The sequence below is a fragment of the Homo sapiens genome, chromosome 17 (assembly GCF_000001405.40).
Source record: "Homo sapiens chromosome 17, GRCh38.p14 Primary Assembly".
NCBI lineage: Eukaryota > Metazoa > Chordata > Mammalia > Primates > Hominidae > Homo > Homo sapiens.
The window spans coordinates 72,159,159-73,145,376 of record NC_000017.11 but is presented as its reverse complement, the minus strand read 5'-3'; the positions used below and the strand labels follow the sequence as shown (position 1 = coordinate 73,145,376).

At 46.2% G+C, this 986,218-nt stretch overlaps 1 protein-coding gene, 6 long non-coding RNA genes, 1 other non-coding gene and 3 pseudogenes across 47 annotated transcripts, besides 68 other annotated features; 7 read left to right on the top strand and 4 right to left on the bottom strand.

Moving 5' to 3' along the window:
* Positions 7,721–7,921: a silencer, noted in NCBI's record as "peak2987 fragment used in MPRA reporter construct". NCBI's record gives its function as "represses an SCP1 promoter by STARR-seq MPRAs in K562 erythroleukemia cells {active_cell/tissue: K562}" and the evidence as "EXISTENCE:reporter gene assay evidence [ECO:0000049][PMID:32103011]".
* Positions 12,896–12,965: a silencer, noted in NCBI's record as "silent region_8919". NCBI's record gives its function as "represses an Ori minimal core promoter by ATAC-STARR-seq in GM12878 lymphoblastoid cells {active_cell/tissue: GM12878}" and the evidence as "EXISTENCE:reporter gene assay evidence [ECO:0000049][PMID:35858748]".
* Positions 12,896–13,455: a biological region, named in NCBI's record as "OCT4-NANOG hESC enhancer GRCh37_chr17:71128061-71128610".
* Positions 12,906–13,455: an enhancer, noted in NCBI's record as "OCT4-NANOG hESC enhancer chr17:71128061-71128610 (GRCh37/hg19 assembly coordinates)". NCBI's record gives its function as "activates a minimal SCP1, AML or CMV promoter by ChIP-STARR-seq in naive H9 embryonic stem cells {active_cell/tissue: H9 hESC(naive)}" and the evidence as "EXISTENCE:reporter gene assay evidence [ECO:0000049][PMID:30033119]".
* SLC39A11 (solute carrier family 39 member 11) lies at positions 52,689–499,428 on the top strand. Of its 35 annotated transcripts, none has more exons than XM_017024330.2 (11): positions 52,689–52,766; positions 53,261–53,553; positions 56,602–56,720; positions 60,531–60,569; positions 113,663–113,821; positions 197,502–197,625; positions 295,573–295,743; positions 408,658–408,727; positions 496,109–496,207; positions 496,416–496,574; positions 497,715–499,428. In XM_017024330.2, exons 3-11 carry the CDS (start codon positions 56,613–56,615, stop codon positions 497,791–497,793), a joined length of 1,008 nt encoding a protein of 335 aa, XP_016879819.1. In that variant the 5' UTR covers positions 52,689–52,766; positions 53,261–53,553; positions 56,602–56,612; the 3' UTR covers positions 497,794–499,428. The 35 variants fall into 35 exon arrangements, with proteins under 35 accessions (XP_016879819.1, XP_006721818.1, NP_001339620.1 ...); XM_006721755.3 differs by having other exon boundaries at positions 197,502–197,646; NM_001352691.2 differs by having other exon boundaries at positions 52,689–52,882.
* Positions 53,529–53,760: a silencer, noted in NCBI's record as "fragment chr17:71087756-71087987 (GRCh37/hg19 assembly coordinates)". NCBI's record gives its function as "represses an EF-1alpha promoter that drives an FKBP-Casp9 reporter gene in an ReSE screen in HepG2 liver carcinoma cells {active_cell/tissue: HepG2}" and the evidence as "EXISTENCE:reporter gene assay evidence [ECO:0000049][PMID:32094911]".
* Positions 54,731–55,231: an enhancer, noted in NCBI's record as "H3K4me1 hESC enhancer chr17:71086285-71086785 (GRCh37/hg19 assembly coordinates)". NCBI's record gives its function as "activates a minimal SCP1, AML or CMV promoter by ChIP-STARR-seq in naive H9 embryonic stem cells {active_cell/tissue: H9 hESC(naive)}" and the evidence as "EXISTENCE:reporter gene assay evidence [ECO:0000049][PMID:30033119]".
* Positions 55,232–55,732: an enhancer, noted in NCBI's record as "H3K4me1 hESC enhancer chr17:71085784-71086284 (GRCh37/hg19 assembly coordinates)". NCBI's record gives its function as "activates a minimal SCP1, AML or CMV promoter by ChIP-STARR-seq in naive H9 embryonic stem cells {active_cell/tissue: H9 hESC(naive)}" and the evidence as "EXISTENCE:reporter gene assay evidence [ECO:0000049][PMID:30033119]".
* Positions 76,713–77,007: an enhancer, noted in NCBI's record as "tiled region #7306; HepG2 Activating DNase unmatched - State 1:Tss". NCBI's record gives its function as "activates a minimal TATA promoter and a strong SV40 promoter by Sharpr-MPRA in HepG2 cells {active_cell/tissue: HepG2}" and the evidence as "EXISTENCE:reporter gene assay evidence [ECO:0000049][PMID:27701403]".
* On the top strand, positions 77,076–77,832 carry ATG12P1 (autophagy related 12 pseudogene 1; annotated as a pseudogene).
* Positions 152,251–152,300: an enhancer, noted in NCBI's record as "active region_12684". NCBI's record gives its function as "activates an Ori minimal core promoter by ATAC-STARR-seq in GM12878 lymphoblastoid cells {active_cell/tissue: GM12878}" and the evidence as "EXISTENCE:reporter gene assay evidence [ECO:0000049][PMID:35858748]".
* Positions 152,421–152,510: an enhancer, noted in NCBI's record as "active region_12683". NCBI's record gives its function as "activates an Ori minimal core promoter by ATAC-STARR-seq in GM12878 lymphoblastoid cells {active_cell/tissue: GM12878}" and the evidence as "EXISTENCE:reporter gene assay evidence [ECO:0000049][PMID:35858748]".
* Positions 159,060–159,109: a silencer, noted in NCBI's record as "silent region_8918". NCBI's record gives its function as "represses an Ori minimal core promoter by ATAC-STARR-seq in GM12878 lymphoblastoid cells {active_cell/tissue: GM12878}" and the evidence as "EXISTENCE:reporter gene assay evidence [ECO:0000049][PMID:35858748]".
* Positions 166,973–167,473: an enhancer, noted in NCBI's record as "H3K4me1 hESC enhancer chr17:70974043-70974543 (GRCh37/hg19 assembly coordinates)". NCBI's record gives its function as "activates a minimal SCP1, AML or CMV promoter by ChIP-STARR-seq in naive H9 embryonic stem cells {active_cell/tissue: H9 hESC(naive)}" and the evidence as "EXISTENCE:reporter gene assay evidence [ECO:0000049][PMID:30033119]".
* Positions 190,407–190,967: an enhancer, noted in NCBI's record as "H3K27ac-H3K4me1 hESC enhancer chr17:70950549-70951109 (GRCh37/hg19 assembly coordinates)". NCBI's record gives its function as "activates a minimal SCP1, AML or CMV promoter by ChIP-STARR-seq in naive H9 embryonic stem cells {active_cell/tissue: H9 hESC(naive)}" and the evidence as "EXISTENCE:reporter gene assay evidence [ECO:0000049][PMID:30033119]".
* Positions 190,968–191,529: an enhancer, noted in NCBI's record as "H3K27ac-H3K4me1 hESC enhancer chr17:70949987-70950548 (GRCh37/hg19 assembly coordinates)". NCBI's record gives its function as "activates a minimal SCP1, AML or CMV promoter by ChIP-STARR-seq in primed H9 embryonic stem cells {active_cell/tissue: H9 hESC(primed)}" and the evidence as "EXISTENCE:reporter gene assay evidence [ECO:0000049][PMID:30033119]".
* Positions 191,739–192,667: an enhancer, noted in NCBI's record as "H3K4me1 hESC enhancer chr17:70948849-70949777 (GRCh37/hg19 assembly coordinates)". NCBI's record gives its function as "activates a minimal SCP1, AML or CMV promoter by ChIP-STARR-seq in primed H9 embryonic stem cells {active_cell/tissue: H9 hESC(primed)}" and the evidence as "EXISTENCE:reporter gene assay evidence [ECO:0000049][PMID:30033119]".
* Positions 192,668–193,596: an enhancer, noted in NCBI's record as "H3K4me1 hESC enhancer chr17:70947920-70948848 (GRCh37/hg19 assembly coordinates)". NCBI's record gives its function as "activates a minimal SCP1, AML or CMV promoter by ChIP-STARR-seq in primed H9 embryonic stem cells {active_cell/tissue: H9 hESC(primed)}" and the evidence as "EXISTENCE:reporter gene assay evidence [ECO:0000049][PMID:30033119]".
* Positions 196,679–197,878: an enhancer, noted in NCBI's record as "BRD4-independent group 4 enhancer chr17:70943638-70944837 (GRCh37/hg19 assembly coordinates)". NCBI's record gives its function as "activates an origin of replication core promoter dependent on BRD2, P300/CBP, MED14 and CDK7 cofactors, and independent of BRD4, by STARR-seq in HCT116 cells {active_cell/tissue: HCT116}" and the evidence as "EXISTENCE:reporter gene assay evidence [ECO:0000049][PMID:35650434]".
* Positions 286,033–286,327: a silencer, noted in NCBI's record as "tiled region #3335; HepG2 Repressive DNase matched - State 9:DNaseU". NCBI's record gives its function as "represses a minimal TATA promoter and a strong SV40 promoter by Sharpr-MPRA in HepG2 cells {active_cell/tissue: HepG2}" and the evidence as "EXISTENCE:reporter gene assay evidence [ECO:0000049][PMID:27701403]".
* LOC124904115 (small Cajal body-specific RNA 24) lies at positions 326,405–326,541 on the top strand. Its single transcript, XR_007065993.1, has one exon.
* Positions 401,497–402,033: an enhancer, noted in NCBI's record as "H3K27ac-H3K4me1 hESC enhancer chr17:70739483-70740019 (GRCh37/hg19 assembly coordinates)". NCBI's record gives its function as "activates a minimal SCP1, AML or CMV promoter by ChIP-STARR-seq in naive H9 embryonic stem cells {active_cell/tissue: H9 hESC(naive)}" and the evidence as "EXISTENCE:reporter gene assay evidence [ECO:0000049][PMID:30033119]".
* Positions 402,034–402,571: an enhancer, noted in NCBI's record as "NANOG-H3K27ac-H3K4me1 hESC enhancer chr17:70738945-70739482 (GRCh37/hg19 assembly coordinates)". NCBI's record gives its function as "activates a minimal SCP1, AML or CMV promoter by ChIP-STARR-seq in naive H9 embryonic stem cells {active_cell/tissue: H9 hESC(naive)}" and the evidence as "EXISTENCE:reporter gene assay evidence [ECO:0000049][PMID:30033119]".
* Positions 417,393–417,687: an enhancer, noted in NCBI's record as "tiled region #3582; K562 Activating DNase unmatched - State 12:CtcfO". NCBI's record gives its function as "activates a minimal TATA promoter and a strong SV40 promoter by Sharpr-MPRA in K562 cells {active_cell/tissue: K562}" and the evidence as "EXISTENCE:reporter gene assay evidence [ECO:0000049][PMID:27701403]".
* Positions 419,647–419,716: a silencer, noted in NCBI's record as "silent region_8917". NCBI's record gives its function as "represses an Ori minimal core promoter by ATAC-STARR-seq in GM12878 lymphoblastoid cells {active_cell/tissue: GM12878}" and the evidence as "EXISTENCE:reporter gene assay evidence [ECO:0000049][PMID:35858748]".
* Positions 419,767–419,836: an enhancer, noted in NCBI's record as "active region_12682". NCBI's record gives its function as "activates an Ori minimal core promoter by ATAC-STARR-seq in GM12878 lymphoblastoid cells {active_cell/tissue: GM12878}" and the evidence as "EXISTENCE:reporter gene assay evidence [ECO:0000049][PMID:35858748]".
* Positions 423,856–424,071: a silencer, noted in NCBI's record as "fragment chr17:70717445-70717660 (GRCh37/hg19 assembly coordinates)". NCBI's record gives its function as "represses an EF-1alpha promoter that drives an FKBP-Casp9 reporter gene in an ReSE screen in K562 erythroleukemia cells {active_cell/tissue: K562}" and the evidence as "EXISTENCE:reporter gene assay evidence [ECO:0000049][PMID:32094911]".
* Positions 424,754–425,431: an enhancer, noted in NCBI's record as "H3K4me1 hESC enhancer chr17:70716085-70716762 (GRCh37/hg19 assembly coordinates)". NCBI's record gives its function as "activates a minimal SCP1, AML or CMV promoter by ChIP-STARR-seq in primed H9 embryonic stem cells {active_cell/tissue: H9 hESC(primed)}" and the evidence as "EXISTENCE:reporter gene assay evidence [ECO:0000049][PMID:30033119]".
* Positions 425,432–426,110: an enhancer, noted in NCBI's record as "H3K4me1 hESC enhancer chr17:70715406-70716084 (GRCh37/hg19 assembly coordinates)". NCBI's record gives its function as "activates a minimal SCP1, AML or CMV promoter by ChIP-STARR-seq in primed H9 embryonic stem cells {active_cell/tissue: H9 hESC(primed)}" and the evidence as "EXISTENCE:reporter gene assay evidence [ECO:0000049][PMID:30033119]".
* Positions 458,419–458,919: an enhancer, noted in NCBI's record as "H3K27ac hESC enhancer chr17:70682597-70683097 (GRCh37/hg19 assembly coordinates)". NCBI's record gives its function as "activates a minimal SCP1, AML or CMV promoter by ChIP-STARR-seq in naive H9 embryonic stem cells {active_cell/tissue: H9 hESC(naive)}" and the evidence as "EXISTENCE:reporter gene assay evidence [ECO:0000049][PMID:30033119]".
* Positions 477,293–477,935: an enhancer, noted in NCBI's record as "H3K4me1 hESC enhancer chr17:70663581-70664223 (GRCh37/hg19 assembly coordinates)". NCBI's record gives its function as "activates a minimal SCP1, AML or CMV promoter by ChIP-STARR-seq in primed H9 embryonic stem cells {active_cell/tissue: H9 hESC(primed)}" and the evidence as "EXISTENCE:reporter gene assay evidence [ECO:0000049][PMID:30033119]".
* Positions 477,936–478,579: an enhancer, noted in NCBI's record as "NANOG-H3K4me1 hESC enhancer chr17:70662937-70663580 (GRCh37/hg19 assembly coordinates)". NCBI's record gives its function as "activates a minimal SCP1, AML or CMV promoter by ChIP-STARR-seq in primed H9 embryonic stem cells {active_cell/tissue: H9 hESC(primed)}" and the evidence as "EXISTENCE:reporter gene assay evidence [ECO:0000049][PMID:30033119]".
* RN7SKP180 (RN7SK pseudogene 180) lies at positions 481,225–481,464 on the top strand (annotated as a pseudogene).
* A 1,483-nt stretch (positions 499,429–500,911) lies between the features above and the next one.
* LOC105371887 (uncharacterized) lies at positions 500,912–504,702 on the bottom strand. 2 transcript variants are annotated; one of them, XR_934961.3, is made up of 4 exons: positions 504,659–504,702; positions 504,284–504,454; positions 502,548–502,749; positions 500,912–501,676 (listed from the first exon to the last, which is right to left on the bottom strand). It is a non-coding gene; the product is annotated as an uncharacterized LOC105371887 (long non-coding RNA). The 2 variants fall into 2 exon arrangements; XR_934960.3 differs by having other exon boundaries at positions 504,284–504,702.
* Positions 504,703–504,904: 202 nt separating this feature from the next.
* Positions 504,905–547,336, top strand: LINC00511 (long intergenic non-protein coding RNA 511). The gene is made up of 5 exons (NR_033876.1): positions 504,905–505,006; positions 506,527–506,630; positions 526,813–527,061; positions 541,569–542,274; positions 546,233–547,336. It is a non-coding gene; the product is annotated as a long intergenic non-protein coding RNA 511 (long non-coding RNA).
* Positions 509,697–515,745, bottom strand: LOC107985005 (uncharacterized). The gene is made up of 3 exons (XR_001752991.2): positions 515,396–515,745; positions 510,674–510,815; positions 509,697–510,166 (listed from the first exon to the last, which is right to left on the bottom strand). It is a non-coding gene; the product is annotated as an uncharacterized LOC107985005 (long non-coding RNA).
* Positions 517,698–518,205, bottom strand: RPL32P33 (ribosomal protein L32 pseudogene 33; annotated as a pseudogene).
* Positions 541,573–542,540: an enhancer, noted in NCBI's record as "OCT4-H3K27ac-H3K4me1 hESC enhancer chr17:70598976-70599943 (GRCh37/hg19 assembly coordinates)". NCBI's record gives its function as "activates a minimal SCP1, AML or CMV promoter by ChIP-STARR-seq in primed H9 embryonic stem cells {active_cell/tissue: H9 hESC(primed)}" and the evidence as "EXISTENCE:reporter gene assay evidence [ECO:0000049][PMID:30033119]".
* Positions 547,775–547,824: an enhancer, noted in NCBI's record as "active region_12681". NCBI's record gives its function as "activates an Ori minimal core promoter by ATAC-STARR-seq in GM12878 lymphoblastoid cells {active_cell/tissue: GM12878}" and the evidence as "EXISTENCE:reporter gene assay evidence [ECO:0000049][PMID:35858748]".
* Positions 552,446–552,495: a silencer, noted in NCBI's record as "silent region_8916". NCBI's record gives its function as "represses an Ori minimal core promoter by ATAC-STARR-seq in GM12878 lymphoblastoid cells {active_cell/tissue: GM12878}" and the evidence as "EXISTENCE:reporter gene assay evidence [ECO:0000049][PMID:35858748]".
* Positions 552,573–742,055, top strand: LINC00673 (long intergenic non-protein coding RNA 673). Of its 5 annotated transcripts, NR_137281.2 has the most exons (5): positions 552,573–553,174; positions 714,153–714,249; positions 717,079–717,141; positions 724,413–724,677; positions 740,561–742,055. It is a non-coding gene; the product is annotated as a long intergenic non-protein coding RNA 673 (long non-coding RNA). The 5 variants fall into 5 exon arrangements; NR_137280.2 differs by lacking the exon at positions 714,153–714,249; NR_152516.1 differs by lacking the exon at positions 714,153–714,249 and having other exon boundaries at positions 724,311–724,677.
* Positions 573,133–573,427: a silencer, noted in NCBI's record as "tiled region #2461; K562 Repressive non-DNase unmatched - State 22:ReprW". NCBI's record gives its function as "represses a minimal TATA promoter and a strong SV40 promoter by Sharpr-MPRA in K562 cells {active_cell/tissue: K562}" and the evidence as "EXISTENCE:reporter gene assay evidence [ECO:0000049][PMID:27701403]".
* Positions 588,098–588,598: an enhancer, noted in NCBI's record as "H3K4me1 hESC enhancer chr17:70552918-70553418 (GRCh37/hg19 assembly coordinates)". NCBI's record gives its function as "activates a minimal SCP1, AML or CMV promoter by ChIP-STARR-seq in naive H9 embryonic stem cells {active_cell/tissue: H9 hESC(naive)}" and the evidence as "EXISTENCE:reporter gene assay evidence [ECO:0000049][PMID:30033119]".
* Positions 604,775–605,024: a silencer, noted in NCBI's record as "silent region_8915". NCBI's record gives its function as "represses an Ori minimal core promoter by ATAC-STARR-seq in GM12878 lymphoblastoid cells {active_cell/tissue: GM12878}" and the evidence as "EXISTENCE:reporter gene assay evidence [ECO:0000049][PMID:35858748]".
* Positions 627,972–628,480: an enhancer, noted in NCBI's record as "H3K27ac-H3K4me1 hESC enhancer chr17:70513037-70513545 (GRCh37/hg19 assembly coordinates)". NCBI's record gives its function as "activates a minimal SCP1, AML or CMV promoter by ChIP-STARR-seq in primed H9 embryonic stem cells {active_cell/tissue: H9 hESC(primed)}" and the evidence as "EXISTENCE:reporter gene assay evidence [ECO:0000049][PMID:30033119]".
* Positions 629,443–629,632: an enhancer, noted in NCBI's record as "active region_12680". NCBI's record gives its function as "activates an Ori minimal core promoter by ATAC-STARR-seq in GM12878 lymphoblastoid cells {active_cell/tissue: GM12878}" and the evidence as "EXISTENCE:reporter gene assay evidence [ECO:0000049][PMID:35858748]".
* Positions 629,780–630,280: an enhancer, noted in NCBI's record as "H3K27ac hESC enhancer chr17:70511237-70511737 (GRCh37/hg19 assembly coordinates)". NCBI's record gives its function as "activates a minimal SCP1, AML or CMV promoter by ChIP-STARR-seq in naive H9 embryonic stem cells {active_cell/tissue: H9 hESC(naive)}" and the evidence as "EXISTENCE:reporter gene assay evidence [ECO:0000049][PMID:30033119]".
* Positions 634,407–634,536: an enhancer, noted in NCBI's record as "active region_12679". NCBI's record gives its function as "activates an Ori minimal core promoter by ATAC-STARR-seq in GM12878 lymphoblastoid cells {active_cell/tissue: GM12878}" and the evidence as "EXISTENCE:reporter gene assay evidence [ECO:0000049][PMID:35858748]".
* Positions 668,123–669,036: an enhancer, noted in NCBI's record as "OCT4-NANOG-H3K27ac-H3K4me1 hESC enhancer chr17:70472481-70473394 (GRCh37/hg19 assembly coordinates)". NCBI's record gives its function as "activates a minimal SCP1, AML or CMV promoter by ChIP-STARR-seq in naive H9 embryonic stem cells {active_cell/tissue: H9 hESC(naive)}" and the evidence as "EXISTENCE:reporter gene assay evidence [ECO:0000049][PMID:30033119]".
* Positions 676,605–677,282: an enhancer, noted in NCBI's record as "H3K27ac-H3K4me1 hESC enhancer chr17:70464235-70464912 (GRCh37/hg19 assembly coordinates)". NCBI's record gives its function as "activates a minimal SCP1, AML or CMV promoter by ChIP-STARR-seq in primed H9 embryonic stem cells {active_cell/tissue: H9 hESC(primed)}" and the evidence as "EXISTENCE:reporter gene assay evidence [ECO:0000049][PMID:30033119]".
* Positions 679,669–679,878: an enhancer, noted in NCBI's record as "active region_12678". NCBI's record gives its function as "activates an Ori minimal core promoter by ATAC-STARR-seq in GM12878 lymphoblastoid cells {active_cell/tissue: GM12878}" and the evidence as "EXISTENCE:reporter gene assay evidence [ECO:0000049][PMID:35858748]".
* Positions 714,630–715,130: an enhancer, noted in NCBI's record as "H3K4me1 hESC enhancer chr17:70426388-70426888 (GRCh37/hg19 assembly coordinates)". NCBI's record gives its function as "activates a minimal SCP1, AML or CMV promoter by ChIP-STARR-seq in primed H9 embryonic stem cells {active_cell/tissue: H9 hESC(primed)}" and the evidence as "EXISTENCE:reporter gene assay evidence [ECO:0000049][PMID:30033119]".
* Positions 719,885–719,934: an enhancer, noted in NCBI's record as "active region_12677". NCBI's record gives its function as "activates an Ori minimal core promoter by ATAC-STARR-seq in GM12878 lymphoblastoid cells {active_cell/tissue: GM12878}" and the evidence as "EXISTENCE:reporter gene assay evidence [ECO:0000049][PMID:35858748]".
* Positions 720,535–720,614: an enhancer, noted in NCBI's record as "active region_12676". NCBI's record gives its function as "activates an Ori minimal core promoter by ATAC-STARR-seq in GM12878 lymphoblastoid cells {active_cell/tissue: GM12878}" and the evidence as "EXISTENCE:reporter gene assay evidence [ECO:0000049][PMID:35858748]".
* Positions 720,625–720,674: an enhancer, noted in NCBI's record as "active region_12675". NCBI's record gives its function as "activates an Ori minimal core promoter by ATAC-STARR-seq in GM12878 lymphoblastoid cells {active_cell/tissue: GM12878}" and the evidence as "EXISTENCE:reporter gene assay evidence [ECO:0000049][PMID:35858748]".
* Positions 721,208–721,277: an enhancer, noted in NCBI's record as "active region_12674". NCBI's record gives its function as "activates an Ori minimal core promoter by ATAC-STARR-seq in GM12878 lymphoblastoid cells {active_cell/tissue: GM12878}" and the evidence as "EXISTENCE:reporter gene assay evidence [ECO:0000049][PMID:35858748]".
* Positions 722,188–722,497: an enhancer, noted in NCBI's record as "active region_12673". NCBI's record gives its function as "activates an Ori minimal core promoter by ATAC-STARR-seq in GM12878 lymphoblastoid cells {active_cell/tissue: GM12878}" and the evidence as "EXISTENCE:reporter gene assay evidence [ECO:0000049][PMID:35858748]".
* Positions 722,578–722,987: an enhancer, noted in NCBI's record as "active region_12672". NCBI's record gives its function as "activates an Ori minimal core promoter by ATAC-STARR-seq in GM12878 lymphoblastoid cells {active_cell/tissue: GM12878}" and the evidence as "EXISTENCE:reporter gene assay evidence [ECO:0000049][PMID:35858748]".
* Positions 723,231–724,430: an enhancer, noted in NCBI's record as "P300/CBP strongly-dependent group 1 enhancer chr17:70417088-70418287 (GRCh37/hg19 assembly coordinates)". NCBI's record gives its function as "activates an origin of replication core promoter dependent on BRD2, BRD4, P300/CBP, MED14 and CDK7 cofactors, with strong dependence on P300/CBP, by STARR-seq in HCT116 cells {active_cell/tissue: HCT116}" and the evidence as "EXISTENCE:reporter gene assay evidence [ECO:0000049][PMID:35650434]".
* Positions 723,601–723,730: an enhancer, noted in NCBI's record as "active region_12671". NCBI's record gives its function as "activates an Ori minimal core promoter by ATAC-STARR-seq in GM12878 lymphoblastoid cells {active_cell/tissue: GM12878}" and the evidence as "EXISTENCE:reporter gene assay evidence [ECO:0000049][PMID:35858748]".
* Positions 723,781–723,840: an enhancer, noted in NCBI's record as "active region_12670". NCBI's record gives its function as "activates an Ori minimal core promoter by ATAC-STARR-seq in GM12878 lymphoblastoid cells {active_cell/tissue: GM12878}" and the evidence as "EXISTENCE:reporter gene assay evidence [ECO:0000049][PMID:35858748]".
* Positions 744,815–745,109: an enhancer, noted in NCBI's record as "tiled region #2052; HepG2 Activating DNase matched - State 1:Tss". NCBI's record gives its function as "activates a minimal TATA promoter and a strong SV40 promoter by Sharpr-MPRA in HepG2 cells {active_cell/tissue: HepG2}" and the evidence as "EXISTENCE:reporter gene assay evidence [ECO:0000049][PMID:27701403]".
* Positions 752,675–752,724: an enhancer, noted in NCBI's record as "active region_12669". NCBI's record gives its function as "activates an Ori minimal core promoter by ATAC-STARR-seq in GM12878 lymphoblastoid cells {active_cell/tissue: GM12878}" and the evidence as "EXISTENCE:reporter gene assay evidence [ECO:0000049][PMID:35858748]".
* Positions 757,720–758,219: an enhancer, noted in NCBI's record as "H3K4me1 hESC enhancer chr17:70383299-70383798 (GRCh37/hg19 assembly coordinates)". NCBI's record gives its function as "activates a minimal SCP1, AML or CMV promoter by ChIP-STARR-seq in primed H9 embryonic stem cells {active_cell/tissue: H9 hESC(primed)}" and the evidence as "EXISTENCE:reporter gene assay evidence [ECO:0000049][PMID:30033119]".
* Positions 758,220–758,721: an enhancer, noted in NCBI's record as "H3K4me1 hESC enhancer chr17:70382797-70383298 (GRCh37/hg19 assembly coordinates)". NCBI's record gives its function as "activates a minimal SCP1, AML or CMV promoter by ChIP-STARR-seq in primed H9 embryonic stem cells {active_cell/tissue: H9 hESC(primed)}" and the evidence as "EXISTENCE:reporter gene assay evidence [ECO:0000049][PMID:30033119]".
* Positions 763,295–763,589: a silencer, noted in NCBI's record as "tiled region #1101; HepG2 Repressive non-DNase unmatched - State 17:Gen3'". NCBI's record gives its function as "represses a minimal TATA promoter and a strong SV40 promoter by Sharpr-MPRA in HepG2 cells {active_cell/tissue: HepG2}" and the evidence as "EXISTENCE:reporter gene assay evidence [ECO:0000049][PMID:27701403]".
* Positions 764,385–764,434: a silencer, noted in NCBI's record as "silent region_8914". NCBI's record gives its function as "represses an Ori minimal core promoter by ATAC-STARR-seq in GM12878 lymphoblastoid cells {active_cell/tissue: GM12878}" and the evidence as "EXISTENCE:reporter gene assay evidence [ECO:0000049][PMID:35858748]".
* Positions 765,948–766,524: an enhancer, noted in NCBI's record as "H3K27ac-H3K4me1 hESC enhancer chr17:70374994-70375570 (GRCh37/hg19 assembly coordinates)". NCBI's record gives its function as "activates a minimal SCP1, AML or CMV promoter by ChIP-STARR-seq in primed H9 embryonic stem cells {active_cell/tissue: H9 hESC(primed)}" and the evidence as "EXISTENCE:reporter gene assay evidence [ECO:0000049][PMID:30033119]".
* On the bottom strand, positions 790,241–802,566 carry LINC02003 (long intergenic non-protein coding RNA 2003). Its single transcript, NR_135222.1, has 4 exons — positions 801,235–802,566; positions 791,471–791,647; positions 791,150–791,370; positions 790,241–790,472 (listed from the first exon to the last, which is right to left on the bottom strand). It is a non-coding gene; the product is annotated as a long intergenic non-protein coding RNA 2003 (long non-coding RNA).
* Positions 800,635–800,694: an enhancer, noted in NCBI's record as "active region_12668". NCBI's record gives its function as "activates an Ori minimal core promoter by ATAC-STARR-seq in GM12878 lymphoblastoid cells {active_cell/tissue: GM12878}" and the evidence as "EXISTENCE:reporter gene assay evidence [ECO:0000049][PMID:35858748]".
* Positions 845,968–846,047: a silencer, noted in NCBI's record as "silent region_8913". NCBI's record gives its function as "represses an Ori minimal core promoter by ATAC-STARR-seq in GM12878 lymphoblastoid cells {active_cell/tissue: GM12878}" and the evidence as "EXISTENCE:reporter gene assay evidence [ECO:0000049][PMID:35858748]".
* Positions 880,529–880,598: a silencer, noted in NCBI's record as "silent region_8912". NCBI's record gives its function as "represses an Ori minimal core promoter by ATAC-STARR-seq in GM12878 lymphoblastoid cells {active_cell/tissue: GM12878}" and the evidence as "EXISTENCE:reporter gene assay evidence [ECO:0000049][PMID:35858748]".
* Positions 908,057–924,305, top strand: LOC124900392 (uncharacterized). Its single transcript, XR_007065892.1, has 2 exons — positions 908,057–908,426; positions 923,504–924,305. It is a non-coding gene; the product is annotated as an uncharacterized LOC124900392 (long non-coding RNA).
* Positions 924,943–926,081: an enhancer, noted in NCBI's record as "E7". NCBI's record gives its function as "enhancer in telencephalon and midbrain" and the evidence as "EXISTENCE:transgenic organism evidence [ECO:0001131][PMID:16458883]".
* Positions 924,943–926,386: a biological region, named in NCBI's record as "SOX9 enhancer E7". NCBI's record gives its function as "regulatory_interactions: SOX9".
* Positions 925,478–926,386: an enhancer, noted in NCBI's record as "H3K4me1 hESC enhancer chr17:70215132-70216040 (GRCh37/hg19 assembly coordinates)". NCBI's record gives its function as "activates a minimal SCP1, AML or CMV promoter by ChIP-STARR-seq in primed H9 embryonic stem cells {active_cell/tissue: H9 hESC(primed)}" and the evidence as "EXISTENCE:reporter gene assay evidence [ECO:0000049][PMID:30033119]".
* Positions 939,252–939,751: an enhancer, noted in NCBI's record as "H3K4me1 hESC enhancer chr17:70201767-70202266 (GRCh37/hg19 assembly coordinates)". NCBI's record gives its function as "activates a minimal SCP1, AML or CMV promoter by ChIP-STARR-seq in naive H9 embryonic stem cells {active_cell/tissue: H9 hESC(naive)}" and the evidence as "EXISTENCE:reporter gene assay evidence [ECO:0000049][PMID:30033119]".
* Positions 939,752–940,253: an enhancer, noted in NCBI's record as "H3K4me1 hESC enhancer chr17:70201265-70201766 (GRCh37/hg19 assembly coordinates)". NCBI's record gives its function as "activates a minimal SCP1, AML or CMV promoter by ChIP-STARR-seq in naive H9 embryonic stem cells {active_cell/tissue: H9 hESC(naive)}" and the evidence as "EXISTENCE:reporter gene assay evidence [ECO:0000049][PMID:30033119]".
* Positions 959,510–960,011: an enhancer, noted in NCBI's record as "H3K4me1 hESC enhancer chr17:70181507-70182008 (GRCh37/hg19 assembly coordinates)". NCBI's record gives its function as "activates a minimal SCP1, AML or CMV promoter by ChIP-STARR-seq in naive H9 embryonic stem cells {active_cell/tissue: H9 hESC(naive)}" and the evidence as "EXISTENCE:reporter gene assay evidence [ECO:0000049][PMID:30033119]".

Here is a 986,218-nt window from a genome sequence, read left to right as displayed (position 1 = left end):
TGCCTTTCCATATGCATCTTGAGAATCAGCTTATTAACTTACTAATTTCTTCTATCTTCTCTGGGGAGCAGTAGAAGAGGGAATAGGAGCTAAGGGCTTGGAGAGTTAGGAGAGTTCCCCCAAACTTGAGGGAAATGAGGAAGCAGTGAACACGTGAGATTACTGCCTAATATCTGGAGCCCAGAAGCGGTTGGAGAGTGTGAACTTGGGGGCCATCACCTATGTACAAGGTTATAAGATTTTCTCTAGCAATACTGAACAGCATGGGGCTTGGGTTGGGAATGGAGATGTTGGCTGGTTATATTACCAGCAAAACATGGTCCTCCCAAAGGTCTTGCCCAATTCAGTTACACACAGAAGAGAGGACAAACATCTTTATATGATAGGTAAGGTCTGTCACAGTCTGTTCCTGTCCCACTTCTCCACCCTTTCAACAGACAGGCCCAAACACTTCTGAACTTTAGTTGTAGACAGGGTTTGCATTCTTACCTATAGAGCTCCTGAGCTTCATGCAAACCAAAGAACATGGTAGGGTATTCATGCCCACATCCCAGAGCATTCTATGAGAGTTAGCAAGCCCATCTACTCAGATTGCACAGACGGCCTCGGGTCCAAGAAAAGGCTGGAAAACGGGGAGAGAAAATATGGCTCACAAAACCTGAGTAGGGGCCATGAAGGTCAATGGGTGCTAGGTCCCAGGGACAATAAGAGTTCAGCATACCTCGCCATGTCTAATTCATGTGACACTCTCCACTCTTGCCTTCTGATACGGTTTGGCTGTGTCCCCACCCAAATCTCATCTTGAATTGTAGCTCCTACAATCCCCATGTGTTGTGGGAGGGACCCAGTGGGAGGTAATTGAATCAAGGGGGCAGGATTTTCCCATGCTGTTCCCACGATAGTGAACAAGTCTCATGAGATCTAACGGTTTTATAAAGGGCAGTTCCCCTGCATGTGCTCTCTTGCCTGCTGCCATGTAAGACATGCCTTTGCTCCTCCTTTGCCTTCCACCATAATTGTGAAGCCTCCCCAGCCATGTGGAACTGTGAGTCCATTAAACCTCTTTTCCTTTATAAATTACTCAGTCTTGGGTATGTCTTTATTAATAGCATGAGGACAGACTAATCCATCTTCCTCAAGGTACCTGTGTGCTCTGGGAAAAAGAGGGTTACAGTATGAGGGGGAGAATCACATTCCTAGCTTACAACATCCCTTCTGTGGTCCTCACCACAGAACAGCAGGTCAAGCAAAACTGCTGACCAGGGATGGGGAATCACAATAGAACCAGGTGGCCTGCAGGAGCTAGGCCAGAAGTCTAGGGTCCAGAGACGGTCAGCAGCAGGTGGCAGTGAACTGTGGGAAGTTGAATGACAGGGGTCATTGGAGGAAAAGATACTGCAGGAGAAGAGGGATGCTACAGGGGACAGCTCTGACCAAATGTATGGCAACCCCTCAACCTGTGAGGATCCCAGGAGGTAAAGTGACCTTACTCAGATTCTACCCCCATTCCCAGAAGATTCTGGGGAAGATAAATCCTAGGAAAAGACTCAATAATGCACTGCCAAGGGCTCAGAACATTGATAACTGGGTTATGAGTATAAATGCCACAGAGTTGTATTCATATATTCTTCAGAAGCATTCTGCAAGGTGAGTTTTAGAATCTCCAGCTTACAGTTAAGGAACTAAGGCTCAGATAGGCTATTGTTCTGCTCAAAATTATCTGTTAGTAAGTGGCAGAGCCAGGTCTGTCTGTCCCCAAAGCATACAAGCTCCACACCCACTCCAGTTCTCAGCAAAGTCTTCCTGTAATCACCAAGACAGAAACGGCCCCTCTCTTTTATATAATCAGCTCAGTTTGCTCACAGATCCCTCATCATTGGTTGTTTCTCTGTCTTTTGTTACCTCTCCGCTGGTCCTCAAACATTACCCTTGCAAGGATGGCCTGAAAAATTGATCCAAACCACATACTTTGTAACTAAGTGAATCACGAGGGCCTAGGAATCTGCATTTAAACAGGATGCCCAGGCATTTTCTCCAAGATCAGTTTCGTTTTTGGTATGCAGCAGGCAACAAGAGCTGGAATAGATGAGCCACAATCGTACCATTTCCTGTTGGTGGGTAGGACCCAGTCCTCATCCTGCCCTGTTCCTTTTTTTCCATTTTCTTCCTTCCTGTCTGAGTCAGCTCAGGCTGCTGTAACAGCATATCACAGACTGGACAGCTTAAACAACAAACATTTATTTCTCACAGTTCTGGAGTCTGGGAAGCCCAAAACCTAATGTCTGGAAAGGGCCCACTTCCTGGTTTGCAGATAGACGCCTTCTTGCTGTATCCTCACATGGTCGAGAGATGATCTGTTTTCCATGTGAGGATATCACAAGTTCTCTCTTGCATCTCTTCTATGGGCACTAATCCCATTCATGAGGGTTTCATGCCCATGATCTCATCACTTCCCCAAATCCCCATGTCCTAATACCGTCACGTTGAGAATTAGGGCTTCAACATATGAACTTGGGGGGATGCATTCAGTCCATAGCATCCCCCTCAGGAGGAGCCTGAGGCTTTTGGCCATTTATTTTTTCTGGGGGTGGTGGGAAGAGCTAGTCCTGGGTCTTGCCACTCATACTTTTTTTTTTTTAGACGGAGTCTTGCTCTGTCGCCCAGGCTGGAGTGTGGTGGCGCGATCTCGGCTCACTGCAAGCTCCGCCTCTTGGGTTCTCGCCATTCTCCTGCCTCAGCCTCCCAAGTAGCTGGGACTACAGGTGCCCGCCACTATGCCCAGCTAATTTTTTGTATTTTTAGTAGAAACAGGGTTTCACCGTGTTAGCCAGGATGGTCTCAATCTCCTGACCTCGTGATCTGCCTGCCTTGGCCTCCCAAAGTGCTGGGATTACAGGCGTGAGACACTGTGCCTGGCCGCCACTCATACATTTCAAAAGAAGTCTTGCTTGTCTGCCGTCTTCCCAGCGCCCACTCCCAACCTGAACCCACTTCCTTGGTGACCATGCTCTTAGGAATACATGTCTTCTTTTAAAAATAAAACAAAAAAAATTTTTTTTTCATTACAAAAATAATTGCGTGCTCAACAAAGATCACTTGAAAAACACAGAAAAGGCAGGCTGTGGTGGCTCACACCTGTAATCCCAGCACTTTGGGAGGCCAAGGCGGGTGGATCACTTGAGGTCAGGAGTTTGAGGCCAGCCTGTCCAACATGGTGAAACCCCATCTCTACTAAAAACACAAAATTAGCCAGGCATGATGGCATACGCCTATAATCCCAGCTACTCAGGAGGCTGAGACACGAGAATTACTTGAAGTGGGGAGGTGGAGGTTGCAGTGAGCCAAGATTGCGCCACTGCACTCTAGCCTGGGTGACAGAGTGAGACTGTCTCAAAAAAAAAAAAAAAAAAAAAGAGAGAGAGAGAGAAAGAAAAACACAGAAAAGCACAGAGTACAAAACACACACCAGTCAAGCACTGGGTGATCCTCTCAGACAGATGCAGCCTCTATACGAATGTGGTGTCTGGCCCTCCAGTCTTTCTAATGTGTGGTCGTAGCTTCCTAGAAGCACCCCTCTTTCCTCCAAGTGCACCCAGTGGCTTGATTTCCCGAGCCTTCCCCATACCCCTACACCCCCCACCCCGCCCCCTAGTGCCCCACTTGCTTTGAGATTATGGACTCATCTGTGTGATCTTCCAGCAGGCCTGCTCCCTCCCTCTCTCATTCCTTTTACAGGAATCGCTGTCTTTGGGGCACACATTGCAGCATATAATGCCACATGCTTTGCTGACATCAGTTACTACTCCATCTTCCTCTTTCCTGTGTTCCTTCTCCCTACCTAGGACTAGGAAGTGGCATCTTCTGTATTAATATTTTAAAATTTTGGCACAGAAAAACATTCAAAGACTTGGGATCCCACTGCAAATTGAAAATGAAACAGCCCTGGCTGGGCGCGGTGGCTCACGCCTGTAATCCCAGCACTTTGGGAGGCAGAGGCGGGCAGATCACGAGGCCAGGAGATCGATACCATCCTGGCTAACACGGTGAGACCCCGTCTCTACTAAAAAATACAAAAAAAATTAGCCGGGCGTGGTGGCGGGCGCCCGTAGTCCCAGCTACTCGAGAGGCTGAGGCAGGAGAATGGCGTGAACCCAGGAGGCGGAGCTAGCAGCGAACTGAGATCGCACCACTGCACTCCAGCCTGGGTGACAGAGCAAGACTTTGTCTCAAAAAAAAGAAAAAAGAAAATGAAACAGCCCTATGGGGATTATTCCCCTTTCTCCCCCTCCTCCCCTCGTAGAGATGTCCTGAAGTCCACAGGCAATCTGTATCCAATCTCTCCTTAAACCCTCAGAAGCTGGCACTGCCCCCCTTCGCCTTCCCCATGTTGCCAATGTCACCTGTAATGACTAGGGAGAGTAATGGATGTATTTGGGGATAATAAACCTGACCTGCTTTGGAACCAAGAACAAATCCTGTTTCCATGCAAATGCAGTTTGTAATAAAAACCTGCCAGGATGGAAGTACAGGGGCTGCTCTTCCCAGCAAATTGCTCCCTTTGACAGAACATTCTTCAAAGTTATCCCAGGAGTGATCAAAGCAGCAGCAGCTGTTGAAAGGGTTTACCTCTAAAGGATTTGGATGCGTGGCCACTTCTGTTTAATTAAGCAGTGACAGGGCGGCAGGAAGCTGTGCAAGGTGGCTTAAATATTGTAAAATGCGAGGTAGGATAGCAGCCCGTCTTTGCTTTCTCAACATTGTAGGCAAAGCGATAATCTAAAGTAGCATTTGAAGTCATATGTTTCACCATCCTACCTGGCAGAATGAGCTCTTTGCAGATTCTCAACTCTGAAGTGTGCAGAGATTGGGTAAAGGAGTAGGGATGCAGGTATTTCCCGTGTGCCTTCTCTGCGCTTGGCCTGATGATAGTACTCGGGGGGCAGAGTCCCATTTAATCCTCAAAGAACACAGAAAGCTATCTTCCTGGGAGGAATAACTTCCCACCTCCACTGTGAAGAGGTCAGTAACCTCTTAAGTTCTCACAGCTGATTAACGCATAATTGGAGTCACTTTGTGAAACCCCAGTTCTTTTTTCCCTAAGCTTTATTGAAGTGTCACTAACAAATAAAACTTGTATATATTTAAGGTGTATAATGTGATGATTTGCTTTTTGCATGCATTGTGAAATGATTACCACAATCAACTTAATGAACACGTCCGTCACCTCATAGAGTTACCTTTTCGTTTTTGTTTTTGTTTTTGTTTGTTTGAGACAAAGTCTCACTCTGTAGCCCAGGCTGGAGTACAGCGGTGCAATCTTGGCTCATTGCAACCTCCACCTCCCGGGTTCAAGCAATTCTCCTGCCTCAGCCTCCTGGGTAGCTGGGATTATAGGTGCCCGCCACCACACCCAGCTAATTTTTGTATTTTTAGTAGAGATGGGGTTTTACCATGTTGGCCAGGCTGGTCTCAAACTCCTGACCTCAAGTGATCCGCCCACCTCAGCCTCCCAAAGTGCTGGGATTACAAGCGTGAGCCACTGTGTCCAGCCTACCTTTTGTTTTTAATGGCGGGGACACTTAAGGTCTATGCTGTCTGAGGCCCAAGGTCTTTTCCTATGCTATTGCCTACTTGCCCTGGTCACTGAAGGAGCGCAAGAGAGAGTCAAGGTTATCCCAGAAGAGGGAATGTAATTACTTCCAGGCTAATGGATGGACTCCAACGCTACCTGAAAACAGAACTAGGGTTCCAGGAAGCAGAGTTGAAGCAGGACAAGACCCCAGGGCTCTGAGAGTCTGGAGGTGCTTCTGGAGGAGGGTGTGGTGCAGGAAGAGGAGAATAGTGCATTGTGGGGAGGTGGCCAACAGACGGTCCTGGCGCCATGTCAACTTCATCCTCCTGATCAGCTGTCACTAAGAAAATGTGCCCTAGGCTGGAAAGGAGCCAAAGAGAGGAGGGGAGAGAAATTTAGACATAAACATGAGCTTCCAGAATTTTGTTATTTTTCATTCTCCTCCTACCTCCACTTCTAGATAACAGTGGTCTTCAAGGGGTACAGACAGCAAGCAAGAGCCTTCCGAGTCAACTGTGCTTTGCTCTATTGCCATGCGGAGTCTCACTCTGTTGCCCAGGCTGAAGTGCAATGGCACAGTCTCAGCTCACTGCAACTTTTGCCTCCCAGGTTCAAGCGATTCTCCTGCCTCAGCCTCCCAAGTAGCTGGGATTACAGGATGTGTTACCACGCCCAGCTGATTTTTGTATTTTTGGTAGAGATGGGGTTTCACCATGTTGGCCAAGCTGGTCTTGAACTCCTGACCTCAGGTGATCCTCCTGCCTCGGCCCCCCAAAGTGGTGGGATTACAGGCTTGAGCCACCGTGCCTGGCCCAGATGTGGCAGCTGCTGGGCTGAGGTTTGCATCTCCAGTCAGTGATTCGTTTGTTGCACCCTCGCCCACACCCGCTGTTGGCTCATCCCCTGTGGTCCATCTGTGTGGGCTGCTGTTGGCATTTGCTAGCACTGGGCTGGTATCTGGCCAGCAGGTAACTGCAGGACCCAAAGGGACTGCCCACCTGACAGCAGTATTGCCAGGCAACACTGGACGAGTTTCCCGCAGATCTGACTTCAACCGTTAAGCTCCTTGTAAAGCCGTGTCTCTGTCCAGCAGGCTGCGAGTCAAATCAGAGACAATGTGACACCACTCTGGGGACTGATCACAGGGCATGTGGTCAAAAGCACTTTGATTGAGACAATTATTTTCTTCCAGCACTGTGTATGGGTGTTATATGTGGTACACCTTTGAATCAATAGGTGGGGACAATTTCATAATATTTTATAAATGTTTCAAAAAGGATTTTTGACTTTTAGAAGTTGTTCTTTTTAACGAATGCCTCCCTATCTTAAAATTTCTGATAAAAAACTTTTTTTTTTGCAAATAATTATTGCTCTGTGCTGTTAGTAATTATTACATTTAGAGACCACCTCGATGTCCAGTAATAGAGGTTTGATGAAATGTGCCATTTTTGTGAAAATAGCTAGACCAATGCAAGGACAGGATCTGAAATAACAGCTAGTGTTTCTAGAAGCTCACTGTGCACCAGGTATGCTAAGGGCTCAGTCGACCTTATTTCATTCAGTCTGTACAACAACCTTATGAAGGGACATTAGCATCCCCTTTTCATAAATGGAAAAACCGAGGGGAGAGAGATGGAGGAAGTTTTCTAAGGTCATGAGGGTTTAGATGTGGCATTTTTGTTTTTTATTTTTTATTTGTTTTGAGATGGAGTCTCACTTTGTTGTCCAGGCTGGAGTGCAGTGGTACAATCTCGGCTCACTGCAACTTCCACCTCCTGGGTTCAAGCGATTCTCCTGCCTCAGCCTCCCGAGTAACTGGGACTACAGGCCTGTGCTACCACACCCAGCTAATACTTGTATTTTTGGTAGAGACAAGTATTCACTATGTTACAAAGTAATCTGTATACCAAGTGTGAGATGTAAATACATACCTGGTTATTGTAACAACTTTGCAAATTTTAAAAATTAGTGAGGCAGTGCCAAAACAGTAAAGCAGGAATAATTGATTTAAAGTGAGTTGGAATTTTTTTTTAACTATCCCCATCTCATCTACTCAAAATTTAGATTCTTGTATTTTAATGTTTTCTCCCTACTGTTATATATTTTGGGGTTGAATTCCTGAACTCAGGTGATTTGCCTGCCTTGGCCTCCCAAAGTGCTGCGCTTAGAGGTGTGAGCCACCACGCCCAACCCAGATGTGGCAGTTTAACCCCAAAGCCTATGCTCAAAGCTACTGTCCTGGAGATAAGGCTACTTGTCACTGGGTGGTGAGATTACAGACATTTTTATATTAATCTTGCTGTCTGTATATGCACACATTGCTTTTGCAATAGGAAAATAACCAAAAATGTATAACAGTAGGGAAAAAACAATAAAATATAAGAATCTTAATGTTCAGTAGATGAGGAGATGGGGATAGTTAAAAAAAAATTCCCAACTCACTTTAAATCAATTATTCCTGCTTTACTGTTTTGGCAATGCCTCACTAATTTTTTAAATTTGCAGTCATTACAATAACCAGGTATGTATTTATATCTTCCGCTTGGTATACAAATAACTTTGTAATTGTCCCTAATTTGTTTTAATGAATTGGTGGACATTAAGGTTGTTTTTAATTTGTCCCTATTCTGTAGACGGAGCTGGGAATAATTAATTGGAAACAAATTTGAAGGTGCCGGGTGCAGTGGCTCAAGCCTATAATCCCAGCACTTTGGGAGGCCGAGGTGGGCAGATCACCTGAGGTCAGGAGTTCGAGACCAACCTGGCCAACATGGCAAAACCCCATTTCTACTAAAAATACAAAGATTAGCTGGGCGTGGTGGTGGGTACCTGTAATCCCAGCTACTCGGGAGGCTGAGGCAGGAGAATGGCTTGAACCTGGAAAGTGGAGGTTGCAGCGAGCCTAGATCGTGCCACTGCACTCTAGCCTGTGTGACAGAGTGAGACTCCATCTCAAGGAAAAAAAAAAAAAAGAGAGAACGAAAACCCACGAACTAGAGGAAACTCGAATTGTGGAAAAAATAAAGTGTTCATAAAGCCAGTTCAGGGTGTTTAGGAATTAGGAATCCTTAGGGAAAACACAGGGGCAGTAGTTTGGATCACATTGCCATCATGACAAAACGACAGTCAAATTGCATTGTAGTGAATATTTGTCTTTTTTGGTTGCCCACCATAGGAATCATCTTATGGGGAATTTCCTATCTTATGAGATAGAGCTCACCTCTGGAATAACCAGGTATCAGACTTCCCAGCCTCCTTTGCAAATGGACCGGGATGCATGAGCTTAGAAATGCAAATCACATGCACCTGCACATGGCTTTGGATGAGAAGCTGGTGACAGAAAGAAGCAGCGGCCACAAGGAATCTATTCCTGGGCCAGGTGCAGTGGCTCATACCTGTAATCCTAGCACTTTAGGAGGCTGAGGAGGGTGGATCACCTGAGGTCAGGAGTTTGAGACCAGCCTGGACCACACGGAAAAACGTCTCTACTAAAAATACAAAAATTAGCCAGGCTTGGTGGCGGGTGCCTGTAATCCCAGGTACCTGGGAGGCTGAGGCAGGAGAATCACTTGAAGCCAGGAGGCAGAGGTTCCAGTGAGCTGAGATCGTGCCACTGCACTCCAGCCTGGGTGACAGAGGGAGACTCCATCTCCAAAATAATAATAATAATAATAATAATAATAATGCATTTTTGTGAGGGTGGCAGAAGCAGTGGTTGTGTCCAAATCTGGAAGACACATGGCAATGATTCTGGAAACAGTATCGAGGGGTCTCAGTACTGACACAGCCTGAAGCACTGACACCCTCAGGGTTGCAACACCACTGTCCTCACTGGGTTAGTTCTATGGTGCAATTATGGGATTTCATCTGACTGTTTACCGCTGTGTGGTCGTTCTGTTCCTCCTGAGAGGTCTGCAACTGACTCAACCATTTAATAAATTTTATTTCCATTTCAATAAGTCAGAATTAGTTTTTATTAAATGCAAGTAAAATTTCTGATGGATGTACACGTTACATTGATTTCTATATATTTACTATGTATACCTTTAATCCAATAGTGTCTTTTGTTTGTTTGTTTGTTTTGTTTTTGTTTTTGTTTTTGACAGTCTCGCTTTGTTGCCCAGGCTGGAGTGCAGTGGCACAATCTCGGTTCACTGCAACCTCCACCTCCTGGGTTCAAGCGATTCTCCTGCCTCAGCCTCCCAAGTAGCTGGGACTACAGGTGCCCACCACCACGCCTGGCTAATTTTTATATTTTTAGTAGAGTTGGGGTTTCACCATGTTGGCCAGGCTGGTTGCGAACTCCTGACCTCAAGTGATCTGCCTGCCTTGGCCTCCCAAAGTGTTGGGATTACAGGTGTGAGCCACTTCCCCCAGCCCCAGTAGTGTCTTTATACTATAAAATGATTGTAGGATCAGGAAATACATCCAGGATTAAGAGAGTTTTTCAGAAGCTTTGGGCTTTTAAAAATAATACAAAATATTTGCATAGCTAATAATGTAAGATATTTGCATGGATGATCTAAGCTTAAAATTTTATAGAAGTCATTTAAAAGGATTGGAGAGGGATCTTGTTTTAGTTAATAAATTGGGTCATATATTGAAGTTTCCAAAAGCCATGAAGGTTGGGATGAAAACATTATTTATAATGAATCTCATACTGAGTTATTTTCCCAAATGGCGGTACATTTACATAATAGCAGGAAGTCTTGATTTTCCATGTTGCTGTGATTCTAGCTCATTTAGTCCAATAGCATATCATTAATAACTCTTAGGTCAGCCTTGCACCACTATTGAAATCTGTGTCTGGGGGATACCTAAGAGAAAGAAAATACTTTTTCCAGCCATCTTCCCCTTCCACACAGGAATATCAAAGCACATACATACAGATATATTTAGGTCAAGGATTTTGTGAGGTTTCTAGCCGTGCATTTTAATTGAGGTTTTATATGAGGTTAGGGGGAGGTGGGAGTTTTTGGGCCAGAATCTGGAATGCAGGATACTGTTCGGTTATGAAATGGTATCCTTTCAGCAAACCTTCCCTGAATCCCTTTCAGGCTACTCTAGGTGCTGAGGTCATGCATAACTTACAATTATATTCAACTCCAAGTAATAGAAAGCCCCAAATAATAGTGGCTTAAGTTAGAAAAAAGCCTACAAGTAGTCCAGGGCTGATATTGCTTTAAATACTGTTAGTGACCCAGGATTCTCCTGTTTTATTGCTCTGGTAGGGGTTGCTTTCACCCCCAAGGTCCCTTGTGGTCCAAGAGGGGCTGCTATAGCAGCAGCCGTTATTCCGCATCCCAGCCAGCAGGAAACAGGAAGCAGAGAAGGGCATGCTTCCTCCTTTTAGGATACTTCCTGGTTAGCGCTTAGTCACATGACCATGCGTAGCTACAAGGGATGCTGGAAAATACAGTCTTTATCCCAGTAGCCATGTGCCCAGCTAAGAACTGGAGTGTCTTTAATGGAGGATGATGAAGAGAGTAGATTCCCAAAGACAATTAGCTGCCTCCATCCCAAGCAGTTACAGAGAATTAGAGTTTATCTTCTAAGGGAGGAAACCAACATGTGCACTGTCAACTACCTTCTTGCAATGTGTTAAATTGCAAGAGTGAGGTAGTCAAAGTGTTGTAGTCAAAGGGCTGTGGGAGTGGCAAGAAGGGAGAAGCAGCCTGGGACAGTGTAGAGGCCCATCAGACTTGCTCTAGAGCTTGACTACCAGGGCTTGAATTTGTTTTTGGCATTTCCTACCCATGATGACCTCAGGCAAATTCAAAACCTCTTTGAGCTGCAGCTCCTCACCCTATCCCCTGCTTCCTAGGGTTACTAAGTAAAATACAGGACACCCAGTGTTCCAATGCTTATACTAAAATATTGTTATTTATCTTAAATTTAAATTTAATGAAGTGTCCTGTTTTTTTGTTTGTTTGCTAAATCTAGCAATTCTACCCCTTCCCCATCTGTAAGATGGGGAGTTATTCAACATAATAAAAATATAGTTAATGAATAAACAAATACTGATTCCCGGAGAGCTTATTATATGCTGGGTATTGTTCTAGGAATAGGGGTTAAACTTACACTATGGGGTTATTTGAGGATTAACCAAAAAACCCCCCTGTACAGAGCTGGGCCTGGAGGAGGCTCAGAGCTCCTTGACTGGTTCTATGGCTGCTGCTCCTACTCTTTGGCCTAGAAAGCTCTGATGGAGAAGAGGCTGGAGGGTCCATGCAGAACAACTTCTGACAGGGGTGCTTTGGAACCTGTGACAGGGTTGATGGACTCTGACCATCTTGAGTGGCCACAGGAGGCGTCTTGCTCACCCTGAGATCTGGGCCATGTGCTTGCTTCTCTAGAAAGCCCTCTGGGGCCAGTCTGGCTGGAGCCATCTCTCCTACCTCTGAATTCATTGTATGTGTCTATATTTCTTTCTTGGCCCTTATGAGAAAGAAATACTTATACCTTCTTTTGTTCTATAAAAGGTTTGAGGTGACTTAGTTGGCAATTTCTTGTTGACTGCATTGGCACAGGTCTTCTGTTTACCCTCTTTCTCTCTCTCTCTCTCTTTTTTTTTTTTTTTTTTTTTTTGAGATAGGGTCTTGCTCTGTCACCCATGCTGGAGTGCAGTAGCGTGATCACAGCTAACTGCATCCTTGATCTCCTGGGCTCAAGTTGATCTTCCCACCTCAGCGTCCCAAGTAGCTGGGACTACAGGTGTGTGACACCAGGTCTGGCTAATTTTTGTATTTTTAGTAGAAACAGAGTCTTGCCATGTTGCCCAGGCTAGTCTTGAACTCCTGGGCTGAAGCTATTCATCTACCTCAGCCTCCCAAAGTGCTGGGATTATAGGCCTGAGCTACTGCGCCCAGCCATTTCTCTCTCTCTTTCTTTGATTAGCTCTTGTAGTAGTATTTGATGTTCTGTGGTCTCTCTGCCTTGTTTGTAAACTTCCTAAATTCTGAGGCCATGGCCCACAACCCATAAGAAGTAGTCTTCAGCATCTCCTGAGAGGCCGATTGACCCTACCCATCTTTAGAGTCTTTGGATGGAGAGTTAGTTTCAACCCCTCCCATGCCTCTCCCTGGCACCAGCTGGGGGATCCTAGAGAGTCCTCCCCTGGTCTGCCCACTGACCATAATGCTATCAGCAGGCTACACAGCTCTGCAAGCAACAACCCCAGGAGCTGCCATGATGGACAGAGAGAGGCCGTGAAAATGGTAGAGCAGTTTAAGAGTAACCGTTCTAGAGAGAACCCTTATTTCTTATTTGTATTGCAGCTTTGGCTGGGCCCTGTGCTTCCTCACAGGGTAATGCCACCCGTTTTTTTTGGTGTGCGCCCTCCCCCCGCGCCCGCCACTTTAGATCACTTCTGCATTCACCCCTGCCTTTCTGCCTTGCAGCTGGTGGGTGTAGGGGGTGCTCTGGGAGTGCAGATGCATCTTGACATCAGCCTAAGTCACACATGATTAAGAAGGTAAATCTGCTGGGGGAAGTAGTGAGAGATAGATGATTCCTATTAGCATCTGAAACCAATTATAAATGCTTTTGCATTAACCGCCGCTGGGGATTTTCCGTGGCACTTCATACACAATTGGGAATTGATTGCGCTAGGATGCAGAACAGCAGGAGAAAACAAAAGGGAACGGGATTTACTGGCCCTTGAATAAGGAGCGAAGCATTATGTCCTTCCCTACACAGGACACCGTTTTCTTTCCCTAGATCGGGGGTTGGCAAACTTCTTCTGTAAATGGTCGGAGAGTAAATATCTTCTGCTTTGTGGGCTATACAGCTTCTGTCACAACTACTCAGCTCTATTGTAGAAGAAACAGCCATAGATGATAAATCAATGCATCAATGATGGGCCATAACTAGGTTCCCATAAAACTTTTTTTTTTTTTTTGAGTTGGAGTCTCGCTCTGTCACCCAGGCTGGAGTGCAGTGGCGCCATCTCGGCTCACTGAAATCTCTGCCTCCCGGGTTCAAGCAATTCTCCTGCCTCAGTCTCCCTAGTAGCTGGGATTACAGGTGCCCGCCACCATGCCTAGCTAATTTTTATATTTTTAGTAGAGACGGGGTTTCCCCACGTTGGCCAGGCTGGTCTCAAACTCCTGACCTCAAGTGATCTGTCCGCCTTGGCCTCCCAAAGTGCTGGGATTACAGGAGTGAGCCACAGTGCCCAGCCCCAATAAAACTTTATTTATAAAAACAGGCATAACCAGACTTGGCCTGTGAGTTGTAGTATACCAAATCTTGCACTAGCGTTTAGGAGGGCCCAGTTCACTCCTTCTTTCTCCCTTTCTTTGGAAGTTTCAGGCTGCTCTGCCTATGGAGTAGCCAATCTTTATTCCTTTACTTTCTTAATAAACTTGCTTCCATTAAAAAAAAAAAAAAGTTTCAACTAGTGCAGTTTAGCACCCACCCTGCCCCCCATGGCTCCAACCCAGTTCTTGGGGTCGGGGGAGGAGCACTGCCCTCCAGGAGAGACCCACTTTGTAATTAAGGTTGATATTTTCTGGACTGAGTTTTGTACAGCCAGTTCTTGGCAAAGAGCGCTTGAGCTGACTTTTCTTGTTAATGACTCCTGCTTCATGAGCCTATTCAGATGGTCCCCCTGCAACTTCATCTAGCCATATAAACTTTTCCAATCTGTGCTGATGAGTTCCTGGAGACAGGATATGGAGCCCAGCTCTCCTCAAGGGCATTGCTGTCCAAAGCCTCACCCACCAGGATAGTCCCTACTCAAAACCAGGCAGCAGAGCTCTCACGGGTTCAGCTACCCTCTCACAGGCTGGTTTAAGAACACAAAAAAATTAAAGATGTATAATTATACATTCATGTATACGTGTGTCTATAGCTTCATAAAATTGTAAAAACACATAATGTAGAATTTACCATCGTAACTATTTTTAAGTATGTAGTACCATAATGGTAACTATATGCACATCATGTGCAAAAGATCTCTAGGATGTTTTATATTACGAAACTGAAACTCTATATCCGTTAAATAACTCCCCTTTTCCCCCTCTTCCCCAGCCCCTAGCAATCACCATTCTACTTTGTTTCTACAAACTTGACTGCTTTGGATGCCTCGATATAAGCGGTGCGTCGTGTGGTATTTGTTCTTCTGTGACTGGCTTATTGCACTTCGCATAATGTTCTCAAGGTTTTTCCATGGTGTAGCATAAGATGGATTTTCCTCCTTTTTAAGGCTAAGACGCTGTTGTAAGCACAGACCACATTCTCTTTATCCATTCATCCATGGATGGACATATAGTCGCTTCTACCTCTTGGCTATTGTGAATAATGCTGCAACGAACAAAGGTGTGCAAATATCTCTTTGAGATCCTGTTTTCAATTCTTTTGGGGGTATATCCAGAAGTGGGATTGCTGGATCATATGGCAATTCTATGTTTAATTTTTTGAGAAATCTCCATCGAGTTTTCCATAGCAGCTACATCATTTCGCATCCCCACCAACACATTTATAGCTTTTATTTTTTAAAAAAAGAAAAAAAGGTAAACAGGATCACCTGCATAGTTTCATTCACTTATTCATTCACAAATATTTATTGAGCGCCCACCCATGGCTAGACAGTGGGGTGTTACGTTGAACCAGACAAATCACTACCCTCTTGGAGTTAGCCTTTTTGGGCAGATAGTAAACAAATAGACATATAATTCTGCTAGAGAAATAGAAAAGAGCTTAATTTAGCTATGTTTGGGGAAAAAAAGTGGCGTCAGGGGTTCCAGAATAGAAATAGAGGGAGTGGCCCTTCTTACGACCCTTCCCAGGTGAGGCTTCTGCAGAAACCCAGTCGGAGCCAGCTATTGTAAGCCTACTCACCAGACTTAAAAAAAAAATGAAGTAAGGGGGCAGGGTCCGTGGCTCATGCCTATAACCTTGAGTCCAGGAGTTAAGGCTGCAACGAGCTATGATTGCACCACTGCATTCTAGCCTGGATGACGGAGCCAGACCCTGTGTCTAAAATAAATTAATAAATTAATAATAATAAATTAAGGTGAGGCCGGGCATGGTGGCTCATGCCTGTAATCCCAGCTTTTAGGGAGGCAGAGGCGGGAGGATAGCTTGAGCCCAGGAGTTTGAGACTTACCTGGGCAATATAGCGAGATCCCATTCTCCACAAAAAGGAAAAAAAGACAAAAATTAAGGTGAAATTCACATAACATAAAAGTAACCATTTTAATTGAACAATTCAGTGGCATTTAGTATATTTGCAATGTTCTACAAGTACAAATTCTATGTCTTTCCAAAAAAATTTTAGTCACTCCAAAATAAAACCCTATACCCATAAAACAGTCATTACCTATTCCCCACTCTGGCAGCCCCTGACAACCACAATCTGCTTTCTCTCTTTTTTTTTTTTTTTTTTTTTTTTTGAGAAGAGTCTCACTCTGTCACCCAGGCTGGAGTGCAATGCCATGATCTTGGCTCACTGCAACCTCCACCTCCTGGGTTCAAGCGATTCTTCTGCCTCAGCCTCCCGAATAGCTGGGATTACAGGCACCTGCCATCATGCCCAGCTAATTTTTGTATTTTTGTAGAGATGGGGTTTCATCATGTTGGCTGGGCTGGTCTTGAACTTCTGACCTTCGGTGATCCACCCATCTTGGCCCCCCAAAGTGCTGGGATTACAGGATTGAGCCACCGCACCCAGCCCAATCTGCTTTCTCTTTCTGCAGAGTTCCCTATTCTGGCTATTTCTTACAAATGGAATCATACAATATGTGGTGTTTGGTGTCTGGCTTCTTTCACTGAGCATAATGTTCTGGAGGTTCATCTGCATTGTGGCATGGATCAGCACTTCATGCCTTTTCATGGCTGAATGATAATATTCTATTGTATGGATAGACCCCATTGTGTGTATCCATTCATCAGTTGATGGACATTTGGGTTGCTTCTACCTTGTGCCTGTTGTGAATAGTACTGGCATGAACATTTATGTACAAGGATTTGTTTGATTTGAGTCTGTTTTCAATTTTGGGGGATACTATGATCACAGATTTTTTGCAGCTTAGGACTCACTCGGGTTCCATTCATTATAAGAAGCAGAGGGTGACGTGACTTGGCTCAGTGAGTTAGTGAAGCTTCAAATCTGAACTGGGGTTGGGATTTCCAGGCAGTGTTCCCACCACTGCACATGCTATAGTTTCATTTCCATCCCCTTCGCTGCCTGGCTGGGCCTCTGGAGGTTGTCTCCTGAAGCCCTGCCTTCCCACTGCTGTTCCTAAGGTAGCTGGAGGTGAAATCAGACTGTCCTTGGCAGCAGGGATTGGGCTCTGACCTCATATCTGCCCCATGTAAGGCCTTTTTTTTTTTTTTTTCTGAGACAGAGTCTTGCTCTGTTGCCCAGGCTGGAGTGCAGTGGCACGATCTCGGCTCACTGCAACCTCCACCTCCCAGGTTCAAGCAATTATCCTGCCTCAGCCTCCCAAGTAGCTGGGATTACAGGTGCCCACCGCCACACCCGGCTAACTTTTGTATTTTTAATAGAGACAGGGTTTCGCCATGTTGGTCAGTCTGGTCTCGAACTCCTGACCTCAGGTGATCCCCCCGCCTCAGCCTCTTGAAGCGCTGGGATTACAGGTGTGAGCCATCATGCCTGGCCCAATGTAAGGCCTTTGGTATGGCAGCCTTTGCTTTGGGAGCAGTGATAGGTGTTATGGGCCAGTTGAGGTGACCAGGGGAGGTTGTGGAAACTGCTTTTGTGGGAGGAAAGCAGTCTCTTTCCTCCCTGTCTCTTCGGATCTCCTCTCATGGATCCCTCCAGTGGATCCCCTAGGGTAGGAAAGAGATCCTTGCCCTGGGATTGTGATCCAAGTGATTTTAAGATTCACTGAGTTGGCTGGGTGTGGTGGCTCACGCCTGTAATCCCAGCACTTTGGGAGGCCGAGGTGGGCAGATCACGAGGTCAGGAGATGGAGACCATCTTGGCTAATACGGTAAAACCCCATCTCTACTAAAAATAGGAAAAATTAGCTGGGCATGGTGGTGGGCACCTGTAGTCCCAGCTACTTGGGAGGCTGAGGCAGGAGAATGGCGTGAACCCAGGAGTGAGCTGAGATCACGCCACTGCACTCCAGCCTGAGTGACACAGCGAGACTCCGTCTCAAAAAAAAAAAAAAAAAAAAAAAGATTCACTGAGCAGGTGGCAGAGGAGGCCAAAGGCCTTGGTGCTGAAGTTCTCTTTTCAGATGCTTTCTACTTTAGGAAGAATGATTTGTTAAGTTCCAAGCATCACCCATTGGTGCTATCTGGGAGTGCCATCATTGGTCAAATTAAATATAAGCAAGAAAGAGGAAAATGGATAAACTGATATTGAGTGGGAAAAAAAGAACAGAGCCTGCAGAGTAGAAAATGAGAACAGAAATGAGATGTTCCCATGGTGGAGAGGGCCGTGCCTCCTGCAGGCCCAAAAGCTCAGTTGCCTGCCTCTGTCTTTGACCTTGAGGGGCTGAATTTTCTCCAGCACTTAGCAAAGAACCCAGTGTGTGGTAGATGCTCATAATGAGTCAGCACAAATGAATGATGTCTTCCATTGGAATGAGGCTGGGATGGGGCACGTGGAGCTTACCAAGTTGCCACTGAACCCAAATCTTCGGGATTCTTTCTCCCTGAGATGCGAAATCAATTCTTGGGCATTCAAGTAACTCAGTTACCTGTGCTCCAGGCAGAATCAAAAAGTGAAATATCAGCTAGTTTGGGTTCAATTTTGAAAATAATCATGTCTAGGTCACTCTGGCTTCAGGTTCTCAATTTTCTGATTGACAGAGGTTGCGAGAACTCTGTATTCGCTTATTAGTCTAATGGACAGACTAGCCCGTGGCATCCCCGGGCAGAGCTGCTTTTATTTTCCACTGTATTCCTTAACTGACCACTGGGGGACATCTGCATTATCTAATTTATTCCTTTGGAGCATTTAATTTTGGATGATTGCTGCTTAAAGGTCATTTCCAAATAAACATGGAATGAAAGGTCATTGTACCCAGCTGAAGAATTATCATAAAGCAGCTTTGGTACTGCTCAATACCACTGCTGACCTCTTCTGCTGGCCAGCAGAGCCTGTTCCAGGACTAATTGTCTTGTCTTTTGCTTCTCAGCTCTGGATTTGGGGATGGAGGTTAGCAATTGGATGGCAACAGGTCCAAATCTCATTGCACATCTTTATTTATTGAAGTGCAGGCTAAGCTGTGGAGGCTCGATCATTTATTTTCTCTGCTGGCTTAGTTGGCAGGTAGATGGGGTAGATGGGGTGAATGTCATGAGCATGGCAAGTTGGGATTTTAGCAAGGCATTCACCATAATGCTTGGGCAAGCTAGGTGGGCTCAAGATCTGCCCACGGGGGCTAGAGCCCAGTGAGGTGTGGGTTCCAACAGAGGGAAAGGTATGTGCAGTGGGTTGCCATAGTGAGGAAAAAGAGTGTGGTCAGGAGGATCAAAAGGATTATGGAGGAGAGCAAAAGGCCCTGCGAATTGGAGAGAAAGGCAAAGAAGAGTGGAGGACACAGAAGTGAAATTGGTGGTTGGGAGAGTTGAGAGAGAGGTGGGTTCTGTAGAGAATGTAGAATTCTGGCCGGGCACGGTGGCGCAAGCCTGTAATCTCAGCCCTTTGGGAGGCCAAGGTGGGCAGATCACGAGGTCAGGAGATTGAGACCATCCTGGCTAACACGGTGAAACCTCATCTCTACTAAAAACACACACAAAAAATTAGCCGGGCATGGTGGCGGGCGCCTGTAGTCCCAGCTACTCAGGAGGCTGAGGCAGGAGAATGGCATGAACCCGGGAGGTGGAGCTTGTAGTGAGCCGAGATCACGCCACTACACTCCAGCCTGGGTGACAGAGCAAGACTCCGTCTCAAAAAAAAAAAAAAAAAAAAAAGAAAGAGAATGTAGATTTCCAAGGGCTTGCTTCCATTTAGAATGGGGCAAAGATTCTGTGCTAAGAGCTTTACACGTACCCTTCATACATCACATCAGCACTATGAGTTTGCCCATTTTGTAGATGAAATGGAGGTACTAGTTAATAACAGGCAGAAGTATGCTAGAATCCTGGCCGTTGGACAGCGGGGCTCCTGTGCTGAACCACCGTTCCACCTGCCTTTCTGAGGATATGGCTGGTGCATTAGCACACAGGAGGGCCTCAACCACTGGGGGAAGATACCAGTGAGGTGCTATTTTTTACCTATCAGATTTGGGGGGAAAAAAGAATTCCAAGTCACTGGTAATGGAAGTGAAATTTGGAGAACGCTTTCAGGAGTGTAATTTGGCAATATCTATCAAAATGAAACATGCACACACCCTATGGCCCAGTTTGCATTTCTTGGAATGGGTCCTGTAGAAATACCTTCCTTGGTGCTTAAAGATAGGTGCCTAAGAATAGTCGTTAGAGGCTGGAATCGGTGGCTCATACCAACAATCCCAGCACTCTGGGAGGCCGAGGTGAGAGGATCGCTTGAGCCCAAGAGTTTGAGACCAGCCTGGGCAATGAAAAGAGACCTCATCTCTATTAAAAAAAAAAAAAAAAATTGGCCGGGCACAGTGGCTCACATCTGTAATCCCAGCACTTTGGGAGGCTGAGGTGGGTGAATCACTTGAGGTTAGGAGTTCAAGACCAGCCTGGCCAACATGGTGAAACCCTGTCTCTACTAAAAATACAAAAATTAGTTGGGTGTGGTGGCAGGTGCCTGTAATCCCAGCTACTTGGGAGGCTGAGGCAGGAGGATTGCTTGGGCCTGGGAGGCGGAGGTTGCAGTGAGCCGAGATCACGCCACTGCACTCCAGCCTGGGTGACAGAGCAAGACTCCATCTCAAAAAAAAAAAAAAAAAAAAAGAATCATTGTTAGAACATCAGACAACGCAAAAGATTAAAAACATCTTCAAAGTCCTTCGGGAGGGGACTGGCCAATTTTAACACAGCCCAGCTCCAAATGGAGCACCACAGACACGACAAAAAAGGAAGAGGGAGAGTGGTGTGAAGCCCCTTGGGAAAGTATCTATGATATGCCACTCAAGTGAAAAAGACAAGTTCCAGAGTAAGATCTATGTAATAAAAGATGATAGTATAATTTAGTAATTATATAATTAATGTAATTGTAGCTCACATAATTTTATCTATACTTATAAATTTACATTTCTTTAAGTACATATACAGAAATACATGTAACTAAATAATTAGAAGTTATATGTGTATATGTGTGCATACATTTGGGTGTATTTATATAGATATAAACGTATGTATATGTATGTGTATGTATGTGTGTATACATCTATATCTATATATGTTTGCATATGACAGTAAAACATTTTAGAAGGAACTATCCAAGCTGTTTGCAGTGGTTACCTCTGTTGGTGAAGATAGAAGGAGGAGGATTTTACTTCATTTCAATTTTAATTTAATTTAATTTAATTTTACTTTTTGAGACAAGATCTTGCTCTGTTGCCTAACCTGGAGTGCAGTGGTGTGATCTCTGCTCACTGCAGCCTCCACCTCCTGGGCTCAAGTGATCCTCCTGCCTCAGTCTCCCAAGTAGCTGGGACTACAGGCACATGCCATCATGCTTGGCTAGTTTTTTAAACATTTTTTTTTTGTAGAGGCAGGGGTCTCACTATATTGCCCAGGCTGGTCTTGAACTCCTGAACTCAAGCAATCCCCCTGCATTGGTCTCCCAAAGTGCTGGGATTATAGGCATAAGCCATCACACCAAGCCTACTTTTTACCTTATATCCCTCATAAAAACAGGAAGGAAGGAAGAAGGGAGGGAGGAAGGGAAGGACGGAAGGAAGGCAGGAAGGGAGAGAGGGAATGGTGGGTTATGGGTGACTTTTCTTTCTCCTTTGTTCATTTTGGTATTTTCCAAACTGGAGAAGGAGGATGAGGCACAAAGTAGGAAGAATGAGCCCTGTGCGTAGACAGAGCCATTGTGCCCACAGGAAGCAGGGAGGCCCAAGGCTTCACGTTCTCGTCAGGGCACTCAAGCCTCAGCACACTCTGTGAGAGCGTGTTGAGAGTGGAGAGCTGAGAGAGGAGACCTAGTGGGTGGTGAGGGCCTGGGCTTGGTCAAAGGAGGAACGGTTGGAAAAACAGATTTTTAGGTGCAAGGAGGGAAGAGTTGCGGAGAGGACCTGAATGCTGCTTTTACATAAGAGGGAAAGGATTGATGAGACCTCAGAGGCAAAGCTAAAGCTACTGGGTAGCAATTCTCTGGAAAAAGACACCACACTTTTAATCGATGGGCAGTAGAGTCCCTGTTACAGGTCAGGTTTGGAAAGCGGTGGTGCTTCCACTGGTGGGTGATGTTGTGGTTCAGCCTTGGACTCAGAGAAGCTGACGCTCTGCTGTGCCTCTTCCTTGACATTTAAGGGATTTGTGGCCTCCTGCCACCAAGTGTTCCCAGGCCTGTTATTCGGGCTTTGTGCACTTTACACTTTTGTGCACAAACATTGCTTTGAGCATGGTAAAACATTAGCTATTATATGTAGTTTTTTAAAGGTCTTGAGATGGGTCAGGCATGGTGGCTCATGCCTGTATTCCCAGCACTTTAGGAGGCTGAGGCCAGTGGATTGCTTGAGCCCAGGAGTTTCACCACCCTGGGCAACATGATGAAACCCCATCTCTACAAAAAATACAAAAATTAGCTGGGTGTGGTGGTGCATGCCTGTAGTCCCAGCTACTAGGGAGGCTGAAGTGGGAGGATTGACTGAGCCCATGAGGTGGAGGCTGCAGTGAGCTGTGAGCACACCACTGCAGTCCAGCCTGGGCAGCAGAGTGAGACCCTGTCTCCAAAAAATAAAATAAAATAAAATAAAATAAGATAAGATAAAATAAAATAAATAGGTCTTGAGACCTCTCCCCTGTCCTTTCCATTCCTATCCCCAAGCTAGCCATTGGAGACTCTCTGGTCTAAGAGAGAGGGACATCTTTGAACCAATAAATTCACTGGCGAAGTTGGCAAATTTATTTATTGAGTGCCTACTCTGGATTTATTTCTTTAGGTGCTGGATATACCAGGCTGAACGATATCACCATTGTCTTCCTACTCTGGAGCTGACATGCTCATAGGGAAGACAGACCAAACAAACACCACAACCCCTTTCCCTGCCCCCCTACCATTGAAAACAAATAAATGAAATACCTACAAGTTATTTGTTTTCACACGCTGATCCCAAGATCCACATCCTTATCCATGACTCCTTCATTCGGTGAATGTTTAATGATCACCTCTGTTTAAAAGCAACCCCGTTGTGCAGGAGCCACCATCTTACTGATCCTCAAGTTCCTGAAGTTCATCCTGGCAGCAGGACTTTCTTATCATCTGATGCCCGAAGAGGGAGAAGGGACGGTCTCTCCTTCCAGGCTGGCGCTGGCTTCAGGAGGCCAGGCTGGCGGGCTGAGCCATTGTCGCTCTGTGAAACACATAGCTCCCTCCATAAACTTGCGTGATGTCAACCACCAGACTCATGTCTTGATTCCCTCTGGATTGGCTCTATCTTGCTGCAAAGCAATTATTTTAGTGTCTAGTCAATTCCTGTAAGATCATGCAGGAAGCTCAGCGCTCAGGCCCAAAGAAGGCATACAAGAAGAGAAAGAAATCTGACTGCCAGGAAGAATTGGGGCTGCTTATCATGTGGATGTCTTATCACTTTCTCTGTTTTCATGACTTAAGAACCCTGGGGGGCCAGGGGCTCAATGCCTGTAATCTCAGCACTTTTGGAGGCTGAGGAGGGGTGGATTGCTTGAGGCCAGGAGTTCAAGACCAGCCTGGCCAACATGGCAAAACCCCGTCTCTACAAAAAATACGAAAAGAAATTAGCCGGGCGTGGTGGTGTGTGCCTGTAGTCCCAGCTACTCGGGTGGCTGAGGCAGGAGAATTGCTTGAACCCGGGATGCGGGGTTGCAGTGAGCCAAGACTGCACCGCTGCTCTCCAGCCTGGGCAACAGAGTGAGACTCTGCCTCAGAAAATAAAAATAAAAATAAAAAAAGGACCCTGGGGTCCTAGGTACAACAGAGAGGCTGGTTTCTGATTCCCAGGCCCTAACAGATGCTCTGTGTCAGTTCATTGTCATGGGTGGAAGCCACCCTCTTCCAGCAGTGCACAGCTGTGGTCCAGATGTCAAACTTAGCCCAGCCACTTATCCCATATTTTGTTTTAGACATGCTGGAATTGGAGAGGAGCATCGATTAGTTGGAGAGAATGCAGAAAGAAGCCACCGTGATGAGAGCATTAGGAAATGGGACTACCTACCGTAGGGTCAGAGGAAGAGCCAAGTGGGGGAAAATAAATCTGAGAAAAGGCCGATTAATGATCTTTGAGTACGGAACACACTATCATGTAGATAGCTGCAATGTGGCCTTGTTGAGAAGGTTTAAACTGTATCACAAAAGAGTTAGGTTAGGTGAGGCAAAGTTACACAGTAGAATTCCACATTTTATGGAACCTAAGACTCTGCCAACCCAAGGATGCAGTATTTTGTGAACCGTCAAGAAAGAAAAAGTGTATAGTTCAAAACTCGAATACTTGCTTATACTTAGAATATTTAATTTTTACTTATTAAAAGAGCTCTTTTATGGTCAGATGTAGTGGCTCACACCTGTAATCCCAGCAGTTTGGGAGGCCGAGGCAGGCGGATCACTGGAGGTCAGGAGTTTGAGACAAGCCTGGCTAACGTGATGAAACCCCATCTGTACAAAAACTAGCCAGGCATGGTGCTGGGTGCCTGTAATCCCAGCTACTCAGGGGGCTGAGGCAGGAGAATCACTTGAACCCAGGAGGCAGAGGTTGCAGTGAGCTGAGATCATGCTGCCGCACTCCAGCCTGGGTAACAGAGCGAGACACTGTCTCAAAAAAAAAAAAAAAGAAATTTTTAGACTTAGTTTTATTATGTGCTGTGCATACTCATGAAGAAAACTATACATCTATGCATACATATAAATATACATTTTGCATGCATATAAAGGAAATATAATATTTAGAAGAGGAATCGCTTCCTCAAACTTTCTCATATTTGAGTCTGATGCTTCTCTATCACTTTTCAAGTCAGAGTACTTGAGATAGTATTTTTTCATATATTATCGTCTTTGTCTACAGTATCCATGATGTAACATTTCTTAAAAGATTCCTTAAAAGAACTAAAGGCCATTGTTGCTAATAATTGTTGCTAATATCGATTTAAGCCAAGTTCGTTGATTTAAGTCAAATATGTAGAGCAGCACTTCTCATCTCGAGCCTACATCGGAACATCCTGGAGGGCCTGAGACACAGATTGCTGGACCAGTTCCAGAAATTTATTTTCTTTCTTTCTTTCTCTTTCTTTCTTTCTCTTTCTTTCTTTCTTTCTTTCTTTCTTTCTTTCTTTCTTTCTTTCTTTCTCTCTCTCTCTTTCTCTCTCTTTCTTTCTTTCTTTCTCTTTTCTTTCTTTCTCTTTTCTTTTTCTTTCTCTCTTTCTCTTTCTCTTCTCTCTCTCTCTCTCTTTGTCTCTTTCTCTCTGTTTGTCTCTTTCTCTCTCTCTGTCTCTTCCTCTCTCTCTTTGTCTCTTTCTCTCTCTTTCTGTCTCTTTCTCTCTCTTTCTCTGTCTCTTTCTCTGTCTCTCTTTGTCTCTTTCTCAGACAGAGTCTTTCTCTGTTGCCCAGGCTGGAGTGCAGTGGTGCGACCTTGGCTCAGTGCAACCTCTGCCTCCCGGGTTCAAGCAATTCTCCCACCTCAGCCTCCTGAATAGCTGGGATAACAGGCACCCGCCATCATACCTGGCTAATTTTTGTATTTTTGTAGAGGCGAGGTTTCACCATTTTGGCCAGGCTGGTCTCAAACTCCCGACCTCAAGTGATCCGCCCGCCTTGGCCTCACAAACTGCTGGGATTACAGGCGTGAGCCACGGCGCTGGGCCCACTCCCAGAGATTCTGACTCAGTAGGTCTGGCATGGAGCTCGAGAATGTGCATTTATTTCCTGCCAGCTGCCAGGTGATGCTGATGTTGCTGGTCCAGGCACCACTCTCTGAGTAGTACTCATGCAGAGTAGGGTTGGCCCACTCTGCGCCTTCAGGAATGTTTCTGAAGACATCCAATTCCCTGCCTCCTTGCCCGTTCTCTATGACCATCAGTCTTTTATGGGCCAAAAGGGCACTCCTCTTGGATTTCCCTCCAAACCTTCTGGACTATCCTGAGAGTTTTTTGCAGGTGCTTTTGACATTGGCGCGTCGTCAGGCCCTGATGGCTGCATCCCACCTTATACCTGTCTGATGGCCATTGTCCTATTGCTGTAAGATGAATCCAGATTTCCAAGATGCTGAACTGGGGGTGGGAGCAGGGAGGAGAAAGTGCATCTTAAAATTGACAAATGGAGTAGTTAACCTCCTTTACATGCCTTGAGGAAGGGTGTGGCCCAGGCCAGCCCGGAGGCAGAGATGGGAATGGTTTCTCAGTCCATAAGCCTCCTGGGGCTACCCAGACACTAAACAGCACCTGCTCACAGCAGGGACCAGCTCTGCAAGTGCCCCATCTGGTATGGCCTTCTGCCTCATGTGATGATGGTGGGGGACTGAGCCAGATGGTTCACTCTGGTGATTCTAACGTCAACTACTCAGTCTTTTTTTTTTTTTTTTTTTTTTAACAATGCTGCTAGGAAACCTCTAATATCGTTCAGCATGGCACACTAATAAAACGGCAAAAGGTCTTTCTTGCACTCTGTGGCTGAAATAACAAAGAGCAGCTGTAAGTGGTGGGGCAGACGGCTTGAGCCCTGGCAACTGGGGACTGCTTGTCTTCATTAGTGTCACTGGCAGACAGCTTCCCCTTCGACATGGGGTGGGCCTGCAGGTCACCCAGCTGGTTCTCTCCAGAAGCCTGTTGGGTATCAGTGTGGCCTTGTTTTCAGGGTTTTTTTTTTTTTTCTTTTTTTTGGACAGGGCCTCGCTCTGTCACCCAAGCTGGAGTGCAGTGGTGTGACCTCAGCTCACTGCAGCCTCCACCTCCAGGGATCAAGCGATTCTCCTGCCACAGCCTGTTGAGTAGCTGGGACCACACGTGTGTGCCACCACGCCCGGCTAATTTTCTAATTTTATGTAGAGACAGGGTTTCCCTATGTTGCCCAGACTGGTTTCAAACTCCTGGGCTCAAGCGATCCTCCCTCTTTGGCCTCCCAAAGTGCTAGGATTACAGACGTGAGCCACCGTGCCATGCCGAACATAGTTTTCAAGACTTTAACAAACTCCTGGCAAGCACAAGCTCCCTCATGTCTGCTTTTGGCTCTTATTTCCATGAGCATGTCTTCTTTGTCTAAGCCAGTGGTTCTTGACTGGGGGCTGTTTGGCCCCTTAGGAGACATCGGGCAATGTCTGGAGACATTTTTGGCTGTCACAACTGGGAGGAGGTGCAATAACAGGTGCATCTAGTAGGCAGAGGCCAGGGATGCTGCCAAACATCCTACCATGCACAGGACAGCCCCACAGCAAGGAATGTGCCGCGCAGAATGCCAGTGGCGCTCAGGTTGAGAAATCCTGGCAAAGCAACCACTAGAGTCAAAATGTTCTGGACTGCTGCATTCTGTTTCTTGAAATCTGGAGAAGAGAATGAAGAGAGGAAACAAAATCACTCTTTAGCCTTCTTGCAGTGTGGTGTTGTAAATGGTCATAAAAAGCTATAATTCACTTGGCACCAATTTTGGATGGTTTCTTCTGATATTGAAACAGTCAAAATAAAATAGCACATGCACAGACTCATGGATGCTGAAGGAACAAATTTTATCTAATAACCCTATGTTCCTCACACCCGATGGGCACAGGTCCCCAGGAATCAGGTTGAAATGTGGGTTCTCATTCATCAGATCAAGGTGGGGCTTGAGATTTGAGATTCTACATCTTTTTTTTTTTTTTGAGACAGAGTCTCACTCTGCTGCCCAGACTGGAGTGCAGTGGTGCAATTTTGGCTCACTGCAACCTCTGCCCCCTAGGTTTAAGCAATTCTCCTGCCTCAGCCTCCTGAGTAGCTGGGGTTACAGGCTCCTGCCACCACACCTGGTTAATTTTTGTAGTTTTAGTAGAGATGAGGTTTCACCATGTTGGCCAGACCAGTCTCGAACTCCTGATCTCAAGTGATCAACCCACCTCAGCCTCCCAAAGCACTGGGATTATACGCGCAAGCCACTACACCTAGCCGAGATTCTGCATCTTTTTTTTTTTTTTTTTTTTTTTTTTGAGACAGGGTCTTGCTCTGTTGCCCAGGCTAGAGTGCAGTGACGTGATCATAGCTCACTGAAACCTCCGCCTCCCAGGCTCAAGCAATCCTTTTACCTCAGCCTCCGAAAGTGCTGGGATTATAAGCATGAGCCATTACACCCTGCTAGATTTTGCATCTTTAACAGGCTCCTTCGTGGTGCCTACCTTGCAAGCCCAGGGACTACACATTGAGTAGCAAGGTAGTAACCTGAGCTTTGGCTTTCTTTCGTGTGCAATGTGGTGTAGAGTGACCACCTCATTTTTGTTTGCCCAGGACTGTTCCAGTTAACACCAAAAGTCCCACATCCCTGGAAACCCCTCAGTCCTGAGTAAACCAGAACAGATGGTTACCCTATCAAGCCCCACAGTATCCCCAGGGGGCCAGGTAAGATTGGACCTAGTGAGCTTCTTTTCATAAGAAAGGCTCTGAGACCTGGTGCAGTGGAAACTCAAAGATGTTTGATTGACTCAGTTATAGTAAGTTTCTGTCCTATTCTGGGAATGAAAACAGGTATGATGTTATGTACTCCACTGCCTAACATTGGGGCACATTTTCTGTCACCAGGAGGGTAGTGCTTCTTGTCTTCCACCTGTGATTTGCATTCTCCACCAACAGATTTCTCAACTCCAGTCTTTTTTTTTTTTTTTTTTTGAGACAGAGTCTCGCTCTGTCATCCAGGCTGGAGTGCAATGGCGTGATCTCGGCTCACTGCAACCTCCAACTCCTGGGTTCAAGCAATTCTCCTGTCTCAGCCTCTCGAGTAGCTGGGATTACAGGCACATGTCACCAATACAAAAAATTTTCGTATTTTTAGTAGAGACAGGATTTCACTGTATTGGTCAGGCTGGTCTGGAACTCCTGACCTCAGGTGATCCACCCACCCTCGGCCTCCCAAAGTGCTGGGATTACAGGCGTGAGCCACCCCACCCAGCCTCAGCTCCAATCTTTTCTTGCCCCCATCCCTGTTGCCCACTGTGTCCAGATTCTTCCCCAACCCCTCCTTTGAGCAGGCCACACCCCTGCCCTAAAACTTTCATTATTTTCAGACTAATATAGTTCCCGAGGTTTTTATCCTTAAGGAAGTAAGTTTTGTGGTGGGTAGAAAAAAGTAAGAGATATTTTTAACTCTTCGGTAACTGATATTCTCTCAAGGGTGAGAAATATACATAAATCTTTTTTTAAAAAAGTTTCAAGATTTTATGTAATTCAGGGCTACAATGTTAGATCCATAGGGTCTGCGTGGATGTGGATTTGCAGGTGAATTAGAGTAGAATCAGTAGGCATGCTCTCTAAAACTCCTTTCTACATGGCTTGGCCAGTTTCCATGTGGTTGGCCAAACACTCCTGGTTAATTCCTATTTCCTTGTTTTGGAGACAGAGTCTTGCTCTGTTGCCCAGGCTGGAGAAAGGTGGCATGATCTCAGCTCACTGCAACCTCCACCTCCTGGGTTCAAGCAATTCCTGTGTCTCAGCCTCCCCAGTAGCTGAGATTACAGGCACATGCCACCATGCCCAGCTTATTTTTTATAGTTTTAGAAGAGACGGGGTTTCACCATGTTGCCCAGACTGGTTTTGACCTCCTGAGCTCAGGCAATCTGCCTGTCTCAGCCTCCCAAAGCACTAGGATTATAGGCGTGAGCCACCATGCCCGGTCCACTCCTGGTTAATTTCTTTTGCTTGTTTTTTTTTTTTTTTTCACTCCTGGTTAATTTCTACCTCTTTCAGCCTACCCACATCCTTCACATCCTGTAAGGATCTTGCCCTCACTCCACCAGTCCCCCTCGCTATTTCAGCACAGTAACCAAAATCCTGCCCAGCAAAGGCTCAAAGATGGGAAGCCTCTTCAAGAGAAGAGAATGAATAAGCATTAGGGAGAGGAGATCATCTCAGGGTGAGCACCCACTAGACCCACTAGGTCTCCTGCCAGCCTAATCACCCAATGTCTCTCCAGCCTCCTAGAACAGCAGCTGCACTTACTTTCTTGATTAATTTTGGACTTTGATGTTGTTGTGAGATCATGTACCAGAAGTCTTGCCTAAGAGTGTGCCCTGTAAAAATTAATTGTCTTAAAAAAAAAGTGAGTCACCGTTCATTTATTTGACAAATGCGTATTAAGTGTCTTCTCTCTTCACCAGAGGGATAATATACATACATTGTATTCCTCTTTAGGGCTGAGAAACCTTATCAGTATATGTATTAGTTCGTTCTCACACTGCTATAAAACACTACCTGAGACTGAGTAATTTATGAAGAAAAGAGGTTTAATTGACTCACAGTCCATAGGCTTAACAGGAAGCATGGCTGTGAGGCCTCAGGAAACTTACAATCATGGCGGAAGGCAAAGGGGAAGCAAGCACCTTCTTCACATGGCAGCAGGAGAGAGACTGAAGTGGGAGGTGCTATACTCCGTCAACCAACCAGATCTCATGAGAACAGCAAGGGAGAAGGCTGCCCCCTTGATCCAAAAACTTTCCACCAGGCTCCTCCATCAACACGTGGGGATTACAATTTGACATGAGATTTGAGTTGGGACACAGAGCCAAACCGTATCAGTATGTATGTTAGAACAGCAATGGACAAGGATTGGGAGCTGCTTATGTAGTTAACTGTTTTGCGAGGACATATTTACATTATTGTTTTCCTTGTTTCTCAAAGCCAAGGACAGTGTGTGTCATTTATTCTTTACCCCCTGCAGCAGTGACTTCCAACTTTGGGTTCCTAAGCTTGATGGGGCTGCTGGCATCACATCGATCAATTATTAATATTTCCAAATGCTGAATGAAGCAAAGGCAAATGATAATTCGGTTTCTTTACTTTTGGCTGGAGTGACAGCCTCGCAGTTTTGGAGCCCTGGTATTTCATACTGATCTGAAGCTCTGGTAGCTATATCAGTGTTTTTGATAAATATAAGATGGGGAAAAGAATGAATTATTTGCTAATACAATTTACTTGACTAACCATTTTTTGAGGGGTGTATTAGTTTGTTTTCTGTTGCTTATAACAGTACCAGAAACTGAGTAATTTATAAAGAAAAGAAATTTATTCCTTATAGTTACGGAGGCTGAGAAAACCAAGGTCAAGGGGCTGCACCTGGTGAGGGCCTTCTTGCTGGTGGGGACTCTGCAGAGTCTTGAAGTGGAGCAGGGTATTAAATGGCTGGGGGCTGGGTGTGCTAGCTCAAATCTCTTCCTCTTCTCATAAAACCACCAGTTCCCCTCCCATGATAACCCATTAATCTATGAATCCCTCATGATCCAGTCAACTTTTTGTTTTTTGTTGAGATAGGGTCTCATTCTGTGCCCAGGCTGGCATGCAGTGGCACGATCTTGGCTCGCTGTAGCCTCAACCTCCTGGGCTCAAGCCATCATCCAATCTCAGCCTCCCAAGTAGCTGGAACTACAGGCGCGTGCCACCATGCCCGACAAATTTTTGTATTTTTTGTAGACACAGGGTTTTGCCATGTTGCTCAGACTGGTTTCAAATTCCTGGGCTGAAGCAATCCTTCTGCCTTGGCCTCCCAAAGTGCTGGAATTATAAGCATGAGCCACCATGCCCAGCCCCAATCAACTTTTAAAGGCCCCACTTCTCAATACTGGTACATTGGGGATTAAGTTACAACATGAGTTTTGGAGGGGATATTAAAACCATAGCAGTGGAGTTAGAGCAATAATAATAGCTGGCCTACATGCTAGGTAATCAATGCTTGTTAAAATTAATACAAAATGAATTTTGGTATTAAAATGGACTAGAAGGTACTTGCCCACTATGGCTATAGAAAATTCTGGAAGAACTTAGCATAGCCTTCTCAACCTCAGAAGCAGGCACCTTGGCAGACAACATTCTAATGTCCAAGTGCCAGGTGGCTCCCTGATGGCAGCTTTGGGTACATGTCAGGGGCCCTGTGGAAAGTCCCACTTTCTATCCTTTTCTGGGGCTGTAGGGAGGGAAAACGGAGCCTTTGGCTTAGACACTTTGCCCTGAACCTATGGTTTCCTGGGAGCATCCAGGTAGCATTTAGGAAGGCAGAGGGATGGAGTCTCTGGTGGGTGGTGAAAGTCCACGGGTCTGTAGGCCCCGCATGGTTCAGATGTTCTGTCAAAGCCCAGGCCTCGCCAACCATCTGCCTGTGAAACTGATAGGGAAGAGACATGAATCGCAGAGTGAGAGGCTGGCATGGTGGTGAAGGCAGGCCCCAGGGGCTTGGAGGAGGACCCTGTGCTTGTAGGAAGAAGGGTAGGAGGGAGGAAGGGAGAAAGCTTCCTTAGGCCTTTGGTTCTCATCACATGGAGACAACCTCATTCTGCAGCTGGCCTGTTGAAGAGCTAATGAGGTGAAGAAAATTCTTGGGAAACGATGGATTAAAACAAATCGTGGAAACTTTCAATTGCAACTGGCTTTCCAAAGAGTTGGGTGTTTTAAACATCTAGGTGGCCGTGGATATAAACACAGGGTTTATTTTATTGTTTGAGAGTCTTGTGTTGAAAATTAGGAGCCCTGGGTTTCGTGACTGTGTTTTGATACCTACTTTAGGTCTTATTGTTTAAGCTCAATGAGCCTTACTTTCTGTATGCAACCTTTTTTTATACCTTATTAAAATATATTTAAATTATAAAAGGAAGATAACATTACAGAAAGAGGAGGAAAACCTATGCTCTTATCACCGAATGCCCCAACTACTTTAAATTATTAGGAATTATCTGCCAGTCTTCTGTGATTTGCATATTACTTTTTTTTTTTTTTTTTACCATTGCAAGGACAAGTAGCATATATTTTTGAATCCTGCTTTTTTCACAAGCTTGATATCATAAATATTTCCTATAGTCCTATGATGTTTATCATTTAGCAAATGGCATAAAAGTCCACTGCACTTATGCTCTGTAGTTTATTTAACCTTTTGTTGAGCATTAAGATGATCAGTATCTTTTTTCCCCTTATATTTTGAATAGTTTTATTAAGCAAGTTCCTGGGAAATCATATTGATGGGTCAACACCCAACCTACTCTAGTGGGAGTGGAAGGCACAGGGCAATTTGTAGGGTGCCATCATTTAATTAGACAAATGATTTTTTGAGTGCCTTTAATGTGTGAGGCTTTCTGTGTGGGTTATTATCTGTTACAGGGTCCGACTGAGGTTTCCTGAGTATGTGGTGAAGCCTTGCTGATTAGGATGACTTTAGGTAAAAGACCAATGTGAGTCTGTAAAGTCTCAGTGACATATTATTTTAAAATAATCGTAGAAGTCTCACCATGAAAATAGCTATAGTATTCACACCTCTCTCTCTCGATGTCTCAAGACCTGGGCAGAGAACGTCAGTTGTTTGTCGGAGGATGTACCTGGGAAGTCCTCGAAGCATATTTTTTTTTTTTTTTTTGAGTTGGAGTCTCGCTCTGTCGCCCAGGCTGGAGTGCAGTGGCGCGATCTCGGCTCACTGCAACCTCCGCCTCCTGGGTTCACGCCATTCTCCTGCCTCAGCCTCCCGAGTAGCTGGGACTACAGGTGCCCACCACCATGCCTGGCTAATTTTTTGTATTTTTAGTAGCGATGGGGTTTCACCGTGTTAGCCAAGATGGTCTCGATCTCCTGACCTTGTGATCTGCCCGCCTCGGCCTCCCAAAGTGCTGGGATTACAGGCGTGAGCCACCGCGCCCGGCCTGTCCTTGAAGCATTTTTATTAGCTTTGGTATTCTGACTTGTTTCCCTGTAGTTTTGCTTATAATAATCATTTTCGTGGTTGAGCTGCAAAGCTACGACTCAAATCTGACAGCCTAGGGTGATTAGGGGCTCACCAGTGTGTGGAACGTGGGAGAATGGGGCCAAGGCGAGATCTGGGTGCTTCCATCTGTGAAGTGAGGGGCTTGGACCAGATGCTCTTGGAGGTTCTTCCCAGCACTAAATTCCCCGGTGGAAGTGACAGTGACCTTTAGCATTGGATTAGTTTGCTAGGGTTGCCTTAGCGAAGTGCTATAGGCAAGGTGACTTAGACAACGGACAATTTATTGTCTCTCATGTGATTCAGGAGGCCAGAAGTCAGAAACCAAGGTGTCATGGGGGTTGCTTCCTCCTGAGGACTGTGAGGGCTGTGAGGGAAGGATCTGTCCAGGCTTCTCTTTTTTTTTTTTTTTTGAAATAGGGTCTTACTCTGTCACTCAGGCTGGAGTGCAGTGGCACAATCGTGGCTCACTACAGCCTCCTTCTCCTGAGGCTCAAGTGATCCTCCTACCTCAGCCTCCTGAGTGCACCACTACGCCCAGCTAATTTTTTTGATTTTTTTTTTTTTTAGTAGAGATGGGATCTTGCTATATTGCTCAGGCTGGTCTTGAAGTCCTGGACTCAAAGATCCTCCCACCTCAGCTTCCTAAAGTGCTGGAATTACAGGTATGAGCTACCGTGCCTGGCTTTTCTCCTTGGCTAGTGGATGGCCATTTTCTTCCTCTGTCTCTTCATACTGTCTTCTCTTAATGCGTATCTGTGTCCAAATTTCATCTCTTTTTTTTTTTTTTTTTTTTTTTGAGACACAATCTCGCTCTATCACCCAGGCTGGAGTCCAGTGGTGCAATCTCTGCTCTCTGCAACCTCCGCCTCCCGGGTTCACACCATTCTCCTGCCTCAGCCTCCCAAAGTAGCTGGGACTACAGGCGCCCACCACCACGCCTGGCTAATTTTTTGTATTTTTAATAGAGACGTGGTTTCACCGTGTTAGCCAGGATGGTCTCGATCTCCTGATCTCATGATCTGCCCACCTCGGCCTCCCAAAGTGCTGCGATTACAGGCTTGAGCCACTGCGCCAGGCCCCAAATTTCATCTTTTTTTTTTTTTTAAGGAAACCAGTCATATTGGATTAGGGCCTACCCTAATGACCTCACCTTAATTTGATTACCTCTGTAAAGATCCTCTCTCCAAATAATCACAGTCAGAGGGACTGGGGGTTAGGACTTCATCAAACAAATTTTGGGTTGGGGGTACACAACGTAACCCATAACAAGCTCACTGCAAACTGATGCATGGTCACAAGACTGGAAGCTGAATTAGGAGCTCTGGCTGTTTTTCTGTGAGGTTGAGATAGTCCCCATTAGCACAGGGAGGTGGTTTTTGTTTGTTTGTATTTAAATTGTTTTTGTTTATTTTGGAACAGAGTCTCATTCTGTCGCCCTGGCTGGAGTGCAGTGGCACGATCTCGGCTCACTGCAACCTCTGCCTCCCAGCAACCTCTGCCTCCCAGATTCAAACGATTCTCCTTCCTCAGCCTCCCTAGTAGCTGGAACAACAGCTGCCTGCCACCACACCTGGCTAATTTTTGTATTTTTGGTAGAGACAGGCTTTTACCATGTTAGCCAGGCTGGTCTCGAACTCCTGACCTCTGGTGATCTGCCTGCCTTGGCCTCCCAAAGTGCTGGGATTACAGGCGTGAGCCATCGTGCCTGGCCTGTATTTAAAATTAAGGATACAACAGAATGCCTTAAACTGGATGAGGCCTTGGTTCCAAATTCACAGCTGTGCTCTTCCAGTCTGGGACCTGGCACTGTTTTACTGAGGCAGTAAATCAGAAACTCAGAGCCTTCACTGAGAAAGGGACCTTGGACCTTCCCTGGTCCAACTCTTCTATTTCTCAGGACCAGAGAGGAGAAGGTTGCCCAGCGAGTTACTGGCAAAATCTGGGCTTAAACTGCCATGCCCTGGTCTCTTGTCACATGCCTGTGTGCTTCTGCCTTTATGCCTTTCTGTCGCTGCTGCTGCTGCCCTAGGGAAGAAGCCAGCAGGTCCTAGAGTCTGAGGCATCCACGGCCTAAGTGAGGAATACCTCCCTGAATGCCCACATGAGTGCTGTCGTTGACAAACCCACAGACCTAAACGAAGGTTTTGCTGAGCAAGAACTCAGGCTTCTGAGAAGGCTTTTCGGCTAAGAGAGATTTTACTATTTTTGTTTGTTTGTTTGCTTCTTTTGAGACAGGATCTCTTTCTGTCACCCAGGCTGGAGTGCAGTGGCAAGATGTTTGCTCACTCTGCCTCCTGGGCTTAAGCAATCTTCCTGCCTCAGCCTCCTGAGTAGCTGGGATTACAGGCACACGCCACCACGCCCAGCTAATTTTTGTATTTTTAGTAGAGACGGAGTTTCACCATGTTGGCCAGGGTGTGGTCTGGAACACCTGACCTCAAGTGATTTGCCCGCCTTGTCTTCCCAAAGTACTGGGATTACAGGTGTGAGCCACCTCGCCTGACCTATTTCACTATTTTTAAATTCACCTTCCATAAAAGTTTTTTGGGAAAAATTTAAAATGATGCATTTCAGGATAAGTTATCCTCCAGTGATTTGTCATGGCAGGGGATGGGGATGGGAGGTGGAGGGGTGGGCATGAAGGAGACAGGCAGAAAGGCTGGCGGGAAAATAGAAAGTAAGCTCATTCAGGACAATGGAGCTCCTACGTGGCTGTCGGGAGATTCATGCACCTGTCTACCTGTGCAGCCTTCCTCCTGATGCAGAAGGGTGGGGGAGAGTATGTCATGGACTCTTTTGCTCAGGGCAGTCCCTGGTGCTTGGGGGACTTCCTTGCTGGCCTTGTGGTAGAAATGGTAAAGTCAGGGTGTCATCCTTTCCTAGGCCTGCCATAAGAAAAATACTACAACATTGTCCAGGTGCAGTGCCTCACACCTGTAATCCCAGCACTTTGGGAGGCCAAGGTGGGTGGATCACTTGAGGTCAGGAGTTCAAGACCAGCCTGGCCAACATGGTGAAACCCCATCTCTACTAAAAATACAAAAAATCTGCCATGCGTGGTAGCGTACGCCTGTAATCCCAGCTACTCTGGAGGCTGAGGCAGGAGAATCACTTGAACCCAGCAGGTGGAGGCTGCAGTGAGCCGATATCGCGCCACTGCACTCCAGGCTGGGTGACACAGAGAGACTCAGTCTTAAACAAAACAAAACAAAACAAAACAAAACCCATACAAAATACTACAAAACACCACAAACTGGGTGGCTCAAAGCTACAGAAATTTATTCTCTTACAGCTCTGGAGGCCAGAAGTCTAAAATCAAGGTGTTGTCAGGGTCGTGGTCTCTCTGAAGGCTTCAGGGGAGGATCCTTCCTTGCCTCTTCTGGCTTCTGGCGGCTCCGAGCGTTCCTTGGCTTGTGGCTGCTTCACTCCAATCTCTATTTCTACGTTCCCATGGCCTTTTCTTCTTCTCTGTGTCCCTGATTTCTCCCCTTTGGTCTCTTACAAGCACATATGTCATTGAATTTAGGATTTAGCTGGTTAATCTGGATGATCCCATAAGATTTTTTTTTTTTTTTTTTGACACGGAGTCTCACTCTGTCGCCCAGACTGGAGTGCAATGGCACAATCTCAGCTCACTGCAACCTCTGCCTCCTGGATTCAAATGATTCTTCTGCCTCAGTCTCCCGACTAGCTGGGATTACAGGCGCCCGCCACCATGCCCGAGAGATTTTTGTATTTTTAGTAGAGACGGAGTTTTACCATGTTGGCCAGGCTGGTCTTGAACTCCTGGCCTGAAGTGATCCGCCCGCTTCAGCCTCCCAAAGTGCTGGGATTACAGGCATGAGCCACCACGCCCGGCCCCATCTCAAGATTTTTAATTACATCTGCAAAGACTTTTTATGAATACAACGTTACATGCACAGGCACAGCGACTGGGATTTGAATGTCTCTTTTTGGGGCCACTATTTAACCCCTATGCAGGTCTTCTCAAGTGACCTTGCACAGCGGCCATACGTTTCCACCCCCGGCCTTGTTCCCATCCAGAGCTGTCTGATGGGGTCTGGAGAACCTTGGGGTCTCTCTCGACTGTGGACAGTTGAGGGACCAGCTCCCACCTTGTTCTCCTCTGCATCTATGGGAGGTGCTCTTCACTCTTTTCCAGGAGTTCTCCTTCCCATCATCCCATCCTCTGAAGGCTCCTGGCTTGCTGGTCTCATCCCCCGGGGTGATGATAACAGCAAGAGACCACCCTCCTCCCTGGGAAGGCCCACCCTGCTTTTTCCCTGACCCTATCATCAGCCCTCCGTGAGCCTCAGCTAATTCACATGGGATGAGTTTTGTTTCTGCTCCCACTCTGAGAGAGGAATTAAGTTTCTTGGAATCCCGTTCCTTCCCCATTCCCTGGGGCCTTTTAGGCTCTGTATAGACCTCTAAAAAAACTCCTGCTTTTTGAGGACTCATCCCATATTGCAACAATCATATTAAAATGCTCCCCCATTCCACATTAAGTGCTTTTATTCCTTATGAAAGAATCAGAAAGATTTTTATAATTTTGCTTTTGAAAGTATTTGGCCCCTAAGCATATTTGATTTACGATTGACTGCGATTTCTTGGCCATCATTGTGCATACTTAGGAATTCTCTTGAAGTCAGAAAAGCTAAGCCTTAGATTGCTTTTTGAATGTAATTAATTTTTTTCTTTCTCTTTTTAATGACCCAGCAGCCAACAATGGGAATATAATTAAATTTTTTATGAATACCAAAGTCAATACTTAAAAGGTTTTATAGACATTTAGTTAAATATTATATTTAGATTTCTACAGTTTTTTTCCTTTTGAGCCAATATCTATTTTTTTAAATTCTTTTTTTAAAAATTAAATTTATTTGGCTGGGTGTGGTGGCTCACGCCTGTAATCCCAGCACTTTGGTAGGCTGAAGTGGGCAGATCACTTGAGGTCAGGAGTTTGAGACCAGCCTGGCCAACGTGATGAAACCTCGTCTCTACTAAAAATACAAAAATTAGCTGGGCGTGGTGGCGGGCACCTGTAGTCCCAGCTACTCGGGAGGCTGAGGCAGGAGAATCACTTGAACCTGGGAGGCGGAGGTTGCAGTGAGCCGAGATCGTGCCACTGCACTCCAGCCTGGGCGACGGAGTGAGACTCTGTCTCTGCAAAAAAAAAAAAAAAAAAAAAAAAAAAAAAAACCAACTTATTAATTCATTAATTTATTTTTAAGACAAGGTTTCACTCTATTGCAGAGATGTGATCGTAGCTCACTGCAGCCTCTATCTTTCTTTTTTTTTTTTTTTTTTGGTTTCACTCTTGTTGCCCAGGCTGGAGTGCAATGGCACAATCTTGGCTCACTGCAACCTCTGCCTCCTGGGTTCAAGTGATTCTCCTGCCATAGTCTCCCGAGTGCTGGGATTACAGGCATGCACCACCACACCCGGCTAATTTTGTATTTCTAGTAGAGATGGGTTTTCTCCATGTTGGTCAGGCTGGTCTTGAACTCCCGACCTCAGGTGATCTGCCCGCCTCGGCCTCCCAAAGTGCTGGTGCAGCCTCTATCTTTTGGGTTCAAGTGATCCTCCCACCTCAGCCTCTCAAGTAGCTTGGACTGCAGGTGTGCACCATCATACCAGGCTAATTTTTAAAATTTTTTGTAGATATGGGGTTTCACTGTTTTGCCCAGGCTGATCTTGAGCTCCTGGCTTCAAGCAATCCTCCCATCTCGGCATGTCAAAGCTCTGGGAATACAGACGTGAGCCACCAGGTCCATCCCACTTAAAAAAAAAAAATTAACCATTCCTCACACCTGAGAGCTTAGAGACCCCAGATAGTGGTCCACTAGTTTCTGATTGCTGAGAAGATGGTCTTACCTTCTTTCTTACCTAGCTTCTCATTTCCATTGGGAATTGAAATTTCTCCTTCTCAAATCCCAGGCTCCCCCGGCAGGATGTCCAATTCCCATTCCCAGGCTCCTGGGGTTTCTGCTGCTTCCCTCCCTGGACTGGCTTAGATCAGGACTTCCCGTTCTGGCTGTGGGTATTGCACTTTTTTGCATTTTGCTTTCCCTCCATCCAGAACTTCTACTTCTGAATCTCTCTGTGGCTTTTTTTTTTTTTTTCTGAATAATCAACCCTGGCTGATTTTCCCATTTTGACACTGTGGGCTTCATTCTGGGCCTGCCACATCAGCCCAGGGATGCGATGGGCTTCATAGACCTGTGGCTTGTGTGGTCACACAAGGCCCCATGTGCAGAAGGAACTGGGCTTGTTTAATGCTCTGCTGTCATGTCTTGAGATTGCTAATAATTTTATCTTTGAACTTGTGTTTTGTAAGCAAAGTTCAGTGAAACAATGGAGTCTCCACATTGCCAGGGGAGGGACATAGAAGAAAGGAAAAGCTTTATATTCTAGTTCCTTTAATGGCATTTTCCCCCCTGCTTTTTGAACCGGGGGCTTCCTATTTTCATTTTGCACCAGGTCCTGCAAATTATATAGTTGGTCCTACCTAGTCATGACAGTGAACGAGGACCCAGTATGGAACCTGGTGGTTCACAACATCACCGGAGAAGGGTGTCTGTGAAATGAGGTGTTTCCAGACAAAAGGAAGCGTGTTTTTCACGGCTGCTGTAACAGCTGATCCCAAACGTAGTAGCTTGAAACAGTACAAATTTATTATCTTACATAGTTCTGGAGGTCAGAAGTCCTAAACATCGAGGTGTCTCAAGGCTGCACTCCTTCTGGAGGCCTTAGGACAGAGCCCATTTCTTTGTCTTGTCCAGCCAACATTCCTTGGCTTTTGGCTGCATCACTCCAACCTCTGTTTCCCTTGTCGTTGAATCACCTCCTCTTAGTCTGACTCTGCAGTCTCCCTCTTTTTCTTTCTTTTTTTTTTTTTTGAGATAGAGTCTTGCGTGTTGCCCAGCCTGGAGCGTGGTGGTGCGACCTTGGCTCACTGCCATCTCTGCCTCCCAGTTTCCAGCGATTCTCGTGCCTCATCCTCCCAAGCAGCTGGGACTACAGGTGCATGCTACCATGCCCATCTAATTTTTTTTGTATTTTTAGTAGAGGCAGGGTTCACCATGTTGCCCAGGCTGGTCCCAAATTCCTGGCCTCAGGTGATCCACTGGCCTTAGCCTCCCAAAGTGCTGGGATTACCGCACTTAAGCCACCTCGCCTAGCCCTCTTTCTCCTTATAAGGACCCTTGTGACTGATTATGTGGGCCCACCCAGATAATCCAGGATGATCTCCTATCTCAAGAGGCTCAATCACATCAGCAAAGACCCTTTTGTCCTGTAAGGTGACATTTTCACGGGTTTCAGGGATTAGGACATGGACATCTTTAGGGGAAGGGAGGGGGTATGGTTCTGCCCAGCAGAGGAAGTTATTTGTTTTCCTTCTTAAATCTCTAAACATTCACCCAGGACACATCCAGGTTTTGTGGATTCTGAAACTTATACAATTTTGAAGGTCTTCTTTAAGAAAAAGTAAGAAATTTAGGTAGGAAAATGAATATTACTTTAGAATGAGAAAGAAATCACAAATACCTAGACTTTAGATTTAGGTCCTTTTCTTCTGAGATCTCTTTTGACAATTTATCAGCAGAGTTTACATTGATATGTAACTGGTCTCCTCCCCATCGGGAACACTCTCTGCTCACAGCAACCCACTTGCAAGTGAAGGCCCTGGGCCTGGCTGTGTTGAAACGCGTGAACGATTGTTCTCTCCTGTTGATTTGTCCTCACTAGCTAGAGTGACTCACTGGCTTCCAGCAGTGGAAGGCATGGATGTATTATGAGGAATAAGAAAAAAAGGAGAGAGGCAGTTTAATAATAAAATAGCTTTGATAATAAGCCTTAGTTTCTAATGCAGAATTGATCCAATTTCCGAAGCTTCTAGACTGGAAGCATCGTGAGGCCACGGTTGCATCTGCCTCGCCTCCTGGTGTGTACCCAGTGATCCAGACGTGCCTCTGACACAGGAGTGTGTGGTAAACATTTGCTGAGTGACTGAATGAATGAACAGATCATTTACATGATCCATGAAATTGTGAAAGAATAGCCTCAAAATAGAACTTAATTGTTTAGCAATTTCCCTTCGTAAGCGTATCAAAATGGCCTCCACAGAATTGCTTAATATGAGATGCCATTTGTTTGAAGCAACAAATGTAGAAATATGAGAAAAACTGATTTATGCCGATTATCATTTCAGAGACAGAGATGATTTCATATTCTGTCAGTGGTGGGGTTTTTTTTTGTGTAATAACTGGATATCTTATTAAGCTGGCAGTCAAGCAAGCTTGGTTTTGCATTTTCAATACCTGTCACAAGTCCAGGCGCGGTGGCTCACGCCTGTAATCCCAGCCCTTTGGGAGGCTAAGGTGGGAGGATCACCTGAGGTCAGGAGTTCAAGACCAGCCTGGCCAATATGGCGAAACCCTGTCTCTACTAAAAATACAAAAATTAGCCGGGCGTGGTGGCGTGCATCTGTAATCCCAGCTACTCGGTAGGCTGAGGCAGGGAGAATCGCTTGAACTCAGGAGGTGGAGGTTGCAGTGAGCAGAGATTGTGCCACTGCACTCCAGCCTGGGTGACAGAGTGAGACTCTGCCTCAAAAAAAAAAAAAAAAAAAAAAAAAAAACCTATCACAAAATCAGAAATGTTGCTCCTAACAATAGATGTGCGTAAAGTCAGTGAAACTGGCCAGTCACGGTGGCTCATGCCTGTAATTCCAGCACTTTGGGAGGCCGAGGTGGGCGGATCATGAGGTCAGGAGATCGAGACCATCCTGGCTAACATGGTAAAACCCTGTCTCTACTAAAAATACAAAAATTTAGCCAGGCGCAGTGGCGGGTGCCTGTGTCCCAGCTACTCGGGAGGCTGAGGCAGGAGAATGGCGTGAACCCAGGAGGTGGAGCTTGCAGTGAGCTGAGATAGCACCACTGAGGTCCAGCCTGGGCAAAAGAACGAGACTCCGTCTCAAAAAAAAAGAAAAAAGGCATCATGCTACCTGACTTCAGACTATACTACAAGGCTACAGTAACCAAAACAGCATGGTACTGGTACCAAAACAGAGATACAGACCAATGCAACAGAACACAGCCCTCAGAATTAATACCACACATCTATAACTATCTGATCTTTGACAAACCTGACAAAAACAAGAAATGGGGAAAGGATTCCCTATTTAACAAATGGTGCTGGGAAAACTGGCTAGCCATATGTAGAAAGCTGAAACTGGATCCCTTCCTTACACCTTATACAAAAATTAATTCAAGATGGATTAAAGACTTAAATGTTAGACCTAAAACCACAAAAACCCTAGAAGAAAACCCAGGCAATACCATTCAGGACATAGGCATGGGCAAGGACTTCATGTCTAAAACACCAAAAGCAATGACAACAAAAGCCAAAATTGACAAATAGGATCTAATTAAACTAAAGAGCTTCTGCACAGCAAAAGAAACTACCATCAGAGTCAACAGGCAACCTACAGAATGGGAGAAAATTTTTGCAATCTACTCATCTGACAAAGGGCTAATATCCAGAATCTACAAAGAACTCAAACAAATTTACAAGAAAAAACCAACCCCATCAAAAAGTGGGCAAAGGATATGAACAGACACTTCTCAAAAGAAGACATTTATGCAGCCAACAGACACATGAAAAAGTGCTCATCATCTCTGGCCATCAGAGAAATGAAAATCAAAACCACAATGAGATACCATCTCACACCAGTTAGAATGGCGATCATTAAAAAGTCAGGAAACAACATGTGCTGGAGAGGATGTGGAGAAATAGGAACACTTTTACATTGTTGGTGGGACTATAAACTAGTTCAACCATTGTGGAAGTCAGTGTGGCGATTCCTCAGGGATCTAGAACTAGAAATGCCATTTGACCCAGCCATCCCATTACTGGGTATATACCCAAAGGATTATAAATCATGTTGCTATAAAGACACATGCACACATATGTTTATTGCGGCACTAGTCACAATAGCAAAGACTTGGAGCCAACCCAAATGTCCAACAATCATAGACTGAATTAAGAAAATGTGGCACATATTCACCGTGGAATACTATGCAGCCATAAAAAGGATGAATTCATGTCCTTTGTAGGGACCTGGATGAAGCTGGAAACCATCATTCTCCTCAAACTATCACAAGGACAGAAAACCAAACACCGCATGTTCTCACTCATAGGTGGGAATTGAGCAATGAGAACACTTGGACACAGGAAGGGGAACATCACACACCGGGGCCTGTGGTGGGGTGGGGGGAGGGGGGAGGTATAGCATTAGGAGATATACCTAATGTAAAGGATGAATTAATGGGTGCAACACACCAACATGGCACATGTATACATATGTAACAAACCTGCACGTTGTACACATGTACCCTAGAACTTAAAGTATAATCATAATAAAAAATCAGTGAAAGCTTTACTGTTGTGCCTCCCTTGAGCCTGTGTGGTGCAGGTTTGGATTCGAACATTAGTCAAAGGTAAGGAGGGACTGAATTGGCAACTTGGTTTCTCCTTTAAGCCTCTAGGCAGCATTTCCTTGTACTAGGCCCAGAAAATGGTGCCAGGTGGCTGTTGGCTGCCCTGGATGGTGCTTACATAAGAGGCTGGTTAGAACTTCCTGTTCAGAGGCCGGGCACAGTGGCTCATGCCTATAATTCCAGCACTTTGGGAGGCCAAGGTGGGCAGATCACTTGAGGCCAGGAGTTCAAGACCAGCCTGATCAACATGGTGAAACCGCGTCTCTACTAAAAATACAAAACTTAGCCCAGTACGCTGGCGGGCACCTGTAATCCCAGCTACTCAGGAGACTGAGGCAGGAGAATCACTTGAACCTGGGGGATGGAGGCTGCAGTGAGCCAAGATTGTGCCACCGCACTCCAGCCTGGGTGACAGAGCGAGCCTCTGTCTAAAAAGAAAAAAAGATAAGACTTATGTGTCAGATTGACTTACTCTTTAAATAAATCTTGAACAGCTACTGTGTACCATGCACTGGGGATACAGTAATACAAAAGGCAGACGTGGTAGTGCTCTCATGGAACTTGCATTTGGGGAGACCAACCAAACAAACAAACAGGATTACCAGACATCAAGATGTGCCAGGAAGAAAATAAAGAATGGCTTGGATGATCTACATTAGATTGGATATTCCAGGAAGGCCTCTTGGAAAGGGTAGCATTGGAGCTGAGATCCAAATAACAGAGGACCCAGACAGATGAAAATTTGGGAGACAGAAAGAGGGTGCAGCAAGTGCAAAGGCCCTGAGGCAGGAGTGTGCTTGGTGTTCCAGGAGAAGGCAGATCAGCCTGGATGAAGCAGAGTGAGGAAGGGGTTCGGAGTGATTCTGGGTGTTCCTGAAGCCACCAGCGTTTACATCAAGGGCAGTGTGGAGCTCTCAGAGGGTTTGTCATAGTAGACTGGCATGACTGTATTTTTGTCTTTTTTTTTTTTGTTTGAGACAGAGTCATACTCTGTCACCTGGGCTGGAGTGCAGTGCCACGATCTTGACTGACTGCAACCTTCACCTCCCAGGTTCAAGCGATTCTCCTGCCTCAGCCTCGTAAGTAGCTGAGACTACAGGCATGCGCCACCATACCCGGCTAATTTTTGTATTTTTAGTAGAGATGGGGTTTCACCCCGTTGGCGAGGCTGGTCTCGAACTCCTGACCTCAAGGGATCCACTCGCCTTTGCCTTCCAAAGTGCTGGGATTACAGGTGTGAGCCACCGTGCCCAGCCTGTATTTTTTGTCTTTAAAACATCACTTTGGCTGCTGTGAAGAGTGGGAACTGTTTGGAGGGCACTGGGGGAATCAGGAACACCTATCAGGTGGTTAGGGCAGGATGATGAAGCAGAGTTGTTTGGGTACAGGTGACAGCGGTGGCGGTGGAGGGAAGGGGATGAATTCTGCATAGATGGGTGGAGGGTAATTTAAAAAATCCCCTGAACAAATAACAATAGGAAACCCCTTATATTTCTATAGCACGTCTATAAACTGCCTATTACTGTCACTGTTGGGTTCCCATCTGCAAATCTGAGAGCCAGTTCCTGCTGGGTTTATTATCTGCACTCTGCGGAAGGAAGGAACAGGCTGCCCCAGGCTCAGAGGCTCAGTCCTCACGCTGTGTCGGTGGTCAGCCTCCAGCACAGGGGAGGAAATGGCAGGCAAGCGAGGGCGGACAAGGCAGAGCCTCATCTGTTGAGTTGGCTGCCCTGTACCCGGCTCCAGCAAAGTGCACGACACAGGGTAAGCACTGAAGAAAGGTCTGCTGAGTCCATGAAGAACGAATAAGTGAAGGAGGAAGAGGGCTGATGGGTAATAATCGTTCAAGGGAGCCTGGATACGTGCTAGGCAGGGTGTTGGAGGCGTCACTCCAGGTCACAGTAACCTGGAGAGAGCACTGTGTTATTTATTCCCAGACTCAGGATGAGGAGAATGAAGCCGAGAGTACAACTGCCCAATGGGTTCACCTTGCCCACTGCTTAGACAGAGCCCATTTATTAAGACAGGGGAATTGCAATAGAGAAAGAGTAATTCATGCAGAGCAGGCTGTGCCCTGCTCTGTCCCACTGCCGTCTTCCAGGAGGAGGTGCCAGCATGGCATTTAGCCAGACCAAACTACAGCAATTGCTGTGGAAAAGGCCATCCACCCTCTTGTCCTGCAGTTCCTTTGCTGATGATCAGCATCAGTCAGGGTCCTCTGATGCATGGGAAGCAGTCCTCGTTGCCTGCAAAGCACCCTGCCACCGGAGTTTTATTGTTACTCAAATCAGTCTCCCAGAGCACTGGGGATCAGAGGTTTTTTGTTTGTTTGTTTTTTGATATGAAGTCTGGAGTGTAGTGGTGCGATCTTGGCTCACTGAAACCTCCACCTCCTGGGTTCAAGCGATTCTCCTGCCTCAGACTCCTGAGTAGCTGGGACTACAGGTGCACACCACTATCCCCGGCTAATTTTTGTATTTTTAGTAGAGACGGGGTTTCGCCATGTTGGCCAGGCTGGTCTCGAACTCCTGACCTCAGGTGATCTGCCCACCTCAGCCTCCCAAAGTGCTGGGATTAAGGTGTGAGCCACCATGCCCAGCCAAGATCAGAGTTTTTAAGGATAATTTGGTGAATGGGGAAGGCCATTCAGTTGAGAGTGCTGATTGATTGGTTTGGAGATGAAACTATAGGGAGTTGAAGCCGTCCTCTTGTGCGGAGTCAGTTCCTAGGTAGGGGCCACAAGATCACATAAACCAGTTTATCTATCTGGGTGGTGCCAACTGATCCGTCAAGTGCAGGTTCTGCAAAATATCTCAAGCACTGATCTTAGAAGCAGTTTAGGGAGGGTCAGAATCTTGTAGCCTCTAGCTGCATGATTCATAAACCATAATTTCTTTTTTCTTTTTTCTCTTTTTTTTTGAGGTGGAGTCTCACTCTTGCTCAGGCTGGAGTGCAGTGGTGTGATCTTGGCTTACTGCAGCCTCCACCTCCTGGGTTCAAGCGATTCTTGCATCTCAGCCTCCTGTGTAGCTGGGATTACAGGTGTGAGCCAGCACGCCCGGCTAATTTTTGTGTTTTTAGTAGAAACGGGGTTTTACCATGTTGGCCAGGCTGGTCTCAAACTCCTGACCTCAGGTTATCTGCCCATCTTGGCTTCCCATAGTGCTGGGATTACAGGCGTGAGCCACTGTGCCCAGTCATAATTTCTAATCTTGTGACTAATTTGTTAGTCCTACAAAGGCTTCTTGCCTAAACCCCAGGCAAGAAGCAGGTTTGTTTTGGGAAAGGGCTGTTATCATCTTTGTTTTAAACTATAAACTATAAATTCCTCCTAAAGGTAGTTCAACCTATGTCTAGGAATGAACAAGAACAGTTTGGAGGTTAGAAGCAAGATAGAGTTGGTTAGGTCAAATCTCTTTCACTGTTGCCATTACAGTTGTATTTTTTCTTTCTTTCTTTTTTTTTTTTTTTTTTTGAGATGGAGTCTTGCTCTGTTCCCCAGGCTGGAGTGCAGTGGTGCCAATTTTTCTTTTTTCTTTTTTTTTTGAGACGGAGTCTCACTCTGTTCCCCAGGCTGAAGTGCAGTGGCGCCAATTTTTCTTTTTTTTTTGAGACGGAGTCTCGCTCTGTTCCCCAGGCTGGAGTGCAGTGGCATGATCTTGGCTCACTGCACCCTCTGCCTCTCAGGTTCATGTGATTCTCATGCCTCAGCCTCCCCAGAAGTTGGGATTACAGGCGCCTTCCATCACGCCTGGCTAATTTTTGTATTTTTAGTAGAGACGGGGTTTCGCCATATTGGCCAGACTGGTCTCAAACTCCTGACTTCAAGTGATCCGCCTGCCTCGACCTCTCAAAGTGCTGGGATGACATGTGTGAGCCACCATGCCTGGCCTCTGTTACAGTTTTGCAATGGTGGTTTCAAGAGGTGTTGGGCAATGCATCCGTGAGAACCCACATGCCAAGCTAGGCTTTCTTCTGTGTGGTCAGATTCTGAGGCTAGCAATCAACTGCTATATTACCTTTTAAGAGAAACAGGATGAGAGAGAGGGAGAGGGAGAGAGAGAGAGAGGGAGAGGGAGAAAAACAAAGGTGAGATCCAGGACTCATTGGGGTGGACAACTTTATGCCCGTCTCCATTCTTTCTGCAAAGCTGCTGTCCATGATCCCTCTGCTTGCCCCCCCGCCACCACAGTCTTCCAGGAGGAGGTGCCAGCAGGGCATTTAGCCAGATCAAACCACAGTGACTCCTCTGGAAAGGGCCGCCCACCATCTTGTTGCCTTGCAGTTCCTTTGCGGATGGTTGGCATCAGTCTTAGGGCCCTGTGACGCATGGGAAGCAGCCTTCACTGCCTGCAAATCCCCCTGCCACTGCTTCTGGAGCCACTGTTCTGGTCTGTTCCTGCATATCCCATCCCTTTGCCCTGGGGGCGTCAGGCCACCTTAGGTCCCATGGGAGAGAATAGGAATGGACTGTGGGTGGGGTGGAGGTCAGAGCCAGTGTATTTAGCTTTCAGGAAACATTTTCTTCTTTCTTCTTTTTTTGAGATGGAGTTTTGCTCTTGTCGTCTAGGCTGGAGCACAATGGCATGATCTCGGCTCACTGCGACCTCCGTCTCCCAGGTTCAAGCGATTCTCCTGCCTCAGCATCCCGAGTAGCTAGGCTTACAGGCGCCTGCCACCATGGCCAGCTTATTTTTGTATTTTTAGTAGAGATGGGGTTTCACCATGTTGGCCAGGCTGATCTCGAACTCCTGACCTCACGTGATCCACCCACCTCAGCCTCCCGAAGTTTTGGGATTACAGACGTGAGCCACCGCACCTGGCCCAGGAAACATTTTCTTCTGGCCAATACTCTGGCCCTTTTGACTGTAAGGAAGTATGTGAAAGGGGGCAGTTTGCATGTTTGCGGAGTGGGCATATGTGTGGGAGTTTATTGAGAAAGATGGGGAAATGGTAAGATTTGTCTCCTGGGGGTTAGCACCCCTCCCGCTTATGGGCTTGGTGTGGTTTAAAGAAAGTGAGATGCAGAAATGCTGATCAAGGTGGCTCTGGGTCTCATCCTGTGAGCCCTGAATGCCCCATGCAGGAAGGGCACCATCTCAGGAGTCAGCTGGGCTTGGTGTCCCACACTGCCCCATGGACCTTGGGTCACTCCAGAGCTTTCCTGAGCCTCAATTTCCTTATCTGTAGAATGGGGATAATGATACCTTCCCCTCAGAGTTGTGAGTTTTACATAAGAAGAGGATATAAAGATAAAGTGGCCCAGGTTGGGCATTCAACAAATGTTAGTTGCTTCCCCACTTTTCCTTTCCCACATCAAGTTTACCTATGCATTGCATGCAAGCATCTCTTGAGGACATGCTATAATATGAGGTGCTATCCTGGCTGGGATGAGGGGAAGAAGCTCAGTAAGGAGCTTGATTCTAATCCTGGGTCTGTATGCCGAATATAGCAGTGAAGTTAGATCCTACAGTATAAGACAGAAGGAGGCAAGTGCCTTAGAATCCAGATGGAGTTCTATGGGACCTTAGAGGATAGAGACTCGATTTGTAACCAGGGCTGGGACAGGTGGGAGATGAGGTCAGATGGGGTGCCCAAGGAGAATGCATTAAACCTGGGTCTTGCAGGATGGTGGGGCTTAGATTTGGGAGGCGAAGGGCAGTTCAGCAGAAATGGTATAAGGGAGATAGGAGTGGCAGGGAGGGAAGGCTGTGTGGAGGACAGCGAGCTGTCCAGCCTGGCTTGGCCAGAGGGCACAGGGAGGAGAACCCTGGGAGACAGACTTGAGAACGTTTAGTTGGAATCATACCACAGCAAAACTCAAATTCCAGGCTGAAGCATTTGAACTTTATGCCAAAGGCACTGGGGAGCTATCGGAGCTTTTTGAGCAGGAGAGTGTGATGTGCTGTGCTTTAGGCAGGCTGATCTTGGCGGTGCTACATGGAACAGACTAGACAGGGTGGAGTGGAAGGAGGTGACTCCATGACCTAGATGAGGGATGGGCAGGTTGAATCCTCACAGCAGCAGTGAGAAAGGAGAGAAAGGATTGGGCAGGAGAGGCACTTTGTGGATCGTTGTAAACATTTCTGTTTATTTTTCATTATAAAGAATTTAAGCGGCTGGGCGCAGTGTCTCACTCCTGTAATCCTAGCATTTTGGGAGGCTGAGGCAGGTGGATTGCTTGAGCTCAGGAGGTTGAGACCAGCCTGGCCAACATGGCAAAACCCCGTCTCTACTAAAAATACAAAAAATTAGCTGGGTGTGGTGGCACGCACCTGTAGTCCCAGCTAATTGGGAGGCCAGCTGAGGCAGGAGAATCACTTGAACCTGGGAGGTGGAGGGTGCAGCGAGCCGAGATTGCACCACTGCACTCCAGCCTGGGTGACAGGGCGAGACTCCGTCTCAAAAAAAAAGAAAAGAATTTAAGCATCCACAAAAGTAGAAACAGAAACATTTAATGAACCTCTACGTGCCCGTTCCCCAGGTTCAACAATGGTTAATTTTTTATTTTTAAGAGACAGGGTCTTTCACTGGAGTGCAGTGGCACCATTACGGCTCACTGCAGCCTCAAACTCCTGGGCTCAAGTGATCCTCCCCACTCAGCCTCCCTAGTAGCTGGGACTACAGGCCCAGCTACCATCTGCCACCATGTCCAGCTACTTTTTAAAAACTTTTTGTAGCGACGAGATCTTGCTTTTTTGCCCAGGCCGGTCTCAAACTCTTGGGCTCAAACAATCTGCCCACCTTGTCCTCCCAAAGTGCTGGGATTACAGGTGTGAACCACCATGCCCAGCCTAAGAATGGTTAATTCATGGCCAATTTTGTTTAATCTCTACTCCATCCACTTTTCTCTTCCATCATATTTTGAAGTGAGTCTAAGATATTGTGTCATTTTATGGCTATTGCAGCGTGCAGGAAGAGGTATGACATTTTGGAAGATGAGTTGATGGGCCGTGCCACATGGGTATTGTGTCTCTGTGTGCCTGTACATACTCTCTTATGTGGAATTGCAATGGCTGATTTGACTCTTCCAAGTTGGGGGTCTTTTAAGGGCAAAGACCACCCTCCAGTGGCCAGGCTGTCTTCTCCTCCCCATGGAGTGCTTGGTATATGGTGCGACCGTCAGTGTGAACAACCTAGTTCCACTGGAAGAAAGAGGCCTGTTATTGGACCCTTTGGGCTATGGCCATCGAGACCACGGGTAGCTTTTCTGCTCAGGTCACGCTCTGATATGTTGTCAAATAAAACACAGGACACTCAGCTGGGTTTCAGTTTCAGATCAACAACAAATATGCCTGTAACATAAGTATGTCCCACACATTGCCCGGGGCATATTTATAGTAATAAATGACGTTATTTTTCTGAAATTCAAATTTAATCAGGCTTTTTTTTTTTTTTTTGAGATGGAGTTTTGCTCTGTTGCCCAGGCTGGAGTGCAGTGGCGTGATCTTGGCTCACTGCAAGCTCGGCCTCTCGGGTTCACGCCATTCTCCTGCCTCAGACTCCCGAGTAGCTGGGACTACAGGCGCCTGCCACCACGCCCAGCTAATTTTTTGTATTTTTAGTAGAGACGGGGTTTCACCGTATTAGCCAGGATGGTCTCGATCTCCAGACGTTGTGATCTGCCCGCCTCGGCCTCCCAAAGTGCTGGGATTATAGGCGTGAGCCACAGCGCCCAGCCCAGGCATCTTGTTTCTATCTATTTATTTATTTTGTTTTGTTTTTGGCTAAATCTAGTCAATCCTATCCTCTGGTCTTTTCACAGAAATCCTGCAGATCAAAGCCTTTGACCTAGGGCAGTGCTTTTCAAAGGGTGGTCCCAGGACAGCAGCATCAGCAACTCCTAGCTCAAAACAAGATCTCAGGCCAGGCGCGGTGGCTCATGCCTATAATCCAGCACTTTGGGAGGCCCACACGAGTGGATCATTTGAGGTCAGGGGTTCGAGGCCAGCCTGGGCAACGTGGTGAAACCCCGTCCCTACTAAAAAAAAAAAAAAAAAAAAAAAAAAACAAAAATTAGCGGGGCTTGGCAGCATGCACCTGTGATCCCAGCTACTCGGGAGGCTGAAGCAGGAGAATCGCTTGAACATAGGAGGCAGAGGCTGCAATCACCCGAGATTGGGCCACGGCACTCCAGCCTGGGCGAAAGAGCGAGACTCCATCTCAAAAAAACAAAAGCAAAAACAAAAAAATCCCAAAATGTCAGCCCCACCCAGAATGACGGAACCAGAGCCTCTGGGGGTGCTGGCATTTTGTGTTTGACCCCCTCCAGTGATTCTTTTGAGGGTCATTGACTGGAGAATGATGCCGATGCCATCACATTACCCGCCCCCAGCCTCTCCCGCAACACACACACAGCACATCCTGCTCTGCTGCGCACCCAGTGGCATGGACCTGGCTGCCAAAGGTGTAGAAGCATAAGTAACATCAGGGGTGTTACAAAGGGCTCTTTCCTTGGGTGTTTGTAGCTTCCCTTAGGGCTGCAGTCACTCGCAGACTGCTGGGCTCTTGGCCTCAGGGCTCTGTTCTGCCCGCCCAGATCTGTTCCTGAGCCTGCAGACGGCTGTGAACCAGAGAATCTATTCTTCAGGCGGGAGTTGCCAGTTGCGGCCAAGGGGGCGGGGCCCGGAGGCGGGAGGGCCACGTGTGCGGGAGGGAAGCAGGAAGTGACTGCGGGAGTGGAGCCGGCGAGAGAGTGGCAGCGGGGGCTGATGGAAGTGCAGTGGGGGCTGGAGAGGGCACCCTAGTGAGTTGGCTTTTCTCTCCTTCGGTGCCTTTGGTTGGGCTCGAGGCCCGGGGTCGGAGGCCATCAGGACAAGAGTGTGGGACTTGGAAGGGCAGCCACCTGGAGCTTGGAAGGGGGTACGCCTGGAGAGAGGAGGGGTTTGGAGGAGAAATTGGAGGCTTTGGCAGGTGTCGGGGCGGGGTGGGAGGGTGAGGGGCGGTGGGAAGGAAGTCCCCGGACCCCGGCTATGTCCCTCTCCAGGGTGATCTGGAAGGCAATGACATGCCTTCCTTTTACAGTCCTAACCCAAATCCTCTTCGTTCGTCCCTTCCTAGGCGGTGTGTGGGGGTACCCGGGATTCCTGGGAGCAGAGGCAGCTACAAATCCAGCTGCTCCCAGGCCCCTCCCACTTGCTCTGGCTGTTAGCTGGACCTCTGGAACTTGACTGGGAATCTGGTTAACTTGCAGCAGGTCTGGGTGGGGCGTGACAGTGTGCATTTCTAACTAATTCCCAGGTTGGGTGGTCCGCGGACCACGCTTTGAGTAGCGAGGCATTAGAGAACTTTTCCACAGTCCTCTCCGCCCAGACCTGAATCCTTCTGCTGGATTCCCCCTCGTGGAGTTAGGGCATGTGTGTGCAGCTCCACTAAGGCCCAGCAGCCCTAGTGCTGTTTCCACTTCTGCAACTTCACCAGCCTCTTGAACTGACTCTTGGAAGCGGAACAACAGGTTTAAAAGGGGGAGAAAGGAAATAAAGAAAACAAACCTGTATCAATCAGCCGGGAATGCCCATGTGCTGCTGTGGCAGGTGTGTACAAGTCTACAGGCTGTTGGCATGTTAAAAGTTGGAACGGTCAGAGAATGATTCTCCCTGCTGCTAACGAATCAGGGTTGATGGAATTAATATCCCCATCGTGAGGAATTCTGAGCCCCATTGTGTAAGCTGTGATGGAGATGCTGTGTCCTAAAGTTGTTACTGGTCTGCCGGTTAGAGAAAACTTCTTGTTCTCTTGGGACTCTGCCAGAAACTTTTTCTTCTCTTGAGACTCTGCAGAAAACTTTCTGTTCTTTTGGGACTCTTCTTTGCTCTTGCCAATCCCACATGGGGCAGGAGAACTCATTTTCTAAGCTCTTGGTATTGTAGAAGTTTTACCAGTTTTATTTATTTATTTATTTTTATTTTTTTTTGAGACAGAGCCTTGCTCTGTCACCCGGACTGGAGTGCAGTGGCGCGATCTCGGCTCACTGCAACCTCCGCCTCCCGGGTTCAAGCGATTACTCCTGCCTCAGCCTCCCGAGTAGCTGGGACTACAGGCACTGGGACTACAGGCACACACCACGACGCCCAAGTAATTTTTGTGTTTTTAGTAGAGATGGGGTTTCACCGTGTTGGCCAGGCTGGTCTCGAACTCCTGACCTCAGGTGATCTGCCCGTCTTGGCCTCCCAAGGTGCTGGGATTACAGGCATGAGCCACTGCGCCTGGCCAAGTTTTACCAGTTTTAATCTTTTGCTTTCCACAGTTTAATGTGCATAAGAATCCCCCATGGAATTCCACAAAATGCAGACCCTGATTCAGAAAGTCTGGGGTGAGACCTGAGTTTCTGCATTCCTAACTAGCTCCCAAGCCGGACCAGTGCTGCTGGTTCTCTGACCACCCTTGTAGCGAGGATTTAAAACAGCAAATAGAGAAGAAACTTCTCCGAGGGGCACTGGGCTTGCATTGCCCGTGATCAATGCTGCTCCTGTTGGGATGGAAAGGATGGTGGCCTCGGTCTTCCCTCTGTGTCCCTTTTTCTTACTCAGGAGGGTGCTCAGATATACATGGGGACAGGCTTAGACGGGTGTTTCCCTATCCCACTAACCACCAGGAACACCCACGAGCTCCCTCTGTTCTGTTCACCAGCCCACAAGATCCACATTGACTTTGGCCTGTTGGCAAATGTAAATTGTTTGCTCTCTTCTGTAGCTGTCAAGAGGCACATTCAAATACAGGAAAGAAAGGTGTTTTTGTTATGCCCTGTCTTGGATGATAAGTACTAAGAGGATGATCCCTTTGTGCTGTTCTTTGTAAATGCTGTTTGAAATTTTGTCCACAGCAACTCGGAATAGATGATTGGTGTAATGGTCCAGATGGCTTGGTTTAAAAACAAAGACCAACCCCTCTTTTTAGGGTGGCTTAGCAAGATGACGGATGTAAAGGGTAGTAGTTTTTTGAAAATGATTTTTTTTTTCTTTAATTGGCGTGGTCACAGTTTTCACAGTTGGTGCAGTTCGTTTAGAGTGCGGGAACTAGAGTCTGATTCCATAGATGCTATTTATCTCAGAGTTTCTGGCACAGGGGCTGAGCCAGGGCTCACCTGGGCTCACCTGGACCTATACCCTTCCTAGGTTTGAGCCTGGGTGTGTTGCTGAGCCGCTTGGCATAAGGGCTGCGTCCACACTCTGCCATGGTTTCCTTCCAGGGTCAATCGAGGCAGCGTCTTCAGCTCTTGATCTGCAGGCTCAGGGCTGCTGGCTCCTCACAGAGCACCGGGAACTGGCAGGGCTGAGCCCAGTGTGGTTGTGTCCAGCCAGCCCTCTGGGTGCTGGCAGACCATCAGGGAGATGAATGAGGCTTTGATATGAGGCCCTGAGCCCAGTGTTTGTGTACCAGAACACAGGGCTTTTCAACAAATGGGTTTCTCTGCCTTGTAACTTTCCACAGGGAGAGATCTGATTGTCATCTCAGATCCAGAATTTTAAGCATGTTAAAGTCTGGAGGAGGTTCTCTGGACTGAAATGAGAGGGAGTGGTACTTCCCTTCCTTTCCTTGGTGGGCGGTGGTGTAACTTCAGCTTCAGCAGCAGGGTGCTGAGTTGACCAGGGGACATTCCATTCCTGGGTCCTTTTGCTTGTCCTTGCTGACTGTCCTGTGCAGGTAAGCTGGCCCTTTTCCATCCAGCACATATTTTTCAGGGGTTACAAAGCCCTATTTTACAGGGGTGCCAAATGTGAAAAAGCACCGTCCCCGTCCTCAAGCAACTAAGGCTGTAAAAGATGGAGGCAAAGCCACACTGAGAGAGGACCAAAGCTGCATGCTAGGACAGGGCTGGGGAAGGCCAGAAAAGCCTTGGTCGTGAGGTTGGCATTATGTGGGCTGCAGAGGGTGCTCCGGGTTCTGATGGCTGGAAATGTGCAAGGAAGGTATTCCAGGAGGGAACTGCATGAACAGGGACTTGGAGGCAGGATTGTCTGGGGCTTGTGGAAGGTGCCATAAATAATTCAGTTGAGCTGGAGTTGGGTGCTCGTGCAGGCATGATGGAGAACGGGATTGGAGAGTCGGGGGTTGGTGGGTATCAAAAGTTGGTTGGTGGAGTTTACCCTTTGGCTGGGCAGGTGCGCTGTTGCAGATGTGATGGGGATTAAGATTGGAAGCGTGTTGACATCACCTGAGCTAGTCACCTGTCTTTGGTGGAGGCTGAGTGCGGATGGTGGGCAAGAGACGGTAGAAGAGGCAGATTATGTGGGGGAGGCTGCATCAGACCCTCCTATGCCCCCTTCTTCTGGAATAAACCACATTCTTTGTGCTTCTCTTTGAAACCACTTTTCAATGTTGCAGCCTTTTTTGTGGATTCCCCTGGCATCTCCCTGTGCCTTCTTTCAGATTAAGACGATTTCCAGTTCCTGGGGGACCTGGATAGAGAAGCCTGACCTGTGTGCTGGGTGGCTGAGGGACACAGATGGCGTGGTGGAAGGGTGCATACGGTCAACCTGGAGGGAGGCCAGCTCCCACACAGGGTGTTAGGACCCGTCAGAATATGCGCCTGTCACTGAAACGGACCACCGGTGGCTGACCCTCTCGCTCCTCTTGCACAGCTGTATCCAGCATGCTCCAAGGCCACAGCTCTGTGTTCCAGGCCTTGCTGGGGACCTTCTTCACCTGGGGGATGACAGCAGCTGGGGCAGCTCTCGTGTTCGTATTCTCTAGTGGACAGGTGAGTTGCCTTGCTTTGGTTCTGGATGTTGGTGGGGAGCCCGTTGGTAAAGGGGCACTGTCCCACTCCATGGAGCAGGTTTGTAGACTTTTCAGTGCCCCTGGCCACACCCCCAGGCATTGTGTACTGGGGTTTGTTCGCTGTCTTCTTATTTTCTCACCTTCTCCCTGCCAGGCCGGGAGAACAGATGTCTGCTTGCTGTAGACACCTTCATGCACCATCATCTCCCCTCTTGACCCTTGACAGCCTGACTTGAAGGGAATAGGAAGTGAGAAGCCCAGTTATTGAGGCTTCGTTAGCCCGCTGCCTAATTTCTACCTGCCATGTAATTTCTTTTCTTTTTTCTTTTTTCTTTTTTTTTTTGAGACAGAATCTTGCTCTGTTGCCCAGCCTGGCGTGCAGTGGCAGGATCTCAGCTCTCTGCAACCTCCACCTCCCGGGTTCAAGTGATTCTCCTGCCTCAGCCTCCAGAGTAGCTGGGATTACAGGCATGTGCCACCACGCCTGGCTAATTTTTGTATTTTTAGTAGAGGTGGGATTTCACCACTGGTCTCAAACTCCTGACCTCAGATGATCCACCCACCTCGGCCTCCCACAGTGCTGGGATTGCAGGTGTGAGCCACCGTGCCTGGCCTGCCATGTAATTTCTTTCAGGCCTGGAGCAAGTGGTACTATGCGTGACCGAAGAACATTAGATTTCAGGTGTAACTGTCCTCCCCTGTGGACTTGAGTTGGGTGGGATGGTTGGAAAGACCTTGGGAGAAGAAGGGGCATCTGTTCCCTTTTTTTTCAACCCATCTCCAGGTTGTTTCCTTTCCCCTTGGGATGAATATAGACAGACCCATGTCCCTGGCCCCCTGCAAACTCTTACTTCTTTCTCCTACATCTTCCTTGTATCCTACTCCCAGTGCCCTCACTCACTGTCATGGCCCCACAGCCTATCTCTCCCTCCTCCCACAACCCCATCCTTACACCCCTTCTACACGCTCTACCTATAGTCCCACATACCCACACTTGCACACATACCCATACCCATATGCCCTCCCCACACCTCTGCACAACCCACACTCACCTCATATACCTGAAATTGCATTCTTTTCTCCAACCCAGATCACCCTCAGTCCGCAGCCCTGGAGCCATCCATGGGTATCTTGATGAATGCACAATCCCTGCATCGATCACCTCGGTAGCCTGAGACATTGTAGAAACGGCAAATGAATAAGTGACTTAAGATCTAGTTCAACATGTTGTGAGGGAGATCTGGAAATGAAAACACCTTTAGGAAGTTCACAAGTCAGGCACTCTTGTGTTAGAGACCAGTACAGCAGGCCTTGATTTCAACAATAAAATCCCGACCTCCCTTGCTGCGCTGCACTGCCCCCGGGAGCTGATGGGTTGGAGACTGGAAATCAGAAAACACACAATCCAGAAACATGGTTTATCTGGAACCTAGGTATATAAGATGCCAAGATAAGTCAAATTCACAGAGACACATTGTAGAATGGTGATTGCCAGGGGCCACAGAGGAGGGCAGAAATAAGTTATTCTTGAATGAGTACAGAGTTTCAGGGTTTTTTGTTTTTGTTTGTTTTTTTTTTCTTTAGACAGAGTCTTGCTCTGTCACCCAGGCTGGAGTGCAGTGGCGTGATCTTGGTTCACTGCAACCTCTGCTTCCCAGGTTCAAAAGGTTCTTCTGCCTCAGCCTCCCGAGTAGCTGGGATTACATGCATACACCACCACGCTCAGCTAATTTTTTTTGTAGTTTTAGTAGAGACGGGGTTTCGCTGGTAACCCCATCCGGCCAGGCTGTTTTATTTATTTATTTTTTATTTTTTTTGAGCTAGAGTCTTGCCCTGTCACCCAGGCTGGGGTTCAGTGGCATGATCTCAGCTCACTGCAACCTCCACCTCCTGGGTTCAAGTGATCGTCCCACCTCAGCCTCCCAAGTAGCTGAGACTACGGGTGTGCACCACCATGCCCAGCTAATTTTTGTATTTGTAGTGGAGATGGGGTTTCACTATGTTGCTCAGGCAGGTTTTGAGCTCCTGACCTCAAGTGATCTGCCTGCCTCGGCCTCCCAGACTGCTGGGATTACAGGTGTGCACCATCATGCCCAGCTGAGTTTTAATTTTGTAAGGTGAAAAGTTCTGTAGACCACATGGCTTCTTTCACTTCAAAGAATGTCCATAGAGCTCATCCACGTTATAACATGTGCCAGAATTTCTTTTGTTTTTAAGGCTGAAGACTATTCCATTGTATGTACATACCACATTTTGTTTATCCATTCATCTATGGATAGATAGCAAAAAAAAAAAAATCTGTATTGAAATAGAAGATGCTTATGGAAAAATGCACATTTTATTAGGCTGGTGCATTTTATTAGGTTTGCACCAACCTAATATAAGTATGCAGCTTGATAACTTTCCACAAGTGCTCATGAAACTAGAGCCCAGATCAAGAAACAAAACAGTACCAGCTCCTCACCTCACAGCCCCTTCCAATCAGGAGCCTTCAGTCTCCCTTCCAATCTCACCATCCCCAACCTTTACTCCAAGGGTCATCTCCCATGTGATCTCTAACAGCACGGATATTTTCCCTGTTTCTGTGCTTTATTTAGATGGAGTAATCATATAGTACGTACTGTTCTGCATCTGGCTGATTTTACCCTACTTGTTTTCCAGTTTCTTTAATGTCCCTGTCTGTTTGTAAGATGTAACTGTAGTATGTGTGTGCGTTCCCATCGCCATTATGGTACCTGTTGTATGAGTGTATCCTAGTTAACATATCCATCCTACTGTTGGTGAGAGTTTGGGTAGTTTCTAGTTTTGGGCTCTTAGCACTGCCGAACATTTTTCTTCATGGGTTTGTTGAATACAAGTGCATTCCTGTCATGGGATTACTCAGGAGTGGCACACATAGTGTTCACCTCTCATCGGTGCTGCCAAATAGTTTGCCAAAATGGTGGTACCCGTTTGCACCGCCATTGTGTGAGGGTTTTTTTTTTTTTTTTTTTTGAGGCGGAGTTTTGCTCTTGTTGCCTAGGCTAGAGTGCAATGGCATGATCTTGGCTCACTGCAATGTCTGCCTCCCGAGTTCAAGGGATTCTCCTGTCTCAGCCAAGTAGCTGCGATTACAGGCATGCATTACCGTGCTTGACTAATTTTTGTATTTTTAGTAGAGATGGAGTTTCACCACGTTAGCCAGGCTGACCTCAGATTCCTGACCTCAGGTGATCCACCTGCCTTGGCCTCGCAAAGTGCTGGGATTATAGGCATGAACCCTTGCACCCAGCCTATTTTTTTTTGTATTTTTAGTAGAGATGGGGTTTCATCATGTTGGCTAGGCTGGTCTTGAACTCCTGACCTCAGGTGATCTGCCCGCCTCAGCCTCCCACAGTGCTGGGATTACACATGTGAGCACTGTGCCCGGCCTGTGTGAGGGTTTTGATTGTTCCACCTGCTCCTCTGCTCCTCACCAACGCTCAGTAATTCCCAACTTGTAGACAGGCTACTTACTAAAGGTTTACAGTTGTAATTCACAGGGAAAGCTGAGTAAGAGACAACACAAGGGCCAAGACAAGCCAAGCACCACTTGAAAGAACGCTTCTGATTGGCTATGGGGTGGGTGGAAAGTTAACCAAAGACTTTCCCCGTGGTTCTTGGCCCATGGTATAAACTGAGTAGCTCACGAGCTCAGGAGTCGGCCAGTCTTTATTTGCGTGGCTCTTTTGGGCCTTATGGTTTCTTCTTGTCCCAGGAAACATCATCTTATTGTCTCTTGGAAACTGAAACATCTTGTTTTGATTTTCAGAGGCGGATCTTAGATGGAAGTCTTGGCTTTGCTGCAGGGGTAAGTAGCATGTAGTAGGAGAAATGGAAATTGAGGCATACTGATTCTGACATGTGTCTGCCAAGGGCTGTCTTCAGTCCCTCCCCTTGCGACCTAGATGCATCTCTGTGTTCCTCAGGCACTAACACCTCCCTCTTATCACCTGCCATATTTATTTCCCAGCTTATCAAATGCCCATTTCTCTTTAGACAGCAATCGAGGTTTATTTGACAGCTGCCTCAGGACTAGGGAAATAAGATCTTATTTGGTAAGGGCCTAGCACAGGCCTAGCCTAATACATAGTTGGCTCTAACTAAATATACTTTTTCCTCCCCTTCTCCCTTAAAAGATCTTTTTTATAGGCCTTTTTTTTTTTTTTTTTTTTTTTTTTGAGACAGAGCCTTACCCTGTCACCCAGGCTAGAGTACAGTGGCACAGTCATGGTTCACTGCAGCTTCAACTTCTCTGGACTCAGGTGATCCTCCCAACTCAGCCTCCCAAGTAGCTGGGACTACAGGCATGTGCCAACGTGCCTGGCTGATTTTTGAGTTTTTGCAGAGATGGGGTTTCACCATGTTGCCCAGGCTGGTCTTGAACTCCTGGGCTCAAGTGATCCACCTGCCTAGGCCTCCAAAAGTGCTGGGATTACAGGCGTGAGTTATGGAACCCAGCATATTATAGACATTGTTAAACATGTAAAAATTGTGGATAGAAGCCTGTAATGCATCCCAGACACCCATCTCCCAACTTCAATCATTATTGACATTTTGCTAATCTCAGTTCACCTGTCCTCCCCAAAACTTCTTGGGAGGTTAGAATATTTTATAAAAGCTAATCCCAGATGACATGTAATTCCACCTGTAAATTCAACACACATGTCTAACTGAATGACTTTTTAAAAATAAACATAATCACATGGCCATTATACCTACCAAATTAATAATTCCTTTTTATGATCTAACATCCAGTCCATATTCAGATTTTCTTCATCTTTCTAAAGGTGTCATCTAATATTGTTTTGTTATAATTGGGGTCCAAACAAGGTTTCTATATTGCATTTGCTTGTTATATCTTTTAAGTCTCTTTAATTTTTTAACAGTTCATTTTTTTTTTCATGCTAGTAATTTGTTGGAGAAACTGGGTCATTTGTCTCTAGAATGTTGGCTGATTACTTCCTCGTGGTGCTGCCTAACTTGTTCCTCAGTCCCCTGTATTTCCTGTAAGCTGAGAGTTAGACCTGGAGTCTTGATTAGTTCAGATTCCATTTTTCAGGCATGAAGATGTCATGGTGCTGTGTATTGCAGATGTATTACCCATATCAAAAGGCGTGTAATATGTGGGTTTCCCTTTTAGTTGATCAGGGTTTGGTTTCTTTCTTCAGTTTTTATAGCCCTGCGATCTGGAAAAACTAGCCTGGAGGTGGAGCCTGCCAGAGGCCATCTGAGTCAGTAGCTGTTAGACTGGAGCCACTGTTCCGTCAAAAACACTGTCCTTTCTGAGCCATACACAGGTGCACAGAGAGTGTTGAGAAAATTAGTTTCTAGGTCCTCAGCTTCCATACGTTCTCTTCCCTATAACTGCTGTGCCTGAGAATGCCGGGGAAGCCAGCCCTACTTTCTTTCCTTCCTTGGCACAGCTTCCCTTTCCCACCTTACACAAGAAAGATGCTCTTGCCTTATAACCTTGTCTCTGGGTGGCATGGTCTTCAGGCAGACATGGAGGGCCCCTTGGAATGTTGGTGCTGGCACGGAGAAAGTGAAGGGCCTTGTCTCTAATCACTGGGCATAAGTCCATTTTTTTTTTTTTTTTTTTTGAAATGGAGTCTCCCTCTGTTGTCCAGGCTGGAGTGCAGTGGCTGGATCTTGGCTCACTGCAACCTCCGCCTCCCGAGTTCAAACAATTCCCCTGCTGCAGGCTCCCGAGTAACTGGGATTACAGGTGTGCACCACCACGCCTGGCTAATTTTTTTTTTGTGGTTTTAGTAGAGATGGGGTTTTGCCGTGTTGGCCAGGCTGGTCTCGAACTCCTGACCTCAGGTGGTCTACCCAACTCGGCCTTCCAAAGTGCTGGGATTACAGGTGTGAGCCACCATGCCCGGCCCACAATTCCTTTAGCAGTTCTGATGTGATCCTGTCCTTTGAAGGTGGATCTAATCAAATTGTCAACAGAGAGGTCCTTGAAAGTAATTTTCCATGATGGAGGGATTTTGGATCTGTAACTTGAAAATAGTACAAAGAACAGAATGCCAGTATTATAACACAACATCTCTTTTTTTCCCCCATCCTCTCATTTATATGAACACATTTTCTCTTTCCTTATGTTATGAAAAAGAAAAAAACAAAACAAAAAAGAAAAAAATCAAATAAAAATAAAATTGATGAACTCTGTCTTATTCTAGTAATGACTACTTAATAACTATCCTCATATAGATGAATGAATTGAAAAAACAAGAATAAAGCCCCATTCACTAACATATACATTTCAAATAACATTTTGCTTTGTAATGTTTAATAATTATAAAATGGTTTCTTATATATTATTTATTCTTATGTATCTCTTTCCTATCACTAATAGTTATCATTATTAAATCCAAGAAATTGTTATGTAAGCATTTAGAGCCCTAGGCTCATAGGAAAATTTAAAAAATTAAATTAAAATGTATGTAGGTATTTATTTATTTTTGCCCTTTTTTTTTTTTTTTTCTTTTTTTTTAGTTTCAGTAGGTTTTGGGGGGAACAGGTGATGTTTGGTTAAAAGGATAAGTTCTTTAGCGGTAATTTCTGAGATTTTGGTGTACCCATCACCCAAGCAATGTACACTGTCCCCAATATGTAGTCTTTTATCGCTCACCCCTAGCCCCCCTACCCTTTCCACCAGATTCCCAGAGTCCATTGTATCATTCTTATGCCTAGCTTAGCTCCCGCTTATGAGTGAAGATGTGATGTTTGGTTTTCCATTCCTGAGTTACTTCACATAGAATAATGAATTCCATCCAGATTGCTGCGAGTACCATTATTTCATTCCTTTTTATGGGTGAGTAGTAGTCCATGATATATATATGTATATACCCACACACATATATGTATATATATATACATACATATATACATATATGTGTATATATATACATACATATATACATATATGTGTATATATATGTGTGTGTGTGTGTGTGTGTGTGTGTGTGTGTGTGTGTATGTATATATATATATATATATCACATTTTCTTTATCCACTCCTTGATTGGTGGGCATTTGGGCTGGTTCCATATTTTTGCAATTGTGAATTGTGTTGCTATAAACACGTGTGTGCAAGTATGTTTTTTGTGTAATGACTTCTTTTCCTCTGAGTAGATACCTAGTAGTGGGATTGCTGGATCCAATGGTAGATCTACTTTTAGTTCTTTAAAAGGAACTTCCACACTGTTTTCCACAGTGGTTGTGTTAGTTTACATTCCCACTGGCAGTGTAAAAGTGTTCCCTTTTCACCACATCCACACCAACAGCTATTATATTCTGATTTTTTCATTATGGTCATTCTTGCAGGAGTAAGGGGTGTTGCATTGTGGTTTTGATTTGCATTTCCCTGATCATTAGTGATGTTGAGCGTTTTTTCTTATGTTTGTTGGCCATTTGTATATCTTCATTTGAGAATTGTCCATTCATGTCCTTAGGCCACTTGTTGATGGGATTGTTTGTTTTTTTCTTGCTGATTTGTTTGAGTTCCTTGTAGATTCTGGATATTGGTCCTTTGTCAGATGTATAGGTTGCAAAGGTTTTCTCCCACTCTGTGGGTTGCCTGTTTGCTGATTATTTCTTTTGCTGTGAAGAAGCTTTTTATTATTTATTTATTTATTTATTTATTTATTTATTTTATTGTTTTTTGACATGGAGCCTCACTCTGTCGCCCAGGCTGGAGTGTGGTGGTGCGGTCTCAGCTCACTGCATCCTCTGTCACCAGGGTTCAAGCGATTCTCCTGCCTCAGCCTCCCAAGTAGCTGGGACTACAGGCGCCCACCACCATGCCTGGCTATTTTTTGTATTTTCAGTAGAGACGGAGTTTCACCATGTTGGCCAGGCTGGTCTTAAACGCTGGACCTCAAATTATCTGCCTGTCTCAGCCTCCCAGAGTGCTGGGACCACAGGTGTGAGCCACTGTGCCTGACCTACAGAAGCTTTTTAGTTTAAAAGTCTTATCTGTTTATCGTTGTTTTTGTTGCATTTGCTTTTGGGTTCTTGGTCATGAAATCTTTGCCTAAGTCAATGTCTAGAAGGGTTTTTCCAGTGTTATCTTCTAGAATTTTTATGGTTTCAGGTCTTACATTTAAGTCTTTGATCCATCTTAAGTTGATTTTTGTATAAGGTGAGAGATGAGGATCCAGTTTTGTTCTTCTATATGTGGCTTTCCAATGATCCCAGCACCATTTGTTGAATAGGACGTCCTTTCTCCACTTTGTTTTTGTTTGCTTTGTAGAAGATCAGTTGGCTGTAAGTATTTACCTTTATTTCTGGGTTCTCTATTCTATTCCATTGGTCTACATGTCTATTTTTATACCAGTACCATGCTGTTTTGGTGACTGTAGTCTTAAAGTATAGTTTCAAGTTGGGTAGTGTGATGCCTCCAGATTTGTTCTGTTTGCTTAGTCTTGCTTTGGCTATGTGGGCTCTTTTTTGGTTCCATACGAATTTTAGGATTATTTTTTCTAGTTCTGTGAAGAATGATGGTGGTGTTTTGATGGGAATTGCGTTGAATTTGTAGATTGCTTTTGGCAGTGTGGTCATTTTTACCATATTGATTCTACCCATCTGTGTGCATGGGAGGTGTTTCCATGTGTTTGTGTCATTTATGACTTCTTTTCAGCAGTCCTTGTAGAGGTCTTTCACCTCCTTGGTTAGGTGTATTCCTAAGTATTATTATTATTATTTTGCAGCTATTGTAAAAGGGGTTGAGTTTTTGCTTTGATTCTCAGCTTTATTGCTGTTGGTGTATAGCAGAGCTACTGATATGTATACATTAATCTTGTATCCTGAAACTTTGCTGAATTTATGTATCAGTTCTAGGAGGTTTTTGGATGAGTCTTCAGGGTTTTCTAGGTATACGATCATATCGTCGGCAAACAGCGATGTTTGACTTCCTCTTTACTGATTTGGATGCCCTTTCTTTCTTTCTCTTGTCTGATTGCTGTGGCTGGGACTTCTAGTACTATGTTGAATAGAAGTGGTGAAAGTGGGTATCCTTGTCTTGTTCCATTTCCCAGGGGGAATGCTTTCAACTTTTCCCCTTTCAGTATAATGTTGGTTGTGGGTTTGTCCTGGATGACTTTTATTACCTTAAGGTATGTCTCTTCTATGCTGATTTTACTGAGGGTTTTAATCTAAAATGTATGCAGATATTTTTATGGCAGGGAAGCATGATAAAGAAATCAATAATATGGCTGGGTGCGGTGGCTTATGCCTGTAATCCCAGCACTTTGGGAGGCTGAGGTGGGTGGATCACCTAAGGTCAGAAGTTTGAGACCAGCGTGACCAACATGGTGAAACCCCGTCTCTGCTAAAAATACAAAGTTAGCTGGGCATGGTGTCACATGCCTCTAATCCCAGCTACTTGGGAAGCCGAGGCAGGAGAATTGCTTGAACCGGGGAGGCAGAGGTTGCAGTGAGCCAAGATTGCATGCACCCTTGCACTCCAGCCTGGGCAATAGAGTGAGACTTCATCAAAAACAAACAAACAAAATCAATAGATTTTCTAGTATAAATATAAGTTGCTTTAGGATATATTCTGTGGTGAAATAGAATTGAAATACAAGTCAAGCAGAAAAAGCAATGATGTAAATTTTTTGGCTTTTGAAAAAGAGTTTGCTTATGGTGCATTTGTGTGTGTGTGTGTGTAAAATGTAACATGCAAACAAAAGTGCATCAAACAAAGAAACATAGGCTTGTTTATGTATTCTGTTTTTAAGTGGATAATGATGGGAATAAAATCTCTATTCTATTTAGGACCTACTGGATTCACTTAAAAGACTGATGAGATAGGCCGGGCATGGTGGCTCACACCTGCTAATCCCAGCACTTTGGGAGGCTGAGGCAAGTGGATCACCTGAGGTCAGGAGCTGAACACCAGCCTGGCCAACATGGCGAAACCCCGTCTCTATTAAAAAAAAGACAAAAAACAAAAATTAGCCAGGCATGGTGGCGGGCACCTGTAATCCTAGCTACTTGGGAGGCTGAAACAGGAGAATCGCTTGAACCCGGAAGGTGGAGGTTGCAGTGAGCCGAGATTGCGCCATTGCACTCCAGCCTGGGCAACAGAGTGAGACCGTCTCAAAAAAAAAAACAACAAAAAACAAACAAACAAAAGACTAATGAAACAGTTTTATTTAAACAAATCTATCTACCTAGCTACCTACCTACCTCCTTACTTACCTACCTACCTATCTATCTATATCTGATCTATCTGTCTGCATATTTACATGCCTAAAATGATATCTTCTGCAACTATTTAAACTGGAGACAAAAATGTTTTAAATGTCAACTTACAAATGAGTGATGGGGCACCTAGTTTTTCAAAGTTCTTTTTTTTTTTTTTTTTCCTGAGACGGAGTCTTGCTCTGTCACCTAGGCTGGACTGCAAAGGTGTGGTCTTGGCTCACTACAACCTCCGCCTCCCGGGTTCATGCCATTCTCCTGCCTCAGCCTCCCGAGTAGCTGGGACTACAGGTGCACGCCACCACACCCGGCTAATTTTTTGTATTTTTAGTAGAGACGGGGTTTCACCATGTTAGCCAGGATGGTCTCGATCTCCTGACCTTGTGATCCACCCACCTCAGCCTCCCAAAGTGCTGGGATTACAGGCGTGAGCCACTGTGCCCTAGGTTACTCTTTTAGATCAGAAGCTATTGTAAGATTCACATAGCAAAAGACAAAAACCAAAATAAAACAAGAAAGGAAACAAACCAACAAAACCAGATAGAGTGTAAGAAGTTTTCAGGACATGAAGAATGAATTTGGGAGCATGAAAACATGAACATTTAAGATGTAATTTCCTTAAAAAAAATCACAAGGCCAGTGTGTTATCACGAATGAGGAGCTCAGATAGTTGTACTTCTGACTTTTAAAGTAGTCGGTAGAAAGAAAGAGACTCTAAAGATTATGTGTGTGTATTTATCAGAAAGAAATGATTTACTTTTCTAAAATTGTCCTTGAGCCAGATGCGATATCTCACACCTATAATCCCAGCACTTTGGGAGGCGGAGGCAGGCGGATCACTTGAGCTCAGGAGTTTGAGACCAGTCTGGACAACATGGAGAAACCCTGTCTCTGTCAAAAAACAAAAGAAAACCAAAAATTAGCCAGGCATGGTGGCATGCGCCTGTAATCTCAGCTAGTTGAGAGGCTAAGGCAGGAGAATTGCTCGAGCCTGGGAGGCAGAGGCTGCAGTGAGCCAAGATCGTGCCATTGCACTCCAGCCTGGGCAATAGGAGTGAAACCCACTCCCAAAACAACAATAACAAACATTGTTCTTGAATATGAGGTAGTTGCACAAAGAAACTCCTGGTGGGTCCCCAGATGCATAGGGAATGTCAGAACATCATATGGGAGACAGTTGGGACTCAAACCCAGGGGATTTTAACAACTCAAAGTGGATTCTCATACATGTTTCCCTGAACTAGGGAAAGGCAGTATGGCCCAGGTGGCCTGGGCAGTCACAGTGGCTTGTGCTTATATCATGGAATAAATTACATTTAATAAGGCCAACACATTGGCTGGGGCAGTAACTCTTAACCGAGGGCAATGTTGCCCTCCAGGTGGCATTTAGCACATTTGCCACGTGGGTATCTAGTGGGTAGAGGCCAGGGATGCTACTTAACATCCTGCAACACACAGGGCACGAGGCATCACAACTACAAAGGACTCTCCAGCCCCAAGTGCCAGTCATGCCAAGGCTGAGAAACCCGGGTCTAGAGAATTTGTTGTATCAGCCAGAGAGTAGAATGTGGAAAAATTCAGATGTAAAAAAAAAAAAAAAAGAAAAAAAGAAAGTCCCCTTGCCTCTTCCCCTTACTTCTCCTAGGTCACTACTGTCAATCCTGAGTCTGTATCCTTGGAGAAATTGTATTAGGCACACGTAGTGAGTGTCAGGTCAGTGAAATGTGCCATCCTGTGTGGTATCGTAAAGGCTTTGCTCCCTCAGCCCAGTTCTGAGATGCTTTGAATATATGTCTTGAAAAAGACAAAACTGGCTATAAGATAGTTGACCGGGGTCCCATTGTACCTTGCACAGATGTCTACACAGCACTGTAGCATGCTGTTACAGTTGGTTTGTATACATTTATGTATTTGTTGTGCGTACATTGCAATACATCTGTAATATAATGCTGCAGTGACATATTTATACAATATATAATTGTTCACCAAAATAGGTGTTTCTGTAAGAGATTCCAGGGACAGAGGACATGTGTATTTTAAATATGCTTAGCAAAAATATATTTCGCAAGTTGTTTTTTCTCATTAGCAGGGCCCTGGAAGTGTTAATCATTTTTTCTTAATGTCTCATTTTGGAATTTATTTGCCTATTTTTCTCCTGACTCCTTAAATTACTCTCCAAGTCTCTAGTAATCATTGTCTTTCTCTCATCAGCACTTGTGTCTAGCCTTGACTTTTTTTTTTTTTGCCTGAGGCATGAACTTAATAGGAGAGTGGTTACCATTAAAAAAAGTCATTATTCCCTCTCAGGATCCTAGAGTAATATAACTTAAAGGGTGGAAAAGATTTTAGGTGATTAGAATACCTAATATTTATTGAGTCCTTACTGTGTACAAGGTGTTCTGCCAAACACTCTACCTAGATCAACTAATTTAATTTTATAAGAATGACTCTTTGAGGTATATACCAGTTACTATTATTCCTCCCCACTTTACAGGGACAGTGAGTTTAAATAAATTCAGTATCACATGGTGAGCAGATCTGGGATTTTTTTGAGATAGAGTCTCACTCTGTCACCCAGGCTAGAGTACAGTGGCGTGATGTCAGCTGACTGCAACCTCTGCCTCCAGGGCTCAAGTGATTCTCCTGCCTCAGCCTCCCTAGTAGCTGTGATTACAGGCACCCACCACCACGCCTAGCTAATGTTTGTATTTTTAGTAGAGATGGAGTTTCGCCATGTTGGCCAGGCTGGTCTCAAACTCCTTACCTCAGGTGATCCACCCACCTTGGCCTCCCAAAGTGCTGAGATTATAGGCGTGAGCCACTGCGCCCGGCCTCATATCCAGGATTTGAACCCATAGTCTGACTGTAGAATTTACACTCTTATACCACAATGCCTCTGAGCTGATGTCTGGTCCAGCTGCCTTTGTTTACAGACAAGAAACAAGTCTGGGGAGAGTAAATGTCTTATTTAGAATTGAAAATTGCTAGATAATGGCGGAGGTAGGATGAAACCCAGATAAGATGTCAGGGGCTGCCAGTATTTGGCAGAGTGACCTCGGGCAAGCTCATTGGTCTTCCTGGGCCTCAGTTGACTCTGCTGAGAAATGAGGACGTTGGAACGGATGGTTCATTAAGAGCTTCTTGTTTCTGCATGTTTAAAGGGACAAGTTGCAGCACAGGTTGGCAAACATCTTTTCATTGTAATTGTGAAGTGTTTCAGTTGGATTTTAGTTCACCTGCTTAGGGATATGATTCAGTGGTAAAATTAAGCATGCAGTTGAATATCCTTTTCATGTGAGTGAGAAGGCAGTCATTGTCCCAAAAGACATCTGGATGAATTTGGAGTGGCTGAAACATCGGGGATCACCATTTTAATTTTATTTGCTGTGGGTCTGCTGTGTCTCTTTGGCAAGTCTTGAACCAACTAGGAATCTCTGTATCAGTGCATATTCTATCAAGGAAGAAGCACTTATAAGGAATAATAGGATCATGAAGCTGCAGAAGAGAAAGACAGTCTTACCAATCAAGAAACTTACTTCTAGGCGTGAAAAGGCAATTTAATATCTATTATTTCATCCCTTAGGGAGCTGGTTTCTTATGAAAGACATGATTTTATTAAGGAGGTTTTGGCTAAGTCTGCTTTTGTGCAGCAAGTGGTGCATAATGTTTTTTCCAAATAACTGGCTCACTGTTGGAAGTTAATGATGCTCTCCAGTGATGGCTTGAGTCTGGAGGAATGATAGTGACCAGCTGTTCTCTATTTCCAAAGAGAGCTGGATGGAAAGAAATGGACTTAAATTGTAGCATGGCTGGGTACGGTGGCTCACACCTGTAATCCCGGCACTTTGGGAAGCCGAGGTGGGTGGATCACGAGGCCAGGAGTTCGAGACCAGCCTGGCCAACATGGTGAAACCCTGTCTCTACTAAAAATACAAAAAATTAGCCGGGCGTGGTGGTGGGCGCATTTAATCCCAGCTACTCGGGAGGCTGAGGCAGGAGAATTGCTTGAACCCAGGAGGCGGAAGTTGCAGTGAGCCAAGATTGCACCACTGCACTCCAGCCTGGGTGACAGAGCAAGACTCTGTCTTGGGGCGGGGGGTGGGGGGAATAATTGTAGCATGAAGTCAGGGATATTTCAGGAGGGCCCCTGGAAAGGTTTATTCTAGAGTAAATATGATTGAGGGAAAGTCCAGGGGAGGGAGCAGTCATTGAATTCAGGGTCTTTGGAAATCCTAGCTTTTAGATCCTGGATTGAGAAATTAATAATTTCTCAATTATTAATATTTCTCAATAATTAAATCCTCTATAGATCCTGGATTGAGAAATTAATAATTGCTGCTACCTTTTTTTTTTTTTCCATCTTACTGCCTGAGAGGTAGGGAAGCCTGATATGTTTTCTTGGAGATATTTTATGGAATTGGAATGTGAGGGGTGTTGGACCACACTGAGATGGGCTGGGCCACAACCAAAGCACCACAAGACCATATGCAAGGAATAGGCTCATGGACTCTGAGGAGGCTCCTGCAAAGATCATTGCTGTCACTCTGAGCTATGGTTTTTCTCTTTAGGAGGCTGGGAGAAATGAAAGACCCTGAGATGACCTCCCTGGGATGGTGACCTCCCAGGGATAAAGGAGAGAGCCAGAGAGTGCTTGGACCAAGAGCAGATCCGTCCCCAGCATCACTCAGGCCTGACTTCCTAGGCCTGACCTTGGAAGTTTTGGGACAGTTGTCTACGGTGAAGCTCCTCTCTTAAATTTGCTTTTTAAGGATTTAGGGAGTTGGGGAGCCCCAGGGCCTCCAAGGTTCTATTCTTTGCAGGTTTGCTTGTTCTGCACTGGTACGCAATAACAAGGGAGGTGCCTTTTGTCTATCTTAGGGCTACGGCTGCCTTCTGGGTGGGCACTCAACAAAGAGGTGAGACAGTGTAACAGGGTTGGTTTGGTAGGACCTTGAGCTACCTGCCCCAGATGCCCCATTTGACAAGCCCAGTGTGGCCTGGTGCCTGAAGAGGACATGGGGGAGGGTCCCTCTCTAACCATTATTCACAGCGTGGTTGCCGGGTCCATGGCACAGGTGCTATGGGGCACCCACTGCCTTCTGACGTGTTGCTTCCTGCATAGCAATGCTACAAGACACTGGCACTCCACACTCTCATAATTGGGGTATTGGGACCCTTAGAGTTTATGTGATGAGGAGTTGGCATTTTATTTTATTTTATTTTTGGGGTGGAGTCCCACTCCGTCACCCAGGCTGGAGTGCAGTGGCACAATCTTGGCTCACTGCAGCCTCCACCTCCTGGGTTCAAGAAATTCTTGTGCCTTGGCCTCCCGAGTAGCTGGGCTTACAGACGCCTGCCACCACGTCCAGCTAATTTTTGTATTTTTAGTAGAGATGGAGTTTCACCATGTTGGCCAGGCTGGTCTTGAACTCCTGACCACAAGTGATCCACCCACCTTGGCCTCCCAAAGTGCTGGGATTACAGGCGTGGGCCACTGCGCCCAGCCAGCATTTTATTTTTAAAGACCTCAGATGGTCAGTTTCCAACAAGAAAACCGCTGTGCATTGGCAAAGGTGAACATTCTCAAACCACATGAGGCACGGACAGGAGACCGTGAACATATTTTGGGAGACAAGCCTGACTGTTGGCCTGGCACTCCCAGCCCCCAAACACTAGTGGTTTTTGTGGGCTTGAGGCTCCCTGACTCCCGATTCCTCTGGGAGGAAGACAAAGTCTTGCTTCAAGAAGAGGGGGTGGCACAAAGTGGGGAAGGAAGGAAGAAGAAAGGGTAGCAAAACACTCAGGAAGGAGACGGATGATGATGATTATTTTTGTATTTTTTCTTTTCGGTTTCATGCTTCAGATTTCCAATGTCATTATCCACAGTGTGGGGGAGGAAGTGATACACATCACCTTCTCTGTGCCGTGATGGGAAGTAACAGCCTTTGTCTTGACGCATGAGCCCACGTGTATGCTGTTGCTCTGTTGAGCATCTGGGGTGGTGTGGCTCTGAGGCCTGCCCAGAGCCCTGCAAACAGTCCCTGTCTGTCCCCATCCCTTTCCCCCTTCCTCCCCACGTTCATACTCTGACTGCGTGAGTGAGTATCTGGCGCCCCTGCCTCCCCTCCTACCCTTCTGTGTTTCCCTGCAGGCCTGGGCCTCTGTATTGATAGGGCCACAGCATTCCCCCGGGAAGATCTTCCTCTTTGTTTGGGGGCATCCTTCCCTGTTCCTATGAAGGAGAGGGCGGGAATGAGTATATGTGATTGATGGGCAGAAGGTTAATAAGGGCCTAGAGATTCAGTTTAAATAGTCAGGGGTAAGTGCTCTGAAGTTGCAGTGACTCTTATTAGTTGCTCTATAGGAAAAGGTAGATGTTTAATAGATATTCCTTTAGGGTAGTCGGCTCATTTTTTATTCATTCGTTCTTTCGTTTGTTTAGCATTTATTGAGAACTTGCTCTATTGCAGTCACTGTGCCGAGTGCCAGGGGTTTGAAGAAGTGATGGGAGATGGCCTGTGTGTGTAAGGAAGTTGTGTTTTAGCGGAGAGGTGGGCAAAGTACATGGGTGCCTTAAATTCGGCCTGCTGCCTGTTTTTGTAAATAAAGATTTGTTGGAACACAGCCATTCCTATTTGCAGAAATATTGCATGTGATTGCTTTTGGACTACAGTGGCAGAGTTGAATAGCTTCAACAGGACTCTGTGGCCCCAAAGCCTAAAATATTTACTATCTGGCCCTGTAGAGAAGAAGTCTGCTGGCCCCTGATGCAATGTTTATGACACGGTTTTCTGAGGTCTGGTGACAGTGGACTGCTTGAGCAAGAACCATCGGGACCACTGTGCTGGAGGAATGCTCTCTGGAATGTCCAGTGTTCCCAACTGGCTGATTTCCAGGGGATCACCACATCACCACTTTGTGGTGGACCCTCCCAAACAGGGCTTGCTCTTCATTTAGGAGCTCTGTGCTGCAGCAGCTCTTCCTTTGCTCAACTTTTGCCTTTGAAGAATCTTCAGGGGCTGGCTTTGCAAGTGAAGTGTGATGAGTTATCTGGGCCCTTTTGCTCCATTCTTCTTGTCACAAAGGAAACAGGTTTCAAGACAGATGGCCAAGCCAAAAGTGTGCAATTTGAGATTGTGAGGGAAAGCTAGCTCAAGCAGCACTCAAATTTGTAACAGTCGCTAGCATCTGTAGTCTAGCAGAGTAAGCTAACTTGGCCTCATGTCCTTGATGGTTCACTTCCAAAGAGTTCTCTGGCTTTGGGGAAGTTCTCTTCATTCTGTTGCATTGTTTCTCCACCCTGGCTGCACATTAGAATCACCTAGAGAGCTTTAAAAAACCCCAATGCCTTGAACATACCCTGGATTAACTACCCCAGAATCTCTGAGGTTGGGGGGTGGAGGGACCCTAGGATAAGGCACCAGTAATTTTTAGAGCTCCCTAGGTGTATTAGTTCATTTTCATGCTGCTGATAAAGACATACGGGAGACTGGGCAATTTACAAAAGAGATGTAATGGACTCACAATTCCACGTGCCTGGAGGGGCCTCACAATCATGGCAGAAAGTGAAAGGCATGTCTGACATGGCGGCAGACAAGAGAAGAGAGCTTGTGCAGGGAAACTCTCCTTTATAAAACCATCAGATCTCATGAGACTTACTATCATGAGAAGAGCATGGGAAAGGCCCGCCCTCATGATTTAATTACCTCCCACCGGGTCCCTCCCACAACATGTGGGAATTGTGGAAGCTACAATTGAAGATAAGGTTTGGGTGGGGACACAGCCAAACCATATCACCAGGTGACTGTGATGTGCAGCCAAAGCCGGGAACCCCTGTTCTAATCGGGATCATGGTTTAATGAAGGATGAGCTGGTGTTTGGAAAAAGCAGACTCCCTTCAAAGGCTCCATGTAACTTTGAGGCTAAGAATTCAACTGAGTTAATGCTTAGGGTTCAGGTCACAGTCAGAAGAGCTCTGGACATAAAGAATGGGGCCCTGGAGCTTGGATGAGGGAAGCCTGGGAGGAGGCTGTCACCTCTGGTGTCTAGCTGCAGCCCTGTCTATGGAAGGCTCATACTTGACATTAGTGTTGGTTCTCAAGACTGCTGATCTTGTTACCAGCCTGGGTTGGGGGCATTTGTCATACTTTCAGGTTCATTTTCCAGTCGGTCATGGGATACTGGTCAGCCTGCAGCTGGGAACTCGGGCCTGTCCTCTGGGCCTGGCTCCTTGGCTCTCATAAAAGAAAGAGGGCAGGCAGGATCTTTCCTGCTTGGAAAGTTTGAGCTTGAGTTTGAATTCTCTCTTGATGCACAGTGCCTGTTGGATCACATACTATGTCTGAAAAATCTCAGGCTGGCAGAGACTTGTGGGAGTCATCTCAGGCAGCCCTCTGCCATCAGACGGGCCAATACTTCATTGAATCCAGACAGATGGTAGGAGTAGAGATTGTTCCCAAAGATATTTGTGAAGCAAGACTTTATACTTTTTTTTTGTAACCTAATTGAGTGTTTAGCTAGCTTGTTAGAAACTTATCTGATCTAAATGTCTTCTGCTGCAATTTAAATAATAGGGAGTAGCTGACATCATTTTTCTTATGCATCTTAGTACCAACCACATGAAAAAGCACTTACTGAGTATCAATTCTTTTGAAAGATACCCTGAGTGCAAAGGATCAAAGTTAATATTGGTTAAGTTTTGTCCTTTAGCCCTTGCATGTCAAGACCAAATCCATACACAGATTATTAACACAAGTGCTTTGTGGAGAGGCTGCGGTTGGATTGCATATTATTGCTTTTTAGCAGTGGCTTGCTCATAAAAGGGGAGAAGAGCCAGTAATCAAAGCTTTGTCAAGGGCCTGTGTAATTTTAGAGTTGGCCCAAACGTGTTCTGTTTGCAGAATAACCATTTGTTTCTTTCTTTGGAGAACAGCTGCTCAGAATGTGGGAGCAGGGAGAGAATTGTCTTCAGGCCAAGCCCTCAACCATTTAGTGAGCACTTACTATGTGTAAGGCATTGTGGGAGAGCAGGCAAAGAAGCAAGATATAATCCCTCCCTGCAAGGAGCTCAAGGTCGGCTGGGGAGAGAAGTCACATTTGCCTGTCATTATGAGGCGGGTCAGCATGTGGTTGTTAAGAACGTAATGAACAAAAGGTGCTGGAAACTCAGTGACAGGGAGGTTACTTCTAGTTGGGGAATTAGGACTTCTTCATGGATGAGCTTGGGTGGGAGGGATAGGTTGAGTTTTGACAAGTAAGGATGGGAGTGGGGAAGACGGGGTAGGGGAAGGAAATGCGTTACAGGCAGAGGGAACAGAAAATTGGAAGCATAAGAGTGGAAAATACAGGGCTGTTGGCAACATAGTTATTCGTTTGGTTGGGAGGTGATGCCAGAGAGGTAGGTTGAGGCCCGTACGTGATCAACCTATAGTTCCTTAGAAAGGAGTTGTGCTCTGTTCTCTAGGTTGATGGGGAAGTTTCTGGAGACGTTTTTGAGAAGGGGACAGGATCAGAGCTGTGCTTTTAAGAAATACATTCTGTTGGTAGCAGATGGACTGGCCATGCGTGTGCACAGGGGGAGGCTGGCAGTTGAGAAACAGGATGGAGGTTCTTGCACTTAGGTGAAAGGTAATAATGAGGTTTTGACTTTGGACAGAGGCATAGGAGATAGGAAGTGTGAGAGACAGTCCTGCTGGAGAGTCTAGAGGACTTGGCAGTCCTTTGATTGTGAAAGTAGTCAAGCAAAGCTGTTCAAGCTTACAACAGGAACTGTGTGTCTGGGGCCAACTGCCCTGGGGCTGTTAAAGGGTTTGGCATCACCGTTCTGCCTTATGGACTGAGGGGGACTCTACCGGAAATGAGGAGGCCAGGGGTCTCTTAGGCTTACTTACATCAGGTCTGTCTTGTTTGAGTGAGTTTGTACTTTGGAATCTGCATGTGTTGGGGTGGTCTCCATGGCAACCAGACACCTACAGCTAGTTGTACTGGTGGTGATGTTTCCTGCTTCTCTGCTTTTGGTGATCCATATCTATGAGGATTAGATTTGACTGAGAATAATTGAGACCTGAAACATAGTGGCTAAAACAAGAAAGACCCCGGAGTCTCTCCAAGCAAGATGGTGGAGGAGCCGCAGTCCATGTTGCAGCTTCCTCCCTCAAGTGCTACTGGAGGGGAAGGACTTACGGAGGTCTCCCCAGAAACAACCACTCTGGAGCCCCCGTCTTCCACTGCAGTTTCTCCGGGAACAGAGGAACCTGCTGGCGACACCAAGAAAAAAATTGACATTTTGCTAAAGGCTGTGGGAGATACTCCTATTATGAAAACAAAGAAGTGGGCAGTAGAGCGAACATGAACCATCCAAGGACTCATTGACTTCATCAAAAAGTTTCTTAAACTTGTGGCCTCAGAACAGTTGTTTATTTATGTGAATCAGTCCTTTGCTCCTTCCCCAGACCAAGAAGTTGGAACTCTCTCTGAGTGTTTTGGCAGTGATGGTAAACTGGTTTTACATTACTGCAAGTCTCAGGCATGGGGATGAACCACAAAGAAAATCAACTTGCTACATTAAATGGATTTTCACAGAAGAGACAGCTCTGAAAAGTTGTGATGCTTGTGGCAAGAGACTTAACAGATGTGATCTATTCAGTACGTGTCTACTCTATGTTTATGCATAAGAAAACATCCATAGCATGAATGGACTCAAAAAAATGTGATTTGTATTAATACGCCAGTCATCATAAAAGATGGTCATTATAGTACCCCCATTGCTCCTGCTTGTTACTATTATTGCTGCAGATCTGCTTCCAAGGTTGAAAAGGAGACTAAGACTGTATAAGCGTCTTCATTGCCAGTTCTCAAAAAAAAGAAAAAACAAAAAACAAGAAAGACCCCTCTTCTGTAGAAGAAATCTAGAGACCATGGCTGGGAAAATAGGTTCATGGAGTCAGCAGGGATCTAGACTCCTTTTTGGCTCACTGCTTTGCCCAAGAGGGCAGCCTTTGTCTTTCTGACCCAAGGTAGTTGCTGGAGCTCAAGTCATCACATCTGCCTTCCATGCTACAAAGTGGCAGGAGGGAGGTAGATTCCCTGAAAGTCCTGCACAGCAGGTCCACTTACATTTCATTGGCCACAACTTATTCATATGACCTAAGGTAGCTGCAAGGAATGCTGCGACACATGTTCTTTTAGCTATGCAGCAGCTTGCCCAGCTAAATGTTGATATTCTATTACTGAAAGAGAGGGCAGACGGAAACTGGAGCAGGCACTCAGCACTCTTGTGGCCACACAGCCTAGTGCGGAGAGAACTTTTAGTCTTCATTCTGTTATTGATTTACCTTCTTGGTGTATATTTTGTATGTTGCTTTTAAAATGAGTTCTTTCTTTCTTTAGTTTCATTTGAAAGGAAGAAGTAATACATGAACTTGGTAAGAAATTCAAGTAGTACAAAGGATATACGATAAAAATAAGTCCCTTAGTCTCTTTGTATTAGCTAGGACTTTTGGGATCATGAATGATAGAAAACCTAACTCAATCTGGCATAAAGAAGAAATAAAATGTATTGGTCTATGCAATTAAAATATCCAGGAGTAGAACTGGTGTCTGGGCACTGCTAGACTCTGTGGATCAAAGGATGTCACCAGCACCTGGTTTTTCTCCATCTCCTGGTCCTGCTTTTCCCTGTGTGGCTCCACTTTCAGGCTGTTTCCCATGACAGGCCAGTTACTCCTGGCCCATGAAACTTGAGCAGGATGTGTGCTCATCCCTGAATACTAATGTATGTTGCCAGGGGATGTAGTGTATTAATGGCCAAGCCTGGGCCATGTGTCCTGTTCTCCCTCCTCCCACCATTAGAGTAAATAACAAAGATAATAAGGATGAATAATGGAGGGAAAAGTGATTCCTCAAAAGCAAATTAAGGTGTTTTTGCCAAGGAGGTGTAATGGATGTTGGGTAGTTAACAGACTGTAAATGTGGAGTATGGTTAGAAAACACCTCAAAACTTAGTAGCTTAAGACAACAATTTATTTCCCCTGGTTCTAGGTTGCTGGGCTCAGCTGGGTGCTTCTTCTGCTGGTCTTGCCTGGGGTCACTCATGAGGCCGCGGTCATTTGGCAGTTCCACTAGACTGGAGAGTATAAGGGCCTCACTCAGGTCTGGGGCCTTGGTGTTTGTTGCCTTTTGCCTGGGCCTCTCCATGTGGTTGCTCATGGTTCAGTAGTGTAGCCTAGGCTTCTTTACATGGCAGTGGAAGAGCTCCAAGAAGGTGAAGGTGGAAACCGGAGAGTCTGTTTCTCTAGTCTCTAGTTCTCAGTAGGCGGAGCTTACAAAATATCATGGCCATGCTTTGCTGTCTACCACCTCTCCTTTGGAGAGATGACACCTGTTCACAGTCCATCCTTCCAGAATCAGTATTCCTTTTTTGGTGCCAGGTGCCTTCATTGTGGCCATTCTCAGCTGTCACTTGATCCCGACACTGGGCTTCCCCTTTGTCTTGTTTTCTCCGTCCTGCCTCTGAGCCTCCCTTTGGGCACCAACTCCCATCCAGTGAGAAGAAATGCTGGCTTTCTAAGTGTCTATTCAGTTTACTAACTTAAACATTGGTGGAAAAAATTTGAAGCCCCAGTTAAGCCTAATGTGTTCTCTGTTTGTAAGCGGCAGAGAAGTAAAACCTTTGTGGGCCCAGATCAGTTGTAGGTGTTCTGGATCTGCTGAGAGGAAAGGATTTGAGCTAAACTCTCAGTCCAAGGGCTGTGTTATTCTGGAAGCAAGAATTAGCTGTTGGGTGAGGTGACATTCTATGGCTGACAGTAACTTAATATCTTCAGAATCTTTTTGCTCGGGGGAAGGATTCCTGACCTCCTGAGAACAGGTGTGTCCAGGCTGTGGAATTGGAAGAGGCAGGGAAGAGAGAACTTTTTTATATTCTAAGCTTCAGCATGACTTGATTTTGTTAACCTGCTCTTGTATTACCTTTATTGGTTTATTTTTATTTTATTTTTTGAGCTGGAGTCTCGCTCTGTTGCCCAGGCTGGAATGTAGTGGTGCGATCTCAGCTCACTGCAACCTCTGCCTCCCAGGTTCAAGCGATTCTCCTGCCTCAGCCTCCCGAGTAGCTGGGATCACAGGCGCCTGCCACCACGCCCAACTAATTTTTGTATTTTTAGTAGAGACGAGGTTTCACCATTTTGGCCAGGCTGGTCTCGAACTCCTGACCTCAAGTGATCTGCCAGCCTCAGCCTCCCAAAGTGCTGGGATTACAGACGTGAGCCACTGAGCCTGGCCTCTTTTTGTTTTTTTAAGGACCCAATAATAATTCTCTTCCACAATCAGGAATCAATCTCTTTCCCCCTTTGCTGGGGAGACTCTGTCTCATTTTATAAATTTAATTTATGGCTATAAAGACACTTTGACTGAGAGCAGGAGGGAGAAAGGGGAAGCCCTGTCTTGGTGTTCCTCAGGCAGGGGTATGGGGCAGAGTAGGGGGATACAGTGCCAAACTGTGTTTTTTCCCCTATCCCCCCTCTGCCAAGTATGGTGAGAAGAGAAGCACGGAGACCAGAGGAGCTGACATTATGGGCTGAGAATCCTTGCTCTCTGCTTTTCCCAGGGCCTGGAGAGGTTTGCTGGCTACAGGGTTGGATGCCGGATGGATCAAGGAGTTTTCTTGGCCTCATTCCACTTCCCTTCCCTGGTGGCTCCCACCCTAAGGAATATGACCTTAGGAGTCCCTGTGAGCACCTTTGCAATACTGCTGCTTTCCTTAGAGGGGGGACCTCCTCTCTGGGCAGCTGAGGCCAGGAAGCAGAACTCCATCCTACACAGTAATAAAGAGAGTGTTTCAGCACAGATGGGGAGTCTGGAGCCCTAGGTTGTATTTCTAGCTGAGCTGCTTAGAGTCCTCAGGATTAGCCACAAGTCCTTTAACCTCCAGGCATCTCAAGGCTCCACAGAGACTGAAATCCTTTCCCTCCCATTTTGTGCAAATGGTGGGAGGATAAATTCAGTCATGACTGTTTAATGCTTCTGTGCCCTCCGGAGAAAAGAAAGAACAAAATACCAGGGAGAGAAACTTTTTTAATAGCTTGTTGGTGGAAGCTGATCTTTGCTGCCACTGTGCCCTGGCTTCTAATCCCACATCTGACTTTGGCTCAGGGCCATGAGCCACAGTGCTTGGTTTCTGCAGACTCACTGAACAGCAAACCAAATGGAACCATCAGGCCCGATGGTGAGAATTGTGTGTCTGACACACAGATGAAGGGGAGGCTTCACACCGACCAGTGCGTAGGTTTTCTTTCTTTTTTTTATTTCCTTTTTTTTTTGCTGTAGCATTTCTTTGGAAACCTCTGTCAATTTCTGAGGCGCTGGTCTTCTTGTAGAGAAATCAACCAAGACAGCCCTGGAGCTAAATGAGTTAGTTCTCCAGGAGTGTGGAAAAATTAGATACCTGTTAAATGCATAAACAAGGGGAAACCAGATTAGTATTGTATTTAAGATGGAGGAAGGGACACACGGTCATTGCCTGTGCATAAACTTTAAACAGATTACAGACGTGAATTTGCTGAACACTTTGTAATTATGCATGAAGATTTCTGTGTGGGGGAGAGTATCCATGGGCTGATGGCAGCGAACACTTGCATCTTATGGGCTCAGGAGCCCCAAATATTATTATGTGACATTGGTTTATTGCTTTATACTTTTTGAAGCACTTTCTCATCCGTTACCTCATCTGACCCTTGCAATAATCTTGTGGCCATAGGTTTTATTTTTAATTTTAATTTTAATTTTTTTTTTGAGATGAGCCTTGCTCTGTTACCCAGGCTGGAGTGCAGTGACACGATCTCGGCTCATTGCAACCTCTGCCTCCCGGGTTCAAGTGATTCTCCTGCCTCAGCCTTTAGAGTAGCTGGGATTACAGGCACGCGCCACTGCACCTGGCCTTGAAAAGCTTCTTTTACCCTCTGAAAATACATTTTGACACAATTCGTTAAAGTCTTGCAGCATTTAATTATATTAGAGTTTATAAGAGTGAAAGATACATGAGGTTCTATTAGCAGCGTAGGCCTTCCAGTAATTATTTCATAAGGGGTCAATCTGTATATCCCAGTGAGAATGGATCTGATTGCCATTAGTGCTAACGGTAGTACCTTTGGCCAAGTCAATCCAATTGATTCAGTTACCTTCGTCAAATTCATTTTTAAAAATGCCTTTTGTCATTTTTATCTTTCCAAAAGACTGAGGGTGATAGAGACAATGCTAGTACCTTGTGCTTCTAACATTTTAACTCTTTTATAATTTGTCCAAATGGATTCCTGTGTCACTAGAGATTTTGACAGGGATGTCTCCTCAAGCAGGGGCCCCCAACCCCCAGCAGGCCCCCAAGACTTACTGGTCTGTGGCCTGTTAGGAACTGGGCCACACAGCAGGAGGTGAGTGGCGGGTGAGTGAGCAAAGCTTCATCTGTATTTGCAGCCACTCTCCATTGCTCTCATTACCTCCTGAACTCCTCCTGTCAGATCAGCAGCAGAATTAGATTCTCACAGGAGCACAACTCCTATGGTGAACTGCACGTGCAAGGGATCTAGGTTACGGTCTCCTTATGAGACTCTAACGCCTGATGATTTGAGGTGGAACAGTGTCATCCCAAAACCATCCCCCACCCCCAATCCGTGGAAAAACTGTCTTCCACGAAACCAGTCCCTGGTGCCAAAAAGGTTGGAGACCACTGCCATAAAGGAAATAAATTTTGTAATAACTTCCTTGCTACTGTCATAGCATTAGCTTTTCTACATGGAAAGTTTCTATCCAACCAGGAAACATGCAAACTGTTGCAAGACATACTGATATCCTATTGAAGGTGGCAATTTAATGAAATCCCTCTGTAGATGTTCAAATGGCCTATCAGGTAGCAGAAGTGTATCACCTAAAGTTTTTTTTTTTTTTTTTGAGACAAGCTCTGGCACTATCACCCAGGCTAGAGTGCAGTGGTGCAATCTTAGCTCACTGTAACCTCCTCTGCCTCCCAAGTGGAAGCCATCCTCCTACCTCTGCCTCCCAAGTAGCTGGGACTACAGGCATGCATCACTACACCCAATTTTTGTATTTTTTTTTATAGAGATGGGGTTTTGCTATGTTGCCCAGGGTGGTCTCGAACTTGTGAGCTCATGTGATCTGCCTGCCTAAGCCTCCCAAAGTGCTGGGATTACAGGTATGAACTACTGCGCCCGGCCTCATCTGAAGTTTTGATTGTCTTTCCAGGATTATGAGTTTGACAAACTAAGCACTCACTGGTTACAAACCATCCTAGTAATTCTAGAACAGTCGCCACACCATTATTTTTCCATAATTTGTTTCATTTTGTCTGTGGTATGAAGAGTCATGGAACAGAGGATTTTTTTTGTTTTGTTTTGAGGCAGGGTTTCAGTCTGTCACCCAGGCTGGAGTGCAGTGACGTGATCACACGAGGTCACTGCAGCATTGACCTCTTGGTCTCAAGTGATCCTCCCACCTTAGCCCCCTGAGTAGCTGGGACCACAGGCTTGGGCCACTACACCCGGCTAATTTTCGTGTTTTTTTGTAGAGATGGGGTTTCACCATGTTGCCTAGGCTAGTCTTGAACTCCTGAGCAGAAGCAATTCACTCGCCTTGGCCTCCCAAAGTGCTGAGATTGTAGGCATGAGCCACTTGCCCAGCCTGCACAGAACTTTTAATAATGGAAGCTTTAAGGACTCAGAAAAGACCAAGTAGTTGTCTAAGCCCTCTATGAGTCTACGCTTAATGTTGAATTTACATCCTTTCAAGTACAAGTTTTATTTCTCCAATTAAGATGCATAACCCTGTCCAATGAATAGGTCATCATAGGTGATTTGACTTGGATAAATCTTAGGGAGTTCATTCAGCTTCTATATCTTAACAATTTCACAATCAACTGACTTAGCATGAAAATCTGACTTAGCATTTAAGTAATTCTTGTTCTTTTGATGGTGGGTTAACAGTTTTATGAACCAGTGAGTTTCTTCATACGAGTTCTGAGAATTTTTTTTTCCTTGAGACAGAGTCTTGCCCTGTTGCCCAAGCTGGAGTGCAGTGGTGCAATCTCAGCTCACTGCAACCTCTGCCTTCTGGGTTGAAACGGTTCTCTGGCCTCAGTCTCCTGAGTAGCTGGGACTACAGGTACCTGCTACCACTCCCGGCTAATTTTTGTATTTTCAGTAGAGACGGGGTTTCACCATGTTGGCCAGGTTGGTCTCGAACTCCTGACCTTGGGATCTGCCTGCCTTGGCCTCCCAAAGTGCTGGGATTACAGGCATGAGCCACCACGCTCGGTGAGTTCTGAGAATTCTTACCCAGTTTAATGATACGATCTTAAAGTAATCACAAACCTGTACTTGTCAGAATCTTTTCCGTGAGCCTCCTTGAAGACAAAACTATATAGGCTTATAGTTGCTTAGGAAAGTACCGAGCAAACAACCGTCTGTGAGTGACAGGACTTAAAATGTCCATGGTTAAAGAGCTGTTGAAATTTCATTCAATAATGACACAATTGACAAGGAAATTTAGTTGTTTCTGTGGAATACAACCATTTAACATAATAACTGAAATTATGGCTGATCACGTATCAAATTTCTAAAAATTGTAAACAATTTTCTAGAACACATATGAGTAAAATTCAAAGAAGGTTCAGCATTACTTATTATTTGACAGTACTTCCCATATAATTTAGTATACTAAATAAGCCTAATTCGTATAATATCTCCCCTTTACAAGGTGAGAGATGTATCCTTTGAGGCTTTCTCAGGGCCCAGCAAGAGAATCCCAAAGTTAATTCTTGGTCAGAAAGACTAAATTTAGAGTTTGATTTTGGTTTAAATATCACCAAGGTTTAAAACATTTCATCAAAATGGGATCACAAGTAACTATGAAATAATAGTCATTAATTTAACCAGAGTGATAAAGACTTCAAAGGTGAATATAAAAAGCAACATATTTGGAGGAAAAACCTTAGCTCTTTAATAGTTTTCTATAGTTATCAAAAACCTGATAAAGACAACGTGAAGGACAAAAAGTTATTTTGGTAGAACGCAGTCTTCATTTCCTTTGCCAGTTTCCTAAAAGGTAAAGAAACCCCCCAACTTTTTTTTTTTTACCTTGTTTTCTTTTTTTTTCTTTTTTCTTTCTTTTTTTTTTTTTTTTTTTTGAGATGGAGTTTCATTCTTGTTGCCCAGGCTGGAGTGCAGTGGCGTGATCTCGGCTCACTGCAACTTCTGCCTCCCGGCTTCAGGCGAATTCTCCTGCCTTAGCCTCCCAGGTAGCTGGGATTACAGGCACCCACCACCATGCTTGGCCGATTTTTGTATTTTTAGTACAGACAGGTTTCACCATGTTGGCCAGGCTGGTCTTGAACTCCTGACCTCAGGTGATCCACCTGCCTCAGCCTCCCAAAGTGCTGGGATTACAGGGGTGAGTCACCACGCCCTGCTGATCACAATAAAATTTCTTTCACATGATTCACCGTCCACAAACCTCCTACAACCTTCTTATATTCCATCAGTTTTTTATTTATCCTATCTATACCTTCCCTCTTTCTCATTTTGGGGCAACCTGTCATTCTACGTTAGGGTGAAAATTACTCTTTTTTTCCTTAACAAAGACACATATTTCATACCTCATAGCTTCACTTAACAAAAACATATCTTTTTTTTCCTTGCATATGGAGTTGTTTCCCATATTATTTCCAGTTTTTTTTTTTTTTTGGAGACAGTTTCAGTCTTGTCGCCCAGGCTGGAGTGCAATGGCGCGATCTCGGCTTACTGTAACCTCAGCTTCCCAGGTTCAAGTGATTCTCCTGTCTCAGCCTCCTGAGGTGGCAGCCGCCCCCATGCCCGGCTAATTTTTGTATTTTTTGTGGAGACAGGGGTTCACCGTGTTGGTCAGGCTGGTCTCGAACTCCTGACCTCAGGTGATCTGCCTGCCTCAGCCTCCCCAAAGTGCTGGGATTACAGGCGTGAGCCACTATGCCTGGGCTTATTTCCAGTTTTCACTAGCTTATATTGATTAGAATTTTAAACTGTTACTAACCTCAATTTCTAGTGAAAACATAAGAAGTAAAACAATTTTAAACTGTTATATACTAACATTTCATGAATATACATTTGTAATTTCTAGAAATATGTGCTTCCTCCTAGAACAATGTTTTCATGTTTATGAACAAACCCAAATATATTCAGCTTCTCTATATTGTACAAAACCAAGATGCCAAAGTATTTATACTTGAAACTTATGTTTAGCAGTTAATGTTCTAGTATTTTAACTAAGAAATGACTCAGACATTTTATAAATATCTATTACTTTAAAATTCCAAATTGCTGCAAAAGATTTTTGAAACAATGACAAATTCATTTATAAACTTTTATGCTGTCCATATTCACCTAATTTATTCTTTTTTTTTTAACAGTTATTATTTAATTGCTCACTAAACAAAACTAGCCATTGAAAGCATTCAGGGAATGCCACCCCAAAATGTGTTGCTTTGGTAGTCACATTTTTGGTATATTAATTACTTTGAGTTGAAGGCAAAACACAGGGCAAGGCCTCCTGAGTTCTCTTTCATCTGCCAAAAGACAGATCCTACAAAAGGAACTCAACTGCGTCAGTCTTCTGAAGATTAACCCTTTTTTATTTTTTTGAGACAGAGTTTCGCTCTGTCAGCCAGGCTGGAGTGCAGTGGTGCGATCTCGACTCACTGCAACCTCCACCTCCCAGGTTCAAGCAATTCTCTTGCCTCTTTCTCCCTAGGAGCTGGTATTACAGGTGCCTGCTACCATGCCTGGCTAATTGTTGTATTTTTAGTAGAGAGGGGGTTTCGCCATGTTGGCCAGGCTGGTCTCAAACTCCTGACCTCAGGTGATCTGCCCGTCTGGGCCTGCAAAAGTGCTGGGGTTACATATGTCAGCCACTGCACCCGGCCAAGATTAACTCCTATCACAGGAGACGAGATCAGAAGGCCACCCCAGCTGGCCCATCATCCATTCTTCCAAGGACCTATCTATCTTTTCCGCATTTACTCTGCGGATATTTTCTTTATCCCCCGACTGTTTTCATTCTAGCAAGGGGGTTAAATCAGAGGACACTTCGATTACTCATTATTGCCCCCAGGGATTGTCAGCTAGCCTGATAACCAGATTTCAGGCCAAAATAGTATTATTTGCCAAGACAAACAAACACGCAAGCCTGGTGAAGACAAAATGGTGAAAGGCAAGGCCTGTGAAACAAAGTTAAGTCTTGACCTTCTCCATTTTGAAAGTTTCTAGTGATTTAGGGTGCAAAGAGGGACACACCCCACAAATGGAGACTTTTCCCACAGAAGTAAATTTCTTTTACAAAAAAAAAAAAAAAAAAGAGTCTAAAACGAAATAACTAAAATAACTAAAGATAGGCAGCTTCCCAAGCCAGCCTGTGTTTTCTTTTTTTGGAGATAGAGTCTTGCTCTGTCCCCCAGGCTGGAGTGCAGTGGCACGATCTTGGCTCACTGCAACCTCCATCTCTGGGGTTCAAGCGATTCTTGTGCGTCAGCCTCCCAAGTAGCTGGGACTACAGGCACCTACCAATGTTCCCGGCTAATTTTCGTATTTTTGTAGAGACAGGGTTTCACCATGTTCGCCAGGCTGGTCTCGTACTCCTGACCTCAAGTGATCTGCCCGCCTCGGCCTCCCAAAGTGCTAGGATTACAGGCGTGAGCCACCGCGCCTGGCCTCAGCCTGCATTTTCTAACTAGATTACTGAATTCAGGTGGAAACCCATTATGAACAGGGCTGAATTTAAGATTTTCACCAAACCATAAAAGTGGCTAAAGAAGCAGACCTCGTTGATCTGAGAGCTTAACTTTTATAAATCACTTTTATTTGTTTTTGTTTTTAAGATTGGAAGGTTACTAAGAGAAAAAGTAAATTCAGACTAGGCAGAGGAGGATAGAAAGATAGAGAAAAGGTGCGGTCAGAATTGTCAGTCAACATAAAATATTTTTTCTCATCAATGAGTCACTTAAGCTTTCTATTTGCCTTTTATAAAGAATCTATTAAAAGAGGCAATGTTTGATTCATTTAATCATTTAGATGCCCCTGCAAACCAGTTAAAAGTGCATCCTGGCCAGGTGCAGCGGCCCCTGCTGTAATCCCAGCACTTTGGGAGGACAAGGCGGGTGCGTGGCTTGAGCCCAGGAGTTCAAGACCAGCCTGGACAACATGGCGAAACCCCATCTTGATATACATGTATATACATCTCCCACAAAAAATTAACTGGGCATGGTTGCAGGTGCCTGTACTCAGGAGGCTGAGGCAGGGAGGATCAATTGAGCTCAGGAGGCAGAGGTTGCAGTGAGTTGAAATCATACCGCTGCACTCCAGCCTTGGTGACAGAGCAAGACTGTGTCTCAGGAAAAGAAAAAAAATGCATCCCATTGTTTTTTGGGGTGTTTTGATTCTTCCTTTTCTAATGTGCCTCACAAATAAAAATTAAATATAGTTTAAAGCTTCCCCACTGTGGCCACTGTAAGTCTTCTTGGTAAAGTTCTCTCTTTCTCTAGAAAAGCACAGGTTCTGGGTTCATAGTTCTTGTACATGAAATTGGCAGGAGTTCCAGTTAGAGGAGTAGATAGGAGGATAGATTCATGGAGACCCCTTGGATCCAGGTGAACCCATGACTCCCTGTCTTCTCGTAACCTTCCCCACCTACCAGATCCAAGCCAGCTTGTTTGACCCAGGCAGGCACCTGAGGCCTCCCTACAGGACTCAGTCCCGTCTTTGTCATGACTTTGACTTTTGCCAGTGACTTGCCAGCCACCACAGATCCCAGAAGCTCACGTGCTCTCATCCAGCACAATCTAATCCTGGATGCAAAAGCCAAAAAAAGATCAGGGACTCAATGTAAAAAGAGCAGAGTCCAGCCGGGTGCGGTGGCTCATGCCTGTAAACTCAGCATTTTGGGAGGCCGAGGCGGGTGGATCACTTGAGGTCAGGAGTTCCAGACCAGCCTGGCCAACATGGTGAAACCCCGTCTCCACTAAAAATACAAAAATTAGCTAGGCATGGTGGATGGCGCCTATAGTCCCAGCTACTCGGGAGGCTGAGGCAGGAGAATTGCTTGAACCAGGGAGGTGGAGGTTACATTGAGCCAAGATTATTCCACTGTACTCCAGCCTGGGTGACAGAGCGAGACTCCGTCTCAAAAAAAAACAAACAAACAAAAAACCAGAGTCCAATCTGAGAGGCATTCACCACCCTCGGGGCTCTGTGGGGAAGATGGGACCTCACGGGGCCAGCGGTGCCTCTCCTGTGCCCTCCAGGGGCCTTGGGAGTTGCCAGCAGTGTCCTCTGTGCCCCATAGTGGGCACCAAAAGTATCAGAAAGACAATTACAGCAAATTTAAAGATCTTAATTGACCTTTATTTACGATTCAAAAATCAGGCAGCCCACAGAACCGGAATGGCTTGAGAAGCCCAGGGCTGCAACGTGGTCAGGGGACATTTATGGACAGAAGATGGAAGGGCTGCACAGAGATAGCCTAATTGGTTACAGCCTGGTGTTTTGCCTTATTTGAACCAGCTGGCTGCCTATGATTGACTGACGCTCAGCTGCTATGATTGATTAAGATTTGGTGGCTTACTAATCCCAGCACTTTCAGAGGTTGAGGCAGGAGAATCGTTTGAGCCCAGGAGTTCAAGACCAACCTGGGCAACATAGGGAGGTCTCCGCTCCCCTCCACCCCTGCCCCTCGCCCCCTACCCGCCTTCCCTCATTTCTACATACACAAATTATCCAGCCATGGTGGCAATGTGCCTGTCGTCCTAGCTAATCGGGAGGGTGAGGTGAGAGGATTGCTTGAGCCCGGGAGGTTGAGGCTGCAGTGAGCTGTGATTGTACCACTGCACTCCAGCCTGGGCAACTGAGTGAGACCCTCTCTAAAAAAAAAAAAGAAAAAAAAGTGTACTCCTAAGCTAGGCTTTCAGTTAGTCTATGTCCCAGGCCAGGTTGCAGTTGCCGGGTGAGACTCAATTGTGCAGACATCCTCAGGCTTAAACAGGTCCTACCTCCTGTGGACCTCTGCTTCCTTTGAGAGCCTTAATGTGCCCAAATATGTGCATGAACTCCCCTCTGCCCCACCCCAATGTCACGCATGAATGAATGTGGAGCACTCTAACGGGAATTCATTTCATATCCCCCCTCGACTCCCCAGAAGAGCCCTTCTCTTCCAGAGACAGCCAGCAGCCAACTGGCTTGGGACAGGGACACTCCTGGCATCATGCAGGTTGGATTGGGAGGTGCATTGTTGACAGCTGGTGAAGGGAGAGTTTGCTTGTCATTTACTCCAGCATATGACCTCATCATGGACCTGGCTCCCAAAGCCCTTGGGGTTCACTTGCTCTGCCCTTCTCTTCTGGACCCTGATCCCTTCCAGATCCTTGTCATCGAGTCTTTGTTTCTTAAGGAGATTTTTTTGCTTCTTAATTTCTGAGCCCCCTCCACGATGGGATTGATAAGCCCCTTGATAAGCATCTGCAGCTCTCCCCAGCACTTGTCTCTAAATTCTTTTTTTTTTTTTTTTTGAGACGGAATCTTGCTCTGTCACCCAGGCTGGAGTGCAATGGCACGATCTTGGCTCACTGCAACCTGTGCCTCTCAGGTTCAAGCGATTCTCTTGCCTCAGCCTCCTGAGTAGTTGGGATTATAGGCACATGCCACCATACCTGACTAATTTTTGTGTTTTTAGTAGAGATGGGGTTTCACCATGTTGGCCAGGCCAGTTTCGAACTCCTGACCTCAAGTGATCCACCTGCCTGGGCCTCCCACTGTCTCTGGATTCTAATTGTTTGTCTTCTTTCCTCCCCAAACTAGAAGCACCTTGAGGGCAGAGGCGGTCTCTTTCACTGTTGAGCCTTGGTCCTTATTACAGGGCCTAGAACATAGTTGGCATCCAAAAATATTTTTAAAGTGAATGTTGAATAAATGTGGCGTGTGCATTAGAGTTTTTTTTTTTGTTTTTTTGTTTTTTTCGAGATGGAGTCTTGGTCCAGCTCCCAGGCTGGAGTGCAGTGGCGATCTTGGCTCACTGCAACCTCCGCCTCCCGGGTTCAAGAGATTCTCCTGCCTCAGCCTCCTGAGTAGCTGGGACTACAGGCATGCGCTACCAAACCCAGCTAATTTTTGTATTTTTAGTAGACACGGGGTTTCACCATGTGGTCAGGCTGGTCTCGAACTCCGGACTGTGTGGTCCACCCACCTCGGCCTCCCAAAGTGCTGGGATTACAGGCATGAGCCACCACACCTGGCCCGCATTAGAGATTTTCTTTGGGGTTGGCTGCCTCTCAGCTCAGCTTGATTTTTCCAGACCCCCCATGTGTGCTGATTTATATTACTGGAACATCAGAATGAAATCTCAAAATAGGCAGCAAGAAATCCTCCCTGCTGAGTCTATACGGAAATCAGTCTTTCTGATTCTCCCAATGAAGGAAGAAACTAATTGAATGTAAACTCATTACATCTCTGAAGCAGTTTGAAAATTTCCCCACGTTTTAATTATGATGAACATCTCAGGATGCAGTCATGCCAGGAAATGTCTCAAACCATCAGCTGCGTGGGGTGAGCTCAGGGCAGGGGGCGGTCGGCACCATGGGCTGGAGCCCTTTTTTATTAGTGGACATGTATTCTGGCATTATAAAGAATCCTGGGGTCACCTTGCTTGGGTTTGATCCTGGTTTCGCTAATCACTAGTTGTGGGAGCTCGGGCTAGTTAGCTAGACTTTGTAAGCCTGAGTTTCCCCATTTGTAAAATGGAGATGATAGTACTGTCTCCTGTATAGGATTGCTGTACAGATGAAATGAGTAAGTATATTTCAAGCATTTAACACAGTAATTGACACATAGCAAATGCTCATCAATACATGTTGATGACTATTCATATAAAATGGGTGGGAGACACATGAGCTGTTTGGGTTTGATGTAAGTCTGCGACTGTGGGTATCAGTTTTCCTCTAGTATGTGGCCCTCAGGGTTACTACTTACCTCTTTTATCCCTAGTTGATTAACTTCTCCATACAGACTCCTATAAACTTTCTTCTCAGTAGTATCAATCTTCTATCGTTTTTTCTTCATATATAATTAAAAAAAAAAAAGAAAATCAAATGGGCTCATACCATACATAATGGTTGTTTCTGTTGTTGTTTTGTTTGAGATGGGGTCGCGCTCTGTTGCCCAGGCTGGAATGCATTGGCACAATCTTGGCTCACTGTAGCCTCCGTCTCACTGGAGTGAACTCATCTCAGCTCATGTGATGGAGTAATATGTAACCACCAACATAACAAGAAAAAGATTAGAATACATTAAGTGAAAGAACATGTTTTTAAACATTAGGTTGGCCAGGCTCAGTGGCTCATGCCTATAATCCCAGCACTTTGGGAGGCTGAGGCAGGCTGATCACCTGAGGTCAGGAGTTCGAGACCAGCCTGGCCAACATGGTGAAACCTTGTCTCTACTAAAAATGCAAAAATTAGCCAGGCATGATGGCACGCTCCTGTAATTCCAGCTACTCGGGAGGCAGAGGCAGGAGAATTGCTTGAACCCGGGAGGTGGAGGTTGCAGTGAGCCAAGATTGTGCCACTGTGACTGCAGCTTGGGCAGGAATAAAACCACTAATTCTCTACCTCACCTTCCATGGTCCTGCCCTCTTTTCCAGTAGTAACCACTTTTGTCTGCTTTTTGAGACATTTTCTCCCACATTTCTAAATAAATGTGTTCTGCAGTTTCTCAGTTTGGAAGCCAGTGTCCCTGAGTTCTGGTAAATGTTATTTTATATGCCTTTAATAGTTCCCCTGGCTGGTCCTCTGTCCTCTCTTTATTAGTCTTATTAGTTGGCTACTGGCCTTCCTGGACTTAATCTCTCACTCTCCTCTCTTTTCGCTCTTTATTTTATCATCTGTTTGCTGCTTTGTTCTGCGTGGTGGAAAATTTCATTGATTCCATAAAAAGAGCAAAGTGTTTTCGGTTGTTTTTGCAGTTTTAGGTTTTGAAAACTCTCTTAGTCTTCCTGTTTTTTTTTTCCCCTCTAGCATCCTGTCTTTATGGGTTTATTTCATGCATCCTTATCTGTCTGATAATAATGAGAGGTTTTTCTTGTTATAAATGTTGTCCCCCTGGATTCTCCAGATTCCCTCTGAGAGGCTTTCTTCTTTTTTTTTTCTGGGGTTGATTTGGTCTCTGTCAGCAACACTGGGGGGCTTGCACTTAACACTCGGTAAAAAACGGGGCACCTTGTATTAGAAATAGCCAACATGTTGAGTGCCTAGAACACAGATGAGCTCATTTTGTCTTCACGACCACTTGATGGAGCTGGGGATGGTTATTCCAATTTTACAGCTGACAAAACTGAGGCCCATAGAGGTGACACGGGTCTGAATCAGTGTCCTAAGCCTGATGATACATTTTCTTTGATTTTTCTTCCATTACAGATGAGTTTCGACATTCCCTCTGGCACCAACAAACTTTTTGCTTTTTGCTTTTGAGATGGAATCTCGCTTTGTCACCCAGGCTGCAGTACAGTGGCGAGATCTCAGCTGACTGCAACCTCCACTTCCTGGGTTCAAGCGATTCTTTGGTCTCAGCCACCTGAGTAGTTGGGATTATAGGCACATGCCACCACACCTGGCTAATTTTTGTATTTTTTGTAGACACAGGGTTTCACCATGTTGGCCGGGCTGGTCTCGAACTCCTGACCTCAGGTGATCCGCCCGCCTCGGCCTCCCAAAGTGCCGGGATTACAGGCCTGAACCACGGCGACTGGCCTGAACTCTTGACGGCTCCCCCTCACTTCCTATTCCATCCTCACCTCCTAACCTGTCCTCCTTCACTGTGTCTCTTCTCAGTCAAGGCTGCCACCTTCTACCAAGTTGCACAGTCCCCAAACCTGAGTCATCTGGATTCCTGTCTGCCTTGGGTTGGAAAATGTCCTCACCCTGCAAATTCCTGTCTGCACAGAACCTGTGAATGTGACCTTCACAGGTCTTTTTAGGGCTCGGAAATGGGGTCTTTGTGGATATAAACAAGTTACTGTCATGGAAATTTAATCAAGTTAAGATGAGGTCATACCACATTAGGACTGGTGTCCTTATAAGAAGAGGGACACAGACAAACAGACAGGTGAGGGTGGCCGGGTGACTGGAGTGATGTATCCACAAGTCAAGGAACACCGAGGGCTTCTGGCAGCCACTAGAGGCAGGGAAGCTTTCTTCCCAAGAGCCTTTAGAGGGAGCGTGGCCCAGCTGACACCTTGATTTTGCATTTCTAACTTCTAGAACCGTGAGAGAATGAATTTCTGTTGTTATAAGCCACTCAGTTTGCAGTCTTTTGTTATAGCAGCTCCAGGAAACCAATACATTCTCTTTTACTGGATCTTGCCTTATTCTTCCATTGACAAGCCCTGTAATCCCTCCCTCCAAAATACATCCCGAATTGGATCATCTTTCCTCACCTGCACTGATGACACTGGTCCATGCCCCTCAAGGGGCCTTTCTGCTGGTCTCTCTGCTCTTGCCCACTCCATCCCTTCCCTTTCACCTCCCCCATCCCCAGAAGAGAGCTTTAAAAATGCAAGTCAGGCCAGGCATGGTGGCTCACGCCTGTAATCCCAGCACTTTGGGAGGCCGAGATGGGCGGATCACTTGAGGTCAAGAGTTCAAGACCAGCCTGGCCAACATGGTGAAACCCTGTCTCTAGTAAAAAATATAAAAATTCGCTGGGTGTGGTGGTGCGTGCCTGCAGTCCCAGCTACTTGGGAGGCTGAGGCATGAGAACTACTTGAACTCGGGAGGCAGAGGTTGCAGTGAGCCAAGATTGAGCCACTGCACTCCAGCCTGGGCGACAGAGTGAAACTGTGTCTCAAAAAAAAAAAAAAAAAAAGTCAGTTCACATGGCTCCCTGCTCCTATAAGATCCTAACTGCCTCATGGCCCATGAGGACCCACTCTCCTCCCCGCTGATAACCCTTCCTGCTTTGGTCATTCTGCTTCTGCCAAGGTCTTTTTTTTTTTTTTTTTTTTGCCACAAACAGACCAAACTTGTTCTGACCTTAAGAATTTGATATGCCTTCTATTTAGAATTGTATATGGCTCCTTCTCACCATTCAGGGCTCAGCTCAAATGTCACCTCCTCAGAGAAGCCTTCCCTGACTACCCAAGTCAAATGGAGTCCACACTGTTACTCTCCACCCCCGGACATGTTTGTTTGTTTGTTTGCTTTTAAATAGAGACAGTCTCACTCTGTTGCCCAAGCTGGAGTGCAGTGGTGCAATCTCAGCTCACTGCAACCTCTTCTTCCCGGGTTCAAGTGATTCTCGTGCCTCAGCCTCCTGAGTAGCTGGGATTACAGACGTGCCACTCCGCCCGGCTAATTTTTGTATTTTTAGTAGGGATGGGGTTTCACCATGTTGGCCAAGCTGGTCTCAAAGTCCTGGACTCAAGTGATCTGCCTGCCTCAGCCTGCTGAAGTGCTGGGATTATAGGCGTGAGCCACTGTGCCTGGGACCTCATTTCATTTCCTTCATGTCATTCCTCGTTCTCTTGAGTTTCTTGTCTGTTTGCTTTCTTGTTTATGGCCAGTCTGCTCTTACTGGAGTGGAAGCCCCTCTCAGGCGGGGAATTTGCCTGTCTTGTTCATTACAATCCCTAGTGCACGGCAGAGAGTAGGCACTTGAAAAATATTGCAGAATTTATTAATGCTGCCCTCAGCATCATCTTCCTAAATCATATTTGAGATTCTTTAACTGCCCCTACCCCGAAGTTTTCCTTGGTTCCTTAGTTCTTACTGAATAAGCTGTAAGCATCTTGGCACAGGGTTCTTGACTCTCCTTGGCATATTTCCATCCCCTTTCCAGGCTTCCTCCCAGGACATGTTCACATATACCTGTGCCCTGCCTTGACCTCTTCTGTTCCCTAAACCTGCCCTGCTGCTCCTGGAAGGCGCGTCCGCCCAGCTGCTCCTGCCCTGGAAGGCGCATCCGCCCAGCTGCTCCTGGTCCCAACCCTAACCTGCTTCTCAGCCTTTCCTGCATCCTTTCGCATAGCGCTCTGTGCAGCCTTGCCTGGATGCATCTAGTTGAAGCCCCTGCCCCCAGTCCCTCTCTGGACCCTCTTGGAGTGCTGTAGCGCCTTTGGCCTTATGATATATCCTCTGCCAGATCCTGCCCTGCTTGAAACTTTGAGCTCCTGGCTGTCTGGAATCCCAGCTACTTGCCGACTCACTCTCGCAGTTGGGTGGCACAGTTCTTTGTCTACAGACCTGTGTACAAATAGCAGCTCACTTATACATAGCATTGAATTGGACTGAAACTTACAGCATCGCCGAGGGACCCCTGGGCTGCTGGGAATGACACCCCTTTGTCATTTGTTGTGTGTGTGTATCCATCTGGTCACGCAGCACATCTGCGTTATTATCTATTCACAGACACCTGTATCTACCATGTTCAGGATGGGTAAATTGGGCTTAAATTCCCCAGGAACTCTAGCATTTAGATCATAGGGGTTTGATTCAACCCCTTTTCTCAAGTCATTGGCTGCAATAATAGTAAGAATAGAGACATAATAAACATACGTAGTATCCGCTTGTAGGCCAGTTTTTGTGCTGAGAATTTGGCACACATAATCTCATTTAATCCTTACCACCACCCTAGGAGATAAGCTCCACCTCAGGAGGTAGGATGGTGTTATAGTCACAAGCAGGGCTAGAATTAGTTCAGCCACTGTGGAAAGCAGTTTGGCAATTTCTCAAAGAGCTTAAAACAGAGCTACCGTTTGACCCAGCAATCCCATTACTGGGTATACACCCAAATGAAAATAGATGATTATATTAAAAAGACACAGGCACTCATGTGTTCATCACAGCGTTATTCACAACAGCAAAGACATGCAGTCAACCTAGGTGCCCATCCGTGGTGGACTGGGTGGAGAAAATGTGGTACATGTGCACCATGGAATACTATGCAGTCATAAAAAAGAATGGGATCATGTACTTTCTAGCAACATGGATGGAGCTGGAGGCCATTATCCTAAGCGAATTAACACAGAAACAGAAAACCAAATACCGCCTGTTCTCACTTATAAATGGGAGCTAAGCATTGAGCACACATGGACATAAAGATGGGAAAAAGAAGCACTGAAGACTCTAAGGAGGGGAGAGAAGGAGGGGGATGTGGTTTGGAAAAGTACTATTGGGTGCTGTGGTCACTACCTGGGTGCAGTATACCCATGTAACAAAGCTGTACCTGTACCCTCATATCCAAACTAAAAGCTGAAATTAAAAGAATCTAAATGTAAAGGTTGGCACAGGGTAACTATACATGATATATATATATATATATATATATATATATATATATTTTTTTTTTTTTTTTTTTTTTTTTGAGATGGAGTCTTGCTCTGTCGCCAGATTGGAGTGCAGTGGCACGATCTTGCCTCACTGCAACCTCTGCCTCCTGGGTTCAAGCGATTCTCCTGCCTCAGCCTCCTGAGTAGCTGGGATTACAGGCACATGCCACCACGCCCAGCTAATTTTTGTATTTTTAGTAGAGACGGGGTTTCACCATGTTGGCCAGGCTGGTCTCAAACTCCTGACCTCAAGTGATCTGCCCGCTTCAGCCTACCAAAGTGCTGGGATTACAGATGTGCGCTACCTCGCCCAGCCTATTTATTTTTATTTTTATTTTTTTAAGTGCCACACTGGCTGGGCCTGAATCTTGGCTCTGCTGCTTACTAATTCTGTGACCTTGTTCAATTATTTAACCTCTCCAGCCTCTGTTTCCCCATATGAGAAATAGGAATAACAGTAATACCTAACTCTTAGTGTTAGGAGGATTAAGAAAGTTTCTCTGTATGTAAATGTTATTTTATTTACGAGTGTTACTATTTCTATTATTATTTCCATTTTACATAGGAATAAATAGTAGCTCCAGAGAGGTTAATCTCTTACCCAACATCCCCCAGCTGGTGAATGGTGGAGCTTGGATTTGAATCCAGGTAGTCTGACTGACAGAAGGTGGTTCTTCTTGCCGGGCGCGGTGGCTCACGCCTGTAATCCCAGCACTTTGGGAGGCCGAGGCGGGCGGATCACGAGGTCAGGAGATCGAGACCATCCTGGCTAACACGGTGCAACCCCATCTGTGCTAAAAACACAAAAAATTAGCCGGGCGTGGTGGCGGGAGCCTGTAGTCCCAGCTACTCGGGAGGCTGAGGCGGGAGAATGGTGTGAACCTGGGAGGTGGAGCCTGCAGTGAGCCGAGATGGTGCCACTGCACTCCAGCCTGGGCAACAGAGCGAGACTCCGTCTCAAAAAAAAAAAAAAATAAATAAAATAAAAAAAGAAGAAGGTGGTTCTTCTTTCTACTAGGCTACATTACCTTTCGTTTTTTATTTTTTGTTTTTGTCTTTTTGAGACTGGGTCACACTCTGTTGCTCAGGCTGGAGTGCAGTGATGAGATTACAGCTCACTGCAGCCTCAACCGCCCGGGCTCAAGCGATGCCCCCACTTCAGCCTCCCAAGTAGCTGGGACTATGGACATGCGCCACCACGCCCGGCTAACTTTTGCCTTTTAGTGGAGATGGGGTTTTGCCATGTTGCCCAGGCTGGTCTGGAACTCCTGGGCTCAAGGGATCTGCCCACTTCGACCTCCCGAAGTGCTGGGGGTGTGAGTCACTGTGCTAGGCCTGTATTACCTTCCTTAGAGAGAGAAAGAGAGACAGAGACAGAGAGAGAAGATGACGATAATTACTGGTGGGGGTAGTATAGCCAGGAAAAACATGTAGTATTAGGGACATGCTTATACTAAAACAAGTATTTATTCTTTATCTGAAATTATCATGTAACTGTTCATCCTGTATTTTTATTTGCTATATCGGGCAGTCCTAGGAGGGGGCTTTTTCGTAGGACATCCAGTTCTCCTTTGGGATTCTGCCCCATCACTCCTTACCTCCTGCCTTCCATCTCCCAGGAATCATGGCCACCATACGCATGGGAGACTGCTGCATCCCTCTGGTGAATTAGGACAGAATACACTTTCAGAACCTGTATTTTCACGAGTGGTGGAATGAAATGTAATACTATTTAGAACAAGGAGGAGCATCTTTCTTTTCCCTTGACCTTGAAGATCTGCCTCCAAGCCTCATGGCTCGTTTGAGCCAAGAAAAGAGGCATGAAGCTAGCAGGTGGGTGGTTTGTCATCTCCATCTTGAGGGAGATGAGTGAAGGGGGAGAAACTCCTCTCTTATAGATCTTTGCGTTTTGTATCAGTGGAGCCAGACTGCCGAGTCTTCTCTTCTCCTTCAAACATAGGAGGGGCTGCTTTCTTAGCAGCTAGATCTGGAACAGATTGGATCAGTGTGAGTGAGTGGTGATGCTGGGGTTGGGGAGGCTTGAGCAGCTGGTGCGATGCCCATCAACAGACCTGAGCTGAGAGAGTGCTGATGGGTTGGTGGCTGAGTGCCACGGGAGGCAGCTTGGGGCAACATGTTCTCACTCTCTTGATGACCAGCTGGTGAAAAGGTTTAATAAGGATGCCCCACATCACTCTGTGTTTTTTTGTTGTTGCTGTTGTTTTTTAAGTCTGCATGGAGTTAACAATTTTGGCAAACTGAAGGTTTCTGGGAGTCTTTCTCATCTGGCTGGTCTGGATCTGCCTTGAAAGGACCAAAGTAATGAGTATACTTGCCATTTCTATTATTCAGAGTAATGGGTTTGTAGAAGAGGAACATTGAACTCAAACAAAAAAGCCTAAGCGTTATTAGACTGGAGCACAGCAGTCTTACATTAGGTGTAGCTGAGATCATTGCCAATGGGAGCTCCAGTCCAGCTGGGCATCTCACTCATGGTAGTTGCTTAGTAAATGTTGGCTGAGCTGAGTTGCACTTGGAAAAAAAAGAAATATAGGAGCTTAGTTTTGGAGCAGGACTGGGCATGGAGGCTTTTTTTTTTTTTTTTTTTTTTTTTTAACTCTGTTTTCATGGCACTGGAGGTAGAATTAGGTGACTGGTCAATAAATTTGAAACCCAGGTATGTCTTGGATGGTTGCCTTGCTGTATGGAACTTATTACTGTCTAGGACTTCACCTGGGGGACCTACAGTCACTGAGAATGGATGCTGGGAGGTCCCTTTGGGTATGACTTCCATGCTGGTTTAACACTGCTGGTACTTAGAGTTTGAGAATGGGCCTGGGCCTTGTCAGGTACTTAGTGACTGTACCCAAGGCTACCCCAGAGAGGCCATTTTAGGATAGACCCCAGAACCTGGATACCCAACATGCTGTCTGTGTAGCAAATGTGGCTCATCAGAATTGGGGGAGCAGGTAGCCTTTTTGAGACTTAAAAACCAGATCTAATACATATACAATATGCCCAGATCTTAAAGTGTCAGCCCAGTGAGTTTGGTCAGTGGTGTGTATCTGTATAACCACCACCCAAAATGAGAGAACATTTCTTTTCTTTTTTTTTTTTTTTTTTCTGAGACAGAGTCTTGCTCTATCACCCAGGCTGGAGTGCAGTGGCGTGATTTTGGCTCACTGCAACCTCCACCTCCCAGGTTCAAGTGATTCTCCTGCCTCAGCCTCCTCCTGAGTAGCTGGGATTACAGGTACCCACCACCATCCCCAGCTAATTTTTGTATTTTTTGTAGAGGTGAGGTTTTACCACATTGGCCAGGCTGGTCTTGAACTCCTGGCCTCAAGTGATCCACCTGCCTCGGCCTCCCAAATTGCTGGAATTACAGGCATGAGCCACCATGTCCAGCTGAGATAGAGAACATTTCTAACATCCCTGAAAGAGCTCCTAGTCCCTAAGTCAGGCTCCCTCCCAGCCACCAACTAATGACTTCTAACCACAGAGTAGTTTTGCATACCCTTGTGCTTAAAAGGAATCGTGTAGTATCCATATAGTTTTTGTTGTTTGTCTTCTTTCACTCCGTGTAATGATTTTGAGATTCATCCAATGTCGGCATGATAGTAGTTTGTTCCCTTTTATTGCTAAGGAGTATTTCATTTCATAAATATACTACAATGTGTTTATTCATTCTCCTGTTGATGGACATTTGGGTTATTTCCAGTTTGGGGCTACTGTGAATAAAGCTGCTGTGAACATTCTTGTGCAAGTCTTTGTGTGGACGTATGTTTTCATTTCTCTTGGGGAACAAGGAGAGGAATGACTGGGTCATATGGTAGATTTTTTTTTTTTCTTATTTAAGCAAAAGTACTTTTTCCTAGTTTGGAGATTGTAAGCCAAGCTCCTGCCCATCATTATCACTGGGTAGGCGTAGCTAAGAAGAGTCAGGTCATTCAAGCCCATCTACGTTAATTAATAACTGTAATTGAAGCTGAATGTAATTGATTATAATTTTGAGCCGTTGGGTTTAATTCTGTAAAATTATTTAAAGCTGGTATATTATGAAGGCTTCTTGATAAAAGCAAATTAAGTACAGATATAGCTCCCATATGGATTTGATTCATACTGAGTCATGATTAATAACTGACATGCCAAATTTAAGGCTGACTCAATGCAAAATTCATGTGGCCGCTCATCATGGGTTTCTGATTGACTGACTTGATATTGAACAGACATGGGCAGCCTCATTCTGGAGGGTTACCTGCAGATTCCTTCCTTCTTCCAAGTTTCTCTGTCTGCTCTCTGGTCTCCTGCCCTGTGTCACATCTGGATTATGTCCAGAGCCCAACAGCTGGATGTTGGTGTCCCATCTCCCCACTTAAATCAATTCTGCTTGCTGATGCCAAGTTACCCTTCCAAAATGCCTCCGTTACCCTGCCGAAGACAGTGGGTACTTAATGCTGACCTGCTCCATGCTGGCTAAGCTGCTGCAGCATCACGTGTGAGGCTTTAAAACACAGTGTCCATACCCCTGCCCTGGCAAATCTGTTTCTGTAGGTTGTGGAGGGGAGCTGACATCTGTAGCTTGAAAACTCCAGGTTGATTTTATAGTACAACCAGAGTTGGAAACAAGCCACCCATTGTGTGAAGTCCAAACCATTCTGCCTGGTTTCATCATTATACCCAAATGTCTGGTTGTAAACTCCTCCCTGCCTTCTTTCGCCTTGTGGACTCCACAACATAAGCCTCTGTGTACTTGCCTCCAGACTCTGCCCACTCTGCGCTTCCCAGCTAGAAAGTTCCTAACCTCATTTCCTTTCCAAATTGTGTCCAGCCTTCCAGAGCCCCTCCCTGTTCTTTGATGTTCTGCTTTTTAAATTTTGAAACAATATTGGTATCCCCTTTCTTGGCATGACTGCAGACTTTCTTAATTTATCCTATCATATGTCTTCTGTAGCCTCTCTTATTATAGTCCAGAGCCAGCTCCTGGAGGCAGCGCCCAGATCCACACTAGCTCTTTCTTCCTCTCTTGCAACCCCCTGGGGTCTGGCAGAGTGTTGGCCGTGTAACAGTCTCTGCTTAGGAATTGCTGATTGACTTTTAACTGTTAATTTTATATCTGATTTGGAGAACAACTTGGAGACAACTCTTGGCTTCTGTACTTTCTGGGTAATTCTTCTTCTTATTATTATTATTCATTTTGAGACGGAGTTTCACTCTTGTTGCCCAGGCTGCAGTGCAATGGCGTGTTCTCGGCTCACTGCAACCTCCGCCTCCCAGGTTCAAGCAATTCTTACTGCCTCAGCCTCCCAAGTAGCTGAGATTACAGGTGCCCGCCAACATGCTCGGCTGATTTTTGTATTTTTAGTAGAGATGGGGTTTCACCACGTTGGCCATGCTGGTCTCGAACTCCTGACCTCAGGCGATCTGCCTGCCTTGGCTTCCCAAAGTACTGGGATTACAGGCGTGAGCTACCATGCCCAGCCTCTTTCTGATTATTGCTTTGACCTACATGGATTGCAAGTTTGTGTGTCCTCCTTAAGTACACAGTAACCTCCTTGAGGTTAGAGTCTATGTTCCTTTGGTTCAATAAACATGAGGGAGGATCTGCTCCATAGTAGGCACTGAGTTGGGTGCTGTTCTTTTGAACTGTGTCTTCCTGTCCTACCTCTGTGTACCTTTTTAGAGGTGTGAAGAGTTGACACATTCAGTGCATTGTAAGTGAGCTATGTGCAATAATTTTCTTTCCCCTATTTGTTACGAGAAAAATTTTGTTTTGTGGCTTGGATTTTGTTTTGGTATTGAAACTGTCACTACTATAATAAAGGAAATGCTCAACTGTACCCATCGTGCCAGAATATTCTGATGTATCCCTTAACTCTTCACAAATTCATTTCTATTGCCAGAGCTGAAATTCCTTCAAAATGAACACTTACACAGAAATGGAAAGGTTTGCCTAATGTGGGGTAGGTGTTAAGTTGATTTTTTTTTTAAATCATTCTATGCTGGTACCTCTGACACCAGAGGGAAATTAATAGCATTATAAAGTACAGATCCCTGGGGCATTTTGCATGATATTTTGAGAAAAGAGATCGGATTATGAGCCTTTCTAGGTTTTGAGAACTACAGGAGGGAAACAGGGATTTTGTTCTCAGGGACTATGAAGAAGAGCTTGTAAATATCTGGTGATTTTAAATGTTTTCTCCAGTCCCTTTCAGCCTTCTGCTGTTAAGGCTGTGATTTACAAGCCTTCCACAAATGCACAGTCCAGGTGGGTGTTAAGGTTATCATGCAGAAACATTTCTGAAAATTGAGTTTTTGTACATAGGATTCTTTACTCGCATTGGATTTTCATTGTGAAATCAGGGTGAAGATGTGGGAAGATGCTGGGTGCCCCCATTCCAGCACATAAACTATCACTTTTTCTCCTGTTTTCAGCCTGGTATCCCCACCCTTAGCTGGGCTGGGGGTCCTGCAATGTCTGGTGGGACAGTTGCCTGGCTGCCTGGGGTACAGGAGGAATCTGGAGTTTACTTGCTTCTTACCCAGGCTTCCATCAGGTCTCTTTTAGGCCCATCTGCACACTCATTGTCAAAGGCTCCCTGGCTATTCTGGGGCTTTGTGGGATGAAGCACCTTCCTTCTAGTCTCTTCCTTCAGCCCCAGGTGGCAGCCTTCTTGAGCATCCATCAGCGATTACCTGCTTCTCTCTTCAAGCTTCCAAAATGTGGCTGCCATGTCCTCTTCCTTTCCTTCTGACTTTGGCCTTTGGATCCTTCATATCCCTGTACCTTTACTCCAGTGAGAATTTGGAAGCTTGTGTTCCATTGGCCATGTTTAATTAGAAGCCCTACAACGTACATTCTGTGATATTCCAAAGTGGACTAGGAATTTCACATTAGTGTAGTAAACCTTTGAAAATTAGATTTAGAGGGGAATTATTCTCTGATTGGATATACTGAGTAAGTGATACTGTTAATACTGTTTTTTTTTTTTGTTTTTTGTTTTTTGTTTTTTTTTTGAGATGGAGTCTGACTCTGTTGCCCAGGCTGGAGTACAGTGGTGTGATTTTGTCTCACTGCAACCTCTGCCTCCTGGGTTTGACTGATTCTTCCACCTCAGCCTTCCGAGCAGCTGGGACTACAGGAGTGCATCACCACACCTGGCTAATTTTTGTATTTTTAGTAGAAACAGGGTTTCACCATATTGACCAGGCTGGTCTCAAACTCTTGACCTCAAGTGATCTGCCCACCTCAGCCTCCCAAAGTGCTGGGATTTCAGGCATGAGCCACCGTGCCTGGGCATGTTATAATCATTAACTTTTAATAAGCTCTTTATTTGGAAGTATTTTAGATTTTAAGAAATGTTGCAAAAATAATACAGGGAATTTCTGAATAGTGCCCTTCATCCAGTTTCCCCCAATGTGAACATCTTACATAAATAATCATGACACATTTGTCAAAGCTAAGAATTAACATTTGTTTGTTACTATTCCCTAAACTCCAGACTTTATTTGGATGTCACCAGTTTCCCCACCAATGTCCTTCTTCTGTTCTCAGATACCAATCAGGATACAAACTGCTTTTAAACTGTTCCTATTTTAAAGTGTAATTTACAGCAGAGGGAGGCGTACCTTTTATTCAGAGACTTAGACCAAAAGTATAACATCTGTATGTTTTGTTTTGAAATCCCCAACTTTAGCTGTGCTGCTGGGAGGGGATTCTAGTGTGACTTACAAAATTGCTTGTTTCTCTACCTACTTCTAAGGAAGTCATGGGATATTAATGGGTTTAAGTTTGTGAGGTTTGATTTATCTTTGTGAAGCAAGTATTTAACAGGATTATTAGCCCTGTTCATTAGTGGCCACAAATTTTCTAGTGCTGGGTTTTCTTGGAGTAGTTTCTATCAGAATATCGGGGAATGCTATGGGATCGATTGCATTCAGTTATTGCTGACACTGATTCATCTCGGACTTCAGCTTTGGGATTCCTTCCCTGATAATGGGGGAGGTGGTAACTTAAACCTGGCCTTTACTCTGTAGCCCGCAGAATTTCTTACAAGATTCTGAGTTGTCAAGTAGGGGTAGAGGGTAGCACAGTCAACTTGGGACAGACCAGCTTGCTCTGGGGCTTTGGGAAAGCCACTGAATCTCTTTGGTGTCAGCCTTTTCTTCTGTTAAGTGAGGTTTTTAGATTAAATGGTCTCCTAAAGTCCCCTTTGACTCTAAGTGAGTCTGTGATTCTATCAGTAGACTTCAGTAGATTATCTGTGAAGCTTCGAAAATTCTGCGTTGGCCCTTTTCCACACCCATGAAAATCTCAATTATTTTAAACAATTACTCACCCCATGTTTGTGAAAGGACAGAAGGCATTTGAGTATGAGTCTGTATAATACTTAATTTGGAAGCTAAAAATTACTGTAAAAATTAGGCATTAGACCAAAAAATGGGTGTTGAATCACTTCCTGATCATGCGTTCTCATTTCTCCACCCTCGTTCCTCCCCTTCATTAGCAAGGATGACAGAGAATGCGATTAGGCAACAAATGTTGAATAGTCGCTCTGTCCAGGACTACTCTGATGGGGGTGCCAGGTACAGAGATGCTTAAGGCACAGCACTCTCCTGGGCATGTGCGACGTTCTGGGGGACATGGACACGAGTGATGAATCTAGTGTTATGGAAAAGAGCCGCCTTAGAAGTGGGGTATAGCGCAAGATGGGAGGAGGAAGAGAGGATGTCTGCAGAAGGCATACGGGGAGAGGGATGAATCCAAAACAGCACTGACCCGTTGCATATTTCCTGCTGGGAATCGGGTTGGGGTGGTATTTGCATTGACTCTCAGGATTCTTAGGACAATCCTGTGAAATGTACCATTTTCAGGTGACAAAACTGAGCTGCAGAAGAGAGCTTAGGTTATTTGACTGGGGCTACCTAACCAGTAAGTAGCTGAGCCAAGATTCAAACTCGGACTTGATTCTAAGTCCTGCATTTTCCCATAATAAATATGGACTTGGGCAAAGAGTTGAGGGTGTTCGGAAGAAGGGGCATGGGAGATGGGTCTTGGCGTTTTGGTGTTGTCACAGATTGAGCTGCTTAGGCCAAGGTGAGGGAGCAGAAGAGTTCAGCAACAACCAGGGGCAGTAGTACAAATGGGGTCCCTAACGGTTGGGTAGGCCAGTAGTCTCAACCTCAACTCGTCCCCTCCCCTCCCTCCCTCCTCCCTCCTCCCTCCCTCCTCCATCCCTCCTCCCTCCCTCCTCCCTCCTTTCTTTCTCTCTCTCTCTCTTTCTCTTTTTCTTTTTCAACAGAGTATTGCTCTGTCGCCCAGGCTAGAGTGCAGTGGCTCCATCCCAGCTCACTGCAATCTCTGCCTCCTGGGTTCAAGTGATTCTCCTGTCTCAGCCTCCCAAATAGCTGGGATTACAGGCACCCACCACCATGTCTGGCTATTTTTTTTTTTTTTGTATTTTTAGTAGAGAAAGCGTTTCACCATGTTGGTCAGGCTGGTCTTGAACTCCTGACCTCAGGTGATCCGCCCACCTAGGCTTCTCAAAGTGCTAGGATTACAGGCGTGAGCCACTGTGCCCAGCCTATACTCAGCTTCTTAAATATCACCTTGCCTGGGAATCACTTTGTTCAGCATTGAGACTTCTGAGCCCTGTGGTAGACCTACCAAACCAGCCAAAGACTGAAGTTAGACTTTCAATCCATTCTCTTTTGTTTTTTCATTTCCTCCTTAGCCCTTTTGCAAGAGTTGTTTTTGTTGGTTTGTTTGTTTGTTTTTGAGACAGTTTCTTGTTCTGTCACTCAGGCTGGAGTACCATGGTGTGATCTCAGTTCACTGCCACCTCCGCCTCCCGGGTTGAAGTGATTCTCATGTCTCAGCCTCCCGAGTAGCTGGGATTACAGGTGTGTGCCACCATGTCTGGCTAATTTTTGTGTTTTTTAGTAGAGACGGGGTTTCGCCATGTTGGCCAGGCTGGTCATGAACTCCTAACCTCAGGTGATCCGCCTGCCTCGGCCTCCCAAAGTGCTTGGATTATGGGCGTAAGCCCCTGTGCCCTGCCACGAGTTTTCTTTTGCTATTGAAATACTCATCCTTGAGCTTCTTTCATTATTTAGCAAAAGAAATTGGGCTGCTTTGGTCTTAGCAACATTTAACTTGGAGGATGGGCCCCACCCAAACCTTCCCCCTGGCTTCATTCGATTGGGTGGGCTTTTCATTTTCATTTCAGGAATAAAGAGGCAAAAAAGACTTTGGGGGTACAGCGAGGCCCCTGCCATGTGTGTTGAAGCTGATTATGGATTCCTTTTATAGACAAAGGTGAGGAAAAGGAAGATGCCAACCATCAGCTCCTTACGGTTATACCTGGTGTCTTCAGCGATGGCCCTGTTAGCCCACTTGTTTGCCTTTACAGGCGGGGTCACAGCTGCAGAAGGACTTTTGTTCTCTACCATCCGGGGCTATGAAGGGACTGGCTGGCAAAAGTATTCCCTGAAGTCTTGGGCCTGGTACTCAGCACCTTCTCCTCTGTGGCCTGCCCGTTCCAGGCCCTGCTTCTTAGGGATAGTTGAGAGGTAATCAGATACCCTGCTTTCTATTCCTGCACCAGCTAGTTCATATGTCACTACACCCAGATTTAAAAATGCCTAACATATAAAGGAGCATTGCTGATGTTGAGAGTTTCACCTCCCCACCTGTGCTGGGGGATTATTTAAAAAGTGATGCTTATCATAGGATCCAACAATTCCACTCCTTGGCCCTTATTTACCGAAATGAATGGAAAACTTCCAGTCCACACCAATACCTGCACACGGGTGTTTATAGCCACTTTATTCATAATCGACAAAACTCAGAAGCAACCAAAAAGTCCTTCAATAGGTGAACAGATAAACTGTGGTACATCCAGACAATAGAATATTATCCAGTGCTAAAAGGAAATGCTTTATCAAGTCATGAGAAGACATGGAGGAATCTTAAATGCATTAAAAACCAAGTGAAAGAAGCCAATCTGGAAAGGTTCCATGCTGTGTGATTTCAACTATAGGACATTCTGGAAAAGGCAAAACTATAGAGACAGTGAAAAGGGATTTCCAGGGAATAGCGGGGAAGGAGGGATGAATAAATAGGTGGAGCACAGGGACTTTTTAGGGCAGTGAAAGTATATGATACAGTAATGATGGATACATGATATTATATATGTGTCAAAATCCATGGAATGTATAGCACCAAGAGTGGACCCTAATGGAAACTATGGACCAGCTGGTCGTGGTGGCTCATGCCTGTAATCCTAGCACTTTGGGAGGCCGAGGCAGGTGGGTCACCTAAGGTCGGGAGTTCGAGACCAGCCTGACCAATATGGTGAAAACCCATCTCTACTAAAAGTACAAAAATGAGCTGGGCGGCATGGTGGGCACCTGTAATCCCAGCTGCTCAGGAGGCTGAGGCAAGAGAATTACTTGAACATGGGAGGCAGCGGTTGCAGTGAGCTGAGATTACGCTACTGCACTCCAGCCTGGGTGACAGAGTGAGACCCTGTCTCAAAACAAGCAAAGAAAAAAAACAAAAAACAAAACAAAAAAACGATGGCCCTTCGGTGTTAATGCCATATCAGTGTGGGTTCATCAGCTGTATCAATTGTACCACTGTGGTGTGATGTTGATAGTGGGGAAAGTTTTGGGTATGTGGGGACAGGTAGGCCTATGTCAGAATTCTTGGTACTTTCCACTCAATTTTGCTATCAATCTAAAAGTGCTCTAAAAAATAAAGTTTAAGAAAAGTAACATGTGCCTGTATTAATTTTCTATTGCTGTTGTAACAAACTACCATGAATGTAGTGGCTTAAAACAGTGCAAATTTATTATCTTACAGTACTGGAGGTCTGAAGTCCACAGTGATTTTAACTGGGACAAAGTCAAGGTGGCAGCAGGGCTGGGTTCCTCTTGGAGGATTTGGAGGAGAAGTTGCTTCCCTGCCTTCTCAGCATCTTGGGGCCACCTCCCTTCCCTAGCAGATGGCCTTTTCTTCATCCTCAAGCCAGCAGCATGGCATCTTTCAATCTCTTTCTGACTATAGCCTCTGCTTTTGTTATCATATTTTCTCTCTGATTCTGACCCTTCTTTTTTTTTTTTTTTTTTTTTTTTGAGATGGAGTGTCGCTCTGTCACCCAGGCTGGAGTGCAGTAGTGCGATCTTGGCTCGCTGCAACCTCCGCCTCCTGGGTTCAAGTGATTCTCTGGTCTCAGCCTCCTGAGTAGCTGGGATTACAGGTGCCTGCCACGATGCCCGGCTAATTTTTGTATTTTTAGTAGAGACAGGATTTCACCATGTTGGTCAGGCTGGTCTCAAACTCCTGACCTCACGACTCTGACCCTTCTCACTCCTTCGTAAGGACCCTGTGGTTACATTGGTCCCACTCAAATAAGCCAGTATCATCTCCCCATCTCCAGGTCCTTAATTTAATCCCATGTGCAGAGTCCTTTTTACTTGTAAGGTGAAATATTCACAGGTTTTAGGCATTAGGATACAGTCGTCTTTTCTACCCCACTCGCCCTTTAAATAACTTTTTGGCCGGGTGCGGTGGCTCACACCTGTAATCCCAGCACTTTGGGAGGCTGAGGTGGGCAATCACTTGAGGCCAGGAGTTCGAGGCCAGCCTAGCCAACATGGTGAAACCCTGTCTGTACTAAAAATACAAAAATTAGCTGGGCGTGGTGGCTCATGCCTGTAATCCCAGCTCCTTGGGAAGCTGAGGCACAAGAATCTCTTGTACCTGGGAGGCGGAGATGGAGGTTGCAGGTCACGCTGCTGTACTCCAGCCTGGGTGACAGAACGAGACTCTGTCTCGAAACAAAAACAAAAACAAAAACAAAAAACAAAAAGAATTTTGCTTTGGGTGCTTTTTTCATTTTAGACAGGCAACCCTATTCAATTTCCCGATTGTTCTTTGGTGGTTTTCCAGTTTGTGTGTGAGGCAGGGAGGCTCACAAGGAAAAGAAATGAAGGAAATCCAGCTGGATCCTAAATTTGACTGGAAAGATAAAGGGCAGTGATTCTCAAGAAGGGGGCTTACCTGAATCAGCTGGGATGCGTTTGCATTGCAAGCATCCCAAATTCCAACACACCCTCCCTTGAGAGACACTTCTCTTCTGCTCCTGCTCCTTGAATAGCTTGTGGATTGTGTGCTTCTCATGTGTAAGGGCAGAAAAAAGGTTGGTACTCAGTGATGCAGAGGGATGGAAGGAAATGTGGACAGAAGAGTTTGGACCTGGGGTTGAAAAGGAGATGAGAGCAGAGGTTGGGGACGTCTCTCAAGTGATGCTGACAGCGATGTTATGTTTTTTCATCGGAGTGCAGGGTGGGGAGGATTTAGAGGGTGAGATGAGTGGGCTTACTTGGGCCATGTGGTTTTAGAGTTGTTGAAGGTGGGACCGTATGGGAGAACCAGAGAAGCTGCTGCACAGGTCAGGTTTAAAAAGAAGAATTGGGCCAGTAGCAGTGGCTCACGCCTTTAATCCCAGCACTTTGGGAGGCCAAGGTAGGCAGATCACTTGAGGTCAGAAGTTCGAGACCAGCCTGGCCAACACGGCAAAACCCTGTCTCTACTAAAAATACAAAATTAGCCAGGTGTGGTGGCAAGTACCTGCAATCCCAGCTACTTGGGAGGCTAAGGCAGGAGAATTGCTTGAACCTGGGAGGCAGAGGTTGCAGTGAACGGAGATTGCACCACTGCACTCCAGCCTGGGTGACAGAGACTCTGTTTCAAAAAATGCAAAGAAGAACGGGCACCTTTCCATCTCTGTGTCTTGTTGCAGGTCCTCTTCGATGGGGAGTTTACCATGCAGGGCAGCTACTGAGGGCTGTTGAATTCTAAAGCTAGTAAGACAAAGTCTGGAAAAGGGGTGGATTAGGCTGTAGCAGGGAGGGGGAGCCCTCACATTTCCTTTGATGGTCTTTATTGACAGCCCGGCTCATGGAGTTGAACGGATCAGCCTCAGCTCCCATCCTGTTGAGCAGAGGCATTTTCATTCTTAGAGTTTTGGAGGCTTTTGCAGGTTTCCATGGGTGGCACTAAGACTTTTGCTGGGAGAATTTGGCCCAGAGCAAGTGACTGTGCATGTTTGACAGCTGGAAGAAGGGAATTTATGGATTTATGCTTGGATTTGTTCTTTATTGTTGCTGTTGTAATACCTGCTTCTGTCACTCTGAGTGTTATTTTGAAGATGGGTGATGCAGATGATTTTTTAAGGCAAGGCATAATTAAGTAATTTTTAGAAACCCATTCAACATTTTCTGTGTCGGCGATGACTGCCGTATAGTTACGATGGGTGGTGGGTGTACTCTAGCCAAAAGATGTCATAGCATCTGTAAGAGTAAACAGCCATGGATGAGTGTTTAGTTTGGTCAGTGCTGGAGAGCTTCTTATTTTTAAGAGGCAGAGTCTCGCTATGTTGCCCAGGCTGGCCTTGAACTCCTGGGCTCAAGGCTCCCCAGTAGCTAGGACTACAGTCATGCACCACTGCGCCAGCTCATCTCCAGCAACTATAGTCATGCACCACTGTGCCAGCTCATCTGCTGGAGAACCTTTTATTGAATTGACTTTGCTGAGATTTGAGACTAGCCTAATTTTTTTTCTTCTCCTTCATGTTTCTACCGTCATTGAGTTGGTTATGGTCCTGCTTGGTCATTTCCCTGGATCTGCTACTTACTGCCTATGGCAGAGGTCCCCAATCCCCGGGCCATGGACCAGTGCTGATCCATGGCCTGTTAGGAACCAGGCCGCACAGCAGGTGAGCAGCGGACAAGTGAGTGAGGATTACCGCGGGAGCTCCGCCTCCTGTCAGACCAGTGGCGACATTAGATTCTCATAGGAACGTGAACCCTATTGTGAACTGTACATGCCACGGATCTAGGTTGTGAGCTCCTTATGAGACTCTAATGCCCGATGATCTGAGGTGGAACTGTTTCATCCCAAAACCACTGCCTGGTCCGTGGAAAGATGGTCTTCCATGAAACTGGCCCCTGGTGCCCAAAGGATTGGGGACCGCTGGCCTGTAGGACCATGAGCAAATTACCTTATTATTTCAAGATCCAATTTCTTTATCTACAAATCGCAATAGAAAACATCATCTGCCTCTGGGGTGGTTGTGATGAAAAGATAAGATATCAAATGTAAATCTTGGCCCTTGGAAATACCAAGTGATCAATAAATATTAGTTCCCTTCGTCCTTTTTAGAGATAATTGATGAGACCAATATGACGTTGACTTGCTGGTTATCTTCAGATATTTCAGAGGCTGTCACATATCACACAGGAGGGACACAGTTTTTGGTGTTCTAGGGAGCAAAACCACAGCTAAAAGGTAAAAGTGGAAAGGAGACAGATTTCAGCTCAACATAAGAAAGAACTTTGTAATAATTAGACCTGTGTTACAATACAGTGGAACTCGTGAAGTAGTGAGCAATTTGTCTTGGAAGAATTTAATTAAAATAGGATTTTTTGGGCTGGGCATGGTGGCTCACACCTTTAATCCCAGCACTTTGGGAGGCCGAGGTGGGTGGGTCACCTGAGTTCAAGAGTTTGAGACCAGCCTGGCCAATATGGCAAAATCCCATCTCTAAAAAATACAGAAAAATTAGCTGGCTGTGGTGGCACACACCCATAATCCCAGCTACTCAGGAGGCTGAGGCAGGAAAATCACTTGAACCCGGGAGGTGGAGGTTGCAGTGAGCCAAGATTGTGCCACTGCACTCCAGCCTGGGTGACAGAGAAAGTCTCCATCTCAGAAAAAAAAAAAAAAAGAATAGGAATTCGCAACAGCATTCTCATTGACATTTGGGGCCAGATAATTCTTTGTTGTCAGGGGTGTGCTGTGCATTGTAGGTTGTTTACCAGCATGCTTGGCCTCACTCATTAGATGCCAGTAGCAACCTCCCCCTACGCTCCTCCCAGTGTGACAGCTAAAAATGTCTCTAGTCATTGCCAAATGTCCTGTGGAGGGCAAAACCATTGCTGGTTGAGAACCACTGAATTATAGGCTAGATGATGGCGAACTGGACTGCATCCTCCCAAGGTCAACTCTATCCTACCCAAAATTGAGTTCTTGCAATAGTAAGCTCCGGGAATTCTGGGGATGGCTTTTTGGTTTCTGATAGTACCTCCCAACCTGGGACGAAAGACTGAACTCATGTGAAATTGTAGGGGTCAATCTGGGCCACAGAGAGCAACTGAGGTCCTGCCTGGAAAGCCTTCTGCAGTTGCTTTAACGTTTATCTCTCGTTGTGGTTTTTGTAGGTCATGTTGGCAGCTTCCTATTGGTCTCTTCTGGCCCCAGCAGTTGAGATGGCCACGTCCTCTGGGGGCTTCGGTGCCTTTGCCTTCTTCCCTGTGGCTGTTGGCTTCACCCTTGGAGCGGCTTTTGTCTACTTGGCTGACCTCCTGATGCCTCACTTGGTGAGTACCACTCTACTTTTAGCTGTCGTATCGGGATACAACCAGCTCTGTGCAATGAATTTATTTCTGATCAAACCTGACATACCTGTTAATGTCTCTGTTAAGTAGCCAGTGGTATTTAAACAGAGAACAAGGCATTAGAGGAACTGATCGGTGATTTCTTTCTTAAAGTAATGTCTTGGTAATTACCCCCTTATTTACATTTTAGTAAGTTCGGATTTTGAATGTCACATTTCATTAAAAATATAGAGTACAGCTGATGTGCTGGGTGGCACTGTATATATATGAGAGGACCTAGAACGATCACTGTGGTGCTGGGTTTTATTGAGAGTATGACATCATCAGGGAGATGATACTCCCGCCCCACCCCCACAATCTGTAGCATTAGGCCTTTGACCATGGATCACATTATGAGGGCTGACAGGAGGGTGAGGCAGGGCTCTGTGCAGCAGGGGTCTGGGCTGGAGCTCACACCTGCCATTTACTGATTGTATATCCCTGAGCTCTAGTTTTCCATCCTTTAATTTGAGGATAACTCCCCCGAAGGACTGTACAGTAAAATTTTAAAAATGTAAAAATGCACTGGAATTGGGGATAAGCCAGAGATTTCAGGCTTTTTTACTGACATATGGCAGGAGAGCTGGATTTGGGAATGAGCATGTATGTGCTTACAGGGAAGCACCGTGCAAACCGCAGCCTGGCATGTGGCTGTGATCACCGAGCCAAGAGAGCTGGGGCCAGGTCATGCGATGGGAACCGCAAGCCATTGGCTAAAGCCCTGTCATCTGCATGCACCACTGTCAGTAGAGGAAAGGGGTCCAAGATCATAACAGCATGAGACAGCCTTACCAGACACTGGGCCCGACAAGTTCTAGAGATGGCAGAAGCACCCCTGAACTGGTGCCAGAGTTCCCTGCTCCCCTAGAAAGGGAAGTGGTGCAGGGAGAACTCTCTGGAGAGAAATGGGTCAAAGTCCATTTCTCCTGCTGGATCACGGTGAGACAGGATTAAGTCAGACTCACTGGAGTCAGTGGTCATGTACCCCGGGAGGTAGGTAGGTTGAAGTTCTCTTCCCTGCCTTCCTGCTTTCTTTTTTCCTTAACTTCCCAAGTGGAGAAAGAGAAGGAATGATGGGTGATTCTGTAACTATAACGATTCCCAGGAACTATGCCTCTAGGTCCTGGGCTAATGTAAAACAGATTCCTTGTGTTACAGAAGAACTGTCCTTTGGATCAGACAGCTGAATGTGATGTTGGACGGCTGTGATACTGTCTTAAAGCAGAGGTCCCCAACCCCCCAGACCAAGGACCGCTACTGGTCAATGGCTTGTTAGGAGCTGGGCCACATAGCAGGAGGTGGGCAGCCAGCTGCCAAGTGAGCTTTATCTTCTGAGCTCCGCCTCCTGTCAGATCAGCCGTGGCATTAGATTCTCAATGGAGCACAAACCCTGCTGCGAGCTGCGCATGTGAGGGATCCAGGCTGCGTGCTCCTTAAGAGAATCTAACTAATGCCTGATGATCTGAGGTGGAACAGTTTCATCCCCAACCCCCTACCCCGGCCCCTGTCCATGGAAAAACTGTCTTCCACAAAACCAGTCCTTGGTGCCAAAAAGGTTGGGGACCACTGTCTTAAAGACCATGTGTCATTTTTTGTTGTTAAAAGATTGAGTGACATGGCTGGGCACAGTGGTTCATGCCTGTAATTCCAACACTTTGGGAGTCTGAGGCGGGCAGATCACTTGAGGCCAGGAGTTAGAGACCAGCCTGGGTAACGTGGAGAAACCCCATCTTTACTAAAAATACAAAAATTAGCTGGGTGTGGTGGTGCGCACCTGTAATCCCAGCTACTCAGGAGGCTGAGGCATGAGAATCGCTTGAACCTGGGAGGTGGAGGTTGCAGTGAGCCGAGATGGTGCCACTGCACTCCTGCCTAGGTAACAGAGCAAGACCCTGTCTCAAAAAAAAAAAAAGATTGAGTGGCCGTGTCTGTCTCCGTCCCCTGGACATGTGGCTTCCTTGCTGCCGACTATGTGTGGTAGTGGCGTCCAGTGGCCCTCAATGCAGGCTGCCATATTCTGATCTCAAGGCCACCCTGGTTTTGTGTGAACTTGTTGTTGGAGTGTATTCTGCTTGCCCTGACAGGTGACCAGTGGCTTCAATCCCTGAGCAGCAGGCAGAGATCTGGCTCAGTGGCTCTGCATGGCTCCTGCTGGATCCCATTCTACTCTTCTCTCCTGCACCCAACTGGGCTTCCAAGATAGTCTCTTGGAAAGGACTCTGCAATCCTTGTGGGTCTTACTATGTTACTGGGGAGTAGGGGTGGTGGGGCGGTATCAGATGTATTTGGTCAGCTGTCTGAATGTAGGGATTTTCTCTGGGCGGTGTAAACAGTCATTGGCTAATTTGCACTATGCAGCAGTAATTTTTTTTTGTGTGTGTGTGACGGCGTCTCACTCTGTCACCCAGGCTGGAGTGCAATGGCGTGATCTTGGCTCACCGCAACCTCCACCTCCTGGGTTCAAGTGATTCTCCTGCCTCAGCCTCCTGAGTAGCTGGGATTACAGGCACCTGCTGCCATGCCTGGCTAATTTTTGTATTTTTAGTTGAGATGGGGTTTCACCATGTTGGCCAGGCTGGTCTTGAACTCCTGACCTCAAGTGATCCTCCCACCTTAGCCTCCCAAAGTGCTGGGATTATAGACATGAGCCACCGTGCCCGGCTGCAGCAGTGTTTTTTTTTTTTTTTTTAAACCTTTTGGTTCATATTTGTTCTAATATATGCTTTGAATATGGAGGAGATCCCAGAGGGAAGCCCTGGATAGAATCAGTAATGGTTTGGGAGCAGCTGGTGAATGTCTGGGGAGGGATTGCAGCAGCTCAGAAACAGACATCATCACCACAAATGCCCAGAACCTCACTACTTGGCAGAAAGGTCAGCCTGACAGTAAACATCTGTTCTAGGAGATTTAAAAAGAAATGAATTCTTGCTGTCGATGTGAGAGGGGGAATTTGTCTTAGAAGGTCTCATACATGGATGAGAATTACTTATGATTGCTACAGTCAGTGAATACAAATGTTGTTGAAAGAGTTGTGCTTGGAAACAGTCTGTTGACCTTCACTCTGAGGCTGGCCAAAGGTTTCCTTTGGTTTCACTATTAATTTGCTCACCAGACCTGAAAAGGGCAGCAGCTTGGATCTATCGAAGATGCTCTGTGGGGTCGGAGTTAATGGGTTTTGATCTTGAGTCGTTGCGGTTGGCCAACATCGACTGAGCACCCACGCGTTTATAGTCTAACAGGGTAGGAGCAGGGCTAGAATTTGTGTTCAGGATGTTTGCCCTTCTTGGGATCTATGAACCAGTGGCTTTTGAGGCTGTGGGAAGTTTTGTGGGTAAATTCAGCCCCAGATCATTTCAGTTCCTGATTCATTCCCCTGATGATGGAGTCCCACAATTCAGCGGATGGCCCCAGGAGCAGAATGAAGGCAGAGGAAAAGCCTTTGGCTGCGGTTCCGACCAAGGGGCTCTCACCCTTTGGGACGGGCCCCAGGATGTAGGGGGCCTGTCTGCAGAAAACCTCAGGGTCTCCTTTCTATCCCCTGGGGACACGTCTGCTTGGAGTTTGTTGGGGTGAAAGGAAGTGGGTCAGTGTCTGTGTTATTTCACCTGGAGAAATAAGGAGATGCGGAAGTCTGGAAAAGGCAGCGATATGGCTTGAAGGATTCTGCAGCAGTGCCCTGATTTGACCCTTGCCCGTGACCATTCAGGCACAGGCCCCAATGCCTGGGAGCGTCAGAGCCACCCACCCTGGTTATATGTGTTCGGGACGTGAAGGGCATCACACTCTTGGGTTGGTGGGAAGAGAATGGTTAACACATGACTGTGTTCTTTAACTCCATTTCTGTTCCTTCAGCCTTTCAGATTTATCTGTCCCTCTGTTGGAGGCAAAGCAAAATATTGCTCATGGAAAGGGCATTACTCAGAAGAGCCTGTCAGGATGAAGCCGTTGTGGCTTTGTTAACTTCAGATGCCTCAAGTTCCTCTCCAAACTGGGTGTTTGTTTTCAATTATTTATCTGGGAATAAAGTAGAGAAGCTCTGCGGTAACTGTTAATGGGAAGTGAACTGACAGGGATTTGCAGAGACTTTGCCAAATGGCGTCTTAATGAAAGGGGAGAAAAAAAGGGGGTGGACAAGGAAGGTGCAGCCTACTGGGCCTGGGAGGAGGCTGGTGAGGGGTCGGATGATGGGAAATGCTTTCGAGGCCAGCTGGAGCCCATGCTCCCCTTAGGATGGTTCTAGGCAGAAACAGACAGGACACTGAACAGCTGTTTGGAGACATTGACATGTTTCTGATTTTGCAGTTGTGCTTCTATGTGAAGTTAAGGTATAGCAGTATGTGGGAAACTGTCATCTTCAGTTTATTATTGTTATTATTTGAGACAGGGTCTTGCTCTGTTGCCCAGGCTGGAGTGCAGTGGCATGATCGCGGCTTACTGTAGCCTTGACCTCCTGGGATCCAGTGATCCTCCCACCTCAGCCTCCTGAATAGCTGGAACCACAGGCGTGTGCTACCATGCCCGGCTAATTTTTAATTTTTTTTTGGTAGAGACAGGAGTCTCCCTATGTTGCCCGGGCTAGTCTTGAACTCCTGAGCTCAAGCAATCCTCCTACTTTGGCCTCCCCCTCTTCAGTGTTGGGATTATAGGTGTGAGCTACCACACCTGGCCCGCCTTCAGTTTAAAACAGTGATTTTTCTCCTGGTGGGTTGATGGGTAGGGTGGGGAGGAGGGTAGTGTGTGTGTGTCCCCAAGGTCAATTCTTTATTTTTAGTCATGTTAGCGTCGCATCAATACAGTACAAAAATCTCGTTATAAAACAGTTTATAAAAATTTTATGTGAAAACCCTTCTCCTACTTTTATCTTTTCCCCCAGACCAACCAGTCAAACATTGTTACCAGTTTAGCGGGTATCATTCTAGTGTTTCTCTTCTTTTCTTTTGTCTTCTCTTTTCTTTCTTTCTTTCTTTTTTTTTTTTTTTTTGATGTAGTTTCGCTCTTGTTGCCCAGGCTGGAGTACAATGGTGCGATCCTGGCTCACTGCAACCTCTGCCTCCCTCCCGGGTTCAGGCGATTCTCCTGCCTCAGTCTCCCAACTATCTGGGATTACAGGCATGCGCCACCATGCCTGGCTAATTTTGTACTTTTAGTAGAGATGGGGTTTCACCATGGCTGGTCTCGAACTCCTGACCTCAGGTAATCTACTCACCTCAGCTTCCCACAGTGCTGGTGTTACAAGTGTGAGCCACCACAGCCGGCTTTTCCCTTTTCTCTTCTCTTCTCTTCTCTTCTCTTCTCTTCCCTTCTCTTCTCTCTTCTCTTTCTCCTCTCCTCTCTTCTCTCCTCTGCTCTCTCTTTTCTCTTCTCTTCTCTTCTCTCTCTTCCGAGGTGGATCTTCCTCTGTGGCCCAGGCTGGAGTGCAGTTGCTCAATCTTGGCTCATTGCGACCTCCGCCTCCCGGGTTCAAGTTGTTCTCCCGCCTCAGCCTCTTGAGTAGCTGGGATTACAGGCACCTGCCACCGCACCTGGCTAATTTTTGTGTTTTTAGTGGAGACGGAGTTTCAGCATGTTGGCCAGGCTGGTCTCAAACTCCTGACCTCAGGCAGGCGGATGCCTGCCTCAGCCTCCCAAAGTGCTGGAATTACAGGCGTGAGCCACCACGCCCAGCCCCTTTTCCTTTTTTAAAGAAAACCAATGATACTGTGTTTTTTAATTATTGAAATATAAACACTTTTCCAATTTGCTTGTATTGTTTGAGTATACTTTAAATCGACTTTATAGCAGTAGGAACCCTGACTCCATTTCGATCTTCTTTTCTTCTGACTCTATTTCGATCTTCTTTTCTTGCATATGTGCAAGCATACATTTTTACACAGTTGGAATCAGTCTGTGCATTCTCTTTGTGTTATTTTTAAATTTGAAATGATTTTTATTGATGATATTTTAATACCTACGTAACATTCTGTCATCCAGTTCATTTGCTCAGCCATCTCTCCGTGGTTGAGTAGTTAGACTGCTCTGTGCTTTTACATATGTTTGCATGTACATCTGGAGATGGAATTTTGTTTCATGTTTTCTGAAAAACAAATGGCAACATACTGTCTGTGTTGTTGCTGCTTGCTTTTCGCAGCTTGGTTTGCATCTTGGCAGACTTTTTCCTGGGAGATGTGTGCTCCCCTCCCCCTCCTCTCCCTCTCTTGGTATTCAGTATCTTGAGGAGGCTGCCCAAGTAGGTAACAGGTGCCTGTGACCCTGAGGCTGTCTCCTCCACGTGGACTTGGCCAACAGTCCTGCCCAGACGGGCTCCAGGAGGGTGGGGGAGGCTGGCAAGCAGGGATCACCCTCTTCTCAGCTCCTGCCTTAATTTATCTGAGTCCTCAACCATGTTCAGTTTATTTTAGTTCTCATTGTGATGGCAAAGAAGATGCCTCTAGTGAAGCTTAAATGAACAGTGTGCGTGTGTACTTTGAATATGTACCCAGTTTTGGCCAGGCGCGGTAGCTCATGCCTATAATCTCAGCATTTTGGGAGGCCGAGGTGGGTGGATCAGTTGAGGTCAGGAGTTCAAGACCAGCCTGGCCAACATGGTGAAACCCTGTCTCTACCAAAAATACAAAAAAAAAAAAAAAAAAAAAAATTAGCTGGGCATGGTGTTGCGTGTCTGTAATCCCAGGTACTCAGGAGGCTAAGGCAGCAGAATCCCTTGAACCTAAGAGGCGGAGGCTTCAGTGAGCCGGGATCACGCTGCTGCACTCCAGCCTGGGTGGCATAGCAAGACTTTGTCTAAAAAAAAAAATGTACACAACTTTTACTGGTATCAATATTTGGCTGGCTGGAGCTGCTATTGAGAGAACAAATATGACAACTGTCTTAGAAGTGACAGATGTTCCAAGAGGCAGTTTTCCTCCCAGAGGTGTGTTTGCATGTATTTATTTCTCCTTCGTAGATTTCCTTCATCTTTAGCATTCTGATTCTAGTTCACGAAAGAATATCTTAGGGAATTAAAAAGGAGAAATGAAAAGAGTATCTCACAGAAAACAAAAAGGACAAACTTCAGCAGCAGCCACCTGAGAGTCTCTACAATAAGCCTGATATCGTCAAGTAAGCCCGACTCGTTTCGTGGGGACATTGAACAGTAGCCCTTTGCCCCATTTTTAGGATTGTGCTTTCTTATACTCTGTTGAGGCTCCAGATGGGCAATTCTACTTCAAGCTATATGCTGCATCCTGGGGTTGAGCTATTGTTGAAATTTCTGCCTGGCTGTAGAAAGCCTCTGGGGCAATAGCAGATCCTTCCAGTGTGGGGACACAGTTGTGCCATCTGAAGAGGGTGGCATGTTGGGTGGATTGGGCAGCCCCAGGCCAAAGAAGGTGGCAGTTCTGCAGTCGGACCTTTTACTTCACTGTCTACACATCTGTATTATTTCGCTGGGGCTGCCATAGCAAAATACTACATACAGGGTTGGCTTAAACAATAGAAATTTATTTTCTCACAGCTCTGGAGGCTGGAAGTCCAAGGCTAAGGTGCCGGCAGGGTTGGTTTCTTTTGAGGCCTCTCCACTTGGCTTGCAGATGGCTGCCTTTCCTGTGTGTCCTCACACAGTCTTGCCTCTGTGCTCACATCCCTGGTGTTTCTTTACGTGCCCAGCTTTCCTCTTTCCATGAAGACACCAGCCACATTGGACCAAGGCCCACCCAAACAGCACCATTTTGGGACCGGGTGTGGTGGCTCACACCTGTAATCCCAACACTTTGGGAGGCCAAGGTGGGCGGATCACGCAGTCAGGAGATCGAGACCAGCCTGGCTAACACAGTGAAACCCCATATCTACTAAAAATACAAAAAATTAGCCAGGCGTGGTGGCACACACCTGTAGTCCCAGCTACTTGGGAGGCTGAGGCAGGAGAATCACTTGAACCCAGGAGACAGAGGTTGCAGTGAGCCGAGATCACACCACTGCACTCCAGCCTGGGCAAGAGTGAGACACTGCCTCAAAAACACAAAACAAACAAACAACAACAAAAAAAACCAGCACCATTTTGATTGGACACCTTTTCAACTCTTGGGCTCAAGCAGTCCTCCTACCTTGGAATCCCACAGTGTTGGGATTACAGGCATTAACCATGGCACCTGGCCCATCTTCAGTTTAAAACGTTGATTTTCTACTGGCCCTATCTCTAAATACAGTCACATTATAAAGTATAGGGGGTTAGAGCTTTGATACATGGATTTTGGGGGGCACAATTCAGCCCAGGGTAACATCTTTTTTTTTTTTTAGGCACTGTGATTGAAAGATGGTAGAGTGGCAGGAGCTCAGCTGTTAGTTGGGCACTGGGCGTTCTGAACCAGTGGTCGCTTCCCTGACACTGGAACAGTGGGCTGGCTGGCTATGCCCTGAGGGGCATGGCAGGCTAAGGAATACAAATACACAGTACTAATTAATACTTCAGTTTCTAAGGGAGGAAACCTGTGAGCTTGCAGTAATGGAAGCGGTGCCTGATAATTCTGGGCTTGGGGAGGGTTGAGAAAGCTTATTGTTCAGAAGGGTTCACTGGCAAAGGAAAACTGAGTTTTTTTTTTTCTTTGTGAAACAGGATATTTTAATTCACAGGGTGGGGTTGCTCTTGACACACTGAAGCCACAGGCCCTTCATAGTGTGAAGTTTGGAGAGAGCTGGCATTCAGGCTGTCCTGGGTACCAAATGTATTCCCAGGGGCAACTGGAAGCCATGGTTAGCATTGTTTCTTCCACCTTTGGAGGCATTCCACAGCCTCCCGTGACTTTTAGGAAGATGTTCAGATGTTGTTTTGGGTCCTGCTGGCATGCAGACAGGCTGAAAAGGGGATGAAGGCAATTTCCTAGTATGGTGGGCTGGCCGATTCTTTTTTTTTTTTTTTTTTTTTTTTTAAGATGGAGTTTTGCTCTTGTCTCCCAGGCTGGAGTGCAATGGCGGGATCTTGGCTCACTGCATCCTTCGCCTCCCAGGTTCAAGCGATTCTCCTGCCTCAGCCTCCTGGGTAGCTGGTATTATAGGTGTGCACCACCATGCCCAGCTAGTTTTTGTATTTTTAGTAGAGACCAGGTTTCGCCATGTTGGCCAGGCTGGTCTCGAACTCCTGACCTCAGGTGATTTGCCCGCCTTGGCCCCTCAAAGTGCTGGGATTACTGGCATGAGCCACTGCACTCGGCCTGCTGGCTGATTCTTAGAGAAGACAGCAGTTTTGACCATTCTGTGGATGCCTGCAAGTGCGCATTTAGGTGATGGGAATGCATGCCATGAACTCTCTCTTTCTTGCCATATGCTCTCTTGGTTTTCTAGGGCAGCTGGTGAATACTGTTCTATGCATTTGTATGCCCATGTGTGTTAGCTGTGTACACAGTCCTTGCTCATTGAGGCTGCAGGAAAAATATCTGTGGCTTTGCAGTCAGTGGCACAGAGCATTTCAAGCGTGTCTGCTCTCTGGCTTTTGACCAGGGTTCAGAAACCCACCTCTGTTGTCGATATATATTCCCGGAGGACCCCGTGGGTCTGGCACGAACACGCGCGCACACACACACGCACTGCGTGGGCTGGCTTGCTGAGGGGAACTCCTTAAGCACGGAATGGTTCTTGTTCTTGGTCTAAGAGTGGTGGGGAGTCTTGAGTGCAGATAGGCTTGGTTGGAACCTTCTAGGACTTAGATTTCCTTCTCCGTGGGTAGAACACCTTTTCATTTGTTAGGCCATAAAGTTGTAACTGGATACCTGTCCTCTCTTGCTGTCTCTTGAGCTCAGCCACATGTTTATGAAAAATGCCCAGAAGCCACCGTGGAAGCATATTGAACCAGTCGATAGCCGAGGGTGGCAAAGATGATTATGAGTATGGAAGGGGAAAGAGGCTGGGAGCGGTGGCTCACGTTGGTAATCCCAGCACTTTGGGAGGCAGAGCTGGGCAGGAATTCATGACCAGCCTGGCCAACATGGTGAAACCCCGTCTGTACTAAAAATACAAAAGTTAGCCGGGCATGGTGGTGCCTGCTTGTAATCCCAGCTACTTGAGTAGGGCTGAGGCACAAGAATTGCTTGAACCCAGGAGGCAGAGGTTGTAGTGAGCCGAGATTGCACCACTACACTCCAGCCTGGGTGACAGAGCAAGACTATGTCTTAAAAAAAAAAAGAAAGAAAGAAAGAGTAAGGGAACTGAGTATGCATCTAATCTTCACTGGATCCCTTCTTCTTGGCAAAGGTGACTGGGACCGTGTCTGTCTTGCTTATAACCGTACCCCTAGCTGGGTGCTCCATAGAGCAGGTCCTGGTCATGCCTGCGTGGTCCATCTCCTCTGGGATTGATCGTGGTGCTGGTAGTGTTGATGCAGGTCCCCAGGCTCAGGAACCAAAGTTGGAGAGTTAGATAAACAGTTCTGGCTGGTGTCAGGGAAGAAATGAGAAGTGAAGTTTGGGGGTAGAGATGTAGTTTGGCCAATTCATGGGAGGGAGGGAGTTCTGTGAAAAGCACTGGAAAGCCAAAGCATTGTTCTCTCCGGGCTGGGCGTGGTGGCTCATGCCTGTAATCTCAGCACTTTGGGAAGCCAAGGCAGGTAGATCACAAGGTCAGGAGTTCGAGACCAGACTGGCCAATATGGTAAAACCCTGTCTCTACTAAAAGTACAAAAATTAGCCGGGTGTGGTGGCACGCGCCTGTAGCCCCAGCTACTCGGGAGGCTGGGGCAGGAGAATTGCTTGAACCCAGGAGGCGGAGGTTGCAGTAAGCCAAGATTGCACCACTGACTCCAGCCTGGGTGATAGAGTGAGACTCCGTCTCAAAAAAAAAAAAAAAAAAAAAGAAAGAAACAAAAAGACCCCCCAAAAACCCAAAAGCATTGTTCTCTCTCACATGGTCCCCTGGGGAGGTCATGAACAGTATAAGCTGAAGCAGAAGTTCTTTTCAGATTTCACTTGGTTTCCTTTAGAAATACTGCTCCATGTAAAAGTCAAGGCAGACATCAGCTAAGTGGGTTCCTGCTATCTAAATTGGCTTGGGCTGCCATAAAAAAATACTGAAGTCTGGCTTAAAGAACAGAAAAATATCAAGGTGCTGGCAGATTCAGTTCCTGGTGAGGGCTCTCTTTCTGTCTTGCAGATGGCCACCTTCTTGTGTTCTCACATGGTAGAGAGAATGAGAGAGGGCGAGCTCTCTGATGTCTCTTCTTACAAGGACACTAATCCTATTATGAGGGTCCCATCCTCATGACTTCATGTAACCCTAATTACCTCCAAAAGCTTCCCATCCCACTGGGGCTAGTGCTCCAACAAATGAATTTTTTTCGAGGGGACACAAATATTCTGTTTGTAACACCTGATATAAAGAATGCGAGGACATTCTGTCCCGTCATCTTCAGTACATAAAGGGCTCTGAATATGGTGAAAATTTTCCAAACATAACTCGAAATGGACACTTTTCTAGATAGAAGGAGAAGGAGTGTGATTCTTCAGTTTTATTCTCAATGAAATTAAGTTATAATACTTTTTGTCCTGAAGTCTACTTTGTCCTGATATTAATATAGTTACTTCTACCCCAGTTTCATTTTGTTAGTGTTTCCTTGGTATATCTTCTTCCATTTCTGTACCTTTACCTGAGTCTTTATATTTAATAAACAACATAACATTGTGTTTTACTTTTTCATCTAGTCCAAGGATCTCCGTCTCTTAATTGGAATGTTCAGTCAATTTATATTTAATATAATTACTGATGTGATTGGGTCCGTGACTACCATCTTACTATTTATTTTCTATTTATCCCATCTATTTTATTTTGCTCTTTGGTACCTGCTTTCCTGCCTTCTTTTGGGTTAATAAAATAGTTTTTAGTATTCCATTTTAGTTTCTTTACTGGATTTAAAAATGTATCTCTTTGTGTTATGTTTGCAGGTTGCTGTAGGGATTACAGTTTCCTTAACTTATCATGGTCTACCTTGAATTAACATTGTAATGGTCCATCATAGTCTACCTTGTAATTGTCTTATCATAGTCTACCTCGAATTAACACTTCATGTATGATATAAGAGCCTTAATAGCACTATACATCTATTTATCCCTCTTTGGTTCATACTATTTTTGTCATACATTTTATTTCTTCACATGTCATAAATCTTTAGTACATTGCTATATTTGCTTTAACAATCGGTTGTCTTTAAAAGAAACTTTAAAGTGAGAAAAAGTCTTCATATTTTCTCAGCCTTGACTTTTCCATGTACTTTCATTTTCACTGCTTTTCAGTGACAGTCCTCAGTAGACCCATATTTTTATCTAATATTATTTTTCTTCCATCTGGAGAACTACTTTTAATATTCATTATAGCTTAGGCCTGCTAGTGACAAATTCTCTTAGCTTTTATTTATCTGAATACATTTTTATTTTGCCTTCATTATTTGAAGAATGTTTTCACTGGATATAGAATTCTAGGTTAACAGTTTTTTTGCTTTTAGGACGTTGAAGATGAGATTCTAAGGTCCTCTGGCTTATGTTGTTTCTGATGAGAAGTCAGCATTGTTCTCCTATATGTAATGTGACTTTTTCTATGGCTGCTCCTAAGACTTTATCATTAGTTTTTAGCATTTTGACTCTGTTATGCCTTTGTGTGGTTTTCTTTATGTTTATCTTTCTTGATTTTTTTTTTTCTCCCAGTGATTAGTAACATTTTCTTGTTTCTTCTCATGTCTAGTAATTTTTTATTGTATGCTGGACAGGGTAATTCCTGTGTTGTTGAGGATCTCTATTTTGTTGTCTTTTCTTAAAGAAGTTTGAGTGTTGTCATGGCAGGCAGTTAATATGCTTGATACTCCCAAGTCTTGGTTTTAGGCTTTGTTGGGATGGATACCCTTTATCTGAGGACTGCAATAGCCCTATTTTTGTGGTTAATTGTGCTTCTTGGGTCTATAGATTGATTTATTTTATTTTTACTTTATTGTTTTTTTTTGTTATGGAGTCTTGCCGTGTTTCCCAGGCTGGAGTGCAATGGTGTGATCTTGGCTCACTTCAACCTCTGCTGCCTAGGTTCAAGTGATTCTCCTGCCTCAGCTTTCTGAGTAGCTGAGATTACAGGAGCCTGCCATCACGTGTGGATAATTTTTGTAGTTTAGTAGAGATAGGGTTTTTCCATGTTGGCCAGGCTGGTCTTGAACTCCTGACCTCAGGTAATCTTCCCACCTTGGCCTCGCAAAGTGCCTGGATTACAACCATGAGCCACTGCACCTGGCTGAATGTCTAGTAATTTTTTATTGTATATTGGACATTGTCAGTGGTCTATTGTTAAGAGACTAGATTTAGTCATCTTAAAGAGTGATGGATTTTATTCTGACAGGCAGATAATTTACTGGTGGTTCAACTTGATCCTGTAAAGTCTTGGTTTTCAGCTTTGCTAGGATGGGTATAGAGTAGCTTTTACTCGAGGCCTAGAATAGCTCTGCCCTTAAAGAGGATCTTTAGGGTCTCAACTGAATGACTGGGGTGTACAGTGAGATTTCCTTGCTAAGACTAGTTGGAATTTTATCTTCTAGTACCATATGACCTCTGGAATCTCCGTTCATCTCACAGTCCCTTAGAAAGAATTCTCTTTTCCAGGCCTCATAGCATTTTACTTTGCACATGCATAGCTTAGTATTTAGTCAGCAACTCATGGATATCCCTTTGCATATTTCTGAGATTTCTTGTTTGTGTGATGATCCTCCTCTGTGGTATCCTACTCTGCAAATTACAGCTGTGTCAGCAGTCCTGAATTTTATTTTTTATTATTTTGTTTTTATTTATTTTATTTTTGAGACGAAGTCTATATTGCCCAGGCTGGAGTGCAGTGGCGTGATCTTAGCTCACCGCAACCTCCGCCTCCCAGGTTCAAGTGATTCTCCTTCCTCAGCCTCCCAAGTAGCTGGGATTACAGGCACGTGCCACCACGCCCAGCTAAATTTGTATTTTTAGTAGAGATGGGGGTTTCACCATGATGCTCAGGCTGGTCTCGAACTCCTAACCTCAGGTGATCCACCTGCGTCAGCCTCCCAAAGTGCTGAGATTCCAGATGTGAGCCACCACTCCTGGCCAGCATCCTGAATTTCAATCTTTTTCTGTATACTGCTGCATTTCTTTATGCTGCAGTTTGGAAAGTCCCTACCTGCCCCCAGTGTTCAGGTGAACGTGGTGCACCCTTTGCATGTTTTCCGTCTGGCTAGGATCACAGCCCTGCATAGTCTATTATTGTCTAGTCCCTGAAAATAGTTGCTTTATATATTTTACTTAACTTCATAGTATTTTACTTATTCTAAAATAGGAAGTCACAGTGGAATTAATTGGAAACATTTGCTCCAGATTCTTTGCAGGTGTTTTTGGCCTCATTTTTCCCCCTCGTTTCTCTCTGCCCTCCAATCCACTTTGCCTTCTAAATGAAGGTGATTTAACTTGTAAGGTCATTTTAAGAAGAAGCTATGTGTGTTTCTGGCAAAAGTTTCTATACCTCTCCTTGCAGAAGTTGACTGATACCTGCTTCTAGAATTTTTGCTGCATTCTGGCCACAGGCATTTCTTTTAATTAACAGGCGCTTAAGTGGAGAGCTAGAGTCTCTTGATCATAATAAATGGAGTGTTGCTTCAGATGGCAGGAATAAGCATAATTGGATGAAAACCCTACACACAGAGAGCCAGGACACTGGCTGATTCAGGGAACCAACTGAAGGCTGACCCTCATGGGAAGGTGACTAGATTTAGCTTTGGTTCATTGGTTCTGAAATATTGCCACAGCTGCCTTAACTCTTCTCCACTTCAGGGGGACTGCTTACATTTAGCAAATCACTTCTTTGTAACAATGCAATTAGGTGCTCTTTGGGAGGTTTTGTGTGCATTGGAGTGAGGTGTGGTGGCTCACGCCTGTAATACCAGCACTTTGGGAGGCTGAGGCAGGTGGATCACCTGAGGTCAGGAGTTCGAGACCAGTCTGGCTAACATGATGAAACCCTGTCTGTACTAAAAATACAAAACTTAGCAGAGTGTGGTGGTACATGCCTGTAATCCCAGCTACTCGGGAGGCTGAGGCAGGAGAATCACTTGAACTTGGGAGGGGGAGGTTGCAGTGAGCTGAGATCATGCCACTGCACTCTAGTGTGGGCAACAGAGCGAGACTTTGTCAAAAAAAAAAAAAAATCAACTTTCTGATACTTCTTCACCCTGAGAGTCTCATTTAGGAGAACTGGAGTGGAACCCAGGAATCTTTACTTTTATCAGGTGTCTAGGAGATTCTGATGTAGGTAATCCATGGACCTCCCTTTAAGAAACATGATATAGTGGCTTTTTACAACAGTGTTCATTCTAAAACTGGACATATTGTCATATCTAGTACTGTATTTTCCCTTCAGAAAAGCATATAGGCAGAATAGTGACTATTAACCCATGATACAGATAGTAAAACTGAGACCTGAAGAAGTTACAACCTTCCCAGGGTCTGAAAGCATCTTGGTGTTAGAGCTGGACAGAGCCCAGCTGTCCAAGATGGCTATATTCTCCTCTTTGGACTCGTTGACCTTAGTTAATGATGTCATAGTCTAAGATGAGAAAGCACCGCCATTCCTCATTCTTTTCATTTTGCTCTAATCTCCTTCTTGGCTGGGCACGGTGGCTCACACCTGTAATCCCAGCACTTTAAAAGGCCGAAGCGGGCAGATCACCTGAGGTCAGGAGTTCCAGCCAGCCTGGCCAATATGGGGAAACCTCATCTCTAGTCAAAATACAAAAATTAGCTGGGCGTGGTGGTGCGCATCTGTAATCCCAGCTACTTGGGAGGCCAAGGCACGAGAATTGCTTGAACCTGGAGGTGGGGGTTGCAGTGAGCCAAGATCGCGCCACTGCACTCCAGCCTGGGCGACAGAGCAAGACCCTGTCTCAAAGAAATAATAAAAATAAAAATAATCGCCTCCCTGTTGTAGAAGTGCTGTTCCACGTGGCAGTTTGTTAAGGACGAGTTATTGGGGAGAATCGGATGGCATACAGGGTACATTGAAATACTCCAAATTATAAACTGTATATGCTAATGTGAGGTGTTATCCCTTGAGCTTGGGATCAGAGAGAAGTTTGGGATTTTTGCATAGGTCGTGACGTTATCCAGTGGTGTTTTTGTAGATTAATCTGGCACCAGATAATAGAATAATTTGGAAGAGTGAGAAACCAAAGGCCCAGGGACTAACTATGACATGAATGCAGTATTCCCAAAGGCAGGGAGGGCCCGAGATGATGAAAATGGAAAGGAAGGCATGTTTGAGAGACATTTAGAAGAAGGAACCGTGCAGAAGATCAGATGAGTGCTTATATGGAGGAAGAAAAAACAGTACAGGGCAATACCGAGGTTTCAGACTTCAGTGGCTGTGAGGCCATACCAGAGTAGGATGGAAACTCAGTATTTGGGAGGGATAGATGGGCGTGGAAGGGAATACAGTTAATTGGAGAAACATGAATTCAACAAGCACTGACTGATAGACTGTGCATGTGTTGAGTTTAGGTTGACAGTGAGGTACCTGAGTTGAGATGGCTCTAGGAAGTTGGGAGTATGAACCAGTGGCTCAGGGGCGGGATGGAGGCTGGAGTTACAGAAACAGCATTGGGAGAGCTCTGAACAGGAGAGGAAGATGTCACGCACGAATACATGAGATAGGAAATTGCTGCAGGCCGGCCAGGGGCTTATGTCCAGTCCAGAGGCAAGAGAAACGTGCAGCCAGAGGGTCAGATGACGCTGGGAGCGAAGAGAACAAGGGCCTCAAAAGCTGGCCCTCTGGGACTTGGTGAAGCAACGTGGGCCCCAGTTTGCTTGTATGTGCCCATCCGCATGGTTTTTTGTGAAAGGGTTTCGCTCTGTCACCCAAGTTGGAGTGCAGTGGCACGATCACAGTTCATTGCAGCCTTGAACTTCCAGGCTCACGCGATCCTCTTGCCTCAGTCTCCTGAATAGCTGGGATACAGCTCATGTTAACATGACCGACTAATTCTTTTTCAGTTTTTGTAGAGACAGGGTCTTGCTACGTTGCCCAGGTTGGTCTTGAGCTCCTGGACTCAAGCAGTTCTTCCACCTGGGCCTCTCAAAGTGCTGGATTACAGGCATGAGGCACTGTGCCCGTATCTAGTTTTTGATAGTTACTCAGCTGATTGATTTCTAACAGGACAGATCTGATGGGTTAATTGCACCGGGATAGGGAGTGAGAACTGAATGTTCCCAGCAACATATTCCTCCCCAGACATGCTGGGTCGAGGTTAACTGATCATCTCATTATAAACTGAAAGGACTTCAGGACGGGGTAGTGTGAGACTCTGGCTCTGCAGGAGGCTGAGGCCCCAGGAGACATGAAGTTGATTTAGGTGCATTCTGTGTTTATATGAGAGGGAGTGGGCTCTGCAGAGGATGGGTTAAGGGAACTAGTTGAAGGCTGGGGTGGCCAAAGTAAGCAACTCAGATATGTGAGGGTGTGTGGTGCGTTCACATCTGATTTATTTACGATTGCCAAGGCACAGCAGGGGGCACTGCTAAGAGAATTTGCACTGAGGCTTGGGTGTGACTGCCCTCCATCAAATCGCTGGGCCTCTGCGTCTCAGATTCCTGATTTAGGAGTCATTGGTGACAATGCCTACTTTCCTCCTCATCTCCTCTGATGCCCTGCTGTCTCCTTTCATTATCCCCTCATTGGTCCTGAAACCATGTGGATGTGATCCTTTACAGCAAGTGTGTCCAATCTTTTGGCTTCCCTGGGCCACACATAAAATACAGGAACAAATACTAACGATAGCTGATGAGCTAAAAAAAAAAAATCACAAAACCTCATAATGTTTTAAGAAAGTTTATGAATTTTTATTGTGTTACATTCAAAGCCGTCCTGGGCCACCTGCTGCCCGTGGGCCGTGGGTTGAACAAGCTTGCTTTAGAGGGAGGGCTGGCAAAGTACAGCCTGAGGGCCAAGTCAGCTGCACCTGTTCATTTATGAACTGTGGAATCCCCTGCAGCTGCTTTTGCAACACAGCAGCAGAAATGAGTAGCTGTGATGGTTGTGATTGAACACAGAAATAGAAAACCAAGTATCACATGTTCTTACTTATAAGTGGAAGCTAAACACCAGGGCCAAGTGCGGAGGCTCACGCCTGTAATCCTCACACTTTGGGAGGCTGAGGTGGGTGGATCGCCGGAGGTCAGGAGTTCGAGACCAGCCTGACCAATATGGTGAAACCTCATCTCTATTAAAGATACAAAAATTAGCTAGGTGTGATGGTGCACGCCTGTAGTCCCAGCTACTCGGGAGGCTGAGGCAGGTTCCTTGAACCCAGGAGGTGGAAATTGCAGTGAGCCGAGATTGTGCACTGCACTCCAGCCTGGATGACAGCAAGACTGTCTCAAAAAAATAAAATAAGGGCCAGGCACAGTGGTTCACGCCTGTAATCCCAGCATTTTGGGAGGCCGAGGCAGGTGGATCACCTGAGGTCAGGAGTTCGAGACCAGCCTGGCCAACATGGTAAAATCCCATCTCTACTAAAAATATAAAAATTAGTCAGGCCTGGTGGCTCGCACTTGTAGTCTCAGCTACTCCAGAGGCTGAGACAGGAGAATCGCTTGAACCTGGGAGGTGGAGATTGCAGTGAGCCAAGATTGTGCCACTGCCCTCCAGCCTGGGTGACAGAGTGAGACTGTGTCTCTAAATAAATAAATAAATATGTGGCTCTAAATAAATAAATAAATAAAATAAAATAAACATTGGGTACACATGGTCATAAGGATGGGAACAGTAGTCACTGGGGACTACTAGAGAGGGGAGAGAACAGGGGGCAAGGGCAGCAAAACTACCTACTGGGTACTGTGCTGACTACCTGGGTGACAGGTTCAGTCCTACTCCTAACCTTAGCATCACACAATATACCTTTGTAACAAACCCGCACACGTACCCCCTGATTCTAAGATAAAAGTTAAAAAAGAAAAAAAAAAACTGGGAAATACTATCTGACCCTTTGCAGAAACAGTTTGCTGATCCCTGATTTAAATACTTATTCAGTCGATCCTTTGTTTAAAAAGTTTTTTAAATTTTTGTGGCTGCGTAGTAGGTGTATATGGGGCACATTAAATGTTTTGATATAGTCACGTATAACGATCACATCATGGAAAATGGGGTATTCCCTCAAGCGTTTATCCTCTATGTTACAAATAATCCAATTATATTCTTTTAGTTATTTTATTTTATTTTTGAGACAGAGTCTTGCTCTGTCACAGGATGGAGTGCAGTGGCATGATCTTGGCTCACTGCAACGTCTGCTTCCCGGGTTCAAGCAATTCTTCTGCCTCAAACTCCCCAGTAGCTGGGACTACAGGCGCCTGCCACCACGCCCGGCTAGTTTTTCTATTTTTTGGTAGAGATGGGTTTTCACCATGTTGGCCAGGCTGGTCTCAAACTCCTGACCTCGGGTGATCTACACGCCTCGGCCTCCCAAAGAGCTGGGATTATAGGAGTGAACCACCGCACCTGGCCATCTTTCAGTCATTTAAAAATGTACAACTAGGGCCAGGGGCAGTGGCTCACACCTGTAATCCCAACACTTTGGGAGGCCGAGGCGTGTGGATCACCTGAGGTCAGGAGTTCGAGACCAGCCTGGCCAACATGGTGAAACCCCATCTCTACCCAAAATACAAAAACTAGCCGGGCATGGTGGTGGGTGCCCGTAGTTCCAGCTACTTGAGAAGCTGAGGCAGGAGAATTGCTTGAACCTAGGAGGCGAAGGTTGCAGTGAGCCAAGATCGCGCCGCTGCACTCCAGCCTGGGCAACAAGAGTGAAACTCCATCCAAAAAAAAAAAAACCAAGAAAACCAGAAAACCAGAGGTACAATTAAATTATTTTGACTATAGTCACCCTGTTATGCTGTCGTATAGCAGGACTTATTCATTCTTTCTACTTTTTTTGTACGAATGATCTTTTGTCTATGTGCCCTGGTGACCTCTCTGTTCAGGGTACCTTCGTCTCCCCGCTCCAGATCATTTTCCACAGGCCCCCAGAGTATCCCACGCAGGTTGTGAGTCTGATTGTGTTTCTGGCTGAAACCCCTTCAAGGGCTCCTCTACCTTCCATTTGCAGTTCTGTTTTCATAGAGTGCTTCCCAGAGTCCTTCTGATCTGGCCCTAACTGCCGTCTGCAGCCTGGTCCCTCCCTGCTTATCTCTTGCCATCCTTCCGGTTTCCTTCCTGTCCCCCCTGCCTTTGCGCCAGCTCTGCCTGGGGCACCGCCTCTGCGGTGTTTTGCCAGACTCTCTTCCTTACCCTTTGGGGTGCATCTTGTGCATTTCTTCCCCACAAGGCTCTCCAGACTTGCCCCATATCTTGGTTTCATTTTGTACTTTCCTCGTCCTGGCCCTTCCCTTCCCTGGGCTGTCATCACCTGTGTGCCTGTGTACCGGGGGCCTGAAGGTGGGGGCAAGGGCACAGATGGGTCATGTCTCTGCAGTGTCCTGTACACTAGCACAGTGCCCGGCACAGAGTAGGTTCTCAGGAGGTATTTGATGAATGAATCAATGAAAGAATAATTGGAGAGGTTGTGAAGATCAGAGGAGATCATTGTTAGGAAAACGCTTCCTTACGGCATCGAAGTTGAAAGTGCTTTACACATGTGAGTTATTTTTGGGGAGCAGATCCATGCCCGTTGCAATTGACCGCTTTTTTGGCCCTACAAACATGAAGCACAGATAATTAAACACGCAGGAGACAAAAAGAAAAGCTTAATCTGAAATTTGCCTGTGTCATTTGATTTTTCATGCCTTATTTACTTTCATAATTATGTTTGCCTAAGAAGCTAGAGACTCATACTGCCATTTACTACAAGCATTTTTCGAGCGACCTTTGAGTAAAGGGTGAGGTGGAGAGCAGGGAAGTTGCCTGTGTTGCTTTAGAAAAAATATTAACATCTAGACCTCCCTCTGGAGGTTCTGACTGATGGTGTCCATGGTACGGCCTAGGTACTTTTAAAAAAGTTCCCGTAAGGACTCTGACGTTCAGCCAAGGTCAGTGACCATTGATTGAAGGCTACCTATAACTCGCTTTTGTTTAGTTACTGGGTTATGTTTCATTCTCCATAATTCAAGTATCTTCCTGTTTCTTTTTGAAGCCCAAGTCTTCTCCTATTGCAAAAGACTAAGAAAAGAGGGAAAGAAGAATTGTCCTGCAGTTGATTAAGTAACAGTCCGAAGATGAAAAGGGAGAAAGGGTCTGGTTGTATTGATTGCAAACTTCAGACCACACCAGAATCACCTAACAAAATGCAGGTGCCGGGACCCCACCCCAGACTCTGTGCCTCAGAAGCTCTTGGGGTGAGGCCCAGGCACCTGCATTTTGAACTAGATCTCCAGGGGACTTAGATGCTCCCTCTAGTCAGAGAACCACAGTCAGTCCAGAAAGGCAGGTAGCAGCACAGCAGGAGTCTGGAAAGCTGTAACATCTGGGAGAAGAGTACCGAAACCTTGGAGTGGAGAGGGCTCCAGAACCTACTCATCTCCTGGGCTCCTTAAAAAATTTGTTGTATTCGATGAGAACACTTGGACACAGGGTAGGGAACATCACACACTGGGGCCTGTCGTGGGGTGGGGGGAGTGGGGAGGGATAGCATTAGGAGCTACACCTAATGTAAATGACGAGTTAATGGGTACAGCACACCAACATGGCACATGTATACATATGTAACAAACCTGCACGTTGTGCACATGTACCCTAGAACTTAAAGTATAATAAAAAAAATTTGTTGTATTGAGATGAAATTCACATAGCATAAAATTAACAATTTTAAATGGAACACTTCAGTGACATTTAGTACCTTCATAATTTTCTGCAACCAATACTGCTATCTAAATTCCACACATTTTCATCACCCCCCCAAGGAAACCCCATGCCTATTAAGCCATCACTCTCCATCTCCCCATTCTTCGCTTACTCTCCACCGCCTGGCAAACACTAATCCACTTTGTTTTTGTGGATTTACCCATTCTGGACATTTCATATTACTGGAATCCTATAATATGTGACCTTTTGGGTCTGATTTCTTTCATTTAGCATTGTGTTTTCAAGGTTGATCCATATTGTAGCATGTATCAAACTTCATTGCTTTTCTTTTTTTTTTTTTTTTTTTGAGATGGAGTCTCGCTCTGTCCCCCAGGATGGAGTGCAGTGGCGCAATCTCGGCTCACTGCAAGCTCACGCCATTCTCCTGCCTCAGCCTCCCCCGTAGCGGGGACTACAGATGCCCGCCACCACACCTGGCTAATTTTTCGTTTTCATATTTTTAGTAGAGACAGGGTTTCACCGTGTTAGCCAGGATGGGTTCGATCTCCTGACCTTGTGATCCGCCCGCCTTGGCCTCCCAAAGTGCTGAAATTACAGGCGTGAGCCACCCCGCCCCCCTGCCTTTTTTTTTTTTTTTTTTTTGAGGCAGGTCTCTCTGTCACCCAGGCTGGAGTGCAGCATTGCAATGGCAGCTCACTGCAGCCTTAAGGGCCCCAGGCTCAACTGATCCACCGGCCTTAGCCTCCTGAGTAGCTGGGACTACAGGCATGTGCTGCCACGCCTGCCTATTTTATTTATTTATTTTTTTTTGTAGTGACAGCATCTCACTATGTTGCCCAGGCTGGTCTTGAACTCCTGGGCCCAAGTGATCCTTCCACATCAGCCTCCCAAAGTGCTGGGATTACAGGCGTGAGCCACTGTGCCTGGCCGAGAACGTCATTGCTTTTTTTGGATGAAGAATATTCCACTGTGTTTGGGCGTGCCATACTGTGTTCCATTCATCCATTGCTGGACATTTGGGCTGGTTCTGCCTTTTGGCTACTGTGAATAGTGCTGCTAGTAAGATGAGTGACCAAGGATTTGTTTGAGCACCGTTTTCAGTTCTTTTGGGTCTATATCCTGGTGTCCCTATAATCAGGAGCACCTGATTAGGTTGAACCTGGTGGGCAGCCAGGCTGGTGGCTCATCTGGCCCACAGCTTGCTGGAGCCACATGTGTGAAGCTCAGCTCTGAATGGGAGGAGCTGGAAGGACACTTGGGCAGTCGGCACGGGCAGAGGGAGCGGCCTGGTCAGGGCAGTGTGGTTGTTTGGGTAGAGCTTCAGGCTAGCTTTCATTGTAAGTGCCTTCACTCTGCAAGGCTACAGAGGAAATAGCCAGAATAATCTTATTAAAAATATGTTTCTGCTGGGTGCAGTGACAGGTGCCTGTAGTCCCAGCTACTAGGGATGCTGTGAGGCTGGAGGATTGCTTAAAGCAAGGAGTTTGAGGCTAGCCTGGACCATTTAGTAAGACCCCATCTCAAAAAAAAAAAAACAAAAAAAAAACAACAAACCCCAACAACAAATGTTTCTTTTTCTTTTTCTTTTTCTTTTTTTTGAGACTGAGTCTCGCTCTGTCACCCAGGCTGGAGTGCAGTGGTGTGATCTTGGCTTGCTGCACCTTCTACCTCCTAGGTTCAAGTGATTCTCCTGTCTCAGCCTCCTGAGTAGCTGGGACTACAGGCTCACGCCACCACACCCCGCTAATTTTTGTATTTATGGTTGAGATGGGGTTTCACCATGTTGGTCAGGCTGGTCTCGAACTCCTGACCTCAGGTGATCCACATGCCTCGGCCTCCCAAAGTGTTGGGATTATAGGCGTGAGCCACTGTGCCTGGCCCAACCACAAATGTTTCTGACGATGTCATTCCGTGTCCAAAATCCTTTGCTATCTTCCCATCAAGTCCAGGCCTTTTTCCTCTTTTTCCCTTTAGCTTGGACTTCGTTCACCGTTCTCCTCCTGGCCCCTCCCTCCTTCCCTCCCTCCTTAGCTTGGGCTCAGGCCAGTCCTCCACCACCCAAACCACCCACCAGCTCCTGCAGCTGGTTCTCAGCACACGTCACACTGTTTGTCTTTTTGAGCCTTTTCTCGTGTTCTCCCTCTGCCAGGAACCACCTTCCTCCTTTTGCTTTCACCAGGCCAAGTCCTTCCTTTTCAGGTTTTGGCCATTGTCATTAGTCCATGATGATGATGGCGTTGCCCTGAGGCTGTGTCTGCTGTGTCTTGCTTTATTTTTTTGAGACAGAGTTTCACTCTTGCTGACCAGGCTGGAGTGCAGTGGCATAATCTTGGCTCACTGCAACCTTTGCCTTCCGGTTTCAAGTTATTCTCCCTCCTCAGCCTCCTGAGTAGCTGGGATTATAGGCATGTGCCACCACGCCTGGCTAATTTTTGTGATTTTAGTAGAGATGGGATTTCACCATGTTGACAGGGCTGGTCTTGAACTTCTGACCTCGTGATCCACTCACCTCGGCCTCCGAAAGTGCTGGGATTACAGGTGTGAGCCACTGCGCCCGGCCCTGTGTCTTGGTTTTGAATCTCTCTGTGGCCCCTTGACTGAGCGCCGTGCTGCGTGGTTGCTTAGCTGCCCATGTCGCTGATGGGCTGTAGGCTCCTTGGGCAGTGGCGTCATCATTCTTGTTTGCCTCTGCATCCCCAGCGCCTGGCACAGAGCCTGACACGGAGGGGCCCTGAAACTGATTTGCTACAGGAAAGAGTGAGTGTTCAGCCTGGAGCTTTATTCATCATTGAATCCTCGAGGCTTAGAACAGTGCCTGGGACATGGAGATGCTGAGGCCCCCTTAATCTCTCCCCTAACAACTCCCGCCGCAATAAACGCTTCCTAAATGTGTGAACGGTTGGGTGGAAAGGAGACTCAATCACGTACTGTCTGCAGTGTGATGACAGATAATTGTATATTCATCATTTTATATCAAGGGTCTTTGTGTTCCTGATAATTTTTGTAGGGGTGCGTGTGTGCATGTGTGTGTGTGTGTGTGTGTGTGTGTTTACAAACTGAATTCTAAGTAAAGCACCCAAGGCTTTGGGTACTTATTGTCTGAAGAATCAGGTGGTCGGGTGAACTAAAGCAGGGTGAACACACTTTTTCTGTAAAAGGTCAGATAGTAAATATTTTAGGCTTTGTAGCCACACACAGCATCTGCTGCTGTCTCTCCCCTCCCCATCCTCTTCTCCCTTCCCCTTCCTTTCCCTTCTCCAAGACCCTTTAAAAATGTAAAACACATCCTTAGCTCGTGGGCTGTACAAAACTGGCTGGATTTGGCCCACAATCCATAGTTTACAAACCTCTGATCTAGAAGATCCATTAAGGCCAGTTCTTTTAAAACTTTGTTTTGTGTTCTCATGTTGGATGTATTTATTTATATGTTGCCCTTTTTCTTGATGATGAAAATTATGTATGCTCATTTTATAAAGAAATGTAGAGAATAAAAACTCCAACAGGTAAGGAAAATACACTTTTAATCTCATCTCATGGACGCCACCCTTATCCATGTGTTGGAACATTGGCTGTCTGAGTATTTTCTGAGCTTTTTTTTCTGTACGGGACATGTCGTGACAATGACTCACAGTCATGGAGTGTGTGTCCTGTCTCAGGCACGGTGCCAGGCTCTCTATAGGCATTGTCTTGTGAGGTAGGTGCTAATGATAATTTTATTTATTATTATTATTTTATTTTTATTTATTTTTTGAGTCGGAGTCTTGCTCTGTTGCCCAGGCTGGAGTGCAGTGGTGTGATCTCGGCTCACTGCAACCTCCACCTCCCAGGTTCAAGCGATTCCCTTGCCTTAGACTCCCGAGTAGCTGGGACTACAGACCTGCGCCACCACACCTGGCTAATATTTTTTGGTATTTTTAGTAGAGACGTGGGTTCACCCTGTTGGCCAAGCTGGTCTTGATCTCCTGACTTCGTGATCCGCTTGCCTTGGCCTTCCAAAGTGTTGGGATTACAGGCGTGAGCCACCATGGCTGAGGTCACTCAGGTGGTGATGTGATCACAGACTCACGTGTTGAGATGGAGCCTCTGTGAGCAGGTCCCTAGGTGGCTGGAGCGGGCAGAGCCTCTGCATATAGAACAGGAAGGTGCTTTGTTGTTGCAGCAGAGCCCAGCCCATCCTGACTGGCACCCTGCACCGCAGAGACACTTGAGCAGCCTCCAAATTAATTGTGAGAGGGTGGCCATGAGGGTTAAATAAAATAACACGCAGAGAGTATCAGACACACAGTCAGGCATGCAGTAGGTATTTGATACGTGTCAGTTCCCTTATATCAGGAACTGTGGAAGCTCCTGGGGATAACTTTTTGGTCCTGTTTCTTATTTGCACAAGTTGTGGGTTCAGGCTTAACAAAACGTTGTGTGTGTGGGCCGGGCACGGTGGCTCACGCCTGTAATCCTAGCACTTTGCGAGGCAGAGGTTGGCGGATCGTCTGAGGTCAGGAGTTCGAGACTAGCCTGGCCAATACGGTGAAACCTCTTCTCTACCAAAAAATACAAAAATTAGTTGTAATCCCAGCTACTTGGGAGGCTGAGAAAGGAGAATCGCTTAAACCTGGGAGGTGGAGGTTGCAGTTGAGCTGAGTTCACACCACTGCATTCCAGCCTGGGGGAAGGAGCGAGACTCTGTTTAAAACAAACAAACAAACAAACAAACAAAACATGACATGTGTATATGTGTTGGGGGGTTAGGTCGGTGTGCTTATGTGCTGTGATCTTCGTGGGGTCCACATTGCAGTGTCTGCTGGTCCTGCCTCTCGTGGACTGTTTGGGTATTCCATGAGCCGATGGCCCCTTTCCTTCCAATATTCCCAAGGGAATGGGCCAGAAAGCTCTGCCCATAACATCGTGCCCTAGGACCACAGTCCATCTTTGCCCCATTGCCTGTGGCCTCTTTTTCTCAGAGAGATTGTTGAAAGCAACAGTTAAGGATCAAATGACTTGACCAGGTGAAGTAGAAACCTCCAGGTGTCTTACGCTTTAACTTCAAATAATGAGACTTATTTTACCCACTGAGCAAGTTGCTAGTGGAGTGCCAACCTGGCAGGATACCTAGGTTATTGCCAGGGCCAGAATTGTAAACCTTCCACATTCGTATGTTGAAGCCCCAACTCTCAGTATGATGGGAACCTTTGGGAGGTAATTAGGTTTAGATGATGTCGTGAGGATGGGGCCCTCATATGGGATTAGTGTCCTTTTAAGAAGAGACACCAGAGAGCTCGCTGTCTTTCTTACTTCACCCTGTGAGGACACGGCAAGAAGACGGCCCTCTGGGAGCCGAGGAGCAAGGCCATGTCAGAACCTGATGATGCTGGCACCCTGATCTCGGACTTCTAGCCTCCAGAACTATGAGAAATAAATGTTGCGGAAGCCCTGTAGTCTGTGGCTTGCTTGCTTTTTCTCTTTCTTTCTTTTCTTTCTTTCTTTCTTTCTTTCTTTCTTTCTTTCTTTCTTTCTTTCTTTCTTTCTTTCTTTCTTTCTTTTTTTCCTTCTTTCTTTCTTTCTTCCTTTCTTTCCTTTCTTTCTTTCTCTCTCTCTCTCTTTCTTTCTTCCTTTCTTTCTTTACACAGTCTTGCTCTGTCGCCCAGGCTGGAGGGCAGTGGTGCGATCTTGGCTTACTGCAACCTCTGCCTCCTGGGTTTAAGTGATTCTCCTGCCTCAGCCTCCATAGTAGCTGGGATTACAGGCATGCACCACCATGCCCAGCTAATTTCTGTATTTTTAGTAGAGACGGGGTTTCACCATGTTGGCCAGGCTGGTCTCAAACTCCTGACCTCGGGTGATCCACCCGCTTCAGCCTCCCAAAGTGCTGAGATTATAGGCATGAGCCACCGTACCTGGCCTGTGGCATTTTATAGTGGCAGCCAAGGTAAGAGAGTTGTGAAATCTATAGTGATTATCCCGGATCTTGGTGACTCAGGCCTTCTTTGTCCCTTGCATTGGTTGATGCTGCCCTCTGTGGCCACCTCACCCCTGGCTCAGTCATTGTCCTGCCCAGGACTCACAACAGCACACCTCTGTGAAGTTCCCTTCCCCTTTTCTCATGTAGACTCAGATTGCTTTCTCTGCCCTCTCCGTGTTCAGCCCGGGGTCTTGTCTGCCTGCTCTCTGAAACAGGCACCAGTCTCATCCTAGCCTGGGGTCTTGTCTGCCTCCTCTCTAAAACAGGTGCTAGTCTCATCCCTTTTCTGTCTACTGCCCACCAGTGCCTTTGTGAGGGTTCTAGTTCTCCATCAGTCTCCACCCAGGACTCTGCCCCCAACATCCAATCAGACCGGTCCAAGGTCATTTGTCATATGAGTACTTTGCAGCATTAGCACACACAACTCAATTTCTGTTGTAATGATTCCCGGCCCGTCAAGCTGGGGTGATCTGTACATTTCCAGATATTTGCAGGTAAAGTTTCTCTTCCACTGTAAGTTTTGAAAAATGGAAATATCAAACTAACATTTCAAATTTCAACAACCTGTGTATATTTGCTTAGGTGTCTGGGCTTGGGAAGCCCCAGCAGCAGGTTCCACCTTTGGTTTGTGTGGTCAGCTGAATAAGGGCCATCAGAGATACTCAGGTCCTAATCTCTGGAGTCTGTGGATGTTACCTTATATGAAAGAAGGACCTTTACAGATGCGATTAAGTTAAGGATGTGGAGATGGGGAGGTAATGCTGGATTGTCTCCAGGGTGGGCCCTAAATACAATCTCAAGCCTCCTTATAAGAGGGAGGCAGAGGGGGATTTGAACAGGAGAGGAGGAGGCAACATGACCATAGAGGCTGAATTGGAGGGAGGAAGCCCTGACAGGAGGCAAGGAACAGATTCTTCCCTAGAGCCTCCAGAGGGAGCATGGCCCTGCTGACACATTGATTTCAGTACAGTGATACTGATTTTGCATTTCTGGCCTTCAGAATTATGAGAGAATGAATTTCTGTTGTTTGAAGCCATTGCATTTGTGATAACTTGTTATAGCAGCTGCAGGGAACTCACACAGTTTGCATCTTTAGTTCTCCCCATAGTGTGCCTTTCCTCTTGCCTTGCAGGGGAGCTGGCATTGCTCTCTGCTCTGTGCCATTGAAGGAAATTTGGTAGTGAGAGCCCTTTCTCTGACCCTGTCTGACCAGCTCAGTGCTCATGGCTAATACCTTTTGGTCATCTAAAAGCTCAAAATAGAACAGTAACATTTGCACATGTTAAGTAAGAGTTTGATCCCTGACTTCTAAATGGTTTAAGAGGCACCAGAGTTACCAGTAGCGCAGGCTCTGGCATCCCACCGACTGAGATCAGATGCATGCTCTGCCACTTGCTGACTGTAGGACTTCGAACTAGTCACTCAGCCCCTGCCCCTTTAAGCCCCAATACCTACTTCATAGGAATTGTTATAAGGATTAAATGAGCTGCCATGTTCCCTTGATTGTAAGAAGCATTTTTTTTCATATTTTACTATCTTTACAATTGGGATGCATCTTACAGGCAATGGCGGGTCATTGTTTAATTGACAGCATATTTTTCTTTCTTAGTGATACCTCAAGTAATGGTATGTCTTACAATAGAATGCATTTTGTAATTGATGACTGTGGCAATCTGTGCAGATATGCTTAGCTCAAGGCCTGGAATATCCTAAGAGCATCTTAGTAATGATGCTGTTGTTATTTCAGTTGTGGCAAACAAGCAGAGGGTTTTAGGCATGTTTTCACCATTCTTTCCTAAGCCTGATAGTCTATTCCCTGCTTCCCACCCACTATGCTCAGAAAACTTATTATTTTTTCCCATACCTGTTCTGTCTGTGATACTTTCCATTGCCCTGGTACAGCCTCTCTGCAGGACTTGGTGCAGGGGACCTGTGGGCTCTGAGTAGTATGTCTGGTCTTGTCTTTCTTTTGCCTCCTCACATTGCAGAAATCACCCAGGTATACACATAACCTTGCTTGCTGGACTTGTATGGCTTGAACTCATTCCATGGCCTCTGAGTCTGAGACTTTACATCTTGACTTGGCTGGAAACTCTTCTTCCTTCCTATTTCTCTGTTTCTGTTTTCTCTGGTTGCAAATGGGATACTCATACAACTTTTTCTTTCTTTTTTTTTATTATTATTATACTTTAAGTTTTAGGGTACATGTGCACAATGTGCAGGTTAGTTACATATGTATACATGTGCCATGCTGGTGTGCTGCACCCATTAACTCGTCATTTAGCATTAGGTATATCTCCTAATGCTATCCCTCCCCCCTCCCCCCACCCCACAACAGTCCCCAGAGTGTGATGTTCCCCTTCCTGTGTCCATGTGTATACAACTTTTTCTTAAGGCTGATATCTATCAGTCAGGTTCTAGTTCCAGATAGAAAGCATATCAGTTATTTGAACAGAGAGAATTTAACACAACAAATGGCTAACTAACTGGAATAAAATTGTTAGCTAGGGTAAAAAGAGAACTCTAAGGTATCACAAAGGTAGCAACTATAGAAAGCAGCTACCACTGCTCGGGATGAGGAAATAGAGAAAGAAGTTGGAATTATTAAAACTTAGAAACTTAGAGAAGGGCCCTTCAGAGCTGAAACTCAAATGTCCATGAGGAGGGGCCAGCAGGCTGGTGATGGTGTCTTAGGCTAGGGCACAATGAAGACAGTTCTGCAAATATTGGAAAAAGTTCAAACTGGATGCAGCAGATACTATAGGAATGAATTACGGCTGCCACAGTGAAGAAGCATTTCTGGGGTAAAGCTCACAACAATAGTCAGCAGACAGAAAGGAACGTGTCCCTTTTCAAGCACTAAAGTTTTCTTCTAATATCCTTGACTTGCAGAGCCTAACAAAGAACAACTAGCAAAGCAAAAATGTAGTTTCAAAGCCTCAGCCTTAATATCTTGGAGCTATAGGAAGGTATGTTTGGGCTGAGAGTCAATGTAGGATTTTAAAAAACTTCAGTTGGCCTCTGACCTTGTGATATGATATATGAAAATGAGTGTGTTCCTCAGTCAGGGTTCTGGGTTGCAAGCAACAGAGACTGACCCTGGCTGATGAAACAGGAATGGAGCTTATTAAGGATACCAAGTAGCTCCCAGAATGTTGATGGGAGAGGAGGGAAGGAGAACCACACTCAAGGCTCAGCTTCCAAGAGTAACACCCAAAACCAAGTCGCTGAACTGTTCTGCTGAGCAGACTGCTACTGGCCATGCAGCACCAGAGGCCTATGTGCCTTGTTCCCATATCCTTGTCGGGAACATAAGTTGGATGCAATTGCTGCCACTTTTGTGTCAGCCAGCATCAGAGAGAGAGAGAGGAGGAGGAGGAGGATGAGGAGGAGGCAGAGAGAGAGGGGAGAAGAGAGATGAGAGGAGAGGGATTGAGAGAGAGAGAGAGAAGGCAGAGAGAGAGGGGAGAAAGGAGAGATGAGAGGAGAGGGAGAAGGAGAAGAAGAGGGGAATGGGGGAGGGGAGAAATGGATCCCTCAGCTGATTTTGCTGCCTTCTGAGATAGTCTGACTATCCCGGTGCATCTGGTAGGCAGAACTCGGTCATCTGGCAGCTCCTGTTATGGGAAGAGGTCTTTGTCCTTGTCTCATAAAGTGGGCAATTCCCTAGACACAGAAAGGGGTTCAGATACAGGATACCGGCCAGGTGTGGTGGTGGCTCAGGCCTGTAATCCCAGCACTTTGGGAGGCTGAGGTGGGTGGATGAGCTGAGCTCAGGAGTTCGAGACCAGCCAGGGTAACATGGCGAAACCCCCATCTCTACTAAAAATACAAAACTTAGCCAGGTGTGGTGGCGCGTGCCTGTAATCCCAGCTACTCGGGAGACTGAGGCAGGAGAATCGCTTGAACTTGGGAGGCAGAGGTTGCAGTGAGCTGAGATCGCACCACTGCACTCCAGCCTGGGCAACAAGAGTGAAACTTCATCTCAAAAAAACAAACAAACAAAAAAACAGATACAGGATAGCTAAAATAAAAGAAAACCATCTGCAGCCCTAGGCAGTCAGTGTTCACCACAGCAGGAAATGGACCTGTTGCCTTCCGTGGCTCCTCAGAGGAGTCTGCAATCCCCAGTGCACTAAAAACTGCTAGGGATTACTCCTTGGAGAGCACTCAAAACACGTGTATGAAATTATCTCCAAATATAAGGCTCAATAAACCCTTGGTGATGAGAACTGTTTGATGGTTTAGGCTCCAAGGTGTGCAGCAGGTAGGCTAATGATTAGCAGCCTGGAGCGGATCTTTCCCTGCAGAGTGCTAAGCCCTATGAGATTCCTGGACTGAAAGGGCCTCTTTGAGCCCAGTCTGGTTTTTAATTAATTTTCCAGCAGGCTTGCAGAGTGGAAGGATCAAATATTATTGCATTCCAGACAAAGAGATGGCTGGGGAGAGATGTAAATTTTTGAGGATGGCAGTGAGAGAATGAGAGACAGTTAAAAAGTAAAGAATGTAATTTGGATAATTGAAATCTCCAGAAAGAGATATTAGTGTTGCGCTAGGAACCTATGATCTTTTTTCTAACGGGATGTATTTTGAGATGCTAGGCCTTGAGAAATGAGCCACCATCCTCCTTTTGGTGAGGATGGGATGTAGGGCCGTGCTTACGTCACATCAGACCTGTTGCCCTCTTGGAATCATCACCATCTTCATTGTCATCGTCCTTGTCCTGGTCATTGTTCTGCTCAGTGAGACTCTGAAACCACTCTTGGTATGTGCTTCACTCTCACCACATTAAAGTCAGAGAGTTCTTCCTAATAGCTGCTTTAAAATTGCTGCCTTTCTCATCTGACCCCACCTCTGTGGCTGCGGAAAACGCCGCCATCTCCCTTCCACCTCTCAGAACGGGACTCCTCTGCTGTCTGGCTTTCCTTGCAACTTTACTGAGTCATTTCAGCGGGGACCCCCAGAGTTCAGTTCTGTGATTCAGTGATTGGATGAGTTTCATACTGCAAGGTGTACCCCAAAGCAGCTGCATGTGTCAAAACCACATAGAGATGTGAGTCTGGACTTGAGACTTTTTCAGACTTTTGCAGTGTTCCCTTCTAGGCTGCCAGTCTTCTTCCCTTTTCCTCATTCCCACTTACTGCCCCATTCCTATCACGTCTTTGTTTTCTGTGATTCATTTAGTGCCAACTTTTGGTGCCAGACATTTTGCTTGTGTCAGGGATCAAAAGCCCTGTAATTATATAAACAAGCAATTACAGAGTGGTAATTACTGTCTATAATGGAGGTGAGCATAGGCTGGGAGCACTGAATAACAGTGACTCAGTCTACTTGGGAGAGTCATAAAAGGCTTCCTAAAATTGGTGCATGACTTTGGACTTAAAGATTAATTTGGAATTTGTCAGGCAGATGGGCTTGACAGGAGATGGTGGGGCATGCATTTCAGACAAAGGAACAGTACAGTGGTCCTTGTGACATAGCACGGCTCTACATCCTATCCTCGTTAAAAGGAGGATGGTGGTCCTTATCCATGGGGGATACTTTCCAAGACCTCCAGTGGATGCCTCAAATCCTGGATAGTATCGAACCTGAGGGCCGTCAATCAAAACACATTTCTGTTCATGTCTTCCACTCGTAAATTTAACGCCTTTTTCATCTTAGCAGTTACATACCCCGTGGTGCAACAGCAAAACTGGCATGAATTTATTTTCCTTCTTCACAATTTCATGGATAACAGATTTGTTTAGATCTTTGCAACCTCAGCATATGATTTTCTTCTGAAGTCAAGAACTTTTACCTTTTCATCTAAAGGAAGCATTTTATGGCTTCTCTTTGACATATTCAAATTCCCAGCATCACTACTCTTGTGCTTGGGGCCGTTACTGAGTAAATTATGAGTTACTTCCACAAAAGCACCATGAAGTCGTGACAGTTGATCTGATAACCAAGACGGTTACTAAGTGACTAATGGATGGCTAGCGTAGACAATGCGGGTACTCTGGACAAAGGAATAATTCACATTCTGCGCAGGACAGAGTGAGATTTCATCATGCTACTCAGAACAGTGTGCAATTTAAAACCTATGAATTATTTTTGGAATTTTCCATTTAATATTTTTGGACCACACTTGACACTTGACTGGGTAGTTTGGGAATGTGGAAAGCAAAACCATGGATAAGAGGGGGCTACTCTGGCTGGGCGTGGTGGCTCACGCCTGTAATCCCAGCACTTTGGGAGGCCGAGGCAGGAGGATCACTTGAGGTCAGGAGTTCAAGACCAGCCTGGCCAACATGGCGAAACCCCATCTCCATTAAAAATATAAAATTAGCCGGGCGTGGTGGTGGCCACCTATAATCCCAGCTTCTCTGGAGGCTGAGGCAGGAGAATCGCTTGAACCTGGGAGGCGGAGGTTGCAGTGAGCTGAGATCATGCCACTGCATTCCAGCCTGGGCGACAGAGCGAGACTCCATCTCAAAAAAAGAGGGAGCTACTCTGTACGTTAAAGAGACCTTGCAGCAGGCCGGCTCGTTCATTGTTGCTGTGGCACAAAGTGTATGCATTCGTTAACTATTGCTGCATGACAACCCCAAAATCTCAGCGGTATACAACTAGAAGGATTGATTTTCTTGGTGTCTGTGAATTGGCTGGACCAACTCTATTGATAATAGAGCTTTCTCATGCATCTGTGGATCAGCTGGGGGTCAGCTGCTCTTGACTACATTAAGCTGCAAGACTGCAGATGGTCGTGGGGAGGGTGGCTCTGCCCCAAGTGTCTGCCATCTGCCTTGGACCAGGGCATGTTTTTCTCATGACAAGGGCAGAGGCACAAAAGGAAGAGCAGTAACAAGGCTCCCTAAGGCCTAGGCACAGAACCGACCCATGGATACTTCCATCCACATACCACTGGCTAAGCAAGTCACATGGTAGAAGCCAGCATCAAAGGGTGGGTATACTGGGTTGAATAGTGTCTCCCAAAATATATGTTTCTTGGAACCTCGGAACATGACTTTACTTGGAAAAAGGGTCTTTGCAGATGTAATTAGTTAAGATGAGGTCGTACTAGAGTAGGGTGGGCCATAAATCCAATATGACTCATGTCCTTCTAAAAAGAGAAGAGACAAGGGAAGCAAAGACACAAAGGAGATGGCCATGCAAAGATGGAGGCCAAGATGGGAGTAACGCTGCCACGAGCCAAGGAGTGCTGAGGGTTGCTGAGAACCACCAACAGCTGGAAGATGCAAGAAGGATTCTTCCTTAAAGCCTTTGGAGAGAAAATGGCCCTGCTGATACCTTGATTCAGACGTTTGGCCTCCAGAACTCTTAGAGGATAAATTTATGTCATTGAAGCCACCCAGTTTGTGGTGATTAGTTCCGGCAGCCCTAGAAAACCAATAAAGTAGGAAAACATACTATTCCCATGACAAGGCCATGGGAAGAACGTGGACGCACATAGAGGTAAAACCTGAGGCCAAACGTTCAAGCGGCCACGGAGGGTGCAGCTGCGGTAAGAGACGGGGCCGAGACACCAGGCAGGGCTGTATCAGGAGGGGCGTGACATGTTATACAAAGAATTTAGATTTTATCCTGTAGGCAGTGGTGGGACTGAGGGATTTGGGGCAAGGGAGTGACATCTTCAGATTTGCATTTTAGAAAGGTGGCTCTGGGGTGAAGGAGGGCAGTGTGGAGGGTGCTGGACTAGACTCCAGCTACTACAATAGGCTAGGCGGGAAGGCAGAAGGGTGGGGATTAGGGTGGCATTTAAGGAAGACAATTAGGGGTAGATCTAAAAAAAAGATGTTCAGAAGAAACAGCTAGACTTGGTAACCAATTGGATGTGGGAGATTATTTTTGGCTTGAGGAGTATATTAGTCAGGATTCATTGGGCGGGGGGAGGATTTATTAAAGAAATTGGTTTGCACAGTTATGGAGGCTGAGATCTGTTGTCTGTGAGCTGGAGAACCAGGAAAGCCAGTGGTGTAATTCATCCAAGTCGGAAGGCTGGAAAATCTTGGGGAATTCATGGTAAAACATTCAGTCTAAATTTGATAGCCCAGGAACCAGGAGTGCCACTTTCTGAGGGCAGGAAAGATGGATGTCTCAACTCAAGCCGAGAGAGAGTGAATTCATGGTTCTTCCACCTTTTTGTTCTATTCAGGCCCTCCATGGACTGGATGATACTCACCCATGCTGGGAGGGCCATCTGCCTTACTCAGTCTACTGATTCAAATGCTAATCTCTTTTGGAACCACCCTCACAGACACACCTGGAAATAGTATTTTGTCAGCTATCTGGGCATCCCTTAGTCCAGTCAAGTTGACATGTGAAATTAACCATCACAGGGAGTTAGGTGGATTTGATCCCTCTCCTTGGAGCTGGTTATGGCATTGGGGAAAATGATGAGTTCATTTCTTATGGGTCAGGCCTGATGTAGTGCTTAGTACACCTGCTCACAATCTCTTGGCCAATTCATAGTCACTTGCACATCTATTTGGATGAAAGGCAAATCACATGGCCAAGCCCAAGGTCAAGGGGTGGGGAAACACACTGTGCTCATGATAAGGCCATGACAAGGGCATGGTTGCAGGGAGGGCTAAAGAACTGGGGCCAGTCATTCAACCTGCCATGGAGAGCTTGAAAGTGTTGAGAGATGAGGTCAAGACAGGAAGGCAGGGCTGTATCATATATAATCTAACTCTCTGTCCAGGTTGAAGAAGAGACATAGATGCTAGTGGGAATGGCTGTTGGCTGCCTAACTGGCTACTGCAAGCTTTTTAGGGCAGGGTCTTACCTAACTCACCTCTGTATCCAGGTGGAAACTAGCACCATGCTTTGTCGGGTAATATGTTCAATTAGCCCAAATAACCCCCTCCTTCACCTCCAACATATAATATATTCAAAGCATGGAGAAGCTAAAAGCATCAAGAACCCAGTCCGTATAGGGCATTTGATTTGAAAGTCTCATGGAGTGTTTGTTCTTTCTAAAGAGATGATTTAGAGTTAAATGATGCACAGAGATCAAGCGGGTCAGGCCATATCCTCAGCTCCTATCTAGAGAGAACCTTCTACTTAAAGTAGGCTGGATCCTGTTTGTGGAGTACCAGAGCTCAGATTTCTAATTAAAAGCGCTTTTTCACTTTATTATGAAATATGATACACGTAAAAAACTTTATACAACAAACGTAATGAATAATTCTAAAGCAAATATCTTTGTAACCGCCACCATGCCAAGAAACAAAAGTCCCCCTAACTCCCCATGTATTCCCCTCTTGATCAATCCCTGTTGCTACTTGCTGCTAAGTCACCACTATTCTGACTTTTATAATTACCTCTTTTTTATAGTTTCAACCCTTATATGTACATCCCTAAACAACATGATTTAGTATTTCAATTGTATATAAATGAAAACATTCTATATATATTAGTTGTGTATTTTGCTTCTTTCATTAAATATAGGAATAAAATTTATCCACATCATTGTCTATAGCTCTTGTTAATTCCTTTTGACTGTTATACAATGCTCCACCATATGAATATATTTATTTATTCATCCTATTGTTGGTGGACATTGAATTGCTTGTGGGTTTTGGCTACTGTATATGAAGCAAATGAAATACTGCAGGATTTTTATGAAGAAAAGTAGAAACCAGGCCAGGCGTGGCAGTTCATGACTGTAACGGGTGAAACTTGGGTGAAACTCGTGAGGCTAAATATGTAGTTCATATGGAAAAATACAGGACCAAGAATAGGTGCTATCATGAGAATAGCACGGGAAACACCCGCCCCCATGATTCAATTACCTCCCACTAGGTCCCTCCCAGGACATGTGGGAATTGTGGGAGCTACAATTCAAGATGAGATTTGGGTGGGGGACACAGCCAAACCATATTGGGGGTGCTGACTCGGAAGGGGCAGTAGGCACCAGGGAATTTCAAGGGTAGGAAAAAATCTTAAATTTTGGAAGGAGAGTAAGAGAGGGAGGAGGAAGAGAAAGGATTTTGACCTTGCAAACAGCAGAACATTTTGGTAATTACAACAGTGTGACATTGTGCCATAGCTGTACAGAATCAACGGGGAAGACTGGCAAGTCTCATGAATATATAGAAACTTGGTGTATGGAACATGGCAGAGTTGCCATTATAATTCAGTGGGAAAAGGATTGATTAGTCAATAAATGTTGATCCAGTGGAATCGCCTCCAAAATTGTAATCTACCATATACCCTTTGCAAAAATGCTCCCAGGCGAAGTTAGCAATGCTTCAACAATATTTAGGACAGTGGTTCTCAGCCCTGGCTGCACATTTTAATCATCTGTGGACACTTAAAACAAATACAGATTGTGGGTTTCAACTCCTACAGATTCTAACTAAAATTGTACGTGGTAGAGCCCAGGCATCTGTTTTTTCAAATCAACTGTATTGAGGTATAATTTACATAAAACGCTCCCATTTTAACTTTCTAGTTTAGTGTGTTTTGACAAATGTGTACACCTGTGTAATCTTTACAATAATCAAATTTAAGATTTTTTCCTACCCTTGTAGGAAATTCCCTGGTGCCTGCTGCCCCTTCTGAGTCAGCACCCCCGATATGGTTTGGCTGTGTCCCCCACCCAAATCTCATCTTGAATTGTGGCTCCCACAATTCCCACATGTCCTGGGAGGGACCTAGTGGGAGGTAATTGAATCATGGGGGCGGGTGTTTCCTGTGCTGTTCTCATGATAGTGAATAAGTCTCACAAGATCTGATGGTTTTATAAGGGGGAGTTTCCCTGTGCAAGCTCTCTCTTGTCTGCCAGCATGTAAGATGTGCCTTTCGCTTTCTGCCATGACTGTGAGGCCTCCCCAGCCATGTGGAACTGTGAGTCCATTAAACCTCTTTTTTCTTTATAAATTACCCAGTCTCGGGTGTGTCTTTATTAGCAGCATGAGAACAGACTAATACATCCCCCATGTGCCAATCTGAACCCAGGTAACCACTGATCTGCTTTCTAACGCTGTAACTTATTTTTTAGCATTAGTATTTTTTAAAAGCTCTCCAGGTGATTTTAATGAGTAGCCAACTAGTGATAAAGCAATTTATAACATTAAGAAAAACAAACTTCTCTGTGACAAAAGACGTTATAGAGTTAAATTCAAGCCAAGGCTTGTGAGAAGATATTTGCAATACACACAACTGATGAAATATTGGTGTCCAGAATATATAAAGGTCTTCCACAAATCAATGAAAAGGGGCAAACCGTGCACAGTAAAAAAATTGAACAAACTATTTGATTAGGAATTTATGAGGAAGGAGCCCTAAAGAACCAATAAACACATGAAAAGATGCCCAGTTTCACTGGTAATAAAGGGAATGCAATTTAAATTATTTTGTTTTTCTTTTTTTGTTCGTTTTTTGAGATGAAGTTTCACTCTTGTCACCCTGGCTGGAGTGCAATGGCGTGATCTCGGCTCACTGCCACCTCCACCTCCTGGGTTCAAGCAATTCTCCTGCCTCAGTCTCCCAAGTAAAGCTGAGATTACAAGTGCCTGCCACCAAGCTCGAGTAATTTTAGTATTTTTAGTAGAGATGGGGTTTCACTATGTTGGCCAGGCTGGTCTGGAACTCCTGAACTCAGGTGATCCATCTGCCTCAGCCTCCCAAAGTGCTGGGATTACAGGTGTGAGCCGCCACTCCTGGCCTCTGCGATTTAAATTCTCACCTTTTGTATTTGACCAAAAAAAATGAGAAAAGGTTTGACAATATTCAGTATTGACAAAAGAGATTTTTGATAAATAGGAACTCTCATGCACTGTTGATGGGAGTGCAAATTGATACAACCATCTTGGTGAGTAATTTGTTAATATCTGGTAAAACTGAAGATATAACATATCCCATGACAAAGCAGTTTCAGTTTTAGATACATGTTCTTCAGGCATTCTTGCGAATGTACACAGGGAACCCTGCATGAGAATGTTCATTGCAGCATTTCTTGTAATGGTGAAAAATTGGAAATGAATACATTATCAGTCAGTAGAAGAATGAATAATTAAATTGTGGTAAATTCATTAAGATAGCATGGCTAAGTAGCCATTTAAAAAAGTAAGTTGCATGGCCGGGCCCAGTGGCTCACACCTGTAATCCCAGCACTTTGGGAGGCCAAGGCGGGGGGATTATCTGAGATCAGGAGTTCAAGACCAGCCTGGCCAACATGGTGAAACCCCCATCTCTAATAAAAATACAAAAATTAGCCGGGTGTGGTGGCGTGGGCCTGTAATCCCAGCTATTTGAGAGGCTGAGGCAGGAGAATTGCTTCAACCCGGGAGGTGGAGGTTGTGGTGAGCCGAGATCACGCCACTGCACCCCAGTCTGGGTGACAGAGCAAGGCTCCATCTCAAAAAAAAAAAAATTAAAAAATAAATAAAAATAACAAAAGTTGCCGAATGCTACATACAGTAAAATACTATTTAACTAAAGTTTGAAATTGTATAAAATAATAGTGTGAATTTTTTGTAGACATATAAAAATATATTAGCATGGTATTAAAAGTGTAAAAATAGCGTTATAAAGCATACCCATGGAATTTTTCAGATATTGAGTACCTCTAATTGGTGCGGAGAGAGAAGAGCTGCAATTCTTTCTGTAATAGTTTACTTAAAAAATCTGAATCAAATATGGTAACAGGTTAACCTTTATTAAATCTAGATCGTTGGTACGTGGACTTACATCTTGTTATTCTCTGTACTCTTCTACATTTCTGAAAGATTGCCTTAAGAAGGAGTCTTAAAAACTATTGACTAAATGACCTCAAAGTAAAGGAAAAACGAATTGTATTTGACAGTAGATCAGCAGACTTTGTCTCATGTAATAGTCACCAAAATATTTCTTCCGTACTTTGTATAACAGTAATGGTCCCTGGTCTTGACAGTCATTAACTTAAGCAGCCTAAACTTTAGTCTCTAGGTTATATATATATACACTGTAAGATTTTAGTGTAGATGTGTGTGTGTTGGTCGGGGAGAATTATTAGAAAATCCTGATATGGGACAGGCACGGTTCTTCACGCCTGTAATCCCAGCACTTTGGGAGGCCGAGGTAGGTGAATCACTTGAGGTCAGGAGTTTGAGACCAGCCTGGCCAACATGGTGAAACCCTGTCTCTACTAAAAATACAAAAAAAATTAGCTGGACCTGGTGGCGTGCACCTGTAGCTCCAGCTCCTCGCGAGGCTGAGGGCTGAGGCAGGAGAATCGCTTGAACCTGGGAAGCCAAGGTTTCAGTGAGTCGAGATCACGCCACTACACTCCAGCCTGGGCAACAGAGGGAGACTCCATCTTGAAAAAGAGAGAGAAAAAAAATCCTGATAGGAAAAGGAAATGTGTTTCTTTAATATATCACACTATTATACTTGAACCCTTCCTGGGGGTTTTTTCCTTCTTGGTCATTTTGTATTTATTCATTTATTTTCTTCTTTCTTGGTCATTTTGTAGTGACTAGGATCAAGCTGTCTGAACCCGGCAGTCTTAGGGTTTGTAACTGGTTGGAATAATTTATTTGTAGCAGCCATCAAGGCTCTGCATCGGTTTGAATGTCAGCATTCTAACTGTAAGACCAAGCAGGACCTAAGGGTAGTGCATGTCACCAATTTTTGTTTAATTAATTTTGCAGCCTAATGCTTGCTTTTGAGATGGAATATTTTTGATGTTATGCCTTTCATGTACTAAGATGGGTAAGTCACTTACAGCATCATCTGCAAATAGTCTGATACTACGTGCAGCATTATCCATTTTTAGGCTGTGTAGTTTAGGATGACGTCTCATCGAAAGAATAAATTACTGAAATAATGAAGACAAAAGAAATTTACTGAAGAGCCTCTAACGAGAGCAGTCATTTTATCCTAGGTGACAGTTATGTCCCTAAATAAGTTTCGTAATTTCTGTATGTGAAGCCCATCACTGGAAGAGTGGTATACCAGGGCTCAAATACTGGTGGAGACTTTACGTAATGATCTGTTTCATTTTCAAGATGAGAGTTTATCACCTTCTCTTAACAAATGCAAAAATCCACATCTTGAAACAGTGGAATAAGAAAAACAGTCTTCACTCAAAGCCAGCTTGATAAACTATGGAAGGTGAGGGTGCATGACAGAATTGTCATTATAAATGAACATACTTCCCAAATACAATGATAATTTCTTGGAACGGTAGATGCCCTTTAAAAATTCTATTAGAAGGCAAAAACAGATACAAGACTAGATCATTTAAAGGTAATCTATGTCTTTAAGACATATCCTGGGATAGTATAAACAAAATGATTTGACGTAATGGAATATTTATACCCTCGCTGTTATGTTATAAGGGATGATAGTAGCTCCAAGAAATGTAAGAGAAACTTGTACTGTTATCTTGGTAAAATCATTTCATTGCAAATAAAAGGATCAAACAATTAAAGGAAGGATGATTCTAGAGTCAGGAGAACTCTGTGAAATACAGCCAAGATCTGGCTGTGCTGTGGGACTGCAGCCTCTGGCATTGAGTAAGGATGGACAATTGTTTTCTTTGTTGTTGTTGTTTTATTTTTATCTTTCTTTTTATTGTGGTGAAAGACACGTAGTAGAAAACTGACCAGCATAACCATTTTTACGTGCACAGTTCAGTAGTGTTAATAAATACGTTCACATTGTTGTGAAGCAGATTTCTAGAACTTCCTCATCTTTTTAGTAGAGATGAAGATGAGGTCTTATCGTGGTGGCCAGGCTGGTCTCGAACTCCTGACCTCAAGTGATGTGCCCTCCTCGGCTTCCCAAAGTGCTCGGATGACAGGCGTGAGCCACCATGCTCTGCCTGCATATTGTAATCTTAAAAAGAGCAAACCTGTCTCTACTAAAAATACAAAAATTAGCTGGGCGTGGTGGCTCACGCCTGTAATCCCAGCTACTCAGTAGGCTGAGGTGGGAGGATCACTTGAACCTGGGAGGCGGAGGTTGCAGTGATCCGAGATCATGCCGCTGCACTCCAGACTGGGCAACAGAGTGAGACTCCATCTCAAAAATAAAAATAAATAAATAAATAAATAAGTAAGTAACACAATTCATAGAAACAGAAAGTAGAACTGCGGTTGCCAAGGGCTAGGGGCACTGAGAAAAGGGGAGTTGTTGTTTAAAAGGTACCGAGTTTCAGATTTGCAACATGAAAAAGTAAAAAAAAAAGTGGAATAAGAATGAGTAAGACCTACTATTTGATAGCACAGTAGGGTGACTAGAGTCAGTAATAACTTAATTGTACATTTGTTTTGTTTTGTTTTGTTTTGTTTGAGACAAGTTCTCGCTCTGTCACCTAGACTGGAGTGCAGTGGTGTGATCTTGTCTGACTGCAGCCTCTGCCTCTCAGGTTCAAGCAATTCTCATGCCTCAGCCTCCAAAGTAGCTGGGATTGCAGGCATGTACCACCGCACCCGGCCAATTTGTGTGTGTGTGTGTTTTTAGCAGAGACGGGATTTCACCATGTTGGCCGGACTGGTTTTGAACTCCTGGCCTCAGGTGATCTTCCCGCCTTGGCCCCCCAAAGTGTTGGGATTACAGGCGTGAGCCACTGTGCCCAGCCTAATTGTACACTTTAAAATAAAGAGTGTAATTGGATTGTTTGTAATTCAAAGGGTAAAAGCTTGAGGGGATGGATGTCGCATTCTCCATGATGTGCTTATTTCACACTGCATGGCTGTGTCAAAACATCTCATGGACCCCATAAATATACACACCTATGTACTCACAAAAATAATAAAAAAGAGAGCTGACTTTTACGTGGCTCTCTTTTCTGGTTTATAGATGCTCTTTTTAAACCATTCATGCCAAGAGTAATAATGGAAAGTAGGCTTTGCTCTTTTACGATTCAGGACGAGAACATGGGAAGAAGTAGCCCCCACCGGCTGTTTGTTTTTTTAAGTGGTGTCATTTTTGGATGGGTGAGTGGATGAGGGAGATTGTTCCCAAAACAACCGTTGGGGCTTCACCTTTCTCTGTAAGTGTCATGAAGTTTTGGAGTGGAGAAAGACTTGGTGTGGAAGAGGAAGGGGTATTCTGATTCAGGACTTTGTCTTTAGGCAAGGAAAAAAACATTTCTTATTTTCCAGAGATTGCTAAAGAATTCTAGTGCAAGCCATCTGTTCCCCTAATAGCCCATTCAGTCCCCTTTTTGGGGAATGGGGAGCATATTTTAACATTTCTGAATTTGCCATGGGAGTGTCAGGGTACCTCTTACTGATTTCTTTAGTAGATTGTGGGATTAATTGTTCATTCCATCTTATTTCTGTCACAAATCCAGGAACTGTATGCTAAGTGCCCCATTCACTCAAACTGGATACACTTTACACAAGTACATTTGGTGATTACCTAATAAGAGACAAACTTCAGGTCCTTGTGGAGTGTCTTAGTCCATTAAGTGTTGCCATAAAGGAATACCTGAGGCTGGGTAATTTACAGACAATAGGTTTATTTGGCTCTCAGTTCTGCAGACTGTATAAGAAGCATAGTGCCAGCATCTGCTTCTGGGGAGGGCCTCAAGAAGCTTCCAATCATGGCAGATGGTGAAGGGGGAACAGATGTGTGACGTGACAAGCGAAGGAGCAAAAGAACTAGCAGGATCTTTCAAACAACCAGTGCTCTCCTGAACCAACAGAGTGAGAACTCGCACATTACTGTGGGGAGGGCAACAAACCATTCATGAGGGATCTGCTCCCGTGACCCAAACCCCTCCTACCAGGCCCTCCTCCAGCACTGGGGCTCACATTTCAACATGAGATTTGGAGGGAACACACATCCATACTATGTCAGAGCTTTGTGGTTTATTGGACAATACCCTGTGCTTTTATTCTTTCCCTTCTGGTATAAAAAACTAGTCATTGTAGTTGAAGACAGTAACCAGTTCATCCCTCATGTTGGCGAGGCTGGTCTTGAACTCCTGACCTCAAGTAATCTGCCTGCCTCAGCCTCCCAAAGTGCTTGGATTACAGGCATGAGCCACCATGCCCGGCCTGTGATTATGTCTTATATCCAATCTACAAGTGCTTCTCACACCTGAATGTGTGCACGGTTCACCCCGGGAGCCTGTTAAAATGCAGATGATGATTTGGCAGGTCTGGGTTGGGGCCCAAGACTGTATGTGTCTCCCAAGCTGTCAAGGTGGCTGATGCTCCTGATCCATGGAGCCCCCTCGGGCTAGCTGGGGGTGGAGGGTGCAGCAGTGTGGCAGTAATGGGACCTCACAGTTGGAAGGGTCCTTGGAGGGTCTGTGGGCCAGTGCCTGGCAGGTGGCGCGTCACACTCGACTTTCTGATGTTCTGATTTAGGAGGCTTTGGGTGGAGCTTAGACGTCTGTATTTCTAAAAAGCTTCACCGGGGCTTTGTCTGCATGGCCAGGCTTGGCAACCACCAGTTTGTCCAGCTCCCCAGCCGTGGTTTGCATCACCTCAACATCTCCCCCTAGTGGTTGTGTTGTGACTAGGGTGTCCTGGCTTTCAAAGCTAGCTCCACAGCCGTCAGGCTTCTGGGGGACCCTGGAGTCTTACTGGGGAGTGAACTGGTTTCCTAGGGCTGTGGGAACAATATATCACAATTTGAATAGCTTAAACAACAGACATTTATTGTCTCAGTTCTAGAGGCTAGAACTTTCTGGAAAGTAGTTCTAAGATTCTGACCTCAAGATGTCAGCAGGGCCATGTGCCTCCTCAAGGCTCCAGGGAAGGATGAGCTCCAAGCCCCTCTCCTAGCTTTTGGTGGTTCCTTGGCTTCTAGTAGCATAACTCCAGTCTTCCCGTAGTATTTTCCTTGTGTGCCTGTCTCTGTGTCCAAATTTCTCCTTTTTATAAGGAAAAAATCATATTGAATTGGGACCTGCCCTAATGACCTTATCTTACCTCGATCATTTACAAAGACCCTGTTTGCAAAAAAGGTCACATTTATAGACAACATCTTTTGCAGGAATGCAGTTCAACCCATCACAGGGAGATAGGGCATCGATTGCAGGAAGATTAATAAATAAAAGACAGTAATAAAAAGTTAGGCCTGGCCAGATGCGGTGGCTCATGCCTGTAATCCCAGCACTTTGGGAGTTTGAGGTGGGTGGATCACCTGAGGTCAGGAGTTCGAGACCAGCCTGGCCAACATGGCGAAACCCTGTCTCTCCTAAAAATACCAAAATTAGCTCGGTGTTGTGGTGCATGCCTGTAGTCCCAGCTACTCGGGAGGCTGAGGCAGGAGAATTGCTTGAACCTGGGAGGTGGAGGTTGCAGTGAGCCGAGATGGCGCCCCTGCACTCCAGCCTAGGTGAGAGAGTGAGACTCTGTCTCAAAAAAAAAAAAAAAAAAAAAAAGGCAGGCCCCATGCAAATAAAGAAGGTTTGCATGGAAATGAATGTCACAAGTGGGTAATACCTGATAGGGTCAGATATAGCTGGCTAGTCCCGTCAGCAAAGTTGTGGGCAAAAATTCAGAGAGCGACTCTGTGACATGTTCCTCCTTCTGTGGGCGCTGTCTGCGTGGCCCTCACTCAGCTAGCTCTTTCTGTCCTTTCCCCCCTGTATGTCCCTCCCAGGCCACTTAAGCATGAGCAGATCATTGCCTTGTACCTGGTGCCTTGTGGAGTGGCGTCAGCCACGTGGAGTGTGCACATTCCTAGGGAGGTGTGGCCCCAGACAACTTACTGTGTTTGCCCTGCCTCTAGCCCGGCTGGGCCTCCTAGTGTGCTCTGATGAACTAATCAATGCAGGTTGGATTTTTGGAGGGGAGAATTCTTTGTTCCTAACCAGAGAAAATTGATTCCATAAGAGGGTTATTGCTGCTGTGTGCAATTCTCTAGAGTTATTGGATTGCAGAATCATTAGCTTTAGAAGTAAATGAAATAGATTTGGGATATTGTTATGTTTCAGATAAACAAATGGCCTTCCTCCTTATTCATTTAACATTCTGCTTCCAGAAGGAAATGTCAGATGACTCAGAGCCTGATAAAATACTTTGTGGCACACAGGAATGGTAACCAGATGCGGTGAGACTTCACCTTTCTCAGCCCCTGTAAAAGGCGTTGCTTCACTGCGGTGATTCTCACATTTGAGAGTGCATGAGAATCCCCTGGAGGTCTTGCGGAAACACGGGTTGCTGGGCCCACCAGAGGCCTGGAATGGGGCCTGATAACTTGCCTTGCTAACAAGTTCCTGGGTGTTGCTGATGCTGCTGGCCTTGGGGACCCCACTTTGAGAACAGCTGCTTTGCTGAATAAAACTCGAACTCCTGGGAAGCCTGTGGATTCAGTGTGCCTGGGCTTTACATGTATCCCACAACACCCAAGGGAAAGGAATCTTATTTCTTGAATTTTCTTTTTCTTTTCTTTCTTTTTTTTTTTTTTTAAATGTCTGAGTTCCAATAAAGCTTTATTTACAAAAACAGACTGTGGGCCGGGTTTGACCAAGCCCCTTCAGGTCTCATGGCTACTTCTGTGCCCATCCTGGGGTGGCTGAGTTTGTTCTGCCCATGCTCTGTGCAATGCAATGCTACAAGCAGCTTTCAAGGCCGTTCTGCTTCATGGGGGAAGAACAGGGGCAAGAGCTGGGTTTTTTTGCTGCTGATAGTGGCAATTCGATGGGCCTGCCTCCTGTTTCTCTATTTCAATGTGGCTCTGAGGCTCCCAGAATCACTCCACGATTCCAGCCCCACTCTGAGCCATGAGAAACCTGAGGCTACCCAGGTCCTCTCTGCCTGGTTACCCCTCTGCTGGCACTTCTCTGGAGCTTGCCACCCCCCTGAACAGCACTCAGGAAAGGGGTCTAGAGGGCCCCTGCTCTTAGATTCCCAAATCCATCTGGGGATTTCACAGATCCCCACTTCCCTTGGAGCCTTGCCCAGATGGTGAGGGCAGATCCCAGGGTTCCCTTTTCCTTAGTAACTCACCAGCTCTCAGCAACCCCTCTTTTCTTCCGACTTCGTTCTCACCGTTGGGCATCTTTATGGAGTCTGGGTGAAGAGCCTGGCTCTGATTTGAAAGAGAAAATTGCCCACAGCCCATCACTCAAAAGGTACAAAGGGATCTGTGGTGAAAAGTCTTTCTCTCACCTCTGTCTTCTGGTTACTTATTTTATTTCCTCAGAGGTGACCACTTGTAACCAGGTTGTTTTCTGTATTTTTCCAGAGGTGCTTTCTGTCTCCCTAAGCATGTAAGTGTAGATATATTAGTCTGTTCCATAGCCTGATTTCACCACATCTTGGACAGAGGAGTTCCATCTTAGCACATCCATATATGTTGCTTTATTTAAAAACAAAAGCAAACAACAACAACAACAGGCTGGGCACAGTGGCTCATACCTGTAATCCCAGCACTTCGGGAGGCCGAGGCAGGTGGTTCACTTGAGGTCAGGAGCTTGAGACCAGCCTGGCCAACATGGTGAAACCTCGTCTCTACTAAAAATACAAAATTAGCTGGTTGTGGTGGCGCTTGCCTGTAATCCCAGCTCCTCAGGAGGCTGAGACAGGAGAATCGCTTGAACCTGGGAGGTGGAGGCTGCAGTGAGCTGAGATCGCGGCACTGCACCCCAGCCTGGGCTACAGAGTGAGACTTGGTCTCAAAAAAAAAAACAAAAACAAATAAACAAACAAAAAACAACAACAAAAAACACCCTGGGTACTATTCCATCAAATGAAGGTACTGTGAGTTATCTAATCAGTTCCCTGTTGAGGGGCATTTTGATTGTTTCATGTCCTTTACTCTTAGGAACAGTGATGCAGTGAATATCCTGGTGGATATTTAATAGACGTTCTCTGAGTTGACCTTGCCTGGATGGAGATGCATGGATAATAGACACTCTGTGTTTCTGCTGCCCATTATACTCCAAACACTTGCAGCCCTGTCGTCAGTGCAACCTGAGTCAGTTGTTCATTAATCCAACTATTTATTTTAGCTGCACTTGCTGCCATCATTTGATTTCATCAAATGTTATGTAATTTTAATGAAAGTTCAGATTTGAAGAGATTTGCTAACATTGAATCACCAAATTTCTGTCAAATAAGGCATAGTAGAGACAGCTGTTAAAAAAAAAAAAGACTTGGCAACGAATTAGAAAAATGGAGATTCTATTTCCAGATTTCTCCCCAGGTGTCTTTAAGTCTTTCCACCACTTTAAAGAAACAAAATCTGAAGATTGTAAATGAAGTATTACGAACAAGGTTTTTGCAAAATAGACGAAACAGAACTTTTATCAGTTGACCGATATGGACGAAAGAGGCCTCTGATTTACATCATAAGATTTGCAAGTGAATGCACATTTATTTGCTTGAAATTAAAATTACTTTTGGGGGGAGATTCTTCCCATTTTCCATGTTTAAAATTAACCTATTAATGACCAGTTTGGACCACATCAGATAGAAAGTAGCTACCGTCTGTATTTGAGTCCATGTGAACATATCTATAAAACTAAGTTTCTGAAAGTGGGATTATACAGTGGATATTTGTGAATTTTCCCTTTTACAGAAATTCTCAAGTTGCCCTTCCTTGAGCTTATACTGATTTATACTTTTACCAGCAATGTTTGAGAATGTCTTTATCCATACCCCATCCCTATAGGGTTTTAGTAAAATTTTTGATTTTTTGTTAATAGGAATAGGTAAAAAATGGTATTTCATGGAGTCTTCTTTGTTTAAAAAAAAAAAAAAATTTTAGAGATGGAGTCTCACCATGCTGCCCAGGCTGGTCTCAAACTCCTGGCCTCAAGCAATCCTCTTGCCTTGGCCTCCCAAGTGGCTGGGATTACAGATGTGTGCCACTGCTCCGGCCTACAGCTTTGTCTTATTAGTCAGCTTAGCATCTTTCCACGTGTTTCAAAGCTGTTTGTATTTCCCTTTCTGTGAAGTGTCTGTGTCTTTCTCTTACTTTTCTGTTCCATGGTTGGTCTTTCCTAACTCATTATTTTGGAGCTCCTTGTGTATTCAGAAAATTATCTGCAATATTATTATAATTCTTTTCTCAGTTGGTCACTTGTGAGTCTGTTTATGGTGCTTCCAACCATGTAGATTTTTATTTAATTTGTACCTCTTTGAACTTAGTCTTTTTTGATTCATACTTAGTAAAGTCTTCCTCATTCCAAGAGGATTAAAAATACCTATTTTTTTTCTACAACTTGGTTTCCTTTTTTTTTTTTTTTGCATTTAAATATTTAATTCATCCAGAATCTATTTTGGTATACAAAGTGAGATAGGGATTAAAATAATCTATTTTGGTATAAAAAGTGAGATAGAGATTAAAATGTATGTATTTCCAGATGGCTCTCAGAAGTCTTGATACCATTTGTTGAATAATCCATCTTTTCTCCGTTAATGTAAATGCCAGCTATAAAATTTACTAAATCAGAAGATGTATTTACGTATTTGCTTCTGGATTTTTGTAGTCCTAAGGTGAATAATAAACTAGCCATTTAGCCAGCCATATGTGTGTATTGAGTGCTTGAAGTGTGACTAGTCCAGATTGAGATGGGCTATAAATAAAAAATACACAGTGGATTTTGAAGACTTACTAAAAATATATATGTATAAAATATCTCATTACCAATTTTTATATTGCTTACCTTATTGAAGTGAAACTATTTTGGATATATTTGGATAAAATAAAATATGTTATTACAATTAATTTCACCTGTTTCCTTCCCCTTGGTGATTGTGCCTACCAGAAAATTTAATGTTATATTTGTAGCTCACATTCTATTTTTTTTTTTTTTTTGAGATGGAGTCTCCCTCTGTCACCCAGGCTGGAATGCAGTGGCATGATCTCAGCTCACTATAACCTCTGCCTTCTAGGTTCAAGTAATTCTCTGCCTCAGCCTCCATAGTGGCTGGGATTATAGGCACCCACCATCATGCCTGGCTAATTTTTGTATTTTTAGTAGAGACGGGGTTTCACCATCTTGGCCAGGCTGGTCTCAAACTCCTGACCTCTTTGATCCACCCGCCTCAGCCTCCCAAAGTGTCGGGATTACAGGCATGAGCCACCGTGCCCAGCCTCACATTCTATTTTTATTATATGGTGCCGCTTTAATCTTTTCAGCTCTGCCTCTTCAGGTACTATTCTGTTTCAGTTGCTGCAACTTCACGTCTTATCATCTATTCGTCTTCTGTATTACTTGTATTACGTTCCTTTTCAAAAGTTTCTTGGTTATTCTTACAGCATATTTTCCCATGTGAACTTTAGCATCAGCTTGCGAATTTCAAGAACATCGTCTAGGTATTTTTTTTTACAAGCTTTGTTTCAAATTTCTACATTAACGTAGGCAGAAATGACAGGTTTATGACGATGAGCGTTTCTGCCTAAGAACAAAGCTCACCACTCCATCTATCCAGGCTACTCATCGCGTCTCCCAGTAGCATTTTAAGTTTTCTTCATAAGGACTTTTCATGTTTAGGGTTGAATGTATTCCTGGGTATTTCATTTCCTTTTATGAGTATTACAGACGGGGTCTCCTATTTCATGACATATTCCATCTGGCCGTTGTTTTTGCATAGAAAAGCTATTGATTTTGTCTTGAGCCACCACTAATTTTGTCTTGAGCCACCAAACAAAATACCTTTTTTTGTTAATAATCGTTCTTTAGATGATTCTTTGAGATTTGTACATGTACAGTAATATCTTCATAAATAAGCACCTGGGTCCCGCTATTGTTGGTGGGAGTTATAGATGCAAATAGGATGTCATGGTCTTAACAGAGCAGGGTGGCTGGGGACAGGAAGGGTGGCTGTCCCAGCTGGAGAGCTGGTGTAGGAATCAGTGGATCCAGCAGCAAGTCGTGGGAGAAGGATGCACCATTTTGGGGAGGTCATGGGAAGTGGGTGTGCTGCTTTGGGGAGCAAGTCATGGGAGGGGTGCTTGCCGCTTTGGGGAGCAGGTTATGGGAGGAGGGCATGCTGCTTTGCCTCCATCTACCTTGGGCAGTAGCATAGGTTTGAGACTCTGCCAGCTGCATCATCTGAGGTCTTGGTTTTCCAGCATGCTACCTGTTATAGGCAAGATTTGTTTTGGGGTCCTGTGTTGGAGGGAGGTGGGTTAGTGTGAGCTCTGCAGAGCAGCCTCCTTGCAGCTCAGCTGGGTAGGGACAAGGCAGGGGCCTGAACTGGCTCGATTTTCTGTGGCGCTTCACACATCAGGACCCAAATTTTCCCTTTTCTAGAAATTCTCAAGTTGCCCTCTCCTGAGCTTGTACTGATTTACACTTTCACCAGTAATGTTTGGGAATGTCTCTATCCGTCCCTCATCCCATTGCCTGCTCTGCTTCTCAAGACAGGTGAAGACAGACAGTATTTCCATGGATCAGATGTGCTCTCGGAGTCCAGGTTCCTCTCAGCATAACTGGAGTGAGAATTATCTGTCTCACTTACATAGCCCCTGTATTAGTCTGTTTTCAGACCATTATAAAGAACTGCCCAAGACTGGGTAATTTATAAAGGAAGGAGGTTTAATTGACTCACAGTTCTGCGTGGCTGGGGAGCCCTCAGGAAAGTTACAATAATGGCGGAAGGTGAAGGGGAAAAAGTAGCTTCTTCACAAGGCGGCAGGAAGGAGAAGTGGCAAGCGAAGGGGGAGGAGCCCCTTATAAAACCATCAGATCTCGTGAGAACTCACTCACTATCACGAGAACAGCATGGGGGAAACTGCCCCCATGATTCAGTTGCCTCCGCGTGGTCTCTCCCTTGACACGTGGTGATTATGGGGTTTACAATTCAAGATGAGATTTGGGTGGAGACACAAAACCTAACCATGTCAGCCCCAGAGCAAGGGCCTTCTTTTTTATCTTTGTAAAATTATGTTTCTGGCTAGTCAGTCACCTCATTGAAAGCAAGACCCAGACCTCATCCTTCTTTGTATCCCAGGGCTGAAGGCAGGGCCTTACCAGAGTTGGCGTGCCCTAAGTGTTCAATGATAACAGAGATGATTTGTTGTTTCCTTTCGTTCTCATGAACAAGTGCTGTTGGCACCTTTCCAAAAAGGTCTTGTGGACCCATCCTGTCCACTCCTTTCCACCCCAGCCTAAGGCATTACTGTCTCTGTCCCAGAACCTGGCCTCCTGACTGGTCCCCCTTACTCCCTCACCTCCACTTCCATGCTCCCCACAGTCTCCCCACCCCCTTCTTAGAAGCTCCCCAAGCCCTGTCCCACCTCCCGGCCTTTGCATCTGCTATTCCTTTTCTCTGAAACAGAGTTCCCGAAGCTCTGTGCGTGGCTGCCTCAGTGCAAATGTCTCCTCCCAAGCTCCTCCCTGACCCCCCACAATGTGCGTGGCTTTCTCTGTTTATTTCCTTCCTAGAACTTGTCAGCAACCTTCCTTATCCAGTTTGTTCGTTTGTATATTTTTTACTTCTTTATCATCGGTTTCCCCACCACAATGTAGGCTCCTTGAGGACAGGGACTTTGTTAGGCTTGTTCTTGGCCGTGTCGCCAACACCAGCACAGTGACTCACAGGGAACAATGCTCGGTAAATATCTGATGAAGGGAGGGAGGGAGCAAGGGAGGAAAGAAGGGAAAGAGGAAGGAAGGAAGGAAGAGGAAGAGGAAGGCAGGGAACGCCTAAGGGCAGGGAAGAGGGCTGTGGTTTGGGGTTTACAAATGGGGCCCAGACGACAGCCCAGATTCTCACTAGAACCTCCCCGTACTTCCCCTGCGTTCGCAGGCTGGAGGACGGCCTGGAAGATTCTCAACGACCACCCTGGCTAGGAATCCAATGATAGAGAAGCTTGCTCGGAGACTGACATTTTGCTGGTTTTTCTCTGGTGACCCGGTGACTCACTGCTGGTTGCTATTCCTGTGGCTTTGTGGGTGGGAGAGGCTCCTGGGAACAGGTGCCGATGCAGTCGGTCTCCTGGGCACCTTCGCTCTCCCAGGCAGCTGGTGGCTGGCCGTGCTCTCCAGGCCACCTCGGTACTTTACTGCTTTATTGAATAGGAAGCATTCATTCACTTTGGGAGCCGTTACCCTTTGGATAATATCACTACCGTTTCCCCAAACTCATTGTTGCTGTGTGGGGGTGTTTCTGTTCCAGCCCTTTGTTTGTGTGTTTTATGGAAGGTGCTAGCACTTCATGGTTCTTTCCCACATGTCCCTAGTCCCTCTCTCTGCTCTTTGCTCTTTCACTTTCTCTGATGCTTTTTCAGGTGGTTCATCTAAACTTGTCCCTGGTGTATCTCACCAGGGGTGGGGGTGTTCTCCCCTTGCCTCTGATATCCAAGACAGGTTTTATCTGCATGAACTAGGGCCTGGGGACACGCTCCTTTTCCTGCCCTGGTATTTTAGTTTTCTCTTGCTGTGTACAAATGATTATAAGTCTAACAGCTTTAAACAGCACCCTTTGTTAGCTCAAAACTCCATAGGTCAGAGGGTTGGGAGCACGTGGGTGGGTCAGCCGGTCGTGTTCTCATCTGGATTTCGGAGTCCCTTCCAAGCTCCTGTCTGCTGGCAGGATACAGCAGGGCTGCGGGAGTGAGGCCCCATGTCCTTTCTGGCTATTAGCCAGGGCCTCTCTCCACTCCTTGGGGCCGTCCACATTCCTTCCCATGTGGCTCCCTGCTTCTTCAGCCAGTCATGGCTCAGGCACTTTCTCACTTTCGAATCTCTCTGACTTCCCTTTCTGCCTTCACTGGACACAGCTTTCTGCTTTTCAGGGCTCCTGGGACTAGGTCAGGCCCAACCGGGTAATCTTATCCTAACGCAAGCTGTGACTCACAACACACCACAGCATGGTACTGATGGCGTGTCATAGTCATAGGTCCTGGGGATAAGGGCAAAACATCTTTGGGGGCACCATGTTAGAAATTCCCACCACTCCTGTCCCTTTGTAACATTGGTTACAATATATAATCCTGAGACCTAACAGAGACATTTCTTTTTTTCTTTTTTCTTTTTTTTTTTGAGACGGAGTCTTGCTCTGTTGCCAGGCTGGAGTGCAATGGCACGATCTCAGCTCACTCCAACCTCTGCCTCCCGGGTTCAAGTGATTCTCCTGCCTCAGCCTCCCGAGGAGCTGGGATTATAGGCACGTGCCACCATGCCAGGCTAATTTTTGTATTTTTAGTAGAGATTGGGGTTTCACCATGTTGGCCTGGATGGTCTCGATCTCCTGACCTCGTGATCCGCCTGCCTTGGCCTCCCAAAGTGTTGGGATTACAGGCGTGAGCCACCGCGCCCGGCCAACAGAGACATTTCTGTGCCTTTCTGCAAATGAGGATTTTCCCCCTCGGTGTCATTTTCCCAGCAGTGGTTGTTGCCCATTGATGATTCATACTTTCTCTAACATTTCAGTTATCACTCTTTTTCTTTTTAAGTGGAAAATTGGAATGGAGGGTGAGTGTGAGACCTAGGGACTGAGTTGTTGTTTGCCATGTCTTTATCCTTTTGTTCATTTATTAAAGAGGTGTGATCTTAAAGTGGTAGTTCTCAAAGTGTGTTTGGGGGACTGCCTAGAGTTTCCTCAAGATCCTTTCAAGGGAGCTGAGAGGTTAAAATAATAATAATAATTTAAAAATTCAAATATTAATTTTCATAAGAATGCTAAGACATTATTTGCCTTTTTTTTTTTTTTTTTTTTTTTGAGATGGAGTCGCGCTCTGTCGCTCAGGCTGGAGTGCAGTGGCATGATCTCGGCTCACTGCAACCTCCTCCTCCCAGGTTCAAGTGATTCTCCTGCCTCAGCCTCCCGAGTAGCTGGGACTACAGGTGCCCGCCACCACGCCCGGCTAATTTTTTGTATTTTTAGTAGAGACGGGGTTTCACCATTTCAGCCAGGATAGTCTCAATCTCCTGACCTCGTGATCCACCCGCCTCAGCCTCCCAAAGTGCTGGAATTACAGGTGTGAGCCACCACGCCTGGCCTATCTGCCATTTTCATTCTTGTTTTCTCAAAGCCTCAGTCCTTCTTGATACCTGCTCTATACACCATACCTGCTGTAGCCTTACTACCAGGACTTTTACCTAAGAAATAATACTGGCTAAGAAATAATGGTCTATTGTACTTCAGTCATTGTTCGCTTTCTATCTTTGTTACAGCAGCTGAACTGATACCCTACTGTCTTAGTCCATTTGGGCTGCTATAACAAAATAGTATAAAGTGGGTAGCTTATAGACAACAGACATTTATTTCTCACAGGTCTGGAGGCTGGGAAGTCCAAGGTCAAGGCAGCAGCAGATTTGTGTCTGTGAAAAGCTCACTTTCTGGTTCATAGAGGGCACCTTCTCACTGTGTCCTTACATGGCGGAAGGGGTGAGGCAGCTCTCTAAGACCTCTTTATTTTTAAAATTTATTTAATTTATTTTATTTTTTGAGATGAAGTTTTCACTTTTGTTGCCCAGGCTGGAGTGCAATGGCACAATCTCGGCTCACTGCAACCTCTGCCTCCAGGGTTCAAGTGATTCTTCTGGCTCAGCCTCCAAAGTGGCTGGGATTATAGGCATGCACCACCACACCTGGCTAATTTTTTTGTATTTAGTAGGGACAGGGTTTCACCATGTTGGTCAGGCTGGTCTCAAACTCCTGACCTTAGGTGATCCATGTGCCTTGGCCTCCCAAATTGTGAGGATTCCAGGTGTGAGCCACCGCCTGGTCTAGGACCTCTTTATAAGGGCACTAACCCTGGACCTAATCATCTCCCAAAGGCCCTACCTTCTAATAAAGTCATGCATTACTCAACGGTGGGGATACATGCTGAGAAATGTCTCATTGTTCAAACATCATAGAGTGTACTTACCCAAACAAAGATGGGATAGCCTACTGCACACATAGGCTGTAGGGTGTAGCCTATTGCTCCGAGGCTACAAACCTGTATAGTATGTTACTGTGTTGAATGCTGTGGACAACTGTAACACAATGACAAGTATTTGTGTATCTGAACATAGAAGAGGTGCAGTAAAAACATGGTATAAAAGATAAGAGGTAGTACACCTGTCTAGGGCACTCATCATGAATGGAGCTTGCAGGGCTGGAAGTTGCTCTGGGTGAGTCAGTGAGTCAGTGAGTGAGTGGTGAGTGAATGTGAAGGCCTAGGACATTACTATACACTACCGTAGACTTTGTAAACACTGTATACTTAAGCTACACTAAAGCAATCAAAATATTTTTCTACAATAATACATTGGCCTTAACTTACTGTAACATTTTTACCTTATCAGCTTGTAAAAACGTTTTGACTCTTTTGTAATAACACTTAGCTTAAAACACACTGTAAAGCTGTAGCTGTACAAAGGTATTTTCTTGTTTGATATCTTTGTTCTGTAAGCTTTTTTCTATTAAAAAATTTAAATTCCTTTTTACTTAATTTTTTTTTTTTTTTTTTGGTACAAAATGAAGATACAAATGCAAACATTAGGCCGGGTGTGGTGGCTCACACCTGTAATCCCAGCACTTTGGGAGGCCAAGGTGGGTGGATCACCTGAGGTCAAGACTTAGAGACCAGCCTGGCCAACGTGGCAAAACCTTGTCTCTACTAAAATTACAAAAATTAGCCAAGTGTGGTGGCGGGCGCCTGTAATCCCAGGTACTCAGGAGGCTGAGGCATGAGAATCAGTTGAACCTGGGAGGTAGAGGTTGCGGTGAGCCAGATCGCGCCACTGCACTCCAGCCTGGGTGACAGAGTGAGACTCCATCTCAAGAAAATAAAAAATAAAATAAGCACGAATGTTAGCCTAGGCCTACAAAGGGTCAGGATCATCCAGATGTCACTAGGCAATAGGAATCTTTCACTCTGTTATGATCCTGTGGAATCACTGTCTTATATGTCACCCACTGTTGACTTTCATGTCATCATGCACACAAGACTGGACTGTCACCTCGGAGCTTAGGAATCCACTGTATTAATTTTGGGAGGACACAAACTTTCAGACCATGGTACCTACTGAATCACTTACTGGCCAGGTGCGGTGGTTCATGCCTTAATCTCAGCACTTTGGGAGTCCGAGGTACGTGGATCGCTTGAGCCCAGGAGTTCAAGACCAGCTTAGGCAACATGGTGAAACTCCATCTCTACAAAAAATTTTAAAAAATTAGCTGGGCATGGTGGCACATGCCTGTGATCCCAGCTACTTGGGAAGCTGAAGTGGGAGGATCATCTGAGCCCCAGAGGTCGAGGCTGCAGTGAGCTGTGATTGTGCCACTGCACTCCTGCCAGGGTGACAGAGTGAGACCCTGTCTCAAAAAAGAAAAAAATCCACTTATCCTTTTGTCTTTCTAACAGAACTCCAATTCTGTTTGATCTAGCAATGTGCCTACCTATAATTCCTAGACCTACAGCCTCCCCTGCAGCCCAGGGAAACCATGTGAGGTCAGCAAAAGTCATCAGGGAGGTTGTCCCTTCTCATCTTCTACTTGCCCTTCCTTCTCCTGGAAACAGCAGGGTGGTCCTTGGGGTGCGACAGCCATCACTCAGGTGACAGAGTAGCCTGGTGCCCCCCCGGCAGTGCTGGGGCCACTGTACCCGCTGGATGGCTGACCCTGGTCCTTCTGCTGACCCAGACAAATAAACCTTTCCTGTGTAAGTCGCTGCAGTAGGGTTTTCTATTTCTTCTAATCAAACCTAATCTTAACTAGTTGTTTGAGCCAACTTTTATGCAAGGAAAAGATGGTTTCCATAATTTTTCTATGTTATTGTTTGTTCACGTTTCCTAAGGAAAGGACAAGCAGAAGGCAGCTTGGGGTATTTATGGTGGGCTTCGTGGTGTGCATGTGGGCACAAAGGGCTCAGCTGAAGCCTGTGTGGTCGCTGTCCAGGAGCTCGGTTGAAGGAGCTGGTCATGGTGTCCAGCAACCCACAGCATCCTTTTCCTTCCTGCCTGACCTACCACAGAGGTTGGTGTTTATTTTTGAGACCTGGACAAATTAAAAAGAATATCCAACAGGAGGGTTGGCCAAAACTTGACCTTGGCAGGGAAGGTCAGGACAGGAGGCCAGACAACTAAATGTGATGACCACAGTGATTTCCACGGGCAGAGCAATATCCTGTTTCTAAAGCCGGCTCCAAGAGGCCTAGTGAGGGCTGTCTTTGGTTGCTACAGTCTGGGAAGAGATCCTCATGGACCCCAGGAAATAATCTGTGTTTGGCAAATAGAGAAGAACAAACTTAGAAACAGTGACCTTTTCTTTGTAAGCTTCTCGGAGGGTTGTAATGATGGAAAATAATTATTAAGTCTCCGTTGGCTCAGGGCCCCTGAATGGAAATGGGAGAGGATATTGATTAGCTCAATGGCTCTTTAAAGAGCTCGCTGTGTTTGCCCTCATGCCTCATAAGCAGACAGCCTCTTTTCTGTCTCCATACTTATTGGATTTTAGATGGCAACGCACACAAATACTGCTTTCACTGAGTAAATATTAGGTTTACGATTGGATCGGGAGACCACAGAACACATCTATGAAATGGAAGGGTGGGGCGGTGATGTGTATTGCAATGCCCTTACCTGGCTGGGCTGTGAACACTTCATCTCACTTCCCACCCACTGATTTGCATCCTTGGCTCTCTGGACATGATGGGCCGTGATGGCTGTCACCCATGGGGAAGGGAGAAAGCGGTAACACCAATAACTATAACGTGTCCTTTTCTATTCTGTGGGATATGCTTTTATTCACTTATTTAGATTTGAGTGGCTGTGATTTTGTTACAGCAACGTTGAGACCGTTTTTCTTTCTCCTTCTCTGTTCCTTCCACTGCTAAGGTAGTTCCAGAATAGTATTTGGTTTAATAATGATTCTGGTGATGATCACAGTTCATATTAATTGAGGGCTTATTACATGCCAGGTGTCCTGGAAACTTCACACACACTGTATTCTCCTTCTAGAGAGAAGCTCGGGTCCCAACAGGTTGTAAGCAGAACTTGAGTCTGCAAACCGTAGGTGCTTTGTAGATAAAACCTGTCTCCCCAGATGGCTCATTTGGAATCCTGCGCCCCTCCCACCCAGCCCCTGAGTCTTCTCCTTTTTAAACACACTACAAACCAGTTTTGGTGTTGTAAGCCCACTTGTGTAGGTAGACTGTGGGGGTGGCATCCCGGTTGCATATGCTAGTAACAAGGGATACAGTTTGGTAGTCCTCCTGGGGGGCGGCCCGGCCCCAGCTGGGACAGCCAGGAGCTGCTGAGACCCGCCTTCACGTTGGTGCTCTGCTCACGGGGAGTCAAGCTTCCTCGAAATGCTGTTGATCACAAGTGCTGATGGCAGACTCTCTCCTGTGGATTTTATGTTTGCTTTCCATCTGGATGGGAAGTGGGAGAAAATGCATTCCCAGTCCAGAGGGTTTTGGAAATAAAGGGCTGAGATTTTCATTAAAATCGGGGGGCGCTGTGCCATTTCCTGTGGGAGGGGAAGTTGAGCAGTGGGCCCAGAGCTGCTTTCTTGCCACCTGAGAAGTAAACTGGTTTTTCAGAGAGAGAGAGAGAGAGAGAGTGTGTGTGTGTGTGTGTGTATGTGTGTGTGGAGGGGGTGAGCAGTGGTGCATACAAACCATGATTATTTCTGTAAGCAGATTTAGAGGTAACCGGCTACCAGAAATCTCATTTTAGTTCAAGTTCTCAACCGTTCCCAAATCTATCATCAGAGATGGTCATAGTAAATGAGTGGTTATTTGCATTTTATCGTCTTCCTTCTGGGTCACTCGTATGGTCAGCAGAGACTGATCAGAAAGCAGGGAATTGGAGAAACAAGAGGTCTGGGTGATTCAGAGGCAGGACAGTCAGCCTCTCCGATGTAACATCCGGCCGCATAAGGAAGGTGCTGCTGCGATCAGCCTGTTTGTGGGCACTGGAGGAGTGGTGGGGACACCCAGAGCCCCAGACACCCAGCGGAGGTGCCGTGCAAGGGGAAGACAAGGCAGGGAGCCCATGAGCCAGGCTCTGAGGACACAGTGCCCATGCGGCCAGCTCGAAGGAGCTGTCTAAGGAGAAATAAGTTTTCCACTGTTTCTCCACTTTTCTTTTGGTGGGGAGGCTTCCTCTCATCCCCTTGGGGGGCTGTTAGAAACCCAAGGTGACCCCAGGATCCACTGGCCCTTTGACCCAGGCACTCCTGGATTGCCATTTTCTTAGCCAGTCCTCCAGCCACTTTTTAAATAAGCATAAAATGACAGTCTTCTGGGCAATTCCCGGTGCATTACAGCTGACTTAATTCTCATCAGTGAGTTTGCCCCCAGCAAGATGTCAAAAGCTTGGTTTTTTTTGTGTGTGTAGCTTTAAGCTGATGGGGCTTATTATATGTTTTCTCTTACTAGCAGCTTTGCTTCCCTGCCTCTCTGGCAATTCAGCAGCACATTTGCTCAGAATTCCCTTTGTTTCAGACATAAAAGGGAAACCCGTGTTGGTGTGATGTGGCTGGTTGCAGAGCGTTGCTGCATCTGAGGGCTTGTTACTTGTAATAAGCTCTTGCTTCCCGGCTCACATAAATAGTATTGCAAACGTGAAGGTGTGAAAAGTTGTGACCATGAGAAGCAGAAAGTTCTAAGCTAGGAAGCTGGTTCCTAGTTCAGAGCAAAAAATGAATTTGTTTCTGGAGGGAGGCAGAGAGTGTGTACAGATTCTGCTGATATCTTTTCTCTAACTCCACCAAATGACCGTGACCTGCTTATTGATGATTTTTCTCCAGACTTATTTTGGAAAGACTGACCTTTTAACGGTTGAAAGATGAAAGTCTAAATGGTTTGGGGACTATTAACATTTTTTTGGAACAAAAGATAAGTGCTCTGGGGATGCTGGGAAGCATCTCGCTCAGGTATGTGGAGGTGGTGCTGGGACTGCCGTTGGTGTCTCTTTCCCTGGGCTTCGGTCCCCGGACCAGCCTCACTGCAGGAAGATTTCATTTTAGGAGGAGGAATCTCTGTTCCAGGGGCTGGCCTGCCAGGCTTGGGCAGAATATTTTAGAGGCCATTATATTCTGGGATGAACCTTCCACACTGTGGCCTGTGTCATAATTTTTTTTAAATATTAAAGAGAAAACCAACAAGCTCTCTGCCACCCATCTATTTTAGTGTTGCCATCCGTTTCCCTAGTAACCAGGGAGATGAGTTGGGTGTGTTTCCTTCTGGATTGTCTGCTGTGTATTTATATACATAGGTTTTGAAAATTTATATACATAATGTAGAGGAAATATTAGAGGTGTGTGAGTGAGAGAGAGAGAGAGAAAGATGGGGAAAAGGGGAGAAGGGGAAGGGAGTAGGGGGAAGAGGATGCGAGAGAGGAGGGAACAAGAAGGAACGTGAATGCCATATTGTTGGCATCTCAAGGTTCCTGGTTGGTGTCCATAAGGCATGACACAGAAGTGGTTTTGAACTCCGGAGATGCCTTGGTTTTTGTCCCCAGGGGCTTGTTTTAGTGGAGAATTGAAATGGATCCTGTCCCTCTTCTGTTGGTCCCACCCCCTTTTTCCCTCTCTCCTCTCTCCCCTGAATCTGGCTGTCCTCTTCTGTAAGACCCTGTTCTCCCTCCGCACATTACAGCCCTCCCTGGAAAGTCCTCTGGTGGGCGCTCGGTGTCTAGCTGCTGCCAATGAAGCTGGCTTCATTTTGGTCTCCTTGGAACCAGCTGGTTTTCCCATCCTTACCCTAGGCCTGGGCCATCATGTTTAAGCTCCAGTGAAAATGTCAAACCCTGTAACCTTCCTGCAATATGTTCCCTGAGGGCAGTGTGACTCCTTAAGTTGAGGGAATGTGTCCCAGACATGGGAAAAGCCTCCGAGAGCCCCGTGCCTCCAGAACACGGGACATCGTGGCCTGTCCTTTGATGGCATTGGCTTCCCATGGTAGACCTGAGCACGTGCATCAGAGATGGGTGAGCCAGAGGACCCTGGACTCTGATCTCCTACTCAAGCAGGGGACGGTGTAGGCGCAGGGCACAATGACATTGGCTTGGGAAATTAGCCAAAAGAAAAAAAAGAATAAAAAATAATTCTTTCCTTTCAGTTAACTCTGGGAGGCCCAGGGATTGTGTCGTCCGCACGTGTGTAGAACCTTCCTTGGCCGAGAAGGATCGTGTCTTGCTCTTTGTGAATTCTGTGGTGGCTGCATTTTTCTTACACAGGAGTCAACACCACGCTTTTTTCCTCTGTCCTTTGTGTAGAGTTCTGTAGCCTGTAGGTGCTGATGGGCGGTCGGGGAGGATTCTGCCCAAATGCACAGGTGTGTGTGAAGAGCGAGGCCTCTGTGGTCACTCTGTCCCTTGCTGCTTAGTCCACCACCTGCACATCAGGCTAGTTCCCACCTTGGGCAGAAGCAGAGGGACAGTGGTCTGACTGGGTTGGGGAAACTGAAAGACCATTAGTCACTTCCTTCTGTGTGACCTTATGCATGACCTGTAGCCCTTCAGATTCCCAATGGGTTTCCTCCACACAATTGTCCTGGTCTTAGGAATGGAGAAAAAAAGAAAAAAGAGAGAGAGAGAGATCGTCATGCAGCTACTTTGCTGTGAGTTGGTCTCGGCTCTGGTGGAACCTGGGCAAACTCTTCTCTGTTCTCTGGACTGAGTCTCAGGCTCTCCATAGTTACCTCGCAGATGCCTTCCTTTTAAATTCTAGAACTGATGTCTTCCCTTCCTGCTTTCCCGCTTAGCTCATGGGGTTTCTGGGGCAACAGCTAATTTTCTGGACATGCATCAGCTCCTAAAACCAAAAACAAACATTGCTTTCCAGGCCCACAAGGGAACACAATCTTTTCTCCTTGTTGCTCCCAGGCCGGGATGCAGGATGATGTTACAGGTTGGATGGGGGCTGATGCTGTCAGGAGGTGGAGAAGAAGGAGGCTGGGGTCTGGGGTGGAGGAGAGGGGGTGGTGAATGCTATTAGTTCTCCACGTGTAGACAATTGTAACAACCGAGGGTGGAAAAGAACTGAGACTGCAGAGAGGAAAGCGCCCTCCTTAGCTCTGCTGTTAAGGGGCTGGGCACAGTTATTAACCTCCCTAGTTGATCCCTCATGTCCTGGCAGTGATGAGCTCTCCAGCGGCTCTCAACATTAATCTGAGGCTGATTTGCTGGCCTGGAGCATCCACTCTGAAGGTGCACAGTGCGAATGCTTTGTGCATTGCTCCAGCTGAAGATACATGTCAGAGAAAAGCAATCAGTACCTTTTGCCTCTGATGGGTTTGTGTTTTTTGCAAAGCACTCTCTCCTCTGGCTGTTGGAGCTTTTCGTCACGGATTATTTTTCCTGCTTGGGAAGGGATGCTTTTGATTTTCCTAGCTTAAGTTAGCCCAACCCTCCAGGGACCTGTGGACATACCACCCTCTTTTGCCTGCTTCCTGGGCGGGCACTCTGGTGTGGAGGCTGGTTTTAGGATGGCTCCCAGGATATGCTTAGGAGCTGGTCTTCTAGATAAAAGGAAAACACACACACACACACACTCTCTCTCTCTCTCTCTCTCTCTCTCTCTGAGCATGCTTATATAGCATTTTCTTCTCATGAGGGTGTTTTCTTATAATAAAAAGGTATAATATCTCACTCTAGCATAGTAGTCCCTAGCCTTTTTGGCACCAGGGACCAGTTTCATGGAAGACAATTTTTCTACAGAGCGGGGGATGGATGGTTGTGGGATGATTCAAGCATATTACACTTATCGTGCACTTTATTTCTATTATTGTTACATTGTAATCTATAATGAAATGATTATATAACTCACCATAATGGACAATCAGTGGGAGCCCTGAGCTCATTTTCCTGCAACGAGGTGGTCCCATCTAGGGGTGATGGGAGGCGGTGACAGATCATCAGGCATTAGATTCTCATAAGGAACGCGCAACCTAGATCCTTTGCATGCACAGTTCACAATAGGGCTCATGCTCCTTTGAGAATCTAATGCCGCTGCTGATCTGACAGGAGGTGGAGCTCAGGCAGTAATTCCAGCAGTGGGGAGTGGCTGTAAATACAGATGAAGCGGCCGGGCGTGGTGGCTGACGCCTGTAATCCCAGCACTTTGGGAGGCTGAGGCGGGCGGATCACGAGGTCAGGAGATCAAGACCATCCTGGCTAACATGGGGAAACCCCCTCTCTACTAAAAATACAAAAAATTAGCTGGGCGTGGTGGCGGGCGCCTGTAGTCCCAGCTACTCGGGAGGCTGAGGAAGGAGAATGGCGTGAACCCGGGAGGTGGAGCTTGCAGTGAGCAGAGATCGCGCCACTGCACTCCAGCCTGGGCGACAGAGCGAGCCTCCGTCTCAAAAAAAAGAACAACAACAATAACAAAAAAAAACAGATGAAGCTTCCTTTCCTCAACCCCCTGCTGCTCACCTCCTGATGTGCGGCCCGGTTTGTGACCTGGGGATTGGGGACCCCTGCCCTAGAAGATCTGTTAATTTCTGAAACTACTATCACTTCCAGAACATTCCCATCTTTCACCTGAGTATATGTGCTAAGCCTCCCTCTGTGGGGGGCGGTAGTAATTCTCAACAGATAATCTTTGTAGGAGGAATGCCCACACCCGAAAGAGCCTGGGCCGGCTTGCGTGGAGGTCACAATTTTCTCAGTTTAAACCTTCACCTTTGCTGAGAGTTCTTCCTCTCTGGAACCCACTGGATGTGATGTTCCCACAGGGAACCTCTGACTGAGAAAGGCAGCACCACCCAGGCCAGCAGGGGTGCCAGCCTGCGCCTCCCTTGGATGCCCTGTGGGTTTTCAGTGGCTGCGTTGCCCTCAGCTGGGCCTGTCACCCTGGTTCAGCAGAATGAAGACCTGCCTTGCAGCCAAGGGCTCTTTTCCTCAAGGTGTGCTACGACTTCTACAAGTGGCTTGGAAACTTATGGGGAGGGGTTGGAGCCATTTTCTCTTCCATGGAATGGGAGTTGGTGTCTTTTTTTCTAGAAATTTGTAGGTTTGTGGATGGTTTGGTATAGAGCAGGCTTCAGGGACTATTCAGTCTGAATTCCCTAGTTTTATGAACAAGAGTTGAAGTGACAAGGTCAGGTATCTAACAGCAGAACTTCCTCTCTGTTCAGATTTCTCAGCTGTTGGCATGGTGTGGCACCTTGTATCTCCCTGCATGATTTTCTGGTCTTCCATCCTGGTATCTTTTCCACACATTAAGCCTCACCTCCTTCCTTTTGGAGATACTCCTTGACTTACAGTGGGATTACATCTCAATAAACCTATCATAGCTGAAAATACTGTAAGTCAAAAATGCATTTAATACACCGAACCTGCTGAGCATCATAGCTTAGCCCAGCTACCTTAAACGTGCTCAAAACACCTACATTAGCCTGCAGTTGGGCAAAATCATCTAACACAAAGCCTAGTTTATAATAAGGTGTTGAATACCTCATGAAACTTACAGAATATTGTACTGAAATTGAGAAACCGAACGGTTGTATAGGTATTCAAAGTGCAGTTTCTATTGAATGCATATCACTTTTGCACCGTTGTAAAGTCAAAAAAGCTTGAAACGCCAGAAACCAGGGATCGTCCATACTTTTATCCATCTCAGCATTTTTCTAGTCCCATATTTCCTCCAGCTTTTTTTTTCAACCTTTAGAGATGTTTTATTCCAGTTTCTTTTTTTTTAAATTATACTTTAAGTTCTAGGGTACATGTGCACAAGGTGCAGGTTTGTTACATATGTATACATGTGCCATGTTGGTGTGCTGCACCCATTAACTCGTCACTTAACATTAGGTATATCTCCTAATGCTTTCCCTCCCCCCTTCCCCCACCTCACAACAGGCCCCGGTGATGTTCCCCTTCCTGTGTCCAAGTGTTCTCATTGTTCAATTCGCACCTATGAGTGAGAACATGCAGTGTTTGGTTTTTTGTCCTTGTGATAGTTTGCTGAGAATGATGGTTTCCAGCTTCATCCGTGTCCGTACAAAGGACATGAACTCATCCTTTTTTATGGCTGCGTAGTATTCCATGGTGTATATGTGCCACATTTTCTTAATCCAGTCTATCATTGATGGACATTTGGGTTGGTTCCAAGTCGTTGCTATTGTGCATAGTGCCGCAATAAACATACGTGTGCATGTGTCTTTATAGCAGCATGATTTATAGTCCTTTGGGTATATACCCAGTAATGGGATGGCTGGGTCAAATGGTATTTCTAGTTCTAGATCCCTGAGTAATTGCCACACTGTCTTCCACAATGGTTGAACTAGTTTACAGTTGTTGGCATACTCTACCTGGTTTCATACTAATGGCCAAGTATCTCACACTAGCACTTACCTCAGAACATTGAGTGTCACGCCCATTCCCAATTTACAGTCTTTTACTTCAATTTCTTCTTTTTCCTTCTTCCTTTGTTTTTAAACAGGATGATAATCCTATTGATATTGCTGATAATAGTTTTATGCCTGTTTTCTGGCATTTGAGGAGGATTTTAATTGTTTCATTTATACCCTTACATCTCCCTGGAGGCCATCAGCTTACAGCTGTTAGGTGGCTGATGCGGACCGGGAGGCCAAGGTAACCATGGATCCAAACAAAACTACGCAGCTCATCCAGGGACCACATGTGGCTTCATTAGCCCTGTGTTTGTAACTTTAGGTTAATTTGTTCTCATTAAGCAAATTAGCATATTAATTCTGTCCTGCAGTGGTCTGGGAACTATCTTCATTTGTTGCTTAGCCCAAAGGTCAGCACTGGAGGATCAGAGTCTTGACTAAAGTCTCTTTCTGAGACTGGCTCAGGTGCCCTTTGGAATAGCCATGGCACTTGCATCGTACGAGGAAAACTCGTGTGTACCTCGGGGGGCGCCACTAGCAGAGCCACCTTTGTACTTTTGGGGGTCCTAGCAGCTTTTGCCTTTCTGGGCTCCTTTCTCCACAAAAAAAGACTAAAACTTATATTTTGCAGCTGTGTTGGTATAAGGATGAATATAATCTAGGCTGGATTCATTATCATGTAGTTGTTATTTTTTCTTCTGATTTGAGAAGAAATTAAAACTGTTCATGGGTCCCTAAAGGTGGGCTACTGGACATTGCGTCTCCTGTGCCTAATGCTGCTTTTGCCCCTGAGGCCAACACAGATATCTTCCCTGGATGGCTGAGCTGAAGCCTTTGCCAGGCAGAACCTCAACTATATAATGACTTGTTGTCATTTATTGATGTATCAGAAGAAATGGGATTCCTCCTATGAGTTTGGAGCTTTGATTGTAAGTTTGTGCCATAAAAAAATTGGTGGAGCGCTACATCTTATTCATAACACATGGCTCCAGAATTAGTTTCCTAAGGGTACATTTAGACCCTAGAAATGTCAACGTGCTAGAAATGTCAGGGAGAGAGTTTTTTCTAAACAGATATGTGGTGGTAGGTGGAGATCTGAGATGGCCCTTAAGAATTATACCCCACAGTGGCCGGGCGCGGTGGCTCACGCCTGTAATCCCAGCACTTTGGGAGGCTGAGGTGGGCGGATCACGAGGTCAGGAGATCAAGACCATCCTGGCTAACACGGTGAAACCCCGTCTCTACTAAAAATACAAAAAATTAGCCGGGCGTGGTGGCGGGCGCCTGTAGTCCCAGCTACTCTGGAGGCTGAGGAAGGAGAATGGCGTGAACCCGGGAGGCGGAGCTTGCAGGGAGCTGGGATCGCACCACTGCACTCCAGCCTGGGGGACAGAGTGAGACTCCATCTCAAAAAAAAAAAAAAAAAAAGAAAGGAAAAAAAGAATTATACCCCATGGTGTGTGTGCCCTAGAAGCCCCTCCCTGTGATGGGAATTAAGTCCCATTAAGTTACTGATCAGGTTATCAGTCTCTTGACTTGACTCCATGGAAAGGGAGATTATCCTGGGTGGGCCTGGCATAGTGAGGTGAGCCCTTAAAAGAGAGAGTGGGCCTTCCTTGAGGTCAGAGAGACTTGAAGTGAGAGAGAAGTCTCCTGCTGGTCTTGCAGAAGCTAACAGCTGTGTGGCTTATAGTCATATAGCCAGCTCTTTATGGAGCTGACTCCCCGTAGAGGCAGACACTTGTCAGGAACCTAAGGGCTGGCCGGGCCCGATGGCTCACGCCTGTAATCCCAGCACTTTGGGAGGCTGAGGCGGGTGGACCACCTGAGGGCAGGAGTTCGAGACCGGCCTCACCAATGTGATGAAACCCCGTCTCTACTAAAAATACAAAACTTAGCCAGGTGTGGTGGCGTGTGCCTGTAGTCCCAGCTACTTGGGAAGCTGAGACAGGAGAATTGCATGAACTCGGGAGGCAGAGGTTACAGTGAGCCAAGGTCGGGCCACTGTACTCCAGCCTGGGCAACAGAGCAAGACTTCATCTCAGAAAAAAAAAATTAGCAAAAAACCCCCAAAACCCAAGGGCAGCCTCTAGGAACAGAGAGAGGTCACCAGCCTGAAGCCAGCAAGAAAATAGGGACCTGAATCCTTCTTAGTTGCAAGAAACGTAATTCTTACAACAGCCAATATGCTTGGAAGAGGACCCTGAGCCTCAGAGGAGATCAAAGCCCCAGCCACTGTCTTCATTTCAGCCTGTGGGACTCTGAGCAGAGGACCTAGCTGCACCGATCCCTGGACTCTGGCCCCATGGAAACGGTGGTGAAAAAGGAGTGTTGTTTGAGGCCTCTGGACTTGTGGTAATTCTTCATGCAGCAGTGACAATCTTATCCAGGCATGGTGTATGTCTCAATTTGGTTATTTGCTTTGGAATTTAGGCTTAGAAAAGAGAGAGAAGGGAAGATGCCAGTCTCCACATACCCACAGCAGGAAGCAGAGAAATGTTTCCCTTAGAAGCAAGCTGCTTCAGTACTTTCTCAGCTCTCAAGTCCTCATCAAGCCCAGATAAGTTTAATAATGAATTCTGCTCCAAGTTGAGTGATGCCATGTATAAAGCCCCGTTAAAGAAACATTGAACACGTTCTTCAAAGCCACAGCTTTTCTTTTGAAGTAAGTTAGGTACCATTTGCATACTATTTCTTTCTTTTTTTTCTTATTATACTTTAAGTTCTAGGGTACATGTGCACAATGTGCAGGTTTGATACATAGGTATACATGTGCCATGGTGGTTTGCTGCACCCATCAACTCATCATTTACATTAGGTATTTCTTTTAATATTATCCCTCCCCCAGCCCCCCACCTCCTGACAGGCCCCAGTGTGTGATGTTCCCCGCCCCGTGTCCAAGTGATCTCATTGTTCAATTCCCACCTATGAGTGAGAACATGCGGTGTTTGGTTTTCTGTCCTTGTGATAGTTTGCTGAGAGTGATGGTTTCCAGCTTCATCCATGTCCCTGCAAAGGACATGAACTCATCCTTTTTTATGGCTGCATAGTATTCCATGGTGTATATGTGCCACATTTTTTTAATCCAGTCTGTCATTGATGGACATTTGGGTTGGTTCCAAGTCTTTGCTATTGTGAACAGTGCTGCAATAAACATACGTGTGCATGTGTCTTTATAGTAAAATGATTTATAATCCTTTGGGTCTATACCCAGTAATGGGATTGCTGGGTCAAATGGTATTTCTGGTCTAGATCCTTGAGGAATCACCACACTTTCTCCACGATGGTTGAACTAATTTACAATCCCACCAACAGTGTAAAAGTGTTCCTATTTCTCCACGTCCTCTCCAGCATCTTTGTTTCCTGACTTTTAATGATCGCCATTCTAACTGATGTGAGAATAGCAAGCATATTTCTTTCCAGCCTTATCCATTGTCCTAATACTCGGAGGTCTCACCAGAAGGTGATGAGAACAGGCCTCCTGAGCCATCAGTCCACTCTGTTTGGTGGCTTGTGACTGTCTTAGGCTCGCTCTTTCATGCTGGCTCTTTTGTGCACACACTCTCTCTCACCCTCGTGTTCCTGGAGTCAGGAAAAATCATTTTATGGTTGCCAAAGCTATGAAAAATGTTGATAAGCCATACTTTAACCTTTTTTCCTCAGCAGTGCTGAGATAAAGATCTCTTTTCCAGGATTGGTAATAGAAGCGCTGGTGTACTTACTTTTATTTTTATAAATTGTGGTGAAGAAAAAGGAAGGGTTTTTTTTTTGTTGTTTGTTTGTTTTTTGAGACAAGGTCTCACTATGTTGCTTGGCAGGAGTACAGTGGTGCGATCATGGCTCACTGCAGCCTTCAGCTGTTGGGCCCAAGCGATCCTCCTGCCTCCCTAGTAGCTGGGACCACAGAGATATGCCACTATACCCGCTTTTTAATTTAATTAAATTTAATTTAATTTTTTACTTTTATTTTTTGTAGAGATGGGGTCTCGCCATGTTCAGGTTGGTCTCAAACTCGTGGGGTCAAGGGATTCTCCTGCCTCAGCCTCCCAAAGTGCTGGGATTACAGGCGTGAACCACCACATCCAGCCTGAGGGCTGGGTTTTATAGAAAAATTACCTTCTTGGTTTTTGTAATCTCCAGCTGGTATGACTACAAGAGGCTATTTATCTATCTATCTGTCAATCTATCTACCTACCTACCTACCTACCTACCTATGTATACAAGAGGCTACCTATCCATCCATCTATCTATGATAAATGCTACTGAATCATTTTTATCTATTTATCTATCTATCTATGATGAATGCTACTGAATCATTTTTTAATGATGGTAAACAAAGACATTTATTTGTGAAAGTGATAGACATTTTGAGGCCAAGGGTTCCAGTGCCTTTTCCCCTGGATAAATATGACCATGCTGCTGTGTAAGGAGAAATATTTTGCTGAGTATTCTGCTCATTGAATACAGAATAGAATTGCATTAAACACTGTCCCCTAAAAGTTCATCTGCTGAGTATGAATAGGCTTTATATGTGGCCAAATAAGTATGGGAAATATAGGATTAAACAAAACCCTGTTCTTTACTGCGGGATTTCTCAGAATCTTTATCTGCTTATGAAATAGACCTCACCAAACATATTTGTCTGCAGAATCTTTCCCTTGGAGCATCTCACGAAGCAGGGAACTCTGGGAAATTGTGGTTTAAGACAGAATGAGGAATTAAGGAGATTTTGTCCATGTACAGAGGTACACATGGACTCTTGGCTCCTACTTTGACCACTGGAGGCACAGAGAGTGGTGACTTAAATAGTTTTTGTGATTTTTGAGCTTAGAAGAATCATTGTTAGGTTCTCAATATTAGTATATATTTAAAAAAATTTTTTTCCATAGGTTATTGGGGTACAGGTGGTATTTGGTTACATGAGTAAGTTCTTTAGTGGTGGTTTGTGAGACTTTGGTGCACCCATCACCCGAGCAGTATACAGCACCCTGTTTGTAGTCTTTTATCCCTCCTCCCTCTGCCACCCTTCCCCCCAAGTTCCCAAAGTCCGTTGTATCATCCTTATGCCTTTGTGTCCTTATAGCTTAGCTCCCACATATCAGTGAGAACATATGATGTTTGGTTTTCCATTCTTGAGTTACTTCACTTAGAATAATAGTCACCAATCTCATCCAGGTCACTGCGAATGCTGTTAATTCAATCATTCTTATGGCTGAGTGTAGTATTCGATCATATATATATATATATATATATATATATATATATATATATACACACACACACACATACATACACCAGTTTCTTTGTCCACTCATTGACTGATGGGCATTTGGGTTGATTCCATGATTTTGCAGTTGTAAATTGTGCTGCTACAAACATGCATGTGCAAGTATCTTTTTCATGTGATGACCTCTTTTCCTCTGGCTAGATACCCAGTAGTAGGATTGCTGGATCAAATGGTATTTGTACTTTTAATTCTTTAAGGAATCCCCACACTATTTTCCATAGTAGTTGTACTAGTTTACATTTCCAGCAGCATTGTAGAAGTGTTCTCTGATCACCACATCTATGCAAACATCTACTTTTCAAAATTTTTTTTATTATGGTCATTCTTGCAGGATTAAGGTGCTATTGCATTGTGGTTTTGATTTGCATTTCCCTGATCATTGGTGATGTTGAGCATTTTTTCGTATGTTTCTTGGCCATTTGTGTATCTTCTTTTTTTTTTTTTCTTTTTTCTTTTTTTTAAGACAGAGTCTCGCTCTGTCGCCCAGGCTGGAGTGCAGTGGCACATTCTTGGCTCACTGCAACCTCCGCCTCCCAGGTTCAAGCAATTCTTGCACCTCAGCCTCCCGAGTAGCTGAGGTTACAGGTGCATGCCATCACACCTGGCTAATTTTTGTATTTTTAGTAGAGACGGGGTTTCGCCATGTTGGCCAGGCTGGTCTCGAATTCCTGATCCCAGGTGATATGCCTTCCTTGGCCTCGCAAAGTGCTGGGATTACAGGTGTGAGCCACTGTGCCGGGCCATCTTCTTTTGAGAATTGTCTATTCATGTCCTTAGCTCACTTTTGGATGGGATTGTTTGTTTTTTTCTTACTGATTTGAGTTTATTGTAGATCCTGGATATTGGTCCTTTGTCAGATGTATAGATTGTGAAGATTTTCTCCCACTTTGTGGGTTGTCTCTTTACTCTGCTGATTGTTCCTTTTGCTGTGCAAAAGCTCTTTAAGTCCCAGCTATTTATATTTGTTTTTATTGCATTTGCTTTTGGGTTCTTGGTCTTGAAATCCTTGCCTAAACCAATGTCTAGAAGGGTTTTTCCAATGTTATCTTCTAGAATTTTTATAGTTTCACATCTTAAAGTGCTTAGTCCATCTTGAGTTGATTTTTGTATAAGGTGAGAGATGAGGATCCAGTTTCATTCTCCTATATGTGCTTAGCCAATTATCCCAGCACCATTTGTTAAAAAGAGTGTCCTTTCCCCACTTTATGTTTTTGTTGGCTTTGTAGAAGATCAGTTGGCTTTAAGTATTTGGGTTTATTTCTGGGGTTTCTATTCTGTTCCATCGGTCTATGTGTCTATTTTTGTTGTTGATGATGTTGAGACGGAGTTTTGCTCTTTCGCCCAGGCTGGAGTGAAGTGGTGCAATCTCAGCTCCCTGTAACCTCCTCACCCCTCTAGGTTCAAGCGATTCTCCTGCCTTAGCCTCCTGAATAGCTGGGATTATAGGCGCAAGCCATCACGCCTGGCTAATTTTTGTTTGTTTTTTTTTTTTGAGACAGGGTCTCCCTTTGTCGCCCAGGCTGGAGTGCAGTGGCACCATCTTGGGTCACTGCAACCTCTGTCTCCTGGGTTCAAGAGATTCTCCTGCCTCAGCCTCCCCAGTAGCTGGGACTACAAGTGTGCACTACCACGCCTGGCTGATTTTTATATTTTTAGTAGAGATGGGATTTTGCCATGTTGGCCAGACTGTTCTCGAACTTTTGACCTGAGGCGATCCATCTGCCTTGGCCTCCCAAAGTGCTGGGATTACAGGCATGAGCTGCGGCGCCTGGCCGAAATTTTAAAAAATCTGTGTAAAACTTTCAGACCTCTAAGAATGTATCCTTGTGTCCTCACTGGAGAAGCCCTATTTTAAGTGAATGAGATTGAGTTTGTGGGTTTAAGCTAAAGCAATTGTTTCTAGTCTGGATCCATGGAGAGCTGCAGGGAATTCCTGGGGTTCCTCATATTACACACAACATTTTGTATGTCTGTGCATATGTACTGCAATAAATGGCAAAATAGCCACAAATTTCCCCGTCAGCATCCGTACCTGACAATGTGACATTGCAGGTCCTCCCAACAAAAAGTACCATTGATTCATCCAACCCTTCAATGTGGATACCCATTTACTTGCTTTGGCCACTGGGATGATGCTTTGGCCTCTGTGATGTAGAGACTTGAAAAGCATTTGACATTGGATGCTGAGGTTAGCGTACGAATGAGCTCCATCTAGTCTGCTGGAAGATGACAGGCCCCACCAAGAAGAATCAGTGTTTTCCAGTCAACTCCTGGCCAACTGCCTGCTGGCTGCCAGGTGCATGTGCCATCTTAGACCATCCAGCCCCTCGATGAGCCACCAGCTGACCTCAGATGCACCAGTGAGCCCAGGTGGATGAGCAGCCATGCCCAGTTGACCATAGAACAATAATAACCGGCTGTTTTTTTAAACCACTAAGTTTTGGGGTGTTTTGCTACCTAGCAATAGTTGTGCGATACATACACATTTTTAGGAAAGAGAAATTGTGGCTTTTGATGGATTTTTGAAGGCATCTAATATCCTCCAAAAGGATAACATAGGTCAGAAAAACTTTATTGATAAACACCAGCTGGAGGTTCTCAGTCTGTTGAGAAGCCAGAAAAAGCTCAGAGTGGATTATATGGGTGCATTTTAATAAAGTCTGGGACTAAGTCTAGGATTAGATTAAGAGTGTTGGATAATCATCGAGGATTAGAAAAGAAATACTTCATTATACTTCGGTTACTTGTGTTCTTTTGGATTTCTGTTACTGTTTTAAGGAAAATGATATTTTTGAGCGAAAAGAAAAAGCATAATGCTTTGGAAAACTCTGCCAAGCTCTACCTCTCTGTCAGCCGTGCTAGTAGGAGACCTAGCTCTTTGGAATACAAGCTCAGGGCTGCTTACCTGGAATGGCTACTGGAGGGCTATCTGCAGATTCTCATAGAGCTGTGTCTCTGCAGAGCTGTGTGATGCTTTCAAATCTGTTTTATGTGCTTAAATACGCTTGATTTTGAATAGAACTTTGGCATCAGGACTAGGAAAAGGTTTTGTCTCTCACAAGATAGTTTGAGTAATGGCGTACTTATGTAGCTTAAATATAGCTAGAAGTTCGTAATTAACTTCCACCATTGTGAAGTTTCATGTTAAGGTCATGAAGGTGATGGGGACGAAGCTGGAAGATGTGGCATTGGAGGGATCGTGGGCTTCAGGGTGGAAAGATCTTACCTTAAAAGGGAGTGAGCTAGGCTGTCCCACTCTGACTATTTATGCCAGAAAGGAGGATGGAGATGGAAGCTTTCACTGGGGAGTCATAGGATAGGTATCTACCCGTCCTCATGTGGTCGCAGGGCTGATATTGATTATCTTAATCATCAAGAGGATAGACGGCAGGGGTGGATGGAACGTCACGCTTTTTGGCATTAGCTAGAAAATCGTTAATTCTTTTAAGCCTTTTCTTCCCCTCTGTGCACCAATCCTCTCTTTTCTCAGGGCCTAACCACTTGTGGTTACCCTAGATCGGTATGTTCTGTATTATGCAACATTTCCCTCTTATTTTGGAGCCTCTGTCATTTAGTTCGTTCAGATAAATTAATTGAATTATTGAACACAGACCGTGTGCTGGGCCCTGACAGTAGGGCCGCGAGACACAGCTGCCATTTTGAGCCTCATGGCTTTGAGATGCTTAAGAAAACTGAAAAGTCAGCTGGGCGCTGCGGCTCACGCCTGTAATCCCAGCACTTTGGAAGGCTGCGGAGGATGGATCACTTGAGGTCAGGAGTGTGAGACCAGCCTGGCCAACATGGTGAAACCTCATCTCTACTGAAAAAAAAAAAAAAAAAATTAGCCAGACGTGGTGTTGCGTGCTTGTAGTCCCAACTACTCGAGAGGCTGAGGCATGAGAATTGCTTGAACCCGTGAGACAGAGGTTGCAGTGAGCTGAGATTGCACCACTGCACTCCATCTTGGGCGACAGAACAAGAAAGTCTCAAACAAAAAAAAAAAAAAAAAAAAGAGAACTGAAAAGTTAAAGCCTATTCAGGATACCAGGGGAGGATGGAAGGGAGTACATTTGATCCATACTAGGTTGAGTACATCTAGGAAGGCTTCCTGGAGGAAGGAGCTCAGGCTTCTTTGGCCAAGATTTTAAAAACCTCAAGTGTAGAATAATTCAAAGCTTGAAAACCTGCCTTGCTGTCCACTGATTGGATATAGCATTATTACTGTACAAGGAATGAACTGAAGCTGAGTTAGAGGTACAATCCTAGTGCTTTGGACAAGGCAAGAATTGCATTAAAAAACCAGGAGAGACCAAGTACTTAAACCGTCATCCTCCTTGTCTTTAGGGATTCTGACTATGACCCATGATCCCTGAATGTATAGGTTAACCAGGGCAAAGAAGACAGCGGTGACCTGCCTGACACCCGAGGCAGGACTGTACCCTCTGCCTCAGTGTCTGTGCCACTCTGTGTCCCTGTTTGCTTCTTAGCTGGCTGCTCATCACCGGGAGCCAGCCTGGCCCTGGGCAGCTGCCTGGTGCCGGGCTCCCGAGGAGAGAAGGTCATGTGTTATGTAAGCACCATCCATATTCTGACTGTTGATCAGGGGCGACATTTAATTTTTTTTCCATTATGTGGAATAATTTAAAAGATTGTGTTACGAGTGTCATTATTATGGCAACTTCTCAGTAATAAAAACAGCATCAATTATTGAACGTTGCCTTGTGTGTCTGGGGTTAAGTGAGGATGGCAGGAGGCAGAGGCTGGGGAATGGGAGGAGGCAGCACCTATGCTGGGCCCCAGGCAGGCCACCCGCCAGCCCCTTCCCTGGCAACTGCACGTCCCAAGCCCCTTGGGTGGCTCCTCTTGAGATCCCTGTACCCTTTTCCACTGGCGTGTAACACTTGGCTTCCATGTAGCTGTAGCTGGCAGGGGGCACCAATTAGTCCCCTGACCTTGGCCTTGGCCTTTCCTCAGGGAGCTCTGACTTGTTGACAAGCTTCAATTAAAGAGACTGCCTTCCTCGGATCACTTGAGGTCAGGAGTTTGAGACCAGCCTGGCCAACATGGTGAAACCCTGTTTCTACTAAAAATACAAATATTAGCCGGGCATGGTGGCGGGCACCTGTAATCCCAGCTACTGGGAAGCTGAGACAGGAGAATCACTTTAATTAGGGAGGCAGAGGTTGCAGTGAGCTGAGATCACACCACTGCACTCCAGCCTGGGCAACAGAGTGAGACTCTGTCTCTCAAAAATAACAAATACAAAATTTAAAAAAACGAAGAGACTGCCCTTCATGGGCCAGCAACGTGCAGGGTCATCACAGCCTTAGTTGAATGAAACCTCAGAACAAAATGAACAGAGCTCCCCCGTCCTGAATCCGTGCGATAGAAGGTGTGTGCGGGTTTGGCGGAGGTCAGGTTTGCCTCCCAGACGCTGACAATCATCACAGGTTGCTTTGTTTTGCCATCCTCAGACACGGTTGTTAGTAGCAATGACTCACCCCAGTGAGGAAGAGCCAGAAAGGAGGTGATGGGACTTAAGACCTATTGAAGGTTGGTACTGGGACCTGGAGCAGATGCACCAAGCTGCTTGCAGCAAGGTTTGAGGGCTGCAGGGTCTGCGGTTCTATGACACCCAACGTGCTTTGTAGGGGGGGCCTTAGTTCGCCCTTGTAGACTTAATATGCAGGTAGCTCTGTCCCTTCAGTGATGCTCTGGCCTGTTTCTCAGGTGACTTGTTTCTTTTGGGGGGCTCTGGAGACATCAGCCACTAACAGTTGCCCTCCTCCTGCCTGGGACAGCAGGCCACACTGCACAGCCCCAGGATTTTATTTCTTGAAGGAGATATACATATTGTTTTGTGCAGCCTTTTTGGTTTAATGTAAGGCAAGTTGCAGAGCTGCTTTCCTACCTCCTGCCCCCTCACCTCCTTCACATTATTTCATCATCTTTCTTTCTTTTTCTCTCTATTTCCTCTCTTTTTGTTCTGGAAAGTGCTATTCTTCTTCTTCAGCTCCTGCCTTTCTGCATGGCCTTTCCAAAGTGGGTGGAAGTTGCTCTGTTTATTCCGAGCCAGGGATTGGCCCCCCACCAAGAAGAAGAATCATTATGATAATAATTCCATTCTAAGAGGACAGGAGTCTCAAGTTCCGTGGCCCTGGGTGGTGGGTGGGTGGTACCTCATGCCTCCATTGGCCCACACCCTGCTTTCTGTACTGAGCTGGGTTTGGAGTGGGTGGGGATGCGGGAAGAAGGACAGGGAAAGAGGATCGGGAGAGGGAACAATGGAGAAGGAGAGGGGGTGACCTTGCAGCTGGAGAAAGAGCCCTTGTATTTGACACCTTGACATTTGGGAGCTGCAAGGTGACACAGCACACTTGAACTATTCAGAGCCCCAGAGGCCTACCTGAAGCACTGTGTGTTGTGGAGATGGGAAAGAGTGACTCACTGACCCTCTGATGGGCAGCAGAGCAGACTGTCGGGGCTGCTGTGGAAAGTCAAGAACAGCTTGCGTTGGTCACGTGTTTGCCCTAAGAAGGATCACGCTCGCACTTTGCCGACCTTGCAGGGCTATAAGGATTGAGTGAGGTAATATGGATAGAAAGGCATTGCAGAGATGAAAACCAAATCAAACCAAACCAAACCAGAAATGTAAACAACAATATCAAGTAAAGAAGAGAGGGATGTAGAGAAGGAATTTCTCCCTGAGGGCCTTGGTTCCTCATGCACGGGCCAAGGCTGTATTTATTTTAGGTGTCCTGGTAAAGAGCTCCAGTGCCCTCAACCTGCAGTCCCCATGCCCAGTGAGCAGATGGGGCTCCATGGCAGCAGGGGGGTGGGGGATATGCGGGGCATGTCAGCCCAGCAGGTTGAGAGCCACTTTGCCACAGCAGGAGCTTCTGACTTTCCCCCACCGCCAGGGACGCTATGATAAAGCTAGCAAAGCGAGCTGGCCTCTCCCTCCATGCTGTTTCTTGAAATTCAGAGGGATGTATTCCTCTTCCCTATCAATAATTGAGAGTTGGAGGAATGTTGAGAATCCTGGAAAGGTGTCTAAAAAGAGCCCTGGGAGGCCAGTGCCTGGGATCAGAGGCATGTGGAGGTTTTGCCAGGTATGGAGATAGCGAAGGAGCTGTCCTTGGCATTACTCCGGAGATACTTTCTGTAGCTCCCACGCTGCATAGCTGACCCTGGTTGTTCTGAAGGCTAAATGTTGGAGGGAGCACATGGGGGAAGCGGGGGGTACAGGCGGGAGTGGGTACAGGTGGAGATAACGGATCTCTGTCTAGCTTTTAAAAGGGCAGCTTCTAAGTGAAGTTAGGGCGGGATTTTCTTAGTGCTCGTCTCCCTGCCCCGAAAACGCCGAAATAAAGCAATGCAACCCACAGAATATAGATTGATAGAAAGGTGAAAAGAGATGGAGGGGAAGAGGGAGTCAGTGTTTGAGCAAAAACCTGAAAGTAAGGGAAGAACAAATACCATCTTCCCACAAAGACCTCTCTTGGCATCTTCCCTAAAGGAACACTGTCTTTACAGTTAATAATGGGCTAGTACATGTAAAATGCTTGGAACATCACCCGGCACAAACCAGAAACCAGCCTGTATTATATGGGCTAGGTTCTGGTTTGTGCCAGGCAATGTTTTGGATGGCTGTGAATTACAGATATGGCTTATTTTTCTTTTGGCATTATCACTACCTGACACTCTTATTTTTTAGTTTATCATGATGGGTTTATTATCATCTGTCTCTCGAAGGAGAATGTAGGATTCATGAGGACAGGAGACTTGGCTTTTTTGAATTGCCAGTACCTGGAGCATCTCTGATACAGAGTTGACACTTAACAGAAATCTATGGGATGCGTGAAGGTGAGCAGGGAGTCTTCCTAGAGAAACTAGCGAAATTCTTCTCTTTACAGTAAAAAGAGGGTCTGTGAGTTTCCAGCATTACAGGGAGCTATGGCGTCCTGATTGATCATCGTAACTCTTTCTAAAGCAGGTATCTGAAGCTCAGCACTATTGACATTTTGCTGGCTTTTTTTTTTTTTTTTTGCAACAGGGTCACTCTCCGTTGCCCAGGCTGGAGTGCAGTAGTGTGATCTTGGCCCACTGCAGCCTCGCCTTCCTGGGCTTAAGCAGTCCTCCTGCCACAGCCTCCCAAGTAGCTTGAGACTACAGGCATGTGCCATCATACCTGGCTAATTTTTTTTTTTTTTAAGAAATGGGGCCTCACTATGTTGCCTAGGCTGGTCTCGAACTCCTGGGCTCAAGTGATCCTCCCACCTTGGCCTTCAGAAGTGCTGGGATTATAGGCATGAGCCACTGTGCCTGGCCCTGGCTCATTCTCTGTTGTGGGGGCTGTCCTATGCATTGTTGAATATTTCATAGCATCCGTGGTCTCTACCCACTAGAGATATCAGCAGCATGCTCAGCCCCCCAGTTATGACATTCCAAAATGCCCAGTGCTCAGTGTCTTCTGGGTGGGGGGGACAAAAATCACATAATTGAAAACAAATGTTCTAAATGAAAACCAGGGTCTCTGTAAGCTGCACCTTACCAGATGGGCTTCAATCAAATACACAGTTGCAGCTTAATGCGTATTAATGCTGCGGCATTTCTTCTGTAATGAAATGGTTCTCCTTTTATTCCTTCCCCCAGTTACGCATCAATCACATTATAAAAAGAAAGAAGACAAAGGAAGGAAAATCAGCTGACATACTTTCATAGTGAAACATATCTTTTATTGCTGCAGTGATTCCTCGGATGTCAGCAGGAGATGTAGAATTAGAAATAATTAAAGCATATAAACAAACAAAGAGCTGTGACTCCATGGCCCGTGGCATATCACACAGACACCAGGTGTCAGCAGGGTTAGGGAGGGGGGTTTCTACAGAGGGAGAGACCGGCCTTCCCAAAGCCTCTCTGTTCCCAGGATTCTGGCCATCTGTAGGTCTACCTTAACCGTGATACTGCAGGGCAGCTGCCTTTATGTGACAGAAGAGGTGGATACCCAAAGGGGACTGAAAACTTGTACAAGGGTAGCTCAAACAGGGGCAGGAGGCTTTTTTGTGTGTGTTTGTTTAGTTGAGACAAAGTTACATGGGGGTGTTGGCACCTTTATTAAAAGACATTCATAGAGGACATCGCAAATAAGTGATGACAGTAGCGATGTCTAGACAAATGAGAATAGATGAGAGGAAGGGCATATGTGTTCATTTTCAACATTTGGTTGGAAGCAGATAATGAAATAAAAGATCTGAATCATTAGGTTCTCTTTCTTAACTCTCATCATCATGACAGTGAAAAAACAAGAAGGGGTGTGTGTGTGTGTGTGTGTGTGTGTGTGTGTGTGTGTGTGTGTGTCACAGCAGCCTGGTATCCCTTTTGTGAGATTCCTTCATGAAAGGAACTTATCCAAGAAAATTGTTTTAGTATTTTTTAAAATAAATGGATGCATTTATGTGATTAGATTTTAAGCCTTCTCCTCTCCCGCATTAGAGACACATGTTTTAAATGAAAACTTGTGTTTGTTTGGACCTATTTCTGCTTGGTGCTGTGGCCTGAAAATGTTTGCATCCCCTCAGAATTCCTATGTTGAGATCCTAACTGCCACAGTGATTGTATTAGGAGGTGGGACCTTTGGGTGATCATTAGATTATGAGGGTAGAACCCTCATGAGTGGGATTAATGCCGTAATGAAAGACGTGTGAAAGAGACCCATTGCCCCTTCCATAGCTAGCCTGTGCCGTCGTGAACCAAGAAGCAGGCTCTCACCAGTCACTGACTGTGCTGGTACCTTGATTGGAATTTCCTGCCTCCAGAAACTGTGATACATTTCTGTTGTTTAAAAGCTGGCCGGGTGCAGTGGCCCACACCTGTAATCCCAGCACTTTGGGAGGCCGAGGCAGGTGGATCACTTGAGGTCAGGAGTTTGAGACCAGCCTGGCCAACATGGTGAAACCCTATCTCCACTAAAAACACAAAGATTAGCCCGGCGTGGTGGTGAGTGCCTGTGATCCCAGCTACTCGGGAGGCTGAGGCAGGAGAATTGCTTGAACACGGTGGGGCAGAGGTTGCTGTGAGCTGAGATTGCACCACTGCACTCCAGCCTAGGTGACAGAGTGAAACTCTGTCTCAAAAAAAAAAAAAAAAAAAAAAAAAAAAAAAAAGCTGCCCAGTGTATGGTATTTTATTTTATGGCAGCCTGAACAGACAGAGACACCTAGGTTTCAAGAAATATCTACTATTTTTTGCCAATTGAGATGATTCTGCCTCCCTTCCCTTAGCTTTGAGGTGTTTGGATGAAAGTGGAGGTGCTTGTGTAGTTGGTTGAGTCTCTCCTCTGCCTTGTTGTTCCTGTTGAGATCCTGTGCATTTGTAAGTGGTCAGTGGGGTTGGGGCTTCCAGATGATGCCTTTGGAAGAGAAGCTTACCACCCCATTGTGGATTCATTTATTTACTCCCAAGCGGAACACAAGCTTCAGAAGAACCGGGACTTTGTCTCTTTCACTAAATATACACAGAGTTGGCAGTTAATTAATATTTGTCAAATAAATGTGAGGATCAAACGCACGATTTTGCCTGGTTAATGCGAAACAGTCAAACTGATCAGTGCTTAACTAGTTAGGACAAAGCTGAAGAATGACATGATTGTTTTAAGGTCATCTGGAGTTAACTCTAAATATGTGTGCATTCTCTGCAACTCGCACTGCTTCCTTCCTTTGAGATGGTTTTGTTTGGATCTCCTCTTTTGATCTCATAAGACACGTGAAGATGTGGAGATGGTGAATTCCAAATAAGTTGACCGTGGTTCCTGTACTGAGACTGCCATTCACGTGAACCTGCCATATGGACTTCTTTTGATAGATCAGGAACCAACTTCATTGCTCATTTGCCCGGCAGTGATGATGCTTGCAGTGGGGTTTTGTGTGCGTGCGGCGATGACGCTTGCAGTGGGGTTTTGTGTGCGTGCGGCGATGACGCTTGCAGTGGGGTTTTGTGTGCGTGCGGCGATGACGCTTGCAGTGGGGTTTGGTATGTGTGCGGCGATGACGCTTGCAGTGGGGTTTTGTGTGTGTGAGGCGATGACGCTTGCAGTGGGGTTTTGTGTGTGTGCGGCGATGACGCTTGCAGTGGAGTTTTGGTGTTTGGGTCCCAATCTTTCCTGGTATATATTTTCCCCATTTTTAGGATCAGCACTGACTTTTTAGATCGTGTTGTTTTTTTCTTTTTTGTAACCACTAAAGTCCTATACCTGGAAAGTTTGTCATCTTCCTGAAGACCCAGCATGGCCTGGCAACTGGGTTGGCCGGAGGACTGGCTCAGCTGTGGCGGTCTTGGTAGAGACTGGCAAGTTGCCTTGGCGCCCGTGAGCCAGAAGCATCTGGGGAATTAACACAGTAGTGGTGCTCTAGTGATGTTACCGCTTCTTGTTTCAGGGTGCAGCAGAAGACCCCCAGACGACCCTGGCACTGAACTTCGGCTCTACGTTGATGAAGAAGAAGTCTGATCCTGAGGGTCCCGCGCTGCTCTTCCCTGAGAGTGAACTTTCCATCCGGATAGGTAGAGCTGGGCTTCTTTCAGGCAAGCTCTTTGCTGCAGACACTGAGCTGAGTCAGGCAATATGGACGTGGGGGCTGGTGGTAGGATGAATAGTGAGAGAAATGCCAGCACTGTCCTATCCCTCCGAATCACTCACCCTACTACTGCATGGAGCTAAACTGGCATCTGGCCCAGCACCTTCATTTCTCATTTGTTGTCCAAACCACATGCTTAGTCTACAGAAGGTAACGGTACCTTTTGATCATCTTTTCGACTTGGACAGGTGGACAGTGGGGTCACTCTGATGGTGATGGGGCTGCTTTGGGTTAGAGAGTACCAGCATTTGTCCCTCAGTGTCCCCCTCTCTGATGAACCCTGAATACTCCTTTTCATTTGTGTTGTAATTTACATCTTTTTGATTTACCTGGGGAGACTGCTGTGGATTTTTTTTTTCCCCCCGAGATGGAGTCTTGCTCTGTCGCTCAGGCTGGAGTGCAGTGGCGCCATCTCAGCCCACTGCAACTTCCACCTTTCAGGTTCAAGGGATTCTCCTGCCTCGACTTCTCAAGTAGCTGGGACTACAGGTCCATGCCTGGCTAATTTTTTGTACTTTTAGTAGAGATGGTGTTTCACCAATTTGGCCAGGCTGGTCTTGAACTCCTGACTTCAGGTGATCTGCCTGTCTCGGCTTCCCAAAGTGCTGGAATTACAGGCATGAGCCACTGCACCTGGCCAACTGTGGACGTTTCTCTCACTGATTCAATTTGGAGCCAGAAAAGCTAAAGATGCTGACAGCATAGTCATGCCTTTTCTCTGAGTTAGAGGGAATGCGTCCCTCAAGAGGAATCAGACAGCAATTACTGAAGCTGGGTGGGGAGAGATGCAGAGTGGGCTGTTGCCCTTTGAGAAGTTGTTGAAGATGGAATGCAATACATTGTTTTCCAGCCTCGGGGTCAGACGCCTCTCCTTCTTGCCCCTCATTGTTTACTAAGGACACTTGGCTAGTTTAAGGGCCAGTGAGCATGAGGAGAGTTGGATGCCTTTTTTTCCCCTTTGGATTTATATAGAAGTTCCCCATTTAATCCTGCAAGACCCCGGGGACGAAAACCATGCCAGGATGCTGTGGAGAATGGGCCCCTCCTCGCTTATGTGGAGTGCTCTCCTGAGTGAATTAAGGAAAAACAAATTGGTGACCAGTCACTGTGTTCACAGGAGTGATTTCAGGGAGAACAGTCCTTTCCCATTTCCATGCTGGCATTTTAATTGAATCTTTTTGCCATCTCTATGCTAAGATGATCTCTACCCCTTAGGGAGAGCAAATGTACAAAAGTTAAAGCTATGCTGCAGCCAGGGCTCTGGTATCTGTGTTCAGATTATGTCCTGCATGAATTATTCATGGAGAACTCAAATGTCTTCTCCATTTGGGTTAATCCTCACTGCCGCCCACAACTTCCTACGTGGGATGGAACCAGGAAATAAAAATTTCATCCAATGTGAGCTTAAATCATAGAGGGTTAGAATGACAAATCTTCCTCCTGCCTCCAATCACACTTGTCACTTATACCCATCAGAACGCTTTAGGTATCATCTTCTCTTTTTACTGGAACATAGTCAAGGACTGTCTGGTGACACAGTAGAGCACTGTATTCAAGTAAAACTTGTCATTTTTCATGCTGAGTTCTGAACACAAGGCCACAGGCCTTTTCTGTCTATTTTCACTAACATGACTGCGCTGGGCTCCTGGGTTCCCCTTTGAAGACCTTATGATCCTGATTGTGAGTCTTCTCTAGGGTATAAAAGTTGGCCAGACTTTATCTGATTTTTCTATCTTCAGGGCCATGGGCTGGTGGGGTCGGGGGAAGGTGGTACAGTGAATTCAGTGCCTGTCAGTCAAAAAAGGTAAACATTGGCAAGCCCTTGGATGGACATTTTCCAATGGAGTCACAGCCGGGACGGGGTCAGGGGAGTTGGCTCTGCAGGACAGCCTCTGGGTACTGCTGGGTCTTCTTGGCCAACCCAGAGTTAAGTGGTAGCGGAGTGAGGTGTGTGGGAGGGAGATGTAACCCAGTCCCCCTGCTCAAGAACACTAGGCACAGCCTGTTACCGGGTTACCAAGCAACCCTTGTAACCGTTGCTAGCTGTTCAGCTGCAAAAGCAAATGCAGCTCTTGGGGAAGCACAGAGATGATCTCCCAGCCATCTCTTGAAAGGTCGCTGTTCTTCTCACCTGGACACACCTGTGGGTGTCAGGCACCTGAGGACTCCAAAACTGATAATGGCTATTTGATAACTGGCTTCATGCAGATGGAGCCTGAATATGCATTATTTGTACCATCTGGATTTGCCCTTAAGCTTGCTGTAAATGGAGCAAGGAGATGGGTTTAATGGGTATTTAGTGAATAACATTAGCCTTTAAAACATCATATTGGTGCTGCTGTTGTAATGTCCCATAATTGGTTCGACCAGAGGAAGAACTAGAAAGGCCACACTCTGGGAGAGGAGTTCAGCTGCTCTGAGGAGCAGCAGCAGTGACGGCAGCCTGAGCTGGGAAAAGCATTTATGAGATACTTTCCTATTTAGGTCTTAGTGTGCAATGTTTTCTGATATCAGCTATTCTCAAGGCTGGGGATATTTTGGGACTTAGGTAGGCCAGAAGAAGTTCCTTTAAATCTATCAGTCTCTCTTTCTTTCATTCTCTCTCCCATCCATCCATCCATCCATCCATCCATCTCCAATTAGCTTTCTTTTAATTAAAAATATAATGACATCGGTTAAAAGTAATTTTTCTTCCACCTTCAAATCCCTTATGGTCTAGTCCCCCCATCTCAGACACAAACATCGTTTCTAGTTTCTTGTGCATCCTTTCAGAATTATCATGTTTCTATAATCACACCTGACCCATTGTTCTGTATCATATGTTTTTGCACTTAACGGTACCCTTGGGTGTTTTTTTCCTGAGGTGCTCATAGATCCATCCCATTCTTGTTATTGGCCATGATGCTACCTAATTAGCCCTCTCTGGATGCCCATGGGGTTAATTCTGATGCTTTGCTATTGCAAAGAATGTGGCACAGAGCATTTTAGTATCTACATCTCTGTGGACAGTTATATTGTTGAGTAAATTCTAGAAATGAGGCCAGGAGTTCTTTATGTCTGGGCTCCATGCATGAGTACCAAAGGACTCACGAGCCTCTTGCATTTTATGCAAAGTCTGTGTGTGTGTGTATGTGTGTGTGTGTGTTTGAAAGGCAAGGGACTATAAGTTATATTTCATCACACCCCAGATGGCTGCATACACCCAGTGTTGTTCAAGATCTTGGGCTTCTCTGTCTCAGTTGTCCCCACTCAGCTGTCAAGTTGAGTTTTTTTTCTTTTCTTCATAGCATCCTCTGTAGGCTAAAGAGAAGGTAGTTAAAAGTGAATCAGTTGATTCTCTTACTAATTGTTAATTTCCCCATTTAAATATGCAGTATGTTCTGGGGGAGGAAGTTGAAATGTTACCAAGCATCAGTGGGCTTGCTGCCCGATGCACACAGAGGCCAATACCGTGGCACTGGCTTTTGAGAGAAGAACAGCTTTATTGGGAGTCAAGTCAACTGGCAGGGAGACAGGAGGGAATGCCCAAATCTGTCTCCCTGAGCTGGGGGTTGGGTTGGGTTTTATAAGCATAAGTAATGAGGTGTGATCTGATTGGATCTTGCAATGAGGTGACGTTAGGAGGCATTATCTGATTGGATCCTGTCATGGGGTGATGCCAGAGTTCAATCTCATTGGATCCTGGATCCTGCCATGTGGTGTCTGCTTCTTAATTCAGTCCCACTCCTCTGTCCCAGCACTTAGGTTCCCCCTGTGGTTGTACACTTGGTTCATCTGAGCATGCTTAGGTTACATGACCTGAGGGTCCATGGCAACTGAAAAGCAGCTCACAGCTTTGTTACATAAAAGTTGAACCAGATTGGTCTGATGCAGTTATAGATACTCTTCACTAGTGAACTTTGTCATCACTATTATTATTGGTGAATTTCATCGGTCTATTAGCATAGGAGAATTGCCTATCATTTTGTGTATCTGTGGAAAGACCAGGAGAAGGCATTATTTTCTGGTAGAGCAAGAGGTGGATTTACTTTAGGAGATTATTCAGTTGTGAGGTGCCATCTGTGCATTTTCTGTAAATCTTTCTGAAGTGTTGGGGGAAAAAGTGAATGGGTACTCAAGTCAGGGAAGCGTAAGCCGTACGACACTCAGGTAAGAAACAGATTTTTCTCTTAATGCCCTATTCTTATAGGAAAATTCACTTGGCAATAAGAATTCTGCCTACACAGCCTTGCAGATCTGATGCAATTATCAAAGCCATGTTTTGCAAAATGAAACTGATGCCAAGCTCGTGTCAAGTGGATTATAGATTGTAGAACTGCAGTCACTGGCCATTAGCTGAGTGTCTTTGTTTTCTACTCTAAAATCTTGAATTCCTTATTGGTTCTGCTTCTGATGTGCTGCGTGGCACTCTTCCTGTGGAAATGGTCTTGCAGGAGATGATTTTCCTTTCTAGCTCAAGCTTCTCAAGTGCCCAACCCCGGATCAGCAACCCCAGGGCTTGTCCTGTTCGGGAACACGATGGAGTTCAGTTGCTCTTTGATCCCCTTCTTCCACCTCAAGACACTCTCTCTTCTCCAGGTATCACAGTGTCCTCTTTCAGTCTTGTATTTGGAATCATCCCTTTCTCCCATTTTCCCTGTTAAACATCCTCCCTTAGGTGCCTTTGGAAAAAGATTTGATGAACTGAAGAACAGGGAGGTATTGGCCCATTGACTTCATGTTTTACTACTGCTTACGTGTTTGTCTGTTGACTGGGAACGGTTTCTCTAGTTCAACAATGAACCCAATAGGTGGGTTTTCACACTGGCTAGGCTTTGGAGGATTGCATTTTTTTAGACATAATGTGTGGGGCTTAGGGAGGGCAGCCAGGCAGTGTGGGATGCAATCTCTTCTCTGAAGCAGCTGGTTCTCGCTATAAGCTCAGCCACGTACATTCCACTCCCAAGTTTCCTTGGCGCTAAAACTGCTTGGAATAGCCTAAGCCTACGGAAGCAAAGATGACTTATTTAAACAGCTTCATGGTTCCTATTACCTTTCTTTTTCTGTATCTTCTAACTTTCCATGTCTTCCTGAAGGACATGTTCCTTTTGTCACTGATATTTCCAGTCAAATTTAGTGATCTTAAATTTGATCGAGAGTGAGGTGTAACTCCTAGGAGAAATTCTGAGTGTTTATAACTAGGTTTCCGAAATAATGTGTTTGGGGAAGTCTCTGAGATGTTATTAATTTTGACTTTTTATTGGTAAGATCTCTAAAAATGAAAGAGTATTTTCACAACAGTTCATGTAGATATAATTTCTTGGCATGTGGTTTTGGCAATCAGAGTTTTATTTATTTATTTTTTTCCCTGTACCTGCTTGGTTAGGGGAGACTTTAAAATCTTGTCCTGGCCCAATTGAGAGGAGTTATCTAGGAACTGAAAAATAGGTAGGCCCTGGCTGCTACCTCCTTTCTGGGCTAAGACCCGTAACCTGGGTTTCTTCATTTGAAGTGTGAGAATGCACGTGTAATCCCAGCACTTTGGGAGGCCGAGGCAGGTGGATCACCTCAGGTCAGGAGTTCGAGACCAGCCTGGCCAACATGGTGAAACCCCTGTCTCTACTAAAAAAAAAATAATAATAATACAAAAATTAGCCAGGCGTGGTGGCACATGCCTGTAATCATAGCTACTTGGGAGGCTGAGGCAGGAGAATCACTTGAACCCAGGAGGCAGAGGCTGCAGTGAGCTGAGATTGTGCCACTGCACTCCAGCCTGGGCGACAGAGTGAGACTCTGTCTCAGTAAATAAATAAATAAATAAATAAATAAATAAATAGAATGAAGCAAACCAGCGTTAAAATGTGCCGCACAAAAATATTTTGCAGGAGGGCAAAGGGCTCAATAATAATAACTGCCAGAAGCTTTTTCGCATCTGGATATTAAATAAACAATGCAGAGATACCTTCTTGGACAGGGATCTGTGCAGGCAGCATGAGACCGTTAGTGTCCTAGCTCATGGGAACATTATCAGGGTGGGTACGCTTTATAGAGTCTTTTGCTTCTGAAGAGTGTTCTATTTGGCCTAATATGGAGCACTCAAATAGCACTTTATCTGCTTCTGCCTTTTAAAAAAAAAAAAAAACACAGTCCTGATTTTCTAAGCCAGGCAGTAATTTCAGAGCAAATTTTCATGTGGCATGAGGCTAGAGGCAATTTGGCACTCACATGTGTTTGCTAGGGCTGCTGTAGCAAAATACCACAAACCGGGTGGCTTAAACTGCAGAAATTTATTTTTTTCACAGTTCTGGAGGCTGGAAGTCCAAGACTAATAGTTGGCAAGATTGGTCGGTTTCTTCTGAGGCCTTTCTCCTTGGCTGGTAGATGGCTGTCGTCTCCCTGTGGCTTCACATGGTCTGTCTTTTTATCGAGACAGAGTCTCACTGTGTCACCCAGGCTGGAGTGCAGTGGTGCGATCATGGCTCACTGTAGCCTCAACCTCCTGGGCTCAAGCTATCCTCTCACCTCAGCCCCCGGAGTAGCTGGGACTACAGGAGTGCGCCACCACACCTGGCTAATTTTTGTATTTTTTTGTAGAGATGGCATTTTGCCGTGTTGCCCAGGCTGGTCTTGAACTCCTGGGCTCAAGCTATCCACCCACCTCGGCCTCCCAAAGCGTGGTCTTTCCTCTGTGCCTGTCGGTGTCCCAATCTCCTTTTCTTATAAGGACACCAGTCATATTGGATTAGGGCCCACTCTAATGACCTCATTTTAACCTTATTAACACTTTAAAAATCCTATCTCCCTTACAGTTACATTCTTAGGTACTGGGCGTTAGGACTTCAACATAGAAATTTGAAGCGGGGGACGTGATTCAGGCCATAGTTGCGCTGAACAATTTTTTGAGAAGTTGTCTTCCAGAGATAGTAGTTAGCTTCAAGGAATTCCAGGTGTCAGGAGAAAGGAGTTCTCTTTGTTTCTGCCTTCTAGATTCTCTCACTGCATGGCTGCCTCCTTACGTTAGCCTCATACCTGCATGGGCTGGGAATGCAGACTATGCAGGATGAAAAAAGAGTAGAATGAAGTTGAAAAGTTACTCAAAGAGTGCAGCGAGAAAGAAAGTCAGGGCCGGGCGCAGTGGCTCACGCCTGTAATCCCAGCACTTCGGGAGGCCGAGGCAGGTGGACCACCTAAGGTCAGGAGTTCGAGACCAGCCTGGTCAACATGGTGAAACCCCGTCTCTACTAAAAATGCAAAAATTAGCCGAGCGTGTTGGCACATGCCTGTAATCCCAGCTACGTGGGAGGCTAAGGCAGGAGAATCACTTGAACCTGGGAGGTAGAGGTTACAGTGAGCTGAGACCACGCCATTGCACTCCAGCCTGGGCGACAAGAGCAAAACTCCATCTCAAAAAAAAAAAAAAAGTCAGATGGCTCTAAGTCTGATCTTTTAAGACTGCTGGCAGGTGTACATCTATGCTATCATGAAGTTAAAGGGATGGCACCGTTAAAGGGATGACCGCTTCCACTGTCACCTGAAACAGTCGGCTCAGTTAACTTCTGGGGAAATAATTGCAATACACATCTGAATGTGTAGAAGTTCTCTCCTGACTGTGTAAGTTTCCTGTTGCTGTCACAACAAAGTACATATTGAGCATCTCAAATCTGAAAATCCAAGATCTGAAATGCTCCCAAATCCAAAACCTTTTGAACGCTGACATGATGCTCAAAGGAAATGCTCCTTGGAACATTTTGGATTTCACATTTTCAGATTTGGGATGCTCAACTGGTAAATGATGCCAGTAAAATAATGCAAATATTCCAAAATCTGAAAAATCTGAAACACTCTGGTCCCTTCAGAGAAGGGATGGTTATCTTGTACTATACAGAGCTGCTTAAAACAGCAGAAACGTATTCCCTTACAGTTTTGGAGGCCGGAAGTCTGAGATCAAGGTGTCAGCAGGGCCACACTCTCTCGAAAATTCTAGGGAAATTTTCTAACTTCTTTTGGCCCCCAGCGTTTCCTGGCTTGTAGCTGCATCAATTCAATCTCTGCCCACATTGTGACCTTCGTCCCTGTGTGTGTCTGTGAAGTGTGTCTATGTCCAAAACTCCGTATCCTTTGTCTCATAAAGACACCAGTCATTGGATTTAGGGCTCACTTAATCCTGTATGACTGCTTCTTAACTAATTACATCTGCAAAGACCCAATTTCTAGGTAAGGTCATATTCTTTTTTTTTTTTCGAGACGGAACCTTACTCTGTCACCAGGCTGGAGTGCAGTGGTGCAATCTCAGCTCACTGCAACCTCCGCCTCCCGGGTTCAAGCAGTTCTCCTGCCTCAGCCTCCTGAGTAGCTGGAAACAGGTGTACGCCACTACCCCCAGCTAATTTTTGTATTTTTAGTAAAGATGGGGTTTCACCATGTTGGCCAGGCTGGTTTCGAACTCCTGACCTCAGGTGACCCACCCACCTCGGCCTCCCGGAGTGCTGGGATTATAGGCGTGAGCCACCACGCCCTGCCTAGGTAAGGTCATATTCTGAGGTTCTGGCTAGACATGAATTTTGGCGGGGGACAGTATTCAGCACTGTACATTGACCAACCCCATACTCTGATCACTCCGTGACCAGACTTCAGGAGCTTGGTTCGTCTGAGGCGCCATGTTTGTCTTATACAAAGGAGGAAGATGGATAAAATGAGAGGAAGCAAGAGGACGAGTCCTGGCAGTAATAAAAGTCCACTTAATTCATCTGGAGCCCTTAGAGCAGCTGCTGGGGTGCTTTGTTTGAAATATTCATTAAGTATCTACTGAGGAGTTAGGGATACAGTCTCCTTATGCAAAATTTAACATTTGCTTGGTTAGCAGGTTCTATCATATTTATAAGCATTCTGACACATTCATTTCAGCTCATAAGTCTATTAAACTGGAAAATGTGTTTTTAATGTGCTTTAGGGAAACAGAAAGAACAGACAAGTGGCTTGGGTAGCAGCAGCCTTCATTAGGATATTCCTGCCAGGCTTTTATTTGTCGAAGATTTAAGAGTCTGTGCCTGAAGCCACACAGCCTGGGCGCTTTTCATATTATTATTTTGCTTTGTTTTGCAGCAGTTATTTTTGCAGAAGCTCCTTCTGGGGATGCAACAGGGTGGCACGTTGGTTTTGAGTGCTTGGGATCTTTAGGAGTCCTTTGCATTTATTCACTCCCATGTCAACCTTTTGCCTGTTACTAAAAGTGCCTAATAAGGAACAGAAGGCTGGATTTGAGCCTGTGAAGCTGGGAGGAAATTGACAGCAGTTACTGGAATAGTCAGCCTTCGAGAAGGAAAGGGTTAGGAGGAAGATGTGGAACTGGGCTTTGAACCTGCGTGAAGTACAGAACAGCGCTAACCTTTGGGATGGGGCCCATGTAACACTTCCCTAAAGAAAGGAATCAGGGATATGCTCCACTCGACCTGCATTTGCTTTTTCCTGTTCAACCCTCCGTCTCCTTTCTGGGTGGCAGGTATGCTAGCATTCTGTTCTGCTTTCTTCTCTCTGGTGTATTTTCCCTCCTGAGTCCAGAGAAAGAAAATAGCTCTGCATATCTGAAAATTAAATCAGTTGTCTCAAGGAAACATGATTTTCAGAGTTGCAACGTGATTTTGAGGGTCGTAACATTTTGAAGCTGGATGTTCAGGGATTTGCCAGCAACTCCCAGCTTAGGTCTCTGAAACAGAATTCACTCTCTCTGTCTGCCAACTTCTTGATTACACAAACTCACCATGAGCTTGTTGGGAGGCAGAGGCATTCCGGGAGGATGGCAGAGGAGAGAAGTGCATGATATGGTCTCTTACAGCTCTTAGATGTGGTGAGCCAGAAGTCTCTGCTCTATTCCCCCAGGAGACCAGGCTCACCTAGCGGTTTCTGCCTTGGTGAGGTTTGCTCAAGTCAATCTTAGTGAATTGGTTGTGCCCTTTCCAGTAGGGAAGGCCCTGTCGTACACATAAAACCAGGAGACACGTGCCTTCAAGGAGATTCAGCCCTCCTGGGGAAACAAATATGAGGTCGTTTTGTATGGTCCAGCATGAAAGCTATATAAACCACTAGCAATCATATAAGTGGGTCCCACCACTGTGCTGGCCTTAGTGGGCCAGCTTTCCTAACTCCTCTGTAGCGCAAATCATGCCTTTACTGCCTTACAGACCTTCTGAGGCCAGCTGGCCAGTGAGATTTATTATTTATTTATTTATTTTTTGTTTGTTTGTTTAGACGGACTCTCTCTCTCTGTTGCCCAGACTGAAGTGCAGTGGCGCAATCTCGGCTCACTGCAACCTCCGCCTCCCAGGTTCAAGCGATTCTCCTGCCTCAGTCTCCGGAGTAGCTGGGATTACAGGCATGCGCTACCATGCCCAGCTAATTTTTGTACTTTTTTTAGTAGATACCAGGGAGGGGGGTGGTTTCACCATGTTGGCCAGGCTGGTCTTGAACTCCTGAGCTCAGGCGATCCACCCGCCTCGGCCTCCCAAAGTGCTGGGATTACAGGCGTGAGCCAATGTATCTGACTGCCAGTGAGATTTTATTCAAGGTATGAGGATGAGCAAATATAGTAAATAACAAAGAGAGAAGGATATCAGCTGACCATGGCAAAGGCAGCCCTCAGAGCCCACTGGCGCTTGCTAACCTCTTGGGACCCTCTACCGCAAGGGTCCCCAACCCCTGGGCAGCAGACCAGTATGGGTCTGTGGCCTGTTAGGAACTGGGCTATGCAGTGGGAGGTGAGTGGTGAGCAAGTGAGCATTACTGCCTGAGCTCTGAGTCCAGCCAGATCAACAGCAGCATTAGATTCTCACAGGAGCGAGAACCCTGTTGTGAACGGCACACGTGAGGGATCTAGGTCGCGCCTTCCTTATGAGAATCTAATGTCTGATGATCGGAGGGTGGAACGGTTTCATCCTGAAACCACCCCCTACCCCCCACCTCCTATGTGTAGAAAAATTATCTTCCATAAAACCAGTCCCTGGTGCCAAAAAGGTTGGGAACTGCTGTTCTCCAGGGAGAGTCCCTGTCTGGCTCCAGGGCTAGGTTCTTACTTAGTTCCATGTCTTTAGAGGCAGAGTTTGAGGTTTGGTTTTTCTCAGGTCTTCAGATCTGCCTGCCCAGAGAGAGGTCATTTCCACCACCTTGGATAAAGAAAGTGAGGCCCGGCCAAGACTTGCCTTCCAAATTTCCATTGCCTTTCCTAGGATCTCCTGTTTGTTCCCCGGGTAATTGCCAGGGGAATTTTTTTTTTTTTTTTTTTTTTTTTTTTTTTACTTTTTTTCAGATGAGATACTGCCATAACCTGTAGTTATACCCTGTGGTCTCACCAAAACAAGGATGCCAGGATTCATTAGTTCATTAGTATAAGCCACACTGCACATTGGGATCATCTCGGAAAATGTGCAACTTGGTCTCAAAAACCCTGTGAAATACAAATTGTGACAGTCCAAGCTCCCTGGTCATTTCTTTTTTGTTTGCTTGTTTTGGAGATAGCATCTCACTCTGTCGCCCAGGCTGGAATGCAGTGACGTGATCTCGGCTCACCACAACGTCTGCCTCCTGGGTTCAAATGATTTCCGTGCCTCAGTTTCCTATGTAGCTGGGATTACAGGCGAATACCACCACACTCAGCTGATTTTTGTATTTTTCAGTAGGGACAGGGTTTCGCCATGTTGGCCAGGCTGGTCTCAAACTCCTTAGCTCAAGCGATCCCCCTGCCTTGGCCTCCCAAAGTGCTGGGATTATAGGTGTGAGCCACTGTGCCCAGCCTTCATGGCCATTTCAAGAATTGCTGAGGTGATAGCCAGGCACAGTGGCTCATGCCTGTAATCCCAGCACTTTGGGAGGCTGAGGCGGGTGGATCACGAGGTCAGGAGTTCAAGACCAGCCTGGCCAACATGGTGAAACCCCGTGTCTACGAAAATACAAAAAAAATTAGCTGGGCATGGTGGCGCGTGCCTGTAATCCCAGCTACTCAGGAGGCTGAGGCAGGAGAATTGCTTGAACCGGGACCCGGGAGGTAGAGGCAGCAGTGAGCCAAGATCGTGCCACTGCACTCCAGCCTGGGCTGCAGAGCGAGACTCTGTCTCAAAAAGAATTGCTCAGGTGATAAAGGACATGAATATTTTTAAAAATTTATTCTTTAAATTAATATATCATAAAGCTCATTCTTTTGGAGTACAGTTCCACGAGTTTTTAAGAAATGCACAGATCTGTAACCATCACCATAGGAGAGTTCCATCACCTCCCCATATTCCCTTGAGCAGCCTCTTGGCCCCTTGTAGTTAAACCCTACCCTCAACCTATCCCTGTTTCCCTTTTGTTTAACCTCTGGTGACCTCTGAGCTGTTCTCTGCCCCTATATTTTTGCCTCTTCCAGAATGTCACCTAAATGGACTCATGCAGTATGTAGCCTTTTGGATCTAACTTCTTTCTACTTGGCGTCATGCATTTCAGAGAACTTCATTATGTTGCAAGTGTCAACAGCGTGTTCCTTTTTAAGGCTGAGTAGCATTCCATCGTGTGGATACACCACAATTTGTTTACTTTCACCAGTTGAAGGACATTTGTGTTGTTTCCTGATTTTTCAGCAATTATGAATGAAACGTCTATCAATATTGGCATACAGGCTTTTGTGTAAACATATGTTTACATTTCTCCTGGCTAAATACCCGGGAGTGAGATGGCTGGGTCATGTGATAGGAAACCTCCAAACCGTTTTCTAAAGCGGATAAGCCGTTCTTCAGTCCCAGCAGAGTTCTAGTTGCTCTGCACCCTCACTAGCCCTTGGCCTCATCACTTTTTTGTTTTGTTTTGTTTTTAAAACTTGAGCCATTCTAATGAGTGTAGTAGTGGTCTCTGGTGACTTTCATTTGTATTTCCCTAATGACTAATGATGTCGAGCATCTTTTCATGTGCTCATTTGCCATCTGTACATCTTCTTTGGTGTCAAAATCTTTTGCTTGTTTTTTAATCCATTTGTTTAATTATGGTAGAGTTTTGAGAGGCTTTTTATTTTGAGATGGAGTGTGGCTCTGTTGCCCAGGCTGGAGTGCAGTGGCGCAATCTCGGCTCACAGCAACCTCCGCGTCCCAGGTTCAAGCAATTCTCCTGCCTCAGCCACCCGAGTAGCTGGGACTACAGGCACACGCCACCCTGCCTGGCTAATTTTTGTATTTCTAGTAGAGACGGGGTTTCACCATATTGGTCAGGCTGGTCTTGAACTCCTGACCTCAGGTGATCCACTTGCCTCAGCCTCCCAAAGTGCTGGAACTACAAGTGTGAGCCACTGTGCCCGGCCCCGAGAGTTCTTTTTCTGTATTCTGCATAGAGGACCTTTGTCAGATATGTGATTTGCATTTCTTTTTCTCCCAGTCCCTGGCTTGCCTTTCCCTCTTCTTAACAGTGCCTTTGGAGATCGAAAGTTTTTAATCTTGATGAACTGCCAATTTATCAGTTTTTCTTTTTTTTTGTTTTATGAATTGTGCTTTTGGTGTTACGTCTAAGAATTTTTTGCATAACTTAAGTTTGCAAAGGTTTTCTCCTATTTTTTTTTTCTAAAAGTTTTACGTTTTACATTTAAGTCTACTATCTATTTGAAGTTTCAAAAAAATATGGTGTCAGGTAGAGTTCAAGGTTGAGTTTTTTTTTTTCATATGGATGTTAAATTGTCCCAGCAGCATTTATTGAAAAGACTGTATTTTCTCCATTGAATTAACCTTTCGCTTTTGTAAAAAGTTCGTGAGCCATATTTGTTTGGTTCTGTTTTTGGACCCTTCATTCTGATTCATTGGTTTTTGTGCGTATCCTTTCTCCTTTCACATTTTAGAATCAGCTTGCCAATATCTACAAAAAATCCTAATGGCACCAGGCGTGGTGGCTCACGCCTGTAATCCCAGCACTTTGGGAGGCTGAGTCGGGTGGATCGTTTGAGGTCAGGAGTTTGAGACCAGCCTGGCCAACATGGTGAAACCCCATCTTTACTAAAAATACAAAACTTAGCTGGGTTTGGTGGTGCGCGCCTGTAATCCCAGCTACTTAGGAGGCTGAGGCTAGATAATCGCTTGAACCCGGGAGGCGGAGGTTGCAGTGAGCAGAGATTGCACCCCTGCACTCTGGCTTGGGCGACAAAGCAAGACTCCATCTCAGAAAAACAAATCCCAATGGGATTTTGACTGGGGTTGCACTGAATCCATAAACCAATTTGGAGGAAATTGACATCTTAATAAATATAGAGTTTTCCATTTTATGAACATGGTATATTCTCCAAAGTCTTTGATTTCCTTTATCAGTGTTTTGTGGTCTTCATCATACATACTCTACCGTTGGTTAGATTTATACCTCTAAGTGTTTTATGGTACTATTTTAAATTATACTGTATTTTAAATTTCTAATTGCTCATTGCTAGTATATAGAAATATAATTGACTTTGTATGTGCTAGCCCTGTATCCTCCAACCTCACTAAACTCATTTATTGGTTCTAAGAATTTTTTGGTAGATTCCTTGGAATTTTCTGTCATGTCTATGAATAGTGACAGTTTTATATCTTCCTTTCAATCTGTATGCTATTAATTTCATTTTCTTACCTGATTGTACTGGCTAAGACTTGCAGTATAATGTTGAAGGGAGGAGTAAGAGCAGACAGTCTTGCCTTATTTCTGATGTTAGGGGAAAATCATTGAGTGTTTCACATTGAGTGTGATGTTACCTGTAGGTTTTCGGTAGATGAACGGTATGCATATTTGAAAAGCCACCACTGTCCTGAAAGATGTCACAATATAGAAATGGTATAGATTTGGAGTTCAGAGAATAAGTTCTGGAGTCAGACTTACTGGGTTTGAATTCTGACTCGACTCCTTAGCGGCTGCTAGATGTTGGAGTTTTGGGAAGATAGGCTAAGCGAATACATGTAAAATGCTTAGAATGGTGCCTAGTATATTGTATGCTCTCAATGAATGTTAGTTGTTATTCTGTTTGGACAACAGTAAAAATAGCCAAAGAGCTCATGGAGCCTGGATGTAGGAATTTTTTGGCCCAGACCGTGGGGATTTTGATGCCCATATTGGAAACTTTGGAGAATGTTTTGGTTCAGGTGTGGATTCTTATTGAGTCATTGAGCACATTTGGGTCCGAACACTCTCTGAATCAGGGATATGGAGGAATCCATACCAAAAGAACAGGTTGTTTCATAGAAACAGGGAGGGGAACATCACACACCGGGGCCTGTGGGGGGTGGGGGGTAGGGGAGGGATAACATTAGGAGAAATACCTAATGTAGGTGACGGGTTGATGGGTGCAGCAAACCACCATGGCATGTGTATACCTATGTAACAAAACTGCATGTTCTGCACATGTAACCCAGAACTTAAAGTATAATAATAATAATAATAAAAGAACAGGTCATTCTTCAGGTAGAAGAGGAAAGATAAATCCCTAAAGAAACTGGATTTAAATTCTGACTCAGCTCCTTAGTGGCTGCTAGACGTTGGAGTTTTGGGAAGATAGGCTAAGTGAATACATGTAAAATGCTTAGAATGGTGCCTAGTATATTGTATGCTCTCAATGAATGTTAGTTATTCTGTCTGGACAACAGTAAAAATAGCCAAAGAGCTCATGGAGCCTGGATGTACAAATGTGAGGTTAACGAAAAATATACTATAAAATCGATGTGATAAATTATAGAGAATTGCAGTGAGAGGTGTAGAAGACGTGCATGTCTGTGGTGAGAGCAGGGCCTGGGGTTGGGGGTTGAATCACAGCATATGGTAGGAGCATGGCTCATGGTTCACTAGTCACAGTGGACTTTGTTCATCTTCCCCCTTGCCTCTACCGAGTTGTAGAGCAAGATCTTAGATCAGAGAATGAAAGCTGAAGTCGTAAGCATTTGAGTCATGCAGTGGGCTGAGCTCCCTGTCACTGAAAGGATTCAAGCAGAGTTGTGGTGACCAGTGGTCAGGGAAGTTACAGAGAGGCTTGTTGTGCAGTGTGAAAGTTTGAGTTGAGTAACTTGCTAAGACTTTCGTCATGTTCCAAGATTCCTCAACCTTGAACCAAGAATAAGGACACCTGGGGAGGGGGCCGGGCAGCTGAGCCCATGGCTCCCCAGCCTCCTCTGTCTATCTGGTGCATTTGGGAAGGGATCATGTGACACAAAATTTGGGGCAGCGGATGAACGGAGAGCGGGTTCTGGGCTGAGATCTTGGAGATGGGGAGTGGGAGCTTGGGCATAGCCTTCGAGGCACAGTCCCACAGGTGAACAGATGCAGTAGCAGGTGAGGCCATTGGCGGCTGCAGCTCTCTTGGCTGGGCTCACTCAGCTACACAGCCTACGCTTTCTGCAAGGTGTTGCCATGGTAACCTTTTCCTCTCGCTTCTGCAGTCCACCAGTACTTCTCGACTTGGTTAACAAGGCATCTCTTCCTGTTTGGTTTCATCTCGTCTTGTCTTTTTTCTTGCTCTCTCCATTTCTCTTGGTCTCTTTCACTCACTCCTTTGCAGCTCTCTCTGTACCTCTCTTTTTGGGCCTGTACTCCTCTTTGTCTTCTGTTTCAGGTGATCTGCCCCTCTTCCATCTATCCAAGGCTGGAGTGAGGTCCCCCAGCCTCTCTCTCACTTCTAAGCATCAGCAGCTCCTTGAAGAATTCTCTCAGGCTCTCTTGGACCCAGGGCTGCCACGTGCAGCCCCAGTGCAGCATTTCCTGGGTGGTTGGTACCAGGAATTGGAAGAGCTCTTCTGGGGCCCTGTCTTCTTTCTTTGTATGGAGACCCATGTGGGTAGATGCCACCCTGGGGTCCTTCCCTCTCTTTGGAAAACGAGATCTGGGTGAAGTTCTCCTCTAGGCTTGGTTTAGGTTGACTTACACAGTGGAAGCCCATTAGCCTACAGTGCTAAATAAACTCAGCCACTGGTCTGTTGCTAGGGCCCCACCATACATTCAGGATGGAAGTGACCAGTCTAGATGCTTCCGTGAGATTTATTATGGAACACAAGCCTCTCCTTGAGGCCACCCTTCTCAGTGCCTCTGTGACAATCCTTCAGCCCCTCATCCAGCCTGCTTGATTAGAGTTATTAACCACTTAGTGTCAAACTGTAGTCGCTTCTTCTGTGTGTCTCAGCCAGGGAGTAAAGAAGATTTGCCATCTTCATTTTCTTTTCCTCAGAACCTTATGTTCCAGTACTACTCAACTTGAGGATTCTTAATGGTGCTGCTCTTCCCTTTGCTGCCGTAGACCTGTCTCAGGCTGGACAAGAACAGTAGGATGAGGGTAGAGACTCTGTACTGGTATCTGACAGGATCCTATGATCTGACCAAGACTTCAGAGCCTGTCTTTGCTAGTTATGGGATTAAGCAGCCCCTGTAGCTCACCAATTTATAGGACTGGGCCAGTGGAGGAAAGCATTTGCGGGTGGAACTTTAACAACAAAGCAAGGGAACAGGAAGGGCTACAACTGGAATGTAATTGAAACAGCTCTCCCAGAACTAATGAGCTGCCCTGGCTTCTCTGCTGGCCTGCTATGAGGGAGTAATAGGGCTCCAGAAGCTTGTTTAAAATGCTGTATGCAGAGGGCTACACAAAGCAGGTTTTGATCGTATATTTCAACCTGCAGAACAGGACATTTCAACTCAGAAACTGTATTTTAAAAGTCAGGAGATTTCTAGGAAGGGGCTACAGAAGTTCTGTTTTCCATGCCTCTACTTTGGATCCCCATTTAATATCCTCGCAAAGTCAGGGACATTTCAGTGTTGCTTTCCCCTGGGTACATTGAGGCAGACAAACACATTGTCTTTCCCTGGAGGAAACTCTTCAGTACCATACATTTAACACAGCGATGTGCCCTGTTTTCTAAGCACAGTGTCTTCTTAGAACCAATTGGCAGTTCTTTTCTTTATTCTATAGAGTGCTTAACAAAAGTTAAATCCAGTTTCCAAGGGTAGCAAGACCCCCGGGGCACAACTGGAGAGGTCTGGAGGGGAAGGGAGTCGTCTGCTATGACTATCAAAGGGCCTTGATTCCTATTTTTCTCCCTTTAAGAAAAAAAATTTGCACCCTTAATCTTAAAATATGAAGTTTCAATATTTGGGAATTTTTTAATTGAATAGAATTGTTGGCTGACAATTGGGTAGCAGATCTTCCAAGGCTGCAGCGATGCCTGTGTAGACTCCGTGAAGTGGCTGCTCACTCCTTCCTTATTTGGGCTCTCACCATGATGACCCCTGGCCTGTCATCCTTAGCACATTGACCTTGACCGTTTTGTGGAAAGGAGACTACCCGAGCACCCGATAAAAACCACACACTATTGGGTTATTGGCATTTGGGGCGGGCCAGTTCTTTATGGGGTAGCCATGTCTTGTATATTGCAGCATGCTTAGCACTGCTGGTCCGCAGCCCCTAAGTGCCTGTAGTACCCCCCGTCAATGTGTGCATGGGGCAGAAATGCCCCAGACACTTCTGATGGTCGCTAGAGGGCTGTCTACAAGGGAGCAGATAGGGTAGGGCAGGATGGGTCTCTCACAAGGACACTGGACCCAAGGAGTTTGAATTCCAGCTGAGATTCTGCTGTGGAGTAGACAGCCTGGGGCCAGGCTGGGTCTGTGTAGAGGAAGGGGTACCTTTGCAGTGTGCACTGGGAGGCTCTGTGGGTTCGCTCTGCCCCTGGCCATCACCCCTGGCTACAGACTGTTGCTGGAGACCCTTTCCCCAGCAAAGCACACCAATGCGGGTTCACAGGCATTTAACATTCGACTTCCTACTGCTTCTGGGCTGGCCCAGTGCAGTGCCTGGCATGAAGCAGGTGCTCAGGGCATGTCTGTTGACTGAGTGAAATGAATGAAGCCTACCTGTGGTTTTGTCAGGGTCCAAAGATCCTTGGTGATGAAAACTCTTGCTCGGTTCCCAGAGGCACGCACTTCCCTTTGTTTGTATCACCTCTATCTAGAAGCCTTTTCAATCTTGCTCTAATGCTTGAGGTACGGCCAGGGAGGTTCAGGCTGTGAGAGTCTATTGACGTAGACTCAAAGCAGGAGAGTGAAGGAGAGAATCAACTATCAGGGCCCTGGGAACCTGGAAATTCAATTTTTTTTTCCTTCAAAGCCACAGCCTACACTTCCTGGTTGTAAGATTTCAGTCTCCACTTTTTCCCACCCACTGCTCTGTTTTCTTCCATTCAAATTCTCATGTCTTCCTTACCTTCTTAATATGACATTTTGGAATTATTTTCTCTTTTCAGAGCTTGGACTAAATGAAGAATTCCTGATGGTCCCTTTGTTTTCTTGTTTGCTGGCAGGTGGGATAGAATCAGGATTGGTACTACCAGGATTCATGGTTTTCTTTCCTCTTTCTTTGGTACAGAACTTACGTGTTCTTTTTTTCATTAGTTCATTTGTTCATTCATACTTCATGGAGCCAACTGCTCTCCTTGGCTGAATCCAATTAGTGAACTTGGTCTCTGCCTTCACTAAGCCCAGGAAGAGACAGACATGTAAAACCAACAATTACACAGTAATTACAAATAGTCATCCTGCTATTTTGGATACTTGTTTTCTTTTATAGTGTCCAGAGGGTGGTTACAGTTGTCTAGAAAAGAATCCAATCGTTAGGCCTGGGATCCTCCTCTTTGTAGGAATTTTATCTTTTTTTTTGGAGCAATCAGTGTTATTTGAGCACATCAAATTCAGCCTTATTGAGAGTGAGATGGTTTCTTCCTTTATTAACCCTTTATTAACCCATGTACTTTGGACTGTGCTATATGGCTCAGGATGATACTACAAATGTTCCCTTTTCATGAATATTTCCTGTGTGTGTGACCTTGACTGTTGAATGTGGGCTTTCCAGTGTGTGTGTGTGTAGTGTGTGTGTGTATGTGTGTGTGTGTGTATACATTTCCTTCTCAATAGAACTGATTATTTTTGCATGTAAGAGATGAAATCACCTATTGATTTCACAAACCATCTGAGCCCTGTGCTCTTTTTTCCTGAAATTCTATGGGAAAATGAAAGGTAATTATGCATTGGAAGCACACACTAATAACATGCTTGTGGGTGGGGAGGCGTGATTGCAACATGGAATTGGCATTCCTGCTGGTCCTTGTCTTTGAATTTTCGCTACTGAAATATTTGAGATACTCCAGGTAAGCCTTATAATCACCGGGAGTTTTTTGTTTTAAAGCAGCATCAGTGTTTCTGAAACTCATGGGATGGCCTTCCATTCTACTGAACATTGGCAAGGTCCTTTTTAGAATATGTGTTGAATTTCATATACCTGAAGGCACAACAACAGGCTTGGAAATGCTTCAGTGAACACTGGTTCAAATCCAGGGCTGGGACTGGGCGCAGTGACTCATGCCTGTAATCCCAGCACTTTGGGAGGCCAAGGTGCGTGGATCACTTGAGAGGAGGAATTCAAGAGCAGCCTGGCCAACATGGCGAAACCCCATTTTTTTTTTATCTCTACCAAAAATAAAAATAAAAGTTAGCTGGGCATGGTGGTGTGCGCCTGTAGTCCCACCTACTCGGGAGGCTGAGGCAGGAGAACTGCTTGCACCCAGGAGGTGGAGGTTGCTGTGAGCTAAGATCACACCACTGCACTCCAGCCTGGGCGACAGAGGGAGACTCTGTCTCAGTAAATAAATAAAACAAATCCAGGACTGGGCAACCGGACATTGTCATCTGTAAGAGGCATTTTCTTTCACAGCTCTGTGTCTGGTGCTGTTCAAATCAGGGTAGTGGTCTCTTTTATTCAGTAATTCCCGTGCAAGGTCACGTGGGGCATTTATCTGTGAACAGAAGACTTTGAGTCTGCTTCTCACCTCAGCTTGATCCCCAGGTGTCCCCCTGGGGTCAGGAGCAGAAAGGGCCACTAAGGCCTACCAGTGCCTGTGAGCTCCATTCTGAGGTGCTCGGGAATCCCTTTTTGGGGTCAAAGATAACAACTAATTAAAACGTAATAAAGCTGGTATGTGAACAAACACGGCAGAACTCATCTGGCAAACGAGATTGGGCTCCCTGGAAATGGTCAACTTGGAATGATGGCATTATTCAAAAGACTTATGGAAGTCTCTTAGAAGGCTTCTCAGGGCTGGTTTATAATCAAGTTTAAAAACAAAGGCAATCTTATGTTTTTCTGGATGGACATCATTTTAGCAACAACAGCAACATCCCCAGAAAAAATATCTTCCCCCAAAACATTCAAAGCAATTACTCCGAAGTCAGAGGAGCCTCCAGTCATTTTTCCCTGAGGGGCAAAAAGGACTTCACAAGACAAACACAATCCCTGATATTGCATTTTCAGACATTTTCTCATGTCCATTTGGCCTTTGTGGCTTTAGCTGACTTTCTTTTGGTCTCTGGAGCCAACAAGGTTAGGTGAGAGGCTACAGTAAGAATGCAGTGAGAAGAGAGATGAGAACAAACTCACTCTCTACATATTTGTCATTCAAAGCATGGCTGGTTAAAAGGAAATTATGATTTGATTTTTTAAAATTTCATTGTTAATACTTTCACTGTTAGATGGCTCACAAAGATGATGGAATTTACTCAAAAGTTGAAGAAGCATTTATATGGAACCAATTGAGCTCTATGTCTCCTTCCCAGGAAAGATGAGGATTTAAAAGCCTGAGGGCTCACATGGGACCCCAGGCATATTCCTTGCATTAGATTGTGTATTGCTAAGAGTTTAAGCATTGATTTCAGTTGTCTGGGTGGAACAGGCTGCTTAAGTCAGCTTTGCCTCACAGCAAGGAAACCTCAAATCTCAGTGGTTTGCCATCCTGAAGGTTTATTTTGCTTCCAAATAACATGCAGGCTGCAGGTTGGCTGTATCTCTGTCACATTGTTTTCTCCTTCTGGATTCCAGGCTGAAACAGCAGCCCCTGTGGCCATGTGCAATGTCATGGTGGAGGGGAAGAATTAGAGAATTGGTGGAAACTCATGACGTCCTTGAAGAATTCTGCTTGGATGTGGAGTGTTCACATCCATTCACATTCTGTTGCTTAACAAATCATATGGCAAAGTCTGACATTGTACAGGGAAGTATGCTTGGCCAATAGGCAGGTACTGCAATTCCAGGTGGGGACATAAACATCTACTAAGGGGAGGGAGACATGAATAATTGTGAATAGAGTAGGCCTTCTGCATCCGTGGTGAGGAACACACAGATATGAAGAGCTGGCTCAAGGGACTTGATCAGCAGATCTTGGTATCTGTGGGAGGGAGGAGGTATCCCTACGGATACCAAGGGATGACTGTATAATACAGTCTGCTACAGTCTTCCCTCCTGGTCATAAATAATCATCTTATATATCATTTTGTATATTTATATACGACATAAATTCATTTCTGACTCATGGAAGATACCTAAAAATTCGCATGTAATCATGGAATCAGGTGTGAATTTCAGGATCTCATGAGATTCTATCAGCAGGTCTGGATTTAGTTGCTGTTCATCTAGAGAGCTGTGAACCAAAATAAGTGACCTGGTCCACATGTCCGTCGTGGAAGAACAGGAATAGGCCAACCCCAGTGAGCACTTGTATTTCAAAAGAGAAAGAAGCGCATCCACATGGCCATCCTGAAATTCCACTGGACAGCATGAGAGGCCCACCTGCCTTGGGATAGGGAATTCTCCTCAAATGAGAAGCTCTCAAATCCATTGTTCTCTATGGCTTTTTTTTTTTTTTTTTTTTGAAATGGAGTCTCACTCTGTCACCCAGGCTGGAGTGCAGTGGCACAATCTCGGCTCACTGCAACCTCTGACTCCCAGGTTCAAGTGTTTCTCTGGCCTCAGCCTCCCGAGCAGCTGGGACTACAGGTGCACGCCACCATGCCTGGCTAATTTTTGTATTTGTAGTAGAGACGGGGTTTCACTATGTTGGCCAGGCTGGTCTCGAACTCCTGACCTCGTGATCCACCCGCCTTGGCCTCCCAAGGTGCTGGGATTACAGGTGTGAGCCACCGTGCCTGGCCTCTCTCTGACTTTTGACTTCTCCCTCTGGGAGATTTTTCCTTTTTGATCATCCTGTTCGGACACACCTGAAAAAGTATTAGAGAATATATCTTCATTGGGGACTTGGTAGCTTTCTCAGGCTACTTCCTGCTTATAGCAATTTGGGGTGCCAAAAGTTGTTTTAGGTCCCCTGTGGTCACAGTCTCTTTTAGACCAGGCTGGTGTCTCTTTTGGGGATATCATTCATGCTAAACAATGATCAATTTTTATTTCCATTTGATTTTAGTTACTCCCTGGGCCAGTAGCCACACCTACACCTCTTTTGAGGTAACTATTTACCAGACATATCTCTCCTTCTGGATTTAATTACAGGCCACTTTGAGCTTATCAGGTTTCTGTGAGACCATGTCACTAATCACTTTTCCTGTAGCAATTTTGCTCAACTAAAAGGATTTACTAGGGTTAGGGTAGGGCGAGGTGGGGGTGTCTTAATTCCTTTAGAGACTTTAACGTGCCCTTAGTTTTGTCTGTGTCCTGAGGCTAGGTCTTAATCATCTTTCCTTAAAAAAAAAAAAAAAATTTTTTTTTTTTTTTTTGAGACGGGGTCTCACTCTGTCACCCATGCTGGAGTGCAGTGGTGCCATTTGGCTCACTGCAGCCTTGATAGCCCGGGCTCAAGTGATCCTCCCACCTCAGCTTCCCTAGTACCTGGGATTACAGGCACACGCCACTGTGCCTGGGTAATTTTTAAAAATTTGTTGTAGCGACAAGTCTTCGCCATATTGTTTGGGCTGGTCTTGAACTCCTGGGCTCAAAAGATCAGCCCGCCTCAGCCTCCCAGAGTGTTGGGATTATAGGTGTGAGCCACTGCGTCTGGCCCATTTTTTTTCTTTATTTATAGGAGATGAGAAATCATTGTATCTTGCAATTGTTAAGTCCCAAATTTCCTAATTTTCTTTTTTTCCCGCCTCAATCCTATTGGAAAACCAGCTAACTCTTTTCTGAGCTCGTCTCTTTATTGTAGTACTTCGTCAAATGGACCTAATAGTAACCAAATCCCCCTAGCAATGTTCTGTTTTGCGACCTTGTCACCTAAAGCTACACATTCGTTCATTGCAACTCCTGCCTTCGAAGTGATCACAGGGGCAGTTTTACTAAATGTGTTACTGCTGGATCACGGGTCACTATTTCTCTATCCTGTAGTGACAGTTTCCATACCTTTCACTGCCCAGCTCCAAAGCTTATGCCTTGTATTTTATCTGTTATGGCATATCCCACTTCTGGTACTAATTTTTTGCATGCAATCCCACATCTCAGTGGCTCTTTGTATATATGCAGGCTGCAGGCCATGGTTCTGCTTCATATGCATTGTAATTCTGAGACTCAGGGCCAGTCCACATTGGCCATACCTGTTTATGATACTCCTTAAAACTCCTGCTTGGATGTAGTGAGCTTCACATCCACTGGGTCCTATTGGCCCATGCAACTCACATGTCCAACCCTGACCATGGGGCAGGGTGGTCCATAGCCCCACACAGTGTATGACATTGTGCAGGGATGTATAAGTCTTACAGCAAAGGGGAGGATTGAGTAATTGTAAACAGCTATTACAATCTACCACTAGGCTTGTTCAGTGTTAGATAGAAAATGACAAGAAAGAGCTGACTGATAAGATAAAATCACACCCAAATCACCATACAAAGCAAAATTGGGGAGAGTGTGGGGAGAGGGGGTTTCGTATTTTCTGTGTGTTTTTTTTTTTTTTTTTTTTTTTTTTTTTTGAGAAGGAGTCCCACTCTATCACCCAGGCTGGTGGCGCACTCTCAGCTCACTGCAACCTCCGCCTCCCGGGTTCAAGGAATTCTCGTGCCTCAGCCTCCCGAGTAGCGGGGACTACAGGTGTGCACCACCACACCTGGATAATTTTTGTGTTTTTAATAGATATGGGGTTTTGCCATGTTGGCCAGGCTGGTCTCAAACTCTTGACCTTAAGTGATCTGGCCACCTCAGCCTCCCAAAGTGCTGGGATTATAGGCATGAGCCACCATGCCTGACCAGGGTTTAGTGTTTTCTTGGGGTGATTTCTTTCTGGTTCTCTCCTGGCAGTAGTTCTACTCATTGAGCTCCTTAAAAGCTCCTTAGGGAAGTGGCAGCATATCCTGTTTGTGAAGACATCCAGTGAAATGGTTATTTTTATTCCTCGAGGCCTCTTTCTTCTCACCCTGTAGCATGTGCACACATGTGCTTATGCACACATCTCAACCCCAACCTTCCAGGACCTGCTTTCGTCAATCCTTTGATAATAGGGATGTGTTTTAACATTGACAAGGAATCATGCACCTTTTGTTCCTAAGTTCCCCTTTCAACACAGAGCACTATATGTTCTGGATCATTAACTTCCACTTAAGTAGTTTATTGAAGTGAGAGGGAGCTATAAAGTAGGTGAAAGAGCAGAGGCTCCTTAGAATAATAAATGTGAAACTGTCTTCGGGAGATTTGGAAGTTTGTTTGAAGGATTGCTCCAGACACAAGCTGGGTGCTTCTGTGATCATTTGATACCCAACTCTCATTACCTGTCTGTAGCTTGATTGTTTAGAGGTTCTTGTTCTGTACTTCGTTATAAGGTCTGCCGATGTGGGAGCCATATCTTTGCTGGGAGGTGGTGTGCTGGTGTGGAGGCTTTCAGACAGACCTAGGTTGGAACTCACCTTGGAATTCTGGCTTTGTCTTCATTTGTAATTATAATTGAATAATAACATTTTTCACACTAGGACTCAGATAACATATGTAAAGGGACTAGCAACAGAGCTTGACATATACTGTTATTTGTAGCTTCTAAGCCTCACATCGTTTTGCATTTTTAGCATCTCTGAAATTAGCATTTGCCTTACAACCAATGGCATGTCATAGCGGAACTGACATGCTGCATAAAATAACGCTGTGTCTTGGAATTGTTGGTGTCTTAGAATTTGGTGAGATATGGTAATAGGCACTTAATAAATGGATATAAGTGGAAATAAAAGGAATTAGGGCATTCTTGTGTAAGTTAGCGTTCCTCTAACATTTCGATCAGGGGCTATTTTGAGAAGCTGGTGAAAGTTATGGATCTTTATTCCAGCAATATGCATATTCCTGCAAAATTCTGCATATGATTTCAGCATTTCATAGAATGTCCTCAGGCTCTTCCTTAGGCCCAGTCTCTTGGGAGAAGGCACAGATGTCATGCATTCTTCATACTATAATTATTCTTTGCTTTTCTTTTTCTTTTTCTCCTCTCCACTCTGATCTGCTCACTGAGGCATGCTTTAGGTTGTAGCTGTTTTCATTTTCTAGGAAATATAATAGTCTTTCTGTGACAAGTGTTCACCCTACTAGTCCCATTCACTTTCCTTGCCCTCACTGTCTTCTGATTCAGTATCACCAGTTGATCCCCCCGTGGAAGAACTCTCGCCTTCGGTGTCACACTCTCCAAATCCTGACCCTAAGTGCAGCATCAGCAGCAGGTTCTCGTGAAGCATAGTCCTATGGTTTGTTAAGCCAGGTCATGGGAAGGAGCAAGATGCTGGGCTTGTGTTCTTACTTTTTCATTCATTTCATGCAGTTACCAAATTCTTAAGTGTTTCCTGGCACATTCTAGGCACTGCACATTACTGTAGTAGCCAGCCTATCAACCAACCAACCGAACAAACAAATGCAAGAATAAGAACAAGAAATGAAAGTCCCCTCTCATAGAGAGCCGACATTCCAGTGGAGGAGACAGAGAATGAGTTCTAAATGAGCAAAATACATAGTGCGTTAGATGGTGTTGACTGCTAAGGAGAAAGAAACAGCAGATAAGGGGGTAAGACGTATGCATGTGTGTATGGGGTGTAGATGTTGTAGAGGGGGTGGGAAGTGTGCATGTTTGTATGGGGTGTAGTTATAGATAGGGTGGGAAGTGTGCATGTGTGTATGGGGTGTAGGTGTTGTAGAGGGGGTGGGAAGTATGCGTGTGTGTATGGGGTGTAGTTGTAGAGGGGGTGGGAAGTGTGTGTATGGGGTGTAGGTGTTGTAAGGGGGTGAGAAGTGTGTTTGTGTATAGGGTGTACATGGTGTAAGGGGGTAGGAGGTGTGTGTGTGTGTATGGGGTGTAGTTGTAGAGGGGGTGGGAAGAGGGTGTGTGTGTATGGGGTTTAAGTGTTGTAAATTTAGGGAGCATGGTTAGGGAACATCTGAGAAGGTGGCATTTCTATAAGGACCTGAAGCAGGTGAAGGACCAAACCAGGCAGATATTTGGGGAGAAGAGCATTCCAGGTGGAAGGCCCAGCAGGTGTCACTGCCTGGAGGTGGGGCAGAGCTGGCATGTTCAAGAAGAGTCAGAAAGAGGGGTTGCCCAAGCAGAGAATGGTAGAAGAGGAAGGGGGAAATAAAATGGTAGCCAGCTTGCACAAGCCTTCAGAAGTCCTAGTAAGATCCTGGCTTTTGTGCTGAGGCTTCCCGTTTGAACGTGACCTGACTTCAGTTTAAAGAGGATCACCCTGGCTGTTGTGTTGGGATAGATTGCAGCAGGGAGGACATTTTCCCTTATCCCCCTGTTGAATTTCCACTTATGTCTAAAGTGGTTCTGGCCGTGTTTGGTGGACAGAGAAATCATAAATTTATTAAATGTTTAGCGAAAGCACAAAAAGAGGAGCCCTTTTGAAAACGGCCACACCAGCCGAATCTATTGAAACTGCAGTTTCTCCCAAAAGAGAAAGCAACCCAAGCTCTAGCTGGCAGTCCATTGATCTCAAACATCATTCAGGCAATGAATTTCCGCAGTAATAAAGGCATTCGAAGAAGTCCTTGAAATTCATTGTGACCACGTTTGTGCTTGTCCACCCGGCTCTCCGAAAGTGAATTCCAGCCAGAGCCTGTGGTCCTAGCAGGGCACTGGGGTTAACCAGAGCATCAGAGATGCAGCTGTGGTGGCCGTGCTGCCCGACCACCCTGGCAGCTCTGTCTCCACCCCACGCGGGGTCATCATCACAGGCAGAGGGTTCTGGCTTCTCTTCCCTTGGGTTTCCTTCTTTTTTTCTTTTTTTTTTTTTTTTGACGGACTCTCCCTCTGTCGCCCAGTCTGGAGTGCGGTGGCACGATCTCGGCTCACTGCAAGCTCCACCTCCCGGGTTCTCGCCATTCTCCTGCCTCAGCCCCCCGAGTAGCTGGGACTACAGGCGCCCGCCACCACGCCCGGTTCCCTTGGGTTTTCAATTCCTCACCTTCTCTTTACTTCTGGGAAGCAGATCAATTTCTCAGCTCCCCACATGCTAGGTATCATCAAAAGCCCCTCTACGCTATTCATCGTTGTTGCTGTGGTCCAAGTTCTCTCCCTTTCTCTTCCCTGTCTCTTTCTTCACCTTTATGATCATGGTAAAGTGGTTTGCTTGGTTATTTCTGTTTTTTTGTTTTTCCAAATGGCTTACCCATTTCCTATTCTATAGCTTTATTATTATTATTATTATCAGCAAGAGTGGGCAGAGACTGTCTTTCGGCACACTCTTCTATGCCCCAACTTTTCAAGATCATGCTGTGGCACATTAACAAATGTATAACCATGCTCCAGAATGAATCACGTGGAGAGGCAAATTTTATTAAACCAGGTTTGGAGGTCCGAATTGGGTTATGAGCGTGATTTATTTTTATTTTATTTTATTTTTTGAGACAGAGTCTCACTGGGTCACCCAGGCTGGAGTGCAGTGGTGCAATCTTGGCTCACTGCAACCTCAGCCTCCCCTGTTCAAGCAGTTCTCCTGCCTCAGCCTCCTGAGTAGTTGGGATTATGGGTACATACCACCACGCCCAGCTAATTTTTGTATTTTTAGTAGAGATGGGGTTTCACCATGTTGGCCAGGCTGATCTCAAACTCCTGACCTCAAGTGATCTACCCACCTCAACCCCCAAAGTGCTGGGATTACAAGCTTGAGCCACTGTGCCCAGCCTCGAGCATGATTTATAAGGCTGGCCGGGGGCCCTTCTTTCTTTGGGTTTGAGGTGCTCCGCAGGCTGACTGTTGCTGGATTATAAATGTGTTTTATAACAGTTATTTGTCATCTGTGCAGCACAAGCCAAAGGCAGAGTTTTGGGAAAGCTGGGGCCAGTTGAGAGGGACATTCTTTCCTTCCTTTTACCCTTCTTCTGATGCTGGTTGTAATAGACTCACTTTCCTCCCAACATTTCCTGAGAGCACTGTCTTGCGCCAGGGCTCTGGCTGAGACTGGGTGGGTGCAAGGTGTGAATCAGGGACATTAGGAGTTTAAGTGGACCTTGGAAATCATCATCCAGTTCAGTGCTCTTTTCTTTTTTCTTTTTTGGAGATGGAGTTTCACGCTTGTCGCCCAGGCTGGAGTGCAATGGTGCGATCTTGGCTCACTGCAACCTCCACCTCCCGGGTTCAAGCGATTCTCCTGCCTCAGACTCCTGAGTAGTTGGGATTACAGGCATGTGCCACCACTCCTGGCTAATTTTTATATTTTTGGTAGAGACAAGGTTTCATCATGTTGGCCTGGCTGGTCTCGGACTCCTGACCTCAGGAGATCCACCCGCCTCGGCCTCCCAAAGTGCTGGGATTACAGGCGTGAGCCACCACGCCTAGCCAGCTCAGTGCTCTTACATTACAGGTAAGGACAATGAGTCCTGTAGAGGAGAGATAATAAGCACCAGATGGCCCACGAATCTCGTAAGTTCAGCTCGTTAGGTTGCACCCTGGTCTTTTTGTTCTGCCCCTGGCAGGTAACAGTGCCGATGAGGTGAGGTCTTTGGATCCCATTAGTTTCATTCTGTTCCTTGGCCACCTATAGCACCTAACCCCTCACCTCATCAGAGACCTTCCTGCTGTAGGTAGCTGGTGGTCACAGAGGAGATGGAGTCTGTTCAGATGAATCAGCTCAAGAATGTCTTCTGGAGAAAACAACGCAGCTCCTTCACTCATTAATCCTGACCTACTGATAATAACTCAGTTGGACACTTAGCATGTTAGATATTTACATCACAGTGGTTCCTGCCCACTTTTATTTTGTACACAGCCCAATAAAGAGCAGCCAGTGGATTTCCATGACGTCCACATGTCACAAGGGCCCTAGTTAAATTGTCAGGCAAATGAAATTTTTTTCTTGGAATGTCTCCTCCCTCCTCTTGTCCATCTTTTTCCATTTCTAGACATTTCAGTGTCTTGCATGCTGCTTGCTGGCTGTGTATATCTCCCCTGTTAGCTGCTCTGTTGAGAAGTGGTCATGCTCTTTGTCCCTCACATGCTCCAGGTGTTCCCAAATCCCCCCTCACTTCTTCCCTCTAGTGATTTTCCCCAACTCGCAGTTTCCTCCCAACTCCATTTAGGTAGGAGCATTTTGCCGCGAGATAAATCCCAGAGAGCAGGGATCCAGCCTTCCTTGCCTTTGAATCCACAGCCCAGACACAGTGCTTGGCGCCTGACAGATGCTTAGCAAATGCTGGGAAAGCAGAATGATTTCAGGGCCCAACCCCGGAAGTGGAGAAGAGAGAAGTGGAGAAGAGAGTGTGTGTTAACCACGTGTGTGCATCTTGAGTTGGCAGGTGATGGGAAACAGCTGTGTTTGTTATGAACTGGCATTGGTATCTCAATGGAATGTGGACCTATTCTTCCCCCGCTGGGTGTCCTTTTACCAAGCGGTGGACCACTTCCTATCTGGTCACTGAAGATAGAGTGGTCATCCCCCAGTAAATCATGACGTTTGTACTGGTCCATTCCTTTCTGTTACCCTCTCCAACTTCCTTTTAATTTGCAAATGTTTTCAGAAGTGTATGAATTGCATCACAGTCTTAATTAAAGTCTCCCTATGTGTGTGGAACGTGTGGGTATTCCTAGCTTGAGCTTGAGTCTGCTAGAGGGATTCAGCCCTGTCTGGGCATGTTTGGTCAATGAGTTGGGTGGGCTTGCCATGAATTGAGGTGCGGAGGGAGATGGGGAAGCCTTTTGGGAGAGTCCTTGCCTGGTAAAGAGGAATAGGGTATATATGGACCCAGGAATGTGGCTTCAGTGGCCAGAGGAAGGCTGGGATGTATCTCTCGAACTTGGCCACTGGTGCAGTTTTGACTGTTGGGTTCCTGCCCAAGTACTAAGGCCAGGATGGTTGGGGGGCAGGGGAAGAGAGGGTTTGTGAAACAGAAGGAGGATGTAGGCCTGGTGGTCCTACAGTGACATCCTGGAAAAGTGGCAGCAGTGCCCAGCTGCTGCCATGGTAACAGCTGGGTGTGGCTGCCTCCCATTCAGAAGAGGACCATAATAGACATGGAAGGGACCGCGTGCAATGGACTTTGATGAACTCCTGGGACTGGCCCTGAGGACTCCCAGCTGTGCTCATTGGAGGAACCGTGTAAGAGCCTGCCCGAGCCAGTGTGGCAAGAGTTAGGGCTGTATGGTTTCATTTATGCTTAAGGTGATCAAATAGTGGTTTAAGGTCTCTTTTTTCCCTCTTGACAGAAGGTTTCAAGTTTGTGTGTTTGTGTGTACAGATATATGTGTGTGCATGTGTAACGTGCCTGTGTGTGCGCGCATTTCACTGCTGTGAGGGCAGCTCACAATGTCGTGTCTTGGAGGTGAATGCAGTGCTGAGATTAATGGAGTGCTCAAATGCAGTGAACTCCAGCATTTGCTCATTAATTGAGCAGAAGTTCTCTTTGTTCCAAAAGATGGAGCAGCTCCACACACAATCCCTTCTTGTAAAACAAAAGGCCAGATCTCCTTTGTGTACTCGAGTATTACTGGGTACGGCCAGACGTGTGGATGTGTGTTTCAGTAGATGGCACCAGACTTTGGCATATGGTTGTGTGGGTGTAGGTGGCTGGTTTCTATTTACATGAAAAGAAAGCGAAGGTTCCCTAAAAATGTCTACTTAGCAGACTTTTGAAAAAATGGATTCGGGGACATTTCACTTCATAGCAGTCACAAAGGTGTGAATATAGGAGCTACTGGATGTGAGCTGCTCCAGGCTGACGAGGCGTGGGACCATCTGGGCCCCTGGTTTGTGGTTATTGTCAGACTGGCTCGGCTTTCGCCCACTGCCAGGATTCCCAAGGTGCTAGCATATGAGCTAAACACCCGATGACAGGTAGCAGGGGAAAGGCTGGAGAAAGGCCAGCACGGTTGGGATTGGGAGTGGGATGTCTCACTTGTATCCACATGATTTTAATTTATGGAGGTGAGGATGTATGAGTTGCATTTCCCAAGAGAAGGGGGCACACTGCCATGTCATGCCAGGCCCACGTTGTACCACACAGGCCACAGGAAAGCACCAGGAAGCAGAAGAGTGAGGGGAAAGCCGGGACTAGAGCCTTTGTTGGGATTTTCTCAGGAAAAGCGAGGCAGGGCAGGGTAACAATTAGGTAAAGCATTAAAACGAGCTAGTTTGAACAATTCTGGTGGGCTACAGGGGTGTCCCTAGTTGACTGGTACCTGGGCCTGGGTGGATGGTGGGCGAGAGAAATAGTGTCCCGGTGTGAGCATTTGATAAGGAGGTGGTTGGCTAGCACAGGAGAGGCATCTTCAGAATAAGCTGTTTCCTCTCTTGAGGAGTTACCTAGCCCTGGGACAGGCAGTCTCCCCCTGGGTCTGTAACATGATTAATACGTGGGGTGGGTATGACAACAGGTTCTCAAGGTTGGGTACAACTGAGATACCCGGGAGGCTCCGGTCAGGACAGCGAACATCCATGAATAAAAAGAAAATCCATTTTTTCCCAATGAAAAACAAAGTGGCCCCAGCCTGTGCCACTAAAGCAGAAACAGGGGAATGACTTGATTGGCAAAAACCAAAATCAAAACCAAAAACCACCGCAAACAAAAGGCACAGATATTCAATTTTATTTATTTATTTATTTATGAGACAGAGTCTGGCTCTGTCGCCCAGGCTGGAGTGCAGTGGTGCCATCTCAGCTCACTGCAACCTCCGCCTCCCGAGTTCAAGTGATTCTCCTGCCTCAGCCTTCCAAGTAACTGGGATTATAGGAGTCTGTCACCACATCTGGCTAATTTTTGTATTTTTAGTAGCCATGTTGGCCAGGCTGGTCTTGAACCCCTGACCTCAGGTGATCTGCCCACCTCGACCTCCCAAAGTGCTGGGAATGCAGACGTGAGCCACTGCACCCGGCCTATTCAACGTTTTATACAACTGTCCCTCAGTACCTATGGGGTATTAGTTCCAGGACCCTGTGGATACCGAAATCTGCAGATGCACCAGTCCTTGATGGAAAATGGCATCATATTTACATATAACCTATATGCACATCCTCCCATATTCTTTCAGTCATCTCTAGGTTACTTATCATACCTAATACTATATCACTGCTATATAAGTAGTTATATTGTTTCTTATTTGTATTATTTTTATTATTGTATTGTTATTTTGTATTCTTTTTTCTTTTTTTTTTCCCCCGAGATGGAGTCTCGCTCTGTCGTCCAGGCTGGAGTATAGTGGCACGATCTCGTCTCACTGCAAGCTCTGCCTCCCGGGTTCATGCCATTCTTCTGCCTCAGCCTCCCGAGTAGCTGGGACTACAGGTGCCCGCCACCGTGCCTGGCTAACTTTTTGTATTTTTGGTAGAGACAGGGTTTCACCATGTTAGCCAGGATGGTCTTGATCTCCTGATCTCAGGTGATCCACCCACCTCGGCCTCCCAAAGTGCTGGGATTACAGGCGTGAGTCACCACGCATCACCACACCCAGCCTTTTTTTTTCTTTCAATTATTTTAAATTCATGGTAGGTTGAATCTGTGGGTTCCGACTCAGAGGGCCAACTGTATGTGGATTTCTTTTTCTTTGGCAACTGCATATTTTAACTTTCTGATGCTGATATTCAGAATTTTTGACATTTAAAAATTACCGTTGTCAATGGGAACTGGAGATGTTTGAAGAATATAGAACAGAAGATTATTCTGTTGCATGCAGACTGAGATACAGAGTCTATCAGATACCCTGGTTCTCTGATAAAAGAAGTATCTTGATTTCTGGAGAACTAGCAGATAACCCCACCATGCCACAGAGGGTCTTCATGTCAAGTTCATGGTCCGCAACCTCAGAGGAGCCTTGGGCGAGTCCTCAGACCTCTAACATACACTTGCTGTGCTCTCATTTGTTTCCCACGGTGATTAGTCCAAATCTCTACCTCTCTCCCCCTACCCCCTACTTCATCCTTATCCTTTAGGCCTTTCCTTCTCAACAGATGATGTCATCTCTTATTTCACTGAGCAAACTGGGTATCCCAGGAGGAGACTCCATCCACTTCCTGCCCCCTTGCCAAAAATGTATCTTGATTTTTCCTTCCTCTTTACTTCCTGGCTGCCTGCCTTCAAGGAAGTCAGGTCCCTCCCTTTCTCCAGGATTAATTTCTCCAGCTCATTCTTGATTTTGTCCCTGTCTCTCCAGGGAGCTTGCCTCCATGATTAGCTTCATCCTTTGTTCCACTTATGACAGTGTCCGCTGTGTCGACTTCTTTCATTCAGCTTATAAAGATGCCCAAGGCTTCCCATTTAAAAAAATTAAAAAAGGATTTTTTTTTTTGCCCCTACACCCTCCAATTTCTTTCCTCCTGCCCTCTTACCTCCTATCTAACTTTCTCTAGTCTACACCAGTATATAATATGGCATATTATATTCTGGACATTTGGCATTCAGAGTATAAATCAGGACTTTTTAGAAATTGCTGGAAACATCAGGATTGTTTTATTCCTACTTTAATACCCAAGCATATTTAAAAAAGCAGAAATGGTATATATTTTGCTACCGTCCTGACACCACATCTGGGGAAAGCTCTTGGGGTTCAGCTGTCTCTCGAGTCAGCACTCTTGAGCCGATTGCCAATGGAGCAAGAGGGATGGGGAGAAGGTCAAAGAAGGGGGCGCAGCTCAGGGTCTGGGCAAGGAGATGAGCAAGTAGGGCTGGGGTGTAAGATCATGCCAATTGCTGACATTTTGATTCCATCTTCTGCCTTCTCCATGTCAGCTTGTCCTTGGCACAGGCAGGACCAAGTGAGATGCTCTGCTCTGGTCGATGCTTCTGGTCCGGTGTTTCCTCCTCACCCCCGTACCCTCAGGTTCTCCTCCGTCAGCCTACTGAAGTTGCCACCATTAAGGATCCTGTCTTGCACCTTTAATGACCTTGAGCTTGGTGTGGTGGCAGGCTCCCAGCTCTTTGGGAGGCTGAGGTGGGAAAATCACTTGAGCCCAGGAATTCAAGGCTGCAGAAAGCTGTGATCATGCCACTGCACTCCAGCCTGGGTAGCGGCTCAAGACCCCCATCACTTAAAAAAAAAAAAAAAAGATATTGTCCTAAGAATGTAAATAATGTTAACAGCCACTTTCTCTTCTGACTTGGGGCACCACCTTCTCCAGATTCCCCTGTTGCCTTGAGGTCTTCTGTGTGTGGCTTCTGTTGTAATGCCTCCTGCTTGGTGGGGACTGCACTAGGTCCTCTGTAGACATCGTGAAGTTCCAGCTCTCCAGGCTTCTGCAGGGTCCATATCATAGGATTGGACTGGCTAGAGATGAGGAGATTGGGGCTCAGAGAGGCTTACTTAGCTGCTCATTTATTAGCTAGAAAAACCAGAGGTTAAACCCAGGTCTGGCTCTCTTCAAACCTCCTCCTTTTCCTTGGTGTTGGCACGCTCCTTGGGTAACATCTTTCATGCCTGCAGCACCAATGCCCACCAGGAGTGTGCCTGTGCATCCCAAATCCCATCACGTTGCTCAGAACGCCTTCTTGAGCACCAGCCCTGCATTTTCAACTGCTTGTTAGAAATTTCCAAACTGGGCCAGGCTGCAGTGGCTCACGCCTGTAATCCCAGCACTTCGGGAGGCCAAGGCGGGCAGATCACCTGAGGTTGGAAGTTCAAGACCAGCCTGGCCAACATGGTGAAACCCCATCTCTACTAAAAATACAAAAATTAACCGGACATGGTGATGTGTGCCTGTAATTCCAGCTACTCGGGAGGCTGAGGTGGTAGAATTGCTTGAACCCGGGAGGCAGAGGTTGCAGTGAGCTGAGATCACACCATTGTACTCCAGCCTGGGCTCAGAATGGTTGAGGTGGGGTTTGGTTTTGTTTGATGTGCTCAGGGTGGTCTTCACAGAAGAATCAGAATCAGACTGCCTCTCCTAGGAAGGACAGAAGATTGCCTGGGCGAGCGGAAGGAGAACGAGGAGGCTGACAGGAAAAGGGAGGTCGGGAGGGTAAGGGCACTCCAGACAGGACCCAGCAAACTACAGAGATGCAGATGTGAGGGAGACCACGAGATGTGTAAAAAGAGAACGTTTTTGTGTAAAGTTTTTTTTTTTTAAATTATACTTTAAGTTTTAGGGTACATGTGCACAACGTGCAGGTTTGTTATATATGTATACATGTGCCGTGTTGGTGTGCTGCACCCATTAACTCGTCATTTAACATTAGGTATATCTCCTAATGCTATCCTTCCCCCCTTCCTCCACCCCACAACAGGCCCCGGTGTGTGATGTTCCCCTTCCTGTGTCCAAGTGTTCTCATTGTTCAATTCCCACCTATGAGTGTTTTAAAAAACTGGTTCATCTCTAAATCCGTATGGTGGAGGCAGCGATATTATTTTATTTTATGTGTACAGGGAAGGTCTATTTATAAAGGTGTGATTACTCTGTTACTTGTTTTATAAGTGGGTTTTAATATGTATTAAGCAAGAAAAAAGAACCTATACTGAGTTGTGAGTAGAAGTCCCACGGAGGTTCTGGGCAAAGTGTGGTGCTATGGTTGGTATTATTCTGATGCAAAGAACACTCTTTTTTTTTTTTTTTTTTTTTTGAGGTGGAGTCTTGCTCTGTTGCCCAGGCTGGAGTACAGTGGTGTGATCTTGGCTCACTGCAACCTCTGCCTTCTGGGTTCACGTGACTCTCCTGCCTCAGCCTCCTGAGTAGCTGGGATTAAAGGTGCCTGCCATCACGCCCGGCTATTTTTTATATTTTTAGTAGAGATGAGGTTTCACCATGTTGGCCAGGATGGTCTTGAACTCCTGGCCTGAAGTGATCTGCCTGCCTTGGCCTCCCAAAGTATTGGGATTACAGCCATGAGTCACTGTGCCCAGCCTTTTTTTTTTTTTTTTTTTTTGAGACGGAGTCTTGCTCTGTTGCCCAGGATGGGGTGCAGTGACACGATCTCTGCTCACTGCAACTTCCATCTCCCAGGTTCAAGCGATTCTCGCACCTCAGCCTCCTGAGTAGCTGGGATTATAGGCGCATGCCACCACGCCTGGCTAATTTTTGTATTTTTAGTAGAGATGGGGTTTCACAACGTTGGCCACGCTGGTCTCAAACTTCTGACCTCAAGAGATCTGCCTGCCTCAGCCTCCCAAAGTGCTGGGATTACAGGCACGGGCCACCGCACCCGGTTTCTTTTACTTTTTTAAAAAAATAATTTCAACTTTTATTTTAGATTCAGGAGATACATATGCATGTTTGTTATATGAGTATATCATGTGATACTCACTGAGGGGTATGAATGACCCCACCACCCAGATAGGGAGCGTAGTACCCAACAGGTAGTTTTTCAGCCCTTCCCACCTCCCCTCTTCGTAATATCAGCCTTGGCAAACAACTTACGACTAAAAATGTTGTGATAGAATTGAGGAGATCTGGGTTCCAGTCCAACCTTCTGCTGTAACTGCTATAGAAAGTTGAGGAGGCCGGGTGCGGTGGCTCACACCTGTAATCCCAACACTTTGGGAGGCCGAGGTGGGTGGATCATGAGGTGAGGAGATCGAGACCATCCTGGCTAACACGGTGAAACCCCGTCTCTACTAAAAAAATACAAAAAAAAAAAGTAGCCGGGCGTAATGGCGGGCGCCTGGAGTCCCAGCTACTCGGGAGGCTGAAGCAGGAGAATGGCGTGAACGCGGGAAGCGGAGGTTGCAGTGAGCCGAGATCACGCCACTGCACTCCAGCCTGGGCAACAGAGCGAGACTCCGTCTCAAAAAAAAAAAAAGAAAAAAGAAAAAAAAGAAAGAAAGACAGTTGAGCAAACTGGCTCTGCAAGCCTCTGTTTCCTGATTGGTGAGTGAGGACTTTGGCATAAATCAACAATTCTTCACCTTGGCAGATACAGCCCTGTTGGGAACCTGTGGAAGCTGAGGATCCTCTTCCCTAACAAAAAGACACAAATAGACAGTTCTTTTTTTTCCTTAGGATTTTGGACAGTTCCTGAATGTCTGAAGCCCAGCTTAAGAACCCCTGGACCAGTTCTTTCTTCGTAATTTTCCAGTTTGCTTTCTCCAGAGCGTGTTGCATGGAGACCCGTCTGATGGGTGCTAATAATGAGTGGTCAAGTGAGCTTGGAAAATGGGATTCAAGTCAATGTGTTTCTGAAGTGCAAGACCCCTCTAAGGTTAATTTGCTAACAGGCAACGTGACTCTCCCCAGAATCGCATTCTTCATACCTACTGGACCAGTTAGAATTTTCCAGAATGGGTGGGATGCAATGGCTGACGCCTGTAATCTCAACACTTTGGGAGGCCAAGGTGGGAGGATCGCTTGAGCCCAGGAGGTTGAGGCCACAGTGAGCCATAACTGCCCCACTTTACTCCAGCCTCGGTGACAGAACAAGACTCTGACTCCCAAAAAACAACAAAACAAAAAGATTTTTCCAGAATGCACTCTGAGGCAACCTGCTCTTAGGAAACGGTTCTCTGAGATTATTTCTGTTGTCTGAAAGGTATGGTTTTGAGATACCTCTGTTTAGCTTTGGGGTTCCGTTTGAATGTGGATGTTGTTGGTTAATCTTTATATCCTGTGAGATGACCAGGCTTGGCTCCCGTGCCTTGGAGAGGGAGTGGAAACATCCCTGGTCATAGTATAAGATCTGGAACCTTCTCTGGCCAGCATCCTTGTTTGACTGGGGAGATACAGTCATGCGTCAGCGTGGGGCAGTTAAAGGTAATTTCTACCCATCCAATTGGGATTTGCCACCCTGGCAGTTTGGGGTGAAGGCCTCACCCATATAATGACACCATGCTGGGGTCCTTTGCCCTCTGGTATTTGGCATGCACCTAGCATCACCCCTACAGCATGCCCGTCTCCTCCCTTACTGACTGGTGGTCACCCCATGGGCTGTAGACGCTTCCTCAGAATCCTCCTAAAGAAACCCATCCGCCTCGATGGCCTGTGTGACCTGTTTTCATGGAGAACCAGCCTGGCAAGCCGGGGCTCTCTGGACAGTTCTCCTGCCCTTGGCAGAGACGGCACGGTAGTGTCCTGTCGCAAGTCACATAGTGTCTTGGTCAGATGCAGCCGTGTTGTTTTGGCCCCGAAGTGGCCAGCCTGGCCCTGTGTGTGTGGCTAGCAGGTTGCAGCAGCGATTTGAAGGAGGCTGTAAGACTTTACCTACCCCCAAAATCTCTCTCCCAGGATTGCTCCCTGCCACCAAAAGAATACTGATAAAATATTCTTTATCTGAGAAAAAGTGGAGGCCCCCAGCCTCAACCCATTCACACCTGTGGATTTATTAGGCTGGCTGGTTAACATCCCAGGAGGCAGAGAGCACCTGGCCTGGACGCTGGCTAAAGAAGCCTTGGGTTTCAGTGAGGACGGCCACTGAAGGGACGGGCCCTGGATGCCAGAACATAGCCTGATGTCTCACTTGTGGCACATGCAGAATAAAGGGACATTCAGGGAGAAGGAGGAACTAAGGCCTACATCATAGAAGGCTTGGAGTGCTCCCATGAGAAGACAAGAGCCAAGCTGTAAATAAGTGATGTATCTGTCCTCTCCTCTGTGCCCTGCCCCTGCTCACCTCAACACACTCTACCCCTTCCCACGTCCAGGAACGACCTGTCTCCTCCTTCCACTTCTCCCCTACGCCCCGCTTTGGTGACTGCCCCATGCTGTGCACCGCAGTCTGTGGCGTGGGATATGGGTGCAGACTGTTTCCCTGCAGAGTTCTGTGGGTTTCATGTGTCATGTGGTTGTTGGCTTTATCTGCAGTAGGAGGTTCTGCATGGACCCATTTAAGGGGAATGGAACTGGATCACCTGAGTGGAGTGGGATGGAGGTGGGCTGGAGTAAGGAGCAGTTGACTCTGTTTGTTGTTTCTGGGGAGGAAAGCGAGAAAGGATGACTATTTCAGAACTTCTGTGAGGCAGGAAGATCTTTCAGGTTCCCACTTAAGTTCTGCCCGCTCCACATGGGCAGGAGGTCTCATACCATCTTCCTGATTCACTCATTTATTTTTGTTTGTTTGTTTGAGTTGGAGTCTCGCTCCGTCACTCTGTCACGTGGACTGGAGTGCCATGGTGTGATATCGGCTCACTGCAATCTCCGCCTCCTGGGTTCAAGTGATTCTTGTGCCTCAGCCTCCCGAGTAGCTGGGATTATAGGCACGTGCCACTGTGCCTGGCTAATTTTTGTATTTTTAGTAGAGACAGGGTTTCATCATGTTGGCCAGGCTGGTCTCGAACTCCTGAGCTCAAATGATGCGCCCGCCTCGGCCTCCCGAAGTGCAGGTATTACAGTTCTGAGCCCCCGCACCCAGCGCGTGACTCATTCATTTCTGATGGTGTTTTCCTTGTGCTCTCCAGCAGGACAGGAAGAGATATGAGCAGGAGGGACTCGCTGTGTGAAAACACAGGAAATATCTCACTGCTTCCTAAATGCCAGCTCTCTCTTCCCACTTATCTCCTCTGGTGATTGTGGGACTTTAATCAGCCCATTTTCCTTCTTCTGGGATGGTCAGTGCCTTATGCTTTAGTGGAATTGGCTGTTGGAGCCTTCCAGGAAGGAGCAGATGCTTTGATTAGGCAGCCCTGATCTCCGGTGCAAGAGCTGGCCCAGGAGCACTGCTGGCAGGATTTGTGACTTGAAGGGTGGTCTCCATGTTCTCGTACACTTTAACAAGGCAGGTTTCCAGGTGAGTGTAAGCAGGTGGAAGATAAGACACATCATAGTGATCTATGAAGTTTGCTGTCCAGGGAAAGCATCATTTGAAACCTAAGTGTATTTTGATTTTGGGCCTTTAATCGGATTTGTTTAAGGAAATTCTGCCAGTGGATGTTATGCTGATTTGTCCATTAAAGCCCTGTTTCATTAAACAAGGTCTGTTTCAGGTGAGTTGCCTTCTGTCATCAGTTGGAGTCAGGAGGATTCAGTGTATATCTCTCACAGCAAGGCAGGCCAGCTGAAATACCCTTGGCCTAGGCATCATTCCAGGTGCTGGGTCAGGAGTTGCCTGCATCCACCTCCCCAGCTCTCTGTGCCAGCACTTGTCCACTGTTTCCAACTGTGTGCACAGACCCAGCCAAGCCCCGTTCTGGTTTTGGGTAGGAAGGAAGCCCAGGAGGAAACACTGCCTGCAAAGGCACAGGTGTCCTTCTCACCCGTGGTGCCCACGTCTCTCAATCCTGACTATTTTAGACTCCTTGGCCTGGCTTCCTGGCCATTTGTGGCTCAGACCTCTGGCTGACTTCCTCCTCTTCTCCCGTGGACTCCTGAATGGGGTCTGGTCACCTGGCCGCAGCCAGTTTCTCATCTGCTTTCCTTTGCCATTGTGGAGCTCCTTGGATCTGCCCTCTCTCCCATGTGACTTGTAGGAACTTTTGAGGTGTTGTCTAACCAGACTCCTCATTCTGGCCCTTTTGCTCTACTCTAGCTCGTTGTGAACCCAAAAGAGCGTCAAGAGTTGGGGTCCTCTTTGGCCGAGTGTGGTGGCTCACGCCTGTAATCCCAGCACTTTGGGAGGCCAAGGCAGGCGGATCAGGAGGTCAGGAGACTGAGACCATCCTGGCTAACACAGTGAAACCCCATCTCTACTAAATATACAAAACATTAGCCGGGCGTGGTGGCGGGCGCCTGTAGTCCCAGCTACTCAGGAGGCTGAGGCAGGAGAATGGCGTGAACCCGGGAGGCGGAGCTTGCAGTGAGCTGAGATCACGCCACTGTACTCTAGCCTGGGCGACAGAGCGAGACTCTGTCTCAAAAAAAAAAAAAGAGTTGAGTTCTTCTTCATGCCAGGAGTGGCAGTTGCAGGGGTCAGGGTTGACAGTAGATGTTGGGTAGAGCCCACGAGGTTAAGGCTGCCGTGAGCTGAGATTGCGCCACTGCACTCCAGCCTGGGTGACCAAGAGAGACCTTGTCTTCTTTTTTTTTTTAGAGACAGAGTCTTGCTCTGTCACCCAGGCTGGAGTGCAGTGGTGAGATCTTGGCTTACTGCAACCTCCGTCCCCCAGGTTCAAGCAGTTCTTCTGCCTCAGCCTCCCAAATAGCTGTGATTACAGGCATGTGCCACCACACCTGGGTAATTTTTTGTGTATTTAGTAGAGATGGGGTTTTACCATGTTGGCCAGGCGGGTCTGGAACTCCTGACTTCAGGTGATCCGCCTGCCTTGGCCTCCCAAATTGCTGGGAGTACAGGTGTGAGCCACTGTGCCTGGCCTAGACACTATTTAAAAAAAAAAAAAAATAGGAAACAGAAACAGAATCCATCCAGCCACAAAGCACTGCTATTTTCATACTGGTCATTCTCCAGGAGAATCATGGCCTGTGCTATCTTTTTTTTTTTTTTTTTTTTTTTTTTGAGATGGAGTCTCGCTGTGTTGCCCAGGCTGGAGTGCAGTGGTGCGATCTCAGCTCACTGCAAGCTCCGCTTCCCGGGTTCATGCCATTCTTCTGCCTCAGCCTCCCAAGTAGCTGGGACTACAGGTGCCCGCCACCTCGCCTGGCTAATGTTTTGTATATTTAGTAGAGACGGGGTTTCACCATGTTCGCCAGGATGGTCTCGATCTCCTGACCTCGTGATCCGCCTGCCTCGGCCTCCCAAAGTGCTGGGATTACAGGCGTGAGCCACTGTGCCCAGCCGTGCTATCTTTTCTTGAGTAAAGAAATCCCTGCTGATGGGACTGGTGAGCTTTTCCAGGAGGGGGAAAGGTTCTGTAATGCAGCCATGCCCTCCTGCCCACCTTCGGGGACCACATTTGTGAGAGAATCACTTATATCACAAGGCTTTTCATGCCTATGAAGTAATTCTCGCTCTGAGATCCTGAATCCCTTGGCCCGTCAGTGCCACCTGAGAAGGAAAGAAACAAACCGGGGCCCAGTTAGAGCCCAGAGGGTTCCTCAGGCCAACTCAGGATTCCTTCAGTGGCAAAGGCCTGGGGTGCTCTGGGACCTTCCTTGTTGCTGCGAGGCGAGCCCTCCCTTCACCACATTCCTCAGAGTGGCCCTGCACCTGCTCAGAGTGGCTGTGTCTAGGTGACAGACTCTTGCCATGCAGACCAGAGTGAAGCTGATAGGATTTGCTTTGTCACCACCAAAGAGTGTCTGTGGCCGCTCTTCCTTATTTTGGACACTGTATGGTGAAAATTCAGTGGAGACTGAACGTGTTGGGTTCCTTTGCCTGAAATGCCCTTCCCCTTTATTACTGGAAAATCGTCCCCAGGCTTCCAACTCTGGGCTCACCTCTTTTTGTTTTTTTAGAGATAGAGTCTCACTGTGTTGTCCAGGCTGCTCTCGAACTCCTGGGCTCTCGAACTCACATGTTCCTCCTTCCTCAGCCTCCCAAGTAGCTGGGACTGCACGTGTGTGCCACCGCGCCCGGCTTGGGCTCACCGCTTTTGAGGGAGTGTCCTCTGTCACTGCAGTTTCTGTGTCATCTGCCCTCCCTAGCAGTAATGACTACTGAGGAAGGAGGCCCTAGCTGTGTTTTCATCTCAGGGTTCCCATGTATACAGCACAGTGCCTGGCCCATGTGGAGTGAGTGACCAGCATCTGTTCCCGTCTTCAGCACTATTAAGAGTTTTAGCAGGAGGGTGCAGACTTTTTTTCCTGCCCAGGAGCTCACTTGCTCCTGTTATGCATATAGCAGGGTGAGAGGGAGGTGGGGCATGGTTTTAGGGCAAGGGCAGTTGAGTTTTCCGGTTCTGGGAGGAGGCTGGTTATTGAGACCTCAGGATATTTTGTCTCCCAGTCCTCTAGGCAGACAGACCTTCCTAGACAAATAAAAAGACCAATCAAGCCCGATTACTTTGAAAAATTCACATTGATTTCCTCCATTATCTTCTCTCTCCACCTCCCCCTTCAAATTTAATGAACAAAACTAGGAAGATAAATGACCTGGTGCTCATGGGCTGTGAGACTTTGTGTCTGCTCATTACCCGGGGGCTTGGCTGCCCCTCTGTGCTCTGGCTGGGGCCTCTACGGTCACAGTGCTGCAAATAAACCTTTGAGAGAGTCACAGTGGCTGGACCTATTGCAAGAGGTCACTACAGAGCGTGAGCAACTTTGATTATTTTTCTTATGTCTGAATCGGGGTCTTAGGAACTAGCGAGTATTATAGATGGAGTTGTGCCTCAGAGAGACCCAGCATCAGGGGCTGCAATGGGCTTTTGTTGTTGAAGATCCATCCAAGAAGAAGAACTTGTTTTTCCTTTGGCCCTTTCTTGTTTATTTTGATGGAATTTCTTTTTTTTTTTTTTTTTTCTTTTCGAGACAGAGTCTTGCTCTGTTGCCCAGGCTGGAGTGCAGTGCCCTGATCTTGGATCACTGCATCCTCTGCCTCCCAGGTTCAAATAGTTCTCCTGCTTCAGTTCCTCAAGTAGCTGGGATTACAGGCTCCTGCCACCACGCCCTGCTAATTTTTTGTATTTTTGGTAGAGACGGGGTTTCATCATTTGGTCAGGCTGGTCTCAACTCCTGACCTCAGGTGATCCACTTACCTTGGCCTCCCAAAGTGTTGGGATTACAGGCATGAGCCGCCGAGCCCGGCCTATTTCAATGGAATTTCTTAATGACTTTTTTTTCTAACTACAATTTATCATCTTTGACTAAGAAGAACAAAAAACAAAATAATTCTGAGTTTCCCTTATTTGCAAGGCAAGATCCACTCTATAATAGTTCTGTAATGGTGCTGGAAAAAGGCCTTGGGACTGAGTGTTCCTCCTGGGCAGAGGGGTACCCACTGGAAGAAACCAGAGGGGTACCCACTGGTTGTTAAGCTAATTGTACACCTGGTTTACCTCCACCAGCTGCATGTTAAGCCTATTGTTTCCCTTGCTGGTTTTCAAAGTATGTCCGGTTATTCTATCTATAGATATTTGCTCTTGGCATGCTGGTATGGACCAGCCATCTCTTTGTTGATTTGTTTATTCATTTATTCTTCGCTTAGCAACTGCATTCATTTCCTATGGAGTAGTTTGCTGTTAACAAATTACTACAAACTTGGAAGACTTAAAACCGTAGAGATTTATTTTCTCAGGGAGACCATCGGTCTGAAATCATGGCGTCAGTAGGGCCACCCATGCTCCCTCTGAAGGCTCAAGGAGAGAATCCTTACTTGCCTCTTCCTAGTGTCTGGTAGCCCCAGCTATTTTTAGCATTCCTTGGCTTGTAGCCGCATCACTCCAGTCTCTGCTTTTGATGTCGCCTGGCCTCTGTGTGTCCTCTCCTCTTCCTTTTTTTTTTTTCCTTTTTATTTTTTTTGGAGACAGAGCTTCGCTCTTATTACCCAGGCTGGAGTGCAATGGCATGATCTCGGATCACCACAACCTCCACCTCCCAGGTTTAAGCGATTATCCTGCCTCAGCCTCCGGAGTAGCTGGGATTACAGGCGTGTGCCACCACGCCTGGCTAATTTTGTATTTTTAGTAGAGACGGGGTTTTACCATGTTGGCCAGGCTGGTCTCGAACTCTCGACCTCAGGTAATCCACCCGCCTCGGCCTTTCAAAGTGCTGGGATTACAGGTGTGAGCCACTGTGCCCGGCCTCTCCTCTTCTTATAAGGATACCATCACTGGCTTTGAGGCCCACCCCAATCCAAGATGGCCTTATCTTTATGACCTCTGCAAAGACCCTGTTTCCTGTTCCCCAGGGAGGCCCTAGCTGTGTCTTTATCTCAGGGCCCCATGCATGCAGCACAGTGCCAACATAGGTTGGGTGAGCCACCAGCATCTGTTCCCATAATCAACCCTGTTAAGAGTCTTAGCAGTGTTGAAGAGCAGAATTCAGAATCTTAGAGGGGACCCCATTCAACTCACTGCCACTGGTGTTTATGCAAAAGCTTAATGGGTGTTAGGCATTCTGCTGTCTGCTGGGAATATATTTAATTCTAGTGTGCACTGGCGGACATGGCCCTGCCCTCCTAGAACTTGTAGTCTGCTGGGGAAGACAGTGGTGAATCTTCACACAAATATCCAGTTATAGTCCAAACCCGAGCCTCTCTCCTGTGGTCTGCCTTCCCGGCCCATCCAGGTGGGTGTTTTCATCTGTACCGTACCCAAATCTCTACTTCTTATGTACGGAGACAGGACACACCTGATTTTATATGTTTGCTCAGAGCTCAAGAGGGCAGGGCTCTGTTGCCAGTCCCTGCCTTCCACCCACAACCCACGCCTCTAATTGTCTTAGGATTTAACACTGAGCCACACACTGACTATCTCCAGGATGCAGTGGGCCTTCGCCTCAGCAGGGGCCTGTGGGTCAATGAGCAAAGCCCTTTTCCTGGAGTAGAGACGTCCATCACTTCCCATGCGCTCCAGCTCCCGCAGTCCAGGCCCCTGCAGTGGAATTCCAGCTGCCGAGGCCACCTCATTGCCTTTTGGCATTCGTTTTCATAAATCTACCAGGAGAAATATTTCTCTCTGACTTCACTTGGACACGATTTTTCAGTTTAACAGCATTGCTGATATTCTGATGGGTTTCCTCAGCGTTGCAACCTCCTGCAACATAATCCTTCTGGAGGGCAGCATCGTGTTTTTTTTTCGTGTTTTTTTTTTGTTGTTTGTTTGTTTGTTTCCCTCTAATAGGCACAGGCATGCAGGTGACCTTTTGAAGCTCGAATTTTGTTTCAGAAAAGGAAGATGCTAAAAACAAGGACCCTCACTGTGCTGTCGCCTGTGAGATGCTGAACTCTGTAATTGCTGCTGTTTCATGATTAGTGTCTGCTTTCCCAGCACAGTGACTCGGAAACACCTGCAGCATGGATGCCGTTGTTTGTTGTTGTTGCATTAATAACTGCAGATGCTGTTGAAGTGCTCACCCATCAATCATTCCTAGTTACTTACCACTATTTCCTCTGCCCTGGAGGGCGCGCCTGCCCCCCTCACAAATCCCTTTGCCCCCACTCTTTCCCTCTTGCAGTAAGGTCTCCACCCAGCAGTCAGTGACTGTAAAAGTGCAAATCAGATTGTGTCAGAGCCAAGTCCAAGGACCTAACCATAGACTTCCAGGATCAGGGTCCTGGCTGCCCCTCTGGACTCATTTACTGTCACCCCAGCCCGCCCCCTTCATTCCTCTTTCTCTTCCTCACTGGCCTCCTTGCAGATCCTCATACATCCTCATAATCCTGCATCCTCATAATCCTGGCACCCTCCTTCTCAGAACCCTGATGCCTGCCCTTCCTTCCCTCCAGATACCCCCACGACTTGTTCCTCCTTTGTTGACATCCTTGCTCAAATGGTATCTCTCTGGGAAGTGAGCTCCTTCTCCCAAAGGCCACTTTCCATCTCCTTGCCTTGCTGTCTTTTTCTTTCTTTCTTTCTTTCTTTCTTTCTTTCTTTCTTTCTTTCTTTCTTTCTTTCTTTCTTTCTTTCTTTCTTTCTTTTCTTTCTTTCTTTTTCTTTCTTTCTTTCTTTTCTTTCTTTCTTTTTCTTTCTTTCTTTTCTCTTTCTCTTTCTCTCTTTCTCTCTCTCTCTTTCTTTCTTTCTCTTTCTCTCTCTCTTTCTCTCTCTCTCTCTTTCTCTCTCTCTCTCTTTCTCTCTCTCTCTCTTTCTTTCTCTCTCTCTCTCTCTTTCTTTTTTCAGAATCTTGTTGTGTCACCCAGGCTGGAATATAGTGGTGTGATCTCGGCTCACTGCAACCTCCACCTCCCAGGCTCACACAATTCTCCTGCCTCAGCCTCCCAGGTAGCTGGGATTACAGGCACCTGCCCCCACGCCCGGCTAACTTTTGTATTTTTAGTAGAGACGGGGTTTCGCCATTTTGGCCAGGCTGTCCTCAAACTCGTGACCTCAAGTGATCCGTCCACCTTGGCCTCCCAAAGTGCTGGGATTACAGGCATGAGCCACCGTGCCCGGCCCCTGCTGTCGTTCTCTCCCTCAGCATTCTGCTACATGAGTTTTTCCTTGCTGCTGTCTCCTTTCCCCAGTTCGTTGATTTGCCCATTGCTATAATCCTGATGATGAGAATAGCACTTTATAAGTGGTGAATGTGGCCGGAGAGGAATTGTGGTGTTAGAGTAATGAGGGGAAATGAGACAGGCCATCAAGTCTATCCGACCCTTGCCTTTCCATAAGATTCCTTCGCTCCCCACTTCAAATGATGATGAAACACAAAGAAAATGGGACTTAAGAGGGTAAAAAAACAATGTAAATAATTACGATTGTTGGTTTCAGGATAGGAAATTTAAAGTGGGCTTCAGTCTGTAGTTGGGTTTGGCAGGTGGACTCCTTAGGGCCTTTTTTCTTACCCTGTATTTCCACCCCAGCAAGAGTGGTGGCAGGGGAGGGGCAAGGTGGGGTACAGCAGGGGCTTGGGGTGGGGGTTGCTGCTGGGGAAATGGAGCTGCCCTTTTACCGAGCCTGGAGACCTGGGCAGGATCTAGCCCAGGCATCCTTCAGCGCAGCACAGCTAATGTCCACCTCTGAAAGTCATCACGTTTTCTTTTGTTCCTATTTGGGTTTATTAAGAGCCAGCGGAGTTCCTGCATAAAGCTTAGGAGAGTGCAGCCGAATTACTTGGGCTGATGGGGGTCGGTCAAGTGGCTTTTACTTAAACAGTTCTGAACACTTGGCACCCACTTCAGGCTGAGTCTTGCATAGTCCCCGAAGGGTCTCCTCCTGCTCCAGCAAGAGCATCTGCTTCCTCTTGGCAGTCGCCTCCCTGAGCAACTGCTGCAGGGGAAAGAGTGAGGGTTCTGAAGTCAGGAGACGTGGGTTCTTGACCTGGTTCTGCCGCTGCAGAAAAGAAAAGAGAACCAGGGTGGTGTTATGTATGTGCACGTGTGTGCACATTTTGCATAATGTATGAATATCTATATGAGTGTCTACGTGAGTGTATATGCACAATGCATGTATACATGTATGTGCATGCATATATGTGTGCATGCCCATGTATGCACTGTGTATATGCATGTGCTTGCATGTGTGTATGACTGGGTGTGTGTGTCTTTTTTTTTCTCTGACAAGCTGAAGAGTTTTCAATGAAATCAGAATCCCTGCCTCTATGTCACAGCAGAAGTTTTTCACCATTTGTTTCACTAAGATTCTTGGGTCTGGTCCTGTTCAGGGGAGAAGCCCAGAAATTCATGCCTTCCCTCCTCTGGGGACCAGCTGGGGGCTGTTCTAAAGTGCTAACATGGTCAACAATACATTTCCTCCCCAGTAGCAGCGGTATAGCTGAGTGGATGCGCCGGGAGGCCTGAAGCGTCCTGATCAATTCTCTGTGTTGCTCATGAACTCGGATGCTCCAGCCCCTTGAGGAGCTCCCAGTGTATCCTTATGTCTTTGGGGGCGGCCAGTTGAAAAACAAGCATTTCCTTCCACGTGTCTATGTGCGCAGGTATCTTTCCACCATCTGTCCACTGGAACTGGTCTTACTGAGGTGGCCCCCAAATTGCCAGATGCACCAGACACTTTTTGGTGCCTTATTAGATTTCCTGCTGCATTCAGTTCACTTGGCTCTTCCCCCTTCTCTTCATCCTGGGCTTTACTGGTGACACTTTGTTCCTGTTTCTCCCCATCTCCTTCCTGACTGGGGTTTTTCCAGACTCTCCTACGTTTCTGTGGATCCTGTTCCCCCAGCCGTCCTGTACCTGTTGCTTTTACCCCTTCCTCCAGGTCTCACCTTCCACCCCTCTTCTCTTGGGTAATCTTTTCTCTGTGAGATACTTTAACTACCCTCAGTATACCACTGACTCCCAACTCTGGGTCAGCCGCCCACACTTCTTTTAGAACTCCACACCGAATTCCCTTGCCGCCTGTTTTTGTTTTTGTTTTTGTTTTCCCTCTAATAGGCACAGGCATGCAGGTTAGCTTTTGAAGCTTGGATTTTGTTTCAGAAAAGGAAGAGGCTAAAAACCAGGACCCTCACTATGCTGTCGCTTATGAGATGCTGAACTCACAAGGATCCTGACATCACCATGATATTAGACTTTCTTCAAACTCAGCTCATCCCAAACTCAACCCATCGGCTCCTCCTAAACCCGTTGCCTCTCTGGCATTTCTTCTGAATTAGGGGTACCAACGTTCAACTACTTATCTCAAGCCCCAAACACTTGGCTCTGCTGTACAGTAGAACTTTCTGTAATAATAGAAAAGTTCTGTTTGTACCATCCAGTACAGATGCCACTAGCTTCACATGTCTATCAAGCCCCGAAGTGTGGCTAGTGCAAGCTGAGTTCATTTCAATTTTAACATGTTTTAATGAGGTTATATTAGATGACTGCATGTGGCTTGTGGTTCTCATATTAGACAGCACAGTGCAGATGGCTTCCTTTTCCCACCTCCGATGTCCAGCAGGTCACTGTCTGTCCCCACTGGGGTCCTCTCAGTTCAGGCCTTCATCATCTCTGCCATGAATTACTACAGGAGCTCCCAAATTGGTTTCCATGCTTCCTGGTCCTTTCCAAATTTCTGTTGTTGGAGTGCTCTCACTCACCCTTGAGGACTTTTCTGTTTTTCTGTTTGTTTTTTTTTTTTTTTTTTTGAGACAGAGTCTTACTCTGTCGCCCAGCCTGGAGTGCAGTGGCATGATCTTGGCTCACTGCAACCTCCACCTCCTGGATTCATGTGATTCTCCTGCCTCAGCCTCCCGAGTAGCTGGGATTATAGGTGCCCGCCACCACGCCCAGCTAATTTTTGTATTTTTAGTAGAGATGGGGTTTCTCCATGTTGGTCAGGCTGGTCTTGAACTCCTGAGACCTCAGGTGATCCGCCTGACTCGGCCTCCCCAAATGCTGGGATTACAGGTGTGAGCCACCGCACCTGGCTGTGAGGACTTTTCTTAAGCGTCATTTCCCATGTCCCTTTCCCTCACTCCCTGGTACAGGCAAAATTGAGCATTTTCTCATCTGTGTTTCTCTTCCTACTTCTGTCATTACAATGAACAAATGTGTTATAAATATTATTAAAAATAGATGTGCATCCCCCTCTGTGAACTCTTTGAGGAAGAACAGCCTTGGTCTTTCTTCATCTTTCGGTACGCTGTTGGGGTACAGCACTAACAAATGTTTACTGAGTGAATAAAGGATTAATGTAGGCCGGGTGCAGTGACTCATGCCTGTAATCCCAGCACTTTCGGAGGCTGAGGCGGGCAGATCACTTGAGGTCAAGAGTTCAAGACCAGCCTTGCCAACATGGTGAAACCCTGTCTCTACTAAAAATAGAAAAATTAGCCGGGTGTGGTGGCAGGCATCTGTAATCCCAGTTACTCAGGAGGTTGAGGCACGAGAATCACTTGAACCTGGGAGGTGGAGGTTGCAGTGAGCCAAGATTGCACCACTGAACTCCAGCCTGGGTGACAGAGCGAGACTCTGTCTCAAAAAAAAAAAAAAAAAAAAAAAAAAAGGATTAATGTGAACAATCCCCAAATGTTCTCTTTTTGGTTTTAGATTACGTTATACATTTTTGAAAATTTGTTGTAAAAATCCTATCTATTACAAAAATCATATAACCAGAATGCCGTTTTCATAGTAATATAAAATAACTTAAATTCCCTGAAGACTATTGAGTTTAAGATACTGAATCATACATATGCACACCAAAAAAAAAGATTAAAAATAATCTTTAATAGGGCCTTGGGATTATGTGCACTTTATTAAGCGCTAATTCTTTCAAAATTGGCCATTTGTGTATGATCTATATTAGCAATTTTCATTTAACTACAGTATTTGGTTAAATAAAATACCCCTTTCCAACTATTCTTCACAGAGAAGGAGTTTATTGAACATTCTCAACTAGAGTTTTGCTGAAAGTAATGGAATTTTCTTTCCTTGAACTCAAAGAATAGAAAATAGAAAATTGAAAAAGAGAAAAATAGAGAACTCACTATGGATGGTGGAGAACTGGCAGCTCAGATGTTTGCTTCCCTTTAGGGTAAGGGTGGCAGAGGCTCTTCTTGATATAAACAGCATGTTTAGAGGGTCTTCATTCCATTTAGTGGGATTTTTTTTTTTTTTTGAGACAGAGTTTTTGCTCTTGTTGCCCAGGCTGGAATGCAATGGCACTATCTCAGCTCACTGCAACCTCCGCTTCCTGGGTTCAAGCAATTCTCCCGCCTCAGCCTCCCATGTAGCTGGGATTACAGGCATGCACCAGCATGCCCAGCTGATTTTTGTGTTTTTAGTAGAGATGAGGTTTCACCATGTTGGCCAGGATGGTCTCGAACTCTTGACCTCAGGTGATCCTCCCACCTTGGCCTCCCAAATTGCTGGGATTACAGGTGTGAGCCCGCGCACCCAGCCATTTATTTGGTTCTCAAAGCAGGATAGGGCTGTTTTCTTCTTCCTGTGCACTAACATCTCAGGAATGATTTTCCAAGCTGCCTTCTCCCATCGCACCAACCCTGCTGCCTCCCAGCCTTCCCTGCCCGCTGCCTGTTCTGTCACATCCCACCTCATCCCTACCAATGCGACTAGCACCCACCAATGCGACTAGCACCCACCAATGCAACTAGCAATAGCTACCTTGAAGTAACCAAAGAAACATTCTTCTGTTTTAAGTTAATCAATGAAGCAAATCAGTTTCTGCGTTAGTTTCTGGGGAAACAGTGGAGAGGAGGATGAACACTGCCCTACCTTCACAGCACCACCCTGGTCAGTTCCTGCTGCTTATAGGATCACATAGAAAGACGGTCTCCCAGTCCACCTTCAGCCCACCATCCCTGGGTGCATCTTCTACAGCACCATCTCTCTAGGCCCACACTGAAATTGACCACTCCACTGGAGATGTTTCTCCCATTGCCTAGCAACCTCCCAGGTCTTATTCAATACTTAGATTAATTATTCCCCTCTCTGAAACGTTTCTGACTCATTCAGGTTGAGGTACTGGCTCCTTCTAGGTTCCCTCTAGAATTTTTTTTTTTTTTTTTTGAGACAGGGTCTTGCTCTGTTGCTCAGGCTGGAGAACAGTGGCATGATCTCAGCTCACTGCAACCTCTACCTCTTGTGTTCAATTGATTCTCCTGCCTCAGCCTCCCAAGTAGCTGGAAATACAGGTGCGTGCCACCACACCCGGCTAATTTTTTTTTTTTTTTTTTTTTAGTAGGGATGAGGTTTCACCATGTTAGCCAGGATGGTCTCCTGACCTCGTGATCTGCCCACCTCAGCCTCCCAAAGTGCTGCGATTACAGGCATGAGTCACCGTCCCTGGCCTTTTTTTTTTTTTTTTTTTTTTTTTTTGAGACAGAGTCTCACTCTGTTGCCAGGCTGGAGTGCAGTGATACCATACTGGTGTGCTGCAACCTCCGCTTCCTGGGCTCAAGTGATTCTCATGCCTCAGCCTCCAGAGTAGCTGGGATTACAGGCATGCGCCACCACGCACAGCTAATTTTTGTGTTTTTAGTAGAGATGGGGTTTCACCATGTTGGTCAGGCTGGTCTTGAACTCCTGGGCCCAAGTGATCCTTCCACTTCAGCCTCCCAAAGTGCTGGGATTACAGATGTGAGCCACCATGCCCAACCCCCTCTGTAATTTTCTATTTATCATGAGCATTGGTTATTTTGCATTGAACTTTATCAGTTTACATACTGATCACACTCACTGCTTGGTTCTAAAGGTTCAGACACTATACAGCACCTGTCTGTATATCCCTAGCACTTAGTACAAACAGGGCCTGGTATATAGCAGACATCGAGGAAATATCTAAAAGGAAAACAATATTTTTATTGGGGTGGTAAGTGCCTTAGTCACCTAGGAGAACTCACTAACTTTCTCTCCAACAATGGGACTTATCCAGCCTCCTTGGTGTCTTTAGCCCTCTTCTTCCTAGGACCCTATTAGAATAGTGACATTATCATGGTCAAGAACCAGATCTTCTTTTGAACTTATTCTAACCTTGATTTTTCTCATGTTGTGTGTTTTGGGTTTTGATAGCAAATTAAGGCCCTCCCTAACCCCCCATTTTTTTAACCCTAAATTTGGCCTGCAGACTCGGGAAGAGCATTGGTTTTCCAATGAGGATTCTCAGGTGATTTAGCAGGAATGAGACTTAAAGAACAAATTGTACAATATAGATAGCTAAGGAACTCACTGCTATATTGAGCTTCTGTGGTCCGTATCTATATATATATATTTTTTTTCCCTGAGACAGTCTTGCTGTGTCGCCCAGGCTGGAGTGCAGTGGCACGATCCTGGGTCACTGCAACCTCCACCCCCCATTTCAAGCAATTCTCCTGCCTCAGCCTCCCAAGTAGCTGGGATTATAGGCATGTGTCACCACGCCTGGCTAATTTTTGTATTTTTAGCAGAGACAGGGTTTCACCATGTTGGCCAGGCTGGTCTTGAACTCTTGACCTCGCAATCTGCCTGACTCAGCCTCCCAAAGTGCTGGGATTACAGGCGTGAATCACCGCCCCGGCCCCTGGTCCATATGTTTTCATTCAATAGTATTGGGCTTCATTTTCCTTTTTCTTTTCTTTTCTTTTTGGAGGGAAGTTGGTAGTGGGTATTGTTTAGTTAGAACTTAGTATAAATGATCCTTTTGACAAGGGAACAAAAGCCCTCATTCTGATTGGCACAGTATTTGAAATCAAAGTCATAGCTATCATTACGAAGACCTCATTTCCTGATGATTGATTTAACATAATTGCCTCTTGGAGAACCTACCCTGGAAAATACATGGATGCTGGCAATGAGTGACTAGCTACATTCGTTCCCTTCCCTCACTCCCTCCAGTTTGTCTTTTGGATCCAACAAGTCAGTTGGAGGAAGGAGTTATGCGGGAAATGGCTGTCAAATCTGAACAGTTTCTCACTGCACTCTTTCTAAAAAACTTCAGAAATTGTCTATTATCCAGTTTACTGGTTGGATTGTGGACCAATTGTTTCTGCGTTGTGTTATCTCACCTAGAATCAACAGAAATTGATAGCATCTTTTAGCCCTGGAACCAAGAGATTCAATTTTGTCTCCTGCTCATTTGGAAAAGACAGGCAAAAAATAACCCCAAATCAGTGGGGAAATAGACTCTTGAATTTGAAACGAACCATACAGTATTATTTAATCTATTTATCTTTATTCTTTTTCTACCCCAGAAAGATAATTATCTTTTTTTTCTAAGACTCTCAAGAGGAGATTCTGTGTTTCTCTTTGACATCTATTCTGGGCTCTAATAAGATTTTTTTTTTTTTTTTTTGAGATGGAGTCTCACTTTGTTGCCCAGGCTGGAGTGCAGTGGTGTGATCTCAGCTCACTGTATCCTCCACCTCCTGAGTTCAAGCAATTCTCCTACCTCAGCCTCTTGAATAGCTGGGATTACAGGTATGCGCCATCACACCTGACTAATTTTTTTTTACTTTTAGTAGAGACAGGGTTTCACCATGTTGGCCTGGCTGGTCTTAAACTCCTGACTTTAGGTGATCTGCCCACCTCGGCCTCCCAGATTACAGGTGTGAGCCACTGCGCCCAGCCTCTAATAACTTTTTATAATTAGACAAGAAATTATTAATGTTTTCCCTTATATTGCTAGGGAAGTTCATTTCATCCTGTGCAATCCTTGGGGAAAAAAAATAGTCTTATCTCTACCTTGGCTCTTCATAGTATTCATTCAGCACATCTTTATTGAGCACCTACTGTGTGCTGGACACTGTGCTAGGCCCTGAGGCTGCAGAAGTGCATAGCACAGAACAGTAATGCCCCAGGCTCATGAGTTAGTGGAGGAGAGTTTTTTAAATTTTAAAATAATAAAAATTATTTTACATTTTTAAAATAATTTTAAAATTATGTTTTAAATAATTTTATTTAAATATAAAATAGTAATAAATAGTAATAAAATCATTTCTATTGGCTTTATATTATATATGCACTTATATGTATGTATCTGTGTGTGTTAATATATATCTATATCTATATGTGTAATAATGCCAAGTAGGTTTAAAACCAAAGAGGGAAGTAAAAGCGAGGTAATGGCCGGAGAGAGAGTGACCAGGGAGTATTTTTGATAGGATGTTCAAAAAAGGCATTGAGCAGGGACCTGAATCATGAACTGAGGGGAGAGAGTGAGGATAGAACCTTCCAGACTGGGGAGCAGCAAGTGGGAGGCTATGAGGGTGGGAGATTGGAAAGGCAGCTGGGGAACAGGATGATCTGAGGAATTTTCTTCAGGTCCTTCCAAGTCTTTATTTTCTCTGTTTTTTTGAGAGGGTAGAGAAGGTTGGCAGGGGCGTCCAGGCAGGAGAGCAAGAGTCCAAATCACCTCCCGGGTTCAAGCGATTCTCGTGCCTCAGCCTCCTGAGGAGCTGGGATTACAGGCATGTGCCACCACGCCCAGCTAATTTTGTATTTTTAGTAGAGATGGGGTTTCACCATGTTGATCAGGCTGGTCTTGAACTCCTGACCTCGGGTGATCCACTCACCTTGGCCTCCCAAAGTGCTGGGATTACAGGTGTGAGCCCAGCCTCATATGTCTTTTATCTGGAAAAGTCTTCCCTCCGCCCTGCCACCCCCCACCCCCCAACCTGATATCCATTTTGTTTTCTTATGTTTTCAACAAAGCTTTGGAAAATACAGGTACGTGAGAGCTATTTGCATTTCTTCACTTTCCACCCCCTTGTGATCAGCGACCCACTAAACATCAAATCCAGTGGAAAATCATGACTCATGATTTTGCTGAAATTCTCAGTATATTTGCAGTGCTTAATCATTCTCATCCTTCCTTTCTGGTGACATCTTACCAGTCCCCCTTTGGGCTTCTCTTTCTTTGCCTATCCATTAAATTAGTTTTCTATCCCCCTACATTTCATCAGCAGTCCACTTTTTCCTGGCATTCTCTCCTGGAATCTCACCCAGACTCACAGTTCTACTTAGAATTTAGGGGCTCAGGCTCCCAAATTGATTCTCCAGCCAAGCTTTCTTTCCTAAATGTCAGAATGAAATCCCCCTGCTCTTGCCAGATAGCTTACTTATCTGTCCAACAGCCACTTGTATTCAATGGGTCTAAAATAGAATACATTACCTGATAGCTTTTTTCTCCCAGTTCAGCTTTCTCTGTCTCCTTTATTACTTATACCCAGAAGAGTTGAATGGAACCAAATCTACTCAGTCACTCAAGCCAGGAACCTCAGCATCATTTCTCTCTTTTCCTTTTCTCTAATCCCCCAAATCCACTTAGTTACCAAGCCCTGCTGATTTTGCTTCACAAATGTTTCTTGAATCCCTTCCTACTATGACTGGTCTAGTTGAATCCCTAGTTATAACTTGCTGGGACCATACCAACGGACTCTTTTTGCATTCCTCTGCCTCTGGTGGTTTTTTTTTTTTTTGTTGTTGTTGTTGTTTGTTTGAGATGGAGTCTCACTCTGTCACCCAAGCTGGAGTGCAGTGGCGCTATCTCGGCTCACTGTAACCTCTGCCTCCTGGGTTCAAGTGATACTCCTGTCTCAGCCTCCCAAGTAGCTGGGATTACAGGCACCTGCCACCATGCCCAGCTAATTTTTTTTTTGTATTTTTAGTGGAGACCAGGTTTCACCATGTTGGCCAGGCTGGTTTTGAACTCCTGATCTCAAGAGATCTGCCACCCTCGGCCTCCCAAAGTGCTGGGATTACAGGTGTGAGCCACCATGCCTGCCCTGCCTCTGGTTTTGTGCCATCTCTCACCCACCTAACTCTATGCATTTTCTTGCTTCCAGCCCTTCACTGGATCAGAGTCCATTGCTCCTTACACGATACTCAAGCCATGCTACTCAGTACAGCACGTGGCTTCCTAGTGCAAATCACTAATACTCCTATAGGATGAATACAAACAATGAAAAAACTATTGCCGTGCAAGTGAGTCTTTGTGGCTCAGGATAAAATTACTGGTGACAGTATCATGCAGATTATGCAACAGCCAAATCTTAATTTAGATGGAAGTAAAAATTATGTGCTGTTGAAAATTGATAAGTCAAGAAGCGTTTCTTGTGAATGCAACAACACTAGCATCAAAGAAGCAGAGATTGAATCAAATTGTTTTGTGAAATGTCAGAATGTATAAAAGCAGTATTTGTTATTTAACGTATTTTTTTTTTTTTTGAGATGGAGTCTCCCTCTGTCACCCAGGCTGGAGTGCAGTGGCACGATCTCAGCTCACTGCAACCTCCACCTCAGCTCACTGCAACCTCCACCTCCCAGGTTCAAGCAATTCTCCTACCTCAGCTTTCCAAGTAGCTGGGATTACAGGTGCCCGCCACCATGCCCAGCTGATTTTTGTATTTTTATTGGAGATGGGGTTTCACCATGTTGGCTAGGCTGGTCTCAAACTCCTGACCTCAGGTGATCCATCTGCCTTGGCCTCCCAAAGTGCTGGGATTACAGGCGTGAGCCACTGCATCTGGCCATGTAATATATTTTATATAATATTTTATTTTATTTTAAATACACATCTGTAACTAAATTAATGGTTTAAGTATGGCTAATAGATATTTGGTATCCATATCTGCATCTCTAAACGTTTATAAATTCACATTGATCGAACCTCCCTTTTAAAATGGGCAAATAGAGATTTGCCCTGTATTCAGAGTCAGAGTTTATTTGGGCAATAGTAGAATTTTGCTTGAGTCTGAGGCCTCTTTATGAACATGTTTGACCTCTGCACACCATGTCTCTGCAACTGTATCTAGTTACTCCTGTCTACACTTTCGTTTTTTCTTTTCTTTCTTTTTTTTTGAGAGACAGGGTCTTGCTATACCACACAGATTGGAGTGTAGGGCCACAATCATAGCTCACTGCAGTCTTGAACTCATGGGCTTAAGCAATCCTCTCTCCTCAGCCTCCCAAGTAGCTGAGACTACAGGTGCACGTTACCATGCCTGGCTAATTTTTTCATCTTTTATCGAGATGGAGTCTTGCTATGTTGCCCAGGCTGATCTTGAACTCCTGGCCTCAAGTGATCCTCCTTCCTCAGCCTCCCAAAGTGCTGCCATTACAGGTGTGAACCACAACACCTGGCCTCAACACTTATCTTGGATGAAATAAGCTTAGAGCTGATCGAGTAGGCAAAATGATGTTGTTGCATGGGACTCTGAAAAGATCATGCCTTCTAAAATGTTTAGAAGCGTCTCTATTTAGGTCAGGGAAGAGGTTCCAGAAGGCCTTTTGGGAGATAAATGCAGGCAACTGTTGACAATCAACCACTAACCCCATCTGTTGGGATCAGGTAGAGCCATGTGTTTAGGCTCTTTTGAGTGGCTTTGTTCAGATCTATGAAGGTTCCTGGATTGAAAATTAATACGTTGAAAGTTCTGTATGTTTGTTCTTTCCTTAGCACTGTGGCAAGATACCAAAGAAATAGAAGGCATATTTTACATCTTCAAGCTTCTTATAATTTATTCGAGCTTAAAATGTGGAACAAAATAAGTTTAGACTCAGGGTTTCATTTTGAGTATGAAGGTTCTCCACCTCATGCACAGTATGTTCGTCCTAATATCTGTGGAATAGTTATTCAGTACTGACTCATACGACTCTGGGAAGAATTTTCTAGCTCTTGAGACATCTCAAATCACAAAAACAGAAAAATGTGTGTTTCTTTTTGTTGTTTTGTTTTTAGAAATAATGACTTGAGTGTGAGAGAAATGGAATTTCCAAGGCAGGATGGGAGCAGTGGGGAAAATATCACTTCGAAATTCTCATTGAAAACAATTGAGAAGTGGGGAAGAGTACTTTTCTTCACAAGCACATTCACACTTAGGGTTTAGGTTTGTATTTAGTTAGGACTGAGAGAACAAATAGAAGCAGAGATCTGCTGAGGAGAGATGGCACTTTAATAAGCAATTTTTTTTTTCGTTTCTAAATTTGCTGGAGTCCAGGCAAGCATGTACACAAATAGCCACAATTTGTAAATTGTTCCTGACATATTTTCTGCTCTTTGAATTCCCTGAATGCCTGCAATATAATTAGAAATAAGCAATCTTTTATATCAGTAATAGGAAAAAGGACATGGTTTCAGAATGCAAATAAGATGTTACCTAAACAGAAAATTATAGCATGGCTGCGACTGTTCTCGTTATGACGGAAGACGGGAAACTGTTGAAAGCAATAAGAACTGTGCAGTGTTGCATTCTGACATTTGTCTCTGCCTTTCAAAGCCACCTACTGCATACACAGGCACAAGAAAGATGATGCAGATGAAAGGGGAAGAAGGCAGAGCCCTCGGGAGAAGTGCTCCTCATCTTTGCGGCTGTTTCCTTAGTGTGGTTGAGCCCATTGGCTTGAAAACGGAGTTTCGATGCACTTTCTCTGTCCTGTTGCATAGCCCCTTTCTGATACAGACTGGAGGAGGTAGACTTTTCCAGGGGTCCAGCTTTCCACTGCGGTTGATAGCCAGTTGATCCATTCCTTCATTCATTATCTGATCCATTTATTCATTCACTCACTCATCTGATGGGTGTGTGATTCGTGCTATCCTGAACTCTGGGATGACATCAGTGTACCCAAAAAGACAAAGCTCCTGCCCTCACAGGACTTTATAGTCCAGTGGAAGAGACAGATAATAGACAAAGATACATAAGGTAATGTTATCTGGCTCTGCAGGGAAAAAGAAAAGCAGGGTACTGGGATGAAAGTGTGACTGGGCTGTTATTTTAGATCAGGCAGTCAGGGAAGACCCCTGTAAGATGATGGGTTTTGAGAAAAGACCTGAAAGATGTGAAAGAGAAAATGCCAAGAGTGAGTGTGAAGAGATTATCCTGGTCAGAGGGAGCACCCTAGGAGGGAGCACTCCAGTCAGAAGGAGCATCCGGGTCACAGGGAGCATTCGTGAGAAGGCCCTGGAGCTTGTAGGTGCTTGGTGTATTTGAGGGACAGTCAAGAGGCTGGTGTCCAGCAAGTGTTCCAGCGGGCAGGGACCACTAGCACTTTCAGATCTCAATTAGAGTATGACAGGAATCCATCAGGAGGTTTTATTCAGGGGAGTTCCATGAGCTGACACACATTCTAAAGTATTGTTTGGGTGGCTATGTGGAGAAGAGATTCTGGGAGCTGGCGGACAAGGGTGGAATCCAGATCAGCAGTTTGGAGGATGCGTTTGTAGTGGGGGAGGATAGCTTGAGCTGCAGAAAGAGTGGCGGAGTTGAATGTTGAGCTGATGGGATTTGCGGATAGGTAAGGACTCTGAGAGAAGGAGAAAGGAGGAGGAGGATTCTTAGCCTTTGGGATTGAGTGATTTACAGGGAGTGGCTGGAGAAAAACAAGTTTGGGTTGGAAGAACAAAAGTTCTGTGTCTGAGATGCCTCTGAATACTCAAGTGGTAACGTCAAGTAGGCAGATGGATTCATGACTTTGGAGTTCATGGAAGACATTGGGGTTGGAGATATAAATTTGGGAATGACGAAAGTCATGAGATTGGTTGAGATTGCCCAGGGGAGCCTGTGTAGGCAGGAGAGCGAAGAGCACTGAGGACCGAGCACCAGGGTCCTCCATTTGGAAATCGGGAAGTGGAACAGAATCCAGCAGAGGGAACTGAGCAGAGGTGTTGCCAGTGAGGATGCAGGAATACTGGGGGAGAAAGGTTTCTTGGAAGCCAAATGAGGGATGTTCAAAAAGAGGGGAATTGACTAGACATGTGAAAGAAATGCTGAAAGGATGAGCAAGCTGAGATCTGAGATGGGAGCACTGGATTGGGCCACATGGGCACCAGTGGTGACCCCGACAAAAGCAGTCTCAGTAGAATGGTGGAGATGCATCATGGCAGTAGGTTTCTCTCCAATTACATTCAACTCTTTGGCGACAAGTGCAGAATAGATGGAGAGTCGGCATTAAGTAGGCATATGTGTAGGTATTTGCTAGAGGGTGGCTCTAGCGAGGGCCACTGCTTGATGAGGGGGGAAGTGTGGACATAGGTGGGAGGTTGGAGTAAAAAGGTGGCTGGGCCAATGGCACAGAGGTGCCAGTGGTACTAAAGAACTGGATCCAGCGTTCACAAGAAAGGAGCTGGAAATAAATATAGCAGGCAGGTGGTTCAACACCTGGAATGCCTGCCATTGAGATTTTAGAGGTAGATCTGATAAGTAGTGCCCTTGGGATTAGTTGGTTGAGATGGTGCACAGGACAGGTTCATTGGAGGTGAGGCAGATGGCTTATCTACATGAATAGTGGCACCTGAATAATGCTGCTGGAATCTTCAGTGAATGCAGGATGGGTCTAGGTGGGAACTAGGTGATTGCAAGAGGTGAGCCCGTAGCCTACAGGATTAGAGAGTTGTAAAAAATTACTAATCAAATTATTACTCGCTTTGGAATAGACTCAGCTGCACAGAACCAATGCTTGATTTGCAAAAGTATGAAACTGGAGTTGAGTATGCAGAAAGCGTTGACGTTCCAAGCTTCATAGGAAGCTGTTTAATTCCAATATAGAGAGGAGGCAAAAACTGAGGAATAGCTGTCTGGAGCTGCAGGGAAAACCTATAAGCTGATTTTTAGAATCCAAATCCTAGTCCACAGGAAATCTTCCATTTCGATAACCTACAAGTATCATCAGAAGTCCTTGACACAAGTGGATAAGAATTGCTGTGTTTTGATGGTACTCTAGAAACATAGACACAAATCATTCAAGTGCTCCAGCCCCTTTGTCAAAACAGGCCTTTTAAAGGGATGATAAATCTGAAGAAAGTTAAGTATCCTACTGCAAGAAAGACTCATTTAATATTACCACTTTATATTTAATGATGAGTTCCTCTCGTTATGCATTTTTCTTTGTTCAGAAGAGCTTTAGAGTTCCCTTGTCCAGTTTTAGAATTCTGTTGTGATTTTGAGTGGAATTATGTTAAAGCTATCCATTTGAAAAGACTTAGTAGCTTTAAGGTTTCCAGTCTTTCTATTCAAGAATGCAGAATGCTGCTGCAGCGATTTCCTATTTTATATTTTTCAGTTTATCTCATGCCTTCCTTTTTATTAAACTCTAATGTTCAAGATAGATCCCAGAGCTTTCCTGCCAGTCTGCCTCACCATAGTAATATAGTCTGGTCCTTAAGATACTGAACATGATAGTTTAGAACCAATGACTACCTGAAAAATCCAAAGCGAGACACAGCGCAGGTAAATTTAATGGGGTGACTGTTTCTTTGTATTGAACATTAAATAAAGCCAAGAGGAGATTATTCACCTCCAGGTAGTCATAATTGCTGCAGTTTTAATGGAGCTAGATGTCTTCCAAGCTAAAGACTTTCTGAGCCACAGCCTTGCACTGCAGTAGATAACAGAATGGAAGGGATGAACGCTCTGAGGATTCATTGTTTGAAATGAAATTTAGAATAGTGCACTGGCCCTGCAAATGGCTGGGCAACAGTACAAAGACCAACATGGCCTGAGGCCATCCACAGTGACAACGCTGCTTTTGTGAGCCAAGCTGTGGGCAGCCTAGCAGGCCCAGGGGCACTGTGGTCCTTTATAAGGTTTCTTTCTTTCTTTCTTTCTTTTTTTTGGAGACAGAGCCTTACTCTGTCACCCAGCCTGGAGTTTTGTGGTGTGATCACAGCTCACTGCAGCTTTGACCTCCCAGCTCAAGAAATCCTCCCACTTCAGCCTCCCAAGTAGCTGGGACCACAGGTGCACGCCACTATACCTAGCTAACTTTTGTATTTTTTGTAGAGACAGAGTTTTGCCATGTTTTCCAGGCTGGTCTGGAACTCCCGAGCTCAAGCAATCCACCTGTCTCAGCCTCCCAAAGTGGTGGGATTACAGGCTTGAGCCACTGCACCCAGCCCAGATTCTCCTTTCTATGGGCAGAATTGGATTAAAGACCAGGCCCTACTTGGGCCCAACTTCAGTTTTCACACTATGATATTATACAGATTGCATCCCCTTCCCTCCACAATAAGGAGGGATGGAGGTGTGTATAATAGCCATCTTCATGGCTTTCCCCTGGACCAAGTCTTTTTGATGAGACAAGAATACATTTTTATTGGCTGTTTCTCCCTTACAAATGAATGGGATTCCTCGGTCATTTCTCAGTCAAGCCTCAGAAATTGTAGTCACCTGACCCTGAATCAGACACAATCCACCGGGAGAACAGAGACTAGAACCTGCCTTCCCAGATTCCGTGTAATTAACTGGCTAGCTTCTGCCACCATGAAACCTTGAAAAGCTTCAGTACTGGCGATGCTTGAGCATGTTTTGCATCATGTAAATACTACCCAGGAGGTACCTCAACTGGTTCAGTCATAAAGATGGCGCTGCACTGGGTCATCTCTGTGATTTTCATCCAGGTTTTTGGCAGCAGCCATCTGTGGTTACAGAGGATTTGAAGAGGAAGCATACTGAGAAAACAGAGCTATAGTAACATCCAGGCCTGTGAGGGTAGGTAGACTCCAGTGCACATGTGTTAACAGTAGGAGGCCTGCTCTGCGTAGAATATGGACTTGGCTGTGTTTTATGCACTTTCCACTCACATGCGCCCATGCTTATGTTAGGCCAGTATGCCTTAAGGATGCAGGACTGCGTGATGAACCCTCATGATAATTCCACCTAAAAGCATTTTCTCGGCCTGGCACGGTGGCTCAGCCTGTAATCCAACCACATTGGGAGGCCGAGGTGGGCGGATCATTTGAGGCCAGGAATTCGAGACCAGCCTGGCCAACATGATGAAACCCCATCTCTACTAAAAATACAAAAATTAGCCAGGTGTCATGGCACACACCTGTAATCCCAGCTACTGGGGAGGCTGAGGCAGGAGAATCGCTTGAACCTGGGAGACAGAGGTTGCGGTGAGCTGAGATCGCGCCATTGCACTCCAACCTGGAAGCTAGAGTGAGACTCCATCTCAAAAAAAAAAAAAAAAAGAAGCATTCTCTCTCCCTCAAGCAGGTTGTGTGAGTTTAATTGAGAAAAGCAGTTGACCCAATACTGCTGAAGTCAGGTGTTACTTTCCTTGCCAATGATTAGAGTTCCAGATGAAACTCAAGACTACTAGGTTAAACAGTTGCATAGAGTGGCTTTAATGAATAAAGTAGCAGAGCGGGCCAGCTGAATTCTATGGTTTAAAGACAATCTGTGTAGGGCTGCAACTCTTGGATTCGGTCCTGAAGTAGTCAAAGAAAATTTGCAGAGAGCCAGGAAGTTAACAATGTTCTGTGATAGTTGCTGAGTTCAGAAAAAGCTTCCTAATCATCGTACTTGGATTTTCTGAGCATTTCTCTTCTCCGTGTCTTGGATTGTGCATGCGTGTGGTGTGTCTCCTAAAGAAAGTTGAAAGAGCATTTTTTTTTTTTTTTTTTTTAGATATAGGAATATGTACATTCTGATATCTAGGCTGGAGTACAGTGGCACGATCTTGGCTCACTGCAACCTCCACCTCTTGGGTTCAAGCGATTCTCCTGCGTCAGCGTCCCGAGTGGCTGGGACTACAGACGTGCACCACCATGCCTGGCTACAGTTTTTTGTATTTGTAGTAGAGATGAGGTTTCGACATGTTGGCCAGGCTGGTCTTGAACTCTTGACCTCTGGTGATCCACCCACCTTGGCCTTCCAAAGTGCTGGGATTACAGGTATGAGCCACCACACCGGCCCGGCCGAAAGAGCATCTGTTTTAATTGGTTCCCCAGAATGTCATATTCTGGAGTGCTCAAGTAATTTAGTAGCATTATTGTTAACAGTAACAACCACCTCTAGCAGATGTCATGGGATGGAGAAATAAAACAGACCAATAAATCCTGGCCAACACCTTCATATTTAGTAAAACTGAAGAAAATAAATAAGCCTGATCTGTGGCTGCCGAAGAAAAGCTAAAGAAATTCTGCAGCCTGTGAGGCAAACATACACATTTCTTCAGGCAACTGGGATGTTTTCACATATGCTACAGCAGATTTTATAAATTGGGGAGCTCTCTTGTTTTGAAGACAATTTAAAGGTGTCTTCTTGTCATTTGCCACTTAGAAATGTCCAAATCAAGAACAGATTTTGTCGTATTTTGCAACGTGTTCCATGGGATGCCAGCTCTATGAACTACTTAGTAAAAAAAAATAAAAATTTTAAAAAGGCTTTGTGGAAGAATAAGTTTGGGAAATGACATATATCATATTCTCTTTTGGTAGAGTAATAATACCCACTTAACATTTAGAGGCTCTGGAAATCCTACAGAAAAGAAACTTACTTAAAATTATTTAACCCAGAATTTTTCAGACATTTTAAATAGCTTTAGTGAGGTATGATTGACGTACAAAAAGTGCACATATTTAAATGGTACAATTTTGATAAATTTTGACATATGTGCATACCTGGGAAACCATCACTGCAATCAAGTTAATTTTTTTTATTGCTAAGCTGTATTTTGTTTATGGATATACCAAATTTCTTTATCCATTCACTTGCAGAACAGACATTTTGGCTGTTTCCAGTTTGAGGCTATTACAAATAAAGCTGCAACAAATATTTGTGTACAAGTCTTTGTGTGGACATATGATGTCATTTTTGGGGGATAAATACCAAGGAGTGAAATGGACCGTATGGTAGGTGTATGTTTTAACTTTTTAAGTAACTACCAAACTGTCTTCCGAAGTGCTTTTGGCATTTTATATTGCTACTAGCAGCATCTGAGAGTTCCATCTCCTCCATATCCTCACCAACACTTAGTATGGTCAGTCTTTATAATTTTATCTTAGGCCGGGTGCAGAGGCTCACGCCTGTAATCCCAGCACTTTGGGAGGCCGAGGTGGGCGGATCACAAGGTCAGGAGATTGAGATCATCCTGGCTTACACAGAGAAACCCTGTCTCTACTAAAAATACAAAAGATTAGCCGGGCGTGGTGGCGGGCGCCTGTAGTCCCAGCTACTCAGGAGGCTGAGGCAGGAGAATGGCATGAACCCAGAAGGCAGAGCTTGCAGTGAGCTGAGATTATGCCACTGCACTCCAGCCTGGGTGACAGAGCGAGACTCTGTCTGAAAAAGAAAAAAAAAAAGCCATGTATCTGAACTTGGGTATCTCTGTTTTAAGAGGTGAGAGGCAGTCCCCTCTCCCAATTTTTCCCTTGCATTTACTTGTCTCCTCTCTGCAATACCAAGTTCTTTTCTTTTCTTTTCCTTTTTTTGAGACAGGTCTGGAGTGCAGTTGAGAGATCTCAGCTCATTGCAACCTCTGCCTCCCAGAGCTCAAGTTATCCTCACACATCAGTCTCCCAAGTAGCTGTGACCACAGGCATGCACCATCATGCCCAACAGGTTTTTTTTTGTGGGGGAGTAGAGACAGGGTTTCACCATGTTGCCCAGGCTGGTCTCAGACTCCTAGGCTCAAGCGATCCATCTGCCTCAACCTCCCAAAGTGTTGGGATTACAGGCATGAGCCACCATGCCCAGCCCCAAGTTCTTTTCTTCTTCATAAACCCCATGAAGAGTGGGGCGTACTTTGCTGTCCTCTGTCATTCCCCACATCGTGATGGATGATGGATGACAGATCATGGAGCCCCTGCTATGTGCCAGGCAGTGTGTGAGGAGTAGGGAGCTCTTAGGATGCTCTTAAACCCATTGTGCAGTAACAGACCAACACACTGAAACAGCAGGAGTTGCAGCAGAGAAAGAGTTTAATCATCTCAGGGTAGCTGAATGAGAAGATGGGAGGAAACCTCAAATTAGCCTCCTCAAGAGGTTTGAGGATGGGGTTTTTAAGGAGTCTGGACAAATGATGGGGTAAAATGTGGGGGTCACTGATTGGTCAGAAAGTGTAGGGTGAAGTCATGGGACAGGGAGCTGAAGAAACCACATTCTTGTGCTGAGTCGGTTCCTTGGCGGGGGTCTTCAGACCAGGTGGCATTTGCCAGTTTCACTGGAATTTCTGAATTCCTGAAGCAATTCTTGGGTAAAAAGGTCTAGGGTGAGAGATTTATCTATAGAAACAATGGGAGGGCAGGTGGTCAGCATGCTACCTGTCACTCAGCAGCTGCAGGGAAGTGGGTTGAAGTACACCAGGGCACCCTGGTCATGCCTAACTATAATCCTGCCTAAAGCCTGGCTTGTCATTCTTGTTCACCCTGTGAGGGTGGTTTTAGTAACACTACGGCAAAACAGACAAAACCTCCTGTCCTCACAGAGCTTGTGTTAGCTTTGGGCAGCAGAAATGATAATGAAGTAAAAAGAGCATGTAGAAACTAGATAGCAGTGAGTGATACTGTGATATTGTGAAATATATAATTGGTTTTCCTCCGGCATTCTAGCATACAGTTCCTAAAACCCATGGAATCTCTGGAGTTGATAAGAGAATCTTTTGTATGAGTGATAAGAGTATCTTTTGTATGGAAGCGAGATGGCTGGTGGCTGGGAGCCCCTAGATAGCTTCAGGATGGAGGCTGGTGAAGAGAAAGACCAGGGCATGATTAGAAGGTTGGGACTTTCAATCTCACCTCCTGACCTCTGGGCTAATGACTTAATGATTCAGGCTTAAATCATGACGCCTCCATAAAAAACCCAAAGGGCAAGGTTTGGATGAGTTCCTGATAGCTGAACACTTGGAGGTTCCTGGAGGATAGTGTGCCTGGAAAGGGCGTGGAAGCTCCACGCCCCCTTCCTATATAACCTCCCTATGCATTGCTTCCATTTGGCTGTTCATCTGTATCCTTTAAAATACTCTTTGTAATAAATGGTGAACATAAGTGAAGTGTTTCCTTGGGTTCTGTGAGCCATCCTAGTAAATTAATTGAACCCAAGGAAGGTCTAGTGTGAACCCCAATTTATAGTGGATCAGTCAGAAGCATAGGTGACAACCTACTACTTGCAATTGACCTGAAGTATGGGCAGTCTTTTGGGACTGAGCCTTCACCTGTGGGATCTGATGCTACCTCCAGGTAGATAGTGTCTGGATTGAATTGAATTACCCCCACTCCATGTTGGTGGGGAGAAATCCCCATACAGTTTGGTGACCAGAGGTCATAGAAGTATTCTGTGTTGATTTTTATATGAGAGTAGGGAAAAATATTATGGGATTTTATTCCTATATATAGTACAGGTATGGAGAAAAATACAGCAATAAAGGGGGTGTAGGGGATGTTGATGTTTTAAGTGGGATATTGAGACTGTTCACTGAGAAGATGGCATGTGAGTAAGGTCTGAAGGATGTTGGCCAAAAGCCGTTATGATGGGAATGTCTAGAGGAAGAGAATACCAGGCCAAGAGAGAAAAACAGGAACAGAAGCCCAGAGGTTGGAACAAGCTTGGTGTGTTCACAGCAAGAAGGCCCCTGGGGCTGGGGACCTTGTTTATTTTCCTAAAATACATGAAGACAATACCCTAATGGGCTGTCTTTTTCTGGAAATCCCCAAGAGAAGTGAAACATCCAGATACCCTTTCCAAGATGGTAGCAGAAGGTGACAGTGTCGGTTGACAGAGTCAAGGTCCCTCTAGGGACGGACTGCCCTGGTTCTGGAAAGGAGAGATCCCCTTGTGCCATTAAGAAAATGTGGCACATATACACCATGGAATACTATGCAGCCATAAAAAATGATGAGTTCATGTCCTTTGTAGGGACATGGATGAAGCTGGAAACCATCATTCTCAGCAAACTATCGCAAGGACAAAAAACCAAACACCGCGTGTTCTCACTCATAGGCGGGAATTGAACAATGAGAACACATGGACCCAGGAAGGGGAACATCACGCACTGGGGCCTGTTGTGGGGTGGGGGGAGGGAGGAGGGATAGCATTAGGAGATATACTTAACGCTAAATGATGAGTTAATGCGTGCAGCACACCAACATGGCACATGTATACGTATGTAACAAACCTGCATGTTGTGCACATGTACCCTAAAACTTAAAGTATAATAATAATAATAATAATAAATAAAAATAAAAAAATAAAAATGAAGATGAAGGCCAGTGCCATCACGTGCTCTGGACCTGAGGCGCCAGAGTAAAGCACGCTGTCCCCGGTCTCTCCAAGTCTGTCGTGAGACCATGGACCATGTTCAGCCAGCTCCTAATAGGGACATCAGAATCAGGCAGCTAGAGAAAGCCCTTTCACTGGGAAAATTGCCTGCAATTTCTCTGTCTCTCCTAGCTTCAGATTTTTCTTCCACCTTGATTACCTCTCATGAGCAAATGGGGGGAAAAGTAATTGGTAGGTTTCAATCAAGCATCGTGAACTGATTGCGAAAGAAAGGTTGAGGCCATTTTCCCCGCTTTTTGCCCATTTTAACGTGGCACTGGCCAGAATGAAAAAATTGTGTTTGAGGTTCTAATTGCCCACCCTTCAAAGGAGTCAGGAAAATGGGCTGTAATATAAAGCCGCCAATAATTTTGCCTTGTGAATTACTATTCAGAGACCCAGTGTCATGAATGTTCTTGAAGCAAAGAGAGGTGAGAGAGAAAGGCAGTTAGATTGGAAAGACAGGAACATTTGATCACAAAGCCTTTTCTGGCATTTTCCCTCCAAAGCACACACCTAACACACACCATCATTTTTTATAACTTGAGGCTTACAATGATCTAAAGAAAAGGGAGTGTATGTGTGTGTGTTGGTGCCCTTCTTTATAGAGATGATGATTCTTTTGGCTCTTTTGATAAGATGATGCTTAATTAGATTTTATCTAACCCAGGTGGGACACTAACCTACATTATGCATTTTTTCTTAGCCTACCTTGTAGCCAAGGACCTGCATTTGCTGGGTGCCTGGCTAGGGCCTGGGAGCTTATTTTGTGGTTGTGGGCACAGGGAAATTGGAGTGGTTTCTGTAGGCTCTAAGTGTTACTGAAACCAGGGGTTTGGTCTAGGTCTTGTTGCTTGCTGCACAGAAAGCCAATCACTGAAACAGTGGGTACTGCCAGGAAAGGCCTTAATCAGGTGTTGCAGCTGAGGAGATAGGAGGTCAGTCTCAAATCCTTCTCTTCAACTGACTAAAATTAGGGGGTTTATATAGCAGGGAAGAAATGGAACCATGTGTGGGGAAACAGGAATTAGGGAGGAGTAGAGGAGTTGGTCAATAGGAAGCACATGATCAGTTAGGTGATCATGACAGGTGAGGGGTTTCATTGTCCAGATGCAGTGATTGGTAAGTTTCAGCTCCATGATACTATCTAGGCACTAGGTGGTTGGTTTTCTGAGAAAGGAACTCAGATAAGACGAATGTAACTTTCTCAAGTTTTAAGGCTGGGAGGGTCCATTTCTGTGTTTATTCAAAAGAAACCATAAATATCAGTTTCATGCAACAATTAGGCCTGTTTCATAAGTTCCTGTGATTGTGATCTTGCTAGCACTATGTTCTAACAAGCAGAGACAAACTTTTGGAACTTAACAACATGCTTCCTTGGCTTCTTTGTACTTGACTTTGGCTTTGGGGCCAGGGGATATGAAGCATTTGACCATTGCCCATTTCTCCCCTAAGTATTCTACAATAGCTCTTTATTTTTTATTTGACCACCATAATCCAATTTCTGTTTCCACCCATTGATCTTGATGGAGGCTTTTGGGCATGGCAGAGCATGGTTATGTCCCAAAATCACAAGAAGGAAACATTCCAGGTTTAACTTTGACACTCCCATGACTGGTCCCACAGAGCAGGGCTACCCTATAAGGCAGTGTGACAAGAGTAGCAGCTCAGGGCAGTTTTGCAGTTATATTTATAACCTACTTTTAATTACATTTAGATTAAGGGGCATTATATACAGAAAATCCTAGGAAAAGGGTGGCAGCTTTTGGGTCATTGGGTCATTGCCATGGAAAGGGGTGGTAGCTCCAGGATGTTGCCATGGCAGTGTTAAGCTGATATGGCACACTGGGTGGACATGTCTAATAGAAAGCTGCTTCCACCCTGCCCCTGTTTTAGCTAGTCCTCAGTTTGGTCCCGTGACTGAGCCTCGCCTTTGGAATCAAGTCCCACCTCCTTCCTCAGAAGGAGGGTCTGACACAGTAAGCATTGAAAGTGCTCTAAGGGAAAAGAAAGAAATAGATTAGAAAAGAAACAATGACTCCGAATTAGATCATCGTTAATAAGTAAATGCATGCGAACTGGGAAATCAACCAGAGCCACATGAATGTAGGATGACAGACACACGCATAAACATGCACAGCCATGGGTGCCTTTGTGGGAGATGAGGAAGGGAAGGGTGGACAGATTGTTGGAGCATTTGGCATCAGTGGGTTTGAATAGCTTTTCCATAAAACTCTGTCTCACTTTGCAAATTAGCTGGACAACCTCAGGGGGTTCCAGAATCCCGCTGGCTTCCTGGGAAGTCCTCAGGTAGGTAACAGCTGTGTTCAGAAAGGTGGCTGTCACCCTGGCCATTATGAAAGCTTCATCTTTCTCCATTGGCAGTTCTTGGGGACATGAAAAATGCTCCACTCTGCCTCGGTATAATTAAACTTTGGGCTGAAGTTTTACCCTTAGCCTTGCTGGCAAATTCAATAATGATGAATTAATTGGAATATTTACAGTGTTAATGTGAACAAGATTTAAAATAATATACACAGCTCACTTCCTTACATTTCTTGTGACTTCCTCCCCTTTGAAAATGTTATTTCTGCATCTAATTGCACCAGTTTTTTCTTCCCAAAATAACCCTGTCTCCTCTTTTTCTCTCTTTGCTGTGATTTACTCCCTGTGTTTCTCTCGTGCTGTGTTTGAGATATATTTGCCCATCTGAGTGTTTTTGGTTCTGGTCTCTCCCTCCTTTCCCCCAGTTTATTCAACCTGCAGCCACTGTAATATTCTTTAGCTTCATTTGGGGTACAAAATGTATTCCACTCAGTTTTCAGTGGGAAAGAACGAGGAATGACTGGGTCCCAAACTCTACAATCTTTGTCTTATTTCCTTTGTCCACAGTTGGGTTGGAGGCCCTGGCTGTGCTTTCTTCTTAGAGCGGGACAGGGGAATGGGCTTTTGCTGGCTATGGCCAATACAGACAAAACCCAACATTGCTACCACTTCCTCCTCTCCATCAAGGATACTTCTGCTCATTTTTCAGGGCTCGCTCTTTCCTCTCAGGGTGTTCCCTGATGATTTCTTTGGAAGCAAGGTTTTGAAGGTGACAGGAGACAGGAACCTGCATTTTCTTTCTGGACCGATAACTTCAGGCTCCTATACCAGGCTGTTCACCTGCAAAATGGGAGAAGATTATAGGACCTTGAATTACCAGCAGCGGGGTTTTCCCCTCCCTCCTGGTGTCAGCTTTGCTCAGCATCCCTGCGACAGCCTTGCAGATGGACGCCTCAGCTTCTTGTCCACAGAGCATCCATCCTAGCTGAGGATGGAGCTTTCCCACAAAATCATGAGAGGGAACTGCATGTCCGGGGTGGGAGAGAAGGAACAGAGACAGTTCTACATCGGGCAGGAAACCCAGAGTGGACTCTGGATTTTCTCTTTGCTTTGGAGCAAAAATCATTTATGCTCACCAGTCCCAGGTGATTACTTTCCCTTGGCAAACATTTAAGTGATCATTTCTTACCTTGTCTCCTATTATACTGTCAACCATTAAGACTTTATTGCAACTGTGGTTTTGTCTTCATCAAGGAAGGGTGCCTGTGGTTGGAAGGGAGTATATTAGTCGGTTCTCACGCTGATATTAAAGACATACCCAAGACTGGGTAGTTTATAAAGGAAAGAGGTTTAATGGCCTCACAGTTCAGCGTGCCTGGGGAGGCCTCAGGAAGCTTACAGTCATGGTGGAAGGCACCTCTTCACAGGCAGCACAAGAAAGAGTGAGAGCTGAGCAAGTGGGGGGAGCCCCTTATAAAACCATCAGATCTTGTGAGAAGGAATCACGAGAATAGCATGGGGGAAACTGCCCCCATGATTCAGTTATCTCCACCTGGTCCCACCCTTGACACATGGGGATTATTACAATTCAAAGTGAGATTTGTTGTGGGGGTGGGGACACAGAGCCAAACCGTTTCTGGGAGCGAAACCCAGTTCAGACCAGCTAAAGGAGGAAGGCAGAATATATTCCAAGGAAACAATCCAAGGGCAGTGTGCTAAGTTGAGTCTCATGGGGTGCTAGAGTCAGGGGGTGGGAAATTGAGGGCACGTGTTCACATATTCTCCTTTGCCTCCCACCAGGGTCTCTTTTTTCTGTTTTCCATCAGCTCTCTTCATTCTGCAAACCTGCTTTCTTAGTGCAGTTGACTGATGCCCAGAAAAGCCAAACACTTAATGGCAAGAGTTGCAGAAGAGAAAGAGTTTGATAATTATAGGGCCAGCCAAGTTGGAAGGATGGGAGATGTATCTCAAGTCCTCCTCCTCACATATTTGGAGGCTAGAGTTTTTCAAGGGTAGTTTAGCAGGCAGAGGGCTAGGAAATGGATAAGGTGATTAGTTGGCTCAGGGATGAAATCACAGAGGGTTGAAGCTATCTTCTTGTGCAGAATCAATTTCTGGGTAGAGGTCACAGGACCCAGCTGAGTCAGTTTCTTGGTATAGGTTTCCCATCCAGGTGGTGCCAGCCGGTCCATCAGAACGTGAGGTCTGAAAAACACCTCAAATACCAGTCTTAGGTTTTATAATAGCGATGTTAAGAATAGGAGCAACTGGGGAGGTTATAGATCTTGTAACCTCCAGCTATATGAGTCCTGAACCATAATTCTTTTTTTTTTTCTTTTTTTTTTTTTTTGAGATGGAGTCTTGCCCCTGTCGCCCAGGCTAGAGTGCAGTGGCGCGATCTCGGCTCACTGCAAGCTCCGCCTCCCGGGTTCACGCCATTCTCCTGACTCAGCCTCCGAGTAGCTGGGACTACAGGTGCCCGCCACCACGCCCGGCTAATTTTTTGTATTTTAGTAGAGACAGGGTTTCGCCATGTTAGCCAGGGTGGTCTCGATCTCCTGACCTTGTGATCCACCTGCCTCAGCCTCCCAAAGTGCTGGGATTACAGGCATGAGCCACTGCACCCGCCCCTGAACCATAATTCTAACCTGGTGGCCAATTGGTTAGTTTTACAAAGACAGTTTCAGTCCCCACAACGGAGGGGGTGGTTAGTTTTGGCAAGGGACTGTTATCATCTTTGTTTTAAAGTTACACTAGAAACTAACTTCCTCCTGTAGCTAGCTTGGCCTATGTCCAGGGATGACAGCTTATGAGGTTAGAAGCAAGATGGATCAGCTATGTAAGATTTCTATCACTGTCATAATTTTCGCAAAGGCAGTTTCATCAGCTTTTCGGTGCCATAGCCAGTTAGGAGCTACGCCACTGCCCCCACGTTGTTACATCCTTATTTCGAGAGACCAGTTGAGTCTGAGAATCTGGCAGAGTTGGGTGGGTTGTACCCGTCTGTCGAATCTGAGAATCTGGCAGAGTTGGGTGGTTTGTACCCATCTGGCCCTGATGACCTTCCAACGCCCCTGGGGATCAGAGTGGAGCTCAGCTGTATCCTAGGGTTTCCCATGTGTGAGGATGTGGATGCGCTGTGGGTGGCAAGCTAGGGACACACCCCAGAGGGTCTGTAAATCCAGGGATGTGGGTCTTGGCTTCCAACTCCCTCCACTCCTGGGACTTTGCTGGGTTGGAATCACCTGCCCTCCCCAGGCACTGGGACAGGAGCAGACACCATCATAGACATTACTCTCTTTACCTCTTGTATAGGAAAAATCATTGCCTTTATACTATCACTCAACACAGAACGTTTCTGTGACCAAATGTGTGCAGTGTTCCTACACCAAGCAATTCTCCAGTTTTGTAAGGACACCAGCTGAGTGTCCTACAATTGAATTCAATTCTGCCACTGTGTACCTGGAGACAGCAACAGGTCCCACAGATGAAGGGCTACATCCCACAAGATTGCCCCCACTTCAAACAACAATTACAGATCCAGGCTCTCACCCATCCAACTGGAGGGTAAATCAGAGGTCCCCACAACCCCCTCCTCAAGTTTGATCATTTGCTAGTATGGTTTATAGGACTCAGGAAAACAATTTACTTACAGGTAATCAATTTATTATAAAAGGACCCAACTCAGGAACAGCCAGGTAGAAGAGACACACAGGACAAGGCCTGGGGGATGGGGCACATGTCACCCTTCCAGCACCCCACATGTCCAGCCACCAGGAAACTCTCTGAACCCCGTCCTTCTGGGGTTTTATGGATGGGTCATTATGCAGGCATGATGGATTAAATCATTGGCCAATGGTGATCAACTCAACCTGTAGGCCCTCTCCTCCTCCCCAGAGGCCAGGTTTGGGTGTGGGGCCCAAATTCAACTCTCTAATCTCATGATTGTTTCCCCTGGCAAACAGCGCCCCCCATCCTTAAGGGCTTTCCAAAAGGCACCGCACACATGTAAACTTAGGTGTGATTGAAAGGGGCTTGTTATAGGCCGGGTGCAGTGGCTCATGCCTATAATCCTAGCACTTTGGGAGGCTGAGGTGGGTGGATTGCCTGAGCTCAGGAGTTCAAGACAAGCCTGGGCATATAGTAAAACCCTGTCTCTACTAAGATACAAAAAAATTAGCCGGGCATTGTGGCACATGCCTGAAGTCCCAGCTACTCGGGAGGCTGAGGCAGGAGAATCACTTGAACTTGGGAGGCGGAAGACGCAGTGAGCCTGGATTGCACCACTGCACTCCAGCTGGGGCAACAGAGAGACTCTGTCTCAGAAAAACCAAAAAAAAAAAAAAAACAAAAACAAAACAAACAAACAAAAAAAACCAAAAACCAGAAAAGGGCTTGTTATGAATAACAAAAGACTCTCCTTTATTCCTTTATTGTTCCTATCACTTAGGAAATGTACAAGGATTTTAAGAGCTCTGTGTCAGGAATCAAGATGAAGACCAAAATATGTAATTCTTATTCTATCACAGTATCATACCTCTCCACCTGCAGATCTCTGACTGATGGCCCTTAACATTGCGGCAGCCAGGGAAGAGGGGATTGCCAAAGATAATTAGATGAAGGATAACATAGGCTCATTAGCAGGCAAACCTTTTCCAGTTAAAAGATAAGTAAGACTGCAAAAGGATGCTTGAGGCAAATCCGTAGCAACATTATCTTGGAGCTACTTACCAATTGGCCACAAATCTGCAGGAGAGCGTGGCCTGTAGAGGAATGGGGAGAGGGGTCTCTGCATCTGGAGAGCATCTGGGGCTGTATGAGACCAACACCAGGTCTTGGCTGCTTGCTTTGCTTTGGCAATGACCTAAGATTGAAAATGGATGAGTGGCAATTTGGGAGTCTAGCGAAGATGCTTTGCAAATGAACACATTGCCGCAGGGCACCCGTTTTCAGCAGTGAAGCCAGGAATAATTTTCTATCTCATGCTACCTAACTCCTGGAAGTTATCATGAGACCCTTGCAGGTGGATAAACACAGTCTGGAGAGGAATATTTCTCCATTTGTATTGGGACAGCATACCTAAATCTGGGATGTTCAGAGATAATCTGGGCCTCTGCTTGTTAGGGAGAGGAAGAGGACATTCCCAAGACCTTAGCATGGATTGGCATAGAAACCAGAGAGTTCCACATGCATACACCTGTCTCAGATCAGGGTTTCTCAGTGTGGTCTGCTGACCTCGCACATTAGACTCACCTTAAGCACTGATTAAAAATGGGATTCCTTCCCTGCCTTGAGCCTAGTTAAATGAATGAGGTAGTTTTTAAAAATGCAGATGTAGAAAAATCTACAGGTTATGCTAAACAAAAAAAAAAGAAGAAGAAGAAAAAAAAAGCAAGCTGCAAAACTGGATACGATCTAATTCCTTTGGGGTAGAAATGTTGAGAAGGACATATGCCCTGGTATTATAATATTTTTTTTCTAGAAGAATACATTAAAATCTGTGACCAGTTATTTGTGGGAAGAAATACTTGGGGGTAGGGGAGAGACAGTTCTGGTTTTTATTTCAGCTTTTTCTGTTCTATTTGCATTTTAAACACGAACATGTGTTACTTTCGTGCTTTCAAATGTCAGCAGGGATTATCCGGGCATGGGGATTACATGCCAGTTTCTTTTCTCTATGTGCTTTTTGTATTATGAAAATCAATTTTTAAAAATTCACTGGGCGTGGTGGCTCATGTCTGTAATCCCAGCACTTTGGGAGGCCGAGGAGGCCGAGGTGGGTGGATCACCTGAGGTCAGGAGTTTGAAACCAGCCTGGCCAACATGGTCTCTACTAAAAATACAAAAATTAGCTGGGCATGGTGGCGGGTGCCTGTAGTCCCAGCTACTTGGGAGGCTGAGACAGGAGAATTGCTTGAACCCGGGAGGCAGAGGTTGCAGTGAGCCAAGACCACACCATGGCACTCCAGCCTAGGCAACAAGAGCGAAACTCCATCTCAAAAATAAATAAAAATCCATCAATCAATAAAAATGCATTTCCCACTTATTCGTAGTACCAGATTCTCTGGGGAAGGAGACCATGCTTCCGTATTTAACATGCACAAGGTTTGAGAAGCTGACTCTGTCCCAGATGCTTCCAGATGGACACCTTGTCAAAAGCTGGGGCCTCCTCAGTCAGCAGATGTTCTCTGGGCTTCTTGTTACTTTCACTGGTGCCACTTGGGAAGGACAACATGGGGGGCTCGTTTATTTGGGGATGTCCATTTCAAAGGCTCATGCCTGAGCCTTATTCCCAGAAGAACCTCTGACTTCCTTTCAGAGATCAGCTGGAGAAAGCTCTCTCTTTTAAAGATCTCATGGGATTAGGTCAGGCCTACCTGGCTAACCTCCCTGTCTTAAAGTCAGCTGAGCTGAGTTTCGCAGCAGTGAAATTCATCCTATCCATGGGGATTATGCAAAGTGTGTACTCTAGGCAGGGAGAGAGGCAAATGTTGGGTGCCATCTTTAGAGTTCTGTCTATCCGTGGAACTCTAAAGCGAACATTTCTACATTTTTACCATTCATATAATACTTACTGAAGATTTTTTTTTTGTTTTTGAGACAGGGTTTCATTCTGTCACCCAGGTTGGAGTGCAGTGGTGGGATCATGGCTCACTGCAGCCTTGCCTTCTGGGCTCAAACTATCCTCCCACCTCAGCCTCCCAAGTAGCTGGGCCTGTGGCATGTGCCACCCCACCTGGCTAATTTTTTCTTTCTTTTTTTTTTTTTTTTTTTTTTTTTTTTTTTGTAGAGACAGGGGCTCACTATATTGCCGAGGCTGGTCTTGAACTACTGGTCTCAAGCCATCCTCCTGACTTAGCCTCTCAAAGTACCAGGATTATAGGTGTGAGCCTCTGTGCCCAGCCTTACTGAAGATTTTCCGTAGACACATTTTTGATAGATGCTATTATCCTTTTTATTTCTAGCAGTTGGCATCTATGTTCTTAAGTTAGCATGGCCTAAAACTTATTTCTTATGTTACATTCCTCTGGTTTGAATATTGTTGCTTTTATTATTTTTTCCCTCTGAATATTAAGGTTAAAGTTATACCAACCTCATCCAGATCATGCAGAGTTGGGGAGTTTTACTTATTTTTCTTTCTCTCCTCATTTTTCTATTTATTCTCTGGAATAGTTAGCATGGGATGGGGATTATTTGTTCCTCTATAACAAGACGGTCTTTACCAATGTTAAAAGTTAAATTTAGGCACATAAAAACTTTCAAGAGTTTATTTGAGCAGCGAACGATTCATGAATTGGCCAGTATTAAACCACAAGTGATCAGGGCTTTGCCCAGGGTGTGTGAGTAGGAAAACTTCTATAAGGTGTTCCAGGAAGCAAGACTAAGAAAATATCTGATTGGTTAAAGTGGAAAATCCCTAGTTAGAGGTTAGTTGGCAGTTTCTGATTGGCTAAGCTTCAATTTTGTTTTACCATTTACAGTGAGTTGGGTTTTGGTTTGCTTATGTAGGATCCCAAGGCACTAGGGTCATCTCAGCCTAATAGTGTTTCAATTAATTTTTTTAACACTATTAATACCATCTGGGTCTAGTGTGTTTGTGCATAGGTGTGTGTGCGTGTGTGTGTGTGTGTGTGTGTGTGTGTGCGCGCGCACTTCATTCAACACACCAGGGGCTGTCTTGAGGAACAGCCCTTTCTTGTGTGTGGGTATGGCCTGGCTCAAGATTTATACTCCTTCCTCGTATTTTATTTACCATGCATTTTCTTTTTCCTTTTTTAGTACTTCAGTGGATTGATTGATTTTTATTTTCCTCTTTTTATCCCCCTTACGCTTTATTAATTTGGAAGTTTTCAATTCAGTATCTTGTCTGTGTCTCCCTTTCCTTTATTTGTTTGTTTGTTTATTGAGATGGAGGCTCACGCAGTCGCCCAGGCTGGAGTACAGTGGCGCGATCTCAGCTCACCGCAACCTCCGCCTCCTGGGTTCAAGCAATTCTCCTGCCTCAGCCTCCCGAGTAGCTGGGATTACAGGTGCATGCCACCATGCTCGGCTGATTTTTGTATTTTTATTAGAGACGGGGTTTCACCATGTTGTCCAGGCTGGCCTCGAACTCCTGACCCCAAGTGAGCTGCCTGCCTTGGCCTCCTAAAGTGCTGGGATTACAGGTGTGAGCCACCACTCCTGGCTTCCTTTTACTTTCTTTAAACTTGCCTAGTTGACCTAATAACGGTGTTTAAAATTAATCTGCATCTCTCCCCTCCTCCCTACCAATCAGAGGACCTTAGAATGCTTTAATGTTACTACTTTTCCAGTATTTTAGTATCTCCCTTTGTTTGATACCTCCCAAATGAGTTGCTAGTATTGTTATTGTTTTTGTTCGTTTGTATTTTACAATCAATGGTTGCTTCCATTTTCCAACATTTTTGCTAATATCTTTGCTCACCATTGCTTCTTGTGTGAAATTGATTGCCTTTGATTTCTCTTATAATATCTCTTCACTTAGAATCTATGGGGGATTTTAGGATCTGTGAGGGGCTTTAGTTAGTTAGCTAAATAAAGTATTTAGCTCTGACTTTTGAAAGAAAAATCAAATTGCATTTAAATGTGTAGGTTAATAGAAATGTCCATTTCCTTTGGCACTTATTATTCTAATTAGTTGGCATTCATCCATCTGAAGATTTGTGCTTTGCATTGCATTCTCTGTAAGCATTATAAAAATGCACACAGCAGCAGCTTCATTTCAAGTTTTTGTCTTTCTCTCTGGTTGTGTATACATTTTTTTTCATTTGTCTTTAGTGGTTTTCAGTTTCAGTATGATGTGATTGTGTGTGTGTTTGTATGTGTGTCTATGTATTATTTATCTTAAGATTTGGTATACTACTTTAAAGTGAACACTTGTCTCGTGGAAAACAATTTTTTCAAAGACCTGGGGGTTGTGGGGGATGGTTCTGGGATGATTCACACACATTACATTTATTGTGTACTTTATTTCTATTATTGCATTGTAATAGATAATGAAATAATTATACAACTCACCTAACCTAGAATCAGTGGGAGCCCCGAGCTTGTTTTCCTGCAACTAAATGGTCCCATCTGGGGGTAATGGGAGGCAGTGACAGATCATCAGGCATTAGATTCTCATAAGGAGCATGCAACCTAGATCCCTCACATATGCAGTTCACAATATGGTTCGTGGTCCTGTGGGAATCTGATGCCACTGGTGATCTGACGGGAGGTGGAGCTTAGGTGGTAACGTGAACGATGGGGAGCGGCTGTCAATACAGATGAAGCTTCAACTGCTTGCCTGCCGCTCACCCCCTGCTGTGCAGCCTGGTTCCTAACAGGCCATGGACGGATACTGGTTCATGACCCAGGTATTGGGGACCCCTGCTTTAAACTGTTCTTGATATTGTCCATCTCTTCCTCTCTCTGATTTAGATTTATCCTCCAGCTCATTGGTTAGTCATTGAGCCAATATCCGACTATCTAATTTGTCTGTTGAGTTTTCAATAGAAATGACTGTGGATTTTATTTTGTAGTTGTTCGAGTGGGTTCGTCTGTTTTTTCTTGGTTGTATGTGGTTATTTTGGTTTTAATTTCTTCTTTTAGGTCTTGAATAAGGTTAGGCTGTTTTATATTGTTTTAAAAAAGAGCTATTACACAAAGGTTCTGCTTCTCTCTGTCGGTGGTGCCTGCTGACTCTCATGCATGGAGTGCTGATTTCTCTTAGACCTTTCAGCTTTTTAACGTCAGTCCTTCTCTGGTGGCTGCATTTTTCCTTGAGGGTCTTCAGCGTCCTGGATCATGGGAGCGTATTTTTTTTTAGAGTAGGTTTGCATTTGTTTCTGTAACATCCTTTGAGAGCCTCGTTACCCTGGAACCAGCTTTTATGTTGATGTTTATGGTGGGGTTTTTCTAGCCAATGTAGAAAGTAGAAACTCATACCCTGACCTTTGCAAGGTGTAGGCCCAAAGTTGTTTTTTTTTTTTTTTTCGAGCAGTTTTTTTCTTCAGAGACCACATAGAAACATATGAGCATCCTTTTTGTCTCTCTCTGTTGGTGCATAATTTTTTCCCCCTATTTCACCTGTCTGCATAGGGGCAGAATTCCATGAATCTTGCATTTGTAAAATTTCAGCCCCTGGTGTGTGTGTTCCAGGGCCTCCCCTTTACCTCCATGTGGACAGTAACACCCAGGCCCCTGTTCCTGGGACCCATATTCACCCCAAGGCAACCTCTGAACTGGTTTTGGTGTTTAAGGCTCCGGTTTCTAGTTTCTCATCATTAATGATTTCCTTCCTTTGTTGCAAACTTGTACCTGCATTTAAAACATTTTTTTGTTGTTGCTGTTCATCTCACCCATCATTTCTAGGTGTTTGTAGAGGGAGATTTTGGTTTATCTTTATCCTTCATCTTGCTGGAATCAGATAGATGGCTAGTCAAAATTTAAATTTGCAAAACAGCCATGCTTTCATCTTTACTCCCTAGCTGGGTCCTTCGTGTTCTGGGCTCGGCCAGGGAACAGCCTTTCTTCTGCATCATGTCCTGGAGCTTCTTGTATCTTTTTCAAGACTTATAACTTGACATTTCCACAAATTCCACAATAAGATGAAAATACAAACAAATGTTCACAATCACCCAGACTGACAGGGAGCAGCGGGTTAGGACTTCTGTTGGGCTCTTAGGCAGGGAGGGAATTTTTTAGTGGGAGGACTAATTTTATAAGTGGTGAGTTCATCAGTGAATATTTTTGGATTACGAGCATGTTTATTTTCCTGTTCCACCTTGCAGAATGGAGAAATAGTGGCTAGGATCGACCCCAAGACACGTTTTCCATGTGTATCTATGGTGTTCAGAATCGTTATGTTAGGGGACTCACGACTGCAGTAACAGGGGACCCCGGTTAACCCTTTCACAGCCCATGGCTTATTTGGTGAGGCCATTAGATGTCCACCTTTAGCTGGGCTCAGCCTGTCCTATGAAGGACAGATCTGCAGGTAAAGCCCAAATCGGTTGGTCTGCATTTCTCACAGGGTGGATCTGGCTCTAGACAAGATCAGAATTCCCCGGGTTGCTAGGAAAAAAAAAAAAAAAAAGCCGATGCTTATATTCTGTCTCTGATTTGCCTAAACCAACTATCTGGTGGATGAGGCCAGGAAATCTGCATTTTATGCATTTTGTCCATATATGCATAGGCAAGGAATATGCATTTTAAATCTCCAGGTAATTCGTAGTCATAGTGTGAGAAAAGGTGGCCCCGGTGAGGTGGTGATGGCAAAGCCAATGCAGTCTTAAGAATCCTTTGGGCAAACAATTTCTTTTGAGATGGATTGGCAGTGAACAGAGAGAACCTAGGCGTCTTGGGTTGCTTTTTGCTTGAGTATGGTGAGAGGAGAGGGTTCAGTCTCAGTGGTTTATACAGTGACTCAACTTTAGAGATGTTTTATGGGTTTTCCCCTGTTTTTCTGTTTTGGTGGCAGAGAGGGATGGTTAAAGTCATTTGGTGACGTGAATGGAAAGGGGAAAAAGGAGGCAGGAGAAAATCTAATTGAGCATTAACTTCCTTGAGCTTCGTATTAAGACATTGCCTGGATTTCAATTAAGTAAAGCACCTTCTTTCCCATCCCTGGTTGCTCGTGCGTTGCCATGGCAGCAGGCACGCTGCAATCTGTAGCCCACCCCTACCACCTGCCTCTGGCATGGGCGATTCTACAAGGCTTACTGAGCCAGGACCTGACTGTCTGCAGACTCTGGTCTGCAGTGGCAAAATAAGGGACAGATGTCAGTGAGGAGGTCAGAACTTGCCACTTGAGGTGGTTTATGGGGTAGACTCTAATATTAAACTTCAAGAAAACGTGACAGGCGGCTGTGTCTGGGTGGGATATTGGGTTCCTGCTCACATACTTTGGACTGGATTTGGGAGCCTTATGAGTAGAACCATCACAGGTTATTCCACACTCACTCTCCCAGTGTCTAGGGTCTGAGTCCCTCCTTGGGTTTCCCTTGGGTCCTCCGAGAACAGAGTTTGTCAGAGTGAGTTGCATATGCTGACACTTGCTCTTGTGTTGCTCCTGGCTTGGTAAATGGGGGAGATTATGGAATCTGTCATCCTAAAAGAGATTCCAAGAAGAGGAACATGTTCTTGGCAAAAGGTAATTTGCTTCGTTTGGGGCAAGGTGTGTAAAATGAGAGTATAATGCCCAAGTGAAGATCCCCACTAAACAGTTAGCAAGAGGTCCGGGCTCTTGGGAGCCCAGCTTAGGAGTTTATTTTTAATGGGTTTCCTTTGTGTTTTCCCCTAGATCTATCTTCCTCCTCTGAATTAAGTTACCTGGAGTAGCAGTCAGACCTGCAGACTCCCAAGCCCTGCCTGGGTCTACTGTGGAGTCCAAGAATCTGCACTTTGCTCAAGCTCCCCAAGTGCTTTTGTGGGGTTTTCTTGTCGTTTGTTTTGTGTTTTGTTTTTGCATGCTCAAGCTCAAGAACCACTGTAAAATATCGTTAACTTGGGCTGGGCTCAGTTCCAGTCTTCTACCATACAGCTACTCACAGTCTGCTCCCGCATGCACATGTGGCCTCAGCTTCCCACCTTTCTTTGTGTAATAGGAGCCACAGGGTTGAATTGAGGATAATTGCCTCTTCATCTTCCAGCCCTGTGGTCCTTTTTTTTTAACCTTAGTGGGCAGTACTCATCTGAACACTAGGACAATCTGTATTTCTCAAACCTTCATTTTTCAGCAAGACATGTCTGCCCGTAGCTGAAATGGAAAGAAAACAAAGCTCTCAGCAGCCACCTTGCTCCTTCTCAAAACCTTTGCTGAATGGCATTTGTTTTCCATTAGGAACTAAGCCATTCTTTGTGTGTCCCTGTGGTCCTTGTCTAAGTAGGAACAGGATGGGAAAGGATGCTCCCAGCCTGGCAAACGTTTCTGCTCTGCTCCATTAATTCTTAGGGTTCACCAAGCAGGGTCCATTCTTGAACATCAGGGCAGCCTCCTTTGTCCTCATATTGATTTCACTAAGTCCCATGCTGTTTGATTTCTGATTTATTTTTTTCCTCCTGTCTCAGAACCAACGTTTTTCTTGGCTCTGTTAGCTCCACGCAACCTCAGGTCAGCCTTTGTCTGTCAGCCTCCCTTCTGACCCAACACTTCCATCTCAGAAAGCAGAGGCTTCAAGAATTTAGCCTCCCTGCACTGGGAGTCTGTGTGGAACCTTAAGTCTCTTGGGCATCTTGGCATAGCACTAATTGGATTCATTAAAAGAAGACAGCCATCTTTTGAAAAGGCAATGGCCCCTGACTCAATAAAAAAATGGCAGAGAAAGAGATGTATTTCCCTTGCTAGGAGCTGCATTTGAATGGGTTGATTCATGGTTTTGGTTTTTGTTTTTTTCAGGAACCAGTTTTCCTCCTGACCATTTCCTTTATTATCATTCATTTCATATGGACAAATCCATGGACCACAGAGTGGTGCTTGTTCTTCCTGGCAATTAGCTGTCTCATGCTATTTCATTAAGTTTCAATGTCTCAAGTGAATTTCTAAAAGTCATATATATATACAATTTTTGAACAAAAATCAGCCTGAAAATAGAAATATAATGGCTTAATGAAATAGCATTGGATATATATATATATATATATATATATATATATATATATATATAATCTCCAATGTGTGTATATATATATCCTATATATATCCAATATATATATTTTATATATATATATATATATATATATATATATAATGTGTTGTATATAGATGGTGCATGTATTTACCCATGTATCTGTGTGTATATATCTTATCCATCTGTCTGTCTGTCAATCTGTCTATCAAGCATAGTCTGCTCTGGATAACCAGCCAGCCAGCATGCTTTAAGGATGCTAGCGACCTACTTTATTCCCATCTTCCTGGCTGCAACATTTTTTAGGAAGTGCAAACTTGTGTCAGTGTTAGCCTAAGTAAACGACATGAGAGGAGTGCATCCACTATTTAAAAATAAAAAACACAAAGTGACTTCATATTCCAAAGCAGTGTAGACTATCTTGAAGGGCAGCAGTCCCCTCCTTTTATTGATGGAAAATCTCTATTATCTTTAGCAGTGGGTGATCCTTTCTGAAGGTTGAAAATGTCAGCGTGAACATGGAATTTTAAAAAGTGTTGCTATTATAGCCAAGGCATGCTTTCACTCTGCTGACATGGAGAATTGGCATTTGATGGTATTTGAAAATTCTGCACCAAATCTTATCATAATCTAATTTTTTTCTCCTCCACCATGGGCCTCTTGCCCTTTTGGATTTAAGTTAAAATGGATTAGGTGTACTAGATGACATTACTCTTTCTTTTATATTTTTATAAGTGCAATACTAGTTCGTGGCAGAAACTAGAGAATGTGGTTTGTGTTGTACGTGTTATGTGCTAGATGGGTCCTATACCTACTCTCATCCACTCTCCACAACAATCCTGTAGAGTGGGTAATACTATTACCCTCGTTTGGCAAGTGCATAAACTGAGGCGCAGAGGGTATCAATGAGCATCCCCAAAGATGCATAACCAGGAAATGGTCGCCCTGATGCATGAACATGTATGGGCAGAAAAACAGCTGCTTTACAGTGAGTGAATGCAGTTGGCCCAGGTTCTCAGTCCCCCAGAATCATTGTTCCTGCTTTCTTTGCAATGACACCGATAGTCCTCCTTGTCAATACCTCAGAGAAAAAGGAAAAGAGAGAATCCTGAAGAAGTAAGAAAAGAGGAACGTGCACCAAGCCTGGTACGGGTTTTTCGCTTGTCTCCCTGAGCTGTGCCTGCTGGGAGGACTGGTTGCCTTTGTCCAGCATGCCAGCAACTTAGGTTGTCCCCACCTGTGCCCCCACCTGCCTGCACCTACCATCCTTTGATTTGATTGACAATCCCCAGGAGAGGAACTGGAGGAAATGACAGACTCATAAACTGTGCCCAACTTTTAATCTGCATGTGGGCACATACATGTGTATATTCTGTCTCGCACACATACACACACAGAATGAACATTCAGAAGAGATGAGTAAGGGGAAACTTCTGGGACTCACAGCAATTGTGGCTTTCTACCCTGGTACTCCTGGTGAGGGAAATGGTGGATCCCATGTCTGAATCACTTTTGCTGATCCTGTGAATGGGAAGATGGTGGCGAGACTAGCAAACTAGCAGGAAGCAAACATGATCTGCCAAGGGCACCCATCGTTGTGCAGGACTACTCTGTCATAGTGCTGCCTGTGGGTTTTTCTTTCCATGCTCCACTACCCACCTTCAACTCAAACCTTGGCAAAAGTTTGCCACGATCCCATTTGATTTGTGTTCTCTTTCTTTTCTTTCTTTCCTTCCTCCCCTCCCCTCCCCTCCCCTCCCCTCCCCTCTCCTCGTCTAGTCTCTTTTCTTTCTTGATGGAGTCTCACTCTGTCGCCCAGGCTGGAGTGCAGTGGTGCGATCTCTGCTCACTGCAAGCTCCACCTCCCAGGTTCATGCCATTCTCCTGCCTCAGCCTCCCAAGAAGCTGGGACTATAGGCGTGTGCCACCATGCCTGGCTAAGTTTTTGTAGCTTTAGTAGAGACAGGGTTTCACCGTGTTAGCCAGGATGGTCTCGATCTCCTGACCTTGTGATCCGCCAGCCTTGGCCCATAATAAATATTTTAGTTATCTTTCTATGAAGTTTTCTTGGTCTCCAGTGGAATCTTCTCCTGCCCTGGGCTACACGTGGCCCATGTAGCACATCCTGCATAGATTTTACATGGAGATGAATATGTGGCTGCTCTCAGGGTAGAGTGCAGTCAGCTTGCTCAACTCCATAGAACCTGGTCCCTAAATTGGGTCTGTGGAGCAGGAAGTCCTGGTCTCCCTTGTCCCTGCCTGGGTTCCCAAGCGGGATCTGCAGCTCCAAGAGGAGAAGTGCCCCTTGAGCCCCTCAGGGGCTCAAGTAGAGTTGTCAGTTCAAATACAGGTTACCTTGCTACATTTGAACTTCAAATAAACAATGAACACCTTGTTGCATAAGTAGATCCCATGCAATATGTGGGAATACTTACACTAAAACAATCTTGGTTTTATCTGAAATTTAAACATAACTGGGCATCCTGTCTTTACTTGCTAAATCTGGCAACCCTAGCAAGGAGCCTGTCCACAATAGGTGCTTTGTATTTGTGTGCACTGATTACAAAACTCCTGTGTTGTTTACAAGAATTCCCAAGCTATGAGGGAAAGAAGATTAGAGAAGCTCTTGTACATCCTCTTCTTTTGAAAAGAGTGATGCTTGTCATGCTGAATGGGGAAAAGGTGGAAGCAATTCCCTTGGAAACCAGAGCAAGACAAGGCTGCCCTCTGTCACCACTCCTATTCAACATAGTAATGGAAGTCCTGGCCTAAGCAATCAGTCAAGAGAAAGAAATACAGGGCATCCAAATAGGAAGACAGGAAATCAAACTATTCCTGTTTGCATATGGCATGATTCTATATCTAGAAAACTGTATAGTCTTGGCCTAAAAGCTTCTTTAGCTGATAAACAACTTAGGCAAAGTGTCAGAATACACAAAGTGTCAGTATACAAAATCACTGTACAAAAATCACTAGTATTTCTATATGCCAACAATAGCCAAGCTGAGAACCAAACCAGGAACGCAATACCATTCACAATTGACCCCAGAAGAATACAATACCTAGGAATACAGCTAACCAGGGAGGTGAAGGATCTCTACAAGGAGAATTACAAAACACTGCTCAAAGAAATCAGAGATGATACAAACAAATGGAAAAACATTCTATGCTTATGGAGATAGGAAGAATCGATAGTATTAAAATGCCTATACTGCCACAAAGCAATTTACAGATTCAATGCTATTCCTATCAAACTACCAATGACATTCTTCACAGACTAGAAAAAACTATTTTAAAATTCATGTGAAACCAAAAAGGAGGCCAAATAGCCAAAACAATCCTAAGCAAAAAGAACAAAGCTGAAGGCATCACATTTCCGAACTTCAAACTATACCATAGGACTACAGTAACCAAAACAGCATGGTACTGGTATAAAAACAGACACATAGACTAATGGAACAGAATAGAAAACCCATATATAAGGCTGAACATCTACAACCATCTGATCTTCGACAAAGCTGACAAAAATAAGCAATTGGGAAAGGACTTCCTATTCAATAAGTAGTGCTTAGATAACTGGCTAGCCATATATATAGAAATTAAACTGGATCCCTTCCTTACACCATATACAAAAATCAACTCAAGATGGATTCAAGACTTAAGTCTAAAACCCAAAACTATAAAAACCCTGGTAGACAACCTAGGAAATACCATTCTGGACATAGGAACAGGGAAAGATTTCATGGTAAAGATCCCAAAAGCAATTGCAACAAAAGTGAAAATTGACATATGGGATCTAATTAAACTTAAGAGCTTCTACACAGCAAAAGAAACTATCAACAGAGTAAACAGACAACCTACAGAATGGGAGAAAATTTTTGCAAACTATGCATCTGACAGATATAATATCCAGCATCTGTAAGGAGCTTAAACACATTACAGGAAAGAAACAACCCCATTAAAGAGTGAGCAGAGGACACGAACACTTTTCGAAAGAAGACATAGATGTGGCCAACAAGCATATGAAAAAAATCTCAACACCACTGATCATTAGAGAAATGCAAATCAAAACCACAATGAGATACCATCTCACACCAGTCAGAATGGCTATTATTAAAAAGTCAAAGAATAACAGATGCTGATGAGGTTGCAGAGAAAAGGAAATGTATACATTGTTGGTGGGAGTGTAAATTAGTTCAACCGTTGTTGAACTAAAGCACTGTGGCAGTTCCTCAAAGTGCTAAGAACAGAACTACTGTTCAACCCAGCAATCCCATTACTGGGTTTATACCCAAAGGAATAGAAAGCATTCCACCATAAAGACACATGCACATCAATGTTCATTGCAGCACTATTCACAATGGCAAGGACATGGAATCAACCTAAATGCCTATCAGTGACAGGTTGGATAAAGAAAATATGGTACATATATACCATGGAATACTATGCATCCATAAAAAAAATGAGATCATGTCTTTTTTGGGAACACAGATGGAGTTGGAGGCTATTATCCTTAGCAAACTAATGCAGGAACAGAAAACCAAATGCCAGTTGTTCTCACTTACAAGTGGAAGTTAAATGATGAGAACTTGTGGACACAGAGAAGGGAACAACAGACACTAGAGCCTGCTTGAGGGTGGAGGGTGGGAGGAGGGAGAGGATCAGAAAAAGTAACTATTGGGTACTAGGCTTAGTACCTAGGTGACAAAATAATTTGTACAACAAACCCCCGTGACATGAGTTTACCTGTATAACAAACCTGCACATGTAGCCCTGAACCTAAAGTGAAAGTTTTTTAAAAAAGAATGTGGTGGCTTACGCCTGTAATCCCAGCACTTTGGGAGGCCAAGGCAGGTGGATCACCTGAGGTCAGGAGTTCAAGACCAGCCTGGCCAACATGGTGAAACCCCATCTCTACTAAAAATACAAAAATTAGCCGGGTGGGGTGGTGCATGTCTGTAGTCCCAGCTACTCTGGAGGCCGAAGCAGGAGAACTGCTTGAACCTGGGAGGCGGGTGTTACAGTGAACCGAGATTGCGCCACTGCATTCCAGCCTGGGTGACAGAGCAAGAATCTATCTCAAAAAAGAAAAAAAAAAAGTTTTAATATTGAAAGAGACAATTGCCTGAGAAAATTAGCTTTCAGGATCATACTACATAGTTCCATAAGGAAAGCAGGTAATACTTTTTTTTAAAGCCCTATAATGTCTTGAGGAATCTCAAAAAGGAATTTTAAAATTTGAGGCTAAAACTCCAACTTGGCCAAGTGGATACGTCTGTCTGATGTATAATAATACCTGCTACTCCCAGCTAGGTCTCATTGACAAACCTAAGCGGATCACAGGAAAATTACCAGTGTCTGTAAATAATTAGCTAATCATATTACTGTTATTTAAAGAGGCCTCATTTGGGCAGCAGGCATCTTTCAAAAGAGGAAAGAAATATGCCTGAAATTGAAAAATGTTCCACCTCACTTGTAGTCAAAGAAATACCCATTAAGAGAAATGTCATTTGCCCCATAAATAAATATACTTATTTCAAGATGAGAAATACCAGGGCTAAGAAGCGGCATAATGAGAACTTGCAAACTCTGTTCATGGGTAAGTGACACAGCCTTCCTGGAAATTTATTAGGGAATTGTATCATGGCCCTTTGATCAACAGTTCAACTTCTGGGAACTTTGTCCAATTTCTGATTGTTTATATACATTAAAGGTTTTACAGTGATATTTATAAGAAAAAAAGTCTAGAAATAGCCAAAAGTTCCCATCATATGAGAATGTAAATAATAATTTGTGTTACCTGAAACTAGACTGATTCTTTGGGAAACAAGAAGGCAGGGACAATATAAGTTGATCCCCTTCTATTCTGCTTTTTTTTTTTTTGAGACGGATTCTCGCTTTGTCGCCCAGGCTGGAGTGCAGTGGCGCCATCTTGGCTCACTGCAAGCTCCGCCTCCCGGGTTCACGCCATTCTCCTGCCTCAGCCTCCCAAGTAGCTAGGACTACAGGTGCCCGCCACCACGCCTGGCTAATTTTTTGTATTTTTTAGTAGAGACGGGGTTTCACTGTGTTAGCCAGGATGGTCTCGATCTTCTGACCTTGTGATCTGCCCACCTCGGCCTCCCAAAGTGCTGTGATTACAGGCGTGAGCCACCGCACCCGGCCTCTATTCTGCTTTTGATTGGCCTTTGGTTTTGTTTGTGTATACATACTACTTAATGAATATATGTTGCTGGCCACTCTTCATTTTGTTTTGTAACAGGGGTTTAGAAAGAGTTTTTCCAGGGATTTGATGCTTTCTGCACTTAACAGATGACGATTTGCCATTTGTGCTAATCCAACCAAATCATCTCCAATAATACCATGGGAATGTTGTTAAAGCTCTCTTGGCTAGTGTTCTGTTAATTAGCATTGCCATATTCATCGGGGGCCTGCAATTCCATCATTGGGCCCATTAGATTTAGCCGGTTACACCATCTCAGGGACCACATACATTCTGTGTTGCTGGTGTGATTGGGCCCGTGGGCTATGAAAACGGAGGTTAACTTGGCATTTATCTAGCAAGATGTTCTCAGTCTGACGTTCTTGAATCCATAAGGACCCGACAATTATTTCAAAATGGTCTGTGTATTTTTTGCTGGATTGTAACTTTCGCCGTACTTTCAAAGGCGGTTGCTGATCCAAAATGGTTTGGGGCCATTCACTAGAGGACTTCAGAGACTTCCACTCTGCAGGGAGGAAGCCAGACCTTGAAGGGCAGGGGCTTACCTGGGCAGCAGGGTTTGCTGATGGCCCCTGGGCTTGTGCCCGCAAGACCCGTGTCTGCTTTTCTCCATCCTATGATGTTTTGTGGCCACAATCATGTCCTTTGTTTTGGGGAAGAGGAAATCAGGGAAGCGGATGCATCAGAAAAGATCACCTGGTGATTCCGTGGGAAAAGTGAGCCTGGGACTTTTCTGTCTGTTTTATTGTCGTCCTCACCCTTTCATGTAGCACTGTGGTTCTTTTCCAGGAAAGATGGAGTGGGAAGGATGAGAGGCTGAGCCCTGGCAGTGGGTCCTTTCTTTGTGTGAATTCTTAGATGCTCAATTATAAGTTAAAAAACAAAATTTTAATGATGGGCAACTTTTTTTTCCTAACAACAAAGAATCTTCATTCTCCTTCCCAAAAGAAGTATAAGCCTGTGTTGTGGGCTTAGCATGGGTAAATATTTTCTGCTTGCAATTACTTTATGCTTAGAAATAGTAGGTCTAATGGGTTAACACATACTACTATCATGAAATGTTTCAGGTTTGTCTGCAAGTAAGAATGATTATAGATACGAGATTTCTCCTGAGTCTTTCCCCACTCTGGTCACAGGCAATGAGAGCTCACCAGACTCTCCTTCTCACGGCAGCAACTGCTCCCACTACCTTTTTTGGCAAGCAATGAGCAGTTCAGCCTTTTCTCCACCCCCACCCCACCCCCCACTTCATCCCCAGTCAACCATGAGGCCCTAGTTAAAAGAGGGGCTCCTGGAGGCAAAGATGCTGAGTCGACTCCTGAGTCCACTGCAGACTGGCTGTGTGACCTGGGACCAGTTACTCTGCCTCTCTGTTCTTCAATTTACTCATTCGTTAAAGGGGATTAATCTCTACTTCATGGGGCTTTTGTAAGGATTGAGGACTCATTGAAGATAAGTTCCCAATATTACCTATTAACCAGTGTCTCTGATGTTGTTTTGCTTCTGAGTTTGACATTGACTATTTCATCCCTAAATGAAATAGTCCCCCCTCTACTCCTCCTTCCCAAACTCCACTTCAAAAGTGCCCAAACCTTTCCAATTTCAAGAAACCTCACGAGGTTCTTGTCACTCTGGCACACCCTCACATCCCACAAGGTGCTTGGCAATTGCCTCCGCTAACTGATCATCCTTTTCCCACGCACTAGCATTTTACTTGATGGGTGTGATGGTTGAACTAGCCTTACCAGGAGCGGCAAGAAGATTCATTGCTCACGACGCATCATACTCTGTAATGATTTATTTGGACTAATCTTCCTTGTTGCAGACTCATTAGTGGCTGTCACCAAATGGTGGCTTATTTAACTTTCACAAGGACGTGAGGCATTCACACCCTCCTGTTTCCTACTAGGGAAGGCACTGACGTCAGTTTTCACACATTGGAAGCCTGGGGCCAGGCGTGCATTTTTATTTTGGTGAAGAATTCTTTATGCTCCTTGATGTTCCTATAAAACACAAGCAGAACGCTAGAATTTGCTCGTGGTGCGTCCGAGGTCTGTTGCTCTCTGTGCGGTATCTGCAGGAGATTCAGAGTAGGATCCTTTTGTGACATTGGCAAAAACAAGCGCAACTGTCGGTGATTGTTAGAGTGTGTGTTTAGCCCCTTAGATTTGAGGGAATTTGTGTGTGTCTTCTCTGTCTGCCCTCTCTTAAATTATAAAATCCCCAAGGGGCAAGGTGCAGTGGCTCATACCTATAATCCTAGCACTTTTGGAGGCCAAGGCAGGTGGATCGCTTGAGTCCAGGAATTCAAGACCAGACTGGTCAATGCAGCAAAACCCTGTCTCTACTGAAAAAAAAAAAAAAAAATACAAAAGTTAGCTGGCCATGGTGGCGTGCACCTATAGTTCCAGCTACTTGGGAGGCCGAGGTGGGAGGATTGCTTGAGCCTGGGAGGTGGAGGCTGCAGTGAGCTGAGATTGTGCCACTGCACTCTAGCCTGGGCAACAGAGTGGGACCCTGCTTAATCAATCAATCAATCAATCAATCAAAAGTCTGCAAGAGAAGAGATTTTTCTTTTGGCCCCTATCAACTCTCACTGGAGAGCATCTAGTGCAGGCCTGTATGCTCAGACCAGGCACAGGAAATCAGGAATGTTTGCTGACTGATCTAGGAGAAAGCTGAGGACCCTCCACCATGACCCAGGTTAGTTCATGGACAGCTCTCAGGGACTGCTTTGCTTATGTCTTTAGCATTTGTGAGCTTGAAATCCCAGATGTTTAGTTCAGTTTCTCAACCAGCATCTGCAGCCTGAGTCATCTACATATTGTCTACTCAAAATGTATAAAACCCCTTCCCCCAATGTGTGCACAGAAGTGCACACATGTGCATACATACACGAAGGTGATCTAATATCTCAGGATGGTACTGAGTAGCAGTTGTATGCACCCACACGCACATACACATGCACACATGCACACACACACGTACATGCATACACATGGTGTGGATACCACACAATGAGTGTGGAGCTTCGCCTTGTGTAAATACTGTCTGGGAGGAGTTGCTATCCAATTGAGACAGCTGAATTCTCCACAGGCTGGTTATGTGAGTCAGGGCTACTGACCAGTGGAGGACTGGCATCCTTGCGTTGTGGAGGACCAAAGACCCCCCTTTTCCTAATGGAACTGAGATTCAGCTGTTAGTAAGAGAGAAATGATTGGGAGCTGGGGAGGAGTGAGTCTACCTGCCCTGTACTTTCTTACTTTTCAATCTGTACTTGTAGGATTTGAGCAAATAAATACAAAATGATTTTCTTTCTTTCTTTCTGTTTTTTTTTTTTTTTTTTTTTTTTGAGACGGAGTCTTGCTCTGTTGCCCAGGCTGGAGTGCAGCCGCGGGATCTCGGGTCACTGCAAGCTCCGCCTCCTGGGTTCAAGCCATTCTCCTGCCTCACTCAGCCTCCCGAATAGCTGGGACTACAGGCGCCTGCCACCACGCCCAGTTAATTTTTGTATTTTTAGTAGAGATAGGGTTTCACCGTGTTAGCCAGGATGGTCTCAATCTCCTGACCTCATGATCCGCCTGCCTCGGCCTCCCAAAGTGCTGGGATTACAGGTGTGAGCTACTGCGCCTGGCCACAAAATGATTTTCAAAAGAAGTTTTTTTCTTCTAATGTTTTTAAATTTATTTAAGCATTAAAGGCTTCGTGAATTAGGCAGCATTCAAAACTAGAAGACATTCAGAGAGCTCCGTGTTTTTTGAAATTCAAGCAGGAAATAAAGTATAGAAATAGCTTAATTGGTTACAGTTAGGCATTTACCTTATTTGGACTTAGTCTGATCAGTTGGCTGCCTCTGGTTGGCTGAAGCTTGGCTGCCTGTGATTGGTTGAAGCTCAGCCGCTTGTGATTGACTGAGATCTAGCTATCCTATTACAAAAAATATATACTCCTAATGAGATTTTCATTTGTATACATACTAAGTTAGGTTGTAGTTCACTGCGAAGCAACTCAAAGTACAGCCTCAGACCAATGGCCTTTTGCTTATTTAATTTAACAGACACCTGAGTTATGCTTGCTGGGTTTTCTCTCCCAATAAAGGGACCCTTCATTCTGTCTGTGCCATCACGTGTTTAAGATTCACTCAAGACCTATCTCCTCTAGAAAGCCTTCCCCACAAATCCATCCCATGCTGTGAACTGAAAGCTGGATGCTCTCTCCCACTCTTGTCCTCCCAATTTCAAATCCACACAATTTGGCTCCATTATGAATAAACAAATAGCCCAGGGGACCATGGATATTTAGAATAAGGTTCTAAGAATGACATTCTTCCAATATAAGCCAATTTGTAAAGGCATTTTTAAAAGGAAGGTTTGCTCAGAAAACCCAAGGGCTGGGTGCTACGGATGGCCCATGAATGTCTGTGGCACGTGGGCTGCAGTTCTGCCCTTCTCTCTCCTGTCTAGCTGCATGGTTTCCCATCTCTGCTTGTTGATGTATATCTGATTCCTTCTGATTGTCTGTCCAGCCGCTTCCCTCGTTCCATTGTGGCAGAGCTGCTCGCGCATCACGTGATTTTTCAGATTTAGCTTGCACGTTGGAGTGGCCAATTCTCCCTGGAGAGGGATTCTGATTGGCTGAGCCAGGCGTCTGAATTGGTTCCCATAAATCAGTGTGACCAGGAGAGCAGGGTCACATATTATGTAATTCTGTACGGCTATGGGAGAGGGAACATGATACTAACAATAACCATCAATACAATCAGCACTTAGTACATTCTAAGTACTTTCAGACATTGTTGCATTTAATCCTCACAAAACGCTTGTGACATAGGTAATGCTATTATTCTAGTTTTACGAATCAGAAAACCACTGCACAGAGAGGTGAAACAACTTATTTGGCACTACACAGCTGGCCAGTGGCTGAGTCAGGAAGGGAAGCAGGCAGCATGGTTCTGGCATCTGTGTCTCTAATCATGACTCAACATTGCTTGTCTTAAACAGGCATTGCTAGGATACCACATCTTCATCTTTTTTATCCTTCTTGGTACCTATGCATTGGGCACTGAATGCCTGTTCAGTGATTTTTTTTTTCTTTTTCTTTTTTGAGACAGGGTCTTACTCTGTCACCCAGGCTGGAGGCCAATGGTGTGATCACAACTCACTGCAGCCTCAACTTCCCGGGCTCAAGCCATCCTCCCATCTCAGCCTCCCAAGTAGCTGGGACTGCAGGTGCATACCACCACGCCTAGCTAATTCTTTATTTTTATTTTTTGTAGAGATGGGATTGTGCCATGTTGCCCAGGCTGGTCTCGAACTCCTGGGCTCAAGCCATCTGCCTGCCTCAGCCTCCCGAAGTGTTGGGATTTCAGGCGTGAGTGACCATGCTCAGCCTAGTCAATGAATTGTTCGCTGAATGAATGGATGCCTGAGTGAATGAGAGAACACACAGAAGCATGCATAGTCTACAGGAAGTTTGGAATGGGCAATTGTGACGTGGGTCCTTTTTGGAGAGGAGTGAAGATGGCAGTCCCAGCTACTTGGGAGGCTGAGATGGGAGGATGGCTTGAGCCCGGGAAGTTGGGGCTGCAGTGAGTTGTGATCACACCATTGCCCTCCAGGCTGGGTGACAGAGTAAGACCCTGTCTCAAAAAAGAAAAAGAAGCTTCTTCCTGCTGTAGCTTGCTGGAGAGTTAACGTGCACATGTTCAAAGCGCTGTCTTTCCCCATCTCTCTTTTTTTTTTTTTTTGCTCAGACAAGAGTGAGAATGGTGAGGCATATCAGAGAAAGAAGGCGGCAGCCACTGGCCTTCCAGAGGGTCCTGCTGTCCCTGTGCCTTCTCGAGGGAATCTGGCACAGCCCGGCGGCAGCAGCTGGAGGAGGATCGCACTGCTCATCTTGGCCATCACTATACACAACGTTCCAGGTGAGGTCTTGCCCGTGAGCGTGACAGCCACTGCCTGAAGGTAAAGTCATTTGTCAGCACAGTTGTCTGGCTGGAAAAGGGGAAGGGGCAATTGTGACGTGGGTCCTTTTTGGAGAGGAGTGAAGGTGGCAGTACAAATCTTTCTTGGCTTTATTTTTTGATCGTCATAGATAGATCATCATATGTGAAAACTTCCCATTCCGGTTAGTTTAAACAACTTCTACTTCCTTTTTGTTTACATATTTGTTACCAAGTTATTTGGAGCATAAATTCATAACTGTTACATGATTGCTGTGGAGGGTATCTTTTATAAATACTGGGTATCTCTGGTTCTGCTTAATGCTATTTGAAAACATAGTTGACCCTTGAACAACACAGATCTGAACTACGTGAGTTCACTTACACTCAGATTTTCTTCCGCCTCTGCCCCCTGAGAGAGCAAGACCAACCCCTCCTCTTCCTCAGCTGACTCAATGTGAAGAGGATGAGGATGAGACCTTTATGATGACTCACTTCCACTTAATGAATAGTAAATATATGTTATCTTATGAATTCCTTAATAACATTTTTTCTTGAGATTGCTATATTGTAAGAATACAGTTTATAATACATATAACATACACTATATGTACTAATTGACTATGTTATTGGTAAGACTTCTGGTCAACAGCAGGTTATTCATAGTTAAGTTTTGGGGAAGCCAAAAACTCTCTGCAGATTTTCTACTGCGCAGGGAACCAGCATTCCTAACGTCTGCATTGTTCGAGGGTCAAGTCTATTGAGTTCAGTATAATTTGGCACTGATAATTGCCTTACCTGCCTTCTTTATGTGGGCATCTTTCTGAAATGTTCTTACCAATCCTTTCCTATTTAGCATTTTAGAGTAATTTCTTTTATGTCTTTTTTTTTTTTTAAGACAGAGTCTTGCTCTGTCCCCCAGGCTGGAGTGCAGTGGAGCGATCTTGGCTTACTGCAGCCTCTGCCTCCTGGGTTCAAGTGATTCTCCTGCCACAGCCTCTTGAGTAGCTGGGATTACAGGTGTGCACCACCATGCCTTGCTAATTTTTTGTATTTTTAGTAGAGATGGGGTTTCACCATGTTGGCCAGGCTGGTCTTGAACTCCTGACCTCAGGTCATCCACCTGCCTCGGCCCCTCAAAGTGTTGGGACTACAGGCGTGAGCTACCACGCTGGCCTGTTTTATGTCTTTAGATGTATTTTAATTGGAAAAAAGGACATATTAATGCCTTATTTCAAAAACAATGAATGTTTCTTTTAGAGCAACTAGAAAACATGATTAAGCATAGGAAATGATAAAGATATTTTTAAAAATAAATAAACTGAGGGAACCTGAGCAATTTGGGATGCATTTTGAAATTCCAACTCTCTCACTTCCTAAGGAGGTTATCTTGACGAATTGCTTGAACTCCCTGAACCTTGGTTTTCTCATCTAAGAAATGGGGATAATGCCACAAGTGGCTTACTTAGAGAATTAAATGAGATGCTAAATATACATACAGCTTTCAGTACAGTGCTTGGGACTTACGAGCGCATTGTTGGCATCGATGATACTCCTGCTGCCTTTTCAGCCATGATTTCCTCGATCTTGAGATCTTAAACATGCTGACCCACCTTTTGTTGTTTGGGAATTCGAGTTTGAGCAATAATCTTCCCCAGGGAGCATCCTTGGGTGATACATTTTCTGAGTCCTTGCAGAGTTCATGGTGCCAATCTGTTACTCTAATACAGGAGCAAGAACTTGGCTGGGCAAAGCTTTCTAGTCATGACATTTTTCTCTACAAAGCTTCTGCAGATGTTGATCCCTTGTCTTCTGGCTTTAGTATTGTGGAAGCAAAAAGCATGGCCAAAGTGAGTCTGTTCCTCTGTATAACTTGATATTGTTTTGCTTGCACAATGAAGACTTTTTTTTGTCGTCTTTAAAGTGTGAAAATTCTAATACATATTATATATTCTAGTATATATTAAATCTGCCGAAAGCACTATGTGTTTAATTACTTTTTAAGCTCAGATATTTCTCTAGATAAGAAGCACATTCCTCTGTTATTTCTATCCTAATCTTAGGAATGTCTATCATACGATCATAGGTAGGCCAGTTTTCCCAACATTTTCATCAGTTTATGTGTCTCCCTCATTCCCCTCTTGACCCTTTTCTTTGAGTTATGAATAAGCTTTTTTTAGTTGGTTTTCCAATTTTTTTTTTTTTTTTTTTTATGAGACAGAGTCTCGCTCTGTCGCCCAGGCTGGAGTGCAGTGGTGCAGTCTCAGCTCACTTCAATCTCCACTTCCCGGTTCAAGCAATTCTCCTGTCTCGGCCTCCCGAGTAGCTGGGATTAAAGATGTGTGCCATCATGCCCAGCTAATTTTTGTATTTTTCGAAGAGACGGGGTTTCACCATGTTGGCCAGGCTGGTCTTAAACTCCCGGCCTCAAGTGATTAGCCCACCTCAGCCTCTCAAAGTGCTGGGATTACGGGCATGAGCCACAGCATCTGACCCTGTTGGTTTTCTAGATCTTGGTATTCAGTATGTCTTGAGATAAAGATGGGGTCTTATATGGACCTCACTGCACAAAGATGGCCAAAGTGGGTTAGCCTTGGTGGAAGACCCTGCTCGTGCCCACCCCGTATCTTAAAGAGGTCATTGAAAGACCCCTTGGTCCCCTGCAGAGGACTACTTAGGAGCCCTGACAGCAACTTGTAGCCTGTTAAGTGCTAATAGTTAGAGAAGAGAGGTTACTTGTTTTTCATTCATAATAGTAGCTGTCTTTCTGCCATTTATGACCCCTTCTTTAGCCAATTGAGGAAGAGTAAAGATCTGCCCAGTGGGTTTAGTGTTAAATAAGGTAACTACACTGAGGTGTATTACGGCAACTATTTCTCTGAAGAACAAAAATGTGGTCTAAGGTCCAGACTTTATAGCAATGGAATGAGTATCCAACTTTCCTCTAATGGACCCTTTTATATACCACACCTGCCACTGTACTTGGGTGATTCATTATGCTCAGCTGGAATTATTTCCTGGCTCATCCCAATGGAAGGCCAGGATGGTTCAGAGTTTACTTTCTCAAATGTTTGTTGACTCCAGTGACAACTTGGAATAAAGCCAGAAACAGGAGGAAGATGTGTGGAATGACAGCAATATTTGATGATCTTAAATGAGCATAAATTAAAATCTTACTTCTTCCCTGACAGGAGACCCTATTCTGTGTCTTTGGAGTTTCCAAGTCTAAGTTCAGCCTTTGTCACTTCTATGGTGATGCAAAAGTATTTTTTCAAATAAGGATTGAGGCCAGGTGCAGTGGCTCATGCCTGTAATCCCAGCACTTTGGGAAGCCAAGGTGGGCGGATCACTTGAGGTCAGGAGTTTGAGACCAGCCTGGCCAACATGGCGAAACCCCGTCTCTACTAAAAATACAAAAATTAGCTGGGAGTGGTGGCACATGCCTGTAATCCCAGCTACTTGGGAGGCTGAGGCAGGAGAATCACTTGAACCCAGGAGGCAGAGGTTGCAGTGAGCCAAGATCATGCTACTGCACTGCAGCCTGGGCGACAAAGCAAGGCTCTGTCTCAAAAAAAAAAAAAAAAAAAAAAAAAAAAAGAGAGAGAGAGAGAGAGATTCATTGGTTTGAAAGATGGATTCTCTTATCTCCACACTCCATCCTGGGTGACACAGCGAGACTCCGTCTCAAAAATAATAGTAAAATAAAAAATAAATTGAAATGAGGATTGAGTGCCTTCCAGGAATCTCAATTGAGTTAGATTTCACCAGAAGCATGGTGGTAATAGTCACTGGTTTCAGTAAACTGGAGGACAGCTGGCTTGACTGGATGGAGAGGTTTGAAGGGACATTTCTTTCCCAGTCTTGTCTTTTATTTATTATATTTGAGTATTGTATTCCATGTACTTGGGTTATATCAGTACTAAAACAGACCAAGATCTCTGGCCTTCTATAACCAATATTATAGCAAGGTGAGATAGTCGATGAACATCATCATAATAAATGAATTTTATATTGTGTTAGAAGGTGGTTAGTGATTTAAAAAAAGAAAAAGTTCAACAGGGCAGAGGAGACGGTAGAGTGTTAGAGGAAGAAATTGCCATTTTAAATAGAGTAGGTAGGGAGGGGCTCCTTGAGATGTCCTTGAATTTGAGTCAGTCATGCAGATCTCTGGGAAACAGTGAGTGTTTTAGGCAGAGGGAACAGCCAGTGCAAAGGCCCTGAGGCAGGAGCATGTCTGGCCCCCACAAGGAGTAGCCAAGAGTCCACTGTGGCCACAGCAGGGTGAGCAGCAGGGAGAGAAGTACAAGGTGAGGGCAGGGATGTCAGCCCCTCCTTTAGATGGAACTTGGAGGCATAAGAATGTTTGTTTTTGCTCTGTGTGTGATGAGCCATTGCAGAGTTTTGAAGAGGGTGTGTATGACTTGACTTGAGCTTTGAAAGTTTGTTTCTCTTTAGATACTGAATTGAGATGGGACTTAGGAGAGGTAAGGATGGAAGCAGGGAGGCCTATGTAGAGGCCACTGCAGAATCCAGATCAAAGATGATAGTGGTGCAGACCAAGGTGGTCGTGCTGGATGTGGTGAGAAGGGATCCCTTCCTGGGTCCCGATTGAAGGTGGAGCCAATGGGATTTGCCGATGGATTGGATGTGGGATATGAGAGAAAGCGAGGAGCCAGGAGGGACCCGGAGGTTTCAGGGCTGCCCAGCTGCAGGGATGGAATTGCCATCAACTGAGACGAGGAAGGCTGCAGCTCCAGGGGCTTTAGGGGGACTATCAGGAATTTGTTTTTTGATTGTGAGGTTTGATTGCCATTAGACATTCAAATGGAGATACTGACTAGACAGCTGGATACATGAGTTTGGAGTTGGCTTGCAAAGTCTAGCTAGAGTTATAGATTTCTGAATCATTGGCCCATGAATGTTTTTTGTTTTTTTGTTTTTTGTTTTTGAGACAGAGTCTGCCCTGATGCCCAGGCTGGAGTGCAGTGGCGCAATTTTGGCTCACTGCAACCTCCACCTCCTGGGTTCAAGAGGTTCTCCTGCCTCGGCCTCTCAAGTGGTTGGGACTACAGGCGCATGCCACGACACCTGGCTACTTTTTGTATTTTTGGTTGAGGCAAGATTTTGCCATATTGGTCAGGCTGGTCTTGAACTCCTGGACTCAACTGATCCACCTGCCTTGGCCTCCCAAAGTGCTGGGATTACAGGCGTGAGCCACTGCGCCTGGTCCCTTGGCACATGAATGTTACTTAAACCCCTGACACTGGATGAAGCCACCAAGGGTCTAACTACAAATAGATGTGTCTCCAAAGACCCACTGTGGCTCATTCCTCAAGTCTTCAGCTCCTAATCCTGTCTAAAGAGAAGTGAACTCCCTCACCATCACTGTCAAGCAGCTTCATGTCTTTGATGAGGACCATTTTAAGAGCCTGTTTGGAGCCAACTTACCTTTGAAAAGGTCTCTTCTTTAACACTATCCTTTATAGTGTATTAAAAATTTAACTAGAGCTTTGACATTCCCTGAGACTCTGGGTTTTTAAGACAGACTTTTCACAATGACTAAATGGAGAATCGATTTTTTTTTTTGAAGTTTTTTGTCTTTGCTATTTCAGTTTAGTATGTCCTGAGGATGACATTTTGCTAAAAAAAATTTTTTTTTGGAGTAGAAGGAAAATGGAAGGCTTGTTAATAGTAGCCTATCTCCCGGAGGTATCCAGAGTGTGAGGCCACACCCGAAGGCATATGCACACGTCTGGGGCTCTTGGGTTAATATTTAATACACATGTGCAAGGTCAAATAGTTCTTAAGCTTCTGTGGTTCACAGTTGTCCTGTGAATCTGATAAGAGCTATACACCATCTCACAAGAGGATGTTGTACACATGTCTTAGTCTGTTCAGGCTGCCATTACAAAATGCCATACAATGGGTAGCTTAGAAACAACAGAAATTTATTTCTCGCAGTTCTGGAAGCTGGAAGCCTGAGATCGGGCTGCCAGCATGGTCGTGGTCAGGTTCTGGTGAGGGTCCTTCTCCGGGTTGCAGGTGACTGTCTTCTCGTTGTATCCTCACATGGTGGAAAGAGGGCACTCTCTGGAGTCTCATTTCATGAGGTTGTTAATCCCATTCATAAGAGCTCCATCTCACGACCTAATCACTTCCCCAAGTCCCCACCTCCTAATACCATTCATTCCCTAAGTCCCCACCATCCTAATAACAATACCATTGGGGATTAGGTTTCCAAATATGAATTCTGGGGAGACATAAACCTTGAGACCACAGCCACACACAATATTTTGCAGACAATTCTGGGTGTTTAGACTTTATGGAGTCTATCCACAACCCTAGAACAGGAAAGAACCCCTCCCCAGGCCGGGCGCGGTGGCTCACGGCCTGTAATCCCAGCACTTCGGGAGGCTGAGGCAGGCAGATCACGAGGTCAGGAGATAGAAACCATCCTGGCCAACATGATGACACCCCGTCTCTACTAAAAATATAAAAATTAGCTGGGCGTGGTGGCACGTGCCTGTAATCCCAGCTACTTGGGAGGCTGAGGCAGGAGGATCACTTGAACCCAGGAGGCAGAGGTTGCAGTGAGCCGAGATCGCACCATGGCACTCCAGCCTGGAGGCAGAGCAAGACTCCATCTCAGAAAAAAACAAATAAGCAAAAAACCCTCCCCTTTAGAGGACAAAGAAAAGTATAGTTGTGCAATTGAAATGTCTTAGGAAGAAATGGTAATGACTGATGCAGACCAGCAGATGCAGGCAGGCGCAGTAAAAAGAGCACTAAAAGGCAGACTCCAGAAACAGAGTGCAGACACCACCCGCCTCCTTCTAAGCTACTTCCGTGGCGCCTGCCTGGGTGCATCTGTGGGGGTGGTCTAGGGTGTTTGTGTCTGCTGCAGAAGGACACCCTGAGGAAACAACATGGTTTTTTAGAAAACCAACCCGAGACTGCAGCCTTTTGAGCATACTGTCTCTTGAAGTGCTGTCCATGCAGTATCATACAGATTGAAGGGCTCTGAGCCTTCCAAAGATTCCTGGCCCTTCTGTTTTTGAATGGCATTAAAAATCACCTAGCAATTGAGTTCCTACTAATCACTTATCATGAGTACCTTATGGTCTCAACAGTGAACTGCACCATTGCTTTGTATGGGAGAAAGTTAAATTGGAAGCTTAAAGAGATTCTAGGGGTTATCTCATTCAAACATTCATTCATTTGAAAATTTAGGGGATTGTGGTAAATTATTGTTATGGCTCCTTCTAGCCTTAGCATTGGATGATAACTGTGAAGAATCATAGAAATATTTATTATTAATTTCATTTATTTAACAAAGTTAATCACTCCTTCCTTTGTGCTGTCTTGCTGTATCCTTTATCTTCTGTTACCATAATTATCACTCTGACTTACAATTACCTGTTTGTGTGTTTTATTTATTTATTTATTTTTAATTTTTGTCAGTAACATAGGTATGTATATTTATGGGGCCATGAAATACATATGCGCGTGCGTGCACACACACACACACACACACACATAGTTTTTTGAGACAAGATCTCTCTCTGTCACTCAGGCTGGAGTGCAGTGGTGTGATCATGGCTCACTGCGGCCTCAACCTTGGGCTCAGTTGATCCTCCCACCTCAGCCTCCTGAGTAGCTGGGACTACAGGTGCATACCACCACACCCAGCTAATTTCTTTTTTTTTTTGTATTTTTTGTAGAGACAGGGTTTTGCCATGTTGCCTAGGCTAGTCTCGAACTCCTGGGCTCAATAGATTCTCCCGCCTTAGCCTCCCAAAGTGCTAGGATTACAGGTGTGAGCCACCTCGCCTGGCCTGCATGAAATATTTTGATACAGGTATGTAATGCATAACCCATCAACTTAAGCATTTATCCTCTGTGTTACCAACAATCCAGTTATACTTGTAGTTATTTTAAAATGTACAATTATTATATTATTGACTATAGCCACCCTGTTGTGCTGTCAACTACTAGGTCTGACTCATCTATTTTTTTTTGTACCTATTAACCATCACTACTTTCCCCCGACTCCCCGACTGCCCTTCCCAGCCTCTGGTAAACATCCTTCTCCTCTCTATCTCCATGAGTTCAATTGTTTTAATTTTTAGCTCCCACAAATAAGTGAGAACATGAGAAGTTTGTCTTTCCATGCCTGGCTTAGTTCACTTCACATAATAACCTCCAGTTCCATCCATGTTGTTGCAAATGACCGGATCTCATTCATTTATGTGGCTGAATAATACGCCATTGTGTGTATGTACCATATTTTCTTTATTCATTCAACTCTTGATGGATGCAATTACCTGTATTTAAACATGTTTATTTGCCCCTGATAGATGGAGCTTCTTGCAAGAAGTTCTATACTGCGTTCTTTTTGGGGGGCCCAATGTTATAACACATACTGAAGCTTTGATGTATTCAATATGTATTATATACTTGAGCACCTAGAAGAACTGGTGCATTGGGTACCTGCCCTCCATTCTAAGAGAGGAGGGGCTGTTTGAGAGTTAGGTGTCCTAATTTTTTATTTTTTATTTTTTGAGACGGAGTCTTGCTCTGTCACTCAGGCTGGAGTGCAGTGGCGCCATCTCAGCTCACTGCAAGCTCCGTCTCCCAGGTTCACACCATTCTCCTGCCTCAGCCTCGCCAGTAGCTGGGACTACAGGCGCCCCCCACCACGCCTGGCTAATTTTTTGTATTTTTAGTAGAGACGGGGTTTCACCGTGTTAGCCAGGATGGTCCTGATCTCCTGACCTTGTGATCTGCCTGCCTCGGCCTCCCAGAGTGCTAGGATTACGGGCATGAGCCACTGCACCCAGCCAATTTTCTTTCTTTTTGAGATGGAGTCTCGCTCTTGTCACCCAGGGTAGAGTGCAGTGGCGCGATCTCAGCTCACTGCAACCTCCGCCTCCTAGGTTCAAGCTTCTCCTGCCTCAGCCTCCTGAGTAGCTGGGATTACAGGCACCCACCACCACGCCCATCTAATTTTTGTACTTTTAGTAGAGGCGGGGTTTTGCCATGTTGGCCAGGCTGGTCTCAAACTCCTGACCTCAGGTGATCCGCCCACCTTGGCTTCCCAGAGTGCTGGGATTACAGGTGTGAGCCACCACTCCCAGCCGCCTAATTTTCTTTCTACATTGTCCAGGTGGGCCAAGGGAGGACATTGACTCATGTGGGTCCTGATGATACATTGGCAGACTCTTGCTGCCTTTTGTGTTTGAAATTATTTTAAAGGTCCAGAGAAGAGGGTAGGTGAATTCCATGCTTTTTATTTTCCTCTCAATAGTATCAAGAGCCAAGTTTGTTTTGCTGGTTGTTGCTATGACATAGAGGCCTGGGGACCACTGTTTGTGTTGCTAGAACCACACAACAGTTGGTTTTGGTCATGTGGCCTGTCCTCATTGCCAGCTCCTGATAATGGCTTTCAAAGAAATGCTTGGGATTTTAATCCAAAGTGATTTTTTGTTTCAGGGAACAGGAACCCAAATTTAGACATGAAAATGTTCACAGTGGTTGGTTATTCCTGGGTGATAGGATTGCAGATGACTTTTATTTTCTTCCTGTTTTTGTGAGATTTATAACTAAGCTTTCCTGTAGTAAATATTTATGACTTGCGATCAGATAAAAATGCTTTTTTGGAAAGGTGAAATTCTTGCCTTTTTTAAGCTTGCCACATTAAACGTTAATGTCTGCAGCACCACGTTGGCGTGGTTCTCACTCCAGCTGCATCAGACTCAGTTCATCAAGGAGTTACCATCACCTAACCACTTCAACACCTCAACCCTCAACTTATGCACAGAAGTAGAGAGATGTTATTCCTTTATGCTAGAGATCATCTTACTGGGGATGTTTTAATATTTAGACAAGTTAGAAGCAGAATGAAGGACTGCCTTGGTTTTCTTTGGCTGGTGTAACCAATTATCACAAACTTAGTGGCTTAAAACAATCCAGATTTATTCTCCTGCAGTTCTGGAGGCCAGAAGTCTGACATCAGTTTCACTGTGATAAAGTCAAGGGGTTGGAAGGGCCGTGTTCTTGCCGGGGGCTCTAGGGGATAATCCATTCCTGGCCTCTTCCAGCTTCTGCAGGCTGCAGGCATTCCTTGGCTTGTGGCCACATCACTCCAATCAGTACCTCCAGGATCACTGCTTTCTCTTCTGTGCCAAATCTCCCTCTGCCTTTTTATAAAGATTCTTGTGGTTGCATTGAGGGACCACCCAGATTATCCAGGATAATCATATCTGAAAAATCTCCTTTGTCATGAAAGGTAACATTCACAGGTTTCAGGAATGAGGACCTGGATATATTTGGAGCCATCATTTGGCCAACCACAGAGACCAAAGGTATCTTCTGAATGCAGGCCAGAGATTCTTAGCTTGAGTTCTGAAATGTCTTCAGCAGCCAGCATTCCTTTATAAGTCTAAGCCTGGCTCTTATGGAGTCTTAGTCTCACCCTGGGACTCCCATGGGCTATCAGCTGTGTCATCCTTATTTCCCATCACTGGCTTTCTGTGTTTGAGCCTCTAAAGAATTCCTAAGTCTTAATGAGCCCATTCAGCAACTTACTCCCCTGGTCCTTCATCAAGTGAGAGTTTTGGGGTGTTAGTAAAAGACGACGTAATATTTACTTAGCTTATACATGTGCAGTGGGGATGGCAGGGAATGGGGGAGAGTGCTGCCATCCATATCTCATGGGCCCTTTTCCCCTGCCTGCCTCCACTGCTATCATAACTCCATGTTATCCCTCAGTTCTTCGTGATGAGCCAATTCACAGTGACAGACGTTTGTGGCTTGTGATTATAGCTGACATTCTTTTTCTCAAGGTCAGTGGCATATTTAAATGGTTACTGACCCTACTCCATCTCACACATGATCTGTCGCTCAATCTCTCTCTTTCTCAAGCAACTTTATTGTGTGGCATTTTCTCATCCCCACGCTCACTGGTAGTTAGGAGGTCTGTCAATTACACTTCCACACTGAGGAAAGAGTCCCTGTTAACTTTTTTAAAAGAATGTGATATGATTCACATACCATAAAATTCACCCTTTTAAAGTTCACAATTCAAGGCCAGGCACAGTGGCTCATGCCTGTAATCCCAGCATTTTGGGAGACTGAGGTGGGTGGATCGCTTGAGCCCAGAAGTTGGAGACCATCCTGGGCAACATGACGAGACCCCCATCTCTACGAAAAATTAAAAAACTAGCCAGGTGTGGTGGTGCACGCTTGTGGTCCCAGCTACTTGGAAGGCTAGGGTGGGAGGATTGCTTGAACCCTGGAGGTCAAGGCTGCAGTGAGCCGTGGTTGTGCCACTGCACTCCAGCCAAGGTGACAGAGCAAGACCTTGTCTCAAAAAAAAAAAAAAAGAAAAGGAAAGAAAAATAAATTTCACAATTCAGTGGTTTTAGTATATCTGAAAGGTTGTGCAACCACCATCACTATCTTTTTAATTTTTAATTTTAATTTTTTTCTTCCAGTAGAGACAAGGGTGTTGCTGTGTTGGCCAGGGTGGCCTCGAACTGCTGGCCTCAAGAGAACCTCCTGCTTCAGCCTCCCATAGTGCTGAGATTATAGGTGTAAGCCACTGTACCCAACCTACCACTATTCCTGAATACTCTCATCACCCTGTAAAGAAACCCCACACTCTTTGAGCAGTACCTCTGAGGAAAAAAAGAAACTGCATGCTTATTAGCAGTCACTCCCCATTCCTCCCTCCCTCCAGCCCCTGCACTAATCTACTTTGTCTCTACAGTTTCCCTAACCGGGACTGACTTTCATTTAAACGGTATCATGTAATATGTATGTTTTTGTGTCTGGTTTCTTTCACTTGGCATGATGCTTCCAAGTTTCGTTGATGTTGTAGCATGTATCAGTAAGTCTTTCTTTTTCTGGCCAGATAATACTCTATTCTATGGATACACCGTGTTTTGTTTACTGTTTCATCACTTGATGGACATTTGGATTGTTTTTACTTTTTTGGGTGTTGTAAGTAATGCTGCTATGTGTGTTTATGTCTTTGTATGGACCTGTGTTCTCTTGGGTACATACCTTGGAGTAGAATTGCTGGGTCATATGGAAACCTTTGAACTCTTTGAAGCCAGTTCTTTTTGTTAAGTTCCTTCCCATTCATTCCATCCAGCAGAGTCCTTTGACACAAAGGGATAATCTCTGTCCCACCTACCATGGCACTTGCTTGGGGTGTCTATGAGTCCTGCTTTTTTTTTTTTTTTTTTTTTTGAGCAATATACATTTTTATAGTACATTTTTAAAAAATCTAGTGAATTTTCCTCCAAGTCAATAGACAGGAGAAAAATAAAGTTGTTTTTTGAGCCCTGCTTTCCAACGAGGTGGCAGTTGCTGTGGATTTTGATTTTGTGTGGAATATGGAGGATCTGTTGGAATGCTGAAAAGTCTGCGGACAGCTGCAGGTGGCCAGGGAGGCTGCTGCTGCTGACATTGGTGATGTGAGCCTGGACCTTCAGCTTGCCCTTGTGCAGTCTCCCCGTGCTGCAAAGGGTGGCTTTGGAGGGGCAGCAGTGCGAGACCAGGGCCCCGACTTGCAAGAAAGGAGCTACTAGCCATGAGAAAGAACATGTTGATTTTTCATTTTCCTGGGGTAAAGACTGAGCAGAAAATTCTACTGTTAGGTACAGACCTTTCCAGGAGAAACCGTGATGCAACAGCTTCTGCTTCACATTGCTCTGCTTCCAGAAACTGGAGGGGCCTTCTCAGTAGCCGGCGACTCAGGCTCAGTTAATGAGGAAGCAGAACACCACACAAAGGCATGCATCATTGACCATAATAAAATATACCAATAATGCTAAAGGCTGCCACTTACGGGGGCCTTTCAAGGTTCCAGACGCTGTATAAAGTGCACCACATACATGATTTAGATATTTGCGTCCCTGTTTTACATTTTAGAAACTGAGACCTAGAAAGTTTAAAGATCAAGCCCAAGACCAGGCACGGTGGCTCACACCTGTAATTTCAGCACTTTAGGAGGCCGAAGCAGGTGAATCGCTTGAACCTGGGAGTTCAAGACCAGCCTGGGCAACGTGGGGAAACCCCATCTCTACAAAAAATACAAAAATTAGTGGGGTATGGTGGCGCGTGATTGCAGTCACAGCTACTCGGGAGGCTGAGGCAGGAGAATCGCTTGAGCCTGGGATGTGGAGGCTGCAGAAAACTGAGATCGTGCCGCTGCACTCCAGCCTGGGTAACAGAGCGAGACCCTGTCTCAAAAAAAAAAAAGCCCGAGGCCACACAAGCAATGATGGGTACAGCTTAACTCACACTCTGTCTCCGTGTGTTGTGTCTCACTGGTGAGCTCTGTGTTTCTTTTCTTCCCGTGGATCACACTGTTTTTCAGAGAGAGTTACAGAGAAGTTCAGGAAATGCTTCTTGCTTTTCTTAAGCTTGCCACATTAAATGTTAATGTCTGCAGCACCACGTTGGCGTAGTTCTCACTCCAGATGCATCGGGCTCAGTTCAGCAAGGAGACTTGGGCAGGGAAACCTGGGCAGGAAGCCTCACCGTACACAGGGCCCACCACTGTGGGTGCTCTAGGAGATGTGTAAAATGAATGCCTGTGAGGCCCCTGCACACCTATCACCACCACTGATGCTCCAGGACCCAAGCAGGTGGTCGCCCACAGGCATAGGACAAGCACAACCTTTAGAGCAGAAAGGCCAAGACTTGGATCCTGGAGCCACCAAATGCTTTACTAGGTAGGTAACCTTAGGTGAGATCATGAGAGTCTTAGCTTTCCCAGCTGTAAAATGCAGATAATAGCTACTTGGCAGTTCATTATTGAGACGACAGCAGTAGCAACAAGCAGGGCCACCCACTGTGTTATCTGCTATTCAGAGTGTATCGTTGGGAGGCCGAGGCATGCAGATCACTTGAACTCAGGAGTTCAAGACCAGCCTGGGCAACGTGGCAGAACCCCGTCTCTACAAAAAATACAAAAATTAGCTGGGCGTGGTGGCACATGCCTATAGTCCCAACTACTCAGGAGGCTGAGGCAGGAGAATCACTTGAGCCCAGGAGGTAGAGGCTGCAGTGAGCCGTGCTTGTGCCACTGCACTCCAGCCTGGGTGACAGAGCAAGACCTGTCTCAATAAAAAAATAAAGAGTATTGTGGTTCCTAGAACACAGCAGGACCTGGAAAACATTAATTCCCCTCCACCTCCTCCTCTTCCCCCAAACTCTACCACCCACCTACTTTTGCCTTCAACTTGCTTTGATCCTCAAAAATTGTCTGGTTCTGGTTGTGGAGGTCTTAAATGGGGACGTCACAGATGGCTTTAATTTTCATCTCCAACAGGTTACATTTGAAGATGCTTCTCATTTACTGCAGGAGTTTGAAAACATTGTAATATTCTCCTTTAATTATCAGTATCTCAGTGGGAAGCCTGACATTATAATTAGCACAGGCTCCTACATGGGATGACATTTTGCTCAACATATCATGTTCCTGGTGTGCACTGAGGCAGAAGCCGGTAGCACACTTCTAAATGACGCTGTTGGATTTGAGCATGAGAGTTGGCACCAACGCCCAGAGGGCAAAATCACAACTCTGGGAATCCTCCGTGATCCCAAATAAAAGTGGCAGGGAAACTTTTAGACATTCTGTCATCTCCTGCACAGGCGACAGACGCGCAGATGCCTGAGCCCTACTTTCTGGCCTTCAGATCAAGGAAGCTACAGCCAGAGTGAAAGTCTAATGCTGCGCTAGGATTGGGGTTAAAATCAAGACTCATTTCCACGTCGATTGTATTATGCCATCCTCCTACCTATTATGTAAATTAAAGAGAAAACTAAAGCAAGAGAATTTGAATACATTTTTGTATTAGGAAGCAAAGTTTCCAATAACTTCCAGTTGTCTTTCTCCCATGGCCAGGTATTGGCTAGAACATGGTTTAATACAATCTTTTATTTTATTTTATTTTATTTTATTTTATTGTTTTGTTTATGGAGTTGGAGTCTCACTCTGTGGCCCAGGCTGGAGTGCAGTGGCGCAATCTCAGCTCACTGCAACCTCCGCCTCCCAGGTTCAACCTATTCTCCTGCCTTAGCTTCCTCAATAGCTGGAATTACAGGCGTGTGTCACCATGCGCAGGTAATTTTTGTATTTTAGGTAGAGATGGGGTTTCACCATATTGGCCAGGCTGGTCTCAAACTCATGACCTCAGGTGATCCACCCGCCTCAGCTTCCCAAAGTGCTGGGATTATAGGCGTGAGCCACCGTGCCCAGCCTAGTAAGATCTTTTAGACTTGCTGTGTCCAATTCCATAGTCCCTGGCCACCTGTAGTTCTCTAAATTTACATGAGTTAAACTGGAATAAAATGCAAACTTTAGCTCCTTAGCATGACTTAGCCACACATCAAATACTTGTATCTAGTGGCTACTGTGTTGGACAACACAAGATGTAGAACGCTTCCATGATCACAGGAAGTTCTACTGGATGACACTGCACTAGACCCTTAGCAAAAAAAAGTAACTTCACAAATTGTTTGTTGTGTAGTGCCTACCCAAGCTTGCCTTGGGAGGAGTTCCATTTCTGGAAGACAGTGTAAGAGAGCTGTTCTCAGTCATGGGGTATGTCCTACATATATTGTGAATAAAATAATTTAAATGTCAGCCTTTTCACATTGTTTCTGATAAATTCAGGATGCTGCAGAGTCATCCTGTGATACCATTCTCTTGCTCCTGTTGGTTCTGAGTTTTTTTCTTATTTCCTGAGTTGGGGACTGAAGTGGGTTGCGAGTTGTGCCGGGACTTGTGTAGCAGGCTCGAGAGCATCATGATGTCTGATGTCGGGGGATGGAAGGAGCTGCACAAGGGCTGAAATAGTAGCTCATCATCTTGTCCTCTGGTGTTATGTGTTATCTGCCAGTAGACAACCTCTCCTCACCCCAGCCCAAGCCAACATCATTGGTCTATGTCAGCTTAGCCCCTCTCACAGAACAGCCTCCTGTGACTTAACTCAGGTTTGAAAGAAAGGATGTTAACCGTCAGATGAAAATCACTGGAGTCTTTATTGTCAGCTTTCTGCTAGAGCCATTGTCCTGTTCATCCCCCAATGCCTCTAGATAAAACTTTTAGAATACACTGCCTGGAAAAGCTTTGCCTCCCTGTGGGAATGACAGACATTGATCGTGTAGACCTTTTTTTATTCTTTGGCTGCTAGGAAGCACAGCACTTCATTTGCTGCTTTGTGATAAGGATAAAGTGCATTCTTAAGGTCTGAATATCTGAATATCTGAATTCTTCTTCCATGTTATAACCTATTGTTGTACTGCACTTTAATCCATTTCAAAAGAGGACGGTTATTAATAATCGCTACAAGTGATTTCATTCCTGTGTTGCCAGTTTTCTTCATTTTGTTTCCTGGCCACAGACTATATTTCTAAACCAGATGCAGTGCCTGAAAAGTATTTTTATTTGATTATAATGGAGACTGGAGACCAGGCAAGAGGGAATAAAGTAATCTATTTGTAGCTTGACAATGGTCTTGATTAAGGTCTTGATTGACAAGGGCTTGATTTATTTTTGCTTCACTGTAAAGAAAATTGTAGCTTTTCTAAGATTTTTGTTTCTTGAAATACCTGGCTACTTTGCAAGCAGGATGGACCACCAAGGAGCCATCTCATCTGCTGATGAGTCTCCCTCCTCTGTTGAGGTGGCCCCATTTTTCCCAAAGCCCCAGCAAATAACAGGTTTAATTAATTGATCACGTTTCAGTTGCATACCTTATAATGGTCCCAGCTTACTCATATTCATATATGCGAATTTTAGTGCACATTAATTATGTATTTAATAAGTCCCTGTTTGTTTTGTCTCCATTCCCTTGATAGCTGTTATGGTGTGGAGTTGAAAATAATTAAAATGTTTCTAGTTTTCTGCAAATAACCATTAACCAAGGTTGGATTCTGAAATCAAAATTCCATTTTCTTTTTCTTTCTCTGGTTAAATACAGTGGGTGAAATGACACCTAAATGTACTTCTAGGTCTATTCCTTGCTCTGTTGTTTGTCCCACTTTTCAGTGTGGTAATTGCCAGCTGAGTTCTCCATTTGGCATAGATGTGTCATGACTTGACTTAAACAAAATGTATTACTTTTGGCTGTCATCTTCTCCTTGACACGGAGATAAATTCAGAGGCGATGAGCTCAGCATGGCGGTTTGGGAGAGGATAGAAAAAAATAGGTTGTTCTCCACAGAATATTCGAGGGGGTAGAAGTCTGCAAAATCAGTATGTGTGTGAAGCCCCTAGGGGGCTCGTGACGAATCCAAGCTCCCAATAACACCTAGACTTCCAAGCCATTTCAGACCACCATTTCTTCAGTGGTTCAGCTCTTTGGAGAATAGACAAGTGTATGGCTGCATGTTTTGGGTATTACCTGCCCTAAGGGACAGCACCACATCCTCATTCACGGCTCATCCTAATTGTTGCTTTGTCTACTAATGCAGTAGTTAGTAGCCACAGGGATTATACGCTCGATCCCATTTCATTTTGTCTTATATCTTGTACCAAGGTTTGTCATATGCCAACATCTTGCAGTTTACTAGAGCATGGTAACTTCCCCTATTCTCCAACCTCCTTCTCCTCCTCTTCTTCCTACTACTACTATTACTACTTATTTTTCATAGTTCTATCGGCGTCTTTAAGAATGGCAATTAATCTTTGCAGCCCATCTGCGTAACTTAAGCTCTACTCTCAGCCATGGAGACTGTTGCTTCCACAGCTTCAGCAACACAGAGATGGTAAATGGAAATCAAATGAGGGCTCAAAAATGAATTCGGATGCTTCTTCTTAATAATTCTCTTTAAGAGAGAATGAACAAGGAGAAGAATCTCAAACTGATCTGTTTTGTTGATGGGCTACTGAAAAAATTTAATTAGAAATGAACTCAAAGCTCATGGATGAAATAAAGTTGGGAAATTGCATTTTTACGATAGCAATTTAGACCATCCACATTTTCCAGAATCAATGGTAAGTAAGCATTGGGAGTCAGAATCTATAATTCCTGTCTTATTTTGAAAATCACCAAGTAGGTGATTGTAAGAATGACTTCTCCAAGTTGTGATATCACTGGCTTCACCAGGAGATAAATAATTCCAGCTCCACCCTCTGCTTCACAGGTGATTTGAGGATAAAATAAGGTCATGGACACGAGCCTGCTTGAGAAATAAAGGTACCAGATAAATAGCAGTTATCCTGACTATTGGATGCAGCAGTTATGAGCACTGTTTGTCAGCTCCTTCCACTTCCAAATTCCATTTCCTTTCTGCTGCAGAGCCTTGTACTCATCAGCTCTCTTCTCTCCCTCTTATTAAAGTTCAGAGCTGTCATTCCCAGAGAGTTTGTTCATTTATTTCTCTTCTCTATATTCTCAGAAATTCTTTCTGTCTCAGAGATGTTAGGGAAGAGGTTGGGGCATGCTGATGGGAGAAAAAAAAAAATCTCTGAATCCTGTTTGCAGGTGCAAACAGTCTTCTTAAATGTCAACATAGCAATACAGGCATTTTCCCTCATTCTCTTTTAATCAAACACTTTCCTCCAGGCTCCTCATTTTTCTACAAAAATCACTAAGTCTCAGTGACGTTCTAGATTTCCTTCTCTGTGCCCTGTTCTCAAGGGTCAGCCTCCTCTTCACACTAGAGCCATGTTGGGCTTTCCTGTTGGGAGTGGGGATGTGGGAGAAGTCACCTGATAGACTGAGTCAGTGCCCCCATGGAGCCGACAGGGGAATAAGCCAATGGGTTGAGTGTGGAGAGGTGGAATTTCAGGCACTAAGGAACTCAGAGGAGTGCCAGGGTATGCATGGGGTTTGATGAAGATATTTGGGGCCACGTACCTTCCCATGGGCTCCTTGGGCTCTACCTTGCGAGGGACCAATTGCTCTGCCCTGATTTGTTTAGTCCTAAAAGACTCAGGATAAGCACTGGGTTTTGCCTCCTGGTAGTTCCAAAGTGTGCCCTGTTGCTTAGAGACAGGGGATGGTGCCTGGAGTGAAGATAAGGTTGTAAAGGAAACCAAGCCACAAATTCCCTTGTTTTTGTTCAGGTTGCTGGACAGAAGAGTAAAGGATTTTTGCTCTGACAGTTGGAAGAAAGTGTTTTCTTTTCTGTGTGTGTTTTTACCAAGTTGATGTGTTATCCAAGACACAGCCGAGTTAGTACCCACGTTGACAAACAGTGTTGAGTTTTGCATGGCTACCTTCCTCTTAATTCTGGTGTTCCTGATTTAGGAAAAAAAAAAATACACAGTCATCTTCAAGGGATTCTTTGTTGAAGCTTCAAATGATCACATCTGCTCTATGCTAGCGTATCAGTGGACAGAAGAATTGGAGGGGGCGATATCCAGGAATGGTACTTGAAATGCTCCTTCCCAGTGGGGAGTTTAAATTTTTCATTTATCAGTGGTAGCAATTTTAGCTCCTGATGCTGGAAGCCTGCTGGGAGCTTGAGGAATCACATGTGTATGCATGTGTGCATGTCTGCATTTCCTCATGGCCTCATACCTTCTGTGAGTCTGTCTCCTCTCCTCTCTCCTTCCTTCCTGCATATTCATCATGAGTAGCATCACAGGTTTTCTGAAGCCCTCTGACCTGTTTCTCTTCCCCATTCCCTGACTCTGCACCGATCCCCTCCTCCCCTAGGTCAACTTCCTGAACACACTCAGTTCTGTTCCTTTACTGAGTCCGGGGGCATTTCAGCTGAGTGGGGGGCTCAAAACACACCTTTGAGGGGAACAAGGTGGCTACACTAGTGACGTGGAGAAAACTGCATCAGGAGCAGACAGGAGGGGACATTAACTGGGTAGGGGTGTGAGTGCCATGGGGGCCCATGAGGATGGGGACACCAGGGTGGTTTATACAGTAGAAGAGACAAGGGATTTTAACAGATGGAAAGGGGGAAGAGAGGAGGGACCCGGATCTGTCCGGAATCCCAGACATGTACTTTGGTTGGCCCTTTGAGCATGTCTGCCCTAATTCGGCATGTTTGTTTTCTTCTCAGCATCCTCCCTTTCCCTCTGCCTCTAAGTTAAAGTCCTGAACTTCTGCCCAGCTGCCCTTGAGCTGGAAGGCCCATAGTTGTCTTAGCTCTTCCCTGTCCCTCATTCTCCATAGCTAGTTGGTCACCAAATCCCACTGATCACCGGCTCCCATCTCCCCCACCTCTAGTTCCCATCTCCCTTTTCCAGCCCCACTGCTTTGTGAGGGGGCCTTTTTTTTTTTTTGAGACAGAGGCTCGCTCTGTCTCCCAGCTGGACTGCAGTGAGGCAATCATGGCTCACTGCAACCTCCACCTCCTGGGCCCAAGTGATCCTCCTGCTGCCTCAGCTTCCTGAGTAGCTGGGACCACAGGTGTGCCCAGCAAACCATTTCATTCATTTGTTGTGTGGAGACAGGGTTTTGCCATGTTGCCCAGGCTGGTGTCAAACTCTTGTGCTCAAGTGATCCTCCCACCTCGGCCTCTCAAAGTGCTGGGATTACAGGTGTGAGCCGCCGCACCTGGCTGAGGCCCATTTTTTTTGTTGCTTCGTTTTCTCCTCATCCATCTGCTCTGCACTGTGTTACCAAACCTAACTTTTGAAAATAGAAATGTGCTTTCACGCCAGTCTTCATCTTACGTGAGAAAGAAAAATATAAATGTCTTTAATCTCCCCACACACAACCCCCAGTCACTACTCTCCGATGCTTGACTCCTGTGAGTTTCATCAAATCTGTGGGTGCAGAGCCCACCAGGGTGGGAGCCTTTGGAGGAGACAGTGGAGCGGTGTCAGAGAGCAGTGACAGCACAGGTCCTGCTCCAGCAGCACCTGGACCAGGGTGGGGCCATATGGTGTCCTGGAAACGTGGCACACAACCTCCACCTTGCAGCGTGTCCACCTCCCCGGGGGCACCCATGGCCCACAGGTGCGAAAACCCCCCAGACTCAGGCTGCGGAGACTCCTCTCAAACAGGAACTCAGCTCACCAGGCTGGAATAGTCTTTTAGGGTCCTTAGTTAAGCACACAGGCTCTGGGGTCTATTGATCTAAGTTCAAATCCCAGTGGCCCCTCCACTTAATAGCTGTGTGCTTGAGACAAATACCCCTCTCTGTGCCTCCATTTCACTCCTACTGTGGCCATGCTTTCTGGAAGCTCTAGGAGAGAATCAATTTCTTCGCCTTTTCCGACTTCCCATGGCTGCCTGCCTTTCCTGGCTCATGGTCCCCTTTTCCCCTGCAATGCCCAGTTGAATCTTTCTTGCATTGCATTACTCTATTGCTAACTCTCCTACCTTCCTTTTCATTTTAAGGACCCTTATGATTACAGTGGGATCCTCCAGATAATCCAGGATAACTCCTCTCAGGGTCAGCTGGTTAGCCACCTTAGTGCCTTCTGCAGCCCCAGTTTTCCCTGCCATGCCACACGGCATATTCAGATTCTCGAGATTAGGACATAGACATTTTAGGAGGTCATTAATTTCCTACCATAGCATGTATTATTTTATTTTGGCACAGTTGTGGCCAGAGGACCACTATCAGAGACCTGAGTGGATGGGACCACTTTAGCAGCTAGCAGAAATCCATGTATCACTGCCCAGTGTGTCTTCCTTGCCCACGTGAAGCCTCAAAGCAGCATTGCCGTGGATCTGCCTGATTGGGAAAGAAACTGTATTTCCCTCTTGCTTTATTACAGTTCTCTCTTCTATGGACTTGGGCACCTGTCCCACAGTAACCTGGCCAGGGGTCTGTCTGCGAGTGCCTGTGCTACAGTGTATTCAGTCTTTCCTCATCATCATGGAAGATAGTCTTATGCTAACTTCCCCAGTCTCCATGGGAACCTCCTCTTCAGTGCATTTAAAGACAGTTATTCCTTCCCTGGTTGAGGGATCTGTATCCAAGGGTGAGAATGAGATGGCTGAAGGCAATAGCATTTTTCCTTCATATCAAACTCATGTTTTCCATGCACCCCTGTTGGTCCCTTCCCAAAGCCTTCCTGGTGTCTCCCCACCTGGGGTAGAGGAGTGGGCCACTTAGATGGAGAATAGGCTCACATATTCTTTTCTTTTTTCTTTTAATAACAGCTTTATCAAAATGTAACTCACACAGCCTACAATTCACCCATTTGAAGTGTACAGTTTAATGATTTTTAGAATATTCACAAAATTGTGCAACCACCACTATAAATTTTAGAACATTTTCATTACCCCAGAAGAAACCCCTACCCATTAGCAATTATCCTCCATTTCCCTCCAGCTCCTCCCCCACAAACCCTAGGCAACCACTCATCTACTTTTGTCTCTATGAATTTGGCTATTCTGAACATTTCATATAAATGAAATCATATAGTATGTGGCCTGTTGTATCTGACTGCTTTTAATTAGCACAGTGTTTTTAAAATTCATCCATGTATCAGTATTTCATTTCCTTTTGTTGTCAAATAATATTCCATTATATGTCTATACCACATTTTGTTCATCCATTCATCAGTTAATAAGCATTTGGGTTATATCTACTGTTGGACTATTATGAATAGTGCTGCTCTGTACTTTCATGTACAAGTTTTTGTATAACGGCATTTTCATTTCTCTTGGGTCTAAACTTAGTAGTGGAATTGCTGGGTCATTTGGTAACTCCATATTTGCCCTTTTGAGGAAAATGTAAGACTGTTTTCCAAAGTGATGCACCATTTTTCATTCCTATCAGCAATATAGGAGGGTTCCGTTTCTCTACATCTTCACCAACACTTGTTATTATCTGCTTTTTTTTATTATAGCCATCCTAGTGGTTGTAAGTGGTAGTTCTTTGTGGTTTTGATTTGCATTTCCCTGATGACTAATAGCAGTGAGCATTCTTCACGTGTTTATCATACCTTGTTGTAAGTTAAGTGTCCACAATAGTAGTTCTTACTTTGGGGGTTACGATCGCCATGTATATCCAATCAAGCTTAAGGAATCTTTCTCTAACTTCCTGTGATATGCATAATTATGATATATTATATAAAATGTCAGGAAGTTTATAAACAGCCTGGATCTACAGACTCCTGATTTTAACCCTTTTCTAAAGGGTCTCTCCCTTGTTCTGAAAGAAAGTATAGTTCCAATTAGCTTAGAAAAAATCAGGTTTTAATAAGCCCTTCCCTAAAGGAAATCCAGCTGTATTAGTCCATTCTCACATTGCTGTAAAGAACTACCTGAGACCGGGTAATTTATAAGGAAAAGAGGTTTAATTGGCTCACAGTTCCACAGGCTGTACAGGAATCATGGCTGAGGAAGCCTCAGAAAACTTAAAATCATGGTGGAAGGTGAAGAGGAAGGAGGCACATCTTACATGGCCAGAGAAAGAGGAAGAGAGTGAAGGGGGAGGTGCTACACACTTTTAAACAACCAGGTCTCATGAGAACATATTCACTATCATGATAACAGCAAGGGGGAAGTCCACCCTCGTGATCCAGTCACCTCTCACCAGGCCTTTCCTCCAACACTGGGGATTACAGTTTGATATGGGATTTGGGTGGGGACACAAATCCAAACCATATCATTCCATCCCTGGCCCCTCCCAAATCTCATGTCCTTCTCACATTTTAAAATACAATTATGCCTTCCCAACAGTCCCCAAAGTCTTAACTCATTCCAGCTTTAACTCAAAAGTCCACAGTACAAATTCTCATCTGAGACAAGGCAAGTGACTTCCACCTATGAGCCTGTAAAATCAAACCCAGTCAGTTACTTCTAAGATACAGTGATGGTACAGGCATTGGCTAAATACTCCCCATTCCAAAAGGCAGAAATCAGCCAAAACAAAGGGGCAAATCCAAAACCCAGCAGGGCAGTCATTAAATCTTAAAGCTCCAAAATAATCTCTAACTCCATGTCTCACATCCAGTCCACACTGATGCAAGGGGTGGAATCCCAGGGCCTTGGACATCTCCGCCCCTTTGGCTCTGCGCGGTACAGCCTCTTGGCTGCTTTTCCAGGCTCATGTTGAGTGCCTATGGCTTTTCCAGGCACATGGTGGAACTTGTCAGTGGATCTACCATTCTGGGATTGGAAGAACAGTGACCTCTTCTCACAGCTCTACTAGGCAGTGCCCTAGTGGGAACTCTGTATGGGGGTTCAAATGCCACACTCTCCTCTGCACTGCCCTAGTTGAGGTTCTCCATGAGGGCTCCACCCCTGCAGCACACTTCTGCCTGTATATCCAGGCATTTCCATACATCCTCTGAAATCTAGGTTGAGGCTCCCAAGCTTCAGCTCTTGCCTTCTGAACACCCAAAAGCTTACCACCACGTGGAAGCCACCAAGGTTTATGGCTTGCACCCTCTGGAACAGTGGCCTGAGATGTATCTGGGGCCCTTTTAGCCATACCTGGAACTGGAGTGGCTGGGATGCAGGGAGCAGTGTCCCAATGTTGTGCAGGGCAACAGGGCCCTGAGTCTGGTCTGCAAAACCATTCTTCCCTCCTAGGCCTCCAGGCCTATGATGGAAGGGGCTTCCACAAAGGTCTCTGAAATGCCTTTGAGGCATTTTCCCTGTTGTCTTGGCTATTAACATTCGGCCCCTCTTTACTTATGTATATTTCTGCAGCTGGCTTGAACTTTTCCCTAGAAAATGGGTTTCTCTTTTCTACTGCATGGTCAGGCTGCAAAGTTTCTAAACTTTTTGCTCTGCTTCCCTTTTAAATATAAGTTCAAGTTTCAGATCATCGTTTTGCTCACACATATGACCATATGCTGTTGGAAGCAGCCAGGCCACATCTTTAATGCCTTGCTGCTTAGAAATTTCTTCTGCTAGATACCCTAATTTATCACTCTCAAATTCACAGATCCACAGGTCACGAGAGCAGGGGCCCAATGTCAGCAGTCTCTTTGCTCAGGCATAGCAAGTGACCTTTACTTCAGTTCCCAAAAAGTTCCTCCATCTAAGACCACTTCAGCCTGGACTTCATTGTCCGTATCACTATCAGCATTTTGGTCACAAAAATTTAAAAAGTCTCTAGGAAGTTCCCAACTTTCCCTCATCTTCCTGTCTTCCTTTAAGCCCTTCAAACTGTTCCAACCTCTGCCTTTTACCCAGTTCCAAAGTCACGTCCACATTTTCAGGTATCTTTATAGTAATGTCCCCACTCCCGGTACCAATTTACTATATTAGTCCATTCTCGCATTGCTATAAAGAACTACCTGAGACTGGGTAATTATAAAGAAAAGAGATTTAATTGGCTCACAGTTCTGCAGGCTGTACAGGTAGCATGGCTGGGGAGGCCTCAGGAAACCTTCAGTCATGGCAGAAGGCAAAAGGGTAAGCAGGCATGTCTTCACATGGTGGAGCAGGAGAGAGAGAGAGTGAAGGGGAAGGTGCTACACACTTTTAAACAATGAGATTTCATGAGAACATATTCACTATCATGACAACAGCAAGGGGGAAGTCCACCCTATGATCCAGTCACCTCCCACCGGGCCCCTCCTCCAACATTGGGTATTACAGTTTGATATGAGATTTGGGTGGGAACCCAAATCCAAACCATATCACTGGTTTATGTATAAAAGGGAATTTTATGTTTTTTTGTGCTTTTATTTTAAATTGAATACAACTTTGGCATTGAAAAAATTTTTCTGAATATGGAGACTTGGTGTTTTTCTCTTCTTCGTTCTTTCTCACCTAGAATCCCATCTATTCATTACCAAGTTCAAGGATCTACGCTTGTTTGCTCTCTACAGGTTTCCATTTAGCTGCAAGAAACAGCACTGTATTTTTCAAAGCACTAGAAAATTCTGTGGCCAGTCCAGAAAGACAAAACATAGCACCAGTGTGGCAAGAAGTGGAGCTAATGCAGCATTAATGATCCTGGATGTTTCTGCACTTTCTTATTAGAATTTACCATTCACCTCTAAGCTTCAGCTCTGCAGTGCCCCCTATTTGGGATTATTGAGCAATGTTTAACGGGAAAGAAATGATGTCTGTTCTCCAGCCAGTGACTCTGAGTAATGATATCAGGTGTTGGTGATCTCAGAACTGAAATGGAGCTCATGAAACTACTTTGTGGCTTGGAGGGAGGCAAGTGGATGGATGGCTTGGACGGGGTTGTTTTAGGAACATATGCAGCGTGGGAACATCTCTCAGTCTGTGAATTTGTGCCACTTTAAAGACTGCAGGGTTTGTGCCTGGCTGCTGTTGCCAGATGAGTTTAGAGAGATTGATGCACGGAACCAATGTCTGGAAAGCCCACTGAAGGAGATGGAAGATACAGGCTACTGAGACAGTTTACTTCAGAACCTGCTACTTGGATATTTACCCTAAAATCTGGCTCCTGGCACTCTGGGTAAGAGAGATGGGAGTAAGAAGACTCATGCCTCAAGGTCAAAGTTGGGTGACCTAGAAGGACTTCTCTTTAACCCTGATTGCAATGAAAGTAGTTTTCATCCACAGAGAGAGTTCTCACGGTATTTGTTGATTTTTCTTCCATTTTGTCTTGGGGCAGGCACTGAGTTGAACGCTTTTGGACTCACCTCTTCCTGCCTTGTCCCAGCTTTTCCTTTATATGTGTTTCAGGCATTTGAAAGTTTAGGACCAGGCACAGTGGCTCATGCCTATAATCCCGGCACTTTGGGAGGCTGAGGTAAGAGGATTGCTTGAGCTCAGGAGTTTGAGACCAGCCAGGGCAACTGACCTCACCTCTACAAAAACAGGGCAAGACCTTGCCTCAACAAAAAATAAAAAAATTAGCTGGGTATGGTGGTGTGTGCCTGTGGTCCCAGCTACTTGGGAGGCTGAGATGAGAGGATTGCTTGAGCCCAGGAGGTTGAAGCTGCAGTGAGCTATGATCGTGCCACTGCACTCCAGCCTGGGTGACAGAGCAAAAAAAAAGAAAGAAAAGAAAGAAAGAAAAAAAGTTTAGGGTTGGAAGTGTTTGCCACTTATTTCCTTTGTCTCCTGTCCTCTTTCCCTGTTTCAACCTCAAATCACCCTTCTCTCCCTGGTGAGAACGCCTGACCAGGGGCATAGAGTGTGGTGAGCAACAGTTTCCAGGAAACAAGTTACTCTGAAAATTGACACCTGTTTCTCTCAGTTGTTGTGCACTGGCCACGTGAAGCTGAGGGCATAGGCCCTCCAGACCCGCCCCTAATATTTGCAGAGCTGGGAGCAAAAGTACAAATGGAGTCTTATATGTCATATGTCTAGAAAATTTTAAGTCATGAGTCAAATTAACAGATTGCATTTAGATAGATCTCTCTCCCTCTCTCTCTCTATATATATATTCTTTCTCTCTCTCTCTCTATATATATATTATATCTCTCTATATATATTATATATATAATCTCTCTCTATATATATTCTCTCTCTCTATATATATATAGTATGTGTGTATAGTATGTATATAGTATATATATAGTATATGTGCATATAATGTGTAGTACATATATGAGTACTCTTTTTCATATTGTCTCCTACTCTGACAAAGACATCTTCATAGGGACCTGGGAAACCAGGTTCAAATTTTCAGCCTCCCTGGAGTTTTGTTGGATGTGGCCGCCCAGGGAGAAATGGCCCCAGCCAGTCCCATTCTCTTCCTGTCTCCAGCTGCAGCTTGCACATCAGGAGACCTGCTTGCCAGAAGGTGGACCTGTTTGGACCCTCAGTGTACACCAATGGCTTGGTCTCCCACAGGGGAATGGACCCAGGGAAGAGGACTATGCAGGCCCTGTCAGTGGAGTGGGGATTCCACTACTTTGGATGGAGAATTCCAGAGGGCTGGGTATCCAGAGTGTGGTCACATCCCATGACCTGTGATCCTTGCCTCATGAGAAGGGGCCCGTCTGTGAGGCCTGGCCTCGGAGTCCCTTTTGCCTCAGTCTGAGGGAGATACTGAGTTTCTCAGATGAAAACATCACCAGGACTGTCTTTCTTGAGTTGAACTTGATCTTTTAAATTCATTCCTTTGAGTTGTACTTAGCTAAAATGTGGATATCCCTATACATTATATTGTTTTGACCTCTAACACTGTGCTGTGTGTATGTCTTTTCAGATTTTTTTTTCCACAAAAAATCTGTTCAAATTCCCCACCCCCAACTTTTTTTTTTTTTTTTTTTTTTTTTTCGTGACAGAGTCTCACTCTGTTGCCCAGGCTGGAGTGCAGTGGTACAATCTTGGCTCACCACAACCTCCGCCTCCTGAGTTCAATCGGTTCTTGTGCCTCCGCCTCCTGAGTAGCTGGGACTACAGGTGTGCATCACCATGCCCAGCTATTTTTTTTTGTATTTTTAATAGAGACGGAGTTTTACCATGTTGGCCAAGCAGGTCTCCAATTTCCGACCTCAGGTGATCCACCCTCCTCAGCCTCCCAAAGTGCTGAGATTACAGGCCTGAGCCACTGTGCCTGGCCCAGATTTCCCCTTTTTATAAGGACCTTGGTAATAATGGACTAGAAGCCCACCCTACTGCATGATGATCTCATTCTAACGTAATTAATTATACCTGCGAACCACCCAGTTTCCAAAAACCTCACATTCTGAGTTATTGCGAGTTGGGACATCTACATATTAATCTGGAGGAGAGACCATTCAATCTGCAACACCCTCCATCCTGGGAAGACTAGGCAGAGGATATTTTACCTGCAAACAAAAACAAAAACAAAAACAAAAAACCTTATAATACGGCAGACATTCCAAGGCCCTGCTATTCTGTATTCACCTGCCATCACCCTAGTAACCCAGGAAGTGCTGGGGGGACCCTGTGCTCTGACTTGCTGGGAGGCAGCTGTACCCCCATCCACATGTTTCTCCTCCCTTTCCTCCTCTGTCCCCCAGTTTCTGCCCCATTCTTTTCACCTGGCCGGCTTCTGCCCGCCCGTTAGCACCCAGCTCCAGGGCATCTTTACGGGAAACATCTCTCATCTCACCCCATGCCTGCATAGCGTCCATCGTTTGCCTTTCCTTGTGTCCCCAGCACTCTGGCTCCCCCAACACTGTGCCCCCAACCCTGTTCCATAATGACTTTTTCCTGACAAGAGCATGGGCTCTTTGGGGACAGAGTCTTGCTGAGCTCTGCAATCCCAGTGTAGGATGTGCCATGTAATAGATCCGCGGTGGCAGGAGAGAGAGGGTGCTCCTGTTGAAGGGAGGTTGTGAGGGTGCTCTGAGCTGCAAAGGCTCAGCAAAGGAGAGAGGAGAGGCACAAGGAAAATTAGGGAGGGACTGGGAAGGCCTTAAAGATGCTCTTGTTTCACTTTGCTTAAGACAGCTACAAATGTATTCATGAGGATGGGACATCGCAAGAACTTAAACCAGGGCTCCATGTGACCCTGGGGGCACAACAAAATTCAGTTATTTGGAAGACAGTTTCAACATCCAGAGGGGAAAATAGTCAAAGATCATTTTCCCACAGGCAGTTTCTCCCATACCTACCTTTTCCAGCAGGCAATGGTACCACTTTTATTACAATTGTCCATAGGTCACATCACCCAAGACCATAGTCAGTGACCTTCCCTCTTAGTGTAAACTGACGGAAGTCACAGAAGTCACTTGTTTTCTGGCTTTGGCGTGCTCGTTGTCAATCGGAAGGAAGCCTTTGTGCCTGTGCTGATGTCTCACCTGCCTTCCCTAGAGTCCTGTCCCCTTAAGAATGTGTAGAGGCCCAGAGGGAACACAGGGCCTAGCATGAATTGACAGGATTGAGTTTGGGGACAGCACAGAGGAGCACAGGTGGTGTGAGCTTCTTAACACAGAGAGGGAGTCATTGTCTCTGGGCTCTCCTTTGGAGTTGACCACTGTCTAGCTTCATTTCCTTGAGCCAGTTTCTGATTTGAGAATAATTTGTCTTCTGCAAAATGGAAATAATAACTTCTGTGCCACCTACTTCCCAAAATGGTTTGGGATCCACCAAGAGGCTGTTGGAAAAGCCTAAAATGCATTCAGTGTACTGTTGAATTGTTCATGTGATTGTTATTGTCATAGGCTGTTTTTTGGGCTTCTAGAAGTTCAAAATCCCAGAGGGGCTTTGCAGAGAGTGGCTCACCTTCACTCGCTCTTAGTGTTACTTTTGTTCCTGCCTGAAGTAGAGAAGGACTTTGCATGGTTCCCTGCTGAGCAGAGAGGTGGGATTGGCCATCTGCCCCCTTTCCTTTCATATTAGTTTCTTAGGGCTTATGGAACAAATGGCCACAAACTGGGTGGCCTGAAGAACAGAAGTTGATTCTCACACAGTTCTGGAGGCCAGGCATCTGAAATCAAGGTGGCCACAGGGCTGCTTCCTTCTGAGGGCTCTGAGGGAAGGATCTGTTCCAGGGCTGTCTCCTTGGTTTGCAGATGGCTTCTTCTCCCTCTGTCTCTTGACGTCATCTTCTCTTTATGTATGTCCGATTCTGTGCTCAAATTTCCCCTTTTTATGAGGACACTTTTAATATTGGATTAAGGGCCCACCCTACTCCATTATGATCTCATTCTAACTTAACTAATTATATCTGCAAACCACACAATTTCCAAATAAGTTCACATTCTGAGTTATTGCGAGTTGGGACGTTCACATATTAATTTGGGGGAGAGACAGTTCAATTTATGACACCCCTCCATCCAGGGAAGACTAGGCAGAGGATATTTTACCTGCTTTTTTTTAAAAAAAACCTTATAATAGGGCAGACATTCATTTTTATCCAGTTTCTTCTCAAAGTGAAGATAACTTTTTGTAAATGTCCTAAAGTCATGTAGAATGTAGTAGCTTTCTGTTCACACTGTACAAATAAAAAGGATGGATCATTCTACAACTGACATTAAAAAAACTTGTAATATGATTATAAGCCAAATATAATCTAATTAATTGCTCAGATGAGTATACTGGTGAGATGACAATCTGTAGTTGACATGAGCCTGGGAGGGACAGGTAATTTCTGGGATGACTGAGTCACTAAATCAAAGGATCTCAACAGACTAGAATTCCTATTAGCTTAAACAAGGTGAAATGAGTAGACACAGGGACCTAAGTAGAGTCCAGAAATGAGGCCCCCCAAAGAAATGATAAAAGTATATTCAGAAGTGGGAAAAAGAACATAGGTTTTAAATCAATAGGCTTAATCTTTCATTCAGTCATATATTGATTCAAGAAATAGTCACTGCTTACCTCCTACCTGCAAGGTGCGAGGTAGCCTGCGAGTCTAAGCCATCCTTGTGAAGTCATTCCTCTCGGAACAAGCTACTTCATCTGCAGGTGCTTGTCCACACCTGGAGGAATGCACCCTCCAGATACCTCTCCAGGTGTCCAAGGAGCTACAAGATAGAAGAGACTGCCACAGCCTGGGGCTTTCAGACAAGAACCTCAGCAGGCTGGACTGGAAACTAAGCCACGGGAGCAGTGGCTTGACCTTTCGGGTCAAGATGATTGGACCTTTCAGGCTGGACAAAAGAAGACACAGGTGATATAAACTGCTTTATGTCTTGAAAGGACCCCTGATATGGTTTGGCTGTATCCCCACCCAAATCTCATCTTGAATTGTAGTTCCCATAATCCTCATGTGTCGTGGGAAGGACTTGGTGGGAGACAATTGAATCATGGGGGCGATTACCCTCATGCTGCTGTTCTCATAATAGTGTGTGAGTTCTCATGATATCTGATAGTTTTATAAGGGGCTTTTCCCTCTTTGCTTGGCATGTCTCTCTCCTGTCACCATATGAAGAAGGACGTGTTTGCTTCACCTTCTGCCATGATTGTAAGTTTCCTGAGGCCTCCCCAGCTGTGTGAAACTGTGAGTCAATTAAACCTCTTTTTTAAATAAATTAGCCAGTCTTGGATATGTCTTTATTAGCTGCGTGAGAATGGAATAATACAGACCACCATGGGGACAAGAGTTTGGGTTTATCCTATGTTTACTCCCAGGCTGGAAATAGGACCCAGGAGTGGAAGGTAAAGGGAAATAGATGCTAACACAGTCTAAGGAATACATTTTTCACAATTAGAACTGTGTAAAGATGAAATACTTTGTTCGTCTTGGGAGTTAGTGATGTTGTCATAGCCATCATCCATTGAGCGCTTCCCATGGGTGTACCTGCTGTGGTTTGGATGTGGGTTTTTTGGCTCTGCCAAATCTCACTGAAGTTTCATTGTTGGAGATGGGGCCTGGTGGGAGGTGCTTGGGTCATGAGGGTGGATCCCTCATGAATGCCTTGGTGCCATTCTCCTGGGAGCAAGTTCTCACTCTTAGTTCCAGCAAGAATTGGTTGTTGAAAAGACCTTACACCACCACCTCCTCCTCCTCCTCCTCCCCCTCCCCCTTCTTTTCCTTCCCTCCCTCCCTCCCTTCTTTTCTTCCTTCCTTCCTTCCGTCTCTCATGCTTCCTCTCTTGCCATTGACCTCTGCACATGCCAGTTCCCCTTTGCCTTCCACCATGAGTGGAAGCTTCCCGAGGCCCTCATCAGAAGCACATGTTGACACCATGCTTCTTGTACAGGCTTCAGAACCATTGGCCAAATAAATCTCTTTTCTTTATAAGTTACTCAGCCTGGGGTATGTATTCCTTTATATCAACACAAATGGACTGAGACACAACCTGTTCTTATTTAACACTTTCTAGGGAAAGAGGCCCTAGGATTTGCCATAGCAAACCATTACTGCATCTAATATCAAGCACCCTGGAAGTAAGAAAATAATTATGATCAAGCTGGCTATTTTATTTCCCAGACCACAGAGTCTGGAAGAAACTATTTGCATACATATTAATGGATCAGAAGTAAATTTTACTTTTGGAAAAAGAACTCTGTTCTTTATCTCTCTCCCATTAAGCTTGGGCCTGGGCTATGGTGTATGAAATCCAATCTCCAATACCAGGAAATGATTATTTATTTGAACGCTCCCCTAAAACCCATTAAGTGCTCTGGAGTGTTAGTTTGGGATGACAGATTTCGTAGCTGGGCTACGGACACCTGGGAGAGCTTGGGTTTGTTGTGTTTCATATGAGCCTTTCTCTGTGCATGACCAGCTCTGAGTGAGGGGATTAGGAGCCTCCAGCCGTGGTTGACAGACACCTCTGCAAATCTGGATCACCCTCTCTGTTAGCCTGGGACGTGTTCTATGACCCTGTTGCTTTCCTTAATGTGTTGGCTTTGTGCTTGGAGATAACTTGCAAATGTTCGTCAAGCAGTTGTGCCACAGCTTTTAAATGTTTCGCTTCTAATTAAGAAAGGGAATTGGATGTGCTCTTGCCTGGCTATGTTTTTTTTTTCCCTGGCAGGAGAATGAGGGTGGGAAGAAAGAGCAAAAGAAACAGCAAAGAGATTAGAAAAACAACAACAACAGAACTCTCTGATTCACCAATGATCAAAGCTGTGTCTGGAAGTTCATTGCTGTTACAGCATCCTGTTCTCCCCAACATGTAGGGATTCCTAAGTTCAAGTCCCATCTGAAGAATATAGTCATGGAGCTGAAAGGACACTCTACAACTGGGCAACCACCTTCAGGAACTTTCCTCAGCCTACAGAAATAAGGACAGATGATTTAGAATGAAGCACATAGGACTTTGAAAACCAAGTTCAACTCTCCGCAATGGATTCTGGCTTCTGAGTTAGGATAAGGGATTGGCTGCATGTATAGAATATCTGAAACAATGTTATCTTTTCTCATATAAAGGAAAGCTAGAGACAGGCATTCCAGCACAGGTACAACAACAACAAAACACTTTTAGGGACATCAGACTTTTTGAGACACAGTTTTACTCTGTTGCTCAGGCTGGAGTGCAATGGCCCAATCTCGGCTCACTGCAGCCTCCACCTCCCAGGTTCAAGCGATTCTCCTGCCTCATCTCCCAAGTAGCTGGAACTGCAGGTGGCCACTACCACATCTGGCTAATTTTTGTATTTTTAGTAGAGGCAGGGTTTCGCCATGTTGGCCAGACTGGTCTCAAACTCCTGATCTCAAGTGATCTGCCTGCCTTGGCCTCCCAAAGTGCTGGGATTATAGGTGTGAGCCACCACACCTGGCCCTAGGACATAAATCTTTTTTTTGAGACAGAGTTTCGCTCTTGTTGCCCAGGCTGGAGTGCAGTGGTGTGATCTCGGCTCACTGCAACCTCCACCTCCTGGGTTCAAGTGATTCTCCTGTCTCAGCCTCCCAAGTAGCTGGGATTACAGGCACCTGCCACCATGACCTGCTAATTTTGTATTTTTAGTAGAGACAGGGTTTCTCCATATTGGTCATGCCGGTCTCTAACTCCTGACCTCGTGATCCACCTGCCTTGGCCTCCCAAAGTGCTGGGATTACAGGCATGAGCCACCACGCCCAGCCTCTCCTGCATTCTTTCTGGAGCTTTCCGAGTCTGTAGGGTGAAATCATAACAGCTTGATTTTCTCATATCAATGTCTTCCTAACCTGTTCTGTTGGCTCTCCCTTCCCTTCCCCTGGGTGATTCCATAGACAGCTACATTTTCCTGTAAGTTTTAGGTATTGATGAGCAGATTCATTGTCATATGCAATCCCGATGGACCAGTCTTAATAGAACTTCAGCATCTCCTTGAGTAGAGCATTCTTTCCTTCCACCAATAACTCCTGGGTTGCTTTAGCCTTGGCAGCCTGCAGTGGACAAGATGTGGGTGGTTTGCCCCTTCCTTAGTTTTTTACCCCCTACCCTGCTTGCCTTGCCAATTCCTTAGGATTGAAGGAAGAAAGAAGTGAAGGATTGTGTTTGGGTGGTGAGTGACAAAAGGCCTTCCCTAAAGGTTACAGTTATAATTTAGTGTTGGTGTCCTTGAAGTAGCAGATTCTCAAGTGTGGACCATTGTTCTCATGGGGTCCTAATTGTGAGGGCTCTTCAGAGCCTCTTCATGGAAATATACACAGGGATGGGCAGGATGCATTGTGGATGACCTCTTGGGGTCCCCCCAGCCCCAGGTGATCCTCTCTGCACAGATGCTATTAGAATCAGTTTGTCCTTGCAGGCTGATCTCTCGGGTTAACCTTTATAGCTTGTTTGTACCTAGTCACCTTCTAAAATGTCACCTTGGCCCTTTGCCTCTGGAAATGCAGGCTGCTTCCAGGGCATCCCCCTCTCCTCTGATGGCTACTGGAGTTCTCTCAGGCACCTTCTCACCTCGGGACTATTCCACAATGTGTTCAGAGCCCAGTTCTCCAGAGGAGCATGCCAAACTCTGCAAGCATGTCTCTTGCAGTGGCCCTCATTTGGCCTGAGTATAGAGGAACTCCTCCATCCTCAGGGTGAGCTCTGACAACTCTCCAAGGCCGTTCTTGGTATGGTCGTTCTTGTCTCTCCGCCTTCCATGGGACCACTGGGGGCCGAGGGCACCATTTGGGAGGAACTACTCCTTCTCCAGTTCTGCAAGAGGGTCAGGTACTTCTCAGTAGAGTAACACTGTCCTGTAGAACTTTCTGCAGTGATAGAAATACTCAGTATCTGCACGGTCCAGTATGGTAGCCATGAATCCCCTGGGGCTTTTGAGTACTTGAAAGGTGGCTGCTATGACTGAGGAAATGGTGTGTAATCTTGTTTAATTAATTTAAGTGTAAAAAGCCGCATGTGGCTACTGTATTAGACATGCCGTGTTGTTCTAGAATGTAGAATGAGAGGGTAATGTCAACAGTTTTTCTCAGCAACAGTTCTGAGACCGGATAAGTCCCATTATATATCTTGCTCAGCTCTCTCAAGAAAGCGGTTCTCATGGCCTCCTAACCCATCAGTGAGTAGCGCTGTCAGTGTCACGTTTTAAATGTTGCTTCACAAAAGCACTCTTACGGAGGTAGACTCTAGCCTTCATTAGTGGAATATGCAGGTCCTTCTCTGCCGCCTCCCTCTGCCCCATCCTGCCTTAACTAAAGGCGTTTTACTCTTTTGAGGGTAATATTTGAAGTCTTAGCTCCTGGCGTACTTTTGTACCACCTGCTAAAAAGCTCATTGCTTTCCTGGCAGAAGTGCCCCTGGCAGTGCTATGATGGGCTTTTGGCTGAGAGGCAGAGTGATCAACTTCTGCTTTTCTCTCCGGAGAACACTTGGTAGATTGGATGCTGCCAAGAGTTCCACAGCATTCTGATGATGACATCCATGATTATAGAGGAGGATAGAACTAGTCCCAGGGTCTGATCCATGAATGTATTTGCCCTTAGTTCAGGCTCAGCTTCATAAAGAACCATGGTATTTTACCAGGTTAATCAAGTACAGTCTAAGGTAGCAGAAAATTAATATTATGCTTTAGAATGTGCAGTAGCTCTGCTTATTCTAATTAGAGAAAATGGGTGTCTTAATTAGACAAAAATATCGAAATTTTTAGAGCACTTTAAACAAATTCGGTTTTATTACTTCAAAATACAAATTAAAATCTGACAATGGGGACCAGAAAAGAGTTCTCCATCCGTTAGGGTTTGTTGGTTGTGAGCAACAGATGTCATCTCTGGCCAGCTAAAGCATATGAAGAAGTTTTTCAAAAGTATAAGGAGTAACTCAGAGAATCTAAGGAAAAGCTAGTCTTTGGAAGACCAATAGCAAGGCATCCCAAAACCTGCAATAATAGACGGGAGCTATGGGCAGTCTCTTCAAAGAGCTGACGTCAGAATGACTCACGAACAACCATTTTCTGCCCCTGTGTCATTCAGCTCAACTTTCAATTCTGGAAGAGAAAATCGGATTGGGAGAATCCAGGTCAGGTTGTAGAGGCCAACACTAAGGGGCGGGGAGGAGCTTGTTCATCGGACTGTGTAGGATGGAGGCAGGGAATTTCTCAAAGAAAAGCGGGATGCTATCACCAAAAGAAGCAGTAAGGATGCTGAGCTTATGAAAACTAAACCCCCCCAAGCACAATGCCTTCTTAAATGACATCGAGATATTTATACACAAGAGGGAGTTACAAGAACGAACTTGCTATTTATTTGTCATTGTAGTTTTCATCCATATATCATAGAATGTTAAAGTTCACCGTAAAAAGACGACTTTGGAAATTATTCAGTTTACCCTAGTATGTGCACTTTTCAAATCAAGAAACTGGATGTCTTGTCCAAGGCTGGGTAATAGCAGAGGTGGGACCAGAAGCAGATGTTTTGACTGTGATATGAGGCCCCGTTGCTATTCCATTCTGCCTTGCTCATCAAGAATTACTTTTAAGTTGCTTAAAGGCACATTATCTTCTTGTGTGGCTAACCATTTCTTTTGCAATCTGAATGATGCAATTAAATTGCCTAGACATCTTTGTTATACATTGTATCCAACCCTAGACTCTAGATTCTAAATCATTCAAATGTACCTTAATTTTTATTGTTGCTCTGATTTCAAATAGAAACCAAAATGTCTAGGATACAGCAGTGATGATTCTTAAAGCTGACCCTGGGAGAAAATCTACTAACGGATAAAGTTTGCCAGCCCATCAGGTTGACTGCCCAGATGCTTGTCTTCCCTCCGAAAGGATCTCTGGTTACACTAACATGACCTTGGGGAGCAGCTTTCTCTCCAAGCATAATAGTATCTTATTTTTTCTTATTTTTCTGGCCAGAGAAAATATAATATCATTTATACTAAGGCCAAGTTTTTGTGGGGGAGACAAAAAGACAGTTTATTTAGTGATTCACTAAGTTCATTGGTAGAAATAACTCTCTCCAAAGCCTTGTATTGTTACACAGCTTTGCTGATAGGATTTTTTATTGTGGATGCAATTTCATCACTTTATAAATATAAGGCTTTGCTTTAGATTCACTATTTTTATGGCAAAGTTACATTCTCATCTAATAGCATGTGTTATATTCATTGCACTAAGCTAGTTGAGTATAAAAGACATTGGTGATGTGGTTCCCTTATCATCTGGTCAGTAGTAGGAGGATTAAGAGCAGAGAAATCATGTGTCTGGTTGAAAGGGAGGAAAGAGAATATTTTTGTTAAATAAAAAACAAAACCAACAAACTTTTCCCAAGTGGACAAAGAATTTTAGAATTTGGATGAACCTGAAAGATAATATAGTTCACCTCTTTGTTGTAAGAGGAAATTGAAGCTCACAGAAAGTGTGACTCCTCAAAGAGCACACCACTGATAGTAGAACAGGGAGAAGAAAGACTAAGCTATGCATTTTAGATACAGCATCTCAGTTACTGCATCTCTGACAGGCAAAGATGCCCAGCCTCTCCCTTCTGAGATCCAGGTGGATTTCTGATTAGGTAGAACTTTTACCCTGGAAAACTATTTTTCCACAAAGCTTTAAAATTATAAACAGTGATTGCCATGGCCTGAATGTTTGTACCCCCAAAATACCCAGTTTCCAATGTGATGGTTAGGAGGTGGGGCTGTCAGGAGGTAATTAGGTCATAATGGTGGGGCCCTAGAGACTGGATTAGTGCCCTTAAAAGAGAGGCCCCATAGAGTTGCCTGACCCTTTCTACCATGTGAGGATACAGGAAGAAGTTGGCAGTCTGACACTCAGAAAATGCACCCTCCCAGACAATGAATCTGCTGGTGCCATGAATTTGGACTTCCCAGCCTCAAGAACTGTGAGAAACAAACAATTGTTGTTTGTAAGCTGCTCAGGTATTTTGTTATAGCAGTCTAAACAATGTTTTTTTTTTTTTGCTTTTATTCAAATCAAGTTTTAACATATATACAGTAAAACAAATCTTAAATATACAACTTAAAGAATTTTTACGGGCCAGGCATGGTGGCTCACGCCTGTAATCCCAGCATTTTGGGAGGCCAAGGCAGGCAGATCACCTGAGGTCAAGACCAGGCTGGTTTGAGACCAGCCCAGCCAACATGGTGAAACTCTTTTTCTACTAAAAATACAAAAATTAGCCGGATGTAGTGGTGTGCACCTATAATCCCAGCTACTCAAGAGGCTGAGGCAGGAGAATCGCTTGAAACTGGGAGGTGGAGATTGTAGTGAGCCAAGATCATGCCACTGCACTCCAGCCTGGGCAACAGAGTGAGACTTTGTCTTAAAAAAAAAAAAGAATTTTTACATATGTATATCCCATATAACCACTATTGAGATCATGATACAAAATACCCTAGCAACTCAGAAGCATTCCTGATAGCTCTTCCTAAGCAGTAATTTCCTCTAAGAGATAATTAGTATTCTAATTCTTTTTACCATAGATAGGTTCCACCTGCTCTGGAATATCATTTAAATGGAATCATACTGCACATTCTGTTCTGTAGCCAGCTTCTTTTGCTTAATGTGACATCTCTGAGGTTCGTCTGTGTGCATTGCAATAGTTGATTACATGTTTTTTACTATGCAGTATTCTATTGTATTTATATGCTACTATTTGTCCATTCTTCTGTGAATGGATGCTTGGGTGTTTCCAGTTTGGGCTATTAGGAGAAAAACCACAATGAGTGTTTTGTATTTGTGTTTTGATGAACACACACTCATTTTTCTTGTATATGTACCTAGGGGTAGAATTGTTGGGTCATAGCATAAGCATGTGTTAAGCTTTAATAGGTAAACCAGTAAGTACTATTTGAGAATTGGGGAAAGATATTTTCTTAAGAGAGTATTCAAGTATTATTATTACTAGAGTTTTCTTCATTTTCTTTTCTTTTTTTTTTTTTTTGTTGTTTTTGTTTTTGTTTTTGAGACAGAGTCTCATTCTTTCACCCAGGCTGGAGTGCAGTGGCATAATCTCAGCTTATTGCAACTTCTGCCTCCTGGGTTCAAGCAATTCTCCTGCCTCAGCCTCCCAAGTAGCTGGGATTATAGGTGCCCACGCCTGGCTAGTTTTTGTATTTTTAGTAGAGACGAGGTTTCTTCATGTTGGCCAGGCTGGTCTCAAACTCCTGACCTCAAGTGATCTGCCCACCTCAGCCTCCTAAAGTGCTGGGATTACAGGTGTGAGCCACCACGCCCAAACTCTTCGTTTTCAATTAAACAAACAAACAAACAAAATCTGAGGCTTGGGATAGTTAAGCAGACCTTGTTTAAATGTGGCAGATTTTAACACATGCATTTCTGCTGCTTCCTAAAATACCGTTAAAATGAAAGTAAGAGTCTCTCTCTTTTGGACATACCTTTTTAATGCCATACTGTTACTCCAAGATGTGATGAGTGATGAGAGGTCCTCAGATATTTGAACCATGGATGCAGAAATGGACAAAGAGTAGAGAAAGATGGAGTCCAGGTGATTGCAAAAGGGAAGCCACGAAGAAGCAAGCTGAAATGTCCTGCATAAACCCTAGGAAGTGTCGAGATCCTGAGGCTCCAAACTTGGAGTAGAGATGGGATCGCAAACAGGATGGTTGGTTGTGATCTGTATCAGGAATCCTTAGAGCTCATCCCACACCAAATAACAGAACAATTGCCGCTCCTGTACCACGGCAGGAGAAAAATTTGTTATCCAGATAAATGAACCAAGAGAGGTATCTGGAGAAAGTGAATCCCAGGAGAAGGTGGGCCTGAGAGGGCAGAAAGAAAGAGAGAGAGAGAGAGAGAGAGAGAGAGAAAGAAAAGAAAGAAGATGATCTAAGCCGAAATTGGGAATAGTGAAACCAAGATTATATCCTCCGGGGAAGAGAGGAAAAGACTGCTGGACTCTGCTGCAGGATCTTAGAGAAATAATCTCCAAACTGTAACCACCCAACATGTTCTTCTTGCCCACAGCACAGATAAATCCAATCCACTGAGATAATGTTGTTTCAGTAGAGAAAGAGTTTAATTAACATAAGGACAGCCAAGTGGAAAGAGAAGACAGTTTATTACTCAAATCTGCCTCCCTCAGAAGTTAAAGGCTAGGATTTTTATGGATAATTTGTTGGGCAGGGGGCTTGGGAATGCATGCTGCTGATTGGTTGGGGATGAAATCATAGAGGTGTGGAAGAGTCCTCATGTGCTGAGTCCGACTCTGGGTGGGAGCCACAGGACAGGATTGCTTAGGAATCACAGATCCAGGTGGGGTCAGTCAGGTGCCAGAATGCAAAAGTCTGAAAAACATCTCAAAAGACCAATCTTAGGTTCTACAATAGTGATGTATAGTGTTATCTATAGGAGCAATTGCAGAAATCACAAATCTTGTGACCTCTGGCCACACGACTCCTGAGCAGCAAGGGATTATAGAAAAACAAGCTAGTGGACATTTGCTGGCTGTCATTTAGCTATACCTACATTTTAGCAGAATTCAGGCCCCTCCCGTAATCCTAATCTTGTAGTCTGCACTTAGTCTTACAAAGCCAGTTTCAGTCCCTGAACAGGAAGGGGATCAGTTTTAGGGAGGGACTATTATCATCCTTGCTTTAAAGTTAAACCATAAACTAAATTCCTTGCCTGCACCTAAGAATGAGCGAGGGCAGCCCACCTGCAGGGCTAGAAGCCAAGATGGAGTCTGCCATGTCAAGCTTCTCTTCCTGTCATATTCTTTGCAAAGGCAGTTTCAAAACATTGATATTTGGAGGTCCACCTACCAAAAAGATGACTGGAGGCCCAATCCCCCTAGATGGTAGTTCCCCACCCAACAGGCCCCTTCTATGCATATGAGCCTCTGGTCCATTTCTTAATGCTTTGCAATTAAATATGACCAGTGATAAGAGAAACTCCTGTTTTCCCAACACTCACACACAGAACTTATGGCCAGCAAAGATGTGGGTATTTTTTTTTTTTCCTGTAACAACCAATTCTCTAGTTTTCTGAGAGCACCAATTTGGTGCCTTACAATTTAACTCAATTCTGACAGTATCCACCTGGAGATCGTGTCAGATCCCACAGGCTAAGGGCTCAGATCCCTTACTTCAGATGCTAAACACCAATCTAGGTTGTCAGCTGGGCTTCTCACCATCTGGCTGTAGATCAGGGGTTCCCACGACCCCCTCGTCGGGTTCAGTTATTTCCTAGAATGGCTCACAGAACTCAAGAAAACCATCTACTTGCAAAATTACCACTTTATCCTAAAAGGATACAACTCAGGAACAGCCAGATGGAAGAGATGCATTGGGCAGTTATAGGGAAAGAGGCATGGAGCTTCCATTTCCTCTCCAGGCCCACTGCCCTTCCAAGCACCTCCGTGTGTTCACCAACCTGGAAACTCATCATATCTTCTTGTTGAGTTTTTAGACGGCTTAATATCCAGCCTCCTTCGAATCCCCTCTAGGAGGTCAGTGGGTGGGGTTGATAATTCTAGCCTTCTAATCACTTGGTCTTTCTGGTGACCGTGACCAGCCCACCCTGAGACTATCTAGGGGCCTACCTCAAGTTAGTCACCTTATTAGCATAAACTCGGGTGTTAACAAAAGGGGCTCATTATGAATAAACAAAGACACTCCTATTCCTTAGTTAATTCCAGGAGTTTGGGAAGCTCTGTGCCACCAGACACAAAGACAAAATATGTTTTGTATTATACCACAACTGGATAGCTCTAATTCCTTAGACTTTTGAGGCATGCCTTCGGTATGAAAGATAAAGACAGAAAAATTAATTTGGAGATAACAGAAACAATGCAGAGGTCACAAGGAAACATAAAACAAAAGCAACAATGAAAATGATGAATATCCTCAGAGGGAGAAGAAGAGGATGCTATCAATAATGAAAAGGCACAATTAGATTAAGAAGGAGCTCTTGGAAATCAAAAACAAGATAGCTAGAATAAAACAGTAGAAGGATGAAAAGATGAAGTTGAGGAAATCTCTTAAAAATAGAATAAAAGACATGTAGATGCAAAATGTGAGAAAAGAAGGTAAGGAAATGAGAATATGAATCCAGTAGGATCTACTGGTGACTCGTCAGCATTCCAGAAAGAAAGAGAAAATGGAGCTTAAAAAGCACAAAAGTGAGGCTGAGCACGGTGGCTCACGCCTGTAATCCCAGCACTTTGGGAGGCCAAGGCAGGCAGATCACCTGAGGTCAGGAGTTCGAGTCCAGCCTGGCCAACATGGCACAACCCCGTCTCTACTAAAAATACAGAAATTAGCCCGGCATGGTGACGGGCGCCTGTAATCCCAGCTACTCAGGAGGCTGAGGCGGGAGAATCACTTGAACTTGGGAGGCGGAGGTTGCAGTGAGCCAAGATCGCACCACTCTACTCCAGTCTGGGCGACAAAGAGGGACTCAGTCTCAAAAAAAAGTGCAAAAGTGATACAATAAAAACTTTCCCAAACTGAAGTACCTGAATTTTCAAGAGTGGGAAGGCCCCCTAAGTGCCAGCCCACTATATAAAAAAGGGACCGTTGCCAAGATACATCAGCATGAAATTGTAGAATGCTATCGTTAGAGCTTCCAGAAAGGGGGAAATAGTTTGGCAGAAGTGCTTCAAAGGTCTCCCCAGCAATAAACAAGGCTTTTAATTTCCCAAGCTTCAAGCTTTCAAAGTTCTGAGGAAAAATAATATTAAACCTAGAATTTTCTATACTCACATTCACTCAATGATGATTCATAGAATAAAGATGTTTTCAGACTTGTACCCTTCCTTAGGAAGCAGTTGAAGATTGGCTAGGAAAAGTAACGGCTGAGGGGGCGGCCAGGATAAACCAAGAAAGAAGATAACAAGATCCTGTAAACACCCTTCTGCCTTCACTAGTCCAAAAGGATCTCTAATTATAACTGGAACAGGTCTCTCTTCGTTTCCCAGCTTTAAAGTCAGGTTGGTTGCAAATTAACTGTAAGCCACCAGGTGCGGTGGCTCACACGTGTAATCCCAGTAATTTTAGGAGGCCAAGGCAGGTGGATAGCATGAGGTCAGGAGTTCAAGACCAGCCTGGCCAACCTGGCAAAATCCTGTCTCTACTATAATACAAAAAAAAATTAGCTGGGCATGGTGGCAGGTGCCTGTAGTCCCAGATACTTAGGAGACTGAGGCAGGAGAATTGCTTGAACCCAGGAGGCGGAGGTTGCAGTGAGCCAGGATCGCCCCACTACACTCCAGCCTGGGTAACAGAGCAAGACTCCATCTCAGAAAAAAAAAAAAGAAAAAGAAAAAGAAAAAAAAATTAACTCTGAGCCACATCTCCTGGCTGTCACTGTTTGCACTCAGGAGGACCTCACAGCTGGTCTGACATTCCTGACAAGAATTGATCAGGTAAGATACAAATCCAAGCCCATGGACGGAAGGAAGCAGAAACTGGAGGCTGTGTCTCACTGATCCAGGGCGGGAAGGAGCGCCACCAGGCCTCCCGCACTCCTGAGTATAAATCTGCCTTGACAGCACATCTGGCCACAGAAGATCGGGCACTGTAGGTGGCCAGTTCCACATGCTAAGTGCAAAGTCTGCTGATTGAACAAGTGGTGTCTCCTGCAGCCCAAGTTCACCCATCAATCTCCCTCATGCTTAGCCTCCCGAGAGCCCTGGGATGCATTCCAAGCAGGGGCAGTTGTCGAGAGTAGGCAAGCTTGAGCTACTATTCCTTCTGCCTGGAGGTGGGAGGCTGGAGGCTTGTTCAACAATTCCATCAGGATTACATAGGATGGAAGTAGGGGGTTTCTCAAGGAAAAGCAGGATGCTGTCACCAAAAGAAGGTAGAGATCCAGAGCCCCCACCAACCCACATGCCTCTTTAAATAGTACCAAAATATTTACACACACAGGAGGGCGGTATAAGAACAGACCTGGTATTTATTTATCCTTACAATTTTTCATCCATGTGTCATAGAATAGTCATGTTCAGTGATGGAAGGGGACTTGGGAGATTATTATTATTATTATTTGTGAGATGGAGTCTTGCTCTGTCACCAGGCTGGAGTGCAGTGGCATGATCTCGGCTCACTGCAACCTTCGCCTCCCGGGTTCAAGTGATTCTCCTGCCTCAGCCTCCCGAATGGGATTAAAGGTGCACGCCACCACGCCTGGCTGATTTTTGTATTTTTAGTAGAGACGGGGTTTCACCATGTTGGCCAGGATGGTCTTGATCCCCTGACCTCGTGATCCGCTGCCTCGGCCTCCCAGAGCACTGGGATTACAGGTGTGAGCCACTGCGTGGCCGGGAGATTATTTAGTTTACCCCAATGTGCCCACTTTACAGATCAAGAAACTGGATGACTGGTCTGAGGTGCCACAGCTAGGTCATGGCAGAGACAGGACCAGAAACGGATTTCTTGACTGCAGTTTGAGGCCCCGCTTACTATACCACTCTGCCTTACTCATCAACAAATGCTTGTATGTTGCTTGAAAGCACATGGTCTTCTTGCATGGTTAACCTTTCCTTTTATAATCTTACAGGCACAGTTAAATTGCTTAGGTATCTTTGTAATAGATCATATCCAACCCTCGACTTTAGATTCTAAATTATCCACATACTCTCTACTTGGGTGGGGAGTGGGAGGGAAGAGGGATGTGTGCTCCCAGCAAGGGTTTCTATCCTCCTCTGGCTGTGTGCTACCTGAGCTTTCTAGGACATTGACCACTGGGCAGAACTCCCTATGGGATGCCAGGGAGATAACAGTGGTTCCAGATTCCTAGGACTTTGCATTCAAATGGGGACTTGGAATAAAAATGCATCAAGATAGTGTTTACATCCTGGCTAACATGGTGAAACCCCGTCTCTACTAAAAATACAAAAAAATTAACCAGACGTGGTGGCGGGCGCCTGTAGTCCCAGCTACTCGGGAGGCTGAGGCAGGAGAATGGCGTGAACCCAGGAGGCGGAGCTTGCAGTGAGCGGAGATCACGCCAGTGCACTCCAGCCTGAGCGACAGAGCTAGACTCCAACCCCGCCCCCACCCAAAAAAGATAGTGTTTACAAAGAAACGTAGAAACAGGTTTAACAGCTCTGGCATAAACATAGGGTATTCATGTGTAAGAGTTTGTCTTGTGTGGAAAGTTGGTAAGAGTGGGATATGACGGATGAGGGCTAATAGGAAAGCATCTGACCCGGAAGCAAGAATACCTGAATTCTGCCCTCACCTGGATGTACCTGCTTCTCTTCAAGGCCATCCAGGGAGAATTAGGCCTAGGGGATGAAGGGAGACTAGTCCCTTATTCTGCCGAATACTGATCAAGGGGGTCTGCTCTGTGCCACATGTGAGATGCAAGTCAGAGAAAGCAAATGTGACCTGCCCTCCAGGAGCTGAGAACCTGGCTGGAGCGGAGTCATCTCTCAGTGGGACTATTTTGAAGTGCTTGAAAGGAGAACCCTGGAAGGAGCCTCTCTTTGGGGGCTTTAAATCCTTCACGCCATGAGGGAAGAGGCATGCTATAACTACATAGAGCTCAATGGTCCACACAGCCTTCCCCCACTTTCCCTAGAGTAACCTGTTTGGGCCTCAGGCAGGTCCTTTGTACCTCCTGCGTGTGGCATTTCATGCCTTTGAACCACGTGCAGATTCTGGGAAAGGTATGGGTTTGTGCGTTGTTTTATGTAGAGACAGGGACACAGCCGGCAGAGTCTGCCTTTGGGGTCATTTACCAAGCCCCTGGCTGGCTACAGGCTGGATGAAGTGTGTGGCCCTATGGCAGCACCACGGGCCCAGCAGTCAGTAAGCATTTCCTGGCAGCGCCAGAGGGATGGGGCTGCACTGGAGATTCACAACAAGGGCAGGAGGCGAGGGGGCCCAGTTGCCTCAGAGGCGCGCATCCATGGGGTTTAAAGCAGCGCACTGAGGATTGAGATTTAATCTTCTATTTGGGAAACCAAATCCCGTCTTTGTATTCTACAAACAAGAAAGCAGGACGTTCCGTTTTTGTTTGATAGAAAGGACGGTGGGTTTAACAGGGCCAAGAATCACAAGGCTGCATGCTTGCCCTTGAAGGTCCAATAGGACAGGCTAGCTGGCTTGTCCCCAGCAGGCAGAGGGACTCCATGGACGTTTCCAGCCTGAAGGTGGCTCCCAGTCGTGTGCGATGGGGACTTTCCATAGTTTTGACACATTCCCTGGGCTCTGGAAATAAAACCAGCTGACAGATAGGGGCAGCCTCTTTTTGTCTCCTGGCTTCCTCGAGGGCACCTACAAAGACCTACTGGTTTACAGTGAGTGGCTCTCTACTGTCCAGCAACTACAAATGGCTTTTCCAGCCCCTATTCCCCACCACGCCCCATACACATGCCTCCCTTAGTATTGCGTTCCCTCCCTTCCCTTCCCCACTCAAATTAACCCATGTGATTTTCTTTTCTTTTCTTTTCTTTTTTTTTTTTTTTGAGATGGAGTTTCACTCTTGTGGTCCAGGCTGGAATGTGATGGTGTGATCTCAGCTCATTGCAACCTCTGCCTCCTAGATTCAAGGAATTCTCCTGCCTCAGCCTCCCAAGTAGCTGGGATTACAGGCGCCCGCCACCGTGCCCAGCTAATTTTTGTGTTTTTAGTAGAGACGGGTTTTCACCACGCTGGTCAGGCTGGTCTCAAACTCCTGACCTCAGGGGATCCACCTGCCTCAGCCTCCCAAAGTGTTAGGATTACAGGCATGTACTACCGTGTCTGGCCACCCATATGATTTTCAAGACAAAGTTCATCCCTGGGACCTGCAGGCCTTCTCTTGGGCCACAAGAAGTGGAATCAATCTGCCCTCACCTCCTTCCTGGGCTGTGGGATATTTCATTGCCAAGAAACGTGTCTGGGTGCACATCCTACCCAGGCTTTGCCGTACCCCGGAGATATCACACAGGGAAGCCAGATTCAGAGATGGTGGGATTCATTCCCTTAATCCCCTTAATCAGAGCTGCGCTGCATCGAACCTTCTGTAGGCCAGGGAATGTCTTACCTTGTGCCATCTTCACAGTGATTCTACGGAACTGTTATTCTCGTTTGACAGATGACTCGGTATATTTTTGAGTTGTTTTAGTCTAAATGTACTGCAACCCTATTATAGAGTGTTTTGTCTGTGTCATAAAGTTTTAAAGTTTTTTTATTGTTTTAAACAACTTTATTGAGGCATAACTGACATACCATAAAATCTACCAGTTTTTATGTACGATTTTATGATTTTTAGTAAATTTATAGAGTTGTGCAGATATTTCCATAATCCAATTATAGAACTTTTATCACCCTAAAAGATCCCTTGTTACTCATAGATATACATAGTAAATTTTTCTTTTTTAAAATGCCATCCTGAAGACAATATACATAGTAAATTTTTAGACAGCTTTGTTGATTTAATTCACATACCATACAGTTCAACCATTTACAATGTGCAATTCCATGGCTTTTAGTATATTCAAAATTGTGCAGCCATCACTACAGTCAATTTAAGAATATTTCATTGCCCGGCTGGGCGCAGTGGCTCATGCCTGAAATCCCAGCGATTTGGGAGGCTGAGGCGGGAGGATCACTTGAGGTCAGGAATTCAAGACCAGCCTGGCCAACCTGGTGAAACCCTGTCTCTACTAAAACAAAAAATACAAAAGTTAGCCAGGTGTCATGGCACATGCCTATAGTCCCAGATACTCAGGAGGCTGAGGCAGGAGAGTTGCTTGAACCCAGGAGGCAGAGGTTGCAGTGAGCCAAGATTGTGGCCCTGCACTCCAGCATGGATGACAGAATGAGACTCCGTCTCAAACAAAAGAAAAGGAAAAAGCATATTTCATTGCCTCCAAAACAAATCCTGCACCCCTTAGCCAGCATCCCCCAACCCCATTCCCTCTCAAGCCCTAGGCAGCCACTAATCTACTTTCTGTTTCTCTAGATCTGCCTCTTCTGGACATTTCGTATAAATAAAATCATGTCGTCTGTGGGCTTTTGTGTCTGGCTTCTTTAAATTAGCCCAGTGTTAGCAAGACGTACCTGTGTTGTAGCATGTATCAGTACTTCATCCCTTTTTGTTGCCAATTAATATTCCATTGCATGGCACATTAGTTTTAAGCATATTTGAATGACATGATAGAAATATACTAATAATTATGGTACCTCACTTTTCTACCTTTTTCATTCTGTCTAAATTCTAAGCAGTCCATTTCATTAATAGAACTGACTTGGAGCATCTTCCCTTCCCCAAACTCTGTTTTCTCCCTCTCAATTCTCTATTTGCGAACACCCTGCTTCCTTTTGAGCCATCGCTCTCTGCCTCTCTCCTTAGTTTACCCACAACCTCTAGTCCCCTGCCATTTAAAGAAAATGGTTTTACTGAAGGTGTCCAGTGACCCCCAGCCGCCAAGTCTCTTGGCTGCTTTAAAATTCTTCTAAGTCAGCCAGGCACAATGGCTCATGACTGTAATCTAGCACTTTGGGAGGCTGAGGTGGGTGGGTCACCTGAGGTCAGGAGTTCAAGACCAGCCTGGCCAACGTGGCGAAACCCCGTCTCTACTAAAAATACAAAAATTAGCTGGGCGTGGTGGTGTGTGCCTGTAATCCCAGCTACTCAGGAAGCTGAGGCAGGAGAATCGCTTGAACCTGGGAGGCAGAGGTTGCAGTGAGCTGAGATTGCACCACTGCACTCCAGCCTGGGCGACAGGGCAAGACTCCATCTCAAAAAAAAAAAAAAAAAAAAAAAAATTATTGTAGGTTTCCTGGTCCTTGTGGAGCATTTTATGTAGTTTGGACCTTCTTTGCATTTCTGGAGCTCTCTCCACCTATGGCTTCCACTTTGAAGTATCCTTGGTATTCCTCCTGCCTCAGGGATGGAGGTCCTCTCACTCCTGCCTCTTGCATGTGTCTGTGCTGTCTCTCACATAGACATGTATTGGGGGAACCTGCCCCTAATATTTCAACATATGTTCTTTCTATTTTCCATAAGTGTCGGCCGGCTGAGAAACAAAGAGAGACAGTACAAAGAGAGGAATTTTACAGCTGGGCTGCTGGGGGTGACATCACATATCAGTAGGACCGTGATGCCCGCCTGAGTCTCAGACCGGCAAGTTTTTATTAAGGGTTTCAAAAGGGGAGGGGGTGTAAGAACAGAGAGTAGGTACAAAGATCACATGCTTCAAAGGACAAAAAGCAGAACCACTGATAAGGGTCCAACAAAGATCACAGGGCAAAGGGCAAAAACAGAACCACCGAGAAGGGTCTGTGTTCAGCGGTGCACATATTGTCTTGATAAACATCTTAAACAACAGAAAACAGGGTTCGAGAGCAGAGAACCGGTCTGACCACAAATTTACCAGGGCAGTTTTTCCCCACCCTAGTAAGCCTGAGGGTACTGCAGGAGACCAGGGCGTATCTCAGTCCTTATCTCAACTGCATAAGACAGACACTCCCAGAGTGGCCATTTATAGATCTCCCCCCAGGAATGCATTCCTTTCCCAGGGTATTAATATTAATATTCCTTGCTAGGAAAAGAATTTAGCAATATCTTCCCTACTTGCACGTCTGTTTATAGGCTCTCTGCAAGAAGAAAAATATGGCTTTTTTTGCCCGACCCCACAGGCAGTCAGACCTTATGGTTGTCTTCCCTTGTTCCCTAAAAATCGCTGTTATTCTGTTCTTTTTCAAGGTGCCCTGATTTCATATTGTTCAAACAGACATGTTTTACAATCAATTTGTACAGTTAACACAATTATCACAGTGGTCCCGAGGTGACATACATCCTCAGCTTACAAAGATAACAGGATTAAGAGATTAAAGACAAGACAGGCATAAGAAATTATAAAAGTATTATTTGGGAACTGATAAATGCCCATGAAATCTTCACAATTTATGTTCCTCTGCCACAGCTCCAGCTGGTCCCTCCGTTTGGGGTCCCTGACTTCCTGCAACAGACATGCATGCAACCATACATGTGCACACTCACAGACACACACACTCACGTCCAAGTGCACAAGTCAAAACCTTGCCAGCTCCTCTCCCCTCCTCCACCAACCCATGGTCCTCTTCTTCTCCCTATCTTTGGCCTTCTTGTGCCCTCTCAGATTTTCAGCTCTCTTCTCAATTCTCTACATCTGGGCCTGCCTTCCTTCCCAAAGATGCCACTCATGATTTTCCTCCCCCAGCTAGATGCTGACAGTTTGCTCTGGACTGAATGCTTGTGTCCCTCACCCATTCATATTGTGAAGCCTTAGCCCCCAGTGTGATGGTATTTGGAGAAGGGGCCTTTGGGAGGTGATTAGGTTTAGATGAGGTGAGGAGGGTGGGGCCCCCTTGGTGAGATTAGTGTTCTTATAAGAAGTGGGACAGGCTGGGTGTGGTGGTTCATGCCTGTAATCCCAGCACTTTGGGAGACCAAGGTGGGTGGATCACCTGAGGTCAGAATTTCGAGACCAGCCTGACCAACGTGGTGAAACCCCTGCATGGTGGTGGGTGCCTGTAATCCCAGCTACTCGGGAGGCTGAGGTCGGAGAATTGCATGAACCTGGAAGGCAGAGGTTGCAGAGAGCTGAGATCGTGCCATTGCACTTCAGACTGGGCAACAGAGTGAGGCTCCATCTCAAAAAAAAAAAAAGAAAGAAAGAAGTGGAAGAGACCAGAGCTCAGTCTCTCTCTCTGTTCACCATGTGAGGACACAGTGGAAGGTGGCTCTTTGCAAGCCTGAAGATTACTCACCAAGAACATGACCATGCTGGCACACTGAGCTCAGACTTCCAGCCTCCAGAACCGCTCTACACATTTCTGTCATTTAAGCCCCTCCGTCTGTGGTACTTTGTTATAACAGCGTGAGCAGACTAAGACACATTTCAATATACTGGGGCATTTCACACTCAACACACATAACCTGAAGTTGCCTCCTCTCCTCCCCACCAGTAACCCTACTTCTCCTAGTGATACACCCATCTCCACGTGCCCAAACGGGAAGGCTCAGCATGATTCCAGCCCTCTCCTTCCAACATCTGCACTCACTAAGTCTGTGGTCACGTCTGTCCTTTCTCCTTTTCTCGTCACTCCCATGAGTGCATGAGAGAGAAACCAAGAGCAAGACATAGCCTCCCTGGGTGATAGGAAATGTACTCCTAGGCTGCCAGATGCTAGATGCAAACTCCTTCTTCTAGACTTCCCCTTCAGCCTCATGGGTCAGTGCCCCCCAGCACGAAGCATCCCCCAGAGGCAGCATTAGGAAGTGGTTATGAGCACATTGGAATAAAGGATCTGGGTCCAGGTTCTGGCTGTGCCACCTGCGAGCTTAGATTGGACACTTGATATCCCTAAACTTCAGCTCCATCCTCTGCAGAGCCGGGCCACGATGGTGTGCATCCCGTGAGTTAGTGGGGTATTAGACGAGGTAGTGCATGTCAAGTGCCTGGCTTGGTAGATGAGGCTGCTGGTATTAGAATGTGTGCACCACAGTCAATTCGCCCTCCTCAACCCTTTACTTGGCCCTGTCTTCCATTATTCCCCCAAGCAAATAGAGCCTTTCCTTGCCAGTACCCCATCTTTTAAATTAGCCCTCATCTAATGCTACCTTCTTCTTGCCTGATCATCTTCATGGAAGATGGAAGGAGGAGGAAGGAGAGACACTCAAGTGCCTTTACCTGCCAGTAGTTACTCTATTCCTTATCTTAGTCAGTGTTCCTACAACCCCATTTCACAGATGTGGACACTGAGCCCTGCAGAGGCTCCGTATTGCCTCCAGCAGTAGAATAGATGGGTTGGCATTCCTCAGGGACATGGCTACTATTATTTATTATTATTAACACTAGCATAGCCTCTTGAGCTGCTTTGGATGGCGGGTATTTGTGCACAAGTCTTACATCCTCAGCAAGATGGTAAACCCCTTGTAGGTAGATTCTTGTTTTGTATTAGGCACATTGAACATGGAACAATGTGTGAGATACACGCTCCTCACACACAGGCACTTTCAAGCTACAACACTGTTGCAGGAATCACGAAGTTCAAGCTCTGACTCCCTCAGGAAAGTTCAGGGACGGCCCCATCCTAGGGACAGCTCCCTTCTGACACATGCTGTACACATCACTTCTTTGGCACTTGCCACCTTGTATTGCATTCTCGGTCATCATTTCGTCTGTGTGTTATGCCCACAGGTAACTTTGAAAATCAGGGCTGGGTTGTCACATCTTCTTGCATACTTAGCACTTCACAGTATCGAGCATGTCAGTGAAACCCCTGCGTGGTGGTGGGTGCCTGTAATCCCAGCTACTCAGGAGGCTGAGGTGGGAGAATTGCACTTAGTCAGTGCTAAGTCAGCATCGAATTTGAGGTGGTGATGCTGCTGGATTTGTGTGTGTGTGGTTTGCTCTGGGCACAGCGTGCCCCCTCCAGGGCCTAGGTCTCGTTTTTTCAGCTGCCTGTTGAAACGTGCTTTCTGCTCATGATTCTGTCTTCCCTTTCCCCTCTGTTCTCCTTTGCCACTCGCCCTTCCCCTCACCTGGCATGCCCTGGGCTGTGCCTGCAGGGGCCAAGCTCAGACTGCTGTGTGGTTGATCCTGGAAGCCCAGCTCCACGGGGAGGGTGTATTTCCAAGAATCTGTAGCAGTGGTCTTGGGAATAGGAGCGCAGCAAAAAGCCCTCCTTCTCATGCATATAGAGTGACCCCACCAGCAGAAGCCAGGAAAAACCTACTGGCTGGCTTCCCTGGGTGCTGTTGATGGGAGTGTGTGGATTTGAAGCCTGTCGCTACCAAGAGGACGATGAGAGAAGCCTCGCTTGATAAAGGAGATGTGACTTCCCGGCTCTTCTGTCTCGTGTGTTGGAAAATAGGTTTTCTGTTTTACCAGCAGCCTGCTGAGCCAGTCTAAGGAGTTTCCTGCTGCCTGAGGCTCAGCCCAGGGCTTCATCCTCATAACTCAGAGTATGTGAGCTGCAGTCCTAGCAAATGGAGGCTGGTTGGCCTGCTGCTCTGAATTTGTATTTCATTATCTTAGCATTGCACTGTATAAAAATTCTTGCAATTTTGACCTCTTTGTTGTAGTCATTTTCTATATACTATTTCTTCTCCCCCCAGTATTCTTCCCTCTTTCATTTGTTATTTGCTCATTTGCTTATTCATCCAATAAATATCTCTTGAGCCCCTGTTACATACCAAATGGTGTGCTATTCACCAGGGATATAGCTTATAATAGTCCTTGTCTTCCTGAAGCCTTGGATTTAGAAAGAGAGACTGATAGTACCCTGCAGATTACACACATAATTGGTTAATTGCCTCTGTGACAAGTAGTAAGAAGCCGAGGCATGGTGTGCTATGACCACTGAGCCACCTCACAGGGAATTTTGAACTCTTCTGTTGGGAGGATGGGTGGTTTTAATAATATGTCCAGAAATCTGTTAATATCATCCCTTCAAGAAATAGAGCAATAGAGCCTAATTCTCCTTCTCCAGTGTGTGCTAGACTTCTCAGTGGTTCACTTCTAACAAATAGGAAAAAGCAAAAGTGATGGTGTGCGACCTTAGAGTTGAGGTCAAGTGAAGTCTCTGTGGCTTCCATCTTGGTTGCTCTGTTGTGCTATCACTGTCTTGCTCTCTTGCACTCTCTCTCTCTCTTTCTCTGTCATGTCTTGCTCTGTGGGAAGCCAGCTGCCATGTTATCAGCAGCCCTGTGTCTTTAAGGCAAACCTATGATGCCAAGGGACTGAAACTCCAAGCCAGCAGCTGCACAGGTGAGCTTGGAAGTGGATCCTTCAGCCCCACTCAAGCCTTCTGATGACAACAGCCCAGGCTACTGTCATGACTGAAGCCTCATGACAGACCCCGAGCCAGGGCCATCCAGCTAAGCCCCTCCTGGATTCTGAGTCTCAGAGACTGAGACCATACAGGATTATTGGTATGAGCCACCAAATTTGCAGGGAAGATGTTATACAGCAGTAGATTGTTAATACAGGGCATGAGGGAGATAAATTATTTGATACTCTGCGTACCTGAAAATGTTATCATAACTTCACTTTGGGCTGATAACTTGACTGTGGATAGAATCTTCTTTCACAGTCGGAGGTCCTCTGCCCTCAGAATTCTGGTGGCATTCATCCCTCATATCCAGTGTGGATGCTAATGTCGTGGATGTTGACAGGTCTTGTGCCTTTCTTTCCCCATCCCTGACCCACAGAAACAGTGTGAGATAGTCAATGTGTGTTGTTTTGAGCTGCTAAATGTTGGGTACCTTGTTATACAGCAAAAGATAATTAATTCAGAGGGGCAGAGAGGAGGCACTTGCTGGAGGAAATGAAAGTCACCCTGGGACTTGAAGGAAGAGAATAAATTGGCCAGGTGAAGAGATGGGAAGAGGGAGGCGAGTGTCCCAGGCTAAGGGCATAGCACACACAAAGCCCTGCACAAGTAAGGTGCTAATGAGATGCAGGAAAAGAAGGGAGGACTGGACAGTTTGAGTGTAGAGAAGGAGGGAGCAGGGAGTGGCTTGGACACAGCTGGGGATATAGGCAGAGGACAGGACACCGGGGCCTTGGGGACCATGATAAGCACTTTGCACTTCATCTTTAGAGTGATGAGAAGAAACGAAGGCTTCAGTCAGGGGAACAATATTATCAGATTTTCTCACTCAATTAGAAAAATGATTGGCTGGGACCCAACAGAAGGATTGTGGAGTCAGTGTGAGTCCTCACCGCGCTCGCTGGCTTGGTGGGGGCTGGTTGCCTCTGCTGTATTCTCCAAGGCTTTGCTGCCTTTTCTCCAGCAAGCTCCTTTCTTATGATGGGTGATTTGTACTCATGGACTGTGTGATGGTGATGAGCAGGAGCTTCTGAATTTCCTTTCTAGGTGAGAGCAGGTGCTGGGACCCATTGTGAGCTGTGTACAGTGACTGTTCCCAGGCGTTCCCATCAGCTCCAAGGTGCAAAATCTCATTTTCTCAGGATGGGTAAAGCTTCTCTCAGGAGAATGCCACAAACCTCAGGCAGAGCCTGATGCTAACAATGGCCTAGATTTTGAAGGCTGTTATTACAGTTAGAGGCAGGACTATGGGTCCCTCAAGCTTTCTTTCAACCTGAAGACTCTTTGTTCTTCTCTGTATACTGGCCGGTGTGGTATCAGCTGTGTCATTTGTAACCCAGCCTTGCTGTGAAGGGGGAGAAAGGATACAGGAGTCAGGTTCTGCAACTGCCAAGGTACACTCCCCTAGCCTTAATCTTAGAGAAGCAGAATTTGTTGATCATTGTTATTCATTTCCTTTCTGGGCACTGTATTCCATTAATTCAGATAGAACGATGTGCACATCAAGAGGCATTTTCCAGACTGGGTGTGGCAGCTCACGCCTGTAATCCCAACACTTTGGGAGGCTGAGGCAGGAATATTGCTTGAGGCCAGGAGTTTGAGACCAGCCTGGGTAACATAGCGAGACCCCATCTCTGTGTTTTTAAAAAAAAATTAAAAAAAGAAGCATTTCCCTCTTAAAAGCTAGAAATCTGGTACCCTTAGTCCTTTTCCTCCCTGTCTATTTCTCTATTCCACGCAATCCAATCTGCCATCACATGTTATACATTGTATGAAAGAAAGAAAATCTCTCCCTTTCAAACATAAACACCTTAGGGTACCAGGCAATTCATGTAAACACAGCAAGTCAGCTAATAAAAGACAGTAGGGAGGGGTGGGGTCTGTGGCTAACTGGAGAATGCTTTCTCAGCTCTAGGACTTAAGATGTGCCAGCCAAAACCTGTCTGTCACCCTTGTTGCATGGCACCCTGGGAATCTGTGACCCTGCCTCTCTTCTTTGATCATCCTGCTTCTCTGTCTCAGGGTGTACAATAGCCTTTGTCTGGTGCTTTGCCATAAGCCCATCCTCATTCTAGCTTTTCCCACACCATCCCCCAGAATTATCTTCCTAAAATGGCAAATCTGCTCCTCACTCCCTGACTTACAGGCCTCTGTTGACTGACCAGAGCCTCCAGGATGCAGTCCAAACACCTTGGGAATGAATATAAAGCCTTTTGTAATTTGCCCGAAATGCTCTGTTTGTATTTTTGTCCCTCGCCCCCACCCCGCCGGCAGTAGGGAGCATCCTGAGCCTTGTTTTGATGTTATCTTTGTGTGTCTGGTCCTAACATAGTCTCTGCAAAAAGAGTCAGTGCCATATGCTAGTGAATGAATGTGTTTGTGCATGCTGCGCACAATGGGCAGTGTTTATGTCCTTATTAATTTCCAGTGGGGTGTGTGGAGGAGCTGGTGAAGGAGATGCAACCCCCATATAAAGGAGCATTTAAGTCAGTGGGGGAAGACCCCTGACCTTAACCTCCCACAGCCTCCGCGACCTGGCCTGCATATTGACCCAGGAGGGATCATGGCAGTTCTTACAGAGGTGTGCAGTGTGCCTTGATTAAAGACAGTGGGAGACAGGATAGAACTGTGATTTAAAACTAGAGCGTGGACTCTGGAGCACAGGAGCTTGGGTTCAAATGCTAGCTCTATCACCTCCTCTCTCATACTTTCTAAGGCCTGAAATTTCATGTGCTTCCTTGACACCTTGGAGCCTCACAAAACCTCAAAGACTTAGCTGCGAGTTCCCTGGCTCTGGCTAGATTTCTTCCCACCCAGTAGGAAAGGCTCCCCACCTAGGTAGTTCCACATCAACCAGACCAACTGCACCCAGCCCAGTCCTCAACTTTCTGGGTTCTACCTCACTGCCTGCCAGCAGAATTCTTCAAACAAGCCAGCCACATCCTCCTGCGGGAACTAAGGGTCACCTCACCCTCTTGTCACTACAGAACCTGCCTTGCACAGCCCCTTCTGGTTCACTGTGTGCAACCTTTGAGTGGCCCCACATGGCCTGCGATGTTCTCCTCTTCTGAGTTATGTCACTAGTCTGTGCAGCATTGCTTGTCATATGTTCAGCTGTCTCACACTATTTTCATACTATTTAAGGTGAGGGATGTCTCCCTCACCACTGCAGTGACTAAAGGGGGTCAGAACAACTTGTGAAAATGACCTAACCCTCTGTGCCTCGATTTTCTTCTCTGAGAAATGAGAAGTTATCATACTACATGTGTTAATCCATTCTCATGCCACTATAAAGAACTGCCCGAGACTGGGTAATTTATAAAGGAAAGAGGTTTAACTGACTCACAGATCTGCAGGGTTGGGGAGGCCTCAGGAAACTTACAATCATGGTGGAAGGGGAAGCCAACATGTCCTTCTTCGCATGGCAGCAGGAGAGAGAAGTGCCGAGCAAAAGGGCGAAAAGCCCCTTATAAAACCATCAGATCTTGTGAGAACTCACTTGCTATCATGAGAACAGCATGGGGGGACTGTCTCCATGATCTAATCACCTCTCACGAGCTCCCTCCCCCAACACATGGGGATTACAATTCAAGATGAGATTTGGGTGGGGACACAGAGCCACACTATATCAGTACCTTTATCACAGGTTTGCCATGAGCATTGAATGAAATAATGTCTATAAAGACTTAAAACAGTGCCTACACACAGGAAGCACTGTGGAAGTATTTGTGATTGCAATTTGCTATTTTTGTCTTAGTGCAGTGGCTGTCAAACTTTTTCCTTTGTTTGTTTGTTTTGAGACAGAGTTTCTTTCTGTCACCCAGTCTGGAGTGCAGTGACACTATCTCAGCTCACTGCAATCTCTGCCTCCCAGGTTCAAGCGATTCTCCTGCCTCAGCCTCCTGAGTAGCTGGGACATGGTGTGCACCACCACGCTCGGCTAATTTTTGTATTTTTGTAGAGACAGGGTTTTACCATGTTGGCCAGGCTGGTCTCAAACTCCCAACCTCAAGCAATCTGCCCACCTCGGCCTCCCGAAGTGTTGGGAATCCAGGCATGAGCCACTGTGCCCAGCCGGTTCTCAAACTTAACATGCATCAGAATCACCTGGAGAACTTTGCTGTGTCCCACCCTGAGAATGTCTAATTTAGTAGGTCTGAAATGGGACCTGAGAATTAGTATTTCTAAGTCTCTAGGCAATGCCGATGCTGCTGATCTGAGGCCTCCACTTTGAGAACCACTGGATTCGTGTAAATATCTGCAGGTGAGGGAGCTGGGGATTTGTCTTCAACGTGGCTAAGTTGCTACATGGATTGGCCTCACCATTTGCCTTGAAGCTTTCCTTCTTCCTTCTGCTCAGGGTCCCACTAACTGTACATGTAAATGTGATGCAAATTCAAGAAATTCATTGTTTTTGGCTGGGTGTGGTGGCTTACACCTGTAATCCCAGCACTTTGGGAGGCCGAGGCAGGCGGATCACTTGAGGTCAAGAGTTTGAGACCAGCCTGGCCAACGTGGTGAGACCCCATCTCTACTAAAAAATACAAAAATTAGCTGGGTGTGGTGGCACATGCCTGTAATCCCAGCTACTCAGGAGGCTGAGGCAGGAGAATCGCTTGAACCCAGGAGGCAGAGGTTGCAGTGAGCCATGATCGTACCACTGCACTCCAGCCTGGGCGACAAAGCAAGGCTCTGTCTCAAAAAAAAAAAAGAGAGAGAGAGAGAGAAATTCATTGTTTTCTTTGAAAGATGGATTCTCTTATCTTCTCATTCCTTGGAGAAGCAGCGCTTCAGGTCTGTCCATGGTGTGAAGAATATCCTGGCCAGAGAAAACCACCATCTGGTGTCTTTGTATTCCAGAAGGGTGCGGTTTTGTTGTTCAGATGAGCACTGCCTACTTCCTCACCATGTTCTGTTTATCCAGGTCACATGGTTTGTATTTCACATGTTTGTTTGTGGGCAACCAGGATGGATTCTTTCTCACAACCAGAAACCCCCTGGGATGACCCCCCAGCCTGGCTGGGGGTGTGTACCAGTGTGCTCTCCTGAGGACACAGGAAATTGAACACTAAATGATGCCCCCTATGCTAGTCTTTCGAAAGACAAAAATAAATGGATAATCTGCCCACCCGGCTTGTTATCCTCAGCTCCCCTATAATGTGGCAGCAGATAAGTAGCCTCCCTTGCATACAGTGCTGCTACTTCATGTCTTTGAATCCTGCAGGATTGAGTGGATTTGAGCTTTCATAGCATTCTGGCATCCCTGATTTCCCTCAGCTCAATCTTTGGCACTCCACGAGAAGTCAGAAAAACCCAGTTAAATTCCCTGCCCAAGCATCTCCACGTTTGCCAGACCAGACATGGAAGGTGAAATTGGGCCATGTTCCTGAATTATTCATTCAGATGGCAGGACACCCATACGTACCCACAGATCTTTCTCCTATCTTCAGTAAGGCCTGACTCTCGGCCTGGATATTGATGCCTGGATTTCATCCGCCCCAGGGAACGAGGTTCTATATAATAAAGAACCCTCATAATGAAAAGGTTCTTTCTTATAACTAATTCAGAGGCTTCAGAGGAAGTGTGGCCTTTAATCAGGTTGTTGTTCTATGTTTCCAAATATCAGCCTGCCCTGCACAGTGGGTGACCAATAAGTGTTTGCTGAAGTGAACTGAAGGGTGGAATCAGAGCTGTGGCTATTATCTTCCGAGTTATAGGCCTGTTCCCAGGGATGGTTCTTACCTGGGCGACAGTTTACCTGCTTTCACAGCCAATTACAAAACCATTCTTCATTTCGTGTGCCCTTTGCCCTAACAAGTACTTCTTTGACTTGAATTTTGAGGTGGCCTCCATTGTTCTTCTCCATGATAGCACGTCACAGTGCATGTGCTAAGTTAACAAATATATCGAGATTGTTTGGCCACAGGGTAAATATTACACTGCAGTCAAAGCCTTTGGGAGGCCTAGGCGGGCGGATCACGAGGTCAGGAGTTTGAGACCAGCCTGGCCAACGTGTTGAAACCCCGCCTCTGCTAAAAACACAGAAATTAGCCGGACATGGTGGCGTGCGCGTGTAGTCTCAGCTGCTCTGGAGGCTGACGCAGGAGAATCGCTTGGACCCGGGAGGCAGAGGTTGCAGTGAGCTGAGATTGCGCCACTGCATTCCAATCTGGCGATGGAATGAGACTCCATCTCAAAAAAAAAAAAAGCCTTTGTCCTCTCTGGTAACTGGGAGAAAAATGAAGGCCTCTAAGAATCTGATGCTCAAATGAGGGTCATAACATAACATTCATGCAGACAAAAGAAAACATGCTATAATGAAATCACTGGCCTTGCCACAGTACATGTCACCTGTGGTCACGCTTCAGTTGCATGGTTTCTGACAGTCACCTCCTTTTACTCCATCCATGCCTCATACTCTCCACTGACCAGTCTTAATACACAGCATCTGATCCCAGCCTTTGGGGTTGGGGCCCCTGCCTCTAGTATTGTCCAGGACTTAGGTTTAGTTGGGAGAGCATCACCTCTTAAATGTATACCATTGGCTCATGTCATCTCCATCAGTTTTTGGGTGGAGCCCCGGTGTTTGGCCATTGTAACGAGGGGCCCTCCTGCCTCCCAAAATTATGTGTGTATTATTCTTATACTCCCTTTTCTGGAGACAAGTTCTTGATCATGCCTAACCAAAAGGTGGGTTTTGAGGAAGCAGTACAGCAAAGACAGTTGGAAAATTGAAGGAAAGTACAGCCTGGGACTGCTGCCTGGTCGTGTGACATTGGTCGACTTCCTTGACCTTTGTTGCCCTCTTCTCTAAGAAATGGTTAAACACAGCTTAATCTTCAGGGACCCTCTAGATGCTAATGTCATGTCATTCTCATATGAGAAAGATCATCAGAGAAAACTAATAATGCATGGAAACAAGGGGAAATGTTGAACCCAGCTGGGACAGGCAGTGTCAGAAGGCTGTTAGGAGAGCTGGATCCAGCATGGATGCATAGCAGAGAGGCCAGATGAAGAAATTTCTGGTCGAGGGGTCCAGGATGTATGGAGTAAATACCTGGGCCTAACCAGTGGGGAAAGGATTGGCCTAGGACCCAGGGGATGAAATTAGAGGCTACCTGACTTATTAAATGCTGGGAAGCAATGATTAATAAATAAAAGTTTACTTGAACTGTGCCTACTTGAGGTGTTGAGGATTCAGTGGTTAATAAAACATGTTGACCCTGCCTTCTTGGGGATTTACAGTCCAGGGAGGAGAAGGACATTCATGAAAGAATTGTACAAATAAATGCAAATCTTCAACCCTGATATATCTACCTACAACAGAGAGGGCCACGGTGCTATGAGAGCTCAAAATAACTGGATGCGCCCAGTAAGGGAGCCCAGGGAAGGAGGGGGAGAGTCAGCTGGGGTGAATGTGCATCCCAGGAGGAAACAGAATGTATCAGAATGAGGCTTTGGGGTCAGCAGAAATGTGGCTACAAAGGTGAGTTTAGCTAGACAATGTCAGATTTTCTGTGTACTTGGTTTTTGCTACTTTAAAAATGATGTTTACCTCCAAGATTCCACAGACATTTGTTGGCTGAGTATATGATAGACTGAATAGTTAGAAAGAAAAAGTTGAAGAGAGAGAGGAACAACTGTAGAACCCCAGTAATTTAAGAGAGTAAAATTCCCTTGAAAGCCATGGGTTGGCCGGGCGGGTGGCTCACGCCTGTAATCCCAGCACTTTGGGAGGCCAAGGCAGGCGGATCATGAGGTCAGGAGATCGAGACAATCTTGGCTAACACGGTGAAACCCTGTCTTTACTAAAAATACGAAAAATTAGCCGGGCGTGGTGGCAGGCGCCTGTAGTCCCAGCTACTCGGGAGGCTGAGGCAGGAGAATGGCGTGAACCCGGGAGGTGGAGCTTGCAGTGAGCCGAGATTGCGCCACTGCCATCCAGCCTAGGCATCAGAGCGAGACTCTGCCTCAAAAAAAAAAAAAAAAAAAAAAGCCATGGGTTATAGCAGTCAAAGTGACAAATGGTAAAGACTGGTGGCATACTATTTCAGAGCCTCTTAAGATGCATTCATCCGCATAAGCTGATACCAGGTCTGCTGCACTGCATCTTAAAGATAAGGGATTGCGGCCAGGCTTGGTGGCTCACACCTGTAATGCCAGCACTTTGGGAGGCTGAGGAGGGCAGATCACCTGAGATCAGGAGTTCAAGACCAGCCTGACCAACATGGTGAAACCCCGTCTCTACTAAAAATACAAAAATTAGCTGGGCGTGGCAGCGGGTGCCTGTAATCCCAGCTACCTGGGAGGCTGAGGCAGGAGAATCACTTGAACCCAGGAGGCAGAGTTTGCAATGAGCCAAGATTGCGCCATTGCACTTCAGCCCGGGTGAAAAAGTGAAACTCCATCTCAAAAAAAACAAGAAAAATAGATATGGGATTGCCTCTCTGCCTAGAGTCTGCCTCTAGGACCCCAGTCCTCAGCATCTCTCACATATCACTGCCCCCAGGACAGTACAAGAATCCCTTAATCTCATTACCCATCTAGATGTGCGTCCCACTTCCTGCCCATACAGAAGCAAGAAGTCTAAGACAGAGCTAGAAGCTGCTGTGTGAACTCCCTGTCATTGAGGAATAGCCTGAGTGTCCTTCAGTCCTGAAAAACACCCCGGGATCCATCAGCCATCCAGATATCTTCTGCTTTTGTAACAAGCTGAACATTTGGGGGCATGGCAAGGGGGGTTTATTTTGGTATCTAGGACTACTTTCCTATCTTGATGGAAAGGCAAGATGGGGTGTATAAAATAAGACATGTATGTGGGAGGGTATATAGCACATTTGCCTTTGAAATTGGGTTGTTTACAGTAAGACAGGAAGATAAGTGTAAAATTTTGTTGGCATAGGCTGTGGGTTAATTGTCTGGAAGTGCCAGCATCGAAGATATCTGTAGTTACAGTATTAACTAAGAATAGAACTTTCCATCAACTATTCTGGCACACTTAAATTCTTCACAGAAGTTTTCCATATGTTTGTGGATGGGAAGGGTGATGTTTCCATCAGATTCCAGCTGGGTGCCCAGGCCCTGACTCCTGGTTTCCCATGCAGTCAATTGCTAAAACCCAAGGTTATGCCATAAGGCCTTAGCATATGCTTGCTACCCTATAAAGGTGTCACTAGCCTCCCTGTCGGTTTCTGATAATTTGGCCCATTGTGATCCAGAGATGTCGGGGAGGGAATCTCATCTGTCAAGGTGAAGAAAATGAATACTCAGCAGCCTGAAGGGTGGGCTTGGCCAATCAAATTTAATTTTTTTTAAGCATAAACGATCATTTCTAGCCAAGCTAACATATTTTCCTGGTCTGAGGTATTTTTGCATACCTGTATGTGAAATGCATTTAGCATCTCTGAGTGACAAGAAAGACCAGGAGGATTGAGATACATACTTAACTTACTCTTCAAGCTCTGCAAATCCAATGGGCAGGATGAGAAAAACACATGGAATAAAGAAAACGATGTATCCAGCATTTCTGTAATTGTTTCTCCTTAGCTCTTTTCCACCCTCCCGGTGGTGGCCATTTGAAGCCACCACTAAAGCCCTTCCACCTTCCCTTCCTACGTCCTCTCTGATAATTGTGCCCTGGCTTCTCTGAAAGCTTTGAGGGCATCTGGTGGAAGCATCTCCACTCTCCGCCCTCTACCTTTGAGCTCAAGTGACATCATGAACCATCTTTCAGCCCTCTCTCCCCTTCGGAGATGGAGGAGCCAAATACTGCAGGACTAATGTCTTCACGTGCTCCTGAGCTCCCTCACCACCTTTCCTCAATATCTTCTTCCCTCTCTCTCTTTCTCTTTGAAATTCTCCCGACTCTTTCTCTGGGTTCTTCCCTTCAGCCTACAAACATCTAGCCATGGAGGAGAGAGAGATTGGGAGAGAAGGAAGAGGAAGAAATGAGAGAGGAGAGAAAACCTCCTTGATGGTAATTTCCCTTCTAAGCCCTCATCCTATATCCTTGCTTCTTTTCATCTCCAAATGTATCAGGCTGTTCTTGCATTGCTATAAAGAAATACCTGAGACTGGGTAATTTATGAATAAAAGAGGTTTAGGCCTGTAATCCCAGCACTTTGGGAGGCTGAGGTGGGCGGATCATGAGGTCAGGAGTTCAAGACCAGCCTGACCAATATGGTGAAACTCCATCTCTACTAAAAATACAAAAATTAGCCAAGCATGGGGGCGCATGCCTGCGTACCTGTAATCCCAGCTACTTGGGAGACTGAGGCAGGAGAATCGCTTGAACCTGGGAGGTGGAGGTTGCAGTGAGCCAAGATTGCACCACTGCACTCCAGCCTGGGCGACAGAGCGAGATTCCATCTAAAAAAAAAAAAAAAAAAGAAGAAAGAAAAAAGAGGTTTAATTGGCCCACAGTTCTGCAGGCTTTACAGGAAGCATGGTGCTGATATCTGCTCAGCTTCTGGGGGGTCTCAGGAAGCTTATAATCATGGCAGAAGGTGAAGGGGGAGCAGGCATATCACATGGCAAAAGCAAGAGCGAGAAAGAGGGGAGGGGAGGTTCTACACACTTTTAAACAACCAGCTCTCGTGAGAACTCACTGTCACCACAGCACCAACCCATTAGGGATCCACCCCCAGGATCCAGACACCTCCCGCCAGGCCCCACCTCCAGCATCGGTCATTACAATTCAACATGATATTTGAGCAGGGTCAAATATCCGAACTATATCACCAAAGTTTTCCAAAGCAGTTTGAGGCCCTAGAAAATGCTCTCTGCAGTAATGCTGCACTACGTTGACATTCTGGTGTCAAACCCCCTGTCTTCTTAGACATCTTTGCTCTGTGTTATCTTCCAGCCCCACGCACCCCCCAACCTTTTTGTTTTGTTTTGTTTTAGAGACAGAGTCTCTCTCTCTTGCCCAGGCTGGCGTATCGTGGTGCCATCTCTGCTCACGGCAACCTATGCCTCCCGGGTTCAAGCAAGACTCCTGCTTCAGGCTCTGGAGTAACTGGGATTACAGGCATGCGCCACCATGCCCAGCTAATTTTTGTATTTTTAGTAGAGACAGGGTTTCACCGTGTTGGCCAGGCTGGTCTCGAACTCCTGACCTCAAGTGATCTTCCTGTCTCGGCCTCCCAAAGTGCTGGGATTACAGGCGTGAGGCACCACACCAGGCCTTTCCAAGTCCTTTCAAGGCTTCATTCATACTTTCTTTGCTTGTACCCCTACCCACAGTTACCCCCACATCCTCCAGTTCCCTTTCCCATCTGCTTCTACTTTTCACCCTACCCTGTGACCATGGGACAGCCATGCCCTGGGTGGGGGCTGGCTGCCCTGGCTCCTGAAAATTCCTGGCTGAGGGTGTGCTAGGGGGCATGGAGACCCCCCAGCTCCTTGGAAGTGTCAGCTTTCTCAGTTCCTCTTAATTCTTCAATCCATCCATTGTGACGTGGGCGCCTGTTAACTCTGACTATTCCCGTTCCCTCACCTTTGCAAGTCAGACTCCTGCCTGCGTTTAGAAGCTGATGTAGATCTGATCTATGGTTTTCCTCTGGACTTGTTTTCTCATCCTGGGCATTCTTCCCTGCCCCCACGGCTTCACACCATCCATACGCTGATAACTTCCAGATCAATAGCTGTGATTCAAGCTTCTCTCCTCTGTTCTGGGTCATTTCGTTTGCTGCCCTCCAGCCATCTGGCTGAGGTAGATTCATCTGAATGTTCTACAGGCTCCAAACTCAGCATGTTCAGACTTTGAACCTGCATTATTTGCTGTAATCTCAATTTCCATGAGTATGAAGGCCTTAGGGCTCAGAAGGGAGGTCCTGGCTGGTGATAGGAAGGGGCGTGTGTGATCACAGCCATGGGAGGCCTTTTCCAGCACAGCCCTGACTCTGCTCCCTGCCTGGTTGTCTCAGTCTGTTACAGCTTCTATAACAAAGTGCCATACACTGGGTGGCTCTAGACAATAGACATTTATTTCTCACAGTTCTAGAGGCTGGAAACTCCAAGGTCAAGGTGCCAGCAGATTCAGATTCAGTGTCTGGTGAGAATCTGCTTTCTGGTGAGAATCATCTGCTTTCTGGTGAGAATCTGCTTTCTGGTGAGAATCATCTGCTTTCTGGTGAGAATCTGCTTTCTGGTGAGAATCATCTGCTTTCTGGTGAGAATCGTCTGCTTTCTGGTGAAAATCTGCTTTCTTTTCTTTTCTTTTTTCTTTTTTTTTTTTTTTTTTGTTGAGACAGAGTCTTGCGCTGTCATCCAGGCTGGAGTGCAGTGGCATGATCTCAGCTCACCGCAATCTCCGCCTCCCGGGTTCAAGTGAGTCTCTTGCCTCAGCCTCCCGAGTAGCTAGCATTGCAAGTGGGCACCACCCCGTCTGGCTAATTTTTGTATGTTTAGTAGAGAAGGGGTTTTTGCCATGTTCGCCAGGCTGGTCTCAAACTCCTGACCTCAGGTGATCCACCCGCCTTGGCCTCCCAAAGTGCTGAGATTACAGGCATAAGCCACTGTGCTGGGCCTGCTTTTTTTTTTTTTTTTTTTTTTTTTTTTGAGATGGGGTCTTGCTGTGTCGCCCAGGCTGGAGTGAAGTGATGCAACCTCAGCTCATTACAACCTCCATCTCCCAGTTCAAACAGTTCTCCAGCCTCAGCCTCCCAAGTAACCGGGATTATAACTGTACGCCACCACACCTGGCTAATTTTTGTATTTTCAGTAGAGACAGGATTTTGCCCTGTTAGCCAGGCTGATCTCAAACTTCAGAGTCTGTCCCTAGAAAGTGTGTGCCAAGGGACTTGGCTAGTGAATCAGTTTCCCGCAGCTCCTGTAACACAGTACTGCAAACTGGGTGGCTTAAAACAACAGAGATGCATTGTCTCACAGTTCTGGAGGTGAAAGACCCCGGAGCAAGCTGCCTGCAGGGTTGGTTCCTTCTGGAGACTCTCAGTGGAGGGAGAATCCTTTCCATGCCCCCTCCCAGCTTCTGGGGGTGCAGCAAGTCTTGGTGTTCTTGGCTCATAGCTGCATCACTCCAGTCTCTGCCTCTGTCCTGAGATTGTCTTCTCCTCTGGGTGTCTCTATGTCTGCTTCCCCTTCTTTTCCTCTTAGAAGGACTTATCATTGGATTTAAGGTCCATCCTGATGCAGGATGATCTCACCTCAAGATCCTTACCTTAATTATATCTGCCAGGCGCCCTTTTCCAAACAAGGTCATATTCACAGGTACAGGGGATTGGGACTTGAATATATGTATGTATATGTATATATAGAGAGAGGCAGGAAGCAGGGAGGTACAGTTCAACCCACTACAGTGCAGAGGAGTCCTTTTATAAATAGAATTTTTTTTTTTTTTTGGATGGTGATGGATGGAAAGTGAAGTATTTTCTCAGGATGAAATGTACCGAGAGTCTGTTATTTAAAAATTAAAGCGTCTTGCATCTGCTCTTTTTCAAGAATGTTAGTAATAGCCATTCCTCTGCCCTTCCTCACCCCAACACGAGCTTGTATTAGAAACAAAATAAGGACCGGGTACAGTGGCTCACGCCTGTAATCCCAACACTTTGGGAAACCAAGGTGAGCAGAACATGAGGTCAGGAGACCAAGACGTGGTTAACACAGTGAAATCCCGTCTCTATTAAAAATACAAAAAATTAGCTGGGCATGGTGGCGGGTGCCTGTAATCCCAGCCACTCGGGAGGCTGAGGCAGGAGAATGGTGTGAACCCAGGAGGTGGAGGTTGCAGTGAGCCGAGATCGCGCCATTGCACTCCAGCCTGGGCGATAGAGCGAGACTCCGTCTCAAAAAAAAGAAAAAAGAAAAAAAAAAAACCAAAAGAAACAAAATAAGACAAAATGATGGAAATGTCAAAGCATTTCCAAAGAGGTGGAAGTGAAGGACAGGTTTCAGTAAAATAAATTCTCTCCTGAAAGTTCTGGGAGGAGTTCTCTGAAGCTGGTTTTCTTGACGTGCAAGGAATGGAGCAGAAGAGGAGAGTTTGAGAGGATCGTGGATTCATGGGGCACCGTGACCCTGAGAGACACCTGTTGAGTTTCCCAGGTTTTCTCATGGAACTTATAAATATGACTTTATTTTAAAATGTTCACTTTAGTGATGGTAAAATAAGTGAAGCCCAGGAAAGAGGAGAGAGACCGAAGGTGCCAGACAGTTTGGGGATTAGAGCTCAGGCTGAGATGATGAGTGTGGACTGTAAAGAAATAAGCTGATTTGGGAATTACTTATTTATTTCTTTTTTTGAGATGGAATTACACTCGTGTTGCCCAGGCTGCAATGCAATGGCGCGATCTGAGCTCACCACAACCTCCGCCTCCTGGGTTCAAGCAATTCTCCTGCTTCAGCCGCCCAAGTAGCTGGGATTACAGACGTTTGCCACCACGCCCAGCTAATTTTGTATTTTTAGTAGACACGGGGTTTCTCCATGTTGGTCAGGCTGGTCTCAAACTCCTGACCTCAGGTGTTCTGCCTGCCCTGGCCTCCCAAAGTGCTGGGATTAACAGGCATGAGCCACCACGCCCGGCATGATTTGGGAAATATTTTAAAGAAAAGAAAATGAATGCTGACCTAATAGAGAGTGGAGAGCAAAGCGAAAGAGCAGTTATGGTCTACATGGAATGATGAACTTGTCAAGTCCCGGAATTGCTCTGACACAGAGCAAGTTCAAGATAACAAAGCAGACACACAGTTGTGCCCCCACCCGCCCCCCATCTTCAGGGCCCTTAGCACTGTGCGGTGCACGTAGTAGACGTGGAATTAATACCCTCACATTGACTACTGCCTCTTTCATCCCGACTATCAGCTCTGAAATCAACATTGACATTGACGAGTGCTTCTGGGCCCCTCAGGAAAGATGTATTTCCCCTCCATGTAGTTATGATCAGCCCAGAGACATGAAAATCAGCCCCCAAACCAAGAAGAGAGGCCAGGGTGTTTACACCAGCTCTCCCTTGGGAAGTGTTTTCAGAGAAGGCCTTGTTGATCCAGCTCTTGCCCTTCAGCTAGCTCAGTTTCTCCTCACTGCTTTCTCTGGGCAGTGCTGGCCCACTTGGAACTCTTAATCAGCTCTTCCCAGCATGCTTAGTCCACAGACTGCCTGAGTTGAAATAGAAAAAGAAGGGCTTAGTTCATCTTTGCGTTGGCTACTTGGTGATCCTTGAGTACACTGACCAAGGGGATGGTCAATGCTTGACCAACACAATTATGAGTTCCCTGCAGGCCTTATATGTGGGCCTCCAGTCACTGGGGAAAGAATCCCTGGTGCCAAGACTTTGAGAGTAGAAGGGGGTGTGGATTACAGATAGGGGTTCCTCATGGGTGCCACAGACTCCTTGCCCTATTGAAAAGGGAGTTGCCAGAAGAGACCAAGAAAGGGGCCCTTATAAGGGCAGGGCTAAGAGCAAGCCTGGTGGCCCCAGTCTAAAGGCAGTTGTGGATTCAGATGTTCCTCTCCACAGATGTAGGTGCAGCTGAGAAGTCCGGGGATCACAAGTTGCAGCAGAAGCGAGCTAAGTGAGAATAGAGACCAGAAGGTGTGAATTTCCCCTTCAACTTGAGATGCTGCCATGAAAATGTTGAATGGGTGAAGGTGGAGGTTTTTGGTAGCATTCCCTTGCCCTAGCAGCTGTAACAAAGAGAGCGATGGGTTAGCACGGTCAGGTGAACAGCGCTTGTGCTGGGGAAGCAGAAGCCAGGAAAGGATTTATCCTACACCTCTCATGTCCCAGGATGTCTGGGAGGTCCCCTAAAGCCAGCCCCCTCCAAATGCTCTTTATTTTTTTATTTTATTTTATTTTTATTTTTTTGAGACTGACTCTCACTCTGTCACCCGGGCTGCAGTGCAATGGTCCAATCTCGGCTCACTGCAACCTCCGCCTCCCAGGTTCAAGTGATTCTCCTTCCTCAGCCTCCCAAGCAGCCACCACATCCAGCTCGTTTTTGTATTTTTAGTAGAGACGGGGTTTCACCATGTTGGCCAGGCTGGTCTCGAACTCCTGACCTCAAGTGATCTGCTGGCTTCCGCTTCCCAAAGTACTGGGATTACAGGCGTGAGCCACCGCATCCAGCCCCAAATGCCCTTAATGAGGCCATCCTGCCAACTGGAGAAAACACAGGTGGACACTAAGTGAAAATCTTTTTCTTGTGCTGGAGCCTCATCCAACGTATTCCTTGCCCCAAAAAGTGGGTGTTCTTCAGTTCGGCAGGATCAGGGCAGGATGGTAAAAGCTCTTGTGTTGTGAATGCAGCTGGGCTGACAGGGATGTAGGGGAGAAGAGAAACCAGAAAACTCAATGCCCTATAGCACATGGACTGGATCCATAAAAGAACTCCTTAACAGTCCAGAATACTGTTTATTCTGAGTCTCTGCCGAATTCTAAGAAATTTGGTTATCTACTTCCCCAACCTTTATTAGATTAGGGGAGAAAAACCAAATGTAATGTGGAAGGGAAAAGGTCTTGCTCAGCGTAGGGACAACTAAGAGATAGCAAAGCAGACGCCGTGATGACAGTGAATCAGACATAAAATCAATGACCATATGTCATCCATAGAGACGCCACTACCGTGGACAGAGCAGCTGGTGGTGGCTCTAATGAAAGCCCTGACATCCCCTCCTAGCTCAAGATGTCTCAGGCCATCATCATTTTGTGTTGTCACACAGTAATTAATGTTTCTGAAATGCTTCTGAGTCATCAATACAGAAATTAAATTAAGGAAGCAGGAAAATGAGTATTGCCTTTGAAAACAACTTCTTTGAAAATGAAGGAAAATATCAGTGCTTAAGGGTGAACCCTTCACTGTAGGAAAAAGCCACACGAATTAGACTAGCTGGCTCCCCTGATTGTGCCGGCCGAACAGGAGAGGGCAGAGGCAGTCCTGCGTGGCAGTGTGGTCCAGGGGCTGAGACCGGGGCCTCCTGATCAGAGCATGAATCCTGCTGCTGCCTCTGCGGAGCTGAGCCTCTGTGGTCTTCTCTGTGAAATGATGGTTCTAATACTGCTTCCCCCATGGGATAAATGAGACAATGGGCCAGGCCTGGTGGCTCATGCCTGTAATCCCAGCACTTTGGGAGGCTGAAGCGGGTGGATTACCTGAGGTCAGGAGTTCAAGACCAGTGTGGCCAACATGGTGAAACCCCATCTCCACTAAAAATACAAAAATTAACCAGGCTTGGTGGCAGGCACCTGTAATCCCAGCTATTCAGGAGGCTGAGGCAGAAGAATCACTTGAGCCTGGGAGGTGGAGGTTGCAGTGAGCCGACATCGCACCACTGCACTCCAGCCCGGATGACAGAGCAAGGCTCTGTCTCAAATAAGTAAGTAAGTATGTACGTACATACATACATACATACATACATACATATATACATACATACATACATACACACAGTGTACGTAAAGCATAGTGCCTGTCTCAGAATCTTCCATTACTATGTTTATTCATTTCCTGGGGCTGCCATAACAAAGTACCACAAACTCAGTGACTTAAACACAACAGAAATGTATTCTCTCACAGTTCTGGAATAATCTAGAAGCCTGAAGTCAGGGTGTCCACAGGGCCATGCTTCTCCTGAAGGCTCTAGAGAAGACCTTTCTTGGCCTCTCCTAGTTTCCTAGAGTTACCAATAATTCTTGGTGTAACTTAGCTTGTAGATGCATCGTTCCCATGCCACCTCCATCTTCACATGTACTTCTCCCCTCTGTATCTGTATGTCTCTGGGTTTCGGTTTTCGTTTTTTATAGGGACACTCGTCATTGGATTGGGGACCCACCCTAATCCAGTATGACCTCATCTTGACTGTTTACATCTGTAAAGACCTTATTTCCAAATAAGGTCATGTTCTGAGGTTTGAGTAGACATGGATTTTGGGGGGATACTGGTCAACCCAGTATACTATTCCCTGGCATGATTTACAATTTTCTGAGAAGAGTTCCTATTAAATAGGTAACTCCCTTCCTGCCCCAGTCCCCTTTGACCTGGCAGGCTAAATGAGACCTGAAGCTATGATCATAATGCCCTTTTTTTGGTTTAGAGCTTTGTCCCCTCTTAAAATGCACATAGTTCGATAGGGATTTGTTATTGTTGTTTTAAGTCTTATTAAACACTAAAGCCCGAGTGTGAATACGTTTATTCAGGCTCCGTCCCAGATCCCAATGATAACAGTGCAGTTTACGAAGCAGGCCCACCCTTGACCTCAGCCAATCCTCACGGCCCCCCAGGAAGGTAGGCAGATCATATGGCCCCCTCTTATGAGATGAAAAAAGTGAAGTTGAGAGAGGTCATTTAGCCATGAACTGCGAAAGTCAGCTTCAAAGCTAGGGCCCCCAGTGACTGCTCCGGTTAAGGCAGGAGGGGACTTGGTGAGGGGTGGGGATTCGATTTACTGTGGACCAGCTGCTACTTTTGGCAGGTGACTTCAGCTGTCCAAACCACTATTTTTCTACCTGTAAAGTGGAGTGGATAAGATCCTTGGAATGCTGTTGTGAGGATGAAATCAGACCAGACCACGGGTATATATATAATGCCGCTAGAAATGTCCCAGTAAGCGCTAGTCTCTCTCTTCCTCTGTCTAGCAGCTGGATTACCAACAGCCTGTCTTCTGTTTTTTTTTTTTTTTTTTTCCATGCAAAGTATTTTATTTATAAACAAACATAATTAAAAACAAAATAGTCAATATGAAACGAAAGCAATTTTAAAAGACAAATTAATTATTTTGATATAGAGAATAATTTGTATTTCAACATTTTGATACAGATTTCAGTAAAAGCAAAACTAAAATAACACAGATAAGTATAATAATATAAAGTCAAGCATTGCAAAAAATTCAAGGCCAATACTGGAAAGTGTATAGAATATTTGGCAAAACAATTTATTAGGAGAGTAACAAATTGTTTGTAAGAACTTTAAATGCTGTCTTCTGGTTTTGTTCAGTGCTTGCCCTGCATGATCCTGGATGGTTTACACTTGGGAAGCATTGAGTGCCGTCATGGGATGGGGAAAGAATGGAGGCAACGACCTGTGAGTCCCTGCAGAATCTAAACATCTGTCTGGAGTGGGCACAGAGCAGACTTCTGGGGTGGCGCCTCCAATCCGCCATCTGGCACTTGAAAGCAGAGTCTCAGGCCTGCTGTTTGTAATTGCATCTCCCCCAAGCAGGGGGTCTGCCCATCTGTATTCCCCAATTCTTCCTGGACCAGCCTGATCCAGGGAGAGGGAACATGTGGCAGGCTCTATGGGATCTGTTTGGAAAAGAGATTTTCAGAAATAACTCAGAGCTGTAGAGGGACCTGAACAAGAGCCAGTGGAGGAGTTCTGTGTGAGTATCTGCAATAGTTCAGAAATACGTGCAGATACGAAGCCGGCCGGGGCCAAGTTCTCAGCAGCAGAAGAGTAAGAGCTAAAATCTTATCCCTAATTTCCAGCCCAGCTCTGTGGTAGGTTCTTCAATCGCTGGACCCCAGAGAAGGGAATCTGCTTGGTCCTTCCAGGTAGAGCAGGAAACATGCCTTATGGCAGAGGCTGGCCTTGAGCATAGCCCTGGGTGATTCTTGTGTCTTGAAGCTTGAGAGTCACCCATGGAAATTAGCTAGTGCCTTGTAGCCTGGCTTTCTGCAGCTGCTCCTGAATAATCTGATTGCTACGTTGCCCCCAAGATTGTCTCGCAGCATGCAGTCCTTTAGGAGAGCATGTAGATCTTCTCACTGAGTTGCACCATTTGTTAGCTCGGCTTTCTACTCTCTACCTTGCAGCCCAGTCACCTTGTCTAGTTGTGCCCTGCACCTGACTCCCCAGTGCCTCCAGGAGGCAGTGCTAGAATCAACCCGCCCTACTTGTTATAAATAATACAACATCCCTGTCCCTATTGTGTTTCTCTGAATCCAGGTGTGTGTTTCGAGGAGGGTCACAGATGATGCTGATGCAGCTGCCAGCCTGAAGGTTGGACCCCAGGACAGTGGCCAGTGGGGCACCTCAGCAGCCTGGAAACTGGGCTGCAAGGGGGTCCTCAGTGGTGCTCTAGGCTTGGGACCACAGACGCTGTTATAGAGAAGAAGGTGATACGTTAGCTGAGTGTCACAGTGGGAGGTCTTGGGGCCAGAAATGGGGCTGCTGAAAGCGAGCAAAACAAAGAAAAGGGCCAGGTGTTGGGGGAATGGGTGCTCACAATATTAGCCAGCCCTCCAAATCAGAGAGTTTCTGCTGGTGAAGTGGGTGCCACGAGCTTATTTTTTTTTTTTCTTTGTAGCCAGACACCATTACTCCCTTGACAATGGGTGCCTGAAAGTTAGACAGGCATGAATCAGAAGATGAAGCCAAGGAGAAGGGAATAAGGAGCTGGTATTCTCTGCGCTCCAAGTCATCCTAGACTAAAGGGGATGTATCCTTGACCTTGACTTAGAAAGAAGAGTAAAGCAATCTAGCCTAAATGGCAAATGTATGTAGCTAGATCCCGGCAGATGAGAGGTGCTCTAACTAGAAGCCACTATTTCCTCTTCAAATAAGTTTTTTAATTTTTTGAATAGCAAATGGGGCCCATTTGTCAGCAGTAGATTGGGTCACTGCCCGGCTGATTGAATTCTTAAGGCCAACTGACATGCCCAATTAATGCAAGATCAGAGTCCCCCTCCAGGCATGACTTCAGACGAGTCTGTTTACCTTTATTTGGTGAACAGTGGTGTTAGCAGGGTCCTGTTGGGCTCAGGTTATTCCAGGGAGGTGAAGCCTTCGCCAGTTTAATTACATGCTGCTCTGGAGCTACTGTTTTGTAAAATGAAGCGCGGGTTTGTAACTGAAGACCTGTTATTTGGTTGCTTGGAAACTAGTGCATTTACTTCCCAAAGTTGTCACCAAACCCTTCTAGGGAGGCAAGGTGAGCTGCCACAAACCCTCCCAAGCCATTAATTTCTCAGGAGCAAGACATAAATCAGTGCAGCCAGAAGATAGAGAGTTTGGTGGTCACTGTCCCATTAGACACACCTTGAGTCCCTGCAAGGGCCATGAGCCTGTCTGCTCCGTGCCTTCCTCCCTGCTTCTGGTTCCAGCTGTCCATTATACCAGCACACCATTATTCACGTACATTTCCATGGACCACATCACCAGTGTAAGCACAGCTACTTATCTGGAGAAATCAGGAGTGATTCAGTGCCATTTTGCAAACAGAGAGACACGGAGGCCCAGGGCAGTTAATTGGAAGCCCAAGCAGCTTTAGGCTTCAAAGTTGCCCCCATTAGCACGTCTGGCTTCGTTAATGCCATGTCTTGCTCTTTGGTGTAAGAGGAAACATAGATGCTTCCCAGTCCAGGCTCATCTGTGGGACAGGCTGCTCCCACCAGTTCAGGAACTCTGCAGATGGTTGGTGTTTCGCGCTTCAGCCCCTGTTCCTCCTTGTCTGTGGCTAAGCCTGAATATTTTTTTCTAGGTCTACAGGTCAGTGAAGATCAAGTTATTTATGTTGTATTTTAATGGTCATAGAAATGGTCAAGAGCTATAGTCAGCCTGATACCAACCTATGCTTTTGGAAGCACTGCAATGACACTGATATCCTTTATATACTGGGTGTGTGTGTGTGTGTGTGTGTGTGTGTGTGTGTAAGATGGTCTCCCCTGTATTAGTCTGTTTTCAAGCTGCTGATAAAGACATACCTGAGACTGGGTAATTCATAAAGAAAAAGTGGTTTAATGGACTCACAATTCCATGTGGCTGGGGAGGCCTCACAATCATGGCAGAAGGTGAAAGGCACTTCTTACAGGGTGACAGTAAGGAGAAGAATGAGAACCAAGAAAAAGGGGTTTCCCCTTATAAAACCATCAGCTCTCATGATACTTATTCACTACCATGAGAACTGGATGGGGGAAGCCACCCCCATGACTCAATTATCTTCCACCAGGTCGCTCCCACAACACATGGGAATTATGGGAACTACAATTCAAGATGAGATTTGGGTGGGGACACAGCCAAACCATGTCACCCCTGTCTATAGAAGATACATTTCAGAGTGGTGAACCAGGCTGTGGCTAAACCATGCCTCTCTGGAAGTCAATTTCAGGACAATTCATTTGTGTCAAGGCATAGCCTGTCTAACCAACTCTTCCAGATCAAAGAATATCTGTGCATTTCTTTTTCTTTCTTTCTTTCTTTTTTCTTTTTTGAGACGGAGTTTCACTCTTGTCGCCCAAGATAGAGTGCAGTGGCATGATCTCGGCTCACTGCAACCTCCACCTCCCAAGTTCAAGTGATTCTCCTGCCTTAGCCTCCCGAGTAGCTGGGATTACAGGCACTCGCCACCATGCCCAGCTAATTTTTGTATTTTTTTAGTAGAGACAGGGTTTCACCATGTTGGCCAGGCTGGTCTTGAACTCCTGACCTCAGGTGATCCATCCACCTTGGCCTCCCAAAGTGCTGGGATTACAGGCGTGAGCCACTGCGCCCAGCCTGTGCATTTCTCTCTTTCCTCTCTCCCTTCTCTAATCTTTGGATCCTCCTTTCTATTCATTTCACTCATTCATTTCTTTATTTGTTCAGCACTTATTTATCACACATCTGCTGTGTTTGAGCCAGGCCCTCAGCTGGGTAGCAGGTGTGCAGCGATGCAACAGGAACACGCCTACAGGAAGCCTATACCTCCTCCACACTTACCTTCTCTTTCTGTCACTCTCCTTGGCTGACTCCTTCCTGCCAGGTGGGAGACAGACAGCATTTTCTTAAGCAGGGTCAGTTATTCTGCTCATGGGCCTGAGCACTCACTATGTGGCTTCCGGATTAACGGAGAGATAGAAGATGCCCAAGGCAGGCCCATGGGCCCCAACCCCCAGTAGTTTAGTGACTTGGTAGAGGAAGTGGAGTTATGCATATAAAACATCGAGATAAATAAAGGGTGCAGATGTGCGCCACTGTGCTAAACTTGGAGTCACTGGTGGGCTGGACAGTCTCAAAGGCCTTGAACAGGTTGGACGTGCCAGCAGTGGCACAGAGTGCTCAGGTATGAAGAGGAAGGCACAATTGTAGCGTGAAGATGGGAACCCCAAAGACTGCCCTTCCTGGGGTGGAGGGCATTGCTCAGCCCTCCTGAAGATTAGTCCTGTAGCAGAGGATTGTTGGGCCAGCCTCTCCTGTTGTCCAGGCCTGGAAAGGACTCTGGGAAGGAGGGAGAGCCCCAGGGATATCACCAGGTTAGAAGAATGAGGAGTGTCTGGATTTCTTGTTTCAATGATGGAAGGGAGGCAGCAGAAGTGACAGGTTGAGTTGGAAGAAAGCCACACCCTCTGCAGGAAAAGGAGGGTTGGTGGTGGAAAGAGGCTCCCCTCTTGGAGAGAAGAGGGAGGGCAGCCTCTGTGCCTTGCCCTTCCTTCCCCACCCCAAGTCTTTAACACCATCTCCATTTCTTTTGCCGATCACTGGTTTGTTGCATTATTTTTGAAATCAGCATGATGTGAGACGTTGCATTTTCCTTGATCGTTTGACATGTAAAAGATAAAAATCATTTCTTTGTAAATCACACATCGTTTTTTCTTATAAATCCTCAATTGCAGTTGGCCTCAGCGTGGCTGATGAGCACATTACCGCACAGTCTTTTTTTTATTAGGAATCTGAGCCTGTGCACTTTATCACCCATTGTCCTGTCTTGTCCCTGCTGTGTAACTAGAGATGGCCCCAGGAAACTTTAAAGGTAATCCATCCTACCATGGAGCTTCTCAGCTGCAGGCTCTCCTCCTGCAAGGTGAGCCTGGAGGGCCAGGTATGCTGTAACCCCCCCATTTCCTCCTCTGGGTCAGCTCCTATAGAACACGAGGCACGAAGTGACTCTCAGTGCACACCTCTGCTCATGGCTCCTCGTCATTCCCTAAAATATGGGGCTGTTTAAGGATTTTTTTTTTTTTTTTAGATAGGGTCTCGCTCTGTTGCCCAGCTCAGGCTGGAGTGCAGCGGCACGATCTCGGCTCACTGCAACCTCAGCCACCCAAGTAGCTGGGATTACAGGCATCGCCGCCACTCCCAGCTAATTTGGTATTTTTAGTAGACACGGGGTCTTGCCATGTTGCCCAGGCTGGTCTTGAGCTCCTGACCTCAAGTGATCTGCCTGCCTCAGCCTCTCAAAGTGCTAGTATTAGAGGCGTGAGCCGCTGCACCTGGCCAGGATTTTTTTTAAATAAGCAACACGCACATAAAAAAAAAAAAAAGTATAGAAATGGTACCTGGCATGTCGTAAATGCTAAATGATGTTGCCTATTACTTTTTAACATCATTAAGATTCATTATAACCAAAGTGTGTCCTAGAATAACCTCCTACGGTTTACTCGTGTGCAGAATGTGGATGAGAAGGCCTGCCTGCCTGCCTCAGAAGTGCAAGCTGTGCATGTGTTCACCATCAGCAGGAGCTTATTACACATGTATTGAATGACTAACATGGGCTGTCAACTGTAAGCCCTGACAAATTCGAAGGTGTTTGTTGCTGTGCTTCCGAATGCATAGTGCTGGTTCTAAATGTGCTTGTTGCCTTGCAGTGCATTTATTGGGCATGTTGCTCTTTTGGCCTATGTGGTGATGTTATCAGCCCAGGTCCTCTGAGAAGCAGATTCCAAGAAGGGATTAGACCTGCATGAGATGAGATTGACTGGGAGAAAGACCTGAGAAGGACCAAGGGGAGGGAGCAGGAGCTGGCAGACTGCCGTGCAGGTCTGACACCCGTGAAAGGAGAGGGGGAAGGAAGGAGGCCTGGGAAGAAGAGCCGCCAATCACAGCAGATTTCTAAGAACATTAGGTCAGGCTGAAGGGAGGCCCATGAGCCAAAAGTGTCCTCTAAAAGGAGTGCCACATCCCACTGGAATGGGCCTACAACCATCAGCACTATCTGGCTCCCGAACTTTTTTATCTTCCCAAACTGAAACTCTACCTCCATGAGACACCAACTTCATTTTCACCTTCCCAGCCCCCTGGAAACCAGCATTCTACTTTCTGCCTCTATGAATTGACTACTCTAGGAGCCTCACATAAGTGGATCAGACAGTATTTGTTCTTTTGTGTCTGGCTCATTTCACTTAGCATAATGTCCTCAAGGTTGTGAACCCAGAAAATCTGAGACAGATCTCAGTTAATTTAGAAAGTTTATTTTGCCAAGGTTGAGGACGAGCCCGTGACACAGCCTCAGGAAGTCCTGATGACATGTGCCCAAGGTGGTCAGGGCACAGTTTGGTTTTATACATTTTAGGGGGACATGAGACGCCAATCAATAGATGTAGGAGGTATATTGGTTCAGTCTGGAAAGGCAGGACAACTTGAAGCAAAGGCAGGGAGACTGGAAGCCAGGGGGAGCTTCCAGGTCACAGATAGGTGAGATACAAACAGTTGCATTTTTCTGAGTTTCTGATTGGCCTTTCCAAAGGAGGCAATCAGATATGCCTCTAATGGCCAGGCTCGGTGTAATCCCAGCACTTTGGGAGGCCGAGGCAGGCAGATCACAAGGTCAAAAGATTGAGACCATCCTGGCCAACATGGTGAAACCCTGTCTCTACTAAAAATACAAAAATTAGCTGGGTGTGGTGGCACGCACCTGTAGTCGCAGCTAATCGGGAGGCTGAGACAGGAGAATCACTTGAACCCAGGAGGGGGAGGTTGCAGTGAGCCGAGATCGGGCCACTCCACTCTGGCCTGGCAACAGAGCGAAACTCCATCTCAAAAAAAGAAGAAAAAAAAAAAAGATGCATCTATCTCAGTGAGCAGAGGGGTCACTTTGAATAGAATGGGAGGCGGGTTTGTCTTAAGCAGTTTCCAGCTTGAGTTTTCCTTAACGATTTGGGGGCCCAAGATCCGTTTCCTTTCACAAGGTTCATCCATGTTGTAGCATGTTTCAGAATTTCCTTCCTTTTTAAGGTTGAATAATGTTCTATTGTATGTAATGCACGGGTTTTTAAAGGTCATTAACCTCCACTTGGTAGATGAGTGACAACACTGTATATGAGTGACACGTTGGAAAGAAAGATGAGTGCCGTGGAAGGGTAAAGGGCTGTTAACTGTCATGGACTCTGGGGTCACCCCAGGTAGGATTAAGGCATTTTCTTGAGTCAGACAGAGCCACTGGCTAAGAGAGTGAACTCCAGGCCATTGTGAGAGGGTGGTGAGCAGAGAAGGGTGGCCTGGGGGAAGTCGTTTGTTAAATGTGATCTAAAAGCCAAGAAGTTGGCTGGGCGCAGTGGCTCACGCCTATAATCCTAGCACTTTGGGAGGCCGAAGTGGGTGGATCATGAGGTCAGGAGATTGAGACCATCCTGGCTAACACGGTGAAACCCCATCTCTACTAAAAATACAGAAAATTAGCCGAGCGTGGTGGCGGGCGCCTATAGTCCCAGCTACTCGGGAGGCTGAGGCAGGAGAATCACTGGAACCTAGGAGGTGGAGGTTGCAGTGAGCCGAGATCACACCACTGCACTCCAGCCTGGGTGACAGAGCAAGACTCCATCTCAAAAAATAATAATAATAATAATAATCAAAATAAATAAATAAAAACCAAGAAGTAACCTTGCTCATTTGCACCTGGTTATCTCTTGGAGACTTGGCTAGATTCGACCACAGCAAGGACTGTGCCATATGCCAGTCACATATGAGATAATGTGGGGCCCAGAGGGTGGAGTTGCCAGGTCCAGTGTTAGGAGAGGTGGAGAAAGCAAGCCTCGGTTCCTGCCTCATATGTACACACAGCCCCTCATGGGATGGTTGCTTGGGTCAGCTTCTGGGAGGCTACCCTCTGCCTCTGGGGCTCTTCCAGTCTGCCTGGTGCCCTGTGCCATTGAAACTGCCTTTGCAAAAATGACAACAATGAGAAGATTATGGCAGTGAAAGAGATCTGATCTAATCCACCTCACTATCTTGCCTTTTCCTTAACTACTCCTGGGCTTTTGGGCTGAGCTAACTTCAGAAGACATTTAGGTTATAGTTTAAATGATAATAGCCCTTCTCCGAAACTCAACTGCCTTGTGAGGCTATTGAAAGGCCGTCAGGCTGGAGAAGAAGAATCTGAATTCTGCTAAAGTGTATACATAGGTTGCCAGCCATTCCTGCAGATAACACCACTATTGCAGATTGGCCCTTTGAGATATCTTTTCAGGTTTTTTGCATGTCTGAAACCCATAGCTCCACCTGGACCTGATAGCTCCTGTGGCCCCCACCAGGGAGCAACTCAGCTTAAGAGGACAGCCTTGACTCTCTATGATTTCATCTCTGCCCCAACCAATGAGCAGCAAGCCTAGCCACCCCCACCCCTTCACCCAAACTGCCTTTGAAAAAAACGCATAACCTAGGAGCTTTGGATGCGATTGATTTGAGTACTAACTCTGTCTCCCAAGTGGTATGGCCAGCCTCGTGTCTATTAAACTCTTTCTTACTCCAATGCTTTGGTCTTTCTTTGTACAGCAGGTCTTTCTTTGTAACCCCTGGGTGGTTACAGCATGGTCACCAGGATCCTTGAGGGCAATGTCGTTTCATCTGCCCATTTATCCTGTTGTGTGCTAAGCATTCACTTTGGTGCTGGAGATTTGTAAGGTAATGAAGGGAACGTACACAGGCATTCCTTAACCACAGCTCACAGTCTAGTGGGCATGACAGATGCTCCACCCAGTCACCTCCTGTGTGAAGCTCTGCTGACCAACTCATGGAAGGTTGCTCTCCGTGGAGCTGTCTTCCAGCTCTGCAGTATTTTTCTTCATGGCACTTAGTACCACCTGACATGAAATTCTGTCTCCATTGATTTTGTCTGCTCTGTCTCCCCTACAAGAAAATGGGCTCCCAAAGGGCAGGCACTGCTTTGCTTATTGCAGTCTGCCCCAGCCCTCACCCTGTGCAGCCCTCACCTTTTCCTTTGAAAGGAAGGTGCCCAGCACTGTCCAGCCCAGCTCCCTGGAACTTCTGGGACCATTTCTCTGAAGGCTGTCTCTCTAGTACCTAGAATGATCTCTGGCCCCCTGTAGGTGCTGAGTAAATACTGAGAAAATCAGCAAAACAAAATACTACAATAAACGTGCAGTTCCAACAGTAATGAAGGACTAGTTGTAAGAGTTAAAGAATGAGGAAAGAAACACAAAAAGCAGCTCAACAGTCAAAGGTTTATTTTGGAGAATAAACCTGAGAGGGGCTTCTGGCCGATTTTGGTCAGGAGCTCTCTCTCTTATGGACAAAGAATATTTATTGGTGAGAGAGCTTATCACAGGCTTGGAATGTTTCTGTGTCGGGGAGAAGTTGGGGGAGAAGTGGGGTTGGAATGTCTCTGGTCGGAGGGGAGGTTATCTTGAGGGTGACATCTCTCCAGCTGGAGGGGAGGTTATCTTGGGGCTGGCATGTCTCTGGTCAGGGAGGTGTTTGGAATGTTTCTGGTCAGAGATGTTATTTGTGGTTTATGGTCATGCCAACCTTAGCCATTAGGCTGATGCCCTTTGGATTTAGGCAGCTTTTGGTCACAGTGAACTTTAAAAAATGACAGTGCTTGTCCAAGATGGCAATGCTCCTGCTTTGTCACTAGTAAAAGAGGGTGGGAGAGCAAATAACAAGCAGAGTATCTGACCCAGTTTAGAGGCCAGGAAAGGTTTCTCTGAGTAAGTTATATTGAAAACTGCGATCTGAGAGACAAGTAGATGTTAGCTACTCAGGCAGAAAGGAGAGAGAAAGAGCCACTAGCAGAAGAAGCAGTGATAAGTAGGGCCCCAAGGCTGGAGGGAGAAGGACTATTTGGAAAGTCCAGGTGGCTACAAGCCAGGAGAAGGATAGGCATGGCCAGATGGTACAAGGCCTTGAGGTGGTGTGAACACTAACTTTCTCCTGTGTATAGGAAAACCACTGGAAGGTTTTAAGCAGAGATGAGAGGTGCTGAGATCTATGTTTTTAAAAGGTCCTGTTGACCCAGCAATTCTTCTTCTAAGTATATACCCCTTTGGGCGATGGTTTCTTCCAGACTAATTGTCTTTCCACCCATAGCGCAACTTAACAAGGGATGACAGTGACAGCCAGCATCACACAGTGCTGTGTGATTGGGGAAGCCTCTCCCTTGTAACCATCTCACTCCATCCTCACCTCCACCTTGTGGGGTAGGTGTCATTCTCACCCTCCCTGGTCTAGAGCTGGGACCCTGCAGCAATAAGTGATTCACAGAGGGACGAACATTCAGCTGATGAATGATGCTTGGCATCATTCTCACTCTGAAATTCACATCCCACGTTCCACCATAAGCTCTTGCGGCCACTTTTGCCAACAGGAGCTGCTAGCAGCTCAGCGATTCCTGCCCCAGCTCTATCCGCCGACTGTAGATCATTACTCAGCTGGCCCCTGGAGGAGCCTGGCCATGCTGAGAGCTGTCTGGGCCCTTGAGGTTGTTGAAAACTTTCCCATTATCTTGCAGCCAGCATTGGGCCAAGTTATAAGTCAGACGGTCCTTTCTGAATAGGGGAAAAGAATCTCTCTTTGGGGCCACATTAGAACACAAAGATGAAACTGACAAAACATGTTGTTACCAGCTTGAAAAATAGCCACCTCGCCATTGACCTGATTTTAATAAGTTGTGGCTGCGAGGGAATATAGCTAGTGTTTTCCTTTGAAAGGAAAGTGCCCAGCACTGTCCAGCCCAGCTCCCTGGACCTTCCTGGACCAGTTCTCTGCATGCTGAAGGAGAGTACCCCCAGGCAGATTTATAGCCATAGATGAACTAATGGGTTCATTTTGCCTGCTGCCCAGATAAAGCCAATTTATCAAGATGAGGAAATTAATTCAATCGAGAAAGAGTTTAATTCATGCAGAGCCGGTGGAATGGGAGGCTAAAGTTTTATTATTCCTTAATTCAGCCTTTCCAATAATTTGGAGGCTAGGATTTTTCAAGGATAGTTTGACAGGCAAGGGAATGGGTGCTGCTGATTTGTTGTGAATGCAATCATTGGGGTGTGGAAAATGGTCCTTGCATGCTGAGTCTGCTGCTAGGTGGGAGCTTCAGAACCGATTGAGTCAAGAGTCAAGGGTCCAGGGAAGAAATGTCAAAACCAGAAAAGACACCTCAAAAGGCCAGTCTTAGTTTATTTGCAGGAGAAACTGGGGAAGTCGCATATCTTTTGACCTCTGGAAAGATAGCTGGTAGTCATTTATGTCTACACTTGGCAGGATTCAGGCTCCTATCATCCTCCTAATTTGATGATCCTTCACTAGCTTTACAAAGGTAGTTTAGTTTGGGGGAAGAGCTATTATTTAAACTATAAACTAGCTCCCAAAGTTACCTTGGCCCAAGCCCAAGAATGACTAAGGGCAGTTTGGAGGTTGTAGGAGAGATGGAGGTTGGTGAGATCACTGCCATGATTTTCTCACTGTTATAATTTTTTGCAAAGGTGGTTTCAGATTGGTCTACCTCCACCATCACTGGATGGATGACTTTTTGTGGTTGGTTTTTGGAAACGTGCCTGAACTCCCCACCAGCACTGATACTCATTTTTCTCTCCTATTGCTGGGCTGCAAAATTGCAGATGTGTCATATAGCTTCCATAAGGTATAGAATCACCCAACCTCCTGAGCTGGGAGCACAGGACTTCGATAACATGGCCTGTGGTGTGTCTGAGTTTCAGTCTGCCCCAGCCCTCACCGGGTGCAGCCACAGCCATCGGTGGGCTGTCTCACTGACCATGCCGTGTAGGTTTTTCTTATTGCATGAGTCAGAAAGAGGGTCACTGAAGGGGTACACAAGGCCTGGAACTGTAGGAGGAAAACTGTCATCCCCCTAAGGACCCAGTGCCCCTAACCAATCCTACAGTTACCCACCATGGGGAGCCACTTCAGTTATTATTCTGATGAACCAAGGGAAATTAGGGGTGGGGAGACATCAAGCTATATAAATACCCCTGTGTCCTTGCCAAGCACAGAAGAGCTTTGCCTTGTCCCCACCACAGCTGAACCGCTAGGAAGGCCCAGGATTTGAAATCCAAGGGACAGAGCAGCACACAGCTCCCTGAGCCCCCAGGCTGTCTCCCACCTCCCCAAAGGTCAGCCATTAAGATGGCTCCTCCCTCCGCCACAGGGAACTTCCTGAGCCAGATACTGAGTGAGGCCCGGGAAGAGACAGGCTGGGAAGAGTTGCATGAAAGAGGCCTGTGGTTAGTGACCCTGGGCCTTCCCACTGGACTCTAACTTCAGAGTGCCTGGCAAAATAGCAGCCCACAGGAAATCAGGCACTAGATCCAAAAGCAATTGGATAAACCGAGCTTTATTCGGGTACTCAGGAGAAGACAAGTCAAGCAGAGACCGTGGAAGCCATAGATGCAAAGATCCTGGGAGGTAGGTGCTGAAAATGGAACCGGATATAAGCAGGTGAGCTGGGTTCATCTGGATGGAGTGGGCACTGACCGTTAGCTTCATGTGCTGGAAAATTTCTTTAAGCTCCAAGTCAAAACTCAGTTTTTCCATGAAGCCCTTTCTGGCTCCTTCAAGTGAAGCTGGTCGCTCCATCTTAAAGGGCCCTGTTTCCTTTGTCAGAACACTTGGGTTTCAGTATGTCCCCAATTCTAAGCAAATTCCTGGTACAGAGGAGGTGCTCGATAAGTACTTATGGATGGAATAAATGGGTAACCTACATGGATGGGTGAATTTTATTTTATTCAGATACAGTCAAGAGATGGTGGAGGATGAGTTTGTGAACAGCTCTTAATTATTTTGAATTCTTTCAGGCAGTATTTCCTAAAATACAAAATACAGGTTCTGTAAGATGTTAACAGGTGTTATCTAATAAAAGGGTTCCGTTGTCAAATACATTAGGAAAACAAAATTATACAGGTGTCTTTGCTGCAGGGAATTCTTCAAGCCTATAAAATGTGATGTCGGTTCTGGGTCTTGAAGAGTATTTAAGATTTCTAAAACTCATTAGGTTGGACCATAGGAAATTCCTGTTTTGTAGTTTTTTAAACATTGTTAAATAGCAGCAATTTTGTATGGTTTAACCTAATATTTAACTGTGGAACTCTTTTAAATGTTACTGATGTTCCATGGAGCTCAATTTTGATCTCTAGAACATTGGTTTCATTTGGGAGGCAATGAGGGAGAAGGGGAGGAAGGTGGAGGGTTCGTGGATGAGAATCTAAATCCTGTTGGGAGCTTCTCCTGTCCCAGGAGAGTCTGATGTGCTTTAAGGTTGTGGTCAGGTGGTCTTTAGGAAATTAACTCCTTGAAGATTCAGGTCTAGTTCTCTCTGCCTCCACCCCATGGCAGCCAATTGGAAACCACAGTTTAGAGGGAGAACTCCAAAAAGGACCAATGCTCACATGCTGGACATCAAGGCCTATTTCCTCATCCCAAATGGTCTACGTGGGTCTCAAAAGAAGAGTCACAGCAAGCAGTAATGAACATGAATGAGCACAGACATGGGTGAGAGTGGAACCGCCTGGGCATTCTGCTTGTCTGCCTGGAGCTGAGAAAGAGTTCTGTTTGAGTAGGAATCGAATGGGAAGGTCTGCCATGGGTCTGAGGAAACAAGGTTAAGGAGGTACGCAATAATCCCATGAGGGAACCCTGATGTTACTGGAAAGGGGTCCTGATCCAGACCCCAAGAGAGGGTTCTTGGATCTTGTGCAAGAAAGAATTCAGGGCGAGTCACAGAGTCAAGTGAAAGCAAATGTAATAAGAAAGTAAAGGAATAAAAGAATGGCTTCTCCATAGGCAGAGCTGCCCCAAGGGCTGCTGGTTGCCCATTTTTATGGTTACTTCTTGATTATATGCTAAACAAGGGGTGGATTATTCATGAATTTTCCAGGAGAGGGGTGGGCAATTCCCAGAACTGAGGGTTCCTCTGCTTTTTAGACCATATAGGGTAACTTCCTGGTGTTGCCATGGCATTTGTAAACTGTCATGGTGCTATTGGGAGTGTCTCTTAGCATGCTAATGCATTATAATTAGCATATAATAAGCAGTGAGGACGACCAAAGGTCACTCTCGTCACCATCTTGGTTTTGGAGGGTTTTGGCTGCCTTCTTTACTGCAACCTGTTTTGTCAGCAAGGCCTTTACGACCTGTAACTTGTGCCAACCTCCTATCTCATCCTGTGACTTAGAATGCCTTAACCTCCTGGGAATGCAGCCCAGTAGGTCTCATCCTCATTTTACGCAGCCCCTATTCAAGATGGAGTTGCTCTTGTTCCAACGCCTCTGACGCTGACAGCAGCACATCCAGACTCCTGGGTCCTTATCAGAAGGTCAGGCTTCGCCAACTCATTATCTCTCGTGTACTCTAGACTCGCCTAAAACTCTGTCTATACTTGCTGTCCCTCTCTGCTCATAACTGACCCCAGAATGGGGCTCTGGTCCCTGATCAGCAGTAGATTCCCTGTATTCTTTCCTCCTCTTTATGGGAATAGCATGACCCTGCATGCCTTTCTCTCACTTTCTCTTTGCTCTTTGATGCCTGTTGATCTGAGCATTGCATGTTGCTCATTAGGACATTGCAATTGGCCCATAAATAGAAATCTCTTTCCCTGGGAATGTACAGTGATGGGACTCCTGGGCCAAACCCACACTTGATCTTAGACAAGTGAAAAAAGAAAAAGTTTGGGCTTGACAGACACGGTTCAAAACGTTGTATGACCCAGGTTGCTTAGCCTCTCAGGGATCAAGCTTTCTTATCTTTCAAATGCAGACATTGATTGTATCTCCACCCCATGGTGGCTAGAAGGATTATGTTTGAAAATGTGAAATAAAATGGCTAAAAAATAGCAAGTTCTCAAAAGACATCACCCTCCCCTTTCATTACTGCTGACGTTTGGCATTATGTTTGAGCTCTTGCACTGAAATGCTTTAATAGAACTTAAAAATTGGGAGGCCTGGGCTGGGTGCATGGCTCACATCTGTAATCCCAGCACTTTGGGAGGCCGAGGGGGGCGGATCACCTGAGGTCAGGAGTTCGAGACCAGCTTTGCCAACATGGTGAAAATCCATCTCTACTAAATATACAAAAATTAGCCAGGCGTGGTGGCGGGTGCCTGTAATCCCAGCTACTCAAGAGGCTGAAGCAGGAGAATCGCTTGAACCCAAGAGGCGGAGGTTGCAGTGAACCGAGATCATGCCACTGCACTCCAGTCTGGGCAGCAGAGCGAACTCCATCTCAAAACAAAACAAAACAAAAATTGGAAGGCCTGGGGTGGAATTTGATGAACATGCTTTATTTTGCTAAATTTAGCTGGGGCGTGCACTCTGCTGTTTACCTTGTTCCATAGATGCGGTCAGAGTCCTGGGGAACAGGTGATGAGATGGCTGTTGGTTGGATGGCTATGTGGTTAAAGGGGCAGTAGTGCCCACAAAGGGGATTCTAGCAGAAGGAACAGGCAAGTAGGAAGTTGAGCAGCTGCCTTGGCCAGAGGATTTCCCTCCAGGCGTTGCCCAGTGGGGTGGCTGGAAGGCAGATCAGACAGTAAGTGACATCGGAGGTGGCATGAGTACACAGCCTTCCATGGAGAGCAGTGATTTGAGTTGCCTGCCGAGCTGGTTCTGAGATGTCTGTGGGGATGGCTGACTTCCTTGGTCGTGAATATCTGTTCTTAATAAAAATGAAAAGGATGCCTTCTGTGTTTACCATGTCAACCCCGTTGATACACCAAGGTGTCCTTTAAATGGTTTCCCAGTGTTGGGGGAGGTCTGTGCTGAGTCACCCACATGTTCTCAGCACTCCTCAGGGTAGGAGATGGGGTGTGTAGGTGGTGTGGGTTGGAGATTGGCTTGGCTCAGTGGCCGTGGGATTGTTCAGTGTCCCACACGGAAACCAACGCCACCTCTCTGTTTCAGAGCCCAGGGTCCAGCCTCATCAATAGGAGGGAGCAAAAGGCTCAGATGGATCATACTGGCTCTCTACAGGAAGCAGATGGTTTTCTTGGATGTCTTTTCTAAATAGCCTATGCTAAAATATGCTCCACAATGGCTGGGCACAGTGGCTCACGCCTGTAGTCCCAGCACTTTGGGAGGCCAAGGCGGGTGGATTGCCTGAAGCCAGGAGTTCAAGACTAGCCTGACCAACATGGTGAAACCACTTCTCTAGTAAAAAATACAAAAATTAGCCAGGCATGGTGGCACGTGCCTGTAATCCCAGCTACTCGGGAGGCTGAGGCACGAGAATCACTTGAACCTGCAAGGCAAAGGTTGCAGTGAGCCGAGATTGCACCACTGCACTCCAGCTTTGGTGACAGAGTGAGACCCTGTGTCAAAAAAATAAAATATGCTTCACAAAACCTATATGTGACCTGTGAAGAAAAAAAACAAACAAGATTCCATGACCTAAGACATTTGGACATCTGCATACCCAATACTTCTCTGGGTATCACAAGGCAGGGGGCCCCGCACAGGTAACTAATTACAAGACAGCGCTTCCTTGTTTGGAGCCCAGAGCTGCTCACCTGTCTTCTCTTGGTTAGTTCTTTATACCTACATTAAGAATCTTATATTTTTCTTGAATACTAGATCTGAGCTAAATGTTTTAGCTCATTTTCCACCCATGAGAATTCTATGTCTTGTTTATATCAAGTATATTACCTTTGTTTTCAGCTTTGTGCTTTTCTCATGAATTTTTTATGTCTCCTCTAGAGTTGTTGATGTTAAGATGGAATGGACAATAGCAATGGCCAAACATGTGGCTTATCTCCTCCTAAGATTGCATAAATTCATTAATTTATACCCACTGAGTAGCCACTCAACCAGTTATGAATTCAGTTAACTGAACCATGATGTTACTGCTTTTAAAAAGCTTTTTCACATGCTGTCATGACAATCAAAAGCTTTAAGGAAATCCAGACACGTGATTTTTAAGAATCCTTTGTATTCTCCTGCTCTACTAGTTAAAATTCAATCAAAAGAATTTTGTAGTTTGTGTGAAGTGAGTTATTATTAATGAATCCACCCTGGTTTCTCTTGATCACCACTTCCGTTCCTTTGCTCATTTGTCTGTTTTAGAAATTCATGAGCCAGACTTTTAATGACCTCTCCTTGATTTTTTTTTGGCTCCACAAAAAAACATTTATTTGGTTTATATAGTCTATCATCTTTTCTGCATATTGAAAATCCAGCCATTTTCTGCTATCTGGTATCTGTATTATTTTCTGTAATTGTTTTCCAAGATTATTTATTATTATTATTATTATTGTTATTATTTTTAGATGAAATCTCACTCTGTTGCCCAGGCTGGAGTGCAATGGCACGATCTCGGCTCACTGCAACCTCCGCCTCCCGGGTTCAAGAGATTCTCCTGCCTCAGCCTCCTGGGTAGCTGGGATTATAGGCATCCACCACACCCGGCTAATTTTTGTGGTTTTAGTAGAGACAGGGTTTTGCCATGTTAGCCAGGCTGTCGCCAAGATTATTTATAATTGCTGTCATCCATGGGTCATCTCAGTCCTGTGTAGAATGTTCCGGTTGGCGTATACAAGTTAGGAACACTCTGGCTGCAAGTATCAACCGATCTGGGCAGCTGTGGCTTCCACAGGTGGGGATTTCTGTGTCTCACACAGTGTGAAGTCCGGGTGGCTGTCAGTTCTGGGCTGCTCAAGTGACCAAGTGCAGAAGCCTTTGCCATTGTTTATCTCCTGACCTTCCCAGTAGTTCATGGTTCCAAGCATCCCACCCGTGTTCCAGGCAAGAAAAGGAAAAGGATCTCCCTTTTTTAACCTTTCTTCAGGATGGGTTGGAGTCTATATTAGGGAAGGAAAGACTTTCCAGGAAACCCTTAACTGCGGTATCACTGGCCTGAACTATGACAATGGGCTACCTCCTGCCACAAGAAAGATGGGGAAACTGAATATTTTTATCCAGGCACATTTCAATACCGAACAAAATGAGAATTCTGTTAAAACGGGTAAAGAGGGAATGTTGATTGAATAGGGGAACTGCCAGAGCATGCCACATGTAGCTAGAGATTGCAATTAAAGTAACCAAGTATTGTCTTATTGTCACATTTTTATTAAACTCCTTCTTGACTGTGTCTTCCAGACCTTTCTTATAATCATTATCTTTGACTGACTAATTGATCCAATCCATGATTAACTTTACTTATTCAATAAATACTAACTAAAGACTGGGAGCAGTGGCTCACATTTATAATCCCAGCACTTTGGGAGGCGGAGGCGAGTGGATCACCTGAGGTCAGGAGTTCCAAACCAGCCTGGCCAACATGGTGAAACCCCGTCTCTACTAAAAATATAAAAATTAGCCAGGCATGGTGGCACAAAACTGTTGTACCAGCTACCGGGGAGGCTGAGGCAGGAGAATCACTTGAACCCAGGAGGTGGAGGTTGCAGTAGGCCGAGATCACGCCACTGCACTCCAGCCTGGGAGACAGAGTGAGACTCTATCTCAAAACAAAAACAAAAACAAACAAAATACTAACTGAGCACCTCCTAGGTCCCCAGGCCTGGTCTAGATCCAGGGGACACCACGGTGGATACACTCAGCAAACACACAATAAGGTGAGAATATTTAACAGAAATCCTAACCCAGACTAGGGAGCCAGCGATGGCTGCCTGGAGGAGAGGACTTCCAGACTGAGAAATGACGCATGAGGAGCCAGTGACCAGGGGAAGAAAAGTAGGCAGGAAGGGATAAAAAAAAAAAAAAATGTGCCAGACAGAGAATAGAGTGATGGCATGGGCAAAGGCCCCATGGTGGGAGTGCCTGCCACTAATGGTGGCATAAGGCAGGTTTCATTGCCCTGGGAGACAAAAAGCCGTCCCACAACCGAAACTGTCCTCTCGACCATAGGCAGCCCCAACCCCTGGACCATCCTTACTCAGCAGTGATGCTCTAGGAGAGCATGGGAGAGACTCAGCGCCCACCTTTCCCACCACCAGGAAATAACTGGGAGCAGCTCTGAAGGAGAAACTCAATTGAGTCATCACAGCATCCTAGGGGGCCACCATCTTCAGGGTCATTGAGTCAAATTCATGTCCTGGCTCATGGGATTCCTGTCTTTACTTGAATCGGGTCTTACCTGTTCTTACCCCTAAGAGTTTAGTGCGAGCTCCCACTTCAGGCCTTGAACCTTGAACCACTTTTTTCTTTTTATTTTATTTTATTTTATTTATTATTTATTTATTGAGACGGAGTTTTGCTTTGTCTCCCAGGGTGGAGTGCAGTGGCGTGATCTCGGCTCACTGCAACCTCCGCCTTCTGGTTTCAAGCGATTCTCCTGCCTCAGCCTCCTTAGTAGCTGGGATTACAGGCACCCGCTACCACGCCTGGCTAATTTTTGTGTTGGTTTTTTTTTTTTTTTCCCTAGCAGAGACTGGGTTTCACCATGTTGGCCAAGCTGGTCTCAAACTCCTGACCTCGTGATCCACCTGCCTCGGTCTCCCAAAGTGCTGAGATTACAGGCATGAGCCATTGCACCCGGCCATTGCACCACTTTTAAACCTTAGCCTTCATTTTAGTTTTTTTTCTCCCCAAATATTTTAATTGTGGTAAAATACTCATAACAAAATTACCATCTTAATTAACTATTTGTAAGGCTGTGGTTTTGGATTATTAAATACATTTATAATGTTGTGCAACCATCACCTCCATCCACCTCCAGAATTCTTTCTATCTTGTAAAATGGAAACTCTATACCTATTAAGCAGTATCCACATGCCCACTTCCCCCAGCTTCTGGCCACCACCATTCTACTCTCTGTCTTTAAGCATTTGACTAAGTACTTCACGTAAGTGGAATCATATAGTATTCGTCTTTTTGTGATTGGCTTATTTCACTCAGCATAATATTCTCAAGGTGCAGCCATGTTATAGCATGTGTCAGCATTTCCTTCCTTTTTAAGGCAGTATACTATTCCATTGTGTGGATATACCACATTTTGCTTATCTGTTGATCCATCCATAAACACTTGGGTTGCTTCCAGGTTTGAGCTGCTGTGAATAGTGCTGCTGTAAATGTAGGTAGGCAAGTATCTCTTTGAGACCCTGCTTTCAGTGCTTTGACGGATGTATCCAGAAGTAGAATTGCCACCTCCTTGTGAATCAGGACTTCCCATAACAGAAATATTTGGCAGAGACAGAAAACGGAACCTCAGGAACGTCACAACTGCTATCACCATATGGTAATTCTATTTTTAATTTTTTGAGGAGCCACCAAACTGTTTTCCACACTGGCTGTGCCATTTTTCATTCCTACCAACAGTGCTCAAGGGTTCCAGTGTCTCCACATCCTTGCCAACACTGTTATGTTTTTGTTTTCTCGAGAGTAGACATCCTAATGGGTGTGAGGTGCTAACCTCCATTTTCAAACGTTACCCATATTGGGATTGGAACAGCGTCAACCTTTGGCTCATTCCCCTCCACTGTCAGCCAACTATTAGCTCCCGGCTCTCCAGAGCTACCCTAGTTCAGTTTGGCATCTCCCTCCCAGAAATCACAGGGTTGCATCTACCAGTGGGGAGAGCAGATTCCACGTGGTGGCAGCTGAGGAGAGAAGCACCCTGTGTCCTGAATTTTGGGGCCTGGTGGTGAAGCTTGTCAGGGAGGAGGCCAGTCCCACAGGGCGGGATTCTCTGAGCACCTGCCTGCCCATCTAGCCTGAGAATGTCTTGGATCAAATCTGACATTAATTAAAAGAAGGCCTCTAGGCTTAGAGCACCTTGCTGCCTGAGTTGCATATTTTATTTATATTTGGCATTTATGCCTGACTTTAAATTTACCAAGTGTTTTGCAGTGATTTATGAGATTATCTTGCCTGCACCCTTGCTGGATGGTACCTTGATTGTCGGCTGTTATTGACCTGTTGCCGGTGTCTATGGAGACCCATGGTCATCCTCCCAACTCCCCTGGCATTGGCATTTCCTGCTTTTGTATGTGGGTTTTAAAGACACTGTTGCTCACTCCTGACAGGCGTAGCCCTAACTTGCTCCACCTTCTCTGCCCAGTCCCTCCATTGCTATATGGCCTTCGCCTCCTGATTTCGTTGCCCTTATTCACTCCTTTGCAATCTGACTTTGATCCATGTCTTCACTAGCACTTTACTTGCAAAGGTTTCCTTCATTTCCAGACAAATTCACAGACCTTTCCTCATTTCACATCTGTGATCCCAGCAGCTGTTTGAAAGCCGGGTTCAAACCACCTCTTAGCAGTTCTCTCTCTTCCCTCACCATCCCTGTTCATGGGCCACACTGAGCTTGACATTCCTAATCAGAGACCAGTCCTGGAGTGTCCCCGTGACACACTGGCCCTGCCTAATTGTTAGGGCTATCCTGTGGATACAAAAAGGCAGGTTTCATGTAAGGATGGTCTAGTGTTTCAGGACTTAAGAGACTGATTTAGACTTTTGTTTTTGTGTGTTTAGAAGGCCATCTCCAAGTCTCTTTCTATGCATGCTTGTGTGGGAATTTGTGTATGTGCATGCACACTCACACGGGCATGCTTGCATGTGCACACTCCCTTTTGCTCACACCATCACTGCATTCGTGTACGTGTCTGAAACCACACCTGCACACACTCCTTTTCTCTGCATCATCACTGCATCCTGTGTGTGTCAGCATTGGTCTGCTCCCAAGGTTGGCTCTGCACTTCCTGCTACTTGCTCCTGGCATGTGTCACCCCGGCTGCGGCCCGGCACCCCTGGTGTTTCTGCTTAGGAGGGAGCCACATAAGGAATCCACTGTCCCATCATTCCAGTGCTGTAATGGTGGAATCTAAATACCCACAGCACCTACCTTTATGATTCCCACACTCTTTCCCTCTCTTCTTTCATCCTTCCTCATCCTCTGTAGGCCAACTGCTAAGTTGAAGCTATAATCTTTTTTTTAAGCTTTCAATTAATTTTTTAAAAAAATTCCATAGGTTTTTGGGGAAGCGACGGTGTTTGGTTACATGAGTAAGTTCTTTAGGGGTGATTTGTGAGCTTTTTGGGCACCCACTACCCGAGCAGTATGCACTGAACCCAATTTGTAGTCTTTTATCCCTCACCCCCTTCCCACCCTTTCCCAAGTCCCCGAAGTCCATTGTGTCATTCGTATGCCTTTGCATCCTCATAGCTTAGCTCCCACTTATGAGTGAGAACATATGATGTTTGGTTTTCCATTCCTGAGTTACTTCACTTAGAATAATAGTCTCCAATCGCAACCAGGTTGCTGCAAATGCCATTAATTCATTCCTTTTTATGGCTGAGTAGTATTCCACTGTGTGTGTGTGTGTGTGTGTGTGTGTGTGTGTGTGTGTGTGTGTATGTGTATATATATATATATATATATATATACATATATACATATCACAGTTTCTTTATCCACTTGTTGATTGATGGGCATTTGGGCTGTTTCCACATTTTTGCAGTTGTGAATTGTGCTGCTATGAACGTGTGTGCAGGTTTTTTTTTTTTTTTTTTTTTTTGTATAATGACTTTTCCTATGGGTAGATATCCAGTAGTGGGATTGCTGGATCCAGTGGTAGTTCTACTTATAGTTCTTTAAGGAAATACTTTGAAGTGAAATTTCAGAGTTGTCAGGGAGGCCTGTTAGGGAAACAGACTTGTACAACCCTGGAGAATGCCCTTTCCAACTATCGTCAATGTCAACCCGCCTCCCTGAATGTGCTCTGAAGGTAACAGATCCCCAGACACCTGAGAAAAACCCAAAGAATGAAAAAAAGGGACTGAAGTAAGTAGGACAACCTACTCTGGAGAAAACAGGGAGCCCAGGAGACAGAAGAACATAAAAATTCAAAGCAGTATGTTCAGCTGGAGATTCAAGAGCATATTTATCATGCTCATAAAGCAAGAACTGACTGTGATAAAAATGAATAATCAGAGAATAAGAAAGAGTTCTTGAAAATTAATCATATCGTATAATTGCCAGAATTCTTTTAGAAAGTTAAATGGATAGATTCATTAGAATATTCTGAATGAAAGGCCAAGCAGGTTATCTGGAAGGTTAAGTAGAAGACAATTCTCCAGTTCCCAAACACAAAGTCAAAGATGTAAGGTATGTGTGCAGGCATGTGGGGAAATTTTTCCTGAGCTGAAAAAAAGCACAACCTTGTAGATTTAAAAGACCACCTAATGCTGAATAGTGGGAATGGAGAAAATACCCCACTCAGACATATCTTGATGAATCTCAAAACTCTGAAAACAAGCAGTGGCTCATGCCTGTAATCCCAGCACTTTGGGAGACCGAGGTTGGAGGGTCACTTGAGTCCAGGAGTTCGAGACCAGCCTGGCCAACATATGAAGACATGGTCTCTACAAAAACTAAAAATAAATTAGCTGGGCATGGTGGCATGCATCTGTGGTCCCAGCTACTCAAGAGGCTGAGGTGGGAAGATTGGTTGGGCCCAGGAGGTCAAGGCTGCAGTGAGCCATGATGGCACCATTGCACTCCAGCCCGGGCCACAGAGTGAGACCTATCTCAAAAATCAAAACAACACCACCACCAACAAAAACTCCAGAAACAAAGATGAAATTGTTGAGAGCTTCCAGAGAGAAAAGTCTTCTTAAATACAAGGAAATGAGAATGGAATTAGCATCAGACTTTTCAGCAGCAGCATCAGATACTGGAAGATGATGGAACAATACCCTCAAGACATTGAGCAGGCCAGGCACCATGGCTCATGCCTGTAATCCCAGCACTTTGGGAGGCCAAGGCAGGAGGATTACTTGAGCCCAGGAGTTAGCGACCAGCTGAGGCAATACAGTGAGACCCTGTCTTAAAAATAAATAAAAAGAAAAAAGATACTAAGGCCCGGGCGTGGTGGCTCACACCTGTAATCCTAACACTTTTGGGAGGCTGAGGCAGGCAGATCACCTGAGGTCAGGAGTTCGAGACCAGCCTGGCCAACATGGTGAAACCCCATCTCTACTAAAAATACTAAAGTTAGCTGGGCGTGGTGGTGCGTGCCTGTAATCCCAGCTACCTGGGAGGCTGAGGCAGGAGAATTGCTGGAACCCGGGAGGCGGAGGCTGCAGTAAGCCAAGATCACGCCACTGCTCTCCAGCCCGGGTGACAGAGCGAGACTCCATCTTAAGAAAGAAAAAACAGAAAAAAAGATATTAAGGAGAGGTAACTTGGGATGCAGCACTTTCAAGTCAAGCTATTAAGTCACAGAGAAAAATCAAAATTTTTCTTTTCTATGTCAGGGTTCAGAAGTTTATCACCCACACATCCCGTAGGAGGTTAAGGAGGCCCCCTGACAAAATGAAGAAGGGACACAAGGGGATAATATGACATAAGAAAGAGGGCATCACAGATACTGTGTGAGTCCTGCTCTGCGAGACACCTGAGGAGTCAGTGGCACAGAGGCAGGAAGTAGAAGGATGGTTGCCAGGGGCTGTGGGAGGGAGGAGGAGGAATGGGGATCTGGGTTCAGTGGGTGGAGAGTTTCAATTATGCAAGATAAAAAGAGCTCTGGAGCCGGGTGCAGTGGCTCATACCTGTAATCCCAGCACTCTGGGAAGCCAAGGCAGGCAGATCACTCGAGGCCAGGGGTTCGAGACCAGCCTGGCTGACATAACAAAACCCTGTCTCTACCAAAATTACAAAATTAGCCGGGCATAGTGATGCATGGCTGTACTCCCAGCTACTGGGATCACTGAGGTACAAGAATCACTTGAATCCAGGAGGCGAAGATTGCAGTGAGCTGAGATCATGCCATTGCACTCCAGCCTGGGCGACGGAGCAAGACTCTGTCTCAAAAAAAAACCAAAGAGCTCTGGAGATGGGTGGTGGCGATGGCTGTACAAAAGTGATTGCACTTAATGCCAATGAATGTACACTTAAAAATGAGGAAGATGCTCAATTACATGTTATTCATTCACATTTTATCACAATTAAAAATGGTAATAAGAAAGGGAGGAAGGAAGGAAAGAACCTAATTAAAACCTAGACGATGAGAGGATGGGGGCCACGATTCTTAGAACTGTCTTCTTCAAATGGGAAGAGTTTGAAGCTTTAGGATTGTTTTTCCTTACCTTCATATAGCAACCTGATTATATAATCATATGTTAGCACACCAATATTGTACGCTCACTTTTTTGTTTTGAGATGGAGTCTCACTCTGTCGCCCAGGCTGGAGTACAGTGGTGTGATCTTGGCTCACTGCAGCCTCTGCCTTCTGGGCTCAAGTGATTCTCATTCCTCAGCCTCCCAAATAGCTGGGATTACAAGCGCCCACCACCACGCTCGTCTAATTTTTGTATTTTTAGTAGAGGCGGGGTTTTTGCCATGTTGGCCAGGCTGATCTTGAACTCCTGACCTCAGGTGATCCTCCCGCCTTGGCCTCCCAAAGTGCTGGGATTATAGGTGTGAGCCACCATGCACAGCCTCCTGCCTTCTCTTTGAGCTAAGCCATAATGCCAGCTTCTCAGACATCATCTTGGCATGACCAACAAGGCCATGACCACACGGGGCCTATCCCAGGGCGCTGACAGGCTGCCGTCTGACACCTGAAGCCTGACAATTGCTGAACTGGGATGTGTAAGGAAGGCAGTTTTTTTTTTTCCTCCATTAACAATTGAAATACTTCTGCTTGTAGGAAAAAATGCCCCTCCCTCCCTTGGATACATACGTTGTGGTATGATGCCTGCCCTCCATGTAGCAAAACATACTAGTGATCTGAGACTTCAGAATCTTTTTCTTGCCTGGATTTTAGAAATACTTTGGTGGGAATCACATGTGGGGAGTGATAAATGAACCTGTATCTTAGGTTATTCATCATCCTGAAGGAACTGCCAGAGTCTAATTTTGTTCGAAAGTCCTCCAAGGGAATTAAAAAAAAAAAATCCTTTCCTCCAGTTTTTTTAGGCCCTCAAGAACATGCAAATTACAAAAACATAAATAAGTCCTCCCCACCCCCCACCCCACCTCCAGAGGTATTCCATAGTCAAGTGTGTGCTAGAGTTCATGATGCCCATGTACGGCCTGTGGGATGGGGTGAGGCTCCAATCACAGGCGATGTGGTTGTGGTTCCGAGGTATCTGGCCCTAGGCTGCCTTTCCCTTTGACAAGGCAATCGGGTCCAACCTGGGACCCAGACTGCACGACCTCTTCATGTGAACTTGGGGGAGGAATAGCAGGGATCAGTGGCCATCCACTTCCTGGGGATGTGAGACCCTCTTGTGGGATAATTCCCAGGGTGACTCTCTTGGCTCCCAAGGGGCACAGAATGGGCGCCACCCACCTGCTGCAGAGGTTCACCTGATTCCTCGACCCATCTGGCTTGTGCCTTGCCCCAGGAATCCCCAGTCTCTTTGTGGAGAACTCCTGGCATTGATCTTTTCATGAGCCAGGTGAGAGGCTGGGCCAATGGAGCCTGTGTCTCTTTGTGCGTGTGCTCTCAGCTGCAGGCCTTCCCAGCCAGGAGGGATGTGTGGCTGAATTCCTGGTACGACTTCCATCTAGTGTTTTACGAATCTGAGCCTGGAGTCATAGAGGTGCTTTCAGCCATGCTTTCCCCTCTTCCTCCTGGAATGGTCTACCCACCTCAGAGGCAGCATTTTCCTAGGATCAAGCAGAGAGATCCCTGTGACCAGTGATTAGAGACCTCCTGCCTTCGGTGTGCAGTGTGGGGCTGGGGACTGCTCCCACTGTCTAGGGTGGGGTGGCACTTAGCAAAGCCTCCATCTGCAGCCCCGGTTTCCCAAGGGGACCAGAGAGCCTGCCCACCTCTGCTGCCCAGGGCCCACTTATCACAAAATAGGCTTGTCTTGGGAAAAATAATTCCCGTCTGACCACACTACTCATTGCCTCATGCTTCCTTCGTCCTGTGTCCTCATATTTACAGAGCTGCTTAGGTTGTCCCTGCTTTCTAAGCCTCCCAGACAACTTTGTTGTGAATATACAAGGTTCCCCAGAACATAAGCCTGTCCACTTTCATACAGTGAATCTGTCAGATCCAGACACTTCCCTGCCTGCCGTGGACTTTGGACGTAGGGAGAGGAAGCCCAGTGGCCAGGTGATTGATGAGGCTCTGACTTCAGAGTCAAGGAACTTTGCTACCGGGTTGCAAGCTTTTCTACACCACGGCTTCATTGGTGGAACAGAGTGTTTGGGAGCAACAGATAGCAGCCCTCCCCACTCAAAGGGCACAGGGATTTCATGATAATTCCCTGCTGGGCAAAGCAGAGGGAATCTTGAGTTTTTGTGTCTTCCAAGATGGCAGCTCTTCTGACGGCAGGTTCCCCCACTGAGTCAGAACCTACCTCACCTGCCTCTTTGCTTCTGCTTAGTCCCTTGACCTCAAAACTAACAACTCCCTTGGTTATAAGCAATTATTCATTAAATAAATAAATAAAAACCAACAACTGTGTGTGCTCAGCTCGGCAGAAAGAGGCCCGGAGGGTAGACTGCGGTGCCCTTTCTGGCCCCTCTCCCGTACTTGGTCTGTCCTTGGGCCTGCAGATATACTTCTTCAGATTCAGGGCAAACCCAGGTGTGGACGACCATGGTGCAAGGTCAGGGGAGTTGGCTAGAGGCATGCATCTGGGCATGACACGGAGCTCGTTAGTTGGAACAGCTCGGAATCTTCAATGCCAGTATAGGCATTCTCTCCCTTTTTCTCTGAGGAAACACAGAGATCTGATCTTTGTCTGGTTATTGAGAACTAAAGCAAATTGAAATTGACTCCGAGATGTGGGTGTTTAACCAGATGCCTTCACCTGTTGTTTGAAGATGTGGCTGTCTTCAGTCATACAAACGAGGCGCTGCCTGTGTCTTCGCAGTCTGCTGGAGTCAGGCTCAACTCTAAGTCGGCAGCCATGACTGGAGAATAGCATTTTCTGGGTCTGTCACTGTTCAGAGGGATCCCAACGTGAAACAATCGGATATGCCAAAAAAGCACACTTGTCAACATTAATTAGGAAGTAGTTATTTTAGTTACAAAGGGGATTCATGTTAGAGTATCTTCAATTGTCAATATTTCTTAATAAACAATAGGATGTGACTTTATTGATAAGAATTTTTTTTTTTTGAGATGGAGTCTCCCTCTATTGCCCAGGCTGGAGGGCAATGGCGCGATCTCGGCTCACTGCAACCTCCACCTCCCGTGTTCAAGCGATTCTCCAGCCTAACCCTCCCAAGTAGCTGGGACTACAGGCTCCCACCACCACGCCCAGCTAATGTTTGTATTTTTAGGAGAGACGGGGTTTTCCCATGTTGGCCAGGCTAGTCTTGAACTCCTGACCTCAGGTGATCCACCCGCCTCGGCCTCCCAAAGTGCTGGGATTACAGGCGTGAGCCACTGCACCTGGCCTTATTGATAAGAATTTGATTTAAAGTCAACTTTTCTAGAACACTTCTATTTTTCATCTTTCCCCACATGTATCTTTTTCCAATATAAATAGCAGGATTAGTAATCCACACTGGAAAACTGCATCAAACTACTTTTTCAAGAAAATAAGTTGGTAAGTTTCCATCCTTTATACAGCCTCTAACAGACTCCACAGGGATTCCTTGGCAATAATACCTGGCTGGTTCTACCAACATTTGGTTTAATAATTGTGTAATATGATCAGAGTTCCTGCCTTCTTGGTTTTGCTTCCTGCTAGACCTTTGCAACCAAAGACACGCCATGCAGGGTTATCAGCAAATCATCAGCCAGCTAGTCTCCCCAGAAGGCTCAGCTAAGTTTTGGGGCTCAGAGTGAGAATGAAGACAGCAGCCCTGCCCCATGGTGTGTCTAAGCCTGTGAGTCGGCTCTCCTGATAGACTGTGGCCAGGAAATCCCTGCTGCAGTGTTACGTGACGTTGCTCCCGTCCCTAGTGTGTTGTCCTCTCCCAGTTTAGTGACACTTCCCAGACAGGCTGGGACAGACAAGGAATCAAAGCCGAGCTTGTCCTTGGCCAGGCGCGGTGGCTCACGCCTGTAATTCCAGCACTTTGGGAAGCCGAGGTGGGCAGATCACCTGAGGTCAGGAGTTCAAGACCAGCCTGGCCAACATGGCAAAAACCCCGCCTCTACTAAAAATACAAAAATTAGCTGGGTGCAGTGGTGTGCACTTGTAGTCCCAGCTACTTGGTAGGTGGAAGTTGCAGTGAACTGAGATTGCACCACTGCACTCCAGCTTGGGTGACAGAGCAAGATTCTGTCTCAAATGGAAATATTAAATAAATCTGAGCTTGTCCAGCACCTCAGAGGCTCCTGATGCAGCTGGAGGTGGGCACACCCTGTCCCCAAAGCCCCCATTGTCCACTCCAGCAATAGATGTTTCAACATGTTTTGTTTTTAGTTTTGTTTATTAAATTAGAGCCAGAGTCTCGCTCTGTCACCCAGGCTGAAGTGCAGTGGTGCGATCATAGCTCACTGCAGCCTTGACCTCTTGGGCTCAAACGATCCTTCCTCCTCAGCCTCCTGAGTAGCTAGTACCACAGGTTCATGCCACCATACCCAGCCAATTTTTTTGTGTGTGGTAGAGACAGGGTCTCACTATGTTGTCCTGGCTGGTCTCAAACTCTTAGCTTCAAGTGATCCTCCCATCTCATCCTCCCTAGTAGCTGGGACTACAGGTGCACACCAGCACACCCAGCTAATTTTTATTTTATTTTATTTTATTTTGAGACGGAGTCTTGCTCTGTCACCCAGGCTGGAGTGCAGTGGTGTGATCTCAGCTCACTGCAAGCTCCGCCTCCTGGGTTCACACCATTATCCTGTCTCAGCCTCCCGAGTAGCTGGGACTACAGGTGCCCACCACCACGCCCGGCTAATTTTTTGTATTTTTAGTAGAGATGGGGTTTCACTGTGGTCTCGATCTCCTGACCTCATGATCCACCCACCTTGGCCTCCCAAAGTGATGGGGTTATAGGTGTGAGCCACTGCACCTGGCCAATTTTTTAATTTTTTGTAGAGATGGGGTCTTGCTATGTTGCCCAGGCTGGTCTTGAACTGGGCCCAAGAGATCTTCCTGCCTCAGCCTCCCAAATTGCTGGGATTACAGGTGTCAGCCATCACACCTGACCCCTCAACGTGGTTATTTTTCTGTCCTTTAATGAGTGCCTTTTGGGACCTGAGAATGTACATGTGGATGTTCAGCCTTGCTCCTAGAACTGAGCCTGTATTTATTGGTGAAGTGTCATCTGGCCTGAGGGATGTTATGAGGCTACCTGCCCTGTTCTTCCTAACCCACCTTCTCTCCCCATCCCAGTCATCCCTGACTGAGGAGTAGCTCCCACCTTCAGAGAACACTCCTCATGCAGAGAAGGACACCCTTGACCTTCCTTCAGTTTCTTTATCATATGTTTCAAAGCCCTCCTCTCTCAAGCATAGTTTTGCCTCTTGCCTAAATCCGTCTAACTGTAATTTAAGTCATTTTTCTCTTACTCTGTCTTTAGGGGAGATGGAAATGAATAAGCCATCCCATAACTCGTCATTTCTCCACCTTTGGGGTTTGTTGGTGGTGGTAGTGGCTGTGTTTAATATTCATTAATCCTCCACAGGGTCTTATCTGCTTATCTTAATTTAAATACTTTTTTAAATCAAGGAGGAAAAGTCGTAGCATCACCGCTTATTTTCTGCATGGCCTTTGCATTGATATTTTCTAGACTTCTTCTGGCTATAACTTCTAAAACTGATACTATGAGTGCTTAAACCAGAGGCCCAGTTGGAGAACAAATGGCGTGGAACAGAGAGATTTAGTGACATCCATATAATGCCCTAAGAGACAAAGAATTAATGGTACAGGCACAGGGCGGAGAATAGTGGCTTCACAACAGCATACAGGGAAAGATTGAGCTTTCAGTTAGCCTGTGAGCCCAGAAGGGATCCCCTGTGAGAAAACCACCCAAGAGGAATGCATTCATGAGCTTCCATGAGGTCTGGGTCAAGTCCAGAACAAGGGGAATGACAGCCCTGGAGTTCCTACCCCTGGTCTGACCACCCTGAAACAACTGTATCCTATTTAGAAGCCCCTCTCATTGCTGAGATGATCTGACAGCTGGGCCCATATCCCAGGGACCATAGTCTGGCAGGAAGAGAAGAATGTCCCCACAGCACCTCTGAGTGGGCCATTTCTGCCCCAGCAGCGGGCTCTGCCAAACCAAGGTGATTGCACTTCTCAAGCTACCGTGTACAGGTGCCCTTTCCCATCCACTCATTACCAATGCCCATAAATGTCAGGTGCTGTGGTCTCAACATTTGTGTTTCTCAAAAATGTGAGGCCAGGTGCAGTGGCTCATGCCGGTAATCCCAGCACTCTGGGAGGCCGAGGCAGGCAGATCGCTTGAGGTCAGGAGTTCAAGACCAGCCTGGCCAACATGGTGAAACCCCATCTCTACTAGAAATACAAAAATTAGCCAGGCCTGGTGGTGCGCACCTGTAATCCCAGCTACTCAGGAGGTTGAGGCAGGAGAATCACTTGAACCAGGGAGGTAGAGGTTGCAGTGAGCTGAGATTGTGCCACTGCACTCCAGCCTGGGCAACAGAGCAAGACTCCATCTCAAATAAAAAAGAAAAGATGTGTATGCTGAGATGCTAACCCCCAATGCGATGGTATCAGGAAGTGAGGCTTTGGGGAGGTGATTAGGCTTTGAGGTTGGAGCCCTCATGAGTGGGATTAATGCCTATATAAAAGAAGCCCGAGAGAGAGGCCCCCTCACCCTTCCTATCATATGAGGACACAGCAAGGAACCCCCAGTCTGTGAACCAGGAAGCTAGCCCTCACCAGACACCAAATCTGCGGCCACCTTGATCTCAGACTTCTCAGCCTCCAGAACTGGGCAAGAAGACTGCAAACTCCACCCCATGCCCTTAAAAGTAAGAGCTGCTTATGGCTCCATTGAAAAAGAAAACACTTGTTTTTTATTGTTTGCTTTCCTAGCACTGACTTAAACTCTAAGAATGTTCTATTAATATAAGAGTTTAATTTTTTTTTTCTGTAAGTGTCCCTCATTGGGAGAGAAGAAAAGTAACATTTGGCAACCTCTGAAGACATCTTTGTCACAACTGGGACAGGAGGTGCTACTGGCATCTAGTGAGTAGAGGCCAGGGATGCTGCAAACCACCCTAGAGTGGCCAGGATAGTCCCCGACTACCAAATGTCAATAGTGGGGAACCCTGAACAGGCCTGTCAGGTACATTTCATTGAACACAGCCATCCTGTAAGCAAAGCAGTGTTATCCCCCTTTCATTTTTGCAAGAACCTTAAATAATATACTAAGATTTGAGCCTGGGTTTATCTCAACCAAAGCCCATGCCCTTTTTGTTACTGTTTTCCGCAGAGGAGGCCATGGAGGGATGGAGTTGCAAGGGCAATGGGGAGGTGGAGAGAGGCAGGCAGAGCCGCCTTCCAGCCCCAGGAGGAGGTTGGAGCCAGCTCCTTCCGCTTTGGTGCTTATGTTCAAGTTTGTCTTCCAGACTCTGCCTCACCCTGCGTTCAGTCGGACTTACTAACCCAGGCCAGGCAGTTCATTTTCCCTGAGCTAATGGCAGTAGCTGTGTAAAGGGGCAAGAAGTTATTCACAGTATGAGTTGGGTTTCTTCTATTTGCACTCGAGGTGGGACACTGGGGGCATGAGCATCAGTCAGCATTTTTCCTCCTTTCCTTTTCCCCCCAGTGAGTTCTTTCTACCGTCTGTTGATCTTCAGTGTCGGCCTGAATTCTCGTTTTGGTGTTCCTTCTGCATGCATAACTAACGTGTCCTGCCTTCTCATGAGCTTAGCTCTCGGGGATCACCTCTGTTTTCAGACACGGTAACAGATACATTGTCTTCCCCCAGGACCTCTTCTTCCTGTTTCGCTTTCTAAATCCAGGGGGAAAGTGGGCTGATGCCTCCTAAGGCAGCGTGGAGTTGTGGTTCTCTCCCGCCAGGGCCACTGCAGACCTGAGAGGAAGGACCTGCTCCTTTGCAAACCATCACAGAATGCTCATTTGTGAACTTTTGTCCCCTGCTACTGGCCTGGCCTGAGGTACAGGATGGGCCGGAGGGAAAATGCATTCCCTTTGCTCCAAACCTCTTCAGGGTACAGAGACTCAGATGCCAGTGTTCACTACCCATGGGGCCATGTTGTAGCTGGGGGAAAGCTGCAAGCAAACTGGGCAGCAGAGGACACTTGGGGGCAGGAAACAATGAGAGACTGCGGTTTACGGCCCAGCTCTAGCCCCCCCAGCTGGGTCACCTAGGGCAGGCCCTTTTCTTCATCTGCTCACTGGGTGCTCCCTTCCCCAATCTCCCAAAGCTGCTGTGAGCATTTATGTCACAAGTCAGCAAGCTCAGGCTGTGAGCTAAGCTACTCCAAGCGATTGTTTTGCTAATTAGCACAGGTCCTAGTGCTCTGGGCTGCACTATTATTTGCATTAAAATGACTAATTAGAAGAAAATTTTGGGGACATTTTGAAAACATGGCTTCTCCTTTGGCATGTTTAATTGTGATATCTGACAGATATCCTTGCGGTTTAAGATGACACTTTTAAAATAAATTCTCTCCTAATGATGACTTGAGCCCTGCCACTCAATGGGAGAATCAGCAGAACCTGTAGGATCTTATTTGGAATTGACATTCTCTATTGTAATTTTATTCCTGTTTATTTTTAAATTTTCTTTTTGTTTCCCTGGAAAGGAAAGATGATGCTCAGTTTTAAACATTAAAAGTGCACGAGTTGTCTGTTACAATAAAATTAAATGTGTACACAAAGGAAAAAAAAGGAAAATTTTTAACAAAAGAGTCAACCAGCTGTTGTTTATGGTTTTAGAAAGTGAATTTTCTCAAAGGGAGGGATACGCCTGTCTAGTGTCAGGAAATAGTTTGCTTGGTTTCTCCCCAAGGATCCCTGGTGAAGATCTGTGCCTTGCAGACCCACCGTTACTGATGGTCTCCGGTGTGTTAGTGCCAAACAAGGTTGAGAACAGCAGGCTTGTAAATCCTGGACTCCTCAAAGGCAGGACACTGGCCAGGTGGCAGCAGGTCAGATGTTCTCGAAGTTCATATTCTCATGACCATGGACACGGGCAGCTCCCACGACTCGGGCTGCAAAAACGAGGCTGCCTCCTCCCTAACGGAAAGGATGTCAGAAACCCTTAGGCATACCCATCGCAGCCTGCCCTGAAATTCAGCTCTCACCAGTGTCAGCCACCTCACGTAGGATACTCTTTTTTTTTGAGATGGAGTCTCACACTGTCGCCCAGGCTGGAGTGCAGTGGCGCGATCTTGGCTCACTGCAACCTCTGCCTCCCGGGTTCAAGCGATTCTCCAGCCTCAGCCTCCCTAGTAGCTGGGATTAAAGATGTGAGCCACCATGCCCAGCAAATTTTTTGTATTTTTAGTAGAGACGAGGTTTCACCATGTTGGCCAGGCTAATCTTGAGCTCCTGATCTCAAGCAATTCACCTACCTCGGCCTCCCAAAGTGCTGGGATTACAGGCGCGGGAGCCACTGTGCCCGGCTGGGTACTCATTCTTGCTTACCTCTTTTTGATGATGTTGCATCCATCAGGCAAACCTTAAAATATTGAACATGGATCCACACCCCTTTCTGATACTTGAGTTATGGCTTTCATCATATATATTCCTTGAGTAATGAAGGACCAACACCCTGGGCCTCGGACTCAGAACCCACCTGTGTCTCTCAGACCAGCTCCCATCACCTTCCCTCTCTGATCTGTGGACTGGAGGTGACAGTTCCCACCTATATTTGAATTAGTCATTTTAATGCAAATACTAGTGCTCCACATTAGGCCTCTAGGCTCCAAATTAGGCCTCCTCTTCAAGATCCTAACGTCTCTGTGATTCTTTGCCTCGGGAAATGGGGGACTGGTGGCCCTTTGTATGCTAGACACTGGGCTATAAGCCTTATACCTGCAGTGAAATATATGTGTCGATACTAGTCTAGTCTATCATTGATTACTGTAAAAATACACAAATTATAAAAAGTTAAAATTTATCAAAAATTATACCCACAAACACAGATCATATATGGTGCCACTCACAGTGAAGAGAAATGTAAGCAAACGTAAAGATGCAGTGTTAGCCTGTATTCTCAGCACTTTGAGAGGCTGAGGCAGGAGGATCGCTTGAGGCTAGGAGTTCAAGATCAGCCTGGACAACTTAGTGAGACCATCTCTATGAAAAACTTTTTTAAAAATTAAAACATTTTGTAAACGATATATTAAGTCATAACTACATAGAATTAACTACAGCCCACTGTACTACTGTAACAATTTTGTAGCCACCTCCTGTTGCTGTTGCAGTGAGCTCAAGTGTTGCGGGCGTCTGCTTAAAAGGCCTTGTTGGGTGGGGCGCAGTGGCTCATGCTTGTAATCCCAGCACTTTGGGAGGCCAAAGCGGACAGATCACCTGAGGTCAGGAGTTCGAGACCAGCCTGAGCAATATGGAGAAACCCCGTCTCTACTAAAAATACAAAATTAGCCGGGCATGGTGGTGCACGCCTGTAATCCCAGCTACTCGGGAGGCTGAGGCAGGAGAATCGCTTGAACCTGGGAGGCGGAGGTTGCGGTGAGCCAAGATTGCGCCATTGCACTCCAGCCTGAGCAACAATAGCAAAACTCCGTCTCAAATACAAATAAAAAATAAAAATAAAAAAAGGCCTTGTGACACTGAGCATCTCCTCATGAGCAGTTCATCTCTGCAGTGAATTGCATAGTCCCGTAAAAAGTGATCTCTCTCAGTTCTTACGTAGTTTTCGTCATGTTTAGTGCAATATCGTAAACCTTGAATAACAGCACGGGACCCACACAAAGTACCATTAAGGATGCTGGAAGTGCTCCCAAGAAGCAGAAAAAAGTCATGACGTTATAAGAAAAAATGAACTTGCTTGATATGTACCATAGTTTGAGGTCTGCAGCTGTGGGTGCCTACCATTTCAGACACACAACTCCTCTTTATAAACAGACAACATAAACGTACGGTCTTGATAAATACAGTACGGCACTGTAAATGTATTTTCTCTTCCTTATGATTTTCTTAACATTAAGAAATTCTGGCCGGGCGCGGTGGCTTACGCCTGTAATCCCAGCACTTTGGGAGGCTGAGGTGGGCAGATCACGAGGTCAGGAGATCAAGACCATCCTGGCTAACACGGTGTGAAACCCCGTCTCTACTAAAAAATACAAAAAATTAGCCAGGCGTGGTGGCGGGCGCCTGTAGTCCCAGCCACTCGGGAGGCTGAGGCAGGAGAATGGTGTGAACCCAGGAGGTGGAGCTTGCAGTGAGCCGAAATGGCGCCACTGCACTCCAGCCTGGGCGACAGAGAGAGACTCCATCTCAAAAAAAAAAAAAAAAAAAAAAAAGAAAAGGAAAGAAATTCTATCTAGCTTGCTTTACTGTAAAAATATAAGAAGTGTTATCTAGCTTACTTTCTTGTAAGAATACTGTATATAATATATATAGCACACAAAATATGTGTCAATTGACTTTATGTTCTTGGTAACGTCAATATTAGACTATTAGTAACATTTCTGGGGGAGTTTAAAGTTATATGTGGGTTTTCAACTGTGCAAGGGATTGGCGCCCCTAATCCCTGCATTGTTCAAGGGTCCACTGTAAATAAAAAATAATTTTTAAAAATGCGTATCGATTTTAAAGCCTGGTTGCTCTGGTGGTGCTGACTCCAGCCAGCCACCTTCAGCCTCAGAGCTGTTAAAGGGAGGGTTTTGGAGCCTTCTCTGTGGGCTGCTAAGGTGTGCACGTGCACGCTGAGAGGCCGGGCCCAGAAGGCTTGATGCTGCTGTCTGGTTTTGGAAAGACCTCCCTCTGACTACCTGGCTTCTGAATCTGACAGTGGCCCAGGAGTCACAGTGGCTGATCTCTGCAGTTTCCTCCACCTCTGTTGTCCTAGGACTCCGTGTCCTGACATTGGTTGTTATAAAAATTCTTATAACTGGAAAGATACTTGGTAGGGAATCAGAATCCCAAATTCTCACTGCGTGCAGTGGCTCATGCCTGTAATCCCAGCACTTTGGGAGGCTGAAGCAGACAGGTCACTTGAGGTCAGGAGTTCAAGACCAGCCCGGCCAACACGGTAAAATCCTGTCTCTACTAAAAGTACAAAAATTAGCTGGGCATGGTGGCGCATGCCTGTAGTCCTGCTACTTGGGAGGCTGAGGCAGGAGACTCACTTGAACCCAGGAGGTGGGGGTTGCAGTGAGCCGAGATCGCACCACTGCACTCCAGCCTGGGCGACAGAGTGAGACTGTGTCTCAAAAAAAAAAAAAAAATCCGAAATTCTCAACCTGCAGCTTACAGTGATCACAGCTATCCCATCAGGACCCCGCAGGAGATCAAGCACAAAAGGTAAAATTAGGCAAAAAAAAGAACACCTTATTCCTTAGCAGGATCTTTGGGCTCCAGACCCCATTGCGGACTCTTGTTGAGCTGGAGTGCATCACAGGTGAGCACTTTCACCTGAACATGGGATAAGTCTCCGCTGCCTTCTTGTCCCCAGGTGTCTCCTGGAGTCAGTGTCACAATTCCAGCATCCTGGACCCACTTCAAACAGACAGGACACAAGAAAGAAATGCGCTGTACTAAGAGGCAATGAATCAAAAGAAAACGAGTTCCTCTCATTCAGTCGATTTTTATGTCTTCCCTCTTCTTAAAAGAAAGTTCGAATTTGACCCCCAAAGCCCTTGGCCTTGCTCCTGAACAGTGGTGGTAATTCAGTAGTTCTCCTTCGTGTTTGGATCGAGGGGAATCATCGCCCTCTTCACAGATGTCAGAAGCGCCCTGATGCTGTGCTTCCACTCCTTTGGTCCGTGGCCACTGGATCAGGTCCATTTCCTTCCATGACCCTCGCTGCGCCATCAGATACACGCAGACCAGCATCATCCTCCCACATCTGATCCCTAGGCGAGTGGGTGGTGAACTTGGCAAGCCCATGTACCACAGGAAAGGACGTGAAAACCCATCTTGTCTAGCCCCACGCTGCACACTCGACTCCAGCCACCCCATCAGTGTAGACCGCATCTGTCTGCACCATATGAGGGTGGTTCCTTTGAAAGCTGGAATGTTCTTCAAAGAGCAGTCATATAAAAATGCTTGCTTGGCCAGGTGCGGTGGCTCATGCCTGTAATCCCAGCACTTTGGGAGGCTGAGATGGGTGGATCACGAGGTCGGGAGATCGAGACCATCCTGGCTAACACGGTGAAAGCCCGTCTCTACTAAAAATACAAAAAATTAGACGGGCGTGGTAGCGGGCGCCTGTAGTCCCAGCTACTCGGGAGGCTGAGGCAAGAGAATGGCGTGAACCCGGGAGGCGGAGCTTGCAGTGAGCTGAGATCATGCCACTGCACTCCAGTCTGGGTGACAGAGCAAGACTCCGTTCTCAATAAAACATAAAAATATAAAAATAAAAATGCATGCTGGTGGTGGTGATCACGCCACCCCTCCTCCTTTGCTACTGACAAGACCCCAGTTTATTCAGATGGTGGCTCCCTTGATTTCAGGGAGCATGGGCAGGGTAGACTCTTTCCCAGCCCCAGAGAGGGATTGAGACTGGCCTCAATTGGTCCTGGAGTCTCAGTATTTGGGGCCTGAGGCTGCGATGGATCTAGGGATGGGCGTTTGCTCCTGTTCTGGCCGAAGAGGTATGAGGGATGCTGGGAAAGATGTTCCTTCCAGAGTAATGAGACAAAGACTTGTTAAAGAAAGGTTTCTACCTTTCTACTTTCTTCTTGCCTAGGATGTAATTGAGATGCCTGGAGGTAGCACAGTCACTTTGCAACTATGAGGACCTAATGGTGAGAATGAAGGAAAAAAAAATGAAAACTAAAGACACCTATGTCTGCAGTGACATCTTTGGGCTGCTGTATCAACCTTGGACTTTCTGTTGCATGAGCTAATAAATAAAGCCCTGTGTGTTTAGGCCAGGGGTTATGAAAGTTCCAGAAAGTAAATATTTTAGATTTCAGGCCATACAGTTTCTGTCCCAACTACTCAACTGTGCTCATGTACTATGAAACCCACCATAAACATTTCGTCAGCCAATGAGCATGGCTGTGTGCCAGTACAACTTCATTTACAGACACTCAAATTTGAATTTTATATAAATTTATTTTTATTTTTTTTTTTTTGAGACAGAGTCTCACTTTGTCACCCAGGCTGGAGTGCAGTGGCACACTCTTGGCTCCCTGCAGCCTCCGCCTCCTGTGTTCAAGTGATTCTCCTGCCTCAGCCTCTCGAGTCGCTGGGATTACAGGTGTGCACCATCACGCCCTGCTAACTCTCGTATTTTTAGTAGAGATGGGATTTCACCATGTTGGCCAGGCTGGTCTCGAACTCCTGACCTCAGGTGATCTGCCTGTCTTGGCCTCCCAGAGTGCTGGCATTACAGGCATGAGCCACTGTGCCTGGCCAAATTTTACATAATTTTCATGTATCATGAAATAGTCATTGTTTTTTCAATTACTTAAAAAATACAAAAATCATTCCTAGGTTGCAGGCCATAGAGAAGAAGGCAGCAGCCATTTGGCCCCCATGACTTAGTTTCCCTGGGTTTAAGCTGCTGTTACGATGATTTTCTTTGACTGGCAGCCTCATGCAGTCCTACTTAATGCAGTGACAGTGATGGTGATGTTCCTTATGGGGAAATATTCCTAACCCCTCTTGCTTTTCTTACATCTATTTCAGAGGGTCTCGCTGTTGGAGTTGGATTTGGGGCTATAGAAAAGACGGCATCTGCTACCTTTGAGAGTGCCAGGTAAGCCAGCATCCTGGGACCCTAGAGCATGGTTCTGCACCCAGGGGTGCTCTGGGTGTGCGTGTCACCTGGGTGGGCTGTCTGTGCATTATTGTTCAGCACCCCAGCCCCACAGGACCAAGACTGATGGAGGCCACATGGGGTCCGGTGAAGGCCATCCCTGAGAGAGGAGTCTCCTAAGAGAGGAGTCTTTCAACTGAGCTATTAAGTGGGTGATGATCATTTTGGAAACAAAGCATGGATAGAATCGCAAGCTGTACTCTAAGCACTTCAAAGGTGTGAAGACTAATGACAAAAAACAAAGGCAGCCGCTGACACTCTTCAGGCCTTTCCTTTTTGAAGCCCTCCCTTTGTCTTTCTTGATGCTAGGGTCCCTTCGTTTCCCTCTCTCTTTCCACCTGCTCCTGGAAAGGCCCTTTGGTGGTGGGCTTGTCATCCTATGGCCTGTTCTTAAGAGGTGATGTTCCCAGGGACCTGTATCCAGAGCATCCTTCCTTCTCACTGAACACACCATTTCTGGGCAATCTTCTCCGTCCTTGTGACTTTATTTTCCATGTGTTTGCTGATGATACCCAAGTCAAGCTCCAGCTGAGTCTTTTGTCCTGAATATGTTCCTATATTTCTCCATCTGCTGTCATGTAGAACCTGCCCCTCCTCCAGGGTTCCCTGTCACCGCTGTACCCAGTTGACCAAGCCAACCCTGCCGTCACTCTCAATGCCGCGTTTTCCCTCACCTTCCATACAGAAGCACTGGGCCTTGTAAATTCTTTGCTCTTCTACCTGCCTGGAAATAAACAGGGCATAGGTAAGGTCACAGCCTTGGGATCACATGCTGTTCTCTAGACATCGTGCAGCTGTGGTTTCCATGGTCCACCCAGGCCCATAAAGCCATAAATGCCACACTCTGCAGGATGGAGCCTTCTATCTGAGGGCAGCAAACTCAAGTGGCTTCAGGGGACTAAAAGATCATCAAAATGGGTGGAGACAGTCAGGTGAAGACAGCTGGGAACCATGAGGAATAAGGCGAACTTTAAACAGCACGCGCACTATCTAAAGGTACTTGAATTCACAGTTATTTTAAAACATAACTCAGTGCAGTGGCTCAAGGGCGACTGGTTTATCACTCTTGGAGCTCATTCACTGTCTTCAGACTGATGCAGTCCCAAAATATTCTCCCTGACTCCCCCAAGGAAATAGCACTCCCTCCTGCACCCATTGATCGTGACTGTCAGAAACGAATTTCTCACATAACCCCTTTTCCATCCTTCCCTGGTTACCAAGCCTGCGTGGGGCCTGTTTATGCGCCCTGAGGACTGTGTTCAGGCCGCTTCCTTGCATCTGTTTCCCCAGCTGAAATGGAGCCCCTGTGTGTTAAATGTAGTCATTGCTGGTCGCTGAATTCTAAGGCTGTACGTTAAGAAGCGTGCCTGCTCCATGAAGCCCCGAATATGTGCATGGGCTGGAATGTTCCAGGGCGAAACTTTTCTTATTCTCAACTTCATGTTCCTGCCTCTCAGACTCCCAAGTCATTCATTAAAATGATGCTTATGGTGAAAATCACATGAGATGGTAGACAAGGAGGGCAGAGCCTTTAGAATGTAAGAAATGTCACCCAAAACAAGGGCTAATGATGACTCGTCACACCCTGCAGACTGCTCTTCTAAGCGCGGGGCCTGGGGTGGGGGCATGTAGCTCTTCTGCCCCTGGCACAGCAGTTTTGATCCTGACTCCACTAGACCACAAGAGACTTCAGAGTCAAGCAGTATCCACGGGGCTGAAGAGCCCAGAGGGTGTGACCTTATAAACATTCAAAGGCCAAGTCCTCCCAGAGCGCAGGAAACCGCACACGCTGCAGAGGTCTGTGCCCAGCAAGTGACAGCTGTGCCCCAGGCATGGAACTCACAGGCCAGGCTCTCTGGTGGCACCACGTCCCCCGCGACATCATCATGTCAACTCCGATGTTCTTCTGTTCTGTCACCTGCACTTTCTGCCAGTCTTTATAAGTATTTTGGAAGAAAGTGGAGCAAAAATATTTCCAACTCAGCTCCTCCCTTCCCCGGACCAAACAGATTCTCTCTCAGTTACAAAAGCCCTCGACAGGATCCTCTAACTGGGGTGGAGTCGGGGCAGCAGGCCTTGGTGTTTTCAGCCTCACGAGACCCTCTGCTATACAAGCATCACTGGAGGGTCCATATGCCCCCACACCTGACCCATTATTGTCACAGCCTGAGGGGCAGGAATGATGGAGCTGTGCTGCCATTGCCACTATGTCCACAGAGTACTGGGGCCAGGGGACCCCTGCAATGCAGGCTGCAGAGAAGGAACGAGGGAAGAACATTCCCTCAAGCAGACCCTTCAGCCCATTCTCCCCACTTTGAAAAACGTGTAGAGTTTGTGATTCCCTCCTCTCTAAATGTCTGGCATCTTCTTCTTGGGTGGCAAGATGTAGAACAGCCCCTGGGCCAAGACTTGTTAGCTTTCTCTGCCTTTAGTTCACACTACACATAGGATTTCATGGGAGGATAGGGACAAAAGGATAGTGGAGAGTGAGGATTTCCCACTTGAGTAGCCATGAGGGAAAGGTATGTGCTGAACTGTAGCCTGGACAGGCAGAGCCTACCACCCTGCAAGGCTGTAGAATGCTCAACTCATAGCAGGTCGGGGCCAGTGTTGTGCCTGTTGACACAAGGAGGTCAAGGGCTGCAGCTTCCAGTTATCTCATAATGCTGGGGCTTTCGAACCAGCATCTGTGCTTGTGTGTAGAGTCCAGAGAAGCCAGCCCTGCAGAAACAGCCTGCTATGGGGTTCATACACCAAGGCAGTATCTTGCCTTAGATGACCACCTGCAATCCAGGATGAGACTTTGGCTTGATCAATTGCACTAAATCCACCCACACTCATTCTCAGTTCCCTCTTTCAAGAGGGAAAAGAAAAGGCACTGACACTGTAAGATGATGAAAGTAGAAAGTGAACAGGCAACCCTGTTGGATGAGCCATTGGTGAAATCATGTGGTCCTCAGCATTGAATAAGGCCGCATGAGGCCAGGACCACTGTGACACAGAGTGCCAGGCAGGGGGACTGTGCACCAGCCCCTGCCTGCCCGGAGTCTCCCAGACTCAGCCAGTCCAGCCTCCACGGAGGCTGCAGATGCTTAGCTTATCTTCTGAGCAGTCCTGGTCTCCACTCATTCATTCATTCATTCATTCATGCACCCGTTCTTTAGTGAGTAGTGGTATATGTCTCATATTTTGCTAGTCATTGCAGAAAACACAATTTGTATGAAAAAACTCTTCCTAGAAGCTGAACATTTGTCACTAGTACTTCCAGTAACATGGTGAGATCAGCTGACATGGATGTCCCACCACAAACAAACAAACTAGTAAACATGGTTTTTACTACACAGCCAAGGACTAAGGAGAAAGAAATGCCAGATGCTAGAAATAAAGGGAAAAATCAAAGACACCGTGGTAGGTGGTTTCAGATCCTCACAGAGCTTCAAAGGATTGAGGGTTGGACCTCTTGCCTATGGAGCGGATGGAGCCGTGCCCTTGCCCTTGGATGTCAGGGAACTGAAACAGCCCAGCCTAAAGACCAGGGCTTGTAGGCATTGCCTTCTGTAAAAGGGACTATAAAACTCCACCCACTGGTCCAGGAACTTGCGTGTGCAACTTGTCCTCTCTCCAGGATCTTGGACAGAGAGATGGGGTATAGGGCATAGTAAATGATGTGCAGGATAGGAAAACCCTAGACCTGCATCACACAAAGGGTGTATGGTACAAACTTTTATACTCTATCTTGTACCAGAAACCTCAAATAAAGAGCATAAATACTGGCCTAGGATAATAGAAATCTTTCAGGCTCTAGCAGGAACAAACATAAAGTCCTTACCTACACAAAGCCCTAACTCTTCCACTAACCAGCCACACCAGATGCCTGGGGGCAAGGAGGAGGACTCTTAAGTACGGTTGCACTTACACTCAAATAGAAAATAAAATACAGACAAACCACAGAGGGAAACATGCCGCTGCGCAGGAAAGATAGCACTCACAAAACTAGAAATAACAAAACTGCAGGAGAAATGCATCAGACAGACCCGAACCGAGGGACAAAATACCTGACCAGCCCTCCTCAAAACTGCCAAGATGGTCCCAAAACAAGGGAAGTCTAAGAAACAGTCCAGAGAAGACGAAGGAGACTAAATGCGAGGCGCTGTTCTGGATGGGATCTTTGTACAGGAAAGAGACGTTAGGGAAGAACTAGTGAAATCTGAATACACTGAATATAGTGTAGTTACTAGTGAAATCTGAATATAGTGTAGTTAAAAGTAATGCACATGGCCAGGTGCCGTGGCTCACGCCTATAATCCCGTACTTTGAGAGGCCGAGGCGGGCGGATCCCTCGAGGTCGGGAATTCAAGACCGGCTTGGCCTACAAAACCCTCCCATCCCTACTAAAAATACAAAAATTAGCCGGGTGTGGTGGTAGGTGCCTTTGATCCCAGCTACTTGGGAGGCTGAGGTTACAGTGAGCTGAGGTCTCACCACTGCCCTCCAGCCTGGGCAACAGAGCGAGACTCTGTCTCAAAAAAAAAAAAAAAAAAAAAAAAAAGAAAAGAAAAGAAAAAAATAAAGAAAAGAAAAGGGCCTGTAATCTCACCACTTTGGGAGGCCAAGGTGGGTGGATCACCCGAGATCAGGAGTTCGAGACCAGCCTGACCAACATGGTGAAACCCCACCTCTACTGAAAATACAAAAAACTAGCCAGGCGTGATGGTGGGCACCTGTAATCCCAGCTACTCAGGAGCTGAGGCAGGAGAATCTCTTGAACCTGGGAGGTGGAGGTTGCAGTGTGCCAAGATCGCGCCATTGCATTCCAGCCTGGGCAACAGAGCAAGTCTCCATTTCAAACAAACAAACAAACAAACAAACAAACAAAAAAAGGAATGCACCAATATGGGTTCCTTAGTTGTAACAAATGTTCCATCCAAAGTGAGATGCTAGCGATAGGGGAAACTGAGGGCAGGGTACACAGGAACTCTCTCTACTATCTTTGAGCTTTTCTGTAGACCTAAAGCTAATCTAAAATGAAAGGTTTATTTAAAAAAAAAAACTGCATAAGGTTGCACAAATGAAAGCACTTTTTAATACTTAATAATGGATAGATTTATAATAATATAATAGTTTTACAAAAGACACCAAGGAGGAAAGCCGCCCCCATGATCAAATCACCTCCCACCACGTCCTACCCCCAACATTGGGGATTACAATTCCACATGAGATGTGGGCGGAGACACAGATCCAAACCATATCCACCAGGGACTGGGACAGAATCTGGAGATACCGGAGGCAGAGACGGATTCTCTACACAGAAACGACAGTTCAACTCACAGAAGATTTCTGAGCTCTAATTGAAGACAGGGGAATGCTGTCTTCAAAGTGCCAAGAAAAAGTAACTGCCATTCTAGAGTAGAAGCTGCCAAACTTTCTCTTAGAATTCCAGATGGCCTGTGGGCCATATAATCTCTGTCACAACTGCTTGACTGACTGTCGTGCAAGTGCCAAGGTAGCCCTAAATAATACGTAAAGAAATGGGCATGGCTGGCCGGGCACAGTGGCTCACACCTGCAATTCCAGCACTGGGAGGCCGAGGCGGGCGGATCACCTGAGGTCAGGAGTTCGAGACCAGCCCAACCAACATGGTGAAAACCCGTCTCTACTAAAAATACAAAAAATTCGCCGGACGTGGTGGCGCACACCTATAGTTCCTATTGCTCGGCTGAGTATAAAGATGGGAGACCCCATCTCTATAAAAGAGAAAAAAAATCATCTAGGCATCATGGTGTGCATCTGTGGTCCCATCTACTCAGGGGGCTGAGGCAAGAGGATCACTTGAGCCTGAGAGGTCAAGGCTACAGTGAGCTGTGATTGCACCACTGTGCTGCAGCCTGGGTGACAGAGCAAGACCTTGTCTCAAAAAATAATAATATGCTAGTGAATCTAAAAGGACAACTACTAATGAGAGAGAGAGGTATAGGATGGAGGAGGGAAGTGAGAATGCATGAACGAATAAACACTGGGAAGAGAGATGGAAAATCAAAGTGAAATAATTCAGCCGTCAGATGGTGGAATTCATCTCTTCAAAGAGGTTTTGCTTTTTAAATGTTCAGTTCTAAGTGATTAATAAGTGGCACACCTAAAATATGACATGGTAAAGTTGAAAGGAAGAAAGATACAAGGCAAACGCTAATCAAAAGAAAGCGGGTATTACATTTTTGTCTCAGACAAACCAGACTTGAAGGCAGAAAGCCAGATAAGGGATAAAGGTCAGTACTTAAGGAAAGGGGAAGTAATGTACCAGAATGACATCCTGATGCTGCGTTTGTAGGCGCCTAGCAACATAAGCCTCGAACTGTTTAAAGGAAAAATCATCAGAATTGCAAGGAGAAACACAGTCATGGTGGGGGAGTTTAATGTCCCTGTCTGATACTTGTAGATGACGCAGATATTAAGTTAACAAAATGCATGCAGTGGACATATATAAACTGTAGCCCAGTCATTAGAAAGCTTACGTTCATTTCAAGCCACGTGAGGGTTCCTAAAATGGATTAGAGTGCTCTGCCACAGAGAGAGTCAGAATACATACCCTAAGATCAATGCCATTCAGACCGCATTGTCTTGATTTCGATGTGATATAGTTGAAAGTCAATAGCAGAAAAGATACCCATAGTAATTTATTAATCGACAGTTAAGCCCATAGGCGGCATAAGATTAACACAGTCCAAGCTCCAAAGGGCTTGATCCAAGCCAGACCAAGAAACCAGTAGAAGACAGGCAAGCTTTTTGCTCCTCTCAAGGGCTCTTCATAGAATGGTCTACATTTCATCAGGAGCATAGGGGTGGTCTGCTTTGGTAAGGGGATGATAAGGGCAGGTAGTACTCTGAGCAAATGCCAAGGTAGGTGCCAAGGTTTTTTCAGGGCTGGTGGACAAACCGATATGACTGAGATAGAATTTTCTGGTGCTTTAGAGAAGGTATGTCTAAAGGATTGGATTGGCTGGTTGCAGTGGCTCATGCCTGTAATCCCAGCATGTTGGGAGGCTGACATAGGTGGGTTGCTTGAGCCCAGGAGTTCAAGACCAGCCTGGGCAACATGATGAAACCCTGTCTCTACAAAAAAAAAAAAAAAAAAAAATATATATATATATATATATATATATATATATATATATATATATATATATATAAATAGCCAGGTGGGGTGGCATGCACCTGTAGTCCCAGGTACTCTGAATCCTGAGGTGGGAGGACCACCTGAGCCTAGGGAGGTTGAGGCTGCAGTAAGCCGTGATCGTGCCACTGCACTCCATCCTGGGCAATAGAGAGACTGTGCCTCAAAAAAAATAAAACTAAATAAATAAAGGATTGGATTGAGGCAGGAAAGAAACAGGTGCATTACTCAGCAAAAAGTTGGCAACTATGGTGGGTTCCGATGCAGGCAAGAGACATCACCCAAGAGGTAACTCAAACATGCATCTGGCTAAGATAAAATAATCTGGGAGAGCAGGTGGGGAGATAAACCAGTGTGAAGAATGCACCAACTGAAAAAGAATATTTACAGCCCACCCCACTGCTGTGTGTTTTAGCAGCAATGAAGAAGATACTGGATGTTGTGATGACCATGAGAATGAGGACTGATCCCAGGAAGAGCTGTTGCGTACAGAACCCACAGACAGCGTTTGCCAGCTGATTTTGTTGTCGCGTGGAAGGGAGAAGGGAGAATTTGAGTCCAAGTGACAAGGAGACGTAGGTTAATCTCGTGCCGTGGAGTGAACTGAGAGGGAAGAAGGACTCCATTTACACAGATTGGGGAAAGCGTTACCCAGTACAGGCCCAGGGTACACGTGCACCAAGCTAACTGAGCCAGATAGTTTATGACTCCTTTAGTGGAGGGGTTGGCAAACTATGGTCTGCGGGCCAAATTTGGCCCAACACCTATTTCTGGAAATGAGGCTTTATTGGAGCATACGCGCACCCATTTGTTTACATATTGTCTTTGGCTCCATATGTGCTACAGTGGCTGATCTGCATAATGGCCAGAGAAATCTTAAGGCTGAAAAGCTGGAAATACTTACTATCTGCAAAGCTGAAAATATTTACTATCTGACCTCCCTGTTCCTTTGTTCCTTTCCTTTCCCTTTCCCTTTCTTTTTGACAGGGTCTCACTCTGTCACTCAGGCTGTAGTGCAGTGGTGCAATCATGGCTCACTGCACCCTCGACCCCCTGGGCTCAAGCGATCCTCCCACCTCAGCATCCCTCCCAAGCAGCTGGGGCTACAGGCACATACCACCACACCCAGCTAATTGTTGTATTTTTTGTAGAGATTGAGTTTGCCCAGGCTGGCCTCCAACTCCTAAGCTCAAGTGATCTGCCTGCCTCAGCCTCCCAAAGTGCTGGGATTACAGGCGTGAGCCACCACACCTGGCTATCTGACCCTTTTCAGAAAGCGTTAGACCCCTCCTTTAGTGGACACAATCCCTGTTTTTAGCCCATATTCATCATTAAATACTCTGAGGCCAACTGTCTTTTTTATGACCTCTTGCTTGTGCCCTGTCTGTTGAAGCAGGAGGCTTCATATAAACGTCGCCTGTGGCATTATAGCCACCCACAAGAAAAGGAACTATTCCAAGAAGGCACTGTCTTCAGTTCCCACTTCAGGGGTTTCTGACCTGGGAAGAAGACAGGCAGGCACCTCGCCTATCATGTGTGTGTGGCTGCTGCCATCTGGTGTACAGATGCCGTTACTTCCTCACCTTCCTGGAGCCCTCCCCAGCTCCTTCCCATCTGTCCACCTCCCTACCTGGCCAGGTCAGCTTGCACCAAGGTGTTCATTCAGAGGTCATTGTCTCCTGAATTAGGAAGACTCTCAGCCAGCAGAGGGAGGCCTGTAGTTCAAGGGAAACACAGCTTGCTTCTTTCTTTTTTTTTTTTTTTTTTTTTGAGACGGAGTCTCACTCTTTCACCCAGGCTGGAGTGCAGTGGCACGATCTCAGCTCACTGCAACCTCCACCTCCTGAGCTCACACCATTCTCCTGCCTCTGCCTCCCGAGTAGCTGGGAGTACAGGCACCCGCCACCACGCCTGGCTGATTTTTTGTGTTTTTAGTAGAGATGGGTTTCACCGTGTTAGCCAGGATGGTCTCCATCTCCTGACCTCGTGATCCACCCGCCTCGGCCTCCCAAAGTGCTGGGATTACAGGCGTGAGCCACTGTGCCTGGCCCCAGCTTGCTTCTTTCTGTTCTGGTCCCATAGCAGTTTCTTTCTGTTTCAATCACAGAGGAATTCTTCAGACCGTATGTGCTTGGGGAATTGCATGCTTAAGCGGTTTTCCTTTCTGCTGTATCGTCACTTCAAAGAACATGTTCTCTGGAGAGGAGACATGCCCTCAGCTCCCACTTCACTCAGTGGCAGGCATCATTCAAACCAGCAGGGAGAGTAAGACTGTTTATGCTTAAACACTCAGCTTCACATACCACTTCCTGTTTTAAGCTTTGACTAAGCACGCGTCAAGAGACGTTTGTAGTCTGTGGACCTGCCTTGACCTACAGGTGCAGCGGCCATCCCAGAGCAGGCTGTGCACAGCAGAGGAGGCTGGCTGCGAACTTTAGTGTGCCATGGATAGTCCACAAAACACATCCCCAAGATATGACCGGACCAGCTACTGCTAATCAACACCCAGACACTTGGTAAAGGAGGCATGGTTGATTAGTCTACATTTGGATGTAGTATAGCCCATTAAATTACACATGGAGGCATCAAAACCAATTTTAAGATATATGTTTGCCTCTCTGATCAAAGAGGAAAGATCGTAAGTCAGATAAATCCTTTCCCCTGGCTTATACATATATATGTTGATATATTAACAATTATTTAAGACAGCAGCCATTAGTTAACAAAGCAACCCTTTATTTAGAAAGAAAAGTGGCATATTTTGACATATTTTCCTGGTCATTCATCAACATTAGCTAGTAGATGAGCATGTCTGTATGTGTAAGATACGTTACATGTGTGTCTACCTGTCCAAGCAGCCCCTCTACTTTTGCTCCAGTAGATTGTGTGTGTGTGTGTTTGTGTGTGTGTGTAGACAGGATCTTGTTCTGTTGCTCAGGCCGCAGTGCAGTGGCACAATCATAGCTTGCTGCAGCCTTGACCTCCTGGGCTCAAATAATCCTCCCTCCTCAGCCTCCCAAGTAGCTGGGACTCCAGGTGTGCATCCTGTAGATTATTGAAAGCATGCTTGCAGGTTACCTGTAGAGAAGTTACAAAGGAGACTTCATTGTTGTGGCGGGGAGGAGTCTCGGAGAACTCACATGGAAACATTTTAATTATAGTTCACTCTAACATCTTTGAACAAGCAAGCTGTCTTCACTGGCTCCCTCCAAGCCTCCATGCAGCTGCTCTTGCAATGCCTAGACCTGCCCCAGGCAGCACTCAGTCTCCCAGACTCGTGGAGCATCCTAGGGAGACCCTTACTTCCTCAAAGTTGCTGATCTTAACCTCCTCCCTGCCTAGCAACTTGGGTCTCAGCATTCCCAGCCTGGTCTCCCTGGAGAGTGGCTTTTAGCCTGAGAATTGGAGACCCAGCCTGAGGACACTAAGGTACTTGTGGAGAAAATACTTTGACATCTTGATCCCACTGTCCCCACCCTTTCACAGCAGAAAAATGCCCCTCCCACCCTTGAGTCACTTCGGCACAATCCTGTTCTATTCTTTATCTGCAATCGCACATTGTGCTCTCAATTTTATTTTATGCAGGCAAGCTCTTCTCTTGAACCTATCACACTACCCTGTCTGGAATTCTAGAGTGATCTATTGGCAGCTCCTTCTCTTCAGTTTTCCTGGCTCATCCTGCCACACTACACAGCCTCACCTTACAAAGAGACAGTGGAATTTGAAAGTGCCGGCTGGCAGCGGTGGACAGACGGCGCCACCACGCGGTAGCTTGGTAGCATAGGTTGCTAGACACAGTACCAGAAGGAAAAAGTTTGACCAGGAAAGGTGACTGTGTGTCGCTATCCAAATCTATGTTCGGCTTGTACAGAAGGTGTATCTGCAGAAGGCTAAGGACCATATATGTAAGTTACATGTAACTTTGGACATGTCCAACTTTGCTTTGGATATTTTTCAAAATAGTAACATCCTTATATTCTGGCTGTTATACCCTGATTTTTCACCCCCCATTTAATTAAGCATTTATAAAGCTCGTTATTGTCTTATTTTCCCATGTTGGGAATAAAAGTATAGCTTTTATGTGACCCTACGTAGAGGGGTAGAAATGTGAAATGGGCCAATTAAAGTGTCAGAAGCTACTCCAAGCTTTTGATGGTCTACCCTAGCAGGGGAGCATAGAGGTGCGAAAAGTCCTCACTTCCAGACACCCAAAAATCAGTTCAGTTTTTCTTTTTGCCATTTGGAGGGGAGAGGGTGACATTTACTTTTCTAGTGACTTAAAAACATAATGTTATTTATTGCATGCGTTCTGGGAAGTGAAGAAAGTGGGCCAGGCCAAGGAAGTCCACCGGATGCATGGGCAAAGCCAGACCAGGATCAAACAGGTTCTCACCATCCTATGTAATTTGCCATCAAGTCATTCATCAGTCTGTCCATCCATCCATCCCTTCAATCCACAGAGATTCACTGAGCACAGGATTCATCTTTTTGGAGAGAGAGAACTTAGAATAGTTATTTCATCAACTGCAACTGGGAAAACAGGCTTGAATTTGTAGGACTGGTGGGCTGGACATGACTTTGAAAGATCATCTTGCCTCTTAAGTATTTTTTTTTTTTTTAGCAGTTGAGCTTTTGGAACAAGTTCCTAAGCGAACACTCTGGATGGAATAGATACCACCCTTTCCATGAAAGTTCCCCTCTGCACTTGGCAGAAAATCCCTGATCTAGCCCAAGTCTCTAATGTTATAAGTGAAGAAACTGAAGTCTCAGAGTGGAAAAGGAAGTCATCAGGGATGACTCAAGTCAGAGCTCCTGGTTCCTGAACCCTGGGGCTCTTTCCTCCCCTCTAAGAGCTGATCTGTCTGTAGCTGGTCATGTTTCCATTTCAGAGGGTGGAGGGAACATCCAGGATGTCTCAAAAGGTCTGCTTTCCTCATTGTCTCAGCTTCCCCTCTGAAGCTCACTCCCCCCCACCGCTTTCTTGATGTTTTTTCTCTTGTCCCATTTGAACTGCAAGAAGTGCCCCTCCCATTCTTGGACCACCTGGAAGCTTTTGAGCAAGCTTTTGGAAAATTATCTGTTTTGTGCATTGCAATAGAAAACTCAAATGAAAGGAGCCAGATGGGATTGAGGGCTGGGAAGCGAACAGGGAGAAATGAATCATCTTGGGCCTCATCTCCAGAGTCCTTGTCCAAACCTGGGCAATTCTTATCCCCCTCTGTCCCTCTCTTTCCTCTCCCCTTCTCCCTTCCCATGGCTTTTTATGATAATGCTTTTCAAGCTCCCAATAAGAGCAACGTTTTACAGAAAAAAAAAAATAAAAGGGACAGTGTTTTGCCAGTAAGATGTGTGTTCCCGTGTTAGCACCACTGATCGCCCAATAGTTGCACGTCTAAGATTTTTCTTTGACTGAGAAATCCTACCAGGGAAGAAGAACTACTCCTTGGAGACTTTGTCCTCCACATCCCCAGTTCTGTGCTGACAAATACAATCCCGTCGTTACCTGGAAACCTGGTGATTTTCCAGAACACGTGGAGGAGAATGAAGAACTTAATAGCCATTTGCCTGCAAAATATGCCATCATGGAGCCTGGTGCTTGTGAATCTCTGGGTTGAATTGGATAAACAGATGGACAGATGGGTGAATGATCTGATTACCTGCTAACCTGAGATTGCCCACAAGGTTCCATCTTGGTCTGGCTTCGTCTGTGTCTGGCAGACTTTTACGACCCACTTTCTTCACTCCCCAGGACTGATGGAACAAATAACATTATTCAACGGAAGTCATTCGAAAAGTAAATGTATCACCTCAAAAATGGCAAAAAGAAAAATCTAGTTGATTTTGGGGTGTTCTGAAGTTAGCACTCTTCACGCCTGTACTTTCTTCTCCTAGCACAGACAATCCACATGTAGGGTGATGGTTGTGTGTGTTTGGGGTTGGCCTCACTGGTATTACAAATCCAGTTACTGTCATCCATCTCTTCCTGCTACTACTTACTCTGAAAGATGGTTTTCCTTTGAAGGATGGAGAAATTCTCTAATCCAGACCTCCTGACAGCTAGGCTGCAAACACACACACACACACACACACACACACACACTCTTACACTCCTACAAAGACAAAGAAAATCCTGGGAGGGATTTTAAGACACGTGCTCATTTCAGCACTCTGTCCTCCTGGTGACATCTCTCTATGAAGCATCTGGGACTTCACCTGACAAGCACCTGACAACCTGACTGAGCACTCGGCCCTTACTGTATGTGCCTCAGTTTCTACGTGCATCATGTGAGAAAGGCAGATTGTATCCATGGCTATGAGACTGTTGGGCTTTGTTGGACAATGAAGACGTCCCCCAAATATGTAAAGACTGACAAACGACGGCCACCCTTTATATTTTTCAAAGTGAAGGCATTGAAGGAAAGATGCAATCGTAGACCGCCATGGTCAGTGAATTATTTTATGAGAGATCACCCTTCTAGAAAGTGCAGCCAGGTGCAGTGGCTCATGCCTGTAATCCCAGCACTTTGGGAGGTCGAGGCTGGTGGATCACTTGAGGTCAGGAGATACAGACCGGCTTGGCAAACACAGTAAAACCCTGTCTCTACTAAAAAATACAAAAATTAGCCAGGCTTGGTGGCAGGCACCTGTAATCCCAGCTACTCGGGAGGCTGAGGCAGGAGAATCGCTTGAACCCGGGAGGCGGAGGTTGCAGTGAGCTGAGATCGTGCCATTGTACTCCAGCCTGGGCAACAGAGCGAGACTCTGTCTCAAAAAAGAAAAAAAAAAGTGTTATTTACCACCAGAAATTAGTTCATGAAATCAGGAGCTCAGGATAAAACAAAGTCCTTTCTGTCTTCCAAACAGAAAGACCAAAGACCTTCCAAAGACCTTACTTTTTCCCTCCCCCACCCCACCCCAGTTCAAATTCTGTAAAACAATATGAAAACCTTGCATAATAATACCTGGTTTGTCATTATGCTCTTGATACAAACTAATCCGTTTGAACTCCATTGGGCAATGCGACAAGATGATCTGGACTCTGCAATTTATTCTGCTACTGTTTTCATCTGTTGAAAATCTAGTTTCTTGAAATTGGACGGTGTATTTTTAAAATGTGTTCCCTTGACTTTTGCTTCCCTGTTGTCTTTCCCTGTGTGCAGAAGCCATCAATGAGAGGAGGGCAGGGAGGGAAGGGGAGTCTTTTTGAGAGAAGGAAGTCACAGCCCTAGGAGGGATCTCGATTCTTGAATTCCTAAGTATTATCCCAAAAGAGAATCATTAGCATGGAAAAGAAATTGATACTGGAAGATACTGAATTCCTTTGGATTGACCTTTTTTTTTTCTTTGGCTACTTCATGGAAATGGGGGCCCTGGGACAGAATAATATCCGAGAGAAAAATAATTTTTTAATTCACAGCTGAGTTACAGGGTATACTTTTTTTTTTTTTTTTTTGAGATGGAGGCTTGCCTGTTGCCCAGGCTGGAATGTAGTGGCGCCATCTCTGCTCACTGCAGCCTCTGCCTCCCAGGTTCAAGCGATTCTCCTCCCTCAGCCTCCTGAGTAGCTGGGATTATGGGCATGCACCACCACATCCAGCTAATTTTTGTATTTTTAGTAGAGATGGGGTTTTGCCATGTTAGCCAGGCTGCTCTCAAACTCCTGAACTCAAGTGATCTGCCTGCCTCGTCCTCCCAAAGTGCTGCGATTACAGGCATGAGCTACCACCCCCAGCCAATTTTAACTTTTAAAGTTCTGTTTCTCAAACACAGAGCATCATCATGACAAGGGCCTTTCTCAGGGCCACATCCTGCATCTTGGTCCATGGACCACAGTAATGATGAGTGTTATGTAGGGGAGCTCTGCTGAGTGCTTGTTGTGTGCCCAGTCCTGTGCTGTCTTTTACCTTCATTCTCTTGAATCATCACACATGGACCCAAGATGAGCCCTGTTTTACAGATGTAGAAAATTGAGGCACTGAGATGCCTCTCGTCCACAGCCCCGTAGCTAGTAAGGGCAGCAGTCAAGACCGGACATGGTGGTTCTTGCCTGTAATCCCAACACTTTGGGAGGGTGAGGTGGGCAGATCACCTGAGGTCAGGAGATCGAGACCAGACTGGCCAACATGGTGAAACCCCGTCTCTAGTAAAAATACAAAAATTAGCCGGACATGGTGGCATGCATCTGTAATCCCACCTACTCAGGAGGCTGAGGCGGGAGAATCGCTTGAACCCAGCAGGCAGAGGTTGCAGTGAGCCGAGATCGCGCTGCTGCGCTTCAGCCTGGGCAACAGAGCAAGACCTTGTCTCAAAACTTAAAAAAAAAAAAAAAAAAAAGGCGAGGGACAGCAGTCAAGTCTGTGCCTAGTCTAGTCTCTGGCCCCAGAACCTACCTCTTTTGGGGTGTTCTAGGCTATGAGGCGACCTGGCCAGGCAGGAGGAGAAGCTAAGTGGGAGAGCCTGGGGGAGTGGGTGGGTCTTGTTTCCTATCAAGTTTAACTTACTGCAGACCCCCTCATACCTCATTGTATGTGTTCGGGGGATGAATAGGCACTATTGATGCTATATAAGACCATGGATTCTGGGGCTTGACTCCCTGGGTTCAAATCCTGGCTCTTTCATCAACTGGGTCTATGACCTTGATGCGTTGCTTTTCTTATGTGCCTCTGTTTCCTAATCTGCAAGATGAGAATAATAGTATCTACCTCAGTGGATTGTTCTGACCAATGAACTGAATTTCTCTAGGAAAAGCTCCCTGAGTGGAGCCTGGTGGATGGTAGGTAGCACTGTCCATGGTGAAGCTACTGCTCTTGCTTCCTGGCACACCCATGACACATCCTACAGCTAGATGGCCAGCCCATTTCTATTTCCACTCAGGTCCAGGACAAGCACTCCCCACTCCCTGCCTCCCCAGGAGAAGAACTGTCTCAGAAGTAGCTTCCACTGTCTGCAGGGAATTGACATCCAAGCCTCGGGGCCCAGGTCCAGGAGCAGGGTCTCTGAGTGTGCCTGGCTACTCGGAGCCCAGGTCCAGGAGCAGGGTCTGTGAGTGTGCCTGGCTGCTCTGCCCTCCCACTGCTTCTACTCCTGTTTCTAGAGCTCCGTGCTTTATAAGGGGCCTTCACATCCTTTGCCCTCTTTCCCCCGAGGCCCTCCCAGGCTGACTTCGTCATCTTATCACAGCATGGACTGTGCATGCTCATGAGCCCTGGCCCTGGTACTGCCCAGCCCTTGTCCCCAGCCTTCGTTGTGTGGTGTTTTTCTCTCTCCTGTGTCCTCCCTGGGAGCAGAGCCTGGGTCACCTCTTTTATGCTCTGCACGGGACCCAGAACCAGGCAATGCGTGGTCAGCTCTGTGCTAGGGGTGTCGACGGCAAGGGTCGGCCCCTCCAGACCACACAAGCACACGAGCTGCTTCCCTTTTGCGCCCCAGTTTCCTGGACTCATTTGGGGGCCCCTTCCATCTAACCACACAAGTCACCTTCTCAGAGCAAAAAGGAAGATGACAGTGCTGCCCCTCCCCCATCCGCCGGGCAGCAGCGTCTCCTCCATGAGCAGCACAAGGGGCTTTTATGCTGCGGCCCTTTCCTCCTCTGCCACTGCCCCCAGCCACCCCCACCCAAGTCCCTGGCGACAGGGATTGGACATCTTGGCACAGGAAGCTATCTCTGCACAACGTATACTCTGTTAGCCTGGAGCAGACCTTGGGGGAGGGAGGGCCCCGTCAAGCTCTCTGAAAATGGCAGTGTGGTTTCCTTGCGGCTTTCCCGGGCACTGGAGATGACGCACACTTCTTTTCTCTTCTCCGTTCCCACTGCTGCCCTGTCCGTCCTCCCCAACAGCTTGTTACAAGCGACTTGGGGAAGAAAGCAATTCTGTCTTCCAGGGCAGCCTGCTGAGGAAGGTCAGGCCACTACAGAGGGAGCTGTGGGTGCGGTTTAGTTCTGGGGGGCAGGGTCTTCATTTTAAAACATTCTGCTTGGTACGCCAAGAAAGGCAGCTCAGGAGCACTGGTGCTTGTGTCGCACTCGTGGGGACATGTGGCACTTGGTGCTGCTTACATGCATTGCTCAGTCCTCGCTGCCATCCCAGTATGGACATGTGGCCACGGGGCCTCGGGAGGCAGGGGAAATGCTCAGAGGTCATTCTTCTGGTAAGAGGCAGATTCAGGATTGCTTTTTTTGAGATAGAGTCTTTGTTGTCCAGGCTGGAGTGCAGTGGCATGATCTTGGCCCACTGCAACCTCCACCTCCCAGGTTCAAGTGATTCTCATGCCTCGGCCTCCCAAATAGCTGGGACTACAGGCATGTGCCATCACACCTGGCTAATTTTTTTTTTTTTGTATTTTTAGTAGATTCGGGGTTTTGCCATGTTGCCAAGGCTGGTCTTCAACTCTTAAGCTCAGGTGATCTGCCTGCCTCAGCCTCCCAAAGTGCTAGGATTGCAGGCGTGAGCCACTGAACCTGGTAGATTCAGGATTTGACTTACTTCTGTCTAGCCAGGCATGGTGGCTCATGCCTGTAATCTCAGCTACTTGGGAGGCTGAGGCAGGAGGATCACTTGAGGCCAGGAGTTCAAGACTTACTTCCATCTGATTCAGAAGCCCACGAATAAACTTCCTCTGCCAGCCTCTAGCAATCATGGAACAATCAAGAAAGCTGGAAATTATCATTCCCATTTTACAGAAGCAGGCTGTGTCCAAGAGCACACAGCAAGTGAGGGGCAGCTGCCATTGTACTTTCTGTCCCTATGAATTTGACTCCTCTAGGATTTGAACCCAGGTGACCAGCTCCAGAGCCTGTGCTCTTAATTATCACTCTGCTGTTAAGTGACGTGCCTGGCTGTGACCCCAAGGTCTTCAAAACTCTCCCCCAAAGTCGTGTGGGAAATGGGGTCAACTCAGTTGTGAAAATGTCTAATCTCCCATTATGAATCCTTTGAACATTGACTATAGTAATTCCAATTTGTCAGACACTTTTTTTCCCCTGAGATGGAGTCTTGCTCTGTTGCCCAGGCTGGGGTGCAGTGGCCTGATCTCAGCTCACTGCAACCTCCACCTCCCAGGTTCAAGCGATTCTCCTGCCTCAGCCTCACGAGTAGCTGGGATTACAGGCGCCTGCCACTATGCCCAGGTAATTTTTTTTTCTCTTTTTAGTAGAGGCGGGGTTTCACCAGGTCTCAAACTCCTGACCTCAAAAGATCCGTCCGCCTCAGCCTCCCCAAATGCTGAGATTACAGGCATGAGCTGCTGCCCTCAGCCCAGATGCTTCTTTAAAATCAAACCTCATTTGGCTCATTACGAAATGCAAGCCTAGGTAAAAAATCCACAGTGAGGGACAGATAGAGATTTTGTATTCGGTGTTAACTGGAAGCAAATATTTCTGTTAAAGATGGTTTTGAGTGTTGCTCCAGATGAGTGTTACTTTGGTAAGAACCATAACCCTTGCCAGTGCCGCCCAGCAGTGAGATACCGGGGGCAGGAAGGGGGAAAGAAGGGAAAACTCCAGACAGGTGGTACTGAGGTGATCTGGTGGCCTTGCGGTCATGACTCACTTCTCCAGCCTCACCTCCTAGACAGCCGATGTGCAGGGTCACTCCGAGGGAGAGCTACAGAGCAAGAGTGACCTGTCCTGTAAGTTCCAGAATAAGGAGCGATGCTGAAGTCATGCACCCCAGAAAGGTATGGAAGTCTTAATCCCCAGGACCTGTGACTGTAACCTTATTTGGCGGTAGGATCTTTGCAGATGTAATTAGTTAAGATCAGCTCGTACTGGATTAGGGTGGGCCTAAGTCCAACATGACTGGGTACCCTTATAAAACAAGGAGGGATGACACATGCGGAGAGGACAGTGCCCCGTGGCCACACAGGGACACGTGGAGGGAAGACGGCCTTGTGGTAGTGGAGGCAGAGACTAGAGTCATGTGTCTAGAAGCTGGGGAATGCCACCAAGTGCCAGGGCCACCAGAAGCTGGAAGAGCCGAGGGAGGATCCTCCCCTAGAGCCTTCAGGGGGAGCATAGCCCTGCGGACAACTTGATCTTGGACTTCTGGCCTCCAGGGCTGTGAGAACAAATCCCTGTGGTACTTCATCACAGCAGCTGTTAAGAAACCAGGGCATCGGGTCTCCCTACCTCCATCGGCGTCTTCTCTGTCCCTGAGGTCCTCTCTTAGCTTTCTCCACTTCCTCTCACAGTTGGACGCAAAGCCCCAAGGCCACTTTTTTTTCCTCTTTTTAAATTTTTTAAAATTTTTATTTTTATATATATGTATATACATATATATACACATATAAGTATATACATATATACATATATACATACACATATAAGTATATACATATATACATATACTTATATGTGTATATATGTATATATGTGTATATATATTTTATATGTGTATATGTGTGTGTGTGTGTGTGTGTGTGTGTGTGTGTATATATATATATTTTTTTTTTTTTGAGACAGGGTCTCCCTCTGTTTCCCAGGGTGGAGTGCAGTGGCATCGTCTTGGCTCACTGTAACCTCCACCCCCTGAGTTCAAGCAATTCTCATGCCTCAGCCTCCTGAGTAGCTGGGATTACAGGCACCTGCCACCACGCCCAGCTAATTTTTGTATTTTTTGTAGAGATGGGGTTTTACCATGTTGGCCAGGTTGGTCTCAAACTCCTGTCCTCAAGTGATCCGCCCACCTCGATTTCCCAAAGTACTGGGATTACAGGCGTGAGCCACCACACCGGGCTCTGAGGCCACTTTTTCATCCATATTCTTCTCTGTGCCTCTGCATGTGTGTTCCCCATCCCTTTGGTAACTTCTATTTTTTATTTCAGGAGTGGGTTAAAGTTTCCGATTTTTTTTTTCCTTATACTCTCTCAGTTCAGTCTGGACCAACTTGGAGAAGAGCGGCGGCTTTCCCTCCCTTTTTCTGTGGCCGCCTTCAGACGCTGGCCCATGGGAGAGTCAGGGCTGTCCCCCGTATTGGAGCTATTAAACTGTCGTAAGAAAGGGGCCTTTGTCACGGGAAACACGTTACTCAGCTCAGTCATAGAGACAGACTGTGCCAGAAAACAAACAACAAAAAAAAAAAGGTTCAACCACAGCATTCTTTGGGACTTCAGTCATCCGCCTCCCGCTTGTTCTTAAAAGACGAATTTCCTTTCTTCCGTGTAATTCCATCAGATAGGTCGTCAGGTTTTCATTCTGTCCAGAATGGAGTGCTGGGGGCCCTACCCTGCCATCTGCCAGGGGCCTCTGCCCAACACCCCGCTTGTATGACCTCATGCCTGCAGGTTGGGAATGCAGGGGGGCTCCCTTGGGCCTTTTTGGGGTGGGTCAGGGAGGGTGCGAGGAGAACGAGGGCGGGAGTTAGGTATTTTTTCACACTTACCATGACCTGTCTGTGCACTTAAAAATTGATCAAGATGGTACATTTTGGCCGGGCACGGTGGCTCACGTCTGTAATCCCAACACTTTGGGAGGCTGAAGCGGGCGGATCACTTGAAGTCAAGAGTTCGAGTCCAGCCTGGCCAACATGGTGAAACCACGTCTCTACTCAAAATACAAAAATTACAGGTGGCACATGCCTGTAATCCCAGCTACTCAGGAGGCTGAGGCACGAGAATCGCTTGAACCCGGGTGGCGGAGGCTGCAGGGAGCCAAGATCACAGCACTGTACTCCAGCCTGGGTGACAGAGCGAGACTCCACCAAAAATCAAAAATAAAAAAAGATGGTACATGGTATGTTATGTATACATTAATCATTAGGCACTAACTCCCCATTCCTTATCTCCCCCCAGCCCCTGGCAACTGCCATTTTCTTTCTGTCTCTATGAATGTGACTCCTCTAGGGACCTCATAGAAGTGGCATCACACAGTATTTGTCCCTTTGTGTCCGTCCTATTTCACTTAGCATAATGTCCTCAGGGGTCATCATGTTGTAACGTGTCATAATTTTCTTCCTTTGAAGGCTGAACAATATTAGGTTGCACGGATGCATCATTTTGTTTGTTCATTCGTCTGTCCATGAACACTTGGGCTGTTTCACCATTTAGCTCTTGTGAATAGTGCTGCTTGTGAACATGAATGTAAGAATATCTCTTCAAGACCCCACTTGAGGTTCTTTGGGGTATATGGCCAGAAGAGGCATTGCTAAATCATTCGGTAATTTGATTTTTAATTTTTTGAAGAACTTAGTCATGGTGCATCTTATCTGCCTTGTAACATCGTGCCCTTGGGCAGAGGGGTACTTCCTGGAGGAGAGAGCCTCTCGCGGGCTCCCGGGGCCCCTTTCGTGGCTGGGTGCATGAGATGTATGCAGCCAACCCTTACCTCCTCCTGAGTGCAGACCCTGGGATGCTGCACTGGTCGCACACCCGTGGAGTTGGCCCTGAGTGAGAATAGACATCACGAGAGGAAAAATTGTGAGCGTGAAGGGGCTACATGGATGCAAGATGCGAGGTGAAGTGGTTTTGAATATGTACGTGTAAAGATCCTTGATTCCATGCTTTTCCACCAACTGCTGTTTAAACAAATGAACCTCTCACTATTAGCTTCACAAGTACGGCCACGTTCCTTCTTCAGCCAGGCAGGTGAAACACTCCATGAACCCAGATCTGAAACAGGGCAGTCCACAGGAGGTGAACAGCTGCAGACCATGTCATCCGCCTTCCTGACAGGTTTGGGGACAGCCCCATAATCACAAAAAGGTGGTGTTCTCTGGTCTTTACCAAGGAGGCTCAACACAGACACGGTGTGCAAACTCAAGCTCTTTCTCCTTGTTAAGGATCAGGTTCCTCATCTGTAAATGGGATTTCCTGAAGGGGTAAATGAAAGTGGAAGGAAAGCCCTTGGGTGGTACTGGTTGCGTAGCAGGCACTCAGCAGGAGGTGGATGTTGACACTGTCAGCAGCAGGGTTATGAACTTGGCTGCTGCGCTTCTTACCTGCTTCCTTCCTTTTTTGGCGACCCATTATTGAACAGTATTAGCCTGGTGCAAAAGTAATTGCAGTTTTTGCCATTTCATTGGCAAAAACCGCAATTATTATTATTTTTATTAATTTTTTTTTTGAGAGAGAGAGAAAGAGCCTTACTCTGTTACCCAGGCTGGAGTGCAGTGGCGTGATCTCAGCTCACTGCAACCTCCGCCTCCCAGGTTCAAGCGATCCTCCCGCCTCAGCCTCCCAAGTAGCTGGGAGTACAGGTGCGCACCACTACACCCAGCTAAGTTTTGTATTTTTAGTAGAGACGAGGTTTCACCATGTTGGCCAGGCTGGTCTCGAACTCCTGACTTCAGGTCATCCACCCGCCTCGGCCTCCCAAAGTGCTGGGATTACAGGCTTTAGCCACCGCGCCCGGCCTGAGCCACTGCACCCAGCCAAAACCCACAATTTTGCGGCAAACCTAATATCTATGCACGGCCTTTGTGGTGGACTGTAGATCTAAATTTGAGGTCCCTGACGTTATTATTTACCAGCTGGGTGAGCTTTGAAATGTCATTTCACTTCTCTGGGCCTCAGTTTGCTTTTTTAAAATCTGTATAATGGGCCTATGAATGGCTCCAGGGTCAAAGTGTTGGGGGATTCAGCGAGAGTGCACTTGAAAAGCATCTAGCACAGCCCTGGAATGAGAGAAGTTATAGCTGTTATTATCACCCTCAGATGAGGGATGGCAGGGAGGTGATGGAAGAACATTGCAGGGGAAGGATTTGGTTTTACCATTTTGTAAGTATAATAAAATCAGCTAGACTTGGGGTCCAATTAGATATAGGGGTTGAGAATGGCTAGAAACCCCTCCCAGTTTTTTTTATGTGTACAGCTAGTTGGCTATTAATACCTTTCGGAGAGATTGGGATCCAGAGGAGGAGGAGGAAGAAGAAGAGTTTGATGACTGAGTTAAGGGCAATGTATGAGAACCCTTCGGGTTTCACTCTGTTGACCTGGCAGTCACTAATCTGTATTAAGGGTAATGTGGTTTGTCTAGGACAGTGGTGTGGGGCTGCTGCCTCCCCCTGGAAACTCTCCCATCTACACCCTGGCTGGGAGTGCAGGAGGAGCTCCTGCTTTGTAAGATGCGGGCCCACTATCAAGGTGACCAAGGGCCTTTGTGGATGGAGAAACAGGGAGATGCTGCTGCTCACCTGTGCTTGGCTCCCACCTCGTTACCCAGTTTCTGACCCAGGCTTTAGGACTGTGGCTCCTAATCTTTCAGCCGAGATTCTTACCCTGTTACAAACCTGGTCTGTGGATCCAGAAGTCTCCACCACGAACTCCACGGGCTAAGTCTTATCACCCCGGGCTTCAATGCCATGTCTTGCCTGCTCGAACCTGCTTCTTCCTGTTTACCTTCCCCTGTACCTGGACTCTTAGGACTGTCTTGTCTGCTTGAATCTTGAGCTGCTAATCCATCCTTCCTTATTGGCACTGACTTTTCCATTGCCCCCTCATCTGCAGGGTCTTGAACTTGGTTTCCTGCCCTGGACTTAACCTGCCTTCCTGACACCGACTGACTTCACCTCTCCCCATGCCCTCATGTCATGTCTTATCTGTTCCTATTGTGGATCCGGGATTCCTTGGCCTGTCCCTTGGCCTGCTGCTGATCATATCTCCACTCTGACCCACAATATAGATTTTCAAGGTAAAAATTTTTTTAAAAAATGTTTCACTCTGTTGTCTAGTAAAATACATGAATGTGTATCCTTTGACTAAGGGTCTTTGTGGGTGAGGAAACAAGGAAGCACCGCAGCTTTCTAGGGGAGGGTTACCTTCAAGCTTCGTGGAAAGTTCCTCATGTCGCCTGGCAAAGCACTGGACACCTTTCAAAGCACACTGAAAATTCTAACATCAAAACTCACAAACACTGCTTTCTGGTAAGGCCATCCAAAATTTTAGGTGGATCCAAGACATCCTGCAAGTGTTCTCTCCATATTGCCTTTCAGATCACCTTCTATTAAAAAACAAAAACTCTATTAACTGAAACTCAGTAGAAGCTTTCAAAAAAAATAAAGGGAGGGTTGACCTTTGTTGTTATTTTTCTTTGGTCTTTCAAGATGGAGTGAGAACTGGCCTCTAGTGTTTGGTAAATACCTTACGCTGCCCAGCAAGGTTGACTGTGTTATCCCCCGGCAGGCTAGCTCAAATAGGCAGGCAGGCCCTGCCACAGGCAGATGAAAACAGGGAGAAGAAGTCCACATATGTCACATGTCTTTGGAGCCTGTCCCCTGTCTGTCTTCCTTCTTGAAGACCCAGTCCTTTCTCTATAGGTCTCTGGCTCAGCCCATCTGCTCCCTCTCAGCTTAATGACAACAACTTTGAGTCTTCTGAAACAAATGTGCTTGCATGGGGAGGCAACAGTCTTTGTCCCACCTCTGCCAGCAGACCTTGTAGGACAAGGCATCAGTCTAATCCCTCACTAAGCCCTGTGCTTTGCAGCCTTCATTTTAACTGCTTCTGTTCAAGGTACAGAAGCATTTTCTCAAATTAAGGGCCTTTCCATCAATCTAGAAAGCAGGAGACAGAGAAAGGTTCTTTTCTTGCACAAGTCTGTTCCTTTCCATTTCTGGCTGTTCATGTCTTTCGTTAGAATTTTCTAAAAGTGAGCACATGCCACACTTCTGAATTTTTCCTACAGAAAAATTCCCCCCAGAGCTATGACCATCAAGGGGCAGCCAGGGGAGATGTCACTCACGGTGTTGCTCAACCTGATGGGAATCTCCAGCTTTGCAGCCTAAATGTTCCTGTGTCCCCACCGCCTGCACTCAAGGGCTTCCAGGAAGCTGTTGCCCCATGGTTAGGTCTTGTTACTTGCAGTACTTCACTTACAGTGCCAGTTCTGTAGTATTTAGAATATGGGTTTGCTCTTTGTAACAGAATCCAAATTTATAATGGTATAAATAAGAAGTTGATTTCTCTCTCACCTAGAGTTAAGTAGCATGACACCACGGTCATCTGTGACTTAGATTGTGTCTAGATTTCTACTTTACCATCTCTAGCCCCTTGGTCCACAGTGGTACTCGGCCATCATTTCCACATCCCAAATAGTGGGATGGAGGCAGAGGGAGTAAAGAAGAAATACACTTCCCCCCTTTAAGGACCTGTCCGGAAGTTGCACCCGTCTTTTCCCCTTCACATTTTTTTGGCCAGAAGCTTAGTTACATGTTCTCACCTAGCTGCAAGGGAGGCTGTCTTTATTCCATGCAACCATGTGTCCAGCCAAGGATCAGGGATTCTTTTCCTATTGAGGAATGGATAAGGGAATAATGAGCAGAGCCTGCCTTAGGCAACCAGGCTGAGTCCTGAGGATTGCATAAGAATTAGGCAGGCAGGTGGGGAAGGAGGAAAGGGAGAGGCTGCAAAGGTAGGCAGGACCCACATCATCAGAGGCCTTGCATGCTGTATGAAGGTTGTGCAATTCTGTCGCAAGAGCAAAGCAGAGACACTAAAGGGCTTTAAAAGGGGGAGGGAGGATGTGATTGGAATTGTATTCTAGAAGCTTCACTTTGGGCCATTTGGTTTAAAATAGCATCTTGCCAGAAGCCCTGTGTGAAGACATTAAAATGATGAAAACTTGCTCAACAATGCTAAAAATAAAGACAGCAACATCTGGGCAGAATTTCCCCTAATTTTAAAGCCAGTAGTGGAGGTGGAGGAAGAAAAATCAAATTCTCATTCAACTAAAATAATCTAGGAAGACACTACGTGGCTTCTTGGAAATAAAATCAACAATTTATAAGATTTATAAGGTGGAGATTGTCTTAGTTCATTCATGCTGCTACAACAAAATAGACAGGGTAATTTATGAATAGTTGAAATTTATTTCTCACAGTTCTAGAGGCTGTAAAGTCCAAGATCAAGGCACCAGAAGATTCTGTGTCTGGTGAAGGGCTTGCTCTCTGCTCCACAAATGGCACCTTGTTGTGTCCTCATATGGCAAGAGGGCAAAAAAGACTTGGGTGTTCCCTTCAACCTCTTTTATAAGAGCACTAATCTCATGCTTGAGGGTGGAGCCCTCATGACTTAATCACTTCCCCAAAAGCCCCACCTCTTAATACTACTGCACTGGGTCTTTGGTTTCAACATATGAATTTTGGAGGGACATACACATTCAAGCCAAAGCAGAGATGAAAGAATAACAGGATGTGATTCAAAGAAAACAAATCAAGGTGAAAACAAAGGTGGGTGGATTTAAAAAATGAGAACCACAGGGGAACTGAAATCATGGTGCCAGAGTAGAAAGTCACTGGCAGGAGATAAGAACAGCACTGGCATTGTAGAAAAGCATGCTGGCTGTATGAAAGAAAAATGATATATTCTCCCTGTAAGCAAAGGACGAAGAGGGAAATTAAGAGAGACAGGGGAAGCAATAGGTGTGGTTGGCAGAACAGATGACCCAGAGACTTCTGCATGTTCCTCAAAGAGCAACCAGATCAATTTGAACAGGAGCAACAATCAAAATTATAATTGAAAATAAAACCTCTGGAACCTGAGGGGAAAATAATCTGAGGATGCAGCTCAAAAGAAATCAACCACATTTTAGTTGAATTTAATGAAAAGAAAATTGCAATGTGACATATCCTGGGAAAACTTTTGAGTTGCAGATACATAAAATATCACAAAACCATCCAGATAGGAAAAGCAGGTTACTTATAAAAGAGTTAAGTTCAGGTTGATCAGCAATTAGAAGTGAAAAGGGACATTCACTGAAAGGATACAGGAAATAGGGGCAAGAAAATCTTCAGCTTCATGAACTGAAATTGAACCTGGAAAGTTCTCTCTCTCTCCCTGTCTCTCTCATACACTTACGTGCACACACACAAACTTCCTTCATCATTTCTTTGCCCAACAGCCATTGTCCATTGAATACCTTTTTCTTTATCAAGTTTTAATTAAGTGAGAAGGAAGATATTTGGCTCAGCTCATCTCTGTTCAAGGAGAAACCCTCAAGCAATAGGTGAAAGAGCAGCCTATACATCAGATCTCTTGAGGCAGGTGTCCACACCTGGGCCAATTGGTGAGCACACCTATCAAGAAAGAGCTCAAGCCAGGCATGGGGACATGCACTTGTATTCCCAGCACTTTGGGAGGCTGAGGTGGGAGGATCACTGGAGCCTGAGCAACATAATGAGACCCTGTCTCCACAATAAAAAAGCACTCAGCTATTTCCTCATCAGGCAAGTGAGTTTAAAAAGAAAAAGGCTTGGCCGGGCGCGGTGGCTCACGCCTGTAATCCCAGCACTTTGGGAGGCCGAGGTAGATGGATCACGAGGTCAGAAGATTGAGACGATCCTGGCTAAGATGGTGAAACCCTGTCTCTACTAAAAAATACAACAAAAATTAGCTGGGTGTGGTGGCAGGCGCCTGTAGTCCCAGCTGCTCAGGAGGCTGAGGCAGGAGAATGGCATGAACCTGGGAGGCAGAGCTTGTAGTGAGCCGAGATCGCGTCACTGCACTCCAGCCTGGGCAACAGCGCGAGACTCCGTCTCAAAAAAAAAAAAAGAAAAGAAAAAAGGCTTTGCCTAGGTTTCTCAGAAAACAGAGCCAAAGGCAAAGTTCATGCGTTATGAGTTGTGAGCAGTGTGCTGCCGCAGAAGCAAAAGTGAAAAGGAAGTGAACAACACAGGAAGGCAAGAAAGCAAATCCAAGGCTTATCATTGAGCTAGCTACAGCTTCTCAAAACAAGTCAATCTTGATGCTCAGTCATGGGTTGGGAAGAATATCTTCAAGGAGACTGAATGGAACTGCTGAGTGAACTCTCCTTGGAAAGGGCAGAGAGATTGTAGAAGAATGGAGAAGCAATGCTGTGGCCATGGGTCTTCCTGAACTTGGGGGTCCCTGAGACCATCCCCGATATTAGGAGATGAGGTAACAGGCTGTAGGCAAGAATGACATGATGTACCAGTCAAGGTTCTCTGGAGAGACAGAACCAATAGGATGTGTATATATAGAAAGAGATTTGTTACGAAGAATTTGCTCATGTGATTATGGGAGCCAGCAAGTCCAAATTCACACAGTGGGCTGGCAGATTCAAGACCCAGGAGAGTTGATGGTGTGGTTCTAGTTCAAAGGCAGTCTGCTGGAGAGTATTTTTCCTTTTCCTACTTGGTGGTGGATCAGTCTTTTTGTTCTATTCAAGCCTTCAACTTACTTGGATGAGGCCCACTTAGATTCAGGAGGGCAGTCTGGCCTACTGTACCAATTAAAATGCTTATCTCATCCAAAAGCCCTCACAAAAACACCCAGAATGTGTGACCAAATATCTGGGCACCTCCTGGCCCAGTCAAGTTGACACATAAAATTAACCATCACACATGAGAATTGCTGGGGCTGCTCAAGCAGGATACAGGGCAAGTGGCCAATGTCCAGAGTCCAGGAGAACCTCGGAACTGGAGTGGAGCAGTCTGGTTCTGTACAATGGACTTGGCAAGCAGATTGACTACCATGTCTGGTACAAAATTATTATAGTGTAGTTATTGTTCTGCAGAAATTAGAATTGATTATGTGTTTATCTTTAAATTCTATTGACTTGCCTCTTACTGATAAAACCCTTATCGTTTAAACTGGTTGTCCTTTGAGGATATTTTTGCCATGCTTGAGAAGAATGGATAAAAAGAGGCTTCAAGGCTGAACTTTGGCTTTTGCTTGGCAATTATTATTCCATGCCGTACGCTTTGCCTTCCTAACCGTTTTCTCTTTGGTGGAAACAAGATGAACCCTGACTTAATATAACAGAACAAGGATGTGTACCCATGTGGATGTAGGGGTGCCAGAGGGAATGATCGGGACTTTGTGCAACTCGTAAATGTGGAGATGATGATGTGTTCATAGTTGCTTGATGACACAGGAGTTCTTCAATATTTCTCCTCCTTAAGTGATCTTTATTTGCTTTCCTGTCTGCCCTGCAGTACCACCAGTGTCTCCCTGCCTATACATGTATACATATTCTCACTTGGGACAGGTCCACATTGTGTCAGTTGTAATCAATATAGCAAAACTTATTTTCTTTGTTGTTTTTGAGACATCTGTCATTCGGGGTCTCTTTCTGTCTTGCTCTGTCATCCAGGGTAGAGTACAGTGGCATGCTCATAGCTCACTGCAACTGCCAACTCCTGGGCTCATATGATCCTCTCACTTCAGCCTCCAAAGTAGCTGGGATTACAGGTGTGGACCCCTACACCCAGCTACTTAAAGAAACATTTTTTGTAGCAATGGGGGTCTTCCTATGTTGCCCAGGCTGGTCTCTAACTCCAGGGCTCAAGCAGTCCTCCTGCTTCAGCCTCCCAAAATGCTGGGATTACACACATGAGCCATGATGCCCGGCCTAGCAAAATTGCTAATGAGATAGTTTACATTCTCTTTTTCATACTAACTCTCAAAAATCCACTGTATATTTACATTTACAGCACATCTCAATTTGGATTCACCATATTTCAGGTGCTCAACGGCCACACATAACCCATGGCTACCATATTGGATAGAGCCCGGCCCTAGAGCAGTGGTTCTAAACCTTGACTACACGTTGGAATCAAGTGGAGAACTTTCAAATACTGATGCCTGGGCCCTGTTACTCAGTGATTCTGTTTGAATTGTGTTGGGCTGGGGCCCAGGCTCTTCAGGTAGCTGTTGGGCAGACAGGATGAGAACCACTCTTCCATAGGGAGCACTCCCTGGGAAGGCAGATCCTCTTCCCTACTCTGGCCAGACCTCTCCCCCTTCTTCCCCATGAGACTTACATTGTAAACAGAAATTAAGCAAGCTCTAACTTGGGTCATGAGGGGAAGAAAAACAGAAGCAGGGTGGTATTAAATTCTTTCTGACAGGCAAGAGTGAACAAGCTGAATTCACTTGTCTCCTTGGGTCTGTTTACCAACAGGCTCAGTAATTATTTGTTTTGCCACTGCCCTTTAAGCTTGCAATGTGTTTCCCATTCTTTCTTTGCCAGAGTGTTCTTTGAGAATTGAGAATTCTTTAGGAACACTACAGAGTTGGCAAGACACGCCCCTGTGCTCCACTGGGAGTTTCCAAAGGGAAGGAAGGCATTCCATCAGGAATCCTGATTCCTGGAGAGAACTAAAGAAGTATATGAGACAGAAAATCAAGGATACTGTGACTTGTGTACAACCCATTTTTCTTTGCTTTAGACAAGCAAACTCCCCTTCTTCTCAAATAGAAACCAGTCCAGACAAACCGCAGAGACTCAAGTTTCTAAATGCATCTAGAAGAGATTGTTTCAGGGAAGTGCACAAATGAGACATGAATAATTCAATCAGAAGGAAAACAAACACGATGACACCCCACATCTGAAACCCAAGGTGTCGGCAGGCAGCTGTTTGCCGGTTCCAGCAGGTCCCAAACACCTGAGGCTCCATCTGGCCAGTTGGTCCCTCACACTTAAACTTCCCAAGATGGCAGAGAGCTGGCAGCCACGTGTCCTGGGGACCAGAAAATAGCTGAAAGTTTTCTGGGGGCCTTGGAATAAAAAATGTACAGAGAATAGAACCATTGGGAGGAAGAAATGTGCTTCCTTGATCTTTACTCTCTGGATCCAGGATTAATAAAGTAAGTAACTGGTCCAGGCAAAAGATTTTTGCTGTAGTGAATGTCGCACATTCACTACAAAGAGATGGAATTGTACCCGTTGTCGACGGTAGGCTCACAGTCTGATCCCTGGAGCTCAGAATGGAGCCCCAGCTGAACCACATGGACTGAGAGGTGAAGAGGGTTCCCCCAGGGAACTGCTGGGTCACATTAATGTAAGAGCAGGGACCTTCATACTCTTGGTCCTTCATGGTTGATTCCAAAATCCAACCTCCGCCATCGAGTTAGGTAGCCCTCTGTCTGCTAGGGTGCCACACCTTTGATGTTGACCTTCAGATGGAAGAGATGGGCCAACCCATTCACCCTTAATCCAGCCTGTCACCCAGATCCCATCGTTACAAGTGGCCAGCTGGTGTCAAGGGTACATTGTGGCTGTGGATGAGAGAATTGATGCAGCTGGGTAAATAACTTACACAGGAACCAATTCTATGAAATTACTGATAATAGTTGCAATCAGCTGTACTTATTAATATGGAACATATAAATTCAACCACATTCCTCATGTTCTACAAAAGTTTACATTCTCCTTTAAGATAAAGGTTGGGGGAGAGGGAGCAGGACCTTGATAACCGCCTTTTCCCCACTGTCTTCACTATAAAAGTATCATTATAGTGTACTTTTGCGTCTCCTTTAATGACATGTTTCTAGTTTTCATTTATATCATTTGCAAGACACAGAAACACAATTCATATTGTCCTAAACTAAAAAGAGAATTTACTGGTTCATGGACCTGAAGAGTCTGGGATGCTGGTTTCAGGCACAGTTTGGTCCAGAGGCTCAAATTATATCATCAGGTCTCTGCTTATTTTTTCTCTCCCTCAGCTCTGCTCTCTTCAGCATAGGCATGATTGCCCATTTCTAATGGTGTTAAGATGGCTTCCTGCTAATGACTCCAGCCCTATATCCTCCCAGGTTCAAGTCCAAACAAAATAGACCGTCTCCTCTCAATAGCTCCCTTGGAATCCTAATAGACCAACTTGGGCCACTTACTCCCTCTTGGACCAATCACTGTGGCTAGAGAGATGGAGTTGCACCCATTGTTCAGGGTAGGGTCACAGTTTATCCCTAGAGCTTGGACTGGAGCTCCAGCTAAACCACATGGACTGAGAGGGGAAGAGGACCCCCCAGGGAACTGCCAGGTCATGCTAAGGTATGAGAGGGGACCTTCATACCCCTGGTCCTTCATGGTTGATTCCATTGGTTTGTGGATAAAATGCACACAGATGGCGCTTTGGCTTTTTTGAGGGACAGCATCACTTTATGCATAGAGTCTACCATAAAATTCAGGGCCTTGCAGGACCCACTGAAAAGCGTATCAAATAAAAGGGATTTGTCAACATACATCCTCATCTTTACTGTTATTCCTTAGGACCAGTGAATCTAGCCGCATCTTTGACTTCTTTAATCTAAATGATGGGAAAACTGGGGAGCTGTTCTCCAGAAAGGGAGCCTAGCACCACATTAGAGCAAGGACCCTGAAGTCAGACTTCCTAGGTCCAAATCGAGGTGCTGCGATTTACTAGCTACATAGTCTTGAACAAGTGAATCGAGATCTCTGTACCTTGGTTTCCTCATCTGTCAGTGAGGGATGATAATAGTTTATCTCCCATAAGAAGATTACATGAACTAGCAAGTTGATATGTCTAAAATGCTCCATACAGTGTTTGGGCAAATAGCAGGTATGCTCTGGTAAAAATAATAGTTGTTGTTGTTTTGGAAAGAGTCTCACTCCGTCGTCCAGGCTAGAGTACAGTGGCATGATCGCAGCTCACTGCAACCTCCACCTCCCAGGTTCGAGTGGTTCTCATGGCTCAGCCTCCCAAGTAGCTGAGACTACAGGCGCATGCCACCATGCCCGGCTAATTTTTGTATTTTTAGTAGAGATGGGGTTTCACCATGTTGGCCAGGCTGGTCTTGAACTCCTGGCTTCAAAGGATTCACCCACCTCGGCCTCCCGAAGTGCTGGGATTACAGGCATGAGCCACCACCCCCGGCCAACAGTTTGTCTTATTTTGAGGTGGGTTCCTCTGTTTAGGGATCATCAAACAGAGAAATTAATTTCTAAGCCTCTCCCAAAGAGACACTGAGATAGAAGATAGCTAAACATCTCCTATGTTCATTCAGGTTCTTGGTTTCTGAAAACTCTGAGTTGATCTTGGTTGGCCATGGATGTTAACAGTTTTCCAAAATGGATTTAAGGACTGAATCTGTCTGGACTTCAGTTTGGCCATGGAGAAACAGATCATCAGAAAAGTGGGGGCAGGAAACCTTACTCTGTGTGTTTCACGGGCATATTGTCAAGACAAAGAATGTGGGTGACATGCTTGGAACCCTGTGGGGTATCGCCCCCCAACCCCCCATGTTACCTTTACCCCAGCAAGAAAATGCCCATTCAAAGGTGTTCTTTTGCTTACTGTGTCTCCTTATTATAATAGTTCTCCTATTTCTCCCCACACGGAACTGCTATAATTAAAAGGCCATCAGCTTTGCATATCATTACTTGGCTATAAAAATTTCTGCAAGTTGGAACTTGAGTGTAGAGGGATTTGGCTTTGATGCACAGGGTTTATGTTGCTGTCTTTCTCGCTCCTAAAGCACATACACACCAGCACATCAGTCCCACATGCAGGACTTTTCATTGCCTTGTGGTTTGGAAGGGATCCACTCCTGATGGAAACCCCCTAATATCTCAGGAAAAGCCTATAAAATAAACCCAAGTGGGAGGAAGAGGCAGACAGATGAAGACCTGCCAACCGACAGCTCTGGTGTCTGGTGATGGGGCGGTAAGGGAGCTTAGGAGATCAGGCAGCCCATTTATGTCTTCTTTCTTTCTGACTCCCAACCCCACAAAGACAGAGGGAATCAATTTTTTTTTTCCTTTCTTCCATTTTTTTTTTTTTTTGGTGAGATGGAGTCTCACTCTGTCACCCAGGCTGGAGTGCAGTGGCGTGATCTTGGCTCACTGCAACCTCCACCTCCAGGGTTCAAGCGATTCTCCTGCCTCAGCCTCCTGAGTAGCTGGAATTACAGGCATGCACCACCACACCTGGCTAATTTTTGTATTTTTAGTAGAGACGGAGTTTCACCGTGTTGGCCAAGCTGGTCTGGAACTCCTGACCTCAAGTGATCCACCCGCCTCAGCCTCCCAAAGTGTTGGGATTACATTTGTGAGCCACCATGCCTGGCTGGAATCCACTCTTAAAATTCCCTGGAAAAGAGGAATTCCCATACTCTCCCATGGACCCTTCCTGCTTTTGTGCAAATATGACTGCTAGAACTTGGCACTGTCGTGTACTTTGATGACTCATTTGGTAGAGTGGAAGACCGTCGGTCTCTAGAACTTGGCACTGTTGATCATCTGGTAGATAATTCTTTGTTGTAGGCGGGGGGTGCCCTGTGCATTAGCCTCTTCCCACTAGATGCCTTCCCCCTAGTTGTGACAACCAAAAATGTCTGCAGACATTGCCCACTGTTCCCTAGGGGTCCAAATTGGCCTGGTTGAGACCACCACCCTAGGTAGTACATGCTTCAAGCACTTGAAGGCCTACTATGTGCCAGCCACTGTGCTAGGTGCTGCCTAAAGAAAAAAACAGTAGCCTCCTATCTTTGGACTCAGTAGAACACAGGAAGATAGGGTTAGCTTGCGAGTTTATGAGAGCATGTGGATTGGTATATCCAAGGTTAGTGATCTGTCCACCCTGAGAAATGTCTATGTTCTTTTTTATTTTATTTTATGGAGACAGAGTCTCACTCCATTACCTAGGCTGGAGTGCAGTGGTGTGATCACAGCTCACTGCAGCCTCCATCTCCCAGGCTCAGGCAATCTTCCCACCTCAGCCTCCTGAGTAGCCAGGACTACAGGCAGGCACCACCACAGCTGGCTAATTTTTAAACATTCTATAGAGATGGGGTCTCTTTATATCACCCAGGCTGGTCTCAAACTTAACTTCTGGGCTCAAACAGTCCTTCCACCTCAGCTTCCCACAGTGCTGAGATTACAGGCGTGAGCCACCACACTCTGCGTGTCTATGTTCTTTTTTTTTTTCTTTTCCTTCCTTCCTTCCTTTTCTTTCTCTTTCTTTCTTTCTCTTTTTCTTTTTTTTTTTTTTTTTTTGAGACAGAATCTCCCTCTGTCTCCCAGGCTGGAGTACAGTGGTACAACCTCGGCTCCCTGCAACCTCCGCCTCCCAGGTTCAAGCAATTCTTGTGCTTCAGCCTCCCCAGTAGCTGGGACTACAGGCATGCACCACCACACCTGGCTAATTTTTGTATTTTTAGTAGAGACAGGGTTTCACCATGTTGGCCAGGCTGGTCTCGAACTCCTGACCTCAGGTATCTGCCCACTTCGGCCTCCCAAAGTGCTGGGATTACAGACATGAGCTACCATGCCTAGCCAGGTCTCTGTTCTTTAAACTGCATCACTCACTATCTCTTGAAAGAGCTCTTTCTGGCCCCACAGCCTTCCTGCTTAGCATCGCCACACAAGGAGATGGTCCCTCAACACCACGTCCTTGTGTGCCCTCCTCAGTGGAGAGCGGAGCTAGTTTTTGTCCTCCATAGATCCCCACTTCTGAGGCTTGATCAGCTTCCTCCACACCTCCCTCTCTTCAGGCGAAATTCCAGGTCTTTAACCTCCTGGAAGGCATTGTTGGCAGTGCCAAAACCATGCCAAACATCTGGGTGAGAACTGCAAAATGAGACCAGTTCTTCCAAAGTTTCCCAGCTCTGCCACTGGGATGGAATGTGATGGAAGGTGAATGTGGCCCCCAAGCACGTCGTCCCATCTGAGCTTGGTGGAGCTTCAGGCTGCAGGTTGTGCAGGGCCCACGTGTACCACGTGTGTCAGCCTGATATGGCTTGGCTATGTTCCCACCCAAATCTCATCTTGAATTGTAGCTCCCCTAATTCCCTTATGTTGTGGGAGGGGCCCAGTGGGAGATAATTGAATCATGGGGGTGGTTTCCCATATGCTGTTCTCATGGTAGTGGATAAGTCTCAGGAGATCTGATGGTTTTATAAGGGGAAACCCGTTTCGCTTGGCTGTCACTCTTCTCTTGTCTGCCGCCATGTGAGATGTGCCTTTCACCTTCTGCCATGACTGTGAGGCCTCCCCATCCACGTGGAATTGTGAGTCCATTAAATCTCTTTCTTTTGTACATTGCCCAGTCTTGGGTATGTCTTTATGAACAGCGTGAAAACGGACTAATACACAGCCCCACCTCTGTCTTACCCCTTTCTTGCCCTTGCCTTGGATTGCTTGTTCTGTCTCCTTCATTAAGGCCTGGGGACCCTGGGGGCAGGGCTGTGCATTCTGACTCCTGTGTCCCTTCCCTGGCAGTCCCCAGCCCCGCCTTTCATGGCGGTGTATCTTGGAGATGTTCAGAAACCACTGAATACATCCAGATGTTGGCTGTTGTATATAAAAATAGTTAAATGTCCTCCTGGCATTTTAGGTTTCCTTCAAACTGTATGTGATTCAGAAGCAGCTGTACTTACTGCCCAAAGATTAGATAGAAATGACTTTATGATTCTGAGATTTAAAATGACCGCTCCACCCCAACTGTTAATGGAAAACTATTAAAAAATAAAATTGCAGTCAAGTTCTTTGTCCTGGTAGAATGCAGTAGAACAAGCACAGGATGTGAAATACGGATTTTAACAAAGATGCTGACCCAAACTTTGCCCATCTCCCGCCAAAGAAGCCAGCAGCATCATGTCCCTTCGCCCCAGGCGCACGATGGCAGGCTGACTGGCAACCAAGATTACACATTCAACCTTCGTCTCCCAAGAGCTTCTGTTCTTGCAGAAACCCCTGATCTATCTTGCCATAAGTCAGGTACCAGAAGTACCACTCTGGAGGAGGCCAGCTCCTGTGTTGAGGTTTTTCGTGGACTGATTTTTTTGGTGTGGGTCTCTACCAAACCCCAGATGCTGAAAAGGGCCTCCAGAGGGGCGGATGTAGGTAGCAAACCCGAAAGCTAGTGATTTCAGGATTTCAGCTACCCATCCCCTGCCAAGTAAGATGAATCACATGCGGTGGAGTTAACAGCACAGAGCAACACAGAAGGCTTTGTCCCCTGGTCCCTGGCTGACAAATCCACAGCCCTGGCCGCCCTTGCCAGCTCTGTCTCAGGGTTGCTCTGTCCCCAGAGATCTTTAAATGTGGGATAGGCAGGCATCTATCCCAAGTGTTTACAGCATGGCCCCAAGGCAAGGAGTGGATTAAACTCTTTCTAGAAATATGTTTCAGCCTTAGAGGAGGGACAAGGAGGCAGCTGTTATTAATGAATGAATGGATAGACCAGCACACATTGCAGGGGCTTCCTGAAGCTCCTCTCCCTCCATCTGAGCTGCTGTAGGGTGCTTAAGAGTAACAGACTGGATAGATTCCCAGGCCAAGCCAGGGCCGCTCCTCTTTGCCCCTACCTCCCAGCAAAGTCTACAGCAAGCTTGCCCAACCCATGGCCCACAGGTCACATGCAGCCCAGGATGGCTTTGAATGCAGCCTAACACAAATTCATAAACTCTGTTAAGACATTATGAGATTTCTTTGCAAAATTTTTTTATTTTAGCTCATCAGCTGCCTTAGTGTTAGTGTATTTTATGTGTGGCCCAAGACAATTCTTTTTCTTCCAGTGTGGCCCAGGGAAGCCAAAAGATTGGACACCCATGGTCTAGAGTGATTTCGGTCCCCTCCCAAAGAACCAACCTCCGGCCAGGCGCTGTGGCTCACCCCTGTAATCCCAGCACTTTGGGAGGCCAAGGCGGGCAGATCACAAGGTCAGGAGATCGAGACCATCCTGGCTAACATGGTGAAACCCCGTCTCTACTAAAAATACAAAAATTATCTAGGTGTGGTGGCGGGCGCCTGTAGTCCCAGCTACTCGGGAGGCTGAGGCAGGAGAATGGCGTGAACCCAGGAAGCAGAGCTTGCAGTGAGCCGAGATCACGCCACTGCACTCCAGCCTGGGCGACAGAGCGAGACTCCCTCTCAAAACAAAACAAAAAAAGAACCAACCTCCACACCCCAGAGCTACCCTTTCACTGCTGTGAAAGCCCCTCCAGGTATTCACACTGGAGGAATGTTTGTACCGTGGGGATAATGCCAGTTCCACTGGGGCAGGGACTTCTGTCTTCTCAGTAGCTAGAAGAATATATGGCACAAATAAATATTTGCTGAATGAATAAATAAAAGGAAAGTGGCTTTAAGTCACTGTTGTTCAACCAAAGTACTTTTCTTTTTGTCTTTTCTTTTTTAAACCATGTAACATTTTAAGCAAACACCCAAAAAGGAGAATACTAGAATCATAAAACCCCATATGCTCATCACACAGCTACAGCATATATTCAGACCCAACTGCCTTTTTTTTTTTTTTTTTTTTGGTTTTTATTATGGAGACTTGTAAATATACATAAAAATAGGAGAATACCATAATAAACCCCGTATGTGTGTTATCCAGCTTCAACAATTATCAACAATAGCAAACCAACTTTACCACACTGAAAATGCAATAAACGGTTTTGGAGAGTAACCACATCAGTTTAGTTCTGAGCTATTTAGAGACAAACCTAACATCTTATAATTACATTCAACTTCCTTTCTGGAAAGAGATCCAGAAAATGGCTTTTTCTTCTCCCTTTAACTTGCAAAGCAGTCCCCCAATTTCAGCCTGTGCATAAGTAAAAGTAGACGTGGAGACACATATAGAAAAGTACCCCACCTCCAGCCAGCTATGATCTGTGTTTATCTTATCAGGATAATACTAAACCAGGCCCGCGTAGAACAAGGCGTTTAGTCTTTGCAGATGGGCTTCTGTTCCTAGCCACCAGTTCAGTTTATAAATCCACTGTCCAAGGCGGAAAACAATTTGAAAGGCAACATTGTTCCTGGACAAGGCTTTTACTGTGATAACGGAGCTTGTGTGGCTCCTGTCTACTTCATAAATTGCCCAGCCCTGGGGTTACAGCCAGGGGGCATTGGCAGGAGTATTGTGTGGTATCTCATCCTTCCTGAGCCCATCCACGTGGCGAGTGTATCAGTCAAATCAGACATAGGAGCATTTATGGAGCCCCTAGGATCATGAGGGTCGGGGCGGGGGTGGGGGGTTCTGCTCTGAGGGGGACAGAATGGAGCAGAGGTCATGGTCCCTGCCAGGGGATATGACTCAGTGTTTCTCAGAGGGAGGACTTAGCTGCCACTGGTGATCTGATTTTCAGAGCAACCCAGGGATTTGCACTGTGGCATAGCGAGCTCATTGTTTGGAACACTTGGATTTTGGGCTTCGTTGAGATGGTGTGGTGGTGATGGGCACTGATGGAGATTGTGGGAGATTGGGTGAGACAGAGCCTCTCCCCAGAGCCTCCACCCTCTGTCCCTGATCTTACTGGGAGCAAATTGAAGATAGACACCTTCATCTGGGGATAATCAGGAAAGTTTTTGCAATAAAATGAAATATGTGCCAGGGGCTTGGTGGCTCACACCTGTAATCCCAGCACTTTGGGAGGCCAAGGTGGGCAGATCACTTGAGTTCAGGAGTTCGAGACCAGCCTGGGCAACATGGCGAAACCCCATCTCTACAAAAAATACAAAAATTAGCCAGAAGTGGTGGCGTGCACTTGTAGTCCCAACTACTCAGGAGGCTGACATGGGGGGATCACCTGATCTCTCGAGTTCCAGGTTGCAGCGAGCTGTGATCAGACCACTGCACTCCAGCCTGGGGGACGAGTGAGATCCTGTCTCAAAAAAAGAAAAAGAATAAGAAATATGTAAAAGTATTTTGCAAAGCCGTGAAAATGAAACGTCTGGTGTTATGGCTATTAGCAGAAAGAAACAAGAACATTGTGGGCAGAATGTAGTAGAACACATTGGGCCCAGACACATAATCAGCAGTCTCGGGCCAGGGTCCTAAGTTCTGTCTATAAAACGCAGCTGCTGAAGCGTATCTCATGAGGCGCTTGTAACCGCAAGCTGATCATACAGGCCAAGCCTCTAGCACAGAGCAGGACACATAGCAGGGCTCAAAAATGGTAGGCAGTAACAATGTCACAATTGTATTTTTTTATAATATGATTTATAATACACTTTATAACATAATTATTAAAAGCAGGTTCATAAAGGTGCTAAAAACAGGTGAGTAGGTCTGTGTGGATACATTGGAAGTTCCCTGGTGGGGTGTGGCAGTAGATTGGAAGAAAATTTATATGGAAATCAGAGAGATAGGGGGCCCTGAATGCTTCTCTGAGGAGCGTGGGTCTCATATGTCAGACAGCAGACAACACCTGGGCGCTTTTGAGCGAGATGGGAATGGTGAGGAGAGTCCATTAAGCCCAGCGGAACAGGAACAGACTCCGGGATCAGATCTCGGTTTAAACATGGAAGAGTCACTTACCCTCCCTGAGCCTGGCTTCTTTGATCTTAGAATGGGGATTAGTATTAGCCACGTCCCCTCTTGCAGCTGTCCTGGTAGGTACCTTGTAAATGGCGACTGCTATTATTTGTGCTTAGAAGGATCATCCCTCCTGTGGGGTGGAGGACAGGGGAAGGAGCAAGTAGACTCAGAGGCCGGGGTAAGGAGCCAGGTGGGGACTCAGGCTTTGCCATGCTTTCCGATCTCCACCTTGGACCGCAACTGAAATGCCAACTCCTGCCTTCCCCTCCCCCTGCCCCATGACTCCCAATCCCACCTGTTTCCTTCCGAGATCTTCACAAGCTGTAATTATATACACTTTTTTCCTCGCTTAATTATTGTCTGTCTCTCCTTGCAGACTCTTTGCCCCATAGCGGGGTCTGTTTCACCACGCCCAGCATCCAGGTGTGGTGGTGCCTGCCCCTGCATTAGTCTCCTGTGGCTGCCTAACAAATTACCACAAACTGGGTGGCTTAGAACAGCAGAAGTTGATTCTCTCACACTTCCCAAGGACAGAAGTTGGAAATCAAGGTGCCAGCAGATAGCTGTGCTCTCTGCAGGCTCTGGAAGGAGGACCCTTCCTTGCTGCTTTCCAGCTCCTGGTGGCTGCAGGCATCCTTTGGCTGGTGGCCGCATCATTCCGGTCTCTGTCTCTGCCTTCACTTCACGCAGCCTTCCTCCTCCTCTCCTCTGTGGGTCTCTCCTCTGGTTGTCTTTTCTAAGGACACTCGTCATTGAATTCAGGGCCCACCTAGATAATCTAGAATGATCTTATCTCTACCTCCTGAAGTTAATTACATCCACAAAGACCCTTTTTTTTGTAAATAAATCATATTCCTAGGTTCTAGGACATGGCTATCTTTTGGGGACTACCATGCAACCCTCTGCACCCTCTTCTGTGTGAGATTTCTCCCAAAGGAAAGAAGTTTTCAGTCTATGGCCATAATGCCCAGTTAGTACTTGGATGGGAGAAATATTCAGCAATAACAGCTTGCCAGGAAGCACCCAGGGGGTGCAGCGCCCTGTTTTAGGCACAGAATCCAGCTGGCTGCAGCCCAGGCAGCTCCTTCCCTCATGGAGCTTATTCCCTGGATGAGCAGATGCATGTGGACATGTCAGGCTGTGGATACTACGTGCCGGGAAGAAAAACTCAAGCCAGGAATGGCTCAAAACTCCTGAGAACATGATAGGGAGGAGTGGGGGTAGAGAGGGTTCTGTTTGAGGAGGAGACACTGAGGCAGAGACCCAATCAAGGGAGGGACAGAGGCCTCTGGGAGATGAGGTCAGAGTAACTCAAAACAGACTTCCCGTTTCTACCCTTCTTGGCATTTCTGACCTTTGTGTACCCCATTCCCTTGATTTCCAAAGAGAACCAAGGAACTGCATACCAGCAGAAAGAAAGGGGCAGCTGCTTCTTAAAGGGAGGAGATCACAAAAGAAGGGTCAAGGGAAGGTCTATGCTCAACTAAGGGCAGCCATGCCCACAGCACCTGCCTGGCCTCGGTCCAGAAAGATGGAGTGAGAGACAGAGACTCTCCCGGGGAGGAAATATCGTAATGGATGTCCATGGAGGCCACCAGCATCTCCAGTTCACAGAGCCAGGACAGGAGCATCTGCAAGGCAAAGTAGCCTGGGATGACAGTCAGCAGACCCCAGCCCCAGGTCTTCTCTCTGGTGGCCCAGGGTTTGTCAAAGGGAAAATGCTATTTTGGATTGTGGTAGACGGACCCTGAGGGGACCACCCCACCCTGCCCACAAGGTTCCTCCACCTTCGTATTCAAGTTTTGTCCGTCATCTTCTGGCCACCATTCCTTAGCTTGCCGTGGAACCACTGGAGGTGACCCAAAAGGAATTTCCAAACCAGCCCTGCTACAAAACAAGTCCCGCAGTGGTTGGGGCAATGGAGGGGAGCCCCACAGAGCCGCCCTGCAGACAGCTGCACAGTGGCGAGCAGCTGAGATCCGGGTATCGTGATGTCTGAGACCAAGGAGACAGTTCTTCCAAAGTCTCTGAAACAGGAGCCAGAGAAGGAAGCCACGATGGGTACCAGGGCTCGGGGAGGTATCCTAAGGAGCCAATTCTAGCTCTCCTTCCTGAAGTTTAATAAAGAAGAAAATCACATGAGCTCAGAATGAAGCACCATCTTTGGTTTTCATTTACATGTTCCACAGCCCGGTGGCAACCTCACAGTGGATTTTGTGAGACCCCCTTCTCAGGAGTCCCCATGCTCAGCAGAGCCAGCATGAGAGAGGGCTCGGGCCACCCTGCCTCACCCACCGCTGGCTCCACTTCCCCAAGACTGTGTCTGCCAGCCATGCTGCAAGCTGGGAAGCCCAGCACAACCTCCTCTATCTTCCTCCTCTTCTTCCTCTGGGACTCCCTCAGTCCAGCCCCAGACTGAGCAAGGAGAGGACTCTGTCCCCTCGGGAGAGTCAGGGCAGGGAGGTGGGTGCTTTTTCTATAAAGAGCTGGGGGCTGGGCTCGGTGGCTCACCCCTGTGGTCCCGGCACTTTGGGAGGCCGAGGCGGGTGGATCACGAGGTCAGAAATTCGAGACCAGCCTGGCCAACATAGTGAAACCCCGTCTCTACTAAAAACACAAAAAATTAGCCAGGCGTGGTGGTGGGCGCCTGTAATTCCAGCTGCTTGGGAGGCTGAGGCAGGAGAATCGCTTGAATCTGGGAGGCAGAGGTTGGAGTGAGCCGAGATTGCGCCATTGTACTCCAGATTGAGGAGTGGCATGGCCATTTGTCCTCCAGGAAGTTGATTGTGGCAGCTGCGGGCTGCTGTTTCCTTGGCTGTGGGTCTCAGGTGCTGTTGGATTCTGTGCTGCTGAGCGTGCAGCGGCTTTCGTGAGATCTGCCACGCTTGGAAAGCAAGATGCTTACTATTGTGCGACCGCCCAAGGAATGGACAGTTTATTGATCTAATTTTTAAGTAAAACATTTTAATAATGTTTAAAGGCTTTTGAGCTCTCCTGGCCCAGCCCTACCCGGCATCAAGGCAGCTGCCTGTTTAAAGCATTCTAAAGAGAGGGCAGCACTGCCAGTCTGAACATCTGTTTTGATTAAAGATGGGGAGGAGAGAGGAAAGGAAGTTTCCCAGACCGTGAGCTTGCTGGCTGGTCAGTGTTCCCTGCAGCTTTGTAGAAGTGGGGGCACCTGAGGAGCATGTTCTCACACAGCTTCCTGGGACAAGAGGACAGTGGGAGGGTGGGTGGGCCCAGGGGAGGGGGGCCAAAGGGCATGTCTTCATGAGGGCTCAGCCTTTTGACCTAGATTGGAGGCTGCCTTTGAATTTGAGATTCATTATTTTCCCTTTTGCCTTCTATTTTTGTCTTGGGACTCTAATTTCAAATTGATCCAGATGTTTGGTTTATAAGAAGATATTTGGCATCCGATAAAACCCCTAGAATGCTGATAGTATTTAATATCCTTTTAGTGCTGGGTGTATCCAAATTGTGTATAATATTAGCACTTCTTGGCAAACAGGTCTTGTCTAAGAAAGCAGACCCTGGTTAGGTCTGAGCCCCGTCCAGATGAGAGTGAGTGCTTTGATGAGGTGCTGCTGAGATCCAGCCATGAGGTTTCAGCTCCATGCTCTCTGCCCCTCCTTCTTTTTTCCAGTCCCAAGTTGTCCTGTGTGTACAAGTATCTCATGGACATTGATGTGAACACATGAACAACTTTCTTTACCTCTCTGTTCTCATCCCCACCCCATCTGATAGGGTTTGGCTGTGTCCCCATTCAAATCTCAGCCTGAATTGTATCTCCCAGAATTCCCACAAATTGTGGGAGGGAACCAGGGGGAGGTAATTGAATGATAGCAGCTGGTCTTTCCTGTGCTATTCTCGTGATAGTGAATTAGTCTCATGAGATCTGATGGGTTTATCAGGGATTTCCACTTTTACCTCTTCCTCATTTTCTCTTGCTGCCACCATGTAAGAAGTGCCTTTTGCCTTCCGCCATGATTCTGAGGCCTCCCCAGCCATGTGGAAGTGTAAGTCCAATTAAACCTCATTTTCTTTCCAGTCTCAGGTATGTCTTTATTAGCAGCATGAAAACAGACTAATGCATCACCTCATCATTGTAGGATTTGAGCAGTTTAATAAAAATGCGCTATTTTGGTCGGGCGCGGTAGCCCACGCCTGTAATCTGAGCCCTTTGGGAGGCCGAGGCGGGTGGTTCGCAAGGTCAGGAGATCGAGACCATCCTGGCTAATGTGGTGAAACCCTGTCTCTACTAAAAATACAAAAAATTAGCCAGGTGTGGTGGCAGGCACCTGTAGTCCCAGCTACTCAGGAAGGCTGAGGCAGAAGAATGGCATGAACCCAGGAGGCAGAGCTTGCAGTGAGCCGAGATCGCGCCACTGCACTCCAGCCTGAGTGACAGAGCGAGACTCCGCCTCAAAAAAAAAAAAAATCCACTACTTTGAGGTAGGTGGGGGAGGGATTATAATCCCCCTGTTTAGGCACAGGCTCCCAGGTTCAGCAGGCGAGTCCCGTTTCCTGTCTCCTGATTCCTCAAGGACAGAGGTCACATATCCTATATAGTGCTAAACCTCCTATTTGGCACTGTTGACCAAACTTGGACAGTGTCGTAGCTGGCAGAGAAAGATCTGATCCAGAAATCTTTATGTTTGCAAGGTTCTGGGAATGTTTTAGAGAAAACATTCCCAAATGAAAGTCATCTACGCATGGGAATGACTCCAGTGTGAGTCAAGAGCATGCACAAGCTGTATTTTTATTTAGTTTCCACTTATGAATAATTCTCCAAAATGCCACAGGTTCACAATTTCCATGTTAGTGGAATTCATCTCAAACAGCTGAAATTATTTAATGTACTGTTTTTCATTGAAAATACCTTTTGATCCAGCCACTGAACTGTTAGTGGAAACAGCGAATGAGGACGAAACCGTCAACTCTTACATTTCTGGCACAAAGTAGGTGTTCAGTAAGTAACTGTCAAGTGAGTAGATGAATCTGTCTGCTGGAAGGACCATTAGTTATCAGGTGATTACACTGGCTAACCATTTTTTTTTTATATACATGAAATAGATCTCAGAGGGGCTGGACCAAGGGTAAGGCCGGGTCTACACTTGACACGGAAAGAAACAGGTGCAGAGAATTTGGGGGAAAGAATAACTTGCCCAAAGTCACCTCTAGGAAATGCCTGAGCCAGGATTGAGCTCAAGATTACTCCAAGTCCCTTCTCCCTGCACATGGTCATCTGTGAGGATTGCACTTCTGAATCACCCTCGGGGTTGTTCAGTAGGCCTCACCTCCAGAGTCAGCATCTGTGTTTGGAGAAAGCTCCCAGGAGGTCCCCCACCCCTAGTCTGCCCTCACCTGTGCAGACTCCATGTATGGAATCATTCCTTTGAGCTAAGCCTTTGAGAGTCCTCCTATAAAATGGTGTGGCCCTTCTGAGACTTTCCCCTCCCCAGTGTGGCCACTTCCTCCCTTGTACAGATTTGGGAAATCTGGTCTGGTTTATCTACTCTAGACGTTTCCAGGTGACTGCCATTCCTTGGAGCTGTGTTCTCCTCTCCCCTCCCAGCCCTGCACTGGACCTGGTCTTGTTGGTCTCGGGCACACCAGGAGCCCTGCTGTGACCTTCACAAGTGCTTGATGGTCTTATGAGAGAGGGTGGAGTGGAGTCTATAGAGTGGGCCTCCCTTCCCTGAGACTCCACCACCTCTCTTTCCTTCCATCCCACCACCACAGGGTGCATCTGGTGTCTCCGATGTCACTGAAGGATTTGGGGGAACCAAAAGGGCATTATAACACAAGAAGGAAGGAGGTTATAGAACTGTTCACAAAATACTCTCTTACATGTCCATCTCATTGTGTCGATCCATTCATAAGCTGATGGACATTTGGGTGGTTTCCACCTTTTGGTGATGTGAATAATGCTGCCATGCACATGTGTGTACAAGTACGTGTTTATCTGTTTCAGTTTCCCTTTTCATATCCCAAGGGAAAAGTACCCGAGAAGCTAATCCTCCAAACCCCGTGTGAGTACCCCCAGCACTTCAATATTCTCCCTTCTTCTGAGAGCCAGGAGCCCCTTGGGGAATTCTCCGACGTGTATCCTCTGACTCCTAACTTGTTTTTAGGAAACCTCACCAGGACGTCCCCCTGGGAGGAGGTTTGGTTTCATCCCCTCTTCCCAGCTGTCAGATCCCAACACCAACACAGGCACATGCCTTCAAAGTTTCAGGAAGTCCTGCTGTGGCAGCTTTGGTACCCCCATCCCATGGGACAGTCTCACCTGGGCTCTTGAGCCCCGCCACCAGCCTGGGTACAGATGGGCCTCGCTTGCCCCAGCGCGTCACTCCTGGATCACACACGCTCCCCAGAAGGAGGAAGGAGAGTATTTCCTGGCTTCCCTGCAGCTTGCAAGGCCCCCTCCCAGTGGAGTGTATGATCCCCTCACACAGCGCTCGGTGGAGAGGAGGCTTTCTTTGAACATCCCCCACTTTGGAAATTTTCATAATGTAAAATTAGCCACTTGGAAGTGAACCATTTATTGGCATTTAGTACTGTCAATGTTGTACAACTGCCACCTCTATCTTCCAAAATGTTTTCATCACCCCAAAAGAAAAGTCCATACCCATAAGCAGCCACCCTGTCTTCTCCCTCCCCCCACAGCCTTTGGCAACCACAAATCCATCTACCGTTGCTATGGATTTGCCTGTTTGGGGCATGTCATGTCAGTGGAATCGTACAATATGTGACCGTTCGTGTCTGGCTGCTTTCACTTAGCATGGATGTTTTTGAGGTTCATCTGCATTGTGGCATAGATCAGCACTTCATTCACTTTCTCGGCTGAATAATATTCTCCTACATGCCCACCACGTTGTGTTGACCCTCCATAGGCTCATGGACAATTGGGTTGTTTCTACCTTTTGGCGATTGTGAATAATGCTGACATGAACAGGTGTGTGCAAGTGTGTATTTAAGTCTCTGTTTCCATTTCTGTATGGTGTATACCCAGGAGTGGAATTGCTGACTTATATGGTAATTCTGTGTCTCTTCTCCCCACTTTTCAAAACTGCCCCATCGGGCCTTCCATGACCTCTATAGCTGCACATAGACCCAGCTGAACGCTTTCAAACAATTACTTTCAAGGGGCTGGTTAATTTCTTAGAAAAGGCAAATCCTCCTCCCTATCTTGGGAGAGTGAGCGGAGGTGAGATTTTATCTTCTCGACTGCATTTAGAACCACTTATTAACGCTCTAGCATGAAACTGAGTACAGTCGAGCATCGGGCCAGCCACCTACAAGGCTGTCACTGTGCAGAGGACACCAAATATTTACCGGATTTTTGATTGGCAAGGGGCTCGGGAGGGGTCCATGGCACAGGAGACAGGACAGGGATGACTGGCTGGCCCACCTCAGGTACCTGCTCCAAGAGGGGCCCTGGGCAGTGTGGGGGGAAACAGAACACCAGTTGTCTTGGGGAGTAGAGGTACCCAGAGCCTGCGGGGTGTGAATAGACAGATGTCACAAATCACCTTGGTATTTGCACCTGTTGAACAAAGTCAGAGCTAGAGTAGCTGCAGCCATATTTCTGGAGTCCCCAGAGTCTACCCACCAGGGGGAACCTGACCTTTCTCACCTCTTCTTGGACCCCTCTACATCAGAGACAGCAATTTGGTTCCAGGGATTTGCACAGACCAGTTGATGCCCACTGAAGCGAACCCTTTCCCCTGAGGTCCTGCTGCTACATTAAGTTTGCCTGGAACTATCCCTTACCCTATGTGAAGTAATTTGACGACTGGAAACTACTGTGAAAAGTATATGTGAACTGCTCATGCCCTAAGGATCTCCCATTGCCACCTGAAGTCCTGTTAAACTTGGGGAGCCATGGGGGACACATGGGGAGCAGCCACTGCATCCTCCACTTCCTGAAGAGGATCGCTCAGAGGAGGCATTTGTCCCCAGTGGAGGGCAGCTGAAGGCACACATGGTATGGCCTGGCAGTCGCCAGTTGGCCTCGCCTGGACTGAGGGGGTTGTCCAGCATGACACGGCTGCAGGGTTTCCAGGTAGAGAAGCTGCATTATTTGCCTGGAAAATATTCACATCTCTCTCCTGCCATAATGCTTGGCCACTGGGCCCCCTCGTAGCCTGGCACCAGCTTCTAGCTCCAACAATGACTGTATTTTGTACTTCCTCTGTGCCCTTCATTCAGGTATCTTAGGCCCTATTCTTGTTCTGCCGGGTGCCTGCAAAGTACAGCTTCCTCATTCAGAGCAGAAACGGGCCTGTACAGGCCCAGGATAGCTCTGTGGCATCAAAGCACACTTGTCTTCCCTGAAGTTCGTAGTCGTTAATCAGCCCAGAGCATTTGACAGTCAGCTCAAGTGGCCTCCAGAGCTGCTGGGTTCTTTCCTGTTTGTCCCCGGCTTGGGTCATTCAACTGGAGTCATGCAATCCTTACATACAAAGGGACCCTCTGGTGTCGTTGGCTGTCAGTGGGGCACTCCGAGGTTCAAATTATGGCTCTCCAGGAGGTGTGTGGCCTTGGAGATGTCACTGTATGCCACAGAGCCTCAGTTTCTGCATGTGAAAAATTGGAATAATTATGCCTACTTGGCAAAGATTTTGCAGGTTCAACAATAGAACCTATAGAGCATCCAGCCGGGTCTTGGCATATGCTTGTTGGTCAAAGGCGGCTGCTGCCAGGATTTTGTCAGCTTCAACACTATTAGCATGATGGACCTTCCCTACTCCATGCCTCCTCCTCACAGGAGTCTATTTGCCCCACATCTTAGGATCTCTGTATTTTCAGCAATGGTTTTCAAACAGCCTCCCACAGAGTTCTACAGTTTATGGTGGGTGTGAGGAGCAAAGCTTTGCTCTCATCTGTTTTCAATATTATGCTCCTGGCCAGGCGCGGTGGCTCACGCCTGTAATCCCAGCACTTTGGGATGTCGAGGCAGGTGGATCAAGAGGTCAGGAGATCGAGACCATCCTGGCTAACATGGTGAAACCCCATCTCTACTAAAAATACAAAAAATTAGCTGGGCGTGTTGGCACGCGCCTGTAGTCCCAGCTACTCGTGAGGCTGAGGCAGGAGCCGGAAGGCGGAGGTTGCAGTGAGCCGAGATCGCACCATCGCACTCCAGCCTGGGCAACAGAGCGAGACTGTCTAAAAAAAAAATGCTCCTACCCAAGAGTTTGCCAGCCTGGGCAACGTAGTGAGACCCTGTGTCTACAAAAATTTTTTAAAAAAACTAACCAGGCATGATGGCATACGCCTGTAGTCCCAGCTACTTGGGAGACTGAAGTGGGAAGATGGCTTGAGCCTAGGAGTTTGAGGTTATAGTAGCTGTGATTGTGCCACCAAACTCCAGCCTGGGTGACAGAGCATGACCCTGTCTCAACAACAGCAACAAAATTAAAACACTTAAAAAAAAGGACTTTATTTGAAGAAAAGAATTCCCCTCCTGATTAATTTGGAAAATAGCTATTCGGAAGCCTCTTGGGAGTCTGTATATTTCTTTAGCATGTCTAGGTGATGACTAGCAGGTGACACAAGCATGCTCTTCCTTTAATGGCAAGTGGCAGAGGGATGGATTAAATGACCTGTGGTGGTCCCATTACGCCCCTGTTTAGAAGATACTCTAATTTAAATCTTTTACTGCAAGGGAAGCCCATTTAATAGGGAATCTGCTGGCAGTCTCTTTTTTCATAGGCCCCTTATAAACTTGAACATATGCCCTGATTCCTGCCTGTGGAGCACACGCTGAGGCTAGCATGTCGTTGGGCCATAGCTGGGCATTCACAGCAGCAGGTTGGGGAAGAGACGGGCAGAGGCCTGGCCCTGAGACTCAGCCCCCTCACTGGACAGAAGAACAGTTTTAGATGTTGAGAGGGAGCTCCACCTGCCAAGCAGAGGGGGGTCTGGAGGGAAGGGCCCAGGCAGGGTGTGGTGCACCTGTCTTTACTATCACGAACGAGCCAAGAGCCATGCTGGGTAAGGAGACGGGTGGAGCGGGACAGCAGTGGGATCCCGAATCAGGCACTGTTTGAAAGTGCAGGCAGACCCCAGTCAGCTTCTGGAAGGTCTGTCGCCACATAGCAAGACTCCTGACACTGGACGATGGCTCAGAAGCAGGGATGAGGCTCCAATCCTAGGAAAGCACAGCATCTGGCTGGAAGCATGCCAGCAACAGACCTGGGGGACAGGGACTCGTCCAAGCCCAGGAAAAAGGCAGATAGAGATACTGTTTGCAGAACAACAAAGAACAGATGTTGAGTGTCACATTATGGGTTGAGGAAAACCCCTAAGTGTACCTTGTGATAAGTCCAGATTGGTCCTAGGGACAAGACCAAGCCTGCAGATGGAGGTCAAGGGTCAAGAGGTCCACCTGTCAATAGATTTTTTTTTTTTTTAAGACAGAGTCTCAGTCACCTAAGCTGGAGTGCAGTGGTGGGATCATAGCTCACTGCAATCTTCATCTCCTGGGTTCAAGCAATTCTCCTGCCTCAGCCTCCTGAGTAGCTGGGATTATAGGCGTATACCACCACGCCTGGCTAATTTTTGTATTTTTGGTAGAGACAGGGTTTCATGTTGCCCAGGCTGGTCTTGAACTCCTGACCTCAAGTGATCCTCCCACCTCGGCCTCCCAAAGTGCTGGGATTACAGGCATGAACCACCACGCACAGCCCACCTGTGGATAGATCTGATGCAGAGGTTGGAAATTGGGCTGTTTCAAAATCAGAAAATGTCCCTGTATTCCTAAATCATTCCCTAATCCTAGATGACCATGTTGCATCTGTGTGTTGCATGGAAAGCCAAAGAAAAAGTATGAGGGGGACCTGGTAAAAACCCAGGTCAGATGAAAACTGACCTTTGCCACGTTCCTGAGATGAATCCTTTTGGGGCTTATTGTGTTTGAAGTAAAATTCAAGTTCACTCTCCCCATCACTTACTAGACTCCAGATACACAGGACTTCAAGTTTCTTGAACACACAAAGATCCTGCCCATCGCTGGGCCTCGTTCTTGTTCTTTCCTCTGCACAGAAAGTTATTTTGCCCTCAACCGCCCCTCCCCCTTTAATTCTTCAGATCTCAATTTCAGTTGCAGTTGCACCTTTTCAAAGAGTCCGCCTCTAAACACCCTTCCTAAACGAGGTCCTCCCCTGAAATTCTCCATCAGCTCCCAAAGGTGGCCTCCTTCGTAGCATCGGAGCAGAGTGTCCAGCGTGGGGGTATCTGTTTGCATACCACCTGTCTGCTCCCAAACTTCCTAAGAGCCTGGCCCTGTCTCATTCACCCCTGTGTCCCCGGCACCCAATTTGGGCCTTGGCATGTAGGAATGCTTAATAAATTGTTACCAACTAAATGGACGAACATCTACTCAGTGGAGTTGAATCGATGATCATTTCCCTGCTCAGCACCATTTGTATCTTGTGTCTGGCCCATTCTGAATTGGTTCAGCTGGGATCAGACGGAACCAAAAGTTCTGCAGGATGATTGCCACATGGCCTATGAGCTTAACGTGTCATCAGAACCCCCGGGGGGCCTGAGACAAACTTGTGTGCCCAGATATGCTGACAACTTCAAGCCATTGGGCACCCACACAGAGCACCAACAAATGCAGAGCCAAATGCTTTCTCTTGTAGCTACACTCTGAGGAAGCTCACCCCTCCACTCCCCAGCTCTCTGATGACACCGTAGTCCCCTTCTGCAAACAGAGTGAGCCTCAGTCAGGGACCACATCTGTGATTTGAAGCAGGAGAGAGACTCACCAAAGTCATAATCATGGGGGTGGATGATAGTGGTGGCCGCGATAAACCAGCTGCCAAATAGAGTTTGGGGACAGTGTTAAGGTCCCTTGATCTGGGGAGTCTCTTGAAAGCCTCCCAAGGTTTACAGTTGCTTCTTGGGGTCTAGAGGAAAGCACGATGCGTTATCCTTGGTCACTGTGGTCGGTGCTAGCAGGGCACGCCTGCCCAAACCTGGGACAGTGGCTGTGTCAGTTTCCCTGGTCGGAGAGAAAGGTCCTCTGTCCTGGCTTGTAGGCTCATTAGTGTTTGCTGCTCAATTTTATGATGTGTTACTTACCTTGTAAATTGTCTGCCTGTCCCACGAGCCTGGGCAAAGCCTCCAGGCCACAAGCTGGACACTTGTACCATTGACTTTACTAGGCTATGGTGCTGTAAATGTGCTGCTGACCTCTGGTATGGTGAGCCCAGGTGCCTCCGGGCAAGGGAGTGGGTTACGGGAACCCAGTCTCTTGACTCATGAGCTGTCCAGGGAGCCTACGGATAATCATCGTAAACTGCTAACAGACCTGGGGAAAGAGCCCTGTGGCTCCCCAGGGGCCAGAAGGAGAGCAGAAAAACCTCTCTGGTGAGTCACTGCAAATATTTACCCTTGAAAGTTTGATTGCAAAATCTTCTAAGCACTTGAATAGCCCTTCCCCTGGGACTTAAAGAGCCCCTCCACTAGCAGGAGTCAGATGGGTAGTGTTGGAAAAGGGTCAGGCAGGGTGATTCCCCCCTTTCAAAAACAGCCTGGGAAGAGCCCCAAGCTGCCAGACTGCCAAAGGAACCCAGGGGCTTAGACTTCTCTAGGAAAATGTAAGTGATGGAGTCCCAGGATTCCCAGCTCTCTCGGGGGACCTGTCTAAGAGCACATCTGACTTTGAGCTGCACTTTGGTTTTTTGGCTCTGTCTTTAGCTAAAGAGTTTTCTACGAGATCAACCCTTTGACTCTTGGTTGGAGCTTTTATGGCACAAGTATTGGGTGTGTAATCCCCTGTTGACCTCACTACTGCCAGAATCAGCCTCAGGCCAGGCGCAGTGGCTCACACCAGCACTTTGGGAAGCAGAGGCGGGAGGATCACTTGAGCCTAGGAGTCCGAGACCAGCCTGGGCAATATAGTGAGACCCCTGGCTCTACAAAAAATTTAAAAATTAGCCAGGTGTGGTGGTGTGTGCATGTAGTCCCAGCTACCCTAGGGGCTGAGGTGGGAGGATCCCTTGAGCACGAGAGGTTGAGGCTGCAGTGAGCCGTGACTGTGCCACTGCACTCTAGCCTATAGGAGATGGCGAGACCGTGTATCCAAAAAAAAAAAAAAAAAAATTAGTCTCAAGGAAATGGGGCAGCAAAACCAATGCAAATCATGACATTGGATCTATTTCTTCCTTCTTCCATGGGGGTGTATACTTTATCCATTTTTCGGTTCATCCTTCCTTCTTTCCTTCCATAGAGGATCTATTGAGAACCAGCTACATGGGAAAGTCTGAGTGGGCCTTTTACCAACAGTTACCTGTAGTAAATTAGAATGTAGGGGGCACCCAAAACATTCTGCATGAAGCAGCACCTTCAGAAGCCACTGATACCTTGCCACATGACAGTAAAGGTGCTGTGAGTGACAGTTCCTCTTGTAGATGCCAGTTTGCAGGAGGACTCAAAAGAGGTGCAAGTGGACAGTTTCCATTTTTCTTTGGTTTGCTGGCATTTTTGTTTTTTGTTTGTTTGTTGACAAAATGGGTGCCTCAAGATAATGTTCTAGGTCTTAGATTATTCAGATGGGAGAAGATGTGAACTTTTATCCTGTCCTAAAGATTGACTCATAAGTCAGACAGTTATATAAATAAAGGACTGATAAGAAGATAGTAGAGTCTCCACGTGAATCAGCAGCTTCCTTTACAGTGGAAACCACTTCATGATTGGAGGTGAAGAGCTGATGGTTACAGGACAGCCTCCCACAGAAATCATGGAGGCTTGGAGCTAAAAGAGACCATGAAAAGTTTTTTTTGTGGGGGTCAGTGAGTTTCTCATAGTCCAGCTGGGAAGAAGTTCAAAACCACCTGTCTTGCCCACAATCAGCTGTGCTTACCAGCTCACTACATTGACCCTTGGATAATGTGGGGCTTGGGGGCACCGGCCCCCTCCCCACACAGTCAGTTCCATTTAGTCAATTACACGTATAACTTTGGACTCCCCAAAAAATTAACTGCTGATAGCCTACCGTTGACCAGAAGCCTTACCAATAGCATAAACAGTCGATCAACACATATTTTTTATATGTATTATATACCAGCAGTCTCCAACCTTTTTGGTACCAGGGACCGGTTTCATGGAAGACAATTTTTCCATGGACTGGGGTGGGGGGAGGGATGGTTTCGGGATGATTCAAGCACATGACATTTATTGTGCACTTTATTTTTATTACAATCACATTGTAATATGTAATGAAATAATTATACAATTCCCCATAATGTAGAGGAGCTTGTTTTCCTGCAACTAGACCGTCCCATCTAGGGGTGATGGGGGACAGTGACCGATCATCACAACGTAGGTCCCTTGCATGTGCGGTTCACGATAGGGTTCGTGCTCCTCTGAGAGTCTAATGCTGCCGCTGATCTGATGGGAGGCGGAGCTCAGGTGGTAATGTGAGTGATGGGGAGTGGCTGTCAATACAGATGAAGCTTCGTTCGCTTGCCTGCCGCCCATCTCCTGCTGTGCAGGCCCAGTTCCTAACAAACCATGGACCAGGTCAGGTCTGTGGCCGAGGGGCTGGGGACCCCTGTTATATACTGTATTCTTACAATAAAGTAAATGAGAAAAAAGAAAATATTATTAAGAAAATCCTAAGGAAGAGAAAATATATTTACTATTCATTAAGTGGAAGTGGATCATCTTCACACTGAGTTCGCTGTGGAGGAGGAGGAAGAGGAGGTATTGGTCTGGCTGTCTCTGGGGTGGCAGAGACAGAAGAAAATCCACATGTAAGTGGACCTGCACAGTTCAAACCTGTGTTGCTCAAGGGTTGTTGTTCAACCCCTCGTTGTTTCAGAATGTGAAAATGTCTGCAGGGAAAATGGTTATTTCTCGCTTGTGGCTAGATGTCTGCGGCTGTGATAGGGAGAAGAGCAGGAGCAAAAGAGATGAGGAGAATGCAATTCGTGACTTCTCTCCTTCCCCCTGCCACCAGCCTCCACTGGTCTCTCTCCTGGACTATTGTCACCTCTGGCCACTCCTGCTTCCCTCCAACTTTCCACCCACAGCAGCTATAGCCAATGCTTAGAAACACAGTTCTAATCATGCAGCTCCTCACTTACATGGCCTCTAGCTGCTCCTATGATGCTCCTAAGCATGAAATCCTTAGCCTGTGACTCAGCAATTCCACTCCTCAGAGTAGGCCCAACATCACTGAAAACAGGCATTCAAACAAAAACATGTAGACCGGGTGCTGTGGCTCACACCTGTAATCCCAGCACTTTGGGAGGCCGAGGTGGGCGGGTCACCTGAGGTCGGGAGTTCAAGACCAGCCTGGTCAACATGGTGAAACCCAAAAAAATTACCTGGGCATGGTGTTGTGTGCCTGTAATCCCAGCTACTCATGAGGCTGAGTCAGGAAAATCACTTGAACCCGGGAGATGAAGGTTAACAATGAGCCAAGATTGTGCTACTGCAATCCAGCCTGGGCAACAGAGTGGGACTCCATCTCAAAAAAACAAACAAAGAAACCGAAAACGTGTACACCACTGTTCACAGCAGCATTATTTACAATAGCCAGAAGGTAGAAACAACCCAAATGTCCATCAGTGGATGAATGGATAAGCAAAATGAGACATACCCATACAATGGAATATTGTTCAGCTGTAAAAGGAAAGAAGTACTGATACAAATACATGATTCAATATGGATGAACCTTGAAACATTTTGCTAAGTGGAAAAAGCCAACACAAAAGGCCACATGCGTGTAGTTTTATTTATTGTATTAGTCTATCCTCACACTACTAATACAGACATACCTGACATTGGGTAATTTATAGAAGAAAGAGGTTTAATGGACTCACAGTTCCACATGGCTGGGGAGGCCTCACAATCATGGCGGAAGGCAAATGAGGAGCAAAATCATGTCTTACATGGCAGCAGCAAGAGAGTGTGTGTGGGGAAACTGCCCTTTATAAAACCATCAGATCTCATGAGACTTATTCACTATCATGAGAACAGCATGGGAAAGACCTACCCCCATGATTCAATTACTTCCCACCAGGTCCCTTCCGTGACATATGGGAATTATGGGAGCTACAATTCAAGATGAGATTTGGGTGGAGACACAGCCAAACCGTATCATATTCATGTGCTGTCCTGAGTGGGCAGATCCATAGAGACAGAAGCAGAGTCATAGTTGCCAGGAGCTGAGGGCGGTAGGGGTGGGGAGTGACTGCTAATGGGTATAGCATTTGCTTTTGGGTGATAAAAATGTTCTGGAACTAGATTGTGGTGATGGTTGCACAACACTGTGAATATACACTAAATACCACTGAAATGTACACCTCATAAATGGTTAAAATGCTGAGTTCTATGTTATATTAATTTTACCACAATTCTTTTTTTTTTTTTTTTTTTTTTTTTTTTTGAGACAGAGTCTCACTCTGTCGCCCAGGCTGGAGTGCAGTAGCTCGATCTTGGCTCACTGCAACCTCTGCCTCCCAGGTTCATGTGATTTTCCTGCCTCAGCCTCCCAAGTAGCTGGGACTACAGGCATGCGCCACCACGCCCAGCTAATTTTTGTATTTTTGGTAGAGACAGGGTTTCACCATGTTGGCCAGGATGGTCTCGATCTCTTGGCCTCGTGATCCGCCCACCTTGGCCTCCCAAAGTGCTGGGATTACAGGCGTGAGCCACCGTGCCCAGCCAATTTTACCACAATTCTTTAACAAATCCTTAACGTGTCCTCTAAGCCCACCTCCCACCAGGCCATCCTCCACCTGCCACCCAGCCCAATCAAGATCAATACCTCCTGCAACATGTCTCTACACACGTTGGCCCCTTTGCCTCCAGTGGGTCTTCAACTCCTTACCTGGCCAGCTTCCTCCAGGAGCCCTTGAAGAAGCCCGAGGTGGGCGCGGCTGTCTCTATTCAAGTTCCAATAGCTGCTGCCTTCCTCCTGCAGAACAGGTTCCCTGGGGGGTTAGTGCCTTTCTCTGTGTCTGCGCATCTCAGACTCTGAGCAGCCAGAGGACAGGGATTCAAGCACTATTCTTTTATTTTATTTTTAATTGATAGGTAATTGTTGTCTATATTTTTAGCATACCTGTAGACACTGTGTAATGATCAAATCAGATTAACTGAGATACCCATCACAGCAAACGTTTATCTTTTCTTTGTACTGGGAACATTACAATTCTTCTCTTCTACCTATTTTGAAGCATACAATAAATTACTGTTAACTATAATTTCCCTACTATACTGTCAAATACTAGAATGTGATCCTTCCATCTTACTGTATTCTTACTGTACCCCTTAACCCACCTCTTGATCACTCTTCTCCTCTCTTCCCTCCCCAGCCTCTGGTAGCCACCATTCTACTCTACCAGCATGAGATCAACTTTTGTAGCTCCCACCTATGAGTGAGAATGTGCAACCATTGTCTTTCTGTGCCTGGCCTATTTCACTTAACATAATGGCCTCCAGTTCCATCCGTGTTGCTGCAGATGACACGATCTCATTCTTTTTATGGCTGAATAGTATTCCATTGTGTAAATGTACCACATTTTCTTTATCCATTTTTCTCTTGATGAACACAGGTTGACTCCCTGTCTTGGCTCTTGTGAACAGCCTCAAGCACTATTCTTTGTTGCACCCTGGATGTCGTCTCTGAGAGATTAGGAGCTCAGAAATTATTTGTGAATCGATGAATCCCTAAACTGCTTCATGATTGCTACCCCAAGAGCATGAGGCATGCTCTTGGAGTTTCTCTCTTTTTTTTTTCTCGTCCAGGCTGGAGTGCAGTGGCGCAATCTCGGCTCACTACAACCTTTGCCTCCTGGGTTCAAGCAATTCTCCTGCCTCAGCCTCCCGAGTAGCTGGGATTACAGGCGCACGCCACCATGCCGGGCTAATTTTTGTATTTTTAGTAGAGACGGAGTTTCACCATGTTGGCCAGGCTAGTCTTAAACTCCTGACCTTGTGATCTGCCCGCCTCGGCCTCCCAAAGTGCTAGGATTACAGATGTGAGCCACCGTGCCTGGCCATGTTCTTGGAGTTTCAAAGCAAGGAGAACATCCCTCCAGCCTCCACATTTCCATCTCTTACACATTTCTTTAGTACCCTCCTTCTCGCTGTTCACAGGGAAGGTATTTTCCCACAGTGGGGGAAAAAAAACACGTTGTAAATGGTGATTCAGTTCCTGAACTCCCCCACAAGCTTTACATAACCCACAAGGCACTTAAATACTTATAAACTATGCACACTTGAGTTAAATGGGCTTTTGTGAGCGGAACGGGCATCCAAACTGCCATTTATGGCAGCCCTTTATGGGAAGCTTTGCTGTGAGCTCAGGAAAGTTATAAATTTTTTGTATGCCCAAAATGCCATTGAAACATGGACCCTCTGCTTCTGTTTGTGGGATATTAGTTGATGAATGCATTTGACTGTCTTCCGAGATCCTCAAGGGAAAGGGCGCTCCTGCCAGGTTAAGCTTGGTATTCAAACTAAGAGGAGAACACGGGAGCACTGGATGGGCTTGTAGGTGGTGACGTTGTTTCCAAGACGACCTTGAGTATCAGGGGAAAGGCCGTCGGTAGCCTTCTCTCCCTCCCGCATTGTGTAAATGTACCACATTTTCTTTATCCTGCCCTCTACTTGCAATTCCTGGCCCTCTACTCTGCTGTGTTCTAGTAATTCTCTAGGGAGGAGGACCAAAATTGAGGGAGTCTTTCTAGCTTCATTTTCCCAATACCCCAAGTGTTCCTGGATACTATGCCTGCCGGGGAGGGGCCCACGGTCTGTGCTTTAACAAACCCTCCAGGTGATTCGGATGCACACTCGGGTTTGAGAACCACTGCTCTTGGTGAACCTCACTCACAAACCCTCATTTGCCCTGATGTTAAAAACATGCCATTTAAAGATGGCCGCGTCACTTCCGGCTTTAAATTTGCTCAGTTCAGGTTACAGATGCATTCAATTTGAGATTCTCCCACCCTCTTCTCTTTTTTCCTAAAGGAGATCTGGGTTCTCAGAATGTCCCATCTCCTGACCCGAAAGGAGTGGCATCTGACCAGATGTTGGCCTTTCTCCTTGCAGCATCTGCTGTGATGTAGCAGGGCCCAGCTGGTGTTGGCCATGGCCTCCTGTGTGCCTCTTTTGCTGGTCCCTGTGTTCCCACTGTCATCTTTGGCCCTGGATTTTATGTACTTAGCCTCTTCCAACCCCAGCCCTGCAACTCCCACCCCACTAGGGTCAGGAATGCTGGCTGCCTTCCATCCACAGTGCTAGGATGTGATGGGTTCTGAGAGAGGCTTCCCTTAGGTCCAGCCACCTGACACCACCCTCAGCCACTGCGGCTGCTGCTTGTGCAGTGGCTACCCAAGGCACCCAGGTTTGGTGATTTTACAAGGACTCACAAGACTCAGCACATAGTCACAGCTGAGATGTATTCTAGTGAGAAGCTACAAAGCAAAAGCAGCAAAGAAAAAAGGTACCCAGGGAAAAGTCCGGAAACCACCAGCACAAGTTTCTAAGAATCTTCTTCCAGGGGAGTTACACCAGATGGGCTTCACTCCTCCAACAGTGAGGTGGGACGGCACACGCACAATACTGTCGACCAGAGAAGCTCATTCGAGAACCAGTGCCCGAGATTTTATTGAGGGTACTGGTCACATAGGCACCCTCTGCCTAACGTATACCAAAAGTCTAGACTTCCATAAGTGAAGCGAGCATTTGACGTAAGCAATATTAGTTGCACAAACTGTTTAGGTACAGCAAGGCTCTCTTCTTATTTAGGGAATTTTTATATCTGTGTAGGGAACTGTTTACCATTCAAGTTCCCAGGAACTGCCTAAGGGCCAACTTTGTAAGCAGACATTTCTAAGGACAGCAGTCTCACACCTGCTATGTTTACTCTTTCTGCATGCTGCTGCTGATTGTGATGACGATAAGAAGTCTAGCAGTAGCATTTATTGAGCATCTAGTGTGTACCAGCTCTTTCGATGTGCTAATTTCATCTACTTCCCAGGTACCATATTGAAATGTTGTGATCATCGAGGTTACAGATCCCATTTGCTCTTGGAACCACCCTCTCTCCATCTGCCTTCAAAAAAATTATCTAAGATTTCTGTTGAAGGCACCCTTCTGGGATTTTTACTTCAGAAGGTATCAGGGGCTGGGGTCCCTCCCTGGACATCCCGCAGTGTCTAGGTTTCCATCACATCCATGCCAGCCCTCTATTTCTATTTTGCTTTCGACATGTTTACTTTTATAATTATTTCCTGTTTCAGGCAAATAAGGCAGGTGTTTCTTTATAGCCATATTACCATTTTATTTGAAAAAAAGAGAGTTGCTTTAATACAGCAAGTGTGTGTGTGTGTGTGTGTGTGTGTGTGTGTGAAACATTGTGAGTTGAAGGAGAGTGACAAGGGCTTGTAACCCACCTTTAGGACTTTGGCTGGGCAGGATCCTCAAGTAAATTGGGATATCTGGGCCGGGCACAGTGGCTCACACCTGTCATCCCAGCACTTTGGGAGGCCAAGGCAGGTGGATTACCTGAGCTTAGGAGTTTGAGACCAGCCTGACCAACATGGTGAAACCCCATCTCTACTAAAAATACAAAATTAGCCAGGCATGGTGGTACGTGCTTGTAATCCTAGCTAGGAGGCTGACGCAGGAGAATCACTTGAACCCAGGAGGCGGAGGTTGCGGTGAGCCGAGATTGCGCCATTGCACTCCAGCCTGGGCAACAAGAGTGAAACACCATCTTACACACACAATTGGGACATCTGGCGCCGGGCATCACACACTGGCAGCACTCACAGAGCAACGACTAGAGACCCAAGTTCTCAGCCAGTTTGCTGGGACTCCCAGGGCTGTGCTCAGCCTGTTGGCAGCTAAGGTCTTCCAAGAGTGTCTTGTCATAGAGAAGCCACGAAGGCAAAGGAAGGGGAGGTTGGGAGATTATGTTGACTGTTGCTACATGTCTTAGTCCATTTGGGCTACCAAAACAAAATGCCGTAAACTGTGTAGATTACACACAACAGAAATTTATTTCTGACAGTTCTGGAGACTGGGAAGTCCAAGAACAAGGTCCCAGCAGATTCAGTGCCCGTGAGGACCCACTTGCTGGTTCGTAGATGGTGTTTCCCTGCTGTGTAGCCTCACATAGTGGAAGAACTAGCTAGCTCACTGGGGTTTCTTTTATACAGGCACTGATCTCATCCATGAAGGTGGATCCCTCATGACCTAGTGACCTCCCAAAGGCCCCAGCTCCTAATACCATCACAATCGTGATTAGGTTTCACAATATGAAATTTGGGGGCACACACACATTAGACCATAGCGCTATGGAAGGGAACATAGTAGCCTGTTGACAACTAGCTCTTTGTGTATGGAAGCGGGGGGCAGTTGTTCTCTCAGATAGATGGATAAACTTTCTCTCTCTCTTTCTGTCTCTGTGTCTCACACACACACACACACATACGCACACACACTTTTTTTTCCAATGAACGACTTGACACTTCAGGATCCTTCTCATCTATGTATATTTCAGTGGCATCTTTTAAGAATAAGGACATTTTGATAGAAAAATTGGGGGAAAGATGTGACCAGATAATTCACCAAAACACGTTTTAAAAATCATCCTCAAGCAGATGAGAAAAACGCTGAAACTCACCTCCTCATTATAAACATGCTAGTTGTAACAACACTAGGACACCATTTCTGACCTATCAGTGGGGAAAATGTAAAACTGTGAAATTATACTCTGTGATGAGGATATGGAGAAATGGCTCTCTCATACCTTGCTGGTGGGCATGCAAATTGGTACAACCCTTCTGGAGAGAAATTTGGCAATATCTAATAAAAGTACATACGCATTTCCTTTTTGATCCAGGAAACCCACTCCTAAGAATCTACCCTAAAGATACACCTCCAAGAATATGAAACTACGTAGACACACAAGGTAATCCATTACAACATTGTAATTGCAAAATATTGGAGGCAACCTAAATGCCCATATGTGGGAGAGTGGATGAGTAAGCTATAGTGTAGCCACACCATGGATTAGTATATAGCCATCAAAAAGAGTGGGAAGATCTCTGTGAACTCATTTAGAGGAGTTTTCAGGATATACTGTTAAATGAAAAAAGCTAAATACAAATGAGTATCTGTAGTATACTGTCACTGATGTAAAAAGGAAGGAGATATAAGAAAATACACATATATCCACTTACTTGTGCAGAAGATACTTGGAAGGATAAAACAGGACCAAAGAAGACAGATTACCTAGAGAGGGTATGTGGCAAGGGAGGGAAGGAGGGAGTAGGGGTGGGGAACAAGGGTGAGGAGGAAGTGACAGTTGTCTATACAAGTCTACCTTTATTTATTTATTTTTTTTAAAGACAGAGTCTCACTTCATTGCCCAGGCTGGATTGCAGTGGCACGATCTCAGCTCACTGCAGCCTCCTTCTCCCAGGTTCAAGCAATTCTCCTGCCTCAGCCTCCCAAGTAGCTGGGATTACAGGCCCATGCTACCACGCCTGGCTAATTTTTGTATTTTTAGTAGAGACAGTATTTTACTATGTTGGCCAGGCTCATCTTGAACTCCTTCCTGACCTCAAGTGATCCGCCCACCTCAGCCTCCCAAAGTGCTGGATTACAGGTGTGAGCCACTGTGCCCGGCCAAGTTTCCCTTCTTGAATAACTCCGACTGTTTCTTACAGAAGTGTTTCACATTGCCCCAAATCAATAAATAATTAAACCAAAATATGGGGGAGCCCAAATGGAATACAAGCAGTAACAAATGAAACTAAGTTGTATTACAAATGAATTACATAACCACACCAATCTCTTTGGAAAACAGTCTTTTGAACAGATACTACAAGGCTAAAGGCAAAAAGAAAAAAAAAACTGTGCAAACATTGTTCTCTGGATGGTAAATCTTTTTCTCACAGGAATTCTATTACCACCTGATGTGCAAACTATGATTAAATAAATAAGATACATTGTAGATACAAGAATCTCATCCTCAGTGTTGGCAAAAGAAGATACAAATAGAGAAAGAGGCCGGGCACGGTGGCTCACACTTGTAATCCCAGCACTTTGGGAGGCCGAGGTGGGCAGATCACTAGGTCAGGAGTTGGAGACCAGCCTGGCCAACATGGTGAAACCCCGTCTCTACTAAAAATACAAAAACTAGCCAGGTGTGGTGGCACACACCTGTAATCCCAGCTACTCAGGAGGCTGAGGCAGAACTGCTGGAACCCAGGAGCTGGAGGTTGCAGTGAGCTGAGATCATGCCATTGCTCTCCAGCCTGGGTGACAGAGTAAGACAAGACTCTGTCTCAAAAACCACAACAACAACAACAAAAAGAGAGAAAGAAGGAATCCTAGAACAGGGGCCCATAAACTGTTTCTTTTAAGGGCCGGGTATCTTCAGCTTTGTGGGCCATAAAGTCTTTTTCTCAACTATTCAACTGTGCCTTTGAACAAAAACGGCCACAGATAATATGTAAACAAATAGGTATGAGTGTGTTAAATAAAACTTTATTGAAGCAGGGTTAGGCGTGGTGGCTCACACCTGTAATCCCAGCCCTTGGGGAGGCTGAGGTGAGAGAATCATTTGAGCCCCAGAGTTCAGTTTATGGAGATCAGCCTGAGCGGCATAGTGAGACCTTGTCTCTACCAAAAAATAAAAAAAATTAGCTGAGCATGGTGGCATATTTCAGTGGTCCCAGCTACTCTGGAGGCTGAGTAAGAAGATCACTGGAGCCCAGGAGTTTGAGGCAGCAGTGAGCCATGATAGTGTCATTGTACTCCAGCGTGGATGACAAAGCAAGACCCTATCCCAAAAAACAAATTAAAAAACAGACAAAAACAAAACAAACAGGAGGTAGGCCATATTTGGCCCAACGGCCACAGTTCACTGTCTTTTTAGGTTAAGATGAATCTTATGGTGCTGGTCGAGAATGAGAGTTATCCATGAAATCATGATTTTGTTTTTTATGTTTTTATTTTTGAGACAGAGTTTCACTCTGTCACCCAGGCTGGAGGGCAGTGGCATGATCTCAGCTCACTGTAACATCCACCTCCTGGGTTCAAGCTACTTTCATGCCTCAACCTCCCAAATAGCTGGGACTAGAGGTGCACGCCACCAAGCCTGGCCAATTTTTGTATTTTTAGTAGAGTCAAGGTTTCACTGTGTTGGCCAGGTTGGTCTCGAACTCCTGGCCTGAAGTGATCCACCCACCTCAGCCTCCCAGAGTGCTGAGATTATAGGCATGAGCCATGCGCCCAGCCTGAAAACATGATTTTGTTTTGTTTTGAGTTTATATACATATTTATAGTGAAATGATTACCACAGTCAAATTTGTTAGCATATCCATCAACTCACATAGTTACCATCTGTGTGTGTGTGTGTTTGTGTGTGTATGTGTATGATGAGAACATTTAAGATCTATTCTCTTAACAGATTTCAAGTTTACAATACAGTATTGTCTACTATAGTCACGATTCTGTGTATTAGATTCCCAGAGCTGATTCATCTTATTACTGAAAAATTTTACCCTTTCACCAATACCTCCCTATTTCCCTCACTTCCCAGCCCTTGGCAACTACCATTCCACTCTCTATTTCTATTAATGCAGCTTTTTAAGATTCTGCATATAGGTGATATTGTTCAGTATTTGTCTTATGATTTACTTATGAAGTAAATAGCTATAGAAACAAATATAGCTATTTTTTTTTTTAGACAGTTTTGCTCTTGCTGCCCAGGCTGGAGTGCAGTGGCACGATCTCTGCTTACTGCAACCGCCACCTCCTGGGTTCAAACGATTCTCCTGCCTCAGCCTCCTGAGTAGCTGAGATTACAGGCATCCACCACCATGCCTAGCTAATTTTTGTATTTTTAGTAGAGATTGAGTTTCACTGTTTTGGCCAGGCTGGTCTCGAACTCCTGACCTCAGATGATCCACCTGCCTTGGCCTCCCAAAGTGCTGGGATTACAAGCGTGAGCTGCCGCAGCCAGCCTAAATATAGCTATTTTTGTATGTGTGGTTTAGTATTGTCAACCTAATAATATAATGAATTTATTGGGGAATAAGCAAAAAAGATTATAATCTGGGATGCACAGCTATGGCAAGCCACAGATGCACCTGCAGAGGAGAGGGTAAGGGGAAGCTTTTATTGGCAGAAAGGAGAAGTTCACATAAGCTACTTGGAAACAGAGTTCATTGGTTCTGGGAGCTCAAAGCCAGAGTTTGTGTCAGTTCATTGGTGGAGATGCTGTTACTGGGCAACTGTTCTTTTGAGAGCATCTTATCTGAATTACTGCAGTCCTAAAGAGGGGATCTCTTGTAGGGTTATTTTAGAAAGCCCTTGAGACAGTCCTTATCTCAGACACACATCCAGGAGCTCTCTCTTTTTGTGCTTTCCTGGCTTCAGTTTGTTTGGGTCTGACAAACAAGGTGATTTCATCCTGGTATCTGCAACTGTCACAGTATGTGTACGTATATTTCATGGAACAGTGATACCCCAGTAACAGTGAGCGCCTCTGGAGCCCGGACCTTTGTTCCTAAACACCATTCCTCAGCAAAAGGGACCAGAACCTCTTGGGGAAGTAGTTGATTCAAGGACTAGGGAGTGAAAATACAAGATGAGCCAGAAATACTTGGGATGCCAGAAGGTAAGTACATCTTTCCAAAAGGCCATGTCAAAAGAACATATCAAAACGCATCTTTTGACCTATCAAAAGAACAAGGGAGCCATCCTGAAGGAGCTCCCAATGGCCAAAGCTGGAACAATTGGAGCAACAAAATAAATAATGATAGTAGTGGATTATGATCCATCGAATAAAGACTCTGTACAGTCATATTGCTACAAATAAATAATTGAATAGTTTTCTTAAATGGAAGAGATGAAACAGATCTTGCTTATAGATAAATTTCAATTAATAAATGTAGAAGGAAGGGAGGAAATGGAAAGCCCTCACTAGAATACCACAGTAATAATTGCTGTAGGCAAGATCCACCAATGAGAACTAAGATTACTATGAGAAAATTTAAGGAGAAACAGGATATTTGCATTTTTTTTTTTTTTGAGACAGGGTCTGGCTTCACTGCCCAGGCTGGAGTGCAGTGGCACAATCACAACTCACTGTAGCCCTGACCTCCCAGCCTCAAGTGATCATCCTGTCTCCGCCTCATGAGTAACTGGGACCACAGATGTGTGCCACCATGCCTGGCATATATATATATGTGTGTGTGTGTGTGTGTGTGTGTGTGTGTGTGTGTGTGTGTGTGTGTGTGTATATAAAATGTGTGTGTGTGTATACGTATCTCTACAAAACAAACTATATATGTACAAGTATATATATGTGTGTATATACATCTATACGTATATATATGTGTATATACATCTATACGTATATATATGTGTATATACATCTATACGTATATATATGTGTATATACATCTATACGTATATATGTGTATATACATCTATACGTATATATATGTGTATATACATCTATACGTATATATGTGTATATACATCTATACGTATATATATGTGTATATACATCTATACGTGTATATGTATATATACGTGTGTGTGTATGTATACATATAGTTTGTTTTGTAGAGATGGGGGTCTCCCTATGTTGCCCAGGAGGGTCTCCAACTCCTGGGCTCAAGCAGTCTGCCCCCCTCAGTCTCTCAAAGTATTAGGATTACAGGCTTAAGCCACCGCACCTGGCTGATATTGGCATATTGGTATCTCCCTTCAAATTTTTACTAACTATAAAAGGGAAATGATGGCTTCATAGTGGAGAAACCCAGCACAAACTACTTTATGCAAGTGATCAAGGTTGGCATCACCAGGAATAAGACACATCGAGTTTTCCTGTGCCCTCTGACTGATGTGGACATATCACTTCTGGATATTCTTGCCAAAAAAGGATAACCTCAATGTAATCATGAGAAAATATCAGAGAAACCCAAATTTGAGAGACATTCTACAAAATAGCTGGCCAGCACTCTTCAAAGTCATGAAAATCAAGGAAAGACTGAAACATTATTGCAAAGTAGGGGAGGCAAAGGAGACATCACAACTAAATGCAACATGGGATCCCACACTGGATCCTGAAATAGCAAAAGGATGTCAGGGGAGAATTGATGAGACTTGAATAAAGTCTGTGGTTTAGTTCATAGTGTCGTGCCAATGTGATTTCCCAGTTTTGATCATCGTCTTACAGTTACGTACATTTTCGAGAAGTCTTGAGGTAGAGCAACCTATATAACTTTGAGAAAAACAAAAACAAAACATTCTCCTGCATAACTACAATATGGTTATCCCATCCAGAAAATTTAACATTGATATAATAAAATTATCGAATATACTGACCCTGTTCAGGTTTTCTTAACATTCCCAATGTCCTTTATGGATTTGTTAGTTTGGTTAGTTGTTGCTATTGTTTTATGTGTTTCCCTTGTATCGTTTTATTTGTTTGCTTTGGTTGTCCCATCTCCTTAATCTCCATTAATGGAAGACAGGTACCCTGCCTTTTCTGTCTCACATGACACTGACATTTTTGAAGGGCCCTGAGAACTGGCTGTCTTCCATAGGATGCAGTTTTCAACAGGGGTAGAAGACCATTGCTATAAACTCCTATTTCCACAGATTAGTTATTAAGTCTCAGCTCTGAGTTGATGGGCTCTGAACACTGTGTGTCTGTGAGTGGCTCTCCAGGTGGGGACCAAGCAGTTGTTGCATGATTACACTTTCTTGGCCATGTGGTGGACACTGGTCCCAACTTTTCTCCTTCCTTCATGCCCATTCATAGCTGTGGTTGTGCTCTCTCTCCTCACTTTGAACTTCTCATTCCTTTTTTCTACCCCTCTGCACATTGCTGAGTTATCCCTCAGAGGTCTGTGCTGTTTGCAAAGTCAAAACCAGCTTCATAGTCCCTCTTGCACAAACCAGCACACAGAGTTTGCAAACTTCAGTGGGGACTGACCAGCAAGAGCTACAGAGATAAAAGTATTACATTGGCTTCCTCCCACCCAGAAGACCGGAGTTTGGCACCTTGGGAATATTTCCTGGGGCATCCGTCAGAGCCAGTTAAACTCAGCATCTAATCAGAGCTAGGGAATTTTTTTTTTTTTTTGCTTTATAGTTACTGACTTGGTCAAGAGAGAAAAGCCCACCAGGTATGTGCTAGAAGCCAGTGAGTCACTGAAAATACTGGAAACTTCTTTTTTTTTTTTAAAAGATTCTTAAACAGCATTAATATTTATAGCAAACAGCATTAATATTTATAGAAATCTTTCACATTGTCTGTGTCAGATTCCACCCCACAGAGGAAAATTGGCAATACATGATTTCATGGTACAAAGTATTGCTAATAATCACAGGCTACCCTAAACCAAGATTACAGCAAGATCCACCCTCACTCTGCACTGTTTCTGCAGGAATATGGGAGGCAGCATGGCCACACAGGGGAAGCCCTTGAGCTCTGGAGTCAGCAGACCTGAACTGAAATTTCAGCTGGGCTGCTTACAGGCTGGTGAACTTGGGAGAGAGTACTTAACTTCTGTAAGCCTCAGTTTCTTCATCTATAAAATGGGTTGGTAATATTTTCTGCATAGAGCAAGTGCCAGAGAAAAATGAGAAGATGCATGAACAGTGCTTAGCATTGGGCCTGGTGTAGGGCAGGGGCTTAGTAAGCAGTGCTGGTGTTCCTGCCATGGTTGCTATTGGCCTGGTGCCTCTGCAGTCTGCACCAGGCATTCCTGGAAGAAGTGGCTCTGGTGAGGGTGGTTGCTTTGCCCACCATCTTCATAGCATTGGTAGCATATGCAAAGCAGCAGGTGCTGAGCCTCCCAGCTGATGATATCCCCAGCCACCCTACTGGCACTGGCGTCCTGGCCATGCACCCTGCACTTGCCCTCAGCCATCCATACTGGGAAGCCAAGAAAACACAATTGTTTCCCAATGGCAAAGCACTGAGTCCCTGGCTAGCTAGAAAGCAAGTCCAAAAATACACAGTGCAAGGAAGGAAAAGATTTCTCTTTTGTTCCTTTTCTTGCCAGCTTCTCGCCTGGTTTTCTAAAGCGCCCCCTGCACCTAGAGTCAGCAGGCCATGTGCTTTCCATATGGTTAGGCTTCAGGGTAACAGCAGGAGTCTCACCTCATAGAGTGTCCTGAGTCATACGGAGATGCCGCTGTTTGAGGGTGAGGGTCCAGGGCTAGACTTCAGGGCTATTAACTTCCTGCATCTTGCTCCTGCCTCTTCACCTACACCCTTCAGGGAGGTCTAGAGAATGACCCTAACCCCAAGGTCTCCATTCACCTTTATTCTCCCCTTGCAGGCATCCCCTGCTATTCACAAGACATTGACTCAAAGGCTCTCTATTGCCGCTTAAACTTTCCTGTGCTCCAAAGTGTCCTCCCCAGCAAGCCCTGGACATTATCAGCTCTGAAGGTGCAAATGGGAAGCACCCCACATTTCAGGACATGCCTCTCGCTCTCCCTGCACTGCATAAATTCAATGCCCCTGAAACCTCAAATCATTTGCAAAGGAATAGGAATAATCATTCCTGTTTGTTTTGGAATCCCAAGCTGGTTGTCAAACAACAAGACTACATACTGCCAGGCAGCTTTCTCTTCTCAGCCACGGAGGGAAGGGAGCATGTTCTAACTGCATGCAAATAGCCAAGGATTTCTCACGAGCCCTGAAAACTCCCCCTTTAGTTTGCATTAGGCGTGCAGTTCAATCACTCTCCCTGAAGGAAGAGGAGGAGCAGGTGGTGTTGGTGTTCAGCTTTGAACTTGGGCCACATGCCCCAAGGATAAGTGAAGGTATAGATCCGTCTAAACAAGGGGGCAGTGGGGGAGAAAGCCCCCTTCTGTATGTTTTGCATTGGCCAGGAGCCAGGCAGAGAGCAAAGTGACAGAGACTGCAGTCGAAGCCTATTGAGAGCGTATGTTATTCAGCGGCAAAGCATTCAGCTCCTAAGATTGTGCCCAGAAGATTGTTTTGCGGGTAGAAAAGAAAGGAGCCCTTTCAACCTTTCTCATTTGGCCTCCACTGCCGTTTTGCTGAGCAGCCGTTTTGGAGTTTCCTCTTGGAGTGGTCGGTTTATGCTGTCCAGATGTGCACAATGCGATGGTTTTGCTTTTTGGCTTTCCAGATGTGCACGGAAAATGGACAGGAAAATGAGCTTTGGCAAAGGCAGAGGCCTGTCTCTGCAACCCCTGGAATCTAGAGAACCCACAATACCCTCGTTGTTTAGGGATCACAAAACGTAGGATCTGGAAAAGAACTTACGGGTCGCCCAATTTAACCTCCTTATTTTACAGCTGAAGACACCGAGGCCCAGAGAATTGTGACATGCTCCCTGCTGATTGATTACACGCAGCTGGGAGCAGACATCAGACCTGCTAGAACTCTTAGACGTGCATCTGCACACATGTCTGTTTCATTGCTGTATGCACCTGGCATTTGACTATGTGCTTGGGATAAATCAGTGAACAGAGAATCCTAGCTTGTTTGAGTGTGAGGTCAGGTGTGGGAGAAAGAACAGATAATAAACATAAACAATTAATACCTTATATATAGTAGGTTAGGAGATAATAAATGCTATCAAAAGGAAGAGAGAGAAAAGAAAGAGAAAGAAAGAAAAAGAAAGAGAAAGACTAGGTTTTAGAAAAAAGGTAGATTTCATTGAGAAGGTGACTGTATTAGTTACTTATTGCTGCGTAACGGAATACCTCAAAACTTGGTTGGGTGTGGTGGCTCACACCTTTAATCCCAACACTTTGGGAGCTGAGGTAGGAGAATCACTTGGGCCCAGGAATTCAAGACAAGCCGGGGAAATATAGTGAGACCCCCATCTCTATAAAAGTAATTTTTAAAAAATTAGCTGGGCCTGGTAGCACATGCCTTGGTCTTCAGAGGCTGAGATGGGAGGATAGCTTTAACCTGAGAGGTCAAGGCTGCAGTGAGCCATGATCATGCCACTGCACTCCAGCCTGGGCAACAGCAAGACCCTGTCTCAAAAAAAAAAAAAAAAAAAAACACCTCAAAACTTGGTGGCTTAAACCAACAAAGATTATCTCAATTTTTTTATGGGTTAAGAATCTGAGAGTGGTTTTGCTGAGTGGTCCTGGCTCAGGGTCTCTCATGAGGTGGCAATCAAGAGAGGTCAGCTGGGGCTGCAGTCACCTGAAGTCTTGACTGGGGCTGAAGGATCCATTTCCAAGATGGCGCACTCCCATGGCTGTTGGCAGGAAGTCTCAGTTCCTCATCATGTAGGCACCTCCACATGGCTGCTTGAATATTCTCACAGTATGGCAACTGGCTTCCCCCAGAGCTAGTAGTCCAGAGAGAGAGAAGAGAGAAAGAAGCTACAAGCCTTTTATGATCTGGCCTTGGGAAGGTCCTGTGGCCTTGCCTTCAAAGAGTTGAAGAAATGAGCCACTGATAACTGAGAAGGAATGTTCCAGTGAAAATGCCCCAAGGTAGAAGTAACCAGGCATTCTGGAGGAACAGCAAGGAGACCAGATGGCTGGTGTAGCTGGAGCTAGGAAGAGATCAATAGAAGAAGAAATCAGAAGAGAAGAAGAGAATGGAGGGAGAAAAGAATGGAGAGAAGAGAGAATGGAGAGAAGATAAATCAGAAGAGAAGAAGAGAACGGAGGGCATGAATGTGTAAGTCATTACAGGCCAGCAGGGGATGTGGGCCCTGGCCCTGAGTGGAATGGGGAGCCACTGCAGTGTCTTCAACACAGGAGCAGCATAATCAGACTTAGCAAATTTGCAGAGAATAGAGTTTATAGGGGCAAAGGTGGAAGCAGGGAGACTGGTTAGGAGGCTGTTACTGTAGCCCAGGAAGGACATGATGGAGGCTTGCACCTTAGTATAGCCATGGAAGAGGGGAGAAGTGGCTGGATTCTCATCAGATCTAAAGGTAGATCCCCGCCTCTGGTTTCCCTGGCAAATTGCATATAAGGTGTGACAGAGAGTAGCCAAGAATGGCACCACGGTTTATGGTCTCCTCTTCCCCAAAGCTGCCACTGACCACTTTCCCTCCCTGCCTTCTGCAGTTTTATGTGGAGCAATGAGGTATGGAAGAGGGCTTGGCATCCAGCATCCTTTCCCTCACTGCAGGGACCCACGGCGTGTCCTTCAGTCCATGGCTTACCCTTTGTGGACCTTGGTTACTACATCTACAAAATAGAAAATGGACCTCCTCTGTCATAGAAATAATAACTGTTTATAAAGGCACTTAAAGCTCCTTAGAAGAAAGCACTAAGGATGTGAGGGCAATCTGGCTGTGACATCTGTCACTCCATTGATTGCCAGGGTTGATTCGGCTGATCTGGCTGGCTAGGCGGGTGTCCCTTTCCTCCCTCACCGCTCCATGTGCGTCCCTCCCGAAGCTGTGCACTTGGTTGAAGAGGACGACCATCCCCAATAGAGGAGGACCGGTCTTCGGTCAAGGGTATACAAGTAGCTGCGCTCCCCTGCTAGAACCTCCAAACAAGCTCTCAAGAAGAAAGCACTAAAATTCTGGAAACATTGTTAGTGGTTTGCGATAGTATTTTGAGAGCTGGGGAACTAAATGTTTTGGTTGCATCTCCTCCCCTGATGTGTTTGCTGCAGATGGAGAGGCTGAAGCCCTCCGTGAATAAGAAACTGGAGTGAGAGATGCTTCGCGGGACAGACGTTCATATCCTGAGGCAATACCCCACACGGATGTCCAAACTCATGATCTAAGGAGACTGTCCACATGCCAGGTCCGCAGGAAATGAGACTGAGGCCCTCATCATTCAGACCCCCAGGCGATCCTCTTCTGGGGCCTTGCACTGCTGCCTCAACTATCTATATAAAGTTCAAAATCACATATAACTAGGCTCTGCTGTTAGAAGTGAGGATAGTGATTCTCCTTCAGGAGAGGCCCATGAGGAGCAGGAGCCCAGGATTGAGGGGGTCTCAGGGTGCTGGTGATGTTCCGTTTCTTGATCGGGATGTGGGTTTCATGGGTTTGCTTAGTTTCTGAAACGTTATCCTGTACAACGCAGGCGGATCTGCTCTTTTCTGAACATACATTCAACTGCAGTAAAATATCTTTTTAAAAAGGTAATGGGAAGATACTCTTTTCCCAAAAATATGACTCCTCCCTAGGAACTGAAATCCTACCTTTAGAGAGTTGTCGGTTTCTGCTCAAACGTGTTGTTTGTAAAATTTCAAATATGTTAAGGAGAATTAACAAATTAAACTGCCAATGGGCTAATGGCCATTAAATTAGTAGCTAAGAAGGCATAGCTTGGTTGTGCCTGTTTGGGGACTTTGTGTAAATAGGACTGTACAACACTTACTATTTTGTGTCTAGTTTTTCTCACTCAGAATTGTGTCTGTGACGTGGCTCCAGACTCACACAGAGGTATAAACCTTTCATTCTTATTGCCACACAGTATTCCATTGTGTGAATAGAACACAAGGAATAAAATGAGTTTATTTTACTCATTCTGTTGTAGAGGGGCACTTGCATGGTTTCCAGTTTATGACTATTATTGATAGCACTGCCATGAATAACAGCACTCCCAGGATGTGTGTGCCTGTCTTTCTTTCTCTCTTTCTCTTTCTTTCTCTCTTTCTTCTCTTTCTTCCCTCCTTCCTTCCTTCCTTTCTTTTCTTTTCCTTCCTTTCCTTCCTTTTTTTCTTTTTTCTTTCTCTCTCTCTCTTTCTTCTCTTTCTTCCCTCCTTCCTTTTCTTTTTCTTTTCCTTCTTTTCCTTCCTTTTTCTTTTCTTTTTTCTTTTTCTTTCTCTCTTTCTTCTCTTTCTTCTCTCCTTCCTTCCTTCCTTTTCTTTCCTTTTCCTTCCTTTCTTTCCTTTTTCTTTTCTTTTCTTTTTTCTTTTCTTTCTTTCTCTCTTTCTTTCTCTTTCTTCTCTTTCTTCCCTCCTTCCTTCCTTTTCTTTCTTTTCTTTTCCTTCCTTTCCTTCCTTTTTCTTTTTTTTCTTTTCTTTCTTTTTCTTTCTTTCTCTTTCTTTTTCTTTCTTCCCTCCTTCTTTCCTTTTCTTTCTTTTCTTTTCCTTCCCTTCCTTTTCTTTCTTTTCTCTCTCTCCCTCTCTCTTTCTTTCTTTCCTCTTTTCTTTCTTCCTTTCCTCTTTTCTTTCTTCCTTTCTTTTCTTTCTAAAAAAAGGCCTCATTCTGTTGGCCAGTCCAGGCTGGACTGCCATGGCTCCATCATAGTACTACAGCCTCAAACTCCTGGGCTCAGGCAGTCCTCCCACCCATCTCCTGAGTTGCTGGGATTACAGGCGCGAACCACTGCGCCCAGTTTAAGATGTGTCTTTTGATGGCTACAGAGGCACATTGCTCTCAGATGTGTGCCCCCACCACATTGTATGAGGCAGCCTCATACTTGGCTAGCCCATAGGATTGGTTTGCTTTGCTGGGACACTTAGCAGGTGAAGGTCTTCAGAGCATTCCTCTGGGAGTCAGTGATCCCATAGAAATGTGGGCGGTTTGTCTACACTTCTGCAGGGAGAAGTGCACAGTGGTGGCCTGAATCACCCTCAGCCACCACCCTGCCTTCCGGCTGACTTCCTTGGGCTCTTCCTCACCCCCTCGAAGGAAGGCAGCAGACTGTAAGGGAATGGATGGGTCATCTCATCTCGCCAGCCTGCACCAAGAAGTTTCCGAGAACTGCACCAAGAGGGTGGGGGAAGATCCCTTGCGTGCTAAGCCAGCTCCTCTGAGCAGGTAGGGCCGGGCAGCCCTGCGGGGAGTACCCAGCCCCTTCCCACCTGCAGGCTCATCAAACACCTCGACAGGCTGCCCTAGTGGGAAGCCGGTGATGTCATCTCCAGGCCTGAACAATCAGGCCTTTCACGGCAAGATGATAACAATCAAAACAGTATGTAAGGGCCTGCCACACAAGAACACACACGCTCATCGCACATGGGAGGATCTGAAAGCCGGGGTGAAGCAGGGCTTGTCAGGGATATGCCATTCTCCTTTCATAATCAACCGGCCAGGGAATATAGCCTGGAGAGCAAGGCTGCAGGTTGCCGTCCCTTCGCTTGCCAATTCTCAGAGAAACCCATGACTCTCTCCACTACCTCTCCTGAGAGCGTGCACCTCGAACCCCAGAACTACACCCCAGGCTGAGCAGCAATCTGCGCTCAAGCAGGAGTGTCCCACTGCACAACTCCAGGGGGCGCCATGGTCAGAGAACACAAGGTGAAAAGTACCCCTGGAATTGTGCAACAGTGAGCTTTGAGAGTGACCACTGGCTTTGGACTAAGGGAGCTGAGGCCTGGTGGTTCTCAAAGGTGGTTGCTCAGCCCCAAATCTGTCGTGCCATAGCTAAGTTCCCTAGAAGCCTGCACTCCACTGAGGCTAGAAATTCTCAAATGAGATGCGTGAGATCAGGTGTTCTCCACACTCAGTCTGAGCAGTTTTTGTCGTCCAGCTATTTGCTAAGGAAGCAAGCTCATCTAACATGTTTACTCAAGGTCAGTGGGTCTCAATCAGGGTTGGTCCCCTCCCCCTCCCCGGAGACATTTGGCCATGTCTGGAGACGTTTTGGTTGTCACAGCTGAGAGGTTGTTGCTGGCATCTAGCAGATAGGAGCCGAGGATGCTGGTAAGCATCCTACACTGCACAGAACCAGGCCCCCACAACAAGGAACTCACGGTGTGAAATGTCAGTAGTGGTGAGGTTGAGAAATCCCGCTGTGGATGGCACGTTCCACTCCATTAAACCCTGCAGGTCTCTGGCTCGAAACCCCCTGAGTCTGGCCTGCCCTCCCTGTTGACCAGAAGAGGCCAGAACCTCAGCTCACTAGCCAAGTGGGTGTCGGGCAGCGTCCGCCCCTATCTCCATATGGTTCGATGGGTCTGCATGAGGCCCAGAAAACCCGGTATGTGTACACAGTAGCAGTTAGGAGGCCCTGCTCTGTCACTTCCCAGCTCCACAACCTTCAGGGCCAGTTATTTAACTCCTTGAGCATCAATTTCTCCATCTGTAAAATGGGAATAATGGTGAAAGCTGCTCATGAGGTGGTTGAGGGGCAAGGCATGTTGTTACATGTAATATGCTTACAAGCACGCCCAGCACGTAGTAATACTCAATAAATAACAGCAGTGGTTATCGTCATTTTTATTCTAGCCGGAGGACCTCGGGCTGCCTCTGATGGGTGCGGTAATGAAAGACTTGAGCTGGTTTCAACCGCAGGCGGTTGCAGTGGGGTCTCCAGTGCTGTGCACAGCTCCTGGCACATGCTCTGTGCTGCTGCTGACACGAGCTGGAAGCATTTCCCAAGCTCAAGGCCTGAGACATTGAGGTTTGAGTGGAGATGGCTAATAAATGAATTTCAAGGGAACACCCCTGAGTAACTCACTCAGCACAGGCATCTGCCTCCCAAAGATAGTATAGGGACCCCTGGGGTGGTACTTCGCACTCCGGCCTTGGAAAACACCTGAGGTATGGCTGGGGTGTTTAACACTCAGGTTTTCCCTAAAAATCCAGCAGGTTCAGCTAAGAAAGAATCACAGAGGGCCAGCCATGGTGGCTCAAGCCTGTAATCCCAACACTTTGGGAGCCTGAGGCGGGCAGATTGCCTAAGGTCAGGAGTTTGAGACCAGCCTGGCCAACATGGTCAAACCCTGTCTCTACTAAAAATACAAAAAAATAAAATAAAATAAAAATTAGCCAGGCATGGTGGTAGGTGCCTGTAATCCCAGCTATTTGGGAGGCTGAGGCAGGAGAATTGCTTGAACCCGGGAGGCAGAGGTTGCAGTGACCCAAGATCGCGCCACTGCACTTCAGCCTGGGCAACAGAGCAAGACTCTGTCTCCAAAAAAAAAAAAAAAAAAAAAAAAAGAGTCACAGAGGACACGTGTAAGAGAGATAGGCCTTGGCTCGAATGCATGTTTTATTTTTGTTTGTATGTTGGCTTGGACTTGGAGAAGGGGAGAGAAAGGAAGACCTAGCTCACCCCGCCAGATCATCTCACATCTTTGCTTTCTCTGTTCCTTCTTTCTGGATGAAATGCATTTCCCCATCTTTATCTATTAAAATTGTCCCCATCCTTCACAGTCCATCTTGGATGTTGCTTTCTCCACAAAGGTTTCCTGGATCATCTGTCTCCGCCAAAATCATCCTCGCCCCTAATGCTCTGTGCTAGATCTTATGGCCTTTAGCAAGTCCCGTGCTGTGCTGGAGTCATTTGCAGGCAGGTCTTTTGCTGTGTATCAGATTATAAGTTCCTTGAAGACAGGGACCTTCCAAATGTCTTTCTTCATATGTGGCATGAGCTCTTGCACATGGCCAGGGCTTAGCGGTTGACTCTGGAGTGACTCCTGAGAAGAGGCTTCCAGGTGGCCAAGTTGCCACTGCAGGACATGGTTCTGCCCAGGAGGTCGTATAATTGAGAAGGCTAAGGCACACCCTTTGTAGAAGAAATTGGTGTGTGGCTGGGAGGTCACCAGTCTGGGGGGAATAGGAGGCTTCAGTGCCCAGCTCATCACCGCCTCATTCAGCAGCCTCGGGCAGTTTTAACAGTGGCTGCTATTTAAAGAGCACCCACTCTGGGCTCCGAGATAAGCCTGGCACTTCACAGTGATCATTTGCCATCCACACAAGAGCCCTGTCGGTGGGGGAGTTTTATGCCCATTTTTCAGTTAAAGGAAAGGCTGAGTGATCTGTAGCTTGCACTGGGTCCCACCTGTGCACCTGGGGTCCCACCCAGATGTGTTTGACTCATATGTTTGACTGGCACTACACATCACAGGGCCTCCAAAGGCATTGTACTTGTCTGCATCTCCTTTTTCTACCTTAACAATCTTAACAATCAAGGCATTGAGCCAGGCGACCTCCAAGGGCCCTAACTTTTAACATGGGTGATGGGTGGGGGGTAGTAGGAGGAGGATGCTGGAGAAGAGAAGTCAGCCCCTGGGGCGAAACAGGGTCAGGCCTCTAAGAAAAAGCAGAAACAACTGCCCACCGGGGATGCCTTTCTTCCTGTTGCCCACTGCTTGGGATTAGTGTTCCCTGAAGATACGAGGAGGGAGGCCCTTCTTACCTAGCACCCGGATGGGACCCTGGCCATTGGCCCTCAGCCTCTACCAGGTTGGAAGAGCAAAGGATGAGAGACCTCTGGAAAAGTACCTCAGACTGTCCGCCTCTGCCCCTGCATCCAGCCCACGGAGAGGCCAAGCCCATGAATGGGCACCTTTCCCCCGCCTACACTCCCTTGGCACCCCTTGTGGGCCCAGCCCCCCTCCATCTTCTAGGATTCATTATTTGTGCTCAGGCCCAGCGCCTTCCCCACTTCCTTACAGGTCACCTCTGGGGGTTTCCTAAGCAGCCTGAATTGTTTCTTTATGTCCCTACCCAAGAAAGCAAAGTGTCTGCTGCTGTCCCTACAGGGAGGCCATCCCTTCTGCTTCTGCCGTGCCTGCCCAGTTCCTGGATGCCACTCAGGGCTGGGCTGGAGACAGCAGCCCGCAAGGACCCACCCAGCATCAATGGGGCTGGTGAGGGTTTCAGGGAAGCTGGCTCTCTAGAGGGCAGTAGATCCAAGGGGCTAAAAGCGGTCAAAATTTGCATCAGACCATTGCGAGTTTTAGGTAGGGCTTTTTACTTTTTCAAACATCTGCTTAGCTTGTAGGATTCTGTATATATCCCCTGTGGAAAATTAAAATTCTTACCCTAGCTTGCCTCTGCCACCTACCCTGTTTCTGACTACTTCTGAGGGTGACCAACTCACATCAGTTATCTGGGGACTGTGCCAGGTTTAGCACTGAGTAAGTCCTATATCCTGGGAAACCCCTCAGTCCCTGGTGAACCGGAATGGTTGGGCACCCTAGTTCCTGTCCCAAAAGGGACACTGTATTCAGGGAATTCTGACCTCTTAACATATTGGCCTGTACATTCTAATGAGGTAAACCATTGCTACTCACTCCTGCCCAAAGTCAGGGCAGTCAAGTGATCTTCTGTAGTCTTCCTTCTTGCCATTCTCTCTTCCATCTCTGCTCCTCCTTGATGTTTATTTTTATTTATTTATTTATCTTTTGTTTGTTTGTTTGTTTGTTTTGAGGCAGAATCTCACTCTGTTGCCCAGCCTGGAGTGCGGTGGCGCTATCTCGGCTCACTGTAACCTCTGCCTCCCGGGTTCAAGCGATTCTCATGCCTCAGCTCCCCTGGTAGCTGGGATTACGGGCACCCACCACCATGCCTGGCTAATTTTTGTATTTTTAGTAAAGACGGAGTTTCACCGTGTTGACCAGGCTGGTCTTGAACTCCTGACCTCATGATCTGCCCACCTCTGCCTCCCAAAGTGTTGGGATTACAGGCGTGAGCCACCGTGCCTGGCCTATTTATTTATTTTTTTGAGGAATGATTTTGAAATATGCCTGATAATTGTGTTCTTTGCTGTTCTTCTTTTTTCTCTTTTTTATTTATTTTTATTTATTATATACAGACAGGGTCTTGCTATGTTGCCCAGGCTGGTCAAACTCCTGGCCTCAAGCAGTCCTCCTGCCTCAGCCTCCCAAAGTGCCGGGATTACAGGTGTGAGCCACCATGCCCGGCCTTCGATGTTTAAAAAAAATAATAAAAATAAACATATAATAGGAAATGAACTTTAAAAATAAACCCTGATTCCCCCAATGCTGGATGGGACCCCCCTTCCTCGCGGTTCTCTGGTTTTGTCCCTTCCTAGCAAATTCTGATTCCTAAGGAAAAGGAAAAGAGAAGTCTGGATGCCCTGAGGCAAACTCTGCCTCCATGAGGCAGCCCCTGCAGACAGACCTCCCCGGGAGAGGCCTGTCAGGGCTGCTCTTGTCCTTGCTGGTGCAGCCCAACCCCAGGAGTCATCCTCCTCCCCAATGACTCCCTGCCCTGTCGACCCTCCCTTCCCGCCTCCCCCGTCTCCTTCCCTTTCCACGCTCCCTCTCTCCTCTCCTGTCCCACTCTACACACGGATGCCCCTCTCCTGGCCCTTCTCGAGAGATCTCTGCCTTGTTGCTCTCAGTCAGGCTCCGGTGACAGGTTGCCATGGGACTTGGCTTGTCACGGAAGGGACAAGGGACCTTGTCAGGGGACAGCCTGCGGTTTCTTTTCTAAAAGAGCCCTTCATCTCCACTTCCCTCTCCTTCCCATTAATGTGTCGTGGTCCAGACTAGTAATAGTGTCTTTGTGCTACTGCTGGGGAGGAACAGAACCCAGAAGACAGCAGCTTCACTGTCTTCAGAAGGGCATGGGTTTGTATTTTCCCCGTGGCTTTTGAATGCTGTTTTGAATTTTCATGGCCCATCCTGGAAAGGAAACCTCTCATCTGACCTTTCCCTTCCCAGAGCGTAAAGGAGGGAGGGAATGGCCCACCAACCCCACCTGCCCAGGATCGTCAGCTCAGAGTGTTTAGTTAGACTGAAGGCCTTGCAGGAATGCACAGCAGGGCTGCAGGAGGGGAGCTGGTGAGCCTGGGGCATCCTCCACGCCACCAGCCCCCCGGGAGGCTGCCCTTGTTCTTCTTCACAGTTTCCCATCCTCCAGCCAGTCTAGGCCCCACAGCTCCTAAGTCAGCTCACGGCTCACCCCCTACCACTGAGAGACTATCCCTGCCACGGGGTCCTCAATATTCTCTGTCACTTCTGTTATGCATCCATATCCCCGAATACCACCTGCTTTGCTGCTCCTGCCCTCAGTTGCTCCAGATCTCCTCCAAAGCTCCCCAGATCAGATCTTGTATATAGTAAGCACCCCGGTTGCAGGCTCCTGATGCATTCAGTAGTGGCCACAGGTGTCCTCGGCTCCCAGACTGTGTTGGGAATTCGAATAGCAGGGAAGGGGCTCCTGGGAGGGAGGCGGGCTTGGCCTCCATCCTCATCCTCACCTCCTCTGACACCTGCTTAGGCCAGTGGCTCTCAACGCCCTCGCACACTCTTAAAATCTGCACACAGGGGGCCCAATGCCACGGCAATAAACCGAGATCTCCAGGGCAGGGCCGAGGCATCGGCATTTGCCGGTGCTCCCTGTGACTGGCATGTGTCGTCAGGTCTGAGAGCCGTGGATTCAAATCCCACTCTGGAGCTGATGCAGGTGATTGAAGAAGAGGAGAGGGCTGGAAGGGACTGTGTCCTCCACTGGGCCACCCCCACCAGTGGGCCTCTGACCAATGCCCAACAAGCAGCGGGGCGAGGGAACTTGGATGGGCCTGTGCGTGTGCACGGGTGTGTGGAGGAGAGCCCAGTTAGGCAGTGTTGTGCATGACAGGTAGGAAAGGCAGAGAAACTGTGGTGCCAGCCCCTGCTGGGGAGCAAAGGAGCCCAGGAGTGTCAGGAGGGACTCTGACCGCCCAGCAATGCAATGCCCTGCTGAGAAAGGCCTGGCAGGATCCAGAGGGCATGGCAGCTGTTTGGGCTGGCAGCCCCGTGCCAGGGCTGGGGCAAGGCAGAGGTAACGAGGCTTGCCAGGGATGGAAGAATGGGGTTTCTGTGCTGCTTATCAGGATGGTGGCTCCCAGACAGGATGTGGAGGAGGCTCCCACAGCCCGCCGGGCGATGGCTGTAGTCAGCGCTATGTCACGGCGAGGACTTTGGATGGGGAGCCCCACCTCTGATTTGTCAGTGACATTGGGCTGGTCACTCTGCGGCTACCTTCGTGTGCCTGCCTGTGAATATGAGGTGCAGGCAATGGCAGCGGACTGAGAGCCAGCCACCAAGTGCCTGGCAAAGCCCAAGATATCAGAAGCCTTGGCCTTCCTCATTGGAAAGAAACCTTGCACTTCGGACTTTGCAAAAGGTCAAGGAAGCTGGTTGTATTCACTCAACCATTTTGAGGGCTACAAGGAGATGCTGAACAAAGTCGCAGGGAAGGGGCCCCCCTGAGGGTCTATCTGGGAAGGCGGGGCAGGGGCTTATGAAATATTGGCAAGAATTTATCCTTAAGAATTTGTCCTCAACATAAATATATTCACATGTCTCCAACTCCTGGAATAGGAGCTCAGGGTCAGCTTGCACATGAAATTGGTAGCAGAAGCTGCGAGAACAGGCCGCATTTCTGCCCAGGGCTGGTTAGAACACGCTTGTCAGCATCCTATAACTGAAGCAACGTTCAACAGTGTCTTCCAAAGCTAGCTTTCGAGTCCTAGGCCTGGGGCCCCAGAGGGAAGAAGTGAGGCCATTAACTCCGATCCTATACCCAATGCCAGAAGCGGCACCCATCACCCTCCCTGGCAGAGCAGCAGAAGAGGGGAGCCTAGGACCTTTCAAGGTGAGGAAGAGAGCTCCTGACCCTTTTGTCCTGCCCCTATAGACTGGCTAGGAAGACATGTTAGGGACCCAGAAAATAAGGAAAAGCAAGATGGCTAAGCAGGGCCACCCGCTCACTCCCCATGCCCCACCCTTCCGCACACACACGCACATTTTAAACACAAGGGACCAGAATGACACCTTTTTCCTAAACATCTGTAGCTAGATTTCCTTTTTCATCCTGTCTCATTTCTCCAAATCCTTCTCTCCTGTTGAACTAGGACAGATCAAGACTATGTGGAGGATATGTAAGCTACAGTTGACTTCCTGCCCAGGGCCTCACCTCCTAGAAGCACTTCTCAGGGAAGTGTAAAACTGTCCCCAGCTGCCCAGGACAAAATCTTCAGAGGTGACCCCCAGGGCTCAATTATCCAATGGAGCTTTCCATACTTTAAAGTGCAGCAGGCCGGGTGAGGTGACTCACACCTGTAATCCCGCACTTTGGGAGGCCGAGTCGAGCAGATTACCTGAGGTCAGGAGTTCGAGACCACCCTGGCCAACATGGTAAAACCCCATCTCTACTAAAAATACAAAAATTAGCTGGGCGTGGTGGTGGGCACTTGTAATCCCAGCTACTGGGGAGGCTGAGGCAGGAGAATCGCTTGAACCCATGAGGCGGAGGTTGCAGTGAGCTGAGATCACGCCACTGCACCACTTCAGCCTGGGTGACAGAGCGAGACTCCTTCTCAAAAAAAAAAAAAGAAAAGAAAAGAAAAGAAAAACCAAAACAAAAAAAAAGGGTGCAGTGGCTCATACCTGTAATCCCAGCACTTTTCAAGGCTGAGGCAGGTGGATCATCTGAGGTCAGGAGTTTGAGACCAGCCTGGCTAATATTCTGAAACCCTGTCTCTGCTAAAAATACAAAAAAAAAATAGGGGGGTGTGGTGGCACATGCCTGTAATCCCAGCTACTCGGGAGGCTGAAGCAGGAGAATCGCTTGAACCCCAGAGGTGAAGGCTGCAGTGAGCTGAGATCGTGCCAGTGCACTCTAGCCTGGATGACAGAGCGAGACTCCATCTCAAAAAAAAAAAAGAAAAAAAAAGCGTGCAACAGAAGAGTCAAGCCCACCAGGCTCATCAGAATGCCCCCTACTCCCTTCCAGCAGCTCTCCCCTCCTCTGTGCCCAGGGAAGCGTCCAGCCTCCAGACATTTACTGGGGCTCAGGGGGGTCTGGAGGTGATAGAAGGAATTCTTCTATATGTGCCAGCCTAGGAGAAGCAAGAATCCACATCTCCCGGGAGTTTCTGTACAACCCAAACAGACCAAGCAGTATATAGGAACACAGTATCTGAAATGCCTTCAGGTTGCACAGTGGTTCTCACCAAAATCTTACAAGTGATGTAAAAATCTCACACAAGTGTCAACAAGAGCAAATGAGTGAGTGCCGATGGAAACTCAAGCATAGATGAGCCATAAGCAAAACAGCCAAGCCAGGTCTCTTTGAAACAGAGCTTTGCAGAGGAATGAGTTTTGGCTTTAGGGTAGAAAATCTTAGTCTCTCTTGGAAAGAGGACGCATGAGTTCTTGGAAAAGCTTTAAGTCCCTGTCTCTGTTATTTCACGCTGCAACCTCAGTGATAACACTCACCCTCACCCCAGGACAGGCATTGATTACGTGCTTACTGCATACTAGCTCCCGTGTGCTAAGGGCTTGAGAGGGACCATCCCAGGTAATCATATCAGCAACGCTGTGAAGTGAGGGTGGGTATTGTTCTTCAAATTCTGCAGTTGGAGAAATGGAAAGTAGCACAGCTAACAAAGCACAGACCCAGGATTTGGACAGAAGAAGTCAGACTGCAAAGCCCAAACTTCAACTACCACATGCATGGCCATGAGAACATAAGAAGAGATAGGGTCTGCAATGCCCAGGGTCTGTGGTTTCATCTTGCCAGATCTTTCTGCAGCCACTGAGCTATCAGGGCAGGGGTCAGCAAACTGCAGCCCATGGGCCAAATCTGGCCCCCCACTCATTTGTGTAGATAAAGTTTTATTGGAACACAGCCACACTCAATGGTTTATGTACTGTCCATAGCCACTTTTGCACCTGCAATGTCAGAGTTGAGTGGTTGCAACAGAGACTCAGTGGACTGCAAAACCTCAAATATTTACTATCTGGCCCATGACAGAAAAAGTTTGCTGCCCCCTAGATCCAGGGATGAAGTTGGAGCATGTTTGAGCCCCTCTCTAAGGAGTCAAAGGAGAGCACAAACTTGGGTGATATAGACAGGGATTTGGGTAGACTCGTGGGAAATGCTGAGTGATGCAGCTTTTGTGGACATGTCCTGGGCTGGTGTGGTGGGGTGTCTTCTTGTCTGTCCACTCCACTTCATGAACAGTTCTGCCTGCAGGTTGGAGAGACAGGCTCAATGCTTCTGTCAGTCCCAAGAGACCATAATATTTCCTTTATTAAGGAACTGATCAGTTTTCGGATGCTATCACTTTTCAGATGCCCCCTGGGGAAGCTGCTTTGTCCCTCTTCACAGTTTCCCACCCCCAGCCAGTCTAGGCCCCACAGCTCCTAAGTCAGCTCAGGGCTTCTTCCCCCAACCCCACCCTAGGGGGACCATCCCTGCCACGGGGTGCTCACTATTCTCCATCACTTCTGTTACATATCCATGTCCCCTAATGCCACCTGTTTTGTTACTCCTGTCCTGTGTTGCTCCGGATCTCCTCCAGAGCTCTCCACATCAGATCTTGTATACAGTAAGCACCCTGGGCTGCAGGCTCCTGATGCATTCAGTAGTGGCCACAGGTGTCCTCGGCTCCCAGCCTGTGTTGGGAATTGGGATAGCAGGGAAGGGGCTCCTGGGAGGGGGGTGGGCTTGACTGCTTTCCTCATCCTCACCTCCCATGATGCCTGCTTAGGCCAGTGGCTCTCAACGCTGTTGCACACAGGGGCAGATTTTAAGCTGATGGGTAGATGCTGAGGGGCTCATTGTAATCTTGTCAAAAAGGGATGGGCACTAATTCTATGAACCACATGTGAGCTAAGTGGTGACAGGTATGAGATTCTGTTAGGGCTGGACTTTTCCTAAGAGTCTACTTGACTGGCAGACTCGAGGTGGGGGCTACTTCTTCCTGAGGTATCTGGAACTACGAACCTCAATGAAACATGTGCAGGAGTTGGGGGATAAAGGTAAAAAAAACAGGGTAAAGGCCAAACCCTGAAACAAAATGGAGGTCAGATGCTAAACTGGGGATTCGCCTTGGTGTTCTTTGTTAGAGGCTGGAACTTGGGCCTCAGCCGGATCAGGCCTGACAGGACCTTCAGGGCCACGAGTGTGTCCCAGTCCCGGGAGCCTGGGGCAGGTCATAGGCAGGGGTCCCAGCTACCAGTCTACAACACTCCCTTGCAGCAATGGGTAGATTCCTATTGGCAGCAAGATGGATGGACGTGAGCCAGTTGACCTGAAAGTCGGTGATGGTGGAGTTTCTCTTCTCTATCTAATCTACCCACAATTCCCTCGGGCCACACACCAGCATTGCTTGCCGAGTGGCACCCTCTTCTCACGCCCTTTAGATCATTGTTGATCAGATGGCCCTTCATGGAGGGGCTGCTTCTTGGAACTGTCCGGCCAAGGTAGAGTCTCACGTGCAAAAGGGCCTTCCTAAGGCACTCGGACTGGCCCCATTTCCCTCCTCTGCTTCCCTCATGCCTCTGTTTCCTGTGCAAGTTGACTTTTGGCTGATTTGCTGTAGTTTGCAGCATCCACAATAAGGGTTCTTCATGTACATGCCTGTGTTGTCTCCATGGCTAAATACTAAGCCCCCTGAGGCCAGGCATGTGGTCACAGATTGCATTTGTACGCATCCCATTTTGCTTCTCCCTCCTCTCACACTCCAATGCCTGGTTTGTGCAGAAAGCAGCTTCTCAAAGACAGGCATCTATCAGCACAGCCTGTCACTGTCCTGCAGAGGCAGGAGGTGAGAGGATCACTGTGAGCACCACTGGGGCCCAAAGAAATGCAGCGATGGTGCCAGACCTGCAGAGCCCACGGAGAAGCTGAGCCCAGAGCCAGATCTGTGGCACCATCAGCGTCTGCAGCTGCACTTCCTTGTCCCATTTCTGAAGTGGCCTCTGAATAAAATGTGATATACTCATTTCTGTGCTGTAACAGAATAGAAACCAAAATGCATTAAGCACCTCTCTATGCTAGGATGTGATAGGCATTATTGGGTCACTGGGTCACTCAGCAATCCTTTATGGTAGATATTGTTGTCCCTAAATTGTATACAAGAAACAGAGGTGTAGGCTGGGTGCCGTGGCTCACGCCCATAATCCCAGCACTTTGGGAGGCCAAGGCAGGCAGATCACTTGAGGTCAGGAGTTGGAGACCAGCCTGGCCAACATGGTAAAACCCCATCTCTACTAAAAATACAAAAATTAGCTGGAAATCACTTGAACCCGGGAGGTGGAGGTTGCAGTGAGCCGAGATCATGCCACTGCACTCCAGCCTGGAGTCTCCAGAGCGAGACTCCATCTCAAAAAAAAAAAAAAAGAAAAAGAAAAAAAGAAAAAGAAACAGAGGCGTAGAAAGTAAAATGAAAAGTGCAGTTATACAGCCACGTGGCAGAACTCAGGGCACCCTGAGAGCCAGCCAGTGTGTTCTGTGCTGTAGCAAAGCATTGTAAGGACAGAGCCTGCCCAGGACCCAGGACAGCATGATGGGTAGAGGGCTCACGTCACTCCCTCCTGCAGCCCCTGCTCTTTACCTAGACACACGTCCTGACCTTTCTCCTTCCTCTCCTACTGCAGGTCACAGGTCTCCTCCTGGCTTCCTAGCACCCACGGAGGTCTTGGCCTCGGCCAGGGACTCCCATTGTGTGAGCACCTATTCCAGACAGCAGCCTTCATGTGCTTTCTTGGTTTTTCAGGAATTTGGCCATTGGAATCGGGATCCAGAATTTCCCCGAGGGCCTGGCTGTCAGCCTTCCCTTGCGAGGGGCAGGCTTCTCCACCTGGAGAGCTTTCTGGTGAGTGCTGCCCAAGGGCAAGGCCATGTCACAGCATCCTCCATGTGGGCTTCTTTCAACAAAACAGTGATGTGCTTTTGCACTGCCATGCTCAGATATGACGTAGAATGGCATGCATCCATGTGCTAGGGTTGAGCCAACAGTCTGGGCACGTGGAGTGTCTGCTTGCCTCCCCCTGCGGTGGTAAATGTCTCTGTTCTCTCCTTAGGTATGGGCAGCTGAGCGGCATGGTGGAGCCCCTGGCCGGGGTCTTTGGTGCCTTTGCCGTGGTGCTGGCTGAGCCCATCCTGCCCTACGCTCTGGCCTTTGCTGCCGGTGCCATGGTCTACGTGGTCATGGACGACATCATCCCCGAAGCCCAGATCAGGTTGGAGAACCTTCCCTCCCTGTCTGTCCCTGTCCCAGTCCCAGCTGGGACCCCAGCCTTGGGATATGCTCTTTCTTCATTTGCCTTTCCTTTCCTTATTCCCTCCCCCTCTCTGCCCCTTCCCAAGATCATCCCCACTGCCTCCTCAACTGTGCTCTCTGAAACTAAAAGAAAAGAAGCTAAGGGCATGTGGGTCAAGAAATGAGGTGACACCAGGCAGTGGCATACACACCTGCCCCCCGTCCCTTGATGCAGTAGACTATCGTTTTTGTATATTCTCTCTCATCCTGTCTCTCGATTCTCGGGCTGGAATGAAGGGAGAGGTGAGCTCTAAAATGTCAGTGAAGGTGATACATGCATGTCTTCACTGGCTAGCTATAGGCCAGGTGTCAGAAGGTGGGAGTAAGGGTTTGCTTTGTTCCATTTTGTTGTTGTTTTGTTTTGTTTTGTTTTTCTTTTTTTTTTTTTTTTTAATGGCAGAGTCTCGCTCTGTCACCCAGGCTGGAGTGCAGTGGTGTGATCTCGGCTCACTGCAACCTCCGCCCCCCAGGTTCAAGTGATTCTCATGCCTCAGCCTCCCAAGTAGCTGGGACTACAGGCAACCACCACTACGCCCAGCTAATTTTTGTATTTATAGTAGAGACGGGGTTTCGCCATGTTAGCCAGGCTGGTCTCAAACTCCTGACCTCAGGTGATCTGCCTGCCTCGGCCTCTCAAAGTGCTGGGATTACAGGCTTGAGCCACTGCTCCCAGCCTATTTTGGTTTTTATAGAAGAATAACTCTGAGGCTAGTTTAAAAGGCCAGATTAAGTAATATCTTTAAGAAATAATCACCCCTCTTCATTACTCACACATGGACCACAGAACGATCATAGGTGACCTTGGGCAAGTAACTTCTCTTTGCCTCAGTTTCCCCACCAGTAAAATGAGGATAATTATGATACTGACCTCATGAGGTTGTTGTTTGGGGTTCCATGGTTCATTAGTTTGCCTGGCACATAGTAAGCCCCAGTAAATGTTACCATTATTAATGGTAGTGTGCTTTCTCTTGGAATTGGACATTGCAGAGGATGCCTTCAGCCTAGCCGTGGCCTCAGGGATCATTAAGGTCTTACTTTTCTTCCTGTCCTTCTCTTCCAGTGGTAATGGGAAACTGGCATCCTGGGCCTCCATCCTGGGATTTGTAGTGATGATGTCACTGGACGTTGGCCTGGGCTAGGGCTGAGACGCTTCGGACCCCGGGAAAGGCCATACGAAGAAACAGCAGTGGTTGGCTTCTATGGGACAACAAGCTTCTTTCTTCACATTAAAACTTTTTTCCTTCCTCTCTTCTTCATCTCATTATCCTGATTGACTCTGATTATAATAGAACCATTTTTACTTTGCTTTGAGGGAGATTTTTGATTTAATGGGGAATTTTAAGGTGTCATGGAAATACAGATTCTTTGTTTTGGCCACTGAATGGACTCTCTCTTCAGTGGGATTATCAAGGAACTTCAGATCAGGGAAATCTCCACTTCGGGACCTTCTATCTGCCTCCCAACTCCTCAAGGTCACCTATAGAAGCGAGCTACCAAAAGACGTCTCCTAAGCATTTTGGTGGCCTAGTGACTCAGGGCAGAGTGGCCAGCACACCTCTCATCCGCCCCTCCTGCTCCATCACTGCTGAGCCTCTCCCCATCTAGAATGTTGGAACTGGAGCATCATAAAGATAGCAAGCTACCTTCCAAGGCCGAGCCAGCCCAGAGAGGAGCATGTCTTCCTTTACCTCCCCCTAAGGAGATACTACATGGGAGGGGGACACAGAAAAAGGGAAGGAAATTGGCTAGTCTGGCTTTTTTTTTTTTTTTTTTTAAAGGCAAAGATTGACATTATTGAAGGAAAGGGGATGAGGACAACTGTGAACTCACAGTGAGCCCTGTGGAAAGAAGAGACAGACAGAGTGTGGGTTTGTTCGGAGGCCTCTGCTGTCAATGGATTCCAGGAGCAAGGCCATTTGTCGCGCTTTCCAAATTTCTTAGGCATTTATTTTGATAAGTTTATAGCCATCATGTTTCTAAGAGACTTGGAGACACCAGCAAACTGCTAGAACTCAAACTCTTCAATTACTCAAAGAAGGAGCCATTTCAGTTAACTCAAGTGAATGAAAGAGTTTTGGAATCTGCTGTGGGTCCTTCCCTGTTGACCATTTGGTAACTTATAATCTGACAAAAACTCTTGAGCTGCAACAGGCCTTGCCAGAGGGCTCAGGATGGGAAAGGAAGAAGGGGATAGGAAAAGAAGAGGTAATTTTACATTTCCCCTTTAAAGTAAATTTTAGCCAACTCATCATTCTGAAATGTCCCTATAAAGAATGAGTCGAACTAGACCAGAAGCCAGCCTACTCCTTCTTACATAGCTTCTCCAACAGGGGTAGCAATGACCTGTCCACTTCAAACACAGATAAGGCCTGCCATCCTCATTGGTTAAAGGCACACGTGAGACTTTCAGTGGGCTCTGCTGAGAAGGAAGGCAGCCCAGGAGTCAGGTATGCAGGCATTGCATTGTCAGTGTCTGCTCTCAGAGTTTACACATTCAATTGCTTCCAAGGGTGAATCTCCTGCTCTGTGAATGCTATCAGACCCCAAAGGCCAACCTTGGGCTGGGTCTATGTACGTTCTTCCGAAGCACTGATGATCAAAATTGAAGACACATTCAGAGGTTTGATTGGTTGAGATTAACTGGTGTGGTGGTTGGTGTATGTATGTTTTATTTTTATGTCTTTGTATGTAGTTCTACATAATGCAAATTGTGCTTTCTGATGGACAAGACCTCATAACTGTGATTAATATCAATAAAAAGGGGATGTTGTGGATGACCTGTGTTACGTTCAGTACTTCTCAAAGCTGCTTCTTTGCAAGGATGATCATAAAAGAGCTAACTAAAGTTGGAACTAACACCTCCCTGATCCAACACTAGGAGAGGCAAAGGAAAGAGCTCAGATGGGAAGGGCTAGTCAGATTCTTGGTTGCAACAACAGCATCCAACAGCAGCTTACTTAAACAGAAAAGGAAATGAGTGGAAGCCTGTTAGGGAATTCACAGGCTCTTTCGGAGAATCGGGCTTGAAAATGGGTTGGATCCAAGAAAGCCAGAGGTCTGGGGCCATGACCCAATCACACCTGGAGAACAGCTTGGTTTAGATGCCATGGTCCCCAGAGCTGGTCCCTAGATCCTGGACACCACTAATGAAACTGCTGTACCTTGATGCCACCACCACTGCCGCCACAAGAACAAACTCTACACTGAGCTGGATTCTTTGTGTCCTGGCTCCACATTCGAAGTTCTAGATCAGAACATCCAGCTGCCAGAGCTTAGATCCTGTGCCCATGAACTAGCTGATCTTGCCCCTTCCCAAGACTCGCAAAATAGTGGATTTTCCAAATTTGGGAATGAGTTCATATGGTGCAGAGCCAAAATAGAAAAAAAAAAAAGGGTCTATTAAGTTCATTACAGCCTTACTCTTTTGCTGTTCAATATCAACATATACTCTAATTCCTCTAGTTTTACTTAAAGAAAAAACTCTTGCTTAAAATATGTAGCTATTCCTCATACAATCAAAACTTCTTTCATTCCCTTTCCAACGGGGTTACCCCAATGTCTTTCAACTCCTGTACTCAAGGTCTGTGAGTAATGGATACCCCACCTCCGTGGGATAACAAGCCCATCTCATTATTCTGTATCTTTGAGCTGAAGTGTAAAGTTAACCATAACCGTTCATCCCATATACAATAAAACGAATAACGGGAGAGGAAAGAGAGGCAATGAGTTAAAATAGGATACACACAACACAGGAAGTACAAGTAGAAGCTACAGCACCCATTTCCTGCCCTAGAGAAGAGACCCTGGATGATGTTTAGGTTTCCCGCTTCCAGTTTCCATTCCAAGTCCATGCTGTCTTCAGCCAGTACCTTAGATGACTGGGGTGTGACCTACTAGCCGTGACCCTATTCCTCTTTCCTAAGGGCACAGAGACCAAGGAGGCCCTGCCCATATGCATGATGGTAACAGTCTTCCCTTAACTCCCACCGCTGGAGGAGGAGGAGGAGGCGGCTCCTGAGAGAACCACTTGAGTTTCATTCATAGCCTCCACCCTGGCCTGTCTCCCGTGGTATAGCAGCATTTTCCCAGGACTAGTCACTGCAGCCAGCCTTGTCAACCCACTTTTTTGACCTAATGGCATGTGAAATTCCAGGTGGCCAGCCCACATGTCCAGACTATTGCTATATCACTCTTTTTCTGTTCAACATCTATATTCACTCTAATTCCCCAAATTTCACCTTTTTAAAAAATGTCTGCTTTAATGGAACCATCACTCATACAAACACTTTATATCCCCTTTCCAAAGGGAGCCACCCCAACGGTCAGCTGCCTCAATGGTGCAACCTTCCTTTCCTGGGAATAAAATCGCTAATTGGTGGAAAAAAAGTTGAAGAGAGTGAGAGTCATTAAGTAAGATGGAAGTTGCACCGTGCCTACTTCCCCTTCCTCCAGACCTGTTTAGTCTGGCTGTGGGAGAAACGGCACCACGTGATGTTCCCTAGTTCAGAACAAACAAGCATCTTAAAGGACGATATTTCAATCTCCTTAGGTATGATCGTCTCTCAGTCCTGAAATGAAATCTTCAATAAATCATGTCACAGCTGAATACAGATGACTGCTTCTGGGTGACAGGATCCATTGACAAGGGTATCACCCACTGCTTTCCCTCTTTCACTGTAAAGTGAATTCCGTTGTCAGAAGCAATTTTGTAGAGCATGCCATGATGATCTACAGGCAGAGAGGTCAGTTCCAAAGTCAGACATGAGCCTGTTTCAGTGAAAAGAAATCACTGCCCTTTCCATAATGGAAGAGGTCCAAAGTCATCAGTCTGCAACTAAGTAGTCCATGGTGTCCCTGGAGTCTGGTCAGTTGCGGCATTCAGGGGTGGTCACTGATAACCCTGTGCACCCAGGGGCCAGGTCTGCATTGATAATGGAAAGCCTAAGTGATTGAATCCATCACAGTTCATGTGTTGCCAGCAAAGACTCTTCTGCTCATGAATCAGTTGAAGCAATGATGTGCCTGGAGAAAGAAATCATTACACATAAGCAGATGGCCTGGTTCAATTAATTATTATTAGCTTTTGCTATAGTGGGTATTTTGGATGATGTTTTACTCAAGAAACAAACATTTTCAAATTTGGCCCATTCTGAGAAGTGAAGCCATGTATGTCTTCCCACACCTCTCCTCTGTCATTAAACCTCCAGTCATTCTTCTTTCAAGTTTGTGACCTGTTGAACAGAACCCCCCATCTACACTGCTCAGAAGTTGGTGTAGCTTCTTGCATCAAATTTTCTTTGCTTCCAAGCAAAGTGGACACAGAGTTATGTGCTTCAAATTCTCCTCCCCAGGAGGTTCTCCCTCTCACCTGCTATCCTCACTGAACTATAACATCACAGTCACCTATTTAGAAGGTAGGGCCGGGTGCAGTGGCTCACGCCTATGATCCCAGCACTTAGGGAGGCCGAAGTGGGCGGATCATGAGGCCAGAAGATAAAGACCATCCTGGCTAACACAGTGAAACCCCGTCTCAACTAAAAATACCAAAAATTAGCTGGGCGTGGTGGCACCCACCTGCATTCCCAACTACTCGGGAGGCTGAGGCAGGAGAACTGCTGGAACCCGGGAGGCAGGGGTTGCAGGGAGCTGAGATCGCACCACTGAACTCCAGCCTGGGCGACAGAACGAGACTTCGTCTCAAAAAAAAAAAAAAAAAGGTAGGCAAGCATATGGTGTGAAGCTATCTGTAAATGAGGATCAGTGGTTTTTCCTCTCTTAGTCACTAGCTCTTGGGAAACCCCTTTGAGGCCGGTGTTAGATTGATGAAAGGGTCAGGGGTAGGCACACAGGGAATGATCTACCTATGCATATAATGCACTTGTGCCTTCAGTACCTGGTTAGGAGCTAGTCCCACATAAACCATTTCCAGTTGGTAATGGGATTTTATGAGTGTGTCAGATGGCCCAGTACATGACGGACAGCTTGGGTTGCAAATGACATGTAATACATTAGGGATAATCACTTGGCGTCCAGTGGTCAGTCCAGCTCAGAAGTCACTCCCAGCTTCTCCTGCTAGCACAGTCAATCCAGAATCTCTGCAATGTATATCAACAACATCAGACCAGTGTAAAATGATACCTTTCCACCCATTTATTAAGCACCCTTAGTTAGGAAAATCCCAAAATCATGTTGGTTTCTAATCTTGATCCTCGCTGGTTTGAGCTTGCCATTGTCCTTCTTTCTGAAGTGCTGGGATCTAACTGTCCATTCTGGAGACAGTCGAGGGTAATGCATGAGAACTGGCTTGCTCTTGCAGTGAGACTGCAAAGGATGCAAAGAAATGGCAGTGTCGTTACGAAGTGTGTCAGAAGACTGGAGAAGAGGGTTTCCGCTGACGAAGGAGGCTCTTTGAGGACTGGGTGATTCAGAGAACTTCAGGTTTTCCAAATCCTCTCATTTGTCTCCATTTGGATTCTCTGGGTCTTATCCCTTCCTGATCAATGCTTCAGCAAGGCCATGATTTTACCAGTGTAGAAATGTGGCCAGTCCTGTGGATCAAATTTTACCTTTGGTTTTCCCTTTTTGTTGTTGTTTTTTCTTTTTGAGACAGAGGCTCGCTCTGTCACCCAGGCTGGAGTGCAGTGGCACGATCTCAGCTCACTGCAACCTCCGCCTCCCGGGTCAAGCAATTCTCATGCCTCAGCCTCCCGAGTAGCTGGGACTACAGGCATGCGCCACCATGCCCGGCTAATTTTTGTATTTTTGTAGAGACGGGCTTTCACCATGTTGGCCAGGCTGGTCTCAAACTCCTGACCTCAGGTGATCTGCCTGCCTCTGCCTACCAAAGTGCCAGAATTACAGGCACGAGCCACGGTGACTGGCCGTTCTATTTTCTCAGTTGTATGGACTCAAGAGGGAAGAGGGTATTTCAGAACTGTCATAGGAAGCCCTTGGTTTGGTTTAAGTCTCTTCCTTCAGCTGGTAACTTCGGGACTTGAGCTTGCCAGTGTCTTTTTTTAAGCTGTGTGGCATGGCTTAACAGGACTGCCTGGCCGGCGCATCTGTAATCCCAGCACGTTGGGAGGCCGAGGCGGGCGGATCACGATGTCAGTGGATCGAGACCATCCTGGCCAACATGGTGAAACCCCGTCTCTACTAAAAATACAAAAATTAGCCGGCGTGGTGGCGTGCATCTGTAATCCCAGCTACTCGGGAGGCTGAGGCAGGAGAATCACTTTAACCCGGGAGGTGGAGGTTGCAGTGAGCCGAGATCACGCCACTGTACTCCAGCCTGGCGACAGAGTGAGACTCTGTCACAAAAAAAACAGGACTGCCTATTGGGCCTCATATGCTTGACTGTTTGATGGCAGAAACAACTCATTGGCTACAGGCTTTGCTTTGAATGGACCCTTCTTCCAGGTGACCGGTATGATGAGAAGTAGAGAGGTAGGGGCAGGTGTCAGCGTCTGGATCTTCTCTGGGATCCCAACAGAAGACATTTTCGTCCTGCTGTGCTGAAGACGGGACCGGAAGGCCATTGCTCAGGTATTCACTCTACCAGACGGGGCTTTACGCTCCCACCACTTCCTCGAATCCCCCGTGAGGTAGATATTATTATCCTGACTTTACCTGTGAGGACAGGAACGCAGTGGCGGGGTGGGTTCTCACTGTGCGTGGAGGCAGCAGGACGCAGAAATCGACCTCCCCCACGCGCCTCGCCAGCAGCTTTCAGTTTCGTGGCCCAACGCCCTGCACTGCACGCCTCTCCTCTGGGATAATTGATAGTTGAATCTGTGTAAGCTGGAAGCAAATGAGAGCCCAGCGGCTGTTCTTTCCCATTCCTTTTAGATTGAGGCAAAGGGACAAATCTGCGATGTGAATAATACAGCTCCAGGAATTTTTATCAGCGCGCCCCACGCCCGGCCCTGCCTGAGGGTCTTTCTAAGCCACAGGCGTCCCTTCCCAGGTCTTGTCTCTTCCCTTCCGCGAATGCCCTCGGCTCACCCAGCAGGCAGGTGTGATCCGGCTCCGCGCTGGGGCCAGGTGAGGCCGGGCTGCCTGCCCCGGTGCACGTTCCCAGGGCGCGGCGCCCAGTCGGCGGGGCCTGCGGGCTGGGCCTCCCCGGGGCGCCGGGCGTGGCGCCGGGGGCAGGTCCCCGGGCTGCCCTGCAGGGCGGCCGGCCGGCGGCCAGCGGCTGTTTACCTGTGCAGGGCGAGGCGAGACTCGTGGCGGTGCCGGGGCTTTGCACGCAAGGGGCGATGCGCCCCGGAGGGGGAGGGACGCAAGGGGCGACTACTGTTACCTCGCTTGGAGATACCAAGGCCGGTCGGACCCCCCGCTGGCCGAATGTGGGTAGGCTGCCCCCAGTTTGTCCCTTCCCAGGGTGGATCCAGATTTGGGGGCCGGAAGTGTATACAACGTGGGGAGCGCCCTTTGGGAAAAATAATACAGAAGTCCCAGTACAAGCTTAGGTGCAGGGCTTTTTTGGAAGGGGGCCTGTGAGTGAGGGTCCCCGAAGCCCAGGCTTCCTTGGCTTTTAGGTAACCTCACCTCTGAATCAGGGCAGGGAAGCCTGAGGTGCTCGGGGGTTTAGAGGCTTTCCAGACACTGCAGGAACCCTATTTAGTTAATTCACTTTTCCTTCATCTTCCACACACCCCAGCCCAGCACCTGGGAGAAGGGATGGCGCTGTGTTCAGAGGCAGGAGGAACCCAGCCCACAATTGTGCTTCTCTCTCCTGCCCTGGGAAGAACTAAACCCATCTTCCTCCTCCTTCCAGTAGAATGCGGGAGGCTGGGCCTGGCCATCCAGGGCTGAGCAAAACAGTAACCCTGAACCTACCTCTGGATTCTCTCCCGCTCTCTGACCTTCTAGCTCTCAACCCAGTGAAAGTGTCTGGACTCTGCCAGTGGCTTAATAGGGAAAGCGTCCTGGGGAGCCACCGTCTGTCCCCAGGGACTGTCACTGACCCCTCAGAGGTCCCCGATGGGGCTTCTGATGGAGCTGCTCGGACCCCAGACCTTCAAGAATCCTCAGGGTACGAGGCTACTGCCCTCTGCCCCAAGACAGGGAAGATGTGTGTGGGTGGAAGAGCTGGAAGTGTCAGAGGCATGTGAACCAGAACAACTCCATCTTAAATAGGAGCTGGGTAAAATGAGGCTGAAACTTACTGGACTGCCTATCCAGGCAGTTAAGGCATTCTAAGTCACAGGATGAGATAGGAGGTCAGCACAAAAATATGGGTCATAAAGACCTTGCTGATAAAACAGGTTGCAGTAAAGGAGCTGGCCAAAACCCACCAAAACTAAAATGGTCACGAGAGTGACCTCTGGTCATCCTCACTGCTACACTCCCACCAGCACCATGACAGTTTACAAATGCCACTGCAATGTCAGGAAGTTACCCTATATGGTCTAGAAAGGAGAGGCATGAATAATCCACCCCTTGTTTAGCATATCTTCAAGAAATAACCATAAAAATAGGCAACCAGCAGCCCTTGGGGCTGCTCTGTCTACAGAGTAGCCATTCTTTTATTCCTTTACTTTCTTAATAACCTTGCTTTCACTTTGCACTTTGGACTCACCTTGAATTCTTGCGGGAGATCCAAGAACCCTCTCTTGGGGACTGGATCAGGACCCTTTTCCTGTAACAGAAGAGCAACTGCTTTGTGTGGCCCAAGGAAAGATGTGTGATTCTTTGTAGAGGGTGAACCTATGGACCTGTATCCCAGCATCCCCACAGCCCGTGATCCTCCCCCAGATTAAAAGATCAGCTTGGAAATCATGCGGGGTCTTTTCTGATATAGTCTCCATTCTCTGGTGCACTATGAGCCACAATGATACATTTCTCATTGGCCTCCCTCCTCCTGGCAGGGAGCGAGCAGATCCAGCCTGTTTGGACGTGGTGAGGACCCAGCCGTGGGGTTTAAGGCCAAGTTAGCCTCTCCCTTCACTGATTACAAGAGCCATTGTTACAGGTGAGTCTTTGTCCTTAAAGCTCCCAAGATGGTGGCGAGCCGCTCCCATGATGGGGCAGGCAGCTCCCGAGATGGCGGCAAGCCTTTTGTTCTCCGACCTGAGGTTCTTGGCGTCACCGATTCCAAGGAATGGAACGTTGGGCCATGCGGTGAGTGTTATAGCTCTATTAGAAGCCGTGGGTCATGGAAGAGAACCATGGAACCCAGTGACTAGTGTTCAGCTCGATTAGGACGAACCCGGACACTTAGCCACGCAGGAACAGTGGTAAGCCTCTAGCCCGAACGGGAGTGGCAATGGGCGCCTCACTGGATCAGGAGCACAGCGGACACCCTGCTGGATCTGGAGGGGTGGAAGTCAGCAGTGGGTCTACGACAGTGGCAAACAGCAGTGGTGGACGGCGAGTGAAAGCTCAACTCGAGCCGTAACAAACACAGACCAGAAGAGTGTGCAGTTGCAAGATTTAATAGCATGAAAACAGAGCTCCCATACAAGGGAGGGGACCCAAAGGGGGTTGCCTCTCCCTGCTCGAATGCCTGGGTTTATATCCCTATCATCGTCCCTCCCCCGGTGCTCTCAGGCAATATATGATTTGAGTATTTCTTTACCTCCTGCTTTTAGCCTAATTTGTATTTTAGTGAGCCCTCTTTACTACCTGATTGGTCGGGTGTGAGCTGAGTTACAAGCCCCATGTTTAAAGGTGGGTGCGGTCACCTTCCCCAGCTAGGTTTAGGAATTCTTAGTCGGCCTAGGAAGTCCAGCTAGTCCTGTCTCTCACCATGACCTCCAAGAAGCCCAGGATGCATCAGGGAAAAGTGGAAACGTGGGGCAAGCCTGGGGAGCACGCAAAGAGGGGAGGCCCTTAGCCAAAGCTTGGGTTCCACTTTGTAGTTGTGCAGGAAGGAGGTCAGAGGTGTACCCTTTCTCTGACCTTTGCCTTTTAGGGTCGGGTTCAATGTGCACTTGGGTTTGCAGACTGCATTGGTCACCACCATGCCCTGGAGTGTGTCCCATGGAAAACAACAATGAACTGATTTAAGATTAGTAAAATTTAAATCTTTTCAAAGTTTGTCTTCAATTAGAACCAGCTCCCTTTCTGCTGTTTCAATGAAAATGCTTACTGAACTTATTATGTGAAAGTATAGAAATGTAAATTTTTGGCCAGGAGTGGTGGCTCACGCCTATAATCACAGCACTTTGGAAGGCCAAGGTGGGTGGATCTCATGAGGTCAGAAGCTCCTGATCAGCCTGGCCAACATGGTGAAACCCCATCTCTACTAAAAACACAAAAAATCAGCCGGGTGTGGTGTTGCGCACCTGTAGTCCCAGCTACTTGGGAGGCTAGAGTGAGAGGCAGGAGAATCACTTGAACCTGGGAGGCAGAGGTTGCAGTGAGCCAAGATTACACCAGAGTACCCCAGCCTGGGCAACACAGTGAGACTGTCTCAAAAAAAAAAAATGTAATTTTTTTCAGTTCCTAACAAGCCTGTAACACGGTTAAAAAACAAAGGACTGCACTTGAATAGATGATGTATGAGTCTGTACATTTCTTCCATGTGAACATTTATCATATTTGGTAAGTTGGTGGGAGACGGTCGTTGTATTCATTTTCTATTTGTGTGTGACAAACTACCACGAATCTAGCAGATTAAAACAACACGTGATTATTTCAGTTTCTCTCGGTTAGAAATCTGGACACAGTTTTAACTGGGCGTCTGTTCAGGGTCTCACAAGCTGCAATCAAGGGGTTGGCCTAACTATAGTCTCCTCCAGGGGCTCAAGTGGGGAGGAATCTGCTCCCAAACTCACTCCCATTGCTGGCAGTATTCAGTTCTGGCAGGTATGGGTTTAGGGACCCTGCTTCTTGCTGGCTGTGAGCTAGAGGCTTCCTTCAGCTCCTAGGGACATGGGTTTTTCCCAGCATGGCTGCTTACTGATCAAACCAGCAAGGAGAGCCCCTCGACTGAGTCAGCTAGTAAGTGAGGGTCTTATGTAATATAGCATAAGCATGGCCATGACATCCCATCACCTCTGCCATGGTCTATTGGCTCATAAACCCAGGTGGCAAGAATGGCTTCCATAGGTTCGTGGGCCTCTTTTTCATCCACCAGGATAAGCATGACACAGCAAACTACATGTGGCGATGATATGATTTTATTCTCTCTTTTGCATATTCTACACTTCAGAGTGGTACAATGAATGGATGAAAGAGATGTGTGAGCAGGGAAGGTACTGGAATCAAGGATACCCATCTGGACGGATGGGCTGTTCTGGATGAGCCCTGGGAATCCTGGCCTTCTTGCCCTCTTCTCCCTTGCGGGGTTACCACGGACCCATCTCCCAGAACTCTGGGTCAGGGCTGCGGCCAACTCTTGGTTTCTTCAAGGGCTTGAGGAACGGCATCCACATGTCCACTCTGTGTGCCCCTTTCTCTCCCACCCTGTCTGCTCTCATCAGCACAGTGGGGCTGGGCACAAAGAAGCTTCAGATTCAAGTTACCGTTTCCACATCGATACCCACTGGGAGGTGGCAGAGATGACTTCATTTTGGTCACCACCTTTATTTTGGTCCAGGAACTTTTTACAAATCAACTCCCCACAGGACCTATTCTGTGACAATGGCTATGAAAGCCTCAGTCATTGCTTGTTCTTTGCAAGAAAAAAATGGGACGGAAAGGGAATAGGAGACTTGGGGGAGACGATAACCAAAAGCCAGGATCCCACTACGATATCTACAAGAGGATATGGACCTACATGTCCCCCAAGGCTTTCAAATCTAAATATATACATAAATATTGATATACACATTTGAATATACATGTGTATAATTTATATATACATTAAAATATACTTTATGTATTAAAATATATGTATAATTATATATTTTAATATATAATTACATATTATATAATATATAATATGTATTATATGTTATATTAAAATATAAAATATATTAAAAATACATAAATATGTATGTAGTGAATAACATATATACACACACATACTACATAATCAAAACTTATAATAAAACAACAACAACAATCTTCTAAGTCAAAATTAAGCCTTAGTTTTCTTGCTTTGGGACCCAAACTTTACTAATAAGGGAGATATTGACAGAATAGATTTTTAAGTCCTCTGGCGGAGATTAAAATGGATCGTGCCCTGGAAACTAGCAAGGTTCACGAACCCCTGCCATCCGCCTTCCTGAGCTGTTTCCTTCCCCAGTGGGTTATGCCTGCTTGGGAGGAGGGGTGATGTAGGCGTGTGTGTTTGTTTAGTGTAGAATTCTTGGCAAACCTATCATGCTGGCAGGTGCTGAAAAGTAAAATCCTCTTTTTCCAATCCAGAAAAACTCCGATGCCAGCATGCCCGTTTCCCATCATCTTCCTCACAGCTCCACCAGGCAAAGAGCCATCTCTCTTAGTCCTCGGGAAACAGTGGTGGTATCTGGCTGAGTGATAGCGCTCGCAAGGTTAAAGGGAGGGTCAGGTTTGGGTGTTTTCCTCTGTGGGCTCTGTCACTGAAGATTCATTTCCCAACTGCAAAAGACAAGAATGAAAACGGGCAGATGGTTCGGCCTCCTTCTGAGGCTCAGGGTTGGGGTAGAAGAGGTGGGCTGAGGAAGCAGGAGGGAGGGGAGGTAGCGGGCATGCAGCTTGGCATCCTGGGCATCCCTATGGTGGTGTTGCTGCCACGTGCCTGGATGGACAAGCAGCATGGCGCTGGGAAAAGGCAAGATTCCTCAGGGGATCATCCTCAGAATTAGAGGCACTCAATGTGCATCTGTATAAGAGATGACAATGCCGATAGCATGGCAGATTATGATCAGCCTTGGCAGGGAGCTGCAGGCAGGGCTTTGTGGTTTGGAAAGCTGCAGCAAACAGGTAGGGCACAAGGCGCCCTCAGAAACACACCCTTCTCTTCCCAGGGCTGCCACCACCACCCACACCCAGCTTCCTCCCACCGTGAGCTCAGCTTCCATTTCCTGCCTCCTTTGACTGGTCAGGGAGGCTGGTGCCACCCATTTTGGGCCCTGAGAATATTACCCGTAACACGTGGTGCCCAGCTTTTTGCGGGCCCACTGATTTCCTGTGTTGCCCACGGCCCATTGATTGGTCAGCATCATTATCCACTTAGATTTTCTTGGCAGGTGTAGAAAGGAATTGAGCCAGCCCCGGGTGTTCGATGCTGAAATCAATTGAGAAGTAGGTTACAATCTTGCCAATCAGAAGGAAAGAGCATCTCTGCAGATGGATGTGTCTGTTACAATTCAGGTTCTGAACTGGTGGTTTTGATATTACATCTCTAATCTTAATCTCAACCAACACAACCTGCTAAGAACCAAACTAGCCAGAGGAAAAGATTAAGTAGATAACATTAGCTTGAACAATGCACCAGCTAAAAATGGAATTACGGCTCTCTCAAATAACATACAAAAGTAATAAAAATATCCTTGAGGTTTTTGGGGATGCTTTACCTTAGGGTACCAGGTGATTAAAAGAGATTGTTGCCAGCCATTATACCTGACCAGTTTGTCCTTTTATTTCTATTTTTTATTTTTTTGAGGCAGAGTCTTGCTTTGTCACCCAGGCTGGAGTGCAATGGTGTGATTTTTGGCTCATCACAACCTCAGCCTCCTGGGTTCAAGCGATTCTCCTGCCTCAGCCTCCCAAGTAGGTGAGACTACAGGTGTGCACCACCACACCTGGCTAATTTTTGTGTTTTTAGTAGAGACAGGGTTTTGCCGTGTTGGCCAGGCTGGTCTCAAACTCCTGACCTCAGGTAATACACCCACCTCAGCCCCCCAAAGTGCTGGGATTACAGGCAAGAGACACCACGGCCGCCAGGCCCAGTCTGTCCTTTTAAAACATACCTACTGCCCTGATCAAACTGTATCCCGTTTCAGGATAGTCAGCCTCCCATCTGATCACTAATTTTGTTAGACATAAGTCTGATACTACAGCAGATATATTTTGAGAGTAAATGTCACTAGGTTTTGCTCTGGAATCCTACCAAAAACGGTGAGTGCCAGCCTGGGCAACAGAGTGAGACCCCATCTCAAAAACAAGAACCAAAAACCAGTGAATGGTTTATTGTCTGACACCCACAGGAGCTCCCTCACCTTCTTACTGTCTGGTTACAAAAAGCAAAACCAAATCTGTTTTAGCCACTACAATTTCAAAGCAAGGCCAGATCTGATCATTTGCATGCATAAGTTTGTACACTCACTGATTTATTCTTTATGCTGTCTTGATCTTTAAACTGTGTTTTTGTTCAACCTTATATTATGGAGAATTTCAAACCTATGCTCAAACAAACAGAATGGTGTCATGAACCCTCATGTCCCCATCACACAGTCCAACAACCATCAACCCTTGGCCAGTCCTGCCCTATTCACTTCCCTCCTCCTCCTTGTTATTAAAAACAAACAGGCTGGATGCGGTGGCTCACAGCTGTAATCTCAGCACTTTGGGAGGCCGAGGTGGGCAGATCAGTTGATGTCAGGAGCTCGAAACCAGCCTGGCCAACATGGCGAAACCCCATCTCTACTAAAAATACAAAAATTAGCCGGGCGTGGTGGCACAGGCCTGTAATCCCAGCTACTCAGGAGGCTGAGGTAGGAGAATCGCTTGAACCTGGGAGGCAGAGGTTACAGTGAGTCAAGATCGTGCCACTGTACTCCAGCCTGGGTGACAGACTGAGACTCCGTCCCCCAAAAAATTAAAAAAAATATATAAAAAAACAAACAGACATCTTGTCATTTTATTCATAAACAGGTCAGTATGTATCTTGAGAAGGAATGGCATTCTTTTTTACATGACTCCAATACCATTATCACACCAAAAGAAGTGATACTATATAATTTACTATATAACTATAATTTACTGTATAAATTTACTATAATTTACTCTATAACTATAATTTATAGAATTTATATATTGCATATATTTTATTGCTTTCCTTTAAGTTAAACAGTGACCTTTGCCCAAAAACAACAAAATCTTACTTGATATTATTTGGCTCAAATATTTTGTATTTCTAAGGGAACGTTTGCTTTTCTGAAAACTCATTCACTAGCTCATTTCATGCCCATAATTAGGCTTGTAGGGAAGCCTAGGGAATGAGACCGAGGGACCATGGCTGAATCAGCACTAATTGTAGCTCTGAACTTGCCTTGCCCCGGTAGCGAAGGCAGATGGTGCCAGTGACCCCTCCCCAGGGGACTGCAGACTTTGAACACACACTCGTCTTCTGTCCCCTCCCTCTGTGTCGAGTGCCAAGGTCAGTCTAGGTGTCTGCAGAGGAACGGTTGTTTGCCCAAGGAAGACGCTTGTGATATTCCTGGCCTGGTGACTGGCAGTCACGTGGTGGGAGGGTGGAGGCAGGGAGGAGGTGACCGAACAGAATAGGACAGCCCAGAGTGGTTTGCAGGATGCATCAAGAAGTGCACACAATAACCTTGGCAGCATCCATGGAGGCCGCTTCCAGGTTCTTTTTGGTCACAAAATCCCCTTGCTTCTGTAAAGCCTGCCACCTTGCTGGCTACGAAGGAGGGGCGACCCTTTGCAGGCGGTGTTGCATTTGTAGGGAGTCTGATTTGGGAATTCATACTTCCAGTCTCCCTCATCCCTGGTCTGTCCCGTATGCGGTCGGGCACATGAGCCAAGGGCGCGCACTGCACTGCTTCGGTGTGTATGGTATTTGCTAAAGCCATCAGAAGAGCCCGCTGCCAATACGGGAAATGATTTTTCCTAATGCAATGCTCTCCTTGGGCTGTTTTTATGAAAATGATGTGTCGGAGTCTCTGCGGCCCCTTCACTGGCTCTGGTTGGCTTCTGGGAATGAGAGCTCAGTGGCCCCCTGGCACGGATCCCCACCCCTGGCTTTTAGAAGGCTGACTGACACATTGCGTGTCAGTTAATGCTGCCTGCTGGAAGCCTGGGGCTTTGCCGGGGACTGTGGATCATAACTTGCATTGTGTGCATCAAGGGCCCTGACAAGTGCTGATGGATTTGGCTTCCTTGCGGCTCCTGAGCCCTGGGCGGGGACAAAGGGGAGCATTGTTTGGCAGGGCAGGCCTCTGCCTGTGAACCCACTCGTTTGCCTGACGGTAGAGACAGGTGTATCACACGCTCAGCATGCCAGAGCTATGCTGGATGATCAAGATCTAAGTTTTGTTCCCCAGGGCCAGGCTTAGAGAAGCAGACATGGCCCAAGGAATGGCCCGTGGTCACTCTTCTCCCTGAAACCAGCCCCTGACTTTTCTTTTCTCTGTTTGCTCTTCTGAGCTCTGCTCCTAAAATAAGATCTTGTTAGGGAAAGAAAACAAATCTGCCCCAACTTCCTGTCCTTTGTAGCTCAGGAGGGCTAGCAGGATGCTGAGGACCCTCGCTGGGGAAGGTAAATGTGGACCACTGTTGTGCCAAGGCTGTGTCTCACCTCCTGGTTGTGCTCCACGGTGGCCCCTGTGGGAACCATTTCATGACCCTTCCAGCCTGATGCAGCCCGGTTGGGGGAATTGCATGGGTAGATCATTTTCTTGCACGTCCTAGTTTATTGCTATAGGTGCTCCAAACTATTATCATCACTTTTAAATTAAAAATTGATTTTCATTAGGCATAATAACAGATAAATGAAGTTTAGTAAGTCAAATGGCATGAAAACCATTTTTGAAGGAAGTCAGCCATGCTCTGCCCTCTACTTCCCCAACTCTGAATCTGCTCCCTGGGGGCACCTCTTTAAATTCTGACTTAGATGTTTCTTTTGATATTTACCTCCTACTTCCCAATACCATGCTCATCCTGGCATTTCTCCTTGTTTTGGTTTTAAACATTATCTATTGAATTCTTACCTGAAAACGTGAAAGTTTCCTTGGGCTTACACTGGGCTTCATGGAACTCTAGCCTTGCTAAAGCAGCTTAACCACATAAGGGTAGATGTCTCTCGTGTAACTTGAAGTACAGCAGAGGTTCAGTCTGGGTTTGGAGAAGTGACTCTGTGGTACCACTGGGGACCCCTGCCTCCTCCCATCTTTCCACTCCATAATCCTTAGCATGTGTGCCTGCCTAAATTCACACTTCCCTTCATACTAAATAAAATGACCCGGGTCAGGGACTGTGGCTCATGCCTGTAATCCCAGTATTTTGGAAGGCTAAGACAGGTGAATCACTTGAGCTCACAAGTTCAAGACTAGCCTGGGCAACATGGTGAACCCCCATCTCTACAAAAAATACAAAAATTAGCTGGGCCTGGTGGTGTGTGCCTGTAGTCCCAGCTACCTGGGAGACTGAGGTGGAAGGATGTCTCAAGCCCAGAAGGCAGAGATTGCAGTGAGTCAAGATGGCACCACTGCACTCCAGCCTGGTCGATAGAGCCAGACTTCGTCTCAAACAAAAAAAGTAAAATGACCCAGATTTTATACCAAGCTGCAACTATATCTACTATGCCCAGTATAGTAGATAGTAGGCAGAATAAGGGTCTCCTAAAAATGTCTATGTCCTGGCCGGATGTAGTGGCTCATCCCTGTAATCCCAGCACTTCAGGAGGCCAAAGTGGGAGGATTGCTTGAGACTGGGAGTTTAAGGCTGCAGTGAGCTACAGTTGCGTTACTGTGCTCCAGCCTGGATGACAAAGCGAGACCCCATCTCTATTAAAAATAAAAATAAAAACAAAAAAGATGTCTGTGTTCTAATCCCCAAAAGCTGTGATTGTCTTATGTTACATGGCAAAGGGGATTCAAGGTTGCAAATGGAATTAAGGTTGCTTACCAGCTGACCTTGAGATGGGGAAGTGACCCTGGATTTTCCCAATAGACAGATGTAATCACAAGTGTCCTTGTAAATGGAAAAAGATGGCAGAAGAATGTGAGTCAGAGTCGTACGAGGTGTGAAAGACTCAACTGGCCATTGCAAGCTTTGAAGACAGAGGAAGGAGCCATGAGTCAAGGAAAATAGGTGGCCTCTAGAAGCTGGAAGAGATAAAAAAACAAATTCTCCCCTGGAGCCTCCAGAAAAGCACTTGGCCCTGCCAAGGACACCTTGATTTTAGCCCAGTGAGACCCACTTCAGACTTCTGACCTCTAGAACTGTAAGATAATACATTTGCTTTGTTTTAAACCACTCTTCATGGTTATTTATTACAACAGCAATAGGAAACTAATATACCAACCTAAAAACTGTATTTCCCAGCCCATTGTAGCTACAGGGCGACACAATTCTGGCCAAGGAGACAAAAGCAGTAGCCTGCTGATAATTTTTCTAAGAAAGTTTTGTTTTTCTGAGGTAGAGGCTGTTCTTTTCTCATTTGCTGCATTCTTCTTCCTGCCTGGAATACAGATGAAAAGCTAGAGATGGGACAGCCACCATAGCACCATGAGGCAAGCATGAGGATGGAGTCTGTACACCAGCTTTGGTAATACAAGACAGACAGTCAGCACTGGGCACATTGGGATATCACGAAACTGTTGCGTTGTGACTGCTCCCACCGGACTTTTGTATTTGAGCACAATAAATGTCTCTTTGCTCATGGATCTGTTTTATGCCACCCTAGGCAATCCCTGAATGAAATACTCTGCTGCCAGGCTCTCCCAAATCTTCCTTTTTCTTGATTTACTCCCTCATTCTGATGGAGCATATCCTTCCATAGTTTTCTGTGGAGGAAAATTTTTTGAGAACTTGCATATTCTAAAATGTTTTTGTCACACTTGATTGATAGTTTGTTTGCTACAGACGTTTAGGTGGAAAATCAGTTTATCTTAGAAATCTGATATTATTGCTCCATTACCTTCTCATCTTGTGTGTTGCTATTGAGTTGTTCCATACTCTTCAGATTCCTTCTCTTTTGTATATGAAATTTCTCTCTCTCTCTCTCTTTCCCTGTCTCTCCTTTCCTCACCTCCTACTTCCCTCCTTTGAAGGTTATTTTATGTCTAATGAGCTGAAGTTTCATGACACAGGGTCTTGGTATGGGTCTCTTTTCAGTCATTGAACTGGGCCCCTGATCATCTATTTCAATATGGAAACTCATGTTCACTTTCTTATTTATTTCACAATTTCCTTTCCTCAATTTTTTTCTGTTCTTCTTTTGGAATTCTTATTTGTTGGATCTTGGAACCCCTGGTTTGATCTTCTTTTTCATCATTCTGTCTTACTGTTTCTCTTAAGGAATAAGAGAAACTTAGTAATTTTTAAAAGCTCTAGTTGCCATAAAATTCCTTCTTGTGGCCTTCTGTTCTTCTTTCCTGAAGGCAATTCTTTCTTCTGTCTATCCAGGGATAATAATGAAAGGAGGTCACCGTTTTTCTTTTTTTTTCTCTTTTGCTCCCTATTTTCTCCAGGTTTCTTTCTCCTTCCCTGCTCCCACCACCCCCACTGCCCCACACTATTTTCTTATTTTAGTCTCTGTCTTTCCTACTGGGAATTTTCTCCGACTGCCTGATGATGCTTGCCTCATTGAATGCTCTGGATGTAGGGGTGGAGGTGGATGGGACCAGAGAGCTGGTAAATCTCGCTGTAGGGCACTTAGAGAGAGACTCCACTTTTCACTGGAGACTCTTAAATATCACTATGTTTAGGGTTTTCTCTTGGGATGATCTATCTTACCACAGAGAAATCCAGACCGTTCTCATGGGTGGATTGTAAGTTGGTCTCTAACATTTGAAGAGCAAACTAGGTGAAGGGGCATGTAGACATTTCTTTTTTACCCCTGTCTTCTGGTCCTTGTGCTGCCCCTGCCCTATGCAGTCTCCACATCTGGACTCTCCCTGGTTCAGTTTTGTCTCCTGTTGTGGCGGATGAGGAGTTGCTTGGTGCACAGGGCAGGGATGTGCTGGGGATCCGGGAGCTCCGGTAGCTTGGTACAGATTCTCAAGGAAGCCTGCTGTTCCCTGCCCCATTGCACACACTGCTTTGGGAGACAATAGGTGACTCCATCCAATTCCTTGCATCCTGGTGTGTCAAGGTGTGGGTCGGCTACCTTGCATGGCCTCTTCCTCTGTAGTCAGTTGTGCTTCACCTTTTTTTAATCAGCTAAATCAGTTGCTGACACTTTTTTTTTCTTCTTTTTTTTTCAGGCAGTTTTTATGGTTTTGTTTAAACACAAATAAGACATGCACGTGAGCTGTGTATTCCTGTTCTTCGCTGTGCAGCCTGGCCTTGGGGTTGGTGGCTCTGAGAGCAGCTGGGCTACTCTTTCCATGATGGCTTTGCCATTTTTGGAGGAAACATTGTGAGCCATCTCAGCACAGTAAGATTTGTTGCACATCGGCAGCACTTCTAACCCCCTGACATTGTGGACCAGGAACTTCCGGAAGCCACTGGGCGGCATGTGCTTTGTTTTTTTGTTACTCCTATAACTAATGTTGAGCAGCCCTTGAACTTTCTATGAACCCTGTTGTCAGTACCTCTGGGTTTCTGCCATTTACACTTAATTTTGACATATGGATCTGACTGGTGCCAGATGAACTTCTTGGTTCTGTTTTTCACAATCCTGGGCTTCACGAGGGGTCTGAGGGTAGCCACGACGCTGAGTAGGAGATGGCTGCCACCTCCGTAGGCAGCGCCAAGGAAGAGAGAAGAGAGAGCTGCTGACTTTCAAAACCCTCTCATGTCCTCTCATCTCTCATTCTCCTTGTATTTCTGACTTTTTTTTATCTTTTAATTTTGTTTACTATCATTTCAGGGGCTTAGGGAAGGAGTGGAAAGGATCATGTTGTATTAAGCCATTCAAGCGTTGCTATAAAGAAATATCTGAGACTGTAATTTATAAAGAAAAGAGGTTTAATGGGCTCATGGTTCTGCAGGCTATACAGGAAGCGTGGTGCTGGCATTTACTCAGCTTCTGGGGAGGCCTCAGGAAGCTTACAATCATGGCAGAAGGTGAAGGGAAGCAGTCACGTCACATGGCCAGAGCAGAAGCAAGAGAGCACGGGTGGGGGGATGCTGCACACACTTAAACGACCAGAACTCATAAGACCTCACTCACTATCATGAGGACAGTACCAAGGGGGACAGTGCTAGACCATTCATGAGAAACCCACCCCCATGATCCAATCACCTCCCACCAGGCCCCACCCCTGACACTGGGGAATTACAATTTAATGTGAGATTGGAGTGGGGGCACACATGCATACTTCGTCTACCACGTTGAACTGGAAGCCTTCCTGATCTTTAATGGCCTATTATTCCAGTAACACTCCAGTAGCCCAGGCCCAACAAATCCCTGTATTTCACTGGTAGAAACTGAAGCTTTGTAATATTTAAAGTAGCTACTGACACATAACAAATATTTGGTTGATTACTCTGGGCCCACAAATATTAATTACTGTATATTATGTGTCATATGCAGGAGATATGAAAATAAGTAAGGCAAAGTTGCTGCTGTTAGGTAAAGAACAAGGAGTGTGAGTGAATTATTGAGTGTGTTATCTTGTGTATTCCTCAAATAAAGTTTTCAAAGAGGTTAGATAAAGTTTAAAGGCATGAGAAAACTCTTCTGGGTTTCCCTCCTGAAAGTGACAGTGGCCTGGAATTTAAACCCAGGTCTGGGTGACTCCACAGCCAATATGAACCATGCTGTTTTTATTGCACTGACTCTTTCCAGACCTGACAGCTCATGGCTCAGCTCAGAGTCTTCACATTTAGCCTTTGATGTCTCTGCCTTTCTTAGCTTATTTTTGTCCTCATGCTGCCCCTCAGGCTTCCGTGGCTCTGTAAATCATGTCTGATATGATTTGGCTGTGACCCCACCCAAATCTCATCTTGAATTGTAGTTCCCATAATCCCCACGTGTCATGGGAAGGGCCTGGTAGGAAGTAATTGAATCACGGAGGCTGTTTCCGCCATGATGTTCTCATAATAGTGAGTAAGTTCCCATGAGATCTGATGGTTTTATCAGGGGCTTCCCCTTCGCTCACACTCATTCTTCTCTCTCCTGCCTCCATGTGAAGAAGGATGTGTTCGCTTCCCCTTCCGTCATGATTGCAAGTTTCCTGAGGCCTCCCCAGCCCTGCAGAACTGTGAATCAGTTAAACCTATTCCTTTATAAATTACCCAGTCTTGGGTATATCCTTATAGCAGCATGAGAATGGACTAATACAATGTCCCTATCTGTGGTGGGTTGGATAGTGTCCTCCACCAAAATCCATGTCCACCTGGAACCTCAGAATGTGACCTTATAGAATCTTTTCAGAGGTAGTTAAGGATTGAGATGAGATCATATGGGATTAGAGTGAGCTTCAGTGATTGTGTCCTTATAAGAGACAGAGAAGGACACACAACGACAGGGAGGAAAAGGCCATATGAAGACAGAAGCAGAGATTGGAATGATGTTGTCCCAAGCCAGGGAATACCAGTGTATTCATCTGTTCTTACGCTGCTAATAAATTGGGTAATTTATAAAGGAAAGAAGAGACTGGGTAATTTATAAAGGAAAGAAGTTCAATCAACTGAATCAACTCACAGTTCCACATGTCTAGGGAGTCCTCACAGTTATGGCAGAAGGTGAATGAGGAGCAAAGTCACGTCTTACATGGCAGCAGCAGGAGAGCAAGTGCAGGGGAACTCCCCTTTATAAAACCATCAGATCTCATGAGACATGTTCACTATCACAAGACCAGCACAGAAAAAACCTGTTCATGTGATTCAGTTACCTCCCACTTGGTCCCTCCCACAGCACGTGGGAATTATGGGAGCTATAATTCAAGATGAGATTTGAGTGGGGACAAAGCCAAACCATATCAGCCAGGAAGCACCAGGAGCTGGAAGAGGCAAGGAAATTTCTCTCCTAGAGGCTTTGGAGGGAGTATGGCCCCACTGACACCTTGGTTTTAAACTTCTAGCCTCCAGAACTCTGAGATAATAAGATCCTCTTGCTTTAAGCCACCAGAGGGTGGTAATTTGTTAGGACAGCCCTAGAAAATGAATGCACTGTCCAATGCTGGAAGAAGAGGGGAGGCTAGTACCAGCTGCATGCCTTCTTTTTCTCACAAAAGCCTAAGGTTTCCTAGAAGCATCTGAGCTGACTTCCTATAGCATCCAACTGGTCAGAAAGATGTAATATGGCCTGGGAAGTCTGGAAAAACAAAAGTAGAATTTAGTTTTTCCAAATGTGGCAGTTCTGAGTTTCAATAACACTCTATCTGCTCCAGTTGTAAAAAGGACCAGGACACACCAAGAAGTCAGCTTATTGTTCCCAAAGGCAGGAGATAAGGGAAGGTCTTCCTCATCTCTGCCTTTCCCTTCTTTTCCGACGACTTCCTTTCTTCTTATTTTCCCCTCCCTCTCCAGCTGCCTCCAACTGTATGTGACTCAAAGGATGCCATGAATAGTAAAAAGGCAATATGCAATGAACTCACCCAGTAGATAGTCTGTGCTCAATAAATTATGCAAGGAGGATGCTCAGAAAGCTAAGATTAGATATAAAAAAAGAAAGTTGAGAAAGCCTTTCTGAATGCTGAGGGAAATGCATGCAGCCTTAGATATGTTTAAGAATGGAAAAAAACAGCCGTGTGTCTCACCTTAGCAAGTGCTGCTGTCCTGGAGGCTGGGTCAGGATTTGGATCAATACTTCTCACACTTGAATGAAAAATCACTCATAGAGCTTACCAAATGCAGATTTCTGGATTCCAACTCCCCATCCCCGCTCACCAGGTGGTTCCAGGGCTCAGCCTAGGACTCTGCATGTTTAACAAGCCCCCTCGTGGAGTCTAAAGCAGGTGGTCCATCCACTGCCCATTTGCAATCGGGCTCCTGAGATTCGTTCCAGCCCCGAGATTCTGAAATTCTGCAAGAGCTGCCTGAATTGATTTCCAGATACTTTTGGAAATAAACAGCATATGGCTTTCTGGCTTTTGGGAAGCGACTTTTGCATAGCAGGCCTGCAGTCTCCCAAGAAGTTTCCATCAAGAGAACTCCCTTGTGTTTTCAGACTGCCTTGGGGCCAGGGGGCATACAAGGAAGGGCAGAGCGTTGCTTGGTTGTGGCAGAACAGACGGGAAGAATCATCTGTTCTTATAGGTCCCATAAGCCCCCAAGGGCGTGCACACAGACTCACAGACACCTGCTGGAACAAAGGGACAGGAGGCTCCTGCAAGGGCACCTGGACCTGCTTTCTGAGCACATGGCTCTAAGGAAGTGGGGGAATGATGCAGGTTAGAAACAGGGTTGGGGCGTTGTCACCTTTTAACACTCCAGCAGGGAAGGTTTTTCTGCCTTCTCTGTCAAGACCTGAAAAATGTTATACTGTTGAGTGAATTCTTCCATCTTTCCCACCACGCTTCAGATACATCTTCCCCCCTCACTGTGACCACTGCTGAAACTTTCTTTTACATAAATAAGACACTACAGAGAAAGCACATAGAAAGCGCTGGATATGCAATGGTCACTCTCCATTGTCCCATGCTGCCCGGACACCCCTCTCGGAGACCTTGCTCTCACAGGTCCTCCTCCCAGCCTGTTCCGCGCTGCTCCTCTCACCCACCCTCTCCCCACTGCCATTCCCAGCTCGGCAGGGTCTGGCCCTGTTTTATTGCCAGCCCATTTCCCGGCTACACAAAGGGGGCCTTTGTAACAGCTCCTTCCAGATGTTGAGTATTTGGAAAACATTCCGATCAGAAGGTGCTTGTCCTCTAGATGCCCTCGGAAAAGGAAAGAATCTGGGACAGGGATTTGGGAGTGGCGGTCCCAGGTCTCAGAGTGGGGCTTCCCTGAGGGAACTGGGGGAAAACTCGGGTGCTTTAGAGCATCGTTACTACCATCCTCATCAGTTTCATCCCAGTCAATTCACTCACCACTTAACCGATGTTCGGGCAGAGACTCCACACCTCACCCCCTCCTCTGCGGATGCCTGCGTTCCTTCCAGGTGACTGATGTGGTTGCATTCCTGCCTGATTTGATCCTCCTGTACAAGGCAAGAATTGTGATTCACACTCAAGCAAGACCGTAGCTTTGAGATGATGGGTGACTTTTAAATAGCAAATCAGGACTGGAACCTGGTGTTCTGATGCCAAATCCAATACTCTTCCATTACAACATACCTCCTCTTTGTGGAATTTCTTTGAGAAAAAACTACCAAGCCACTCTTTTGGGGTTCACCTGCAAGATGGCCAGATAGCCTACTATGACACCTCCTTTCTCTAGGGAACTCCAAGGCTCCGTTTCCCAGTGATTCTTGGAAAGTCAGGCAGGTCATCCATAAACAGAGAAATGGAGGCCCAGGGAGGTTGAACAGCTTGCCCTGGGCCACACAGTGAGTGAGTTAGAGCCCAGTTCAGGATTGGAATCCAACTCTAGAGGGTCAGATCTCATGGGCCATTTCCCAAAGCTTAAGTCATGGGAGATGGGAGAGGCTTAGTGCTGAGGTTCAGCCATTCTCAGCCAAGCCCAGCCCAAGCCCAGGCAGCATCCTCCTCCCTGGCTCTCAGGGCCTCCTCCTGGTTACGGGTTAGCCCCTCTGTTTCCTGTGTCTACCCTTTGTTTCAGGCTGGCCCCAGTATTCCATATACCTCATTGGCAGATGTCCCCCTTAACTTCTCTGGGACTTGGTTTCTCCCTTTACAGAGAGAAACTCATTCCCCTTTATAGAGGTTTGTTGAAATCCATAAAAAATGACAGCTAGATAGGAGGAATATATTCTAGTCTTCTATAGCACTGTAGAATGTCTATAGTTAACAGTAATATATAGTTTCAAATAGCTGGAAGGATAGTGAATGTTCCTGACAGAAAGAAATGATCACTGTTTGAGATGATGGATACACTAATTACCCTGATCTGATCACTATACATTATATGTGTGGAAACATCACCATGGACCCCAGGAATATGTACAATTATTATTTGCCAATTAAAACATTTTGTTTTAGGCTGGGCATGGTGGCTCATGCCTATAATCCCAGCACTTTGGGAGGTCAAGGTGGGTAGATCACTTGAGTCCAGGAATTTGAGACCAGCCTGGGCAACATAGCAAAACTCCATCTCTACTAAAAATACAAAAGATTAGCCAGGCATGGTAGCACACACCTGGAGTCCCAGCTACTCAGGAGGCTGAAGTGGGAGGATCACTGGAGGCCAAGAGGTAGAGGTTGCAAGTGAGCCAAGATCATGCCACTGCCCTCCAGCCTGGGTAACAGAGCAAGACCCAGTCTCAAAACAAGATAAATTGTTTTAATACAAAAAAAATAAAGACCAGGGAGACCTCAAATGAGAAGGACTTTGGAGGCAACAGGCATGAGAAACATATGATAGGAGAGAGCTGCTTCAATAGGGTCAGGTTTGAATATTGGCTACTCCACCTACTGTCTCTACAGCCACTGAAAAGTTGCTTTTCTCTTCTGCAGAGTGGGGCTAGTCATAATGATGATATCTGGCTGGCAGCCATTGGGAGGATCTCCTTTAGTACTCAAAATAGGGAAGATAAACCATCCCTATTTGCCCAGGTTTGAGAGGTTTCTTGGGATATGAGACTTTCAGTACTAAATCCAACAAAGTCCCAAGCAAATAGGGATGAATTGGTCACTTTGCCTTAAAACAACCCATGTTTTTGATGGGTCAACTATGAATGAGAATTTACAGTGGGGCTATGATAGCTTGGTTTATTTTTTGGTTTTATACACACACACACACACACACACACACACACACACACACACACACACACACCCTTTCCTGCTATCCTTGCACCGTGGTGTTGGCCTTGGCCGTGTGATGTGCTTTGGCTGATGGAATGTTAGCAACCACACCAGGAGTACTAGCTGCCAGGTACTTGTGCACTTTGGCTTGGTTTGGGCTCCTGTGGTCACCTGAAGAAGTGTGTGTCCCAGGTTACAACAGGCCCTTCAGTCTTGGCTTGAGAAAAAACATGAGTCGACTAGGGCCCGAATGTGCTAGACTGTGTTAATCACCTCCCTGCGCTGCCCCCCACCAACCAAGGAATCACACGGACCTCAATTCATGGCCCTTTGCAGTGTGACGTTGCCACTTGTGTCATCAAGAGCGGGAGTCTATTTCTCTACCATCCCACACCTGGGGGCTGCCTTGTGGCTTGCTTTGGCCAATAGAATGTGGCAGAAGCAAAGGGTGTGGGTTCTGGAGCCTAACCCTTGAGAGATCTTGCATGTTGGACTCCCACCCTTTTGGAACCCTGGGTCCACCATATTGTGAGGAAGTCTGTTTAGCTTGCTTGAGAAGAAGCCACGTGGAAGAGAATGGAAGAGCCCCAGTGGGTAACCAGCACCAAACTGCTGCACAGGTGAGGTTGTCTTGGACCCTACCCACATGAGCGAACCCAGGCAAGATCAGCAGATCAGCCCAGGCAACCCAAAGAATCATGAGAAAGAAATCGTAATTGTTGTTTAAGGTACTAAGTTTTGGGGTAGTTATACAGCAGTAGATAATGGATACCAACCCATGGCTTGGGATCCAAGCTCCGTCAATAGGCATACTCAAGCTAAGCTGCACATTGAGTCCATTGTAGATCACAGAACCACAGTCAGCCTTGCAGGACTGCAAATGCAGGATGAAATATCCCTTGTTTTAAGCCACTGAGTGTTCCAGTCATTTGTTTGCAACAGTCTTGTGTCAACAGCTGATTGACACGAGGGATTCAACCCTAGGAACGCCTGACTCCAAAGCCTGTTCTTAGCCTCATCACAATACCGTGCTGTTGTCCCTTAGGCCATGAAACATCTAAGACATATTGATCTCAGTTCCCAACTATTAATACATTCCCAGGCTGTTCAGAAGTGCCCAGAAACCCTTTGTCAAACATGGGTGCCATCATTGTAGAGCCTTCCAGATTGTTAGAAAAAGAAAGGAGTGGGGATTATGTGCTGAAAGAGATGGACAAGGAGCTATTTTGTAAACTCTATAACATTTGGCAAAGAATATATCCTTAAATACAAATTAAAATAGCTTAGGTCATACCTAGGAGTGCCGAGGCAGAGAGAGAACACTGGAGGAGCAGGGAGGAAAATATAGAAAAACATGTTCGTGACTTCAGGGTAGGGAAGTTGCAGACTCCATATAACATAAATATATTTTTATGAAGTTCAGAAATAAAGCTAAGCATGTTATTTGGGGACATGTACATATGTATTAAAACCACAGTGAAAATAAAGGGAGTAATAAAATTCAGCGTGTTTGTTGTTCTGGGGAGAAGAGAGAAGGGCAACTGAGGCCGGGTGTGGTGGCTCACAGCTGTAATCCCAGCACTGAGGTCAGGAGTTTGAGACCAGCCTGGCCCATCTGTACTAAAAAATAAAAAGATTAGCCAGGCATGGTGGCACGCACCTGTAGTCTCAGCTACTCGGGAGGCTAAGGCAGGAGAATTGCTTGAACCTGGGAGGCGGAGGTTGCAGTGCACCAAGATCGTGCCACTGCACTCCAGCCTGGGCAACAAAGCGAGACTCCATCTCAAAAAAAAAAAAGAAGAAGAAGAAGAAGGGCAACCTGAAGGACTGCATAAAGAAAGTCAGAGTGGCCAGGTGCAGTGGCTTGTGCCTATAATCACAGTACTTTGGGAGGCCGAGGCGAGAGGATCATGAGGTCAGGAGATTGAGACCATCCTGGCTAACATGGTGAAACCCCATCTCTACTAAAAATACAAAAAAATTGGCCGGGCGTGGTGGCAGGCGCCTGTAGTCCCAGGTACTCGGGAAGCTGAGGCAGGAGAATGGCGTGAACCCGGGAGGTGGAACTTGCAGTCAGCTGAGATCGCGCCACTGCACTCCAGCCTGGGTTACTGAGCAAGACTCCGTCTCAAAAAAAAAAAGAAAAAGAAAGTCAGAGTGAGGCATGGATCATCTTCTAGATCTTCAGTTGGGTGGTAGAGTCCAGGTTTTCATTTTACCATTTTATATAAGGGTAGCATCCTCATGGGTGGGGTATACTGTGATGCTTAGGTGTGTGGACGCTGAGTCTGAATCCTAGTTTGCCACTCATTAGAGTCTTACACATGCAACTTAACCTCTCAGTGCCTCAGTTTCCTCATCTGTAAAACAGGTGTTGATGGCAACAGTACCTACCTCGTAGAGTTATTAGGAGGAAGTGCTTGAAACCGAGCCTGTGAGTTACATGTTATTAAATATATAGCCACCATTATACAATAAAATTGATTGAGTCGGGAGAGGAGACTCATCTGTGCTCCTTCATTAACTCAACACTGATTATGTATCTGCTCTCATCGGGCATAGGTGCTCACATGCCAGGAGAAATAAGCTGGTGATTTATGTGGCACAGCACCATCGATCGACCTACAAAGGAAGCTTCAGTGCAGCCGTGTTGCTATACAGACCTCTCTCACCAAGGCGTCATGAACTGAAGGGCTGGGAGAGGCCTCGTGGAGGAGGAAGAGTTTCGCTCAGCTGCTTGGGTGTGGGACTGAATGTGGTTCCAGAACTGGTCGCTGCCTTCACCCGCTGACTCTGGTCTCGGCGATGACAGTGAGTTCCTTCTTGGCGCCTTCAATGGGAGGGATTGTCGTGCACTTGGGGAGGAGTTGGCTGTGGAGTTCAATCATTAATTTGCCACAATTAAACCAGAGACTTCTGTCTCCAGCAGCAGATAAGCAAGCAGAGAGCTAACAACGAGGAAGGGCGGGGCGGTCTGACAAACCGGTTGTGAAGGGCAGGCTAGGCTGATTGAGAGCTGATAGGGGACTGTCATTGCTTTATTGTGGCAATAACGCCGTCAGGCATCTGGGGAATTAGGAGGGAAAGCCTCAGCTGGCATTGGCTGCAGGCACAAAGGGGGAAAACCCCAGCCAGACTTTTTCAGTCTGCTGGGCCACCAGAAAATGTTTTGGGGTCCCCGAGGTACGTGTGAGGCTGAGAGTTGGTGATCAGCTCCCCCGGTTCCTTCCTGGCTGGGCTACATGAACCGGGGACAGCTGGAGTGTTGAGTTTTGACATTCCCAAAGACAAGCAGCTAAAGTCAAGAGGACTGTGTCACACAGAGATGGTGATCAGGGGAATGGAGTCCCTCGGAGGCAGGGAAGGAGGCAGGCAGCCTTAGGTTAGACTCCAGGAAGAACTGTCTCCTGAAGCAGTGATAATTGGAACAGGCAACATCTGTGTGCTTGCTCTGTGCCCAGTGCTAGGTGCTTTCCATGAATTCACTAATTCCTGAAACCCACAGGTAGGTCCTTTTATTGCCCCTCTACAGAGACGAGAAAAACTGGGTCTTGCTGAAATTAAACATCTTGCCCAAGGTAACGTAGCTCCGAAGTAGCAGAGACAGGAATTGAAATTGCAGAGCTTCCTCTCGAAGCCTCTAGATGCTAGCCTACGTCTTCAAAGATGCCCATCAATCAGAGATGTAGGACAGTCTTATCTCTGGAATCTTCCTTGGTCTTCTTGTTCTGGCATTGATCAGCTGGTGTGTCATACACACACACACAGGCACACACGTACACACACACATTATATATATGCATACATGCCATGCATACACATCACATACAGGTACAAGCACACGCATATGCACAAACATTGCACATCACACACATCTACACACACATTACATACATGCACATGCACATCACATACACGCACACACTACAGATATAATCCCTCCCCAACTCCTCCACAGCCCCCCACCACAAACCTTTAAGGTACTGACATGACTGTAACAGAGTCATTGACCCTCAGTGGATTCTCCACCCCTGGACAACTGTGGAAAGACCAGTGGCATTCCTGGGAGTACTTTGACGGTTGTACAGGGCCCAGCAACTCTTGGCTGCCACAGCCCCCTGAAAAACAATGGCCTTGAAGTTGTCCACCCTCACTGCGCTGGGCTACACTCATTGGGTCATGCTTCATTTTTGCAGAAGGCCCTTCTGTGAGTACTTTAAATTCCTGAAAAAGCTCATTACATTTTGCCATGGTCCTGAGATGGTGACTGGGGACTGTCCCTGCTCTCATTGACTTGACTGAATTGAGGTCCAGATTAAGCCATAAAACAAAACCCAAAATGCAACCTCCCAAGCCCCCAACATGCCAAGACTGGCAGAAATTCTGAGACCAGGTAAAAGATGCTGCGCCCCCTCAAGTCTGTTCAATGATCAGGCGGGGACTAGGGAATGCTGGTTTGACTGGTGGGCTCCTCCCCTGCCTTCTCTGTTGGGGGTCGTGTTTGCTTTGTGTTCTTGGCCACAGGGTTAGCAGGAAGGAGATCACCAATGCATCGTTGCATGTGCTGTTCTTTGATTTTTCTCCATTCTTCACCCTGGAAGAAGGAGTGAATTTATGGACCTGTTATGGACTGACAGATGCCCTCTGCAGAATTAGAGGCAGCCTGGGATGGAGGTTGGGTTCTGAGACTTACATCTTGAGCAGGATTTCTCAGTCTCAGCACTGTGACATTTGAGGCTGGATCATTCTTTATTATTATTATTATTTTGAGACAGAGTCTTGCTCTGTTTCCCAGGCTGGAGTGCAATGGCTGGATCATGGCTCACTGCGACCTCCACCTCCTGGGTTCAAGCGATTCTCCTGTCTCCACCTCCCGAGTACCCGGGATTACAGGCGCCTGGCACCACACCCGGCTAATTTTGTAATTTTAGTAGAGATGGGGTTTCACCATGTTGATCAGGCGGGTCTTGAACTCCTGACTTCAGGTGATCCAGGTGATCCACCCATCTCGGCCTCCCAAAGTGCTGGGATTACAGGCATGAGCCACCACACCCGGCCTGGATCATTCTTTATTACAGGGTTTTGTCCTGTGCCTTGTAGCGTGGTGAGTAGCATCCTGGCCTCTACCAACTAAATGCCAGTACCACCCTGGCTTCCCAGTTGTGACCATGAAAAACCTCTCCAGACGTTGCCCAGTGTCTCCAGAGTAGGGGGAGGGGCAAAAGTGTGTGGGTTGAGGAGCACTCATAGAGACGACTTCAAAGTTTTGGAGCACGACTGACTTCCTGCCAACAGTCACTCTGCCCCTCAGTCCCTTTGCTTCTCTCTCCATCCTTGCCCTTCCCATCTGTTCAATGGGCACTTCGATGGCCATGAACTAAACCATTTACTCTGTGAGTCAGGAGGAAAGCAAAACCCCAGCCACATCTCACGCTGGAGAAACAGGACTTTCTTTCCTTTCCCCTCAAAGTTCTAGTTTTCCGCAAGGTCCCCAGATGGCCAGCTGAGAGCCTCTCGTCCACTCTGCAGGCGGGGACAAGCAAGCAACACAAACACCCTCTGTCCTTCCTCCAAAGGGAGAAAAGAGTTTTCCTCCCTCCCTCCATCCTTCCCCTCCCCTTTCAGAAACTCTTGGGTTGTGTTCACCGCCACCCCCGCCCCCGCAACCCGGCCCCACTCAGTCCGCTTACACTGCCGACCCCTCCCCAGCCATTCCCCGTTCACTTCCCTCCCCTTCCCCTGGTACACCTGACTTATTTATTTATTTATGGCTGGAGTATTTGAGCTCAGGGTTAGTTCGAGTCTATTAAGTTTGCTCCTTTTCCTGCCTGGGAACCCGGGTAATGAGTAACCATAGCGTGCTTTGGGCAGCTGTCTCCGACAAACCGAGAGACGCCGTGGGAGCCGCATAAGGGAGCGTTTGTTCTGTGCCTTCTCAATAGTTCCTTGTGCAGGAGGCAGGGTGATGGGAGGGAGGGAGGGAGAAGGGAAGAAAGAGACAGACACTAAATCACTGCACTTTTGACAATTCCTCTCTTCTCTCCCACCACCCATCCTCCCCCACCTACACCGATCAGATCTTTGTGGTGGACTTAAGACTTTAAGACTTTTGTTGCTGTTTCCATGAGCCTGGGGAGAGGCTCCTGTGTACCTCGTGGGGGTACTTTTGGGTGAGTTGCAGACTATATGGGGCCTGAGGGCTGATTTTTAACATGGGGATGGTTTAGGTGTCCTGGATCTCTCCCACTGTGTGTGTAAATTAACACAATGCCTATTGTTCCCTAGTTCATTTAATGATCCAATAAATCTCTAGGTATCTATTCCCAACCTTGTGGCCTAGATATGCTATAAAGCTGTTTGAAAAGTGCTTTCATAAAGCAGTCCAAGTGTATTACGGGATTAGTCATATGCCCCACAATCAACATGGGACTCGTTAGGGCCTTCCTTGATTTGTATCATTATGTAGACAAGAGAGACAGGCCAAGAAATATATTGTACATACGGCTTTTGGAAAATATCCTAAGTGATAGCCACATTCATTCATTCACTGCATGGGGATTTAGCATCCACTATGTGCCAGCTGTTTGGCTAGGTCTCAGGGGCAACTACGGAAATGAACAGGGCATGACTCTGGCTCTCAAATTTGCAATGGGGTAAGGAAAATAAGAAAGAACCCATGTCCCCGAATTACGGTAATATAAGTTAAGCTGGAATATGTGCCATAAGAAAGGTACAAGCAGAATATCTAGAGAGAGGGGAGGAGGGAAGATGAAAATATTTTGGGAGCATGAAAGAAAGCTTGGCTTCAGGAGAAAAAGATGAAGGGCAGCCCCTCCTCCAGGCAAAGGAAAGGTTTTAGCCAAGAAATGAAGGCAGGCAAGCATGGGGCATATTTGGGGAACAAGGAAGGGCTGGGTTGGTTGAGACATGGGCAGATGAATCACCATCCATGCTGTGTTTTAGACAGATTAATCAGGCTGTGGTGTGTAGGGTACATTTAAAGGGGAAGAGATTAGAGATGACAGTTAGAAGTAGATGCCACCGGTCTAGTTGGAAGAAAATGAGAAAAGACAGGATGGGTAAGATGGTGGAGTGTAGGATTGTGGAGGGAGGGGGTAGCAACTGACCACATGTCGAAGAGGGCACAGTGGAGGTAGCCCTGAGGCTTTAAGCCTGGGTGGCCAGGAAGAGAAATCTGGAAAAATAGCATGACACATCATCAGGAGGTCCAAGAATGGTTCAGAACTGAGTAGCAGGATCAGTGGTCTGGTTTGGATGTGCTAGATCTGAGAGGCACCGAGGGACAGATGTCTGAAAGCCAAGTGGCAACAGAGGTCTAGAGCTGGGGGGGATGTCAGGGGCGCTGTCTCTCCCTAGCATCCCCCTCTAACGCTGGCACGAGAGTGGAAACTCACCCTTGAAACGTGAGCTGGATCTCCTTCCTTTGCCCATCCAGATCTTGTCTCCATTTCACCCCTGATCTGTGCCCCAAGAGCTGCCCTTGTAGGGATTGCATCAGCAGGCTCCCTTGGCCACTGGATTCCAGCTGAGTTCAGCAAGTGGAGCGAATAGCAGAAGATTAGAGGGTGGAAGGAAAGTAGCCTCAGTTTCTGGCAGGCTGTCCTTTCTCCGCAGCTGCTGTCTCTGGGTTCTGGAAACATTCTGCTCTCCTTGCCCCGTCTGACTTCAGAGGGTGGGGGTCATGCCTTCCCACCACTGCTGGCCCCATGAACCTGCACTCTCCCTTGTTGGTTCCTTGAACTCTGCCCATCCCATAATACATCATCTCTGTCTTAAGCTCTTTTCAGTCCCCCAAAGTGGTTGTGCTGTTTGTATCCTGTTAGGACCCTGATTCATCCAAAAACTGGAGTCAAAAGTCACACAGGGCCGGGCACGGTGGCTCACGCCTGTAATCCCAGCCCTTTGGGAGGCCAAGGTAGGCAGATCACTTGAGGTCAGGAGTTCGAGACCAGCCTGGCCAACATGTTGAAACCTCAGCTCTACTAAAAATACACAAATTAGCTGGACGTGGTGGTGCATGCCTGTAGTCCCAGCTACTCAGGAGGCTGAGGCAGGAGAGTTGCTTCATCCTGGGAGGTGGAGGTTGCAGTTAGCCCAATCACGCCACTGCACTCCAGCCTGGGCAACAGAGTAAGACTCTGTCTCCAAAAAAAAAGACACACAGAACAAATCCTTTTTCTCTTCTTTTATGCATGGTATTTCTGCTCAAACAGAGGCCTTATAATAATGGAATGGACAAATAATTATTACAATTGAGAAAAGTTTCATCAACTGAAGCAGTTTGCAAATTTTCTAGGTTTCTTCTATCATTCAGATTATTAATGTACCAGTTGTTGATCTCTTTCTCTTTAACATTTCTGGAGTTTTCTCTGTCATCCTTTGTCGGCTTCTGACTTCCCCAGGGGACTTCACATCTTTCTTTTAGTGCTGAGGTGAGTTGCTCCAACTGAAGCTCCTCTTTTTGAGCGGCTTCCACCTTCGTTCCTCTGGCAGTGCAGAAGCAGGCCGTTTGCCCTGGTGAGCTACCTCCAATTGAACCATCATCATCTGAGCATCAGAGAATTCTGAGCAGGAAAATTGAGACTTGTTCCAATTTATTGAGACTTCTTCCAAAACTTAGGAAAATGTTTAGCCGGAAGATAGTCTGTAAGTATCTGTCTGTTTTAAAATACAGGCATGCACACCATGCCATGATAGCTTTCCCGTCTCAGTAGTTGCTGTGACTGTCTTTGTGTTTTGTTTTGTTTTGTTTTGTTTTGTTTTGAGACAGAGTCTTGCTCAGTTGCCCAGGCTGGAGTGCAGTGGCGTGATCTCGGCTCACTGCAAGCTCCGCCTCCCAGGTTCACGCCATTCTCCTGCCTCAGCCTCCTGAGTAGCTGGGACTACAGGGACCCGCTACCATGCCCAGCTAATTTTTTTTTTTTTATTTTTAGTAGAGATGGGGTTTCACCATGTTAGCCAGGATGGTCTCGATCTCCCGACCTCATGATCCACCCGCCTCAGCCTCCCAAAGTGCTGGGATTACAGGCGTGAGCCACCGCGCCCGGTCATGTTTTGTTTTTTGAGACTGAGTTTCACACTTGTCGGCCAGGCTGGAGTGCAATGGGGTGATCTCAGCTCGCTGCAACCTCTGCCTCCTGGGTTCAAGCAATTCTCCTGCCTCAGCCTCCCAAGTAGCTGGGATTACAGTCACCTGCCACCATGCCCAGTTATTTTTGTATTTTTAGTAGAGACAGGGTTTCACTATGTTGGCCAGTCTGACCTCAGGTGATCCACCTGCCTCGGCCTCCCAAAGTGCTGGGATTACAGGCGTGGGCCACTGTGCCCGGCCAGCTGTGACTGTCTTTATCATGACCTCTTAATGCATGGATTGGGAGCTGCAAGGAGTAGATCCCCAAGTGGGACTAGCATGGATCCCAAGGTATTTATTGGAAGGATTATGTCAAAACAAAGCAACAACAACAATCAAGAAAGAATGAAATATCAACCGGAAGGACAGAAAGAATATAGTCCATCTTCTGGGCATGTGTGGAATGAGTTTTCTCTGCACGGAGCTTTCTTCTCTCTCTTTACAGATCTGCTTTCTTCATTTGGGAGGAAACATGAGCACCCTCTTGCCCTTGACTTTTACATCTTGCAGCTTTCACTGAGGGCGAGCTTCCCTTATTCGGTTCTAGTCAGCCAAATCTCAAGGCAGGACTCTGATTGGATTAGCTAAAGTCAGATGCCCATCCTTGGACCCGTCAACTGTAGCCAAGGGGAGGAAGAAGGCCATGCACCAACAGAGCTGCTCCTGCCAGAACCGTGGGACGAGGTGGGAAGCGTTGTTCTCAAAGGAGGAGCGGGTACCAGGCGGAATAATTTGCATTATAGGTATTCTAAAGCAGCAATTAGTTTTAGAAACAAACTTATCACATAAAGAGACTCTCAGCTCAACAAACACTATTTGATATATTCACAATTTAATAGAAGCTCTCAGTTCAATAAACAAATATATGAACTGAGTAACTGCAGTGTTGATGTAGGAACAAATCATTATTTTCTGATTGTTGATGGACATGATAAGCAGAGTCTACTACTGAGATGGGAAAGCCATCATGGCACAGTGTGCATGCCTGTATTTTAAAACAGACTGACACAGACTATCTTCCAGCTAAACATTTTCTTAAGTTTTGGAAGAAGTCTCAGTATACTGGAAAAGGTCCAATTCTCCTGCTCAGAATTCTCTTCTGTACAGTGCTGGGTGCATAGTATACATCAGAGAAATCTGCTTCTAAAGGTGATAAATAATAGGTGTGTTAAATTAGTAAATTATATTATCTACTGGAAGTTGATAAGTGCTACTGAAAAAGAAAAGGAAAGCAGAGTTGAGACAATCTCCAGTGCTGGAGGGAGGCATGGCCATTGGGTTGCAATTTTAAATAGAGGCTGAGAGCTCTTTAAAAAGGAGACATTTGGGGCCGGGCATGGTGGCTCACACCTGTAATCCCAGCACTTTGGGAGGCTGAGGTAGGTGGATCACGAGGTCAAGAGATCGAGACCATCCTGGCCAATATGGTGAAACCCTGTCTCTACTAAAAATACAAAAATTAGCTGGGTGTGGCGGCCATGCATCTATAGTCCCAGCTACTTGGGAGGCTGAGGCAGGAGAATCACTTGAACCCGGGAGGCAGAGGTTGCAGTGAGCTGAGATTGTGCCACTGCACTACAGCCTGGTGACGGAGTGAGACTGTGTGTCAAACAAGCAAGCAAGCAAACAAACAAACAAAAAAAGGAGACATTTGGCCAGGCACAGGGGTTCAAGCAGCATTTTGGGAGGTCAAAGCGGGAGGATTGCTTGAGGCCAGGAGTTCAAGACAAGCCTAGGCAACATAACGAGACCCTCATCTCTACAAAAAATTTAAAAATTAGCCAGGCGTGGTGATGCATGCCTGTAGAACCGACCACCTAGGAGACTGAGGCGGGAGGATCCCTTGAGACCAGGAGATTGAGGCTCTGGTGAGCTATGATAGCATCACTGCACTTCACAGCCTGGGCAACAGAGCAAGACCCTGTCTCAAAAAATAAAAAAAGAGAGGGGGGACATTTGAGCAAAGATTGGAGGACATGACATTTCCTCTGTTCTTATTGCATACTTCTGCTGCTTAGTTTAGTACCCCATTAAAAGTAACGTTTGGGTTGGAAATAAATACTATTTAGTAATGACTTGACCCATTATTTCTTGCTTCTAATTTGTGGCCATTAAAAGAAATGTAAACCCTTCAAGGACACAAAGAGAGAGATTTCCATGCTTCATATATTCCGGTTGAGCCAAGTCAAGTCATAGATTTTAGAACAGCAAAGAATGTTGCCCCACCCTTTCGTTTTATAGGTGAATTGTGAATGCCTGGCCAAAAGCCACATGGTGAGCTAGAAATGCAGTGGTGATTAATATGAAATCAAATGCATCCACAGAAATGCACTTCAACAGAGTGACTCAAATGGCCAAGAATGGAGAACAGACAGTCCCTTCTTATTTCCCTGGCTTATATTAAAAATTTCTAGATCTCACCATTTGCCATTAAATATTACATTCCAACTGTTTTTGATGATATTGGTAGTATTGCATTGCTATATTGGGAAACATTAAAATGACAGTGTTTTTCAAATGTGCCTTTATTCACAAGGTTCATTTGGAATGCCAGCATAAGACTAGGCCATCACTCAGAGAGTGTTTCTCCTCATTACTTACGAGCGGCTTGCTCTTCTCCCTTCTCCCTTTAACTATTTGTCTCTACTTGTATCATGTTACTGGTCTTTATTATAATTTGTAGAGATGTGTTTTTGCTGAGGGCACCTCCTATCATTTTTTTTTGAGATGGAGTCTCGCTGTGTCTCCCAGGCTGGAGTGCAGTGGCATGACCTCAGCTCACTGCAACCACCGCCTCCCAGGTTCACACGATTCTCCTGCCTCAGCCTCCTGAATACCTGGGAGTACAGGTGCATGCCACCATGCCCCGCCAATTTTTGTATTTTTAGTAGAGACAGGGTTTCACCATGTTGGCCAGGCTGGTCTTGAACTCCTGACCTCAAGTGATCTGCCTGCCTCAGCCTCCCAAAGTGCTGGGATTGCAGGTATGAGCCACTGTGCCTGGCCTCATTTTCTTAAATAACAGCTTTATTGAGATATTATTCACATTCCATGAAGTTCACCCTTTAAAATGTACAACTCAGAAAAGTCATACATTGATCACCACTGTCTAATTCCAGAATATTTTCAGCACCCCCAAAAGATACCCCATAACCATAAGCAGACATTTCTCATTCCTTGCATGCCTCAGCCCCTGGCAACCATTGATCTATTTCTGTCTTTAGAGATGTGCCTATTCTGGACATTTCATATAAATGGAATCATACAGTTAGTGGCTTCTGTGTCTGGCTTCAAGGTGCATCTATGTTGCAGCATGTATTAGTATTTCATTCTTTTTCATGGCTGAATAATATTCCATTTTACGGATATATCAATTTATTCATTCATCTGTTGATGAACATTTGAGTCATTTCTACTTTTGGGCTATTATGGTTAATGCTGCTATGAATATTTGTGTACAAGTTTAGTATAGACATACGTTTTCAGTTCTCTTGACTACATACCTAGGAATGAAATTCCTGGGTCTTATGGTAACTCTATATTTAATCATCTGAGGATCACCAGGCTGTTTTCCAAAGTGGCTGCAGCATTTTACATTTCCACCAGCAGAGGATGAGGGTTCCAATTTCTCCATGTGCTCGCCAACATTTGTTCTTATCATGTCATCTTCAAATAGAGATAATTTTGCTTCCTTTTTTTTTTTTTTTTTCCAATCTGGATGACTTTCTTTTTGCCTAATTGCTCTGGCTAGAACCTCCACTACAATGTTGAATAAAAGTGGTAAGAGTGGACATACTTGTCTTATTCCTGACAAGAAACCATTCAGTCTTTCACCCTTAAGTATGATGTTAATTGTAGGTTTTTCATAGATGCCCTATGTCAAGTTGAGGAAATCCCCTTCTATTTCTAGTTTGTTGAGTGTTTTATAATGAAAATGTGTTGAATTTTGCTAAATGTGTTTTCTGTGTCAATGGAGATGATCATGTGATTTTTGTCCTTTGTTCAGTTAATATGGTGTGTCACATTGATTTTTCTATGTTAAACCATCTTTGCATTCCTGAGATAAATTTCACTTGGTCATGGTGTCTGCTCTTTTTATATGTTGCTGGATTTAGTTTGACAATATTTTGTTGATGATTTTTGCATCTACTCATAAGGAATATTGGTCTGTGTTTTTCTTTTCTTGTGGTGTCTTTGTCTTGTTTTAGTATCAAGGTAATAATACTGGCCTCATAGTATGAATTGGGAAGTTGTCCCTCCTCTTCTATTTTTTTGGAAGAGCTTGTAAGGGATTAGAGTTAATTCCTCTTTAAATGTTTGGTAGCATTCATCCACGAAGCCATCTGGTCCTAGGCTCTGCTTCATGTGGTTTGGTTTTGTTTTAACTAATTCAGTCTCTTTTTACTTGTTATGGGTCTGTTTAGATATTCTATTTCTTCTTGACTCAAATACTTTTTGAAAATAGGTAGGTTAAAAGTCAACTTGTCAAAGTAATTAAAGAGTTGTTCTTTTCATTTGAAATGATTGCTGTTGGTAGTGTTGAACTTCCACTGTGGTTTTGAGTGTTAAAACCGTGGAATGAGAGCCCCCTGCACTTCAGGGCCTGGCGTGATGCTCCTCATTAATGTCATGCTAGAAAGCTCACTGTCTATCTCTGAATCCCAGTTTCCTCATCTGCAAAATGGGCTTAATCACATCATCCTTAAAGGTTGTCAAGGGGATCAGGTGAGACATCCATCTCATGCCTAGCATATAGTAGACCCTCAATAATGATGATCTGTTTTCTCTAGCAATATATATCTGATACTCACCCACTAGGCGCTGGGGACCCTTCTAGGGACTAAGGATACAGTGAGCAAAAGCAGAGACCCTGGTGGTTACATTCTAATGGAGGAGAGATCAAAATAAACAAACACATAGAAAGGGTCTAAGGAAGTCTTTGCCTGATTTTTAAGCCAACAGAGACATGGGCACAGCAGTCAGGCAGGTGCAGCTCCCATGTGTGATTTTTAATGATCAGAGCTAGGCTGGAGAACCTGATTGTCCTGGGACCAGGTGGGCTTGCCTGAGCTCTCAGTTCCCCCTTTCAGTTTAGCTCTAGGGACAGTCTTCTGAGGCCAAGTTAGGATCTATAGAGCAAGACTAGCAGGACTACTTCTGAGACTCAGTGTCCAGGCCTTACAGACTTTAGATAAATTAGCAGCTGACTCCAGAAACCTGGGCCCATGGCTCTTGCCCACCAGTCAGTGGCTTGTTCTGAGGACAAGGTGGAGAAAGTGGCCAGGAGCATGACTCTGTTGGGGGCTTTTCCTGTGCTCAGTGGAGGCCTCTTCCCCTATTCAGTGGGGGCTCTTATAATCAGTGGGGGCTCTTATAATCAGTGGGTGGCTCTTCCTATACTTAGTGAGGTTCTTCCCCTTTTCGGTGGGGGCCTCTTCCCCTATTCAGTGGAGATCTCTTCTCATACTTGGTGGCGGGGGTGGGGATGCGGGTTCTTCCCATAGTCAGTGGGGGGCTCTTCCCATGGTCAGTGGGGGGCTCTTCCCAAAGTCAATGGGGGGCTCTTCCCATAGTCAGTGGGGGGCTCTTCCCATGGTCAGTGGGGGGCTCTTCCCAAAGTCAATGGGGGCCTCTTCCCATAGTCAGTGGGGGGCTCTTTCCATGGTCAGTGGGGGGCTCTTCCCAAAGCCAATGGGAGGCTCTTCCCATAGTGGGGGGCTCTTCCCATATTCACTGGGGGGCTCTTCCCACAGTCAGTGGAGGGGGGCTCTTCTCATATTAACTAGGGGGGCTCTTCCCATATTCACTGCGGGGCTCTTCCCATGGTCAGTGGGAGGGCTCTTCTCATATTAACTGGGGGAGACTCTTTCCATTCAGTGGGGGGCTCTTCCCATGGTCAGTGGGGGGCTCGTCTCATAATCAAAGGGGGGCTTTTCCCATATTCACTGGGGGGCTCTTCCCATGGCCAGTGGGGGGCTCTTCCCATAGTCAGTGGGAGGGGTCTTCTCATATTAACTGGGGAGGCTCTTCCCATTCAGTGGGGGGGCTCTTCTCATAATCAAAGGGGGGCTCTTCCCATGGTCAGTGAGGGGTCCCTCCCCTCTTCAGTGGGGGTTTCTTTCTCTTTTCAGTGGAGATCTCTTCCTATACTCAGTGGGGGCTCTTCTCTTGTTTCTCCTGTATCCCAGTTCACAGGGCACTGTGTTAGAAGGTGACAGGGAAGTGGGAGGCACCTTTTACGGCATGGTGGGAGAAGGCTCTTCTAGGGAGGTGACACTGGGCAGAGAACCAAGTGGTAGGAGTGAGCCAGACATGCAAAGCTCCTGGGCACAGGAGGGTGTCCCAGGCAGAAGTGATGCCTCATTGGTACATTTGAGAAGCAGTAATGGTCTTATGGTCTTTTCTGCCTCCTTTACTCCCTCCCTGTGTCTTTTTTTTTTTTTTTTTTTTGAGACGGAGTCTTACTCTGTCACCCAGGCTGGAGTGCAGTGGTGCGATCCCAGCTCACTGCAACCTCAGCCTCCCGGGCCCAAGAGATTCTCCTGCCTCAGCCTCCCGAGTAGCTGGAATTACAGGCACCCACCACCACACATGGCTAATTTTTGTATTTTTAGTAAAGATGAGGTTTCACCATGTTGGCCAGGCTGGTTTTGAACTCCTGACCTCAAGTGATCCACCTGCCTCAGCCTCCCAAAGTGCTGGGATTACAGGGGTGAGCCACCCCGCCCGGCCTCTCCCTGTGTCTTTTTACTCAACCTTTCTAAATCTCATGCAGACTCCGTCTTCCTCAGAGCCCGCTGGTGTTGGGAGAAACAAAACAACCTGTGCTTTCCAGCCTGTGGCTCCTTAGAGACAAAATCTCTTAGTCAGGTATGGAGCCCCGAGTCCTTGAGCTCCACTGCCGGTTGTCCAAGACAAAAAGCTTTAGAGGCATCAAAGACCACTTCTTTGCTGAGATGGATCAGAATTGGCCTGAAAACCTGTTTGCCTTTCCAGAGAGTTTTCTTTTTGGTTTATTTAGTGGCTAGCGGCAGTCTCTCCAAGGGAAACCACTGGATTTATTAATGAGAAAATGAAGGCTTGTGTTTAAGCCTCGTCTCTGGTAAGTTGCGTGATGCGGAGGGGCAGATGTTTACAGTGGCTCCCCGAGGGTGCAGGCCTCGCCCTGGCAGGTGGCTGGGTTTCTGCCATGCTACGGTCCTATGCTCACCTGCCATGTCCTCTGAGGTCATCGGATGTGGCTTAACCTCAGCTTTCAAGGACAGAAGGCAACTCTTCTAGCACCGGCCATGACCCTGACATTTCCTGCTTCCCGGAACCGTCTGTGCTTCTCTACCAGAAGAGCTCTCTACCCAGGGACATGTCAGCCAGGTGGAGGGGTCAGGCAGTGATCTGCAGGGCGAGAGGGTTAGTCCCTGGGATACCCATCAGGTCCTATTCCTGGGTAATCTGACTAAAGTCTTATTTTCTTCGGATGCAAAATCTCACCTGGGCTAGGACAGATTAGCTTGAAGATCTGTGGAGGTGCAGCTTCTGGCACCAGAACTTTAGATGCTGGATGAATATTGACAGGGACTTAGTATGGAGGGAGGTGTGTTATCTTTAGTGCTGGGCTTAGGAACTGGGCTCACTAAAGTGAGGGCTTCAGCAACAAATTGGGCTGGTCATCTCTGTAGGACATCTCCTGCAGGGTGGCTGATTTCTGTCAAAAGCTCAGTGGCTGATTCCTCTCCCCAGGGAGACCCGCAGTAGGGCCCCATAAGCAGGTTTTGGCTTCCTGGCTTAGTTGATTTAGAACAGGTCTATTAGGTTGAACTGAATGACATGTCCTACCTTCTTTGGATAGCCTGGGCTGCTGATAGGCCCACTGTCAGGCAGGCTACCCTAGGTCTTGGTGGTTGCTGCTGCCTCGCTGTGTGACCTTGGGTGAGTTGCTTTCCCTCTCTGGGCTTCACTTTCTACCTCTGTAAAATGAAGGGTTGGATAGATTTCTTAAGAATGTGCCTTTCACTTCTAGGCTGAAGGATCAGATCCTTATTATCTCTCCCTGCCCTGGGCCTGACACCTAGAAGCCTCTCAATAAACCTTTCATTGAATGAGTGAATGAATAAATGAATAACAATGTGATGGTTTGTTATTTTTTTCATCAGCTGTGTTTTTTCTACAGAGCCCATGGAACAGACTTACGGCGTATGACCTCATCGGAGACTTGTACATGGGGCCAACCCCCATTTTCCCACAGGAAACCCACACTCTAATTAAGGGCTGACCCTGAACTTGAATCTGAGTCTTCTCTTTCTTCAACAGAGAGCCATCTCTCCAGCCCAGCTGGCAAGGAGACAGGTGATGTTACAGGAAAAAATACACAGCTTGTGCCCTTGGAATTACCAGAGTTCAAAGCCTGTTCAGCATCTACCCACCATGTGACCCGGGTCGAATTCTTCAGTTTCTCTAAGCCCATTTTCTCATCTGTAAGATGGGGAAGTGTAATCAGTTCTGAACCCACATATACCTCACTGGGCTTGAACAGGCCTGAGCAGGCATGTGGGGCTTTACTAGCTAGCCATCCTTTCTGCCGCTCTCCCTCATTCTCCTTCAAGCCCCCCAAAGTCCTTGGTGGAGGAGGAAGTGGAGACAGAACGTTTGGTGTTGGGTGAGGTACGTGAGGAGGCTGATTTCAGAACCTCCAGGAAACAAAGCTTTAGTGTTCCGAGGGCAGTGCCCGCCTGTGCCTCCTCCTCACAGGGGGTAGTAGGAGTGGGGTGGGGCCGAGGCATTTCCCAGCACAGCTCAATCACATCTCCTGCGCCTGCCCTTGTGACCTGCTCACTGGAAAGGAAGAAATGACCGAGGGAGAAGGGAGGGCATTTGAGGTGAGTGCCTGAACTGATGTCTTGGAGAATATTTGCATGACAAAGCTTCTTGCAAAATCTGGGTAGGACTTCCAGTTAACCCCCTGGAGGAGGCTTGGGGAAGTTGTGCTCTGAACCCACACACACCAGGTCGCCTTTCTGTGTTGCCCTATTTGGTTTCGCTAGTTCTGCCACAGGGAGAAGGTGTGTTCTGGATGGGTCCCCTCCCTCTGTCACCTGGTGCTGGCACTTCTGGGTGTCTGGGTCTTTCTGAAGCCATTTCATTCACGTTTCCCCTGGATGTGAGACTGTGTTGTGTTTGTTCTGACTGTCCTCTTGTAGAAGAGACGGTAGCTTTGCTTTTCTCTCCATCATACCCCTGGAATGCACTTCTTTGCCACACTCCAGCCTTTGACTCAGTCACCTCCACATCACCCTTTCACCAAACTTCTCTGTCTGCTTTTAAAGCCAAAGTCAACTTGACTAGACCCTTTGCTGACACTGCCATTTGCTGAACTAGCTTTGAATTCCAGTTATTCCAAGGCACAAACTGTGGATTTTCCTTTTCTTTTTTTCTTTTTTTGATACAGGGTCTATCTTTGTCATCCAGGCTGGAGTGCAGTGGCACAATCACGGCTCACTGCAGCCTTGACCTCCTGGGCCCAAGCAATCCTCCCACCTCAGCCTCCCAAGTAGCTGGGACTACAGGCACATGCCACCATGCCCAGCTAATTTTTATATTTTTTTGGTAGACACGGGGTTTCGCCATGTTACCCAGCTTGGCCTCAAATGCCTGGGCTCAAGCGATCTGCCCACCTTCGCCTCCCAAAGTGCTGGGATTACAGGCGTGAGCCACCACGTCTGGCCAGATTTTCCTTTAACATCACCTGCCTCTCCGTCACTTATATGGGTGTGATGGATGTGTATGTACCAGTGTCGGATGATCTAGTTTTGATCAGTTTCATAAGTTACCCCTTCTTCAAGAAGCCTCTTTTCCCTCTAATATAGCATAGGTTTATGTCTTCCCTTGTTCTTACCACACTCCGCAATAATTTAATTTAGTTGTTTACTTATTTATTCCATCTCCCCACAAAAAAGAGACTTTGACTCTCACCTTTGATATTATATCCCCAGTGCCTAGCACAGTACCTGGAGCTTACCAGATGCTAAATAGATGTTTGTTGAACAAATGAATGAATGGTCACCACTGTTCAATCTAGAGACAGAAAGCTACCAATTCACATTCTTCATAGCACCTCTAGGACAGACACTATCCTTTTTATATCACAGACCATCAAGAGTATTGACTGGTAGAATGATGTTGGCACGTAGGTGCAGGCTAATTAATTCCACCGGCTTGGGCGGCTTGCTGTAATACCAAGCTTTTGGTTAGGACTTTGTGGGTGAGCCGTCTGGAAATTGATTCAGCACAGTTTGGGGAAGGAATCCGTTTGTCCACATTCAAGAGCACTATTTACCTGCATTTGCTTTGTTGGCAATTTAACATTATCAGTCAAATTAAACCAGCCAATGTTGACTGAGCCCCTGTTAAAAGGATTAAAAACAAAAAAAAAAGCAAGCAAGAAAGCATATGTGATATACTCCTTGATCCCAGAACACTTAAAATTAATGGGAGGAGCCAGAAATGTACACATCTTAACAACCACTGGTGAAAGACAGTATATCTCAATGTCAGATGAATGGAGTACATGATAATGTAAGGGAAGTTCTGAGAAGACAGCCATCGCGGGGGTGGGTTGGGAAGGAAGGTCATCCCAGGAGTCTGAAGTACCTGCCTGGCACAAGGCAGGGCACACAAGAGGCACTCTGCAAGGACAAGCCCAGCAAAGTCCGAAAAGCATTTCTGGCAGATGGGATGGTGTGAGCAACGGTGGTGGTGGTGGGGTCATCACAGTGTGAGGTTGTAGGACCTGCACCAGGCTGGGAAGAATGGAATAATGGAAATATTAGACATTTGAAAGCCATGAGTCACAAACACTCAGAAGGGTGAAGGGGATGGAGCAAAAGAATACAGAATGTGTCTAAGCTTGGAACCCTGATGTCTGGGAGACTTAGAAAAATCACAGGCCTCAGCAAAGAATCCAGCAGGAAAAAAAAATGATTTGTGATTGGTATCTTATTTTGGATTCTTCTCGAGGCAGAGAAACGTTTGTGTGTAACTGGATTTGTGAGTTTATCTTTGGAAGAACAAAGAGAGAGAATTGGGAGGGAGAAAAGTCAATAAAGGGTGGCGAATGAGAGGTTATGCTGTGGGCATACAGGGCTGAATCTCACTGGGGACCCTCCAAGCAACTCAATAAAATAAACTTCAGAAGTGCCAAATCAGGCCAGGTGCAGTGGCTCACACCTGTAATCCCAGCACTTTGGGAGGCTGAGCCGGGAGGATCCCCTGAAGCCAGAAGTTAGAGACTAACCTGGGCAACATAGCAAGACCTCATCTCTACAAGACAAATTTTGAAGTTAGCTAAGTGTGGTGGCATGTGCCTGTAGTCCCTAGTCCCACTACTTGGGAGGCTGAGGTGGGAGGATCACTTGAGCCCAGAAATTCAAGGTTTCAGTGAGCTAAGATTGTACCACTGCACTCCAGCCTGGGTGATGGGTGACAGAGACCCTGTCTCAAAACAAAAACAAAAACAAAAACAAAAACAAAAACAAAAAAAACCAAAATTGCCCAATCGAAGGATGAAAAAGATGGAATATTTATCTAATGACTCCCTTCCTTGAGGGTTGTCCTTAGACAGGGTAAACCCCTGGCACTTCTGAGATGCTTCTGCAAGGAACTAAACAAGGCCAAAGAACAGCAAGAAAAATAAAAGAAAGAAAAAAACAAGAGTCACAGGTGGCTGAGGCAGGAGGTGGCCACTTGCTGGAATTGTCCACTGTGGCTGCAGGGCAATTTGGTAGCAAGGGGCCATTGGGTGGGGCATCATCAGTGGGTAGTTATAGATGCTTGTTCTTAGACAGCCTGGGTTTCAGCTGGTGTAGACATGTCTGATGGGCAGTCAGGAAAGCAGACCTGGAATCGAGCCAACCACTTCGTTGGCAGGATTGGGTATGAGAGGGAGCAAGGTACTGAAGAAAGGAGACCTGGGGACAGCTCAGGACTGGAGCCTGGGATGCATCCTATAGGTAGGGGGCGGGAAGGGAGCATAGTCAGTGGGCAGAGACCTCGTGCCTGGCACACAATGGCAAAAGCCATGGGAAAAGGGGATTTTGGGAAAAGAAACTGCAGAGAACAAAACTAAGAAGGCTAGAACCAGCACCCTGGATTCGGTGGTTAGTGGTTAGCAGGTTTCTGGGACCCTAGAGAAGAGACTGGTTTTTTTGTTTGTTTGTTTTTGTTTTCATTTTTGTTTTGACATGGAGGCTCACGCTGTCGCCCAGGTTGGAGTGCAATGGTGCGATCTCGGCTCACTGCAACCTCCGCCTCCCGGGTTTAAGCGATTCTCCTGCCTCAGCCTCCCAAGTAGCTGGGACTACAGACATGCACCACCATGTCTGGCTAATTTTCATATTTTTAGTAGAGACAGGGTTTCATCATGTTGGCCAGGCTGGTCTCGAACTCCTGACCTCAAGTGATCCACCCTCTTCGTCCTCCCAAAGTGCTGGGATTACAGGCGTGAGCCACTGCGCCCAGCTGAGAGGACACTTTTAATGGCATGGTAGAGGTAAGTAAGAGTTAGAATGTAGGGACTCAAGAGATGAGATGTCCCCTGGAGGCAAAGAAGGATGAGTCCATTTGATGAAGCCAGGAGGAAGGAAGGAGGAAGATGGCGGAAAGGGCTGCGTGACCCTGTGCAAGTTACTCTGAGCCTCTGCTGTCTTATCTGTAACACAGCAATAATCATCTTTCCTATCTCTTAGGGTTTCAGTGAGCATTATAGGTTTATAAGTGCTTAGCACAGAGCTGAACATTTAGTAAGTGCTCAATGAATGCTTTTTATCATTTATTATTGAGGGGAGAAGAAGAGGATGGAGAAAAAAACTGGATCATCTCGTGACATGGAAAGAAAGGTCTGAGCTCTGACGATCCCCTCACGTGATTATAGGCATGAGGACTCACTCTTCGAATTGTTTGAAAATTGAATGGACTGGCTCACACCTTCTGAAATTTCTTGGAAGCTCTGGAGTAACTATTCCACTAAAGAACAGCGTGTTTTTGGCTGAAATCTGTGACTGTTTGTTTTTGAGTTATTTTAATCTCTGTGTCAAGCATGAAAACCTCAGCAGCCTGGGATTTATAATTAGATCCCACTGGCATGCCCTCTCACCTCTCAAACATGCCACAGTGCTTTGGCTCTCTCCTTGTGCAAACCTCCCTTTGATATTTTTGGATATCGATACCAAGTGTATCTGCATATTTTAACCAACTGATATGCATATCCTGTGATCTGAGGCATTCGCTCAATGTGGGGCATCAGGCCAGCTGTGAACTTCCTTTAAAATTTATTTTGTGTCAAATGATTCCCTAATGCTATAGCTCCCTTGAACTGCTAGATTTATGAAAATTCTGCACAACACATAGCTCAGAGAAAAAAAAAAAAGAGTGTTGCAAGACCAGATATAGGATATCATTTGATTTGTTTAAAACACTCTGTCCAGGGGGTTTTGACTTGCTAATTTAAAAATAATTCTAAAATTAGGTACAGTTGACCCTTAGTATCCATGGGGGATTGGTTCCAGGATGCCCTGTGGATACCAGAATCCAAGGATGCTCAAGTTCCTGACATAAATGGCTTAGTGTTTGCATATAACCTACTCCCCTCTTCCTATATACTTTAAATAATCTCTAGATTACTTATAATGCCTAACACAACGCCTGTGCATCACTTCATTCATGTGGATTCAATGTAGTACTTGGTGTGAAGAAAATTTAAGTCTTGCTTTTTGGAACTTTGTGGATTTTTTTTTCTGGAATGTTTTTGATCTGCAGTTGGTTGAATCCACAGGTGCAGAACTATGGACACAGGGGGCTGACTATGTATATTTATATCCACTTGCAAAATTAAGAATAAAAATAATGTGCATCAGCAGGTGCAGATTCTGATGCTCGGTGGACAGTATGAAGTCTTCCATTTTTAATGAAGTCTCAGGCGATGCTGCTGTTGCAGTCCTGTCCAATAGAATGTTCTGTGATGGTGGAAAGATTCTCTATCGGCTCTATCCAATACCTAAGCCACACCTTTCACACATGGGGGAGTGGGATGGGCAATGGAAGAGCCCAGGCAGGGTAGGGAGGGGGCAGAAGGAAGGACAGCAGCACAGGTAGGCTTACTAAGATCCCTAACATTTATTTAGTGCCTGTAATGGGCAAGGCAGTGTGCTGGGTGCTTTACACCTGTTCAGCCACATTCTTACATCAGCTTGTGCAGAGCATTTACTCTTCCTGGAACAATCCTCGGTGCAGCGGGTACAACAATGTAAAAAGATCCAGTCCTTGCTGCTGGGAAATTTATAGACACGTTAACTGAAACTGTGGAGTAGGATGAAGTTTCTGAGAGAGGAGTCTGCATTTTTACCCTGGCCTTTCTATTTCGTCTGCAACATTAAGCAAGGTGCTTCATTGCTCTCAGTTTCGATTTCTTTGTTTCTAAAATAGAGTTAATCATAGTACCTACTGTTGGCTTCTTGGGAGATTATATGATGAGATACATTGTAAAGGTTCAGGACAGTGTCTGGCACCCAGCAAGCTCTCTGAAAAGACCAGCACCTATGATGGTATTGGTCCTACCCGTGAAGACAAGTGTATGCTGGCACCAAGAACTCTGATCCAAGTGCCATAGTTAATTTCAAAATACCTAATAAGCCTCAACTATGTGCAATACTTTAAATGGTGGAGACGGGAGGATCGTGACAAAGGGGAATAAAATGGAAGACCTCAAGAAACTTACTTTAGAAAGGGACTCAGAGTGCTTGGTGGTTTAATGGAGTTCTCTCAGTTACTGGGGATCTGGGAAGTCTTCATGGAAGAGGTGGTGTGTGAGCTGCCCCCAAAAAGCAGATAGAGGAAGAGTACAAAACTCCATAAGCAGAGGCAAAGGGCCTTCTGGATAGAGGAGGCTCTGGAAGCCACAGTGAGGACTAGAGGAATTGAGGTCTTTTTGGAAATATTAAATATTCCAGTTTTCCTGGAGCACAGGACAGGGGTTGTTGGGGAGCACAGGAGAAAAGATTGAAAAAGTAGATTAAGGTTAGGCTGCAGAAGGCATTGATGCCAGGCTGTTGAGTTTATATGTGAATTTGTGGGCAACGAGGGGCTTCTGAAGTTATTTTTCCTCCGCAATTTTCATTTATTTTCACCTGAAATGTAATATGCTCATTTTAAATTTAATTGTAAATGTAGAGGTCTATGAATAGTTAAAAACTCTTGAAGAAGACAAAGTGAGAGAAGTTCCAAATAAGGTGTAAGAAATGAATGGGCTTTGCCTGGCAGCTCACGCCTGTAATCCCAGCACTTTGGGAGGCCAAGGTGGGCAGATCACCTGAGGTCAGGAGTTCCAGACCAGCCTGGCCAACACAGCAAAACCCCATCTCTACTAAAAATATAAATATTAGCCAGGCACAGTGGCACACGTCTGTAGTCCCAGCTACTCGGGAGGCTGAGGCAGGAGAATCCCTTGAGCCTGGGAGGCAGAGGTTTCAGTGAGCCAAGATCATGGCACTGCACTCCAGCCTGGGGGACAGAGCGAGATTCTATCTTAAAAAAAAAAAAAAAGTATTAGAATTAAGACACCATGATAATGGTACAGAGTTAGAAAAACTGACCAGTGGAACAGAATAGAGAGCCATGAATCTACTCAAAAAAGGAGAAAATTTGATACACGAGAGAGGGTTGATATTGCAATTATTTTTATCACCATATATATGCATATTTATATTAAATACATATGTAACTTTTAAAATAACATCTCAATTTTAGAATAGATTTACAGAGCCATTGCAAAAATAGTACAGAGAGTTCCCATATACCCACTGATATGGTTTGGCTGTGTCCCCACCCAAATCTCATCTTGAACTGTAGCTCCCATAATTCCCACGTGTTGTGGGAGTGACCCAGTAGGAGATAATTGAATCATGGGGGTGGTTTCCCCCATACTGTCCTCCTGGTAGTGAATAAGTCTCTGATGGTTTTGTAAGGGGTTTTCTCTTCCGCTTGGCTCTCATTTTTTCTTGCTGCCACCATGTAAGACGTGACCTTGCTCCTCCTTTGCCTTCCACCATGATTGTGAGGCCTCCCCAGCCACATGGAACTGTGAGTCCATTAAACCTCCTTTTCTTTATAAATTACCCAGTCTTGGGTATGTCTTTATCAGCAGCGTGAGAACAAACTAATACAACCACACTCAATTTCCCTTATTATTACATCTTACATTAACATGGCACATTTGTAACAATTATGAATCAATATTGGTACATTACTATTGACTAAAGTCCCACACTTTATCAGATTTCCTTAGTTTTACCTAATGTCCCTTTTCTGGTCCAGGATTCCATCCAGAAGACCACGTTCAGTCATCAAGCCTCAGCCTTCTCTGAGCTGTGACAGTTTCTCAGACTCTCCTGGGTTTTGGCGAACTTGACAGTTTTGAGGGTTATTGATGAGGTGTTTTGTAGACCATCTCTCAGTTGGGGTCACTGTGTGCAGCCAACGCTTAAGAAATGGGGAGTTATACTCCACTTCCTGGAGGGCAGTGTATTTACATACATTTTTTGAAATTCTTCTGCACAGATTTCTTTTCCTCTGTGTATTTATTTTTCCAATCACCTAATTATATCAATATGAACTCATGAATTTTTTTATTACTTTGGTTATAATCTAATACCACTTTACTTAAGTTGTTGTTCAAATGGTTCCCCCACTTTGGCGATTAAGAGCTCTTTCAGTTGGTTTCTATGTCCTTCTCTCGTGGCCCCACCATTGTATGGTGTGTATGCTTGTGTGTCAGTGTGTTTTAGCACTTTCTTACTTTCTGACACTACGAGGTGCTCCAGGCTCATCTTGCATATTTCCTGCCCCAGTCCTAGAATCAGCTGTTTCTCCAATGAGCTCTGGTTCCTTCTGTTGGACAATAGTATAAAAACAAACCTAGGTGCTAAATGATCGCTTAGATCCAGTGCTCATTGCTACTGGGCTGCCATTGCTTCTGGACCCTCTTAGCAGAGAGAGAAAGGAGATATATGTGTGTGTATGCTAATGCATGTACACATACAATTCTTATTTTTACCTCTATCTAGCTATGTATGTATGTATGTTTGTATCTGTCATCTCTATGTTATGCTAAACATGGGTTTATACCTCTCTGGATGTTTTAGGAGCAAGGAAGAGACATGATTCCAGCTTTACCTGGGGAAAATCAATCTCACAGCAATGAGAAGAAATAAATGATGAGTTAAAATTAATTTCTATATTTTTCTAATTATTCAAGTGACTAATGTTTGGTGTGCAGAAATTTAAGAAGACTGAGGACTAGAATGAATTATAACGCAGGAGAAAACAATAACCATGCATAGTCAGCAAGAGGCACTGATACCATTTTGAGACGACTGGATGCCCTTTCGTATGCTAGGAATATGCAGCCCGTGTTCTGGAAAGTGGGGAGAAGGTCAGGCGGCTCCTAGCAGCAAAGCTGCGTTATCCTCAATATCCTGTAGGGGAGGGTTTAGGGAGTTCGGATATCCCTGCCTTTGACATTCATCTTGGCCTCAGTTTTTCTCTTACCTGGAAGCAAGAGAGGAGTTGATTGTGAGTTCAGAGTGGAAATGGTGGCCAATCCAGACCCTGCACTGCCACTGACTCTCCGGGAATGTCAGCGCCAGGTGAGAGCCAGGATTCCAGGGCCAGACCTGAGCTTGTCCATAGCCTGGGACTTGAATGGGGGGAAACTTGGGCACAGTGGCAGGTGGAAAATCAAGTCTGTGCTTCAGGGGCATCTAGGAATGCCCTGTCTATCTTCTCCCCTCCCCAACCCCATTTACCCAGGTGCCTCCTGTTACTTTCAATACTAATGCCTTCTTTTTTTTTTTTTGAGACAGAGTCTCACTCTGTTGCTCAGGCTGGAGTGCAGTGACGCAATCTCGGCTCACTGCAACCTCCGCCTCCCGGGTCCAAGCGATTCTCATGCCTCAGCCTCCTGAGTAGTTGGGACTACAGGCATGCACCACCACGCCCACCTAATTTTTTTTGTATTTTCAGTAGAGATGGGGTTTTGCCATGTTGGCCAGGCTGGTCTCGAACTCCTGACCTCAGTGGTGGGATTACAGGCATGAGCCACCACGCCCAACCTGATGCCTTCTTTTTCTGACCATTTCCTCTCCAGCAATCCCACCGTGGCCACAGGAAAACCTGGCCCAGGAGATTCCAATGTTCTTGGCTTCCCCTCCTGTCACAGCCTCAGTGATTTTGTGATTTCATCTTGCTTCTCAGGGCTTGCTTTTATCAAAAGGGTTGGTTAGTCACAATGGCTGTTAATAGGTGCAACAAGGCATAGAAGACCTGTTAGGGGTTGAACTTTTCCCCCTACAACTCCAAAATATTAATATATTGCAGTCCTAATCTTCAGGACCTCCAAGAATGTAACCTTATTTGGAAATAGGGTCGTTGCAGATGTCATTGGTTAATGATGAGGTCGTACTGGATCAGGGTGGGCCCCTTATCCAATATGACTGGCATCCTTGTAGAAACACCACAGTGTGAAGAGACAGAGATTCACGCAGAGGGAAAACTATGTGAAAAGATACACGGAGAAGACCGTGTAAAAGGTGGAGGATGAAGGTAAGGCAGTTGCAAGCCAAGGAACGCCTAAGATAAGGAACGCCTAAGATAGCCAATGACCACCAGGTCTCAGAGAGGCCCGGGACAGATTCTCCCTCACTGCCCCTAGAAGCAAGCAACCCCGCTAACCCCTTGATTTCGGACCTCTGGTCTCCAGAAGTGGGGCCCAGCTGGGATAACCTGACTCTAGGGCCACCAAGGTTTGTCATCCTGGGCGGCATTCGGGGCTGGTGTGACCCACCTTATGCACAAAGGCCAGAATAGACCTAGCGGCATTGACAATAGGACTGGAATGCCAGCTTTGTCTGTGAAGGAAGGGCGCAAGGGAGGACAGCTGTGGTGGGCAAACCCTAACCATTTCCATCCTTGTTTAGCTTTTGTTCTGACTACGACAGGACTACGTAGTCGAACTACGACTCCCAGGAAGCCGTTCGGCCTTCCCCACCCCCTCCCCGCCCACCCCGCTCCGCCCCGTCCCGGCGCGGGTCCGCCTGGTATATAAGGGCCGAATGGCCCAGCCGACTGCAGGGCGCGCAGGCGGCGCGGGTGCGCGGTGCGGCGCTGGTATCCAGAGGACGCGGTCACCGCCTCTGGCATTTGTCGTTCTGCGCTTCTCCGCAAGGACCCTCTGTTAGGCAGGCGCCCACCGTAAGCCTCCCGGGCCTTGTGAACCTGCAAACCCAAGTCTGAGAGACGATCCGCCTTCAGCGCTTTCCAGCTTGGCAGAGAGGCTTTCCCGGCGGGGATCTTTGGTTGGCGCTGGCGATGCGCGGGGAAGAAAGGCGAGGAGCGGCGTCCAGGCTGGGTGATGTCCCAGCACGAGTAGGCGGGATGCGCTCGCTTGGTCCTCCGGGCGCCCGGTCCCTGCCCGCGTCGCGCGCCCACCCCTGGGGACGAGAAGGCGGCCGCCTGAGGACCCCCGCCCGCGACCTCCGCGAGTCTGGAGCGCAGAGGACAGGGTCTGGCTGCTCTTTGGCCTTGGATGGAAAGTGGGGAATTGGGTGGGGGGCTGCGGACCCCTTAACGTGGATTACTTGGTGTGTATCAGCTGGGCTCAGAAGACCCACGACCTCTTCTCCATCCGTGGATTGATTTGTTCTGCTTAACAGCTGGGTCGCCAAGCTGGAGGTAAGTTTCCCTGCGGTTCGGGGAAGGGATCTGATTTACTTTCTTTTCTTTCTTTCCTTTTTTCCTCCGCGTCGTTTTTCGAAGGTCTCGAGATTCCGGGTTGAAATTTTTGTTCTTGTAATTGACATCTTCTTGGAGGTCATTTTAGTCATCCCCCTGCCTCCAAGCGGAGCTGATTCACCTGGGACACGGTGGTCAGCGACCACCCCATCCTGGGCGTTCTCGGCCGTTGTCCTTCAGCCTCTAGCGCTGCCAAGCCTTGGCTGCCTGGAGGGACCGAACCTCAGCTGGGGGAGACGCCCCCGCGTCCTCGGCGCACCCGCTCGGCCCCTTGCACTTGCCTTAACGCCTGGGCGCCCTCCGGGCTCCGTTACTTCGGGAGCGGTGCCGCCTCCGTGAGCTCCTGGCGTCCGCCCACTGGCGACCGGGGACGCTGCTGGGGCGCAGCGGTTGGAGAACGCGACTCAGCCGAGCCCCTCTCACCGTTGGGGCTAGGGGGTGAGCGGGGGCGTTTGGCAAGCAGCTTTCCGGCGAGGACTGGGCCACCCGTCAGGCTGACGCTGGTACGCGTTTGGCCAGGGTGTGGACGGGCTTTCTGAATAGGTGGGAGGTGGCAGGAATTCAGTCCAGTGAGACCACCCGCCACCTCCCCTTTCCGGCGCAACTTGCTAATGGAAGTCGTTTCTTGGCCAATGTGGGGAGAGGGCTTACGTCTTGAGTCTGGAACTGAAAGCATACCGCTTCTGTATCCATAGCTTCCTCCTCCCCTTGTTCTTTTGTGTCTGCCCTGTTTGGGGGCAGCGCGATGCCTGTCACTGAGTAGGCACTGAATAGATGTTTGTTGAATGAATGACTGAGCGACTCCACCCTTGGCGTGCAGATTAACCAGGGTCCTCCTTTTCCTTCTCCCTCCTTGGCGATTGTCCTCACCTCCAGGACCTATCTAGGTTTCCTGAGGATGCTTTCCCAGAGGTGGGATTCCCTCCTTCGCCCCTCACCCCTCTCCTGCAGCCTGTGGGTTCGCATTTAGAACCTGTCGGTGATCCATTTCCCACCCAGCAGTCCCTTCTGCATAGGAATCTGACGCTGTCAGGGATCACTCTTGGTCAGTGCTCAGGGTCCCAGCGTCTCCAGTGAGCACTGCTCCAGGAGCAAGAGAAAGTAAAGCAGCACCGGAAGAAGAAAAGGCAGTGCATAGTGGCACGACCCCCTACCCTGGGAGCTGGGGCCCTCGGTGCCCCTGGTCCCATGCAGGGTTTGGAACTGCCCAGGTTGACACAGCACCTTACCTGCGGCCCTTCCCCACCCTCTGCCCCCACCCCAGTTCTGTGCTTAGACTGACTCCGGGAGAGGAAAGGTTGAAACCGCCAGGCAAACTGATAACCAACCCCACCACTCCTCCTCCCTGTCTGATTTTAAAAAGTAATCCATGCTCTTTCTCTTTCTTTTATAGAAAACTACACAAAAGTGCCCAAAGCAGGAAAAACATCCAATTCACACAGTAATGCTGGCAATTTGATATATTTCCTCACTGGTGAAATCCTGCAATGTATACAACTTTTTCTCCTCCTCTTTTTTTGTGTAATTTTATTTGAACGTTTCCCCCATGTCATGACGGCATGGTAACTGTATTCTGCTGCAGGCGTTGACTCATAATTGGCTTGGCAATTTCCCTATTGTTGGATACTAAGTTGTTTCCAAAGTTTTACCATTAGAAGTAATACAGTGAGCATCTTTTGTACATAAAGATTTATCCACATTTTGTATTATTTTCTTTGGAAAATTCCCAGAAATTGCTATATTTGCTTTAAGTTAGAGTTATGTCTAAAGCAAAGGAATAACTCTATTTCTGGATATTGCCGAGATGGGCTTAGAGGAAAAGATACCACTTACCCATCAGATAATACTGCATCTTGGAGCGGGGACGCAGAAGGGGCACAGAGTGAATGGCTGCTGAGGGAATGAAGTGTTTTGTTTTGTTTCTTTTTGTATCAAAGAGTTGATCAGCATTGGTATGAGAATAACTTAAAATTTGTCATCAGGATTATGATGTAAAATTTTTTTTTTTTTTTTTTTTTGAGACGGAGTCTCGCTGTCGCCCAGGCTGGAGTGCAGTGGCGCGATCTCGGCTCATTGCAGGCTCCGCCCCGCGGGATTCACGCCATTCTCCTGCCTCAGCCTCCCGAGTAGCTGGGGCTACAGGCGCCCGCCACCTCGCCGGGCTAATTTTTTGTATTTTTAGTAGAGATGGGGTTTCACCTTGTTAGCCAGGATGGTCTCGATCTCCTGACCTCGTGATCCGCCCGCCTCAGCCTCCCAAAGTGCTGGGATTACAGGCGTGGGCCACTGCACCCGGCCGATGTAAATTTTTTTTTAGCAATACCATAAAGTAAGATATATCAGGCAGCTAGATTTAACATGCTGTCTTTTTTAAAAACTTAACTTTTGATTTTGATATAAATCTAGATTTACAGGAGTTGCAAAAATAATGCCAAGGGTTCCACTATATCCTTTACCCTGCTTCCCCAAATGCTAACATCTGATATATCCATGGTGCAATGATCAGACCTGGGATACTGGCACTGACACAACACGTTTAACTAGTCTACAGGCCTCATTCAAATTTATCCATTTGTCCCACTCATGTCCTTTTTCTGGTCCAGGGTCCAATTTGGGATCCTGTAATGGGACCTTGTAAAAAGTGGGAACCCAGAGGGGTAGAGAAGACAGCCTTTGTTCAGGAGGAGGTTTGAAATTGGGACGTCATTTTCATTTTCCTCCCCAGGTGAATTTGCCCTTCCTCTACTGACGGTAGCAGAGCCGTATCAGGCTTCCAGGGCCTATGGGAGCTTGCCCATAAGTGGGGAAAGCATCTCTGTGTACCCCCTCCCTCCTTTCCTCTCCCCAAACCTACAGTGGGAATGTGTCATTGAGTGAAATTGGGTTATTAGCCGGTCTGCCCTGACACGTCTTTTTGGGGGTAGACGTTTGCCATCTGGTGTGCGTGAGAGCAAGCTGCTGAGCCACTGAATCCGTGGTTGACAAGTACACCGTGCAATGCCTGCGTGGGTGACTCATGCCGGCTGGAGTAGCAGGTGTGTCGGGAGCTAAACGTGCAGACCCAGCAGGTACAGCATTTCCTGGTTATCTGAGCAGATTGGAAGGAACACGGATTTCTGCTCTGAACTCAAAATGGATTTAGGGTATTGTTAAGCAATTTTGGGTTAGGAAGTGATTCTCCTTTTCTTTAGGGGACTTTCTTCCAGGAGAAGATTTGGGGTGAGGAGAGCTAGCCCGAAGGGATTTTTGGAGGTGGCTGATATGGATGGAGGCTAGCCCAGGATCTTTGCATAAGAGTCCACTTGTGTGAATTTGAAGAAACCCAGGAAAGGGGCCCTTCTCCTGTCCTTACAATAAAGAGACCGCATGGTCAGCCAGTAACGCACACGTGAATTGAGGCTGTCTGCTTTGAGTATCACTGTGTCTTTTCTGACTTGGAGTGGTTGCCTGCATTGAGCGAAGGCGATGTTTGTTTGGGATAAGGAAGTTTTGACGTTACTTAAATCTCAACAAAACAGATTTCTGTTGTCCAGACAGAGTTTCTGTGTTAATGTTAGGGTCTGGTTGCCTAGACTTGATTTTTCTTTTCCTTTTTGAAATGCTCCCAACCTTCCTACTGTAGCTTGTAAACTGAAGGATATTCATGTCTTTCTCTCTCCTTGTGAACTGGTACAGACGTTTTCTGTAACTAGCCAGCTCCAGTGAGGATCATAACAGGAAGTCTCGCGGGGAGAGGGGTTGCGGCTGTTGTGACTAAACAGTTCTGGAAGGCACCTCTGTCTACACCTGCCTGTCCCTGTCCTCAGCGTCTCCTGGTGGGTCCTCCCTACTCAGACGCTGCAGCTTTTCTAGAATCTACTCCAGTGCAGTGCAGACTGTTCACTTTAGGACTGCCCCACCTGTCCCCTGGTGTTCAAATTGTGGTTTGCATAAGAATGAATTGCTTGCGGAACGCGTTATAAATGAATATTCTCAGCACCCACCCCCGTCCAGCCCCTCACCTTCAGTGCTTGGGGGTCTGCATTTTCAACAAGCCACCCAGGCCATTCTGACACAGGCACTTTAAGAAAACAGGAAGTTGACTGACTTCTTGGCCAGATAAAGCCTTAATTGAACATTTTCCCACTGAAGCTTACCCAACCACAGTGTTTTTTTCTTTCTCCTCCTCCAGGAAGCCTTTCTGGTTTACCTCCACTGGTCTGGGCCCCCGCATGTACTTGTTTGGTTTGTTGGTACAGGTTTTTACTTAGGAGCCTTGAAGTCAGATGCCCTTTATACTTGGTTAAGACAGGAGTGGCTGCATTTGGGTGAATGATAAAGGAACTACAGCTCTGGGCATTTTCTCCCCTCAGGTAGGCAAGCTCTTTGGGAGCTTGGAACGTGTCCCTGACCAGGCAGCATCCTGGCACATTTGTTTGTGTACCCACACAGACCACTGCTGCTTCTGTCTGTGGCCACCATTGTTCTAGACAATGTCACTGTCATCATGGAGCTGGTTGGGGTCCTCCACACCAAGTTAGCATCCCCTGTTCATGTGATTGATGCACCCAGCTCACTTCACAAGAGGACAGGAATGATCCTGGATGAATTGTTTTCAATTATGCTGTTGGCGAAAGACCCCTTGTTCAAAGTCAGCTGGTGGTGTTCCTGCCTTACAGACGAGGCCTGTGCCTAGAAAAACATCTATACAAAACCAATCTTGGTTGATCACATGATATTCAAAAGGCCCGGAGGAATCGTGCAACCTAGAAGAATGCTGAAGTGGCAAGTTTCTGCCCAAGAATTCTTTTTGTAATGTGAATCATCATCATCTCCTCCCATATTTGGTCTGTTGGTACAGGTTTTTGCATGGACGTCTTGGAAACCAGGTGCCTTTGTATGTGATAAACAGATGTGGCTTCGTTTAGGGGTTTGACCAAGGGACTGCAGTTCTGGAGCTGCAGAAATCAACCAGACCTTCCGACCCCCAGGTCTGTGAGGCTCCCCCAAGGTTTGGAAGATGCCGATTGTTAGGGTCCAGTTTTAATGATTTACAGACTTACCTCCTTTGCTTCAAAAGTGGTCATTTTACTTTAGCAATTTACTTCTTTTTGGTGTTTGCTGGACTGGGAAGTCCCAGTAGGATAGGCCAGGAAAGACCATGCCCGCCCGCCCAGCAGTCCCTTCTGATGATTGAGTGGGGATTTCAGGGCATGCTTTTTGAGCTAGCCATGGAGTGTTCCTTCTCTAATGATAGATGTATTTCCAATCATTTGCCTATGGACTTCCTCTTACCTTAATTCTACAAATATTCAGTGCCTGCTGGATGCTTTTTTAGGCATTGGTGCAGCCGCTTTGGTTCTTCAGCATGTGGGCTGTGGTGGTCTTCGGCGCCCATCGGAAGCTGATTTGAAGATTTAGCAGCCTGTGTGGAAGCGGGGGTTCTGTTGCGCTTTACAAAGTGAAAGGAAGGTGTCTGAGGTGCTGGCCTTTGGGGACAATTTCACTATGTGAGTAAAACCCTTATTGAGCTTTAAGTGACGAGAAGGTTTCTGCAGTTATGCCTTCTTCACTTAACTACTTGAAAACTTTATTTTATTTTATTTTTTTCTTTTATTATTATACTTTAAGTTTGAAAACTTTTAAAACATTTCTACTTTTCTCTTTTTTTTTTTTTTTTTTTTTGAGATAGGGTCTTGTTTTGTTGCCCAGGCTGGAGTGCAGCGGTGCGATCTCAGCTCACTGCGACATCCGTCTCCTGGGTTTAAGCCATCCTCCCACTTCAGCCTCCTGAATAGCTGGGACTACAGGCACCCACCAGGATGCCCAGCTAATTTTTGTATTTTTTGTAGAGATGAGGTTTCGCCATGTTTCCTAGGCTGGTCTTGAACTCCTAAGCTCAAGCAATCCACCGGCCTCAGCCTCCCAAAGTGCTCGGATTACAGGCATGAGCCACTGCACCTGGCCCACCATTTTTATTATGATAAAATATACACAACATAAAATTTACCATCTTAACCACTTTAACGTACACAGTTCTATGGTATTCAGTACATTCACGTTGTTGTGCAACCATCACCACCTATTTTCAGAAAGTTTTTCTTCCCAAACTAAAACTCTGTACCCATTCAGTACGAACTCCCCATTCCCCGATCCTCCCAGCCCCTGGCAACCACTGTTCTACTTTCTGTCTCTATGAATTTGGCTACTCTGGGTATCTGATAGAAGTGGATCATACAGTATTTGTCCTTTTGTGTCTGGTTTATTTCTTTAGCCTACTTTCTTCAAGGCTCATCCATGTTATAGCATGTGTCAGAATTTGCTTTTTAAGGCTGAGTAATATCCCACTGTATGTTTATATTGCGTTTTGTTTATCCACTCATTTCTCTGTGGATACTTGGGTAGCTTCTACCTTTGGCCATTGTGAATAATGTTGCTAGGAACACGGATGTGCAATGTTCGGGTCTCTGCTTTCAGTGCTTTTAAGGATATACCTAGAAGTGGAATTGTTGGACCACATGGTGATTCTATTTTTCATATTTTGAAGAAAAACCATACTGTCTCTTTTTTTTAATTTTAACTTTTTAAAAAATTTTTTGACACCAAGTTTCACTCTTGTTGCCCAGGCTGGAGTGCCATGGCGTGGTCTCGGCTCACTGCAACCTCCACCTCCTGGGTTCAAGTGATTCTCCTGCCTCAGCCTCCCTAGTAGCTGGGATTATGGGTGCCTGCCACCATGCCCGGCTAATTTTTGTATTTTTATTTTTATTTATTTATTTATTTATTTATTTTTGAGATGGAGTCTCGCTCTGTCGCCCAGGCTGGAGTGCAGTGGCACGATCTCTGCTCACTGCAAGCTCTGCCTCCTGGGTTCACGCCATTCTCCTGCCTCAGCCTCCCTAGTAGCTGGGACTACAGGCGCCCGCCACCACACCCGGCTAATTTTTTGTATTTTTAGTAGAAACGGGGTTTCACCGTGTTAGCCAGGATGGTCTCCATCTTCTGACCTCGTGATCCGCCCGCCTCGGCCTCCCAAAGTGCTGGGATTACAGGCGTGAGCCACCGCTCCCGGCCTAATTTTTGTATTTTTAGTAGAGATGGGGTTTCATCATGTTGGTCAGGCTGGTCTTGAACTCCTTAGGCTGGTCACCTTAGGTGACCCACCTGCCTTGGCCTCCCAAGGTGCTGGGATTACAGGCACGAGCCACTGCACTCAGCCTGCCATACCATCTTCTATAGCATCCATACCATTTCACATCCCCACCAATGGTGCACAAAGTTTCCATTTTCTTGCCAAGACTTGTTTTCTTATTCTTTTATTATTATCTATTTATTTATTTATTTTGAGAATAGCCATCCTAATGTGTGTGAAGTGCTTTTTGCTTTAAGAAAGCCATCTTCACGAAGAGTGAAGTGTCCAGGAAGTGAGGAGCGGCCGAGTTGGTGGGGGTGGCGCCCAGCTCTGAATCTGCCACAAGTATTCTTTCTAAATGAAAAGGTTTGATGACCTAGCACGTTCCGTAGGCCCTGATTCTTTGAACTGGAGTTTTCCAATTGCTTTTGTGCCCATATGCCATGTGATAGTACCTTCAACCTGGTGAAATGATCAGGTGTCATCCTGTTTTACAGGAGGGGCATTAAAGCACTAGTCAGTGAAATGACGTGGATAGGTACTGACCTTGTGGACCAGCCCTCCCACTCTAACTCCTAATCTGGCACACATAGTGAAGAGCGAGTATTTTGGAAGTGTTGGTGTGGAGACGGAGGGATGGGAGGATAGAGACTGGACTCACTGTTTAGGAGAATTCTAGAGTGAATCCTCCCTGCTGCTTGCCCTGCGGAGTCACGCTTTCATATATAAAGTTTGCTGGAAGTGGAACTTTTATTAAAGTAGAGAACACTTTTCTGCACAGTTTGAGGTGCTTAAAAAGTGCCTTTTGAGGCCAGGCGCGGTGGCTCACGCCTGTAATCCCAGCACTTTGGGAGGCCGAGGCGGGCGGATCACGAGGTCAGGAGATGGAGACCAGCCTGGCTAACACGGTGAAACCCCGTCTCTACTAAAAATACAAAAAAATAGCCGGGCGTGGTGGCGGGCACCTGTAGTCCCAGCTACTCGGGAGGCTGAGAATGGCGTGAACCCGGGAGGCGGAGTTTGCAGTGAGCAGAGATCACACCACTGCACTCCAGCCTGGGCGACAGAGCGAGACTCCGTCTCAAAAAAAAAAAAGTGCCTTTTGAGCATCATGGTGGATGTCAGAGTTCGGTGGCAGCTCCCGTGGGGACCTGGGGTGTGTGGCTGGGTGAAGACGATCACCTCCCTTCTGTGGTTTTATTCCCCAGGCTGAGTTTGAGCCCCCAAGGCTCCTGTCGGTTCTGGTTTGTGATTGGCTCCTCCGTGCCCCATGCGCATGTCCAGCCGCCAGGGAGATTAGGCGTTTGTAGTAAGTGATTTCACTGGCCCTGGGGGGACAGATGGTAGACAGTGTTTGATCCCAGTCTTTGCAGGGCTCTAGCCCCTCGCAGCTTCTGCACCTTCTCTGCATGGACAGGAAAGTGGCCTTGTCACCTCAGAGCCACCAAAAATGTGGCTGTTTTCCATTTTAATTTCTTCACGGTGATATTTCTTTATATTTTTAAAATTAAGCAGTGGCTGGGCGTGGTGGTTCGCTCCTGTAATCCTAGAACTTTGGGAGGCCAAGGTGGGAGGATCGGTTGAGCCTAGGAGGTCTAGGCTGCGGTGAACTATAATTATCCCACTGCACTCCAGCCTGGGTGACAGAGCAAGACCCTGTCTCTAAAAAAAAAAAAAAAAAAAAAAATAAATAAAAATAAAATAAAATTAAACATCAAGAAGCAAAGTTGTTGTTGCTGAAGTTGGGGTGATAGAACAGGGTCGCCCCTGCCTGGAGGCTTTCTTCTCTCTGGGAGGGGTGGGGGTGCCCCCCAGGACCCATTCTCCATGACCCCTGACTGTGACCTCTTCTTCATGATTCCTGACCGTGACCCCCTCCTCCTTTGGTTTCAGACCAGACTTCTTTAGGGGATCCAGGACTAAGCCGAGGAAGGTGTTTCTGAACCTCAGGGAATCTGTGGCCACTGGCAAGCCAGCGGAAAATTCAGGTGTTTGGGTTTTTAATTAAATTTCTAAGTGGAAACCAGGAATGCGGTTAACCAAGGAGCTGAAGCGGTCCGGGTTTCTCATTCCACCCTGACTGCTGGGCGCTTTGGGCTTTCCTGGAATTGCTTTCCTCATCACCTTCGCTGCCTTCTTTTTCTGCTGTCCCCCTTCCCTGCTCGCACCGTTGTGATCGAACCTGAATGGTTTTCTCAAACCTTTCTCTGGGCCCTTACCATCCTAGGTATCTGTTTGTCAGGTACCAACTTAGGGGGAGGATGCCCATGCGCCTGCATTCAAGGTTCACCGCTCAAACTGGCCATTGGGTGATGTTGCTTGTCCCCGAAATAATGACCCGGTCCAGTGACCCAATTCCTTGTACCAACCCTGTGTAAGGATTCAACAGATATGATGATCCCTGTATTAGTCCATTCTTATGCTGCTGATAAAGACATACCCGAGACTGGGTAATTTATAAAGAAAAGAGGTTTAATTGACTCACAGTCCCACATGGCTGGGGAGGCCTCACAATCATGGCGGAAGGCAAGGAGGAACAAGTCACATCTTACATGGTGGCAGGGAAGAGAGACCTTGTGCAGGGGAACTCCTGTTTATAAAATCATCAGATCTTCTGAGATGTATTCACGATCATGAGAACAGCATGGGAAAGACCTGCCCCCATGATTCAATTACCTTTCACTTGGTCCCTCCCATGACACGTGGGAATTGTGAGAGCTACCATTCAAGATGAGATTTGGGTGGGGACACAGCCAAACCATATCAGTTTCCAACCAGCCCCTGCTGCCTGTCAGTGGGGCAATGTCCAGAAAGAGAGGCAGCCCTGCGGCAGGCTCGAGAACGTGCTTCCAGAGTTTTTACTTCCCTTAATCCTCAGAGCCCTGGGATGTTATGATCTCCAGCATTTGAGGCTTAGAGGCATGAAGGAATATCCTTAAGGTCTCATAGCTTTGAAGGATGGAGCCACAGTTCAAAATCAGGTCTTGGCCCAGGACCATCACTGGGCCCCTGTCCTGCCCCAGTGCCAAGTGTCTGTATGACTTTGCACATGTCCCTGGGCCTCTGTCTGTGGGCCCAATTCCTATTGGTCACTTTTAGTTGGAGGTTACAGAGAAACCAACTGTATCCAGCTTAAAACAATGGATGTTTTGGTTGTTCACATAACTAAGAAGTGTGGGGGTTGTGCTTTTGGGGTGATTTGTTGGCTCGGTCTCTCTCTCTCTTTTCATTGTCTCCCCTTCTGTATAAAGTTTCATTCTCAAGTTTACTTTTCTCATGTGGGCAGGCCTCCTGACTCTATAGATCTAGAGGGAGAGAATGGCTTTGTGGTGGCCTTCCTGAGAGCTGACCGTGCAGTAATGCTCACCCCTAGACCCACACCTCTGGCCAGTAGCTTGGGTGCGGGGGGACACATTGATTGACTCTCCCCTGGTCATGTGCTTCACATCTGACTCTGTTGTGAGGTTCCCCAGAGCCACCAAGATTCTGCAAATGGAAATTAGCGCCCTTAGGAAGCACAGGTACATGCAGGGCAATACCACCAATTGTTCACGATGAATGAATTGGACTCCTGGGATAATAAACCAGAATGTGTGCTTGCGGGGGCGGGGAATTAGTTTTGCTTACCTCTGTATACCTGGTATCCTAGGAGGGTGTGGGGGGCATATTAATGCTTAGCAAAAGTTGACAAATGAAGGGACCTCAAAAGTTCTTTCCTCCTTTGAATCTCTAAACCCGAGAGTCTGTTTTTGCATGGGACATCATCTTGTTCCATCAGGGAGCTGGCGATTTGGCTCCTGGGTCACTAAATCCAAACTTGTAGTTGATCACCCATGACTGGGTTCTCATTGACCTGCACGAAGAGTTGTTACTGGAATAAACACTGGATGCTAGAATGCCACCTGCTGCCTGAGATTTCATCAAAGAAAGGGCAACACGTTCCCTAGCTCTGAGCATCTCTAGGCCAATGGTGTTGCTCCCAGTCTACCTTGGGAGGCAAGTTCTGTTCTTCTCCTGGTATGAAAAGCCTGACGATGTGAGCTAGAGGCAATGGATTTGTGCAGACTTCTCACAAGGCTCCTGTGTTTGGCAGCCCAGTGGGGAAGACTGAGAATACAGGGAGGCCAGACAGAGAGCTCGTCCAGAAGCAGCCACACAAGTGGATTTATGTAGAGGGCTCCATTGTGTTCACACATTCATGTGCCAACTTGGAAGCAGATCTTCTGGGTGCTCCATGTTCGAGAGACAGCTTTGATCTCCAGGCTGTTGAGCTCAAGGTGGGAGACTCTGTTTTGCTTACTTTGTTCACACATTACACAGGTAGGCTTTGTTTGAGGAGCAGTGACTCACGCTCATGGGTTGTGTGAGCTTTGAAAGGAAGCCATGCGGCCCTGGCAGGTGCTCCCAGCTGTCCTCGTTTGCCATTGTCAGAAAAAAATCTTATTGTCATGGCGACAGATTTTTTTCTACCTAAAGCTTGAGTATGAATAGCCTTTTTTGATAGGTGATGAAGTGGGAGGAGAGGGGGTAGGTATCATGTATTAAAGGTGCCGTATGTCCTGTGGAAGTGTAGTTACTGTTGCCCCCATTTAACAGACAAGGATGCTGAGGCTCCCAGAGCTTATGTCAGTTGTCCAAAGTTACCGTGCTGGTCTGAGGTGGAGCTGGAACTTGATCTGCTTCCAACTGGACACGTGACTGCATCCATCCAGGCTTTAGCTGCAAGCTGGATCCTGTTTCTCTTGGAAAGTGCTAGAAGTCACAAATCAAATGGTTTTCACATTATATATTTATTTAGAGACAGAGTCTTACTCTGTCACCCAGGCTGGAGTACAGTGGCTTGATTGTGGCTCACTGCAGCTTCAACCTCTGGGGCTCAAGCAATCCTCCTTTCTCAGCCTCCTGAGTGGCTGGGACTATAGGCATGCACTACCACATCTGGCTAATTTTTTGATTTTTTTGTAGAGACAAGGTCTCCCTGTGTTACCCAGGCTGGTTCGTGAACTCCTGGGCTCAAACGATCCTCCAGCCTCCACCTCCCAAAGTGCTGGAGTCATAGGCATGAGCCTGGCCTCATAATACTTCTATCGCTATGATTCATCCTTCACTTCTTCCTCCTAGTAACCCACTGACAGCTTTAAAACAGTGCTTCTCCTTCCCTCTGCTCATAGAGGTGAGACATACATCCTTTCAGGAGTGTAGCTGGAAATAGACTCCTCCCTTCCCTACAGATGGGACAGTAAAGTCAATGTTAAGGTCATTAATACTAAGATCAGCTGAGAGGTTGGTTGACCAGTTTTCCCTGATGAGAAACTCTCATTCAGTGCTGCCAGGTTCTGGGCTTTTCCTCCAGCTCTGCCTCTTCTCTCTTGCTGTCCTCAGGTTTCTCTCTGCAGACGTTAAATCTGGTTTGGAGAGCTAGAAGTGATGTTCGTCCTTAAAACCAGTACGTTTGCCCACAGTACTGTCCTGACTGTATTTGCTTAGGAGATGTGCATGTCCAAAGCATGCGTCAGCATCACGGATTCCCCTATTGTTGAAATCCCATGAAGGATGCTGAAGTCAGGGCACGCTTAGTTGAAATTCTATCACATTTTCCACCTGTGATCGTTGGTGTTTAGAGGGATGATTCTGAGGGGCAGGGGGAAGGGGTGTCCCAGCATCCTTGATGAAGAAGGTGTGTGAGGTTGGCTGCACAGTGGGACAACGGAACAGCAGACGGATCCATTATCAGGGCATTCACTGGAAGTGTTGAGTTCAAGGGCTGTAACTTTCAGTTGACCAGGACATTGCTGTGCATACCTTATTCCTTGAGCTCAAAGTTGAGTTTTCAGAGCAGACCTATTGGTAGGCTCACTCTTCGGATGTTATGCTTGGAAAGCGGGAGTGCTGCCCCGGGCTGTACCTACATCACCTTCCAATGGGGTAGGGGGCCTTGTGAGAAAGCCTTGCCCCATCTGAGCTGCACGCGCATCAGCTGCCATGCACTCTGTCCTTTGCACAAAGAACCTCTTAATTGACATGATTGGGAGGGTAGAGAATGGAGCCTCTGTGTGGCCTTGAGGTTGGGGGGATGGGAGGATGGGAGCTGTATGTCTCATTCACTGGACTAGGTACACTGAATCTTTCATTCCTCCTTCCACATATTTCCCTCCCTTCTTGGCTTAAATCTTATGTCCATCTTAAAGAAATGGACTGGCTCCTTGGTTATATCTGTGTGGGCTGTGGTTGCATCTCTGCTTTGATGTTGCTGGATTTAATTATGGAAGATCCAATTCCCTTTTAACTTTTTTTCTCAGAAGTATAGAACTTGGGCTATGGTTTCCATTGGCTTAACTGAGATGACTTATGTGAAAGCTGTCGTATACTCTACTGTGCAATGCAAATCTAATGAATAACCAGCCCAGGAATCTCTGTTAGCTTGAGTGGACAGACAGGAGTGGAGTGGGGGCAGAGCAGAGGAGAGGAGTGGCAGCAAGGAGGTGCTTCCTCAGCGCTTCCTCCTTGGGGTCCAGAATGGGCTCTGGTCTCAACTGGTTTTTCCCTGTGACCTGCTGGGTGCTCCACTCCTTCTGGGCTGTGTCCTCCTCTTCTTCCTTCCTTATTCTCCCAATGCATGGTTAGGGATACCTGACTTGCAGCTGACATAGAATCCAGTATTCGTGTCCACTCTTAGCCCAAGTTATGCCTGAATAAACTCATCAGTGGGTTGAGTGCTAAGTCTGTTTTTGCAAACTTTTGTTTTTCATCCAATTTTTCTTTTCTTTAAACTTCCATAATACTGACAGCTATAATATCATATACTGCCATGATGGTTCCACATACATGGATCTTTTTTCTTCCGTATAGTCATAGGTGTGCACTCTGATTTCATAGCACCTGGCCTCATGCTGACTCTAGTAAAGACTTAATACAGCGGACCCTTGAACATTGCAAGGGTTAGGGATGCTGGTCCTCCGTGCAGCTGAAAATCCACATGTAACTTTGGACTTCCCTAAAACTTAACTGCTAATAGCCTCCCGTTGACTAGTAGTCTTACCAATAACATAGTCGATTAACACATATTTGGTAAGTTATATGTATTATATATTGATACAGTAGATATGTATTATATACTATCCTCTTACAATAAAGTGAGCTAGAGAAAACAATATTAAGAAAATCATAAAGAAGAGGAAATAGATTTACTATTCATTAAGTGGAAGGGGATCATCACAAAGGTCTTCCCCATCGTCATCTTCACAGTGAGTAGGCTTGGAGGGAGGAAGAGGAGGGGTTGGTCTTGCCGTCTCATGGGTGGCAGAGGCAGAAGAAAAACCACGTATCGGTAGATCCACACAGTTCAAACCTTGTTCAAGGCTCAACTGTATATACACGGCGACTCGGTGGGTTGAAGGCCCACACTGGTCTGCCATTTGATGTGGCTGTGGTGACAGTGGTGTCTGGTCAATGGGTTCTGGCTTAGTAGCCTAACCATATGGCATTGCAGAAGCAGCTTTCAGAAGATGGTATTGGTCTTTCCTTGGAGTGGTCCTGAGAATTGCAGACTTCTATCCCCTGTGGGTGGTTTTCTGTCCCCAGGAGTCCTGGTTTTTACCTAGTCTTGGCCTCCTAATTTGCCTCATGGCTTTGGGCTCATTACACCGCGTATTGGGGCCTCAGTTTCCTCTCTGTGTATCTCAGAACTACATGATTTCTTGATTACTTGGAGCAGGGAGGGTGTCTTTTTGTTTTGTTTGCCGTTTTCCACAGGTGACCTTGAGCAAGGTAGGTAAGGAGAGATGCCAGGTTGTTCTCAGTGGACACACGGCTTCCAGTTCTTTCTGCAATACAACTCGACTTCTTGGAGAAGAACTCAATTCAACATAAATGAAATCAAAATAGAAAACAGTCTTGCTGAGCAATCTTTAGAGAACATCATTTGTGATAGCTATAGCTGGGAATGTCTATTTTGTTGTGACCTTGTACCCAAATAAATTAGAGGAGTAATTGACCCTTTTTCTCCCTGAGGTTTGAGATAATTTTATTTATTTAAGGGCTTTAGGGCAGTCTGCTTGCCCCTTTCCAGAGGGGGACAGCTGGACTCAAAATGCCTTCAAAGGATCCATCTTTTAGGGCGCCGTGGCAGAGGCCCTTCACTTAGGTAAAAGTGAGATTCTTTCCTGCATGCTGGTGGGCTCCCATCCTGGATTTGGGAGCTGCAAAGCACACGTTGGTGGGAGATCCGGCTGGGAGGAGAATTCCGCTCTGCGGGGCTGCTGACCCACTTGTCACTCACTTGCTGTTAAGGCATAGAGACGCCTTGTTGTAACTGGAATTGTTCTGGGGAATGAGGAGTCCTCGCCACTCCCCCTTCTCCTTCCCGCCCTAACCTCCCTCCCCTCCCCTTAGGGGAAAAAAAAATTCCTTCCCCCTTTTCAGCATCTGTGTCTTTAAGAATTCCCTCCACTGTAGCCTCAGGACAGAGACCCTTCTGTGAGAGTGTGCTGGAGGCCTGTCCTTGGTGACACCCCGCCCCCCATATTAAAAGACCATTGGAACAAGCTCCCCATTCTCCTCTGGAGAGGGTCCCTCTGTCCCAGGCCAAGCGACTCTTAAGGGAGCGTTTATCCTGGGACACTCAGTTTACAAAGACTGCTGCAGTGTCAGATAAACTCACTCAGCCCTTCGAGGGGGGAGGGGGAGGAGAAGAACAAAACCCCCTTTATTTTCACCCCTGCAGGGAGACCAATAAAGACTTTGTGCTGGAGAGCGGGGGTCTGAGCAAACAGAAGAGGGGGGTCTGTGTGGTACTGATTTGGGGAGAGCATTATGAGTTATTATCTTATCATTTTATTTTTAGGGGAAATCTTAGCATGGGGCAGTGACTCTCGCATGAGTAAATGGTCCCAAATGACCTCCTCTCTCCTCTGCTGGCCACTGAGATGCTCTATGGCAAGTTTGTCTTGGTTTGCCAGAGAGAAGTCAGTCCCTGGTATTTTTTTCTGCCACCTATTTGGACAGGGAAATACTCACCCACTCCGCGGACTGGGCTCCAACAGTGTGTGTGTGTGTTAGACGATTTTTAGTCTAAGGGACTTTGGGTGGCTCTGCCTCATGGGATGCATTTGGTCATCTGTGTGTGTGCCCCTTTGGAGGGGGGTGTGCGGGGACCCTCCTGCCTCTGCAAGTGAGTGTCATCATCACTATCTGGAGTGGCCTTTACTGTGAATGGCCTCGAGTTGCCGTAGGTCATGTAAACCAGAGATGCCCTGTGGTTGGCCACTGGTGGGAGGAGGGATGGGATGAATGTTTGCCACTCAGTGCAGTGAGGTGTGTCAACATCTCACTTAATCCTATGAGGTCTTTGAGGAGGTAAATGGTCTCATCTTACCTGGAATGCAAGGCTCAGAGAGGGAAAGTGACTTACCTAATGTCTCCCAGAGGTGGGATGCTTGAAGTTCCAGCCCTGGGGTGTCTGATTCTAAAGGTCCTGCCTGCCGCAAAGCTGGAGGCCAGGTCGGGGGGCCCAGGGTGGCTAAAGGGGGTGGGCTGGGCTGAGGGTGGAGGTCACAGCAAGACGAAGGGCATTGCCAGGCCCTTGCCTTCCAGCAGCTGGTTAGGGTTTTGTCCTCATACCCCTGCCTTTCCCCCGGGCGCTGCTGGGGCTCTGGCACTCAGGCTCCGGTGAGGGATGGTGTGTGCTCCCGCTGGCCTGTGTCCCTTCTGGTTGTGTGTCTTTGGAGGGCTCAGTGCTCACCTCCAGGGAGGAGATGGCAGAGAAAGGCCAGAGTTTGTATAGCCCTTCACTCTGGGCTGGAAGGGAGGTGCCTGGCTGCTTCGGCAAACAAGCAAGATTTAGAAACCTGGCTGGAGCTGTGGTCAAGGGGGACCCTTCCCTGCTGGTGCCCTGGGGAGAGGAACCCTGATGCGGCTCCCAGCTGCCAATTCCTGACCCTTCTCCCATTTTCTTTCTCCCTGGAGGAGTGTTGGGCCATGGGGATTGATCTGTGTGTGTGCTGGGGGAGGAGATTGGAGAGGGACTGGCCCCCTGGGTCCCACCTCTGTGCAGCCCAGCTCTGCCTACTTCAGTTCCAAGTGTAAGGGGCCTGGAGAAGGGAGGGTGGGAGTCTGTGCTGTGGCAGGCGAGAAGGGCCTTCCCAGGCCAGCTTTACGGCTGAGTTCAGAGTTCTTGTTCACAGAGCACAGCTGCGGGGGCTGTCAGGGGCATGGACTCCCTCTATGGGCAGGAGGATATGGGCCTTTCCCCAGTCTGGCTGAGCCCACCTTATCCCATTGGAGGACTTGAGGTCCTTCCAATAAGGCCCTGCCTATAGAGTGTGAACCGGGACCATCCGAGGGGGTGATGAGATTCATCCTAAAACAATATAGAGTGGTGGAGGAGAGATGTTGGTGAAACTTGACCTCTTGCAGAAAGGGGAAGATTCTGGGCTCTGTACATGGACAACCTGCAGGAGGAAGGGGGACCCAGTCTCTGAAGCACAGTGCACTACCGAGAAAAGATGCTTCCCTGTCCGTGCAGGCACCTGGGTGCAGCAGAACAGGTACGAGGAAGAGTGGTTTGGGGAATTCAGGATGTAGCTTAAAGGGGGCTGAGTGGGAAACAAGGCATGTTCCATTCCAGTTACGTGCAGCCACAGGCACCAGTGACATGGCACAAAGGAGGGTTAAGCTGGAAGGTTTTGGGGGACAGGGAAGAGCAAATGAGAGAAGCCAGAGGTCTCGATGCCTTGGTGTGGTGGAGGCAGCAGAGGGCAATGGGGATGGGAGCGTGAGATGGGTGGTGGTGACACTAGACTTATTGGAGAAACAGCAGCAGCCCCATCTCCGATAGTTAGAGGGTGGGCTCCTGGACTGGACCAAGAGAAGGATTGACTGACTCTGTCGAGGTCCCTGCCAAGCATGGGATCCAGAATAATCCCCATGGACACTTAGAGCAGACGATGTCCACCCAATGGGGCCGACAGCAGATGGGATGGATGGGGAGGGTTCTCACTGCCAGTTCTCCCCACAATCCCTCCAATCCCAGCCACTCCTGGCAGGTGGCTGCCTCTACAGGTGTGTGCTGGCCATTTCCTTACCTTTCCATTCTGAGAACCCTCATTTCCTACAGGTGAGTGTTCAGGACCCACTTATGGCATTCTATAGAGGTTCAGTCCCGTCAGCAATAGATTGGTGATCTACAGGAGGAGGATGAGAGGGCACTGGATCCAGGGTCAGAGAATTTGAGTCTCAGTCATAGCCTCTTATTTCTCAGATCAATGATTACTTACTTATTTAATAAGAATTAATTTATTTTAGAGACAGGGTCTCACTCTGTTGCCCAGGCTGGAGTGCAGTGGTACGATCTCCACTCACTGCAGCCTCGACCTTCTGGGCTCAAGTGATCCTCCCACGTCAGCCTCCCGAGTAGCTGGGACCACAGGCATGCACCACCATGCCTGACTAATTTTTAATTTTTTTGTAGAGATGGGATCTCTCTCTGTTGCCCAGGCTGGCCTCAAACTTGTGGGCTCAAGTGATCCTCCCACCTCGGCCTCTTGGGATTATAGGCATGAGCCACTGCACCTGACTGATGATGTTGAGCAAGTTTCTCTATTTCTCTGTGCCTTTGTTTATGTCATAGGCAAAATACCAGGGATGAGTATTCTGAGGTGCTCTCCGGCTCTGTAAATAAACAACCACATGCTGTAGGCTGTACATGCCTGTGTCCTTATGAGGGTTTGGGGAGGCACGTGGACTTGTCTCCTGGTTCTTCATTTGCACCTCCCTGTGGCTCAGCTCAATACCCCCCTGGTTATAAGTCATTCTGACTCTTTGCCCTTGCCTGGAGGAGGATGGGACTCTTGCAGTGGTGGCAGTGAAAACTTGGAGAGTGTGTTGCCCCTTACAACCTCATCGAGGGCAGCAGGGGACAGGCAGAGTCAGGTTGGGTTCAGAAGTCATGAGGCCCAGAGGTGACTGCTTCCCCCCAACATCAGCCCCAAGGGGTGGCTCATGAGCAGCAGTGCTGAAGGCGAGGTCTGGGCTTGGATCAGTTGGTCGGTGCAGAGGTTGGCGGCTGCTGTCTCTTTCTGGTTTATTTCACCCCCGACAAAAGCTAGAGGCTCTGGGGAAATTGGTTTGCAGATTCATGAGCTCTGCAAGGTCAGAGCAATCCACCAGTCCCCGTCTGGACAGGATGACACACGTTTCTTGTTGCTCCTGCACACGGGTGCATCTGCATCCCACATCCAAATACTTTGGCAGAGCAAGCCCTTCTTATGAGTGATCAGCCTTCCTCGTGCGCCAGCAATCCCCTCCCAGAGCACATCTGAAGAACCTCATCAACTTGACCAGTGGGAAAAATTCAGTCTTTCCTGGCTTAACCCATTTATGCCTGAGGCTGCCATTTTTTTGAATTTCAAAAATCAGGCCTTGGTGATGACCTTGAGCAGTAGGATATAAATAACACCTACATGCTTAGCGTTCCAATAATGGAACCCTAGGCATAAATGGCTACCCCCTTTTCTATCCCTTTCATCGTTGACTTTTTCAAGGGGTGAGGAGAAACCTTCTTGATGAAAGATGTGTTTTGAAAAACTTACTGAACATCCTTCTGTTTTATCATCAGCACTGTTAATCGCCACCTTAGTATGTTCCCTTCAATTCTAGACCTGAGCCAGAGGAAGAGGCTGGGACTGTTTAAATTGGCCACCTATGATGCTGCCTCTCTCCGGGTGGAATCTTCACCTGATAACATGTGGAGGGGGGAGGCCCCTTCAGACAGACAGGTTTCTCTCTCGCCTGTTCTTTCATAGCAGAGGGAGCCGCTTAGCACAAGGGACACTTTAGATGATCCTAGGGGGATGGGAGGGCTAGTGAGTTAGTGGCAGGAGGTGGGGAGCGATGTCATTTATTAGGTCTATGAAAACAATACAGGGTTTGTCTCCTGGGTGCAGTGGTGCCCGGGGGGGCAAAGCCAAGATGGGGCTGAGTAGAAAGAAAACAAGCACAGGTCTGACGAAAATGTGGTGACCCCGAGGAGCTGGGGAAAAAAGCACCTTTGTTTAGGGAGGTCAGGGCAATGGGAGGCATTTGAGGAGGACTCTGGGAGATTTGCTGCCTCTATTCTGGGAACCTGGGCCCCGAAAAGAGGCTTGAGAAGACCAAGGAACCGAGGCTGATGGAAGTTTCCAGGGTGGCTGATCCAGCTGCTGTGCATTTCTGGGGCAGGTTTAAGGTTTAGAGGAGCCACTTCCTTATCAGCCCTGTTCCTTGAGGGTGGCCCGAGAGAGGATCACACTGGAGTGTCCAGGGGGTGGGGAGGGAGGATGATGGAGGGGACTGTTCTGATGTGGGGGCTCCTGATGGGCTATGGTTTTGCTTCCTGCTAAGGCTGCCTGGATGATCTGGCCCTGGGGCAGGGAAGCCCCAAGAGCCTTGAGTCAGGCCCCATGAAATGTGGGGTGAAGGCACTCACGGGGTATGGTGCCCAGGACCCCCTCCCCTGGTCACACTGTATCCATGGGCGAAGGCATTCACAGGTGCAGTGCCCAGGAGCCCTTCCCCTGGTCACCATGGACCCTGCAAGTGAGTGGAGGCTGCATGAGGAGGCAGACACCTTCCTGCTGGAGTGCTTCCTTCCTGAGACCCTCAGAGACCACCTTCTGAAAACACCCCACATTTTCACTTGGCCCCTGCTGTCCCCTGTGGATGTGTGTCCCCAAACCCAGGGACTCACTTTTACTTCTTTTTTATCAGAAGGGCTTATAGGTGTGTGTGTGTATGTGTGCTGTGTGTGCTGGGATGGTCTTGGAACGCGGAGTGTGCCCATCGGTGCCTGCCACTTGTCTCTCTCTCTCTTTTTTTTTTTTTGAGACGGAGTTTTGCTCTTGTCACCCAGGCTGGAGTGCAATGGCACAACCTCCGCTCACTGCAACCCCCACCTCCCAGGTTCAAGTGATTCTCCTGCCTCAGCCTCCCGAGTAGCTGGGATTACAGGTGCCCGCCACCATGCCCGGCTGATTTTTTTGTATTTTTAGTAGAGACGGGGTTTCACCATGTTGGCCAGGCTGGTCTTGAACTCCTGACCTCAGGTGATCCACCTGCCTCAGCCTCCCAAAGTGCTGGGATTACAGGTGTGAGCCACTGTGCCCGGTCCACTTGTCTCTTTTTGGCAGAAACGCTGCCCTCATTGGCCGAAGCCTGGAGTCCTTGGTGAATTTTTCCTTGGTCACATGATATACACTGATAAGGACTGCGCCAGGCATGGCACCCGAGGGAAGAGTGGCACCCCCACCTTTGGTGAGGTTCTCCATGCAGGACGGTGCCCTGAGTGGTGTAGGAGGCCCTGTGCCGGGTGAGCCTGCCAGCAGGAGTCATCGGACAATGTGGTTGCCAGGTGTGGCCGCTCAGCTCCGACCAACTCCGAACCTGTGTGGTCAGAATCACACAGGACAAACCAGGGGCCTGTTTAGCCCCTTCAGGCTGCCTCTGATGGGAGAGAGGCTGGATGCATATTCTGAGAAAGTGGTTCTGTGTTATTGAGGTTGTTATGACCTAGGCTACAGTTGAAAGTCATCTCTAAGCACTTATAGTAGTATTTGCTAATCACAGTATTGCTAACACAATAGCCCATTCTGTGTTCCAAGCACTATCCCACCAACACACGGCTCACGTACAGACACACACGCACACATACGACACTCATTTTTTTTTTTTTTTTGAGATTGAGTCTCACTCTGTCACTCTGTCACCCAGGCTGGAGTGCAGTGGCGCAATCTGGGCTCACTACAACCTCCGCCTCCTGGGTTCAAGTGATTCTCATGCCTCAGCCTCCCGAATAGCTGGGATTACAGGCGCCCGCCACCACGCCCAGCTAGTTTTTGTGTTTTTAGTAGAGACGATGTTTTACCGTGTTGGCCAGGCTGGTCTTGAACTCCTGATCTCAAGTGATCAGCCCGCCTCGGCCTCCCAAAGTGCTGGGATTATAGGTGTGAACCACGGTGCCCGGCCCTACAACACTCATTTATTCCTCGCAAGGACCCTAAGAGGTAGGCATTATTATTATCTCTAATTTACAGATGAGGAAACTGAGAGAGGGCAAATGACCTGTCACAGAGCACACAGCTATTAAATGGGCCACTCAGCCCCAAACCCAAGCCCTTGGCTCCAGGCTGTGCTCTCACACAAGGCAATGTTGCCTGTGACCATGCAGGGCTGCTCTGGGCCCCACGTTCCGTGGTCTCGCAGGTGTTCTGTACCTGCCAGGGTTCGCTGTTGGGATCCTGTTTCACAGTGGCAGAGGGGAGGCCTACAGAGTCAAATGACTTGGCTCAAGGTCACCCTCTGCCTGGCTTGGCTGCATCAGCTCTGCAGCCGGGGACTCCCTTCCACAGCCTAGTGGTGTGGTCCCTGCTACCTGTAAGTGTGCCATCTTGCCAGTTTCTAGACCATCCAAGTTGCATTTTGTTGCATTTGCAGGAGAGCCTGGAGAAGTCAGCAGATCCATCCTCATTTCCCAGCCCAGAGGGTGGTGGTCTAAGGGGGCTGTTCTTCCCGGTCTGGGGAGGGGGCTCTGTGCGCTGCTGCTTCTCCCCTCTCCCGGGCGGCTCAGGCCCCACGGCCTCCCTCCCCAGCTGGCCGTATTGACTCTGGCCGCCCGCCAGCCCCTCCTCCTGGGCATTGTACCACCGGCTGATGCGATTTTCCTTTTCCTTTTTTCCCCACCTCATTTTTCATGTATGATGACCCTGGAGGTTTGTTTTCAACATCAGGCTCACGAAGACAGCCCACTTAGGCTAAGACAGATGCCAGTGGGACCTTTTTCTTCCCTGAAGGAAACGGCCCTTATCTTCCCTATTAACTGTTCGGGGTCTGAGCCCCTTAGCTGGGGCCTCCCGCATTGTTTCCGAGGGGGACTCAGAGCCGAGGAGGGAGGAAGGAGAGTAGATGTTGCCCTGGGCTAGGCTTGCCATCTTGAGCTGTGGAGTCTGGGAGGTTGTCTTTTCTCTTTTTTCTTTTTCTTTTTTCTTTTTTTTTGAGACAGAGTTTTGCTCTTATTGCCCAGGCTGGAGTACAGTGTCGCGATCTTGGCTCACTGCAGACTCTGCCTCCTGGGTTCAAGCGATTCTCCTGCCTCAGCCTCCCAAGTAGATGAGATTATAGGCACCCGCCACCATGTCCAGCTAATTTTTTGTATTTTTAGTAGAGATGGGGTTTCGCCATGTTGGCCAGGCTGGTTTCGAACTCCTGGCCTCAGGTGATCCACCTGCTTTGGCCTCCCAAAATGCTAGGATTACAGGCGTGAGCCACCGTGCCCGGCCGGGAGGTTTTCTTAGGGAGATGGAAACACTGTCTGCCAGGCGGTCTCTTCAGGCCCCTTTGCGGTCAGTGCTCCTTCTGCAATGCACACTTTGCTTTTTGTTAGGGTGTTCTCCATCCTGAATGCTCTTCCTCTTCCTCTTGCCCACCCATGCGTGGCTCTTCCTCCTCAGGGAGGCCATCACCTAAGGGTGACTGAGCACCTGCTGTGCACCAGGCTCTGTGACACTCAGAAGTTCAAGATTAGCCTGGGCAACATGGCGAAACCCCATCCCTACTAAAAATTAGCCCAGGCTGGTCTTGAACTTCTGACCTCAGGTGATCTGCCCGCCTTGGCCTCCCAAAGTGCTGGGATTACAGGCGTGAGCCACCGCGCCTGGCCTGATCAGCTTTCTGTCTCTATAAATGTGCCCTTTCTGGAGATTCCATAGAAATGGAATCATACGTGTAGTCTTTTGCGTCTGGCTTCTTTCGCTTAGTATAATGCTTCTGAGAAAGTGACCGTCACCAACTTCTCATGGAGCCTTCTCTGTGTGTCCAGACTGTTGCATTCTTGGTAGTGAATGGGTTAACCAGAAACAAAGGTGAGGCTCCTGTGTGTGTGAGGGGGACTGCCCTTGGGGGGGTCTTCAGCCCTTCCTGCCCAGGCCCCTGACCAGGCTTTTCACCCTGCCTGCCAGTTTTGAAGGACCTGGCCTCCTCCTTCCGGCTGTTGTAGCTTAATTAAGTTATAATGACAGACAGAGAAGGGTTGTTTCCTGGCAATTAAAGTAAGTGGAAGGTTGGAACATGGTCCAGCCCTCCTCCCGGCCAGGAAGGACTGGACTCTCCCCTCTCATTGTTCCTACCCACGCCAACCCCCTAGATGGGTTCTGGGGTGTGTTGGCAGGGGGGTGTTGGGAAGTTCCCTCCCCTCCCCAAGGCTTCCCATGCTGTGGCTGATTTTTCTCTTCCCCAGCTGATTTTGTAGGCTATTGGTTATGAAAAATGAGATATGCATTCATCTAATTTTGAGGCTTCCTCCTGACCATCCCAACCTCAGTCGAAGGAGACAGGAAGGGAGAAGCCACCTATTCATTCAGCAAACCCATATCGAAGGTCTGATGTAGGCAGAGGAGGAGAAAGTGAAATTGACATAGCCCCAGGCATCCAGGGGCTCATAGCCAGGAGTTGGGAGAGAAGGTGTGAGATAAACAATCCAGCGATTCACTAACGAGAACAGAATGAATGGACCACAGCTCCCAGATAGGGAAGACCATGGTGGTGCATGAGATGATCAAGAAGGTAGATGTGGAACCTTGAGGGACAGCTGTGGGGAGGGAGGAAGGGAGCCTCAGAAGAGAGGACTAAGGCTTGGGCGGAAGAGTGAACAAGGGTTGCTGGGGTGCAGTGCGGGACTACAGCCATGGTGTGGCCAGAGAAGCTGGAAAGCTCAGCTTGGGGCAGGCAGTGTTTAGATCACCCGTCGGAGGCTGCAGGGGCAGTGCCTGCTCATAACCCATGGTCAGGGGCAGGAGGAAGATGGCAGGAGATGCTGATTCCACACTGTAGGTTGATTTGACAACGGGGCTTTGGTTAAGCAGGCTAGACCCTTGAACGTGGAGATGCAATGATGTTCTCTGCTGCCATCCACTGAGGTCCTCTGAGAAGTTTCTCTTTCGATTTTATATTGCTATTGGAGGTATATTTGTTATTCCAAACAACTTTGCATTTAAAAAAGCCTGTTGTGCATTTACACATTTGACGATCTCTTTTATCTCTGGTCTGTATTTGAGTTTTGCAGAGTCATGATCTTAGAGCCTGTCATGTATTTACACATTTGACAATCTCTTTTATCCCTGGTCTGTATTTGAGTTTTGCAGAGTCATGATCTTAGAGCATGCAGTTTGATTCCCACCATTTAACTTAATCTTTTTGTTTTTGTTTTTCCTCATGCCTGTGTCCTTGTCTTTGTGTTGATTTTGAATGCCTGTACACTATGCTGCAAAGCAAATATAATTTGCTTAAGATTGCTATTGAGGAGTAGGAGAATGTTAACTTTTAGTTTAATCTTATGTAAGTAATACCATGAAACTTCTTTTTCCCTTCCATTTTTATCTTTCGGCCAAACTGGGGGTTTTTGTAACAGGACAAAAGCCATACCGGACAGCGGTGTAGTGAGTGAATTCTTTAGCCAATGAGTCTCAAGGGTGGCCGGGTACCCTGACTAACAGGGTAGCAGGGCTTGGCCATGAAACTGTCCTGGTGCAAGGAACTGGGGCTGTGCTGGTGAACTCCTGGCCTCTGATCTCTTCTCTTCCTCCACTCTCAAACTCCACATCCTGGAAATCCTTGAAGACTCTTCCATTCTGCTCTTGGACCTGCCTGGCACATGGCTGCTGCTTATGGATGATTTGTTCCCTTGAGTGGACTTCCAGGCTCGAGTTCCAGTGAAGAATTTTTGGGAGATACTCAAAGGAGAAACGAATCTCTAGGCTTGCCCAGTGGCCCTGGGGCACCCTCTTTCCACGCCATCCTCCATCCCCAGCGATGCTTGGCTGTAGTCCATCTTCCTCTTCTCTGCCCCTGCATTTCCATCCCAGGAGGACCACTGGGCACAAGGAACATCAGAAACCAGGGAGCAGTGTGCATTGGGATTCCTTCCAGACGCTGAGAGCTGAGAAGTCGTCCCCCTTTCATAACCTTGCTCAGGCTCAGGAGGTCTCAGTGTTAAGCAAACAGCCCTTGAAAGAGAAAAGCCACATTGTCCTCCCCATGCTGATGGCCTGGCCTCAAGAGCCACCAGTTGCTCTGACTTGAGAATGGTTAAGTGGAACTGCCGAGTGTTTGTGTGTGTGCGTGTGCACACGAACACACGTGTGGTGGACGGCCCAGCTCTTATTCCAAGAGCTCTTCTTCTTTTTTTTTTTTTTGTTTTTGAGAGGGAGTCTCACTCTGTTGCTCAGGCTGGAGTGCAGTGGCATGATCTCGGCTCACTGCAACCTCCGCCTCCCGGGTTCAAGTGATTCTTCTGCCTCAGTCTCCCAAGTAGCTGGGATTACAGGTGCCCGCCTCCATGCCCAGCTAATTTTTTGTATTTTTAGTAGACACGGGGTTTCACCGTGTTGGCCAGGCTGGTCTCGAACTCCTGACCTCAAGTGATCCACCCATCTCGGCCTCCCAAAGTGCTGGGATTACAGGCGTGAGCCACTGTGCCTGGCCCAAGTAATTGCTTCTGTAAAGGGAGAGAGGGGACGGGAAACATCAGGGAGGTACGCAAGTTGCAAATGCATAATGCTAAGGCTGTTATGGTGGTCTTGGTGTGAAAACAGTGGTAGAAAATTTGAAAAGTTGACAGAGGCCTAGAGATGAAATACATTTGTTATCTTCTTGAAGCTCTGGACCAGATGTTCATATCGCGTTGGCAGGATGGAACCATTCCATGGATATTCTACGTATCTTCCTTCTTTCACTTTATAATAAGACCAATTTTCTATGTTGCAGCCTACATTGATAATTATCTTCAATGGTGCTTGAGGGCCAGTGAGTCAGTGGGCCATTGTTTCCTTAACCAGTCCTTAACTCTTGGCCTTTGAGTTCCAGTTTTTCACCACAGATTGCACTTTTGTGCCTTGCTTTTTTTTTTTGTTTTTGTTTTTTTTTTTTTTTTGAGATGGAGTCTCACTCTTTCGCCCAGGCTGGAGTGCAGTGGCACTATCTCGGCTCACTGCAAGCTCCACCTCCCGGGTTCACGCCATTCTCCTGCCTCAGCCTCCCGAGTAGCTGGGACTACAGGTGCCCGCCATCACACCCGGCTAATTTTTTTCTTTTTTTGTATTTTTAGTAGAGATGGGGTTTCACCGTGTTAGTCAAGATGGTCTCGATCTCCTGACCTCGTGATCCGCCCACCTCGGCCTCCCAAAGTGCTGGGATTACAGGCATGAGCCACCGCGTCCGGCCTTTTTTTTTTTTTTTTTTTTTTTTTTTTAAAAAAAAGGAACATCTGAAGTGACTTGAGTCTCTGATCTGGCAGTCATAACCCTTATCCCGTTCCTTGAGCCCCAGGGAGGTTGGGAGAGGGGGAAAAAAAACAACTGTGCTATCCATTCTGGGTCCTCTTAGCCAGGGGTGTGGAGGCTGGGGAGTGAAGGGCGTCTATGGGATTGGTCAGTGGGCAGCGGCTTCCAGCTGTGGCGAGGGAGGTGTCAGCTTGCTGCTCTTGCTGTGGGTCTCACACTCTTCCTCCATCCATCCCCCTGAGCTTCGAAGAAGAGCTCTTATTATTAAAGCTGTCCTTGAAAAACTCTCTGCTTCTTGGGCATTGAGGAGCAGGTCCAAATGGGTCATCTTCTCCCTACCTTCTCCCTGTCTGTCTTCTCCCATCTGTGTCTTAGCCTTTCCTTCTTCTCTCCATACCTGCCCTTGGTGGGTTGTTTACCCCAGTTTCTCATCTTTTCTCATGAAGGAGGAGGAAGCACCCAGCAGCTGGCGTTTGCCAGAGCTGCAGGTAAAAGGGACCAGGTTACCACCAAGACAGGAGAGACGGGGCTTTCCAGGCAGAAATCCCTGAATCCCCTGGTCTAAGTGCTGAGTAAGCACTCGACTCCCTGGGGCCCTGAATGATGGAAGAGAGGGAGACTATTAGGGCTGACGCCAGACAGAATGCACGCTCGCAGGTGGATCTGACTTTTTGTGTTTTGTGGTTTAAAAATGTGCTTGCCTTCTGTAATCCCAGCACTTTGGGAGGCCAAGGTGGGAGGATCACTTGAGGTCAGGAGTTCGAGACCAGCCTGGCCAACATGGTGAAACCCCGTCTCTACTGAAAATATGAAAAAATAGCCAGACGTGCATGCATGCTCATGTGCACACATATGCACACCCCCCACCTTGCCTTTTATAGAGCCATGAGGCAGCAGATTCAACCGAATACCATGTAGCATGAGCCACAGACGTGTATGGGAACATTTATGAACGCTTGCCTATAATCCCAGCTACTTGGGAGGCTGAGGCAGGAGAATCACTTGAACCCGGGAGGCAGAGGTTGCAATAAGTCGAGATCACACTATTGCGCTCCAGCCCGGGTGATGGAGTGAGACTCTGTCTCAAAATAAATAAATTAATAGGTGGGGCGTGGTGGCTCACACCTGTAATCCCAGCACTTTGGGAGGCCAAGGCGGGTGGATCACGAGGTCAGGAGTTCGAGACCAGCCTGGCCCAATATGATGAAACCCTCGTCTCTACTAAAAATACAAAAATCACCCGGACATGGTGGTGAGCGTCTGTAATCCCAGCTACTCAGGAGGTTGAGGCAGAAGAATCGCTTGAACCCAGGAGGCAGAGGTTGCAGTGAACCGAGATGGCGCCAACTGCACTCCAGCCTGGTGACAGAGCGAGACTCCGTCTCAAAAAAAAAACAAAACAAAAATAAATAATAAAAAAGCGTGTGCCTGCTCATTTTCAGTTCTCAGCACCCACATCTCTTACCTAGGTGAGTGCTTGGAGCTGAGGTTTGTTAACATAAGTCATAGAGGTTTCAGCTTTCCTTTATTAGCACTTTCATGCCCCTAAGGGGAGAAAAACCAATGGAAGGTAGCAGGCAGTGTGTGTGTGGGGGGCATTATTCAGCCATAGAAAGGACCAAAGCATGGACATGTGCTACCAACATGGAGGTACCTTGAAAACCTGAGGCTGAGAGGAGCCAGACACAAAAGGCCCCCTGTTGCACATCCCATTGCTATGAAATGTCCAGGATAGGCAAACCCACAGAGACAGGAAGGAGCTTAGTGGCTGGCAGGGGCTGGGCTGGGGTCAGGGAGTGGACAGTGGCTGATGAATGGGGTGGAGTTTCCTTTCAGAGGGGCTGATAGTGCTCTGGACCTAGATGGTGGTGATGCTTGCACGACACTGTGAATGTGCTGTCATCGTACACTTGAAACAGGTTAAAATGCCGAGTTGCGTGGTATGTGCATATTACCATAGTCAATAGAAATGGAAGGAAATGCAGTGGAGTCTTGCACTAGGGTTTGTCTCAGGAGAACGGGGAGAGTTGCATCTTCCTGGTTTTCTGCTGTTACCCAGCTCTCCACGCCCATTCCTGCCTGGCCCCGGGGTTGGATAAGAACCTTTCCTAAGTGGACAGAGTTCTTAGGGTCTCATTGCAGCTGGAAGCACCTTGGGCCATGTAGCTGTGCTCTGGCAGGTGCAGTAACTCCCCTCTCAGGGCCCACGAGAAGGGGCATCTGGCTTTGGGGGGCTGTCTATGGTGCGGTTGTCAGTGTACCTCGGCTGTCCCAGCTCAGGAGTTCTGGAAACTTCCCGGGCCACTCTAGCCATTCTGACTTTTGCAGGTTCTGGGCAACTTTGCCCTCTTGGATCCCTTCCTACTTAAAAAATATATTAAAAATGTCAAATATTATGATATATTAAAACATTTTTTTTACCTAAAAGCATGTGTTCTATTTTTTTTTCCCCTGATTTTAAAAGAAGTTAAAACATTTTCATGGGCCCTTCAGAGTATGGCGGGCGCTGGTTTGTGCCTCATGGATGGTCTGATGGGGACGTCAGCCTGGGGCTGTGTTGTCCTGGATCTGTGTGTCCCAAGAACCTCCTCCTGGTTGGTTCCATATTCATGGGCCTCCCTGACCTTCCTCCAAAACAGCTGCAGGGTGGCAGAATCTGCCCTGGTCACCGAGACTGAGCCCTTCAGTCTGAGATAAAAAGTCCCCAAAGAAGGGTTACAGCTCACCCCCAGGAGCTCAGCCCCATGAGCCCTCTCCCCACCACCATGCCCAGTGGGTCTCATGAAGACACCCATGCAAGTGGTCATGGGAAAGAGGACTCCCCCATACCTTGCTCCAGCACGGACCTTGCTCCAGCACCGGCCCTGCTCAGCCAGATTTTCAGAACGAGAGGGATATTCTCATCTGTGGCAAAGAATATTCTCTATATTCTGTATACATCATTTGAGACTTAAATGGGTTTCAACAGATCCATTCTTCTTGTAGATGTAGGAAAGTTTGACATATGATTGTTCTCTGCCAAATAGCCATGTTCGCGGGATTCCTTTTGATGGAAATTATTTATTAGGACAAAAAGGGAATAAGTGCAAAAAACTTGAGCAAGACTAGAAACAAAATAATTGATGGCTGCCTCTGTGGTGCCATTTTTGGATGATGGCTGTGTCTGGGGAGTCAGGCTGGGTGTCTGGGAGGGCCACACTCCCTGTGAGCTCCGGGACAGGTAGGTTGCCTGGAGGTTTCCTTTCTGGTGTCACCCTGTAAGCGTCTGTGGATTTGTGCAGGGTGCCTTGTCTCTCCCTTGCATTTTCCCGGTGGGTCTGGGGCAGGACACGGCTGGGGACAGGGGTAGAGGACTGGCCACTGTGGCCAGAATGAGGTGCAGGGAGGGACAGGCAGGTCCCTCATGGCCCATAGTGCCTCTAGGGGGTGCATAAATGCATATATATGTGCACATACACACGTGCATGCATACTCATGCGTACATATACACAGCCCCCCACCTTGCCTTTTACAGAGCCATGAAGCAGCAGATGCAACCGAATACTGTGCAGCATGAGCCACAGACGTTTACGGGAAGAACCGGCAGGAGGCGCCGGGAAACTAAAGGGCTCCAGCTCTCTGAGTGGTGGCTTTGCCATTGTGGCTGTGCGAGCTCAGCCTCCTGGAAACCCGCCCTGAGCTTGGTTAACAGCATTCACTCCAGGTTTAGCCCAGCTCCAGGTTATCGCAGGCAGGACTCCCGAGAACAGGTTCATGTTTGCTTTTTGGGAGGTGCTGCGCTAAAGTGGAAAACCACCCTGGGCCGAGTGGGACCTCCCCAGCTGGGCGGCTGTTAACCAGCCAGGATGTCTGACCCTGAGAAGTCACCGTGCACTCTTGGGACTCATTTTTCTCATCAGCAGGATGGGGTGATGGAGCTGGCCTTACTGGGTGCTGGGGATGATATAAAGAGGTGGCGTGTGCATGTCTGTGTGTCTGTGTGTGGGCGAACATGTTTGGTAAGTGATAGGCTCTGCACACGTGCACGGCACCATCATGGTTCCCTCCCTGCAGCACTTGGCACGCAGTGGGGGCTCAGAGCACAGGCCGACTGATGGCCTGGGGTTGCAGCCCTGCTCCGTGTGTCCCTGGGCACTTGCTTACTGACCACCCCACAGGTGAACACGGGCAGGTGGGTGTTTGGAGGTGTGAGGCTGAGGAGGGTCTGGATCTTGCAGCTCTTGCAGCCTGGATAGTTATGGGGTCTGGAGGGGGCTTTTATTGCGCCTGGTGCTTCCTGCTCAGGGCCAAGTCTGGGGCTGCCTGACTCTTGGGCTCTGGTGCCCTCTAGTGTTCAGGTTATATTATTGCAGGTGCAGGCCATGTACACATTTACCAGCAGCCTAACTGGGTCTCCCTTCTCTCACCCCAATCCGACATGGATGGAAATAGCTTTAGAAAACTCACATGTCTTTGGCAGACTATTGAACATACCTGGTCTATCGCCAAAAGGACTTAAGGCATTTAATTTAAAATGTTATTTTCATAAGTAAAGGAAATAAAGGCTGGGCGCGGTGGCTCATGGCTGTAATTCCAACACGTTGGGAGGCCCAGGTAGGAGGATCCCCTGAGCCCACAAGTTTGAGACCAGCCTGGGCAGCATAGTGAGGCCCTATCTTTTCAAAAAACAAATTAGCCGGCTTGATGGTCCCGGCTACTTCAGAGACTGAGCTGGGAGTTTGAAGCTACAGTGAGCTGCGATCACGCCACTGCACTCCGGCCTGGGTGACAGAACAAGACCCTGTATCTAAAAAAATAAAAATAAATAAAGGAAGGAAAAATAAGATAAAAGCCACGGGGAAAGCTGGGATAAAATATTCTGCTCTAATCCCTATATAATTGCTAGGGGTGGCAGGGCTATGGTCCGGTGTAGGCTAGTACTTTCTGGGTCAGCTCTATCAATTCTTATTAGGTGAAGTTATCCACGGGCTGCCACTGTGCAGAGAGATGCGTGGGCTCCCCAGGAATGCTCTGTGGTGGACGCATCCTCTTCCCACAGGAAATTCTGAGCTTCAAGGATCTTCTAGGTTCTTTCCCCGCCACTTTCTACTAAGGAGGCCTGTGACATAAATACAAAAGTGCAGGTCTGGGCTGGGTGCGCTGGCTCACGCCTGTAATCCCAGCACTTTGGGAGGCTGAGGTGGGAGGATCACCTGAGGTCAGGAGTTCGAGACCAGCCTGGCCAACATGGTGAAACCCTGTCTCTACTAAAAATACAAAAAATTAGCTGGGCGTGGCGACAGGCTCTGTAATCCCAGCTACTCGGGAGGCTGAGGGAGGAGAATCCCTTGGACCCGGGAGGTGGAGGTTGCAGTGAGCCGAGAGATCATGTCATTGCACTCCAGCCTGGGCAACGAGAGTGAAACTCTGTCTCAGAAAAACAAAAAACGAAAAACAGCAGGTCTGTAAAGGTCACTCTGAGGAAGGCCAGAACAGTGCAGTGGCTGCTGGGTTTGATGAACCGTACTCCTCAGAGCATCTAGGCCCGTGGTTTTTCAGCTGGAGCTCATCTGAGCCCCTGTGGGGGGCTGTTTAGGACACAGATGGCTGGTCCCACCCGCAATGTTCCTGATTCAGTTGCTCTGGTGCAGGGCCTGAGAACCTGCATTTCTTGTAAGCTCCCTGTTGATGCAGATGCTGCTGGTCAGGGGACCCTTGCTCTAGACTCCTGGGACTCCTGCTCTAGGACCCCTGCTTTCTGGAGCCCTGGTCTAGAAAGAACGGATTGAACCCTGGTTTTTCTCTCTCCCTCCATGAAGTGCGTGTTGGCAGTGGAGCTTTTGGTGACGATGAGCTGGCACAATGTGGGGAGTTCTGCTCTGCCAGCCCCCTGGAAGGCAGCTCTTCTGTACAGGTCGTAAAGGCTGGCACCTTCTAGGGAAAATCCGGGGACTCATGGGTGCCACCCTTTCCTGGGAGGCTCCATCACCCTCCTATGCTACAACATGACTGTTTCCAGAAAACACTTGAGTCTGTCTCATATAAACACTTGAGGGCCTACAGGAATAGCATGCTCTGCTGGAGTGTGCAAGTCCTCTGTCATTATAGGGCTGTCACATTTTAGCCTAGAGAAGGTTTTTAAGGCAGTAGATCCTGAACATTCACTTTGACCATTGGAAAAACCAAACTCTCAGGAACGGAGAGAGAAAACATTGCAGCTTTGCCCACATGACTTTCCTAGCGGATCCTTTGAGGTCTGGGTGCCCTCAAGTCCTCCCTAGGTAACAAGATGGCCCACTATGGTGGATTCTTGGAAACCAGTTAGAGGTGGAGAGCATCTCCCATGAATCGAGTCTGTAGTTTGGAGGAATCTCTAGTCTTTTCTTTCGTAGCCTGAGTAGATAGCAGGGCACCTGTTCATTAGGACCTCTTCTAGGCTTGTCATGGTAAGCCCGTGTTGTCTTCATATACAAGAATTGTATTCTGTTGAATACAGAGGACTGGGGGCAGGGTAAATACACTCCCTCAAGGGGTAGAAACAACAGCAAAAAGTGCCAGACATTGATGAGGCTCTGATTCAAGTGACTTTCAGCTATACATTTAAAAATCCAGTGGGCTTAGCCCTGCTCCTGTCTCTAGGCCCTAGGTGGGGAAAGTGAGGACCACAGCTAAGCCACCTGCCCAAGGTCACATAAATGGTAAGTAACAGAGCTGGGATTCAAACCCAGGTAGTAGGGATTACAGGCTGGAGCATCTGAGGTTTAAAAGGTGGGAGACCAGGACCCAGGTCTGTTACCCACACTGGAAATTGTTAGCATGCTTGTCAAGGCCTGTAGCCCCTGACTCCCCTAGGTGAATGTCAGGATCCCTCCCAGGAGTATGTGTGTGAGAGAGTGTATGTGAGTGTGTCTGAGTGTATGTGTGAGTGTGCATATCTGGTGTGTGTGTGTCTGTATGTCTGTGTATGAGTGTGTGGGTGTGTATCTTGGTGTATGAGTGTGTGTGCCTGGGTGTGTATATGAGTGTGAGTGTGCATAAGTGTGTGGGTGTGTGTATGATTGTGTATATCTGGGTTTCTGCCTGTGTGTGTATGAGTGTGTGTGTGCGCGTCTGAGTCTTGTGCGTCTCTGTGTGTCTGGGTGTATGAGTGTGTATATGTTGTGTGTGTCTGCGTTATGTGTGTCTGTGTTGTGTGCGTGTTTGGGCGTGTGTCTGAGTGTGTGTTGTGTGTCTCTGGGGAGGGGTGTGTGTGTGTGAGAATGTGTGTGGTGTGTGTGTGTCTGGGTGTGTGTGGTATGTGTGGGTGTGTGTGTGAGTGGGTGTGTGAGTGTGTGTGTGTTGTGTGCGTGCCTGGGGGTGTGGTCCTATGTAAAGAGCTCTGCCGGTTTCTGCCAAAGGCCGGCGAAGGCACAATCTGCATTGTTCCTAACAGATAGACCTCCAGAGTTATAACGGTGCTTGAGGGAAGTGGCTCGCTTCTGTCCTCACAAAAATCGTGGCCAGGGCAAAGGCATTAACTCCTTATAACCAGCTGTGCCCAGCAGGGAAGTCAGGCGAAGAGCAGCACCTGAGCTCAGGCAGCTCCTCTGGGCCCGCGGGCATCTCTCCTGGATATTGCTGGGGTCTGTCGCCACCTCGTGGTTATTCCGTGTATCGGCTTTCAAATGAAGCTCTCACTCCAGCATCTGGGACCATGGACCCATGGACAGAGACCCCTCCCGGAGGGTCTTGTGTCTTGCAGGGCACTGGGGCCTGATAGAAAGAGGTGGTCGCTCTCTACGGTTCCAGTCTCGGAGGGGCACAGTGGGGCGTGTGGGAAAGAACATGGGCTTTGGAGCCAGCGCCGGATCAGGTGCACACATGAATGTGACTGTCAAGCGACTGAAGCGCTCTCATTGCTGGTTTTCCATTCACGGGGAGGCTCCTGTTCATGGCGTTTTGTGAATTAGCGACAGTAAAGCACCTGGCACCGGGTAGCTGCTCTAATTCTAAAAATTAGGGGCAGGACGCAGCTGCCTATCGCCCGTAAACTGTATACAGCTTTGTGACATCATCCCATTGTATGACACAGGTTGCGTTATTGAAGATTTCCACACATTATCCACTTTCTGGAATACTTTTGGATTTACGGAAAAGTTTACAGAAAATACATTTACAGAAAATGAGTTCCTGGGCTGGGCGCGGTGGCTCACGCCTGTAATCCCAGCACTTTGGGAGGCCGAGGTGGGTGGATCACGAGGTCAGGAGTTCGAGACCAGCCTGGCCAACATGGTGAAACCCCTGTCTCTACTAAAAATACAAAAATTAGCTGGGCGTGGTGGTGGATGCCTGTAATCCCGGCTACTCAGGAGGCTGAGGCAGAGAATTGCTTGAACCCGGGAGGCAGAGGTTGCAGTGAGCCGAGATCGTGCCACTGCACTCCAGCCTGGGCGACAGAGCAAGACTCCGTCTCAAAATAATAATAATAATAATAGGAGTTCTGATATATCTCTCACCCAGTTTCTCTTGGTATTAACATCTTCATACTATGTTATATGCATACAACAAGCATGTCAACATCATCATAGTGCGTTTATCAATGCTAAGAAATTAACATTGGAAGCATGCTATTAACCATAGAGTTGGTCTCTGTTGATTAGTTTTTCCACTAATATCCTTTTCCTGTTCAAGGATCCAGTCTGGATTCCACATTGTATTTAGTCTTTTCTGCTCTGTGATGTTTCCCTCAGTCTTTTCTTGTTTTTAGTGACGTTGACAATTTTAGAGAATGCTAGTCATGTATTTTGAAGGATGTTCTTCCATTTGGTTTTGTCTGACGTTTTCTCATAATAAACTGGGGTTTCAGGGAGAATACAGCAGTGAAGTGTTCTCATTGCATCAAATCAGTGGGTACGTGACGTCAACAGCGTTCATCACTGGTGATCTTGACCTTGATCACTGGTCTAAGGTGGTGTCCGCCAGTTTTCTTCACTGTGCATTTGCTGTTTTTCCCTTTCTGTACCCTTCATTAGAAGAGAGTCACCAAGTCCAGCCCCTTTATATCAATAGGAGGGGACATAAGCTCAATTTCCTGGAGGGGGAAGTGTCCAAATACACTATTTGGAGTTCTTCTATCAGGACATTTTGTCCCATCTCCCTCGTTTATTTATTTATTCATTCACTCACTCATTTATATCAGTATGGGCTCATGGATACCTATGAAAGTGCATTTTCCTTGTCTTGGTCCTGGAACAATTTTTTTCATGCTTGGAAAGATATTTCCTAGTTTGAGTTTGAGGTGTTGAGTGAATAGTCCTTTGTCATTTCTTTTGGCTCTGCGTTTTTGGAGCCTGTAACAATGAGTATGTTGAATTGCTCGCCTGGTTTTGGGCTAACTGGGGGTCTTGGGTATGGTGAGAACTAGGTTTTGTGGTGAGGCTGCATCAGGGCTGTGTCTGTGGTCGGCCACGGTGATACCTGTGAGCACTTGTCACTGTCTCCTTTGCGAGAAGCAGCTGGGCTTGGCCTCCAACCTGGCGTGGAAATCCTGGTGCTGCCACCCTCAGTGTTCCTTTGGGTGAATCAGTGCCCCGCCCCCAGCTTCATCATCTGTAAAGTATTGATTCTCACCTTGACAAGGTGGAGGTCATGCGTGTATTCTCCCAGGCAGAGGTCTTTATCAGTACTTAGCCGTCAGAATGATCTGTAAGGTGAGTACAGCCACTGATATCTTCAACTGCTCAGTACCATCTCCAAGGTCATGGCCAGGGCATGGTGGGTTTGGATCTGGACCATCTGGATCTCACACGGTTCAGCCCAAATGATTTCTGTGGTGTCTGTAATCGTGGTGTCTTGTGAGGACTGATGACCCCAGACGTGCAGGGCCACCCTTATCCCTTCCCCTCCCCTTCTCCTGTCTTCTCAGCACCCCCAGGGTTACATGGCGGTCAGGCTGAGAGGCAGGGGTGACAGGATGGGGTGGGAGAGCTCCAGAAGGGTCGGAGACCTCACTCTGGTAACTGTCATTCTCTAGGGTCTGGGAATTGGTCTTGGAGGTGCTGACTCATCAGAATTGGAGATGCCCAGGCTCTCTGATGACAGATGGCTCTGGAGGAGCACAGGAGGGGTGCACCCATCAGATGTTGATGTCTCTTTCCAGCCGCCCTTCTTCAAGGGGGTACTGCCAGGAGCCTCTGGCTGAGGCACCTGCGTCCTGGTTTCAAGGCATCCAGGGGGTCACTTGATGATCTGGGCTGTTGCCTGCTGAGCGTGGGATTCGAGATTAGAGGAGGTGGCTCTAGTCTCTGAGTGTCAGCGTCTTCCTCCTGGATGGAGCTGACTGCACACTGCCCTGGTTTGCTCTTGGAATCTGGGGCGAGTGTGAGGGTGTGTGTGTGTGCATGTGTGCCCAGGTGTTTGAGCATGTGGATGGGTGCACGTGTGGGGTATGTGCATGGGGTGTGTGCAGGTGTGTGTGTGCATGTGTGCCCAGGTGTTTGAGCATGTAGATGGGTGCACGTGTGGGGTATGTGCATGGGGTGTGTGCACGTGTGTGTGTGCGCCCAGGTGTATGAGCGTGTGGATGGGTGCACGTATAGAATGTGTAAATGAAATGTGTGCATATGTGTGTGTGTATGTGTGCCCAGGTGTATGTGTGGATGGGTGTGTGTGGGATGTGTGCATGGGTGTGTGTGTGTGTGCATGTGTGACCAGGTATATGAGTGGATGGGTGTGTGTGGGGTGTGTGCATGGGGTGTGTGCACGTGTGTGTGTGTGTGTGCCCAGGTGTATGAGTGGATAGGTACACGTGTGGGATGTGTGCACATGTGTGAATGTGTGCCCAGGTGTATGAATGTGTTGATGGGTGTATGGGAATGTGTACATGAAATGTGTGCGTATGTGTGTGCATGTGTGCCCAGGTGTATGACTGTGTGGATAAATGTGTGGGATGTGTCCATGGGGTGTATGCGCGCGTGTGTGTGCGTGTGTGCCCAGGTATGAGTGTGTGGATGGGTGCACGTGTGGGGCGTGTGCACATGTGTGAGTGTGTGTGCCCAGGTGGATGAGTGTGTGGATAGGTGCATGTGTGGGATAGGTGCATGTGTGGGATAGGTGCATGTGTGGGATGTGTGCATGGAGTGTCTGCACGTGTGAGTGTGTGTGTGCCCAGGTGGATGAGTGTGTGGATGGGTGTGTGGGGGGTGTGCATGGGGTGCGTGCACATGTGTGAGCGTATGTGTGCCCAGGTGTATGAGTGTGTGGATAGGTGCATGTGTGGGATGTGTGCATGGAGTGTCTGCACATGTGTGAGTGTGTGTGCGCCCACGTGGATGAGTGTGTGGATGGGTGTGTGTGGGCTGTGCATGGGGTGTGTGCACATGTGTAACTAGATGTATGAGTGTGTACATGTGCACATGTGTGCGTGCATGTATCCACATTTGTGAGTTGTGTGCACAGAGGCTACTGCCTCCACAGGTGTCTTTTTCACATGCGTCAGCGTGACCTGCCAAGACTCACAGTTCCACGCGTCTGGGGGCGGGACTTTCTGTCTTTATCTGCTGGTTTAATGAGTTTGACTCCTTATAAGAAACACATTTTCTTATTTTTTTCCAAGTGTTTAGTTGGGCACCTGCTGTGACCCCCACCAGGGGTCACTTACACCAAGGTCGTCCCTTCCCGCCTTCCCATCCGTGTTTCCCTGTGGCTAAGGTTTCACTTCCACTCAGCAGGGATATGAAAGCTGCTCCTGTCTCTTGTGATTGAGTCGTAAGCTGGGGGTGAAAAGGAGACAATTTTTACTGGAGTTGGATCTCAGGAGGTGAGGGGAGAACTGGGTTAAGCGGGGGCTTTAGCCATGGAAAGGAGATTCCCTTTTCCTAGGGGTTTCCATGACAACCTGCCCAGAGGTTTATGGGATGGCTGGGTTGATGATGCTGTGGACACTTGGATGTGCCTTTGGAAGGTTTACTGACACCTCAGGAATTCTCTGAGAAGGGACTTCACCTCACTCAGTAAGGAGGAAAGAAGGAGAAGTGAACAGTTTACACCTGGGAGTTTTTATGCAGCTGGTGGGAGGGGGAATTGAGGCATGGCTCTTTGGTTTATTTAAAAGGAGAAGCTGCATCTGACAAAGGGCTAATATCCGGAATCTACAAAGAAGTTAAACAAATTTACAAGAAAAAAACAAACATCCCCATCAAAAAGTGGGCAAAGGATATGAACAGACACTTCTCAAAAGAAGACATTTATGCAGCCAACAGACACATGAAAAAACGCTCATCATCACTGGCCATCAGAGAAATGCAAATCAAAACTACAATGAGATACCACCTCACACCAGTTAGAATGGCGATCATTAAAAAGTCAGGAAACAACAGGTGCTGGAGAGGCTGTGGAGAAATAGGAACACTTTTACACTGTTGGTGGGACTGTAAACTAGTTCAACCATTGTGGAAGACAGTGTGGCGATTCCTCAAGGATCTAGAACTAGAAATACCATTTGACCCAGCCATCCCATTACTGGGTATATACCCAAAGGATTATAAATCATGCTGCTATAAAGACACATGCACACATACGTTTATTGAGGCACTATTCACAATAGCAAAGACTTGGAACCAATCCAAATATCCATCAATGATAGACTGGATTAAGAAAATGTGGCACATACACACCATGGAATACTATGCAGCCATAAAAAAAGATGAGTTCATGTCCTTTGTAGGGACCTGGATGAAGCTGGAAACCATCATTCTCAGCAAACTATTGCAAGGACAGAAAACCAAACACCTCATGTTCTCACTCATAGGTGGGAATCGAACAATGAGAACACTTGGACACAGGGTGGGGAACATCACACCCTGGGGCCTGCTGTGGGGTGGGGGGAGTTGGGAGGGATAGCATTAGGAGATACACCTAATGTAAATGACGAGTTAATGGGCGCAGCACACCAACATGGCACATGTGTACATATGTAACAAACCTGCACGTTGTGCACATGTACCCTAGAACTTTAAAGTATAATAATATAAAAAAATAAAATAAAAGATCGGGTACAGGGGCATCTTGCTATGTCACCCAGGCTGGTCTCAAACTCTTAACCTCAAACCGTTCTCCCAAAGTGCTGGGATTACACGTCTGAGCCACCACGCCCAGCTCTTGGCACTTCTGATGCCTCAACATGCTTCCAGAATAAAATCTGAAGTCTTCAGAGCAATCGTCAAAGCTTCTCAGATGACCCAGTTCAAATCTATGAGGACACATTTCTCTGCTGCCATTTTCCCCATTCTGGCCTCTCAGAATATTATATTTATCAAGTTAGTCTTCCATGTCACTTTATTATAGTTGGTTGTCTATTTTTTTGGTCTTAAAAAATGTGCTTCCATGGTGGCGGGCGCCTGTAGTCCCAGCTACTCGGGAGGCTGAGGCAGGACAATGGCGTGAATCCCGGGGGGCGGAGCCTGCAGTGAGCCGAGATCGAGCCACTGCACTCCAGCCTGGGCGACAGCGAGACTCCGTCTCAAAAGCAAACAAACAAACAAACGAACAAAAAAAATGTGCTTCCTCAGGGCCAAAGAAGCCACAGAGAACATGTCCCGCCTGCCAGTCAGCTCTATCTGTGTCCATCTAAGGCCTCATTTATTATTTATATGGAGTATGGCTCTCCAATCACAATGTGCTTTATTTTTTAATTGGGGCGTTAGCGGCCAAGAGAACTCTCTTTTCCATACTTGAGCAAAATAAATAAATTCATCAGGAAAAAAAAATGTAAAAGGAGAAGTCGGCCGGGCGTGGTGGCTCATGCCTGTAATCTCAGCACTTTGGGAGGCCAAGGCAGGTGGATCACCTGAGGTCAGGAGTTCGAGACCAGTCTGACCAGCATGGTGAAACCCCGTCTCTACTAAAAATATAAAAATTAGTTGGGCGTGATGGCAGGTGCCTGTAATCCCAGCTACTCCAGAGGTTGAAGCAGGAGAATGGCTGGAACTCGAGAGGCAGAGGTTACAGTGAGTGGAGATTGCACCATTTCACTCCAGCCTGAGTGATAGAGCAAGACTCCATCTCAAAAAAAAAAAAAAAAGTTTGTGCGCAGGTGGGACTGTGGGAGTAGACCTTAGGGATGGATGTCATAGCATCGCATAAGGCCACTTATCCAGGGTGACACATGGACTTCTGGGCTGAGGAGGTTAGGAGAGTGTTTAGGGATGATCAGTCAGGGCTTGGCCGACAGTGGAAATGCCTCAGGGCCTGCTGGACAAAATGGCATGGAGCCACCTCTCAGACGTGAGTAAGGAATTGCCCTCCTTGTCTCAGTGGGACAAGGCTTGAAGCTAATTGGAGGAGGTGGAGAGAAATTTAGAGGGGGTCCTGGTTAGGGTACCCATAAAAATAGAGATGCTTGGGATGTTCTGAGCAAAGGAGCCAGAATGCAGAGAACAGGACCACAGCCCTAGTAGCTAGGGGGGGAGTTTGAGATGCAGCCTGGGGGTGCCCTGCCTAATTTCAGAGACTTAAGGGCCAGTGTCAGTGACAGGGTCAGCAGGGGTGGGTGAGAATCTGCTAGGCCAAGGGGAAGAGTGAGACTTAGAATCTACACAGCCATATGGTAGTTTATGGGGGAAGATTTGGTGTACAAAGTAGATTCTTAGGCTCAGCTTCTGCTTAAGGCTAGGCAGGGATTGGGGGTGGTGTTGGGAGAGCCCTCCATGCTGAGTTATGGTTTTGGCTTTGATGTTGCTGGTTTTAGGAGGCACCAACAAAGCTATGGACAGGAGGATTTGGGAGAGATTTACTTACCCACGGTATGTAAGAGAAGATTGGGGATGAGGAGTGAGGAGAAGGCTGGAGACCAGTTAGAGGCTACCGTAGCAGCGTAGAGAGGCTGAAAATCTAACTAGGGTGGAAGCAGCCAGGCAGGCTGGTCCTAATGTTGGGAGTTGTTCAGATCTGGTGGAGAGGTCATTACTTATAGAGTTATTAATTTATACCCCACCTTAATTGCAAAGAGATTCAAAGCAGTAAGCCATCACTTTAGAATTTAATGTTCTGTTTTCCTTTTTATTTACTCATTCAGCAGCTATTTCAATGCCTGCTGTGTGCCAGGTGCTATTCTTAGTGCTTTACTTGTTGTATGTGTTATCTAATGCTGTGTAACAAATTACTCCTGAACTTACCAACTCACAACAACATTTATTAGCTCACAGTTTCTGTGGAGCAGGGATCTAGATGTGGCTTAGTTGGGGTTGCTGGCCTGGGGTCTCTCCTAAGGCTGCAGTGAAGGTGGTGGCCGGGGCTGCAGTCATCTGAAGGCTCTAGTGGGGCAGGATCCACTTCCAGGCTCACTCAATGGCTGTTGGCTAGGTTTAGTTCCTTGCAGTCTATTGGATTGGGGCCCTAGTTCCTGGTATATGGCCTCTCTATAGGGCAGGTCACCTTGTGGCAGTAGACACCATCAAAGTCAGAGAGAGAGAGAGAGAAAGAAAGAAAGAAAGAAAGAAAGAAAGAAAAGAGGGGCCAGCAAGATGGAAATCACAGCCTTTTATAAGCCAGTCTTGAAAGTGGTAGCTCATCACATTTGTCCTACTCTCTGTGTTACATGTTAATTTCTAGGTCGAGCCCACACTCCAGGGGAGAGGAGTATACAAGGCATGAATGCCAGGAGGTGGTGACCAGTGGGGTCATCTTAGAAGGCTGCCAGTTACATTTGTATTGACTCATTGAATTCTTGCAACAATGTTAAAAGTGGGCAATATTAGCCCCATTTTACAGATGAAGAAACTGAGGTAGAGAGAAGTTGAATCAGCTCTCAAGGCCACAGCACCAATGAGTAGTGGCACTGGGATTCAAACCCAGGCCCCTGGCTCCAGGATTCCACCCTTAGCCATGACCTGAACCCTTGTCTGTAGGCCCTTATAGGTCATACTGTGGACCACCTCACTCCTTGAGGCCAGAGCCAATTGAATAGATGGCTCTTGGTGCCTGCGTTTCTGGAATGCTTTGTAGCCAGACTGGACATTGAAGGTTCACCTTTTGATGGCTTTAAATTTATTTTTATTATTTTATTTTTTTTTTGAGACAGGGTCTTGCTTTGCCTCCCAGGCTGGAGTGCAGTGGTGTAATCATACCTCACTGCAGCCTCGACCTTCCAGGCTTGAGTGATCATCCAGCCTCAGCCTCCCAAAGTGTTGGGATTACAAGTGTGAGCCATTGTGCCTGGCCTGTTTGTTTTTAAATAGGAGTAATTAGTATTTGCCATATAAAAAATGTGGCTTGAGCAAGATGTACTTCCTGAGTGACCCTGGGCAAATTATGTAAGTCATCCATGAAATGGAAAAAATAACACCTATTTCTTGGGGGGGGACTAAATAAAAGCGCTCTCTTCTGAGGCTGTGGTGCTAAAATCCTCTACGTTGGCTCATTGGATCCTCATGTGTAAAGTTACTTAGAATGGACGGTTGTCATAATGAATATGTGGTAAATATTTAATTCCCTTCTAGAGTGATGTGCTGGGCCTTGGGAGGTAGAGAGATGAATCGAAAGGGAATCCTCTGTCTCAGGCTCAGCTTCTGCTGGAGGGGGAGGCAGATATTTTCATGGATTATTACATTCGAAGGGTGATATGGTTTGGCTGTGTCCCCACCCAAATCTCATCTCAAATTGTAGCTCCCATAATTCCCCCGCATTGTGGGAGGGACCCAGTTGGAGATAATTGAATCATGGGGGTGGTTCCCCCATATTGTTCTTATGGTAGTGAATAAGTCTCACAAGATCTGATAGTTTTATAAGGGGAAACCCCTTTCGCTTGGCTCGCATTGTCTTATCTGCCACCCTGTGAGACGTGCCTTTAGCCTTCCACCATGATTGTGAGGCCTCCCCAGCCACGTGGAACTGTGAGTCCATTAAACCTCTTTCTTTTGTAAATTGCCCAGTCTTGGGTGTGTCTTTATCAGCTGCCTGAAAACGGACTAATACAGTGGGTGCGGGTTAAGGCTCAGCTTCACATAAGGAATGGGGAGTACTCAGAGGTAGGAGGGACAAAAATGAAGCCGCCATCCTCAGGACAGTCCCAAATGCAGGGAGATGGCCTGCAGCCTGCGGGGTGCATGGGTGCTCTCTGTCCTGAGAGTCTTGGCCTGAAGAATAAATACGGCTGCAGCCTCTGGGACTTGCAAGGCTTTTGTAGGGCTTGTGGCTTTCCACTTTGTGGAACAGAAGGAGGACATAGGTTGAAAGACCTACCTTCCTTCTATAAAAATCCTGCCTTACGGGTGAGAACCTCATGTTCTTACCCACGAGTGATCTTACCTGGGCAGGGTACAGTGTCCAAGCCCACAACACTTAGGGGCCTATGAAAATGTTTTAATTTCCTTTAAAATTGGAAGAAAAAATAAATATAATAATAAAGAATATATAATAATGTATCCAGCCCGGATTATCATTATATTGTCTTTATACCAACGCAGTCATAAAATATAATTTAAAAATACTTTTATGAAGGCAGGAGCCCAAAAAGAAAAATGTGTGTCCACAAGCATCAAATGTAGTTCTGTGAATGCATCCTAGGCCATGATATAGTTCCAGCAAGTTTAGACATTGACAAATTCCAAAATACCGAGAAAGAATATTCACAGCCTTGGCATCCTCAGGGAGGATCTCGGGGAAGATTTCTCTCTTGGGCTATTTGGGCTGTGACAACAAAGTCCCTGGGTGGTTTATACATAACAGAAATTTATTTCTCGGCTGGGTGCGGTGGCTCACACCTGTAATCCCAGCACTTTGGGAGGCCAAGGCGGGAGGATCACTTGAGGTCAGGAGTTCGAGATCAACCTGGCCAACATGGTGAAACCCCATCTCTACTAAAAATACAAAAATTAGGCATGATGGTGCACACTTGTGGTCCCAGCTACTAGGGAGGCTGAGGTGGGAGGATCACTTGAACCTGGGAGGCAGAAGTTGCAGTGAGCTGAGATTACACCAATGCACTCCAGTCTAGGTGACAGAGCGAGACCCTGTCTCAAGACAAAAAAAAAAAAAAAAAAGGCCGGGTGCAGTGGCTTATGCCTGTAATCCCAGCACTTTGGGAGGCCAAGGCGGGCAGATCGTGCGGTCAAGAGATCGAGACCATCCTGGCCAACATGGTGAAACCCCGCCTCTACTAAAAATACAAAAATTAGCTGGGTATGGTGGCACATGCCTGTAGTCCCAGCTACTCGGAAGGCTGAGGCAGGAGAATCACTTGAACCCGGGAGTCAGAGGTTTCAATGAGCCGAGATCGCGCCACTGCACTCCAGCCTGGGCGACAGAGCAAGACAGCAAGACTCCATCTCAAAAACAAAAAAAAAGAAAGAAAAAAGCAAACTCAGCAAATGGGAAATGTGCACGGGGCAGAGTCCGGAGCAGACCAGGTGCACGTCCTGAGAGTCTCTTCCCAGCAGAGTCACACCTCACACACTGCTCAGTACGGCAGCCACAAGCCACACGTGGCCTGAGAGCATTTATTTCAGAAGTGGCTGGTGTGAATCGAGATGCGATACAAGCATAAAATGCATAGTGGGTTTCAAAGACTTAGTATGAAAAAATAACACAGAATAGCTCATGAATAATTTTAAAAATATTGGTTGCTTGTTGAAATGATGAACAGTGGAATATATTGGGTTAAATCGACTCTATGATTCAAATTACTTTCAGCTGTTTCTTTTTAGCTTTTTTATGTGGCTGTGAGAACACTGAAAACTACTTTTGGGGCTCACATTAAGCCTCTCTTGGTCAGCGCTGGCTCATGTCAGGCAGTGTACTTAGTCATTTGTCCTCCCCACCCGCCAAGGGAGATGCCATCATTATCCCATGGTACAGATAAGAAAGTGGAGACACCCGGAAGTGATGTAACTTCACCCACAGCTGGTAAAGGATAAATAGGGCCGGGATTTGTGCCCAGGGTGTCTGGTTCCAGAACCCAGTTTTTTTTTTTTAATTTTTTATTTATTATTATTATACTTTAAGTTTTAGGGTACATGTGCACAATGTGCAGGTTAGTTACATATGTATACATGTGCCATGCTGGTGCGCTGCACCCACCAACTCGTCATCTAGCATTAGGTATATCTCCCAATGCTATCCCTCCCCCCTCCCCCCAACCCACAACAGTCCCCAGAGTGTGATGTTCCCCTTCCTGTGTCCATGTGTTCTCATTGTTCAATTCCCACCTATGAGTGAGAACATGCGGTGTTTGGTTTTTTGTTCTTGCGATAGTTTACTGAGAATGATGATTTCCAATTTCATCCATGTCCCTACAAAGGACATGAACTCATCATTTTTTATGGCTGCATAGTATTCCATGGTGTATATATGCCACATTTTCTTAATCCAGTCTATCATTGTTGGACATTTGGGTTGGCTCCAAGTCTTTGCTATTGTGAATAATGCTGCAATAAACATACGTGTGCATGTGTCTTTATAGCAGCATGATTTATAGTCCTTTGGGTATATACCCAGTAATGGGATGGCTGGGTCAAATGGTATTTCTAGTTCTAGATCCCTGAGGAATCGCCACACTGACTTCCACAGTGGTTGAACTCGTTTACAGTCCCACCAACAGTGTAAAAGTGTTCCTATTTCTCCACATCCTCTCCAGCACCTGTTGTTTCCTGACTTTTTAATGATCGCCATTCTAACTGGTGTGAGATGGTATCTCATTGTAGTTTTGATTTGCATTTCTCTGATGGCCAGTGATGGTGAACAGTTTTTCATGTATTTTTTGGCTGCATAAATGTCTTCTTTTGAGAAGTGTCTGTTCATGTCCTTCGCCCACTTTTTGATGGGGTTGTTTGTTTTTTTCTTGTAAATTTGTTTGAGTTCATCATAGATTCTGGATATTAGCCCTTTGTCAGATGAGTAGGTTGCGAAAATTTTCTCCCATTTTGTAGGTTGCCTGTTCACTCTGATGGTAGTTTCTTTTGCTGTGCAGAAGCTCTTTAGTTTAATTAGATCCCATTTGTTCAGCAAAGTCTCGGGATACAAAATCAATGTACAAAAATCACAAGCATTCTTATACACCAACAACAGACAAACACAGAGCCAAATCATGAGTTAACTCCCATTCACAATTGCTTCAAAGAGAATAAAATACCTAGGAATCCAACTTACAAGGGATGTGAAGGACCTCTTCAAGGAGAACTACAAACCACTGCTCAAGGAAATAAAAGAGGATACAAACAAATGGAAAAACATTCCATGCTCATGGGTAGGAAGAATCAATATCATGAAAATGGCCATTCTGCCCAAGGTAATTTACAGGTTCAATGCCATCCCCATCAAGCTACCAATGACTTTCTTCACAGAATTGGACAAAACTACCTTAAAGTTCATATGGAACCAAAAAAGAGCCTGCATCGCCAAGTCAATCCTAAGGCAAAAGAACAAAGCTGGAGGCATCACACTACCTGACTTCAAACTATACTACAAGGCTACAGTAACCAAAACAGCATGGTACTGGTACCAAAACAGAGATATAGATCAATGGAACAGAACAGAGCCCTCGGAAATAACGCCACTTATCTACAACTATCTGATCTTTGACAAACCTGAGAAAAACAAGCAATGGGGAAAGGATTCCCTATTTAATAAATGGTGCTGGGAAAACTGGCTAGCCATATGTAGAAAGCTGAAACTGGATCCCTTCCTTACACCTTATACAAAAATCAATTCAAGATGGATTAAAGACTTAAACGTTCAACCTAAAACCATAAAAACCCTAGAAGAAAACCTAGGCATTACCATTCAGGACATAGGCATGTGCAAGGACTTCATGTCTAAAACACCAAAAGCAATGGCAACAAAAGCCAAAATTGACAAATGGGATCTAATTAAACTAAAGAGCAGAACCCACTCTTTCGACCACTGCACGTTACTGCTTTTCAAGATATCTGCGCTCTCAAAGAGCGCACCACTTAGCCTGGGAGACAGGAAAATAAATACTAATATCGTAGGGTTCAAATAGTGCTGTGACTGGAGTACTCACAGGATGCACAGAGAATTGATCCTGAACCATAAGGGGACATCCTGGAGGGCTTCCAAGAGGAGGTGACATTTATCCTGGCCATTGAAAGTGGTTAGCAGAGAAACGGGTGAGTGTTCCAGGTGGTGGAACATCATGTGTACAGGGGACATGGAAGGGAGAGGGTGTCTAGTGCCATGTTTTGGGGAATGCAGGTAGTTTGGGATGTCTGAGCAAATCCTGCAGGGGGTTATAGGGGAGATGAGGTGGGTACATGGGCAGCAGGGGTCTGATGACCCCAAGCTTTGTGGCATGGTTTGAACTTCATACCCATGGAAAGGGGAAGACATCACAAGGTTTTAAATGGAGAAACTGCATGATCTGAGATGTGTCTGAGGAGCTCACTCTTTTGGAGAGGAGGATGGGTTGGGGGCAGTGGGGAGGCGGGGCCAGGAGAGACACCCAGCATTTAGGAGGCTGTTCAGGGACCCAAGAGTGAGATCAGGAACTCCCGGACCGACGTGGGAGAGGAGGGTGGGGTCTGAGGGAGAGTCTTGGGGGATGATGGATTCCAGGGCCATGTTTCCTGCAGGGGAGGCTGGATTCAGAATGAATCCTGGATGTCTGGATGCTGAATCTGAATTGCCAGTGGTGTCGTTCAGAAACTGGCAAAAAAGGGAGGAAGGCAGGCTTGATGGTGGTGGGAAGGGCACTCTCAGACAAGATGCATTCCTCAGAGGGATCCTGGGTGATCTGATTCTGCAGACAATGAAATATTAATCTGGTGCGCAGGACAGATTGATGGATTGGAGCTCAAGTCTGACAGGGACCCTCAGCAGTGATCCGGGATCCCTGCTTTGGGGCAGGCATCCTATTAAACATACTAAGCACAGGATCTCATTTAATCTTCTAAATAACTTCTGATGTACAACCCCAATTACACGGAAGAGAAAAATGGGCTCTGAGAGGGTGACCCGTTTGCTGATGGTTACACGGCTGTTAACTGGGATTCTGGGACCAAACCTCGGGTCTGGCTGGCTGAGAGGCTACGCTCTTTCCTGTTCTGTGCTCACCTGCGGGTTTTAGGAGCAGTCCACAGAAGATCCACTGATGAGGAACACAGACAAAGTGGGGCTGGACGGTAGGAGGGAAGCCAGGGGATCGTGGTGTCCTGGATGCTGGGAGACAAGAGGCTTCCAGGAGTGCAAATGTCAGGGCTGCAAATTCCTCTTGGAGGGAAGCACTGAGAGCTCTCATTGTACCTGGCAGTTGGGCTGTCATTGAGTGACCTTGAGTCAGAGCAGTTTCAGGGGCAGGGTGGGCGTGGAAGTCAATTGCAGAAGCCAGAGAAATGGCTGTGAGGGGCAATGCGGAGGAGTGTTTCCAGAAAGCCAGCTCCTGGGCAGGGGGCTGTCTAAAGAGCAGGGGTGGATCTACTGTGGAGATGAGGCAGAGCCCCTCCCCTACACAGCCCTCCCTGACTGGCCTCAACTGTGTATTTACAACTTCATATCTTAAAGAGGCTGCCTCTCCCTCTAGAAAACATGTATGTTTCAGGTCTCACAAAACCTGGATCCACCTACGGCTGGGGGTTGGGGGATGGATGGAAAGATGGGATCAAGGAGTGTAAGTGAAGGAGCTGGCTCTCAGGCTCTGACTCCAGGCCAGGCAACCTTGAGTGAGTTTTTGGACCTCTGGGTGCTTCCATTTCCTTTTCTGTAAAAAACAAACAAACAAACAAACAAACATCATAAAAAACTCATGTCCTAAGGTCGTGGTAAAGGTTAAAGAAGATAAAGTACAGAAGGAATTCGCACAGTGCTTTGCACAGAGCAAACGCTCTATGCTTTTCCTGTAATTTCCTGTTATAGTGTTCATATTAATATGCATATTCCTGATTGGTGCTCTGAGAACTTTTCCGTTGCTGTGTTGGGTTCCTCCAGTGGTTTGTGGATGGAGATCATGGGGTGTGTTAGTCCATTTGCATTGCTATAAAGGACTATCTGAGCCTAGGTAGTTTGTAATGAAAAGAGGTTTATTTGGCTCAGGGTTCAGCAGGCTGTACAGGAAGCATGGCCCTGGCATCTGCTTGGCTTCCGGTGAGGCCCCAGGAAGCTTCCAATCATGGCAGAAGGTAAACGGGAACCAGCATGTTACATGGCAAGAGGGAAAGCAAGAGATGGGGGAAGGTACCAGGCCCTTTTAAACAATCACATCTCACATGAACTCTTTTCTTTCTTTCTTTTTTTTTTTTTTTTTTTGAGATGGAGTCTTGCTCTGTCACCCAGGCTAGAGTGCAGCGGCACAGTCTTGGCTCACTGCAACCTCTATCTCCCAAGTTCAACCAGTTCTCCTGCCTCAAGCCTCTCGAGTAGCTGGGACTACAGGTGCGTGCCACCGCGCCCAACTAATTTTTTTGTATTTTTAATAGAGATGGGGTTTCACCATGTTGGCCAGGCTGGTTTCGAACTTCTGACCTCCAGGGATCCACCTGACGTGGCCTCCCAAAGTACTGGGATTACAGGTGTGAGCCACCATGCCAAGCTCACATGAACTGTTCTAGTGAGAACTCACTCGTTACTGTGAAGATAGCACCAAACCATTCATGAGGAATCCACCCCCATGATCCGAACACCTCCCACTAGGCCCACCTCCAACACCGGAGATCACATTTCAGTATGAGATTTGGAGGGAACAAACAGCCAAACCATATCACGTGCTCTCTTCTTGAGTCACCCCATAATTTGTACCCAAAGACCAGGGGGCATATGGGATCACGTGCTGTTTCCAGGAGAGATGTGTTGTAGGTTTGTGGGCCTTGAAGGGCTGTGGGCAGTGATCCCGCCCAGATTCTCTAGACACATGTTCCAATGGTGTCCGCTCACAGACATGGACCCCAGATCTGCGCCATCCCCTGCAGGATGCCCCAGAGCAGCGAGATGCCCCCTTTGCTCTGGCGCCACTCTCTGAGAACCAAACCTTTTAAACTGTGAGCAAGTTGCTGGAGAAGAGAATGGGCCTGGGACTGCAAAAGTAACCTCTCTCCCGAAGGAGGAGACAGGATTCCCGAACATCCTCTGGGGCAGCCCTGGGTGGTGGAGTGCGCCTGGACAGCTGGTGTCCGTCTGCAGGCTCCTGCCTCAGGCCCTGGAGTGGCAGCTTGGCAGGTCCAGACCCTTCCCCAGGGACAGTTGCGGCTGGGAACCCTGGACCTCTTCCCTGGGCCTGAGCCGCTTCCCCGTGCGGCCGTTCGCCGAGTGGCCACTTGATGGCGCTGTGGCTCCACCGGGCGCGGGCGCGGGCGGAGCGGCGCGTCTGCTTCCAGCCGCCGGGCCGGTGCTGCCGCGGTCACCCCCGGCGCCTGGCTGTGCCCGGCGCGTCCGCCCTCCCGGCGCGCGGCTGGTGGGGCGCAGCCCTCGCGGCCGGTTCTGCCCGAAGCACAAAGCCACTGCTCAGAGCCAGCGCCTCCTGCTTGCAGCTCCCCAGTGAAAGAAGTTTGGGTCCTTGGTGGTGTTTTTCTCCCTGGCCTGGATGGTCCTGCAGAGGCCCCTTGCCACCTAATGACTTTATTCTTCTTAAAACATGTTTCTTTCTTTCTTTGCTTCTTGTTTTTGTTTTGATTTGTTTATTGGCCTGTACTCCGTTTCTGCCGTCTTACCAATAGCTCCTGACCAAGCCCGAGGCCTGCTAGAGAACTGTAGTTTAATTTAACCTCCACCGGCCAGGCTGGTCTGTTTCCTCTTTTCAAGCTTCCCTGCGGTTCTAACTTTGCTCCAGAAGATTCCTCCTGGAGCTTTTGCTTGGGAGAGAAAGGCGTTTGAACGCAGAGTTCAAGCGAGCTGGCCAAAATGGAATGCAAAAGAAGAAAATTTAAAAGAGAAAAGAAGGAGGCTTCTCAGAAATGAACTTTTCATCTGATTCCAAACATTCTGCAGTGCAGTTTTGTAAAAATACCAGAAAACACAAAGAAGCAAATAAAACACATCCATGATTTTGCGTCTAGAAATGGCTTTTGTATTTTAATATGTCTTTCCACGATTTATTGTCATTGCATAGATATACGTTCCCTTTCATCCCCCCGATTGGGTCAGTTTACTCATTTAGCTGGGTCGCCTGCTTTTTCATTGAACGCACTGGGAGCGTTTTTCCTTGGCAAGCTGGTTTCTGCAAGTTTCCCTCAAGTTTCCCTCAAACTCTTGAAGTTTTGCATGCAGGTCACTCCCAGGCAGGTTGCTGTGTGAGATAGCCTCACTGAAGCTGGGATTTGGACGTTTGGAAGAGGATGATTGAATTGTAGCTTCCAGGGAGGACAGAATTGTGAGCTCTTTTTGGAAGACCAGAGTTACCCATATTTGTTTAGCAAAGCGAGCAGGCCCACTTCAAGTCAGCGGTTCTCAAAGAGCCTGAGCAGGGTGCTGAATTCAGGCCTCTGAGCTTTGAGCGCCCCTCCCAGAACCCCTAGGCATCTGAATGTAGGTCGGAGGCTTCCCAGGCTGCCTGAAGTCTGGGGACTGAGAGGCGGGGCTCAGGGGTCACTGAATCAGCCCCTTCCTTGTCCCTCTGGAGGACCCCGGGATAAATGCAAAAGGCGTGTGTGTGTGTGTGTGTGTGTGTGGGTGTGGTGGGGGGATTCGGAGGTGGAGAAGGCAGATCAGGCCGCTTCTCTAGGTCTGTCCTCCCTTTGGGACAGGAGCAGTGTGGCTGCCAGAGCTGACCGCCTTCCTGCAGCTCTGAGCGTGCCGAGCCTAGCAAGCTTGTGCTTCCACCTAGAGCTGCAAAGGGCAGCGGGCAGAAACCGGGCTGGGGCTGGCATTAGCTTTCCCTCCTCCCAGTTTCTCTCCAGCGCAGCAGGGCACCTCTAGCCCAGAAAAAGAAAACTAACTTTCTCTTATTTCTGTTTTCTGCTGCTGCTAATCTCCTCCTGAAGGGTTGTGTGGCTTCTTGGGACTCTGGAAAGAAACTGCAGGGGACGAGGACAAAGGAAACAGCTACTGTAGTCACTGCAGCTATGCAGGCTCTGTGCTAGCCCTGGAAAGGCCTGGACGTTCAGGTCTGCTGTGCCGGGGGTAGGCCCCAGAACAGAGCGGTGGGCCCATCGCTCTGCAGCCACAGCTGCCAGGGCTCAAACCTTGGCTCTGCCCTTACCTGGCTTTGTGATCTTGGGGGATGCACAGGACACTCTGTGCCTCAGTTTTCTTATCTGTAAAATGGGGCAAATACCTACCAAGTCATAGGGTTGATGTAAAGTCTAGTTGAGATAATGGAGGGTAATTTCTTTTTTTTCTTAAGCTTAAATTTTGGATCCATTTTGTGTTGATTTTTGTATATTGGGTGGTAATTTCTTAGAAGCTAGAAAGTTATTAAATGCTGCTTATGAGCCAAATACTGTGCCAAGGGCTCTGTCCAGATCATTCCAGTTAATCCACCCAAGACCCCAACAGCACAGGTGTTGCTATATTTTTGTGGTGAGGAACTGAGACCCAGGGAAGTCACGGTACTTTGCCCAAAGTCACCCCGATGTCAAGCGTTAGAGCAAGAATTTGAACCCCAGAGCTTAACTCTTAACCATTTTGCTAACTGGCTGTCTCTCCAGGCCCCCATCACCCTTTCCATCACCCTCCCCTGCCCCAGGGGCATCCTATCAAATGGCAGTTCCCCCCTCGCTTGCCTCAGCATCTCCAATTTAGAGCTTCATGGATCTCCTCCTGTTGAAGTCATGGGATGGATTTCCCATCTCAGAAACTGCACAAGAAACAACCTTGGAGTTTTGAACAAAGGATATTCAAGGAGTATTCAAGAATGAATCTTCATAATCGTGGTCATGAGACATGAGAAAAAAGGTGTCTACCACGTCTTGTCTCTACTCATAAAGAACATTGGCCAGGTGCGGTGGCTCACGCCTGTAATCCCAGCACTTTGAGAGGGCAAGGTGGGCGGATCACCTGAGGTCAGAAGTTCAAGACCAGCCTGGCCAATGTGACAAAACCCCATCTCTATAAAAATACAAAAGTTAGCTGGGTGTGGTGGCAGGTGCCTGTAATCCCAGCTACTTGGGAGGCGAAGGCAGGAGAATTGCTTGAACCCGGGAGGCGGAGCTTGCAGTGAGCTGAGATCACACTACTGCACTCCAGCCTGGGGTACAAAGGGAGGCTCTGCTAAAAAAAAAAAAAAAAAAAAAAAAAGAAAAAAAGAACATTCCTTTGAAGGATGTATGTTTTGCGGGTGCTTGTGTGTGCATGTATGTGTGCACATGTGTGTAGAATCCTCACTGCTGGAGGTGGAGAGAACACAGGAGCTAGAAGATGTGACTCAGGGCATCCGATGGGGGTGATACAGAAGACAGTACCCCCCAGGAAGGCGGGGCTGGGGGTGGAGTGGAGAGAAAAGGAGGAGACAGCTGCCGAGGCAGGTGGGAAGATCTGGGGTGACTTCTTAGGCCCCCCACCTAAGTGCTTCTGTCTGGATGCCGCTTCAGTTCCCCAGATTCCTTTAAAGAAGAAAAGAGCCTTTCACTGGACACTCGGGGGGCGAGGCTTAGCAGGGCAATGGCTGAGGTGACACTTGGGTGAGAGTGAGTTTCAATGAAAGTCTCATCCATCAGCCGGGGAGCAGCAGGGCTCCTCCGGCCCTTTCCATGTTGAAGAGGGTGAAGATGGTGATGAAGGATTGCTGCCGGGTGGCGGCAACGGGAAGGCTGTCACGCAGCAAACCTGGGACCTGATTTTGCTATGGTGACAGCATTTACTTTCTACTGGGCCTGATGTCTGTAGGGATGGACTTTGTGATGGACAGCTGTCAGCTGTCAGCCATCTATTTCCTCTTTAAGTCTGGCTGACTTCATTGCAGGGCTGCTGTCCTTAGGATTTGCTCACTGAGACATCTTCTAGGCTGCACAAAGCGTGACAGCACAATTTTGGAAGACTTCACACACACACACACACACACACACACACAGAAGTTGTTAAGGAGTAGACCGCCAGTCGAGATGGGTGCCAGTCATAGCCTGTGAAAGCCAGAAGTGACCCCAGGCAGATGGAGATGACCCATGTTCCATCCAAGGTGAGGTTACCCGGAAATCTCACAGACCCCGTCCTCCCCCAATGTCCCCACAGAAGATCTGTCCTCAGTAAGTGGTGGTGTTACCCTAAGTCTTATTATGCTGGTGGCTGGCTTGTGTATTTATTGCCAGGACAGGAGATACCGGCCCTTCATTGAGCTCTAAAAATAACTCCGTAGGGATATTGATATGACGTATTTCATCAAGCGGGGAAGCTTGATGAAGACGGTCCTGGGAGGACCTTGGCATGTATTGATGTATCGGGGCAATTACTGTCTCAGGTGAGACTGAGCGACAGGCTGCGTGAGCCCCACCGTCACAGGCAGGAGTCTGTGCTGAGACCTCCCTGCATGCTTGGAAGTGTGTCATCATATGTACATCCTGCCTGCAGATAGGGCAAAGTATTCCTGATCATCCTGTTTGTGACAAGCCTGCGCTGAGAACAGCCCTTCATAGGGAACCATGGAAGACCCTGCCTTCGGAGTGTATTGTGAGAACATACAATGTAAACACTAGTTTCCATGTATTGACCGCCTACTATGCCCAGAGAGTATTCTGCACATGTGTTCAGCACCTTCCACAATTCTGGAAGGGAGGTATCATTTATATCTTATGAATGAAGAAACATGTTCAGAGAGGTTAAGCTACATGGCTGAAGTCACGCAGGTTATTGGTAGCAAAGCTGGCGACCTGACCAGGTCTGCCTGCCTCCCCAGCTAGTGAGTGCACTTCCCGCCTGGCTCCACGTGACACCAAGCTCTGGAGGCATAAAAAGCCACCACTCAGGGGAAGGGTAGGATAGCACGCAGGCATGTCTCAATGAAACCAAATGACTGACTTGCTGTCTGCCCTTTTGTGAGCCTGACCCAGCTGAAGATGCCCCATTGGAGTGGCAGAGACAGCCCACCTGCCCTGCTCCCTGAGGCTGCCTGGGGATGCCCTGGGGGGTTTGAAGAGCTCTCTAGACAGAGAGGCTGGAGGAGATCGTAGCTTTCTTCTGAGATTTGACCTCTATTGTCTGGCAGTTGTTGAAGAATCAGCTGGACAAGGTTGTGCTGTGGACAGACCCCTCTGAGGTTTCTGTGTCCCCAGTAGGATTTCCAAGCAGAAGGGCATCCAGGTGACCACCCCCTGACTACAGGATGACAGCCACGTGCAAGTTCCTGTTCATTCATCTCTGGATGGAGCAAACAAGGGGAGCTCACTGTCCTTGGTCTGAACACACTTTAGCCCTTCTTCTCCCACCCTGTCGGCTTGGCCTGGGGTTGTTATTATATCACGCAGACAGCAGCTTTTTCTCCTGATTGGGAAGCAGCTGAGGAATCTTTCCTTGGATTGATGGACAAAAGACCAAGATGAACCTGCTTGGGTTTAGGCCTAAGCCTTAGGTGAACATAGTTAGGCCTGCACCCCCACCTTTTCCTGAGATTTTTAGAAACTCACTTTCTGAAAATAGAGTGAGAAGCAACATAGTTGTTTGCTTGCGTGGGCAAAAAGGACAGTGGATACATTTGCTTAAGTAAATTATGGGCTGAACATTTGTCCCCTCCAGCTGCCCTGTGGTTGAGATGTGTGTCTTCTACTTGTAAACATCTGTACCTGAAATAAATTTTGATATATGTATATGATGTTTTTATTTAAGACCTCTTATCTGTAGATCTTCATGGGAGAAATTTATTCATTTGTTCATTTATTCAACAAATATTTGTGGAGCATGTACTATTAACCTGGCACTGTGCTCTGTGCTGGGGATAAAAAGATACAGGTAGACAAATGCCCTCACCGACAGTTCCCATACAGTGAGCAGACAGACTTGTCAACAAGTAATTATAATAGTACGTGATCCATGGCTGAAGAGAAGTTGACTGTTAGGGATACCCTGAGGGATGTGTGGCTCAGTCCGTCTGAGGCTGGTAGGGAGGCTTTGTGAGAGACATTCAATGGACATTGAAGGATGAGGGGTTCAAAGAGCATTGCAGGGTGGGAGAGTGGGGAAGGGTATCCCAGGGAGAGGGAACAGCATATGCAGAGGCACAGAGGCATGAAAGGATCTGTATAGGAATCTTGGAAGTTGGGTGTCTGCTGGAACAGTGGCTTTTTTATGTCAAGGACAAATTAAGAAGAATCTTGAATAGAGTGCTAAAAGATGTCAGCCTTATTTTAATGAGAGAAGGAATGAAAAAAGAAATTTCTCTCAAGGGTCTTAGATAGTGAGTATATTAGTCAGGATAGTTTAAACTATGCTGCAGTAACAAACATCCCCAAATGTCACTGGCTTAAAACAAAGGTTGCTTCCTCATTCGTGTTATATGCATAATATGGGTTGTGGAGGAGGGAGGCTGTGCTTCAGGAAATTAGGATGACAGTGGCTCCATTTTATACCACCTCCATCTGAACCTATGATTCAGGGTTATTGCAGCAGGGAGAGACGGGAGAACTGCTCACAGCCCATTGTCCACAATGTGCTGGGTGTACGGCCCTGTCATCTAAGAGGGCCAGGAAGCATAGGTGCTCATGTGGACTATTTGGTTTGCATGGCTGTCTCTGCCTGTTTGTGATATGATAAACTTTTGCAGGAGATGGATGTGGAAGGGGCCAAAGAGTTAGGTATCTGGGTCTAAACAGTTTATTTTCTCCTTTCTAGTAGGGAAGCTGCAGCTGTAGCTGGGGAGCCCTGTGTGGTGCTTGTCAGGAGTGGCCAGGGGAGCCGCTGGTCTTAGGCATATACTGTCCACCATTTGCTCATGGTGAGGACGTGCGCTGACCTGGGATATAACTGAATTTGTGTCTTGTTGGGGCATTCCACATGGAGTTTTATTGCCCTTCAAAATGGGGCATTTATTTATTTATTTATTTATTTGAGACAGAGTCTCGCTCTGTCACCAGGCTGGAGTGCAGTGGCGCAATCTTGGCTCACTGCAACCTCCGCCTCCTGGGTTCAAGTGATTCTCCTGCCTCAGCCTCTGGAGTAGCTGGGATTACAGGCGCTAGCCACCACAGCCAGCTAATTTTTGTATTTTTAGTGGAGACGGGGTTTCACCATGTTGGCCAGAACAATCTCGATCTCCTGACCTCGTGATCTGCCCACCTTGGCCTCCCAAAGTGCTGGCACTACAGGCGTGGGCCACTGTGCCTGGCCCAAAATGGGAGATTTTAAGAGACCTCTTTTCTGCTGGGCTACCGGCTGTGGATTTGGTGGGCATTGAGTAGCCCCAGGATGGTCCCACAGAAAGCTTTCCTGCAGAATCCAGTAGCATATTGTACAGTGGGTGTTTGTGGAGGACTTTGATTCTTTAAGTGGAATTGTTCAAGAATTGGCATTCAGACCGCCCTGTTTTCTTCCTGTGCAGATAATTTTTCAGCCACTTCTCTTCAGGCCAAAGGGAGGAGAAAGCTGCCTTGGTCTTGTCAGGTGAGACTCGTCCAATGCCTCCTTCAGGCCACTCCCGAGGAGGAAGGACTGTTTTGGGCCTCTTCTGTTTGGCTTTTCTGCTTGCTAAAGGCCGGGATATGAATGGGATTGGAGAAATCCTGGCATTGGAAGCTAAGCACTGTGTCCCAGGACATTGGATGAGAAGGCCGTAGAGTTATGGGGTGATGTTAGGGCTTGCCTTTGTCACAATCTATCTCAGAGGCAAAAGTATACCTTTTTTTTAAATTTTTTTGAGATGGAGTCTCGCTCTGTCCCAGGCTGGAGTGCAGTGGCATGATCTCAGCGCACTGCAACCTCCGCCTCCCAGGTTCAAGCTATTCTCCTACCTCAGCCTCCCGAGTAGCTGGGATTACAGGTGCACGCCACCATGCCTGGCTAATTTTTGTATTTTTAGTAGAGACGGGGTTTCACCATGTTGGCCAGGCTGGTCTCGAAGAGGCAAAACTATACTTTTGATTTGCTTTCAGGCTGGTTGGTAGGAAAACATCCCAAAAGGGTTAAAACTTGACTGTTACAGATGGATTTGTTTTGATACGTGATGAACTCTGTAGTGGTACACGAGTTTGGGAAAGGCTTGTGGGTACCATTTAATGCCTAGTAGCTGTCCCTGCCTGCGGGCCCATGGTTCCTCGAGTTCAGCAGTTCTGAAACTAAATTACTGCCCGTGTTATTCAAACCTATGTTTCTGTTACCAATTTCTATACAGCAGTCCAAACATAATTGTCTCGGCTGGGCGCGGTGGCTCACCCCTGTAATCCCAGCACTTTGGGAGGCCGAGGTGGGTGGATTACTTGAGGTCAGGAGTTAGAGACCAGCCGGTCAACACGGGGAAACCTCGCCTCTATTAAAAATACAAAAATTAGCTGGGCATGTTGGTACATACCTGTTGTCCCAGCTTCTCGGGAGGCTGAGGCAGGAGAATTGCTTGAACCCGGGAGGCAGAGTTTGCAGTGAGCCAAGATCGCACCACTGAACTCCAGCCTGGGTGACAAAGTGAGACTCCATCTCAAAAAATAAACCCCTCAAAGTTAAAAAAAAAAACCACAACAACACACAATCGTCTTAACTCTCCGCTTTCTCTCATCCTCTGCATTTAAATTCTGTTCAGTCCTGTCATCTGCAACTTCCTTAGCTTCGATCAGATGATTTATTTCTTAGGCTGTTGCAATCGGTCTCTCTTAATCTCTTCTGTCTTATTTATTTCACCTTCCATGCTGACACTGGGATTATTTCACTGTTAAGAACCTCAGTTTCCTCATCTGTAAGATGGGCCTCATTGTACATCCCTCAGAGGCTGTGGGGGAAGGAGATATGAGATAGTGCATGTAAAATGCATTGCTCAGTGTCAGGAAGTAGCGCTCAAAAAAATGTTAGCGCTTACTATCTTTCTGATTACCAATAACGTCACTTCCCTCTTCTCCCCGGCCAGAATGTTCCTTTTTTTCATTTCATATCTTTAATTCCGTATTTCTTCATGATAAAAGGAGAAACTCTATGATGACAATAGTTAAAGGAAAACTTGACATTAACATGGTTTTGGTGGCACTTTGGATATTATTGTGGACATATATAATTGTTACTTTGAACTGATATGATATGTTTTGAGAGTGATTGTCATTTAGTGTGGATTGAATTGATGGCTGGAATTTGAGTTTCGGAGACATGGAATTATTAGGATAACCAGTGTGTTTGGTGTTAGAAGGGCATTTGTTTTTTTTAAATTACTTTTCATGCCTGCTGTGTTTTTATGTATGCTGCGTTTAGGCTAATGACCCCTCAGAAGGAATTTGGCTACATATCTGGGAGTCTATAGCGGTTGCTTTATTGGGAATGGTATTGAGGGATGGAGGAGGCCAGGGTGGGTGATTTTTAAAGGGGAGGCTGAGGGTGAGATTTCTAACCAAGATGCCTACGTCATTGTCTTCCTTGAAATGCTCTTCAAATTTTAACATGAAACACCCTCTGAGGATGGTTTGTGTTTGTTTTTGTTTTTGAGACGGAGTCTTGCTCTGTTGCCCAGGCTGGAGTGCAGTGGCGCGATCTTGGCTCACTGCAACCTCCGCCTACCGAATTCAAGCCATTCTCCTGCCTCAGCCTCCCGAGTAGCTGGGACTACAGGCATGCACCACCACACCTGGCTCATTTTTGTATTTTCAGTAGAGATGTGGTTTCACTACGTTGGCCAGGCTGGTCTTGAACTCCTGACCTCGTGATCTGCCTGCTTCGGCCTCCCAAAGTGCTAGAATTACAGGCTTGAGCCACCACGCCCGGGCTGGGGACAGTTCTGACACAGAAGTGAGCTTATACTCCCGAGAGCTCTAGAGCTTTGGCCTGGACATTTCTTCCCAGCCTGGAAATTTCTTGGAAGTGTCCTTTATTCATGCTCAAAATTCCTGGGAATGCTGCAACCTCTTCCACCATGAAATGATAGCATTGCAGACTCTTGTTTTACTGCCCTCTTGTTCTAAACTCAAATATCCCTCAAGAAATTACAAAGGGTACTCCCTTTGCTGGCTTCCCCTCTGTTAAGCTGTGGGTACAGACATAAACCCTTGCCAGCCAGATGGCATTTTCTTTTTCTCCCGGTTGGCCTCTGTGTGCTCAACAGAAATGTTCCCACCCTTTGGATAAAGCATGGGCTGCAACCTGCAACATTATTGCAGGCTTTGTTCTTAGATTATGTGCCCCAGATAGCTCCAGCCAGGGATTTTTTCATAAAGTTGGTATGTGGGCGGAAGGAGAGGACTTGGCGTTTCTTTTGTAAGGACAGAGATAGGAAGAAGGGAGAGGCCAGGAGGTGATGTACTGGAAGATCATCAAAATGAAGAAAGAAACAAATATGTGGAGAGACAGTTACTTGAATATCAATGGTGTTTGTTTTCTGTGGATTTTCTTTGGGCTAGCGGGGAGGTGATATTTTGAAGTACAAAGGACCATCTAATCTGGTGCATCTCTTGGCATATTCTGATGCCTCTGGGTCTACAGCAATAAATCCATCATATCATTAGGAATATTTTGTCTGTCCCTCATCCCCTCTCCTGCGAGGTTATCTGAACAAGATGCACGAACTACCAAGTGGTTGAATTTTCACTTAGTGGGTTGCATGGATTGCAGGCGATTCCTAAATAACAGAGCAGAGACCAAGAGAGATACTGTCATACTTTTAGAGAAAGGCTGCTTCGGGAACAAATTTTTGAGGCTGGATGTTCTCTTGTTTTCCCTCCATTTTCCAAATTCTTAGGTTAATTAAGAGCAAAAGGAGTAAGCTATTAGAATTTTTACTATCCACACTAATTTGTGTGACTTTGAAAGTCGATTGAGTTGATGAGCGGTTTATTTTTAGAGTGGTTTTGGAATTGAAAATGTGAAGCTTAATAGTTTTTTTTCTTTTAGGGACTGTGAATGGACTTATCTTTAACTGGGCTGTATGTACATACAAATAAATCTTGATTTTCCGAGAGAGAGAGAGAGAGAGAGAGTGTGTGTGTGTGTGTGTGTGTGTAAGTGTGTACCTGGACCTGCACTTCCTGGCTGGTGTATCTATGTGTGCACAAATATATGCAGGACTATAAATAAAAACCGCAAATGAATGCCTTAGACTGAAACATGAGGGCTGCTCTTTCTATTTTGTGCAACAAATGAGGCGTGCAGATCTCCTTTGGAGACCAAGTCTTTAGGAGAAATAGCAGCTCCGGGAAGAGCCTGGCACCTTTGCTCTCTGGGTTTCTGCACCATGCCATCTTGTGGTTAGCAGGGGAGACAGTGCGTTAGGCCTGGGGATATCCTGGTCCCAGCTCCAGGGCTACCCCTGGGCCTCCCTTTCCCCAGTGGGTGTCTTTTCCTTGTGCTAACTTTAAGGATAAACCCTGATTTTGATGTTGCAAGGTAATGTGGTATAGGCCTCAAAGACAGACTATTGATCTTTTTATGTAGTTTCCTTATGGATGATACTTGTCGGTTTATAAGGCTAGCGGAAGGCCTGTGTGTGTGTAGGGGGGTGGGGGGTTGGAGTTGGGAGTGAGCTTGGTGAGCAGGTATGGGGATACCAGGGCAACCTGAGAGGTAGGCCACGTCATCACCATTTATAATAGGCTTCCAGGAGAGTGAAAAAGTCATCAGCGTCACCTAGACTGAAACAGAGCCAGGGGTAATAACCCAGGATGGTACACTGCAAGCCTACATCTATCCATTGTTATTTTCCATCCTTCAAACAAGAATAAATACTAAAAAAGAAGTTGAATGAATGCCGATTGAATGAATGAAATATTATAGAAGATACCTGGAAAAGTCAGAAGACACATACACCCACACCCATACACACATACACCGTACTCCTCAAGGAGTTGACCATCTAGACATTTAGCCATGTACCTTTAGGCAAGTTACTGAACCTCTCTGTGCCTCAGTTTCCTCATCTGTAAAATGGGCAGACTAAAAATAATGAGCACATACACTGCAGAGAATTAAATGAGTTAAGAATTAATTGATGTTTGGGACAGTGTCTGGTACTTCTGTGCACTCAGTGTGTATCAGCTATTATTGGGATGATGGTTGTCATGGGGGCAGAGTAGAAGCCTCTAGGTAGTGCTGGGAGAGACAGCATGCAGTGTGAGTCGAGAATGGCCCCGGGGGATGCTATGGGCATACAAGGAGGGCATCACCAGCTGATGGGTGGCTGGTGTGGGCTGTATCAGGTCTCCAAGGAGGAGGGATGATGCGGGTGAACCATGGGGCCAGGGACAACATGAGGTGACAAGAAGGAGACTGGCCTTGACAGAAAGGTCCAGGTTGTAGCCTCCAGGAGAGTGGCCACCCCGGGGACAGGCGGAGAATTGAGATGGCTGCTTCTCCATGAGTTGTCTGGGGTGGTAACAGCCAGGAAACCATTTGAAAACCTCGCTGGGGTTCAGGGTGGCATGCAGGGAAGAGGCGGCAGAGAAGACCAGATGAATGTCTCTGAGCTGAAGAGGCACAGAATGAATGAATGAATAGCATGATAGGTGGTGAGGGGCAGTCAGAGATGATGAGAAAATGGAGTGCGGCATGAGGAGAGCTTAGTAGGAACCCACGTCCTGGAGCACTAAGCTTGCAGCATCGTGCTCCCTTTATGCAACAAGGCTGGTGCCTTCCAGGGAGGTGGACATGGGGTGGGAGAAACGAGGAGATGGGAGCACCTCACAGGTTAGAATGGCGAGTCAAGCTGCCCAGTGAGACCTGGCAGCCTCTAACAGCAGTGCCAGCCCTAGCCCGCGTTTCCTCTCGGTGCCTACTCACAGCACCAACTCTGAACCTCATCCCAGACTCTGACCCTGTCAGTCACGAGCCAGAGCTGGGAATCTGTATCAGACACGAGCTTGCAATGCCCCAAGGGCTGGCGGCGACCCATCCCAAGGATGATGACTCCATAAATGAAAGTGTTAAATTCCTTACAGGAAGAAGGAACAAGACCAGTGGGGACTACAGGGAGAGGGGAGGAGGAGGAGAGTGGACAAGGCTGAGAAGACACTTCCTAATTGAGTGGCAGGAGGATGGTGGTGACATTGATAGGATGGAGAAGGGGTATCTGCTTACCTTGCTCACACTTTTTTTTCTTTTTTCTTTTCTTTTTTTGAGATGAGTTTCACTCTTGTTGCCCAGGCTGGAGTGCAGTGGCGTGATCTCGGCTCACTGCAACCTCCACCTCCCGGGTTCAAGTGATTCTCCTGCCTCAGCCTCCCGAATAGCTGGGATTACAGGCATGCACCATCAGGCCTGGCTAATTTTTTGTATTTTTAGTGGAGAGGGGGTTTCTCCATGTTGGTCAGGCTGGTCTCGAACTCCTGACCTCAGGTGATCTGCCCACCTCGGCCTCCCAAAGTGCTGGGATTAAAGGCATGAGCCACTACGCCTGGCCGCGCACACTTTTAATAGTTCTTTACAGTTGCTCAATGCTATGGTCTGAATGTTTATGTCTCCCCCAAAACTCATGCCTTAAAACCTAATCCCCAATGTGATGGTATTAGGAGATGTGGCCTCTGGGAGGCAATTGGGTCATGAGGGTGGTGTCCTCACCAATGCAACAGTGCCCTTATAAAAAAGGGCATATATGGAGCCAGGACAGTGAGAGGATCTGAAAACCATACTATGTAGAAATAGTTGTCAGATTTGATAAATCTTGTGTGTTGAATGAATGAATAGCCTGGATGAGAGGTGACTGAGAATAACAACTAATTTTGGTGTCTGAAAGGCTGCCATGGCAAGAGAATCTTTGTTCCATGTTATTCTGTAATGCAGGAATGAGACAACCTCATAGAAGCTCTTGAGTGACAGATTTCAGCACGATTCAGGGAGAGCTTGATTGGCAAGAATCTCAGTTACTTTTGTCATTAGTTTCAATCTGCTGCCTTGCAAAACCCCTCCAAACGGGAAATAAGCTCCTCGGACTGAGTTTCCATTATTCTCCTTTATCCAGAGGGCTCGTCGGTGGAGCCAGCTTCCATAACCGTGTGGCGGATTCGGAGAGGAGGTGGGAGTGCAGGTGAATGAACTCACTGTGATTGGGGCCCCTTTTTACAACCAACTTGGCTCCAGTTGGGCACAACATAAACCTGTGGCAATTTAAAAATTATGTATGTATGTATGTATGTGTGCGCTTTTTGCTGAAGAATAATGTTTATAAAGTACACAAATCTTAGGGACAGCTCAATGAATTTTTACGTATGTACACATCCACGGAACCACCATCCAAACCAGGATACCATTGAACATTGCCGTCAGTCTGGAAGCTGCCATCTTGTCACCTGTCAGTCAGCAGTTCCCTCCCGCCTTCTCCCCTAGGTAACCACAATATGGAGATTGTTAATATTGTAAAGGGAAGGTTTACTCTCCCACAGCTAAGGGTCAAAGACAAGCCCACGTGACAAGAAAAGAAGGGATATTTGCTTGTGGAGGTTTTTCTAGGTTTGGTTTGAGTTAAAAATGCTGGGCAGGCATGGTGGTTCACACCTGTAATCCCGGCACTTTGGGAGGCTGAGGCAGGTGGATCACTTGAGGCCAGGAGTTCGAGATCAACCTGGCCAACATGGCGAAACGCTGTCTCTACTAAAAATACAAAAATTAGCTGAGCGTGGTGGCACATGCCTGTAATCCAAGCTGCTTGGGAGGCTGAGGCAGGAGAATTGCTTGAACCCAGGAGGCAGAGGTTGCAGTGAGCTGAGATTGCGCTGCTGGACTCCAGCCTGGGCAACAGAGTGAGACTGTCTCAAAAAAAAAAAAAAGAAAAAGAAAAAGAAAAACAAAAACCAACTTGGTAGATCCTAAGATCTTTTTCTCACTGAAATATTTAAGCACTGCATTTTAAGAAAACTTCCTATTCATTCGTAGACTTTTATCTGGCCAGATTTCCACTCTGAGGGCTTTTCTTTCTAGTTATCTGACAAACCATAAATTTTATTTCCTTTAAGGGCAAAACCAACCTCCAAGCACATTTATGGCCCATGTTTTAAGAGCTGGCCGCCCTTTCTATCCTGTATCTCTGGTTAAACGTGTTTTCTTTTTCTTGGAGCAAATTTTTCAAAGAGGGGCTAAAGCTATGTGTTCCTCTGGAGAGAACTCCTGCCTACCCAGCAGGAAAGAAAATGCCAGAGAAGCCTCCGACCTGGGTTCTGCCCCTGGTAGCCAGGTCTCAGGCTAGAAGCCTTCTTTTTGGTTGCATTGGAGTCCTTCTCTACCTCACCTTTATTGTTTCTTCCTTCTTGGTTTTTATGTATTCTCCTCTGCCTCCTTTAAAGAGTGGCAACTTTTTGGACTTTGGACAATTCCTGTGTAGCAATCTGGGCTGATTTTAGAGAGTCCTTCTGTTTCCTGCTTTCCAGTGAGCTGATTGGTTGATCAGCTGATTTTATTTACCTTCCCCTGGAGGAAGTAGAGTCCCAGGATGCTGGGGAGGCCCGCTGGGGACCCCTGAATGCCCTTTATGTTGACCCCTTGTCTTTTTGTTTGGGTTCCTAGGGCTATGGACTGAGAGGCAGCATAACTTTGAAATGGTATCTATTGAAGGAGTCTCTTTCTGCTTCTCACCATATTGGGAAGAAGGTGGATTAAAACATTTATTTACTCTTAATTGTGGTAAAATATACATAACATAAAATTTACCATTTTAACCTTTTTTTTTTTTTTTTTTTTTTGTCTGAGAGGGAGTCTCGCTCTATCGCCCAGGCTGGAGTGCAGTGGCGTGATTTTGGCTGCAACCTCTGCCTCCCGGGTTCAAGTAATTCTCCTGCCTCAGCCTCCCAAGTACTTGGGACTACAGGCGTGCACCACCACGCCTGGGTAATTTTTGTATTTTTAGTAGAGACAGGGTTTCACCATGTTGGCCAGGATGGTCTCCATCTCCTGACCTCGTGATCCACCTGCCTCAGCCTCCCGAAGTGCTGGGATTATAGGCATGAGCCACCGCGCCTGGCTTTTTTTTTTTTTTTTTTTAAATAGAGGGGGTCTCACCATGTTGCCCAGGCTAGTCTTGAATTCCTGGGCTCAGACAATTCTCCTGCCTAGGCCTCCTCAAGTGCTGGGATGACAGGTGTGAACCACCATGCCTGGCCCCCATGTTAACCAGGTTTAAGTGTACAGTTCAGTGGCACAAAGCACATTTATACTGTTGCACAACCATCATCACCATCCATCCACAAAACTTTTTTATCTTGCAAAACTGAAACTCTATCCCCATGAAACAATCATTTCCCATTCTCTTTTCTCCCCAGCCCCTGGAAACCATCATTCTGCTTTTCATCTCTGCAACTCTGACTGTTCTATGTGCCTCATATGAAAGATATTATATAGTATTTGTCCTTTGTGACTGGCTTATTTCACTTAGTTTAACATCCTCAAGGTTCATCCACATTGTAGCATATATCAGAATATCCATCCTTTTTTTTTTTTTTTTTTTTTTTTTTTTGAGATGGAGTCTCGCTCTGTCGCCCAGGCTGGAGTGCAGCGGTGCAATCTCGGCTCACTGCAAGCTCTGCCTCCCGGGTTCATGCCATTCTCCTGCCTCAGCCTCCCGAGGAGCTGGGACTACAGGCACCTGCCACCACGCCCGGCTAATTTTTTTTTTTTTTTTTAGTAGAGACAGGGTTTCACCGTCTTAGCCAGGATGGTGTTGATCTCCTGACCTCGTGATCCACCTGCCTCAGCCTCCCAAAGTGCTGGGATTACAGGTGTGAACCATCGCGCCTGGCCAGGAATTTCCATCTTTTTAAGGCTGAATAATATTCCACTGTATGGATGGACCACATGCAGAGCATAGAGTTTTTAATGCGTGTATATCATAGACCCTAAGTCTTCTGTATTTCCCATGTATTGGGCACCTCCTATATTCCTGACCAGGGACTTGTTGTCTTGTCTGGGGACTTCCAGGTGTAGTTTGTATTTTAGATGGGGAATTGTGAGGGTGGATTCTTTAGGCAGGTAATCTTGTGAAGTTCCTTATTTCTAGTGTTCACTGCACAGAAAGCTTTGAGGTGTGGTCTAATACTTCAGTGCTTTTGGCAGCCACCATTCCTATATTTCCAGAAATGTGATTATGATTGTTTAGCCAGGGTTTAAGGCCACGAATGGTGACGTGGTTTAGACATCAGCTTTTGGCAAGGCTGAGGGGACATGGGGTGATTTCATTGTGTCCGAAGTTAGCATCTGAAGGCTTTCAGTGCGATGTGTAAGATATATTTTTCGGGAGATTTAAGGCTTTAAAACACCATCTTAAGAGAATAGAAAATATCAAATAAGAGAAACAGATTGAGTGCTCATCTCAGCTTTTCTATTCATTCATTGCAGACCTTGGAATAGCTTCTCATTGTCTCATTTCCTTGGTTTTCTTCTTGGTAACGTGAAGAACCTGCCCCCACCTCCACAACCACATCACAGAGGTCTCTGTCAGGAAAGATGGTTCAAAGCCTGGAAATGCTTTAACATTATTATTATTATTACTATTTGAGATGGAGTTTTGCTCTTGTCACCCAGGCTGGAGTGCAATGGCACGATCTCGGCTCACTGCAACCTCCACCTCCTGGGTTCAAGCGATTCTCCTGCCTCAGCCTCCCGAGTAGCTGGGATTGCAGGTGCCCACCACCACGCTGGGCTAATTTTTTGTGTTTTTAGTAGAGACAGGGTTTTCCCATGTTTGGGCAGGCTGGTCTTGAACTCCTGACCTCAGGTGATCCGCCTGTCTCGGCCTCCAAAAGTGCTGGGATTACAAGCCTGAGTCACTGTGCCCAGCTTATTGTTTTTATTTTTTTGAGGCAAGGTCGGACTCTGTTTCCCAGGCTGGAGTGCGGTGGCGCGATCTCAGCTCACTGCAACCTCCGCCTCCTGGGCTCAAGCCATCCTCCTACCTCAGCCTCCTGAGTAGCTGGGACTACTGGCCTGGCTAATTTTTGTATTTTTCTGGAGAGATAGGGTTTTGCCATGTTTCCCAGGCTGAACTAAAGTGATCTGCCCACCTCAGCCTCCCAAAGTGCTGGGGTTACAAGCATGAGCCACTGCGCTCGGCCAAACCTGAAAACTTTTAAAATGAGGTTTCCATCCGTGAGAATGGGACCCCCAACCCATCCCCATCTCTTGTCCCACATAACAAAGTATGTGCTTATTTTATAGGCATTTACCCATCGAATAGCTTCTTTGAAAAGGCTTGCCTCCCAAATTCATCCCTCTATTCATCAGTTGCTTATTGACTCCTTTCCCTGTGCTGGGCCTTGAATTAAGGTCCTAATTCAGACATGAAATGCATGCTGATCAAACTTATTTGGGGGAAAAAGGAGGATTCTGTAAAATCATACCCACAAAAAAAAAAAAGGAAAAGAAAAAAAAAACCATTGAGTTTGATTCTTAACAACTTCATTGCTCCTGGATGAAGAGGGTCAATAAGCTATTGATACTCAGGACATGGTGGCGGTGATTGTGGGAGGGAGAATGGCTTTTGGTAGATCTGGTCTGGAGGTTCCTGCTTTCTGAGGAAGAGACTGCCTGAACCTAGACATTCCAAGTTCATTTTGTAGATGGCACTTTCCCTGCAGGACCAAAACTGCGACAGCCACAGGTATTTCCTAAACCACCAGTCCTGTATTAGGTGAGACTCACATGGTGGATAACCAACAGGTGGTCATAAAAGATGTACTTTTCAAGGCTGAGTGTGGTGGCTCATGCCTATAATCCCAGCACTTTGGGAGGCCAAGGTGGGAGGATCGCTTGAAGCCAAGAGTTCAAGACTAGCCTGGGCAACATAGTGACACGCCATCTCTTTTTTTTTTTTTCTTTTTCTTTTTTTTTGAGACAGAGCCTTGCTCTTGCTGCCCAGGCTGGAGTGCAGTGGCACAGTCTTGGCTCACTGCAACTTCCACCTCCTGGGTTCAAGTGATTCTGCTGCCTCAGCCTCCCAAGTAGCTGGGATTACAGGCGTGCACCACCATGCCCGGCTAATTTTGTATTTTTAGTAGAGATGGCATTTCACCATGTTGGCCAGGCTGGTCTCAAACTCCTGACCTCAGGTGATCCACCTGCCTTGGCCTCCCAAAGTTCTGGGATTACAGGTGCGAGCTACCGTGCCTGCCTAGACCCCATCTCTTAAAAAGAAAAAAAAAGATGCACTTTTCTGAGTAGGAACAATGATTGAATCCTGAAAGTAAAGAAGAAGGGCAGAGATTTATGTAGAGGAACCCTTTCGTGAGGTGATTTCTGGACTGGGTCAGTAGGATACAAACCTTATTGATGTGCTACTCATAGAATAAGAAGACCTGATGGGCCTCATAGTGTAGCTCAGAGAGTCCTGAATGAAGCTGTGGGGAGACCTGCCTCTTGTCGTCTTTCACCATGGCTGTCTGTACATCCAAGGCAATTCTCCAACCCCCTTGGGCCTCTGCTACCCCACTGGTGAAATGAAGGAGGTTGACCAGATGCCCCTGTGATTCCTTGCAGGGGCCTCAGTCCCACTTCTTGCTTTTGGCAGTGTTTGCCAGCTCAGCTCTTGGGTGTACCACCCCAGGCCTGTTGCTAGGTCCCTGGTACAAGCCTTTGGGACCAGTTTCAAGAGAGTGTTTAATACACAACCCTGCAGACTCTCACAGACCTTTCTGGGTAACACTTACTTCATTGCACTTTTAAAAATGAAAACGAAAGAAAATGCAGCTTAGCCGACTCACAGTAATCAGGGCTGACAGATGTCACTCAGAATTTTATTATTTAAAGCCACAATGATTTTCCAAATAACCTAAAAATATATAATCCAACCTCAAAATAGTGTCCTGTAACAGAGGCCAGGGAACCCTATAGGAAATGAAGTCAATATCTTGGCACCTCTTGCTTGCTGGTTCCGGGGCTTTGAACACTTTTATGTCCTCTGAGAAATACAGGAACATGGAACCATATCAAGTTGCTTAGTGAGGCCTCCAAGGTCTCAGAGAGCTGGGGGTGTCTCGGGTGCTTCTCCTGGGACCTAAGCCAGCGTGACACTTCTTCTGGTCCCAACAGCGTTTCCTCCTCATTCTATGAGAGCATGGGTGGAGATATAATAGCCTTCACGTATTTTAAAAATCAAGCATCTTCCTGTCAATAGGTTGTTCTGCTATATTCAGAAGATCACATTCTGAATCTGGCCACGTGGGTGTTAAAGATAGTTGCATAAGGAAGCTAAAGTTTATTGAGTAGATACTAACATCCAGACACTGTGCTAAACCCTCATTTATTCCTTATAATTATTTATTAAATACAGATGCTTCTCTACTAACAATGGGATCACGTCTTGATACCCATCATAAGATGAAAATATTGTAAGTCAAAAATGCAGTTAAGACACTGCTCTTACCAAACACTATAGCTTAGCCTAATGTACCTTAAACATTAGTAGAACACTTACTTTAGCCTACAGTTGGGCAAATCATGTAACACAAAGCCTGTTTTATAATAAAATCTTTTATTTTTTTTTTTGAGGCGGGGTTTCTCTCTTGTCATCCAGGTTGGAGTGCAATGGCACGATCTCAGCTCACTGCAACCTCCGTCTTCTGGGTTCAAGTGAGTCTCCTGCCTCAGCTTCCTGAGTAGCTGGGACTACAGGCATGCGCCACTATGCCCAGCTAATTTTTTTTATTTTTTTATTTTTTTATTTTTAGCAGAGACAGGGTTTCACCATTTTGGTCAGGCTTGTCTCGAACTCCTGACCTCAGGCGATCTGCCTGCCTCGGCCTCCCAAAGTGCTGGGATTACAGGTATGAACCACCTCCCGGCCTATAATAAAATCTTGAATATGTTATATGATTTATTGAATTTTTTTTAGTATCTTCAAAGTGAAAAACAGAATTGTTGTATGGGTACTTGAAGTGTGGTTTCGGCTGAATTTGTTTTGCTCTCACGCCATCATAAAGTAGGAAAATTGTATGTTGGGGACTATCTGCATTATTTATACTTATATCAATGACATTAACAGATAATTAATAGTGATGTATGAATTAAAGAAGCTTGTGAAATTTACTGCCCCATTTTACAGATGAGGAAGTTGAGGCCCCGAGAGACTAAGGAACTTGCCCAGTGTATGAGAGCTAAGAGATGGCAGAACACGTTGGGTTTGCATCTGGGTGGGTGGATAGGGGTTTGGGAGCTGGCATGAATTTCATTGCTGGCTAAAGATCCTGAGCCAGCAGTCCCCGGGCCAGCGGGTGGGACCAGCAAGGCTGTCTTCCTAGGACTGAGGATTGGAGAACTGGTCTGCCTCAACGTGGGAGGGAAGAGGGGACACTTTGCGCTTGGTGCCCATGCCCCACCCTTTCCGAGGAGCTGTCAGATGCTAGGCCCTGTGATCCCAGGTGGAGGCCCAGCAAGGTACCCGCTGCAAGTTATCTTTCCAGATCGGTCTCCAGGAAGCATCTCCGTGTGGCTTCCGAGCTGGGGGAGCTGCAGGCCGGGCTGCCAGCATCTGACTGGCTGTTATTTGGTTTTCTCTGACTAGATCTTTGTTTCTGTGAAACCCTTAGCTGCTGAGGCTCTCGTGCTGCAGCTTAATCGGCGCTGCATGGAGTGCTAGCCTGGTTAAGTAAACACCGTTGGAATATTACCTGTCTGTTAACCTGTCAAAATTGCTTTACAGCCCCCTTTTATCTTCCCCCCGACGGAATTTCCCCTGGAGTTTTCTGCCTCCTCTCTGGTTCCTTTCCTCGCCTGCCCTCCTTCTCCTGCAAAGCTTCCCCACCCCCGGAGTCATTAAATATTGTCAGAGTTCCGCCTCTTATGGCTGCCTTGTTTGCTCAGTTCAGATAAATTGTTGTTGACTCTGTGATGCAGACCAAGGGCACTGGGCTCCCAGCCCCAAGGAAGGAAGCATGAGGTCTGCCAGGTGGGAAGAGGCGAGGGGTCTGGGGGAGGATGCATGGGCGGGGGCCCTGCCTCCCTGGCTGCACCTCGCTCCCCCTGGTCGCCTCAGAAGGAGCCAGTGCTCTGTCCGGCCTCACCGTCTCGCAGGCCTTCTTCCTTCCCTGCTTGCCGGCACCACCCTCTCTCTAAACAATGAGTTTATGAATTTGAGGGTCTTAGGGGAACATCCAGTTCTAACCCTCACAGCCCTTAGAGGCTAAGCCCCGACTCCGTGTTTCGGTTTTAGGCTTGGACTGAATGAGTTCTAGGATTCTTTGGAGATTCCACCTTAAAAAAACTGTGGTAAAATACATATAACAATATAACATCATTTACCGTTTTAACCAACTTAAAGTATACGGTTCAGTGACATGAAAGCATTTACAGTGTTGTGCAACCATCACCACTATTTGTATTCAGAACTTTTTTCCAAGTCCTTTAAAAATCTTTATTGAATGAAAATTGGTATGCATAAATTGTACATTGTTTAATACACACATTTTGAAGAGTCTGGACGTATGCATACACCACCCCAAAAGGAAAGCCTGCGCTCATTAGGCGGTCATTTCTCCATTCTCCCTTCCCTCCAGCCCCTGCCAAACATTAGTCTACTTTCTGGCTCTATGGATTTGCCTATTCTGAATATTCTACATAAACAGAACCTCACAATATGTGGCCTTTCGTGTCTGGCTTCTTTCACAGAGCATAATAGCTTCAAGGTTCTGGAGATCCACTTTTGTCTTCTACTTAGAGGGTGGAGACTGATCTAAGGAACGGTGGGTGACCGCTGGAGACCTGTGGGGAGGTCTTAACTTATTTCTGGCAGTAGTTCCTTGTTCTTGGCAGCCTTGAGCCTCTGATCTCTCCAGCAGTGGCCTGGTACCTGGAGAATTTCTGCTGCATATTTGGGGAGGTCATTTTGACTTTCACTGAAACCGCCAGGCCCTCCCTCTTCCCTGGGCCTCTGCCACCTCCCTGATCCAGTCAGATGCTTCTGTCCTGCCATCTCTGGGTCAGAAATCTGACAACTCATGGAAACAGTTCATCTTTGGGCACTTGGGCTCAGCACACTGGGTAGAAAAGCCTCTCACTTTTAATCAGAGAGCCGGATGACAAAATTAGGGGTGTGTGTTTTGGGGTTAGCTGGGGGTTTGAGTCTCAGCTCTGCCATCACCTAGCTAGGTATCCTCAGTGCTCCCACCTATCAAATAGAAGTGGCCGTGCCCATCTTTTAGGACTATGATGATTGAATGCACTGATAACTTTAAGTTACTTTGTGTAGTGCCTGGTGTTTAGGATGTATACGGTAATTGGTGATTGTTAATGAAATCTAGGTTAAAAAGATAATCAGTGCAGTACCCCATCCTCCTACCACCCTATCAACGTTTGCCATTCTAGAGTTTTTAGCAACTTTTAGAAACCACACAGGGCTTTAGTGCATCTTGTCACTAGATGGATTTGCTAGTTTTCAGGATTCTAGAAGGCTCCAAACTCAGATCATGGTTTGGTCCGTGACAAGGAGAAAACCTTGGTTATATGCAAGACCGTAACAAAATTTCCCCATTTCTTTTCTTTTTTTCCTTTTTTTTTTTTTTGCCCCGCCATTTTTGGAATTTCTTATAGTCTAAGATGATTCTTACTATACTCATGTTTCCATCCCACCAAACCTTGAATCCATTGAGACTCAAATGGGCTCTAGAGAGCATGAAAGAGTTAACGTGTCCCTGAGTGCCCAGTTTCTTACAGGATTAGGGGAAAAGTGACTTTATTTTTATTTGCAGCCCGACTCAAGCTCAGTGTAATTCCACAAACTGTTGAATACCTTCTACGGGAGTTCACAGGCAGTCCGTGGGGATGGTCACAGGCACGTGATGTCAGGTTCTGTTTTTGGCTGTCTTGAGTGATTAGTGAGTTGCGTAACCTCTTTGTTCACCAGGTCCCTGTCTGGGAATCATTTGCCCTCAGCCTGTGTGTGTCCTGTGGGGCGAGAGGGGGAGTGCTCTGCTCACCACCCTGCACCCGCTGCCCGGCTCTGCTTCCCACTCTTGGCTGGTGCCCCGTGGGCCTTTCAGGCGATCTGGGCGGAAGTAGGTCAGGGACCTTCCAGCTGTGGGATCCCCAGTGGGGTGAGTCCGTTGCTTTGCTTGGCTGTTGGAGCTGAACCCACTTTTGTTTCCTAAAGGAGTAGCCTTTTAGTTTTAATTGAAAAAGCAAGCACCGTACTTCTGTCAAGCAAAAAGGTGTGAATTTCCTTCTTTTTTTTCCTCCCTGATATTATATGTGTATTTTTTTCTTTAGGAAGGGTGAGCCTGTGGATTTTCTTCCTAAAGTCAGTTTTATTGAGGAATAATTTACATACAGTAAAATTCATCCTTTTTTTAGTGTTCAGTGGACTCCATTTCTTTTTTCTTTTTTTTTTTTCTTTTGAGACAGGGCCTTGCTCTGTCATCTAGACTGGAGTACGGTGGTGCCATCAGAGCTCACTGCAGCCTTGATCACCCAGGCTTAAGCTATCCTCCTGCCTCAACCTCCCGAGTAGCTGAGACCACAGGCATGTACTACCATGCCTAGCTAGTTTTTCCATTTTTTATTTTTTGTAGAGACGGAGGTCTCACTGTATTGCCCACGGTGGTCTTGACCTCTTGGCCTCAAGTGATCCTCCCATCTCGGCCTCCCAAAGTGCTGGGTTTACAGGCATGAGCCACTGTGCCTGGCTAGGATTTCAGTTTTTAATGCAAGGCTGTCTTCCTAAAATATCCCCATAATCAGATTTGGAGTGCTGTGGCTTCATCTAGGCATGCAGAGTTGAGTACCTGAGAAGGCAGTGCTTGATGTATGGTCCTTGAGATGAAATGGATTCAGGCATACTAAGAAAGTGGTACAAGGGAGACACATTAAAATGAGTTTTTACCCTTTCATTGTGAGAGTTGAATGACAATTGCTAGACATTTGCCTATGTAGTTTTAGAAAGATTCTAACTGGAGCAGCGCTTGGCTGGAGGAGGTCAATTGTATGTCTGCGGAAAGGGTTCAGACAGACTTGTCATCATTTCCTGGCGCTGACCCTGGCTCTTACCTGGAAAGCCCCTAAACCACCCACCCCAGGGATCCACGGTGCAGGGAAGGTGGTCATGCAGAAAACAACCTCTAGCGAGTTGCTCGGCTGAGGCCCTCTGTAGGTGACCTTGTCTTGCCTCCAAAAGACTGGACCTCCTTTTCTTCTTCAGTGGTAAAAGGAGTTTCTTGGTGCCACCGTGGGCTCTGGGCAGAGACTGTGCCTTCCTCCCTTTTGTGTCTGAGTCGCCCCGCATGCTTTGGCGCAGGGAGTTTGGGCCAGAGCGATCTCCAGCCCCTTCCAGTTCACTGGCTCTGTGATAAGGTTCCTGGGGATTTTGTGTCATGTTGCTTGGAAACCAGATGGAAATAGGCCAATTACCATTGAAGTGGGGCGGCTCCTGAATGTTCCAGGACCAGGAGATTTGAGCTAGGCTTGGGACCTTCTCTTTGCTGGGTCTCTCCCTGGTCCTGCCTCCTAAGAAAGAGAAAACAAGCAAATACTCTGTCTACATTCAGATACGATGCCTTACATGAGAGTAAGAGAGCAGGAGGAAACTGCTCAGCTGCCTCATTTTCCTCCTGGGGTGGAGGTGGATGATTGTCTTGCCTTCAATCTTTAAGAGGCTGAAGCCAGCCTCTGACCACCTTGGGCATGATGGCTGGACCCGCAATGTGCCTGTCAGTAGAAGGAAGGGAGATTTCGAAGGCTGGAGAGGACAGCTTTGTCTCTTCGCAGCAGCCTGTGGGCTCCCAGCCATATCCTGGCTGAGCGATAGCACATCCAGCTTGCTTGGGGCCAGGGCTGAATCACCATGAATCCCCCACAGCTTGGCAGTGGCTGCTTAAAGAGACCCAGGGCTGAAATAACAGGGGAGGTTAGAGGCTCTCGCTGGAATCAGGCTAAATGAGAGAATGGCAAAGATGAGGGAATCTATCAGAATCTACTGAGATTCAGGGATAGGCCGGGCCTGTCTGCAGGGGAAGAGATGGGTGTGGGCATTGGAGCATTGCTACAGGAAGCCCAGGGGCCAGCTCTGTGGGCTTAAGCTCGATGCCTTCATTCCAAGGGGCCCTTCTACTAACACAATTTAACATGATTGAGAGTTTTCACTTTGCTAAAGTCCTTAAAGACCTTGCCACATTTAAGCCTACCCACTGTCACATATATATTGGCCCATTTTACAGATGAGAAAGCGAGGCGTAGAAGGATTAAGTAACTACCCAAAGTCAAGAGCAGATGGATTATTTCTCCCTCAGGTTGTGTCGCTACCTTTTTAGGCCAATCCTTTGTTAGCTTGCTTGCACAATGGGATTCCTAAGCCTGGAGGAAGCTACCTCTATCTGCAGTCACAGCTCATTGCTGTGTGTGCTTGATTAATGTTGGTCCTGTGTTAGTCTATTATCATAGTGCTATGAAGAAATACCCGAGACTGGGTAATTTATCAAGATAAAGAGGTTTCATGGACTCACAATTCCACATGGCTGGGGAGGCCTCACAATCATGGCGGAAGGAAAAGGAGAAGCAAAGGCGCCTCTTACATGGTGGCAGGCAAGAGAGTGTGTGCAGGGGAACTGCCCTTTATAAAACCATCAGATCTCGTGAGACTTATTTACTGTCATGGGAATAGCATAGGAAAAACCTGCCCCCATGATTCAATTACCTCCCACCAGGTCCCTCCCATGACATGTAGGGACTATGGGAGCTACAATTCAAGATGAGATTTGGGTGGGGACACAGCCAAACCATATCAGGTCTCCTTCCACTGGACTGGGGAGCTGGATGTTTTTGTTGCATATTTTATCTCCAATACTTGGCAAATTAGACTCTTTAATTGTTGAATGTGGCCAGGCATAGTGGCTCATGCCTGTAATCTCTGCACTTTGGGAGCCTGAGGTGGGAGGATCACTTGAGCCCAGGAGTTCGAGACCAGCCTGGGAGATATAGGGAGACCCCATTGCTAAAAAAAAAAAAAAAAAAAAAAAAAATTGGCCAAGCATGGTGGTGCATACCTGTAATCCCAGCTACTCAAGAGGCTGAGGTGGGGCTGAGTGCAGTGGCTCACGCCTGTAATCCCAGCACTTTGGGAGGCTGAGGCGGGCAGATCATGAGGTCAGGAGATCGAGACCATCCTGGCTAACATGGTGAAACCCTGTCTCTACTAAAAATACAAAAAATTAGCCAGACGTGGTGGCGGGCGCCTGTAGTCCCAGCTACTAGGGAGGCTGAGGCAGGAGAATGGCGTGAACCCGGGAGGCAGAGCTTGCAGTGAGCCGAGATTGCACCACTGCACTCCAGCCTGGGCAACAAGAGTGAGACTCCATCTCAAAAAAAAAGAAAAAAAAAATGAGGCTGAGGTGGGAGGATTGCTTGAGCCCAGGAGGTCACAGCTGCAGTGAGCCGAGATTGTGCCACTGCCTTCCAGCCTGGGAGACAGAGTGAGATCCTGTCTCAAAAAAAAAAAAATGTTGAAGATGTGAATGAATGAATGACCCCAAACTCTTATGGCTAACTTTTTTGCCACCTAGTAGACTCCAGCTGCTGCTAGGCTGGGTGTGTGTAGAATAAGGCCCTGTGAACACAGACATCCCTCTCGGGAATAAGAGCTGAGCAGTGCACTTCACGGTCCCCAGGCGGCCCACACCATCTGTTTGCTGCAGCAGGATGGCTTGGGTGGTCCATCCAGGGCCCTGCCCAGAGTCTCTTGGGGCCAAGGCTTTCCCACCCTGTCCCTCTCACTGCCCACCTCCAGGTAGGCACAGTAGGGAGGGCTGGCAGGAATGACCCAGGAGTGAAAGCAATCCTCTTGTCTTCTGGTGGGAGGATGGAGGGGCCAGGGCAAACTGTGAACCAGCCTTTGGACGGGGTACCCACCCACTTCCGTGACTCTCCTTGCCCCCCTCTGCTGGGCTCTTTAGGGAGCATCGAGCTCTCATGTTACTTTAGTGGTTGAGGCCACCCCTGGATTTCCCTCCTGAAGTGTCCCGTGTTGCAAATGGCCCTTTGTTCTTTCTTCTCTAGGGTATGGGAAATGTGGTGGCTGCCCCAGGTCTATGCAGCAGGGGAACCTGAGAGCCTCCTAAGGGAGGAGGGGCAGAGTTTTCTAGAAGCTGGTGTTCATGTAAATAACCCTGGGTGCTTCAGTGATTAGTCCCAGCTAGGAAAGTAGACAGAGAACCAACCCAATCAAGTTGTGAGAAATTGAAAGCACTCCAGCTTTCTTACAGATATTTTCTTTTTCTTTTTTTGGTCAGGGGGACGGAGTCTCGCTGTATCGCCCAGGCTGGAGTGCAGTGGCTTGATCTGGGTTCACTGCAACTTCCACCTCCCAGGTTCAAGCAATTCTCTGGCCTCAGCCTTTCAGGTAGCTGGGATTACAGGCGCATGCCACCATGCACGGTTAATTTTTGTAGTTTTAGTAGAGACAGGGATTCGCCATGTTGGCCAGGCTGGTCTTGAACTCCTGAACTCAAGTGATCTGCCTGCCCTGGCCTCCCAAAGTGCTGGGATTACAGGCGTGAGCCACTGTGCCTGGCTGATATTTTCTTTAAAATGAAATAAATATATAATTGGAGGGCATTACAGGTGATGTGAAGGTAGCAAGGCAGCTTGTGGTTTTTAAAGGAGGAGGAGTGTGGCTGTCCCTCAGTGACTCCTCTAAGTTCAATGACCTGGAGACCAAGAGAAGGGGACATTTGAGGATCTCGACCTTGTCCTTCCAGCAGGTGCTCCCAAGCCACCTCTGGGCCTGAGAATAGGCATCACATGACTCTGTTTAATCCTCCGACACAGCAAGGAGTGGCATTCTGGATCCACACTGCCTGCCTTTGAGCCCTGGCTGAAGCCTCTCTGATTCAGCCTCCTGAAGGACTTCCAGGGACTTCGCTACTTTCCCTGTCCCCTCTCACCTCCCACTATCTGCCCCCAGAGGTGTGGCTTGAGTCACCTCCTTAGGAAGTTTGTCTTTTATGTTGGATTTCTATGTAGCTCAATTACACCATGGTTATTCCTAAATGTCAGGCTTAATTTGTTGCAAGTTTTACTTGATCCCAACAGTGTGTTTTATTTACAGTAGGGAAGTCTATTCGTATAACCTCCCTCTTTTACAGTTTGTGCTTACAGAGTATGCATAACTATTCCCAATTAAAAGAAAACAAACACACACAACACTGTTGGAGTATTGCTTATAGCGCGGGGCTTTGGTAAAGCCTCACATCAGTGTGGTCCCTTTTCTCAAATTCTGCTTCATGACAAAGCCCACATACGTACACTTACACACTCCTTCAGAACGCTACAGTCTGATCTTGTAATGGCTTGGGTTTCAATTTAAGGTTGGTAGGTTGAATCACCTAAATTTTACAGATCTCCAAATAGGTCTAAAAAAGCTCCCATTCACAGAAATGTGCTTGCTTCACCCTGGAAGATACACGCGGAAATAACAGTGCTTTGGTTTTCAAGGCTTTCGTTTCTCTTTGCAGTAACTTGCTCCTCCTGTACTTAACGCAATACTCCATCAGCTAACAAGAGAAAGCGTCTCTTTTGTTTTTTTGTCTCTGCAGCTTTATTGAGGTGCAGCTGACTAATAAAAATTGTATTTATGTATTCATGGTATGCAACATGATGATTTGATATACATTGTGAAATAAGTTTTACAATCAAATTAATCACAATCAAATTAATTAGTGCATTCACCACCCCACATAATTACCGTGTGTGTGGGGTTGGGGGTAAGGACACTTAAGATCTACTCTTTTAGCAAATTTCAAGCGAGCCATGTTGTATTATTAACTATTGTCACCATGCTGTGCTTTAGATCCCCAGAACAAATTCATCTTGTAGCTGAAAGTAATCAGGTTCTATATGTGGTCCCTGGACTGAAGTCCTCTCCTCCCTGGTGGCTGGGAAACCATGTAGGACAAAGGGCATGAATGTCTTCTGGGCAGATGCTAAGTCCCTGTAACCAATTAGATTTTTCTCTTCCGTGGACTGATCCTCCTGTGGTTTCTGGGCAGAATTCAAAGTGAAATGGGTTCTACCAGCCACTCAACCAGACCACAGAGGCCCTAGGGAGGCAGCAAGCTCAGGATGGGTCCTGGGCATTGTTTTGCTTGGGGAAGTGAAACTGGCATCCTTTGCTTCAAAGGCTTCATCCCTCCTGACTTGAAGGTGTGGCCTTGACCAGAGTGACAAGATTGCAAACACTGGGGTGAAGAAAATGTATCAGGTTGCAGCCTTTTTCCTTCCAGAATATTCTCAACTTCCTGTTGCTTTTTCAAATCAGTTACATTTTCAGAAGAGACTCTTAGTTTAAAGCAGTGCCCCTCTTTAAGAGGTTGTGTTGTGTATTAATTCAAGCTGAGCTTGGCATGGAAGAGCATTCCCTCTGACCAGTAGCTTGTTTTTTTTTTCTTTCTTTCTTTTTTCTTTTTTTTTTTTCTTTTTCTTTTTGCAAGCCAGAATGGCGCTGAAGAATTCCCCAGCATGGGGTAGGGCTCAATTTCTCGGAACCTTCCAAGCCGCCTTTTTTTCCCAGTTATCCTAAATATATAGCGTTTTATAGTGTTTCTAAGCATGGGGACAAAGTGTTTTGCACCAAAGAACAGGAGTCTCAAAATAAAATATGGGCTTCCTTTGGACAAGGAACCATGGCCGCAGTTAGCATGCTGGGCAGGTTCCTGGTTCAAGCTCAATTTGAACTATTTCTAGATATGCAAGCAGTTTTATAATCTCTCTCCTTCCCCCTATTCCTTTCACCATTAAAAAAAAACCAGGCTTATAACTTTGCTGACTATCAAATCCTTTGTCCTTCCTGTTACATGCGTTACCACAGGAGCCTGCTCAAAGCTTTTCCTTTAGGGAGTTTCAATAGACACTACAGAGAGATGAGAAGGAAATTAAACTCGGTGGGGGTTGCCCCTGTACCCCGAAAGTAATTCCATGATTGAAATGCCAAAAGCCCGAACATCTCTTTCGCTGTCAGACCCAGAGAGGAGAGTGAGACAAACTTGAGTTGACGAGAATGGAACTTTAATTTCTGGGTGGTTGTTCGAAATCATCAGTCTGGTTTTGGGGAACATGACTGTCTCGAAAGTCCTTTAACTCTTTCCAGTCCCATAGCTTTTTCTTTCGAGGGTAGTGGACAAGTTAGTTTACCAGGGAAGTCATTTATTGTCCAAAATGAATTTAAGTTAAAGCTACTCATTTATTGGTGGTAAGGCAAATGGGTTCAGGCTTTCTGGAGGAGAATAGCCAAATGAATGAAAAGCCTTGAATGGCATATTCTTGACATGCTATCAGTGCATTTCTAGAAATTTCTTCTGAGGACACCATTGATAAGTTTGCCCATCCTGTGTTTATGAGACAGTGAAAAATGCAAACTGTGGAAACGCCCTTCAGGAGCAGAGTATCCCCATCCATAGAGTGGAATATTAGGGAGCTATTGAAAGTGGTGCTATAGGCTGGGCACGGTGGCTCATGCCTGTAATCCCAGCACTTTGGGAGGCCGAGGTGGGCGGATCACCTGAGGTCGGGAGTTCAAGACCAGCCTGATCAACATGGAGAAACCCCATCTCTACTAAAAATACAAAATTAGCCAGGCATGGTGGTGCACGCCTGTAGTCCCAGCTACTCGGGAGGCTGAGGCAGGAGAATCGCTTGAACCCAGGAGATGAAGGTTGCGGTGAGCCGAGATCACGCTGTTGCACTCCAGCCTGGGCAACAAGAGCGAAACTCCATCTCACACACACACACACACAAAAAAAAAAAAGGAAAAAAAGAAAAAAAGACGAGAGAGTGGTGCGTGATGCTATAGACTTATATTTGTTGATTAAGAAATCTGTCCATGATATATTGTTGTGTACAATCAATTTGTTTTAAAACCATATGAGTGCCTTACAATGTGATATCCTGGAACAGAAAAAGACATTGGTGGAAAAACAGGAGTACTCTGAATAAAATCTGTAGTTTAGTTAAAAGTAATGTACCAATGTTAATTGCTTAGTTTTGACAGATGTCCTGTGGTTATGTAAAATGTTCACATTAGGCAAAGCTGAGTGAAGGAACTCTTTGTACTATCTTTGTCAATTTTCTGTAAATCCAAAATGATTATAAAATAAATTTTTTTTCCAAAAGGCATATAAACACATTTAAGACTTTTGGAAGGATTTTAAACAAAAGATTAACCCTCTGAATGCTGGGATTATGGGTGATCTTAATTTTGTAGTTTTCAATGATAATTTTGTTAAAAGCCAAGAAAGCTCATTTGTTCTGTGAAAAGAAAGTAGCCTATAAGTATAATTTCGTTGTTCAGATACTAGAGCCCATCTCTCCATCACAATTCACAGTTGTTTCTGGGTTGAAGTCTGCCCTTCTGGGTACAGCCAGGCATGGAAGAGAGGCTATGATTAGAGCAGGGACTTTGGAATTGGAGAGACCTGGGTTTGAATCCATCACTTGCCAGCTGTGATTTTGGTTAGTTACTTTGTTTGTGGCCCATTAAAAAAATATCTGTACAATGTGTTTAATGACGCTGATCTCATAAGGCCATTGCAAGAATTAAATGAAGCAATTTAGTGCAACTAACAATGAATGCTTCCGTCACTTAGGGGAAGAGCCTGGAGAACTCTGTCTCCAGCAGATTCTGGTGTTGAATGTATCTCACTCCGAACACATCTTTTCTGAAAACTTTTATGCCAGTCGTTACCACTTTTGTGATAGAGGAGAGTGTGAATTCTATTTATTTGTTAATGCACTGAATTATGGGCTGTTAGGAGCTGTTACTGAAACATGGAGTATTTAAGAATCATTTTTATGCCCTTCTTATTCCCATCTCACTATTTCATGCCCTGTGCCCCAAATAATCTTGGTGCAATGTGTTTGTATAGCTTATGTCTGCATTAGGCCGGTTAAGAGAAAATCCTTCATAGGAGTTTTTGTTTTGTTTTGTTTTGTTTTGTTTTGTTTTGTTTTGTTTTCTCAGCCAATATCCTCACATAGAGGTCCATTGACCTCACATGTCCTTGCTCTCCTGGATCACTGAGTACTTGAGAAGTCTCGCGAGTGTCCTTGGGGAGATGGCCACTGCCATCATCCCTGATGGACGGTGACTGATAAAATATGTTTCTGTAAGCTCTCTTGTGTAGGAAGGGTAGCCCTGGGGTCATTAACTCAGAGCTAAAGCCCATCGCTTTCCGGCCCAGAGTAGAACATTCTGCACGTGGACCCAGAATCCAGGCCGCCTGCATTCTGATCCCAGCTGGGCCACTGCTTACCTCTGAGAGAGGTCGCTAAAGCCCATCTGAGCCTCCCTCCTCCTTGATAGGTGAGTGGCTGCTTAGGCTTCCTGGGTCTCATGTTGCAATTTCAGAACATTTGGCAAGAAAAAGCATCATCCTCACTCACCCTTTCGAACACAAAACAAGACAGAACAAAAAATCCCAACATCAGAGGCCTAAAGGCTTTGAACATACCATTAAAAAAAAAGTTTATTTAATATTGGATAAAAATATACTGCCTTACCTTTGAAAAAACTAATTAAATAACTAGCAAGGCTTCAAAGCATTTCCTCTTCCCTCTGCTTTCCAGGAGGAGAAATATTTTTCAAAGTCATTTGAATATTAAAGAGCTGGGCCCAGAAGCCCTCCATGTCCAGGATGGAGATCTGCAAGTCAATCAAGTATTTTTTAAAACGTTGGTTTTATGCACGGTTTGAAGCGGAGACCCTTTCCCTCCCGCCCCATGGTGCTTCCTTCCCCGTTTCTTTTATTTTTATGTGTGTGTGTCAATTCCGTGTGTATGCTGAGAAACTTAATCCATTTGTTTCTGATTCATTTACACTTAACTCATCAAAATGCTATTTAGTGAGAGGTATTTCAAATTCGAGAAGTGCTTCATCTCGTGGAACAGGAAATTGCATCTTGCTGTGGGTAACGGAATGCAGACGCAGGCCGCTCTGACTTTGGCCTTAGCTCAGACCCCAAGTGCATCTCTACATCAGGTGGCTTTAAATCCAGCCCCGAGTGTCCCAAAGGCCTTCTCTTCCCTTCCTCTCTCCCGACTCCCCTTGATTTGTACACTAGGGATTTGTGTAAACCCCTCTGAAAACTCAGCATGTCAGTGTTCTTTTCACACGAAGCCATTTGGGATGTTCTTTGCTCCTTCCACCCGCCAATATTTTATTATGGAAATTTACAAATATACAGAAAATGGAAAGAATTTGACACCAGCACCCATATACCCATCATGTAGATTCTACGGTTGACTTTTTTTTTTTTTTTTTTTTGGAAATGGAGTCTTGCTCTGTCGCCCAGGCTGGAGTGCAGTGGCACCATCTTGGCTCAAGCTCCACCTCCCGGGTTCACGCCATTCTCCTGCCTCAGCCTCCCAAGTAGCTGGGACTACAGGCACCTGCCACCATACCTGGCTAATTTTTTGTATTTTTGGTAGAGACAGGGTTTCACCTTGTTAGCCAGGATGGTCTTGATCTCCTGACCTCGTGATCTGCCCGCCTCGGCCTCCCAAAGTGCTGGGATTACAGGTGTGAGCCACCGCACCCAGCCTTTTTTTTTTTTTTGACAGAGTCTCGCTCTAGTCCCAGAGGCTGGAGTGCGATGGTGCAATCTTGGGTGCAATCTTGGCTCACTGTAATCTCCACCTCCCAGGTTCAAGCGATTCTCCTGCCTCAGCCTCCCGAGTAGCTGGGATTACAGGCACGTGCCACCATGCCTGGCTAATTTTTGCATATTTAGTAGAGATGGTGTTTCCCCATGTTGGTCAGGCTGGTCTCGAACTCCTCAGGTGATCCACCTGCCTCGGCCTCCCTAAGAGCTGGGATTACAGGTGTGAATCTCCGCGTCCGGCCCACAGTTGACTTTTGTATTCCACAGTTGACTTGCTTTATCACTTACCTGCTCTTCCAGCCTCTTTCTGTCCCATGTTCTTTGATCCATTCCAAGTAAGTTGCAGACATTAGTATTCTTCTCTCCAAATACTGCGGTGTTCAGATCATTCACTCGAGTTTAATATTTGATGGCAGATATTTTTTCTTTTAAAGTAAAATTTGCATGCACTGTACTGCAACGAATCTGAAGTGTACCATAGGTACAGAATAATACCAGTGCCCTGCAAAGTGTCTTCATGGTCTTTGCCAGTCCACCCTCACCCTTAGACCCTCCCGTGATGGCGGAATGATATGGTTTGGTTGTGTCCCCACCCAAATCTCATCTTCAAGTGTAGCTCCCAACCCCGTGGGAGGTAATTGAATCATGGGGACAGTTTCCCCCATACTGTTCTCATGGTAGTGAATAAGCCTCATGAGATCTGATGGTTTTATAAATGGGAGTTCCCCTGCACAAGCTCTCTTCTTGCCTGCTGCCATGTAAGACGTGCCTTTCTCCTCCTTTGCCTTCTGCCATGACTGTGAGGCCTCCCCAGCCACATGGAATTGTGCCTCCATTAAACCTCTTTTTCTTTATAAATTACCCAGTCTCAGGTATGTGTTTGTTAGCCATGTGAGAACAGACTAATACATCTCCATAGCAACACTTCTGATGTCTTTCTGCCTAGTCTAATTTTGCCGTTCTAGGAGAACTTCATATAAATGGAGTCACACATGATCCGCTCTTTTGTGTAACTCTTCTTTCACTCAGCAAACTTTTTGAGATTCCTCCATGTTATTGCCTGTATCAGGCTCCTCCTGACTGCACAGCAGTGTCCCACTGTGTGACCGTCCCACAGCTGTGTGTCCATTTCTTCTCTCACTGGGTGCCTGCCCTGCTTCCAGGTTTTGGCTGCTTCGAATAAAGTTGCTGTGAGCATTCTTGAACAAAACTTCTGGTGGACGCATGTTTTCATGTCTCTTGGGTAAATAACTCGGAGTGGAATTGCTGGGTCATAGAGTAGGTGTATGTTTAATTTCATAAGAAACTGCCAGACCTTTTCCAAAGTGGCTGTACCTACTTACACTCCCACCAGCAATGTCTGAGAGTTCCAGTTGCTCCAGTCCTCATGGTGGAGGTGCTGACACTTTGTAAAATTGCAGTCATTCTGGTGGGTGTGTAGTGGTATCTCACTGTGTCCTTACCTTATTTTATGTGTGTTACCTCTGTCACTGCTGAGACCAAGAGTCACATAAAATGGCAGGAGAGGAATTCTCACATAAAGTAGGATGTACTGTGCCAAGTTAGCTCAGTTTGACTTCTTGTTTTTTTTTTTTTTTTTTTTTTTTTTTGGTGGGGAGGAGGGGGGTCAGGGTCTTGCTCCCCAGGCTGGAGGGCAGTGGTATGATCATAGCTCACTGCAGCCCTGACCTCCTAGGCTCAAATGATCCTCCCGTCTCATCCTTGTGAGTAGCTGGGACCACTGACATGCGCCACCATGCCTGGCTCATTATTTTATTTTATTTTATTTTATTTTTTGTAGAGGTTTCTTTTTCCTATGTTGTCCAGGTTTGGCCTCCCCAGGTGCTGGGATTACAGGTGTGAGCCACTGCGCCCAGCTAGTTTGACCTCTTGAGGACTTTAGAAACCCCCCTTTCCCTTAGACTATTAGAGATTTTTAATTCCATGTTTTTCCCTCTCTTGTGGATCTGTTCTCCCCTCAGAGGATACCCAACTCCATGGCAGAGCCTACTACTTTCACGGTCATGTCCCCACTGCCTGGTTCTGAAGGGAGCACGTGAGTGCTTTGCAGGGCTTGGTATGGGTGCAACTTGTTTCTGTGATTCTGGAATCAGCCTCACCAGACTTGGCCCATGAGGCCAGGACCTCTGATTGACCACCTGGGTCCCATGTCCAGCAGAGTGAGAGACGTATAGTAGGTGCTCAATAAATATTTGAACAAAGGGATAAGTAGAATTTCCCTTTTTCTCTCTTACAAGTCATTTATTCAATAAACGTTGTCTCAAGGTTATACGGTGCTAAGGAAGGCACTCAGAGCACTTTAGGAGCTCTGATAGAGATAGAAGGTGAATACGAGCTTGATTGCCGGGTAGAAAGAAGGTGGTAAGTGCTGCAAGAGACACAAGGGAATGACATGCACCCTGAATCAAGGTCTGCACGCTGTCACTTGGCAGCTGTAGGACCTGGTCATGTTGCTTGTCCCCTAGGCCTCCATGTGCCCATCTGTGCAATGGGATAGTAGTGGTTTGCACTGTACAAGGTGGTTGTAGAAGTGAGAGCCTCTGCCTAGAAAGCCCTTAGTATAGTGCCTGGTACGTAATGACTGCTCAAGGAAGGGGGAGCTTTTAGTTACAGACATGTACGATCTGAAGAAATGAAAGGCATTGAACTTTGGTGGGTAAATTGGGTCTTTTCCAGCAAAGGTATAAATCCTTAAAAGCCAAGATCATATTGTTTGATTTCTCTGGGCTCTCTGCTGGATACAGTGCCAAGTCCATAACTGTATACCCCATGGACACTCTATGTTAAATGGAGATTAATGTGTAAGAGGTGTTTTTTTTTGTTTTGTTTTGTTTTTTAATTTGGAAAAGAAGCTTAAAGACCACAATGGGTGTGGCATTGGCTCGACCCACAGATCTGCTTAGTCTCAGACAGGCACTTTGAACCAGTCTTTTAAAATTGCGTCACAACAACTGGTGCTTCATAAGGATTTGATGATATTCTTGGACATAGGATATGGAGTTCTCTTCCTGTCCAGCCTCGGGCTATGAGGACTAACCCTGCTAAGTCTGATCTCTTCTTAGGAAAGTCAGGAGGATTGCAAATAATCACCATGACATGCCTATAGGGGACTAGCCTGTATAAAAGAGAGCGTCAGAGTCTTATTTCTAAGAATAGGAACGAGGAGGGAAATGGTGAGTGGATGTGAACTAGACAGGTCACCCGGCAGTCGGCTCTTTCTTCCTAGAATGTCCAGTTCACGTCTGTGTCGCCTCTAAGGGCTGCATGGATCAGAATCACCCAACACTGGATCCTCACCTACCTGGCCAAACCAGTCCTGACTTTGCTTCTTGTTCAGGGACCCACAGCACGATGCTAACAGCTGGACCTGATGTCAGAGGCGGAGAACTGTCTGGATTTCCCTCCCAGCCTCCTCCTCCAACGCCCTTTTGATCCAAGATTGAGTAAGAGACATTGGCAGATGCTGAGAAGGACAACCCAATTGTTTTAACTTGCAGACCGAGGGGGAGATGGGTTCCAGTCTGCACATGACTCGTGCACAGTCCCCCCACCCCACCCTGACTTAGAAAATTCCAAACCGACTACAAGACCAGAAACAAACCACATGCCAGTCGCCCCCTTGTCTGTACACACATGTGGAGTTCAGAGCCACCCTTGGAGAGAGGCTGCTCAGGCTCAGCTCCCTGTGCTGGGCTTTCTAGATCTAGCTCTGTTCGGGGGAGTTCTTAGCCCGTTTTCTGGGGTTGCTGCCGTTTGGATGCAGGGTGTGATTCTTAGGGGTTAGGGAGAGGACCACCCTGGTAAAAAGCCAGGTTAATGGGACAATCTTCCATGCAGCTTGGCCCCCTCCATTCCCCTGTAGCTCCTCGCTCAGCCGCACTCTGAGAACAGCTTTTGCTCTGTTTCCTGGTCTCTGAATGCGGTAGCTGTGTCCCCGGCCTGCAACGAGGGCATATCATGTAACTCCTCCCGGCTTCATTCCTATGCAGGACAGGTAGGCTGCAGGCTCTAACAAGCCGCCAGCCAGGCTCCACTGAGGCCTCGGCACCGGTGGAAATTTAAAAAAAAAAAAAAAAAAAAGAGCAAGCAGTGGGGAGTGAGCGAGTGAGGGAGAGAGGGATTATTTTGTTTCAATGTGTTTGAAAGCGGGATCTGTGGCCAGTTGGGGTTTTTTTTTCCTCCCCCCGTTATTTACACAGTCTGTTCGGAGACACACTAGGGCCTGTTTGGATTGGGTGTTTGCTCCGGAGACAGGCCAAGTATTCCAGCACTGCGCTTTGGCACTGCCACCTCGGCGGCACCAGGAGGCCCAGTCGGTCACAAGACCTCACGGGGCCTCCTTGCTCTCTGCTTATCCTCCTTTCACCTCCTCTCCCTTCCTCACCACTGATCCCAGCCACCTTGGGCGGCTGGGGAGCGAGGCTGACCGCTAAGTGGACCTGACCTTCAGAATGAGGGCTTTCTGAGGCAAGGGCAGGGAGGGGTGTGGCTCGTGGAAGACAGAGAGAAGGGTTGGGGTAGGGACCCAGGGATAGATCTCTAGAAGGGTCTGGATTCCCTAGGGGCCTGCGATGAAACTTGCACTCTGTGGAATAGTTCCAGGGTTGAGGAGGTAAGCAGAGGCCAGACCGCCCTGGAAGTTTGCGTAAGGGCTGTTCTCCTGGGGGTGCTGAGCTGGGAGAAGGCTTGCCTGGGGAGGTGGCGGGGCCAGAGCTAGCCAGAGCTGTCCTGCAGGTCCCTGCCATGCTGAGGGTGATGCAACACCAGCATCTCTTGCTAGAAATGCAGACTCTCTAGCCCCAGCCAGACCTACGGCATTGGAATCTGCATTTTAACAAGGGTCCCAGGTATTGTGTGTGTACATTAAAGTTTGAGAAGCACTGCCTTGGGCCCACGTATCCCACAGGCAGTTAGTTTCCTGGCATCCTCATGATGTCTTGAGATGCTTTTGGACAAAGGGATTCTGCAGACCAGTACATTTGGAGAATGTTACAAAATGTACCCCCCACCCCTTGGAAATTGATTTGCTTATGCTTGCTGGTGAAGTCTGTGAGAAGTTCCATAGGAAGAATCCATCTAGTTTGGTTTAACTCAGTGTTTCCCACATTTAACATTTATTTATTTATTTATTTATATTTTTATTTCTTTCTTTCTTTTTTTCTTTTTTCTTTGAGATGGAGTCTCACACTGTCACCCAGGCTGGAGTGCAGTGGCATGATCTTGGCTCACTGCAACCTCTGCCTCCTGGGTTCAAGTGATTCTCCTGCCTCAGCCTCCCAAGTAGCTGGGATTACAGGTGTGCACCACCATGCCTGGCAATTTTTTTTTTTTTTTTTGTATTTTTAGTAGAGATGTGGTTTTGCCATGTTGGCCAGACTGGTCTCAAACTCCTGACCTCAAGTGATCCACCTATCTTGGCCTCCCAAAGTGCTGGGATTACAGGTGTGAGCCAATGCGCCTGGCCCTTATTTATTTATTTTTAAATGGACACATAATAATTGTAGATAAATGTATGGGATACCTAGTGTTGTTTTGATATATACAATGTATATTGATCAGATCAGGGTAATTAGCATATCCATGATCTCAAACGTTTATCCTTTCTCTGTGTTGGGAACATTCAATGTTCTCTCTTGTAGCTATTTCAAAATATATATCATTGTTAACTGTAGTCATCCTACAGTGGTATAGAACACTAGAACGTATTTCTCCTGTCCATCTATAATTTTATAGCCTTTAACAAATCTCTCCCCATCCTTCTTTTCCCCCTGCCCTTTCCAGCCTTGAATAACCTCTGTTCTACTCTTTACTTCCTATGAGATCTACTTTTTCAGCTTCCACATGAGTAAGAACATGAGGTGTTTAGCTCTGTTCCCAAATTTGACTGAGATCATCTCCTACCATTTCCCCCCACCGAGGAGTGAGCGTTAATGTTCTGTAGGGCTGGTGGTGTGTGGCTTCTGATTATTTATTTATTTATTTTTTTGAGATGGAGTCTCGCTCTGTCACCCAGGCTGGAGTGCAGTGGCGCGATCTCAGCTCACCGCAAGCTCTGCCTCCCAGGTTCACGCCATTCTCCTGCCTCAGCCTCCCAAGTAGCTGGGACTACAGGTGCCTGCCACCACACCCAGCTAATTTTTTTGTATTTTTAGTAGAGATCGGGTTTCACCGTGTTAGCCAGGATGGTCTCAATCTTCTGACCTCGTGATCCGCCCGCCTCGGCCTCCCAAAGTGCTGGGATTGCAGGCGTGAGCCACCGCGCCTGCCGGCTTCTGCTTTGAGAAACACTGTTCCTGTCAATCAGTTTACTCTTGGGATTTTCCAGGGAGCTTATCTTCACTTTAGATAAGAGGTCGAGAACATAGTGGTTAACAGGTGGATTTTGGAGCTAAACGAACTGGCTTCTGACCCTTTCTCAGCCCCTTAGTAGGGATGTGACTTTTGCCAAGTTATTTAGCTGCTTTGTGCCTTGGTTTCCCCTCTATAAATTTGGACTTATGATAGCACTTACTAGATGGAGTTGTAGCGAAGTTTAAATCATATGATACGAGGCTGGGCGTGGTGGCTCATGCCTGTAATTCCAGGACTTTGGGAGGCTGAGGCAGGCGGATCACCTGAAGTCAGGAGTTCAAGACCAGCCTGGCCAACATGGTGAAACTCCGTCTCTACAAAAATACAAAAAGTATCCGGGTGTGGTGATGCATGCCTGTAATCCCAGCTACTCAGGAGGCTGAGGCAGGAGAATCACTTGAACCTGGTAGGCAGTGGTTGTGGTGAGCTGAGATTGTGCCATTGCACTCCAGCCTGGGCAACAGGAGCAAGACTCCGTCTCAAAAAAAAAAAAAAAAAAAAAAAGTGATATGGATTTAAATTAGGATAGTGCCCAGAGCATAGAACCCTCTTAATAAATACTGGTGAGCTAATATTTTTGAGTCTTACTCTTGTGGGGTCACTGCCTCCCTTGTATTCTAGATGAATAATCTCAAACCCACTGTGCATCAGAATCACCCGTGGAGCTCTTTTGGAAACACAATTTCCCAAGGCCACAGGCCAGGTCTATTGAGTCAGTCTCCAGCAGGAAAGCCTGTGAATCTGCATTTTGAGAAGCTTCTTGGATGGTTCCAAGGTAGCCAACCTGACTTTAGATGGCAAGGGAGCAGCTGCTCTAGAGCCACTATAGCTGAGAAACACCTGCTCTGATTTCCCACACTGGTTTCAGTCACATAACTCAGAAGGGTCTGTGCAATCAAGCCTAAGGCTCTGATGTTGGTGGTAGAGCCTTCCTCGCTTTGCACTTCAGTTTCCTTATCTGCAAAATGAGGCAGCCATGCAAAGTGTAGTCCTTGGACCAGCGACATCAGCATCATTTGGGAACTTGATAGAAGGCACAATCTGTGGCTCCATGCCAGACCTATGGAGTCAGAATCCACATTGTAACAAGATCCCCAGGAGGCTCTTGTTAAACAGAAATAGCACCTCTCTAGAAAAGGTTGAAAAGAATCAAGTTTGCAAGGAGGCAAAGGCAGTAGTCTTCTTTCTTGATGAGAGGAGAACTCAGTAAGGCTGAGGAAGGTGCAGTGTCAGTGGATATTGGAATAGTGACCAGCTGTTATCCATTCATACTGGACAAGAGGAAATGAGCTTCAGGAGCCTCAGGGAGTATGGTCAGATTTATGAGAACATTTCCTGACATTGAAGGTTACAAGTTTCTGGGAAGGTTTGCAGGAATAAGTAAGCTTTGGATACGCTTCTCTAGAGTCCATTAAAATCAGATTGATAGCTCTGCATCCGTTTTACAAATGTTTATTTAGGTGCCAACTATGTGCCAAGCTTGGGCACCAGTAGCTTGAGGGAGCACTTGCAGATGGCAGTGGCTCTGTATGGCTTCTCTTTATGTTCACACTACCCATCACCAAGGATAGACATATATTTGCCTGTGCACAGAGCTTTGCATGATCCCATTGTTGGCATGGATCACCAGGGCACTCCAGCACAACCCATGGCCTCGTGGAAGTGTATCAGTTATCTGTTACTGAGTAACAAACCATCCCAAAACATGGTGGCTTAAAACAGCAACTGTTGTATTTGTCCATGATTCTGGGGTTTGGTCTAGGCCTGGCTGGGTGGTTGTTCTGCTCATCTGGTCAGTGGTTACTCATAAGGCTTCATTCTGCTAGAGAATTGGTTGGGGAACTGGGCTCCGCTGGGCCACTAGGACACTAGGCCTTTCTCTCTTTTTTCATATCATTTAAGGGCTTCTCTTTCTCCACGTGGTCTCTCAAGCTATCCTAGAGGATAGCTTGACTTCTTTTTTTTTTTTTTTTTGAGACAGAGTCTCGCTCTGTCGCCCAAGCTGGAGTTCAGTGGCACGATCTCGGCTCACTGCAAGCTCTGCCTCCTGGGTTCATGCCATTCTTCTGCCTCAGGCTCCCGAGTAGCTGGGACTACAGGCGCCTGCCACCACACCCGGCTAATTTTTTGTGTTTTTAGTAGAGACGGGGTTTCACCATGTTAGCCAGGATGGTCTCGATCTCCTGATCTCGTGATCTGCCCGCCTTGGCCTCCCAAAGTGCTGGGATTACAGGCGAGAGCCACCGTGCCCGGCCTAGCTTGACTTCTTAGATAGCTGCTAGACAGACTTGATATAGCTTGGCTGTGTCCCCACCCAAATCTCATTTGGAATTGTGGCTCTCATAGTTCCCACATGTTGTGGGAGGGACCCATTGGTAGGTCATTGAATCATAGGGGTGGTTTCCTCCATACTGTTCTCGTGGTAACGAATAAGTCTCACAAGATCTGATGGTTTTATAAGGGAAAACCCCTTTTCCTTGGTTTTCATTCTCTCTCTTGCCTGCTGCCATATAAGACATCCCTCTGCTCTTCCTTTGTCTTCTGCTATCATTGTGAGGCCTCCCCAGCGATGTGGAACTGTGAGTCCATTAAACCTCTTTCCTTTACAAATTACCCAATCACAGGTGTGTCTTTATTAGCAGCATGAGAACAGACTAATACACGGCAGAAGGCTTAGGCCTAGAACTGGTACAGCATCACTTTCTGCCGCATTCTGTTGACTGAAGCACGTCACAGGGCCAGCCTAAATTCAAGGGTAGGGGATTAAATGAAGGCATGGATCTCAGCAGGTGAGTTTCACTGGGAGCCACCAACATAGCAGATTACCATGTGAAGTTGCCACTGCTGCATCTCCTGAAACCTGGCTGATGGGAGAGGTCTCATTTTGTGTCTGAGAATGTCCAGGTTGTCTGCAGACCACAGCACTGATTTCCCATTAGCAGTTATTATTTCCTGGCCATTTCTTCCTGAAGGTTTTGTGGTTAAACTCCCTGTCCTCAATATTTTATCAGCAGTAGGGCTGTCATTCTTCTGGTTATCAACCTCTACATTATGAAGTAAGGTTCAACCCTTCTGCTTTTCTCAGGCCCCCAAAACGGTTCCTATCCAATCGAACACAAAAACGGGTATTGAGAAGGAATTGGCAGGGCTCAGTGGCTGTTTCCGTTGCTCCTACCTCATGGAGACTCTTACTCATGCTGGATTTATTGAGAGAACTTCTAACTGACCACTCACCCCCACCCACTCTTATGCAGTCTGTTCATTCCTGAAAACACCACTTTCATCCCTCCTGCACACAACCCATGAGGGATTGCTACTTCCTACAAGATAGATTGGAATCCTTGGATAGAGATGAAATCCTTCCTCGATCCCGTGCAAATACCTTTTGAGGTTTACCCCTGTCTGCTATGAAATGGACTCTGTTTTATCCACGGTGGTCCCCTTGGTGCCCCTCAAGCTTGACAAGCTGATTTCTTACCTCTGCACACCTGATTTTATTGTCTCTCTCTCCCTCCTTTCCTGCTGATGGGAATCAGTTCCAGCTTTTGAAACCTAGCTGAAGTCCTCCCTTCTGCATGAAGCCAGCTCTGAATACTTGCATCATGGTGTTAAAATCTTTCAACATGTACGATCTTTTTTTTTTTTTTGAGACAGTCTCACTCTGTCGCCCAGGCTGGAGTACAGTGGTGCAATCTTGGCTTGCTGCAACCTCCACCCCCTGGGTTCAAGTGATTCTCCTACCTCAGCCTCCCTAGTAGCTGGGACTACAGGTATGGTCCACCATGCCCAGCTAATTTTTGTATTTTTAGTAGAGATGGCGTTTCGCCATGTTGGCCAGGCTGGTCTCGAACTCCTGACCTCAGCTGATCTGCCTGCCTCAGCTTCCCAAAGTGCTGGGATTACAGGCCTAAGCCACTGTGCCCGGCCACTTGTATGATCTTTACTAGGCATTTGGTGCTACTCACAGTCTGCATTATTCTTTTCCTTTCCTTTTTCTTGTATGAAATTGCAGCCTTTGAAGCAATGCCTCTGTCTTGAAAAAGAAAGAAGCTCTTTCTCACAACACTGTTTAGCGCTTTGCTTTATATATGGAAGATACATCTTAAATATATTTTGCAAGGCCGGGCATGGTGGCTCACACCTGTAATCCCAGCACTTTGGGAGGCCGAGGTGGGCGGATCATGAGGTCGAGTGATCGAGACCATCCTGGCTAATATGGTGAAACCCTGTCTCTACTAAAAATACAAAAATTAGCTGGGCGTGGTGGCGCGTGCCTGTAGTCCCAGCTACTCGGGAGGCTGAGGCAGGAGTAGTCCTTGAACCAGGGAGGCAGAGGTTGCAGTGAGCTGAGATCGTGCCACTGCACTCCAGCCTGATGACACAGCGAAACTCTGTCTAAAACAAGCAAATAAACAAAAAAATCTATCTATGTATATTTTGCTCTGTTGGGGAGAGAACAGATTTTTGTTCTAGATCTGGATCTGTTCTCTACATTCTGAAGTTTCCTAGATGTTACTGAAAGGGCAGTTAGTTGTTCTACCAGGAAGCAGCTTATGTGACATTAATGGCTTTGAAGCCTCAGAATGGAATGGTAAGGAAGGACAGGGGCTGTTGAGGCAGACTTGCTTGTAGGCAGGTGCAGATCCTGGCTCTGCCCTTGCTTAAAAAGCAGTGTTTTTCAACTGGGCTGATGATGGCATTTGGGTGGGAAAAGACCTGAATGATGTAGATCTCCGGCTTTCCTGCCCCCTGCCTACTACATTTCAGCAGTCACCTGTGTGTTGTGACAACCCCAAATGTTCCCTCACCTTATTCCTCCAAGTTCCCCCTTGGGAACCTCTGAGATTAACTTGATAAGCTCCTTGGGCAAGCTCTTTATCCTAAGATTCCTCAGTGAGCCTTATAGAGTTGCTGCGAGAATTACATTTGTTCATGATGTCAAGTGTCTGATATGTAGCTAATGCTTATTGAACACATAGTAATTTATTGAATAATTGTCATGATCACTGGATGAGATATAGCCACTGTGGAGGTAGGCACACCAGGGTTTTAGAGGCTTGGGATCTTGCAACAGGATTTTCCTCTTGCCTCTCCAAACTGCCCTTTGCCCAGATGGCTTCAGCATCTTTTTGCATCCCTGTTTCCTTGTTTGGTGAACACCTGTCTCAACCTGTCTGCAAGGCGTGGTGAGATTCTACATCCTTGGTAAGCACTCATGTCACTCCAAAACAGCTGTTTGATGCTAATAGCACACATGAGGTCTTGCAAATTTGTCTGAGGAACTACAGGACATTGGAGAGATATTTATCAAACACTCACTACATGCCTGATACTTAACTAGGAACTAGAAAGTGGGTGGTGAAGACAAGTGGAAGTAAATGCAAACCTATTCCCATATATGTTTGTCGCTAGATTGTTCCCACCAATTCGTTCTTGGAATTGATGAATGGACGTGTGTGTGTGCATGTGTAAGTGGAGTGTGTATGCGTGTGTGGTATTCTGAGGGCAGTCAGGTAGAGGGAAGGAGGGCAGAGGCAGAGAAATGGTATTTGTGATTATGGGTTGGGGAAGAAGTAGAAAGGAAGAATTAAGTAGCCCATTGACATTCATGTGATTGCAGCCAGCTTCGCTGAGTAAAATGTTGAAAACTCAAGCATGAAGATTGAGCTGATTGGAAACAAGGTCTGATTTGCTAAAGAGAGTGTCTTCTCATTGATGACTTCTTGGTGGGTAAATCGTTTTTCAAGTGCTGCTTAGCCGCTCCAGGTGTCGTCAACTCAAATGGATTCTGCCTTGAGAAATGAGGGCTGGGGGCAGAGGCAGTGACCTGCAGTCATTATAGGACACATAATGGCCAGATGCAAAGGAAAAACAAAAAAAAGACTCAGTTTTCTTCAAGTGTGAGGCACCTTGTCTGAGGTGTTCATGATCCGAAGGGCTCTTTATTTAATGATGTCGACATCGAGGTAACAAAACAGGTCATAGTTATAGAGGGAGTTTCTCCATGTAAGAGAGAGAGGGGATTTGGAATACACTCCAAGCATCTGTGCTCTCCAGAGTTGGTGTTCAGTTGCTTTCTTTCATGTGTGCTCTGTGCAGTCATAGAAGACCTCTCTCTCCTTTGAGCCTGAAATGCTGAGTCCTTCCAAATTGGAGATGGTCAGCCAGTGGTTCCTGGGCCAGATCTGATCCATAGATGTGTTTCACCTGGCTAACAGTAGTCCATGTTTAACTTCTTAAAATTAGTTGCCAACAGCACAAATTGCAATATCTTATTAAAAAAAAAAAACGTTTTCTAACCTCCCTTGAAAAGCCAGAAAATCTGGCAATAATGGCCTCTTTTTTCCCATATGGCAAAAATCAACAACCTGAGTAATAAATGTCTCCTTAAGACTGGACATTCGCTCTCAATTTATTCAAATCTCCACCAATCCCCACCTCATCCCCTCCACACCTGGCCCTCTTGGCCTAATTTAAGTGACTGCTGATTCTGGAGGCATTCAGGCCTTATGATAGGGCTCCAAATGCAAGCCATCCCCTCTCAGATGCTGGAGAAAGTGGTGATACTGGGTGAGACGCTAGTGTTGGCTGCTGGTTCCCTGGGGCCAGTGGTGCTGGCAAAAATGTGTGATTCTCTGCTGCTGGGTCAGAAGGCCAAGAGTTCAGATGCCTTGTCCCAGCTGTGCCCTTGACTTTCACAATGACCTGTCAGCAGTTATTTAACCCAGGTCAAGCCGAGTGGCAAAATGCCGAACACCAGGGTCTTTATAGATCTTAATACCTCTGCAGTAAAGCGGGGAAATGCCTCCATATGAAGTTTTACGTACATCTGTCTCCTTACACTTCTTATCCTTTCCCAGTGTCATGCCTTTGGGGTAAAAATTATTTTGAGAGTTCAATTAAAAATTATTGTTGTCAGTTGCTGTGGCTCATGCCTGTAATCCCAGCACTTTGGGAGGCCAAGGTGGGAGGATCACTTGAGTGCAGGAGTTAGAGACTAGCCAGGGCAACATAGTGAGATCCTGTCTCTACCAAAAAAAAAAAAAAAGCTAGATGTGGTGATGTGCACCTGTAGTCCTGGCTACTCAGCAGGCTGAGGTGGGATGACAGCCTGAGCTCGCGAGGTCAAGGCTACAGTGAGTCATAATGGTGCCACTACATTCCAGCCTGGGTGGCAGAGTGAGACCCTGTCTTAAAGAAAAAAATCATGCTAATATATTTTGCAGTCTCAGCTAAAATTAAACATATTCATACTTTATGAGCATTAATATATACCCACAAAAATGTGTTCATATTTCACCAAAAGATATGTACTAGAATGTTTATAGCAGCATTTTTTTATGGTAGCTCCAAATTAGAGAGTACCCAAATGACTACCAACAGTAGAATGGATAAATGAACTGTGGTATATTCCTTTAACAGAATATTATACAGCAATGAAAATGAATAGCTATAGCTACACACAAGAGTATAGAGGAATCCCTCAAGCATAATGTTGAGTGACAGATAAACAGATAACAAAGATCACACCTAGACCGGATAAAGACTATGCACTGTATTACTATATTTACATAAAGTTCAAAAAATAGGTAAAGTTAATCTGTGGTGTCAGAAGTTGGGAGAGTGACTGTCCTTGTTTGGTGGTAAAGACAAAGTGAGCAGGAAGTGGACTTCTGAGTGGATTGGTAATGATATGTTTCTTGATGTAAGTACCTGTTACATGGTTGTGTCTATTTTTTTTTTTTTTTTTTTTTTTGAGATAGAGTCTTACCCTGTCGCCCAGGCTGGAGTGCAGTAGTGTGATCTCGACTCACTGCAAGCTCTGCCTCCCGGGTTTACGCCATTCTCCTGCCTCAGCCTCTTGAGTAGCTGGGACTACAGGCACCCGCCACCATGCCTGGCTAATTTTTTTGCATGTTTAGTAAAGACGGGGTTTCACCGTGTGAGCCAGGATGGTCTCGATCTCCTGACCTCGTGATCCGCCCACCTCAGCCTCCCAAAGTGCTGGGATTACAGGCATGAGCCACTGCACCCAGCCGGTTGTGTCTATTTCATGAAAATTTGATGACCTGTACTCTCATGAAATGTGCATTCTTCTATTGTATATGTTATTGCCATAAAAAGTTAAAATTAATGAAAGCAAAACAACACAAAAACCAATTGAACAGACATAGTGCTGTATAACTTCCAAACACCAGTGCCAGGGTTTTTGTACAGGATCCTATATCCATCAGGGTTCTTGTTTGCAAGCAACAGAAATCACCTTTGGCTAATTTAAGACAAAGAGTGGTTTATTAGAAGCAGATTGTGGCTGGGCATTTGGTGGCTCACACCTGTAATCCCAGCACTTTGGGAGACTGAGATGGGAAGATTGCTTGAGGCCAGGAGTTCAAGACCAGCCTGGTCAACATAGTGAGACCCCCCATCTCTTAAAAAAAAAATGCAGATTGTATAGCTTAGCATCTCCATGAGGGTAAGGAAGCCAGGTTTGGAGGTTCTGCTGCCAAGAACATGTCTCAAGCACAGAAAAGCTGGTCTGATGATGATATCATTCCTACCGGTGGGCACACCCATCTTAGCCTACACCACTGACACTGGGTGTAGGAGGCTTCACTGGAATCACTCTCTCTCTAAGCAGGCCATTGCTTAGAGAGACACCAGTGCTTTGCCAGAATTCCTGTACACCATAGCTCCTGCCACTAGTGTTCTATGAGCTAGAACGTTCATAGTAGCACTTTTTGTAATAGCCTCAAATTAGAAAGTACTCAAATACTTTCTGCTGTTACCCCAACCCTCACCAGAGTGGATCTTTCAGGGCTTCTGCTGATTCCAGCTCAAAGTTGGGCATAGTTGTGACTGACTAGGGAAACCTAAGCCTGGTGTTCTTGCCTTAGATGCAAGGGAGGCTGGCAATAGAAGGGCCTGGCATTGTCAGCCTTAGTAGCAGGTGTCAGCATCTGTTTCATGAGGTGGGGCATTCCCCAAACTCAGGAGGTTGACAAATGTGTGCAAGAGACATGATCTACCTGGTAATGGCTAACTGGTTCTCCTGGGTGCTGGTGGGAGAAGCATTCAGTGTGATGATCAGAATTTTGCTGGTCTTTCCTAGACCAGAGGGAAAGTATGCAAACAAAGAGAATCTATAGGCTAAATTCTCTTCTTCTTTCCTTGCCACAGCCCCAAAATTCTCAGCCAGTATGAAAGAGAACATTCAATCCGAGTGTCATGAAGAGGTAGAATGTGAATGGAGATGCTGCTAATGTAAAGCTCGTGCCAAAGCTTCTCCCCCAAATTCTAGGGGCAGGGGGTAGATTCCAGTGTCAAAGCAATCGGTTCACCGAAGAGATGTGTTGGCAGGGTTCTTGAAGGTCACCTCCCCCAGCCTTCTACCCACTGCAGGAATTTTCTGTTTATTTGATCACATTTCATTGTGCCAAAACTTTTCCTGTTGTTTTAAAAATAAGTATATGGGTCCCCAATCTTATTTATAGAGAAAAAAACAAGGATATTTCTTCAGTGGTCCTAATTAATCTGCTCTATATTTGCAATATCTATGTTCTAGTGAGTTAAAGTTTGATGTGGTTGCTTTTTTGTACTTGTGCTTTTATTTTGGCTCATGTAATGGATTCCTTGGGCAAAATAACACATTCTAAGCATCCTTTTCCTCCTCTGTAAACTGAGTATGATAAGATTGTTGAGAGAATGAACATGATGAAGCTTGGATAACTGTGAACACTGGGCAACATGGTGCCTATTCAAATTAGTGGTGATAATAAATAGATTAATGATCTGGACCTTGGAGAGTTTGAAGATAAAATGAGAGCATGTATTAAAGCATCAGGTATGGATTGTAGTAAACACCAAATAAATTAGAATAACAAGAGCTGTTATTATTCACAGATGCAGAATACAACTGTCTGATCTTAGTGACAGAGTAATAGACTAATGGATCAGTGAATGTCAACCCCAACAGACTGTGAGAACACGCCTTCATCCCAAGACTCTCCTTCCCCCAGCCGAAGGCATATTATACAGATGAGGAAACCTAGGTTTTAAAAAATCTAGTAGCCATGGAGCTAAAACATGATATGAAAAATAAATGAACCCACTGAGCTATGTCACAGAGGCCAGGCAAGTAAAACCAAAGCCTCTGACCATTGCAACATGTGCCTTTCCAGGAGTGTCGCTTTGCAAGCCCTATCTAACCAGAGCAACAGAAGATGAGCAGTTCTGTAGTTTGGTTTCAGGAAATGCCTTGACTGTATGCTAATTTACATGTCCATAACTTAAAGTCCAAAGTTTGGAAGTTGCCCGATTACCCTCTAGCTCTCTAGTAACTGTCCTGACTCTTTCACATTGGGCAGAGCTGGGAGAAGCACCTGGCTGGGCATTACATCTGCACAGCCAGCTCTGCCGGCTGGAAGGATCGACGGAGGGCAGAAGCCTGTGGATCTTATGGCCACAGTATAAACAGGATGGAAGGCAGGGTGCTTGGGGAATGTGATGTGGTGCTGCTGTTCCTCTCTATCCCCTCCCTTCGTCTCCTGTCCTGTGGCTTATGCCACACTCCAGACAGGATGACAGCCTCCTGTTTCCAAGGCTGGGCTCCTGGACAGGAAGATGCCTAACTGGAAGAAAAGGCTTTGCCAGCAGTCCTGTACACCTGAGCTGGGCCCAGCAGGGAAAGCTCTGTGACTGCAAGAGGTTAAAACTTGCCCCTGTGTTTACTTTTGTTGGCTGCCACACTGCATAATAATCTGTCAGCACGTCAGGTGCGGATTTATTTGTGCATTAAAAATTGCCTAGAGCGGGCGGATGCAGACGCTCTACAGCACGCTGGAAAATGTGCCTCCAGCACAAAAACAGCCTCTCCAAATATTTCACCCTTTTAATAAGTGCATTTAATTAAAGTCATATAACTTTTTTTATTATATTAAAAAAAGCCCTTTGCCTGCTGAAGCTGCAAGTAAACTTTCAAACACAGGAGAGGGAGTGCTTTGCTCGTCCCTATTCTTTAAAATGGAAAACTCATCAACTCGTGTGCTCTCCTGCCCTTTCCATGCTGACTTGAAGAAGACATTGTGATGGTGTGGGTGGGGAGGAGGAGGCTGTCAGTGTGGTCTAGGGGAGTGTCCCCAGTCAGCACGGAGACAGGTACAGATGGTGTTTGGTTGTATGTTTAATGTTGCTTGTCGAAGGCGTAGGTGTGAACTTGACTGTGCATTCACCTGTAGGTTAACTGCCCATGCACCTATACAAAGGAGGAGGCTGTGGCATCAGCCCTGTAGACATAGACAGAGCATTTTTAATGTGTATTTTGAAGACAGTCCTACCCAAAGACAGAGGGATAGATGAAATGACCTCTTAAAACTTTACCTTCTAATAGTGGGATTTGTGATTATTGGAGGGGCAGGGAGAATGGCGTGGGATGAAGAGGGCAGGATCTAGATGATAGACACAGATTAGTCTGAGCTCTCTGCATTTTCCTTTTTCCCACCAAAGCTTGCAAAGTCTCTAAATGAGTTGAGACTAAGTTTGGCTCCGAGGTGGTGACAGCAGGGTTCTGTGGACTTGCTCTGCGTTTGCCAGAGGATTAGGAAACGTGTCAATGTGAGGGGTGGCAGCAGCCCTGGAGCTGCCGTGTGGGGACCCACAGTTGGTGAGGTGCGGCTGGGGGAAGAAAGGGTGGGGACGTGTGTGGACTGGCGGTGGAGGTGGCGCCGGTGAGGAGGGGGCTGCAGGGCTGTGTTTGGAGCGGGCAACCACAACCACATGGCGACTGGAAGCCTGCTAATTATGCAGCCTAAGGGAGCAATGTCGACCTGCCAGAGCCGCCCGGAGAGGTGGCACGGAAAACCTCAGAAGGGGTCTTGTGTATGCCTTGGGTCTGACCAGGAAATAGCCTCAGGGGCCGTGATGCTGGGCCCCAGGGCCGGGGGAAACAGAACTGGCTGCTCTGCATGTCAACAAGAATGGGTTTCAAAACTGGCCTCCCAGAGGTTCTCCATGCAGGAGGGAGCAGAGATTCAGAATCATTCCTCCTGGGTGCCAGGCTGGAGGTCTCTGGAGCTTCTGAAAGCCAGGATGCCCATTCCAGAAATTCTTCTGAACCAACCACCTTGGTCTTTAGCATTCTGGCGCTCGTTGGCCCCCTGGAAATGCTCATTAGCTTATTTTTACGGCTGCAGAAACAGAAATCTCAGAGTTGGTTACTCAAGGCCACCCAGCATGAACAAGGTGACCAAAGACCAGGCAGTTTTTTCTTTTTTTTAAATTAGTCTTTTCTTAGCATCTTCTAATGATATGGGAGCATTGCTATTTATGATTATTTTTCCTGTTCACAGAAAGTAAACAAATTCAAGCTTCCGTTCTCAACCTTCTCTTAGATGTTAGGACTCCTCACCTCCAACCTGGGTTGAGTTTTATGGCTTTCCCAGCATCTCCTGTGGCTTAAAAAAGAAATGTTTTAATTGAAATCATCGTACGTTGTTGTCGTTTGAGAATTTAGTAGCTCTTCCACTTCCCAGAAGAAAATAGATTCTATTTTAGGAATCAGGTTATTCTACATTGAAGCCTAAGGTGTACTGTAAATGTTGTTCTTTGCGTGGTAGAAAATAATATTAAATATAAGCGTTGATTAAATGCTATATTTGTGTAGGTGATATATATATATATTACATACTTTAACATATATATATTTTATGCTCAGAAATATATATGCATGTATATTTTAAAGTATGAGGCTTTTTGTTAAGCAAACAAACATCCCTCCAGCATGACAGGGAGAGGACACTAATGCTAAGCCAATTAGTCATTGTCTGTCTGTGAAAAACTATTTTAGGCCACCTGAAAGAGCTAATAAGCACCTACTATGTGTTAGGCACTGTCTACAGACTTCCTGAGAGAGTCTAAGTGGGGCAAGACCTGAAATAATTTTGAAAGCATTTCTTTACTATTCATCTATGCATTGTGTATTCTAGAAAATTAGAACCCCCCCACCCCAAAACATGAAATAAAATCACCTGTATTTGCCAGAGTCTTTTACAGTCTGACTTCCCCCTACTTAACAGTGTCCTGTAGGTATTTCCTCTAGTTGTTAAATATTCTTCTACAATGGAGATTCTGAAACATTTGGTCTCAGGACTCATTTGCATTTTTTAATTAGTGAGAGCCTCAAAGAGCTTTTTTTTATGTTGGTCAGAACTACTGATTTTTACTATATTAGAAATTCAAATTGAAAAATTAATAAAAAATATTTATTTTAAAATAATGATAAATCAATTGCATGTTAACATCATATTTTTATGATAGATAGCTATATTTTCCAAAACAAAAATTGGTGAGAAGAGTAAGATTTTTTATATTCTTGCTAAATTCTATATTGTCTGGCTTAAGAGAAAATAGCTGGATTCTGAAATCTGTGTCTGCATTCCATCTATAAAGACATGTTGTTGTAAAGTATATGAAGAAAATCCAGCCTCAATCAGACATGTATTTGGAAGAAAGAGAAGTATATTCATAGCCTTTTCAGATAATTATGCATTTTTTTGATATTTCACAAAAATTTGACAAATGGTAGTCTTTTTAAAGGTGGTTGCAATGTAAACTTAAAAAAACATTTTAATGAACTTTCTTATTCTGTTACATTAATATTTATTCAGCCTTGCACTTTGAATGGATCTTTTACCCATGCCAGATTTTGAAACATCATTTATTAGTCATTTGGAAAATGTTAATTCAATTAAGTTATACAGATCTTCCAAATATAAATACATTTCATTTTACAATGTCAAAGAATCACATTCTTTAACCTCACCCTCGATATCAGAGAGGTCTGTCAGAACTGGGAATCTGTCAAGTTCATGGTGATGAAGACAAATTTTTAAAAATTATAATTCTTTATTGTAGCTCAAATTGTATCATCCTTCACCGTTATTATTTCCCTTGAAATGGCAGGCTTTCTTAATTCATTCTCGAGCAAATGTCTGCCAGATACCCAAGCGTGAATACCCAGAATTTGTCTGTCAGTTCTTTCAAGTAAAAATGGTGTTCAGTGAAAAATGCAGCTGGTTTTGCTGGCAGCTTAATACTCCCCTAAGTGCTTTCTCTTGAGACAAACATCATATTCCACTATGTGCCAGGAACGTTTTATGCACACTTCCCATTTTGTCATACAGAGTATTGAAATAAGAGACATACTCAAGGGTCAAGATTTATTAAATTGACTATTTTTATTGCATCACCAAGGATATTCTTAGGTGAAATTTGCATTAATATATATTTATTGTGAGTGTGGGGTAGCAGTTTGGCACCACTGCCTTCATTCATGCTAAAGTGTTGATAATTATACCTGCCATTTTTTTTGGACCATTGGTGCAGATGTACTCCGTGAAAAAGGCAATAACATCTTTTTTTTCCTTTTTTTGGTCGGTGTGGGGGATGGAGTTTCGCTCTTGTTGCCTAGGCTAGAGTGCAATGCGCGATCTTGGCTCACTGCAACCTCTGCCTCCTGGGTTCAAGCGATTCTCTTGCCTCGGCCTCCTGAGTAGCTGGGATTACAGGCATGTGCCACCACGCCCAGCTAATTTGGTATTTTTAGTAGAGACGGGGTTTTGCCATGTTGGTCAGGCTGGTCTCGAACTCCTGACCTCAGCATCTTGATATTATTATGAAAGTAGTGTTTATCTTGTAGACTGCCCTCCCTGCCAGAAGAGGGTACAGGAAACTCTCAGGGTCCAGGGACCGTGCATAGAGAACTGCTGTCCTACAGCATTTTCAATTGCCTGGTATTCTATCGCATGGTGTACTTTAATTAATTTAAATAATCCCCTGTGGTTGGACATTTAGATTGTTGAAAGTAGCAAAAATTAAAAACGTTGCTGCAATGGCCATCCTTGTAACAAAACCTGTGCGTATATCCGTGATTATTTTGTTGAGATAAATTTTTATAAGGAGAAATATGTTTCTTTCTTTCTTTCTCCTTCTTTCTTTCTTTCTTTCTTTCTTTCTTTCTTTCTTTCTTTCTTTCTTTCTTTTCTTTCTTTCTTTCTTTCTTTCTTTCTTTCTTTCTTTCTTTCTTTCTTTCCTTTCTTTCCTTTCTTTCCTTTCTTTCCTTTCTTTCCTTTCTTCCCTTCCTTCCTTCTTTCTTTCTTTTCGAGATGGAGTCTTGCTCTGTTGCCCAGGCAGAAGTGCAGTGGTGCACTCTCTGCTCACTGCAAGCTCCGTCTCCCAGGTTCACACCATTCTCCTGCCTCACCCTCCTGAGTAGCTGGGACTACAGGCGCCCGCCACCACGCCCGGCTAATTTTTTGTATTTTTAGTAGAGACAGGGTTTCACTGTGTTAGCCAGGATTGTCTCGATCTCCTGACCTCATGATCTGCCCGCCTCTGCCTCCCAAAGTGCTGGGATTACAGGCGTGAGCCACTGCGCCTGGCCATGTATATTTCAATAGTCCTTGATACAGATAGATGACACCCCAAATAGATAGATGGACAGACTTCAAAACGGTTATCCAAAATTTCCCCAGCCATATGTTAACCTTGTGCCTACTTTCTCAGCACTCCTTGTATGTTTTATTTTTAAGTTATCAACATTTAATCTAATTTGAATCTCACAATTCTATGGGGTAGGTAGTGCTCTTCTCATTTTACAACTCAAGTTCAGGACAATGAAACCACAATGTATGGCTGCTGTGTGGCAGAGCTGGGATTTGGATCCAGGTGTATGTGATTCTAAAGCCTCTGTCCTTCCCACTACTCTCTCTTCCCATGTGGATCCCCAGGGAACTTCCTTGCAGGCAGCAGACATTCGCAAAGTCCCTTGTCTAAGCAGGACTCTGGACAAAGTCTGAAAAAGACTCAGAGAACTGAAGGACGGAGTCCCTCACCTCAGAGTGCTTACAGTCTAATACAGGGGTTGGCAAACTACAACTCATGAACCAAATCCAGCCTGCCACCTTTTGTAAATAAACTTTTATTAGAACACAGCCACTTACATTCATTTGCATACTCTCTGTGGCTACTTTTGAGTTACGGCAGCAAAGTTGAGTAGTTTCGACTGAGATCGTGTGGCTGACCAGACCAAACACATTTACTCTCTGGGTTTTCACTGAAGAACTTTGCTGATCCTGGCTTCGTATTTGGACAAACTGACCAGGAATGAAAATAGGGGTGCTAAATTGTGGGTCACCAAGGTGGGCTCCTGGATGGGTGTGACTGGTGGTCCTGCCTACGTTCTGGTTGTATCATCATGATAGCAAGAGAAATACCCCTAGGGTGCTTAGAAACATTGACCATTTTTCATGCCAAAGTGTGGGATTTGGAGAACCGTGGGTTCCAAAACTTTGGCTGCATTAATTCTTTCCCAGGGGATAGGCGTTGCTGGGGATGGGATCTGGCAATGCTGAGAGGTATAGGGAAAAGCTGGGTAATGAGTGGGATCCTCAGAAGAGGTTGTGAGGTAAAAGTGTTTGCGAATGAATGCCTTCAGCTTCAGGATAACTGGGGAGGATAAATATTTGAAGAATCTTGGGTTGTCCAAGTTGACACCTGATAGGGTTTGGATCCGTGTCCCCACCCAAATCTCATGTTGAAATGTAATCCCCAGTTCTGGAGAGGGGGCCTGGTGGGAGATGATTGGATCATGGGGTGGTTTCTTATGGCTTAACACCATTCTCCTAGTGCTGTTCTTGTGATCGAGTTCCCACAAGATCTGGTTGTTTAAAAGTGTGTAGCACCCGCCCCTTCCTCTCTCTTTCTTCCATCTGCTCAGGCCATGTAAGTAAGACAGGCCTCCTTCCCCTTTGCCTTCTGCCATGATCATAAGTTTCCTGAAGCCTCTCCAGAAGCTGAGCAGATGACAGCCTCCTGCTTCCTGTACAGCCTGTGAAACTGTGAGCCAATTAAACCTCTTTTCTTCTTCTTTCTTTCTTTCTTTCTTTTTCTTTCTTTCTTTCCTTCCTTCTTTTCTTTTTTTCTCTTTTCTTTTCTTTTTCCAGATAGAGTCCCATTCTGTTGCCCAAGCTGGAGGGCAGTGATGCAATCTCGGCTCACTGCAACCTCTGCCTCCTGGGTTCAAGTGATTCTCCTGCCTCAGCCTCCTGAGTAGCTGGACTACAGGCGTGTGCCAACATACCCAGCTAATTTTTGTGTTTTTAGTAGAGATGGGGTTTCACCATGTTGGCCAGGCTAGTCTCAAACTCCTGACCTCAAGTGGTCCACCCATCTCTACCTCCCAAAGTGTTAAGATTACAGGTGTAAACCACTGCACCTGGCCTAAACCCCTTTTCTTTATAAATTACCTAGTCTCAGATATTTCTTTCTGGCAATGTGAGAACAAACGAATACAGCACCCAGCAGTACCAAACAATAATTTCATTGCAAATGGCTGTTCCATTCATCTGAGCCTCAAAGTCCTCATCTCTAGCACCGGGACCATGATGCCCCCTCCTGAGGCTGGCGCTGGTGAGTGGGAAGGTAAAAGGATGCCTGTGGAGTGTCCAGGGCGGATGCCCCTCTCATGGAAGTGTTTCATGACTGTTTTTACTGCTCTTCCTCTTGTTATTAGCAAGGGAGGCACCCTAGCTCTTTTTGGAACTGGTAAAGAGTTAAGAAACACATGATCCAACCTTTGTTTTTACTGAGTTTTTTCTTTTTCATCTGCCTGCCCAGGGAGGGATGCTAGTTGGTCATCTCAACCTTTTCTGACTGTCATGGCGACATTCCGGCTGTCACTACTCCAGCGTCATCATTTTATGCCATTGCTGCCCTTTGTGTACAGCTGGGGCAAAAGGCACCTCGCAGAACAAATAACAGGTCTTTTATAATGGAGATAGCTTTTATAATTGGGATGGCTGTCGGACCAACACCTGAGATGTCACTTCCTTTATTGGCTGAGTTCTCCATGGGAAATGTGATGAGAGATGGTGGATTTTGGTGTGTGTGGTACCATTTCAGCCTAAAGCAGATGTTAAAATGTGCTCTACTTAGAGGTATCCCTTCCCCTTCCCTAGCAGAGAGGGGCTCATTTTGTTCTTTTCTCTATCTCTGGAGGGAAGAGCTTTTTTTCAGACATTGTCCCCGGGCCAGGAAAACAAAATGGTGAGTCGGCAATTTTTAACTGGAAGCTCAAAAAAAAGAAGCCACCATATTAATTAGTTTTGTAAGCATTCCAGACAAATGCAGACTGAAGTGCAAATAATATTTTTGGCTTTCTTTGGAAGGACAAAGTTTCTTTAACATTTTCAAATTCTCCTGCTACTCCAAATTCTGTCTCCTGTTAATGTTCCCTGCATCAAAATCTTAAAAGACTTCTGTTTACTTATTATCCCAACCTCAAAAAGTACCATGATGTTACTAGCACATCTAAATCTTAGGAAAGGGTGAAGAGGGAGGGCCCCATTTGTACCTTCTGGAAAGACCAGAGCATGCTCTATGGCCAGTTATTGGGGGTCCTGTTGAGCTTATCTGGGCTGAGCTACCCATCGACCAAGGAATGTCATTCCTTTACACGGAGGTTTCTTTGGTCTGGAGTCCCTAAAGAAGAGGTCTTGTTTGTGATGTCAACGTTATGAATATCCCCAGGTGCAGGGATGTTGCAAATCTCAGTGTTGACCATCCACTTGGCCAACACTGGGGAGCATCAGTTTGCTCCTCAGCATGACCTCTGCCTGTTGAGGAACCATCCCCTTCCCCAAGTGTTCACCTACTGTGCCTCTTAATTTGTGTTTCTTTAAGAAAGTGCTAGCAATGGGAGATGTAATAAATGATGTTAAAACACTTATTAAAAATTTAGGGGCATTTCAGGCAATGTGCTTTATTTATCCACCAGGAGCACAGGAATTTCCCTTCAGAGAAAATTCCCATTTTTTTTTTCCCCAAAAGACAAATCAGGGTAGATTTCTCAGGGGGGTCAGTGTGATATGTGTAAAAATCCTTGGTAACCCAAAGGGAAGATGCAGGGAGTTTTTTTATTTGCAGAAATGCTCCAGAATTAGGATATAGTAGCATGTTCTAGACTATCTCTGCTTTTGAAAATATGGACTATGACTTCATTCATCCAACCAGATATTTATGTATTTATTTTTCGAGACTGAGTCTCGCTCTATCGCCCAGGCTGGAGTGCAGTGGTGCGATATCAGCTCACTGCATTGTCTGCCTCCCAGGTTCTAGTGATTCTCCTGCCTCAGCCTCCCAAGTAGCTGGGATTACAGGCACCCACCACCATGCCTGGGTAGTTTTTGTGTTTTTAGTAGAGACATGGTTTCACCATGTTGGCTAGGCTGGTCTCGAACTCCTGACCTCAAGTGATCTGCCCACTTCCGCCTCCCAAAGTGCTGGGATTACAGGCGTAAGCCACTGCGCCTGGCCCCAACCAGATATTTTTAATAGCTAACTATATGCTAGGCATTCTCCTTGCTGGAGTTTTAGCAGTAAATAAGCAAACACGCCCCTGCCCTTAAGGAGCATATATTCAAATGGGAGAGATAGATAATATCCAAGTACACAAATATAGAATTTGGAGGCTAGAAGTCCAAAATCAGCTTGTCAGCAGGGCTGTGCTCCCTCCAAAGGCTCCAAGGAAGAATCCTCCATTACCTCTTCCAGCATCTGGAGGCCCCAGGCATTCCTTAGCTTGTGGTGGCATCACATCAGTCTTCCCATGGCCTTTTCCTCTGTGTGTCTGTCTTCTGCTCTCTCTTTTATAAAGGACACCTGTTATTGGATTTAGGGCCTCCTAGGTAATCCAGGATGATCTCATCTTGAGATCCTTAATTTCATTTGCAAAGACCCTTTTTCCCATAAGGAGATAGTCAAAGCTTCTTGGGATTAGGATGTGGACATATCTTTTGGGAGCCACCAGTTAACCAGGTAAAATATGGAACCTGGGAGAATAACTTCAACAGCAGGTATTAAATCAAAATTAAATGTGGTCCCTGAGTGGAATCCTGGAGGACCTTACCTGCAGCCACGTGGCTGTGGACAGCTGCATTTCAGTGGTGACAAGGAGGAAGCAGCTGTGAGATGCATGGTGCAACAGGGTCTGGTTACTGCATTGTGGTAGTGTGGAGCCACTGAGTGGCTGGGGGAGGCTACCAGCTCAGCGGGCTTCTGGTAAGACTTTGCAGTGGCAGCCACTTCCAAGGAGGGAAATCATAGCATCAAGATGCAGGGCTGTGGGTCTTTGTGGGAGCACCTTGTAGAACAAATGACAGGTCTTTTATAATTGAGAAATTGAGAAAACACAGACCCAGAGGAACAGAGTAGAATGAGTTCAAGCAGAGTGGGGAGAAGAGGCAATCTCATTCTCTTTGCATATTTCATAAGCGTAGGGTGAGCAATACTGATGGAGGTGGGAGATCTCCCTGGACTTTTTGATGGAGGTTGTTTGCAGACGTCAGCAGCTTGGGAAGCCAGGACCTCAGCTCAAGAGGAGGTGTTACTGCCTTGTGCAATTGTCTCTTCGGGGAATGTCCTCAGTGGGGTGGGCAGGTGCACCTGATGTGGCTGTGGCATTGAACCTGCCTCCAGAGGGCGGTCACTCTGCTCTAGGACTTTATTGCTTAGTCTTTTCTCACTCAAAGTCTTTTGCCAGAAGAAGGCAGGGAGGAGCAAGTCAGTATGCCCAGAGCCTGCCCAAGTTGGGGATGATGTTTGCTCAATTCTGTGCAACCCCAGCTGTTGCTCCAGGTGCTAAGTTAGACACTTGGTAATTAGCGGGACTAATTGATTTAATCATGTTTGTGCTGTTTTTCTTCTCCCTGTTGTTCTTCTTGTCCTGATCCTTCAGGTTTTCCTGGATTCACTCCCAGGTGCGTTGGAAGGTAGTGTTGAAGGAGGATGGATACTCCTGATGCCAGAGATTAGAGCAAGCTCTGGCTTGGTGGTGGTGGGGGTTGGAGGATACTGGTCTCCTCCATATTGTAGATTGGAGTTTCTCAGCCTCGGCACTATGGGCATTTTGAGCTAGACAATTCTCTTTGGTGGGGGGGATGTGTAGCAGCACCCCTGGTCTCTATTCAGTGGATGCCAGTAGCGTACACCTTCCCCATTGTGACAACTAAAAATGTCTCCAGATGCTGCCAAACGCCCGTTGGAGAGGGGGTCAATATTTCTCCATTGAGAACCCCTCTTCTAGATCATACCGACCACTGATATTTAACTTGGACATTTTGGATGAAAATACTCTTCAAAGTCCATGCAGTGGGCTGGGATGATGAATGTCCTCCTTTTTCTTTTTCTTTCTTTCTTTTTTTTTTTTTTTTTTTTGAGACAGTGTCGTTCTGTCACCCAGGCTGGAATGCAGTGACATGATCTCAACTCACTGCAAAGTCCGCCTCCTGGGCTCAAGCCATCCTCCCATCTCAGCCTCCTGAGTAGCTGGGACTATGGGGACATGCCACCACATCTGGCTAATTTTTGTATTTCTGGTAGAGAGGGGGGTTTCACTATGTGTCCCAGGCTGTTCTCGAACTCCTGAGCTCAAGCACTCTGCCTGCCTCGGCCTCCTGAAGTGTTGGGATTACAGGCGTGAGCCACTGTGCCTGCCCATGAAAGCGCTGCTGCTGCTGCTTTTTTTCTTTTCTTCTTTCTTTTTATTTTTTTTGACAGAGTCTCACTCTGTCGCCCAGTCTGGAGTGCAGTGGCACGATCTTGGCTCACTGCAACCTCCGCCTCCCGGGTTCAAGCAATTCTCCTGCCTCAGCCTCCCGAGTAGCTGGGATTACAGGCACCCGCCACCACGCCCAGATAATTTTGTATTTTTAGTAGAGACAGGGTTTCACTATGTCGGTCAGGCTGGTGTCAAACTACTGACCTCAGGTGATCTATCTGCCTCAGCCTCCCAAAGTCCTGGGAGAATGCCCTTCTTAACCACTTCCCATTGCCTTCTTTTGGGCCTGCCATAAACCAAAGCTGAAGGCCAGTGAAGGTGCTGGGTCGGTGGCCAGGACCTGACACCCCATCTCCTCAAACACAGGGTCTTCTCTCAAAACCATACAATCCTTGTGTCAGAAGGGGGAAAAAAAAAAAAAAAGCTGTGATCTATAGAAGGACAACAGGTGGCAGGGTTAGCGTCACCCGGAAGATAAGCAGAACCAGAAAAGCCACTTCTCTGTGGAAGGTGAAATGAAAACTAACCTTCCCCGGCTGCTCAGTTGGAATCAGTCCAATATGGCAGCCGAGGCCTGGGAGAAGGCTTCGCTGTTTCTCTGTCAGTGGGAGCCCTGGGGCTGGCTCTCTCAGCCTTGCTTCTTAAGGGGCCTTGTCAGGTTCTTCGGAGCCTTGGCCTCCTATCCAAAAGTCTTATTTTCATTTGGGGGTCTCCTATAGATGTCAACGTAGTGCTTTGTGTGCAGAAAAAATTCTGCACGCAAATTGTCTTTGGCAAATGAATGAAGATTGATATACTCATGGAAAGGATCCAGACAATCTGAGGAGGGTCTGCAATCCAGGGCAGGAGGGAGGGTGGAAGAGAGAGACCAGCTACCCAGAATCATCCACCTACAGTAGTGCTGTCCAAGAGAAATAAAACGCAAGCCACGCAGGTGATTTCAGACATTCTGGTAGCCACACCGAAAGGAGGACAAAGGAAACAGATGAAGTCAATTTCAGTTATATATTTGATCTCTACCCCAGTATATCCCCAATCTTACTGCAACATGCAATCGATATAAAACAAAGTATTAGGGAGATGATATGCATTATCGAGAAAATATACGTTATGTAGAAAATCAGGCATGTATTTCACACTCAACAGCACATCTCAGTTTTAGACTTGCCATGTTTCTAAGGCTCATTGCCCAGAGGCTTCTGTCCTGGACCGTGCTGGTCTAGAGAGGAAGTTTAAATGATTAAATTTTGGAGATGAACTCCTCATGGTAGAATAGGAATGAAAAATGAAGTTAAGGACTTGTGTGGAAAAGATTTCATCTGCAAATGCCCGTGACTGCCCTGACAAGTGCCTGCCAAGGTAGCGCCTCCGTCCCCCCACACGAGGTCTGTTCGCAGGAATCCATTGGCTGCCGCTCTCCCCTCCCCCTGACCCCTTTGTAGTTCCCTCTATTCGCTTTTGTTTCAAACGAATGAGCACACAAAAAAGGGCTCTGCATTCCACCGGGCAATCTTATTCAAACACGGCATGGTTGTGTTTTTCTCAATTAATCAGCCCGCCCCCGCCCCCCACCTCACTCCTCTCCTCTCCTCTCTGGTTTTCTCTGCATCTTAATCAGGGTCCCAGCTGGACTCCAACTTCAGGATAGTTTCAGAGGCTGCACAGACACCTGCCCAGGTAAATTAAAAGCAGCCCAGGCCTTTTCAGGTTTCTCTTTCCTCTTAGACTGACAAACACTAGGAGGCTTTTCCTTAGGAGGGACAAACGGACACCTTGGGAGAGGAGGAGTTAACCACGGTGAATAAAGAAGGACTAGAAAAGAAAACAGCAGTGAGACAAGCCATCTCCATTCAAAGGCAAGGACTTTGGAAGTGGCCCTTGGTTTCTCTGAAACGTTTGAGTCCGGCTTTGCCTTCGACGTCTCCTTCCCCTGCCCCTGCCAAGGATTGAGAGCTCTGGAAACCTGACTTTGCCTTGGCCTTTGCTTCCGAGGTAGAAGGGCCATTTTGTTCCCTCTGCTGCCTCACCTCGAGGTCTCCAGAATGCTCTGTGATCAGAGTCTTGCAGGCAAACCTGGCCGGGCAGCTGCCCAGGTGGTTATCTGATGGGGCTTCAGAAATGGGTCCTCCCGCTCTCAGCTCTGTACCAACTTCTGCCATTAGATCAGTGGTCTCAACCAGGGGCAATTTTGCCCTGCAGAGGACGTTTGGCAATGTCTGGAAACATTTTTAGTTGTGACAGCTTTGTGGGGAGAGGGGTGCTCTGGGAATCTAGTGGGTAGAGGCCAAGGACGCTGCCAACCATCCTACAGGGCCAGCCCCCTCAACAAAGAATGGTCCACTCTAGAGTGTCAGTTGTACCAAGATGGGGAAACCCTGCATCAGAGCATTTTTCCTTTGAATTTGCAACATTTTTTTTTTTTTTCTCAAAAAGAACCTTCTCTTAGCCTGCAGAGGTCCCTGGGAGGAGTTGTATACACTTAGGCAGATAGATGGTTAAATGACTGCCTTGATTATCAGCTAACACCTTCCAGGGCCTTGTGGGCAGACCTGGATCCAGGCTGGGTACCTGAGGGAGGGTTGAGCAACCCAGGAGGGAGAGAACGGGAGCTGAGAGCTCCCAAACTAAATGTCTGAACTCGAGTCTTTTAAGGGAGGGGGTGCGCTTCCCCCGTAAGGGTCTCATTTCATTCTCTCCAAGGCCTTCCCCTCTATGTGAGCAAAGCTCGGGTTAGGGTCCAGTTTAGGACCTAGTACTTATATCTCTAAGGCTAGTATAATGAACCAGCCTTTCCCGATGTTGCAAGGTAAGTTGCCTTGCAACTTCAAGAGGCAAAAGTGAAAACTTGGAATTTCCCATTGTTTTTAGTAGGGTCAGAGGCAGTCAGCACATTTTCATGGAAGTTCCCATGGAGAAATAGGAAAAAAAAAAAAAAAGAGAGAGAGAGAGAGAGAGAGAGAGAGAGACCAGCCTACTGGTCTACCAGGTCTGAGATGTGGGTTGGCCTTGAAGTTTACTCAGGGTGGGTGGAGCCCTTTTGCCAGGTCACCTGGTCTCAATTCTATCTTCATACAGGCTCTCCCCGGTACTGTGAGATTCTCACAGCTCACACCAGGCTATACTCTTCAGAAATCCTCATTTCACTTCCAGCAAACTCAGTCAAATGGCCACAGGTGTCTGTCTGGCAGTGGGGGTGTGTGTCCTGGATCCACGTGAAGCAACACACAGACCCAGTCCACAGAGACCCTTCTTTCTGAGCACCTGGGGGTCTGGAGCCTGAAGACCACAGCACAATCTTGACTTTGCCTTGTCTCACTCAGAGAACAGTCCCAGAGGAGCCATCTGGGTTACTTGGCCGCTGGGGAGTTTGTGCAGAGGGTCTCTGATGAAGTTATGGGCAATCTGGAGTCCATCATGCCTGACAGTCTTCCGCCCCAACCCTCTCCTCCTTGTAGAGTTGTTGCAAAGATTAAAAGGCATTTGGGGCCTGAAGGGAAGAGAGACAACATAATTTTGGGATGCAGAGGGGGAAAAAATATCTTGTTGTTGAAAAGAAAAATAAGACCTAGCAGGATACATGCTTGGCTGTTTCTCAGTGTTGTCTGAGAAGTACTTTCAAAAATTCCATTTGACCTTTGCATCTTTTATTTTAACCATGGATATTGCATTTTTCTCTTTTATATTTTTTTTTCCTCCTTTCCTTTCCTGGTCTCCTGATCCCAAGCAACCTGGGTAGGTATCGTTAAGTAGGAATAATTCTAGACTTGGAGTAAGAAAAACTGTCACTAGCGAGCTGTGTGACCTGGCCCAAGTCATTGAACCTCTCTGAGCCCTAGTCCTTTGTTCATAAGATGAAGTCATACTAACCTAGAAGAAGTTGTTAAAAGGACCAAATGGGCTCATGGCTATGAAGGAGCTTTGTGAAGTATGACAAAGAAGTGTTTTATTTTTGTAATTTTTATGTCCATGGGTTATTGGGGAACAAGTGGTGTTTGGTTACATGAGTGAGTTCTTCAGTGGTGATTTGTGAGTTTTTTTGCATCATCACCTGAGCAGTATACACTGCACCCAGTTTGTAGTCTTTTATCCCTCACTCCCTTCCTACCCTTTTCCCCGCGTCCCCAAAGTCCATTGTGTCATTCTTATGCCTTTGTATCCTCATAGCTTAGCTCCCACTTATGAGTGAGAACATATGATGTTTGGTTTTCCATTCCTGAGTTACTTCACTTTGAATAGTAGTCTCCAATCCCATCCAGTTGCTGCAAATGCCATTAATTCATTCCTTTTTATGGCTGAGTAGTATTCCATCATTCATATATATATATACGTATATATTCATACATATATTCATACATATATGTATGAATATATACATATATACATATATACATATATACACATATATACATATATACATATACGTATATGCGTATATACATATACGCATATACGTATATACGTATATGCATATACGTATATGCGTATATACATATATGCATATACGTATATGCGTATATACATATATGCATATACGTATATGCGTATATACATTATGTATATACGTATATGCGTATATACATACATATATTCATATATATTCATATATATACATACATATATTCATATATATTCATATATATACATACATATATTCATATATATTCATATATATATTCATATATATTCATATATATATTCATATATATTCATATATATTCATATATATATTCATGTATATTCATATATATTCATATATATATTCATGTATATTCATATATATATTCATATATATTCATATATATTCACATATATAGTCACATATATATTCACATATATATTCATATATATTCATATATATGAATATATATGTGAATATATATATGAAAAAAATATATATATATATAAAGTTTCTTCATCCACTCATTGACTGATGGACATTTGGGTTGTTTCCACGTTTTTACAGTTGTGAATTGTGCTGCTATAAACATGCATGTGCAAGTATCTTTTTCGGATAGTGACTTCTTTTCCTCTGGGTAGATACCCAGGAGTGGAATTGCTGGGTCCAGTGGTAGATCTACTTTTAGTTCTTTAAGGAATCTCCACACTGTTTTCCATCGTGGTTGTACTAGTTTACATTCCCACCAGTAGTGTAGAAATGTTCCCTGTTCACTACATCCACACTAGCATCTATTATGTTTTGATTTTTTTATTATGGCCATTCCTGCAGGAGTAGGGTGGTATTGCACTGTGGTTTTGATTTGCATTTCCCTGATCATTAATGATGTTGAGCATTTTTTCATATATCAAAAAAGTGTTTTTTATTATTTGCGTTGAGGGATTTTTTACTCTCTTCCAGAGGAGACCTTCTCATAGTCCAAGGCAGGAATCTTCATCAACAGGCATGTAACTTTCAAGCCCTTCTCTCACTTTCTAACCTCTTGCCTCCAGGGCTCAGGGTGATTACTTATTGGAGAAGACAAGTGGGAGGTGGGAGCAAGAAAGGGTAAGCATGTGGGGTTATTACAGTGGTGTCTGATTATAGATCCTGGTCCCCATTAGTCCCAAAGCTGTGTGCAAGGAGCAGAAATCATTTGTGTCTCCCTTATGGGAAGCCATTCTCCCATCCCCCGTTGGCCACTGTGCACTGCATTCTGATTCTTCACCAGAGGTGGGATAGTTCACTTTAATAAGTTTCTTTCCCCAATAAAAGCCAGGTGGGTCCTAGGAAATCCCACATCTGCCAGTCCAACCTCTTCAGTCTGAAGATAGCTTCCCTCCTTCTGCCAACTTCACTTGTTTCTTTTGTTCCTAAACCATTTTATTCTACCAGTAGCATCCTGCCACCTGGACACGCTGACTCTCCCTTGGAGGAGGCAAAGGCAGAGGCAGAAGAGGGTGAGCAAACAAGGGGAGGAAGAGATTAGAAGGAAGGGAGAGGCATGGCAGCTCATTAAAGAGGAATAAATTTTGCAGAGGGGAAGCGAGAGGTCCCTCCCTCTGTATCTGTAAATCATCTTGTTTTATGGACGGGATGCAAAGTGCAGTGGAGATGGGCTGGCCCTGATAACTAGGGTCATTTCTCCTACTTATGTCTGTCTGAATTTTAGGATGTTCCAACAGAGAACAACTTCAGGCTGGAAACTGCTAGGACTCCTCTCTTTAATTTATTGTCGTCATTATTACTCTAAAATCAGAACCGGACTGACTTAAGGAGGGCACTTTAAGGGTTTCATTAGAAAAACATGACTGGTTTGTTTCTGCTGCCTGTTTTCCCCAGAACACTCTATATCCCAAGCTGCTGTCTGGGCACCATGGATACAAGAACTGGATTTGTGTAAGTTGTTTGAAATCACCTCAGTTTTAGAAAAGTGACATCGGCCGGGCACGGTGGCTCATGCCTGTAATCACAGCACTTTGGGAGGCTGAGGTAGGAGGATCACAAGGTCAGGAGATTGAGACCATCCTAGCTAACAGGGTGAAACACAGTCTCTACTAAAAATACAAAAAATTAGCCAGGTGTGGTGGCACGTGCCTATAATCCCAGCTACTCAGGAGGCTGAGGCAGGAGAATCACTTGAACCTGGGAGGTGGAGGTTGCAGTGAGCCGAGGTCATGCCAGGATGACAGAGTGAGACTCCCTTTCAAAAAAAAAAAAAAAAAAAAAGAGAGAAAGTTACATCTTATTCTATAAAGCTTCTTTCAGACCCAAGGGTCACCATAACCTCAGGATCTCAGACCTTGCATCTCTGTCTTATTAACTGCTCTCTCAACCAGAAAGACATTCCTTAGGGGCAGAGTTCACAAACCAACAGTCCAGAGGCCTGGGTATGGGTGTGTTTTTTACTGATACCTGGCGCTAAAATGGTTTGAGTTAGCTGCCACTTTTGAGATGGTAGATATTTCCTATGAAGTTTTGGATCTCCGGCTTTGATTGAAAAAGTGGGCCCATTGAGGACTCTGAGTCAGGGTTTTCCCTTGGCTATGGACTTTGTGAGTTGCAAAGTGCCTTGGGTTCATCATGGTTTCTCTAACCTTCTAGTTAATTCTTATGTCCAGCCAGCTTCATTCATTTCTGTTTGGTAACTGGTTCCTGAAGCTACCTGAAGCTACATTCCTGTTTGCTACCTGGTCCTGCAGACTGCTGAGTTTGAGACCCCTCTACCTTTGAGGAGATCTTGAATGATCCACTGAGGAACATGAGGCAGGTGATGGAACCCATGGTTGGAAACTGGGGGGAATCCCTGGTTTGTGCAGCTTCTTCTCTTCTGTGTGCTGCAGGGCCTCTCCCTGGGATGTGGCCTTATTTGGCAGGTGTAAGTGCATTGGCCAGTTTGGAGGGAGATCTGCCCCCTACTAGCTGTGTGACCTTGGGCAAATTGCCTTCCCTCTCTGGTCCTCTCTCTTCTCTTGTATAAGGTGAACTGGTTGGAGTACACTGATAGTTTAGTTAAAAAAATTGTAGCCACTTATTTGTGCAACCATTTTCATGTAAGATTTTGTTTACACGAAGGGACGGCAAATTGTAGCCATCCCTTTGTGTAAACAAAATCTTAAGTGAAAATGGAATCTGTGGGACGTCTGAATGGTGCAGCTGAAGGGGGCCGGAGAGTCCTGAGAGGCATGCCTCGGTTTGCTATCCTTCCTGAAAGCCCCTGGGGGAAGCCTCCAGATGACACACTGTTAACCACCAAACTAGATGCTCCCTAAGATAGTATGAGTCTTACCTGATGTGAGCAAAATGGGGGCCCTGTGGCTTGCCAGGTGGTCACTGGTAAATTGCACAAGGCTTACTCCAGTGGTGACTGGGTGGGGAGAAGGGAAGCGCACTTATATAGACTCATGTATAAATAGATACTTGTAATATACGAGCATCTGCTCTGTGGAAGATGTTTTTTTCCAGGCCCAGAAGTGTAAGATCCGGTGCCTATCTTCAGGCGGGTGGCAAACAAACATCACATAAAGGAGAGTGTCTGGCTTGTGTCTTCTGGGTACGTGATCCCCCTGACTTCAGTGTGAGAATGTGGCCAGAGCGTCTGGGGAAGACAGGGAGAGTTGTCAGAGAGGAGTTTTGAGGAGGCCCTGAAGGCTCGCCGGCTGTTAAGGCCTGAGCTGTAGTGGGCAAGAAGAGATGGCCAGTTCAGGTAGAGGAAGCCTGCTTTGAGCTGAAGACCGGAGGTGAATCTGGACAGGGCTTCCCAGGACCAGTAAGTAGCTGGGTGGGACTGGAGCCATGGGGGTCACGGAGGAGATGGGGTTGAAATGGTGGGTGGGGCCAAGAAGGGACAGGGTTTCTACAGCTGGCCTGTGAGTGTGGGAGGCTTGGGAAGCTTGTGAGTTAGGAATTGGCCTGGCCTGGTCCTCTCGGAGCAGGTTAGGGAGGGACAGATGGCGGTGAGGGCTGGCTGGTGGACTGGAGGAGCAGCAATAAGGGCCCAGGCCTCAGCAGTGGCAGAGACAAAGCGGGGATGAAAGCAGGTGCCACTGGGAAGGTAGAATTGACAGCATGGGGTCAGAATGCTTGTGGGGAAAGAGAGGGTGCACCCGAGATGATGTCGGAAGTGTAAACCTGAGCTAGACAAATGGTTATTCTTTCCCTAATTATTTAGCACACACTTCTTGACTGTCTCCCCTGTGCTAAGATCTGGGTGCAGTGAATAAGCTGAGATGGAGGACACAGGAGGGGTTCTGGTGAGTTCCTGGAATCGCCTGAGTCTTTTGCTTGGGAAAACGTCTACTTGACCTCTAGAGATGGGGATTTGAGGTGAGGCGGAGAGGCCAGGGGTGGTGCTTTGTTTATTTAAACAGTGGTGACCGGGTTCCTACTGCACATCACATAATACCAGGTTGTGGGGATAAATGCAGGCATGGAGTCTTGCTGATCAGACATGTGTGAGATAAGCATATGAAGAAATTACAGGACAGTGTCAGCAGTGCTGCAAGACAGGTAGGAGCAAAGGGTGGAGCTGGACCCAGGGTTGGCCAAAATCTTTGTGCCAAGGGACTGGGGGTGTGTATCCACACCCAGCAAAAGATGGAGTCATGGGATGGGTCCATAGTGGGAGAGCTGGGAGACTAAGGAGAGATGGATTCCTGGAGAACACTGCAGTGTTTAGGTGCGTGGAGGCCAGTGGGGATCAGGGGACATGGGAAGCACAGTGGGACTGGGGAAGGAAGCCAGGAGTGTGCAGCATGGCGCAAAAGGGGAGGAGGGAAAGAGTTTTACAAAGAGGATGAGGACTGATCATAATCATGAATATTCATAACAAACTGGTTGACTGCACACTGTGTACCATTCAGTCTTCAAATGCATTCTATGCATTGCTTATTTTAGTTCGGAAGACAGCAATAGTAGGCATTATTTTTTATACCATCTTGCCACACCCAGAGTGGCAAGAAGAGGTGGTCGCTGGCTTCTGAGGTCAATGTTTCTTGCACTTTGGAGACTCATAGTCCAAAGAGTTCCTTTCTGATCTGGGTGGAGGTCATCAGTGCTGGCTGAAGTAGAACCAAAGCAAGCAAGCACCCCTTCTGAGAGTCTTGAATTGAATTGCACCTACCCTTTTCCACCCGGCCTCCCCAGGCCTTCCCACACAAACAGGGAGAGGTAGGGGAGAACGCTGTGTTAAAAATGTACTGTCTGTTTAGTTAGAGGACTTGGACTGTTCAGACAAGCCCTGTTCGCCCTGGCATTTCTCACTGTCGGAAAGGTGACTTGGTCTCTCTGCCTTTGGTCTCAGTGGGAGGAGGCGGGGAGGTGGAGTCCTGCAGGTGTGGTCGCCGGCCAGGGTTTTATATGTTTTGCTGCTGAGGAGAGAAAGCACACACAGTTCAGGGCTAATGACAGGGCACCGCAGGTAGGAACATGACTGAGCCCTACAGCTTGCACATGTGTGGTTGGGCAAAAGACAATTGCAGATGTTCCTGGAATTCCCAAACCGGATACAAAATCGCTAGCAGGATGCAGAGAAAGAGGAATGAGCCAAGTGTTTTACATAATGAGAAGCTTGCCTCCCGCCTGGTCTCTCTCTCTCTCTCTCTCTCTCCCTCCCTCTCTCTCCCTCTCCCTCTCCCTCTCTCTCTCTCCCTCTCTCCCTCCCTCTCAGTGCCGTGGCGGGTCGGGCCTCCTTTTCCTGAAATCCCAAGGATTAGGAAACCAGTGTGCGTGTCTGGAGGGCGGAGGGCGGCTCCAGCAGACGGCCTTGTCTTGCTTTGGTCGGTTTATATCCAGGATCCGTGCCTTTCCACCGGGTGTGGTGGGCCCAGAGGCAGCCAAGGAGTGTGCTCTTCTGTCCAGATGAGCCTTGGTGCCCAGAATGGAAAAGAAATCAGGCATCGGGCCTAAGAGGAACTGAAAGCAGCCACCCAACTCTTTCCCAGGGCCCTCATTTTGAATAGAATTCTCTCTGGGTGGCAGCAGACTCAGCTCTGGGACATTTTGCCTCCAGCCTGGACCTTGGAGGCTGACAGTGGGGAGGGCTGGGCCTAGAGGAAGAGCAGAAATGGGGAATATTTGGAAGCGGAGGCTGCTGGACGCAGAGACCTCCTGTTGGGGGTAGTACGTGGAGACAGAACCCTGCTTCTGGGCATCCTGGGGTAGTACTCACAGGGGCAGGGGGCCCAGGCATCTGCCAGAGCCAAAAATAATGAGCCAAGGCTCACATCCCTGCAGTTGGCTTCTCAATCACCGTTCAGTACCTTCTATGACCCCCAGTACAAGGTGGCCCTTAACCATTTGTCAAATGCATCCACTCTCCTCCCTCTCCCCAGTTCTAAAGGGTTCTTGGAGTCCATCTGAGCTGTGTTTCACTTGAGCGAAATGTTTAGGAGTTGGGCAGGAAGACTACTCCTTCATGGTAGCCTTGATGGAAGGTTTTTCTGAACAAGTGATATAAATCCCATGGGGTGGCTCCCCAGACACCTCCTTCTCATCACCTCCTTAACATACAGGAATCTGTGTTTTTAAGGATGCTGAACCCGTGCATCCCGTATCTCTGTCTGGAATTGCACTTCAGGTTCCAATCCTTGCTGCAGTGAACCTGGTGAGTTAATTTTCTTCTCATCAGTTTCAGTGACTACCTCCACAAAACACAGAGAAAATATTTACCTGTCTCATATGTTAATATGAGGATGAAAAGCCGTTTTTCCATGTCAAGTTCTTTCATGGAACAAGTGCTCAATACATGGGAGCTATTATCACGATTATCATATTCTTTTCAAAAGAAAGAGCTCTCTCAGGGTTTCCATTTAAATATTTGATTCTAGACCAGGAGTTGGCTAACTACAGTCTGTGGGCCAAGACCGGCCTGCCACCTGTTTTTGTACAGCTCGTGAGCTAAGAATCCTTTCCACATTAAAAGTTAAAATCAAAAAAAGGAATATTTTGTGACATGTGAAAATTATATGAAATGTAAATTTCCAAGTCTATGAATAAAGTTTTATTGAGACTCAGCTATACCTGTTCATTTGCTTATTGTCTATGGGTGCTTCATGCTACAATGGCAGAGTTGAGTAGCTCCGATGGAGATGTCATGGCCCACAAAGTTGAAAATGTTTACTCTGTGGTCCTTTACAGAAAAAGCTTGCCAGTCCCTATTCTAGATGACTGATTATTAAACAGGGAGTGTAGGAGTAGGTACCTAGTACAAAAATTGCTGGGCTTAATGCTGATTGGAATAGAGTTCACTAACAGTTGGAAAAGAAGAAAATGCAAGTATCTTTGGTATTTTAAAATAACAGAAGTAAAAAGGAAACAGGGACTGAGTTTTTGAGAATCCTGTACTGTTGATGATGTCACTTTTTCAGAAGTAATCTCTAAGTTTCAGTACACAGGCTGTAGGTATTTGCAGAGGGTGTGTGTTCTAAGATTCCCTTAAGCAGGGAACTCCCTAGGCTGTTGAATGGGTCAGGGTGGGGGTTGACAGTGGGGAGTGGAAGGGGGAGGCTTGACTCATGTCCACCCTCCTCATCCCTCTGCCTTTCCACAAGTGGGAGCTGCCTGTAGAAACAGAGCATTGCTTAAGAAGCTCAAGTTTTATTTCACCTGTTGGGTGTATTTGTCTGTTTATACTCTGCCTCATTCCACTTTCTTCTAGAAAGGATTTAAGGCAGCCAGGACCCTTCAGTGTCAAAAATCCCAGATCCTAGAAGAAGCAATGCCTAGGGGCTGTGTTTGAGGGGAGTACGCAGAGTGAGGTGTCACTGATGATTTCAAAGAGGTGACCCTGGAGCTGAACTGTTTTTCAACGAAGGGAACATTCTTTTCTTGCCTTTATCTCTCTGTCCCCTGTCACCCCGATCTCTGCTCCCACTCCCAACTCCTCAAAGGGCAAATTGTGTTGCCTTGGGTCTCATGGAGGAGAGAAGGCAGGGACAGAGAAGAGTCTGCCCGAAGCAAATGCCAATCCTTGCAGAGTGCCGAGCGAGCTGGGAGCAGCGGTGAGCTGGGTTGAGGGGCAGCCATAGGAACAAGCGCAGGGAGAAGGCTGAGTAATGGACGGGAGGCACAGTGGGTGACAGGGCTGAGAGCACAATTTATGAGTCACCCCGAGCAGCTGCTCTTTGCCCCAGGGGAGCAACTCACACATTCCCAAGGGAGCCAGTGCCTGGGAGACGTGACGTCGTTGTCACTGGGAGAGGAGTTTCAACCATGTGTGGCTTCGGAGGAGCTTGTTCCCATGGGTAACACCCAAGATTCTCAGGATGCAAAATCCCAGCCAAAAGGAGATGGGGCTCTAAGACTTCTTGTGCATGCTTGTATGTATGTATGTATGTGTGTGCAGGTGTGCATATGTGTGTGTGTGCATGTGTGTGAAAGAATGTGTCTCCTCCATGCTGAGACCTCATTATTAACTGCTGATCTGTGCATCCAGGGTGGTAAGAACTTTCATCGTTCATGGAGGAGGTGGTGGCTCTGTGACTAATAGCCCGCCAGTCCGTAGCCATCCCAACATTTTTCTCAAGGATGCTCCCTCCACAAAATCCTGCTCCAAACCCATGATTTGCATGAAACATTCCCTGTTCAACCACGACGGCTCCTCATCTGGCATGTACATTTGGATCATGGTTAGAGGGGGCTGGCCACCTCTGATTGAATTCAGAAAGCCAGCCCGGTGCCGCCCACTGACTCTCTCCCAGGCATCAGCCTTAAAGTTCTGGCAGCTATTCCCAGCTAAATGGGTGCATCAGGCCTTCTTACTGCATAGATAGTTAATAGGGGAAGGAAGAGAGCTCACTCACAGCCTCTCACTGCTGCAGTTTGTTTTATAAACCTGATAGGCACACAGCAAACCCAATGACCAGATACAATGGAAGCAGCCTTTCCTTTTGCACTGTCACCAGCCGTGGCTTTATAAAACCGTTGTTTTTCCTTACCTGGGAAGCCCTTGGGCTGTCCCTTACTTCCTTGATAAGCCAGGCAAGGACATGACAACCTTTAAAATATTGTATCTCTGTGGATAACTGAGCCCAAGAAGAGGAAGGATCTAGTGTATGCCTCCTTAACAATGAAATGAAAAACACAGGGAGCCAAAACCAAGTTTAAATGAGGGTCAGTGGATAACGCATGAACTGGGAACACAATTTGGTTGGGGAAGCTTGTCTATCCGTGGTGTTTTCTGGATAGCTGTTTTCCAGCACACACAAGTATACAACACTTATTTAAAACAGGCCAAGTGCGGTGGCTTACACCTATAACCCCAGCGCTTCGGGAGGCCGAGGCGGGAGGATCACTTGAGCCCAGAAGTTCAAGACCAGCCTGGGCAATGTAGTGAGACCTCATCTCTACAACAAATTTGAAAATTAGCTGGATGTGGTGGCACACACCTGTGGTCCCAGGCACTTGGGAGGCTGAGGCAGGAGGATTGCTTGAGCCCTGAAGGTCAAGGCTGCAGTGAGCCATGACTGTGCCACTGCACTCCAGCCTGGGAAACAGAGGAAAACCCTGTCTCAAAGAAATAATAAAAGAAAAGAAATAAAACAGACTTCCCCAAGAATAGTAAACCACAGTTACAAGTTCATATTTGTAAGTTTATTGTTTTATTGAATCTATTTTTTGGGGTGGATACTTGTTGATAGTCCCTGTGGGTACCTGGGATGTTCCTCCTAGCATAGACGGCAAAAATTTCCAGTGAATTCCTCATTTCCTCCTGTTTCTTTGTGAATGCCCGTAGCTTTAAGGGCCTCTCACCTCCTCAGAGGCAGAGGAGGTTTGTGGACTGGGTGCTAAGCTAATACCCAGGAACTGAATTTTGTTTTGTTTGCTCCACCCACTCTTGGGTAGAGGTGCCGATAGGATGGCCACACTGTGGCCACAGCAAACAGAAATGACCAGCACTACCCAGATAGGAAGCACACGTGCCCAGCTGATCCTTCGGTCCTGGGGAGCTACCTGAATCTCATGGGAAACCCACTTTCCTTTTTCCCCACCACAGACTTGGCTTTCTGCTTCCTTTCTGCTCTGCTCTTTCTGAAAATGCAAATGTGTGTTGGGCAGATCTCCTATGCAGGGAGATTGGCAGAGCCCCTAGGGACACTTGACTGACCAAGGCTTCTTCGTGGAGAGCTGTTTTCTGGTTTATTCTGTCTTGTGATCGATAGGAAACACTGGCCAGGCTTCTTATTTTCCAAGGCTGCTGCTTTCTGACAGGCTTTAAGGGATTAAGGGTTGAATACAGGTGGGTTTCTTCCCCCTCCTGACTCTGTCACCTGGACATTGCCATGGCAATAATCCTCCCTGAAACAAAAATAAAGGGCAGAACCGGTTGGACAGAAAGTGTAGCCGAAAAGTCTTCCAGGGACACTGAGAGTTGAGGGACTTTGAGGCCGCATGGGGCTCCATAGAGCAGCAATCCCCAACCTTTTTGGCACCAGGGACTGGTTTTCTGGAAGATAATTTTTCCGTGGATGTGGTGGGGTGGGGTGGGGTGGGGGTAGTTTCTGGATGATTCAAGCACATTACACTTATTGTGTACTTTATTTCTATTATTATTACATTGTAATATGAAATAATTATACAATTCACCATAACATAGAATCTGTGGGAGCCCTGAGCTTGTTTTCCTACAACTAGACAGTCCCATCTGGGGGCGATGGGAGACAGTGACAGATCATCAGGCATTAGATTCTCATAAGGAATGCACAACCTACATTCCTCACATGTGCAGTTCACAATAGGGTTCTCGCTCCTATAAGAATTTGATGCCATCACTGATCTTACAGGAGGTGGAGCTCAGGTGGTAATGTGAGCAATGGGGAGCGGCTGTCAATACAAATGACACTTTGCTCACTCACCCACCACTCACCTCCTGCTGTGCAGCCTGGTTCTTAACAGGCCATGGAGCAGTAATGCGTCCATGGCCTGGGGGTTAGGAACCCCTGCTATAGATCATGTCCACAAGAGCAAGGAGGTAAAAAAAAAAATGAGTGGCCTTGGTGTTAGGGAACACTATACATCAAAGTGCCATCAACTTGTGCTTTAGAGAAAAGCTGCAGTTTGGTTCCTTCACAGATGAGGTGGAATGATTTTCTTTCTGCAGCCAGCAATCCTGTCTGGTCTCCCTCCACCCATGGAGGGTTCAGAGCAGTAGCTCCATAATCTGTCACTGGAGTTTAGCTGGTTTGTGATTCACGAGGAGGAGAGGGAGGCTGGGGATTATAATCTGTTCTGCAAAATCTTGTGGGCTGTGCAATGGTTGAGGTTTTTGGCTGCTTGAAAAGCCCTGAGGTTTTTTAGGAAGGCAGATTTTACTATGTCAGCACTGAAAGATTGGTTTTGGAATTTAGGGAGGAAAAACCCACAATAGCTAGAAGAAGAGAGGTGAATATTATTCTCTGCTAAAAAGAAAAAATTCTTTTATCAGTCTCCTGGAGAGAAGTGGGACTGGCTTTTGGTGGTTACAGGGTGGGCTGTCAGGAGTCACTTTTCTTCACTTCTCTCTCTCTCTCTTTTTTTTTTTTCTCTCTTTTAAAGTCCTCTGTGGAATGTTTGGAAAAGATTGGCAGATTCTAAAAGAAAATGCTGTTGGCTCCTGGAATTGTCTCAGTGGCAGCACAGAGTGATGACCCTCTGGGACTTGGTACCAACAGGCATCTCACTGCCCTGTTTCACTGGAGAGAGAAGGACAGAAAGGGAAAGAGAGAGGAAGGGAAGGGGTGAAGAGGGGAAGGGAGGGAAGGGAAGAAGGGAAGGGAGAGGAAGGAAGGAAGGAAAGATAGATTGAGATCTGCATGGGGTAGTTTTGCATGCAGCCTCCCTTGGGGCAGGGAGGTGGTTTGGCAACCTGGCTGACCTTTCCAGGACTTCTCTAGCCCTGAAAGACGAGGCACACACATTGTTGGGTGACGTGTACAGATGAACGTGGCAGCTGCTCGTCCATTCACCCAACAGATATTCACTGAGTGCCTACTAAGTGCTGGGCGCTAGTGACCAACAAAACAGAAAAAAACCTTTGCTCTCCCTCACTAGAGTGAAGACAGACTCTAAGCTGATAGACAAATTGATCTGGAAGTGATAAATGCTGTGGAATAAAAGAGAGGGGTGAGGGATAAAGAGTGATGGAGGGCACAGTTAAGAGTGTGGCCGGGGATGGGCGCGGTGGCTCACGCCTGTAATCCCAGCACTTTGGGAGGCCGAAGCAGATAGATCATCTGAGGTCAGGAGTTCGAGACCAGCCTGACTGACATGAAGAAACCCCGTCTCTACTAAAAATGCAAAATTAGCCAGGCGTGGTGGCGCATGCCTGTAATCCCAGCTACTCGGGAGGCTGAGGCAGGAGAATCTCTTGAACCTGGGAGGCAGAGGTTGTGGTGAGCCAAGATCGCACAACTGCAGTCCAGCCTGGGCAACAAGAGCCAAACTCTGTCTCAAGAAAAAAAAAAAAAAAAAAAAGAGTGTGGCCAGGCTGGGCACGGTGAATCACGCCTGTAATCTTAGCACTTTGGGAGGCAAGGAGGGTAGATCGCTTGAGCTCAGGAATTTGAGACTAGCTTGGGAAACATGGTGAAACCCTTTCTTTGCAAAAAATACAAAAATTAGCCAGGCACGGTGGTGCATGCCTGTAGTCTCGGCTACTTGGGAGGCTGAGGTGGGAGGATCATCTGAGCCCGGGGAGGTTGAAGCTGCAGTGAGCTATGATTGCACCACTGCACTCCAGCCTGGGTAACAGAGTGAGACCCTGCCTCAAAAAAAAAAGAAAAAGAAAGAGTGTGGCCAAGAAAGGTTTTCTCAGGAGATAACATTTGAACAGAGACTGGGCAGATACTTGGGAGAAGAATGTTCTAGACCAGTGGTCAGCAGACTGTGGCCCTTGAGCCAAATCCAGTTGGCCACTTGCTTTTGTAAATAGAGTGTGATTGGAGCCCAGCCACACCCATTCATTTCCCTGTCATCCATGGCTATCTTCTCACTATTGTGGCAGAGCTGAGGAATTTTGACTGGGGCCTCCTGACCCATAAAGCCTAAATAGTATCTGGCCCTGGACAGAGAAAGTTTGCTAGCTTCTGATCCAGACAGACCTGTCCATTCCCCCAGTGATGGACACCTACATTGTCCCAAACTCTTTGGCGCCACGAGAGACAACTCTTCAACAAACATCCTCCCCAGGTCACGGGGTTTACCTGTGTGGGATTCCAGGAGTGGAGCTTCTTTGTAGATTTAGGGTGAGCAGGAGAGCGGAAAACTGCCGACAGGCGATTTTAATCAGATTATAAAACCTGCCTCGTCCCATCCCACTGTACAGCACTCTTTTCATACAGGGGCTGTTGATTCTCTCGGGGACAAACATGGCTCATCTTGGCTTTGTTTAGGGCCTGTTATACCCCTGATTCCTTCATTCTCAGGGGTTTCCTGTGTCATCAAACATGGAGAATGAATGAATCAGGCGTCTGGGACCAGGGACCACATTTACACAGGCACTGAGAAAACCAGAAAGGCCTGGGAAATGTCAGGGATGGGGAGGGGAAGTGGTGCTGTTCTGAACTGCGGTGTTGTAACCTCTCCGTAGTATAGATTTTTAGAATTTTTGTTTATTTTTCATCTTCCTTCAAGGTCCTCCAGTCTAGCCCCGAAGCTTCCTAAGAGCAAGATCCATCTTTTATTCCTCCCTCTATTCCCAGGGCCCAGCAAAGCACTGACCCGTAATAGGGACGTCGCAGGTTCTTTTTGAATAAAGAAATGCCACCTCCTGTCAAGCTCTTCTAAGTGAAGTAGAAATTTGTTCATTTAAAAACAATCATTTACGTTCTAAAGCTGAGCAGAAATGAGTTCAGGTGTTGTTGTTTGTGTGTATGTGTGTGTATCTGTTTTTGGAGGGGGGTGTGTCACACTGAATAGACAGTTGAGAGCCTCCCGGACGTGCTTATGGCATAGACCTGACCAGCGTTTCTGTCTGGGCTGCAGAGGACATGAACAAGGGCCTGGAATTCTGTGTTCTTGCCTGGTGGTCTTGGATCCTCTGTGCAGATCTGTGTCTTTCTCACCATTCCAGGCCCAGCTACACGTCTCGGCTCTTCCACAAAGCAGCTTCAACTCTCAGATTTTTCTCTGGACTTTATAGCATTTAGTAACTGTGCCATTCATCAGCAATCAATCACGCATCGCCCTGTGCCATCTCTCTAAGCTTGTGTGAGAACACTGGGTTCTTGGTTAGACCGTGGCTCCCATGCCTGGCTGGTCCCTGCATGGCTAACTCTGGGATTTTATGTGGCAGGTTCAGTGAATATTAATTGATTGATTGATTGATGGCCCAGACCATTGATAGGATCGCAATGATAAGTTGCCTTGTTAATATCTGTCCGTAGCTTACCTGGGCTTGGCTTTCCAAACTACAAAGTAAGGATCTCCAGGCAACGTTAGCTTTGCTTATAGGGAAGCAGCATGTAGAGGGGGTAGCCGTATAGGCTTTGGAACGAGCAAATCTGGTTAAAGCCTCAGTCCACGGTCTTGTCATTTACGGTATGTGTGACCTCCAGGTTTCTCATCTGAACACTGGGAATAATAAAAGTTGATTCCTAGAGTGTCTTTGGAAGTGCACAGAGAGCCTCTACTCCCACTCCAGAGAGGGGACCCTCAGAGACAGGGCTGGAGGACAGTGAGCATGTTTTGCTGAAGGCCCCAGAAGCCTCTTTTGTGGTTGTGATTTCATTTAGAAGCCTGGTGCTGGTCCCTGAGACAGAGAAGTACTTTGAGCCATGCTGATACCAAATCTTCAAAACTAGACTTTATTTTCTCTGGCGTCTATTTAATGGACAGTCTTAACTTTGCATGAACCAGGAAGTTTGGCAATTTAACTTCCTTGTAATCTCGGGAGAAGGAGGTGTGGAATGAAAATGCCAGAGGGGACCGGGCGCGGTGGCTCACGCCTGTAATCCCAGCACTTTGGGAGGCTGAGGCGGGTGGCTCATGAGGTCAGGAGTTCGAGACCAGCCTGACCAACAGGGTGAAACCCCGTCTCTACTAAAAATACAAAAATTAGCCAGGCATGATGATGACGTGTGCCTGTAATCCCATCTACTCAGAAGGCTGAGGCAAGAGAATCACTTGAACCGGGGAAGGGGAGGTTGCAGTGAGCTGAGATCGCACCACTGCACTCCAGTCTGGGCAACACAGCAAGACTCCGTCTCAAAGAAAATGCCAGATAGGAGAGGCAGAAGAAAGGAAAACATCCCGTGGAAAGCCGGACGATAGGCATGCCAAGGAGCCTCTGATAGCAGCTGCTCGTAGGCATCCGCCCGTTGGGTGCTGGGGGCTTAGCAGGTGATGGAGCAGGCTGTCCCCCTGCCTGCTGGGTGGCTGCCAATGCAGATTTTAATTATTTCATTTGTGTAGTTTTGCTCTTGCTGAGTTTTAAACGTCAAAAGCAGCATATGTGTAAGCCTTTGCCTCCTATTTTGAGTATTAGGGCAGTGACATTTTCTTTAGCCTGGGGATTGCCATGCACAGTGTGGTGTTGGAGAACATTAATACTGGAGGAAGCCTTGAGTTCTACGCCATGTTCTGTTACAGGCTGCATCTGTCCCGGCACACATCATAGAGCCTTTCTTCCCGGGCCTCAGTTTCTCCTTTGATAAGGTGGAAGAAAGGACTAGATCTTTCTTGTAAGGCCCTTCTGGGACTTAACAACATTCCTGAATGGGCCCACCCTTGTTTCCCATTGATCCCCCGTGAGCCTCCTTTCTCTGGCCTCTAGGCAGTTGCTCCAGCCATGACAAGCAGGTGTCCACTGAGACCTCAAGATCTGATAAGCAGGGTTTGACACCAGGGAAGGGGCCTGGAATGAAAATTGTTTCCAAACACCCTTGTTTATGACTTCCAGAAATGGTTAAAGCTCTTCTAATCAGCCAGCACAGATAGGACCCCTGCCGTGAATGGAGCCACTGGGATGATGGTATTTGGCTACGAGGGCTCCAGAGCACAGGCCTGCCCTGGAGGCATTAGATCGTGACTCAGGAGCTGGAGCAGACATGGGCGAGAAGGACTGCTTCTCTGTTATAGGTTTTCCTAAACTGGAGCCATTTTAGTACAACCTTACTATTTAACACATTTAAGTTTTGTTTTTTTGTTTTTTAGTGAATTGATCTAAAAGCAGTAGTTCCTAACAGAGGAGGTGTTGGGGGTTGGGGTTTATCCCCCAGACAGCACTGGGCAATGTCTAGGGACATTTTTGGTTGTCCCAGTTGGGTGGTGGAGGGATGCTCTGGCATCTGGTGAGAAGAGGAGGCCAAAGATGCTTAGCATCCTGCAAGGCACAGGACAGGGTGATCAGCATCCTATAAGGCACAAGACAGCCTCCACCACAAAGAATGATCTGGCCCCAAATGCTAATAGGGCTGAGGTTGAGAAACTCCAATTTAAAGAATCATGATTTTGGCCAATCACGATGGCTCCCACCTGTAATCCCAGCACTTTGGGAGGCCGAGGTGGGTGGATCACCTGAGGTCGGGAGTTGGAGACTATCCTGGCCAACATGGTGAAAACCCATCTCTGCTAAAAATACAAAAATTAGCTGGGTGTGGTGGCAGGAGCCTGTAATCCCAGCTACTCAGGAGGCTGAGGGGAGAGAATCGCTTGAACGTGGAAAAAGAAAAAAAAAAAAAAAGAAATGTAACTTTAAAGTGAAATGTAGTGAATCAGTATCACTTCTCATAGATTCAAAGTAATTATACAAATAATGAGCACAATGAAATCAAAACAATGTTTATAAATTCTAGGTAGCTACAGTTGTCTGCCGAACCTTTGAGTTTGAGGGAGGTTATTGCTCTGTCTATAATGAAGGGAAATTGGCCAGGGAGAGATGGTACAGACCTAGCAGCACCAAATGGAGACTTTCTCCTGAAATGGAATCAGTAGGATTAAAAGAGAATTGAGAGGCAGGTGGATCACCTGAGGTCAGGAGTTCAAGAACAGCCTGGTCAACATGGTGAAACCCCGTCTTTATTAAAAATACTAAAATTAGCTGGGTGTAGTGGCACATGCCTATAATCCCAGCTACTCAGGAGGCTGAGGCAGGAGAATTGCTTGAACCGGGGAAGCAGAGGTTGCAGTGAGCCGAGATCGTGCCACTGCACTCCAGCCTGGGCAAACAGAGCGAGACTCCATCTCAAAAAAAAAAAAAAAAAGAGAATGGAAGAGGGAGTCGCTTTCTCCTTCGGTGATTACACACTGTTCTGTGCTGTCTGCCCACCCTCTAAAACCAACCCATGCACCCCCCCATGATGTTCCCCATCCCAAACTTTGGGAAGCACCGTCTTAGTGCCAGGGGCACAAGTATGAGCTGCCACGAAGTCAGTGCCTCCCTGCCCCTCTGGCTCTGTATGAGAGCTAATATTAGACCTAGATGGGAATCTTTTTTCTCTTTTTTCACAGGTAGTTATAATAATAATAGCCCCCTTTAGGCACAGGCTTTTTAATCTTCAAAGCGCTTTATAAACATGAGCTAATCTTCCTGCTCCCCAGTGAGGTCAGAAGTCCTGTCTTTTACTGGATGGTGCCACCAAGGCAAGAGAGATGAGTGAGTCACTGGCAGTCCTGGCTGGGAGTTAGGCGAGGTTAGGGTTGGGATTCAAGTTTACAGTTGCTGGACTCCTGGACATGTCCTTCACCGGGCCACACCTTTCTCTTGGCCAGCCCTGTCTTGGTATTTGTGCCAAACCTCAAATTCAGGCGGGTCTGGAGAGAGCAAGGGTGACATTTCTTTTCCCCTCCCCTCCTTGGGCTGCTCTTACAGAAGCTCCTAATGCTTTCCTTTTCTTTTTTTAAAAAATTTCCCCTACGGCAGGTAAACCCCCGCAAATCAGGGAGTTACTTTAAGAAAATATTCTCCTTGTGGACCCTGGGTCCCAGGATGGCGGTGGGAGCAAAGCTGAAGCAGTGTTTCTTTTCATGGGCTCTGTTTGAAGATGTCTGTGGCTGGCAGAGCCAGAGCTGTAAGGACCAAGGGTGTCTGGCGGTGAGCCGTGACCGCTTCGACAGGGACCACCAGGGTGCACGCAGCCTCTGGGTGCCTGTGGGCGCTGGGGCATTTCCTTTGAGCCCATCACACTTCTGAACTTGGCCAGGAGGGGAGCCAAGGGGAGGTGTTGGGAGAACCCATGCAGTGGGCTTGGGAGGCAGATGCTGCAAGGATGACAGCAGCCATTTCATACCATTTCCCAAGAGTTAAAAAAATAATAAAGTAAAATCCTCAGGATTCAAGCGACATTTAAATCGGTTCCTGGAACACCACGGGTCTCTGAGTCTTGTGGTTTCAGGGGAGCTGACCCCATTGGAAGTCTGTGGGGTCCTTCGGCACTGGGCTTTCACATGCTGTCTACTGCAGGATTTAATAAATCAAGGCAGAAAATGTCCTTAAAGCCGGAGCTTGAAAGATGGGCCTGAGTGTGTGTTTTTGTTTATGTTGGTTATGCCAGCGGTCCCCAACCTTTTTGGCACCAGGGACCAATTTCATGGCAGACAGTTTTTTTCATGGACCAGGGATGGGGTGGGGTGGGGTTGGGGAGATGGTTTCGGGATGATTCAAGCACATTATATTTATTGTGCACTTTATTTCTAGTATTATTATGTATTACATTTTAGTAGTATATAATTTATTACATACATTAGTATTATTACATATTACAATTATTTCACTATATATTACATATAATAGTGAAATAATTATACAATTCATTGTAATGTAAATCAGTGGGAGCCCTGAGCTTGTTTACTGCAACTAGATGGTCCTATGTGGGGACGATGAGAGACAGTGACAGATCATCACTGACAGGCATTAGGTTCTCATAAGGAGCACACAACCTAGATCCCTCACATGCATAGTTTACAATAGGGTTCTCGTGCCTATGAGAACCTGATGCTGTCACTGATCTGACAGGAAGCGGTCATGCCAGTGATGGGGAGTGGCTGTAAATACAGATGAAGCTTCACTCACTCCCCAACTGCCCACCTCCTATTGTACAGCCCAGCTCCTAGCAGGCCATGGGCAGTACCAGTCTGTGGCCCAAGAGGTAGGGACCCCTGGGTTATGCCACCAGTGTGGGTTGAGCCAATTTCCTGTGGCACCACTGTGTGCCTGCCATCAGCCATGGGACATTCTGAGTTGCTCTAAATCTTGTCCGTGGAGAAGTGGACACTCAGCTCACAGCCGTGCATTTTCCTAAAGACTTTGCTTTCTTTTCCTAGCTTGGGCTGCTATAACAAAATGACCATAGACCAGGCAGGTTAAGCAACCTTATGTCTCATGGTTCTGGAGGGTGGGAAGTCCAAGAATCAGAGTGCCAGCGTGGTCAGATTCTTGGTGAAGGCCCCCTTCTTGGTTTATAGATGACTTTCTTCTTGACTCACAAGGTCAGGGTTGGGGGTGAGGGAGTGGGGGAGCGAGAGGAAGCTCTCTCATATTTCTTCTTATAGGGGTACTGATCCCATCATGGGGACTTCATGACCTGATTATCTCCCAAAGGCCCTATCTCCAAACACCATCGCATTGGGGATTAAGGTTTCAATGTATGAATTTTGGGAGAGACACAAACATTCAGCCTGTAGCACCTTTCTATGGGATCTTGCTCAATCATAAGTACAATGATGGGGATGGCAGCCATGAAAAAGAATGAGTTCATGTCCTTTGCGGGACATGGATGAAGCTGGAAGCCATCATTCTCAGCAAACTAACACAGGAACAGAAAACCAAATGCTGCGTGTTCTCACTCATAAGTAGGAGTTTAACAATGAGAACACATGGACACGGGGAGGGGAACATCACACACTGGGGCCTGTGGGGGGGTGGGGGGCAAGAGGAGGGAGAGCATTAGGACAAATACCGAATGCATGTGGGGCTTAAAACCTAGATGACGGGTTGATAGGTGCAGCAAACCACCATGTCACATGTATACCTGTGTAACAAACCTACACGTTCTGCACATGTATCCCAGAACTTAAAGTAAAATTAAAAAGAAATAAGAATAAAAATAAAGCACTGGGGATGGATGGGGAGAAGAATGCAGAATCATTCAGTCAGATCCAAGAGCAGCAGCAGAGTCTAGGTCAGGTTCCTCCTGCATTTGTGGATGAACTTCTTTGCTTCCCGCTTGTAGGATGCGCAGGACTGTGAGACCTGGCAGGAGGGGCTCCAAGAGCCCCAGAGCCGGTGCAGCATTGGGAATCTAGGCTTCAGTTATCTCTAGTCCCCTGTTTTACCACAGGCAGCTCATTTGTCCCATAAAGGGCAAATCCGGTTGTTGGAACAGACTGCTGCGGGCTACCTGTCATCTCACCCTTTGTTCCTAAGGGATCTGGTTCCCCAGAAAACAGAAGTGTGGCCTCGTGGTGGCCTGGTATCCTCCTAATATTTCAATCATTTCTTCAGGCTTCCTCATTACCATGGTTTCTAACTAAACACAGGTAAATGATATGCAGATAGAATGGGGTGAGGACAAGGGACGGGGCTCAGACTGGAATAAAAATACCTCTCTCAGGGCACATTACCTGGCTGGTAGCCTCCTCCCTGCCCTTCTCCATGAAGTGCAGGCTCTTCCTGCCTTCCTCCTCTAGCGACTTCTGTGCTGACTTTCCCTGATCCCTCTTAACCCCTTACTCCCCAAATCACAAATAGAGATGAGGTCACTGAGGAGCACAGCCTCTCCAGTTTGTTTGTGCCTCCTCCTCACCTTGACTCTTTTCAGACAATTTCTGACATTGATTTTGCTCACACTCCCCGACCCCATCCCTCCCAAGCAGTTGCTGCTTAGTTCTTGCCCAAGTCTTGGGTTGTGATTCTCTCCCCAGCTGAGCCCAGAGAATTGTGGGTGCAACTGAGAATTGATATGAATCATTACTCCCTCTCTTCTCTCTGACCCTCTGTCTGTGATCCTCTATAAGGGCCTTTATTAGCTTTAAACTTATCTTGGGCACTGCCCTTTAATATTTTCCTTCCTTCTACAGAGAGGTCGGGATTTCTGGGAATCCTCTATCTTATATTAACCACTCACCTATTCCTTCTTCTTGGAAATCCAAGTCCAGCTTTTATGACCCTGTGGTTTGGTACCCTGCAAACCTCATCAGATCTAGTTGCCCTTCCTTGGTCCTTCTTCCCTGTGGTTGCTCAGCTCCTGATGGTTCAGTACTGACTACCCACAGGCTCCTGCAGATCCCACCTCCTGCTCTCTAAACAGGGATGAGCTTGGGCTCTTGGCCTCTGCTCTGAAGTCCAATCTCCTGCCGTGGTTTTGACCACACCCCTCATAAAAATCACTCCCAACCTTGCATCTGAGCCCTTGAGATTTCTCCAAGTGTCAGCTCTGTGTGGCCCCCTGTACGTTCACTTCAAGTCCATGATCCTTGAAGTCCAGCATACCCCTGTCCTCGTTTCCAGGCTGGGCTCTGCTCTAGGCTCCTGCCTTTCTCATTAGGGTAAAATAATGTGTCTGGATGTCAACATTAAACTCTGTTTTTATTCCTTTACCTTTTTGCTCTTACTCAGCTTGTCACCATGATTTAAATGCCTTACCTGTAACACTAGCTTTTAATTTATTATTATTATTATTTTGAGACAGAGTTTCACTGTGTTGCCCAGGCTGGAGTGCAGTGGCGTGATCTTGGCTCACTGCAACCTCCACCTCCCAGGTTCAAGCTATTTTCCTGCCTCAGCCTCCAGGTAGCTGGGATTATAGGCGTGTACCATCATACCAGGCTAATTTTTGTATTTTTAGTGGAGACAGAGTTTCACCATGTTGGCCTGGCTGGTCTTGAGCTCTTGGCCTCAACTGATCTGCCCAACTTGGCCTCCTAAAGTGCTACGATTACAGGCATGAGCCATAACACTAGCTTTTTAAAAATAAGAGCTTTACCTTGTTCCTCTCTGTACTTTCTCAGAGTACATTACATGCTGCCATCTTTAGGTGTGTTCTAAGTGAACCAAAGGCATTGTTCTCCTACCTGGACAGATCTCCATGGCAATGCCCTGGCCAGGAGGCTGAGACCTCATCTCCAGAGCTGCTCACTCTTTTGAACGTTGAAGACCTGTTTAGTACTACATTGTTTCACAGGCTCCTATTGACTAATGATTTAATATTTTATCTAGTGAATATTTGGAAAATAGTGGTCTGTAGGAGTTGGAAAATACAACATGTTTGTGTAAGAAATTACATATTCAATCTTCCAACAATGCTTAATGTGCCTTGGGTCTTGTGGGACCCTAATGTCAGTGCTGTGGCCTCTCAGGAATTTATGGCTGATATTTGGTGACCACCCACCCAGACTTTTGCAGCGGTTCCCGATTGCCTGTCACTGCAGTCTAGCCTACATACCTGTAGGTTATGCATATGTTGCCTCCTGCTAAGAGGTTTTCTGCTTCCACACCAGACTGTATCCTGAAAGTGAGCTCCTTGACCTGGTACCTGGGTCCACCCCTGGCTCCCAGTCTCTCTAGCCTTAAAATCAATTCCCTTTTGACATATAGAGTCCATTCTGTGCAGTATTTTTTCCCCCGGCAGCCATGGAGGCTCCAGTTGCTTGATGCTGGTTCCTATTGTTAGAGTTAAAAGCCCAACCCTTTCAACTCTTAAGAGCGCCCTGTCTCTCAGACCCATGTTCAACCTTTCTGACCTCTCTAATCAGTGGTACTCCCTCCTTCACCTCCGAGTGGCTTGTGCCACAGATTTGTACTTAATGTGTGCTCATGTGCTGTCTTGCTTTTATACACATATGTGCGCGTGCACACACTTTTTTTTTTAAACTTTTACTTTGGAAATAATTTTAAACGTTATCAAAACATCACAAAGAACATTCATAACCCCTTTACCCAGATTCACCTGTTATTAACATTGTACGCCATTCACTTTTTCAATTTATCTTTCTTTATCTCTTTCTGCAGTTTTTTTCCTAAACGGTTTGAGGGTAAGCTCCTACAACATGGGCCTTTACTTCTAAATACATTGGTGTATATTTCCTAAGAAGAGCGATTCTCTTATAGAACCGTAACTCTGTTATCGCCTTTATAAATTTACATTGATGCAATTATTTTACCTAATCTCCTTCCGTGTTCCAGTTTTCTCAGTTGATCTAATGCTATCCTTTATGACACAATTTCTCTCCAGTACAGAGTCCAGTCTAGACTGGATAAAGAAAATGTGGCACATATACACCATAGAATACTATGCAGCCATAAAAAAGAATGAGTTCATGTCCTTTGCAGGGACATGGATGAAGCTGGAAACCATGGTTCTCAGCAAACTAACACAGGAACAGAAAACCAAATATTGCATGTTCTCACTCATAAGTGGGAGTTGAATGATGAGAACACATGAACACAGAGAAGGGAACATCACACACTGGGGCCTGTTGCGGGGGTGGGGGGCAAGGGGAGGGAGAGCATTAGGACAAATATTGAATGCATGTGGGGCTTAAAACCTAGACGATGGATTGATAGGTGCAGCAAACCACCATGGCACATGTATACCTATGTAACAAGCCTGTACTTTCTGCACATGTAGCCCAGAACTTAAAGTTTGAAAACAAAATCCAATGTAGAGTCAGATATTGCTTTAAATTGTCATGTGTCATTAGCCTCCTTAATCTGGAAGATTTCTATAGCCTTTCTTTGATTTTGATGAAATGGATATTTTTGAAGACTATAGTTTCTCCTCCATTTTTTTAAATGGAAAATTCCCCATTTGTGTTTGAAGTTTGCTTTTGATTAGATTGAAGTTATGGATTCTTGGCTACAACGCTGCATAGGCGATGCGATATCTTTCTCAGTATGTCACATCTGGAGGTACCCAATGTCCATCTCTTTCTGATGGGTGATGTCAGTTTTGATTACCCATGTAAGATGTTGTCTGATTTCCTCACTGTACAATTAATGTGTTTTTCCTCCCTTGTAGCTAATAAGCAATCAGTGGAGAGACACTTTAAGGATATGCAAAGATTCTCATTCTCAAAGACTGCCTTTCAGATTTAGCATCTGGTGATGATTCTTGCTTGATCAGGTCTTCACCATGATGGTTGTAAATGATTTTCCAACTCCAGTTCTCCCTCAATATTTACTGTTTGGCTCTTGGCATTCCACTGTTAGCAAGAGACCTTTTTATTTGTATCCCTATTTATTTGTCTGTATGTCTGTTCATTATTGGTATGGGCTCATGAATTCCTAATTAGTCAATGGTTCACCTATCACTACTTTGCTTAATTATTTTGGTGCTCATATTGTCCCAGATTTGGCCACTGGGAGCCCCTTCAAACTGGTTCCCATGCTGTTAAACAAACACACCTTTGCTCTATTGTAAGCCCCTTGAAAGATTATACGCCTCTTGAGAACACATTAGTATTGTGACCCACATATGGTGGTAACTCAAATGTGCGTGTGTTGGGAGGTAAGATGTGTTTCTTGGATACTTTCTTGGCTTCCTTTTTGCTATTGTTAAGTAACATCTATAATGCAAAGCTCTAAGCCACATCCAACCAAATTGTTTTATGGTTAGGACCTTCAACATGTCAAAGCACCAAAAAGTTTTACTGATTTGCACTGGGAAATTCTAAGAGTATTGATCATTGATATTAGATTCGCTTTTATCTGTGAGGCTCTTTTTACCAAGCTGTGTTGCATATTCATATCCATCTTTGATATTCACATGAGAAAGATCAAACAAGAACCTTCAAGTGAAGATGGTTTTTTTTTTTTAACCAGGAATTCTAAACTCAGATGTCTACAAGGTTCAGGAAGAAGAGCCAAATGAATGAATAAGGCCAATGCTTTAGCATGATGTGGATTGTCGTACACTGGAGAGCACACACGCTTCCTTAAAGAGGTAGCAGCTTCTCAGCTTTAGTGATTTGCTTCTATGTAGGAACACAGGTGCAGGATTGCCAGATCTTCTCATTTTTTCAAGACCATCCAGGAATCCAGATTTTTATGTAACATCTTAAAATGTTTTACATTTTACATCTAGTCTTCACATCTCATCACCTAATTCCAAAAATAGAAAAGTACATTTCAGTTCTACAAGCTGAGCCAGCTCACTGAAGGGCTTGTAGCCCCTAATTACATCAAAGTACAGAGTCAGAGAATTAAAAGTTGACCTTCCATGAGTCTTTCTGAGGATAGAATTTGATGATTCTATGATTTCTTATCTAGAAGTGAAAGCCTTTAACATGCCCTTTAAAGTTTCATTCAAAACACAAAACAAGATGAAAAATCCATACATATAACAGCCAAACCATTTTCTTTTCATGGTAAGTTGCAAGCATATAGCTAAAGACCCCCCCAAAGCCACAATTCCCAGTAGTTTTCCAAGTTTTCACCTGCGTGAAAATTGATTTGGACCCCTCTCCAGAGCACCATTCATAATCCATCCCTCTTGGCCAGGGGGGTCACAGTGTGTCCTCTGGCAACTCTGGCTAGAACATAAGACTGTAGGAGGAAAGTGCTCAGATTAGAAAAAAACTGAAAAAAGTCCTATCATGAGATCCATTTCTCGTATCATTCCTACAGAAACAAGACACAGAGAGATGTTCAGAAAAGAAAGCAAAGGGTCAAGTGTAAACTGATAGGTCTACTTCAAACATGAACCAAGAGGTTTATTTGATTGTATAGGTCAAAAGACTTGTGGGGCTTGAGGGCCTTTCAAATCGGAAGTCCAGCTTATCTATTTATAGCAAGAAAGAGGACAGAAAATACCATGGGCATCTGAAATGTACTGTTTTATAAGGTGGCATTTGTGATTTTTCTTTAGAAGAAAAAAAAGAGATAGAGCTCTAGGCATAGTGTTTGACTGAAGTGGAATACCACATGTGTTTTTTTTGGTGTGTATTTGCTTTAGCAAAGTAATAAAACAAAAATTTATAAAGCGAAGGTTTTCTTGGTTACAATTCAGAGGAAATATTTGTGAAGTCTTGACCAACTGCACATACTGAAGATGATCCCCCCGTGGAAATGACTTCTTAGCAAGGGGGAAAATGACAGTCTGGGCATATATGTTAACAAGGGGACAGTGGTCCTTACAATCCATCTTTGTTCAGTCCCAGAAAAGAAGATAATAATAATTTATCTCCAGACATTGGATCAGTAGTTTACCTGATCCAATCTTCATCTGCAAGATGAAAAATGGATCTTATAATTGCAAGTTATATACGCAGTACATTTCTCAGATGTGCGTGGTATTTTCTGTCCTTCCTCTTGCTATGGATAGATAAGCTGGACTTCTGATTTGAAAGGCCCTCAAGCCCCACAAGTCTTTCGACCTGTAAAATCAAACAAAACCTATTGATTCATGTTTGAAGTAGACCTATCAGTTTACACTTGACCCTTTGCTTTCTTTTTGAACATCTCTGTCCTGCTTCCGTAGGAATGGTACCAGAAATGGATCTCATGATAAGGCTTTTTCAGTTTTTTTCTGATCTGAGCACTTTCCTCCTATAGACTTGTGTTCTAGCCAGAGTTGCTGTAGGACACACTGTGACCCACCCTGGCCAAGAGGGATGGATTATGAATGGTGCTCTGGAGAGGGGGCCAAATTTCTGCACTGTAAACCTTCACCTACATTTTCTAGTGGACCTCTACATCTGTTGTCTGCACCAAACAGCATCCCTACCTTTAGGAAAACTATCTCCCGGTGTCTCATGGCAAAGGGCAAATGAGTCTCTCTGAGCCCTGGTTTTTGCAGACTCAGCCTCACAGGACACAAACCTGAAACGCAGTTGCTCACACCCTGTGTTTACTTTTATTTCCAGCCACATCTGGAGGCCAAAATTCATAAGTTTGTTGCCAAGCCTTACAACAGTTTACTGAGTTTGTACGTTAAGGGAAGGGGGAAAAAATGCTCTCCTGACTTGTCGAGTGTAAAATGGATGGAGGAATCAGTGGGCAAACCCTAAACCCCAACCATGTTTATTAACATCTGCGGCCTGCCGGCAGACGGGGAAGGCGTGAGCGGGCTATGTTTGTCTTGGAGGTTTTAGCTCAGAGAGCTCCATGGTGTACGCTCTCCATATATATACAGCCAGGCATCTTTTTAACCCACCAGAGACCAGGAGAGGGAAACAAGGGCTGTTCAGAAGCGGAGGAGCCCAGGTCCGATAGGGGAAGAGCAGGGATGGGCACTTGGCCGTGTTTACAATCAGGGCAGTGCAGTGGGTGGGCCGATTCTTGTGACGTACTTGAGGCTTAAAAAACGATCATAAATCTAATGTCTGTCAAACAGGGCTGGCATTTTCTTTTCCTTTCACAACTACGTTTTGTATGACCAAAAAAAGAAAACCAAAAAAAACCCACTTTTTTTTTTTTTTTTTTTTTTTTTTTAACAAGGAACCCTCAAGACTCTCATGAAGAGCATCTCTCTATCTAGTGTCCACAGTTGGGGTGGAAGCCCTGCCAGGAACCCATTGAGTGTTTTGGTGGAGGCCGTAATCTCTCTCTGCTGGAGGAAGGTGTCGCCATTCGTGTTTATTTATTTATTTATTTATTTATTTATTTATTTATTTATTTTTGCATTTTCACAGAGACATTGGAGTGGGAATGGCCACACCGAATGGGCCAAGACCTGAAGCCCTGTGTTCAACAACTTGGTTTTTACCAGGGATTTACCCAGTTTGCTTTGGGTCAGACGGGAGCACCCCGAGCAAGCCAAGAGCTCCTTTAGTTTACTGTCCTTCTGCCATGAATATAGCAGGAACCAAGGGGCAATTCTGTAAGGCCCCAGGATGGAGGGAGGATGTGCTGTTTGTGGCCGCCAGCCACAGACCCTCTGCCTAGGGAGAAATGTGCTGGGGATGTCCTTTTAGCAGACGGTTTGGCTCTCTGGTACCTCACGTCTGAGGTGAGCCCGCCAAAGAAAAGGGCGCTTTTTGTGGTCAGAGCCCAGGGCTTGGACGAAACCCTCGGACAGAGGCAGTATGTGCCCGGGGGAGGCGTGGCCTACCAAGAAGGAGAAAAACCCCCCTGTCTGTGAGGAGCGTGGCTGCCAGGCCTCTCCACTCAAGGAACAGTGAGTGACTGTTGGAAAGCTTGGCCTGCCCCGACGTCCAGGTGTGCCTGGCCAGTCAGGTGTGTCATCGCATGAAAAGCACGAGGCCGTGTGTCCGCCGGCCCCATCGCCACCCACCTCTGCCCACCCTTGCCAGAGCTTTCCAGATACCCTGGGAAGTTGACCCTCTGCTCTTACGCAGGCTGGGTGGGGTCAGGGCTTCCCTCCCCCACCACCCTCACTGTACCAGATCTTCACGTTCCATTTTCCACAGTGGGCAGCGTCCCAGCCAAGCTGTGAGCTCTCGGATCTGAAGAGCTCACTGCTTTTCAGGGCTTTTTTCCTGGCCCCTGGCCACACTTAGCTGCTAGGTTATTTGGGCAGGATTGTTCAAGGGTGTGAAACCAATGGGGCCAGAGTGGGAGGTTGGGGCTCAACCCAGTGGGGTGAGATTTCCCTGTGGGCTTCGGGTTGGGGGCACTGACACATCCCCAGCAGGGCCTCCTGGAAGAAACCCAGCCGCTGAGATGCCAGTACTTTTCCATGGGTGGGTGGGGCGGGGAGGAGGAGGACTTTGAGCCCCAGTGACCTGGCCGCCCAGGGATTTTCCAGGCTTGCTTTGGGGAGGTTATCCCAACTAGGGACTAGGAATCAGGAAGCCTTCATTTTATTTTGTAAAATTGTAACCAAGCTTCGCACTTATGATAATAAAATGCTGGGTGGACGTACTGGAGGTCCTCATCAATGCCTTCCCAGAACCCTCAAGACCACGAGGGGTAAAGGTGCCTTAGCAAGATGAGTTATCTGGTAAAGGCAACATCTCATGATTTTTCCCTTTGCTTCAAAATGTACTGTCGTGTTACTGAGCTCGGTGGAAGGTGCTAGAACAAGGACTGCTCTCCAGGGCTCTCTGTGTTTCTCACCTTACCTCGAGGTCATGCCTGCAGTTTGTAAAAAGGAGTGTTCCCCAGCCTGTATCCTCATGGGTCTTGTGTTCTCCCGAGTCTAATTATTTTTTTAAAACATTTTCAGAATTTCCGCTTTCTACGGTGCGGCTTTGGAGCTGGGGTCCACCCCAGTTCTGCCTGGGGTGCAGCCAGCACGCAGCTCCCTAGGTTCATTCATGCAGCTGACTGTATCTGTGTCAGGCATCTGCTTCATGTCATTTTCTTGGAGGGGCCTTTGCAGTTGCTGTGATGCTGTTCCCACCCCCATATCATTCTACTTTGCAGAAACTTCATGATTTATAACTGAATGTTTGTGTTTACTTGTTTTGACCTGTGTCCCTCTGGAATACACACCACACAGGCAGAGGCGAAGCCCTAGCTCCCAACATAGCATCGGCCACGCCATCGATGCCCCATCAGGATTTGAGTTAATACCTCCAGAGTGGGAGATGTGTGGCAAATTAAACCCCAACTGCTGTTGGGAAGTTCTGCATTTTGGATTCCTACATCCCTGCGACTCTGATTTATACTTGGCTGCTTCTAGGGAAAGGAGGATGAAAGGGGATTGACATTTAACATTGAAACCTGATTATTTACCTCTCAGACTTACAGCATGCTCAGAGCTGTGGGATTATGGAGTATTTATTTATTTTTATTTTTCATTTGTAAAAAAGGTAGAGGCTGGGCGTGGTGGCTCACGCCTGTAATCCCAGCACTTTGAGAGGCTGAGGCGGGCAAATCACGAGGTCAGGAGTTCGAGACCAGCCAGTTTGAGATCAGCCTGGCCAATATGGTGAAACCCCATCTCTACTAAAAATACAAAAATTAGCCGGGTGTAGGTGGTACGCACCTCTAATCCCAGCTACTCGGGAGGCTGAGGCAGGAGAATAGCTTGAACCCAGGAGGCAGAGTTTGCAGTGAGCCAAGATCACACCACTGCACTCCAGCCTGGACAACAGAGCGAGACTCTGTCTCAAAAAATAAAAAAGAAATAAGGTAGAGACAGGGTCTTCCTATGTTGACCAGGCTGGTATTGAACTCCTGGCCTCAAGCAGTCCTCCCACCTCTGCCTCCCAAATTGCTGAGATTACAGGTGTGAGCAAGCGTGCCTGGCCTTATTTATTTTTAAATTTTTATTGGTAAATTTATTTTAGATGGAGAAAAGAAATGCAAATAGGATCATGTGTTCTCACTATTGGTTGTTATTGTTATTGGCAGAGATGAATAATTAATTATGGCAGTATTTTTCTTAACCAATAAATTGCGGTCTTCTGCTTCTTGGCAGTGTCTGAAAGTAGTAGGTTCTGATTTGGTGTTAGTATAAGTCCCCAGTTCCTTCTGCTGTTGCCTGGGTGAGAGGTGGCCCCGGGCACCTCAGAGGCTACTCATTGTGTGACCGTGTCAAGTGGACACTTTCTGCAGATGGGCTCAAAAGGCTCACGTGTTTTGTCACTCATCACAGTATCGCTTTAAACTGAGAGCCTGGTTTTGGTTATGAATTCTCAAATGCCTAGAGGTTGGGAACTTTGGAGTCTTCTCTAAGTATCTTCTGGTTGAAGGGCCTAGTTGGTATGAATGTCTACACAAGAGGCCCAGGACATTTTTTGGGAGGACAGTATGAATCTTGCAGGCCCTGAGGTCTAGAGAATAATGGCTGGGCTGGGAGTTTTAGGCTTGGCTTTGCTTCCACCCCAAGGCTTTCCTTTACCCCAAAGTTGGGCACCCATATTTCACTGATCCTACGTAACCATAGACACACACACACACACACACACACACACACACACAAAACCCAAGGTACAAATATCCAACGTATACAATTTGTAAAGATGTAAATAAGGCAAGTGTCTATCTGAGGCTCCTAAGCCATTTAGTGGTCAAAGTTACAGCCTTCAGTTCTCTCAACAATCTCTTGACCACATGATGTGAAGTTTTGCCCGTTATTTATTGGAAACGGCCTGGCAGAATTGGACTCTTCTACATCTTTCTACATACAAGATGCTGGAATAATCTCCATCCCTATACTAAATGGAGGATATTTTGGGAAGTGAGGTTTCTTTTCTTTTTTTTTTATTTTTTTTGAGATGGAGTTTCGCTCTTTTTGCCCAAGCTGGAGTGCAATGGCGCGATATCAGTTCACTGCAACTTCTGCCTCCCAGGTTCAAGCGATTCTCCTGCCTCAGCCTCCTGAGTAGCTGGGATTATAGGCACCCACCACCACGCCCAGCTAATTTTTTGTATTTTTCATAGAGACGGGGTTTCACCATGTTGGCCAGGCTGGTCTTGAACTCCTGACCTCAGGTGATCCACCCACCTCGGCCTCCCAAAGTGCTGGGATTACAGGTGTGAACCACGGAGCCCGGCTGGAATGGGATTTCTTAAGGTGAAACTCTGAAATGTTTTACATTCATCTCACAACAGAAAAAGATACTTAGTTCTGGACCATGCCTTCAAGAGGCACCCATCTTAACAGAAACAGAAACATAGGCCTACAAGTTCTTGTAATACAAACCCAGCTAGAAACTTACAAGCCATGAGAGTTGGAGGCAGACGATGTGGATCTCTGAACAGCCCGGTAGAAAGAGTTGAATGTATACTAAATGATACTGGAAACCAATAGTCCTAAGCTTGAACTGATGCCTACATTAATTTGAAATTCTACCTATTTTTTTTTTCTGAAACATTTAAGGCAGTTAGCATACCCAATCTCCGCCTCCTCAGTTATAAACTTGAACCTTGACTTGTGTACATTCGTAAAACTTTGCTTGCACGTGTCTTGGTTTCATGCATGATTCTACAGCCTGTATATGTGCACTGTGGAGTTGGGCTATGCTGAGTTTCTGCATTTGACTGTAAGCCCTTGGAGGCAAGGCATGTGTTTATTCTTTGCTCCTTTATACACATGCCATAGTGTGCAAAGTGATACTCCTCCTCAAGAGGCTGTTTAACCACATGTTTGGAGTTTCTGAGACTTTCGGGAGGAGGGTCAGACCTCTTTTGCTTTGCTCCCCACCTTCTTCCTCCCTGCCTTCCTCCCTGGTTAATCATGTCTGTTGGGCTAGCAGGTGTGCAGGGGTACTGACAGGTCCCATGTCGGAAGCCTGGAATGGGATGACTGAGGCTCCCATCGCTGTCTTTATCTCAGACCTTGGGTTTAAGTAACTTTCTGAAAACCACAGTCCCACCACAGCACAGAAGCCAGTGGGGTGACACGAGGAGCAGGCCTGGGTTCCCCCGGTTGCCTGGTTCCAAGAGGGGCCCGTCGTCCTGTGCTCTGGGGTGGCCTTGGGATTAGGAGAGCCCAGCTAAACAACCTTCCCATCAGGCTCCTGGTCACAGCACGAGGCTTTAACGTCAGCCGAGCCTGGCAAAGAAAGTGTCATATTATGGGGCTTTAGGATTTCCGTTTAGTATTTCAGAATATCTGCATATTCTTACCTGGTAAATCATTTCTTTTCTGTTAGGATTTTCTGATAAACCCAAAGACGCCTTCAACCATTGCCCATACATGGCTTCCACAAGGAAAAGAATCATCCTTTTACCTCCTAGCTGGCTTTCCTTCTGCAATCGAAGATCTTCAACCTCTCCCCATCCCTTGACCACCGCCCCCCAACTTGGTTCTTCTGTACCTCCAGACACCCCAGAGAGACAGGAAGGAGGAGGAAGGATGGTTCAGATCTTGCCAATGGAGATGATAAAGCAGTGTAAATGCAGGCCCGAGGCCACGCGACCCCTGCACTCCTGGGAGCTCCTCTCACTTACTCGTCTGACTTTGAGCACAGCCAACTACCTCCCTGTGGCCTCATTCACATACCACCTCTGCCAGGCTTCCTCATTTTCTGTCCTTGGTGATTAACTGATCACTTATTATCTGCCTGCCTGGTGGTGTGCATGCCTTAAAAAGCTATAAAAACCTCGGTGTCCAAGATGGCACAGCTAGAGAATACCAGAGTTGCCATTCATACTCAGACATACCCAACAGCTTTCTTTCCAAGTTAACCCTTTGGCAAATGACCCTGTGGCCATTTCCTTCCTCACCAGCTCAGACGCCCCTGCCCCGATAACCCAGGGAGGTGGGAGCCACCTTCTCCCCCAGCCTCAGTGTGCACATGGAGCGTATTCTGTATATTAATGTATACATTATATATAATATACACAAACATAGATAATCCATATCACAAAATATAAGTGTTAGTTGGTATCATCTTTCTTAGTAGATTTCCACTCTGGAAAGCCTGGAAGCTCCCGTCTCTTCTTTGCATTTCCGGTGCCTGGTCTAATCCCTGGCACATAGTAGGCGTTCCATCAATACTGAAATACCTTATGGTGTGCTGGTGATTGTAGAGAGAGGTCTTTGCTCACTAGTTTCTTGTCTTTTGTTGTTATACGGTTGCCTGAGGGCTTAGTGATTTTTTTTTCCTTAAGAAAACTCCTTCTTCCCTAAGGGCTGTGTGGTTGCTGCTGTCTGTTTCCATTAGGCTGCTTGGCTGCAGTGTTCTCCCGGTGGTGATGCGCTGGGGGGGTGAGTGTGAGCCTCCATGAAAACCTCAGGCCTCCTCCGGCTGCCCATCTGTCATTAGCCATTTGCCGCCAGACACAGGGGGTGGGGGGACACCTGGAGAGGGAGCCTGGAGTGCTCCATGTGGCCTTTCCAGGAGAATGCGTTTGGCTTTCCATAAAAGACTTCTTGCCATGGGCAGGCGTGTGTGTGTCCAGTAGAAAGCTGAAGATGGTCAGTCCTTAGAATAAGCAGTGGCTTTCAAACCGTGTGCTCTAGGACTGGCTGGGCCTTGGAGAGGCGTCAGTGGCGCCCTGGGGAAACAGGGCACCAGAGCAATGGGTGAGGTCCAGCCTGTCCTGCTCACGTCAGCCAGGGCACATCCAAGTCTGTTGTCAGTTGACTGTTGGGTTCCTGGATTAGAGTTTGTGAGGGACGAGGGAGGTTTTTAAACCCACACAAACACAGCATTTATTTTACTGCAGATACTGTTTGAAGTGCTGTATTAGTTCGTTTTCACGTTGCTGATAAAGACATACCAGAGCCTGGGAAGAAAAAGAGGTTCAATTGGACTTACAGTTCCACACGGCCGGGGAGGCCTCAGAATCATGGCGGGAGGCAAAAGGCACTTCTTACATGGTGGTGGCTAGAGAAAATGAGGAAGAGACAAAAGTGGAAACCCCTGATAAACCCATTAGATCACGTGAGACTTATTCACTATCATGAGATTGCACGGGAAAGACTGGCCCCATGATTCAATTACCTCCCCCTGGGTCCCTCCCACAACACTTGGGAATTCTGGGAGATACAATTCAAATTGAGATTTGCGTGGGGACACAGCCAAACCATATCAAGTGCATTACAAATATTAATTGATTTCACCCTCAGAACGGACTTATAGGTAGATACTATTATTATATCCATTTTGACAGATGAGGAAACTGAGGCACAGAGGAATTAAGGCATTTGTCCAAGGATGATAAACAGTGGAGGCGGGATTCATACTCACAGAACTGGCTTGACTCTGAGCTCTGCTGCTTTGAAGAACTAGGTTGGAAAACCACCAAGGGTTTAGTCCACTCTGCCCCCAAATCCTGAGTCTGCTGAACCAGCACCACCGCCTTCGGTGTTGGTTCAGGAAGTTGCCCTTGTCTGGTAGGGAGGGTGAGCCTCTGAAATAAGGGTTGGGAGTCATGCAGTGTGGCCTTGGTCCCTGGGGGGGGTGTTAAAACTCAAGAGAAGGGGGAGGAAGGGCTGGGGCACTGCCCTGAAGCCATTTCCCTCCTCACCAGCCCAGACACCAACCCAGGGTGGCGGGAGCCACATTCATCCCCAGCCTCGCTGTACAGCTATTAAGTGGGGATTTGCCAATCAATAAATCAAGGCACCTGAAAAATGAACTGGGGAACCACACTGACTTTCCCCCCCTTCTTGATTAAAACAAACAACATTGTGAAATGTCAACCTGTCAGTCGTTTGGAAAGTTTGCGGCATGGAAAGGCAATTACCCAAATGACTTTTTAAAAGTATGAGAATTTGCCTGGCTGAACGTTTTTTAATTAATGCCGTGAGTTAACATTAATAACTATTCATAGCTTAGTGAGCTGGGCTTGAGGTGGGTTTAGGAAACATTTGGTATCTCTGGCAGGGACAGATGTTGACCTGGCCGGTCGGCAGCTTTTACAAACCTAAGGACTTCAGGGTCCGGTTGCGCATGAGGACCGGGGAGGACAGAGCTGTTTGCAATAGGTGTGGGCTTTTATAGCATTGTGAGCATTTCACGTTAGCGTAAGTGTTGCTGCTGTGCAGGTGGTCTCTGGGGCTTACAATCTTCCCCAATGTTCTTCCCCACCCCTCCCACCATTCTGGTGAACAAGCCTCTTGGGATTCTTTGAAAAAAAAAAAAAAAAAAGTTGCTTGGGGTCACACCATTTAAACTTACCTCCCTAATTTTCTGTGATCTCATTTTTCCTTAAAATATCATTGGAAAAGTGTTTTTGAGTGGAGCATTTTATTTTCCATTTAAACATGGTGAAACCGAGACATAGGGGCTAAGGCTTGGCGTGAGGTTGGTGGACCTGGGCCTAGGACACCTTCTGTGGTTCCGCCTTCACAGGCTGGGAGCAGCGTTCAACCACAGTGACATCATGATCCCTGCCAGGGGATGCTCGGCCTCTGTGGCCTCTGCTTTGCTAATGGGTACGGACACCGTATTCAATGGGTATCCCTAGGGGCAAAGAAGTGATTTTAAAGGAGGAAACCCCCGATGGGCTCATAAACTTTTGATTTTCTTTTTTTTTAAGCACAGTGGGTTGGGCTCCATCTTTAAGTTCAAGTTAGTGACTACTCTGCTCTAGGAAGACCCAGGAGAGAGCTGAAACTTGGACAGTCATTAGCAGCTCCAGATGGAGGTGGATTGGGAAAGACTGGAGGGATGGACAAGCCACCAAGAGCAGAAAGTCCAGCCCTTCTAGTTTAGCAGTCTCCAGAGAGCTCTGCCGTTGCGGAGGTTGTCTGTACAGGTTGGTGGAGGACCACAGACCACAGAGCGAGGGGCATAGCTTGCTCTCAGTTAACCAGGGCTACTCGTACGAATGAGTTGTGCACTGTGCTAGGCTCTAGGAATTCAAACACATGAGGTCTATTACCCACCCTAAAGGAATTTAAGGTCTTTTTGGAGCAAGAGGATGGATAGCCTTTTTCCCATTATCTTATTATTATTATTATTTTGGAGGCAGAGTCTTGCTCTGTCGTCCAGGCTGGAGTGCAGTGGTGCGATCTCAACTCACTGCAACCTCCGCCCCCAGGGTTCAAGTGATTCTTGTGCTTCAGCCTCGGGAGTAGCTGGGACTACAGGCACACACGCCACCACACCTGGCTAATTTTTTAGTAGTTTAGTAGAGACGGGGTTTCACCATGTTGCCCAGGCTGGTCTCGAACTCCTGAGCTCAGGCATTCTACCCACCTCGTCCTCCCAAAGTGCTGGGATTACAGGCATGAGCCACCACGCCTGGTCCCCCATTATCTTATGCTTACTGCTAAGCGTGGGACATAGGCAGTGAACCCTAAGGCTCAAGTATGAGCCTTCACCAAGGGCCAGAAAATCAGGAGGCTTTCTGTGGGTGGTGGGACTTGGGGGTGGGCTTCAAGGGAACGTATTGCAGAGAGGCAAAGCGGGGAAGGTGTTACAGGTGGTGGGGAGCAGTGAGCTTTAGTGTGTGGGGGGGGGTAGATATGAGATAAGATGACTATAGGGACATCTTACAAACAAGGCTGGAGAGGAAAGAGAAGGGGTCAGAGTACAGATGGCCTCTCATTTCAGGCAGAGAGGTTGGGTCTGTACATGGAAGGCAGTAGGGAGCCCTTGACAACTACTGAGCAGAGATTGGCAGAACTAATTGGTGTTTTAGAATGAGCAGCTGGGAAAACTCCGTAGAAGGGACCAGAAGAGGCAAGTCTGAAATCAAGGAGCCACATGGGGAGTTGCTTTAACAGTAGAAGGTCACTCACAGCTTTACCCCTGTGCAAAGAGAACCTTGGTGCAAAGGTTGACACAGCCACTTACCAGCCATAGGACCTTGAGCCAGTTTTAAATCTTCCTGTACCTCCTTGCCGTATCTTGCATCTAGGGATGCTCGTGTTCATTCATTCGTTCAACCCTAAAAGGGCCCGTTTCAGGTGCTGATTATAAAATGGAGAATAAAACAGACAAGCTATCTGCACTCAAGGATCTTAACAATCTTGTGGGCAGAGACACAAACCAAAATGAAATAAACAAATATGATTTCAGATTAGGCTCTGAAGTGCGGCCTGAGTGGAGACTTTGAAAGTTAAGCAAAATGTTTCAGGTTAAGGAAACAGCAAGTGCAAAGACCCTGAGGTATCAAAGATCTTGGAGATTTCCAGCATGGAAATAGAGATAGTGAATGGAAGAGCAGTGTACAGGGCAAGAAATGATGCAAGATGAGGGAGGATTGTCAAGGAAATTAAGTAAAGGAACATATGTAAAGAGATGAGTCCAGGTGCGGTGGCTCACACCTGTATTCCTAGCCCTGTGGGAGGCTTAGGTGGGAGGATGGCTCAAGCCAAGAGTTTAAGACCAGCCTGGGAAAAATAGGGAGACGCCATCTCCACAAAATATTTAAAAATTAGCTGAGCCTGATGGTGCAGGTCTGCAGTCCCAGCTACTTGGGAGGCTGAGGCATAAGGGTTGCTTGAGCCTACAAGGTTGAGGCTGCAGTGAGCCATGTCAGGCCACTGTACTCCAGCCTGGGTGGCAGAGCAAGACTCTGTCTCAAAAATAAAAATGAAAGAAAGCGACAGAAGGAGTTGGGGGGTGGGGGCGGCGGAGAAGGAAGCAAGCAAGAAAGGAAGGAAGGAAGGAATGAAAGAAGAGACATAATAGACAAATACATGACATTATTATTATGGGAATATCCTAGACCTGAGATTAGCCATTCTCATGGTCATAGGAATATAAGAGAAGTTGGATCATGAACAGCATTAACAGAGGTGCTTGGATCCAGTGATGAGCTTTATGGGAGGGGAGGGCATCCCATCTGGGTGACCAAGAGAGTAAGGTTCAGTTCCCTGAAATGGGGAGGTATTGAGAGGAGCCTGGTTCAGGATATATGGAGATTTGTTTGGATGTAGTGAATTTGAGATCCTGGCTGGAATCAGTCATCAGCCTGCCCTGTAGGCATTTGGCAAAATGGGGCTTTAGGAAAAAGGTCCGAAACAGGGGTTTGGGACGTCTTCAAGGAAGAGGGCAAGCAACAGGAATTAGGATGGGCTGAGGACTGTGCCTCGGGTTCCCCTTTGTGCTGGACCTGGGAGGAAGAAGGGGAGCCAAGAAAGTAGGGGGGAGCGTCTGAGCTCTGGGCACTTGAGCGAGGCCCCCTTGTCACCTGCATTCCCACCTTCTTGGGAGGCCTGGAGAGTTGGAAGATGGACTCTGAGGATCAAGTCTACTCTTGCTTTCCTGGGCTCATGTGGGGCTGCAGACCCCATATTTCTGGCATGGCCTCTGCAGGCTGTCGTGGAGCTCGCCCTCTGCTCCCAGCCTGGGCTTGTGTAACAGGCGTGGGGAAGTGCAAGGGGCTGTAGGTCCTGAACCGAAAGGCGGGTGTTGTGAGAACCGTCTGTCTATAATGGCACAGGTATTTGGGAAATGCCACAGAGCAGGTCTGTTCAACCCTGTGGCCTGCAGCCTGTCAGCTGGGTTAGGATTCTCAGTCAGGTTCACATTCAAGCCAGTATTGACTGTATCATTCAGTGGAAAGAGCTGTCCTCCCATCCCTGTAACTGACAGCAGAACTTGCCATCTGGGTGTGTCTGGCTCTTGTCTCACTTTGGGTCATGTCAGTGGTCCCAAGAGTACCCTATTGGGGGTACTTTTTATCCTTGATTTCTAAGCCATTTCTGATTTAGCAAACAAGTCTGTAGCTTCTATTTTTACTGTTTTTTTTTTAAGTACACTTAATAGTTTTATTTCTAGTTCAAAACAATGAATGTCCATCTTATTTTTATTATCTTTTAAATACCATGACACTTTTGTCTTCACCAAACAATGCCTGTTTATTTTAGACATGTAAAAATAGGAAAACAAATAAGTCTTAAACTGACTACCCAGAGATAACTAATGTTAACCTTTTGCTTCCTTCTTCCAAGTTTGTTTTTATAACCCATGCAATTCTATAATTTTTTTTTTTTACAGTATTAGCAATAGCTAACATTTATGGATTACTTGCTATGGTGCAGGAAATATGCAAAGCAGGTGAATACACAGTTTAATTTAGAATTAATTATATATATAGAAATAAGCAATATAGAAAAAAGCATAGTCCTGTTTTACATCCTCAAATTAAAATAACAATTATGGTTGTAGAGGGTTTATAAGGGGCAAGAAGTAGTCACTACAGCTATCCCCAGTTTTCGGTTGAGAAAATGGACACCCAGAAGGTGTCTAGACTAAGCTGGGCGCGGTGGCTCACACCTGTAATCCCAGCACTTTGGGAGGCCAAGGCGGGTGGATCACCTGAGGTCAGGAGTTCGAGACCAGCTTGGCCAACATGGCGAAACCCCGTCTCTACTAAAAATACAAAAAATTAGCTGGGCGTGGTGGTGGACACCCGTAATCCCAGCTACTCCGAAGGCTGAGGCAGGAGAATCACTTGAACCTGGGAGGCGGAGGTTGCAGTGAGCTGAGGTTGCGCCATTGAACTCCAGTGTGGGCAACAAGAACAAAACTCTGTCTCAAAAAAAAAAAAAAAAATGTCTAGACTAAGATTTTAGTTTGCAACTCTCTGCCTCTAGAACCCATGCATGTATGACATGATTTTGATCATTTAATAATATGCTGAGATTGTGTTTTCCTTGTGTCTACAGCATTTTTACTGACTGCTTGGCATTCTTTTGCTCCTCATCCATGGCCTCTATTCATACCTAGAATGGATGGCTGTTCAGAATGAAGCTGGCATCACTGTGTTCACCATTCAGGAAGAGGGATATTTTTCTTTGCTATCTCTCAGCTCCTTATGAGACTCCTCAATGTAGCCTGCACGGAGTGGGTGTTTATCTCCTTCCAAAAAGTGCACACTTGTCTCACCCAATTTGGAACTGGAGTTTGCGATTTGGCTAGAACTCTACAAAGATTGCACTCCAGCTGATGATAAGTTTGCACGTTCTAGTCTCTCTCTCCACCACCTCTCACTGGGTCACCTAGAATCCCTCTGGGTGAGGCACAAGAAAACAACATTTTCATTGCTTTAAGTCAGAGGCAGTTGTTTAGAACTGGTTTGTTTTTCCATAAAGTCATTGTCCTTGAAAAAAAAATATATATATAAAATTATATAAATATAAATATAAATATAATATATATATATATATGCACACACGTGAGCACACACACATACACACCTCTGCCCGTGTATATATGTTTTTTTAGGTGAGGTTCCCACATATGATAAACCTTAACCCAAAGTGGAGGAGTTTGGTGCCCACGCCAGAGCAAAATACTGTAACCCTCCACCGTTAAGCCTAGAAAAGCACAGTTTCTCTTTCACCCAGGTCAGTCTCAGAGAGAGGCACTTTTTAAGAATTTTGTGAGCAGATCACATGGGTATTAGATGCAGGGAAGCTTGCCTCATTTATCTGACAGACTCACATTTTCTGTAGGCTAAAAGTGTGAATGCTAACCCTCTATATTGACTGGAGTCTTGTCTTTCAAGCTCTGGGTGTGTGGTCATTGCAGGGCTGACTTGGGAGTTTGGGTAGGGAATGATCTTCCGCAGGGGAAACCCCCAGGAAGATAGAAAAAGAGAGGAGAAAACTTGCCGGCCTGCCATCAGGTTTGTTTTTGTTAGATGAAAGATAATCCTTGCTTGGTGTCAACTTGTCTTGGTGTTGCGGTAACAATACTTTGGTGATCTAGCTCTTTAATGAGCATAGGAGATGAGTACCGACTCCTGTTAATCACTATCTCCTCTGGAAAGACTCCTTGGAAAGGGAGAGCAAATGAAAGAGAGAAAGAAAGAAAAAGGTGTTTGGAGAAATGTGTATATGTGAGTGTTCTCCAAGTAAACATTTCAGAGCCGGGCCAGAATAATTAGGAGGTACATTGCCATCTGGAAATGTTCATTCTTTTGTTTACCTTGTATTGAGTTTGTTCCAACTAGTGAATCCCTTGATATGGGATGCCTGACCTTCTCTTCCTTATGAAAAAAAAATCACACGTATCTCCTAGTTGGTGCTTTCTTTGATTTTAGCTGAGCTGGGTTAGGTAGTGCGTGGGAAAGATCACCGGGCAGCTTGCTTATCGAAAAGCCAAGCCTGGATACAGTGGGGAGGGGCGGGCAGGAGAGAAGGCCTTCCACCCTCCTGCAGCAGGAAAATAAAGGAGATAAATAAACCCTAATCCTGACCTGGGGGCAAATCCCAATAAAGATCCAGGTTAATTTTTCCTGCCGATCCAACCCTGGAATTCATTGTGAGAATTAGACATTCTGCGGCACTAATTTGCCAGATCAGATTGTGTAATTATCTTTTATAGGCCTGGGTGTGATGTATCCTCCGTGTTTATGCTGCAGGGGGCTGAGTGTGTGTGTTTGGACTTCAGAGTTGCTGCTCCGTCCTGCCAGACTGCACTTCTCACACACAGGCGGGGGTGGCAGCTGTTGGAGCTTCTGCCTGGCCAGAAACAGGCCCAGGGTGCCGGGGCCTCGGATGAACTTGCCTGGAGTGGGTCAGAAAACTTTCAGTAGAGCCCAGAGTAAAAAGGATGTACCTATGGGAGGCAGGTGGGGATGGGTCCCCTGGCTCAAGTGGGGGTCTCCCAGAAAGAGCTTTCAACAAGGGGTTTCAGTAAAGGCTGACAAATTTGGAGACTGGAAAAAAAGTAGGTAAACTCCGAACCAAATGGTGATGTTCATGATCTTTGGCACTTTTGTCTTCCTAGGCCCCTTCCTCCATAAAAATAAAACATTAAAAATTGTATTTTACGGCCGGGCGCAGTGGCTCATGCCTGTAATCCCAGCACTTTGAGAGGCCAAGTCAGGTGGATCACATGAGATCAGGAGTTTGAGACCAGCCTGGTCAACATGGTGAAACCCCATCTTTACTAAAAGTACAAAACTTAACCAGGTGTGGTGGCTTGTGCCAGCTGCTTGGGTGGCTGAGGCAGGAGAATCGCTTGAACCTGGAAGGTGGAGGTTGCAGTGAGCTGAGATCGCGCCATTGCACTCCAGCCTGGGGGACAGAGTGAGACTCCATCTCAAAAAAAAAAAAAAAAAAAAAATTGTATTTTACAATTACAGTGATACAAGGATGAATAGAATCCAGGCTGGATTCATTGTTATCTAGGCATTCATATTACCGTCATTGTATTCATTCTTGTTTTCAAAGGAATTAGAACATTTTCTTGGGCCCCCTAAAAGTATTGGGGGCCCAGTGGATGTGTTGGCCTTGGGTAGGTTTCTAGAAGTTGGACCCAGTGGTTTGGCTTCTTGACTACTTGGCATGTTTTGTTGAAATCACTCCGCTTTGATTTTGGACCCATCAAGAATGTCCAAAATTCCCCCAACCTGCAACTCTTATTCTGGCCAAAGAGGGGGCTCTAGCTCATAAAGTGTTGACATCCCATTTCCCGTTCCAGGTATTTTTCCCTCTCCACCCTGGTCTTCTCCTGTAACGTGTGGCCGCCTTTTCCAGCACGGCCTCCTGCCTTCCTGGTGCACTTTTTGGAGAACGTGGTGAGTTTGTGGGACTGGACGTATTCCAGCCTAATGTCTCCTTGTGGCCTCACCTGCTGGGCCTTTTATTTCTTGTTTCCTCAGTCTAAGGTGTCCTGGAGGAGAGGGCTCTTCTATCTTGGTTGGAGGTGCCTTATTGCTGGTGTTGAGCTGGGAACCACTAGGTGGTGTATGGCTCCAGGCATCCCCGGGAATGTCTGGAAGGAACCGGGAGGGGTGGGGCCGGGGGTGCAGAAGGCAGGGAGGGACCCTTGGGGGCAGGTTGTGGGTAGCCAGTTGCAGTCTGTGGCCTCCCTCAGAGGTTTGGAGTCGGGCGTGGCATGCTGCTGTTGGCCTCTTTCCGAGGGAGTGCCATCCACTCCCTGTCCCACCGCTGTCCGCGGTGAGGACAGTGAGGGCAGTGCTACGTGGTGGGGAGGTGTGTGTGAAGCCACGGAAGGGCTTCACAGGGCAGATGCCAAGGCCAGTGGGCCCCGGACAGAGTCAGGCTCCCTGGGCGGCCTTGTGTCTTGGTGGCCCTGATCATCCTGCCAATGCAAAAAGCCAGCAGGCAAGAGACCCCTACTCCCTTTAAGGACCAGAGCAGAAACAAACCATTGTGCTGAATGCAGTGATCCAGGTGCACTTCAGGGTACAAGGTGGACTGCTTGGAACAGGATTACAGGAAAGGGGAAAGGGGGCAGCTGTCTCTTGGGACATGAGTAATGTCTCTTACCCAGTTGGCACTCGAGAAGTCAACTGGGCATGTCTCTGGGGCCTCCTGGAAAAGAGTTTTCCACCCCAGAGGAGAAAGCTGTGGCTGGAGGTAGGGATGTGGTCAGCTTGCCTGAGGTTCCTTGGGGGCATAGGAGGGCAAGAGGGGATACCTCTAAGTCCCTGCAACTCAGAGTGTTCTGAGGACCCCCAGTGCTGGGTTCATCCAAGAGCATTTTAGAAAGGCAGAATCTCAGGCTGCCACCCCAGACCCCCCGAATGCAAATTTCAGCAAGACGGCCAGATGATCCTCAGAGTCTGCTACTTATTAAACTTACCTGGGGAACGTAAAAAAAAAAAAAAAAATCCTAGTGCCCAGGCCTCACCTGTAGCAATCAGAACCTCTGGGGGTGGGGCTCAGGCTTCAGAATGATTTTCCAGCTGCCCAGGGGAGGGGGCAGGGATTTCCATGAGTAGCCAGGTCTGAGAGCCTCCACTGTAAGCCTCTGCCTCCCCTCTTTCACCTACTCCCCACTGTAGGATTTCAAAAAGATCCCTCTCCAGTGTCCCACTGCTCTCTCTCCCCAATCTCTGCCATTATTAAATTGGCAGAATTGAGGCTTCACGGGGACAGGGTGAAGAGTTAAGACTGAGTCAGGATAAAATGCACATCCCCCATGGAGGGGTAACACTGAAGCTATGTCCATTCAGCTGGGCTTTAGCTTGAATGAGTTTATTGGATGCTTCCTACCTAGTAACAAACTGAAAATGGGTTGCGCATGGGGGTGGCTCTGTATAAAGTAGAAACAGGAACCCGTTCCAGATGCGGGGGTTGGAGTTGGTGGGTCTTGTGGAGTTTTGCTTGCTCTGTTGTGGTGAGTTTTCTAGCATTTGCAGGTTAGGTCCAGCATCGGCCAGTTAGGTCCCAAGTGTTGCATGATTCATTGGGACTAAAACTGTCAACCTCCTTTGCCCTGCAGTCAAGAGCCTGTGCATTGGAGGTTGGTCCTGGGTTAAGTTCATGGGTGTGGTAGTGGGAGGCAGGCCCAGCAAACATGTATTGCTGCTGTGGGCTGTGGGGGTGCTGGAGCCCAAGGGGACCTCCCATCTGATCTGGTGGTAGGTGCTGGTTGATGGAGTTGGCCACAGGGTGCCAGCCCAATCCTGTCCTCAGTAACTCAGAAACCACCGGAGTGATCATGTATAATGTACACCCAGCAAAAGAACAAACACCAGCCAGAGACAATCCTTTCTCTTGTGTGTGAAGGTTACAAGTTTTCTGTTTCAAATCTGATGGTATTCTTTTTCCCTTTTTTCTTTCTTCTCTCTGTTTTCATTTGCCAACCTAAGGGTCTAGAGTGATTTCTTTGAGCCTAATGATGGGGAAAGGTAGAACGGGGCTATTATCTTTAAACACCTTTTGAAATACTACTCTTCCTGGTGTCTGAATTAGATTGAACAGAGGTTGGGTTTAAAGATTAAATATCTATTTTAGCAGCAGCAAGTATGCTGATATCTGTGTACGTTTGTTCAGGAACTATATGGGTGGAATGAAAGAGAAACCCACAACAGGAATGTGTAATTAATAATAGTATAGCTGATGTTTATTGAGCGCTTAATAGGGACCAGACATGGCACTAGATGTTCCTCATATGTCATCCCATTCAGTGAATTCAGACATATCACAAATTAGAACATATAAACATTTAGAAATAGGATCATAGGAGTAAAAGACCCAATAAAAACAGAACAACTTGGCACTGTGGCATTAGGTTGTTTTGTAGTAAATGTCCATTGTAAACTTAAGTATTTTTATAACTTGAAAACAATTACTATCCAGTGTAAATATCCATTTACATCTTAGTTTACTCTAGGTCAAGTTTGTGATCATAATAAACTGTATTTCTTTGAAAATATTCTTCAGTCTGCTATATCCATAATTGGGATAGGAAATGAATTACTCCCCTTTTTCTGATGAATGTAGTTTTAGTCTATATGGAAGAATAAACAGCTATTAAACTCCTATGTGCTTGCGGGGAGCTGTCTGGCACTGAGGAACCACTCCGTCCACGTTTAAGCTTCAAGATGAGTTTCATTATCTTGCTTCCTGGTGTAACTCTTCCCTTATTTTTCTAGGTGGAATCAGAGGTTTCTGGCTGACTCGGTGGGTGCTTTGAACCAGGAAAGGACAAGAAAGAGGTGAGTTGCACTTGGCAGTTATAGTACAGCTGCCTGCCTGTGGCTCTTCTTGCTTTGAGGTTTGCTCCTTCTTCAGTGCAACCCTTTGCCCAGACATCCCTAATGCCCCCAGCTCAGAGCAGCAGTTGGCAGGCAGGAGCTTTGCAGTTAGCCATCGGAGAGCCCCACAGACAGGGGTTAATAAGTACAAACAGTCATCACAATTAATTCAGGCCAGGCTGTGTGCTCCTGGCTTTTAGTTGAATCAACTCATTTTCACCTCTCACAACTCTAGCAGTCAGGTCCTGTTATGCCCAACCTACAGATGGGGAGACTGAAGTTTGGTCACTCGCCCAAGGTCACACAGTTAACTAGTGAGGGAGCCAGGCCTAGACTGTTGCTGGGATCTATTGCTGTTTTGAGTGACCATGAATTTTCCCAGCTCCCCGGGGCACCATGCAACAGCTCCTGCTACCTGCCCTGAACACGCCGAGTCTACTGCAGGGCACAGAGGTCTCGCAGTTTGCAGGGAGAACATGAAGCAGGTGACTCAAAGCCTGCGGGTCCAGGAGATAAACAGGTGGATTGCACCTGCTGGCCTTCAGGAGCGCAGAGACTGTCCATGGGGTTAAATGGGATATCAGGGCTTTCTGGCATGCTGCCGACTGAAGTCTGCTCCCAATAAAACAGGATGTGGAACAAGGGGCCGCTCTCCTACTGCAAGGGCTGGGTTTGCCCAGGGCTGTCTAGATTCCACCATCCACAGCAGTTACAGCACTGGGTGTAAGTCTCAGTCGTAAGTACTAAGCAACAGATCATCTCTACTAGTATGAAGCCTGGGAGAGGGTTGTCCCCGCTGCCTGCAGAGCCACCAGGGGTCATAATGGCAGATAGCAGGCCCAGCAGCAAAAAAAAAAAAAAAAGAAAAGAAAAGAAAGGGAGTGGGGAAAATGGGTAGGAGGAGAGAGGGAGAGAGAGCAAATGCCCCCTTCCTCCTGTTCTGATGCTGTTAGGGCATGAGGGGTACAGAGTGCAGGGAACACCCAGTGGGGACATTATCATGCCATGGAGCAGCTAATACTGCTTGAGTTGCTGTACAATGCAAACACATTTTTGGAACTAGACAGATTATGTTGCAAATTTGTCACTATCAGGCTAGTGTAGTGGTAGAGTGTGGACCCAGATGCCCTGGGTTCAAATTCCATTTCCACTGTGTCTTTGCTTTGTGACCTGGGGCTGGTGACCTTCACTTTTCTGGACTATGCTTTCCACATTTATAAAATGGAGATCATAAAAATAATCTCTTCTATGTTTTGAAGTGAAATGAAAGAATATACAGTTAAGTGCCTGGGATGTATTATGCATTTACAATGAATGTCAGTGGTTTTCTTCTGTGTTTTACAATCTCCCTAGCTCTGGATATGATCTTGGGTAAATTACAAAGCCTCAATTTCCTCATCTATAAGATGCTGATGCTAATACCCTGTCCTCAGGGGAGACTGAGAATTGAATGAAATAACCAAATCCAAAGTCTAGGTCACAGCAGATGCCTATTAGTTCCCTTCCTTATTTATCTTTATCATATTCCACATGGCTCAAGTAGAAGGAAGGTGGACATTGGTTTTAACTCCCCCATTCACTAGAATACTAAGTCCTGACAATGACTCCACAGCAATTTTCCATTTGATCCTTTCCCTCCCTTCTCCGAGTCACCCCTCTCGTGTCGGCTTTTGTAGAACAAGCTGGGATAACCACAAGGGGCCCCAGCCTTTGGATTCCAAGTCTTTCCTCCCCAAAGTAATCCTATTGGTATCTTCCCTAAGCCTCTTTCTGAAATCCAGCATTGGACATGGCATTTTCTTATTTGAAAAAACCCATCATGGCTCTCTGTTTATTGTCCCAGCAACCAAATCTCACTGGACGCTCCACCTCACTTCCCATCACTTCCCACTCACATTTGGATCCTTTCAGCCCAGCTCACCTGGTCTGTATCCCACCCCAAGACTGGACTTGACTGTACCCTGCCACTGTGCTCAGCACACCCCCTCCCTGTGTCACCATCTGTGTACCTCACCTGCTTAAAACCCCACAGCCATGGCACCATGGGGCTGGCAGCTCCTTTACCTGCCCACCATCTCACTTTCAGAACTTCATCTGCAGTGTTGCCTCTGCCTTCCAGCTAGAGCCTTGAGAGTGGGATGAGGGTGGGAGGGGATCTCTTTCATCCCCCGCCATCCTTTCTTCACTGCTCATCCTGGGATCCAAGGAGCACACGGTAGGTGCCCAGATGACTACATGCACTCACCGGTGGGAGCGTGGGCCTGGAAAGAGAGTCTATGGTTGAAGTTACTCTTCAGCTACTGTTTGGGTTTGGATGTGTATTGGGGTGGGGGTTAGTTAATGAGTGATGCCAAGGGGATTTCCAGGCAAACTTCGGGCACTGCCTTTCTGGAAGCAGCACCTTCTGCCTTTGCCAGCCCTCTCCCCCACTCCCCAGGGAACCCCACCCTGAAGACCAGCTCATTCCATGAGATGCATAGCCCCCTCCCCATGAGTGGCAGTAATTCCACCCTTCACTTGTTCATCGATCGGTTCATTCATTCATTCACTCATCTAATAGATATTTACGGGACTGCTGGCACTGCTCTAGGCAGAGAACAGACACTGAACAAAACAGGCTCTGTCCTGCTGGCATGGAGCTTGGCTTCTAATGGGGTATATTAGTCCATTTTCATGCTGCTGATACAGACATACCTGAGACATATGTCTGCTGATACAGACATACCTCCTCCGCGTGGCTGGGGAGGCCTCACAATCATGGCGGAAGGTGAAAGGCATGTCTTATGTGGGGGCAGGCAATAGAGAATGAGAACCAAGCAAAAGGGATTTCCCCTTATAAAACCTTCAGATCTCGTGAGGCTTATTCACTACCATGAGAACAGGATGGGGGAAACTGTCCCCATGATTCAATTAACTCCCACCAGGTCTCTCCCACAACACTGGGAATTATAGGAGCTACAATTCAAGATGAGATTTGGGTAGGGACAGAGCCAAACCACATCATGGGGCCAGGAAAGATGAGAAGCATTGGGTCAGCCATCATTCCTCTTTTGTCTTTCCTGTCCTGCATCCACACTGGCTGTCAAGGTGGGGCAGGCTAAACAGTAAAAAATAGTTAGTATGTAAATTATCTAGTATGTAAGGAGGTGATAGTGTTATCGAAAAAAAAAACACAGAGGCAGGAAAGGCAGCTCCAGTGTGCAGTGCAGGGAGAGAGGTGGAGGGCAGGTTGTAGGGCTGAATGGAGAAGGTGACATTTGAGCACAGACTTGTAGGAGGATGTTTTGGGGAAGAGCCTTTGGGACAGAGGGAGCAGGTACATTGGGGCCCAAAGCAGGCAGGAGTATATGGTGTGCTTGAGAATCAAGCTCAGTAAGTGCTGAGCGCCGAGAGGGGCGGTGACCGTCAGACCAGGTCAGGCCCAGAGGCCTTGGGCCTTCCCTCTGAGGGACCTGGGAGCCAGGCAGGGTTTTGAGCAAAGCATGCTGTGATCCGACTCATTGTGAAAAAGGCCTCTTTACAGGGAAGCTGAGAGCAACAGGGCGGCCAGTGGGAGGAGGGGATGGCAGGGGAAGGGTCCAAGCAGGAGGGGTATCGAAAGTGCCTGTTTGTGTCCCAGGCACACAATGGCACACATACGTTACCATAGAATGACATCGATGGTGGTGATAATGTCAAACGCCACGGTGCCACATCTCAGGGACTGATTCTGAACAACCGTGACTCCCAGATTCAGGATAGCCTCTTGCATTGGGGTCGTGGCTTCATATGAGGGTCACTCTCCTCACCCTGCTGCCTGCAGAGCCACCAGGGTTCACACTGGCAGATTGCAGCCCCAGCAGTAAAAAAAAAAAAAAAAAAAAAAAAAAAAAAGAAATGAAAGGGAGTGGGGAAGATGGGTAGGAAGAGAGAGACAGCAAATGCCCCCTTCCTCCTGTTCTGATGAAGTTAGGGTATGAGGGGTACAGAGTGCAGGGAACACCCAACAGGGACATTATCATGCCATGGAGCAGCTAATACTGCTTGAGATCATTCTTCGTGGTCTCCCTGATGCTCTTTGAGGGGTCCCCTTGTTGTCTCGCAGCCTCTTAGCACCCTCCCGTCTTCCTCCTCCCTCCAAGAAAGGACAACTTGACAACGGCAGGAATGAATGGGTCGGCCGTCTTTCCTCTTGTCTTTCTCGTCCTGCAGCCACAATGATCCTCCAGGCAGGACAGGCTAAGGGTGCTTCAGAGCTCGCAGAACCAGCGTGTCTTTCTAAGAATGCTTCTGGGACGGCCCCGTCTTGGTGGTGATTAGCAGCTGTCCCGTGATTGCACGTAACCTGAAAACAGAACCTATAAGGGAAATGAATGCCTGGTGCCCTTGGTTGGGGGACCTTGCTGTTCATGCACACGGTGGAGAGCTAGCTGGGGGCCACGCCAGAACCCCCTTCTACCTGATAAAGCCTTAGAATTGTGGACATATTGCAGTCTGCTGGAAGCGCTTAGAGCAGGAAAGGGCAATGGGAGTGGTGGGGTCTTTACCTGTGTGTTTCTCCCAAGGTTGAGTGTGTTTCTGAGTGATCCCGCCAGGCTCCTGGGCAACATGGACACTTTCCTCCCCAATGCCTTGCATTCTTCCGCTCCCAGACCAATGGCCCAGGGAGATGGAGCAAGATGGTAGCCTCATGGCCAGGTCCCTGGAGCCAAAGTTTTAAACAGTGATATTACAATGTTACTGCCTTGTGTGGATTTCACATACTTCCTTTTAAAGAACTGTCACATTCCCTACCATATAGCTCCAAGAGCTTCTGTGGTGAGATCATTAGGAGGAAGGACTGTTTTTAAAGGTGAAAACTCTGACGCTCCAGGAGGACACGCTGTCTCCCCAGGTCCATCCATCGTGTGTGTGTGTGTGTGTGTGGCGGGTAGGGGAGAGGTGCTGCGGCTCGAATGTTGGTTTCTGCCATAACCATAATTGAGAGTGAAAAACCCGGGCCCTGGGAGAAAGAAGCCAGTCCTGGTTCTGAGTGTCAGCGGCAGTGCAGATGAGCTCACCCGGGGACCAGAGCCATTTAGAGGATTTGCAGATGGAACTTCCCCTCGGGGTCCAACTGTGAGTCACTGTGGTTCCTGTCCCTGCAGCGGGCTCCATCTCCAGGCCTCCCACTTCACCCTGGGACATTATGGTCGCTGGTCAGACCTCATGACTCACTTGGACTCTTGAGCCACCTCTGGGGGTGGAGTCTCTCTCCTGGCATCTGGACCCTTGGTGCTATCGACGAAGCTTGGCTGGCGCTCTTAGCTGCTATGTGCAAGACGTGTGTCCCAGGGAAAGCCCCTCTCTCTCTGCAGAGGTCAAGTGAAAGCCACGGCCGCAGCCAACAGAGTTCAAAATGCAGGCTTGGAAAGTCCAGGGGGCTCTGTGGAGGTGAGACAGCCACAGGCTGAGCTTTCTGAGCCCTTGGGGTGAGTTTGGCTGTGATACCTGAGAGATGGGGGAACTAACAAGCGCCGGGTTGCAGTGTCGTCCCATGCAGAGGAGCGAGCAGAGTTCACCCAAAAGGCCAACGGCTGGCAGGGTGTCACGTTTCCCACCACACCCGGGGCTCAGCCTCTGCTGTCATTTCTCCTCCTTGGTTTTCATCTTCTAAGGGAAGAAATAGTGTCATCTTTTCTCAACCTGTCAGTCTCACACCTGCCTGGAGCCCCTGGCAGTGAGACACCCAGTGCTGTTTAATCTGATGTCATCTCTGTTGATTGTCTGTTTTAGAAACCAGGTAGCAAGAGGGACTTTCTGAGGATTAAAAAAAAAAAAGTAAATCCCCAAACTATTTCGGGGAGGTTTTTTTTTTTTTAACCTCCTGTTTTTTAGTTTCATTATTTCTTTTTCTCTTACATACACTCTTTTTTAATTAAGAAAAATTAATTTTTTAAATTAAAAAAGACCAAATGCACCCCTTGGGTTGAGGAGTTATGAGAGCAATGTTTAGGGTAAAGGTCAAAGGTGAGATGGATGTCACTGGGTCTTGGGCATGGGTACCCACCTGCTGGCAAACATAAGAGAGGCCATACGAGAGTGGGGAAAGAAGGGTTACTGAAAAATGCATATGAGCTTGTTTTCTCTAATGATGTTTATTTGTTGTCTATCAGGAGATTAGTCCTGAGAGACTGACACCAGAGCCACCTGACGAATGTGGGTGCTCAGAGCCTTGGACTCGATGACCTACCTCTCCTGCCTCCCACCTGACTCCTGAAGTAGGGGAGTGTATTAACAGTCACAGGCCTCAGTTTACCTGCTTTCAGCCTCTGCCCTTCCCGAGAGGGTTGAAGCTGACTTGCTGCATCGCAGTTTTGTCCTTTAGTTCATCAGCTCTGGAACTTTCCACTTCTGGTGTTTTTGGTTTCCAAACAGAGGATTGAGGACGTATGAGAGCAATGTTTAGAGTAAGGTCAAAGATGAGGTGGATCTAACTGGGCCTTGGGCATGGGCGCCTACCTGTCAGACTCTGTCCTTCTCAGACAGCTGCCCAGGCAGGAGCTGCCTCTTGGGACAGTGAGTGGGCCATCTCCATTGAGAGAGTAGGGGGACAAAGGGAAAAGGCAGGGACTGGGTCACTCCTGGGGATGCTGTTTGACATAGACCATGAGGGTCAGCCCCACTGGGCCTGGCTGACCTGGTAGATGGGTAGGTCTAGGGTATGAACATGGATATTAGTTGGCCAGGGTGTGAGAACTTGTGTGAAAGGGTCGGCCCCTGGGTGACTCAGTCTCCTAGCAAACTATAAAAGGGAAGTGACTCATTTCCAGCCCTGAACAAGAACTCCTAAGGCTAGGCCGCCAGCACCTGTCTGGGACGTGGTTAGTTATTAACGCTGCCAGTAAGAGTGTCATGGGAACCAAACGCAGGCCTAGATGCCTGGAGGCAACTTGGCTTTTCACAGCTTGCAACTGTCCACTCACCTTCCCTTGCTGTGGCTCCTCTCTGCCTGACCCCAAATGCAGAGGAGCCCCTTGAACTCTTAGTTGCTGGTGGCTCCCCAGGTGCCTCTTGAGGGTGCAAATTCCACAGGGGTTGGGGAAGGGGGAAAAAGAAATGGGTTGGTCAGGGGAAATCACAACTTTTTTTTCTTTTTTTGTCCTGTTTAGAAGATCAGGTTCAAGTTGCCAGCCAGACTCTGGGCTTCCAGGAGGAGTGGGCTGTGGATGGCCTGGCCTCATTTGCATGTCCCTCTCCTCCCGGCCCTGCAGGTGCCACCTCCTGAGTCCTGGTTCCTGCGGCTCCGTCGAATCTGCAGTGAAGGCCTTTGGGAAGCGTGGGTTATGTGGGTCCAGGGGTCCCATCCTCCCGTGGAGGCCCTTGACCTGAGGATCACTAACTCACACCCCACCGACTTCCGGCCCCCAACAAGGGCAGTGTTCCTCTTGCTCCATTCTGCTCTGAAGTCCCCCAAACCGCTTCCTGGGGCTGCTTAGTGAAATACAAGGCTCATCTCTGAGGACCTCTACAGGGCTGGTGAGTTGAGCCAGGAGTTCAAATCTGCTCTGCCTTCTCCTTTCTTTCTCCACGTCTGGAAAAGTACAGAATGGGCAGCTTCTCCTCTCAGATCCCAAAAGGCATGTTTTACTGCTCCTGGGGGAGGCTCAGCCTGGGCACAAGCTATGTCTACTCCTGCCAGGGCCCTGCCCCTCCACTTCCAAACTGTCAAGCAGGAGGAGGGAGGATGATTGAACAGAAAGACACAGGAGTTTTAGTGAGTCAGGCTCCCCAGTGTCCAAAAAGGGACCCAGGGCCCAGGGGGAAGAGACATCCCTGGTATTTGTTGCCACCTTTGTAAAACCCTCAAGTGCTGGCAGGCAGCACAGAGGGAGTGGCGATGCCACTTGCCTGCCTAGTCTATGGGAGGAATTGGGACATGTGCTCCCTGGGTGGCCCTGAGCAAGCCATCGAACTGCTCCCCCAGAGTTTTCCCCATCTGTAAAGTGGGAATAATAACAACACCTGTCCTGCTTACTTGACAGGGTTTATGTGAGGCCGGCTGAGATCACTGAGCATGTGACAGGGCTTTGGGAGTGGTTAAGGGCCACCCAGATCGGGGTTGAGGCACCGGGGTGCTTATGGTGATTAGCAGCAGAGCAAGGCCTGAGGTCTGTGCTCCCCAGGGAGGGTGGCTTTACAGGCACCCACCTGCGGCTTAAGAGCTTCTTGGGCCTCCCACGGCTGATAAATCACCACCGGGTGGGTGTGCTTTGTCTGGGCTCCAGCATGAGCAGACAGCCTGCCCTTGGCAGCTGCAGAGAGCAGCTCCTCTGCCTTCTCTCCCTTTCTTAGTGGGTTGGGCAGGCGCAAAAATAGATCCCAGAACCCCATCTCTTAGGTTTTGCCAAGGGACCCTCCAACTGCTCATCTAGACATTCTGGTGGCATGGAGTTCCTTTCTCAGGTCACATAACCATTGGGGGTGCTGATTTAGGTGTCTCCTGGCATAGGATTTGCCCTGGTTTATCACCTGCTGCTTCTGCTGCTGCTTTTTAAAAAAATTGAAGATGGGGTCTCACCATGTTGCCCAGGCTGGTCTTGAACTCCCAAGCTCAAGTGATTCTCCCACCTCAGCCTCCTCAGTAGCTGGGATTACAGGCTCATGCGACCATGCCCTGCTTGTCACCTTGCCATCAAAGAAGAGAGACTTGCAGAAGAGTGTCAGATTCTATCCCATAGTGCAGTATACCAAGGAGGTGGTCTGCAAATGGCCATTGAATATACAAATAGTCTCAGACTTAGCATTTTCTTTCTCATGGTTTATTTTGCTTTGTATAGTTCCATGCATTTGTTGAAAGGAGGAAGATTGAGATTTAAAGGAACATCCCTAGTGGGATAATACCCATCTGCTTAGTGCCTTTTCAGTGCTCAGCACTGTGCTAAGTTATTTGAGTACAGTCTTTGTTCTCATATTTAATAAAATCAGACTCTTTTTGACCACCTCATTCCATCTCCCATTCAGACCCACAACATCCTCCCAGCCTGTCCAGATAGGTGCTTTCTGCTTGGACACTTTAATGATGGAGAATTTTATCTCTCCTGAGGCCACCCATTCTAACATTGGCAACTGCAGTTGTTGGGAAGTTCATCCGTTTAGGGAGTGTCCATCTGCCTTTGGATACTTCCATCTGTAGGTCCTGGGCAATGAACAGGGGATGAGAGTATGGCATTATGGCTGAATTGTGGGATGCAGACTACAGAAAAGTTCTGTGAAGGGATGGGACCTGGAAGAATCAGAGAAGACCTCGTGGAGTTACTGAAACTTAGAGAAAAAAATGGACTGAAATAGAGAGAGAGCAGGGAGGCTGGCTATGGTGGCTCATACCTGTAATCCCAGCACTTTGGGAAGCAGAGGTGGGCGGGTTGCTTGAGCCCAGGAGTTCAAGACCAGCCTGGGCAACATAGGGAGACTCTGTCTCTACAAAAATTAGCCACACAGGTAGCTAATTTTTGTATTTTTTTGTAGAGGATCCTGGTGGGAGGATCACTTGAGCCCAGGAGGCGGAGGTTGCAGTTAGCCAAGATGGCACCATTTTACTCGAGGCAGGCTACAGAGTGAGACCCTGTCTCCAAAGAGAAAGAGAAGATGAAGGCTTTCTGTAATAGTTTGAGTAGTGAACTTCCAAAATTCATGTCCATCTAGAACCTCAGAATCTAACCTTATTTGGAAATAGGGTCTTTGCACATGTAATTAGCTAGGATCTTGAGATGAAATCATCCTGGATTCAGGTCCTAAATCCAATGACACATCCTTAGAAGAGAAGAAGACAGAGAGAAAGGCACTATGAAGATGGAGCAGAGATTGGAGTGGTGCATCCGCAAGCCAAGGAATGCTGAGGATTGCCTGCAGAAACCAGGAGAGAGGCAGGGGGCAGATTCTCCCCTAAAACCACCAGAAGGAATCAACCCTCTCCATACCTTGATTTTGGCCTTCTGGCCTCCGGAACTGTGAGAGAAGAAATTCCTGTTGTTTTAAGCCATCAGTTTGTACTAACTTGAAATGGCAGCCCTAGTAAACTAATACACCACCCAACCTTGAAAGACAGATAAGAGTAAGGAGGCAAAAATAACCATGCTTTGAGGGTTATTTTTGCAGCCCAATTCCCCAACCCCCCACCTCAAGTCTGTATTTCTCCCAGACTTGAGGTGGGGGGTTGGGGAATTGAGCCGCATGGTAAGGAGACTGGACTCTTTCATTTGTTAGCAGGCAGGGTCTGCAGGCCAGATGCCTCATGGTGCCAGGATGAGGTGTGTGTAGAGGAGAGTCTTTTTGCCAGGAACCTTGGAGGTTTTCAGAACCCAGAAGGATGCCAACTCTGGACCTCCTGCTCCGTTTGACTTCCTCTACTAAATTTCCACCAGTTCCTGCATCTTTATTCATAGAAAGGGATCAAACCATCCTTAACACTCATACCACTCTGCAAATAAACATGTAACTTATACAATGACAGAAGGAATTATAAGATGCTTACTATTAGAAAAATGTATAAAAGCAAAGGAAATAGGAACCATATTTAGTTATAGGATGTTAATCTTTTATCATTAAGTAATAGTTCAATATTTTCTTGATTGTTTAGTATTTCATTGTAGGAACATGTGACATGGTTATTTTTTAATAGTTTTTTTATGTTTCCAACATTTTTTTCCCTTTTGCTGTGAAATAAGGCTCTGATGACAATCCTTGCAGCAAACTTTATTTATATCTGTACTAGCTTCCTGAAGCTGATGTAGTAAGTTACCACAAACTTGGTGGTTTAAAGCAACACAGATTTTTCTCTTGTAGCTCTGGAGGTCAGAAGTCTGACTGAGACTTCTGGAGCTAAAACCAAGTCATTGTCATCAGGGCAGGTTTCTTTTGGAGGCTTCAGGGGAGAATTGTTTTTTGCTTCTGATGACTGCTGGCATTCCTTGGCTTGGAGCCACATCACTCCAGTCTCTGCCTTTGTGGAGTTCTCCTCTCTGTAGTCAAGTCTCCCTCTGCCTCCTTCTTATATGAACACTTACAGCTACATTTAGGGTCCATCTGGATAATCCAGGATAATCTCCCCATCTCAAGACCTTTAACTTAATTCCATCTGCCAAGTCCCTTTTACCATATACCATAAGGTAACATTCATACATAGCAGGGATTAGAACATGACTGTCTTTTGTTAGGGAGTGGAGGGGAGCAAGAGTTTGTGCCATTATACAGCTCATCACCATATTCATGACTATTTTCTCACAATAAATTCCTAAAAGTGGACCTAGAAGGAGAAAGGGCCATCCTTAGGTTGCATGAAATATTCAGTGGTCAGTAGATAGAACTGGCATCTTTTTGTTGCTGTTCCTTTAAGAGCCTTTCTTAGCTCTCCTAAGAGTCAGATCGGATGGGGAGGTGGGGTGTACACTGAAACCCCCATTACAGGAATCATTTAAAGTTAGCCTCTAGGAAGCTCGGGGCTAATGAGATAATTCCCATTAGGAGAGGAAGGAAATGAAGGTGGCCTGACATCCTTTCTGTCTCTAATTTATATGATTCACTGAAACCTCCCCCTCTTCCCCCGCACCCCCCTCCTTCGGCCGCCCCTTTGAATTCTGGTTCCCTGTCCACCGCCTCTGCCAGCCAGGGCTCTGGTTTTCAGCAAGCCCCAGCATGCCTGGGAGCCCAGGAGGGTTGCCTTCCGCTGAGATGAGGCATTTGGGCTCTTTTCTTGGCAGCTGTGCCAGAGAATCTACTCTTTGCCTCCTTCCTCTCTTTTCCCAGAGCCTTGCCCAGCTCTCCCCACCCCCACCCCTGCCCCAACAGGGATGGAACTGGTGGCTATAGGACCGCAGAAAAGAGAAAGGCTGTCAACAGAACACTGGCAGGCTCAGGGGACTTAGGGGCCAAAGCTGCAGAGAGGTTTTGTTTGCTTCCTTCCCCTACCCCCCAGTACATTTTAGGGGGAGGAGAAAGAGAGAGAGAGGGAGAGAGAACAAAAAAAAAAACACACAAGAGAACAAGAGAGAGATCATTCTCTTCCTGTTTTGCTGTGCTGCCTACACTTTTGCTCAAAGTTCTCTGCAAACATGAAAATCCAGTTTGGGTCTTTAATTAGAAAAGTGTGAAGACTCCCAAAAACTTTAGGGTTTTTGAAGTTCAGACCAAACCCTGGAAACACATTTAGGGGCTGGAGAGAGAAAGAGAGAACGACCCCGAGAAGAGCAGAAAGGGAGAGCCCAATCTCATCTGCTCATCTATCGTATTGCTATCAGCTGTTACCCGTTTCATTTATTGGACACCGCCTTTCTTGTCTCAGACCTGCTGGGAGCAAATCTAATACCCACCAACCCCGTGCCCAAGAAGGGTCTCTGGCATTCAGAGGGCAGCATGGTTCTTCCTAGCCCCTGGTTTACTTCTTTTCTTCCTCTCACCCTCCCAGAGGGAGGCCATATGGTGGAGTCTTCCGAGTCAGGGCCAAGGGCCAGAGCGGCTCTGGCCCTGGGGACAGTCCAGCAGCCCTGATGTGCCGTGTGGGTGGCCTGTTCTGTGAACTTGCTGCCTGACCTCCCTGTGCCTCTGAGAGTCCAGCTGCAGCCTTGGGTAACAGCCTGGCCCCATCGTGATGGGAGGGTGCCGAGGCCCAGCTTCCCCGCTCACCTTGGCACAGATGCCACAAGCTGGCCAGGCCATGTGGGGCCAGGACCAGGCAGAACAGACAGAGCCCCCATAAGCATCCTTTCCAGTTGAGTTGGCCTATCTTGGCTCATAAGGCCGTGGTGTCTCTAATGAGAGTGAGACAGAGACAGACAAACCAGGGGTTCAAGGAAGAGAGAACACAAATTAGAAAGATGAAAGATACAAGGGAAAGATACAGGAGTTGGATTTCTATGTAATGTAGCATGAAATAATAGCCAAGCTAGAGTATGGATTAGTCTTAGCTGTTTTGGAATAACGCCTTTATCAGTAGCTGAGCTAAATCATTCATGGTGAGGGTGTCTTAAGTGCCCTGCTCATGACTCCTGCCTTCATTACCTCCTCCCTGCATGTGGACACAAGTTCTCAGAACTTTTAGGGGTGGTTGAGGGAATATAGAAGGAGGTGAGGTAAGGGTTAATCTAAATGTTACAAACAATTTTATTGATTTAAAAAGGAAAAAAAAGGAGTAATGGAAGATGGATCTGGGCTTTATTGTACACATTTTAGGAATGGTTTATAGCAGGAAAATAACCACGGAAGTGGCTTAATGTCCTTCCTCTTCAGAAATGTGCTGACTGTATTTTTGAAATGGAGATAATGCCATAGGGAAATAGATTAATAAGAACAAATAGGCCGGGCACGGTGGCTCACGCCTGCAATCCCAGCACTTGGGGAGGTCGAGGCGGGCAGATCACGAGGTCAAGAGATCGAGACTATCCTGGCCAATGTGGTGAAACCCTGTCTCTACTAAAACTACAAAAATTAGCTGGGCATGGTGGTGCACGCCTGTAGTCCCAGCTACTCAGGAGGCTGAGGCAGGAGAATTGCTTGAACTCGGGAGGTAGAGGTTGCAGTGAGCCGAGATTGTGCCATTGCACATTGCACTCCACCCTGGCAACAGACAGAGATTCCATCTCAAAAAAAAAAAAAAAAAAAAATTAACTGAGTCTTTAGTACTTAACTCAGTCCTCACAACAAGCCTAGAAATTATCCCTGTTTTACAGATGGGTTCAAGAGATTTGAGGTAACTTGCCCAGGAGCCTACGACTCCTAAGAGGCTAACTAACCCAGGACTGGAACCCTGATCTGACTTCGTATCATTAAGCTGTGGGATCTCTGAGAATTGCCACCTGAAGTGTTTTCCTGTTGGTAGGAATGAGTGGGTTCATGTTCTAAGGGCCTCCCATGCTTTAAGATGACTAGCTTGTGCTGCTAGTGATCCATTCATTTATTCATTTGTTCATTCATTCATTCGTTTGCCTCTTCTTTGCCAGACAGTGAGCTTGGTACCCTCAACACAAGAAGAAAAACATGGCTGCTACTGCAGCCTGCAGCCTGCAGCTGACCGGGTCGACCTACACTACTGGGTTGGGGAACATCAGGAGGCGAGCAGGCTGCTGGCACCCACAGTCTGGGGACACATGCTCTTTCTCTCCCATATCAATGGGCAGTCCTGCTCGGTGACCCAGATCCAAACAACTCAGAGGTCCCACTGTGTCCTCACTGCAGACTGACCGCTGGCTCTCAAACATCTGGGTGGGCAGTAGAGGCCAACAGGGAACTTTAGGGACCAAGGGAAGAGGACTCAGCAGTTTATCCCTCATGAGGAGAGAGTGGAATCAGCGACTGTCTCTCTGGAACCTCACTCCTGGCCTGATTGCCAAAGGGGAGAAGAGCTCCTGCCTGGTCTCAAAGTCACTGTTTCTCTCTCCCCCTCGATCCCCATTGTTGCAGCAGGGCCAGGACTCTGTCCGGCCAGGTCCCCGACTTGTTCTAAATGGGTCATCTGCAGAAAGAGAAGGAAAGGCCTTATGATTGGCTGTTGGATGGCCCCTGAGGGACGTAGTGCATGAGAAGGAGAGGGAGGGCAGAAGGGAGTCTGGGACTGGGGTACCTATTATCTTTAAAGTCCATCTTTTGGCACAGTCCACCGGGACAAACAAGGGACCAGGTCGGCTGGTTCGGGAGGGTCTTTGATCTACCTATAAGTTAATGCTTTTCAATGGAGAACCGCAAAGCAGCCCCACCCAGGGCCTCGGAGATAACAGGCTGGTGCAATCACAAACCACCGGCCTCTTGATAATGCCGGGTTTTATTGAGGTCTGGTTTTTGCCCATTGGGAACACATCCGGCAAGCATCAAAGGGAGCAGGCGTCACCCTGTGCAAAGAATCGTGGGCCCTCAGGTGCGTGCACCTTGGGTTGCGTGTGTGGCTGTGTGTGCACAAGCTGGCCCGTTGGCAATTACCTTTCTGTAGATCAGAGGCCACCAGCCCCAGAGGGGCCTCGACAACTCATGAACTCTGTTCCCGCATTCTGGATGGTCCAGCTCCTAAGATGTCCTTGAAAATGGTAACTTAGCATCTTAAGTAGGAGGGTCACTCTTGTGTCGTTGAGTCCCTGACTCGACATCCCAAAGGCAGTTGGTGTGAGAAGTTTAATGGTGAGGTGAGGTGGACACTCAGAGGAGACAAAACCTAAAAGCTTATCAGACTTGTTCCTTTGCAGTCTTTTGAAGGTTTTTGCGTGGAAAGTTGCCCTTTGGCAATGGAAGAGTTAATGGGTGAACTGGGGGAGCCGTGGTCCTGGGGGAAGGGTCATCCCCACTCACCCCCAGGCTGTGCCTCTTGGCTGCCTCATATTTTATCTGGGCAGTCAGGATGCTGTGCACTGCGTATTGGCCTCTGGAGACCAGCGCAGAGAAGCACCACAATACAAACAGAACATCTGGAAGCTTTTTAAGGTTTGTTTTTTAACACTTTTGCAAGAGTCAGGACATTTGCACACGGGGTTTACTGGCTGGAGGGAACCCAGGGACTTGAGTCAAGTGGGAGATCTCTGACTTTGTGAGGAGGGGGTGGTGAGGGTAAGGAAAGGAATGTGGGCCGGGTGCAGTGGCTTACGCCTGTAATCCCAGCACTTTGGGAGGCCGAGGCAGGCAGATCACCTGAGGTCAAGAGTTCAAGACCAGCCTGGCCAACATGGTGAAACCCCGTCTCTATTAAAAATACAAAAAAAAAAAAAAAAAAATTAGCCGGGCGTGGTGGCGGGCGCCTGTTCTCCCAGCTACTCGGGAGGCTGAGGCAGGAGAATGGCGTGAACCCGGGAGGCGGAGCTTGCAGTGAGCCGAGATGGCGCCACTGCACTCCTACACTCCAGCCTGGGTGACAAGAGCAAAACGACGTCTCAAAAAAAGAAAGAAGAAGGTGGGAACACTGGAAGCAACAAGGTCCGATATTCTTCAGACTCACTTGTTGCAGTGACCTGTTGGAAATCCTTAGGCACAGAAAAGGAACCTGGAACAGAATCCTGGGTTCCTTGTCTTTCTGGTCTTGCTGGTATGGAGCAATTGGACGTCTTCTTCCTTGTCCCAATCAGCTGCAGTAAAAGGACTGAAAGAATAGAAGGCAAATCCCTTGGGAAAGAATGGACATGCTGGCCCTAAGGCCTCCGGGAGACATGCTTTATAGACTGGTACCTGTTCCTTTATCTTTCCATCTGGGCTAGCCAGGTGGGGCTGAAAACGTAGAGTGCAGGGAAGCCATTGATCCTGGTCCTGCAGTGACTTGGTACACCTGAGAGAGTGAGAGCCGGTTGGCTTCCTCCTTTTCTCCTCCTCTTCTCTACACCCCCTTGCCTCCCCATACTGACATCCTGGACTTAATGATTTAAGCCAAGGGAAACAAGGAAAAGCTCGGCTCAGCATTTTAGCAGAGCAGGCTGGGAATGAAATAATGAAGAAAAAAGTCATTCCCGGCAGGAGAAAGAATTTATACGGGACTTAATCTTTCTTTTTAAGGAGAGGGCATCTGCTTGTTCATCCCTCCCTCATTCTTGGTCACTGGTTTCTCGTTTAATTCTTCCTTCTCCACTCCACCTCCTTTATGGCCCCATTGCCAAGCTTATTGTCAGGGCTCCATTAAATATATGTGAAATCTGTGCTTGCTCAGAGAGTATCCTTGTGCCCATGGAGTTTATCTTGAAAGAGGCTCACGGTCACATGGCTGCCTTTATTAAGACAGTTCTTTTCGTGGGATGAGCTAATGCTTAGCACCTCATGGGAGCTGGCTTATTGTTTGCTGCTTATTAGGGGAGAAAACTGAGGCTTTGTGTGGTTATTTATGTGAGAGACTGAAAGGTGTCCACCCTGTTCTTATGGGAAATGAGGTGACACAGCTGCCAGGAATTCCACCCCGTCTAGTCACCCATCTGGCAGGTACAATGTTGGTTCCCAGGTCTACCCCAGCCACTCTTATTACAGTTTTTGCTTTGGAACCTCTTATGTCCTGCTCACGATCAGGATTCAGTACCTTCACCAGCTCGCAGCACACAGTTCCTCTTCTGGCTGGCTGCCCCTCTGCAATGAGCGATTCTTAACCTTGGCTCATCATTGGACTCAGCCAGGGAGTTTTCACTGCTGTCTCCCTCCTGCCCTCATAGATTCTGCCTTAACTGGGTTGGGATGAGGCTGAGACAGTGGAATTTTGAAAAGCTTCCTAGGTGATTCTATAGCGTAGCCAAGGTTAAGAATTACTCCTTTGGGACAGTGTTTCTACACTGGGGACACTCTTACTGTCCGCTCCCCCAATCCCAGGCATACCCCGATGTCTGAGACATTTTTGATGATCACGCCTAGGATCAGGTTGCGGGGGGCTCTGGCATCTAGTGAGTAGAGGCTGGGGATGGCACTGAACGTCGCACAATGCACAGGACAGTTTCCCACAACCAAGAATTGTCCCACCCCAAGCATGCCTGGTTGAGAAATCTTGCTCTAGACTAGTAGTTCTCACACTTGAGTTTGCATCAGAATCACCTGGAGAGCTTATTAAAGCAAATTGCTGGGCTGCACTCTCAGAGTTTTTTATTCAGTAAATCTGGAGTGGAGCTCAGGAACTTGCATTCCTAACAAGTTCCCAGGTGATGTCAAGCCTGTTGATCAGGGCTACAGTTTGAGAACCATTGTCTTTGAGTGACTCTGAATCCTACTTGCCTATATCTGTGCTATATTGTACCCATGATGATTACTAAAAATCCACAACAACGGGCTGGGCACGGTGGCTCACGCCTGTAATCCCAGCACCTTGGGAGGCCGAGGCAGGTGGATCACTTGAGGCCAGGAGTTCGAGACCAGCCTGGCCAATATGGTGAAACCCCATCTCTACTAAGAATACAAAAATTAGCTGGGCATGTTTTACACACCTGTAATTCCAGATACTCGGGAGGCTGAGGCAGGAGAATCACTTGAACCTGGAAGCCAGAGGTTGCAGTGAGCTGAGATTGTGCCACTGCACTCCAGCCTGGGTGAGGCTCTGTCTAAAAAAAATAAAAAAATCCAAGACAACACAACAATGACTTAACTAAGACAGAAGAGCATTTCTCTCTCACATAGAAATCCAGAGGGAGGCCATTTAAGGCTAACGTGATAGCTGTGGAGTTGTCAGCCATCTAGGCTCCCATCTTCCTGTTAGACCATCTGACTGCATGCCTTCCATTTTCCATGTCCCTGAGTCCAAGATGATTGCTGGAGCACCAGCCATCATGTCCTCATTGAAAGCAGAAGATAGTAAAGGCAGGCAAGTAAAAACTGGGCTCCTTCCAGCACCTTTTGAAGCAGCCTCCCCAGAAGTCCTGCAACACTTCTGCTTTAATCTCCTTGGCCAGATCTTGGTCACATGGTCATATCTCACTTACAGGAAGGCTGGGAAATGTAGTCTTTTTACTCTGATCTGCAATGTGTGAACTCCAAATTAGAGTTCTGTTACTAAGAGGAAAAGGTAGAATAGATACGGGAGTGGCCAACTAACAGATTATGCTCATCTGTGCACACCTACTCTTTCCTAAGGGTTGTGGTGTATTTGGCATCTACCATGTGCCAGCTGCTTTTCATGTATTATCTCATTTAATCCTAAGAGCTTTGCAAGGTGGATAATAATATCTCTATTTTGCAATGATGAAACTGAGGCTTTCAGAGATGAAGCCACCTGCCCAAGTTATCAGTCAGCAAATGGTTTAATTTAACATTCCACTTCGAAGCCAGGGCCACTTCTTGCCTTAGATGCTCTCACAGACCTGCTCTTTTCTTGCTGAGGCTGCAGGGTGTTGGTTTGAGCTTTCCAAGCCAAATTCCAGCTCCCACCCCTTTTGCCCAGCTCCCCTTCACTGTTACCAATATCTCTCCTATGATACTCTCTTCAAAAGGCTCTCGGAAAATACACTGTATTGACAAGATTAGTTTCTTATTGCTGGTGTGATAAATGACCACAAACTCAGTGGTCAGAATTGAATTGGAGAACACCCAGCAGGTGTCCGCAGCTCCGTGTCGGGGGGATAATCCCCACAGATTTGGTCACCAACATCTTCTGTGTTGATTGTTGTGGGGTGAGAGCAGAGGAAGAGCATGGTTGGAGAGAGTTTTCCCTGCACAGTCACGATGAGGGCTCAGAGGGACTGACAAGGAAGAAGATGGTTCTCCAGCTTGAAGAACTCAGAGAAACACGTTTAGTGGTTTATTCTAAAGGCTGTTACGAAGGCTACAGGTGAAGAGATGCATAGGGTGAGGTGTGGGGGAAGGGCTGTGGAGCTTCTATGCCCTTCCTGGATGCTCCACCCTCTAGGAACCTCCATGTGCTCAGCTATCTGGAAGCTCCCCAGAGAACCCTGTCCTCTTGGGGTTTTATGGAAGCTTCATGACATCAGCATTCCTTCCCCAAGGGTATAGGGCGGGTCCTGCTCTGGGGAGGGTCTCAAGACCTATAGTCAGAAAGGTGGGGAAGATTAGTCCTGCCTTCGGGAAGGGTAGTGGCTTAAAACAACACAAATTCATTCTTTCACAGTTCTGGAGACCAGCTTCACTGAGCAAAAGTCCAGGCATCTGCGTGGCTTCCTTCTGGAAGTTCTGGGGGAGAATCTGTTTTCTTTGACCCCTTCCTTGAATCCTTCCAACCTCTTGCTTCCATTATCACACTGCCTACTACCTCTCTGGGATCAGATCTCCCTCTGCCTCTCTCTTATAAAGACACTTGTGATCACAGTTAGGGCCTACCTGGATAGTCCAGGCCAACTTCTCAAGATCCTTAATCACATCTGCACAGGCCTTTTTGCCATATGAGGTAGGATTCACAGCTTGCAGGGATCAGGGTGTGGATATCTTTGGGGGCTACTATTCAGCCCCCAACAGGAGCCCTCTTGCTACTGTTCTTCCATTTCTTGTCCCCATCTTTTTTTTCCAAACACAGAATGTACATAGATTTCACTTCTGTCTGGGGTTTTTTTAAAAAGGCCAGAAACATGGTCTACAGGGCAAGGCGATGTGTTGGGAGGGTTTGTCTAATCAACTCCCAGTGGCCATAGCAACAGACATGAAAATATTCAAGTGGAAAGGGACTGGGGGTGGAGGGGAGGGTATGGAAGGATCCTGCCCTAGAGGGGCCTGTGTCACCTCAGTCAGGTGACTTAACCTGTGGAGTGATGTACGATGGAGAAGCATAATCAGTAGCTATGGTAGTTCCGTAGCGAGCTTTGCAAAGCTTCCCTGTAATTCTAGGGGATCAGATCTCTAGATGCCTTCTAATTCCTGCTCCTCCTATGGTCTTTCTCTAGGCTAATAGAGGTGTGTCTTTAGTGGAATACAAATGCCATATCTAGAAGAGTTTGATTTGTGGGGAGGAGGGAGAGTTAGGATCTGCTTATGGCCTAACCTCATTTTCCTCCCTTGTGTGGATTCCCTCATCCCCCCACACATCCCTTGGCTGGGCCAGCCCTGCTGGGATGAGAGTCTGTGGTGTTGTATGTTTTGCTTTTTATTTTATTTTGCAAATGCCTCACAGCATTCCCCTCTGTGTTTAATGTCCCACTGCCAAGTGCATGCAGTTGCCCGGCAACAAGAAGGAAGTCCCTGGGTGATTCACCCGGCTGTTGCCAATTAATTTGCGAGCTGCATGCATCTCCCAGGGGAAAAGGGCTCTCTCCGAGACAGCTCAGAGGGCCACTAACCAGGTGGAGAAACGAAACCAGAGGAAGGTCAGCAAAACTTTGGGTTTGTGTGGGGTGTTTTCAGGTCCAAATGAAAGGGTGTGTCCAGAGGGCCCTGGCAACACCTGTGGCAAAGACTCCTGGCTTCCTTCTTGGCCACCAATCAGAGAGCTGCCTGGAGCACACAAGCACTTCTGTGTCTGCACATTGGTTGCCTTTTTGATTTTTCATCCTTTTATTTTTTAGTTGACTCTAAAATGCAGACTCTCCTGTCCCAGTTCATCTGCAGAGAAATGTCTTGAACCGTTTTTCTTCTTGTCAGTCCCTCTGGGCTCTCATTGTAACTGTGTAGGGAAAACTCTCTCCAACCGTGCTTTTCCTCTGCCCTCACACTACAACAGTCAACACGGAAGACATTGGTGACCGAATGTGTGCAGGTTTCTCCCTGACACCAATTCAACTCTGATACCATCTACCTGGAGATAGCATCAGATCCCATGGGTTGAGGACTCAGTACCCAAGACTGCCCCCTCCTCCCCAGACACCAGTGGCCAGTCCAGGCCTCTGGAACTTCTCACCGACCAGCTTTAAGTTGGGGTTCCCATGACTCCCCTCTTTGGGTTCAATTAATTTCCTGGAGCAGCTCACAGAACTCAGGGAAACACATTTAGTGGTTTATTCTAAAGGCTGTTACAAAGGATACAGGTGAAGAGATGCATAGGGTGAGGTGTGGGGGAAGGGGCACTGGGCTTCCCTGTCCTCCCTGGATGCTCCACCCTCCAGGAACTTCCATGTGCCCAGCTATCTGGAAGCTCCCTGAAGAACCCTGACTTCTTGGGGTTTCATGGAAGCTTCATGACGTCAGCATTCCTTCCCCAAGGTATAGGGCAGATTCCTCTCTGGGGAGGGTCTCATGAGTCAGAAAGGTGGGGAAGATTAGAGTCCTGTCTTGGAGCAGGTGTAAGGAGGGCAGGAGAGGGATTCTGTTTCCTGAGGCCCAACATTATAGCAAAAGACTGTAACAAGGGCTATGGGAGTTATGAGCTAGGAACTTAGGACGAAAACCTGTGTGTGTGTGTGTGTGTGTGTGTGTGTGTGTGTGTGTGTGTGTGTTTATCAAATAACACCACAGTGTCATTATCTCATCTCTGGCCACTGGTGCCCTTCTCTCTGGGTTTCCTGGCCACTGCACACATCCCCACCAAGGCCTCAGCTAGAGCCCTCATGAAGGAGAATTCCTTTGCACCAGGTTGAGTGGGGCCCCCAGGTCTTTTGAGGGACAGAAGGGGGCCTGTTGGTTTCCAAATGCCCCCAGAATCCATCGTGCATTTCCCTCAAGGCCTTGCTGTCCTCTGGCCCCATACTTGCCTAAGGAAACCTTTGATCCATGTTATGTCTCCATTATGGCCTGTGAGGGTGGGGTTTGCCTGTCTGGCTGATTCCTGTATCCACAGCATCTAATCCAATATGGTACTTGTGAATGCATGGATTTGTGGTTGCCCAGGTATTCCTTGTGGATTGATAGTGATTGCTAGAATCAGAGACCCAGAGGGCAGCCTCTTTCATAAGGCCTATGTTATCTGTATCTGTGAATAGGCCTGATATGGTTTGGCTTTGTATCCCCACCCAAATCTCATCTTGAATTGTAATCCCCATAATCCCCAGGCGTGGAGGGAGGAATCTGGTGGGAGGTGATTGGATCATGGGGGCGGGTTCCCCCATGCTGTTCTCATGATAGTGAGTGAGTTCTTACAAGATCTGATGATTTTACAAGTGTCTGGCATTTCCCCTGCTTGCTCTTCTCTCTCCTACCGCCATGTGAGAAAGGTCCTTGCCTCCTCTTTGCCTTCCGTCACGATTGTAAGTTTCCTGAGGCCTCCCCAGCCATGTGGAACTGAGAGTCAATTAAACCTCTCTCCTTTGCAAATTACCCAGTCTCAGGTATTTCTTTATATTGGTGTGAAAACAGACTAATACAAGGCCCCTGACTTGCACTGCTAAGACTCATCAGTTTTAAAATAGGGCACTCTCCTGAAGGCATTTGGTGCTATTCAATATATTTGTTACTCAGTAATGGAAGGTAATGTTGAGGGGTGAACATCAAGGAAAGTATCGTGAGTCCAACTCCATCTTAATTTATTTGCTATCAGAATTAGGGAAAAATAAATATATTTAATGGTGTCTTACCATTTCCTCTGAGCTATCCACTCTGAGTAAGTTCCTAATTTATTGTTAAGGGTGTTTCAGAAGCAGAGAGAAGTTCCTAGTAAATCCTAAACATTAGGATTAGGGACCAGAGCCCTGCTGTTCTGTAGCAAGAACACCGGCACCCTCTGTGCCTCGGCTTTCCACTATAAAGTGGGTGATCTACCACCCCCATGCTCCCTGCCCCATAAATCACAGAAATAATAGTGACCTGCTGAAAAACAGAATTTTCCACTTCCTCTGGACTGGCTGCACTCAGTGGCATTTTAAAAAATCAGCTCTGGATTTCGTAGTGGGATTTGTGTAGGAGGGTTCCTGGTGATGATTCAGTGGATGGATAGTTCCTTGAGAGGTATAAATAGGCTTTCCCCCACCCCCACCCCCGACACTTAACTAAAATACTGCTTTTTGAAGTATATGTTCTGTTCAACAGCTAAAGCATTATAAACCAAAGACAGTAATGTGATGCTAGCCCCTGAAAGGGCAGAAGCTAGAATCTAATTCTCATGCTGTTTTTTGGTCTACAGGATGGGAAGGACTGATCCACATTCCCACCAGGAAGTTTAGCAGAACCCCCGCGTGCCACCTGGACCCCTTGGAAGGACCTGGCTCAGGCTGGACCACCTCTTGAGAGGCAGGAGCTCTGGATTTGATCAAGAATTCTTTGCTGAGCATGGTGCCTCATGCCTATAATCCCAACACTTTGGGAGGCCAGTGTGGGAGGATCTCTTGAGCCCAGGAGTTCAAGACTAGCCTGGGCAACACAGAGAGACCCCATCTCTAAAATAATAATAATAATAAAATAAAAAATTAGCAGGGCATGGTGGCATGTGCCTGTAGTCCCAGCTACCCAGGAGGCTGAGGCAAGAGGATGGCTGGAGCCTGGGATGTTGAGGCTGCAATGAACTGTGATTACCCCACTGCACTCCAGCCTGGGCAAAAGAGCGAGAGACCCTGTCTCAAATAATAATAATAATAATAATCTTATTTTGGAGAATAAAGAGACCTCTGGATTTGAGGTGCCATTTGGGTAGAAAGAAAAGACGTTTACACCGAGAAATAGTCTGTGTTGCCCTGAAGGAGCAGAGGGATGCATCGCTGGAGGTGACCTACAGTTGAAGAAGACTCATTATGACAGACCTTGTCCTTCTTCCTTGTGGAAAGTGTTTCCTCTGCTGCTACTGCTCATGAGACTCTTCCCCCTCCCTGTCCCAGGGAACCAAAGGGCTTTCTACCACACCCTTTCTTGCCCCCCGCCTCCCATGTCTGCTGTGCCTTTGTACTCAGCAATTCTTGTTTGCTCCATTATCTTCCAGCCGGATACAGAGTGAATAGTTAACCACACTTAGGTCAAATAGGATCTAAATTTTTGTTCCTGCTCCGTGTAAAGAGGCCAGTGTTTGTGTGTTGCAAGCAGCCTTGGAATAGTAACTCTTCTCATTTGTTTGGGATCTGGCCACCAAGTTCCAGAATGATACACGGATCAGTGCAGAAGTTCATCAGGCTCTCGGACCTTAGGGCTGTTGGAGAAGGCTTCAGCAGCAGAACTGATGGTGAAGGCTCGTGTTCTCCATCCTCAACTTTCTTTGCTTCGATCATACACAAGAATACATTTGGAAGGGCAAAAAATGAACACTGTCGTTCATTGCAGCCGTGTTTTGTGACACAGATGCACAGTCTGCTGTGAAGACCTTCTCTCAAGTGGCATTTGGGAGTCCATGCCAGATCATGGTGCTTCATGAGAGACTGACAGCTATCAGGGGTTGTGGCACTTAGTGAGGACTCTCCTCCCCCAGTGTGTGCTGATGACACATACACACCTGACAATAGCTTGAGTCTTCTCTGTTCCTTTTACTCTGTAGCCAACATACACATGATTTAAAACCCTTTCTAAATATCTATCATGGTTCATCCTTGTCCAAATGCAGAGTCAGAGCTATTTGTACTTCATTATTATTTCCAAGGCGAATAGTTGGCTTTCTTTTTGCAAAAATAATTAAAGTTTTTGTATGTTGCAGTTGCTGTGCTTGTATGACCATTTAGTGAATTTGGTGTCTTCTAAATAGAACAGTGGAGTCCTTGTGGACATCTCAGATTCATCACAAAATGATTGAGGAGAACCTCTTGAAGATGTTTAGAGCTATTGAAATTTACAGATTGTTGATGGGTTTTCACCTTTTCCTTCCTTTCTTGACACACAGTTACAGGCATTGTATTCCTTGGATTCCTACAGGTGTCAAGGAACAGAGATCCACTTACGTTACCTTCATAAATCCTGGTTTATTCAAAAGTCACAGTAAGGTAGACAGGAAATAGTCCCAGCCACTGCCTAGCTAAGCCTTTTCAAAAAGCCCAAGGTCATTCAGCAGATGCAGAAGCACTAGTTGGTTTTCAAAGATAACAAGAGCAATACCATCATGGTCGTTTTGATCCTCTGTTCAGCAGCAGGGTTCGCTGCCCCTGACTTTAGAATTCTGCCATCGTGATGAGCTGAAGGTCACCAACGGTCCCAGTTTGCCCAGGACTAAAGGGTTTCTTGGGATGAAGGACATTCAGTGCTAAACCTGGGACAGTCCTGGGCAAACTGGGAAAACTGGTCACCCTCCTGGGTGACTCAACGACCATGCCTCTACTTTGTTACTTACTATTAACTGACTGATGCTGTTGACTGGTTTAGCCAATCTGCATTCAGAGCTTTTGCGTCTGGTTACTTCGTTGGCCTTCAGGCAGCCACAGATGGATGCTATTGGATCAGGCACCAATGCTGACCAAATCAATTGTTTCCAGGATGGTAGGGTTGTATGAAGAACCAACTGAGACCATGTCCTTCTGAGTGTTGTGGATGGTGGGCATGGCAGGCCTTCAAGGTATCAGGGATTCCTCTCCAATACAGCCTTACTTACAAAGGAGAAACTAACTTTCTCATGAAAAACAAAACAGTTCATTAAGAAACAAAACTAACACAGCCACTGGGAACTGAGGAAGAGAGACTGTAACATGTGTGCAAGCACACACACACACACACACATGCATACACATGCTGTCTGTAGAATCATGAGCCAGGATTCCAAATCTGCATCTTTGCTAGACAGAGATCAAGAACTAAAACCTTTGGGATGGTGTTGTCTGGGAAGCAAAGGAGTTGGCTAGAGGACTTCCTGAAATTCCTTTAAACTCTAGAATCCTTTAAAATATCAAGGGTGTGTAAACTGGGGCTAAGTATGTACATTCTCTCTAAAGGCTCCTAGATAACCTTTGAGTTCAATTCAGTGTGGAGTGGGGCCTCCCAGCTTATACTTACCTTTCTAGACACTGACTTTTATCTGGGATGAGGGAGCAGAATTTGGAGGTGGTAGTCAGGGCGGGGGTAGGGAGGGGAGTGGGTAAGGGATAGTTGCACCAGCCCAACTTTTTTGGTCTTAAGAACAACCTGAACGCAAATTACAGGGTCTTTTGTGGACTAGAAAAAGCCAGGTTTTCAGGATCACGTGGCGTCCTGAAGTTGTTGCTGCTTGTCAGGGCATCTGACCTCCATCTTCTCTGCTGAAAGACAGGCATGAGTGTTTGCAGTGCCGGAACAGGGGCCTTCAGATAATTTCATTCATCTGGCATGGCAAGACCACAGGGAGGGAATTACATGCTAGGGTAGAGATGAACTTATGGACGTATCATGCACCTTGGTGTTTGCCCCTGTAGTGATTCTCACTACCTTCGCTACCATTGGAGGGATGCTCACCCACCTCCTTGGGTGCCATTTTTCTTTTTTAAAAGATGAAGGCATTTCAGATGATCCCTTCATTTATGTTCTACTTTCATTCTTTGGTTTCAAAAGAAGTCCTGATCTTATGTCAAAGGCAACAATCTCTTCTCTCAATCTCTCTCTCTCTCTCACTCTCTCTCTCTGGCTCACTCTGTCACCCAGGTTGGAGTACAGTGGCATGATCTCAGCTCACTGCAGCCTCGACTTCCTGGGCTCAAGAAATCCTCCTGTCTCTGCCTTCCGAGTAGCTGTGATCACAGTTGTATGCCATCATGCCCAGGTAATTTTTTTTATTTTTATTTTTTTGTAGAGACAGGGTCTCACCATCTTGCCCAGGCTCGTCTTGAACTCCTGGGCTCAAGCAATCCTCCTGCCTTGGCCTCCTGAAGTATGTGAGCCAATGCGCCTGGCCCTCTCTTTTCTTATCTCCTTATCCATATGCAATCACAGAACCTGAGAGGCTGAAGTGGTCTAAAGCATCACTCTTCTCTAGATTTATCTCTGACTAATGCAGGAATCCCCTTTCAAATCAGGCAAGGGATCGTTCAGCCCAGGGGAGAGAGGACTATGAGAGAGGCTGAGTGATACCCAGCCTGATGGGGAAGCAGTTGAATTTTAAAGAGTGTTTCATACACTATCAGGTGGCCATGAATGTCAATTTCTTAATGAGATTTTGTGCTAAATGCTTTTTGCCCTCTTCCCCATGTTTGTTCTGGTTTAAAAAAAAAAAAAAAAGCACAGTGCAGGGAGGCAGAGAGACCTAAGTTTTTGTCTCAGAAAGCTCCTCATCATCTTAATTCCTTCCGTATAAAATGAGGGGTTTGGGCCACACGATCCCTGGAGCCTCTTCTATTAATAGTTCTGACATCCACGATGCTGGCATATTTGATGGATAAGCTATCAGCCTTCTAGGAGTCCATGTCTTAAAGTTTTGCTGGGGTTTTAGGTCTCATGTTAGAATAGTACGTTAGACATTGTCCAAGGTGCAATGTAAAGTGATTTCATCTTGCCTTAATTTCATTATGAACATAACTATTTCAAATTAGCTCCCCGACACCGCCCCCACCCCCCAATTTTGTTCAGCCTCGCCTGTGAGATTTTCCATGGCATTGGAACTTGATCCACAGGAGAACTTTGATCCTCTTCAAGCGGCCCTGGAAACCCATGTGGGAAAATATTAGTCATGTTGACAGGAGAGATAGGAGGTTCTCGTGGTGAAACAAGTCCCTCTGCTCAGGAGGCTGCAGTTTAAAGGATTTCAAGGTGACCTTGGAAGTGGTCACTGACCTTGGATAAGACCCTTATATGCCAGGCTGGTGGAGAACAGGTGGAGGGAGGCCTGAAGACAGCCCTAAACTGAGGGGTCTGGAAACCTGATCACCGGCCCTGCCCTTGGCTTCAACTAAGTCCGGGTCACATGTGAGTCACTCTAGCCTTTTCTCTGGGTCTCAGTTTTCTCATCTATAAAAGGGACAGAGAAGGGGCAGGGGTTGGTCTTGACGATTCTCTGAGGTTCCTGCCATGCATCAAGTTCTCAGCCTTGCCTGGCCCAGCTGGTTCCTGACAAGCAGTAGCCCTTTCTCCCTTTGCCTTTGGCTGTGCAAGTCAAAAACAGGGCTGTCCGGGAAGTCCATTACCAAAGAATACTTCAAAGCTGTTTGCACGCATTGTCAGTTGCACTGAACATGAGTTTGTTGAGGGAGAAGGTAAATAGACATACAGGCTGATGACAGGAGGGGTGGAAGGGGGACCACTATTTACCCCCAGGGTGGCTGGGAGGGGAAAAAAAAAGAAACCCTGCCTGCCGTTTTGACCAATAAATAAAAACTGGGAGCTCTGCGTGGCTAAAACCATAGGGGATTTATTAGTTTGCTTAGTGAAAGGCAAATATTAAGTCTTAAGTTGACCCGTCCTGGGACCTGCCTTTTGGCTTTTGTATGCCGTGCGGCACCGATCACTGGGCCCTCGGGTTATCGAGTTCTGTTGGAGTTTTTTTTTTTTTTTTAATTGTTTTCCATCTCCGTCTTTTCTTCCTCTTTCACCTGCCCCCTTCCCACTATGTCCCGCCTTTTTCGGTAACTTAGGTCTGGGTTTTGGAGGGGTGAGAAGGGCAAGGGTGAAAAACATGTTCTGCTTGTAGAACTGTCTATGCCCAGGGCTCTGGCCAGCCCAGGAATTGCCGATGCCCGGGATGTGGTGGCTCAGGGTAGTGACTCCAGCAGGTGGTCCTCCTGGGTCCCTTCCATCCTCTCTCCTGGACTATTAATGTTAGGTCCCAGGTGTAAGGCAAAGGCCTTGTCCCTCACGAAAATGAGCATAATGACAAGCATTGGAAAAGAACAGAGCACGCCTATTTCTAAGTTTTAACTTTCCTATCCCATCTGAGTCTTCATACCCAGCAGATGATTTCAGCCTGAAAGAGGAACTGTTCAAGGTGGGGCTGTGTCCATTAGGGTCTGACCAGGGCTTGTGACTCACCATGGAGTGAAATATCGGGACAAGAGGGGCTGGATGGCCACCGAGTCTATTCAGTTTTCAAGTAGGAGATGCAGTGAAACTAAACTAGATGGAGCATTGTTTATCCTTTGCTTTAAACATCCACAGTGTAATCCAGGCTATTCTAAAACATTGCAGTTTGTGGGTGCTACGGTCTCATGGGTGGTGCTTGCTAACAGCCACCCACTGTCATGTACAGCACAGCAGGACACACTGCTCCATGCCAGACCCTAAGTGCCCATTTCCTGGTCCACCCCAGTGACTGTCCAGGATGCATCTTTTTTTTTTTTTTCTTTTGAGACAGAGTCTTGCACCGTTGCCCAGGCTGGAGTGCAGTGGCGCAATCTCGGCTCACTGCAAGCTCTGCCTCCTGGGTTCACGCCATTCTCCTGCCTCAGCCTCCCGAGTAGCTGGGACTACAGGCACCTGCCACCACACCCGGCTAATTTTTTGTACTTTTAGTAGAGACGGGGTTTCATCGTGTTAGCCAGGATGGTCTTGATCTCCTGACCTCGTGATCCACCCACCTCGGCCTCCCAAAGTGCTGGGATTACAGGCGTGAGCCACTGCGCCAGCCCAGGATGCATCTTATTAATCTACGTGGGGCACTATGGCTTCCCAAATCACTACTCACATTCTAGAACTGCTTACTTCAGAAAGTTTCTTGCACATTCCAGTAATTATTTTTTTTTTTTTTTGAGATGGGGGTCTCACTATGTTGCCCAGGCTGGTCTTGAACTCCTCCACTCAAGCAATCCTCCCACCTCAGCCTCCCAAAGTGCTGGGATTACAGGTGTGAGCCACCATGCTTGGCCCAGTAATGATTTTTTATTGAATTCAGCACGATCGTTAATCCTTTGGCAATTCTTCACAGAGGAGTATTTTTTAAAGGATAGACATCGGGCATCCAGGGTACTGAAATCCTACGAATGCTTCGAGGCTCATCTCAAATGCTTCCTTCTCTCAGAAGCCGTCCTGGATTTCTCCTTCCCTCTCAACCAGTTGTGACCTCTCCCTCACATATTCTGACATAGGTACTCAAAAAAATGTCAGTCTTCCTTCCTTGACCATAGCACTTTAGTATCTCATTTACTGCACTTACAATGGACTTGTTTTGGCACCCTCTTCTCTCCCAACTCTCTTTCTCTCTCTTTTATAAGAATAGGGACTGAGTCATTGTTTACTCATTGAAATTTATCGTTGAAATGCTCCCAAACGTCCATGGTCACATGGGAAGCACTGTGATGGGCATTTCATATACTTCTCATTTAATCATCGGCAAACAAGACTTTACAGTAATCAATTGCTTTGACCAAGTCTTTTATGTGAACTTTGAGATTCAAAACCAGGGTCATGGACAATCTGAAATTCAGAGCTTGTGAAGTTGCAGCATGATGGCTTTTACATGGTAGGATGTACAAAAATGATGTTGAGTTGACTTTTCCTATTACCAACCTGTTATTGTGTGTACCACCAAATTTGCCTTTTTTTTTTTTTTTTTGCTTGCTCAGGAGTAATCAATAAAGTGTTTTCCACTTTGGGAGGCCAAGACAGGAGGATCACTTAAGCCCAGGAGTTTCAGACCAGCCCGGGCAACATAGGGAGACCCCCATCTCTACAAAATTAAAAAAACAAAAACAAAAACAAACATAGCCAAGTGTGGTGGTGCATGCCTGTAGTCCCAGCTACTTGGGAGGCTGAGGTGAGAGAATCGGTTGAACCTGGGAGGTCAAGGCTGCAGTGAACTGTGATTGAGTCACTGCACTCCAGCCTGGGTGACAGAGTAAAACCCTGACTCAAAAAATCAATAAAGAAAGAAAGTGTTTTCCAAACAGCAGAGAAATTTTGTTTGTTGCCTGATTGGTTGGTTTCCATGTAGAAACTCTTCCTGAAAATAGAATTATGTCTGATTTTTGCCAGTTACCCCATGAGCTAGTTTCATTTTTAGGGTGGGAAATAAAAATATCAGTTCAAAAGTTTAGATCAAAATTTCTAGGGTTTCGTTCACCCTGTCTAATAAGGAGAACTTAAAAAAAAAAGGATCTTCCCATTAATATCCAAATAATTTCACTCTGTCTAATAGGGAGAACTACAGAAAAAACAAAAGGGACCTGCCCATTAATATCCAACCTCACAGGTAGAGACCTTCGGTGTTAATAGGCAGATCCCTTGCCATGAGAACTGGACCTAGGTTCAAGGTCTTACCACCTGAGGACCAAAGGCCAAGGGAGAAAAGGCACCACTCAGGGGCAAGCAGGCCCTGGGAGGAAAAGTCTGTCTCCCTTGACTCCTGATTTCTCCTCCTGGGGGTTTGTGGGGGTGGGGGTGGGGGTGGTGGTATGGGGGTGTGTGGAGCAGATAAAGGAGGATTGAAGAGAACTGACATGTAGGGCAGAAGCTTTGCCTGTTTGGGAGACGAGAGACACTGAAAGCTCACCCCATTCTTAATTCATACACACCAATAAAATAAGAGTTTGGACCAAGAGGTTGTCATCTGTGAACCACAGTCACTAGGCACGGCTTCAGACATGAGAGAAATGATATAACATTCAGCCAAGAAAGATCAGGCCATTCAGGAAATAATGAAGTTCAGTGGTTTTATGGGACTTTCCAGTTTTCAAGCTCTTTGTAAATCTTCTCCTTGGAATCTCGCAGTGGCTTTGGGAGAAGGATAGAGACCTTGTTTTGTGGGCTGAGGGAGGTGTACTGACTTGCTGTAGAGACCACCCATAGGCCCCTGTCCCTAAGGGCAGTGTTGTGGTTCTCTATGTATCAGTCACCAAAGGCCGCTGCAACAAAACACCTCCATATATCAGTTCCTTCACTTGACAAGTTTTTCTCATTTACACATTAGTTAAATGTGACTTAGCAATAGTAGGGACCGGAGGCTCTTTTTCATGCAGAAATTCAGGGACCCAGGTTCCCTCTGTTTTAGGATATCACTACCTTCAGAGGCATCCTCTTCTACCAGTGAACACAGAGAAAGTGCTGTGAGAGGACATGCACCTGTTTGACCATCTTGGCCTGGAAGAAACACCCATCGCTTCTGCTCACTTTCCATTGGCAGGAATTGATCCCAAGGCTCCACTTGGATGCAAGAGAGCTGGGAAATGTCCAACTCCATGGAAGGAGGGGGTGGAGAACAGGAGTGCTGGGGAGGACTTGCAGCTCCTGCCATGCAAACTGAACCCCCTGTGGGGCTACTGAGGTGCAGCTTATTGGCCTCTGTTGTGGCCATTGAGGCCCGTGGGTCTGGCCTTCTGGATGCCCCATTGTCACAGGCCTGGGTGTGCAGGCTTAGTGCTTTTCTACTACCAGGCTCAGAGAGTTGAGGACTTCTGCCCAGGCTTACTGGCTCTCAAAGGGAAGCAGGATGGAGTCATGGTGGAGGACGACAGCTCTGGCCCAGAGTGCCTGGGCCTGAGCTTCTTCACCAGCCCCTAGCCGTGTAACCTTGAGTGAGTGACTAAGCCCCTCTGTGCCTCAGTTTCCTTCCTTTAAACTGCTTCCTTGGGTGATTGCAAAGTTTGGCCGAGATATTACAGGTGCAGCTCCTAGGGCGGAGCCAGGAGCACAGCGCCCAAGCAGTGTGGCGTCGGAGCTCTCTCTATACTCTGAACATGGCGCCATCAGGGCCCGTCTGCCATAACTCTGCCTCAGATGATCTCTATGCCCAGATGGGAAGAGGAAACGTCAAATGTGAACTTCTGCCATTGCGTCTCTGTTGTCCGGCTGTGGGAAGGTGTCGCTGACTCTTGCTGGCCGTGGCGGTTTTATTTGGGATTGGGGACAGAGCTGAGCTGCAGACACTGGCACTCAATGGTCTCTCCTTCTGGTCACCATGCACACCACATCAGTCTCACGTGACTTTAACATCAGTCAGGCGTTTTCCTAAAGGCCAAGTTCTCTCCAGAATCTGTCAGTTTCACCTACCGACTGCAGAGACCCTGCAAAACACTCATGAGACATATACATTGGGTGCATGAAGCCCTTCCTGTTTCTCCCTCTACTGGGGCAGAGAGAGAGCTGATTCCAAGCCTCGGGGGAGCTCAGGAGGCAGAGAACCTTCTCCCCGTTTCCACACCTAGATTTCAAATCACACCCTTCCCTGCATACTGCAGAGGCCAGCAAGGCCCCCTTCCAGACCCCCTGGCCTGGGCCTCGGCTCTTGTAATTGTAGGACCTGAGTGGCCCAGGATCCTGGCACCAGCTCCGCCTGTTTGGTCTTTGGCTCTCCTGGCACTGCCAGAGAATGGAAAAGCTGGTCTGTTTACAGGACATGGGGCCAGAAGCGCATTAAAAAATAAGGAGCAAATAAAATGTCATAAACAAATTTCCTTTCCAGTAAGGAACGTTCCTTTCCCTGTCCTCCAACAGGAACCATTTTTTCTCCAGTGTTTGGATAAACTTCCATCCTGTGTAATTACCATTCCCAGGGAGGGGCTGCCTATTTCCGCTGGCTATTTATTTTGATTTTGATCATTCCTCCCTCTTCTGAGTATAACACACTTAATAGTAAAGGAAATATGTTTCCTATTGGCGCATGGGGCACAGCTCTTTCCTTCCCTCCCGTGTCTTCTTCCCACTACCCCTCACCTTCCAACTTCCCATGAGCCTGTGGACACAGAGCCCCAGGTGCGCTGGCTGGGGGTTGCTCCCCTCCAGCGTGCAGGAGAGTTCGGAGCATTGGTTGACTGAGAACCAAGGGGCAAAGTGGTGAAGCAGAAGGGAGAAATTGTTTCCAATAAAAGGTGGCACAGATCCAGAGGGGTTGTATGTGGGTGACCATCTCTCTGTGGAGGGTCGAGGGGGGCAGTCTTCAGCCTGACCCCCTGTGTGAGTTTTTGTGTGAGCAGAAAGCCACTGATCTAACGTTTCCTGACCCCAGCAGGTAGCTTATTGTAAAACAGTTCATCCAGAGGGGGAAAAATACCTTGTTTCAGCATTTAAGTTTTCTTCTTGCTCTGAAACAGACTGGAGAGGAAGGGAATAGAGAAGAACGGATATTTCCTAGCTCAGAAGTGCATGACAGGAGGCAAAAAACAAAGCCGAAAAACCGTCTTTGAACAAGTGTTATTCTTGTTTATGAATGGATTGTATAATCCAGGATTCCTGTTTACACACTTTAAGCTATCTCTCCAGTCCCCTCCTTCCCCTCTTCCCTCTATTTTCTTTCTGTGTTGGGATGGCGAAGGAAGGAGGTATACCCCATAGTTAATTTCACTTTCTAAACTCCTTGCCTCTGCCTGGTTGGGTGAACGGATATCCTGGAGGTGCTGACCTCAGAGAGGCCATGAAGAGCAGGGTGGTACTGACTCATTGACTGGTCATACAATCAGTTTGGCTTCAGATTCCTTATGCTTTAACTCAGTGGAGGCCCCAGGAAGTGGGGATGGAGAGGGGGGACTCATGACTTCCCCTTGAGTCCTCCCACCTCTGCTTGCCTACCTCCTCCCTTCCAGATTGCCACCCCTCCACCCTTCTTCCAAAGATGGTCCAGGGCTGTCACAGGGCCAGCTGGCCTAGGCTTGGTACCTGGGTTGAGTTGGTGTCATGGTGGTAAGAGAAACCACCAGTCACTCTCCCCTTTGGGAGCCCTGTCTTTTGAGGACTGAAGGATAGGATGCTTATTCCAGAGGGTGTGAGAACCTCATTAATAAACCTGGCTGGCATTGGAATGATTCTTGATGTGTGTGTTAATGGGTGAAATGCACAGAACCAGGTGTGTGCCATGGCTGATTCCAAAAAGCTGCTGCTGGCTCTGCACCTGGTGGGTATGAGCTTTGGGTAGACTTTTCCAGAATCAAGGAGGAATGTCAAGGGACCCACCCCCAGACTGATGCTCAGGCCCCCTTGAGAGCAACAGGAGACTCTAACTTAAAAATTATAACCCAACACTCTAATCCTGTGAGAGAGAGCTGGTGGTCCTAGTTCTCAGACCTCGGTCTTGGGAATGCTGCGGTCCAGTTGGGTTAATTGAGCCATCCAGTCTCACCAGGCAAGTTATTGGAGAACTCTGACTGCTGCAGAACTTTAAGTCCTCACCTGGAATAGGATCCCCTAGATGCCTGTAAGGGCAGATGCAAGGAGAGGAGACCAGAGAAGGCATCTGGGATGCCTGGGAGGGAGGAAGGCTCCAGCCCGGGCAAAATGCTGCAGAAGCAAAATCCATTTGTGGTAGCTTTGTGCACTCAGTCAAGGTCGGGTGCTCCCGGGTCAAAAATGCTTTGAGTAAGAGGCACTGGGGGTGGACCAGCCTCCATGTGAGACGCTGGGCTCTCCAGGGAGGGGAAGACTTCATCCGGGCTGCGGCCCCATGCTCAGTTCCGCTCTATTTAGAACACTTTTTTTTTTTTTGTAGAAAGCAGATCGCTGGGGAGGAACGCATCAGGGCAGCTGAGGGAAGCCGATTCTACTGCAGCTTTCTGAATCGTGGGTTGGGGAGATGGAGAGGGAAAGGAAAGGGCTTTGAGCAAGACAGACCAGGTAGGCTGGTGTCACCTTTCCCTGTCTCTCCACTGCCCATAACCATCCCCCACGTCCCCACCAGCTCTGCTCAGCAGCCCATCTCTGGGGAAAACTTAAATGGGGCAAGGTAGAAGCAACTGAAACCATTTTTACTTGTTCAAGGTGAGATAGGCAACTGAGATTTTAAATTCCACAAGTCCACCCAATAAAAATCCCCGGCGCAGTGAACACCTGCCGCCATAGTGTGCATTGTTGAGTGAGACTCGGGACACAGCAGGTCAGGCTTCCTGGGTGCACAGTGGCATACGATTGTCCTGATTCCTAGACAGCACAGTGGTGTGTGTCAGTGAAGACAGCATAGGATGTGGTTGATGCTTTGCTTACAGGATTTGGGTAATCTTTACCCTCCTCCACCAAAGGGATAGCATTGCTAAATACAGATTAGGTCACTGCAAACTCTGTAAGCCAAGACCGTTGTGGGTGGTCAGAGGATTTCTGGAAACAGTGTCTTTTACAACTCTTCCCTATGTTAGCCTTTGTCTTGCAAGAGGAATTTGAAGTCTGAGGAGTGGCTTCCACTTGCCCTATGTCAGGCTCACTCTGGAGCTCGTGGGACAGGTGGCTGTGTCTCCTGGACCCCAGTTGGCATCCTGGATGTCTCTTCTCCTCCTTAAAATGCACCATAGTCAATGGCCCCTCTGGACAAGGCAACTTTGAGACCAATGGAAGCAGCCAGAGAGCTGTGTACTTGCACATTGACGAGCTCTGTTTTTCTGGCCCTCCTAACAAATAAGATCCTGGTAGTGTTGGTCCAGGGGCCAGTGGATGGCTTCCTGCTGGGGTCCTTTTTGTGCACAGCCATTAGTGACCTGTACATGCTCAAATGCATGAGATGCCGCATTGCTTTCCAGCTGGCTGGCTGTCTAGCCCTTCTGAGCCCCTACAGAGAGCCCATGGATGCCTTTCCAGCTCAGGATTAGACCCTTCCTAGATGCCTTTCTAATGCTCAGAGGAAGGAGATGGGATAGCATCTCAATTCCAGCCCCACCTTGTGTTGGTTGTGTGATTTAAGGCTGTTTACTTCATATCTCTGCATCTCAGCATCCTCCTATATAATTTGAAGATTGTAGTAGTACTGACCTCACTGGTTTTCTTTTCTTTTTTTGTGGGAGAGGGAGGTATGCATTAATATATGTAGCTCTCAGAGCACAGGACCTGAGTCATACATCCAGCTCATGTGTTAGCTATTGCTAGTGTTACTATCTCCCTGATAAACATTCCCCTAACCTTCCCCAGGTAGAAGTAATCACCCTTACTCCTGGGGAAGCACTTCCTACATATCTTTTATAGAATGGGTCCTGATATGGTTTGGTTGTGTCCTCACCCAAATCTCATCTTGAATTGTAGTTCCTGTGGGAGGGACCCGGTGGGAAGTGATTGCATCTTGGGGGCGATTTCCCCCATGCTGTTCTCATGCTAGTGAGTGAGTTATCACAAGATCTGATGGTTTTATAAGCCTATGGCATTTCCCCTGCTGGCTCTCATTCTCTCTCCTGCCACCCTGTGAAGAGGTGCTTTCTGCCATGATTGTAAGTTTCCTGAGGCCTCCCCAGCCATATGGAACTGTGAGTCAATTAAACCTGTTTTCTTCATAAATTACCCAGTCTCGAGTATTTCTTCATAGCAGCATGAGAACAGACTAATACAGGTCCCATGGAATTCCAAATAGTGACACAGTTAAGAGTCAAATTGTAGGGTTAGGCAGGTCTGAGTTTAATTCTGACTCCTTTGCTCTTGCCCTTGTGATCTAAGTCTGTTTCTTCACTTATAAAGTGAAGACAATGAGAGCAACACCCACTGCCCCAGGTTGTGAGGCCCAGGGCTGTTCTTACTTCTCACTGGCATTCTGTACCTAGGTCAGAATCTGAAAGAACATTTGTTGAACTATTGAGTTGACTCAGTCAAGTGTTCCTCCCTCCTTCAGTAGACAAATCCTCCATTGAATAAAACCCCATCATGTTATAGCTCACTCCATGGAGGTTCCTGGCTAGCCTATCTGGATTGCGGTGGGCCTTGAAGGCTTTCTTGGCTGGCAATAATTGCTTTAATGACCGACGGCCTTAGTAGACATCTACAGGTTTCGGCCTCTGTTTTCGTGGTAAGAAGGCTCAGGGCCAGGCATGGTGGCTCACGCCTGTAATCCCAGTACTTTGGGAGGCTGAGGCAGGTGGATCGTCTGAGCTCAGGAGTTCAAGACCAGCCTGGGCAACATAACAAACCCCATCTCTACTAAAAAAATTACAAAAATTAGCCTGGCCTTGGTGGCACATGCCTGTAGTCCAAGCTACTTGGGAGGCTGAGGTGGGAGGATCGCTTGAGTCCGGGAGACTGGGGTTACAGTGAGCTGAGATTGTTCCATTGAACTCCAGCCTGGGCAACAGAGTGAGAGTCTGTCTCAAAAAAAAAAAAAAAAAAAAAAAAAGAAAAAAAGAAAAAAAGAGAAGGCTCTTGTATTTATTTCTGATTCTTATTGGAGTCGTTTAAGGAGGACCATTGAGAAGACCTCTCCCATAAAAGCCAAAATGCCAGCTCTTCTGTGCAATCCTGTGCGTATGGTCTTGCTCTCAGTGCAGTCCCAAGCAGAAACCCACTGGACTTGGAATTGGAAATCTGAGCTGAGTATTGGCTTTGTCCATGTGGTAGACAGAATAATGGTCCCCAAAGATACCCATGTCCTGCTCCCTGGAATCCATGAACATGTAATCAAGTTAAGTTTCTTGAGACAGGGAGATAATTCTTGGTTAAGCCCAGGGTAATTTCAACAGTCCCTTTAAGAGAGAGGCAGGAGAGTCAGAGATTTGTAGATGCTGTAGTCCTGGCTTTGAAGATGGTGGAAGGGGCCATGAGGCCAGGAATGCAGGTGGCCTTTAGAAAAAGCTGGAAAAGGCAGGGACACGGATCGTCCTCTAGAGCCTATGTAAGAGTACAGCCCTGCTGATGCCTTGATTTTGACTCACTGAGACCGATTTTGAAATTCTAATCTCCAGAATTGAAGATAATAGGTTTGTCCTGATTTAAGCTGCTAAGTTTATGGCCATTTGTTGCAGCAGTAAGAGGAAACTCATCCGGACCCAAACAGCTAGCCACTGTAGACTTTCTTTTCACCTCTCTGGTCTTCTGTTCTTCAGTGATACGAAGAGAGAGGATGAGGACAACTGCAAAGGGTACATTCTAGCTGAGTCATCGTACAATCAGGGCTGCGGTTTACATAATGCCCACAGGTGCCAGGCCAGATGGGGTGAGTGGGGGTTGAAATCCATCCCCAGGGGTTACGATACTAGACTTGTGGCCTCACACGGGGCTGCAGCTTCCAGGCAGATATGGTGTTTCCTGCTGTCTCTCCACTCCCCCTGCAGGAAGGCACCTCTACTCACCCATCCTGCACCCACAGAGCCATACATGCCAAAGGTGGGCATGGGGGCTCTGGCACATCCTTTCATTGTTTTCTCCCCGACTGCCAGGAGTGCAGAGCGGCCAGAGGCCCTGGAGGGGGAAAACAGGCTACAGTGAGAAGTGCCGCAGAATGACAAATTCTAGGCCTGCAGTACAGATGCTGAATTAGCCTCAAATTTTGCTTAGGCCAAGCCCTAAGTCATGGTAAGCCATCTCTCACTGAGAGGAGCTATGCCCCATATTATAAACCAGTGGTTCTCAAGTGGGGGTGATTTTGTCCCCCTACTCCCATCCAGCGGTTGTTTGCATGTCTGGAGACATTTTTGGTTGTCCCAGCTAGGGGCAAGTGTCCTACCGGCATCTGGTAGGTAAAGGACAGGGATGCCATTAAAAATCCTACAGTGGCCAGGTGTGGCGGCTCAGGCCTGTAATCCCACGACTTTGGGAGGCTGTGGCAGGTGGATCACTTGAGCCCAGGAGTTCAAAATCAGTCTGGGCAACGTGGCGAGACCCCATCTCCACGAAAAATACAAAAAAATTAGCCGGGTGTGGTGGCATGCACCTGTAGTCCCTGCTACTTGGGAGGTTGAGGTGGGAGGATGGCTTGAGCCTGGGAGGTTGAGGCTGCAGTGAACTCTGATCACACCACTGCACTCCAGCCTGGGTGACAGAGTGAGACCCTGTCTCAAAAAAAAAAAAAAAAAGCAACTTAGAATGCACAAGGCAAGCCCCCACAACTGTCTGGATCCAGCCTTCAAAGTTGGTAGTGCTAAGGTTGAGAAATTGTGTCTTAAACCTCTGCTGCAGCATTGAACCAAGTCCGAACCCTAATCCCCCCACCTTCTCCCCAACACTTTATTTACCAAAAGGTAAGGGGGGATCTGTTATTTTTTCCAAGTACGTTTCTCCCTGTATCTTATCAATAACCACCAAGTTCAGCACACCCTTGATTAGTCACTTCCATTAACAGTGTTTATTTTGGGGTTTGTGTTTATTTTTGAAACGTGGTCTCCTTTTTCCTCCTCACTTCCTTACACACTTAGGGGGATGGGGCCAGCTTTCTAGTATAATCTAGTTCACACTTTCCTTGCTCATCTATAAACTGACTAGGCCAACCCTTGAGAACATCTCTTCTCCTTCCTTTCCTTCATAGGAAGCTGTCCACAGCTCTGAAGCAGACCATTGTCATCTTCTTCCTTATGCTTTAAAATCCTTTTTAGGATTTTAAAATATCCTAAATAATATAGCAGCAACTCCGTTGACCAACTGACTCGTGACAAAGCAGCGACTTTATTCCTAGCTTTCCACGTTCCATGAAACAAAGACATTTCAGTGGTTCTCGCCACTGAACCAGAGACAAGGAGATTTTTGGACTTGTGGGTCTCCCTCTCCCACTTCTCTCCACCCCTCCCCTTCTCACTGCAGGAGTGAGAACTGCAGAGTCTCGGAACTACATTTAAGCGTTTCTGACTCATCAAATAACTGATCCCTGTTCCTCTCCACCCACCAAATGGTTCTTAGCTCTCCCTCCCTGGCCAGAGGAATTTAAAGGCTTATGGTTGAGTAACTGGGAGTTACAGAGAATCTCCGCGCATGTTTCAAAGATTTTCATCTTTCTTTCTTTTTTTTTTTTTTTTTTTTGAGACAGACTCTCACTCTGTCACCCAGGCTGGAGTGCAGTGGTGCGATCTCGGCTCAATGCAACCTCTGCCTCCCAGGCTCAAGTGATTCTCCTGCCTCAGCCCCCTGAGTAGCTGGGATTACGGATGCCGACCACCATGCCTGGCTAATTTTTGTATTTTTGGTAGAGACAGGGTTTCACCGTGTTGGCCAGGCTGGTCTCAAACTCCTGACCTCAAGTGATCCACCTGCCTCTGCCTTCCAAAGTGCTGGGATTACAGGCATGAGCCACCATGCTGGGCCAGATCTTCATCTTTGATTGGACACCATCCATCCCTCTGCCTCCTCTTTCCTGAATTCCAGTGACGGCAAACTCTCCCCTCACCTATGCTGTCCCTCTATGTGGCCCTGTGCATAGCAGTGGCCCAAGGATGCTCTGTGGCAGGCCAGTGGCATAGGAGGCCCAGGAGTCCCCCTCCCCCCATCCTCCTTCCTGGGCCATTTATTTGAGTACCACCAGGGAGTGGGTTACTTTGGGGTATTTATTTGTTTAAACATGGGTGGCTCCTGAAAGGAGGGTGTCGGGTTTCAAGGTTAGAGGCCCCATGCAAACAGAGAGTGGGTGGCCTGCAAAATAGTGAGCAAGGTTGGAAGTGAGGAGCCCATGTGTCTTTTCATGTTTGTAGGTGGAAATGCTGATGTATGACACTATTTGTGACCCAGCTGTCTCTATCTATGACATAGAGCGACTTGGGGCTTGTGTGTGTTCAGACTCTGAGACAGCCCTCTCCTAGACTGTTGGAAGAGAGCATTTGGAAGTGGTTAGGCAATTCTTTAGGGGCAGTAACTCCTATTAATTTATCCCATGAGCGTTGGCGGCTATCCAAGTACCTTGGGGAGGAGCAGAAGAATACAGACTGAATTGGTACTAACTGCAGCCCCACCTCAGGGATTCTGGAAGAGTCCTAAAAAGCTGGGTGCAGGCTGGGCACAATGGCTCACTCCTGTAATTCCAGCACTTTGGGAGGTCAAGGAGGGAGGATTGCTTGACGCCAGGAGTTTGAGACCAGCCTGGGCAACATAGTGAGACCCCATCTCTAAAAAAATAATTAGTTGGGCATGGTGGTCTGCACCTGTAGGCCCAGCTACTCAGGAGGCTGAGGCTTCAGTGAGTCATGATTGCATCACTGCACTCCAGCCTGGGAGACAGAGCAAGAACTTGTCTCAAAAAAAAAAAAAAAAAAAAAAATCTGGGTGCAGTAGTGGAATGGTCAGCCTCTTTCTCAAAAGATCTTGAATTGTTGATCACAATGAGTGATCCTGCCTTGTGTCCTAGGGCCAGCCTCCTTTTTGGGTTGACCTAGCCAGAAAAATATCTCTTATTAGAGTTCACATCAGCCCTGACAGGGCTTGGATTTTTGTATTAGACAGGTGCTTGTCAAAAGAAAACCCAAGACGGAGGGAAAGCCAGATGTGTAGGTGAAATTGCTGCACCCTGACCGATGATATGCCAAAATTCAGAAGCAAAGATGATATAGCATCCTGTCTCTCAGGCCCCTTTAAGGCTGTTGGCTGCAGAATTGATAACTACAGTGGGAGACTCAGCTTAGTCTCTACAAAGGGAACATGGAAAGACTGTAGAGTGTTTTGCCTGGAGATATTTCTTTGGAGGAAAAACACCAGGGAAGGTTTAGGAGACATGGCTAAAGACACTTAATGCCATTGTTAACTAAATACTAAGAGATAGAATACAGACAGTGGTGAGTGACTGTTCTCTAATGTCTTAGCTACTGTCCCCTCAGGACAGAGAGATTGTCACTAGATTAATAACTCCTGAATGCCCAAGGTAGGATGTTGGGTTCACAGCCCAGGAATCAATTACAGACCTTGTTAAAAATTAATGATGTGCACACTGAAGTGTTTAGAGATGAAGTGTCCTAATGCCTGCAATTTACTTTGACATGCGTTGAAAAAATGAGTTGGATTGATGGATAGATAAACGGAGGATAAACGCATAGATTTGTGATAAAGTACATGTAGCAAAATCTTGACAATCACAGGATCTGGGTGGTAAGTATGTGGGTACAACATTTCTGTATGTCTGAAATTTTTCAAATAAAACGTTGGGGAAAAGTACCAATCCCTGGGCTACCCAACAATGATTTTGATTCAGTGAGTTGGTGATGAAGTCTAGAAATTATTTTATTTTACTTTTTCTTTTGTCTTATTTTTTGAGATAGCATCTTGCTCTGTTGCCCAGGCTGGAGTGCAGTGGCGTGATCATGGCTCACTGCAGCCTCAACTTCTTGGCCTCTAGCGATCCTCCCACCTCAGCCTCCTCAGTAGCTGGGACTACAGGCAGGTGCCACTACACCTGGCTAATTAAATTTTTTTTTTTTTTTTTTACAGACCAGATTTCGCCATATTGCTCAGGATGGTCTTGAACTCCTGGGCTCAAGTGATCCGCCTGCCTTGGCCTCCCAGAATGCCAGGATTACAGATGTGAGCCACTGTGCCTGGCCTGAAGTCTAGTAATTTTTAAAACTTTGCATGTTATTCTGCTCATGAGCCAAGTTCGGGTGCCTGTGGAACAGCTATATTCCTCAAACTAGATATGCACCCCAGTCCCTGGGGATTCTGTCAAAAGGCAGATTCACATTCAGCAGGTCTAGGGTGGGGGGCCTGACATTCGGCACGTCTCACAAGCTCCCAGGCGATGCTGATGGTGCTGGTCCCTGGACGCCCTCTTGAGTAGTAAGGAACAAAAGGACTCTCCCCTGTTCTTTTCAGCTACGTAGCCCAGTGGTTCTCCACTTAGGCTTCACACTGGAATCATCCAGGGAGTTTTAAACTATAGTGATGCCTGGCGGTGTCTTACTCGCAGAGCTTCTGGTTTGATTGGTCTAGGTTGCAGCCTGGGCAAGGAGATTTAAAAACTTCTCAGATGGGCCAGGCATGGTGGCTCAAGCCTGTAATCCCAGCACTTTGGGAGGCAGAGGTGGGCGGATCACGAGGTCAGGAGATCGAGACCATCCTGGCTAGCACGGCGAAACCCTGTCTCTACTAAAAATACAAAAAATTAGCTGGGTGTGGTGGCGTGTGCCTGTGGTCCCAGCTGCTCGGGAGGCTGAGGCAGAAGAATGGCCTGAACCCGGGAGGCGGAGCTTGCAGACAGCCGATCGTGCCACTGCACTCCAGCCTGGGCGACAGAGCGAGACTCCGTCTCAAAAAAAAAAAAAAAAAAAGGTTCTCAGATGATTCTAATATGCAACCACTGACTTAATAGCATGCAGTGAATCTGTGGAATATTAAATTGTAGGAAATAAATTTTTGCACAGAAAGACACTGCCAGCCCTCATTACTCAGGTGTGCAGGAGCTTTCCAGTAACAATAGCAGTAACTAACAGTGAAAGGCTCAAAATTACCTCCCCTCAATTCTACTTAATTCTCCTCATAATGAGAATGATTAACAGCCAGCATTTATTGAGTGTCAAGCACTTTACATTCATTAGATCATTTAATCATCACAGTAACCTGGTGAGGCAGGCATTATTATCCTATTTTACAGATGAGGAAATTGAGCTTGATTGAGTTAAGTGACTTGCCCAAGATGACAGCAGTAATAAGTCTTGGACAGAGATTGGAACTGGGTTTGCCTGACTTCAAAGCCCATATCCTTGAACCATTATATCATTCTGTTGTCTTCATGATCTACGCCAGGGGTTGGTAAAATATAGCCCATAAGCCAAATCTGAACAGCTGTCTGTTTTTATAAATAAAGTTTCGTGGGAACACAGCTATAACCATTGATTTATGTATGGTCTGTGGCTCCGTTCATGCAACGGGCAGAGCTGCATAGTGGCAACAGAGATGGTCCACAGCGCCTGAAATATTTACTCTCTGGTCCTTTACAGAAACAGCTTGATGGATTGCTGAGGCAGAGTGCACCGAGCAAGGGTTCAGTCCTCCATAGAGCTCAGAGCAAAAGGAATGACCCAGCCGGGATGAACTTGAACCTATGGCCACCTAGCTCTGGTTTCTGCTTGGACATTTTATTTCAATCTTATGGCCTGCCTTGCGCTCCAAGGGTTACTTATTTCCTCTGCACATATTTTATTTTGATGCCAAAATTTCAGATCTGTTTTCTTAAGAGCAGAAGGTCTTGACCTCAAAGCCCGGGCCATCACACAGCTCTCTGTGGAGTGGGGTGAGGGAGGCCAGCTGCCGGTCACCTTCTGCTCCAGCACCGTGGGAGGCCTGAGTGGCAAAGCTCCAGCCCCGCTGCTCCCGGGCGGTGTCCGCAACAAGAGGCTTCCGCCCCATCCCACCAGCCATCCACGGAGACGCCCTCCCCAGAGGTCAGGAGGGTAGCGGGGGAAGGAAATGCCAATCAATCCATCAAAGCCCCGCCCTCCCGGGGCTCCTAGGCCCCGGGAGCTGCGTCTGCGCATCCTTGACCCACTCCTGGGGGCCAGGAGCTGGGCGAGCCGGGGAAGTGCATTTGGTAATGATTCTCGATTTCCTGTTTGGTTTCTGTCCAGGGGGCTTTGGGATAGGCTAACTCGTATTATATGTGTACACATGCACATTTCATTCCTCCTTGTCTGTTTTTTTTTTTTCCTTTGCTACTTTTCCTCCTCTATGGCTTGTGTTTTTTGTTGTTGTTGTTAATTGGTGTGGCACAGTAGTGGAGCGAGTTCCCAGCCTCCTTTGGCGAAATGTGTAGAAAAGTGGAGGCAAGAGGTAGGAAGAGGCCTGGAGGCTCTGTCTGGACTCCTGGGATTTGGCCTGTCGGCCAGGGAGATTCTCTCCCAAGACATGGATCATGATAAAGCTGTAAAGAATCTATTTAGGTAAGCAAACATTTATTTAGTGCTTACTGTCTGCATGGGATACAAAGGCACGAAAAAAAGCTCAGTCTTGCCTTCTAAGAGGTGAAAGAGAGAGAAGAAGAGGGGCAAGGAAAGAGAGGATGTCAAAGTAGTTTGGTAAATGCGATGGCAGAAATAGGCTCGGATAGAGATGGGGGGACATTGTGTGGTCACATAACCTTTGGTTCAGCTCTCTCTTCCATGCAGGACCCAGCCTTAGTTATCCAAGATGTTGAGGGCACCTCTCACCAAAATAACAATCCAAGAAATAAACCCAGGCATCACTGCCAAGCCCCTCCCCACCCCCTCAACACACCATCCTGCTGCCTGTGTCTCCAGCCTTATGTGGTCTGGCAAGGTTGGGCTACTTCCGGCAGCCACCGTTTGCTCCCTAGGATGCAATCTTAGCCTCCATGGGGCTGGCCTGCTGGAATCTGGGACCACGTGAGCCTATGAGCCTCAGGGAGGCTGGGATGCCAGGGAGGAGCCAGCACTCCTGGAGGCTCTGTGATCTGCTCTGGCCACATTAAATAAAGGCTTTGATCCCTCCAATGGGGAGAAGGGAGAGCTCTCCCTTTTCAGCACCTTCTAATATCCTTCCCCCTTGCTGTGCCCGGCCCCACTGTCACCTCACCGAGGAGGAGACAGGATGTGTTTCCAGCGGGGCCTTTTTTCTTCCCGATTTAGACTGGGAGTGAATGAAGCTCATTAAACTGATTGTGGTTGTAGCCACATGGCTCAGGTTTCACCTGAAAGCATCAGGTGGTGGTGGGGAGGGGAGGACAAAAGAGGGGAGGACAGCCAGAAGGCCCTCATTGCACCTCCCCTTACCCCTTGCTCAGCTGGTGGCTTGCACCTGCAGACCCTGGAGCCCAGGCTGAGGTGGGTTGTGGTGGAGCCGGGTTAGGGTCTCAGCTTGGCCTGCTCCACGTGATTCCATTGCTTCTGAAGATCCCCCACCAGACCAAGCTGCCTGCATTATTCAGCCGTCGCCTCTGAGTTTTGAAGCTGGGGGAATGGGGAGGGTATTGCGATCTTTTTATCATCTTCCTTTCCCTCCTATTCTCTCTCACCTGTTGTTCCAAGAACTAGGTGGTTAAAAACAACAACAACGACAAAAAACTCCAGCAAGATGATGTGATGCTGGTGTTTTTGATTGGTGCACGAACTCCCCACCTGAAGCTTTTTTAGAGTTGATAAAAGCTGGGCAGCCTGAACCCTCTGAACCAAGGGGAAGGTAGAAAAATAAACGGAGGGCCAGGTGCGGTGGCTCACACTTGTAATCCCAGCACTTTGGGAGGCCAAGGCGGGCAGATCACTTGAGGTTGAGAGTTTGAGACCAGCCTGACCAACATGGGGAAACCCTGTTTCTACTAAAAATACAAAATTAGCCGGGTGTGGTGGCACGTGCCTGTAATCCCAGCTACTTGGGAGGCTGAGGCAGGAGAATCGCTTGAACCCAGGTGGCAGAGGTTGCAGTGAGCCAAAATCGCGCCATTGCACTCTAGCCTGGGCAACAAGAGTGAAACTCTGTCTCAAAAAAAAAATAAAATAAAATAAACAGAGTTCTCCTGTGATGAAAAGCAATGCCAAGTTAGAACTTGGAGCACATCATGGAGGCTTTTGACCCTCTCCTCTGACCCCCAGCCTGACAGCACTTCCCCAGACCAATGGCTGCTGGTGATCTCCTGCCAATGCACGAAGGAGCCATGCTATAGGTGCACTGGGCTCTGTAGCTAGAGAGAGTCCAGCAAAGCTGGGCACAGAGAATCTTCTGAAAGTGCTGGGGTTTCCCCCAGAAATGAAAGGCTCTCAGAAATGATTTCTCATTGCTTTCCAATCCATCAGCTTATTATCTCTGAATTTTCCATCACACACAGTCTCTTTCTCTGCCTCAATCTTGTACAGAAGGATGCTGGATTTTATCATTTTGCCAGGTGGAGGTTTTTTTTTTTTTTTTGAAATGCGAATAATTGCCTCCCAGTTTATCTCTGGAAAGTTCATGTATATGGATGTGTGTATGTATATATACTTTTTGCACTTATATACACAGAATGTGTCAAGAATTTTACAAAGGAGTAAGACCCCAACATAAAATAGCTGCCCCCCGCCCCCACCACTTCATGCATACTCAGTAGTTGGTAGGGTGGCCACCTTGTCCCGTTCACCTGGGACTGCCTGACATTAAACCTGAAAGTCCTGGGAACCCGTCCGACCTAGACAAATGGGGAAGACTTGTTACCCTAAAGCTAGGCATTTTAAGTCCATTATTTCAAGCCTTCATGATGACACTGTAAATTAGATGATACTTTTATAGATAAGGAAACAGATGTTGAATGAGTTGCTGAAGGTCACGTGGAATCAGTGGCTAAGTCTTGTACTTAGGCCAAATTCTAAGAACATGTGTTTTCCATCAGAACACCTCAGACCTTGCACATACAAATAGGAAAAGCTCTCCTGAAGGCCCCAAACAACCGACAGTGGCTACCTGAGGTTGGAAATCATCAGTTTTCAAAAGGGACGGGGAGGCTAGGAAGAGAATGTTCCTAAATGTCATCTCCTGGCTGGGCTTAGGCAGCTCAGAGATCTCCAGCTTTGGGTTCTGAGGGGGCCTTGCCTCCGGTCCAGTTAACCTTCCACATGGAACGCTCACCTGGTACACCTGAAACTTCTGGTGTACTGGGTCTGGTGTTTCTAGGCCTCTCTCTGCTATTAGACTCCCTAAGGTAGTTCCAGAGGAAATGAGACTGGGGATGTGGGAATTTGCCAAGAACTACCCCCGGAAGCTTGGAGACTGGATTCTTCTTCCTCCTGTCCCTTCCCCCCTCACCCCATCCTCTTCTCCCCCAGTGGTTTCCAAACAGGTTCTCCTCGCCCGTCTGCCAAACATGCTCGGGGCTGCTGAGACAAGCAGAAAGATGGAGAACTAATTACTGTTTTCTCTTTCGCAGGCCCTGTAGCTCTGCCAGACCGGGATTCCCATTCCGTAGAGACCCCAATCCCGTGCTGGTGCCTGGAGGTGTCCCAGGCACAGATTCCATCTTGCTCATTATCATGGGCCTACTTCCAAAACGTTTTCACTCCCCCAGCTCTCCTGCCTCTCCCGCCATGCACACCTCTTGTGCTTTCTATTCCACCTTGCTTCGAGGCCACCTAGAAAAAGGGATGGTTGGGTTTGACCTGCGGCTCTGAACGGCCAGAGTTGAACTGATAGGAAACCAGGCCGGGCCATTTCCACCCATGAAGCCGGGAGAGCGGGGGCCCTCTTGGGAGAGTTCTGTTTTAAAAAGAAAAGGATCACAGAGGTCTGGGGTTTGAACTCCCTGGAGGACAGAGGGCCATCTACTCAGTGTTTCACGGGATAAGTAGCAATTACAGAGAACAGGACAGCCGGCAGGAATCACCCTGGGGAGCGTTTTCCCTGGCTGCTGAGTCCCATTCTGAGAGCAGAGCACAGCTCTCACCCATGCAGCTGGGTACATGGGTCTCCAGCACCCCCTATCCCAGCCCCACTCAGCCCCCATCCTGCTGTTCCCATTGAAATAATCACAGGGTAGGCCCAGCCTGGCTGCGTTGCCAAGACAACTGCTCTAATTTCTTCTAATCCCAGTGTTCCTTCCTAAAGGGACCTCCCCCAGCCCTCACTCCCCCCTGCAACGTGTTTTAATTGTAATAACTCCTGGGTTTTCGGGAGGTAATGACCATGTGTGGGGAGCCGGCGCTGGCCTGGCTCCATCCCTGAAGTTGCTCGCCCAGCGGCGCCAGGCAGCCCTCCGGCCCCCAGCAGGAGTCCTCCAGGAGCCCAGGGCAGGCATAGGCAGGGTCTGCCGAGGGGGTCTGCGGCCTCCGTGCTAATGAACGCAAGCAGCGAGTGGGGGGCTGGGCCCTGCAAAGTTTATGTCCTCAGGACATTTTATGACACACCACCCCTTGCCCCCATCTTTCCGCCCTCCCCCTGCCTGCACACTCACCTTTAAGAGAATCCACGCCCCGTTGCCCTGCTCCAGGCCCCAGGCAGCTGCTGCTTCAGGGATGTGACCTTTCTTCCCCTGCCGGCTTCCAGCAGGTTCCTGTGTCCGTGGCATGGATGCCAGCCCTTGCATTGACTGCAGACAGGGAGTTTGTATTACCGGTAGAACAAAGTTTTACAAAACCATGGTATTAGTAAAATAACTTTCTTAGGCTGGCTTCCCTCCCTCCCTTTCTTTCCTTCTTTCCTTCCTTCCTTCCTTCCTTCCTTCCTTCCTTCCTTCCTTCCTTCCTCTCTCTTTCTCTCTTTTCAAGGTCTTGCTTCGTTCCCCAGGCTGGAGTGCAGTGGCACGATTATAGTTGACTGCAGCCTCAACCTCCTGGGCTCAAGTGATGATCCTCCTGCCTCAGTCTCCCGAGTAGCTGGGACAACAGGCACACACCACCACACCTGGCTAGTTTTCAAAACTCTTTTTTGGCGAGAAGGGGGTTCTTGCTATGTTTCCCAGGCTGGTCTCGAACTCCTGGCCTTCAAGGATCCTCCTGCCTTGGCCTCCCAAAGTGCTGGGATTACAGGCATGAGCCACTCTGCCTGGCCAGGCTTTCTTTTTTGAGGAAGTAAAGGTAACTGCAGAAATCCAGAAGACACAAACAAGCTGAAAAAGGAGAAATTGACCATAATCCCCAACCCAGAGGGTCATATGCAATCTGCAAGTTGGAAAGGTTATTCTAGGCTACGGGGTGGGGGAGCTTCTGAGACTTTCATCCTCACGAGCTAGCGGGACATACGCTATAATGTGTACTTGGATCACTGGGGGTCTTGTTACCATGCAGATTCTGAGTCAGTAAGCCTGGGTGAGGCCTGTGATCTTGCATTTCTAACCAGCTCCTGGGGGATGCAGAGGGCCTAGCCACAGAACACACTTTCAATAGCAAGGGTCTAGGGCATCCCTGTCCAATAGAACTTTCCTTGGTGATGGAAATGTCTCATATCTGTGCTATTGGATATGTTACGTCGCCACTAGCCTCCTGAGGCTATTGAGCTGTTGAAATGTGGCTCATGCAACCGAGCAAGATAATTCAAAATTGTATTGAATATTCATTCATGTACATTTAAATAGCCACATATATGCTGGTGGCTACCATGTTGGACAGCACAGAAGATTCCATTGGTTCATACAAGTCCAGGTGCAAGCCCTCTCTCCCTGCAAGGAAGATGCAGACTCAGATGCAGATGGCCACCTGGTCCTCCATCGTGTGCCCTGAATCTGCTGCCCTGACTCTCCCCTCGTACGAACCCTGCACTGGGGAGACCCATCCGCTTGGTATTCTCCACACAGTGCTTCTTTCTGGTTACTATCCTGCTTAAAAGGGACTGCTGAGAAGTGAGCATGAGATCGATGGCCTGGCTTAAAAATAAGAGCTTACAGCCTGACCAAAGCCTGCAAAAGTCTGCACACAGCCGTTCTAGGAAACTAGCTGCATTCAAAGCAGTGCTGAGCATCCAGGGGCCACTACGGCCCATCAGATACTGTATCCTGACTGCTCTTTCCCTCCTCGTAACATTAAGAGACAGTTTTGGGTCGATGCAACAATGCTGCAGAAGCCCTTGGGTCCACGTCTGCTCCTACCAAAGCCCTCCCGGGCAGTGCCTTCCCATTCGCACGCTGAAATATTAGATGTTCAGTCGAGAGTCCAACAGCAAAATAGTTCTGAAATTGTGTGTGCTTTTTTTTTTCTTCTAATTTAATGTGCCAGACAAGCCTCCCTGTAATTAAAACCAGAAACAAGGACCAGACTTAGACAGAGATTTGAAGGCTGTAAAATTCTAGGACAGGTTTATGTAAAGCAATTAAAAAGGGAGTTAAAAATTGTTAAAAAATTAAACACTAATTACTTTTTTTTCTCCTCTCATTTCTGCTGAGCTGTTCTGGCCATGGAGCTCAGAGAAAGATATAAAAAGGAGAAAGTTTTGCCTCGTTGCTGTAAATCATGTTCAACAAATGCTTCTCTGCATTTTGCAACCGAACCCATCTGCTGTCAATTAGTCTAAATCATGCCTTTTCAATTAAAGTGGCTTAGGGAAGTCTGGTAGTGAAACGGGTGTGTGTGAGTGTGTGAGTGCGTGTGTGTGTGTGCATGCGCGTGTGTGAGGGGAGGGGGCTGGCCTGGTGGTTGTGAGGAATGGGAGAAAGGTGAAGTCTGATTTCAGGCTGCGAGGTGGAAATATCTTTTAAAAGGTGTGATCTTATTTTAGTGTTTTCCATATAAAATGCGGTATTATTTGCATGCTGTGGGGAGTGGTGAAGGGTGGAAACAAAGCTGAAGAGTTGAGGCTTGAGAATTGGATGCAAACTCGTTCTGGTGAGCCCCAGCTTGAGTGGAGCTTGCTGCCTGGATGGCACCCATGGGTGTTGGTTGGGAGCTGCTGGAGAGGGGGTGTTCCGAGACCACCGTGTTACGAACATCTAAGAGGGGGCAGGAATCATGGCTGCAACATGGGGTCTTCAGAGTACGCAGACAGACGCTTCCATGGAGGGAGAGTGGGTTCAGTATTAAAACTGAGATACCTAGCTGGGCACGGTGGCTCACGCCTGTAATCCCAGCACTTTAGGAGGCCAAGGTAGGCGGATCACCTGAAGTCAGGAGTTCGAGACCAGCCTGGCCAACATGGTGAAACCCTGTCTCTACTAAAAATACAAAAATAAGCCAGGTGTGGTGATTCGTGCCTGTAATCCCAGCTACTCGGGAGGCTGAGGCAGGAGAATTGCTCGAACCTGGGAGGCAGAGATTGCAGTGAGCCGAGATCGCACCTCTGCACTTTGGCCTGGGCGACAGAGCAAGACTCCATCTCAAAACAAAAACAAAAACAAAACAAAAACTGAGAGACCTGCAAAAACTCTGCATTCTGACCGAGGCCAGTGGGGGATTAAAGAGGAAAAGGTGCTGTTGTCTTTCCAAATACAGTGGACTTTCAACATCCCAAGATGGTCTGGGTGCGACGCAGGCAGGAGCTATAAGAAGGGTCCAGTCTCTAGGGACCTGAAGAGGATCTGATGCCAAGTTCTTTTTTAGAGTCCCCCAGGCCATGTGGGCCCTGTCCTGGGGGGAAGTTCAGATGGTGGCGTGGTTCACCCACAGGCCAGGGCATTTGAGCTGAGGAGCCATTGGACAGGAGTGTGCATGTGTCTTTGCATGGAGAACCCCTCTGTGTGCTCCGTGCCCACCTCTGGCTTCCCAGCCTGTGATGATCTGTTTCCCAGCTCTTAACTCCTCCCCAGGTGCATCAGGTGGGGCTGCACCTGAGAGATGGGGCAAGGAGGTAGTTTGGGGTGCTTGTGTTTGACTTCACGTGGTCTCCTCTCCTCTGAAAAAGAGAAACATGCTTGCCTTGACTCAACTTAGGTGGAGGAATCTGTGTTCTCTCCCCGCTGCTCCGCTCACAGTGGGAGGGGTGGGAGATGAAGTGGGTGGTCTGCTGAGGAGTGTTTATTTTCAATCACTGAGCCCCTCCTCTCTTGCTGGTCTCACTCCCTCTGCAGAGCTGTCCTGAGGGATCTGCAACCTGCTGGGAAACCTGCTCCTTGGTTGGGGTTTAGAGGGAGGGGATTTGGTAAGGGAAGGCCTGGTGCCACCAGCTGGGTCTTTGAGATTCAATATCCATACTGATGATAATAATAATAGCTAAATATGCGAAACACTTGCTATGTTCCTAAACATTATGCAGAATCCCTCATTTCAGACACTTGCCCAGTGTCACACAGCTCATAGGTGCAGAGACAGGACTCAAAGCTGGGTTGCATGCTTTTGACCCCCAGACTACACCACCTTATATAGCGAGGGGCCTCCAAGAGCTTCCATGCTCTCTGCTGCTATGCTCCTAAGTTGGGGTTTGGAGGAGGGTGCCGGTGAGGAGAGGCCACCTCCGCATTATTAATGGGTGGACTTGGGTGTGACTGGTGGTGTACTGATCGATCTTTGAGTGAGGCACACCTGGGTTTGCATCCCAGCTATGCCACCTGCTGCTTATTTAAACCGCCCCCAAATCACTTATCGTCTTGGTCCATTTGCAAAACGAGGTTCAGCCCGACCTCCCTGGACAAGGGCCACATTGCATTTGCTGAGTGTGCCCAGCATGGAGAAGACACTCCATAAATGTTGGGCTCCTTGCCTTTCTTCCTGGTGGCCTGATTCCATGAAGCTTGACCTGGTTTCTTTCTGGCTTCCAGCCTGTGATTTCCTGCAGGATACAGTTACAGGTCTCTTTCCAAGTGATTCACTCTAAACAAGACCCGGGTGGGACGCTGTCCGCCAAGCAGGGCAACACCCCAGTGGGCTGGGCCAGAACACCCCATCCAGGGGCTCCAACCCCTGGGAAAGGCCACCTCCAGCTCCCGAGGAGCCCTGCCCTATGTGGCAGCTGGATGGAAAGGTTGAGGCCAACTCAGCTTCTGTTTTCTGTCCACAGCTCCTTCAAGCTGCCTGGTGCCCCACCGGCCAGCCCAGAGGAAGGAAGGGCTGCCTGGCTTTGCTCCAGGGGAGCCCAGCAGGCCCAGCCGTGCAGGCTGTCCTCACTCTGAGCCCCTTTAATCCGACGGCTGAGTGCAGTGAGCCATAACCAGGGCTTCCAGGAGCCTCCCTGAGCCAGGCACCAGTGTTCCCAGCCACCTCCAAGGGGGGTGGAGAGGCTGCTGCCTGGCTCCCAGGAGCTGGCAGGATGTGGGATATGGAACCTGGGGGCCAGAGGCTTTAGTTGGGTGCACAAAGGTGCCTGCCCCCTGGGAGGTCCTCTCTGCATCTCAGAAAGGAGGTTCTGGTGAAGACAGCTGGCTGAGATAGGGAGCTGTATTAGTTTATTTTCACACTGCTATAAAGAAATACCTGAGACTGGGTAATTTATAAAGGAAAGAGGTTTAATTGACTCACCGTTCCACATGGCTGGGGAGGCCTCAGGAAACTTACAGTCATGGCGGAAGGGGAAGCAAGGACCTTCTTTACATGGCAGCAGGAGAGAGAAGAGAGTGAGGGGGGAAGAGCCCCTTTTAAAACCATCAGCTCTTGTAAGAAGTCACTATCACAAGAACAGTACAGGGGAAACCACCCCTGTGATTCAATCACCTTGAACCAGGTATCTCCCTCAACACCTGGAAATTACAACTCAAGATGAGATTTGGGTGGGGACACAGAGCCAAACCATATCAGGAGCCCACTCTCCAGGTACCACTTTCTTCTTCTTGTGGGCCCTCCATCATCCTCCCCATACCCCAAGCATGGTGTCCCATGGCTGAGCTGAACTGACTGCATTGAAGAGCCTTGTCCCAGCTCTCAGCTTCCTGTCCCTGTCCTCTCTCAAGCTCTGTCCCTAGGATAATTGGAAAAGCTTTCCTTTTTTTTCTTTTTCTTTTCTTTTCTTTCTTTTTTTTTTTTTTGAGACAGAGTCTCACTGTGTTGCCAGACTGGAGTGCAGTGGCACTATCTCAGCTCACTGCAACCTTCACCTCCCAGGTTCAAGCAATTCTTCTGCCTCAGCCTCCCAAGTAGCTGGGACTACAGGTGTGTGCCACCACACCCAGCTAATTTTTGTATTTTTACTAGAGATGGGGTTTTACCATGTTGGCCAGGATGTTCTCGATCTCTTGACCTCGTGATCTGCCTGCCTTGGCCTCCCAAAGTGCTGGGATTACAGGCATGAGCCACTGTTCCTGGCTGGAAAAGCTTTTCTATCTAATTGAAATGGAGTAAGTTGGAAGAGGTGCTTTCATTCAGGCCAGATTATGTCTCAGGAGAGCAGGGATGCTGGGGTCAGACACACCAGCCTCTGAACTCAGTGCTATCACTTGGGCTGGGTGGCCTTAGGCAGGTGACTGAGCCTCTCCAGGTCTCGTTTCCTCCATCTGAAAACTGAGAACAAATCATACTTTTCAGTGTGATTCAGAGGATCTGAACTAAACCATGGGAAGTACCTGGTAAAGCATCTGCCACATGTAACAAGCAAGGAGTAAATTGTCTCATGTCCTGCAGATCCTCCCGCTCCCACCAAGAAATTCTGTGCTTTGCATCCACGCACCCCCAGGCGGTTATCACAGACCCTCTTTCATAAGACCGTATTCCACAGGACTCCTTTGGAGCCAAGTGACCAAGTTATGTCTGGTCTTCCCCTGGGAGAAGTCTGGCCTGGGCCTGCATTTAGTCACAGGATCAGGTTGAAAGTCAAGCCTGTTGCTCCTGGGTGGCTGGCTGGGGCTGGGAGGTGGCCCTTCGCCGTGTGCAGACACATTCTCTGGGCACAGCTGAGCCTTAATGTGATGGTGGAGGGAAGCTCAGCCTGGCGTCTGGAATAACACCACAGGCCTTGAGGTTTGCACTGTCTCATCCCCTGGGAAGGTCGCCAAGCCGAGTCGGCATCTCGCTCTTTGCAGGCCTGGAGAGCTGCCCTTTGGTGGCTTACTTGCTTGTCCTCATGCCCCTGCCCGCTGAAGGCCACTGTGTCCCGAGCGGCCTGCCTCTGGGGTTCACCCTTCCAGCCATCACCTTGCCTTCAGTGAGGAAGACTCTCATCAGAATTCTCCCTGCTCACTGGTTCTAGGGAAACCTTCACCCCTACCCACACCCCCAGCCCCAGGAGAAAGCCACTTACTTGGGAATGGGGTCTCTGGAGGCCCTTGTAGTACTCCTAGGAGCCTTGTAGTACTCCTACTGCACCTAATGAACTTGGACAAGAGTTTCTGTCCCTTGGGCTGACCCAAACTGACCCAGCAGAGCCCCGGTTGGACACAGGATGTGAGCCAGGTTTTAAGATTCTGTTCCCACATCACCTCCTTTCTAATGTGTGGATCGGAGGGGTCTTAGTTTGGCTAGAACTCAGGAGGGCAGGAATGGCTGTGGGTGGAAGGAGTGGATGGGCTATACGAGTTAAACACATATAAACCCAGGCTGGATTTTATGTGTCTTTTACTTTTTTTCCCCCTCTGGGTTTACAGTTTTACCCTGTGCTTTCCCTAATCGTATGAATCAGTTTGAATGGTAATTGTTTTCTTGACTGTCTAGCCCACCAGACCATGAGCTTCTTAAAGGCACAGACTCTGTCCCAGGTGCCAAAAACAGCCCTTGGCTGGTGGGGAGAGGATGATGTGGGTCGGGGGAGGGGATGGACAAATGTCTGCTGAATAGATATGTGGAGAGGTCATGGTGAACGGTCACCTCGGTGGACACGGCATTTTAGAGATGAACCAGGTCCTCTGAATGTCCTCAAGATGCTCCCCATCTAGCAGGCAGAGTCCTGTGTTTGCTGCATGGGTCTCAGGTGTCTGGGAGGCTTCCCTGTGCTGGGAAGCGTCCGGTGGGTAGAGTATGCCACAGTCTGGCTCTAAGAGATACTTCGGGATGCCCCTCCATGAGACGCCCCTCCTTGAGACGCCCCAAACTGGGGGAGGGTCCAGAAGCCGCATGGCAGCACCAAGACCCAGTTTCTATGTCTGGAGAGAAGGGGAGAAGGGGGCTTAGTCTGTCTACACAGCCCTTGGCCCACCCTGTCCGGAGCTCAGGAGGGCAGGACTGGTTGTGGGTGGGAGGAGCGGATGGGTGGGTGGCCACACCTTCCAACTCAGCTAGCCATGACTCAGCCTCCCGGTCTACTTTAAAGGGCAAAAATGAGAAGCATAGTTTAAGTTACCAGGTCTTAGACATACAAACACTATTTTGGAGTCAAGAGCTTGGGCAATTTGGGGCCTCCTGCCAGCAGGCCTGGGTCCCTGGTTTTTTGTATCCTGAAGTGGAGGATGTGAGCTGGTAACTCTCTTGCGAGGCTCAGTCCACAGTGTGGGAGAGCCAGAGCCTGCAGGGGAGTCAAGAGAGGACCTGGGTTCAGAGGCCTGGGGCTAGTGAAGGCCTTGCCCCTGCTTCGCTGTGTGGCTTTGAAGCAGTTCCTTAACTTTTTTGAACCTCACTTATTTTTTATGTTTTTAAAATTTTTTTTTTTAATTTCACTTTAAGTTCTGGGATACATGTGCAGAATGTACAGGTTTGTTATATAGCTATACATGTGCCATGGTGGTTTGCTGCACCTATCAACCCATCATCCAGGTTTTAAGCCCCGCATGTATTAGGTATTTGTCCTAATGCTCTCCCTCCCCTTGCCCCCGACCCCCGACAGGCCCTGGTGTGTGATGTTCCCCTCCCTGTGTCCATGTGTTCTCATCATTCAACTCCCACTTATGAGTAAGAACATGCGGTGTTTGGTTTTCTGTTCTTGTGTTAGTTTGCTGAGAATGATGGCTTCCAGCTTCATCCATGTCCCTGCAAAGGACATGAACTCATCCTTTTTTATGTCTGCATAGTATGCCATGGTGTATATCTGCCACATTTTCTTTATCCAGTCTATCCTTGATGGGCATTTGGGTTGGTTCCAAGTCTTTGCTATTGTAAATAGTGCTGCAATGAACCTTACTTATTTACTGCAATTAAAGTATTCTGCCTCATGTAGCTTCCAGAATCAGAATGACAATCAAGTCAGGTGAGATCTAGTTGAAAGTGTCTTCTGAAAAATACTCTAAAAATGTCAGGTGCTGTTGGTGTTTGTTTCAGGGGGTGCTCAGCCGGGCTCACATGAGCTCAACCCTGAGACAACCCACTTTCCCCCTTTAGCTGGGTTCTCCGCAACTTCTCTAAATCAAGATGTTGGGGCGGTGGCTCATGCCTGTAATCCCAGCACTTTGGAAGGCCAAGGCGGGTGGATCATGTGAGGTCAGGAGTTCAATACCAGCCTGGCCAACTTGGTGAAACCCTGTCTCTACTAAAAATACTAAAAATTAGCTGGGCGTGGTGGTGGGCACCTGTAATCCCAGCTACTCTGGAGGCTGAGGCAGGAGAATCGCTTGAACCCAGGAGGCGAAGGTTGCAGTGAGCTGAGATCCCACCAGCCTGGGTGACAGAGAAAGACTCCGTCTCAAAAAAATAAAAAAATTAAAAAAAGGAAGTTGTTTTCGCTTATTTGTTTTATCTTCTGATAAAGACAGAAGGCCTCATGAGAGGTAGAGAGTCTCCTGACAGCCAGGCCGATACCCAAAACTTCTGACCTAGATACTGCCTTCTGGACGCCAGGGCTCCGGTGATCATCAACACCACATGTGGTTTCTCTGCAGAAAGTGGGGACATGTGAAGTTTGGCAAACTGTGCTACTGACCCTTCCAGCTCCTCCTGGAAAAAGCCTGCTCCATACTTCCAGGGGCAATCTGGTCCCTTTGAGCTGGGCCAATTTCTAGTTTTACCTGTGACAAAGTCCATTTCCTAGCTTGTTCCGTCCTAACCCCGCTCATCATGAAACACCACATAAGCCAATGGCGTGTCTCTCCAGGGCTCTCTGACTTATCCTAATTCCTTAATTTTAGAGCACGGTCAACTATTTATAAAAGAAATCTTGTTTTATACATTTAACTTGAGTGTCCACTATAAGCAAAGATACAGAAAAGGTTGATGGGTAAGTTAATGGAAAAGTTACGGAAAACAACAGGCCTATGTTCCATTGCAGGGATTAAGAAATACGAACTTGAACACAAAATGTAGTGAAGCAGAGGGCTTGTAAGGCAAGGCTTGTAAGGATCCATTTTGTCCAAACTCATTTTCGGAAATGAGTAGCCCCCACTTTGGGAGGCAGAGGCAGGCGGATCACCTGAGGTCAGGAGTTCGAGACCAGCCTGGCCAACATTGTAAAACCCCGTCTCTACTGAAAATACAAAAATTAGCCAGGCATGGTGGCGTGTGCCTGTAGTCCCAGCTACTAGGGAGGCTGAGGCAGGAGAATCACTTGAACCCAGGAGGCAGAGGTTGCAGTATGCCGAGATTGTGCCACTGCACTCCAGCCTGGGTGACAGAGTGAGACTCCATCTTAAAAAAAGAAAGAAAGAAAAACGAAAGAAAGAAAGAAAGAAAGAAAGGAAGGAAGGAAAGAAAGAAAAGAGAGAGAGAGAGAAAGAAAGAAAGAAAGAAAAGAAAGGAGTAGCTCCAAAGTTTTCTTATTTTTGGAGGGCTCACCCTTCATTTTATCAAAAGCATTAAAATATACCCATCATAAATTTCATCATAAGATGAAATTTTTAAAAATTTCATCTTATGGGGATGCAGAAATGAGGGAGTCTTCATAATTTTTGTAACTTTGAGATTTAAGAAAAAATAGCTACAGTTGGCCTTCTCTATCCATGAGTTCTGTATCTTCAGATTCTACCAAACTCATACCACAGATAGGGAGGGCCAACTGTATTCTTAATTGAAATTTTATATTCACTGGTAACTACTTGAGGATTGAGTTAAATTACCATTGGCTAGTTAACAGTGTTATTTTGTAAATATTTAACTAAATATTTGGTGAAATAGGTTTTGTAGGTTTTTTTTTTTTTTTTTTTTTGAGACAGTCTCACTCTGTTGCCGGGTCTGGAGTGCAGTGGTGTGATCTCAGCTCACTGCAACCTCCGCCTCCCAGGTTCAAGCGATTCTCATGCCTCAGCCTCCCGAGTAGCTAGGACTACAGGTGTGTGCCACCAAGCCCTGCTAATTTTTTTGTATTTTTAGTAGGGACAGGGTTTTGCCATGTTGCCCACACTGGTCTTGACCTTCTGAGCTCAGGCTATCTGCCCACCTTGGCCTCCCAAAGTGCTAGGATTACAGGCTTGTGTAGTTCTTTATGTCCTGGAGTCAGTCCTTTGTTTTGTTTTTGTTTCTGTTTTTGTTTTAAAGGGTTCAAATGTTTTCATGGGCCCTTAAAAACCTATAGGCTTTAGTCACTGCCTATATGACCATAAGTCTTGCTGGAGTCGGAGGCGTGAGTTTGATTGCTGGTTTTTTCCAGACCAAGTGTTCACTGTGTGATCCCTTTAGTCTCGCTTCCTCCATCTGTAAATGGGGCTAATTTGCTCGCACTGTTCATATAATTGTTGTGAAGATCATCTGAGATAATGAATGAATGGTACACAGCCCAGTGCCTCACTCCTACGTATAAAGTTATCTGGATAAATACATTCACATTAAAAAGCAAATTAACAAAAGACATATGATTCTAGAGTGTGAAAAAAGAAACGACCTGAATTTGGATGATTTTCTCTTATACCCAAGTAAGATCCTGCAAGCTCAGATTTTTTTTTTTAAAAAAAGATTGTAATTATCAAGGATTTCATTCATTAAGAATTCAGAATAATTTCACCCTGTCTTAGGTTCACCTTTATTTTTTTTGTGATAAAACAGTTTGTCCAGGGAACTAACGATGTAAACAATATTTAATGGAGAGGGGGAGGTTTTTGGTCTACTCAAGCAAACAAGCTCTTCAAGCCCTTAGAAACATCTACTTGGAAACAATTAGCGTGTTAATTAGGGTGGATTCTTATCAGATCCCACAGAACCTCTTCTTGGCCACGCTCTCTCAGCCGAGGTACTGCGTACTTGGAAATCAAACAGACATCCCTCTCTTCCATAGCTTTCTGTAGCTAAGGGTTTTACCAATTCACACCAGCCCTCCTCACTGAGTTTGACCTCCGGAGCATGTGGAGGTGGGGTTTGATGGTTGTCATGAGGGTCCCCAGGAGGCCTTTCCCCAAGTACAAGATGAACATGAACGCGCATGTGACGTGAGTCATGCCTGAATGACTCCAGGTAGTTTTCCCAACACAATATTTTGCAGTCATATTTCTTGTCTTTCTAATTGGAGGGGCAAAGAAGTGGACTGGTGAATGGCAAATTGCAAGCTGGAAAATATGTGGGCATTTCAGAGGAGGTGCTAACAGCCACATGGCGCCACTTTAGTGGGGCCAGTTTCTGCTTCAAGGCCATGGTCTCTTGGTACACTGTGCACACATTAGATTCTTGATGATGGGAAAGCATTGAGATTCAGGACATCTACATTCCAGCTTGTGTTCTGTTAATAATAAACTGTATGACTTCAGATACGTTGCTATGACCATGGATTAGTTAGGGTTTATAGCATATTGAGTTCAACAAGAATGATATATTGGGGGAAATTAGATGCTTTCAAAGAGTAAGCACTAAATGAATGAGGTTTTACTTGACTTTATCATCTGGTTAACAGAGTAAATGTGAGCTGGTAAATGGTCTTGTTCGACAGATTCCCAGAGGGCTAAACAACCATACCCAAGGTATCAATCAAAGGCTCATTTCAAATCGTAGTTGTGCTATCAGCCTTCATCCTGGTCTAAATCTGTATCGGTGACTTGCCCAAAGATCTGGAAAGGCCAAAGATGCCACTGGGCTAGGAGCGAAGCTGATACGATGGATGTAACATCAGGATCCCTGATAATCTCTGCAGACCCAAATGCCCAGCCAAACCCAGCAAGAGGGAAGACTTTCAACAACTGTTGTTCAGTTTCATGTGGTTTCAAATTCAGAAGCACAAGAACTAGATTAGAGAGCCCTCCGTTGGCAGCAGTTCACAAGAAAGAAATCTGGAAGTTTTAGTTGACCACAAGCATAATACGATCCAACAGTGTGACTGTTGCTAAAAATGCTAAAATATATGTAGGCTGTCTTCATAGACATGTGGTGTCCAGATCCAGGGAGGTGATGTTGCTGGGTCTTCTGGCATGAGCAGGCCATGTCTAGAGGGTAGGTTTAGTCCTCCTGAGCATCACGTTTGGGGAGAACAAGCATGACCCCTGGGGGCATGTCATGGAGGAGCAGTTGGAGACATTGAAGTGGATTAACTGGTCTGGTGGAGACCAGCTGGATGCTCAGCATTGCATATTCTCTTCCTGGGCATGCTGGAAGTCGGCATTCCCCAGCCTCTCCTGGGGTTAGCTCGGACCATTGGACTAGCTTCTGGCTGATGGAATATGGGCAGAGCCGGTCCACTCTGTTTCCAGTGATGCTTCATGCTGCCCTTTTCCTGAGAGTCTGACAGGACAAGATGGATGGAACGGGGCACCTTGAATCATTTGGAATCCCACTTGGAAGGCTCCCTCCCAAATAGCCACTTAGACTGAGACAAGAATGAAAAAATAAACCTTTATTGTGTGAAACCACTGGGATTTTGTCATGGCAGCTGGCAGGAATGACTCTCATACAGTGGTGGAAAAGAAAACCCAAGGAAGATGGATAGTTAAGTACTAATTATATAAACTAATTATATATGTGGCAGACTTTTTTTTTTTTTTTGAGACAGAGTCTTGCTCTGTTGCCCAGGCTGGAGTGCAGTGGTGTGACCTCGGCTCACTGCAAGCTCCGCCTCCTGGGTTCATGCCATTCTCCTCTCTCAGCCTCCCGAGTAGCTGAGACTACAGGCACTCGCCACCACGCCCGGCTAATTTTTTTGTATTTTTGGTAGAGACGAGGTTTCACGGTGTTAGCCAGGATGGTCTCGATCTCCTGACTTGTGATCCACCCATCTTGGCCTCCCAAAGTGCTGGGATTACAGGCGTGAGCCACCGTGCCCAGCTAATCCACTGAGATACTGCCTTGGTCTCACAACTACTGGGCACTAAAGAGAGTAGAATGGTGATTTTATCCTCCTGGAAAGATTATTGGGAAAATGGCTACTACTGGGCAGTTATAACCCCTCCCTAAACACCCCCTCCAGTGATAGTTTTTGGTTTTGTTTTCAATGGTCTAATCAGACCTCCCTCACTTGCTAGTTATATGACCTTGAGCAAGTTACTTGGCTGCTCTGTGCCTCAGTTTCCCTATATATGAAAAGGTTATAATACCAGCACCTGCTTCGTGGAGTCTTTGTGATGATTAAATGAGTTTATCATACAACATACAACAGTGTCAATATGTGTTCATTTTTTTTTTTTTTGGATTTTTGTTTTTCTCTGCTTAAGGGGCTGTCCTCAAGAAACTTGTCACTTAGGTCTTTGGAAGGTGAGCTGCCGCACTGTCCAAGCTCCCCACAACTGGGGCAGAAATAAGATTTTTTTTTTCTTTTTTCCGTAGATGATGAATTCCTAGTTTGGCCTGAACTTCCATGCCTAGTTTAGGGTGGGGGGTGTATGTGACTGCAGGGATTCTTGCAGGGAAGAGTGGTGGCAGGAAGAGGCTAGATGTTCATATGGAGAGGTGGAGCCAGGGGAGGACCCAGTGAGAGAGGTGGTATCTGACCCTGGGGAGGGACCAACACTGAAGCTGGTGTTATGGAAACTGAAGATGGAGGCTGTGATCTGGAACACAGCAACCAGACCTTCCTGTCTGTTCCAGGGGCCACGGGAACCCCGGGGTTTGGAGAGAATGTCCGTAAACGGCACTCTTAAAAGAGGCTGGGGATTATCTGGCATGGGGCAGATCAGTCCACAGTTACAGGGAGACTGTTGTTGAGGAGCCCCGTGTTCCCTCCATCTCTGCTTTGTAATTGCTGTGTGCCATTGGAAGGGCCACTTAACCCCTCTGCATTTTGCCTTTTCCATCTGTAAAATGGGAATAACAATATCTACTCTGTCATCTTCAAGGAATGAAAACAAGCAGGGCTGTGGAAGTGGAAGATTTTTCATACTTCTCAATCAGTCACAGAGAACTACCCAAATGTCAGCGTCTTTAGCTCCGTTTTGGCTAAGAAGGAACTTTCTAACCTCTAAAATAGGAGTGAGGTGTTTCACGAGGCAAAAGGCACCTGGGAATCAGATGTGAGGCCAAGAATGCAGGAGAAATGGTCTTACACAAGTGAAGATGGAACTAGACACATGCCAAGGGGACTGTTTTCAGGCAATAGCTCCCGAAAGAGGTCATGGTTCTGGGAGGACAATGCCCATGCAGCTCTGTAGCTGTTGGATTTTCCCAGCCTTCACCTGAAGGTGGAATTGAGACACCCTCCAGCAACCAGTGGGGTGGCCCAGGGGGATGGGGGAGAGGAAAGCCTGACACCTGAGCATCTCACTCAATAATTCAGGGCTGGTTAGAGCCCAGTGAGGTGTTTCACACTCTGCAAAGGCAGATAATGAAGCATTCTTCCAAAATGAGAGAATGTGCCTTTTCTTTTCTTCCCGCCTCTTTCCTAATAAAATCATTAAACCAGGATTTCCAGAGGCCTGCCACCCCACCCACCTTGGCTGTTTCTGTGGGGAGGGAAGGGTACTTGAGTTTTGGTAGGGGTGGGGAAGCTGAGCTAGGAAGGGGGCTTGGCTGGTGACAGAAGGAGAGCAGTCCTACTGAGAAGGGTGTTGGGGTCTCAGAGGGCAGGGGGAGGGGGCCTGCTGATTTCTCACCACCCCAGATGACATATGACTTAGCACGTCCCCAGGTCTCCAGGGCTGCAGCCGGCGCTGTGCTTTCCACATGTGTTTAGTATTATCGGTGTTTTTACAATAATAACTGTGGTCTTGAAAGGGACTAAAATTAATTAAAATGCCTGGCTGGAGAGAACCTCCTTGGGGTAAGTGCAGGGGGTATGGGCGGTCATCTTGTCCATCCCCCTGTCTCTGGTTGGGTCTGGACCCCTGTTGGCCCAATCAGCTGGTCTTAGAAGATGCCAGTGTGGGAGCATCTGCAGTCTTAGAGGTTAAAATTCTTTTAGGGAAATGTTTCTTGGTATTTAAACTACAGTAAGAAAGGAAGAGCAAACACTTAGATGTTGTGTTTGCAATTTGCAGAACCGCACTGAGAAAGCCCCCACTGGTTGTATTTATCAAACTCTGCTGCGTGCCCTCATCCAAAGACCCCTGTCTGAGAGCATCCCTTGGTTCAGAGAGGAACAATTTGGCTCTTGATTTAGGGCAGGGTTTCTCAAGCTCATTGCAGCACTGTTGACGTTTGGAGCTGAATCACTCTTTGTGGGCAGGGGTTGTTCTGTGCACTGTAGGATGTTTAGCCATGCCCTTGACCTCTACCCACTAGATGCCAGTAGCATTCCCAGCCTCACAAGTGTAAAAACTAAAAATGTCCTCAGACGTTGCCAAATACCCCTGGGGAACCAAATCGCCTCCAGTTGAGAACCACTGATTTAGGGCAAGGCTCTCTGGCATCTCAACCACCTCCCCCCATTCCCACCCCCCCTACTCCCCTACTCCAGGGAAGCAGTGCTCATCCAGGTTGTCATGACATGCAAATGTGTCACCATCACGCAGGAGAACAAGTGACGGGTTATGAATAACACCCTGAGGTTTGGGAGTGATTCACTTTTTAAAAACAAATCAGAGCAGGTACTAACATAGCAACATCCCTTTCACTCCCTCGCAGTCCAAGATGATTTTCCGAGTGGCCAGAGTTGCCCATTGCTCCTAGCCTGTCTCATGGAGGTCACAGCCAGGATGAGGTTAGCTGCTTTTGCTAATCAGCTGTGAGTAGTCTGGCGATGACATGTTATTGCCATGTTTTATTGCCTCATCACATTTGGGTTTGTCTGTGGGATCATGCTGCACACAGATCACGTTGCTGTTCTCGAAGTTCACTTGGAGGAGAACTGGACATCCAAGACTCTGTTGGCCCTGTTGGCCTCATCTCCTTTTCCTCTCTCATCTCTCAACACTGTGCTCTATTCAGTTGCTTCTTCATGGACCTCCAATACAAGTCTTCCTTCCTACACTGCCTGGAGCCCTTTCCCGGCTCCTCTGAATATGGCTGGCTCCTCCTCCTCATGTCTCAGCTCACACATGCCCTTCTCAGAGGCTGGGTGCACCTGACATCTAGCGAACCCGGCCCTCTTCTAGTAGTGAGTCAGCCTCTGTCCAGGGGCTCTGTTCTTTTCCCATAGCATGTGTCACTACCGACACTCGTGCTGGTGTGTATGTCCCCCGCATACCAGTTGGGTTTCCAGGAAGCCAATGCAGAGATGGAGTTATGGGTTTATTGGGGGAATAAGCAACCTATGAGGGAAAAGAGGAGGGAGCTGGATTGGGCAGGGGGAACCATCAGAACGTGAAGGCAACCTGGGCAGTCTCCAGGAGCTTTGGAGCAGAGACTGCCCATTGGAGAAGTCCCATGTGGGTAGAAATGGGTTGGCCCTTGTGCCACCACCTTGCATAGTCATTAGCTAGGGCTGCCTCAAGAACAGCATGACCTCAGCCTGAAAACTGACGAGGACCTCGAAGACACCAGTGCAGTGGCTGTCAGCCAGTCAAGCTCCTCTCAGTCAGGCAGCAAGTCCTTTTTGAAGGATCTGAGCCATGCATCTCCATGTCTACCCTTCCGGGGTGGAATGGACACTCCCTGAGAGCAGGAACCCTGTAGATCTTGCTTATGCCTGATCCCATTCCCTACAGCAGAGCCTGGTGCATGGTAGGAGATCAAACCTGAGCTGATTTTAGTTTTCAGAGAGTAATTTGGTTGCCCTGGTTGCCCTAAACTCAGATTTCTGAGTTTACAAACTCAGAAATAGAAATATTGTAGGCTGAGTGTGGTGGCTCACACCTGTAATCCCAGCAGTTTGGGAGGCCGAGGCGGTCGGATCACAAGGTCAAGAGATCGAGACTATCCTGGCCAACATGGTGAAACCCCGTCTCTACTAAAAATACAACAATTAGCTGGGCATGGTAGCGTGTGCCTGTAGTCCCAGCTACTTGGGAGGCTGAGGCAGGAGAATCGCTTGAACCCGGGAGGCGGAGGTTGCAGTGAGCCAAGATCGCGCCACTGCACTTCAGCCTGGTGACAGAGTGAGATTCCGTCAAAAAAAAAAAAAAAAAAAGAAAAGGAAAAGAAATATTTTAGAAAGACAAACATGTGCTGCAGGGGGAAATGGCAGAGAAACACTGCTGCAAGGTATCTCAAACCATGGTTCACCCTGCAGTACTTCCAAGGTTTTGAAAGCTAAAAAAAAAAATCATGATGTTGGGGCATCCTGTAACTTGCCTCTTGTAGGGTTAGAAGATGTTAGCTGGGTGACATCTCTCCAGCCAGGTGAGAAGGGGGGAACAGAAGCTCGGGGGATCTCAGAGGAAAAGGAAAACAGAACTATCTGGTGGGTCAAAGGCGCATACCAGGGGGCCGTGGGTGCCTGTCAAACCGGAATGGTTATCTGGTCTGGCAGAGCCCAGCATCTTGGGTGGCCAAACAAACCTCAGATACAGTGTTCCCAGAGATGGGGGGTTGGAGGATATTATGCTTTCCCTTTAGCCTGTCTCTTGCCTCAGTATCTACCTCTGCCAGAGGATCTGAACTGGGATGGGCTTGTCACCTTGGCTGCTGTCCTTTGATGGGGCAGGTCAAAGTCCAAGACTCCAAGAGAACAGGTCTGGCTGTGCAGAAGCCTGCATGGGTGCAGTAGGCAGGGGGGTAGAGGAGTCTTCTGGGTGACAGAGATACCCACGGGGCAGGTGCCCAGCAGCCTTGCAGTGAGGAGGGGAGGGAGCAAACTCTATGCACTGTGTGGAGAGGGAGCGGGTGGCAGAGATCTGTCTCAGGGAGGTGCCTGACTCAGAGAGCCAGCATGAACCTCAGTTTACAAACTCAGAAATGCAAGAAATAGAACTCATATTATCTGATAACTCAATTGCAGTGGGGCATTTCAGATCCTTCCTACCCTTTTCATGGGTGTTGCCTCTAAGTTCAGGGAACAGGGAAGGCTAACAATGCTCTGGCAATTACGGAGTGGGACAGTGTGCTCTCTACATCACATGTCTGCACTGGGCTCATCTGAGACCTCCAACAGGCTGCTATGGGTTCCTCAGCCGTTCATTCACCCTGGGCACTGCCGAGTAGTCTTTTGATCCCAACCAGAGGACATGCCTGTCTACTTATTCAGAGCACCCTGGTAGTACCCCTGACTCAGTACCTGGCATATCATCTCAGTACTCAGCAGTACCCCTGACTCAGTACCTGGCATATCATCTCAGTACTCAGTAGTACCCCTGACTCAGTACTTGGCATATCATCTCACTCTCTGCTTTGAGCCTGGCTCCCTTTGCTCCCCCAACACGGAATCTCTCAGCTTTTATCTAAGGGCCGCTTCACTAGACCTCAGCACATGTTCTTCCAAATCTGTTGTATTTGCAATACCTTTCAAAAACCTTCTTTGAAACTCAAAAACCAGGGTGTATTATGCTATTTCTTTGATTTGGGGGTGTTATCCACACTCTAATGCAGCAAATTCAATAGGGCCTCACTAACTAGACGAGGAAAGACCAAGCAGTGCAAGGAAATATTGTGCTGGGGGAGACAGAGGTGAACATTGGTTAAAATACAAAAAGCATCCTCCCAGCACACTTGCTTTGGGGAGCTTTTCTGCCCAGAGCCCAGCTCCTCTCCTGCCTCACTTAAAGGCTCTTCCCCCTTGTCATACAGGTTGCGCTGGCCCAGCCAGGAGAACTAAGCAGTTGGCACTGTCTTCCATTTCCAAGGGCAGCAAAAAATGTATTAATCATCAGGCACCAATGGGAGGTGAGGGAGGCTGGGTCTCTCCATTTCTTTCCATAAGCAAGTCCTTCCTCTGCAATGTGGCTGGACCTCCTTGCAGGCAGTCAGGAGGGCAGGGAAGCAGACCCAGCTCTGGGAGGAACGGCACAGCCTACAGAATAGAAACAAACCTAACGACTGCCATTTTGAGACCTCAAGAGTCATTAAACCCAGACTGAAGTCAGTTTATCTGAATCCTCACCTAGGTGGTGTGTTGATGTGGGCGGGCCTCCAAGGCCACCAAAGTCAGAGTGACCCAGGTTTAAGTATTAGCCCTACAGGTTAGTGGTCCTGATAAACACACTTCATTTCCTTTGCCTCCATTTCCACATCTTTAAATGGGCATGATATTTGCGATGATTCAATGCAATAATGTTTATAGAACCCTTAGAATCCTGCTTGGCTGTCTATTCATTCTCAATTAATGTTAATTCTATTCCTTTCTCTTAGGAGGTCCACAGATGAAGAACAGCTCTCATCTCTATGGTCCCCAGCATTTATTTAAAGCTAAGAATTCACAGGTCAACCAAATCACTCCCTGAAAACTAAAATCAACCAAAAGCAGAGGAAGAATCACTGAGACCCTCCTAGCATGTCTTTCTTAACTCTCATACCTGAAAGGATGGGTAATTGGGTGTTTCATATTGGCATGGACCCTAACATGGTGTGACTCAATCTCTTGCAATGCTGTGCATTGCTAGGGCACTGATTTCATTGTTGAGAGTCTCTCACTGGTAAGAAATATTTCCTTATTCAGTATCAATTTCTTCAGCTGATTGGCTCTATTCCACATCCCATTGTTATGGCTCCTCACCTAAGTACAGCTGCAATGCTTGAGAAAAAAATGCCCAGGAAAATTCTTGCCTTTGAGCAGGCCCACCTTATATTGAAACCAAAAGTCTGCAAGAAAAATGGTAGGGAATGACCTTTAAGCCTTGGAGGAAGAATTTATGAGCACAACTATAGCTTCTTCTTGGCATAAAGTTGTGTTCTGTATTCTTCAAAATTCTCAGATTTTGTGCACTGTTGGTTCAAGGTCACAACAAAAAGCCCCTATGCTCTGAGGACAGAAGCATGCTGGGATTTCAAGGGCATGGCCAGATTTGAGAGAAAGGAGACCTCAGAGCTTACGACTTGGAAAGGCAGAGTCCAACGACAATGGGTCATTCTCCTGTTTAGGATAAGGGCATGCAAATAGCATGTGAATTGCACATTACATTTCTCAGATGTGAGTATTTGGTTGAGGAATGGGGGCTGTTGGCAACACTTCTGGAAATTGAACTATCTTTATCCTGATTCACAGAGTTGTAGCTGAGCAGGGCATAGAGGAGAAAACAGGGCACTGAAATAGGTTAAAAAAAAAAAGAAAAAAAAAAAGCTCTGTTACTACATTTCCCCACTTACCTGCCTCTTGTCTGGTGATGATGAATCAGCAATACCGCCTGTCAGTTCAACAGGGTAGATTTTACTTATTTTCCTTGGGTTCTTCCAGTGGGGAGCCCAGGCACAGACAGTGTTAAGAACTGGCCCACTTTTGCAGACCTGTTTTGCCTTCTTTGTGCCAAGTAGAAGAGGCAGGATCTGCACAAAGACCCCTGCAGACTCATGACCTGTCACCAGCAGTTTCCAACCATAGAAAGGCTCAAGGCTCAGGTAGAGGGCTAGACTCGAGAGTTATGGCCATTAGAGCTGGAAAGAATCTCGGAAATAATTGGATTCACCCAGTACCCTCATCCTATGGATCAAAAAATTAGGGGCCCAGGACTGGAGTGGGAGGGTGCCCAAGAGCACAAAACCAGTTTGAGATGAAGTGGAGCGCAGACAAAATACATACGCATAGCCAAATGGGAGCGTAATGTTTCAGCCAAAAATCTAGCTGTGATTGTTCATGGTTTTTCTCATTAGAATGGCTGCTGTGAGTGTGGATTTCCCTGCTTGCCCCTCTCTACTCTGCCCTACCCTGCTCTGTGCTCCAGGAGGCTAACCTGTATGAACTGCATCAACACTCTCCCTGCCCCCTAGGGCTTCTGGTTGGTTTTGGAAAATGGTGAACTTTGGTGGGAGATGGGAGAGAGTGAGGAGAGTGAGGCTGCGGTGTTCATTGTATTAAGGTTCTCTAGAGGGACAGAACTAATAGGACAGATGTAGATATGAACGGGAATTTATTAAGGAGTATTGACTCAGACGATCACAAGGTGAGGTCCCACAATAGGCTGTCTGTAAGCTGAGCAGCAAGGAAGCCAGTCCGAGTCCCAAAACCTCAAAGGTAGGGAAGCCGACAGTGCATGCAGCCTTCAGTCTGTGGTCGAAGGTCCAAGAGTCCAAAAGCTGAAGAACTTGGAGTTCGATGTTTGAGGGCAGGAAGCATCCAGCACGGGAGAAAGATGAAGGCCAGAAGACTAAGCTAGTCTAGTCCTTCCACGCTCCTCTGCCTGCTTTTATTCTGGCCGCACTGGCAGCTAATTACATGGTGCCCACCCAGATTGAGTGTGGGTCTGCCTTTCCTAGTCCACTGACTCAAATGTTAATCTCCTTTGGTAACACCCTCACAGACACACCCAGGAACAGTACTTTGCATTCTTCAGTCTGATCAAGTTGACACTCAGTATTAACCATCACACTGTCCCCTCCCCATTCTTTTTTTTTTTTTTTTTTTTTTGAAACAGAGTCTCACTCCGTCCCCCAGGCTGGAGTGCAATGGGGCAGTCTCAGCTCACTGCCACCTCCACCTCCTGGGTTCAAGCAATTCTTCTGTCTCAACCTCCCGAGTAGCTGGGACTACAGGTGCCTGCCACCACATCTGGCTAATTTTTTATTTTTAGTAGAGATGGGGTTTCACCATGTTGGCCAGGCTGGTCTCGAACTCCTGACCTCAGGTGATCTCCCGCCTTGGCCTCCCAAAGTGCTGGGAGTACAGGCGTGAGCCACTGCGCCCAACCGTCCCCTCCCCATTCTATCCCCCTGTGTGGTCACTTGCAGCTGCTCCCTCGAGGGCAGTACTGGAGCCCTATGGGTGGCACTGTCCTGCATGACACACCTTGTACGATAACCCCTTTACTAACTCACCTCAGAATCACCTAACTTGAGTGTGTCATTTATTTCCTGCCAGGACCCTAAATGATACCATAACTGAAGGTTCAATGGAAAAATTTTAGCATTATGATGGTATTTGCTAACAATCTTGCTTACACACTCCTTAATAGTAAGCTAAACTTTTGACAGGCACCACCCAGGAGAATTTGGAGACTAGAGAAGATGGGACAATTCTGAAGTAATGACAGGAACTAGCCTAAGTTTACTCAGTTTCTTTGTTTATTGTTATTGTTGTTGTTACTGTTATCTAAAATCATATAGATGACATGTGACTACATTCTGGTTAGAAACAACAGGATCGGTATATATAGGTTGACTAATCCCATCTCTCTTGCCCCACCACCCATCTCACTTTCCTCCTCTGGGTAACCACTAGAACAGCCTTGTATACTTTATTCTGGTCTTCTTTCGGGACACACATACACACAGTGCACACAAACACACAAGTGAAGATAGAGCTTAAAGGTTTGGCTTATAGTATGCTATAGTCTGGATGTGTCCTCCCATAATTCATATGTTGAAATTCTAACCCCAAGGTGATGTACTGGGGGTAGGGCCTTTGGGAGGTGATTAGGTCATCAGGATGACACCCTTGTATATGGGATTAGTGCCCTTATAAAAGAAGCCTCAGGAAGCTATTTCCCCCTTTTGCCATGTGAGCACATCACAAGGGGTCAGCAGTCTGCAACCCAGAAAAGGACCCTCACCAGAACCCAACCAGGCTGGTGCTCTGACCTTGAATCTCCAACTTCCAGAACTGTGAGAAGTAAATTTCTGTCATATATAAGCCACTCAGGCTATGATATTTTGTTGTAGTGGGATGAACAGACTAAGACGTAGTATATGCATAGTTCTGCCATTTCCCCATCAGTGTATATGGATACCTTATTCTTTTGTAACTGCAGTATGATATTCCATAGCATGTGTGATATCACATAGCATATGTGATAAGTGATGTAACCATTTGCTACAAGTGGATAGCCTCTGGTTCAACTTCTACATATAGTTGACTCTTGAACAATGTAGGAGTTAGGGGTGTTGAGCCACCAGGTAGTTGAAAACCTGTGTATAACTTTTGACTCCCCTGAAACCTAACTAATAGACTTGTATTGACTGGAAGACTTACCAGTGACATAGACATTATTTTAACACATACTTTGTATGTTATAGGTACTATATACTGTATTACTACAATAAAGTAAGGTAGAGAAAAGACAATGGTATTAAGAAAATCATAAGGATAATTACCATTTGACCCAGCAATCCCATTACTGTGAAGCAATCCCGTTGCTGTGAAGACATTTTGTGGATGTCATTAACATCAACAATCAGTTGACCTTGAGTAAAGGAGATTATCCTTGGGAATAAGGGTGGGCTTCATCCAATGAGTTGAAGGCCCTAAAAGCAAAATCTGAGGTTTTCTAGGGAAGAAGAAATTCTCCTCAAGAGTATACCATCAACTCCTGGCTGGGTTTCCAGCCTGCCAGCTTGCCCTACAGATTTTGACCTCAAGATTGCAACATCCACAATTGCCACCCTATTGGCCTGCCCTCCAGATTTCAGACCTCCCAGTGCCTACAATTGCTTGAGCTAATTTATTAAAATAGATTATCTGTCTATCTATCATCTATCTGTCTATCTATGTATCTATCTATGTATCTATGTATCTATCTATGTATCTATGTATCTATCTATGTATCTATCATCTGTCTATCATCTATCATCTACTATTAGTTCTGATTCTCTGGAGGACCCTGACTGATACAGAGATTTAGTACCTTGCACATGTTTCAACTTTAAGAATTGGGGCTGTAAGACTCAGGCTGCCGAGGCTGCAGAATAGAATCTCACAAAGCCATTCCAGCCCAGGTCCTGCCTGCTGCTTCCAGAGATACCTCACTGCTCCTGCTCCTACGCTCAGACATATCTGGCCTCTGGGTTTCCTAGCTGACTGGTCCCTGTCCTCTGTCAGCAACAGAGATCTTCTCCAATCCTTCCTCATGTCTGTTCATACCATCCCCACGACAAGTCAGTGTCATTGTTTTGTGATCCCGGTCATCCGCGGACAGGCATACCTCCATGGGCCTGCCACTTCTGACTCCCTCCTTCCCAAGCCATCAGCTCCAGGAGCCTGCCCAGCTGTCTCGATTGGGTCACCTGCTGGAATTCCCCACTAGTGACGACTTCTCCTCGCAGGTGCTTGAGGAAGGCAAGACCTGCACAGGTTGCATTTCGGGAAAATCACTCATGATCGATCCTCATTTCCCCATTGAACCATCAGAACACACACAGTTCCCTATCACAGCAGCAAAACGAAAGGAAAAAGAAAAGTGCTTTGGAAAGGATTTGTCCTCTTAAAAAAAAGTAATAAAAATAAGACCTCTTAGGCTATTCACCTTTGGGGTGAGGAAGAGGTGGAAACCTTGCCAGAACAGGTCTCCAAAGTTTCCTGTTTTCAGGCAAGCGAGGAGCAGAATGCAAACATCCTTCTTCATTTACGGTCTTTGTTCTTGCTCAGTCAGTGTGCTGTGCAGCAGGGTGGCCTTCCAGGCGCATGCTCCCATCTGCGTTATCTGCCTCAGATCAAAAGAGAAAATGCATGAGAATGTGCTCGGAAGGCCTGGATAACGCATACATGCCAGCTATAATCATAATCATGAGTGCGTGGGCTGGGACCTCTTGGGGAATCTAAGACTGTGTCTCTTTCTCTTCGATCTGTCTCCTCTGGTCTAACACTCATTGCATGTTAATGGGTCAGCACTAGGCTGAGCACTGGGTGAGGGGCTCCTCTCCGATGGGTCCGTTTATGAACCAAATCGAAGGATGAGAGTTTCCGTTTCTCCCAGAGAACATGATGACTAAAGAATTCATTCATTCAGCACCTTTGAGCATCCACTCTTTGGATTCTATCTGTGAAATTGCCTCTGCCTTCTCCCCAAAGATCTAAGAAATCCATAGTCATTTGCCCAAGACAGTCCTAGTCGGAGAGTAAACCCTAGGGTCTCACTGTTTATTGCCCCTCTGGGCAGCCCAGAAACAGCCAAGGACTTCTCCTAGGCGCTAGTATGAGGCTTGGCACTGAGAAGCATGCTTGCAAAGAAATGCTGTTATCAAATGAATTTGGCTATTTGATTATCTAGGGAATTTGAAGCTGATGTAAAGTACAAGGCAGGGATCTGGGAAGGGCTGTGTTTGGCTTCCCGTACAACCCTCACCGAGTGGTTGAATGTTCAGGAAGAGTAAGCAACCAGTGATAGATGGGGGTGGAGTTGGGGACAATGTCCTTATACCAGGAAAAATTAGCCCCAGCTTTTAAATCCTAGCAGCAAGGTGCTGGGGATTCAGGTTAAGGTCTTCATGGAAGAAATTGGGCTTCAGGGCAGTGGCCGAGTTAAGTGAATAAACAAGTGTGGAAAGAATCAGTCTCTGAGCCTGATATTTTGGGCAAGATGTTGCCACACGCCTAGTGGGCTGGACGGCTAGGAATACGTGTCATTTATTTAGAATTTGGCACACTGGGAAGTATATTTGCATATGTTCCTGCTTAGGGCTCACAGCATTGGAAGGTAGGAAGGATAGGTACTCTCATCCATGCTCTGTTATTTTTGAGGATGAGGAAACTTTTCCAAGGCTGCACAACTAAAAGGCAGCAGAATTCAGAATGTCGGTAAGCTCGACTTGAAGCCCAGTGCTCTTTTAACCTCGTTATCACGGAGGCCATTTTTGAGGACTGGCAAAAGCACTTTGCATTCTGACAGAGAGGCTTGGCACTCTCTGCAAAGTGAGTTTGCTCATGGAACCAAGGTTGGGGTTTTGCTGCAGCAGTATTGTACTGTGAGTTGGGAGATGGGGGCAAAGCGGCTGTCTCAAAACTGATGTTCTAAGGGATGGTGCTGGCTGATTTTCCTTTCCAATTTGCAGGACTCCTGCCCAGCACACAGCCAGGGGCAGGAACCCATCCCTGGACACGGGGAGCAGAGGCCAGCCATGCAGGCTGTGTGCAGCGTGGCGAGATCGCGGCAGGGCTGGCTTCCCACTACGTGATTGGGAGCATGCGGAGGCAGGGCGGTTGAACTGCGGGTGACCCCGCGAAGCAAGGAGGCTAATTAAAGCTTCTCTTCCCCACACTTCAGTCACAAGCCCCTCCTGCCCTTCCTCCTGATGGTGCGGCTGATAAGGAGGGATTGAATTTATGAAAAGCGATGAAGATGTTTGGATAAGCCCCGGTACCAAGGCAAGCCGGCCGAACGAGTTAGGGCCTGACAGAGGCAGCAGGGTGGCTGAGAGCGTCCTTAGGGGCAGGCGAGGCAAGGAGTAGAGGGAAAGAGAACCAAATGCTAAACGTGACAGCCCGCAGGCCTGGCCTGGGACTGCACACCTTGGCAGTTCAGGTGGAAATGGACTTGCTGAGAGCTGGCTCTGCTGAGATCGCTGGGCTTGCAACCGACAGCTCTCAGACCTGCCACCAACTCTCCTGAGAGTAAACAGGAGGATGTGAGGCTGATGAGTGGGAAAGCGGGGAGACTAGAACCTCCTGTCCACAGGCACAGAGGTTAGACAGCTGAAGGGAAGAATAACGAAGATGACAATAGCCATCTTTTAGGAGCACTTACCACGTGCCAGGTGCTGTGCAAAGGGCTTTCTATGCAATATCTTACTTAACCCTTTCTCATGAATGGTGTGGTTGTTCTCATGACCATTGCATGGATGTGGAAAGTGAAGGTCAGAGAGGTTAGGTAACCTGGCCAGGGTCACACAGCTGTAAGGGATCTAGGAATCAAAGCCAAACAGTGAACTGAAAAAAAATAAAAAATCAAGCAGTGAAGTTAACCTGCTCCAAGTCAGTCCATGGTGCCACATGGCGAGATGGGTATCCTGGTGCGTCTACCAGGATTGCAGGGTAAGATCTAACTTTTATCCCAGGCGGCCTCGATGCAGCCATTGTCCAGGTGGCTCCTTACCTGCCCCTCTCTATTGGCCCCTCTGTCCTTCTGCAAGGGGTTACAGGGAGCAGGTGCTATCTGCAGACCCGGAATTCTCCCACCCCAAACTCTCAATGTTGGCTGTGGAAGCACCAGTTTCCAAGGTCTTTAGAAGGGAAATGCCCCAACATCTGCCCAACCCCAAACACCCATGCCATGCTGTCCCAGAGGAGCCCTGGGGTTCTTACGGCCACCCGGTCTCCCGGCCTGGCCCACCTGGCCCCGCTCAGGGCTCCTTGCAGCTTCGCTCCTCCTAGGTGCTGCCCACTCCCAATCCTGTGCGTGATTCCTGGGTAGATGATGGAGGCAAGTGGCTGCCTCTGGTGTCCCTGAAGCTGGGGGTGGGTCCACGAGGAAGGCAGGCTAGCTGGCACAAGTATAATGTCCTATGAGATGCATGTGTCACTAACCTCTAAATTAAAAGGGACACCCCCAACCCCAGCATGCTTGGGAAGAAGGTAAGGGCAGAAGCAGGAGTGAGTGTCCTCAGCAGAGTTTCCCTAACTCGAATCTCCTGGGTTGTGACTTTCTCCTGCCTCTTAGAAACCAGCCTTGGAGTGAGGCTGGTAAGCCGCACCTGCAGAGATGGGTCCTCCCAACATGGAGTTGTCTTCCTCCCCGGCTTGCTCCCCTTCCTCCCCAGCGTTGCTCATTCATAAAATGAGGACTCAACCCATTTGAATTAGCCAAATTTCATAGCATGCTCATTTCAGCCAACTCCAAAGTCAAAGTCAAACGTGCTCATTAATACATTATTTTGAACACCAGATTTTCCATCCATTTCCCAGTTTTTGGGAATGCATTTTCACCAAGAAGGTAACACTATGATCCAGATAATTAAGGCCGGGACCATCTGGTTTGGTCTGGTCTGATCCAGTTGGGGCTGGGAGGTAGTCAGAAAGAATAAAGCCAGGATGGAGGGAATGTCTGTGCATTTTGATATAAAATACCCACCATTCTGGTTAAATGCAAGGCACGATGTATAAATCAGCCTGAGTCATTTAAGTGAACAGTTCAGACTTGGCTTTAATGTTGGTCATGGTGCCCACGACTCACTTCATTAGTGTCAGTTTAACAGTTGGTTACATGGGCCAGGGGTAATATTAATGATTACTTATTAGTTAAGTGGACATGGAGCTTTTACATAAAATGCCAGTGGCACAGAGACCTTTCCAATGGCCGTGCAGGCTGTGATGGGCAGGGTAGGGCTGTGGGCCTGGGAGAGTTGGAGCTCCCAGGAGGATGGCTTACAAAACATCCCCTGAACCCCAGCAGGTCTGGCTGGGCCTCACCTGGAGCTCAGCCCAGGAGGCCCCTGGAAAGGTGAGCTGTTGCCCCTTTGGGGCCGAATCATTGTCCGAGCAAGAGCTTTCTCTGCAGAACCAGAGACCAGCCCAGGAGGCAGCTCCCTAGAGCCCAGAAGAAATGGAGAGAACGGCCCCTGGGCCTCCCTCCTGGAGAAGAAGCTGCCTGTGCAGTCTGGATTGGGTTTTTCTTGTGCCAAGAGGGGAATGCACACCGATGATTTACGCAGACATTTATAGAAAGCATACGGCTTTGCTCATTCATAAAATGGAAGAACAGTGTGTTTTCTGCCCTGGCTGGGCTCTGGGGCAGCTCTCAGGGTAGTGCGGCTGATTGTAATCGTTTCTGGACATGCCCTGATTTGCCTGCGGGGAGAAGGCCAAGGTTGCATGGGAACAGGCCACAGATGGAGCCCCAAGTGCGGGCAGCCTGCCCCGTGGAACAGGGCCAAGTTGAACTGTTAGAAGGGTCCTCTCCAGGTCCTGCCGTCCCTCCAGCCCTCCACCTTCCCACGCCTCCTTCCACTCCTCCATCTTCCAGAGCCTCCTGACTGCTAGGAAGGCAGCAGCCAGGGTCAAGTGACATGAAGACATGGGGTTGGTGGCGGGGGCGCCTTGTGAGAATGCAAGGGAAAGGGGATTCTTCCTGGCCTGCCTGGTCAGTCAGGTAAGGGGCTTCTATGCAGCCTGAACTGATGCTGGCTGGCAGCCCCATAGGAGCCAAGGTCGGGTCTTCCTCTGCCTAAGCAGCCAGTGTCTCAGGTGAGCTGACTGTTGACTCAGGGTTTCAGCATCTTCTCCACATCTGGCCCAGCAGCCTTGCCCCCCAGTGGGTGAATGGCAATAGAGAACTAGCTTGTCAGAAGCCATGGACCAACAGTGAGGGATTTTATTCAGTGCTGCTCTGACCCCCAGCTCTGATGTCAAGGGCTATGGCACGGGCTCTGGGGAGGGATGTGTGTGGTGCTAGTGGATCTGGACTGCGGTGTTTTGTTTTTTTTTTACAGAGTTTCACTCTTGTCTCCCAGGCAATGGTGCAATCTCGGCTCACTGGAACCTCCGCCTCCCGGGTTCAAGCAATTCTCCTGCCTCAGCCTCCTGAAGTAGCTAGAATTACAGGTGCCTGCCACCATGCCCAGCTAATTTTTTTTTTTTTTTTGGTATTTTTAGTTGAAACGGGGTTTCACCATGATGGCCAGGCGGGTCTCGAACTCCCGACCTCGTGATCCACCCGCCTTGGCCTCCCAAAGTGCTGGGATTACAGGTGTAAGCCACCACACCCGGCTGATCTGGGCTGTTTTAAGTGAACGCTCGAGCTGGGCAAAATGAATAGTGGTGTCTTTTCTGTTTTCCACCCCCCTCTTTCAAGCCAAAGGCTCAGGAACTTGGTCAAAGAGGTTGGAGGCGTGGGCTAGATGACCCGTCCCAATCCCATCCCCTGAGGAGTGAGTTCCAGCAATGCTTCACCGTGGGCCGGTTCTGCAGGCTGGACACCCAAGGTCGGGGTGTCTGCAGGTTTTTTTCTTTCCTCCTGAGGCCTCTCTGTGGCTTAAAAACTGGGTGCCTTCTCCCTCTCGCTGCGTTCTCACCTGGTCTTTTTCTCTGTGCTTGCACATGTCTGTGTCCTAATCTCTTCTTCTTCTTGTTATTTTTTCTCTTTGTTTTCTGTTTTTTGTTTGTTTGTTTGTTTTTTGTTTTTTTTTTCGTTCCAGCTGGTCTCTTTTTTTTCTTTTTTTAAAAGTCAATTTAATTTAATTAAAAAAAATCAACAAATAGTAACTGTGCATATTCATGGGGTACATAGCGATGTTTTGATCCACAGACTGTATAGTGATCAGATCAGAGTGATCAGCATAGCCATCATCTGAAACATTGATCTAATCTCCTCCTTTTATAAGGACATCAGTCGTATTGGAAATGGGCTCACCCATATCACCTTGTTTTACCTTAATTACCTCTTTGAAGGCCTTTTCTAGAAATACAGCTGTGCTTTCAAAATATCGAGGCTTCTTCTGGTCACTGGGCTAAGCACAAGTGGAAAATACATTGTCTAAGTTCAATCAATCCTCAGGTTATGATACAGGATCAAACTCTACCTGAAAAACAGTTCAAAAGCTATGGAAACACATTATTATATCCTTGTGGCCCATGTTTATTAATTGTATGTTGTAACTTTAGCTCTAGTGATTAGCACTCATTTGCATTAAAGAATTATAAGGACAGGTGAGCTTAGAAAAAAAAAAAAGAAAAATACATTGTCTAATTTAACCATAACACAGCCCTGAGATGTCGGTATCATCACCCCCATTTACTGAGGAAACAGGCTCGTGGAGGTTAAAGGAAATTGTCCCAGATGGCTGATTCCAAAGCCCCATCTCTTAAGCAAAACAAAAATGCAAGGATGCTGGAGGGAAAGCATCCAAGAATAAGGGTTATGTGGTGCCTGCATCAGAAACCGCCCTGCACACTCTGCAGCCCTCTGGCCTCCCCATTTTGCTTAGGTGGAAACCACTGTTCTTTACAGTCCTGTTATGAGGGGCCAGTGACTCTGGTGTCCCCTCTAACTAGCACTGCCTGACCCATGTGGAAGCTGATAATTTCCTGTCCCTGGAGAGACCTTAAGGCAAGGCTTCTGAATTGGGGGAAACTCAGTGTCACCATATGTACAATGGGAGTAGAGAAACCTCGCCCAAGTATTATTTATTAGAAGATCAGCATAGGGGGATGGAGTAACCCAACAAAGAATTGGACAGCGCTGGCACCAAAAATGAAGATGGTCATAGGGACCCTTGTGTCCAGGCTGTGAAAAACTGCTAAGAATGTGGCATGCAGAGCTGCACTGGTGGAAGGAAATCATATCTTCACGTCTCTGCCTTGTGCCTCTACGTCCTTTTCTTTTGGCTCCAAGAATCTGTTCCGAAAGGGAACCAGCAATTTCCATAGAGTTGATTCTTTGAGTTTCTTTGTTTCTTTTATTTTTTCTTTTCTTTTCTTTCTTTCTTTTTTTTTTTTTTTTTTTGACACAGAGTCTTACTCTATCACCCAGGCTGGAGTGCAGTAGCGTGATCTCGGCTCACTGCAACCTCTGCCTCCAAGGTTCAAGCGATTCTTGTGCCTCATCCTCCTGAGTAGCTGGGGTTACACCACCATGCTCAGCTAATTTTTGTATTTTTAGTAGACATGGGGTTTCACCACATTGGCCAGGCTGACTTCAAGTGATCTGCCTGCCTCAACTTCCCAAAGTGCTGGGATTACAGGCGTGAGCCACCGCACCCGGCCTAGGAACAGGATATTTGTATCATCTTAAAGTGTGTCCTTTCTGACTGCTTATTAATTTGCAAGGGAAGAGAAAACCCCACAAAAGCAACTATTATTTGTGGGAAAACTGGGCAATATCTTAAGCAGGGGATCAAAAATATAATCACCCAAGAGGGCAGATGACATCTCGTGCCTCCAGAAGGGACACCATGAGGACATAGCATCACCTAGTAGCACAGCTGCCCGGAATGTACAAAGTCTATTTGTTCACCAGGAAACATCAGACAAAAGCCCCAGGTGGAACAGTCTATTAAAGGAAAAGAGGTGTAAGCTGGGACTGTGTTCTTTAAAAACGTGATTGTTATAAAAAGGTGAGAAAGCTGTGCAACGTTTCAGATTGGAGGTGGCCAAAGAATCAAGGCAGCTTAATGCAACGCCAGTCTCTAGATTGGATTCTAAGCTGGAGGGAAACCATGGAAGAAAGGAAAGTATTGCATTAATTGACAAAACTGGAACATAGATGGAGATTAAAGTAGTTTATCAATGCAAATTTGGGAAGGTGGTAACTGCACTGTGGTTATATAGGAGAATATTGTGAATCCCAGAACTCTGGGAAGCCGAAGTGGGTGGATTGCTTGAGTCCAGGAGTTCGAGATCAGCCTGGACAACATGGCAAAACTCTGTCTCTACACACACACACACACACACACACACACACACAAAGCTGGGCATGGTGGCACATGCCTGTAGTTTTAGCCACTTGGGAGGCTGAGGTGGGAGGATTGCTTGAGCTGGGGGGAGCAGAGGTTTCAGGGATTCGTGATTGTACCACTGCACTCCAGCGTGGGTGACAGAGGAAGACCCTGTCTCAATAAAATAAAATGTTAATAATAGAAAACCCTAGGTGAAGGGTATACAGGCATTTCTTTTACTATTTCTGTAACTTTTTATAAATTTGAAATTTTCCCAAATACAAGGTTTAAAACATGGCCCAAAAGAGAAAGCATGCATTGCAGGAGCGCCACCTAGCATTCTGGTGTTCCGGATCAATTTTTCTTGACACCGTGAAAGGATCAGCATCCAGTTGGTAAAATAACCAAATCCTGCCGCTCTAGTCCACCTCCTCATCCCTGCCAGCTGCCTGGTACCAGCTTCATTCCCAGTGTCTGGCTTTGGCTTGTTTCTGCTGTCTGCAATGCCTTTCCCTCTTCTTTCTGCCTTCCTGGCTCTTGTCTATTCTTCAGAGCCCGTTTTGAGCCCATCTCCTCCATGAAGCCTTCCTGGACTGCTGCAGCTCACAGTGTATATTCCCCAAAGACACAAGACCAATTTTACATGTCTTTGTGTGATAGTCATTAATGCTGCTGCTGAATATTTCTAGCTTTCTGATTATGGTGAGTTAGGACTGTACTTCCTGGCCCTTGTTGGGGTTGGGTGGGGTCATGTAACCAGTTATGGCCAATGAGTTATAAGCAGCAGGGTGTGTCACTTAAGGGCTGAGCCCTCCTTTTCATCTTCGCTGGTGACCAGCAATAATATTGCAGTTGTGGCTGCTCCATCAGCCTGGGTCAGAGAGTGGCCACAGCATGGAGCAGAGTCGCTAGCTGACTTGCAACGGACATGTAGCAAAAACAAGCAACAGACCTTTGTTATCTTAAGCCATGGGGATTTGGAGGTTGATATGGTTAGGCTTTGTGTCCCCACCCAAATCTCATCTCGAATTGTAATCCCCAGGTGTTGAGGGAGAGACCTGGTGGGAGGTGATTGGATCACGGGGGCAGTTTCCCCCATGCTGTTCTCAGGATAGTGAGTGAGTTCTCACAAGATCTGATGGTTTTATAAGAGGCTCTTCCCCTTTCACTTTCTACACATGCTCTCTTACCTGCTGCCATGTAAGACATGACTGCTTTCCCTTCCACCATGATTGTAAGTTTCCTGAGGTCGCCCCAGCCATGTGGAACTGTGAGTCAATTTCTTTATAAATTACCCTGTCTCGGGCAGTTATTTATAGCAGTGTGAGAACGGACTAATACAGGGGTTATTCATTCTCTTATCTAACCTATCCTGTCCTGCACTTATATGTCATACCTTTACAAATGTTGTTCCCTCTACTTTGAATGTTCCCCCTCCTTTCACCTGGCAAGCGATCATTAATCTTCCAAAGCCCCGTTCGAGTATCACCTCTTCGCTAACGTCCTCTAGAGTTAGAAACATCCTTCCAGGCACTGCTTCTGTTTGGTCATCCAACATATCGTGTGTTTACTGTATAGCAGGCGCTATGCTAGGTGCCGGGTTCATACAGCCTCCATACAACCAAGCCCCTGCCTTCCTGGGGCTTCCATAGGGAAGATTTAAGTTTACAGCCTCAGTCTCCTTCTCTTGATATAAATGCCACGAGGGTAGAACTCAGACCTAGTCATGTTTGTATTTCAGCACCTGGCAGAGAGTAGGACGCCAGTAACTATTTATTAAAAGTCAGAGTTGCACCTCTTTTTTTTGAGCAAACCCAGCCCTCATCCATCCTACTCGTGTATGCAATTCACACATGTTTACATGACCCCTGTTTTGTCCCCCTTCCTGGATCTCGGGCCCTTAGGGAGTGAGGCTGTGCCTTACCGTTCTGTGCGTGTGTGAGTCAGAGCTGCTGGTCCAGGGAGGCCTGAACACACGTGAGCTATGCAGCAGATGTCTTGCTCACAGCTCATAGAAATGGGGATGGAGACCATCATAAACTCATTCCAACAATGACATTACTTATGCAGAAAGCGGCAAACAGGTGACATTGAGATCGAAGGCTTTCCATCTGCAGGTGCTGCTACTGTGTTGTGGGCTTGTCCTTGGGAATGAACAGTAGACTGGAGACAGAGTCCTAGGCATAGCCCCAGAGTCACTGGTGACTCTGTTGGTCATTGGGCTGGTCCTGTCCCTTCTCTGGGCCTTGATGTCCACTTTTCCAAAATGGGGAGTGGATGGGGGATCTTCACTTCTCTGTTTCCTCAAAGGCAATCTAAGCGGGTTCATGTGGGATAACCCCAGAAAGATCCCAGGAGGAGCATGTGGGGGAACCTCCTTTTTATGCATAGTTTAAGGGGAGGGAGAACAGCTCTGGCCTGGTCCAAGCCATTGCACACACTGTCCTTGTGGCCTGGACTCCCGGGAACATTTCTGGCATTTGGGGGGAAGGTTTGAGTTTGCTATTTTCCAAGCAGCACTGCTTCCCCGTCCCAAGAGAAAAAAACTGGCAGAGGAGAGCCGTGCCCTCTCACCCCTCCTCTCTGCATGGTGGTAACACTTCAGTGGGCTCTCTAATGAGCCTGCACCCCTCCCTAAAGCCATGGCTTGTTTGCTTCTCCCGGGAGCCTGGCACTGAGCCCTAGATGCTGTCATTGTCTTGGGGACAGACTCCCCTCTCCCCAGCTCCTTACGTGGCTCACACCACTAGGTTGGGCAACTTTGTCCCGAACCAGGCTCGCACTCTGGAGATCCTTGAGCGGTTCCTCCATCCCCGGTGGCTGCTGAGAGCAGCACAAATCGGCTCAGCTGGTGCTGTGTGCACGTGTGCGCCTTTCCGTCTGGAAAGTTCTCAGGCTGGGCGAGGGGGGCCGATCTGCAGACATTTCATTCACAACTTGTTGTTGGTCAGTATTTCTCTTCCAAGGGAGGCGGAGGTGTGGTTGCAAAATAAATCTTAGTTTTTTTTTCTCCTCCCCAAAGAAATCATTGTGTTGTAATGCGGGGAGAGCCCGAGACGATGACATTTTTATGGGGCTGCCTCTGGTGAAGACTGTAGTGTCTGCTCCGGCCATCCAGAGGGTCCGTAGATCTCTTTCTCTCTCCCATCGCCATCCCCCGCCCCCTTTCTCTCACAGTAATACAACTTCAGTTCAATACTTGTCTAGAATTCTCAGTGGGGCTACCTAGGCTAAGAGGGGCGGGGGCGGGGGAGATGACATCATATCCTCACCAGCGGATTGGCTGCTTGCAGGCTTCAGGAATGATATCATCTCGGCTTGTGCCTCCCCACCCCCCTTTACTTCCAGTCCTTTCCTGGCCGGGCAAGGCCCCCCTCCCCAGCACCCCACCCCAGGATACCCCGTTGCCTTGGAGACCACAGTTTTCCACCCCGTTGTCTGAAGGAATAGCAATTCATTATATGTGTGACGTGGGGGTGAAGGGTGCAGGGAGACCCGGGCTGGACGGTTGGGAAGGAAGGTCGTGGACAACAAAGTAATGAACAAAAATATGTTTCACGCATGAGAAGCTGTCCGAGATGGCAGTGAGGGAGAGGTCATGGCAAACGGTGTTTATGGCATGGAAAAGTGAAGATTCAAAAAAAAACCCAAGGAGAGGCCAAGATAGTGTGGAAAATATCCACCCCCTCCCAGAGACAGCTCATTAGGAAGGTTTTGGAGGGAGACTCGCAGGAGGTCAGGGGCTGCTGTGTTATCTTTGGAGGAAAGGCCATCCCTTCTCTTCCCCTCCGCAGACGTATCCAGTGAGACAACTCTCTCCCCAGCAAGCTTTTCTCAGGGAGCAGGCAGTTTCTTGAAAAAATGAACCAGATGAGGATCCACCCACCTCCAGAAACAAAGACTGTGGCTGTCTCCAAGAATGAAGCACCAGTCTCTTAGTTGGTATCCCCAGGAGACCAAGGTGGGAGGGAAGCATTGCCCATCGAGGTTGTATGTGGTGTGTGTCTGTATCTGGGTGTGTTTCCATGATCTGTGGATGAACTGCATATGCCAATCATATTCACTAGGGAATATTTCAATTCTTATTTCCCTGGGACAGGTTAAAGACAGCAGCTCACAAATTCCCCCGGGTCCTGTCCTACCTCCTTGCACGCCTTCCCCACTCTTGTCTCTTTCCAGAGGCACTCAATCTCTCTGCTTGCACTGTTCATATGTGTCTATTTATTGTATTTCTCTAGGTGTGTTTAATGTTGATTTTCTTGTCCAGGGCATTCTTTAGATTCAGCAATTCAAGGTTTGAGGTTTAGAATATTGGCGGGGACTCCTGGCAGGGATTCTGCTTTTTTGGATCCCTAATGATGTGTCAACCCCCAACTCTGTCTCTTCTTGGCCTCTCATAGGCTGCCTCTGAGGCTGTTACAGGTGATTCTGAAACTACAGCTTTCTAGTTAGAAGGAAAATAAGCACATGGCAAAAAGAGATGTTAAACAGGTACCCGCACGTACCTGAGTGTTGAAGAATGTTGGGTAATAAGGAGAGAGCCAATAGATGCATTTTAGGAACAGATTGTTTTAAAATGTGTGTGCAGAGATTGGTGTATATTTTTTCCCTATGTCTACAACATACTAACAACTCAATAAATGTTGGCTATTGTTATCTTCTTGTTTATTCTTACAGATTTTGTCAGCTAAAAGTGCATTTTTAAATACCAGCTAAAATGGATGAAAACTATATACACTATACACAAACATACACATACATGTGCGGGTCTGTGTGTACGTGCATGTCTCTCTCTATATATACATATATGTCTCTGTGTGTGGGTGTGTGTGTGTGTCTTTGTGATTGCATTTCCTTATTTCTGTTTTTGAGCTTTCTCAAATGTTTTGCAGTGAGTAGGTATTACAAATATAATCAGGGAAAAGAAGCTATTTTAAAAAATCGGTCATTGGGCAGGATGTTCCAAAGGGCAGATGAATGTAACTTCCAAGATGAAGTAACCGGATGTCTGTCAACTCAGAAAACAAGGTATGCGTTTGTCCCCTGTGGGGTGGTGACGTGAACCTCTCTGGAGTCCTGTGGCTCCTCTTCATTCTGCCTTGGCCTAATTTCTCTGCTTTAGAGTAAACGCAGCTCCTCTGAGTGCCAGGAATGGAGGTGATCTCGGGCAGCCTTCTAATCCATCCTCCTCCCATCTAAACTGAAAAGTGGATATTAATCCAAGATTTCCACAATCCGTCACCTCAGAATCCACACGCCCAAAACCAAAGTCATAATTTCTGAAACTATCTCCTACCACCCCCTAAAGTTCCTGTGTTTGCCCCAAGAACTACTATTTTTATCCAAGCCAAAACATGTAAAGTCATTTTTGATTACTCTCCGTATGTCAGTCTCTAAGAGTCACCAAGAACAGTTCATGTTTCCTTCCAAGTATGTCATTGCAGTCATCCTTTCCACTGTCCCACTTTTCTAATTCAAGCCATTTCTTTCAAATTCCAGCTTAAATGCCTTCTCTTCCATGAAGACTTCCTTGATCACTCCTGTCTTTACAGATGAACGGCTAACTGGAATACCAACAGAATAAACAGACTTTAGTCCTGCCATCTGCCCTGGCCCATGCAGCCTGGCATTGTTTAGGGGATCATACCTGGCTTCCCACCCAGGCCACATGACTCTAGAGGGCAAGACTTAGTAAGGTCACGTAGTAGGAGCTCAATATAATTTATTGGTTAGACAAGAGGAAACCACTTCTTCTCTTGACAAGCCATGTTGGTATTTTACCTTCTTCCTTTTATAGATATACCCTCCCAAACACCTGCCCTGAATGCCTACCATTTAATTTAAGCTAGCTTTTCTCTCTCTTTCCTAGTCTAATTTCTTACATGTTCTTGTCCTTTAAGATATTGATGAAACTCTACCTAAACTCCACCTTTAGAGTTTAATTATTCTCCCAGTAAGTAGTTGATTCTCTTAGTTGATTTAAAAGGCAGGACAGTCCAAGGTTTAAGGGTGTGGATTCTGGAGCCAGACCACCTAGATCCAGGGGGTCTAATATGGTAACAACTAGCCACATGCACCACGTAAATTTAAATATAGTTAAATAAAATTTAAAATTCACTTCCTCAGTTACACCAGTGACTTTTCAAGGACTTAATAGCCACATGTAGCAGTGGTGACCCCACTGGAAAGCATAGCCATGGGACATGTCTATCACTGCAGAAAGTCCTAATGCAGAGCACAGGCTAGATCCACTGTGTGTGCAACCTTAAGCAGAAATACCGTATTTGACTTTCTGGGCCAATTTCCTCATGATTCCTACCTCGTTGAGTTGTTCAAGCCTTAAATGAGTGAATACACATAAAATACTTGGAATATGTCTAGTGCATAACCACCACTCACTCATAGTTAGTTGTTACATTCTGCACAAGCTTGTGTTCTAGCTATCAATTCATCTCTGTGACCTCATCATGGGTCTGTCTTGCATTTTTTGGTAACAGCATTCTCAGGGCCTTCTGCCAAGGGCCCGCTTTGATCTCCCTTAAAGGACAGCATTATCTGACCAGAGGTATTCATGGGGCCCACCTTCCTACTCAGTCCCATACACATTTCTTTATAAAGCCATCAGCGCCCCCTTAGAAGTAAGAAGTGCTCCGTGTGGGAGCTGGGGAGGGGCTGTGAGGTTGGCAGTGAGCCCCTGTGGCTTTCAGGATGGGCTCCTTGTCTTGGTCACCACCAGGCCATGGAAGCTCTGTTTTCTCCCCGGGACCCGGGGCAGCGAGTAGAGAAGCTGGAATGATGTTTAATCAGCCTGGGCATTCCTCACTGGTGACCTAATGAGCCGGCATGACTAAATGACCATTAGACGGAATGTTTGTGTGAACTGCAATAGAAAAGTTCCTCTCAACTTCCTGAAAAGGAAGATAATATATCTAAATAGCTTCCTGTCTCTTTGCTGCCAAGCAGCAGCCGCAGCAGCAAAATAGATTCTGCAGCAGGGAAATATTTAGCACATTGGGTGTGCTCAGCCCCTCTCTGTTTGGAAGGGTGAACCCAGCAGGGAAGTGAGTGGGGCAGGAGACATTCCCAGATGCTTGTGATGTTTGGAGAGATGATTGACGATTTGTTTCTGGGGTGGAGATTAGGAAGACACAGGCCAGGTATAGAGGGTATTGAGGAGCATAGGACAGAGATGGGGTAACCTTTCAGGATCTTGTTGCTCACCTTGATGTGGTGTTGTCAGGGCCTGGAGCAATCTTTGCTTTGGTTCTTAGAAACCTCGGTTCATGTTTTAGCAGGAAAGGGAAGGACAGACTGCTTCCTGCCTGCCAGATTGCTTCCAAGCCCCTATGCATGTCTCTTTGGAAGACCTTGCCATTGCTGTTAAAAATATGCTTAGGGGCTTTGTTTTGAATGGAAACTGCTACTTTACGCAGTCAAACCACAAAACACAATCCAGAAAATCCCATCTTCCATTTGCCATGGCTCAAGAGGGAGGAGGAAGCACGAGGTGTGCCTGTCTGTGCTGCCCTGGCTGGCAGTGTCCCTGAGGACCAGCTCTTGCAGACTTAGCCAGGTACCTGTGGGCTCAGCTTTGCTAGGACTGTCCCAGGTGTGGGCCCTTCTCTCCACACCCCTCCCCAGACCTCATTTATCCCTTTCTCTAACCACAGGCTACACCAAGCCCTATTAGCAGCTGTTCTTGGGATCCAGACCAGAGATTGGCAAACTTTTTCTTAAAGGGCCAGGAAGCAAAAAAATCCTAGGCTTTGTAGGCCAAGAGGCAAAGTTAAGGCTATTAGGGAGGTACTTATATAATCATTTTAAAATAAAAGAACGCTTTTTAGTTAGAGGGCCATGCAAAAGTGGGCAGTGGGCTGGATTTGGCCTGTGGGCCGTAGTTTGCTGACCCATGATATAGGCTGTAGACTGATGAACAATTTCTGTTTCATGGATGGGAAATATTCATTGAGAAGTTACTATGTACTGGATGCTGTACTGAATGCTGGGACATAGATGAAAAACAAAACAAAACAGTGGAACACAGGCTGTGTCTTTTCTAATTGCTCGCTTTCTCATGGGATGGTAGATTTATTAAGAGGTTGCTTCAATACTAGATTGTAGGTAAGTTCAGGGGCACACATGTTCAGAGGGATGGGGTTGGAGAGGAGTGTGTAGCCCAGCTACAGCATGTGGGGTGTGTGTGCGTGCAAGAGAGCGAGGAAGTGAGCAAGCAAGAGCTTGCCATATGTGGCTATTTCAACTTCAATGAAGTAAACTCGAATTAAAAATTCAGTGCTCGGTTGTACCAGCGACACTTCAAATGCTCAGTTGCCATGTGCAGCTAGTGGCAGCCATAATGGAAAGAGAAGGGGAGAGAAAGAGAGAAAAAAAGAGAGATGACGAGAGGGGAACATGGTATAACAAGAGAGGGGAAGATGGGATGACAGAAGAGGGGGAAGATGGGATGACAGGAAGGGGGAAGATGGGATGACAGGAGAGGGGAAGATGGGATGACAGGAGGGGGGAAGATGGGATGACTGCAGAGGGGAAGATGGGATGACAGGAGGAGGAAGATGGGATGACAGGAGAGGGGAAACAGGCTTTCTAGCTCAGAGCTCAGAAGATTCCCTATTCTTTAGGTCCCTTGAGATTGATCAGGAATTTTCTTGGCCAAGGCAAGGCAACCAGAAGGGCAGGGATTCCAGGCAGAAGGCATGACATAGGCAAAGATACCAAAGTTGAAAGTGCATGGAATTCTGGGAGCAAAAAACGCCAGCCAAGGAAGAGCAGGAGATGAGACTGGAGAGTAGGCAGGAAGGCAGAGCACCAGGTCTGCCTGTATTTGTTATTCTCTGGTGGAAGAGGTCACTAGGGGACTCGGCATCCATTGCCCTTGCCTCAAAACAACAGTGAAGTGCACTCTTGTGATTGTCTCTAACGTTACAGAAGAGGGGACTGAGGATCAATTTAAGTGATGCCCAAGGGCACAGAAAAGAGAAGATAGGGCTGTAGTGAAATCAGGACCTTTGTTTGTGCTCCTTATACCATCCCATCCTCTGTCCCTCATAAATGTCACCGAGCCACCCAGATGCTACTACTGTGCCCTTGGTTGCCCTCAGCCCACAGAGGTTTTGACAGGAGCTGTGGCTCTCCAAGCCACAAGCTCTCTGTGGCTATTTCAATTTCCATTAATCAACATGAAATAACATTTAACACTCAGTTGCTCATTTGTGCAAACCATATTTCAAGTGCCCAGTGGCCCCGTGTGGCTGGTGACCACCATATTGGACAGCACAGATATGGGACAGTTCCATCATCACAGCGAGTTCTGCTGGACAGCGCTGGTCTAGATTCACCAAACTTGGGAGCAGAAATCTCTGTTCTTTGCTGGGCTTCGGGAAGCTGTGAGACATGAAAAGAAGAAAAGAAAAGAAAGCTCAGCTCTTCTTCACAAATGGGCTGTCCCTTGCAATGTGGGAATGTGTCACCACCCCTCAGTGCAGTGACCGAGGGAGAGGAGGCACAAAATGGGGCTGAGGTGGGGACTTCGTGTTTTCCCCAATATTACTAAGCAACCGCGTCCTAAAATCTCCAAAGCCAGCCACAGAACTTTGTTTACCAGGAAGAAAACACTTGAAAAGGAGAGTATTTGGCGGAAATGCACTTGAGATTAACAGGTCCCCCTCCCTTTCTTTTTCTTTTAATGCTGTTTTGTTTTTCTTCTGGGTTGTTCAAGGTAGTGACCTAGCACTCAGCCCCTTTTGCCAAGAAACTCTTTCCCTGCCTAATTAGCCTGCGGTATTGTTCCTGGGTTCTGGGAAGGGAGGGGAGGGGAGGGTGGAGGGAAGGAGGGCAGGGCTGGGCAGGGCCAATGAGGAACTGGAGAGAGGGGGCGCTGGGGCTGGTCATTAGATGCCGAGGTCTTGAAAATCTCTCTGTAATTAATTTTCTCCTGCATTCATTAGAGAAATGTTGGAACTGGTGGAAGAGGGAGGGATTTGTTGCCCCTGGGCTGCTTTTCAGGGCAACTTAAGGGAAAGATGGTAATCTGTTGGAGAGTTGGACTGAGGACGCCGTGGCCAGGGTTTGCAGGAGACTCTCCTGCCCATGATAGGAGAATACAACTCAAAACAGGGGCTACAGGGAGGCACGGGGTTCATTTCAACTCGAACTGGGTAATGGTATACAGCTCTTCAGAAACCTGGAGTGTGTGGGTTCGAGTGTGTGAGAATGTGTGTGCTTATATGTGTGCGTGTGTATACACACACACACACACACACACACATACACACACAAATCACTGCTTCCCAAACATTCACCCATGGATTCTGAATATACAGATTTAGGACTCTCTCTCTCAAGAGCTGCTTCTCCCCTCTTCCTTGTCCCCAATCTTACAAATACAGTCGCCTTAAATGTAGATTGAGCGTTGTCGGCTTGCATTCCCTGAAACGATTCCATTTTAGTCTGAACAGATGTGATCATTTTCCCCGTGCTTTTTCTCAATTATTAAGAATTCATTGTGATTACTTTCTTACAATTCAGTTTCTAGCACTGTGGAAAAGAGTCCCAAGAAAATTCCAATAAACGCTTCAGGAACCTGCCAGCCCACAGATGTCCTATCCTGAGACCCCATGTGTTGACCATGACATTTGGAGGCTGAAAGTCAGCACACATTGAGAATTCAATGCCGATTCCCTGGTCCTGTTGGCCACTTTTATGGAAATTTGAGTTGAGCCCCATGTTTTCTAGATTCTGGTACTGTATGGATTCTATCAATTTGACCAGTGGCTTAGTAGGTTTTTATAAGTGGTGGTCCACATCCAACAAGCAGTAATACCATATCTTTAAGCTTGTCTCCAAGGCTAACACCTTCCATTTACAATTCAATGAAGTTCTGTCCAAAGAGGGAGGCTCAGCCTATTTGATCCTGCTACTATTTTCAAAGTGGTCAAACCAGTGAATAAGAAGTATGGGTTTAAGCTCTGGGATCAAATGGTGTCCTCTTCACTGATTGTTAGCTAAAATTAATAGATCTCTGGTAGAAAGAGGTCGCACGGGATGAACAGGCTTGTTAATGGAATAGAAGATGGCTGGTTCACCTGGGACAAGTGCTTTGGCTCCAGCTCTCTTCTGCTATTGGCTGGGCCCAGGCAGAAACAGCAACGCTGGCCCTCTAAACGCAGAGGCACAGCTCCCAGACACTCCATCTGCAATCCCTGTTGCCTGGTGAATGCCTTGCTTCCCTAAGCCTTTCAGGCCAAGGGTGTTCTTGGTGGGACAAAGGCCCTGAGGACCACCTCCCCAGCTCTACCCACTGGCCATCACCAAGTCCTCCAGCAGTGGGAAGAATCTGACCCATTCCACTTGAGCACATGGCTCTTATTTCCTTTGATGGAGGGATTAGAGGAGAGAAGACACAAAATAAATGAGAAGAGTATGGGGTGCATGCCCCTGGTAGGAAATGGGGCTGGGAATGAGGGTGATAAGAACGAGATGGAATCTACTATCAGTACCCCTGGGAAGCTGTCCGTGCCCTCTCTTTTCTCTGGCTCATCCCTACTGCATTCTTCCCAGCAGCTGTTTCGACTCTTCTCCTCCTTCCTCAGGCCTCCACATCCACCCCCATCATTCACAGAAGATGACTTCACCTCCAGCTCACTGAGAGGACTGAGCCATTGGTCTATACTGACTCCAAGTGGCCCACAAGTCTGGCTATGCCATTGGAAAGACCTGGATTTCAATCCACCTTCTGGCATTTTTACAGTGGTTTATGAGCAACTTAATTAACCTCTCTTGGGCTCAGTTTTCTCACATATAAAATGGGGCTGTTGTGAGGATTAAACAATGCAGAGAACTTGCATGTAAACAAAAAGTAAGGTTAACCATTCATTGTTACTACTAATGATGTTATAATACTACTACTATAGGCACCACCACCTGCAGCATTCACTCCCTCCAAGTGCAGCCTCGCTTCCTTCCAGAGTCCTACCTCTTGTCTAAGGATGGCCTCTCCACTGGAGCAGAAGCCATCTGTTCCTACCTTATTCCAAATGGTTATCTCTGGCAACTTCACACCCCCTCTTCTTGCCACTGTCTTCCTCTCGGTGTTCAAATATGTTCAACTTCCACATTTAACTTCCCAAATGCTTCCCTGCCCCCTCTTTTTTAAAAAAATTATTCCCTCAAACCACAGTCTCATCTCTTTCCTTCTTTTCACTAACAGATTTATCCAAAGAATCATCTGTACTTATTGACACCACTTCCTTACCTCCCACTCCCTCTTCAACCCACTGAATTTGCCTCTGCCCCACTGTTCTGGTGCAATGGAACTTTCAAAGGTCTTTCCCATTGTCCTCTTCCAACCTACTCACTCCTGCAGGAGCGTCTGGCTCTGTTGATCCTGGCAGTCATCCCCAAACCTTCTTCTCCACAGGTGTCCATGAGCCTGTTTCTCCCTGAATCTTCTTTTCTTTTGCACAAGTCTCAGTATCATCTCAGTGTACCCTCACTGTCATCTTTTTGACCCTCTCCCTGGGTGGTCTCACACCCTCCCTCTTCAGCCATGATTGTCCCCAGGATTCTGCCATCTGCCAAATCCACATCTCCAGCTCTGGCCTCTTCTGTGCTCCAGATTTTCATTGCCAGCTCCTTGCCCTCTTACACAAGAATGTCCTGCTCAGCCTGTCCAGTCCCCATATCTGATACTAAACTGTCAGTCATCTAGTGGGTCTGCTTATTTCTTTCTCCATCACTCGTCTGGTAATCAATCGGTCTTGTTGAATCTGCCTTCAAATTGGTACTTTGATCTAGTACTTTGCCTTCCCATGAGTTCTCTGCCTTTGGAAGTCCCTACCTCCTGCTTGGATAGTTGATATGGCCTCTGAATGGCTCTCTGGTCCAGCCTCCTTTTGCCCCTGGTTTCTGTGTCCCATGGACAGCAGGGTGATCTAAACTGAGAGTGATCATGTAATTCTTCATCTAAAGGAAAGTGCTTTTATGAGTGAATGGGGGTTCCATTGATAATTATGCCAGTGGATTATCCTGGGCAGACAGAGATGTGTGTTCACTGTGTTAAAATGATGTTCTGATTACGTAATTTCCTGGTCTGAGAATCTTATGCGCCCCTCCCCCATGATAACATGTAATCTTGCTCATATTTGTAATCTCAGTGATTTGGGAGGCTGAGGCAGGAGGATCGTTTGAGGCCAGGAGTTTGAGACCAGCCTGGGCAATATAGTGAGACCTCTGTCTCTATAAAAATAAAAAAGCTTATCCCGGCATGTTGGTACATACCTATACTCCTAGATACTCAGAAGGCTGAGGCAGGAGGATGGCTTGAGCCCAGGAGGTGGAGGCTGCAGTGAGCTATGGTTGCACCACTCCTGCCTGGGCGACAGAACGAGGCTCTGAGTCAAAACAAAACAAAACAAAAAAGAAACCATGCAATCTCAGCACTGCATCTGTGGCTCTGTCATGATCTGGCCTCCTTCAGTTCTTTAAGCCTCACTCATTCTGGGCTCTGTCTGCACCTGACTGTCCTTAATGCTTCATCATTTCCTGAAATGCTTGTCCCCTCCTGTCTTCAGCCTGTGCTCTCATGGTTCCCTCCCGGAAGCCCTGGCTGTTTCTCCATCCTTGTCCTTCAAGGCTCAGCTCAAATGCCACCTCCTCCCTGAAGCCTTTACTAATACTGGCTGTTTGGATGAATTTCTTCCTCTTTGTTCTGGCAGCACCTTTCACAATGTGCCCAATATTCTGAATTACCTGTGTACACAAATGTTTTCCCTGAAGACTCAGCACTTGGGGGACAGGGCTGGGTAACATCCTTCTCTGCAACTCTGAGAGCTATTAGCATGGTTTCTTGCTTCAAGAATGAAGTGCGGATGGAATGTTCTAAGCACCTTCCCTGTGACAGGTGATCACATAGCCCCTGTTCCAGCTTCACAGCCCTGCATGATGGAGATCATATATATGCCTCCCACTCCCACCCTGTTCCTTTCTCTTTTTTATTTTTTATTTTTTGGGACAGAGTCTCACTCTGTCGCCTAGGCTGGAGTGCATTGGTGTGATCTCGGCTCACTGCAACCTCTGCCTCCCAGGTTCAAGCGATTCTCCTGCCTCAGCCTCCTGAGTAGCTGGGATTACAGACATCTGCCACAAAACCCGGCTAATTTGTTTATTTTTAGTAGAGACGGAGTTTCACCATGTCAGTCAGGCTGGTCTCGAACTCCTGACCTCAGGTAATCTGCCCACCTCAGCCTCCCAAAGTGCTGGGATTACAGGCGTGAGCCACTGCGCCTGGCCATCCTTTCTTCCTTCAAATAGAAGGAAGATAAGCCTGGAGAGATGAAGTAATCCACATAGTTGGGGAGTGACAGAAATGCTTTTCAAACTGAGTCTTGTCTTCTACAGAGAAAATGCCTACCATGTGGGAGCATGAATGACTTCTAATCCTATGGCCTTCCTGTCCACCATGTTGCCCCTAATGATTGTTTATTGAACAAGATTTCATAGAAAGATGGTATGGACAGTGAGATTCACAATGGGCTCTCAATGTACCCTTCCTCCAGCAAGACAATCACCAAACATTTCTATGCAGAGGAAATTAGAGTAAAATATCCATTGAAGTCAATATTGAGCAGAAAAGTAAGTCACAGAGCAACCGCCTAACAGAGATTGTAGGTAGATGTGAGCGTTGGGTACAAATGTTTTCTGCCTTGGTTATGGTGTGAGAGAGCTTTCCTTTTTTTTTTTTTTTTTTTTGAGACGGAGTCTCGCTCTTTCGCCCAGGCCCGAGTACAGTGGCGCTATCTTGGCTCACTGCAAGGTCTGCCTCCCAGGTTCACGCCATTCTCCTGCCTCAGTCTCCCGAGTAGCTGGGACTACAGGCGCCCGCCACCACGCCTGGCTAATTTTTTGTATTTTTAGTAGAGATGGGGTTTCACCATGTTAGCCAGGATGGTCTTGATCTCCTGAACTCGTGACCCGCCCACCTCAGCCTCCCAAAGTGCTGGGATTACAGGCGTGAGCCACTGCGCCCGGCCGAGAGATTTCCTTTTAAGCAAAATGACCTATTGGAGCTTTTAATTTTTAAAATGCAAAGTCTCCTTGTTCTCTTCTCTTTCCTCATCACTGTTTAACAGGATGGCTGGGTCTCTAAGGAAAGTTGAATAATGCCAGCGCCTGCCTCTTGGGTGCAATAGAAAGTATGATAGTAAGATCAAACCAGTCAGGGGAATCAAACCCAAAAGCCAGAAGAGGTCATTGGGAGGACCCCTGGATGAGTGACTTGTCTTGCCACGTGGGCCATTTTCACTTGGTGGTTCTCAACTTTGTATTTGAGGTGTTTGTAGGGAAAAGTGACAAGGAAGTAGACGCCTTTGGAATGCCACTGTCATCCTATAACTCTCTCACTCACCACCTGATATGTGGGCTGCTCTGAGATGTCATTTCTGCCTCCTGGACAAGGCCTCAATGTCTAAAATGGTTTAAACAAGGGGACTCTACTGGAAACATACAAAAAGAATTGGAGCAGGAAAGGGAAGGTGGAGAAGGTAGAAAGGCTCCCTACCTATACTGGGTAATGACCTGTGCATATATATATATGTATATATACACACATATGCATATATATATATACACATACATATATACATATATATATATACACACACATATATATGTATATGTGTGTATATATATATATTTTTTTAAGATAGAGTCTCACTCTGCTGCCCAGGCTGGAGTGCAGTGGCGCAATCTCCACTCACTGCAAGCTCCACCTCCCAGGTTCATGCCATTCTCCTGCCTCAGCCTCCCGAGTAGCTGGGACTACAGGCGCCCGCCACCATGCCAGGCTAATTTTTTTGTAATTTTAGTAGAGACGGGGTTTCACTGTATGAGCCGGGATGGTCTCGATCTCCTGACCTCGTGATCTGCCCACCTCGGCCTCCCAAAGTGCTAGGATTACAGGTGTGAGCCACCGCGCCTGGCCGACATGTGCATATGTTAAAGTGAGTGATATAAGACTCCACTCTCAACAAGAGAACTTTCAAAACTTTGTATCATACACATATACTTATATGTTTACATAAGTTTATGGTGCGTCCTTGCTGTGAGGGTTCTATTTGTCTCTATAATATAAAACTTTCCCCACCAAAAAACCATCTTATGGACCCCTCGGAGCAATGCCTGGGATGCAGCACACTTACAGTTCATCCTTTGTCTCTCTCCTTCTCCTCCTCTGGAACACAGTGGCCAGAAGGAAGATGGAGCCACAAACCCAGGAATCTGGAAACCTCATTGTTGGTATTGTGCTGAACCCCTGTCAACTCCAGTGGGGATGGCACCAGGTTGAAGAGGCTGGAGACGAGACCCAGAACCAGCAGATGAGACATGGGCTAGGGACTTACATACAGGGAAGAGAGTCCAGTGGTGGTGGGCTGGGCAGGAGCTGCTTGCAAAGAACGTGCAGTTTATGTAACATTTTCACTTAGCACCCTTCCCCTGACAGTCTCCACCTGGCAACATTTACTGAACCCCCAAACAAAGGGCCTCGATCCCTGCATGGCCCATGTTCTGCAGGAAGGGCTGGGCATTCAGATGTTCCTCATAGATAAAAAACGAATCTCTGCATTGGCTCCTCCCAGATTCCTTAGCTTGGAACTCTGAAAACACAGTCAGGTGCATCGGCCATACAGCCTTGTTCTCGGTATGCTTAAGTTATTGCTATCATGTGCATTTACCACACTGTTGGTAGAGAAGGGATATCTCAAACTAGCCACCAACTGTTCCAAGTCTCTGCAGCCCCTTTCAGTCATCACTGGGGTGTTTGGCTTTCTTCACCTCCTATTATGTCAGATGGGATAAGGGCTGCAGTGGGTGGTAGCAAAGGAAGGACTTGGAGGGGACACTGATGAGCAAGAAGAGGGAAGACCCATGCAAAGAGGCGAATACTGATCAGCCTGGGAGTTTTGGCCTGTTTGGTTTCTGACCGGGGCCGGTTCACCCCTCCTGAGGCAACCTGGTGGCCTCGTGCTCTCAGGAGGTCACTATATTGATCATGTTGATGGTGAATTTAGTGCAGATGTCTGGTCGGCCCAGAACTCCTGGACCCAAAGATCCTCTTATCTTAGGCACACGGGAATGAAATAATGTCTTTTGCAGCAACTTGGATAGAGTCGGAGGCCATTATTCTATGTGAAGTAACTCAGGAATGGAAAACCAAATATTGTACGTTCTCATTTATAAGTGGGACCTAAGCTATGAGGATGCAAAGGCATGAGTGATATCATGGACTTTGGGGACTTGGGTGGGGATAAGGTTGGGAGGGGATTAGGGATAAAATACTGCATGTTGGGTACACTGCTTGGATGAGGGGTGCACTAAAATCTCAGAAATCACCACTAAAGGACTTATCCGTGTAACCAAAAGCCACCTATATCCCCAAAACTATTGAAATAATAAAAACAAAAAGAAAGAAAGAAAAAAACCAAAGAGGCGAATAAAAGCCTGTGAGAAGTGCCCTGGCTGACTGCTTCTCAATACATTTCAGAAGGATTGACTCACTAGGAATATGGAGACAAGAACCTTACTTCACCCCACCCTTCTAGAAGTTTCCCCAACTATACTTGTTTGAGACTATACATAATTTGGGCCAGGAGAGATTCAAATCATCTAGACTAGGTGTTGGCAAACTAAGGCCATGGGCTAAAACTGACTTGCTGCATATATATATAAAATTATATATATAAATATATATAACTATATATATAATTATATATATAGTTATATCTATATAATTATATATATAATTATATATATATAATTCTATTAGAACACAGCCATGCCCATTTGTTTCCATATTATCTATGGCTGGTTTTGCCATACAACAATAGAGCTGAGAAGTTGCAACAAAGACTGTATGATCTGCAAAGCCTAAAATATCTGCTATCTGGCCCTTTCCAGGTAAATTGTAACCACTGAAAGTCCGCTGTTTCGATTCTGGGCAAGATGCTATGGCAGAACAGGGACCATGATGAACTACTTAGAAAAATACATAAGGCCATGTGAGCTCTTAAACAAGTTTTTTGGTTATATAATTGTAAAGTAGAAAATAAAGAGCCACCCCTAATTCTATCACCCTCTAGTAAGAACTGTCAATATTTTGCTGTGTTTGCATGTAGCTGTTTCTATGCACATATAAAAATATAAGTATATATAATTACATAATTAAAATCCTACTGTGTTTAGTTTTGTATCTTCTATATGTTTGTGTTTTACAGTTTTTGGTGACCATTTTAAATGTCCTTGAAAATTCCTTGTTAACAGGACTTTTAATAACTTTTTAATATATGTCACGACACCGTAATATATGTCACGACACCATTTGACTTCTAGGTAGTTTTTGGTTATTCCTAATTCAAAATATTGTTTGCTATATCAAACAGCATGAACAGAAATTTTTGTCTGATTCTTTGATTATTTCCTTGAGATAGATTCCCAGAAGTGGAATTACTGGGTGAAAGGGTAAGGACAATTTTCAGGGTCTTGATAACATATTGCCAAATTGCTTTCCAGAAAGATTGTACCAATTTATGTTCCCACCAGCAATGTACGAAATTGCCACCTTACCCTACTCTCACCAGCACTGTGCACTATCATTTTAAAAAGTTACCAAATTGATAGGCAAAAATTGCATTTTGTTGTTTTGATTTGAATTTCTTTGATTACTGGTGAGGTTAAACATTTTTTTCATATGTTAAACACTTCTTCGTATGTTTATGGCCAAAGGGAATCTTAATAATGGTCTTCAAGTGTGCAAAGGGGTTATTTAGTAGATTGGGACCAGCTGTTCTCAAAAAGAAACTGGAAACATTTAAACTTCAGCAAGAAAGCAATAGGCCAAAGGTCCCTCAGTGAAAGATGGTCCTAAGAGTGGTCAAACCCTACTGAAACTTATGATGCAGCTCAGCATCTCTTTACTCAAGGTGCAAGGAGAACCAAGAAAAATAGTTGTAAATTGTTGGGTGCTTGTAAGTGCTAGAGATACTGCTCACGTTTACATACGTTTGCATTTAAATGCTCACAAAAGCCCTATGAGAAACATGGGGCTTAGAACTAATTTATTATTAATTATCCAAAGTAGGATTGAAATCTTCACCCTAAAATCCTGGATTCATAACCATTTTGCTATACTGCCTCTGAGAGAACAGAAAATGAACTTTTTTGGCTCAAAGGTTTTGTAAATTCTTCATAAAATGAAGGAAATGTGAATTCATCTCCTAACTCCTCAGCATGACATCTTCTCTCCAGCACAAATCACAGCCTAGTTGTTTGCTGCATAAACCTTTTGTTGGCTGCCCTTTCCTTAGGATGAGAGCAAAACCTTCAACTTGACCTGTACCATCAGCCTGGGCTTTGCTGATTCCTGCTCTCACCTCTAGTTTGCTTCTCTTCAGCCCACCTACTGGACTAGATCCCTACCTATCTCAGGACATCTTGCAAAAGTTGTTACCTTTGCAGAAACTGTCTCCTTACCACCAGCTTCTAACCACCACATGTGTGCATGCATGCATACACACACAACAACATACATAGTTCTTTTGATATGTCTTGTATTTTTCCTTCAAAGAAATAATGTGTGATTATTTGATGAATGCCTGTCTCTCCCACTGGGACCATCAGCTTAGAAAAGAAATGATGTGGATGTGCTCACCAAGTTATTTGCAGAGCTTAGCAGAGTGGGATAGAAGAGGTATGGAACAAATATTTATTGACTGAATAGATGAATGAGTGAGTGAATTAATATAAGCTCCCTGCTGCTATACCTGGGCTGTGCATGTTCTCAGTATTACATCCAACCTGGTCCTGGTTTTTCCCTCTGCCTATCCTATCCCTCTATTTACCCCTAACCAAACAGATTTCCTAACCTCTTCAGCCCATCCGATTGTCAGCTCATTTGGAAGTTCATGGAGGGTAGGAACTGCCTCTCATTTATTCAGTGGCTGTCTCAGCATCTAGCAAGGGGCCATAGACTTAATCAGTGCCCAGCATTATCATTGAGTGAATTCATTTGGACAACTGGTGGCTATCAACCTGCCTCCTTCTTTTCACAGACCCATGCAGGAGACCTCTCCAGGTACACATATTTCCTGCTACTGAATGGCTTAGACTGGGATTTGCAAGGAACTACGAAGTCCAAGACCTTTGCCTTTCTTTTAGAAGAAGGCACCAGCTGGTTCTCCAATGTTGAAGGTCTTCTCCAGAGATGTGAGTTCATTGTAGGACCCATCCCAGCATTTAGACATAGCTCTGACCCTTTGTTCAGGGCAAGATAATCAGATGGTCAGTGCAGAGGATGCCCCATGATACCAATTCTGGCAGTGGCTGGGCAGGGTTTGCTCTTGTGATCAGACACAAGGTGAACCTGGGCAGGGATTTTTGGGTGTTTTTATTTAAGGATATCCCAAACCCTTTGAGCAGTGTCTGGCACATAGCAGGTACTCAAAATTGGATGGATGGATCTATATATTCCTGGGCCACAGGGGCATGCAGAAGGAGTGAAAAAACAAGAAGGAAGACAAGGAAGACATTGTTTTGGCTGCTGACATTTCCTGAAAGATCTGAGGCGTCCCCTTCACTTCGGGCATGGGACCCAGACGGCTGAGTGATGGGTGGGCAGCCCTTTTTCTCCAGCTCTGCTTGCCTCATTCCCAGCCCTCTATCCTGAGCTCCAGGGAAGGCCCTCATGCGATTTAGCATCAGAGCTCTAATTAGATGACTTTCTTACCCTGGGCACATGTCTGGACCTTCTGGGCCACTGGTGGAGGAATAGAGGAAGAAACCCCAGCCCCTCTGGTGTGTGGTAGTCTGGGCCCCTTCAACATGGCCGCTTCCATATCCCAACCGCAAGCGCACCTGATCACCATATCCCTGTTACTCCCATGGAATGACTGTGATGGTACCTGGGTCAACACATACATTTGGGCATCTACACAGCGCCACATTGTTTTCCATTTATAACTTATCTATTTTGTTATCCATCTAAGCACCCGTTAATCACTCATTCATCACAAGGCCTCTGAGACTATACTACATTTTAATTATGTTTCTAGGGAGGAAGGATGATACAGACCTGAATGAGACACCTCTGTAGCATTTGGGGCTTCCCTGTACCCATCCTCATTCACTGTCCATGTCAGGGAAGCAGGGAGGGTGGTGTGGAACAGGGACTAGGGCCAGACAGCTCTGGATTGGAATGTGGGTCTGCCACCTGCTCTGTGACTCTGCAGCTTAGAGAGGTTAAAGGACATTGAAACATACAGTTGATAATAGTACCTACCTCATGAGGTTGTAGGGAAACACAGAGAAAGCCCTCAATTAAGTTAATGGTTGCTATTTTTATTTACAGACCTTAAGGTGTGGGGAGATTACAACTTGCTCAAGGTCTCATAGCTAGAAGATGTCAGAGTGATAACTCAAACCATGTCACATGACTCTAAGCCCAAAGCAGCCTCTAGAAGGTTGTTTGATCTTCTGATGGAAGCACAAATCACCATTCCAACATGAAAGATGGAGAAACTTAAGTCTAGAGAGATTTAAAGGACTTGTCAAAGGCAATGAAACAAGTGGTATGTGAACTTAGGTCTCCTGGCTCCCAGTCCAATGTTCTTCGAATATGATTTTGGCAGTGGTCTACCCAGCTAGTACACAGAGTGTGCAGCCACTCTTCATGGGAAGTTCTGGGAGGGGTTTCAACCAGCACACTCACTCCTGCTGGTTGTGACCAGCAGGACAATTGCTGAGCCACATTCTGAGCACCTGCAGGTGGAGGTGGGATCTTATAGAAATCTAGGGCATAAGGGAGACAGGGAAATTAGACCCTGGCTACTTTAACATACTCACTTTACAGATGAGGAAACTGAGGCCCAGAGAGGATAAATGACTTGCTCAAGGTTAGCCAGTTGGTCAATGGCAAAGATTAAACCAGAACCCAGATCTCCTCTCTCCAGCCAGAGTCTTCAAGCAAAGTCCCTAGGAGGTCAAGCCAACTCTTGCTGCTGCTGCTAATCTAAGGACAGATGTGGCCACTTTCTCCAAAGGATCTCAGAGAGCTAACTTTATGGCGTTTTACAGAAGTCCTATCTTTCCTTCAGGGGAACCCCATTCATTTGCAAGATGGAAGGCTATTTTTAGCATTGACTTTTATTTTCTCCTAAGTGACTTCCTCTCTCATGTACCATTTGGCCTTCACAGTGGCTGAAAAGACAGTTCCTAGGAAAATCTAGAACATTTAAGCTTGCGTGTGTTGCAGTTCTTAGTGAGTGGAAGGGCAGAAGCCCATAGTGGGTGGTGTTTCGACTGGGAGGAGGGAGATGCTGGAGCCAGCCAGGGAGTGAGGTCTAGGTATGTTCCTGTCAAGTGGGATTTGTTCAATTGCAAGTGAGAAGAAAACTAAACTTAAACTAGACTTTTAAAAAAGAAATCTATTGGCTCATTTAAGAACTACTGCAACTCCTTCAGGCACAGCTTGATCCAGAGATCTAAATCATGTTGAATCATTTAAACTACTTTATTTCCCTCCATCTGTGGTGGAGACTTTCGGGGTTCATTCTTGAGTAGTTCTTACCTTCTGCGCCACATTGGACAGCCATATTTCCCTGCCCCTTTGAGTTTAGGTGAGTCACATGACAACTTCTGACCAATAAAATGAGTGTATTATGTCTCTATTTCCTACTTCAGGAACTCTGAAAGCCACATGTTGAGATGGCCCCATTACAGGATGGAGAGCACCTGAACCCCCAAGTTATGGACTAGAAGAAGACAGTTGCCCTGGAAAATCATCTGACCCACATTGGACTTTATGTGAGGGGGAAATAAACCTTTATTATGTTAAGCTACACAATAATAAATAACAACAATAATTGTGTTTATTTGTTACCTCAGCTTAGCATGGCCTTCCTACCTGACACAACATCTCTGGGTTTTGCTCTTCTCAGCATTGGTTTAATTCTCAAGCAGGTTCTCCCTCCGGGCTCCTGGGCTCACAGCCCCATGTCCAGCAGAATGAGCCACCTCTCTAGCCATGTGCCCATTCATGAACCAATCCCTACAGCCTGAGGGATGTGCTGACTGGCCAGGCATGAGTCAGGTGCCCTCCGGGGCAAGACTGATACTGGGTCTTCCAGAGAAAAATGGGGACAGTGGTACCAGAAGAAAGGTGAACATCAAAACCAAGATGTCCACACAGGTCTGGTGAGTCCCCACCTCAATGATAGTCCCCCTGCACCACCATGGATGAAGGTTGGCCTGGCAGCTAAAACCCAGGCTCTGGAAGACCATGCTTCCTGGTCCTCAATCACTTACTATAGGTACCACCTTGAGCACATAGGTGAAACTCTTTAAGACTCAGTTTTCTCACCTGTAAATAGTAATAATAATGGCACCTAGTTTATCAGGTTTTGCAATGACCTGAGCAAGGCTAGCTGGCTCTTGAGGGCAGCAGTTGAGCAGGAAGGGGAACTCTACGTGGATTCCTGTGAACCCCAGGAATGAAAGCCTAGGACACACCAAGGTGCCTCTGATGATCACAATTACTACCCTTCCTGAACAGGGAAGTATTTTAAAAACAAATCTTCCTTCTGTAGACCTTTGAGCCCAGGGGAGCACAGAAGTTTGCAGGTTTTCAGCTCGTGCTTCTCTTCTCCAAGCCTGTCTTTTGCACTTAAGGTAACTGCAAAGCAAGATAAGGTACTAAAGTGAGCACTCTTGCAGGGTATTATTTATGGGCAGCAAATGGGACAGAGACTATTTCCCCTTCCAGGGGGCTCAGGGTCTCTGGTATAAAAATGTAGGACTGGGGTGGTGAGAGTTCAGAGGGTGGGAATGGTGATTGGCTTCTGAATTTGCAGGCACAGCCAGATGGTTCTGATGTCGACATTACCCTTCCCAGGCTCACTGCCATCACTTGTGGGGAAACGCCAACTTGTGTGCATTTTGAGTGTGTCTTTGCAAACATCCTGCAATCACATAAATAACTGGGCTTCATCCGCCCTTCGCCTCCCATTTTGTACCCACATTTCCCATAGCATTCCACTTCTCCACATTGTCCCACTGTGGAATTAAAATGCTCCTTTCCAGAGCAGCAATTAGAGAGATTATTTGACCGGACCAAGACTAGGGACTGGTACTTCTTCCAAAGAGACTACCAGGCACGGGGCTTAGAACTTTGAATGTTTTATCTGATTTAATTCTTGGAAAATTTCAGTGAGGTGGATATCAGTTTCTTCTCCATCTTCTGCAGGCAAGGAAGCGGAGACAAAGAGAATCTATAGACGGGAGCCTGAAGCTAGCAAAGAGTTGAGACAGGGCTTCAATTCAGGCGACTAGAGTCCAGAGCCCCTGTGTGTAATCCCAAAGCTCTGTCTCCTACATCCATTCAGAGTGGCTTGGTTACTCTGTTGGGCAAAAGACAAGACAGAATTTGGGAATCCTCTGAAACTCCCAAATTACGGTGCTCCTGTAATCATCTCCCATGAACCTATCCCTCACATTTTGTGGTGAGGAGAATGTGAGCTTTGGCTTCCCAGACCTGGATAAGAAATCCCCTGGGTTTTTTTGTTTTTGTTTTTTTGAGTAACTGTGAGACCTGCACAGGTCCTCTGATCTTCCTTATCTTGACTTCTCCTTGGAAACCAGGTGATACGGTTTGGATCTGTGTCCCTGCCCCAATCACATGTTAAATTGTAATCCCTGTTGTTGGAGGTGGGGCCTGGTGGGAGGTGATTGGATCGTGGGGGTGGAGTTCTCATGAATGGTTTAACACCATGCCTGCGGTGCTGTTCTCGTGATACTGAGTGAGTTTTTGTATGATCTGGTTGTTTAAAAATGTGTAGCACCTCCCTCCTCGCTCTGTCTTCCTCCTGCTCTGGCCATATCAAATGTTTGCTCCCCCTTTGCTTTCCACCATAATCATAAGTTTCCTGAGGCCACCCCTGAAGCCAAGCAGATGCCAGCATCATGCTTCCTGCACTGCCTGTCGAACTGTGGGCCAATTAAACCTCTTCTCTTTATAAATTACCCAGTATCAGGTATTTCCTTATAGCAATGTGGGAACAGACTAATACACCAGGCATGGCCATCCCTGATAGGGATCTGGTGAGGCTTAAGTGACAGCAACATGGGTTGCTCAGAGGCCAGCCCACAACTTTCCCCTCCTTCCTCTGCTTTTGGGCTGAGTGGCAGTGCCAGGGCTGAACACACTCTAGACATCATTGAATCCAGTCATTAGACCTGAACTCCCTGGGACATTGCCACCTGGATCTCGTTTCTCTCCCTCTTCCTCCCTTATTTCTTTTCTCTTTGTCATTATCATCATGGTCGAGTGCCCTCTTTGAACACCCTTCCTGACGCTGCCAGTATTTGCCAGGGTTTAGAAGGACCTAGATGAGCTGCAGCTCCCTGCCCCCTACCTCCTGTAGGTGTGCTGGGCACACACCCCTAATCTCTCCATCCTCCAATCATGGTGTTTCTCAGCTCTCCTAGAACAGCATTGCTTAAACTTTCATGTGTATAAAATCCCCTGGAAACCTTCTAAAAATGTAGATTCCAGTCCTGGCTCTGGGGTGGGGCTTGAGAGACTCCACCTCTAATGAGTTTCCAGGTGATGCCAATACTCCTGGTCCACAGAGCGCCCGTTGAGCCGCAATGCCCTGGAATATTGTCTCCCATGCTATCTGACACATCTCTCAGGAGAGAGATTCTACAGCTCCTCCACAGTAGTCATTGTGTCTAGAGATTCTTTTGGTCCAATAGACCACTTTAAAAGGGAAATACGGGCCCAGTGTGGTGGCTCCCGCCTGTAATCCCAGCACTTTGGGAGGCCGAGGCTAGTGTATCACCTGAAAGTCAGGAGTTTGAGACCGGCCTGGCCAACATGGTGAAATCCCGTCTCTACTAAAAGTATAAAAAGTTAGTAGGGCATGGTGGCAGATGCCTGTAATCCCAGCTACTCGGGAGGCTGAGGCAGGAGAATCACTTGAACCCAGGAGGCAGAGGTTGCAGTGAGCCGGGATTGTGCCATTGCACTCCAGCCTGGACAACAGGAGTGAAACTTTGTCTCAAAAAATAAACAAAAATAGGCCAGATGTGGTGGCTTACACCTGTAATCTCAACACTTTGGGAGGCCGAGGCAGGTGATCACCTGAGTTCAGGAGTTCGAGACCAGCTTGGCTAACATGGTGAAACCCCATTTCTACTAAAAATACAAAAACAAAAAACCAAAAACAAACAAACAAACAAAATTTGCCAGGTGCGGTGGCCCATGCCTGTAATCCCCTACACGGGAGGGTGAGGCAGGAGAATTGCTTGAATCCAGGAGGCAGACGTTGCAGTGAGTGGAGATCATGCCAGTGCACTCCAGCTTGGGCAACAAGAGCGAAACTCCATCTCTAAATAAATAAATAAAAATAAAAGGGAAATACAAACATGCTTGGGGTGCAGACTTCGAGGCAGGGAGGCCCACATTGCATCTTATTTACCAATTACAACATATATGCTTTGGGGTCAGTGGTTCTAACAGTGTGGTCCCTGGGAGCCACCTGAGTATCACCTGAGAGCTTGCTGAAAATGTAAACTCTGTGACCCACCTTTAGACTCACTGAATCAGCCACTCTGCAGGTGTGTCCAGAAATCTATGTTTCATGAGCCTTCCAGGTGTTTGAGAACCACTCCTTGGATAATTCTTAATGTAAGGGGTCTCAGTTCTGCTGACATGTAAGGGTCACTTGGGGTGAATTTTAAAAACATAGACCAATTATATCAGAATCTCTGGAGTGTAGAGAATGGGCATCCAAAAACAAAAACAACTTTTTTGCAGCCCAGTTTGAGAGCTACTGGCTTCACCTCTCAGATGCTATTTGGCCATATCTGAATGGAGATACTAATTCCTAATGCCAGTGCAGTAGAAGGGAAGACACAGGGGTTAGCAGATGAGAAGCACCTGCCAGGGAGAACATTCCAATAAGAAATAACTTCTGTGAACCTGGCCCCAACTCCATTCAGATGGAGACTTGCTTTTTTCAAAGAGGGCACTTGACTCTGACATTAATAATGACAGAGGGAAAAGAAATGAGGGAAGGAGAGGAAGAGGAACAAACAAGATTGGGTTTGTGGCAATGCCCCAGAGACCCGTGATCTCCGTTGTTAGCCTACACATAGAGGGAGAGGTATTGTATCTCTTGATCTCTGCCATCTCTGCTTCACCTTCTATTGGGAAGTGGCTGTTGGTTTTCAACTATAAAGTTCCCTTGAGTGTTGAGGTTCCTAATCTAGTGTTTACAAGGCATCTCAAGAAAAAACAGAAAACTATTAGATCACCTTTCTAGCCCTGGACCACCTACCAAGAACCCATCCTCTGCTCTGATGTTTTTGCTTTTTTATTTTTGCTGGATGCATGAGCGTGCAGGACTAGAGCTTCAGCTTCCTTCCTTCTTTCCTCCTCTTTGTCTCATGTCCACACTCTGCTCTGGAGGAGCCACAGATATCAGGTGTGTGATTCATTCCAAGCTGTCATTTTCAGCAGTGCATTGGCCAGGTCCAGATTTTCTTTCTTCCTTCTACATCCTCCCCTCGCGGTGGGGATGATGATCGGGGTAATGAAAACCCTCCACAGCCCTCTCTCTTTTCCCCAGCTCTCCTCTCCACCACTCAATAGGAGCTTTGTCTTCACAAAGAGCAAACCTGAAACCCATCCGGCCCCAGCAATTGTTGTCTGCCGGCTCCTGTGCTATTTGGATCCTGACTCTGTTAGAGATCTTGTAATTTAAACTTCAACCTGCTTATTAGAAATTTGAAAGAAATTATCTAATAATATTTAAAATATCAGGAAAAGCAGACAAAGACTCTTCTCTCCCATCCCCCTTCCTGTGCTTGTCTTGCGCCCCTCCTTTTGGGTCATTCTGAGACCTAGGCTCACTACATGGTGCTGGGAATTGATTCATCTTAAACAAATGTCATGAATCGCTCACCTGTTTCCAGGGTTCTAAGGGCGAGATGTGGCTGGCTGGAGTCCTTTTATTTTGGGGGAGGAACTGAAAGTACAGCTCTGGTTTTTCTGTCCCCTTGGGTTTTCAGCTGAGAATTTCAGCAGTCTCATCTTCTAGATGCTTGGAACTGTTTATTCTGTGTGGTCAAAATTGAATTATTACTCTGACTAGTGTTGCTGCAAAAACAATGAGCTTTCATCTTCCCACTTGCCCATTTCCTACTCCCTGACTCTTTGGAGAGCTGGCCTTTGTGAACCCGTGTGTGTGTGTGTGTGTGTGTGTGTGTGTGTGTGTGTTTAGCAGGGAGTGGATTGAGGGAACTGCTATTCTTTGTTCATTTCCCCTTGAGATGATAATTCAAATATTGTCGTTCCAGGAATGGGCTTGATCCTGCCCTCCTCACTCTGAGTCAGAAGGTACTTGTGCTGCCTTGAACAAGGAAGGGTAGCTTTACTATTATGGGAAGAGTCAAAAGGTCTAGGTCACTATGGCTCTGCCCAGGCTTGCTGTGCGGCCTTGAGAGCATGGCTTCCACCCTCTGGGTTTATGTTCTTTCTTTTTATGGTAAAGGGAATTTGGCCACTACAGCCCATTCCGTCTCCAAAAGCCTGCATTTCCACACTAGTGAGCATCTCCAGAGTGGCGAACAACTTGCGTTTCCAGAGTCAGTGCCTAGACCCCTTGGCCCTTCTTCCCCAAATCTCAGATCCACCTTCCCAAGCTCTTCCATTCAGCTTCGTCTCTTACATGAGGAGTAGAGGGGAGATCTAGCGATGGCCATGGGTTTGGATGTATGAAGGATAGTTAGTTCTCTAGGCAGGTGGAGCTCCAAGAATGGGGCAGGACCAGTGGGATTTGCATCACTGGGGAACTTGTTGTAAATGCAAACTCTTGGGTGAATAAGACATCTCGGGGACGGGTCCCAAGAGTCCGGGTTTTAACAAGCCCTTTAGGTGACTCTAATGGATGTTCAAGTCTAAAGCCCACTGTTTTGGCCTCAATTGGAAGAGGTCAGCAAGGGAATATAGACACAGCCTGCATCCTTTTTGGTCCATTACATACTGGATCCTTTGTTCTCCCATGGACAGGAGCAGGGCCATGTCCTTCTGGAGAAGTCTGACATTCTCTACATGGGCCCAGGCTCTCTAAATGTCTTTTTTTTCCCAGAAAAGTTGACTTCTTCCCCCTCTGAGTGTGGCAGCCAGATTGTTTGGATTTGGGAAAATGGCTAAAAGTGGGAATACAAGAAAATAGATCAAATGAAGAAAATGTAGTTTTCACTTGGGCCACACATTCAACATCAAGTGACAACTTAGTGGTAATCGTCATTATTATTCCTCTAACATGTATTATCTGAGAATCCACAAGGCATAGCTGAACTGCAAGGCAAGTAGGTGCAGAAGAAGACATGCCATCTGATCCACAGTTCAATGGTGGGGCAACCTGACTCTGTTTCTGGCAGTGAGATGACATATGCCAGGAAGTTCCCTTCCTTTACTCAAAGCTAAAAACTTCTCTCCCAGGAACTGAGCTTCTAAGCAGCTGACTGTTGGGTCCTTAATAAATTAAAAAAACTATTTATTAAATATTTACCTGCATGTGTCTCAGTACTGAAAATTTCTAAAAAACAAATAGTCTTTCAAAGCTAATCAGTTTTCTGTACTATCCAGAAACCATGCTCCCAGATATTTATCTCACTCATTTGAACACTGTAGTCCACAGAAAATTCTACACATGAGTGTTTATGGCAGCTTTATTCATAATTATCCAAAACTAGAAGCAACAATGATGTGTTTCAATAGCTAAATGGGTCAGGACACTTTGATGCATACATATGATGGAATACTATTCAGTGACACAAAGGCATGAGCTATCAAGTCATGCAAAAACGTGGATGAATCTTAAATACATATTGCTAAGTGAGAGGAACTGGTCTGAATGAGTACATGCTGTGTGATTCTATTTATATGATATTCTGGAAAAGGCAAAAATATAGACAGCAAAAAACCCAGTGGTTTCCAGAGGTTCTGGAGGGAAGGAGTTGAACAGGTGTTGTGCAGGGGATTTTTTAAGGGCAATGGAATTATTCTGTTTGATTCCGTAATGGTGGATACAGGACACTATGCGTTTGTCAAAACCAATAGAACTTTATGGCACATTGAGAATCTTAATGCACGCAATTTAACAAATTGTTTAGGAGATTGGGAGATCACAGAGTGGAATGAAGAATGTGACAAAATAATCTAGATATATTATAGTTGTATGAAGCAAGCTAACTGAAGGGGTTGGTGGGAAAAGGTGCTGATCTAAGCAACTTTGAAATGAGGGGGGTAAGACTAAATGCAAAGGAAATGCCCGCAAGCACTCTACTGTAGCTGATAAGGTTGTTTTCCATGGGGGTATGGGTCAACAATTCTGATACTGCTATCCACATAGACTGCAATTGAACAATCCTGTAAATGGATGGTGAATGGTGGGAAGCTTGTTTTTCACTGTGGGAGTGGGACTTTAAAGCTCAGCAATGGGAGGAGTCTAGGATGATCTATGTGGTAATGGATTAGAGTTGGAAAAATATCAGTATAAGTTTATGTTTAGCTTAATAGAGATACAGATGATTACATATAGAAACATTTGTAAATACATGTGTGTGGAGAGACATGGACTAGTATATGCACATACCTTTCCTTGCTTTGTCAGCTGGAAGGGCTTAGAATTAACCACACCCTAGTCACAATGAGCACACTGAGAGCCCAGATCTTGTTTTCTAGTACTATTCTGCAGTAAGAAGAACTAGAGCTCCTTGGAGAAATAGCTGATTCTAGAGGTAGGGCAGGACATATCCAAGATAAGCCTGGAACATCAGTAGAGCCAGAACGTAAGGAAATGCTCAAAATACAAGCAAACAAAATTACAAAAACTAACAGACACAATGATGGGGATGGGTCAAAGGAACACTGGCACCAACGGAAAGAACTCCCAATGGCCAAAGCTGGAACAATTTGAATAAGAAAATAAAGCTAACTAGATTATAACCCAAAGTATAAAACAAATACCCATGAGTCCATACTGCTATAAAGAAATGATTGGATCAATAAATAAATGAGAGCTAGTAGACAAATCTCCCATGCAGAAGAATTCAAAATAATTTAGGTAGATACTCTGCCCACAAGGAAGCAGGATCTAGTAACATCCTTTCAGAGAGTACAGTATGAAAATGCTGGAAATCAAGTAATGCTCAGTGGAGAAAGCAAGAAACACCAGTTCAGCCAGGTGATCAAGGTCAGTATCAGCAGTGATGTCATGTTTTATCTGCACCATTGATACAAGATGATAAGAGTGGCACTTTACCTCTGAGATCTTCTCTCCCAAAATTCATTACGCCTGTCTAATCAGAAAGACATCAGACACATCCAAATTGAGGGACATTGTACAAAAGACTTGACCAGTACTCCTCAAAACTGTCAAGGAAGGTCATGAAAAACAAGTGTGAAAACTGTCACAGCCAACAAGAGCCTAAGCAGACATGACAGGTAAATGTAACGTGGTATCCTGGGTGGGATGGGATCCTGGAATAGAAAAAGGACATTAAGAAAAAAAACTAAGGGACTCTGAATAATGTATGAACTTTCTTTAATAATAATGTATCAATGTTGGTTTCATTAATTATGACAAATATACCATATTCATGTAAGATATTGACAACAGGGGAACTAGGTGTTGGATATATGGGAATTCTCTGTACCAAATTCACAGCTTTTCTATAAATCTAAAATCATGCTAAACTTCAAAGTTCATTTTAGAAAAACAAAACAGAGAAGGTTCTTGTCCTTAGAGATTAAAGTCAAGATCAAGGACACTGATAAGGAGTCATAATAAAATACTGAGAACAGATTCGATATTGAACTGTCTGTGAATGAAATAAGTGGTAAAGTGAATATATTTTCTGCCCAGGCAAATATGTCGGCTCCTGTAAGCTCCATGAAAACAAGGACTTGCTTAGGTGGTGAGGGGGATGGAGGAACTTGGGGATGGTGGAGGGGCTGCAGTTTTAAATAGCGTGGTCAAAGAAGATTGGCTAAGAAGGTGATATTTAAACAAAAAACAGAAGGAGGAAGTAAGCCAGGTATCTAGTAGGAGGTGGGGTAGGGAAGGTTGAATTTAGAACTCTGGAAATAAAAACATCATTCATCTAAGGATACCAGGGGGTGGAAAGGCAATACTGCATTTAAACAATAAGTGTTCTGCTGTGTGTGAATGACCATAATTGCAATAGAATTTGAGCAAAGGGTGAAATGAGTGGGGTTTGGAGAGTTAAAGAAGGCTTTGGAGGAGGGACGCTGAGCTTGCACTGGGATTGGAGGAATGGGAGGAGGTTGGAGAGATACTCTGCATGTCTGAAGGCACTGAGCATGCAGTGAGAGAGGAGGGATGAGAGGAGGCACGTGCCTACGTACTGCAGAAAGCAGAAAGTCAGGCTGTCCACAAGAGAGGGGATGGGGATCAGGCACTTGAAAGGCAGGAGAGTTCTTGACCTTGGTATATGGAAGATGAGAGTGGTGTCCGGGGAGTGAAGCCCCAACAGGAAGAGGTGGAAGGATTGAAGGAGAGAGACGAAAGATTAGGGTCCAGAGCTTTCTTTAGAAATTGCTGGGATCTCTGGGTGAATGATGAAGGGTGCTTTGCCTTGGAATTGGCAGTGGGGATGAAGAGAAAAGAGTATATGGAGGAATGAACAATTGGATTGGTGACAGGTGGATCAGAGAGTTGCTGGAGAGGGAGCAGTCACAGATAAGGCCAAGGCTTCTGCCAAGGACCCTTGAAATTGGCAAGAGGAGGACAATGGCCATACATACGTTCAGTCCTTGGAATCCATGACACAGCCTGTGGGCTGCCCCACCTAATGGGAGTGTGCACGGACTCAGTGGTGCATTCTTATTTACCTGAATTGGATTGGTGGTTGTTACTGAGTAGAAAAAGAAGGAAGTTGGATGTTTTTGTAATAAGAGCTGTAATTCCTTCAGTCCCTACTACAAGCCTCACACTGTTCTGAATATTATTCTATTATCAGCAGCTCTCAACTGGGGACATATGGCCATGTCTGGAGACAGTTTTGCTTGTCATGACTTGGGAGAGGGGTGCTCCTGACATCTCGTGGGAAGAGGCTAGAGGTGCTGCTAAATGTCATACGATGCACAGGACAAGACCCCCATGACAAAGAACCATCCAGGGCAAAATGTCAATGGCACTGAGGTTGGAAAATGCTGCCTTCTATACACCTAAAATCTCAAGTCCCACCTGGGCTTGGTGGCTCACGCCTGTAATCCCAGCACTTTGGGAGGCCAAGGCGGGTGGATCACCTGAGGTCAGGAGTTCAAGACCAGCCTGGGCAACATGGTGAAACCCCATCTCTACTAAAAATACAAAAATTAGCTGGGCGCAGTGGTGCCATGTCTGTAATCCCAGCTACTCAAGAGATTGAGGCAGGAGAATCGCTTGAGCCCAGGAGGCGGAGGTTGCAATGAGCCTAGATCGTGCCACTGCACACCAGCCTGGGTGACAGGGCGAGGCTCCATCTCAAAAAAAAAAAAAAAAAAAAAAAAAAAAAAGAGAAAAATCTCAAGTCCCTCATAACCTAGGAGGAAGGATAATGTCTTTCTCATTTTAGGAGTGAAGTTAATGAGACTCACAATGATTCAGGGGTTCCCACCTGGACAGGGCACCACCCCCTAAGGGGTGTTTGGAATGTGTGGGGTGATTGTGGAAGTCCCCGATGCCTGGGGGGAAGTGCAGCGCCCTGCTGGCAGGGAGTGGGTGGATGCTAGGGGGGTGGAATGTCCTGCCATGTGTGGACGCCCCTGCCGATACTCCTCCTATAGAGAAACCCTGGCATGGAGATGGCCAAGGCCTGATGGCTGCAGGAGGCAGAACCAGGCTTGGAACTCTGGCCTGTCTATCTCTTTCTCCTCCAGGATGGGTTTCCTTGGCTCAGAAGAACTTACGGCTCCCTGGCCCTCCCCTGTCTGTTAGCAGAGCCCTCCTCATGGGGGCTCCCTGGCACACCCTCTTTGCACCTGATTTTTCAGCCATCTTTCATGACTACTGTACAACAACTAATGCCTTTGTATTCTCACCTATAAAATGGTGTAAACATCCAACTCATTTTGTTCCTCGGGGTGAAATGAGATAGTCCAAGTCTCAGTCTATTGCTTAATGCAAAGCAAGCATGGAAAATCCGGGAGGAGGCCATGTTCATAGAGCTTGTTGCAGAATATGTGCTGGGAGCCCAGCACCTTGCAAAAACCATGTGAAATTATCCACATCTTCAACTCTGCGAACGTCCCCTGCAGGACACCAGGGTTCACTAATATTCGCTAAAGACAGCCCTTCAGTATAAGCTGTTATTGGTGAGTGTATTCACTTCCAGGGAGGGCTTAAACAGCAGTACCATAAACTGGGGCGCTTAAGCAGAAATTTATCATCTCCCAATTCTGGAGGCTTGAAGTGGAAAATGAAGTGTCAGCTGGGTTGGTTCCTTCTGAGGGCTGTGTGGGTGAATCTGCCCCAGGCTGCTTGCCTAGCTGTGAGGAGACCCAGGCGTTTCTTGGCTTGTGAACGGCTTCCTCCCTTTGTCTTTACATCATCTTCCCTCTGTGTGTGTCTGTCTAGTGTCCAAATTTCCCTTTTTTATAAGGACACCAGCCCTGATGGATTAGGGCCCATCTATATGACCCAATTTTAACTTGGTTACCCCATGTAAAGGCCCTCTTTCCAAAAAAGTCACATTTTGAGTCAATAGGGGACTTCCATAGATCTTTTTTTTTGGGGGGCGGGGGTGTACAATTCAACCCACACAGTGAGACAATGAGAAGGCACAGCTGAATCACCTCCCCTTGCTGTCAGAGGGAACCCCAGGCCCTGTGATTAGTAACCCCTAGCCTGTAGCTCCTGTTTTTTGGGCTCTAACATTCCCCATAATTTTTTAAGTTTGGAAGGAATAATAACCCAACAACACTCGTCTAGCATAGAAGGGTGAATGGGAACTTTTTTTTTTTTTGAGATGGAGTTCCACTCTTGTTGCCCAGGCTGGAGTGCAATGGCATGATCTTGGCTCACTGCAACCTCCGCCTCCCAGGTTCAAGTGATTCTGCTGCCTCAGCCTCCCAAGTAGCTGAGATTACAGGCGCATGTCACCACACCCGGCTAATTTTTGTATTCTTGGTAGAGGTGGGGTTTTGCCATGTTGGCCAGGCTGGGCTTGAACTCCTGACCTCAGGTGATCCACCCGCCTTGGTCTCCTGAAGTGCTGGGATTACAGGCGTGAGCCACTGCGCCTGGCTGGGAACCTCCTATCAGAAATCACCGCCCTTCTCAGTCAACCCGATTCCTCTTCCTGACATTCGGAGACACACTCTGATGCTCTGATAGTCCAGCCTTGAGGCAAGCACATCACAGCCTGCAGTCTGGCTCCTCCATGGCCAACGACAAGGCCCGGAGCAAAGCAACAATCCTGCTGCTATCCTGGAAAGCAGAGTCACCTCACCTAGAGAAACCAGAACTGTGCTGGGCTGTTTTGCAGATGACATGTGCAGTGAGAGCATGCAAATAGTTTTGCATCGGGCATTCCTCGGCAGGAACATGGAAAAGCATATTTGGTTAAGCAGTGTCTGCACCGTAATTATTACCCACCGCCTTTTTGCTTCAACATCTTACCTCTAACCCTAACATGTTCCTGCTTTGGGACGCTCTTGCTATGACATCCTGTGGTTTCTGTTCTGTTACAGTGAATTCCTTACTATTCCTTACTGCTGTTATCTCATGCAAATTCACCAGGGACGTGGAGGAGCATAACCTGGTGGGAAATGGTGGTACCGCCGCAACTTCCCTGTTCTCTTTGCTCTGCAGTTAATCTGTTGATAAAAAATGAACAGATGGAAGAGTCAAAGGCCAAGGGAGAGCCACTATGTGGTCAGTCTGAGTTGTTTCCACTGGATTCACAGAGGTCAGGAGCTGCTACGAGTGGTTCTGGGCATGCAGCAATAATGCTACCTTCGAGATCTGCCAGAGTGACGCTTTTCGGATGTTACTGGGTGATCCTGCTACTTCCCAACTCACATGGAGGAGCATAGTCTCAAGTCTTGCCCTGGTTGGGGAAGTTTTGTCCCTCATTACCTCATTCTTCCCCATGGTCACCTGCCTGAGCCTCTGCTGCAAACTTCTGCATTTCTTGTTCCCACTGCCTGGAACGTTCTTCTTCTAGATGGTCTCATGGTTGGCCCTTCATGTGGGTGTCTGCTCAAATGTTCTCTCCTGGTTGGGTGCAGTGGTTCCTGCCTGTAATTCCAACACTTTGGTAAGCTGAGGCAGGCAGATCACCTGAGGTTGGGAGTTCCAGACAAGTCTGGCCAACACAGCAAAACCCTGTCTCTACCAAAAATACAAAAATTAGCTGGGTGGGGTGGTGTGCACCTGTAGTCCCAGCCACTTGGGAGGCTGAGGCAGAAGAGTTACTTGAACCTGGGAGGGGGAGGTGGCAATGAGCCGAGATCACACCACTGCGCTCCAGGCTGGATGACAGAGTGAGACTGTCTCAAAACAAACAAAAACAAAAATGTTCCCTCCTTAGAGGGAGCTTCCCCAACCCCTCTATTCAACATTGAACCCCAGCTGTCCACCAGCCCTTGCCCTGTTCTCTTGTTTCTCATATTTATTTGTACGACCCAACTTACTTCTCTCTCTCTGCATTGTCTGCATTTCCTGCTAGGATCTGCACCAGTGCTCCTAGCCTCTGTCTGTCCAGTTACTGCTGAGCAAAGTCTGGCCCAGAGGAGGCCTGCAATGAGTGTTTGCATAAACAGATGACTAAAACTTGCTTTACAATTTATGGGGAGCTTTTGTCCCCTACAGTGGCCCAGGGAGGAGGGGTGTTTGCTACGATCACAATTGCTGCTGTTATTATTATGACTGCTCCCTTGACGGGTGTCTTTGGGCTGTTGAGGCAGTTGAGGGTAAGCTGTGAGATCCTCTGTCTTCTCATCTTACATCTCTTCCACCAGCCCATGGAGGGTTCCCAGTGGCAGTGTGTGGAGTAGAATGATGCTACAGCAAGCAGGAAGCAGCTCGTAGATGACCCAGACATGCATACAGGGAATCATGGTCCCTAACTGCACATACTTAACCTGGCTTTATGGCGTCCCTGTTCCACCAGATTCAGTAAATACACTGCTGTTCTGTTTCATTTTTTTCTAGACTTGTCCAATATAAACTCTCATAAACTCTCCTCCTTTGCTTATTTCCTGCTGCATTTTGGATCATCACACTTGCATGATTTCCTTCTCTCCCCTGATCAAAATTGTTTTGCATCACAGATATTTTAAAGCCGGCAACTGTGCCTCAGTGTCCTGACCCTGGCTCTGACCAATCCAGAAGAGATGCTTGTGCCTCTGCAGTAGGCTGCTGGGGATGGCTGGGAGGGGTGCCTTTTGCCAGAGGCTGGTGATGATACTTTCTCTAGGCTTTGAAGCTTTAATGTCAACAGACAAATATACTCTCACTTATTTCCATTTGTCCTGGCTTTTCTTGGGAAGATTTGGTATTTGCTTTGTAAACCATGTCTGTAGGTGGCTGGGCATCTTAGTGACAGTCTTCGTGTCATTCATCTGTCTTAGTGATAGCTTTTGAGGAGGGAAGGAGGCCCTGGTGGGTGAGGCTCTGATTCCCGCCTCACTTCCACTGTATCATCTTGACACTGTTTTGCTTTATTAAGAGGGCATTCACATAGAAGTGTTTGAAATTCTGCAGCTCATATTTTAGAAAATCGCCATTGTATATTTCTATGATTTGGAGCACTTTTCTGAGATTTCAGTGTACAGTGGTGTAAACATCTTTTTCCAGAGAAACACATCTCCAAGTCTTACAATAAATGGCCTCTGAGAAATAAACTTTGGTCCTTGGAACTGTGCTTAAAGGAAACTTTCCAGGAACGGAGGTGCTTCAAGTGGGATACTCACGTAACAGGCTGGGAGTGGTTTGGATAGATTCTGCTGCATTCTGTTTTCATTATAGCATTTATTTATTCATTTCTTCAACACATATTTATTGTTTACCCATTATATGCTAGGCATTAAGCATATAGCAGGAAACAAAAGAAACCAAATTGGTGCTCCAATGAGCACCAAGGGGATTCACTGTTATTATTCCCCATCAAATCAACAGGACATTTTCCCCCAAAGCCCCACAAATACACACATCCCAGGGCAACTGAGCATTTTGGAGAGGGCTCAGTGGGACTCTAGTGAGAGAGGCAGATAATACATTTGTACCATCATGTTAGACAGTGACATATGCTATGGAAAAAAAACAAAACAGGGTAAAAGGATAGATAAAGAAAACACAGGGCTGTCTCAGGTAGAGCGGCTGAAGAGCCTCCCTGGAGGAAGCAGAGCCTGCAGGAAGTAGAGAGAAAGCCACTGGCAGGTCCGCGGGAAGAACATTCCAGACAGAGGGAACAGAAAATGCCATGGCCCTGAAGTGGGAATATTCTTAGCACATTTGAGAAACAGCAAGAAGGCTAGTGTGGCTGGAACACAGCAAATGAGGCAAAAGGAGTACAGCATATGTTCAAAAAAGGAGGTAGAGAATCAGATCACATAAGGTCTTACTGGTCAGGGAAAGGAGGTTGGATGTTACTGTCATTTAAAAACATGTCTATGGTGGGCAAGGTGGCTCACGCCTGTAATCCCAGCACTTTGGGAGGCCAAGGCAGGCAGATCACCTGAGGTCAGGAATTCAAGACCAGGCTGGCCAACATGGTGAAACCCCGTCTCTACTAAGAGTACAAAAATTAGCTGGGCATGGTGGTGCATGTCTGTAATCCCAGCTACCAGGAGACTGAGGCATGAGAATAGCTTGAACCTGGGAGGTGGAGGTTGCAGTGAGCCGAGATCGTGCCACTGCACTCCAGGCTGGGTGACAGAGCGACACTCTGTCTCAAAACAAAACAAACAAACAAAAAGCATCTGTTCGTCTGTTATCCTTATGGACTCTGCATTCCTAGAAAGAAGAGAGTATGGCTTCTTTGTTTGTGTATCATCTGGTATCTAGTATCATCGGGGGATAGAGCGGGTGTTTAGTAAACGTATGTCAAGTGGCCTCTTCTGCTTTAGTGTTAAGATTCAAATGGATCCCTGGTCGGTCTTCCTTGTGGTCCCAGAGAAGGAAGGGGTGTGACAGTCATTGATGAAACAATGCAGAGTGTCTTGGGGGTCCATTTGTGTGGGAGAATCTTATATCCCTGCTGTCTGTTTTTTCCTGTCCTTTCCTCACAACGAGGTCAGTAAATGCAGATGGCCCACTGAGACCTCTCCAAAACGCTCGGTTGCCCTGGGATGTGTGTATTTGTGGGGCTTTGGGGGAAAATGTCCTGTTGATTTGATGGGGAATAATAACAGTGAATCCCACTTTGTTTATGTCCAGCAGTTTTTAAAGAACTCTTATTGACATTGTCTAATTAGATCCTGGCTTCTAGTACGTGTGTCTGTGTGTGTGTGTTGGTAAGGGGATGAGTGGAATTGAAATAAAGGCATAAAACGTGCCTAAGGGCTGAGTTTGCATGAAACAGCCCAAATGATAGCTGAGAAAGCACAGTCAGCATAAAGCATTTTCCTTCTCAAAGCCTCGCAGGATCTTTCAAAGCCGGGTGAATGCAGCTAGGGAACAGTCATTTCCCTGGTGGTGCTGGGTGGAGATGAGATGGGCCAGGGGAGAGATGGTGGATTTCTCTCCTGAGTGAATCCAAGAGCCAGTGAGTCTCAGCCTCTGACCAGAAATGGAGATTTATTTCTCACTGGCTGGAAGAGCGAGGTATTTCAAAATCTTCTTCCTCCATTACAAAACTGCCCCTGGGAACGCGGTTGGCTAAAACTGCCAGTCTTGGTTTCTCAGTCTTTTCTGCATCTAGAGTTACATCCTAAAAATGAAGGTTTGGGTTCTGGAAGGGCATTCCTCCTAGGCAGGCTCGGGGTCCCAGCCATCCCTGTAGCTGGCAGCTGCCCCTCTGGAAACGGGGTCCCCCTTCAGGTGCCTCTGCCCCCCAACCCAGTTCTTTTTGTGCATGTAGATAAATATTCACTCTCAGCCAAGAAGCCGGCAGAAACAAATCTCTGGTAAACGTGTAGAGGAGTTTTGTTTGTTTTTCTCAAAATGTTTTCATTTTAGGTTTTGTTTTTGTTTTGCTTTGCCTAACTCTCACGATAGAATGCTCAGCTTTTAACCACAAATAACTATACTTGAGCCCCAGGAAGTTAGGGAGTCCTGGGGTGAAGGAGCTAAACCCTCCACAGGGGAGGCGTCACCACTGGCTGCATCAGCTTTTGAATGGTGACCAACACTCATGTCTCTGGGTTCACGTGGTGTCTGTGGTCCTATTTGTTATTCTTTATGGCGTTGGTCACCATCTGAAGGTACCATATGCTTCCTTGGTTGTTTATTTTTGTCCTCCTCCCCATCCCTGTTAGCACGTACATTCTATGAAGATGGGGATTTTTCTGGGGTTTCGTTCCATGTTTTATTTCCAATCCCCAGAAAAGAATCCATTCAGAGCAAGTTCTCACTAAATGTTTGGTGCAAGGACAAACAAGTGAGCAGTTGCTAGTAGCCAGGCACTGAGCTGGACACTTAAAAACATTATCTTAGTTTTCCCTTTTTCCCCCCATCCAAAATTTCATCACGTGGGTACACTCATTATTCTGAGGTGGATGAGGAACCCGAGGCTTGGGAAGGCGGCAGCACCTGTCTAAGCCACAGGGCAGGTAAGTGGCAGAGGGATTTGAGGGCTGTGGAAGGTCCAGGACCTGCCTGCAGTGCGTGGCCCTGGTGTGGGCACCTCCTGGTGCTTGGGGCCTTTGGCACTTACTGGCCTCCCCCGACCCCTGCCTGGCCTGGCTGGGCCACTGAAAATCTGAGCGCTTCAGCTCAAGGTCTGGCTCTTGTGGAGTGATTTTATGCACGCGCGCACACCCACACACTCTCCAACATACATTTACACACCCACACACACCAAAAGACGCACACACTCATATATGCACACACCCACACACTCACACTGAAACACACACAAACATGCACACACCCACACACTCACACTGAAAGACAAACGCACTCAGACATGCACACACCCACACACTCACACAGAAACACACTCACTCAAACATACATGCACACACCCACACACACTCATACATGCACACACCCACACACTCACACAGAAACACACTCACTCAAACATACATGCACACACCCACACACACTCATACATGCACACACCCACACACACTGAAACACACTCAAACATACATGCACACACCCACACACTCACACTGAAACACACAAATACACCCACACACTCACACTGAAACACAAACATTAAATGCACACACCTACACACTCACACTGAAACACAAACACAGACATGCACACACCCACACACTCACACAGAAACACACACAGATATATACATGCACACACCCACACACTCAGAAACACACACTCATGTATGCACACACCCACACACTCACACTGAAAGACACTCAGACATGCACACACCCACACACTCACACTGAAAGACACATACTCATACATGCACACACCCACACACACTGAAACACACTCAAACATACATGCCCACATCTGCACATTCACATTCAAACACACGCACACACCCACACACTGACACACACGAATGCACACACTTAAATACACATGCACGTAGTCACACTCAAATACATATGTACATACACATATGCTCATACATACATGCGTACACCAACACCCATGCTAACAAGTTCATACACCCACATGCACACACACACATACTCAAACACACATATACACACACCTAAATCCTCACACACATGCACACACTCACATGCACCCACACCTGCACATTTACCTACATATACACTCTCACACTCAAATACACATGCACATATTCACATGCTAACACAGTTACATACATTAACACATGTCCACACACACAAGCACACTCAAACATGCATGTACACACGTGTATGCACAGGTACACACACTCATATACATGCTCACACACACGCACACACTTGCCCACATACACACTCTCACAGTCACAGACACACACACAAGCATACACATACACGCACACCCCAACTTTAACAGAGATCATGGTATTATGGTCCGATTTCACTGGGAGCCAAGAGATGGACATAAAGTCAGCTACTGTCCAAGTTTACATCAAAAGTGAGAAAAATGACTCCTCTGGGCCTGGGGGCTGGCTTCTGGAAAAAGCCTTCCACCTGATTGAAACAAGATTTTCTCCAGCCAAGCCCCAGAGAGCCTCCTAGCAGTGGCTCCCAAGCCTGGATGTCTGAACGACCACCTGGAACCTCCTTAACAAAACCCACCCACGGGCCCCGCTCTCGGAGAACTGAATTCATAGTTCTGAAATGGGACCTGGAGTCTGGATTTCCACGAGGCTCCCCCAAGTGATTCTGATGCAACCAGTCGGTGGTCAGCCAGAGCTGGGAAACCGCTGGAACCGGGTGAAGGATGTCTCCCTAAGGACAGAGCTGGACATTAGAATCCAAGGGGAAAAAACTTGTGACTTGTATTTCTTGCAACTGAAGGCAGGTATGTCTGAATCCCTGTTTAGCTCTAACATCATGTTCATAGAAGATCAACCATAAATACCTTTTGAAGTTATTTACCATCAGAGGAAGAGGCAGGAGGAAATTCTAAATTGTTACCAGCTCTGTAAGAGCCCAGGATTTCCCCAGACATTTCCTAGACCTTAAGAGCATCAAAACCCATCGACGCCTATGCTTACTTTCTTACTGAGGTGAGCCCACATCAGCAATGTTGAAAACTCCCCAGCTGATTCTAACATACTACTAAGGTCGAGAATCACTGCTCTAGGCCAGGGGTTGGCAAGCATTTTCTGTAATGGGCCAGGTTTTGAGGGTCATACTATCTTTTTCATAATTGCTCAACTCCACCGTTGTATTGCAAACACAGCCATTGACAATATATAAGCAAACAGGCATGTGTTCCAATAAAACTTTATTTACAAAAATCAAGCTGCGGGCCAGATTTGGCCCATGGACTGTAGTTTGCCAATCCCTGTTCTAGAGGGTCCTAGTCTTAAAAAGTCATTGTCAAAATCACCTGAAGAACGTCTTAAATTGCTAATTTCCTGGCCCCCTTAGAGGATCTTTTCCTCAGTCTGGGTGGAGCCCTAGGAATCTATATTACAGAGAAGCATCCCAGAATTTGGAGCTGCTCTGATGTTGTGGTAGGGGGGCCAGTGGGCCAGACTTTTAGAAACATCGGACAACCATCTAGCTACTCAGTGACCCCAGTATCTCTCCAGGCATCTACCCCTCCTGGGCTCCAACTTGACAGATCTCTCAGGCCAACTGGTCTGCTCACCTTTTCTTTCTCTTCTCTGTCTGTTCTTTCTCTTTTTGGCTAAGTCCTTCTCAGATGTGGGCTATCAGCTTAATGAATTTGAGGGCACAATGTGAGTCCTTTTGGCCAGAGAGGGTGAGAGTGACATGGAAAAGCAAGGGGCCTCCTCCTGCCTGCCTATGAGGATGGCCGGGACGTGGCTCCAGTTGAGTCTGCTCTGATGGTGTTCTCATCGCCCCTCCGTGCACCATCCACAGGCTTTGCTGAGCATCCTGGTGGTCATTGCTGCCTTGTTTTCACAGGTGAAGGTGATGGCCCTTCCAGCTTTCTGGTTTGTGATGAGATGCTTATCTCCTTGGCCCTCTCCAAGCTCAGGGGTGACGGCCCTGCAGAGACCTTGGCTTCTGCTCAGTTGTTCTTAATTAAATTTGAAATCAACTAGAACAAGAGGGCTTTGGGAGCTTGGTGGGCTGAGGGCCAAGGGCCTGAGCAACTGCCACGGACTAGCACCACCTCCCACAGTCCTGATCCCTGGGACATGTGTACAGATTACAGAGAAATCCCTCTGCAATGAGGTTATGTTAACTCTTTAGCCTAGGTGCTGGGTTTCAAAAGCAACCAGAGACCAGGGGCAGAGGACCTTGCTTTTCTTGCTGAATATTTACAGCTAGGGATTATTTGGAGCAGTAGAAATCCAAGTCCCCCAGAACTCTCAGGGTGACAACTAGGGGTCCCTAAGTTCTGATGCATGATCCCTGCCCCCACCCTGACCCCAGCTGTACCTCTCAACCTTTATTAGAGGGTTTTCCCTTAAAGCAGCCCAAGGAACTGGCATATCCAGAATAGCATGTTTGGGGATCAGAGGAAGAGTATGGAGCCAGAGACTGGGGGGATGCCTGGGTTCTGTGAAGAGGAGCAAGACGTTTGGAGCTGATTTTGGGTCAGCCCAGCTAACATGCGAACCACTGGGTGACCATTTTTGAATGTCTACATATGCATCACACACCAATAGGTGGTGAGGAACATTTGTTATCTGTTGTGCACATAGGAAGCCGTTGGAGTTATCCATTGTAAAGTGGTTAATAATAACCACCATTTGTTAAATGCACACGTTTTACAAATGCTGTTATCTAATCATTGCAATAACCCTGTGAGTTACCATTATCTCCACCTACAGATGAGGAAACTGAGGCACAGAGAGGTGAAGTAACAATTTGCTCCAGGCCATATGGGTGGTATGTGATAGAACAGGTACTAGATCTCAGGTCAGCTGACACCAAAAGAACTTAGACTATACCAAAGGTGACAGATTACCCTCATCACAACTAGAAAATATTTTCAAGGCAATTCAAGAGCAAAGGCAGCATTCGTGGCACGGTAGGCTTTGGAGGGAGTTAAATCTGGCAAAAGGTTATTAGGGGGACTGAGTGCTCTGGGAAATGGAATCAGTAAACAGACCTCCCAATTCTGCAAAGCCACCTTCTGCAGGTGCAGAGGGCCAGCTTGCTCATTTCACCTGAGAGATGAAGGTCAGGTGCAGAAGGAAATGGTGGTGTCCCCATTGCAATAGCCATATGAAGACAGGTCAAGGGCCAGGCTCTGAACCCCACCCTGGGCACTGTGGTAAGTGTGCATCCCTCTCCCTGTCTCCCTGGGGGCTGCTGAGATTTTTCTGTCAGTGCCCTTTTCTGACATTCAGGATCTGTTTCTCCTCAAGCCTTTCTCTGTCTAACTTCTGTCTCCAGGAAAAAGACTGGGTAAGTGTTATGGGTTGAATCGTGTTCCAGTCCAATTCTTGTCCTGGAGTCCTAGCCCCCAGCCTAGTATCTTTGACTGTGATGTCATTTGGAGAGAAGGTCTTTTACAGTGGGAATCAAGTTAAATGAGGTCATTAGGGTGGGCTCTAATCCAAATGAAGTGTGTCTTTAAAAAATGGGAAAATTTGTTGAATTTTTTTTTTTTTTTGAGATGGAGTCCTGCTCTGTCACCCAGGCTAGAGTGCAGTGGTGCAATCTCGGCTCACTGCAGCCTCCGTCTCCTGGGTTCAAGTGATTCTCCTGCCTCAGCCTCCCGAGTAGCTGTGATTACAGGTGTGCGCCACCATGCCCAGCTAATTTTTGTATTTTTAGTAGAGATAGGGTTTCACCATGTTGGCCATGCTGGTCTCAAACTCCTGACCCTGTGATCCGCCCACGTCAGCCTCCCAAAGTGCTGAGATTACAGGCATGAGCCACTCTGCCTGGCCCAAAATGGGAAAATTTGGACATGGAGACATGCATAGAAGGAAAACAATGTGAAGAGACGCAGGGAGAAGATGCCATCCACGAAGCCAGGAGAGAAGCCGGGGACAGATTCTTCCCTCCAAGCCTTCAGAAGGAAACAACCCTGTGGACACTTTGATTTTGAACTTCGGCCTCCAGAACTGTGAGATGAAAAATGTCTGTTGCTTCAGCCACCTTGTCTGTGATACTTAGTTATAGCAGCCCTGGCAAACAAATGCAGTTTAAGTAATTTATATCCTAGCATGAATCAGGGTTAAAACAATTCCAGGAGCATTTTCAACTTAAAAGAATAGGAAATATACCAAAGAAATGTGTTTTAAAGGATGGTATTTAGAATACTCTGAAATTTGGGGCTAACGTTGGGGGCCACAGATCTCTGCAGGCTCCCAAGTGTTAGTTATTTCACTCATTCTGTCCCCAAGGGCATGGGAGGCCCGTCCCCAACAGACGCATGCATTTTCCTCTGAGTTCCTCCTTCTCTGAGACCCTGGTGTCTGTTTAGCTGCTTAGCTTTGGTATCCTGGAGACTGAGCAATGCTAGTGCCACCACCCCAATCAAGCAGGGCTCTCGAGAGCTGTGACTTTTGAAAACAGACTGTTCCTGGTTTCCATAAGGTGAAAACAACCAAAAAAACAAAAAAACATTCTCTGGGATTCCTTTTCTCCCTGGCAGCCTACGGGCAGTGTCCAAGCCTCATAGGAGTTTTGCCCTGCAGTTTCCCAGCCTGGAGTGTTTGGCGTGTGGTCCATGGGGAAATCTGTGCATTGAAATGTAGCGGAGGAATAAAGAATTTGGGCACGATTTGGGAAATCTTTGCTTGGGTCTTTCCTTGTGTCTTTCCTGGGACAAGCCTAATTCACCTGTTCAGCACAAATGTATTAAATATGTACTCTGTGCCAGGAAACAGTACTGGGCAAGGTGCTGGGGAGACTGTCATGAATAAGTCTGACACTTGTCACCAGGGAGCTCACAGTCTAGGAGGGAAAAGCAACAACGGACACATGTTTTCAGAGCTGATGATTGTTCTGAAAGGGGAAGTGTCGACTCCCCATTCCCTGCCCTTGACCTGTTGTCTGTATCATTGTTTGTGTCTGGTTCTATCCAGCTTAAATTATAAACTTTGAGGGCACAGTCGTGTTGCTGGCATAATTTTTTTTTTCCCCAGAGGTTTTTTTTCTGCTACAGGCACAGAAGAGGCGTTTTAAAAATCAAACTGCAGCGTGCGATAATTACACGGGGGAACTTGTTAAAATGCAGATTCCCCGACTCTGCCCTCAGAGGTTCTGAATTCGTGGACCAAGGGTAGGGCCGGAGAATGTGCATCTTTAAACCCAAACACTCAGGGACTGTGGTTCTGGAACTCTGTATGCCACACTTAGAGAACACTCTCCTAGGATTGGGGCTGCTTGCTGGTGTTCTTTTATTCCCACAAAATTAAACAGAAAGCAGAAACTTGTGAAAAAGTGAAACTGACAAAAAGAAATGTCAGGGAGAAGACATCTCTTTTTGTGAAATTAACAAATCAGGTAAACACTGACTGAATTGAGCAGAATTCCTGCTACGATAGGTATTCCTTGTTTGTTTTAATTAAGTCACTTAGGTAGATGATATAGTACTTAAATCAGACGTTTGAGTCCCTTTCCCTTTCACTGAAAAGGAACTGAAAGAGCCACAAGCCTCATAATACGTGACTTAAAAACTTTCCGGCTGGGGGCAGTGGCTCACGCCTGAAATCCCAGCACTTTGAGAGGCTGAGGCGGGTGGATCACGAGGTCAGGAGATCGAGACCATCTTGGCCAACATGGTGAAACCCTGTCTCTACTAAAAATACAAAAATTAGCCAGGCGTGGTGGCACATGCCTGTAATCCCGGCTACTCGGGACGCTGAGGCAGGGGAATCGCTTGAACCCGGGAGGCAGAGGTTGCAGTGAGCTAAGATCGCGCCACTGCACCCCAGCCTGGTGGCAGAGTGAGACTCCATCTCAAAAAAACAAAACAAAACAAAACAAACTTTCCATCACAGATGTGTGTTTTCACAATTGCTTGGATTTCTTTGATATTTTAGGAATGAAGGCTTGTTAATCACAGATCCTAGACCCTAAGTGGAACAAGACAGTAAGGTAGGTGTACTGAGATTGTCACGATGGCCACTTCTGCGTCCATCGCATGGCCCACAGGTGACAACTTGTCAGCATCCCTACTTGAGAGTTGGTCTCTGCTGGGTTCGTGCACCAGATCTTCTGCACTGCCCTTGCACATTGTTCTGAAAGTCAAACAAACCAACGTCTTGTCAGCCAACCAGGGAGCTGTATCTGTGTGCCTTAGACAAATCCTGTGCCCTCTCTGAGTCCTGGCTTGCTTATCTGCAAACTAGCCGTTCCTGAGAGTTCCTGCAACTCTGATAGCATATGGTGTGACCACATCAAAAACAGGTCATCACCCTTGCCTCGTCATCCCCACACCACCTACCCTGGCCCATTTTTCAGCCCAGCTTCCAGAACAGAACCTGGCACAGAGGAAGCTCAAACCACATCGGTAGAGGGCTCTTTGGTTCTCAGAGTGGCCCTGGACTTGACCACTCTGTATCTGGCATATTTTGGAAATATCTCAGTAGGAAGAAAGAAGCTGGAGATGGTCATATTTTTTCCCTTAAAGCTCCCCTTCCTCTTCCTTCAGCCTCATTCAGTTGCTGACATTCTGGGCCCTGAACCTAATGCCAATTTTCCTCCCACTTCTTCTGACTCATATCTTTCATCATGTCTCAGGAGAGCGGCGTCTGTCACTCCCCTCTCCTGGCAAACATGAGGGGCTTGGGAAGAATGTCAGCCACAGCTCAGTGCAGCCAGGACTGGGCCTGATCCTGGAGCAATCGGTAAAGCTGGGAGGTCGGCTGCCTGTTGGGGTCTTGCACACTTAGGTGGAGGCACTTTCTTTCTCTCTCAGCCATATTCCTCCCTTCCCCCTTGAAGCCTTAGAAAAGAGAAAAGCATACTTGCTTCTTTTCCCTGGATCCTCTTTGAGTTGTAATTTTGAAGGACACTAAGTATCATTTACTCTGTTGGGAGTGAAGACTTCTGCATTTTTTGCTGGCAGCATCAAACAGCAATGGGCACACGAGGGGATGGTCCTGAAGTTAAGACCACTGGGGTCTCACCTCCCTCCATAATTCTAACCTTTTTTCCATGAGATTTCCAGAGAGAATCTTAGCTGAAAAATCCAACCAGAACCCTTGCCAGTGTGTCTGGGAGAGGAAAGCTTATTCTTGCAAGGGCTTTCCAGTGCCTTCCTATAATTACAGCTTGATTCTAAATGGTTATTATTATGAAGCCAATGCAATCACTGCCAAGGAGATAGGAAAGATACCACATAAGCCACACCAACACAAGGTTTAGGGAAATCAGGGTTTTTACTGGATTTCAGACTAAGGCATGGTGCTGAGAACCAAAGAGAGGAATCTTTAGCTATGTACACAAACTCTCAGATTCTTAGGTAGAGAGAGGAGGAAGACTGAAATGAGATGGAGGAAAGAGAAAATCTTAGGACTGGTGGCAAAGAGAGTAGTGACTTAGAATGCAGAGATCCAAGGTCAGATCAGCATTTGTAAAGATTCTGGAACCTATAGAATGCTATGATGTTGAAATGTGTATTTCCCCAAACTATTACTCATTTCTAAGTGTTTATATAGCTCACTACGTGCCAGGCATTGTCCCAAGCACTCTCTATATATTAACTCATTTAATTAAATTTCCATTGAGTTTCACAGTTTCTAGATTTATGGAATTTTCACCTAGAGACATTTAGCAAAAGCTGTGATCACTCCTTATCCAAAGAAGCTCTTGGAACTGTGACAGATCATTCTAGATTCCAACCCACACTTTCCCTGTTAGCACCTGCATCTCTGTGGCTTGCCTTCTCCAGTCCCGGAAATGTTTTAACCCTTTGTCTGCTCGAGGGGACAAGGACTAGTGAACAGGACTGGGAGAGGGAGAACAGCCTAAGAGAATGGGTTGGGGGAGGAAGACGGTAGGATGAGGGAAAGGCCCAGGATTAAAAGGCAAGCTCAGAGAAAGCCGCAGCCATATCAGTGGAGGCTATTTTTCTTAAGATCTACCATCTAAGCAGCAAGAGGGAGATCTGTTCAAACCGGTGAGATGGTCTGGCATAAGCTTCTGATTCAGCCACTCCTTCCCCTTAGCTCATCCTGTGCAAGCTCATCTTGCGGCAGGGTGCAAGGAGGTTCTGATGAGCTAATGCTCCCAGAAACTCTGGGTAGGAGGGAACCATCTTCCTTGTCAGGGTATTACCCCATTCTTTGAAGGATTAGAAGAGGGACCAAAATCAGGGTTGATGCAACATAAATGGGCCACATGGTGGCTTTGCTTGGACACTGTGGCATGCATGTCTCTACCCCTCTCAGGGTTTCCTTTCTGTCCCTCCTTCTTTGTTTGACACCACTCAGTGTTGGCGGTGCTGACTGTAGGGAGGTGATTGTGACATTCCTGATATGTTGGCTGAAATTCTTCCCAGGAGCCCTTTGTTGTAGTGGCCAAATCAATCCCTCCATCTGGGTAAGAAATTGGTTTTGAGGACTCTGGAGCTGGGTGGAAGAGCCTTGGAGCAAAGGCAAGTCAGAGGTTCTTAAGGAGAGTCATGGATCAAGCTCTGGGGAGGTCATATCTAAAGATCCAGAGGTAGGATAGGAACCGGAAGACACTGTGGATGAGTTTGCAGCTGGGTAATGATTGGGAGGGGACCTGGTTCAGAAGAAGTGAAGAGCACTCAAGGCCACTGCTGGGAAAAGTTTTGGGAGGTCCATGCTTCCCTTCTTTGGGGTGAGCTTGGGGATAGTCGAAGGCAGAGTGGACAAGTTTCCTTTTCTCTCTTAGTTTCCTTATCAACAAATGCAAAGATCCACTGTGAGCGTTAAATGACACAACTCATGTAAAGTGCCTAATACAGTGCCTGATATATTGTCAATATTCAATAAATTAGCTTTTAGGATTTTATTTTGCTGAACAGTCTTCAGAGGTCATAATAAAATTTGCTGCTGTTTGCCTACTTACCAACAACACATGGTGATATTTGCTTAAGAGCATAGGAAAAAGCAGGGAACGTGCTCTCAGTCCTGGCTTGACATTTTTTTAGGATCTGTATCAGTAGGTCTGTGTCAGTTTGCATAGTACATAAACATGCACTGTTGAGTTTGGGGAAAGATGAAAAATCTAGTTTCAAGTCTGATCATTTGAAAGAATTCTCCAAGAAGGTAGCACTTGTCTGGCTATCCGCACACAATAGTTTGATACACATCTCAAGAAGGGAATGGAAGAAGCCAGATCCTATATTTTTGAATGCTAGGATGCCTTGGTGGGCATGGGAAAGTGGGGAGTGATAGGAGGAGTGTGAAGAGGGGTAGATTGTGGGAAGATGCTGTCCATGAAGTCATCCATTACAGTGTTCCTTAACTGCAAACCGCCCCAAATTCTATTACATGGTTAAAACATTTTGGGAACTCTTGCTCAATAATAAGCAGCAGCATGATAAAAAATTTTTTCTTGAAGCCATTTCTCGCTTATCATCCTCTTCAACCTGGATTTGTTCCCATGTGCTTCTCTGGAGGCCCAAAGAAAGCAATGTGTCTCAGAAGCTGGAAAACTAGACTGGAGTCAGGGAGCAGCCCTCCCTGGCTGGTTGCTTGTGTGTGCTCTTGTCTCCCCAGCCCAGGCTTGGCTTGTTGCTAAGTCACATACCCAAGAAGCTGTGGGCAGGAGGGGCTGAATGGGTCGCCCTGGCCCCCAACTCCCATCTACAGTGGACTGAGGCATTTGCTGATTCTTGCCAAGACCAACAGAGAGCATCAGTGGTAGGAAATATGAAGTCATGGTGGAAAGGGTCCGTGGAGCGGAAACTAAAGGCACAAGTGGCTTGTCTGCTCTCTGGGGTATAGACGCATCTGCTCCAGGAACCGCAGTCCAGTGGCCAGATGCTCAAGGGAGAGGCCTTCATTCCTTGGGTGGTGGGAGAATGGGGTCAGAGGTCTAGGAGGCTTAGTACACAGTGAATGCTTCTAGAACGTGGATGTGGAGGATGATTTGATATCAGCAATCCTGCACTCTAATAGGAACTCATGTATAGTCAATGGTCTTCTATTAGGTTGGTGCAAAATAATTGTGGTTTTTGCCATTAAAAGTAATACTTACAGACATCCATGTTAGTTATGTAATTCAATATGTAAAATAATTTTCCTAGATAAAAACCCTTGTATTTGGACCTGGTTGCATTTATTGATGTTGTTCCTTTTCCTTTCCTTCTACTGGTACATTTGTTTTAAGTGATGAATGCTTAAGATTAAAGACTAGGAGTGGCCATGGTGGCTGTAATCCCCAGTACTTTGGGAGGCTGATGCAGGAGGATCCCTGAAGCCCAGGAGTTTGAGAACAACCTGGACAACATGGCAAGACCCCATCTCTACAAAAAATAAAAATACTATTTGGGCATAGCAGCACACACCTGTAGTTCCAGCTGCTTGGGAGGTTGAGGTCCCAGCTACTCAACTCACTGCATTGAGGATGCAGTGAGCTGTGATCACAAACCACTGTACTCCAGCCTGGACAACAGAGTGAGACCTTGTCTCAAAAAACAACATAATAAAAGACTAGGAGTGGTGTTTCTTCTTTTATTTCATTTATTCATGCATTCATTCAACATAATTTTATGAGCACTCACTATACCTGAGTCTAGACCCTTGGAAGACAAAGTGAAAGAAAGTAGGTTCCTCCCTTGGAGAAAAGAGAGGGGAAGATGAACACCCTTTAATGGAGTTTTGTTTGATGCCTAGTGATAGATGAAGACAGAAAGACGAGGAGCTCCAAAATTTTCCAGTGTGGTCATGAGAGATTTCTCAGGAGGTGAGATGCTTGAGCTGAGACTCCCAAGATAGGCAAGGGGACATGGGGAGGGAAGTGGGAGTGAGAGATAAGCTATGTCAGATAGATGAAAAGCCACATATTAAGGCACTGAGGTTGTCAGAACACAGGCTATTCCAGGATGGTGAGTAATTATAGATATGAAGTGTCAGAGGCAACAGAAACCATGATGAGAAATGAGGCTACATAGGAATGAAGGTGTCAGATCACAAACAGTCTTATATGCCATGCAAAGCAGGGTGCTTTTTATCCTATCAGCATTAAGGAGCCAAAAAATAATCTTAAGTACATGGCAATGGGATGACCGTATTTACATGTTAGAAAGATGACTTTGGTGTCATGCAGGGGACGCATGGTAGGGGACTTAGACTGGAGCCAGGAAGACCAGTTGGGAGCATTTGCAAAATTCTGAGCTAGGAAACTGAGAGCAGTGTTATGCAATGGTGATGGAGAGGGGGCAATTAACTTCAGAGATTTGGGAAGGTGAGGTCAACTAGACAATTTTTAATTATATGTGAGTGTAAGGAAGGGGAGCATTTGGGGTGGCTCTTGGTTTTCTGACTTGGGCAAAAGGCTATTGGTGGTTCTAGTCTCAGAGACAGGGAGATCAAGAAAGCAAGCAGCTGGGAAGAGTAAAATGTTTAGAAGTTTTGACATGCTAAGTCTGCGATGCCCATGTGAGGTCCACGTGAAAATGTTTAGCAGGTAGCTGGGTCTATGAGTATGGAACCCACGAGAGTAGTCTGGGATATGCCTGTCACTGAGAAGTCATTAGCATGTGGATGTGTGGATGGAGGTTAAAGCGTCTACATGACTGAGATGCCCATGGGAAATAATGTAGAGTGGTTAGAAAACAGAGCTTTCGGAAACACCAAGATTCGAGAGATGGATAGAGAAAGAGAAGTTCATGAAAGGAGGAGCAATCAGAGGAGAAGCAAGAGGATTTGAAACAATGGAGAGTGTCTGAAATGGAATTAGAAGAACATTTAAAGAAGGATATTGTAGGTAATAGGGTAAACATAGAACAAATAAGACGATTGAAAAACACCCTTATGTTTGGGAACTAGTAGGTCATGTGTGACTTGGTGAGAGCTGTGTTAGGACAGAGAAGGAGGAAACAAATCCAGTGAGCTGAAGGATCATTGAGAGATGAGAAAGAAGATGGCTTGCTGGGTGCAGTGGCTCACACCTTTAATCCCAGCACTTTGGGAACCCAAGGTGGGTGGTTACCTTGAGCTCAGGAGTTCAAGACCATGCTGGCCAACATGGTGAAACCCCGTCTCTACAAAAAATAAAAAATTAGCTGGGTATGTTGGCGTGCACCTGTAGTCTCAGCTACTCAGGAGGCTGAGGTGGGAGGATCACTTGAGCCCAGGAAGTTGAGTCTGTAGTGAGATTGTGCCACTGCACTCCAGCCTGTGCAACAGAGTGAGACCCTGTTTCAAAAGCAAGCAAACAAACAAACAAGATACCTTAAATGTAGGTTACACTTAAGAGAAATAAGGTAGTGTGAATGAAGAGAGAAAGAGAATATTATTTACAGGACATGGAAAGTTAATAGACTCTTAAGGTAGAAAACACTTGAGGGTGTTAATAGAATGAGAGAAAGAAGCCAATGGAGAAAGAGAAAAACATGCAAGACATATTGGGGTCAATCGTATTCAGGATGTTTTGGAAGAAATGGGCAAGACTGCATGGATTAATCTTGGATACAAGTGAAGGTACAATTTGTGTTAGAGACCTGGGGGAAAAGGCAAGACTGCAGGTAGGGTTGGGCACTAAGTGAGGACGTTTACATCTGATTGCCTCTATTTTTTTTTTTTTCAGTGAAATAGAAAACAAGATCATCTGTATCAGGAATGATGGCAGAAGACGCTTAAAATTCTGGCATTGCCACTGAGAAGAATGAAGGATGGAGCTGATTAGAAAATTGTAGGATTGCTGAGCACTGTGAGAGGTTTGTCTGAAACTGGCTCTTGACACTCCGTACCCTCCCCATGTGTAGGGGTCTGTGAGCAGACTAGTGGTATGCAGCCACTCTCATATGGGAGGGAAGCAGACCTTTTGTTGGCTTGGTCCATAAGTGCGGTTAGAAGTGGAATGATGGGAAGCACTGTTAGAGTTATTGGCATAAGAATGACCATGGTCAAATGGGCTGGGTTGGGAAGAAAATGGCACTAGGAGTGAGGTGGCAAATTTAAACAAAAGGGAGGGGTCTAGAGTGTGGAGATGATAATGAGGTGAGAGAATGGGCATAGAGAAAATGCTGGAAAGATAGGACATTGAGTCAGAGACCTCAGATTTTAAAAGGTCAGAGGTAGGACTATTTTGGGTGATGAAAAATCCAAGACATGCCGTGAGAGTGAGTTGGGAAGAATATAGACAGCGAAAAGCATTCAAATAATGGTCAAGGAACCAGAAAGTCTTAGTGTTCATTGGACATTGACCCCTTCTAGGATGGTTGCAGAGGTTGGCTTCGAAAGAACCCATGAGGCAGCAAGTGTGAGACGGAAGAACCCAAGAGCTCAGAGATAACACTTGTTTTAGGGATGAAGACTAACCCAACTCTCAAGGTAGAATTCTTGATAAACACGGTCTCCTAGGCAAAGAAGATGAAGGGCAGGGAGGGTCTGTTCCTCTTTGTTTTATTACCAAGTTATGCTAGGCCTGAACTGGTGGAACTCGGCTTGTTTTAACAGTGAAGCGGCAAAGTGAGTTATTTTCAGTATACAGAGAAGTGGAAACTTCGACAAGAAGAGTGTCAATGACTTGCCCAAAATGACACCATCAAAGTGCTGGCCTCAGTTTGTCACTTCATCTCCCTCTTCCTTCCCCTTGGCTGCTTTTCTTGCATGTAACCTATTACAGCAGAGCCCGATCAGCATGGGCCTCCCTGTTGCGTGCCCCCTGGAGCTTTGGCATTTAGATTTGATGCAGGGAGGTGGAGGGGAATTTTCCCATTTGGCAGAATGTGTGAAAATCAGGAGGGAATGTTATTCCTGCACAGCAACAAACAGTATCAAATCAGTACTTCTTTCTTTCATCGGACTCTGTTGCTATTTATGTAGATTTAACAGTTCCATAACAATACCTTTCGCTTGGAAAGGTCCTTCTCTTACCAAAAATGCAAAAAGAAACCTGCTATATTTTTCATTTCAGAAGTAGACACCACAGGGCCAGGCGCGGTGGTTCATGCCTGTAATCCCAGCACTTTGGGAGTCCAAGGTGGGTGGATCACGAGGTCAGGAGATCCAGACCATCCTGGCTAACAGAGTGAAACTCTGTCTCTACTAAAAATACAAAAAAAAAAAAAAAAAAAAAAGAAAAGAAAAAAAATTAGCTGGGCTTGGTGGCGGGTGCCTGTAGTCCCAGCTACTGGAGAGGCTGAGGCAGGAGAACGGCGTGAACCCGGGAGGCGGAGCTTGCACAGTGAGCCGAGATTGCACCACTGCAGTCCAGCCTGGGCGACAGAGCGAGACTCCATCTCAAAAAAAAAAAAAAAAAAAAAAAAAAGTAGACACCATTGATTCTTTTTCTACTTTTATCATTATTTTTAAAATAATGAACTACTTGTGCATTTACCTCCCACCAACCTGACTCCTACCTAGGTGTGAGGTCCTTAAAGATTGAAATTCTTCTGTGTCTTGATTGTAGAATCCTCTAAACTCTTCCAGTTCTTAGCACATGGCAAGTGTGTTTGTTGAATGAATAGGCGAAACTCTTTTTCCCACCACTCTAAAGTGGGTGCTTTGAGGCTTTTGCCTAACTGTGGCAGGGATGCTTCACACTAAGCCCTTGTCTCTTGCCCATGGCTCCCTGTGATAAATGCAACAGAGATGGTAGAAATAAAAAAGATCAGGGCCCAAGACACCCAGGTTTAATCTTGGCTTTACCACTAGCTATGTAGTGTCAAGTAAATCTTTCAATCTCTCTGAACCTTCATGTGCAAATGGAAAGAAATAATATGTCCTTTGGTTGGGAGGAAGATGAAATGTGATTATATGTGGCCTGGTAACTGATATATAGGAACGGATCAATTAAGGAGAGATTCCTTCTTGACCCGCATCCATATATTTATCCATCTACCCATGTCCCAGGGCATGTATCTCTGAGATGTTGAACTAATTAAAAAGTGTCTCCTGAAGCTGTGGAACAGCTTTCTGCTTGGTACAAAATTAACCTGCCATTGATTTTGTAAGTGGGACCTAGTACAAGCCATGTAGCTCAGATGCCCATGGGTGAGCTGAGGTGGAGGAGAGCAGGGCATCCATAAATCCTAGCCCATCCTGTCACTAGGCAGCAGGTTGTTTAAGAACACAGCGGTGAGAGCCTCTTTTCTGAAAGGGGTAGTGGTCGTGGTGACCAGGAACCTTGACTATCAAGAATGAGGACAGGAAAGACTTTTTTTTGAACACTCACCATGTTCCAGGTACTGCTCCAGTTGTTTTCTACTTGTGACATATTTTAATCATTCAATAAAACCCACTCAGGCTGGGAACGGTGGCTCATGCCTGTAATCCCAACACTTTGGGAGGCTGAGGTGGGGGGATCATTTGAGGCTAGGAGTTTGAGACCAGTTTGGCAAACATGCTGAAACCCCATCTCTACTAAAAATACAAAAATTAGCCAGATGTGGTGGCGCATGCCTGTAATCCCAGCTATTCCGGAGGCTGAGGCATGAGAATCGCTTGAACCTGGGAGGCGGAGCTTGCAGTGAGCCAAGATCACGCCACTGCACTCCAGCCTGGGCAACAGAGCAAGCCTCCATCTCAAACTCAAACAAAAACAAAAGCTCTTCAAGGATTTGAGAGGGCCGGAATTTCAGAGAAAAGAAATTATGGGTGTGCCAGCTTTAAAACTACCCCTGAGTCAAAAAATATATGAGTATAGATTGATTTGTTCAAAACTGCTTTATGCAAGAGAAATGAAAGAAGCTGGAGCCACTGTAGATGGATGGAAGGGTTCCAGGGCAGCCTCTGGACTAACAGTAGACTGTAAGCTGCACCAAAGCGGGGGTCCCATCTGTTTGACCCATCCTTGCACACCTATTAACAGACAATAGGCGCTGGATACAGGATTTGATGTTTGGAGCTACAGCGGCCGTTAGGAAAAGTGAGGAGAATTTCAGGAACCATGATACAGAGCCCTGACACATTTGAGCTGCTATTTGATAAATTAATTCAGCCTGGAACCACCTACCTTCAGATTTCTTGCCCTTGTTTTTAAAAGTCTTTTTTTCCCAATTTAAAAAAAAATGCACAGAAGCATCCTAACAGAGCTTATCACTCAGTGTGAGCCTGGGCTTCATTTCTGCCCCTTGGTTGGATTATCTGAATCATACTCCTTGATAGGGCAATGCCTTATGAGGCTGGTGGCAGTACCTATTTCTGAGGGCTAAACTATAAGATATGCTGGGACCCTTGGGTTGCTCTCCCCCACTGCTAAACAAACTCAAGCATTTCACATGAGCATTGGATTCCCAGCAGTGCAGGTGGCGGAGAATGGGCCTGGCAGTTTGGTGTTTGATTTGTCAGGGTGCCACATGGAGCCAGGTGCCAGGGCCGTGTCACACGATCCGAGCATCTTGCTGATCTGCCTGCTGCTGTGCCTCATGGCAGGCCAGGGTTTAAGAAGCATAGTTTGCATTCTTCCCTCTACTGGAGAGTTTTATGAAGAAAGACACTTGAACTGGTCCACTGGGCATTTTCCCCTTCTTTTTTCTGTGGGATCTGCTGTCTCTCCAACCTAAACTGGGGTTGGGGTAGGGGGAGGCCTGGGTGTGTTCTGAAACTTTATTAACCATTCATCAGGGGAGAATGTAATTTGGATGCATATATGCTTAGGTGAGACACTCAGGAGTATTTGTGACTCTGGTGTGTATACATCTGTATTTCATGGAGCTGCAGAAACCCAACATCTATTCCTCAAACACAGTATCCTGACATGGGGCTGGCTGCCTGGGAAGGGCCATTCCATCCAGTAGCTACTGGATCTCCCCTTTATTTTCTCTGTGGTGACCCAAAGTAGTTGGCATAAAGTGATTAGATAGGAAGACCTGAGAGGTGTCTAAGCAACGGCTCCTAGGAGAAGCAATTGTCCTGTTAATATTGGACAAATGAGAGCTGCATTTTCAATTCATTCTCTCAGAAGAAAGAAACTCTCCCTGCTCAGGCTTTGTCATTGCCCAGTGGGCTGAAGGTCATTGGGTTCCACAGAGAGTAGCAGGTGGTATGCAGGTAGCAGAGACAGGGAGATACAGCACCCGCAGGTGCACCCTGGCTTGGATGAGCACATTGGAGGGAAGCAAAGCAGCAAAGTCTTCCCCAGGAATCACCTGTAAAACTTAAGGCATAAGCATAGTGCCCAGGAGCAAAAGCCCATCTGCACTGAACCAGTACCAAGACAAGTGGCTTCACTTCTTTGATTATCAAATTTCACAAGCTTTTTGGGGGAGAAGAAGCAGGGCATCATCTTTGGAACCTTCAATATCTCCTCCACGCCTCATTGACATGAAGTTGTACAGTGAGTCTGGAATTCTCAATTGAACTTTGGGTCCAGCCAACTGTAATCAACCTTCTTGTCTTGATAGAATTCCAAGATTCAGTTCCCCCTTGGTTACTACTGGATTTGGATATCTTCATCATGTCCACCACCCAAGTCTTTTTTATTTTTTAGGTTTTTATTTTGAAACAACTTCAAACTTCCATAAAAATCGCAAATATGGTACAAGGAAATTTTTTCATGAGCCATTTGAGAGTGAGTGGCCCATGTGATACTGCATCCCTGCAAAAACATTCCTGTGTAATTCTACAAATGGCATAGCTTTCTACAAGGCAACATAGCTCCATCCTACATGTCTATAATGCAGCCATCACAACCTGGAAATTAACGTTGATAACTTATTGCCACTTAATATTCAGAGCTCAATCACCTTCACCCATTGTTCCAATAATGTCTTTTGTAGCAAAAAGATCCAGTTGTCGTTTATTCATCATGTTTGATTTGAATCATAACAGTTTCTCAGTCTTTCCTTGACTTTCATGGCATTGACAGTTTTAAAGGCTGTAGGCCAACTATTCTTAGGATATCTCTCAATTTCAGTTTGTCTGATGATCCCTAATTATTAGATTTAGGGGATGCATCTTTGGCAGGGATGTTACATGATGCTGTGTCCTTGTTAGATTCTGGCACATGGTACACAGGTGGGCCTGTCTGAGTCCTCCATCATAAAGTTATCCCTTTCCCCTGTGTCATTAGTAAACGTTTTTCTTTTGGTGGAGAAGTATTTTGAGACTATGAAAATGTTCTGTTTCTCATAAAATTTTCAATTAATTTACATCAATATGTGGACTTGAAGATTCCTATTTTCTTCATTACCCATATGCCATTACTTCATTATTAATTTTGTTGCTCAGATTATCCCAGATTTGACAAGCAGAACCTCCTCTGAGCTGACTTTTGTGCCTTTTTTGACGTGTCCTCATCATTTCTTTCTTTTTTTTTTTTTTTTGAGATGGAGTCTTGCTCTGTCGCCCAGGCTGGAGTGCAATGGCGCGATCTCAGCTCACCGCAACCTCTGCCTCCCTGGCTCAAGTGATTCTCCTGCCTCTGCCTCCCGAGCAGCTGGGATTACAGGCATGTGCCACCATGCCTGGCTAATTTTGTATTTTTAGTAGAGACAGGGTTTCTCCATGTTGGTCAGGCTGGTCTCAAACTCCCAACCTCAGGGGATCTGCCCACCTCGGCCTCCCAAAGTGTTGGGATTACAGGTGTAAGCCACGGCACCCAGCCTGTCCTTGTCATTTCTGAGCAACTCCTTGATTTATGGAACAATGATCCAGGTTCATCCTGTACTTTCCCTGCCCCAGCCCGGAAATCAGCCATTTCTCCAAGGAGCCTTGGTTCCGTTTAGTGGAGAATAATACATAGGAAACACATCTGGGAACTAAGTGTGCTCGTTTGCTGTTGGGATGTTGCCGCTCCCAGGCCCTCTCTGCAGAATCGTGGGCATAGACCTATGTGGAAGTGTATGCCACACACACACACACACACACACACACACACGAACATACACATACTGACATTTACATCTATATTTATTTCTGTATTTATCTATGTGTATTGAAAAGCTCACATTTACATTATCTTCATTTTCAGTCCAGCACCTGGGTTTCATTCTCATTTTCTCCCTTCCTACAGGTGGTACTCCTTTCCCCACAGTGAGGAATTTGTCTTTTGTTATCTTTAGTCCATTTACTTATTTAGTTAATCCCCCTGCAGATAACCCAGTCCCTCATCACTGTGGTCACCTTCTGCTCCACTCGGATGCCTCTTCATCCTGCACAGGCTCCAGTACCCATGCTGGGCCCTTCCCCAAGTGTAAACACCTTCCTCACCCTTTGAGCCTGACACCCGACCTTGGGTCACTGTGGCTCATCCCTGCCTTCCAGTGTGGACAGCTACACTAATGGCTTTCGACCTGATGTGTTCCAGAAAGGAAGAGGAAGAAGGAAAGAAAAGGATGGAGAAAACTATACGTGGTCTTTGCAGTGAGAATTTAGTGCCCAGAGTATAGGAAACCATGTAGGCAGTTTGGTCTATTCAATCTATTTTAATGAGGCATATTTTTGTTGGACTGAGCTATATTGCATTAAGATCACTTGTAGTTTCTCTCCGTCTTCTCTTCGCTTCCCTCCCCAAATGACACTGTGATTGCCTGAGGTTCCTCTACCCAAAAGCCAGGACTTGCTCCTTACTTTAACTCACTGTCCACTCAGATTAGGGTTTGGAGAGTCTCCTTTGGTGACTGGAAGGGGAAGACAAATCCCTAGCGGCAGCTTCTGTGCCTCCCCCGACTCCTTTTTGGCAGAGTCTCCCTGTGCCTTCCACTCCTCTATGGCCACTTTCACAGGCTGAGTTTCCAGCTCTTTGCCCACCCTTTCCCCTTTGGAAGCCCCATTCTGTTTGGGAACAAAATGCCTGGGAGTCATGAGAAGCAGGATGGGGAAAGCCAAGGCCACCCCTGATCCTGGCCTGGCTTGTTTAATGCTGTGGGGCCACATTCCTTCTACTCCCTAGGCCCAACCTCATTCTCCTGAGGTTGGGAAAAAGAATAGGGCCCACTGCCTGGTCACTGAGAACAGGCCCTCTGATGCCCCTGGAGGATTTGGGATTAGCTCGCAAAGGCAAAGGGCCATCTGACTCTGCCACCAGAGCTATTTCTACCCCGTGACACCACTCGCCACAGCCTCCCAATCACTCTCAGGCGTGGCCACCGTCTCTTTTCCCTGACCCTGTGTCAAGGTCTGTTGTCCATTCTGCTGTTTGGTCCACTGGGGGAAGGAGACAGAGATGTCAGCATGGACTGATGAGTAGGCAGGAAGGCCCAGAAACAGGGAGCTGTGGTGCCAAAGAAAACCACCCATTTCACCCCAAAGGATGTAGGGACAAAGGCCAGCTCTGCATGTCAGGTTTGGGTTTTATGTGTCTCCATAGGTCCTGTTTGGCTGGAACTTTACATGACAGATGGGGACAGCTAGTTTTCTTCTCTGAGTCATGGGAGAGAAAGAACACGGCTCCTTGGGGACTTCTAAATGCCGGAGACAGAGAACTCAAAGATGGCTTTCAGAGACATGCGGGATATTGGCGTATTGGTGTTTCCACCTCGGCTCCATTACGTCCCTTCCCTGCTCTAAGATTCTTGAATGATGTGAATCCTTCCCTAGAGAATGCAGTGGCCTGGTCATAACTTGTTAAATGCCGTAATTAAAATAGTTCTCTTATTAACTTGGTGATAACGCTTTTTTCCCTCCTCCTCTGAAATTACATGTTAGCATTTTGTTAATTAAATTTCCAGTTCCAACAGAACTGCCATGTGGTTTTCACGGGGCCCTCTTCCTGGGGGGGTGGGGCGGGAAGGTGGATGAGCAGGTCAGACTGGTTCTCATCTTTTCTGGGGCCAAACGCCTCTTCTGCAAGAAGAAGATGGAGAGAAGAAAACAGAACCACTCTACACCTATACAAGGTAGCCAGATTTAGCAAATAAAAGTAAAAGACACTCAGTTAAATTTGAATTTCAGATAAACAACCAATAATTTTTTTAGGTTTAATATGTCCCAAAGATTGCATGGGCCATACTTATGCCAAAACCATATCAATTATTTCTCTTATAGTAAGACTCAGGCATCCTGTATTTTCTCTGGCAATGCCACATCTACATCTAAACCTTGACTCACAGCTCAAGAGAAGAAAAGAGAAGAAAGGTTTTCTACTCCAGAGAAGAAAGTGTATAATGATTCTTTAATTATTGAATTAGCATCAGGGGTGGTTTTTATTCCTTTAGTCAGCTCCTTATTCTCATACTCTCAAAATATTTTACAGTTATGTGTTTTATTAATACTGGTATGATGATCAGTGTGGATCTATTGCTCTCTTAATCATTTAAATCGTATCTAGGATGTACCAGGTACTGTACAAGAGGCTGGAGTTACAAAAGTTAATAAGACAGACTTTCATTTACAAAGCCAGATGGTGGCATTGTAAATAAAACTTTATTGAAACACAGCCACACCCATGTATTTCCTGTTTATGGCTGCTTTCACCTCCAGTGCTGAGTTGAATAGTTGTGACACAGACTGTGTACCCTGAAAACCTAAAATGTTTACTTGCTGGCCCTTAACAGAAAGTTTGCTAACTTGACCTAGAAGAAGAGGTAGTCAAATATGCTAAGAGAGATGTAAGCAAAGTGTGTGAGAACCACAAAGGGTACTCAACTCTTCTGTGCCACTGTGAATGTATCAGAGCTGACATTGGAGCTGAATTTTAAAGGAGTCATCAGCAGGTGGGAAGGGGAGAGGGACTCAAATCCGAAGGGGAAGAAACAGCATCTGCAGAAGCACAAAAGGTACTTTGGGGCTACGTCCTGGGGATGTGGAGGGTGTGCGGGTGAAGGGTGGGAAAATACCTCCTTTCAAGTTCTTAGTATGTCAAATGTTTACACATATTCAGTTCTATAATGTACACAGCAGATCTTGAAGTTGAAATTCGAATCCATATTTTATACAGGAGTCACTGAAGGCTCAGAGAGTTGAATTTAATTGTCCAAAGTCTCAAAGAAGGAAGGAGAAGGGTCATGATACTAACTCAGAGTGGACCTGTCTAGAGCCATCATTCCCAGCAACCTCTATGCCAGCAGTCCCCAACCTTTTTGGTGCCAGGAACCGGTTTTGTGGAAGACAGTTTTTCCATGGACCCAGTATGGGCAGGGTGTGAGGTGTGGGATGGTTTCTGGATGAAACTGTTCTACCTCAGATCACCAGGCATTAGATTCTTATAAGGAGCACACAAGCTAGATCCCTCACATGTGCAGTACACAATAGGATTCATGTTCCTATGAGAATCTAATGCCACCACTGATCTGACAGGAGGTGGAGGTCAGGGAGCAATGCTCGCTTGCCCGCTACTCACCTCCTGCTGTGGGACCTGGTTCATAACATGGTATTGGTCCATGGCCTGGGGGCTGGCGACTTCTGCTCTATGCTGCATTGCATGATGCACATGCCCATTGTGACCAACCAACCAAGGGTTCCTGGAGGACAGGGAGCATCTCTCACTCTACAGCAGTGCCTCACAACTGGGGATGAATTTGCCCTCTGAGGGACATTGGGCAATGTCTAGAGATATTTGGGTTGTCACATTTTTGAAGGGAGGTGCTACTGGCATCTCGTGGTTAGGGGCCAGGGTTACTGTTAAATATCTTAGAATGCACAGGATGGCCCCATAACATGGAATGATCCACCCAAAATGTCAATCATGCCGTGATTGAGAACCTTGCTCTACATCCCTATGCCCAACACAGGCAAATAAAGGGGCACTTGGTAAACATTTGTTGAACTGGAAAAAAGAAAAGTGTGTTTAGGGAATGGAGAAAAGTTTGGAGTCATTGGTGAGAAGGGTGTAATGGTAGAAGATGGTGCAAGAATATAAATTAGAATTGAATTGCAGGCATGCAAGGTTTGACATACAGGAGTTTTAATTTATTCTAAAGGAGGGACATTTTACTTTAGAAGAGTGACATCATTAGGTGTGCATTGGAGGGTTACACTGACTGTATAATAAAGAGATTTGAGTAGGGAGAACTATCAGGTGGCCTCAACTAAGGCAACAGCAGTGGAAAGACAGAGGCAGAAACCATTTTGCAAGAAGTTAGAAGGTAGATTTAGCAGGAGTTGGATGTGTGAAGCAAGAGGGAGAGTCACCAAGGTACTTGTTTGAACAATTACGACACTGATTGAGGTAAGGGATATAGGAGGGGGTAGACCAGGTGTGCATGCATAGGTGGAGGTGGGAGGGATGATGATGTTGGATTTGCTCATTTGGAGGTGGCTACAGAATTCCCTGTTCCCATGCGGCAATTTTCAGTAGGCCGCTGGAAATTTGAATCTGAAAACTGGAAAATAAGATTGATATGAAAGTATTGATTAATGCATCTATATTTTTCCCACTGATGTATATCCTTCCTTACATAGTTTTGCCTGTTCTCCTTGCCAGACCATAAGTCCCCATTGTCAGAGATGGTGTAGAGGCGATGAGCTCAGACAGGATGGGGTTTGAATTCTGGCTCTACTGTGTTCTAGCCATGTAATACCAGGATGTTATTTTGGTTTTCTGAGCCATAAAATTTCCTTATCTCTAAAATGGGTGTAATATTAGCTACCTTAGGGGCTCTTATGAAGATTAGATGCAATTTTCATTGTAAAGCATGTAGGATGTTTTCTGTAAAGGTAGCAATTTATTTTATTTTTTTATTTTTACTTTTGGTGGGTATATAGTATATACGGTAGGTGTATTTATTTATGGGGTATCTGAGATGTTTTGATACAGGCATGCAATGTGAAATAAGCACATAATGAAGAATGGAGTATCCATCCCCTCAAGCGTTTATCCATTGAGTTGCAAACAATCCAATTACACTCTTTAAGTTATTTTAAAATGTACAGTTGTTTACTGTACTTACTCAATTGTTTCTTTAATATTTTACTCTCTAATCCCAGTGTGCACATGTGCATGAGCACATACGTGCATGCACACACATGCACACACATGCGCACATGCATACACACGCGCACACACGCACACACACATGCATACACAGCCTAGTACAGGATTCTGTGAAGCTTGATGTTGTCTCTAGAGGCCAACTGTCTTTCCCCATTAAACTAAAATGAAAAAACTCATTGTGAAAACTCATTAAGCTTTACACGTATGTTTTATGCATTCTTTTTCTGTATGAATGTTGTTTTAATACAAAGCTGAAAGATGAAGAAACTGAGGCATGAGCAAGATGAAGGAAGGAAATTACTAATCACATTGTCCCCATGTCCAAATATAACAGAACGTCATCAAAACTCTCCTTCAAAGATTGGCCCAATCCTAGCTGCTTCTCAACACTCTTTTTCTTTAGGAAAACTTGTCTTGGCTTAGTGTTTCTGTCTCTATTGGAACAACAGGACTAGAAACCAAGTTATGGACTGTCAGGACCTCTCTTGGATAATGGAATTTCCTTGATGTATCAAAATATTATTATTATTAGTTTGTTTCTTAGGGGGTGATGGGCTGGTCATTGAGAGGTGAGATGGTCAATTCAGTTTTGGATGCTGGCTGGACGGATAGACTCATTGTCATTTAAAATGAACTTGTGATGGACTGGGAGAAATATATATGCAACATACGTGATAAAAGACTTGTATCCAGAATACATAAAGGATTCTTACAGTTCAGTGAGAAGGCAAACAACTCAATGAAGAATAGCAAAATATTCACCAAAGAAAATATACCAATGGTAAATAAGCACATGAAAAAAACCCTCCAAACCATTAGCCATTGATCAGGAAGGAAACACAACTTACATCCCTGAGATACCACACCCACTATAAGGGCTAATATTAAAAAAAGGAAAATCCTAGGCCGGGCACTATGGCTCATGCTTGTAATCCCAGCACTTTGGGAGGTTGAGTTGGGCGGATCACGAGGTCAGGAGTTCGAGACCAGCCTGGCCAACATGGTGAAACCCCATCTCTACGAAAAATACAAAAATTAACTGGGCGTGGTGGTGTGTGCCTCTAATCCCAGCTACTCGGGAGGCTGAGGTAGGAGAATCGCTTGACCCCGGGCGGCAGAGGTTGCAGTGAGCCGAGATTGTGCCACTGCACTCCAGCCTGGGCGACAGAGCGAGACTCCATCTCAAAAAAAATGAGAAATCCTGATAACATCAAGTGTTGGCAAAGATGTAAAGCAATTGAAACTCTCATACGTTGCTGGTGGGAATGCAAAATGGCAAAGCCACTTTAAAAAACAGCTTAGCTGTTTCTTATAACATTAAACATACACTTCCCATACCACTCAGTAATCCCAGTTCTTGATATTTACTCAAGAGAATGAAAACATGTTCACATAAAGACTTGTACTCAAATATTCATAGCAGCTTTATTCCCCAAATTGGAAACAACCCAAATGTACATTAGCTTGTGGTATAACTGACCATGCAAGGAAAAACTACTCAGTAATAAAAAGAAACAGACTTCTGGTACACATAATGACATAGATGACTCTCCAAAGCTCTTTATGCTAAATAAATAAGCCTGACCCAAAGGACGACATACTGCACGCTTCCATTTAGACAAAATTCTAGAAAAGGCAAAGCTATAGAGTCAGAAATCAGCTCAGTGGTTGCCAGAGACAGGCTGAGGGATGTGGATTGACTGTAAAGGGCACAAGAGAACTTTCTGGAGCAATGAAAAAGTTCCCTATCATGAGTGTGGTGTTGGTTTTGCAACACAGCTGTCAAACTCATCTAGTTGTAAATTTATAACAGAAGGCTTTGACCGTATGTAAATTATACCTCAATAAAGCTAATTTTAAAAAACAACGCATGACAGTGACAACCTCCTGCCTCAGGACACGTCATTCTTGTTACCTGGAATGCCTTCCCCTTCTTGCACCTTTTGAGCCTGGCTCCCAATCCTAAATTTCCAAATCATTCTTTTTCTACTTCCTTGGAATTGTAAAATTTCATTACTATAAAATTTTTGGTCCATGTTAACATGTTGCTTTTTATAATTTTGCTGGTTTCATCAGCGCATATCTGACATTAAACCAATCCATTGATGATTATACCACTATCCTTAATTATTATTATTGATGGAAATAAATATCTTCAGTGCACACACTATAAGACATGACTCATGGCTGGGCACGTTGGCTCACACCTGTAATTCCAGCACTTTGGGAAGCTGAGGCAAGCGGATGGCTTGAGTTCAGGAGTTTAACACCAGCCTGGGCTGTAACATGGCAAAACCCCATCTCTACAAAAAATTAAAAATTTAGCCAGACATGGTGGCATGCACCTGTAGTGCCAGCTACAAGGGAGGCTGAGAGGTGGGAGGATTGCTTGAGCCCAGGAGATCGAGGCTGCAGTGAGCCAAGATCATGTCACTGCACTCCAGCCTGGGCAACAGCGAAAGACCCTGTCACAAATAAAGACACGACCCAGAGTGGCATGGGTGCCACTATGGGGTATGGGGACTGTAGCATGGACTACCTTCAATTCCCTTCCCAGTGGCTGTCCTGGCCCATTTTGTACTCTAACCCAGAAAGTTTTACAGCACACCAAGGTACAGGGGTTGTGGCTTAGAGCATAAGCCAGTCACCTAGCTGGCTTAACTGTGGGTTAACTTCTTTCCCATCTGTAAAATGGGCATGATATTAGTACCTAGGGTGGTCAGGATTTAAATCAATTCCTATGTTCCAACTGCTTTAAAAAATGCCTGGAACAGAGAGGGCTCTATGTAAATGTTTTATTCAAATAATTTTAAAAAATATATTATTTCTAACATTGGAATGCAAATTCATATTTAGCTGTTCACTTTTTTTTACTCTGATATGAACTTATTTAAGAGTAAGGACTCCTTAAACAGTCCCTGTGTAAACCTGGTGTGCTCTTCTAGCTTAGCTCCAATGGCATGGTCTGAAACTCTTGGTTGAAGTATTGCCCTTCCTTGTAGATTTCTCCAGGGCAGGGTCTTTGTCCTAGTTATTTGCGTCCCCAGTACCCAGCACAGTTCTTTGATTACAAATAGTACCTTGGTAGTGAGGGTTCCAACTGAGGTTCGGTGACATGCTGAGGTTAAACAGCTTTTAAGGGGCGAACTGAGGCCTCTTGAATACCAGTCCAGAAGTCTTGGGAGGGTGGACTTTCTCTGATTATTTTAATCAGCAGAGAATTCAGAAAAACAAGTCAGTTATCAGTTTTGAAACACATGTACTCAACTCTGAAGATAAATTCATGGTTACATATGTTTCCTTGAGCTGTGAAGTTGAGTTCACACTCCTGAAGTCTATTGCAACTGGACTGTGATGGGAAGTGGCAGGTCTGAGATATCAAACTCCTGCAAGTGTAGTCAAGAGTTAATCAGGTCTCACCTTGGCCTTGGCTTGACTGTCTTCAAGGCTGGCCTTTGGGACTCTGGACACGTGGAGCCCACTCTAAGCTTTGTTCCTGACTGACTCATCTTGGAAGACATATGTTCCACCCAGCAGGTCCACTTCCTTTGGTTGGTACCATGTCCCTGCTGTAACACAGGGATGAGCCTGCTTTGCATGGTTTGCTTCATCTCATGCAAACTTAGATGAGTTTGACCACTGTATTGCAAATCCAACACCACACTCATAATAGGGAACTCTTCCATCACTCCGGAAAGTTCTTGTGTGCCCTTTGCAGTCAATCCACATCCCCTAGCCTGTCCCTGGAAACCACTGAGCTGCTTTCTATCTCTATAGCTTTGCCTTTTCTAGAATTTTGTCTAAATCTTCTCAGCCCAAGATACCTACCCACCTACTTCTGGACTCCCCTAGTTACTAACCATTGATGTGGCCTCCTGAACAGATGCTTCCTGTATCAACCTGACTAAAGCAATCGACAAAGGAAATCTGCTGAAACAACTTACGGATTTCAAAGTCAAACTGGAGTTACTTTTTAATTCACCCTTTAACACTCTATATTCTCCTTGATATGATGATAGTATAATCCAGAAAAGGGCAGAGTAGGTTACCTTGGTGTGATGGTATATTAGTCTGTTCTCATGCTGCTGATAAAGACATACCCGAGACTGGGCAATTTACAAAAGAAAGAGGTTTATTGGACTTACAGTTCCACATGGCTGGGGAGGCCTTGGAATCATGGCAGAAGGCAAGGAGGAGCAAGTCACATCTTACGTGGGTGGCAGCAGGCAAAGAGAGAGCTTGTGCAGAGAAACTCCCATTTTTAAAAACCATCAGATCTCGTGAGGCCCATTCACTAACAGCACAGGAAAGACCCGCCACCATGGGTCATCTCCTATCAGGTCTCTCCCACAACACGTGGGAATTATGGGAGCTAGACGATGAGATTTGGGTGGGGACACAGAACCAAACAATGAGGCTGAGATTTGGGTGGGGACACAGAGAAAAACCATATCAGATGGTTAATATTAGGTGTCAGCTTGATTGGATTGAAGGATGCCTAGTTGGCTGGTGAAGTATTGTTTCTGAATGTGTCTGTAAGGGTGTTGCTAGAAGAGACTGACAGTTGAGTTGGACTGAGAGAGGAAGACTGACCCTCAATACGGGTGGGCGCCATCCAATCGGCTGCCAGTGCAGCTAGGATGAAGCAGGTGGAAGAGGGTAGGATAACCTTGCTTGCTGAATCTTCTGGCTTTCATCTTTCTCCCATGCTGGATGGTCCTCCTGCCCTTGGACCTCAGACTCCAGGTTCTTTGGTTTTTGGACTCTAGGACTTGCACCAGTGGCTTGCCAGGGGCTCTTGGCCCTTCCATCACAGTCTGAAGTCTGCACTGTCAGCTTCCCTGGTTTTGAAGGTTTCCAACTTGGACTGAGCCACTACTGGCTTTTCTCTTCCCCAGCTTTCATATGGCCTATCATGGGACTTTACCTTGTGATCATGTGGGCCAATTCTCCCTAATAAACTCCCTTTTATATAGACATAGATCCTATTAGTTCTGTCCCTCTGGAGAACCCTGACTAATACATTTGGTTTAAATCAACAAATGTTTATGGAGTACCTATCATGGGCCAAGTGCTGTACTTGTTTTTCCCTCAAGATTCTCAAGAAGTGACAGCAGCATCTGTCTTATCCCTGGTACTTAAATAAGACATCTCCCGTTGTCCTGGGAAGATCAAGCCATTGAGCATTTATGTGTCTCTGCCCTAGAGAGTTCCTAAGGCCAATCTTGAATTCTCCCCTCTCCTAGACTTTCAGAAGGATCAGTTTAGGAGGCAGGGCACTGCAGAGCTATAGGCCTCCTACCTGGACACCCTGTGTTGTCTGTTCAAGCAAGGAGGCTCCCCTCTAAGCCTGCAGGCTCCTTGCTGTCTGACCCCAGCCATCTACCCTTGCTTCAAATTACAAGTAGGACTAGAAGCCAAGAGCCAGCCCAATGCATCACGGTTCTCACTAAGGAGACAAACCAAGCTGCCAGCCAGCAGGGCTTGGCTACAAAAGCTCAGGATGCAGCAAGCTTATCCAGAGAAGGTGATTTTGTTTCTAAATGCAGCTTCTCTCTCTGCAGAACCTACACATTTCTTCCAATTGCTTTTCTGTTTAAAGATGAGCAGTCTTGTTGGGGGTGCCATCGGGCTGTGTGTGTGTGTGTGTGTGTGTGATGGGGCATGCAATTGCATAGTAATTTAACTGACTTCATTTAAGATAAGGGCATGCCATTGGTTCAGTCCCCGTTAGGTTCTAATTAACCTGGCTCTATTCTGGAGCCACAGAAGACACTGCTGATCCAAGAAGACGCTCTTACAAATGAACCTTCATGGTCCAAAATCTTCATGGTCCACGGGGAGGCAGGATGTATAAGAGGTGCATTTGCAACCTTTACTCAAAAAATACGTGAACAGCTTCCCTCCTCACCCTGCCCCCACCATCCTCCCACACAAAGGACACACACTCGGCTTATAATTTGGTTTGTCAGCTACTTGATAAAAATTCTAGTAATGGGCAGCGGAGTGACTCCTTGGAGAGGGCCCTGCTAGTTCTTAATCTCAGCAGAGGTGGATAGATCTGGGGACCTGGGAGAAGCTAGGCTCTTGGAGATGCAGCCTTTGCTATTGGTTATTTTGTTGATGTGGATATACTTTGGAATCCGGAAACTCTGAAAGGAAAGAGTTGTTGATTCCCTGATATTGCATTCATTCATTCATCACACATCCATTGAGCCCCTCCTGGTCGGGACAGGCACAGTGCTTCCCGTGAGAAGTATGTTAGTTTCATAGGCAACCCTGGGAGGGTCCACGGTCATTTCTGTAGAAAAGCCTTGGACTGGGAATCAAGAGACTGAATCTGTCCTGAGTCTTTTGCTCATTTGTTGGGTGACCTTGCGCAAGTCACTTCCCATCCCCGGGATTTCAGGTTCTCGCCTGAGCTTCCCTCCAGCTCTGACGCTCTGCATTTCAGCTTCATAAAGCAGGGAGGACCCAGAAGCATGTGCCCGGACAAGCCTCCCTCTTCCCTCTGCTCCTGGCTAACTCAGAGGGCCAGGCTGGGTGTGGCTAGCTCTTACTTTCCCCTCAGGCTTCTCCTCAAGGTTTTCCCTCTTCTTTATCCTCGCTCCCCACAAAAGTAAGGGAGAGATGAACAGAGGAATATGGATACAGAGAGAAGAATAACCAAAAACCAAAAAAAAATCCTCAAGATTTCCTGTAGCCAGCAAGGAATATCAGGTTTCAACCTGAACAAAAACGTGCTGTTGCACTGCCTGGCTATTGCCTGACTTTGGAACCCAAATGGGTGTTCTCTGTCAAGTCAGAGATTGTGGTTCAGAGTGAAGACTGACTTATATACACATTGCCATGGCAACGTTTAGGTAAACTGGCTCAGAGGCCTGAGGATGGATATTATGGGATCGCTTCCTTTCTTCTTTTTTTTTCTTTCCTCTCAACACTAGCCTAAGGTAAAGAACAGCTGAGCTGGGTTAAGTGATTCCTTTTTGGAGATTTCTTACCTTTGTACATATTTGGCTCTGAATTCATCAGTGAAAACTCAGGGAGGTGTCAGCTGAAGGCATGCTGGGGTCCTTGAGTTTTATTGATAACTACATGATGTCATTGATAATTCATGTTGAATGTGACTGATTATGTTGCTAAGGGGAGAAGGGAGCTACGTGTGTGTGTGTGTGTGTGTGTGTGTGTGTGTGTGTGTGTAAACTGGATGGGGGATGCTGGTTGTGACTTTAACTTGAATGTCTACCTTCTCCATTCAGATTTCATCTGCCCGTCCCAGATTCTCTTGATAATTGTCGTATCCAGTGACACCCAAGTTTTCTTTTGTTTGCTTGCCTGAATTTGAATCATTGTCTACCTAGTGCCTGATAGTCACACACCAAGTAGGGCCTTGAAAAACTAAAATAAGCTTCCTCCAGGGAGACCCAGAGCAGATGCAGAAGACATCCTTGCCTCTTATCTCCTCTGGGGGTTGATGCTGGAGACCTTCAAAAGCCTATATAGAGAGCAATGGAGGTCTTGGATTCTCCTGGCTATTTTATTGTATTGCTTTTCTAACTTGGACTTCTAGGCTGCACACTTGAGGCATCAAACTTACCTACATGCAGAAAGATTGGCCCAGTGAATACCCATACAGGGATTTCTGGAGCTCTCCTAAAGAAGGACAGGCAGCCTTTAAGCAGGATCAGAATCTCACTTGTCAGAGTTCTGTGAGCCACACCAAGATGGGAATTAGGAAGGGAATCCAGAAGGTAACGCTGGTGGAATCTGATGGAGTCAGTTCTCCACTAGTCAAGTTCTCCACTCTGCACTTCTTCACAGTCTCTCTGGACTAGTAATACGTTTGTGAAATATAAACTTTTTTTTTTTTTTTTTTTTCAGACAGGGTCTCGCTCTGTCACCTAGGCTGGAGTGCAGTGGCATGATCTTGGCTCACTGCAACTTCAACTTCCCAGGCTCAAGGGATCCTCCTACCTCAACCTCTTGAGTTCCTGGGACCACAGGCATGCACCACCATGCTCTGCTAATTTTTTGTATTTTTGGTAGAGATGGGGTTTTGCCATGTTGCCCAGGTTGGTCTAGAACTGAGCTCAAGAGATCTGCCTGCCTTGGCCTCCTGAAGTGCTAGGATTAGAGGCATGAGCCACCACGCCCGGCCTGAAATATAAACTTAATTCTCTTATTGAGTATAATCAAGACAGGGTATTCTTTTCCAAAGATAAAACGCCAGAAAAGTTACAACTTCTGTAGATGTGTGTCTTACATTTACAATAGACAGGTGCCAGAAATCCATGTGTATAGGAAAAGTTTGAAGTTGGTGAATTTTAATTATATTTGGTGAAATTGTCAAAGGAAATTCTTGATGATTTCTCTGTAAAGTGCTCTATTTCTTCAAATGTTTCTGTTACTGAGATTTTTCTGCCTTTGGTTGGCTTGGAATTGAGTGTCCCCATAGCTTAGAACAAACAAAAAGTGAACTGGGCCTAGGGAAAAATCTGAGTAAGCAAAAAAGATCTTTGGCCTCAATCTCTTCTTTTGAGATTTACTTAGCATATTTGGGATATGTGGATACCCTTTCTCCTGGTCTTTAAAATTGCTTAGGTCATATTTTTTCTTTAGAAATAAAATGCTTTTGTCAGGAATTCTTCATTTTTCTTTCTTTTTTTTTTTTTTGGAGACAGCATCTTGAGGGCAGTGCCACCATCGGAGCTCACTGCAGCCTTGAACTCCCAGGCTCAAGCAATCCTTCCCACCTCAGCCTCCTGAGTAGCTGAGACGACAGGAGTGCGCCACTATGCCTGACTATTTATTTATTTATTTTTATAGAGATGGAGTCTCACTATTTTGCCCAGGCTGTTCTTGAACTCCTGGGCTCAAGTGATCTTCCCACCTCGGCCTCCCAAAGTGCTGGGATTATAGGCATGAGCCACCACGCCTGGCCTATTTTTCATATTTTGGAAGCATCTATGGCGCAGAGACAGCTAAGAAACAAAGAGTTTCTATAATTACCTTTAAAAAGCATTTTGACCCCTATTTTTTGAGACACTCGACTTCTTTGCCAGCTCTGATAATAAACCCCGTTTTTGACATTCAGGGAGCAACTCAACAGGAAGAGGAAGCAGGAACTAACCAGAAGAAGACTGTGGGGATACTGAATGCAGAGGGAATAAATCCATTGTAGGTGGCCCAGGACCTTCTGACTCCAGGTTTGAGTCAACATGGAACTCCCAGGATGCTCCTCACTTAAGGAACTAGTGGCACTTGTTCTTTTGTGGGGAGAGGGGATAAAGAAGAGGGAAAACCTTCTCCTCTGGTCCTTCCTAGGCTCTAACCGATTTTAATATAACTCCATTCCTGGCACTATGGTCCTGGAAGCCAAAAGTGAACTCTTTTCTACTTTGATCCTTAGGGAAATTGGAGCAAATCAAGTTGCTTATTTAAAAAAAAAAATGTCAAGGGTGAGATTCCCTAGGGTGCGGTGTGAGGATTGTACTGGAAAAGGAGGAACACAGTCCAAGCAAACACTGCTGAGAAAGTCTTCCAGCTGGTTGGGTTCCTAATAGTTTCTCTGGGCAAAGGGGAGATCCACTGTCAGATAAAAAGCAACTCATCACCCTCTGAGCAGCAGCTGGGCAAACGGCCAGGCTGGGGAGAACAATGATTTCCTCGCTCTTAAATTTGATGATTAGTTCATATTTATTGGAAGCCTGTGATGCATTTAGCCTTGCAGCCAACGTGCAGAAGGAGGCAGCCCGATGGGATTCATTTTTTCCTATTCAGTTTTTCCAGTTTTCATCAACTGAGTCAGCATCTCCCTAGTTAAGAGGTGTTGAGCTGAATCTCATCTGATCCGCCTATAGCTACTAAAATGGCTCTTAATGCCTTCCCTCTGATTCAAGCCCCCAGATCAAACTGGCCTATGCATATCCACCCTCCCCAACAGCTCCACCCTTTCCTGCATCTCCATCAATGAGATGAAATGGCCTATTTCACTTAAAATACCTCCATGATTGTGGGTTTCTCATTACTGCCTGTAAACAGACCTCTCTAGTGTTTAACACGTTACTTTAATTAGCTTTAGGGATAGAAGGAAAAAGAGAGGGTATCAGGGTCGGGGGACAGGTTTTCCTTTTTGTTTTTGTTTTGTTTTGTTTTGTTTTGTTTTTTTGAGACAGAGTTTCGCTCTTGTTGCCCAGGCTGGAGTGCAATGGCGCAATCTCGACTCACTGCAACCTCCGCCTCCTGGGTTCAAGCGATTCTCCTGCCTCAGCCTCCTGAGTACCTGGGATTACATGCGCATGCCACCATGCCCGGCTAATTTTTGTAATTTTAGTAAAGATGGGGTTTCACCATGTTAGCCAGGCTGGTCTTGAACTCCTGACCTCAGGTGATCCGCCCACCTCAGCCTCCCAGAATGCTGGGATTACAAGCCTGAGCCATTGCACCCAGCCTGTTTTTATTATTTATTGAGTGTTACTGTCTGTTGGACTCCATGTTGTGTAAATTCTCTTGCTCACTCCTCACAGCTTCTTTATGAGATAGACCATCTTATTGACTCAATTATACAAATGTGGAAACTGAGGCCGAGAAAGCCTCCATGGTTCCTGGGAGGAACCACTCTGGTACTGCCTCTGTGGCTTCGGGTCCTAGCCACAACTTGGTGTCCCGAAAGGTCAAAAGCCAGGGGAGAAGTACTAAGGGGTACCTTTGGTGTTTGTTTAAGAAAAGAACTGGGGAAACTGATCATAAAGCTCAGGTTTATAGAAATGTTTATAAGGCCAGGTCTGACATGCAAGGCATCCTGAAGCTTGAGCATCCATTTAAAGCATGCATGCTTATGTTTGAATTTGCTCCTGAGACCAAATTGTGGCTCTCTTATGTTCAAATTGCACTTTTCACCAGTGCATTAAAACACCAGTTGCTGATAAACTCAGCCCAGATGCTCCCAGGAGAAGAGCTGCTTGTTCACTTGTTGAAGAAGCTAGTAGGCCGTCTGGAGGTTGGGCAGTCTTACCTGGTCAGATGTGTTGGTGACTCTCCCTGGGGATTACTGGTTCTGGTGGTCTCTGAGGTTGACCCTAATGCGAATTGTTTCATCTCCTCTATTTTGCCCATTAGATGAGCTCTGGATGAAATGATTTGAATATGAATAAGCGCTACAGGGGGTTTGCAAATGACGCCAAGATTTTTGCAATCCATTGCTGTTTTTCCTTCTGGGGATAAAGTGGGTGGTGGTTTACAGCCAGGTGCAGTGTAGTTTATAGACTGCCAGTAGTAGTGGAGGCCAAGAGTAGAGGGAGCTGATAATAACAAACAGTATCCTCTGGGGAATTTCATGGATGGTTCATGGATGTCCCTGAGAAAGTCAAAGTAAAATGTAATTAAATCAAGTTTCCAAATAAAACACTCTGGGCCCAGAAGAGATTCATGATCTCGGAAGATTAATTAAACACATTGCTGGGTCCTGGGTTAGTACTGGGCATTCAGGGGGATCTGAAGGGAAAGTTTGATCCTGGTGGAGTGATTTCTCTTTTTCAGAAGAATTAGAATCCTGGGTTAGGGCAGCTGCTGAATGATCTGGAGGGAGTTACGATTGCCCAGAGGGTCATTTCGAGGTAAGCCCTTCCAAAAGAGCACTTCAGTGCAAGATGCAAGCATCATTAGGTTGAAATCAAGAGCGTAAGCCAGCCAGACCCCAGATGCTCTGGGATTCTAGTGGGCTAGCCAAGCAAGCGCATTTTCCCCTGCTCTGTGTCCCAGGAAGCTGGGCTGTCAGGACACTATCTAGAGGCTGCGTTGCCCCTGGGCTTCCAGTGGGGCTCAGCCAATGACAGTGAGGGGAGGAAAGTGAGGTAAGGATATTTCATTCCCCGAACCCCATCTTTCAGGAAGACCTTGTGCTGGCTGCATCTCGCCAGAGTTCACAGCTACTGTGGAGCTGCATCATTCTTCCTCTAAGATCTTGTCCCTTCAGGCCTGGATAATGATAGTCCCCACTGTTTCTGGTCCTAGGGTACTGCACTGTTCCCTTCTACTTCTCGACATCTTGCCCACTCATTTGTAAGTAGTTCCTTTATTAAACTCTCCTGAAGTTACTCAATATAAGGGTGCCATCTGTTCCTACCTAAACCCTGAATGATACAAAAGTAGCTACTAATAGGATCCCCATTTCACAGGCAAGGAAACTGCAGTGTAGAGAGATTGAACAACTTGCCAGGGGGCCATACCTTGTAAAAGGCCAAATTGGGATTTACATCCAGTTTTGTCTGATCTCAGAGCCTACTGATTGATGACTACCCTTCAGCACTTCTGCGGGGCTCCTTATGGTGTCAGCAGTCTCTGACAAAGGCCACTAAGAATTCATCAGCCACTGGCCATTGCTCTTGAGGCCTTTCCTGCCACCCTTTCTGCCTCCTACGAGGTGAAATTGTGCAGATCCACCTGCTTCCTCATTCTACCACTGTTGGGACAAAGGGCATGAGCCTGTATGGTGGATGATCTGGACTTGGATGCAGACCACACAGCAGTGCCAAGAGGCCACTTGAGGAGTAACTGAGCTTGGCTTTACTGGCCCTGTGTCCCTCATCTGACACCATATGCAGTGCAGGGACACAGCAGACAGGAAATGCTTTGTGGGACACAGTAATTACAGAGCTACTCACTTAGCACTGGGGTCATTTCTGAGCCCATAGATTCACTTCCAGGAGGCCCAGAGAGTTGGCTCAAACCTCATCCTGCACGTCTCCAGAGACAGGTCATAGAAAATGCAGGTGCATGTGATCAGAAAGATGCTAGATTTTCACCTGGTTTTGTGCATTTTCATAATGAGCCCTCTTCCATTGGCGCTTAGATACTAACAGGTGCTTAGATACTAAGTGTAATTTACGTGGTTCATATGCCTGACATGCAGTAAGCTCAGAATATTGTTGGAAAAAAAAATGAATGAATGGGCTAAGTGATCATACTTTGGGAGATCTAAGAAAGTGGGGGATGGTGCTTATAAAATCATTTAATCACTTCCTATCCCTGTTTCAGACCACCAATTAAGGTCAAGGCTGAAAGAAGAAATTTGCTGGGAAAGGAATAATGCTGAGAGTACTTGGTAGGAAAATAATAAGTGATAATAACTGTCATTTTAAGCATGTGGTATGTACCAGGCATCCTGCTTAGGTTTAAAATGCACTATCTCATTTATCTTTCCAACCCTATGACATTGATGGAATTATCCTCATCTCGCAGATGAGCATCAAGCCTCAAAGAGAAAATTTATATTGCCTCCAAATTTACATTTCTGCTAAGTGGCAGCATTGGGATTAAAAGCCAAATCCATCCTCAGACCTCAGAACTTTGGTTAATTATTCAGAGCTCTGGGTTGGATGCCTGGGAGTTATGGCTGCAAATCCAATCTTGTGGTTCAGAGCTGGATACCACTGTCACAGCCCACCACACCTGTGGTGTGGATACCTGTGGATACCACTGTCACAGCCCACCCAAAGAATTTCTCTCCCCATATGATTCCTTCTCACCTTGTCCCCCCTCTTCGGAGGTTGCTTTCTTGACAGTTTCCTCTTCTCATTGTGAAATGGTTTTCTCTCTGTTGCTGCCTGTTCCAGCCCTTAGGCGGGAGGTACTGAAACGGATTCACTAGTGTTTGCCCTGACCTGTCTGTCGCATCTCACACCGCACCAGGGGATGCTGTGCCTCTTAGCTTTGTTAATCATTTCAATTTGGCATTGTGTGTGTTTTATGGTCTTATTTCCGCCCCACTTTGCCCCCATTCAATGATGTTTACCTTTTAAAGCAACACTGGAAGGGAAAAGCTATTTCTACTGCCAGATGTTGAAAAAAAGGAGAAGAAAAGAAAAACACTCCTCCCCCCACCGCACACATTTCTGTTCTGCCTCCAGTTTTTTCTCTGTAACACACACAGATAAATAGGAGAGGTGAGCAAACTCCAGCTCTTTGTTTGAAATAACGAACAGCAGGGATCTTGTCCTTGGGTACGGAGCCCCTGAAAGCAACGTGTCTCACATTTTAATGCACATGTGAACCATCTGGGGGGGTCACGTGAAGATACGGATTCTGATTTAGTAGGTGTGGGTGGAACCTGAGATCTTGCATTTCATGCCAGGGAGTTGCAAGGTGATACTCTAAGTGAGGCTCCTAAGTTTCCCCCGTCCCCTTCATTTCGGTCCTCTATTTCTCTGTCCCTGATGTGACTCTCACTCAGGGAAATGTGCCCTTGTCTCCGGAGCTCTTGTGGGCTTTCCAGACTGCGCCACATCTCCCACGAATGCTGCAGCTTGCTCAGTGGCATCGCCTTTTATGGCTTAGGTTGGAGTCTGTCTGCTAAGCCCTTCCAAGGATAACAGTTAGTTGTCACTGGCTTGGAGACAAAAGAAATGCATTTTGCTGGAGCCAGTTTTCCCCGAAACACTAATGGTACCTTTATCTCGGGTAATTAAAGCTCTGACTGATGAATGCGTAATTACGCATAAGCCCGTCTAAAATGATCGCCTTGGTCTTTCATCTTGAGCTCACCTCATTTAGAGAGGTAACAGTCTTTGGGTGTGCTTTACAGAGTAGCAGTTCTGAGGTGTCTGAGTTGGGTGGAGTCACTTGGGGGGCCGGCCACCTCTACAATTACTGCGGTTGTGTGAAGGCTGGAGCTCTCTTTGTCTCCGTGAAGTAGTGGCTTTATGTGGCTGAAGAGGGCACTGGGAAAGTCGAGAAATGTGTTGGGGTTTGCCAGGCTGGAGGTTCAAGCTGTGGCCCATGGGTCTGTTCCAATTTTGTATCTGAGTGCTTTGGGGTAAAGGGGGTGACAGGCCCGTGATCTGTCTTCTGCCCTTGGGCCACTGGCCACCTCTTCACCCTCCCTGTTTAGAAACAGGCTCATTCTTTTTACACTGGCTACCATTGACCCTAGCTGTGCTAGTATCACTGTCATCCTGTGACCCTCCTTCCCCAGTCTGAGTCGGGGCTGATGTTAGTTTTTTTTTTTTTTTTTTTTTTTTTTGGCCTCCTGGTTGAGTGCTCATGGAAGTACCCCAGAGTGCTAGGTCAATTTCTCGGTCTCAAAAACACTGAAGCAGAAAGAGGCCTAGAGAGTGGTGGCAGATCACATGAGTTCCAGACATAGATGAGCTGAAAACCCTCCTCTCCCTCACATGAGAACTGCAACAAATGACAACTGTTAAGCCCTTCTGAGCCTCAAATTTCTCATGTGTGAAATTCTACTAACATCATGGGATGGGTTAAATGAAATAAAGCCGGTCCTGGCTTAGCACATGGTCTGGCTATTGTATTGGCTTAGCACATGGTTTGGCTATTGTATTAGCACAATACAATTGTCTGGTTATTGTATTGGCTTAGCACATGATCTGGTTATTGTGTTGGCTTAGCATATGGTCTAGCTATTGCTTTTGGTATTTCTGTTACTTGGGAGGCCCATCATATGCTCTGCGGGTTCTGTAGACCAACAGAAACTATTCAAGTCACTACTTTTGAGCATTCTCTTCCTCCCTGATAGGTCTACTGTACAATCTGAGACTCTGCTGTACAATCTGACTGTACAATCTGCTGTACAATCTGAGACTGCTGCTGTACAATCTGAGACTCTCTGGGATCCCAAGGGACTTAAAAAAAAAAAAGGTTGGGATGGGCTTACCTTGAGCTCTCATCTAATGTCCACAAACACAGGGGACACTCACTTGAGGGGCTATTAGATTGGTATAAAAAAACAGCATATATCAGGAAAAATAATCTGAAGGCAACAAAAAATAATAGATGCTTAATGGGTCATTACTACCCGCCATGCTCTGTGCTGTGTATCTTCATACCACATTATTTTTGCAGTGATCCCACATGGTAGATAGTATCTTCACTGACTCATGGAGATATGATGGCTTAGAGGGGTGGCTTCCTCCAGTTTATATCTCTACCAACTAACCTATACAGGACCGTCCTATTCCATTAAAGATGGTGACACTATTGTCTTCTGATGCTGATCTTCTAGCTACTTTTGAATGGTTTCAGTTCACACTCAAGTTTCTCAAATGTACCTCCCTTCCCCTATAAGACATTCATTCTTCAATCTTCTGAAGCTAGGCTTCCCGCTCCCTGCCTTGTAGTGATATTGTCACCCAACGGTCAACAATGACCTACTTCTTCAGTGCCAAACTCAAACATTTTCTTATTTATTTTTCTTCTTCTCTGGCACATACCACAGTTGATGAAAGCTCTTTCCTTGGACCCTAGGATGATATACCATACTGATTTACCTTCTTCCTCCTAATCACCGCTTCTCTGTCTCTGCTGCCTCTTTTCTTTTTTATGCTTACAAATGGGTCTTATTCCTATATCATATTCTCTGAGAAACTCATCTAGTGTCAGGATTTCAACCCTCTCCTGTATGCTTACCACTGTCTAAACTTGTATTTTTAAGCTTTGCATTTAACAAGCTACAGGCATGCATATCTATCCTGGCTGTATCTCTCTAGATGTAGTGGCATGATCTCTAGCTCCACAAGTCTAAAATAGAAGTCTGTGTCCCTCTTTGATATTCCATTCATCTTTTGCTTTCTTAGCTTTTGCCAATGTCCCATGCCTCTTCAGGGAGAAATCTCAATTACTTTTGACTACCTTGTATTCCCACCCTCACAATTGACTTAATATCCAAGTGCTACAGCTTCAAATCTTGACCACCCAGTCCTGCTTCCTTTGTGAGACCCTGAACACCTCACACCTGGCTTATTGGAGTAGTTTTTCAAATGTTTTCACTCCTTCATCAACTTTCCAGACTGTGATACTCTATACCACACAGCCTAAGTATTCTGGAAATGCCGCTTGCATTATATTGGTCTACTCAGAAAGCCTACGAAATAGGTGACACAGGCCTTAACTTGACTTGAGAAGTTCTCCATGATTTCCATGTCTTCCCAACCTGTTTTTCCCACTGATACCTATGAAAACTCTTGGCTTAAGTCAACATAAACTATGTGTTAATTAGGATTAGGTTCAATTGCCAGTAACAGTATAATCCAAAATAACAGCGACTTAAATTGCACAGAAGCTTATTTCACTCTTGTTTTAAAAACCAGGTATAGGCAGCCCAGGACAGCAATGCCAGTTCTGCTCCACCAAGGGCTCAGAGACCCAGGCTCCTGCTTTCCTGTTGGTCTACTTTGGGTGACCTCCATTCCCAAGATCACCTTCATGATTGGCCAATTCAGATCCAGTTAACAAATCCACAGTACAGCCAAAAGAAGGGGGGCAGGAGTGAAGAAGGACACAGTCCTTCCCTTTAAGAACATTTTCTGGAAATTGTAGATATGGCTTCCATTTGGATCTCATTGGCCAAAATGTAGTCACATGACCACATCCAGGTGCAAAGGAGGCTGGGAAATTTCTTTCTTTCTTTTTTTTTTTTTCTTTTTTGAACTGTGGTTGGCCATGTTTGTATCTGGCTGAGATTCAGGGTTTTATTACTAAAGCAAGAAGGTGACAAAGGGTATTGGGAACAACCAATAACCACTGCTACAGTCAACTATTTTTCCTCACAGGCTATGGATATTTTTATCACTGTGCTATGGTGCATACTTGCCTCCCTTGCCTGATATCTCATCTAAATCTCTAAGAAACTTGTCAGAGAGACGTTATCACAGAGTTGAATGAACACTGACCTTGGAGTCACACAGAACCAGGTTCAGATCCCAGCTTTACCACCCACAACTTGCTGTGAGACCTTGAACTCACAAAACATCTTTGAGCCTCAGTTTTCTTCTCTGCAAAATGGAGTAACAAAACTCATGTTGCAAAGTTATTATGAGGATCACATGGGGCAGTTTGGATTAAGTACATACCCCAATGTGTGGAATAGCATATATACTTCAGAAAGGAAAGTTACTTATCTTACCAATAATCATGATAATCAATATATTACCTCAAAAGACCCAAGTTCTTTTCTTTCACAGAGAACTTCCTCTCTGTTCCAGTTTGAGAGAACAATTCCTTGCTTTGAACTCTTTTATTAATAAACACTCTATTTGAGACACTGATGATAAAATTAATACATGCGTTTTGTGATTTTTTTAAGAAAATTTTTGAACCTCCAGAAAAGTTGAAAGAAAAGTACTTTGACTTTTCTTAATTGTTACTTTAAGTGATCATGTTCATATGCCCTGTTTTCTCAACTAAATAAAATATCTCTTGAAGGCAATGACCATGTATTAAACAGGAAGCTTCCTTTGTTTTTGACCTTTTTTTTTTTTTTTTTTTATCCTCTTAGTACCTCCAATACTGCTTAAGAAAAAGTTGCATTTCACATCCCTCTGTCTACTCCTGTATTTGATGATTTTTCGTGGATGTCCACATGGCTGAAGGCAACAATGACTATGTAGGATAAGATTTATAAGACTTGTCAAAATTGTCTATTATTGTTTTAAGGGTGGTGATATGGTTTGTCTGTGTCTCCACCCAAATCTCATCTTGAATTGTAGCTCCCATAATCCCCACATGTCATGGGAGGGACCTGGTGGGAGGCAATTGAATCATGGAGATGGGTTTTCCTGTACTGTTCTCATTATAGTGAATAAGTCTCATGAGATCTGATGGTTTTGTAAAGGAAAGTTCCCCTGCACATGATCTCTTGCCTGCCTCCATGTAAGATGTGCCTTTGCAGAAAGTGAAGGCACCTTCTGCCATGACTGTGAGGCCTCCCCAGCCATGTGGAACTGCAAGTCCATTAAACCTTTTTCTTTACAAATTACCCTGTCTTGGGTATGTCTTTATTAACGTGTGAGAACAGACTAATACAGGTGGGCTCCAGGCAGATATTCCCTCCTCTCACTTCTTTGTATGCATCATAACCTCCAGTGGTATCCTTCAAACAAACAAACAAAAACAAAAAACAGTTGCTATATGAGTGAATAAATGAATGCTTAGATAAATGAATGGCTGTAGAGATTCAACTTAGGGTGACCGGGAAGTGACTCAGATGGTCAGTGAGAGACCACAGACTCGGTCGTACATAAATCTAGGCCTCTACACTATATACTGCAAACAACAATGATCAGAGGCAATGAATGATCCTGAGGATGCTTCCTATTTTCTCCCCGTTTTCCTTACGGAGGTATAAATTAACTAATTTTGATGCCACCTGGCAAATCCCCTTTTAAAGGAATTATATTACTGAGATATAATATACCCTCTGGGGCTCTGTAATAATTTGATTGATAAGAATTCATTTTCTTTCTTTCATGGGTACTACAGGGGGTTAAGATGGCTTCCCAAAGGCAATCAGAGAGAGCTAATCCCCTTCGGCAACTTATCCCCTTGGCATGGTTCCATCCCATCTATTTTGCAGTAGGTAGAAAGGATTATCTTGGAGGCTTGGACAAAATCACTCTCCAACTGCATACTTGTAAATGATAAACCGTTGGTCCTACCATGTGCAGTGTGTTGGGTACATACATTATCTCCACTTTTCACAAAACCTCCACAGTAGGTATTGCTCTTCCATTTTACAAATGAATTTACTGAGAGTCAGAGAGGTTCACATGACTCAAAGGGGCAGAGACAAAAGTTGAACTCAAGTTTGTCTAACTCAAACCTTATTCTACTGTGGAAGACTCTCTGTGAATATTTCATTAACAAAGAACATGTTTCAGAAAACATAAAAGTAAGCAAGTTTGCTCCAGCAGGTCTGCAAGCAGGAAGTAAACATGCAGTAATGTCACATTTCAATACTAATCTGGGCGTTGTCTTGCCCCATCTCTCTGCTACCCATTGAACTTCCAGAAAATAAACTCTATGCTTGATGTCCAGTAGAGTCTTATTACTGCTCTTTGTCCAGGCTCTTGAAGACAGGAATTAGTATAGCCATTTATTATTATCTTAAAATTATTTGGACTTCATGAAATGGCCTTTTCTCAAATATCACTGCTTGATTTAACATGAGAATCACAATTTTGGTGCAGAAGACCAGCTTGCCTCCGACAAAGCAAATGCTCACTGAGTCAGATCGTTTACACTCTCTCTTCTCTCTCTTGGCACATATTATATATATTTTACAGTCAGTAATATACACGTAGACCTATGACACACACACACAATAAACTGCGCAGATAAAGTGCCTTATTATGCCTCGTCTAGATCACCAAATAATGTGCCGGCTGAACAAAGGCTTTTAGCAGAATGATTGCAGAGTGTACTCTCTTTTGTCTTGCTTTCTTCTCCTCTTTTCTTCCTTGCTACCCACCGCCCTCCACCTGCCCCTCCTCCCCTGGCTCAAAGCACTCCATGCTGGGGCTACAAAGCATCACATTCCTCAACAGGTTTAATCTTTGTAACATTCTGGCATGCAAGTTATTAAGAGGAGATGGTGAGGAGCTGTGAGGATGATTTGATGGAGTCTTTTCCTGGATAAAAGGTTCTTGCCTGGGATTATCTTTACTTTATTTGCAGTAATCCCACTCGTCCCCTCAGCTGGGTTTGTGGTTCTTGGGCTGGTGGGCTGGGGGCAGGTGCACCTAGAGTGATTTGCAGGGCTCAGCAGGGCCAACGGGAAGGTGGACAGCCTTGTTGGAGTAAAATGGGGAGGGGTCCAAGAACTCTACCCTGTGGAGAGAGTGCAGAGTTTGACAGGGCCCTGCTGAAACAGCCTGGCTTAGGGGAGTCTCTAATACTTTTTTCCGAAATGCAAAATTAGGCAAAACCACTTTATTGATTGGGAGTTTTCCATTAACAACAGGTTCTAACACACTAATGGGTAGTGCCCATGTCTTAAACAGGCAGTGCCTACCTCCCTGCCACCACCTTTTTTTAAAGCCCTTTTCATGTTTTTCTCTACTTGCTACCTCCAATTTTGTCTAAAAGAGACATGCATTTCACTTCTCTCTTTTCCAAATTATATGATTATTTCCATTAATGTTCAAATATATATAGGCAATGATATATATCCAAACAGATTTTAAGGCACATTGAATGTTATTTGTACCTCATATTAATGGGGAAGCTGGAAATCACTTTTTGATAAGGATTTTAGATGTCAATGGAAGATTTCTTTTCCATGAAAAGCGTATAGTGATAGATACTTAATAGTGTTGTATTGGCTGGGTGCAATAGCTCACACCTGTAATACCAGCATTTTGGGAGGCCGAGGTGGGAGAATTGCTTGAGCCCAGGAGTTCAAGTCTACCCTGGGTCACATAGCGAGAACCTGTCTTTATAAAAATACAGAAATTAGCCCGGTGTGGTCCCAGCTACTCAGGAGGCGGAGGCAGGAGTATTGCTTGAGCCCAGGAGGTTGAGGCTGCAGTGAGCTGTGTTTGCACCACTGCACTTCAGCCAGGGAAAAAAACAAACAAAAAAATAGTGTTGTAACAGGCACTGAGCAGATAGCTGGCACTTGGTAGGCAGGAAACAGATGGGGCTACTGTGGCTGATGAGGAGATTGTGGATGAACCCAGAACATGCTGTGATTGCAGAGACTTACTTGCTTTGAGTGGCCACTAACAGCAAATGGGTCATAGTTTCTGACCATGTCAGAGAGAATTTATTGAAATACAGTGTCCAGAGCATCTGTTTTTGTTTTGTTTTGTTGTTTTGTTTTCAACAAAACAACTGAAGTGGCACAGCCTGGTATAGAAATCATATGGATGGATTGGAAGAGGGAATGACTAGGGCCTTGGAGTTAGACGACTGTAAATTCAACCAGAAGGGGTAAAATCTATTTCATCTATATTGGTAGCAAATAGAAAGGGAAAGAAAAGAATAGATAAACATTTCAAAGAAAAAGGGCATGTCTTAGTTACTTATTGCTACGAGAAGTGAAAAGGAGAGGGAAAAAGTTCCATGCTTTCAAAACTGAGTACCCAACAGTATGGGAATGAGGAGGTGAAAAAAATGTAAAATGGCTTCATGGACTGATATAGGGAAATTGAGAGGGGAAGCTGGTTTGAGAGAAGACAACCTGGATATAATAAGGTTCAGAGGAATGTTTAGGGACTAATGAAAACCACCCAACAGGCAGCTGGGGTATGAGGGATGAAGCTCGAACAAAAGTTTAGAACTTGACTTATAAATATGGGAACCACCAGTCCATAGGCCATAACTGAAAGCTCTGAGGATGAAGAAGCTCTCCCAGGGCTGGAGAGAAGAAAAATCCCATTACTAAACGAATAATCCCTACTTAAGGTATAAGCAACTCATCAAAAGCAATGAAGTAAATAAATAAAGCCATGAAGAGCTCAGCTGTGAATCTGTGAAGGCACTGAGTGTCCACTGTGAGAGATCAAGGGCAGTGTCTCTTGTCAACTCCAGGGCATTCCCATGGCCGTACCAAGTAGTGGAAGTTACCAAGTAGACTTGAATGCTGCAACCAGAGGCCTGTTTCCTCTTGGCCCAGAGACCAGGTTTGAGTATCTAACTCAATGTCTTCCTCAATGCAGGACCTCTGGCTCATCAAATTTCCTCTTTGATGTCTTTCCCCGAAATATGCAGTCCTCATTTCTGCCCTTCCCTAAAAATCATGGGATTTGAAATCCCCTACTTTGGGAATATTTGCAGATACCTTTGGCTCATGGCACTTATATATAGAACCATTTTTTCTTCTTTAGGCCAAATGTTTATTGGAGTCCATGCTTACATTCTACTTAAGGGACTTCAAACTGGAAGAGTTGTATGGTGTTCTATGTTCAGAGACCAACCACCTAATTTACCTCAATCCCTGTTTTCTTATTTAAATAGCAGAGGTGGTCGAACGAGATCTTTCAAAGGCCCATCCATCACATTCTTTTTGAAAATGCTGTTATCATGTTTCTTCATATCTGATTTATCTTTGCATCTTCCATTGCCCATTATTCATATTGAATACTTAATAAATGTTTGTTGATTGAATAATTGGGGTACAAAAGCAAGAGTAAAGTAGAATAGGGTTTACTCCTGAGCACTGACTGGACTTCCTTCCTTCTCTTATAGTGCAGTGTTTCTCAACACATGTTCCTCAAGATCCTAGCTCTGTAGGATCAGATATCACTGTTAAATTAAAAAGTGGTAGGCCGGGCACGGTGGCTCACGCCTGTAATCCCAGCACTTTGGAAGGCCGAGGCGGGTGGATCACGAGCTCAGGAGATCGAGACCCTCCTGAATACATGGTGAAACCCCATCTCTACTAAAAATACAAAAAATTAGCCGGGCGTGGTGATCGGCGCCTGTAGTCCCAGCTACTCGGGAGGCTGAGGCAGGAGAATGACATGAACCCGGGAGGCGGAGCTTGTAGTGAGCCGAGATTGTGCCACTGCACTCCAGCCTGGGCGACAAAGCAAGACTCCATCTCAAAAAAAAAAAAAAAAAAAACGCAAAATTAAAAAGTGGTAGAATGTGTTTGTGTGTATGCAGTTTCCCATAGAAAAATTCTGTCTTCTGCTTACTTTGGGAAATTTTGTGTTCAAATTAGTGATGAGCTTGGCTGTCTTCTGCAGGACTTCTCAGAGCATTCACCACACTAATGTATATTGTGAATTTGCTAAAACTAGTTCTGCAGAAGCCCCTCCCCATCCTTTTAAAAATAATATTTTGAGGAACCAATTTTTAGATTGCACTTTGGGAATCCCACTGTGGTTGCTATAAAGTAAATTAGTTCAACCATTGTGGAAGACAGTGTGGCATTTCCTCAAGGAAATAGAACTAGAAATACCATTTGACGCAGCAATCCCATTACTGGATATATACCCAAAGGATTATAAATCATTCTGCTATAAAGACACATGCACATGTATGTTTATTGTGGCACTACTCACAATAGCAAAGACTTGGAACCAACCCAAATGTCCATCGATAATAGACTGGATAAAGAAAATGGGGCACATATACACCGTGGAATACTATGCAGCCATAAAAAAAGAATGAGTTCGTGTCCTTTGCAGGGACATGGATAAAGCTGGAAACCATCATTCTCAGCAAACTATCACAAGAACAGAAAACCAAACACTGCATGTTCTCACTTATAAGTGGGAGTTGAACAATGATAACACATGGACACGGGGAGGGGAACATCACACACTGGGGCCTCTTGGGGGGTGGGGGGCTAGGGGAGGGATAACATTAGGAGAAATACCTAATGTAGGTGACGGGTTGATGGGTGCAGCAAACCAGCATGGCACGTGTATACCTATGTAACAAAACTGCACTTTCTGCACATGTACCCCAGAACTTAAAGTATAATAAAAATAAAATAAAATTGCCAGAATACATGTATTAAATAGATACCTACATGCTAGAACCAAAATTCGTTGAGATCTTTCAGGATCTCAAATATGTGAAGGGGACATTTAGAGAAGAAGTGGAGAGAAAGGCCTCTAATATGTGGGCCATAGAAATAGGAAATGTCAATATCTATATGGATCTTTGAAGCATGTTTCATCCCATTCAAAACCATGTTTGTACTGCAGGTTTGAAGCTCCTGTAAAGAGAAGTTAAATCAAACTCCGGCACACCCTGAGTGCTATAAAATTACTCATGAGAAACTTGCTATCAATTACCAGAGTAAAACAATAGGGTGTTTTTTTTTTCTCTCTTTATTTAAAATACCGCTTCTCAGCAAGCAGTCATGAGAGTGCTGTCAAGGGCCGGATGTACTGTTTCCCAGCAGGATTAGACAGGTTGCTAGGGCTCACCCAATGGGTGAATTTATGGCTTAGCTGGCTTCTGGGTGACACCAGACAGTCTTCTGAGGAGCTTAAGAAGAAAGACTAAGTGCATGTGACTGGTCTAATACTCTTCTTAAGATGGTGCCAACTCCTCAGGCTCACAGTGGTTGTCTGCACCCCTGCAGATTTCTGTTCTGACCCTGGTAGCCTAGGGGCTATGGCTTTTTGTGCTACCTATTACTGCCTGCTTGCTGTTAGAGTGGAATAGAGGGTTCCCAAAGGACAATGGGAAGCGGCCCTATTGATTTCTGGGGCAAGCTGCCGTAATGATTTCTGGGGCAAGCACTGTTCTTCTGTGCTCTCAGGATAAGTGGGAAGAAAATGAGTTGGCAATGGAGTTGGGGTTTGTTCACTGCTCAATCCAAAGGGCAAATGGGAGTGTCTCAACAAATCACCACACAGTAACATTTATAATGTTACACCTGAGACTGTATTCTCAACTAGGAAGGGACATTAGCCATGAGACCCATGTTCTGGTCTTGACTATTTAAGTAACCATTTGAGCATCATTTCATCTCTTGGGTCTCAGCATTCTCAACTGAATACTGCCAACGCTTACAAAGTACCTTCTGGCACTGAGTAATCTTGCTCACATTCCATAGGTATGATGCTCACATTGAACATCAGTATCTGTGTCATACGCAATGGAGAAATTGGGATCAGAAAGCTTAAATGGTTTGCCCAAGGGTCACATTGCAAGTGAAAGAGAGATTCAGGAACTAAACCCAGTGTATCACTCCAAATTTGGTGCCTATGAGAGTCCATTCTTGCATTGCTACAAAGAGCTACCTGAGACTAGGTAATTTATAAACAAAAGAGGTTTAATTCGTTCATGGTTTTTCAGGCTGCACAGGCTTTTACTTCTGGGAAGGCCTCAGGAAACTTACAATCATGGTGGAAGGTGAAGGGGAAGCTGGCACGTCTTTCATGGCAAGAGCAGGAGGAAGAGAGCAAAGGGGGAGGTGCTACACACTTTTAAACAATCAGATCTCATGAGAACTCACTATAATGAGAACAGCTAGGAGGAAACCCACCCCCAAGATCCAATTGCCTCTCACCAGGCCTCTCCTCTAACAATGGGGATTACAACTGGACATGAGATTTGGGTGGGGACACAAATCCAAACCATATCAGTGCCCTTCTTCCTCATGATACTGAAGAAATTGAACTTGACCATCCGCAGGTCCTTTCAGCTTTTAGCGTGACCTTACCATAGGACCCATGACTGCTTGAGGGCCATCTCCTACTCATGGCAATTGTGGAATTTAATGTTTAAGAGGGCTATCAGGAGTCAATCTCAGCCTTTCATTTGGATAATAAATTGAGTTCTCTCTTCTAATGCACTCTTGGATCATTTGATCTCATTTTTAATCAACTTTGTTTTTGGTGAAGCACCTTTCTCGGTACATTTCCTCTGCTCTATCCCTGCTACAGCTTAAGCTTAACTCATTGGAGCTTAATTACATGGTCATTAGCTCAATAAATGCTATCTATTTCTCATCCAAGAAATGGGATGCATAAGTTTCAACAGCTAGTACTGACTCTCCCACCTTTAATAAGACTTACTTTCCTTTTACTCTCCTCATGTGTGGTTTCTATCTAAATCTCTCCTCCCCTCCCTCCTTCAGATTCCCCCAGGTCAGACACTGACATAGCTACAAGGTCATACTATTTGATTAACTGCATCAGATCCCTTGAGGTCTCTGCCTTCATACTTTCTGACTCCCCCTCTAGCTCTCTGAGTTGTCTATCAGCTTTTAATCTTCCGTTTTGCCTCTATCACTTTCCCTCTTCCTGTCTTGGTGTCAGTTCTCAAGCCTACGTGCAGAGAAGAAAAGTGAAAAAGTTAACAGTCGGAAATCTGATGCTCCACTAACCTGTCTAATCCTGTTGCCTGGTACAGCAGGGGCTGAAATACCTGCATCACAGAATAATAACCACAGGACATGAAAAGAGAAGAGGGGGAGATGGGCACCCTCTCCTTTTCATTTATCCTGGCAAATGCTTGTCAACATCTACAAGGGTGCCTTAAGGTCAGGAGGCCAAGGCACTTCCAGGTTATTATTTCTCTTAGTATAGCTTGGGAAAGGTGCTTCTTTTACTTGGAGAGGGGTGGCCAAAATGGCATAAGCTAAATAGAACCTTATGTTCTGGGAAGAGAAAACAAACCCAAGTTTCAGTGATGTGGATTATAATTGTGGACATATCCTCAATGAGGTTATGTGACCATGAAAGAATCACACTTGCTGTTCACTTTATCACTCGAATCACATAAATAATAATACTGTCACCATGAATCTCACAGATTGTAAAGTTAAAAAAAAAAGTAAGAGATGTGGGCTAGGTGTGGTGGCTCACACCTGTAACCCCAGCACTTTGGGAGGCCAAGGCGGGCCGATCACATGAGGTCAGGAGTTCAAGACCAGCCTGGCCAACATGGCGAAACCCCGTCTCTACTAAAAATACAAAACTTAGCCAGGTGTGGTGGTGGGTGCCTGTAGTCACAGCCACTTGGGAGGCCAAAGCAGGGAAAATCACTTGAACCCGGGAGGTGGAGGTTGCAGTGAGCTAAGATTGACCCACTGCACTCCAGCCTGGGTGAAAGAGCGAGACTCCATCTCAAAAAAAAAAAAAAAAAAAAAAAAAAAAAAAAAGAGATGTGAAAAGGCTTTCAAATGATAAATACATCATGTGAATGATGGGATAGTTCTTTGCCCTGCAAGCATTGCTTTGTTGGTGAAGTTCTTCCAAGGATGTATTAAACTCTCATGGGTTTCCCTTTTGGTGATATTACTTTGCGGTTCTATTTTGTGTAACCTATTCATACCTGTTTAAAGATGTGAGAATGATCAGCTGCCCGCTGATCACAGGTTTTATTTGAATAATCTGGCTGGCTAAGTGAACTTCCCCACCCCCCACTTCTTTTGGTTAAATGCGCAACTCTTCCACGTCTGTGAGCTCAGCTGAGAAGAGCATTCATCCTCTGCAGAAAAGACTAATTTTTCCATCGAGTGATGTGAGTAGCCAGCCCAGCCTTTTCTGATAAAACCCTTACGTCTTGCTTGTTGTCACTTTGCAGCAATGTAACATATCACACAATAGGGGAACGTCCAGGGCTCTTTTAGTTGTTACTTTTACTTCTATTTCATGTCATCATGAGAAGTTCAAGGTAAGCTTTGTTCACAGAAATAAAGACTCTGAAAAGCCACCTCTCAATTATCAGTTTGCAGTGGGATAAACTAGGGAGAGATTAGGTCATCAGCATTATCTAATTGTAACTGTCACTACCCACCTCCAGTGGATAACTTACATCTGTTCATACTATACTGTTATTATACAAGGAAGTCTCTGAAAGGAATCAAATACATTTTAGAACAAAAATTCCAGGTTTGTTCGGTCTTTTTTTTTTTTGAAACAGGCTCACTCTCTCACCCAGGCTGGAGGGCAGTGGTACAATCAGAGCTCACTGCAGCCTCCATCTCCAGGGCTCAGGTGATCTTCCTGCCTCAGTCTCCCAAGTAGCTGAGACCACAAGTGCACACCAAGACACCCAGTTAATTTTTTTTTTAAACTCTTAGTAGAGATGAGGTCTCACTATGTTGCCCTGGCTGGTCTTGAACTCCTGGGCTCAAGCAGTCCTCCTGCCTCAGTCTCCCAAAGTGCTGGGATTATAGGCACACACCACCACACTCAGCCCAGGGTTATTGTTTTGAAAAGGGACAAATTCTACACCATGTGAACAGAAGGAACGTGCATGTAAGACTAGATGGGCCATCTCTAAGAAAATAACAGTGATGCTTGCCTTGGTGAAGAAGGCTTGCTTCTTAGGAAACTTGTAAGCAAATCAGCTGCATAATCCTACTAAAGAGGGTTTAACAGAAACTTGAGCTCCCACCAGCTTCCCTACTCTTAGGACTCACTTTCTCCAGAGTTTTCAGACACATGTGGGTAAGATGCTTCATTAGCACCCAGCAGGATGCTAAGATTGCAAGGTACAAAATAAGTAGGGAGTGAGGGGAAGGGTGGCTTCCCTGAGAAAAAAAGTGTGGGATCCATATTGGAGGCAACCATTGATAAGGAAGATGAGGAGTGGGAGACAGGTTAGGAGGAACTTGAAGACCAGCAGTGGTCGAGAGATTTCCTGGATGCAGGAGACATAAAAATGAATTCCAGGATTGCTTCCCCTCATTGGTGAGCTAGGGCTCTGAGACAGAACCAAGGACCATATCCCATACAGATCATGTATGCATGATATGTCCATGCTGTGTCCTTCATATTCAGGCTGTGTTCTTTTCTCATCACTTCTCTTTTCCATTCCACAGGTAATATGAGATTGAGGAATACACAATACGTAAATGTGAGCCAAATTGCCTTAGGTAGGAAGGGAAAGCAATGGCAAAATAAAGCATATTGCGTTCATCTCTAAAGGAAATAAAATATCTCTTTATGCACTCTTAGTGCAATTCTGTTCAGGTGGATAATTATGAGTAGCCGTTCGATCTCCATGTTTGAAACTGGGGTGTCTTTCTTGGTCTTTTGTTTCTGCATGGTTCTGCCAAGATTTACAAAGACATCGAAGGCAGCTGTGACCAATGTCCTTTCCCTTTTCCATGGGTCTCTGGGACCTGCCGCAGTCGTCAGCTGGGCTTTGGTCACTATTCCAAGAGTTACTTCCCTTCGTCTTAGAGGATGGGACTGGTTGAGCTGGTTATTGCCAGCTTTCTTGAAAACATTTCCAGATAGGAATGAATGTTCCTGCCAGGTGGTTGGAACAGGAAGAATTTCTAGGGAGGAGTTCCTGTTGGGTCTAGTTCTCAACTCACTAATTAAAATCTCCAGGTTACTAATTTGTTGGTTCCTTGTACCATATTATTGTCTTTGAGGAGGTTGTGCTAGTGTTGCCTTTGTCTGATTGGGAGATAATGGTCTAGTCATGATCCTCAGAGTTGTCTCCTCTCTTGTGTTCTTTTTTCCTCTGATCAAAATTCTGATTAAGAGAGTTGAGAATGACCCTTCATCTTGGATCCCTAGCCATCAGAAATCCAAGCCAATCTGAACCAAGTTTCTCTAAATTTAAGCAGAAGAGAATCACCACTCACTGAGAACACTTCCTTTCCAAGAGGGGAAGTCACAACACATTGCCATCAACCTGCTTGCCAGTCAGCTTTGCAGGATGTGGGACCAGGTGGGAGAAAAATGCTGACTCTTATTTTTTATAGAAGACATTAGGGTGGAAAATCTGAGCACTGGGCTTGGTGTCAGAAGATGGAGTCTGAGACTGGGCACTGTCATATGAATCTAGGAAGGTCATCTGAATTCTCTAAACCTCGATTTCTTTATCTGCAAAATTGGAGTAACAATACCCCCCTTGCCTCCTTCAGAGAGTTATTGATGGGGAGAAAAATTAAAATGATTTTTTTTGTGTGAAAAAACATAGAAAGTGAAAAGTGTAAAACATAGTGGGATGTTTCAATTATTCAAGGAATGAGAAGCCAGAGCGTGTTATAAATTTAATCCAAAATAAAAGATGCACCACCCCGCAACTCACTCCCTGATAAATCTTCTCATCTGAAGCAACCCTCTGGGAATCTTTGCTAAAAATGTTGACTACTGATCCAGGAGAATTACAGAGTGGCTCTTGGTTTAACACTTTTGCACCCACCTGCTGTACAAAGACAGCCTTGTTTGCTTCATAGACAATCTTCCGTTGGCTTTTTGGGTGCCTTCATTTGAACTTGGATGTTTCTAGAGCATGTAAGGCTCACTCTTTAATTCGTTGTTTTAGGGACTTCAAACGCCAGTGTCACAGCATGAGTAGCTTATAATAAGACATTTTCCAGAAGCTCAGGGCCCCAGCAGTGACTATGGTAGAAAGGGAGGCAGATCTCAACAGGCTGATGAGTGGGCCGGTCCTACACCAGCCACAAGAAGAACCCCAGGCCAGCTGCCAAGTTTCAGCCAGGAGGGAACAACTCTCCTGGAGTTTATAACCCTGCAAAGGAGGGAGTCAATAAGAAAAACTGCTCCACACCCTTAATACCACAACATTACTCATGAACACCTTGCTGTTAATTAACAGCGGTAAATACCACACTTATTTCATTTTGCTTACCATTTTCTCAAATAGCAACTCTCAGACACCCGGCAGTGGGATGGAGGGGGCAGTTTATCCCCATAGAGTTTTGGAGGCCTTGCCAAGACTGGAGCTCCAGTGGATTTGATGGGTCTGTCATCAAGGGGCAAACTGAATCCTGGTTTCCCTGCCCACATTCTTGTACCAAATCTAGGGTATATGGCCATGACTTCTTTAGAAAGTTCAAGCTGGGACCTGCTGATCTTTGAATACTCCACCAAGTGCTTATCTGATAAAAAAAAAAAAAAAGAACAAGTCTCCAATTGCCTGTGACCTTCCATGCTTCCTGAGAGGGCCTCCTGAATGTTGGGGTAGCTCTTAGCCAGTGTTGACATATGGTCTTCCCCCTTTCCCATTGCTTGGAAGCTCTGACTCAGGGAGCAATTTTCAACTCTGTACAGCAACTCGGTTTTCTCCATACAGACATACCCCCATCCCCACTGGATGTTCCAATCTGACATATCATGTAATGGCCCTTTAACAATTTTTTTTATCCAAAAATCATGTATTGAAGACTTCATGACAGGCCCCGAAGAGATAAGGATGAAGAGGGCAGGAACGTGGTCTTCAGGAACTCAGAGTCAAGAAGGGTAGAAGAATGGGTAACAAGTTCAACCACTATGTTAACTCATATTTTCAATGATGGTAGAGGGTAAGGGTGCTATGGTAATCCATGAGGGAAAGTAGTTATTTTTGGAGGTAAGAAATGAAACGAAAATTAAGTTTTGAAAGTTGAATAGGAGTTTTCCAGGAAAAGAAGTTTTGGCATTTCAGGGAGAGAGAAAAGCACATGCAAATATCTCGAGGTATAGAAGAACAAAGCATATTCCACACAGTGAAAACATAAACTTGTCTTGTTTTCTCTTCTTTTTTTTGAGAAGGAGTCTCACTCTGTCACCAAGACCAGAGTACAGTGGCACGATCTCCACTCACTGCAACCTCTGCTTCCCTGGTTCAAGTGATTCTCCTGCCTTAGCCTCCCCAGTAGCTGGGATTACAGGCACGCACCACAATGCCCGGCTAATTTTTGTATTTTTAGTAGAGATGGGTTTTCACCATGTTGGCCAGGGTGGTCTCAAACTCTAGACCTCAAGTGATCCACCCACCTTGGCCTCCCAAAGTGCTGGGATTCCAGGCGTGAGCTACCACGCCCAGTCAAACTTACCTTGTTTTCTGATTCTTGCTTTCCTGCAGAATGTATATTAGGTTTGCTTACATATATTATAGGCATATAATGAATTGCATTAAAGCTAACATGTTTGTGCTAACATGCTATGCATGCTTAAAACATTCTTCTATCATACCACAACAATACTGAACACAGAAACTGAGTATTCTATTTCTTTTATGTTTCATGCCTTCCTGCTCCTTACCTCCAATATGGGGCTCAATCTTGACTCAGCACTCATAATCTCCATTTTTCCCAGGTCCATTGTCTTGGAAGGGAATAATTTTAAATTCTTTTCTTTCAGAATTGACTCCTATTCTCCCCATTTAACTAATGTTTGGGAGTGGGGTTGGAGGAGGAAGGGATGTGGACTCAGTGTTTTTTCTCTAGCCCACAACTCATTTCTCTCCTTCCTCCCTCATGGGGCAGCTATCTAGGTCTTCCAGTGGCCGGTTCTCCTGTTCCATGGTCTTCATTTAGATTCCCACTCCTACCACCTCCACCTCATGTCTGACCTCCATGCTCCAATGGGAGTGCATTGTGTCCTTGGTGAGGTTAACATGAGGAGCTTGAGGTGGTGAGATTTCTTGGCCAGAGTTCCATGGGACTTCAAATTCCATAAAGTGTTTCTGATTCATTCCTTCACCAGCCCATTGAGCTCCAGGTCCTGTGCTATGTGCTGGGGTTGCCACGATGCACAAGAAAAATGGCACCTGCCTCCATGCACCTTACAGTTGCAGGGTCCTGATCAGGGACACTTCTGTTGTGGCCAACAGTCATGCTCAGATCTGGGGATCTGGGTTCCCTAGTATCTAAGCCACCTTTCAAAAAGGGCACGCAATACACTGGAAAACCACATTTCCTTTTTGGAGGAGTTAAGGAGCCACCTTTGAGAACTTGGAGAACATCTTGGAGAACTCCAAGATTCCAGCAAGGGTCAAGGTAGCCTCTGAACTGGCACATAAGTTCCGGCGAGCAGGGCTGCTGGGGAGAGAAGATGCTCTGGAGAGTTTTGGATGCTTTGGCTCCAAACAGCTTCAGAGTGAAAATCTTATTTAGGCAAGATACATGGAAATCCAACCAGCATCTGAGTCATCCTTGGAGGCAATGCATTTAACGTTTCTAAACTTGGACCCCATCAGTCACAGGCCTTCACATGTCAGATGTCTAATTCCCAGTAGTAGTTTATGGGAAGGGACAAATGAAATGAACAGACAGCCTTTGAACAGACTGGCTGACCCGGTCACCAGACTGGGGCTCCACTAGTGTAGATATCTACCACCAGACCTTGTCCACAAGCTGTTTAGAACCTCTCACCTCTCACTTCTGTTGGGGCAGGGTGTCTGTTTTGTTCATTGCCATCTCTCCAGTGCTTAGGGGAGTGTCTGCAACAGAGTGAGCGTCCAAGAGATGTTTCTGGGCTGAGTGGCTGAATGTTCATTTTGACCCAGACACAACCATCCAGCTGCCAACACCTTGTGAGAAGGAAGGCCAGGTGCTTGTTCTTCTTTGGCTTAATGACAGTCTGCAGGTACTGTTGTCTTTTATATGCCTGCTTAGCTCATTGTGAAGGCCCCATAAATATTAATTGATGGACAGGGAGCTCTGGGGTTTGGCTCCAGCCAGATCCAAGTACTATTTTTTGAGGAAGTTTATAAGAACAGAAGAAGACAGGATATTATGTTGTGAGTTCTGAGACTCTCAGGACCCCCTCCTACTTCTCTCAGACCCAAAGCCTTAGGAGAAGTGGGTGGAGAGGGAAGGGAAGCACCTAATTATATTCATGAGTTATATAATTATGCTTTCAGGTTCTCACTGGTGGTGGGTTTTAAAGGAGCTTTGAATAATTTCCATTTTGAAATGCTTTGTTTCCTCAGGCTTTGTTTTATTCATTCTTTATTCATCATCCTTTGTCCTTCCGCAGTACCTTCCAGGAGAAATTATCTGACTATCAGCCTATGGACTTGGTAACTATCCACAACAAAACTGAGATCTGCATGGACTTGCCAATGGTTTAACAATAGGATCCAAATACCCTGAACCAAGCCCAAGCTTCTTAGCCTGTTGAAGTACCTTTCATGGTAGCACCTCCCTATGCACAAAAATAGTGGTTCTCAGTATCTTCTCCCCAGAGCAGCAGCCTCAGTATCACCTGGGAACTTGCTGGAAAGGCATTTGCTTGGGTTCCACACAGAACTCCCAGAAACTCTAGGGTGGGACCCAGCAATCTGTGTTTTTAATGAGCCCTCCAGGGTTTCTGATGCATGTTCAAGTTTGGAAGTCACTGCTTGAGGTTCTAGAGCCTACAATAATCCCAGCTAAGGTGGCTGTGCATAACGGCCATCTAACTAGATCCCACCTCAGACCTACTAAATTAGAATCCCCAGGAGTGTAGACCAAGCATCAGATTATTGTTTATTTATTTTAGGCTCCATACAGGTTCTAATGATGCATGGTCATGGCCAAGTGCGACTATACTAAAGCAATTACGTGTTAGGGGCTGTTCCCATGAGCAAGACACCACATGAGAGGCAGCTGTGGGGACTAAGGTATGGACCTCATAGATACTGCCCAAGAACATAACCAGCTTTTGCATGTTGTGTACATCATGCAGGGCCTGACTGCAGCCAGGTATGCTGCCTACGAACATGCAGAGGCTGTGATTTCCCCTGCTTTCAAGACCAGCTGAAATGGTTCTTGTGACATCTCAATTTGTCAGTTTGGGCAGAGAAGCCTGTTTGAATCTGCAGCTCCCTGAGGGGAAAGGCTGACATAATGAGAGACAAAAGGACATCCAGACAGAAGCACAGCTCAGTTTTCACTCACACTCAGCCTTGGTTGGTGTTTCTCTGGTCTTCCTCATCAGTCAGGACAGGGGTTCTCCAACTTTGGTGTGTAGCAGACTCACCCCAGGGAGCTAATAAAGACTCAGAGGCCCAGGCTCATGGAAGTAGGAGAGGGCCTGGGCTTTTGCATTTTTACAAAGTTCCCTGGTGATTTAAGAACTACTGCTGTAGGCCAGGCAGGCGTACGTTTTCTGGAAAGAGCCAGATAGTTAATGTTTTAGGCTTTGCAGATTATGTGGTTGTTGCAACTACTCAGCTCTGGCATTGCATCAGGAAAGTTGCCTTAGACAAAATGTAAGTGAGTGAGTGTAGTTCTGTTTCAATGAGGCTTTATAAAATTGGATGATGGGCCATTTAGCCCATGGGCTGTAGTTTGCCAACCCCTGCTCTAGACAATGGATCTCAACTCTGACTACACACTTAATCATTGGGAAAGTTGTGGTTTTTGTTTTTTTTTGTTTGTTTGTTTTTGGTTTTGATTGTTTTGCTTTTGTTTTTGTTTTAAATCAATGCCTTGGCCCATTCCCAAAGACTGGATTCAATTGTTCTGAGGTGGATCCCAAGAATTATTATTTCCTTTTCTTAGTTAAGTCCCCTTTGATTCCAATGTGCAGCCAGGATCAAGAACCATGAACTTAAGTATTTATTTAATAGGTAGCCATTGAATAATTCAGCCACTGAAGAATAATTCAGCTTCATGTGCTGTGAATGTTAAAATATGAGCCAGATCATATTACTCTTTTATGCAACGCTCCCCAGTGCTTTCCATATGACTCATAATAAAACGGATGTCCTTGTCATGTCTTGCAGTGTCCTTCAAGACCTTGCCACTAGTGACCTCTTTGACCTCACCTCCTACTGCTCTGCTGCTTATATTCTCTGGTCGATCACACTAGCCTCCTTACCGTCTCTAGAACATTTCAAACATTATCCTGAGTTAAGGTCTTTGCCTTTACAGTCTTCTATCAGAGAAGCTTCCATCGCAGCTATCTATTGCTGTATTACAAATCATCTCATCACTTAGTATCTTAAAATAGCAACAAGCATTTATTTTGTTCATGAATCAGAAAACTTTGCAGAAGTGGGCAGAGATGGCTGGTCTCTGCTCCACAAGATATCAGCTGGGGTGGCTCAACTAGGCTTCACAGAAAGTTGGTGCTGGCTGTCAGCTGGGAGCTCAGCTGGGTCATTGATCTGCATCTTCAGTTTCTCTTCACATAGGCCTCTTCCAAGGGCTGCTTGAGCTTCCTTACAACATGGCAGCTGGGTACCAAGAGCAAGCATCCGATAGAAAAGAAGTGGAAGATGCTATTCTCTTAATGCCTGGGCCCAGAGACTGACAAAACATTAATTCCACCATACTCTATTAATCAAAACAGTTACATAGCTCTCCCAGATTCAAGGTCAGGGGACATAGACACCACTTCTCAACAGGAGGAGTATTCAAAGCGTTTGGGCCATCTTTTCTTTAACGCAGCAACTTTACATATATATTCATGACTCACCTACTCTGACACTTCCTGCAGGTCTCTGCTCCCATGCCACCATATCAGAGAAGCCACCACATGTAGATGGCAGCCCTAACCCCTCACCTCGCCCCATCACTACTATATCCCCTGGTCTGCTTTATAGCTGTCAACAGTGCTGAACACTATTGGCCATATGGTGTATTTGTTTATAATGGACACTTACTGAATTACTTGTGGTTGATGCTTAGATGGCTAGAAGAGAAACGTAAGGCACTATTTTTGACCTCTGGAAGCTTTTGATCTAGCCAAGGAGAAGAAAAAGAAAAAAAGAAAAAGCCTCAGATGAAACAGATACAGAAATATGATGGCAAAAATAATGTAAAAATGTTTTTAGGCCTTTGATTGTCAATTGCACACAGACATTAAATGCTCAGGGTGGGGAGGCCCATGATGTCTCCTCAAGCCAACTCTTGGTGTCCCTACTGGCACAGACTTTAGATGTCACTTGGTGCTTTGCACAGAGATTGTTTTCAAGGCCAAAACATCACTCTCAAAATCCTCAGTTTTTGTTGTTCTTGATGTAGAGCTAAAGTAACATGGAAGGAAAATTTTGAGAATTCAGTTGAACAAGTAGTTATGGAACATTATTTTGTTCCAGCCATGTGGTAGGCTCTGAGACATACATATGGTGCCTGATATTGACGAGCTTACAGTCTAGTGGGGAGACTGACATTTAAACAGATGATTTTAATAAAACATAGTAAATACAATATAAAGGCAATCCTGGAGGGCATTTTGGAAGTGGTAATATCTGTTGGGTTTTCTTTTTTTTTTTTTTTGGAGACAGAGTCTTGCTCTGTCCCCCAGGCTGGAGTGCAGTGATGCGATCTTGGCTTACTGCAACCTCCGTCTCCCGGATTCAAGTGATTCTCCTGCTTCAGCCTCCTGAGTAGCTGGGATTACAGGCACGTGACACCATGCCCGGCTGATTTTTTTTTTTTTTTGTATTTTTAGTAGAGACAGGGTTTCACCATGTTAGTCAGGATGGTCTTGATCTCCTGACCTCGGGATCCACCTGCCTTGGCCTCCCAAAGTGCTGGGATTACAGGCGTGAGCCACCACACACCCGGCCCTATCTGTTGGGTCTTAAAGAATGAATAGAAGTAATCTAGATGAAAAAAAGAAGGAAGAGTGGAAGATGGAGTGGGTATAGAGAACAATAATATTTCAGCAACGAAACAACTTGTATAAAATGAGAAACAGGACAATGTGTTGAGAGAACAACAAGCAGTTTATCTTGGAATATCAAGGGAAAGGTAGAAGAAGCGGGCTATGAAGGACACGAATAGTAAGCAGGGTTTGGTCATGAAGGGGTCCTGCATCTTTTATTAAGAAGCTTGAGGTTTATTGGATGGGTTTTGCACTGAGGATTGAAATGGTCAGAGGTGTACTTTAAATACCACGTTCTTGTTGTAGTATGGAAGATGACTTTGAAAGAGGAGTAGGAGGTGGAGAAGCTGGGACCATTAGAAGTCTATTGGGGCAATGCATGGTGGCTTATGCCTATGATCCCAACACTTTGGGAGGCTGAGGTGGGAGGATCACTTGAGGCCAGGAGTTTGAGATCAGCCTGGTCTCAAACATAGGGAGACCCTGTCTCTAACAAAAAAAGAAAAAATAGCCAGGTATGACGGCATACACCTACAGTCCCAGCTACTCAGGAGAGTGAGGTAGTAGGATCACTTGAGCCTGGGAGGTTGGGCTGCAGTGAGCTATGATTGCACCACTGCACTCCAGCCTGGACGACAGAGTGAGATCCTATCTCAAAAAAAAAAAAAAAAGGCTATTGCAAAGTCCAGGCATGAAATGACAAGGGCCTGAAATAGCAGCAGGGATGGGGAAAAAAGGACCAATTCAAGGCACATTCAGGAAGCAATATCAATAGGGCTTATTGATTGATCAACTATGGAAGAAGGAGGAGAATTAGCTGACTTCCAGGTTTCTGACATGGTGGCCCAAGTGTCACTGGCTCTGGATATAAAAGAGAAGGGTCCATATGTGGGCCCTAGAAAGTAGAAATTGTGGTGCATTTTGGCTGCTGAGTTTGAGGGGCTTTCACGGTACCCAGAAGACATGATAACAGCCAGTTAGGCGGATATCCAAGTCTGAGGACAGAGGGGACCTGAGTCCTGGAGACATAGGGCTGGGCTTCATCATCACAAGATTTGACCATGAGGCTTTGTTAAGTGAGCAGATGAGACAGACATTCAGAGGACATCATGTAGGCAAAGCAGGCTGTGAGTGAGTCTAAGGAGGAGGTTCGAAGATGTAGGAGCAGAGCCAGCACAGATGAGTGTCATGGAGAACAAAGAGGCAGAGGATGTCAAGTCTGAGGGCACTTCGGGTGAAACAGATACAGAGCAGTCAAATGCAGTGGTGCCCTTGGGTTTGGCAACCATGAAGTCACTTCTAGCTTTATTAAGACCATTTCTGTGGACCGTGGGGAGACGCTTGCTCCCCCTGGACTGGGGGTGGCCCAAGCTTTCTTAAGCATGGACTTTCTTCCCCTAACTCCTACTTTTTACCCTTCAGGTTTTAGTGGAAATGTCACCTTTTTAGATAGACCACGCCAATACCAGGTAGATGACTTGGCAAACAATAGGTGCTCGGAAAACAAAAAAAAAACATTAAAAGAAAATAATTTTCGACTGGGTGCAATGGCTCATGCCTATAATCTCAGCACTTTGGGAGGCCTAGGCAGGCAGATCACCTGAGGTCAGGAGTTCGAGACTAGCCTGGCCAACATGGTGAAACCCTGTCTCTAGTAAAAATACAAAAATTAGCCAGGCATGGTGGTGGGCACCTGTAGTCCCACCTACTCAGGAGGCTGAGGCAGGAGAATCGCTTGAATCCAGGAGGCTGAGGTCGCAATGAGCCGAAATCGTGCCACTGCACTCCAACCTGGGCAACAGAGACAGACTCAATCTCAAAAGAAAAAAAATAATTTTTACAAGGCAGACTTTGCCTCTGTGAGCATTGTTGTCATGGGCTTAGGCTGGAAGGAGATTTCAGTTGCTGCAGAATTCCGAGGACTAGGAAAGTTGACAGAGGGGGCAGTTGGGGAATAAATGAGAAAATCAACCTTCGGCAAGTTGCTCTGCCTTCCTGAGCCTCCGTGTCCTCACACCAATGTGACCAGGCCAAACACATTCATCTTCAAGGATGCAGCTAGCTCTACAAAACAGTGGAAGATCTCAAGTGCTTAACTCCTCATTGTCATACACATTTATTGAGTTGTATTTCATGCATTCTTCCTACTTGACAACACGTGCCAGGAGGAGGTACTAAAGCCCTCAGAGATGAGATGAGAACACAAGACTGATGGGGCTAAATCACTTGCCCCAAGATCATGCAACTGACAGGTTTCACAAGAATTTTGGTTCTTCCCCTGACACTGGCTTCCAGTGATTCCCCACCCACTTTGGTAAACCCCACCTTTTGAGTGTGGGCTGGAGCCAGCAACTCCTAACAAATAGAAAGTGGCAAAGTGGTGGGGTGGCACTTCCAAGATCAGGATACACAAAGGCTGTGCCTCTCTCCCTCTCACTGTATCAGTCAGGGCTCGCAGAGAAACAGGATTAATATGGGGCGTGTATGAGATAGAGAGAGAGAGGGAGAGAAACAGAAACAGAAAGAGACACAGAGAGACACAGACAGAGACAGAGAGACATAGAGAAAGTAATAAGAGAAAGAGGGACAGACAGAGACAGAGAGACCATAGAGAGAGACACATAGAGAAAGAAACAAAGAGAAACAGAGGGATTGAGACAGAGAGGCAAAGAGACAGAAAGAGACAGAGACAGAGAGAGATACGGAAAGACACACGGAGACAGGAACAGAGACAGAGAAAGACATGGAGAGACAGAATGAAACAGAGAAATGCACACACAGAGAGACACAGAGAGACAAACAGAGACAGAAGCAGAGAGACACAGAGATATACAGAGACAGAGGTAACAAAGAGAGACAGACAGAAATGGAGAGAGAGAGAGATTGATTTATTTTAAGGAATTGGCACATGTGATTATAGAGGTCTGGTGAGTCCAAAATCTGATGGGGGAGGCCAGCAAGCCGGAGACCCCTGCAGGACTTGTGGTTACAGCGTGAACACAGTTTGCTGTCAGGACTCCCTCTTTCTCAGAGGAGGGCAATCTTTGTTCTACGCAGGCCTTCCACTGATTGGGCGAGGCCCACCCACACTGTGGCAAGTCATCTGCTTTACTCAAAGTCTGCCAAGGTAAATGTTAATCTCATTCAAAAAACACCTTCACAGAAACATTCAGCATAATGCTTTGGCCAAATGTCTGAGCACCATGGCCCAGCCAAGTTGACACATCAAATTAACCATCACCCTCCCTTGTTTGAAGGAAAGTCGATTAAAGGGTTGTGAGTTGCAGCGGAGAGGCCCATGTGATAGGGAACTGATGGAGCATCAGGCTAACAGCCAGGGAGGATCCGAGGCCCTCCATCCAACAGCCATGTGAGTGGGTTTGGAAGCTCACCCACCCTGACCCCACCCCAGCTGTGCCTTGAGATGACTGCAGCCTGTGAGGTTCACAGGGGCAGAGGACCCCACTACACTGCACCCAGATTCCTGACCCACAGAAACTATGAGATGCTAAATGTTTGTTATTTCAAGCTGTTAAGGTTTGGGGTCATTTGGACATTAGCAATAGACAGCTAACATGTATGCCTTGTGGCTTAAGCTGGCCCTGGGATTTTTCCCCAATGTTTTATCTTAAATATAGGTATGTGTGCCGGGTGCCTAGTGTAGAGAACTGGCTTGTGACCCATCCAGCATTCTAATGGGATGATGCAGTCAGTGATTGTATTAGTCTGTTTTCACACTGCTGATAAAGACATACCTGAGACTAGGCAATTTACAAAGGAAAGAGATTTACTGGACTTACAGTTCCATGTGGCTGGGGAGGCCTCACAATCGTGAAAGGCACATCTCACATGGTGGCAGACAAGAGAATCAATGCCAAGCCAAAGGAGTTTCCCTTTATAAAACCATCAGATCTCCTGAGACTTATTCACTACCACGAGAACAGTATGGGGGAAACCACCCCCATGATTCAGTTATCTCCTACGGGGTCCCTCCCACAACACGTGGGAATTCCAGATGAGATATGGGTGGGAATACAGCCAAACCATATCAGTGATTATTTTACCGCTCTCCCTCCCTGTTCTTATTTCTTCCTTGAACAGTTTTTATCCAGTTTCTAGATTAGGAAACTGAGTTTTGAAGTGACCAGTCCAGAATTGTGGAACGACATGCCTCCTGGTGCTGGAATCTGCACTTGGAGCTCCTCCACTCTGTGGATCAACAATCCTCACGTCAAAAGCACGACCTTCCTTCAGCAAGGAGGACATGATCACATTCCACATTGAAGTGGAGACTTATTGCATCTGGGGACGGAATTCGCTCTGCTGAGCCCAGCAGCAGGGCCCTCTCAGTAGGCAGTCCATCCATGTTAATAAATGTCTCACCTACCAGACAGCTTCAATAAGGTGAACTGTGCAGGAGGGGTCATGCTTGTCAGTTTAGTTTTACTGAGACATGGAGGGCCTGTCTGATGAGGCTCTGGGATTCAGCTGTTGTCCTGGAGGGAAGACAGACTGGCAGTTTCTTCCCCAAGACCTGGCCTCCTCCCTTCCCAGACACACTCTTATTTCATTTCCATTTTCGAAGTCCAGGGACTGCTGGGTTCACATCGCCCTGCGTGTGTATGTGTTGTATGTGCATGTATCGCACTCGTGTGTACAATTATGTATAATGTATGCGAGCTTTGTTCTATGTTAAAAAAAAAAAGTGCTTCCATAGCAGCTGTCTCAAATGCTGTCCCAATAGGTAAGCTGTGCAGGCATTATTTTCCCCGCTTTGCAGGTGGGTATAACTGAGTCTTAGAAGGTACCTGGTTCCCTCGAGGTTACCCTGTAAAGGAGGACTGCTTATCCTCAGCCACTAGGATTCCTGGTGGCTAATCCTCTGAGAGGCTGTGTCCTCCCGTTAGACGTCATATCTCTTTGCATCAACTGCAAAGAAATTCACAGGACTCAGGAGTTTCCTAGGGATTCTCAGAGTGTCAGAATTTCACCAAAGGAGGTAAATGGCAAAACAGCCCAAGCTTGGGCATCCCCCTGTTCCACAGGAAGGAAATGGAAGGCAAAGCAGAACAGTCCAAGGTCAAATTTGACAACATGAGGGAATCCAGGAAGCATTTGGGTCAGGCCCTTCACTTAACAAACGAACAATGTGAGCCTATATGGGGGAGTGGGTGCCCAGAGTCAGAAGCCAGGGCAAGATGGAGACGTGGGTCTGACACCTGTGTTCCTGCTCCTGAACCAGAGGTTCTGACGGTCTGAAGGAGCTGCAGACGCAGCTGTGTGTCTGTGCTGGTGATGAATCCCCTTCTGCTTCCTATTCCCTCTCCCCAGGAGCAGCTTCCCCCTTAAACTCAGCTGAGCCAGCAGGGTGAGCTCCTCCAGAGAGCCGGCTGTGTCAGTCTCCCCTTCCCACACCTGTGCCCCCTCTCCATCTCCGCCCCGGATTCTCAGAGGCTGCACCTGCCGCATTAGGTCTCTCTTCTTCTCCGGGGCCCCTCCTTCTCTCTTTTGATTCTGTCAGGACATGAGTAATGGGCCCTCTCCTTCAAAGAGGAAACAAGATTGATGACAGAAAAAAAGGCCAGTGAAGATCTCCTGCTCCAGCAGAAAACATGCTTGTTCCGTGTGGATTTATGAAGTGGTCACATCTCCCCTTCCAGATAAAGCTTGGCAGAGACTCGGCCACCCAGGGTCACATTTCCTCTGCAGCCAAGCGCAGAGGGAAGATTCTCCAATGTGGGTGTGCAAATAGGACCACCAGTGGGGAGCAGAGGCCGCTTTTCCAGACCAAGAGGAGTCTAGACTATCACTCACACATTCCCTGGTCATCTGGGGCCGCCAGAATTCTGAGAGTGCTTCAGTGGTCTGAAGGTGAGGGCTGTCTTCTTTTACGTTTTTTCGATTACAGGTAAAATCCTGCTCCAAGAAAATAGGATATTTCTTTTTTTTCATGTTGCTCTCCCTCTCTTCCTCCCTCCCTGCCTGCCTCCCTCCCTCCCTCCCTGCCTGCCTCCCTCCCTCCCTCCCTCCCTCCCTGCCTGCCTCCCTCCCTCCCTCCCTCCCTGCCTGCCTCCCTCCCTCCCTCCCTGCCTGCCTCCCTCCCTCCCTCCCTCCCTGCCTGCCTCCCTCCCTCCCTGCCTGCCTCCCTCCCTCCCTCCCTCCCTGCCTGCCTCCCTCCCTCCCTGCCTGCCTCCCTCCCTGCCCCCCCCCCCCCGCCTCCCTCCCTCCCGTCCTGCCTCCGTCCCGTCCTGCCTCCCTCCCTCCCTTCCTTCCTTCCTTCCCCAGGCTTCAGTGCAGTGACATGCCTGGCTAACTTTAAAAAAATGTTTTTGTCTGTGTGTGTGGAGATGGAGTCTCCCAATGTTGCCCCAACTGGTCTCAAACTCCTGGGCTCAAGCAATCCTCCCACCCTGGCCTCCCAAAAGTGCTCAGATTACAGACATCAGCCACCCTATCTGGCCAAAATGGGATATTTCTGCCCAATGAGGACATGTGTTCTCCTTCTGGATTTTTTCCCCGTATGATTACCTCTACCTGAAGATACTGTTGACAGATAAGATATAGGATGCTCAGGTGCATTCAAATTTCGAATAAACGACCATTTTTTTCTTTAGTAAAAGTATATTCCAAATACTATGTAGGACATGCTCATACTAAAATAACAAAAAGTATTCCTTTTTGCTAAATTGTGCAGCCTGACCTGAAGAATCATTTTGCTTGTATGTGTTTGTTCTTTGTTCTAATGATGAGTTTAAAAGCACTCTGGAGGAATAAATTCCTGAAACTCTGGAAGCTGAGGGCCTCCTTTTGTATTTCCTTTCTTGCTACTTGCCTTGGGCCCTGCTTGCCCTTGGCCATGCTTGACTCTTGGCCACTGAATTGGAGAGGCAAAAGGCAGGAGATTTGTAGAACAGTGGTTCTCAACTGGGGACAGTTTTGCCCTCGGGGACATGTGGCAATGTCTAGAGACATTTTTGCATGCACACACACAAATTACCTAGCCTCAAATATAAATAATGCTGCAGGTGGGAATCCCTGGAGTAAAGGAAGAAAATGCATATTTAAAATAAAGGGCCTGAGGCTCAACTACAAACCCACCACCTGAAAGTTCTCCCAAGTCCGCCGGGCAAGGTAGCTTATGCCTGTAATCCCAGCAGTTTGGGAGGCCAAGGCAGGTGGATCACCTGAGGTCGGGAGTTCGAGACCAGCCTGACCAACGTAGTGAAGCCCCATCTCTATTAAAAATACAAAATTAGGCGGGTGTGGTGGTGCATGTCCGTAGTCCCAGCTACTCGGGAGGCTGAGGCAGGAGAATCACTTGAACCTAGGAGGCAGAGGTTGAGCTGAGATGGCGCCACTGCACTTCAGCCCCGGCAAGAGCAAAACTCTGTCTAACAAAAACAAAAAACAAAAAACAAAAAAAAACCCCAAGTCATCAGGAATTGGCACAGACAGCTTGGAAACTGCAGTCTAGCCCCCTCCTCCACCCACAGCCCTGAGGCCCTGTAAGACCTTCCCTCCAATTTCCCCTTGAAGGCTGCCCCTGAGGTTAATTTTAACCATCTTTCATGCAGACAACAATGTTGGGGGATGGGCGGTCTCCGAGTGGTGCTTAGGCCCTCTTTTGCATCTTCCTGCCCTTCCCTGCCACCAGCCTTCCCTGGCAAGGCTCTGCGATGATCGTGGCAACAGCTTTCCAAGGCGCCCAGATGTGTCCTTTCTGCCCTGGTGGAGACTGAAGAAAACATGCCTCTTTGCTTGCTGTCCAATGGGAAATGTGAAAGCACTGAAGAGGCAACAACTATCAAGACCCACCTCTTCCCCCATGTCCTTTCTTCCACTGGCAGCCAGGGTCTCCAGAAAAGAGACTGGCAGAATCAGTATTCATTCCTGGGTTCCTACAGCAGGAGAAATAGACTGAAGGTTACCCCAACAAAGGAGAAATAAATGTTCATCTTCAGCAAACTACATCAGCTCTCCATACCCTAGAGTTCAGGGAGGTTTGCAAGCTCAGCTTTCCTGCATGCCCCTTCGTCCTTGTGTTTTCTCCTATGTACTCCTCAGCGGAGATGGCAGCGAGCTGAGCATCCCCCCCACTCAGTGGTCTGCTGAGGATGGAGGTATTGAAAACGACCCCATCAGCTTTTCCAAGAGCCCTCTGTGTGGTGTGGGAGAGCAAAATCCAGTCCTTTCTTTGGACTGAAGAACAAACCATCAAAACAAGACAGAGGCAAAAATAAGCAACAAAAAAGCGGGAGGCTTTTCCTTCTTAAGTAAAATCCTGGGACAAGTAACTTTGAACTTGTTTTTTGAACTAGAAGGGGTAAACAAAGTTCAAGTCTTACAGCTTAGATTTTGTTTCCCATAGTCTCTCACATTTTTATCTATGGCTGGAGAAGCAAAATAGTTTATTTTATGGGACCTGTGATTTTCCCTCCACCAAGTGACATGAGCCAGTGGCCGCCTGTTGGGTTGCAGTAGAGAAACTCCTCTTAGCAGCCCTGGCTCATCTCCTCCCTCCCCTGCTCTTTTTCTGTCTGCCCCTCACTTTGGCTCCCCAACTCCCCGCCCCACCCTTTCCAAAAGATTTATAGAGCCAAGTGGCTTGAGAACAAATGAGCAGACTTCAGGCTGATGTATTCTGCATACTAATGACAAGATACTGCTTCTGTACCTAGGGGCAAAGCCAGGTCAGGCCAGTTTAACCATAAACTTTATTTATGGGCTTATAACTTTGCAGCTGCGGTAGCTCTGCCCAATCTTCTGAGATCTGCCTCTCTCTATAGCTTCATACATATTTTTAAAACAAATTTGGTGGGGGTTGGGGAAGAGAGTGCTGGTAGCTCTCTCTTTATGATCTCCTGAGTAATTCTAGTAAGACGTTTAAGCCAAAGGGAAAAAAGGGGTCAGAGAAGGAAATAGTAATAGTAATGGTAGTAGTAGTAGAAGTCATCGAGTAGTAGTAATTCTTCCTCCCAGGGAAAAATAAAGCAATAATAATAATACTTCCCCCTAAGGCAGGCATTTATTCTATCTAGTACTTCTGAGTTTTCTACAAGTTAATCTTTAGAACCACCAATCTGGAATCTTGAATCACAAAATGAATTGCCTGCTTCAAAATGGCTCAAGACCCTTCCTTCCTGCCAAGGATCTTCTACATTTGAGCATCTTTAATTTATCAGTGAACTGGTCTCTCCAGTCCAGATAGTGTGAAGCTCAGAGCTCAGCACCTGCTTACCTTGCCTCCTTCAATCCTCACGGTGCCCCTCCTCCATTCTGGTTGTATGTTATAACCATGTTTGTGTAAGTCCGTGTAGCATGAGAAAGAGTCCATCCAGGATTGTAAGTTCAATGCCATGAAAATGGATTGATCTTGCTTGGCCTCTGTGTCATGGACTTAGCTCAAGGACAGAGGTGGTGTAGATAGCTTCAGTCATTCAATAAAGATGTATTGGTCACCTGCTATGGGCCAAGCACTGTGCTTGGTGTCAGGACACCAGAGTGAACAAGATAAAATAATCTCCTGTCTGGAATGAGTTTGAAGGATGTAGGCAAGTCCATTCCCACTGCTGAGAATGCATTTTAAAGCATGCATTGGAATGCTTGTGGCACCTGGCCCATCATTAGTAAACCATGCCAGATCTTTTCCAAGGTGAACAGCATTGGATGGGTGATTGGAGATCAGCCTTAGTATCATGGGGACTTGGGTCATAATCTCTGCCCATGCATGGAATAGTTAATCCATTTAACCTTTCTGCCCTTCAGCCTGCCCTTCAGAAAGGATCTAAGACATTAGTGGGTGAAGAGAGGGAAGAGTTTGTGAACACCTGTGACCTTCAACAAAAGCTTGAAAAAACAAGGTCACCATTATTGATTACCACTTTTCTCTGGTTCACATGTGGGCTGTGCCACTACTGGGGTCAGAAGTTGAATGAGGACATTCTTTGAAACTTGCTCAGAGCAAGTTTCCCCTCTGGGGAAGGAGTCTAGCCAAGTGGTCATGAGATGCCAGAGTCTTCTTCTCTGACTCTTAGGAACCTACTCTTTCTATTCTACATGGTTAGAGAGAAAGGATTAGGGCACAAGAACTTTGGGGACATGACAATAGCAAAGGAACTGTAGGCTGGTGGACAGGCCTTGTCTTGCCAGCTTGTGTGACCTTGGACAAATCACCTTACCTCTCTGAGCCTCGATATACAAATCTTTGAAATGGGTATAATAATAATTCCTGTCCTAGGTACCTTGCATGGTTGATATATTGTGAGGTCTATATAAATCTACCACAAAAATGCTACAAATAATTAGTTAAGTGCTCCAAAAATGTTAGTTTTTTTAAATGGCTACTTGAACAGTGGAAATCAGACACTGATGAGGATTTGTTATATAAATGAAAGGCATGAATAATTGAAGGGTTTGAAGGCTCCACAGCTTTTTAATCACACTCAACCAATGCCGGTGTATATAAATCTGTATAGAAATGATCATTTGTCTCACTGCAGTTTTTAATGGATTCATTGACTTTCCTTGTAGGGCAGGGGTATGTGAGTTCCCAGGAGAGCATAAGGTTCCTGTGGGCAGGAAGTAGGTCTGTCCCTTTGCTGATGTCCCTGTAACACCTGCTGCAGAGGGCTGTGTCCTCAACTGAAGTCACTCCCCTGGCTGACCAACTGATTGACTGACAGACTAGGGTTAGGGATAGACATTCACAGACATGGAAAGATGTTTTCTAGTATTGTAACGTCTATGATACTCCTTTGACATCCCTGGAGATGGGCATCTATACATGCTGACTGAATGAAAGCCAGGAGCTATACAGCATCTTGTGCTATTTGCTGGTGCTTGATGCAGCTGGAAGGTGTGATGTAGAGCAAGATTCTTCTTCCCCAGGACAGTTAGCATTGGTGTTGCTACTTCAAAACAAGGAGATCTTAAGGAAGTCATTTTGCTATCTGATTTGGTAGTTTGCAGAACTACAAAACAGGAACGCTAAAGGCTACCTTGGAGCTGTTGTGTGGATTGGTGTATTCTATAAAGACACTCGCACAGTGCCTGGAACATGATGGTGGTTAATATTATTTCCATATCGCTTTAGTACTGGTGCAGACACGACTCAAGACTACATTTGCTAAGTGTGAAAACGAGTGCGTGGTGTTATCTGACAGCTTTTTTTACGAGAAGGACCTTCCTTCCCATACATCTGCTGCTAGCCACATGGCCCATGCATCTGTGCCAGTTGTCCCTAGTTCTGTTTCCATAGCTCCTGAGGATGTTACTCCTGCACTTTAGCAGACCTCAGAGTAACTGTTTTTTCTTCTCTCTTACATAATTATTATTGTTATTCTTTTTTTGAGACGGAGTCTTGCCCTGTGGCCCAGGCTGAAGTACAGCAGCACAATCTCAGCTCACTGCAACCTCCTCTTCCTGGATTCAGGCGATTCTCGTGCCTCAGCCTCCCAAGTAGCTGGGATTACAGGTGTGAGCCATCGTGCCCAGCGCCATAATTTATTTCATATTTCATCTATCAAATATTTATTAAAAACCTCCTATGTTCCGGTTGCTATAATGGACATTGAGATACTTCTAGGCCAATAGTACTGAGCTTAGAACATAAACACAATGTAAAACAAACAAACAAACAAACAAACAAAAAGCCTACTTCTAAATTCAGCCAGAGAAATCTGGATAATAAGGAAGGTTACTATTGATTCCCCACCCACTTCCTCAAAAGAAGAGTTTCTAACCCATTGCTGAGGCTCCAGATGTTCTTATTCCTCTTTTAGAGGATGTTTTCTTTTCCAAAGTCCATGAGGAGAAGGAGATCGTAGAAAACAGGATCACAGAAAAGATGCTCTGCGATTTGAACTCTCAATTGGGGGTCATCAGGCTTTTTCTGTAAAGGCCCAGATAGATAGTAAGTGTTTTAGGCTTTGTGAATAACATGGTTTCTGTCGCAACTAGTCGAGTCTGACGTTACAGCATGAAGGCAACCACAGATAATATGTAAAAAAAAAGCATGACTGTGAACCAATAAAACTTTATTTACAAAACCAGGAAAACTACAAAATTCTGATTAAAAATACAAAAATGTAATAAGTGGAGAGATATTCTATGTTCATGGACTGGAAGACTTGATATTGTTTAGATATCATTTCTTCCTAACTTGTTCTGTACACTCACCACAATCCCAGTCAAAATCCCAGGCAGCTATTTTATAGAGAATGACAAACTGATTCTAAGGCTTATATGAAAGGGCCAAGGTAACATAATACTGAAGAAGAATAACAACAACATTGCAAGATTCACACTACCAGATATCTCACACTAAGGCTATACTAATCAAGACAGAGTGATATTGGTGAAAGAATAGACAAATAGATCAATGGAACAGAATAGAAAGCCCAGAAAGAGACCAACACAAACACAGTCAGTGGATCACTGACAAAGGAGCAAAGGCAATTCAACGGCGAAAGGATAATCTTTTCAACATATGATACTGGAGCAATTCGATATCCATATGGAAAAAAAAACTAGACACAAATCTTACACTTTACACAAAAATGAACTAAAAATGGACATGAGCCTAAACATAAAATGAAAAACTATAATATTTCTTGAAGAAAAAGTAACAGAAAATCTACATAACCTTGGGTCTGTGACAAGTTCTTATAACACCAATAGCACAATTGATGAAAGAAAAAATTGATGTCAGACTTTATTAAAATGGAAAACTTCTGCTATGCAAAATAGAATCACATAAAAGTGAAAAGACAAGCCACAGACTGGGAGAAAATGTTCACAAAACATATATCCAAAAAAGACATGTATCCAAAATACACAATCTACAAACAACTCAATTTAAAAATGGGTAAAAATTATGAACAGACTCTCACCAAAGAAGATACATAGATGGCAAACAGCATATGAAAAGATAATAAATATCATTTGTCATTAGGGAATTGCAAATTAAAACAATGAAATACCTGTTAAAATGACTAAAATTCAAAAACTAACAATACCAGCTTTTGTCAAGGATACAGAGCAACAGGGACTCTCATTCATTGCTGGTGGGAATGCAAAATGGTACAACCACTTTGGAATACAATTTGACCGTTTCTTATAAAACTAGTCTTGCCCTACAATCAAGCAATCACACTCCTAGATATTTGCCCAACTGGTTTGAAACACATGTCCACTCAAAATTCTGCATGTGAACTGAACATGGTGGCTCACGCCTGTAATTCCAGCAATTTGGGAGGCTGAGGTGGGTGGATCACTTGAGGTCAGGAGTTCAAGACCAACCTGGCCAACATGATGAAACCCTGTCTCTACTAAAAATACAAAAAAATTTAGCTGGGCATGGTGGCACATGCCTGTAATCCCAGATACTCAGGAGGCTGAGGCATGAGAATCACATGAACCCAGGAAGCTGACATTTCAGTGAGCCAGGATCGTGCCACTGCACTCCATCCAGCCTTGGTGACAGAGTGAAAATCTGTCTCAAAAACAAACTGCATCTGAATAGCAGTTTTATTCATAATTGTCAAAAGCAGGAAGTAACCAAGACATCCTTCAATAGGTACATGACTAAATAAACTGTGGTACATTTATACAATAGAATATTATTCAGCAATAAAAGAAATGAGGCATGAAGCCATTGAAAGACATGGATCGATCTTAAATGTATACTGCTAAGTGAAAGAAGTAAGTCTGAGAAACTACATGGGGTAAGATTCCAATTATATAACACACTGGAAAAGGCAAAATATAGGTCTCATTGCTCTGTCAGTTAAGAGAACCTAGAGTTGGTAAAGAGATTGTTGGTTGCCAGGGGTTCAGAGAAGAGAGAAGGATGAATAGGTGAAACACAGGGACTTCTTTAGGGCAGTGAAATGATTCTGCATAATATTGTAATGGTGAGTATAAGATATTAGGCATTCATTAGAACCCATAGAACTTTACAGCAGAAAAGTGCACCTTAATGTCTACAATGTTTTAAAAATATTATTTAAGAGTTTGAGGGATCCCAGGGTGGAATGCAGATGTGACAGAAGGATGTAGAAGTCTTACAAATGTATGAAAGAACATCAATGAATGAGGTCAGGGAATAAGGTACTGACCTAAGTAACTTTGAAAGTGAGTGAAGTCTGTAAGACTGAAAGAAAAAGGAGCTGTAGGCCTGGCACGGTGGCTCATGCCTGTAATCCCAGCATTTTGGGAGGCCAAGGCGGGCAGATCACTTGAGGTCAGGAGTTTGAGACCAGCCTGGCCAACATGGGGAAACCCTGTCTGTAACAAAAATACAAAAATTAGCCAGGCGTGGTGGCGCACACCTGTAATCCCAGCTAGTCGGGAGGCTGAGGCAGGAGAATCGCTTGAACCTGGGAGGCAGAAGTTGCAGTGAGTCAAGATCACACCACTGCACTCCAGCCTGGGTGACAGAGCGAGACTCCATCAAAAATAATAATAATTATTATTATAATAATACTAGAAAAAAAGGAGCTGTATACAAGCACTGTATTGGCATTTCTACCCACCCCCACACACACTTTTTTGTGGGGAAGATAAGGGTTAGCAATTCTGAAACCATTATGCATAAAGGCCAGAATTGGACAGTTCAGTGAATGGATCAAAGATTGTGGGAGCCAGGTTTTTCATTGCTAGAATGGGAGCTCACAGATAAGCAAGGGGAGGAGATGGGAATGATCTGTGTGCTAATGGATTCGAGTTGGAGACATAAGTACAAATCCATATTTAGCTTAATGTAGAAACAGATAATTACATGTAGAAATATTCATTGATCTGCATATATATACAGGTTAGCACACGTATATATGTCTCCTTGCTCTGTCAGTTGGAAGAATCTAGAAGCACTAACACTCCAGTAACAATGAGAACACCTAGTGCCTGGTCTTAGTTCCTAAAACCATTTGTCTATAGAAAGAACCAGGGCTCATATAGCTGACTCTACTGGAGCAGGAAATGCGCAAAACGAGCCAGGAGCCTCTCGTAGTGGCAGAAAGTAAGAAAATGCTCAAAAACCAACACCAAAACAAAATGAAATTTAAAAAAGCAAAACGATAAAACCCCCACATGCTGGGTGCGGTGGCTCATGCCTGTAATCCCAGCACTTTGGGAGGCCGAGGCGGGAGGATCACAAGTTCAGGAGATCGAGACCATTCTGGCTAACATGGTGAAACTCCATCTCTACTTAAAATACAAAAAAAATCAGCCAGACATGGTGGTGGGCACCTGTAGTCCCAGCTACTCAGGAGGCTGAGGCAGGAGAATGGCGTGAACCTGGGAGGCAGAGCTTGCAGTGAGCCAAGATCATGCCACTGCACTCAAGCCTGGGCGACAGAGCGAGACTCCATCTCAAAAAAAAAAAAAATAATTAAAATAAATAAAGTAATATTCCATATAACCCCCAAAATATAAAGTAAATACCCATGATTCATAATGATAAAGATAAATGACTGGGTAAACAAATGGAAGAGACCAGACACATCTGTGCAGAAGGATTCCAAATAATGTATGTAGCTACTCCACCCCTGAGAAGGTGGAGCGTAATTCCCCCCTCCTTAAGTGTGGGCTACACATAGTGACTTTCTTCCAAAAACTAGAGTATGGAAAGGGAGAAACAAAGTGCGAGAAACCCAGCAAACCCTACCTGAGCCAGGTTAATATCGATATCAATAAATCTCATTGATAGCATGGATGTTTTTTTTTTTAATGTCAACAAAGGACTTTCACATAGACATGTAGACAAGCACTTTTTTTTTTTTTTTTTTTTTTTTTGAGACAGACTCTTGCTCTGTCACCAGACTGGAGTGCAGTGGCACGATCTCAGCTCACTGCAACTTCTGCCTCCCAGGTTCAAGCAATTCTTGTGCCTCAGCCCTCCAAGTAGCTGGGATTACAGGTGCGCAACACCACACTCGGCTAATTTTTGTATTTTTAGTAGAGACGGGGTTTTGCCATGTTGGCCAGGCTGGTTTCGAATTCCTGACCTCAGGTGATTCACCTGCCCCGGCTTCCCAAAGTGATGGGATTACAGGCGTGAGCCACCACACCTGGCCAACAGCATGGACTCTTGATGTGATGAGAGTGGCACTTTCCATACTTACCTGGCAGGGGAGATACCATGATCACGAGAGTGGCACATTCCATCTGTGGTCTTCCTCCCCAAAGCTCATTATCCCAGTCTAATCAAGAAAAAAAAAAAAACCAAAAAACCAAAAACAAATCTCAATTGAGGAATCCTCAACAAAACGCCCCACTAGTATCCCTCAAAACTGTCAAAGTCATCAAAAACAAAGAAAGTCACTCTGAGAAGTTATCACAACCAAGAGGAGGCTAAGGACTTACTATGACTAAATGTAGTGTGGTGTCCAGGGTGAGGTCCTGGAATGCAAAAAGGATATTAGGGCATAATTGAGGAGATTTGAATAAAGTATGGTCTTTAGTTAACAATAATTGATCAATATTTGTTCCTTCATCGTGACAAATGTGCCACCATAATGCAAGATGTTAATAAAGAAAAAAAGGGTGTGGGGTATACAGAAAAATTCTGTATTCTAAATAATTTTGAAAACCTGAAATTGCTCTAAAATTAAAATTGTAATTAAAAAAAAATACAGGCAATAGGCTGAATTTGGCTCCTGGCTACAGTTTGCTGACTTTACCCGAGATCAATGTTTTCAAACCTGGCTGCTCATTTTACAAGCTTTATTTTATTTTATTTTATTTTATTTTATTTTATTTTATTTTAGACGGAGTCTCGCTCTGTTGCCAGGCTGCAGTGCAGTGGCATGATCTTGGCTCACTGCAAACTTGGACTTCCTGGTTCAAGTGATACTCCTGCCTCAGCCTCCCGAGTAGCTGGGATTACAGGCATGCACCACCACACCCAGCTAATTTTTGGATTTTTAGTAGAGACGGGGTTTCACCACGTTGGCCAGGATAGTCTCGATCTCCTGACCTCGTGATCCGCCCGCCTCGACCTCCCAAAGTGCTGGGATTACAGGCGTGAGCCATCGCGCCTGGCCACAAGCTTTATTTTTAAAATAGGTAATTTACATGTTTGAGAATAAAGACATCATGAAAGTTTTTTTCTGTTTTTTTTGTTTGTTTTTTGTTTTTGTTTTTTTTTTTTAGATAGGATCTTGCTCTGTCACCCAGGCTGGAATGCAGAAGCATGATCACAACTCACTGAAGCTTCCGTTGATCCGGGTTCAGTTGATCCTCCTACCTTAACCTCCCGAGTAGCTGGGACTACAGATGCATGCCACTATGACTGGCTGATTTATTTTTTTTTTTGGTCTTTCTGTAGAGGCAGGTTTTTGCCATGTTGCCCAGGTGGGTCTCAAACTCCTGAGCTCAAGCGATCTACCTGCCTCAGCCTCGCTAAGAGCTGGGATCATAGGCATGAGCCACTGCACCCGGCCCTATGAAAAGTCTTAATCTTACCCATTTGGAAAGTATTCCGTCACTCCTTGTTCCCTGTTGTCACTACTTGTATTATTTTTATTTTCTCCCTTTTTCTACATAAACCATAGTACCCTATAAACACTGTTCTACCTCTTGCTTTTTTTTTTTTCTTTTTCTTTTTTTGGTATGTATTCAGGAGATTTTTCAATATTAGCGCAGAGAAATCTTTCTCATTCTTTTTAACTGATGCATAGTATTCTAAGTTAAGAGTTTACTTAGCCAGGCTCCTATGAGGGTTGCCTCCAGTCTTTGCTATTACAAATTATTCTGTAGTGGACAATCTTACATGTCTGGAGTTAAAAGCTTGAGGAGGTCTGACTTTGATGTCTGCACTCCACTTCAAGTGAATTAAATCAGAAATTCTTAGGGTGGGTCCTAGGCAGCCTTATTTTATTTATTTATTTACTTTTAGATGAAGTCTCACTCCGTTGCCCAGGCTGGAGTGTAGTGGTGCGATCTCAGCTCACTGCAACTTCCATTTCCCGGGTTCAAACAATTCTCCTGCCTCAGTCTCCCAAGTAGCTGGAATTTCAGGTGCCCACCACCACACTCGGCTACTTTTTGTATTTTTAGTAGAGACGGGATTTCACCATGTTGGCCAGGCTAATCTCAAACTCCTGACCTCAGGTGATCCACCCGCCTAGGCCTCCCAAAGTGTTGGGATTACAGGCATGAGCCACCATGCCCAGTCGGCATCCTTATTTTTAAATAAGTCCTCCAATGAATCCTAACATGAATCCCAGACTGAGCAGCACTGCTACAGAACAAACACGTTCTGGAAGGTTAGCGGAAAATGGTTCTCAAGGCAGGCAACACATCAGATCACTGCAGCGCTAGATAAAAATCTATACAAATATCCATGTACAAGGCTCACCTCAGAAAAAACTGGATCATAATCAATGGGAGGAGTACCCAGTGTATTATTTTTTAAAGCTTCCTATGTGTTTCTAATGCACAATTAGGGTTAAGAACCATCAATCTAGGGCAGAAGTGCACCTTGTTAGAGGGAGAGCTGGAGAACTGCCTTTTCTTCCCCTGGATCTTCCAGTCCACTCTCTGTCTCTCTATCCCCTCCCTACACCTGCCTTGGAAAGTCGCTAGGAAGTAGACCCAGGACAGGATGAACGGCAAGTCAGGGTGAGTGCCCACAATGCAAGAATGGGGTGGTGGGCTTTTGTCAGCCCACGGGCAGCATGAACATGAAGGGAATGCTCGCCATCAGAGGGTGCGCATCACTGCCCATCCGTGAGCTCCGGATTAATATTTTGCCAGCCCTTGATGGACTTTTGTTTCCTTCCGGCAACCTCTCTTTGCCGTCGTCAGAGCTGTGGTGAGCTCTGAGGATATGGGTGTACAAACCGAAACTTTTCTTTCCTCATCTTTACTTAATTTCAGTGAGTTGGCTTGAAATCTAAGCCATGACATACTTTGGGCACTGCTTCCTCATTGTGTCATGGGAAAAGACAAGGGGAAATGAAGTTTTAAAGAAAGGAATATCCCTTAGTAATTGACATGTGTTGAGTGCTTACTCATGGTACTCTTGCCCCAGATGTATGACATTTTATTTTACAATGGGAAACTGAGGCACAGAGAGGTTAAGAAATTTATCCAAGGTAACACAGTTGGGTAGTGTCAAAGGAAGTGGATCTCAAAACCAGGTTTACCCAGCTCCAAAGCCTAAGCTCTGTGCTATCCTGCCTTCTTCCTATAGAGATGGAAAATTTTCTCCTGATCTCTGTATATCCTCAAGGACTGTCATCTTCAATGGAATCCAAAATGTTGGTGGCCTCCACCTTGAGGAAGCATAAAAGGGATCTATCTATCTATATATATATATATATATATTCTGCTCGTATTCCAAGGTTAACTTTCTGCAGGAGGCAAAAACAATTGCTTTGCATCTCCAGTGAAGCCATAGGGCTTTGTCATAGTCTTGTACTCAAGGGTTCTTCAAAAAGTTCCTCCTGGAACTCCACAAATACCACCTGCTCTAACAACCATTACAGTAACCATTAGGGTTTCCAGGCATATAGAAGTCTTACCCTCATTGCCTCATTTAACCTACATTCCACCTTATTAGATAAGCAAACTGGGGCCCCAAGAACTTAAGTAACCTGCCCAAGGTCACAGCACTAGGAAATATCACTGCCAGTTTCAAATTCAAGTCTCATTTGACACCAGAGCTTGTGCTCAAGCACTGCCCTGCCCATTCCAGTGTATTTTCTAGGGAAGCTTTCTTTTTCACCCCCTGGTGAGTCTTTCCACTTTCCTCTTGCTATCCCTAAAGACATTCAAAACTTTTAAGTCTCTTTCTCTTTCTTCCCCTACCCAAGCGAGGGAGAATTAGGCCACAGTGGATGGATTGATATGTGGAGTTAACCCATGTCTTCCCCAACCATGGCCAGACAAATTCCAGACATTAGAATCAGGGGCAAGGAGCTGGAGTGAGAACCCAAGGGTTAATATTGCTATAGTGGGAAAGTTATCTGCTTTGTTGTAAAACACAGCTTCCCAGCACTACAGAAGGGGCTATTAGCATGCAAATGTACTTTGCCTCATGCTTTTTAATGTTTTACTTCTGTTAATTGCTGAAACCGGTTGTAATTTCTGGGCACTGCTGGCTTCAGGGAAGCAGTTTCCTCTAAAGGGAGTTATCATTGCACCTGGAAAGATTTGAATTCTAATTTTATTAACCAGTTGGGTGAGGCATTTTCACTACTTCTCAAAGGGAAAAAAATAGTTGGTTGAAGTTAGAAACCTTCTCATTGTACTTAGTTTCCTCTGAGTTCTTTGGTTTGGAACCTGGTGTTCTCCGTAAGAGATCAAGAATCACATATGAGGCCAGGCACGGTGGCTCATGCCTATATTCCCCAGCACTTTGGGAGGCTGGGGCGGGTGGATTACAAGGTCAGGAGATCGAGACCATCCTGGCCAACACAGTGAAACCCTGTCTCTACTAAAAATACAAAAAAATTAGCCAGTCGTGGTGGCGGGCACCTGTAGTCCCAGCTACTCGGGAGGCTGAGGAAGGAGAATGGCGTGAACCTGGGAGGCAGAGCTTGCAGTGAGCCGTGATTGCACCACTGCACTCTAGCCTGGGTGACAGAGCGAGATTCTGTCTCAAAAAAAGAATCACATATGAGATTTGATAAAGATAACAGAGAGTTTGTTAAAGACTTTAGATATCAGACTCCCAATTATAAATTTGCACTGAAAAATATTTCTAATTTTTTTCTCATTCCAGGGACAATCTAGATGAGTAAATTACTTCTCAGGTGACTTACAAATCTAAAACTCTACTATCTATGAAGTAGAAATGACTAGAGAAGGGAACCCCTGCTATGGCTAGACAAATTTGCTGCTAGCACCCAGCAAGGCCTTCTCAGCCAGTTTAAGGAAATGACTTCCCACCTTATCTCCATCGACACATACATCACAATGGAATTGTTTTTTCTTTTCAGCAGTGGATGCAGAGATTCTGAAACTGGGCAGAGGTTCCAGAAGACAAGTCATTTTTCTAGACCTCCCATAGACGCCATCGTTGATCAAGCCATTTTCATTTTCACGAAGTATTTTATTATGGAACTCCTAAAGACCATCAGCCCTACCTGGCACTGGCTTTCTGGTTGAAAAGCAGCATTGTGGAGCCTGAAACATCATCAGAGGCAACTGCTTCCCCTCCCTGTGGATTTAGGACCGCTATGTGCAGAGGTCTGTATTAGAGAGCCAGCTAGAGTAGCCAGCAGTGACATAACTATGTAGGGAGAAGACACAGTTGTCACCTTGACCCCACTGGATACAGAAATGTCAATGGAAAAACAAATTCTGCATCTGCTGAATTGTTCTGTCAATGCTTGCACTTTCTTGTCATTTACTATATAGAAAGAATTATTAGTATCTTTTATTTGTCAGTTATTGATCCACCTTTTTTTTTTTTTTTTTTTTGGTGGCAGTTCTCCTGTTTGTTAGTTTGCTGTCCCAGTTGAATTCTGAGTTTCCGGGAATCCCTAGTGCAATGAGAAATGATGGAGAACCAATTCTCATTATCTGATGAAGGAAAGAGCCATGTACCTACAACAGCAAAGGCTCAGACAAGCCTTCTCCTGCCTTGGGTTCATGGTCACGTGCTGTAGGTGTCTTGTCTTCCCATGTGCACCTGTCTGCATCCTCATGGTGCATCCTCAGGATGTCCCGTACAGTGTCTTACCTATGGTTATGCTTTTATAACAATGTGCTAATAAAAGCATGGATTACAAAACAAAACAGAAGATATGGGTTTCCTTGTTGATTTAGATATGCCCAAGCTTTCTGGGTTGGAAGACTGTAGTGTCTGGACTGTCTGGAGTCAAAGCAGTGTTGAATCTATAACAGCAAGAAACTATTTCAGCAGAGCCAGATGTCAGGTTCTGGGCTGAGCTTTGATGGAAACTAAAGACAGGACAAGAGGAGTTTGCTTCCCATGCAGAGGAGGCTGGAATATTGTACGTGAGTGAAGTGATGAGCTTTAAAGATTCATCCGTGCTGTTAGCCCACTGTATCAAATGCTGGATTCTTTCATTTTGACTTTTTAAGTTTCTTTTTAGTGGTAGTTGGGAGTGGAGGTGGCTAGTGAGAAGAGAAAGACTTTTTCCTTTTTGAGCACCTCTTTGGACCATTTACATTCATTGACAGCTCAGAAGAATCCAACAGGTAGGTTTTATCTCTATTTTGCATTAAAAAGAAATTGAGGGTTAGAGTCCCACGGATGCCCCAAGCTACAGGAGCAGTGAGAGTCCTAGTGCTAGGATTTACATCGGTTCTTCCTGATATTAAAACGTTCCCTTCCACTGCCCCTCCCCAGAACTGCCTTCCAGAAGGACCAGACTTGCCCATTTGCAGAAACTGGCAGTGGGGAGGGACAGTTCGAAGGCAGCCTTAGTAGCAACTGGCCGAGCTCTGCTTCCCAGCCACCCACCAGCCCTTCCCCTCCCCGACAATTTCCACTTGTTTCCTTCGGAGGAAACATGACTTTTCCCATTGACGGAACTCGCAGGCCAACAATACGCCCATGGCATGCCCCCCTTCCCTGGACCCGGCTTTGACGCTGGCATGTCCCTCTCCCCACCTCCCACCCCACCTGCCCTGACCTTCCCTTGTCGGGGACGTTCTTCATAACAATGTCTGGTCCGTGCTGCCCGGGGCTGCCCTTCTGCTATTAGCACCTAATGAAAATGTAACCGTATTTAACCCCCCACAGTCCTGGATGGCGAGAGAGCCCAAGTGGGTTTAATTCCTTTGTATGATAAGCATCCCGCTCTCCACTTGCAGGGTCCATCCCCTTTCTCCCTGGAGAGGACGCGGAGCTGTGTATGGCTAACTCGGACCTCTCAGCTGTCCGGGGCACAATGGGGAAAGTATCTTTTGTGGCAATAACGGCTTTGGGGAGGGGAGAGGGGAGGGTCCGGGCTGGTGGGGAGGGGGTGCAGTTGAAGAGGAGGAGAACAATGTGTGAGAAGCTGAGGCTCTGGGTTTCCCACACGGACCAATATGTGCCCCCACCCCCCTCTGGGAGAGACAGATCTGCAGCGACCAGCCCACAGCTGATCCCGCCTTGATTGGCTTTTTTTTTTTTTTTTTTTCATTGTGCTCTCAAGGGACGAAAATCCTTTTGTGGCGTGAAAGGAGAGGCGTTCCTGCCGTCCCCTCCCTCGAACTGATTGGCTATGTCACAAGATGGCCAAATCCACCCGGATTAATGTGCGGCCGGTCGGGCCGCGGTGTGAGGACGTCTGTGTCCGCCCCTTTGGGAGAGCGTGTCTGCTGCCCTGGGAGCAAGGGAGGGGGACATGGAGGGGCAGGCCACCACTTTCTTCATATTTATTATCCCCCCCACAGCCCCCAGCCCTGCAGGGATGTTTATTCATGGGCCACATCTGCTGGCTGGCAGGCAACATGTCTCTTGTTAGAAGGAATGCCTGGGAGTCCCCAAGGAGCCGGGAAAATGGGGCGCATTCCATAGGACCCGCCTTTTCGCTTTGCTCAGAGTCCTTCGGAGCTTTCCCAACCCACCTGTAATCTTAGCCTTCCCCACCGACCAGCTTCCAGCCCTTCATGGGGGGTGGCCCCAAGCAACTCACCTGGGGATTCTGGGTTCTCTTATCTCCTGTCCCCAGTGCTAGAAAGAAGGCACCTTCTCCCTCTGCTCTTTGTACCTTTAGTCCCTGCTACCTGAGCCACTCTTCCGCTGCCTAACTTCTTGTATAAATCAATCACAAGCCTTTAAGACTCGCTCAGATTTTGTCTCTGACTCTCCTGATGGGGAGCCCACTCTTCTTTCTCTGAGGTCTCATATTATTTTTGCACCTCTTTGATCACATTTACCACTTTTTACCCTAAATAATTATGGTTTGAGGGCATGCCATGCCTCCCCTCCCAACCTATAAGGTCTTATACTTATAGGTTGATACTTATCTCTGGTCCATCCTTGTCTAACCACCTGCCCCCAACTAATGCTGGTCATAGATGTGTGTCCCTGGGAGGCATCGCTCACCAGCTGTTGATTGAATGAAATGGGTGAATGCATGGAGAGAAGCATGTGGCTAGACCCACAAGTCTTGGATCTCTGTCATGGATGCTGGGATTAGTCTAGAAGGTATATAATGCCTCTTTCCCCTACTTCTAAAATGGTGCAAAATTTGCTCCAACATAGCTTCCCATGTGTCTGTCCTGTGTGCGGCTTTTAACAGTACCATGCATTTCAAAAAAGACACTGCAGAAAAGGATGGTCCCAACGCAAAGAGGACAGAGAGACCTATGCCCAGATTTGTGGGGACAAGACATCCCATTGAGTCGTTCACAGGCCAGTCTGTCTATAGGGTCAACTACATGGCAGTCAGGCTAATTATTACTTTTGGATTGGCAGCTGGAAATGTCTTTGCTGTTTTCTAATATAATTGATATTGACTTTTGGAAAGGGGACAGCCTGCAATATACTTAGGAATATGGGACTGGGTGTGGTGGCTCACGCCTGTAATCCCAGCACTCTGGGAGGCCGAGGCAGGTGAATCACCTGAGGTCAGGAGTTCGAGACCAGCCTGGCCAACATGGTGAAACTCTGTCTCTACTAAAAATACAAAAATTAGCTGGGTATGGTGGCGTGCGCTTGTAATCCCAGCTACTAGGGAGGCTGAGACAGGAGAATCGCTTGAACCCAGGAGGCGGAGGTTGCAGTGAGCTGAGACCACTCCACTGCACTTCAGCCTGGGTGACAGAGCGAGATTCTGTCTCAAAAATAAAATAAAATAAAATGAATATGGGCAAGGAAGAAAAATAGAAAAAATGTGGAAGAAATTGTGGTGTTTTTATGGATAAGCCAGGTCAAGGTTTCACAGGTTTTAAGTGAAGAAGTAACAGTAGACGAAGTTATGTTGGAGTTGTATAATTTTACCAGTGCTAGCAAGAGTTCCTGTGAGACCATGGCTTGTTCTGGTTCTGAGTGGGGGCATGTCAGTAAGTCTGTGGCAAGGGATGGGTGTGGCTTCTAAGTGGGTTGACCAACTTTTAGATGATGAGTAGGACATCTTTCAGGTACATGGTTGAGGGCCTGGAAGGCTCCTTCTTCCGGGAGAAACTGGAGAAGTGGAATGCGATCACAGAGACACTTTCACCTGTGCTATTAAATATTGCTTAACTGGTTGTGTTTCAGCCACTCACACTTTGGCATGAACTGATTCAATCAAATTGCCTCTCTTTTAAATCTTAGCTGATATTAGCTTCTCTAGGTAAAAGAAACTTGATTACTAGGGGTAGACCCAGGAGAAGCTGAATGAAAGTTTAGAAAACCCCAATACCCTCTGAAAAAGAACTCTAAGAGGGAGAAAAATGCAGAAAAGGAGGAGTGTGGTTGTCAAGCAAACTTCTCCTTCCTGCTCTTCCCCCACATTTTGCCTAAGATCATTCCTGTCTGGGAAACAAACTGGCAATGACTTCTTACTTTTCTATCCTTCTACTCCCAGAGCCCGGCATCCCATAGTTGGTGCTGAGGTTGTGCTCCCTTCTAGGTTAAATAAGGAGGCCTAAGAACCCAAAGCACCATTCAAAAAGAAAGAACAAAAAAGCCACATGAGTTCTTAGTTCCAATTAAGCTTTACAAAGTATTATTTGGAATACAATCCTTTCTCAACCTGGGATCAGTGCTTAGACTGGATGTGGGGAAGTGAAGTGAATTGGGGGATGGAGGAAGTGGCCAGGCCTCTGAGGGCATCTGATCCTTCTTGCTGGATTAGTGCAGAATCCACGGGGTTATACATAGCATGCATCTAGCATACATTTCAATATGTCAGCCAATGTGGTCCTGCATCAGTCTCTTGGGGTGTTAAAAATACAAATCTGGTCCCCCAGCCCAGACCTGCCTTTTCAGAATCTCTGAGAGAGGGCCCTGGGAATCTGTGTTTTAACGAGTACTCCAGGTCATCCAAGTAGACACGTCTCACTGTGAATGAGTAGAAGAGCTAAATGCAGACCCACTGTGGCTCTCTCAGAGCTCAGGCAGCATCTATTGTGCCCTCCTGAGAAGACGTTTAACCAAGAGGAGGTTGATGGTGATTTCTGAGTTAAGCAGCCTTAGGAGTGGTTAACACTTAAAATCAAACCTTGAAATTTATTTTCAATTCAATTTATTCTTCCAAGAGCCTACTAATTTTTCCTAAAAAGGATTAGTGTTAATAGAGAAAAAAAGTTAATATTCAAATATGAGGAACCACCTTTCCAAGACATAGGAGGTTAGAAGATGGTTTTGAAAAAGTGACAGGAAAATGAAAATTTTGAGAAAATGTTCTTTTTAAAGTGCTTGTCAGCTGGACATGGTGGCTCACGCCTGTAATCCCAGCACTTTGGGAGTCTGAGGCGGGCCGATCGCAAGGTCAAGAGATCAAGACCACCCTGGCCAACATGGTGAAACCCCATCTCTTCTAAAAATACAAAAGTTAGCTGGGCGTGGTGGCACTCGCCTGTAGTCCCAGCTACTTGGGAGGGTGAGACAGGAGAATCGCTTGAACGTGGGAGGCGGAGGTTGCAGTGAGCCAAGATCTCTGCACTCTAGTCTGGCGACAGAGCGAGACTCCGTCTCAAAGAAAAAAACAAGAGTGCTTGTCTATGTGTCTATGTGAAAGTCCTTTGTTGACAGGAAAAAGTTGAGTGCGTCTCTCTAAATAGGCTTATGCAAATTTCTATGCATTTGTTATCTGCATATGTGCATAGATAATACATTTATTCATTCCCATCCTTCTAAGAGCTCAGACTTAAAGACATAACTTTGTCTGAGAGGGAACTTGGCATGAATTGGCAACACTCTGGACATATAAGTCTCCATTTATAACTGAAGGTTGGATTGGGCTTAGAACTGTTGGGGGAAAGGCTGAACAGGAGATGGTCCAATGTTTATTAAAAAAGGACATCTCAGATAGGTTTTGGTTTATCAAAGGGAAGCATTAAAATGAGTATCGTTTTTCTAAAGTTAATCTGTCCTTTTATACCTAAAAATATAATTTTTTCTTGAATCAAGAAGAAACAACTTCAGCTCTGTTCTTGGTCTTAAGAAAATCTGCTGCACACATTTTATAAATGTCGAGTTAATTAGCACTGAGTTAGTGATGTCATAATGAATTATTTCTCATCAAAGCAGATGGGTCAAGAACAACTTCCTAGGACAAACAGTTTTCTAAAGCAAACATGTTAACAAAGTAGTTTCCTATAACATTCTTTGCCTCAAGTTTTCAAAACAGCAATATGGAGCCAAAATGTTAGAAACCTCAAAGTTGCTTTGTGAATTGTATATGTTTTCCTATTGATTGTTTTCATTTCATTTTTTATCATAGTTACCCTAGTTCTCTGACTTTTTTTGAAGTATAATAACATATCTATGGAAAAGTGCACAAATCATAGGTGAGCAGTTTGATGAATTTTATAAACTGAATATACCTGTGTAATCAGCGCCTGGATCAAGAAACAGAACATTAGGAAAAGTCTCTGTCTCCTCCTGATCTCTTTCAGCTACTCCTCCTCCTTCCCCAAAAAGGGAAGCCCCTGTCTTAACTTTGAACACCATAAATTTATTTGGCTTATTTTTGAATTTTATGTAAATGAAATCACATAGTATGTATGGTTTTGTGTCAGGTTTCTTCTTCTCAACATTCAGTCTGACTGTTGCATAAAGTCCCAGGTTATTTATTCACAGTTTGGTAAAATATTTCATGGCATGGAAATACCACAATTTATTTTTTTATTCTACTGGAGGTAGATATTTGGGTAGTGTCCAGTATGGGCTATTATGACTAGAACATACATACAGTTTAAAATCTTTTTTAAGCCATCTGACAAAGCTTGTGAGATGAATACAGTTTTGAATTGCTAAAATCCTATTGATTTTTTGACATATGATGCTAAAAAACCCCACAAATTCCCAAATTGTAAACATGTCATTGTGCTAGGTGTTCTGATAGAAAACACAAATTGTCTAAAACTGACAATTTGTTTTTGACAATAAATGAATTCAGTAAAGCTTGCAGAATGTTGCAGGAAACAAAATCAACATGCAAAAATCTGTAGCATTTCCATATGCCAACACATATCAATCTGAAAAAGAAATTTAAAAAATAACCCCATTTAAAATAGTGAAAAATAAAATAAAATACCTAGGAATAAACTTAACTAAAGAAGCAAAAGATCTCTACCATGAAAAATATTCATGCAAGAAATTGAAGAGGACACCAAAAAATGGAAAGATATTCCATGTTCATGGATTGGAAGAATCAATATTGTTAAAATGTCCATACTACCCAAAACAATCTATAGATTAAATGCAAACCCTATCAAAATGCCAATGACGTTCTTCACTGAAATGGAAAGAATAATTCTAAAATATATATGGAACCATGAAAGACCCAGAACAGCCAAAGCCATCCTGACCAAAAAGAAGAAAACTGGAGGAATCACATTACTTGACTTCAAATTATACTACAGAGTTATTGTAACCAAAATGGCATGGCACTGGCATAAGAATGGAGACATCGACCAATGGAACAGAATAGAGAACCCAGAAATAAATTCATTCATCTACAGAGAACTCATTTTCAACAAAGGTACCAGGAACATGTATTTGGGAAAGGACAGTCTCTTCAATAAATGATACTAGGAAAATTAGACATCCATATTCAGAGGAATGAGACTAGACCCCTATCTCTCACCATATACAAAAAAAAAAAAAAAGGGATTACAGACTGAAATCTAAGACTTCAAACTTGCATGAAAGTACTATAAGAAAACATTGAGGAAACCCTCCAGGAATTTGGTCTGGTTAAAGATTTATTGAATAGTATCCCCAAAGCACAGGCAACCAAAGCAAAAATGGACAAATGGGATCACATCAAGTTAAGAGGCATCTGCATGGCAAGGAAAACAATCAACCAAGTGAAGAGACAACCCACAGAAAGAGAGGAAATATTTGCAAACCATCCGACAAAAGATTAATAACCAGGAAATATAAGGAGCTCAAACAATAGGAAAATATCTAACACTCTGATTAAAAAATGAGCAAAAGATCTGAATAGATGTTTCTCAAGACATACAGGTGGCAAACAGGTCTATGAAAAGGTGCTGAACATCATTGATTATCAGAGAAATGCAAATCAAAATTACAATGAGATATCATCTTAACCCAGCTAAAATGGCTCTTATCCAAAAGACTGGCAATAACAAACGCTGGTAAGGATATGGAGAAAAGGGAACCCTTCTACATTGTTAGTGGGAATGTAAATTAGTACAACCACTATGGAGAACATTATGGAAGTTCCTCAAAAAACTAAAAATAAAACTGCTGTATGTTCTAGCAATCCCACTGCTAGGTATATACTCCTAAATAAAAGAAATCAGTATATCAAAGAGGTATCTGCACTCCCACCTTTATTGCAGCACTATTCACAATAGCCAAGATTTGGAAGCAACTTAAGAGTCCGTCAACAGACAAATGGATAAAGAAAATATGGTGCATATACACAATGGAGTGCTATTCAGCCATAAAAAAGAATGAGATCCTGACATTTACAACAACATGGATAGAATTAGAGGACATTATGTTACATGAAATAAGCCAGGCACAGAAAGACAAACTTCACATGTTCTCACTCATTTATGGGAGCTAAAAATTAAAACAATTGAACTCATGGAAATAGTAGAATGATGGTTACCAGAAGCCAGGAAGGGTAGTGGGTGGGGTGGGGAGTAGGGGTGGTTAATGGGTACAAAAATATAGTTGGATAGAATAAATAAGATCTAGTATTTGATAGCATATCAGGGTGATTACAGTCAACAATAATTTATTGTCCATTTTAAAATAATTAAAAGAGTATAATTGGATTGTTTGTAACACAAAGAAATGATAAAAGCTTGAGGGGATGGATACTCCATTTACCCTGATGGGATTATTATGCATTCATTGTATGCCTGTATCAAAATATCTCACATATCCATAAATAAATACACTACCATATACCCATAAAGTTTTTTTTTTTAAAATAAATAAAACCATGTCTGTCTGCCACTATAAAAAAGAAAAAAAAAAAAAAGAAATTGTCCCTGATCTCCTGACATTATCATATAAAATAGGCCAGAGCATTAGCCTGAGAAAGTAAGTACATGGAGGATGTGAAGGTACTGAACGAGCATGGCACAATGACATAACAAGCGTGGCACAATGACATAACATATTGAAATGTTCATACTTTGCGCTTTGAAGTTTTTATGTAGAATTATTAATGTAACCTGTATTATTAGTGCCTGTGTTTCATGTGCACTTGGCCTGATTTACACAGAGAGCCTAGTACTGCTGGGCCCTGCGAGAATTGAGGGCTGAGCCTGGAAAGTCTTATCAGCTGGCCTTTCCATCTCTCCCATCTCTTGGGGGCCAAATTGTCTCTTATTTTCTGCTTTTCTCAATCTATCTGCTTCCCAATCCCTTTTCCAAATTGCTCTGCTGCATTTCCTTGTAGTTTCTGCTACTCTATAACGTTGTGTACGTGACTTTGGTTGGCCCCACGCTGAGCCAGGAGGGCACTCTGCTTTCTCACCTCATTACTGTACTCCACCAGCTGATTAGCAACAAATCTTTATCTGCATTTTCTAATCCTTAAATGCCCAGGGGTGGAATCTGCTGGGTTCAGCTCATCTTTTGTTCACTTGGTGAATTGAATTGCTTGCCTGAGGGTCGGGGGCGATCTACTTAGCTATCATTTGTGTGGTGGGCACAGACTACCTGACTGTCTAGTGCAGGGGGCTGTGGGTGAAGATTCTTCCGAAAGGGAGAGTAGGTGGACTTGTACTTGGATGTCTAGTAAGGCTCCATGTTTTCCCAACTGCCCTTGAATTTCTCAGAAACACTTGGAAAATAAGCTCTATCCTGCTCCATGTTATTTTGGTTGGGTTTTGCCCTGAAGGAAAGATTCCCTGCACATGGTCCTAAGGAATGTCAAGTACATTCTTTAGACACTCATTTAGTAGGCAGTGTTACATAAATGCAGGACCAAAAAATGTTTAATGCCTTGATATTTGCCTCCACACTTTAACACATTTAGGTTTGCAATATCTGCACAACTGTGACAGATATTGCAAAAATATTGCGAAGACTACTTATTAGCGTGGTTTAGAAAAGTTACCTGTATCAGATGGGCTGGGAAGCTGGGACTGGATAAGCTTTAAGGTCACTGCTGACCTGGGAATTCTGTGAACCCAAGAATGAAGCTGGAGCCCTCCAATTCTGTCTGTGGCCAGGGATGAAGAAGGCCCTTCTTTCACTTGTTGTATGGAGATAGCTTCCTTAGCATTCATCACTGTCATCATTAATTTTGATATTGAAGTTCACCAATTCATTCACTCATTTTACAGTTTTATCCAAATGCTACATTTTCCTCCACGCAGCCCAGAAACAACGAGCACTGTCCTGCACCACAGGGATGGTGAGCACAACAGGTTGGGGCAGTGAACCTGCAAGCTGTTGCAGAGCCCTGTTTAAACTGGGACCAGGGAAATGAATGCAGGTGCCCAGGGGCCCCGCTCTAAAATGATGGTACTTTTTAAAGAGTAGCAAACACATTCTTGATTCTAACTGGCTTGGGTAGGTCCTTGGCTTTTTTATGGGGAAGGTATTCTGTGATTAAGAACACTTTTTCGGCCGGGCGCGGTGGCTCACACCTGTAATCCCAGCACTTTGGGAGGCTGAGGTGGGCAGACCACAAGGTCGATAGATGGAGACCATCCTAGCCAACGTGGTGAAACCCCGTCTCTACTAAAAATACAAAAATTAGCTGGGCATGGTGGTGCACACCTGTAGTCCTAGCTACTCAGGAGGCTGAGGCCGGAGAATCGCTTGAACCCAGGAGGCAGACGTTGCAGTGAGCCAAGATCGTGTCACTGCACTCTAGCCTGGACAACAAAGCGAGACTCCGTCTCCAAAAAAAAAAAAAAAAAAAAAAGAACACTTTTTCTTAACAGAAGATGTCTGTACTTTAAAGCACTGTTTTCCCAAATCTATGCTCCTCTCTCTTCCTATTGGCTCTGATGACTGCTTTTTCAAAAAGTTATATACGTACATGTATATATGTATATTCACATACATGTCTATATACACATACATACATATATGTAGGCATATAATTAAATGGATGGCATATATACAATACTTATATACACGTGTGTGTGTGTGTGTGTGTGTATGCAGCCATGCATCGCTTAACAACAGGGATACATTCTGAGAAATGCATCATTAGGAGATTTTTGCCATGGGAACTTCATAGACTACTTATACAAACCTAGATGGTGTAGCCTACCACACACCTAGGCTATAGGATATGGCCTATTGCTCCTAGGCTACAAATCTGTACAGCATGTTGCTGTATTGAATACTGTAGGCAATTGTAACACGATGGTATTTGTGTATCTAAACACAGAAAAGGTACAGTAAAAAATACAGTATTATAATCTTATGGGACCTCCATCATTTATGTGGTCTGTCCTTGACTGAATGTTGCTATTCCAGGCATGACTGCATACATAATTTTATTAAAAAGCAAAGTGGTCACAGAGCCAATATGACTTGCCATCCCTATGAATCCCTAGAATGTTGGAGCTGAAGACACCTCTTTGTTTCTATAAAGAGAAACATAGAGAGTGAAGATGATTTGCTCAAGTTGGAAGAACAAGTGAGTAAGAGGACTGAGGGCTAGAACTCTGGTGTCCTCTTCCCAGGCCAGTGTACTCTCCCCTGCTTTCCCCCCTGGCTGCTTCCCCTCTGCAGTGAGGCAGGGAGGGCTGAGTTAACAGGGAACAATTGCCACGCTCCCCCCAGGTGGGATGTGTGCAGGAGGGGGCCTGGTGAGGCCGTGTCTGGGACTCTTCTTACCCTTGGGAGGAGCAGGTGATTCTGAGAGGACCGACCAGCTAACATGCCCAGGTGCCCATGATGAGCACGCCGTGTTTTAATCCAAGGAGAGAGGCATTTCTATCCCCTGCGTATTTTCAGTGCCTGTCTCAGTGCATGGGACAAAGCAGAGTTCCAAGAACGTTTGCAGAACCAACTTTCTTGTTTAATTGACTTTCAAATGTAAATAACTGTGGGACCGGGCTTGTGTTTTAAACCTTCACTTGCCATCTATCCTGCGGCAGAGATGTTTGAATGAATGTTTGGAAGACAGGTTTTATATCAGGGAGAAGGAGATAGTGTGTAATCACTGGGTTCTGGGAATGAGGGTAAAATGAGGAGTTAGAAAAAGTACGGACCAGGGAGACAATAGCACCAAAGACAAATATCGAGTTATTTTACAGTTTGCACCAAGACCATCCTGCCCCCAGGGCCATGGCACCCATCAGAGAGGCCTCTCCCTATGGCCGAGCCAGCACCCTGGAGGAAATCAGACCACGTCCTTCCCTTCCTGGGTATTTGTTCATAATCTGTTTCCCCTGTTGATAGATGTTTCCTGTCTCTTCCTTTCTGGCTTTAATCTCATGACTGGTCATTTGAGACCAATTTTTAGCCTAGCATCCTTACCTCTTGAACAGTCACTGCTATGGTCATTGCTGCCAATCTTACCCCCCTATACCCTGGCATGATTCCTGTGGCCCTTCCCATCCTTTGATCTGTTTCTTAGTCCTAACCTCTGTCCACCCACAGTATTACCATTTATCTCATTATACCAGGCTCTAGATATGTGTGCTTATTTCATTTGATTCTCATAATAGTCTTGTGAGAGTTAAAGTACATATTTGCCCATTTTACAGATGAAGAAACTGAGTTTTCCTATTCAGTAAGTGGCCAAGTTGGAATTCAAACTCTCAGTTGTCTGACTTTAAAATTTCTGCTCTTTTAATTACATCAAATAATTGTCTTGCACCATGAGTTCTTAAATTCTATGCTCTCCATTAATGCCATAAAATGATCACTGGTGGGTCTTCAACAATCCAGTCTTATTCAGGTCTTTTGTTCATTCTTCCTTCCACCTTTGACGTATCCTTAGCGTTCTGGCTCCATCACGTCCATAGCATCTGGCCAGTTGTGCCACACTTCTGCTGTCCTGCCAGTCATTAAGGTACATCAACAATTTTGTGAAGTCTTTTCTTTGCTTTTATCAACATCAGTTAGAAATTCATTAGTTTTAAGAGTTGAGCTGGCATTTTAAAATTAAATGTGGAAAAAGGGATTTGATGGTACTCTGATGTCGTTAAACAGGATTTAATTGGGGGTAGAAAAAGTCTTGGTTGGCTGGGCAAGGTGGCTCATGCCTGTAATCCCAGCACTTTGGGAGGCCGAGGCGGGTGGATCACCTGAGGTCAGGAGTTCGAGACCAGCCTGGCTAACAATGGTGAAACCCCGTCTCTACTAAAAATAACAAAAATTAGCCGGGTGTGGTGGCGGGCACCTGTAATCCCAGCGACTCGGGAGGCTGAGGCAGGAGAATCACTTGAACCCAGGAGGCAGAGATTGCAGTGAGCTGAGATCGTGCCACTGCACTCCAGCCTGGGCAACAAGAGCGACACTCCATCTCAAAATAATAATAATAATAATAATAATAATAATAATAATAATAATATAAAGAAAAAGCCTTGGTTTAGGGTGTCCACATCATTCATTAATTCTTCACTCATTCATCCAACCCATCAGAAATATTAAAAATCCACTGAAGACGGTTACTGAACAGAAATTGGGGATACCAATATCAGCAAATCCCAGTGGCTTCTTTCCAGGGTCTGAGCCCCCCAGTTCCCAGCCTAACAACACTGTCTATAGTGCCTCTCACTGAGACAACTTAAAAGAACTCTGGAGAAAGGTGCAGAGGTCCTTGTCATCAAATGCATTTTGCAATCACATGGTCAGATTAACCCTCCTGCATTTAACAGATCTCCTTCTCAGTTAGCACCCCTTGTCATTTCTTGGATCTATAAATAGTGGTGGCAAGCCTGGAGACATTTCTGCAAACATCAAGGGCAGATTTATACTCCAGGTTATGAGAGCAACACAGCAGCTTGACCTTAATTTCCAGAGTACTGAAAGCTCATCTTTAGGCAACATTTCTTATTGGTCAGTCCTGCCAAGTTTCAAGAAGGTAAAGGAGGAATAAAAGATAGCCCAAAAAAGAGCCAAAAAGATGGAACTGTTTCTGGAGGGTTATTTAACCTGGAGCAGCATGACTTGAGGAGAGTTAATGCCTACCTTTTTACCTGTGGAAGGAAGAAGTAGGAAACTAGCACCCGCAGAGTATGTATCATGGGCCACGTATTTCTGCTCCAGCTTCTGCTATTCCCTATTATATCCCAGTGAAATTGATATTATTGCTAGACTTTCACACATGAGGAAACTGAGGCTTGGAGAGGGCAGGTGACTAGCTCCAGTGGCTCAGTCTCTTAGCAGCAGTGTTAGCTTTGGATCTGATTGGGTCAGCACCTGAATCCATGCCCTGTGCTCCACGACAGTGAGGGTTATCCTCTGCTGATGGTAGTTGGATCTTGTTCCATTCTTCACTAGCACTGAGATACAGAAGAAGAAAAGGTAAACTTTGCAAACTGAAGACTTTTACATTTAAATTGAGAGTTCAACTGAGGAGAAAAAAATCCAGGAAACTTACTGATCAAGAGCTTAGCGAGGAGACAGACTTGAGTTCAAATCTTGGCTCTGCCAATACTTTTCTGTTTATTACTTATATGGCCTTACGGGAGTTTTGAGTCTCATTTTTCTCATCTATAAAATAGGATTGGGGGATTAAATATCATAAGTATAAATTGCAAGCCATCCTTAACACATAAGACAAGCCCCCGTATTAGCAGGTATTATTGATATGAGGGTCTTTGCCACATTTGGGCTCTTGATAGATTTTCTCATTTTAGGCATATACTTTTGGGCCAACCTTGGAGTGACGATGCACTTGGCATGTTCACACGCTGAGTACACTCAGCTTCCTTAAACAGCCTCTGCAGTTGAAAACCAGTCATTGGAATAATTCTGCTGCAAAGGACCCTGATCATTTTCCCTCTGGCTTTCGGATCTCAGAGCTGGAGCTGTAGAAGATGGTCTAGGAGTTCAGGCCATGTGTTCCTCCACTCTCTCCTTCAGAAAAAAATAGCAGAGATCTGCAGATGCAGGTGCATCTCCTTGTGATTCCAGTTGGTGAAAGGCATGATGCAGAAGATAATGCAGAAAAAGCTTCCCTGTGCCATGCCATGCAGAAATGGGATCATGCAGGCAGGGATCATGAATGCTGACGACTGTCAGTGAACTACCCACAGATTCCAGGTCTGACCCAGCCACACACAGAGAAGGGAAGAGCCAGAATTTCTCAGCTGCAGCAACAGGTTCCCCCTAAGAGCACAAGTTCCCTAAAGCGTCCCTGTTAGAGACCCCATGACACCTGGAGCTGCAAGACTGTCCCAGGCAACGACTTCGTTGATAGAAAAAAAGGAAAAGCATTTAAGTTTGAATGAAAACCAGGACCCCTCAGAATTTGAGGGGTTCCACATGTGCTTTTCTTGAGGATCCCAGTATATTAAAAATATTTACAAATTCAAGGTTGTAATAATTTGGTATTTTTAAAACATTTATGTTGAATAAATGCACGCTCATTTTCAACAACACTCAGAATCGCAATGATGTATTCTCATGTGGAGATTAAGTCAAAACCCTGAACTTAAGGGTGCTTTGGACATAATGCCCTGTCTTGCTGTAGGATTGGCTGGGTAAAGGAATTCTCCTGACATCACGATCTTGCTAATGCTGTAGGACTCCTGGTCCTTTATTAGCCTTAACTATGATCCAAGAGAAGTTCTAAGGCTTGGGGCTCATGGTCAGGGTGAGGTTTTCTAGGAGTCCAGCCCAAAACTCCAATCACTGGGACTTGGCTGGAATGAAACAAGAACAGCAAAATCTGACTTCCCAAATCCCAAATTTGGCCTTCAGGACCCCCTCATCCTTGGACCAGATCCCTCCCTATTCACACCTCCCACCCCCACCACCCTGACAGCAGCTGGAGTCTGTGCAGCAAATTCCCCCACACTCCTCCTGAAGCTCTCTGGATGCTGCCCCAGTGGGCTCGGGGCTTTCGATGAGATTTGATTTTCCCGATGGAGGTGAAGTGGCCTTTGAGGCCCCGTGGGAGGGGGTGGTGGTGGGGAGGCGGGCAGCCCGGCCGGGACTGCTGACTGTGTGAATGTGGCAGGCTCATTGTTCCTCAGCTTTATTCTTCAGGCCTCGATGGGGCTGATTTAGAAATCCTAATCAGGGAGCTCTCAGGGCTTCCCGGGTGTGACACAACTTGAGCGGCTCTGGGGGATTCTTTGTTCTCTGATGACAGCTGACTTGGTCGCCAGTGGGAACAGTTTGAGCATAACTCGACACTGCATGTGCTGGCAGCTGCGGCCTTAACTCTTTGTTACCCACTCCTGAGTTCCCTCCACTTGCCCGATCCTTCCTCAGAATGGCAACTCTTAAAAGTACCTTTCTGTGGATGGATGAGGAGGGCGGTCAATGCTGAATAGGGGAGGGGCACATTGTGTCCCACAGCAGGGACATTCTTGGAAAATCAAGAGTGTCCCCACCCCCATGCAATTCCACTTTGCCAGCAGTAAAGGCTGCCAAACGATGACCATTCACCGTCCACCCAGGTGCTCGGGTAAACTTTTTTTCGGCCTGGCAGAAGCGACAGGAGACAGAGGGACAGGGATCTTCAGTGCTCACGCTCTGAGGCTTCTTCTGATCTAAAAACAGAGCCAAGCAGTTCAGGATGTCTGCTGAGAAGGCTTCAGAGCAATAGCAGAAGGGGATTGGATTTGGAGCTGGGTAATCCTGCACTGGACTGCGGCATCTCCATTTGACCAAACCCTGGCCAAGTTGTTTCATCTCTCCAGGCCTGGGTACGTTCATCTGTCAAAAGAGAGCTGGCTATAATTACAGCGCGACCCCATGGAATTGCTGAGGATCAAAGGAGATAGTGCGTGTGAAGGTCTGTCACAGGCGTTACTAAATGACTGCTGCTGTGGCTCTGATGCCGTAAACTCTCTCCAAACAGAAGATGCTACTGCTCAGGAGACACAGAAGAGGTGAAAGCTGCAAATGTCTTTGAAATCAAATCGTTATGTAGTTTCTCTCTCGGGTTCTGAGCTAGGAGGGCAGCCACAAGAAGTTTATTAGAAAGTGATGTTTGGTATCATATTCGTTATTAATTCGACAAACTTTGAGCACTAGCAATAAGCTAGGTTCTGAGGCTAACAGAGATAATTAAGACATAGACCTGACTTCAGGGAGCTGTGACAATAAAAGTGGGTGCATAGTTAGGATCCTTGGTTGCAAATACAAAAACTGGAGCTTCAAGCATGATCAGGTTCCTCTTTGTGGCCCTGCTTCCACTTCTCTGTGTTTATTGGCTCCATCATTCTGTCTCATAGGAGGTTCCTGTAAAGCATGGTGGACAACAGAGATTGAAACCATTCCTGAGTTTGGCATTGCATAGAATTCCTGGTAAGGGGCTGGGCATGGTGGCTTATGCCTATAATCCCAGCATCTTGGGAGGCCAAGGCGGGTGGTTCACTTGAGGTCAGGAGTTTGAGACCAGCCTGGCCAACATGGTGAAACCTCATCTCTACTAAAAATACATAGATTTGCTGGGTGTGGTGGTGGGCACCTGTAATCCCAGATACTCAGGAGGCTGAGGCAGGAGAATCGCTTGAACCCAGGAGACGGAGGTTGCAGTGAGCCGAGATTGCGCCATTGTGCTCCAGCCTGGGTGAGAAGAGCGAAACTCAATAATAAAAAAAAAATATTCCTGGTAAGGAAACTCATTGACCCAACCATGGTCAAATGCCCACACAGAACTGGGCGATTCTGGCCATGGGGCAGGTTCATGTTCTAACATGGTCATCTCCTCTCAACCCCTGTGAATGGGGACAGGGTGATGTGGCCAATTTGCAAAAGAATTACTGGGGAGACAAGAGTACAGGAAACCAATACAGGAGCAAGAGCCAGATAATAAAACGAGTCTGGATGTTATCCCTAGGCCAAAGGGAATCACTGAAAAATTTAAACTGAGGAATAAAACAGCTGTGTTTATATTTTTCAACTGTAATGTTAAGAGCAAATGGATAGGAAGAGGTGATTTGGGAAGTAGAGAGACCTATCAGCAGGCTATTGCAATAGTCCAGGCATGAAATGGTGAGGGTCTAAAGTGGGGTGATGAACAACAGGGATGGCCAGAAGGTGACAAATACAAGAGATATTGAGGAGGTGGAACCAGTATAACCAGTAACTAAATCCTGGAAGAAAGAGTGAAATATTAAAGGCGATCTTCAAGTTTCCATTCAGAAAACAAGTTTTGAGATACAGATTATAGCAGTTGTCCTGGACTGCTTTGGTCTGATAAATTGGTGGGTCAGTGAAATCCCCAGATATTTTCATATCCATTTTAAAATCTATCTATCTATCTATCTATCTATCTATCTATCTATCTATCTATCTATCTATCTATCTATCTAATCTATCTATGTATCAATCTATCCATCCACCCACCCTATCTATCATCTATCTATCTATCTATCTATCTATCTATCTATCTATCTATCTATCTATCTATCTATCTATCTACGATATGAGGGGATTGGTTTGGTCCCTTGGAGAGCAATGAGGAAACAAGGATAGGTAGCAAACAGAATGGTGACCATTCCCTAGCTTGGCCCCAGATGCAAACCTGATTCCCTATAGAAAAAGCAGCTGCAAGCAGAAGTTCAAAGTCAGAAATGAGGTATATCTAGGTGACATTATGAGACCCAGTGTTGGGGTATGGAGAATTTGCTCCATTGCTTTGAGGCTATAGAAGTGACAATAGCCCAATGAGGACTAAGGGACATCCTTTGGCATCTCCAAGTTCTCCTCTTTCTGCACCAACTCGGCAGCCTTCCAGAGAGCACCACCAGCAGCAGCAGCAGCAGGAGTGAGGCCTCAGCTCTAGGGTACTACATTGGGTGCAGTCATAGAGCAAAGCATTGCTGGCTTCTATACTTAAATTCCAGCATTATCCAGAGTAACTTTGCTTTCTTCCATATTAAGATTTCAATGGGAACAAAGGGTTCCACTGAAATAGTATCCTATATGAACATACACTTCTCAAAAGAAGACATTTATGCAGCCAACAGACACATGAAGAAATGCTCATCATCACTGGCCATCAGAGAAATGCAAATCAAAACCACAGTGAGATACCATCTCTCACCAGTTAGAATGGCGATCATTAAAAAGTCAGGAAACAACAGGTGCTGGAGAGGATGTGGAGAAATAGGAAAGCTTTTACACTGTTGGTGGGACTGTAAACTAGTTCAACCATTGTGGAAGACAGTGTGGTGGTACCTCAAGGATTTACAACTAGAAATACCATTTGACCCAGCCATCCCATTACTGGGCATATACCCAAAGATTATAAATCATGCTGCTATAAAGATACATGCACACGTATGTTTATTGCGGCACTATTCACAATAGCAAAGACTTGGAACCAACCCAAATGTCCATCAATGATAGACTGGATTAAGAAAATGTGGCACATATACACCATAGAATACTGTGCAGCCATAAAAAATGATGAGTTCATGTCCTTTGTAGGGACATGGATGAAGCTGGAAACCATTATTCTCAGCAAACTATTGCAAGGACAGAAAACCAAACACCACATGTTCTCACTCATAGGTGGGAATTGAACAATGAGAACACCTGGACACAGGGTGGGGAACATCACACCCTGGGGCCTGTCGTGGGGTGGGGGGAGTTGGGAGGGATAGCATTAGGAGATATACCTAATGTAAATGATGTGTTAACGGGTGCAGCACACCAACATGGCACATGTATACATATGTAAGAAACCTTCACGTTGTGCACATGTATCCTAGAACTTAAAGTATTAAAAAAAAAATAGTATCCTATTTTCTTATGGTGGAGGAAAAATTGGAATTCAGGACATCAACTTAGAAGCAATTGATACCGTTTAAGGGAGAAGTTAATGAGGCCCTAAAGTAGGTGGTGGCAGTAGACATGGCAAGGTGGGAGCTTTATGAAAGACAACGAAGAGGTGGGCTCTTAAGGGCTTGCAAGTTGCATGAGGGGGGCAAATGAACAGTGAGGAGCAATGATGATTTCTAATTTGGAGCCTTGGCAAAGGAAAATGGCATTTCTGTTAACAAAATTAGAGGAGTCAGCAAGACGACATGGATTGGTTTGGAATTCAGTGAGTCTAAGACACATACAGATCTTTATCTGAGGAGGAAAAAAATAATAAAACATAAATGTATTAGATCCTGGAACAGGTAAGGCCAAGATACTAGAGGTAGTCTCTTATCATGAATCTTTTGAGGTATCTGTGAGCATAACAATTATAGGGCCAGGGCAAATGATAACTGCTATTGGAGAATATGTTTGGGACTAGAACTGGAGACTTCCTGCTTTGGGGAAAAATGTTTAGGACTAGATGGATTAGTGTTATTTCCAGTGACGGCTCCACCTAGCATCTGTCTATTCATCCATCCATCTACCCACCCATTCATTTATCTATCCACCTGTCATCAACCCATTCATCCATCTATCCAGCCAACAAAATAACCATTATTTCTTGAACACCTCATATTTTCTTGACTCTGCACTTTTAGAGAACCGAAGAACAAAGTACAACTTAATTTCTGGATTAGGGGAATATAGCCAATAAATCATGAAATCTTCAAAAGGAACATTTGGCATCAACTTGTCAGTACTTTTGCTCGTGTAACAGGTCAGAATAACTAGGAAGTCTTTTTGCAGACCAATCATCTAGTTCATGCTTTGTTTTAGCTAAATGGCAAATAGGTTAATTCCAATAGAATGCCTAAAATTCTCTTAGCAATTAGTATTGGGATTATTTACATTTAAAATATTCATTTAAAATTTAATTTCCTTACCATTTTCTGTTTTGATCACATAGCCACCCTTGACATCTGTCTTTCACAGTGGTCTACACTTTATGCTCAGAGAATGCAAATTCATTTTAATACCAGCTTTAGCCACATATAAAGATGAATCAGTCTTCCAGAGTGTATATAATACATTGCTGTTTCCTCTGACATTTCCCCCCATGCTTCAACAAGAACCACTAAGAGTTGATTGTACTTCAATACCTTGGACAATATAAGCCTGGCAGGACAGTTTTGTGGACTCCTCAGCCTATACTTCTCCAAAGAGGAGATTTCATTTTTCATCTCAGTCTCCAGGGCTCCAAAACTTACTTTTGTTAATCATTAAGAGCAAAATTGTCAAACAGATGACAGTTTGGGTAAGTATACTGGTAAAGATCTTTAATTATTTAAAAAATTGAAACCATTTACTAGGACTTATTTTTTAAAAAATAAGTAAACAAAAAGATAGCCTACCTCAAACTGGCTTAAACAATGCAGGGGGTTCATTGACTTACTCTACTGGAAGGATAATGAGTAACGTGGAATTCAGGGTTGGTTTGCTCCAAACAGATCAATGAAGTCATTAAGGACCTGTTTTACTTTCTCTTTGCTTTGTGTACATTGGTACCATCTTTATCTTCAGGCCAGTTTTCTTTAGAGTGGCAACATGGCTAACACTCTACGTTTATTACCATCAAACCACTCCTAGAGTGAGAAGGTTGGTTTCGGTAGCTCTCTCTGACAAAGTTAGAGACTTACTTCCTCAGAAACCCTCCAAAATCTTCCCTCAGGAGTCAGATATGGAAATGCCATATGTTGATTGGCACAGACTTTACTTATTGCAAACCAATCATTATGGCAGGAGGACAAGAATCCAATCTCTGATTGGTTCAACCTTGCTTCTGGGTGGGGTCAATCTCCATTTAATCGCATGACTACTACACAATTGAGGAAACATAGAAGGATTGCTGGGGCTTCAACTCTAATTTCTACTACAGTAAGGCTTTAAAATTTCTCAGTATTAAACCAACCAGCATGAGTGCCTTCTATAAGCAATGAGCCCCTGCTAGGTTTTTGGCAATTGACTCCAAAAATCATTGTCTTGACCTTTATGGTTACTGAAATAACAAAGCACTGATCTGAAAGCTTAGAGTGACAGGCTGTCCTGTAGCTTTTGTGGGGTGATTGTGGAGAGTGGCTTGTTATAAGACTTATGGCAGGTACCTAGAATTTGAACAATGCAAATGACTGAGTTCCAAGGCACCTAAGTAGGAACATGTCATTTGCATTAAAAAGAAGTAGGAGTGATTGAGAAGTTTCTTTCCTCCCTTCCTTCCATGTGTATGTCTGATCACAGTTGTTTGGGGAAAATTATGTCCACTAGACCTGTTGGGCTGTGGTACAACTCCAGTTAATATTTGACCATTGGCTTCCTGTTGCCCAGAAAACTATTAGTGAGGAATAAACCACAATATAAGTTGTCTCCCTTTTTCTCTTTCCAACTTTTGGGTCTCTGCCCTTTTAAAGAGATGCCTTTCTGCCTATACATTTGGAGGATATGTTCACTGCTTGTCCTAAAGGGAGCAAGTGGGAAAAAATCCTGTGATGGTAGTTGGGCCTTGTCTACTTTTCTTTTCTTTTTTTTTTTTTTGAGACGGAGTCTTGCACTGTCACCCAGGCTGGAGTGCAGTGGTGCAATCTTGGCTCACTGCAAGCTCCGCCTCCCGCGTTCCCGCCATTCTCCTGCCTCAGCCTCCCGAGTAGCTGGGACTACAGGCACCCGCCACCACGCCCAGCTAATTTTTTGTATTTTTAGTAGAGACGGGGTTTCACCATGTTAGCCAGGATGGTCTTGATCTCCTGACCTTGTGATCCACCTGCCTCGGCCCCCCAAAGTGCTGGGATTACAGGCGTGAGCCACCGCGCCCGGCCCTTGTCTACTTTTCAAAGTGGTTGAAGGAGAAGGTGCAGGTGACTGAGTCTCCCAATCATTCTGCCTGGTTTCACGGCTGCTTGAGCATATACCTAGCTGTCCATCTTAGAGGTTATCCAGGATTGCAGGCGAGGCAGGTGAGAAAATTAGGAATGGAAATTGAAAAGAAAAGAACTTTGGTGTGTGGGATCAACATGTATCAGACTGATGCAACTCCAATTAGAGAGAAGGGAGGCCTCTTGTCCTAAGGACAAAACTGGTCTGTTTGCAACTTTGACCCCAGTTCCCCATCTCACATCCTTTCCCCTTCGGAACTTGGATGGATTGAAGAATCTTGTTGGCATATCGATTCTCTGAGCACCTGTGTCCACCGGACTGTCCTTTATGGCTATTTCCTTATCTCCTGGCTTTGGTTGGCTGGTGTCTCTGTGGTAATGGAGAGTGGGGAGGGGACGTGGTAGCATTTCAATCCATTTGTCATATCAGTTGCCACTGGTTTTTTTTTTTTTTTTTTTTTTTTTTGAGATGAGTCTCGCATTCTCACTCTGTTGCCCAGGCTGGAGTGTAGTGGCATGATCTTGGCTCAATGCAACCTCCACCTCCCAAGTTCAAGCGATTCTCGTGCCTCAGCCTCCCAAGTAGCTGGGATTACAGATGTGCGCCACCATGCCCGGCTAATTTATGTATTTTTAGTAGAGATGGGGTTTCGCTATGTTAGCCAGGCTGGTCTCGAACTCCTGACCTCAGGTGATCCACTCGCCTTGGCCTCCCAAAGTGCTGGGATTACAGGTGTGAGCCACCCCACCTGGCCAGTTGCCACTGTTTTGTGCCGCCTGGTGTGTACTCTCAATTGTGTCCTGGAGAAGGAGAAGCAGAGCAGAGGGATTCAGCTGAAGGGCTGCCCCCACCCTCTGAAACTGGGGGTGGGGACATGTCACCGATGGAACCGGACAGCCAAGGCATCTCCAGCCAAGGCATGGAGATGGTAATAGAATGCCCACCTCCCCGGAATTATTCTGTAATTCAGATTTTATGTTTTAGGAGGGAGCGTGGCATTTGTATCAGCCCAAAGGCCTTTACTTTATTGTTGAATTAAGAGGCAAGTAATTCAGATATAACCATCCCATAATATACTCTAAGATGTGATCTTTCTTATTCGGGGTTGGAATTTTACTTAAAAATCGTTAGAGCTACCACTGTGCCCCTGCCTTAAACAGAGCATGAGTGTGCTCCTTGTTTTGTTTTGGGCCCCATCCATATGCTGTGCATTCATTTCCATCATTCACAAAAACACTGGCCCCCTACCCCCCAATGTCAGGCTTAAACAGGTCAAGCCGGGAGTTCAGTGGAAACATTCATTGCTGGCCAGGCCTGTGAATGCCACTGGTTGGGGTCTGGTGAACCCTTAGTTTTGATCTACTCCTACCTTTGCCCTTCGCAAAGGCTCAGATGAAGTTCCTCCCAGATTCATGAAACGCTAGATGAAACCCTCTCTTTCATTCCATGAGGAACTCACCAGCATGGCCCAATTGAATAGCTCCTTCATATTTGCACTATTTGGCCTCTGCATCCTTTACAACATCACCCTTCCTCTAGAACTTCTTCTCTTTGGCTTCTATTGCAAGGAATGCTGTGTTCTCTTCCTGTCTCTGCTGGTACTTTTTGGATCATCCTTCTTGGTTCTTTTGTTTCCTCCCACTCTTTAAAAGGTGGTATTGGCCCCTCTTTTCATATTGTTCTTCCATGTCATCTACTTCTACAGCTGTAACTGAATTCTCTCTCTCTCTTTCTCTCTCTCTATATATATTTAAATATATATACGTATATAAATAAATATATATATGTGTGTGTATATATCTATATATATAGAGATATATTTTTTTTTCACAGCTCCAAATGACCATTGAATGTAACTGTGAATTCTGAAGTGGAATCTCAAACCTTGCCTCTAACCCAGATCCCTCTCCTAAGCAACCAGCTCTGAGAGACAGCTGTCTGGATGGGTACAAACTATTGAAAAACAAATTTGAGTTTCTCTTAAAATTTCCGCCTGCCATTTTCTCTGGCTTTGACGGCATCTTTATCTTCCAGTTGCTCAGACTCCAAATCTTTGTATCATCTTTAATGACTCCCCTGTATGACATAACTCTCATCTTCCTCCTCCTCCTCTTTTTATTTTTATTTGTTTATTTTTTTGACATGGAGTCTCACTCTGTCACCCAAGCTGGAATGCAGTGGTGCAGTCTCAGCTCCCTGCAACCTCCTACTCCTGGGTTCAAGTGATTCTCCTGCCTCAGCCTCCCAAGTAGCTGTGACTACAGGCACGTGCCACCACGCCTGGCTAAGTTTTTGTATTTTTAGTAGAGATGGGGTTTCACCATGTTAGACAGGATGGTGTCCTCCTGACTTCGTGATCCACCCGCCTTGGCCTCCCAAAGTGTTGGGATTATGGGCATGAGCCACCAAGCCCGATCTCCTCTTCTATCTTTTCCTCATTCTTCTCCTCTTCTCCACTCCTTACCCCCTACTTTGTCCTTCCTGAAGCCTCTGCCACTTCTGGCCAAGTCATCCTGTACTCAAAAACTTTAATACCTCTTTAATCCCTAGAAATCAAAGTTCACTTTTTGCTTACTGTCACACAAGTTTCCCCCAGACATGGCTTGCACTCTGACTCCAGACCTCCTCTTCTGCTAGTGTGCCCTTTGACTGAGCTTTCTGTAGCTGGGACTATTAAAAGGGACATCCTAGCCGGACGCAGTGGCTCACGCCTGTAATCCTAGCACTTTGGGAGGGTGAGGCAGGTGGATCACCTGAGTTCAAGACCAGCCTGGCCAAAATGGCGAAACCCCGTCTCCACTAAAAGTACAAAAATTAGCCGGGCATGGTGGCAGGTGCCTATAATCCCAGTTACTCGGGAGGCTGAGGCAGGAGAATCACTTGAACCTGGGGGGTGGAGGTTGCAGTGAGTGAGTCGAAATCATGCATTGCAGTCCAGCCTGGAAGAAAGAATGAAACTCTGTCTCAAAAAAAAGAAAAAAAAAGGCACATCCTTTGGTGAAATACATTGAAAACTGTATTAGTCAATTTTTACACTGCTGATAAAGACATACCTGAGACTGGGTAATTTATAAAGAAAAAGAGGTTTAATGGACTCACATTTCCATGTGGTTGGGTAGGCTTCACAATCATGGTGGAAGGTGAAAGGCACATATTACATGGTGGTAGACAAGAGAGAAATGAGACCCAAGTGAAAGGGGTTTCCTCTTATAAAACCATCAGACCTCGTGAGACTTATTTACTCCCACGAGAACAGTATGGGGGAAACCACCCTCATGATTCAATTACCTCCCATTGGGTCCCTCCCACAACATGTGGGAATTATGGGAGCTACAATTAAAGATGAGATTTGGGTGGGGACACAGCCAAACCATATAAAAAACCTTCATGGTGTGTTTGGACCAAGTTATTCCACTTCCAGGAATTTATCTTAAGGAAATGATCAAACATCTGCACAAAGATATGTGCAGAAGAAGATTCATTACAGCATCATTTGCAATGACTAAAAAATGAAAACAGTATCAGTGTCCAATAATATCAATACAATGGAATACTAGGCAACCATTCAAAAACAATACACACTTATTTCCTGACATGGAAAGATATTTCCAGCATTTTTCTATGTTCTAAGGGAAAAGGAAGTTATGGAGTAATATATATGATGCTTGCATATAGTATTTGTATATGTAAAGGAATAAAACAACTCTAGAAGGAGATGAGAGAGATCATAAGGCAGCTCTGAAGTCTCCATGGAGTTACCAGACAGGCTGGCTGGCTCAGGATGTGGTGTTTTCTTCATGAATTCTAGAGTTAAGCATTGCTTTGGAATTGCTGGAAGGAACAGGAAGTGCTATAATACATATACATATCTATCTCTCTCTCTCTCTCTATAGATATATTTAAACAATTTCTGCCATAACTGTGGACTAACAACATAACGGAATGAATAGTTAAATTTACAACGTGCTGCCGGGCGTGGTGGCTCATGCCTGTAATCCCAGCACTTTGGGAGGCCGGGACAGTCGGATTACCTGAGGATGGGAGTTCGAGACCAGCCTGACCAACATGGAGAAACCCTGTCTCTACTAAAAATACAAAATTAGTGGGGCGTGGTGGCACATGCCTGTAATCCCAGCTACTCAGGAGGCTGAGGCAGGAGAATCGCTTGAACCCAGGAGGCAGAGGTTGTGGTGAGTCGAGATCGCACCATTGCACTCCAGCTGTGCAACAAGAGCGAAACTCCGTCTAAAAAAAAAAAAAAAATTTACAATGTGCTGAGGCAAAGCAATTTATTTATTTGTTTTGAGACAGGGTCTTGCTTTGTTGCCCAGGCTGAATACAGTGGCACAATCATGGCTCACTGCAGCCTCAACTTCCTGGGCTCAAGCAATCTCCTACCATAGCCTCCCAAATAGCTGGGATTACAGGGGTACACTACTACACCCTGCTAATTGTTGTATTTTTTGTGGAGATGGGGTTTCACCATGTTGCCTTGGCTGGTCTCAAAATCCTGGGCACAAGCGATCCACCCGCCTTGGCTTCCCAAAGTATGGGATTACAGGTGCGAATCACAGAGCTCGGCTGCAAAACAATTTTAAAAAATTCTTAAAAGAAGACCAGGCGCGGTGGCTCATGCTTGTAATCCCAGCACTTTGGGAGGCCAAGGTGGGCGGATCACTTGAGGCTAGGAGTTCGAGACCCAGCCTGGTCAACATAGTGAAACCCTGTCTCTACTAAAAATAAAAAAATTAGCCGGGCGTGGTGGCAGGCGCCTATAATCCCAGCTACCCGGGAGGCTGAGTCAGGAGAATCGCTTGAACCTGAGAGGCAGAAGTTGTGGTGAGCCAAGATTGCCCCATTGCATTCCAACCTGGGCAACAAGAGGGAAACTCCATCACACACACACACACAAATCTTAAAAGAAAACATCCTCCACTGTTTTGCCCCTTGCCTTTGTTGACCTCATCTTTGTGCCTAGAAGGCTTCATTTCCCCATGTCAGTAAAGCGTTATCCATTCTCAAGTACAGTTAAATTCCCTCTGCAGGGGAGGATCGAAGGATCTGGAGCTGGAGGTTCCAGGTTTGTATCCTCCTTCTGCCCTTTACTAAGCTGAGTTTCCATCTCTGTAAAAGAAAAAGGGGTCATAATGCCTCATTCACAGGCAAGGCATGAGGACTGAACAATGTATGTAAGAAGCATTTTAAGAACTGCAGAGTGTCATGCAGCAGTCAGGGAGTGTGATTCATGATTATTATGAAGGCCCTGGGGTTTAACTCTGTGGACCGAATTGCCACACGAGCAGCTGGCGCCGCTTCAGCCTCAGCCTTGAGCCCAGTGTGGATACAACCCAAGCTTCACATTGGTTGGAGCCCTGGTCCCGACAAATAGGCTGTGTGGGTGAAAGGGGGTATGATTCCTCCCCACATGTCCCCAGCATTTCCTGTTCCTTCCAGTGTTTCCAGAGTGATGCTTAACTCTAGAAGTCATGGAGAAAACGCTGTGTCCTGTCTGAGCCAGCCTGTCTGGTCACTGCATGGAGACTTCAGATTTGCCTGTTATCTCTTTTCTCTTCCAGTCCTGTATTCAGGATCTGAGGAGTTGAGTGGTCCCCAGGAGCTGGAGGCCCTCAATGCTACCCACTGCGTGGATGATAAAGAGGCCTCCATTTCCCATCATATCCCTGGCTGGAGAAGAGGCTGGAGGCACTGTGTGTGTGGGGGTGTCTCTGTGTGTGTGTGTGTGTGTGTGTGTGTGTGTGAGAACTAGTTTAAAGTCTTCTCTGCACACACACAAGATGATTGGGCCTACTGCATGCTTTTTAAAGTGAGTCAGGACTCCAAACCACCTACTCAGGTCCGGAACAGTTCGAGTGGGAAGGAGAGACTCTGGGAAGAAGTAAGGAGGGACCAGAGGGTGATGCCAGCCTCTGACGAGATCATCATGACGTGGGGCATGGAAAATAGGAGCAGTCTTATTTATCCTGGTCTATGCATTTGCCTATGGGAGAAGGGGTGGACTCCAGATGATCTGCAGGGACTCTCAGAGGTGAACTGCCATCCAGAAGAAGGACTTGGAGGGATAAGGGGGTGCGAAAGCCCGAGACCATTTGTCTTGGCCTGGTTGGAAGCTGTTTGGCCAGCCTGACTGAACCTGTCAACAGCTAGAAAGTGAGGTCAGCTGGGCTAGAGGCATCGTTAGCTATCACCACAGCTTGCATCTCAACCTCTTGAATCATCCATGATGAAACTCTTTATCAGCCTGGGAGGAGGCAGCCCCAGAGAACAAGACTCCTGGAAAAGGCTTGATTTTGAGCAAGGCTACATCCGGAAGGACTGGCCAGGATGAGTTAGCCCCAATCCACACTCCAAGATAACCAAACAAGTTGACTTGCTGAAGGGAGTTATTTAGTATTCTCCATCTGGGATCAGGGGAATGCCAATCTTCTTCTCCCAAATCTGGGCTGACTTAACCCTCAAGGTCCCAGGCAGCGGATTTTCCAGGCTTTATCATCTTTCCCTCTGAACCTCTACTCCCACTCTCTGGAGGGATTCCAAAAAAACCACCAGCTAAGGGATCGGGCATGGAAACAGTTTTACTTCTGGAGAAAGATTAGGGCTTATTATGTGACAGGGAGTGATAACACCAGGGGACAATCAGGAGTTTCGTCAGCGATGTTCTGCTAAAAAGAAACAACTGCAGTCTTGAAGCAACACATTTGAGAGATAGGAGAGAAAAAGAGAACATCTTGTACCTCCCCCGACCCCTGGGCCTCTAAATGCTTCAAGGCTGCTCCAAATTGCAGTGGGGAGAGGCTGGCTTCGGGAGCTGTCTTCTGAATGACAAGGAGGTCCTGCCTGCCTGAAATGGTAATCCTGGGGTTAGAATCAGGAGGGAGGCTGGAATTTTTAGTATAGCCTTGAAAGAAAATATCAGCCCACCCCGCCCCACCCCTGGGATGGGAATAGGGTAGGAGGCTAGCAAAATAAATAAAATCTGCTGTCTGTCCTGACCAGGCATAAATTGTTACTTGATCGGCAAAGGAAAAAATGAGCCAGATATTCTTCCTGGGCTTGTTTTCCATCTTCTCATCCTCTCGTCCCTTATCAATGTGTTTCTAGAAGAGTCCCAAAGGGAGCAATTGCATGAGAGTTACAAGAAGGTCAGTCCTGGAAAATAAAGTGTGGAGCTGAGAGGGGCTGAGCAGAGAAGATGGGGGGTCTTGCAACACCCTCAGGGCAGCATTCCCACACTGGGAGACCCCTCGTTGGCTGACAATGTCAGAGTGAGGACTGGCTGTTTGTATTCAGTGCCAAGATTTCCCCAAAACCACCCGGGGAACACACCACCAACTGAAAGGAGGAGAAAAGTGCACTGCACAACACCTCCATTGACCATGTGTGTTAATGCTTCAAAAGGAAATTCAGTTATCATGAAAGTAACCAGTTTGGGCTGGGCGTGGTGGCTCATGCCTGTTATCCCAGCACTTTGGGAGGCTGAAGCGGGTGGATCACGAGGTCAAGAGATTGAGACCATCCTGGCCAACATGGTGAAACCCCGTCTCTACTAAAAATACAAAAATTAGCTGGGCATGGTGGCACATGCCTGTAATCCCAGCTACTCAGGAGGCTAAGGCAGGAGAATTGCTTGAACCTGGGAGGCAGAGGTTGCAGTGAGCCGAGATCGTGCCACTGCACTACAGCCTGGCGACAGAGCAAGACTCCATCTGAAAAAGAAAGAAAGAAAGAAAGTAACCCAGTTTGCAGTTCTGGGGAAGTTTGAATTACCCTCCTTTGAGCTTTAAGACTGCTGTTCTTTTAAATTTTTTCTATGTTGACTTCACTGGGAATCAAGGGGGATGATTGAAGCTGATCCCTTCACCAAGCTCTTCAACCCTGTTGCTGCCATAAGCCATCCATGGTGATGGCTGGCTTGGGTGTTTTTGTGAATGTTGATAATTTCATTAGAAAGTGATTTCATAGGCCTGGCATAGTGGATCACACCAGTAATCCCAGCACTTTGGGAGGCCAAAGTGGGGGAATCACTTGATCCCAGGAGTTCAAGACCAGCCTAGGGAATATAGCGAGACCCTATCTCTACAAAAAATTAGCGAGGCATGGTGGTGTGCACCTGTGGTCCCAGCTCCTTGGGAGGCTGGAAGGCTGAGGTGGGAGGCCTGCCTGAGCCCAGAAGGTCCAAGCTGCAGTGAGCTATGATTGCATCACTGCACTCCAGGCTGGGTGACAGAGTGAGATGTGCATTAAAAAAAAAAAAAAAGAAGAAGAAGAAGAAGAAGAAAGTGATATTGTTATGCTCTCAGGCCAATGATAAGAGCCAGGCAAGTCACCTGAAAGGTGCATTCATTCGTTTCAGTGGTTGCCATAGTGCTGCCAGATATCTAGGCAAATGAAACTGTGGTGTGCTGGGACCACGCTGGGTGAGCTATTGAGATGGGTAGTCTTTGCTTGGGCTCTGGGGGCACAAAATGAAGAGAGGAGTATGAAACGGGAAGTACTTGACTCCTTCCACATAAAGACAAGTTGGGTGCTCCTTGGAGCGTGGCCGTTGGAGATGTCTCTTAAATTGTCTCAGTACAATTTGCCTGAACTTATTAGACAAGATGTGGACTGAGACACAGGTGGCCAGCCCTGGGAATGAGTTAGCTGTGAAGGCTCAGAAAAGTCAGCTTTGTAATCTGGGTGCTGCCTAAACTTCCTGTGTTTTCTTTGTTTGTCTTCCTTTTGGTTTTCTCTTCCTAGTCTCTCCCACACTTAAATTCCAGTCTCTCATATGGGCTAAGGGAAGCCAAGAGAGAGAGAGCTGGCCACACTTGGGCCAGAGCTCTGAAGGACAAACAGTAATTCACTCCCAGGCTGACATAGCTGTGGATGTGAGAGTCAGAGGGAGAGATGGGGGAGGGGAAAGCAGAAACTCAGGTGCCATGTTGACATTGCTGGCAACCCCCATCTCCCCACCTGGAGAATCAGCTTCCAGTTTTAAAGCCTTGGGGACTTTGTGTTTTGTTTGAATAAGGGAAGCTGTTTCCCTTACATCCTTTCAAAAATAAATAAATACAAGACTGTCATATCATTTTACAGATGCTGCTACCAACAAACAAAGGGTCAGAGCTCTGGCCAATTTCTACAAACCAGAAGATCAGAAGGCAAGGAGTGCAATGCAAGGGAGGATTTTAGAGACTGAGAAAGCCAATTAGCTGGTCTATCTATGTTTCATGTTACTCCCACCACTGCTGCTAGTAACAAGAGCATGCCTCCATTACTACCACCCTCATCACCATCATCATTACTACCACTATCACCACCGTCATCATCACCACCACCATCAACACCACCATCACCATGAACACTACCACCAGCATCATTACTGCCATCACCATCACTACTACTGCCACCACCATCACTACCACCATCATCACCACCATTGCCACCACCATGAACACCATCACCACCACCCCCACCATCATTACCATCATGATCACCATCAACACCGTCACCATCACCACCACCACTACCACCACCACCATCACCACCACCACCACCATCATCACCACCACCACCATCACTACTATCATGATCACCATCAACACCACCACCACCAACACCAACACCTCCATCATCACTACCACCATCATCACCACGAACACTACCACCACCATCATCATTACCACTATCACCATCACTACTACTATTACCACCATTATCATCACCATCATTGCCACCATCATCATCACCACTATTGCCACCACCACCAACACAACCACCACCATCATCACCAGCACCACCATCACCACCACCACCACCATCACTACTATCATGGTCACCATTATCACCACCACCACCATCACCATCAACACCACCACCATCACTACTATCATGATCACCATCATCACCATCACCATGAACATCACCATCACCATGAACACTACCACCACCATCATCACTACCACTATCACCATCACTACTACTATTACGACCGTTATCATCACCACCATTGCCACCATCATCATCACCACCATTGCCACCACCAACACCACCACCATCATCACCACCACCATCGCTACCATAGTGATCACCATCAACACTACCATCACCATCACCACTACCACCACCACCATCACCATTACCACTACCACCATCAATACCACCACCATCGTTACTACCACCACCTCCACTATCACTACCATCACCACCACCACTATCACCATGACCGCCACCACCACTGCCACTTTTGGTCCCACTCTCTCTACCACAATTACCACCTCCAAGTAGCTCTCAGGAACACCAAAGTTAGGGTCAGCTGACCTTAACCAAAACAATGCATGCCAGATTGTTGAATCAGATGGGGGCCACTGAGCCTACGGATGCATTATTCTAGCTGACGGGACTGAAAAAAATAATTTATCTTATAAAGGTAACCCTAAAACTACTGGACAATAGCAGCAACCTGATGTGAAGTTTCCAGTCTCAGAGCCAGAAGACCTAGGTTCTTGTTTTTGCTCTGCCATCTGCCAACTGAGTGACCTCGAGCAAGTCACTTCTCTTTGGGGACTCAATGTCTTACCTATAAAATCAGGATCATCAAAACCTATGGTCTTACAGAGTTTAAAGAAGAAAACACATGAAAACACTTATTATCAGACTGACAAAAGGTGCTAAAAATCCTTCCCTTCATCCCTCCCTCCCTCCTTCCCTCTCTCTTCTCCTCTCTTTGTTCTTCCCATTTTCCCTCTTATCGTTACTCCTAGATCTGAGATCCTCATCTGTCCCCAACCTCAATTCAAACTCCAATACACAGTCATCAATATAGGACACTAATAAACCTTTATAACTACTCCTCTAGTTCCTAACATCCTATTCACAATGTGCGTTTTCCCCAGAGAGGAGAAAAGCTAGCCCCAGTACCCAGGCACCCAACATGTGAAGGACGGATGAGGAGCAGGGCAGGGGAGTGGAGAGGGGCGGTCCAGCTCCTCCAGAGAATGAGGTCAGGCCCTGTGCGAGGGCTAATTAAAAGGTCAGGCTTCATTTCTTGTGTCTTCCAGGGGAGCCCACAGGGTGAGCAGGCGGGGGAAGGCCAGGCTTCCTGAAAATGCCTGCCAACTTTGTATTGCAGCTGCTTGCTGGAGAGCTGGCTCAGGAGAGCTGTTTGCTTTGGCCAGATGCGCTACACGGAAACAGTAGTAGGACAATGTTGGGGGAGTGGTAGGGACTAAGGCAGAGGGGGCCCTGTGCATTTTCAACAGAGAGAAAAGTTTTCTTTGCAGGCGGTGTTACGCCTCAGGCTGCCTCAAGGAACCAGCTGTGACTTGGGTTCAAGAGCCTGGCCAATAGGGATGTCAGATGATGGGGCCGTGTGTGATGGGAAGAGCATCTGCGCCTGTTCGTGAAGAAGCGGGTTGTGTGCCTCATGGAAATCAAGCGAGAGTCTGAGGAGAGTCAGACTTTGGCTTATTCTTGCCTGTCTCCCTTTGGGTTGAATTCTCATGAGATGATAAAGAGCTTGCAGCTAACGGGCATGTGTGCTGTCAATCCAAAGAAGAGATGACCTTAAGCTGGGTGGGGGACAGGAGCAATGTGGTCAGGACATGTTACCAGTAGATGTGGCAGATCCAACAGGGGCTTCCAGGTGTCACTATTACCAGTCTTAACTTTTTTTTTTTTTTTTTTTTTGCAATAGTAAAGTAAGATTTCTTGGGCACTACTTGCCATTCCAAGTGTTAAGTGCTTTACATACATAACCTCATTCAATCTTTAAAAAATAAATTTAGAGATGACAACCCTACAGCTCAAGAAGTTCAGATTGGTACATCACACAGCCAATACAAGTAACAGATAAAATTTAGACCAAGATCTGTCTGCCTATGAGCCTGGGTTCTTAGTAGCCCTGTGATGCTGGACCAGGTAGTGATAACTCCTTCCCACCAAGTTTTACAACTTACCCTAAGGACCACCCAGGGATGAGACTGATAAAAGGTTGAGGATTTCATGGATGATAATATAAAGGTGAGAAGCCGAAATGAAACCAACTGTAATCCCAGCACTTTGGGAGGCCAAGGCAAGAGGATTGCTTGAGGCCACGAGTTCAAGATTACCTTGGGTAACATAGCAAGACCCCATTTCTCCAAAATAAAAAAATATATATATATATGGTGGTACATGTTCACCCCGGCTACCCTTTAAAAAAGAAAATTAGAGGCAGGGTCTTGCTATATTGCCCAGACGGGAGTGCAATGGTGTAATCATAGTTCACTGCAGCCTCAAACTCCTGTCCTCAAACAATCCTCCCGCCTCAGCCTCCTGAGTACCTAGGATCACAGGCATATGCCGCTGTGCCTGGTGATCTCCCTTTCGTGACTCTGGGAAAAAGTAGATGATCCTTCAGCATTTTCCAGAAGCGGAGTCTCTGAGAACCAACCTTAATCTGCAAGAATAATTTGATTTCTTTCTACAGTGCTAGGACTGGACAGAAGAGAAGGTTGAGCAGGCTGACAGATGAAGACAACCTTATGCCTAGGAGAATTGCAAGGGCAGACTTGAATCTCATGCTTCGGTCTCCTGAGCAACTTTGAAGGGCAAGTGTCTTCCGCACGAGCTATGTCGACTGAGGAAACCCCAATGGAGTTTCCAGGGTCCACCATGGCACCTGCTCCTTCCTCCAATAGAAGACAACTGATTTTTCCTGGTCCCTTGGTCCCATACCTTGTTGTGCTCTGGTGGGGAATAGATACCTAGTAAGGATTTTTCTACATATTTTGCTCTCTCAGAATTCAAAACATCTGGGATGGGAAGCAGCAGTGCTTGACTGCTGGGGTTGTCTGGGGGCCTCAGAACTAGTGAAGAGGGATTTGGAGGAAGAATCAGCTACTTCATCATTTAAGGAGAACCTCAACTGCGTCTGTATCCTCTTAACTTCCGGTCACCGCAGTGGGTCCCTCCTGCCTGCTCAGCCACCAGTCGGTCGCTGCAGAAGAGCTGACCACCCCCACCCATCCTTTGTCCGGGGAGGAAATTTGGACTCGAAGGCTCTGGCCCAGAGCCTGACCCCAGCCTGCTGCTGCTCTGCTGTAATCTCCTCCCCCTCCTTCCTCCTGTCTGAGTTTCTCCATGTCTCAAAGAGCAGGTTTCAAAAATAAGAGGCTAACACACCCTTGGCAAGTGCTGGGAAGAGGGAAATGTGTTTGACACATGCTCACCCAGAGTGCATGGAGGGCTCCCAGCAGGATACAATTAATGATCAAGGGGGAGGAGGGGATTGCAACAATACGTTTTTTTTTTCCCCTCCCCATATCCCTAGTTCCTGGAGTTTGGCAACATTTCATGGTGGAGAGAAAAGCATCCCAAGGATCTGTACATAAATAGCTGGTGCACATCGGTCTCAGGTGTAAACAGAAGGAAGTCCAAGGTATGTTGCTCATCCTATAGTACAAATGCAAGGATTTGCAGGAAAACTGGGGCGTAAACTGGAAACCAGCTAGCTAAAGGGCATTAGGAAATTTTCCCCCAAGTTTAATCTTTTGAGCCTTCAGGCTAATTTTGAAAAAAAAAAAAAAGAAAGAAAGAAATTAGAGAAGTGAAGCAGGATAATTAAAGTTATTAAAACCTGTCTATAGTTAGGCTAAGAAGTCCACAGGCACCTGAGCTTCATAGGGGGTCAGCATCAAAAATGGGAACGGAACTTTGTGTTCCACATCTTTAGAAGGCCAGTTTGGTTCCTGGGCATTTTAAGACTAGAGAGCCAAAAACCTCCCTCCTAATGAGAAAATTTTATTTTAGAATGGTTGAATCTCAGAGTTTTCTTAACACAATGAGGTAATGATGCAATGCATCTCCCTCCTCCCACGCGGAGTAGGCCTCTGTAGCCTACCAGCTGCCGAAGAGGCTGCATGTGACAGAAACACTCCAGGAATCCCCAGTTCCTTTCCTCCCAGATGCCCCAGGAAAGAAAAATAAGGAAATAAAAGAAAAAAATCAAGTAGATTATAAGAAGTTTAAGGGAAATCAGATTTAGAATTATTGGAGTAACTTGGCCAGGTGCGGTGGCTCACGCCTGTAATCCCAGCACTTTGGGAGGCCGAGGCGGGTGGATCACGAGGTCAAGAGATCGAGACCATCCTGGCCAACATGGTGAAACGCTGTCTGTACTAAAAAAAATACAAAAATTAGCTGGGCATGGTGGCACACGCCTGTAGCCCCAGCTACTCAGGTGGCTGAGGCAGGAGAATCGCTTGAACCAGGGAGGCAGAAGTTGCAGTGAGCCGAGATTGTGCCACTGCACTCCAGCCTGGTGACAGAGGGAGACTTCGTCTCAAAAAAAAAAAAAAAAAAAAAAAGAATTATTGGAGTAACTGTGTGTATAAACCAGTTGGAAAAAGTATTAGGAAAGTCTGTTTTTCCAGGGATGCCTTCGTTTGGGGTAATAACAATACTCAATGCCCATCTAACCCCAGTAGGCCCCTGTGTGATGCCCTTTGTGATTCTGGACTATCTTTCAAGGATAAGCAGGGCAGACTTTAAAATCCCAATCTTATAAAGAAAATAAAGCAAACAAACTAAACCCCTTGAGAGTTCAAATGACTTGAGTAAGTTGCACAGCTTTCAAGGGTTAGGGTTAGGACCCCATACCCCTATTTTGGCTTTGCTTATTTGTTTCACTCCTGTCCACATTTCCTTCCCCTTTAGCATGGTGCACAGGTGTAGGGAGATAACCTGGATGATTTTATAAGATCGAGTGGTTGGCATGTAGAGGAAACCAAGCCAGGAAGGTTTTAGGGCCCATCCTCTCTCTTTCCAACCCCTCCTCCTGCCTTTTCTCAGGACAGGGTTTTCCAGGACATTTAGGGCACCAGGTACTCAGCTGTAGAAATCAGAAGCATATGCTCTTTGCATATATTGAGGAAACTGGGGAGAAAGAAGCAGAGATGTCGGATACTGATGGCCCATCCCCCTTCATGAGCATCTGCAGGTTTGCCTGCTCTGCTCTTCGGTGATTATTACCCATCGTATGCTCTGTGATCTTGCTTGACACAATGCAGAAACTAAGTTAGGCGATCTGGGTGTGGACTCAAGAGAGCTTGGGCCAAGGCAACTTCCTCCAAGCCGAAAACCATAGGACATTTCAAAGACCAACATTGGGAGTGCCAACCATGGGTGGAAAGGCCCTTTTGGAAGCGCCTTGTGTTGAGCCTGACATCGAAAGTTGGAAAGTGACTTTTGACCAGTGCCAACGAGTGAGTCTCTGTGCTTGTGTCTTACACAGGGAAGAGGTACAGCTGGGCTGGACATTGAGAGAGGTTTGTAAGTGTAGGGCTTTTAACAGTCCCATCCCTGCTCCCTCGCTAGCAGGGGGATGGTGGTGGGGCTGATGGAAGAATTCCACATTCCTTTTGCCCATCCCTTCTCCTGGCCAATCTAGTCTGTCTCTTCCCTTTCCCCATGTGACAGTCACTGTCACAGAAAAGCTTTCAACAAATATTAGCACAACCTGAATTTGGCTGCAATCCATCTTGTTTCCAGTGCCATCTCAGGGTTTGCTGAGGCCAGTCCTTTGGTGCCTGGCACCCTGCAGAGATTTATAGAATTCCAGAACAGGGAGCAACCTTACAATTCTTATTGTCCAACCTCCCCTCTTGGGAGAGGGCTCCCAGCCCTACACACGCCTCCTCTATCCTGCGCTGGTATTCCACCATAGCTTGTGTGCTTTTCACCTTGGCCAGTATATAAAGAGCGATTTTAGGTGTCCTGAGCTGCTAAACAGCGGAGGGGGAGCAAAACTACCGTGGGGGTGACAAATCCCCAACCTTAATCTTGGCCCTTGAAGTAAGGGCCGCTTGAATACAACGTGCTGTTTATGCAAATCCCATGCAAATCAGGGCAACTGGATTAACTGGGGGGAAAAAAATCCCATGGTCTTTCTGAGCCTTCCCAGCACTCAGTGTTGGCCTCAGAAAGGATGAGGTTTTGTTTTGTTTTGTTTTGTTTTTTTAAGTGCTGTTTTGTTTTCGAAAGGTTTCTGCACTGGTAGCCTCAGCCAGTAGAGAGTCAGTCTCCCAACTTGGCTCTTCCATGCACCAGGGCCTGTGTGTGAACAGGGAGGTTTGTTTTAAGCTCTGTCAACAGGGGCCTGTTGGAAGTGACCACACCTTAGCCAGGCTTGCCAAGATCCCTGTAGGGGGTGAGCATGGGGAAGTGGCTGGCAGTGGCCAGGGGATAGGGAGGGTCCAGTTGAGGGACATTTGCTCAGCTAAGAGATCAGTGTGTCTCCCCATCACCAGGAGAGTTGAAGATCCTTCTTTTGGGTGGGAACCCTGTGTTTGTAAGATCCTGAATATCCTATTTGAAAACACAGCCCGTTGCCATTTGACATCCTTGGAGACTCCAGCTCAGCCACTCAGCTTGCATATTTATGCAAAACAAAATGCAAATGAGCCCACTGAGCCCTTTGTCTATATCCTGCCAAGCTGGGAACCTGAGTCTCCTGACAGACTCCTTCTCCATGCCTTTATCCTCTCCAGAAAACTTTCCTAATTAGGACATGTAGTCTCTGAAACTTTGCTAGTATAGTGAAATTCAACTCAATAAATAAGCTTTCTGAACTCCTACTAAGCACAAAGTATTATGTTAGGTTTCTAGTGAGTTGCAAAGAAGAAAAGACATTAAAGTTATTGACCTTGACAAGCTCACGATGTCTTTCATGAGATCTCCAGTTCTGGTTAGTCTGTCATTTAATTATTCATTCAACAAATGCATATTGAACACCTACTATGGGCCAGTCCATGCACTTGGCACTGGGATGCACTGAGCTAGTAGGAGAAGGTTCTTGCACTCATGAGTTTCCATCCCAGTGGAGAAGAAAGACAAAAAGAGGTAGTGACCCATAAAATAACAAGATAATTACAGATTGTGGTAATGGCTGGGATAAAATAAACAGGGTGACATTTTATTATGACAGAAATGCATTATGGCCTGGTTTGATGTCTTTATAACAGTTACATCTATTTTTTAAGTGAATTAAAAGCAGCCACAGGAAAGGCAAAGGGCAGAAGGCGTTTTTGCTTATCACCTGCATCTTTGTTTGCTTTCATTAGAATAATGATGTTCCATTAGTCAATGAATTCCATAAATATTTATTGAGTGCCTCCTTGAAACAGGAGTGTTCTGGACACCAGGGATTCATTCATAAACAGAACAGACCAAAGTGCCTGTTCTCACGGGCTCATCCTGCAGACCCTATGCTAGTCTATGAGACATGTGTTTGTGTGAGGTGGGAGGATGGAGTGTCATGAGGTGGGGCAGTAATAGTGGCTGTAGAGTGACAGGAAGGTGGTGAAGGTGGCACTACAATGAAGTGCAGCCCAGGTGCCAAGGGCAGCAGGAGGAAAGGATCCATGAACAGGTTCGAGGGGCTGGTGTGAAGTCAGTGAAGGAGACATGGAATGAGGCGAGCCTGTCAAGGTAAACGGGAAGAGGATGGGCCAACGGAAGGTGTTTAGAATTGATCATAAATGTGGTGGGAAATGTTGGTGGATTTTGAATAAGGAAGTGATCTGGTTAGATTATGGTTTATAACAGGTCACTTGGTGGTGGCTGAGCAGTGATGAGACAGGAGAACAAGAGAAGAAGCTGGAAATATGGAAGATTGTTGTAGTAGTTTGGGCAAAAGTCGGTATTAGTTAGAGGGACAATGGGAAAGACTGAAGGGGACAAATGCAGCTGTCTTTTGAAGGTAGCGCTCACCTGACCAGTTGATGGATTGGATTTGTGTGTGGCAAAAACAGAAGAGTCAAGAACGACTCCTAGGTTTTTGTCTTGAGTGACCAGGTGAATAGCAATGCTGCTGTATTCTTTGTGTAAGGCTGGGAGGAGTGGTTTGAAGGGAATGAAGGGTTGTGTTGAAGACATCTGAAGGTTGAGATGCCTCTTGGACATCCAGTTGAAGGTACTGAGAAGGCAACTAATGTAAGTCTGGAGCTTAGAGTCCAGTTAGTTTACAGCCAGCATCTTAACCCTTCTTCTGACCTATATGCAAGACTTCATAAAGACACTGGATGAAGTGAAGTGAGTCTTTGCAGTTCATGGGAGGGAATGGAAGGGGCTACTCTTGAGGGTTAGGGACCATGTGCATCCTTTGCACTTTCCTGGGGCAGGAACAGGGCATGGCATCCTCAAAGCCTGTTCATTGCCAGTGGTCCTGACCTTCCATGGATTACCAGGCTTGTGTCAAAGAGGTGACTTCCTGGAGACAGAGTGGGGGAATTGTCCTTCTAATCTGAGGGAGGGTTCAGAACCCCAGATGTTCTTTCCTGAGAGTGCCTGAAATGAGGCCAACGAAGAAGAAAGCAGCCTTGTTTTTCAGGCCATAGCAGCTCTTGGCATTGCAGGTGAAGACACTAAAGTCTGCAGAAGAGACATGGTTTGAGCAAGTCTGCACTGTTCAATTTAAATGCAGAGCTGGGCCTTGAACCATGGGTCTCATTTGCTTCTCACATTCCTTTATATAGGGCTTTGCAGACAGTACCAGCATGGATGAACTGGCCACAGGTGTGATGTAAGAGAGGGGCAGGCTCCCTGATAGCCACCTTTTGCATCTTGACACAGTCTCATAAGAAGTCTGTTAAAGATGAGTTAACATTATCTGAGTGTTATCTAGATATGAATTAATATCATCATTATCTGAGTGCTCCTGCACTCAGATAACCCATCTTTCATGCCTTTGCGTGTTGCCTGCGTTGACGATTCTATTTATCAGCTCACCTGTGAACAACTTCTGAACACAAAAATATCAGACCATTAGAAAACAAAGCAAAACAAAAGGGATACACCGCTGTTGTGGTGACAATAAAGTGTTTTCATTTGCAGAGGTTTTCGTTTGTAAGGCTAGATCTATTGGTGAGTAGGTCATGGATGTTTGTGCTGGTTCTCTGTGGACACCCCAACTACCACCCATAACAAATCTCACTGTGTGTATTAGGAGACATCTTTAGATATAAAACTTAGAAACTTGAGTTTTCTGGGTAAGAGCTGGTTGTGCATCAATTAAAAGAGACTAAATACTAAATAGTTTTAGTAAACACGTGCAATGAAACTTGATTGGTTCCTGGTGAGGTTGCTGGGCCATCCCAGTTTGCCTAGGAAAGACTTAGGGGAGATGTTTCTCGGACTTTCAGGGCTAACACTGGGACATGTCCGGGCATACTGGGACGGTTGTCATCTTACTTCCAGTTCAGAGGAAAAAACAGAAACAAAAATGAAAACAAACAGCTCCAAAAGACATTTTTAATACATCTGGGGGCTTTTAATGTGGGCTAGGTAGCAGATGATGATGGCAACCATTGTGACTTTCTTAGGGGCATCAGTGGTAGGTGGTTACCCAGGGGATCACTGATATTCTGGACATTTGAGAGGCGAAGTATCCTGCAGTCTGCAACTTATCATCAAATGGTTCAGGAATACAACACAGCACAACATAACACAGCAATCCAAAATCACACGCGCACATATGATAAATAAAATATGACAAAAAATTAATAATTACTCAGGGCTAACTATACGGATGGTTCCTATGCTATTCTTTCAAATTTTTTCTGCGATTTTGAAAATGTTTATAGCCAAAAGTTGAGAAAATGCTTTTGAGTGGAAAGGCCGCTACTGCCTTCTTCTTAAGGATAACATTTTTTGTAGAAACTGAGATTTGGTAATTCAGCTCTTTGTCACAACTCTGTTGTGAAGGTTGCTAGATGCTATGAGAATGCCGTTATTACAGTTATTAATTTTTATCTTTTAGTAGGTTTTTTTTTTTTTTTAATAAGCAAAGACCTATTGAGGTTATTAATCAGAAGTGGGGGAAACTTAAGACAAACCTCCACCCAATAAAGAAAACAAAACAGGCCGGGTGCGGTGGCTCACGCCTGTAATCCCCGCACTTTGGGAGGCCAAGGTGGGCAGATCACCTGAGGTCGGGAGTTCAAGACCAGCCTGGCCAACATGGTGAAACCCCGTCTCTACTAAAAATACAAAATTAGCAGGGCGTGGTGGCGCATGCCGGTAATCCCAGCTACTCAGGAGGCTGAGGCATGAGAATCGCTTGAACCTGGGAGGAGGAGGTTGTGGTGAGCTGAGATCGTGGCATTGCACTCCAGCCTGGGCAACGAGCGAAACTCCATCTCAAAAAAAAAAAAAAAAAAAAAAAAGAAAAGAAAAAGAAGGAAGATAGGAGGGATTAGATTCTGGGAACAACTTCTAAATGAGAGGACAGACTTTCAGGGTTCATGCAGTCGGCAGAGAGACCCAACACAACTCAAATTTCTCTTCATGCTTCTTCCACATGGACAGTGATGGGCAAAATCAGAGAGAGAAAGGAGCTAAAGTGTAAGGAAATGAAGCCATCAGTGAAGGTGGTGGGATAGGGGCCTGAGTAGACACAGGAATGATCACCTTCCTTGAAGGAACTAAAGAAAGTATTATAAGAGCTTTAAAACAATTGCAATGGCTTTTTCATACCTCCGTGGAAACTTAAACAAAAATGCTAGCTAAAACATTTAATTAAGCAGACTTGAATCTCAAGGTAACCAGAGAAGTGTTTGACTCTCTAGACAGACTTGCAGAGAAATCTCCTTACCAAGTTCAGGCCCAAAGGTGAGGTCAGTATGAGGGGGGGCTCAGGGATGAAATGTTAGTAGGAAAATTTCCAAATCATATCTATTTGGGTGTTTCTTTAAAATGATATGCTTAATCCTTTTATTGTCCTTGCTGTTGATTAAAAGTTTGATTTGAATTAAAAAAATAAAAGGTGAAAACATGTCATTTGGGACTTATTTTCAGATTAAAATCAGGATAGCCAATCAATAAATCTTGAAATGATTTTCTCAGACTGTGAACAATGTAGACAAGACATCGCTGCTCTCCTGCTTGTGTAATTTTGCAGTGTAGACAAATAACCTCAAAGAGGGATAACGTGAATTTGGTTAAGAACTAGTTCAAGATCAGACAGACATGTGAGGGAATCCCAACTCTATTTGCTCACTGCTTGTGTAATCTTAAACCAGCTACTTAAACCCCTCTAAATTTCAGTTTCCTCATCTGTAAAATGAGGTAAGATAATAGTACATTCTTCTTAGAGTTTGGGAAGCTTAAAAGCGTCCATGCAGATAATTAGCATGATATCCAAAATATAGTTCGCTTTCAGTAAGTATCTATTATTATGTCACTTGCTGCCAATAAAATAGAAATAGGTCTGATGAACCATATTAAACTTGCTTCCTTATACATATCTCCCTGCCCCAGAATGATCTCACCATGACAGGGAAGTGAACTAAACCCAGAAAAACTTACTTTGAGGACCACACTTCTACAAGACTTCTTTAGACACATGCGGCATTCTGGGACTATGACCTTGGTTAAATAGTTGGCTCTTAACACACAGTACTTTTTTTTTTTAATGAAACCACATGCTCTCATTTAGAAGGACTTGAAAATGTCCACGGTCTTGGAATTTGGGGTTAAGTCCTGGGAATGAGGGGAATGAGAAGGCACGACTGAAATGAAGGGAGTGCAGGATGAGAAAAACAGAGAAGTAATATTCTTCCCCTGCTCAGGAATACCTGGCCCCAAGCACTCACTATGGAGGGCAGGTGAGCAAGGAAGGGCTCCGGGACACTTTATGGAGCATAATAACCATTGCAGCTGTGCAAGCAGAGATCAAAGATCAAATCAAATTTCAAGCTGCAGGGACCTCAATCCGATCACCTGCAGAGGTCAGGGAAAGGAATTTTTCTTCCCTGAAGAGCCCCAAGATTGGCTGAATTCCCAACAGGGGGTTTGGCACTGCCTTGAAGGATCACATTACTGGCTACTGCCCAGAAGCAAGGGGACGCGGCCTTGGGGTTGATGGGACTGGTGGGGCCGTTGCTATTGTTCCCCCGCAGAGTATCTGCCAAACCAAATGGGAGAAACTCAGAGAAAGCCAGGGCCTGGTATCCAGGGGCTCCAGCTTGGTCATTGCTCAAAAGCCTCCTTTTGAATGTCCACTCTTAAGGTAGGTACCTTGAATGCTAACTGTTGAGGCTTTTGTTGGTGTTAGGTTGGTTTCTATTGCATCCTCCTTTGAAAGGAAGCATATAGTTGATGAGCCCAGGCTGAGATGGGACTTCTGCCAGAAGGAGGATGGGCAGTTGACTTGCAGGGCCATCGACTTCCAGGGCCATCTGCACTGTTTGCACATCCACCCCATTTTCCCCCCGTGCCAACCCCAACACACACACAAAAGAAAGTAGCTGAAGCCGGGAAGCTCAGGTCTGTGCCCAGCTTTGTGGATACTGGTTCAGTATGCTCTGCTGGAGACAATTCCATCTGGTCAACACGAACACCCTGGCATCTCTGCACAGTTGGAGAGAAGCAGGTGGCCTCCAGCCTCGGCTCTGAAAAGCTCCATGGAACTATCTGAACTTGGATCTTCAACTTCAGCCCGCTCTCTTTCCTTGCCTCTCTCCACTCCCATTTGATGACATTACACAAGGCCGGGGGAGGGGGGGGATTAGGAGGATTTTTTGCAGTGGTGGGAAGATTTAATTAGATGATAAAGGGAGAACAAAATTTAGTTCTAGAAAGATTCAGTAGATTGTTTTTAAATATCCCCAAATGGTATTTCGATGGTCTTATCAGAGGACGCTCTTCAGGGTGAGAAGGCAGTGTGTATAAAGCACGGGGAGGAGTGGCTGGTGGGTGGAATTAAATGTATTATTAAGTGAATAGGGAGAACCAAGTGACGGTGAACTTGGCCACTTGGCCTGTGGATGTCAATCAAACTAATGTGTTGGGGGAAGGGGGGAGGAAGTTTGTCACCCGTTTTAATATCAGAAATTCCTTTACGTGGGTGGTAACTGGGGAACAGCTGCAGGTAGCTGAATCACAGCCCAAATCCTTGCAAAAACGCTGGTGGGACCCCTGCCAACAACTGAGCAATGGCTTTTCAAGCTGGAATGGAGCAAGTGGGACTAAGTGAGGCGAGGTTGGGGGGACAGGGGGTGGTGCTGGGGGTGGGGAAGCAAGTTTTTAAAAAGCTGAGTTTTGAAGCCGGTGCATATTTAATAGGATTAGAACACATGAGTTAGAGGCTGAAAATTCTCAACCTGCCTCGTTAAACAGCCAGCCTGCAGGAAGGCCCGGCTCTCAGAGCAAAGGCAGAGAAGCAGGGAGGGAGGGAGGGAGGTGAAACACCTGGGCTTTCTCCAGGGGTAGCCAAGGCTAAAGGAGACAGTTTGGAAGTTCTTTTCTCTCCTGCACTCTCTGTGCAGCCTCGGAGAATCCATCCTTCCCATTCTAGCCCCACTTGGTCCATTAACACACCCAGTTTGTCAATAGTGCCTTCAGGTGCCATGTCCCTGTTTGCCTTGGCCCAGGCTTGTCCACCCACTGCCTTGGTCAGCCCTGGGAGGAGAAGCATTTGCTTTTGCCTCCTCATGAGAGGTGAGTGGGCCCAGCCCCAGCCTCAAAGGTCTCTCTGGATTCTGGCTGGATGTGTCTCGGGGCAGTTCTGAGTTTTGGGTTTTCAGGTGACAGGTGGTGCGGAAGGGTTAGGGTGGGCGGAAACATTTTTCTTCTTCTAACTGTGGATCCTTATTTGCTTTCCTGATGACTTTAGCCCGTGGGTGACAGAAGGCTGTCCTGGGCCCTGAGAATTTAGCTGAATGGCACGTGATGCTGAAAGAGAGCTGGGGTTTCCCTGGCTTCGGGCTCTTGCACTAACTCAGGGAATGACTTCAGATAGGAACTCTTACTTCCTGGGACCCCAGTTTCCTTATTTTTCATCCAGAGACCACAGGTTATTCCAGCCTTTCTTAGGACAACTTTCCATGCCACTGAAATGAGAAACACATCCCAGCAATCCTACAAATATTTGGTCCAAGACACTATGCAAATCACATTGTGAGGGTCAGGGATGACAAATGTAACCGTATTTACAAGATTGAGGACCTACTGGGCGCTTGCCGCTGCGGCCCAATGTGTGTCTAAATCTGAAACCATCAGCTTGTTCTTCACAGCCTCCTAGGTACTGTCCTTAGCAGCTGAAAGAAATGCAGCCTCCCTGAAAATAATTACTAGAAGTTGTCGAAGCTTAAGTACATGAATAACCGCCTTCCTTGATTTTTCATTATGCAAACTGTCCTCTTCCTGATGTTCTAAATTAGAAAGAGGAGAGTAGTTTTGCTCAGAAGAACAGGAAGTGTTTCCTTGATGTTCTCTCTGCCTTTCAGTCTGGAGTGCAGTGACACGATCTCAGCTCACTGCAACCTCCGCCTCCCCGGTTCAAGCGATTCTCCTGTCTCAGCCTCCCCGGTAGCTCGGACTACAGGCATCTGCCACCACACACAGCTAATTTTTATATTTTTAGTAGAGACGGGGTTTTACCATGTTAGCCAGGCTGGTTTCAAACTCCTGACCTCAAGTGATCTGCCCACCTCGGCCTCCCAAAGTGATGGTATTACAGGTGTGAGCCACCACGCCTGGCCCTCGATATTCTCTCTTAAAGGTAGGTGAGGCTGGAGCATAGAGATCAAGAACCTAAGTTTTAGGACTGGATGGGTTTGGGTTCAAAAGCTGGCTGCCACTTATTAACTGGGCCAACTTGTGAGAGGTATTGAGTCTTTCTAATTTTCAGTTTTTTCACTCTAAAAATCAGTCAAAAATAGGATTACATGCAAACAAAAACAACACCTGCATGTAACATACTTGGTAGACAGGTACAAACTTCATGTACCTGGAACAGAGTTTTACCAATGGTTATTATTAATCGTAACCAACAATAAATGAGCTTTTTGCACGGGTCAGGCATGTTGGTCAGTGTGACACCCTTCATTCATTTGCTATCCTCAGTCCAGCAGCCTGCTCGGCCAGACTATCTGCCTTCTTGGTTCAGGCAACTTCCCAAGTCTTCTTTCCTGACTTGACACTCAGGCCCAGGACTTGGCTTAGATAAGGACCTGGCCCCTGCCTGGGGTGGTCCTGGAGGGCCCCTGTCTTTGGACAACCCAGGGGAATTGTTGAGCCCCAGAACCCGGATGCAGGGGCCTCAGGAATCCAGGGAAGCCAGGACCATTCCGACAGCTCTGGGGAGCCCTGAGTGAACAGTGTGTGTCCTGCCGGCTGTGTAAACACAGTAACCAAATACACTGATGGTTTCCAGGGCCCACCAGATGGCAACAAGTACAGTGGGTGATGCAGTTTCCGTTGCTTTTCCTCCCTTCTGATTTTCATTTGCTCCTCGTGCCTTGGGGTAGGACAATGTGAGATGCCCAGGAAGCTTTGCTGTAATCCTGAATCTTTAGGTATTTGCATCTTCCTTCACGTTCTTTCAGGACTTTCTTTGTTCATGTGGCATCTTCTCACTGTAGGCTGCTTGGACCCAAATCAACCAACTCCCAGTATATCTTATACCCTTTCCAATTGTCTTTCTTCCACAGCACTCACTATCTGACATCTATAATTTTAATTACTCCAGTGTTTTTTAAGGTTTTATTTTATTTTTTTTTTGACACAGTCTTGCTCTGTCGCCCAGACTGGGGTGCAGTGGTACGATCTCTGCTCACTGCAACCTCTGCCTCCCGGGTTCAAGTGATTCTCATGCATCAGCCTCCTGTGTAGCTGGGATTACAGGTGTGCGCCACGACGCCTGGCTAATTTTTGTATTTTTAGTAGAGATGGGGTTTCACCATTTTGGCCAGGCTGGTCTCGAACTCCTGGGCTCAAGCGATCTGCCAGCTTTGGCCTCCCAAAGTACTGGGATTACAGGCATGAGTTACCATGCCGTATCTGTTTTTTTAATTTTCTGATTCCCCTCCCCTGCTCCAAAAAGCAAGTATCTAGAAGAGAAGATTTTTTTTTTTTTTTTTTTGTCTTTTTGTACATGACTGTATCTCAGAGCCTCTAACAGGGCTATATTTTTTGAATGCAGGGTCGTGAATGCGTTTCTCCTGGGCTAGGCTAAGCATGAAGCTGAGTCCTGCTGAAATATTTGCTGGAGTCTTAGGGAAGTAAAATAATTTATTTTCAGACTTTTCTAGGAGACTTGGGCATCACAAGATCAAAACAGAGACCTTCACACTCAAGTTTTTAAGACAGAGAAAAGTTCCTTGAGCAAATGCAAGAAACAGTGAGTATGCTGGAGTCTAGCAAATTGGCTCTGTCACCCCCCGACCTCCCTGTTTGGGGTGGTCCAATGGGTAATTTATGGAGAGATACAATGGGGGCTAAGGATATAGTGACTCCAGCCGTTTTTAAAAATGGATGCAGAGTCTCCTGACACATTCAGTCCACCCCAAGCATCCTCTCCACTCAGCTCTTGCACTTACCAGAGACAGGAGCTGGTGCCTGGCTCTCTAGCTCCATTCTTTCTTGGAGAACAGCCTGCAGCTGCTGGCGGCTGCAACCCAGGCTCTCCCTTTAATGCTTGAATCCACTTTCCCTTTCCTAGAAGTGAAATATGCTTTTATATTTTATTGTACACATATTGTTTTAATTGCTTTTGGTGGTGAGAGTGAAGGTAACAACAGTGGCTGGTGTCCCTGGATGGTCACCAACTGTTAGTATTCCTGGCTCTGTCTCCACTCAGCATGGGCTCCTCAGAGAAAACAGAGCAAAGAAAAGGAAACTGGTCTTGGGACAGATGGAGTCATTTGATAGGAAAGCTGGGAACTGGGGAGAAGGGAGGAGAGGAGAAGTGAGGAGAGAGGAGGGGAGGAGAGGGGAGAGGGGAGAAGAGAGAGGAGAAGGCACACTGAGGTTGGGCTTGTTTGTGTGTATTGGTTTGGTTGCAGGGGTGACAGCCTGAGCTGAGTCTGAGAGTTTTAATCTTCCAGCTACCCTTCCTGTCACTCCAGAGAAATAAAAGTCAAAGCTCAAAGTGATTTCCAGTCCATTTTAGGCTTCTTGCCATTTTTATTCATCGGATGTGCCCAGCAGCTCCTCTTGGTGGAGTCAGCCACTTTGCCAACGTCTCTGTCATTCGAGTTCAGGCTGCAGTTATGTAATAATATAATGAAACAGTGAAGGCCATTTCTTTTCATTGTTTTTTCCTCGCTTGGATAAAAAATTCGTATCTCACTGCTCTATTTTCTTCTTCTCCTCCTCCTCCTTCTCCTCCTTCTTCTCCTCTCTCTCTCTCTATGTGTATGTATATGTATATATACACCCACACACACAGAAAGAGAATATATATATGAGATCATATATATATGATCATATATATATTTCCTCTCATATATGAGATCTCAAGGGAGGGGCACAAAAAACAGACAGTTGAGGAGATATTTAAGGAGACTGTTTAAACTGTCACAAATTTCATTGTATTTTATGATTTAAAAGCTAACTTGAAAGAATTTTCCAATGCTGCAAGCTTTGAGTGTTCCCTAAACTGCTGTGGTCCCTACTCCTAGACCAAGGAAGGACACAGACAAAGACACAAGCGCACATGCTATACCCTGCAGATTCTGTAACTGACTATAGAGGTGATATGCAAGGTAGGAGAAGGGATGAGGCAGGGTTAGTGGGTGGATGAGGGGCAGCTTTTTGGAGTTTGCCTGGCAGTCAAAGGGAGGAGGGTCATTTTAGGCTGGAAAATATCTCCACAAAGGTATTGAGGGTGGAAAGAGCATGGTACTTTTGGGGAGCTGATAGTCATTGTATGTGGAAGGCATGTTGGGGGTGAGGCCTGAGGAGGTGAATGTGGACTTGGGATGAGGCTATAGGACTGGCAGGGGGCCAGGCTGTGGCCCCCTGGGTTTGCCACTTTAGCACATGGGGCTCATTCTGTGGGTAACTGTAAGGCATGGGAATAGTTGCAGTAGTTAAATAATGCAGCCAAGTGTGTGTTTCAGAAAATGAGTCTCACCAATTCAGAGGATGGACCAGAGGGTATGTGAGAGTACAGTGGGGAGACTCATTTGTTCACTTACTGGTAGCAATTTTTTTTTTTTTTTTTTTTTTTTTTTTTTTTTTTTGTAGACAGGGTCTTGCTGTGTCACCCAGGCTGGAGTACAGTGATGCCCAAGCCATCCTCCCACCTCAGTCTCCCAAGTAGCTGGGACTACAGGTGTGTGGCACAACATCCAGCTAACCTTTTGTATTTTTTGTAGAGCTTGGGTCTTACTATGTTGCCCAGGCTGGTCTTGAACTCTTGAGCTCAAGCAACCCACCCACCTTGACCCCCCAAGGTGTTGGGATTACAGGTGTGAGCCACTACATCCTGCAATAGCAAATATTTATAGAAGAGAAAGCCAATGATTAATATATATAGGAACTAAATGTGTAATATACATGAACAAAATATGTGATATATGTATCTAAATATATGATATAACTAAACATATGATAAATATATGATATATAGTTATATGTAGATATGATATATATTTATATATAAAGAAATACAAAGCCAATGATAAGTATTTTATATATATGAACTAAATGTATGACATATGTGAACAAAATATGTGATATATAACTATATGATATATATTTATATATAGATATGATTTATATTTAGTTACATATAAATAAAGTTTGCTAAAAGAAAACGAGGTGGGTAAGGATAAAGAGTCACAAGGAGTCACATTTTAAATCAATTGACCAGAGAAGAGCTCTCTGAGCAGGTGGAATCAGAGCACTGAGTTGGATGAAATGATGGATCCAGGCCTGCCAATATTTGGGGGAATTGTAATAATATTTTGAAGAGAATAAGCGTGGCCCAAATTCGATGGCAATGATGGGGAGAGATAACAGAACATTTGCAGAGGTGAAATTGAAAGTTCAGCTAGCTATGGCAAGTGAGAGAAAGAAAAAGCCTCCGGGGGTGGGGGGACGGTTCCTGTTTTTGTTTTTTTGTTTTTGCCTTGGTCATCTGGGTGGGTGGTGGTACCATGAACTAGGACAGAGAATGAAGGAGAAAGAGTATTTCTGGAGAGTGAGATAATGAATGTGTTGTCCTTCAGTGGCTAGTGGCACATCCTGGCATTTTCTTCCATTTTTCTAGGCATTGTTCTAGATCTTGGGAAAGTTTTATATAATATTCATTCTCCTTTAAGAACAGGAGGGAAGATGTCAACCCCAAACATCAAGAGTTTAGGAATTGGTCTCATATTTTACTTGGCTTGTTTTCTGTTTTCCTCCTTCCCCTTTTTTCATGTCTTTTCTTTTTGAGTCCAGCCAATGAGACCACTTACCAGACAAGGTCAAGTCTTCTTAGACCTTCAGAGAATGTGATTCAGACAATGTGTTAAAACAAGACTATTTACCTTCTTGGTGCAAGGCTTCTACTACTCAGAATCCCACAGTGCTGCCGCAAGCCTGAGTTTAAAACCAGTCTATGCATATCCTGCATTTTTAAGACTAACTGGAAAAGGTCATTGATGACAAGGGAGAAGGAGGTGACAATGAATTTTCTGAGCTGGATTCTGGAAGAAGTTTTCAAACCAAAGGTTTGTTATGGTTTAGAGATTTCTGAAAGACATTTGAAAAATTGCCAATAGGGTTAGATGTTCGAGTTTTCTCCTTCATCCGCACGTTAAGGGCTATTCCAGTGTTCATTTAAGGGACACTCTAGTGGCACTTGAATTGCTTACATATTTCCCTATCATTTTGCTAATTACACTGTGGCTTAGTTCACCTTCTGTGCTGTTATTGTTCAACTGGAAAGGGTGGCTGTTGGTAAAGCTACCTTCCCATGGGGCAGGGGCTGCTACCTGTGTTGGGGCTTGCAAGGATGGTTGGCTAAGCCGTGGCTTGGCCTGAGTGAGCATGTGCTAACTCCTCAATGGAATGGTCCATTGCCCATCTCAGCTTCTAAACACAGATATTGTGCCATTTCCCATGTTTCCATGGCTGACTTCTGAATTGATCACCTTTGTTTTCCAGCCATGCTAAGATTCTGGTCCAGACTGGGAACCTGGGCTCTTTCTAGCTCTCTCATTGCTGACTCTCAGACTCTGAACACCCACTCTGTCTTCTTTACGAGGGGCGTCTGGTGTCAAGGAGCTATTGTGAGTGGCGTAACATGAACGACCAGCTCTAGTTTGGGGGAAGGACTTTTCATGTGGATGGATGTAAAAAATTTTAGTTCAAACCAGAGGGGTGTGTCCCTTCTGGAAAAGGTGGGACCCATGGCTCCCCACTGTCCCCAGGCTGAATACCAAAATCCTTGTGATGGCCTCTGGGGCCTCCTGACCCTGAGGGACCAACCCATGCCTGCCTCTAGGATTCATCTTGTGCCTTTCTCTGCCACAACAATGAAGCTCTACCAACTTTAGCCCTGTTATTATTGTCCATCTCCCTGTCTAGACTGTGAGCTCCATGAGGTCAGGGATCATGTTCCTCTGCTTATCTGGTTTTGCTGGTTGAATGAATGAGAGGTTGTAGATGAGTGAAGGAATGAATGAATGACTTGGGGAGCTCAAAGTTGGAAAGCTACCTTGGCACTGTATTCAACAGTTCAGCCTTCCAAGCTGGGGCTCAAAGAGGCGTCCTTTTCTAATAAACTACCCAGGACAGACAAGGGCCTCGAACTCTGGGGAAGGTGTTATTACTCTGAAGCCACTTGTGAATGTGGGTCTGAGTCTCAGGCTAAGACCAAATGATGCTTCCACATAAACCTGTACAGCCAAGAAGATCCAGGTTTTTAAAGCAGGGCATGCATTCTTTAGAGCATGGAGGTGAAATGTCAGGCCAGTCTTTAGATGGGAACTCCGGGAATGATTTGACAGTTGATTTTTTAAAAATGTGACCCAAGTTTCACTTTGTAGATTTAAAAATGAGCAAACTAAAAAAAAAAAAAAAAAAAAATAGTAAACTTGCCACCACTTCTGCAAAAAGAAAAGAGAAATAAAAGCAGGTCAGATGTTAAGCCCGCATCACCTTGACAGAGTGTGTTTAATATGTGTAGAAGCAGAGGGAGGTTTAGGCAGCCGATTTTCTTCCTTTGGGAGGCAGATACCCTGTGCTGGCTGGGGAGAAGCTGAGTGCAGACAGGGTTGGGAAGGCAATCCTGTTGATCCCTCCAGAGACAGGGAAGACCTGGGGTTTACTGCCCTGTAAAGAACCACTTAGCAGTGCTGACTTCCTCCCAGCAACTTTCATCTTTTTATACTATTTGTCTTGCAGTTCCTTAAACCTTGGAGTGGAAAGGCAAATGCTTCAAAAGATAGGATATGCTTGCATTTGGACTGGAGAAGCAAGGAAGGGGTAGTGCCTGCTGTCAGAAGAACTCAGATCAGACATGGTCTATAGGCAGTGGAGGTCAAGCATTGGAAGTCAGTTTTGTAGACTCTCCAGAAATTGCCAGAACACATGCAATGTGTTTGGCTCCCAGGATCTTGCCTTTTACCTCTGCTTCCTACTTTGAACTTTCTTTAGGTCATCGTTGCTATTTTTATCACTGGGCTCTACCTGCTATAATAACCCCTAAGAACCCAGAGAGGAGTGAGGAGCGCTGATGCCTGTGGAAGCAGTGGCAGGAGGGACTGGACATCAGTTGGCCATCTGGGAATGTGTGTGATGCCTGTGGTTGTGGCATGGTGTGTTGGAGAGGATGAATGCAAGCCTGGCTGTACCCATGGCCCAGCAATGTGAGTAACTCTAATTGGGGCACTTCTTCCTGGGTCTCAGGTCTTGCATCTGTGAAAGGAGACAATCGGATAGATGGGCAGAGTCATCACTTTCAAAGTCTTTGAGATGGTTCTGTCTGTGTTGGGAGACAGTTCCGCGCATAAGGCTCCTGAGAGCCAGGAGTTTGCTTTGACCCTTCCATGTCAATTGTCTCATGGAAGATCCTTTTGAAAAAAAGCCACATGTCACTAGTGTAGAGGGGTGTACCAACTCAACCACCTACAGAGTTGTGTACATGTGTGTGTGTGACACACACAGAGGAACAGGGGATGAAAGACAGAGCCTCTATGACCAGAGTCCTGGTGTGCATGTTAGGTTTACATCCAGTGACTGAAAAACACCAGGCTGGGCGCAGTGGCTCACGCCTGTAATCCCAGCACTTTGGGTGGCCAAGGTGGGTGGATCACCAGGTCAGGAGATTGAGACCATCCTGGCTAACACGGTGAAACCCCATCCCTACTAAAAATACAATAAATTAGCTGGGCATGGTGGCACGCACCTGTAGTCCCTGCTACTCAGGAGGCTGAGGCAGGAGAATCACTTGAACCCGGGAGGCAGAGGTTACAGTGAGCTGAGATCACACCACTGCACTCCAGCCTGGTGACAGAGCGAGACTCTGTCTAAAAAAAAAAACAAAAAAAACAAACAAACAAAAAAAACACCAGATCCTAGCTTGGGAGCTTGGGTAACAGCCTAACGCAGAAGATAGGAGGGGTGTATGGCCAAAGGGAGGGTCTCAGTTTGCTGAGAAATCAGAAATGTCCCTGTTTGCCCTTGTCACTGCTCCATCCCTTACCCCCGACCCTTGCGTCGCCTCTCCTGTGAAGTGGCAATGTGGAGCTCTTGAGCCTGACCTTGCTTACTGCTACCAGCTCCAGGGCCACTGTGACTTGGGCACAGCCAGAAGGCGTGAATTAAGGGCTGTTACTGAAGCCAGAATGTTGCAATCAGGAGTTGGCTGGTGAGGCCATGGGTCACCAGAAGGGTCACTGCTGACTTATTTCCATGTCCCCTAGTCCTGCCAGGAGGCCCGTGGAGGCACAGAAAGCAAACACAAGGGGGGGCTCCCGTCAGAAACAGCCTGTGACCTTCCCTGGCCTAGCGACTTCACAACAGTCAAATCCTCCTGCAGCTCCCTTGGGATGGTGGAGGTGAAAAGTTTGCATCCGTGTGCCTATGGGGATGTCTTTGTACTTTATGCATTTCTGCAGATGCATGCTAATCTGTGCAAAACATGCATGCATTGCGTGTGACCATGCAACACTCACGGGAAGAGAGCTTTCAGGGGATACAAAAGCCTCTAAAAGTCTTGCGTGTGGTGCCAGCGGGTTCAAAGTGACCAGTCTCTCTGGCTGTGTCTCAGTGTCCCCGGCTCTTTTGTTAGAAGGCTTGAAGGAGCCATCCTGAATAGCGTGGCTAATGTACAAGCGGATCAGTCTGCCCTCCTGTCACTCAGTGGATTTGACCAATCAATCAGTATCAGGTCTGATCAGTATGGGAAGGCGATGAAGGAGAACTGTTTTGAATACAGCCTTGAAAGGGATGGGGAGAGCAAGCAGCAGCCGGGTTTCTGTTTCTCTCTCTGTTACCGCCTCGCTGTCCCTGCTTCATGCTTGGTGACATTCTTTGGCAGCAATGTTCTGTCTTTGACTATCAGATTCCTTTTGGAATGGAATGTCCCCTGCTAGTTTTATGGGCCTCTTATGGGTCTTTTGGAACTGTTGTCCTGTACTTTTAATATGCATAGTACCTCACCTATTGACTTCATATAATGGTTCCAATTTACATGTTGCTTTGCATGTGATTTGCATTACATTAGGTCAGTCCCCATTCCAATGAATATTTATCAACAGTCACATACCATGGAAGATGCTATATAATGAGAACGAGGACTAGGGATACAAAATCCTCTAACTAAATCTTTGAGGCTTTTCACCAGCAGCCTCTAGCCCTTTCCAGTCCGCTAATCCATCTCTCCACCTACTTTTCTTTGACAGTTTCTTAATAAGGGTTGATCTTCTTGGGATAATCACTGGTTTGGCTTCTTAGAGTTTAGTCCAGCCTGAAATATGTACCTGAAGAGTCAGAGCATACTAAAATTGTACACGGATGTGGTTCTTTCAATGATTTCTACCAATAATGTTGTGGATTTCTTGGGCTCTTCCTTTTAGACGCATTGAGGGACAGCGACAGGTTTAACTCCATTTACATTGAAGGAAAGAAGAAACTGAGACAGAGAATTTAGGAGGAATTTACCAAGGACTATTATACCAAGTTGAAGCCCAACCTGAGACTAGACTAGATTCAATTCAACATGTATTTTTGGGACCCTATAATATCTGAATACTGTGTTTGGTGAAGACAGACGCACAAAAGAAAAGTGTTCTGTCCAGAGTTCGCAACACATCTTGCTTATGCACATGAAATCCTGAATTCATTTTGAAGTAGTTTCACTGGCTTGGATGTTCTACTGGTCACAGTGAACCTGTGTAATATTTGGCTCCCATTGCTTCAAAGATCCTCCACTAGAGTATCAGGGACCCTCTTTAAATGGGATCTTTGTAGAAGTAAGAGTACTTTAGGTCATGTTTTAGTAATAAATACACTTGAGAATATCAATTGCGTAATAATTCAAAAAGATGGCAGTCTCTCCTCCAAGGGATGACTCAAAGATCCTGGCTCTTTTTGTCTTCTCTGGCTCGGTCATTGTGGAGTCTTTTGCTTCTGGTCACAGGGACAGGAATATGCAAGATATTTCAGGGGTCCAGCTGAGAAGTGGGGGGAATTGCTTCTGTCTGCATTCCGGAACTCAATCACATGACCAACACTACTGCAAGGAAGACTAGAAACTATGAATATGCACATGGGTGTGGATGAACACTAATGATCTCTGCCAGAAACACTTAGCTGTGGGCCTCAGACAAGTCACCTGTTTTCTCTAATCCTTACTTCCTTATCCATAAAATGGGGACAATATCCCCTTGCTTGTAGAATTCTTGTGAGGATTAAATACATATGAAGGTATCTACCAGCACAGTGCCAGGTACAGAGCAGAGGTTAAAGGAATGTTCTCCTCTCATTTTGATCTCGTCCATTCTTTCTACTAATTGTTTCTGAGAGGTTGTAGGAAAAGAAGGGGCAGGATGGTCTACATATGGTTTTCACTGGATAAATCAGGATGTGAGAAGATTCTGTTTGTATTCTTTGCTGATCTTCTCAAGGTAAATGAGTAATAGCTAGTTGTTTGGAAAGAAGAGGTCTTCCTAGCCCATCTCAAGCCCTTCCTGACTGTTTTGGTGGTTGTGTTTCCAAGCTCTGTTAGAAAAGATAATAGATACTGCCCATGAGCCCTAGGACACTGAAATCTAAAGCCATAGCAGTTTTCTGGCTTTTTCTTGTGAGTTGCACATAGAGAAAGGCAGATTGCATGCCCTCCAAATTATTAAGACAGGTGCTGAGAGCTGACTCAACTATACTTTGCTTACAGGATAAGCTGAAGGTGGGTGGAGGCTATGTGTACAGATGGGCTCTCTCTCTGACTCAAGTCTCAAAGGTGTTGACACCAAGGGCACAGCTTTGGGAAATGCTCTATTTAGAAAAGCTTGGCCTATGTCCTGGGATGTGTTCTCATCACCGAGAATATGTTAGAAAAGTCAATCACATTGGAAATCTGGCCTTCATCTCTTTGTGTCCATACTCCCATTTAGGCTAGCCGGTATGATACACTTTTTTTTTTCTCTGTGACCCCTTGACAGTTTAAGCTTATTTTAAAAATAATTTTTTGAATATCCAATTTTAATAAATTGTGGAAATCAGTATGGGCCCATTGCCTAAAAGAAACAAATATTGTAGTAAGGTAAATAACTGCTTTAGAGATACTGTGGGTTTCGCTGGGTGTGGTGGCTCATGCCTGTAATCCCAAACTTTGGGAGGCCGAGGCAGGCAGATCACTTGAGGTCAGGAGTTCGAGACTGGGCTGGCCAACATAATGAAACCCCACGTCTACTAAAAATAAAAAAAATCAGCTGATTGTGGTGGCATGTGCCTGTAGTCCCAGTTACTTGGGAGGCTGAGGCAGGAGAATCGCTTGAGCCTGGGAGGCAGAGGTTACAGTGAACTGAGATAGTGCCATTGCAGTCCAGCCTGGGTGACAGAGACTCTGCCTCAAAAAAAAGAAAAAAAGAAAAAAACACTTTGAGTTGCAAATAGTAAAGTTCAAACAACACAGGTTTAAAATTTTAATTGCCTCACAAGGAGGTCTGGGGGTTGGTGGTACAGGGTTGTTTTCGTGCTCAGTGATGATCAACAAGTCCATGCTTCCTCTACCTTTCTACACTTTTCTTAACTTACTACTCTTTCTAAACTTAGCTTAACTTGTTGGCTTTTCATCCTTATGGATGTAGCCTCATGGTCACAAAACAACTTCTGCAGCTCCAGGCATCACATCTGCATTCAAGGCAAGAAGAAGAAATAATAAATAAATAGCCGTAGCTCTATCTGTCTCTTTTATCAGGACAGCAAAAGTTAATCTTAAAATACACACTAGGAAAAACAATTATCTCCAAGTAAAGCCAATACCACTTAACTTTAATTCCAAATTTTTTGGTTCATTTGTATTTCTGGAATCTCCCTTTTCTCCCTTACTTTCCTCATAAAGGGAACCCTAGTCCATAATTTGGGATTATATTCATCTCTTTTCCTCTGGCATATCTCTGAAAGTTGGAGAAAGAGACTTCCAAAAGGAAGACAAAGAGAGATAAAGTAATATCCAGGACATTGAGAGAGGTTTTTTGATCTATTTCAATCAATGTAAACAAGTACAGTTCATATTGTTTCCCCTCACCCCACCCTGCCAATCTTATTGATAAATTATTTTAGGGAGACAAAAAATGAAATCTTTTACAAATGTAGAAATCGGCTTTTTCCTCTTTGTCTAGGACTGGATCTAGTACTTGGAGAGGGGATTGTCCCTACCTGCTTTAACATATGTAAATCAAAACTGACTTCAGACACCAGTTCGTTCTAACATTAAAAATAAACCAATATTAGTTCTTCCTTCTCTTCTCCCTTCTATATTCAATGGCAATGAAAATGAAGGCCCAGGAATTTTTAGGAACTGTTCAAAGATTCCTTGGAAAGATTGCATGTAAAAACTAGACATTTCATTTCATACTACTCAAGGCACATATCCAAGGCCAAGCTTATGGCATTCATTGCTAATCAGTCACTGTCAACTTCCTCCCCCACATGGCAGACATTGATAATCAATCACAGCCAGCTTCATGCTGATTTGTCATTTCACAATACTTTTTTTTTTTTTTTTTGACGGAGTCTCGCTCTGTCACCCAGCCTGGAGTACAGTGGCGTGATCTCGGTTCACTGCAAGCTCCACCTCCCAGGTTCACGCCATTCTGCTGCCTCAGCCTCCCAAGTAGCTGGGACTACAGGTGCCCACCACCATGCCTGGCTAATTTTTTTGTATTTTTTAGTAGAGACGGGTTTTCACTTTGTTAGCCAGGATGGTCTCGATCTCCTAACCTCGTGATCCGCCTGCCAGGGCCTCCCAAAGTGCTGGGTGGCGTGAGCTACCATGCCAGGCCTTCACAATCCATTTTAGTGGAGTCCTTCAGGAACCTACCACAAGCCTAACAGGGTTGATTGTTGAGATGCAATGAAACGTATTTGTCATACATGTCACAGACATCTTTTGTTGCTTTATTTGAATAGATCTAAAAACCAGAAGACTACCTTATTTGTTCAAGTAAACTCTGTTTAATTTTTTTCTAAGATGAGAAATTTCCATGCAAACTTATTCTATCCCCATATCCCAGCTTTTATGGTTGTTACCCTGGACTATACACAGCTGGCCTTGGAGATGCTCCTATGGAGAGATATCAATTTCTTCTACACAGGGAGCTCCTCCAGAGAGGAATAGTCAGTGGGTGAGGTGGCATGCAGCCTCTTATCTCGTCTGAGCTTCCAGCTCTCCTTCCCACAGCTAGGAACATTTGCCAGTGGATGAGGTATCTTGTATAAAGGGGCTTCTCCCTGGAATGAGTGATGATAGCATATCCTTTTTCCCACTGGCCTCTAACATAGCTATAGCCTGACACCAGGGAATTGATCTCTACAAAGCTTGGCTGAAAGGACCTGAGAAATATAGATCTTTAGATTATGCAAAAAGAGTAGTGAAGAGCTGATTTGGAAGAGGAGGGACAGAAGGGTTGATATTCCATTGGTGGTGAGGGTAGCCAGGTAATTACAGAGTGGCTGATGTTGCTAACTATCCTCGTTGACCAAAGAGCAAGTTAGAACTTGGCCCCAACTAGAAAGTACTAGCAAATGGATAACCCTGTTTGAAGCATATCTTTCTTCTCAAGGCATTTGTTGTTGTTGTTTTAGTTACGTCTTCAACCCTCACTGGATGGGTTGTCGAGTCTGGCTTTAGAGGTGAGAAATGAGGAATTTGAAATTTGCACATGTTTGGCTGGGTGCTGTGGCTCACGCCTGTGCTCCCAGCACTTTGGGAGGCCAAGGCGGGCGGATCACAAGGTCAGGAGATTGAGACCATCCTGGCTAACACGGTGAAACCCCGTCTCTACTAAAAATACAAAAAATTAGCCGGGTGTGGTGGCGGCCGTCTGTAGTCCCAGCTACTCGGGAGGCTGAGGCAGGAGAATGGCATGAACCTGGGAGGCGGAGCTTGCAGCGAGCCGAGATCGCATCACTGCACTCCAGCCTGGGAGACAGAGTGAGACTCCGTCTGAAAAAAAAAAAAAAAAAAAAAAAAATTTGCACGTTTGTATAACATAATTTTCATTTGCAAATTACTGTCACTTGATAGAGACTCTTTGAGTTCAGAATTGTGAATACACACGCAGTGCTTTTGATCTTCTCTGCCCCAAGGTGGACATTCTATAGGAGGTAAATTTATTCTTACAAATTAATATCAAAATAGTTGCTAATATTTATTGAGTTTTTACCCTTGCCAGACGTTGTTTTAAGCATATTATATGGGGATATTTTATCCTTCTAACCCTTTAAGACAACTATTATTATCAACCCTATTTTTAGATGAGAAAATAAAACCCAGAGAAGTTAAGAAGTTTCCCAGGGTCATACAGCTAAAAAGTGGCAGAACTTGTATTTGAACCCAAATAATATGGCCTATGACTCCCAACACTTTACTGTCCCTTTCGCCTGTGAAATGCACTGATTATGGCTCAACATGTGTTTCTCTTGAATAAGGTGAAGCGATTTCCTCTCTAAGGAGCAGTACTGGTTCTAGACATCAGTCTCCACCTTAGCTGGTGTTTTCTGCTTCTTTACGCGAGGAGAATGCCCCAAATCCTCAAGGCATCAGACTGGCTTCTGGATCTTTCTATTTTTTTCTAACTTATTTAAATGTAGCCCTTCCTAGTCTTTCTTCCACTTCCTGATGATGTCCACTGGGCCAACATTCCAAGGGCAGCAAAAAACTTTAGCCAGGGAGACCCAGTTGTTGTTGTTTTTCAACTTCCTTTGATCCTATTTTGTGGTTGACTTGGCGAAAGTCCACATCTGTCACCAATGGGCTTTAAAGCCCATATCGGATTTGACTTCAACACACCCAGTTCTAAGGCATCCATTTCCTTTCAATATTGGATGAATAAATGGGGTTTCTCTTATTCCACATTCATCTTTCTTGCTTTCTGTCTCTCTCTCTCCTCCCCCTCAATAATCCTTCAGACTCAGGAAGGACCTTAGCATGTTTCTGTTGCTGTGCAGCATATGTTGTGTTCTAATCCTTCCTGTGTTTGCTGTAGGTATGGCGGCTCTCCAAGACAAATTACTGATGTTGTTGAGGAGGTCAGCAGGGCATCTTTCTGATGGGGGATGGGGAGGAAGATGTCTCTGGCGATACACTCTTGGGGCCGCCTCCGCCTCTTGGCCTGACTGGTGCTTGTTTGACGCTGAAGTGCTAGACCTTGGGACCCCAAGCTGTGAGCTGGCAGAAAGGGAAGGAAGAGATGAGTTTTACCTACTGGTCTTGTCATTTGATGAAGGAGAA

Bases quoted from the DNA above. Each gene is read 5' to 3' on its own strand.
- SLC39A11 (NM_001159770.2), top strand. From the start codon at position 56,613: ATGCTCCAAGGCCACAGCTCTGTGTTCCAGGCCTTGCTGGGGACCTTC. The intron at 197,647-295,572 runs GCAAGCTCTTTG...TTTTTTGCTCAG, and splicing joins TAGAGCTGGGCTTCTTTCAG to ACAAGAGTGAGAATGGTGAG. The intron at 496,208-496,415 runs GTGAGTGCTGCC...TTCTCTCCTTAG, and splicing joins TCCACCTGGAGAGCTTTCTG to GTATGGGCAGCTGAGCGGCA.